At 43.8% G+C, this 1,114,917-nt stretch overlaps 4 protein-coding genes and 1 pseudogene across 5 annotated transcripts; 2 read left to right on the top strand and 3 right to left on the bottom strand.

Moving 5' to 3' along the window:
• Positions 1-24,546: 24,546 nt before the first annotated feature.
• On the bottom strand, positions 24,547-45,970 carry RBP1 (retinol binding protein 1). The gene is made up of 4 exons (XM_045857109.1): positions 45,704-45,970; positions 45,094-45,272; positions 26,607-26,708; positions 24,547-24,788 (listed from the first exon to the last, which is right to left on the bottom strand). Exons 1-4 carry the CDS (start codon positions 45,774-45,776, stop codon positions 24,735-24,737), a joined length of 408 nt encoding a protein of 135 aa, XP_045713065.1. The 5' UTR covers positions 45,777-45,970; the 3' UTR covers positions 24,547-24,734.
• Positions 45,971-66,507: 20,537 nt separating this feature from the next.
• NMNAT3 (nicotinamide nucleotide adenylyltransferase 3) lies at positions 66,508-164,135 on the bottom strand. Of its 2 annotated transcripts, none has more exons than XM_045856967.1 (5): positions 163,911-164,135; positions 116,885-117,030; positions 81,223-81,406; positions 76,015-76,097; positions 66,508-68,038 (listed from the first exon to the last, which is right to left on the bottom strand). In XM_045856967.1, exons 2-5 carry the CDS (start codon positions 116,991-116,993, stop codon positions 67,620-67,622), a joined length of 795 nt encoding a protein of 264 aa, XP_045712923.1. In that variant the 5' UTR covers positions 116,994-117,030; positions 163,911-164,135; the 3' UTR covers positions 66,508-67,619. The 2 variants fall into 2 exon arrangements, with proteins under 2 accessions (XP_045712923.1, XP_045712922.1); XM_045856966.1 differs by having other exon boundaries at positions 116,885-117,034.
• A 189,212-nt stretch (positions 164,136-353,347) lies between these two features.
• On the top strand, positions 353,348-933,375 carry CLSTN2 (calsyntenin 2). Its single transcript, XM_045856852.1, has 17 exons — positions 353,348-353,558; positions 574,022-574,144; positions 801,297-801,492; positions 802,203-802,411; positions 808,891-809,040; positions 831,733-831,918; positions 841,992-842,240; positions 849,395-849,516; positions 890,681-890,843; positions 904,367-904,533; positions 912,376-912,524; positions 914,444-914,643; positions 919,031-919,201; positions 919,696-919,841; positions 919,973-920,096; positions 920,862-921,046; positions 922,880-933,375. Exons 1-17 carry the CDS (start codon positions 353,441-353,443, stop codon positions 923,081-923,083), a joined length of 2,862 nt encoding a protein of 953 aa, XP_045712808.1. The 5' UTR covers positions 353,348-353,440; the 3' UTR covers positions 923,084-933,375.
• Positions 933,376-1,002,817: 69,442 nt separating this feature from the next.
• On the top strand, positions 1,002,818-1,029,563 carry TRIM42 (tripartite motif containing 42). Its single transcript, XM_045857443.1, has 5 exons — positions 1,002,818-1,003,158; positions 1,006,915-1,007,612; positions 1,011,335-1,012,158; positions 1,020,525-1,020,749; positions 1,029,477-1,029,563. Exons 1-5 carry the CDS (start codon positions 1,002,818-1,002,820, stop codon positions 1,029,561-1,029,563), a joined length of 2,175 nt encoding a protein of 724 aa, XP_045713399.1.
• A 78,820-nt stretch (positions 1,029,564-1,108,383) lies between these two features.
• On the bottom strand, positions 1,108,384-1,108,974 carry LOC123830868 (annotated as a pseudogene).
• Between the last annotated feature and the right edge of the window lie 5,943 nt (positions 1,108,975-1,114,917).

Below are 1,114,917 nucleotides of genomic sequence, written 5' to 3' on the forward strand. Positions count from 1 at the left end.
AATGAGTGAAAGCAGAAGTGGACAGAAAGGGAACCTTGGGTTTCATGCTTTCGGGTCCAGCAGAAGCTTCTATAGGCTGAGCACTCATCCTCCTGGGTTGAAAAGTAGGTATTCCCCTCCAGGTTCAGATTCAAGGGTCTCCACACTGCCCCTCTTACCCACCTGAGTCCCCTGTAGGCCTCTCTGGTAAAAAAGTAACAAAAAGCTGACCTGATAGGGGAGGAGGTTGGGGGCAAAAACCTTGGCTAATTGCAATGAGTCAGGGACTTGGGTTTTAATGGGCATGGAGGGTTACTCACCCTGTGTGAGTCAGGCAGTTGAAACTGAGATGCTTGCACAAACACAAAACACTTGAGGGACTACTTCTCCAGTGTGTGAAATAGCCAAAGCTGCTCAGAGAAGACAAGAGTGTTTATCTATTTGGCCTGGGGTCTACGCGAGTTACAGTAAAGTTCTGCCCTGTTCTAACTCTGGTTTGGGGTTTGAATTTATGCTTTCTGCTAGCCAAAATATTAAAATGAATAAAGTCCTGAGCTTGCAATCCATATAGACCGCTGGAAAGAAGTAAGTGTAAACACTGTCTGGAGGGACACACCTTTGAACAACACCAACCAGTCAGAATTCTCTGTAAGAAAGCCATGGCAAATATGATTTCATAATCCCAAATGACAAAACACACATGCAAATAATCCACCTAAAGCAAACATCAGCAGAAACAGGCAGTCAAATTAGACTTCCAAGAACTTCAGATAAAAAAATGATCAGATACAAACTGTAAAATAAGTATGTGCAAAGCAAGTAAAGAAAATTACAAGCACTTAAAAACATAAAGAGGATAAAGTGATGTTTTCTAAAGCTAGATTAAAAAAATAACCAGAGAGTAGTTGTAGAAATTTAAAAATATAGTCATTAAAATGTAAAAGGTAATAGATGAGTTAAACACGACCAAAAGGAAAATTAGTAAACTGAAATGTAGAGCCAAGAAAACTACCCCAATGTTTGTAACACAGAACATATTGGTGGAAATTCAGAACACCAGAACAAAAATAAAATTCTAAATCTTCCAGAGAAAAAAATAAATCATATAGATTACCTATGAAGAAACAATATAAAACAATCTCATTTACAATTGCATCAAAAAGCATAAAATACCTAGGAATAAATTTAACTAAAGAGGTGAAAGTTGTTCTCTGAAAACTATAAGACATTAAAGTAAGAAATTGAAGAAGATACAAATAAATGGAAGACTATACTTTGTGAATAGACTTGAGGGATGAATATTGTTCAAATATCCTTACTATCTAAAGCAATATATGGATTCAATGCAATCCTATTAAAACACCAATGGCTTTCTCCTCAGAATTAGAATAACTAATCCTAAAATTCATATGGAACCACAGAAGTCCCTGAATAGCCAAAGAAATCTTGAGAAAGAACAAGGTGGGAGGTCTTATGTTTGCTCATATAAAACTATGCTACAAAGCTACAATAATCAAAACAACACGGCATTGGCATAAAAACAGATATAAGCTCATTGGAATGTAATAGAGAGCCCAGAAATAAAACCTCACTTATATGGTCAATTAATCTACAACAAGGGAGGGCAGGATATACAATGGAGAAAAGACAGTCTCTTCAATAAATGGTGCTGGGAAAACTGGACAGATACATGAAAAAAATAAGAAAATGAAATTGAACTACTTTCTTAGATTAAATATGAAGATAAACTCAAAATGGATTAAATACCTGAAACCATAAGACGCCTGGAAGAAAAGAAGTAAATTCTTTGACATCAACACATACATGCTTGCACATACACACACACACGATGGAATATTATTCAGCAATATCTTTTTGAATATGTTTCCCTGGACAAGGGAAACAAAATAAAAAATAAATAAATGGAAGTATATTAAACTAAAAAGGTTTTGCACAGAGAAGAAAACCATCAATAGAATGAAAAGACAACCTACTGAATGGGAGAAGATATTCATCAATGATACATTTGATAAGGGTTTAATATCCAAGATATAAAAGGAAATCATACAACTGAACACCAAAACAAAACAAAACAAAAAAAATCCAACTTAAAAATGAGCAGAGGACCTGAATAAACATTTCTCCAAAGAAGACACATAGAGGTGGCCAACAGACATATGAAAAGATGATTACCATCACTAATCATCAAGGAAATGCAAGTTAGAACCACACTGAGATATCAACTCACACTTGTCAGAATGGCTATCATCAATAAACCAAAAAAAAAAAAAGTGCTGGTGAGAATGCAGAGAAAAGGAAACCCTCACACACAGTTGGTGGGATTATAAATTAGTGCAGCCACTATGGAAAACAGTGTGGTAGTTCCTCAAAAAATTAAAAATAGAGCTGGCATACAATCCAGCAATTCCACTTCTGGAGATTTATCTGAAAGAACCAAAAACACTCATTTGAGAAGATGTATGAACCCCTATATATATTGCAGAATTACTACTATTAGCCAAGATATGGAAGCAATAGATGAATGGACAAAGAAGATGTGGTACATATATACAATGAGATATTATTCAGCAATAAAAAAATGAAATCTTGCCATTTGTGACAACACGGATGGACCTAGAGGGTATTATGCCAAGTGAAATAAGTCAGACAAAGACAAATACCATACAATTTTACTTATATGTGGAATCTAATGAACAAAACAGAAATAGAGCCATAGATACAGAGAACAAGCAGATGATTGCCAAAGAGAAGGGCAGTAGGGATGGGGGGAAAATAAAATAACTCAGACATTTAAAAAAAGAAGCAAGACAAAAGTCAGACTGATGTCAGACTTTTTAACAAATGATGGGAGACAGCAATGGAACAACATCTTACAATGATGAGAGAAAATACTTTCAAATTAGAATTCTAAACCCAGCCAACTTCATTAAAATGTGAGGGTTTTAAGAACTAAAGTATTTTCAGATATAATAGCCCCAAATTGGGAACAAGTCAAACATCCATCAACAAGTTAGTGGAGAAACAAACTGTGGTATATTCACACAACGGAATACTACCCAACAGTAAAAAGGAACAGTCTCCTGACACACATAACAACAAGGATGAATCCAGCGACATCATGCTGAGGGCGAGCAACTCGACACAAAGATTACATACTGGATGGCTCCAGTAATCCAGTAATTTATAGAAAACTCAGAAAAAACCCCAAAGTAATCAACAGTGATATAACAGAGATCTGAGACTTGGAGGGTATGGGGACTGGAAAGGCACAAGGAAAATTTCTTGGGGAGGCAGGGTGGAAATGCTCTCTAGGGGAGACGGTGGTCCTATGACTATTGTCAAAGCTCAAACTCTACAAATGACACCTGTTTCCGTTCACTGTATAAGTTATACTTTAGTAAAAGTGAATGCCATTGCTTTTTATTCATGTATCAATTCATGATTATTTATACAAAAAAGATTTAGTATCCACCCAAACAAAAACCCCATATTATACCCACACGAGAAGTTAGCTGATCGATAGGAAGTAAACTGTGCTAAAGAGCCTGTAATTAGCAATTGACTAGATGTTTGTAAGAAATATAAGCTTAAATATTAGCTTAAAAACTTAAGAGGAACCTCTAGAACAGTGTTTTCCAAACTCTAGCAAGTGTCAGATTCATCTGAGGAGCTTATTAAAACACAGATTGTTGGGCACTACCCTTGAATTTCTGATTTGATATAAGGCCCAAGATTTTAGAGTTCTAATAGGTTCCCAGGTGGTGCTGATTCTGCGGGGCCAAGACCACAAGCTGAGAACCACTACTAGAGAGTAATGAAAATAGAAGAGGAAACCAATGGAGAGGGAAAATAAAATCTTTTAAAAGTTTTGGATTGGCCATACCAAGTTTTGAATCTAGGTTTCACTCCTTCCTACCAGTGGGACCCCTGGACACTTGCCTTCTTTGAATATCAGGTTCATTGTCTGAGTCCTAGGATCATTGTAAGAATTAAAGTTGATGAACATAAAGCTCTTAGCAGAGTCCCTGGCACATAGCACGCCTTTATTCCAAAGCTGTGGCTATGGTATGGGGTTGTAGACTAAGCTCCTAGCAAGTGTTTGACTTGTCCTCAACAAAACATAGCTTCAGCATGTTCTTAGGTCCCAGATCTGTGTGTGTAGAAGTTGGGGTGGTGGTGAGGGACAGTGGATTAAAGATGACAATGGCCAATCAACCACTCAGCCAGTATTGTCCCCTATTCCTTCCATTTAAGGATGACCATCTATCTTAGAATTGACAGTAGAGCCCCAATTTTAAAAGATCTGTCCCAGGGCCCCTTAACTCCCTACTCATACTAACAAATCACATACCTGAGTGCTCCATTTTCTCAGCTGCCTATCTCCTCTGAACCTATTTGCATAACTCTTTGTGGAAACTCTTAGGTGACTCTTAAGACTAGGAAAACTCATCAGCCATAAACCAATCTTTCTAGGTTTAAGCACTTCTCTGGAGACCACAATAAAAAGGGAAGGTATGGGTGTATCAAGAAGCTTGGGTCCAGATACATCAGTCAGCTAAAGGCAGACACAACAGAGATCCCCAGACACTTACGTGCAGTCCTCAGGAGCATCTGACTGCGGCAGCTGGGCTCCTGATGCCTCCCAGAAGCCGAGCAGCTTCTCAGGCCCAGGCCTGCAAAGGTGTTTTTTCAGCAAGCAAATGTCATCAGCTGGATCCTGACTCAGATTCTCTGCAGAACCCACTCCTACCCCTCCCTGTGACTTGCACATCTGGCCCAACTAACTGTGCTTGCTATGGGAACAAGTTATTCCGTCAGATTTGGTTCACCTAAAGACTCAGGACGGGGGCCTGGGATTTCTTCAGGGGCAAGGCAGCACAGGGCCTTGCTTTAGTTGTTACGTAAGTTGTTCAACTTCTCCACCTTTGCTTCCAAGGGGCAGGCAGGAGAGCAAGAGGTCTCAAACACTTTTCTCTCCCAGGGCCACAGGGATTGAATTGCTCTGGCCCAGGAAGGGGCCCATGTGCAACCCCCTGTTGTAGGGAGCTGCCAAGGGTCACTCCAGATTACCTCTTCCCAAGGGGGCTGTCCCAGCCTCTCATCCAAGAACTGTTGGAGGATCCTAGCAGTCCCACCCATAGAAACTGAAGATGAAAAGGGGCCCCATGCTAAACTTGACAAGCTCAAGGGTGGCCTGTATGGTGGCCTTATTAACCCAGAGACCTAAAGTAACCACAATGGATGGTCCGAAATGAAAACTTATTAACTAAAAGCAGTTTAGGGCCAGAAGTCATGTCCTAGGTAGGCTAGAATGTTCCCTGACAAAAGTCGATCTCTGCCTTAATTAAACCTGTCTATTGTCTTCTTGCATCTACAATAACATACCTTTGGAATGTCAAAGTAATTTTCTTTTTCCAGACCCCTCAAAGCACAGATACCACACCAGTGCACCAAAGTGGAGCCCACAAATCTCCTCATTGTTATTGGTTAATTGTTGACTGTTAACTATCCTGCACCCACCAGTGTAAAAGAAGTATGTGTCTACCGTTTTATTTTTTATCCAAACCCAGAAGTTCCCTGCCCGCCCCCCCACCCTCGCAATCCCAGTGCTTTGCTTCCTCCCGCCTCCCTAATCTATCACCAATGGATTTCAGTTAACCCACTTAGTTCTCCCTGTTGAATGTGATATATAAAGCAGAGTACAGAACTGCCACTCTCTGGAGCATTTCCTCAATCCACTGAGGTTTTGCTTCCCAGAAATTTTCATCTGTTTGGCTCAAATAAGCTCATAAACATGCTTACAAGTTTGGACGTTTCTCACATTGACAAAACTGTTTCCACCAAACCTCAGGAAAGTCTGACATTTCCCAGATTAGGCAAAATCTGTTTTCTTACTGTCTCTCTCCCTCAGATTAGGGCCATTTCCTGTTTCACCACGACATCCCCACTGCCTAGCACAGGGCAGGTGAGGAATGAATGAGTGTCCTATAAAGCGAAGACTGCATGTGCGAGCGTGAGGGAGGGAGGGCCTTTCCGCAGCAAAGCGCCCTATGGAAGACTGGGCGGAAGGATTTTGCCAACCCGTGAAGCTGTGAGCTACGAGCAATCTTTCTTTTCAAAACTTCAAATTAAATAAAAACATTGGTGGGTTAATCAATAAGATATTGGTCCACATACTCTCCCACCATTTATCAAATGCTGTTTGATGTGTGAAAATCAATGGAGATGCGCCCTTTCAAAAACTTTTATTATGTAGTGTTTTGTTTCCAATAAGTGGTTTGACCCGTGATTAGAATAACAATTGTGACCTATTGCTGTGAGTGTTGAGCTCTTCTCCAGGCTTGTTACATTTTACCCTGTTAACAGCTCCTCTCCGGAGGAATGTCAGTAAAGTCCCACTTGTATAGGATGATGAAGTTCAAGTTCAGAGAGGTTAGGTGCCTTCCCAAGGTCACAGAGCCAGCAAAAAGATGGTGGATTTGAACCCAAACACTCTTATCTGGCCTATTAGGTCTTTGTTTTCTAATTGAGGAACATAATATTTACCTCTTAAGGATTACCCATTGAGGATTAAGATGGATAATGTTTGAAAAGAGTTTCGCACAGCAGTTCTCCAACAGTGGTCCTATCAGAACTACCTGGAGAACTTGGTAAAAACAGGCAATTTCTCTGCTATCGAAGGACCCTGGACCTCTGTGCCTTATCAGCTGCCAGGTGATTCTGATCTCACCAAATTGTGGGGACCATCTGTGAAGCACATTGTACAGGGTGGGGCAAAAGTGGTGTATAGTTTTGAGTATGCTCAACATGGAGTTTATTCTTGTATTATTATTAATTTTTGTATCATTTCCCATATGAATAACTATAAACATACTTTTGCCCAGACTGTATACACTAACACATGGGGGAACTAGAAAGCAAGCAAATACAAAATACCCATGAGGTCCAGGTGCAAAGAGGAAGCTGAGGGTGGCCAGAGATGTTGGACCAGAGAAAACATCAACCTTTCATGGTCCCCTCAGTGGACCATACTCTGTCTGCACTGCTGCCCCCTGGACTTAGAAGGGCCAGGCCTCAGGAACTGGTGTTCATAAAGGTCACGACCCCATGGCTGGCTTGTGCTAACGGGAGCCTCAAGCAGCCACCGGCAGCACGTCCCTGTGTCTGGACCACTGCTGGGCTGCTGGGGCACCGGGCTCACTGCTCTTCCTGACTGGGCAGACTGCACACCCCAGCCTCACTCCTGAGCCCAATTGAATGTTTCCCCACCAGACACCCCCTGAGGCTCCCTGGGTCAGGCAAGTCTGTTCCCTGTGCTGACAGAGGTGAGACCCGAGATGCAGGGTACCCTGGGGACCGTGAGTAAATGCGTGGTGCTGCTCAGGCTGGGGTAGGAGCCATCAGGTTTGTCTTCACCCAGAGATTCAGAAGGAAGGGGGCCTGGAAGTTCCTTCAACTACCAGGCAGCACTGGGCCTTGCTGTCATTTTTATGTAGATTGTGATTCTTCACTTTGCTCTCACAAGTCAGGCCAGGAGAGCAGGAGGTCACAAACCCTTATCCCTCCCAGGGCCACAGGGACCACATTGCTCTGGCCCAGGAAGGGGCCCATTTGCAATCCCCTGTGCTCCCCACCTTCTCCCACCCCCTTACCAACAGTCAGGAGAGGGGAGCTGGCAGGGGTCACTCAAGACCACCTCTTCCCAAGGGGCTATCCCTGCTTTTCCTTCAAGAATCCCTAGACTGCCTTTGGCAATCCCACCTGATGGAAACTTCCTCCCATCGACTGTTCCTTCCACCAGACCTAAGGAATGTTTGACATTTACTTTTAATATACCTTGGAAATATTTTCAAATCAGCCCACATTATGTATCTCCTTCGTTCTTATTTATCTATCTATCTGTTCACATTTTATTGCATTTTTGAATAGGTAACATTCACATAGTTGGAAATTCAAGGGGTATGAACAAATCTACAGTGAAAAATCTTGTTCATTTTCACTCAGTTCCCACTGCTGCCGCTGCCAACAAGAAACCATTCGTATGAATTTTTTGTGGATCTTTCAAAAGTTTCTTTATTGCACATAAAGTCAAACATAAAGATATTTTCTTCCTCTTGCCTTTTTATCCAAACAAAAATATAACAAACTTGGGTTAACATTTTTCTTTTTCCTTATCTTGGCTACCTTTCCATAATAATACAGAGAGAGCTTTCTCGTTTTTTTTCTGACTGCTGCCTAGTATCTCACTGCTTGTAAATACCATAATTTATTTAGCCAGACCTGAGCTGAAGGTCATTTGGGCTGTTTACTCTTACTTGTAACTATGAACATTGCAGTTCTAAACTGTCTCATGCATACGTTTTTGTGCATTTGAGAAAATGTCAAAGGGGTTGTCCAGTAGGCTGTCCTAATACATTAAGTTCTTTTTCCATCATGTTCTTGGCAATCCTGTGTATTAGTTACAAATTTAAAAAAATCTGTGTCAATCAGATAAGTATATAAAATGTACTTTATTGTTTTAAGTGGATTTCTTTTACTATAAGTACAATTGAGCATATTTTCAAATATTTGTGAACCTTTTTTTACCTGAGCTGCCTTTTCATATCCTTCATTCATTTTCCTTTTTATTGAAGATTTTATTTATTTATTTTTAGAGAGAAGGGAAGGGAGGGAGAAAGAGAGGGAGACATCAATGTGAGAGAGAAACATTGACTGATTGGTTCAGTTGCCTCTCACACATGCCCCGACCAGGAACCAAACCCCCAACCCAGGCATGTGCCCTGATGGGGAATCAAATCTGTGACCATTTGCTTTCCAGGACGACACCCAACCAACTGAGCCACACTGGTCAGGGCTCCTTTGTTCATTTTAAATTTGTTTATTAGTCTTTTTCATTGATTTATAAAGAGCTTTATATATATTAAGAAAATTAATCTTACCATACAACTCTTATAAATATTTCCCTCAGTTCCTTATTTTCCTTTTATCCTTCTGTGTTACACTTTTCCCCCATACTTTTCCATTTTTCTTAAAACAGCATATTCAGATATTATAAAAGCCTAAGTACTATAAGATATCAAAAAGAAAAACACAGGCCCCAAAAGGCATGTCACTTGTGCTAAAAACCCATGATGCCAAGTGTACATTTAATACCTGATTTAATTGCAGTTTCAACCTCTCTCAGAAATATAATCTTCATCAACCAGTCTGGAATGTTCTGGTTGAGCACCAGTAAGGTAAATTGTCACATGGGCCCCGTCCATCCCCCAAAGTAAGAAGAGGTGATCTGCATGAAAAAAACCCTTGCTGTTCTCTTCCCCCTAAAAGGTGTTCTGGTCTAAAAATAATCGCTTGTTTTCTTTTGCTAATAACTTCCCTGCAAAACCCTTCTCCCTATAAAAACCTTCCATTTTGCCCCACCCCTTGGAGGGCCCTTCCAGTTACTAGATGGGATGCTGCCTGATCCGTGAATCACTGAGTAAAGCCAATTAGGTCTTCCAGGAAGCAACTGTTTTTAACCATGTTTAGCTATTTCACTGGCACTTCTCTCTACTTTTCTAAATAAACTTATATCACTTTTCTTCATTATATCAATTTTAGAGATTTTTCTAGTGATTTCTGTTAACAGCCATTGAAGATTTGCATGCTTTTACCAGCTCCTTCTTCCCCTTTCTCTATTTGCTCTCTCTCTCCATACACACACACACGCACACATACATACATACCTACCTACATACATATATATGTATATGCAGTCCGATTTGTGGTTAGTTCAATATTTCATGTTTACATTATTTTCATTATTTACATATTGGTTATAATGGAGCTGAACAATTTAATGTGGTTAAATTTTCATTCCTGTACAGATCTTTGTTTTTTCTGGAGTTAACAATTGCCTTAGTTTTTTGTATGCTTGAAATTGTTAGTTTTGGTAGATTCAAAACAGTTGAATATTATCAGTTTCATATGTTTCAACTTTGGAGGTTCAGAATGCTTCACCCCAAGATGTGCCTTTGTGGTATTCAGATTGTTCTGAGTTAAAGACAACTTTAGCGGCAGACTCAGGAGAAACTTCTGCCCCTTCTTTAACCACCCAAAGAACCTGAATCAGGGGCCTTGCATATTATAAGAGATTATCATAGAGAACCTCTTTTGACCTATGGATAGGAAGGGGCAAACTACTACAAGTAGTAGTATTATACTACTACTTATTAAACTTCTGTTCTTATCATCTTGCAACTGACCTTTTGAAGCCCCCACAGGACATTACCCCACCCCTAGCTCAGGATGACTTATGTCTCCTTTCTATCTCTGAACCTCTCATGCGTGGAGGGTCTTTGACTCTTTCATGTGTGTGGGCTTCCCATACATATGTATGAATTAAATTTGGTTATTCTCTCTTGCTGGTCTGTCTCTTGTCTATTTGGTTATTACACCAGCCAGAAGAATCCTGAGGGCAGACGAAAGTATTCCTCCCTCACACAGCTTAATACATGCCTTTAATTAATTCTTTCCAAACTCCCAATTATAATGTAAAACTGCTTTCAATAGAATCAAGCATATCAAGTAAGTCATTTTTTTCTTGAAGGTCCTGTCCTGGTTTCCTTCATCCCCCTATTGTAGCCCTACTGGTTAGGCTGCACCTTAACCCAAGTGGTCTCTGTCTGCACCTGTGTCCTTAAATCTAGAAGCCCATGGGGACAATTCCCTAGAGAGTAAACCTGTAGTTTTGATGGGGTGAGGTAGGCATAGTCACTTTCCTGGATGGAAAAGAGGTGAAAATACAGGATCCTAGTCGTTCCTTTTGTGGATGTACATGTAATTGATCCTTCTGCTTTCAGTCTGCCTTGCCTTCTGGGGCATTCTGTGCTTTCGACTTCTGTGCCCCACAGAAGGTTCTGTGGGCACATTGGATTGTTTTTCACTGGCATTCTCCTTTGTGACTCCTGAGTTTCCTTTCCCTGCCCTGCTAAGTCAGTTGCTACACTCACTTCACCACGTTTCCATTTCCCCCATTACTCAATTACTTTCTTTACTTTTGTGGATTTATGCCATTTTGATTATTTTCTGAAAAATGTAAAAAAAATTTAAATGGGCAAACAAATATGAGTGGATGTTTTCTCTTGCCCACCTTTTTAGGTTATCTTTGCTTCTGGTTATCTTTAATTAGGCTATTTTCCAACTTTGTAGAGATAGAAGTTAACTTGTAGAACTGATTGTAATGCAAGTGTTTCTGGTCTATAGCCGCACAGTGGACTCCCAATCAGCAATGCAAATAGGTTTCATCCAGTGGAGAACACAAATCTCCATAAATCAAATCCTCATATGAACCAGTTGTAACATTTAACTGGTTGCCTGATTAATTAATGAGTTAATCTAAAAATTGTTGCTAACGGTTCATTTTATATTTCTATAATTTTATAGAAATATAGATTTCATCTTTTAGAAAAAATGTCTTTGAACAGTGTTGGAGTTCCTGCTGAGGTGCACAACAGTCGCCTGAAAGAGCCGGGGGACTGTGTGCCCGGAGACGGAGAGTGCTGAGCAGCTGAAGCCCAGGCTCACTCCTTCCTTGGCTCTTACAGGTGAACCCTAGTGTCAGTAGAACTTGAACTTTGCCAACTCTGTGCTCTCTGGTAGTTTCCCTCTCTTAATTAATTCTGTGTTTTGATTTGGGTTCATTTACAGCCCATAGGGTATACCTCTTTTGTGATAGCAATGACTGGGAGTTTTGCATGACAATCTGATTGCTGGTGATTTCTGTAGATAAATGATAGATATGTAGTCTCTATGGGGTAGAGATGACAGAGAATCTGGTTTGTTAGTTTTTTAAAAATTTGTTTGCTTATGTGTTTGTCTACTTTAAATACAAATTAATTAAACAATTCATGTCCACTAGGAAGGAGAACAGCTCTCTGTCTGTGTCACTTTACCTGTGGCTAATTGTAGAATTAAGCTGTCAGTATGTATGTGTGTATTTCCACATGCTTGGGGGTATAAGTAAATTAGATTGCAAAGTTTTTTTAAATTAAAGGAGTTTTGTTCTAATTGGTTTACAGAATAAATAAGAGCCTACATACAATTCTGGAAAATAAGATAAACTTCTAATTCTTTAAATGGGCTGTAAAAGTGTACTCAAAATTGTCCTTCCTGCAGCCAACTTAGAAAACTTTAAGGAATCCAAATCCACATAAAGTAAATGTTAGTCAACAAGATGCATTTGCTAATGTGCATTTAGTAGAAACAGCTTTGCTTTCTCTGATGTATCGCTGCTAAGTGTAACACAGGCAGATTGGAAGTGAAGACTTAAAACTGTCATTGTTTGAGGTGATATAATCACTTGTCTAGGAAACATCAGAATGAACACACAATCTGTTAGAACTGATAAGAGGATTCAGAAAGCTTGCCAGATATAAGAGCCAACTATAAAATTAATAGCATTGCCTTGTACTAGCCATAACTTACTAGAAAATATAATAAAAAAGAAATTGTTCACAAGGGCGATAAACCTATACAGAGCATATGAATGGAGAGAAACAAAAACATACAAGTTCTCTATGGAGAAAAAAATTTAAAAATACCTTTTTTTACCCCTCTTTCTTATATTAAAGGGACTATTTTTTAAAACACAGAATTTCTCTTTCACTCATAACATGCAACATCCCTAATAGAAGTCCACTAGCAAAAAAAAAATGAGGAAAAACATACATGGTGATTCATTAATGAGAGAAACCACATCTGGGGAGGGACACTGACTTTGGTGCCCCAGCAAAGATGGGGACAGCTGATGCTGTTGGATACTTAGGCAAGGGCTGTGAGACCATCCACTAGGTCTTCATCTTGGCCTTAGCTTTTCCAGATGCTGGGCTGGACCAGGAGGGAGATTTCCTATGGAGAAATCTTAAAACCTCTATTAAAGGACATGCGTCTGAGCAAAAGCAGTTCTACAGTTGTGAGTGTGTAAGACACAGGGTTGATAAAGCTATTGTAGTAATCAAAACCTACATGGATTTTCCCATACGAACAACTCTAAACCAACTTTTGCCCACCCCTGTATATGATGATTAAATCAAATGGGAGGCATTTGGATTAGAGAATGTAACATTCTGAAGTTTTCTACTTCCTACAAATTCATTCATAAATTGAATGTACTCCCAAACAAATTTCCAGGTGGAATTTTTTTTGGGGGGGTGGTGGTAGGGGGAAGATGATAAAATTGCTCTAAAATTTACATGGAGGAATAAAAGTTCAGGAATAGCTTGGTCTAAGATTAGAGGGTGAGAATTTTTCTTAACAGTATTAAGATATACTACAATGTCAAAGTAACAAATATATTGTAGTAGTAACAATGGTGCAGACAGAACAAAGGAATGGAATAGAGTTCAGAGACAGATTCATTGATTTGTCTCTAATTCTTTGTTGAGTAATATTAATTATTTAAGGGTATAAGTATTTCCTGTGTACTCTATTTTAATAGTATCCCTTAGATTTTATATGTAGTATTTTTTTAAAAAAAACCTTATTTTTATATACTTAGACTCACTAAAAGTTGCAAAAAGAGTATAGAGAGGTCCCGTGTACTGACCGCTCAGCTTCCTCCAATGGTGACATCTTCTGTAACCACAGAACATTATCAAAAGCAGGAAATTGATTGGCACGATTAGTACAATTGACTACAAGTCTTACTCAGGTTTCACCATTTTGCATGCCCTCATTGTTGGTGTGTCCTGTGTACAATCCTATGACATTTAATCACATGGGTAGATCCATGTAGCCGCCACCACCATTGAGATAGGAAACTGTTCTGCACCCACAAAGGAACTCCATCATTATTCTACCCCTTAATGGTCATATTCTCCTGCCCTGTCCCTAACCCCCTCAGACACTGAAGTATCCTCCATCTTTCTAATGTCATTTAGATAATGTCATATACATGGAATCAAACAGTGTGTAACTTTTGAGATTAGCTTTTTTCACTTTGTTTAATGTCCTAAGATCTGTCCAAATTATTGTGAATATCAATGGTTTGTTCTTTTAATTTCTGAGTATTAGTCCATTGTATGAATGTACTCCAGTTTTTTAACCTTTCATCTGCTGAAAGACATTTGAATTTTTTGAGTCTTTAGTTATGACAAATAAAACAGCTATGAACATTCGTGCATGGGTTTTTGTGTGAATATAAGGTTTTATTTCTCTGGGAAAAAAATACCCAGGAGTTTTATTTCTGGGATAGATAAAAAGGGAATGTTTAATATTTTAAGAAACTGCAAGGCTCATTTCCAGAGTGGCCCTACCATTTTATGTTCCCACCAAAAATGTACATGTGATCTACTATCTCTGCATCCTTGTCAGTATTTGGTGTTAACAGGTTTTAATTTTAGCCATTCTAACAAGTCTATTGAGATATGTTATTGTGATTTAATTTGCATTTTTTAAGAGCTGATGTTGTTGAAAGTCATTGTTTTTACTTGCTGTTCTTATATCTTCGTTGGTGACTGTATATTCAAGTCCTTTGCCCATTTTATAACTGGATTGTTTTCTTACTATTGAGCTTACAGAGTTCGCTACATATTTTGTATAGAAGTCCTCTGTCAGATATGTGATTTGCAAAATTTTCTCCCATGTAGTCTTTTCCCTATTAATTTCTATTTTGCCATTCTTGTTTTGATTTGCTGTTTGATCCAAAAGTTTTTATACAGAGTCAATGGGCTACAAAAAGAAAGGAATTTAACAACACAATGTCAGCCGGAAGAGACCTCATCCAGACCTGAGGGGGAAAGCACTTTGCTTAGGCAGGGCCTTTAGCTCAGTCTTAAAGAATAGGTAGGGCTTGGGGGGGAAATATCTGTAGTGATTACAGCAACCTTGAGGATTATCAGTTAGGAACTATAAAATGGTGAGAGTCCTAAAGTGCAAAATAGCAGAAATTTTCTTAAGATGTCCCCAGGCGTTATCTCAACACCCCAAATAAGGTGACGCAATGCCCACCTCATCTGGAGAGCAGCATCCGCTCAGAGGTGGCCTGTGTTGTGGACCAAAGGTCCCCACCTATTGCTGCGTGGCAGGAAGATTTCTTAACACAGTCTGGAGGTCTCCTCAGAAGGGCCATAAATGGAAACGTGGCCAAGGTTGGGCTGATAATCACAGTGTGTGGAGTGCAGGCTATTAATTAACTTATTTGCACAGTCCGGTAATTCAGAGGACACAGGGCGAAGTGAGGACAGAGAGAACAGCATGAAGCCAGGTCCCACCCGGCTGGAGAAAGTCTGATGAAGGCTGTGTGCTGATCAAAGAGAAAGAACTTCTGGGATATGCAGCCTGACATGGCCTTTCTCTGCCAAGATCGCAGCAGCATCAAACCCATCAAAACTGTGCAGAATGAGTTATGAACGAGTCAGTCAAGGGAGGCTTCTTGGAGAAAGGGCTTTCCAAGCAGGATCATGAGAATTTGCTAGAAAGGGAAGAACTGGGCACTTGGAGGGGGGAGAGAATGAGAAAAACAACAGCGCAGTGCAGCAACCATCACATTCACTTCGGGAGACAAGCTCGACTCAGACAGAAAGGGCATGTTCAGGAGCTGCAGAGAGAGACTTCTTAAGGAGGCTGTGAACACCCAAATGAGGAGGGCAGATGCTACAGGACAGGAATTCAAGTGCCCCTTGTGGGCACAGGCAGTTCCCCATGCCCTCTCACTCCTGCTCCCGTCATGGAGTCTGAGATGTCAAGGAAGTCTAAAACCATTTCTTCAGATTAAAACATTGCCCTTTGGTTTCTTTTTTTAGAAGCAAAGAGTCTAAAGTTATTTCATTACTCTCATATTCCACCCACACAATGGACCAGCCCAAAGTGCATCACCTGGAGCTCCATCTGCCAGGAACTTCCCTTTCTTACATTTACAAATATCTACCAGCTTGCCCAGCCCACCCACAGCAGGGTTCTCACACTGCATCTGTATGCCAGGAACACCAGTAGCACTGTCCATTTATTTGCCGAGGCACTTATTTGACCCCTGAACCCGACATGACATTTTCTGTGTGAGTGGCCCTGGCCTGATCAGGTGATCACTATACATGTATGAAGGAATGAAAGACAACAGGGGACATCGAAATCCACTAAGGCCATTTTGAAACCGGTACCTGATACTGCCTCACCTGTTTAATATCATCAGTATGAGGTTTTTTTGTATGTGTGTGTGGGGGGTGGTGATTTTAGCTTAAAATAATGGGAATTCTCTCACTTCAGGAGGTCGGAAGTCCAAAATCTAGGTATTGGCAGGGTTGGTTCCTTCTGGAGGTTCTGAGCAAGAATCAGTTCAGTATGTCTCTCTTAGCTTCTCATGGTTGCTGGCAATCCATGGCATTCCTTGGCTTATAGACACATCACTCCAATTTTTGCTTCCATACTAAAATCCCCCTCTTCTGTGTGTGTTCCTTTCTGTCTCCTATAAAGATTAGAATGTTGCTGGATTTAGGGCCTACCCTAATCCAGTAGGATTTTATCATAATTTCTGCTATAGTCATATCTCCATTAGGTTTTTAGTAAATTAATAACAGAATTACCACCTTATTTTATCCTCTAATTCTTGGCCTCTCTAGGATTCAAAAGAGCAATCTGAGGTTAGTCAGCTCTACCCTCTCCCTCTTCTAGCTCCTTGACGTACAGACTTTGAAATGTGGCCTCATGGATCAAGCACAGTCTTTGGCATCACAAAGACCAGGCACCAATCCCAGTGCTGCCTCTTGGTTCTGCCTGTAAAGCCCTACAGAGAAGAAAGGGAGTCTTGCCATCAGCTGAGATGTCATACTCACAAGGTCCAGAGGATGGGCCACAGTAGTTTTTCATGGTTTCCACTGATATCTTGTCACTCTACAGAGACCACTCTGATCATGTATCTGAGTTCCTATAACAAATTAGCCCATAACTTAGTGGCTTGAAACAACATAAACAATTATTGTCTCATGATTCCTATGGGTCAGGAGCTTGAGAGTGGCTTAGGTGGGCTTAGATCTGCTTTTAGAGGTGGCTGTGGTGAGGGGCTTCTCCGCAGGGCTGCTCCAGTGTCCCCATGACATGTGACTGGCTCCCCTCAGCTCAGTGATCCAAGAGAAGGAGCAAGGAAAGGGTTCTATTTTTTTTATGACCTAGCCTCAGAAGTCAATGCCATCACTTCTGACACCAGTTCACATTCAAAGAGGGGGTGGGGGGAAATTAGGTTCTGCTTTTTGAGAGAAGACGTGTCAAAGAATTTTTAAAAACCACCAGAGATCTCTTCACCACTAGATCTCCATTCTTCTTTTCCTCTGTCTTCAGTAACTTGGTCTCATTAACACCCTGTTCCCCCTACCCTGTACCCCCACCCACAGGGTCCAGGACCTCTGCCAGGGTGGTATGAGTGTGATGGTGGTGGGTGCTGAATTAGCTCACAAAAATCTCTTCTTGTCTCATATTCCAAAAAACCTTCTCAGTAAAAGGTGAGTGAGGAGAAAAAGAAAGGGGTGAGGGAAAAACACCCTGTTTTGACACATGAAAGTGCGTAACTTTAAGCGGTTTCACTAGTCAGAGAGATTCAGTTTTTTTTCATCAGGAGTTGGGGACGATAATATATATCTCACAAGGTTGTTATATTAGGACTATTTTAGTCTCAAATAACTGAACCCAACTCATACTGGTCAAAGAAAACCAAAGGATTTAATTGGCTCTGAAGTAAAAAGCCAAGGGTTAAGACTGGCGTCAGGCAGGGCTGGATCCTGATGCACAAATCATGAAGCATCTCTTCATCTCTTGCCTCTGCTTTCCTCCACAAATTCTTCATTTCAGTAAGCCTCCCTGCATGTGATGGCTCTCAGCAGCTCCAGGCTGACACTCGACCCCATTAGCATCCACAAATGATAGGAGCATCTCTTCCCCATGGTTTAAACTAAAAATCCAAGACTATGTACTTGTGCCAGGTCCAGTGACCCTGGGTTTGATTGGTGAGGCCTGTGCTGTGTGCCCGGCCTGGCAAGGGGCTGGGACAAGGGAGGTAAGTCCTGTCTGAACCACATGGATTGACTGTCACTGCCAGAAGAAAGGGGTCCAGACTTGCAACGGGCACACTGACAGTAGTCTACTGCACTGATGAAGACTGAAAAGATAAATGTTTTTATGGCATTTCATGGAAAATGGTTGATTTTTTTTTCTGGATTTTTCTCTTTCCTTCCCTCTTCATATTTAATCATTTGATAAGTCCATGGGTTCTCCCTTAGCATGTTGCTTGCAGCTGCCCCTCCTCTCCAACCCACTGCCTTGCTGGGGTCTCTGACTGCCACTCTCCCCTGGGCTGTGTTGGAACAGCATCTCACTGACCCCACACCAACTTTCTCAGAGCACCTGCACCCAAATTTAGCTCTGGAAGATCCATTGATTCCATGTACTTTCCAATGACCCCTTGGCTATGGATGTCTAGGTGGAAGGTCTATGGCAGAGAAAGCTGACTGCAAGTGGATGGTAGAGCAAGCTAGCTAGCTGGGATGGAGTGGAGATGCATAGCAGCCGTGGCAGCTGGGCACCACGGTTCCCAGTGCTGCTCTGGAGATCAGAGGGAGACCAGATGGCCAGAGTGCACTGCAACTTCTCAGCCTGCACATCCAGGCAGCTTCACCCACCATCTCCCCCAGAGGAGAAGCAATTGCTTTCCAAATTTTGACCTAAAATGGAAAGTGCCTGGCTAACCCTGCTGATCAGCTCTGCAAGGGTATTTATAGTTAAGCCAGATGGAGTTTGGTTTTATGTGGGGTCATTTATTTATTTATATTTTATCTATTTTACTAGTTTTAAGACATTTTTATCACTGTACACTTGAAATTAGTACAAAATAATATTGAATATAAACTATAATTGACAAATAAAATTGAAAAATAATAAAAATTAAAAGTAAGGTTTTTTTATCATGGAATATTTCAAACACCTACACATGCAGACAGGGTTCCGTATATTCATTACCCAGCTTCAACATTTACCCAGTCACGGCCAGTCATTTCATCGCCATTCCTACTATTTCTCCCCTTCTCAATTATCTTGCAACAAATCCTGGATATTACGCCTTATACCTATAAACATTTCAGTGTATATCTCTAAAGGTAAGAACTCTTAAAATGCATGACCATAATGCCACTATCACACCTAACATCTTAACAGTATTTCTGGTAATATCATCAAATATTGTCAATGTACAAATTGCCATAATTATCACATATCCTTTGTTGTTTTAGTTTGTTTTTACAGTTCACTGGTTTGACTTAGGATTCAAATGAAGGCCCTATAGTGTGATTCGATGATATGCTTCCCGAGTTTCTTTTAGGCTTCGGGTTCCCTCTCCGTAACTTTCTTATTCATTGTGATTTGTTTGTGGAAGAAACCAGGTTGTTTGTCCTGTAGTTTCTCAAGCTGTGTTTTCCTGATTGCATCCCTAAAATGTCCCTTAATATTTCCTGTAAATATGTAGCTACATCCAGAAACCTGACCAGGTTCAAAGTTGATTTTTTGGCAAGCACCCGTCATAGCGGGTGTTGTAGAGGAGGCAGGTAGGTCTGGGTGCCTCTCCATTCTGCATCCACTGCCAGCAGATAACACCCACGACCCTGGGCTCCGGGAGCCAAAGCTCTGCCGCTGGAGCAGTCCCACAGCCAGTCCCTCGGCTGCCACAATTTCCAGAGACTCGCATCTGCATCACCCACCTTCCTCACATGGTTCTCTTTCCAGATCTCTTCACTCAGGTGCATTTAACTGAGGGAAGCTTGGTCTCATACCAGGAGCCTCGATGCCAGGTAGGCTGGGAAAGTTAGTTTCCTCTCTATTAATACCCTGGAGATATGGAATTCCTAGTGAAGGAAACTGCCCCCAAACGTGGGAGAGTTGCTCACAAGATGACAGACAGCCACAAATGTGACACACGTCCAGTAGGACTGTCCAAGACAAGGGTAAGACTGAGAGTTAGGAGTTCAAACAGGGCCTCCAAAGGGGGTCTGTGGTGTTAGAGAGGACCCACGTGGCCCAGACATCACATTCGCGAGGGGCTTCCCAACTTTCGGCATTATCACCAAATGAAGTGACAAGTGAAGACCACAGAGAGGCAGTAACGGGACAGAGTGAAGTTCATTCTCCAGCTTTAAACTGTGTAATGTGATTGGACAAGGCTGCTTCAGATACACTCTAAATTCATAAATTTTCTAAATCCTATAATAAACTTGGAAGTAGCACCACATAATTTTATTACAATGTATGTTTGCCTGCTAAACTATTTGTTACATGCAACCATTTAAAATAAACCACAAACTCCGCCATTCCAATCTGGCATTTCTTTATCGGGGACATCTCAAAGAGGGGAAATGGCCAGGATCCACCTCGAGAGGATCAGAATGCAAAGAAGGGGAGTTTGTGGGCTGTAGCGGTGGGAAGAGCACCCCAAGCCCATCTCTGAAGGACTGGTGGGGTTTTGATTACCGGAGGGGAAATGGGGATGTCATCATTGGTAAGTGTCCTTCCCAGAGGGAATCGAGTCCTTTTCCCAAAGGGCTTTACAAAGTCATCCCTGTCCTTGTCCCAACTGTCCCTGAGAAGAAAACCCATTCCTGTGACCTGGGTGATTAGTAGGTTCCCACCACCTGCGCAGGGTCAGGCTCGGGCGGGGGTGGGGGCTGAGTTGGTGGTGGGGGTGGATGATGTGGGGCAATTACTCCTTTCATTGTTGATTTTAGAGAGGGGGGAAGAGGGAGAAGGAGAGGGAAAGAAATATCTATATGAGCCCTGACTGGGCCCAGATTGAACTGGTGACCTTTTGGTTTGTGGGATGATGCCCAACAAATTGAGCCAGATTGGCTAGCCTGGGTGAATTAAGCAGGCTTTAATTGCAGTGCAGTGTTAAAGCTGTTTAATTTGCACCTGAAAGGAACAGCAGTGGCGTCCTAATTAATCAAGACAGAGGTTATAAATTAGGGCTTCCAGAGAGGTCCTTGGGGTTTGCCTTGTCAGGATTTTCTGTGGGAGGGTTTTGGAGGTAACCCAGAGAATGGTGCTGCTGGGGGCTTGGGGAGTTAGGGTCTGAAGTCCGTCCTCCTATGAGCCCTGGAATGGAGAGTCACCGTGTCTGTGCAGCAGAGACTCCAGGGTCCCAATCAGTATCCTGTGTGTGCTGGTGGCCACGGTGGCAGAGAACCTACAATGGGAGGTCAGAGAGGCCCTATTCTAGCCCCTGCCTCTGCCACAGAGGCTACCAGCCACCCCGCCTCATGTCTGTTAGATGCTTCCCTACTGCCCTTGAGCTTCAACTCCTCCTGCTCTTCTGTCACCTGCACCGTACCATGAAGTCAGGTTGACTGCACCCCTGAAAGGCCTCTCAGATCTTTGTTTGTTTGTTTGTTTGAACTCACATGTAAATTGGCTTGTTATATGCCTGGCATTGTTCAAATCTCTTTGCAAATAAAATGTACCATGCATCTATTCTAAGTTGCTTACTTGCATTAGATTCATTTAATCCTCACAAAGTCTGTGAGAAATTGTTAGCCCCAATCTGCAGATGGATAAACAGAGGCACAGGGATGCATGACCTGCCTTAACCCCACAGAGCTGAGTAACAGAAGTAACAGAGTTGAGATGTGAACCCAGGCCGCGTGGCTCTGGAGCTTGGGTGCTCAGCCACCTGCCCTGCTCATTGGGGCCGGCCACAGCCCTCAGGTCCTGTCTGAGTGTGGCACATGGTGGTCCCAGTTCTTGAAAACTTGAAGTTAGGTGATGTAAATATATTAATAAGTTCTCACGTAGAGTGTGTTTTGAGATACTATAACTCTTCAGTTAAAAAAAAACCCAAAACTCAAAAGCCTTCCCGAGTGGCCAGGCCCAGGGAACTGCGAGGTAGTGACAGTTTTCACAGCCTGTGGCACCAGATGAAGGGGTCAGGTCAGTCCTGCAGGTATCGCCATATGTGGCCTTGCTTTGGAAATTCAGTGAGTCTGTGACTAGTGCCCTGCTATGCCATCAGGTCCTCTTGTTATAACAGAAAATCTTTTTTTATATCCTGCAACAATGGCATCCAAGTGACACTTAAGTGATGGAGCCTGCAGTAGTGTTCCAAAAACGGCGCTGACATCAATCGCTTTGGACCGGGGGTGAGAGGCACTAAAATGCCACAGAGAAGGCTGAAAAAGCTGACACATTCTGCCGCCAAATTCAGCAGCAGGTCCCCTGCAAAATGCTGAGCAATCAGAAACCCGCTTTAAAGCCAGAAGCCTGCCTCTGTGCTTTTAGATTTGGGCACAGTAAGAAACACCCCTCCCACTTTACATACACTTCTTTGGGAAGATTAGTCTCATATGAAGTGAATTTTGAATCAAATGTGACTGCCCTGTGCTAAGCTCCAGCTGGTATTCTTTGCTTTTTTTTTGTCTCACCACTGAGAACGGCTGCCAGACTGGTTTTGCTGAAAGGCTGATCATGCCACTCTCCTGCTCAGAAACTTTCTATGGCTCCCACTGCCACTAAAATGGGTCCTGCTATTCAAGCTACTCTATCAGAATGGAGCTGGGTCTCCAATGGGGACAAGAGGCTCCCAGGGGTGGAACTGCACCTCCCACATCACATGTGCAGTCACACTAACAGGGCCACACCATTGGGTCCTCCCTCAGGACCTAACTGTTGAGGGGGATATGGGGGTGGTCTCCTGCAGGTCTCAGTGCCTGGGATGGAAGGGGACTCCTGAATGCCCAACAGGTGTGGCAATAGCTCAGTGCTAGGTGCATGGTAAGTCACCATTAAACACTGTATAATGCATGCATGCACGAATGACCTTTATGAGAATCTTTGTCTTTGAGTTCTCTACACTCAGGGACAGAGCCCAGGGCCACAAAGGTAAAGGGGTCTCCCAAATCTTAGGTGGTCCTGAGTTTTCATTTCCTTGATCTCAGCTAGGGAAGTGCCTGAGTAACAAAAAACATTGCACATTTCTTATGTTTGCCTACAGCAGGGCTTCTCAACTCTATCACTGTGACACATTGGGCGGGGAAAGTCATCCTGTGCATTGCAGGATGTTGGCAGTATCCCTGGCCTCTGCTCAACAGCTGTGGTGGGGGCCACTATTGGAATCTAGTGGGCAGAGGCCCCCATCCAAGTTGTTAAATTAAATGACTCCAGACATTGCCACGTATCCTGGGCAGAGGCCGGATTACCCTCTGGTTAGAAACACTAGCCTAAGGCAGGGACTCTCAACTCCAATGCCATATTGGAATCACCTGGGGAGCTTTAAAAACCATGCTGATGCCTGGGTCTCTCCCTGTGACATTCTGATGTCTTTGGTTCTGGGAGTGGCTTGGTAGAGGTAGTTTTGAAAACTCCCCAGGGGTTTCTAATGTTTAGCCAGGTCTGAGAGCCCCTGGCCTGGTGCTTGGCAGTCTACAAGTTTCATATGTGTTACAAGGTGCACAATCTCCCTGTACGGGAGGTGAGGTGGATCTTCACTCTGGTTTGCTGACTGGAGAAGTGAGGTCCACAGAGGTGTGGTGTGGCCCTGTAAGTGGTGGACTTGGGGTTTGAACTCTGCTCATCTGATGTCTAACCCAGTACTCGTTCCAAGGGGTAGATCACAGCCTGGGCAGACTTGATGTTGAGCGGGTCCTCGATGGAAGCCTTCCCTCTCCCACTGTTTTCCCCCATCCATGGTCTCCTACCTGCTCACTCACCCTTCAGTTTCCCTGTGTTCCTTTATACAAAGGCACAGCTAGCACTCATTACACTTTAGTGTGAGCATGGGGTGTCTTTCCCTCTTCCAGGGGAATCTGCATGTCTCAGCTATAACACTGACAGGGGGTGGGGAAGGTAGAAGAGAGTAAAAGGGGGATAAATGGTGATAGAAGGAGACCTGACTTGGGGTGGTGAACACACAATACAGCGTACAGATGATGTATAATAGAACAGTACACCTGAAACCTATATAAGTTTATTGACCAATATCACCCCAATAAATTCAATTAAAAATTTAAAAATATAACAGTGAAAGGAAGGTTTTACATCAGCCCACGGATGAGGGATGGTTTGGGGTTGGTTCAGGACACCTCTGAAACACAATCCAATTGGTAATTGCCTCTGGGTAAGGTTCACCTGGTGCTAGCTGTTTCTCCTCTGCTATCAGGCCCCCTTTCATTCACAAGCAGTTTTTAGAGCATCTCTGACATGCACTGCAGAGTCAGAGTCCTCTGTTGGTTGGATCCCCTTATCTAGACTCAAAGTTCCCAGGCTGGAGAGCATCTTTCTGGCTTCTGTGGCACTCACTGCACTTTGGCCCTGACTGGACACGTCCTGTGGTAGGTACCTAGATAACTGAATGCCAGGCCACACCCCCAGGCCCAAGCCAGTGCCCCTGGGGAAAGATCACACAGTGCAACACCGTGACTAGATCTTCAGGTGCGTGGTGGAATTCTTCCCTTCTGTTCAGGGGTGGCATCAGATGCAGCCAACTTCAGAAGCCCCAGAGAAAAAATGAGCACAGTGGGGTGACAAAGCTTCTCCAAAACAGACATCTTGAGCAGAGATCACTTTTATTGGGTTGGTTTCATTTTAAGAAAAGGAAAAGAGGCAAAGCCAAGAGACAGACTGCTAACAGGTACCGGGGGGTGGCTGGACATTTCTGCCCCATGCTGTGCAAAGAGTGGGATCCTGACCCACACGCCCATGCCACTCATTCCTCGAGACGAAGCTCGGCCCAGGCTTCAGTGCACCTTCTTGAACACTTGCTTGCAGACCACACCCTGCACTCTCATCTCCTGAAACAAAAACAGATGCTTGTCATCGGCCAGAGCAGGGTCATGCTTGGGGCTCAATACATCCAAGGGCAGCAGCTTTGAAAATACTCAGTGCCTGCTGTTTTTCCCAAGAGTTGCTCCAAACAAACCAACTCCTTCGAAAGCTGGCTGAACTGGATCAGTGGAGGTCAGGCTATCACCTGTAAATTGATCTTGTTGGGAACCACGTGGCTCAGAGCTGATCAATAGGACCGGCCCTCTGATGTTCCCACTGCCTCCCTAAGGGGCCACAAGGCTCCAAGAACCTCAGCCTAAATCCAGGACAGAGTCTGGTCCAGCCTTGGAAGAAACGAGGTCCAGACACAAGGCTTGACCCCTCCCCCACCCACAAAGGACTCAGTAGGTTTCCACAGGCTAGGGTGGCAAACTAGTACGGTGGTTCCAGGTTTTAGTTGCATGTTGGGGGCTTGATAAATGCCTGGGTCCAGGTGAGACCAGTTATACCAGCACCTCAGTGGGTAAAGTACTGGAGTTGGTATTTTTGAAGGCTCCCAGTGGTTTTAAAATATAGCCAAGAAAGCCCATGTCCTGCCTAGAGGGCAGCCCCTGCCTATAGCTGCCAGGGAGAATGACAGCACAGTGTTGCCATGCCTTCCAAGGTTTATTTTGTTTGTTTTTTTGTGTTTTTTTGAAGGAAGCTAGAAATCAGAATATTTATGTAACGTCTCCTAAGTTTTAAATTGTTGGCTGAAGAAGTTCAAAGCCCACTGATGACCAAATAAAACAGGCCTGTGGCCCCCATTTTGCAACCTCCGTCGGAGCCACAGAACTGTTGAGCTGAGGCGGCCAGTGGAGATCACATAATCTACTCTCGTTTCTCTGCAGCTGAGGAAGTAGAAGCCCAGGGAGGAGACACTCAAGATCAAGCACTGCAGCCTCTGAAAATAAAGCCCTTATGCCTCTTCCTTCATCTAGACGTACACGTCCCAAAGCTCTTGCAGACGCTGATCTTTGCAGGACCTCTATGTGGTAGGATGGCATTTTGCAGGTGAGGCTGAGGCAACGAAGGTACCTACCCAAAGGCATCCAGAGAGTCAGGACTAGAACCCAGGTCACCTGGACCAGGCTACTTTCTTAGAAAGAAAAATAGTCGGGGAGTTCCAAGGGGACAGAAGGAGTGAGGAGAGAGCTCCTCTCAGAGGACACGTGTGAGTTTAACCCTCCAGGCACTAAAGCCCCTACCCTGGGTTTGTGCGTGCTTTTCCCAGACAATGCAGGGGTAGAAGTGGCTTTGACCAGAGGTCCCAGGCGGGAGGACTGGGTGAGTGGGGCCCACACCTGAGCTGAGAAGGGTTCTCTTTCCCCACCCTAGATGGTTGAGATCATGTCTTAGAGAAGCTTGGAGAATTCTCCTGGGCTCTTGTCTGCCACACTTTGCCATGGTGAAAATAGACATCATTTGGGAGTGAGTTTAGTTCTGCCACTTTCTAGCTGTGTAACTGGGATGTGAGCCTCCACACCCTGATCTTGGAAACAGGAGCCATGACGGCACCTGGCCCATAGGGCTGCTGAGAAAATAGACACAGACAGGGATGCAAAAGGGCTTGTTGGCTCCACCATCAGCCGCTCCTCCTCACCCCCTCCCTCTGATGGGACAAGTGGGTCAGCCCAGACCTAGAAAACACACACACTCAAGCATCTTCTCCAGGCCCTTGGAAGGGAAGCTTCAGAACACAACCAAGGCCCAGCCATGGGGCATTCTTCCAAGGTCCATCCGGACCGCAATGGGGGCCTCTAGGGCCCAGCCTGGCCTACCCCAGCCCCGCCCCAGGAACCTACCAGGTGCAGCTCGTCACCCTCAATCCACTGGGTCCAGCCTCGTCCCTCCTTCTCGCCCTTCTGCACACACTCGAGCTTGTCCCCATCCCAGCTCACTGTGGTCTGCCAAGCAAAAAAAAACAGTGTACGTTACTTTTGAGCATGCAGCCCCTGGAGGCTGGAGGAGGGGCAGCCCCAACCTCCATAATCAAGTCAATTTCAGTAGAGAAATTTGTAGCCTAATGCCCCGTCTGTCATGTGCTTTTATTAAAATACGCAAATCAGTTTTAAAATTACAAAAACCTTAATAAATTTCACTTAAAAGGGTGAGCGGGGAGAAAATGTCATCGTGTTGGGCCATCGGTGCAAAGGCTGAGAGTGGGGCTGGGAAGGGAGGAGGGGCTTCTGAGGGCTGAGTGGGCACGAGTGTGGAAGGGTGAGGGCTGCTGTCCTGCATCTTGCTGGTGAGAGGCAGGTTCACAGACTTCCCTGCCCGTCTCCAGAATTCACTTATTCATTTGCAAGGTCTTGGGACACCAAAATGTCCCCACCCCTGACCTCGAAGAGCTGTTCATCTCACGGAGAATGACCTCAGATACAAAAAGCCAACAGAAGATAGGAATGGTGGCTCTTCCTGGCGCCTCCTGTGCGGTTTCTAGATCTTCCTGACTGTCCCTTCAGAGCATGGACTAGCACCTCTGCTTTACAGATCAGGTTAAGAGACTCGCCAAGTCTCTCCAGATGGTCAATGGCAGAGCCAGGTTAGAACACAGACCTGCAGGGCTCTGAAGTCCCCCTTCCCACTGGACTCACTGCTTCCCTAAGTGGCCCAGGGTCACCAGTTACAGACCAAGGTGGCAGGAATCCAGATGAGAGTCAGGGAGGGAGAGGCTCTGGGAGGAGGAGACACCAGGGCTGGGCCTTCTTGAAGGACAGAAGAATGGAGCTGAAGCAAACAAGAGGAGGGGCTGGGGAGAGGGGTTCTTGGGGACCACCACGAGATGAAGGCACAGGACGAGACAGCAGGAATGTGCTCAGGAAGCTCCTTGGGAGGGTTCCAGGGAACTGTGGGGGATAGAGGAGGCCCCTTGCCCTGCGAGTGCTTGCTACCACCCACCCCACCCACCACCCTTGGGCCCTCACATCTTCCCGAGCAACAGCTGCCCTGCCAGGTACTGGGCATGCTGAAGGGAAGACAGCTAACAGGAGGACGCCCAGCCTGTGCCAGTGGGAGACCTCACAGTCCTGTTGGAGCAGCAAAGGGCCCACCCAGAAACATGGGGCTCAGAGAGTTGGAGTTTCGAGGTGAGACAGTGCAGGAGCTCATGGTCTAGACTGGGACCTGTGTGCAGGCACAGTGGGCATCGCCCCTGTGTGCAGCCACCCACCCCCTTCCACACAGGCCCACTTCCCCACTGCAGCAGTTAGAACTGTTTGCCCCTTGTTCACTGCGTGATTCTGGGCAAATCTCTTCTCTGAGTCCCAGTGTCCCTATCTGTCATGTGAGACAGTAAGAAGCCACTGACTCAGAGGTCCTGGCTTTACAGAGGTAAGGTTCTAAGATTCTTGGGTTCCCGGCTTTGCCCAGCTGAGTCAGGATTTAGGAGAGAAGGAGAAATCTAGAAAATGGTTATGTGTGGTGAGTAATCACTCTCCATAGGAGGTCCACCTTCCCCTGCCTCCCAGCTTCTATCTCCTGGGTCTGTTAATCACTACTGCCCTCTGCTGTTGGGATGATACCTGCAATGATACACAGGCACAAGGGTGACAGGTGGAGCCAGCTGTGTTCCCCCAGCTTTGCACAGGAATAAATTAATTGACTTCTGCTCCTGGAGCCTGTCCCCTGAGGGAGATGGGGCATGGGAGGACTTGGGGTGGGGGCAGTAGTTCTCCCTGCAGAGCTCACTCAGGGCATACATCCAGCCTCATGCCAAAGAGAAGGTCCCTCATCCAAGTCGGAACATAATGAAGTTAATGTCTGATGAGGTGCATCATGGGCAATGACCATTAATGGTCTCAAGCCACAACACAAGATGCCTGTTTGCTGGGTGCCTTGTCCATCCCAGGCCTGTGAAGGAAGGAGGGGACTGAGCAATCAGACAGCTCTCAACTTCAAGGAGCTCCCAAGAACACCTGGCTTCGTCATTAACTGAACTTCTCTTCGTGTGTTTATCCAGAAGTCTACTGTGCACCGAGGGCTCCAGACTCAATCGGAGACCAAGAGAGAATCATTGGTTCTTGGCTACGATAGACACACTTCTGCCTCTACCAGATATATGAGGGTCAATGAGCACACTCATACCCTCTCTACTGCAGAACACAAGAAATGCTCCAAAGGCAGCCCAGTAATGAAGAGAGCACCTGCGATCTTGCTTCTTCAGAGATAACTGCTCTAACACTTTTGTGTACTTCTGTCTCATCTTTCATTCCTACTGATATGCATATATATTTGCTCTTAAAAAATCAGGATTACATCATTTATGGTTTTGTACCCTAGTTTCTTTCACTTCAACAAATATTCTCCATTAGCATTATTTTAATTGTTACATAATATTCAGGAATTGTTACATAAATGGCTACATCATTTGTGGGGCTCAGCACAAAATGAAAGATAGTGACAGCAGAACATTAAACCAAGTGAGGGTTCCTTCTGGGCCTGGGGCCCTGTGTGACTCAGGCCCACGAAGCTGCTCCCTATAGTATTTCACTGTACATACATACCATTATTTGGCCTGCTACCTATTCTTAGACACTTAGGTTATTCATAACTTTGTGCTACTAGAAATAAGACTTCCTCGTATTCACAGTTCAAAACACAAATTGTTTTCTTAGAATAAATTTCCTGAGGAAGAACTGTTGTGTTACAGAGTGTACATATTTTTAAGGCTTTTCACAAGCACTGCCAACTTGTTCTCCAGAAAGCTCACACCTGTTGACTTTCTAACACCAATGTCAGAAAATGAGCGTGAAAGACACACTCATTAACAGTAAATCAGGCTTTGCTCCTGGGCTAACATGTCACCCTTTCCAGATCATTTGGGAACTTTTAACAGGGATCATTTAGATATAAATAAAAATACCTTACCAAAAGAATGGTTGATGCAGAATTTCAGGCATCGTGATAGACTGACGAATATAGGGAGCAGGAGGCTCTTTGGGTGTAGGGAATCCTTTCTTAGGGCCCCACAAACCAGACCCCTGAGAGGGAAGGATCCTTAACACAGAGACTCTGTCAGTGTCCAAAGGAGGCACTTTCTCTACCTCAACCTCCTGCTGACCCTAGTGAGTTGGACAGAACAGCCTACTCTCCTCTGAGTTGGAGATACAGGGGAGGCTGAGCTGAGAGAAGTTAAATGACTTTCTCAGTGTCACCCAGCTAGTGAGGGAAAGGTTTTGAACTGGAGCATGGGCCTTGCCTGACTCAGTGCCCCCTTATTTCCCAGCCCAGGGCAGGACACCCAACACAAGTTGGCTAAAGTCCTTGGGGGCTGCAGAAAAAACCTGGGCATTGTGCTAAGACCTGGAGTAGCCCCCACAAGAAACACCTTTCAGTTAAGTCCAACCATTGGTGGTAAGTGCCAGGAGCCAGAGGAGGGCCCTAAAGGCTTGTCCTAAAGAAATCACCAAGGAGAAGGGCAGAGAAACAGAGAAGTGCCAGATGTTCATGGCCCAGGGAGGTAGGTGCTTGGACTAGGGGGAGCAAGAAGCTCTAGGAAGGCTCTTCATCTTGGGCGAAACGTACTTCATTTTTCAAGTGGGAAGGCATTTCAAACAAGAGTGAATAAGGACAAACCAACCAGTGCTGTAAAGCTATTCTGGAGGTAAGGTGGGGAGGAACGTGGCTGGTAAGTAAAGGAGCCACAATGCCAGACTAAACGCCAGACAAAACGCAGGGACTGTGGCCTGGAGCATTTTCAATGCCTCCAAATGCTGCCTGTGGCCTCACACAGCCAGCCCCATGGCTCTGATCTGCTGGGCAGAAGCATCAGGGAGAACACTGGCCAGGCAGGCCAGGGAATCTGCTGGGCTGCCCTCAACTATCATTTACACGGGGCTCCTGGTGCCTGCCCCTCCTACTGTATACCCGCAGCATGTTAAAACCAGTATTATCAGCAAAGGACACGTTCCCTGGAGTCAACAGACCTGGGCCCTCTGTCCCCAGCCACGTGGACTGACTGGGCAAAGGGATTAATCTTCTCTGAGCTTCAGTACCCTCACCTACAAAAGGAATTAATAGTCCCTACTGTGCAGACTGTTTCATTTGGTGGTCCCCAATAGATGACATGATATTCACCCCGTCCTATTGGTTGTGGGCTTGGCTGCAGGACTTGCTTTGGCCGGCCAACAGGAAATCAGTAAGCACAACCCAAGCAGGGCCTTCATAGGTGCTTGCACTTTGGAGGCGTGTCCTCTCAGAATCCCCTCCTCTCAGAACCCAGCTGCTATGCTTTACCGGAGTCCAGGCTATTTTACTGCAGAAAAATGCCATGTGGAAAAGCCCTGGCGGCCGAGAAAGAGACATTACTGCAGAAGAGCTGAGTCCCCCAACTGAGCTTTCCACTGCACAGTCATATGGAGCTGAAGAACTGCCCAATCAACCCATGGAATCGCAAGACTAAATGGTTGTTTTAAGTTATTCGGCTTTGGGCTGGTTTGTTGTGTGGCAATAGACACCTGAAAAACCTGCTTTACCAGGTGGTGCTGAAAATGAGAGAAAAATGCATCAAAATGCATGGGGCTGGCTTATGAGGCACGAGGTAATGGTGACCCTGAGGTCCAGGGCTCAGATATAGATGGGGTTTGCTTGTTGCAGTTGAACAGCAACTAAAGTTTTTTTTTTTTAAGTTGGATATTCGTGAAGAGCTGATGGACGTGCTATTTATCACAGCTAAATGTTTCCAAAGCTCCTTTCCTTCCCGCAGACTTAGCTCAACAGGGGACTCGCAGGGCTGCCTGCTGAGCTGGGCACCCAGGACCGCTGCTATGCTCACTTCCCGTAAAATTTAATTAGTCTTTGTTTAAGCAGAAGAGCTATTTGGAGACTTCCCATGGAGAGCTGTGATGACTCCAAAAATGTGACTTAGTTCTCCTCCCTCTACTCCCCTACATTCACTTGTGGTGGGAAGGGACTCTTAAAGCTTTGTGTCCTGTGGGAATAAACCAGCCATTGCCCAGAGGATCAGCTTTGTCCTAAGAACAGAAAAGGGGCTGGGGAGTCAGGGAGCAGATGATCACCTAGAAACAACCGAGAAGAAAGAAGGAAGGAAGCAATGTTGCAAGGGGAATGGGTAATAAGCAATGGTCACTTGTTTTCTCATCATATAAAACGTAATTTCTGAGACCAACCTTCCCCAGGACCCAAGAAGAGATCACCCTGTGACCCGCCTCTGCAGCAGCCTGCCACCTCTGCTGGGCCTGGAGCAGCAAGGTCTGGGACAGGGATTCAGCTTGGTCCATGGATGCCAGATCTGAAAAGGTCCTTAAGGTCTCATTCAATCTGGTTTCCTATCTTGGATCCTCACCACCACTCAAGGCATTGAATCAGGGTCTAATGGGGGAATTTCAGCCCAAAGGAGGCTCCTGACACTTTCCAAGTGGCACAGGGAGGTGGTTATCCTGGGGACTGAGGAAGACACGGTACAAACCACAGGGACGGGCACTGCTGCCTCCAGCCCCCCACCCACATTAGCTCTGGGACTTCATCTTGGAAATGGAGCCCAGAGAAACCCAAGGACAAGGCGGTGGGTGTCTATACTCAATTCCCTTCCAAACAGTAATTCTCATCGCATAGACCACCTTCAAGTCTGCAAATTGGCTGGGGTCTAGAGCAGCTGGTTGTGAGGCAAAGCCAGTCTAACTTTTCCATTAAAAAACTAATATCTTCCAAAACTCTGTCCCTGTCAGCAGCTTTCCCAGAAAGACAGGCACCTACTGATGAATGAAGACAGCTTGGCCTCACTCTGACAAGGGACTGTCACTTTACAAACCATTCTCCAGCTCCCCTGACCACTTAGAAAGCCCGGCTGGCACTGCTGCATGGGACCAGTGACACAGAAAACCCGACTCCCGCAGGCCTGAGGAAGTATGTCCCGAAAAAGTCTTGAGGCCCCCTTACCCTGTGCAAGTGACCTGTGCTGCAGGTGACAGGCCATGCCCACTAAATGGGTCCATCTCTTGGCAGTGACCTGGCAAGAACCACAACTAATGGGTTTCAAGTTGCCTGCCAAAAGCTTGCAACTTGTTTTTTGTGACACAAAAACCCCGCTGCAGTGAGCGGGGCAGGCAGGACGAGCACTCACTCATGCCTTCACTCTTGCCCACCCAGCCCTCTGCTTAGGGACCTCCCAGAGGGCTGGGTCTGCATCTGGTTGTCTCTGTGGTTCCAGAGTCAGGTCACAATAGAGCAGTTCTTGTTCACCATGATTCTGCTTGCAGAGGCCAGAGCCCGGATTGACCCAGGTCTGACTCCAAAAAGTCTGTGCTTTTTAAATTGGAGGGAGTGGGGCAGGGCGGGGGGCAGGGTGTGAACTGGAAAACAAGACAGTGTGCTTTCTATACGTGATGTGAATCACTGCATTATGCAGACTGGCCATTCCTCCTGGAGTTTGATTTTCCCCTTTGAGGGATCCTGGGACAATAAGGAGGTTCTCAGCCTCTGGAGCTTGTGTTAAATAAGTGAGCAGATGGGAAGGGCAAGGAGGGTAACAGAACCTGCCAAATGCCTAGTAATGTGCTGGGAGGATTCCATAATGTATCACTTGATCTTTAAGCTTTAGAACAAATATAAACGAAGCTTAGTTGAGTAACCAGCCCAAGCCACCTAGGGGTTAGGAGTTGAGCCATCACTTAAACCCGGTTCTTTCTGCCTGAGAAGTCTAGAGCTTCCTGGAAGGTGAGGCTGCTGCCTAAGTGGATGGGCTGGCTCCACTCCCTCCAATCCATTCCTAGGGGGCTGGCAATTATCTAAAATCAGCACATTTAGGGGGGGAAGCCAATTCACTCTAAAAGCAGATTAAAACTAAATTAATAAGGCCTTAAAATGTGAACAAGTAATTAGGGACATAAAAGCTGTTAAGAGCAACTACTACAAACCAGTAAAGCCACAGAAAGGCTTTGTGGGCACAGGAGAATGCAATTCTAATGCCATGAGGAAGCTTACAGCCAATGATAATAAATTCTTAGGGCAAACAAAATGATAAAATGTTAAGACTTGTCTTGGCATGTCATTTTTTAAATTCCTTAAACATTTAAGAAAGTACTCACAATCAATTTGAAAACAAGAAATTGTCAGAGAGCTCAAGGCCCCATGAGGCCAAGGTCCTGGGTGGGGAGGAGGAAAACAGGACTGGAGATGGGCGCAGGGCTCCTGTGGAACTGCACTCGGTCCTTCTGGGGGACCAGCGTTGAGGGTGGCCCTGAGGCTGGGCTGGGCCCCAGCTTTGCCTGCAGTGCAGCCTGGAGGGAATCCATGTAAACTGATGTGGACCCCACCTGTGTACTGCGCTGGGATGTGTGAGGGGCACCCAACCCAGCCTGGGCTGTAAGGAAGGGCTTCCTGGCGGGAATAAAAGACCACTGCCATTATCACTGTCACCACTCATCATCTGAACAACGCACACTGAGTACTCACTAAGTGTAAGGCAGGGTGTTAAACAGAACGTGGGTCACAGCAAGTTGACTCCTTAACCCTCCCGGATCATTTCTGCTTCTCCCCACTTTACAGAAGTGGCCACCGAGGCTTTAAGGCCACCTACCCAGGAAGTGGGCAGATGAGATTTGACCCTAGTAGCACCCTGGGCTACTGTGCTCTGCCGTTCCCTGGTCTAAGCTGACCCCTGAGTGAGCGGTAGGGTTTTGCAGCACGGTTCTGTGCAAGGAAACAACATTCAGCAGTCGTGGGTTCCACACCCGCACACCAGCACCGGGCGCTGGAAAGAGAGGTAGGTCAGCGAGGACCCTACTCTCAGAAGCTCACACACCCCTGGAGAAGATGACGAGTAGACAGAGAATTCCAGCAGAACGGGAAGTGCTGGGTAAAAGTAGGTGCTGGTGATGTGCATGAGGGAAGGCACGTCATCAGCCTCTGAAGGGGAGACAGAGTTCCAAAAGGGAAGGGTGCCTGGAGGAGGTAACATGGAAAGCAATGCTGGAAATGGCACCAAAAACGGCACGTAGGTCAGGTTAAAATGTAAAATTTGAAGAAGAGACATCTGGGACTCCCGGGCAGAGGGGAGAGCCTGGACAGATGCAGGGAGGACAAGGCAGCATGAGGGAGGCTTCTAAATGGGCTTGCCTGGCTGGGCTCTCTTGGCCTGAGCCTCCTCACAGAGCCTGATCCTGCACCTCCAACCCCTGAATTTACTGGCGAGATCACTCACAGCCCTTCTTCTTCCTCAGCTTCACATCTCTGTGGCTCTAACAAGCCAAACCTGGTGCAATGGAAAAATCCAGATATTTATTTATCCAGCAGGCAGAACTGGCTCTGCTACTAGGGCCAGTGCAAGGATTATTAGGCCCATCTGAAGGGAGGGTGGGGGGTAAGGACCGGCCGTCCTGCCAGAGTGCCCGGAGGGGCGCCGCAGCGCAGAGTCCACCCTCTGTTTCTGGAGAACAGACACAAATGCTCCCAGAAGATAAGAGTTGCTGGCTGGGTAGCCGGGGAAGAGCAGGCAGGCCAGGAGCTCTTGACATAGTGCTCCTTGGGGCCAGGGGTCCTTTTAGTCACAGCAGGATACCAGCCCCCACCTTAGAATCAATGGCAGGGAAAACTCGCATTCCCATTTATTGAATGAATGGCAGGAAACCATTCTAGAGGTACTCTTGTAATTTTTCAGACAGTGAACATCCTTTTCTTGTTAGACAAAATATCCCAGGCAATGCAGCTGTTTTTTCTTCCATAGAGTAGCCTTATAAACTTGGGTCAGCCCCTAGGGTGACAAACGCCCCAATTTTCTCAGGCCAGGAGTGCTTGGTCATCATGTCCAGTGCCACACAGCCCATAAGAGTGTCAGTCAGGGTTTAAACCCCCTTCTGCCCAACCCTGAACCCATGGCCTGCCCTTCGTTCCCACATGGCCATCTTGCTGCCACGGAGGCTGTCACCGTGGAGCAGCACCTACCTGGCAGGCTGTGGGCCTGGGTCAAGCCCAGCTCTCCTGCCTTTGTTGGGCATTCAGGAGAGAACCAACAACAGCCTTGGACAGAGGCAGGTCTGAGCTCCAACCCATGCCTGCCTCTTTCAGGCTGGGTGACGCTGAGCAATCTACTCTACCTTCTGAGCTCTATTTCTCCAACTGCAAAACGGGCTAATGAGTTTGCCATAGAACAGAGCCATAGGAGGAAATGGAACAAGGGGCTATGAGGACCTATTTCAGTGCTGGACACACAAAATACTTGGTAAGCAGCAGCTCCCCTCTTGAGCTTGCCCAGCCTGTTTCTACGAATGTGGAGAGGCATGTGCCCCTCAGGCCTGCCTCTGCTCATGCGAGCCCTGCCAGCTTTGCTCTGGATGTCCAGGTGTCCCTTCACACGTCACCACCTCCCAAAATTGTCTTTTAGAGGACATGGTTTACACGGTGAGGGAATTAGTAACAACTCATATTGCCAGAGCAGTTGAGTATGGGCTTTCCCGCATCTGCTCCTCACCTTTATAATTGTCCCCATTTCACAGGCAAATAAAGGCACAGAGAAGTGACAGTAGGGCAGTAGGTTTTAAGTGGCAGAATTGGGATTCCAAAGATGACAGTCTGGCTCCAGAGCTAAGCTGGTTACAAATCAGCCAGATGGCCAGGCCCCGCTTCCGAGGGAGCTGGGCTGCGGCTAAGCAAGAGCCTGAAGGGAAGAGCTGCCCTCCACCCTTGAAGCTGGGGTCCGTGGCCAGCAGGGCAGCCTCCAAGGGGGGAGACTGGAATGTAAACCAGACGTCACTCCCCCACACCTGGTGATTCCACCCCATGACACTTCCACTTCATCAGGAGACACTGCATTTGTGAGTCGGAGAGCTTCGACCCCTTAACATAACAGTGATTTCATGTCTCTCTGGTGACATTCTGGAGTCAGACGGCCAGGATCCAAACCCTGCTCCACCAGCTACCTGATCTCAGACAAGAGATACCTGCTCTGCCTTTCATTCTCTTCGCTCATAATATAGAAAGGATTTTAGCATCTCCATCAGGGAGCTGTGAGGATTAGAGGACGAATGCATGGAAAGTGCTTAGGACTGCCAGCACGTGGGAAATACCAGACAAATTTCAACTGTTATCAAATGACAAGTGGATCTGGCAGTGATAGAATCAATGGCTGCCATTTACATTGTTTGAGGGTCTGCTATTTCTACTCAACACTCATTTGACAAACACATTGGAGCCCACTGTGCAGAGCACTGGAGATAAAAGGGGTAGTTCCTCCCCTCCCCGAATCTCAGATGCATTAACAAGTGTCACAGGCGCCCAGAAGCAGCACCTGCAGAGAGAAGTAGTGAGGCAGAAGGCGAGGATGAGGGGCTGGACAGCAGGACAAGATCGATGGAGCAGTTAAACATGGGTTGGTCTTGACCAACGAGTAATTATCCTCCTGGAGGAGCAGGCCGGGGCCTTACCCCAGGGAAGTGAGCAGAGAAATGCAAAAGGGGGTGGTGAGTGAAGGCACCTGCAAAGGGTGGGAAGGAATCCGGTGTGAAGTATGAGGGAGGGAGTAGGGCTGGAGACGCCAGCGTGGCCACATCCTGCAGAGCCTGGGTGCTGCCTGGCCTTGCCTGTCAGTGCTGTGGAGTCTCCAGGGGTTTTGAGCTTAGAGTAGCATGATCACATTCCCTTTCTAGAATGGAAAGGATAGGCTGCTGTGTTGAGGACAGTGGAAGGGAGATCAGTGTGAAGATACTGCAATCATTAAATGCAATAATCCATGGAAAGTGCTAAGCCTGGCACACAGTAAGCACAAGAGATGCTAATTGTTATTATTATTACAGGCAAGAGATAGGCAGAACTGTGGGGATGGGGAAAGGGGAAAGGGATGCTAAGCAGCAGAATCTATGGAACTTGTTGGCTGATTACCCATAAACGCTTTTCATTTATCCTCACAGTGATCATTTACATGGCTACATGGTGGCTTGTGGAATTAAACGCCACAGTTCCTAACCACCCGTTGGTTATTTGGCAGTTAGGAACACCAGCAGGAGGCAGCCTGCTCTGTAAACCATACAAAGCAGGAGTCAAGAGATCTGAAGACCGATCACCAGGAGCAGGCCCCCCAGGTCCCTGTCAGTGGAGTGGGAGAGCAGCACCCCCTCTGGGATTGCTGGGGGATTGCATGATATAGGTGGAGTGCTAGGACAGGGCCTGCCACACAGCAGCCTCACTTAGTGGCTATGCTTGTGTGGGTCATTGAGGATCATTACCACCCAGCTACAGACCTTCATACAAATAGATAGTTTCTTTTATTTTGAATGATTTTCCTGGAATATAATCCCATAAATGGGACCTCTGAGTCAATGAGTAAGATGACTTTTCTGACTCACTTCGACCTGTAAGATGGGATTTTTCTCCCCTCATTTTCTGAGTTCAAGGACAGCTGCAAGGCTGGCAAAGGTGGGTTGTACAGCCTGGGTCCCCTCCATCCCCGTCTCCTGCTTTCATGCCCATCTTGTTTACACAGTTCTTCCCCAGAGAGCTCCCACACTGTCTTTGGACCCTCGCCAGGAAAGAAGGGGGAAGGCAGGCTGGAAGGACAGACTTACTAACATGCAGGTATTAAAGACAGCTAGCTAGCACTCTAAGGTTTTTGCGTATTAAAGGAAAAAACTAGAGAAGTCTTTGGGTAGTTAGCCAAAAGAAATATGCTCTGATGGAGGCATTTTAGGCAACACACAGAGACCTGGAGTCCCCTTTGGACAAGGATGTGTGTGTGTGTGTGTGTGTGTGTGTGTGTGTGTGTGTGTACGCGCGCGCGCGTGTGTGCCCTAGCACAATTCAATTTACACAACAGAGAGCAACAGAACTGCTTCCCAGGGAGGAAGCTATTGTGATCCAGAAATGGTCCTTGCTCTCAGAGGTTTCAATCAACTCCGAGCCAAATGTGAATACATCCCGATCACATGTGAAATGTCTGCAACAGGACCTGGGCCGCAGGGGCTGGTTTCTAGAGACTTCCATGGGGAAAGGGGACACTAAGGACAGCCATCAGCTTGCAGACTCTGCACGCCTGCAGCAGAGGATGGAGGGGTTTCCTGCCCCACCCACCCCTTCTGGTTCCAGGCCCTGTGGAGCCAGGGGTCCGGGTTGACTGTGAGCGCCTAGAAATCCTCAGAGCCTGGGATGGTAAACCCTCAGTCCAGGGCATCAGAAGGGCTCTGGTCCTCCGGTGCACACAGCGTCGTGGTTTCACAAGGCACTGTCCCCTGCACTACCTCTACGGCCGTCAGAATTTGCCCTGTAAGCAGCAGTCATGATGCCCGTTTTGCAGATGTGAAAACAGAGGCATTGTGTCCAATAATTTAAGGTCACCCTTTCCACACCTTCATGGCCTGTCAACACTGGCCACCTCCAGGTTGCAATGAGGCTCCTGGTAAATGCCAGCCCTCAGCAGATCTCCGTGGGGGGGCTTGTAATAGAGGCTTTTATGTAGTTAGAATCCTTCCTCTGCCACCACCTTACTGGGTGACCTCGGGTTACAAAGGTTCTTAATCTCTCTCAGCCTCTGCTTCTCATCTGTAAAGCGGGCATAATGACAGTTACAGAACAGCAGTTGTTGTGGAAACCAAAAGAGAAAACTTGCTAAAACCATTTGGTACAAGCATGGCACTTACTCAAGACTGAATACATTGTATCTCCCTTTGTGCCAGCCTAACAAAAACCAAAACCTAACAAACCACTGTGATTCTTGAAAGCTACTTGGCGAATTTTATGTGGGTGGTTTTAATTCTTCTTTTAGTAATCCTCAAAAGCATGCTGCCAACACGATTTCAAAGGTCAGAGAACTCTAGCTAAGACATGAACGAGAGTCTGTGTTTCCATCCTGGGAAGCACCCGGCCAAATGCCCGGGCCCGACCCGGGCAGAGGCCTCTCTCAGAAACTGCCAAATCTGATGGCACGTGCAGCTCTGTAGCCCAGGGGTTGTTTCTGCCACTGGCATGGTATGTTTTAAAAAAAATAAGAACAAAAACATCTATTTAATGAATCGAGAACAAGATCAGAAAGCTGGCAAGTTTACACCAAAGTGTTGACAGCAGTTTGGTGGAGTTCATGTGCCATTAGATGGATGGATGGATGGATGACGGACAGATGAAAGTAAGAAAGTCAAGGAGGGAAGGGAAGGCATCAGAGATGGTTAAAAGGGACAGAATTTAGAAAATCTCTAAGTGCTGATATAGTAGGATGTCTAAGAAATATCACTGAGTTAAAAAAACAATACACTGAGAAGTAGGTCTTTCTCTCTCTCGGTTCTCCCTCCCTCCCCTTTTGGCTTCAGAGACATTGACCAAGTCATTGATCAACGGATAGAGATTCCCAGACAGATCACCAGGAACAGTGGTAACAGGAGTAACCTCTGGGGAATGGGAATCAGGCCTCAGCACGATAGGGTCCTCTCCCTTTCAGTTGACTCTCTCCTGGGCTATTCGAATTTTTCCCTTTTACAATAAAAACAAAGAACCCCACAGAGGGGCGGGGCCTTGAAGCGGAAGGCAGGCTCTGTGGAAGGGGTCATCCTGAGTTCAGAGCTGGATGGGGAGGCAGGGCCTCAGCCAGGGAAGAGGCACCGGGCTCCAGTGTGAACAAAGCCACCCCCTCCAGGGACAACCTGTCCCGCTGCCCATGGTGGAATGACAAATGGCCCTTCTGCCACCACCATGCAGAGCCGGGCCGACGGCTGCGATTCCTGGATGAGACTCACTCTTTTCCCACAAAAGCCGCTCCTGCTGCGGGAGCTGAGAACAAAGAACCCAGTCATTCCTCACTCTGAGGGATTCCCTGGTCCTGGAGTGGGGAACGCAGTTTAGAGTTGAGGAGCAATTTCCTTCTTCAAGGTCCCCCACCCTGCCAAAGCCTACAGCTGTGAGATTCAATAAATGCTAATGGTTTCAAACTGGGCTGGAGATTGCGTCTGAGTGGAGAAAGGCGTGCAGGAGGCAGTGGAGAAAAACCAGTTCTAGTCTACATAGCTCTACCAAAATGATAGCTTCTGCTGTTGTGGGCGATGTAAAGGCTGAAGAGAACAGACTGAAAATGTGAGCTGAGCGACTGACTCTGGGCTACACGGACCTGAATCTCTCCATGCTTCAACTGGGGAGACCGCAAAGTCACTGCAGGTGGTTCTTGGCATGGATCACTATGTCTGTGGGGGCCAGGTGATGGGCTAAACCGGCCAGCGGTGCGCGGCTCTGTACACCTGGTTTTAGAAAGACACAGATGCAGAGACGTTTCTTTACTCCAGAGCAGTGGATCGAAAGCTGTAGTTGCATCAGAACCACCTGGCGGGTGTGCTGGCCCCACTCCTGGAGTTTCTGATTCAGTAGATCAGGGGTGTGGCTGAAGAGCCTGTGTTTCTAACATTCTCGTGCTGCTGCCAGTGCTGCTGGCCTCCGCTCAGAGAACCACAGCTGTGAGGAGCCCGCAGCGCACACAGTGACAATGGGCCAGCTGATCCTCAACCTCAGGTAACAGGGTGGGATGAGTGGACTTCGGGAACCTGGACAATGTCCCATCTAAAGGGAGCAACTGTGACAGTGTCCCAGGGAGCCATAAGGCACAGAAATAATCACACGCCCAGCATTTTTAGCATCTTGATTTTTTTTTTTTGGTAAGAACAACTAGAAATACGGATTTTTTTTCTATGAAATTTTGCAATCTTTGGCAATCATTGGTAACTGGCTCTGAAATTTTTCAAATATTGTGCAGGCCAAACAAAATACATCTGTAGGCCAGATTTTGCCTTCTGGCTAGGAACCTTATCTGTGTTCCGGGGGAAGAGGGGCAGGTCGGAGATCTCTGAGCCCCGCAGCCTTGGAGAGGAATGTCAGCCTGACCACGCCTCTCCCAGCAAGGCTCCCTGGGGCTCACTGGGGCCCTGTCTAGGCTCCCTGTCTCCTCCCCATCACTGTCCTCTCCTCTGGCCACATCTTGCACTTCAGCCACACTACAGCCTTCTAGACTGCATCTCTTTCATCTCCATAACCTCCTCCCAGCCAGGCCTTTTCTGACCGTGATCCCCTCAGCCTGGAATGTTTTTATCCCTTCGCCACATCTGCCCGAATTCTTACTTGTCCTTGAAGGACCCCCTCAGCTGTGATCTCTTCCTGGGAACCTTCCATGACCACTGCTCCCCCAAGGCCCTGGCCCTATGCTCCTCAGCCCACTGAGCTTCCATCACAGCACCAGGCTGTAATGGTCTGAAGGTCCTATGTCTCCTCCACTGGCCCGGGTGCTCCAGGAGGCCTTGCTGCCTCCGTGTCCCCACACTGAGCCCAGGGCCTGCCATGGGACAGGTCCAAAAGAGCATGTACCAAATGCTGTTGTCTTGGCCTTGACCTTCCTCTCATCCCCTTCCTGCCTGCCTGGACACTTTCTGTGTATCCTTCAAGCCACATCTCAGACTCCACTTCCTGTGGGAACTTCCCTTGACCTCCCAGACCCAGGAGGGGGTCCTTCTCTGCCGGTCCTTTCTCTATGTACATGATCGCAGTATGAGTGGCCACTTTGATCTGGCTCCCCCACTACCCTGAGCTCTGTGAGGGCAGGACTCTCATGTGATTCATCTCAGTAACATAGACAGGGGCTGCAAAGATAGAGCTAGCACCTTGAAATGCTCGTAGGACCAAGAGAGGAATGAACAAAACATGAATGAATGATCCCCTGTGCGAAGTGACACCTTTGTAATGTGCTGGAAAGAACACATTAGAATGAATCAACCTGACGCTGAGAACAAACTGGCTTCCTCCCAGCTTCTGCTTCTGGCTGGTGGGTGCAGAGTGTGTGGCGCAGAGGGGCTGCTGCCCTGCTCAGGACCCCGGAGGGCCCCTCCACATGTAAGCCTCAGGGTGGAAGGCTGCTATAATTCCGTTACGCTAACCCTCCCGAAGCCGTGCTCTTCACTAGGGTCCACCATGCAGCTGCGCAGCCAGGAGAGAAAGGCGAGGAGGGGCTGAGGGAAGCCTGTGCAGAGGGGCCGTCTCTCCCCCGATGGGCAACAGCAAGGTAAGTGAGTGGCCATCCAGTGAGTCCTGGGGCAGCAAAGTGACCATGAATCCTGCCCAATTTCCTCTAGTTTGTCCAACTGCTGGGATCCCTGATCTGCTCACCCACCACTGTCCCACTGCTGGGCTAAGAAAACAAGGTGGCCCCATGTCCCTTCCTTTGTGTCCAAACCCCACCCTTTTACCTCCGGTTCTTTTCTAATCAAGTACAGAAGTGACCCTCTCCAGAACTCCTTCGGGGATCCCCTCCTCTGGGTGCTTCCCTTTGTCCTCACTGATCTCCCCGTGTTTGGACTGTTTGTATGTCTCCACCACAAAGACCCTGGGCTCCTGAACAGCAGGGATTGTGCTGTGCGGGCTGTGGCCCTGCGCCTGGTGCAGCAACTGCTACGTGTCAGGAAAGTGGTAGGTGCCGTGCAAAGGTTAAGGGCAGGCACTCCGGCGCCCATGGGCCGAAGTTAAATCCTCCCTCTGCCATTTACTCTGCTTCCCCAAGACCACACAACAAGTCCTGCCTCAGTTTTCTTATCTGTAAAATGTTGTGAAGATTGAATTAAAATCAAATGTGAACAGTACCTGGTACGTAGTAAGCACTTGATGAGTTCTAGTATTCCTAGGTGATCAAGAAATGCTTTACACATTAAGGGAAGAAATAAAAGTGTGAAGATAATTAGCCAGGTACAAGCCAACACATTCCAGAGGTTGTGGGTGACCCAAAATAAAGAGAGATGTCTTTTGGTGTGCTGTGAGTTCCCCAGGAGTGAGCTGGGGGTGACCGTTCTCACAGGGCAATTCCGTGCAGCCAGGGGCAGATCCTGGGCAGGGCTCTGAAAGGCGTGGCCTCCCCCACCCAGGGCAGACCTTTCAATGAGCCTCTGGGCAGGTTAAATGACCTCAGGTCTTTTCAAGGCACAGCCTGGCATTTCCCTACAACAACAGTGTTTTCTCCTACCAGTGGCCTCTTCAAGGACACTTCCCATGTGCTGTCCCCTCTTCTGCCATCATTCCACAGCAGGCTCGCACTCACTCCTGACCACCTTCACATGAATCAACGAAAGAGGATGTGCCCTCCAGGCCTGGGGCTCCTTATCCCCAGGCACAGGTACTCTTCAACCACAATCCCAATGAACCTCAGCCATCTGGTTTCTACAAAGCCTACCACTAGACAGACAGGAGCTGGCAGAGAGCGGGAGCGTGGGCTTCAAAGTCCAAAGACCTAGGGTTCAAATCCCATCTCTTGCAAGCGTCTTCCCCTGTGAAGCCTATTATTGCCTAATATGGAGTGACTAATCTCTCCCTTACTCAGCTGTGCATGGTGCAGAGCGGATGGCAGACACCCCCCACCCCTGCTGTGTATAATGGAAGGGGGAGGAGGGAAAGGCCAGGGGGCAGGGCCTCATCAATAAGCTTAAACTATTGACAGCTCTGGACTCAAGACTGTGAAAGGGAGACTGGGAGCACCCTGACCTCCCAGCGACCTGAGAATGTTGATGGTGGCCTGCGGCTGACCTTCCGGGGTTTGCTGTGACAGCACTAATTGGGGTCTCTAGGTCACCAGCTTCCCACCCTTGGGAACAGGGTCTCCCTCCCCTCCCCCACCCCCACTGCTGAACCTTTGGCAGGAGCTGCAAAGGAGCTGACCTTCCCAGTAGGTGTTGACTGCAAGGTTCAAAGGAAGCTCAGCTGCACACAGGCAAAGATAGGTTGGAAAGGGGATGGTCAGGAGCCAAGTCCCTGTTTTGAGGACGGGAAGGGGTAGGTCAAAGACTCTGGCGGAGATCAGAGTGCTTCCTGGGCTTCAGGCTAGATCATATAGGAAGTTTACATCTAGAGGGCTTCCTGTGTCTCTTCTTTATTCCCTCCCTTCATGCTCTCATTCCACCAGCCCACAGTGCAGCCAGAGAGCAGTCAACAGACTTGGCTGGAGCTCCAGCCCAGCCCCTCCCTCCCTAGCTGAGTTACTCCAGGCATCTTACTTCCTCTCTTTGAGATGGTTTTCTCATCTGCTAAATGGGTGTACTCACCCATACCTCCCTCCCTCAAAGGCTGCTGGGAGGAGGTGAAGTCAAGGGTATAAAAAACATGACTCAGTGTTGGGACACAGTGGAAACTAAACAAACCTAAGTTTTTATAACGATAGCCCTCCTGTTTGGATGGACCAGGATGCTGGATGAGTGGGTGCTGCCTACCTTGGGGGCTGAGAATGCCAAGATCCCTGGTTCTTGAGAACACAAGGGCCCTTGTTCCCCTCTCAAATTAATTAGCCCAGCCTTTGGTCAGGTCCCTTGGGCAGGGCACGTCCGGGTGTGTGTAAATCCTCACCATGCACTTGCGGTCATCTATGCCCGTCAGATCCTCCTCAAACTCCTTCCCAACCTGGAAGTCCATGATGTAGTTCCTAAAAGTGCTCAGAGTCCGGATGATCATGTGGTCGCCATCCTGCACGATCTCTTTGTCTGGCTTCAGCAAGTTGGCGATTTTGCGCAAGGCCACATTGACATCTGCAGGGGTGCCGGAACAGAGAGGGGCAAAGAGTTGGCCAGAAAACGCAGAGGGATCCCTGGGCCCGCTTCCCCGGGAAAACAGCTGTGGTTTCCTTTCACTTGCACTGTCTCTGCGCTCAGCCAGTCTGTGCCTTTTAAGACTTTTCTACTTTTTTTTGCACCAAAGTTTCCTGCCCTATACTAACCCTTTAAAAACAAAAACTAGGAAACCAAGCCCAGCTTTCCTAATGAAATTATCCACGTCTAGAGCCAACTATCAGATATTTACCCCTAACAAACCTTAACAACCCCCATCCTCCAATAGGAAGCCTGCTGGCCACCCTCGGAGCCCCGGCAGCTGACGCCCTTTCTGCGCAGGCTCTGGGGAGGGGCCCCTGGGAGGGGTTCGCGGGGCGCCCCGGGGCCGAGCTCCGCGAGCAGTGGCTTACCGAGCGCGCGCAGGTACTCCTCGAAATTCTCGTTGGCCAGCATCTTCCAGTACCCGGTGAAGTCGACTGGCATTTCGGGGGGCGACTGGGGCTGATGGCCACGGATCGGGCGGGAGTAGCTCTAGGCTCTGCGGGGGCAGTGGCTACCGAAGCGACCCGGCTGGTGGGCAGCCCGGAAATGTGCGCCCTCAAGTGGGGCGGCGACAGCTGGATTCCGAGAGAGCGCGCACAAAGCGCGCAGGAGGATCCATTGTAGCCGTCGCTCCTCCTTCCTTAGCGGGGGCGGGGGATGTTGGAGGGCTAGGTTTGTCCCTGGCCCGTGGCCACGTTCTTTCAGACCTTCAGTTCCCTTTCCTATGAAGGAAAAAATGGGGGCGGGGCCAGGGCTGTTGCTTTGTTGGCCCCAACTCTTTGGTTCCTGCAAGGTTCCTTCAAAAGCCATGAACTCCTCACATTCAGCGGCCACTTGAGGACTGGGAAATAGTTTGCGGTTTGCTGGACCGCTTAAGGAAAGAGGTCACTTTATAGGCCTTTGTCTACAGCCCCTGGAGCAGGGGGTCAGGCCAGTGGCGCCCAGTCAGGGTCCGGGAAAGTGGGGCAGTTGAACTCTAGGTAAGAAAAGCTGGGCACTCTCCACATCCCGCCCACAAAGAAAAGCAAGGTTGATGTTGTTTGAAGTGTGGCTAAAAAGGTCCCCTGGGCGGTTCTGATGCACAAGTTTGAGATCCACAAGCTTTATGCAAATGCAAGCAATTATTAATACACTGCTGATTTTATTCCTCCCCTGTCACCTAATGGCAGCGGAGCACACCAGTGTTCTGCACTTTGCTTTTTTCACTTAATATATTCTGGAGACCCTTCCAGAGCTGTACATGGACAGTATCCTCATTCTTTTGCAGGATACCCCATTGTTTATCCAGCTTGTCCCCCATTAGAGGACACTTGTGGGTACTTTCCAGTGAAGGTCTTTGACCACATCTCATTTCCCACCTCGGGGATATGTCACTGTGCTTTAAAACCTCTCTCTTTGCCAATAAGGAGATGACATCATCGTGTGGGTTGACTTTTTGACCCCCTATTAAAGACTGAATATCTCTTTGGAATTGCTTTTTGCACTGTCAAACCTATAGAGAATTTTTTATGAGTTTATTTGAGCCAAATTGACGACAATTGCCGGGAAGCAAAAAAAATCTCAACGGATTGAGAAATGCTCTGGAGAATAGCAGTTTAACACATTTTATACATTACAATCAAAGGAGGAGCCAGAAGGGGGTCACATGAAATCCACTGGTGATAGATTAGGGAGGCGGGAGAAAGCAGAGCAGGGAAACCTCTGGGATTGGGTAAAAAGGGAAATGGAGAGACACATGTTCCTTTCACATTGGTGGGTGTCCCCAAGTTCGCAATGAGCGTTTGCCGCACAGAGAGATGGTGTGTGGGAGGGACAAGATAACAATGTGGGGCTCTGTGGTCTCTGTGGGCTCCGCTCAGGTGGGAGGCTGTGCCCTGAGGGGTCCTGAAGAGGAAAACTATCTTGACATTCCAAAGGTATGTTATCTGGAATGCAAAAAGATGAAAGACAGGCTCAGTTAAGGTAAATATTGACCTTTTTAAGGGAAAGATACTGGCCTAGGACATGACTGTCCGCCAGGAACTGCTTTCAGTCAGCCCATCCTTTGTGGTTACTTTGGGGCTCTGAGTTTGTCAGGCTGCCACACAGGCCTCCCCTGAGCTGTCAGGTTTTGCCTGTGGCCCCTTTCCTTCCACAACACAAATCACAGCTTACGTGACAGCGGGTACGTTCTCTTTTCCCTGCCACCCACCCACACGTCCTGTTAGTCTTCTCACGCATCTGGCTGAGTTAGGAAAGGATGCTTCCTCCCGAGGGCAGGGGCAGCTTCCTCCCAGGGAGTGGTTTATATTTCAGCCCCTTACCCACCTTAATCTACATCGGGGCATCTCAACCTTGGTCCTGTTGCCATTTTGGGCCACACAATTCTTTGTTGGTGGGAGGGGTGTCCTATGTATTGTAGGAAGTTTAGCAGCATCCCTAGCTAGATCCCAGGGGCATCTCCCACAAAGATGTCCCCAGACATTGTGAAATGCCGCTGGGGAGGATGGGGGATCATTCCTGTTTGAGATCCACTACTCTGACTGCTGTACCTTTCCTGTCTCCTGTCTCTTCTCACCTGGCTCTGGGATGCTCCAGACATCAGTTGTGCACACGGGCCCAGGCTCTGTGTCCCTCCCTAGACAGCCCAGGGCTTGTCTCAGTGGGACAGCCAATCCTGGCCCTGTGCAGCCTGCAGGTGCAAGAAGAAACTGCAGCTCAGGCAGGTGGCTGGGAGGATCCTGGTCTGGCTGGGGTTCTCTCACGCATAATCAGGGTCCTGGGCTTCTCTGTTGGCTTGACTCACTGGGAAGGAGGTTTAGCCAAAGGCTTAACCAGTGAACTGATCATCCTTAGTCACCCCCAACTGGTCTAAACTCCTTTCCCAGCTCCCCTGCACCACCCAGCCTCAGCCACCTGGATTTCTCACCCTCCCCAACCTTTCCCTTTTGTGCTGAGTCTCCTGAGATGGTTTTTGCCAAATGTCCACACAATGCCCAGCACACAGCAGGGCCCGTCAGTGCTGGCTCTCTGCCATGCCCAGAGCGGTCCCTTCGTGCTTTAGGCAGAGGCCTGCCCCTTCTCACCATTCCCATCCCCCCCCCCCTTCCATCCCAAAGAACCAAGATCTGGCCATGCCTCCCTCCTCTGGCCAGTTTGAACATCTGCTCACTGGACCTTACTGTGCTGAACTGGCCAGCTGGGCACAGGGCACTTCGTCAGGTTTTGCCCCTTCCTGTCTGCCTTTGTTTAGTCCCCCAACAGGTCTATCTGCTCCTGCCCTTGTGGGTCTCCTCCCAGGACGGTTCTCCCGGGGTTCACCTGTGCTAGCTGTGCTGTTACTAGTGGCTGGGGCTGGCTGTGAGGGCAGGCATCGAGGGCAGGATGCTTCATTGGAAGTTGGCTGTCACTGTAGCTTGCCCCTTCTGTGTCTCAGTTCCCACATCTGTAAGATGGGGACACTGACTACCTACGTCTCAAGGGTGGTGAGAAGCAAAGGATAAAAGGGGTACGAAGAGCACGGCACAGAGAGTACTGCTTCAGAAGCACTTTCTGTCTGAGCAATCACTCGGGATGGCTTAGGTGGAGCGACCAGGACAGTGTGTGAAGTGGAGACGGTGATCTGTGTGAGGCCGGCAATCAGTGAGGGCCTCCTGGAGGGAGCAAGGACCGCCAGAGTCAGAGAGGTGGGAGGACGGGGCTGAGGCGGGCGGGAAGAGGCAGGTGGACAAAGCGGTGCAGAGGACGGGGGCAGACTTGTTCATGGTTGAGGAGAGAGAGAGATGTGAACACTCTGGGACAGCGATTTTCAGTCTTTTTCACCGCGTGGCACACATAAACTACTACAATTCTGCAGCACACCAAAAATGTATTTTTTGCTGAGCGGACCAGAAAAATAGGTGTGATTTTGATTCATTCACACTGAACGATTATTATTGTGCCAGCTGTTGAACCCCTCCTCAGGCCTGTCTCCAAGCTCGGAAATTAGACGGTCTAAGAGAAAAGAGGTGAGTGCCCCAGACTAAATAGTCAGGTGCGGCATGTTTGAAAAATTCTTGTGGCACACCGGTGTGCTGTGGCTACTGGTTGAAAAATGCTGCTCCAGGGCCTGCTGATGGGCTTGCTTCATTTACCAGCCTTAAAAAAGAGCAGCAGAATCTGCGATCCACGTTCAATCTGGAAGCCCTACCGAGACCTAAAGAGAGGGACCCGGACCAGTAGGGAACTACCCTGAGGCTGGTGACAAGCACTATCCTGCGCGGAGCGGGTGGGGAGGGGAGGGGGGCGGGGCAGGGAAGGGGGGGCGGGAGAAAACCTAGGACCGGAAGTGGGCTCCTGGGGGAAAGCTCAGAGGAGCTTGGGAGGAAATGCGCTGGTTCATTTCTTAGATCAATGTGCTCCATGGAGGTAAATTAGAGCCCGGTACCATCTCCACGGAACGAATCTTTCATTGCCCACGATCCTTACAATCACCTTGTGAGGTGGGCGGTCCTGTCTGTATCATCGAGAGGTCAAGCTGCTTGCCCAGGGTCCCTAGTGGTTGGGCCAGCCGAAGAGTTTCCCCAGGGCAGTGGGTTTGCCGCCAAGAGCACTGGGGCAGACCCTGCGGCTCCACGCCCCCGAGGCCCCTTCCCCCCTCTAAGATGGGCCTCACAAAACGCCGGGGCAGGAGTGTACCTTCCAGCCTCGTCCCTGCCCTCTTTGCTGCATCTTCCACACGCGGAGGCCCCTAGCAGGGGACCGGCGGGCCAGTACTCTTGCCTTATGTTTGTAAAGAAAACCTTCCTCACCTGACACCACATCCTCGCTTCTCTTCTCAAGGGCTCATTTTATTTTGGAGACTTGTAAAATCTTCTCTTTTCCCGTGTTCAAACACGTCTCTGGAGTTCTGTTATGGGGAGCGGCCCTGCTCCAGTCCCTGAGCTGTCGACGTGCCATCTGTGAGGTTAATGTCTGAAGGGACAAGAGTGGCCCAACAAAGCTGCCTCCCGTGTCCACCGTGTTAGGGAGGGAGAGGGCTTGTCAAGAGGCCACAGGGGCTGCGGGGCACCGAGGTCTGCTGGGGACACTCTTCTTTGCTGATGCAAATGTGCAAACAACACGGTGTCCACAAGCCCCAGCATCTTAAATCCACTTTGGTGGGGTGGCCTGGGGATTTCTTTTTCTGTCTAGAAACTACACGGCGATGGTTGGTGCAGATTGTGACATATGCAGCATACGCGTAGTTTTCTCTTTCTTTTTTTTTCCTCGCTCCCTCCCGTCCTTTACTTTTCTCTCTCCCTCTCTCACACTCTTTTTTTTGCTTGCTTAACTATTTTATTATGGAAAAATTTAAACCTATATGAACATAGAATTGTATATTGAAATCCCATGGATTCATCCTTGGCTTCAGTGATGACTCATCCCCGGCCAGTCTCCCTTCATGTATCTCCCCACCCACTCTCATTTCCAAAATTGTTCTGAGTCAAGTATCAGACGTCATATCGTTTCGTCTGGAAACACTTCAAGAAGTATCTCTAGAAGATAAAGGCTCATTAAAAAAATTTCACAACAGCACCACTATCGCAACTGAAAACAATAATATTAGTTCCTTAGTATCATGGATTACCCAGGAGGTGCCCACTCATCTCACTGGTTACTCTGTCTTTCCACCTTGCCCCTCTCATTTTCCCCTCAGTCTGTCAGGTTGGTTTAGGTCAGGATCCAGACAAGTTGCATACACTGCTGTTGGTCGATATCTTTTTTATTCCATGGTTTATGCTTTCATTAAAAATAAAAATATATTATAGAGTCATACCATTCCTTTCTTAGATAAATGGTGACATACTATATCTTTTTTCTTAAAAAAAAAAAGACTTAAAACATGCTAGTGATCAGTCACAGAAACACAGGGACAGTGCCCTCCTTCCCCTTTCGACGGTGGCAGCTCCACTGCAGGACAGGCCACGGTTTACGACCTGCCCCTCCAGATGGACACGGGGGCTGTTCCAGTCTTTGCTGGAACAAGCAGCATTGCAATGAGCAGGTTAAGTCTTTATATATTGTTGAGTGTATTTCAGGGACAGACTCCTGGAGGCAGGATCGCTGTGTCAAAGGGCGAATACTTAATATCCTTTTGTTGGTATCACCCCGTTTCCCTTCTGAGGACAGTTCCATTTCACCTTCCCAGCAGCACGCACAGTAATACCTTTTTCCTCACTAACATCATATTGTCAAACCCCCGGATTTTGGCTAGGTGAAAAGGGCATCTTGGGGTAGTTTGCATTTCCATCTGGGGAAGGTTCGGGTACCAAGAAGTGAGCAGTCGTTTTATTTTACTTTTTAAAATTTAATCTTTATTGTATTTTCTCCCATTATTATTTAGTCCCCTTCATTTTCTTACTTGGCCACAGCTATAAAAACCACAGCCGATCCCCTCTGTATCTGTATGTGAATGACCATCAGAATTCCGCGGACCTGCTGAGCACAGATAGGACTTCAGGGTTGGCTTTTATTAAAATGTGTTTACAACCCCCTTCATCGTGCTGAATCCTGCATGTGACCTCAGGTGTGTGACTGTCCAGTGTAACGTGCTGTTAGGAGTGGCATTCCAAGCTCAGGGCTCCAAGGAGAGCAGGGCCTCCCAGGGTCTGGAAAGAAGGGACCTGTCCTATGGACAGCCCTGTCCATCTGCCATCTTGGGACGCTTCCCACTGAGCCTCATCAGGGCCCAGTTTTAGGGAGGGGGTCATTTTTCACATGCTCTCCCGCTATTCCAGCCACAGGGCAGTGTGGTGGCTTCCTGGCTTGCTGCCAGATGGCTAGAGCACCTTGGGAAGGGTGGGACAGAAGGTGAGGGCTGACAAGGATCTTGCCCACAATGAGCATACATCCCAGTGGGCAGATCTAGGACACTCAGCTACTGAGGCTATGTTGTTAGTCTTGGCAATTTTATAAAGAACAGAACCTCCTCTACCTCAGCCCACCTTCCCGGTCTAATATCCTTCTGCAAACAGCGGTTCCCAACTTTCCAGTCCTGTGGTCCCATATGCATCTATTGGGTTGGCCAAAAAGCCTGTATTGTTTTTTTTTTCCATAAGATAAAAGACACATTTTTTATTTTAGCCAATAACTTTATCGATTTGGGTATTTTGAGTATATCAGCTGTCTCCCACATGGTATAACCAATTGTTCTCAATGTCTCAATTTGATCACTATCAACTTCAACTGGTCTACCCAACCATGAAGCATTGTTCAGTGAGAAATCTCCAGCATGAAACTTCACAAACCGCTTTTGACACATTCGATCAGTCACAGCACCTTCTCCATACACTGCACAAATCTTTTTTTGCATTTCAGTTGTGTTTTTACCTTTCTTGAATAATAAAGCATAATATGCCAAAATGTTGCATATTTTCTTCCTTCACTGTCTACACAAAAATGGCTACACAAAAATTCACCAATTTTGATAAGTTTTTTTAAATGCACACTGATATGACAGCTGTCACAATACAATCTAATGAAATTGTACCAACTCTCTATACTTGGTATATTTGGGGACTATCTATAAGCTGGTGGCAGCTGTCACATATGATTGTCAAGACTGTGCCAGGGAGGTGATTGTGCTGGATATATTCTGACCTGAAAGCCCAATACAGGGGTGAGGACCTAAAGGATAGAGTCCCACCGACCCAGATGACAGGACCAGAAGAATTTTGGTGGAGTTACAGTCACCAAACAGGATGGGTCCCTGGCGCATTGGTTTAGCTGAGAGACAGCATCTCGTTTAGTAGCATAGGTGGCAGGAAACCAGAAGTCGGTGTTTGAGTTTCAGCCTTAAAACGGCCATTTCTAACAGCGGGAGAGATGGCGGATGGAAAGACTGGAGCTGTCACCATCCCATGCCTTGCCATGTCATGACGGTGAAGCGGGAATGGTTTTTGGTCAGAAGCAATTACTAAAGGAATTTCTAAGTGAGATGTCAGTAGCAATTCACTTATACCACAGTCACTAAAAGGTGGGAAAAGGGTCAACACAATTTATCTGCCTCCCGGTGGCCAGTCAGCGCCCCTCCCCTGGGATATGCCCACAGGAGGACTGAAGTGGGAGGCAGGGGCAGGTTATCTGAGAAGCTGGACAACGAGGAGCAGCCACTGCCAAGTTTCAGACGGAAGACAGGAACAGGTGGGCTCTTGGCTCCTTGGGTATTTGCTGTTTTCAGTAGACCCACTGGGCCAGTGGCTGGGTTGAGGTGGCCAATTTTTTTTAATCACTTCTCTTGAGCAGTACTTGGTGACCTGGGCCTTGAGAGTTTGAGCCTTAACAGAAAATCTTCTGTTAAGTAATCAATTTTGTATTTTCACTTTGATGAGGCTCCTAAAATATCTTTTTGGCCAGTAATAACAACTTTGAAAAAAATGAATTACATATATTCACAACTTTCCCCACTTTCCCACATTTTAAGGAAGATTGTGGTTTTGTTTACTTTTCCCTGGCCAACTTAGAGAGCTAATCAGAGGTGCTGCTTGGAGGGGAGGGTTGGAGCTGGCCCTGAAAGGCTGACTCCGTGGACAGAGGGAGAGCAGGTAGCTATCCTTGGAAGAGGAGGGAGATTGGAAAAGGCTGAGGGAAGGAGGAGTGGGGGCCAGGGGACAGGAGTCCTAGCACTGAGTTGAGAACTTTTCAAAAGTAATTGTTATGACTGCATTTGGGCGTTGTGCTGATTAAAGAACCCTGGGTAGGAAGGATATGGCTCCACTGGGTCTGCATTTTTGGAAGATAATGCGGCAGGGCTGGGGGCTGAATTTGTCTGGCTTGGTCTGACCCCAAAGTCCAAGGTCTTAACCACCAGTTGTCTCCTGAACGAGGGGAAGATCTATGGGGATCTTTGGCATGTTGGATCTGATAAATAAGCCCACAGAAGAAAGTCCCAGAGAGAAAAGTGGGTCTCCTGTCATCAATATGGGAGCAGAACTCAAATTCCCCAGGTGAAAAAATAGTACGGGGAATATATTCTAAGCAGAAAAATCTATAAACACTTAAAGATTAATGTACCTTAGTGAGGCTCCAGCCAGCTTTAAAAAGAACAAATCTTGCCAGAGCAATGTTTTGGCATTCTTGGGTCAGAACTGTACAGTGAAGAGATGAAAGGCAAGCAGCTGGTCAAACACACATTGATTTCCTGGAAGCGTGTGACCCAGCCCTCTGAGGGCTTCCCGAAGACCCAAGAGTGAATACAGACCAGGGCTGTCCTGTGGGGAGGAGGAGGTGGCCTCAGGGGGGAGGATCGCAGGGCTAGGGTGGGCCAGGATCCCCTGTTCAGTTCAGGGCTGGCCTCAAGGCCTCAGTCTACCTCCTGTCTTCGTAGAAGCAGTCAAGGGTGAACGTGCTTTTTAGGTAGCTCATGGAGGGTTTACATTGCCAAAAAGGGAGGAAATAGGCCAGAGCTCATTGATTTAAGGACAGAGAACACATTTCAAATAGCATCATAATAATCTTTGTCAAGACCCTTCCCACCTGTGACCTTCCTTCCGGCTCCACCCTACCCTCCAGATTGATAGAGCCCCATGAATTAAAAAGACCTACAATTTCCTAGCTGTGTGACTTCGGTTAAGTCACTGAATGTCTCTGAGCCATCACCTTGTAGAGTAGTTTTGAAGGGTCTGGCACACACATCCTCAATACATTTTAGTTTTTTTCTCTCGTCATTTGAGGCCTTGTCCATCTAACCTGAACACCTTTTCCCCGCCCTGTGCTCCTTTTCCTTTCAGTCATTGTCCCACGCTGGTGGCTTGGTGATCTTCTATGCCCTCAGCACCAAGCCTTACTTACTCCTGTGGTTCCCAGGCCCGAACCCCCTCCCACTTCTCTTCACCCATCACATCCTCATGTTCCGGTTTCACCATGATCTCTGCCCTGAATTCCGAGAGCGTGAGCCCCGCTAATCATGTTTTACCCACACCGCCAGGGGCGGACCGAGCCCTTTCCGTGTGTGTACGCGCGCGCGCGTGCACACCTGCTTCGCTCCCTCAGCGAGACTGCCGATGCTTTTTGGCTAGTGACTGTGCTTCAAATTCCTTCCAAATTCCTCACAGTGCCTGGTCATGAGCAGCGCCATGGACACTCACTAAGAGAACCGGGGAAGTGTCAAAGCCGTGAGGTTGCAGTTCCTTTCAACAAACACTTACTCAGCACCTTGTAGGTAGGTGGCTAGAGCTGTACTTGATGCTAAGGATACCGCATGAGGAAGACATGACTCTAAGGAGGTTAATAAGTCTATGGGAGACAGAAGTGTAGCAAGTAGAGGTTGGTACAAGGCACTTCAAGGACAAGGTGATGATTGAGCATAGGGACCAAGTTTAGAAGGATGAGTAGGCACCTTGCCTGACTAGGGGTGGACAGGGTACTCCCAAGAAGGAATGGCACATGCAGGAGCAGGGCGGTGTAGGAAAGGCTGTGTGTTCAGAGAATGTGGGGTAATCAAATGTAGCTACAGCGCAGCTAAGGGGACCAGTGGGGGGACAGGAGGTATGGCATGGCTTGACACAGTGGAAGGAAATGTTGGAGAGACCGGTGTGGCCAGTCCATGGGCAGCCCCATATGCTATAACAAGCTACTTGGACTCTATCCTGTAGGAAATGAGGAGCCACTGAAAAGCTGAAGCCCAGAAGTGTCACCATGAGAGAAAGGAGGGAAGGAGAGACATGCAGTCATGTAACAGGCCCTGGGAATGAGCCTCCGTGTAAGTCAGACAGCCCGGAGGAGCAAAGCATAGGGTGGGGGGAGCAGTGGCCAGAACAGGGGCTCATTCTGCTGCTAGGAGATTGCAAGGACTATACAAGGGCAAGCACAACTGTCTTGTCCTTGTGCCACCATGCCCCCAGGCACTAGGGAGGAGACTAGGATGTGGAAGTTAACAACCTCCTTTTAGCCACCCATCTAACACACTGCCACAGAATGCACCTGACCGCCTACCCATCATCCATCTACCCACTCATTCATACACAGCACTACCTACTGACCTAGCCGTCTTTCTGACTATCCAGGCATATCTATCTATCTAGATATCTATCATCTTTTAATCCTCACCCAAGGACATGCTTATTGATTTTAGAGAGAGGGAGGGACAGAGGGAGAGAAACATTGATTTGTTGCTTCTCTTATGTGCCCTGACTGGGGACTGAATTTGCAAACTAGGCATGTGCCCTGACTGGGAATTGAACCCGTAACCTTTCATTTTATGGGATGACGCTCCAACCAACTGAGCCACACTGTCCAGGGCCATCTTTATTAAAATGGAGTTTTCATTTCAAGGCATAACTAAGAACATAGGGATGCAGAGAATTCTTGAGGCCTGTGGCAGACTGCCAAAGTGGCTATCTCATCACCAAGAGATGGGGGTTATTTCCCATCCCTTGAATGCGGGTTGGTCTCATGACTTGCTTTGACCAGTAGAATTTGTGGCAGAAGTAATGTTGTACCAAGCTCTGAGCGAGCCTTCTAGAAGCCTTGCAGATTTTGCTCTCATGCTCTTGGGACCCTGCCACCTACTCTGTACGAACAAACCTGAGCTGGTCTAACAGATAATGGGAAATACATGGTCTGGTCATTTCTATTGCCCCCGCCAACAACCAGTCAGCCACCAGACATGACAGTGAGCCCCGCCAAGATCAGCTGGTCTTGGCCCAGAACCTCCCAACTATCTGCTAGACTCATGAGGAAGAATAAAGCGTTCTTTTTTTAAGCCACTAAGGTTTTTTTTTAAAGATTTTATTTATTTATTTGTAGAGAGGGAAGGGAGGGAGGGGGAAGAGAGAGAGAGAGAGAGAGAGAGAGAGAGAGAGAGACAGACAGACAGACAGACAGAAAACATCAATGTGCAGTTGCTGGGGGTTATAGCCTGCAACCCAGGAATGTACCCTGGCTGGGAATCGAACCTGGGACACTTTGGTAAGCCACTAAGTTTTGGAGTGATTTGTTTCACCTCAAAAGTTAACTGATCCAAGTACCCAAGGAAGTAGAAATTCAAAGTCCTGCCTATCTCCACTTAGGCTCGCCAGGGCCCTTGCCTTTACTTTTCCTGGCAGACCACTAGGTGGATGTGCAGTGGCCGCAGACAAGACGTGGTAGCATCAGAACAGATGGTACAAAGCATCAAGGAACAGCAAGAAAAAAAAATAGCCTGGTGAAGATGATGATGATGCCAGCTACTGTGTGAGTGCTCACTGACAAACATGTTGAATTCATTTTCTAATTTAATCCTCAAACCACATTGTGGAGTAGGTATTCTTATCACTTGTATGGATAAAACAATGAGGTTTGAAGAGATTAAGTAATTGGCTCGAGGTCACATAATTTAAAGTCAAAACACCTTGATTCTAACCCCATTCAGGGAGACGGCCATGGAAACGGGCAGCCGGGGTGCCTGGGGCTATGGTAAGGGGACACCCTGGGCAGCTGGGAGGAGAGGCTGTCCCCCAGCTCTGACTGGAGGGAGGCGGGGGCACGGGTTGGGAAAGACAAGCATTTTGAGATGGGAGGGAAATCCACCTCACGAACATCCATTTGGTCAAACTTACTGTCCTTCTGCTGAGAAGCCAGTTGAGTTTTGGCCCAGTTGGGGCTCCCGGAGAAGCTGTGAGCTGAGACAAAGCTTGGGGGCTGCCGCGGAAGATTGGGAACCCATACCTGCCTTAACGCTCTGTGTCCTGTGCTTGATGCAGCTTCTCAGGAAGGAAGACGCTGGCTCCTCTGCACGATCAGGCTGAAGGTAACCAGCCCACCAGTCCAGCTGCAGTCCATTTACTGCGTCCTCCTCCGAGGATCAGGCTCCCCCAGAACCACGGTCACTTAAGCACATGCTATGACGCCTGTGGCCCCAGGAGGGGCCCCTTCTCATTCTGCCCAACCTGCCCTAGGCCCAGGTCTGTCTGCCCATAGTGGAAGGAGGAATAGAGAAAGGGAGACTGTCACTCAGACCCCATCATGCCCATCCATCCCTTTCTCCCTCCAGGGTCATGCTTCTTTCATCGCTGCACCACCCCCTGCACAAACAGGAGCAAGAGAGGTACACACCAACTGCTGGGCTACGCCGTGATTTTGTGGGCACTGGCCCAAGTGTTGGAAGTGCCCGTCACTTCCTTCCTGTCTGTCCTTACAGACATGTCGCTGCTGCATGGACCAGGGAGGGCCAGTGGGTCTGGAACTGTGGCACTGAAACCGGGGTCATGGTGGGAGGTCACATGGGCACTAGACGATGAGCAGTGGCCAAGGAGCATAGAAGCCAACCCGGGGAGTGGAGGCAGGGAGGAAGAGAGAAAGAGAGAGAAGAGGGAGAGGATGAAGAGGAGAGAGAGGGGAAGGGGAGGGAACTTCAGTTTCTTCTTTCTTTCCAGTTTCTTCCCAGTTTCTTGTGAACCCTGTATATGTGTCCTGCCCTTGGGTCTGTCCCATTGATGGCCTCCTATGAGCCCCGGTGCTCCCGTCTCTTGTATTCGGGCTGGTCTTAGGAGCTCCTGTTTACCACAATGGAAACAGGAGCCTTTAAGGTGCCCAGCAAACACCAAGAACAGTGTTTGCCTACAGATTGCTGTGTCTCTCTATGGCAAGTGAATTCCCGAAATTCATCACAAGTTATCTATTAAGATAAAGAGATATCACGTTGGTTTGTATAAAAGATAATAAAAGTGACTTTCTGAAAAAAAAAAAAAAATGACATGAGAATTTCAGCAGTTCCCTGAGATTCTTCTAACTCCTGCCTCATCTCATTTTTTTAACAAAAAATTTGACTTACTTAAAAAAAATCTACAGTCTATAATCTGGTAACATCAATTGGAATAAAAAGCACACATACCATTTGACCACTCCTGGGAGTCCCTCCCACGAAAGCACTGGTTTGTAAGGGCTGATGTATAAGGGTATTTATTGTAGCATTATTTGTAGCAGCAAAAAAATTGGAGAAAATCTTTAGACAAGAACTTTCTAAACTGCTCCTTTGAGTACTGCGTTCCACAAATTATTAAGCATATGTGGATAAAAAGGATTCTATGTATAAGCATGCTTCGAAAACACTGATTTACACAAAGTGAAACAGGAGTGTTTATCACAGGTTTCTCAGCACTATTACGATGCTCATTCAGATATTATTTCATGAAGTGTTTACTGAGCTAGGGGTTGGACTGGGGAAAAGGCACGATCATCAAGACAAATGCTTGCTTTCAGGGAACTTTGAGAGACTACCAAGTCAACAACTTCAAGAGTGATGAAACTCTCCCACGGGAGGAGGGCAGGGAGTTGCATGCGTCGTGGTCCAAGTCTAACGTAACCGGGACTCAGACAGGGCCCCTGGAATAAGCAACTCGAGGTGGAAAACTGAAGAAATGGGAATCAGCCAGAAGAAAAGGAGAAGGGAGACAGCATGTCAGGCGGAGGAGACCATATGCAAAAGCACCATGGAGAAAGAGAAGGGTGGGTGTGAGAAACTGAGGAAAGCCACTGTGGTGGGAGCAGAGAGAGCAAGGACTGCAGGGACGGGTGAGGGGCTGGGGGTTGTGGGTGTGGTGGGACTGCGGGAGTGTGGAGCAGGCCACCCCAGGGGGAGTCAGGTGTTCACTCCAAGGGCAAGCAAAGGAAGCTCTGGAGGATTTCTTTTAAAAAAAACACCTTTATTGAGGCATAACTTAAATACCACAATATTTACCTTTTTGTTCATAGTTTGATAAGCTTTAATAATAAACATCTATAGTTGTGTAACCATCTGCATGATGGTTAGTTAGAACATTCCTATCACCCCAGAAAGTTCCCTGTGCCCACTGACAGTTGGCCCCCACTCCCACCCTCAGACACTGCTGGTGGCCTGCTCTTTGCCTCTACAGATTTGCCTTTTCTAGAAATTTCATATAAATGGAATGGTACACTATGCAACCTTCTATGTCTGGCTTCTTTCACTTAGTGTGTTCTTGAGGTTCACCTATGCTGGTGCAGGTATTGCAATATCTATCATTAGTTCCTTCTTCTAATTGTTGGATATCATTCCACTGTATGACTCTATCTATTTATCCATTTACCAGGTGATGGATATCTGAATTTTCCCAGTTTTTGACTATAATGAATCAGGCTGCTAGAAACACTCACACACAAGTCTGAGCAGACACGTTTGTATCTCTTGGGTGGATGCGCAGACGTGGAATTGCTGGGTTGCCTTGAACCTTTCCAGTGGGTCCAGAGTGGGACCTCAGTGCGGCTCTCTCGCGACTGAGGGCAGGGAGCATCGCCTCCTGTGCTCCTTCGTCCTTCAGGTATCTTCTTCAGTGAAGTGTCCTGTTTCTGGGATCCCACACTAGATGACTCACTTGAAGGACCCAGAGGCAATTATATATCTTTATGGTGATGGGTTATTACAGCAAAAGGACACGCAGCAGGGCCAGCCAGGGAGAAGATGTATCAGGTGGAGTCTGGGGAGCCCAGGCGAGGGCTTCTCAAGTTCTCCCTCCTGGGGCGGGGGCCTCACAAAGCACTTTTTTCTTCCAGCAGAGAAATGCCGCAATGGGAGGCATCAATTCTGCCCAGGGAAGCCTGCTTGAGACTCCAAATCCAGGGGTTTTTATCTTGAGCTGGTGGTGTAGGCATTCTGCCTGCACGACCAGCCATGACTATTAAAATTCCAAGCTCCTAGAAGGAAAGCAGGTGTTCATGATAAATCACATTGTTTGCACAGTCTAGGCAAGCTGGGATGGCGATTCAGTGCCCCAGGCAGGTTTATTGTCACTTGGAAATGTAGGCAGCACTCCAAATGCCAGTTTCTCAGATGTCAGCCAAGAGTCACACCCCCCGAGCAGGTCCTTCTGAAGAGCAACGCTGGACCTGTTGCACGTGTCCAGTCAGATGTTTGGGTCATTTTTTTCCTCTACCCAGAATGTGAAAACATTCTATGAATCTTCAGCATGAGAACCTGGTGGGATTTTTAGAGGTAAAATCAACAAAAATTTGGACTATGGTGCCAGGAGTTTCTCATTCTCACACATGGAGTCTCCAGCAACTAGTGGAAGTGACTGTGTGGTTATGAAGTGAACTACCAGGTTACGGCTCCAGAGGTTTCTGTTCCAGGTAAAACGACAAAGTTTGTTATTCACTGTATTCGCCTGTTTCTATAGAGTCCAGGTGGTGCTCTGTCCACCAATCTCAATTCTCTGATGAGTCTACTAAAAGTAATCGCTTTTCAGTTTGTTCAGCTATTTTCTTAGAGTGATGGAATTGTAACAGGGTGCAGCCAAGAGGGGGACCCCAAACAGGGATTTGAAATGGGGTCCAGAATTCAGCATGTCCAGGAAATACTAAGATGTCCTCACCCCTTCCCCTTTAGGTGTGAGTTGGGGGAAGGGACAAATGGAGCTGGGCCATTGAAAGCTGTTTTGCATAGCAACAGCTTTGCAGCTAACCTCTGGTATGGTCATTTAACATATCTATAACCTTTAACTGGTTGCATAGATATGTTAAATAGCTGTAGCCAGGCTCTGAGCCAAGGGAATGGAAGTAAATACCCCACCAAGGCTTAACTGGGGGGCAGGTCCCCCAAGTTACAGTGCCTGTGTGGGAGCTTGGAGAGGATTGGCTCCATGACAAGGGGCCACACCTGCCCAGACACAGGATGGCAGCCCAGTAAAGCTGGAAGGATATGAGAGTGCTGGCAGGTGCAACTGATTGTAGGAGGAGTTGGAAATGGGGCTGCAGAGAAAGATTGGTGTGGGGATTTAAACCCAGACACAGCAGCCATTGAGGGGAGGAAGACCATGCGGTTTTGGCTGAGTGGAAACTCCCTTGGCCATTGTGCAGAGAGGACCACTCGGCTGTGGCAATAGAAAGGAGAGATGCAGCAGCCATTGAAGAGAGAACCACTCGGTCTTTAGCAGACTGGGGACTCCCGCAGCCCTGTGAGAGAGAAGCATCATGAGGCTTTAGCAGAGAATCGCCACTTGGCTTTGGCAGAGCAGAGTGGCGACCCCCCCACCCCTCACAACCACTGGGGGGAGAACCACATGGTTTTGGCTGAGTGGAGACTCCTGCAGCCATTGTGCAGAGAGAACCACGCGCCTGGGGCAGTGGAGAACCTAGCGGCTTTGCCAGAATGGGGACCCCCGCAGCTTTAGAAGGGGGAACCACCACCTAGCTTTAGCAGAGATCCTGGCGACACAGCTAATGGTGCTGGGAACCGAGGGAGGCCTACCAGCCGAGACAGATTACTGGGAAGAACCGGGGGTTGCCTGAATCACAGACTTCTATTTCTTTTCCTGAGATATGGTACCCCAGACTAGGCAAAGGGGGAAGGAAGGACTGTGTGTGTTTGTGAGTGTTTTAAGGGACTTTGGGATTTTGATGAAGACATTAGGTCACTACTTTAAGTTTGTATAGCATTAAATAAACATTTCCTTTCCTTTTCACGAATCTCTGGCATTGAGAGACATCTTTCCTCTGGCGGCGGACATAATGAACCTGGAGGGTTCCTTTCGGTAATAGTATATCATCCCAGGCCCCCCCTTGTTGTTCTGTAACAGAATGACAACTCAAAGTGTTTTACATGTAAGTTTCTGGACCATTTTTAAATTGGACTTTAGCTTTCCCCTACACCTTCCCCCTTTCCTTCTCCTCCTCTTGGAATTGTTAAAATTTTTTATATATTCTGGACATAAATCATTTATTAGATATATATTTTGCAAATGTGTTCTCCAACTTGTCTTCCACTTTCTTAGTGGTGACCCTTGGAAGGAGTTTAGACAGGGATCAGATCTGCATACACTCTAAACTGCTTTGCAGAGAATGAACTGCAGGGACCAGGAGTGGTTGGGAAGACCATCAGAGTGGTCCAGGTAAGAAGTGACGGTGGTGTGGGTTGGGAGGTGACCGGAGGATGGAGAAATGAGGCTGCACATGAGAGGTGTATATAAAGTGAGGCTGATGGGGTGTGCAAACACTCATGGGTTTCCAACAGGAAGGAGGTACAGCTCCCCACACTTGTCCACAGAACACAATATTGTAATTGTTTTTCATAGTGAAACTCCTATGAATTTGTGGCATTTTAGTGTTTTGATAATTTGGGAAAGGTGGGACCAGAGGAATTTTAAGGTCCCTTCTAGTTTTCAGTCTGTGGTACCATGAACATGTCTTTTGGGGGTTATTTTAACAGTTCTAAAATATTCTGTGGCACGTGTCTAGGTGCAATATTACAGGTTGTTTATTAGTCATACACATCTATAATGCTGTGTTTTGGTCTGAGATAATAACTTCTGACTGAAACTGAACAGCCTGTGCTTGGAGACCTTTGCAAAACGTGAGGCAGAAACACTGTTAGCATAGGAAGTGCAAGGAGGGGATAAGGAAATTCATATTCATGTATTAACCCAATTACCAAATGTACCCTGCAAATCCGGAGCACTATCGGTTTAAAATGGGATTTCATATCATTCTGTCCCAAATGACACAGTCAGTATTATAAATGAAAAATCCTTTCCTCAGGCTGGGATGCAGAGGCCCTCTCATTTAGGGCAGTGTGTACTATCACAGGAGAACCTTTATTTAAGGCTGGAAACTCTATTTACCCAGGAGCCGGAACCACTGTTTTTCTATTCTTGCAAAATAAACAAAACACCCAGGCAAACTCGATTCAAAGGTGGCCCGAGGGAATGGAAATGAATGCGAAATCAGGTTTGCCAGCCAGGGTCAGCGCAGCAAATCAGGAGCACAGTGGTGACACATGTGTTCTCTCCTCTGATACTAAGGCCACGAGAATCAGTGGGACAAAGCGAGAGCAGAGGAGTATGTATGTGAGTGTGTGTGTGTTTGCATGTGCCTGTGCTGTTTTATTTTAGAAGAGGACAAGGTAAAGGTTCAGAAATGAATGTCCTGCTTGGTGGGAGCCCCAAGACACATTTATGAATCAGAGAAATGAAGGCATCTCCTCCAAGCCTAGCCAGGCCTGGATGGGCAGGGAGACGGTGGCATGCAAGGACACCTGATATCAGGTACGGGCAGCAATAAGGAACCCCTTCTTAAGGAGGTGATAATGCATCTGGCTCATCATGCTGCTTATTTTGCTCTTTCCTGTTGAAGGGCCTTTGCATACACCTGCCGTTCGTTCTGAAAGCCAGTGGCCTCGAGGCATCCCCATGTCTTGTGAATTCATCTTTCAGGTCTCAAATCTGTCTTCTTTACCCTGCCACAGGGCAAATCCCTGATGTTCTTTGGGGTCCAAACTTTGTACAATTTTGAAGGCCCCTTTTCAGAATAAGAATAAAAATTATGAATGTGAAAGCAGACACCCATATAATTAGCCACCCCCCCAAGGGTGCTGGAAAGGGCCTGGGCAAGGGAAAGGATAGCGCTTAAGCTCAGCTGTGAATCTGCTGCCTCTCGCTGTTGGAGCCTCATCACAGTTTGTAATCACATTCTTAGTCCTGTGAGTGTTTGATTCCTGCTCATCTCCAGGGTGGACTGTGAGCTCTCAGAGGGGAGACACTGTATCTCTTTGTTCATTATTGTACCCTTAGTGTTTAGTCTAATGCCCAGCACATGAGAGGTCCTCAATAAATGGGATTTGAATAAATGAACCCTGAATTTTGAGTCATAATGAAAATCATAAAACTACGAGCTCCCAGTCATTGGCAGTCTCCACTTGCCAGGCCCTAGATGACAGTTCCGAGGGCACAGGCACGCTGGGAGCCTCCACCTGTAACAGCAGGGGAGGGAAAGCCACCATGGCACTGGCAAGTATAGGGAGACTGGAGCTGAGAGTACCTTTGAGTCTAGGATGGGACTTCTAATGCCTGCTGTCAAGGGCACTGTGTCTCCCAGAATAAACACAACTTCATGAGTGGTAGGGACTCTCATAAACTAGTTTTATTTTTTTAAAGAAGAGACTATTCTACAGCTGCTGCCTCCTGATTTTCCCTGTTGGGAAACAGAACCCCTTCTCATATAGATGCCCCCCACAGCCTTGTTCTTAAACCCGTGGGTCTCAGTTAGGATGATTGGTTTGCACCCCAGGGGACATGTGGCGATGTTTGGGGGCATTTTTGTTGTTACAGCAGGGAATGGGGGAATGTTACTACCGGCATCTACCAGATAAGGGCCAGAGATGCTGCTAAGCATCCTACAGTGCACAGGGTGGCCCCACGCAGCAAAGAGTGATCGGGCCCAGTTGAGAAACTCTGCCTCAAACCCACAGTCTCCCTCTCTGCCCCTTTTTCTGGACACTACAGCTGTTCATACTTTTCCCCTCCTTTGTCTGCTAAGCTCCACACAGAAGAGTGGGGCTACACTGTTCAGAGAGCAAGGAGGAAGATATTTGCCAGAGTAAATGTGATGCAATTTCAATTACCCATTCAGCTTATTAAAAATAAACCAATACTTATTCTAACAGGCACTGTTCTAGGCCAGTGCATTGAATGGCCTGGGAATCTTATTAAAGTGCAGATTCCGAGTCAGTTGGTCTGGGGTGAAGCCTGAGAGCCTGCATTACTAACCAGCTCCCAGGGGAATGTAAATACTGTGGCCTGGGACCACACTTGGAGTAGCAAATTTCTTGGCACTTAGAATACATCAGCAAACAAAAGACCCCCTGCCTTTGGAAAGCTTCCAGTCTGGCTAGAGTTATATTGGACCCAAAGAAGGGTAGACAGGCTGAAGTCAGAGGCACTCAGAGACTTAGCAAATCAGAGCTGGAGAAGAACTTAGAGAATGTTTAACCACCAACCCCAACCACCCGCCCCCCAATTTGAGAGGTTGGGAAGCTGAGGCTCATAGTGGGGAAGAATGCTGTTTAAGTTCCAGTTTGCTGTGGCAGCTCTTGGACAAGGCTGCTGGATTCCTACTCCCTTGTATTATCAGGGTCCTTAGGGACCTCTTGAGGGCAGAGGTTGTTCATGGGGGTTGGGGAGAGATGGCCAGCAGCTTTAGATGTTACAGGGGTGGAGGTCTGGGGAACCCCCACAGGAGGGTCCCACTACTTTGGACCCAGGAAATCAGTTTCAGTCACCACTGTTACCACACACCTGCAAACGCTGGGGTATGTCTGGGGGGCTGTTGGGTTCCTTTTGACTGACCCTTTGTTTTTCTGCATGGCTAAATCTTGCAAGGATGAGCTGGGGGAAGGGATGGAGAAGTAATCTGAATGCATTTAGGCTTCTGGTCAGCAAGCGTAAAGAGTGAACTCAAACAGAATTAGGCCAATCAAAACCTCTTTCTAATCAGGAGTGGAGGACAAACCCTGAACCCATGTCAGGCTCTGTTCCCATCTTCCAGGGTCCCTCTGTTCGGGACCTCCGTTCCTGAACAGGGCCGTCCACCCAGAGCTGCCGACTGGAGAACTGTCTGCATGGTGTTGAGAAGCAACTGCTTCCTCCACCGCTAGGATATGGGAGCGTAAACTTTTTAATTCATGCCAGTCTGACTGGAACAGAACAGTAGCAAAGTTCATGGAGCAGCTGAAAAGAAGAGAAACAGCTGGTATACCAGGCATTAACAATATAACCAAGGAAGAAAAAAGAGAAACTTTTCATTAGTACTTTTTGATGTCAATTTATATTTATCCTTTTGTCAATACTCAAACAGGCAACCATTAAACACTCAGGAAGATCCTCTAACACAGCTGAGGCACCTGTCTCACCTCAATTTTTTAGAAACCTGGAAATCAAGAGCCCTGGCACTTATAGAATGGTTGTGTTAAAAATATCTTCTGTATCAGAAATATTGTTTGAGGACCACTACTTAGAAAGGTTTTAGTTTAAATTTCATCAATGGCCAGAAAGCAGGCAGATCACGGTTCTTAATGGAAGATTCAATGCAAATTAGCAAAGTGCTGCTTCCAAATTTTTAAGCCTTCAGTATTATTTTGTTTGACACATGGTGTTGAGAAAGCCCACTGTTTGGTAATTAGCATGCTGTCAAATCTCTCCAATCAAGACCAGCATGCTGCACTGGCCCTAGTTAAAAAATGCGTTGTGGGCAATTCTGATCCGACCAACAGGGGATACTGCCATGCACAGAACTGCCTTCCAGGTCCACTTGCCAGTTAGCATTTCCAAAATGAGAAGGCTCTTCACCCAAGGGTTCTGAGAATTCTTGCCTAATCCTAATCATCTACCACACCATTTTAACTTCTTTGGTACATTTCCATCTTTGTGATGTAGACACTTGCTCCTCCCTAAAGAGGTACCTCTTCCTGGGAGAGAAGATTCTTCAGAAGTATAATCATGGCTGAAATAAAACAAATGAAAAATGGAAAGGCAAAAAAAAGAAATAAATAAAAGGAAAACAATGACCTTAGTGGCTTTCTCCTCAGGGGGAGCTCAGTGGGGCAGTGGCTGGCCCTCCCTGGCCTGTCTCTGCTCCACTGTTCCGGGTGCCATTGCCTTTCCCGGGACTGTCCCTGGAATAGAGGTTGTGGTTCTTGATATAGGCAATGACAGCGTCCGGCAGCAGGTACTTCACACTCTGCCCTTGGCCCAAGGCGCTCCTGATGTACGTGGCACTGATCTCGTTCTGCACGGGCTCCCTGACCAGGTGAATGTTGTGCTGGTACCTCCGCAGGATGGGCGAGCCCATGATGTACTCCTTGGGGTCGTGACCAGCCCGCCCCACACACACCAAGCCGAACTTCTCCACTATTTCCTGTATATGCTCGTCTTTCCAGAGGTTGGGGGTCTGGAAGGTCTTCAGGAGATCTGCCCCGCAGAGGAACTTCAGTTCAGGCGCAGCTGGAAAAACAAGGATAGATCCCAGCAAAGTTACAGGAAGGGTCATGGCCAGCAAAGAGAACACACTCCATTTGGAATTTTCATAAATGTTTTTCTTGGAATGTATTGGGCACTCAATGTCTCCATGTTCATGACTTAAAAAGTGTGAACCTGAAGCCACTTCAGGGACATTCGGGTATAAGTAATAACTCAATCAATAAATCTTTTGTTTTATACTGGTGAAGTGCCAAGCGCTCTAATATAAAAGTTTTTACTTTCAGTGTTACACCACCGGTCTGTGGCTGAGGGGTCCAAAGGTGGCTGTGCTGTCCCCAGAACCCCACCTTCTGACAGAGGTGCACTTCTTAAAGCCCTAGCACTAACATGCTATGGGCCTCGGGCACGTTTTTGTCCCTCTCAAAATCTATTTCAGCTCTAACACCTGTACTTTTATAAGTAAGATCTCATCATAAAAGTTCATTATAAAGTATAACCAAAAGGTCTCTAAGACCCCAGCTGATGATTTTTTCATCTGTTTTCAATGAAACAAAGCTCTAGAACAACTGATCAATGTGGATAATCCTTTGACATTTGTTCTAACTGAATGGTGATTGTGCTGATAAGGGAATACCTAATATTTATTGGATGCTTACTATGAGCACTATTGATCATTTTTTTCCTTACGATTTTATTTATTTTTAAGAGAGAGGGGAAGGGAAGGAGAAAGAGAGGGAAAGAAACACCAGTGTGTGGTTGCCTCTCCCACACCCTCTACGGGAGACCTGGCCTGCAACCCAGGCATGTGCTCTGACTGGGAATTGAACCAGTGAGCCTTTGGTTCACAGGCCGGCACTCAGTCCACTGAGCTACACCAGCCAGAGCTATGAGCACTATTGATTGTTAGGCACCTTCAGTGTATAATCTCATTTAAGCCTGAGGACAACTTTATATGGTAGGTATTACTGTTGTGTTCATTTTGCAGAGGGAGAAACAAAGGCACAGAGAGTCAAGTGACTTGCCTGAGGTCACTCATTTAGGCAGAGTAGATAGGATTCAAAACTGACAGCCAGCCTCCAGGTGGGGCATTTGTAACTGCTAGGCTCTGCTGCCGCCTGCTGGCAGGAATTGTACATGCATCAGAACTGAGAAGCCCTTCCTCCCGTTGGAAAGGAAAAAACAAGTCCAAGGTAGAAGCAACCAGCAGGACCTCTAGTCCTTTGAGAGGTGGATTCTCTTTAGTAAACAGCAAAGGCTGGGCTCCTATAGAGTGCTCGCATCTCCCAGTCACCATGAAACCTCAGATGGGAGGAGCTTCAGGGATACCACCTGCTGGGAAAAAACCTGATGTAAACATTCAGTTTAGGCTCCTCTACTATGTAACCTTCAAAGGAATCTGGACATGGACCAGAGAGATGAGTTTTAAGAGGAGCATCCAACCAGCTGTGGAATGGAAAGTGAGAAACTGAAAGTGTCTCAGAGATGTCTGAATTCCCACCTCAGCTGGGCACAGGCTGCGGTGGGACTAGAGCCAAAGTCTTTCCTTCTTCAGGCCTCAGTTTTCCATCTATGAAATGGTGGGCAATGGACTTGTTTACTCAGCAGATGAAATTACAGGAACATACCTTTGAAACACCCAAGCCACATAATACTGGCATAATGAAATGAGAGTCAAACATCTATTAATGCATGTATTCATGAACTCTCCATGGTTAAGAACTAGGATTCTAGAGCCAGGCACCTTAGATGTAATTCCTGGCTCTGTCATTCAACAGCTGGGTGACCTCAACTTTAAAATGAGGATACTAACAGTATTCATTAAATAGGATCATTTTGGAATCAAAATAATCCTATTTATGAACTCATAAAGTACTTAGAACAATAATTGGAACAGAGTGAGTGTGGTATGTGTCAGCTACCATCCATCCATCCATCCATCCATCCATCCATCCATCCATCCACCTACTCACCCACCGATTCATGATTAATCAACACATCCATCGGACACTTATCAGGTACCTTCTGGCATTTTAAAAATCAATAAAACTGCATTTAAAAATTCAATAACTCACCCTTTTCACTAATTTGGGCTGTCTCATTGCTCCAACATATATGTGGATTTGAATTCTTCTGTAATAGTGAGGTTTTACTCTAGTTTCTTTCTTATTCAACTACTGAAATATAGCATAAGACCAGAGTTTGTCCTTTCAAATAGCTGGGTGGTTTTTACATTGTCTTCCTACCAGGGAGGTTACATGATGTGCATTTAATTCCAGGGTCTCCTGAGGCCTGGGGCAAACAACCCCTGTTCTCAAAGGTCAGATATTTGTGGGGACAATTTCCACATAACAGCTTCAATACTAGATACTGCTTGATTCATTAACAATGACAGTAAGGAATGTGATCCATTCTGAGCCCTTGCCTGCATGGAATAAATGTGCATACCTCCCCTGTTCAAGCCAAAGACAGGTCTTCTTCCGGCAACAGGCGCCTCAGACTACAGCTCTGGGTAGTCTTGTCACCAGGCCTCATAGAAGTGCTCCAATATCCCTTTCAAATCCATGCCCCTCACAGCTACAGCATCTTCAGATCAAGTGGCTCTGACCAAGCAAGTCCCAAGTCCGTAAGTCTGAGGTGTCGAATGAAGGCTGACAATTTGATTTGTCTGAGCAGTGAGTGACACAGCGGCATAAATAGGATGTCCACTGGCATTTTCAGGCAGTGTGATCTCCGAGTAGCCACAGGCTTTGAAAAGCAGATGAGCAGAGATTTGGATGGAATGTGATGCAAGTGCCACCAGAACCTTTTTCTGAGTATGCAGTTGCCCGAACTCTATGACATTAAAGAGCACCCACTCTGCGGTCAGTCAGCTCTGGGTTTGAATTTCAGATCTGCTGGGACTCCTGGATGCAGCAGATAAACCTGCTTCCTCACCTGTAGAGCAGGGATGATAAAACCTCCTGTGGAAGTTGCGGAAACTGAGTGAGGGAGCGAATGCTATGTGAATTTCCTGCCTAGTACAGAGTATGCACATGGCCATGTGGGCCACATAGACACATGCAGGAGTGCGGGACTTCTGGGTCTACACAGGAGAACACCAAAGATGAAGCCAGGTATTGGAATCTGCATACAAGTAGCCAAATTCACCAGACAAGTCAGTGTGAAATGGAACCAGATGAAATACCTGCTGGGGCTCTATGGAAAGGGGGTTCACTGAGGGTCATTGAGCTGGGCTCAGCCCCATTGGCCAAGGGCGGGGACTGCCTTCACAACAGAAAGACCTGGTCAGGCTGTTAAAAGACCCAGGCATCATCCATCCCAGTGTCACACCCAAGTCGCCCAGAAGGCAACAAGCAATCCACATGATGCTGGTGAAGCCAAGGAGGACTGCAAATCACAGGAGCAATGGGCAAAGCAGGGCTCTGGCAGCCAGAAAATGCTGAGCTCAGCCTGGAATCTGCAATCCTAGGGTAGAACAACCCACAATAAAATACTCAGCACACAAAGTGATCCATTAGAAATACGTCACTAGTAACATGCAAGCCATCTCATCAAAAGCCAAGTTCTGCTGAGAAAAACCGCACCTTCCTTTTTCATCTTTATTTTTATTTTGCCTTTACAATTTTTTTTTCAAGTACAGTTGTCTCTATTATCCTGCCACCACTTTCCCCTGCCTCACTCTCAGTCCTTCTCCTCTTTGGCTTTGTCCATGGGTCATTTATACATGCTTTTTGATGACCCTTTCCCTTCTTTCTCCTGTTATCCCCCCCTTCTCTCCCCTCTGCTGTCAGTTTGTTCTTTATTTCAGTGTCTCTGGCTATATTTTGCTTGCTTGTTTATTTTTTTGATTAGGTTCCACTTATAGATGAGATCATATGGTATTTGTCTTTTCACTGCCTGGCTTACTTCACTTAGCATAATGCTCTCCAGTTCCATCCATGCTGTCATGAAGGGTAGGAGCTCCTTCTTTCCTTCTGCTGAGTAGAATTCCTTGTGTAAATGTACCATAGTTTTTTGATCCACTCATTTATTGATGGGCACTTAGGTTGCTTCTAGTACTTGGCTATTGTAAGTTGTGCTGCTATGAACATTGGGATACACAGGTTCTTTTGAATTAGTGTTTCAGGATTCTTAGGGTATAGTCCCAGCAGTGAAATCTCTGGGTCAAAAGGCAGTTCCATTTTTAATTTTTTGAGGAAATTCCATACTGTTTTCCACAGTGGCTGCACAAGTCTGCATTCTCACCAATAATGAACTAGGGTTCCCTTTTCTCCATAACCTCTCTAGTACTTATATGATGGCCATTTTCACTGGTGTGAAGTGGTATCTCATTGTGGTTTTAATTTGCATCTCTCTAATGGCTAGTGATCCTGAGAATCCTATCATATGTCTCTGGGCCCTCTGTATGCCCTCCTTGGAGAAATGTCTGTTCAGGTCCTTTGCCCATTTTTTAATTGGATTGTTTGTCTTTCTGGAGTGGAGTTGTGTGAGTTCTTTATATATTTTGGAGATTAAACCCTTGTCCAAGATATCATTGGAAAATATATTTTCCCATACAATTGGTTTCCTTTTCATTTTGCTGATGTTTTCTTTAGCCATGCAGAAGCTTTTTATTTTGATGAAGTCCCATTTGTTTATTCTTTCCTTTATGTCCCTTTCTCTAGGGGACATATCAGTGAAAATATTGCTGCGTGGAATATCTGAGAGTTTCCTGCCTATATTCTCCTCTAGGACTTTTATGGTATCATGACTTATATTTAAGTCTTTTATCCATCTTGATTTTATTTTTGTGTATGGTGTAAGTTGGTGGTCATTTCATTTTTTGCATGGCTGTCCAGATCACCCAACACAATTTGTTGAAGAGGCTATTTTCACTCCATTTTATGCTTCTGCCCCCTTTGTCAAATATTAATTCTCTATAGAGACTTGGGTTTATTTCTGGGCTCTCTATTCTATTCTGTTCCACAGATCTATGTGTCTGTTCTTATGCCAGTACCAGACTGTTTTGATTACTGTGGCCTTGTAATATAGTTTGATACCAGGTATAGTGATCTCTCCTGCTTTGTTCTTCTTTCTCAAAATAGTTGTAGTTATTCAGGGTCACTTATAGTTCCATATAAATTTTTGAAATGTTTGTTCTATATCTGTGAAATATGTCACTGGTATTTTAATAGAAATTGCGTTGAATCTATAGATTGCCTTGGGTAGTATGGACATTTTGATGCTGCTAATTCTTCCAATCCCTGAACACAATTCATCTTCCTTTTTTAAATTGCTCTAGTATTTTTTTTCTGATTACAAACATAAGATCTGTGTCAGTTACAGAACATATAGAAAATATGTGTTAAAAATAGGAGACAATGATAACAATCATTCTGCTTTCTATATACCATCAATTATATTTGGTGTTATTTTAAAATATACCTGAGATTATATATACAGAATTGTACCTTGGTCTTTTTCCACTTACCTCATAACCATTTTTGCATATCACGAAAACCTTTTGTGTACATTCTTTATCCCATGTACACAGTATGATTTACTTACACATTCCCATATATTTAAACATTGAGGTTGCTTTTATTTTCTGCCATTATAAAAATTGCTGTGATAAACATCTTTCTGCATAAATCTTTGTCCCAATTTCTAATTCTTTCCACAGCCAGATTCCTAGGAGAGAACTACATCAAGCAAGGGGCATGGACATTTTTAAATCCCCTGATAAATTTTGGTAAACTGAATAGCCCACTTTTCATGCAATGTAAACTTCCTTTTTTAACAGTTACTTTAGATGAGAACAAGAGGAGTAGGATTTAGGGTTTGAGAAACAGAGAGAAAGGGGACCAACAGAGAGGTCTCTAGGGGCTGGGGGCCCCTAGAGAAACAAACTCAGGAAGAGCGAGCCATGAGCTGTGGCAGAGGGAGGGAAACAGCCCATCTCAGTGAAGGCAACTGGGACTGGTTTTATGCGGAAGCTGTATTCCAAACTGGGCCTCACAGGTCAGAGAGGTTTCAACAGGGGAGCCAAGATGGAAGGGGGAGGAGGAGCAGGCCAGGTAAAGAGCCCTGTGACAGGGATTCTGGAGGCCTCCGTAGAGACGTGAAGTGTGAGAAGATGGGAGCCTCGGAGCAGTGTGCCTCCCACAGCACTGGGGGCTCCCCGCCTCTCACTGGAGGCCCCAGCACACCGCAGCAGCACAGATGGCCTAGCACCTCTGCCATTTCCTGCCTTTGTGCCTTGCTCGGCTGCCCTCCTGCCCAGAAATGCCACTGACCCCAGATGACCTACTGATCCTAAGAGCCTCGGAGCAGGTGTCTTCTCCTCCAGGCAGCATTCCTAATCCATGCCTGGCCCACCACCACTCACGGCCTGCCTCCAGCTCAGGTCAGGGGTCCAGAGCCTGGTCCAGGAAGGTGCTCAGTAAGCATCTCTAGAACCCTATTAGGAGGGACTGCTAAGCCTGAAATGATTCAGAAAGGAGGCAAAAGGCTGAGAATTAACACTGCACTGTGCTGATGACTGGAGGGCAGAAGGAGGAGCCCATGTAGCCAGGAGGAGAGGCAGAGGTCAGAGGAATACAATACACATTGTGTAAGCTGATCATATAGGAGACTCTAACTCCTTCTTTCTTAGATTCCTTCTCGAGTGCACAGTTCCTCAGAACTGCAAAGCACATCCCCAGAACACCTATGAAACATGCAGATTCCCAGGTACCATTACCACTCTGGAGGTCTGGGGGGTGGCTTGGGACTTAGTGTTTTGTTTTTTTTAAGATTTTATTTATTTATTTTTAGAAAGGGAAGGGAGGGAGATAGAGAGAGAGAGAGAGAAACATCAATGTGCGGTTGCTGGGAGTCATGGCCTGCAACCCAGGCATGTACCCTGACTGGGAATTGAGCCTGTGACACTTTGGTTCACAGCCCGCGCTCAATCCACTGAGCTACGCCAGCCAGGGCTGGGACTTAGTGTTTTTAACAAGTTTCACAGGTGAGTCTACTGTGAGTGACCAGCATTTGGGGACTGCTGCATGAAACCTTTAGGACCTGGTGGCATTTTTGAGTCCTTTTTGAAGAATGTTTCCCAATCTGTGTTCTGGGAAGCGCTAGTTCTAAGAAGCACCAATATGCATTAAAAGAATTCCATGACTAAAACATGGCAGTAATAGTTTCTATTTCCCTTTCCTGTAGAGTCACAATGCACATGAACAGCAGTTTGGAAAAGTCCTGCAGTGAAGAAACCAGTTTAGGTTTGCTCAACCATGACATTCCCTAACTCTTCTGATCTGGAAACTGTCTCACCAACCAGCATTGGGAGAGCCACTGATGCAGCTGCTGGAGCTTCAGCCCAGTGTGACTGGTAATTAATTCCCTTGTGTTCCCGCCCTCCCATCACCTGGTGCTTCTATTTGCGAGAGGGAGCCATGTATTTGACCCCCCAGTACCACAGCTGCCATTGTAGAAAGACACTACTTTGAAATGAGAGCTGACAAGGTTCCATCACACTCCAGGAGTTGACAACAGGGTTACAAATTCAAAGAATAATCCAAATCAACTTTAAATTCCTTTAAAAACAGGTTTTGTCTCCTGAGTAAACCGGTGAGTTAACACTGCTATAAGTATTAGTTTCTCAGTTTAAGAGTTATAACAGCACATTTTGTATTCAAAAAGAAAAAAAAAACACCATAAAAAAAAGAACAAAAAACATAACAAAAAGGCTCAGGCTTTTTAAAAGCCCAGCATCACTCACTCATTTATCCCTGTGTTGCTCTGACTATAATCCATGTCACAAGTACTAGTCACAAGGGTAAGTAAACCTCTTTGGGGTAGAAAATCCCAAGCAGCATAACGATTTACAAGGGGTAATGGCAGGTTGTTCAATTTGACCTTTCAGCCTGGGACATGTCACCCCAACCAGGTGGGTCAAAAAATGCTGATCTATGCCCAGAGGGTTGTGACTCCCATCGGCTCTCCCTCCCACAGACAAGGGGGTCAGCACCCACCTGCGGGCACCGGGGAGACAGCTGTGCCTTGGTCCAGGCCTTCCTCCGGGGACAGAGATCTGAGCAGTTGGTGGTGATGATGCCTGTGTTGTAAAGATAGGGCTCAGGGCGTGTCTGTGTGGCTCAGTCCCTCAAAGCCACCCCAGGGCTCTCAGACATTAAGTTTCAGCCTGTGTTTTAGGCAGCACATTCCACAAATACTTGCTGAGGGCCTACTATGTGCTGGGCCCTGTGTCAGTTGCTAGATAGAAAGCTGATGTTGTGGGGTCCTTCCATAATGCCCTGTCCAAGAAAGTTCACTACCTTCTGTGAGCCCTGTGTGAAAGGGGAGAAATTAGCATAATTCTACTCTTTTCACATTTTCTTTCAATATATTACTTTTAAAAAAAGGGTCAAGTAGGGATTAAGGACATGGGCTAGTAGAATTAGGCAGACCTGAGTTCAAAATACGAAGTTTCATTTGTGAAGCCAGGACAATAATACTCACTTTTCAGACTTCTGTGAAGATAAATGAGCTACTACACAGTAGGCACTGGCCCACAGCTGGCTCCCAAAAGAGATGCTCGCTCTCATTGTAAGTTAATACTGTAGAACTGGAGAGGGTGATGGCTCAGAATCTCTGTGTGCACGGCTCAGCATCTGCACAAGGAGGAGTAATGGCAGTGCCTGCCTCCAATGGGTGGTTATGAAGATTAAAGGGGAGGTACACGTAAAGTGCACCAAACAGTGTGCACATAGAGCAATCTCGTTACATGTTAGCATTTCAAATATAATTAGACTCACACCGATTTGGCATGTGTGGCTCTCTTAGCACTCTGTCTTCTGCAAAGCAAGAGATCGCTGTGTCTGCTTCTTTTTTTTAATCAAGCACAGGTAATCAGTATGTCATATCAATTTGATGGTCCATCTTCTACCTACTGTGTTATGCATTAACTAGAGCTGAATCTGGGAGGGAGCAGTGCCTGCTGGTGAAAGCATGTGCTTTGCAGCCAGAGAAGGTGGGTTCAAGTTTAGGTTCTCCTGCATGTATGATCCTGCATGGGTCACAACACTCTTAGTGCCTCACTTACCTAGTCTGTTAATTGCTTGTGAAAGTTAATGCTGGCCTCATCCCCACTGAGTATCTGGAGATCATGAAGGAGGGAGTGCTCTACTCTGCCAAATGCTGGGGAAGAGGCTTAGTGCTGATTATTACTGAAGGAAGGCTCAGTGTAAGGGTGAAGTTCTAGGGTTAGACTGAGTGGACTGGAACTCTGGTTCCAGCTTGTAGCTGTTCAATCTTAGTGAGTTCCTCATGGAACCTGTCTCCAGTTTCCTCATCTGTAGGGTGGGGGATAATGACAGTACCCACACAGAGAGTTGTTGTGAGGATTAACTGAAGAGCTTAGCACTGGCCCATACACAAAAAATGCCCAATAAATGTTAGCTGTAACTGTTATTATTGCTGTCAGTCTATCTTGCCCACCAGATTGTGAGCAGGGAGCTCATTTAATTCATCCTTATAGTCTTAGTACTCGAGAACTGCTTACCTAGAGTTGGATGAATTCAGGAATGATGGAAGGAGTAGATAAATAAATACATTTAATTCTGGTCCAAAGTCCTTCCTGATGATCTCAGAGACTCAGCTGAGTTTTCTTAAGGCCTAGCTGTGTTTCCACATTGTCTTTCTGCTTTGGTTTTGCCAAGGTTCATCTCTGAGGTTTCACTCCTGGGTTAGTCTGAAATCTCACATCAGACTGAAGGAGGCTAGAGTTTCACTTCTGTTTTCTGATTGTAGGACTTTGAGTATGTTACTGTCCCTTCCAGAACCTCCATTTCCTAATCTGTAAAATGGGGCTAAACCCACCTACTTCTCAGAGCTGCTGAGCTGGTTAGAGGTTATACACGTGAAAATGCCTGGTACACATGGTAGGTAATGAATAAAAGTTGGTGATTGTCACTTCATTTTACTTACCTTGAAGCTCCTAGTTCAAGTTAACCCTACTTTGAATAATTAGCTAGATCTCAGAACTCTGGGGTGCAAATGATTACTTTTGGTGCCAAATGCTGTTTCCTCATAGACTTCCACTCTGCCTCCGTGGGAAGTGGCTACCCCTTCCTCTTGTTGCCTACCCGAATGGTACCCTGGCATGCTTGGCCCTGGGCCCAAGAACTGACCCTGGGTGACCCTGGCAACATGTCTCTATGTCCTACGCAGCCCCACTGGTCTCCAGGGACACCCGATCAATGGGCCACCATGGCAGGGGCAAAGTCAGCCACGGGCAGTTCCCGCCAATCGGTCCCTGGTGTTGAAGATGGCCATGAGCCATCTTCAGAGTCCAACAAACTGGGGCTCCACCACTTGCTTATTTGTTGTGTGACTGACAACTTAGCTTCTCTAAACTTCAGTTTCTTCACCTGTAAAATGAGGATAACATAGGATTGTGTCTGCACAGGGGCACGTCAGAGGACAATGATGGCCCACAGCCAGGGGTGCGTGCGCAAGGCTCTCCCCCCACAACATGGGGAAAAGGAAATAAGTTATGAAATGCCCAAAAAGCATAACAGCTGGCCCAGATTTAAAAACTAGAGTAAAAATAAGCAACCTGATAAGGAGAAAAAGAATCCTCAATAAGCCCCACAGTGAGTTCACTTTTTAGTGGTATTTGTCACGTTACTGTGATGGAAATTCACTGTTGACTTTATCCAGAAGATACTAAATTGAGCAAAGGGTGGAGTGGATGTACCAAACTTCTAAAATCACCCAGCTTTACAACTTTAACCAGATTTTCAATCTTAAAAAAATAAACGTGCTTCTAGTAGTTTTAGTAAACATTAGTAATCAAATCAAATTTTCTGATGCACTTGGAGATGAAGCTCTCCAAATACTAAAAAATATCTGATAATCATCTGTCTCACAAAATGGTGTTGATGATCTGTACCAGTGGGTTGTCTACCTTGCCTAAACAAAATAAATCATTTGAGGACTTTTAAAAAATTGCCCATGCCTACACCCCAACTCAGACAAATCATAATCTTGAGGTGGGGGTGCTGACCTTTCTTTAAAAAAGCTTCCCAGGTGATTCCTGCAGCCAGAATTCAGACCACTGATATGCACAGATCTTGGTACTAATGAAAACCCTGATTCACATACAAGTTGCTAAGGCAACTGAGGCTGTGACCTCAGTTCTGGCCACACATTAAAATCACCAGGGAGCTCTTAAAAATCCTGATGCTCCAGCCAGACCAATGACATCCCAGCCTCTGGGGTAAGACTCAGGCACTGACACTTTATTTATTTTTAGAGAGAGGGGGTGGGAGGGAGAAAGAGAGGGAGAGGAATATTGATGTTAAGGAGAAACATTGATTGGTTCCTGGGGACCGAACCTGCAACCTAGGCATGTGCCCTGGCCAGGAATCGAACCGGAGACCTTTTGCTTTGTGGGATGTCAACCAACAAATTGAGCCACACCAGCCAGGGAGCATTGACACTTTTGAAAGCTCCCTAGGTGATTCAATGTGCAGCCAGGGTTGAGAAGCACTGGACTAAAGGACATAGTAAAAAAAAACCAAAAACATGTATTCAGTAAAATTTTAGCTCACACCTGCATTGTGCAGCAGAAACACTAGTGATATGATGTAGTACTGTGGTTAGTTCCTATTTATCCAAGAATGGCTTCTCTGCTTTGAGGATAAATTATAGGCCAGTGTTAGGAATGTAAAGAATGTAGCTCACATTATTAAGCACCTACCAGAAACCAGGCATTTTTCCCTACACTATCTAATTCACACTGTACCCAGTGAAGTAGATGGTGTCATCCCCATATTAGTAGGTGAGGAATTGAGGCTCAGAGAGGCTAACTCACTTACATCAAGTCACTTAGCTAGTAAATTGGGCTCCAAAATCTGGGCCCGCGGCCACACTCCACAGGGCCGAGGACGGCATCTGTTTCTGCTTACAGACTCAAACTAAATGATTTGTTAGGTTCTCTATTGTTTTGTTTCTGTTCCTCCGTTAGCCTAGATAATGAGGGCTGACTATATGGCTTATTCTGGAAAAATGGTCTAGGTGTAAATTTATTGCTTCTGTTACAAAAAAAGAGAGCACATGTCCTAACGATTATTTCATATTTTTTCTCCTTTTAACTTGGCAGCAGGTTCTGAAGTAGCACTGTAACTGCTGCATGCGTTTAGCTGGCTCTTTCCCCCTAAAAGGTAAATACTAAGAACCAGGGTAAGTAACTAAATATTTACCTATACTCAAAAGGTAAACGTTTTTCTCCCAAGTGACTTTGAAGATAAGTAAGAAATGAAAATCTAAACAGATTATAAACAGAGCTGCTAATTATTTGACCTTGTCCCTTGTGCTTCCTATTCTGACAAGGCCTGTGCTTCCAAATAGGTAGAGACAATGCCCACAATTTGCAGTCCCTTCCAGCAGAGCCAGCTGTCACTAGGGCAAGGCAGACCTACCTCACAACCCCCTGGAACAGCCCGGACAGGCAGGGCTTCTGCTTCTCTAGCCAACTCCGTAGCATTCCTCAGACACTGGTCAGTGACTCACTGTCCGAACGTGCAGGACGCGCCAGGGCTTTTAAACAGCAAATTACTTACATTGAATGCTAACAGCAATTCCAAGAGAAAAAAAAAGTGCAACTATTTCTAGATTCATAGTTTTTCCCCACATATTTTAAAGTCTAGATTTGTAGAACTCAGGCTTTGTATAATTAGAAAGAGGTGGCCTGTTATGTACACGCAGTTTTCAACCTACTCAAGGAAGACAGTAATAAAAGGTCCCATTTACTGGATATTTTTGTGTGGTTCTGGGTCAGAAAAGTTATTTACATCTTTGAAATCCTAGTTAGGAAGTATTGTCCCCATTTTGCAAGAGAGAAATGTGTCTTAGAGAAGTTAGGTCGAATGTCTAAAGACACACAGCTACTAAGCGGTGGCACTGGAGCCGGATGGTACAGCCCGCTCAAACAAGACTGGGTGTTTCTAGAAGCCCACCCCGAAGGGCAGTGGTTTGTGATTTTTTTCATTCCGGACCTGTCTGAGAGCACGTGTCTGTTGGTCTCTCTCCCTCTAGGGTGAAGTGCTTCTTGGCTTTTGGCTCAGAAGGCCTAGCTGAAGCCCCACTCGACACTCCATCCCCACCTTTCACCCTGTGCGCCCTGCAGACACGTCCCATGGCCCCTGGTCATCTCACGAATGTGTGCCCACTGTTACCTCAGCACCTTCACCGTCTCCATCCACTGTGCCTGCTCACACTCCCACGTGTCCACCCGAATCCAGTTGGACATCTGCAGGGCCAGCCGGACCATGGCCACTCGGTGGTGGGCAGCTGCAAGGTCTTTCTTCTTGTAGTTGTCGTTGACAGGAGAGATGATACCCCCAATCACCTGGTACATTCCTAAGCAAAGGAGCACAGTGGTGTTGCACTTATAAACACTTGCCATCTGGCAACCTGAATTCAGGTAGATGCTAAAAACCTCCGTGTCTCATCCTGGCATTCTCTCCTGAGGGGCCAGCTCCCTTAGGCAAGGGGGACGGCCACCTCAGGGACCATGCTCTTCTCTTCCAGAATCTTCTCCAACCAGAGTAATACCTCCAGAGAGGAAGGTTGTGAGGGCGGAGCCAGATGAGGCTCCCAGATAGCCATGTGGACAGTTTGGGTCAGAGTATGAAGGAGGAACATCATGACTTCCCCGGCCTGGGACTTCACAAAGGTATCATCATTCTCTAATCAAGAATGGGACAATAGTTACATATAGTTTCTTAGCCCAAACAGGAAACTTTGTGGATCAAAGATGATGACGTGGGCACTTTAGGGGAACCAGGCAGGTGGGGGATGGGAAGTAGGTTGAATGCATGGGCCCCACACTGGCTTTGGGGGAGTGTGCTATAAGGGAATGGGAAGGCCTGGTGTGGAAAAGACGGGGGCTGGGCTGATTAGTGAGGCTGTATGGCTCAGGGTCTGGGAACGGGGAGTTTTAAGTTTAGAGCTACAGTGACACTGTAGGAGCTACAGAGAACCCGCACGGAACAGCTATGAATGGGCTCAAAGCCCTTGGGTAGAAGTTCATAGGACACCTTAGGGAAATTATCAAACCTTTGGGAAAAATAAAATACTTAGCCATTTGAACTTCAGTTATCTGTAAAATGCATTAAGACCTGCTTGGCAGGACCTTGTGGTAAGGATGAACTTAGATAAGGTTTATGTAGTGGGAAAATATTTTGATTTAGTAAATATGTATATATTTTAAAAACTGCATTAGGAAATACGACATGCAAACAAAGGAGCATAAGACACACACGATTCGACGCAGAGGTAGAAGGCACACCCTGCTCTAACCACCACCACGTGGGATAAGACACGCAACACTGCTGGCACACCGGAAGTCCCCATCACAGCCCCACTCTGGTCGGAGTTCATCACCATTCTTACTTTTATAGTATTAATTCTCTTGCTTTCCTTTATAGTGTTACTTTTATTACTACTGTATTATAATAAGTAAACTTCATGTACTTATGCAGCCTTAGAAAACATAGACTCATGTTGCCTTCTTCTGAGAGTTTCACAAATGGAACCATTCTGAATGTATTTTTCTGTTAAGCCTTTTTCACTTTATATGAGTGAAATTCATGTAGTACAACCAGTTTTATTGCTGCATAACATTCCACTGCCTGATCATATGACCAGATAACTGATCTATTTTACTGCTGATGGACTCAGCTGGCTTCTGGCTTTAGACAAACACAAACAAGGTTGTTATAAAATTCTTGCACAAGTCCCCCTGGGCACACAGGCCTGCATTCCTTAGGATACATACCTAAGAGTGGAACTGCTGAGTCATAGAGGAGGTATGTTTGCAGCTTTATTAGACAATACCGAGCAGTTCTGTGATGTGGTTGTAGCTGTTTATCCTCCAACCAGTGGTGTACAGGAGTTTCATTTGCCCCACACCATGTCATGTAGGGGTATTGTCAGAATTTTCCCATCTCACAGATGTGCAGTTATAGTTCACTGGTGTGAATGTTTGTTTTTGTTTTCCTGCTTACAAGTGAGACCTAGCCTTTGGTCATATATGTTATTAAGCACGCAAGCTTAGTTTTTCTGTGAAGTGCCTGTTTCAGTCTTTTGCCCCTATTTTGGGTTGTCTGCCTTTCAATCATTTATTTGTAGAGTTCTTAATATATTTCAAATATTAGCTTTTTGTTGGCTGGTTATATGTCATAAATATCTTCTCTTATTTCATGACTTATTTTTCTTCTTACAGAATCTTTTAGAAAACAAAGAGGTCTTAATTTTAATGTAGTTGGGGTATTAGTTTTTTCCTTTATGATGAGTACATTTTGTACAAAGACATTTTCCTATGTTATCTCATAAAAGGTTTATAGTTTTGTTTTTCACATTTGGAGCTTTGTGCATGACGTGAACACTGTTAAGTTACTTTCCATTTGTACAGTCGATTATTCCGGCAGCATTTATAAAACAGACCCCACCACCCCACTGTGCATCGCCATGTGGGATGACGCTGAGCGCCCGTCTGTGCGTGGGCCTGTCTCCCTGCTCTCTGTTCCGACCTGCTGCTCTGTGTGCCTGGCCCTGTGCACTGAAACACTGTTTTGCTTAATGTAGCTTTACTGTGTGTACATCCTGGTGCCTGATAAATAAATTCCCCCACCTTGTTCTTCAAGAGTGTCTTGGCAATTTTTGACTCTCCACGTTTTCCATATAAATTTTAGAAAGAGCTGTTCGAGTTCCACAAAATTAAATCCCCCACCCCAGCCAAAAAAACCTGTTGAAATACTGATAGGAATTGAATTGAATTCATAATTCAATTTAGGTGAACTGACATGTTTACACTATGGAGTCTCCCAATCCATGAGCATGGTACATCTTTCCATTTCTCTAGGTCTTAAATGTCTCTAAAGGTTTACGATTTTTCATATAGAGCACTTACACATCTTTGTAAGATTTATTTGTAGGTACTTAATTTTTTTGATGCCACTATAAATGTCATTTTTAAAAAATACGTTTTTTTCTGTTTGTTGCTGACATGTAGAAACACTCTTGACTTATTATCTTGTATCCAGTAACCTTGCTAAACTCTTACAGATTCTAATCATTCATCTGCAGTCTTTTGGATCTTCTATGTCCAAAATAATACCACCTGAAAATACAGAGCATTTTGCTGATTCATTTCCAATCTCTATACCTTTTACTCATTGTTGTTGTTACAGCATTTAAGACTGGGAGTATAATTCTGAACAAAGATGGCATTAGAAGTTATCCTTGTATTATTCCCACTATCTTCTTTCTTTTAAAAACATTTTTTTTATATTATTGGGTTGGTATTGGTTAATAAAATTATATAGGCCTAAGTGTACAATTCTATAATATATCATCTGTACACTGTATTGTGTGTTCACCACCCAAAGTCAAGTCTCCTTCCATCACCATTTATCTCCCCTTTACCCTCTCTGCCTCCCCCCACCCTCTTTTCCCTGTGGTAATCACCATACTATTGTCTGTGTCTATGATGGTTTTTATTTTTGCTTAATCCCTTCAACTTTTACACTCAGCCCCCCCACCAACCCTCCTCTCTGGCAGCTGTTAGTCTGTTCTCTGTGTCTATAAGTCTGTTTCTATTTTGTTTATTTTGTTCATTGGATTCCACATATAAGTGAAATCACATGATATTTGTCTTTCTTTGACTGGCTTATTTCACTTAGCACAATACTCCCCAGGTCCATCCATTCTGTCACAAAAGGTTAGATTTCCTTCTTTTTTACAGTCAAGTAGTATTCCATTGTGTAAAGGGACCACAGCCTTTTTATCCATTCATTTACTGATGGGCACTTGGGCTGCTTCCAAATCTTGGTATAAATAATGCTGCAAAGGACATAGGGGTACTGCACATATTCTTGCGAATTAGTGTTTCAGGTTACTTTGGATACATTCCTTGCTCGATCTTCGAGAGGTTTGCATTTTATTAGTCTTTTCAAAGAACCAACTTTTGGCTTTATTGATCTCTACTGAGTATTTGTTTTCCATTTCATCTATTTCTGCTTATTTTTAATGAGTTCTATTCTCTTACTCTCTTGGTGTTAATTTGCTATTCTTTTTCTAACTTCTTGTGATGAATGTTCAGCTAACTAATCTGTGATTTTTCTTATTTTCTAATATACACAGTTCAGGCTATAAAGTTTCTCTGTAAGCATGTCTTTACTTGCATACCACACATTTTGATATGTAGTTTTTGTAATCATTACATTCAAAATAGTTTTTAATTTCCATTATTATGTCTTTTGATCCATGAGTTATTTCAAAGCATTTTTAAATTATCAGACACAATGAGATTTTTGGTTATCTTTTTGTTATTGGTTTCTACCTTGGCTGCACTATACTCAGAGAACATACTCTATATTGATTTTAATTACTTTAAATATGTGATGCTTGCTTCATGTCCCAGAATATGACAAGCTGGATGTGGTAAATGATCCATGTTTGCTGAAAAAGAATGTGTAGTCTAATTTTTGGGTACAATGTTCTGTCCATTCAGTCAAGATGGCTAATTGCTTTGTTTAAATCTACATTTTTACTGATTTTTTGGTATGCTTGTTGTATTAGTTACTGACAGAGGCACGTTAAAATCTCCCACTATGATTATGGAGTTTTCTAGTTTTCCTGTTAAAAAGTTCTTTCAACTTTTGTTTCATATATTTTAAGGATATGTTATTGCCTATATATTTATTATTCTTACACATCTTTCTCTGAATCAAGCATCTTTAACAATGTTTCTTGACTTAAAGTCTGTATGTCTGATATTAATGTATCCTCAATAGCTTTATTTTGATTAGTATATGTGTGGCATATTTTACTAAACTTTCTCTTTGAACTTTTCTATACTTGTTTTAAATATGGCTTTTTAAAATATATTTTATTGATTATGCTATTACAGTTGTCCCATTTCCCCCCTTCACTCCCCTCTACCCTGTACACCCTCTCCCACCCACATCCCCCCCTTTAGTTCGTGTCCATGTGTCATACTTATAAGTTCTTTAGCTTCTACATTTCCCATACTATTCTTACCCTCCCCCTATCTATTTTCAACCTACATTCTATGCTACTTATTCTCTGTACCTTTTCCCCGTCTCTCCTCCTCCCACTCCCCTGTTGCTAACCTTCCATGTGATCTCCCTTTCTGTGGTTCTGTTCCTGTTCTAGTTGTTTGCTTAGTTTCTTTTAGTTTTGCTTTAGGTGTGGTTGTTAATAATTGCGAGTTTGCTGTCCTTTTACTATACATGCTTTTTTTTTTATCTTCTTTTCTTAGATAAGTCCCTTTAACATTTCATAAAATAAGGGCTTGGTGATGATGAACTCCTTTAACTTGACCTTATCTGAAAAGCACTTTATCTGCCCTTCCATTCTAAATGAAAGCTTTGCTGGATAGAGCAATCTGGGATGTAGGTCCTTGCCTTTCATGACTTGGAATACTTCTTTCCAGCTCCTTCTTGTCTGTAAGGTCTCTTTTGAGAAACCAGCTGACAGTCTGATGGGAACTCCTTTGTAAGTTACTGTCCCCTTATCTCTTGCTGCTTCTAGGATTCTCTCCTTCATTTTTACCTTGGCTAATGTAATTATGATGTGCCTTGGTGTGTTTCTTCTTGGGTCCAGCTTCTTTGGGACTCTCTGAGCTTCCTGGACTTCCTGGAAGTCTATTTCCTTTGCCAGAATGGGGAAGTTCTCCTTTATTATTTGTTCAAATATGTTTTCAATCTGTTGCTCTTCCTCTTTCCCCTTCTGGTGCCCCTATAATTCAGATGTTGGAATGTTTAAAGATGTCCTGGAGGTTCCTAAGCTTCTCCTCATTTTTTTGAATTCTTATTTCTCCATTTTCTCCTGTTTGGTTGTTTCTTTTTTCCTTCTGGTCCACTCTATTATTTTGAATGCCAGTTTCCTTCCCATCACTGTTGGTTCCTTGTGCATTTTCCTTCATTTCTTTTATTGTAACCTGCATTTGTTCATCTAATTTGCGACCAAAATCAACCAATTCTGTGAGCTTCCTGATCACCAGTGTTTTGAACTGTGCATCTGATTGGTTGGCTATCTCTCGGTCGCTTAAAAGGATGAGTTCTGAGGCATTGATTTGTTCTTCTGTTTGAGCCATCTCTCTCTCTCTCTCTTATTTTTTGGTCTGGTCGCTCTGTTATGGTGAGGGGCAGAGCCTTAGGTGTTCACCAGGGCTGGGCACCCCAGTCACTAGACTGTGATGTTGTATGTGTAGGTGGGGTCGAGAGGGAAAAATGGCGGTAGTTCCAATCTCCGTGGGACCTCAGTCCCTTCTCTGGAATCCTGGGTTGCGAGCTCTGCCATGCTCCACAATTGCTGCCTCACTGGGTCTGCCAGCTGCCCGCTGTGTACTCAGGGTCCACCCGCTGTGATCTTGTGCACCCCAGATGCCTTATGCGCCCAACTCCCTCTGCTTTCCGTGCAGCGACCCGCGCCTGGCTGCTTGTCTCTGCCCCTCCTACTGGTCTGGATGAACGGGTCTATTTCAACTTCTTGGCTGTCTGACTTTCATTCAGATAAATTTTCTGTCAGTTCTGGATGTTATTCTGTCTCTAAATTGTTGTTGTTGTTCCAATCTTGGTTGTGCGTGGAGGTACATTGCGTCCACCTATGCCTCTATCTTGGCCGGAAGTCCTAAATACAACTTTTATAAATGGCTGAATGAAATTTTGGGGGTTCAAGTTTGACAATTACTGATTTTTAACAGGGACATTAAGTTTACTTACATTTAATGTGAATGTTAACATATTTAAGTTTCAAACTACCAATTCTGTGCTTTGTTTTTGTCACAAATGTTATGTTTTTTTCTCTTTTTCTGCCTATCTTTGGACTTTATTTCATTTTTTTCTCTTGTACTGAAACTCACATATGCATTCTTATATTCAAAGTAAATTAAGACCTTCACCCTCTTCCTCAACAACACAAGGATTTCAGGATTCTGTAACTCTATTACCACGGCCTTACATGTTATTATTGTAGATATTTTAAGTCTATTTATTCTCCAGACCTTATTATACTATATAATTCTGTTTTATACACCAATCACATTTAAACTCACCCATGGAACATTCTCCAGGATGGATCACATAATATGCCATAAAACAGGATTCAATAAATTCAAGCAGACTGAAATCATGTCAAGCATCTTTTCCAACCACAATGGCATATTAGAAGTCCACTATATGAAGAAAACTAGAAACAGCACGACTTTGTGGAGAGTAAACAACACGCTACTAAACAACCAATGGGTCAAAGAAGAAATAAAACAGGAACCAAAAATAATTTTGAAAGCAATGAAAATGAAAACACGACTTTTCAAAATTAATGAGATGTAAAAGCAGTCCTAAGAGAGAAGTTTCTAGTTATCTAGGCCTACCTTCAGAAACAAGAAAATTCCCAAGTAAATAATCTCACTCTACACCTAAGGGAGCTAGAAAAAGAACAAATGAAACCTGAAATAAACAGAAGGAAGGAAACAGTCAAGATCAGCATAGACATAAATATTACAGAAAATTTAAAAAACAATAGAAAAGAGCAGTGAAATGAAGAAAGCTGGTCTCTGAAAAGATAAATCAAATTCACAAAAATAAAATTCACCCATCTATTTGCTATTTTCTTTGTACTCCATTTCTTTTTGCATATCAGACCTTCTATCTGGGAACGACTTTTCTTCGGACAGAATATATCTTGTAGAATATCCTTAAGATAGTGACTTCATTCTTGATTGAACTTTTGAGTCTTCTGATTTATGAATACGTAAATCCTTCATTTTTGTCTAGATCTTTGGGTTCTTTCACAACATCGTGTAATTTTAGGACATAAATTCTGTATGTGTTTTGTTGATTTATACCTAAGTATTTCATTTTGTTGAGCTCAACTGTAAAAGGTACTGCTGTAGTTTTGGCTTTCACAAGTTTGTTATTAGTACACAGAAATGGAATTGATTTCTGCTTGATTTTTATCTTGCTAACCAAACTCATTTATTCTAGGAGTTTTTAAAAATGGATTCCTTGTGATTGTCTACACAGGCAATCATGTCACATGCAAATGGAGAAAGTTTTCTTTCTTACTTTACAAAATAGGCCTTTTATTTCTTGATTTGAGACCTTTCCTTTTTTTTTTTTAAATATAAGTCTTGGTGTTATAAATTTCCTTCTTAGTACAGACTTAGCTGCATCAACACATTTTGATATGTTGTATTTTCATTTTCATTCACTTCTATCTATGTCTTTTTAAAAACTTCCTTTGAGAATTTCTCTTTGACACATGGATTATTTAGAATTGTATTGTTTGATTTTAAAGTGTTTTAATATTTTCCTGGTGTCTTTTTCTAATTGATTTTAGTTGATTCCATTATGGTCAGAGACTATGGTATGATTTCAATTCTTTTAAACTTGATGAAGTTTGTTTAATGGCTCAGAATGTGGCCTATCTTAATGAATATTCCATAGGTCACAGGTGGCAAACACAAAGCCCAAGGGCCGAATCCAGCCCTTCACCTTGTTTTGCTCGGCCTGGCACCTTATTTCTACCGGTGGCAGCACCAAACTCTGGCTTAACAGTTAAAGAGTAGTTACATTTATACAGTCCTAAAATTACATTTGACCCCTTGAAGGCAATACCAGGCTGATATGGCTTCTGGTGAAAATGAGTTTGACACCCCTGTCACAGGTGCTTAAAAAAGGTGTGTCCAGCTGTTGTTGGCTGGAGAGTTCTATACAAGTCAATGAGATCACACTAGTCGATTGTTGTTGTTCAGTTCTACATCCTTGCTGATTTTCTGTGGAGCATTTCGGTCAGTTACAGAGGCTGAAGTGTTGAAGTCCCCACCTCTAATTGTAAATTTGTCTATTTTGCTTTTCTGCTTTATGTATTTTGAAACTCTGGGTTTTGTTTGTTTGTTTGTTTGTTTGTTTTGCATGCCCACATTTAGAATTGTTATGTGTGCTATTGGACTCTCATTGAGCTTTTGTTTACTTTAGTCATCACTTCTAGAAGTTCTGATTGGTTCTTCATCAAATCTAGTGAATCACTTTTTAGTTTTTCTTTAAATAAAAGCATAACTTTAAAAACCTGTATCTGACAGTGCCAATTTCAAAGTCTGTACAGGTTATTTTTGTTGACTGTTGTTTCTGCTCATTCTTATTTATATTGTTTTGTGGGGGTTTTTTGTGCTTATTTTTGATTGCTTGCTGTTGAATGTCCCTGACTAGTTATTTGTGGAGGCTCCCTCTGGCCTAAGATAGACATGTCCTCCCCCAGAATGGCTTTATATTTGCTTTTGCCAGGCACCTGGAGTTATTAAAAGTCATGCATGATCTTAAATCAAGCTCTTGGTTTGAGCTTATTTGGCCAATTCAGGCAAAGGGTTACAAATCTGAGAAAAGGCTGATGTGTGCCCATTTTTCTTCTCCTCCTACTTGCCTTAGCACCAAGGTACTGATGCTTTTCTGAAGTCCTCTAGGGTTGGGTTAGGGGAGTTAAGATCCAGTTCACCCTGGCCCTGAGGATATAGTTCTATGGGGGTTCAGCTTAATGTGTGAGAAGTCACCCATAATGTTCCCCAGCTTGTGGGGGTTCCAGCCCTTGAACTCTCCCTCTTGGCTTCAATGGCCACTGATTCAATGGTTGAGTGAGCAGTAGTGGCAAGTGCTTGTGGGACATCAGTGGTTCTGGTAGTCTAGTAACCTACTGGCCTCATGGTTACTGGAGTTTATCTCAGCTAGTCTGAGACATCCCCACTTTTCAGCTTTGAAAGTGAGGTTTGAAAAATGTTCTCTCCAGTATTTATCATTGTTTTAGTAGGAGAGTTGGTCCAAAGACTGCAGCCTGCCTCACTACCTGCCCCCCGCCCCCTGGAAGCTGGAAATTCTTTGAGGCATTATTCCAGCCCTGGTGACCTGGCTGCCCTGGGCCCTCCTGCATGGAGGCTGCAGCATGCACTGCTCCAAGGGATGGCAGAACCAGCTGAGAATAAAGAGAGGGCATTCAGCTTTTAACTTCCAGCACTGGCTGCTAAAACTCATTTCAGAGCAACATTTGTGAAGGTTAAAGTTTTCATTTGTAAGAGTCAGGCTTTGGTGAGAGAGATTTATTTAAGTTCCAAAAGTTACCCCTTAAAAAAATCAGGAATGAGAGCCCAGGGAGTGAGAGCACACAGTTGGACTATAGCCCACGGAGTCGTAAGAAGGAGAGAAAAGCAAAGTGGAGAGGAAAGGCCTTTCTGGGATGAGGGGGGAGGAACGAGCAGCAGGCATAGAGAAGAATGCGATGGAAAAGGTTTGTGGTGACAGAGTTCAGACACGAGTTGAGGCCTGCTCCCTGCACCCTCTTACCTTTCGGAGACAAAACCTTGTGTGTTGGGCAGAGGAGGGCATAGTTATGAGGCCCGGTTAGGTTTGGAAACTGCACAGCTGGTAGGCTTGTATTTTGCTTCCCACTTGGAATTCTGGGAGGAGACCATCTCGCACTGCCCTGTGTCTGTACAGAATTGCCTCAACACAGTGGCAATGGTGGTGTGGCGTGAATAAGGAGAAAGGGCTTCAGAAAACACCCTCTCCCTGCCTTCCAAGTCCCTTTTAGCTTCAGCAGGGCATGGCAGAGATTCATAAAAGTTGCTGAGGCTCCTTGAGAGGGGTAGTGATGGAGGTAAAGAATAGGGCTATTTGGGGGAAGACAGGGTTTAGGGTGAGTAGCCCAAAGGCAGGAATCGTGGTGTTGGCAGTACCAGAGAGAGCTCAGGTGTGGGCCTGAAGTCAGTGGTAGTGTCGGAGCCAGGAGGTGCTGAAGAGGCTTCAGTGGTGGATGCAGAGAGGATAGAGGCCAGTACCAGGGTTGCAGGCAGACTCCTTGGCTAGAAGGTATTCAGGGCCAGAAGCCCCTTTTCAGATGCCAGGATAATACGCCACCTAGGATGCTAACTGAACCTTGGGGACACGGGCAGTAAAAGATTAACCTGATTAAATGTTGACCCATAAGAGAGTAAGCTTAAAATCAGAAGATAGTTACCTTGAAGTGGCAATTTTTTTTTTTTTTTTTACCATTCATGAAAATGGTGGCTCGAGAGCAAGTTGAGTGTTATTAGAAAGCAAAGTAAGTTATATTTCTACACATCTGAGTCCCGTGTTATGCATGGGACGTATTAGTTCTCTTTTGGGCAATTCATACACATTGCCTGTTTTACTGAAGAAAACTGGGTGTGGGGCACCAGGATCCCCTCCAGGCTGTTCTGCTCAGCTGCTTGGATACTCAGGTGTCACCTGCGATGGTGTGGCTCATCTTGACATGGCAGGTTGTACACTGAGAAATCACTGCTTTGTTACAGCACCCAGGAGAGAAGAGCCAGTAAAAGCAACAATTTGGCTAAAACTCCTTGCCCTTCAAATGGCCATGAGTTCAAGCCTTTTCCCTTTCTCACAACCCCATAACCCCAGTGTTGCCTCTTACGTGACCCCCCCCCCCACCCTCCCAGATGCTAGATGCAGGTACTCCTCCAGTGACCTTGTTGCTACCCAGACACACCTCCATTACAGCGCGTGTGTGATAATGATCTGTTTGCTTTTGTCTCTCTCCGAGGACCTGGACCCATCTTCATTCTGGTAACATCCCAGAACACTGCTTAGCATGAAGTTATATTGTCCTTACTTTGAGGTTGCCATAGTAATACATGGCTGTGAGTTTAACATGGTGTATAGAACTCCTTGTTTATCTCCAGCCCTGTGGAAAATCTAATAAAATAGCAACAAAGGAATAAAAGAAGTACGAAATCAAAAGGGGAAAGACAGTGAGAAAGAACACAGCAATAGAGGGGAAAGGTGAACAAAACTCTGGAAGCTAAAGAGCTGATGAATAATGGCAACAGAGCAAGCTGAGTCTGTGGGCAGGGAAGGTGGTAAGAGGCAAGGCGCTGTGCACGGCAGATGCCCAGAAAGGCTCAGGAACTGAAAAGCCAGCAGCCTCTCTAGGTGAGGGTGCCAGAGGCCAGAACACAGGAAGACTAGTTGAGGGTTTGTCTTAAGGAGCCCTTAGATCCAATCACCTTCCTTATTCTCCCTTTCTGGCAGAAACCAGGTATCTGCTTTCTGCCGAGGTTGGACCCTCAGATACAGGTACAGCCGAGAGGAGGGGGAAGTACCATCCTTAAGACAGGATGATTGAATATGACTCCTAGCATACCAGACTGGACATGTCTCTCTGGGAAACAGGCGCACCCAGGAGAAGACAGCTACAGATACTCACATTCGGGGTTCTTGGGCTTAGGACCTGATCACCCAGCCACGAGGCCCGCCAGCTCTACCCATATACTCACAGCTTCCAGCCAGCATTTAGGGCCTGATCTGAAAACAGGAGTGGGGAGCCTCAGAAAGGACATTTTAGAGAGGTGCTGACCGTGCACGATGGAGACCAAACCCACCAGCAGGAGAGAAGGAACCTGGAGGCCGCAGAGGCAATGCAGAGAGCAAAAGGAAACTTCAAAAATCTCCACACAATGTTGTCAGAAAGGTAAGAAGAGGACATCTCCGTCCATGAAACAAGGATGGGATGCTGTAGGAAGAAATAATCAGAAAACAAGAAGAAGCTCTTAGAAATTGAAAAAGTATTCACTCGTTCAATAATATGCACCAACTGTCTACAGTAAGCCAGGGACTGTGCTGGGACACTGGGAGTAAACTGGGCCAGCTCACATCCCTGTGGAACTCATATTCTGGTGGGTGACAAAAGCAATAACATCAATTAGCAGAAGAAATGAAAGATAAGCTGGAAGAAATATCTTCCAGGAAGAAGATAAAATTGGAGGATTGACCCAGGGGGTCCAATATATAATGAACAGAAATTCTTGAAAGAGAACAGAGGGCAGAAAACATCAAGGAAATAACATAAATATTTTCCCAGACCAGAAGGACACACATGTTTAGAATTGAAGGCCCTCTGAGTGCTTATCACTCTGAATAAAACAAGGCTCACACGCTGGCAAACCATTATAAAACTTCAGACCACCAGGTTTAATGAGAAGATTCCAAAAGTTTCCAGAGTGAAAACTGGAGGTCGAATACACAGGACTGGGAAGCAGGCTATCACGAATATCTCAACATCAATTCTGGGATCCAGAAAACAGTGAAGCAAAGCCTTTGAAACATTAAAGGAAAATTATTTCCAACCTAGAATTCTCTATTTGGCTGAACAACCAGTCAGGGGTCGGCAAACTCTTTCTCTTAAGTAACAGACAGTAAATAGTTTAGGCTTTATGGACCATATAGAACTATATAAATATATATACAAATAAATATATATATACATACACATATATATAGTCTTTGTTACATATTCCTTTTTAATTTTAAACACTTAAAATATTTTTTAAAAAGCCATTATTAGCTCACAGAAAGAATAAAAACAGACTACGGGCCAGATTTGGCACATGGGCTAGTTTACTCACCTTGGAATTGGACTGTGGAATAAAGTTGGAGTGTTCATATATGCAAAGTCTTAGAAAATTTATCTCCCATAGACCCTTTCTCAGAAAGATGTTAGAGAATATACTTCACCAGAACAAGAGAGTTAAACAAAAAAAAAAAAAGAGAGAGAGAGAAGGCATGGGATCCGAGAAACAAGAGTTGCACATCAGGAGGCAGGCGAAGGGAGTCCCAGGAAATCACTGGGGGGATCCCGGGTGGCAGGGGTGAAGCAGGACTCCAGGAAGGACACGAACAGAAACAAATGGAACCAACAGATTACCTGATGTGTCTGTTTGTATTAAGAAGAGCTTTAGAGATTTGCTGGAAATTTTGGGACTGATTAGTGAGTGATAGGAACCTAAGAAAATAAATGAAGTGATTATTAACTCTAGAAAAAATCAAAGTTTACACGAGAGGCAATGGAATCATAGTGTATTACATGGTTCAGTTAATGCCATTTACAAAGACATAAATGTAAACGACAAATGTTCATTTAACCCCAAGTTGTGAGCTACTCAGTTTGGGAGCACGTGGTGGAGGTGCAGTGTGAGGGCGGAGGTGCGAGGGAGCTAAATCTTCATTTTTCATAATTGGAAGCCAACAATATCTAAATTTAAAAAATTAAAAAATATACATATACTATTGTATATGTATATTATTCATAAACAGGGAGTCAAATGCTAGAGAAAACAGTTCAAAAATTCAAAAGTGGCCGCTCACGGACCCAGAGAAAAGGACGGGGAGGGACGGAACAAAGCTCCTGAGAGCCTTACAGCAGCGTCCGGAACCCTGAGAAGTATAAAGAATCGACAAGTAACAAAATATCCTCGGCTTTAATACTGTTGCTATTTTGGTTAATTTTCTTTGGTTTGTTTCATCTACATGTTTTTCTTCATATGAGATATTCAATTTTGTATTTGCCTTATTTAGATCATATTGCAATAGTTCTTCTTGACCACTGGTACTCTTGAAATCACCATTTGTAATGGCTGCATAATAATGGAGATTAAAAAAGTAAAAACAAAATTTTTGTGTGTGCTAGAATCAATAGATGGTGATTGTCTTAGTTGATCTTGGTGGCAAATAATGGATACTTTTTAAAGATAAATTATTAGAAAGGAAAATTACTGGTTTGAACATTTGGGGGGCTCTGGCCTATCTTTCTGGACTGCTTGCCAGGAAGTCAGAACAGGAGACAGCCCCCCCCGCAGGGTCTGAGAGAGGCAGCCCATCTCACCCCATGATTGGCCAATACTGAGGCTACTCATTTAAAAGCATCTTTGCCCATTTGTAGGAGTTTTTTTTAATGGTTTAAATTTGCATTTAAAATTACTTATGTGACTTTTATTACTTCTTAGACATTTACATTTCTCCTTTTGTGAACTGCCTGTTCCTATTCATTGCCTATTTGTCTATTGATGGGTATGAACTCCTTTTCACAAGAGTGTGCATGTTGAACATTTTCCTGTTGGGCCTGTTGTAACCATATAGAGGACTGACTCCAAATCTTGGACCTTTGTATCAACTCCTGTCTGCTAGGAATTATGTCACAATCTCAATCACTTAAGACTTCCCATCCATGTAAAGTAAAGCCTCAAGACTTCTCAGCGACACTTTCTTCTGTCATTTCTGATTGTTATTATCCCTCTGCTCTATTTTCTTGCATCAGTTCTCTGCCTCCTCTCATAATTTTTGTGTCCTTATTTTTTGGAGGGTTCCGGAAGAATTCCTTATGGCCCTCTGCGGCCCTGTCTCCACCGATCATTAACTGGCAATGGTGGTTTTTGTTGGGAAAGCCCTTCGCTGTCCTCAGACTGCCCCTATTTCATGACAGGCTGCTCTGCTGCTAGTGCTGCCTTCTCCTCTGGAATCTCATGGAGAACCGGACATTTAAAAATTTTAGCTTTTATGTGGAGGGCCACTTGGCCTGAATCTGCAGGCTGGGACATTCTTAGTAAGTTCAATTCCTTCCTATACAACCTGTGACCTTTCTCTGACTCCAGAAAGGTCTGCATGTCCAGTAGGAGCTGCTGGGTGGCCCTGTCTGAGCTCGTGTAGGTCCCTGATTATTTTGTTCACAGCAAAAGGATAAAGGCAATATTTAGGTTTGTTGTAATTTTTCTTAGCATCTTAGAAATACACTTGCTTGTATAGTTTAAGGAGGGAGCTGCCAGTCAAAGGGAACAGCCATTGACAAGGAATTCTCTACTTCTAAGCTTCATCTTTACTATTATACTGTCTGGAATATATAAGGTAGGAAATCAAATAGATTCTTTTCCTAAAATACTTAAGTGACTCTCCCATTTTCTTTAATTAAATAATCTGCCCCCACTGACTTTTTGTTTTTCCCTTACCATATACTCTTTTCATATAGATTTTCTGTTTCATTGTAGTTTCCAGAGTCAGTGTCACATTCATTTAGCCACTTAACAAACAAACTACACTTTAATGTCTGAGAGAACTTTCAGAGAACCTGTTTAGTCCTCCAGGAGGATGCTGGGACACTTTCTCAAGTTAAATAAAGAGTAATAGCCAGGGGTATTTCCACTGGAAAGCCAATCAATAAATGACTGTGCCAGAGAGGAGCCGGCTGTGTTTCCACTCGGTCCGGCCTCCAGGCAGACAGGCAGAGCTGCCGCCCTCTGTGCCCTCCGAGCTGCTGGTGCAGGGGACTCCTGGGGACCTACGTTCTTGGCTGTTATGTGCTTGGGAATGGATCCTTTTTCTCATATTTTATTGTATCTGCATATTTTTTCATCATATTGTATTACAACTGTTATACATAAAACTCTACCTTTTTAAAAATTAAACTATAGTTGACATACAGTATTAAATTAGTCTCAGGTGTACAACATAAGTGATTCAACATTTATATTCCTTATGATGTGATCACTCTGTACTTTGGTTTGTTTAGTTTGAATCTGGGCTACCTTACTGAACTGATTAGTTCTAATACTTTTTCAAATGCTTCTCTTGGATTAGTTTTTAGGGCTACAGTAATAGCACCTGCAAATAATAAAGACTGAGTCTCCTTTCTATAACTGTGTTTCTTATTTTTGAGTGATGCCATTGGAAAATAACAGAGGTGAGTAGGCATTCTTTTCTATTTCCTTGCTTCTGTGGGAATGCTTGCTTCCTAAGTGTTAAGCCATTATTTATCATGCCAGATAAGTATCCTTATAGTTCTAATTTACTAAGAGCTTAAAAAAAGCTCAGTAGGTGCTGAATTTCATTAAATGACATTTAAGTGTGTATTGAGATGATGAGTTACATTTCATAAAAATATATAGTCTTAGTAATGTGGTATATTAATAGATATCTTTATGGTACGCTGTCCTTGAATACCTTGGGTAAGTGCTGCTTGGTCACATTGAATTATTCTTTCATTAGCAATTTCATAACCTACTGTTTTATGTGGGTGTTTTGCATCCAAGATTGAACTGTTAAACACTAGCTATAATGCCACAATATCGTTATCCAATTTTCTTTGTTCTAGAAAATGGCTATGGTAGATTGAATTATTGATCCTAATTCCTCAGTCTGCTGTAATAACATTACACACCCACACCTCTGCCACAGCCTCACAGAGGAAGAATATACTTTCCTGCCCCTTGACTTTGGGCTTGGCCATGCGAGTTCCTTTGGCCAATGGGATATTAGCAGAGGCAACATGAACAGAAACTAAAAAGTTGCTTTCTTGGTGGACATCCTGTGCTTGTGCCTTCCCTACCAAACAATACATGAGGTGGCCGCTACCCTGCCTATTTTCCTAGACCCTAGAATTGTTTAAATACTATACTTTAAACTAGTGAGGATTAGATAACATATGGACACCTTGTGGCACTTAGCTGGTGCTCAGCAATTGTTACTCCCTGGCCTGGTAAGACAGCAGAGAGAATTGTGGTAGACTGCAGTTTCCAAAGATGGTCAGAGCATTTATTTCCCAGCCTCTATGCTCTTCTGGAACCTGGCTACCCCTCCACCAAGAGCTGAAGTCTGTGCCTACCCCCCAACCCCCCACTGCCTTGGACCTGGGTGGGCACTTGTGACTGCTTTACTCAGCAACAAAAGTGATACTGTGTCACTTTCGAGGCTGGGTCATAAACGTGCCATATACTTTTACCTTGTGCTGTGAGAAGGCTTGGTCTCAGAACCCAGCAGCCAGACCACGAAAGCCTGAACTAGCCTATGCTGAGAGACCCCACGGCGCAGTCACATGTACGTGTTATGGTCAAAATTAAAGTCCCACTTGACATCCCTGCTGACACCCAGCATCAACTGCCAGAGTGAAGAAGTCTCCAGATGCTTCCTGCTCCCAGCTGTCCAGTCACTCCCAGCGGAGTCTCCCAACATCCTGGAGCAGAAACAAACCATCCCACTGTGCTCTGTCCAAATTCCCAATACTGACTCTCTGAGCACAACAAAATGGTCAGTTTACACCACGAAGTCTGGGGTGGTTATTATGTAGTAATAATAACTAGAACAAGAATGGAGATTCAAAAAGGTATGTGACTTTTTACATGGTTACACTACCAGAAATAGCAGAATTGAGATTTGAACCCAGGTCTGCTTATACTTTTTCTATTGCACTGTATGTACCTATGTCCGATGGTGAGGTTTGGAGAGTCCTAAGCCAGCCAGGTCTAAGAAGGGTACCACTGGTAGCCCCACCTCTGTCTATCTGTAGCCCACACCAGGTCACTGTGGTGTATGATAGAGATTCCACCCCCTCTAGAGCTAACCTAAACGATAATACCATCTGCCTTGCTAGAGTGGGCTTCAGTAAAATATTACTGCTCCTTAAAATGCTAGCAGCCTCACAAACCATTAAGTAAGACTTAATAGCATTCCAAAGTGTAAAGACTTCATTATTTCCACAGAGAATGCTCTGGCACATTTATCAGCATTTTATTAAGACCTAGCATACATATTAGAAACAAAACTACAGTTGTCAAAACAACTGAGAAAGTGTTAGGTAATGTTTGGCCTTGGTTGCCCTGTAGCACAGTTTGATTCTTTTTGGGGGGGCAAACTCCAGTTCTGGGGCTTTTGCTCAGAAAGCTCAGTGTCCCGTGGGCACAGGCACAGTCAACCCGTACCCACTTCATGAGCCTTTCTGTCCATTTTCTTCTTTCTTTGGTTGTGCTGGCTGAAAAGCACCCTGGACAACAAGGCCTTGCAAGGCAAAAACATTTAAAGAACTATCGGGATCAATCCAAGGAAAAGGAGCCAGAGTGATGATAAGCACATTGAAGAAAAAAAAACCAACACAACCAACCAACCAGATACTCAATTACTAAATGGGTATGCATGCTTAAAACAAAAGTCTTTTTGATTAAACTTGGCCTCCAAAATAAGCCTGGAATGCATGATTTGGCTGAGGTTATTAAGGCCCTGTGGCCATTTGGGCACCCTTTTATTTTCTTTATCATATTTCAAGTTAAAATTAACAAGTTTTGCCTTCTTTTTTACTTGTTTCATTTCTTCAGCCAGATTATTCTTTGCTCTCATGGTCCAAATGAACTTGAGACTGCCTGTTCTTTGCTCTGCTCATTGCACTGCTGGCCAGAAGCACCCATCAATTTCATAGGCCACTGTGTGCCTGGATCACAGACATCTGGAGGAGGGAGAAGAAGAGGTCCAGGCATTCTCATCATCCCACAGTAGACTGGTAGCCCACTGGAACCACAGTGGGCACCTGGGGCCATGGCAGCCATTACCAGGAGTATAATCATCCTTTCTCCCTCTTAAGTGCCCTCGGAATATGCGCCTCTGCCTGCCCTTCTCTCCCCTTCTTTCATGCGAATACTTTTAACCACAAATCCTTCCTGCATGTAACAAAGCTCTGATCTCCAGAATCTTTCAATGCCTGAGCTTGTCAGGGTGAGGTTTCTTTCTCTTTCATTTCCAAATGTCCTGCTTTCTTTGTGTGCAACTTCTTAACAAATTGGCAAAGTAAACAACAAAGAAGCTATATTTCGTTGGGTTTAAACTTCCCTTTGGGTCCTGAATAGAAAGGGCTATTCTGTGGCCCTCTCCACTGCCCTGTTCGCTATAATCATTTCTCTGAGTCTCAGGCACCTAGTGTAGGTCAGCTGGCTCCTTGGGGTCCTATGTGCTTTCAGGGTATTAGAACCTCTTTCTTTTCTGTATTTCTGTTTTCTATCATTTAACTCCTGGCTGTGTCTCTCTGCCTGCTGACCAGAATGAGTGGCCTTGCAGGGTAGGCAGGTTTTTAAAAAGAATTCACCAGAACTCCTAAATGTTACAGTCTCTGCTCCTTAGGAACTTGTTACCTTCTCTTTGGGGGCCTTAGATCTGGCAGGAACTTCACAAGGAAAGAAAGGCAGTGGTGGTGGAGAAGCAGACTGTAATCAGACAGTCCTGGGTTGGTATGAAGTCCTCTGATGGAGTCACAGGAAAGCAGCTTGAAATACTGCTTTGGGCAGCCTCCGTTTGCGTGGAGTCTATGCAAGGCAGCATCATTTCTCATCAATGAATAACTAGCTCTGGGCAATCCCTCAATTTAGTTGTCACCTCAAGATAGGCTTTGCCTTTGCTGGGTAAGCTCTGTTGGTTAGAGCATCATCTGATACACCAAGGTTGCGGGTTTGATTCTCGTTCAGGGACCATACCAGAATCAACCAATGAGTGCATGAATGGGTGGAACAACAGATTGATGTTTCTCTCCCTCCCCCCCTCAAATCAATTAAAAAAATAAAAAGACAGGCTTTGTAGTGGCAGACACTTGAGAGAGCAGGCAGAGGCACACCTGAGCAAGAGACTCAGCTCTGCTGCTTATGAGCCGTGACTTAGGGAACATTACTTAACCTCTGTTCCCCAGTCTCTTCACTTGACTTAAATGAGCTAATGTAGGAGACAGTGACCAGTTCAGGCAAACACCTGGTTGGAGAGCACATCAGAAATATCAGTTGAATATACCCCTGCTTCTCTTGTTTTCACTATGCACAGTATTTCTCTTCTTTTTAAGCAAGAAGGGGCCACACTCATTTATTTAGCTGGCAGCTTGGCATGTACTTTAAGGCAGGCAGTGCACCAGCACTGTGAACTCTGCAATAGAGTGGGAGCCCTGCCTTCATGGGGGTTTCTGTCTTGGGAGAGAAGGACAATCACTACACGGTGGTCAGCGCAGGCAAAGGTGCACGGGGAGCTCAGAAGCGGCTCTGAACAGGTTTTCTGGAAAAGGAAACATCTAAAACCGAGTCACATTGTAATGCAGAAGGCAGGAGTGACCTGAGAAAGGTGAAATCTTGTTAATCAAATCAATTCTTTCCACTTTAACTGTATTGAAAAGAGACTTTCTTTTTTTAATCTTCAGAACAACTGAAGCTTGATGACTCCTTGATTCTGCACTAATATCCTTGACTATTTCTTGATACTTTTTCAATTTACCTTCATGGTAATTTACACTCAAGGAAACTGTCCAAGATCTGCTAAGGGATTCAATAAAATAGGTCACAGAGTTAAATGCAGTGGTGAAACACAGGGCTTAATTTTATGGATAAAATTTAAACTGCTTAGCTGCTTTTTTGTGCTATTTGTGTTAAGACTAATGATGGCTCAGTGAATAGGAAGAGACCACTGTAGGAATCTCAGGAATCCACTTCCTTAATTCAGTAAGTGCATCTGGTGGGGATGGGGACGTTACCCTTGAGGTGAACAGACATGGCATTTGGGAAGGGACCTGAGCAGCCCACTAGCCCACCTGCACCACCCCAGCAGCTCCTGACACTGCTGCAGGGACGAGGAGCCTGAAACTGGAATTCTTCCCAAGACTGACAGTGGGAACAACAAGAAAGAGGAGGAGGATGTTTTCATGTCAGTACTTTCTGGTATTTCTTAAAGTGAGGTCTGCATTGATGTCATCCTAACAATCCCTGGCAGCGAGGCATGTACAGTATAATTTTTCCCAAGCATCCCAGGGAGATGGGATTCTTACAGGTCAGTGGAGAACCATGGGCCAGCACTGCCTGGAGAGGGACCACTTCCCTTCTGTTATCCAAAGTTCTTTTATCAACCCGACAGTGGGCTATAAACAAGGCCCACTTTTCTGTAATGACCAAATAACCAATTTTATGAGTATGGAATAAAAGAATAGAGTCAATTATATCTCAGTAAAAATATTTTTAGTTTAAAGAAAAGGATATGGGTTTCTTAGGTTGTGAATGTTTTATGGAGTTTAGTGCAATTTCATTTTTGCGGTTTGTTTCTAACAATACTCTTAATTTACATGTCTGATGTATTTAATAGTCAATTCTGATTATGTAAATGATAAGACAATCTTCTCCAGTTGCAAAACAAGACATAATTTAGAGTTGCAAAGCTAACCTAAAGCTAACCATTCTCACCAAGCACTAAAAAAATTAGTCCCTCCAGGGGGGAACATTTTTCTTAAAAGTTGTTTTTCTTTTCAAGTGTTGCTTAGATTAGTGTTTCTGTATACTAGTAAGTAGGTACCTGCCAGCTCCTCTAAAGAGGGTTCACTGATCCAATAAGCTTAACAAACACCAGGGCAGGCAAAGTGAAAGGTTTTTACTGCAGACGGCAGATCCTCTGAAAGCCCCTAACATGTGGATTGCATGGTAACTCTCCAAGAAGGAGACAGAGATCTCAGGGTTTACCAAGCTCATTTAGCTTTCATGGGGCATTCTGCTGGATGAGTAGTCAGAGGATCACATGTTGTAAAATATCCAGTTAACCCCACTGGCAATTTATTTCAGGGGGAGTCATGCAGCTTTCACTCAGCTGCACTGCCTGTAAGACTCAGGCCTAGGAAAGTGTTTTCTAGCTATGGGTGTATATTAGATCACTTGAGGCCAGCTTCCTCAAATACAAGCCTGACACCCTTGACATCCAGGGTTAAGTACTGATCGAAATTATGGGAATCACACTCTACTTGGTCATCACTAACACTGCCAGCGTCATCAAATCACGATCAGCACTGCTGACAAACATCAGGACCCTCCACCACCATCACTGGGATAGTGCCATACCATCACACAGGGACCAGGGCCCTGCCATCCCCAGCTCCACCCCCACACTGTGAGCAACCAACACCACTGCCATTCTTACACTGTGATTTACATGGCCACCATCACCACTAGTGCAACTAGTGCACTGATTCTGCTGTTGCCACAATCCTCCCAATGTCCAGAATGGAGAGAGAAAACACAGATGGTTGTTCCAGGTGTACTCAAGGGTTGGGAGCTGGGTACCGTTGCGCATATTTATCCCTAGTGACTGTGGCATCCCAGCAACCACCAGGGGGAACCAGACATGGAATCACAGCAGAATCTTGGGATCTAAAGTTTAGAGTCTAAACAGGACCTCTGATCAAGGACAGGAGTCCCACTACCTCTGTGACAAGAGTGAAAAAGGTCACACAGGGCTACTCCGCCCGTTTATCTGATGGGAAGATTCAGCCCCGATCTGCTTTCAGAAATGTGGAAACAAGACTTCATCTAGCGGCCGGGGAGTAGTGCCTGGTGCTAGCCACATGGCAGCCATGGTGGGGCTTTAAACCCAGCACCAAGTGAAGCTGGTTACTGCTGGAGGAGCAGGTCTAGGCAGGCGCAGCAGAAAAGAACTTACTCTACTAGATGCTCCAGTTTATGTAACTAAGCTAAAGTTATATTTTATGTGTGGCTTGCTGTATATATTGTACATTAATAATAATAATAATAGTAAATGACGGCAGGCGTGTACCGAGAGCTAACAAAGTGTTGGGAACTGTGCTATAAAGTCTTTACATATACTACTCTCTCTCTAATCCTCACAAGTCCTCTATGAAAGAAATCCAGCTGCTATTTCCACTTTCCTGATGAACAAACTGAGAAGCAACTGTCCCTTAATTAACTGCCCCAAGGCTTCAAAGTGAATTAAGTGTATCAGCGGGGTGTGGACCTAGGTACTTGTCGTCTGAGCCCAGGGTGCATGATCTTAACCAAAACTCTATGTTGTTAATACACTGTCTGTGCATTGTCTACACATGTATGCAGGGTAGAAACAACAGCTGCTTGGGGTGATGTAAGGAATGGTCAAGGGTATTAGTTATGTGCGATTTGTCTCTGGTGCTACTTTTTGGGCCTCACACCAGAAGAGATGTAAGTCCACTGAAATCTAAGGGGAAAAAAAGAGACACGAAAGACCACCAAGTACAAAAACAATTTGGCGCAAAATATGATGATGGAGCAATGACTACTCTCTAGGCAATGTTCTCATAAATTCATACAAGTGTGCAATGCTGTGTGGGGCGATGGGCAAGGCGATGTCAGCCCCCCTGCTCCTCATCCCATAGCTTATCCTGTGCGTTGAAGTCCAGAGTGGGCCTCAGGAAAAGATATCCTAGGTTTGAACAGCTGTAGGTTTTCCAAGCGCTGCACAGACGGCGAGAGCACTAGAGACAAATCAGGGATAATTCAGAGGGTGGTGCAGAGGATGCCTGCCCTGTGATCGTCCATCCTTCCTCCTCATCCCAGTGCATTCCTCAGACACCTTCACATTAGCAACCACTTTGCAAATATACTGTTAACATATACATATAACTCAAACATATACAAATACATGCACATATAACTCAAACATATACATATAAATGTAAATGTACCTATATATTACACACATACAGACATGCACAGACAGAAAGGTTTTTCTTTTTTAAGAACAGAGACAGACTTCCTCAAATAACATTAAGCTGTGCCCCAGTCTGAGCGCCCACAGTGGGAAAGGCAGTTGCCATTCTCTGCTAAGGCTTCTTAACTGGCTTGGCCCAGGTGGCTGGGCTGGAAATGGCACCGCTGGGTTGAATGCAGGTCCATTTGTCTGGACCTGAAGTTCTGCTTGTTTACGTGTTTTGTCCTTATTTTCACCATCTCTTAGATGAAGATTCTACATCTCTGAAATGGAGGGAAAATAATGCCACCTCATGGGGCTGTTCTAGGGATTAAATAACAGAATATATGTAAAAACATTTTGTAAAATATAAAGGAGCCATTCAAATGTAATGTTATTACTGTTATTTTGGTTTCATGTGATAAATGCTATTTTAAAAAATACATAAGAAACTTGTTTAGCTATTTAGTTCATGATTTCAACGTAATTTTTGGCTTCCTTTGTAATTTTACACTATATTTTAACTTTTTATTCTGAGACAATTTTAGACCTACGGTCGCAGAGCCCTTGACAACCACAGCGCAGAGTTCTCACAACCCCTCATTTGGTTTCTGCTCCTGCGGGTAATGTGCCACCGCACAGCGCTCTATGCGGGTCTACACCGGAAACGAGCAGTCGCTAACGTGCTGCCCCCCAGTGGCCTTTCCTGGCCTAGGGTCCAACCCAGAATCTCACACTGTAAGATGACTGTTCTGTGCCCTCTAACTGGGGACAGTTCCTCAGTCTCTCATGACCTTTTCATGTTAGAGAAGTTATTTTGGAGAATGTCCCCAAATTTGTTTGGTTTGTCATGTTTTCTCACAATCAGATTGAGCTTTCATGCACCTCAGGCAGGAACACCTCAGAAATGCTGCTGGGCCCTTCTCAGCGCATCAGATCCTGGGGTACGCAATGCTGATTTGTCTTGGTTCTGGTGACGGGGACTCTGATACCTGGTTGAGGTGGTGCCTGCTAGGTTTCTCTACTGTGAAGTTGCTACTTCTCCTCTGTGTATTTGTAATTAATAAGTATCTATGGGAAAAAACTTTGAAACTATGCAAATATCCTTTGTCCCATCATACTTCTGCCACTAATTTAACATCCACTGATGATTCTGGCGTGTAAAAATCATTACTATGCTGTTTGCCAAATGGTGATTTTCTGTTTCCAACACTGCTTCCATGGTATTCAGTTAGAATTCCACTAAGAGGAAGAACTGTCCTTTCTCTTGCACTTATTTATTCATTCATTCATTTACTTTTATCAATATGGACTAACGGATATTTATTTTATTCTATGGAGTACAACCCATTATCATTTATTTTGTTCCTCAAATTATCCCTGATTTACCCAATGGATCCTTCTTTAAATTGGCTCTTATGTCTTTTTGACATGATATCATTTATTAAGCTCATCCTTGCTCTCTGGCACCACAAGATATTCAGGCTCATCATGTCCTCTCTGCTCCCTCACCCCCCAGCCAAATCAACCATTTCTGCAAAGAGCCCTGTTTTTTTTTTTTATTGAAAAAATGGCATTTAGAAACCAAGAGGGCTAGTTATACTCATTTCTATTGGGGTTCTGTGATTTCTGCACACCTCTTACAAGGCAGAGATAGGAAATTATATATATTATACATACAGTCATATACATGTATGTACATATATTATACATGTACATACACAGGTATACATACACCTTTCTGTATTTATTCCTATAGCTACCCATCTGCACATATATTAAAAACCACGAGTTCATATTGAAACCTCTGATTGTAATCCAACACCATGGAGTTAATTCCAGCCTCCCCTCCTTCCCTTAGTTGTCACTTCTTCCTTCCACAATGCCAGACCTGGCTCTGCCATCCACAGAGATTTACCCATTTGCTTGCTGCTCTTATTTTCAAAAGGTAGTTTCAAATTGCTCACCCACACTCCTGTGGAAAGCAAGTTTTCTAACTGGAGAACAGGAGTTAACATACACTTCTTACTGTCTTTACTCCTGTGGTATCCAGTCATAATGCTGCTTTCCAAGTTGCTGAGGTTGGTTCTTTTCTCTCCCACTTCCTTCAGTGTGGCTATGTATTCACTTGTAATACAGTTAAGCTCTCTTGCTACTGTTTGTAGTTCACCTCGGGTTCCCTCAGGTTTAACTGTATGTCTAGTTTTTGGGACATGTGATTCCACAGTTCTAAGAGTCAGACTGTAGAAATAGATACACTCAGAGTAGGGGCTTTCCCCTCACTCTAGCTTCTACCCTCTTTATTCCCATTCTCCCATTCTTTCTGCTGTTTCCACCCTCCCCCTAGAAGTAACCAATCTTACTAGTTTATAAAATCTATTCTTAAATTATTTTTTTCTCCTAAGATTTATTTTCCCTATAATTATCAGTAAGTCATAAATCTCCCCACGGTCTAAGTCTTTCTCTAGAACTTCATCTTCAGAAATATTTATAATGACACATCTTTTCAATTTGTTTTCACCAGTGCCCATTGTGCTGTTGGGAATGTTACTTCACTGACTGTTTCATCTGGTGTTGGTCTGGGTTTTCTGAATGCTCGCTGCATGAGTTCTCTTTATGACCTGCTTAAAAAGATGCCAAATGCTGGTGCCTAACTCTGAATGATCTTTCCTTCCCATTTGGAAGACAGAGATGGTTGCAAGTCCTGGCATATTAACTCTGGGGCATTCGGCCCGGCTGGTTGTTGAGGCAGCAGGGGCAGGCAGAGACAACATGCACAGGGCAGTCTGCTCAGGAGATGGGGCTCCCTACGGCACGATAGTAAGAGTACTGGCTTTGCATTCTAAGAGCCTGGGGCTTTGTCTTTCACTTGCTGGGGAGATCTCATGCAAAACACACCACCTCTCCAGGCCTCCAGTTGCTTGTATCTGTGCAATGGGAACATGAGTACTTGACATGACTCTGTTTGACAACCTCTGGCATGGAAGTGGTCAAGTGGAGGACAGCCACTTCCTCGCGTCACCTTTTCATCCTTACATTGATCAACTATGTTGTTTCCATTTTTTTGTATTTTTAATTAAACCTTTTATTCTGACATAATTACAGAGATATATGAGGTTGTAAGAAAGAATTCAGCTGAGTCTCTTGTGCTCTTTGCCCAGTTTCCCCCAATGGTAACATGTGTCGGTACCATACTGTGATGGCACAACCGGGACTCTGAGACTGATACTATATCCACTGGTCTCATTCAGGTTTCACATGCACTCACCTGAGTGTGTGTATTCAGCCCTACGAGATTTCACCACATCTGCAGGTTTCACGTCTCCGCCGCCACAGCAGAGCTACGCAACAGTTCCCTCACCACAAAGGCCCTCATGTTGGACTTTTATAACCATGCCCACTTCCCTCCTGTTTCTGCCCCTCCCCCCAAAGCCTCTATCCCCAACCCATGGCAAGCACTAATCTGCTCTCATTTACATAATTTTATCATTGCAAGAATGTTATGTAAGTGAAATCATCTAATATGGAAACTTTTAGGGTTGGTTTTTTTTTTTTTTTTTACTCAGCATTATTTCCTGGAGATTCATCAAAGTCGTCGGATGTGGTTTGTTTCTTTTTGTTACTGAGTCCGGTTCTATGGTTTGGATGAATCACAGTTTAACTACTCAGCCCTTGGAGGGCATCTGGATTACTTTCAGTTTTTAGTCATTATAACCAAAGCTGTAATGAACATTTTGCACAGGTTTCTGTGTGAACATAAGTTTTCATTTCTCTGGGATAAATGCCCGAGAGTATAATTGCTGGGTCAGATGCGGTTTTATTTTACATATTTAGCTTTACGAGGAACTGCCAAACTGTTTCCCAGAGCGGCTCTGCCATTTCATGCTCCCACCCACAATTATGAGCAGCCAGTTTCTCCGCATCCTTTCCAGCATTCAGTGTTGTCATTGTTTTTCACTTTCGTCATTTTAATAGGTAAGTAGTGACACCTGCTTGTGGTTTAAAGCTGCACTTCCCTAATGGCAAATGTTGTTAGATATCTTTTCATGTACTTCTCTGCCATCTGTAAATCCTCTTCAGAGAAATGTCTCTTGCTGTCTTTTTCCTTTTTTCTAATTGAACTGTTCACGTTTTCATTAAGTTTTGAGATTTCTTTACATATTCTAGACACTAGTTCTTTGTTGGACACATGGCTTGCAACTTCAGCTCTTTCTGAGGAATGAGACAAAGTAAAACTAAACCATCAAAAAATTAAACAAAAAGCCTTGACCTGTTGAATTTGTACCTTTGGCTCGGGGAAAGGAGAAATGGGTGAGAGAACGGGAAGAGGTGGGAGGCATCCTGCAGTTTATAGGGACATGAATAATGGTTCCCACTTTTCATAGCACTGCACATACAAGCAGTAGTGACGCAGAGTGAAAACCAGAACGCAGGGTTCACAAAATGTCTGCAGGCCTCAATGTAAAGGTCGCTCATCGGTTAAATGCTGTTGACCTCTAACCCGGCATAGTCAAACGTGGTGCAAAAGTAATGCCATGGAAACTGTCCCCTCAGAGACCTGTCCAGGATCTGTTTCATCTAAGCCACATCCCAAGGTAGACATATAAGGATAACAAAAAAGGCTGATTTGTTATTAAGTCAGAACAGTGCCTCCTTTTGAAAGAATCTGGAGTGTTAACACTTGTGTAGCCAGAGACCCTTGAAGCCTCATATGATAAAGAAAAACTTATCTTGGTTCCAAATACCATAATTGCTGGAGTAATACAACATTCTTAAATCTATCTCCTGCAGAAGAAAGTTTTAAATTAGAAATGTGCAAATGAACAATTTTTCAGACCAGGCTGGATGGAGAACTGCCCATGAATATATATTAAAATCACTCTATCTGATTAATAAACATTCATGGGAACCTGAGATTAAAGTAACATGCTGGGATTATATAATATTTACTCATGTTCTCCTGGTATCTCGTAAAGCCCAGAAGACCCAGAACTGGAGCTGTCACCGCCTTAAACAGAATATTACAACTTAATTTTCCCCTTATCTCAGATTACACAGCACCACCTGATCGTGATGCATTTAATTCTCTCTATACTCACTGTATATTAGAGAATCAAAATTAAAACCACAGGGATAGCAACAGTCCCGTGAAACATACTGGACACTGATAAGATGTTTTTATGTAACACAGACAACTGCTGATGTAAATGATGTTGCAATAAATATGCTTCCATTTAAAGTGCAAGTTGCTGAGAGGAAAACCTGGGAGCCATAAAATGGATACCTTTCCCTTCCTCAAGGTTGCCAAAGGAGAAAGAGGGCAAAGCTTTCAACTGGGTTGTTATCTTTACGATGCAATTTAATCTGGGATGCCACAAACACGTGGGGCAGGATCGTTAGGAAATAACATCGTGAAGAATGAAGAAAGGGCTAAAGAAAACAGGAGACACTGTGTGGTACGTTCCTCACTCCCATGCATATATATGAGCTTAGCATGCGAATCTGTCTGGTCATGGTCGTAGAATGGGGGCCGCTTTCAACCAGCACTGGGTCAGGGCCTGCTCAGGATGCAAGTGGAGAGGCCAAATGTGTACTGGTATGTCAGGTGGGCTAGACACTTTATGTGCATCATTTCATTTAAGCCTTATTATAACCTTGTAAGGTTAGGAGATTTTATTCCCGTGTTGCAGTTGAGGAAACTTGGGCTGGAAGGGTGAAGTAAATTGCTTAGGTTATGGACTAGTGAGTCCGTTTGACAAGAAGGTTAACTTCAAAGCCAGTGTTCTTTTTGTGATCCCACGGCCACAGGGAGGGGAGTGCATCTCCTCTACGATTTGCTATTCTGCAATCCTTTCTCTTGTGGGTTGTGACATCCAAGGGAGAGCAGAGGAAATGGAGAATCTCAGGACCTAAGAGCAACCATGTCAGAGCTGAGGATGGCTGGGTAGGGTGTGCATGCCAGCAGGCTGCCATGCACAGGCCTACCAATCCTGCCTAGGCTGGATCAAAGACTGAAGAGCAGAGCAGGTCGGTGCCCACTTTCTCTCCACGGGTCTAGGAAACCAGTGCCACTCCTTCTGCAGGCATCTGTTGAGCTGGTCATAGAAAAGCATAAAGGATAAATTCTGGACTATAGTTTGGGACCCTGAATTCAAACCACAGCAACATCAGGGAACGGACAGTTTCTGAGCACTTAGAAAAAGATGACTGCTCAGAGCTAGCAAGAGTTCACAAGAGAGTAAGTCATTTCCCTATTTGGTAGTTCCCAGATGAGCAGGCAAGTAACAGTCAGAACCTTATCCAGGCATCTGATAAGGCTGCACAACATCACCTTAGCAATGAGGTGGGAAGTACACCCTGGACCAAGCTGCAGGCAGGAGCTGTATGGGGCTGTGCACTTGCCCCCAAGGCCAAGTCCAGTTCCCTCTGGTGAGAGGGCCTGAACTCTGAGCCAGCAATCCAGGCGCTGGATGGGGGTGTGAACTATCCAGGTGGAAGTTGCTAAGAGCATTCTAGCAGTTGCTTTTCCAGAGGTTCTCTGAGGATTTGTGTGTCAAGATCTCACCTAGTAGGAGTTACCTGGTGGCCACTTAGTTAAAGACTCTCACTGAATCCCTCTCACCTGAAGTCCACATTCCTTACTTGGTCTTTCAGACTCCCACGCAGTCTAGGCCCCACCACTTCCCTACTTTCCCCTAGTGCACCCAGACTCTGCTCTCGCCAACTCTGTCTTAGGGACTTGCCCCTTCAGGAGGCCTCACAGAGGCCTGCTGCCGCCGAGAAAGCTCTTTCCCTTCATCCCAACCTTAGACAATGTTACTTTAACCTAAAAAGTGCTGATTATTCTTCTCCAGCTCAGTTCTTACACTTTCAGAAACATTTCCCCTGGCTTTTCTGCCTTTGTCAAATTGCCTCACCAATCACACTGATAGCAAAGGGAACTTCCCCTTAGTGGCACATGTCACCTAGTAATTTTTTCTCTGTGGGATTTGATTAATGTCTGTCTCCCTGCAGCAGACTGAATATTTGTGTTTCCAAAATTCGTATGTTGAGACCTGCAGTGCGAAGATGTTAGGAGGCAGGGCCTGTAGGAGATAATTAGGGTTAGATGAGGTCAGGAGGATGAAGCTCTCAGGAATGGGATTGGTGCCCTTCTAAGAGTCATGAGAAAGCCTGCTTCCAGTCTGCATTCTGCGTGTGAGGATTCAGTGAGGATTCAATGGGTTGGCAGTCTGCCACCCAGAAGAGAGTTCTCACCAGAGTCTGATCATGCTGGCCCCCTGATCCTGGACTTCCAGACTTCAGAACAATACAGAAAACTTTTGTTGTCTTTAAGTCACCCAGTCTACGGTATTTTTGTTGCACTTTAGTGCCCAACGTGACTAAGGCAACCCCTGCTCAAGGAGCACAGACATCACTTTTGCTCCTATATTATGTCTGCATCTAGCAGAGTTCCCAGCTCAACAGATAATCTGCTGAATGAATGGAGGCAACATGACATGGTGGTTATAAGCCCAGAATCTGGTGCAAACTGTCTCTACTGCTTACTGGCTGTGTAACCTCAGGCAAGTTACTAAATCTCTTGAGCCTCAGCCTCCCCATTTGAAAAATAGGGAGAGTAATAGTACCCACCTCCCAGGATTATTATGAAGGTTAAATGAGTTCATGTAATGCATTTAGAACACTACTTGGCAAATAGTAAGGATGGTAGGAGTTTGTTAGATACATAAAACAAACAGGTGCTACGCTGTCATTAATAAATACTAACTAAGCCTTGCTGGTGTGGCTCAGTGAATTGAGTGCTGGCCTGCGAAACAAAGGGTCACCAGTTCGATTCCCAGTCAGGGGGCACATGCCTGGGTTGTGGGTCAGGTCTCCAATAGGGGGTGTGCAAGGTCTCCAGTAGGGGGAACACATTGATGTTCCTCTCCCTTTCTTTCTCCCTCCATACCCCCCTCTCTAAAAATAAATAAATAAAAACTTAAAATACATAAATAAATATTTATTAAACTGGCAGAAAGTTTGATTTAAAAAATGAAATACATGTAGACTATTGTTAAAATATAGGCCAACAGCAAAATTATATTGACTGGAAATAATAAGCCGTTGATATAAAAGAAAACAGAATACAAATTGAAGTCGACCTCCATTAGTAAGTTTGTGACTACATGTTGGGAAAACAGCTGCTTACAACTGGGAATACATCCAACATCTTTAGAGAAAATCAGGCTCGAATCCTGAATGAAATGCTTTAGGTGTGTCTGATGCTCTTGACTCGTCACATGTTCAGTTGAATCATTTCTGACAAAACCCAGCAGATCAAGAACAAAAATCCCAAATGAACTTTTCAAAACCACCCACAACCACTGCACATGTTCAAGGCTCTGGGAATCCTCTCGGAGAGGACCTGTTCAGCACGCAGGGCCAGCGGAGGGAAGCGCCTCTGGCTAGAGGACGGCACCGCAAAACACAGAAAACCCACAGATGCCACAGATCCCTACCGGCCCACATCTCACTCCCAAACAGTCTGTCAGGTACAGGAGGGCAAGAAAATAGCTTGTTCAACATTTTACCCTTTGAGCAGGTACGACTTTGTCAGTGTGTTAGTGAAAATCTACGGATCTAAGTTTTCACTATAGTTCTACCTATAGAACTATAGGTAGTTAAAAGTTTTGACATATTATAGGGCTTCTGTCAGTTTTTAAGCTCTCATTGTTGTTCCAGGAGGAAAGGTAAGAAACAAATGCAGGAAGGACAACTGTGGTTTGAAGAAGGGGAAAGAGGAAAGGGGAAAGAGTTCAAAATTAGAGCTGCTGCAGCAAACTAGAAAGACACCGTTAATTTATATTTAAAGGTACTAAACAAATTGCCTTAGCTTGTTCATTCAGTTTATATGCATGCAATGCCAAATAAAAATCAAAAGTTTTTTTGTTAGTGAAAATACACCAACAGAAGGAAGATTTAGTTTTCTTCAAGAAAAAAGAAAAGTCAGCTGTGGGGCCAGATTTTCATCCAGCCTTAACCGTGAGCTGATTCTGATTGAGAGGAATGGCTCTGTTTGAATATTTGTCCCTGGAGAGGGGGCGGGTTGGGTTATGGCTCGGTGCACAGATCTGCTGGCTGTGGGACGCTGCGGTTCAAGACTGGGGCTGTGTGTAGGGGAGAGAAGATACTCGACTGTGCAGAGAAGGGAAATTCATACCACATACCCCTCCTGATGGCAAAAAGTCCCCCTTTCCATGACCTGGTCCTCCCTCCCTACCAGCCTCGTCTCTCCCCCATGTGCTGGAATGTGGCTCTCTCCACCTCTGTGCTTTACCCATGCTGCCTTCTCTGCGCATCCCCCAGACTGTACCTGCCTAAGTCTTTCACATTCCCCAAGCCTTGGGTGTTACCTCCAGGAAGTTTCCCACTGCTGCCAGGTGAGAGACATTCCTCCTTTGCACCTAGTGCCCCAATCACCTGCTGCTGTGCATCTCTAATCCCACAAAACTGTGCACTCCTTCAGGGCAGGGGATACAGTTTCATCAATTCTACTTCCAGCAACAGTGCCTGGCCTGGGAAAGATGCAGGAAATACCTGTGCAGTGTTGAAAGGTGCCAACCCAACATACAACATGCAAAGACACAGGCAGGAAAATTCATTATGGACTTTCAAAATGACCAAGTACTTTCCGCAGAAGAATGACTAAGAATATAGGCAAAGAAGGTACTGGAGGTCATTTGTGACCAAGGCCCCTTTACCTATTAATACCCCAGTGATAAAAATCATACATAATATAATGTATATCCAGGCATTCTGTGGTTACCATGACCTCTGGGAGCCAGGAACACTCTCTGACACCACACAAGGTCACACCAGAGTCCTACCATGTGGGTGAAGCAGAGTCTGCAAGAACCTCAAACACCTGAAGTCCCCAGCACAGTGTGTGCATGTCACTGTCTGTGAAGCAGCATGCTCTAGAAAGCAGAGTACAGGCCCTGCCCTAATAAAGCTCACAGCAAAGACACTGCCCACGAAGCCATTTCTGATGAGTCGAAGTTGGCAGGAAAAGCCACTCGGCGGCTCAGAGTCCAGCAAATATTCACAGAAAGCCAAGTAGAAGCTATACACCCTGAAAGAACATTATTCTGCACACTATTTAAAAATATATAGGGAGTGTATTCCTTCTTCCCCCAAATAGAAATACTCTCTTTTCCCCATAAATACATGCTTTAGGATAAATTTTGTGAAGTGGAATTGCTGGACCAAGGGTATATAATTTTTTCCTAAGAGAGAAAGTCTCTTTTCATTTTAACACAATAGCAATTATTGACCTTAAAAATTAAACACTAATTCTTTAATGCCATCTAATACCTAGTCAGTGTTCAGACCTCCCCCACTCATGAATATCATTTTATGGTTGACTTGAATCAGGATTCAAATAAGGCCCATGCATGGTATTCGGTTTATGTCTCTTATATCTCTGTTGACTTATACAGTTTCTAATTCCTCTCTCTTTCTTTCTTTATTTGTTAAAGAAATTGGGTCATCTGTCCCACAGAATTTATCCCAGTTTATATAGGACTGAAGCAACCTTGTGGAGTTTTTTTTTTTTAATATTTTTTATGGAGGTATAACTGGCATACGATAAACCATACATATTTAAAAGGTATAATGTGGTAAGTTCTGACACACAAACACACCCATGTAGCCAACACCACGATCAAGACAATGAACCTACCCACCACCCCCAAAGGTTCCTTGGGCTGCGCTGTCATCCTTCCCCTGCCCATGCTGCTCCCTGACCTCCCGACTACTGGTCTGTTTGCTGTCGCTGTAGAGTAATTTGAAACTTCTAGAATTTATCTATCTATCTATCTATCTATTTATTTTTATTGAATTTATTGGGCTGAGACATTGGTTAATACAATTATATAGGTTTCAGGTAGAATTTCTGGAATTTTATATAAATTTTATATAAATACATACAGTGTGTACTCTTTTTTTGTTCTGGCTTACTCTGCTCGGCATAACTGAGATGCACCTGTGTTTTGGGTTAAATCTTCTTCATTGCTGAGTACTACTCCATTGCAGGGACTCGACGCCACGTGTCTGCAGGCACACGTTGATGGATGCTTGGACTGCTTCCATGGTGGGGTTATCACCACGTAAGCTGCTCTGCATGTTCGTGCACAAGTCTTTGCAGGAGCATATGATTCAGTTTCTCTCGGGTAAGTAGGTATGGAGCAACTGAATCATATGGTAGGTAAACACTTACCTTGGAAGAAATTGCCAAGCTGTTTTCTATAGCCACTGAACCACTCATATTTCTACCAGTAGCGTACAAGAATTCTGTACAACTAAGTTTTGGGGGAGTTGAAAGTTTTATGTGGATTTTCAGCTGTGCAGGGGGTCAGGACACCCTGCGCTGGGAAGGACACCCTCACAGGGACACAGGTTCTGTGAAGTGCTCAGTGTCTAGCATTCACGGGCAGCATGGGGTGGGCAGGGGCCCAGGGGAACCCGGAGGAGGATTCCACCCTATGACCAGGAATATGACTGGTACTTGTCACATGGCTCAGGGCCATTAGCCCTCAGAATATGATGGAAGAAATGTATGCCACCAGTTACGCTGTGAATGAATAAACCGAGCAGTTTTAGAAGTGGTGTTGCTGACAGCATCTGGCAAAGCCCCATGAGGCCCCGCCCACCAGTTCTTCCACTGGGCATGGCCGCAACTGACCTGTTTGGTGCAGGTGGTCTCTGGCCACTTCGAACAAACGCAGGTGCATGTTGGTGATGGGGTTGAAGGAACCACAAGCCAGGAGCACCACAGGGACGCGGCTCTTCATCTTGTCAGGCACGTTCACACCTGCTGCAGTGGCCACTCTGTCTTATGGGGACAAAAACTCATGTCAGGGAGTTGGCACCAAGACAACTGTCAGGACCAGTGTCTCTAAGCCACATACAGGACATTACTTCTTACTTGTTAGATGACTGAGGCAGTAATAATGACAATGACATGTGTGCAGGGTTCGCCATGGGCCAAGAACTATGGGAGGTACCACGACAAATTACATCCCTTGTCTCACCAAACCCTTTTGACAACCTGCATGGTTACTTGTACGCCTCAGGGACCTTAGAAGCCACAGGGCCAGGGCTGAAACCCCAGCAGCCTGACCTCAGAGACCATGTTCTGCCCATGAGCTCTGTACCCTCCCTGGTCTCTGATGGGTCTCTTTGGGGTCAAAAGGAGGTATGTAAAAGTTCATATCATGTCATCTTTGATAGTCCAAGTAGAACTCAGGTCCCAGAGGACACCAGTACTTTAAAAAGACTATTTTAAAGCAATTTATGACTTAACAAGAAAAACTACAAAACTCATGTAAAGAATTCCTATATACCCTTTACCCAGATTCCCCAAATGTTAACATCTCACCATGCTTGCTTTATCATTCTCTCTCTCTCTCTCTACACACACACACACACACACACACACACACCTGTGTCTACATACAAATTATTTTTTTCTGGAATGTTTGAAAGTCATAGACTTAATACCTCTTTACCTCTAAATACTTTAGTATATGTTTTCTAAGAACAAAGATTTTTTTTATGTAATTGCAGAGCAAATTAAAATCAGGAAATTGATATTTTTACAGGGTTATTATCTAATCTAAAAATCTTTTCTGATTGTCCTCTATGTGGGGCCCAAACATTTGGAGGTGGCCTAGCCCACTTGTCTCTGTGCTCTGTGGCTCTTGGCCCCCGTGAGCTTACAGGAAAGCAGAAAGCAGCTTGGGCTGCAGGGTGGGCTGGCAGATGTGGCTCTCCTGCCTCTGAGGTGCCACCTCCTGGAGCAGCAGTGAGGAACTGCACTGCAGCCAGGCCTTGGAGGGACTCCTAGTTCTTCCTCTGACTGGTTGTGTGATATAGGGCGAAGTGTAGTCCCTCTCTAAGCTTCAGCTTCCCAATAGTCACAATGGGCATAATATTACTTACTCTTATATGGTTGTTGTGAGGGTAAATGAGCTACATATGGAAAGTGTCTGTGGTACATAAGGAGTGTTTAATTGGTAATCACAGTGGCTGTGGTGATGATAAGGACGATGGTAAAAGAGAAGCCACTGCTGCTACATGACAAGGGAGAGGAGAAGGAGAAAGGAGGTGGCAGTGTGCTTGTGGTTGGCAGCTTCCAAAACGGCCCCCAGTGATCTGCACCTGCCAGTATTCACCTGCTGTTCCTTCACCTTCAGGGTGGGCTGGACTTGTAACTTGCTTCTAATGAATAGCATACAGCAAAGGAGTTGAGTTCCACTTCTGAGAGAAATTACAAAAAGACACAGGCTTCCTTCTTCTGCTTTCTCACTTGCTCATTCTGAAAAAGTCAGCTGCCCTCCTGTGAGTTGCCTCATGGGGAGACCATGGGGCGAGGGGCTGAACCCTGCCAGTAAGCATCCGAGTGAACAAGGAAGCGGATCCTCCCCAGCCAAGTCTTCAGATGAGACTGCAGCCCTGTGTCTTCTACGAGACTCTGGGTCAGAAGACAGAGTCAAGCCACATCTATATTTCTGACCTACAGAAACAATGAGATCGTAAATGTGCGTTGTTTTAACCTGCCAAGTTTGAGGGTAACTTGTTAAGCAGCAATAGGTAACTAATACACTGGCCAACAGGAGGGATGAATTCACTTCCTTTCTCTTCCTCTTGCTGTGGTGGCCTGTGCTATAAATCCTGCAGTTCCAGGGGTAACATGGAGAGTTAGGTCACAGGAACCTGGGACCTTCTTTGCATCTAAGGAAACTATTTTAATCTGGCCCCTGTTGTCTGATTCTCTAGGCTTGTATCTAACCACTGCCTGCCTCTTACTTTACATTCTAGTAACAATGAACTTCTTATTAGTGGCCCCTTGGTGGGACTCCTCATGGCTTCCTGCCTCAAGCTTTTGTACATGTGGGTTCAGTTTCCTCTAAGTCAAATACTTCCAGCACACCCCAATCTGTTAAGACTCGACTCAGGTGATCACATTATTTATAACTTCAATCACTATATCTGGACTGCCTGCTAGGTGCCCGTTATCAGTTAGGGATGCATTTGGCTGCAAGTCCTAGAAGCCTAACCTCAGTGGCTTAAACAAACAGAGGTTATTTGTTTTCCACATGATGAAAAGTCTAGATGTTGGCAGCTGTGGCACTGGATCACTATCTAACCAATGACCTCAGCTTTTCCCTCCCCATCACAGGATCACCGCTCTAGCTATAGCCCGTCATGAATGCAATTAAGGCAGGAAGAAGAACCCAGCTGCTATGCTAGACTGGTTGTCCCTGTTACTCAAGAACACAAGAGCTTTTATGGAACACTCCCTACCCCCAATGGTGATTTTTGCTTCTGTCTCATTGGCCAGAACTAGGTCACATGGCTACTCCAATTAAAAGGGAGGCTAGAAAAGCAAGTATTTGGCTTTGCAGCCTCTCCAGTGGGAATCGGTGAGGTGAAGGGAGCTGGGAACAGGATTTCCACAGTGTCTGCCAATGAGTTGGAGATGGAACTGTCAGGGAGGGAGCTGACAGTGCAGAAGGCTGCTGAGATGGCTTTTTGAATACTTAGCTTGGGTTAGCTGGTCTCTGACCTACCTTTAGCAAATCACATACCACATCTATTGTGAAAACCTGCTCCTGTGTCTTTCCTGCACACCAGACAGTAAGCTCCTTCTTCACCTCTGACTCTCAGTTAGCTCCAAGCACAGAGCTGGGCCAGAGCAGGCCTCCACGAACCCTGAAAAGGTCCAGTCAGAGAGCAAACCTGCATCCTGGTGTGGGAAGGCCCAGTGTACCTGCTAATGTAGAGAACTGTTCGAGACGTGTTCCAAGTTACAGTGTGAAGATAAAAAACTCTCAACCTAGGTGGTTTGTGGTTTCTTCAGACTCCTTTTGAGGCAGCAGGAACACCCCCTACTGTAGGAGAAAAAGGCAGTCTGCAAGCTGCTGCTGCTAGCTTCTGCCCAGTGAGGTTGGATGATTTAATGAGATATTTGCAGGGTGTGCTGAGCTATTCATAAGAGCAGCCTTGTGATAAGTGTTATCCAAAGAGGCCAGCTGTTTTTCACAACTATTATGAAGCCTTTCAAAATTCTATTTCACTTTGACAAAATATAATTTTTAGGGCCATTAAAACATGTAACTGCAGCATTTCAGGTAACCTGGGGTTTTGATCCATTTTTTCAAAAGTTCCCAGAAACTGTAAATTAGAGCATTTGTTTGAATGGTGGCATCAGCGGCAATGAAGTATGAGGTTGGAAGAATAAATGGCATTTAATAAGTGTCTTTCCTTTCTTTCTTTGCCATGGGCACACAGAGCCACACCGCTCTAGACTTATCCTTCCTGGGCAGCACCGCAGGCAGGAGGCAGCAGTGGGCACGCAGCCCCAGGCTCAGGAACAAGGCTGTGCACCTGCATCATCTGCATACTCTCTAACTTGCTTCAGCCACACATCCTCCCAAGCTCAGACCAAGAAAAATACTGTGATAGGGGTCCACCAGGAGAATAAGCCAGGCTCTGATGTGAGTGCAAGTCTCATCAGACACACAAGGCCAGGAGAATCCCGTAAAAGTGACTCATCTGCCCTATCATTTAATAATACCTAGCGAGGCGAGGCAAGTGTGGGGGACTTTTGCTGCTGGGAAAGACTCGTTATCAGTAAGTATTTAATGGAGGCCCACAGAGTGAGCGATAATTGCTGTTGAAGGATTTAACAAGTTGAGAAGGCAGCAGACAGCCTTCTTGGAACTCATTGTGAAACTGGAGACGCGGCAAAAAGTTCCACCTGTGGCCCCGGCGCCCTCTCCAGTGCCCTGCTTCCCACGTTATGGTCGCCCAGCCCGCACTTCATCCCACTCCTAAATCACAACACGGGGCTTCCTTTCTCCTTGCTTCTGCAAGCGCTATTCCAAGCACCTGAAACACCCCCCTCAGCCCTGTTGTCGGGGTTTTCTCCTTGAAGTCTTTACCCAATGTCCCCCTCTCCCATCATGCTAATGTAGCTGTTGCACATTTGATCGCTTCCTGCCTTCATCAACCATAGAACTATCATTGCTTTGTTTCCATGTTGCTCTCCCCCAAGTAGAAGAATTTCTACAGGGTGGTTTCTTGTTCATCGAGGTCCCCTCAACTGCTGCACAGTGGACAGCATAGCACACAGGGGCTCAGGAAACATGTGGGATGAATGAGAGAATGACTGTCCTCAACTACACACTGTCCCTTTCAGATGACTACCTTCTCTCTCTGGTTTTGTCCCAAACAGTCAGTAGACAGGGCCTTCCAGAGATATAATATGACCTTTCTTGCTTCCTAGAGGAACTTAAGACCACTCCCCAGTACCCCATCCCTCTTGACTTGGACGGAAATCAAACAAGGCATTCCTGCCCTGTTGTGCCGTCTGCAATGCCAGGACCCACCAACAGGAACACTATGGTCTCTTGCACATGAACCCCAAGGTCACCCCTCTGGCCCCGGGAACTGGAGTGCCGAAGGGCTGCCACTTTGCCAGGCAAAGGGACTTTGCAGATGTGATTAAAGATCTTGAAACAGAGAGGTTATCCTGGATTATCCAGATGGCCCAATTTTATCACAGGGGTCCTAATAAGAGGGAGGCAGGAGAGTGAGATAGACTAAGAGGCAAGGACCAAAGTGGCACTCAGAAAGGAGAGAGGATGCTATGCTGCTGGCTTTGACCGTGGAGGAAGGGGCCCTGAGCCAAGCAGTGCAAGTGGCCTCCAGACACTGGAACTGGCAAGGAAAGAGACTCTCCCAAGGGCTTTCAGAAGGTACACAGCCCTGCTGACACCTGGACTACAGACTTCTGAAAGAAGAACAGAACTGTAAAATAAAATTGTGCTGTTTTAAGCCAATAATTTATGGTGATTTGTGACAGCAGCCACAGGAAAGTAACACATTCACCTATTTAGGGGCTGGTTCTCTGAAGTGACCTTTAAGTGAGGGCAGGAAAGGTGCAGGAGATGAGCTGATGAGGAGGCTATTAAAAGGTGTGCTGGGCACCGGGACCAGCACTGTAAACATCCAGAAACCACTACCTAAGGTGCATCATGAACTGAGAGCATGTCCACGTGGCCACATGTGGGTATGAGCTGATGTGTGGGTGGCCCAAGATGAAGCCACAGGAATCATGCAGGTCCCCAAGGGGCCTGTGGGGGATTTCATCCTATGGACAATGAGAAGCCTTTGAAGGATTTTAGTTCACAGGCTGGTGCTCAGGCCACTGAGCCATATCAGCCAGGGCTTGGCCCCTGAAGGATGTTAAACAGGGGTGTGACTTACTCATATTTCTGTCTTGGAAAGAGCTCTCCAGTGATCCCATGGTGGTGCATCAGCAAGCTCCAGGATGGCTACCTCCAGGACCCCTCTGCCTGGTGAAGGTCAGGCTGCCCCAGCTTCCCAGAGGATGGTCTTCCCTGCTGCCAACACTTCACCTCAATCACCAGGTAATGTGATGCTGGCCGACGCCCCACATGTACTGAATTCTAACTAAGCACGTGCCCCTCAGCCCATTTGTCACAGGCCGTTGCTGAGACACAGAGAGGAAAGGCGAGTTGGGAAGGTTAAGTACCCGTCGCTGCAGATGTAATGTGCTAATGCTCATAGCTTGGGAGGCAGTCAATTCACCTTTCCTTGTGGTGAGTGCCCGTAACAGGACCAGGCCTGTGTAAGTGGTGGAAAACCGCCTTGTTTATTATAGACATAAAGCAGATGGCTTCAGGCAGAATGGAAATGGATTCTACAAACATCTTTCATTACATAGACCTCCTGGCTGGATTCCTAATCTTAAAGGAAACAAGAGACACAGTCTGTGCAGGATGGGGCAAATGTAGGTTTAAAGTTGTGAGTGTGTGAAACAGAGTTTTTTCTTGTATTATTACATATTAATTATTACTTTCCACATAAACAACTGTAAACCTACTTTTGCTACATCCTGTATTGATGAGGTTGACAAGCACATTTTTCAGAACCCGGTAAAATCATTTCCATCTGTGCAAGTATGTCAACTTCACCAAGGCAATCAACCTTCACGTGAACTCCAGGTGCCTTTTCTTTTCAACTTTGTTGGTTTCACCCACTGTTGCTATGGGCACACAGTGCTGCTAAGAACAAAAGCAAAGCGAGCCTTCTTTGTCGGTGTGAGGATCCTCTGCCAGCCAACCCTTGGAGGAAACAAACACGCCAATTAAGCCCTCGTCCCAATTATAAGACTCCCAGGAAAGCGGGCCAGCCTGGCTCTTCAGTGTTGGGAACTTTCAAAAGATTGGTAGGAGCCAAGGAATGAATTGAGGTCTCTTGCAACCTACCCTAAGGAGTTGGGACTAATTTTGATAGCTGCAGGAAGGTGGAGCTGAGTGACAGCTACCTAGTTTACAGAGTGACAGGCTAGGCACTGTGCTGAAATCTAAACACATTGACGCCGATTCTTTCAACACACCTGAAAGGGAAGGTTTTGGACTGCATTCTGGTGAAGAGGCCCAGCCTCAGTGAACCATGAGGGACAGGGAGATAAATCCCACACTTCCTAGGGCTGTTGTGGGTTTTCGAAATTGACCCGCCCAGTACCTGGCTCATAGCGGGTGCTCCAGTGACTTTTAGCTTTCATTATGTTTAAAACAGAATTCACCATCCCCACATCTGCTGCTGCATGCTCATTTTCCTTGTTCAAAAAAGGCCCTGCAATTTTTATATTCATGCGTGATAAAAACCTAGCAGCCCCTAGGAACCCATCAGCATCCCCCACCTGCGCGCAGACCAGCTCGAGCTGGGAGATGTACCACAGAAGAGGGCTCCCGAGGCGGGCAGCTCCCACGGCCCACTGCTGTGGTCGCCCGTCTAGCTCCCACCATGATAACTCAGCTCTAAGCATCACTGCAACTGAATTAAGAGTCAATACCAGGAAACAGAGGAATGGGGAGTTTAATGTCACTCTGGTAGAGATAACATCATCGATAATGAAGAAGAAATATGTCCCAAATCACAGCTGACTTGCCAACTTGGAACAAAGGAGGCACAGGAGGGCGGAGAGAAGGTGTGAAGTGCCTGGGAGCTGCTGTGAGGAGTGTGAAGTAGCAAATGATTAAAGTAACAAAACTACCAGCCACTGTGCTAGTCAGTGCCTTAGAGGGACAGGGGCAAGTAAAACCTGGTGCCTGTCCTTAGGATTACAATCTAGCAGGAAGGACAAGTATCTAGGTCCTAACATAGGGCAGAGTCTGCTGGAAACTTCCCAATATCCATTGTCCCTTCCTCTGTAGTATTCGAATCCCTGTCTTTAGCTGGCATATAGCTATACTCTGCAGCAGTCTCTGCAGCAGGGTGAGGCCATGTGTGTAAGGGTTAGCCAGTAATCTATGCATGGCTTTCTCCTCTGCTCACTTCTGTTTTGTAGAATGTGATGGCTGGAGTACGGCAGCTCCATTGCGTCCTGAGGACTAAATCCAGGTTTGACAGAGAATAAGCCAAGAGAAAGCCAGGACCCTGATGACCCTGAAGCTGCCATATCAGCCCCAGACAGCCTACCTCTGGATTTCCACTACCTGAGAGAGAAGTATTCTATTCTTCTGTTATAGCTGCTAAGCCTAATTTTTCTGATATACTGAGACCTAATGAATATCCATTGAATTAGTATATAAAGAAATGAAAAGGTGTGTAAACTTTTAGAAGTCTCTTTTGCCCCAGTTAAAACTATTTTATATTTAGAAACTCAAAATGGATATTGTTTGAAAGGGAATATACACCTAAGGGAAAAAAATCTGCCATAACTTAATTTTTTATATAAATTTTTCATGGGAGGAAAAGTCCTTACTCAGGACCTTAGAAGGCTGAAATGTGCAGCAGCAAATCTGGTTTTATGTAGATCACAAAAGCCAGACTCTGTCCTATCTCCTTCCCCCCAAAACAGATCCATTATGGGGCACTGTCGCACTTTGCTTCAAGTGGGCATTTGCCATATGGCTTGGCAGTTTAACGGTTTTCTGATACTTGACAAAAATAAAGCACAGCCATTTTACAAGGAGTTTGAGTTCCTAGATGGGTCTTTTCCAAATAACAGCTGTGCTTCAAAATTGAGTTACTCAATTTGCAATTTGTGGACACAGTACTCAAACATTTACAAGTGAGCAAAACCGCAAATCACTTGGGCTATTTCCAGCCATCAGAGTTTATGAAGTTTTTAGCAATGTTATGAGTGTGCAGCTGTCAACAGGCTCAAGTCATTGTTTCTGAACCGCCAGGCCTGGCAGGCAGTAGTGACATCCTACTTAGCAGCAGGCCACGTGGAGCCGACCACAAGCCCTCGGGAGAAAGAGAACATGAGGGAGAGAAATAAACCACATCACAAAGCCCACAGACTAAATTCCCGCATCTTTCTCTCCACTCCCTACCACATTTCTGTAGACGGCACCTAAATCTGTATCTCCAGTCCTGACCTTGCTTATGTGCCCCTACAGGTCCCCCTGGCACTAGCTTGGTAATAAGCCAGACAGACACGAATTCGAAGTCAACTAGCACTTCCTGAGTGACCTTGACTAAGTACATCAGTCAGGAGAAGGTGCATTAACAAACAACTCCCGCAAATATTAGTAGCTTTAAACAAGAAAGCTTTGTTTCATATTCTTGTTATACACCCATTCCATGCTGTCTGGGGGCTCTGCTCTGTGTTACCTTTGTCCCTTAATCCAGGACTCAAGTCGATGGAGCAGTAACTACCTGGGATACAGTCAGTGACTATAGCAGAGCAAAAGAGGGTGCTGGAAGGTCCCTCACCAGGAGTACAGGCTTGGCCTTAAATTGGCACATGTCACTTCCAACAACCCCACCCAACCTCAGTGAGTTAGCAAACACAATTTTTTTGTACTCTGTGTTGCAGAGGTGGAGAGTCAGAAATATGTGGTGGATCGCCCCATACCCACTGCAGTGAATTAACCAATCACCCTGAGCCTCATGACCCATGTGAAAACAGAGACACAGTAAGTCTTCCCTTAGTGTTGTTAAGTTCTGCAACTTAAAGCAAAACTGTGTATGACAAGACCAATGTTACTATGGTCTCATTGATATAAACAAGAGTTAATTTCCGCTGGCACCTTGTTAATGTTACAATGAGATCACATTATTCAAGGACCTGCTATAATTACACACACCTCCCTGGCCTGTCATAAAGGTTATCAAAGTTGACCCACGAGGACAGCACCTGACGTGGGTCTCCAGAAATCCAGGAGGGTCTCCAGAAATACTAGCTCTTTTCTTTTCCTTGTGTTCAAAACAGAATTCAGCATCCCCCACACTTGCTTCTAGCTACCTGTATCCCTTTCCTGAGAATAATTCCACTGCTTCTAGTCACCCAGGACCCAAACCTGCCAGTTAGCTATGACATTTCTTCATCATATGCTCCCAGCACAGTCAGACCCCAAGTACAGCCCAGGTTCCCTACATAAGGTTGTCACCTTCTACCACTAGGACACCTACCCCACTACAGGACTTGGTTACCTGCTTGGGTCTGTTAGTGTGTTTGTTTGTTTTTTTTTAACTGCAAGTAAGAGATTCGAGTTCTGGTTATCTTAGGGCTTCTCCCCACCAAAGGCAAAGCTATGAAGGAGCAAGGGGTTATCAGAAGGCTACCAGGCCACCACAGAGAATAAAGGAAGAGCTGGACGGATGTGAGATCTCAGGGAGGACCAGGGACAGGGCAGTGCCACGGTCTCAGCCTGGACAGGGTCTCAGGGTACAGACATGGTCACTGGAGCTCACATGCCAGTGGCCAGTGCTATTCCGAGAAGGGGGAAATGGCTGTGGGCTGGACGGCCCACCCCCACCCGCCGCAGTAATGGCTTTCATACTTGAAACGATGAAACTCTGAATCACACTCTCCTACCAATCTGGTCCCAATCTGCTAAACAAATCAACCAGTTCTAGAATTTGGATTCAATCACTCAAAGTAATGTGATCAATTATTGAGTGTTTACCAGGTGCCAAGCACTATAGAAAATCTGGGCCTTTATGCCAAGCCAATAATAAAGTTTTCAGTAATTTGTTCTCCACTGGCATGCACGGCTAGGCCACGTCCTTCACCTGGCATCAGGGAGATTTGGGTCTCACCCCACCTCTTCTGATTGTTTCCTGACCACCCCTTCTCCCCACAGGTGCTCCATGTCCTCACCAAGAGGGGGCCACCTGCCATTCCCTGACATGTCCTCTCAGTCCTCCTGCTCCTTGGGCCTCTGTGCCATTTCCTGGAGCTAGAATGGTCTCTTCCAGGACAACCCTCCCACAGAACCTCCCCTGGTAGCCCACCTGGAAATCAGTGCTCCCTCCTCTGGCCTCGCAGAGATGACGTTGTCTATACTGTTGCTCCCCCGACACTCCTGCCTACCAAATTTGAAACCCCCAAGGGCAGGCATCCCATTGGATCCAATGCAGAGTGGAAAGTCTTCTTTGGGGAACAAGGGAAAAGTAGATCAAAATGAGAGCCAGAGAGCACTGGCCACTTCCCAGCATGGTCTTGGCTGAGCAAGTAGATACAATTGAGGAGGAAATACCCCCCAAATTCCAATGGTAGAACCCCAGGTTTATCCCCCCTCACATTCCCCTTCTTGCTTCCACTGTTTCCTGATCTGCCCAGCTTGCTTTACCCCATGTAAGTTTCTGTCTCCCAATCTGGGGTGTCAGCTCCCTTTTGGACTTGAATTTTGCTCTCACACCATAAATTGTGTCTGCTGCCTTGGCGGGGCCTCATCCTGGGATCCTGGGTCCTGATCCCCACCTCCGAGGCACCATTTGACTCTTCTGTCCTCTCCCTGTTCCTGCCCAAGCCTGATCCAGGGTCCATGCACAGGGCCTGCTCCAGTTCAGCAGTGGGCAGTGAGCCACACTTAGTGTTTGGAAAGCAGTTCCACCCCCTCTACAGCCCTGGGGGCTTCCCTATATGGCAGCTAAATGCAGAACAGTTCATAATGACGGCATGAGGGCCCATCTAGTTCTCAAATCACAAAACTGGCAGCCATCAGGGCTTGTCCCTCTCCCTTGCCTTGACAGCCTGTCAGTTCCACCTCTGCAATATCTTCACTATCCATCTCTCTCTCAAACTCCATAATGGGGCTCATTATCTCTCAATTGGACCCAAGTACACTCTTAACCTGTCTCCCGTCTCACCTCCTCTGATCTGTCCCCTGCTCAGCAGCTCAAGGAATCTTTAACATGCACATTTGATTCCCTGCTTAATTCCCTGCCACCGGGTCAGATCTTGGATAATGCTGAAACTCAGCGCGGCATCCATGGCCCCTTATGATCTGGTCCTGACCTGTTTCATGAGCCTCATCACTTATTTCCCAATCTCCTCCCGGGTCTGCTCTACCAAACCACTTTCCATTTTCACTCTAATCTCCTTGGAGTGAGGTTTAGGACCAGCCCTAAAATCCAAAATAAAAATTCTAACAAAGAAGGCAACTTTGTTTAGCTTGTTAGTTTATTTTTCACTACAAAAGAAAACAAGTTGCCACAGTATCCAGTTACTCAAGACAACAGGAAGATGACCAGGAGACCCCCAAATACCTGGGAAGGTGGGCAGCTGGCCAGGTTCTCTATGGAGGCAGAACAGACCAGTGGAGGCCCAGGGAACCACAGCAGGGAAGAGGCAGCAAGAGTCCCGCTATTCAAGGATAGGTGTTCACTTGAGAGTTTCACTGGGCACAACATAACCGAGTCTGGAGAAATCCTTCTCCACCTCATATAATACCATTTCCTCCAGAAATTATGAGGAAACAGCCATCTTCCTTCTTCACTGAGCTGTATCTGCAGACTGCTGTGGTCCTGAGCAGACAACTGCAAATCTGGGCAGTGATCTATGAAGTACAGGGAGACCTGAGCCAGGCTTGGGATGGTGACTAATTACAATTTTTAACCAAGCTCATCCAACATATATTTCACAATGTGCATAATTGATATTGTGTTGGCCAGAGATTAGACCCAAATGGTGAAAAGTTTAGAGAAGCAACTGCAGTCCTTATGATTCTTAAATAGACTGAACACATTTGGTTTCTCCCCTCAGTTACTGCCAGAATCCACTAGCAGAACTGGCAGAACATGCCCTGTCCATGTCCCCACTGAAGCTCATGCATAGGCTGACATTTCTCATGCACACAGGATGCATGCATTCAGTGAAGGGCAAGGGGCGCTTCTGGCTTTCAACTGAGGTTGCCTGTGCTTGTGCATGGGGTACCTCTGTAATGGAAAAAGCTTGGTGTTTACAAGCCCTATGACTTTGAACAAGCCCTCCAGGCCTCTACAGAATGAGGATAACCCAATACTCATCCATGGGGATGCTATGAAGATGAACTAAAGAGACACATTAGGACCCACACCTCCTACACAGCTTTAAGAGAAAGAGGAAGCTTTTCATCAGAGTTAGAAAATAGGATTCATATGTGCCGAACCTACAGAAAGCTACCACCGTCCCTGACAGAGTCTACCTGTTCCTGCAAGAGCAGGTCAAATGAAGCCACTGTTTGCCTGAGGACAACCAGCTCTGCACAGTATGGAATTAGAGATGCGATGGAGCCAGTGCTGCAGCTCACTGGGGCCTGGGCTGGGGCAGCCCAAGGAGCCCAACATATGTTAGAGCAGGTCACACACCACCCTCCAGCTGACGTGAACCAGGCTCCCTCCCACAGAGTCAGGACTTGTTGACTTTTTTTGCTATTTATAAGTTTAAAACCAACAAAGGTTAGTTTGCCTCTGATTTCTGAAGAACTAATGTATTTATCTGGTACTCTAGCTGACAGCTCTTTTTAAAGGCCATTTGAATACATGGTGATCTATGAGTGTGCATGCCAGAAGCACAGGGCACACGGGAGCTGGGGAAGAGAGGGTGCCCAGAGGTCCAGGCAATGGGTCCTGGCTCCAGGGGAACAGACAGACCCTGGGGTCTCAACACCAATAAGCAGAGCTAGCATCCAGCCAGGCCAGAGGAACTAGAGAGCACTTCAAGACCAGAGCTGGGGGTAAAGCCAGATACAGACACCCGGAGGTATCAGTTCCAAAGTGAATACAGTGAAGCTTCATTCCACAGAACTCAAGTTCAAGTGAATTCTCTCTCCTGTATGTGCTGGCCTCACTAAATAAAATAAAAATTTAAGTATAAAAGAAAACACAGCCAAAATGGAACTATTTAAGCTCACAGTCTTCCACAAGCGATGATCCAGGAGTGTGATGTGTCAGGGAATCTGCTGGTCCTTCTGTAGCACAGCAGTTCCCCTTCCTCCTTGCTAACAGACCCAGATATTGTCAGCTTCAGGGACAAGTGGCACAGATTCATGTAGAAACCATAGCACCAAAGCCCCCTTTGCCATGATTGGTCAGGGGTGGGCATGTGACCCAGTCCTAGCCAATGAGATGTAAAAGGAAGTGTCTGGAGGCCTCTGGGAATGATTTCCCCACCTAATGAAAGAGCAATGATCAGAAGGCCTTTTTTCTGTCCCTTCCTGCCCTGGACTCTGTAGATGGGTGCCAGAGCCCTTCTGTCTCCACAAAAGGAAGGCCTAAGAATGGCAGGGATGAAGGGCAACCACAAAGGCTTGGTCTTACTAAGTCACTGCATTAACCTCATACTACCTCTCTCTAGACTTCATTATGTGAGCTGCTAAAATATCTTCATTACTGCAGGTACTGCTGGTCAAGGTAGTTGTGGCCCAAAGCACCCCAGCAGATACATTTCCGGAGTCTGTGGTTCTTGCCTTCTCCTGACCATGTGTGCATTTCCCCGGGCTGAGTTTGAGTCCAGTGTGTAAGGTCAGGTACTTTCTGCATAACGTGGTCCCTAAAGTCCAGGCAACCACTTCATCTGGGCTGCAGCTGAAGTGAGACTGTGCCTGTGCTTGAGGAAACCCCGCTGTGCGGGACCGAGGGAGGGCTAGTATGTTGAACCCCAATGTGGAACTGCGCTGGGAGTTTTACAGGGACTATTTTGAACCAACATGATTTTTGGTTGGCACTGTGAGCTCACAACCTAATCTTAGGGGAAGCTGCCTTCTGAGTCTCTTAACAAACCCCTCTCAAGTGCATTCACTGTGCCCTCGGGCACTGTAGGGACCTTTCTGAGGGCAGCTTTGTAAATGTTTGGTGGGACTGTCTTCACAATCTGTGCTTCCCAGGAGGACATCCTCCTTGTTCCAACTCACCACAGGCAGGGACAACTGTGCCTTTCCTGTTTCAGCGCTGACTGCCTGTCTGTCTGTGTCTAAGGCCCAACACAGCCTGGCGACTCAAGGGAGCCTTAACACATCAGCAAAGTCATCCCTGCCCTTGCTCCCACTGGTCCTTCTGCTTAGAATGCTCTCTATACCCATTTCTACCTATTAAACTTTGTTTCCCTGGCACTCAGCACATATTAGGCCAACATAAAAGGTCTTAACTTAGTGACAACAAAAACAAATAACAATTAAAAACATGCAAAGGACCTGAATAGACATTTCTCCAAACAAGATATACAAATGGTTTTAGTATGTGAAAAGATACTCAACATCACTAATCATTAGGGGAATGCAAATCAAAACAACAAGATGTCACTCACACCCATGAGGATGGCCACTATAAAAAATAGAGAAAACAACAAGGATGAGAGAAACAGGGCCCCTTGAGCGCTGGTGGTAGGGGTGTAAAATGGTAAAGAGGGTTATGGAAAACAGTACTGTGGTTCTTCAAATAATTGAAAATAGAATTATCATGTGACCTAGCAATTCCCCTTCTGGGTATGTGCCTGAGAGTATTGAAGGCAGGGTCTTAAAGAGATATTTGTACACCCATGTTCATAGTAGCATTACTCACAATGGCTAAACTGTAGAAGCAAACCAAGTGTCCACTGATGGATAGATAAGCACAATGGTACACGCATACAGTGGACTATTATTCAGCCCCGCAAAAGAAGGGTATTCTGACACATGCCGCAACATGGATAAACCTTAAGGACATTATGCTAAGTGAAGTAAGCCAGTCAGGAAAAGGCAAATACTCTGTGATTCCACTTACATGAGGTACCTAGAAAAATCGAATTCATAGAGGTGGAAAGTTGAATGGTAGTTGCCAGGGCTGGGTGGAGGACGGAATGAGCAGTGGTTGTATGGTGGGCATAGTTTCAGTGTTGCGAGGAGAGTTTTGGAGATGGTTGTGACTGTACTTCCCACTACTGAACTGTATACTTAAAAATGGTTAAGACAGGGACTTTTATGTTATGTGTATTTTACCACAATTAAAGTTTTAAAATAAAAGGTCTTCTTTGGTAAGCTTTCTCTGATGCTAGGCTCCAACTACACTCTACTGGTCATCATTCTCTGCCTCGATTCATTGGTTTCTGCTCTTTCAGGATTGTTTTGAGACCTACTCAGTTGCCTAAACCAAGACAATCACAGAGTAATAGAATCAGAGCCCTGACTGAGCTGCTCTTGAAGTCATTTCAAGTCTACAAAGCTAATAAATTGCCTTTTTAACATTAAGCCAGTTTGAGCTGGTGTCCTGTTACGTGCAACCAAAAATCAATCTAACTGATAATACACTTGATCTGAAATATAAGAATACTAAGAATAGAGGAAATATGCTAAAGACTTCAAAGGAATAAGAAAGTTCATAGACAAACGAATAAAAATAAGACTAGCACCTGACCTCTCATTTACTACATTAGGTGCAAAAGACAATGAGCAATGCCTGAGCATTTCCAAGACAAGATGACTAGGACTCTGGAATGTTAGACTATTATTTAAATGTGGGGACAGAATTTTTTTTTTTAGATATAAACGGACTCAAAGTTTACCTCGCAGGTGCTCGTTCTTAAGAAGTTCTTAGAGGACGTGTTCCCTCAAACCCAGGAAGAGGGGCCGTTAAAGCAGAAGATGAGAGGCACGACCGAGAATGAGAGCTGTGCGGGCTGCAGAGCAATAGCCCAGGGCAGACAGGAAAGGTGGGCCTCGGAGAGAAAGGTAAATACTGGGAGGTTGGGTAAACCGAGGTTACAGTGAAAACTTCTCTTTCAGCTATAACTAAAACAAAAATCTATAACATGGTCAAAAAAAAGTAAATTAAAGTGTGACTTAACCTGAAGCCCTTGATGGAATACGAGGAAATTCACTTGACCTTGATATTAGGAATTGCCCTTTGAGTGGGGCAGGGCTACTAGACCCTGGAGTGAACATTTACGTGATCAAAATGATTTAATGCCACTTAATGATGTTCAAATTTTATAGTCAATCTCATAAAAGGTACAGAATGCTTAATTGTGAAGACAGAATAAAAGAAAATATTGGCAATGTAAGAATACAGCTACCTGAAGGGCAGTGGTTGGAGAAAGAATGATGGAAAAGAGGGGCAAGGCATCAATATTTTTTCCTACCTCATTAAGAATCTAGATGCTAATTACAGTTTATGAACAAGGAAGAAATTCGGTTGTGAGTAATAGATATGGGGAACATAGTACATTAAAGACACAATATTACCTTTTCTCACATAAAATGAAGCTGGAAGGTAGGCAGTTCAGGCATAGTGTGACAGCTCTGATATCATCAATATTCAAGGATTCCTTTATAATTCTGTCATTTTTAGAACACACCTTTCATTTGCTCTCAAGCTTGTCTCTTGATCACATTATGGCTGCTGCAGCTCCAGTCACTGTATCTGAATACCAGGTAAGGAGTAAGAGGGAATCAGGCCCCTTATAGAGAGCTTTCCTGAAGCTCCACACACAACTTCTGCTTACATCTCACTGGCCAGAAATATAGTGACATGACTGTCTCTATCACAAGGAAAACTAAGAAATGCAGTTTTTTAAAATGACACATTGCTGCTTTCAACAAAAGTGGGTCTGTTTGTAAGAAAGAATGGGAAATGGATAGTGAATAAGCAATTCACCCTTTGTGATTCAAGAAATAAAAGTATATTATTTAAAGTAAAAAGGTAACCAATAAAAAATAAAAATAATAGAACCATCAAAAATGAGAGGAAGGAGGAAGAGTAGAGTGCAGAGAACAAATGAGTTAAATCAATCTTTCATAACGGGACTCAATAGCTTTCTAAATAGGATACAATTTAGAGTTGTGCATCTAACCTCCAAAATAATAAGATTAAAAAGGTTACTTTTGGAAGGTAGGCAAGGGGGTAGGGATGAAGCTGTAACTTTTTATTAAAATCCCTTTTGAATTAGTTGAACTTTTAAAAAACCATGTGCATGCATTATTATGATTACATAAGTAACAGTGTTTAGTCTACTGTCTTTGGGAGCAAAGTATCACCCTCTTTCATTTACCTTTGGCTAGCTGGTTAAGCAGGGGGTATTTTGTTATGTTTTTAACTTTCTTCACTGGCTTAGAAAGTGAAAAAACCAGTCATAGTTAGGGATTTCTTTATTTTACTTTTTTCAATGGGCTTGGTTGTTTGTTTTTTTTCTTCAACTCTAGCCATTCACATTCAGGATCCTTTGTGAGAAGATGGACTGGCAGGCACATTACCTCTTCTGTTTCTAGTGGGGCAGGTCCACCTATGCCCCACCCAGTGTCTGAAATAAGGAGCCAACACCTCCAGGTGCTCAATCCCCCAGCCACTCCCATCTGCCTCCTGTGCAGGGGAGTATGTTGTCTACCTGCCTGGTTTGCATTCTCAAATCACTGCCCTAATGTCTCTACAATATATTAACAGGCGGTGGCCAAAGGGAGTTCTGCTGAAATAGGCAATAGTTTGGGCCATTTTGAACTAAATCCTGGAATGCACACAATAATGCTGAGCGATTAATTTATGTGCAGTTTAGTGCAGTTTAATTTATGAGTACATAGGTCTGCTGTGAAATTGGGAAATGGGAGTATAAGACATTAGCACTCACACGGCAAGGGCAAGGCGATGTCCAAAACCTTAATAGGCCTTTCACAGGGAGGACTGGAGCGGCTGAAGGAGCAGACATACTCTGTCAACTAGATGTGTGCTCACAGGCCTCATCCTAGTTATTGTGATGCTGCCAACCACCCAAGAGGTAGGTATGTGTGTCTCCTGGCCTTATGCCCTCAATGTTGCCAACACCCTTCATTGTTTTTAACAGGAGAGCAGTTGCATCTACATCTAAAATAAATTTCATGGTTTGATCTGCAGGAGGGAAGGTAGAACAGATGGCTTCTCAACTTTCTGCTAGCTAGGGCATGCAAACACACAGCTAAATATTTCCAAATTTAAAAGGCAAGATGGGCATGTTTATAATTTAACTCATAGCAGTTGTACATGTGGCTCATGCCGTGCAGTCTCCAGTTTAAGAAGCTCATCAGCAAGAGATTTGCTGTCTGACCTTGATTTTCTAATCCATTTTTTAATGCACAGAGGAAAATAACCTTTATTTCTGAAATTCTTATGAATGAAAATACATTCTTCCAAAGAGTTCAAAGAAAATACTAAGTGTACACCAGCTGTAAGTTAAAAGTATATTGGACAAGAGTTTGGGAAACCTCATTGAAGTCAGTTGAATGATGTTCCCTAAATGTATCAAGTTCTAATTCCTGGAACCTGCAGATGTTATCTAATTTGGAAAAAGGGTCTTTGCAAATGTGATTCAGTTAAGAATCTTGAGATGAGGAGATTATCCTGCATTACCCAGGGAGCCCTGAAAGCAATCATGAGTATCCTTACAGGAGGAAGGGGAAGGAAGATTAGATTTACATTTACACACACACACACACACACACGCACACGAGCACACGTGCATGTGCACGAGAAGGCCATATAACGACGGAACAGAGAGAACTTTGGAAATGCTGTCTTTGAAGATTGGACTAATGTGATGACATACCAAGGGACGCCAGCAGCTACTAGAAGCTGAAGGAGGCAAGAAACAAATCCTTCTCCGAGGCTCCAAAGGGAGTGCAGCCCTGCTTGATTCAGGCCCAGTGAGACTCATTTCAGTCTGTTGGCTTTCAGAGCTCTGAGAGAATATATTTCCGTTGTTTTAAATGACCACTAAGTTTGTGGTAATTTGTTACAACAGCCCTAGGAAACTAATACACCCACAGAGGTGCTAGAGGGGAGGCCATCAGTTTGTACAAAATCCACCCCAAACACTCAAGAGTTCTTTTGATGGCATTTAGCAGAATTCAACTTCCTGCCTCCAGCAAGTGGGACCTGAGAGGGTTGAACGCAGGACAATCAGGCCCATGAAGCACCAGTTAAGAAAAGCAGGCTGCCAAACTCCTGGGTCCTTGGGGACAGCTCTGAGCAATGTCCCCTCCTGAAGCAGGAGGCTGAGTACATGAAGAAAACATGGCTGGTTCTTAAAACACACATCTGAATAGATAAGAAACTTTCCTTAAGTTAACCCCGTAGCTCAGACAGGGCCACACAAGACTGTGTGTGTTGGGAGAGCACATCTTTAAACAAATGCAGTGTAATTATTAACACACATGGGCAGGTGCCTACAAGCATATGGTACCAGGCTGTTTTCTGAAGGCTTATCTGTAATAGTGAAATATTTAGAGACCCAAATGTCTAACACCAACAGGGGAATGGTTAAATCCCACATAATACTATGCAGCTATTAGTAAGTAAGGTATTATCACATATACTGACATCAGGGTTATTAATGAGTAAATGCTGGGTTACAAAAAGCAAATTATAGCTATTATAAGCTGGCAGTATTATAGCTATTATCTCATCTTGGTTAAAAAAAACTACCTATGTTGTTGTCCTATACTGAAATGATACATCACACCCACACCCAGGTATGTGCACAAGTCCACTGGATGGGTACACATCAAACAGTAAGTTGTTGCCTCTAAGGAAAGGAGAGGGCTGTCGAGGGGACAGCAGGAATGGGCAGGCTTGAACTCCTTCCTTTACACAAATGCACTTTTTCCCTAAGTGTGGACTCTCCCTTGCAGTTTTAAGAAAGACAAGATGAACATGCAATAAAGACACACTATGAGAACCTTGTCCAGTAAGGTATCTGGCAAACAGGGGAGACCCTCAGGAACTGTGTGCTTGATGAAGAACTGTGCAGCAGGAGGTCCTTAGAAATTGGCTGTGGCCTCCCGAGCTTGCCTGTGAGCCAGTTGATGTCAGAGGACTAGAGGCAAAACTCTTGGTGTTTTACACTGAGTTCCCTAATGGTGCTGCCAATTTTTTTTTTTTGGAAAAAACAAAAAGTCAGTAAACCCAAGTCCCACGCAAGTGTGTCTTGTCTCTCCCATAGGAGTGGAGCAAGGTCACTATTCCCTAACTCAGAGGTTTACACCGAAGCCAAAAGGAATCTTCTCTGAATATTTTCTCCTGAAAAATTCTGCATGAAGATGTTTATAAAGGTTGTTTTGCCGCCTGAAAGTGTGGTCTTCTCACCAGCAGAGCAGACAGTTCCTGTGCTCACCATTGAACATAGCCCTCCTTGTGTCAGCGAGTGGCCCAGCAGAACGGGAGGCCCATGCCTTGGAAAAGAACACTTCTAGCCTCCCTCCTTGGAGTACCACCCAGAACACCCCAGCTACGTTCCAGCACATCAGATGGCAGAGCTGTTGGATGAGAAGTGTCCCCAGTTACTTGTCCCGTGGAAACACGGTTTTGGATTAATGTACAGCCAGGCTGGCCAGCTGTATACCAAAAAGGTGTTGCTGCAGCTAGGGGAAACATGCGCTGACCTTACACTGTTGAGTCCACAGGCAGTGAAAGATGAATGGGACTATGTCTCAGGACCTGAAAGCAAAGATGGGACTTCTGGACAAGAAACTGCGAGCACAATTTCCTTTTGGATAAAAGAGGTGGGGGGGTGTCACTTCCATCTCAAACATGTACTGCGTGAATGCAATGCTTTGATTTGAAGGCAACAAGTCTCTACAAACACTGTTTAAGTGATGGGTCTTAGTGAAATTACTGCTTTTTGTGGAATAAAAGGAACCAATCCTCTCTCCCCCCTGTATAATCTGAAGTGCTTCTTTTTTTTAAAGTATATTTCTCCAAGCTTTGCCGCAAATCTTTAAAAGTCATGACATTTTATGATTCCTTATCACAAATTTCAGGAAAGACTTTTATCTCCTGTATTTTAAAGAAATTGTCACAAAAACAAAGATCGGGAGCTGAATTTTTTTCTTAAGCTGAAGGACTGCTGTATCAAGAAGGCTTAAGCTTAATCAAAGCATTGAATCTGCTGGTTTGGTGCTCTCATTTGCAGAACGTTAACATCTGGTCCGAGCCCATCCCTCCATACTATAGTTGAGGAAACTGAGAACCAGAGAGGTGAAGCTGCTCATCCGAGGTCACACAGGAAGGTTACAGCTGGAATCAGAGCCTAGGCTGAGACTTCTATCACACGGTGACACCGCTTTGCAGGCCAAGTTCTTTGGTTAAAGAATTTTTACGTTTTACCCAAGGGACTCATCAGGATACATGACACTTGTCCTCAGGCCTAATGAGACCTCTACCTGGAAGAAATGCAGAAGATCACTTTTGTGCAGGTAATACATTCAGAGAAACATAAAGTTAGAAAGGACCTAGAGTGATTCTCTACTCTGCTTCCTTTCCTTGAGGCAGAAGCCACTGACATCATTCCAGGGGAGAATTATTTATTTTATCTCCAAAACGCTTCAGGGAAGATTGCATAACTTCACTTACAAAGAAGAATATCTGATTTCTTCTCAACAGTAGGATCCAAAAAATAACCATAAAAAAAAAAACACTGCTTGGTCTTTTGCCTAAAAATATAAAATTCTCCTCATCCCGATACCTTAGAAGTGATTATTTAAAATCACCTCCTAATTTAGTCCAACATGGACATTTCTACTGGGAAAAAAACACTTTGGAAAATAAGAGTGTGGAGTTGTCATGAAACCTTAACTATGATTTTTGTAAGAATTTGTTGAGAATGTAGGAGACTCATTCAGGCCAGTTTGTGTGAAGAATTTTGACATAAATGATAATACTGTATTTAGAGACTTGCAGAGCATAAAACATTTGTAACACGAAAACTCCTGAGTTAGAAAAGTATGTAACAGCTCCTGCTATATGATTTTTATCTCTAAGCGCTATAAAAAGAATCCCCCCCCCTTTTTTTTGCAAAGCAGTTTTTGTAGTAGGTCTTAGCTGGGGAAAGTACATTTCTAAGTAATCTGAAGGGGGAAATAAAAAACAAAATAGATTAATAACTCTACCAATGATTCCACATACGTTCATGCCAGATGATTCACAAGCCAGGGGTTATTTTGAGAGGAGGAAGTCTAGCATCCGGGATGTTAAGAGAGAGGAAGCTAATAAAATGCGGCACTTTATCTGAAGATGACACCACTGACCCACTGCCAATGGCCTGGAACTGCGTTTCCGTCAGAGAGGAGACTAAAGGCTTGAGAAGCAAGGGGTGCGTCCCAGAGGCAGCTGCTGGCTCTGGGGCGCCCAATTCTGTGGCACAGTGCAGGCTGCCTGTGTGGGGGGCTGGCAGGTCTGCGGACAGCATGAACGCCCGAGTCTTGGCCTCAGGGTCCTGGGCAAAGGTGCAAAATGGCCTCTTTAATTTCATCTGCCACCCCAACCATCCACTTAATGGCCTCTCAAAGCTTCCACAGCCATGGTTCAGCACTCCTGTGCCAGCCATTTCTCCTCTGCTGTTCCAGGCAAGGGTTTCTCTAACTGCCCCCCACTGCCTTCCCCAAGTGTTCAGGAATCTTCCATGCACTGACTGATGGTATGTCTGGGGCCCACTCCTTGATCTGCAGCCAGTCTTCACCTTCAGGCCTGAAAGGGAAAGGTCTGTCTCGGTCCTCAGCTAGAGCCCAGAAAGCCCAGGCTGGCAGTGATGCTGGGAGGGTACTGTGCCTGGGGAAGACTCTTGCACCCTGTGGTCTGCCCTGAGCCAGCTGGTGCCTGGGCCAGATGTGGGGTAACAGAAGAGGTTCAACAGCACTTCTGCCAGGAGGCTGTCCACAGCAGGAGGTGGGGAGAGCTACATGAGTTAATAGCCATAATCCAATTAAATGTGGGTACCCACAAAATGCAAGGAAGCCCAGAAGAAATGAGGTTACACAGCTCCTAGCACATGAGGCAAGGGTAAGCTGTAGAGTTGGCGTGTAAGAGGGATAATATCACTAATAACCATTTTGGGGGTATTGTTGCTATTTCATAAAGGGGTAATGGGGGGAAAAGAGGAAAGGTCATCAAGGAACATGTATAAAGGTCACAGGGACAGAGTCAAAGGGGGGTAGGATTGAGCGTGAGAGGTGGGGATGGGTAGAGTTGGGGGAGGGGGAAGGAAAAATGGAGACAACTGCACTTGAACAACAACAACAATTTAAAGAATAAAATAAAATGAACAAACAAAACGGAAACAAATTCATAGATACAGAGAGAACATTTGGTGGTTTTCAAATGAAAGGGGGATGGGTTTAAGGAGAAAGAGATTAAAAAGTACAAATTTGTGTTACTAAATAGTCACTAAATAGTCCCAGGGATGTAAAGTACAGCATAAGAAATACAGTCAATAATAGCATAATAACTATATATAATATCAGATGGGTACTAGACTTACTGGCATGATCACTTTGTAAGTTTTATAAAGTCTAATCAATATGCTATACAACTGAAACATAATGGTGTATATCAACTGTAATTTAAAAATAAAAAAAAATTAAATAAAAAATATTATTCCCTTTTTGCAGATGAAGATATCAGGGAGAAGTGAACTAGTCTGTTCAAGGTTACAGAGGAGTGAGCTAGGATTCGACTCCACACCGCAGGCTTTCTCTCAAGCTGTCTCCCCAGACCTGTGCACGGGCAAGGTGACAACTGTACTTCTCAGCTCTGCATGGGCCTGATAGCACATGCTTGGGGGACTTTGAATCTGGCTTCCCAGGTCCCCAAAAGCATACTGTTTAAGTGGAACTGCAAAATTCTCAAAACTAAACTAAATTCAATTTTGAAAGCAAAAGCAAACAGATGCCCCCGCCGCCCAGCTTCTTCTCCTAGGAAAGGGGATAGAGATCACATAAACTGCCTTCACTTCCCTCCCTTGAGAGAGGCTGGGGATCACTGCAGAGTCAAATGCAGCTCTGTGCTCGAAGAGCAAATAGCTTTGGATGAGAGTCGAAAGCAAACGCAAAAAAAGGAAAACTTGAGCTTGATGTGCTTAACCAGGGAGATGCACATTCACTCAAGAGGATTTAAAAAATTGTGAAGTGCAAAATGGGTGTCATGATAAGCACCTTATGCCTATTTTATTGGAACAATCAAGTTAAAATGTGAAAGGAAGGAACAGATACAGGGAGAAAAATGTGCCAGATATTCCAGTTTAAGGAATCAGAGCTTCATAAATGTCACCTTCTTGTGTCATTTTCTGTGTTTACTTCATTTTATAAAAATACTTATGCTTAGATTAAAAGGTTTCTAAGAGGTCATTCTGAAAATGAGACTCAGAGATTGTTTTAAAAAAATCCAATGCAAAAATCTTACAACATTTCATCAAATAATGCCAAAGTGATGTTGTTAAAATTCTCATAATTAAAAAAATCTTTAATTAAAAAATAGAAAACTATAAAATGTTCATTCCAGTTGAAGCTATTATTTTCTGAGCAATCGAATAGATCAATTATCAGTAGTTTCTCAGTTACCATTTTCCTCAATTAGAATCCTGTGCAGTAAGAAAAGGCTGCATCTGAGACCCCAAACCCTTCCTCCTTTTATGTCCACACCCCTGTGAGAATCTTCCTTTTGGCCTGACCTCTCCCTCTACTCCCTTCCTTGCCTCCACTTCCTAAGGGGAGTTTCTGGGCTCTGTCCAGGGCCTAGCATGCTGGTACCTCCGCATTCATCACAGCCTGCCATGGCACAGGTTCTCCCCAAGAGTGGCTTCTCATCCTACATTATCAACTGGGTGGATGGCACCACAGGGTGGAAACCCCATGCCTCGCTGCCCTCCCAGGCTGGCCCTTCTTCCTCTGTGTCTGAGACCAAAATGCTGATTCTTAGCATTCCTGGCCTTCAACCTGGTACACAGAAGGTGCTTAATAATTGCTTGCAAAACAAATGATGCCAGCATCTGGCCAGAAGCCACTTGCCTCCTTCCTTTCCTTGGAATTCCTTTGTCCACCTGGAAAGCCCCATTACCCCAGTCTATCCATACCATCCACTCTAGTTTCCCATAAACAGAAGCACCACCATCTAGTCAGTTGTGGGGGAGTGAGTCTGGTCCCCTTTCTTATCCCCCCACACCACCCCCTCTCAGTTCATCCATCACCGACCCCTGTACACTCCACTTCCTAGACCTCTCCCTTCCTCTCCATCCCCTCTCTAACACTGGGCCACTGGCCTTCCTCGTAGCTATGGGGCTACTGCCTGTCCTGTCCTGCTTCCACTCCCCATTCAGCCTCTCTTGAACATGCTCCTCTCCTGCTCCCCTCTGTCCTTAGGCAGGAGCCCAAGCTTGCTGACAAGGCAGGCAGGAGATCTGGGATGTGGTTCTACTGATTCCATGAGTCTCAGCTCTTGGCAGTCAGTCCCTGGCCCCACCCCAGTGGACACTTGGCATCTAGCAGTCTCAGAAGCCCTCTTACCCACCCCTGACTAGCTGCTAAAGCAGAAACAAATGGTTAAATCAGGGACTCACTCAAAAAATGTCTAAGTGAATTCTAGCTTTAAACTGAACCTACACACGTAGGTGATTTGATGCAGGGCCAAGGCTTCGTGTTTGGAGCAGATATTGGAACAAACCCCATCTGTCAGCAACATTCCTCATGCTAGTTCTGTCTAGGTGGAGAGGACACTCAGAGATGCACAAGAAGCAACACGAGGGCAGCATCTGTCTTGGCTGTCTGATTCCCCAGCCTCCACCACCGCCATCTTTTATGGCCTAGTTCCTCGCCAGCACCCCATGGGGGGAGGGGCAACCTCTCCCACGTTTTTGCATCTTTTCAAAGCACTCACTCATTTTTCAAAAAACTCCTACTTTTTCCTTTTATACTCATAAGCCATCAGTTTGTGGAATGGTTAATAAAGTTATGTGGTTAACAAGTACACCTAGCATCAAACTGGAAAACAACACAACTGACTGTGAGTGTTGAGTGCCCGAGGTGGGGGCAGAATTTGGGCAGAGAGCTCAGCCCAGGCCTGGGGGTGGGGAACAGCAGGCGGACAGGCCCGTGCATGCCTACATTGTGTGTGGCTTATTTTCCCCACCAGATTATGGACTCTAGACCAAAAGAGTCTGGCTCAGTTCACGGCCTTTGTGACCTCTGTGCCTAGCACAGGACTGGAACATAATCTGGACTTAGGAAATACAGGCTGGATAGAGAAACGAGCCTCTCCACAGACCTGCCCTACCCCTATTCCAGCTGCTCTTCTTGCAAATATGGGTTCCTGAGAGATACCCCCCTCCCCTCCCTACTTGGAATCACTCATGGCCCAGTCACATAGTCAGCCACATGTCCTAACTCAGACCCTGTGCATGAGAGCATTTTAGGACCAGATGCAAGGGAGCAGAGACACTCTCTGGTCTAGCCTCATGGTTCACAGGTCAGGACGATAGAGACAAGCTAAGAGATCTGGTCAGGGGCACACAGCGCCTTGTGAACAGTGCTCCCCCTACCTCCTAGCTCAGACTCTTTTCCTCTCTTGTCCCTCAGTCCCAGGAGCTGGTAAAGCAGCACACAGAGTCCCATGAGGGCACAGTCCAGGCGTAGAATGGCTCTGGAACATCCCCACTCCATGTAAGTGTCTCACACGTGAGACCCTTTGGGCAGGAGTCCCACCTACCTCCCTTCCTCCCATGGCTTGGGGTATGAGAAGTACCTGATTAACTGGTATGTGAGTACTCAGCAAGCCAACCTGAAGAAGACAATAAAGTCAACCTCAAACCAAGATGACGATTTAAATGTAAAGGTTGCATCCCTACTATTCCACAAGAAACCCAGTGACTGGCAGATGTACCCATTCACCAGCAGGCCAAGAGAACCAGCAACTGGGTTACATAGTGAAAGAACAGAGGCAAACTTGCCCACTAGGCTCACACACATTTCAGTGCTAACACTGACCTCCTTGTAATGCTGAGAGCATTTGTGTGCCCTTCAGTACTTTCAGTAACATCACAAAACTAGTATCACAGGACATTGTTGTCCTGATCATGGTACAGAGGCACACAGAATTTAAGACAGAGGCAAAACCATGAAGTCTCAGGTCAGCTTTGCTTTCCATTTGAGAACTGGGCAGGCCTCCCTCATGATCCGCCATGAGTTCATCACAAAAATGAACATGGACACAGAGGATCCCAATAGCCCAATTGGCTGGGGGATAATTTATCTGATCAATGACTAATGATTGTGTTTTAAAGACAAATTTTAAAATTGTGTCAAACACCTTCACTGCCATTAATAATCCCTTCACTGCCCCGGCAGGGTGGCTCAGTTGGCTGCAGCAGCTTCCCGCACAGTCAGGGCACATACCTAGGTTGTGGATTCAGTCCCTGGTTGAAGCACATACGGGAGGCAACTGATGGACATTTCTCCCTCACATTGATGCGGTGTTTTTTCTCTCGCCCTTCCCCTCTTTCTAAAATCAACAAAAATGTATCCTTGGGTGAGGACTTAAAAAAAAATCTCTTCAGCAAACATCAATCAGCACCTGCTAAGTGTCAGGCAGTAGTAGGCCAGGAACCAGGGAGACAGAAGGGTCAGCCACATTCCTGCCTGGAGCACTTACCTGTCTGTGCTGGTGGGAAGCAGAGGAGCTAACCTATGTTCACAACCCAGTGTCGTAAGAACTCTGACGTAGATGAAAATAGCCTGAGTACATGGAGGAGGACCCCCAGCCCAGCCATGCTGTGGGAGGGCTGCAAAAGGGGTATGGAAGAGGTTCCAGGAGAAGTACCATAGGTTTTGGGTGTTGAAGGATGAATAGGAGTTAGGCAGGTAAATGAGTCGGGAAGAGAAAACCGCATTTGCAAAGCCTGGGCATGTGGAAGGCCATAGGGCGTGTCAGGGCTACAGGAGGGTCCAGAGAATACCCAAGGTTCTCCAGGGTCACCAAGGGTCTCGTGTTCCATGTTAAAGTCGAACTTGATCCTAATGGTGGTGGCTGGTGAGACCCTGCATAGGTTTACGCAGGGGAGTGACCAATCCACACGTGATTACCCGAGAATCTAGTGAACAGCTGAGCAACACCCGTGGACTCAGGACTAGTTTATTCACTGCTCTCGAGGCACTGGCAACTTAAAAGCCTCATTAGCAGGCAGGTCTCCAACAAACAACTAAGCCTGTCTTCCCTTCCACAGTGCCCTCTCTTTGAGGCCACAGCTACTTCCTATTGCATTCTAATTTCAAGAAGTGATAAACAAATGCTCATGTTTCCATTTACAAGTTTTTGATTATCAGCCAGGCATTGTAGCTGCAAATTACCCATTTTCTATTATAATTATTTTTACTTCTCTAGATGAAGAAGAAAAGAAGCATGTTTACATTACCGAAGTGCTCGAGCCGCAGAGGGAGGGAAGAATTAAGCACTGCCACATCTTCCACCAACGGCACTATAATAGCAAGAGTTTGCAAAATGAAATGCATGCTTGAGGGCTGTGTTAGACCAGGCCTAGGTAGGTGCCTTTGCTCACCGCCATCGGTTTACCGAAAGCGTGGCCCAGGCTGCATCACACCAGGGAAGGGCTCAATGGTGGCAGACTTGCTGCAGTGAAGGCTCTCATGAATGGTTCCTTAAAACCGGGCTGCTTTAGGTGACAGGCTTGGGTCCTTGGGCACTGACTTTTGCTTTTTTTGCTCTAGGAGAAATTTTAAAGCTGAAATGGTCACTAACTCAGATGCATCCAAGCATCTGAAATGTCTGGTTGCATTATGACTAGAACTCCACAAGGACCTAGCCATGCTAACCGGAGTAACGGACCCCTCTCCTAAATGGGACTGCACAGGGTTGTGTCTGGCTGCCGGCCTGTCCTGGTGGGGAGTGGCTGAGATGGGGGCGAGGAAGAGCCCCGGGAACGGATGGGAGGCAATGAATTCAGGTCACTAACTGAAGTAAGGAAGAGGCCAGCATGCAGAGATGCATGCTTATCCGCAGCTTCAGGTCCCACTTAATTTGCACATAACGTTAATTGACAGAGTAGCATGTAAATGAGAATGCGGTGCCTTTGTGACTTTGAAGGTGCTGTTGGCAGCTTTGTTTTGAGACTGTAGCTTGGACAAGCTAACCAATTTTATTATTGTGATGACTTGCTCATCAAGAAACTGAACCAACTATCCAAATTCCTAACACATCCCACGTGGGACTGCGCTGAGTCCTGGGAAAGAGGGTATGGCAGACACAGTCCCTACTCTCAAGGCAGCCTCCCCAGTGGGGGGTAGCGGGTGGTCAGACATACCAAAAAACCACAAGCAGCTACTTAAATGTTTGAAGTGCCATTTGTGGTCAAAACAAAACAAAACAAAACAATTATCACTACAGCTGTGCAAGTTCTAAATACTGCTCTCCACATTTTAAACTCTCATGGATGATAATAATAAATCACAGTCCTAACAAATCAATAAACAGTAACAGTGACAACAGCTAAGAGTTATTTAGTGTACTATGGACTAAGTGCTTTGTAGGTCTGCTAACTCACATCTTGGCAGCACCTATCCTGTGCCTGTTATGATAATGTGTTTTATGTTGTCTTTAATTCTTTGCAAATACTGTGCAGAGAAGTATTAGCATCCTGTTTCTGATGAGAACACTGGAGCCCAGGGCTCTGAAGCTCAGGGCCCCTCCCTCCAGGGACACAGTACAAGGAAATACAGGGCAAGGACAAGCTTCTGTCTGATCATAAAGATGAAGACATTCCCCCAACCCCCGCCCCACTGCCTGGAAGACACAGAAGCCAAGAGGGGTCCACAGCACCCCTCCACCCAAGCCCCAGGCTCTTTGGTATTCCAGATGGCTCATTCACTTCTGCAGGAAACACAGATGTAATCAGCATATTAACCATCCTTTAGACATTGATCATAAATTCTCTCAAGAGTACATTGTTCTCCTTCCTTGCCTAAGAAAAAGGTGAGAGCAGGTTAGTGTGCAGGTCCTCTTCCCTCAATGGCATCGGCAAGGGGGCCTACACTCAGAGTTCAGCGGGGTGTCCGGGCCCAGTGGGGAGTGCTCTGTTGGGGGGTATGTGTTGTAGGGGTGTCAGGCAGGAAGGAGCATGTGCTGTAGGTGGGGGGTGTTGTGAGGGCTTCTGTGGTGGGAGACTGTCATGGAGATTGATGGAGAATGGGCCTATTGGGTGTCTCATGGGGAGGTGTGTGCTATGGATGTGAGGGGTCAAGGGCAGATGACAGAAGGGTTCTGCTGCACTGTGTAGTAGAAATCATGCTTTGGGAAGGGATGTTTCATGGGGGATATGCTGTGCAGGTATACTGTGGGGATGGGCCATGAGAGTATATTATGGGAGGTGTACTGTGAGAGTGTGACTTAGGGGTGTGACAGGGAGGGTGTTGTGGGGCTGTGTGGCGGGATGTGTCTTGGGGGAGTGTGGTGAGGATGTGGTATGGGGGTACAATGTGGTGTTATGCTGTGGAGGTATGCCATGGGGGGTGAGGAGAATGCTGAGGGTGGGGAGGGCCATCAGTCCAGAGAGGTGCCTCAGATCCCTGGTCAGTGCTGTGGGGCACCCTACAGAGCCCACTACCAGGCTCTTGCCCATTGCACCTGCCTCGTCCCCAGGATGGTAAACTCATGCCCTAGCACCCCCACTCTCCCTCCAGCCACAATCCCTGGGCTCGGTGAGACATTGGGGTGGCATGTTCTGGAGTTTTGCTGGTTGGGAGAGCCTGGGAAGCCCTTTCTATTCCTCATCCACGCGCATCAGCTTTTCTGTAGCAGGGTTCAGCTGGTATTTTTGCTGGTCACATCTTACACAGCCTCTTCACAGCTCCACCTAGGACTCACTGCCAGGGAGACCCCACCAGAGAACCTGCAGGACACAGCGCAGATGAAGGAAGGAGTGCCCCTGGCTTTCCCCTCTCTCCCAGCACAGCAGCCTCCCTTAGGAACCCCACTCACCCTCCCTTGCTCACCCCTGTGATCCTCCAGCCCCTCTGTCTTGTGCAGAAGCCAGCCCTGACGAGGCCCACTGCAGCGGCAAATGCCAGAGAACTTGGGCATGCAGGTAAAACACTTGTTTGTTGTTTGAACGTATATGCCACTTTCACCCCATCTTTATTATAAATGATTTTCAAATATGCTGCAAACTGGAATCTTGAAATAAGCACCTGGATATCCCTCACCTAGGGTCTACCATTAATACTTCATTATGCTTGTTTTGTCATACATCTATTTTTCTATTCACTTATCAATCCAGTCTATCTTTTCATGCCTTTCAAAGCAAGTTGCAGATAGTGGTACACTTCTCCCTGAAGGCTTCAGTGTGCGTGTCACTAACTGGAGTTCAATATTTGTTTAGCATTCTTTTTTTCCCGTTTTGAACATACAATTAAATGCACAAATCTTGAGGACAACAGTCAAGGAGCTTTGACAAATGCATGTACCCATGGGACTCCAACCCTTATAAAATACAGAACATCCCATCACCCCAGAAAGTTCCCCCATGTCCCTTCCCACTCTGTCTCCCTATCCTCCTTCCCTTAAGCAACTAATGTTCTAAATTTTTCCACCATAGACTAGTTTTGCTTATTTCAGAATTCAAGATAGAAAAGGAATCACACAGTGTAGAGCCTGCTGTGTCTGGCTTGCACTCAGCGTAATGTCTGAGATTCATGCAGGTGGTGTCTGCATCAGGAGGATGTTCCTTTTCATCACTGAGTAGTATTCCATTCTTTGGCAATACTACAGTTTATCTATTCTCCTGTTGATGAATTCTTTTTTAAAAAGTGAAAATTACACCTAATTGAAGCTATCTGTAACAAGGTCGCTCTCACTTGTATTCTCTTGTGGGGAGAAGATCAATCATGCTCAGAGTTACTATGGCCCTGCCTGGGCCACAGAGAGGATGAAGAACAGAAACAGTATATTCCATCACCTTTGTGTCGGGAATAAAGAAAAAAGCTCAGTTCTAGAGTAGAGACTCCCTAAATATGATGAGATGCAAGATGATTCTAGGTAAGAACTTTAATGTTTGTTTTATAGGTACGTCCTACATCTGGTCTATGAAACTAGTTTTCCTCTATGAAGGAGATAGTTTGCTTTTTAATAAATTTATTTCTATTAAAAACTTTATTTAAAGAAATATTACATAGAGGGAGGTTAAGATATGGAAAATTCATGAGATTTTTAGGAAGATGGCTCAGGAGTGGGAAACATTACGCAGATGCACATTAAATTCACCCGAGAGCTTCAAAAAACCCATGCCTGGCTCCCACCTCCACAGCCTCTCATATATTGGCTGAGGTGTTATCTAGGCATCAATAGGTTTAAAAAGCTCCTCCGGTGATTCCAATGTGCAGCTAGGATGAAAAAAAAAAACAGCCTGGAAAGCCATGCTTCTCTAAGTGTGGTCCCTGGACTGGACACATTAACATCACCTGGGCACTCATTAGACACGCAAATTCTTGGGCCCCACTCCAGACCTACTGAGTCAGAGATTGGGGCTGGGGCCCAGCAACCTGGAGTTGCACAAAATCTCTAGGTGGATCTAAAGCAGCTAAAGTTTAAGAACCACGGCTCAAAGGATGGGTGTGACAAGCCCTATAAACAGCCTTCGTTCAGCTCCCAAGACTGAGGTCTACACCATCATGGTATCAATCCAGCCAAGGTCAGCTAGCCCTGCGACATCTAACCCATAAGAAGCTCTTCTCCTCCCTGGGACAGAGAGGGTGGGTGGAGGCCAGGTGGTGAGCAGCTGCTGACCAATTACAGAGGCAATGCCATCCTTGGGTCCACTGTGTCTTAACCTCAATTAATCCACAAACCAGTTAATCAGCCCCCAGAAAATCCAGTGTTTACTATAATTTTATCTTTGCCACGATTTTTGATTATCACTGACCTCCTTCCACTCCATTACCCTTGTTAATTGAGAATTGACTATGCAGTTAAAATGAATGTTTCCTCCACTAACAGAGCTGTACCAGATTCATCTTCAAGTCCCTTGCAGCTCAAAAAATGTGATGAGTCTACAGATATATTGATCTGATACAATTCATTTCACCAAGAATTCATGAAATTACCACTCAGAGGTCACCTATTATGCATTCATATGTCCAAAGGCTTACAGGAAAGAAAGAGAATTTTCGTTGAAGAATATCATTGTATTTAGACAGCTAACCCAGCGCTTGGCCAAGTCTGGCCTCCTGGTTAGCAGTGATGTCTGCTTTAAAAGACACTCATCACAGTCTACAGATGGGGAAGTCCTTGAAAACACTGAAAAGATAAGGTAAGAACAAACACTTGGAGGGCTGCTCCCCTTTCCTGGCTGGCTTATTTTAATGAAGAAAAATGCAAAGAAAGAGAAGGCTAATAGGAGATTGAGGAATCATTTATTCCTATGCTAAGTCTGAAAAATAAAGTTTCCTGTAAAACCCAAAAGATGACAGAATCTGGCAAAGAAAATCTTCCAGGGAACCTGCAGTGACAAATGGAACTCCTATTAAGTAGTGTGTACCATGACATGATGTGTGACAAAACACCACGGTCCTTTTCTCATGTCACAGCATAGCAAAGGCATAATGCCACCACGAAGTCAGCTCACCTGTGGACAGCCACACAATGCAGCAAATCTCTCAGTGATCAGGGATCAAAAAAGACCCAGTCAGCCCTCTCTTAGTTACTTTGCTCAAGACTGACAATCAGCAGCTCAACAAAAGCAGCTGTACACCTGTGCAAGCCAGAATCAGGTCTGAAGACATGATTTCCTGCCCCTCCGAGGACCGTCCCACCTGACCCCTCATCACCTCCTCCACCTCTGCCCCCACACTCAGTCCCCACCACTGTGTCATCTCTTGGCGGGGGGAGGTCTCTGGAGCCTACTGCTGCGGCTAATTCAGCCAAAGACTGAGTACTTCCTAAGGGCTCAGTGATTACTTTAAAAAAAAGGCATTTTTTTATTATAAAAAATTACAAAATACAGAAAAGATTGGAGAAAATAATATAACAAACTGCTACACAGAGGTCTCTAAGCAATCATTAACAACTTTGTATATTACTTCACCTGTTTTTCCCTGGAAGTAAATTAAAGTACATTATAAACAGCATGACATTTTCCCTCTAAATACTTAAAAAATAAAGGACATGTTCTAGAATAAGGACACTTTCTTACTTATCCACAATACCATAACTACACCTGACAAAATTACCAATAGTTAACAAAAATTTCTCAGTCCAAAAATACTAGTCCAAATGTCAATGTTATATCTTTTCAGGAAATAAAATATTAATATGGCTGCAGTCACCCCAAGGGAGAAAGCAGGTGCAGATATCCCTACAAGGACTGTGGGAAGCAAATGTGCCCCATCCCTGTCCCACCTGGGGCTCCATCATCCCCAGAGGTGCAGGAGGGTGGGAGGGGACATTTCCTCTGGAAATTTGGGGAGTCTCGCTCCCACAGGCCCATCGAATGCAAACACAGCCCATGCCCCTTCCAGGCAGCCTGTGGGTGGGTCATGTCTCTTCTCCTACTCAGTGACCAGTTTTGTCCAGGAGACTGGATCTAGAGGCAGACAAACCTGACTTGTAGTCCCAGTTCCTCCCCCAACAAGCTGTTTGACCTTGAGCAGTTGCCTAACCTCTTGGATTCCATCTGCTCCACTGTAATATGGGAAATAAGGCCCACCTCAGAGGCTGTCATGAAGTCTGAATGAGATAGTGACACTGGCTCTGTTGCAGGGCAGCCAGCATACTGCCTGGCTATACCAGGCTCACTGAAGTTTAGCTGCTGACAGTTAGGGTGGTGGTAATGAACTTTAAGACTATAAAGTTCATTATAGCCCATGACATTAGGGTGAGTGAAGGCCAGGATGAGAGAGGCCCGCATCCTGGCGGATCTCTCAGGCGGCCTTTTCCTAACTCCTGCTTCCTCAATGGAGGATGGTGCTGCCAGATAAGTGTGAAAGAATGGTAGGGGGCAGTCCATTCTGTGGACTATTAGACAGAATGGTTCCCTCTGGCCCTCCTCCTTGGCAATCTGGTGTTTCCTACTGGCTTCTTACCAGCCCTGAATCTCACCCCACAGTCCCCAGACACCTGCCATCAGCTACTCTCCCTTGCTCTGTGTTAACAATCACCACTGCCCCTCACCATCACCACTGTCCACCATCAACATTACTGTTTATTAAGCATCTATTATGTTCCAGGAGCTTTGCTGGGTAATTTTCAGTCATTGTCTCCCTGGTTCCACACTCCAATCTTTTGAGAAAGGGCTGATTATCCTCCTTTATAGATGTATTAGTTGCCTGCTGCTGCTCTAACAAATGATCCTAAATTAGTAGCTCAAAAAAAAAACAAACACATTTTATTATCTTACAGCTCTGGAGGTCAGAAGTCCACAAGTGGCCCCACTGGACTAAAACAGAGCTGATGACAAGGCTGTGTTCCTTTATGGAGAATCTATTTCTTGCCTTTCCAGGTTCAACACTGCCACGTTCTTGGCTCACGCCCCCTTCCATCTTCTAAGCTAGCTGTGGCTGGCCCAGTCTTTCCACACTGTGTCACTCTGATGAACTCTCCTGCCTTCTTCTTTCACATATAAGGACCCTTGTGATTACATTGGTCCTACCTGGATGATCCAAGATAATTTTAAGGCCAGCTGATTAGCAACCTTAATTCCATCTGCAACCTTAATTTCCCCACTCTACGTAATTTAACAAAGCCACAGGTTTCAGGGAGTGGAATATGGACATTTTTGGAGGGTCATTATTCTGTCCACCAAAACAGGTGAGGAGACTGAAGTTCAGAGAAGCAATGGGGCTGACTCAAGATCACACAGCTATCAAGTGGTACTAAATCCAGAAGTCAGATTATGAGGACTCCAATCTAGCTGTGCTCTTGCTATTTTGCTGTGTGACCTTGGGCAAAGCACTTAATCCTGCTGGCCTGTCTCCTCACCTATGAAATAAATAGGCTGTCTAAATGCTCTTTTAAGATTTATTTTAGCAGCCAGTCTGTGACTGTCCGAGGATCAGGGCTTTTCTTTATATGGATCAGAAAGTCCAGAACTCCACAAAACCCTTAGCTGGTCTGTCCACACTGACCAAGGCTCAAATACTGACTGTGAAAGGGAAAGAGGCAGAGTTGGTGAAGGCATGGGCATCCTTCTCTACCCTGGCTAGACTTTTTCAAGGCTTTTGTCCTGGGGCCCACAGAGACATGGACTTAAGGGGGCCAGCTGACTGCCTGTCTCCAACCTCTCCCCAGCATACCACACAAGTCTTAAGTCAACTATTTTGTGTGTTCCTCCCCATCCCCAGTTTAGAGGGGAGTAAGGATTAGGTTAATTTGTACAATGAAAAGAAAATCAGAGAGTGGGAAAATCATGCAGTAAACATACAGGGATGTGCAGGCTTGTTTATTGAGGGTCCCCAAACCACAGCAGGAAAAAAGTCCTCTTCTTTGTTTCGTAATGCAGTTTTTATTACAGAAATTTTCAAACATATATAAAAGTAGAGAAATGGTTCAGCACAACGAACCATTTCTTAACTTGTAGGCCTACCACCTCCAATTCAGTTATTCTTTACGGACTAGAATTCAAATTTTAAGTTACCATCTGTTCGGTCCTGCATCCCTTTGTTTTGAAAACTACTCTGCCACCACTCCTTATGATCCTGGAAGGTTTGTCAATCAAGACGGCCAGAAAACTTTAACTTCCTGGAAAATGTGATTGGACCAGGAGTGAACATATGTCCTTATAGGACAAATCAGAGGTGCTTTTCAATATGGGTATGGACAAAAGAGTGCCTTCTTCTGAAATCAGGAGCTAGAAACTTCACATAAACCTGGAGTTGGCATCATCTCTACCTTAGAAAGAGAGACCAACATCGTGGCAGGAATAGATGAGAGAGAGAAGGTGAGATTCCTAGTGCCATCATCTGAGCTCCTGGATCCAGCTGTGCCTGATACTCTGCGACTTTTCTATTATAGCAATATTCCTAGTTTTGCATAACCTAGCTTGAGTGAAGCTCCTAGTCCTTACAAAAAAAGAATCCTGAACATACACCATGACAGAGAGCTTTCTTTAAAGCAATAAGCACAACTGTCAATGTTTCTTATGGAAGTTTAAGTTTGACCTTTTAGTTTAACAAAACCAGTATCTATATTCCTTAACAAATATATTTCCTAACAAAAACAGTAAAAGTATGTGATTTACAAATACTTCCTCAACAAGGAAAGAATTCTATTTTTAACAGAAGAGCAACTCATCAATGGTATCTCAGTACTGGGTGATGGCCACCACCCATACTTTCCCCCCAATAACCTCTGATGGTGCTACTTTTGGAGAGGACAAGCTATTGGAGGGGTGGAACCCCCTGGGCTGACCAGGGAGACTGGAAAACAAAACAAAACAAAACAAACAAAACAACACAACTGGGCTTTGGACCTGGACCCATGAAGCCGGGAAGAGCAGGGTAGGACCGATTCCAGTTTCAGTGACAGGTGAGGAAGGAACCACACAGGCCTGAAGTAACTGCCCTAAGAGATGTGGTTACAGATGAAATTAAAGGAGGTAGAGATCAGGCCACTCCAAAACAGGTGCTCTGGCACCTCTCCCTGCTCTTCCTTCTCCTCCCTCCCCTGCCCAGGCTTTCTCTGTACCGTGTGGACACAGAGCTCCATGTGCTAGGCTGTGTAAACATGAGCTACGATGGCCACAGCCCATGACCTCTGGGAGGCCACAGTCCAGTGACAGGAGGCATGGTAAGTGCATGACAAAATGAGATGTGGGGCTCTAGGGGAAGAGGATGCACATACCTGGCTGGAGATCTTGAGAAAGCCTTCTAGTTTATTTTCTCGCATGGAAGATGGAATAGAGATGCTATTCACTGCAGCAGTATTTATAATAGCAAGACTGCAAAGTCTGGGCCAACATCTAAATGCCACTGAATGGGAGATGCAGAGTGTGCCCTGCCTTCCAAGCCCAGTCAAATCCCAGAACTGTGAGAGAGAATAATTAAATAATTGTTTTCTTTTAAGTTCCTAAGTGTTGAGAAGTAGTTCTTGGTTTGTGATCTTGTCTTACATTTGGTTTTCCAAGATGGTAGCTTTCTATTAAGCTTAGAACAGTTTACCTATGATCCCAAGAAAGTTGCAGAAACAACCTGGGAGGAACAAGCATTTAGTAGTCCTGGTGAAATGAGAAAGTCTAGAACAACGAAATATGCTGACTTTGGGTGCCTATATGTGACCTATAAGAGGCACTGTTCAGCAGACTGCTGGATACATAGGTCTGGGCTCCAGAGTGTGTGATGGAGGCAAGGATGTAGGGAGTGTTTATGTGAAGGTGAGAGTTAAAAACTAGCAGCAGGGATGAAATCATCCAGGTAGAATGTACAAACAAGGGGAGTCAAGCGAAGAACCCCAGGGATGCACCACTGAAAATGCCAGCAGAGAAAAGGCAGTAGATGGAGAAATCAAAGAAGAAAGTAGCCTGGAAGAACGAAAATCCAAGAGGTGGGCATGGTCAGACATATCACATGTTGCACAGAAGAAATGGACAAAAAAAGACCAAAAGACTTGGCAACATGGAGGTCACTAGTGACCTATTTAGCAGAGCAGCCTTCCTGAAGGGGTAGGAAAAAAATCTCAGTGTATTCCCATTAACGCAAAATACTTCAACCAAACTTTGTAAGACCAAGAGCAAACAATGTTGGACTCCTTGCTTGATCTTCTCAGCAACATTGGAGGAAAAAAGGAAGAAAGGAAAAAATGAAATACACATGATAGAAGGAGAAAAGGAAGGGAGACAAATTGAATATAACAAATTGAATACCATCTATATGACAGAGAAGTGACAAAAGGCATAAAGGGTGATCAAACCAACTGCCTTTTGAATTTGTCCTTTTTTTTTTTTTGGTAGAGCAACTAGGAATGATTCTTTTGTTGACCATTCACAGCAGTGACAAGTGACAAGGACAGGTGAGAAGGCATGTATAAGCTCAGGGTGTCCGTAGGCTTCATCTGGTGAGCCACTGCTGATGAACTGTGGTGGCTGAGCATTCAGTAGAGGAGGGTGCAGCTCAGCCTCAGTGAGTGATGCCTGCCAGGTGCGCAGGCCCCGGGGACAGGGCCTGAACACCACGTATTCCCCTTCTCGTTCTTCATGGAATGAATGCATGTTGAACTACAGCTTAAAGCGAAATGGCTTCATTTCTCTAAAACATCAGGATCATGAATCCTTTCTACACGAATTCTAAAATGCCGTAACTCAAAGCATATAAACTTTAGCCAATAAACCCTATTGAGCTTGCTCCATGAACAATTTTAAATCATTCTTGGAATAAGTCCTTCGCTTATAATGACAAATATCCTAATAGCTCTAATAATAATAACTACATGGAGAATGTTTCTAGACTCTGCTTTATGCCCTCAAACTCCTGTCATTACTCCTCCTCTGCAGAGGAAAAAAACAAGCATATAAAATGGATTGGGACCCACAACACTATCAAGTGAATTAAGCTGAAATGTCAGCACAACCATCTTGTATGTCTCAATTGTGAATAGATATTTTGATGAAGAGCTCACTAAATCTTTAATTGGAGACGGAGTGTGATGATATAAAGGCAATGACTACAAAGCATTTATCACAGTGTCTAAAGCCACACTGCAGAAATTCCCTCCCATCCTCTGGTGTTAGTGTCAGTATGGTGAACCCAGTATTAACATTGAAACACGGCACTGGATGCAAATGAAGCTCAATGTTTTCTCCCAATGAACATTTCCATTAAGATCCTCTTAATGTACTTCAAAAATAACAGAAAAAAAATCAAGCTATAACGAAGGAGGAAACATTGCCACAATAAAGAAAAATCTTATTATATACACAGGTCCTCTTTTTAAGTGTTGTGTCTCAAACCGCGTGGCTGCAGAACACTAGCATTTTGCCACTCCAATCAAATACCAGTAGTCCATCCCAATTCACAGGAAAAAATATGGTGATATTTTTCTTATTTAAGTTTCCCATGATTTTTCATAAGCTTTTAGGGTTGGTTAGTACACAATACAGCCTTCAATTTAGTACAAACTGATCTCTGACTCGGCACTGAAAGATGGTCACATTCAGGTGAGTGCACTGATGATGTCCGTGGTGTTCAGGGAAGGATGTGGTGGCAGACACTGTCAGTGCTGTGCCCCGAGCACTCGGGATCTTGCCATTTCAGAGAAGCCAGCTTGACTTCCACATGCCAGCACTTGTATCCCTTTGCTATGGTGCTTCCCCTGGTGACTAGAAGCTGCCACAAGTCCTGGAGAATTCATTCCCCTCAGGAGAGGTGTGCAACCAATGAGGGAATCAATGATGTGAACACACCTAGCCCCACAAGACGGCTGACCCTGGATGGGTGTTCTACACTGGCTGCTGGAGACTCCAAGCAGGTGTAAATTCCGGTGGTCCAAACTGGTGACCTGCTTGATGGTGCACTCCTCTGGCTTATGATTCTTGCTAGAACTTCCTGGGATCTCCTCCCAAATAAATCACACAGACTCAAATCCTTGTCTCAAATAAAGACACATACAAAGCAGTCTCTGTGACACTGAGTACAGAGACTTGAGCAGGACAAGAAGCCAGAGTGATGTGGGCTGCCCCAGGTAATTGCTGACATATGGTGTGCATGTTGTGGGGGGGAAGAGGTTGTTGAAACTTCATCAGTGAGGGCCCCAAAGGTTGCAAACCCAATCCACCCCTGGAAACCAGATGGGAACCACGGATGAAAGAAGTTGGCAGAGGGATATGAGGCTACAGGACAGGAAGGGACAATTGCCTTCATCTTAAAAACCCTGAGACTCTGAGTCCCCAGAGCCAAAGTGAGCACATCTGCAGGCCATTCAGCCAGCAGACAGAGTATGCGTGTTCCTCTACCAGAGACATGAGGCAGGCAGCTGAGCCCAGCTTCAGAAATTATTGATTGAAAGATTTAATCAGAATAAGGCCACAAATGTTATGCTCTTAAAAGTACAAACAGCAGAAGTATCATTATTTAAGTTGGGTCATTTGAGGATTTTTTCAGTCACAGGAGTAATAAAATAATATAGAAAGTATGAAATATGTTAAAAATTTACTCAAAATTCCACTGGTCAAATGCAATTCTTACCAGCTTTGAGGCTTCCCTCACAGACTTATTATGAATGCATCTTAGTGTAATGGCATTCTGTTCACTGAGCATGTAACAACTTCCCACATTACTAATAATTTTATATTTTTAAATACTGCATAATATTCCATCAACCTGGTGGTCTATGATTTGACTATCTTCCTATACTATATATTCAGGTCACTTTTATGTTTTCACCATTCTAAAAAGCAATGCTTCTTCATACAGTAGTTCTTTTCATTTTTCAAATTATTTTCTTAAGACAGAATCTCAGAAGCCAAAGGATAGTGGTATTTCAGTGACACCTGAAACTGGCAGCCCTCCTTTTATCTGCAGTCATTTGATTGTTCATAAAATATAAAGTGGTTAACAACCATTGGCATCTTTTTTGCACAAAAACACATTAAAGCAATAATAACCAAATGCGTCATAAAAGTTACATAAAAGAAAGCCTGACACAAGCATTAAAATGCAAGGCATTCTTTGATACTAAGTAGAGGGTTTATGCTGTAAACACTTATATCTGATCTTTATTTTATTATTTTTTAAAGATTATATTTATTTATTTTTAGAAAGGGGAAGGGAGGGAGAAAGAGAGGGAGAGAACATCAATGTGTGGTTGCCTCTCGACTGCCCCCCACTAGGGACCTGGCCCACAACTTAGGCATGTGCCCTGACTGGGAATCCAACTGGCGACAGTTTGGTTCATAGTTCGGTGCTCAATCCACTGAGCCATACCAGCCAGGGCTATAAAGGAACATTTGGAAGTCAGTAATTTCAGGTTAGATTCCTATACACTAATTCTGTCCTAATGATCACCTGCTCATAGAGAAACATCTAGCTTTTTAAAGTCTGCTCTTTACCTGGCTTGGTGTGATTCCCTTACTGACACTGACATTCATTCTCTCCAATACACAACGTTTTGGGCCCCAAGTGGGGTTCGTTTGTATCACTTGTTTTCATCATTCCTCTCCCAACTCCCAATTGCAAGTCCTTTTCAGCAAGTGGACTGGCTGACAGCAGAGCTGATGGCTGTGGTTAGTATGCAATTAGGCTAAGCAGGCTGGTCGGCCTTGCTCCACACTCCTCTCTTCTGAACACTGGGCTAGGTGGGAAGGACTGGAATCAAGTCATTAAATCCCTACACATCCGCCTTTAATATGATACCTCTGCTTCTGCAAGTCAGTTTCAACACTCCTACCTGGGCTCTGTCCTGCCTTGAGAGTTCATTTTGTAAGAGAAAGCAAGGGAGAGGGGGCTGATGGACAAGGGACGACAGGAAGGAAGACCAGCTGTAACTTAAAACCATCCTAGGAGCTCTAAAAACTTCCAGGTTGACGGATGGACATGTTTCTTCCTCACAGCCCATAAGCCTTGTGGATTTCTGCACAGATGCCAGTTCCCTTTCTTTGCTTCGGGGAAGGTGGCAGCTCAACTCCCATCTGAGTTCTACATCTGAGACTGGTGGGGATCAAAGATGTAGTTTGTCAACAGCTCTGGCCAAACAGATAAAATAACTAATCATATTCAGTCATGAAAAGAGAATGTTTCTTGGGGCTGTTTGAATCATACCTTATTTAAAACCAGCTTTTTACTGTTATATTCTCCTTGTTCTCCATGGAACTGAATGGCATTGGAGGTGGGCGTGGCTTCCCTCCAGAGGAGGCTGGCTCCTCATGAGGACAGTGCTGGGATGGTCTGGCTCTGGTTGCAGACAGGTGTTCCTGCCCTCTGGAAAACAGCAGTCAGCTTTGCCCTTCTCTCAAATGGCAGGTCACTAGCTACAATGTGATAAAATCCGCGCTGGAACCTCACCCTGGGGTATGCAGGGGGATCAAAGGAGAGAACAAATAGGCTCTCAGGTGCGCCCTTGTCACTGAGGAGAGGGCCCCAGCGCTCACCGTACCAGAACTACCCTCAGAGGTAATTCCAGAGCAGCTGGAGAAGGGCATAGCTGGCAAGGTGCCTACCGGCACTACAGGAAGGCAGCTGCTCCAGGGATCCAGCTTTAGGGGCATCTCTGGCCAGAGGCAGGGACAGCAGGGAGATAGATGTACAAGTGAGATCTTCACTGGGCAAGGGCTGGCCCCAGAGATGGCATCTCTGAGTAGAAAGAGCAGACAGCTCTCACTTCCAGAGGGCACCGCCAACCTCATCCAAGGTACTTTCACCCCAAAACCTGTCACTGAGAACCTTAAAGTTCCCTGAAGTGGATTTCTCCAGATTCCCACTAGCAACAGAATGCCTTTCCATTCCTAAGCCCTGGATTGGCACTGTGGGTCTATGTGCACATGAGAGACAAGGATGAGGAAATCATGAGTCCACTGTGGTTTGTTAAACAGCACCGTGCAGCACTGTACTGCTAAAACACTGGGGCTGTCATCCTGAGGCCTGCCCTGCAGAATGGGATATGTCTGTCTTCACCAGGGACCTATGATAAACGAGCAAAGACAGACACTGGGCAGGACAATCCACTTTATTTAAGAGCTTCCACAGTCTAAAGTGGTTTAACATAGATACATGGAAGATTTATCTAGATGATAAAATACCTGAACTTAAAAGGCACATAAATTATAATTTGTGGGTTTTTTTTCCTTTTAAGATTTCACATAGTCAAGTGCTTTAAGTAATGAATGAAATGCACAGAGCGTTGACTTCATTCCACACAACCTGTCTGGTTCGTGTCTGCAGGGAGCCTTTGCTTCCCGATGGGACGGGTTCAGAATCAACACCACCCATCTATGTCTGCGGCCTTCCATCTCAATGGAGATCTTTGGGAGGATTAATAAATATAAGTATAGCAACTATTGTTGACTGAGCACTTTGTAGGCCTTATGCTGTGCACTAAGAATAGCACTTTATATATTTGTATATGAACACTACTTAATACTTATAACAGCCCTATGAGTTAGGTATGGTGATTCCCATTTTACAGATGCCAAAACTGAACTTTACAGAGCTTCTGTAACATACACAAGGTCACACAGGTAATGTTATCTGACTCCAAAGCTGCGGTGTTCACCAGTAAGCTGCAAGGTAAATGAAAAAGCTTGGCCCCTAGCAGGTGCTCAGAAACACTAGTCATCCTTCCCTACGTTTCTACTCCTTTCTTTTAACATTCGTTATGGGCTCAGTACTCTGCTGGATATAGGACTTACAGAACTGGAGTCCAAGCTCCCAGACCAGGCTCAGGCAATTGCTACATGAGGGTGAAGGTCAGGGGCAGCTCCCCAACGGAGACCCACACCCAGCTGTGGGTTAGAGGCACAACCAGGATAAGACACTGTGAGATCTTTTTCAATGCTAGTTTTACCCCAAGACTTTTGCTATGTTTTCTTTGGCCTGAGTCTTGAAGACTTCTGACAGTGTAGCTGCCCAGGAGGCCCTTTATCATACAAAACACCCCTTTTCTTCTGACTGGGTTGATGCTTTCTGGTGAAACCACTGCCACAGATAACCCATCTTGCCTGCTTAATCACCCTGCACAGTCCCTCAGAGCCATCCTTCACCCCCACCTCTTGCCCTCCTCCTGCCTCGTTTCACCAGTTTTTGCCCAGAATAGGGCATTTCTTATTCTGGACAAATAGCAGCTATTCCTAACAATAGGAGCAGCAGTAGTAGTAACTTCCTACACACTGGGCACTGCTCTGTGTATTTTACTTACAGTAACTCACTAAATCCCCATAGTAACCCTCTAAGTAGAGACTATGATTATTCCAATTTTAGTTCATTTAGGGGAAGAGGGAAGGAATTAATATTTCTTCAGGGCAAACTGCCAAACACTGTGTTCCGCTTGCACAGTCAGACCATAAGTGACCTGCCCAGGGTCATTCACAGAGCTGGGAAGTAATGAATAAGAACTTGAACCCACATCTGTGACTTGCCAAGCCTAGAGCTCCTCTCCTTCTTCCCAAGTCTGGCACAGCTGGGGTCTGCAAAGGGAAACAAAGACTGTCTTTTCTCCCTCTCCTTCCTTTACCCTTCCATTAATATCAGTTGTTTTTTTTCACCACCACCTACAAATAGCGCCAGACTGGTGTCTCAACTGTGCTGCCCCACTCTGAGCCTCCCAGCCACTTTTCATGGAGCAAATCCTGTCTATACCAACAGTGTAACAGAGCCAAAGAAGGGAATAGGGAGCATTCGAGTGAATAAAATACACCAAACTGTTGGCAGGTGTTTCCTGAAGCCCAAAACTCTGTCCTAAATTCCTGGGGTTTCAAGATCTCAGGGGTCCTCAGTGAGGTGATTTTAGGGCAGTTTTAGTGGGTGACACTACTAATAAAAGTAAGGAAGTAACTGATGTTCAGTGGAGGAGTGTGAGCCTTATATGTTCTGATGGGGCTCAGGTAGCTGGCAGTAACAGGGGAAGCTTTCTGGGAAATGGGCATCTGGCTGGAAGCAGAGGGACTTTCCCAAGCAAGGTCAGAGGGCCAGATGCTCTCCTCTGGGGTGTTAGAGCACCAAGCCCACCAGGCTGGAACTCAGTTTACTTCAGGTGGCCTGCTCACCCCACATGAGCTCCAGGAAGGCAGGGGCCATGTCTGATTACTCTCTCAATCCTCAGAGCCAGTGTAAAGTGAGCGCCAGTGACATGTTTCCAGAGCAAATGACCAAACCAGTCATCATTTTAGAGAACAGGCTGTTTGGGAGACGCAGACAAGGAAACAGGACTCAGAGAGGGAAGTGAGTTTGCTCAGAGGCAGCACACTACTTATTAGAATCAACACCCTGAGCCATCCAGAAAGGTCCTCTCCTTGACTTAACATACTGCACCTGGAATGCTGCCAAGTCATTTACACCGCACCTCTCAATCACCAGTGAGTAGGGAGGGTCCCATTTTACAGAGGAGAAAGTTAAGTAACTTCCTTTCACCCCAGTTTTCTGCAGGCCAGCCCCGATGATGATCTTCCTCTCCTCAAACAGGTCACATTCTCTCTCAACAAAAAGGTGTTTGGTCTGTTGTTCTCCACCCTGGAACCCTTCGCTTCATAGAGAAATATAAACTCCAGAGTCCTTTACAGATGGGGACCACCTGTTATATGTTCTCCCAGCACCCTGAATTTCTAGCCTGACAGCGCTTACCAGTTTTAACTTTTACATTTGAGTGGGCCTTGCCCACCAGACTGTGAGCTCCACGGTGGCGCTCACCACGCGCGTTTGCCCACAGCTGTGTGTACCCAACACTTAAGACCAGTGGCGGGCGGGCACTCGGTGGCATGCGATAAGAATATGTGGAATACTTATTTGTATCTGCTATATGCTGAAGGTGGGATTCAAACTCACAGTCTGCCGACCTCGGGTCAGAACCACAGGAATAATGGGGTTAAGTTTGACAACACTGAGGAAAGAATGACCGGCGCGAAGCGGTAGAGCAGAAGCCTTCTGGGGACCGTCCGATCGGGGACCCAGTTACCAGGCTCCGCACCCTGCGGCCACCGGTTGCCCAGGCGTCCAGGTTTCGGCGGGCTCCCGCGAGGGCAAAGGCGGGCTGACCTGAGCCGCCCTGGTTGCTCTTACCTGCGCGTCCCGCGGCTCTTCAGAGGCGCTCAGCGAGCCTTGGGGAACTTCCGGGGACAGGGACATCGACAGGCCAGAACCAGGGCTCACGGCCCGCGCAAAGTCCTGCACCCAAGGTTCTGGAGGGCAGAGGGCCTGGCCTCGGAACACCCCCGCGAGGAGCCGCCCGCGACTCAGCGCTGGGGGGCGGGCCTAAAGTGATCTTGACCCCGAGCACCCGCGGCTACCCGCTCTGGGCGGAGTCACAGGAAAACTTAACTCTAAGCCCCACCCCCTCAAGGGGGGCGGGCCGTAAGGAAACCTAGTTCTGAGCCCCGCCCCTTCGCCCCAAGCCTCCCCTACCCGTCCTAACACTATCCTTGCTGCCGTAGCGTTTCCTTTTTTCCCCTGCTTTGTATCCCACTTGATTTATTTAATTTAATTTTGCTTTAATTTTAAAGATAAAATTAAAAATACATATTAAAATAATGCATGAGCACTTTTTACAAAATAAAGTTTTCTGAATGTTTTTATAGTGAAAGCAAACAGACCCCTTTCTCTTGCTTTCCACACATAGCCCTTTATATCAATTCCATCATTTAGTTCTTCTGGTGGTCACCCCCTTGTTGCTAAAAAAAAAAATAAGCTTACATAGAGACTTCTTGATTTATCTATTGACTTTCTGCCATGTTAGATGAGGATTTACTCTCTGTGGCCCTGCCTCTCTTCTCCTGACAAATTTGCACCTCTGTTCTCAAGTCCTGCCCTGGTGAGCTCTGAGACCTCAAACCTGGAATGGATGTTTTTCTGGGACCTGAAGCTTGTAACATGTGGAGGTGGGGAGGTGGGTAGAGGAAAGAGTCTGTTTTAGAAAACCCTACAGAATTAAGGCTTGCAAATGAGCATTTTACAGGGATGTCCAAACTTTTGGCATCTCTGGGCCGCACTGGAAGAAGACTTGTCTTGGGCTACACATTAAATCATAAACACTAATGAAAACTGATGAGCAAAAAAAATGGTTTAAGTAAATTTACAATTTTGTGTTGGGCCGCATTCATAGCCATCCTGGGCCATGGGTTGGACACCTCTCAAAGGGAGACAATCACAACAAAATCCTGGGGGCTTGGAGATTCAAGTACCTATCCTCTAAGGTCTTCTTAGGTAATTTACTTCCTGAATTTGCTTCCCGATTTGGTCTGGCTTCCTTTCCCCACCCAAATCCCTCCATAAATCTCAGTTCTCTCAGGGGTGGTAGGGTAAAGGCCAAGATTCATCAGTTTCTGCCAATAGGATTTCTGGATAGAGTGAATTGGAGTGTGCAAAAAACAGAGACGTCAAGGGTTATGTCAAGGTTTTGTGATTGCTGCACATGTAATACCCAGCTTTTTCTAGCATTTGGTGACAAACTGTTAATGTGGAGAGTGTTTTATAGAGCTGGCTCTGATCCCCTGCCGGTTCAGCAGATTCTCACAGTGCTCCCATGAGGTTGGCTGGGCAGGCACACTGTCCCCACTTGCAGGAAGGCCCATCCTTGTTCCTCTTGTATCAGCACAGGGGGTGCATAGTTAGCACCCAATAAATGCCCAGGTGAAGGTGCCGGTCCCTCCCTCCCCACTCAGATTGAAGAATCAGTGTACATGCCCTCTCTGAAACCCCTCCTCTCAGTGAGTTTAGCCTTTCCTCTTCATTTTGTCATCAAAAGTTTGCTGCCGCCAGTGTAATGTAAACAGGAGTCCCCAATCTGGAGTGCAGAAAAAAGAGAAACTTTATTCAGGTGAACAGTTTGCAAACTCAGGCAGTCTCAAGTGGAAAAGGAAAGTGATCTCTGCCAGACAAAGGAGAGGCTATATTTTATACAGAAAGTTTCTGCTCTCCCTGCACAATTGGTTCATTTATATACAAATGAGGAATTCAAGTTTGCATAGTCTGACTGGCCCAAACAGCACTATCCTGATTGGTCAGCTTCACACATTCTGATTGGTTGTTATGGAGCCACTCTGATTGGTCAGTATAGATGCAAATGAAGCTGTCGCTGCACAATTGCAATTGGATGAGGCAGGTGTTGGCCCATTGGTTGAAAGATGATTCCAGGAACTCTTTGCAATGGTTAGCTCAGATGTCAGGAATACATTGCAGAGTCCATGAAAGGCCTCTGTAGCATGGTTGTTAGACTCTGGATTTGTACCCAATAGCCACAAGGAGTCCTTCTGGAAGATATATTCTTTCTCAAGGTCCACATTTTGCTCTGCTTCCTTTCTCTTCTGCTCTTCCCTTGACTAACTCCTGAGTATCAGGGACTTGGGAGTAACTCCAATTTAGGGTATGATACTTGACTCGACAAGGTGACCTTAGGCAAAGTCACTTTACCTCTCCAAGCCTCATTGTTTTCTCTGAAATTGGAGTTAATAATCTCTACCTCTTGGGGAAGATTAAGTGGCTTAGCATCTATATATACAGGGATAATTATTGTTTTTTTCATATTTAAAACTATTTTTTAACAACTCAGAACATTTTAAATATGGGTCAAATTTATTGTTCTTTTTTTCATTGACTCTGTATTATGTATCATACTCAGGCCATTATCATTCTGAGATTTTAAAAAATTCAGGGAAAATTATCTTTGGATGTTCTCTTACTGATAAGTCAGTTTGTCTCCCAGACAGAATGGGAGGCTCATGAGAAAGATTAAGGACTTCTAAGAATCTGTGTTTAGCTTGTTGGTTCCACAGGCTGAATCAAAATCAAGGGTTAACTCATTCTGTGTCTGGGCCCTGATCCAGGGAAGGACAGGCTTGACGCAAGGTTGCTTCCTTCCTTGGATAGTGAAGACTAGCTAAACCTTGGTCTAGGAGGAAACCTGGCTTCCTGGGCACAAAACAGTGTCTCTTAGTGGTAGGAGGTGAAAATAATAGCTACATTTTTCCTAATTTAAGTGGGAAAGTGGTAAGTGGATGTGGTTGAGAAATCCATTCTGGAGAAACAACTAGCTCTTAATATTTTAGAAGAGGAAATGTCTAGATAAGAATTATGCCCTTTTCTTGAGGGCACAAAGGGCTACTGGATCATGGATATAGTGAGAATAGTATGTTTGTACCTCTCCTTTACTGGTAAATTTTATTTCTCCTAAATCCTATCTGCCATTATGTCTCAAGGAAGTGGCCAGGTAATGCTACCTAAGGAAGGAGGAGGGTTTTACATTGAGGATGCCTCAGTTTGGGTTCCTCAGAAGTAGATCCCAAGACAAGCATTTAAATAGTTTATTTCAGAGTCCAATAAAGGATGCACTGTTTGATCAGCTGCTATAGCAGGTGACTGGACCTGAATATGTGGGACAACTAGAAAGCAGTGTAAAGAACGTGCTTCAGAATCTTTTCATTCAAAAACAAACAAAACAACAACAACAAAAAGGCTGTAGGAGGGAGGCCTGTAAGGGAAAAAAACTGAAACTGATAGGTTAGCTTGGTTTTCTCTCTCTTTTTTTTAACATTTTACAAATTGTTTCTAGGCATAAAAGTGTGGTTACCAGATTAGATCCAGTTAAAACATTATTGTGCAGGTTTCTTCTATGACTTAATGGTGTTCTGATGAAGTTTCAACAGGAGCTCTTTAAGCAAACTGTCTCTGGCCTAGAGGTGGGTCCTGAGCACAGCTAGAACTCTCGCTTTTGGACAGATTGTAATGGGACTGAGGAGTGGATCAGCTCTGCATTTGAATGAGCCCTTGATTTCTGAGCACTCACAAAGAAGGCTGGTGAACTTTTAAAATGGTCAAAAGGGACAACTTTTCAATCACTCCAAGTACTATAGGAGGTGGGTGGTTTCTTAGGAGCAACAAACAGTGCTAATGCCAACAATTTCCTATATGGCTGTTGAAGCGAGTTTTTGCTAACATGGCTTCAATGACTGAACTTACTATTGAATTAAAGGGATTCTTTAAAAATATTGATCAGTTCACAACACCACCCCTCTCAAAAGACCTCAGTGGCTTCCATTACAATAAGATAAAATACCCAGTCCTCCCTCATGGCCACCACGCCCTCTACATGCTCCTCTAACCTGGTCTCCTGACTATTATCATTCCTCGCCTCCAAGCCTCCTTGGCTTGGTTGCTGTCCCTTGAACACACTGGGCCTTCCTGTACCCCAGAGCCACTGCCTTGCTGTTCTCACTGACTGAAATGGTACACTTTCTCACTCCCAAGGTAACTTGCCCAATTCATTAGCTTTTTAATAGACCACCCTACCTACAAAACAAACAACAAGCCCTCCCATGCCACCCTGTTTATTGTACTCATTATCTGTCATCGACATATATTTTTATTCATTATTTATCTCCCTCACTTAAGTATAAGGTTCAAAAAGGGCTAAGTCTTTAAATATTTTGTTCCTTGACATATCTCCACATTTAGAACAGTGCCTGGCCCCTAGTAAATACGTATTCAATAGATATTTGTTGAATGAATGAATGAATGAATGAAGCCAATGCAAAAATATAAACAAAATCAGTAAGTATACAGTGCAAAATGATTCTAGAATGCAGACTCAAAACTACTTCAGATTGGATTTTTCTCAAATTTGGAAGACTTGTCAGAGTAGAGAGAGAAAAAAGAGGATAAAATGAAGTGGTTGAGGTGTATTATACAACATGATTCATAATTACAGGTGACTATTTTACTGAGAACTTTTACTACTTTATATTTGACCCAATGTCTGTGTTAAATATTTAAGCAAAGGTTAGCCCGAAAGGCTACATACTCATTTAAAAGTAGTAAGAAGAAAAGTTTCCCCTAGTCATTTTAATAATTCAGCAAAGTGTTCTGTAGCTTTCATTGGCATCTGAGGGCCCAAGATGGTAACTGCTTACCCGAAAATAGAAGCCTTGATGAAATATTTACGATCTCACTCATTTTCATTTTCTGCATATTTTATTCCTGTTTCCCACATTTTTTTTACCTATTCTTCAGCTGCACAATTCACACACTGAAGTTAATAGAAATGTTTCATGGATTATTAAATGCAGCTAAGCAATGAGCTTTTGCTAGAACATAAGGCCAAACTGGGGCCACTTTGCTATTCTAACAAAGTAATTTTTCCTTAATGGTACAGACTATGAATTTACAGAGGCCTCTGCTCTGTATTCTGAAGTTTTAATGGGCGGATGCATGTCTACTGCAGAAGAGGCTTTAAAGTGGGAAACAAAGACTCCCTAAAAGCAGGTTTTATCCTGGTTCAGTTAAGCAGTCTTATAATCAAGAACAGTTGAAATTGTAGAATTGATAAGTGGACCTTTGAAATTATTCCAAGAAGACACTGAATAGTGCCTATTTGCTAATAAAAACATTGCACTCTGGTGCCAGCGGCAGTAGAGTGGGTTTTGGTTAGTGTCTGCCTACACTTAATTGTCTAAGGAATGTTCCCGTGGCAGCACTCCAATACTGTAAATTATCTTTCTTAATGGAGTTTTTATATTCTACCCCTGCTGCTAAAACTGTAATCTGGGCTTTGATGTCCACCTGAGTCTGCCTGGTACAAAAAAGGCCTTCTAAGGAGGTCAGATTCACAATACACTGTTCACAATGGAAAGCACTTTAGGACTAACCCATCATTTTTTGATGAGGAGAGAGAACCCAAAGAGTTTAGATGATTTTCTCAAGATCACAGGTAGCTTGTCAGAGATGGGGTTGGAGTATCAGTCAGGATCTTTTTGTTGCTGTTGTTACAAACAACAGAAATAGTCTCTGCTGAGTAAAGTGCTTTAATTGATAGGATTGGGTCTTCAGAATTTACAGGAAGGTTGGAGATCCAGGCTTAGGATGAGATGGGAAAAAAGCAGTTCTGAAAAGCTAGATCTGGACTATGCTCAGATCTCTAAACACATGTATGCAGATAAGGCCATGGACCCTGGTTTATATCTGCATCCTCAGGGGGCTCATTCTTCAAGGCTCAGATCAAATATCACCTCCTCCATGCAGCCTTCCCTGATGCATATCCTTGCAGTCGAACATGGTGATGTTTCCACTTGACTGCCTTGGCACGGCCCAGACCTCCACTGGTTCCTTAGGGTCCGCAGCACTCAATGGTCTCTCAGAGTCACCTCTATTGCTCATAGGGTATTCTGTTCAGGTCCAGTCTGCCCCACTCATCTGGAATGTAGGGCTATGTCCTGGTCGTCTCCACTAACCTATCATCTCCTAAATGATGCTGTCCTTCCTTAGGTGAGAACTTTAGAAAGAGAGGACAGAACTCCTTACAGCAAAGTCAGTCCTGGTCTTTGATCTGTCTTGTGAGAAGGAGATGGCAAAAAACCGCTCCATCTCAGTGCGAGAAGAGCCCATTCATTCTTTCACTCCTCCTGTGTTTCCTCTTGCCTTTCTGTGCCTGTTTGGTTCTCCATGAAGCACGCAGACACTGAGATAGAAATAAAGGTACAAAAGGCTTATGGGGGAGAGAAGGGGCAGAAGCAGGAATGGACAGGGGCAGCTGACAGACCATAATGTAGCCTGACAGTCTTTGTCATCCCGTGGCCCTTTAGAGATTATATTATCCACTAGAGGACCCCTGTGTTGGACAAAAATGGCCAGAGCCCTGTACCCCACTTTGCTTAGTTATTGGTTGGGGTCTTCCCTGAGAATAGCTTGATCTTGGCTAAAAAAACTGGGGCAGACTCTACAGAAGTTAGCAGATGGAGGGTGTCAGGAAGTCATGCCCCTCCCACTTGGGAGGCAAGCACTTTCTGGAGGCAGATCTGAGCAGTGCATATCTGTGCCCGCCACACCTTCTACGAACCAGTATTTATCTATAGGAGCTCATGGAGTGGCCTAGGTCTCCACACAGCTCATGGCTCTGTGCCAGATTTCCTGTCAGCGATGCAGAGGTTAGGGCTATATCTGCAGCAAGGAAGAGGTTTTCCCCATATCCCAGATCCTAAAATAATAGCCAGAACAGGAAACTTCACCACTGATTTTTTTTTATTCCAGTAGCAAAAGCTCAGCTGTGAGTCTTGGCTCTGTGTCTTTCCCTCTCCAGCTGGCCTTGCCCTGTCCCCTTGCCCACACCTCTACATGCTTGTCAGGCTGCTAGTGTCTGGGACAGTGTTGTGCTCAGAGGTCTCAATGACTGAATGAGCCAAGGAATGAATGAATTACGAAATGAGTGAAGGAAAGAATGATGTCCCAGATGAAAGACTGAAAGAATGAGGAAATGGCCTGAGAAAAGAACAAATTGTATAAAGATATTTCAGCAACAGAACTACCAGCTGAGGCATGTAAGGATGAGATGACCACGTCCACCCTCCAGGGATTCTTCGAAAAATGGCTTGACTGTGTCATGTAGTAGCAGAAGCAGTGTTTGCTTTCTCTGATGCCTGTTTCCTAGTGATGACAGCTATTCTTTTTACTCTGAGCCTTCAGCTTTTTGGTGAAGTTGCCATTCTTCCCTCCAAGGCAGCTTTGCTAAAGGCATGTGGGACACAGGCTGTCTGTGAAGCCTGGGTGGCTCTGTGGATCTCGGACCAAAGGTGGTGATTGACTGCACTGCCCCAGCCTTCTTTCCATTGCATTTATTGCTTCATGCTTTGGTCAAATGGCACCTGAGCCTTGAGCCTCCAGTTGGGTTGCAGTCAGTCAGAGCTCAGGGCCCCGCAGGGGGAGGAGAGAAAGCTGACTCTCTTCTATGTGGTCCTCTGATGACTGACAGTTATGCACTAATTGGCCTGCCTCTCCTTGGGTAGTTCCAGAGCTTATAATTGAGACCGATTCTGACAGCCTGCCCTATCAGGAAAGTGTCCTGCAGAAATACAACCTAGAGGAGGTCAAAATTTTCCCACAGTCATTTTCAGAAAGGACAAGTGAAACTTCACTAATGCTTTAGTCAAGACTCTTCTTTCCCTTCCAAGAGAAGGAAGCATGAAACAAATCAGTAACTGCTTATGCATTTGCAGTCTTGCATATGTTGAATCAGTCAGCTTAGGCTAAGTCATGCTGTGGTAACAAACAATCCCCACATCTCTGTAGCTTACAAAAACAAAAGATCTATTTTTTTGCTCAGGACATATGTCCATCATGGGTCAACTATAGCTCTGCCCACTCCATGTTTACATAGCGACCACACGGGGACATTGCTTGGTGGCAGAGGGGAGACTGACATGGAGAACCATATGCTGGCTCTTACCTCTTATATGCAAAGGTGACATGTCCTTTCATCCATGGTTTTTTAACTTAAGCAAATCATATGCCAGTCCCAAGTTCACAGGCTCAAGATGTATAGTCCTCCCACAGGTTACAGGCCTAATGTCAGTGAGATAGGAGAGTAGAATTCTCCCACAGGGAAGGCTAATATTGTGAATCAGAAGGTACAGAACTTCTTGCATTTACAAAGAGGAGTCCATTGAGGCAGTTTGGATAATCTAGTAAGCTCTCAGGTGTGTAAAAGGCTCTGTATCTGCAAGTAAAGTAGGGACTGGTCCTCTGCAAGCAGTCTGATTTTAGTGGCTGAGTTCTCATTTGATGCCCGCCTGTGTGATGTTGAGCAAATTTCCTAACCTTTCTGAACCTCTAAATGAACATAATATCTACCTATTAAGGCTATGGTGAAGATTAAATCAGAGATCTGGCAGGTGCATACTACTTTAGTGATTTTAACATGATAAAGTAGTTCATGCTTGCCTTGAACACTGCAAAATTCAGAAAAATAGGAAAAAAATAAATAACACTAAAACATTTCTTGCCACCCAAAGACAGCCAGTGTTAAAATTTTGGCACATTTCTGTCATAAGATGAAAGCATGCTATTTTTAAAGCTGCAGCTGTTTCCACATTCGGCCGAAGGACAGGGAAGACATTTGCTGGGGAAGACACCTGAATGGGCTTGTTGGCTCCCTCCCTTGCTCTCTTCGGCGAGTCTGGATAGGAAACATTGAAAGACAAATTTGAAGAGTTTTCTGAATTTTCTGCATGCTAATCAAACAAAAGTTGTTTAGTCTTCTGCTGAAAGCAGAGAGGAAGGGAGGTTCCATTGCTGGGGCTCTGGAAATGGGAAACGAAAGGATGTGAACACAGTGGGCAGCTTAAGAGTGGATCTGGGACAAAGGTCTGCGTAAGGAGAAAGCGAGGGATACGCAGGGAGAGATAAAGACAAAGAGAGATGGAGTGGAGAGAGGGCACGCAGAAAGACACAGAGGGGGACATGCAGACAGGAGCCAGCAAGGAACAGGAACATACACACACAGGCAGAATGCGAAGCTCCGTGACACCACCATCAGCTGCCTCCTCAGTGATGAGAAGCCAGGCCGATTTTGCTTGGATACCGATGTCCAATGACCCTCAGACACTGAAGCCTGATTTCTAGCTCTCAACACTTTCCTGCACTCAGCTGCAGCAACCCCTCACCCCCAACTATTCTCAGACCTTAAGGATAAAAGTCTGTTTCACAAAACAGCCTGATGTTGCTGGTGCCTAGGGGAATGCAGGGGGGGCCTTGCCCTCCCCCTTCCCAGCCTCCTCCCTGCTCATGCCACCCACTCTCTTTGTTTTATGAATTCCTCTTGGCTGAGCTAGAGGAGGGGCCTCTGACAAGGTCCTTGGTGGGCTCAATTATGGAAAACATGGCCTGAGTCACAAGGTGAGTGATGGCCGTGTCTCTCCCACCCGTTCTGGGAGCCATCATGAGGATACTTCCAGAGTACTTTTGTTATTGGTTACTGTGGTTAACAAAAAAATGAAACTGGAGCCTATGAGCACATGTAGGCAGCGCCGTAATTAGCCTTTTGAAAGGTGAAGGATCCACTTTAAAATAAAAGAAAATAGTTTTACTCCCACAACGAAATGGCTGCAATTTTCCAACTAATGCCGAACCTGCAGTATTTCTCTAATTATGTCCCCTAGGTCTTCTATGCACTGTAATTTCTTTCTTTCTCTCTCTCTTTTGTCTCTTTCTTTCTTTTTTTACTCCTAAGTAAATTTTTTTTGGTAAAAGGAGGCTAAAAAATATTATTTGCAAGCAGGAGGAAAAAGGCTCTTTCAGGATAAATGCATTTTATTTTGCAAAGTAAAAAATAAAAGGCCAAATAATTAAGTTCTTATTGTAGTAGAGCTGTTCCGTCTAAAATTCAGCTAAACCTGTGCAGGTGAGACTTGGTCTTTTTTCTTCATGAAAGGACAGGTGCCCCGCACAAGGAAAGATGGTTTCCTGGGATGTGACAGATGGCTGTGGCTAATCCCAGGCAGGATGAGGGTGGTGGAGTCAGACACCCCGGGCTCTGCCTTGAGATTATCACCTCACCTCTCTGTGCCTCAGTTTCCTCACCTTTATACATTTTTAATGCATAAAAATCTAGGGGCCTGCTGTGAGCACATGACAGTGCCTAGCACAGTGCTTAAGTCATGGTCAGGGATCAGCAATTCTAATTATTACTTTGACCCCATGGCCATTGATTGAATGAAGTTGTAACACGGACAGGGAGAGCCTGAGCTGACAATGACTCATTGGCTTCAAAAGACTTCTGACTCCAGGAGCCTAGAAGATGGCCAAAGTGAGAATCTTTGAATTTTCTCAAAGCAGCGCTTTGAGGAGTTTTGCACCAGTCTTGAAAGACAGGCACTGTCATCCTGTTTTACACTTGAGGAGACAGAGACTTGGCAACTCACACAAGGCCAGTTAACATCGTGTTCTGACCCCAGAGCCTGTGCTCGCTCTCTGCCCCTTTGCTCAGACCCTGCCCTGGTTCTACTGTGCACTGCTTCTTTACCTGCCAGGTGGGCATGCCGCTCCTCAAAGTGGTCAAGGGCTGGTCTTTGATATCAACAGACCTGTATTCGAGCTCCAGGCTGTCCATCTCCTAGCTGTGTGACTTTAGGCAAGGAACTTAACATCTCTGAACTCTGTCTGTAAAAAAAACCCCAATAGAAGCTGTCTCATAGATGCTGTGACATAAACAAGAGTGTTTGGAAAGCAAGTGTGTGCAGTACCTGGCATCTTATAAGCATCCAGTAAAATCATAGCTTTAATGATCTCTCCTCCTATGTTATTGTAAAGATTCATTGAGGTCACAGATATATGACTGTCTTTAGACCCTGGTAAGACTAGATTCACAAATTTTATTTCACAACTTCCATACCCTTCCAGGTAATAACGGCCATGGGGCCCTTGCCACCTGGTGTGAGAAATCCGTCCCTCTACCTCTTAATGCTCTCAGCTCTGAGCTGCCCCCTGAACTAAGGGGACTGGCACCACCTGAAAATGCTTGCAGGAGGCTCGGCAGCCAGTGCAGAGGCTTAAGCACCAATCCCCCTTCCTGCCTAGTTTCACTGCAGATCCCAGTCAAACGGGGTCCCCAGTCCCTTCACACAGGCAGCACTGAGTTCTGTCAGGGGCAGGGGGAGGTGGAGTGGCTGGTCTGTGATTAAAAATTCACTGCAATTACCAGCCAACAAATTGTGCCCTCTGGGAGGACTAAAAATTGACTGCACTGTCAATTTACTGTCCAAGCCCAGGAATCTGTGCACTGATCTGGGGTACAGAAATCAGTGTCTTTGTGGGATCTCAGAGTCAGGTGGTGGTGGGAGGTTAGACCAGGTAAGGTTGGGTTGGGGAGAGGTGTATAACAGACCTGGGGGAGCCAGGGATGCCCTCCTTCTCTTCCTCCCTCCCTTCTGACAAATAATTCTTGAATCTGAATTGAACCAAGCTGTGGTCTAGGCTCTGAGCTAAAGAATGAATCTGACCCGGCTCTGGCCTCAAGGGGTACAGAGAAGTAAAGCACAATGACATTCATTAATCAGCCATGACAGAGATGAGCACAGGTGCCATGGGAGCTCAGAGGGGAGCTCAGCCTTGGGGATAGTGTGGGGGTTAGGGGGAATGTTTAGGGAAGCTTTCTAGAAGCAGTGGCACCTGAGCTGAGATTTGAGAAGTGTTGGACAGACAGGGGTGTGGGACTTAGAAAAGACTAGGCCATGGTCCAGTGACACTTGGGGGACACAAATAATTTGTCAGGGGTTGGAAGTGGAGTGTTAGATCAGGGACAGCAAGAAGGGAAAAGGGAGGTGGGCTGGGGCTGGGGCTGGGGCTGGGCAGGAAGCATCCTGTAAGCCGGGCCATGGTGGGAAGAGTGAGTCAGTTAGGTCCAGGGCATGTCTGATGGTGTCATATTCCAGTTCTACCATTTAGCAGCTTTATAGCTGTGGCCAGTTTCTCCTCTATGAGACAGGGATTCTCACACCTCCTTCACAGGGTAAATCTCCACTCCCAGTGTCTGGCCCAGTTGAGCACTCAGCTAATAAATAACACCTTGATCTTTCCCCCAAGTGTGAGAATTAGAGAGAATGTGGGGCAGGAAAACAGACAGGCCAAGTCACCCTTTCCTCCCTGGTAGAAACATCTACTGCCAAGCCCTTCGAAACTCATACTATAACTGGGACCATAGAATCTGTAGCCCCTTACTGGTCTCCAGATAATTTTGCTGGAAGGTCTCACAGGGAGATACAGGGGGAGGGTACATCTCACATCTTATTAAACTTTTGTAAATATCCTCTCTAAAAAAAAATCTTCATTAGCTGTCTCCCCTCCCCCTCATATACACTTTCTTTAAATCTCCACTTTACATTCTTTCCCCTCCCCAGGGACATCACATTGCATAACTCCAGGGGGCATCCTTCACGTGTGTCTGGTGTCTTCTGTTCCTCATGAGGCCACAGTTGGTGGCCCTCTTCAAAAACCCAACAGGGCACGCTGTCTCCAGCAAACCAGAGCCATGTCAGAACACATTTCTTGCCCCAAACCATGGCCCTCCATCATCCCACCACACCCACTTCTCGAAAGTGACCATTCACTGCTGGGACTGTTCACTCAGGGGAGCACAGCGCTGGCGAAGGAATGGAGTGCTGTGAGGCAGGGTGCGTCTCCATTCCACACGTGCACAAACGGGGGCTCTAGGAGGCGAGTTCAACCACCAAGTTCACACGGCTGCCTAGAGGCACAACTGTCAATCCCTATTCTGTAAGCCTGCTCTCTGCACCATTGTACAATATTTACTTATCTCTTGTATTTGGATTATAGAAAGGAGCGACTGTGCTCTATATTTATATTCCTTTACGATTTATCACAATGCCATGTGCATACTAGAGACTGAATGAAGGAATTAATGGCAACAAAGATCAAAAACCTTTAGTTTAGATCATTAATGACACAATAACAGGCTGCGTTGCTGTTCCACATGAGGCAGTTAACACGGTGATTTTAGTTCGCAGACTAGGGTGCCCGATGGTTGGTGTTCCAGGTCCAGTTCCATCACTGGCTGTGAGAACCTGAGCAAGTTGTTAACCTGCCTGCACCTCACTCTCTGTATCTGTAATCTTGAGATAATCAGTTTATATGATTGTTGTGATTAAATAAGTCCATGGATTTGAACATTTAGAATAGAGCTTGCCTTTTAGTAAATGCCATATAAGTTTAGGTTGTTTTTATGGCTAAAAATATTGGGTGCTCACTCTTTCCAGCTGGGCCATTCTGGAGAGGGATATTAAAGGGAATGGTAGCTACATTCTATTCATTCGGGAGGATTTGAGGCCAGGGCAAAGGTTTTTGAGTGTATTTTAACAACTGCTGAATTGTAAAAAGAATTTATCAACAGGCCAAACTTTTCCAGTCTTGGCCCAGGTACAGATTTGATTATAACTGTGGTTTAAATCACAAGCCCTGGCTGCCCCAGGAAGCACAGGTGTCCTCAGTGTCTGGCCCCTGGGCCCCCTGCTAATTCGCCGCAGGACTGCATTCAAGTCAACAAAATAGAACAAGTGAAAGAAATAGGCATGGCAGAGAAAGTCAGGACATTTTTTCCCTCCTCTGTGTCTAATGGAAGAATAGAGTCCCTTAAAGGTGTCAATGAATTTAGTATCATTGCTTTAAGAGAATTACTAACACTAAAAAATAGATTACACATCCTGGAGCTATGACAATTCCATTGACAAACTCAAGCTCCATCAGGAAAGCAGTCTCGACATCTAAAACAGTGGCTGGAATTCTTAAATAAATGGATACTTTCATGAAACAATATATTGCCTATCAAATCATATGCTCAGCTTCTATGAGATATTGAAAGAGATATTTCCCCTGTGTCCCCATTCCCCCTTTCTACAAAACTGTTTCATGGCTGGGTAGAGGCAATTGGACCCCTTCTCGCGCTGGAGGGCATGTCCACCCAGCTGGTCCCTTGCCTCTGGTACAAAAGTAGCCAAAATAATTGCAATAAGTAAGAACAGTTTTTCTCCTCCCCTCTTTAAACCTGTAGCATTCATGCCATGCCAACCCCGCTTGGCGTCTGAGCCTAGCCAGGAGCAGAGCCCTTCCCAGGAGAGCACCCTGCAGGACAGTGTGTCCAGTTCACCACAAAATTATGCACCATTTTTTCTGTTTGTGGTGCTGCTCAAATTCATAAATCCAGACCAATAAAGGCAAGGTGGAAATTCTGTAGGAGGGAGCAGGGACTTTCCTGCCGTAGACAGAGAAGTCAAGACATACGCATTTGCTAATACCTGCTTCCCCAGCAGCACATCTTGGCCTGATTTCCAACTGGGTAGCTCCACGGCCTTAATGGGCTGTAAGGGCGTTCATTTTTGTTAATTTTGCAGCAGGCAGTTTCTCCTCTTGTTTAAGTGGCCTGCAGACGGTGATTTGTGAGTTCTCATTGGAAGGGAAAAGGTGTAGTCCTGCACTCCTCGGCTTTCATAAATCACATTTTCAGGTGGCTTTAGCATGCTGGAACATTTCTGAGCACAGGGCTCAGCATGAATAATCCCAAGGATGTGGCACTGTGTCAGCAGCAGCACTTGAAAGCACTTCTACAATCCCATCTGTGATTCGCTGAACATTCATGCTGAGGCTCAGACAAAGGTGAATTAGTTCCAGACAAAAACACATCGCTGCTCTATTGAATAGTCAATTATCAAACACATAATGGAACCTGTGGTTAGCAAGGCATGCTGCAGTGTGCTGTGCTTGCGCGATTTCGAACTGGAAAGGAAGACTGGCTTGTAGTTTTGAAAAATGAAACAATTCAGTGATATTTCAGGTAAACTTGGAAACACACATTTTTCCTTAGAGGTAAACATGGGATTCCTGTTCATTGCTCACATTTTCTTCTATTTCTCCCTTTAGTTAGGTCTTGTGGTAGTCCACTCTTGAAACTCAACAGTCAGCAATTCCGGAGGGGACAAATAGGGGAGGATTGTCCAAGGTGGTACACCATCGAATGGTCTTTTTTTTAAATTTTATTTTAATTATCATTCAAGTAGAGTTTTCTGCCTTTTACCCCCATCCCAGCCCACCCCCCCAGCCCTCCCCACCTTTCTCCCATTTCCACCGCCTCCTTGTTACTGTCCATGTGTCCTTTATACTTATTCCTGCAAACCCTTCCTCTTTCCCCCTGAAATTCACTCCCCTCTCTCCTCTGGTCACTGTCAGCCTGTTTTCAATTTCAGAGTCTTTTATTAGATTTTGCTTGCTTGTTTGTTTTGTTGATTAGGTTCCTGTTAAAGGTAAGATCATATGGTATTTGTCTTTGACCCCCTGGCTTATTTCACTTAGCAGAATGCTTTCCAGCTCCATCCACGCTGTTGCAAAGGGTAGGAGCTCCTTCTTTCTTTCTGCTGCATAGAATTCCATTGTGTAAATGTACCACAGTTTTTTGATCCTCTCATTTACTGATGGGTGGGCACTTAGGTTGCTTCCAGCACTTGGCTATTGTAAATTGTACTGCTATGAACATTGGGGTGCATAGATTCTTTTGGGTTGGTGTTTCAGGCTTTCCATCAAACAGTCTTGATATTTTTGGTTTGTTTGGGCCTTTATCCAACTGATGTGTGGATGTGGATGTGTGTATGTTTTGAAATGCACAGAGCTTCAAGCAAAATAGTGCATTGTGTAGTTTGCCTTCCTACCCTGTATCCTGGTTTCAAATTATCAATGAAATGCAAAGCACCCTCTGCCAGATGTTCTTATCTTCGATCTAGGCTGGCTTCCTCATTGCCTCAGGTCATCCTGGGATGGGAGAGGCTATTCAGTGGTTTGGATTCAGAGCACTGTCCCTGTAGCCCACATGCGGTGGTTAAGGGCAAGGCCAAGCACAGGTGTTCCCTTTAACACTGTCAAGAATCAGTGGGTTCTGGTTGCTCTAGGTTTTGTTATAAGCTATGTGTATTTGAGCAAACCACTTCCCCTCTCTGGTTTTACTTGTCTATAAAATTGGTGCTATATATTTTTTAAATGATGATAAAACATCTTTGTTCACACACATTGAAATCAGATGCCAAATTTTGGATGGATGTATGGTTTATTGAATAATCTGAACTTAAGGCATCACCTTCAGAATCTGTAACTCTTCTGTCACTTTCAGTAATTTTAACTTGAGTTCAGTTCAGAGTTTCAGTCTGAAACCCGTTTAGATCACCTTTCCTCTCCACGCACTGCCCTCTTCCCCTGCCCCTGCCTTGCAATGAAGACTTCACCCATGCGCTAAGGTCTAGATGTCTGTGTCTGGCCAAAAGTCAGATGTTGAAATCCTAACCCTCAAAGGTGATGACATTAGTGTGGGGGCCATTGGCAGGTGCTTACATCATGAACAGAATTAGTGCCTTGGAACAGAGACCCACAGAGCTAGCTCTCCCCTTCCACCAGGTATGGAAAGGCAATGAGAAGTCCACAACCCAGAGGAGGGCATCCACCATGCTTCACCCTGATCTTAGACGTCCAGCCCCTAGATCTATGACAAATAAGTTGCTATTGTGTATAAGTCATCCAATCTGTGGGAATTCGTTATAGCAGCCAGCACAAACTAAGACACCATGACTCTGGGGACTGTAGGCTTGCTCTCCTGCCTGGTACCTTAGGGTTGAGGGTGTGGAGTTCACTCTTCAGACACCTGTTCCCCTCCATATCTCAAGTTCAGGACTGAGGGCAAGGAGGAGGGAAAGAGGGAACAGAAGTCTTTCCTCACCCCTGATAACTGGTGATGGAGGGAGGCAGGTGCTGCTGGCCTCATTGGGGGTTGGTGCAGTCTTGACCCTGGTGGGAGGCTGACATGACAATCCCCACATCAGCGGTGTCCATGGACTTTGGGGGAAGTGTTCAGCTTTCCCCTAGCTGAGGACTTCTCCAGAAAGAGATGGCTAGCATTTTCTTTAATCATCCACAGTTCATGTTTCTAACACCCGTGTTTTTACATGGGTGGGGCCTGGAGCATGGTCTCATTTGAGCTGCTGGATGCCTGGACAGCCCAGAGCTTCTGTGGTTCCCTCTAACCTCAGTGTTCTTCTCAGGGACATGGATGAAGGGGCCCTCTCCAGCACCAGCTGCGGGTTATACATGCTGGTGGTGGCAGGCTCTCTGAACCACGATCCTCACTTAGTCTGCTAGTCTGAACTGCAGCAGCCAGCACCACACCTTCAAAACTGTCTAGCAGAGAAGCAAACTACAGCTCTGTTGGGCATACACCCCAAACTTCAGGGAACATATGTCAAGTTTTCCCCCAAAATTTGCCACCAACCTCTAGTCCATCCAGAATTGGCATTAGAAGGGCCTGTGGGTGGTAAGCTTACCAAGCTACATGTGGGTGCACAATGCCAGCTCTCCCTCTGCAGGTTCCTTAAGCTCCATGAACTCAGCTCTGAAAACTCAGGGGCCTGGCTTGGGCAAGGTGCTGTGATCCTCTTCTCCACCAACCACCATTCTCCTTAGGATTCCTCCTCACCCAAATCAGACTGGTAAGGCCAGGGTAGGCTGTGGCTGGAGGTGGCAGGCCTGGTGCTGCATTTCTGTGCAAAGCCCTGCAGTAGGGGATATGTCTGCCTCTAACTGATTTGGGTTTGCTTTAGAATGTAGGGTGTGTGGTGACTCTGTGCCCCCAGCACTATTGCTCACAGTCCTGGAACCACTGGAAAAAAACACACTCAACATTTTTTTTTACCAGTGTGTGTGTTGGTGTTTTGTGATTTCCTCAGATCCTCACAGGGTTACATGATTCAAAAATTATTAACAGCTATCAAAATATATGATGTCTAAGGGACTTCTGGTTCTCAAAGTCTGTGATTTTAGTTGGAACTGAGGTGTGCTGTGTTTCAACATTAATTGGGAAGGTGGGTAAGACAAAGTCAGTTTTCCTGCACCTGTCCTTGTGGCAGAGGCTGAAGCTTGGGTGAGTGTTCATTCTCTAAGGAAGTTCTGAAAGGAGGACCCACACGAAGGGGAGACTCTATATCTCTGAGTAGGGGCAAGGTCTCTTCAGTCAGAGAGACCATGGCCCATGGAAGCAGGTGAGGCAGGAAGTGCTTCCGTGAGAGTAGGTCCCACAGGAAGCTTGAAAGAGGCCACCGTAGGTCTGTCCCATAAGGGAAGGTGAGGAAACAGAAGAAGGCACCCTGTGGCTGACTCAACATAGCAGTTGGGGCAGTAAAGTCCCGTGAGACACATTGTTTCCAGTCCTGTCACCTCTCGTTTACTTACCCAAGAGTGTTTAATGGAGCCCAAAGCAGGGGCCCATTTCCTTCCTCAGCCCTACCTCCAGGCTGAGGCAAGGATCTCTGCATCCCAGTAGTCCTCTCTCTTTTCTCATCTCCCTACACCTCCCCTGGCACTAGCATGGGGGCTGAGGCCCTGCTTGGTGCCAACCTCTTGATTAGGGTAGGGTAGGTTATACTGTTATAACAAATGAGTCCCCAGATCTCAATGGCTTAGCACAACAAGAGTTTCTTTTTCATTTAAATAAAGTCTGATAAAGGTCAGCAAGGGCGAGCCTCCACATCTAGACTTCCTCCATTTGGAGCGCTACCACCTAAATGTATGTTCTCTGAGATCCCCAGGGCAGAGGAGGAGAGGGATGGAGCAGAGGAGGGGATCCCTTCATGAGTCCACCTTGGGTTCCCTGGGCTTTAATTTCCGTAATGAACACTGCATTCCTTTACAGGTGCACAGGACATTTGTCATGTGCAAAGGATGTTTCTATCTCCACGATAGATTATTGTACTGCACTTGCCCGATAATGTTACAGCAAGTTAGAACTGAACTTGTCTGAGCCTCTGTAGATTTGGTAATGACACTGTGCATTGATATAGCCCTTTTATTTTCTAAGAGCTTTCATAGTTATCATCTCATTTCACTTCTTCAACAGCTTTCTGAAATGTGAAAGCCCTGCACCATCTAGTTGGAGAAGCCAGGTCGGCAAGGCCATCCATTGGTGCAATGGCAGTGAAATGAGGGTGACAGCAGATGGACAGAGCCCTCAGATCCCTTGGAGGTCCTCCCTCTTCTCTCTCCCACATCCTCTCCAGGCTGCCTCTAGGTGTCTCCTTTACCAGCTGTCGACAATCTGTCCTGCATTTACTGCCACTTCCTTAGAGCTGGTAGAGACCTAAGTATCCAATTTAATAACATGGTAATATTTCAGTCAATGCCCCTGAATACTTCATGATTGGATCCTAAGCAGAGCACACAGAGTTTAAAGTCAAGTGACTATATTCTCTTGAAATTCCCAGAAGTTTTTACAGTTCTTAAAAATTTGTTAGAACTGTCAAAACGAAGACGTTTGGCATTTTAAATTGTGAAATACAAATCCCAGCTCTGTTTCATATAAAACAATATAAAATTGCAATTTTTGAAAAAAAGGAGAAATACAAGTAGAGACTTTGAATTAAATAAGGTCATTTGCAAGCATGCATTTATCCCTACTTCCTCCTGAGATACCAGTAATGTGTCAAGAAAAAGGAATAAAAGTGGTATAGATCTGTGAAGACAAAGAGAACAGGAATGAAGATGACAGTGGGTAAGAGAGAAGAATACATTTGGCAAGAAGGGGTGTGGGTGGTGGAGGCAGCTGAAGTGCGTACAGTAGATGCCCCAAAGGACCTGATGATACACACTCAGACCAGAAGTTTCAGGGATGGGAAGGTCCAGGTACCTCTGAAGACAAGGATAAGACTAGAGACAGGTAGATAGAATACATATCCACGTAAGGAGCTGCTAGACCCCACAGCTGTTCTTCTTTGGCTGGCTATGGGAGATGACTCTGAAGAAACTCTACCAGGTGGGTCCTGAACTCAGGACACCCAACGCAGAACAGAAGGGGCTCAGGGGATGGTGTTGAAAATGGAGGAATCAAGTCCAGCTCATGATCAGCTGGGAAGAGCCCAGCCCCTCTCCTTTGCTCAGCTCCCAGAGGAACACAGACTACCTAGCTTATAACCCCCATGCAAAAGTCAGGAAGGTATTTCAGAACAGAGAGCAAATAAAAAAGTAGAAATTGGACAAAAAAAAACAGAAAGAAAAATAAAATTATGGATTCAATATACAAGGTCTACATCTAACTGATAGGAGTTCCAGAAAGAGAGGAAAGAAAAGATTTGTGGGAGGAAACTTTCAAAGAAATAATGAAAATACATTTCCCAGCCTGAAGGACTTGAGTTTCAGATAGAAAGGGTCTGTCACATGACCAGCACACTTGATGAAAAATGACCCACACCAAGGCCAGGATACCAGAGATGAAGCAAAGATCCCAAAAACACAAAGAGAGGGAGGGAGGGAAAGAGGGAAGAGAGGTGCAGAGAGAGAGAGGAAAAGAGAGGGAGAGAGAGAGAATCATGTAAAAATAAGTAGGAATCAAAATAGCATCAGACTTCTTAACAGCAGCCCAGGATGCTGACAGATAAGGAGCAATCCTTCAAAATCCATAGGGGAAATGTTTTCCAGTCTAAAATTCTCTGCATAGCCAAACTGTCAAGGATAAAACAATTACCTGTCACACACACCCCCTTTTGTTTTTTCAGAAGGGTGAGCTACGGAAAAATGAACAAGTCAAAAAAAAAGACAAAACAACCCACCGCAAAATGAAAAACAAAAACCACAGGATTCAGGAGATGGAGGAGCCAATGCAGAGAGAGGGGAAGGGGATTTGCAGGCTGATGACAGACGTGTCCTGGCTGAGTCACACAGCAGCTCTAGAACAGGAGATGGAGGCATCTAGGAGAGGTGTTACCAGAAAAAAAAAAAAGAGGAACAGAGATCAACTCATGTATTTGGCTGCCATGAGAATTGTTTTACAACTGGGTCCAATGTTTAGCAGGGAGTTGTGATCGATGCCTGGAAAAACAAGCAAATGAAAAGGTTAGGCAATTTCAACTTCAGGAAAAATGGAAATGTGCACAAGAAAACATGTAATTATAATACACTCCCTGTCTCAGTCCTGAGCAATATTTATCTGAGTCTAGAAATGTACACACTTCTAGCTTTGGTTAATCCAAAAACTGTGATGTGATTCTATGCAGAGGATGGGGAGGAAAGATCGTGCGATGGCTGGAGGAGAGGGAAAGAGGGAGAGAGGGCTCAGGACTCACTTTTGTAATAGCAGCTGATGGAAATTCCTCAAACAGACCAAGACTGGTGGGCTTATCATGCCTTGCTTAGGGAGAGAAAGATGCATACCAGAAAAGACACACAAAGACTTGGGAGTTTTTTCCTCTGAGAAGAAGGACATGGTTATAAAGGATAGTAAGGAGGTCGGACAGACAGGAGCAGATACAAGTTTGGTGGTGCATGGAGCTCATACAATAACATAGGGGCCCTCTAAGAAGAAAGGATTACAAATGCAAAATTAGGAACAAAAGTTTAGGAGGGGTTTGTCCCAATGTGGGACTCTAAAGATTAGGCATCAGTCAGTTCCTGATGCAGACACTTCTGAAGTCAGGAGACACTCTTTTTCGTTGTAAACCTTATGGCATTATTTATTGCTTAATGCCATGTTTGTGTATTATTTTATATATATTAAAAAAAGAAAAACAATGAGCACATTGTTAAAACCCAACTGACTTTGCCTTTTGAATCAAACCATTTCTGCCATTTCTTACACAGTGCTCTTGGGACCAAACCAGTTTGTGCAAATTGACACTCACTCACTTACCTCTTGGCATTTTTTAAAAAATATTTTACTTATTTATTTTTAGAGAGGGAAGGGAGGGAGAGAGAGAGAGAGAGAGAGAGAGAGAGAGAGAGAGAGAGGAACATCAATGTGCGGTTGCTGGGGGTTATGGCCTGCAACCCAGGCATGTACACTGGCTGGGAATCAAACCTGGGACACTTTGGTTCCCAGCCCGAGTTCAATCCACTGAGCTACGCCAGCCCGGGCTTACCTCTTGGCATTTTTTAATGCCTGAAATCCTTCCTGTTCTGTTTGAAAAGGATGAAAGTGAATTTCCTCATAAAGCATTGTGCCTGCTTAGCCAGGAGCCCTAACACTAACATGTTAAAATATCTGTCCCTCTTCTCTTACCTGTTCCTGCACCCAAGGCTCAGTAGTGAGAGGTTCCTAGATACAGGGACAACCCTCCTCAGTCCTAGCAGCCACCACAGCTACTGGGTCAGTTCCCTTGAGGAGCCGAAACCCTTAATTCTGGGAAAGCTCAATTGATACCTTAGATGCTCCATCTTAGGTGACAGACCTCAAACCAGAACTCCGTGTAGAGGGTAGAAAGGGGGCATCAGGTGGCTGTAAGTTTTGGTGGGACAGAGCTTCTTGCAGAGAGCTCTTGCCAGCCCACGTCTAGCTCCCCCACAGTTATCAAAAAAGAAGCCATCATACTGTCAAAACGGTTCAGTTGTATTTGACCATTTGAAATGTTTCAGCTATATTCAATAGCCAAGCATTGAACAGTAACTGGGTACAGGGCACTGTGCAAGGCTTGGTGCTGGTGGGACCCCATAAAAAGTCCCTGACCTAGGGCCCAGGGTTGCCCAGTCCAGTGCCGCCTTAAAGCTGCCCTCCACCTTCCAGTGGGAATCAGACCCTTTCTGTGGGCCAGGCTCTGCTCTCAGCAGGAGGATTCAGACAGAGAAAAGGTGCAGTTCCTGCCCTCTGAGAGGTTACTGCCTTGCCAGGGCCATGGAAGACAGAAGAAGAAGCTAAGTTGTCCCTGCTTCTGAGAAAGCCACAGTCTGTCTGGGAACATAACACACCTGTTTAAGTCTGGAGCTGGGTGGAATGGAATTCAGAGAAGGTGAAGAGAGTGCCTGTCATTGGGAAATTCCTTATAGATAGTTTTGTCCCTTTTTTATCAAGATTTAGTAAATTTATAAACAGATGAATAAAAATATCAAGACTACATATGTTCACATATTATAAGCATTATCGATCAAATACACTCGAACTTGCAGTCACTACAGCTTTCCCCCTTTCTGGGGTAGGGACTGGCTGTGTCCTGTGCCAGGGATGCCTGAATGACTTCTTTTAAATAATTAGGAACCACGGTCTGCGAACCAAAGTGTCACAGGTTTGATTCCCAGTCAGGCCACATACCTGGGTTTCAGGCCATGACCCCCAGCAACCACACATTGATGTTTCTCTCTCTCTTTCTCCCTCCCTTCCCTCTCTAAAAATAAATAAATAAAATAAAATAAAAATTAGGAACCAGACTGGGGTCCCTCTTCCAGGAAGCCTTCTAGGATATCGAGGTTGAGCCAAGCCCCCCTACTCTGCCTCTAAACCTCCTGTGGGACCCTCTTTATAAGCATAGATCACATGGGGCAGAAACTGCCTATTTCCCCACCAGATTGTGATTAACTAAGGTGAGGAAATGGTTTGCTGGACACTGTGGTGCCTGGTCAAGACCCTGGCACCTGGTAGATGCTCAGAGGATGCTTTTTACACTGGATGAGGCACAGTCTGTGATCTACTACTCATTTGGACTCGTACATGGCTGACCCCCTCAGGCTGGCAGGGTGACTGTGTCGGCATGAAGGAATAGGTAAGGTAGGTGAAGGAATGGAGGACTGGGAGGAGAGCACAGAAGCTTCCTCTAGGTATGAGTCATTTCCAAATATGTTGCCTCTAGGCCAAGCTGGGCCTCTATCCCAGAGGTAGGGGCTGTGCCGTTTCTCCTTGCTCTCAGGCCAGTTCCCACTCTGCTTGCATGGCTATGGATGGCTGATGAGCACTGGTCCACCTCCCGAGTCCAGTGCAGGCCTGTCCAGTGGGCAATGCGTGAACATCTGATGATCTGTTTCTTCCACCTTAACTGTGAAATTATGTGAGAAATTGGATACAATTTGGGACATGAGGGACAAAAACATTTTAAAATGAGCATTTCTAAATGGGACTGAACTAAAATATTTATAAATCTTAATGCAATTGAAAGTCAACCCATTTAATAGGGAAAAGGCTAAAATCCAAGCAGGAAAATAACCCAATTTAAAAATGGGCAGAGAATCTAAATAGACAGTTTCCCAAAGAACATATACAAATGGCCAATCAGTACATGAAAAGATGCTCAGCATAATTAGTCATTAGGAAAATGCAAATTGAAACCACGATGAGATAACACTTTGTACCCACTAGGATGGTTATAATAAAAAAAGACAGATAGTAAGTCTTGGCAAGGATGTGGCGAATGGAGCCCTCACACATTACTGGTGAGGATATGAAATGACACAGCCTCTTTGGAAACAGTCTGGCAGTTACTCAAAATGTTAAACATCAAGTTAGCATGTGATCCAGCAGTTCCGCATCTAGGTATATGTCCAAGAGAAGTGGAAACACATCCACAGAAAAGCTTGTACTCAAATGTTCATAGCAGCCAAAAAGTGAAAAACCCAAATGTGTAGCAACTGATGAATAGATAAACAAAATGTGGTTTCTCTTTACAATTGGGTATTATTCAACCATAAAAAGAAAGGAAGTACTGATAGAGGCTATAACATGGAACATTATCCTAAGCAAAATCTCATGACAAGTGAAAGAAACCAGTCACAGGAGACCACACACACTTCCATTTGCATGAAACATCCCAGACAGACACAGTCATACCTACAGAGGCAGATCAGGGGTTGCTCAGGCCTGGGGAAGGGGCCGCAGCGAGTGACTGCTAGTGGGCACAGGGTTTCCTTCTGAAGTGATGAAAATGTTAGAAATTGGTTGTGGTGCTATGGGTACAACTCTGTGAATACACTCAAAACTATCAAATTGTATACTTTTACATTATGGCACATGAATTATACCTCAATAAAGCTGTCACTTAAAAAATCCGGACAGGGCATCTCTCTGCAGCCTGCCCTGACTCCGCAGGTTCTCCCTCCACTGAAAGTGCTCAGGGCTCGCCCGTCTCCCTGGGTTGCATGGTGGGTGTGGGCAACGGTCTGTGCCCTGGATTGTGAGTTCTTTGAGGGTAAGTTTGATGACTTCTGCCACTTTGATTCTCCCATTGAAGTAAGCACAGTACTGAGCATCAGGAAGTGCACTTTTATTTAATTGATAAATATCTATAAATTAGCAAATATTTCTTAAAATGCCAAGAGGGACTAGAGGAACCATGTCCACACCTACCATCATCAGCAGGTGGTATGTGTGTGCATGTACATACTGGAAGTGGGGGTGAGAGAGGGAGAAGGGAGCATATGTTTGGGTGCTTGGAGTTGTTGGTGCCTCTCCAATCCTTCTTGAGGTGATAAGCAGGTGAGTGAGGAGAGAGAAGAAAGCAGCAAGGAATGAAGGAACCAGAATTTTAATTCTAGCTTAGCTGATACCTGGCTCATGGCTTGGGCTCTGGGGCTTAGCAAGCCTTTTGCGAAAGAAGGGGTGGGAGAGTAAGTCTCACAGACACCTGTAGCCTGGATACCTTGTGACTGAGTCTAGGAGAAAGATCCTGACTGTGATCTGGAACCTTGGCTCTGTCACAAACTGTGGAGAGTTTTAAGTCTCTTTCCCTCCCAGGGCTGCCATTTTCCTATGTGCACTGATTTGGGTGGGACTCTGAGGCCTCCCTGTCTTCTGCCAGCTGTGAGCTTCCAGATGGGAGTACACCAGGATCCAGGCCTTGGGCCTTAGCTGTGCTGGTGGCCACATTTATTGGAGTCAAGAATATTCAGGGTCTATGTCTTTCTCTTCCACTCCCGAGCTAGCTTTTCACTTTCCCTCTGGCCCAAAGAGTGAAAGACAGAACAACGTGATTACAGATAGAGGAGGAGGAAGAAGCAGCAGCCCCAGTGGCCAGGGCTTTGGAGGGGGAGGTCAGGGGGTCTGGAATTGAGAGCAATAACTAACAAGGGATTCCAGGAGGGATGGGGGCAATGGCAGGCACAGAATGTGGGCACCAGTCAGCTACCGTTGGAACGACTTTCGGTGGGTGCTGCAGCAGTATCTGCTGGGATCCCCAGAAGGAAGGGCTTCCCATCTGCCTGGAGCAGCCTTCATATGCACTGACTTGCCCTGCCTCTAAAGGGGCTTATCTTTCAGTGATATAGTACAGCAAGTCCTCTGATAATGTTGTTTTTGTTCAAGTTTTATTCAATGTTGTTTCATTATAATGTTGATAAGAAAAAAATTGATTCCCAGTGTCATTGTCTGTGAGGAGCTTGCACGTTCTCCCTCTGCCTGTGTGGGTTTTCTCCAGAGACCCCGGTTTCCTCCCACATGCCAGAGACGTGCACATGAGGTGACGTGGGGTGTCTGCATTCTCCCAGTCTGAGTCAGTGGGGATGTGGGCGTGAGAGCACCCTGCGACGGAAAGGTGTCCTGTCCAGCTCGGGTTTCAGCTGGGATGGGCTCTGGCCACCCAAGGCCCTGAACTGGAATGAGTGGGTTGGAAAAGAATTATTTGACTTGTTTTTATTCATCTTTCTTAAGTGTATATGTAGTTCACGTTTATTTTACTGTTTAACATTGGAAGTGTTTGGGATCTTTACAGAAATTATGCTGTAGGAACTTAATTCTTGTTTAAATCGATTATACTATGTTAAAACTGGTTTTGATATAGGTCTTTTTTTTAAAAATCCTTGCCTGAGGACATGCTTATTGATTTTAGAGAGAGAAGAAGGGAGGGAGGGAGAGAGGAAGAAAAATATCGACATCAATGTGAGAGAGAAACATCAATCAGTTAGTTGCCTCTTGTATGTGTCAGGACCTGGGACCCAACCTGCAATGTAGTCTCATGCCCTGACCAGGAATCGAACCCACAACATTTCAGTTTACAGGCTAATGCTTCAACCAAGTCACTCTAGCTGGAGCTGATAGAGGTGATTTTGCTTAAAGTCGGTTTCCAAGAACCTATCAACAACGTTAAGTGAAGACTTACTCTAACAGTAATGGCTCCCATATTTTTAGTATCAAGTACTGTAATTCCTTACCATGTCCCCATGAGGCAATTATTATTACCTCCACTTTACAGATGGAAAATCAGAGTGCACAGAGAGGAAGGCTGAAGCTCCACAGAGCCCCAGTGCACCTGCCTCTGAAGACCCAGCTCCTTGCACCCCATGATGCTGTGCCTCGGTGAAAGGGTCTGGGCTCTGCCCCCTCGCGCAGCCTCTCGGCCCTGCCCAGCCCGTCACTTGTGTACAAAGGCAGTCAGACTATATCCACTGACATTTTAGGTTTGATCTGGACTTGATCCTGAAGAGACAGAGCTCCATAAAAAGAACCCCTCTAGGGTGTGTCCCCAGAAGGTTTCGTTCACTGCTCTCAATTTAGCGGTGGGCTTTGTGGGAGGAATAGTCTCTTCTTCGGCTAATCCCGCCTCACACTCCTTGGAGTAAGTGTCGACTGTGGGGGTGAGGCTTCCACAGCTTTAGCGTCAAACCAATACTACATTCACAAATGGTCCTCTTGAGCCAGTGTCCCTGCTGCCACTGGGCACATCCCCCAGGAGGGGTCTGCAGTCATGGGACATTGGGCTGGAGGGGGTCAGATTTCACACTTGCTGACTCTCCATGGCTGCATTCTCTAGTATCCATAATGGAGGCTGTCAAATGCTTCTGAAGACTATTTTTAAAAAGTCCTATTTAGCATCGAAGTGATGCCAGAAATGCAGACTATAAAGAAAGATGACAAATGATCACTTCCTCTTCCAGTTTTGTCCAAGGCCTGAGGCTGGAAGACTTACTGCAGAGTCTATTCTTGGACACTCAAGACAGAAGTTTCTTTCCTTTAACTTTTTTGAAATGTCAATCAAAATGTAATGTTGTTAGCACTTTTTGGGACTCAATGGATAACACAGAGCCAATGAGGTAGATTATGAACAACAGACAAATTATGGTTATGGAGATAAAGACTGTGTTACAGTAGTATACATATATTTATGTAGATGAAAGTCAATCTCTGGCTGAATGCCACAGTCCAACAGTGTCCACGGGGCAGCTATAGTGTGCTAGAGAAGACCTACAGGTAGTGATTTATGAAGGTTCCAGCTACAAATAGCAAATACTTCTGCAGCACTAACACTATGCCAGATGCTTTTTAGTAATACTTTACATATTCATATCACTTAATATTTATAATCACACTAGTAGGTCAGCACTATTACTATCTCCTTTTTACAGATAAGGAAACTAAGGCTCAGAGAGGTTAAGTAAATTGCCCAAGATCACACTGCTAATATGTGATAGAACTGGGATTCAAAACTCAGGCTGCATGGCTTCAAAATGTGGGCTCTTAGCCACGGTACTCACTGTCTCTCAGATGCTCAGATGAATGTTTGAGGAGCTCATATGTGCAGGGCCAGGGGAGGCTTCCTGGAGGTGCTGGATACAGCCAGTTTGGGGGCATCCTGGGCCTTCCCTGCCCGTTCCCCCATTTGTACCCCTCCCATGCCACGTGCTCCTTACTATTTTTCTAGCCACACTATGTGCCCAGTCCTTGCCTCTCACTCTCATTTCTCCTCCTCACTAGCTCTGTGAGAGCAGCAACTCTGCCTTTCTCTTTTCTGTGTCCTTGGCCTTCAGCCCAGAGTTTGGGCCAGAGTGGGGGGTGCTCACTGAACTTAGGCTAAATGAAGTCGTTGATGAGAGGTGGGAAGGAGTGGATGGGGCATCTCAGGTGGGAATGGGAATGAATGGGGTGGGGGTCTGAAAATCTCTGGGTCCATGGGGAGTCCAGGTCAGAAAGGTGAGATCATGGAGGGCCTGAAATGCAAGAGAGGACTAAATGTTACCAAAGTGGAGTTAATCTTGGACAAGTAGGCTTCAGGCAGGAACAGATTTAGACATTTAAACATTTAGATAACCCCAGTACCATGGGGGACACTGGAGGTATCTAAACCATGGACCATGAAATGCAGACAAGAGCCCTGAAGAGTTTTTCTTAATATATTTTATTGATTATGCTATGACAGTTGTTCCATTTTTCCCCCTTTATTCCCCTCCACCCTGCACAGCCCCTCCCACCTGCATTCTCCCCCTTAGTTCGTGTCCATGGGTCATATATACATAAGTTCTTTGGCTTCTACATTTCCTATACCATTCTTAACCTCCCCCTGTCTATCTTCTACCTGCCATTTATGCTACTTATTCACTGTACCTTTTACCCCTCCCTCCCCACCCACTCCCCTGATGATAACCCTCCATGTGATCTCCATTTCTGTGATCCTGTCCCTGCTCTAGTTGTTTGCTTACTTTGTTTCTGTTTTAGGTTTGATTGTTAATAACTGTGAGTTCGTTGTCATTTTACTGTTCATATTTTTTATCTTCTTTTTCTTAGATAAGTGCCTTTAACATTTCATATAATAAGGGCTTGGTGATGACGAACTCCTTTAACTTGACCTTATCTGGGAAGCACTTTATCTGCCCTTTCATTCTAAATGATAGTTTTGCTGGATAGAGTAATCTTAAATGGAGGTTCTCGCCTATCATGAATTCGAATGCTTTTTTCCAGTCCCTTCTTGCCTGCAAACTTTCTTTTGAGAAATCAGCTGACAGTCTTATGGGCACTCCTTTGTAGGTAACTGTCTCCTTTTCTCTTGCTGCTTCTAGGATTCTCTCCTTCATTTTACTCTTGGGTAATGTAATTATGATGTGCCTTGGTGTGTGTTTCCTTGGGTCTAATTTCTTTGGGACTCTCTGAGTTTCCTGGACTTCCTGGAAGTCTATTTCCTTTGCCAGATTGGGGAAGTTCTCCCTCATTATTTTTTCAAATAGGTTTTCAATTTGTTGCTCTTTCTCTTCTTCTTCTGGAACCTCTATGATTTGGATGTTGGAATGTTTAAAGATGTCCTGGAGGTTCCTAAGTCTCTCCTAATTTTTTCTGAATTCTTGTTTCTTCATTCTGTTCTGGTTGAGTGTTTCTTTCTTCTTTCTGGTTCACACCATTGATTTGAGTTCCAGTTTCCTTCCCGTCACTGTTGGTCACCTGTACATTTTCCTTTATTTCACTTAGCATAGCCTTCATTTTTTCATTTAATTTGTGACCATATTCAACCAATTCTGTGAGCATCCTGATTACCAGTGTTTTGAACTGTGCATCTGATAGGTTGGCTATTTTTTCATCACCTAATTGTATTTTTTTCTGGAGCTTTGACCTTTTCTTTCATTTGGGCCACTTTTTTTCTCTTGGTGAACCTGTTATATAGTGAGGGACGGAGCCTTAGGTGTTCACCAGGGCAGGACAACCCACAGAGCTGCGTTGTGATGCTGTATGTGAGGGAGGGGTCTGAGAGGGAACAGTGCCACTTGCTCTGCTCTCTGATGGTTTTCAGTCACTTTCCCCACTACCCACAATCAAATTGGGCCCTTCTGGTGCTAATTCCCGGTGAGTAGTTTGTGTACATTCTAGGACCTTGTTGGTCCTTCCAACGAACTGTCCTAAGAGGCTGGGAGTTTCTCCTACTGCTGCCTGAACCCTCAGAGGTGTTTTCAGTCAGAGGTTTGAGGCTTTATTTTCCATGCTGAACTCCGGGTTCCGAGGTCTGTCTTGATCCCCAGTTGTTCCTCCCAGTTTTACTGCACATGAATGTGGGACTAGCCAGTCCACAATCTGCTGCCTCACCGGGTCCACCAGCCACAGCCTTGCCCTCCAGCTGCAGCCTTGCCCACCCCGTCCTCTAGGCACTGCCTTGCCTCGAGTCCTCTCCACCCTGCTGCACATTTCCACCCCTCCTACTGATCTGGATGAGTGTTTCTTCTTTAACTCCTTGGTTTTTGGACTCCCATACAGTTTGATTTTCTGTCAGTTCTGGTTGTTTTTTGTTTTTTAATTTGTTGTTGTCCTTCTTTTGGTTGTGCAAGGAGGCACAGTGTGTCTACCTATGTCTCCTTCTTGGCCAGAAGTCAAGATCAATAGTATCTTAATGAAGGCCTGACTGGCATAGCTCAGTGGATTGAGTGAGGGCTGCGAACCAAAGTGTCACAGGTTCGATTCCCAGCCAGGGTACATGTCTGGGTTGCAGGCCATGACCTCCAGCAACCGCACATTGATGTTTCTCTGTCTCTCTGTCTCTCTCTCTCTCTCTCTCTCTCTCTCTCTCTCTCCCTTCCCTCTCTAAAAATAAATAAATAAAATCTTTAAAAAAAAAGAGTATCTTAATGAAAATACTAAATTTCTCCTGTTGCTGTGCAACACTGTTCCTAACAGGCCAGAATCAGTACTGATCCATGGCCTGGACGTTGGGGACAGTGTAGGTTCGCAGAGTTGAGAGAGGTAATCAATGTAAGCAGCACCAAAGCTGGGACACAGGATGTTGTGTTATGGACATTGAGTGGGGGAAGAAGACAAGACCCTTGGTCAGCAGAGGTAGGTGATATACTCTTGCCACTGTGGGGAACAAAATGGGGAGCATGATGGTTTCTGGAGCAGCCCAGGGGCTGGAGGTTGAGATGCTGTGCAGAGATGCAATAGCGGAGCCAATAACTTAGTGTTACAGAAAAATGAGGAAGAGTAATCTCGGGATCCCCCCGCCCCACACACACACCCCCCATAGCGGTACACTCACCCTCAACCAAAGTCCTCCCTGGAAAGATTTCTGATACCTCTGAGTGGGAGGCTTAGAGCGGGCAGAGAGAGGAGGCTCAGGAGAGAAATCAAAACAAACTGTAAATCAGTTAAAAGCAAAAGCTGGTGGGAAGTTGGCATGCTGTGAAACAGGGGGCAGTGACTCCAACAGGTAATGGGAAAACTTACCACCAAGGCCACCACCAGCCTTTTCCCCTTCCCCTGGGCTGGGCTGTCTTGAAGAACAGGCCAGGGGCTCTGTTTGTTCACCAGTTGACTGTGCCCTTTGTATTCCATCAGCCTCACCTAGTGTTTCCCATTAGTCATCTTTCCTATCACATTGGCTGAGCCAACAACCCTTCGTTTTTTTCTCCTGGATGGCAGCTTCAGACATGTTCTCCTCACATGCAAAAGACCAAACACTTTCAACCCACTTGCTCATACTGGAGTGGAAAAAAGGAATTGCTCCCCCTCAGCAAAACTGATGCAAATGCCAACTCTGATTTGAAAACTGTCCCATCATTGAGAAGCTGAGTTTCTAGCTTATAAGCTCCTCTTGAGTTCCCAAGGAAAGTAGAATAATCATTTATAAGAATAATAAAATCATATCTGATCTCACAGTGTCTGCTTTCCAGCACTCAGCTATGGAGCAAGTGCTGATTCCCAGAACTACGTTTTGCTAACAAATCCTCCTCCCTGCTTTTAAGTACTGGGTCTTTCAGCATGGTGAGCCCCACTGCACACCCCTAGCTGGTAACTTAGAGGCAGAACTGGGGGCTCCTTGTAAATTTTCCACACACTCTTCCCCCATCTTTTCATTTTTGCTAGGGTATTCTCACCTAATCTGGATGTCCCCTCTTTTCCCTTAGGCCTAGAATGAGTGCTACCCTTGGCACCAGTAATGGTAACTGTTAATTACACAGTATTCACTCAGTGCTAAGAGCTTGCTTTCTGCACATTTGCACATTTAATGCTCACAACAACTTTGTAGGGATGCTATTTTTATCTGTATTTATGGATGAAGACAACAGACACAGAGAGGTTAAGGAATACAGTGAGGGTAGATCCAGGACACAGAACCAGGTAGTCTCTGACCCCAGAGCCATGCCTTTTCCATGCTCTCCTGTCCGGTTCTCAGCAGCATTGTCGAGGTCTTGGCTGGTACAAAAGAGGTGGCAGTGGAGGTCATTGTGGTTTTCTAGGGAGAAGGTAGTTGTAACAATGTCCAGGATGGAACTAATATCCTGCAGGTAGAATAAATAATTTTTCCAATGGCTGATTAAAAGACCCCATATGTGTTCTCATTGTCTTGTCACTTGACATTGCTGATGAATAAAGAATTGCTATAGAAACCATTATGGTGAATGTTCTCTGAGCCCATGAAGTATTGTGCATAGATAGCATCTAACCATTCTTTTAAATGATCCTTTGACATATGTATTGCTAGCACTTCCACTTTACTGCTGGAGAGACTGAAGCGGAGTGCAGTGAAGGTCAAATTTATTAAGTGGCAGAGCCAAGGTTAGAAGCCTGGCAGTTGACCGGAGAACCATTGGGGCAGCTCTGGCTCTCCCGCTCCTGTGCTTTCCCTCCTGTGTTCTTCCTCCTCTCCTCCTCTGTCAGGGCCTCAGCTCTGGAGGGGGAGCTCCTCAGACCCTCGGTTTATACCTCCCTGGCACCCTCCATTCATGCAGGGACCCTCTCCAGCTGTTTGTTTGTTTACTACTTTGCTGGTTTTTTTCCTTCCCCATCTCTGATCTCCATACCCATCTCCCAGACCTCATAAGCTCTTTCTCTAATGAATTTTATGTAAAAAAAATTATATATGCATGTCTCCTTGTAAACTATCTGGAGTCATTTTATACATCCTTGGCTTTTAATTTGTTTAAAAAGTATTGTGTCATAAACCTATTCTGGTTCTGACTTTCCCTATTCAAAACCATGCTTTTAAGACCTATCCATGTTGATTTATGTGCATCCAGTCTACAGCTTCTCACTGCTGTCTCATGTTTTATTCTCCAGCACATTTCACTTAATTATCCCTCCTGTGATGGACTCCCAAGTTCAACTTCCTGCTATTTGAAATAATAATGCTGTCGACAAACATCCTCATACTGGTTCCCTTATTAGATCTATGGAAAATCTCTGGGTTGTGTAAATGAAAGTGGAATTGCCACATCATAGAACATAAATACCCATAATTTTACTAAATTCTGTTAAATTGCTTTCCAAAAGAGCGATACTGACTTCAAACTCCCAGCAAGCAGTGCACAAGTGTTTTTGTCTCCTCACACCCTCACTGAAACTAGGAATTAACCACTTTTCTAATTTCTGCTGCTCTGATGGCTGCAAAGCACTGTCTCATTCATGACTTCATTTGCATATCTTTGATTACTAGGGAATAAGAGCATCACTTAATTATTTATTTTCTGTGAATTGCCTATTAATATCCTTGCCCTTTTAAAAAATAATTGGGTTTATTGTCTTTTTTTCTTGATGGCTTGGAGTTCCTGGTAGAGTCTAGAGTAGACATGAATGTATTATTGATATTAGATATTGCAAAATCTTTTTCCAGTCTATCATCAATCTGTTAATTTTGTCTGTGGTGCTCCTTATTAAATCCCATGACTACCAAATTGCAATATTTACCTATTTTTGTTTTTTAGCTTTATGGTGTCTGCTTTGGAGTATATAATTATAGATAATCTACTATGTTTTCTTCTATGAGGTTTATTGTTTTACTTTCCACACTTAGATATTCCATTCCATCTGGAATCTCTTGGCATAAAGTGACTATGTAGCCTTCTTTTCCTCATCGTGAAAAATCAATTTCCTAAAACCACTGACTAAACAATGTTTATCTTCCCCATCACCTGTGGTACCACCTGAATCATCCATAAAGTTCTCATATATACATGGCAGGAGGTGCCCCTTGGCCCAGTGTGCCCCCTCTGAGCAGATTGGAGTTTCGATATCCTGTCCAGACAGCTCAGGAGAGATCTGGACTCTGATGAGGGCCATGCTTAGTGAGGATTTCTCTCAGATGGGGTTGCTGACCTTCAGACTTGTCATACACAGCAAGATGCTAGATGCTAATAGGGACCCTGAAATGGCTTCAACTTAGTCTCTGGCTCAAACCTGGCTTCCAAGGAGCAGCCTATATTACATATATGAGTATCTGTAGAGCCAGGCTTGGATTACAGTGGTCTGAGTTTGAAGCCCAGCTGTACCACCTATAAGCTGGGCGAACTTATGTGAATCACTTACTTTCTCTGAATATTACTTTTATCACTTGTAAATGGGGGGCTAAGAATACCTATTTCATAGGGCTATCAAGAAGAATAAATAAAGCAAGCACCTTGCACACTTCCTGGCACAAGACAAGTATTTCATAAATGATAGCCACCTGGGTGTCAAAAGAAAAAGTTCACAGAAAACGTGCTGCTTGAAAGATAAATAGATGTTTGCTAGGCAGCTATGCTAGTGGGGCTTCTGGGTGGGAGGGAGAACAAAGGCCCCGAGGCATGAAATAGCTGGAAGTTTCAGGAAACTGTAAGTGGTTTGCTTTGGCTGGAACATAAGCTAAGAGGGAGGAGGGACATGCATTGTTTGTGGCGTGAGCATAGATAGGTAATTGTAGATCATCTCAGGTGCTTCTCTAATTGCTTCACATGTGTGTCTGGTCAACTGGAGAAGAGGGCTGTGTTTTCAGAAATTGGAAGCTCCTGCCTGAGTCCCTGACCCTGAAGGACTCCAGCCCATCTCTGGCCAGAGCCCTCCACTGTCTCTCCACAGACTGGAGGCAGGCTATAGCGTGGGGCAGTCCCTGGCCCCACAACTTCCTCACCTACTGCCTGCCATTGGGTTCCATAGCAGTGCCACTTGTTTTCCATTTCTTTTACAGCAGCAGCCCATTTCTACTACCAATTTCTGTATTAGGGCTTGTGGAAGTGGAACTGTTGTGCATGTCATAGAATAAGGGATTTATTATAAGAATTAGAATTTCCATACTTGTGGGAGGGGCTGGGAAGTAGAGGACTGTGTTATGGGTTGAAATATGTCCCCCCCGGATTTATAGATTGAAGTCCTAATACCCAGTATTTCAGAATGTTTTTGGAGAGAGGCTCTCTAAAGAGGTAATGAATATTAAATGAGGTCAGGAGGGTGGACCCCAATCCAATCTGAGTGGTGTCCTTGTAAGAAGAGGAGAGTAGAGCAGACATGCACAAGGGGAAGACCAGGCAAAGACACAGGGAGAAGACGGCCATCTACCAGCCACGTATCCCTTCCCAAGGCCTCAGAAGAAACCAATCCTACTGATGTGTTGTCCTCAGACTTCTGGCCTCCAGAACTTGGAGAAGATAACTTCTGTTGTCTACTCCCCCAGCCTGTGGAGCTTTGTGACAGCAGCCTGAGCAGACTAACAGGATCAGGAAAGGGAAGTCAGAGGATCACAGAACCACTGTTTATCTCCCTGGGTCCCAACATGGATGGGGACATCAGAGCTTGCAGGGAGACTCTGAGAATCGAGGCAGGCCCAGCTGCTGAAGTGGAAATGTGAAGGGGGAAATTAATGGGGAGGTCTTCGGAAAACTGCTCATTCTCTAAGTGCCGTGTCTGTGGTAGCCATGAATCTGCTGGTGAGCCTAGGGCCACTGCTGGTGATTAGGGCTGGAAAGTGGGAAGAAAAGCTAGGCACAGGGTGATGGAGAACAACAAACTGGAACCCATTAGTCCATTGTGTCCATCTGTCACTTTGACCTCAGAAATTTTCAGAGAGAAATGCTTACTACTTCACTTCTATTTTTAAATCTCATATAAGTGTGCCACTTTTAGTTAACTCGAACCTGAAACCACAGAGAAAAGGGGATTCTGGACAAACACATAGCTTCCAACTTGACCCAGTTGACAAAGGAATGGTGTAGCTCTCTGAGATGTTCTGGAAAAAGAAAAGGACAGCAACCTGAAATTTAACAGGCTGTGTAAGTACCACAAAGAATAACCCTTATCACTCACACATTAAAGGCCTTTAGAAGTCTCATTTGAAAAGAAATCCATTTAATTTTCATTAAGCATTCCCAACAATTCTTTGTCCACTCAAGTCTTCTTTCTTCTGAGCATAGCAACTCTTGACAACTTGGGTGCACCAGATGTGGTGGGGCTATGGGTGGGGGAGGGTTGGGCACCGCTGCCTGAGGGCAGCCCTACCAAATAGTTGTCCACTTTCCTGCTCAATCTGCTTCTTGGCCATGCCCAGACAGCTCTTCTGCTCCCTGGTCTCCTCTGCCTCCTCTAACTGGTTCCTGTCTTGCTCCATGATCCTGTCCTGCTCCAGGGGCCACATGGCACCTTCTCCCAGCTCTCTTCCCAGCCATCATCAACATGTTGAATGAGACAGGGCTGAGCAGTACTCACCTTGTATTGATGGGCAGCAGGTGAGGTAGAAGACATGCGTGAAGGAGCTCTGGAGAAACTCAGCCAGTGGGTTTCTGCTGCCCAATATTTAACAAAGTCTGTTCCTAAAAACTGTTCTTTGTGACAGATTCACTTTTTGAAAAAACTTCAAGGAGATTTCTTGCTGTCCCCATAGTAGCATCATGCTCACCCTCTTGCACAGAAAGATGATCCTCAAGCGGGAGAGGATGGTGTAGAGTGGAGTCAGGATGGGTATCTCCATGGCCCAGGGAAGCCCCCAGGAATGAGGCACACTCATGACTGTTATTCCTTTTGTGGGTCTGTTGCCTCAGGGTCTAAGCTATCGTGATGTTTATACTTTGCTCTACCAGGTCCTGTGGATCTGCACAAATACATTCTCCAATACCAGAGGCACCCCAGAAATGCAGGCTGTCAGCTCAGACAATGGTGTATTGATGCTCCTAATTTCTTTGTCAATTCAAACATCCACTTAGGACTTTAAAGCTAAGTTTACCTAAACCCAATCATGTGTTAGAATTGGAAAAATAAGAGTAAAAAGACAGACCTATTTCTGACAAGATTGCAGCAGTTGCTTAGCCTGACAGGGCTTTAAATAACTATTATTGGGAAAAAGCTGAAGAGTCTAAAAAGAGTGCATTCCATTCCTCCCCTCCCGCACCCCACTCCCAGGGGTCAGCAGACAGAGGAGCTATAATTACACCTCAAGTGGTTTTAATGACACAGGAGGGAATTCTGAAGTCCTAGGTTGGAATAAAAGCGGAGGCCTATGTTCAGCTGGGCATAGTTCACAAATCTCCTAGCTTTTTCCAGATAAAAACAGTCCTAAGAATTTCTGCAGGACAAGATTCTCTGGGGGTGGGAGGAGTGAGGACAGAAATGGAAATAGATGGATTTATTTTAAGCAGTTTTTAACCCTGCCCTCAAAGTCTCCCTCTTCTTCACCTTTTGAGTCTGTATAAATTAAGGCTTGGAAGACAGTGGTATTTGTGGGAGATTTTGCATATTCTTTGGGAAAACTACTCAGTGGGTAAAATTGCCAGTTTCTCCTTGAGGAACCAGAAACACCCTGTGTGTGTGTGTGTGTGTGTGTGTGTGTGAGAGAGAGAGAGAGAGAGAGAGGAGGGGGAGGGGGACATGCCAAAGTGGTCACCCTGGCTGAAAATCATACCTCCCTCTTCTCTTGGCCTCCTGGCTGTCTTCACAGGAGACAGATCAGGAAATCCCTGATGCCTACCTTGGGAACTCCAGGGAAGAGATGAAAAAGGAGGAGGACATTGTGCAGGCAGGCTTTCTAGCATGAAATACCCTCCCTGAGGCCAGTTCAGTCTGGAGCACAAATACTGGCCAAGTAGATGCATTCTCCAAAGAACCAGCAGAGGGAGCTCAGAGTGGAAGCCAACAACCTCCAGGGGCCTTGGATGGAGCATTACTGTGGAGAGCAGGACCTGAAGCCCCGCTCACAGCAGGTGCAGGACAGTGTGACAGACAACATGCTCATCTGGAGGGTAACACCACCCTCCCATAGAGTGATGTAAAACAGCACATGGCCATCAGAGCTGATGTAAAACAATACATGCCTACCAGAATTGATGTGGACATGAGCCTGTTAGAGCTGATATATACAGTACGTGCCTTTCAGGACTGAGGAAAGCAGCATGTGCTTATCCAAATTAAGGAAAACATGTTTACAAGAAATTGTGCAAAATCAACGTGATTTTGCAACCAAAAGAAGCATAAAAGCAGAGGACGTCAGACCATGGATGACGCATCTGGAGAGCAAGTCACTTTGAGACGTCCTGCACATTCTGCCTGGGGAGGGAAAGAGCTCCACTGTGACCCCACCCCTCAGACTCTGCCTTGCAAGACACCTACTGTCCCTCCCGGTTGCCTCCTAGACCTGGACCTGATCTGGACTCTTGTGTCTCAAGTTCATGTATCACCTCATTCTCTCATGGGATGTTATTACTGATTGTTTCTGAGTGATTGCTCTTGTTATTAGGTTAGTATTATTGTTATTAGGTTAGTATAGGTTGGCACTGAATGTGCATTAATAAAAGCTGAATGGACGGCACAGCCACCTGTGCTGACTCACTGTTATCCCTCGGTGCCGATGTGCCCTGCAGAGCTGGTGGCCATATAGGTGGCCCAGCACTTTCGGTTCTTAAGCCTTGGGTCAGAAGACCTGAGCAGGGACCAAAGGCTGACTTACAGGAAAGACTATGTGGCAAAACATATTCTTGCAACACCTAGCAATTATGATTTCCATCTGTTTGTCTCTGTTTTGACATGAAAAAATAACAAATAATGCCTCCTGAAAGTTGTCTGTGGATTCACGTTCTCTGCTGATCAGAGGCACCCCATCTCACTTTGGGTGGTGGGTTTCCCATAAAGCATGCTGCCTTAGTGAAGAGTAACATGCTCACCTTTGTCCCCCATGTGCAGGTCCCCTGTCCCCACCTGGTCATAGAAAGCCATGGAAAAGCGGCAGTGGCTGCCCCCCATGGCGGAGAGACATGGTGTGCTGTCATGACCTGAGGGACAAGGTGGCTTGTCAAGAAGGAGGCCATCCTGGTGGATATGTTTGATAGGACCAAACCTCACACCCCAACACACACTCTCCTGTATCTTGATTTTTTTCATTGAACAAAACATGTGGATAATTTTTCACCTAGGTATACACCTTCATCCATTACATTGTTGTGGTAAGAGTTTGAGGTTGGGGTTTCTGAGTGAGGGTGTGTGACTTATTTTTTGAGTATTGAATTATTACTGTGTAAAAAAAGACAACTTTATCTGGTTCTTAGGAGAATGCGAAAGTTCCTAGTCCTTTTTCTACTGTCTGCTCAAACTTCTTAAATACTCCCAAACTAAGAACAGGATTAGTCTCAAAGGTAAGGTTAGTAGTGAACCCTGAGAGAGGAGCCAGCTGGAGTTAGGGATGAATTGAGGGATTTCAGGCACCGTCTCTGGTAAATGGCAGAGATACATGGGGTGTGGGGGCTTCTCAGTGCCCCTCAAGCCTCATCTACAGAGAGTTGTCTGCACACAGGCCCAGCTGACCTCATCCTCCATCCTGCGACCCTCCCTAAATGTAGCAGCTACAGGGGGGCAGAGGGGCCTTCTTTTCCAGACAAAAGACTCCTGCAACCACAGTGTTCATTTATAATTTTTGACTTATTAAAGTGAGACCCAATGTTTCATTGCTCTCAATTATGTTTATTAATGGAAGCTAAAAGCTTCTGAGCATGAAGCTCATTGGAACATATGGCCAACCCTCCACTTGGAGAGCCTGGGGCTGAGGAGCCCAAGGAGGCGAGAGGCTGGAATTTTAAAAACCATTTGGTTTTCCTGATCCCCACTTCCTCAAATAATTAAATAAAAGGAGCTCTTTTTTTATTCTATAAGAAAGGATTAGACAATTTAAATTAGAAAGAATCAAGAAAAAGCTAGGAAATGTATTTAAATAATATTAATAATGTCTTTGGGTTAGACTTCAGAGTTATTGCTCAAACTTTATTTCTCAATGTTTTTCACACATGGTTGAAAAAAGGTTGTGGGTGTTGGGCTTCATAAAGGACTTCATGAGTGCCCGGCTCACAGAGGAGGAAGCTGAGTCTCAGAAAGGTGAGCAGTATGCTCAGGGTGCCCATGTCTGTAGGAAGAGCTCAAATTGTGAGAAGGGAAGAGAGAGAGACCGGTGCATGGGGGTCATCCTGAAAGCTTCTGGGGAGGAGGTGTGTTTGGGTTTTGATTTGAAGGATGGATGGGAATTGGTCGTGAGAAGAGCAGGGAGCAGGTACAAAGTTAGGGGACACTGACTGAGCAAATACCCTGAAAGAAGTAAGTGTGCTTTGTGGATAGTGAACATGACAGCTCAGCTGTAGAGAAAGGTCCCTGGCAGGTGGTGGGAAATGAAGTTAGGTGTGGAGGTTGGGACTTGGGAGCCGATGACTAAGATATTTGCATTTTATCTTTGAGTGATTCCTCGGAGGTTAGTACTTGGGAGGCTATTGGAGCAGATGACCTGGTAGTCCAGCAAGGCATGGGTCTTCCTATGGCCCAGTGAACACTCGCTAGGCACCACTGTGGACCAGGTGTTGAGAGTGGTGGGAAGACACATACAGGAAAATGACACGTGAGGAGCTCGTTGTGTCGGGAGGGAGTTTGCTCTGAGGCAGAAGCCAAGGGAGATGAATTAGGGGACAGAGGTGAAGAGACACTTGTGGCAGTGGTGGGAGGAAGAAGAGATGAGGGGAGAATTTTGAACAAAAGCTAGAGGCCAAGGAAAATGATGGGATTTCGATGAAGAAGAGGGGAGGAGCTAACATTTTTGAGTGCTTCATATTAAGCCGGTAGACATCTCAGCCTCAGTGCCACTGACTGTGTGTGCTGGATAATTCTTTGCTGTGAGCTGCTGTCCTGTGCCTTATAGGGTGTTTATCAGCATCCCTGGCCTCTATTTATTAGATGTCAATGGTGTTCTTCACCCACTGGTGACAACCACAAATGTCTCTGGGGGCAAAATGTACCCTGAGGGCAAAATCGCTCCTGGTTGACAACCATTGGCAGATAAAGTAGGAAACTGATTCTCGGGAAAGCTAAATAATCTCCCCAGGATCCCTTAGCTAGAAAGTGTAGCAAGCAGGCTTTGAGCCAAAACAGTCTGGCTTTGGAGCCTGCATTCTTCACCAAGGTGAGGCTGAAAGAATGGAGGAAGCAGGGGTGATTCCAGCTAGGAGGCAAGGAGAAATGGGTGCTGAGCCTGAGTCATTGCCCTTAAGCACTCTTGGAATGAGGCTGGGTAGCAGGGTGGGCACAGCTCAGCTCAGTAGGAAATGGCAGCAGGTCAACTACAATGCCCCCAAGTCAGTAACTCTTTGAATATTAAAGAGTCAAAAAGAAAAACATTTATCTTTCCATAATGCTAGGCTGCCAGGCTCCTGGGGAATCTGTTACTTCTATGTTGCAATATTTCAAAAGTGATTACCCAGCCTGCTTTGGATTAAAATGCATTTGTAGTTAAAAAGTTGATGGGCTAAAAAAAAATTTCTAAATCTGGAGATGATGTTTGCTTCTCTCCAAATCTAATTCGGGCCTCACACCGCCACTATAAAATCTATTGATCTGTCAGCTCGTCTCACACTGGAATAATGTAAAGGAAATTTATAAACTCAAACACCTGGCGGATCAGTTAAAAAACACATTGCTTCTCAGAGCATCTTCCCTGACTCTTCCAGCCCATTTCAGGCTGCTTCTTAGCATTCCTTTAGTTATTTAACCAATGTGATATTGTGATCTAAAAGCATTAAGTTTTGGAGCTACCGATATATAGATAAGATACAGTTTCTGCCCTCAAGGAGCTCACAGTCTGTTGATCAATCTGGGGTAAGCTTGTTTGAGTCATAGGAGGTGTGGAAGGCAGCTTAGATAGTGGATTTGGCATACGCAAGGTCTGGAGGCCTGGCAGAGCTTGGAGTTTTAGTGGAACTGCCTATTGTTTAGTATGGCTGCAGGGCAGAGTGTAGGTGAGAACATAGCATGCATTCAGGCAAGGTGCACCCCATCCTGCACCCCCCATGCACAACATCCTGTCCCTTTCCATTCTGACCTTTGTTTCTGTTTTGTGTGCCCCTCAGTCTGCCTCCAGGTAGCTTGCCCCCTTTCAAGTAACAAGTCCTCTCTCCCCATGCTTTCTTAAGTACTACCATTTCTCTTGGTCCTTCCCTGACTTCTCATGGCTGTAAGTGTCCATACCCTCATTTTGATAATAATCACCTTTTTATCAATATATTGAGGTGCTTGGAGAGCAGAAGTAGTGTCTTGTAATTCTCTTCTTCCTCAGTAGACTTCTAGGAAAGGGCTGATATTCAACATCCTATTGTTTATTTCTTTTGGAATTTCAGAACCTCAGCTTGAAGTGTTTGTGTTGCTTAATCTGGGTGGATTTGACTAAACTGCCTCTGGGGATTCTGGCTCTGCATGACATCTCGAGACACTACTCTCTTCTGGGTTTCCTTCCACTTCTTTGGTTGGTCCTTCTTGGTCTCCCATGAGACCTTCTCTTCCTCCCCAAGCTTCTAGACTTGGCTTTGCCTTCTCTTCATTGTTTACTGCTGCCTAGCCAAGCTCCTGGAGCTTGGCTTTAACCACTGCTCACTTGCTGACAACTTTAAGTCCAGACAAGAACTCTACCTGCATCCCAGATCTACCTCAACCAGGACTGCCCCAGATCCTCTAAACTTACCATGCGCCACACAGAATTCATCATTTTCACCCTCACACCTCCCCCAGCCCGCTTCTCCTCCTTCTGTGTTCTGTAGCCTGGTGAATGGCACCAATGCCAATTCAAGATGCCAACCCAGAAATCTAGGCAACATTCTAGAACTCTTTTTCCTTTCCCTAATCCTACCATACACAAACCCAGTAGAATCTCCCATCAAATTATTTCTGAAACCTGCATATTCCTCTCCATCTCTTAACTATTAGTTTAGAATTCATTCTTTCTTGCTAAGATACCTGCCCTTAACTGCTCTTCTTATCTCAGTGGGAGTTCTACTATCTTTCTAAAAACCAAGACTTATCTTTTTTATTCTTCTATTTAAAATTTCAGGAAAATTTTAGGAATGATATTTAAAGCCCTCAGTTGAAATCTCAAGATGTTTTATTACCTCAGTCCTGCCACCTTTTCCAACAAGATCCTGGATGACAGAGGCCATGGGATACAGGAATTCCATAATGTTTGTCGAGTGAATAAATGTTTTTTGGACTGTGTTGGAAGTGACATGAATATGTTTTTAACTTGGGGTTGGGTAGCATAACCTCCCATGCATTACCATTTCTGAGCCTTATTGTTTAGATCAACAGGGTCTGGCCTGAGACCTCCACTTGTTCTGACAGCTCATTATCTATCTCCCAAAAGATGAATTTCCTGTTCTGTCATTAGGTCATTGTCAAATGCCCTGCCTGTCACTCAGCAAGTGTCAGGCATGGGTGTTTCTCAAAAGGGAGCTGGCCTTCTTTTTATTAACAGGCTTGGCTGATACATAAAAAGAGGCCTTAGAGCTGAGCTTTACAGTATTTGTGAGGGAATCAGAGCACGAAGAGACTTTTATTTGGTGGGAATAAATCTGTCTAACCTGGCGATGCTTGCTGCACTATTTATTGCCCTACTAGCAATAGCATAATCTCACGTGTTAATGCTTTCATGATACAAAGGGCTTTCTCATGTTGTATCTCATTTTTATTTTTTATCTTTGTGAGGTCGCAATGGCAGGTGTGACTCCCTGAGGAGCAGAACTGGAATTTGGACTGGAGTTCAGGGGACTCCTGGTCCAGTGCTAAATAGACAAAGACCACAGTGTCTTCTTTGGAAAATAACCCACCTTTGTAACAGCAGCACAGTTTCCAAAGTGGTCTCGTGTATTTTTTTTCAAGTTTACTTTATGTAAGTAAACTATTGCACTTTCTGCCTTCATCCATTTGATTCTTATTTTACTTTCAGCACTGGTGAAATAGTTGAATAAAATAATAGCTAAGTTTCTCTTTCTGTTCTAGTATTTTCTGATGACTAACCAGGAAAACTCCTGCTCTGGTAATATTAGGGTTAATATATTAGCACCTTGGACAGTGCTCAATTCACTGCTTGAGATTCAAGCCTCTGAATTCTTACCTAAATTTCTGTCATGTGAGATGAAAAGTTCTAGAGATCTGCTGTACTCTACCCTTGAAAACTGTTGAGAAGGTCGATTTCATGTTATGCATTATTGTTTTTTTAAACCACAATAAAAGTGTTCTTATCTGAGCACTTAAAAGTTTCCTTTCCAGGTTTGGGCACAAAAAGCCATTGCAACCTGGAGAACCAAGACAGGAGATGGTGCTAGCCATGGAAGGCAGCACTGCACTTTCTTGTACTGCACTTTCAGATGAAAAAATTGAGTTCTCCCAGAGGGTTTATAAAGCTAAAGCCAGGCTGCACTGCCGGTAGACATATCTGGTCCCATGGGACCTGAGCTCCTAGGGCTTTGAAGTGCAGGTCCCACCATGCAGTTGTGAGGGGAGTAGTGCTTGGTTACACGGCCAAGAATGACATCAGATAACTGCTCAGTCACCTTGTGGCTTCCTTTCTCTGTCCTCCAGCTCTGCTGACTGAACGCTAACTCTTCAGAATTCAGCTCCGATGTTACCTCCTCTGGAAAATCCTCTCTCATCCTTCAACCCAGAATGAATTGTTCCTACCTAGGAAACACTTTATGGTTCTGCCTCTTAGAAAGAGGGGGCTCTGTAATCACACTGTGGGTTTGAATCCTGACTCTACCCCTCACTAGCCATGTGTACTTGGGTGAGTTTTTTTCACTTATCTATTTGTGAAATCAGATGATGATGATGATGATGATGATGATGATGACGACACCACATACCATACAGAGTCAGTGCAATGAACAACATATATGAGTGCCCCATGACAGCCATTGTTATGATTAGCACAGTCTGGCCATGATTGGAGCTACTCATTTGAATCCCCTGAACCCAGCACCTAATTGGTTTAATAGATATTGTTGAGTTCCACCATTTACTTAATAGGTGCTCAATAGGCATTTGTTGAATTATTTATTGAATTGAAATTAATCCAGACTTAGACAGGAAAAGCAGTATTGAATCAGCCAACAAATCAATAAAAATTTTTATTAAGTGCTGACCAAGGGACTAGCTTGTGTGAAGATTTATAGCCTTGACATAGTATAAAACTTAGTACCCTCTGTAATACAATGTTGGTATTTACTATAATTATAATTAATAAATTCCTTTAAGTACCAAACACAATAGTCTAGCACAGAATAGGATACTCAGTAGGCACTTTAACAAATTTCTAGTAAATCAAATTTCCTTCCTGAGTTTAAACTGAAAAAAAAAAATTTACCAAAAAACAAAACAAGAAAACCAAACCAAAACAAAACAAAAAACAAAATCACCCAACCTTTTCAGGACATGGTTTCCTCTGGCAAGAGGTGACAACCCCATGTCACCATGTGCCATTCATTCGCCCAGCAGCCTGGGACACAGTCTTCAAAGACTGCTGCTTCCCTTTGTATTTTTAAAGAAACTTTTATTTTGAAATAAATATAGACTCACTGGAAGTTGTAAAGATAGGGCAGAGAGGTCCTGTGTCCCCTTCACCCAAATCCCCCCAAAGTTTACATCTCATGGTCACTATAGTACAACAAAAACCAAGAAAATGACATCAGGACAATGTGTCTGTGTAGTTCTTTTTCCGAGCTGCAACTTTACTTTAACCAAGATAGCAGGGGAAAAGGTCTCAGTGGAGACAGCCTCAACCCCCTGAACATGGAGTGGCCCAAGAGCCACTGGAGCAGGGTGTCAGCCCCTGGCTTCCACAGGAGACCCCTGCAAGAGATACGTGAGGGAGCTGGCACACGCTCCAGGCTCTCCACCACCTGACAAGCAGAATTGTGGGTAAGGAGGAGGGAGAGGACATTTCAGACCTTGAGAATTATGTGTCAGTCTTCCTAAACCCTGTCTTAGTTTGCTTTTCCCCTCAACTCGAAGATTCCCTGGGGCCTCAGGACGTAATTCTTCAATGGAACCCCAATCCCAGGCTGGGCTTGGTGCCTTCTGCTAAGCTCATAAACACAGTGTTCCAAGGGTCTGATCCACGTTTATGAGAAGGAACCGTGGTAGAGCCAAGTGTGGCTGAAACACCCACAAATCGTCCTGTTTATGAAGCTACAAATAACCAACCCGCTTACCAAGGTGTCGGTGATGGTATTTTATAGGGGTTTAGAATACCTCATAAAGGCCTCTTATTCAACATGCTTAATTTTAAATAGTTTCTTAAATTGTAGGGCATCTAAATGCCAGTGTTCTTTGAATATTTATATACCTTCTTTGAGGAGAGAGATAGCAGAAATGGCCAAGACAGATGGAAAGCCCAGGCTGCCATCTCAGCAGCTTCAAAGGCAATGATGGGAGGGAGCCTTCTCTCTGCTTTGTCCCTGGGGCTGTGCGAGAGATGCGGCAGTTAAGAGCACTCCAGCATCTCTGTTGAGATGGCCACAGAGAAACTTGTCTGAAAATAACACGGCAACCAGGCCTGGGTGCATGGGGTGAGCAACCCCCACAGAACGTGTTACTACAACAGAGCCAGCATGTGTTGAGGGCCTACTATGTGCCAGATTCCTTTCAGAACTTAACCCTCATTATAACCAAATTAGGCAGATGCTTCAATGTCTTCTTTAGAGAGGACAAAGGTAGTCCCAGCAACATGGGGCTGGCAAACCGTGGACCTAGAATTCAATTTCTGTTGCTCTTGGGGGCTCACTTCCCAAGATTCCTCATTGCAAAATGAGATGAGAAGAGAAGCAACAATCTGTGTGAGAATCAAATGAAATCACCATGAACAGAGTCCAGTGTGTCTTTGGTCAATGTTAACGACCACTGCTATTTTATTTGTTTTGTCTAACAAACACTTATTGAGCACTTACTATGTAAGACACACTTCCAAGCACTTTACAAGTGTTAAATCATTTGATCATCAGAACAACCCTATGAGGTGGGATCCTTATCATCTTACACAGGTCAGTGCCTCTGTTCTACAGAACAGGGTGGTAGAGGAGCAAGTTATGGGCCGAGGGAAAACAGCCCAGGACCAGCAGGGCCAGTGTGGGCATGCTTTGTGACCACTGCCCCGCCCCCAGTCCAGGGCTGCCCATATGACAGCTCCTCCATGGAAATGCTTCCATGGACTGATGGACACCCTGACTTCTGTGCTCTGGTCCTTGTGTGCAGTCTTTGGGGGCCATGGAATGTTGGAGTGCAGCTCAGCCACCTGTTGAAAACAGAGAATGTGAGGGTGACCCCCAGGGGCAGGGTAATCAATGAGGGCCTGCAGCCTCCAGGCCTCACCTCCCCATCACCTCAGGTATCAGGCTGCCCATGCCTCTCACTCCCCTTTTGCCCACTTGGCACTGCCCTGCTTTCTTATAGTAATCATCATTGACAGCTATTGACCCATGGTGACAGGGCTGAAGTCTGAAGGGGAAAGAGTGAACAATTCCTCAGGTCCTGGCTGTGCCACCCCCGATGCTGCAAGGTGCAGCACTCCCCTCTTGTCCAACACCTAACACTTAGTGCTTCCTCTCTCCCATTTCTCCTCCTTCTAAAGAGGACTCTTTGAGTCCCTGGTAAGGATCACCTCCTCCAGAAAGGATTCCCAGACTGCTTCAGCCCACAGCGGATTCTTCCCATTAAGTCTGACATCAGGTATGACCATCAGTATCAACTGTTTAAATGCCAGGACTATCTTGAAGCAGAAGTTCCCACATGTAGTGTGCATCACATCACCTGGAAGGCATGTTGAGCCACAGATTTCTGGGTTTCACCCCAGCGTTTCTGTTTCTGATTCAGTATGTCCAAGGTGGGGCTAGAGAATTCACAGTTCTAACAAGTCCCCACCTGCTGTTGCTGCTGCTACTGGCCTAAAGTGATAATTGCTGCTCAGTGGGCCCATGCCATTTCCTTAATGACTCAGTAAGAGCCTGTGGGGAGAAGGGACCCTATTTATCAAGATTCTTGCTAGTGCTCTTTTGGTAAAGCAGGTGCTTAATAGGTCATTGCTCATATATTAACTAAAAACTACTTTTTTTCCTTATGAGTAGCAGGGGAAGGGAAGAGAGAAGAGTTTAAGGTTATTGGGATAAATTTTATGATGCTGTAAAACCTTGGAATTTATCGAATATAATGGCACTTTCTCCTGCTGTTTAATGAGTTAATATGTGAAATGTTTAGAACAATATTGGCATCATGTTAAACACTACAGAAATGTTTACTATTATTACTGGTATTGGGTGGGGGAGAGCTTGGAATTCTGCTGAACCTTTTGACCTGAGGAACAATATGTCCTTGACCAGGACATATGTGGTGACAGACAACAAGGGCTGCCTCAGGTCTTGGACTATTTAATATTTTCTCTTTCCTGAGGTGAAATATGCCCAAGAAAATATGTCAGCAGCACCTGCCTCTTGAGGGGTGGATTATAGATGGGTTTTATTTTCTTCTTTACACTTCTTTGCACTTCTTTAATTTTCTACTGCAAACATGTATTATTACTGTTATAAACAGGAAAATGTTGTTTACAAAACCCTGGGCATCTCAACATAACAGTACATGAGACACAAGTTCCACAGACCAGGACGAACAATCAGTTTACCACCATAAAATCACCGTTCTACCTAGGGCCAGGGGCTACTAATAATTTATTCTTTTTCTCATTTATTTATTCATTTATTCACTTAAAATATTGATTGACCACTTAGCACACATTCTAGGATTCAAAGATACACAGGCAGCAGACAAGAGGTTAAGGGTGTGGCTTTGGCATTGGCAAGACCTGGGGTGTAACCCTGGCTCTGCCGCCTGCTGGCTGGGTGTCTGTACAATGTACTTTCCCTCTATGTATCTCAGGGTCCCCATCTGTCAATGGGGATCATAATGCTACCTTCCCTACAGTGTCTCTATGAGGATGAGCTGTGGGAAAGCCCATGCAGCATGGAGCCAGTACTTGCTGAATGCAAGCTGGGTCCTTGTTCTGAGAGCTGGTTCCTATCACGATGTGGTAGTAACATCAGTGATTCCAGGACATCCATGTGCTTGGCTTTCTCTTCTCGCACAACATGGAATTTGATGGGATTTTCACTCTCAAATTTGAGGTGGGGATTGTAAGCTTAGAAGGCCATGGGACTTAACTCAGAGTGTCACACAAGCCCCCAAACTCCTGCCCTGATAGGACCTCTGTGTCACATCACTGGGTATGTAGGGTGACACAATGAGGACAACCTTCTCAGGAAATGGCTTTGCTTTTTCTGCTTTGCATCAAGGAGCTGAGTCAATTTGGCTGCCTTTGGTGCAAATTCTCCAGCTCCATTGTCCACTAAATTAGGGGAGACCTTCCTTTCTCAGGAGTAAAGGTCATAGGAGTGATTCTAACTTAGTCCACATGGCGGGTACCTCACACCTGCCACTGCAGAATGGAGCCTCTATGGCCCTGCATTATGTGTGTTGAGCTTCAATGAGACCCCTTAGCTGCTGAAAGCTGCCACCTGCAAATAAATATTTCTATCTAGGGAGCACAGTGAAGCCTAAAGCATTAATGAAAACATCCTTCAACATTACAAATATGATTAGAAAAAATTGGACAGCAATGGCATGCTTAATGAAAGAGTAGGCGCTGTGGGAATTTGAGATTGTGGGAGGTTGGCTTGCTTTAGGCAGATGTGCCATTTTGGAGATGGTGGTGCCAGTTCTCCAAGGGAGAGGCCTGGTGTGCCCATCAAAGGCTCTTGGTTTCCTTACTAATGAGGAGCCAATGTGATCAGGTGGAAACCCCACCTCTCTGCAGGGGAGCTAGAGACCTAGTCTGTGGTCTCAGCTCCAGCACCAACCAGCTGTGGGACCTCTGTGTCACATTGCTGGGCATGTGGGGCCATTTAACCTCTCTGCTCAGCACGCTCATCGGTGAGTTGGAAACACTAAATTAAAGAGTGTGTAAAAAAGTTGCTGAAGACCTAGGGAGTATTATATAAATCACATTTTTATAACATGAAAAAATCTAGGGAAGCTTCATTTATAGTGGTGTTAGGGGCTCTCGACTTCCACACATAAAAGTTTTTTCAGACAGGTGGGGCTTATGTGGGTTTTATAGTTCCTTCTCTTATTGAGAAGGCTCTCCATGCCTCTGCCTCCTTAGACACTGCCCATTGCTTGTTGATTTTTTTGTTTTCTTTATTTATTTATCTTTTTGCTCTTTTTCACTATAAGTCTGTTAACTGTGAATTTTTTTTTACTTTTTATTGTGAAAAATTTCAAACATATACAAAAGTAGAGAACAGATTATTTATCCATCATCCAACTAGTTTTCTCTGTACTCTCTATTCAGTTCCTTCTTGCCCCAGTCCAGGTTCTTTCAGAGAGGATTTCAGCTATTTCTATCACTTTGATTATGAACTATTTCAGGTTATAGGACTCCTTAAAAATGATAGACACAATACCATTATCACATTGAAAAATTTAGCAATAATTTCTTGATTTCATCAAATAATCAATCTGTGCTCAAATTTCCCTGAATGATAAATCCATTTTTTTTACAGTTTGAATATAAATAAGGTCCATGCATTATGGCAGACTAATATAACTATTAAGTCCCTTTGAATGTATAGGTTTCCCTGTTTTTTCCCTTGCAATTTATTTGTTAGAGAGACTGGGCTGGGTCATTTGTCCTGAAAGTTTATTACACTTTGGATTTTGCTTATTGTATTCACGGGGCATAGTCTAACAAGTTCCTCTTTGCCTATGTTAAACAAAAACATTCAAGGCCTAAAGTTGTCCTGAAAGACAGGGTGTTTTGAGCCATAGACTGCGCAGAAAAAGGACCAGGACCTGAAGCATGCAGTCTAAATCACCAGCAGCAGGGCAAAATGCAGAAGACACACATGTCCCCATCCTGAGGTTGACAGGCTCTCAGGTACTATGAGTTTGGAGAAGAAAGGTCTTAAGTTCATTAGAAAGAATTCACATTGTCTGTAGATGAGGGGTGGGGGTGGGGAAAGTTCGAGTAGGGAAAGTTCTGGGATAGGTGAATAGTCTATAAGGAAGAGGTATTTGTTGCTTTTGGGTTGGTTGTAGGCAACAGTCCAGAAATTTTATGTGTAAGCCAAACCTGGTGGCCTATGGTGGCTGGCTATTCTTTCTGTATATTCACTGAGATAGCTGCCTGGAAGTTGATTCAACAAACATTCAGAATTTGAGCAGCCTTTTGTTGGTTTCAGCCCGTAGCTGCTGACTGATTGATTAACCTCCCTTGCCTTCCTCCCACCCTCCAGCCTGCTGTAAATTAATTAGGGCATCTCAGAACTTTTCTTGTCATCTGTATTTCTTGGAAATTGGTAGTTAGACCTAGAGTCTTTATTGTATTCAGGTTCAGGTCGGATGACCACTTCGTAAGTAGTGCTGTGTGCTTCCATCAGGAGGCATGCCGTGTCTGGCTGTGTCTCTTTGTGATGCTGGCAGACAGGGATGCTCATTGCTCAGCTCTGTTAATTCATTGGAGGTGGCAAACGTGGCTACGCCATTTCTATCATTCCATCTTTGTTTATTAGCTAGAATATATCTATAAATAGGTGCTTCTCTTCATCAACTCTGTAGTTACTCTGAGGGATAGTTTGTTTAGGAGAAACAAGACAAATTGTTTCCTCTCTCCTCACCAATTTTAAAGATCACTAGTTGGTTCATTTGCATTTTCTAATGATGACTAAATAGTTTATTTTTGGTTTTTAGGAACTCGTGGATTTAAACTTACTTGAAGTCTTTTCATCTATTTCAATGATCATTATTGAAGTTCAAATGGCCTCCCCTTGTCCAGTGGGAACGTTTCAAGTTTGCCACTATGTCCTTTTGGCATAACCCTACAAGTCTCTGACAGCTGTCTTGTTTAAGTGGGATGAGATGTTCTAGGCTCATCTTGTGCAATCCCTGCCCCACATCTTTAATCAAACATTTGTCCAAGACTCCTTGGTTTCTCTTAGTGAGAAGTGAGCGTGAAGGGCATAGTGCTCAGTATTCTTGGTTTAGTCCTTATTTCTAGGGCCTCTTAGTGAACAGACATGGGAAAAATGTATGTGTATGTCTATATATTTAAGATAAAACATATTGTGTATTAATACTGCGGCTACCAATTCAGGCTTAGGACTGTAGAATTTTACTTAACCTCATTAATCTCATGCCTACATATGTTTTTTTCCCATACTGAAAATAGTACTTCCCAGTGTCACCATATCCTTATTTGCCATATTGTGCAATATACACACAACAGTCTCAGAAAAACAATGCAAATACCACAATGAACATTATGATTTAAACATTAAATATGGGTTTAAGAATTTTTGCAGTTTTTTTTGTCCTTAGAATATATTCCACTAGGAGTGGATGTAGAGTCAAATTGCTGTGTTTTAAAATTTTATGGAATAATCTCTGTGTGGTTATGCTACCAACTGAGCACAGAGCTCGGTTCACTTATTTCATTTTGCTTTTGATTTTTAAGGGATTACTTTTTCCAAAATTTAATTCCGTTTGATAATTATGTAAAATATTTACATGGCTCCAAAATTAAAATTATGAAGCTAGGCATATTTAAAGAGATCTAGCTTTGATTTACTTTTATTATAAGCAAATGTTTTTATATATTTATAAATCCTCCTTTTGTAGATAATTGGCTGCATAGTATGCATTCTCCTTGCCTTGCCTTTGCACTTAATATGGTCTACAGAGGTCTCCATAGTGATATGTACAAGGTCTGTCCAGAAAAAGTCCAGCCATTATTAATATAACAAGAATGGTTTGTGCTCCATGGATGTAGCCAAGGAGAGTGGATTGGAATGCTAATGTGTGAACAATGATGACTTCACTGTACTAGTCAGTAGGGGCAGTAGATGTCATTGAGTGAGCATATAGATTATGTGGTTATCACATATTTGTTGTGTGAGCAAGTAGAGGAATGAATTTGCATCAAATTCTGCATTAAATTTAAACATTCCTCTGTGAAAACTATTCAGATGATTTAGAAGGCTGCAGGTATGTGCAACTGGTGATTGGCAGCTTCATCATGACAATGCACCTGCTCATGTATCACAACTTGTGCAGGGTCTTTTTGTGAAACATCAAACCACCCAGGGGACTCAGCCCACCTGCAGCCCAGATTTGGTGGTGCCCTGCCACTTCTGGCTTTTCCCCAAACTAAAATCACCTTTGAAAGGGAAGAGATTTCAGACCGTTGATGAAATTCCGGAAAATACAACGGGACAACCTATGGCGACTGCAAGAACTGTGTGAAGTTCCAAGGAGTCTATTTTGAAGAGGGCTGAGGCTTCATTGTCCCATATACAGTGTTTCTTGTATCTTGTATCTTCTTCAATAAATGTCTCTATTTTTCACATTTATGGCTGGATACCTTCTGAATAGAACTGGTAGACTTATTTCTCTTTCCTTTTTATCTATGATGCCATTTCATCTCAGTATCATTGTGCCAGTCAGTCTCTAGCAATCCACCTTAAAGTGTTGAGTCTTTGTGTCTTGCAGTACAGATTCTCCCCCAGCTTGCAAGCATTGTGTGTTAACTAAGAGTTAACAGGTTCTGAGTCAGGGCCCATGGAGCTCAGCTGTAAGAAATGGCTCTGGTCATTCTGGTAGGTATCCTGATTGTTGAGCCTCTAGTATGTTTGTTGCTCAGTAAAAATTAGTTGAATCAAGTTGCTTCAAAATGTTTTAGCATTTTACAATGATCCGAACAGTCACCATAACAATAGTAATTTATATTCACATCAGATTTATCCATGGCATTTCATCTCTTTGGCTGCTAAAGACATTGATGTCTGGAATATATTATTTTGCTACTAGAATTTCTTATGGAAAACCTGTTGTTTCAGGGGATCATGCAGACTAAGGGATAAAAATCATAACTTGGCAGGATTCATCTGAATGAAAAGTTATTCTGTAAACCAGGAAGGGACTCAATGACTTTCTTCCTCAGCATTATTAAATCAATTGATTGATTCATCAGTTCATGTGTTCTCTTAATGTATAATGCAAATAGTTTCCTGTGCATGTACTACATCCAAACACCACGTTGGAAATTGGAACTGAGAGGGTTTTCCTTCCTCCTCTGAGCCCAGGGGCATCTTTCTTCATCTTTCTGGAACTTTCCCCTATGACCTGTTTCTTCTTGGTCTTGATAATTTCTCCTTCCTTCAAAGTATATTGAAACCCAGGCAGGTGGTGAGGGCTGGCTGGTGTCTGCCAACACTTGTTAAGATGTAAGGAAAATATTGGATGCCCTAAGCTGTGTGTGCTGTTATCCTGTTGAAAGTATCTATTTATTTCTCATAGTTAAATCTTGAATGGACTGAGGTCAAATATATTCAGGCCTTTATAAGATACTTGGTTATTTTTAAGTGAAAGTTTTATTGGTTAAGTATTAATAATGTAGTTGTTTGTGGTATGAAAATAATTGGCTCTTTTCTAAATATAATGTCTTCTCTGTTTTCTCACAGCTGACGGTCTTCAGTCCTGGAACACAGTTTGCCTTGTCCTCTGCAGAACCTACCCTTTCTCAACAAAATTTGAATGGGGAAGGCATAGTTTTTGGTTTTATTATGCTGTAGTCTTCTACAAAAAAAATTTGCTTTTAAAGGCGATTACAAATTGCTTCACACACACCTTCAGCCTTTGTTATTAAACTGCCCCTTGGGGCTTCTGTGAGGACAGTGCCAAGGGGATAACATGAAAACCAGCAGTAAGCAAAGCACACTATTAGAGGTGAAGGCAGGACACCAGTACACACACATATGCACTCACATAACACATACTTGTGTGTGCAAGCACACATCTGCACTTTCCATTCACACATGCACACACATTCACACCAACTTGTACATGTACACCCTTGAATCTGCTCATATACATATTCACCTAATTACTCATACATGTATACACAGACTAGCACACCCACTCACATCTGCACTCTCACACTCATGCACACTGATGCATACAATCAATACTCATAAAATACACACTCACATACACATGCACACACTCCCACTCTGGTTTAGAAAAACATATACTCTTAGGCTATCCTTCATCAGTATGGAATGTAGAAATGCTCATTTAAGATGGAAGCTCTTCTATTTTTTCAATGCTACCCTCTCCACTGTGTTCAGAAGTGAAACATCTGGATAGAAAGTCACCTCTTGTCACTAACTTTGTCCTGAGTGTCCTCCTGGGCAGCAGGGTCTCCATGACTCAAGCCCAAGAGAGTGGTTTTTGCAGCAAACTCTTGTCCCAAAATCAATGTCTGAGAATCAAGGTGGCAAGTTTTATACTCTCTGCTCCCCAGCTGGGAAGAGGGAAGCAGAAAGAGGGCCTGTGACTTGCTGAAGGTCGTCCAGGGAGGTCACAAGCAGCTGAGCACAGCATCGAAGCCAACTCCCCCGAAACCCTGGCCAGTCAGGCTTTGAGCTGACATGACTTGCTGAACACTCCCAGGAAAAGATGTTTGTTTTTGATTTTAAACATTCTTTACTATTAATAATAAATCCTTTAATCAAACTCATTAGTTGTGTTTTTCATTATCTAAAATGACCCCTGGAATAAGGCCTCCTCCATTGTTCAGAGGAAGTAGCTGTAGAGTTTGCATCTCATTTATCAAACTTTTATAAAGTAGCAATTATGTGCATGCTTCATGAGCCAGGCACGCTCTGAAATTGCTGGGAGTGTAATTTTTCTGAGCACTATTTCATTGCTGCCTCTCCGAGTGACAGAAAGCAAAGCTGATTGTACAAGTGAGACTGTATTCAGAGAGGAAATTAAAGACCTGCTTGTTTAATGCAGGCCCTCGGTTTGGAAGACAAGATTTATATTGAGGGTTTGCTCTGGACAAAAGGGCTCTAAAATTTGGACCCTCACATCCTGGAGGGGCCCCATTCCTGTGTGAGGTCTTAACCAGGTGCAGTCATGAGCCAAGGTCAAATCAGGCTGGCCCTGACCCCATCCCTCAGTGAGCAGCTCTGTTTTCAGCCTCTTCTTCTCATGTGTTGTACAAGAGCTGGAGAGATGAGGCTTCTTTTTATTTAGAATCATTTTGCATTTCTCTGAGCCCCTAGGTAGAGGGGCTCCTGTCTTAGGCCCCTGCCAACTACTGTTCTATTAACTTTGTTAATCACTTTTTCTTTCTTCTGACCAGTAGTTCTCAATGCTTTGCGCCACCCCCCACCACACCCAGCAACAATACCTGGGGCCTTTTCAAAATGCAAATGCTCAGACACACTGACTGAGTCAGAAACTCTGGGGGTAGGGTCCAGAGGTCTGGGTTTCACAAGCTGTTTAGGGGGGATTCTGATGCTCCACTGTTCTGGAAAAGAGGTGGGGTGAGAAGGAGAGACATATCTGTCAGCCCAGTGAACATCTTTAGAGCTGACCCCAGCTCAGTGACAAAGGAGGAAAGTGTTGGGAGCTACTATAGCCTTCCCAGGCAGGAGGGAAAATTTCGACAATCTGGATTATGCTGGGCACCGGGTCAGTGGCAGCGACACAGTGGGACAGTAAAGAGTCCCTGCCCACTTCAGTATGAGAAGGGTTTGTTGAGAGCAATGCCTAACCCAGGGGCTCTCAAACTTTGTCATGCATTGAAATCACCTGGGGACCTTTACAGACTACTGAGGCCTGACTCCCACCTCCAGACATTCTGAATTAATTGACAAGGAGTGCCACCTGGGCATCAAGAGCTTTAAAAACTCCCCAAATGACTCTAATGTGCAGCAAAGCTTGGGTACCAGTGGTTTCACCTGGAAGGCACGATGCTCTGGGGGTGGGATTTCAGATGGTGGGAGGTGTCATTCTGGCACTTCTTGGATTATAAGGTGGAGGTCACCTAAATCGCCTGTGTAAAAGCTGGTCTTGGTGCTCAGAGTTACCTAAGACAAGTACACAATGTACACACAGAGAAATTTCTAGAAAAACCATGACTTTTCTGAGGCAGAAAACACACTATTGTCTCCTGGTTCATTAGGTTGTAGAGATGCCAAGCTGAGCCTGGCCAGAGCCCCTTGTCTACCATTCCCTGTGGAGGGGAACCTGGAGAAGAATGAAGGTTCTGGGATCACACCGGAGTAGGCTCCCACTCTGCTGCTTCACCTCCTCGCACTCTGGACCTCTCATCACAGTCCTGAGGGTGACAATGGCCATTCCTGTGTCTTCTGTCTGGATGAGGATGAGGGCCATCTGCTTCTATGGGGTACTTGGCCCATTCTTCCACACCTGTGTGCCGTCCCTTGCTCTCAGAGTGGGCTTCCTGAGAAACCAATCCCCACTAGGGTGTGGGTGTAGGGATGCTCACCTGACTGCACTGAAAACACCAGGAGAGTTAAAATATTCATGCCTGAGTCCTTGCCCTAAGATTCTGATGTAATCGGCCTGATGTGTTTTGGGTCCTGGATTTAAACCACCCCCCAAGGTGTTTTTACTGTGCAGTCAATGCGAGGAGTCACTGGTTTACCAGAATGAATAATGACTTCCCTAGAGTCCTCCATGATAATATCTAAATAAGGGCCCGAGGAGTCCTAGCCCAGAGGGGCAGGTAAGAGCACTTTTGGCTTTCAGGCAGGCCAGAGGGATAGGTGTGTGATAAGAGAGGACACCACTGCACCCCCACCTCAGCTCCAAAGGCAGTCACCTCCTCTGCCATTCCAGGACAGCCCAGGCTGAGGGATGTAAGGCTGGTCTGGTGCCCAACTCCCTGCCCACACTCACATTCTCAGCTGCCTCAGATTTATCTTCCCAGCAGCCTCAGCAGCCAGCCAGCTTTTCACAGGCGCTGATCTTGGAGGGTGGGAGGTGCTCACACACCTACGTCCTCCAGAGTTTCCGTGGCTTTGCCAAGTGTCCTCTTCCTGACTGCCTATCCTCACACCTCTGTGGGGAGAGAGGCTCTGCTTCCTTTGCTCCTCTGCTTTAGATTTAACCACGATGCTTCGTTTCTGGTTCTAGGAGAACTGAGCTTACTTAGACCAGGTGGTCCAAAGCCATGAAGTGACATGAAGGACAGCGTTCCCAATAGTAAAATGACTTGGATTAGACCAGCACCATCTGATACCACAAGTAGCTTGTGGGTGGTGGTGGTCTACATCAGCTTAAAATTAGAACAAATCGTTGTTAAGCAAAAAGAAGCTTGGGAAGATTTTTCAGCATTGGCCATTGGATATGCAGCAGGTGCAAGCAAGCCCTTGTCCAAACCTAGCATAGAGAGACAGAGCGTTTCACCAAGTATTAATTAGTTCAACTTGTTGGCTCTCTCCCATTTACCAACTTCCCAGCATAACCAGGGATCTGCTCAAACCACCTAAGTTACAATGGGAGAGAGATGGGTGCATGTGGGGATGGTGGAGAAGAGGGAACATTGGGGGGCTGGGTACATCACTTTGCTTTAAACTGAAAGTTCCTACTTGTCCCTAGGTGAGGTTCAAAGGTTGCGCATGTTCCAACCATTTCATATTCCAAAGGGGTCATGTCTACAGGCCTTGGTGTCCACAAGCTAACCATGCACATATGAGCTAGAAGCTATGTACCAGATGTCTGATTCATCCTGAGGGCCTGGCACATGGTAAACACTCTTTAAACATTTTTGAGAAATGGTGGAGAGTGCTCCAACCACGCCAGAACAATAGCACCATGGCAAGGCCATTTGGCCAAATGCTTGTTATTGGGTGACAACCTCATGCCAGGTCCTGGGCAATGACAGTCAACAAAAACAGACATGTTCATGCCTCTGGGAACACACAGCCCAGAGGCAAGGAGGCAGCAGGCCATCGTCACACAGTGTAGTTTTTTGAGGTGCAATCTAATACGCTATGGAAAGGGGGCATTGGGGAAGGCCCCAGGGGACTTGACATTTGAAATGTGATAGAAAGTTGGAATTAACTGGGGCACAGCTTTCCCTGAAGAGAGGGCAGCTTCTGTGAAGGCCCAGAGGAGGGAGGAAGTATGGCTCATTTTAGTTCCTCGTGGCCGGAGCCCAGACGGTGGAGAAGAGAGTGGGGTGAGATGTGGTTAGAAGGTGGGGACCATTCCTTGGATGGTCTTGAAGGCTGTGGGTTAAGAGTTTAGCCTTTATCACAGAAACCAGCAGCCAGCTCTGTCACTGAGGAGTTCTGTGTAGGGATACACTGTTTACTCTCACCACAATCCCTTATTCTCCTGGTACCTGAGGCTTGAGGGCTGATTTGTAAAACCGTGATCCTTAGGTACTCTCAAGTTTCAGAATCATGACTTAATAAATGGGAGGTTGCAAAGTTCTCTTAATTCCTCTCAAGCTCCATCCAAAGGGACTGCCAAAAGAAGAGTGGCCTACCTATGTCCAGGCAGGTGGGGTGTAGTTTGGCAATTCTTTAGAGAACAGGGCAGTGGGAGCCAGGAGTGGCCCATACTATTGGAGCGGGGGAGATGGGTATGTACTCCCTACTCCTGCAGCTACTTCATCCCCATTTTACAGAGCCAGATAGAGTTGTTTTAACTTTCATACTCCCTTAATACCTTTGTCTAGGAAAGGAGGGACCCCTTCCTCTGTGGGACCATACCAGGCATCCAGGGCAGTACTGGGATGGAAGCTGCCCCCCTTAAGATGGTTTCTTCATGATCCCTGAGAACTGCCCTGGGACTGCTCAGCATCTGGGTTTCTCAAGGCAGTGTCCCAGCACCTCAGGGAAGGAGATTCTCCCAAGCTTGGGGGTGGGGGTGGTTTGCATTTCTTAGCATGCAATACACACAGGGAGGCCCAGCACCTCCGGCCAGGGAAAAGACTCTGCTGGGGAGGCAGGGCCCTGGGTACTAGTCTCGGCCCTCTTGTTAAACCCTGGATGAGACCTTGGTTACTGGATATGCTACGACTGTCTCCTCTACTGGTGATGATAGTTTTCATTTTGTGAGCTATTTTCAGTTGATTGGCTGTGTGTTCTTTGGATCAGTGTATTTCTGGGCTCTGATGAAAAGAGCCCCATGGTTGGTTAGCTGTGTTGCCTTGGCTGAGGGAGAGGTTCATGTCTAAAGACTATATCCTGGCAGGATGGTCTTGAAGGTCTCTTTCAGCTCAGGCCTCTGGGAACACTCCATGGAACTTTCCCTGCCTTGGCCCAAACATATTCTTCTTCCCTCTTTCAGCACAGGAAGTTTTTTTGGTTTCCTATTTTTCTTTCCTATTCAAGCTTGTATTTCTTCTTTTATTTTGTAATTTTATTGAACTTTTCTATTACTATATAATTCTTTTGTTTAACCACTTACCTCCTTAAATAGTTAAAAGCTCCTCAAGGACAAGGTCCCTGGTCAACCTCCATTCCCTCAAGTGCTTCCTGCATAGATGGTCTCTAATTCAGGCCTGTTGAAAGGGAAGTGGAAAGACCTCTTTGGTCTGATTTAGCTTTATCTGACTGTGGCTAATTGTAAAGCCCATGGCACCCAATTGGTTCTGCCCTGAAAACTCAGTTTATAATTTAAACAATCATGATGAGTGTTGTTGGAAGATGCCAAGATCCCCTTCACCAAGTAAGTGTGTCCATCCCTCCTGCACTATGAGTGTTAGCTGCCCATGGTTCACAGCCACTGTTCTCTAGGAACTGCCCTCATATAAAAGGAAACCACCCTATCCAAGTGGTTACACCAGGAACTGTCTACCAAAGACTGAGTCTGGCTGGGAGATGAGGACACACAAGGTCAGGGCCTTTCCCTCAAAGAGGAACTGATGCCCTGGGGCACAGAAATGGTGCTCTGAAGCTGATTGCTCATTGCTTCCCCGGCCCACAGGCTTCTCTCAGCCCCTTCTCCTGAGAGCACAGCTTCGGTAAAGACCCACCCTGGTCCCTATTTCTGGGGGGCATGATCCAAGACAACAGTTATGTCTGCATTTTGTTCCCTTTTGACTCTTAATTTATTCCATCAGAGAAAAAAAGAAGGATCCATTCTGCCTTCTGTGTTGCTGGTTCTGGGCTAGGACCTGTGGAAGACTTAATAAAAAAGGCCTTGTCAGTCCACACATGAGCCTTTTTAGCAGCATCTCATTTTAGACATCTTGTATCACAGTCTTCCTTACTTCTGGAGATGACCCAGGAAGTTCAGTATTTCTGTATCTTTCCACCTGAACTTCCCAGGCAGCTTCCACTGTGAACAACTAATGTTCTTTGTCAGATCTTAGGTTATCATAGTTATTTCCCCAAGTATGGTCACTGTTGTGCATTTTCTGAGTTATAAATTAGAATGATAAAACTGGGCAGAACATTTTAAACTGGGAACTTTGGACAAACCTGGGGTGTGCTGTCATGATGAGCTCTGCTCAGTGGTGTGGATAAGCCAATTAGCAGGCAGACTCAGGGGGTGAGGATGACCCCCTAAAGAAGTAATGGGTATCTGGCTTTGGGGCAGGTGCGTGCTAATTTCCGGGAGAGCAGGATCTGAAGGATTTGAAGCCAGATGGCCTGGATCGAAGTTACAGGCTAGAAAAGAGGTGGGTTTGGAACATGGCATAGTGCTGAGGACCTGGGAATCACTCTCAAAGAAGCTGGGCTATCAGATATGTGATCAAGGTTAATTATTTTACCTCTTTGAACCTCAGTTTTCTCATCTGTAACAATGGGCATGGTCAGAGTACCTAATTCAACAGGTAGCTAGGAAGATGAAGTGTGATAATATATGCAAATGTCTCAGCACTAAACATGGCACAGCAAGCATCCACTACTTGTTTCTTATGGTTATAAGGTACACCCATGCACATCAAGCTATCTATCAGCTCTACCGTTAGGCAAAGGTGGCCCTGATGACTCTCAGAGCTTTGTTTAGCACCCACTTCTCATCACGGTCTAGTGTGAGATCTGTACAGGGATACCTCAGATCCTGGGAAAACTGTACATCCCATCAATCAGGTCAGTAGCACCAGACTTTCCAAGGCCCAGCATGGCTTAAAAGGTACTAGCAGGAATGGAGAGATGTACAAAGCACCCGCAATGCAACTCAGGACCATGGACCTACCAGCAGTCAGGCTGAGAAGATGGAGAGGACTCGGGAAGGAGAGATTTGGTAGCCTGGGCTTGCAGACAACCAATGGGACACACAGGTCTGGGTTCAGATCCCAGCTCTGTCTCACAGTAGCTGCGTGAGCTCTGACAGCTCACAAAACTTTTCTGAGCTTTAGTTTTTTACTGCAAGAGGGGTGCTATCCACCCTACAGTAAGCATCTGTGCTGAGGCATGTAAGAGGCCTGATGCCTATCAGGTTCTCACCAAATAGCCAGTGCTGTACTTCTGGGTCAGACTTTCTAAATTGGTTTTGTCTGCAGCCACACCCTCCTCATCTGGCCCCTCACACTGCTGACAAAGTTCTGAGTCTGAATGACAAGGCTCCAGGGATCCTTCTGTTATGGGTTGGAGGATGAGACCCCAATTTACAGAGAATGGTGCTTGTTTTGATGTCTCAGAAGCCTGTTCAGCGTATGTGGCCCAGCGCCCTGGGGTTCACATTGCAGACGGTCCTTGAATTCCCTGTGCATTCCCCTGCAGTCACCCAGGAGAAGAATACCAGGGCGGAATGTGGGCAGACATCTGGCCCCTGTCCCTGGCCCTGAGTTCTGCAACAGCTGCTCTAGAATTAAGCATCCCAGTTCAGACGAGGCCACTGACCCTCAGTTCACTGAAATAAATGTACTTCTTCAGGAATGCAGGGGGTTTCACACAGGCCTCACGTGGTTTTCCTGGGGGCTTTTGAGTTTTAGAGACTTTCTGTGATCACAGGCTCGCAGCATTGGGTATGGGGGTGACTACGCACTCAGAGCCCCAAAGCCAGGAGGGCACATGGCGCTTCCTCATCAGTGGACCTGTGGTGGGCTGCTGGTGAAGCTTCCTTTTCTGAGAATGCATTATCCTCTGGAGGGTGGTCATGACTTTGCCATCCTTAACTTTCTTTTTCACACTTAATACCTGGAGGCCCATTTCCCTGATGTGCTGCCCATGCCAAGGGTTGGAAAACAATAGCCCATGGGTTAAATGTGGCCCACCAACTGTTTTTGTAAACAGAGTGTTATTAGGACACAGCCCTGCTCTTTTGTTTACATAATGTCTATGGCTGCTTTCATCCCCCTGCTTACCCCATACAGAGTAGCTGCACAGGAAAATATTTACCAAGTAGCTCTTTACAGGAAAAGTTTGCCTACCTCTTTCCTACACCATCTAGGCAGACTTAGTACCAGACCCCATGCTGGGACTTGGATTGAAAGGGAATCGGTTCAGGGAGAGTGTGAGCCAGAGCTTCCCTTCTGACAGGAAACCCCTTCTCCTGGGAACTATTCTGAACACTGGGTGGAGGGAAAGCCAAGGCTGCATAACTCAGGGTGGGCCAGGTGTGTTCTGGAGACCCTCATCTGGCATGCAGTGTCAAGATAAATGGTTAAGAAGTCAAAAAATGGTTGAGAAACACAAACCTTAACCTCCTCTGGAAGAGTCACAATGTAAATTAGTATATTAAAAGCTGTAAGAAGTCCTGTGGGTAATGAACCTATGTACGGTGCTTTGTTTAACAATGTCTCTCTAATGAAAATTGAGCACAGAATATTTTTACATTTATACCACAATCCCAGTCCACAAAAATCTCCAAAAAGATATGGGAAGCAATGGTCTAAGAGGAAAAAGGCAATTTCATGGGTTTAAGAGATTATTTATTTGTTCATTCTAGTGGGACTCTCACCTAGTTTTAGAAAAGGGCAGAGGGACTATGGGGACAGCCTTCCCCTGCACTGAACCACCTTTGTGGCTGTTGCAGAGCCTGGGGCTAAGCATTCTCCTTCCTTCTCTTGATGACTTCTGGGCCACTGAGATGCATGTTGTACAGGAGTTAGAGAGGGACCTACACGCCAGCATTATGGATGGTGAGGCTGGGTGGTAGAGAGAGGTCATTTTGTATCTGAGGTCATGGGGGCCTCTTGTTCCTCACCTGCCCTGAACTGTGCTGATGTTAGCACCAGCCACAGGGGAGCAGATGCCTCTGTGGGGTCACCTCATACTCCAGGGGTAGAGAAGGGAGGGCTTCTGAGATGCAGGCAGCTGTGCTAGAGAGATTCCCTGAGGATGGTCTGAGTTGTGCTTGTGCCGGTCCCTTCTTGCCAAACCCCCACCCCCCGACCCCCAAACCTCACATATGGGCAGGAGTGACTGGGAAATGAGGAAGGATATATAGCTCTGAGTATCATTTTAGGTTGGAGTTCAGGTTGGACATTCCTATTTTGAGCCAATGATGTAGAGTCCCTGAAGGAATGTACTGTCTAGTGGGGGAAGAAGACCGAGAAGCCGTCACAACACTCTGTCCTGGTGGCCAAATGCTGATGTGTGGTGCTATCCTGGAGGTCTTTTGAGACCTTCCAGCAAAGGAGAAATGCCAGACCCAGCCAGAGGGCAGACAGGCCAAGGTGGAGATGTGATGGGAACATATTGAAACCTGTAAGCAAAGGACAGAGAAGGAATTTTGGTTCACTTCACCCCTATGGGTCCAGGCCTTGTCTCTCATAGTAGAAAAAAGATACAGGTTTGTACAATGGAAATCAAACACACAAATCTGCAGAGAATTAAACTCACTGAGAAAATGAACAGAATGCCTAACAAGTAATTTTTAAAAATCTGAATGAAGTAGCAATGAGAATCCATTTTACATGAATCAGAATAGCAAGACTTTTATAAAGGAAAATAAGGAAATGATGGAAAGACTGTGGGAGGTTGGCCCTGTCCCACATCACCCATGGGAACCAATGTGGCTGCGACATTTCTGCACACCACCAGAGCCTTCAAAGTGTTGCAACCTTTTGACCAGATGGCTTCATCTCTAGAAATATGTCTAAGGAAATGATCAGAAGCAAGCAAGAAGAAGGTTTATGAACAAAGATGTTCACACAATACAATTTATAATAGCGAAATATTGGAAGGCTTCTTAATGTTCAACAGCAGGGGAGGGACTGAACAGATCGAGCCTTGCATACAATGGAATATTTTACAAACCATAAAAATGATGCTTCCAAAGATGTATTTTTCCTCACTTTTCCCATTTTTTAAATCAACCAAATGATACAAAACAACCATCATTCTTTAAATGCCCCAGCACTCAGCTGGTCCTCTCACCCCCAAGGTCACACCCTCCTTTGCCTGTCCCCCACCCTGCTCTCCCACTTCCCTTTCCAGACCAAGGACAGTCCTGGGAGGAGGCTGGGGCAGACCTGGAGGCAGGAAGCATTAGCATTGGACGGACAGCTAGTCTGGTGGGGGCAGAGATTAGGAGGGGTAGTTTCTTAGAGACCTTTTCTAATACCAAGTATCCAACCCTAGTCCCAGCTCCTTTCAAACCACTTCCCACAGTCCAGCTCCTCTCTGCCCTGCACCCACTACCACATGGTATAACCCTTACATCATCTTTACCCCTCCACATCTACCTCTGGTCCCAATACCCCCACCGAGCCTCCCTCTGGTGGGGATTCCTGGACCCATTAGCTCCACAGAGCTCCCAGGGATGAAGGGCAGAGAGCCTGGGAAGAACCAGAACCTTGCAGAGGTGAGACAGGTATGGGCTATGGACCAGTGTGGTGATGGTGAAGAGAGGAGTTTTATTTTTAGCCCCACAGTCTCTACAGTCACCTTTCCCCAACATCTCCCCAGGAATCCCAGGGGAAGGTCCTTAGCTCCCCTAGATGGGGATCTCTAGCTTCACTCTCTTGGCTCCTTCTCCAGTCAGCTGCCCAGGTTGGTGATTCTCTCTTCCAGCCCGCGATTGCTCGGCATGAGGTGGGGCAGCTGCTGGTGACCAGGTCTTGTAGCTCAGAATCGGTCAGTGTCTCCTTTCTACCCTCCACTGAGTACTGGTGGGAGTTCTTGGTCAGGGTCTCAGTGGCCCTCTCCACGTCACTGAATTCCTAGGCATCCTCAGCATTGGCTGGCCAACACTGTCTTATGGTGCCCAGTGTGTTTCATCCTTTGGTGACAGTTGTGTCATCCTACACTCTGTTCCTGCGCAGCCAATGGCTCATCATCTGCCTGTAGACAGCTGCTGAGACTGGATAGGTCAAGACAGTTCACCGGAGCTTGGCTCCTATACCTCCAAAGATGTTTTTAATGACATGAAATGTTTTTGATATAGCATTAAATGACAAATGTGGAACTGTAGAGAATTGTCTAAATCATTTATATATGTATAACATGATAATGAAAAAATGTTAAAAATACATATTAATGGTGAGATTATGAGTAATCTAAAGTTTTTTCTTTTATGTGTTTCTGTATTTTCTACAATGACCATATATTATGTTTATAACCAGAATATCTGAGCAAATTCTTCAGTGGTTCAAAAATGGGAGAGGACATTGGTCTGGAGCAATCAGAAGATGCTTCCTGAAGAACTGAGTTGAGAAAGGGCCTGTGGAAAATGACCGGTGTTTTTATGTGGGGTGGATTAGGTGGGTCTTAACTTTCCCCACTGGATATCTGCAGATCCTGAGACCTGTGGGTAAATGTCTTGCTCAAGGTCACTCACCAGCATTAGTAGTCATGACGAGGACCCAGCTCCCAATTCCCAGCACGTGGGTTTTTCATTAGGCCCAGCTGCCTGGTGCTGGGAGGAGCCCGTGGGCATCTGCTCGTTATCTCTCAGCGCTTGCCCTCTGATTTGTTTATCTTGAATGACTGCAGAAGCAAGCCTGAGATGCTGGCCCCTGGCCCACCTGCCTTTCTTGCATGTATCTCCTTTTATGTCTTAGCAGCATTGCTCAAAGTCACGGGGGCTGCTGCTTGGAGCTGGCAGTGTTTGGGAGCACACTGCTCCCAGGTTCACTGAGACTAAATCACCCCCAGTTCAGTGAATACAGAGAGGATAAGGTGTGCTCCCATCCATACTGTCTTTTTTGAGGGAGACTCTGCCACTGGGTGACTCTGCAGGTGGGTGCCTCCCAGAAACAGCTATTTGTTTAAGCAACACCTGGTCAAACCATGCATCTGAGTTCTTTGCAGGTTTCCTGGGGGATAAGCAGCAGTAGATGCTGGTGTCAGAAAGTCAAATGTGCAGTAAAACAGCCCAGGGAGAGAGAGTGGGTGACATCATGTGAAGAATAGGAACTTTGGTGTCAGACAAACTAGGGTTTGAGTTCTGACACAGCTGTACCCCAGTTTAGGTTCTTTGATCAAGTCACTGAATCTTTCTGAGCCTCAATCTTCCCCATCTGTCAAATGAGCATGGTGATATTAACTTCACTGGGAGAATTAAACAATATGATCATGATGCTTCATCAGTGTACTCCTATGGCTAATGACAATGATGACTTTATTTTTAAGGAGTTACTATTTACTACTGAATATAATTGGATGCTATTCAGTTCTGAACATGTTATAACTGAATGGTGTAGTATGAAACATGGCAGAGCAGTTTGGAACATTTGGAACTGTTTGAGAGTTGATGAGGAGGGTGAGACATAGTGGCGTTAAGGATGATGGCACTGCTGGGTGGAGAGCAGTGCACATATAGAGCTTTGCCAACACTGAGGGAACTGTGAATAGGTCCAAGTTTGGCTTGGGTTGGGCCCTTGCTGTGGGAGGGAGACAAACACCATGGCCCCCTCACTCTGCCCCTGGTCCACATCATTCCCATCTTCCTGCCTCTGCTCACTTCATTCCCAGCCTGGAGTGGCCTCTTGGTCTTTTTGAGTCCTTTTATCTTCCCAAACATACTCAGATCATCTCTTTCGACCCCCACCTCTGTCTCTCTATCCAGAAGTCAATGAATTGGTCAACAAGGCTTTTTCCTTTCACTCTGCCATGATCACTGTCTCTGTCTGAGAGGCTGTAGAGAGTAGTGGGGAAAGCAGTGGTACCAGCCAGAACCAGTCTCTGCCACGTATCAGTTCTGTGGCCAAGGGCAGGTGATGCAACTGCTCTGAGCATTGGTTCCATCATACAAATGTGTGAGCTGTATTTATAGTTATCAGCTTTTGAGCACCTGTGTGCCAAGCACTGTGCAAAGAGCTGTAAGGACATTATTTCCCTCGGTCTTTGTGTATTTGAGTCAGGCAGTGGTGTGCTGGCAAATGTTTAACAACTGGCTCTCTGAAAAGAGCAGCCTTGATTTGCAGGTTGCCAATTTCTGGGGCGTAAATATTGCAGTGTGGTTAATTTCAACCTGTCAACGTGGTGTCACTGACTACAGAGCTGAGAAGAGAGGTGGACAATCAACACCCACAAACCATGAGAGCCAGGATCTAGCACACATCAGATGGGAGGGAGGTGCCATCATCCCTCTTTTGTGGGTGAAGAAACTGAGTCTCTGAGGCTTAAGTGACCTGCCTGTGTGCCCCCAGGGGATAAAGGCAGAGCAGCAACTCTGACTCAGGCTGCCTACCTCCACAGCCTTTGTTCGCTCTGCTCCGCTCAAGTCTGGGACTCTTACAAGATCCCATGTAACAAGGGCACTTTTGAGGTGGCATGGTGCCCAACAGTAGGTATTCTAGATGGAGAGCTGTTATTGAAGCCATTGACCCTGATAATGTGTCCAGTTTGTTTCCAGGCCCTCCTCTGAGGCTGGGCCTCAGCACCTCCGGAAGAACTGGGGTGCAGGGCTCTGAGGCTGCTCCTCCATCTCTGTCTGCTTCCTGCCACGGTTCATATTTTACCTATTTCCCTGATGAGAACACTTGAAAAATGCCTTCTCAGTTCAACAGTGACCTCTGCAGCTGCCCAACTATTTAGTACAGACTTTTATAAACATTTTTAAGATGGTCCATGCCCCAAAGAAAAGGAACGGTCAGTGATCCTGCTGGTCACCATGGGCGTGGGAGAGGAAGAGAGAGCACATGCTGCCTTGGCGGTCGTCTGCTGGTGACAGAAGCTTCAGGGAATCATGTCATCAGCCTTTGGTCATTTAAAGGAAATTTGTCCCTAACCGAAGTAGACACACACATACATACCAAATCCCCAAACACTATGGAGTCAGGAGTGTGGATTGTACCATCAAGAAGAGGATCACAAATATAGGCTGAGGGTTCATTTGGGTGTCACCAAGGGAAAACTCGAGGAAAGCATGTTTCCTCAGACAGAGGCCTAGTTGAAGGACATGGCTTCCTTCAGGGCCTGGGCTGGGGGTGGGACTCTCCACAGGGGCAGCTCCACCACAGACATCAGCATCAGGGCACGTGGTTCTCAGTTGAGAAGCCTAAACAATAGTGAGAACAACTTAAACAAATACATCAGGTACCCTGTGAATTTAACCCTCACAGTCACACTGTGACATATGCCTTCCTTTATGGCTGAGGGGACTAAGTCTGTGGGACAACAAGTACAGTATTTCATTTGATTCACCTGGGCCATCATGCAATCAGTGCTATTGGTTTTCTATTTTATAGAAATGGAGGCTCAGGGAGGTTAAGCAAACGCCTCAGAGTCACAGGACTAACAGTGATGGAGTGAATGGGCACTCAAGTGCCCTTGACTGTCTGTGCCCAGAATGACTACTGGGTTTATTGACCCCACCCACATCTGGCCTCCAGTCTGCCTTCAGGAAGCAGCTCTGCTGTAGCAGCTCTGCTGTGCTGCTGGTCACTGAGCAGCCTACGGACCCTGGGGAAACATGTGTTCTTATTTTTTATGTTAAACCCATAAGGGCCTTCCTTCCCATTGCTCACAGGTACTGCACAAGTTCCTTCTCTCTCTTTTCCAAAGCTTGCCAAGTGGATGAGACTCACCATGTCTTGTTTGGGAGTGATTGTTCCAGCCTGGCTAGAGGAAGGCTGTGAATTTCTTCAGCCTCTGGCCCCCTTCACTCAGTTGATCTTGTTTTATACTAGACCCACAACAATCAATCCACTGCAACCTCAGCATCTGTTCTTGCGTAGGGCCCAGGGATTTGGGGAGCTAAAAAATGGGCAGTGCTTTCTCACTGAGAAAGGTGACCTTTCTGTTCTCATTGCTATTGCCCTGGTTCAGACCCCCTATTCTCTCTCACCCAGAACCCTAGGCAAAATGAAAATGCAGGTCCCCTTGTTCAAATATTAAGAATTTTAAGACTATGATGGCAGAGCATTAAACCAAGTAGAAACCTTTCTAAGCATGAGGCTTTGTGTGCCTGCACAGGTCCCTCACCAGTAAAGCCAGCACTGCTCTTACCTGGACTCTGGTAACTGCCTTTTGTCTGGTCTCCCTGCCCCTCCTCTCTTGCCCATCTTTAAGCCTTTCTCCTACTGCAGCTACAGTTACTTTCCTTGATTGTATTTCTGTGTAAGCTGATTCACACCCCTACAGAGTAAAGGCCTAGGTGAATATAGCAGGTGCTCCAAAACTGTTCCCACTAAACCTGTCTATCTCAACCTTAGCACTGTTGACATTTAGGGCCATATAATTCTTTATTATGGGAAGTTTTTTAATACACTATAGGATATTTAGCAGCATCTAAATATCTAGATCATTGGTCTCTACCTACTAAATGCCGGAAGCATCCCTCCCCATCCCTCACACATTATGATAACCAAAAATGTCTCTAGACCTGGCTAAATATCTGGGGGGCAGAATCATCCCCAGCAAGAACCAGTGCTCTAGGCCCAGAGGCCCTGAGAAGAGGGCAGAGCTCACAGGACGCAGGGCAGCAGGTGAGGAGAGGGCCATACGCTATTTGGCCCTTTAAGTCCCTGTTCAGGCAGTCTCTTTCTGTGGGGTTTGGGGAGGCATGATGGTCCTTCCTGGCATCTCTACCTCGTCCCTAAAACCTGAACACACCCAGGAAGACATCAGTTCTAAGTCACTAAAATTTTAAAGAACTCTGTTTTAACTTTCAGCTTTTATATCATTCTCTGAGTATTTTACAGAATGTTAGACATCCTGAAATGGCCAGTATTATAGATGAGGGAAGCAAGTCCTAGGTAGGTACAGTGGTTTGTCCAGCACAGTGGGTATCTATTGCTTTTGCTGGCCTCATTTGCCCTTCCCTTCCATAAAAGATCATTGCTGTGCTTTTTCTTTGGGGAGCTAAACTCTCATGCCATGTGGTAGGCTTGAGCTGAACCTTCCTTCCTGTTTTGGGGCTAATCAAATGACCCCAAACTGGCCAATCAGAGTTGGTCCCAGGATTTGTGCTAAAACTTGGAAGAGCCAGGCCCCTCTTTCCTTCCAGGGTTGCTGGACTGGTCAGATGAAAGCCTGAGGTCCTCGGGGTGTACTTGTGCAGTGGCCCAGGTGGAGGGGGAAGGCAGAGCGAGGGATGGAGAGTCTGGGTCCTGCAGGCCTCGGCCTCAGCCTGGTTCTGGCAGGGGCTGCAGGCAGACGTATCACTGGACCTGGCAGTTTTATGAGCCCAGCGTGTCCTTTCTGCACATCAGCCAGTTCGAGTTGAGTTCCTGACACTTGTATACAATCAGATCATGACAGGCCTGGGGTTTGTGAGCGCACAGAAAGCCCATGTCCAGGTCCCCCCACTCCAGGCTCAGGGCTTATTTATAGCAAAATGCTGCTCTAAGGCTGTGGGAGAGCTCTGACGCAAGAGCAGTTCGGTTGTGTGATGGCCCCAGGAATCAGTCCCAAACCCGGCAAGGTCACAGTGAGACAGCGCTCTGATTCCTGGTGGCACACAATTACCATGTTGCTGTGAGGTTTCTTTACCACTCCTCAATGCATTCGTGGGGCGTATCTACCCAGAGACACAGCAAGGAACAGGCTTCATAAATCTTTTAAACTGACATGAAAGAAAGGCTTTGATTTTTTCAAATCCAGGGTAGAAAGCATAGCTTCTCTGTTTCAAAAATATTTATCTTTTAACATCTTCAGGCCTTGAGTTCATCGAGTGAATCTTCTTTGTAGCCATTCAAGTGAGCTGTAAAAGCAGCCGGAATGGAGATCTAGTTCTCTTTCATTTTGCTACTGCAAGCTCCAGCTCTTACAATGGGATCCTCCTGAGCCAGCCCAGACTTCTCCAGCCAGCGCTCCAGGTTTTGCATAATCTTGTCTGGTCTCAAAGCAGCTACTCTCCACTCAGGGAGATAAAGAGTAAATAGGACATTAAAATACAGGGGCTAGGTGTGCCACAGAGGGAAGCATGGGGCCTGTGTGGGAACAGTGGCAGGGTGCCCAGACCAGCTTAGGGATCAAGAAAGCCTTCTAGGCAGAGGTGATGGTTTACCTGAGTCTTAGAGGATGATAGGGATTAGATAGCTGGAAAGGGGAGGGGACATTCCAGGCAAAAAATAAAATAAAAGAAGTGTGTATGGCTGGTGGGGGATGGATGGGAAAGAAGAGCTTTGTTTATTCAGCCTCCTACCCAAAACTCAAGCCCAGTGAAATCAATATCTTTGAAATGCACTGAGGCTAGCAAGGGTCACAGCTTCAGGCCCTAGTCCAGAAATAGTAGGGTTCAGTCTCAAAACAAATCTGGTGGGAGTGAGTGAGTAGGCAAAATTAACAGGTGACAGCTGGAGGTACAGGTGGGTGGCAGGTGATTCATTTGTTACTACTGCCAACCCACATTTATCACTGTTCACTATGAGCCAGGCCCTGGCTGGGCCCCAGGGACATAGAAACTCTGCCTTCGAGGAATTCATAGACCAGATGAGTGAACAGATGATGCTGGGGGTGCTGAGGATTCTGGAGATGCTAAAACAATGTGACAATATCTCCGGTAGAGATAGGACAATGGGTTTATGGACCCAGTGAGGGCAGCCTATCTGCCTGGAGAAGTCCAGGAGGGCTTCCTAGAGGAGTTGGCATCTAAGTAGAGTCCTGAGGACAAATAGGAGTTGGTTAGTAGAAGAAAAGTACCCAGAGGGAGACTTCCCATGTGGAGGGGCTATAGAGGCAAAATTCCTGGAGGGGAGAGAAAAAATCCTTCCTTCAGGAAATGGAAACTGGCTTAGTATAGCTGGATAGTAGCATTAGGGGGGAGAGGAGGTGCCACTCAGGGGGTCCACTGAGACAGATCATGAAGGACTGTATGGGGCATAGGTGGGGAGAAGGACTGAGAAATGTCACACAGGTAGAACCAGCAGGATTAGGTAAAGAGAGGCAGATGTGAGACTGAGGCTGAGCCAGAGTTCTGTGCTTTGTATCTGGAGGGGGATGAAAGAGAAGAAGTTTTGGGAGAAAGCTGACAAATTTCATTTCACCATGTTGAGCTGAGAAGCCCATGGGGTATCCCACAGAGGTGGCTGGAATGGGGGACCTGAGCTCTGTGGGGAGGCTAGGGGTGGAGGAACATGTGTATGAGTCATTGACAGACTGGAGGTTGAAGCCATGAGGTCAGCCATGTTCTTAGGGGGGAGGGAGAAATATAGGATGACAGTGCCCTTGGACTGGAAGCAGGAATCTGGGCACTAGCCAGAGCCAAGAACCGGCCAAAGGTGATCAACCACAGAGAAGGAAAGAGAGGGAAGAAATCAGGAACGGGTGACAGAGGTCCAAGGACAGAGTGGTCTCTGGTGTCCACAACTACAGAGAAAGGGGTCATGAGGTTGGGTGGGTCTCTACTTGGCAGAAAGGCAGGTACATGGGGTCTGAAGGATCTGTGTCAGATGGAGGGGACCTGGGTCATAACATGGGGCTTGGTCACAGGACAGGAGCCAGTTTGTAGAATATGTGTGAAGACAGGTGGTTAGCTGATTTGGAATCGAGTCACTGTATGACTTAGTGGGGGTACATAGGGTATTTTTTTGGAGGAAGGGGTCATTGCATTTTCACTCCTTCCATTGTTGTCTCCCACAGAGTGATGTTCAGACAGGATATCAAGGCTCTCCCTATATTTCATTCATTCATTGGGTTCCTTACTTCATTCATTCATTAGCTAATGCTTGGAGAAGGCTTAGAACAGTACCTGGCATAAAGAACTCAATAAATGTTAGCTTTTAAAAAATTATTTGTCACTTTGAATTGTTCTTGTTGATTGTAGCAGACCACTCTCAGGTGACCCCAATGATTCAGGCCCTTGTATAATTCCCCCCCTTGGGTGGAGGTGGAACCTGTGTCTCTCTTCTACCCAGTAGAGTATGACAAAGGTGATGGGATGTCTCCCCTTGATTAGACTACCTTATATAATAAGTGTGATGGAGTGTGACTCCCATGACCATACTATGTTATGTAAGACTCCTTAGCAAGAGTGGGGTGGGCAGGGGGAGAGAGAGAGAGACTTCTGATGCAAGTTGCTGTGATGTTGACTACCACACATGGCAGGGACATGCAAGTGGCCTCTAGGAGTGGAGGCCTTCAGTCCTACAACCATGGAAACTGGGTTCTACACAACCATGTGAGCTTGATAGAAGACCCCAGCTCCGGACAGGAGCATAGCATGACCGATGCCTTGATGACAATTTGTGATCAGAGGATCCTTCAAAGCTGTGCCCAGATGCTGAGCCACAGAAACTGTGAGATAATAAATATGTGTTAAGTTACTCAAGTTGTAGTAATTTGTTACAGCATCAGTAGAAAACTAACACACTGATATGCACTCATTTAACAATTATTAAGCAAACACGTACTGGCCCACTGTTAGCCACTGTATGGGGGAGAAGATATGTAAGACACAGTGCTTATCTGCAAGGGCTCCCAGTGGGTTCCGGAAACAGTAGATTGCCAAGGCAGGAGTTCGCCTGCCAGTAGAAGGGGTGGGGTGAGGGAGGACTTCTAGGTAAAAAGAACAGCTTGTGGCAAGGCCCACAGGCCTGAAGGGGCTGGTGTATCCTGGTTGGTGAGAACTTCAGTGGAGGAAAACTTGGTACTTAGAGTGGACTTGAGCAGGCGTCATGTCTCTGATCGCCTTGACAGCCACACTAGGGAAGTTTGCAGAATTCTGAGTAGAAGAATGACTATGGGGAATGGATGCTGGGCTGAGGGCAGGCATGCTGGTCTTTACTGTTAGTTCAAGGCCAGCATGGCACTGGTGTGCTTGTCCTGGGATGTTAGCATCAACTCTGCAGCCTCCCCAGAGTCCGCTGGGCAGGAGATGGCTCCGGTCAGCTTGAGGCTGAATTACTACCCATCAAGGTTCTCAGAGCAGCCCACAGATGGCCCTTCCTCCCAGAGCTATGGTTACAGCCAAGGCATTCTGGGGTTTCAGACCTTTCTTGGTGACTGGAGAAAATGCTTTTGCTTTGTGCCACATTGAAAAGGGGAGGGATAGTTTAAAGAAGCCTTCCAGAAGAGGCGATGCTGGCTGGTCACTCCAGCAGCAGAGATGCCATGAGACCTCTCCCTGTTTCTACTATCAGCCATCCAGAAGTCCAGAAGCAAGGCATGGTTTCCCATGGAGGCACATGATCTACCCTCTGAACTCAGCCTTTCTTCTCTCCCTACAGCCTCCCTGCTAAGAAGAAACCTTAACTCTGCGTCCTGAATGCACCACCCTCTGAGTTCTCCTGTGAAGCTGCATTTTACTTCTTCTCAGGACAGGGACAGAGCTGGAGCCATGTTTCATGATGGGTGGTCACTGGAAGGAGGTGAGTGTGGGCTCTGCACTGTGATCAGATGCCTTTCTCCTGCCTTTCCTAGCAGGCAGCTGTGTCTGGTGCAGTCTGGAGGATCAGGCTGCCCCTGGAATGCAAGCAGGCAGGCGGGGGTGACTGGCTTTGGCCTTGGCGGCCCTGAGACCAGTGGGCTGTTGTTATTTTCATTTGGAGGTCTTCGTGATGTGAGACTGGCGTCACCTCCTGTCTCAGCATGAGCCTTGGGAATCACACGCCCAGTAGCAGCTGTGTTGCTGTAGATGTGATGGTAAATATCCAGAAAATTGAGTGCTTTCTTGGTCCCCAATTTAAGAAGTCATTTGGTGGATGGTGCTAACTGAGAACAGTCATTAAACTTGAGAAAGCACCCTTCTGCCTCATTCCTTAATTAATGGAAGAGAAACCAAAACCTGGCTTTGGGAAGACCCAGGGCTCTGAGCATCATGCCCTTGAGGGATGAAACTGGACCGTGGTCTAGCTACAGTTTCCCTCCCCACCCCACCTGTGGCTGGGCAGGGCACTGTGGGTATGCATATTCAGAAACCTGAGTACTGCCTTATCTCCTGGCTGGAATCAAAAGGCAGGAGGCAGCCAGGAAAGGGACTGTGTCCCCTCAAAATTCATGTTGAAGTCCTAACCCCAAGTTTGACCGTGTTTGGAGATAGGGCCTTTAACAAGGGAATTAAGGTAAAATGAGGCATGAAGGTGGGGCCCTAATCCAGTAGGACTGGTGTCCTCATTAGAAGAGGAAGAAATACCCAGGGGAATGTACACAGAGAAAAGGCCTTGCGAGGACATAGAGAAGGTGGCCAAACATCTGTCAGACAAGGAGAAAGGCCTCAGGAGAAACTGACCTGCTGACACCTTCATCTTGGACTTCAGAACTATGAGAAAATAAATTTCTGTAGTTTAAGCATCCAGTCTCAGATATTTTGTTACAGCAGCTGGAACTGACTAACATGCGGACCATCCTCTAATATCAGAGTAGGCTGTGCACAGGTGGGCAAAGTCTAGAGGGCCAGGCAGGCCCCAGAGGCCAAGGCCAGTGAGGCCCCTCAGTCTGCCCCTCCACCCACAGGAGGCTGGTAAAGGCTTAGGTACTGCAGGGGAGCTGCTGCTGTGAATGGCACAGGCTTTAGAGTTTGGGTTTGCACAAAGCACTGTTCTCTCTCTCTCTCGTACTTTCCCTCACCCGCAGTAAGGTTTCTTTTCGGAACTGCCTTTTTCAGGCACTCTTCTCTGGTTGGGCTAGTGGGGTCAGAGGATCCTGGAGTCCCCTCTGCTTGGGAGGACATACATCTCTTTGCTTTCCTGTGAAAAGCCATAGAAGAACCAACTTGGGTGTCACTCCTGCAGGGAGGCCTGGGGTACATGGCTTAGGCCAGGGTATCTGGGTTGCTGGGGGCGAAAGAAGGCCCTGAAGGTCAATACTGGGCCATGGGTCTAGGGAAAGAGGGCTATGGAACTGCTGAGGCTGGTTTGTATCAGTTTGACCTAGGCTGGTCTTCAATCCCAGCAAAAGGAATCCTCGTGCTCCATGAAGCTGCCTGCACAGGGTGTGGGGCCAAAGCCCCAGAGTGATGGTGTGAATGGGCTCGAGCAGCCCGTCTGCCTGATCCTCAGAAACCTTTGGAAGTGGTGGCAGCTGGGGTAGAGCACGGGTCGGGGTCCTAATATGGCTGTTTCTTTCTAACACAGAGGGGAACTCAGAAGTCCTTGGGCTTCTAGGAAGCTCATCATGTCCAGGGGTGTTTGCCCCACCACTGAAGCAGTAGTCAAGGAGATACTGCCCTTCCCCCTCAGCAAAAGGTTGCTGAAAGTGACCAGTCATCCAGCAGGAAGATATGTGTGGCCTGAGTGTCTCACTTGGACCCCTTGACACTCCCAGGTCCTCTGCTTCTTCTTTCCCGACCTCAGGCTTAGTCATTGCCAACCTTCCTGAGACTGGCCAGCTTACCTCTGCCTACACCCATGAGCCTCCTTCCCTGCCGAGGGGGTGGGGGGCAGAACACACACTGGTTTTGTCTCTGGTGTGGTGGAGTGGAAACCCCTGGCCTTTCTAATTAGATGAGCCACACATTTTCTGTTTTCATCAAAATGGTTTGAGTGTGGTTTTTATCACATAGCATCCTGACAAATACTGTGAATTGGGCATTTTCTTAACTATGTCTCATCCTCAAAATGAGGATGCTACAGTCTCTACCTCAGGACACATAGGGGGGATTAAGGAAGCTGAAGTACGTACGTACCATTGGAGTCAGCCCCTGGGGCAGAGTTGAGTGCTCGAGGTGTGATGCCACCATAACTATTAGTGATGTGGCAGCATCCTCAGCATTGCATTTCTGTTTGGACTTTCCACTGCTTTCTCATCTCTCTGGTCTTTGAAATCAACCACGGCACCAGTTCTCCTGGAATCCACTTATGCCACTATTGTCATCGCTGCATCATGCACAGAAGGGGCAAGCAGGTCAGTGGGGGCTCTAATTTCTGCCCTGTGCCCCTGTTCTGCCTACCCACTCTCATGGCACCTGCCCCCCTACTCCTGCAGCCTCCTGCACCCCTCAGAGGGGCTGAGATGACTCTTCCTGATGGCCATCACATCCCTTAAAGACTTGATATTTAATTTTTTTTTGTTTTGATATGTTCTTTTCTGCTGTGAATCCACTATTCCAGTGTGCCTGAAACAACTTAGTGTTCTGTCTCAAATTGTATTATGTGAAAAGCTAGGTGATAATTGTGGACCGATGAACAATGCACTGAGTGTGAAGTCTTTATCAGTGAGTTTTGCTCTTGAAAATATACTTTTGGTAATATAATGGAAGTTTTCAAAAAATCAAAACACTAGGTATGTGTTTGTTGATGAAGTATTCTGATGTTCGTGTCTTATTTAAATACTTTAGCCAAACTATTTGAGAGAGTGGGTAAAGATGATGTAATTATGTGGCAAAAACATAGCTTGGATATAGATGAAGGGTATATGGATGTTCCTAATACTATTTGTTTTATTTTCTTTATGGTTAACATTTTCTAAGTAAATGGAAGAAAAAAGAATGGATAAAAGCCATCTGATGCAATATAAAGTAAAAGTGGGTAATGATAATTGTCAATAAACATCCTAAATCAGGTATACATATATTTTGAAACTGACACATTTTTATCAGGCATTTCAGGTATTTTTGTTGAACCATCTGGCATCTCAAGTCATATTTTCAGCATTCCCAGCTTTAGTTCTAAACAGTGTGCCCTGACCTACTTCTCACACCTGCTGGGTCTTGCCTCCCATGCCCTTGGCTATGACCTGGCAATCATTCTCTTCTTCCCACCCCTTCCTTCCATCTCTGAAGGTGGGTGCTTGGGAGAGCAAATACATCTCTTGGAGCTGACCACACTATCTCTGGTAGACTTGGGTAAATCTTCTCTGGGTGGTAAAAAATCTGTTCTATACGGGGAGGGGGGGCTCCTGATGCTCAAGAAATTGAGTTTATATAAATGACACCAAGTTTCCCCATGCTTCTGTGTTATTGCAAAAACATAGACATGGTAGGTTTCCTTCTCACTAAGCTTAGGGGCCTCTGCGGGAGCCTTGCAATTTCAGGGTCACCCCAGAACAGTATGCAGATTGCTCTACAGCAGCTGACATGAGGTCCAAGGAGAAGCCTGAGGGACTGCCAGCCAGAGGACAGGTGATATGTCTATTAACACACTGTGGGCCCAGAAAGTGCACATAAGTTCCCAACAAGCACCCCTAAATCAAGAATCCCAGTGCAGGTCCTCTCCGGTGCATAGACTGATTTGTGACTGAGCTACTTTCCACATGGGCAACTCCTTGTAGCATGCTCCTGGGTGAGCAGCAGTAGGGATTTCATAATTTAAACATTGGGGACAGTCATAAGCAGCCCAGGGAAAAAGCAAGTGAGAAATGGGAGGGTTCACTTGGACATCCTGCAGCACTTCCTCTCAATGGTAAAGTTGTCGGGCTCTGCCTGGGTCCCCCTGTTCCCAGGAATCCTGTCCTGTTTTCTTGGCTGAATGGGAACCCTTCTCAGTGTCTCTCCCTATGGGCCCTGCTCCATGCTGCACCTTACACAGAGGGGCCAACCTGTAGTTTTCAATTTAGTGAGATGCCCTGGCTGACAAGTGGGCTTTGTCCATGATATGATCTTCACCATGCACAAATCAGGGGGTTCCATTCATAAAGAAGAGGATGTTGGGAAGAGACAAGAATGGGTAAAAGCCATGTGCAGTGTGGTAGCCCTGGAGCTTGAGGTGTAACATCTGACTTGTTGAACATTATGCACAATGTTGAAATCTGCTCCATCAGGGAAGAGCTCACATTGGTGGGCTGAAACATCTTTGTATCTACCCACCAGCAAAGTCTAAACTAAATTAGACAGGCACAATTTTCAAATGCCTCCAGGGCAGGAATCAAGCCTGATCAGAGAACATAAAGCCTGGGCTTGTGATGCTCCATTCTTCTCTACAGCACTGGCCCTGGCCGATCAGAGACAGGCAGCCTTGGATTGAGGCAGTCTTGGATTGAGGTAGCCTTGTGGGGGACCCACCTAGTGTCAGGCCAGAGACAGACTACCCATCCACACAGGCCAGTACCAGAGGTTCTAAGACTGGAAAATGAACAGGCTGAAGATTCTGGGGAGAGGGTATAAATGGTTACAAGACTAACACTGTTGTCACAATAGCTACATTTTAGAGGGAACCATGAGCCTCTGCTTAGAAAGCAAAGCCTGGATATTTGAAGTCATGAAAGGCAAGGACCTATATCCAAGGTTACTCTATCCAGCAAAGCTATCATTTAGAATGGAAGGGTAGATAAAGTGTTTCCCAGATAAGGTCAAGTTAAAGGAGTTCATCATTCCCAAGCCTTTATTATATGAAATGTTAAAGGGACTTATCTAAGAAATAGAAGATCAAAAACTATGAGCAGTAAAATAACAAACTCATAACTATCAACAAGTGAACCTAAAAAAAAAAAAAAACAAAAGCTAAGCAAACAAGTAGAACAGGAACAGAATCACAGAAATGGAGATCACAGAGAGGGTTATCAGTGGGGTGGGAGAGGGGGAGAACAGGAGGAAAGGGACAGGGAATCAGAAGAATAAATGGTATGCATAAAATAGACAGGGAGAGGTTAAGAATCATATAGGAAATAGAGAAGCCAAAGAACTTATATGTCAATCCATGGTCATGAACTATGGGGGTGGGGAATGCTGGAGGGTGGGAGGTGCAGGGCAGAGAGGGGATAAAGGGGAGAAAAAATGGGACAACTATAATAGAATAATAAATAAAATATACTTTTTTTAAAAAGCAAGGCCTGGGAGAGGATTCTTTCTCTCTTTAGTCCTTACTACTATAGATTAATTTCACCCACTAGGACTGCTCTTAAACTCTTCCACACCTGCCCTCAGGGGGGATTCATGGGTCTTTCTTCAGGGAGAGAGGACTGAGAAGGGAAACCCTGCCCATATCCCCTACTTGTGCCCAGTAAAGCTAACTGGGACATTTTCTTTGTTAGGTGCTGTATTAGTTTCCTGTGACAGCTATAATAAATGGCCACACACTGTGGCTTAGAACAACAGAAACTTATCCTCTCACAGTTCTGAAGCCCCAAAACCTGAAATCAAGCTGCAGGGCCCTGCTTCCTCTGAAAGCTCTGAGTAAGAATCTTTCCTTGCCCCTCCTAGCCTTGATGGTTCCAGATATTCCTTGGCTTTTGTCTCCATCACTCCAATCCGCCTCTGTGGTCATGTCGCCTCCTCCTCTGTTTCTTTCTCTGTGTGTCTCTTATAAGACTACATGTAGTTGCATATGAGACCCACTGACTCAAGATTCTTAACTAAATCTGATCTTTTGCCACATAAGGTAATATTAGCAGGTTTCTGGGATTATAACACAAACACACATTTGGGGGGGTCTGTTATTCAGCGGACTGCAGGTTATTAGCTACTGAAAGGGTCTGCATCTTATCATGCTCTCCATGAATGACAGAACACAAAGCCTGGCCTACTGAGAGTCCTCATTTGACACTGGAATGACTGGATGAAAGGCACATACAGAGTGGCTATGAATCCTAAGAGGTACCAGTGGCTAGAAGGAAGATAGTGTAAATTCTGCGTCTGCCCTTGTCCTTGACAGAGAACCCTTCTTTACTGGTAACGGGTTTTGAGACAAACCATGGCTTGAGTCTCTCAGGACCAGCCTTGAGCAGGGCAGCTATATCACCTTCCACAAGTCATAAATATTTAGGGAGCAAATCAATTTCTGTGGCAGCTGTGGAGGGATGGTAAACTGAACATTTGCTTTTACTTCTGGCTAATCAGAAGGGCATGAGTGTGTTAGAATGTCGCATTTCTGCTTCTCTTCCCAGCAGGGGGGTTGCTGCACTTTGATAAAACTCAACTGCGTTGTGGCCACCTGGGGTGGCTTCAAGACTCCCCAGGAGTTGGGGCTCCATCTCTGGCCCTGGGATTGACCATGGGATGGTGATAGAGGGAATCCTGCAGAAGCTATAGACCTCTGGCCTCTTCAAGCAAGTAGCCAAGGAGGGCACCCCAAGATTGAGACAGATAGAACCAGAAAAGTTGGGGGGTAGTAGGCTTCCCCATTTGGTACTCTGGGAGTGAATTCAGCCTGAGGAAAAGTGAGTCAAACCAAAGTTAAGATAGGCATGGCCTGAGAACCAAGGCTGGTTGGGAGAAGTTGGCAGGCACAGGAACAATTCCTCCATGGCCCAGAAAGTAGAGTTGGATTCCCTCACTCGGCCATGCTGTGTGTCTTCTGTACACTGCAGCTGGATGCACTTGGGAATGCTGACTAGGGCTCGCTCCCTGTCAGCCATGCTTAACTGACACCAAGGGTGCTGTGTGACCTCCTGAGCACTGAACAGGAAGCAGGACAAAAGTCCTTCTGCCTTAGTTTCCCCTCAGCCTATGTATAGTTTTTCCCCACCTCTTACGGGAGTTCAGAACAAGCCTCTCACCACCTGCTTCTCTTCATTGCCCTTTCCTTTTCTCTTATTCACCAAGGGTGAGATTTCTACCTCTGGTTCCTATTTGGAGATCTGGACAGCTACATGCAAAAAAATGAACCTTGACCACCAACTTACGCCCTGATATTAGAAGCACTGTTGCCCACATATATTTAATAATTCACTTGTCTCTCCTAGCAAAGATTTTAATTCAGCTTGCATTTTCCTGTGGCTCAAAGTTTGTAGTCTCACTTAAGCTCGTAAATGTCTGACTTTCCCAAAGGAAGTATAAAGAAAATCCTGAGATCATTTCTGCTGGAGACATGCACTGGCTCATCGTACCAACCATGACCACTAGATCTTTATGGTATACAATATAAGCTGGTTTGCAGTTAATTCAGCCAGTTACAAATACTTCACAGGCAAGGGCTTAGCTTTTAATCTGATGCCATATCTATCTCATGAAGTTTTAATGGTCTAGTGATTTCACTACCTTAAAGTTTGCACACAATCTGATTGATAACTCAGAGCTCAAATGTTTCCAAAAGGGGGAAAAAAAGTCATTTCACAAATCAATCTCCCCAACTGTTCAATTTTTTTTTGTCATGAATTCTCAATTTAACCACTGGAACTGGATCATTTAAAAAATCTATTCTTAGATCATAACATCTGAGAGACTTAGTGTACTCCTTAAAAGTAAATGTCTAAATAGTCTTTTAATGTTTCTAATTATTTGCAATTTTAATAGGTTTTCCTGAATAAGAGCAAAGTATACACATTGTGGAAAATATTATTCATAAAAAAGCACAAACAGTGAAATTGTTTTTGAAACCATCAATAATAGATCCACAATTAGCATTTTGGTGTATATCTAGCAGGGTTTTTTCCTATTAGGTTGAACCAAATGAAATTGCCAATATTTAATCATTTCTGGTTTACAGAATAGCAGTTTCATATGATTCTACCTAATATAAATATATGCATACCATTCTGTATATTTATGTCAAAACTTGATTATTATTGCCTAATGTCTGCAACAATTCTCCATGTAATACTTTTATAAAAATATTACATAGATTTCATTAAATGAAACTCATAGTTATTTAATTAGTTTCCTGCTTATTGGATACTTAGGTTTTTCCCCACTTTTAAAATTTGCTATTCTAAATAAGACTGCAGTAAACATTCTTGTTCCCATCTGGTTGCTTTCTAAGAACAAATTTTTAGAAGTAGACTTTCTAGGTCAATGGGTTTTAATGTTTTAAATAATACTGATGGTATGCAGGGTTTTGAAACAAGGATTAGAGAGGGCTTTGCATGCAGATGCCTGGGTTTGAATCCTGCCTTGTCTCATAGTCAAACCCAACTTTATGCTTTGGTAAATAGTGTTACATTGACTTTAAAGAGTTGATATAGAGATTAAATAAGATACCTTCTATAAAGTGTCTATTGCATTTCTGGCCTCTAGAAGAAGCTCAAAAGAAGTTAGCTTCATTCTCACTAAGGCTACTTACCTTAGATTCTGACAGTGTTTTGCCCAGAGAAATGTAACCTCTAATGATGGGACTGCAGGCATTATGGAATTCATAGAGGCCTAATATATTTTCCTCTTCTTTCTCATTTTCACCTTATCTCTTTTTCCTCCCAATCCCCAAATCCTGGAAGCCAAAGAGAGTCTCTCTCTCTCTCTCTCTCAGAAGACTAAGACATTTTCCTAAATTCCCTATCTCTAACATGAAAAGAAGGAGCCAAGAAGTAGCTCAGTGTCAGATTCATAGTACAAGGATACTTGGGACCAAATCCCTACTCATTTACTCTGAAGCTTTGTGATCTCAGGCAGGTTAATTGACTATTTTATGCTCAGTTTCCCCCTTTGTAAAGCAGAAATAAAAATAATAGTCCTTAGACAACCAGGAGATGTTAACTTAGGTAAAACATTTAGAACAATGCCTGTCACGTTGCTAGCATCGAATAAATGTCAATTACTACTGCTCCTCCCTCACCAGAAAGCAAGCTCTGGGAGAGCAGAAATTTGTTGTGTTCATGCCAGTTCCCCAGTCCCTGCAATAGAGCCTGGTGGGCAGCAGGCCCTCAGTCAGTTTTCGCTGAGTAAACATATTGTTCTCTGAACCTCTTCATTACCAGAGCATGGCTGTGGATGCTGGCTGTGCCACTTTGTTGCTGTTGTTTTTCACTCATGACAGAGCCATTCTAGAGTTTACTTCTAACTTCTTTCTCTGTGGGAGAAAATGCTACAGTTTCTTGGGCATAAATATTTAATGGGACTTTAGCTGCAGAAGCACATTCCTTTAGTGCATTCAGGTCCCTCATGTGTCTGCATGATCTGGCAGGCACTTGCTCTATGCAACAAGTATTTATGGATCTGAATCTTACGGTGCTATGGCCCAGGCATTTCACCATGTAGTGTCATGTGGGAGGGCGATCACCAGCCATTGGATTCCAGGCTTGGAGCAGAGCACATGTGCACATACACACACGGTCCAAATCCCCTGCCCTCAGATGGGGCCCCAGTCTAGTGGGGAGCATTTCTCGCCCTCAGTCATGAGTGATACAAAGGATGGAGGGAGCAGGAAGAGTAACAGAGAGAATTTATGGGAGATTGGTGATGCTGACCAATATCTCAGATCACTTCCACTCAACAAAATCTTTACTAAACATATACCATACACCAGGTAGGGGCTGAATAGCAGGGAAAAAAATATGAACAACACACAAGGGAAATAAGGAGATAAAAAGCCTCTTCAGCAAAGGGACTCTGTGTCTTATTCATCTCTGTATCCCAGGGCTGTTGTGGGGTCCAGCACAGAGCAGTCAGTACATGGTGAATAAATGGACCAATAGAAAATGAATGCTCACTTGCAGCTGGATTGTATGGGCTCCCAAAGGTGTCTAGTGAAGGAGCAGCTATATCTAAGGGAACAGGGGTAGAGCATGCCCATGGATGGAGATGTCTACAATGCAAGGCTCTAGATATAAGAAAAATGACCTTGGATTGCAAAGTAATGTTTTGCACCCAAAATAATTAGGATGGATGTCTCTTGAGAGAGGTAAGTGGTAAGGGGTGATTAGGTATGGGGAGCAGGAGAGGTGAGGTGCAGAGACCAGCCTAACCAGACCATGGTGGTTCTATTCTCATGATTAGGAACTCTGTATCAATCCTGAGCCATTGGAGAGTTAGCGACAATGCCTGTCTAGATGCTGTGGTGATGTCCAGATGACAGCAATGATCAAGACCAGCAAGAAGGTTGCTGCAGAACCCAGGTTGTGGTGGTGCAGAGAGGAAACCACCAGAGGGAGTAATAAGAATGGTTTCCTTTTTGATCCATTGGGCAGATGTATGCATACCCATTCCAAATAACCTCCTTCTGAGCATTGTGACTAACAAGTCTTAACTGAAGCTGGGCAGCCTGCCTCAATGAGCCAGGGGTGGATCAGACAGCATTCAAGGACTGATGGGGCCCCAGGACCCCAGAAGCAGCCAATATTGGGCTCTGCTCTGTCTGGAGCCCTGTGGGGGATACTTGGGCTCCACACATGGGGAAGGGCTTTGTCCTACACCCAGCCATATTGTCATTTGTACCTTTAAGCCACAGCAGCTAGACGAAGGTGAGCTGGGGGGTTGTTAGAGTTTAGCAGAGGTGCAAGTGGTGGAGGGTTTCTATGAAAATGTCCTTCCACCCTGGCCCATCAGTGGATGGTGAAGAAAAAGTGAAAGGAGGAGGGAAGGAAGAAGTCAGCATGCTTTCCAGGAAAGGGCTGGGCCACCAGTTGGGCTGAGCTAAGGAAGGGCTTCTAAATAATTTTGTTAAGTAGAGCCTGAATGAGGGAGGTCAAATATGATCCCTACAATGATAGAAACAGTGAAGCAGACTTTTCTGAAAGCTACTTCCTCACTTAAAAAGATTAGAATGCAAGTCCTAGAGAGGCCACTGAGGGTAGGGGAATGAGAACTGGGCATGGAATAACAGACTTTGATTTCCCTCCTGGGTCCTTCATTGAGGCAAATGGGTTGCTCACTGTATGTTGGAAAGTGGAGCATAAAGGCAAGGCCTGAGTGCCCCTCTGAAGCACCTCAAGTCTAGTGGGGAAGAAAGAATAGCAAAGAGAAAACTGCATTATGGGAGGTGTCATCAGAGTATGCTCTGAGGTCAAGTGTGGATGCCAGCACATCCAGGGACAGTCAGAAGTAGCTTTGTGAAGGAGCTTATGACTGACCTGAGTCTGGATGCCTGAGGGTCAGAGATGAGGAGGAAGGGTGTACTGGATATCTATGACTATATAACAGATCACACACAAACTTAGATTAAAACAACAGGGAACCATTATCTCATGCAGTTTCTGTGGGTGAGAAACTTGGGGGTGGCTTTGCCAGGTGGTTCTGGCTTGGAGGTCTCTCAGTAGGTTGCAGTCAAGATGTCTGTTGAGGCTGTTGTCTTCTGAAATGCCTGTCTGGGATGAAGGATCTGCAGCCAAGACAGCCTCCTCACATTGCTGTTGGCAGGGGGCCTCTTCCCAACCTTCCTCCTTGCAGCCAGGTCCTTTCAGACAGGATCACAGCACTTCTCCTGGGCACCACCCTTTTTCCTCACAACTGTGATCATAGAACTCTCTGCCCACCCAGGGCAGGCAGAGGAGCGGGAAGGGAAAAGAGGAGCACTGGGTCTAAAAGCAAGTCACAAAAACCCAGTGACAGGATGTTCATCAGGTAGTTTTGTGAATGATAAACCATCCCAAAGTCAGTGGCTTAAAACTGCAAATATTTATTCTCACTCATGTGACTGCAGGTCAGCTGGGTAGGGAATTGGTTGATCCAGCCTGGACTGGGCTGGGCTCAGACAGACTTGGCTCCAGGCTGCAGTGGGTCTGGGTCAGTGTCACATGTCTGTCTTCCTCCTTGGACCAGTGGCCTAGCAGGGCAGTTTTCTTTCACAGTGATGGCAAAAGCAAGAGGAGTCAAAACCAACCACTCAGTCACATTGCCAACCGCAAGTCATCCAGCCCTGCCCTGAGTCAATGGTTGGAGAAGCACACTCAGCCCATCATGAGGCCATGGTGACAGTAAGGATTATAATACTATTATGGGAAGATGGAGAATTAGGGTGTGGGTATGAAGTGGGGGTAGGAGTACCCAGCAGCAGATGGGCTTCCAGTCAGAGTTACCCACTTAGCCTGAGCTGGGTTAATTACTTTCTCCCTGGTATTCCCAAGCTGTAAATTGAGTACTCCAAGGGCACACCAGAGAGTCCACCAGGGAAAGTGGATGAGAAGCTGGTCTGCTCCCTCCCATTGCATAGGCAGCCAGGAAGGCCTCTTACTGGAAACAGCAACACTGCTGTTTGCTCTGCTCCCATTGATGCCTCATTCCTCTAAGCAAGGTTTGAGCAACAGCAAGATAGGGGCATAGGTGAGGGTCAGCTGAGGCAGAGTAGCAAACTGGAGATGGTTAAGTAGGGTATGGTATGGTGGGGTTGGGGTGGGTTGGGCCTCCTCTGTTGCCCTGGAAGGAAGTAGTCTTGCTTCTCAGATGGAGAACTTCTTCCTGACTGATTCAGGAACGGATCCTGGGCCTCTGCTGCATAAACAGCTACAAGCCAGGGGCTTCCTGGCTCCCAGCTGAGAGATTGTCCCAGCAGAATAAAATCAGGGAAGTTGTGGGTCCAAGCAGAGGAGAGCAGGATGCTCTGGGGCATCTGTGCCTCTCACTGCTCATTGGTGATGTCTCAATGTATTTGGTGACAGCAGTTCCCAGGTCCAAAACTCTGATGCCTACGGGGCCAGACAGGCGGGGGAGGGGTGAGGCATAAGTGCAAGACTGGGGAGTTCACACTCAGCTGAAGGGGGCAGGTAGAGCTTCCAGCGGGCTACACTGCCTGGATGTGGTCTTGGTGTTGCTGTCTCACCCAGATTTTCAAGACTACCTGAAAATCTGGATATTAAAGTAAATTTTTAAAAACATTGCTAATACTGCAGGTGAAAGAAAACATCTGTGGACTTCACTAGGCCCTCAGACCACCAGCATGTAACTTTCACAATGATGCTTTGTGTCACATTATGTGACAAGCAGCTCAATAACCTTCTATAAAATTAGATTTTTCTCCAAACCAGCTCCACCCACCCAGGGGAGCTTTGGGTGGTTCTTGCTTCAATGTCTGGACCTCCAGGGGAGGCATCTGCCAGCTGCCTCTGATTTCAGAGATCATGTCCAATTTTACTCATTCACCCAATATTTATTGAGCTGAGCTCAGCGCTGGAGATACAATAGTAAATAGGACAGATATGATCTATGCTTGTAGGAACTCAGAGTGTACTGGGAGACATGTATAACAGACACCTAATCACATTAATAAATATTAGATAGCTAAGTGATACGTGTCAAGAATGAAAAGCAGAAGGTGTAAGAGAAAAATGTAATAGGGTCAGGTATAACCTGGGGAGAGTGTTCAGAGAAGGTCCAGGTGACAAGTAGGGAGAACCTTTTGTACCGGGTAACAGTCTGAACAGGGTGGTGTGGGGCTGATGAACTTGAAGAATAGTGAAGGACTGCACAGTAAGGCAATGAGAAGGATAAAGGCAGTCAGAAGATCTATTTGGAGGCAGAGCCAACCGGACACAATGTTAGCTGTTTCCATTCAGCATTACTGCTTGGGGTAAGTCAAGAATTGCTTGCTGCTGTTAGCAGCAAAGTCTCTGGTTAGACTGGACCTGGGTGGATGATAACCCTTGATCACTCCCCTTTTCTGAGATAAGTCCTCTGGTCCTACCGCACCTGCAAACCTCATTAAATGTGGGTTCAGTGTCTGACTGCAGGTTAACATTTGCCTTTTTAAATTTGGTTTTAACCAAGTGCTTCCCAGACACTGAACATTTACTGAGCTGAGTCCTGGGTGTTGAGAACACACCACAGCCTCCCCACTCATGCCTCCCTGGAGAGCAGTGATAGCAGTCAATTCATCACATCCCCGGTACTGTTCTAAGTGCTTTACATATGGTTAACCAATTGAATGGGGTAAATTGTTATCCCCATGTTACAGATGAGAAGACTGAGGTACACAGAGGTCAAGTTACTAGCTCTAAGTTGTATGTGTAGCAGATGTCAGCTCTGGCGATTGAACCCAGGCAATCCATTCTAAGGTCCATGTACTTAAGCCCTACTCATAGGGCTCATACTTGAGCTAGCAATCACAGTGGTCTTCAGAGATGGGGTGGGTCATGTGTTTGCTTTATACTGTGTTGCTGTGAAAGACTCGTGAAGCAACTTTGCCCACATCACCCCATCAGCTGTCAGAGGGGATTTCTCCTGGACATGCCCATCTTGGTGTCTGTGTGGCCAAAGTTCTTCTCTAGCTGGGGTGCTCTGCCCTATCCATCCCCCCCACTCAGCTGAAAGACACAGTGGGATGTTGTGCCCACTGCAGGTGGGCTGCTGATTGAACCAAGGATCAGCCCTTGATCCACGGGAGATCTCTTTATAGGGTTCCAAGAGCCCTAAGGTGGCCAGAAAGGAAGGACTAGCCTGTCAAGGCAGAGGGTTGTGAGCTAAGTCCATCAGCAGGTTTCCTGCAAGACTTTGACTGGAAGATGCAAATGTAGTCAGCCCATAAAGAACAACAGGAGAGACCAGCAGGAGAGATTGCAGAGTCTTGTGAGGAGAACAGGCAATGACACACAGGGACATCACTGCTACACTTCCAAGCCTGAGTTTCCCTTCTCAGCATTCCCTCTGAACAGCACTGCACTTAAAATAATAATAATAATAATAACAACAACAACAATAATAATGAGTTTGCTCAGAATGCTGCAAATGCCTTAGGAGTCATTTCCCTGATAAGGAGGTTGTGGGACACCTGGGCTGCCCATGCACCTGACAGAGACTGGCCAGCTGCTCTGGATTTCCGTTTCCAGGGAAGCTGGGGCAAGGAAACCCAGGACTCCCAGGCAGCAGATACCTAGCTCCCTGATTACAGCCTCTGCTGTCTGTGTTCGTTATTCCAGCAGAGCAGGGATGGATGGGATGCATGGTCCAACTGCTCAAGCTCCCCTGAGGCTGTCTTTCTGGGGGCACCACACCATTGACAAAAGCTGTACCTTTGTCATTGTTCTGCTTCCTCTTTCTGATCCTTGAATTGATGAGAGGCTTCCCACTTCAGGGACAGTATTTTCTAGTATGCCTTCCATGGAACTCCAGTGTTACAACAATCTTCCTCCCCCTCCTTTACCTCCCTCTACCTCTAAGCATTTCTAGTTTCAAAAAGTTTAGGAAGCCCTGCCTAACTTTCCCTTAGAGAGTCACAGGGCACTTTAGCATGTGACATAGCCCCAGAATTCTGGAAACTTCCTTAACATTGCCTTTTCTAAGGTTTCCCAAGCTTCTTGAACAAAAATATCCTTTTTCATATAATAGTTACTAGTATCCTATGAAACCAGATTCTATAGAATAGACTTTGGAAGATTTTTATCTGAGGGATCTTAGACATACTCCCTGAGCATCCGACAGACTACTGGCAGCTAATTCTGTCTAAGGCTCTGTGCTGGGTACGGGGGCCCCCAAAATGTCAGGCACAAGCCCTGCTGTTTGGCAGCTCATTGAGTGAATGATACAGAGAGGGAGCCCCCCCAGGCCATCCTGAGGTAGTGAAAGCTCCCTGGAGGTGGGGACACTTAAGATGAGTCTTTCATCTCAAGAGCCAGAAGTATCACACCAGACAAAGTATGCAGTAGCCATACTGGGCACAGAGTGGGTGGTTAATCCAAACCATCCCAGAGTGGACTGAGCACAATACTTAATGTAGTAAATGCTTAAACATCACTTTCTAGTTAAGGGTGGGAAAACTATGTATTTTTGTTACCAGCAAAAGCACTTTTAATGGTTGAGCTATAGACATTTTCCAGGTTGATGTCCTTTGTAGTAGAGAATGTAGTAATTTGGAGGATCCATCTTGGACCCTATACCAAACTTACTGGCCTTGTTCTGGCTTCACTGGAGCATGTGGAGTTGATGTGGCCAAGGGCCAGTGTGGATAAGACAGAGACCCTGGCACAAACACATCCGTCTGTCATGCAGAAAGTGAGCAGATGGAAGGAGAAGCTTATGCTTTCTGAATAGTCATCAATAAGCCACTTAGAAACTGTATGAATTCGCTCTGCAGAAAACCAGTTCTTCAAAGTGTGTGATACAGAATGTAATAATTCCAATACCTATTATGCACCTCCCACTGTGCTAGATGTTTTGTACAAATTATCTCATTTAATGCTTCTAATAATCCTGTGGGGGTGGGGAGATATTATGTCATTTTATTTATGAAAACAGGTTGGCATGGAGAAGTGGCCAAGGGTGTGGCTTGGACTCACACCGAGGGATGTTTGAAGGCACATCTGACGGCCCATCACACTATTTCACGGTGTCTCCTCATGCCATGGGGGAGGGGAGGTAGTTATAGATAAGCCCCTGACCCACGCTTCCCTCAAGATGTGGGCCAGGTGTCGGTGCTCCTGTCTCTGACCAACCATCCTGTGTTGTGGAAAGCTGAGGCCTAGACTCTGACTTCTCACATGTTCTTGACCTTCTTATGACAAAGGAGAATTTTTTCTTTCCCTTCTATATTTCTGGCATTGATGGTGGGAACAGTAACTTTCACCTTGACCTGCAAGGCAATTCCTTCCACAAAACTCCCCCCTCACTGTCAAAAAACCATCACCCCCAACTCTGGTTTATTGGCTGCTTTGCTGGCATATAGTGGAGATAAAGAAAATATTGGGGTCCCTCTCTCAGCTCTCTTTTTATTTGTCATGTCCTAGAGGTACGTGGTGTATCTTTATATTTAGCAGGCTATTAAGGATGATTATACCTCCGAATCAAAGGAGATCATTTAAATTAAATGGCAAATGATTAAGTGCAGCAGAGTCTGATTTTCTAGTAAGATGGGGCTCAAAAGAGACCTAAATGCAGAACCGAGATTTCCATTAGCCGGAGAGATGTAAGCACAGCCCGCACATGGTGGGGGTGGGGGGCAGTCAAGGGTGGGAAGCTGTCTGGTCTACCCTTGAGGTGATCTTGCCAGAGCCGAATGCTGTTCTAGGCGCGGAAACATTTTTTTTTTCCAGAGTGATAAGAAAAGGCTCAGAAAACCATGTCATGTTTTAGAACCTTGGGTGAGCTGGGCCCTGATTTCTCCTCTAAAGTCACAGGCTCCCTCTGGAAAAAGAAATTAACTCAGTTTCTTCTGATCTCATTGCGTTGTTCCAGATCTCACAGCCTGGCTAAACGGCAGAGAGAAGGAGGCCCTGGCTGAGTCTGGGTCTCCATCGGACCACCCCCCCATCACAAACTGCCTCTACACTTTCACTATGGAGCCACAAGCTGCAGGAAGCAAGCACCTGGTCAGGAGGCTGAGACTCTGGGATATAGTATACTGGTTTAATGTTTTTTTTATTTGTTTTTAGATGCAGAATATTTTTCTGAAAATCTTATGGGGATTCCCAAAATGTAGAATAGATTAAAATTCTATTCATGAGGTAAAATTCTCTGCTTTCATTGAAGTAGCTAAGTATGCAAAACTTCAGCCCCATAGTCCTACTCCCAGGAGGACCCTTAAGAGTCTATGCGGATACCCTATGGGTCCATGACACAAGCCTAAAAACCACTCATTTTAGTCCAATCTTTTCCTAGCTCTTAATTACTTATTTAACTCCTTTTTATCACTTGAAACTAAGCTCAGGTCACCTCCTACAGGAAGCTTTCCCTGATTCCTAAGCTGAATCAGGGACTGTGCTCTCCCAGCCCTGGGCTTCCCTTTATCACTACACTGATCACTCTGTTAGGTCACTGTGTGTCTCCTCCAGTGGAGCCAGAGGTCCGTGAGGATGAGGATCATGTGTCTGGAACATGGGGTGTATACAACAAATACTAATCAGTTGATGTTTAATGAGCCTTCCACTAAAGGCAAAATAGGAACTCATGTGCGGCATTTCCAAGAAATAATTTCACAGATCCTGCTTCACACTTCAAGGGATGGGCAAATCACTCCAAACCGAGATATCTTTCTCCATACTAAGACTATTATGATAGTGAAAGCCTTCCTCTTCACATTGAGCCAAAACTTCTCCCTGTAGCCTCTACTTTCCAGGCCTCTATAGAACAAGCCTCACCCGTCTTCCACAACTGGACCTGCAAGTACTTGAAGAGAGCTATCACAACCCCCATTCCTGGGCTAAACTCCACCCATATAAACATATGCACATGCACACATACATATGTGTACATATGCATGTGTGTGTATGTGTGTACACATATATATATATTTTTTTAAAGCTAGTTTTGAAAGCCGGAATTTTCTTGGTTGTTTTTTTAAGTTAGCATCACTGAGGTATACTTTAAGACAGTAAAGTCTCTCTGTTTTAAGTGTATACAGCTCAATGAATGTTGACAAGTTATATATAGTCATAACTGCCACCACAGTCAATACACAAAACTGATCCATCATATCTCAAAAAAAGATCTATGTGCCCCTTTACATCCAACCTCCCATCCCATCCTCCAGAAAGCACCAATATTATATCTGTCTCTGTAATTTTGCCTTTTTCCAGATGCCATATAAATTGAGTCCTACAATACAGAGCCTTTGTGCCCGACTTCTTTCATTTAGCATAATGCTTTTCAGAATTGCCCTTGTTGTTGCACATATCAATAATTTGTTGCTTTTTATTGCTGCCTTTTCTATTTTACAGAGAATTTGTCTAATTGATATTGTTTCTTCCTACAATGTTTGATAGAATTCTCCAGTGGGGCCATTTGGGTCAGAAAGATACATTTTAAAGAACAGGAATTTGTTGGTTATTTTGAATGCTTTTGACACTGGGTAGAGGGATCATTTTGCCTTTTCTTCCCTCACCAGAGAGAGACTAGGGAGCCCACATAATCCCAGAGACTCTCCAGCTGCTGCTGGGTGGGGTGCAGATTCATGTGCGAAGTGGGGGGCAGGAGAAGAGGGAAGAATGAAGACTCAGCAGTGACTCCTGGAAGAAACTGGTGGGAGGAGTGAAATGTCAAAGAAACAGCATCTGGGGCTTCCAGAGCAAGCACAGGAAACAGGAAAACAACAATGCCTCAGACCTCCTCATGGCCTGTTTACTCAGTAGAAATCCACACCATCAAGGTCGCACTGTTGTTTGCTATTTCCATCCTCTGTAGAAAGAAAAAAAAGGAAGCTTCAGAAAGAGGCTATTATTTCTCGGCAGATTTTCAGCCTTGTGTCCAGAGCAAAATTGTTGGGCAGCTTTAGATAAATACCATTGCTTTTACAGGCTTGGTGAGACAAAACTTCTAGGTACTTTGAAGTGCTCCTGATGCTACTGAAATTCTCGGTATTTAACACCCCAGGATTTTCCCCTGGCAGTGGTCTCCATTCGTTCATCTTTAGTCTTGTATCCTAAGGACAAACCTCCAGGGCTGCTTTCAGGCAAGTTTGCTGAGATTCAGATCTTTGTAAAGCCTTTCATGGGCTCAATCTTGTATTGGGTTGGATTGTAAAGGGACACCCTACGCGAGCGCTCACAACAACATGTATTGCTGGTGCAGATCGTGGCCATCTGTTTATAATGTGCTACTCCAGAGGCGGAGGCATTAAAGAAACCAAAGACAAAGGCAGCCCATTGGAGGAAAGGGATACAGAGGGGATTTTGGTGCCAGGCTCATGTGTCCTTGAGACTTTCCAAGAAGGCTGGCTTCACCCATTGTCCTTATCTTCATCTCTCAGCTACCCGAGTGCCCTGTGTTCCACTCCTGCCCATAGCGTCCCATCCACTCCACCTTCTCAGTTCTTTAGTGGGGTTTTCTGGGTTTTTCTGGGGGGCGGGGTACTTCAAATAGGTTGTTCCCCACTCACTCTTTTTAACAAACATTTATTGAGCAACTCTTATTTGTTTGATCCATGCTCAGTTAGGGGTCCCATCTTTGTGCTCCCACAGGATCATCAACCGATACCTAAAGTGTGAGCTCTCCCAGGTACCCTTGCCTGGTGGGTAGTGTGAATGTTACGGAAAAGACGACTCAGGAGGCCTTGGAGTTTGCAAAGTGGGGTTTATTCACCCATGCGGACCCAGAGGAGATAAAAATCCAAATTCTGGGCAATGAGCTTAAGCTGGAGGCTTCTTTATATGCTTGTAACACAGGCAGAAGGAGGAGGGGAAGGAATGCAACTGTTAAAACGGGGGTTAGTGTACGACCTTGAGATAACTGCTTATCTGGGAATGGCTGCTGTCTGGGAACGGCTGCCTGTCAGCTCCTACCTAAGAAGAGCTACTGCTCAGCTATGTCCTGTCACATGACCTCTCCCAGGTACCCTTGCCTGGCGGATAGGGTGGGCTGTTAATGATGAAAAAGGAATATATACTTCATACCCATTAGGATGCCTATTATAAAACAGAACAAAAGACATGTTGGTGAGAATGTGGAGAAACTGCAACCCTTGTGCACTGCTGGTGGGAGTGTAGAATAGTGCAGCTGTTGTGGGACACAGTGTGGCCATTTCTCAAAAAATTGAACGCAGAACTGCCGTATGATCCAGCAGTTCCACTTCTGGGTGTACACCCAAAAGACTTGAATGTAGGGAGTCTAATAAACATTTATGTATCCATTTTCATAGTAGCATTTTTACCAGTAACCAAAAAGTGGAAGCCACCCAAGTGTCCATCAATGAATGAGTGGATAAACAAAATGTGGTATGTACATAGAATGGAACATCTTTTGGTTTGAAAAAGGAAGGAAATTCTGTCACATGCTACAACATGGATAAACCTTGAACATGGATGAACATCATCCTAGGTGAAAGAAGTAAATCACAAAAGGACAAATATTGTATAATTCCATCTATAGGAGAGACCTAGAACAGTCAAGTTCATAGAGACAGAAGTGGAATGGTGGCTGCCAGGGCCTGGGGCGAGGGGTGATGGGGGAGATGCATTTTAATGCTTATAGCTTCGGTTGGGGGAGTAAAAGTGTTCTGGTGATGGATGGTGGTGATGGTTGCACAACAATGCAAGTGTGCTTAATGCCACTTCAGAAAGGGAAGTTTCAGGTTATGCATATTTCACCGTAAGTAAATAAAACCAACATATTCAATCACCCTTCCTTGTCAACACAAGACAGAAAAGGCAGAGTTGCCGACCTGCTTCCAAATACTCATCGGGAGGACACCTGAGATGAGTTTTGTATCAGTTCTTTGACTATCAAGTGCTGTCCAAATATAAGGAAACAGTATAACTTCCTGGAAGACAGGGTATCTGTATTAGTTAGGATGTTTGGGTTGTAATTAATGGAAAATTCAATATAACCTGGAGGATTTCCTGGATCACATTGTAAAAATGTCTAGTACTAGGTACAGTTCATCAAGGCTCCAAATCAGTCTTTCTGTAATATTTTTTCTGCTCCACAGTTCACTGAGAGTCAGCTTCGCCATTTTTTTAGGTTACCCTCACTTAGCAGTTTTCTTAGAAACAGGTGCTGAGAGAAGCAGAGAAGAAAGACAGAAAACCAGAAGCCTTGGACCTCTGCCAGGTTTCCAGGCCTGGTTATAGGCCTTTCTGGCCTGCAGCTGCATTTGTATCCTTGGGTGCTGACAGCCAACCCACATCCTTAAAATAAATGTTCATTTTCTGTTTAATCCAGCCTCAGCCAGTTTCTGTTACTTGTAATCAAAGAACCCTAACAAACATGGAAGAACTCAGTCCTCTTTGCCTAGCTTTCTGGGTGAGTTATCTCCATGGCAGGAAGCAGACTGTAGAATCAGGCCATGTGCAGAATTACACTTCTCCAGCGCCAAACAGGCTCATTGTCCCATGACCAAACTTGTGTACTGTGACTTATTTCCCAGGGGGCTTCCAGGTCCTTCATGTAAAGGCGCCCTTGCTGAGAGCAGCCCAATTGTCCTCCCAACAACTTAAGGAGAACAGTTTAGGATCCAGGTGTGGTTCTTACTCACTGTGTCTCCCCACACTTGTGGTAGACCCAGGGGGTGTGGTGCCTGAGTCAAGCACTTTTCCTGCCCTGCCCAGGGCCCGGCATGAGTTCATGCTTAGACAAAACTTAGGAGGCTATTGACTGATGGTGAAGAGACACTGCCTTTCTTTACAAAATAGACCCTTTGACATTATAAGAAGTTGTATTAAAGTAATTGCTTATGCTGTTTAAATTACTGTGTTGAATTGCTTCTAAAAGCGAACAGAACTCAAGAAGGAAAGAACTGTAAAAGCTGACCCTGTTCTCCGGCTAGACCCTCTTACCAGCAGGTATGAGAGGCTCCCAGTTTACAAGAAGCTGGATGATAAACTAGAGCCCCATCTAGCTTCCATTAGGCCCCAAGGATAATGGGAAAAAGGAGGTGTCAGTTCTGAACAACAGATAAACTTTTGGTTGCCTAGTCTCTTGTTATTAAACCAAATTATAAAATGCATTGGGGACCTTCCTCCTCCAGAAAATAAAACAAACCAAAAACTTTGTCTGTGTTTTGCCCTTCCTGCTGTTGTTCTGTTATTTCTTTACATTCTCCCAGAGCTAGAATCTGGGGAAAAGTGGTTCTCATGAAAGTACTCACTCACTTGTCTGTCTATCATCTATCTATCTATCTATCTATCTATCTATCTATCTATCTATCATCTCATCTATGTTTTTAGTGTTTAATCAGCAGAAATTAATTAAGTAGTTCCACTGAGCAAGGGCTCTCTAGAAGGGGATAGGGATACAAATTAGAATACAGGCTGTTGAGTTTCCGTGTGTTAAGTCCAAGAACTCTGGATCCCAAGATGTGATAAAGAGGAGAGGTGTGTCTAGGAGTAATTGCCTTCCTCGAACTGGAAGGAGAGAGCCGAGGCAGAAGGAAGACTTCCTGGAAGTCAGCCTTCAGGGGTTTCCAATGTAGTTACCTTGGGAGAATGTTAAGAAAATAGGTGGTGATGATGGGGTGAGGGGTAGTTTGGGGAGGATAATGGGAAAATAATGTTTTCAAGAAGCATTAGGACAGAGAACAGCAATGTGTAGGCTTTTTTGCGCAGTCTGAATTACGGCTCCTATTTTCTGTACAAAATGATCAAAGACAAGCTTCAGGAGGGAAAAGGCATAACTGGCCTCATCTTCAGTAAGGGCTCTGCGCTGGCAATAAAAGATCCTGCCACTGAAACAGCTGAGGTGTCAGCCCAAGTCCTTTTCATCAGACCTACCAAGCAGACGCTCATTAGAAGAAGGCAGATGACCATCTGCTGGCTGTGGTCATGCTTTTCTACTCAGGGAAGAACTGGATGCGGGCGGTCACTGGCCAGAACCAATGTCCACTCCAGCTGATGAGGTCATCAGAAGGTGCCTGCCTCCATACACAGAGGGTCAAAGGGGCTTGTCACTTGGGATGGGCCTAACAACATGCGGGCTTTGGGAGGGTGCTTGCCACACAGAGCCTCCCGAATCAGGAAAGGCAATGTTATAGAATCCAGGGGTCTGTGGGTTCACTTCGATATCTCCTCTTTCAGAATCAGCCAGCCACTTCCAAACTAAGAACCATTTCCTGAGAAAGACAAACTTTTGACTTTGAATGTAAGCCTCACATTCTTTCACCTGTAATATCAAGATCATAACAGACCTGCTTCATGAAATTGATGAAACTATCTTGAGCTTTTACCACAATGCTTGGCATATATAGGTGCTCAATAAATTTCAGATACTGTTGGTATAATGTTAGTGTAAGTATTTAATATTTTCCCCAGGACATTCCCTGTCAGTCAGGAAAACAGAACTCACCTTAGATTTTTCAAATAGAAACTTAACACAGAGCATTGATGACACAGTAATAGAAGAGCTGAGAAGCCAAACCATGGGACAGTGAGGAGTCCCAGAGGTTAGCAGCAATAGAAAACTGCTATCAATTTTAGTGCTGAAGGAACAAAAGGAGGACAGTCCATTGTCCAAGGCCATCAAGCTGGATTTAGAAACATGGCGGAGCCTGTCCAGTAGGAGGTGAGACCCTGAGGGAAGGGTCTATCTCTCCAGAGCTAGGATCACAGGAGAAAAAGCAAATGTTGCTTCTTTCTCTTGCTGAGACACCACCAGGGGTAATGCAAATAGGAAGTAATACTCTGCTTTCTTCATTCTCCCAACCCCACGGTAACACTAGTTTTCACTAGTGCCTCCCATTAGCTGAATCTACCTGGGAGCAAGTTGGCAGGAGAACCTGGGAAGTGTAGTTCCGTACCACACAGAGCAGAGCAGGAAAAGAGAAGGGAGGGGATGCAAGTGCAAACAAGCCTGTGACCACTGTTCTTTACGAAGGCTGAAGAGTTGACCTACTATAACCCATGGAAAGCACTAGAGATGGTCTTTACTCTTTCCAGCCTTTCTTCACTTGGGCTTGCCCTCTGCTGATTATTTCATGCTCATCTAAGTCTGCTCTCAGGGCAATTTTTTCTTCTCAGGGGTCAATGGCTGACAGTAGTTTGAAGAGCTGCCTCTCAGAGAATTTATACCATAGCACGAACCAAGACCATGAAGTATGGAAAGATGTTCTAAATGGTGACACTTCAGGTTTTCAATGAGGGGTTTTGTGTTTAACACCAGGGTCTTTATTTCTAGAGTTTTGAAATCACCTCGATTTATTGCACTTTGCTTTATTGCACTTCACAGATGTGTGTTTTTTTACAAATTGAAAGCAAAACCTTTCACCAGCAAAAAGATTATGACTCATTTTGTTGCAATGCTCATCTTATTACAGTGGTCTGGGACTGAAACTACAATGTCTCCGAGGTGTACCTGTATAACACAAGCTGTGTGTGTGTGTGTGTGTGTGTGTGTATAAAATTTTATTTGTCATCACAATCTGTGAAGTAGATGACATGGATTGATTTCTCCGTTTTTCAAAGAAAGCTCAGAGAGTTGGGGAAACATGTTTAATGTGATACAGCTTTAATTGGTACAGCTGGGACTCAAATCCAGGCTTCTCTGACTCCCATGCGAGGAGTCTCCCCATGCTGCACCGCACCTTTGTCCAGGGAAAAAGCATGAGTTCAAGGACAACACCCCTCATGGGGGCAGCTCATTATTTCTGCTAATGAACTGTCTTCTTTATCACATATTAAATTTCAATATATATGGGGTCTGTTTCTGAAAGATATTATTTTTGCCAATTTAATCTGTTTGTCTAATCCTACATGAATATTATGCTGTTTTTTTAGCTTTAGAGTATGCTATAATATATAGCAGAGAATGTCTCCTCTTCCTTCTTTTCCTCTTTTTTCTCTTGACATTTTTTCTTTGTTCTTGTTGCATATTGTCTTTTCCAGGATAAACTTGGAATCTATTCATCAAATTCCAAAAAGAAATTGATGGGAATTTTTATTGGACTATATTGAGTAACAAATTAATTTGAGGAAAGCTGTCACTTTGCAATAGTGAATGCTTCTATGCAACAACATGGGGCATATCTCAATTTATTCAATTCCTTTTTATGGCCTTTGGTAACTTTTTATGGCTTTATTCAAGCAGGTCTTGCCCATTTCTTGTTAGATTTATTCCTAGAGTTATACTTTTGGTTGTGGACATGAATGAGGTATTTCCTCCCCTGAGATTTTGTAATTGGCTATTGCTCATGTAGAAGAAGCTCCTTCCTGGCTGTTGTCTGACCAATCACCTTCCTAAACTCACTTGTTGGTTTTAATGGCTCTTCAGTGCCCTATCCTGGGGCACTGAATCAGGTATGGAATCAGATTGTCTGCCCTATCATACTTAAGCTGTTCTTCCTTTTATACCCTTATTTCCCCACAAACACTCCATAATCTGTCTCACTGCCCTTATATCTTGTGTTGAACTATAGTAATATCTGTGTATTTTATTGCCTTTACCAGGTTGTCTGAGAGTAGAAATTGTCTTATTTACCCTTATGCCATCTCTCCCCAAGACCCTAGCATATTACTTGGCATAAAGCAGTAGTATATGCTCAATAAATATTTCTGCAATAATTAGTCATGACTTGTAGTGTCATGAATTATGGATAGTATATTCAATTCAGATTAGATTATATGTAAACTAACATTTTGTTTGAACCAACTGGATCCTGAGGAGTTTTTCCCCATTCAGGCAACTAGATTGGAATCACATTACTCTGGAGAGGGAGGGCTGCAGGGTACCACACTGAACAAAGAGGTCTAATTTCTGGCTTTGCAATTAAAAATTCAGGCCTAGACAAAAAGGTTTGTGGTTCAGTGAAGTTTAATTTCCATTCCTATTCAGCCCAACACACACGCGCGTGCGCACACACACACATATATACACACACACACCCTGAGACTAGACACAGGTTCTGCAAAGGGGACAGGGGAGGGGCTGTGCAGTTCTGCCCGAGTCAGCAGGGAGTTCTGTCTCAGCAAAGCCTTTAGTGACCTCAGGGGAACTCTCAGTCTTTTGGGGCCTGAACAGAATACATTACCTCAGCCAAGGAGCTCTGTTTGTTATCCTATAAGATGAAGCCAAAGAAGATCACACCCCACCCAGTGTCAGTCAGCAGGTTAATGATGACGACTTGTCAGGAGTGATGCCCTCCTGAGCCTCAAGGCTTTGCTAAGTCTCCATTCTACCCACCCTATGCCAACACTGCTCTGCATGGGCTAGGGCACTCCTAGCCCCCAGGGAGGAGAGAGGGCCTTGATACCCAGTGGTTAGCAAAGACCTAGAAAGAAAAGCCCTTCACATTGGCACCCAGCCTACCCTTGACAAAGGGTCCTACAGGAAACCTTCTCCATGTCTCCCACCTGGTGGAGGTAGTGAGAAAACAATCATCTGTTGGTGATTAATCTATTGAGGGAACTAATTGGCTGGGTCAATGGTGACTCCTCCTCTGTACCCACCCACCACCCTATAGCCTGGCAAAGAGCCTGATACATAAAGAATGTTTAGTAGCTCTCTCCTGGGTGAAGTTGTGAAATTGAGTCCAGGGTCTGCTCCAGAGATGCAGCTGGAGGGATGGCTTTGAGCGGCAGGACCATAGGAGGTACCTTCCTCCGTATTTCCCTGTCTCATTGGCTCCCTCCTATAAGGTACCAGTCAGGGTATCAAGCTGCTGGCTGTCTGCTGCAAGGCCTTCCTGGGAGCCTGCTGCATATGGTTCCAGAACATCAGTCTACCTGGCTGTTCAGTACGGTGGGGGAAAATGCTTCAAAGCTGAGTTTTGATGGACCTGTGAGCCCTCCTCTAGTGCACTGCCACATCCAGGATTCAGACACAGGGGTGGAGGCAGCATCGTGTTCTCTGACAAAGTGAGATGGGCTCCATTAAGGTGCTTCCAGCTAATCCACAGCCCTGACTACAGTAACTTCAGAAAACCAGAGAATGTCTACACTGGGAGGGCTTCAAAGATGTTTAATCCAACCTAAGTTTTGTATTCCTAGGGTCCCAAAAAGGGTAGCAGCAGGCCTGTGGTCCCACAGATGGTCAATGTCATCTCCATATACTATAGGTTTTTTCCATACCTCCGATCACAAAGAAGTCTTAACTGCTTGTCTTTCTGTCCAATCCATTGTAGTTTTGTGTTCACATCTGTATCACCACCTTCAGAGGGGTTGTGAGAGCAGGTTATCTTCCCTTCTCTCCCGGGACACCCAGCATGAGGGCTGGTGAACAACGGTCTGACCATGGATGTTTGTTGCGTGAATATATGAATGTCACTTCCTTACTGCTGAGTCAAAACAGAGGGCTGAAAGATGAAACAGAGCCAATTTCCTCCTCCCTACACCTACTTGACAGACATGTGCTCTGGAGCCAGTCATGAAGCCTCTCAAGTCTTCATCTGCAAAATAGGGGGAATCATAGATACTGCAAGGGCACAGTAGGCCCACGCAGGAACTGTGCTCCATGAGCTCAATGTCAATGTGCTCCTCCTTTTGCAAATGCACTAGGCTCTCTCCAATCTTGTCTTAGTTTTCTGGGGCTCCCATAACAAGTACCACAAACTGAGTGGCTTAAAACTACAGAAATTTATTTTCCTACAGTTCAGGATGCCAGAAATCTGAAGTCTAGGTGTCAGCAGCATTAGCCCCTTCTGGAGGCTCTGAGGGAGAATCCTTCCTTGCCTCTCATACTTTCTGATGGTTGTCAACAACATTTGGTGCTCCATGGCTTATAGATGCATCATTCCAATGTCTGTCTCCATCTTTACATCAGCTGTTTCTCCACATCTCTGGGTGTCCTTTCTGTCTCCTACAAAGACACTCTCATTGGATTTAGTGCCCACCCTAATCCATTTTGATCTCATCTTGATCCTTGCCTTAACTAGACCTGCAGAGATCCTTTTTCCAAATAAGGTTGTAATCTGAGGTTCCAGCTGGACATAAATTTGGGGGGACATTGTTCAACCCACTACAGACCTGTAATTCCCTTAACCAGATTTGGTCCTCTGCTCCAGTGCATCTAAGCATGCTCCTTTTTGTGACTGGGTGGTAGTGGTGGTGGGGGTGGCAGTGGCATGGAAGGTCCTATGTTTGACTTGAGCAGCCAGGTAGAAGGAGATACTACTTCTCAAGAAATGATGTCTAGTGGAGATGAGGATTTCATTTTGTGTGTAGGGTACATGTGGGGATGGGGAGTCATCCTGCCACATCTACTTCCTTCTCCACTCCACCCTAGGAATCATCATAAGATGTTAGCTACCACTCACTTCCTAATGTGCATTAGACTGTAACATAATTTCCCTTAATCAGCTACCTTAAAGTAGAGTATGGAAAATCCCAGATGGTATATAGTGGAGTGGGAAGGTGGTAGAATTCTGGAGCCTGGCACAGTTTTGGAAAGCAGCATGGGGAGACAGGGACACTCCTGGAGAAGCTCAATGGCAGGCAATGGGGCCTTTTGGAGAAAGTAAAACTGCAGGAAAAAACTGGGATGGGGAAGGACAAATGCCACCAACTTGATGGTGGCAGAAATAGCAGCCTGAACAATGGGATCAGAAACAGGGAGGTGGTAGGAGGGGCAGGGCAGCCAAGAGGGGAGAATGGACACTGTGACCACTAGAGAAGCAAGGTGTGTCCACTTGGCATGGTGCTAGCAGATGGTATGGTGCCTCAGTGAACCACTCAGGGTGGCTCATTGGCAGCCATACTCCCTGGGGAAGGGGTCTAATGAGGGTACAATAAGAAGGCCATGTCTGAAACCAGCTTGCATGTGACACTATTTGTTTTCTAACTTCCTCATTTCCTGAGGGATTTCAAGTGTAACAGGTAACAAAAATGGTAAACTAGAAGAAGGAACTCTACCTGTGGTATATTAGGTGTCAGTCAGGAGTAGGAAATGTATTACCCACACACACCAAGCTCCTACACAGCCCTCAGATCGCAGCATGAGAGCTGCCAGCCTCCTGCTCCACTTGTGAGTAGTATCTGTGCATCTTCCCATTCCTCAGAACATTCCGTTAATCAAAACACCTCACTTTCCAAACACACATTTTCTTCATCAGGGGCTGTGTTGACACTAGGTTTAAATGTAAATATTTTTAAATTGTTATTTATTTTATACCTATTCCCAAAGGGACCTGAGGCAGCTTACCTGTGAATTAGGACAGTTAAGGTAAAAAATTTTTAAATAGTTTACTGAAATCACATAAAAGAAGGAAAGAGAAAATTGCATCAAGAAAGCAGAATAAGAGGTCATGATCTCTAATTTTAGCTCAAAACCCATGGCATCCCTACATAAAAGGGAAACACACTTGTTTGTTTAGATTTCTGTGTTCAAAAAAGGCAAGCAGCACAGAAGAAAACATCTGGTGAAGTGATATGCCATATTGGAAGGGAAAAAAGTACATTAGAGACAGACAGAGATCTAAGATCCAGGCGTGACATTGGACAAGACATTAACTTCTCTGAACATGAAATTTCTTACCTGTACAACGAAGGTAGTTATGGTGAGCAGGGTACCTAGTAGGCACTCTCCCCATTCGTGGCTCATAATTCTAGGAGGAAATGTGTCATGAGGACTTTACATAAGGACCTGTGGGTAATAGACGAGATAGTGCCATCTGGTTAAATCCACCCCCTCTCTGGTCTGATGGCCCAACCAGAGCTCCCAAAGGAAGAACACTCCTGGAACAGGAACACTCCTGTTAAAAGAACACTCCTCCCAAAAGGAAGAAAAACACCCCTGGAAGTGGGAGCAGAGAAGACTTCTCTGCCTGGGACAGATGTATCAGGCCCCCTGTGCTGCTGACATGGGGTAGTTCAGTCTGTGTAATTCTGTGTGTCTGCAACTTGTATTGGAGCAAAAAGCTGGCAGCACTTAAGGCTGCTGAAGGTGCCACCATTCCTTAGAAAGCCCAGACACGACTGCACACCTCTGAGCTAGCCAAGTTTCTCTGTCGGGACCCACCTACTCTGTTCTGTAGAATCCTGCTCCGCTTTTATGGGACAAGTGTCCTCACAGGGCTCCTCTCTCCTGGGACAAAAACCCAGATTGCAAATTATTTTTGCCTGCCCACCTCTCATTAAAACTGTCCCCCATTCCCACCCCAGCAAGGCTTGAGCTCTGTGCCAGGGACATGGAGAAAGAAACAGAGAAACAAATTTTCAATAAGGCAATAACAGTAATAATAATAGTTAGATCAGCAGCCAACATTTACTGAATGTTCATGGCATACTAAGCACTTTAAAAGGATTGTCTCATTTGGCCCTCAAGACAATTCAATTCTACCTCCATTTTACAGAGTGAAATTGAGGCTCAGAGAAGCTCAACTTGCTCATGGTCACACAGCTGATGCATGGTGGGGAGGCGAATAAATTCATAAACTTAAGCACTAACTACTCTTATCCATGCAGTGGTTACTCTAGGATTTTTTCTTTAACTGGGGACATTTCATTGCAAAAGAGTTCTTAACTTTTGTCCTACAAAGGGATGCACTGATTGTAGAATTAGCTATTCCTGGAAGAGGTATTTTAAGTTGAATATCCTCCAAGCGCCTCTTAGATGACACCCTGGGTATTTAGCCTCATCTATGACACAAGAATAGTAACACATACATATTTCATGGGTCAGTGTGAAGTTTAAATGACTTACTGTGTGAAAAGTGCTTAGAACAGTGTCTGGGACAGGGTAGGAGGTACATAAATACATTTTTATGTATTCATGTCACAACTGTCACAGTGGTGGCTTCCACTTCCAGCCAAGTCTGAAGAAGTTCCTTCAACAGGGGGAGCAGGCAGTTCCCAGGAGGAGAGTAACAGATGTCAGCTGCAATCACCTGTTCTGGCTCCTTCTTGGTGGCCAGAGAAAGAAGCCTTGGTCAAGCGTGGGTGAGATGGCTTCTCCCACCCAGGACAATTCTTCCAGTGTTTTCCAGCATCCCAGGATACAGGCCTCTTGTGGTGCTGATGCTTGGCCAGGCTGTGTGTCATTATATTCTGTAGTGTTGCCCCTGAGAGAAGTGTATCTGCCAAAAAGGACTCTTCATGGTTAATTGGGTTCAAATTCATAACTGGAATCTAGCAGCCATTGTTTGCAGGGGTTTCTCATGCACGCTGCATTTCTAGGAAAAGCCACATATTGGGCTGCCAAGCCTCTTATACTGTGTTTCTGTCTGAGCTGACCCTTATAAGAGAACTTCTAGAATCAAAATTCAATTATTAGGACTGAGATTTCTCCCATTCAATCAGAGTTGTGCAACTATATCTTTATTTATATCTTCACCAACCAACCAATCAGAGTGGCTCCATTTCAACCAATCAGGACATTGCTATTTGGACCAATCAAACTGCGTGGATTTGGAGTCCTCATTTGCATAGAAATGGGCCAATCAGGGACTGCGGGTGGGCACTTTTCTCTATATCAGCCAGCTTTAACGATGCCTCAACAGAGCACACTTTCAGTTTCCATCAAAGTCTGTGTTTCACATGCTGGTGCAGTAACATTGGAGCTGCATCACAGCTGAACTGTATTACAGTTGAACTGTCTCAACTAAATAAAGTTTCCTCTCTTTACTGCACCCCAAATTGGGGGTTCCTACTGGCATTGAATTGGCTTTGATGAACTTCATTGACAGTGGCAAGGGGGGAGAAGGATTCTCCAGCATTCTTTGCTTCTAAGGGAAAGGATCAGATTGTCACAAAACTCTCAGATCTTACCTCTTATGTACTGGAATTCTGTCTCCTCTCATCCTTTCATTCACAGTTGGATTATTTGGTGCCTGGTAGACACTGTACATAACAAGAAAATGTGGGTAAGTAGAATTTGCCTTTGGTGTAGGAGCATGAACTTCCATCCTCCCCACTGCTCAGGTCCACAGCTATTCCATTTATGGCCTCTCCTGCCCTGAGCTGGGCTCCTACACAGGCCTGGCCCTTCTCCCATATTTTCTCAGCAGCCCCTGCACCCACATACATCTACAGTCTGACCACAGCAGCTGTTGAAGGTCTGACTTTACTCTGACTTCACTCTGTGCACAGTCCAGTGCCAGACACTGAGCATCACAGGGCACAGAGGATCCTCAGGAGGTAGGGGCTACAGTGGCCATTGGCATCTCTTCCTGGGAAGGTTGGCCCATTTTCACAGAATTGTAACATCTCCAGAAATGAAGAAAACTTAGGGTCATTTGGTGGATGCAAATTTAACCCTATCATAATTTCCAAATATTTCTAATTAACCTAATTAGTGAGATCAATTGGGGTCATCCTACCATGGTGCCAGCTCTTTACCTGTATTATTGTTCAATTCAGAAAATGCATCCTGAGCACCCACTATATGCTGAGCATGCCTAGAGCCCAGGGCACAGAGAGTCAAAGAGATGCAGGGCCTATCTCCTTGGAGCTGGGGCTCAGAGGAGTGAGATCTACAGGGGGACATGGCTTGCATCCAGTGAAGACAGATGGGAGAAGCAGGAGAGGCAGGAAGGGCAGTGTCACGTACAAGGCATGGCATGGTGACTAGTGCATGAGTTTTGGGGTCATGCCCACTGGGAGTCAAGTCCTAGCTCTCCCATTCATAGCTGTGTGGCCATGGCAAGTGAGGTGACCTCTCCAAGCTCCAGGTTTCACTTATAAATCAGAGCTAATAATACTTGTGCTATGGCACTGTTGTGAGAAATACAAGGGGGACCCCCCAAAAACTGGAGTTGTCCTCTGGAGGGTGGGTCCCTGCCTTCCCCCACTAGGTGAGTGTTCTAGGAACCTACCTAATATCAGTGTACCAGCTGGTGGTGTTGTGAGAAGCTGCATTTGGCTTCAGTGAGTTTGTTTTGAAGACTCACTGTGTTTGTCAATTTTGTGATGGATGACTGATGAGTGTACCTGCCCACATCAGACTGAATGTTCAGCAGTTTTTGATAAAAAAATGGCCTGACTCCCATGCCTTGTCCTCCCTTTTCACCTGATCTCACCCTGAGCAACATTTTTTTTCCTGGATCAAAAAAGTTCTCAAAGGGAAATGTTTTGTTGATATGAAAGAGGTGAAACAAACAAACGAACAAACAAACAAAAAATGGCAGAAGCACTAAAAGGCATCAAAAATCAACAAGTTCAAAAACTGGAGCAGTGGAAAAAATGTCTCGATAGGTGTATTGCATCAAATGGAGAGTACTTTGAAGGTGACTGAAGTTTAAATATGTAAGAATAAATACACAATTTTTAATAAATAAATTCTGGGGTTTTCTGGATCCCTCTGGTATGCCTACAGACATACATGTAAGTATTAGCTGACTTAAGTATCATAACAGACACATAGCTTGGTAACTACTACACTTTATCATACATTGTGTTTGACACATTTTAGTTGCTGCTGCTGCTATTACTGTTATTGATCAAGCTCAGATTAAGGAATGACTAATTCTGTTGGCAGATGGTCAGGAAAGATCACATTGAAGAGGTGAGATCTTAGCAGAGATTTGAAAGGTGAAAAGATGTTCACCAGGCTGTCATCAGAGAGAAGGACATTGTCAATGTGAAGATCAACATGTGCCAAAAGCACGAGGGCAGGACTTAGCACGGTGAGTTCAAAGAGCTGGATGGCAGCATTTTAGCCTGACTGACTGCTCCCATGAACATTTCAGTGCTTCCTCTCAGGTTTGTGGATGGGAACTAGAAACAGCTTCCTGTCCACTTCCCATAGGAGATGCCGACATCCACTCAATCTCATGCTGATTCCAGCATAGGCAGCTGACAGGTCGCTATGCTGGTGACCTTTCTGTTCCATCTGTGGCCCTGGCCACTTAGCCTAGAGCCCATGCTCAGCTGGTGTGGAGAGAGCTAATTGGCAGATGAGGCATTGCAGGAGGCCTAGTGTCCTAGCCCCTGGCTGTCCCTGACGCTGCGGCAGATGGCCTGCCTTCTCCAGCCTTTCAGAGACACCCCCTCACAATTACCGTTCCTCAGCTGCCAGGCACGAGGTTAGCGTGGTGCTTCAAATATGTGCCTGGGAGATTATGTAACCCCCTGGCAGGAGAATGCCACCACACTTGGTGAGTTTAGAAAGATTAAATGTGTCAACAGTAGGCTTTGAATATGAAATAATGCAAATATCTCCTTAGTCTCATTTGAAATTTAAAAAAGTTAAGATTGGTTCATGTTCTGCCTAGAATGCTATAGATTGAGAGCATGTTGAATGCATTCATTCATTCCACAAATGTATATTAAGGGCTTATTACATTCCAAGTATGATACATTGAGTATTGAAAACAATTAAGGATCTGATCTCTGCCCTCAATGAGTTCACATTCTAGTGTAGTGTGAGACAATCAATAGTAAACACAACAACTACATACATTCCCTATTTGACAGAAGCTGAAAAATGTTGGGATTAAAAGAAGAAAAGCAGGGGAAAGGAGATCAGAAGTTTCAGGGTCTGGAGCAATGTTACACGATAAATAAGGCGAAGTCAGATTGTTATTGAAAAAGTGAATTTGAGGGAGATTGTATTTAGGTGCCTTTTCACTCTCCTGGGTGACAGGTGTTTGGGAGTTAGGTCTGGGAGGAGTGGCTGAAATTGCTTGGGGGTGTTGAGACATCTCCCCCGATTATGAGAAACTCTGTTGGGGAGAACTGGGGAAGCACATCTCCTCACATAGTCTGCCCAGCTATCCTGGGTCATCTGGGATGGAGAAGTTCCCAGGATGTGGGAGATTCAGAACTAAAACCTAGGAAGTCCCAGGCAAATGGAAACAAATGGTCACCCTGTTCCCACAGAAGTCCCTCAGCAGGATCTTCTAAGCCTGCCCCAGTGAGCTATGAGCTGGTTACACAGAGTGGGCTGCCCACCCAAGGCTCCAGCCTTGTCTTACCCATCTTTAACACCCACCCCTGTGTCTTGTTAAAATGTTTCCTGTCTTACTCAGTGACTTTATGTGATAGACAAACTAGAACCAAGGCAGATTCAGGATTTTATCAGGATCAAACAACAGAAGAGCTTTCTTCTCTCTTCCTGTGTGTTTTGGCTCAGAGGAAGGGAAATGGAGCATCCATTTCCAGCATGCCTTTGAGAGTCTCCAGGGAAATATTTCCTAGCAGTCATTATGGAACTGAAAAGACTTGCCTCAAGTGAGGTTTGACTATTCCCTAAAGACTTCCATTGTTGAGGTGCCTTTGGAGTCACAGTCAGTAAGAGGCTGATGGAGTTCAGAGCTCCCCTGAGACAGGGATTGCCATGGTCAGCTGAGTGCTCCCCACACTGAGTAGAGGGCCTCACTGGTGTTATCATCCTTTCCATCGCCCAGGCACTTGAAAGCCAACTGATACTGCACTGAACTCAGCAGTCTCCATCTCCCCCTCTCCTAAACAGGCTCCCTCTCCCAAGCTCCCAATTCAGTGAATGGTTTCACCATCTCATAATCACCCAAGTCAGAAACCTGGCTGACTCCTCTCTCTCATGCTCACAGCCCGTGAATCATACAGCCTTATCTCTGTACTGCCTTCATCCCCACAGCCACTGCTCGGTCCACACCACTGTCATCTGGCACTTGGATGACACCAAAGCTTTCTCTTTGGTCTCCTTATTCCCTTCACAAACCTTCTTCAACAGTGACAAAAGGATCTTTTAATTATACTTACCTGCTTCTATGAGTTTCTTAAATGGTTTCCAATGGTTTTCCATCATTTAGTGGATAAAATCCAAGCTCCTAAGCATGGCCTAACGTGTTCTCCAGAATCTTGTTTGCTGGTTGGCCTAAACCCGGCCCCTGTTTTCTACCACAGGATGATCTGACTGGACTCAGTAACAAGACATTTTCTCAGGGGATTTGCCGCTCTGATTTTACACCACTCCTTCTTGAGGATCCTTCTACTTTTCTATCTTATTTCAAGGCTCAGCTGATGTCACCCTGCAGGAGATTTTCCTGACCCTTCTAGCTAGAACAGGTATGCTGTGCTACCTCTTATCGGCTGATACTCAACACCTTCCCTGACCTTCTAAGTTTGTCCTGTATCACAGGGGCTGGAAGTCTGGGAACTACATAACTCAGATTCCCTGCCTGCAGAGTTGCAGTTCAAATTCTTCAAATGAGAGGATTTACACGAGATTCGAAAGTCGAAAGAAAAGGATAAATCATTACTTACTTCCAGAAATGGCAGATAGATGGATGAGCAGATGGCAGCTTTCGGTAGTTCTTCCACTTCCTTATTTCCTGAAAGCCCACACCAGTTTTCCATTATCATTACTTCCCCAGTTCTTCCATCAGTTTTATAAGTATTGAATCTCTTGCAATAAAATTCTTCCCTTGGAAATATGGAGAGTGGTTTTTATTTCCCTGATAGGCGTGCTCCCAATTTTCTCAAGTAATTAGTCTTTAAATATTCAGTACTTAGTCTAGTACCTAGCACTTAGGTACTAAATATTATTGTTTACTAAGTTAAATTGAATAGTAAGGAAAAATAGAAACACTATAGGTTAATTTACTGCCCAAGGCTACTCCATGAGGCATGGCTTTTTGCTCACAGTATTGTATCTGTTTCTTTCCATCCTCCCTCTCTGTATTTGTAATGTCAGATTGTGTATTGAATGAAACACAATGAAAAGAGAAAAATGACTGGAGTGTGACAGTTATGGGTTCAAATTCCACACCTCTTACTTATCATCTGTGTGGTCTTGTACAAGTTATTAACTTCTCTAAACACCAGTTGCCCAATCTGAATAGTGAAAATAATTATGCTTTTCAGATACTTGTGAGAGTAAATGCTCAGTAAACATTAATTCCTTCTTCTTTCCCAGGTAGAAGAAACATGAACATTTTGAGATCTATGTAGCTTTCAAGATTACTTGTAACCCCATCCTCTCCTTTTACAAGGGGCAAATGAGGCACAGAGAGGGAAAGTGACAGGGACTTTTCTGACTCCAAAGAAGTTCATATTCCTGCTGTAGGCATAGATAACAACAATGATTAAGAATAATAATTTATGATTGCAGAAGGTCAGGATAGACCTTCTTTCAGCCAAGGTCCCCAAATGAAGCAAATGTAGAACAAAGCACCTTTTCTCCCAGATCCCCTGTGACGTATGTATCAGCACTTGTTGTTTGGCTACTGAGGTTTTAAAGTTGTTTGTGATGAGAGCACAGCCTTGCATACCCTGACTGATACAGAACGTGAGCAGTGGGAAATCTTTGGAGTTTGGCTGATGTGGGATACTGCAACTTAGGCTGAAGCCAGAGCTGGTATCACTGACTGCTATGAGATGGATGTGTGGGACACTAACTTACCAGAAACATCCACGTTCCACGTGGGAAGTGAGAACTAGAGTGTGAGGTAGGTGTTTGGAGTTTTAGATTGTTAAGGCTGGGCCTTGGCAGAAGGCACAGGCTATCCTGTCTCAGACAGTGTTGTTTTGAGTCCTGTGTTAAGCTGCATCTGAGACCAAGAAAGATACTTGTGAGCTGCCCTCAGATCCATGTGCTTGTTCCATGGGTTCCTGAGACACCTCCTCCCTCATACTGGCAAACCAGCTTTAGCATCCTGGTGGATTCAGGGACATGAAATGCAGGATTTTTCTCAGAGAAGTGGAAGATGTTGACACATGAGAGGACAAAGAGGCATGAAAGTTGTGCTTGTACAGGCACGTGGCCTTTTCCTGGATGGAGGCACCCCAAAATTAAATGGTATTATTTCAAATCCTATGTCTAAGAAAGGAATCAAAAGCTTTAGCTAGAAAGAATTTACTATAGGAGCTGTTGGGGGAGCCCCTGCTTGAAGTCTGAGATGGCTGCATGAGGGGCCTTGCAGCAGGTTTGTGTAGATTGGAGAAGGGAAGATGATAACCCTGGGAGAGTAATTGGAGAGGGGAGAATAACCATAGGAGGATATTAAGGGCAATTTTCAAGGCGGGACACTTATGAGTGGAAAAGTGGGTCTGGCACAGGTTTGGAAGAAATGTGTCAGGAAACATACAGAGTTAGGGTTGGAAGGAAAGTGGGGGTCCAATGGGAAAGTCATGGCAGAGTGAAGTCTGGGCTACATGTAGGTCTGCTCTGCTCCTCAGTGTGAGCTCAGGAGGGCAGGGGCATTGTCTCGTTCATCACTGTCTCCCAGCATCCAGGACAGTTCCTAGTGCACAGCAGGTCCCTTGTAGATATTTGCTGGACGAATGACTATTTGGAAAATACATCCTGGTGGACTTTCTCTTCTCAAAGAGGAACTGAGAAAGAGAGGCGGGATACAAAGATACAGGAAAATAAAGGAAAGCACTGGGATCCAGCAAACAATACTAGCCTGACACACAGAAAGGAAGAAAAGGAGAGATCTGAAGAGGCAGCTGGTATACATTGTAAAACTTAGCCTGAAAGGAGTCAGGGACTGCCAGAGGGAGACAGAATGCCAGGGGGAACCCACTGCCACAGGAAAGGAGGTGATGGAAAGAAAAGCTGGAAGATGAGAGGTGAGTGAGGGTTTGAGAAGGAGCCTATGACACCAAGAGGTGGTCTTCTCCAGAACCATCAATAGCCGCTTTGATTCCTGGAGTTCCTGCAGTTGAATCAAACGGTAGGGAGAAGGGAAATGCCCTAACAGACAGGATTCACAAAGCCTGGGCTGCAGGCCAGGAAATAACCAGGGGTGCAGGTGACAGTCACGGTGGAGAGTGGGAGTGTGAGAAGAGCAGAGCCACACACACTCGGCTTGGGCAGGTTCCTGCTCACAGGATGGAGGGGGCAGGTGAGACTGATCCTATGAAGCAGGTCCCATGGGTGCCAGGAACAGAAGCCTCAAAGGGGTAATGGGGATTGGCAGGTTTTATAAACACAGGTTTGACTTGGTGGAGATGAAAACTCAAGTAAGACCTGGAGGCAGGGGTTGCAGCAGGGTGAATGCCAGTCAGTCTTACTGGCAATTCTAGAGTCTGAAATCCAGAAGGTTTTCTCTGTCTCACATTGATCTTCCCTGTCTCCCTCCCAGCAGAAGTCACCAAGCATGTGCTCCATCCTATGGTGGACAACACAAACATGGGTTCTGGGAACATCATGTCATGTGGCTAAATTTGGGGGGTGTGAGGCTGGGTTATTCTGTGCTCTATTGACTTTCAAAGCTTTAGAAAAATGGGACACGCATGTGATTTGGGATTGGCTAAATCCAAACTCCTTGTTGCTTCAGGAGTCACACCTGGTCCGGGTCTCCATGCGGAGAGCAGCTGCTCCTGAAGGAGACACTCAGACTCCAGCTGGGGAAGCTCTGGGAGGGGGAGTATTTCATTTCTTTGGATTTTAACTTGCAAAATGAGGGGAGCTCCAATTTTGAACTTTGATATCTCTCCTAGCATTTAATAATGGAGAGAGCTCCACAGGACACAAGGTCAGGGTATTTTTAAGTTGCTGGTACCACTTCTTGTGGTATTTTTATGCTGGCATGTGGTGTTTGTGGTCCAGCTTCTTTTGCTGAACTATATTGGACAGTGTGGCTTGCAATGTGAGATGGGGAATATAATGGGGGTGAATTTCTGGCCTAGGGTACAGTGCGGACTTGGATTGATTTTACCTAATACCCTGTTCTGACTATTTCAGAGCTCCTAGGGGTAACAGCTAAACTGCTCTTCCCACAGGCTGACCTCCACCCCTGAGAAGACAGGTGTCTCCAGGCTGGCCCTGGGCTTGGCCATTTAACCCCAATGGATAAGTGGGCAAAATCTGGATGGAGTTAGGCCAGACTCCTAATCCCATCTGCCTCCTGTTTCCAGAGAAGAAGCCTTGTTCTTGTCATCTCCCAGCTCAGAAGTCCCAAGGACAGCGGAGCTGTTAATGTTCAGAAGGTCGCATGTTAACCAGGAATAGAGTACGAGAGTTGAAGGTACTGCTTACATATAACAAGCTGACCCAAAGGTGCCTGCCTCTGTGTGAGTTTGAAAATGCTTCATTTGGACAGGCAGGGCCTGACAGGAATAGAGGTTGGTGAATGGATGACATATTTGTGCAAAGACAAATATACCCTCTTTGCTTTTCTAGGATGCTTGGTAAGTGGAGCTGGGGCTAGACTCCATTTCCCACTTGCCCCTTCAGGGAGCACTTTTGTGCAGTACACAAACCGCATAGCCATACACTGTTGCTCTCTGTACCCTTTTCTCTTCTTTCACTAGCCACCCTGTCACTAGGGACACTTGCATTTGACGATCTCCATTCAGCCTGGTGCACTAGGCAAGGCCTGCCTCTGGGGGCTCAGCCCAGACCAAAGCTCTCTCTGTTTGCCTCTCATGGCTTATGGTCTTTAAGTCACGGGAGGGTAGTGAAGATAAGCATCATCTTTGATCCAGTTTTTCCAGGAGGCTCTTGTGCCTGGGTTAGTGGATACCTGTCTGATCCATGTGTAAAACATCCGCAGGCCTTTTCATACCTAGTACCTCTTGTGATGTTCTCTGTAAGCCAGAGCCTGAAAGGGCAGTGGTGGTGAGAGAAAGAATTGGTCGAACTCCATCCTTATCCCTAACAATAATGATTAATAATAGGCATTCCTTACATACAAACAACATGAGGTCTTGTGGTAATCAAAAGCATTTAAAAATGTTTATCCTCACCCTATGACATGTTTTAAAAAGATTTATAGATTTATGTTTGGAGAGAGGGAACAGGCGGGAGAAAGAGAGGAAGAGAAACATCAGTTGGTTGCCTCTCATGTGACCCCAACTGGGGACTTGGCTGGCAACCCAGGCATGTGCCTTGACAGTGAATTGAACCTGGTGACATTTCGATTTGCATGACGACACCCAACCAACTGAGCCAAACCAGTCAGGGCCTGAGGACATTTTTTTTTTCATTGCTTTTAGGGAGAGAGTAAGGGCAAGAGGAAAGAAAAGAGAGAAACACCTATTGGTTGCTTCCCAAATGCCTCTGGACCAGGGATTGCATGTATCCAGACTGGGGACTGACCTGAAAACAAGGTATGTGCCTCAACCAGGAATTGAACTCACAGCCCTTTGGCTAATGGATGACACTCCAACCAAATGAGCCACATCAGCCAGGGCTTAAAAGCATTATTAAGGCAACTTTACATTGTGGCCTCTCTCAGGAATGAATGATGTGTATACCCACACTTGGATCCATTAGAGGAATTTCTTTTGCCTCTCCCTGGACCCCATCAAAGCCTGAGCTGTGAAGTCCTATTTGTGTGACAGGTAATGCAGCCAGGCTTTAGGAGTCTAATTAAGATGGAGCTCTATAAGGGAGACGTTGGGTGAAGGCGGGATAAGAGCAGGGGTGATTAAAGTAGAATTTGAAACCAAATGTTATTCCAGTAGTCAGGCCAAACATGCTCCATCCAAATATTCACTTATGACATGATCCAAAAGGGTTCCCTAACTAAGGCCTTTGTGAGGTGGACCGAAGAGTGTGTTAAACATGAGCAAGCCTGGCCCACACACATGCAGAGGGAAAATACTTGTCACAGTTTTATCCATAAATGTAAGAGATAGGTCATGGGTTGTAATCACCATTTCCAAGTCCTGCAAAGAACTTTGGAGAAACAGTGCACCATCCTGGACTTGACCTCTTCCAGCCTCTCCTATTTACCTGCACCCCAGAGCTGTCTGCACTGGGAAGTCCACTTTTCCCCTCCAGACATTCAGTGCCAAGTACTTGGTCCTTATGTCTGCAGGTCCTCAACGATTACTGTAAACCAGTCTCTGAGGGGGCTTTGCTGTCTTCCCTTTGGCTTTGCATGATTCTGCTTTAGGTTTAATTGAGGAATGGCTGCTGAGGTTGCAGTTTCTGCTTCTCTCTACACTGAGTGCCCTTGTGCTGGGGTTTGCCAGGGACTGACAGATTTCCTGGGACATGTGCTTCCAGTGCTAAAACCAGGAAAGTTCTGGGCAAACTGGGGTGTGTTGGTCACCCCACTAGTGGCCCAATTCCCTTCATTCTAGGGGCTGGTTCTCTGTACTCTGAAGAGAAGTCTCTGCTCGTGCTACTGCCGCCATTTTTACCTTCTCACTTGCCCTCTGGCCAGCAGTGGAGGCCTGAGCATGCTGTGTTCCTTGCCTAGGAATGTTGAGTGTGAGTTTGAGTTATCATAGATCATTAAACAGCTATTTCCTTTCCTTTCTGTGTGTCAAGAGTCTATTGGGACAGAAAGCCTCCCACACACCAGTGTTCCTATTGCCTGTAGGGTCCTCCCAAAAAGATGCATCAGCTATGCTGAGTCTCACCTTAGCATCCAGCTCCCTCATGCTTAGTTTTGCTGTGTTTCTCTGTGTTAAAATAACATTTCTGCTTCTTCTCTGCAAAATGAGCCATTCTCATTTCAGATTTACTACAGGCCAAACATTCTGAGATCGGTCTGGGAGTTGTGTCACTCACTGTCCTCAGTTTCTCCTGTTTCCATGGTGCTCACATGGATAACAACCAAATTGTAGGAAGCTTTGGTTATTTACTTTTTTGTTAGAAGAGTCTGGTCTGTTGTCAAGCCACTTATAGCCACAGCTTCCAGCAGTAAAGATGAGCTGGCCAAACTGCAGTTTGTAGGATCTGCTAAGAGTCACGTGGCAAACCCTCATGTAAGGGTCTGAACTGGGTGGGTAATGCGCTGCTACCTTCCATTCCAGGGCAGAGGTAATCTGTTTGCAGTTCCATATTCATTATTTCTTTATTTGCATTCAGTATTGCAAAACCATTCATGAGAAGCACATTTTTAAAGCACTATTACTATAAAATTTGTTAAACTGAGTGTAAACATTTTACCAGCAATATATTCTAGAAGGTTTTTCCCCCCTTCTTCTTTTTCTTTTGTTTTTTGTTTTTTAACTGAAACATCATTTCACAGCTGCCTGGCTCCTAGGCTGGGTCACAAGTTAATAATGTCTCTATCTTGGAATGAACTTGGGCTGTTGCCGGCTGTCTTGTCATGAATTAGGCCATGGTGAGTTTTTCATTCCTTATGGCTGTGGCAGGAAGCAGTGCATCATCATTATGAAGCTTTCTTCTTTACTTTATCTTGTACCATCAAGTGTAATCAGAGGGCCAGGAGGCCCATGTTCCTTGGCAGGAGATTTCAGGCACACACGCACACATTTGGTTTACTAGTCTGGGGGTGGGGTGGTGGAGCTGGTGCTCTCTCCACACGGGGGCTTGCTTGGAATAAATGTTATTCAGACAGCAGAGATGCTCTTGAAAAGAGATACCTTTCAAAGGGTAGAAGCAGATTCCTATTTGATGGAATGCATTTTAGAGTTAAAATAGCTTTGACCCTTGGCTTATTCTGATGTAACAACTCTTTTAGTTTAGATTTATAAGCCTAGGCTTCAAAATTGTTCTTCTTTCTTCTGAGGCACGTTATTTGCAAATGGAGCACATAGCACCGCCAGAGGGATGGGAGCGACTTGTGCTTGGAACAATTAAGTTATATCCACACAAGGGAAAAATAATCGTCAGATGTGTGAGTCCATCAGATTCACCTGAGTTTAAATTCTTGTCACATCTAGCTGTGTGATCTTAGACAAATTACTCAGCCTCTCAGCTCCATTTGCCTTACTTCCAAAGTAGAAGTAACAATGCTCAGCTCATTGTAAAGATGAAAAGATAGGCCATATAAAATCCCAGTGGCGTTATTTGCTTGTCTTATTCCTGCTTTGGCTGTTTCTGAAGCTGCCATCTCTGAGGAGCCGCCCAGTGCTGTGGCTGTGCTGTAGGGATCAGTGTGTGCTGGGGCATATGGGCAGGGGCATGAAGGCCATTGGAGATTTGCTGTGGATGAGAACAGCTGCATCTATTCCAGGGTGTGAGACCACTACAAAGCAGTATTAGTCGCTCCTTATGTTTGTATAATCATTCCAAATGAACTTTTCTAAACACACATTCCTCCAGTCTTGGTGGAGGACAGAAGTGATTAGCTACGTAGGCATTAAGAGAAAAGATCACTTTAGGGAGAAGCATAGACTTTTATAGATCATTTGGAAAGCAGTTGCAGCCAGATAACAGCTAGCTTTACTCCTCACCTTCAGTGTGAAGAAAGGCCTTTGGGAGCGAGTTCTTTACACTCATGACCTTCATGGGGTTTGGAAATGGAACACTGGTGTTTATTCTCTCCTAAGCTGGTGTGAAGTGCTGTGGAGCCCCAGGGACTCTGGGTTTGGCTGTCACTACCAGCCCTCCATGGTAACTGTCCTTACTCCAGGGACCTATGTGGGTGGAGGCAAATAACCACAGTCTCAAGGTCATTATTTGGATCCTGGGTGGACTCACTGATGTGCAGAGTCCTTTTATTAAAAATGCTCAGCTTCTGTTCCCAGGACCCTGGCTGCAATGTTATTTCCCAGCCACCAATCCTCAGGCTTACCTATTCGGGCATACCTTGTTTTATTGTACTTCACAGTTACTGTGTTTTTTACAAATTGAAGTTTTGTGGCAACCATGTGTCAAGCAAGTCTATCAGCACCATTTTTCTAACAGTCTCAGAGGATGGTTAGCAATTTTTAGCAATAAAATATTTTTAATTAAGGTATATACATTTTTTAAAGATATAATCCTGTTTCATACTTAATAGACTACAGGATAGTGTAAGCATAACTTTTATATGCCCTGGGATATCAATAAATTTGGGTGACCTCCTTTTTTGCAGTATTTGCTTTATGGCAGCTGTCTGGAATCAAACCTGCACTATTGCTGAGGTATGTCTGTAATGTTAGTTGTGCAAACTCTCAGGGGACCTGCTATCAATGAATTCGTAATTTGATGGAGAGATATGCATGTAGACATTTAATTACCATTCCGCATAATAAATGATCTGACAGATGCCATGTTATGTTAGGAGAGGGACCCAGTGATGTCCTGAGGGATCAGAGAGAGCCTCTTGGAGAACAGGGTCCCTAAAGGGTGGCTGGGAATTTGCTAAGGGAAAAATGAGTAAAGGTCTTGCGAAGGGGGAGTGTTATATGAACATTTCAGGAGGCAGAGAAAGCATGGTGCATTTGAGTAACTGATATTAATTTACTATAGTGGAAGGATAAATGCTTGCTGGGATTTGGAGTGGTGTAATGGTAAGATATAACCTGAAGAGGAAATGGCCTAATGGAACAAAAATAGAGCTCACAGTTTATTCTGAAGACAATAGAGTGCTATTGATGATTTTATGAAAAGGAACAAAATGATCAGATTTACAATAGAGAAAGTTCATTCTATGTCTATTTACATTGACTCTATTCTCTCTTGGAGTTTCAATGATTTGGTCTTACTTACTGGTATGTCTGGTAATTTTTTATTGCATTCTGGATGTTGTGTTTAAAAGTTCAAGAGACTTCAGATGATGTTTTCTTCCTGCATAGAGGAATAAGTCTTCCTTTTTCTTTTGTTTTGTTTCTGATCTTTAATGAGAAAAAATATACATATTCACATCTAGCTCAAGAAAATGTGTGTTTGGTGTGTCATTGAGTCAAGGGTTGGGCATGCATTCAACAGAGCCAGCAAACAGGATATGCATAAACAAAGACACACATGGTCTCAGAATGAAGAAGCAGCATGGTTATGGATCAGTTTCCTCATCATTCAGCAGCATGTTGGGGATCCTGCAGCTGATGGAAACACACATCCCAACCCTGGGCATTGTAGGGTGCCTCCAACACAACTACCTCCTGCAGTATGACCTGCATCGTCCTCAGAAATCTCTCATCATTCTCATACCTGTGGACTGGTTCTTTGGGCAACTTGTTGGCCACCTCCAGACATGCAGACCACTTCACTTAGGGCATCACGTGTCTCACACAGTCAGGGTTGAACTCTATAGTTGGATGTAGACCTTGGTGGCCTGAAGGTGCAGGGGGAAAGCTACGGGGGCTCATCTTCTACACATGTGAGCTCAGCAGGTTGTGGGTGAGCAGCTTCATGTTGCGGTAGCATACTCTAGCCAGGCTGGGACTCGAAAGGGAATAGGTCTTTTCCTTGCAAGCAGATGGGATACGGCAAGATCACCTTGATTCATGGAGGCTTTTCAATTTCTGGCTTGACCTTATTCCTAAGACATAGCCTTTCTGAGGTCTCAACTGAGTCCCTGGATGTTTCCTAGGGTTTCATTTATGGTAGACCCCAAACTCTAATTATTTTGTCTCCCCAGCACTGAGAGGCTACAACATTGCATACTTGTATTTTTACTGTCTTGGCAGCTTCTTTGCACTTGGTTTTCTGTGTATGTTCCATGTGTTCTTTCTCATGTTCCAACACGTAGCTTAAAAATCATAAGTTGACTCAAGGGGAAATTCAGGCTCAATGTCAGATTTACCTCTCTGTGATCCTTTTTATCCAGGATCTTGGGCTTCAAGCCTTGGTTGATATGTAGCTTGAACTCCCAGTTTGTCTGTTCAGACAGTAAGTCTGCTGTAAACTCTAGACTGCTGCTTTCCCCTGACCCCTGCCTCTATGCTCCAGACCAGGAAATGATAACTGACTCATGGAGGCAAAACACTGTTGAATGCAGGTTTCACCACGAAGCATTTCCCTTTTTCAGGGATTTTGGCCCCTCAAGTCTTAGAAGCTTTGGTTATTCTCTAATGCCATCTAGTAGCTGTTTCTGGCTTGTTAGCCAGCTCTATAGTTTTTTTTCCCTTAGGGAGTTAGTCAGATACAGTTTAATCTGTCTTAACTAGAAGTGTAAGTATAAATTTACTGTATGTCTTAAATGTGTATAAACAGAAAAGTAGATTCAAATTTTAAATGTATAGGTCTATGTGAACAAAAATAAAAACTAATTAATAAATTTAAACCAATTGAATCAATTTGGTTAACAGATTTAACCAATTTTAAAACTTGTTAAAAACAAAACTAGTAACATTAAAATTATTTTTAACTTAATATAATGACGGTGACTATCTTGTGCTGTCAGGTTTATGATTGTGCTGTGTGATGGTTCACTTGTCCTACCTCTTTCCCCAGTCTAGCCACTTTATGGCCATGTACTGTGACATTATTTGTTCTTCACTTTTCATAAACATAACTCACATTTAGGCATAGATTCCAACATGTTCTTTTCTCTTTGGCTCAGAGCACTTAAAATAGTGTTCTTTGGCGTCAATACAATGAAAGAAAGGAACACAAATGTAGGCACTGAAATGACATGACAGTCCTTGCATCTGAGGGGTCATCTTCATATTTCAGGATGTACTTATGTTAACAATCTCTGCTGGTCTTTGACATGAAAACATAAATTTAAGAAATTACCCTTATGGAAGCTTTGAAGACTCTGCAAATATGACAGTGGACTCCAATTATCGAAACCATTCAACTGTGGGTTTCAACTCTGCTGCCCTGTTGTTCTCAGCCTTTTCACACCCACAGGTGAGAAATGCTCCAGGCCAGCTGATGGGCACAGCGAGCAGAGGGTACAGCCGATGGTACATCCCAGTCTGGCAGCTTCCCACTCAGTGAGGGTCTGTGCTTTCAGAGAAGATAAGACTCTGCCTGGAGATTCAGGCTTTTGTTCTGGGATCTGCTCCACAACAGCAGCAAGAAGCAGCAGGCAACCTTGCTGTTCCTTAGCTCATCATCTCCTTCTGGGCCTGACTGACCATGGAATTAAATAGACAGGAAGGAAGAACCACAGACCCATAATCTAGAGCAGAAGGGAACAGGGAGAAACCAAGAGGCCAAGAGAAAACAGAACTGACCTAGATCTAGATATCATTTTAAAAATCTGAACACACACACACTAAAGCAAATTTCCCACAGGTGGTCATCAGTGTGCGGTAGCAGAAATGATACTGAACTTAGAGGCAAAGAGACTTGGATTTAAATTCCAGCTCTGCCACTGACTTGTGTATAACCTTGAGCAAGGCACTTAACCTCTCAGAACCTGTGTTTTTTAATTTGTAAAATAGAGATATGAACATCTGTTGTGCCACATCACTAGAGAGGTAAATGAGAAAAATATGTGAAAAGGGGCTTAGTTTAGCCTTGTATCTGGCCCAGAGTAGGAACTTAAAAGGTGTTACTTTTCTCCTTTGAGTAGAAATAAAACCTTTCCTTCTACTATCAAAGTGCAGAGTCTTTAATGTTTAGCAGCCACTTTAAAGTGTAAATAAAAGAGACCTGAGCAAAGGTATGGGGCACTGGGGATGGAATACCAAAGTTAGTAGAGGCAGAGGCCAGTGGGTGTAGGAAGCCGGTGGTACCTAAAGAGGAAAGAGAAGACAGGGTACACCGGGGAGGTGGCTTCATCATCAGAACAGTTGTTGACAGTGTTTGAAAGGAGGCCCTTTTATACCCTTGCAGAAATTTCACAATGTGGGTATACTAGGAGGTGGAGTGAGCTGAGGCAAGCCAGGCGTCAGCACCTGGGCAGCACCTGGGCAGAGTGTGTATCTGCCCCAGCTGGCATCTAACCTAGGGTCAGGCATTTAAGTGTTCAATACGTGCTGTTAAAGAAAGAATGTGAGAGAGAGAGAATGGAGAAAAGGAGGTATCACTAAAATAACTAATACTTACATAGTGCTTTCTATGTACATGTGTTCTGAGTTTTCCATATATTAATTAATTTAATTCTCCCATCATCCTTATGACATAGGTTTATTATTATTATTATTATTAGTAGTAGTAGTAGTAGTAGTAATATTTTTATCCCATTTTAAAGATGAGAAAACAAGTACAGGAAAGTTTAGTAATCTGCTGAAAGTCTAGATTGCCACTAAAATACTGGAGGTCCAATTAGGTTTGAATTTCAAATAAACAATGGATAATTTTTTTAATATGTGTCCTAAATATTGCATGGGGATAATTACTGCAGAATTACTTGTTGTTTGTCTAAAGTTCCAATTTAACTGAGTGTGCTGTGGCAACCATATACCACAGAGACAGCACTAAAAAAGGGCAGAGCAAGAACTAAAGCCAATCTCCACTCAACTGCCACACAACAAATTTTAAATTTTGGAGACATATCTTTGAGGACATAACTTCTTCTCTGTGTTCTTTTAACTTTTGGGTTAGTTTTGGTAAGTTACATTTTCTTAAGAAATCATTCACTACAACTAGATTTTCAAAGTAGTCATCATAATGCATTGTCTTAAATTTTGGGAATTTTAGGGTTTGTAATTTTTTCTTTTTGGCATTCTTGATGGATGAACTGTTTTTACTTTTGTCAAAGGCACAGTCTTTCCATCATTTTAAACCTTTTCCTGAAAGCAAACATTTTATTTTATTACTTATAACCACAGGGTTTTCCTTTTGTTTTCTATGTCAATAGTTTCTGTTTTATTTTTATTTTTTCTCTCACATGTAATCTTATCCTGAACTTGTTTTATTTTCTTGAATTGAATGTTTAATTCATTATTTTAAATTTTCCTCATTTTCCAACACGTAACATTAATGCTACACATTTTCCATTAACTATCACTATTTGATTCCCATTAGGTTTTATATGTAATATAAATATTCTCCTTTTTTCTAATTAAAATTCCAGTTCTCATTTCTTTTTGAATTCAAAGATGTTTTAGAAAAGAGATTACAAAAATTTGAATTGTTTTTTTGTTTACTTTTTATAGACTAAATTTTTAAAATTATTATATGATTTCTATTTATTTTGGAAATAGCTGACATTTTCTTGAGCCCTAATATGTACAGCACTAAGAATGTTTGAAAAGAATGTACCTTTTCCACTTGTTGAATATGAAGTTCCATGTCTGTGTATGTGTGTTCATTAGTTATTTACTCAAATTCACTATAGTTTTATTTTATATTTATCTACTAGAATACATAAATTCTGAGAGAAGCATTGTTAAGATGTATTAGACTTTCTTAATATGATTGTGGATTTGCCTGTTGTATTTCTAGAAGTCATTACTTTATATATTTTAAAGCTATATTATTGGTTTATTAAAGGTTTTTGGCTGTTAGAACATCTTGGTGAATTTTATGTTTTATCTTTACAAAATATCTGTGTTGTTTGACAATACTTTTAGCCTCAAAATCTACTTTATGTGATAAAAAAAGTACTGTCATCCCTATTTTCCATTCACTTATACTTGCCCCCACCCCTCCAGTCTTTCTCTGTCTCTTTAAGTTGTGTGCATGGAGCATAAAATTGGAGTTTGCTTTTTCACCCAATCTTAGGATCTTTGTTCTTTTTAAAAAATAACTTTATTGAAGTATAGTTATGTACAATAAACTGTACATATTTAAAGTAAACAATTGCACAGCCATGAAATAATCACCACAGTTATTGTTTTTAATGACTGCCTAATGATTTTATTATTATTATTTTAATAGGGACATTAAATACAGTGGCCATAATTTAAATAAAAGACATGTTTGTGTTTGTCTTGTTTTGTGCTTTTTGTATTATTATGTAGTATTTGTTCCTGTTTATTTCCTAACCAATTTTTACTGCATTATTAGATTTTTTATTTTTAGTTACTACTGTTACCCCTGGTGATTTGGAAATTTCTCCAGATGTCTATAATTTTTAGTGAGTATATATATTTTGAAGAGTATTCATGTCTATATTTTACTACCAATGTGCTGAATGCTCCAATTCCCCAAGAGGAGATCTTTCCAGTGTAGTTTCACTTGACTCATTTTCAGCCACATACCCAACACCAAAATGAAGTTGTTCATTTGTGTCTCCTTCTCCGTTCCTTCTGTCCCTGCCCCACCAATTCCTGGGTTCAGTTGGAATCCTTTGGCTCCCAGCTTTATAAAACAAATTGTTTTACACCTCTTAATCCCTTCTGTTGCAGGTGGCAATCTCCTCACATTCATCTGTTTGGATATTAGCCATGACCATCACCCAGTCAGTCCTCCTCATCACTGCACTCTCTCCTCTGTCCTATCCCTCACACATTGATGCTTCTGGTACCTGACTCACTGTTACCCCTTCTCCACTTGCACTGTTCTGGGGCTTCATCACTCATGTTGGTGACACAACCAACATTCTCTGAGTCCCATGCACTTATTCCTTCCAGTGGGGTTTTCTCAGACCTCGCTTCAGTCACTCACTCAGGTGCCCATTCCCCAGATTTCATCATTATCAATAACTGAACTCTGCCAGCATTATGATGTTGCCCTTCCCTTTCACCCTGTCTCCTTAGCTCCCTTGCTCTGGTTCTCGTGCTCAGCCACACTCCAATTTAATCTCATTACTCTTCACTCTCCATGACCCTCCCACACCCCCTTTCCTCCCTCTTGCAGCCTGGATTCCATGGCCTAAAGCCTCCTTTACAAATCCTTTGAACTTACTTGCCCCTGCTCTGTGTATTGAGTTGAATAGTGTCCACCCAAAAGATATGCCCACTTGAGACCTGTAAATGTGACAAAAGTAACCTTATTTGGAAAAAGAGATCTTTCCAAATGTAAATAAGTTAAGGATCTTGAAATGAGATTGTGCTGGATTGGGGTGGACTCTAAATCCAATGACAAGTGATTGTAAGAGAAGAAAAGGGGAAATAGACACAGAAACACACAAAGAAGATGGAGGCAGAAATGGGGTGATGCATCTACAAGCTAAGGAATGCCAAGGACTGCCAGCAGCCACCAGAAACTAGGAGAGATCCTTCAGAACCTCCAGAAGAATCCAACCTTGCCACACCTTGACTTTAGACTTCAGACTTCTGCCTCTGGAACTTCAAGAGAATAAATTTCTATTATTTTAAGAAACCATTAAACATAATGGTTTATGTTTAAATGGTTAAATGAATGGTTTATTCATTACCGCAGCTCTGGGAAATGAATGTGTTCCTTCTTAAGTATTTGACTGGAAAAGCCCCAAGCTATTTAAACCCGACTATCTGCTCATTTCTCACCGAGCTCCCAGGGCCCTGCACTTTCCATGCTTTTCTCCTCTTTCAAATGGCACTCCTTCTCATCCTTCCAGCTGGGTGCTGTCTGCCACCCAGAAGTGGAAATGCTGGAGGGCCCTGGGGCTTGGCCCCAGGCTTCCCTTCTTCAACAGCACTCTCTCCCTAAATGATCTCAGTCTTCAGAAACATACAGCCACTGATGCTTCTCATTGTTCTTTCCTCAACTTTCATTTACTGTTTGAAACTCTGGATTCATATATCTAACATTTTCCTTGCATGTCTAATAGACATCTCATTTTGATGGGAACACATAGAAATCTCAATTCCCTATAGGGAACTATTTCACATGGTGTGGGGAATATAGCCCAGCCCCTGACTTGGAAAACTGATGGGGAGCGAAGTTGGCACCCAGGACCCATGCCCAGGGATAGGTTTTCCCATGGGGAATCAGGCTTGCATTGTACCTAGGCTGCTATGAGGCTTGCTTTTGCCAAAACTCCCTCACCCTGGATTGAGGCAGAAAATGTTTACTGCGTATCTTTAACTTCCTAAAGTCTGCGCTAAACCTCCCAAGTATGGAGTGTAACCAGTTCAATCACTTTTCCCTTTGATCTGAAACATCCTTCTCTTTGAAGTAATTAGCAACATTCTTTCCTTTGTTAGTGAACCTGTGCATAGTAAATGAGGACGCTCCTCAATGTAATGTACCCAGAAAAGCAATGAAAGCCTGTCCAGGCAGGGGTTGGGGCCCTCTCTCTCACTTAGAGAGTGGTCATGCAAGTTCCCTTTTCTCTCCCAAAGTTCTGTAGTCCATGTGAAATTGTTGCAGCCATAACACACAGGGTCCCCACAAGCTGGAGTTTGCATCAATTCCCCATGCCCCAAACTTGCTTCCTTTTACAGTTGTTCATATCTCAGTAAATTGTCTCAAACTCATGAATTCTCCTTCATTCCTCCTTTTCTCACACATCCCATATCCAAAATTTCTCTCATGTCTCTAACTCTAAAATTTTACCAAAAACCAATTATGCCATAGCCTCTTACATACTAACCTCCATTCCAAGTCACAATGTTCTCTCACTAACTATGGCCATGGCCTCTTGTTTGAGGAGGAACATGCTCTTAGATCCTAGAATATAAATCTCATTGTGTTACTTCCTTCTTGCATTTCTTTACCCTTCCAGTTCCAGTACACTCCAGCCCTTCTCATTATACTTGGAGAGAAATTCAAACTCTGTAATGTGGTTCCATAAGACCCAGCCTACCTGTGATGCTCAGAGTGTGCTAACTGCTGTAATGGATTACTCAGTACTCAACCGTGGCTCAGACCATGTAGGTGTTTGTTTCTTGCTCACATAACAGCACTGAGGTAGGTGAAAAGTTGGGAAAGTTGTTCTGTTCACAATCATGCAGGCTGGCATCATCCTTAGCATGTGGCTGTCTTTCAAAGTCAAAGTCAATGGGGGTCATTGTCATTGTAACTAGCTAGAAAGGAGGAATGAGCAGGGTGATTTTTTATGGGGCAGATTTGAATACCTCTTCTCTTCACATTGCACTGACTGGAACTCTCATGGCCATACCCACCTTCCAGGGAGGCTAGCAACTTGGTCCTGAGGCATACCCTGGAATGGGAAGAAATCTAGATTTCAAGACCTTATCTTCCTTCACTCCTGCTCAGATTCCCTACACCCAGCCACTCTGTTTTTCTTCCTGAATGAGAATACACCAAGTTTATGTTCTTCTCAAAGACTGTTTTTTTCTGCACAGAATGCTCTTCTATAAGTAAGTATGCAAGTTTGCTTTCTCCTTATAGCCAGTTCTCAAGTCAAATGCCACCCCCAACTCTGCCAAAGCAGCCCCTCTTTTCCTTAATTATCCACTTATCTTCTCAACACTTGATACCTAAATAGGAGCTTCTGGAGGGCAGGGTCTCTGTCTTATTCACCACTCTACCCTGGGACAAAAATAGGGACTTAAGAAATACATTTTGACTGATTTTTACTTTCTGAATATTTCAACTTACCTTTAGGTATTTTTGTTCTGATTTTTTATTGTTGTTCACTTATACTTGCCCCCATCCCCCCCCATTACTCTCCCCTGCACTACCCACCCCCACGTCCCACCTTCAATCCTCCCCATCCCTTGTTGTCTTTGTCCACGGGTCATTTGTACATACTCCTTGATGACCCTTCCCCTTTGCCTCATTATCCCACATCCCCCTCCCCTCTGGTTACTGTCAGTTTGTTCTTTATTTCCATGTCTCTAGTTATATTTTGCTCGCTTGTTTGTTTTGTTGTTTAGGTTCCACTTGTAGGTAAGATCACATGGTATTTGTCTTTCACTGCTTGGCTTATTTCATTTAGCATAATGTTCTCCAGTTCCATCTATGCTGCCACAAAGGGTAGGAGCTCCTTCTTTCTTTCTTCTGTGTAGTATTCCATTGTGCAAATGTACCATTGTTTTTTGATCCACTCATTTACTGATGGACACTTAGGCTGTTTCTAGCACCTGGCTCTTGTAAACTGCACTGCCATGAACATTGGGGTGCATACGTTCTTTTGGAGTGGTGTTTCAGGATTCTTGAGTTATAATCCCAGCAGTGGAATTGCTGAATCAAAAGGCTGTTCCAGTTTTAGTTGTTTGTTTGTTTGTTTTTGAGGAAATTCCATACTGTTTTCCACAGTGGCTGCACCAGTCTGCATTCCCACCAACAGTGCACTAGGGTTCCCTTTTTTCCATAACCTCACCAGAACTTATTGTTTGTTGATTTGTTTATGATGGGCTCTCTGATGGGTGTGAAGTGGTATCTTATTGTAGTTTTAACTTGCATCTCTCTGGTGCCTAGTGATGCTGAGCATCCTTTCATGTCTCTGGGCCCTCTGTATGTCCTCTTTGGAGAAGTGTCTGTTTAAGTCCTTTGCCCATTTTTAAAATTGGATTGTTTGTCTTTCTGGTGTGGCATCGTATGAGTTCTTTATATGTTTTGTAATCAAACCCTTGTCTGAATTGTCATTGGCAAATATATTTTTCTATATGGTTGGTTTCCTTTTTACTTTGCTGATGTTTTTTCTTTAGTTGTGCAGAAGCTTTTTATTTTGATGAAGTCCCCATTTGTGTATTCTTTCTTCTATGTCCTTTGCTCTAGGGGAAATGTCAGTGAAAATATTGCTGCATGGAATATCTGAGATTTTCCTGCTTATGTTCTCCTCTAGGACTTTTATGATGTCATGACTTATATTTAAGTGCTTTCTTAAGTAATTTGCTTAGAAATATATGGAGTGGCATGCATTATGAGTTTCCTTAAGATGAAAAAAATTTCTCTTTCCATATGAATATTTTACTGAGTAGTATTAGAATCTTGGATCACAATGCTTTTCTCTGAAGACTATATATAGTTCTACTGTCTCTGGTGTCCAAAGTTGCAGATGAAAAATCTGTTGTGCTCTGATTGTCTTGCCTTTGAAACTCACCTTCTCCCTGTGTTTGGAAGCCTGCAACCAAATCTCTTTATCCTCAGAGTTCAGAAATTTTAGTGTGTGTGTATCTTTTTAAAATTTTTTATCATTCTTGCCTGATACTATATGTGACTTTTCAATTCAAAGTTTATCTTTTTCAACTCAGATTTTTTTCTTATTTTTACATTTTTGCCTTACTGGGTCTATTCATTTATCTACTTCTGAAACTATGCATTTTGCATCTAAGTTTTCTAGATTTCCATGTCTCTTATTTTTTTCATTGCATTTTCTGCTCTTGTGTAGTATAGTTGCCCTACTTGTTGTTTTGCATTACCAATTCAGTTTTCAGTTGAATCACTTCTATTTTGTAGTTCTGCAACTGCATATTTCAAATCAGAATTTTTAAAAATTTACCCAGGCTTTTAAAAAAATCTCTAACTATATGGCTTTATGCATTTCTATGAATGTTTACTTTTCTTCCATTTTTCCCCCATCTCCACTAAAGCTTTCTCATTTATAAGAGCTCTGGTTCTTTGCTTGGTGTCCCTTCATGCTACCTTCTACTGACTTGTAATCATTTATTCCACACCATGTCTTTGGCGTGACTTTCTTTAGCACATGTTCAGGTCTGGCTGAGCATCTCTCAAACAGTGGTGGATTGGAGAATTAGAGGACAAGAAAGAGGAAGAAGTGAAGAACTGTGTTTTTTTTTCTCAATGCTGAGAGCAATGAGTTGGTGGCCACAGCAGCTTTCTCTGTACCTTGGGAGCTTGCAGTTCAGTGTCTTGGGCCTGCTCATGTTGCTGGTAGTCAGATGTCCTCACCCCAGACTTTGCCAGAAAGGACCCTCTCTCCCTTGTCACTGGGTCCAACATCCTCTAGGTGACAGAACAGATTCCACAAAATAGCAGTTGACCACTGCCCACATCTGTCCAGCCCCCTTGGAATCTGAAACCTCAGGTGTATGTCAGCTCCTCTTTAGAATCTAACTGTCCTAAGGCTATTCCCATCTTCATTGTTATTTTGCTTTCTTTTGAGTCACTGCTGCAGGGAATTTGCTGAAAAAAGAGCATCAGAAATAGGGGCTCAGGCTGCTACCTTCTCAGATTTCCTTCTCCACCTGCTTTATAATTCACTTGTCCAGTGTGTAGGTATAATCACTCTCCTTCTGTTGACCTTACCACTGTCCCCACTCCTACTCCATTCCCAGGGCTAACAAGGTCAGGTCTGGGCCAAAGACTCATTGATAACAAGGGCCCTCAGGGACTATCACCTTTTTTTCCTGGAGGTGAGGTGGGATAAAGGGGTTAGGACCAGAAATGGAAGAGGGGAAAGATGGGCAACATCCACTGTCTACCTCCTAGGAGTGCTGTGGTCAGCCAGGTCTGAGAATGCCTCCTGCTCAAGGGGCATTATGTCAGCAGGAACCAGAGAGAAACGGGCTGGAATGGCACAATTAATTGTGCCTCAGTGTAACCCTCAAACTCAAGGGATGCAGTGGTCCCTGATTATTTCCACTCTCTAGCTTTCTCACCAGGCAGGAGGTTATTTGAGAGCAGCATTTTTTCTGAAGTGAATTTTCCTGGAGTGGTCATTCTGCTATTCTGCTTGAAGGACCTAGAAAGTACATGTGGGAAGTAAACTAGACAGAGACTTGGGATGCAAATCATGGTCACCTACCTTTTTAAAAAACATGTCGGGGGGAACCCCCCAAATTGAAATTGTTTTCTGGAGAACAGGCCCTTTGTAGAGCAGGCTTCCCTGGCTAGGGAAGTGTTCTAGGGAACCATCTGTATCAGTGTACCAGCTGGCATTGTTGTGAGAGGCTGTGTTTGGCTTCAGCGAATTTATTTTGAAGATTCTTTCAATACGTTTGCCCATTTCATGATGGGCAATTTACAAGAACACCTGTCCACACCATGCTGAGTGTTCAGCAGTTTTTGACCCAGAATGGCCTGACCCGCATACCCCACCCTCCCTATTCACCTGATCTTGCCTGAGTGGCTTTTTTTGTTTGTTTGTTTGTTTCACTGGATGAAAAGTCCTCAAAGGGAAATGTTTTGCCAATGTGGAAAAAGTGAAGAAAAAAAACAGTAGAAGCACTAAAAGGCATAAAAATCAATGAGTTAAAAAACTTTGAGCAGTATAAAAATACACTTGATACAATACAGCAGATACAATACACTTGATAGGTGTATTGTATCAAATGGAGAGTACTTTTAAGTTGACTGAAGTTTGAAAATATAAGAATAAATACACAAATTTTTATAAATAAATTCTGGTGGCTTTTTTGGGTCACCCACCCGTAACAAAAATTTCTGTTGCTGGATAGGATTAAAAAATGTTATATATTTGGAAAGCAGGTTGTAATTCATTTGGGAAGAATAAACGGATTCTTCTTTAGTGTTCACATGTCTTTAAGAGCAATCTCAAAAGTTTTTCAGAGAAAAGGGTCAATGCTTCTTTCCAAACCATAATGATAAAAATCAAAAGTCGGGGAGGGGGGACTAGATTGGGAGTAAAAAGGAGAAAACTGTATTTGAACAATGATTAAAATAAAATAAAAAAAAATCAAAAGTCGAGGAACCATACTTATAATGGAAACTGTTACAAACACAGATGATATCCAAGACCTAGCAACTCAAGTCCTGCAGGTATAACTGTTGTAATTATATGAGCTGTTTACCTGTATGCCTCCCATGTAGCTGGATTTGTACTATGTGCTGAGGATACTGAGATGTATAAGACAAGCTTCCTATTCTCCAGTTTCCTATATTGTAGACAGGCAAGAAGATATAAAGAAAACAAAGTAAGTGGAATAATAAAGGGAAGTACAGGATCCTAGAGGAGAGGAGGAGCACCCAACCAAGCCTGGAGTAGGGGGTCAAGGGAGTTTCTCTGGAGGTGCTCTGAACCACCAGGGGAAGCCAGCTGCTTGCACCTTGCTGAAGAAAACTGTGATACTATTCACAGGTCAGTAAACAATCCAGCTAAAGAGAATCTGAACCAATTTTTCCAATTCTACCCTTGGCTCCTACACAGAGGCACCAGATGGTCTGGTTAGTGTTTGAATGCTGGATGACCATGGTTGGGGTGGAGGACCTACACTGGTGATCAAGAGTAGTGAGCCAGAGAAACAAGAATAAAAAGTCAAGTTCATTCTGCAGCCTAGAGGGCAGGAGCAGGCCAAGAATGGTAGGCAGAGCCAAGATTTCAGGGCCAAGGACTACAAAGATTGTAGGTTGGAGTAGACATGTGAGTATCTGCAAAGACAACTGTCCTGAAGCTGAGAAACCACACTCACTAGGCATGCAGGAAGGTGGCTAAGAAAATAACTAGAACTGGAAAAAGACCAAGGGAAGAGCTACATGACTGTCTCATCAAAAACTCCAAAGGACTAGGTGACAGCTCCAGGTAACAAATGCTTTTGAAGCATCACTTTTCAAAAATTTCTTAAACTTATAAAAATTGTCTGAAAGACCTTATGTAATCTTAAGTTTCCAATAAGAATTTCCAAATTTGAGATAATGTTTTAGTGAAACTTTTGTTAGTGTCTTGGAGAGACTGATCAACAGGTGAAAAACCATTGACTATACATAGGTGTCTCCTTTTCTTCCTCCCCTTCTACCACCTCTCCCTCCTAATGCTTTATTGAGATATAATTGGCATACAATAAAATGTACACACTTAAAGTGTGAAATTTGATGTCTTGCCATATGTACACACCCATGAAAGCATCACCACAATCAACCCTAAAATCATGCTCTTTTGGAATCTTTCCCTCCTGCCCAACCCAAACCAGGCAAACCCTGGTCTACTTTCTATCATTAGAGATTTACATTTACTAGAATTTTATATAAATGAAGTTTTACAGTATGTACTCTATTTTTGTCTGGCTTTTTTCATTTAGCATAACTATTTTGAGATTCTTCCATGTATGCATCATGTATCAAGAGTTCATAATATTTAATTGCTGAGTAGCATTCCATTGTATGGATACACCATTATTTGTTATCCATTCACCTGTCAGTGGGCATTTGGGTCATTTCCAGTTTGGGAACATTACAAATAAAGCTACTATGAACATTTAAGTACAAGTCTTTGTATGAACATATGCTTTCTTTCCTCTTGGGTAAATACCTGGGAGTACAATGGCTGGATCACATGGTAAGTGTAAGTTTGAATTAAGAAAGTTGCCAAACTGTTTTCCAAAGTGGTTCTTTTATTTCACATTTCTACCAGCAGTGTATGATAATTCTAATGCCTCACTAACACTTGTTATAGTGAATATTTTTCATTTTAACCATTTTAATAGATTTGTAGTGGTATTTCATTGTTTTTTTAAATGTGCATTTCCTCAACAACAGTGAATTCCTTTTCATGTGTTTCTTAGCCATTTGTGTATCTTCTTTGGTGATGTACTCATTAGAATATTTTGTGCATTTAAGAAATTATGGTTTTTTCTTATTATTGAATTTTGAGAATTCTTTATATTAAAGATATGTGGGTCGCAAATATTTTCTCCCATTCTTTGGCTTGTCTTTTCATTTTCTTAACAATGTCATTAGAGCTTTTAATCTTGATGAAGTCCAATTTATTAATTTTTTTCTTTCTGAACTGTGCTTTTGTTGACATGTCTAAGAAATATTTGCAGGAAGGCCCAGGCCAAACTGGCATTTGCTGCCTGACCATTTAGAAATATCCAAAACATCACCATTGGAGAGGGACTATGAGAAATCAATAAGCATCCTGGTTCTGGATAGGAGCCAAGTTCAGAGACAAAGGTTAATAAGACAAACCTTCCTACTCAAGGTAGTTTCTTTCAAAACCTAAGAAAGAAATCTAATGCTAAGAAAGATTGACAATTGTAAACTAAATCTACTCCAGATGAAATAAAAATGACAATGTAAAAATTATATTTAAAAAGTTTCATATAGGTACATATATATCTTTTTCTTCAGAATTCAAGCTAAAGTCTTAAAAAAGAAACTTGATTATAAAAAATAAAAAAGTATATTTAGGATCCTCAAAGAGATGAAGAAATGACATCCTTGAATAAAATAGAAATTTATGAAATTAAACAGGCAAAATGAAACAGGACAAAAGGATATAAAAAAGGACAATTTGAAATCCTGAAAATATAAACAAATGGAACATAATATTATTAATGGAATCAACTTTATATTGAAAGGTGAAAAATTGAAAGGTAGTAAACTTGAATTCATTTGGAATACAGCATAAAAAGATTAAAATAAAAGATCAGGAGACATGGAGAAACTTTAAAGTATGTTAGATTTTTCAAAAACAGAAGAAAGAAAATGGTGGCACAATTAAGTACGAATCTTAAAAATTAAAAGAAGAAAACAGAAGTATAAATCTTTACAACCTTGGATTAGGCAAAAAATATTTTATATGACACCATAAGCACACACAATAGAACAAAACATAGATAAACTGAATATCATCAAACTTAAAAAACTTTTGTTCTGCAAAGGGCACTATCAGGAAAACTAAACGACAACTCATTAGATAGGGGAAATTTTGCTGATTAAATTAAATAAGGGGCTCATATCTCAAATATATAAAGAACAGCTATAACACAATAATAAAAAGACAGCCCAATTTAAAATGGGCAAGTAATCTGAATATATATATATATATATATGTTTCTAAAGAAGGTATACAAAAGCACTTGAAAAGATGCTCAGTATTGTTATCCATTAAGGAAATGCAAATCAAACCCACAATGAGATACTACTTCAAACCCACTGGGATGGCTAGAATTGAAAGGTCAGATAACAAGTTTTGTGAGAGTGTGAAAAGACTGGAGCCCTTCTGCACTGCTAGTGGGAATGTCAAATGGTGAAGCCACTTTGGAAAACAGAACAGTAGTTCCTCAACGGGTCGAATACAGAGTTACTGTGTGGTTTAGAAATTCCACTCTAGGAATACCCAAGAAATAAAAGCATACATCCGTACAACAACTTGTACCTAATGGTTCATAGCAGCATTATCCATAATGGCCCCAAAGAGGAAACAATCCAAATATTTATCAACTGGTCAATGGATAAATAAAATGTGGCACATCCATATGTGGCATATCCATATCATGGAATATTATTTGACAATAAAAATGAATGAAGTCTTGATACATGCTACAGCATCAGTGAAGCTGGAAAACATTATGCTAAACGAGAGAAAACAGCCACTAAAGACCACATATTATGTGACCCCACTTATAAGAAGAGTCCAGCACAGGCGAATCCATAGAGACAGAAAGTAGATTGGAGTCACCTAGGGCTAGAAGGGAAGGACCCAGGGGTAGTGGGGAATGACTGCTAATGGGTATGGGTTTTGTTTTGGGTGGTAACAAAATTTTCTAAAATTGGGGTGACAGTTGCCCAACTCTATGAATTTATTATAAACTGTTGAATTGGGATACTTTGAATGGGTGGATGTATATAATTATATCTCAATAAATCTTTTTTATTTAAAAGTAAAAAGTAAACACTGACTAAAACACATTAATCTATAGCTTTCAAACCAGGTAAAGAAAAAAGGAAAGAATCCTAAAAATGTTATTAATTCAAGAGAAGGCAAGAAAGTCAAGAAAGGAAATTTAAAAAAAAACAAAGCAGCAACTAAATAAAAAGTTACCTGGTAATAACTAAAAGATGTCAACATTTATGAGTTTAAAATCACCTATCAAAAGTAGAGACAAATGATTCATTACAAATCATAAAAATCAAGCTCTTTCATTTGTCACTAAGGACTTCCACAATGTAAAATCACGGAGAATATTTGGAAATAAAGAGATGGACAAGAGATACCTACAAATACAAATCAAAAGAAAGAAAGCTATGTGATATTGCCAATATAAAAGAAAATTGAATTTAATGGAAAGAAATATTAGAAATAAAAAGGAGCCCTATATATTGATGAAATATTTCAGCAAGAAAATATAACAATCATGAACATATAAGCCATGATAAATCCATACAATGGAAAACATCCCAGCAATGAAAATGAATGAGCTAAATCTTAAATGTTTCAACACCAGTAATCTAAAATACGCATTATTGAGTGAAAAAAGCAAGGTATATCTCAAAGCATAAAGAATGACACATGTATCTAAGTTCTAGAATATAGAACAATGTATATTGTCTATGGATAAATATATAGTCCATGACTTCATAATTTTATGACATACCTCAATAAATGCTTGCATCCAACCATACTCCTTTAATACAGGAGTTGTAGGGATTTCAGGAAGTGGTTTTTCTCCTTGAGGAATCTGAATGTGTACAGTTTCACCAATAACTTAAGTAAATCCACATCAGGTTGAAATTCCAGAAAATTCACAGGACACCTACAGCAGCTCTAGTCTGCTGTTTTGTGCTGGGCACAGGAAGATGTGTGAGATACTGCCCCTGCCCTGAGGGACCTCCCAGCCATCAAGACTGAAGGAAAAGTGAACTCAATAGGATGTGAGAGATTGAAGGGAAGGGGAAATTTCAGAGAAAGCACATTTGTTCCTTCCTGTGGGCTCAGGGAAGACTCTGGAGGAGATGTGTCCTGTACCATCTGAAAGGACAAGTACAGCTCTCCAGGTGAATGAACGAAGTGGGTGGGTGAGGCTGGCTCTAACAAAAACATGCAGCCAGAGCAGCATAAGGTACTGGTTTGGGCATAAAAGTGCAGCAGGTGGGAGTGAGGAAACCTCTGGTCAGAGAGATGGGCAAGGGAAGGTCACCGAGGTCCATGCTGACATGTCAAAGAGCTGGAACTTGAAGCTAGGAATAAAGGAAAGCCACACAGGGTTTTCAAGCTAGGCAGGAGCACAGCCTGGTTTGCATTTTGGACCAAGAGATAGCAGGTGACTTTAAGAGATAGGGAAGGGCTGAAACAGAACCTGAGGTTGAAGAAGAAGGTAAACCTGATAGGGTTTAGTGAGATTGGCATGAAAAAAGACCAGTCTGTAAACACAGCCAGGTGGGTGACTGGGAGTTAGCCATCAACAGGGTTTGGAGAAGGATGAGTGGGTGAAGACAATCATGAGTTCATTCTCTGATGCTTCTCAGTCCTGAGGGCTCTGAGGGGTTCCGTCAACTCCCTTCATTCTCATGACTGCAGATAGTGTAATTCTTGCAGATTGGTGACCAAAAGTGAGGGAAAAGTGATTTGTAAATTATTTCAGCTTCTGGCTTTTTGATTTTTTTTGTAATAATTACCTTGAATTCACATTAACTATGACAAGAAACATTGACAGAAGGATTGCAGTGAGAAGTTGACATCACTGAATTGTGATGAAATAAGAGGATTGCTAATGTGTATTCCTGACATTTTTGCAGTATCAAATCTGACTTTGTCACTTTTACAAGGTACTGGGAGCTGGGATCCAGAGGCGGTGCGTTATCATCGCCTAACACAGTGTTCCTTAATTATCAGCACTCTCACACTTCCTGCATGGCAGATTTGAATCTCTAGAAATAGCACAAACTTGAAAATTAACATTTTTCTCTTAAATAATCAGGGTGCTATATTTATCGTTTTCATGGGATTGATGTTTTAACGAAGGTAAAGTAATTTCACACTCAGAGGTGAGGTATTCCTACCCACCCCCTACTAAATAAATCCCCCTTCTCTAGAGTCTATTTTTTCAGTCCTAAAATTTCCATAGCATGAATAATCCTCTCCATTTTCCACTCCCCAAAGAGGTGTTTCTGCACTTGGTTTGCCCTTGCGATAATTTACTCTGTTGGCAAGGAACCCATGATAGAATGAAAGGTTTGCTTTTCTTTACAGTTACTCACCAACCTGTGACATTAAACACTTGATCACATAAATTGCACAATTTTTAAACTTCAACAAAAGTCAAAATGCCTTGTCTAGGTCAATGAACTCTAAATAACATATAAATTAGTGCCCATCAACTGGCAGTTGAGTGGGATAAAAGAAAGGAGGATGAACATCAAACAAAGAATAATAGATGGAGAGTATTCTGAGTGGTCCTTAGCAGAGAAGTGAAGTATATGAAATCAACACTTGGAGGTTCCCTGCCCATTTGGGTCCTCATCCTTCCTTAGCCTACTTCAAAGGCACACAATCCCCTCTGGAGCCCCATGTGGGCCTGCCTCTCCAGCATGCATCCCTGCTCCAGACTCCCTCTCTCTCCACATTCAAACTGCCATCTTACATTTCAGTTGAGACTGCTCATTTAAGAAGAAAGCAACCTTTGGGGATAAATTAATCTTTCATTATAAATGCCTGGCATCCAGCATCCTAGTGATTCTCAAGTTATGGGAATTTTTCAAGAGTGTGAAGAGGTAAAGAGAAATTTCAAGCCTTGAGGCTCCTCAGATGCTGCCTGAGAGTTACAGAAGCTTTCTGCTAAGCTCTCTGTGCACAGGGCCAGCCTTGGGAGAATGAACAGCCTGCGCTGTCAACATCACTCATGTTCCACTTACATGTTATACTTTGGCAGTAAGCTTCGCCATGAATGAAAGGTTCTTTCTGGCAAAGACATTGTAAACTTGAGGAAAGGGCGTGTGGCCAACACATCTTTGTTTTTTCACTGCTGTAGCTATGCACACTTCCTGACTGTTGTGGAAGTTCAGTAAATAGATCTTAATAAGAGAGAGGCAGAGAATGCCAGACAGAAGCAGAATACAGGGAAGTCTTTGGAATAGGAAGGTAAACAAATGTTAAAATAGAACATTGCTGAGAAGAGGGAACAAGAGACTAGAAGGAAATAAGAAAAAGTAAAATGTAAAGCAAATGAGAATTTAGAATTTTAGGTTCTTAAGTTTATGGCTAGAAGAGGTCTTAGAGGGCACTGAAATCTGTTCCCATCTGGAATCATGGGGGGCTTTGTCTGTCTGGTATCATCAAGAACTTAGCGAGGCTGAATGGTCAGGGACTGGCTGGCTCTCGAAGCTGGTAGACATTGGAGGTGTTGTTCACTGGCCGGTGTTGTGGTGCTTCACACAGGGAAATACAGCTCTGCAGGGAGTATGCAATGAACACTGATTGTTGATGCCACCTACTGCCATGTCTTCTTTCAAGGAAAACCACCCCAGTTCACTTCAGGGAGACCAGACCTCTACATTCTTGGGCTAGGTGCTGTGGGGGTCCAGTCCCCTTGGACACTGGGGTGGGCGTGGCACTCAGGCTTGACCTTGATCATAGCGTTGCATTCCTCTGGCCACCGTGCGTGGTTCAGGGGTGGCGCATGACCCAATCCCAATCCCAATCCTAGATAATAAAGTACAACTGTGGCACTGGCTAAGGCTGTGGAGAAAGAAGCCCCACTCCAAACTGTCAAAAATATAAGAAGTGATGCTTAGCAACTTCCGGCAGGGAAGAGGGAAGAGATCGGTGAATCCTCTACTAAAAACAACAAAAAACTGGGGGAAATTGTTAAAATAACCATTTCAGAGCTCTGGAGACTGACCCAAGGCAAATAACACATTGAGAAGTGTTTATTCAGGCAAAAGCTGCTGAGCTTTAGATAAGAACCGTGGGAGGGTGTGGCATTCTTGCCTGGGACCATTGTTAATCCATGTTTCCCTTCCAATGCACTTGGTTGGAAAGTGGTTCTGCCACAATGGGGTGGGGTGGGAACACCAGCAGCTTAATCATAGCTGGGAGAAAATATTTGTAAGTCATGTGTATGTAAAGGATTTGTATTCAAAATATGTAAAGAAGTCTCACAACTCAATAATAGGAAGATAAACAACCCAATGTAAAAACAGGCAAAATATTTAGTAAATATTTCACCAAAGGAGACAAACGAATGGCTACTAAGCACAAGAGGAGGTGCTCAACATCATTAATCACTAGGGAAATGCAATTAAAACCACAATGGGTTATCATTGCATGCCCTCTAGAATGACTCTAATTCAAAATGATAAAGGCAAATGCTGATGAAGGTGTGGAGAAACAGAAACTTCTTACAATGCTGGTGGGAAAAAATAGATTAGTATGAACACTTTGGAAGCATTTCACCTTAAACTTACATGTAAACTTACCATATAATTCTTCAATTTCTCTCAGATATCTAATCAAGAGAAATCAAAGTACATATTCACACAAAAACTCATACATACATTTTTATGGCTTCACTTATAAGAGCCCAAATGTGCATCAATTGGTGAACAGAGAAACAAAATGTAGGATATTTATACAATAGAGTTGTGTTGAGCAATAAAAGAAACAAACTACGAATAGATGTTACAACATGGATGAATCTTGAGAATATCACGCTAAGTGAAAGAAACCAGACACAAAAGACTGTGTCAAATGACTGTATGTCAATAGACTGTATGTCTATTTATATAAAATGTTCTAAAAGGAAAAACCTAAAGTGACAAGCCTATTAGTGTTTCCCTGGAGCTGGGGTAAATGCAGGGATTATTTCAGACAGGCATGAGGAAACATTTTGGAGTGAGGAAAGAGTTTTTAAATTGGATTATGGTCTTGATCACACAACTCTATAAATTTACTCAAAATCATTCGGCTGTACAGTTCCAGTGGGTGAATTTTATGATATGCGATTTATAACTCAATAAATTTGCAAGAAAATAAAAGAGGTCCCTCACTTTACTTGTTGTCAGAACTGTGCAAATTAAAGGACTTGAGAAATAACATTTGTCACCTCTCACATGGCAAAAATATTAAAGAGTTAAATTACATATCACTGGCAAATATGTAGAAAAAGAGTTGGAATTGTTTTAGCTTTTTAAATAAAGAGATATGGAAATGACTGTTGTAATTAAAAGCATCTATATTCTTTGGATCTACAATCCCACACCTAGAAATCGATCCCATAGAAATAAAGATACAGCATTCAAGTATATTTTAAAGGATTTTGTGCAGCATTATATTTAGCAGCAAAATTTTAAAACCGATCTGGAAACAGAATGATTGCCCATCAAAGTGGAGTAAACAAATTGTGATGAATCCATACTGGGGCTCCAATGTTCAGGTGTGGTTAATGTGAGGAGAAAGTGTGTTGGTACAGGGGACCTAGGTAGGTATCCATCCTTGGGAAGGCTGGAGGAGTAAGGTCCAGGCTGAGTTTTCAGGAGTGGCTTCCAGGACACCAGCACAGAACTGGTCCTCCAAGGTGGCTGTCCTCTCTGATACAAACACATAGCAACAGTGGCAAATTGTATTATTGTTCTCAATGACTTGCTTTGAACATTGAAATGTCAGTGGGAGCAATGCGAGGCAGTTTCAAATAAACCAAAGCTTTAAGTGTCTTTGCATTGTTCCACTATATCTCTTTTCTATCTGTCACAACAATGGAGTGTCCTCGATAGGGGCTGTTGCCAGCCTGGATCCTAGGGTAATGAAGACACAGGGGTAGAGTCAAATCAAACCCACAGCAATGTACAACATCAAGGAGAAGTCGCGCTTCATCATTAGCCACCAACATTTTTTTAAAGCAGCATAACCTAGCAAAAGCTGATTATTAGAGCTAGATATTCAGGAAGTTACAGCCCCAGTTGCTGGATCCGAGATGCAACACAGCAGTCATCTAAGGCAGTAAAATAACTGTACAATGCCCTGACTCTGGCTGGCTGTCCATGAAGCTGGGCACCAGTTCCTGGGATTCCCAGGGCAGCTCCCGTGCCACAGCCTCCGTGACTATAGCCAAGATGAGAGAAGCAGCCAAAGCAAAATTCTTCCACACTCTGGCTTCCAAATCCCTCTCAGGTGTCTGTTTGCCAGAAACTAGATCAGATAAGAAACTGTAAGTCTAGGAAGGGCTGGGGATGCCTGCATTAAGACGTATTCCAATAGGAATATAATGCAGTCGAATGCATTCACCTACAGTACCTGCCACCATTCATATTTCATTCAGGCCTTAAAAGAGTGAGTGGGATTCATGGAATAGATTGACAACTGTCAGATGGGGAAGGCGAACAGATGAAAGAGGATGAAAGAATTAGCAAAGCACATATATTCATGACCCACAGACACAGACAACAGTGTGGTGATGGCCAAAGGGAAGTGGGGGGCAGGGACTGGGTGGAAGTAGGCAAAGGAGGGGAAATAGGGATGTCTGTAATAGAGCCAACAATAAAAATAAAACTTAGAAAAAGAGTGAGTTAACCCCAGTCACGTAGGTTGTAATCTGTAAATGGCATTTCACACTAAGAGGAGACTACAAAGGCTAATAGGACATGTCCAAGGAACACAGGAGCCAATCCAAGGGACTCCTATTGGCTAAAGTTGGGAAAACTTGAATATTAAAAAAAATTGCAAAAGATTAAAAGACATCAAATATAGGCAAATGTGTTTTAATGACACCCAAACAATGTTAGTGAAATGATAGATTTAGGCAATTGACTCCCAATATCACAGGGTGAAAAGCTTTGGGGAAAATTTATCCTGGGTGAATAGGCTGATGACACCTGAACCATCACAAAAGCACTCAAAGTGGAAAAACCACACCTAATGCAACAAGACAGCAAAAGAGGTGAGTGTAAGTTTTATCAAGCCTCCAGATCTAACTGGTAGTCTACATCAAATATAGGAGACAGAGGGACATGTTAATGGACACCTTGAGGATGTGCTCACCTAAATGTAGAACGTGGTAAATCTAAATTTGCTTGAGCAAATGACCAGGGTTTCCCACACAAAAAAATGGCCTGCTTAAAAAGGAGGAGGGGAAATTATTGTGAATTAAAAGTGAGTTAGGAGAACTATCATTGGAATGTAACTTGAAGACTTCTTAAGAACCTTGTTAGACAAACCAAATATAAAGAGATGTTTTCTTCGATAAGAAAAACCTGAACACAGATTATTGGATGATATTAAACAAGTATTCATTTTGTTAGGTGTAATAAGTATTGTGATAATTTTTAAAATCACCACCTGTTAAAAATACATGGTGAAGTATACTGGGTAAAATGTGATCTCTGAAATTTGCTGTAAAATACTGCAGGCCTTGCAGGAAGCAAGCAAGGAAGGAAGGGAGGGGAGGGAGGCAGGAAAGAAGAAAAGGTGGAGAGAGAGAGAGAGAGAGAGAGAGAAGAAAGGGTGGTGTATTAGTTTTTCATAGTTGCTGCAACAAATTGTTACAAATTTAGTAGCCTAAAACACCCCACACATTATCTTGCAGCTCTGTAGGTCAGCATTCTGACCTAGTTTTCACTGGGCTAAAACCAAGGCGTTGGCAGGCTGTGTTCCTTCTGGGGGATCTAAGAGAGAATCCATTTCCTTGCCCTTACCAGCTTTTAGAGGCCCTGCTTCCTGACCCTCTTCCTCTGTCTTTAAAGTTGACCAGGTTGAATTTCTCTGGTCATTCTTCCATTGTTATTACATCTTAACTATGGTTAAGAAAGATTTTCCAATTTTAAAAATTCATAGGATTAGGTTGGACCCACCTGATAATCCAGCATAATCTCACCTCAGTCATCTCTGCAAAGCCCTTTTGCCAGGTAAGGCAACATTCTTAGAGGACAGAACGTAAACATCTCTGGTGGGCGGGGAGTGGGGGGTAGGGGGGGCAGTCATTATTCAGCCTATCTCAGGGAAGATTAATGAAACAAGATTGGCAAAACATAAACATTGATAATTGTTGAAACTGGGTGATGGATACACGAGAGTTCATAGTTCTTCCCTCACTTTTTTGTGTGATGTATGAAAATTTCCACAATAAAAACCTACAAAGAATGAGTTAGGTCTATTGCAGCTGACTACAGAGGATTTACATGATGATTTATTATTAGGTGGGAAAAGCAAACTTCAGGGAAGTATAATATAATCCTTGTTTTATAAAATAAATAATGCCTGGAATTCTCTATATTTGCCTGCTTGCCCATATTTCTCTTCTTTCTTTTCTTTCTTTCTTCCTTTCTTCCTTCCTTCCTTCCTTTCTTTTCCTTTCTTCCTTTCTTCCTTTCTTTCTTTCTTTCTTTCTTTCTTTCTTTCTTTCTTTCTTTCTTTCTTTCTTTCTTTCTTCTTTCTTTCTCATTCATTCATCTATGATTAAATGAACCTGGAAAAAGCTAGGATAGAATATTCATGTAAACTGTGAATATATTAGTTATATAAGACATGCGTTTTAGAGTAGGAGCAAGGGAAGCAAACTCAAAAAGAGTTCAGTGAAAGAAGTCATTTGATTTAAAAAGCAAACATATAAATCCATTTATGAAAATTTTATGTATGAAAATATATAACTATAAGTATATATCTATTTCTATATATCTGCTATAGAGAAACATGAATGGATGGTCACCTGGTCTAGTTATCTCAGAATAGAGGGTATTTTGGGAGATTTTTAAAACTTTCTCCTTATACTTCTCTGCACTATGAAAATGTTTTACGCTAGACATCTATTCTAAAAAAATCATGAGAGATACAGTAAAGTGATTTTAATTATAGAAAATAAAATAAATATGAATGAGTTTTACTAATGTTCTCAGTGTCAGGCACTTACCCTCCCCTCCCTGATCCTGTCCTCTCTCCCACCTGCTCCACAGAGGCAGAGCTGAAATTCTAAACAGTGTCAGCAATGAAGACAAATTCATGTGGTTGAGGAAGAAATTGGGGTATGATACCCCCAAACTTTAGATTTTGTTAGAAAATGTACATGATTAAAGAAACTGTATTAAATTTTTTGAGCAACCATTAAAATAATGGAAATGGATATTATAACCATCAAACCAACACAGGAAAAAAAGGAGAAATAAAACATAATCAAACCATTGGAAAAAGAGAAGTTTGGACAAGAGAAAAAATGATAGAAAAAATGTGCTAACCAATAAAAAATTAGCAACCCAACTGTAAACATAGTCAACTAACCTATGTCCCTAAAATATAGGGACTATGATGTTGACTAAAAGTCAGAACAAAGTTTTGAAATCCATTTATTTGCTGCTTATAAGAGTCACAAATAAAATTCACATAAAGTGGTTAAAAATAAAGAATGGAAACAGCATATTTTGCAAATGCTAGCCAAAAGAAAACTGTCCTATTAGATGAAATAGATTTTAAGGTGAAAAGCATTAAGATGCTGCATGACAAATGGTATAACTCATCAAGATGTAATTATGACCTTGCTCTCCTAATAACACAGCCTAAAAATAGGCAGAATTACAAGGAGAAATGGACAATCCCCAGTGCTATAGACTGAATGTTTGTGTCTCCCTCCTCCCCCGCCATTCATACAATGAAACCTAATGTTCAATGTGATTATATTAAGAAGTGGGACCTTAGGGAGGTGATTAGTTCAAGAGGGTGAAGCCATTATGAATGGGACTAGTGCCCTTATAAAGGGGCCCTAAAGAGATCCCTTTCTCCTCTTATCATAAGAGATTATGGCTCTCACATGAACATGGCTATCAGTGAGGAAACAGTCTCTCACCAGACGTGGAATCTGCCTTGATCTTGGACTTCCCAGCCTTGAGGACTGTTAAAAATAAATGTGTGTTGTTCCAGCCACCCAGTATGTAGTATTTTTGTCATAGCAGACCAAATGGATTAAGACCTACAGATACAGAAGCAGGAGGGAGAAAAGAGGTTTTGGGGGCTATGGGGTCCATTTCAGGCACCCCCCAGGCACACCTCAGTGAGGATCACATGACCCTCATATTTCATTTTTGCCCTGAGCTCATTCCAGTTGTGTTTCTGAGAGAATCTGTCACTGTGCAGTCTAAGAAGGTCAGCCAAATCAAAGCCAACCCGGACACTGGAATACAAATTGACAAACACTATTTGCTTACCAGATACATTTCTTTAAGTGTATATATGTTTTGGGCCAGAGAAAGATGAAGGAATGTTTTGCTCTGAAAATGAAGGATTGAAAAATGCAACGTTAAAGTGAATGATGTTTACAATATGCTGTTAACATTCCTTGTGAGTGAAACTCAAATGCGAGAGTGATTACTCTCTCTACAAACAACTTGCTTGCTTTACAAATGATTGACCACAGGGCACCTTTGAGTAATGAGCTCCTTAGGGTATTCTGTACAGAGCTGTTCCCAAGGTACAGCCAGCAGCTGGGATCCTTGAGAGGGAGGCACTCCTAACCTGGTGCTCTGTGCTTCTTGCAGCAGGGAGCCCAATTACCGGTTGTGTCCTTCACCTGGGAGCAGTACCACAGCTGCTCACTCAAGGTGGTGCTAGAGAACCAGGGGCACTGGTGCTCTACAGTTATCATCCAGGAATTAGTTACACGGTTCTAAACCCACTGCAGTAAGGAAACCAGAGAAGTTTATGGTTACAATGCCAGCCTTCGTGAACAGTGCCAGGCCAAGGGGGATGAGGGGCTTATAGTGCACTGTGGGCAAAACACTTATGAAAAAGTTGTGAGCCAGAGGGACTTTCAGCAGGATGGGTAACAGGACACATTTTAATGAATTTGAAATGAATGAATGAATAATACAAGTCCACTGTAGAAAAATAAGAAAATATTGACAGGCAAAAATAAATAAAATATCTCATAATTCTCCACCCAGAGATAGATAATTGCAATTAGCATTTTGGTATTTTCACTTAAACTTTTCCCCCCAGTGAATATGTATCTATACATATGTGTGGTTTCTTAACAAAGGTAGACTCATACAACATGTGATATTCACTTAACTGTAAATATTTCTTGCCATATGTGTGCATATATAGTATGATGATACATAATATGACATAATATTCCACTGCATGGAAGTTCTACACTTTCTTTCATCCATGTCCTAATGTTGGACATTTAGCTTTTCTCCATTTCTGCCAATCGCATAATAGGGTGTCCAACCTTTTGGCGTCTCTGGACCACACAGGAAGAAGAAGGGTTGTCTTGAGCCACATGTTAAATACACAAACACTAACAAAAACTGATGAGCAAAAAAATAAAGGTTTTAAGTAAATTTATGATTTTGTGTTGGGCTGCACTCATAGCCATCCTGGGGCACAGGTGGTCTGCAGGGCGAGGATTGGACACTCCTGCATGAACTTGTACACCCACTCGTCTTTGTAAACTTCTCTGTTTGCTTGTGATAAACCCCCAGAAGTGTTATGTCCAGGCCAAAGGGACTGCATGTTTGCCAAATCACCATATGAGGAAATTTACTAGTTGATTCTCTATCACGGTTAAGAACATTCCATTTCTTTTCACCAACTATGTGTCTGAATATTTGTTGTACCTTTCCAGTTTAAGTGTAAAAGGTACCTTGTATTTTCTTTAAGTTTGCATGTATTTGACAGCTGGTGAGATAGTGTCATTTCTGAGTGTAGGCCTCAAGAGACCTTGTAGGTTTTTCCATGCTCTCTTGCACTTCTCTCACCAACATGAGGACACGTCCAGGCATATGACAGGTACATGGAGCAGGATCAAATCACTCCAGTTGCCCTTGCAGAGGACAGCCTGGCTTAGCCAAAGCCAGGTGGCCCCCAGAAGTATGAGCAATCCCAGACAAGACAAACTCACAGCTGATCCCAGACATATGAGCAGTGAATGCTTATTTCTGGGAACACTAAGTTTTTTGATTGGTTGTTATGCAGCATTATTATAGCAAAAACTGATGCTACAAGAAAACTGGTTTATGTGTAGAAGGGATGCAGTTATCAGAAGAATACATGCAGCAAAAAGCAGCAAATGCCCATCATGCAGAAACATTAGAATTTCTATCTCTCATCTTCAGAGGCTGACATTTCAGGAGCAGAACCTGAAGAGGACAATGCTTACATTAAAGGAATGAATCCCTGAGGATGGCATTTTAGGTGGTGCTGGAGGGAGAACAGCCTGGTCTCCTTTTGCGGGTGAGAATGGGTTTTGTAGTTAGACCGGAGTTCTTCCAGGGCTCCTAAGAATATCACTTAGTGGGGGTAAAAATGAAGAGTGAGTGCACTTTTAGCAGAAAGGCAAGGTGTTCAAGAAAAGATTTTTTTCTCCTTTTATTAAGGAATCTCTTCTTGTTTTATCAATAGTGTCTCTCAGGAGAGACACATGGTAAGTGGCATTTTTATGGAAATGGATTGCCACACTCAGCCCCAAGAGCTGGATTCTGAGAGTTAGCTGGGATTAACAAGGGGGACATAATTACAATCCAGAGGAAATCTCTTATTTGAGTTGTGTAAATGATGTTAGATTTCCATAGCACTTTACCCCCTTATTTATTTCTCAATTATGTAGTGTATTTCTTGGAGGAAATGGGATGATATTTCAGTAAAAGAGATATATGCCCATCATAAAATGGATTTTTAGCAGGTTATTGTATTTTTTATCTTTTAAAATTTAATATATTTAATTATGTTATTACAGTTGTCCCATTTTTTTCTCCACTTTATTCCCCTCTTCCCTGTGCCCACCCCTCCCACTATCATTCTCCCACCTTAGTTCATGTCCATGGGTCATACATATAAGTTCTTTGGCTTCTCCATTTCCCATACTATTCTTAACCTCCCCCTGTGTATTCTGTACCTACCATTTATGCTTCTTATTCCCTGTACATTTTCTCCCATTCTCCCCACTCCCTCTCCCTACTGATAACCCTCCATGTGATCTCTGTTTCTGTGAATGTCATTAGCCATGGAAAAGGGATTTTGTAAGGTGGTTGTGAAGCCTCTCTCCTCTGAGGTTCATGAAAAGGGGTTCAGGCATTGGCTGCACTGGGAGTGGGGGAACTGGTGGGTGAGTCTGGTTTTCATCTTTTCTGGAAGCAGAAACAGAAAGGTCAGAGAGGCTAAAATCCTAGAATGTGAGTGCCTGCCAGTTTCTCCCCCTGCCCCAAGTTTGTTCAACTTGATTTGATTCTGGGATTTTCTCTCCTAATTCTGCTTCCTAGAAGAGGGCCACCTTTGACGTTCATTGCTGTTCCTATTTTCTCCATATCTCCTTCTCCAGATTCCGTCTCGGCACTCTGGGTGGTGCCATAGTGGGAAGCACACGGGTCTTGGCTCAGACGTCCAAATAGCCATTCACACTCACTGGGAGAGGGCCTGCCATGGGCCAGGGGCTGTGCAGAGCATGCGACTCAGAAGAGTGTTCTACTCTCATTCTAATGTGGGAGACAAAAATAAACAAAAATATAATATGCTGTCAGGTAGAGATAAGTGTTAGAAATGAAACTGAATAAATGATATGCAAGGTGGCACTTCAAAGATAAGGTGTCAGGGAAGGCCTTTTTTAGCAGGTAACATTTGAACAGAGTCCTGAGTGAAGTGATGAATAACGTCATACAAAAATGGGAGAAAAGGCTAGTGACAAGTCCTGAGGTTGGAATGTCCTGGGAGTGTTTTGGAAAAAGAGCAAGGAGGTCAACATGACTGAGCTGAAAGAGCCAGGTGGACAGTGATCAGAGATGAGACTGGGAAGGTAACCGGGGGCCAGGTCATCCAGGGGCTTGTAGGACACATAAGCATTTTGGATTTCATTCTGAATGATGTGGGACTGGGACAGCCTTGAAGGGTTTTGAGGTGAGGAGTGACAAGGTTCGCCTAGCATTTCTACAGGGTCTCTTTGGCTGCTGTGTGTAGACCCTAGAGGCCTGGGTGGAGTGGGGAGGCAGTGAGGGGGCTATAGCTGCTGTCCAGGCGAGGGACCATGTTGGCTTGGGCCAGGGCAGGAGCAGTTAAGTGTTGACACATTTTGACACTGAGTCTGATCTGGCATTGTACCTAACAAACTGTGACCTTGGTCAAGTTGTTTGGCTTCTTTGAACTTCAATTTCTTCTAAAAAATATCAAGAATGGAAACACTTCCTTTGTAATCACTTGGTTCACTCTTGGTCCTCATTAATCTAGTGACTTCACAGTCCACACCCTTTCTTCTGAATAATTGTTCTCCTTCCTCTGAGAAGGAAATCCTACAACCAGGTTAAAGCTGTGGGCACAAAGGGTTGAGTTAGTCCTCTTCATCATTGTGTGGCCCATAATCATTGTGGTCCATACAAGGTCCCTCTGTTTTTCACTTTTTTATTTTCTCTCTCTGACTTCCATTCTCCTTTCCTGTCACCCTCAGCCAATCATTCTAAAGTGTTTAATGTGTACCCTTTTGCAAAGAGCATATTGTTTTTCTGTGTGCATGTAATTTAAATTTACTTCAATGGTGTTATATATTTCATTCTCTTTTTTATTTCACTGAGCTCTGCGATTTCCAGATCCATCTTTGTGGCCATGTGCACATTTGATCCATTGCTACCAACTGCTAACTAGAGCATGCACCACGATGTACATCCATTGCGATTTGCCTAGCCACTCTTCCAAGCCCCTGCAACCTGAAATAACTCAACATCCTCATACTTGTGCCCTTGGACTGTATGAGAATTTCTTGGGATATATACAGAAGGATCAGTGTAGCTGGGTCCTAGTTACTTGTATGTCTAATTTGACGAAGTACTCACCGGACTTTTCTAGAAGGGCTGCACCACTCCCACCAGCAGTACATGGAAATTTCCATACCCCACATGCCCTCCAGCACTTGGCATTATCCAGTTTTTGAATTTTAACAATCTAATAAGTATAAAGAAATGGCTCTTTGTTAATTAGCATTTCTCTGACTACTAATGAGTTTGAGCATCTCTTCATATGCTTATTAGCCTTTTGAGTTTTCTTTTCTATAAATCATATCCTTTGAACATTTTTAATTTGGGGTTGGTATTTATATATATTTTTGATTTATAGGAGTTTTTCATACATCCTAAATGATGAATTGCTTGTTGATATTAAATACCACATTCTGTCATCTATTAACTCTTTCAAAAATGTCTTTCATTGAATTGAAAACTGATTTTGATGTGATCAAATTCGTATAAAATTCATATAAATTTTGCTATGTGGTTTGTGCTTTTGAAGTATTGTTTAAGAACTGTTTTTTCTACCTCTATGTTATAGCAATAGCCTATATTTTATTCTGGTCATTTTAGATATGTATCTTATACATTCAGATCTTTTATCCACTTGGAATAAAGTGATATTAGGTAGGAATCCAACTTTATTTTTCTCGTGTTCCTGTTTTATCAACACTGTTATTAAACAATATTTTCTTTGATTTATAGTATTATTTTATCATGTAAGTGGTACAATAATGGATCTGTCTTGGCTCTCTATTTCATAATCTGTTTGTAGGACAATACCAGACTGGTTTTATTACTATGGCTTTATATTTATTATTTGATAAAGCAAGTTTCTCCTCATGTCTCTTCTTTTGAAAGGTTGTCCTTTCTAACTATAGATTTTTATTCTTTCATAGAAATCATTGAGGTATAACTTGCATCCATGGAAAGTTATCAGTAATGTTCAAAATTCATTTAACTGAATCTCACAATATTTACAAGTTTGTCCCATGTGAAATTATATCTCAATAATTTATATGGAAGAGTAAAAATCCAAAATTAGCTGAGGAAACCATAAATATGGAATATTTTTACCGCCCCAGAAGTTTTCTATGTGCCCTTCAGTCAGTTCCCACCCCCACCGTGATTCTTTTCTGTTTACCATTGTGACAGATTCATTTTGTGTGACTTAGAACTCCTTGTAAATGGAATTAGTTCCACATTTTTATATCTAGGTTTTCTTTTTAGGTTCATCACTGTTGTTGCAAGTTTTAGCATTTCATTCCTTTTATTGCTGAGTAGGTTTGCTTTTCTACTTGCCCGTTGATAGATATTTAGATTGTTCCTATGTTTTGTATACTGTGGAAAAGGTCATCATAAACACTATTGTTGAAATCTTTTTGTGGATATAGGTTTGCACTTCTCTTTGGTATATACCTAGGAGAAGAATTTCTGGGTCTTGCTGTAGACTTACATCTAACTATAAGACATTGTTAAACTCTTCTTCAAAATCATTGCAGCAGTTTACATTCCACCAGCAACGTCTGAGAGTTCTAGTTGCTCTACATCCTCACTGACATTGGTATTACCAGTCTTTGAGAGAAAAGCTATTCCTGTGGGTGTGAAATGTATTTTACTGTGATTTTAATTTGCATCTCCCTAGTAACTATTGGTGTTGAGCACCTATATATGTGCTTATTGGCTAATCTTTTTGTGAAGTGACTCTTCATGTCCTTTGCCCATTTTTTCTTGGATTATTTACCTTTTCATTATTGACTTATAGGAGTGCTTAACAGCTCCCCCTGCCCTGCCAACTTCAACCTGTTGAATTATTAGATAAATATATGGTTGTCTTATTAGATAAATATATTATGAATAATTTTTTAAGTTTGTGGCTTGCTTTTTCATTTTTAATGGTGTCTTTTCATCAGCAAAAAATTTTAATTTTGTGAAAGCTTAATTTATCAATTTTTTCTTTTATGGTTAGTTCTTTAGTTCATTTGAGTTCTGATTATGAAATCTTTACTCAGTCATGGTCACAAAGATATTCTCCTCTGTTTCACTCAAGAAAGTTTATGATTCTAGGTTTTACATATAGGTCTATGATCTCTCTCAAATTACTTTTATATGGATTGAGATTGATATTGAGACTCAATCCCCTTTCCCAAAGAAAAATCAAGTTGTTACAGTACATTCTATTAAAAAGACTTTTCCCCCGCATTGAACTACTTTGGTGACTTAGTCGAAAATCAATATATGTCTGGATATATTTTTAGACTTTCTCTTCTGTCCCATTGATCTTTTTATTTATTACATGCCAGTAACACACTGTCTTGGTTACTATAACTTTACAGTGTGATTTTTTAAAAATGAGATAGTGTAAGTCCTCCATTTTTGTTCCTATTTTTCCAAATTGTTTTGTCTATTCTAGGTCTTTTACATTTTTCATAAATAGTTTAGAATAATCTTTTCAATTTTTAAAAAAATATTCTGCTGAAATTTTGATTGGGATTGCACTAAATTTGTAGGTCAAGTTAGAGAGAATAGATAATTTATCAATCTTGAATATTCTAATTCACTAATATGGTATATAATCCCTTTATTTGTGTCTTTAATTTCTCCCAGAAATTTTGTGTTTGATTTACTTGATGCTATTGTAGATGTCTTTTAAAATTTTATTTTCTAATTGTTCACTCCTAATATATAGAAACACAATTAATTTTTGAATATTGATCTCATATCCTGCAACCTTGCTAAAGTCACTTACTAACTTTTGGAGATTGCAGTTTTTTTCATGTACAAAATTATGACTTTAAAACAAAGACAGTTTTGTTATTCTTTTCCAATTCTTACGCATTTTTTTGTATTATTGAACTGAGTGGGATTTTTAGTACAATGTCTACAGAAGTGGTGAAAAAACTTTGAACTGTTCCTAGTGAACAGTTCCCTTTTCTTAGGGAAAAGTGTTCAATATTTCACGATCAAAATGATTTTGTAGCTGTATGTTTTCCACAGATACCTTATCAAGAAAAATTCCTTCTGTGGTAGGCATAATAATGACCCCCTAAAGATGTCTGTGTCCTAATTCCAGGAACCTTCAAATATGCAAATATGTAAGGTTACATAGCAGAGGGGAATTAATGTTGCTGATGGAATTAAAGTTGCTGACCACCAACCTTAAAATAGCAGATTATTCTGGATTATCTGGATGGGCTCCATGTAATCACAGGACCCCTAAAAAGGAAGGAGGAGGCAGAAGAAATGAGTCATAGGAGGATGTGACTGAAGAAAACTACCAGAGAGGTTCAGCATTTCTAGCTTTGATAACAGAGAAAGAGGGCTATGAACCAAGGAAGGTGGGAGACTTCTAGAAGCTGGTAAATACAAGCAAATTCCCCTCTAGAGCCTCCAGAAAGGAGCACAGCCCTGCCAACACCTGGATTTTGGTCCAGTGAGATCTCATTTTGAACGTCTGACCTCCAGAACTGGAAGATAATAAAGCTATGTCATTCTAAGCTACTGTATTTAGGGTTACTTGTTATAGCAGAAATAGAAATCTAATACACCTTCCATATGTAGTTTATTGAAAGGTTGTGTGTGTGTGTTTACACATGTGAATTCTGGTTGTTTCCTTTCTTGACCATGCATCACATTATCTTGGTTGTTCTTTGTCTCATAACTTTAATAATTGTATTATAGACATGGTGTACAAAAGAGCAGTAGACTAAGGCAAGTTATTCTATCCCCAGGAAGAGGCATGGTCATTCCCTCGGGCTACTAGTGGAAGAGGTGCGGAGGTGGGCTTAGTCAATCTAACCTCTAGTAGAGCTGAGTCTGGGGCTTTCTTGCACTTTTAATTGCATTCAATTAACCACTGACTTATATCTTTTGAGAGTGGAATCAAGACTTCACTTTCAGTAGGACTCGGGATCTGGGGATCAAGGCTCTGGAAAGCTTTATATACTTTAAAGCTCAACTTTCAGCTTTCTGAGCCATGGGAGCATTCTCTGCTGAGTTCTCATTAGTCTTCACCCCCTTCCTGTCTTTGTGCCTCAGGGGACTTCTCTTTGCCCTGCTGCCTGATTCAGTTTTCAGAGGTCTCCTGCAATGTACCTTGTGAGGCTCAGGGCACATCAAATTGTTCTCAGCCCTCCTGGTCTGTCCCCAGTGGACAGGAGTTACTGATTGTGAAGGCTGAGAGCACTTCAGAAAGGATACTTGCAGGTCCCCTGTCTTCATGTAAAGTACAAAGTATGTATAGAAAATCCCTTTAAAACTCCTTTCAGGCACTGGCCAGGTGGCTGTGTTGGTTGGAGCTTCGTCCCATACGACAAAGGGTTGCAAGTTCAATTCTCAGTTGTGGTACATACCTAGGTTGTGTACTCAATCCCTGGTTGGGGCACAGCAGGTAACCAATTGATGTTTCTCTCTCACATTGATGTTTTTTTTTCTCTCTCACATTGATGTTTTTTTTTCTCTCTCTCACCTCCTAAAATTCAGTAAAAAAATCCTTGGTTGAGGAGGAAAAACAAACCTCCATTTGGAAAACTATTGTAATTTCCTTGAGTTTACAGACTAATTTGAGCAGAATTAATATTCTCACTATACTAAGTTTTTCCATTCCTGACCTTGGAATAGGTCTCTCTATTTAGATATATTTATTAGAATTTAAATTTTTACTCCCTACTAGGTCTTTTTTACTCTGAAATATTTTATGGTTTTTCTTGATATTGTGGATTGTATTTTTTTTTAATTATAATTGCTAATTACTGGTGTAAAGAAATAATATTAATTTTTGAGGTTGCCCTAAAATTCAACACTTTTGCAAAGCTTTCTTATGCTGTTTGATTCTGCTAGTATTTCTAGTTAGATGTTCATAATAGTTCCAAATAGTGAACAATTTTATCTTCTATTCAAAATCCTTTTACCTCTTTTTATTTTCCATTGGTCAGAACCTTAATGTTCTGTTATTAGTAGCATATAATCATTTTTATAGCACATGACACTTCCCTGTCCTTGTTTCATGCCTTCCTGGCCACGGTGGAATTGAACCAGAAATTAACACCTGAACCAAGCTGGGAAAATCAGATCCTCTCCCCCAAGAATTTGGAATTGGAATTTGGAGCTGGTGATCAGCCTCTCTTAGGCAGGTAAATTGGAAAGTGTCATAAAGGTAGGATAGGACCAGTTTGGTGATTTGCACACATCAGTGAAGAAAGAAGGAAATTAGCCTGTCTAAGGAAGCAGTGTGAGATGGTACAACCAGAAACAGACAGAGACAGAGAGAACACACAGATACTTCTAAACACACGAAGAGAGAAAGAGGAGAGAAATAATCATAGATACGCAAGACACTGGGAAACACATATTCATATGCAGAGCCACACATTCAGAGACAAAGAGATAGAAATGCAGAGACAAATACAGACATGAGGAAATATGCAGAGACAAATACAGAAGACAAAGAGAAAGACAGACAGACAGACAGACCAGAGTCTAACTCCTCCAGTCTGAGGTCTAGGTGTTCATCAGAAACACAGAGGCAGTAAGCCTGCCCTGGCTCAGTGTCTGCAGGGCTGTGGCAGCTCCCTGGGAGGCCTGCTTGCTTCCTCTGAATCCTCATAACAAATCCCACTTGAGGGGCTTCTTCCTGACATTAAATGCATAACTTAGCCCAGAGCTCTCCTCTGCACTCCCGTTTTGAACAAAACTGACTTGTACCTAGAAAGTTCAAAGACATCATAAACAACCCTTCCCATTTGGAACTCTTGATTGTTCCTTCCAGAATACAATACCTCACCCCTTCCTGTGTTCCCAGAAAACTAGGAACCACCTAGGATTCCTCCTTTTTCCTCAGTTCCCTGAAGCCAACAGCCTTTCGTCCAATTAGTTGTGTGTCTAATCTGCACATGTTTGTCCATCTCCTTGGTCCTTGTTCTGGTCTGGGCTCCATTGTCTCCCGGCTGGATCTTGTATCTTGCTTTCACTTTGCCCTTTCCATCAGTTCTTCACACAGCTGCCAGAAGGTTATTCTTAAAATTTAAATTGTCTGATAACATGTCCCTGCTTTTAAATCTCTTTTGAAGCTTTCCATTTCACTTTGCAAAAAATTCAGCACCTAACCATAGCTAAGCAGGCCTACATGACCTTCCCCTGCCCCACTCTGCTCTCACCTCATGTCACCCTCCTTCAGTGGCTAGGCTCCACTTCTACATACCAAACTCACGTTGACCTCAGGGCCTTTGCACATGCTGGGCACTGCCTAGAATAACAGTTTCCATGACCAACTTCTTATCATACTTAGGTGAAATACTTAGTTCTCACCTTAAATATCACCTCCTCAGGGAGAATGGAGGAACACCTTGCTGGTGCAAAACCACCTAATGTAGACACTGCTCCCCTTTTTTTTCTAGCTCGCACCTTGATGGTTTCCTTTGCAGCACTTATCTATCTTAACCTTTACTGGTTTATTTACTGTGTGTGTGTGCATGTGTTTCTTTCTGCTCTCACTGTTTAAGAATTCCATGAAGAGAGGAACCATCTATTTTGACCATATGATTCCTACAAAGTGCCTGACACACAGTAGTAGTGCAATAAACATTTGATGAGTGAATGAGTGAAGGAAAAGAGAAAGGAGAAAATAGAGAAAGAAGCTCTCACTAAGTTGGAAAGTAGAAAGATGAGTAAGGATTGAATGCAAGAGACCAAAGCAAGCATCCCATCCTATGCACAATGGTCCCAGCGGACACCAGCACTAACCCTGTTATAGGAGGTCAGCTCCAGCAAGGCTTGGTAATGGGGGTGATGGGTATAGTGGAAGGAGCACCTCATGAGGAGTCTGGAAAACCTGCCTCCAGGTCCAGGTGAGTGACCAGAGTTCAGGTCCTGTGGTTGAACTGGAGGATGTCTACGGTCTCTTGTAGGTCCCAGACCTCACCAATCTCTAAGATGTTTTCAGGTCTGTGAGAACATGCTCCATCTTTTTGGAATTATAGGCTATGGAGACAGTGTTTGACACTCCAACTTCCTCTCTATGCTGGGACTTCTAGGAAGAACAAGGTCTGACAGTGTTGACCCTCCCACCCTACTGAGACCCTAGGGCCCAGCTGCCCCTGCAGGGGCCTCCCTGCAGCCAGCTTGGCCACAAGTGTGGTCATCTTCAGGGGATGTGCTAGAGCAGATCATCTTGAGTGAGAGGCCTGCTCAAGCTGACTTTGTTCTTTCTTCTTTGCCCCGGGAGAAGGATGCAAAGAATATAGTGTTAAAGTCTATAAATTATGAAGTCATTATCTGGTTTTAGCCCCTTTTAATTTTATTTTACTTGCAGAAACGAGCAGATCACATGTGATCAGGACAATATTTGAGTCTTTTATGAAAAGATAAAGCTACACCCACTAGATATGTAAATAATTCTCCCATTTCCAATCTGTCTTTAACAGTAGGTGCTTTCCCTTCATTTAGGGTGCCCTCCCATGTGTCTGGGAGTCCTGGATCCTTGATGGCAGGAAGGTTCCAAGCATTAACAGCTGGGAATAATCTTATCCTCCTCTGAAACTCCAGAACACTTGCCCTCCAAGCTCCTGAGATCCCACTGGCAAAGTAGGTACATTTTAGGGTGACTTTCTGCCTCACAATTGCCTCCTGTTTAGACAGAGTATCACCCTATAACCACAGGGGAGATGTCCTGGAGCTGGTTACACCACATGACCTATCTCCACATATCCTCCCCTGCAGCTGATTGAACCAGGCCGGACAGCTGACCCACGTCAGGCCACCTGGGCTCTCTGTCCTGGAAATTCTACTTTGGGCATGAGAGGCATTGAATTCAAGAAGTGTTTTGAGGTGTGGCTGGAACAAAGGCATGTGGGACAGCCATGTCTTGTGCTGCAGAGAGGGTTGGTCAAGAGAGTGATGATGCAGAAAAGAGGCAGGAGGAGTTGCTTGCAGGCTCTCGTGCCAGCCCTTAGGGAGGCCCAGCCTGAGTGAATTGGATATTTGCACAGTATATTTTAGTTACCTCATCATTCCACTTACTGTTAAGCTTCTGGAGGGCAGGGATCTTATCCTACACATCTTTGTATCCTCATAGTGCCTGGTGCAGTGTAATAGATGCAATAGAGATTCAACTGCAGATTTGTCAAATAAATGCACTCTTCACGCTAGAAAATATATCCAGATGACTTTTATTTACATTATCTATTAAAAATAACCATGCACATCAATATTTTTCAACACACAATGACTGTTCTTAAAACTTCATAGTATTTAAATAATGGATACTTAAGAAAGTTATCATTTTAATGCAAACTTGGACAAGCATGTCTTGTAAGTAACACCTTTGTCTGAATCTTCTGCTCCAAAATCTTCAGTGGCTCCCATTGCCTGCCTAATTATATTCAAAGTCTTGGAGCTGGCATTCAAGGCCTCCCAGAATATGGTCCTAGGTTTCCTTCCATTCCAACTCCTCCCTCATACCACGGACACATTAGATTGCTCCCTGGTACTTAGTCACCATTCACTCAGAATTCTTTTACTATTTACAGTGCCCTCCTCTCATCTTTACTTTCAAAAATCTCCTTTTTGGACAACAGCTTAGAACCTTGCATCTCTCTCTAGGGCTATTTCTGATCAATAACAATTCAATCTGTTTTCTGTTCCTCCAGAACTTCTCAGAGCAGTGTGGGCCAAAGGCCACGGTAGAGAGGGGCATACATACGCAGTGGTGTGAGCTCAGAGAACTGAGGGGCAAGAGGTGATTCAGACCACAGATAAAATCAGTCCATCAGTTAAATTTCAACAAACTCCTTCTGAGTACTTATGATATGCAGGCACTAGGCCAATGGCTAGGGTGTTTCTTAATCTTCCATTGGCCACTTCCCCACAATTGCCAACGTGGACAATTGGTATTTCTTCAGTCCCTTGAGAAAGGAGAGGGGACTCTAGCTTTAAGTAGCCCTTGCTGGTCAGACTGAAGCCTATTCACCCCATTCCTGCAGTTTAAGCACTGGAGACAATGGGAACACCCAGAAGATGTCCCCTAAGCCTGAGGATTTCAGGAAGGATGGTGTGGAGGAGGGAAACTGAGTTAAATTTAAAAATTATGAGTGAGTGTGTTTCCTGGTGACCCATCCTAAGCTGTCTTTGTGCTCCCCTGCTTTCTCTCCCCCCAGGCCCAGAGAAGTAGCTGAATTTGGATGGCTCTCCAGCAGACACTTTAGCTAGACCAAAAATACCCTGGTGACACTTATGTGCATAATTAACCCTTCTGCATTTTATTTGCTTGTCGTTTATTTCTGGTGCTAATTCATATTTTCAGAAATGGAGTTTGCTAAAGGTGAGGGGCCACCGGACACAGGGTGGCAGTGGGTCAGGATCAGCATTTGCTGTTTTCTATATTCAGCATCTTAAGGCACCTGGCAGCAATCCATCCTGCCTGGTTCACGTCTGCTGCACAAGTCTCTGGGTCATAGAATACTCTGTAATACTCCTTTTTTAGAAATCAAAGGTTTCCCTTCAGGTAACACATCAAAATTGACAGTAGCTTGGACAAAATTAGGCATTGGATTAGGAATCCAATGCATGCCAATCTTCTTTCCTGAGAGATACTGTTGCACAAATCAGAAAATCATAGCCTGGCTATATAATCAACAACATTTCATTCTGGAGAGCCTCTGAGAGCTGGAGTGATAAAGCTATTGGAGCTGTGGATGGCATTTCCTGAGGTTCCCAAACAGCCACACTTTCTGACAGTTCTAGTGGTGTTTCCAAACAGATTTGAGGATTTTTCAAGCCAGCTCTGTTCATTATAACTAGAGTCAATGTAACTAAGGTTGTGGGGTTCAATTCCAGAGGGGGATGTTTTCTTCACTTTCTAGAAAATTATTTACTTATTTTTAGAGAGAAGGGAAGAAAGGGAGAAAGAGAAGGAGAGAAACACCAACATGAGAAACATTGATTACCCCCTCTGGGGACAGAACACACAACCCAGGCATGTGCTCTGACCAGGAATCAAACCGGCGACCTTTTACTTTATGGGAGGATGCCCAACCAACTGAGCCACTCTGGTAAGGGGGCTCTACAGCTGTTTCTAATCTTTAAATGTACTCCAGTGAATCTAGTTCATTTAGTTAAAAAATTAAAATTTATTAACCCCACAAATCCCACATCCTATCTTTGCTTTATTCTATATGCTGTGTTTACCATTTATTGCACATCTACTATTTGTCAAACACAGTTTTAACTGTGTTTACTTAATTACAACAACCCCATATGATTACCTCTATTTTCAGGTTGAAAACAAAGGGTCCCAAGGGTCCAGAAGTTTGTTGAACATGTGGCAGCCCTTAGGAAGTGGCACAGAGGGGAAGAATTTCTCTACCTGCTCCCATGCACGCTCCATCCAGCAGTAGCCCAGCTTCCTCTTCCATGGAGTCACTGCTGTGGCCAGGCCACCAGTGACTTGTAAATCCAGGGGAGAGTTTTCTGTCTTTACCTTGGCTGACTTGTTATCCATCAGCCTCCATGGCCCCATGCCTTTTGAATTTTCCTCCATTGTCTCTGAGTGCTCCTGCAGTCTCCTGAGTGACCTTTATAATCCCACCTCTCTTAATGTTGGTGTTGCTGGAAATTCTGTGCTATGTCCCCTTCTTATCTCAGTTTCCCCACACTTGGCTGGTCTCATGCATTCCCACAGCTTTGACAACCACCTACAGACGGCCAGCTCCCCAGTCTGTGCACCAGTGTGGCCCTCTCTTTTCTGTCTCAGACCTGTAGCTCTCAGCACCTACTGTACCTCCATGTCCTGGATGCCCTGCATGCACCTCAAGTTCAGTACACCCCAAAGAGAACTTGCGACATGGCAATCCAAGCAGACAATCAGGTTTAATCTAATCAGGTCTTCCATCAGTCCCAGGGTGTCTTTCCTCATCCACACAGCTCTGCAGCTCTAGGTGGCCCACTCCCCACTGGCCAACCTCCTCCATACTTCCCTATGCCCTCTGGAAAGCAAAGACCTTCTCTAAATGAGTCCTCTACTCTCTTGCTTACTATGATATCTGTTTTTTCCCCAAGGACATGGTTTCCTCAGTAGCTTTCTTGAGTGAAGGTTGTCCTTTCTCCTTCAGAGCCTACCCTTGATGTCTTCCTTGCTCCTCATTGCTACTTCCTGATGGTCATTGCTTCCTTCTTCCCACACGAGCCTCCATCCTGTTTGACTTGGGCATCATTGGATTGCATACTCTCTCACACAGTTTGTTGATGTCTTACTTTTCTTCAGGTAACAGTCATCAAAGAGTTTTATATCTGGCTCACTGTATCTCTCTACTCCACTACTCCTACCATCATTTTTGGTGATTTTGATATTCATGAAATGAGGTATCCTACATCCTGACCTATCAGTTGCTTAACTGCCTCATTCCAATGACATCTTCCTCCAGTCCCCCTCTCCCATGGGCACACCTAACGTCTTCTCATTAGTAATTATTGCAACCTGACAGTCTTCCCTTAAAGTTTAACAAACCCTGACCACTGCCAGTTTTGCAATCTGTTTCTTTTAGTGCCTTCACTCTAGCAATTCTTGGACTCCCTGGGATTCTAATATTGAGGCTTAACATATTTTTACTACCCATCACCAGACTCCTCTTATTTTCAAACATATATATTTCATCACTATTTACTTTCTTGAATACACTATTTCTTCTCCTTTTTCTTTTTATCACTGCACTGTCCTGGGAAAACTGAAATTCTGTTGATTAACACTAACTTTCTACCCATTATACACCTGCATTTAAGAAGTTAAACATGACTGGAAAAAACATTTGGTCTCCTTTTAAATTTATCATCACAGATCTCAAGTGGGTCCCCAGATTTAGACTACTATTTCACACTTCTTTTTTCTCAAACTTCCAGCATCTCCTGACTCTCAGCTTGTAATCTTGCTTCTTTCACTAATAAAATAGAAGAAATAAGACAGAAACTGCCTCAGTCTTCCATCAGAACATCCATCAACCTACATGCATTTGAGTCCTAGCGCTCTGCCTTTTCCCTTATAACAATGGACACACTACTCCTGCTCCTATTGAAGGCCAGCCATTCTCATATACTGGCTTCCTCAAAAGCTTTCTTTCCTGTAGTTTTGTACTCTCTTTCCTAAAATATCAAAATTCCCTTCTCTGTCAACTCATTCTTGTCAGCATACAAGAATGTTGTGATCTGACACAAAGCCTTCCTTAACTCCATGTCCCTCTCTACTGTGCTATTTCTTTACTACCTTTATAGCAAAGCCCTTTGAAAGAGTATATATTCACTGTCTCCACTATTTTCCCCCCAGTTTTCTTGAGCCCACTCCAAATAGCTTTTGCCTTCACCACTTTACTGATTCACTCTTGTTGAGATCAATATCCTCCTTGTTGCCAAATCCAATAATCTAGTCTCAGGCTTTGTCTTCATCTCTCAGCAGCATCTGCATTGCTAATCACTCCCTTTTTCTTAAAACCCCTTCTTCACTGGATCTCCAGGGTACCAGGGTGGACTTCTCTCCTGAAATCTACATTCTGACTACCTATCCAATAGCTCTATTTGCATGTCTAATTAGCAATTCAAATTTAACAGTATTGTTGATTTCTACCTCATCCTATGTCTGAATTTTGGCTCAGCCACTCATGAGTTGTGAGATACTGGAAAAATTACTTAATATCTCTATACCTCAGTGTCTTATTTGTTAATTAGATACAATGATATTACCTAATTTATAATGTTGTAGTGGGGATTAAATGAGGTACTAACATGAAGAGCATTGATCTTAATGCCTGGTATATAATGAGTGCTCCATGAGTGACGGTTTTCCCTGTGTCCCTGTGCCACACTGTTGTCTCCTCTTGGGTGTTCTCCACTCAATGAATGGTGTCACCCTGTCACCAGAATCAGAACCTGATGTCACCCCTGATTTCTTCTTAGTCTTAACCTCCCACATCAATCAATTACTAGCAACTCGCATGTCTACCTTCTAACTATTGATATTTCTCAAGCCCTACCCTTCCTCCCTTTTCCCATTTCTGCTGTCTCTTCTGCAGTTTAGCTCATGTCTGACTGTAGCCTCGTATGGGTTATTCTGTCCTTTCTCTACCCTGCAGCCACTGTGAAGCGATCAGGTTAAAATGCATCTGGCCCTGGCCAGGTAGCTCAGTTGGCTAGGGCATTGTCCTGATACACCAAGGTTGTAAGTTCGATCCCTGATCAGGACACATACAAGAATCAACCAATGGATACATAAATAAGTGAAACAACAAAAATCAGTGTTTCTCTCTCCCTTCTGATCTCTAAAATCAATAATTTAAAAAAAATTAATAACAATAAAATATTTTTAAAAAATGCACATCTGCCCATGTCACTCCCCTCCAGTTTCTCCCCATTGACCTCAGGGAAAGGTCTAAAACGCTCAATATTACTATGCATCACTACCAATATACAAGATACTCCAAAATCCGTCCTTGGCTCCCTTTTCCAGCTTCCCTTCTCACTGCTTCCCACCTGGCCCCCAGATTCAAGGTTCAGTTTTTCTGAACCACTGACCAACTCTAAAACTTGCCATGAGTCCTTATTTTAAGCCTTTTGTAGGTGTACTTTCTTTTGCTGAGGACACTGTACTACCCCCCACTTTACCCTCTTCACCTGGCTAATTCATACCTGAGGTCTCAGATCAGATATTTCCATCTGTAAGAGACTGGAAGGCTAATTTCTCTTATTCTGGGTTAACTGCCCCCTCCAGCCAGTGCTCACAAAGATTCCTGTATATTTTTGTTATGATTTCCCATTTAAATTATCTGTTTCCTCACCAGACTTTGAGATCCTGGAGGGAGGAACTTCATACTCAAAACTCCTAGAAGAATATATTTTGAGTCCTTTGACCTTCTTGGAGTGCTCTCCAGTAGCCCCAGTCTTAATATTTTAGGTGTGCACCTAATTGGATGCAGTACACATGTACTTATATGTGTGCCTAGGCATTAGTTGTTTTGTTTGTGTGTTTGTTTGCTTGAAATGAGGCTGTGGGATTATACAGTCTTTAAGATTCTTTTCAGGTTCTAAAATACCAGGAAGGACTCTCCAATGTATCGGGCTACTTGGGTCCAGGGTGTCACCCTCCAGAATAAAAGGGCTGAAGATGCTGGGGGATCCTGAGACCATCCCTACCCAGCCTAATATAACTGAGCAATGGACTTACTCTCTACTGTCCCATTTAGTTGTTTGGAAGCCATATAGGAATTTTCTAAAAAGTAAGTCATGAAACTATTTTTTTAGGGGGGAATGGCTTAAGTGTTTTGTATTCATTTTCAACCACTAGCTTCTTGGAATAATAAAAACAGCAAGGTGCCACTCCCCAAAGACCACTTACTCCAGTTTATAACCTGTTCCTGCCACACCATAGCAGCACTCCTTCCTGCAGTGACTTTGCCCTTGATATGTTAATGAGTCCTCCTACTCAGAAACCCTTGTTACTGTAGGCCTTCCTGATGCTACAGATGAGGCAAAGAGTGAGCAGTTGTTTGGCCCTTAGACAAACCTCATGAGGGAGAAACAAACTTAGTCATGGGTTTCCAGGGAAATTAGTTCATCTGGAGTGCCTCATGCTGGGTCTTGGTGCTAAGTAGTAGTGATAGAAGGATGAACGTATGCAGCCCCTGGCCTTCAGGAACTCTGGAGGGAAAGAGAGCAAGGACAACAGTGTGGGATGTGGTATGATAGAGGGAAGGAAGTCCCAGTGTGGGAGTGCATAGGGTAGATACCTAATCCAGACTGGGGCATTGGAGAAAGTTTCTGGAAGGTTCTGAAGGAGGTGAATTTTAGGATGAATCCTAAACAATAAACAGTAATTATTCTAGGGGGTGGGGAAGAGATAAAAAGGCATGAGGGACAGAGGAAACGAGGACCAGCGTGTGTAAAGTCTAGAGATATGAGAAAGGATGGCCCCAGAGACAGGCAGTTCATGTCATTTCTCTGAGGAATAGCAGTGGATATGGGAAGAGAAGAGGTTAAAGAGATTGAGAGCAGGGTCCACAGCAGGAAGGCTTTGCATGAAGGAGGGAGTTCTAAGTGTCCAAGGGCCTTCCCATTTTGTAAATGCTGGGACACTCTGGTGCTTGGCAATATTGGGGCCAAAGTATTGCCCAATAGACTGGAGGGCCTGGAGATACTAAAGGATTCTGAGGTCATTTCAACCTGTTCCAAAACATATAGGTAGCTGACTATCTTGTTCCTTTAAATTTTTTTTGTTCAGTTGCTTGAAAACCATGTAGACACTATTTGTGCAGAAAGTTATTAAAGTGCCACACTGAAGAAATGTACTTGAATTGTGAAAGCAGTGAGGAGCCACTGAACATTATTAAGCTTGGAAGTAACCTGGGTTTTTAGAAAGGTCAGTCTCTAGGAGAAGGGAGAAAGCAGATGCATTTGAGGGCAGGGGCAGGGGCAGGAAGTGGGGGACGAGTCTGCCAGGAGTAGAAAAGTCACGAAGCCTTTGTGCTGCTACAGGTAGTCACAGCTGGGCCTGTGAAGTGTGGCGGAGGGTGAGACTGGCTGCAGGGTCCCCAGAGAAGCCAGATGCCAGCCATTCCTGCTCGGGTGCTCTGTCTGCCCTGTCATCCTCTTCAATCTCTATCACCATGGTCACCTCATCCTCCTTCATGACTTCCCTAGTGCTGGTCTTTTAAACCTGCCCAACCCAACTTGCCCCAGATCCAAGCCCCTCACCCTCCTATCCCAAACCCTCTCTTCTCATGCATCCTCTATTTTGGATGCTGGTACCACCATCTACTCAGCTTCCAAGCTAGAAGTCTGGCTTGAATTTATCCCTTCATGGTCTATATCCAAGCAACCTCTGCATTCTGTCAGTTTTGCTTCCCAAATATTTCTGGTCTCCACTGTCCTTGGTGTAGCCCCCATTATCTCTGGCCTACATTACTACCAGGGATTCCTATTAGCCTCCACAGACGCCCTTCTCCCTGGTAGGGGCTTCACACCCATGCTAATGGGATTCTTCTAGAAGGTAGATCTCTCTTCTGATGCCCCAGTGCCCCTAGGAGAGTGTCCAAGTCATTTTGTGTCTCCTGTAAAGCTCCAGCCCCAGACCAGTGCTCACAACCTCCATTCCACAGAAAGTGCTCCACAGCCGGGAGCCAATTATCTTCTCTCTGAACTCTGCCTTCCTTGCTCACCACCTGCTTTGGTTCATATGGGGGCCCCTTTCTGAGATGTCCTTCTGATTCCTCATCTTCCTTTTGAGCTAGTTAGTTTCTATTTCCCTTTTAAGGAGAATCAGGCTCAAACCCTGTAGAAAGCCTTGCTTGTCCCCAGACTGGGTCAGGGGAATTTCCTGTCCCAATAGCCTTTTGGCTTCCCCTCTTGTAACATTTGTCACCTGGACTACAATTGTCTTCTCTTCACTCATCTCTTCATAAGTTCCCACAGGACAGTGATTCTACTGGGTTTGTTTCTGCGAGGCCCAGAGCACAAGGCTTGACCTAGACTTTGCAGGCATTTAATATATATTTGCTGAGGAAGTGAATGAAATAAGAGGTAACATATACTGAACACTTCTTATATGCTTCCTTGAGTTAAACTATCTCATTGGTCATCACACCATCAAGGAGGTATTATTACCTCTTCATAGGTGAGGAAATGGAGGTTCAGAAGTTTAAGTGCCAGACCCAGAATTTAATCTGAAACATATATACACTCTGGAGCTTGAGTTCTTTATCACAGATGAAATTGTTCCCTATGACAACAGAGGGGCTGGGACACCTGTGGTCATTGTAACTGCAAAGAAATTGCCTTGTGGAAATGAAACATGGGTGAGTTGATTTGCTGGCTTGGCTTTGAATGGCCGGGTAACTGATTGCATTGTTAACATCTCCTTTCCTGTTCCCCAGCTACAAGCCAGACTCCCCTTCATTGAAGGGCCTCTGATGTAACTTGCCATGGACTTCAGGTGCATACTGGGTAGTCCTCACCTGTGGAAACAAACCCTAAATGCTGACACTTCCCCAAGCCCAAGCCTGCTGAGGTCAGTAAGCATTTCCTGCAGGCTAGCTCATCCTTCTCTCTGGCTTGAGCCATCGGTTTATCCTGACCAGAGTTGGGGAGGGGTGGCTCTTCTCTGTTTTTTATCCTGTATGTAGCTTAGCCTAGCTCAGGACTGGGGCACAGCAAGGAGCTTGATAAATACTTACGGAATTCAATTGAGAACCAACCTGCAAGCTGGGACTTGTGATTTGTTCTCCAGCCTGCTGGGAGATGTCCCAGCCATTCCCAGAAGGGGGTTTTGTGTGGGATGACCATTGGCTCTGCCTCCCAGGTGGGGTAAGAGTCCAGGTAGGGTAAACTATTTGTGAGACCCAGAAGATGAACCTACAAGAACAAATCATAATACCTTTATTGTTTCTGTTGAAGCCATTTTCACATGTGGTACTCTGTTAAGAAGCAGGATAGAGTCGTGTTTATTTCTACATCAGTGAATCAAATCTCAGTTTTTATAAGGCTTGCACATCCTGGAGAAAATAGTTTGTGTGTATGCATATGTGCATGGGTGAGTATTTTAAGGCTAAAGGAATTAACTTCTCTGAGAGCTCAAAATCCTTTGGGGGTTTGGTGTGTATAAGTCTAACATTGCCGTATCCGAGATGTGATTCTTTCTTCAATACCTAATCAATGGACATTTAACTACTTCATCTAACATACACTTGTGATTCTGTCTCCTTAATTTTAATTTTTTTTTCAAAAAGCAAAAATCCTGGCAATAAGAGGGGCTTCCTTTGGAGTGACCTGCATTCGCCATAACCTCTCTGTTAGGTAGAGGAGAAGGCCAGATGCCCAGACTGTCAATTTGTGTACTTTCATTTGTTTCTAAGCTGCCAAATGGCATGGACAGAACCCTGCACACAAGGCCGGGCAGGGCTCCACAGCTGGGAGAGTGGAGACCCTGGAGCTTGACAATGTGCTTGTCAAACAGTCATCTGCCAGGCCAGGCCAGGCCAGGCCAGGCCAGGAGGCACTTGGTAAACAGAAACATGCAATGACCTACTAGGCACGTCCCAGTCTGAGGACAGTGGCATGGAATGTATTCCCAACTGCCTACCACCAATGGCTTGGGTGGAAATGGCCAAATCTGACACTTCCTCAAAGCAGGGCCAGCATCTAACCAGCTTCATTTGGAGTCTCAGTCCAGACCACAGGAGCACAGCTGTTCCATAAGCCCTATATCTTTTTTTTGAGTTATCAGTTTTTACAAGATGTGTGCCCTGTTCTGAGAGAGCCATTGTTCATTGTTCCACTGGTGAGAACTACCAAATTCTTTTTCAGGAGTTCATTTTAATACATAATATTGGCAGTCCAATTTTATTTTATTAGATGTGAAAAAATTCTGTGCCTCTCTTGAGTGCATTTCTCATCCGCAGAAGCATTTTTATCTCATAAGTCTTTGGACAGGCACGAGATTTGGAGTTTTCACACCAGCTGGGGCCATCTCCGCTTTACCAGGAGTAGATGTGATCTGGAGATACGGGTTGGCATGAATTGAGTCATTATGTGCCTTGGGCTTTCTCAATGCCCACTCCATTCTATCCCACTCTCATCTCCTCAACACTGCCAGGAAAGGCTCCCACCTTGTCCTGACCAATCCCTGTCTTGCTTGTGCAAATGTCTCAGGCGGAAATACTACCAGGCTTTAAGTAGACTGCAATGACAGCCTCAAAACAATATGCCACTTTGGATATTTTCAGATTTATAAAGCTATGACCACTTGTTTCCCCAAACCCCCACTTAGCAGTGGGGTGAGATGTAGTTGGAGAGGCAGGGCTTGCAGGGATAATCCAGGAGGGGAATCTCAACGCCTCAAGTTATTTCTTGGACTGAAAACCTGACTGGCGGCAGGGGATCTAGGATCTGTAGGCAGGGAGCCACATGTGATATGCCTTTGTTTCTGCTGTGGCAACAGCATCATACCTTCCAATGGCATGTGACTGTTCTCCTTGGTATTTAAGGAGCTGTCTTGGGCTCTGGTTAATCATTATTTCCCCATCACTTAATTAAAACTGATAGGTAAAGCTGATCTCCTTTTCATAGCCTTGATTATATGCTGTACCTGATTCTAGGACGTTGGCCCCTGGAGTGTGGAGTCTTGGAGTCTGCAGCTGAAGTGCTCTTCTCCTGAGCCAACCTGGGCTGCAAAAGGCCCTGGGCCCTGGGTCCCCTATCTGAGTTCTTTGTTTGTTGTCACCTGTAAAACCTCACTCGGGGACACTCAGCTTGCTCTCTGTCCTTTGGGGAATCCTGCCTATGCTGGAAGTCTGTCTTCCATGAACTGGTGACAGCAATGTAGCACACAGCTGGGAAAACACAAGAGCAGGAGCTGCTGGACTTGGAAAACCTCTCCCTCTGAAAGTGACAAGGCAGAGACTAAATCAGGAACATGTCCACACTTGCTCCTGACCTGAGAGTGACAAATTAGGTCTCGGGAGAGAGGTTGGCTGTTTAGACAGTTCTCACCCCGTGTCTCCACACCTGTGTCCTGTGGAGCCACTGACAGTTGTTTCAAATACCCTTTGAGATATATTTGGGAAAGAGATTTTCACAAGCCCCATCTGTCCTGCTTTGCGATCACCCGCTGTGCAACTTACTCCAACATCCTCCTGCTTCCTGGGGAAATGCAGTCTCCTACTGAGGAACAGGGCCCCTCTGCCACCCGGTGCTGGCCCAAAGTCAGCTGCCCAGGCAAAGCAGAACCTGCTGACTCCCTTAATAAAACCAGCCGGGGCTGGTCATTCGGGCAGTGGGAGAGGAGGGGAGGCTGGGTTTGGACACCCTGATTCCTGTTTTCTGATGTTTAGCTTCTCTTTGGAGACTTCTGGCAAGTCACCACTGAAGGGCCTCAGGCAGTGCCACTCCCTTTCTAAATCCTAATGACTGCAGCTCTTTGCTTATTTCCCTGTGGGCAGCAGCTGGCACTAGGCAGGCATATCTAACCAATGCTCTCCTACAAGCTCCCGGATAACACCAGGGAAATCAACACACACACACACACACACACACACACACACACACACAATAACAGGAAGCTCAATCCATCTGGGCCTCTGTGGGAGGCTTCCACTGCCACCTCCCACCTCTCATCTCTGCTTCCCCCTCTGGCCAGCACACCCACCCCCCTCAACCCCAGGTGCCTCTAGGGATGTTTGCCTCTGCAGTCCCGAGTCCACCTTCCAACTGCTTCCATGGGTGATGTCCTCCCTCCACTCCTCAGGTTTCTTGATCCCAGATCCTCATTGTCAAAATCGAACACAAGTTTCACAGCCTCTCCTGTGTACACGAGTAGTGGTGGTGGGGGACAGGGGTCAGATATGTGAAATCGGCACGTTTCCTTCCAAAAGCAGCAAGCAGTAGAGGTAAATAGAAGTGGTAAAATTTTGGGATATCCAGTAACCCTCTCCTCTCTTCCTTCCTCATTAGCCAAACTGACTCATACAAACCTCCTTCTGCGAGTGCCTGCCTAAAGGATTGAAGACCCCTGTTAAAAGCAATTCATTTTCACAAGAGATGTAACATATTTAAACATTAACAATACTTTAATGTCCTACACTCTTTTGTCATTGTCTTTTTTTCTGTTTCCCCTCCCTTCATAATGTGATGTAGGGAAGATCTGTGGGTCCTTTTTTAAAAAAAAAAAACAATAAAGTCCATTGCCTAGAATACAGTGTTGCCTACTGAGCTGCCAGCACATACTGCCTGGGGCAGTCTGACCAGCGAGGGCCGTTTGGCTTGACCTGTTGGAAACCTGTGGCCTGCAGTGGAGACAGGGTTAGACCACAGGGTGTTCAACAAACTTTAATAATATATATTGTAGATGCCATACATCTCATTAAAATAAAAATGTGTCAAGTGCCAGCTGTGTGTCTGGCCTGTGCTAGATGCTGAGGATAAAGAGGAGAAGACTTGACTCCAGCTCTCAATGGGTGTATAGCCCTGCAGGTAAGCCACACCTGGCTTTTGTGCTAATCATTTCTGTGCTTTCCTTTGTAGTTTTATCTTATGTGAATGCATCAATGAGAAATATGACTTCTTTTTTGCCTAGGTTTGAAATTTTGCATGAATGGAATAATAATACCATAATTGGTCAATCCTTTGCATCTGGCTTCTCTTGTTCAGCATTAGGTTTGTGGAATTTATTCATGTTTTTAGAGTTTTTCATTGCTTTTGTTGTATTCCTTTAAATAAAGATGTGACCATTTATTTATCCCTCCCTTCTACTGTGGGTTGACATTTGGGCTGTTTCCAGTTGGGAATCCTCACAAGCAATGAGGCAACAAACCATTTTATGCAGGTCTCCTGGCCCCGGTGTACTGGAGCTTCTCCAGAGTGATCATCCAGGAGTGGGACTCCTAGGTCACAGGGTGTCTATCTTAAATTCTGCTGTGTAGCGGTTGGCCAAAGACTTGTAGCACTTTCCACCTGCACCAAAAAGGTAAGATCACTCCCATTGTTCCATGTTCTTACCAACATTTGGTGCAGACTTCTGATTCTGGACAATCTGGAGGTTGTAACTCTTATTATAAATCAATTGGTCTGTGTGTATTCGGGATACTAGACTTTAGTCCCTAAGATATCTCACAAATATCTTCTCCCAGTTGAGGTTCCTAGTTTCACTCTCTTTGTGGTACTATATGAATACATGTTTTTCATTGAATGTAACCACCTTTAGGCATCTTTTCCTTTATGGTTAGTACTTTTTATTTATTTATTTTTTTAAGTTCCTCTACCCCAAGGTCATGAAGACATTCTCCTATATTCTAAAAATATTAGTTTTGGTTCTCTCTAGTCATTTATTTAGGTCTGTTTAATGTCTTGATAGTGTTTTATACTATTCTCTGTAGAGATCTTTTATTATAATGATTGCTAGTTATTTTTTAATGTTTGCATTTTTAAATTTTTAATTATTTGTGGCTGGTATATAGAAAGGCAAATGATTATATATATTATTTTTGTATCCAATAATCTTACTAACAGCTCTTATGGATTCTAATGATTTTTTGGTATAGATTTTTTAACTTTTCACACTCACAGTTATATAATCTACAAATCATAATTGTTTTTCCTTTTTTTCCAATTTTTATCTTTTCTTTATTTTTTTATTAAAAAAAATCATACTAAGCTTTTCAGTGCAAAACTGAGCAAAAGAGGTGAGAGTAGTGTTCTTCAGACACAGAAGGGAGAGCTTTCAAAGTTCCACAAATATGACATTTTAAACACAAGATTAATATGCATATTAATATATAACATATAAATATAATCTATAATATATAAGTACATGCAGATATTCATATATTTATTTTAAAAGGTGAGGAAGTTTCTATTTATACTTTTCTGAGGTTTTAAAAAAATCATGAGTACATTTTGAACTTAAAAAACATCTTTACTTTTCCACATCTTTTAAATTAGCATTCCATTTATTTTAAATATATATTAATATGGTGAATTATATTACTCTGTTTCCAAAAATTAAATGAACCTTGCTTTTCTGAAATAAGTCCCAATTTTTAACCCTCTTTTAGGTTGGTTTGATACCTTTTTTTTTATGTGGGAAAGGAACATTTGCATCTAAGGTCATGAATGTGTTTGTAATTTTTTTTTCCTGTACTATCCTTGTCAGATTTGGTCATCAAGATTCTGCAAACTCATAAAATGAATGTGGAGCCATTCTTGCTTTTTTTATAATTTAGAAATTTTTCTGTAAGATTGGAATTATTCATTCCTTGGAAGTTTATTAAAATGTTAGCTGAATGTTTTCACAAGATTTAATTTACTAGATTTCTTTCTTTATTGTTTGAGGCAATATTCTTAATTATGCTTTTATTATATTTTTATGGTATATAATGTTTTACTGTTAATTTGTATTTATTTTGAAACTTTTCAAACTTCCTGAAAGTTTTAAGAATACCTCAGTGAATCTTCATGCACCCTTTGCCTAGATTTGCTGATCGCTGACATTTTGCCATGATCATGCTCTCCTGCTTCTTGAACTCGCACTCTCTTTATCTCTTGCTCGCTCTCCCTCACACACACACACACACACAACTATGTGTGCACACACTCACATTTTATTTTCCCATGTCACTTAAGAGGTAGCTGTAGCTATAATATTTTACTCTTAAATATTCCACTGTGTGGCATTTTCCTACTACCATTCTCAGGTAATTTGACATTGATATCACTCTATTATCTAACATATACTCTATATTTATATTTCCCCTCCTTTCCAATTGTGTTTTTTAAATGTACTTCCCTGAAAATAGGAAAATTATTTATTTATCATAACAAATTAGGAAGAGAGAAAAATTATTCCTGGTGTATTAGTCAAAACAATTTACCTATCATTATTTTTCCCCCATATTTTTTTATTGTTGTTCAAGTACAGTTATTTCTATTTTTCCCCCACCACTACCTCTCACTCCAGCCATCCCCACCTCCCACCCTTGATCCTACCCACCTTTGTTTTGGTCCATGTGTCCTTCCAATAGTGTTGCTTATAGGTTAAAAATTTTGATCGACTTCAGATCTGAGAAAATTTCCCATGTTGCATTTGTCATTCCTCCTTAGCTTCCTTTACACAGAATCATTCCCAAGCCTTTTAAAAACATGGAACAGAAGGACAGTTCTCAGAGGCGAGGGGGATGGGGAGAACTGGAAGAGAGGAGCCAAAGAACACATATTGCTTATGCTTAGCCCATGGACACAAATAAGAATGTGGTGAAGGGAGAGGAGTGAAGAAGGGCAAAGGGGGAGGATGGGGGACATCTATAATAATGTCAACAATAAAAAAATTAAAAAATGTTTCATAACATTGATATTTTAAAAACAATTTTCAGTTTTTAAGAATATATATCACCACAGTTTTAAAATTTATCAGCATAAATTATTGATATTATCTTATTATCTTTTTAATGTCTATGGCCCATGTAGTTTCATCCTCTTTTTCATTCTTAATATTGTTTATGTTTTATGTTTTTTTCTTAGATTAATCATGCCTAATTTTTTTAGTTTATTTCAATGATTTTTCTAATAATTCAATAAGCTCTGGCTGGTGTGGCTCAGTGGATTGAGCTTCAGCCTGTGAACCACAGGGTTTCCAGTTGGATTCCCAGTGAGAGCATATGTCTAGGTTGCCGGCCAGGTCCCCAGTACAGGGTGTGCGATGGACAACCACATATTGCTGTTTCTCTCCCTCTCTTTCTCCTTCCCTTCTTCTCTCTCTAAAAATAAAGAAATAAAATCTTAAAAAAAAATTCAACAATATTTTCAAAGCACCAACTTTTGCTTCATTGTTTTTTATTTTATTATTTTGTCCATTTATCTTTATTATTTTTCATTTTACTTATTTTGGGTATTATTTTAATGTTCTTTCATTGACTTCTTATGTTGAATGCTCAGTTCATTAAATGTGAATAATTTTTATTTTCTAATGCAAGCATTATGGATATAATTTCCCTTTAAGTACTGCTTTAGCTATTGCTAAAAGGCTTAATATTTAATACTTTTGTTCAGTTTTATAATTCTAGAATGTTTTCTTCTTTGATTTATGATTATTTTAGTCATGTCTTTAAATATGCAAACATAAAGTTTAAAGCCATTTGTCATCTTATATTTTTGGTTTTGTTTTGTAACTTAATTGCATTGTAGACAGAAAATATGGTGTATATGTCATTGAGTTGAATTGAGACTTACTATATTGACTAATATGAATGGTTCCTGTGTACTTGAAAAGAATATATATTCTCTAGTTGTTGGGTGTGATGTGCTATAACGTCCTTTTTATTCATCTTAATAACTTTGCTATTTAAATCTTCTATATCTTTACTTATTTTTATCTACTTAATATCACTTACTAAAAGAAGTCTGTTAAAATTTCCTACTATGACTGATAAATATTTCTACCTTTCCTCTAGCTCTTTCAACATTTTGCTTTATTTCCAGGCTCTTTTCTTAACAAACTAGAAGTTTAGAATTGTTTTATCATCTTTGTGAATCAACCATTTGATACTGTGTAGTGCAACTTTTTAACTTAAAGTTTACTTTGGTGGGTATTGATGTAACTACTCTAATTGTCTTTTGGTTAGTGTTTGCCTTATAAATCTTCATATGTACTTTGCATTTCATCTTACTGAGTCCTTAGGTTTTACACAATATGTTTTAGTTATAACTTTTGAAATTAACATAGTAGAATTTTTCCCCATCTTTCTTTTAACTGAAGTTATTCCATACATTTAAAAATATTTGTATTTATCTCCACCTACTAATTATGTACATTATATTTGTCTCACTGTTCCTATTTCTACTCTCCCCTTCCCTTTCTTTATTTTGTTTGGGTTGATTGATTTGTTATTTCTGGTGTTGTTTGTCTCCTAATTTTATGTTTTTCAGTATACTTTTGGGGCAGTTATATCATCTGTGTTTGCTCTTTCAGTGGTTGCATTGCTATTTTAGCATGCATATTTAGCAAATTATGACAATTTCTAGTGATTCCCTTCCCTGACCTTCATCCTACACCACTGGTCAGGAACCACACTGACCTACACTGCAAACAGAAGTACACTAGATTCCTGCAGAGAGTCATTTTTCCAGGTCCCAGTTTCAGCAGCAGCCAGCAGCACCTCCCAAATTCTGAGGCTTTTTGTCTACCTAATTGTGACTTCTATGGGCACTACAGAGGGTGAATTCTAGCAGATCCCACAAGCCCTGCACCTCATTTCTCTGGTGTCCAGTGAGCCAAGCTCTGACCTGCCCAGCCATGTATGGACCCCAGTCCTAGGGGAGGTGTGGAGGATTTTTTCTTGGTTACTCTAACCTACCTAAGAGATAGTGGTTGTTTCCTCATTTCTGCTCTTCCTGTATTCTTTATAATTCTTTTTCATTTTTACTAGGTAATTCCATGTTACTCCAGTTCCCTATCAATAATTCTCTATATTAAATTTTCTGTGTTCAAATAACTGGCTTTTCTATCTCCTGACGGGACCCTGACTCATACATTTTCTACAACATATGTGCTATTATTGCCCAATATTCTAATTCTAGCCTATTTCCTTTGAAATTGGCATTGCTTTCATTATTTTATACTGTGAATATTTGTTTATATTTAAAAAGATATTTCCCAATACTTTTGCCCCCTCCCCATTTGTATCAGTTTCCTATTGCTGTTGTAACAAATTGCCACAAACTGAGTGGCTTAAAAACCACAAATTTATTACCTTACAATTTTATGGTCCAGAAGTCCAAAATGGGTCTCACTGGGGCCCAGATCAAGGTGTTGGCAGAGCTTTATTCTTTTCTGGAAGCACCAGCGAGAATCCATTTCCTTGCCCTTTCCACCTAAAAGGTGCCCACATTCCTTGGCTCCCTCCTCAAAATCAGTATGTTGGGCCAAATCTTTTTCATGCTGCTGTCTCTCTGACCTCCTCTTCTGTCTATTTCTTCCACATTTCAGGACATTGTGATTATACTGGGCCCTGTATTATCAGATAATCCAAGATAATTTCCCTATTTTAAGGTCAGCTGAATGGCAACCTTAGTTCCATCTGCTTCCTTAATTCTCTGTGCCCCATGAGGTAACACAGTCACAGATTCCAAAGATTTGGATGTAGACACATCTAGGGGGAGGGTGGTGCTCTGTTCTGCCTACCACACCATTTCTTCTTGCAACTCAAGAGTTTCCATCTGGGATTATTTTCCTATTTCTTTATTGTTTCTGTTCATAAGAGTAATTTTTATGATGATCTTTTCCTTTCCTTTCTTTCTCTCTCTTTTTATTTATTTTTTTGCTAAAAAATGGCTTTATTTCCCTTTCACTGTTGAAAGACAATTTTGCTGGGCATAGAACTATATAACTTGCAATTTTTTTTCTTTCAGCACTTTATGTTCTGACTCCTATTGTCTCTACAGAAAGTAAGGGTCAAATTGCTTTTTTGAATAAATTTTCTTGTATCCCCCTTTTCTCTTTAACTATTTGGAAGTTATTTATTCTATATATGATATTTAATTGCTTACCCTTAAAATTTTAACAAGAACACTTGGTAAATAATGCCTGAAGCCCAGAGTACTTTAATTCTAATCTCTCTATTTTAATTTCTGTTATTTTTGCCCAGTATTTTGTTATGTGCCACTCAAATTGCTCATTATTTTAACTATTATTTTTATGTTATTGTTTAAATGTTGTTTAGATCTAGCCACATTTTTTATTGGTCACTATTTCTTCTTTTATCTTAAAGTTTCTTTCTGTGAGGATCTGTTGGTAAATTAGTACTGGGTATCCAAAAGTGTCTTTATTTCATATTCACTCCTGAACAACAGCTCAGCTATTTAAATAATGTATTAATTACAAACATGTTTTAAGTACTTTGAAGAAACAGGCAGCTGATCAGTTTCTATGAAGAGTTTAAAAGCAGCCTTAATCTCTGTTTATAAAGTACAAAGGGTTTAATATTCATGTCTATGCATTATATTATATAAATCCTCAAAATCCTTAATCATTGTCTGCATAGTTGCTCTTTGAGAAACCCTTCCTCTGTCCCTTTATCTCTCTCCCGCCGCCCCCCACCTCTTTCTCCTGGGTACCTGCAGTATTAAATCAACCTTTAGAACAACTTTTGAGAAATGTACTTAGTTTGGATTTTAGTAGTCTCATTTAAGAGTATTTATCCCCAAACTCTAAATCCAAAAAATAGTTTCTTTTTTTCCTGTAAAATTAGTTTCCAATATTTACTTGTTCACGGACAACAGCAAAAATGGAACCACACTTTGCCATTTAGGCAAGGCATTGGGTATTTGATGTCCCTCAGTTCCTCTGCTGGCAAATGCATACCGTTTATCAAGCGCCGTAGTCGACACTGCTTTTTGACATTCCCGATATTGTAGAACATCGCGTGAAGGTGATATAATATATACTGTCCCCTTTGGACACATGATTCACTACACATAACCATGCCTAGCTGGAAAAATTTCTTAAATACTAAGAAATTGAAAGCCATAAAACTTTAAAATGACTTAGGTGAAATGATTTCCTTGGAGCAGTCTGCCAAGTCAGCTTGTCACCCTTAGCCTAGAAGGCTGTGGGAGAGAGAGAGCAGACATGGTAAATTTTCTCTCTGAATTGAGAAAACAAATGAATGTTTACCCCTTCATTTCTTTCCCAGGGACCTTTCTATTGGGCTGTTTGTGTGGAAGGCATTTTCTGACTCCTGTGCCCGTCAGTTCTAGGCACTTTAAGCATTGGTGTTTGTCCACTTATCAACCCTCATTACCTAACTGTATACAGAGTTAAAGAGCAAGCTCTGGACCAGGACTGAGGAGAACTGGAATCTAGCCCAGGCTGTGTGGCCATAGCCAGAAATGTCATCTTTCTTTGCCTCCACTTCCTCATGTATGAAATGAAAACTACCTCTGTACTACCTACCTCTCAAGACACTCCCACACTCTGCCACCCCCCCACCAGTAAGAAGTTTTTGAATTTTCTAGCAAGATGCTTAAGCTATATGAAAATGTAAATTATACTGTAGATTTTTAATAGAAAGAGTATATATTTAAGTGGTTTTGCAATACAATGTCTGGTAAAGTAGTCAAAAACCAGTGATGCAGAAAAAAATGCTCTGTTCAGAGAAGATAAACCATTGATTAATTCAATAACTATCAAGCATCCACGTGTCATCTCTCCAAAAGTCTATATTTTACTGGGAGGAGACAAAAAATGAGCAAGTAAATTCATAAGAAAATGTCAGCAACGAGTGATTGCAGAGAATTAGAAGAGAGCAGTGTTAGAGAGAGTAACTGCGTGGCCTCTCTGGAGAAGTGACACTTAAGATGAGACCTGAATGTCTTGTAAGAGCCAAAAGGAAGTACAATCCCAAAAAGTGGTTCAGTCCTAAGGCAGAAAAGACCTTGGTGTATTCAAGGGACAAAAGGCCAGTGGACAAGGAGAGAGTGGTATGAGAAGCCAGAAGGAGCAAATCAGGTAAGGCTTTCTGGATTAGACTAAAATATTGTTCTTTTATGTCAAGTGTGGTAGAAAGCCTTTTGGATTTTAAGATAAACATGTGCTGGGGAATTAGTAGAACATGTCTACTGGAGGTAGGACTGAGTGGGTTAGGTGGGGAACAAGCAGGAGAGACTGTAGGTAAGGTATATTAATTTACTAGGGCTTGCCACAGTAAAGAATCACAGACTGGGTGACTTAGACAATTTATTTTCTCACAATTCTGGAGGCTACAGTCTGAGATAAAGATGTTGGCAAGGTTGGTTTCTTCTGAGGTTTCTCACCTTGGCTTACAGTGGCTGTCTTCTCCCTGAGTTTTCACATGGTCTTCCTTCTGTTACATGTGTGTCCAAATTTCCTTTTCTTATGAGGACACTACTCATATTAGCTTAGGACCCACCCTGATGATCTCATTTTAACTTAAGTACCTCTTTAAAGAACCTATCTCCAAACAGTCACATTCTGTGGTACTGGGAATAGGACTTCAACACACAAATGTTCAGGGTATGTAATTCAAGCCACAACAGTAAAGGTTGAAGTGTGAGCAAAAGTATAGAAGAAAAGTTAGCATGATGCCTTTAGACAGACAGTGAAGACAGCAGCCTGGCTGGAGCACAGTTTACACATAATAGAGTCACAGGAAGGCAGGTTATCAATTGAAGTGGAGGTCAGGCAGGTGAGGGTCTTGAATCCTGGTCAAGGACCTTCAATCTTCTGCTATAAATCACTGGGAGCCTTAGAGAGTATCTGAGTAGTGAGGGAGAGCTGGGTATTGATGAATAAGCAATTGGTTGTGTGAAGGCCATGCAATAGAGGATGGAGACAAGGGACAGCTTGGGGAATGGGACCAAATCAGGCCTGTAGAGATAGAAAGTAAAGAAAGGAGTAAGGGGTGCACTAAGGGAAGAACTGCCAGTAGTGGTTTAGACAGCAGAGACAGGACACAATCCTGGGAGACCGAGGAAGCATACTGAAGAGCACACTGCTGTGCAGAACTTGCACTGGGATTACGGTCAGGGCGACTCAGGACAGCCCACTGTTGTCTATCCAAACCTACAGGTCTAGCCATGACAGAGGCTGGACACCTTGTCTAATGTGAATAGAGAATTGTGACTTCAGAGGCAGATAAGCCTCAGTTCAAATGCCAGATCCTTCACTTAAAGCAGTGTGTGATGACTAATTTTTTATGTGCACTTGACTAGTGCCCAGACATTTGACCAAGCATGACTCTGGCTGTTCCTGTGAGGAATCTCACCCCTTTCCTGAGTGAGATTAGCATTCGAATTGATAGACTGAGTCAAGAAGATAGCCCTCTCTAATGTGGGTGCCCTTTATCCAATCAGTTGAAGGCCTGAGTAGAAGAAAATGGGCTAATCCTCCCTGAGGAAGAGAAAATTCCTGGGCCTGATTGCCTTTGAACTGGGACATTGGCTTCTTTCCTGCCTTTGGACTGGAACTGAAATATCAGTTTTCCCTGGGTCTCAAGGCTGCCAGCCTTTGGAGTGAAACTACATTGGTTCACCTGGTTCTCAGACCTTCAGATTTGGACTGGAACTGCATACACCACTGGCTTTCCTGGGTCCAGGATTCAGATTTTGGGACTTGTCAGCCTCCATAATTGTATGAGCCAGAGCTTTATAATAAATCTCTATCTATCCACTCATCCAACTATTTATAAATGTAAATACATACATTTCTTTTTTAAGTTTAATTGTATTTTAATTTTTGCTTCCTTTTTAATTGTACAATATTTTATGCTATGACATAGAGGGACTATGTGGTATGTTTTGTAATGCTAGAAAACAGGAACTTTGCCTCCCTCTTGGCTTCTTATCTACATCTATATATCTATAGATAGACATATATCTATATATCTACTTCTATATTTTTATCTCTTTCTATATATATTGTATTGGTTCTGTTTCTCTGGAGAACTCTGACTAATACACAGTGTAACTTAATCTCTTCAAGCCTTGGTTTCCCTAGGAATCTAATGGGAGTAATACATCACCTTTCAGAGCTGTAAATAAATGAGGCAATGTTTATAATGTCTAGCTCATAGTAGCTGCTCAATAATAGAATGTTCCTTCTCATTACCTGGGTGGGACAAAGTCCTGAAATGACAGACAGATAGGTTTAGGTGCTCACAGCACATCTGAACTGCTCTGGCATGTGGGCTGGTTCTGCTCGTGGCAGTGTCGGCAAAGGTGCTGGTAGGGCTGAAGCTGGTGTGGTTCCATTGTGTCCATATCTGTCTACATTTTGCCTGCAGAGAAAACAACAAATGCTGGACAGGAACAAGTCAGAAAAAAGGCTGCCAATGACCTGTGTGGCCCTGGGTGAGTTTCCACTATCACCGTCAGTGGCTGTTTCCCATGTCTCTACCATCTGGCAGGGAGAGCTCTTTACAATTCACTGAATCTTAAAAACAACCCTGTTACATTAGTCCCAATTAATAGATGAGGAAACAGGTTCAAACAGAGTAAGTAGCTTTCTTGAGTCATACATGATTAGAAAATGGTAGAGCTGGGTTGGAACCTAGGTTTTTTCTGATTCTAGAAATCATTTTCTTTCCACTAAGCTCTACTGGCTCCTTCTATTGGTTTCTATGAGTCTCAACATTTGAGCTACAAAATGGGACTAATTACACATGATTTACCTTACATATTTCCCTTTTCTCAGTCGTTGTAGGGGACAAATGAGAATAAGTATGTTCTAGTTACTCTTGATGCATTATAAACCACTCCAAAAGTTAGTGGAATAAGCAACCACTTTTTTAGTCTCAGGGATCTGTGGGTTAGAAATTAAGGCACGGCACAGTGTGAATGACTTTACTCTGTTTTTTTGATGTCTGAGGCTCAGTTCGGAAAATTCAAACAGCTGAAGGTGGCTCAGCAGCTAGGGAATGGAATCTGGAGGTGCTGGGATGACCCAAATGTTGGACTCACCTGGGGCTGGTAATGCAACTACATGTAGCCTTTTCACATGGCTTGGGATCCTCACAACATGGCAGCCTCAGGGTGACTGGACTTTGTACGTGGAGGATTCAGGCTCCAGATTTAAGGAGAGGAGAAGAGAGACAACCAAGCCTTCAATGGGAGCAGTGCTACTAAATCTTATGGCTGTTTTTTTTTTTTTTTTTTTAACTACCACAGGGTACACAGGTTCAAGGAAAGTACAGGAGACTATACAGGAGTAATTTCTTGTTATAATCAATGACATTTTTGTTTTCAGTTAGGGCACTCTGCCTTATCAAGCACAGAATACTCATGTCTAAACAATGTTGAACATGAACTGGATTTGATTGTGAATAAGCCTTTTTGCTTTTTCCTGAAGAGAAATGTCTAAACTTTAACAAAGCTGCTTGGCAGCCGCAGCATCTGCATAGCACCAAAACATCTGAGAACAATGCTGAAAACTGTAACCTGCCCAGTCGCTGCGGGTCCTGGAGACCTGGCTCTGCCGGCCAAGACGGGGGAGAGAAACAGCAAATGATGCCAAGCTCTATAAGAATCAGCTTTTCAACCTTTCTTTTAAAGTTAAGTACTTTGAGTTGAATTAAATTTAGGTCATGTAAAAAGCCTCAGTTTAATTTTCTTTTTAAAAACATGTTTCCATAAGCTGCTATAATTTATTTACTTTCTTCATTTATCTAGCTTAAATTATTCAGGGACTGTATTTTGGTGCTTAATTGGGCAAGGCATTAATGAGCCTGGCGAAAATGAGATGGGATGGCTGTGTTTATGTCAGGTCTGTTTCTGTTAGGTTCTACATATACATTTTTTGAACAGGAGAGTTGTTTATTTATTTATTTTAAACTATTGACCCAAATAAATTGTCTGAGGTTTATTTCTGCATCATCAGGTAGTTCCTGGGCATGGAGTTTAAAGTGACCAAGGCCTTACATCATCCTGCTCACTGTTTTGTTTTTTTTTTTGGAATAATGTCTGTGAAGGAACATGCCTCACTAGTGAGTCAAAAATAAAGGGTACAGCCCCAACAAATTCAGAAGGATGAATCACTTCAGTGACAATTGGTTTTTTAAATGGTCATTATTCAGAGGTGATAATGGATGGAGATTAAAAAAATCGAATTCCCCAGGATACCATTTCTGATTTGAAACTATTTTTTTGTTGCTTCCTTACTCTGCATGCTTCTCTCAAAACTGTGATGTGTGGAAGAAAGATGGAATTAGGCAGACATGAATTCATACTCTGCACAATTATGTGACTGCAAATAAGTTACTCAAATTTTCTGAGCCAGTAATTTGGTTAGAATAAAACAGGGAAATGACACCTATTGTTATTGCAAGGATCAAATGAAGTGTGGAATGTGAAACCCCATTGCAAAGCTGGGCACTGAGTGAATGGGGATGCATTTAGCTGTTGGGTTGTTTTTTCCCACTTTTTGCATTTTCAATAGTCTAGCAGAAACAGAGAACACAGCAGTGCTCCATACAGATGATGTAGTCTTGAAGCCCTTGTGGGCTATTTCCAAGGATTGAATTTACTCACCTTCATCCCTCCTAATAAGCCAGGTCGTTGGTGCCTTTCTCCCAAACAAAACAAATCAAATGACTGGATAAAAGGGAGAGATTTTTACATTTATTGCACATTGACTATGTTCCATGCAACATACTGAGTGTTTCACATTCATTTTTCTCATTTACTTCTTATAATGACCTTAGGAGAACATAACATGCTCATTAATCAACTACTCTGAAATATAGTGGCTTAATGCAATAATCACTTATTGTTTCTCAGCCAGGCAGCTCTGATGTGAGCCAGGCATGGCTGATCTTGGCTGGGCTTACTCATGTGTCTGTGGTCAGCTGGTGGGCCAACTGGTATAGACCAAACTAGAATGGACTTGGCTGGCTGAGGCAGCTCAGCTCTACCCAGTGTGGTCTCTCACCCTCTTGCAGGTTATCTCGGGCTGGTTCTCATGGTGGTGGCAGGGGTCCATGAGAGGAAGAGGAAACATGCATGTTACTTACTGTCCTACTGGCCAAAGCAAGTCATGTGGCCAAGCCCTGAGTTAGGGTGGGAGAGTACATCCAAAGGGAGTGGATTCAGGAAACTGTGAACAGCTGTGATCAAGTACACCATTAGTGTACTTGATCTTCTACAGTAGACACGATTATTACCCCCATGTGTAGAGGAGATGGAGGCTAGCAATGCTGTGCCTCTTGGGCATTGGCCTGCCCCTGGTGTCTCATCCCGCTGTGTTCTTTCCTAGTGATCTGCTACATGGGCTGGGAATGTTTTCCAATCAGTGTATTTCTCCCTCTCTCCCATTATTTGGTGTTCATTTGAAATTTCATGTAAGATTTTTAGGACTAACCAATTAGTCCTAATGAAACCCAGTAGAATGACATCAGGGAACAGTGCAGGTAAGTCAGTAAGGTAAGTCTACTTATTAGAGAAAATGAAGGGGAGGCAGATATGTAATTGGATGGAGCATAAATGGAAGAAAATGATACAAATTTATGTTTTTATTTGCCAGTTTCCTTGATATTGCCTGGGTCAGCTCCCCCTTCTCCATGCCATCGTATCTGAATGCTAACTAAAAAGTAAGTCCAAAAAGGTAGGAACCTGGCATCGGCCAGGGGTATTTATTAGCTCTTTGACCTTGGGCAATGAAGTTACATAGCTTCTCTGAGCCTCCATTTCCTCATGTGTGCAATGAAAATAATAGGACAGATGTTGGTTGCATGGGTTAAAGGAGACCTGTGGGTGAAGTGCCTTGCCTGTGTCTGCAACCCCCTCCCTGCCAAGCACTTCTTGGTACCCTGAAATGCAGAAATTTGGCCTTTACAACTAGTGGGGCTCCAGGTGAGCTGCAGAGGGGCTGGGCAGCATGAGGCCTATTCATGGATTTTATGGCTTTGTTGAGTACCTCTAACTACAGTTATTGATTATAGAATGCTGTTTAGACACTGTTGCAATATACACATTTTAAAAATTGATTTGTATAAGCTCACATCTAGCACATAAAGATTATGCAGGCCCATAACACTTAACAAAGCATTGCAGTTGCTGTTTACCACCTTCTCTTGCTTCTCAGGTAGGAACGAAGGCTTTGAGAAGATGACAGACAACTCTTCTTGGTCTTTGGATCTCTAATGTCTAATCTGGCAGAGTGATGCAACTTGTGCAGGTGCTCGGTAAATGTGTTGAATCAACGAATACATTGCCTTGTTTCTTTATTTCTATATCTTATTTCTTTATTTATTCCTTATAAGCCCTGAACTGTGTATAATACTGGCACCACATATATGCAAATATGGTCAAGGATTTATTCTGAGCCTTTAGTTAATATTTATTGAGCACCATTATGAAACTGGCCTGCCCTGGGAGTGGCGGGGGCTGTCAAAGACATGCTTGATCCTGCCTTCAGGAAACTGACATTAATCAATGACATGAGGTATTCGTTACAAGGCATGAAGTTCAGATGGCCTGGTCTTAAGATGTGTGAGAGACAACGTAGAGGTAGTGACTTCTGGCCTGGGCACCATATTGCAGGGAAGTTTATGTGTGGTCCCCACCGCACCTTCAGCAGGCCCAGCACTCCAACTTTGCCTTTTCTGATGTGGTCCATAGGCTACCCCTGTCTCTCCGTGATGGCGCAGAGTCCCGCCATTGCCCTCCTGCTCCGCGGGGATTTGCCCTGCCCGACATCTCCAGAGTAGCACTCGCGCTTTTCAGCTCTCGCGTGTGCCTGGCGCCCTCCCCAGACCAGACAGCAGACAGCGTCCGGAGACCCCACCAAGGGCAGGAGCAGCGGCGACGCCCGCCCGCCTCTCCGCGCGGCGGCCAGCTCCAAGGGCGTGGCAGGGCAGGGTCCCCAGCGCCCCGCAGACAAAGCTCAGGCCCCCAGTGATCACTTTCTGAGGGAGCCCTCCATCCCCTAAGGGAGTTATTTGGAGAGCCAGAGCTGAGGCGCGGGCTGAAGGGCTCCCCACAGACGCCCACCAGGGCCCCCCGGGGCCTGGGTCCCGATTGGAACGTGAGGAGGGCGGAGGAAAGTTGGGGTCGGCGCCAAGGCGCCCGGAGCCAGGAAGCCGGGGCTACTGTCCGCGTCTCATGAATATGCAGGAGCCACCTCCCTCCCTCCGTGACGTCACGGGCCGTCCCGGGGTGAGCGCCTGAGCCGCTCCGGGTCCGAGCCAGTGAGCGCGGCTGCTGCCGGCGAGCGAACGGCGCGGCCGCTGTACCGGAGGCCGAGCGCGGCGGCGCAGAAGCGCACGCAGCGGGCAAGGCTGGGCTGTCCGCTGCCGGGCGGGTACCTGGAGGGGCAGCCGGCGCGGTTAGTAGGCGGCAGAGACAGCTCGTTGGCGGCGGCTGCGCGAGGATGCTGACCGGGAGGCTGTGCTGGGTGCCGCTCCTGCTGGCGCTGGGCGTGGGGAGCGGCAGCGGCGGCGGCGGCGGCGGCGGGGGCGGCCGGCGGCGCCGCCTCCTCTCGGCTAAAGGTGGGTGCCGGGGAAGTTTCCTTCACTTCGGGGAGGGAGACGGGGTAAGGTTGAGGGTGCCAGCAGCGGGCACCCGGGCTCACGCCAGATTTGCTCACCCTCATTTGCTGCAGCTTCCCGGGCCTCGTCGCGGCCGGGATTCCCGAAGTGAGAGCCTTGCGACCGGTACCGAGAGAGGTTGCACCTGCGGACGCCTGCCCAACTTCTGGACGGGGTCCAGGGACCGAGGAGAAGCGAGCTTTGGGGAGTCCGGACAACTTTGGGGGCTGTGTTGGGGTGGGGCGTAGCGGACGATTCTCGGGCTCCGGATCCGAACGGCCGAAGCGGGGCGCCGGCGCGGGGAGGAGAGGCAGTTGTCGGCTCCTGCGGGAGAGGGATCAGCGGCGGTGCCTTCAAAGGAGGGAGCAGAGCTCGTCTTCCAGCTTGAGGATCGGGTGGAAACTTGTAGGCTTCAGGGGAAAGCCCCTGGCTCGCTTCAGGCTCCCCCAGGGCGTTTCTGGCTCCCCTGGGAACGTGCGCCCTCCCGGTGGGCCGCGGAGTCTTGAAGAAGTGCGGCAGGTAACGCTGCCCACTGCCGCTCGGACTTAGCTGCGGCTCGGGAGCGCAGAGGAGCCCAACCTGGCGCCCCTCCCCCGCCCACCCTGGTCGGTTGGAGATCTTGATATCCCCTCTTGTCCAGCCCGGAGAAAGCAGGATCCCGGCGAACCCCTGGCGCTGTCGGGAGACTAGGCTGGCGAGCAGCGGAGTTTGACAGCTGCCTGGGAGAGCCGGGAGAGGCGCTGGGGTTGGGGGGCGCCTCGAGGGCGGTCCTGAAGCAGAAGGTTCACGCTTGCAGGACCTTTCGGGAGAGGCAAGGTTGGAGCAGAGCAGGTGTAGGTGGCGGTGGGCGCAGGGGAGGCAGTACAGATCAGGGCTGGAGCGCCCAGTTTAGCGATAACTTGTTGATTCTCTGAGCTGTTGACGAGGAGTGCGAGCGTTAGGTTTGAGGGCTGTGGCCAGTTCCGCCAGGTAATACAGTCACTGGAATCTTGTCTGACCATGATCAGAGGATGAAGGCGTTTGCATCTGTAGGTAAAGAGCCTCCCTCTTAGAGCCAACTTGATTTTCAGGCAGGCTTTGAACCCTAGCTTACCAGCCAGGGTTCAAATATATACCAGGTTTAATTACTCTTTGGGGAATGAGGAGAGTGAGAGACCATTAACCTCTTCTGGCTTAGGAATGCCTCTCTTGCAACGTGAAAGTGATACATGCGAGAATAGGAGAGTTTCTGTTTATCTTGTAATCTTTCAATTTTTTGTGACACGGTTTCGAAACTATTTTCTAAACAGGTATCCTGTATCTTCTCATCAAATTCCCCCATCCCCCTATACTGGAGAGGCCATTTCTTTTTTGGGAAGACAAAGGAAAAGTCATTATGAAAATGAGTTCCTGATAGGAAGGGGCCATCCTGAGAGAATGTAGTTTCGGTGAACACAAATTAAAGCCAATGAACTTCCAAACCTCTTCCCCAATACAGACCCTCGGTTAAACAGACAAATGACATATTTTTGAAGATTTTTCATCACTTTGTGGTAGAGCAAATGGTATGTTTATAGGCAGATGTCTAAAAACAGGGAGGTCACAGCAAGTAAAGAAAAGGGCAACACGTGTGGGAAGACGACCTGGTGTGCACATACACTGCTGAGTTCTCTGGTCAGAATGGAAAGCTTTGTAGAGATAGGAAAGATTAAAAAGATAAGAAAGTTAACAATTATGTTCATTTTAACCAACACTTTTTACATGCCCACTTGGAATATATATATATTCATCTCGAGGTGAAAACAAGCCATTAGTTTTCCCAATGTAAAAAGTTGATACACAGTGAAAGTTGCCATCCGAATACCCGGTTCTTCCTTCTTTCCCCTTCTAACCACTGGGGGGTGGCAAAGAGCACTTTTAGCAGCAGGTTTTTTTTTTTTTTTTTCCAACAAATGTGTAGTATTTGATCAAAACAGAAACGTTTATTACAACACTTTAGTTGGTATTTATAGGACTGACTTTCCTTATTACAGTGCACTGGAATTTTAAATTTCCAAATCTCACATAATGTCTGAAGAATATTTGAGATAATAAAGATAAGGTTCATGTATAATGCACCCTGCTACTGACTTGGTCATTGCTTAGGTTTATATCATTATTATTCTCATCACTGAAAAAGAGAAGTCAGGAGGGCTTGTGAAGAATATTGAGCAAAAAATAGCTCTCATCTTCTATGCAATTCTGTGTTCACGTGCAGAAGAAAATTGGGAGCGTGGCATCAAGCTGCCTGGCAGAGTTGAAGGCACCCTCCGGACAACTGTCTGGAAGTCCACCCTCCCGGCTTCAGGCTCCTAGAAGATGCTGTGTGCGCGGTGTACAGCTTGTTCTGCCTTTGTGTTCCTTGCTTCTTGCTGCAGGGAATTGAGGAGCTAATCCTAGTAACCTTTTAGGATTTCCACAGAATTACTGTACTTTCAGTGTGAACATATTCCTGGTTTTGGAAATAATACAGTTGCTGGGCAGTTATTATAACCCCTTTGCTCCACTTTCCCATGTATTGACTATTCGAAAAGGACAAACATTTCTTGAAAAGATGAATTTCCATGCACATGTTTTAGAAACAAAACTGGGAAGGTATTGTGGACCCAAAGAGTCTCTGGGGCAGAGAAAGACATGTCTTATACCAGGGAAAGATGACAGTGCAATCTAGACAAACATCTTAAGGTTTGTGCCAGATTTAGTGATACATCCGTGGTCTCAGGTTTCAAGGACCTGGTACACAGTCCCCTTTCAGTTCTCAGCACTGAGGCACAGGTGGTGCAGGACAGCACCTGAGTGTACACCACCAGTTGTTGTGCTCTCCTGTGTGTTCTGGGCCAGGCTCAGTGCTCTCCAGGATTCTTAGCACATACCAGAAGACCACCCTCCATGTCTCTCTCACCCCTACCTTTTTTTGAGAGTTTTGGTTTAGTTGTAGAGATGAGATTTTTATTTAGAAATTTTAAGAGAATGACAGCAGACAGAATTTTTCCAAACTATAGTACTGTGTGGTGAGGACACACAAGGGAGAGGGAGATAGGAGGAGGGCATGCAAAGGCAGCATTTGGTAATAGGAAGGGGAGGAGATAGAGCAGAATTATAGCAGTGGTGGTATAGTTGTAGTAAATGCAATTTATGGAGCCCCTCCTTAGTAGGTAATAGGCACTGTGCTAATCCCTTTACCTGGACTGTCTCTAATTTTTATAACCCATGCAGGCTGCTGTCAGCCCATTTCACTGATGAAGAACTAAGTCTGTCAACAACCCCTTTGGTTGTAAAAGCAGATCTAGTAACCACAGGGAAACTGAGCTGATTGCACATCTGAGTTCCCCATTTGCCCTGTGGTCCTGCCCAGAGCAGTGGGAGAGTCCAGGGATGTTGTTCACAGCCCGCTAGTGAGGTAAGGAAAGTGGGCCTTGCTTTCATCAAAAGAAGCCAGTGTTTTTGCTTTGAGCAGCAGCCTCATCCTCCTTCCCGCATATTCAAAACTCATCCTTGCATATTCCAAATGGCACACTGAAGAACTTCCTGCAGGGATGAAGGTGGTGTGGAATTTTTGTGGTAAATTGTTCTAAATCATCTCTGGACGAGAAGCACGTGTGTCCTAGGGGTGTGGCAGTTATTTTTCACAAACAACTAAAAGTCCTCAGCAGCTCATTAGAGGATATAGTATGACCTGCTGTAATCCTGAATCACTTGTGGTTCCTGGACCAGGATGTTCTCATTCCTGTTCTGGATCCTCTGGACTATGTCTTTCTCAGCCTCATTTCTTGAGTTACTCAAGACATGGCCAGGCTTAGACATGGTCTCCTGTACAAACCTTCCCAGACTGCCACACCAGGCTGGTCGCCCCCGAAGACCATGGCTCTCCTTCCACATGGCGCCTGTGCCCTGTGTCTGCCTCCAGCACTGCTCTTTGAGGCCCGATGACTGGAATCTGGATCCTGACTCGCCCTGCAGCTTGAGAGCCGGGCTCCTGCCTGGCCTCCCCGTGTAAGCTGAGCAGTTAGTGATGATTACCACGCTATTGTTTTTTGACATAGATGTTTTAGGCATTTTCTCATCTCCTATATGAAGTAAAATTTGGGCTTAATAGCCACAGAAGTCTGGGTTCCACTCCTGGCCCAGCTGCTTCCCAGCTAGATAATCGTGGGCATTAGTTTACTGTTTAGAGCTGTTTCCTAGTTTATAAAAGGGGGATACAAAGATTGTGAAAAATGGTTGTCAGGATAGTGCTTAGAAATTTCTTAGCCCAGTTCATGGCATGTAAATAGCACTAAATACAAATGACTGTAATTATTGATTGCTTCAATGCTGGGCTCTAGTGTCTGAGGTTTGGTGAGATTCCCCCTTTCTGACCTCTTGGCAGTTTAGTAGCTTTGTTCATATTTTTTCTCAGCTCAAACTCTGTTCTCTATCTTTTTTTTTGTATGTGTGTCTTTTCTCTGTATCTCTTTTTGTATGCATGTACATGGGTGTGTAATGCATATATGAATATAAATGCACATTCACACACACACTTTTGGCTTGAATTGAACCCTTTTTACTAGTCTGTGTATACTTTTGAGGCCAGGGCCAATTCTCAAAAGCCGTTGCATTTAACGCAGGGCAAGTTCAGAGTAGGGACTCAGCAATGTGCCTTATATAAATAAATAAACATGTCTCCATGTGTCAACACTGGAGGTGTGGGGTTCTAGTCTCTGGGGGAAGAGCTTCTGTAGTGTGATTTGAGTTTTTAAGAAGAGGTCTACGACCTAGTGAGCATTCCTCCCAGACCCACTGTCCCAGGAAGCAGAAAAGCATTTTTTTTTGTTTGTTTGTTTAAGACCACCTTTGTCACGATAGTGTTTACATGGAAGGGAGTAACTGATGCTATGATAATGAAATGACAGTGTAAAACATTATTATTTTTATTATGTGTTATCAAGTTCACCCTAATTGGGCCCTGTGGAAATGGTTCTGTTGGAAGGTAGGTTTGAGAATGGACCGTGAGGGGACTGAACTAGGGGAAGAGTGCTAAGCTGAAGGCATTGGCACTGAATAGGACAGAGGTTCACTGTCTTCATCAGCTGAGGCTGCTGTCTCGAAAATACCATAAACTGGGTTGCGTATAGATAACAGAAGTTTATTTGTATTGTTCTGAAGGCTGGAAGTCCAGGATCAGGGGGCCAGCATGATCAGACTCTGGGGAGAACTCAATTCTGGGTTGCAGACTGCCGACTTCTCATTGAATCCTCACATGTGGAATGCAGAGACTGGAAGCAGTCTTTCTCACAACTCTTAGAAGGATACCAATCCCATTCCTGAGGGCTTCATTCTCAGGACCTCACCTAATCCTTATTATCTCCTACAGGCCCTGCCTCATAATACCATCAATCTGAGGGTTGGGTTTCAACATATGACTCTGGGAGACTCGAACATTCATCCATAACAGTCATGCTGTGAACTTTGGGGGAGCAACAGGCTGTTCAGAGGAGGGTGGCTGGGTGAGAGTTGGGCAAGTCCAAACATGCACTGGGCTCTGTTCTTTAGCACATCAGCCAATAGCTACTTCTCAGTCTCCTGTTATCCTCTGTGAGAGGAACAAAAAGATAAAGCAAGTTCCAGATATCAAAGAGCTGACATTCTGTCTAGGGCAAACATTGCACATGACACAAACTACTGGAGAACTCGGTAACTTATGGGACGGGGTAAACCATGCATTATGGCTGCTCAGTCAGGTGTGTGCTCTTATTATCCCAATATTACAGATGAGGAAACTGAGGCCAGGAAAGTTAAGCTGCTTACCCAGTTCACTGAACTAGTAAAAAACTGGGGTTTCAGTGTCTACCCTCTTCTTCATCATGTAACTGATTCTCAACCTGGGATGCACCGTGGAACCTCTTGACAGAGTTTTGAAATAACCTTGATGCCTGGAATCCACCACCTGAGATACTGGTGTAATTGCTGTGGGCTAGGACCAGGGATTTTGTTTAAAGCTCTCAGGTGCTTCTGATGCCCAGCCAAGGTCGAGAAGTGCTGCCCTCAACTGCTCACACTTCCCCGGGAAATGCATTATTCTTCGCATGTTACAAGGCTATTCCCAGGTGGGGACCTTGTTCCTCTATATTTCACCACCTCTGCTTTCTCCCCCTATTGTGCCTATAGCTTTCCTATATCCCCAGGCAGACCATGAGCCTCATGAGGGGGAAGCATCCTGGTCACCTATGTGTGACGAGTTCCCAGCACTGTTGAGGGTTCATAGTGAATGCTGAGTGTTGAGGAAGTGACTATATGCCAGTGTGCTACTACCCACACTGGCCGTGTGTGAGTCCCTCGGGACTCTGTACACACACAGTTCTCCTGGTCAGTGCCACTCTCTGCCTTTGGTCAGTGTAGGAACTATCCATCAGGCCTTTCCCCTTTAGTTATTGGACTGTCCTTCCAAATCAATACAGCATTCACTCCATAAAGGTTGAAAACCCTCAGTTCCGCAGATGAGTTAGAACATGAAGCCCACTAAAATGTGTGAGGGAATCAGGTCCAGCAGATGCCACTGGAATTCTCACTGAGAAGGGCTGTAAATGCCACTGTCACTGCTTCTAAAAATGCTGAATTGGCTGAAATTTGACATACCTTTTGCCAATTACAAAAATCATTTTTATGACTTCTTTCATTTCCATGATGCCTGTTAGATTATATAGTTAAACAAGTCTGCAGTCTTAAACAAGTGTGACAAGACAATCACTGTGGAGAACAAGTAAGGGCATGGTCTCCAAGTCATGTCACCAGATCAGTGTCAATCTTGGGGCAGACCACTCGGCCCTCTGGGATCGGCTTTTTCACGTGAAGAAAGGATAAAACAATACCTTCCTTCTCTACCCAAGAAAGTTCTGACCATCCACATGGAAGTGGCTCTGAAAGCCCTTTGAAAGGATAAAGTGCTTAAGAAAATAAGGTGAGCAGATATAAGAAATCTGTGTTTAGACTTTGGGACTCAAGCCCCACAACTCTACATCTTTCTCTCCTTATACTGCCTTAGCAATTTAGTTCATTGTGCTTTCAGGAGAAGTTTGAGTTTAGCACTAATCCCCTTCCTAGTTCTGTGATGTACAGCCTGCATATGTCACACAGCTGGTGGTCACCATGGTTACATAATGAATGCAGTAGTTGCAGGCCTTAGGTTTTCAGGGAAGAACCACTCAAAACTGTTAATGTTATGTCAAGTGTGTGTGTCATTTTCCAATTTGCATGGATAACTGCATTGCAGCAAATTAATTAAAACAGATAAATGTTAATCTAATGCATGTCTCCCAGTAATTAATGAAATATAACCATTATATGGGTGTTTGATTTATTTTTTAATTTATAAAATGCTAAACCTTCCTATAAAGTTAGATATAGTAATAGGGGAAGCTCACCCATATATAGTATTAGGAAAAATAATCACATTTCTATGAATTAATCACTCTCTAAAAGGATATAGTTCATTAACACCATGAACTGAAAGTGTTAGATGTAAATTAGATTAACCTTTTTAGTGACACTTCCATTTATATTGCATATTCTCTTCAAACTCAAAGCACTTTACATATATTAATTCAATTAACCCTCCATAGACCCTTGTTAAATAAGTACATATATCAAAGTTAGAAGGGAAGGAGGAATGAAACCCTTCAAAAATACTGAAGACCTGGTTTTTGGATATATTATTTATGACTTCCTCTACAGCAGCACAATTTATCCTGGACTACGTAGCTGGAGAACACGAGCAGATATTCAGGCTCGCTCTCTCTAGTGCTGCCAAGAAATACTTAGCATGTTACTCCATACCTGAAGCCAGAGGTGCTTCTGCCTGATACTCAGGCCATATGCTCTAAGGAAACTTCTGCCTTTTTTCATAATACACACCTCAGTGATTCTAGGTTTGGCTGTGGACAGGGTGTCTCCAAGTGGGTGTGCATAGTGAGATCTCAGTGCCCCACTCAGTGCCCCTGGACCAGCTGCTGCTTCCCCTTTAACATTCTCCCCTGACCATGTGGACACTGAGAACACTGTGAACAAGATCTTAGGATGCTAACGGGAAGAGAACAAAGAGCAACAGGAGATGGAAATGGGTCTTAACCTCTTCATCTGAGGTCTCTTCAGGCCTGCCTGGGTAGGGTGCAGAGACTGTTGTCCCTTTACTGGCTGCAGTGGAGAGTGAGAGCCTGAGAGACGATGGATTCTCTTTTTACCTAAAAGTCTGTTTCTTAGGAAAGTTTCCTGAGCTGGGTATTCTGCTGTAGCTTGTCACCAGGGATGCCCCATCTTCTGTGGCAGCGATGCTTGTTTGCAGGACTTAGTATTTTTGCTCAGTCCTCCTGGAGATACTACTTAAGGGAGAGAGCGGAGATTGGGGCAGGGGCGGGAGTTGTATTATAAAAGCTATGAAAACTCAGGGGAGATGGTAAGCTTTTGCTTAACTTGACTGGATATGTATTTGGTGGTTTGAGGTTCTGAATGTTTATCTTTCCAACTCTTCCTACTTCTTTAAGTTCTGAAACCCACGAGTGCTCTCCTATGGGCAGATTTTGTCTGTGTTCCACAAACCAGGCCCCTTGAGATGCAGTGTGTCTCAGATAATAGCCTGCACTGCAACTAGTGGCTTTAAACCTATCAAGGGAAATGTTAACCCAAAAGAATGAATAAACTAATGGTTAGACATGAAAGAGAGTATAGGAGAACAATTTCAAGGTGTGAGGGAGTCTTCTCTTTGCCTCTAGAGTTAGAAAATCACTTACTCTGGTCCTTCAAGCAAACATGCAAGGATAGTTTAAGCCCATACACACAGTCCTAGAAGCTCAGTCCATTATGTCTGCCAGCACTTCTTGGCATGCCTCTCTGTGCTGCTAATTGCCCCATCTTCTCCCACCCAGACTCTCTCTGGGAAGGATTAAAAACCAGGATGTAAAGCCAAGAATGAAGGATAAGTCATCACTCAGGAAAGCCACTGAAGTGCTGGGGAATAAAAGTTCTTAGTTTGTAGTTCATGGTATTTTAAGAGCCTCCCTCTCTCCCTCCTTTTTTTCCTTCTTTTATTTATTTTTTTGGGTGTTGTTTTTGTTTGTTTGTGGGAGGGTAGATGGTCATTTGGGGCAGGAAAGGAGGCTAACGTCATTAATAATCAAAGCTAAAATAGTCTCACATTAAGACATAGATTTTACCTTCTTAACTTTCCTTTTGTTGTCATATTTTTTCCAAAGGAAAACTAATTATTTCAGCTTTATTGCACTATCATAAAAAATATCAAGATAGTTGTATCTTGCTTATTAATTTAAAAAATGTATTTATGACTTTTTAGTGATATATTACTCTTTTAATTAAATATCATGAATAAATCATTTTTATTGTACTAGTATCATTTCCTCTTTGAACAAGCGTCTTCTGTAACCTAATCTTCCATTAGTTAAATTCCAGGTCTTTTATGGAAGGAACTCAAGTCAGAACTTCAATCTTTGCATGAAGCTGTGTGTCCCACCACTGCTTTGTCCCAGAGCTCAAGGGTTAGGGTGGATGCAGGAAAGGGCTGACAGAATTGTCGTTATCAGCCTCCAGCACCCCTCTTGTCCCACCATGTCCTCATCCTGCAACGTCTTCCTGCCCCTCCCCCCAGGCTTTCTCTCTTCAAGACTTTGGCGGCACCAAGGACTGCTTTTGGAGGTAGAGTTTGGCTGCTCCCCGAAGCCATTCCTTAAAACATTACCAATAATGATAAGAATCATCATTATTCTAGTCTTACACTTTGTTTTCTCAATCCAGTGGAAAATGAGAATAAAACCATCTTTAGAAAACTTTGCTACTTCTGTTGATCAGAACAAGTCACCTGGCTCATACAGCAATGGGCTCTTATACAGGAAACCTGGAGCTGCTATGACCCCTGTCCCCAGCCTACAAGAATTGAGTGCCCTAAAGCTCTGCTGACACCATCTTATCAGAGAGGTAATGGGAAACAGTGCATGATCTCATTTGGTGACATTTGCATTTAGAAAGTAGGGTTATGCAGTTGCATACTGACGGCGTTTTAGGCAGTGTGGCCAGCTGAGCATGTGGAACATGTGAGAAAAATGGGTCTGTGTTACGGTGCTCAAACCATATTGGAATGATATCAGCAACTGTTCCCAAATTATGTGGGCCCTCTGTGGATGAGTCTATGAGACGTAGCTTCTGTCATGTAAAAGTTGGCAGTGGCTGCCACAGATCCCTAGGAAGCTGGGCTCCTGCCCATGCTGACTACCAGCACTGGTGGATCTTAATTGTCTTCATCCTTGGGTCCTGGCATGAGGCAACCTGGTACTTGGTGTGGACAGCTTCTGTGGCTGTGGGTAAAGATGTGTACTTTGACATCTTTTCTCTCTAGGACCAAAGCACCCTCAATTTCTGGGGACTTTGAGCCCTGCCAATTCCTAGCCCACCCACCTGAGTACCTAAGTAGGCACGTCAAGAGGCAAAGGAGGGCATTGCTGTCCATTCACTGTGGCACAGGTATGCAGGCTGTGCTCAGACCCAACCATAGAAGCATCATCTGGATATAGGCCCACAGGCCAGTGTCTCCCCTCATTTAACCATGAGGACTCATCTATTCTCCAGCTCGACTGGGTCTGCTTAAAGGCAGAGCAAGGTTTCTCCAGCAGTGCCTACCACTTCACACTTGATTCAGCAGTCTGTAGAACACTGATCCTTCATCGTTGTTCCAAGCATGTCCTTTAGTGTGCTGGGATCATCCTACCTCTTGTCCTTGCTTCCTGTGGTTACACCCCTGCCTCTTGTCCTCTACTTCACCAGCTCAGAATAGGTGATAAGAGGGTGGTGATCAGGGCCTCACTGCTCAGAGAAGCTTGATGATTGGGATTCTCCTTGCCTGACTGTATTTCTCTATTCCACCAGCTTGTGAACTGATCCCTCTTCAATCCAACACTATGCAGCTATTTGTTGCTCTTCCAAATACACATGGCTGCTCAGAATTCCTGTGTTGCTTCATTACTTTGAGGATAAAGTTCACAATCCTTGGCTTATCTCAAAGGCCCTTATTTGGTGTCTGCTTTTTCCTGGGCTAGAAGGTGAGCTTGTGTGAGCAGAGCCCAGAATCCAGCACCCAGCATGGTGCCCGCGAGTGAGCAAATGCACAAATCCTCTTTGCACACTTTTTCTTCACACTTCAGCCCTGACTTGTAGGAACCCAGTTCGCTGCCTATGGGTCTTCTTGTGCCCCTGGGCTGCTGCAAACCCTGCCCCATCTGCCACCCCACTTTTGCCCTGCCTGACAGCCTGGCAGCTCCCCTCCCACTGTGGGCCCTCTTCTGGGAATCCAAATCTGTGTGCCCCCAGGCAAGGGTGTCATTCTTTCCCTACACCAACAGTGTCACTTACCAGATGGTGTACTCATTGCCTACCTGCCTGCCCGTCACTAAACTGTGTGTTTCTCAAGGTCTGGGTCTGTGAGCTTCTCCTTCCTGTGTCCCCAGAAGTTTAGGGGCTAGCACAGAGTAGGTGGATGCTTGCTGTTAGGTACCCAGTGCCTATCTTCCCAGCGCCAGTACACCAGAGTAGGACTGGTGGAGCAGGAGGAGTTGGTTAGGAAAGGTCAGCATGGCAAGACTGGGCAGGGGCAGTCACTGACGTGAACTAGTGCATTCAAGGATGGGGAGATGGAGCCAGGCTGGGGCCAGGTGACCTGTTGGGTATGAGGTAGTTTAGGGCCTTGAATTTTTTTCGGCCAGTGATCCTAAGGGCCATTTCCAGAGTGTTTCTACTTCTGGGGTAATTAATGTAAATTAACTTTCCCATTGGTGACATAGCTTAGTCCTGAGCTCTCTTTTTAGTCTGTAACAGTGCATACCACACACTGAGGTTTGGGAGAACTTCTGTCACTGCTCTGATGAGAATTTAGTCATAACCATCAGCTGCTCTGGGTCTGACCCTCTCCCAGAACACTCTCCCATGTCGCTCTGCAGATCCTCTTTGCTCCTGTCGGCATTCTCTTCCACTCCAGATTGTAGATGTTCTGTATATGTAAAGTGTGCTTCATTTTCCAAGTAGGTCACTAAAAGCTCTTTGCAGTTTATGATATCAGATGGATGTTATGTAGAGGCAAGGATAAGCTTTTTAATAGGAAAAGCTTTGTCATCAGTTACAGTGGGATGGCCACATGTGACAAGGCCCATGGGATTCTGCCTGCATAGCTTGAGAGCTGGCGATCAGGAAGAGGTGTAAATTTCTGTCTGCTGAGGTTTCCAGGCTCTGCACGTAGTTTAGGAAAAAAAAAAAAGCAAACGGACTTTTCAAAGTTAAAACATTTACTTCTGGATTTAAGGATATACTGGTTCAGTTCTAAGCAGTGAAGCTTTGACATTACACACAGGGAAACACCTCCTCCCATCCAAACCAAACTCCAGAACTTATGAGGCAGGTGGTCGGAAGGGAAGCTCCTGAGGAGCTTGTGGGGGCTGTGGGCTGTGGAGTAGAGGGTGGGGCAGGTGGCTGACAGACCTGACTCTGACCCTGAAGTCCCTTTTTTCCTGGGGCTGGGATTTTCTGTGGATAATGCTGCCACTCCCTTCATGGGCTGGTGCAGTGGTCTGGATGGGACAGAGCTGTCCCCTTCCCTTCCCATAACTCTGGCTCAGCAGGTACACTTTTCTCTTAGGATATCAAGGCTAGAGCTTGGACCCAACAGGGCTTTACTGAAACAGGTGCGTAACAGAGAAATAAATAGGAAGGATCATGAATGTAGCAGAACCAATGGCCCCTTTTTACAACATATATTTGGTAGTTCCCTGTTATTATCCTAAAACAAAATTTACTGATACTATTACTTGCTTGTATACATAATTTAACAAATCAATGTAACACCTTAACTGAAATATAAAGGAACTAAAAGGAAAACAATGTATAATCCAATAATATGTCATGCTTAGACCCAAATATACTAGAAGAAGTAGTATGGTGGATGTTTGTTCTGAATTCCAAAGCTACAAATGCAAATATATCCAGGTGTGTTGCACTGGCAATTCAAATAATCTTGGGCAATATTGGGGTGATGTGATCTTTAGAAATGGTGAATACTTTTGATGAAGTTCTGAACAAGACAAAGTATGCTCTTGCCTCAATTCACAGGATGGTTGTATTCTTGGAAAATGCATGGTTTTTGTTAAAGAGACACAAAGAGTATTTAGCTGACCCAATCCAGTGCCAGCTGTGAATTGAGAACTGTGGAACTCAGATGCTGTGCTGGGGGACATTCAGGCCAAGAGGTGCCTGGATACCAGCAGCACTCACTTATGTGCATGCTTATTGAGTCATTCACTCACTCGCTCCCTTGCTCGCTTGCTCACTCACTCACTCACTTCCTGGTTCTAAGAGCTACCAAAGATAGATGCCCATATGTGCCTGCAGACTAAAATTGCCTTAAAGTGTGGACAACTTCTGGAATTATAGACTTTCTGGAAACCTTTCGAGGGAAAAGGGGGAAATGCCACTAGCTGGTGGACAGCCAAAAAAGGTGGCCACAGGTCACAAGAAGAAGGCCTTCTGCAGAATAAGGCCTTTCCAGGTGAGGTATGATGGAAGACCACATTGAGCGCATAAACCATGTGCTGGAACATCATTACCAGTGGAAAGGAGGGCTGATACTTTGTCCAGTTAATTGTGGAGACATTGCTTGGTCTTTCCCATTTCCACAGGCAGAACAGCAGTGTGTGGGGGAGGGGCAGAGAGCAGGAATCACTGGCTCCTCCAACATGGGATGGTGGAATATTTTGCTTTCATAGGGGAGGGCGGAGAGTAGATCTTTGGATCAGGTAGGAGATTGAAGTTTAAAAGTGAACTGGATTGAATCTTAATAACAGAAAAGGAATGAAAAGCTGTGGAATTGGGCTGGAGTATCCTTAAGGCAGTTGCCACCCAGTGGTAAAGAGCAGCTTGGCATAGCAAGGTAGGGGCAAAAATAATGTTATTTCATGTTTATAACCTGGCCGGTTGGATTAAACTCCAACACACTGGCTAGAGTATTTATTATAGTCAATACTGATATTTCAGAGATAAAACACTGTTCTCTTGGATGGTAAGTTCTTAGTATTCTCATTGATAATTTAGAGGGATTAGGGTTTTAATTTTATTTTTAATGTCTTGGTGTCTGTTATTCCCTCCCCCCACCCTTCCTTGCTTCCTTTGCATGAGCTTGTGGTATTACTGGAAGAGAGGCTGAATTGCCAGAAAGAGTTTCAGTAACTTTGAGATGAAAATGCACTTTAATATTTTGATTTAATGGGGAATGGTATATCCCCTTAATAGGTAGTTCTGTGACATTTGGCAGTTCTGTAATATTTGACTTGGAGTTGAGTTTATAAAAATTTCAGTCCAACAGTAACTTGAGGGCACTAAGGGATGTATGTGTTTCTGAAATGAGAAGACTGGGTTGACATTCGGATTCTAAAATCAACATCATCTCTGATGCGTCACCCTGTTTTCAATTATAATGGATGATGGGCTGTGAATTAAAAATAAGCTTCCCTGCGAGTCCCCGCACAGGCCCAGCTTGTGTGGGATAAAGAGAAGAGCCTTGGTGGGAGGGGTTATTCTCGAGCCCACTCTTCCTACTCTGCTTACTAAAAGGCTTCCTTCTCTGAGACTGCCTTGGTTTTTCTGCCCACCCCCAACCCTGCCCCAGTACCCCATTGGTCCTTTGGGGATTTTTTAGAAAGTGGAATCTTTTCTAACTTCTTCGGGAATTTACATCCTGATTTACCTTGAAATGGTTGAATTTAGGAAATGTAAAATCATGGCAGTAAGAGCCTGAAGTTGTATGAAATACCTTGGACAGCCAGACAAAAGTATTTCTAACAGGAAATTTGAGGAGTAAAACAGATGTGTAGGGCATGGTGTTCTATTATCTCTTTGGCATTTCAGGATGAGTTCAGATTTTCTCTACCTGTTTTTTTCCTATTTCAGCATTATCTCACTCTCCAGGTAAATGCCTTGAATTGATTATGTCAAGTTCTCAATAAGGCATTCTTAGGCAGCAATTACAGTCAGGGGTTTTGCTCAGGCAGACTAGGGTGCACTGTTTTTGTGGACTACTGTTTTCTTGTGGTGGTTGTTTAGTTTTTATGGTAGGTGGCTCAGGAGCAGACCTCCTTGTGCCAGAGGGTGGTTGCAACCAAACCAGGTCTGTCATGGCCTCCTATTCTAATCACAGCCAGCCCAGGATGGGAAGGGCTAGCCCTGTTCCTTATCCCATTCAGCTGGGTATGGAGCAGCTAGTAGGTGGAACCTGCTGCTAGTGGCCTAGATGTAGGTGTCTCCTCCACAGAGGAGATGTGAACTCCAGGCTGGGCCTTACAGCAAGCCTTATCTCCGTCTTCAGCATGCATTTGACTCAATAAGATGCAGGTTGAATAAAGACTAGACAGTAGCCACAGGATGTAGGGAGGGCAATTGTGTGCTCATAGAGGGTGGTTGTAACAGGCATTATTGGTGTCCTGTCCACATATCTTCTGTGTCTGACATTTTCACTCATTGAGACCCAACTTCCAGCACCTCAGCCCTTTGCTTGTGGGCTCTCTCTGGCCACTAGAGCTCTCACTGCCCGCTGTGAGGCAGGTCAGAAGTCCCAGAGAATTAACACCACCAGGAAAGGTCCTCAACCAGTGACTGACAGGGGTTAGATCCATCAATTACCCCTCCCCCACCCCCACTCCTCCTCTTCCTTTAGTTGGGAGAATATTTGCAGCCTTTCACACAGGTACCTCCAGTGGTCCTCAGGAGGTTTGTGCTCTATTCACCAGCAGGGGTGACTTGCTTCCATCCTTTGTTCCTGAGTCACTTCACTTGTCTATGGGTCTTTTGAGATCACCTCCTAGTAAACTACCTGTACTCAAATCCTTCTCTTTCTGAGGGAATCCAGCTTGGGAGACGGATGAACAGGAGAAGGTTTTTTGTTTTTATTTTTAATCCTGACCCTAGGACATGCTTATTGATTTTAAAGAGAGGGGAAGAGAGGGAGAGAAACATCCATGTGAGAGAGAAATATTGATCAGTTGCCTCTCTTACATACCCTGCCTGACTAGGGACCAAGCCTGCAACATAAGTATGTGCCCTGACCAGGAATCAAACCTGCAATGCTTCTGTTTACAGGATGACGCTCCAACCAACTGAGCCACACTGCCTAGGGCAGGGGAAGATATTATATAAAATACTTGCTGTGCTCTCTCTGGACTCTGCTTCTGCCCCCTCTCTATAGTCAATATGTCAAGGTCTGAGTGCAGGGATTCCTTTGCATATTCAGTCAAACATGCTTGGTAGATGTGAGGAGACATTCGGAGGACTGCACTTACCCCTGACAGGTGTTTCCTTTCACTCAACCTTGAGCACTCATGGGCAGCACTCATTATTCCTGCCTTCACTCCCACCCGGGGTCAGGAGGCTTCTGTGCAATAACCATACCGCTGTGTTCTGCCGCTAGGGCGGGCAGTGAGGGTGACTTTTCCTCTGGGACCAGGACTCTGAAGGCTCCTGGAGGATAGGGTTGCCCCAGCTCCTTCCCCAAGATCTGGAATAAGACGGCACTCATCCTGCCGAGGTGAAGTGAGTTGAATTAGGCCGAGTGCCTGCAGCACGCATCATCCGTGTGTCAGGGAGAACACTTGGTGCCTCTGGTTGCAGCCAGATTTCTCCACTGTCTATTTTCAGTGTTTTCCCAGAGCACCTCTAAGTGAATTTGCAAAGCAGTTACCTTTGTCTGCAGTGCTTCCTTCTCAGATGTGGAACAGCCAGCAGAACTAAACATCTATCCCTACACTCAGCTCAGCTTGCCCATGTGTCTGCTTAACTGTGGTCTGCAGTTATTTCAGGTAAAGCGCTGAAAAATCCGATTGATACAAATTCTGCCCTTTCCCTGAGAGGCTTAATGCACTGAGCCATTGTCAGCTGAGCAGTTTGATATGAATTAGTCCCTCAGCTTAGGTTAGTCACATGGTCCCGCTCAAGTGGATGAGATTTAGTATTTTTAATTTTTGACAGCCAGATAACTTTATTTCAGAGGCAAGTGTTATCAGCATATACAATAAGGTCAAGAGGCCATTTCAGACACTAAGTACAACATTTGATTTACTTAAAATGTTCTCTTAATTCTAGGTGGCTGACTGATGTGTGATAAATGAATCCTGATTTGATGTATGGATTCTGATACCACTTAGAAGCTATGGGATCTTGGAAAAATTGCATCACTTCTCTGAGAGTCAGATATCTCATCCCTAAGATGAGTATATTAAATCCTAGCTCAGATGCTTTTGTAAAGATAAAATAAACCCAAGGACTTAAAAATACTGGCATACAGGAGGCCAGTGTTATGATTATCTACTGCTGTCCAACAAATTACTCCATAACTTAGTGATGCAAAGCAGCAACCATTTTATTATGTTCAAGGATCCTGTGGCTCTGGAACTAGACAGGCAGAGGGGGATAGCTTGAATTTGCTCCAGTATGCCTGCGGCCCTGAATGACTGGGGGCTGGTTGAGATCATCTGGTGGTGTCTTCACTCACATGTCTGGTACCTGGGCTGGGATGACTCAAGGACTGGGCTCAGCTGGGGCTCCTGACCAGAGCCTGCACATGGCCTTCACATATGGTTCAGCTTCCTCCCTGCATGAAGCCCTCAAGACAAGCATACTTCTTGCCCGGTGGCTCAGGGGTCCAGTACACAAAGTGGAAGCTGCCAGGTCTCTTGGGACCCAGCTGCATCCCTCTCCTAAGCCATCTAGAGGCAGGCCCTCTTTACCACAGGTGTTTCTCTCACTGGATGACGACTTGCATTTTCTCCTTGATTCTCTTTGTCTCTGACCTTGGCCTTAGTCTGCCCATGGCTCAAGAGAGGAAGGATGGGGGATCCTCATTTTCTGGATAATAAGTCTGGAGCACCCTGTGAGGGGGCCACATGCACAGTGGGAGCTCTGAAGGAAAAGATGGGTCCTTGTTGGAGGTTAGACCCAAGGTCAGAGGGAAGGGAGGGTGGCAGGGTAGCAAGAATTGGAGGATGGCTACCCTCATTCTCAAGACTTTACATGGATCAGCTCAGGTCATCCTCACAGGTGGGTCTCTTACCTTCCCCGTTTTGTGGTTGAAGAAGCCGGGTGTCTCAGCTTTAGTAAGTCTGTAAGTAGTGGCAGTAGGACTTGAAGCCAGATGTGGCTTCAGAGCCTATGCTCTTAATGTTGATAGGTATGCAGCCTCTCACTTAGAGACACATTTTCATGCTTTGTTCTCTATTTGTTGTACATGAATTATTTTCCCTGACTCCATTTTGTGCTCCTCTTGTATTCCCCTCCTGTGCATGGGGAGTCCCTCGGAGACAGCCCTGGGACTCGGCAGAGAGGCCACCACCTTCTTTCAGGGGCCCGGCATGGAGATTGTCTTGTTAGCCATACCAGCTGGGCCCCAGTGGATTGAGAGCAGGGGAGATATTGTTGCTCATATCATAGTCTCCAAAGGAAATTTTGTCCTAGTTTGTACTGAAGTATTGGTTTTGAAAGTGAAACACAGAAGGTCTACTAAAAGGATACCCATTTGGAAAGGGCTCTCTTTTTTTTTCCTGTTTTCAAGTTAAAAGCAATAACCATGGAGCAAACAGAAAGAAAACCCTCTAAAGAATATTGTGAATGGCTCTGGCAGGTTAAAGCTGTTGGATACATGTGGAATTTACATGACAAAAACCCGTGCACAATGCTAATTGTCATTCACCAGTAATAGGATTCTCTGAAAAGCTAAAAATCTTAATTAAAAAAACATTAATTTATTTTTGCTGATAAGTGTCCTTTTGCCTTAGGAAATATTTAGTCTAGAATATTGCTCTCCCCAAATTTAATTCAACCAAGGTTGGATCTGCTTCCTCTTTGACCCCTCACCCTCACCTCCTCTTCCTGGGTTAGCAGGTTGCGTGGAATATAGAGCGTTTTGACCAGTGCTGTCCATTGGAAAAATAATTCTCTGCCCTTGTGAAGATCGCAGTTTTGATGGGGAAATGAACAGTCTAACAGGTTAAAATATTAAATAGTGATTCCGGACAGCAGGGCAGCATAGGCATTGAATGAGGCTGGAGAGTCAGAGCTGGTAGAGGTGATGAGGGGAGGTGATAGCTACTCCGAGCGGGAGGCCTTGGGGCCACCTAGCTCTCCAGCCTCATCTCTTCTGAGACTGTGCCAGCCCTGACAGGTACACAGAGCTCGGGGGAGGACCCAGGTGTCCCGCTCTCCAGACATCACTTCCTGTCGCTGCAGGACCTGGGATGCCTCGGTCTCCTCCCTGCTGGAAGCCTCTATCCCAGATCTTTACTATTGACAGACATCTGATCTCCTCATCTGGGACTTTTCTATGAAGCTTTACCTGTCTCTTGCCACAACTGTGTATGACTCTAACCTGTACATACCCCAGTTAGTGTTCATGTGGTCCTTATTTTTTTTTGTTTTTAAATTTGAAAAACTGGATTTGCCTACCAGCTAAAAAGTCTGTAAAGGGGTGGGGTTCATGTCACAATTTGTCTCTATTTCCCAGAAGCTGGTAATTAACTGTTGGCTGGACAAAGGAAAGAATGAATATTGGTTCAGTGAGACACCTTGGAGTGTGTGGGACCCTGAGGGTTGCAGAGAGGGCAAACGATGTCGGGAAAAGGCCCAAAGTCAGCAGAGAGCTTATGCTGTGTCAGGCACGAGCTGTTTGTCATGGGCTTCCATCTGAAGACCTGGGGAGAATGTGGACCCGCTTTCTAATGCTGGGCCCCATGGCCCTGAGCTAGGGAGGCTGGGCTAGGTGGGAAATGCTCTCAGGCGCTGACAGTCTCAGAAACTCCCTGGGAGCCCTTACCTCAAATTCTTCAAAGGCATGTACTTTCTCTTGTTTTTCTAATTCTTTTTTCCTGCTGAGCTACTGCCTGTGAGAAAGCCGATATCCACCCACCAGTGGGGGACCCTGTGTTTACTATTGATCCGCACTGCTGAGACAGCCAGGCCTGTACAGAAACGGGGCTCAGCCAGGACTCCCAGGCTGCTTGCTCTCCATTATAAGGAGGGCCTGGGCCAACTCTGACTCTGCTGGTCAGAGCAAATACGTGCTCCTGCTTGATTTGCAGTCTGGATGTGTTGTTGCCCTGGATAGGGATGTGACCACCAGAATCCTTGCCCCATGTCTTCTAGGAGCCTGGGGCTGCGGGACTGTCAATTAGGACCAAGAATATCTTTGGCCTACTCTTGGGGGGCTTGTTGGCCTTGTGGTGTACATGCCCATCTATAGCACTTGCCCAGGAGGTATGGGAGTGAGTTAGGTGTGCATTTTATTTTCTTAGCTTTGTCTCTCTGCTGTCCACATTTCTCTGTCCTCTGCCTCAGTAGTTACTTTACTCCTTTGCCACAGCATGCATTTCTGTACAGGAGACTGAAGTCCATTGCAGAATGTGATGGGGCACCAATGGGTAAAGTAATAAGTTTGATTTCTGCCAGGGCAACATAAGGAACTTGAAGACACGGCTGGCCATGATATACCAGGTGGGCTGGGGGAATGAGCACTAGGGAAGGGGCGTCCACTGGGAACCTGCAGAGAAATGCACCCAGCGGCCTGTGCTCCTTCTAAGGGCTGGGCATGTCTCTGTAGAGTCAGGATTAGACTATAGCCTCATGCAAAGGAAACCCAACATACCTGGGAAATAGATCCCCTGCAGAGCATTGTGCCATCCCATCAAGCCTCCACAGGTATACCATGTAGCATATTTCATCAGTTCTAATATGACTGTTGTTTTTTCAAATGTTAACCTCTCTTAAATCAGGATGGATCTTATTAATTGATGATGTCTTAGGTCAGATGAAATGTGATAAATGATTGTCATTCATTTGCCTTTTTGCAGTTGGATTGGTTTTTACCATTTTTATGCTTGGCTCTGTGTGATAGGGAATAACTTATGTTCCCCAGCTGCCTTGCCAGTTGTTTCTGTCTGGGTTCTCAACCAGTGGGAGGTCCCAGTGGAACATTGCACAGTGGGGAAAAGGGAGAAGCCAAAGTGTTTATCCCTTTCTTTCCCTGCCTTGGAAGATTTCACTGCTGCCACACATCTCCTGCCCCTGCTGATTCCCTTCCTGCAGAGGAGACTGGCAAGATTCTAGGTCCTGCCATGTGGTCCTACCTCCTGGGCTCAAGTGACCCTGCTTCCTCTGTTTGCTTCTCCAGTCCTGGGTGGCTGTGGCTCCCTGCCTTGCCCTTTGCTGTTTAGCTCTCTTGCTCTCCATCACTTGGGTAATTGATTCTCTGCATTAAATTTCTTCTCTTCTAAGTATGTAGAGTGGTTAGTGTTTTCCTGCTTAGACCCTGACTGATACAATGATACATCATCACAAGGTTAAGCATTAAGGGGCCATTATTTATCTTCCCCAAATCTTCACATTCCACTGAGTCTGGTCAAGTTAAGGTCACCAGTGGTCCCTGTGATGCCAGCCTCAGAAGATTCTTTGAGGTCTGTGACATTTGACAGTGTGGCCATCCCCACTTGTTGAATCTCCCTATCTCCTACGCCCTGGGACATATCCACCTTCTTTCCCTTTGCTTCTTGAATTCCCTCCGTTTTCTTTGTCTACTCATCACTTTTGCACTTCCCTTAAATGTTGGGTTCTACAGAGTCCCAGGACCATCCTTCTGCCCTTTCTTTTCTTCGACTCTACCTGCCCATACTGTGACTTTAAATACAACTTCTACAGTTCAGAACTGTCTCCAAAGCTTTCCAAACAGAGTATCACTGTTCTCAAACCACATTCTTTGGGTCTTAAAGATTCCTCAAATTCAAAATGCCTTTGGTTGAGCTCACCTTCTCCACCTCTGACCCCATACCAGCTTATCCACCTGTGTTCTCTGTCTTAAGGGATGGAGTATCATCCACTCTCAGTTCTAGACTCAAACATTAGGGGTCATCCTAGACTCTTCACTTTACCTCCCAAATCCAGCTGGTTTCTAAAACCCTATGTCCTGTGGTTTGTGTGAATATTTAACTACTGGCTCTCTAGGGGAGGGATATCTCTCTGATTTGTAGCATTTACCAGTTTCTTTAGTGTAAACACTTCCATCAGGGCAGTGATTTCGAGCTACCAATGTGACATCATTGAATATGGACTTGGGAGGTGATGTGCATAATCGGTTTCGGTGAGCTGTGATGAACCAGCTCAGCAAACCACCACACTATTTCCATTCTCTTTTTTCCCATCTTCTCTGTCTCACTGTAGCTCAGGACCCTGTTGATATGTTTCTTCACTGTGTTTAGTCTCTTTCCCCTTCTAGGCATCCTTTGCCAGATTTGAACATATAAAGCCCCTAATTAAAAAGCTTTGGGAGTTTCTCGTTGCTGAGGAGAGCACCAAAGATAGTCTTCTTGGCGCTGATTGTGGAGGACATGGCCATGCCATCTCTGTACCCTTAGCCTTCCTCCCAGGCTGAACACTGGGAATGACCTCCCAAGGGACCAGGATCCCCCAAGGGACCAGTACCCACCTGCTGACTTGCTTGACATTTTGCCTTTTGTTTTCTTCTCTGCCTTCCATCAGTTTAGATGTTTTAAGTATTCAACTACTTTAAAATATTCACTTGGTGTGCTATGTCATTGATGATGACCATGTCAGATGCCAGGGCCTGATTCAGCTTTACCTCTGGGTGCTGAGGGGCCACGTCTCCCCAGTGTGTCAGTCTTCTGAACAGGCTGCTGCAAACGCTGTTGTGAAATAAGTTGTACTTTAGAAAGTCCCACGTTTAGTCTTAAAAAACTCAAATTTCTCTAGGATATATGTTAATTTAGAAAAATGGGTTAAAATATATAGCTATTCCTTTACCTAATTGTTAACCCTATCTTATAGAAATAATAGGAATTTAGCAAAATTCCTGTCTAGGCTGAGCAACAGAGGACCTGGTCAAAGTTGGCAGGCTGTTGGGTGACCCTGGAGTCCCAGTACTTCTGTCAGGTGTTCACAGCAGAGCCAGGGAAAGACCACCGAAATTTGTCTCAGCAAGAGTCCCAACCGACTTACCACCCACCTCACTGGGCTCTTGTTTTGTTGGCATTTTGATTAAAACAGGAGATAAGTCTGAAAAGCTGACTGTGGCCACGATATGGCACTATTGTTAGTTTATGTCATCCCTGTGTTGGTATGTGTGTGCATCTGTGTTTGTCCCTGCACCCTCAGCTGATTTCTAGATATCATGGCCAGGTGGGTGGGAGTGGCAGGAGAGGCACAAAGAAGGTAAAGATCCCACCTCTGCCTTCAAGGGGCTTACACACTCAAATTGTGGATAGAAGTGGAGTCTTAACAAGACATAGAACAAAATTAGGCACCAACGTATAGCCTTCATCCGTTGGTTCTCTAGGTGATCCAAAATTGGAGAAGGGAACATGGACTCAAGCTATGGAGTGGCAGTTGGCTGTGAAGATATTTCCACATTTTCACAGATGCGAGGATTAGAGAAGTGCAATCTGGTTTGTATTTTTATAGCAGGCTTGCTTTTTCAAGAAATAAGGAAGACTAGAGGATTTCCTTAAATATGATTTATTCATTTTGTAATTAAAAAAATCCTTGTAGAAAATTAAGGAAATCCATAAAAATAGTAACAACATTTAAAATTTTTCATTAAAAGATTAAAAATTACCTATATTCCCCCTCACTCAGATAATTCTTAAAGTATTTCAGAGATTTTTCTATGCATAATTTTACATAATTCATGCCATATATACAATTTATACCTTGCTTTTTTCACTTACCATTATCGTGGAAGGACTTTTCCAGGTTATTAAAAACTCCTCATAAGCATTGACTTTAATGGCTACATAATATTTCAATATGTGAGTGTATCGTAATTTACCTGAGCAGTCATGTTGTCACATACATTAGTGGTTTCCAGTTTTTCACTATAAATAAATTCTGCAGTGAAAATTTTGTATCTCTTTTTATGTCCTTAGCATACATTTCTAGAAGACTTACCAAAAGATAAGGACACTTTAAGGTTCTTGTTAAATTTACCAAACTGCTTTCCAAGAGAGATCTATTTATATTCCTGTTTACATTCCTCTATTTCTCTGTCCATCATTTTCTCAACAAGTGTAATTAACATACAGTAAACTGCACATATTTAAAGTGTGCAATTTGATATGTTTTGACACATCCAGGAAGCCATCATCCCAACCAAAATAATGAACAAATCCATAGGCTCCAAAATTGTTCTCATGACTCTTCATACTCACTCCCTGCTGCTCTGCCCACCTTGCTCCCACCCTCCCTGAAAACCACTGTTGTGCATTCTGTCACTGTAATTAGCTGGCATTTTATGGAATTTATGTAAGTGGAATTATTCAACATATACTCTATTTTTTGTCTGGCTTTTATTTCTATCCCATTAAATTATTTTAAGATTCATCAATTGTACCATATATATGTAATTTATTCCTTTCTATTACCAGGTAGTATTCCATTTTACAGATGAACTGTAATTAGTTTGTCCATTCAGCTGATGGAAATCTGGGTTGTTTCCAAATAAAGCTGCCGTGAACATTCACGTACAAGTGATCAGCGAACATTGCGTGCATGAGTTTCTCCTGAGTGAGAAATGGAATGGGTGAGTCATATGGTAGTTGAATGTTAACTAACTAGCCTCTTTTGTTAGGAATAATTATCTTTCAGGATAAAACATTGATTCATTATAATAATGATTAATTAACAGAGACCCTTTCCTGTCATTCTTTCAGGAATTCAGAGAGAGTAGCCATGAGGACATGCTGTACATACAGGGGCTTCTTCAACGCCTGCTGCCCCCACGGGATCTGTAACCCTAGACCTGCTCAGGGTACCCCAGACCCCTCCCCATTTCCCTTAGCAGAACATTCTCAGGTCCTTCTGGTCTTTGATTGCAGTGTTCTGCAAGGGTTCAACTTTTATTCTCCTCACTATACTTGGTGATGACTTGACCTCATTCTCCTCTGCCAATGGTATTGCCTCCTTTTCCTTTTCTACATCCATTTGCCTTTTGAGCAGGAGGAGTGGGGTGTAGCAGGTGTAAATAACCATAGTTGCCAGCCTGACAGGAATTCTGTGAAGGCAGACTGGCTTTCCTTGTTTGCTGTCCTTGTCCTGAAGAGACATTCAGCGGATAATTGTTGAGCAAATAAATGTATAAATTTACATAATAAAAGAAAAACTAAGTGTCAGCAGCAGTCAGAGGAGGGAGTGATCAAACTTACCTTCCTTGGCTAGAGAAGGCTTCTTTGAAGCATATGGCACACTTGTGAGAAAGTAATACATGAAATACAAGAAAGACGAAACATGAAATGTTAGATTGTGTGGTTCAGAGAGCAGAAGCAGAGGAAAGGAACTGCATTTCTTGTTCTAGAAACTTTGAGTACACCCTAATATTTAATGCTAACAATCATGGGGGCTGGAATTATCATCTCCATTTTTTTGATGAGGTAACCCAAATACAGAGTTTGGAAAACATGCCCAAGATCCCAGCTAATAAGGAGCGAGATGACAGAGTATACAATCTCTTTGAAGGACCAGGATAGGCCTTGGAATGGCAAGAAAAAGGAGATCATTTTGTCCTTTGAGTGGTGTGAGGCACCTGCTCTTATTTCATTGGTCCTGTGAACATGAACCCTTGTGCTCTGCAGATGAACTTGCTGTGGCTGAAAGATTCAACCACCTCTTCCTTTCTTCTTTCTGGGAGCACATTATCTGGGGAAATGTGGGCTCCCACTGAAGCAGCCCAAGGATGCCCAGCTCACACATGGCCTACCCTGGGGCTCCTGTACCCCAGCATATCTGGGGTTATTTAGGATCCAGGAAGATGGGCAGAAGTTGATATTGTCTCTGCTAGACTTTGCTTGTTCTTTTCTGAGTCTTCTCTGAGTCACTCAACACATTGATTCTAAGGAGAAAAGCTTCTGATATGTCTGGTTAGGTCTCTTTTTTGAGTTCTGCAGACTGTCAGTGTTATGCTGGTTTCTCTGCTTGGGAACTGCAGTCCTGGCTTCACCTTCTGGCTTGTGGAAGGGACAATTACTGTAGTTTGTGTGTCTCTCAGTATGATTTGTCAAGGAACTCATCCTGGACAGCATCTTGGACAGCTGGGGTAGGTGCTGGAGTAGGCCTTGCCCTTGAGAAGCCCTTCTGTGTGGCCCTGGGCTGACCACAGTATTGAACACTTACAGGTAGGAACTGGCAGACGTTGGAGTGAATACCATAGCTGTGGGCATAAGTGACATTGCCAGGGAAGGTCTGAGAGCTGTCTACCCACTCCCTACACTAACTTCACCTGAGGGCTGAAGCTCCCCAATTTGCTCAGCTCATAGCACCCTTTGTGCATGTAGTAATTTTTTACAGTGCCCCATAAGCCATAAAAATAACCAGCGGTTCTGCCTATTAGATTGATTGGTCCCCAAACTTTAGTAGCTCTTTATGTTCTAACAACTTAGTGCCCTCAGGGCACTGCACAGTGTGTCCAACCATGGGACCACATTGATCACTGCCATCCTCAGGTCTTGTTCTACACTGATTTTCACACAGTTCTTGCCTTTTATCATAGTGGTCCTAAAAACCAAGGTTCACAAAGACGTGGCATTACGGAAGGTATGCAGCCATCTGGTGTTGAATCTGAGTTACTTAGGACTACATGCTTGCATGGTGTCTGACAGATGTCTTTGTAGTTCCTTCAAAAATCTAAAATATTGAGTGGCATCTCCATGAATTTGCTTGTCTCTCCATGCTGCCTTGGCACACAGTTGAGAACCATGGCTCTAATGTCACTTTCCCCCTCCACTCACCAGAGTGTTTGTTGAATGCTGACAGCATCCTCTGTCCCAGGGATGGAGCCCTGAAGAAAGTTCTCTCAAGGGTCTCCTCATCTAGAAGGAGAACTGTCACAATATAATCCAGTGTGGGCCATGCTTGAGGTTGGTTCAGGTGTTATACATGACGTGAAGAGCATGTTGCATCTAAGAAAGTGCATGATGAGATAAGGTGGCACAGATATGGTGCAAGTACATGTTTTAATTCAACCTGGAGAGCCGGAGGGGGCTGCAGTGTGGAGATCTCAAAGTGTGAGCTGGAGGAGAAAGGGAGAAGGCATTCAGGGATGAAGATGCCTCAGCACCCAGTATGAGGCCAGGCCACCCAGAGGAGCACAGGGGAGGTCTGTGAAGTAGGACAGATCTACATTTCCAAGTTGGGATGACTTCTGAAGAGGGAGTGACACAGGCTCATGCACTGAAGGACTGAGTCTTGGGTCTTCTCTCCAGAACCTGTGGGCTTCACAACCACAGCCTTTCCTGGGATGAATTTTCTTCTCTCTTTCTTCAATTTTATTTAAACAGAAGAGAAATGCATTTTGCCAATGCTGTAAACCACTATTTCCAAGAGGTTTAATTTCCCCTCTCAGCCACACATCCCTGGCCCAGTGTGGTTCAGAAACAAGCTAAGGGAATTTGACCTATGGGACTCAGAGTGGCTACAGGATCAAGTTCCACATATTCCTAGGGAACCTAACTGTGCTTTATATATTATTTTGTTTCTCAGATTGTGAGTGCCTTTCTGTCTTCCTTCCTACTTTATTAAAAGTGGTTGCTGGTTTATTCTTTGCCTGACAAATGAGAATTCCCAGTTTCCCAGGAATAAAATATTTCAGTGGCATTCTGGATGTTTTGAAGTAATGGCAAATAGCTATTTAAAATGAAATTTGCCCATGTTTTACACGTCTCTTCTAATATTTACTAATGCATGCAGAAACTACCTATTTGTCAGGTAGTCATTTTGCCAAGAGGTTCTGGTTCTGTTGCAATGAAGAAAATCACATGAGATAATTTGCACTAGAGGCCCCATAGTCTCACATTTAGGTTCTTTGAAAATGGGAGAGTGAATTCAGGGTGTTTGGGTCTGCTGAAATATTTTGTAACACAGGATCTATGCTGTGTGGCCGCTGGCAAGTATTATAACGTCCCCTTTTGCAAAATGTGTGATAATTCTAGTTTGTTGTGAAGATAAAATAAAGATGTGTGTGAATACACACACACACACACACACAGATCTGTCTGGAAAAAGTCCATCCATTGTTAATATGAGACTGGTTTGCACAACATCGATGTAACCTGGCAGCCAAGGAGAATGGACTGGAATGCACATGCGTGAACAATGATGATTTCACTGTACTAGTCAGTGGGGGCGGTAGACATTATTGAGTGACCATGTGTACTGTGTGGCCATTGAATTTAAAATGACTGAGTAGAGCTATGAATCTGCATCAGATTTTGCATTAAGCTTGAACATTCCTCTGCAGAAACTATTGGATGATTCAGAAGGCTGCAGCTGTGGGCAAGTGGGGATTGGCAGCTACATCATGATAATGCTCCTGCTCGTGCATCACATCTCATGCAGAGTTTTTTTGACAAAACATCAAATCACCCAGGTGACTCAGCCCCCCTACACCCCAGATTTGGCACCCTGTGACTTCTGGCTTTTCCAACAACTAAAATCACCTTTGAAAGGGAAGAGATTTCAGACTGTCAATGAGATTCAGGAAAATATGATGGAGCAGCTAATGGCAATTGGGAGAACTGTGTGAAGTCCCAAGGTGCCTATTTTGAAGGGGACTCAGGCATCATTGTCTTGTATACAATGTTTCTTGTATCTTGTGTATTCTTCAATAAATGTCTCTATTTTTCACAGTGCATAGCTAGATACTTTCTGGACAGGTCTTGTATACATATATACCTGTGTAGCAGTAAATATAACTAAATATTTGCCATAATTAAAGTACTTAATAATTAGTTATTTGGTTTAGAATACGTGAGACACCCCAATGGGACTTCCCACTTGAATGTCACATATGCCTTATTGAACACACGGGACTGAAGAATTAACTGGAGTCTGCAGAGTGAACTGGAGGCCAGAGTTCACTAGAATTCTGCAATTCCAAAAGCTGAGTTCTTCGAAGCTGAGGAATATTAGTTAATGGAATTCTGGGGATAATTGAAGATTAGTCTTTCAATCTGTTCTCTTTTGCAGTCCCTTCTGTGTGTTACCTAGGTTTCAGTAAAAATAATTGCCTGAGAACTCCTGGCATAAACATTGTGACCCTCATTATCACCATCTTCTGAGAGCTCCAGTGACTAATATCTTTTTTTCAAGAGGAAGACAGGTAACTTTTGTATGATTTTGTGTTCTGGTTAGTTTGGTTCTTGAAGCATTTCAGGAACTCAGTATGTACAATATATTGCTGCATAAAATAAGGGGAAAATGTAAAAAGAAATTAAATATATTTTAAGAAACTCAAATAAAAAATTATTGACATTTTAATTCAAATTCATGTTGGTAAGTCTATTCTCTAGCAGCAGCAAAAGATATAAACTCTTTTTATTTGTTCATAACTTAGAGCTATAAAAGGATCATTATTAAAATTTTTCTCATATGGTAGCATAGCCTTCAAGTTTAAGAGCTTGGAAAAATAAAGAGAACGTGCAGAGTATTAATAGCATCATGAAATTGTGTAGGATTTCGTATATAATGCTTCTTTATCCCTCTGAACGTGTTCACATGCATTTTCTTATTTGCGACTCCCAGCCAGCCTGTGAGATGGGCAGGGAAGGCTTTATTGTTTCTGTCTGTTAGAGCTGGATACTGAGCAATGGAGAGTTAGGTTACTTGGCCAAGTGCACCTAACTGGTAAATGATAGGGAGGCCACCCAAAACAAGGTCTTCCACCTGTCAGTCATTGCCAAGTCTTGTACATTCTGTCGTCCAATGGCTCTTCCAGTCTTGCTGGTCTACCCTGGGTCCATTTTTAATTCTTGGGAAGGTTGCATCTTTCTCCTAGCTGAAACCATCTTAACCCATCTGTATATATACACATCTTTATTTTATCTTCACAGCAAGCTAGAATTATTGCATGTTTTGTAGAAGAGGATGTTATATGACTTTCCAAGAGCCACTCAGCTTGGATCCTGTGTTACAAAACACACCAGCAGACCCAACATCCTGCACTCACTCTCCCATTTTCAGAGAACCTCTTAACCATTTTCTTGTTCTACAGTAGACCTTAAGTGCCTCCCTGGTGCCACAGCAAGGTGACTCTTCCTAGAGCATATCCACAGTCACAGCATTGCCACTTGGAGAGTCTTCAGGGGCTTCCTGTTGCTAACCATGTAAATCACCTGCACCTGTCTTTCTGCCCTGCCTCCACCTACTCCCTGGAGGTCCTCTGCCAGCCTCACTGAGTGATTTTCTTCACAGGGGCTGTGCTTGCTCTCCTGCCTCCTTGCTTTGTGCACCGTATGTTTCACCTGTACTTGACTGACTCTGTGACACTTGATAGCTACGTTGTCTGTGGACAACTTAAAGGCAGAGACCTGTGGGTAGAGTGACATAAAGGATGGGACACTGACTTTGGAGTCAGACCTGTCTGGGTCCAAATCACCTGGTTCCCAGTCACCTGGTTCCCATTCTGTTGGCTGTGGGAACTGAAGCCAGTCATTAAGCCATTGCTGGAACTACCTGTGAGCTTGAAAATAGTGATGTCTGTATCCTACTTTTGGGGATTTTTCTATAATTTGGGCTGGGTTGTAGCCTGGTCATCAGAATTTCTAAAAGCTCTTCAGACAGTTCTGATGAACACAGTTTAAGTCAATGATTTAATCTGCCTGAGGAAGTAGGTTAGAACTAATTCTCATAAAACACGTCTCAAAAACAAAACAAACAAACAAAAAGCACCTCTCACCCCAAGTTTCTGGCATTGTAGAAGACTTCATGCGTAAAGCATCTGGTGGCGTGTGCTCTCCATATGCTGCCAGTAAATGGGGGTCATTGTAATTATAATTCAAAGTTGTAGCCTGCACAATACCTCTCAGAGTAGGTGCTTAAAACCTAGTTCTGAAATATGAAACGTAGGAAAATCACGTGCTTTGTGACAGAAGTGTGATCTGTCAAAAACCTCTGGTGACAATGCTTATTGCAAGCAGTCTATGAACTGCTTGCAGCTGCAGTTTGCTGGGGTGGGCCTTCTGCCACTGTGGGCATGTGCAGGACTCCACCCAAGGCTGCCACCTGCAGTTCCTCTTGGAAGGAGCTGACTGTGTGCTGATGCTGTTGTTTCCAAGGGGGATCCCAGCCTCATTTTCAGGTCTCATGATGGGTCAGTGGCTGGGAGAAAATGCCCATTTTAGAAATAGCTCTTAAGTGTCATGATGGGATTTGAGTTCCAGAAAAGCTAAGGGAATGATGATGAGACCTATTGGCCACCTGCGCTTTGCCTCGTGTCAGCTGCATCACATAATGTTAGGGAGGGCTGATGGCTTTCGTAAAAACTTGGGTAGGTGACACTGCCTTTAATTGTGAATTTTTGCCTTGAGGAAATCAATCAAAGAGAACATCATGGCCGAGAATTACCAGGCTTTCTTCTCGGGACTGGATAGCTATTAGTAGTCTTTCCTGATGCCAGAGAAAAGAAATGACCACTGAAGATTTGGGATCTTAGTGTTGCTAAATGAAATGCTTACAGAATAAATAGTACCTCTGATTATGAGGGGCATGAAGAGCTTCATCACTCTGCAGGGCTTGAGAAAAATGAAATGAGAAGACTCATACAAGAGCAGTCAATTATTTTAAAGATGAGCTGGCATCTTTTAATTTCTCACCAGATAATGAAATATCTATTTGAGCCTGAGGCTGTTGTATCATTTCTGATGTAGTCAACAAAATCTATTCAACAGTGACTTATTGAGTGCTTTTCTGTGCCAGGCTATGGGCTGGGGGCTGGAGATACGCAGAGGAATGAGCCACGGTCACTCTCTGCAGAAACATCAATGTCTGCTGGAGAGAGGTGTAGGATGGAGAGCTGTGCCGACTTCCTGGAGGAGATGTGGCCTGAGTCAGGCTTGAAGGAAGGGGAGAGATTACCCAGGTGGGAAGAGTTGTTGAACAGGTAAAGGCTCTCCATCCAGGTGAGTTGGTCTTATCCACGGACAAAGCACTGCCTTCATGAGCAGGCAGGTGTACTGGATTCTGAGCCCACACAAAGCCACAGAGTACAGAGCAGGCCCAGTCCACAGTTACAGATAGTTGAGCAGGACTGAGCCTCCTTGATGTTGCAGTAGATGGTGGAGTTGGGAGGGCAGGAGACAGAGATTCTAGCCTCAGCTCTGCCCCATGCCTGTGTATGACCTGAGCCACGAAGGCTCCTGGGCTCCAGAGCCACCACCTGCTAAATGCAGTCTCTAATAGTCTCTGAACCCCTGACCATAAGGGCTGAGGCAGGTCAGGGACACTCAGCATCTACAGAGGCTTTTTGGAGGAAGGGTTTGATGGGGCCCAGAGGGCATGTAGTTTTCACTCAGGCCTCCTAAAAGCATTTTATTTTCTGCACCCCCAGACCCAGGCTGTAGGGAGGGACTCCTTGAAGAGGGAAGTTAGGATGTTATTATAAGCATCTCTCTGAGGATTGAAATCATCTGAAAAGTTCTGTCTGTGGAGAGGAAAGAGCATGGATTGTGGACCCTGAAAGTGGGCTGCACTCAGCTGTCAGTTGCTGACAGAGTCACCCAGCTTCTCAGTAAAATGAGGGTAATCCCAGGTACTCAATGGCTTGTGAGGGCTTTGTGAAATCATCTCTGAAAGAAAGGCCATTGTAGAAGGCATAGCTGATTGCTAGCATTCAGTAAATTGAAGTCAGTAATATTAATAAGGCCATGACAGTTCTCACAGTGAAGAGGATGCATGATGAGAATTGAAGGGTGATGTCTCAGGCTGGGAGGATTATAGAACCATTGCTTTCTTTGCCCTGGTCCCCAGGTAGCTCTCAGTAGTGTTTATTGAATGAATGAATGTGTGTATGAATGAATGAAAAACAGAAATGGCCCTCTGGTAGGAATTTTGTTTGCATGTCTGACTTTATTATTATAAATTAATTGCAACTTTAGTCTATCTTAAAAAATAAGAATTTCTGCAGCATCATGTACATGTGAGATGTTGGGTAATTGGGTTCTTGATCAGGTTGGTGGGAAGAGAACCCATACTTATTTGGTGCTCACTGTGAACTGAGCACTGAAGGCTGTCCTGAGGGACACCTCGGGTGAAGTCTTGAAGCCAGCAACTCTTGACCCGGAGGGCTGTAGCCCTGACGTGGGCTCTGGCAGGATGTGACCTTCAGGACCCACCCTACACCTTTGCCAGGTTTCCTTCATTACTGAGGAGCCATATCTCTCTGTGACTACTTTTGAGGAATGCATGTGGCTGAGGAGCAAGGCAGGTGTATCTGGGCCTCTCAAGCACTGTGATCCAGCCACAGTCTCACTAGTAGTTAGCTTAGGTTACTGGTCTGGACTTAGAAAATTTGCTGAGGAGTGGAGGGCTCATCTCAGAGGATGGCTCCAGGAGGAGGGTCTGTATGACCAAAAGGCATGGCATGGGGGGAATTTGAAGGGAGGGTTTGAATGGCTTGTCTTCAGAAATAAGGGACCATCATTGGGCCTATGACACCTGAGGTTGGGCTGTGAGGCAGGGAGACTTGGGATGCTGAACCTGCCTGGCTGGGAGAGAATGACATTTTCAAAAAGCTGGTATTGTCCACTCTGGCAGGTTTCTGGGAAAGGGTGGGGCCTGTGTTTATGTCAGGAGGAAGAGTTTAGCTTGGAATTTGTGAAGTCTAGTGCTGCGGTTAGGGTGTTAATTTGCTGAAATTATCCACGACAACCCAATCTTTGTTGTTCCTGTCCCAAGTGGCTAATTTTGTGGTTCTACTCAAGCCCAAGCTGGTTGTAAGCCTTAGTGATGGCAATTTGCTATAAACATTTGGGAGAAAACTTGCAACAACGGGGTGAAGGGGCCTCAAGATGATACTGTCTGTCCCATGAGAGTCCTTTTAGGGATGGGAGCCATTGGCAAAGACTAAAGCCTCCGGTCCTCTGCACTCAACCAAGATGACTGACTAGCCATAGGACTCTCCCTCCATACTCATACTCACATCTAGATATGGTTCCAGATACATTGTCACTTGTCTTGCTTTGGGGGAAGTGATACACCAGACCTAATTTGACCCTACTCCCCTGCTTCCCCAGAGGTCATTGTGCTATCTTCCCAGAAGCCCATGAAGGGGAGTATGTATTTGTGGAAGGACAGCAGCGTTCTTAAGGGAGTCACACTGGCTGAATTTACACTCTTGCTAAATGTTTTACAGCATATGTCATGCTGAGTAAATTGAAATTAGACAGGAAGGTTTTTAACCAATTCATCAGTTCAAGTAAACCCCTCTTAAGAGGTAGAAATGAGCTCTTATGGAGATAATAGCCACAGGAAAACAAAGCACAATAATATTCTTCTCTTTCCAAATTGTATATGAAATCAATTGTTGGTTCCCTGCTAACGAGTCTAATGTTTTGTGCTATAATTTATTCTGGGAGACCGGGCCTATGGGGTGTTGGCATGCCAGTGGCCCCCTAGCGCCATACAGATGTCTCTGGTATTTGTCTCAGAGGGGCGAGCTGAGGAGGGGGTGCTCAGTGGCTGGGCTGATGCTTGGGTTCAGCCTGATGGGTAGTGGTATGGCCCAAGAATGTAAGGCTCTAAGGAGAAGGTGAGGGTGCTGCCTTGCCCTGAGTACCAGCAGGGCACAGGTCCTGCTTTCTTTCATTTAATCCCTAGGACACTGTCACTCTGCAGAGGAGGAGCTGAGACTCTGAGTGAGGAAGTGTCCCCTGAAATGCCTCTCAGCTGGTTAGAGAGCTAGAAGTAGCAACCCCTGGGCCTAACTGTGAGAGTTGTAGCATTCTGGAACCCAACTGGGGAGGGGAGAGGCAGGTATAATTTTAAGAACTGGAATAGGAGGTGAGGAACAGGAGGTGGGGCTGAGGAAGTCTACTAGGCAGCACTTGAGCAAAAGAGCAAAGTCACAAAGGGAGCCAAGTGAAGTCCCTCAAGAATTGGGATGGGGCAGGGGGAGGGTGGTGCTTGACAGTACCCTCTCAGGGCAGAGACCATCTGTCATAGGCCCCATGGCTCCCAAGAGCACAGCATGGGTTCTCCTTAAGTGTCAGGACTAAAGGACTGATGGAGACCTTACCAAGTAAGATTCAGGGATCTTGGTACCAAGAAAGCACCTATGAAGTCTTATTAAGTCCTAGACACATGTGGTGATAGGAGTAAAAAGCCTCAGGCTTCTTAAAACACAGTGTCATGAATACCAGGTACTGTGACCTGTTTGTAGTATGTCTCAGCCTTCAGGCCAGGCTGACACATAGTGGGCTGAGAGCTTGTCCAGTAGATAGATGAATGAGTGGACCATTTTCTTATTGCCTTACTATAGGGAGTGCATCCTTACTGAATCAAAACTGCCCCAGTGTCACGTGCAGACTTTGTCATCCCTGGGGAGCTGGCTGAATCATTACCACAATGGCCACAGCACAAGAGCCACCATGATGACAAGCCTTCATTGAGCTGTTACAGCTTGTCACGTACTTGCTGACTTTTGACATGTTACTTCATGCATTTCTCCTGATGCAGTTAGGAGGCTAGTACTGGAATGCAAATACAGAGGCTTGGGGGCAGAATTAAGCTGACTTGTCCACGGAGGGAGTTCAAATCAAAAGACTGAAGAATACAACTAACCAAATAACCTGACCCCTGTGCATAAATTATTGACATTTCAGAATTTATCCAAGGCTCTGTCACCAAATATTTCTTCAAAGCATCCAGAGCTGGCAGACCAGCCTGGAAACTGCAGGAAGAGCCTGTTCTGCCACCCTAGAGTCAGGAGCCTATCCATGTGACGTTGCTTTTAGCTCCCTCGCTGGTATATTCTGACCCCCTTCTCTTAAACTGCCCTGGGATTAAGGCCCAGCCAGGCTGGGCAGAGCCATCTAAATTAGCCACAAATCTGAATATTAAGGTGAAAATTACTAACATCTGTCACTTAAGGAAGCAGCTGTGCTTGAGGCACTTGGCCAGGTGCTGCACATGTCGAATCCCACAGAATCCTTAAAACAATGCAAGAAGTAGATACTACTCTCCTCAGGATACAGATGAGGGAAACTGAGGCTCAGAGATGGGGGTCTTAAACAGTTTGTCCAAGGCCACTCAGCCAACAATGATAAAACCAGGAATCAAAGGGAATCTGCCCAGAGTCCCCACCTTTCCCACTTGCTCCTACCCCAGTATGCCAAGCAACCTGAGATGGATTCACTCAGCAGGTGGATGACTGGGTCAGAAGAAAGAACAATGGTCCCAGGTTCTAGCTTAATAAGCATCCTGCCATGGACAAGTCACCTCAGCTCTCCAGTCCTCCTCTTCACATGTCTAATATAAGGTCGCTAAACATGCTGAGGGTTGACAGCTCTGGCACTGTTGTTAACTGATATGTATATATCGATGGGAATGTATATTTGTGTGTGCATGTGCATTTACATTAGCAAGTGAGAGACCTAGGGCCCTCCCTCCTGACAATCCTACTTCCTAGGAGGCAACTATGTAGTCTGCTCCTTTGGAGACCTCTAATTGTGAAGTACCTGCCCCTTCCATCTGCCTCTTTTTCTGGCTCCAGCCAGTTGTCATCTGGGCCCAGGTCTGGGAAGGACCAGCAGCCACTTGCAAATAGGAATCAGTGAAAAAGAAAGGACAAAACCTCAGACCCTCCAGAGACTGCCTAGTAGCACTGACACTTGATTCGTAAGTGAGAATGTAAGTCGGAGTTATTCCTACTGTTTGCTCAGGTCTTCCTGGGTCCTCACTTGATCTCTCACCCTTCACCAAAGGATGGGTAGTAATTCAGAGCCTCATGGGCAAGCAGACTGGAGGTTTGGACAGGGATAGGAGAGGGGCTGAGGGAGGTAGGGCCACTGAGAAGATGAGCTTGTGGTGGGGAGAACCCCATGGGGGGGTGTTCTTATTAAATCCCTAGGGCTCTGCTGCCATAAGACTTCACTATCTGCGCCTCACTGTCTGCCCTCTTGTTACTTTCAGAACTTCAGATTGGTCCTGAGTAAAGTAATGGTGGTAGCCATAAACAGGGCCAATTAGTGTGGATTTTTATACCTGTGCCTTTTTTTCTCATGCGTGAATCTCCAAGGACCTGCTAGATTAAATATTGTACCATCAGGATTACTGAGTCTTTGCTGGTTATCATTCTAATTCCCAAGCTTGAATTATCTCTGGGACCCTCCTTTCTTTGTGATGACCTTTCACTAGGTCTGTTTGGCCTGGAAGCTGTGGGCAATGCCCCTGGTCAGGCAGCGTGGGCATTGCAAGAAAGCCAGTGCCTGGCACAGAACAGCTATTGCTTTTGTATATTGGCAAGGGTAGAGGCCAATCACATTGTATTTTATTCTTCACCTGCTGAGAAAAATATAGCTTTGGAATTGAGGTTATTTTCTGATGCTCTCATCTCAGCGTGTTCTTAATGTTTCCCTTGCTGACTTATTTACATGACACGTGGTGACATGGGCGGGCCACTGCTATTTCCCATTTTGACTGTGAAAGGAGGCTGGCTCTGAGGAAGTTCCCAAACAGCATCAGCTTCTGGGGAACCTTGTTTTGAGTTCCAACACCAGAGAATGGGTTTATACAAGGTTGAGGAAGGACCAAAATGGACATTTTGTCTTCACAGAACTAGGAAGCAGAGAAAAGCAGGAGATCTTTTGAGCACATGTGTTCAATAGTTCAAAATACTTGAGTTCAACAAGACCCAGTACCTGCTGGTACCAGATGTTACACTAGGCCTTTCCCATAACCCCAATTTTTTTCCTCATGAGATAGTTATATGCTTGTTTTTGAAATGTTGTTCTGGGAGTAATATCGCCTTTCTTTCTAAAGACTTCCTGAAATGTGAGTACATGGGACAAAGAGTCACTGAGTGTGGCCCTATGAACAGAGTTTATAGTCTTAGATTCTGTTTTGTCACTTACATTGTTCCTGTGCAGAAAGTGCATAGAAAACAAGACAAATCAAGATAGTTATTAAAATTTGAAAGCATGGAATATTGTAATCAGAGAGATGCAAATTAAAACATAATATGAAACCAATTATTGGTATTTAACCAGCTGATAATTTTTTTTATCCAAGTTGTGTTTTTTGAGATGGCTCCCTATCATCCTGATGCAGGCCCTTTAGTGCTACTTCCTTCGGAAGGAGCATCCTCTGGAAGCCTTGCTTTTCCTCCTATAGGCAGACGGAGGACATGGAGCAGCCAGCACACAAAACTAAAGACGGTGGTGATTTTGCAGCGTCCTGGGCATTTCACACCCACAAAGTAGGAATTGCAGCCCTGTACCAGGCACTTCTTGTATTTCCTCTTCTCTTCTGAAGAGGGATGAAGGAGATCCTTAGTGTGCGGCATGTCATCATGGGGAGGTTGTCACCGCTGGAAAGAAGTTATTAAATTTTTGTAAAAAGTGAAATTGTGATACAGTTTAATACAGTCAGGGTACATGATGGTATTAAAAATATTAAATTTATTTAAGAAGCAAAAAATATTGTACAGAAAAGAAGTGACTAGAGAATCTGTATGACTTAGCTGTGAATGTCATTTACACAATCATAACCATGTAAATACTGAGTGTTGAGGTAACCAGAGTGGAACATAACTAGCCATTGCCAGGACCGAGGGTGGGATGCGGTGGTGTGTGTGTATGTCTCTGTGTGTGTGTGTTTAGATGTATGGAGGGAGAGAGAACAAACAGTAAATCCTCATCTTCCTAAGTGGAAAGTCAATAGATAATGCTTAGAGGTGAAAAATGAGGTAGCAACATAAACATGTTTATTTAGAGATACAAAGGTAAATAAGGAAAGAACCAGTTAAAACAGTTGCCTTTGGGAAGTAGGAAATAGGGCAGAGGGAAGATTCAGGATAATTGCTATTCTTTTATAACAAACCCTGTAGAAGTATTTTGACTCTTTTAACTATGCATATGTAGAACTTTGATAAGAAATAGTCACAGATTTTTAAAAAGGAAAATATTAAAGAGTGGACATTTAATACTTAGGATTCCCCTGCACATGTCCCGGGATGTGCATGCCCACTTTGGAGACGAGGTGGTGGGCCTAGGGATCTGTGAGCGCCTGACCCTCTGACTCCTGAGGCATACACGGCAGTGGCCCCTGACCCACGATAAGTGATCAACATTGCAGGAAAGTCTGTGGTGATTGCTGGGCTCCCTGCCTCCTCTGTGAGGCTCCATTAGTAGAGCCCTTGAGATTTGTCACCAGTTTACTAAGGGTCCAGGGTGAATGTGGGACAATTCCATTGTCATTTACATTTTGTTTTGCTCATGAAATTCCAAATAACCTTAGTCCATTTCTTTCTCAACATGTACATAGCTGAAGACCAGGTTCCTATGAAGAGCTCCAGATGGGGCTTCTTGCTTGGTTCTGTGAGGACTAATTTTTAATTTTTGGAGATTGAGATGAACTCTTCGCTCTGCTTGGTATTATATCACTATTGCCATCAGCATCACCTTTGGTCAATATTTATTTCCAACACTGAACTCTTGGTTTTCCCCTCTCAAACTCATCCTTTCTCTCCCCCAGTGATCCGTTTCAGTAAAGGGCACTTCCATTTCTCCACTTGGTCAGGCCATCTCGTAGTCATCTTTGGCTCTGGTCTGTTTCTCTCACTCCACATCTCATCCATTAGGAAAGCCTGGGAGTTCGACTTTCAAATGTATCCTTAATCTGTCCATTTGTCTACATCTATAGTCACCACCCTAGTCCAGGCCACCTTCATCTCTCACCCGGATCACTGTAGTAGTGACAGTTCCCTGCCTTAGCCCCCTAGTCTGAAAAAGAAATCTTACAGCTCTAATGCCTCCCAGGGGCACCTAGAACAGAATTTAACATTCTCACAATGATTAGAAAGATTCTACAGTACGTGATCTGATCACCTGGCTGGCTTCATTTCCCATCATTCTGTTTCCAGCTTTCTCTGCTTCGCTACACTGCCCTGCTTGTAGTTTCCTGACCACTGCTCCTGCCTCAGGCCTTTGTACTTGCTGTTGCCTGCTATATTCTTCTTATATCCACATGCCTTGCTCTTTCCTTTCATTTAGGTCTTTCCTTAAATGTAAGCTCATCAGAAAGGACTTCCATGACTATCTTGGGTAAAATGGTACCTCTCTTCCCCTGCACATCACTGTCTACACCCATATGCTTTATATTTCTTTATAACATTTGACATTTCTACACTATATTGTACATGTACTTATTTATTTACCTTCCTATTTTGACTGTAATCTCCATGAGAGTATTCATCATTTTTTCTCTCTGAAATATCCACAGCCCAGAAAGGTGCCACTACATAGTAGGCACTTGGTAGATATTTGTTGAATGTCAGCATTTGTTGAATGCTGAATTTGAGTGAATTGTACACCCACAAGTTGGCAGAGCACTTCCAGGCACTACATAGAGACATCAGACTTTTCTGCATCAGATGTGTCACTCCCACGAAGAGTTATGTGAGCACAGGAAGTGGCCCATCCTGACTTCCAGCAGGAATTGTGAGGTAGTATGCTGCCTGCTTAGTATCCTTTTAAAAATTCTTGTCTAGAAGCCTGGATTGAATTGTGTGTGGTATTTTGGGGGGCGGGCCAGAGAATTCTCTGCAGTCAGAAAACCTTTAAGGGTATGTTTGATGGAGTAAATCAAAGTGATCTCTGTGCACGGGTCACCTGCACATATTGGAGTGTACTGTTGTATCTCAGGGACATCATTTCTTTTCTTTCAACTTTTTAGAAAATGTCATTCTCTCAAATGACTTTTTGGGAAGATTTGGCTGTGTGCATGGGGAGTGATGCAGGCCCCACTCCCAGATTTCCTGCTTTGTGAAAATGTAGTGATATTTAACAAATACTTTTGAGCATCTGTTATATTCTTAGCTCTGTTCTAGGCAGTAGAGATGCATGCAGCATATCAACACTTGAGTTTAAGCCTCTTTGCAGGGTCAAGAGTGACCCATGGGAAAGAGCTTGTGTCTGTGTGGGTGTTGATGCCTTTAGAGAGTAGAGGCCCTGTGTAACTTTTATCATTGCCTGTGCTTCAGGACGGCTGTGCCAAACTCCCATTACTTGGACTTTCCTCTTTGACAAATGGAATCCCAGACATTAATGAAATGTCAATGAGTCTCACTGCCAGTTCAGTTTTCTGGCTTTATCTAATTAGAATTAAGTGGTGGGAGAGGTTAGGCAGACTAAATCTTAGGGACAAAGAAAGTTTAGGCTTCCACACTGTGTCCCTGCATTTGCTGAATCAATTTCAATTAGTTGCATAAAGCTGTTTGGCTGCTTTGTGAAGCAAGATGGATGCCTTTTCAGAGTGAATCTGCTCCTGCCACTTATCCACATTGACTTTGGGCCACCTTGTGGCACTGAGAACCTCTGTCTCACTTGGGTTCATAATGCAAGAAAAGGTGGGTTTCCAGGCTGGAACTCACAGGTGGAGAAAAAGAAGGGAATTCTGTCTATTTTCAAGGCTGCCCTGTTCTCCTTTCCCAGTATCTGTGCTGAGTATTTAAACATGGCTGGCAGGAGAGTTGCCATGATTTGTGTTTTCTCTCCTTCTACTGGCAGAGCAGGGAAGAATAGGGTTGAGAGGTGATGAGCTTGCTAATTCAGTCACTGATTAATATGTATTTGTTATTCAGAAGAAGTCAAATGTCCTGGGGGCAGCTTTTCCCAGATGAATTAAGTATTCATCAGCAAATTAAAATACACTACTAATTTTTTTTCTGTTTGCGTGTTTGTTTCTAGTTGAATCTTTTATATTTTAGGTGTATTATTATAAATTTATTTTTAGATGACAGGTGGCCAAATGAATTTATTACATCCTCCAATTATACTTTAGAGAGGCTTTTTGGTATTAATTTTTAATATTTTTATACTTGTGAATTATAGTGTATCATTAATATTGGGAGGGTTATCAGTGGGGAGGGGGAGAATGGGGAGGAAAGGTATAGGGAATAAGAAGCATAATTGGTAGGCATAAAATAGACAGGGGGAGGTTAAGAAGAGTACAGGAAATAGAGAAGCCAAAGAGCTTACATGCACGACCCATGGACATGAACTAAGGGGGGTGGATGCTAGAGGGTGGGGGGTGGGATGCAGGGCAGAAGGGGGGTACAGGGGGTGGAATTTGGGACAACTGTAATAACATAATCAATAAAATACACTTAAAATCTTAATTTATTTTTAATTACAAATGCTCATGGGTTCCTAAGTGAATATAATACTCTTCATATTAAAATGCTTCTGTGGGGGATTAATCTCTGATGATAATTATTGATAGTTAGAAGTGCTAGCAAGTCTTTTGACAATGCTCAAAGAGGCTTCTTTATTTGGCATCTGCAAATTACAAGCTATCATATATCTGAGAAAGCTGTGAATCAGGACAAAGCCTTGCCAACTCTGCCCCACCACTGGGTGGCAGGATTCAGAACCTAATCTATTTATGAACAGAGGTTCATGTACAGTTTCATTGTATTGCTACTAAAAAAAATCTTCCTGTGATGTATTTACATCATGGATAATGTCTAAAACTAGCTTTTGTTGCATTCTATGAAGAAGAAATGTACATAAATAAAATAAGAGTATGAAATAAAAAAATTAAGGACAACAAAAATTAATAGGAAGTGGACATAATCAGGTAATAATTAGACAAGATGACTAATGTTGATAATGGGCAGATTCCAGGTATTAGTTCAAGAGAAACACATGTCTCAATGTCTGTGCACTAGGGTTCCAAATGAACAATACTCTAAAGCAGTCATTGGTATTTTAGAAATAAAAGTAACAAACTTCAAAGATTAGCTCTTTCCTATGTGAATTTTGCCTCTGATCTGTTTTTTTTCCCCCTTAACATTACTGGCAGGATTTGGGGTTGGTTTTGGCATGTTCTATCTGCATGTTTTGATCAGTGAAACTTGATTATGTATGTGTTACTCACCTTTCATAAGCAGCCATTCATGTGGAAATCTGTTTATGAAAAGAATGGACTAAAAGAAAGATGGGAGGGGTAGTTTTTGTCTGATTTAATATAATCTAGCCACATTAAAATCTTACTTAGCAAAGAAGTTTTAAGCTGTGGGTTTCATCTGGAGAAATACACCTGAATGCACTCTTGAGAGAAATGAGTTCTTTCCTTAATTTGTTGTTATAACTTGGTTCACATACTCGTTCCAGTGCCTAGAAATAATCCCATTTTAATCTTAACAGCCATGAGAATCCATGTGCCATTATACTACGAACTTTGGTTACGGGAGAAATTATTGCATATTACTAAGACTGTTATCCATTGGATTTCTAAAGTACAGAATTTTGTGTGCAGAGCTTATTTTCATTAAATCTTTAGATACCCATGTAATTTAAATTTTCTGGAGAATCAAAATGCCACTTTTATTCACTACAATATAGTATTAAACTATGTAACAATTTAATATGTAATTTTTAATATTTAAAAATTCTCAGGTTATTTAGAAGGTACTGTGTATTTTGTTTTGTTCTCTGTAAAGTGCTTTACATTTTAAGTGGTAGCTTACTCAATCAATGGCACGTTATTAACTTTGCATATTTGTAATAACTTGAAATTAAAACCCAGCAGTCTAATGCTTCTAAAAATGAATATATAAAGCAGTATTATTTTTTAATCATTTGTAATTTGATTCCACCTCTCAAAGTATTCTCCCTTCATTACATTTCTTTTTTTGTCTCCCTTGGTTCTTTCTTGAAACTAAAGGAAAATTTATTGGAGTCAGTCCAAAAATTGATCTATCTCTTTAATGAGCCAAGCAATGAGTTGTGTATAATGATGGCTTGGCTGAAAATGCTCATCATGTGAATTGAGGGAGGGGCAAGAGGGGACTTGCTGGGACATGTGTGTGAGGCAGCCGTGGAGACCAGGGGTTACAGGCACCCATGGCACAGTAACTGCGGAGACCAACACGTTCTAATCTCAGCCAAGAGCACAGATTCTTATTACTCCAGGGTGACCTCTGGTTATGGGGGCTACAGGTGGTCAGTGTCCCCCACAAATAAGGAATGCCATAAAAAATGCTTTTTCAGGAGAGTCAAGTGTCATCCACCCAAGATAATACATCTAGTCACTCTCTCTGCTCCTCTTCTCCCTTCAACCCATTCCAATTTGGCTTTTGTAGTCGTACATCATTGAGACTGTTCTCCACTCACTGTCTACTCCAATGGGCACTTCTCCATCCTTCTGTTACTAGATCTCTCAGCAGCTTTTAACACAGACGACCACCTCTTTGTTCCTGAAACATTGCCTTCTCTTCACTGCTGGGACACCAGACCTTCTACCCTTTGCCCTCCATACCACCCTTTTCTGTCTCCAGCAGCTCTGACCATTTCATGTTGGCAGTTCCTTAGGCTGTGTCCAAGGTGCTCTTCTCAGTTCTCCCTGCATCATCCCTAGTGATCCCATCCAGTATTGTGATGAAATGTCTTAAATACCATCACAACATGACAGTTTCCAAAAGCTACACCTTCTATCTCCAGTTCTCTGCTTGATAGTTCCACTTGGGTTCTGGATGAATGTTTCGAAGGTCAAAACAGAACTCTATTTTTTTTCCTTTTCATATTTGCACCACATACCTACTCCAGCAAAAAAACAAAAACAAGCAAAACCCTTTTTTATCCATTACATTTAAACCAGCAACAATGCCATCAGCTAAATGTGTCTGAGATCTGTCCACTTCCCTCTGTCTCTACTGCTACAGTCAAGTACATGTGGTTGTCTGTCATCTTCGCCTGTATCACCTGTTATCTGCTTTCCTGCTTCTGCTTTCCACACCTTCTCAACAGTTCTTCCTCCACAGACATTCTTTACTCAACAGATTTTTTTAAGACAAATAAGATCATATCATTCCCTTGCTTAAAAACCTCCAGTGATTACCCACTGTATTCTGCCTAAAATGCAAATTCAGCCATAACATATGAGGCTCACAGGGCAGAGTGGATTGGACTGAGGTTAGCTTTGAGGAGACCACTATGGAGCTGACCATTTCTTCTAAGTAAGGAGGAAGGAAGGAACACTCCATAAAGTGGGGTGGAACAGAAATAAATGAGCTTTTTGAGTTTTGTTCCTCATAAAGTTTCTTAGATATTCATCCTGGCTTTAAATCAGTCATTTGATAAACAGACCTTCTAGGTTGTTCTCTAGATTGAGGTTCCTAATTGGAGGTCCATGGCTGTGTACATCCTGAAACTCTGACATTGTTTGCAAAATTGTGTGTGTGTGTGATTATGTGTTAGTGTTCTCACAAACATTGTTTTCATGGAGAGAGAGTCCATTGATTTCATCAGCTTCTCAAAGAGTTCTGCAGCTGCCACTAAAATAGCTTATTCATATACTATGACTTAGGGATAAAGCTGAGGGGAAAAAAGTAATAGAATCTTGGTTGCTGTGGGATTCCTTTGGGGTCTGTGGTGAGGGCCTGGCTGCTGAGAGGTCCAGTTTGTTGTCCACCTGGGAGCACTGTCTGGTGGGACTTCTGCAATGATGGGAATGTTCTATATCTGTGCTATTCAGATGGTAGATACCAGCAATGTGCACACTTGAAATGTAGCTTATGTGCCTGAGAAACTGAATTTTTAAAACTTTATCTAATTTTAATTAATTGAAATTGAAATAGCCACACACTGCCAGAGGCTACCACATTGGACAAAGCAAATTTAAGCCTTGCTGGCTAAATTTAGCTAGATGTTAGTTAATTACTCCTGATGTCCTTCAGCATGTTAGAGCTTCCTGAGCTCCTCAATGTCTCTTTGCACACGCAGCCTGACCCTGGGGGTAAATTGGACATGTTGTCTTCTATGATATTATTGAGGAAACATAGTCATGTTTGCATAATTTGCCTGGGTTTCCAGGAATATAACTGAATTTTTAGAGAGCAAGTTCCAGAATGTATTGAAATTTTAAAAATAAATTATATGTATACATAAAGATTTTCTTGTGAATCATTACTGTAATTATTAATAATAACAGCTGCCTTTTATCACATGTCTTTATTGCATGCTTTTGTGGTATTAGGTGTTGTGCTGTGGTATCTCATTCCTTTCCATTCCACACTCCTGGGAGCAATTGATCCAGACCCAAAGAGGTTAGGATCTTGTCCACTGTCAGTGACAGAGCTGTTTGTCTAACCTTTGGTTATCTGCATTCCCACAGGTAGTCCCCAGCCCCCATTCCCATTCACTTGTCACAGGGTGCAGCCTTCTATGGGAAGGAGTCTGTTCAGTACACACCGGCTGCCCCACTTCTACGGAGCACATTCAGCTCCTGTTGTGTCTAGTAGTAGAGACCCTGTTTCCCTCCTCTTTAGCCCACACAGTTCAGGGCCTACCTTAAACGCTCTCTGTTGCTCTGAGTGGGATCTCCTCCAGCCCTATTTTTCTTTATGAAATTGTGCATTCCTGTATTGCTTGATCACACTCAGCTCTGCTGTTTGTGGTAGGTCAATGTTGTACACTTTTACCTGGTCATAAGGAGAAGTACATCTCTCAAGATTAATGCAGCTCTGGCATCAGAACACAGAGAGCCCGAGAGCTGGGTTTATCAGCAGTTTCCCCTGCACACTCAGGGGCTGGCAGTGGGCTGGTGTTACTGGTATGTATTTGAAAGGTGGCAAAGATGCTTAAGAGACAGGGTTGGTATGAGGGCTGGGTATCTACCAGGAAAGATACATGTGGCCATCCTCATCGATTGTTCTTATACACCCTCCTTGACTTAAGGTTATGGCATACATACCTATGCTTAGCTTGAGGCCACTTAAAAGTTTCCCTTTGCCATACCAGTCCTAAGAAGGCAAGATACCCTCAGTGATTTAGTTCCTCTATCTTTTAGAGAATCAAGTATTTTCAATAATCCAATTAATGCAAACTGAAAGTGTAACTGCCTTTTCCTTTCTGCTCATACCATTTCAGAAGATATCAGGCCATGGCCATGACCAGCACTAGGCCCTTACAAACTGCTGGTGGTGGGTGTTGTGGCAGTACATATCAACTGGTCTTAAAATGTTTACACCCTTGCGTTCAGTAATTAAAGTCATAGAAATTTACCTTAAGACAATGGTATAAGAACTGGAAAAAAACTTATATTTAAAATGTTAATTGCCATATTATTTGTAACAGGAAACACTGGCTGGCAATGGAGCCCCTAAAAATAGGTAACAGCGTAGCTGGCTGCATTCATTAGTCCCATCTTTCAGTTGGCTCCCAAGTAGTCCCACCTCCCTCATCATTCAGGGACTCTTTCCAGGGACGGCCATTCTGTCATTGGTTCAGACCTTACATTTTATAGGTAAGGGAGATGTTAAATTAAAAAGTATAAGCAGTTCCTTAAAACTATTTTTTCCTGCAAACCAGAACATAGCACAAGGATATAATGTTACTGGCAGTGGAATTTATCCACCTCAAACTATAGAAGGCTTCCAGGTGTTCTGTCTCCAGTACCCTCAATCCTCCTGGTGTGATCCGTTAAGGTGGAAGGCACACAAAAAATCAAATTGCACACCTTGAGGGCAATACAGGTGAGTCTGAACCTTTGGTGAGTTCAGCCTCTGCGCTGCAGAACTGGAACAAATTAAATAGGTGACTTTTGATTTTGTTCTTGGAAACCTGTACCACCTGTATTGCAGGTGCTGTTGGTACTCTGAACTCTCCTGAACAGCAAGGAAGAAGGAAGCAGTTCTCATGGGGAATGAGAAGGGTCAATTTGAATTTTCAGAAACAGAATTGGCCAGATTGCAGTTCAACACTGGAAGGTCAGCACCAGATATCTCTTAGCTTTTCTAGTTGTGTTAACACTGTACAACTGGCAGTATTCTCGACACCTTAATGGGGGTGTTGCTGCTTTCAGAACCCAGGGGCATTGGCTCAGCAGGAATGGAGCCGGTGCAGCTCCTGCCCTCGTGGCCGCGTGTTTTCTCTCTCAGGGAAGGACTGACTTGGAGCCACCAGCCAGGGTGGCAAAGATTTCCTTCATGTTGTTGGGCCTAATTAGACTTTCCCTTTAAATTTCATGCATTAAAAATAAAGAAGCAAGAAAAACAAGTCATGCTACCTTTAAAAGGATAGGCCATCTTCATCTGGGTGGAATTTTAAAGTTAACAGTATTGAGAGCACAGCCCCAGTGTACAAGAACCTCCAAATATGGCAGCTCCTTGATCCATGTCCCCCGGTATTTGTGGAGCATCCATCACATAGTCAGTTTTCAATGATCAAATGCTTGTTTTCAATGAGCAAATGCATCTGCTATGTGCTGATTGCTCTGCCAGGTAGTGAGATACAAGGATGAATAAGATATAGTCCTTGCCTCAAGGAATTCATGGTTTTCATGGGACGACTAAGAAATTGGAGCACTAAGCGGGAGCACTTGGGAGGGCCATCTTTCTGGCCTGTGGGATTAGGTAGGCTTCCTGCAGAGGCAAGGTGATACTGTGGTACAAGGTGAGGGGTGAGTAGGATGTATAAGCAGAGAAAGATGCAAGTAGTCATCAGAGAGTGTGGTAGCATTTGAGTGGTGGGAAGGTAAATTTTGTCCCTTTGCAAATAAAAGTCTACTGCTGGTTGGTGGGGGGCCTACCTGGATTTGGAGATTTTTTTAATCCTCACCCGAGGACATGCTTATTGATTTTAGAGGGAAGGGGGAGAGAGAGAGAGAGAGAGAGAGAGAGAGAGAGAGAGAGGAACAGTGATGTGAGAGACATTGATTGGTTGCTTCTTACATGCTCCAACCAGGGATCAAACCCACAATCTAGGCATGTGCCCTGACCGGGAATCAGACCTACAACCTTTTGTTTTATGGGATAACTCTCCAACCAACTGAGCCACCCTGGCCAGGGTGGATTTGGAGATTTTATATAAATAAATTTTATCAGGAGTCTGGGGCTTGTAACACAGATGGATTTGTGTGTAATTATTTAAGTCACCCTTGGTAAACTCAAGGGACAGAATGGGATAGGCATGTGTCATTTCATGTGTATTATGTGGAAAGGAGTCCAGCCACATTCCTTCCTCAATAGGTACAGGGAAAACCCTCTAAAGCTTTCTTATCTGCTTGACAATTTGGAAAGCACATCGACTTTTGTTATTCAGTCATCCTTGCAGTTGCCTTTGAAGGCAGAACTGATAATTAACCCAGGTCACAAAGGTGAAAAATGGTCAGTTTGGTTCAGGACCTCTCTGGGTTTTCAGTTCTGATGTTGCAACCCCTGTCAGTGCCCTCTAACTCTGTACATCTTGGCCTCAGGTGTGTGGAGCCTCTCAGGCACCTGAGCCCCACCTTACCTTACCACCTTAGGGTCTGGACTCCCTTTTCCTCAGCCTACCGTGGGCCCACATTTCCTTTTCTGCTCCCTCTCCTCCCATGCTCTCAGTCTGTGGCTTTCTTCTCCCTCTGCCTTTCTGAAGGTTTTTCACTTCTGCTTGGTTTTCTGCTCCTTTTTGGCAGAGTTGCTGCCTTCCACACCTGGCTTGTGCCCCTTCCCTCCACATGGCTTGTCGCAGAGTTCTCCACCTCTCCTCCGTCCCTTGGAGTCCCCCTGTGCTCTGTCTGCCCTTGTTTCCCCAGGCCTGAAGTAAAGGCAGCCTTCTCCTGGGGCCGGAGCTCTCAGAACCTGAACAGGTGAAATATCCTGGAATCTCCTTGAGCCTTTAGATTTCTTAGCTCTAAAAGGGGGTGTGAAAATTGATCAGGGTAACCTTTGCAACAGTTGTGCATTGAGCCTCTTGCATCTAGGGTGCCAACAATGGCAAGCTCCTTCTTCCCACCTGTAGTAAGCAACCTCCCTGCAGTGTACCACCACTAGGCTTCTCCCGCCCACTCTGTCAGTCCATAATAGTCTCCAGTTTCCTTCCTTCTGAAGGATCCCTGTCAACAACAGTGAGCCAGGGGTGTCCAACCTGTGGCCTGCGGGCCGCATGCAGCCCGGGATGGCTATGAATGTGGCCCAACACAAAATCAGAAATTTACTTAAAACATTATGAGGTTTTTTTTGTGATTACGTGAGGCGATGTATTTAATGTGTGGCCCAAGACAATTCTTCTTCCAGTGTAGTGCCAAAAGGTTAGACACCCTGAATTGTAATCTATGTGCAGTTGAATTAGCAGATTTGAAAAGTGTGATATAAAGGTTTCTAAAGTGTCACTTTATGGACAAACTTGAAAATAATTTGACCCTCCCGAGACTGTATTTTTTCCTTATAAATTGCATGATTTCAAAGCCAGAACTATATGAAGGGGAACCTCAAAAAAACAAAAAAAAATGAATTACCCCAAGCCACTTAAAGCCACATTCCTCATACACTTCTTTAGACTGAGGTGCTGCGCCCGTCTCTGTACCTGTCGCACTCCAAAGGCACAGGGAGAACTCCTGAGTGCTCTTACAATATCCTTTTTGCATTTTCTTGACTTCACAGTTTGGCTGTGAGCGCTCAGAGTGCAACCCAGGAGGGTTTAGTGAAAGGTCTATGGGCAGAGGTGCAGCAGGGCAAGAACAAAAGACAGCGAGGCCCCAGATGCTGGCACTGTGCCATGAAGGGAGTAGGAGAGAAAAAGGTGGACTTGTGAAATACAGGCTGCCGGATAGATGTGGTGGCTGAGGAGCCAGATAGAACCAGAGCAGTGGCCAGTTGGACGTGTGTTATGGTCTGAATTGTGTCCCTCCGAAAGATACGTTGAGGTACTAACCACTGGTATCTGTGAATGTGACCTTACTTGGAAATATGAGGGGGGAACTAAAAGAACCCTAGAATTATCTTCTAGAGTGTGGGCCCCTTGTAGTACAGGCTTCACCCCCTAGGTGAGTGTTCTAGGAACCCATCCGTTCAGTGTACCAGCTGGAGTTGTGAGAGACTGTGTTTGGCTTCAGTGAATTTTTTTGAAGACTCAACATATTTACCCATTTCATGATGGGTGATGTACAAGTGCACCTGTCCATACCATGCTGAGTATTCAACAGTTTTTTGACCAAAAACAGCAAAAACCTGGTCTCACCCCGAGCAACTTGTTTTTGTTTCCTGGATGAAAAAAGTCCTCAAAGGGAAACGTTTCTAAAAGGCATCAAAATTGACAAGTTCAAAAACTGTTTAGAGCATTGGAAAAAATGTCTTGATAGGTGTATTGTATTGAGTAGAGAATATTTTAAGGGTGACTGAAGTTTAAACCTGTAAGAATAAATACACATTTTTTAATGAATAACTTCTATTTTTTTGATCCCTTCTTGTAAATTTTGCTCCCTCTTGAACTGGCGAACAGAAATGCCCCAGAGTTTGCCCACATTCTGGGAACCTGTCTGTTGCCTGCGTGCACTGAGTCTGGGAAGTCACTTTGGTAACCATAGTGCTGTTACTTTAACATTCACTGCTGTTATTATGGGGTCCTTTCTTACCCCCGATACTGGTATAAATGTCACTCGACTGTTCAGTAAGAAGTATCGTTAGTGCTGAAAATTGCACCCGGATGTCACTACGTTTGGTCCAGGGGTTAGGCCTGCCAAAGTACCATGGAAGAGGCCAGACCACTGCCATGACATGCTGTTTGGTGATGCAGGGACCAGCAGTTCATGGAATGTTAGGGCTGATGCCGAGAAAATTAAAGACAGTTTTAAAATAAAATATGTGAGACTGCTTGCAGATTTGTATACTTCTAGAATTCAACCCCCTTCCTTCATGTTTATCCAGGTCTGGTAATGCTCCATTTTAAATCATCTGATTCCTTCAGAAATGCATCCTTTGTTTAAAATGCAGTTGTCCTGCAAGATCAAAGAGGTCATCCACCATGAAAAAGATGATTCTGACTTTTTATTGCTAGGTTCCTGGCCTATCAATAAATAACTAAGTGCTTAATAAAGATGAGAAGACATACAGGTAGGTCCAAGGTGGTGACCCCACCTGGGTGTTTTAGAGCTAAACAGGCAGATGCTATGTGACACAGGTAGGCTCAGGAAGGTACCAGACGGGAGGGATGCCCTTGGAGTTCTCACTGAAATGATTTAACTGTCATGTTTCCCCCAAATGTGCCGTGAATCCCCTTTTTGGTATGCAGGATGACTTCAAATGGGTACAGAAACAAACTGTTTTTATGTTAATAGCTACATCTTTATTTTAATACTGTCTGAAAGCAAAGCTAGTGTATCACACTTATGATATAAAGTTTCCTTTTAAAAATAAAAATATTTAAATGAACAAAATAGGTATATTTAAAGAAACATTTTAAGTAAGTAATACCACAGGTGGCTGTAGAAGAGATCACGAAAGTGTTACACAAACGATGAAATGTTGGAAAATGTTGGTTTTAGCTTGTTTAGGTAAATAGAGGCGTCGTGTTGATGAAAACCCTGGCAAGCACGTATTGTTCTTTTGGGGCAGTATATTGTGTAATTGGATGGAGTGCTATTTTATATGCAGCTAATTTCAGAAGCTAAAACAGCCATATCTATTAAATGCTATTTTATTTGATTAATAAAAATGTTAGATTGTTTTAGGATTGAATAAATATAAAATGCTAATTGGATATAAAATTCTTATTTATGTGATTATGGGCATTGCCGTAAAACTATAAGACACTTATTACTGTTTAATATTGCTTTAATTAGAAGTGCTCTTCCAAAAGTTAGAAGACAATAAGTTTCTTCCCAAACAGTTCCTAAGGAGCCAAAGTGATGTTGCAATAAGATCAGAAGTTAAATACAACAGGGAGATTTCCTTTGCCCCATGAAGGCATAGGGTGATGTCAAATTGTACTTCTGAAGGCCAGGGTTTCAATAGACTGCCACCAAGTTGTTGAATTTAATTTGGTATTTATTGAATGTCTCCTCCATACCGTGCTCTCTTAGGTCCCTGGGGGAGGTTGTGGTGTTTACATGAGCCAAGATTGTTTCAGGAGGAAATAATAGAAAACCTGACTCAAACAGGCTCAAACAAACGCAGAGACAAAGAATATATAGGTTCACACAATGAAAAGTGTAGGCATGGACTTGAGCTGTGGCTGAATCCAGCTGCTCCAGCAGTATTATCAGAACTTAGTTTCCTCTGCCTCTCAGCTCTGCTTTCTGCTGTACTCTCCCTGATTTTCTCCATGTGGTGGTCCCTTACAATTTGCGGCTAAAGTCTACTTGGTTTCAGGTCTAATAAAGAGAGAGCTTTACTCTGCAATAGCTTTGACATCAGTCTCACAGTTGAGACTCATTGGGCAGGGCTACTTGCTGGTTCTGTTTCCTGGGGTTAGGATGGGACTGAGGGTAGGGGTCAGGATTTTCTGGGACCAGCAACCAGAGGAAGGGAATGGACAACAAATGTTCTGTCTTCAAGGGGCTTACTGGCAAGTGGGGACAAGTGTACTTGGACGAGACTTTTAACAGTGGACAAGAATGAAGAGGGCATTTTAGGAAGGTGGTCAGAATGCGCAAAGGCATGGAGGTATGAGTGGGGATGGCAAATTTGGTAAAGTAAGGGTCAGGGCTTGCTGGTGCAGTGAGACTCTCAAGGATGGAAAAGTGCGAGATGTGTTCATTTTATAAACTTCTGGGAATTAAGAGATTGTACCCTACCACTTGACAGCCCCCACTCTTATCCTCTGAGAGCTGGTGGGAGTGGGAAGTTGTGGGCAAGGAGCCTGTGGAGGCTCAGATTCTGCCCGTGTGAGACTTAGAGCGGAAACTCTCCTGCAGCAATGCCAGCCTTTGTACTGTTTTCCCTGCAGGCAAAATGAAGAGCTTCAGTCAATGAGTGCTTCATTCAATGAGTACTCAATTCAACAAGAACTTATTGAGCACCTACTATATCCCAGGCTCATTAATCAAATCAGAGCTTAGGTGCCCTTTATTTGCTACACCACCAAATACTGATGGAGCTCTTCCTGGTTACCATGGATTCGACAGGGTCCCATGAGAGAACTGACCCAGAGAAACAAGGGATCGGCCCTGAAGGAGAAGAGAGGAGAAAAGATGCACAGGCGACTGCCAGGAACTCTGAAGAAGTAGAGTGGGCTTCTGGGAGGAGAGAGATGGAGAGTTGATGCTGGCTGCTCTCCTTCATACCTTCTTGTCTCCTATGTTTTTCTTCTCTTCCTCCACTTCCCTGGAGGAACCCAGATTCCACTGGAAAGAAAAGGTTCAGAGGCACCCCAGCATCTATCAGAACCCAAGACCATGTGTGATCTAGCAAAGTCCCTATGTTTCTCCGCTCCCGTTTCCCCAGTTTCTCTGTCTTATGCACTGAGATCTTCTGTTTTGCATTCTACTAGGATGATCAGGCATTAATAATTCTGTGTTCTATCTTTGCAGTCCTGTCTTTCTTCCCAAACTAATTTTCAATTCCCTCTGTAAGAGAGAGGGCTAATAGGTCGGTGCCTGATACTTTAATTGGACCATGGTTCCTGGTGTGTGTGTGTGTGTGTGTGTGTGTGTGTGTGTGTGTGTTGAAAGTTTGGGACATGTGCTTTCTTTTTCTCTTACGCTCCAATAGGGAGGTCTAGCCTTGTCTTTCCCCCTTTCCTCTTTCTCAAGAATACTTCTTCGTGGGTAATTTATGCCAAACCCCTCTTCTGGGCCTGGTGGTCTCTTTATCTTTTTTTCCTTCTACCTGCTGAGGTTCTGGAATATACTTACCCCAAGATTCAGATCCATATGTCCTGTGCCTCGTGTCCCAGCTCATCCTGCACCTCTGTACTGAGGGACTAGGAGGCCCTGTGTTTTCCATTACCACTGCTTCCTGCCATGGACCCTGCAAGAAGGGGTGGGCTATGCCATAGCCCACCTGATCCTTGATCTATGGATAATGAGCAAACAGGCACCGGACCATACCTTATCCCCAACACATCCTCCTCTAGGGGATTTTGTCCCAAAAATATGTCCCACCTGCCAAAAAAAGAAACTCAAGTGTGCTTGTGTCTTCCTGGGTGGTGGTCTGATTAGTATTGCTAATGCCTCAAACTGTGGACAGACACATGGGCTTTGTAGGAAGCATATTTTGGTTTAAATTCTGGCTTTGCCACAGACCAGTTATGTGATTTGGGGCCAATTTGAGTTTCAATTTTCTCATTCATCAACTGGGAATAAAAATATTGATCTGGTGGTGTCAGGAGAAGTCAACAAAAGCATGTGATGAGTGAATGGCAGGCTGCTGCACAAATAAGAGTTGTCACTGGTGCCATGAACCTGTGGACACAGGGCTGGTTCCTGTGAGCTGCTTGCTGAGGGCTGCCGGGGGCAGCCCCCTTACTTGCTGTTTCCCAACACACAGGACGCCTGTTGTGGTATCTTCACAGGAACTTAGGGGAGGTCTCCCAGTGTAGCACTGACTTAACCCAGCTGAGTCCCCACGGATGATGACTTTCTCTGCCAGGGTTGGGGGTGGAGAGCAAGGCTCACTCATGGAGATCTTCAGGCAGACCCACTACTGTTCTGTTGAGGAGGAATCAGTTCATCTCCTGGGTTTGGGTATTGTGTCCTCCAAAACTGAGGTGTATTTGCCTCTAAGAAAGTCAGCTTCCCTATACTCAATCCCGTCTTTGAGGTGGCTTAGCACTAGTCAGTGACCGTTCCTGTGTTTCTACAATGTTGCATACTTGTCAGACTTTCACATCTGTATCATCCATATCACTCGATCTTCACATGACCTTGGTAAATATTATACCCATATGGCAGATGAGGAAACTGAGACCTGATGCCTTACTTTAGATCTCCTAATTTCTGATATTATGCTTACTCCGCTGCTTCGAACCACCACATCTGGCATTCTGTCTTTATTATTCCTACATGGAGATGATTTTTGTGAGGACTTAATGCTTTTATTTTTCTGGTCTGGTTAAAATCCTGGGCTACAAGCAAACCTTCCAGAATGTGCAGTGCCCTTGAGAGAGTTGCTTCTTTTTGCCTCCCCTTTGAGAACCTCCTACTCAAGTCTCTGCCACTGCTCTGTGCTTAAACTTAGCACAAGGTGTATCCTTCTCATGTATATTTCCTATTGCTCACCTTAGCCTCTTGGGTTGGAGGAATTGATTAGGAAATCAATAGCATTTAGTAAGAATATGCCCTGTACATTGCTAAGGCAGGGAAGGTGCCATTAAGAATTAAGAGAGGTTTTAGGGAGTTTTCAAAGAGGGTCCCCTCCTTATGATTTATTCCCTTCCTTTCTTTCCTCAGAATCCTGATGTTTTTCCGAAATGACTCAGGTCTCAGGTGCAAAAGACTTTGTCTTTGAATCAAAACAAGAAATACGCATTGCTGATGTCCTGGCTTTCATCTCTCTGACATGTGCTGGGTGCCTGTTTCTGAGCTGTAGCTCTGGCTTTGAGGAGCTGGGGGCACATTTGGAAAGTTGAAGGCTGGTGATATCAGCCATGCCCCTGGGGCTCCCTTGGCGTCCATCTGTCCAGACTAAAGTTCTGCTTGCTGGGAGCATCCAAGGATGCGTTAGAAGAATCACATTTCCTCCCTGAGCTGTGAACATTGAATTTTCCCTCAGGGACCCCAAATGACCCAGTCACCCATGAATAGAGATATTTCTTTGGGAAATTGGTTTCCATTTCCAGCCTCCACACCTCACAGCATATCATATTTCCCATACGTCAAGTTAAATATGCTGTTGTGTCTTCTGATTTTCTTTTCCTCTCAGGAACCAAGCAGGCAGGGGCCTGTGCTCAGGGCTCTGTCAACCAGGGAGCCACATGGCAGTTTTACGGACTTTGCTTCCTTCTCCAAGAGCTGGATTTTCTTTTCTCTCTTGCAATTCCTTAAATTCTTCTTCTCTGAATTGCCTGCAATTCTGGGCATCCTGATTGGGCTTCTGTATTAAGAACTTACCCACTTTCCTACACGCTTCATTTCAGGTGACTAGGGAGAGCTGTATGGAGAAGGAGTTTGATATCTTCAGAGTTCTATTCTTGGTGCCTACCATGGTTGTGACAAGGAAGAGTGGTCAGAAGACTGTGGCTGTGTATCCACCTGCTTTCCGTGTTCAGGTGGAAAGGGGGATTGAGAACCTTCTGGCTACTGGTTTCCAATCTGCAGCAGTGTGTATGGTAGTAGGTACTTTATATGGGCGTTTTTCATAGATGGTATTTTGGTAATTGCCAATATTCTGTTGCATCTGTATTCTAGATTATTTTACTTTGGACCTCAGGTCTATAGAATTGGATTAATTCTGTTTCTTTTCATGATACACTATTATGATTTGTTCTCTTTTAGTTACAAAAATGTGATAAACACTTATGAAGCCACAGCTCAAACCAAAAATCGTATCTTACCAGTAACTTACATGTATACATGTTGTCCTCTGCCATCCTACTGACTGCCCCCCGTACCCCACAGAGGTGACCATGGTTCTGAAGGTTGTGTTTATTGTGCCTTTACTTATTTTTTAAAATGTTTCAAAATCACATATGATACCTAAACCTCAATTGTTTAGTTTTAGTTGTATTGAATTTAATAAAAAACTATCTTACTGCTTATTGTCTTCTAGGACTTTTTCCCCCAGTCACCTTTCAGGTGGTTATGTGTGTACATGTGGAAGTTTCCAGTATGTGACATGCCCACACTTTATTTGTTCATTGTGCTACTGATGGATCTTTGGGTAGGTAACTATCTAAATTTATAAGACAATGCCAAATTGCTTTTCAAAAATACTTGTGTCATTTTATACTCATGGCAATACATAAAATACCCACATCAAGCTGCATCCTCCTGAACACTGAGTATTGTCAAGCTTCTTTTTCTAGTTGAATGAATGTACAATGAAATCTCCTCTTGAGTTTCCAAATTCTTGATTGCTACTAAGACTTAGCATTTCTTCATATATTATTAGCCATAAATGTTTTTTGCTTCTATGAAAATGCCTGATACTGTCTATTGCTAATGTTTCTATTGGGTTGTTTGTATTTTTCTTATTTCTTAATAGGTTTTCTAGATTCTTGACATTAATCCTTTGTTGGTCATCTATTTCATAGATATCTTCAGTAGTTTGACCTTTTTCTTTGAGTCATCCTTCGATGAGTCAAAGTTTTCAATTTTGTTGAAGTCAAGTATATCATTTTTTTCTTTTGTGGCTAGAACTTTCTGAATCTTGTTTAAGAGATATTTTCCTATCCCAAGGTCAGAAAGGTAGACCCACAGTTGGTTTTTGTGAATGATAAGTTGGAGGTCCAATTTCAATCTTTACACATGGAAAGCCACATTTTTTAGCTCCATAGATTGAATGCTCCCTTTTTTCCCCTGGGATGATCATGCTGTCTTTTTCATGCATCAAAGGTCCATGTATGTGAGAATCTCTTCCTAGGCTCTCTCTTCTGGTTTTTTGGTCATTCTTTCTAGTCCTATCCTAGCACCATTCTGTCCTGATCATTACACATCTGTATTTAGTCTCTGTGTCTGGTAAGGTTCAGTTCTCTGCTTTGTTCTTCTGTAGACATGGTGTGGCTCTGCTTTGTCTGTTTTGTTTCAGTATACATTTAGGCTCAACTTGTCAAGTCCCTTGAAAAAGCCTGTCCTTGTTTTGAATGGAGTCACATTAAATATACATACCAGTTGGGGGCACACTGACATTTCTCTAATTATTAAAACTTTCTTTCCATGAATGTGGTATGTCTCTTTATGAGGGAGAGATTTTGGAGTTTGGAGTTTTCTTAGGACCCAGGAATAACAAGGCATATGTTTAGAAGTTAGTGCCATCTTTTCCCTCTTGCCAGTCAGAGGCTTGTGCAGTCTTACATTAGAAAAAAAATAATGGGCATCTGTTCTGTTCAGAAAGTTATCTTTTCTACTTCTGGGGACATTGTGAGAATTTAGAATGAAATCATGTCTGGTGCAGTGTCTGGTCCAGGGCACTGCCTCAATAATCAGAACAAAACAAGATGGAGAAAAACGAGCCTCCCTGGGCTTAGCGATCAGAGTGACCTGGCTTCTGCATCCTTGCACCTATCGACCAGGAGGCCTGGAACAGGGACTTCACATCTCTTAACCTCAGTTTTTTTTTAAACTTAAATTCAGGATAATAGCATTTAGAACACAGGGCTTCTGAAAATGTTCTGTCAAGTGTGCAGTTTAGTATCTGGTGCTTGACACAAGGGAGGGGCTCAGTAAAGAGTGGTCATCTTCCCTGAGCCGAGGCCAGGTGAGAACCCTGACCTCCTCCCTTCAGCTTCGGGAACTGCATGGGCCCTTCTCCTGAGGATCCCAGTGCCTGCCCTGGCCCAGTCTCAGACAGTGGTTTCAGAAGCTGGCAGCCCCATTTCCTCAGCTGATGTTTTGCTTATATTCTAGTCACACACAGAGGTTATACAAGATCTAAATAGGTTTCTGGAAACCTTGAGGCCAAGTTTAAAATGAGATTACCCCTGATGGGAAGAGCGGGAGCTTCAGACTCAGCTTTTCTTTTCTACCCAGACCTTGTGACTTTTTTTTTCTTTGTTTATTAGTTTAGAATCCTCCAGTGACCATATTATGTTTGCTTGTACCCATAGGCTGGCCTGCTGGGGCAGACATGCTGCTGTGTGAGCCCTGGAGAGAGGAGCTGCTCCAGGCATCAGCCTCTGGGGGCAGTGTCTTTGGTGATGGCCCCAGGTGCCTTGAAGTTTTCTGATTCTGCCTTGGGGGAAATACTGGGATGGGGATAAATCCAGCATCCAAACCTGTCTGCCTTGGGCCCCAGGGCTGTTCCCCCACCTGTGCAGCTCTTCTTAAGGAGGAATTTGAGCCTTGATTGAGGTCTCTGCTTGGTCAGAGGAAGGCAGCCATTCTGGGGGCCTCAAATTGATCTCAGATGTGCCAGACAGGGGTGGGACCTACTAAGATAACGTTTCTGATACATCCCAGTTAGCTCTTATGCTCTAGCTGACACCCCTAACCAAATTGGAGATCAGATACATTTGTTACTTATTTAACTTCCATTAAATTACATGAAAACATGCAGCAAGAAAAACAGATGTTCCTAAGTTTCATTCTCTGTGTGAATTATATGTACGGGATATTTGAATTCCAGATCTTTTTCTAAGATCTCTGTTGTCACACAAATGAAAGGTAAGAGACAGCCTGTCTAATGAGTGTTGACAGTGCACTGATCACTGTGATGAGCACTTTATAGAATCCTTTTCCTTTAAGCTTCACAGCAGTGCTGCGGGGGTAGTGACGGTTAACAACATAACTACATTGTAGATGAGGGATTGAGCCCCAGTGTTACTGTTTAGATTCAATCAACCCAAGTATAAAAGATTCCAAACACACAGTGGAACTCAGCAGGTATTACCCACCCCTTGGGTCACATTTAACAGTTGATGAAGAACCTCATTAGCTGGTTGATCTTGAGGAAGACATTTAGCTAGTACTTATCTTAGAAAGTTGTTGTGATGAATGAGTTAATGTACCTATGAAATCGTTAAGACTAGAGCCTGGCACATAGTATGTACTTGTTAAATATTATAAGTGAAATAATATATAGTAAGCCATAATAGTCAATAATTAATATAATTAGGAATAATATTTCTACATGTTAGAATTATTACTTCATTTTATCCATTTTGTAGGACTTGACCTGTACAATGGGGTTTGCCCAAATAGAGAGGGTCAGAAGGCAGGCTTACCAGAGTGTTAGGGCCCAGATAAGTGTTTCTCCCACTACAGGCTATAGCTGTCCTGCTCAGCAGTCTCCATGGGATAATGGCAGTGTGAAGCATCCATAAGAGCTGAGCTGTTTTCCTGTGACTTCTGTGTCCTTCCAGGGCTGGTGCTTGCTGTCCAGGTTTTTCTGTGGCCTCCCTTGTCTCTCCTTGCGTCCCATCCTGTGCCATTGCATCTCATCTGGAGACAGGAAAAGCTACTCCATGAGTTTGCATCCTAACTTTCTATCTTTCACACTGACCAAGGGTTTGTGTCCCTAGGGGTCTGGTATTAGGGGCCTTTATCCCAGGCTTCTGTAGGTGTTGGTATGTGTCTTGATTCTGGGCCAGAGACGGTTGGGAGTAGCACACCAATAATACTTCAGAATATCCTGCCTCACTGTAAAAGCCTTCAGTGTTGGCTTATTTGTTCTAATTTTGTATATGCAGAAACTGAACCTCAGAGGACCAGGCATGTCCTTCATCACTTAGTAAGTGATCCAGTAAGTAATCTAAGAGGAAGGTGAGAATCAACCCAGGTCGGTCTGAAGTCAAAACATAGTACAATTTTAATTACATGTATTGATATGTTAGACTGTTAACCTCTTTCCCACATTTCTCATGTGCTCTTTTCTTTTATTTTCCCCATTCTTTTTCCTGTCTGCACACTAGTATGTCTCTCTACTAATCTTGTCTTATGCTCTGTCCACTTTGCTGTCCTGATAAATTCTTAACTTGATACATTACATATTTGAGTTCTAAATGCCTTTTAAAATTCTTTACATGGTCCACTTTCTGTTGCAATTCTTTATATTTTAGTCCATTTCATTCATCTTTTCTTCTAATTTCAACATATTAATCACAATTATTATTTGAATCCTTACCTGAGGATATGTTTATTGATTTGAGAGAGAGAGAGAGAGAGGGAGAGAGAGAGAAACATCATTGTGAGAGAGAAATAGTAATCGGTTGCCTCCCATACTCCCATATGTGCCCTGACCGGGGATTGAACCTGCAATCTGGGTATATGCCCTGACAAGGAATAAAACCCACAACATTTTAGTGTACTGGACAATGCTCCAACCAACTGAGCCACCTGGCCAGGGCTGTTTTAAAGTCCTTGTCTGCTAACTTGACTATCTGGATAATCTGTGGGTCTATTTCTATGACATTTGTTCCCTTGATTATTGGTCAAATTTTCTTGCCTCTTCATATGTAATTTTTTATTGTATGCTGGTCAGTGCATACCAAAAAACTGTAGAGATTCAAATACTATTTTCTACCAGAGAGGGCTTCTTCTTGTTTCTGTTAGGTAGGTGAGATGAGGAAATGATTACCTCGATCCAGTAAAATGTGCACGCTCATCTGTTACACACCAGTCAATGCTCTGTGCCTCTTTGAGGTTTTCATAGTGAGGCAGTCTTCCTCATTGCAAGGATGAAGCTGCAGCTTCTCATATCAGTTAATTAAACAAGTACCTTTATTAATATGCAATCCTCTTATTTATTCACAGAATTAAAGCCAAAGAGAGAGAGAGTTAATTAGCCAGAAGGTGGCTTTCTTAATGTAAGCAGGTGACGACTCTGACCTTGGTTTCCCTTTGTGACAGGAGCCATCTGGAGAGCCCTCCAGGAGAGGTGCAGACGTTGATGAGATAGCATGGGAGAAGTCAGTGTAAATCCACCTCTGGCTATTTGGGTCCCAACAAGAAAACCCTAATAGCAGTTAGCACTCACAAGGGCAGTAGGAAGGGTGGAACTTTAAAAATATTTTGAAGGTGTTTCTTCACAGATCATTTCTGATGCTAGGACCCTCTGAGGGACCTAATTCTCTGCCTGCATGACCTTCCAGTAGCACTAGCATAATGAAGCTCTTCATCTGTAAGTGAGGACTCAGAAAAAATATCTGAATGGAAAAAAGGAACACATTTCTAGTCAGGATCATCTGTGATTTCTAGCCTCTTCAACCAATACAAGTGAAATTGTGTGTGAAGGGGTTCTTGTACTAATTTGGTTGTGACCTTTGGTTGTTCATAAAAAACCCACTAGATTCATCTTTGTGGGCTCTATGATTTGTATTGGATGCTGAGCAAGATAGAGAAATCTAAAAAAAACCTCTTTTCCCTCCTCGAGCAGGCACTCTTGTTCAGATCTTCACAGTATGGTACACTGGAACCAAAGTTTGATTCATAGACAAGTACCATTATAACGGGTGGCCTCCCTCTCCTATGGCTATTGGAGAAGGCTAAGGAAGAGAGAATGGTAGCCAGGGGCTAGCCTTGGGTACTGCCACAACTGGGTAAGGTGGAGCTCAAGCTGGGCTCAGGAACCCAAGTGTGAAGGAGCTAAGCACTACAGACACTTTCCCTGGGGATGGGGGTGGGTCTTGGCAGGGCAGCTCTGAGGAAAAGTGTTCCACAGTTCCTTGGCCATCAGAATGACCCCCTCATGTAAGGCATGGTCTGGATTCTAAACCATTTGTATGGACTGATTTTTGTCCCCCTTCTTACTCCAGGTGCTCCCAGCTTGTATTGTGATTATTGGTTCCTTTGCTTGAAGTATTTCCTGTCTGTACTCACTCTTTGAAAACCTTTGTCTCCTTCTCAGTCTTTGGTGTTAATCCAGCCTCTGGCCACATTTCCTCAGGCTGCCCCATGCTCCTAGTTCTTCTCTTGTCCTCTGTCTACCAGGACTCCTACCCAGAGCCCTGCCTGCCTTCCTTTATATCTCTTTTTGGCCCCAGTAAACCTTTTAACTGATAGCCTACTATGTGCTCATTCCCATACTGTGAGATTAGTGAAATAAAATTCCTGACGTTTAGCAGTTACAGTCTACTTGAGGAGACAAAAGTTTCTCAATTCTTAATAAGACAGAACTATACTTAAGTATGTGCTAAATGGTGTGGTGCTGATAAGTGCTAGAGAAAATCTAATGAGAGAAAAGTTAATGTAGTTTGAAGTGGGAGAAGGGAGTGGATCTTGATCTGAGTTGTGCGTTCCCTCCCACTCCTGGACTTTGGCCAAAGGCATCACCGCTGGCAATGTGTTTGACAAACAGCAACGACAAAGACGTGAAATGATAAACAAAACTGTAGAGGTGCCAACCCACACGTACCAGAATGGTGATCACTCACAGTCTCTCATGGTGACAGCTGATTCTGAATCATATTGTATATTTGGTCTAGAGTTAACAGAATCTAAGTTCATTCATGCTATTGCTAACATTAGCAAAATTATGGTTAGGGAGCCAGTAAAATCTACTTTGAGTTTTCTTAGTTTCTCAGTGGGGTTTCCATGGATCCTGAGGATTAAGGAGAATTTGGTATTCATGAGCAGATGAAGAAGGTTGACCTATGGCTTTAAATCAAATTAGACATTTTTGCTGTGAGATATTTTGTTTTATTCCATTCTAAAAAAATTAAACTGCCAGAAAAAATACTTTTGGTCACAGATTTCATAATAACCTTCCTCCCACAAATCTAAAATAATCTTATGAAAAATTCAAAGCCTGGTTTTTAAAATATCTACCAGGCTTTCTTCAGTATGTGAATTCTCTAGCAGGACAGCCTTTCATTGAGTCTTTGTCCAAATGTTCATGGAAGTGATTGTTCTCCAAATCTCTCTGAACCTCTGCAGGTACCCTGGGGTTGACTCTGCATCTTTGTGGCTGGCTGTAGAGTGCTTCACCATGCTGTCCCCATGCCATTTCTCGCCTAAGTAAGATACATAGTAGACTGAGTGAAGCGTGGTCCACTTCACTGCCTCCTGAACTTGTGTCCCCACTGTCTCTTCCCAGCTGTGTGACACTTCCTATGCTATTTAGTTTTCATGTCTCAATTTTCTCATTTGTCAAATGGGAATGTTCCTAACTACTGAAAGTAACTGTGAGGCTTATATATAACTTTTTAAGTACAGTGTCTGGTATATATTGACACTCAATAAATAGTAGCTCTATCGGTAAGGGCTAGGGTAAAATGAGTGAGGGGGCATTCATTACTCAAGTGTAAAACTTAAGAAGCCATAAAAAAGCCCTCACAAATTAAGATAAATGATATTTAATGCAATATTTTAGAAAATTAAAATAATTGCAGAAATCCATGATAAAGGACATTTATTTAAAGTGTCAATATTTTAAGTAAATATAAGATCTATGTTATTGATTTTTTCCTTTGACTCCAGTATGGCTTGGCATGGTACTGGAGGTGATGAGTAAGTACACATCCATTCCCATTCCTGTACCTTTACTGTTGTTTGGCCCGCCTGGAAGTCCTTCTTCCTCTTCACCCACTAGGGATTGTTTCACTAAGCTGTTGGGCTTGTTGAAGAAATAGTATTCAGAAAAACATGGGTATGTCCAGGAGTACACAGGTCTGGATTTGGACTGAACAGTTAGTAGTGTATACCCAGGCCAGTGGCTGATTTTATGGGTGTGGAAACAGGACACAGGAGAGCAGGAGAGGCAGGTGTGCCGACAGCTGGTGTAGTTAGAACAGTATGAGTGGTGCCAGTGGGAGCTGCTGTCCAGGGCTGCCTTCCAAGGGGACAGTCTTTTTCCTTCCCCTATCCCATCTCATTCCAGTTTATTTTTGAGCTTATGGTAGTTCAAGTAGAGGAGTCCCATCACATATAAACTTCATTTATTTGTGCTACCAACAAATTTGAAGAGAAAGAAAGAACAATTGAAACAGTGTGGGTTGGCTCCAGAGTGAACATGCCTGGGGTGGTGGGAGGGGTGTAAGCAGGAGGTTCAGCCTGGCCTAGGTTCCCATGTACCCACCACAGTGTAAGAACCTTACGATGCTGAATGGTCCCTATGTATGCATATGCGAGACTGTGTATCATGGTAACTCTATGTGAGCTAGGTAACCACTTCCTCTGGCTTTCAACAAGAGCCAGTGACTTTGTTCAGTACTGGAAGAAATATGCTGCCTGGTTCTATATGTATCTTCTGGGCAATTTAAGGTATTTCCTGGAGGTAACTCAGACCATCTATGATTTTCACAGCATGTGCCGACTTAGAACTTAGCCTTTGGGTGAGATACAATTTTGTTATTTTATGCAGGCACCTAATCACTCATTGAACTGCCAATAGTTATTGAGTGAGGACTCTTGGCAAGCATGCCAAGCCTAGCAGGACATGATTTCAGCCTCAGGAACTCATGTTCCAGTGGAGAAAGACTGCCTGTAAATAGCTGATTCCAGCACAAGGTGAGCTCATGTTGGGGGCATGGTCCTGTGGGGTGACAGCCCCTTTTCTTTCCCAAATCCTTGAGTTTGCCCAGTGAATGTCCCATGCTTCTTCAGGGAAGCAGGAATGAGCTGGCTGGCTGTCCCCTGGAGCTCTGGCCCTGGCCTTTGCAGTGGCTTGTGTGACCATACCCCTGGCATGCTTTTTGCTTTGGCCAGTACTCCAAGGCTCGGCTCACCTCTTGCTCCTGCAGTATACCTCTCCTGACCTTCAACCTGCCATGAACTCTTCCTATGCTATGTTGAGTGAGGAGGTGCAGCCTGTTGGGTGAGGCAGCCCCAAGGAGGTTGGAGCTACACTGCTTGTGTGGGGCATGGGAGGCCATGTGGGATATAGACAGCTGTTCTTGAAATTTATGGGGGACTCTGGGGCCCAAGTCCACCATTTGGCCAGTTCTATCTAGCACCTGCTGTCTGCTTTCATCAAATCTGTGAGGATCAGAGCCAATGCTTTGCCTCTGCCTGGATTTCCAGAGTTTCAAAGTTAACAGAATTTTTCTAATGATATGAACAGTCAGAGGATTACAATTTGGCTGCAAAAGGACATCAGAGAGTCGGAAGTGTTATTTGCCCAGCATGTGCTTTTAGTGATGGTGATGGCTTAGCTGGCTGCAGTTCTGCTCAGCCATTGGTTTGGTTGTCCAAAGCCACAATCTCTGTTGTGCTCAAACATCTGGATGAAACATGGACAATGCAATCAGTCACCCCAGTAATTGATCCAAATGCCATTTGTTTTGCAGATTTTCCAAAATATTTAGATGTTTGGCACACATAGACATTTTTAAATGTGATTTTTTTGGCATCATGCAAACATAAACCTTGTTGACTTTATTTTTGCACCAGTGTAAATGTTTTCCTTTACTAACATTTAACTAATATGCTATGTTACAGATAGCTGAATAAATATAAAATGTGGAATGGACTTGTGTTAAACAAATTTTGGCTGTGACATTGATGAAAGGTTTATTTTCCTCTAATGTTTACAGGAGGAATATTTTCTTATCTTTTATACTTACCCAGCCACACTATTTTCTGTTCTTTTTTAAGGTCCCAATTTCTAATTATAAGTCTTGATCTTTAAAACTGACCTTGGTGAGTCATTGCTTGTTTTGGAAAGATTTATTTATTTGTTTATTTATTTTTATTGTGAAAATAATTCACCTTCATTGAACAAAAAATTAGTTCAGATAAGCAGATACAGAAAACAATTTAAAATCATCAATAATTCCATCACCCAGAAATAATGACTGCAAACATTTTGTTTGATGTTTATATGCTCATATATATTTATTTGCCATTCATTCAGTAAATATTTATTGAATTCCTGTTTTATACTCAGTACATGAAATTATCCTATATATATTCTTTGAGACCTGCTTATTTCTCCTAGAACTATAAATCTTTCCAAGTCAATATATGTGTGTTTACATTGTCTTTTTAAATGTTTTTTTAGATGTAAGGGCATATTGACATATTTTGTTGTTATTTTTTAAAGTTTCAGTTATTGTAAGTTTCTGTTGTTGTAAATGTAGATGCAAAAATGGTCCTTGTAAATATTTATTTGCATGCTTATCTGATTACTTTGGAAAGATTTCCATATGTGTTTACATTCAAATGTAAGAGATATAGAGTCCAATTATATTCCCATACCCCCACCAAATACACCAATATTTATGCATCACTGCTAATAAAACTGTTGTGTCAACAGTGGGTTTTCTCTCGTGCTGTAGCCTTTACCTAGACTTAGCTTCATGAGGTTTGCCTTTTGATCATCCTTCAGTTAACTGACATTCTGAGAAAGTTTTTTCTGATTCTCCTTCAGACTGAATTTTTCTCATTGTTGCTGCCACCCCCAGCTTTCCTATAGTATCTGTACTTCTCCTGTCTTGTTAAGATCACTGAAGGCAGGGGTCCTGTCTATTGAACTCACCACCATCTTTTCAACCATTAGCATGGAGCTTGGTCCATGAATGTTTGCTGAGTGAGTAAAACTAGTTGTCTGTTGTTGTCTTGGGCTTTTCTTTGATTTTCACTTCTATCTTTTGGGTGACTACCATCCCCTGCCACCATTTAGGAGGCCCTGGTTTTATTCTTTGTGTTGGTGTAGACTCTGTGGTAACTAACATGAAAACATAATGCCTCACATAGATGAAAATTCCAGAGGTAGGACTGGCTTCAGGCAGGGCTGAATTAGTGTGCTCAATGATGTCCCTAGAAATTTGCCTTTACATTTCTAGGACTGGCTTTCCTGCAAGCCAACCTTATTTTCTGGCAGGAGTTCTTCTAGTGAGAGTGATGGCTCTCGGTTGCTCCAGGTTTTTGCCTTTCTCTTTCCTGAAATTTCCATCAAACACCCCAGAGATAATTCTGAATGGGCTCCCTATGGGCATGGGCCCTTCCCTGAACCTACGGTTGTACTCTTGGCCTGTGGGTCCCACAGAAATCTAGGGGTATGAAAAGGAGACAAAATCCATTGTTACCACAGTTCACCACACTCTCCAATTGTTGTGAGGTCTTTAGCATGCCAGACCTCTCGGGATCTTGCTTTGTTGTGTATCTGTTCATGTAGAAAATTAGAAAACCAGCACTGACTTTATTGTTGCACTGGCTTTATCCAATGAAATAATGGATATGATAGCACTCCAGCAATTATAAAACAACTTGGAAAGAGAACTTTCCACAGTCTAGATTTGGAAATCCCTTTGTCTTTCCCCCCCAGGTGCAGTGAGTGGCCTGTGTATCCCAGGGTTGCAGACGGCTTCATCAAGAGGAGTGGTCTGACCTGGCCGAAGCCCCTGCCCGTGCAGCATCTCCCTGCAGTTAGATCATGAGCAGACCCACATGGACAGACCCAGGGGCCTTGCCTAGGAAGCTCTAGGCTTGAGCCATGGTGCTGCTAACCTGGCAGCATATTGGGGTGCAATGTTTCTGGGAATCTTTAATCCCTTGATTGATGGCATGACCATGTTAGAGTTAGGTCTGTTATATCCACTCTTCTGGTGTTTTGGTGGGTAATCTGGCCTTAGGAAGGGGTCTGAACAGGGCTGAGGAGCCCTGAGCAGAATATAGGGGCGAGGGTCATTCCCTCCAGGACATGCCCACCTGCAGCCATGACCTGCAGACCACCAGCTCCTCCCACTCCATTTCTTTCTACCTCAGACAGTGATCTGCCCATTACTTGTTTTGTGATTTCAGACCCACCACTGAATCTCTGAACCTCAGAGTCTACTCTCTGTAACATTATCCCAATTGTATACTTTAAAATGAGATAATATATGGACATCACCTAGCCTAGGTAGGACTTAGTATTAATATATGGCCTATGTTAATTTGGTGATTATTATCTCCCTGGCTTTGTCCTTCCAGTGACTCCCCACAGGACCATTTGGCTCTGGTTGATATTCCAGAATGTAAGCTTGGCTCTTCTTTACTCTCTGGATCCATTGGGGCCCCTTTCTCTGCTGCTGCCACCCTCACAGCAGAGCATCCCTAAGTCCCTGCAGGAGGGTAAGTGTCTGGGGAGTTGGGTCTAAGTGCTGAGCTCAGGGTTTGAGAGATGGGGCAGTGGGTGTGGCTTGAGAATGAAGGAGAGGACCCCAGCTCTGGGTTGCAGAATGGTCCTAGTTAGGAGAGTGAGGCTAGAAAAGCCTCTGGGAGACCTAAGGGCCATTGTAGTAACTCAATGGAAAAAAACCAAGAATCTGATTTTGCTGGAGGTATACAGGAAATGGTTGAAGCAGACAAAAGGAACAGTGACAGGACACTTGACAAGACTTTGCATGAGAAGGTGCAGAGGGTGGAAACTAGCCTGGGTGCTCCCCACATTGAGAACGTGGCTTTCTCCTGATATCTCTCAGCTGTGCAGCATGGAGCCTGTCCAGAGTGAGTGCTCACAAAGCAAGCACTTGCTAAAAACAATGATGGAGAACAGGAAAAAGAGGATAGAACAATTGAGTGAGAAAGTGTGCTGTGAGCAAGGGGAGAGGGTGGAGAGAGAAGAGATAAAGAATGATTAAGTGTATTCGTTAAAGAGGCTTTCACTACAAGCAATGGAAAGTCCAGTACAGACATCTATTTATCTCTCAGGACCACCTGTCTGGAGGCAGGGTGTCCAGAGCTTCAGTGGAGACTCAGCAATGCCACCCAAGTGTCTGGTGTTTTCTCCCTCCCTGCAAGTCTTAGTCTGTGAGCTTACTGTCCCCCAGGGCTTCGGGGCAGTGGCAGTAAGCTCCAGACACATATTAGTGTTGGGGGGAAGATGGAGGAAGAAGACGCTAAAAGGAAGAGGGGTAACCTGCTGCATGGGTCTGTATTTTCAGGAAAGCAGAGCTTTTTCAGACACCCCAGCGGACTCCTAGTTCTGAATCACTGGACAGAGTTGTGCCTCAGGACCAGCTGCAAGGAGGGGAAGTCATTAGCTTTTGCAGCCTCTGCCCTGAGGAAGGCAAGTCAGAGAGGTTGGAGGAGAGTGTGGGGGGAGTGGTAACAAGTTTTACTGACCTTTTGGGCTTTAGCCTGAGTGAGCAAGGGTTTGGAGGCTGAATTAACATAGTGAGACAGATTAGGAGGCAGGAGAGACTTTAGGGGGAAACTGATGAGTCTGAAGTTCCAAGGTGCATCTAAATACAAACAGTTGGAACTGCATGGTGGTGGGGCTGGAGATGGAGACATGGAGGTGGCTGTTACAACTGTGGGGTGAATGTGGCTTAGGGGTCAAGTGCTGTCCTCATCTTCCAGGCAGCAGGAGGGAGAGGCCCCAGGGGGCTGTCAGGACTGCCCAGCATGGTGGAGGCCAGAGAGAAGGGCCTGTCTAGTGGATAGGTGGACCTGGGAGCAGTGTGAGGCAAACCGCCTCAGGAGAGCACTACTTGGGGGAGAGTGGTGGGCCAGGGAGTCAGTAGGGAAAACCTAGGCGGTCCAGGCAGACATGATTGTCAGAGAGTCTTGCTAGGAATTGATGAATTTAATTGTGGGTAAGGGAAAGCAGCAGAAGGGACTGCAACTCATGAAGCCAGAGGCTACACCATCCCTGGGGCCTGCCCCTGAGGTGCTGAGGAGGTGGGGAAAGGCAGCCTGTTTCTGCCTTGAAAGAGGCCTGGTTCCTTCTCCCAGCTCTTTGTTTTGACTCACGAGGCTCCGGAGGGCAGAGTGTGGGCATAGGAAGAAGTACATGGAAATGTGTGGGTGATAGGGAAACTGGTACACCCGGGTGCCAAATGCTGAAATATCTTTTCTTCTGAGGCTTTTGCCACCCAAATATATAAACTGCATATATGAACACACGGTGGTACATTATGGACAATCTGATTCTTAGATCTAAAGTTTTAATTTAAGAAAATTTAATTGTAAAACACTAAAAATAATAAAAAACGTAAATAGAGCAGGCCTGTTAGAACCACCAAACTCAACTGAACTGTAACGGAAACGAGTATAAGATGCTGTAGAACATGTTCCCAGCCTGTGGTGGAAGTGGTGGGGGGAGGGTCCACATATGCCTGGGATGCCTAAATCTTAGTCTCAACTTCCTTCCAACTGCCTGGCAGGAGTGGAGCTCAGGCCTGTGCCAGGCCTCCCTCCCTTCCCCCTGGTATTTCTGTAGCTACCAGGGAACGCCAACCTTTATGTCGAACAGTACCAGTCACCCCTGGCTCCCTCTGCCAGCCTCGAGGACCAGGCTAGTGCTCTGCCCTTTTGCTGAAGGGAAAGCTGGTTCCTCCTCTCTGCTGTTGTGTTCCCTGGTGCCATTTCCCCATTCCACAGCAAAGACAACCTCAGCTGCCCTCCTCTGTCATCTGTCATTGTCAAGGGCAGGGGGGACTGGGACTGGTCAGTTTTTCTGGGGCAAGGGTGGTGGTGAAACTTGGTAAACTGACCCATGGAGGCCAGATATGAGGAGAGACCTGCACGGGTGGGGAGCAGGTGGGCCTGTGGTGCAGGGAGAATATGATTTTAAGCAGGGGGTTCAGGGTTGTCTTGGTGAGAAGGTGAGTCTGAGCAAAGGCGTGAAGGAGGTGAGGAAGTGAACCATGTATGAGGGAAGGTCAGCCAGCGAATGGAACAGCAAGCATAAAGGCCTGCAGTATGTCCCTGGTATGTCTGTGTCAGGGACCATGAGGAGGCCACTCCAACTGGAGGCAAGTAAAGGATGGGGGAGGAAGGAGATGAGGTTAGAGATGTGATGGAGGAGAGTGGCTGAGGCATGGCTTTGTGGCCATTGTGGGGACTTTGAAGTTAGTGTGAAATGAGGTCATCACAGGAATTTGAGTAGAGGAGTAATGTGACCTGGCTTAGTATTAAGTGAGTACTTTGGCTGCTGGGTGTCAGCCACTGTGAAGGGTCTTCTTCCAAGGTCACAAGTTGTCCTGCCACAGCTTCACAGGTGCTGGCAGAGACTAGAGACTCCTGATCAGAGATAAGGGACTAGATTACTTACAGCATAGCTGGAGCTCTTGTTCACATCCATTCCTCTTGCTCCCAGTCCCATGTGGGTGATTTGGAGCAGCCCGGGGGGATGCTGTGCACACAGTGATACTGTGTCACAGCTGAGGAGCCTCTGGTCTAACAAGGGACTATTGGCAACCTGTCCAAACCTTTGCCCTGGAGTAAGACAATACCTTTATTCTCCTGTTCATGAAACAATCTGCCCTTTGCCCAGGAAAGAGATATTATCTCCATTTTCCAAGGCTGTTTGTATATAAACATTATTTTAAAAAAAGTCCAGAACACAACACATGACACGACAAATACCCTGGATAATTTCCCTCAACTCTGTGATGACAGTAAACTGGGAGGAGGCAGGAAGGCAGGAAGACCACGAGGAGGCTCTTGCGGTGACCTGAGAAAGAGGTTATGCTGCTTGGGTGGGAGCCATACCAGTGGTAGTGTGGATAATGAATGAAATCAAGTTCTGGTTATACATTGCAGTTAAAGCAATAGAATTTCCTGAAAGATTGAACGAGGGTGTGAGAGAAGTAACGGACCAGGAGGACTCAGTTTGGGGCTCAGGCAACTCAAAGATGTAATTTCTGGCAACTGAGATGGGGAACATGGTGGGAGGAACACATTTGGTTGGAAAGATGAGAACTTGTAGACATGGGAAATTTCACTTACCTATTAGTGGATGGCTCTGAAAGACTCAAGGCTGTGGAAACTGGGCCCTGCCCTCATCACTCAGACCTGTGTTTGCAGCAACAACTGTTTAGTAAGGAGGGGACTCTGGGCTGAAGATGCTCTCAGTTGCTGCTCCATCTTTCCAGCCACCTGTTCTCTCATGCCATTGTGGGTGACTTTCCCCTTCAGTTCCCCATCTGACACCTGCAGGGCTGGACCTGAGGTGAACTCACTGTGCTTAGGAGGTGCAGAGTGGGGTACTTTGCCAGCTGATGAAGGCAGGGTGTCCAGAGGGCTGATGGTGTGTGGGGTCTAGGGACATAGGCCATTATCCAGGTACAGCAGTAGAAGTGCTCCCTGGACAAGGTAGTGTCACCTGTGGCTTGGAAGGGATGAAAGCTTAGGCCTCTCAAGAGCTTCAGGCTCTGAAGACTTCCTCTGCCATCTCTTGTGTAGGCTCTTGTGTAGGGCTGTGCATAGAGTGGAGGCCCATATAAGCTCTAGGTACCATGCGGGGTTAGTGGTAGGCAGTGGTGCCCATCAGCCCCTGGACCTTGGTGTGAAGTGTTCCTTCCTGGGATGGGGGAGGAAGGCAACATTCCAGAGGCAACAATGTGAGGAGAGCTGGAATATAATTTTATTCATGTTTGAGCCACACACACAGGTCTGATGAGACCTTTCCTTCTGCCTGCAAGTGATGGACATGTGTCCCATGTGGGAGCCTGTGCCAGAGCCTGGGGTCTGCTTTATCGCCTCATCCTGGAGGATGTATGAGCACAGGGCCTATGCCACAGATGGTTTTTCCTAAACAACTCTGACGAGAGATGCTAATCTTGATGACTTTGCGGGTCACCCAGAGTACAGCCTTTTTTTTTTCCTTTAAGGAAATAAAGAATAGGTGCTCTTTACCTGAGTTACGGATCTACAATTATAAAGTTGAACTTCACAGCACCTCTCTTCTCCACCTTTTTAGAAGAAAAAGATTGTCTTTCTTTCCCTACAACCTATTGTAGTAGTTGAGCGATTGGCTGTGGTCTCTTCAAATATGTGTCTGGAAGACGCTTTTAATCTGGCATGGCACTTCCATTCATATTTACCAAACACCGCAAAACACCCACTTGCAGCTGTGATGTGATGCTTCCCTAAGAGTCCTCAGGTCTGAGCAGGACACATTTTGCCACAACTCTTGGTACAGTAGTATTTATAACAGTCTTGGCTGAGGAAAGTCCCTCTCCTTTGTGGGGTTTGGAGTGTTGGCTATAATTAGAAACTTGCACAGAATCCTGGAAGGTGTTTGGTTGGAATAAGTTAAAGGAGTGCCCTGGGCAGTGTGAAGCCCTGAATATCGTGGGGAGCTGTGGGTCCCAGAGAATCCTTGTGCTTTGGTGGCTTTCTGGGTAAGAATGTGGGAAGGGGGCTCAGGTTCAAGACTGAGCTCCCCACTTCCCACCTGTGTGGACTTGAATTGGCGTTACCATCTGTGTCTGGTGTTCTTCCTCTATGAAGAAGCAGCCCCAGTTTGTTTGGAAAAAGCAGCATTTCCAAGCTGGAAGAGATCTTAGGGGCTCGTTCCCTTCACAAACTTCATTCGCCTGCCCCACATCACTTCAGATGAGGAGACAACCAAAGTAGGAGGTATGTACTGGCTATGCAGACAGAGCTTTAGGGCAGGTGCCACTGCCCCCACCCCTCCCCTTCCCACTGGGCCGCTGCCTTTAGTCCCTGCCTTGTAGGAACTCCCGTCTCCCACCACACACACTCAGTGCCACCTGTGCAGCACAGGTCTTGGCACTCAGATATCGGGCCCTGCTCAATGATAAGAGCTCAGTGACAAGTGCCACATCACATGGGAGCTTGAGTTTTTATGTTCTTTTATGTTACTCATATTTTAAATGCTCAGTGAATTGATTCACAGCACACCTCACCTTCCCAATTCCTGGACTGTTACATGTCTGTGGGACCTTGACCCTCTCTGGGCCCCTCTTTTCTCATTGCAGCACGTGGGGCTTACATTTGAGGATCAGGGTCTCTCCAGCTCTGAAGGTCTGCTTTCCTCTGTGTAGTTGCTCAGGGGACTGCACTGGTCATGTAGGAGGGAGATAAGTCCTGCTTTCAAAAGCCTCAACCCCATCATTATAGGAGAAAGAAGGTGTGATGGTTAATTTTGTGAGTCTGTGTGGTGTGACCACAATGCTGAGATATTTGGTCATACATTATACTGGAGTTTCTTTGAGGAAATTTTTGGATGAGATTAACATTTCAGTAAGTGGACTTTGAGTAAAGCAGATTGTCTTCCATGTGGGTGGGCCTTATCCAATCAGTTAAAAGCCTAAATAGAACAAAAGACTGGGATTCTTTGAAGAAGGAAGAATTCTGCCTATAGATGGTGTTTGGACTTGAACTGGAATATTGACTCTTTCCCAGGTCTGTAGTGTGATGGCCTAACCTCCATACTTTGATCTTGCCAGACTCCTAATTACTTGCATGAGCCAATTTCTTAAAATTTCAATTTTTCTACCTCTTCCCATGTGTGTGTATGTGTATGTATGTATCTTACTGGTGTTTGTTCTCTGGAGAGTTCTGACTAATACAGGAGGCATAACTGGATCTATTTAAGAAATGTTTGTCAGAGCAATTTGAGCCTCAGGCAGAGCAGTTTGAGCCTCATGCTGATTTTGGTGGGGATCACATGGAAAGGTTTAAAGCAGAAGGACAAAATTGGATTTATATTTTAGAAAGATGTTGAGGAAGGTTACATGGTGGGTTTGGATGCTGGAGATAGGGGGACCAGTATACTTACCTACCTAGTTGGGAAATGACATGTTTTGGGGCATAAGTGGGGGGTGGAGAGGAGGGCCAGAGTGGGGAGATAGACTCATATAGGCAGGAGAACCTAATAGGAACACATTGCAGGGCTGTGCCTCAGTGAAACTCATTACATGTGGGATGAAGAGAAAGTCAGGATGTATCTGGTTCCTGGCTGGGTGCCCTGGGGATGCCTGATGGTGCAGGAGAAGGAACATCAGGTTTTGGGGTAGTAGTGAGGGGAGGTGATGAGTTTTATGTGGAACATGTCAAATCGGAGGATGCCTAGGGTGCACAGGCTTGGGATGTCACAACTCGGTAGTGGCAGGGGGCTGTTGAAACCTGTGGAGTGTGTAGAGCTTCTCTAGGCTCCCACCAGAGCCATCATTCCCACAACAGCCATCCCACTGCCTTGTCTGGCATGAGCCCTGCCTAGGTCTTCACCCAGGGGCCTAACACAAAGAGCAGGTTGGTAATGCAGAGAGGGAACTTTTGATACCTGTCACCAGAACTCAGCAAAGGTGTTAAACATTATAGGTAACAGCTAGGAAAAACAAAAAAGGACTCTGAGAAGATCCCACACTACAGGTGTATTGCTTCTGTTAGAGGTAATATGTGTGTGTGGGGGGGTGTGTTTCAGTGTGTGTTCATACTCAGGAACAATACTCGTGCATGCACACAAGCACTTATGAATAATTTAATCTCTATAAGCCTACCACCAAGCTTCTCATTTGAGCTTCACAAACCCCCTCCATCGCCCCTGCCCCCGCCCCATGACAACTATATTGTTCCCATTGACAGATGAGCAGAGTGGAGTGAGGGCGAGCTGCCTGCAGACATGCGCAGTGTGCTGTGAAGGAGGGACACCGCGGTTCTGGCCCCAAGTCATCCCCTCTCTAACCTGGGTGGCAGACCCGAGGCCAGACAGCCTCTGGTGTGACCCGGATGGTGTTCCCTCCTCCCTCAGGCCGATCCGCCCCTGAGCAGGACTCCAACACCAGGATTGTAAATGCATCTGTCTGGGTACATTATCTAATTGTTATATATCACCCTGGGTAATGGCAAAAGTAAAAACCGCTGTTAGCCTAGTGAATAAATCCTTGGTGTTGATCAATCATCGCACAGTGTAGGCTCTTTTAATAGGCACAATTTACACAGGGACTTGGCAGACAGTTTCGTTTTCTAATTGCAGATGGAAAACGGATGCCGATCTCTGCTGTGCCATAAAAGTGTAAACTATAACCCTTCTCCACACAGCTCTCATTTGCACCTCATATTTAAATACAAATCGGAGAAAAACTACTCTCCTGTGAGATAATAACTTTTTTGATGTGTGCCGGGGCCTTGCGCTTCTCGCATCTGATGCCTCACGTTCTTCCTGGAGCCATGGCCTCCCTGGGCCTCTCTCCGTGGGGGAGTCACTGGTGTTCCTTATGCAGACAGTCCCTGCCTCTGAAGGGCCATGCTGCTATTACGTAGTCGTAGGTCCCCTGAGTTACTGCCCCTGTGCTCATTCCTGCTTCTGAGGGCTGTGTGGACCTGATGTTCTAAGATGGCCTGGGTGGGCTGTGTGTACATGAGTGGGCCTCTTTGTGTTTTTAATTCATGTTCCAGGAGCCCTAAGGAGGTACATGTGACTACTTAGGGATGATTTGAGGGGACACCATGAACTTTCTTCTTCCTGGATTATTCACCCAGCCCTGGCTGGTGTGGCTCAGTTGGTTGGAGTGTTGTTCTGTAATCAAAAGGCTGTGGGTTTGATCCCTGGTCTGGGTGCATATGATTCCCGGGCCAGGAGCATATGGGATGCAACCAATTGATGTTCCTCTCTCTCCCTTTTTCTTTTCTCCTCTCTCTAAAAGCAATGAAGAAAATGTTCTCAGTGATGATAAAAATTTTTTTTACTCGCATTCCACAGTGCCTGATATTTTACCCATAAGAGATGTATTTCTTTGGGATTTAGGGCAAGAAGATCCCCGTTAAATTCCAGATGACAGAACTCCCCACAAGCCATTCTCCATTGTTGTTAATATATTAGCTCAGATTTAGAGTGTGGAGCCATTGAATGTTATATATGAGGTAAAGCCATCCAACACTCTCAGTTCTGGGTATGAAGCATCAAGACCAGAGTGGGAATGCAATTCACCCAGCCAGGCAGGGGGCAGAGCTGGGGCCCAGGCCCAGCTCTTCTGTAGGGAAGTTCCTGAAGGAATGTGGCACGTATCAGGCTGCTTTGATCAGGGAAGGTGGAAGATTCTATTGGGAACTTTGCATTCACTTCAGGGTGGAGGAATCAGGAAGAGGCGGTGGGAATGGGCGTTAGCCTAAGGCTGAGGAGCAGCTGGGATGCCTGAGAGCACTTTGAAAGAGATGAGAGAAGTGTAGAGGTCCTGGAGGCCCAGCTGCTTTGCTTACTGCCCTTCATTCTCCCAGGTGACTCTAGAAGGAGCCAGGCAGCCTGCTGGGTATGGGAGCGGGGTGGGGAGCGGGGAGGGGGGGCGGGGGGAGAATAGCCACAGAGGGCCTGATCCATCCCTGTATTCAAGTCACAGGAGCACACAGGCCCACTCCTCCCACATCAGTATGTGCTGGCATTCAGTCTGCCCCAGACTGGGTCCACGTGGCTCGCTGTGCCCCAAGTCTCCCCTCCAGGGGCTCTCCATTCTCATTGCATGCAGTCCCAGCGCTGCATGCAGTCCCAGCTCCTTAGCCACACAAATACTAGTGAGAGAGGAGGACAGACCTCTGTAGGCTGATGAGCTTGATTCCCGTGGACTGATGTAATGGACCATGTTTGAACTATCAGCGAAAAGGATTTGACATCATTTCTAAGTAAGATTTTTTTAAATAAATGAAATGATTCAATATGGGCAGATTAAGGAGCATGATTTAAAAATGTGATAGATTTTCTTGTGTTTTATGCATCTTATAAAGTCCCAAATGTTCATGAAGCTCAATTTGCCCTGGGACCCTGGCCCCTCTGGTAGTGTCAGAACTGAATTGGGAGCAGGCGCTCTCCCTAGAAGACTGGCAGTTGGGAGGGACAGACAGACTGACAGGCAAAGAGACTGACACTGTGGTAGGTGGTGGAACACATAAGTTTATGTAGAAGATGCAGGAAGGATATGCAGAAAAGGAGAGATGAGCCCCATCCTGCTGATGATGGCAAGCTATGCAGGAGAGGTGCCGAGTGGGCAGAGAGGTGGGCGAGAGGGCACCACAGAGAAAAGTGTGCGTGTGGAGGCCCAGACAGTGCCGGTGCATGGGCAAGCCAGGTGTCGTAGGGCTGCGATAGATGCTAGGAGAGGTGGGTGTCAGGAGGTGAGGCTGACAGAGAGTTAGGTAAGGGTGTTTAGTCAGGGCTCTACTGGAGGACATGGGTTCCGATGAGGGGCTTCAGCAGGGGAGTGATGTCCTTGTGGACACACCAGAAGGACACACGATGTTGCTGTGTGGGGAATGGGTTGGAAGTTGCAGGGGCGGCAGGTGTTACTTGACAGTGCCCTCTTTGCAAAATAAGGCAAATGCTGGTGTGGCTGGTAGAATATTAAACAACTTTATTGTTAATATGACGCATGACTGGTCCTGTGGGAGCTAGGTTTTGGGTTTTTCCAGCCAGGCCCCAAAGTAGACCTCCTGAACAAGACATGTGAAACAGAGAGCCCCCTCCCCACTGTGTGAGCTCCTCCTGGGGTCGGTGCCCTCGAGATCCTACCATGTCCCCCCAGTATAGGAAAGATGCTGGGCGGGTGAGGAAAGTGATGCAGAATTGGGAGGAAAGCCTGCAGCCTTCCATGGTGACCTCTGACCTTCCCTGGGAGATAGCCCCTGGCCACCACCTCTCACCCAGTATCAGTGTGTCAGTGAGCAAGCACAGAATTTCACAGATCTTACCCACTTGGGGAGGAGAACCAGGCCCAGGACAGCAAGAGGAGAAATTGTCCTGCAGGTAGGAGTTACTTTTAGGAAGGAAGGGAGGCTTCAGAGAGTTGCTGGTGGTGCAGTCCAGGCTGTGATGCTGGTGGCAGGAATCCAGGGTGGTGGGGGAGCAGGAAACCAGTCCCCAGGAGGAACTCCGGGCTGTGCCAAGCGTCACTGGAAGCAATGCATAATCTCAGGCTACGTCTCCCTTGAAGAACCACTAGTTTGTGAGATGAATTGCTGCTAGGATTGTGAAATGTCTCTTTTATTCAAATAATAGTTATTGGATACCTCCTATGTGCCAGCTCTGCTAGGCATTGGGGATTCACTGGCATCTGTACAGACCCACGTGGCTTTTCTGGAATTACTGAATGATGGGAGAGATGAGGAGTAAACAAACCCCACAGAAGTGATTTAATTAAGCCCGTGATAAGCCCCATGATGGAGCAGCCCTGGGTCTCATCATCTGTGAGCCTGTGTCTTCCTCAGTTGTGGCCAAAGCAGGGGGTTGGGCAGTGGTGAGGAGACCAGGGAGAGGCCTGACAGTTTGGAGCAAGGACCCAGAGCACTTGCTCCTCTCCACCTGTGAACAGGGCTGGCTCCTGTTCCCAAGTTCTTTGCTTGGGACTTGTTCTGTTCCTGAAATACAAATCCATTGAAGAGAGCAGGTGAAAATCTTTCACATAGGGAGTGTTTTTCCTGAGTCTTGAAGAAAAATGTCTGTTTGGCCCTGGATTTGCCCTTGCTTTCTCTGAGCCTGTGTCCCCATTTATGGAACAGGGAGAGCAGACTGGGTGATCCTCCAAGGGGGGAGCTGCCCTGTGTCCCTCTGAGCATTTGCTCCCCCCTGGGGGGCACCTAATGCTCCCAATCCCCTTCACAGGGCCCTGGGCCTGCCTGCATCTGAGACCTCTGCACAGCATGGCTCCCTGCACCCAGTGTGCTGGCGTCGTCTTCATGGGGCCAAGAAGCCTGCCCGTACAGCTCTCAGTGCTGTGAGCCCAAGTTGCTACCGTGGGATGTGCTCAAGCTGCATCAGGAGCTTCTGTGGGTTCTGGGGGGCCCTAGGGACCGCTGAGCAAACTCCTTGTTTATGAGGTGGTTCTCTCTGGACACTCTATGTCTCGCTGCTACCTCCCCTGCCACTCTCCTCTCAGGCTGCTTCTTGATAGAAGTCTGGTCCCAAGGAAAAAGAGCTCAGGCTGGGAGCTCTAAGTCTGGGTGTGGCCTCCTGGCACCAGACTTGGGGTTCTGAGCCCAGCTCCAGGCTTCTCCTCTCACAGTGGCAGCAGGGGCCCGCGGGAGAATACTGTTGTTTGGAGATAGTCAACAGGAGGTTAGGTGCTCAGCCTCTGAGGTCAGACTGCCTGGTTTGAATTCCATTTCTGCTAACTGTGTAGTAAGTATAGCCAATCTGAGTCTGAGTTTTCTCATCTGCAAAATGGGGATAAATACTGACAGCTAATTTGTAGAAGGTGAGGATTCAATGGCAGGACATATATAAAGCCCTTACCACACTACTGATGCATCATGAGCATTCAGGAAATGCCAGCTGCTTTGTGATTATTACTAGTAAGATGTTATAAAGCCTGAGCACAGAAGTAGGAGAGTTCCACAGTCTGGACACCCCATGGTACACGAGCCTCCTGCCCATTGCTCACAGCTTGTCTTCTCCTCTGTCTGGGTGTCCTGTCTCCTGTGAAGTGAGATTTTGTTTTCTCCTGCAGACCCCTGAGAATGTTAAATGAGTTTTCTGCAGCTCCCCGGGCAGCCTCAGTGGAGGGCTGGTCACCAGCAGACACCCTGTGGCTCAGACAGCAGGCTGGAGCTCTGTGTGATGGCTTCTTGTCAGTACAGAGCTGTCCATTTTGAGTCTCATGGTGTCCTGTGAGTGAAAGGACATAAACATTGGATGTAGAGATGTGCAGACCCAAATCTCAGTGCTGGAGCCTCAAGACAGTGACTTGGGTTTTCTGAATCTCAGTTTTGTCATCTATAAGATCGGGTTGATAATCCCTATCTTGCAGGGTTGTTTTCAGACTCAAGATACTACATATACAAAGCACCTGGCACATATTTGCTGCTCAATAAATAGTAGTTGCTGCTCATGAGTATACCCAATGCCAGGGTTCTGGCCCTTTCGAGTAAACCTGAAGTAATCCCTTATAAAATTATGTGAACTAGAGTAAGGGTTTTATAACTGGAAGGAAGCTTAGTCAACTTCTTCCATTCGGCAGATGAGAAACTGAGGCCCAAAGGAGAGTTGGTAACTTGTCTAAGGTCTCACTGGTCAGGAACCTTGCTGTTTCCTTTCAGCTCCCTCTTGTTTCTTTGTAAACAGGAACTTTGAAAGTAGTTACATGCTTTCCCCAATGGTTTTGTTTCTGTATACTATCTTGGGTACATTAGAAATTTGCTCAGCAAAATTTTTTTATGGGTATGCTGATACAAACCAAAGACGTGTAACCTAGTGGTAGCCTTGAAATGTACCCACACAAACAATGGGTATAAAGAAAGTAGATTCACCTTTATCCAGGTGGTGTCTGTTTTGTACAAGCATAGGTCTGAAGGTTGTGAGTTTGGCTCCTGACTCTGATGCTTGTCCAGCTGTGTGACATCATCCTGACAAGCCTCATCCAAGATAGTAACAAGCAAACAATGCGATCATGCAAAGTTTTTGTTATTGTTACTACAGAGGGCACTTCTAATCTCCTACTGCCTCCCAATGATGTTCTTGTTGCTGCAGGTGACAGAGGAGGGGGTGAGGTAAAACTATTCTTCATGAGCAAAACAGGAGGAGGAGAGAGAGAGATGAGGCAGCTGATGGCCAGAGAGAGGTCCAATGAAGATTTAAAAGATGTTTTTAGTGTGATTTATGTTGTAATCGTCTCCAAAATCTTCAGTAATATCTGTTTTACTGGGCTTACTATGGGAGGTTAAGTTTGCTTTATTGGGATAGGGGCAGAGCTGAGTCCTGTTTCAAGAAGGGCTTGGGATGGGCACGGTAGCAGCTTGTTGGGCCATGCATGTAAGTGACATATGGCCCTGGGTCTGGGAGCGCTTCTGGGAGCAGAGGAAGTACCATGCCCATGGAGTTAGGCTGGATCGAGGACACTGGCTGTTGCTGGCAGTAGTGAACGAGATCCTTTCCCTCTTCTTCCAGATGGTGGCCCAGTCCTGCTAGGTCCTAGAAGTGGGAGTGAATGGAGGTGTTTGTATCTCTCTTCACCCCCTGCTTCCCCCAGTGACGGGAGGAAATTAAGTGCATATCCCCAATGGCAAGGTATTGATGAGTTCTCCTGGATGGATTCAAGCCTCAGCACTTCAGCGTTCTTGACGTGAGGATATATTGCTGTGGAAAATATTGGAGTGGGGAACCAGCGAAGTGTTTTCTGAAGTCAGGAATGGACCTCAGATTTATAGGGAAGGGTGTTGTGAGGGGGGAAAGTGCTGAGAGCATAAAAGCCGACCATACCCAGTGTCTTTCCCAGACAGAAATGATATTTCAGTAGGTAAAATAAATAGTACATAGAAGTGTTTGCAAATACATCACTGTGCCCTTTATGTACTGTGTGGGGCGTGTATGTGGTAAATGTGTCCCAAGGCTCAGGAAGCAGAAATAGACTAAACGGACAAAAAAATTTGCTTTCCCATAAAGAGCCATTTTTTTCTCTGCTTTCTCTCTCCATCACAGAATGCTGTGGGGTTTGAGGAATGGAACTGCTATTTCTTTCTTGTTGGACTGGTCACAGAGACTCGAGGCAGGTAGCCAGAGTCTAGTCCTCAGAAGTTCCAGCTCCTCAGGGCAGTCGGCCCCCACTTCAGGGTGACACTCCAGGGCTGGATGGGCTGAATATAAAACCTACTCTATCTCCTGGGCTTGGCTCACTGTCCTCAGACAGGAATGTTTGAGATCCAGGAGCTGGCTCCTCCTTTTACAGATAGGTGCAAGGGGCATGTGGAAGGAAGTGAGACCTCTGTCTCAGAGGCCTCCTCATTTGACACTGCCTATGGCTGGGGTGCCATCTTTCTTCCTGGCCGAAGGCCCAGGTTCCAGAGTCAGAGGCGTGAGAGTGACCATGGGAGCTCCATTCTGCAGCACCGTGGGTGAGAGCCTCCTTCCCCCACTGAATGGAGCTCCAGGAATTAGCGCCGATGGAATCACAGATTAGATTCCACAGTGAGACCTGCCTTTCAGCTGCCTATTTTGCTATAACTTGAAAAACAAGTGTCTGCCCTTCTTCTGCAGCTTTAGCCTAGGGGCTTCGTCAGAGCCAAACTGACTCAGCAGGCAGACAGAAGGGAAGGAAGCACAGCTTTGCCTTAAACTCAGCAGTGGATTGAATAGTGTGTTACCCTTTCATGTCCACCCAGAACCTCAAAAGTTGGCCTTGTGGAAATAAAGTCTTTGAAGATGTAACTAGTTAAGATGGGGTTGTCCTGGATTACAGTGGGCCCTAAATCCAAAGGCTAGTGTCTTTACATGATGAGAAGAGCACACAGATACACAGGGAAGAAGGTCATATGAACGCGGAGGCAAGGAATGCCAAGAAACCCCAGGAGCCCCAGAAGCTGGGTGCGACAAGGAAGGATCCCTCCCTGGTGCCTTCAGAGGGAGTGTGGAGTTGGCAACACCTTGATTTTGGACTTCTGGACTCCAAAACCATGAGACAATAAGTATCTGTTATTTTAAGCCACCCATTGTACAGTGATTTTTTTTTTTTTGCAGCCCTAGGAATCTAAATAGGTAGAGAAGGGGTTCCTGGGTCTGCTTCTCTGAGGAGTGTAGATGGAGTGTGAGGGCTTAGCCAAGGGGGTAGAACTTGAGAAAATGAGTGTGTGTGTGTGTGTGTGTGTATCCATCATATATATATATGTATATGTATCCATCATATATATATATATATGTATATGATGGATACACACACATCTATATACATATATACATATATACACATACACATACACATACACATATATATGTCTATATGTGTATATATAGACATATATATGTATGTATATATATTTTTTCATATGTAAATACACACACACAAGATTTGTTATGGGGACTTGGCTCATGCAATTACAGAGGCTAAAAAGTCCCCAGATACGCTGTTTGCACGCTGGAGATCCAGGAAAGCTAGTGTAATTGACTCTGAGTTTGAAGGCCTCAGAACCAGAAGCTCCAAGAGCAGGAGAAGATCCATGTTTCAACTCAATCAGGCAGAAAGGGAAGAATTTCTGCTTCCTTCACCTTTTTGTTCTATTCAGGTCCTCAGCGACTGGATGATGCCCACTCACATTGTGGAGAACAAACTGCTGTACCCAGTCCATTGATTCAGTGCTAGTTTCATCTGGAAATATCCTTATAGATACATTTACAAATAATGTTTTGGTAGCTATGTGAGCACCCTATGGTCCAGTCAAGTTAATGCGTAAAATTAACCATCCTGGAAGCTCAGGTTAAGAAGAGCATGACTCCTACGGAGTGAATGGCAGAGATTCCGTGTTACATGTAAAAAGCACTACTGCCCAGAAGGGGCAGGCTCTGCAGAAGGCCAGGGCCTTTCTCCTGGACTTGCATGGTGGGCTCCATGGGTCACTTCCACATTCATGCTGGTGCTTTTTCTTAAAACTGTTTCTATTTCTTCTTTCCCTTCTTCCTCTTCAAACTCTCGTAGGATCTTAAACATCCTCATTCTGAGAATTCAGTTCATTTTCTCTGTCTGGAGTGAAAGTGGGGTGGTCTGGAATAAATGGAGGAAGGAAGCATTGATTTTTGAGGAGAAATGAATTCTCTCCTTTGTTGTTTTTTTCCCTGCATTTGTATTTTTAACGGTGACAAAAGTAATGAGTTTTGTGACTAAGAGAAAACATATGATTTTGAATTCACAGTTGAATTTGGATCTGTAAAAACTGCTGGGGGAAATACAGAACGATTGATGAGAATGCATAACCCATGCATACAAGACCTGTGCCCCACATGTTGCTTTTTAACTTTATTGTTTGAAATTGGAATCATTCTCGTAAGAGTGTTGTTAAGGTTTCAGAGCAGCCTTCCTTGACATACTTGACTCAATGACCTAAGAAGTTGGTAGAGAATTTGGGTTTGGGGAATATCATATGTAAGAAATATACAACATAAAACACAGAGATGATAAATGCTCTGTTGCTGATGTCTAAAATTTTTAAATTTTAAATTTAAATTTCCTCCAAAGGTTTAGAGTTTGGGGTATTTTCATTTCTTGCCTTGAGATCATTATTCTTTGCTCCTTCTAGAGTTCCTTCTTATTTCTGCTCCCCACTTGCTGATCCCTCTGCATCACCAATTTAGTCTAACACTGAGATCTCCAAAGACCCAAGTAGGAGACATCGACAGTTTTCAAAGTTGCCAGATTAGAGCAGATGGCTCCTAAAGTTCTTGAAGGCTGAGTTCAGAGAACCTAAAGTAATTTCTGAGGAGTCACAGCTTTAGCTGGTTCTCTTAGCATTTCACTTCAGCCTCATATTTTCTGTTTTCTTTCAGTGGTAAAACACACTGCCCACCACTGCAGCACCAACCATTGTCAGGAGCTGGGGGCTGGCAAAAACAGCAGAGTAGGCATAGCAATGGGACATGGAGAAGCAGTTCCTATTTCCTGCCTGGAGGGCTTGCTAAGTTCTAGGCACCATCCTAGTTGCTTCACATACCCCATGTCACATAATCCTTTTGTGAGACATATAGTATTATACCCATTACGGAGATGGAAGTGAAGAGTTAGGTCTAACTTCTCTAATGTTCTAACCTCTCTGGTGAGAGGTAGAACACCCAGGACGGCTGCCCTCAGAGCTCCTGCTTTCCCTGATACCAACTCTTTAGAAATGGATATATGCTGAGCTGCATCCTTGGAGAACTAGGGTGAAGCCAGAAAAAGGGGGCGAGGTTCACATTTGCAGCCTCCTTTTTCCCAGTCCTCTAATGAGCCCAGGAGGTCTACTCTTACCAGTAAGTGGAAGACTCAGAGCACATTGGACCAAAGGGACTGGGGAGAACTTGTCCGCCACATTTTCCCATTGAGCAAACAGTCCCAGGGTGAGGAAGATGTAGGTACAATCACGTACCTGACACCCAGTGCTCTTCTCATACCCCTCTTCAAGCGTTCAACAAGAAAACTGGTACTGTCACCTCACTTGAGACAATTTAACTGAAATCAAAATGCCTTAATACACTTTGACAGTTGTTGATTAAAAAATGCATGTCCAATAACATTTTCACTAAGTACCTAAAATTGCAGATAAATTGTATCTTCTGCCTTGAATTCTTTAAGGTGGGACGCATTATTAAAGTTATTGTAGAAACAGCATAATGGATCTGTGGCAAAATTAGGCTGAGGCAAAGGGGAGCCCTAGATGAATGAGCTCATTTCATGACTTCCCTTTTTCAAGCTGGGCCTTCTGTGGAGGGTGTATTGACTCTGACACCACCTCTTCTTGCTATTATTCATCTTGGAAAATCTCACAAAAGGCTCAAACATCATTCTGCCAAAGACCTCAGTGAACATGCCTAATGTTTTTTAAGGACCTCAAATAAACCCAAGTAAAGGACTGGCATTCCTAGAAAGCCAAGTTGGGCTCATGTTTTGCTTGTTTGGTTATGCTATAAATCAAAGTAGGTTTTACATGTGGCACGTGGAGGGAAGACATTCTTGGACTATGAAAGATGTGAATGACCTTGTTTGGTCGTTCTTGATTCTTTGTTAATGAGGAACAACACGTAGTTCTCAAGTGGTGAGGGAAAGGTGGCTACCACATCCCTGGGTTGGTTGAGGTATTGGCCTAAGTCATGGTGGCCATTTGGAAGGGTGCCCGGGAGGCATTCCTCATTCTCTGAACTCTTGCTGTCCAAACTTAGGAGATTAATAGTTTGGAAAAATGTTTTGAGATAGGGTGTGTATCCCTTTCTATCCTAACTCTTTCTGCTTTGCTATCCATCTTTCAGAAACTAAATAGATTCAGATGAATAAGTATTATTCTATATCAGGGAGAAACATGCAAGTTCTCTTTCATCCAATTGTATATGTTTGAATATCAAGGGCTATTTGTAGTTTTGTTTTTTTTTTTAAATTCCAGGCATTTCTTGACAGCAAGGCCAGCATATCTGAGTTGGAATTTGAGATAATGGAGATGAAACAGACTCAGAAGGTGTTTTTTAAAGTGGGATCCCCATGGCTTCAGCTATATGGGATGGTGCTGTCCAAAGCTGGCCCTGGGACAGAATTAGGTGGCTGGGAGCTAGTATGATCTGAGATGAGATAGGGAAGATTCCTGTGTCTTCAAGTAACCATGCAGAGCCTGAACTAATCTGTCCAAACTCACATGGTTAAAGGCAAAGTAAAAGGCAAAGCTAAGATTTAAGCTGGGCATTCTGGCTCTAGTATCTGTGCCTTCAGCCACTGCATGATTGACTGATGACCTTGGGCTTTCTCCTTTTTCTGGACCTCAGGAGCCCTCTTTAAAATTAGGAGGTCACCAGTCCTAGCATGCTGTGGCACTGGGAAATATTATAATATGCTGCTCAAATAGAGGTGGAAGGGAACCCACTTCTTCCCTTCCACTCAGATAAAAGGAGGGTGCTGCCCTGGGTCATATTGCACAGGGCTTGTCATGAAAATTATGTCTGTGCAAAATGAACAGGCTTGCCAGAGAGAACAGGCCCATAAATTTACTCACAGGGACAAATTAATTTGTTCAAAATATATTTCACATGCAGTCTATTTATGAGTCTTCTGAAATTTATTCTTTTTCTTTTGCTCTGTCTTTGCTCCCACCAAGCCTAAGTTCCAGGGCCAGTAAGTACCATTGCTGGGTGGTCTGGAGCTGGTTCAGGATTGCAGAGGTGTATGTATGTCTTCCTGTTTTCTGCCAGCTGGGGCTCAGTCATGGTGCATGGGCTGTGGTGGCCCAGGAGTAAACCTTCCAGTCCCAGGTTTACTGTTTCCATCTGCATGACCTTGGGCAAGTCACTTGGTCTCACTATCTGTGAAGTTCCCCATTTACAAAATGGCAATCTAGGATAAAAATACTTTTTTAGATTTGTTTGCGATAAACGTGTTGACCAAGGTCGGGGGAAAAAGTACTGTAGAGATGGGAGAGGCAGGTTGGCCCTTGGGTTAGACCAAGGATGGTGGAGTCAGGCGGGTGCAGCTGGATCTGGCCATACTGCTTGTCAGCCAGTCAGCCACCATGAGTCTCTTCACCTCTCTGAGCCCTGGTTTTCTTAATTTGCAAAACTGGAATAATGACCTCTAATTCAGAGCATTATTTCAATATTAAAAACGAAATAGGAGGTCTGGCACATAATAGATAGTATATAAAAATTATAATATGTTCTGAAACACATCTCAATAGAACACCGATCCTACACAGACCTCCTGCGTAGACCATAAGGACGTGGCTGGTGGCAGGGTCAACCTCACTGCATCAGACACCATGCAGGAATCAGTTTCTGTGCTCCCAAGACAATGGCTCCACAATGATAGCAAACACTTTTGTGGGACACCTACCTTGTGCCAGGTGCTGGGCCTCAGAGAAGAGCCTTCTTCTGCTGTACTTTCCTTGGGCCACCAGGCATGACCTGTTTGTCTCCCAGTCCAGTGGTTCATTTCTCTAACTGCCCCTCCACTGGAGTACTTTAAGTACTTTAAATTACCTTCTTTGCCCAGCACCAATGTCACTTGTGAAGTGGGCCACTGCCACCAGTTTATTAGGCATACTAGTAGGCTGAAAAAAGAAGAGAGACAGAATATTCTTCAGGGTTTCTAGGCTCTCAGTTGGGTCAGGAAATAACTAAAATTGTGTTTCATGTCTGTGCAAAAGTATTGTTTTTGTGTGTGGATGTGCACACCTGAGTTAAATGATGGGATTTACTGGGGGCACATAGCACTGTTCATATTCGTTAAGGGCTGAAGTTCAAAAAGTTACAGCTCATTAACCTATTGATTTATTATTGTTTTTAGATGGGAGGAGTTTAAAATAAATAGTTGTATTGTAATATGTTGGAAAAAACATCTCTCATTAGCCCTTTGACAGCTTGATGGGGGGAATTTTTAAACTTCGTCAATGGACATTTTCAACTAATGCTGAGTAAATTTGCATTTTGTAGATGTGATCAAGTGTGTGTGACTCTATATCAGAGCAATTTGTAGATTTGGACAGAAAGCACAAAACCAGAGCATGGGGGTGGGGGTTACGCTGACAACTCCAAATCAATTCTATTTGTTTTAGAGATAGCTCTGCAGTGCATAGAAATTAATAAGTAATTTTCTTGGTGACAGCCTGAGGCAACTGAATGAATGTTTAAATCCAAGACTATGAGTGTGGAAAGGAGCAAATGATTTTTATAGAGGACATCTATAGCAGGGAGGCAGAGGGTGATGCTATGGGGGAGCATTTGTGTGAATTCACATATTTTAGTTATGAACCTGGAACTGGGACGGCATCATCCTGTCAGAGGAAGGAAACAAGCATTTCAGAGGCCTCACAAAGTCTCGAATTAGAATCAAAGTTTGAAGTGGGGCTTGTCCGCCCCACAGAGGTACCCTGTGCTGATTCCTTGGGAGTGATCCTTGCCCTGCCATAAGGTGTTCTACATGGGCAACACGTCTGCAGTTCTGGGCTGGCTGCAGAGGGCTTGCAGACTTAGAGGAGGCTGCACTCCCTTCCGCTTAGTCAGAGCATCTCCTTCAATTGGAATTCCAGCCTCTGGAGATCCGAGAGAGTGAAGAGCATGGGGGGAGAGCAGGGGGAAGTTTTTGGAGTCTGATATCCCTTGCTATCAATCAGCTTTTTTCCTCCAACCTCTTCATTCAACAATTCATTTACTCTAAGTCAAATAAGACTTAGAACCCACTGCACATTTCTTATCCTTAAAGTGGGGATTGCAATGCCTACCTCGCAGGGTGATTGTTAGGCATATTACTGCTGCGAAACCCAGGGTACACAGTACAAGTTAGTACTGAAGGATTGTTATTGAGTTCTGGCCCTTGGGGGTCCCATTCTTGACCCTCTTATGTCCCTAGTCGCCTTTACAGGAATTCTTAGAAGCCCACCATTACCTGGTTTAGGGATATTTGACATACTAAGGACATTGTTTACACCTAATAATACATATTGGGCTTTTCTGAAATATGCATTTTCCATGTGGATTTTTAACTTCTGGCCAGCCAGGGTACCAACCCCATGCCCATGTCAGCTAAGGAACTTTTACTAAATCTTTGCATTCTTAAGAATTCTGATCAGTCCTGAGAGCATGGAAGAGGGCATGGAGATTCCAGTGGCACCTTGTCAAGAAAATCACTAAGTAGGTAGCTATGGCCCAGGGGTTGGAATGTTTTCTTCATTGTCGTGTAAGTTTTTTGTAAAGTATATAGAGCAATAGGAAACTGATGGCAATAGCCTCCTAGATAACCTTCCCTTCTACCCTCCCCCACCATCCAGTCTCAGCATTGCAGCCATAGAAAGGTGGCAGAACATTGTGATAAGAGAAGAACTTAGGAATCAGGGTTTGAGTCCCAGCTCTACATCTTGTTAGCTGCTGGCACTGTGTCTGTTATTTAATCTCCCTCTGTCCCTGTTACTCCATGCAGGATAAGAATAGTCCTTGCAATACATGTAAACCCCAGCATGGTACCTGATTCATAGCAGTGCTCAGTGATGTTGGCAATTATTAGAATTTTGTCAGTCACCTGCCTGTAACATTTTGTTGATTCAAGACTAAAGGCTTTTTGTTTTTCTTTTACTTATATGTTGAATTTATTGAGATGACATTGGTTAATAAAATTATATAGGTTTCAGGTGTACAATTCTGTAATATAGCACCTGTATATTGTATTGTGTTTACTATCTTAAGGCAAGTCTCTTTCTATCACCATTTACTCCCTTTTTTCCTTCCTCTATCTTCCCTTATCCCCTAACCCTTTGGTAATTACCTTACAGTTGTCTGCCTATGAATTTTTTTAATGCCTTCACCTTTTTCACCTAGCCCTGCAACACCCCTCCCCTCTGACATCTGTGAGTCTGTTTTCTATAGGTCTGCTTTTATTCTGTTGTTAGTTTATTTTGTTCACTAGATTTCACATATGAATGAAATCATTGTGGCACTTATCTTTTTCCAACCTACTTATTTCACTTAGCATAAACTCTGGGTCCATCCATGCTGTCACAAAAGGTAAGATTTCCTTCTTTTTTATGACTGAGTAGTATTCTATGAAAGTTTTGGTGTGGCCTTTTAAATCCCTGCAAGATCTGCCCTCTGCCTGCCTCTCCAACCTCACCCTTAGCTTCTTGCCTGGGGTCCAGTGGTATTTGTTTTCTTTGCATCCCCTATAAGTACTACCTTGGGACTTTCTGCCTGATGCATTTTCTTCCAAGTTCAACTCCCCAGTTGCGTGAGTGACACATGCTACTTTTACGTCTTCGTACCTCAGCTGACGGAGGTCTGCTCTGAGCTCCAGCATGGGGCCAGGCCCTCATCACATGTTCACTAAATATCATGTTTTCTTGCTTCATGGCTTTTGTCACCACTTGTATAATACATTTGTGTCTGTTTGATTAAAACCTGATTATCCCAGTAAACTATGAAGTCTGCTAGGGAGAGACAGGATTCATTTGCCTGCCCTAGTTTCACAGTTCCTGGCTTGGGGTTCAACACCAACTAGATGCTGGAAAGTGTCTGGTGAATAAGTGACTGAACATTTATTACCTTCTGATATAGTAGCAATCATGTACATTCTACTTACGTTTTGTTTCACTTTTTACAACTATTCTCATTCCACTGTCTAAAACATTTGTAGCCTAGCCCAAATCCACAGAGTAGGTTAAAAGTTCTGTCCAGAAGTTATCCAAACATATAATGTGAACAATAGAGACATGTATCAAAGAAGATACAAGATACAAGAAACACTGTACATAGGACAATGATGCCTCAGTCCCCTTCAAAGTAGGCACCTTGGAACCTCATACAGTTCTCCCAATCACCATCAGTGGCCCTGTTGTATTTTCTTGAATCTTATCAACAGTCTGAAATCTCTTCCCTTTCAAAGGTGATTTTAGTTTTGGGAAAAGGTAGAAGTCTCAGGGCACCAAATCTGGGCTGTATGGGGCTGAGTCACCTGAGTGATTTGAAGTTTCACAAAAAGAACTCTGCCTGAGATGTAATGTGTAAGTGGGCACATTGTTGTGATGAAGTTGCCAATCATCAGTTGTTCATACTTGCAGCCTTTCTGAATCATCTGAATAGTTTCTGTGGAGGAATGTTCAAGTTTAATGCAAAATTTGATACAGATCTGTTGCCCTACTTGCTCAGTCATTTTGAATGTGATGGACACATAATACACATACTCTCTCAATGGCATCTACCACCCCCACTGGCTAGTACAGTGAAGTTGTTGTTCACACATGCACATTCTAGTTCACTCTCTTTGGCTGCCAGGTTACATCGATATTGTGCAAACCATTCTTACTATATTAACAATGGCTGGACTTTTCCAGGACAGACCTTGCATTCTGCTTTCGATTAGAACCAGCTCTCAGACAGCTTGGCTCAAGCCCGGAGGAACCCCTCAGTCTTCTCAAGTGTTTGCCCTCAAGAATCAGATGACATATTACATTTACGCCTTTCCTTGTTCTTATTTCTGTTTGAAATAAGATGGAAATAATGTTATTCTGGGACACTGTCCCATAATACAGACAGCAGGTAAAAAGCTCCAAATGTGGGCAAAATTCAGAACATTTGGACACATTTAGAATTGATTCCACTTTGCTTCTTGATTGTATATCACACTTATGCTCTGCTTACCTCCATTATTCTTACCACATCAGTGAGGACAATAGACCTGTTGTTTATAGGAGGCTGAACATTAGATAAAATGCAAGACATTTTTTCTACACTTTTTCTTGTGATCATTCCATCATTTATGTATTTTAAAAAATTTATTGAAGTTATTGGGATAACATTGGTTAATAGAGTATATAGGTTTCAGGTGTATAATTCTATAACACATCATCTCTATATTGTATTGTGTGTTCACCACCCCAAATCAAGTCTCTTTCCACTGCTATTTATTCCCCTTTATCCTCTTCTACCTGCCCCACCCCCTTCCCTCTGGTAATCACCACACTGTTGTCTGTATTTGAGTATTTTTATTTGCTTAATCCCTTCAGCTTTTTCACCCACTCTGTAATTATCCTCCCCTCTGATAGCTGTTGGTCTTTTTTCTGTATCTGTGAGTTTGTTTCTGTTTAATTGTTAGTTTATTTTGTTTATTAGAGTCCACATATGAGTGAGATCATATGGTACATGTCTTTCTCTCACTGGCTTATTTCACTTAGCATAGTACTGTCCAGGTCCATCCATGGTGTTGCAAAAGGTAAGATTTTCTTCTTTTTTACTGAGTAAGTATTCCATTGTGTAAATGTACCACAGTGTTTTCTATTCACCCATTTACTGATGGGCACTTGGGCTGCTTCCAAACCTTGGCTATTGTAAATAACACTGCAATGAACACAGGGGTGCAAAAAGCAAGAAATTTTGTCACTCATCACGATGTTTCTAATATTTAGCTTGTTATTGATTTTGACCTTCAGTTTAGATTGTGTTGATTTAGGGATGGAACATATTTAATTCTTGAATGCTGTGTACACTGTTAGATATAGTAAGCAACAATACTTTCTTGATTAAAACATACATGATAATTATAAAGAAGCACAAAATACTTAATGAATAAAATATATAAAGAAAATGTATAAAGGAATGTATAAAGAAAATAAAAACCTTACATAATCCCCACACCCTGAGACAATTAGTTTTCATTTTGGAATACACTTGTCCCTCGCTATGTTGCAGATTTACCTAAGATACAGTGAAGCCGCAATAAGTGATATAGCAAGTGAAATGGTGATATAGTGAGGGTCAACTGTATACATCACTGGTGAGCATCCATATATAATTGTATATGTTAAAATTATATAGGTTTAAGAGTATAGAAAGTGTTTAAGAGCATATGAAGTGTTTGTAAGACTGTGGGAAAGGTTTATAGGAGTGTGGGAAGGGTTTATAAAGCCTTGACATATATATAAATAATAAAATAAATATAACACCGCTACTTTGTGGATTTTCACCTGTCTCAGGGGTCTCTGGAATGTAACTCCTGCAATAGGTGAGGGATTACTATATATAATTTCAGTGTTTTATCTTGTGTTGTATATACAACTACATTTATATACTAAATTGGAACCATAACAGTACATGCAATTTTGTAGCATTCTTTTTTGAAAATGAATATATTAAGCACACATTTTAACATTCTTAATTATTATTTTCAAACTTAAAAAAATTTTATCTGGAATATTTCAAACATGTGGCAAATAACACAGCAGTGTCATGAACCGTCAGGGCCCCTCACCCAGGTTCAGTACTTCCCGTCCACCCACCCTTCTCGCTGCCGCGGAGGAGTTTGAAACAGCGGTCAGCCATCCTGTCGTTTCCTCCACTCACACGTGAGCCTGCATCTTGAAAACATAAGTACTTATTTTATTAAACACATACCCACAATGTCATCATCTCACCTAAAAATTCATACTAATTCCTTATTATCATGAAACATTTAGTCACTTTTCAAATTTTCATGTTTGGCTTATGAAACATTTTTATGGTTTATTTGAATCAAGATCCAAATGTAGTCCATAAATTTCAAAGTGCCCTCTGACATACAGACAGACACTCACACTCATCTGCTTACTTTTTAGTTTTTACAGTTTATCTATTAATGTGTTCTGTACGGTTTCCCACAGCCTGAAGTTGCATCCCTGCAGTGTCCTTATAATGTGCTCCTCTCTGTTCTGCATTCCTATAAATTTATAGTTAGCTCTGGAACTTCTCTAGGTTCTGGTCTGAAGTTTTGGCAAGATGATCTTTTATGTGGCAGAGCACATTTCTATCAGATGGTAGGTAGTGTTTGATTGTCTTTATTTTTGCGATGTTGGTAGTCATTGATGCTTATTGCCTAATCAGTCATTCCACTTGGGCCCATGGAATACTGATATTCCAATTTCATCATTCTTTCTCTGCCTATTAGCTATAATAGCTCTATTAAAATAAACTCCCCTTCATTAACTATTTGGTTAGCAGTTTCAAAATAAGGAGTTTGTTTCTTAATCGCTTTTACACAAAAATAACTGATGTATGTTTTGTGTTATATGTATGTATGGATTTAAGTATATTTGTTGTGCTTCAATTCACTTAGAATCTTTGTTTCTTTTATTGGAAAATGTTTCCTAGATCATAGGCGCACTCATTGCTACTGGGTTTTTCATTACTTCTAGTCTTTTCATTAGATAAAGGTAGGGAACATACCCTTGGTTAAACTGTATGATATTGTCATGTTATTGGCTAAAGTTATTTAATATTGGCAATTTCATATGGTTTAACATATTTTTATGAGAAAACACATTACGAGTTCAAACTTGTATATCCTGGTAAGTTTATCTTTACTTAACTTCATCAATCCTGATAGTCTGGGCCTAGATACCTGCCCCGACATTCCTAGATATCCGCTGGGCTAGTCTCTACTCATTGCTCTGCTTCTGTTAAGGGTTTCCAGGCTGCTCTTAATTTGGTCATTCCTTTCCTCCTTCCTCCTTTTCTGCATCTCCTTCCTTCACTGGTTGTGTAATGGATACAAGTTCTTTACTCGCATACACTATAATTTAATCTATATTTTTCCTGGATTTTTTTTATTCCAGTTTTTCTCTACTGCAAATGTGGCTGTGGAGAATATACTTGAGTATGAATCTTCTTTGTAAATTTCTGAATATTTCCTTCAGATAAATTTCTAAAATCTGGAATTTCTTGGTCAAGATGTAAGAGACGTTTTTAGATTTATGGTACATTTGGTTGAATCACTTTCCTTTCCTCCTTCCACCACTGTTCACTGTTAGGTTTTTTACTGAATTCTCTATTTCTTATCACATGGATCTTTCTTGTTTCTATTTCCATCTTTTGTATATTAGTACTTGTGTTATTAAATATTAATACTAAAAAGCATGCTGAACTATTTTGAAATAAATTAGAGTGTTCAATTGATTGCATAATTTTGCATGACATTCTTATAGCTAATTTAGTTTTAGAGCCCATCAAAAACACTATTGGTTGCCTTCTCCATAACAATGCCCTGATATCTCCCTACTGCCAACAGGTCGTTTGTAGGGCTGAAGACAACTTGAGGACTGGTATCTTACCTCTGAGGAGAAAGCTTTGTTTTACATCTGTCAAATAGATGTGTATTTTACATATATATTTTAAATATATATTATATATAATGAATGTATTGTAAAAGATATATAATATATATTTATGTGTGTGTACATGCAAAGTAAATGCATTTATATTTTAAAGTATTTAACTTATTAAATAATATAAACACATGAATTAAATAATATTAATTAGATTAAAAGACAATGGTGAAAACTTCTGTGTATCAAAAGTGTTGAACTATGCCTAAATTATTTTGAGTTAGATATATGGAGTTGTCTTTCTTTATTTTAAACTGTTTTAAGAAATAACATTTCTAAATTAAATATTATATTGTGCGATAAAATTCATTGTTCATCTCTAGTAAGCAGGCATTTGACCAGGTGTGCTTACATAGTATATAATATTGCTTCCTCAGTAGCTAATATTTCAGCACTTTGAATTCACCTGGTCTGAGCCTCCTGTGTCTTATACATCAGCCATTTACTGGAGCTCAACCTTTCTTTCCTCATTATGTTTGGTGGCTTTTTTAAGCAGTGCCCTCCTGCACACAGCCGAGGCAATTCTCACCCTGAAACAGACTGTGCTGCTCAACCCATGTGCTCTCTAGCTCCCATTTGCCATTTATCATAGAAATAGCTCACAAAAGCTTTTGTCAAAGCTCTTGGGGAGCAAATGTGCAAACAGAGGAACAGTCTGACCCTTTTTAAGGAGTCAGGCCATGCATTGCGTAGGTTAAATATGGTCAGATTATTTAACAGAATGGTTACAAGGTGTGTTATAGACAGGAGCAGATTTCCAGGCCTGGTCTCATTCTCATGTAGTTTGTGTGTCTGGCGGTGGAAAGAGAACTGCCAGTGACTAATGTCCCCGCACGTGCACATGTTAGTATTCCTTACCAAGCAACCTGACCTAGCCTTATCCAGATTTTGCTGGGGGTCTGAATGTTTTATTCAGCACTGGTAGCGTTTCCCATTGGTGACAAGAAAGTTCCAGTGGCCAAGCAATTTGAAGAAATGAAAGAAAATGGAACACTTCTTTAGAAATGTGCCTTTACCGTACCTCTATTTAGTTTGAACCCAGTGGCAAAAGAAAAAGAATAAAGTCTTGGCTTGGAAGCTGTTGATAATGCAGTTCCAGTGACAGTCCCATTGAAAGGGAGAGAGTATTTTTCATGATTACAAGGTGGAGTGTGCTGGATCTGGCTGTTAGGCAGGCCCAGCAGTGAATCAGTCATGTCTAGCATGATGGGAAATTGGGGGAAGAAAATGGGACTTTGACATCCAACTCCTGTTTCTGATAGCAGTGAAAAATGAAGGAAACAAGTGCCCTCCAAATCAGGTGGCCACTTGGGGGAGGGGCACTGTGACAAAGATTGGAGGTCTCTTCCACTGGAGCTTCTGTGAGCTCCCCATATCCTATATTACCCCTTCCATTTATCATGTACAGTTCAGAGAGAAGTGGAGAGACATAACTGCTCTTTTATGTCAACTTGCGATATACACGCTGAAAGCATGACTTTAATTAATAGACTTGAAGAAGTTTATTTAGAGTCACTTCTCAGCTGCCTGTGAGAGTTGCATGATCACATACTGCCAGCCCACGGCTGAGATGGCGATCTGCTCTGCACAAACAACTGTTTGGTTCACATACATAGGGTGCTTATATTCCAGAGACCAGAACGGTCAGCAAAAGAGGTCTCTAGGCAGGCCCTGGGAGAACCTCCTCTCTATGTCCAGGAATTTGGGAGCCAACAAGAGAACTCAGTTCCACTTTAGAAAGATCTTTCAAGAGGATAGTTTCAGAAGAGAGGCAGTTTACTCTTTATATGCGTTATAAAGAGGGCGGAGATGGTGCAGCAGGAAACATGGGATGTGGGCCTTTGTGGAGGTTATAGCATTTGGGGCCTGTGGCTCTTCTTGCCCCTCCTGCCTATCTCTTTAGATTCACCTCCTTTCAACATTTAGTCCTGCAGAAATTCCTTACAAAGCCTCTGTTCCTTTTGCTTTCAAGGTTTTGCACATGTTTTCCCTTCTGCCTGAAAGGCATGTTCCCATTTCTGGACCTGACCATTCTGTATGAAGTTTATAAGGCATATTGTGTCACTGTAGATGATCAGTGTTATTGCTTCTCTCAGCTTACCAGGCAAGAACATGAACAAGGCAGGCCTTTGTCGGCCTGGATTTCCACTGTGTGTGTGGCCTCTCCAGCAATAGCTTATGTTGAGTGAGTGACATAAACCTCTGCTAGGGCAGAGTCAGGGGGCTAAGCTGCCCTTGGTCATAATCCCCCTGTACTGCTTCATTCAAACCTCATCCCTGAGACTTTATTTTATTTTATATAAGTTTTATTGAAACAAAGTCACATACCATAGAACTCACCCATTTAAAGAACATGATTCAGTGATTTTTAACATATTTGAGGAGTTGTGCAACCATCACTACAATCAATTTTAGAACACTTCAGAATTTTAGAACATTTAGAACATCAATAAAACTTCATGCACATTAGAAGCCAATACATAAGTTCATTTAATTCATTATGCATTTGAAACCAAAAAGGAACCTGTACCATTAGCAGTCTCGCTCCTGACTTGCACTCTCCTTATCCCCCTCCTTCCCAGCCCCTGGCAATCACTAATCTACTTTCCATCTCTGTGAACTTGCTTATTCTGGCTACTTTATAAAAATGGGTTCATACAATATGTGGCCTTTGGTGACTGGAATCTTTGACATAGCCTAACATTTTTAAGGTTCATCTATGCTGCACCATGTATCGGTACTTCATTCCTTTTTATTTCCAAATAACATTCTATGGTATGAATTCATTACATTTTGTTTGTCAATTGATCAGTTGGTGGATACGAGCCCTGATTCTTAAGGACAGTTCTGGTGTCACCTCTTCCAGGAGTCCTTTCTTAAGCTCACATCTGTTATAGAATGGTAAAAAGTTCCTTTCTCTGTCATTCAAATATGACACTGTGAGGGAGGTACATGCCTTTCATTAATGCATCCCTGCAACTTGGCAACTGGCCTAGCTTGGTGTTGTCCACCTTCAGCTGTTCCTTCTGAGTGAGTTTTGCATATCTGTGTACCATCTGTGTCATCGTTTATGTGGAAAGATTTATAAACTAGAGGAAAGAGCAAGAATATTTAGTAAACATCCATGTTGCTTTCATCCAGATTGCGAACATAGTGTTATGTTTCCTTCAAGTCACTTTCTTTCTTTAAAAAAAAAGAAATTTAAAAATTTTAATAATTTGTGTTCCTTTTCATCACCAATCTTAGCCAAATTTCCTCCTCTCCTTTCCCCTTCACCATGCATGGGAAATACTGTCCTTCTATTCAATTTTTGTATATCTTTCCAAATACATATACATAGTCATGAAAAACAACAGTAATAGTATTTGGGGCATATTTTAAATTTTCCCTAAATGATGCCACAAAATACATATTGCTCTACAAAGTTCTTTTCATTCAGCTGTGTGTCTTAACTATCTCTCCATGTTGATATATAATACATAAAAGTCTAGACTTCTGACCAAGATGGAGAGGTAGGTAGATACACTGCAAAACCAAAAGGAGGACAACAACAAATTTAAAAACAAAAAACAACCAGAACTGCCAGAAAATTGAACTCTATGGAAGTCTGACAACTAAGGAATTCAAGAAGAAACATTCATGTAGACTGGTAGGAGGGGTGGAGATAGGCAGCCAGGGCAGACAGGACACAGGGCAAGGTGGCAGCTGGAGAACAGGGCAGGCAAAGCAGTGGCTGGTGGCCCCATATTTATGTTCAGATAAACCAGGAGGAACAACTGGGAGTGAGACAGACTGCACAATCCAGGGTTCCAGCATGTGAAAAGAAAGTCTCAAAAGCGGGGCAAGAGCCGAGCAAGCAGCATTGTTCCCTCCCTGACCCCTCCCCCACACACAGTGCCACAACTCAGTGAAGTGGGTTGCCCCACCCCAGTGAATACCTAAGGCTCTGCCCCTTACAACATAACAGCTGTGCCAAGACAAAGAAATATGGCCCAAATGAAAGAACAGATCAAAACTCCAGAGAAAGAAGTAAGTGACAAAGAGATAACCAACCCATCAGATGCAGAGTTCAAAACACTGAAAATCAGGATGCTCACGGAAATGATTGAGTATGGTCGCAAGATAGAGGAAAAAGTGAAGGCTATGCAAAGTGAAATAAAGAAAAATATATGGGGAACCAATAGTGAAAGGAAGGAAATCAGGACTCATATCAATGATTTGGAGCAGAAGGAAGAAATAAGCATTCAATCAGAACAGAATGAAGAAACAAGAATTCAAAAAAATGAGGAGAGTTGTCCTTAGTAAGGACAACTTTAAATGATCCAACTTCTGAATCATAGGGGTGCTAGAAGGAAAAGAGGAAGAGCAAGAAATTGACAACATTTAAAAAATAATGAAGGAGAACTTCCCCAGTATGGCTCAGGAAATAGACTTCCACATCATAATTATATTACCCAAGATTAAAGATAAGGAGAGAATCTTAAAAGCAGCAGGACAAAAGGAGACAGTTAGCTACAAAGGAGTTACCTACAAAGGAGTTCGCATAACACTATTAGTTGATATCTCAAAAGAAACCTTACAGGCAAGAATGGGGTGGAAAGAAGTATTTGACATCAAGAAAAGTAAGGACCTACAATCCCAGATTACTCTATCCAGCAAAGATATAATTTAGAATGGAAGGGCAGATAAAGAGCTTCCCAGACAACATCAGGTTAAAGGAGTTCATCATCGTCCAGCCCTTATTATATGAAATGTTAAGGGGACTTATCTAAGAAAAAGAAGATGGTAAAAAACATTAATGGTAAAATGACAACAAATTCACAACTGTCAACAACTGAACATAAAACAAAACCAAAAATGAACTAAGCAAACAACTAGAACAGGAATAGAACCACAGAAATGGAGATCACAAAGGGTTACCAGCAGGGAGGGGGAGGGAGGAGAATGGGGGAAAAGGTACAGGGAATAAGAAGCATAAATGGTAGGTACAAAATATACAGGGGAGGTTAAGAATAGTATAGGAAATGGAGAAACCAAAGAATTTTTATGTACAACCCATGGGCATGAACTAAGAGGGGGAGTGCTGGTGGGAGGGGGGTACAGGGTGGAGGGGAATAGAGGGGAGAAAAAATGGGACAACTGTAATAGCATAATCAATTAAATATACTTAAAAAGTAATACATAAAAATCTAGTTTTTCTGTCATATAATATTCCACCTGTGCCTTTTATTTATGTCTTTTCTTCTAACTCACTTTTTTTGTAAATTAATTTAAGAAGTAAACTTATGTTACCTCTATAAATGAGAAAAGAGTATCATTTGCCTTAAACAATGATGTGAGGAAATAAACATGTAGCTATTAAAATTAAAGTATAAAATATAAATAATTGACCAAAAGGATATGGTTCTCATGGTGACTAAAAGGTGAAAGGAGGAGGGAATATGGCTAAGGAGCATGATTTAAAGGGACATAAATTTTTCTGAGATACTGCCATTATTTATTTAAATGGAAAACTGATATTTCTTGCCTTAAATATTGATAGAAAGGAATTTAAAAATACATAACTATTAAAATTAAAACAACCCTCTCCAGTGTAACTGCTATTGTCCATGTGTGTACCATAGTTGTACATGGAGCAGACTTTGGCAAATACATCGTAGTTCACATTTAAATGACTGAGTAAATGCAAGATTGAAAGCTTTGTATGTAGTAGGATTTCAGGCATCAATCCAGTAACCCTGTGGTGAGCCATGGTGAGACTGAAGTTTTCCCTCACATCCTGCTTACACACAGGATGACCCTCAGACTTGGCAGCATCCTACTAACAGTAATGGCAGCTGACCTGAGGAAGCACCGACCAGGGGCCAGCATGGTTTCACATCCCTTACACGTATTAATCTTGTTCTTACAAAAGCCCTGTTAGATAGATACTCTTATTATCTCCATTTTACAAATAAGGAAGCTGAGGCAAAGAAAGGTTAAATAAATTGCCTAGGGTCACACAGCTAATGAGTAGAAGAGCTGGATGTTAACTGGGGCAGGGTGATGTTAGGCCTCCAAGATCCATCCCTCTGCCTGTTGGAACTCCCACCATCAGCTGGTTGGGCTTTGCTGAGCCCCTCCTCTGGGAGTGGTCCTGTTTTAAAGGCCTCAGAGCAGCCTGGAGGGGGAGACAGGAAACTCCATGTCCACTTTTACTGAGGCAAAAGCCCTCCAGCTGCCTCAGTTACCCCTCCAGCTGCTCCATGCCCAGTGAGAAAGTCCAGACTTAAATCTTGCCCATGGCTGCAGCTTACAGAATCTTATCTCCCAGCCTGGGTGTGTTTTATCATCACCATTCCCCCTTAGCTGACCAACTGCACTTGCCTAGGTAACAGAAGTGAGCCCCCTCTGTACCCTTGCCTTCCAGATTGGACCTTGTACACTCGGCTCCATCCCTTGAGAGAGGTACATGCCAGCTGGAAGTGGAGTTTGAGCAAGGGAAGCAACCAAAGGGACTTGGCAGTGTGGGGAGCAGGGAGTTACCTCAGACCAAGGCATGGAAGGTGTCTCCATTGAGGAAAGCGTGACCAGCGTGCCCTGCAGAGGGCCAGCTCCAAAGAAGAATAAATCACCTTGAACTCTCATCCCCCGCTGGTGGCCTTTGACTGACTTTTTTGTGTTTTTGAAGGCAGTTGCCTAGGAAATCCTGGAATTTAACAGTAAGATCAAGAAAACCATCTTTTATGGCAAGTTTTCTAAGCCCAGGTATATAAAATCAATGTGTGATATATAGTTTTGGCCTCTCTTCTTAAACTACCAATTATAATCTCCAGATTAGAAATATCATTTCCAGGATGAGGGGAGAGAACCAGACGTTTATTAAATGCTGATTATGGGCTACACATTTTGCCATTGTTTTCTTATTTCAACTTCTCAGCCTGTCTGAGGGGGTTGTTGCCTCCCTTCCAGGGAGGATGCCAAGTGCCGGGAAGTCAGGTGAAGGTTTGCAGTAGAAGATACTGAAGCTGAGCTGAGGTCTGTCTGGCTCCAAAAATTCCTGTCAATTGCATTGCTTTGAGAGAAGCACAGTGGAGTCCCAGTGGCTGGACAAGGACTTAACAGAATAATGGGAAGGAGAGCTGGGCTGTTCCCCAGCACAAAGGCTCAAGTTAGTGATGACTCTGGTGACCCCACTCGAGCTGCCTCACTTGGCATTCTCCAGGCTTAACCCTCCTCTATCCCCCACCCCCACGCTTTGGTTCTTTTGCTTCCAAAAGCTGTGTTATGTACCAAATCATATTAAATCTGTAGGATCAGCTGGCAGGAGGGAGCAGGTGGAGTGAGGATAGTAGCATTATGATTCCTTAGTGGAAGACAGTAGAGTACAATGGGAAGAAACATGGGCAGAAGAAGCAAGCAGACTTGGGGAATACAGTTAGGCTTAAATTGAGGGTCTTTAGTCAGGCAACCTGCCCATTGCTGGGCCCTTACAACATCTTCTTTTATTTTCACCAAAAGCATGTGAGTTTTTTATTCCCCTCTTGTCCTCCAGGCCCATTCTCCACATTTTATATTATGTTCTGTGCCCTGGAAGGCTGGCCTCTGGAGACTGCTTTAGCCAAGCTCCTTGCCCTCTTGCTGAATTTGACCAAAAGGAGGCCCCTTGGCTAGGTATCAGGAGAAGGTCACTCCTAACTTACCCAGGGCTCCATGTCCCCCCTGGTAAAATGGGTGTAACAATAGTCCCTATCTCCAAGTTTTGAAGATTAAATGAGATCATGTGTATGAATTGTTAGCACAGTGCCTGCCACACAGTAAAGACTCAACCTGTCCTTACTATTTGCTTAACCTTATGCTAGATGAGCTTCAGTGAGTCAGTGAAGATCTTTGAGTCTCTGTTTCTCACCTGTGAACGGATGCTAACAGCATTCACTAAGCCTGCTGTGTGGGTTGAGCAGGGAACCCAAAGGCCCACTTGGAAGGATTAACTTAAGAGAGTAAAGGAAGGGACTGTGAGATTGAATCACACAAAATTGCTAGTGATTTGGCCAGTTTTGATCACTTAAAAGCACAGCAGTTTCACATGGTTTAAAAGTGGGCAATGTTAAAGGGATAGCAATAAGGGATAGTGAAGCACCCAGGTCTAGCAACATGGAAGCCATTAGCAACCCCAGGATGAAAGGGAAGGGGCAAGAACCATTACCAGGAGTGGTTTACTGGCCTTTGCCAAGAGCTGTGGCTGTAGAAAAGAGCTGGCCTGCAGGAGCTGTGACCCTCCATAGAAGTGTGGGAGACTATGTTGGGACTGATGCAAAGGGACCCAGAGGAGCAATTACTCCAGCCTCTCACTTCTGCTCTTCACTTTTCTTCTGATGCCTCCCTATGGTCAAATGCAGTCAGACAAGAAGGCAAGGGAGCTTGGATGAAGCAGTCTGTAGATGTTAGCCTCCTACACATGGGAAAGAGAGGGGCAGAATGGGTCTGGAGGAGAATGCTCAGCTCCTGTGCATTGGTTCAGAGGAGAGGAGATGTTCTCAGGTCCCAGTACTGGACCTTGAGCTGGGTGCCAGCTTCCTTGTCATCCCTATTGCTATTATTGTTGAGGGTTTGAAGGCCAAGCTGGGTTGGACAGGATTACAAAGGTTCAATAACATCAAAGAAACAAATGCAGTGTGACAAAAGCCCACACAGAGAACACCTTCTGAGACTGTCCTGGATTTCACACAGCCTCTTGAGTTCCCTGGCTGGTTCATGACCAGCACGTCCACTCCCCTTCCCCTGCCTTCCCTCTAGGCCTCCTCCAGCTACAAGGAAACAGGGAACATGGCCTTTGATGCCCATTCAAAGCCACAGCCAGGCTGATGGTGTGAACAGCTTCAAGGTCTTTGGTAGAACTGAGGTTTAAATGGCAAATTGCTCCAGAGAGAGGCTGTTGGGAGAAGCCATCAGTCTTGTGGCATACAAGTTTGCAGACCTTCAGGACTTTTTCTGATGAATGAAAAACAATAAGACCTGACTGCAATGTTGCATATTTTAAAATCAAAGATGAAAACCCTTCAAACCTTCAGTGAGTTCTCAATCCATCTTTGGCTTGGCCACTGTGCATCTCCCTAAACAGCTCTGCTGTCATTCACCCATACCCACCTTCATGCTTGCTGGGCCCTATGAGGAGGACTTGCTCACACTCATGTTTCTCCATCTGTGGTCTAAGTCCTATGTCTTTACCGCCTGTAAGCACTGTGTGATCATCTCCAGAGAACAGTGCTGCTCAACCTGGAATATCAAACTGGAAAGCTTTGAAAAAGTGTTGGGGCCTGTGTCTCACCTCATTTATATTGGCGATGGTGATGTCATTGGTCTGGAGTGTGGTCTAGTTTCCAGGATTGCTGTAGAAACTCCCCAGTTGACTCTAGTGAGGTTCTATGCATGAGGGCCACTGCTTTTAATCCAGGGTACTCTTGAACTGCATCAGAATTCCCTAGAGCATCGGTCCCCAACCTTTTTGGCACTAGGGACTGGTTTTGTGGGAGACAATTTTTCCACATGGGTGGTTGGGTAGGGGGTGGGGGTGACTGGAGGCAGAGCTCAGGTGGTAATTCAAGTGAGGCTTCTTACGCACTGTTCACAACCTGTTGTGCAGGCTGGTTCCTAACCTGCCACAGACTGTTACTGGTCCCTAGCCCAGGGATTGGAGACCTCTGCCTTAAAGGCCTGGAAAACACAGCTGGCTTGACCTCACCCCCAGAATTGCTGGTGCATTAGGTCTGGGGTGGAGCCTGAGAATTTGCATTTCTCTTAAGTTCTCAGGCAATGCTGATGCTGATTGTTTAGAGACCATACTTTAGAACCGCGTCCTTAGTGGAAACAGGCTCAGAGGGTTTAAATGACTTGCATTAGGTCAAATATCCCTCTGTGGATGGAGAATTGAAGGCTTTTTATCCTTTTTTAGGCCTAGCTGGTTGAGCCTGTGCACAGGGCCAGTCTTTTCTTCAAATATTTCTGGTATCAGTTTATCACAGAGTCCAGACCTGCTCCCCACCCCATCCTAGGCTCATTCTTAGAGACATGTCTTTACTAGCCTTGCCTGGTGGAAAGGGAGAGTATTTGTTTAAAGTATTCATTTCTAGCTAGTGATATCTCCCACTACTGTGAAATGGGTTTGGAAACACACCCTAAAGTAATCATTGAGCTCCCTGAGTTTCTATTTTGAAGTGTAGCCCTTTCTGTTTCCTACTTGGAAAACCCTTTGCATGAGCTATAGAGGCCAAGAAACCTGGGTTCCAAGTGTAGCTTCTCAAGTCATAGAAGTCATGTGTGGCCTTGGGCATATTACTTAACCTCTCTGAGCCTACTTTTTTCCTCTGACAGCCTCTCTTCTATACACTGAGGATTTGGGGTACAGCACTTCATTTCTCCCTCCCCTATGCAGCACAGAATCAGAGAGTATGGTAGGAACCAACACAGATACCAGCAAGAAAGCATAGCCAATCATTGGCCTGTGGGGGTGAGCAGAGACCCCTCCCATGGTTGGGGCTGGAAGTTAGCACAGCCACTTGTGCTCCCTGTCACTCCTGGGTGCAGGGAGAATGTAGCAACCCACCACCCAATAGGCCAGCTCTCTCAGTCAGCAGCCCCACTGTCAGTCCCCCTGCTATGCCCCCATCATTCTCCGGGCTCTGGGCGTGAGGTAATTTCATGGCCCTGGCTCTCTGCACCCTCGTGATGGATGTATGTAAGTGACCTTGGCTCTTCCAGCCACTGTCAGCACACACAATGATGTAATTGAATTTGTATACACCATAAATTTTATTAGAGGAAAGAAATCTGGTTCTAATTCTGGTTCTCTGGAGTTACTGGATTGTATCTGAGGATAAACTAACTGGTCAGCTGGGTGGGGTCAGAAGTCAGGGCCATGGTAATTCTCACACGAGCTTTCACTGGGTATGAGAAACAATAGTGTGCGGCAAGAGCCAAGCGTGCCAGATGCCTCCAGTGTGGTGGTGAGCCTGAGGGGAAGGGACGTGTGCAGATGCCAGTGCAACAGTGCCTTACAACAGGAGCTCAGCAGAAAGGAGTCTGGACTTATCTTTCTTATTTGCCTCTGCCTTCCATCTAGCCCACTCGCCCTCTTCCTGCTCTCCTTTTTCCCTTCCTTCCCCTCATGGTTCTTCATCTGTTCCTGCCCCTCTGAGCTTTGAGGCTTCTGGAAAACAACTAGCTTGCCTGTATAAGCCTCAGTTTCTTCAACTGTGAGATGGAATCTATAACACCTATACCACGAAGGTGTTGTAGGCATAGAATGAGATGATTGCTGTAAGTGCCTGGCACATAGTGATGACTCAGTGCGTGTGAGGGACCTTTCCTTCATTGACATCTTCCTTGGGTGACTAAATGCCTTGTCTGTAGACACATATCTACTAATTGACTACTCTGAGTAAGGCTTGGACCTGACCCTAGTGGGTCACCTCTGTCAGTCCTCAGGCAGCTACAGTCTGACTGGGAAATCCCAGCACACACAGGTATTTCTTTGTCACAGGACATGGCAATGACTGACTTGGGGCTGGTGATGACCAATATTACCATAAAGCTGATGGGAGGGAGAGCACTTAGGGATCAGTATGGTCAGGCAAGGCTTCCTTGAGGAGGTTAGGGTGAGCTGGCCCTTCACCAAGGGCTGATTTGGAGAAGGTGAGCAGAGCAAGGAGGCCAGGCATTTACAAAGTGGTTTCCCTGTCCCAAGAACCTACATGGTCAATTTATTTAGCCTTTACTTTAACCCATGAAATAGGCAGGCTTTTTTCTTCTTGATAGATGCTGAAACATCAGTAATAGCGAGAGGGTAAGTGATTGCTCCCCAAGGGTCTGGGTAATTGATGCAAGGTGTGTAAATCCAAGGCCATGTGGCCAGTAAGTGGTGGAAATGACATAAATTTTGATCTGTTTGATCCCAAAGACTATGCTATAATTGCCTTTCATACCACTTGCTCACTGTCTCTGCTGAAGGTCCTTACCTGGTAGCCAGGAGAGGAGACAAAAGCCCCACCTATTGACTAATAGATATATCTGTAGGATAGGCACCATGCAAGTAGGATAGGCACCACACAAGAGTCCGCATTGTGTATGTGTGTTTTCTTCATGGACAGATTTATCAGCAGAGGTTGATTCACTGAGAGCTCCCCCATGCAATAAGTATTTGCTGACTACTATTAATTCCCTGTGAAGGATGGCCCTGCGTGGGGTGGGAAGGAGGAGGAGGACATTGAGGATAAAACTTAAACCACTGTCAGAAGAGGCACTACTCCTATTCCATGCTCAGTGACAAAGGCAGCTCTTCCTCACATGGGTATCTGGGATAGGTTCACCCCAAATTTGATTTCCACCCAACTTCTCAGGAACATAGCTATTTCTGGAACACACCTGGGACATGCCTGTAGATTTATGTACTGTTGTTTCTGAACTTGACAGAAAAATTGGCTTTGGTTTTGTTGAAGGTTTTCTGTTTTATTAATGTTGGGTTTTCCCTCTAGATAGGAAAGCAGCTCAGTGATGTGTAAAACCTCCATTTTCATCTCTTATATTTTTTCTGAGAATTTCATTCCACTTCATCACCTGCTGCTTCCTATCTGAGGCTTTCCAGAGATGGATGGCAGTGTCCAGAAACCATTTTCTTATTCCTCTTATCTTTTTTGCTTAAACCCTGACTCAGAGGGGCCTACCTCTCCCTTGAGGAGGCCCTGGATTTTCACCTGATTTTGAGCCACCATCACACAGCAAACAAATTCTGTGTATCTTTTCAGATTGCAGCATTTAAGCAGGTCTTTGGAGGTAAAAAAGAGCATATGTTCTTGTTAGAAAGTCTGGTAGAGGAAGAAGAGCTTAGATATTAGAATCACCTATTAGTGTTTAAATCCCAGTTTAGCCACTTGCTAATGGTGAGACCCTGGACAGGTCATTCAACCTCTTTAAGTCTTGATTTCTGCACATACAACAAAGAAATAAAAATGCCTACCTTCAGCATTGTGGTGTAGGTTAAAAGAGGGATAAAATGACAGCACCCAGCATGTAATAGATGCTTAGTAAATGATTCCTTTTTACTTCCATGTCCTTAAACAAGAACACAAAATGTGCTCCAGTTTATCACTAATCCTGGAAAGGTGGTAACAACTAGGAGCAAACATCTCATTTTCAGCATCTAGTCAATCCGTCTCCTAGCCTACTCAGTGTCTAGAGTTGACCTTGGCACAGTAAGGTATAAAAAAAGGAAGCAAGGAGGAAGCTCAAATGAGCTGAGTAGGAATATGATATGAGTGAAATAGTGGTATCTCTCAAGCTAGTCCCATCAGGAGCAAATAAGCATGATGGCACCTGCCATAGATAGAAAAAGAAGGTCTGGTAAGAGGCTGAACTTAAGCATGCCAATGGCTTTGGGCTAAATTTGGGTGGGGAAAGGAAGTCTAGAATGGAGGTGGCGTTTGGGGAAGAGAAATAACTTGTTCATCAAGGAGACCAAGGCACATTGGGCAAATCATGTCATAAAGGCAGAAGTATATAGAATGGACACTAGAGTGAGTGGCCAGAGCATGTGGATTCTTGACTTAGAAAGTGTCATGATGACATCCAGTATTATTGCCTCAGCATCTAGCATAGTGCCTGGTACCCAGTAGGTGCTTAATAAATAGTTACTGACTACTGGCTGGATGAATGACTGGCTGGATGACCAAGACTCAGCTCAAATATCACTTCTTCCAGGAAGCCTTTCCTAACCATGCTGCTAACTTCCATTCTGGGTTAGGTGACCCCTCTGTACCTACAGAGCCCTAGGTGCACATATCTTTCAAAGACCATGCCCCACTGGGTTGGCCTTGTCTTTCTCTGGTCTGTCACTCCCACTGGACTCCAGTCATGCTGAGAACAAGACTGTATTCTGTGTCTGGCCCATGGAGTGCCTGAGGTCATAGATCAGTGCCCACAGACATGGGTTGGCAGAATAAGGAGCAACTCCTGGATAGGAACTGAGAAAGAGAGGAAAGAGGATGCTTACAAAGCTCAGAGGATGCTACAAATTGGATTGTTTAATTGCAGTGTAATTATGGGCACTTATAGAAGTGGACCTAAACCGAAATAAGTAGAGAATAGGTTATATCTGGAAAATTTCTCGCTACTTAGTAATGAAGTCTTTGGAAAAAATTTTGAAGTTTTTTGTATTATAACATTGAGCAGTTTTGGGTCTTAGAAATGGTGCCTTGGAAATTGTTTAGTGGTATGCTGTCCTGTTATAGATTTTGAAAGCATGACACTGATGCCTGAGATCACTTGGCTTGAACTCAGAGGGCAGGGTGGGGCCCAGGATTTTGATCCTTGACTCCTGTTTGCTAGAGCCCCTGCCTCGTGCCAGAGCCTCTTCCTGGAACAAGAGGTTTCTCTTGCCTTCCTTTCTGTGTACCTTCAATAGCAATTTCCTCAGGACACACCGACCTGCTACTCTCTGTACCAGTTACTTTACATGCATTAGCTCATGTAATCTTCATGATACTCATTATTCCCATTCCACAGATGAAGAAATCGAGGCCTAGAGCAATGAAGTGGGCCATCTCTGCCAGTAGAGCTGAGATTTGAATCTGATACTCCTGGCTCCTGAGTTAATGCCATTCTGGTGATGCCATGTTGAAAAGAATTGCTCAAAGCGACACATGGTGCAGGAGATTTGTAACAGCTGGAAAGAAATGGGCACTTTTTATGCCATTTTTCTGCCCTTCTTGGCCTTCCCTGACAGTAACAATGCCTTTTCTTCCTGGATCCCTCTTGTCGCTGATGGTACTAAACTGAATTTCTTCCATTAGAAATGTTACATCCCAGGAATTGGTCTTCCTGCATATTTCTAGAAAACTTAATCGCCTCATTAGTTATATTTACATTCTGTTTTAATTGCATCCTCGAGAGCAAATGTATTCATTTTTCTTCTATGTTATAGTTCTCACTTTAACAACCTCTTAACAAAGCAGAAAGATCAGAGCCCATGATGAGTACCTTGCTTCCTTAAAATATTCCACCTCCCCAAAATGCAGGGCCAAATTATCACTGCAGCTATCAATTAATTATCAGATACAAAAATATGGATCACAACTAATTATCAAGATCTGACCTTATTTTGAAATCATAGATTTCTATAAACTAGGTTACTATGACTAACGAGGTAGAGATTTAAATAGGAATTCAAGAACTGCATTAACAAGTGGTTATGAAATGTTTATATTTCTAACAAATGACAAAGGCAAGAGATACTTTTCCTAGGCTTATATCTGGTGCAATTTTCCAGAAATTCACCCTCTGCAAGGTCTTATTAGTGGGACACAGATGACAGAAAGTCCATTTCAGTTGCATCCTAGAATCTTTTTTTAAAACACCCCCTGAACACTATACCTGCTGTCTGCACAGAGCGGTATGCTAGATAAGGTGACAGATTGTGAAACAACTAAACAATTTACCATTCTCAAGGGTGAGTGGAAATGAGATGTGGTCCCAAATTCCAGGGAAGGCAGCGCTGCAATCCTATGTGGGTAAGAGCATCAAGGAAAAGCTCTTGTCTGGCCTAATAACAGTGGAACTGGGTTTTGGTGGGTCAGTGGGTTTTCATTAGATGGAAATGACAATGGAGCAAGCATCACAGATGGGAGGAATGGCATGAACAACTACTTAGAGGGAAGTGAAAGATGCATGGTGCATTTAAGTAATTAAGAAGCAGTAATAAGGTTTGTGTGTCTGTAGCAGAGGTCTTCATGGTAAGATTGTGAACTAGAACAGTCCAGAAAGTGTGTTTTAACTTTGGAAACAGCTTGCATTGCCCCTGTTTTCTTCCTGGGGAGGAATGGTCTGTAACTTTTGTTGGCTTCTCAAAAAGCCAGTCATTCCACAACATTTTTTGACTCACTGGAGGATAACTTTTGTGAACTAAGCATCGGTGAACAGAGGGGGAAATGCAGAAATGTAGGTGAGAACAGATTACAGGGGGCCTTGAGAGCCAGGGTTATACATCTAGACATTATCTGGGACTCTGCTGTGGTGGGGAGAAGGAATGAGGGTAAGAGAGGCTAGGTGGGAGCTGGGCGGGTGATGGAAGAGGGAAAGAAGGCCACACAGGGAAGCTGCTGTGCTTCCAGAAGCGTGGAACGAAGGAGGGCCTGGGCCGGGGTAAGGAGAGATACCAGGAATGAGAGCAGAAGACTGGAGAAGCTGTGGATGGGAAGGTGAAAGGGTTTGGAGCCTGAGAAAGAGCAGGTAAAGATACACAGCAGTGGAACGTGATGGTGTTCAAACCAAACAGTGAGGTTTAAACACAGCTCCACTGCTTCCTGCCTGTGCAACTTGGGGCAACTTACCTAAACTTCCCGTGCCTCAGTTTCCCTTAGCTATAAACCTAACTCCCCCAAACTGAGCAGGATGTGCCAAGACCCTGGAATGGCCCATGCATGATAAGTGTTGACTCTGTTTCCAGAAAACAGGCAGCTCCACAAGGTCAGAGCCTGAAACTGTCCTTGGAACATAAGTGTGTGTTTCGTGGTGAGTGGATGACTCAGGGTGATGTGGCAGGGAACTGGGACTCAGGCATGCTCTTCACAGGGAAAAGTGTGGGTTTCTCACTCATGTTGCCTCCTCAGGTGGAGCCCTTGTGCACTCACCATCCTGTCCAGTCCTCATGATGGCCTGCTGAGCATGGCTGGATCGAAATGATTATTCCATTTTCAGGGGAGAGGCTGAGGTCTAGGTAGTGAAGAAACTGGCCCTTTTGAGATACTTGCTTGGAAGCAGCTGAGGTGGACCTGCTCCTCGGCTCTGTGTCTTCTTCCCCATGCCAGCTGCTCCTCTTGGGTCCTCAGTTTTTGATTTCCCAGAGTGCATTGGAAGCAATTATTTTTCTAAGAAAATAAAATTTTAGACAGTAAAAATTGGGGATGCTTAGTAATGTAGAAAGAGTTCATTCAGGATGTGAATAGTTTTGCTTACTAATGGGGTTAAGAAAGCATCCTCTCGCAGATTTCAAAAGGAACTGACATCATTCCCTGCCACTGCCTGGCTCTGTGACCTTTGATGAATTGTATTATCTCTCTGAGACTTAGTTTCTGCACCTGTAAAATGAGGATAACAAGACCCCTTCATGGGCTGTTAGGAGTATTAAATAACATGTCTACAAATAACCCAGCAAGAGTCTTGGTATAAATGAAGAGTTTCATATGTGGTTATTATTACTCATTTTTTTTATTATAATGCCTTATTTGTGCTGATAGTCTGACTCTAAGAGGGAGCGGGAGTGTTAGTTTTCCAGATACAGGAGTGAGGAGCAGGTGTGTGAGGAGGGATGTGAGGATTAGGTGGAAGGCCTCCCATGACTATAACCAAGGCTGTCCCCACTGACAGCTAGTGAAACTGACAAGGAGCTGCCTTGATATATCCCCCAAAATCATTTTACAGATGCAAGAGCAGCCTCAGCTTTCTTAGACATGTGGAAACTCTGGGCCTTAGAGCGTCTCAGCTCTGCCACTTCCTGGCTGACTGAATGACCTGAGCTTTGCAATAGCAGCACCAGAGGGATGACTGATGTAATATGGCCTAATGGATGCCTGGCCCAAAGGATCTGCTTTGCATCTGGCTGTCAAGGCAAGCTTGTCAGGGGCTAGGCCCATCCCTAGTGCGCTGCAGTGTGAGGTCTGGAGTAACAAAGCTCTTGGCTGATCTGGGTAACTGGTGTTAATCAGTTGTGGGCAACCCTGGGAAACACTAGGGTTTCATAGACATAAATACTGAGTTCTGAATCCGAGTTTCATGGATGTGCCATGAAACTGTCATTCCTAGCTTGTCCTATCATTTGTTTAACATTTTCTGAGCATCTCTGAGAGTCAGATCTGTGCCAAGAGGAAGGAACCTGAAAGAGGAAGAATCATGATCCCTGCCCTCAGTGCATTTCCAGTCTGCACAGGGAGACAGACAAGTGACCAGACCACAACTGGACACTGGAGCCGTGCCCTGATGGAGGGAAGCCCTGAATAAAGGGGAACAGGAGAGATGCCCCTTACTCAGCATGTGGGCCAAGAAGCAAGGTTCCCCAAGGCTTTTTCCCAAGACTCTAACCTTCTCAGTTCACATGGGAAGAGTAACTTTGATCATTTTTACAGTGAGCTTTCCTGGATCAAATTTTATTTTGCAGCCAATGTGGTAGGTAAACCTTCAAAGGAGAGGAATTAAAGGCAGACAGATAAATGCATGTGAGTAGACAGTTTTCTTTATTTGGAGCATTTGTTGGTTGCTAACGCAAGTTCATGAGTCTGTTCATACTCCAGCCTCTGTAACAATTTGGGAATAGAAGAAAATCTGAATCAAACAGCCTGGTACTCAAGAGACCCAGTTTACCCCATCTGATGATACTGACTTTCTAGATAGAGGAGCTGTCCAGATTGCCCTGGGGATAGCAGGGCAGTCCACATAGCTGCTATCTACAGCTGTGGATAGCACCCAGGAACCTGGCTTACACTTCTCCCCACCATCCTGATTTTTCTGCAGGTCTGGGGCAGGTGTTCTTCTAGAACTGGAGGTGGGAAGTCCCCTGTACATCCTCACGTTCCCTCTCCTATCAGAACTCCTGCCAGGCTGTAAGACCAGGTTAAGGTTCACATCTCCAAGAATTCCCATTCAGGCTGCTGTGGCCTACTGGGTCACCACACAGTTGCATTCTGCAATAGGCAGATAGAAAGTCCTGCCAAGGCCTGAATGTGCCGTGCTGTTCCTTGCCACAGTGCCTTTGCATGTGCTGTTCTCTCAGACTTGAGCTCCCTTTGCTCCTACACTTCTTCAAGACTCAAAAAAGTGTTCCAGAAGCCTGTGCTCACCTCTCCTAATGTTGATCACCCAGTATTTTAAATGGTTGTTTATACAGTAGTCTCCTTTACAGCTGAGAGTTCTTGCTTGCTAGCAGTCCCCAAGCTATAGGAATTATTATATCATCATTATCATCATCATCATCATTAAATAGTGGTGGTGAAGAAGTATAGAAATAATTCTAAGCAAGGGCTCAGCATGAGTAAAATTGAGTCAGGTATTCAGGGAGTGCCAGGAAAATGAGGAGTGTGTGCAAAGAGTCCTAGGCTCTGCGTTTGCAAAATGCTAGTGCAGTGATGTCAGTCCTCCCTAAACGTGAACTTTTTCCTCTGAGAAACACCTTTCTGGTTAAAATTATTGATATCAGAAAGTCTTAAGTAGCAGGAAAAAGGACCATTCTCCACATTGAGGGGATCCTGTGCTATAGGCAAGCATGCCCACCTTTGTGAGATATGTATTATACTGAGGGGTTATACTATCTCCCTAAACTGCTGAAATGCAATGATAAAAACACACGTATATGCTGTGGGTTTTGACTGTAAAGACGAATCAAGCCCCAACACCCTCTCATGTGGCCACTGAAGAATCATTTAATCTACTACTTGGTTCCATGTGAACAGACTTTCAGAAAAACACTTAATAAACATTTGTAATTACAGGTCTGAGGGCCTCCCTGGCTGAGCTTGCAGAGATGCATACTGGCTTTTCATTTTGCCTTGCCCCACCTCAGCTGAGCCTCACCCTTGCTCCCACAGCTACTATGAGTCACTGTCTGACTGAGCTGTGTGCTCACCACCTGCACAGAACCACAACTCCAGGCTATTAATAGAGCAGTACTATATGCCAAAACTTATGGAGTGTGACCAAAGCTGTATTTAGAAGCCAATCCATAGTCTTACGTGCTTCATAATCAATGACAAAAATGAAAATAAATAAAGCACTTACAATAAAAAGTTAAAAAGGAGAAATCTGAGGAAATTAAGAAGCAACAAAGCATAAATATTGTGGAAATCAATGTGTTGGAAAACAGAAAAACATTATAATTTATAAGTGAATCTAAAGCTGATTCTTTGAAGATACCAATGAAATGGATATGCTCTTTTTAGATATAATAAAGAAAATAAGAAAGAAAGCACAAATATGCAAGATTAAAGATGAGAAGGGCTATAACTGTGGATATGGAATAGATTAAATCAGATTACAAGAGGATAATACCTACAGCTCTAAGAAAAGATTTGGGAAGTCTGAAATGCAGTATTCTGAGAAAATGTATACTGTGGACTTTGAGTCAAAAACTTAACTTGGCTAACAGCCATGGAAGCAATTTAAAATGATGTTCAATGAATTGTCACAAAATGAGTTTTAGAGAAGGGTCAGAACAGACTTAAGGTTTTACTGGCACAGGTGAGTTAGTCGGTGGGGCAAGATAATGAGCAGGGCATGGTCAAAGGCCTAGGGAGATCAGAATGGTGTCATGGTAAGGGTAGGTGAGTGGGCAATGAGCAGGGGCCTGGGACAGATTGGACCTAGAGACCAATCCACAGTGTCTGCCTTTTGAGATTTAGGTGTAACTGTTTGGGCCCTGCTTTTCTCTGTCTTCGTGGTCAAACAGGGAGATGACCCCTCACCACCTACTCTCCCCTGAGTTTTGTCAATGCCCATCAGAAAGGGTCTTGGAAAGCTTGAGTAGTTATACTGACACAATTTTAACCATTACTTGAGGGAAAGGACCACCTTTGTTTTGGTCAAGAAATTGATTTCTTCAAAGCTATTGGGTTGATAACTTCAAGACTTCAGGTGCTTCCTATAGACTTAAATGTGTTACCCTGAGAAGGGATGCCAAGAGGGGCTAAGGCCAGAGGGAGGTGCCCCGGGAAGCAATTTGCCTTTCTCTCCAGGCCACCATCCAGCAGCAACTGGCCTCTGAGACTCTTCACAGATTTTCTCAGAAGGTTAGAAGATGTTGGGATTTTAAAGGCCCAATTCCTAGGAACCATTAAATGCACCATCGTGCTTTGCTTCATTATTTTAAAGATGAAACTGGCAAATCTAGCCTTGGGAAGGAGGGCCAGACCCAATGAGGACTAAAATGCTACGTGGGAGTATTAGATCTTAATTGGCTACTCTTACTATCCCATGGAATGTTATATGATCTATTCAGTCATGTTAGAGAGAGAAGGGTTATCAAGTTCTCATGATTTGCCACCCATTTTACATTCAGTGTTTCATATAACACTCACCATCACCATGGTAATATGCAGATATTCTCACCTGCATTCAACAGAACTGGTAACTGAAGATCTTACATTGACTTGCCAATGGTCTTTTACCTAGAAAGTGGCAGACATGAGGTTTATACCTTGATTCTAAGGTCCTTGATTTTTCCATTCCATCCTTCAATTTGCCAGTAAGGCCCAAGCCTAGAAACAATGCTTTCTGAAATGTTTCATCCTGCTTTTTGTGGTGCCTGTCTTAGAGCCCAGAAACAGCCTGTCTGTCTACATGAACAGATGTGAGCTGAAGAAGCAGTCTCCCACTCTCTACTTCTTTACGGAGGCTACACAGCCTCTCTCCTGGTGTTTTTCAAAGCTCTTCAATCTGTCTCTGATGCCAGACATTCTGTTTGTAGGCACCAGGCTTTTGTTTAATGCCATAATGAGAGAAGACACCAAGGGAGGAAATGACCCTGTGAAAGAAGACAAGTGGCTTTCTAGTAACATAAAAGTGATTTCTAGGAGATGTTCTTCTGGAAGAAGGTCTAGACAGAAAGGTGATTAGAGCTGAAGGCACCAAAACTTTTGTGCAAAAACGTTTCTGTCATAAAGGAATAGGCACAAAGAGGAGAGGCCGGTGATTGTGAAGACACTCTTCCCATTTTATAGTTTTGCCACCTTGGGGGAAACACCCTTTACTTAGGCTCTTGGTATATTAAACCAAAGTAGTAGTTTATCAGCTTACATTCCTCTATGACCACTGTGTCCTCCAGATCTTCTTCTAATGCATTAACTTTATTGCCCTTCACTGACAGACACTCACAGATGCTTAGAAGTCAGAAAACAATGGCAAGGAAGACTGTGCATTGCTGTTATTTTCCTTTCTGTGGTGATCACCCTGGACCAGTTGTCAGCAGCACTCCTATCATTCACATTTCCATCTCAAAGAGTTTGGTAATTTATCATCAGTGTATTTTAATCAGAACAAGAGATGCCTGGAGTGGATTTCATCAGTCTTGAGTGAGGAGAGGTTTTACTCCCGACCCTCGTTGCACCCCAAGTCTGTGTGTGACTCTGTGATGGATTATACAAGGTAATGTGGAGTAACAGGAAGGTGTCTTACTAGCTAAAGAGGGACGTGGTGATGTTACAGAAGCTCACTGGGCCTCGACCTCCTCTCTACACCTGTGGTCTGCTCGGAGGGCTGCCTGAAGATCATGTGTAAAAGCTCCCAGAGCAATGCCAATGCTAGGTCATGGTTGGGGCTGAACAGCTTTGGATTCTTTATCTCTCAATTTCTGTTTTTAGAACTATCACTGCCGTTATTCTCTGCAACTATCGCATTCTCATTCAGTTATCCAACTCTATTGATGGGGTGATGCTCAGCCTGTATCTATTCTCATAGTTCAGACAAATAATTTCTTTATTCCTGCATTCCTGTCAATAATGCCTCCTTAGTCTTGAGGAGGGAGTTGCCACATCAAGCACCCACTTTATGCCAAGCACATTACATAAATGATCTTATTTAAGCCTCCAGAAAGTCCAGGAAAGTAAGCATTGTGACCACTTTAGAGAGAAAGAGATGGAGTCTGAGAAAGGTTAAATGATTTCCCAGCAATCACACACAGCAAAGAGGTGGCATTTGAATGGAAATTGCAGTGTGTCTGACAATTAAATGTGTGGATCACAGGTGCTGTTACCCCTCTTGGTTGCCAGGGCTCCTATTTGGGTGGCCATTGAAGGAAGGGCACTTTTCTGGGGAAATGGGGCTACTTCCATTGTTTTAATGTTGGTCTTTGCCTCATTGGCTTCAGGTAATGGAGTTCTTGAAATAACTAGTCTTCTTACCTCATATGGCCAACATCCTAAATAGGATAAAAAATAGCGATGCACGTTAGGTGACCTTCTCTCTGGTTGACACAAAGGCTCTGCCTTCTTGGCAGAGCTTATGCCTGTATAGTCTTGATACTAATTGTGTGAAATGCATTTGGTTCTATTCCTAATTGTATGAGACACATTTGGTTCTATTCCTGGCTCTGTGCTGGGCACTGCAGACACAGCTCTATTTCTCTAGAGCTCCCAAGCCTGCTGCAGTGGTAGCCACATCTAGATACTCCTTGGGAGATGATTTGAAGGGCAACAAAGATTCTATCCAGAACAGGGCCATCCCTGGTGTAGTTATGCAAGAGGCAGGGTTTGTCCTGGGCATATGCCAGTCTTTCGATGGGGACCCATTGCAACCAGGTGGAGGGTGGCTCTGAAATTTGATGGAAAGGGCCTGGAGCCAACTGATTTTGAATGCTAGGTCTACCTCTTATAAACTCCTGGAAATGTAGACCATTTAATTTACCTTTCAGGGCCTCAGAATATATAAATAGACACAAGGAGGAACCTTTTCATAGTTAAGGTCCAGACAGACTGATGCCTGGAGGTTCTTGGCATAGTGCCTGGCACATGGTGGATTACTCTGAGGTTCCATGTGGACTGTTTCTCAAGTTTATGTCTTTGCTGTCTTTTTCCCATCCAGATAGACTCTAAGAATCCCAGAGAACTTGGATTTTAGATGCATTTGGTAGTAATATGCTTTGTTTCTCTTTCCACTGAAGAATAATACATATTGATTGAATTGAAGTCTACTTTGTGACAGTTTGCTTCCTGGGCAGGCATTAGCTGGAGCATGACCTTTTTGAATCATCCTGATGGATGACCAATTTCTGGTAAGATGTCTAGTTCCTGATGGAGTGGCTAATTGGTAAGAGGCCAATTCCTGGTGGGAAGGCCAGTTCCTGCCTCAAGAAAGGGCAACTATCATTTATTGAACATCTGCTATGGAGCCGACTTTGTGTGGGGAATGTGTTAATTATGTGTGATTTAAAGAACTCCATGAGGTTGGAATATAGATAACAGCAATTAAGAACCTGGGTTTTAATATAGTATCACCTGGTAAAAATTACATTTTTGTCACTTTAAGAATCTGACTTAATCACTGTGTGTCTCTTGTCTCCTGGTGCATAATAAATGTCCATTAACATTTAGCTACCCTTATTTTTATCTGTATCTTTCAGACAGAGAAACCGACGCTTGAAAGTGCCAGTGAGAGAGAGTCTTCTTCCTCCAAAAAGAAAACTCATGTTTAAATTTTCCCCTAAATTTTGCCTAAGATCCAATTCTGGATCTCAGAATTGCCCTATATTCATTTTTAGTTCAGGCAGGACTCCACTCATTGGGAGTGATGCCCATGGGAGCAGCCTAGAGACAGCATGACACTGAGACATGAAGCCGTATATTTAGGAGGGCCCTCCTAAATATAGACTACTGAGGCTCCCTCAGAAAGCAGACCCCACTGGTGGGAAGGGTGGAGTTCACAGAATCTCCACAGATTTCATGCGCAGAGGCTGAGCCTGATTGATGCTAGCTGGCTGTTTGAGAAGTAAGTTGTGATTATTCCATTGATAAATAACAAGCTCTGTGTCATAAGAGTGGCTTTTAGCACTAAGCTCTATGCTTTAAGTCTTTCAATCCCTATAGCCATGTTATAGGTATGCATGCTGCCCTTTACCATTCGAAAGCTGAAGTCAGAGAAGTTCACATCTTGGCCTTATAGCATTTACTGGCAAAAACAAGATTTGAACTTGGATTGTTAAGTCTGTGCTCTCCTTCCACCCATGCTGCCTTTCTCCATGAGGCTAGGACTACAGAGCCAACAGAGGGCCAGGGGAAGGTCCTGGAAGGAATTAGGGAGAGACTGTCAGCAGACAGTCCATTATCCCCGATAGCAGTTAGGTAGAGCAAGGCTCTGTAGGGAGGAGGTGAGACTGAGTGTAGTGTAGAGATTCTGTAAGAGGGATATTTCAACCTGAAAGTCAAGGAAAATTGGAGGAGGGCAAGATTGATGGCCATAGGTGTTCTGGGATGCCTCGGTCCTCAGACAGCTCTGTGCACATGGACAACAGTGGGAAAGCACTATGTAAACCAAGCTGTCACTCTTGGCTATGACTGTGCTGCATAAATGTGACTATACTTCTCTTCTCAGGTAGTCAGGGCAGGTCTGTGGTTCTGACTTTCCCTAGCCCCACAGTTGTTATGTTCCTGGTCACCTATATTTGGATTCCATTTCAATGCCAAAGCACAGGTCTTTACACACCTTAAATTAGGGGATCTCATATTTGGGACAGGGAAATGGATGGTAATCATGAGATTCTGGTGAAAGCTATAGATTCTCTCCCTAGGAAAATGTACTTCCTACAAATGTTGCATACAGCTTCAGAGGGTATTGAGGTCCTATTGGATTTCTCCATCAATCCCAGAAAAATCTATAGATCTGGTTGTAAGCCTTGCTTTAATAAACTAGTGGGTTGAACAAATGGGTTGAACAGAAGTCAATGGGAACGAACAATTCTCTGTGTGGTATAATAATCAAATGTAAAAATTGATAAATTACCTCCCACTAAGTATGCAGGAGCTATGAGGAAAACTTCAAAATTTTATTGAGAAGCAAAAATGAAGCTATGAATAAGTGGAAACAAAGAATATATGTTCTTGGATGGTAAGAGCCAACATTTGAAAGTATAAATTCTGCTCTCTTAATCATAAATTCAAGCACTTCCAGAAAATAATTCAAAAATGGTTTGGTCGTTTAGGTGGGGAAACTTTCAAAAATGATACTAAGAACAGAGGTTGGCAAACTATGGCTCATTCAAATTCAGCCCCCTGCTGTTTTTATAAATAAAAATAAAGTTTTATTGGAACACAGCCACATTCATTTGTTTACATGTGATCTGTGGCTGCTTTGCAGATGCAAAGGCAGAGTAGAGTAATTACTATAGACACAAAAAGCCTAGAATATTAATTATCTGTCTCTTTAAGAACATGTTTGCAAACTTCTGACCCAGAAAATTAAACACATGAAAATATTCACAAAAACATAAGAAATGATTGGTAGGGACAAATTAGTCTTACCAAATTTTTAAATGTTTTGTAAATACATACTAAAATCAGGTTGGTATTGGTGAAAGAATAGAAAATTGCTCAATGGAACAAGAGTGCAGAAATAGGTCCAAGTATTGGGAGAACTTACATATAGTATATGATAAGGTGACTTCTCCCGTCAGCAGAGATGATGGACTATTCAATAAACTATGTTGATACCTACAAAAAGGTGAAAAAATCTCAATACTTTTCTCATGCTTTATATGAAAGAAGTTCTAGATGAATATAATGTTTAATAGTAATCAGTAGAATCATAAAATGGCTAAAAGGAAACAAAACCTATGAAGGAAATAAGATTGATATATTGACTTAAAAATGTTAATACCTACTCAGTAAGTTTACTATAGCAAAACCAAAAGACACAAGAAAAACAAGACAGTATTGTCAACGTGAGACAGAAGTTGTATGCAAAAGGGTGTGAACAAATCAATGAGAAAATAGTAAAACTATCTAATAGAAAATCAGCAAAGGTCATCAACAGGCAGTTTATAATGAAAAGAAAAATCTAAGATAAACATGGAAAAATGCTGTTTTTGTCTTGAATAAGAAGTGTAAATTAAAACAACTCTGATATATCTTAATATACTTGTCAGATTAGCAGATTGGCAAAGATATAAAAAGTGTCAGGGTACATGGAAACACGTATTTGCATACATAGTTTGGAAGGAGTAATTACAGTCTTTTTGGAGGGTAATTTGACCGTATTTATGACCCTTGTAAATTTGTCTGCACCTTGACTTGGGGTTGCATTTTATCTTACAGGTCTACTGAAACACATAAAGATATTTGGAAAAGAAGATTAATTGCACATTACTTGTATTAGTAAAATAACAGAAAACACTTCAATACCCATCATTAGGGCTTTATTGTGTCATTGTTTCTCAAATCTGAGCAATATATCGATACCACTTAAGGGAAAAAATTCTCAGAAATCCTTCCTGTTGAATTTAATTATTTTCATTATGATGTTCCTTTAAAATGTGGAAATGTTGAACTAACTATAAACTTCATAGATTTATAGTTCTTATATAAGTTGAAAATAAATATAAATTATATACAAACAAATGTGAAACCAATAAAATTTAAGTAAAGAGTATTAATTTGATTAGAATATTTATGGAGTATTCTTCTGAAACTAAAGCGTAGATGTTAACAGTGGGGTTGTATAGACATGAATTTAATTTTATGTGTAAAACCTATACTTTCAATAATACTAAGGCATGCCTACATAAATAGGCTTTAAAAATCATTAATGTGTTAAGGCTTTGCTTGTTTTCATTCAGGCTATTCAGATCCATGATTAATCAAAATCATCAAATGCCAATTTTAATGAGTTGTCATTGATAATTCTGGGAAGCTACCCACTTCATTTGAAGATAATATTGGCTTTGTGGCTCATGGGAATATGTGTTGAATAGTGTTTAATCTAACTATCATTGGAACTGAGACTAGCATCATCATGTTCCCGGGGTATTTACTGCCGTTTTATCACTAATGAGTGGAGGCACTTTGTGTGAGCATGGCCGCAGATGCTGTGGATGGTGTGGTTTGAGTTCAGTATCTTGCCTAGTCCACCTGGAGGACTCACTTTCCCTCCTTATTTTTCTTTTCAAGTTATTTTGAAATCTTTACTTCCACAGATTGCCATGGTGCTGTTTTATCTTCATTTGCAGTTTACCACTTGTGTGGAAAACACAAATGACGGTGCTGCAACTTTGGCCAGTTCTTGGTTAAAAGATGACCCAAAATGTGGCTTTTATTCATTGACTTAGGAAATACCATCCAAATGAAAATGCAGAATCCACAAAGTCTTAGTTCCTGACTGCCAGGCTCACTGTAATATGGTAAAATTGGAAAGTTACAGAGAAAGATTTGGAAGGAGGAGGACAGGAAAGAGAAAGTAGCCCCAGCTCTGAAGTCATAGTTACAGGATATATTTCCTGAGTAAGCTTTATGTACCTGCTTAAAATGTGCCTGAGCTTTGGAACCAAGAGACGATGGGTTTAGACCTGGGCTTAGCCACTTACTCACCAGCTAACTCATTTGGGCCTTTCAGGATGGTGACTGCCAGAACTGGCACTGTGGCAGCAGGGCCCTCAGCTCAGGATCACCCACCCACCTCCTCTGCCAAGCCTAACAGACCCCTGCTTCCAATTCATGATGCTGCCCAGAGCCCCTCTGGGCAGAATCCCCTGGGGCAGTGGTCAGGGGCAGTGGGGGTTTGGGGGAATATGTGCACCAAGGCTCTCCTTAAAGATCTGGAGGACTCAGCTCTGGGTGGTTGAGTAGATGTTGGCAGAGAGCATTTAAGCACTTAAAAGCCTTACATCAGATGTTTTCATGCACTTCCCTGCCAAGAAGTCCAAAGGGTGCTTGGTTTAACTGTGGTTATTTACGGCCCAAAGAAAGTGGCTGGCAGTTCAAGGGAAGCCAAGGGTTTTATTTCTCACTCCTGTTTTCCATTTCTGTGATTTATGATCCTTGAGCCTGCCAGAACTCGCCTGGAAAGCTCTGAACTCAGTCCACTCCCACCTGGCGCCTGTGGAAAGCAGGGCTGCTCTCTGGTGGTGCCGGGAAGGCATGGGGGTGTGCTCTTGGGAGAGGAGGCCCAGATACAGGACCTGCTGACCAGGGGTGGCTGGTCAACCAGGCTGTTCTCTTCTATTTTTGGCCTGGGGAACAGTAGCCCCAACGCTCTTGGCATGAAAACTGAGGTCAAAGGTACAGTTCCTTATTGTTTTTGTTTTTTTTTTTTACCTGTCATTTGATTTCCGATTTTCCTCAGGTAAAATGTTTATTTTTGAAAAATTGCCCACTTCTCGTAAAGGCTATTATCATGCATTTTTGTCTTGATTCTTTGGCTCTTTAATATCTGAGAGATAATTTCCTCACCTTGTCTACCCACTATCCCTGATGGAGTAGAGGATGCCTAGTCTGGAGCGTGCACTGGCTTGAGCATTGACTGAAGGTGTCCCTCCCTTCCAGGCAGCTCCTTGACAACCTGGGTGGAAATGGTAGCTGTTCTTCTCACATAGGAACTGCTGAAGGGATGAGGGATGCCCAATTGTCTGGGCCCATCCACAGAAGTGCAGTTCTGCCTTTCTGCCCAAATTACTATATTCAACTATGTTCTTTGAGGTATAAAATAATAATATTCATAGTAATACTCAATGCAACAGAGCACGTACTTTGTAGTAATTTCTTTTAATGCTCATGACAGCCTTGTAAGAGTTGTGCTATCATTATTCCCATTTTACAGATGAGGAAATAGAGGCACAGAGAGGTTAGTCAATTTGCACAAGCTCACAAAGCTCTAGTTAACGGTAGAGATGGGATGCAAACTCAGTTCCATTTGACTCCTTAGCCTGCCCTTGAGGTCACTATGAGATAGTCTTCTTTCAGATCATTTGAGTTCCTTAGGCTTTAAAGACTGCTGTTGCAGGAATCCACGGGAGTCCTATCCCTACCCTTGTTGGAGTTGCTTCTTGGCTTCCAAGTCAGGAACTCTCTCTCTCTTCTGAACATTCTTCCTGGAGCATTTGCCTGCTCCAAATCTCTTCCTGATACTTTCCAGGGACGCTGTTCTATCTTTCCCTGCATTTGCAGCATACTGAAGCAGAGGCTAACTCTGGGAGCACCAGCCATGCCCAGCAGAATGCCTCCACTGGTGCTCCTGCTCTTGGTTATTTCTTCATCCTTTTAAAAAAATCATTTTTATTAGCTTTAAAAGAACCTGCTATTGGCTTTCTTGACCTTCTCTAAGTCACACTTACTATTTTATTATTTTTTTCCTCTATTTCTTTTGGGCTCATTTTACTCTTCCTTTTCCAGTTTAGGAAGATGAATGTTTTAGCTCATTAATGTTTGTCTTTTCTTCACTTATGGTTGTGCATTTTCCTCTAAATTTCCTTTAGCTGAATCCTGCATGTTTGGATGTGTATCATTGTATTCAAAACGTTTTATGTTTATATTATAATTTCTGTTTTTGATTCATGTGTTATTTAGAAGTGTGTTTCTTAACCTTCAAATAAATGGGGAGGACCTGTTTTGGTTTATTTTTTGATAATTGATTTCTCCTCAGAACTATTACTCTTACATCAAAACAGACACCCTCCTATTTATCACTCTTGGCCCTGTGGCAGGAACTTGCTCCTCATGATCACAGCTCCTTACACCCTGCCTACTCAGGACATATCAGTGTCTCCCTTTCACAGGTGAAGAAGTTGAGGGGAAGTTGAGACTTCTCCTGCTGTCTCACAGCCATTACGTGTGAGTTCGAGTTGTGGGGGTGGTAGAAAGTGGTCTAGTCAGACCCAGCTCTTTGTGGTTCCAAAGCTCAGCTCTGCTCCCACCTCCTCTCCATTTCATAGTCATCACATATGTGAATGGGGAGGAGGAATAGGAGGGTTCATGTCAACATCCCTCTGGTGGGTACCAACTTCTCCCTCCCTATGGTTACCCCTTTACTTCCTGCTTTGTGCCTATTTTCACTAATTGAAGGGTTATCCCCAGACCTCCCGAGAGCTTTTTGACAAACTCAGGTGATTTTTGACAAACTCTGGCTCTGGTTACCATTGCTCCTTGTTTCAGCCACCCATAGCAAGGAGCAATGCTTCTATAGTCAGAATACCAAAAAATGAATTATAAAAATGCAAAAATAGCTTGGAGGGAAGGGCCTGTCTTGGGATGTGTGTGACATGTCATTTGAACAGCTGATGGATGTCAGCGCCTGCCTCCCACACTCCACCTGATGGGCAGACCTGTCGGCAAGCGACTTCTTTATGATTCCATCATAAAACAAGCCCATCCGAGTAGTTCATCCTTAGCAAATATTAAAGAGAAAAATGAGGACTCTGGTCATTATTTGGCACACAGGTTTTCATTATTGTGTTGTCCCCCAGCATGTTTTCCTCTACCCTCCTGGAGGTAATCTCTTTGCTGTCAAATTACTCAAGGCAGCTGGAGAGAGAATTTGTTCCTGCACATGTCCTTTCCAGAGATCATCAATAAATAATAAATAAACTTGAGAGTTCTAGAGCCTTCTGTTTTATAATGAGGTCATTTGAGCTTGAGGTAGGAAGAGGATAAGTTCTTTAAGGAGAAATGGAGAAAGGGCAAAGGTCCAGATATTCTGGGTGTTAGGGAGCTAACCTGCCAGGTGGCAGTCTTTTAAATGACTTTAAATGGAGGAGTTTAATGCTGAATCCACAGCTGGCTAAGGGCTGGGCCAGGCATTTGGCGGGTGATCCTGGCAGGGCTACCCACAGGGAAGATCACCCTACATGCCATGCTGTCCTCACTGGCTTGACATGAACTAAGTGGCCGGTTTTGTGGTGTTTATTTGGAGTGTGTATGGGGCAGGAGGGACTGTTTATTTTTTGTTAAAATAACATTTCTTATTATAAAAAAGCAATGGATGATCATGTTGGATATCCAAGATCTAATTAAGTTAAAAAAAAAGAAACCTTCCTTTAATTTCAACATTTATAGTCACTTTAACTTTCTTGAGTAAATTTCTTTAGAGATTACTCAAGGAAAATATACTTGTGCAAAATGGGTATTACCATTGGATTTTCTTTTGATTCTTATATTTTTCACATAACTTTATGTTGGAAACATATTTCTGTGTCAATAAGTATTCTTGTGTAGTGTGTTAATGGCTGTGTTGTATTTCATCGAATGACTCTACCATAATTTATTTAACCAATATTGTATAGTGGGGCTATTATTCTCCCTTTTTCTGCCATAAATACTGTTGAAGTCAGTAACCTTAAAATTAATTTGACATGAACATCTTTAATCTTTATAAACCTGGGATGAATTCTTAGAAGAATTGTTGGGTTAAATAGTAGGCTTGATCTGCATTGCCTGGAATTGAATTCATTATGTCTTCTATTCTCAGTATGCCACAATAGGCAAACTAGATAAATATCCCCAGGCCTGGAGGGTATGCACAACCTGAACACAGCCTCATGATAGCACCTAACACTCTAAATTATATTAATTTGCTTACTCTTCTTTCTCTCCCACTGGACTAGATGCAACTTGAGACAAAGGACCTCATTTGTCTTTATAACTTCAATGCTTGGTACATAATAGAAGCTTAGTTAAGTATTTCATTCATTCATTTAATAAATATTTATGGAGTGCCTACTATGTGCTGGGGACACCTCAATGAGCAAAGATCGGCACCCTGCTTTCCTGGAGCCTTTGTGGAACTGAGCTGTGTGGTCAGTGACTGCCCTGTCACCAGCAGTGGCTTCTGCATCCTTCCAGGCCCACCCTCTCTCTGAAGTCTCCTCTGATTACCAAGGGCCACATCGCATTGCCTGTGAACTCTGTGGAAGTGAATGCCTGCATGATTGATTTGGCACTTAGCCTCTGCACTGTGGACTGTTTTCTATATTGTTATAGCTCTCTCTGGCCTCCCTGGCTGGACCTAGGACAGCTTGAAGGGTGAGCACACCATGAAAATGGAGACCATGGCTTCTGCATCTGTGGGTTAATAGTTCCAAATTCTGCATTACACAAAGTTGGCTCATGGGGTGATGCTCTGCATACCTAATAGGGCCCAGCTAGGCACCCTTCTTTGGAGCTACTGGTTACTCATCTTCTCTACCCTGGCTCCCCATCATTTAATGCTTGAAGTGCATTTTCCACCTTAACTTACAAAGGACAGCTAACTCTAACATGAATGAAAAAGGCCACATTTTCTCAATGAAATAGAAAGCATATAAAACTTATTAGAAACAAGTTCAAGTGAAAAAATGCATTATGATCAACTGCACATGATGCCTAAGAGAGCCTCATTGTGAACCTTAAGTTCTCTTAGACAGCCAGAGCTAAGAGTTGGGTTCCTGGTCATAGCTTTGTTCTGGGCCTGTTCTGTCATAGCTGTTCTTGCCTGCTGCCAACCCTTCCACTGTTCTTGACCAGACTACTCTCCTCTCTGATCTGTTCCAGGCCATTACAGGCTAGTTGGTTAGTTTCTTTTTAATTAATTAATTAATTAATTTTATTGTTGTTAAAGTACAGTTGTCTCCATTTTCCCTCCCCCCTCCCCCACCCCCCCCACCTCCCTCTTTCAACCCTACCCCCTTTTGGTTTTGTCCATGTGTCCTTTATACATGTTCCTGACAACCCTTCCCCCTTCTCTACCCATTATCCCCTCTCACCTCCTCTGGTTACTGTCAGTTTGTTCTTAATTTCAATGTCTCTGGTTGTATTTTTCTTTTTTAAAAAATATTTTTTTAAGATTTTATTTATTTTTTTTAGAGAGGGAAGGGGGGGGGAGAGAGAGAGAGAGAGAGAGAGAAACAGAAACATCAATGTGCGGTTGCTGGGGGTTATGGCCTGCAACCCAGGAATGTACCCTGGCTGGGAATCAAACCTGGGACACTTTGGTTCCCAGCCCGCACTCCACTGAGCTACTCCAGCCAGGGCCCTATATTTTTCTTATCACAAAGCTCTCATACATGCTGTAGAGTTCTTGGTCCTATCAGCACCTGCTCAAAATTTCTTCCTTAAAACAAGACTCTTAAGAGTCTGAGAGTTCTACCAGTGTTTCTGTTGCTCCAGTTATTTCTCTTTCTGCTGGTACCACACAAAAACTTACAGGTGTGAGGGAGGTGGGAGGCACCCTTTTCTCTGCAGGAATGGGCTCTGTGAATGCCCTGTGCTGGGGGCCTGCTCTACATTGCTGGTAAGGCTTTCCTACCAAATGTCATCATGCCTGCAGCAGGAGGGATTTTGTCAGCCTCCCCTTCATTTAGAGGAGAGGAAAAAAAAAAAACACTGATGGCTTTGGTTTAAAAATACTCAGCCCGACTTGCAGCAAGATGGAGGCATAGGTGGACGCACCGTACCTCAACACACAACCAAGATTAGAACAACAACAATTTAGAGGCAGAATAACACCCAGCACTGATAGAGAATTTATCTGAATGGAAGTAAGACAGCCAAGAAGTTGAAGTAGACCTGTTCACCCAGACCGGTAGGAGGGACGGAGACAAGCAGCATCCGGGCTTGGGTCATGGAGCGCGGAGAATGGGGAGAACTGGGCACAGAGGGCAACTGGGAGTGAGTGAGCCATCCATAGGCCATCCGGGGCACGCAGGTGGTGTGTAAGATCAAAGTGGGTGGACCCTGAATACGCAGGTGGCAACTGGCAGACCCAGTGAGGCTACGATTGTGAACTAGGGCAGAGCGCGCAGCCCAGGATCCCAGGGAGGGGACTGGGATCCCGGGAGAGCAGAACTACTGCCCCCGCCCCCACATAAAACGTCACAACCTAGTGACTGCGGTGCCCAGCCCCGGTGAACACCTAAGGCTCTGCCCCTCACCCATAACAGGAGCAACTTGTCTCAAACAGAAAAAACAGATCAATGCCCCAGGGCTCATCCTTTTGAGCGACCAAGAGATCGCCAATCTATCAGATGCAGAGTTCAAAACACTGGTGATCAGGAAGCTCATAGAATTGGTTGATTTTGGGTGCAAATTAGATGAAAAATGCAGGTTACCATAAAAGAGATGAAGGAAGATGCATGGAGAACCAATAGGAATGGGAAGGAAACTGGGACTCAAAACAATAGAGTGGACCAGAAGGAAGAAAAGAAAAATACCAAGCAGGAAAGAATGAAGAAATAAGAATTTAAAAAAACGAGGAGAAGCTTAGGAACCTCCAGGACATCTTTAAATGTTCCAACATCCGAATTATAGGGGTACCAGAAGGGGAAGAGGAAAAGCAACAGATTGAGCACGTATTTGAACAAATAATAAAGGAGAACTTCCCCATTCTGGCAAAGGAAATAGACTTCCAGGAAATCCAGGAAGCTCAAGAGAGCCTTGAAGAAGTTGGACCCAAGAAGAAACACGCCAAGGCACATCATAATTACATTAGCCAAGGTAAAAATGAAGGAGAGAATCCTAGAAGCAGCAAGAGATAAGGGGACAGTAATCTGCAAAGGAGTTCCCATCAGACTGTCAGCTGATTTCTCCAAAGAGACCTTACAGGCAAGAAGGGGCTGGAAAGAAATATTCCAAGTCATGAAAGACAAGGACCTACATCCCAGATTGCTCTATCCAGCAAAGCTCTCATTTAGAATGGAAGGACAGATAAAGTGCTTCTCAGATAAGGTCAAGTTAAAGGAGCTCATCATCACCAAGCCCTTATTTTATGAAATGTTAAAGGGACTTATCTAAGAAAAGAAGATAAAGAAAAAACATGTATAGTAAAAGGACAGCAAACTCACAATTATTAACAACCACACCTAAAGCAAAACCAAAAGAAACTAAGCAAACAACTAGAACAGGAACAGAACCACAGACATGGAGATCACATGGAGGGTTAGCAACAGGGGAGTGGGAGGAGGAGAGAGGAGGAAAAGGTACAGAGAATAAGTAGCATAGATTGTAGGTTGAAAATAGATAGGGGGAGGGTAAGAATAGTATGGGAAATGTAGAAGTTAAAGAACTTATAAGTATGACACATGGACATGAACTAAAGGGGGGGATATGGGTGGGAGGGGGGTACAGGGTGGAGGGGAGTGAAGGGAAAATGGGACAACTGTAATAGCATAATCAATAAAATATATTAAAAAAACAAATTAAAAAAATACTCAACCCTAGGACACTCTTCCATCTATTGCCCACAAAGCCCTTTACTCCTGTGCCCTTTAATCCAATATCCAGTGCTCATCTAGCTGCAGCTGCTGGCATTGGGAATGGTGGACTTGTTCCTCTGCTGGAATCTGTTTGATTATTTACATGTGGACTCTCCAGGAGTCCAGTCCAGATCTGATTGTTATTATGAAAGCTTGCAGCTCTATCTCAGGGAAAGTGGTTAGAACTGGAGGGAAATGAGTTAGAACTGGAGGGAACCATGAAAAGTTGCTGGGGTTGGTGGAGAAATTCTCCTGTGAAGGGTCAACTGAGAAGCTTAACTTTGGGGCGGCAGGGGTGGAAAGGAACGAGTGCAGATGGAAGGGGAAAGCAGGGATTGTTGTTCATGCTGGTGGTATTTGGACACTCCCTCAAGCTCTTCAGCATTCATCCTCAGGACTCATCCCCTCTCCACCCCACCCTCCTTTGGATTTGTGTTAGGAGAGTCTTGCAGCAGCTTTCCTGTGATCAGCTCTCACTTTTAACTTTTCACCTGTGCTTAGCTTATGTCCTCAATGGGGTGGTAAGCACAGAGTCCCTGAAGTAGCCTCCACTGGTTGATTGGTTGATTGATGAATTGGGTATAAGAATCTGGAGCTGCCCAGGACACAGTATTTTTCATTGTGGTTTGGGGAATATGGCTGGGGCAGAACTGACCTATGTTTTTGGCAACATGGAAGCAAGGTGTGACACAATATACTGCTGGAAGCATTAGAAAATTAAAGGTGACATTTCAATTGGGATTGCAAGTCAACAGCAGCCTGTCTGAAGAGCTCCATGTAATGAGTATATTGTTTCCAATAGGGGGCCTTGATGACTGACTGGTGAAAAGCTGCCCCACCACCTGGAATTATTATGCTCACTCACAGAAGAGGGTGAGAGTGACAGCACAGTGATCTATTAGTGCTGTCTGTGGGGTTAATGGCAAGCTTTCCTGCTGCTAGTGGTCTATGAACAGAGCAAAGAAAAGGGAAATGGTGCAGGGGGGAAAAATCAATACCATTAGCAGAGTCATGGTAATAAATGCAATCGCTCATTTCCAGGATGGTTTTATTGAGCTGGTTATGAATTTGATACTTTCTGTTTTTTGTTCATAAGTTGGAAAGCATGAGAATTTGGGAAAAACAATTCAGCTTTCTGGGAGACACAGCAGTCATGTTGAGTTGATTACAGCTAGAGTTTTATAGTCCTTGAAAAGGAAACTGGGAAATGAATTCATATGTAAAAGGAAGAAATCTAGGAATGCTGGGGTACAGAGTATGGGCTTTGATGTCAGAAAGACCTCTTTCAGAATCCCTGTTCCACATGTTGTTAGCATGACCATTGGCCAACTTATTTATCTATAAAACAGGGTAAGTCTATCTCCCTAGCCAGGCTGGTTATGAGACGTAAATAACATCATACATATGTATTTGTAAAGGTGTCTAGCCCAGCGGCTGGTAGGAGATAGCTACTTATCAAACCATGCCTCTGGTTTGTGGGTGCCATCAATATCTTGGCATTTCATACTTCACTATAATTACACAGTTCAGTGGCCAGCATTCACATTTAGTCTTATGGAAGAGAGAGGAATATTGGCACCTAGGACACTTTCCTAAAAACTTCTTCCCTTCCTAGGCCAAATGGATGCCCCTCTTTAGGTTCTGACAGCAATTGAGACTTCGACCATCACCTTACTTTACTCATTGTCCTGTGCTTATCTCTTCACTAGTCTCTATCTCTAGAGTGAACTTTTAAATTGCAAAAACTGTGTGCTCTTTATTTCTGTACCTTCAGGATCTTCCTAGGAGTGGCTAGTGTACAGTAGGTGTCTTGGAATATGGTTTGAATGTTGTAAGATAGCACCTAGGTGTCCATTAAGCCACAGTGTGTCTCAAAATCACTTATTCAGGGTCCTGTTTGGGTTCATGTTCATCCCAACTCATCAACACTGATGCTCTTCAAGGTCTCCTAAGATCCTCAAGTTCCTGGGCCCCAGATTTCTTCTGGTTGCTTCCACTCTTCCCAAGGTGCTTCTGCCTGCACAGGCTTCTACAATCCACCTGCAGCTCAAGCTCTTGGAAGTGTCTGCTCACTTCCCATTATTAAAGCCACCTCTCCACATATCTTCAAATGAGTTCTCTCCCAGGGGCTGGAGCTCTGTAAGCCTACACAGCTAGGCAACATTCAAGGTTTGCTACATGAATAAGATGAGTGCAGGGTGTGGTACAAGGATACCTGCAATGATGTAATAGGGAACATTTCAGTCCACTCCTTCTACTTCTCAGAAGGAATACCTAACACTCTGAGCCTGTTTTTCATCATCTATAATAGAGCTAAAGATTTGTATCATGTGGTAAGTTTACCAAAGCACAAATATGACTCTGGCACTGTGGGAATGCTGTGTATGGAAGTGAATATCTAAGGTGGAGAAGGTGGCTTAGCTAACCCCCCACATCCTCAACTCCATGACATACACAATGATTCTGGAGATGTAGGGATTCATAAACAGGCTATTTCTTTGTGGAGAATGAACATCTGGAAGAAAGGAAGATGTCTCTATTGATGACAGAATGGAACTAAAGCTGGAAATGTATGAGACAGTGATGGCTGTCTGCAAGAAGAGACATTCAGTGGGGGTATTTTGTACTATGGTGGCCTTTGTCAATTTAGGGTATGTCCCCCGTAGGGAAAGTTTCTCATGGATATCAAGAAACTAAAAATGAGCAATGAAGAAAAGATAAGAGAATATAAGAAGAAAGCACTTGGAAGTTTCACTTGTTTCTTTGTTTTGAAAGATTAATTTCTTAGTGCCAAGGTTGATGCTGCGCCTTTCGAATGTTTGTCATTAGTATTCCTCGTGAAAGCTTAAACACTTGAAATGGATAAAGATTACCTGCCAATGCTTTCCCCGTGAATCAGATTGAGAATGCAAACTGTGACGTGAGGCAGAGACACTTATTTTATTTAGTAGAGAATTGGGAGAGGGAGAGGAAATTGCTGGGTTTCTGCCCTGCAGCCCCAGGGGCTGGTGGGTCTCTGTGCCAAATTTCTCACCTCCTTCCTCTGCTCCCACCCTCACTCATGTCCTTCTCTTCACTTTCACTTCTCTTTTTCCCCTTTCCTTTTCTAAATTGTGTTCTGGGGGACTGATCTGTTCTTCTGTTGGACACATGTCTCTCTCCTTGTCTCTCCTTTTTTTTTCCTGGTCTGGTCATTCTGGTTACGGTGAGGGGTGGAGCCTTAGGTGTTCACAAAGGCTGGGCACCCCAGTTGCTAGATTGTGACGTAGCCAATCTATCAGATGCAGAGTTCAAAACACTGGTGATCAGAAAGCTCACGGAATTGGTTGATTTTGGGTGCAAATTAGATGAAAAAATGCAGGTTACCATAAAAGAGATGAAGGAAGATGCATGGAGAACCAATAGGAATGGGAAGGAAACTGGGACTCAAAACAATAGAGTGGACCAGAAGGAAGAAAGAAACAAACAAGCAGGAAAGCATGAAGAAATAAGAATTCAAAAAAACGAGGAGAAGCTTAGGAACCTCCAGGACATCTTTAAAGGTTCCAACATCCGAATTATAGGGGTACCAGAAGGGGAAGAGGAAAAGCAACAGATTGAGCACGTATTTGAACAAATAATAAAGGAGAACTTCCCCATTCTGGCAAAGGAAATAGTCTTCCAAGAAATCCTGGCAGCTCAGAGAGCCCCAAAGAAGTTGGACCCAAGAAGAAACATGCCAAGGCACATCATAATTACATTAGCCAAGGTAAAAATGAAGGAGAGAATCCTAGAAGCAGCAAGAGATAAAGGGACAGTAGTCTGCAAAGGAGTTCCCATCAGACTGTCAGCTGATTTCTCCAAAGAGACCTTACAGGCAAGAAGGGGCTGGAAAGAAATATTCCAAGTCATGAAAGACAAGGACCTACATCCCAGATTGCTCTATCCAGCAAAGCTCTCATTTAGAATGGAAGGACAGATAAAGTGCTTCTCAGATAAGGTCAAGTTAAAGGAGCTCATCATCACCAAGCCCTTATTTTATGAAATGTTAAAGGGACTTATCTAAGAAAAGAAGATAAAGAAAAAACATGTATAGTAAAAGGACAGCAAACTCACAATTATTAACAACCACACCTAAAGCAAAACCAAAAGAAACTAAGCAAACAACTAGAACAGGAACAGAACCACAGACATGGAGATCACATGGAGGGTTAGCAACAGGGGAGTGGGAGGAGGAGAGAGGAGGAAAAGGTACAGAGAATAAGTAGCATAGATTGTAGGTTGAAAATAGATAAGGGGGAGGGTAAGAATAGTATGGGAAATGTAGAAGCTAAAGAACTTGTATGACACATGGACATGAACTAAAGGGGGGGAATGTGGGTGGGAGAGGGTGTACAGGGTGGAGGGGAGTGAAGGGGGGAAATGGGACAACTGTAATAGCATAATCAATAAAATATATTTTAAAAAAACCTGTGTTACGTTATCAGTTATCATGCCACCCCTACCTCTGTTAGTAGCACTTTGTACCTCTTTAGAGATGAGAAGAACCTCTCTTGTGGAGGGGGTAGAGCTTTGCTCATTTTTACCTACTGAATTTAGCACATTGTTTTACTCTGGAGATCAGAGAAGGCTTGGGGTTAAATTGTCAAACTTTGCAACTTAATAGCTGTTTGGCCTTCAGAAAGTTTCTAAACACTTCTAGATTTAAGTCATTTATTATTTTTATACAAAATGCAGATATAACTACCTATTGGCTGATTCATTGAATTCACTACCCCACTCTGTTGCTCACCGCCATCCACCTGCCTGGAGTTAGTGTCCGGCAGAGCATTTCTCTTCAGCTGTTTAGAGACAACAAGCCTTTTAGGAGAACTGCAGTGACTAAAACACCTTAACTGGAGCAATAGGTTGGGGCCAAGCTCAGCTCAGACTCCTAGAAGGTGGGTGCCCAGTGAGAGGCATTGGGAGCATTGTTCTGTGCCCCAGGGGAGGACAGTAATGCAGGAATGTAATACTTTTTGCTTCTCTCTTCTGATCTCACTTCTGACTTCATCAGGGCTCTTGGCTTCTCTCTGGTGGCTGGCTTCTGCTTGCCTTCTTTCCTACTTTTTTATATCAGAGTGCTGTATGCTGTATTGGGAGGACTGGCAGAAGGAATAATGGGAATGTGGGTTACTTTTTGCCTTGGGGTTTACCTGTTGAGAAACTGTGGGGTGGGTCAACTTCTAGGCTTTGCAGGTGGCAGGCAGAGTGGTCTTGGAAGTGCATTTCTGGAATGGATATGCTTCCATTCTGCTGCCTTTCTGAGACCCAAATGAAGTAGGTTCACCTTGGATCTTAAGATCCTCCAAAAGTTAATCTTTTACTTGCCCAAGTCACTACTTGTAGAAAAATGGTTAGTCTAATGCTTCCATACACAGCCCTCCAAACAGAGGAGTGCCTTCCTGGTCCCTTACATACATGACTGCCTTCCAGCCTAGCTCTTGCCATAATCCCCTGTGGGAATGCCTTTGCCACTCTTCTGTGCCACATCAGATCTTTTAGTTCAGTCTGCAAACCTTCCCATGGTCTTCCATCATTTCCTGCTTATTACTCATTCTGGGGTCTGACCTTTGCGGAGGTGCTGTTGGGTGCTGGTGATATGAAAAACAATTGTGTGTGGTTCCAGGTCACAGTGAACTCGCACCTAGGCTTTATCTTTTATATATTCCCCATAGTTGTTTCAGTAGCTAACACAGGGCTTGATATCGAGGAACAACAGAAAACACATGTATTCTCCAAATGGATGCAGCCATGGACCACATCCTCATTTCTTCCCCAGGGCCGTTGCACATGCTGTTCTCTGCCTGGATCAGTCTCTCTCCTCCTTTGGACAACTAAAACCCATTATGTCTCAATTGAAATATTACTTCCTCATAAAAGCCATTTGACTGCTGGACACTGTATGGCACTTGTGGCTTCTTAAACTCTTCTGTCATAGTGTTTATCACAGTTTTTAGTGCTCTGCTTGTGGGATGATGTGAATATTTTATGTCTTCTTTTCAAGACTGAATAGTAAACTTTGATCCTCTGCCTCCGTTCATTAAGCATCAAAGGTAGATTTTTGCTACTTACATTTTTGATGTGACACATAAATCAGAGATCAGTGGGAGATGGTCTTCATTGCCATTAGAAGGCTCTTACCAAAGAGAAGTAATAGGTTCCTTTAATCTAGGAATGTAGACTTTTCATGATGCTGCATATGACTCCAGAGCAACAGAAGGTCAAATCCCAGTGATTCAGCATATATGGTGTGCTCTTTGTCTTTCCATGGCAAATTGGGCATGTGTGCATCTCCCAGCTGTCCTCCTGAGAGGCACCAATACATGCTTGCTGCATCATTACCCTGTGCTGTTGATGAAAAAGGTGGACAGGTATGTACATGGGGCCAGGTTGGAGGACGTGATTGTGTTAGATAAATAAGCACAGCCTTCTTACTTACCAGCCCAAGGACGTGACTGGAGTACCAGGCAGGGAATGGGAAGATGGGGTTCCTGTTCAGAGCTCAGCTGTGTCAGCTCTTACCAGTACTTTAATACCTGTGGGCTTTCACTAAGGTGAGAAGTTGGGGGTTATATGGATAAATATGCATTCATATGTATTCCAGCTGCCTGACAAAATCTGATTTCCTATAGTAGCTGAGAGTTTGCCAACATCTGCAGAAATTAGTCCCACAAACAACTGCAGTAGAATCTGCTACTGTTTTATGGTTATGTTACCCCCCAAAATCACAGGTTCAAGGAGACAATATTTGAGGATTCTCTGATATGCTACACTGTGCGAGGCACACTGATGTAGGATACAACCCACTGCTGAACTTGAGTAGATTCCAGAGTTACAAATTCTAAGTGTTTGAGGCAAGAAAAAGGCTATCAATTCATCAGATACTTGACTCCCTTCTCCAACAGCTGCAACAAGCTTTTCCCACCCCTGCCTACCCACTTCCAATGACAGGGAGCACAGCACTCTCCAAATGAAGCCTATTCGCTCTTTGAATTGTGACACAACCACTGTGTGTGTGTGTGTGTGTGTGTGTGTGTGTGTGTGCGCGCTTGCGCGCACACGCTTGCTTGCATGTAACTGTTTTGTGTACTTAGAATGTATAACCCATTATTTTGTTTCTCCCACCATTTACCTCTCCCACATTTCCAAAGAGAAATAGAATTTTTCTAGGATTGTCAGTTATTTGGGATTCTTGCAGCCTACCTCCACTGGTACAGTTAATTGAAGGTTGATTTTGTTTGCAAATGTTATGCATTATTCATCCAGGGTCTCTATGGACACCTCATTTCCTGCTGTATAGAAAAGAAATCAACAAACAGATGGGTGTCATTGCTGTTACATTGTTGCGCTGAAAGAAAAATGGTGGATTTGTTCCCCCGTTTGCACAAGGAGCATTTTCCTGCCAGCAACTGGAAAGCCTCCCTGTCTCCCAGGGACAGTATTTTGACCAGCATTAGATCTGCTGGCTTTCCTCATTATGTATATGTAGCTAGGGCTGTGGTATAAGCTGATAGTCAACACACACGTAAGTATTTGCTATTATTCTAATTATTAATGCATACCCCTGACCTTCAATCCAATGAAGGAATTAAGGTTAACCGGTTTTATTTGTCCTTAATAAGTCCATTTTGGGCCCTCAGAATTACCACATTCTTTTCTATGGGCTTATAAACTATCTATTTAAGATGGTTTCTATAATTATTCCTGAGCAGTTCTGTATGTCTTGCCACACGTGTTTTTAGCTTCATGCTTTCTTACTTCCTAAAAATTAAGGCTTTTGCCATTGCCTAATCTTTAGGCATTGCCCTCATTCTGTTATTACCCAGTTGTGTCTAACAGATCCCAGTGATGTATTAAGTGTCATTGTGTATCACACACAATTCTAAGAGTTTCTCATTCATTGTCTCATTTATTTCTTGTGATAGCCCTTTCAGCTTAGCTCTAGGATCATCTCCATTTTACAAATATGAACACTTAAATATCTTAGAGTTATTTAAATATCTCTAAGGTTTAGACAGCTTAAATGTCTTGCCTGAGATTGCTCATCTGGCAAATGGCAGAGTCTGAATTTGAACACTGATGTCATTATTCACAGGGAAGGTGGTTTGAAGACTGGTGGAGAGAATTTTAAAAATGGTGGGAAGAGGATCACAGTTGTTATCTGAGGGAGGATTTGGGAGCTGGGGTAAAGTTCTGGATCAGAAACCAGTGTCATTTAAGACCAAGCAGACAGGGATTGGGATGTGCTCACTTTGCCTGTGCTGAGTATAAGGGAGGGAGATAAAAAGAAGACCCTTAGATTAGATTAATTTCCCCTAGTAGGTCAAGGGACAGAGATTAAGTCACAGTCCAGGTAGGGGTATGGTCAGAGATTAGGCAAATGAGCCAATTAAAAATTAAAAAGATGAATTGTGGTCATGCTTCTTCTTGGATTTATATATTTAAGATCCTAGGTTAATTGATAATATCCCCTGCTTTTTAGGTGTCTCTGAGTCTGACATTGGCAGCATCTGTTTCTACTTCCCAGAGTTATTCTCTTGGGATGAGCCCATCCTTTTATCCAATCAAGACTTCATCTGTCTAGTCAAGCTGAGCTGGGTTGTTGCATGAGAGATGAATAAGATAGATCCCTGTTTTTGAGGAATGCACTTTCCAAGTTGAGCAGGAAAACAAACAGTAAACCCACCTACACAGTATGTTGAGGCTTACATTGAGATCATCATTAGGTTCTTGTAGTCTCCAAAAGGGACACCTAACCCAGCCAGAGATGGGAGAGGAATGACACTGAAGGCTTCTCAGAAGAGCTGAGTTTTGAGTTAACTAGATCAGGAAAGAAGAAAGCAGCAAGCGGCAAGGCAGGGAGATAGTCTAATGTCTGGAATGTTTGGGAACTTCAAAATGTTGGCAAGGGCAGCAGTTCCATCAAGCAAGACTCAGGCCATATTCCTAGGACTCCCACAGTCCAGGTTAAGGAATCTGAATTTTAAGGAGTTTGGAGCTGCTGATCTTGTAGACTCAAGGGAAGGCTAAAGGCAAGACAGTGTGGTGACTCAGCATCCCTTCACTGTTCTGTGACATCTCTGGCACACTGGATTCTTCCATGGCCCATTATTCTTTCCCCCTAAGAAAACCAAATGCAAACACAATCATTGGGTTAAAATAAGATTTAGAACACTTTTTATCACAGAAGAGATGGTACTATCATAAAAGTCTCTGTCCCATAGGCAACATTTTCTATTAACAATGGAAAAATTAACAGATGTCCATTATCTGAGAATGGGGTTTGTTCTGATAATGGCCAGACAATGAGTTCCAGATATAGTTTATAATCCAGAGTCTCCTTTATTATTGTACAGAGCACATATATCAAGGTTGACTTTTATGTGACTCCTGGACGCACCATACCTTGTTGGGGGAGACTTTTTTGAAGGTCTTATATTTTTAATCTAGAAAACAGCTGAACTACAATCCCTCACCCCACCCTATTTCACATTTATGCCCATCAAGTCTTCACTAACATTCAAGATCATTTGAGCTGACCTTCACAGAATTATAACTGCAGAAAAATGAAGGAAGCCAGCTCTCTGTTGCAGCTGTCACTTTGCCCCCACCTTTCACTCCTCCCAACCCCAAATCCTTTCAACCCCATGTGTCTGAGGTACCTGGGAAAACTTTAGTACCGGGATGACTTGACCTGTCACAATGGATGTGGTGATGTCATGCATCATCCCTGGCTCTTTCCCTGGGCCCTCTGAGAGAGATCATCAGAGCCAGCAGTAGGATATCTGAGGCAAAACCTAAAAATGGGATTTCACTGGTGGTTGTCCCATTCTCCTATTTTCTCTGTCTCTTTAGTCTGTGTTCCAACTTTCCAGATACTTGTCAGCTCAGAGGCTACTCATTTTCAACCCAGCCTGAACTCAATTAAATGAGCTAGGTGAGCCCTGGTTTCTGCTTACCCTCTCCCCTCATTATTCCATTTGCTCAGACCTCTTAGGATTCTTCCCTGGGCCTTGTTTTCCCATGTGTGGTCTCATGCACCCTTCAGAAATCTGCTTGGTCCTTCTACTTTTTGGGGTTGGCCTCTGATTTCCCTTCTTGGCCAAGGTTCAGATTTGACCTTGGATTATGTGGTCTCTGAGTACCCTGACTAAACACTTTGGTGGTTCTCCTCAATGCAAGCCCTCAAGTCTATGCCCCAACCCTGGCTTTTTCAGGAAACTATCGGTCCCAGGACAGCTCTTCTGTTGTGCCCAATGTAGAAAGGAGAGTATTAGTTCATCAAGCTATAAAGAACCAAGACACTGAAAGAGAAGTGAAGTCCTGAACTTTTCAAGGCCACTCCATTTTGGTGGTCTTTTTTACCATCTTTTTTTTTATTGACCAATTTGTCCCACCCACCATCAATGAGAAAAAAACAATGAACAAATGTAGGTCAGATGCTTACTGGTGTCTAGCATAGTATCAGGTGATATGGGGGACAGTGAGATGAAGCCCTGTTCTGAGAACTTAAGTTTTGTTGGACACACAATACTAACACACAGAACATGAAATAGTATCTCATGGGAGGGGAGGGCTAGACAGTGAGGGAAGACTTCCTGAAGGTGGTGAGGCTGAATGTGATCCTTGAAGGATAGGGCAAACTTAGTCTAGGGAGAGGAGGGAAATTAAGGCTCATAGGCAGGCTGGACATAATACTGGTAAAAAAAAGGCAGGAGAGAAGTAGAGGGAATGAGAGATGCTTGTTATGAAGATGAAACAGCTTTGCAGTAGGAAGTTGGAGGCCCTCAAATGCCAGGTTGGAAAGTGTGAAACTGACCTTAACAACAGTTGGGGAGCAGTGGAGGTGTGCAGATAGAGTTACATGGTAGAAGAATCTAGAGCAAGGCAGGGCTTCTCCTGGGGTGGTGGAGTGGGCAGAGTAGGGCTCTGTCACCAGTTGGGTCTCCTTAGACCAGTTTTTGATTCAGAGCTAGTTTCTGTTTCTTAATTTTAAATGTGGGCTAATGATCATGACCTTCTGAAGCTGTTGTAGGGATTGCTGTGATCAGGCACTGAGCACAGCATGGTGCCCAGCAGCTGATCAGTGCCCCATAAACATTCGGTCCCTGTGGAATGAGGTAGACTATGTACTGAGTAGCTTGAGGTTAGGACAATATAGACCCAGGGCACTGGGATGCCAGGTGAACACACCTTGTTGATGTGATCTGAGCAGAAATTCTTCAGCTTTAAAAAAGCAGTGAATAATTCAGAGACAAAAGGAAATCTATTCCCCAACTGTGATCCTCAGACTGTTGGCTTCCAAAGAAGTATGCCAGAGAACAGGTTTTCATGGGGAAGGGGTTTCTAGTACACATCCAAGCTTGCCTGGGCACCATGTGACAGAAAAACCGACAGCATGTTATTACCAAATCCATTTATAGTCTGAAGACATTTGGAAAATGTGTATGGTGACTTGCCACAGTTCTCTATGAAGTCATTTTCCAAAGTCACTCAGTAAATGAAAACGTTTCTTCATTTTTTGATGTTGAGATGCAGCAAGCATGGACCATCCATGACTCCAGACCTTCTGTTGTTCCTCTGAGCCAAGCACAAACGCTCACAAAAGGAACAATATCCCATTAGGGATTCTGTTGGTATGCTTAACAGTTATATTGTGTTTTAAAGTTCTATTATGAAAGGGAACAATGGCACCCTGGTTCACCTTTATTGCCTTACCACACAATATAATGCAGTTTCCCTTTATTTTGTCTGATTTCCTCCATTAAACTTGGTATTCTCAGTCCCAATCAATGCCTAGCTCCTAATAGGTGCTTAGCAAATGTCTGTTGTCTAAATGAGGATGCAATTATTCAAGCCTGGCTGTTCCTCAGAATTACTCATGGGACTTTTAAAGAGAACATGTCCTGGGCTTCCCCCTTGCTCACTGGATCAGCAGCTTCCTGGAAGTCTGTCCATGGAGGCTGCTGTAGGAGAGATTCAGAATCTGTACCAGTGATAAGACTTTGAGGCTTCTGGGAGTGACTGTGTGCCCCATGAACCCCCTGGCTCTATTTGGGAATGTTTAGACCTGGGATGCTATATGATCTGTCTGTTCAATTAACTGAGGAAGCTTTCCAGAATCATCACCTGGGAAAATACTTCGGACAAGCTGGGTAATCCTGCCAAGACGAAAGTGCGTCTTGATAAGAAGATAAGAATGACAGTGGTGTCATGTTTTGCCTTGAGTCCTGGGTGTGGAGGAGTGAGAAATTCATGACAAGAAGTTGGTGTTCTCTTCAGAGAAGCTGGGTGTTTACAAACGTTATTTCTTTGCTCCTAGCAGGAGCCTTAGAGGGAGGTGTTACTGTTTTTCTCATGAGGAATCAACTATTCCAGAGGTTGAGGGTCTTGCCTTGAGAACTGGGAGGCAGAGCAGGTGTCCCACTGAGGATGCTGGTGGGCACTGCAGTCTGCTCCAGGATGGCAGGGTTGGGAGAACAAAATGAAGTGGCTTTGTAGAGAGCAGTGGGCTGGGAGTCAGGTGACCTATGATTTCTGCCACTGTGGTCTCAAACGAGTAAATTACAACAGGAGGGGGTGTACTAACAGTAGAAGTTGCTCACTGTGCGCTCTTCTCAGTGCTTAGTGCCCTAAGGCATACAGAGAAGATAATCCTCCAGAGCTTCCTCCCCACCCCTGCCCTCCACACTGTGTGTGTGCACATGTGTGTGTGGCCATCAGCAGGGAGGGGTGAGCTGAGTATTGCCTGGCAGGTGGGCTTTCCTCCTACCAGGGGGTCCTCCTCTCTGAGTAATGCCCAGGGGGCCAAGGACCCAGAATGAGGGGTTGGTGGGTACTGCTCTGCTCTTCTGGAAGCCACCGGACCTTTTCATCCTTCCCTACAGCATGTGTACCTATCTGGGCTTCTGAGAAGAGTTAAACCCTTTGTTACCCAAGGTGTTCAGGTGGGAACTACAAAGTTGTGCAGAGGTAGAGGGAGAAAGAGAGAGGGAGAGGCACGTAGGCACAGGCTTTAGGCCCGTTCTGCTACCTGACTTTCTCAACCACAGCACAGGCTTTCTCAGGTGGAGGGAGGCAGGGGCATTGGCCCCTGCTGCTGCTCCTTGAACTATTCTTTATCAGATATTATTACTTAAGGCTAAGGAAAGAAAACAGCCAAAGTTCACGCAAAGTCGAGTAAATGATAAAGTAATAGATAATGGCACTGACTGTCTAGTCAGGATGTGGCCCAACAACATTCCACAGCCACCTTGGCCTGCCTATTTCCCCTTCTAAGTTTCTCCTTTTAACCACTCTCACCACTGGTCGCTGGCCCCCTTCCCTCCTCCTTTCACCTCCTCTTTAAATAGTGGAGTTCAGCTTTCCTAGGATCACTCTCAGGTCCTGCATGTTTTATATCCTTGGCTGTTGAGTTTCCATGTCTCCCAAGTCCAGTGACTGAGTTTTGGCAAGCATAGTATGGGCCAGCTTTGCCTCAGTGTCCATGGGGATGGACCATGGCACAGATCTGACTCTGAAACCATGGGAACTTCTACTCTGTCACTTTAACAAGCAGTGTGCAAAGTGATTTGGAATGGCAGTGGGTGAACACAGGTTGATTTATTGTTCTATGTTTATTTCATTGTATATAAAAATATACAGTGTGTGGCAAAAGTATGCAAAATACCATCTATTCCTGTATTATTATTAATTATTGCATCATTTTCTCTAAGAACAACTGTAAACCTCCTTTTGCCACACCCTGTATATGATTAGCATGTCAAATCTATTTCTGATACAAGTACTAATATCTTAAGACAAGGATAACTCAAGAAAATGAGTGCATTCCAAGTCAAGTAGATAATAAGGAAAAAAAAAATAAGTAAAAGTACAAATAGTGTCCAGATATGGCAAGAACCCGAGAAGGGACTATGGGAGTGACTGGACTGTTGCAAACTCTGCCCTGGGGGATCTACGAAAAAGGATCTTACGCCTGAGAGGCTGCGGTTCCTTCTGATACCAGCGCAGGCATTCCATAGAAGAAATTCAAACTCTTCTCATTAACAGTTTGACTCCATCTTCCATCCCTAACATTCCTCTTATTGTAAGAGAGACACCAGCTCCCAGTGCCCAACACCAAGTAAAGCAGAAGCACATGGTGCATGAAGTTGGCAGTCAGGCCTTCCGAGCTCAAACAGCTTTCGGCCCATGGGGGTGCAGAGTAGAGGGCCTTGCCTAAGGTCACAGACTCAGGAAGTGTCAGAGCCAAGCATCACACCTGCTTCTGTCTGACTTCAGAGCACGCACCCTTTCCCTTACTTTCCTAGAGCAGCTGTTCGAAGTCTCTTCGAAATCTAAGGAATCTGTGACTTGAATTAAGTGTACTTTAATTTCTGTCCATGCCCTTTGAAAAATAAAATTGACCTTATATTTTCCTGAGGCTCGCTGATTCCTGTAGCTTTCACAGGCATTTTAATTAGCATCAATTCCATGTATTCAAGGAAATGAATTTTTATTTCAAATGGTGCAGGAGCCTCTGTAGGAAAGAAAGGAAAAACATCAGTAAATGAAATGTTCAGCACTCAGAACTCTTTCTAATTTAGAAATGCAACATCATAAGTGCCTAAATTAAGTGGCTAGAGTGCTGTGCAATATTAATATCATAGCCTTCAATCTGTAGCAGCAACGGAAGACAGACACTGGAGAAAAGCAGGCAATCCCCCCGTCAATGTCTCTGCCCCCAAGTTATCTAGTCAGAAAGCTCTCTTTGAATATGGAAATTGGAAATTTCATGAGGTCTGTGGAACACACTGTCTTCTCTTTCTGAAAGGTTTATTTGTAGCAAACTAACTCTATAAATGATATTCTAATACATTTATAATCCCACTACAGACAGGACTTCATAGTCATTGCCAGAATCAGTGGGACTATCGATGCCCTTCTGAGGTCTTGAAGTGTCTTAGGTTAAGACCAAGACTGATTATAGAACCTTAAGCAAACTTTGTTGACTGCATGATGCCCCTACATTATGGGAGCTAGGCAGTGTCCTCGACCCTACAAGACTTTCACAAAGATTTTATGAACTAAATTTTTCTATACCTTTCTGATTGATTCTGTTTCCCTCTCAATACCACACCATAACTGCTCATATATTAAGGATATCTGGGGTTGAGAGCAATAATGATGGAGAGAATGTTAGTGGAGTGGTAGAATAAACTGATTTGAAACATTGACTTTTGTTTTGAAAGTTCTCCACAAATTCTTACAACGCAGAGAGGATAGTCTCTGAAACTGTCTTGTCAAGTGGCCGTGGCCTTTATTTTGGTAGTCCAGATTGCTTGACCTCATTCCTTGATGCCTTCAAGCCAGACATCAAAAATTAAAAATCAGCTAGGTCTCACGTATCTGTTGCTAACTGGGAAGTGGTGTGGATGTTTAACACAGGAAGCCCAATGCCACTAGGGGAGAGCTGGCAGAACCAGTGGGCTGTTTACAGCTATTTCTCACTCCTGGTAACATCGCTAGTGGAGAGTGGGTAGTATGCATTTCCTGCCTTACACAATAATTAGTAGCATCAGGCCTTGACATGATTATTAATATTATTCCACTTAAACTACAAACACCTCCAATTCCCATAAAATATCTGGAGACTTTGTCTGGTGTCCTGGTTATGAGTATCAGTAACACTACACTAAAATTTCTGCACAGAAAGGTAGAGGAAGAGTGAGTGGCTGGAAGAGAACACCTGGGGTCTGGGGACCGTGTCAGTGACCAATGACAAACATCTGTGTCTCTTTAGTGCTCTGTGTTTTCTAAGGACAGCAGCAGCCACTCCAAACCTGGTGAATTAGCTTTAGGACTTGAAAGTAATTGAGCTACAAGCTGGTACCCATACTGTTGGTGAATGGGTTGCTGTTTATTTGTCTGTGATGAGCTCTTGTTTCTAATGGTTGTGTAGTTGTGTCAAGCTGCTCTCCTAGGAGATAAAGCACAGGATAGATGAGGAAATTTAAGGATGCTGGATGACGATTTAGTCAGCTTCTTGAAAAACAAAAGCGCCTTTCTCAGAAGAGAGTCTAAGGGAAAGTAATTTCATTTTACCAAATGACTTCAAAGTCCAGTTTCAGAGTTCTCAGGCTGCATCGTAATTCCTTTTGCCTTCCTGCTTCTGAAATCTCATTTTCCCTCTTGTGTGCAGGGGTTTCATTCTGTCCAGTTCCCCAAACAGCTCAGGGCATAACTAATTCTGCTTCCAGCTCCTGCCTCTTTCCTCTCAAGCCAGTGTTATCTCATGAAAATCATGTTCTGCTTAGAAGTTTCTCAGCTTTCTCGGTTCAAGGTGTCTGATAATTCAATTGTCATTAATGGCTTTTAATACAAGAACACTTTTGATGTGCCACAGGATTAATGTCGTAGCTGGAAGGAATGGAGTTCTGGTGGCACTGGTGGTAGGGTACTGGGAAAGAGTCTTGGACAACAGTACTTTCCTGGTGTTCTGCTCCATGGCTCCTTCCTGTGATAGTTGGATGGGGATAAGTCTCTTCTAGGTTACAACCCAACCACATTGGTGAGGATCATTTGCTGGCCATGTGCTTCAGTGCATATAGAGATCCATAAAAGCCTCCTTTGGAAACACTCAGAGCTGCAGATGTGGCTTGTGTTGGAAGTTGGGCAGTGGTTCCAGGTTTTTAACTCAGAGTTATTCTTGTTTCATCTTGTAAGCAGCCTGCTGTGGTCCAGTTGGCTGTGTTGTGTGGAAAATGAGAGGGGACAGTTGTTACCCTTTTGGACTTTGTGTTCTGTTTGGAGAGACATGAAGTGGGAGAGGCAGTAGTCAGGTGTAGGTAGAGCTGAGGTCTGTGTGCAGGAGACTGGGGCTCTAGCCCTAGCTCAGCCATTAACCCTGCGTAGACTAGTTCCTGGTTAAACTTGGGGAGTCCAACTTCCTTCTCTGAGCTTTAGTTTCTTCATCTGTAAGATGGGGAGTGGGCCACTGAGCTCTCAGACTCCTCCCAGCACCAATATTGGATATAATATTATGGGGCTATCACTTAAAATAAGTGGATACATTTCAAGTACCTATAATGTGCCAGGGACTTTACATATATTTTTATAATAACTACTACATTATTATACTTCAATTTTTATGCAAATATGGTAAGCCTCTGACAGTTTGGGTGACTTATCCAAGCTTACAAAGTGGAAACGCTCAGACTGGTGCTTAAGTTTGCCTCTCCCTAAGACCAGTGGTCCTTTCTTCCTCTATTTCACCTTTGAACTGGAGCGATACACCAACTGTCTGGTTTAGACTTCCTGCTTCTTTGCTTAGGAGCTTTTTTCACTCAGCCTTACTTATGGGCCACTGTTTTTCTTGGGATAACCATTATCATCAAAATAATCAAAGTAGCTAATAGACCCTGACCAGTGTAGCTCAGGTGGTTGCGTGTGGCCCCACAAAGCAAAAGGTCACCTCTTTGATTCTGGGTCAGGGCACATGCCACATCAGTGTTTCTCTCCTCTCTTTCTCCCTCCTTTCCCCTCTCTCTAAAAGAACAGAAATGAAATCTTTTCTTTAAAAAATGTAGCTAATATTCTTTAGCCTTTATTATATAACTTTGAGCTGCTTACAATCAAGCTGAGGAAATAAGGCATACTAATATGAAACAGGTAAAAACCACATAAATTATTCAAATAGATACAGTGTTGCATGTGAAGTGGATAATATGCACATTAAATCATGTTGTTGCCATTCCATATGCTTTCAAATTCTAGCAGAGGAATAGATGGGGTGAGCCAGAGAGCCCAAACATATCTCCTGCTCTCAGCTATGCTCAGTTCTAGTGCAGTTTCAGGATTGGAAGGCACTTGTGTTGAAGTTTACAGATGGAATTCATCGAATAATTTGTATAGTGGTACATTTTCATTGTCACAGGTGTTGGGAGTTTCAGGAAGTGATTTAAGATCAGGAGATAAAGAATGTAATTATTTTCCCCAAATGCAAATGGGCAGCTTTGATTACACTGGATGTGAATCCTCATATTTTTGTTTTCCATCCAAGATACAATGAAACTTTATTTCCTGCTATTCCCCACAGAGAAATGAATTTTCTAAATGCTTAGCACAATACAGTGGTATAAGACATTGGGCAGAATATTCCTGAAAACAGTATTGGGAAGATAATGTAAGCTGAATAAATTTGTCTATTCAGCTGAAAGGCCAATAATGGTGAGAGAGTAGAGTGAAGAAGCAGAAATCAATGAGAAACTTTATTTTATGCAAGTGTGAGAGCCATTTGGAGGTTTTAAGAAACTCCAAAGCAAACCACATTAACTATTGCAGCTCACTGGGTACCTACTTCTGCAAACTATGGTTGTTTTGGTGGTTTTTACAACTGCACTGGCCTTCCATAATCCAAGTTTGTATTTTCTACCAACTTCTGCAAAGATGGTACAATCTGCAAAGTTAGAATAAGCCTTTTTCCACACAATTAAATTTTAACATTTCACATTTCCAAGTATTTGGCTACTAACACAGCATTACTTTTAATGAGAAATCTCAAAGCTGATTTCTCACCAGCTGTCACTGTTGAATTGCTTGACGTTAAATCTTTCAGCAAGACTGAGAGAGAGGGAGAAAGAGCTATAAAGTGACATTAATGACATAATCAAAATATGTTTGTTTCGAATTGTAAAGACGCTGCATATTTACTATTTTGAAGGCAGTAATTTTTTTTCCTGGAGATTTTATTCATTCCCCTGGCTTTGGAGGCAATTACTAAATACTCAAAAACATGTAATCCTCTCTGATTGTAGTTCACTGTGTTATCATAGACATGAAGCCGCTTGTACTCTTCCCATCTGGCTTCCAAACATCTTATTCCATGGCCCTGAATTACTGAGCTGTAGACTCTGTGCTCCTAAAAGTGTTGTTGTTATTATTTCATATCATGTAAAAACATGAGGCGTTTGAGTGCCTGCCCAGGAGCAGTGGGGTGAGGTAAAATTCACTGGATTGCCATGTCAAAAAGAAAAGGGCAAACACTTTTAAGGTCAGATCATAGATCCAGGACTAAACCATAGATTCAAGACATACTTAGAGGTGAGATCATACATGGGCAACTGGAGCAGTAAGAGTGACATGTTGGGAGAGACAGCCAACTGAGGGGTGTGCCAAAAGCCACAGCCCAGAGAAGGACACAAGAGTCTGCTGATCCCCACATGGCCCAGACAATCTTATCCAATAGCAACTTTTTCTCCTGGGGCAGATTTTAATGAACTAAAGGGTGAGAGAGTGGCTGCCAGCTTTTAAGAAGCTGTCCTGGAAATCCCATTATATTAGCTCCCTAGGGCTGCTGTAAGAAATTACCATGAACTTTGTGGCTTAAAACAACAGGAATTTCTTCTCTCACAGACTGGAGGCTAGAAGTCTGAAATCAAGGTGTTGATAAGACTGGGTTCTCTCTGAAGTCTCTAGAGAATAATCCATTTTTTTTTCCATTTCTGGTGGCTCCAGGCATTCCTTGGCTTGTGGTTGCATAACTAATCTCTGACTCCATCTTTACCCAGTCTTCCCCTCTCCTCTGTCTCTCCTCAGTGTTTCTCTTATGAGGACATTGTCATTGGATTTAGGGCCCACCTGGATATAGGATGGTCTCATCTCTAAATCCTTACCTTAATTACATTGGCAAAGACTCTTGTTCCTAATAAGGCCACATTCGTAGGGTCCTGGATGTGGACATATCTTTGAGAGCCACCGTTCAACCCACTACATCCACCAAACTGCTGCTTTTGTTTCATTGGCAAAAACTGGGTCTCATGGCCATTTCTGTCTACAAGGGAGAGTGAGAAATGCATATTTTTAGCTGGGCACATTTCTGCCACAAATGCCTCTCAATATAATGCTGCAGGTTCAATTACAGCTGGCAGAACAGTTGAAGTCTATTTGTCAATCTCAAAAAATGGCTGTTGCAGGTTAAGGGGTGAGATGAACATAGGAGCCGAAGGTGGATTTAAGAGACTGGGTCACTTCCTGTTGGTTATGCTCTGGGTGAACCTATAAGATGCCCCTGAGGCAGAAGCATGCTACTCTTGCTACCTCATTTCTTTGACAGCTAGTAATCAGATCTTGCAGAGACCTGAGGGCTGCTAGTGTTGGACTTGTCTCATGCCCTTTTCCCTCTTCCCCCCTTCTGGGAGGTTACACAAAGTGTTTTCCCTCCTATTTCCCATAGACACATATCCTTGCATATACATGATGAATAACTTTAAAATCCTCTGTCATCATATCATCATCCTTTGTAAATTATATTTCCTTTTTTTAAAACATGTAACTTTTGTGAACTCTGTTTTAGAAAGTTTCATCTCTATTTACCCTCATTTGCTGTGAACTTATTTCCCTTCTTGACTTGACATGAGGTCTTTTTCTATTATTTATCTCTTCCCTTCACAGGATGTGGAGGTGGCTCCCTGCCCAAGCCCTCTAGCCATTTGTCGGCTGTGCCAGCATATTAAAATCACCATCTCCTACTCTAAGGCAATGTACCTCATCCTCCATTTATTAACTTTAGGCAGTGATCAAGGTGGACATCTTATTCTTAAGCAAGAGAAAATAATTTAAAATGTTGCTTTAATATTCACTTTTGAATTCTAAAGATAGAAAGGAAGGACTGGAAGCTACAAGAGTCTCTTAAATTTCTTTAAAACATGACCTCATAATAGAAAAAATATAAATTTGCAGTCAGTGAAAGTTTTACTCTTTTTTTTCTTTCTTAAATGTACAATACTTCTGATTGCACAGCTTCCCACATAGCCAGTATATGGCTAATGGTTCAGGCTGAGTGTCAGGACAGGTGCACGGTCCTGTCTGTGGATGGGGGGTCATTTCAGCAGAGATGGGCTGTGAGCTCATTCTGACAGAATGTGAGAGGCATCATTGGCCACCAGGTTGCTAGAGAGTTGAAAGACTACCTTAAACTGGAAATAATAGTCCCCAATGGCACAAATGCCCATGTGTGATTATAATTACCCTTATGGTATCATCTTGTACCTTGATGCTCCTAGAGAGGGATGCCAATATAGTCTTTCCTGGTAGCTTCTGTGATGCCCCTTGTGGTCAGGATGTATTATTGCAGGTCTTTGTGCATCTCAAAAGGAAAGACAAGCTGATAGGGGAACCTGTTAGGAAGAAGGACAGCAGATGTACTGAGGTCAGACTTGGCTTTCACTCTTGAGGTTGGGGACTATAGGTCACGTGTCCTTTAATCACTCTGTCAGCTTTTCATTTGTAAAATGTGGTAGCTAATACCTACTTTATTATCAGAATTTTTATTAATATCAAATAAGGTGGTGTTCCTGGTACATAATAACCACTCACTAGGTAAGTATACATTTCTGTCTTCTGCCCTCCCCAGTGCACTGCATTGCTTCATGCTCACCACAACTGACCTTGGTTGCCATTTGTTCAGTAAGTCACCTAACAGTAGTAGTGATGTTAATACTAATACTCATTATCAATACATTTGCTAAGCTATTGCCATGTGCCAGTGTGTGGGCACTCCAGGGGATGGCTCAGGAATTTAGGCCAACTCAAATCTTACAGCTGTGCCATCTGGAACATATGACCAAGAAAGAGGGCAGATAATAGAAAAAGTCACACTGCTTTTAACTGCTTTGTTCCAGAAATGACACTACTTAGTTCTGCTCATAGTCCATTGGCCAGAACTGGGCTTTGAACGAACTGAGGGAGTCAAGAACATGTGGGAGAGAACATGGGTATTTGGTGAACATGAACTATCTCTACAACACTCAGGGTCTATAATGTCTTTCATATCTGTGTTTACAACTCCCTGGTATTTTCCTGAGGATTTTTAGTTTAAATTGTTGATGAAAGAGGTTGTTTTTCTAGGTGTTCACTTTAAGCCAAATTACACATGTCATGCAGAGGTTTCTGGCTGCCCACTAGGCTTTCTATAAACAGCAGTCTACCCTTGGCACAATCATTTGTGACAAGGAGGGACACAGTCACATGGTCTGCTGCCCCCTTGGCAGGAGCTGTGTTAAAAACATGTTCTCTCAGGAGGAGATTTGGATGCAGCTGGCATCCAATAGAAATTATATCAATGAGCTTGGCCGAATATCCCGGGGACCATCTAGGACCAATAGTCCAAGATTTGGGAGGCAGGAACCTACTGTGTTCAGGCTTCATTCCAGCCAGCCAGAAGCATTCACAGTTATGCGTTTCTGCAGGTCTTCATTTCAAGCCAGACCTCACATGTCACACAGAGATCTCTGTAGTGACTGAGCAGCCTACTTCAGGCCGTTGGAAGGCAGGACAGGGGACAGATAGAGAGACATATTGCCGAGAATCTTGCCAATGATTCTAAACAGAAACTTTATCTTACTGTGAGTTGCCTAGCGAGATTTCCTCTAAGGAGGAGGTAATTTCCTGCATAGACAACAAAAACTCGTCTGGAAGCCAGTGTCTTCCTGTGACCCAGATGGCTCCTTTGTTATTTCATGTTCTCAATGATATCAATAATAAGGGCTGTGGAACAGAAACCTTAGCTCCACCAAGTTGGTAATGGCAGTGCCTTGGAAAAAGAACTCTGACTGTGGTATTCAGAATGGCATATGCTGTTAACTAAGAATTAGTAGGCAGCATAGTTACAGAATGACCGATAGTTGAAAGAGCATTGGAATCAAGTGGAGCCCTATACCTGGGTCCAACATTTACTGTGTGATAAACAGTTTGCTCAGTCCCTCTGGCCCTCAATTTCCTCACCTGCCAAATAGAGATGTTAATATCTATTTTGTTATTAGCATTTGAAATAAAGTATGAAAGTCATGTAACTCATTGCCTGCAAGAGAATAGCTGCTCAATGAAATGTAGCAGCTAGCATTATTATAATAGCCCTTTGGAGGCAGACCTCTCCTGGGCCTGACCGTGCTCACAGTGCCCAACACCAGTGAAAGCTTAGTCTGTGGGGTTGCAGCAGCTGAACGAACACCTGGAGACATCTGCTTTTGACAAGATGGTCTCCACGCTTTGCCACGCCAGGGATTGCTAACTTCTGCATCACCTTCACACTGCCTCCTGCACTCTCGGGTGCAGATCTGAATGAATGATGCCCAGCTGGCCTATTGTGAGTGGAGAAGAGGCAGCCACACCCTCTACAGTGAGCTTTCAGAGGGGACAGAAAGCCTCTGTCCACCGTTTTCTCTCAACCTCTATGCCTGCCATAGTGCCTCCAATTTTATCACCACAGGCTCTTTGTGGCATTGTTTAGAGATCCTACATTCATGCTTTTATCAGAGGCAAGGATAAGTGAGTTATGTATTCATGTATTTTTCAGGGTTCTTTTGAAGAAAGCGTTTTACCTGTGATCTCAGAATCCTAGTCACAAATACATCACATTCAGTTTAACCTGGGTACTATGCTTAGCCATGTCTAGATTGTCAGAAATGAAATACTAAGTAATTTTCCAGGCAGAATATATTATTTTCTATGACCTTGTTGAAGTCCTAGAGAATCACACCCAGTGTCACAGTCATTTGTAGAGCACCTACTGTGTACTCTGTCCCAGCTGGGTCCTCAAGGAGTTTTTGAACTTCTTGGGGAGAGAAGATAAACATGTGAAAAAAGGATTCATGATACGAGGGTCAGGCAGCACTAGAGAACAATGCCTGCCAGTAATTGAAAAATGGTGGTATTCTGATCTTCAGAGAGCTGGGGCATGATTGATGGAGAAGGAAGAGGGAACCGTGGAAGCTGATTAGAACTTTATCTTCACCTTGTTCTTATCAGGGAACAAGGAGATACTTGTTCACATTAAAGGCTGGTAAATTTAGCCGAATGGGAGGAATTGTACAGCTTTAATCAGAATATTGCCAACTCGAACAATTCACTATCATATGGTTATAAAGATATCTTTCTCCCCCTGCTGACTCCAAGGTAATAAGGGTCTAATGGAACCCTTCAAAAGATGACCTGGATTCTTCCAAAGACAGTCCCTCCCTCCTGCCCTCTTCTTCACAGAAGCAGGTTAGGGGCACCAGAGAAAGAGATACACTCTCTGAAGTATGCCACCCACACTTGGGTGATCATTGTTCTTCTCCAGGTAGGACCTGCCAGCAGCAGACGTTTCTTTTCTGTTCCCAGCACAAATATCAGAAAAGACTGAAGGTTTTTTGTTGTTGTTGCCAACTAAGCAACACCCAGCAGAGAGGAGGCCCCACTTCTCTTGTTTCTCGCCGACTTGAAGGTATGGTGGAGCTCTTTGGGCTGGCTTACATTGACATCTGTGCAAAATATACCACTTCTGGCTCATATCAAATACCCACTTTATGCTTTACCCCAGAAAGAGTAGCTGTTCACAATTAAGGAAAGATGCAAAGCCAGATGGGATGAAAAGAGAAACTAGGTCAGAAACAGAAAACAAAAGCAAGACCTGAATTCTTGGTGGTAACATGAAAGGAATCTTGTTGCGTGACATGGACTCAGAGTGGCTTAGAAAGTAGTGTTTTATTTTCACTACTCGAGACATTTCCAGGTTTAGGTTAAGCAGTGATTAATAGCAGTTAAGGATTAATGAGATCAGTACCAAGTCTATCTAGAAGTTTACTTGTTTAAATTCTTCCTCTTAAGATATATCATCTTTAAACATCACCTCTTGGACTGACGTTTTACTGAAGTTATTGATGAAGTACATTCATGTCTGTGTTAATAACAATGCTTATGACAGGCCCTGGTTGAATGTCAAGCTTTTGTCAAGGCTCGTATCCCAAGTACAGTATAAACATGGTTTCTGGAACAAAGGCATCACATTCTAAGAACAGCCCTAATCTCTCAGCCCAAAAACCTATAGAACCAGTACATGACACACATCTTGGTAGTTTTAGCAATAACTAGTAATTGGACAGTAACCTCTATTCATCCTCTCTGAGCCCTGTGGTCCCCATTAAAGGGTAACACATAGTCATTTCCCCCAAGCTACTCAGCTCTGTATCCTCTTCCCTCTTCAGAGCATAGTGAGAGCTCTGACTGCCCATTTTTAGTATCTCCACAGGGCAGGTTTCTTAGAGTCATTCATCAGACAGACATTTATTGAGCATCTCACCTGTACCAGACTCCTTCCACAATGTACGTGTTGTCCAGAAATGTGAGGCAGTGTGATGTGTTGTTTCAGCAGACCCCCAGCAGCCTGAGCTCCAGTTTCCCTGAGACTGTAAGATGTAGCAGGTCTCACAGACACCTGACATGTCACCTCTGGTGTCCTGGAACTGGAGCCTGCTATCCCTCTTGTTTTCTGGAATCTATACCACCCCTGAGAGAGGGCAAATGTGGGGAATCTGTACCACACCCGAGAGAGGGCTGCTGTGGGTAGGTTTGGGGCCATGCAGTACATGGAGCCTCCTTTGAGCAGAAGTCATGCTCAGTGACCTAAGAGGTGGTAGAGCCAGATTCCATTTTCCATCAGTGCAAAAACTACCCCCTGCACAGACTGTGGGGGCTAAGGAGGTAGGCCTGGTTTTACCCACAGAATACCTGTAGAACATGGTATCTTCCACAGGAAAGAAAGACCAGAGGGTACCTTCCTTTTCAAACACCCATCTGCATGGCAGACATTTGAGATTTTCTTCTAGCATCAGATCTGGTCTTTAGCTCCTACCTGTTCTTCTACTTGGTTTTACGTACAGTTCAAATCTGAGCAATACACCTTCCAGATAGAGACAGATTCTCTGAGTAATGGGTGACCAGGCCCATATCTGCTGTGGAGAGATCCCTTAGGTGACCCACATCATCCTTAACATGTGCTTTCCCCTAAGATCCAATCCTAGGAACCATTTCTAGAACCAGCTAGAATACTCCCAGAAGGGGCAGATTTGATCTAATAGGGCTCCCCACCCCAACACTGACACAATGAGCCCAGCATTGTGCCCAGGTCCTCAAGTGGGACTTTGCAGAGCAGAAGTCCCTTGCTCATCTTCCCAGAGGGCAGCCTCTCTGACATATGTGGTAGCAGGGGTTCCACCCTCAGTTCTTCCAGCATCATCCATGTCCCTCCCTGAATCGCTGGAGAGGTATTGCTCACAGTACCACAGGCCACTTTCTGCCTGGACCTCTAGGCACTGGTCCCTTCTATAAAACAAGGTGCCTCTCCAGGATGTCCCTCAAAGGGATGGGAGTGTCAGTTAAGTATCCCCTTTTATATAGAAGAAAGGCCACTTCCAAAATGCATCTTCATATAGAGCAAGATAATGAAAGGTTCACGGTAGCTTTTTAGACCACTGTCATAAAAAATAGAATTAGGAATTAAAAAGCATGTTAATTTTATCTTATATTTAACAAAATTGGTGTTATATTGCACCTTTGTGCTACTTCTGCAAAGTTGAGTGTTGACTATTTTTCCCCTAATGCAATTGTTAAGCAGCAGGGGAGACATTTGAGTGGGAACTCACTTTATAAGTGATCATTCAATTAATGACATGACAGCTTTTCCTTTTCTGCACAACCTCACCACTGGGGCATTGCAGAAGCTCTTTAAGAGAACTTCTTTGGCTGAGTTCTGTGGCAGCTGGAAAGAGACTGATATGAACAGACTAGAGGTCCTTCTAGACTAGAGGAATTTCTGCAGGGCCCACACAGACTTTCCACTATGATGCAGTCCTTGGTGGTGGCATCCACTGGGAGTCCCCATGCCCTGTTCTGCCCCGGCTCCCCAGGCATAGCTTGTACTTTGTGCTCTTCAAATCTCCATCCACTTCTCAGACTCTTCCCTATCCTTTCCCTAACTCGAGGTGGTATCTCTTCCCTGGACCTGGTTCTTCCTCTGGTTTTTCCTCCCCTAGCTCTTCCCAAAATCACCCTCATTCCTACAGGAGCAGCTCTCAATGTTCCTGTTGCTCTTTTACATCCAAGAACAGTTCTGGGGAAGAGTCTTCTATGGTGGGTTTTCGGGGTAGGGGCTCCATGCTATTCTACCCGCAGTGTGAGTGCAGACTCACCTGGTCCTTTAGGCACAGACTGCTGGATCAGACATCTGCATGTTCATCTCTCAAGAGTGACAGTAATATTCTGAGAACACCTGTATGTAAACCTGCTGGTGCAAGGCAACATCCCTGCTTGTCTCACTAGCCAGTGGCTTTCCCTCAGGTGGCATCAGTGAAGTCCACAGGCAGAGCAGGGTTTGGTTCCTTATGTTTCCACCTTGAAAATGAACTTTCAAGGGTGCAGGAGATACGATACTCTCTAGGGATGCTCCCCTTGTTAACCCTAAGAGGCATGGCACCATTCTGTTTGGGATTCATGAAATTATTTTTCTCCTCAATCTTTTAATACTCACAAGACTGCAGGTACGTAGGTGTCCTTCTCTAAACTTGAAACCTAAGAAAATGGAGGTTCAAAAAAGTTACTGGATTTTCCTGAGGCAGCATGGCCAGCCAGTAGCAATTCAGGACCTCAGACTGAGCTGACTCTATTGTTCTAATGTGCCACTGTGCTTGCTGGAGCAGTAAAGGGTTGATGAGGGACCCCTTCAAGAAAGAGTGGCTCATTGTGTTGCAGGCATTAGGTGTACCTCTCCAGTTTGCAAAAAATATAGAAATTAATTTTTCAGACAAGATCTTCTGAAATTTTAATGATAACTCTTTAGATAATTATGCAAATACAGGTAGAACCACCATATTAACAAGTCCAGGAGCTGACACTGGACATTTCAAACATTCATTTATAACATGCATGGGAAAATTGGCATGACTTTGACATAAAATATGCTTGTTTTTATAAAGTATTAAATTTTAGGACTTAATAGTGTATGCAACTACTTAGAAATCGAAGTCTCCATCATTCTTGCCCAAGCCATAAGGAAAAATCTCATTAGGGATTCCTGGAGCTAATGGAACCTGGGCAGCCTGCCGCTGTGGCAGTGTGGCAGCCGCACCCCTCCCTGCCTCCAGCTTCCCTTCTCCAGGTACTTCTCGTTCCTGTTAAACCAAAGGTGTTCCTGCAGCTAGGAGTCCCATCTCTTCTTGAAAAGAGCATGCATCTGAATACATTCACTATGTACTCTCTTTGGACATACTCAACTTTAGAAGATGAGTCCAGCAAGGGAAGCAATTCAGTCAAAGGAAAAGAAAGGGATGAGCATCTGCTGTACCCCTGCTGGGTGCTGGGCACTGAAAAAACTCCATTTATACCAGAGGAGCTCTCATTCTGGGCAGAGCTGTAGGGTCTGGGTATTGCGATCCTATGTTAAAAGTGGGGAAAGTGTGCCTCAGAGGGGTCAAGTAACTTGCCCAAGCCAGACAGCTGTGAAATGGTAGAGCTCAGATTTGAACACAAGAGAATGAGACAGGTGGATTTCAGTGGTAGGATCCTAGGTGCTGTGGTTTGTGGGTAAGGGAGTTGGTTCTGGGCATGTGGGTCTTTGACGAGTTTTAGCATATTACATATGGAAATGAATCTCTTCTCTCCCTTGCCCTTATATAACTGGAGAAGACTGCCTGTACCATTGCCCCTTCTGTAATCTGAGGCTGCTGGCCCCAGGATACTCTCCCTGCTTTCCCAGAAATCCAAGTGTTAGTGTGGAGGACCACTCTCCTGGCAGGGCCAGAGATTTCTACTCAGATGCTTATAGTATCTTCAGCAGCTCCTCGAGCAAGTCTGGGACTCATGCTTTAGGGATGCCTAAACTGGACCTGTGCCCAAAGAAGCCTTGGTTTGCTCAAATTGTGAGAGGTACTCTTGTGTGATTGGGAGGATTATTGGTTCAGGTTCCTGTAGCAGTGGATGGATAGTATGCTTCCTGTTGGCTCCAGAGGCCAGCAATAGATGTGTTAAGAACATGTGCCTTTTATGAAAAAGTTGTGTCTTGGTCTTTTCAAGGTTTACTCACTTTAGGAAAGTCCCTGTGGTATTTGTGCTCTGTTAAAGCACTGGACTCTGTGCAGCTCTTCAGAAGGTTGGAGAATTCTGAGGGAACCGAGGAAGTTCCCAGGGTTGGTGAAAACGACTGCTGTCTCCAGCAGAGGAATTTTAAGGTGGCACAGAGATGGGACCAAATGATTAACCTAGAGCAAAAGTGATGGTGAGGACTTGGGTTTTGTGAGATATAGTCAGGGGACCTTGCTCTAGTTCTGGGTTTATAATCAATGCACAAGTGACCTAGGCAAGTCATGCTTCTCTCTGGGGCTTGTGTTTCTCAGCAGTAATTAAAAGGAATTTGTTAAGGACTCTCCAGGTTTCCTCCTAGTTCAACCATGATCACGATCATCCCTCCAACTCAGTTGTCATGCTAACCCTCATCAACCTTCCTAGAAACATGATTCCCGGATTGTGTGTGCCAATTTTATACCAGGTCCTGCTACAGTATTTCTTAATTTTAATAGGATGGCAATTTCACTATCACCACTGACCTTAAAAGCTTCAGATACTGGAATAATTTCACCTTAATATTAAGATCTTACCTTCAATTTTTCAAACCTTATATTTTGAAGAGCATGCTACTTAGATGGGTCTGCGCTTCCTTGGGCTTTTTTAATCAGGATGAACTTCCTGAATTCCAAATGGATGTTAATATGACCAACATCTTCCTTACAGAACTGCTTACTCCCAGACCTTTAATAAGGAAATTCAGAAGATTGGGTCACTTTGGAGGAGAAACTGCAGAGCATATTTGCACAGTAATATTTTGGCAATAATCAAAGAGGGAAATATAAATATTAAATACCCTGGGGCATCATGTTATTGAATTAATAAATTAACTTCTACACTTTTGTAGAGAGGATAGAACGTTGATTCTAAGGTCAGGACTTTTCACTTTGCTGTTTGTTCAAATTATTTTATTCTTTATTGTTAGAGAAAAATAAAAAAGTTAACTGTGAATGCTCTAAAATAATTCTCTGGGAGTGATAGCATGTTGCTGCAATGCTGGGATCATTATTATCATTATTTCTAATGTAGCTAAAGGAAGCTACATTAGAAAGGTTCACTGACCTCATGGTCACATAGGGAGTAAGGGCAAGCTGTCTAACTCACAGTCCTGGGTTCTCTCTGCTGCCCCTCCACTAGACAGTAAACTTCTGGAGAGTTGGGTGATGGCTTTTTTTCCTATTCTCCTGTTCTCCTACAAGGCTTCAAGGCTGGGATGGGACTTACAGTCTGTTCCCAGGCAAGAGAGAGATGCTAGTGGGACAGACCTATTTCCCAGTTTCTAATTGTGTTTCAGACGGTTCCTGGGCCCCTCAACTTTGTTCTGCTGTTCTCAGGGGAAGAAATTTTGAATGTTCAAAGCTTAGCATTTATCACTCCATGTTTCCCATCTCATGGTCTTTTGTTCTTGAGGTCACTAGTCTAAGGAAGGACTATGATTTCATTGGAAATGGTCCTGGGCCTAGGGGTGCCATCTTTCTTTTTTATGATTTCTATGTACTCCACCTCCACAGACACAGCCCTTGTCCTGCTCCGTGGGTCAATTCTTGCCCTGCCCTCTCCATCTGAGATTGTGCTTCATGGCTCATCTCCCCCAGCTGGATCCCCCAGTCCATGGTAAAGAGCTCATGGGTGTGAGCTCAGAAAGACTTCATCATTGTTAGCCAAGTCAGAGTAGTGATCTCTCCAGTGGAAATGTGAGCCACCAAGGCAATGAAACACTGAGGGTATCTCCTGGGGGCATCTCATTAACAGGACTATACTGAGAACTGGAATGCCCATGACAGAGGAGAAGAGTCCCTGCTTAGGTCTGAGCCAGACTGTCTCAGTGTAGCAACATGTTCCCACCTCCACAGAAGAGACACCCTCTTCCCTTCACAAGGGCTTCCTTTTTATCGGGAGCCCAGATCTCTTTCTTCTTTTCCCCACCTCCTGATTCATCAACACGTGAGTCTGCAAAGCCTTGTTTAGAATCTATACTTTATATGTTCCTGAGACCTACAAGAGGAGAAAAAAATGGCCCATTCCTTAAAGCATCAATGTATAGTTAAAGAGGTAAGGCACATGTGTTTGGAATAGCTAGAGAGCATCATCATCATTTATTGAATGCTCATTGTGCCACAGGCATTATATGCACTACCTTATTTAATCCCTAGAATGCCCCTGGAAGCTGTGCTTACTCTATAGATGAGGAAACTGAGGTTTAGAGAGTACAAGTGATTTCCCAAAGGCCATATAGCTAGTGGGCTGCACAACTGGGCTTCAAACCTTAAGTCTGACCCTAGGGCCTATTTTTTAACCACATACTGTACCCCTTCTCACATTACAAAAGTATGTGCAAAGTGTAGACTCAAAGCAAAACACCAATAAAGGAAATGCATGACTCAATGCAAAACACCAATAAAGGAAATGGAAGGAATTATTTTGTTGAATCCAATGCCTTCCTTCAAAATAGACTGTTCTCACTTCCTGCTGAAGAAGAAAATGGCTCTTTCCATCTTGATGGAATTTTCACCTTTGTTCTATGGCAAAGGAAAGAAAGAATCCTTTAATGACTTGTCTTCTAAGTTATTTTATGAACACCATAATTTTTTAAATCTTATTTTGTGTTTGAAACCAAGATAAAGTGAGGTAGCAGGGTAAAGGAACAACGAAAGGTGTGTTTTCCACCATACTCCAGGTTATTTCTTTCTCCCTACATTTCCAGATGTAACATAAATTTCAATGCCTGCAATAATAAGGAGACTCATAATATACAGGATGCATCTTCATGGGGAAATCTCAATGAGCAAGTGGTGGAGGTGCAGCCACATGTAGCATGTTATACACAGTGCCATGATTTTCTTCATACACTCAGTAAGTGGGAAAGAGTTAATTCAGTGCTCTGTCAAATATGGATGAATCTGAGGGCTGTAATCCCTCTCACCTCTGGCTTCTCTTGGGTGTGTATCATCTGGGGGAAATGTTCAGTTCCGAGCAAAGGCAGGACGGACTGTGCTAAGACTGCATGTGTGACTCAGCAAGCACCCTGAGAGAAAGGAAGTGGACCATCTGCCCTTTAGAGCTCTAGGCAGATCCTGCTTACTGACAGTGTGGAAAGGCACCATAGAAAATTTCTCTCTGCTTTGCAAACATACCATTGGAGACATAACATGAGAATAACACACCATAAAAGTCCCTTTTGAGCTGATTTTTTGTTTAACCAAACTGAAGTGCAAATGCTTATCACAGAAAATGGCTCATAGTGTGTTTGTAGTAATTTTCTGGAGAGGTTCTGAGATGCCAAATCCATCCTTCTGATGGCTGCCTCGCTGTTTTGCTGGAGCTGGCTCCACCAGCTTGCTGGAACCAATTGTTAAATATTCTGTAATTTTTGGAACCAATTCTTAAACCATTAGTGACTTGAAGTTGGCTGTGGCTGGAGTTTTTACATTATGGAAATCAGCAAACTACACACTGAGGTTTTTGCTTTTGTTTTCTGGAGGGATGGTTTACTAGCATACCTCTTTACCCGATTCGTGTCAAATTTATACCATCACACACCCCAATTGTGCTCTCCAAAGGTCTGTTGAGAGCCTCTGAGTCCTGCGGGCCCACCCACAGAGTGCCTGCAGACCACACGCTCTCCCTCAGTGTTGCAGGCTCTCAGGTATGCTGTATGCAGGCTCTCATGCAGCTGTATGATGGGAACTGCTTCTGAATCAGCACGTTGGCCAGGGGTTCGCACATTGTATTTCCATGACTTCCCATCTCTGGACTTGCCCTCCTGGTGCCCAGCGCACAGAGTGCTTCTTCCTCTCCTGTGCTCATCTTGGCATAGGGCAGCAGCCACCTTCCTCTTCACTGCCTTCCCTGCCTGTTTCTGCACCATTCACACAGGTGAGCAATGGGGTTTAAAGTTTTGGTCACATAATTCCATTTGCCTTCAGTTAAATTTTTCAGAGATTCCTGGGCATCTCTTATTTATCTTTATAATAACCCTCCAAGTTAAGTTGGACATGATGATTCTTACTTTACAGATAGGAAAAACAAGGCAAGTAGCATTTGGATGGGTAGATTGTGTAAAATTATGAAACTAATTGATGATGGCGCAGGACTCTTAGGTTTAGCAAAGAGATTAATTCTAAACAATACAGTGAGTGGTGTGTATGTGTATCACATATGAATTTGTGACAGAAGACGTGGGAAGGTGCTGTTGACCATGGGGAAGGCACCAGACATGTGGGTCAGGCCAGCCAGTGTGAGCTGCTCTGAGGACCTGTGGTGGCCTGCAGTAACTTCCCGCTGCCTCTGCACAGGTGTCAGTGATTGCAATCTGTCAGAGTCTCCTTGTTGACCTTTAGGCAAGGCCCAGATTTCTTGCCCCTGCCCACAAGGCCTCCAGACACCTCCTGTCCGGCAGATGTTATGTTACTCTCACTTGCCTTAGGGGTTCCTGTTCAGTGGCTGTGCCACTGAAGGCTCCTCCTGGCCTGTCTTCAGCTATACTAAACTGCTGCCCTTTACAACTTTGCATCTGTTGGTTCTTTGCTAAGGAAGCTACCCTCTATCCCTGTCCTTACCTGTGGGCTGGGTTAGGTGTGCCCCATGGTGCCCTCACTGCCCCTGCGTCTGTCATGACCCTCACCACACAGTATCCTGTCTGTTCTCTGTCTTCTATTCATGTCCATCACTAGCCTGTGAGTCCTTGGGGAATGGGTTTTCATGAGGTGAGTCTCTGAAGCTGCATCCTTAAGGCCAAGCTTTTCAATAAATTTGTGTTGGAAGAATGAAAGGATTGTCATAGACAAAGGGATAATAACTCTCACAATAAGTTCCATCTGATTTCCACTGCAGAACTCATATATTCAGTTGACTGCTTTCATTCAAAGGCTTACTACAATACACACTTATTCCAGATATGTGAGCCACTGGATTCTAAGGATCATGAAGGCAGGGTACAATATTTCTATCATTCCTATTCCTGGTACCTGGCACACCATAGGTGTGCCACTTAAATATTTACTGGGTGAATCAAAATAATGAATGAATACTAAATGGACTGCTATTGCTTACACTGTCCTGGCTGTACAACAACCTTCACCTTCACTGCTTGGTTGACATTATCCAATGTCTGATGCCAGCTTTGGAACCCTTTTGGAGTCATTGTCGAAACCCTTTTGGTGACAGCAGCTGAAGTCACCCCTCTCCTGCCCTAATGGGACTTACAACATGACTTTTCCAGACCCACTCCTGGGCTTTATACTCTGTTTTCCTTCTTTATACCAAGGCCTCTGGTTTGGCCATCACTTCATTTCCCATATGCTTTCTGATTATTATATCAGTTGTTCCCTGAGGGAAGGAAGCACCAGCCCATTTTTCCCGTTGAGCAAATTGAGGCTCCAGGATTTATAGGTTCATTCTTAATAACATGCTTTGAGCAAGTAAGAGGTGGATCTGGGACCTGTGCCTCATTCCTCAGTCTCTAAGCCTACTTATTTTCTTTCTGTGAATCTGCCTTTGCCTTTCCAATTATAGGGCACTGTAGTGGGGTGCATGATGTTTTATAAAACATACAGAGATTTTTCTCTTTCTGCATGTACAGTGTTCACAGGTATAAAATCAGGAAATGCTGGGCAGCCTCATTCCTGGTTGTGGGGCAGTGTGTGCGTGTCACATGTTTTGTAGGCTATCATTGCTTTCCCTGCTCCCCAGGGCTAGAGAAAGGGCTCATTCTTCACTCCCGTGGGCACGGGGCTGAGCAGGGGAGTGTAAACAGAAGGATGTCTGCAAAGGACAGGTGGACAGTCTCTGCTCCTGATTAGATTTTCTTCCCAAACCAGCTTGTCCCCTTCTGATCTCTGCATATCAGCAGGGCAGCCTGAGCCAAAATCCTTTGTGTTTGGGATTCTTTTCAAAGTAAAGGCACCAGAGCCATATTCTGGTTGGTCACCAAGGTGTCACGTCCCGAGAGATGGAGAGAAACATTATGGATGTCTTTACCAAGAAACTGTCCCCATCCTGTTATTCTCACTGAACAGCCACTGTCGCAGTCTCTCATTCTTTAGGAAATGAAAAGAGACTTTCCTAGGTTTGATCAGAAATTTGCATAGAGAAGCTTGCTGAACTGCGTGCCGAGCAGGCTCCGTTTTTATGCTGAGAAATCCTGGGAGCAGCAAGCTTCCTGCCTTATTTTTTTTAATGGGACATGTAAAGCTTTTTGTGAAGTGTCTTTGCCAGAAACGGAAGCCTGCCTTCCACTGTCCTGGGGCGGGAGTGCATTCTGGCTCCATGGGCAGAGTGTCTGGTGTGTTGGCGGTTAATGCCAGGGGACAAGATCTTTCCTTGCCTCTCTCAGATTACCCTGGAACAGCCGAAGTGTGGAAACCTAGAGTTTCTCAGCTGCAGTCACATAATCCAACCCCCACAGTATCTCCTCATCTGCACACCCTGCGGATGGCCTCACTGACTTCATATTTTCTTTAGAGAACTTATTTCCTTAATTAATTTTATTTTAAAAGAAAACGTTGTACTTCAACCACAAATGGAAAACTAATATCACTTGCCCTAAGTCTATAAAAGTAAATTTGATGAAATCAAAGCAGTATTATTAAATTCTAGCTCCACCCTGTTGCCTGGGGGAGGCTCTAAGCATGCAGCCTGCTTGAAGCCAGAAAGAAGGCAGCAAGGTTTAGAGACATATTTTCTCTTTAGAGGAGTCCGATGCATTTGATCATAAGTTGGAAAGGGACTGACTTACTACGTTTGAGCAGGGCCAAGAGTCGGGTGAGGTCAGGGAAGCACCCAGAGCACAAAATTAAGGAGGTGCTGAGTGTCAGGGCAGACCCTGCACTTGCACTGATGCTGGGAGGGAGCGCCTCCTTAAATTTTGCCCCACGGGCACTTCATTTTGCCTTACTCTAGCTCCAGTCTTCTGTGATTAGGTGTCATTCATCACCTAAATTCATCACTGGAGCGCCAGACTTGGGAGGCATGACTTCTTCCAGCTTCCTGCTCAGTCAGAAAGGAGTTTGGCTGGTGTGTTTGTGCTCAGGGAGCTCTTAGCCATGGCTGAACCCTCTTCTAAGTACTCACCTGCTCCCCGTTTAATACCCACTGGCAACGTGTGCCAGGTAAGTATTTTCATCAGGTTTTCCAGCTTTACTTTGTAGAATCTACCAATATGCTCATTTTGAAACCCGAGTATTATTTGCTTTCGGTCTGTCTGCTGACAGCACTCCAGTACTCCAGGTAACCTCTCTCCCACTCCAGCATCTACCATGCTGTCCCTATTCCTGTAATGTCTCAAAACCCTGCTCAGGTGTCCCCTCCCTCAGTGAATGTCCCTCTGCCCACTGCATGACAAAGTATGACCCCTGCTCAGTCTGCTTCCCCCCTCCCGTGCTGTGCCTTACATGGTGGTGGCCTCCACAGCCCGTGACCCTCTTGAAGTCAGGGAGGTCTTACAGGGCTCAGCATCCTCACTGCACAGAACCTGCACGCCTGCTCCATCGCCAGACCTCCTGAAGCCTGCTTTTCTTCACCTGTGAAACAGAGTTGGCAGCCCCTTCTACCAGGGCAATGGTGAGGATGTGACGAGGCAGAGCTGGCAGATCCCTGGACACAGAGCTGACCCAGGACAGGCCTCAGGACTGTAGCCCCCTTGGAAGGGAGCTAATTAAAAATGTGCATCTCCTGTCAGGGAAGGTAAGCAGTAGAAATCAATTCTCTGTTAACAACACTGTCACTGCCCCTTCTCCTTTTAATGGAAACTTTAATATCAACCACATAGGCCCAATGCTTTTGGCTCCTTAGAGATCTCCTATAGCTATAGCTATAGACTGATAGGATTAGCAGAGCGACCCTGGGACAGAAGGGAAAGATTAGGCTAATTTTACAAATGGAAAAATCAGGGAAGTACAAGGACTTGCCCAAAGTCACAAAAAGAGCTCAGGGCTGAGTCAGGCTTGCAATTCAGTTTTCTTAGTTGGAATCTGTATTTCTTGTATTTGGACCCTTTGCCTGTGGGTAACCTTGTGGTTGGGGTGTCCTGCTGCTAATTGCCTCCATCTTGGACTATGTTATTGGCTGAACCATGCCCTCTAAATTTATGTGTTGAAGTCCCAATCCCAGAATGTGACTATATTTAGAGATAGGGCCTTCAAAGAAGTAATTAAGGTGAAATGAGGTCATAGGGATGGATTCTAATCCAATATGACTAGTGTCCTTATAAGAAGAGTAGATTAGGACACAGAGAGAGGAAAGGTTATGTGTGAGGACACAGTGAGAAAATGGCCATCTGCAAGCCAAGGAAACAGATTTCAGAAGAAACCAAAACCTGTCAACACCTTGATCTTGGACTTCTAGCTTCCCGAACTGTGAAAAAATAAGTTTCTGTTGTTTAAGCCACCCAGTCTGTGATACTTTGTTATGTTATGGCAGCCTAAGCTGATTAATATAGGCCATCTGTTTCAATTGAAAGACTAAAAGAATGGGCTATTGGGCAAGGAGAATAATAGAAAAACTTCACAATCCCAGATAAAAGAAATGATTCATCATTTGGTCTTTTCATTGCTAGGACTTTCTGTATGTTTCAAAGTTAACTGCCCTGGGGGACCTAGGCATTGCTGAAGCTTAGAAAGGAAACTCAGTTTTCTTTCATAAACAACAATGGTTAGAAAAGGTAAAAATGGGTATAATTTAGTGGGGAGCAATCTGGGCTCTGTCTTGGAAGATGGAGTAAGGTAAGAGGACTGAGGTTTAGCGGGCCTCAGAATGAATTCTGTTGGGAAGTTTACATTAGAGGCACGTGGTCCAATTTCAGATACTTCTGGGTTTGTATTACAGATGCTGGGCAAGTTACTTAACATCTTTGAAGCTCAGTTTCCTTATCTTTAGAATGTGAGCAATGCATTCTCTCCTAAGGCAGAAATATGTATCATGTATGAAAGAGAGTAGAGGCTTTTAAAGTAGTAGTCGCAGTTGTTATTGTCACTTCACTTAATAAGTCCTCTAGTGTTGTCCTTGCATTCCCAGGACACAGAGCAGTAGTACTGAAGATAAGGTACAAAAGCAGCCTCTAAGGCCAAAGAAACCAGCAGGATGGACAAGTGGAAGCCAAGGAGGACAGAAATGGGGGGAAGAAAGAGAGGACCTTACTTCCCACTAGTGATAGAGCCCAGAAGGAGTGAAATGCTTGCTCAGGAACTGGGGGTGGGGGTGTCACAGCTCAAAGTTTGAACAGGTCATACTCACATTTCTAACCCCTTGGCATTGCCTGCTTCTCCAAATGGCTTTCTCCTGGATTATAAGCAAAGACATGATGAGACTCTGTGGCCCCCACTCAGCAGATTCCCAGAATCAAGTCAATCCAGGGTAAATCAGTAATTAGCAATAAGCATCATTGTGTATGCTCACTCTTGTACTAGACACTGAGAAATGGAAGGAAGGAGAAGCTGGTAAGCTGTTCAGACAAGACACGATTAAGTGAAGTGATGGGTGTGAACCAGCCAGCATGTAGTGAAGGTTCAGTTCAAGTAAGCCATGAGTTAGAGCAGAGTTGATCGCTGGATGTGTGGGCAGCAGGGCATCCTGTATCACAGATAAAGCACTGACTTCGAATTCCTCAGCTGTCATGTGAGTGCTGGCGCAGAGGGTGCCTGAACCTCAGTTTCTGCAGACAGGAGATGGGTATCTTCAGGGCTTCCTTACTGGGCTGTGAAGAGTTCCCAGTGGGAATGCTATTCACCCTCTGGCCTGGAGAATTCCTCCACTAGGATTGTTTTCAGGGATTGAGAGCACCATTTGCATGGATTCAGAGCAAAGGGAAGCCATAAGAGCAGAAAGAGTGGAAGAATAAGCTGAGCTGGGCCTCAAGTCTCAGAAGCAAGAACCATGGTGTGCTGGGGACCCACCAAACCCTCAGTGCCCTCCTTAGCTCCACCTGTGTGTAAGTGGAAGGCTGCTGCAGGGGATGTGCTGGGGTTGGGAGAAAAGCAGGAGGCTCAGCTCACACGTTGTACAGGGGGTTAAGCAAGAAGAAGCATGGCGCTTATCAGTGGGACTGTCCCCAGCAGGGAACTCCCAGCTCTGCTGATCAGCCCAGGAAGAACTAGCCCTGGGCATTCAGGAAGATGATGTCACTGCCAATACAAGTGCACAAGCACAGGAAGCCTGTGGCTTACCCTTATTTTTTCTCCTGAGAAAACAGGTTCTCACCAAGTCTGAATTGGTGGGAAAAGAACACAAACTGACCTTTGAAATTGACAGCAGTAATAGCTTTAAGGGGAGTAAAAAGGCAACTGCAAGGGGAACTGGTAATTACAGTTTTGGTCCAATCAAGAGCAGAGCAAAGCTGAGCATGGTGCATCTCCCAGGGTTTTCTCTCTCAGAAGATCAGTTCTCATTTCTCATTCTGCGTGTAGAATATTGCTTAGGTTTGACTACAATTCTGACTGCTGTGGGTGCACACCAGCTTTCAGCACATGTTTTGCAGCCAGAGGATGCCTCTTCCTACTGCGTGAGCTTGTCAACACATCTTTAACAGTATGAATCTATTAGCTGTGCAGGTTTGGCATTTATGAGGAAGCAAGTCTGGATGTCCCCTCTTAACTTCAAAGCCAGAAAAACGCAATGCATAGATGTGAGAGGAAGAACATTTGGTACACAACAGAAGCTAAACAGCCAGGAGTGACGATAACTGCTAATGGTCTCACGTTAGCTGAATCACGGACTCCTGATTCACAGTATAACTGTTTTATTAGATAATAAAGAATGCCTTTACTCCCCAAAAATGGATTCCTGGGAAATCCTTGTGAAGAAACCTCTTGAGCACTCTGCTATGTACCACATTAGCTCCCCTAATGGACTGGAAATGTGGAATTGACAGCAAATGAGAGTGTGCACAACTCAGGATTACATGGGGAGAGTGTCTGTCTATGGAGTGCCAAAGAATGGGCACAGCATGCTCTCTGGACCCCTGAGGGACTGGCCTGTCCATCTGTCACCTTAGTCTCCTGGCTCAGGGTACTCTTTCTGTAAAGGCCAGGATGTTGTAGACTTTGTGGGCCATGCAGTCTATCACATATTCTTGTTGGTTGTTGCTTCTACAGCTGGTGTTCCTCTTTCTCTTTTTCTCTCTCCTCTTCTTCTTTTACAACCCTTTAAAAATGCAAAACACATTCTTAGCTTGTGGGCTAAACAAAACCAGGCCACAGGCTGGCTGTGGCCATCAGACTGTAGTTAAGCTCCCAGATCATCCACCCTTGTCATGGAGGCTTGGTCAGTTCATGAGCCTCGCAGATGGGGACACAGTGCTGAAGGAGCCTGTTTGGAAGTCAGTCACTCAGGCAGTACTTCTCCACTGAGCGCCCCTGCATGCCAGGCACTATTCTAGGACACTTGGGATATGTCAGTGGGCAAAGGAAACAGGGACCCCTGCCTTCATAAATCTCACATTCTGGTGGGGAGATAGAGACAATTAAAAAGAATAATCAATAAGTGGGATGGTGATAAGTACTAAGAAGCATGTAAATAAAACAGTAGGAACTGCTGGAGGAAGGTTGATCAGGAAGGGAGGGGTCTGGTCCACCTTGTTTCAAAATCTAGCTTGGTTAGTTCTTGACTGTATGAGCTTGGGTGATTTTGTTGACTTCTCTGAGTCTCAGTTTTTTTTTTCTATAAAAGGAGGGTACTCTTTAGGGGCAGTTAGGGTGATAAGATGAACATATGAAGAATAGGGCTACAGTAGGAAATGTTCAATAAACAGTAGCAGATCTCATCGTCATCATTATAAGTAGTAGTGTAGTAGTCACAGTGGCGGTTGTACTAGTAGTACCTATTGAGCTCCCAGATCATCCACCCATTCACGTTAAGGTTGCCAAATCACTGTGGTCATGGTTGGAAGGCTCATGAAATTATCAAGTCCAAAGCCCTTGTTTCACTGACAAAGAAACTGCATCTCTGGAAGAGGTGGGCTTGCTTAAGGTCACACAGTGGTCTTCCAGCTCCATCACACCACTTCACTCCTGTGCTAATAACATCTATTCATATGTATCTCCCATCAGGCAGGGCTCCTAGAAAGCACATACTCCAATGTCTTCACCTGAGGGTAAGAGTTAATCCTGGCCCTGATGTGTGACAGCTTTAGGACTTTAGGCAAGTTACTTCACTTCTCTGTGGTTCCATTTCTTCATCTGTGAAATGGGGATAATAATACAATTATGTGATTAGTATGAGATGTAAATGTGTTAATATTTGTAACACACTTAAAGCAATATCTAGATCATTGTCAGTGCATTGTAAGTATTGATTAAATAAAATAAGTGCCATAGGAAAAAAATTAGTGGGGAAGAGAGCCACCAGGAATGAATGACTGCTCTAGCTAAAGTGGTCAGAGAGGACTTATTCAAACTGATGACACTTACACTGGAACCTGAATGCTAGATGCCAGCTGTGAAATGATAGAGGGAATAACAACCCAGGCAGAGGGAGCAGCCTATGCAAAGACCCAGGGTAGAAACTTACTCAGTGTATTGAGACACAGAGCCATACATGTCTGCTCAGCATTTGGGGCTGTGTGAGCAATGAGGTGGGGAAGAAAGTCAGGGCCAAATCAGGGAGGGCCTCATATTACAGCTGTTTTTTTATTTAATGACACCATACTCAGCTGTTGGGGTTAGCAGAATGCTGCCTAAGAATGGAAGTGGAGACACAGGGACAGTTGACAACAGCAAAGTGGCAGAGTTTATGGGGCCAATGGGAGGGAGGGTCCTGTGGAGTCAAAGACTTATTAGTACGTTTATGTTGAAGTGAATGAGCAGGGGAGATAGGAGGTGATGATCAGGAATGGATGGTTGAAATAGCAACTTCAGAGTTGGTTCAGTGACTGGTGATGATGGGCCTTAGGAGCAGGGACCTGAAATGGGAGGAGAAAAGACTCTTGGGAAGAGGAAGTCAAGGAACAGAGAGGTCATGGCTGTGGAGAAACCATTCCCATGGATGTGCAGGTCCTCCCCCATAAAGACCGGAGTGACAACATGGGAAGCAGGGAGGCAGGTCTGAAGTCACTGGTGAACGGTGGGGTGCGGGGTGGCTGGGAAGCTGGCAGGTGACAGCAGTGTGATGATATGCTTCAAAAGAGCTAGAGGTTCTCAATGTGGAAGGCAGGGGATGGAGATCCAGAGGACACCTGCCCACCTTAAGACCCTGAGGGGGAAAAATTTAGCTACTACTAGAAACACCTGCACAAAATGCCCTGAAGGACTTCTGGGTTTCCAATCAAATAAGAATGTGAAATAACTACCCAAAGCTGAGCCTGGAGATTGAGATGAGTTTGCTATTGATATTTTCTGATTTCCAACAGCCCAGAAGATGTATTTGAGGATCGGAATGATATTAGGTGGTGTAGAGGTAGGTATAGACTAGTAGGGTCTCCGCATTACTTGCTTCTCCTCCCAATCCTTCTGTCAATTTTTATAAGATTCTAATTACCCGTGCCTTTAACAGTTGAAGGCAATCCTTTCCAACTTTATTCATTCATGAACCCTTGCATGCATTAAATTAAGTATTTGCTGAGCGCCTGTGCCAGAGCATAGGCTGGGTTCTGGGAACACAGACTGGTTATATCTAGACCCCGACAAACATAATGGGCCCCAGTCACAGTGTGCAAGCCCACACGTGGGCTGGCATCCATCAGCGGTTGCAAGTACTTTGTTCCTGGCAATGGACAAAACAATACAATTAGCAAATCACAGACTTAAAAAAATTTACAGCAGGTTCAAGGTTATCACTATAATGTTAGTCTTCTTCGTCTTCCTCACTGGCATACCAGGATGCATTCCTGTGGGGGAAACAAGTGTGATGTTGGGACCAGCAGCCTGGGATATGTGGGAGTGCCCCACAGCACCGTCTCAACCCATCTTAACCATGGTGGAAGGCAGTAATGGCCTGGGGACGAGCTGCCAGGAACAGATCCCCGATGGACTACTGATTAGCCATTTGACCCAGGTCAAATTGCTTAACCTCTCCAAGCCTCTGCTTCTTCACCTGTAAGATGGGAATAATAACACTCCTAATAATGGAATTATTATGAGGATTACCTGGTTGTAATGCCTATAAAACACTTAGGACAGGGCTAGTCTAGTACACAGGAAGCTCTCAATACATTCTAAGTTTAATTATTATCACTAATATGCTACTGTCTATATCCTGGGTCAAGTGGGCCACAGTGGGAAACGTGTTGTGAACCACCGGTCTGACAGCAGGGGCAGTGTGCAGACAGGTGGCTTTCATGCAGGTGGCTGAGTGAAAGGACCCTGGTGAGAACAAGGTGCCATGGGAGTAGGGAGGGGAGGGCTGTCAGGAGCCATGGCTCTCAGGCCCTTCGGTGTCTAATTTCCTAGTCAAGAAGTGATTTCCTTGAGCCTTAGGGGCAGAGAGAGCCTGGCTAACCTCAAGGGCTTGAGGAGACTAGGGTGGAGTAAGAACAGGACGACTGACTTGGGGTTGCTGTGAGCATTGAAGGGTTCCGTATTTGTAAAGCAGTTAGGAGAGTGCTGGATGTAGAGTAAGGGCTATCTAAGTGTTCCTAGTTTTATTTTTCTCATTTCTTAGCTTCTAGAATTTTTGTGTTTCATCTCAGCCCTTGGCAATACCACACTGATTTATAAATCCAAGTGTCATTCCCATTTAAATAGTAATAAAAAAATAATAAAGCATTTAGAATTGACTGAGTCTTAGAATGAGGAAGCAAATACTCACATCATGTCAGGATTCTTTGCTTTAATTAATGATGGATTTGTCATAGGGGTTGCTAAACTGTGGTTTATGAACTGCCTCAAAATTTATGCAAATATTTGTGGAAACATTCATTTGTACATTTTCTAGGTTGAAGGTCTACAGCTTTCATTAGATTTCCTAAGAGGTCTGTGTCCCCAAAACAGATTAAGAAACGTTGAGCTCTCACAATTAAAATAGAATTCCATTTGCAAAAAAAAACCCCAACAATTTAAATAAATATTCCATAACTTCAACACTTAGGTGTGCAAGGAGATTTCCAATCAGGCCATTTCCACCCACTGTGGGTCTAACTCTGCTCTGTGTCTGATAACATAGAAAATGAAACAATGCTTTAAATATAGTTTTATCTCTCAAAGATGGTATTAGACAGCATTCTTGCAGGAAACAGATGGCAAATTCAAATTAGGTAGTTTGAAGAAATGTTAATATAAGAGATTATTTACAAAAGTGTAGGCAGGATCTTACAAATGATAGGACAGTACCCTAGGCTAGACATGGTGAGGCACAGTGACCACCCCCAGGCCTGAAGGGAGGGCCTCATTAGTGAACCTGACGATAAAGCTGGGCAGAGGGTTTGCCTGTCAAGAGCAGTGATCTTCCTTTTGGTGGAGGGACTCAGCCATGTTGCAGGGATGTAAGGGAAGGGAGTGGGGGTGATAAATGAGCCAACATCTCCCCCACCATCTCCTCTTCCTTCAGTCCCTGCAGTGGTTTCCATTACTGAGCCCAACTACAAGAGGACCAACATGGGAGCTCTTTGATGTGGTTAAATGGCCCCTGGGCCAAGAGCTGAGTGGAGAAGGGGAAGTCCATTTGGAGGGACACATGGGAAATGTCCAGCTCAGGGACCTTGTCAGAGGAAGAGGATGAAGTCGCGTGGGTCATGTGAGATTAACACAAGGGATAATCAGAAATGCAGACATGGGGCATAATTAAATTCTCAGCAGGTGGAGTAGATAGTGTTTTCACAGTTAGGTTTGAGAGAATGAAGTTATCACATTTTAAGTGATATGAATCTCAGTGTACCTAAAAACTGGTCATCCAAAACTCAGGGTGGCCATCTCAGTTTCCTCTGACCTCGGCCCAGAGGCGATCCCAAACTGGGTGTCTAATTTGAGTTGATTCCTAACATTCATGTGAAAAACTTTTATTTTGAACTATTTACTGACTCACAGGAAGTTGGAGAAATAGCAGAGTGGTCTGATGCACCCTTTCCCCAGCTTCTTTCATGGTGGCATCTTACATAACGATAGTACGTTATCAAAGCCAGGTTCCTACCACTTTTCTTCACATATAATACATATATTTTTCCTTTTAATTGTGATATATTTATACATGCATAAAATATCATAGTATTAATCTGCTCACCTCTAGGATTTAGCAGATGTGAGCATTTGAGATTTTTGCTTCAGATATCCTTTTAAAAAAAAATGTTACTTGTACCCTTGTGTGAAGCTCACATTTGGTGAGGGTGCTTATTTGGAGGCACCCACTTTGTAGACCAGAGGCTTGGGAACCCCTCCCTGGCCACCCCCCTGGCAGCCCTGGAGGGCACTTGGGAGAACTGGCGATGCCGGCGTGTACTTTCCAGTCTCTTAAACTGTGTGTTCATGGTTGAATGTCTAACCTTTCTGAACCGGGGTTTCCTCACTTGAAAAATTGGGAAAATAGTACTTACCTCATGAGGTTGTCATGAGAATAAAAATAGGGAGCGGATGCAGAATGTCTTGACTCACGTTAGGCACTACTTGTCCACGACTGCTTTTACCTGCGTAGCTGCAGAGGATCTGTTGGCAAGGACTGTGGCGCCCGTGAGCCTGATTTCCAACCCAGGTCCCTTTACTAATTAGCTGTGATGTCTTCGGATGGGTGGTTAATCCTTCTTGGTCTTTGGTTTTTCATTCCTTAAATGAATAATACACCAATCCCATAGGGAAGTGGTAAAAGAGTTAAGGAGGTGAAACATATACGGTGTCTGGGACACAGTAAATATCAGTAATTGATGCTGGGACACATTAAGTACTCAGTAATTGATGTTCTCATTACTAGACAGAGATTATTAGTAGGTTAAAGGGAAGGACTGTAACTTGCAGCATCTAGCAAGCAGTGGCTCAAACAAGGTGCTCAGTCAGCTGTTGACAAGAGGAAGAGTAGATGAGTGACTGGGTCCTGAGTGGGTCAGTGTTCTGGAACCCCTCATCAGACACCGTATCAGTTAGGTCTGGTGTATTGAAGCTGGGGGACATCTAGAGCCCTTCCTCTGGGAGCCCCATTCATCATTCCCGACTTCTGCATGTCGGCACAGCCAGTGATGCATCGCCCAGACACTTATCACATGGAGAAAGCCCGCTCTGCAGGCCCCTTCTCATGTAAATGCAGTCGAGACCCCATTCATCAAGGGGACGCTGCGTTCGCCTAGTAAACTAAACTGCCTAATGTACAGTGAACATGAGTTTCCCCCACAGCATACTGAGCAGCCTAAGCGAGGCACCTGGTGGGCTGGATGCCAGGTCGGGCCTGCTGACGTTCAGGAGATAAAACTCCTGTGTTATAATGTGACTACCACAGGTTTTCAGAGGAGGCTGAGGGTGAGAAAGTGGAGGCAGAGCATGAGCTTTACAGTCAGAGGGGCAATCAAGCTCCTGCTCTACTCCTTCTGGTGTGATGTGTACTTGGAAATATTATACAACCTGTGTGAGCCTCAGTTTCCTCCTTTACCTTGTGGGAGTGGCAACAACAGGCTTCAGAGTGGAGGTGAGAACCACAGAGTTTAGTGAACATTTTGCAATTACACTTTAATAGAGCTACTACGTGGTTTGCCAAGTAATGAGCACACTACTCTTGTTTTTTTATTTGTTTGCCTTTTTGTTTGTTTTTAGGGAGATGTTGAGGGGAGCTTTGCTGATGCTCAGAGTAGGTATATAATTCACATTCCAGGAACCCCTCCCTGAAATCCTGCCAGGAATCAGAGATTGTACCCCTAGGGAAGGTTGCCTGGAGTATAATGAAAGAACATTCATATTTGTCCTCATTTATTCCCTCAATAAACATTCACAGTTATAAGCCATATTCCACACTGTGGGAGAACATGCAAATAAAATAGCCCCTGCTCTTAGCAGGTCACATTCTTTTAATGGCAAAGAAAAGGCGAAGCAAATACAAAGCACGGCAGCCCCATGAGTGCTGTGAGAAAGAGAAGCACAGGAGCCGGGAGGAGGGAGTCCGACCAGCCTGTGGGGTCCTGGAGGCTTGCTCAAGGGAAGCTGAGCTGGCTGTGTTTCTCTATGTGCAGATGAAGATGTTATACTTTTGTATCTTTATTTTCAAGAAGTTTTGACATTTGCAATTTTGTAGTCCAAATCCAAGCACTACTGTATTTGGATCTTGTGTTTAACTGGTTTCAGCACCGGCAGCCCTTTTGCACTGCAGGCTACTATCCCTGAGCTTTTGGTTTTGCTACTCCGTGATTTGATCAGACTGAGTTCATTTCTGTGGATTTCCTTTACAAACACTCCGACAGAGCACAACCAGGACATGCGTTCTGAGCCTTGATGGACTGAAGGTAACATTTCCACTGCCTTCATGAATGAAGGACAACGTGGTTGCTGTTCCTGGGTGGGGTCAGAGCAAGTGTGCCCCTCCCGACTTGGTAGATCTGTGTCGTGCAGTTAGTGTGCCCAAGGTGAAGCCTGAGGGCAGGCTGGCTCTATTTCTTTGGCAGCAAACCCATTTTTTAATTTTTCTTGGGTACTTCTTAGACTGTATTTTGTCCTTTCAAATCCACATTTTTTAAGAAGGTTACCAAGAGTGAGTTATCTGAAGGTTTTTTTTTTCCGCTACAGTGCAGTGTTTTTCTTTGGTCATTATTGGGCTTGACAGATTTCTTTTTCTTTTGTATCTTTATTTGTTGCTTCTACAGAATATAGTCTGCACTGGTGTTTCCTTCTGGAATACAAGTATGTTATGTTTGCAGTTTTTTATATTGATCATATTTTCTATTGTGGCTTTTACCTTTTTGTCCTTTTCTTTCGTATTCTAAGAGGGGTTGTCAAGTTATTGGTTCATATCTAGGATACTTACAGCCCCTCAGGGGCAACAGACTCCCTTTACTGATTTCCAACCTGATGTTAACTACTTCCAGTGTTGTCTACAGTTCTGCTTGAAGATGGCAGAAGCGTGAGATGACGTGAGATGGGCAGGTGATGGCTGATGGTGAGAAGCCTTGTGTCCTGTTGGTTTTGTGTTCTGGGAAGCTCACCGCAACACTTGTGTAGAAGAGGATGGGCTGGAAGGAGAGAGACAGAAGTAGAAACACTAGCACACAGAGGGTCCTTAAATTGCCCTACAGTTGACCAGTGTCTTATCAGAAGTGGCTGGCAGATGGGGAATTAGTGTAGACACAGACAGTGATGTTTAAAACATTGAAGACTAAATAGATCATTGCAGCTACACTTGTGCGTTATTTAAAAGCAGGTAATACAATACCCCCAAAGTAATAAGCTCCTCTCAGAGATGAATTAGGATTCAGTCTGGCAATTACATTAAGGTTCCTGATAGATAGCTCACATGGAGAGCTGCAATTACGATACGTATCGCTATTCTGCATGGCGGACTCACATAACTCATCATGTTGGTTGAATTTTAACAGGAGGAGAAAATGTAAAAGACTCCCCACTTTAAGGGCAAATGCCTTCCTCTGGTTTCTGTGATTTTTACCATAGTACTTAAATATTTAATTCTTTTTTTGTGTGTTTGAAGGTGAATAATAAATAGATCCATGTGTACCTTCCTTTTTACTGTTTCAAGCTAATACAGGTAACCTCACTTAGGATGCATAAATCTTTGATAAATACTTTGTAAGCCAACATCATCTCCCCATTCAGGAAAATAAGACAAAATAACGCTTCCTCTTATAAAATGTAGAGAAGAGAAGGTGTAAGGCAGGAGAAAGCACCTGGACAATGGGTTTTGAGGGACCTAAATCCTGGTCTCAGTTCTGCCACTTTCTGGGTGTGGGGAGTTCGTGAGGCTGAGACTTAGTTCCCTGGCTGTCTGTTGAGACAACTCATTGTTGCATCTCATAGTAAGGTGTCGTGAGATGACATGTTAAAGTGTAGTGCAAAGTGGGTACAGAGAAGTGAGTTCTGTTTAAACATTTTTATATTCCTTGAAGTTGAACTACATTATTTATAGCAAAGAGCATCCAAAACAGTTCTTACGAGAGCAACTCAACTAATACCCACAGCTAGAAAATGCTGCTCCCTCTGTGGCCTGAGGATCCCTGTGGGAGGTCACACAACCTCCCCAGTCCACTCAGGGGTGTCCCATATTGGAGGTATGCATTGAAAGGTGTTTTCAGTGTAATGGGAAAATTGTATATTTTCTCATTATTTTAAAGGATTTTTAAGTGGAGATGTGGTGATTCTTAAAATGTTTGCTCAACGGAGCAGACATCTGTCTACTGCCTTTAAAACCACACAGAGGCCTAATTCTTCACTGGAATCACAAAGTCCTAATCCTTGCCCAGGCTACTTGAGTTTAAACCAGTCAACCAATGGTCATTGGTGCCAGTTGAACACCAACAAGAATCCCCAACTTGGATTGCAGTGAAGAAGGAAACCCGATTCAATGCAAAACAGCTCAATTAGATACAGCACAGCTATGGAAACTGCATGGCAATGAGATGGCCCTGGAGCCTGACCTCTCTCAAGCTAGACAGCTCTGCACTGACCTGCTCGATGGTCTGCTCTGCTCTTTCTATGATGGTCTGTTCTCTGCTGCTCTGGCAAGACATCTTCTGTGTTTCAGCTCAGCCAGGAAGACACAATCTTCAGCCTTTGGTAGAAAGGGAAAGTGCACTCCTCAGCCAGAGGGGAGTTATCTTATATGGACACCCTTCATCCCTGATTGGTTTATCCCCATGCAAACAAGGACTCCAAATTCTCACAGTTTAATTGGTCCAAAAGGCAGTGTCCTTATTGGTCAGAATAGAGCTGCTCTAATTGGTCGGAACTGCACAGCTCCAGTTGGATGGGGAAAGCCTCAGTCCTATTGATTGAAATAGGATTCCAGGAACTTCTTTATAATAGCTGGCTTAGATGGCAGAAACACAGTGCAGGCAGAGGCAGGCTGTTCAGCACAGGCTTCTCCTTGAAGTGTAGTTAATGTGAGAGGGCCCTGTGTAGAAATGACTGCTAGGCTCTGCTTTATGCCCCTTTAAAAAAAAATTGAGCCCAGTTAGCTACCAGAGGCTCTTCTTAGTAGGTATGTTTTTTCTTAGGGTCTACATATCTAAAGTGTTTCCAGAGAGAGTTGGAAGTAGTTGGCACTTGGTACATGAATAACTAAGGACTGGGGTAGAAGCATGCCCAAGATTATGCTTTGGGAAGGTCTAGGTCATCCCACAACTTCTGAGGGTTGACTCCTGGGGAATGGCAAGGTGTGGCATGCAGTAGCCTGCTGTCATTGCCAGGTCTGAGAGCATTCATAGATATTGTTGATGAGGCCAACCATGTTACATAGTACTGGAGAAGCCTGGGAGGTGGGAGTACAGGTACTCCCTGTGGAGCCTTTCATGTAGCACAGGGGGCATTCTCCCTGAACATCAGAGAATAAAATCCATCTTCACTAGAATAGCCACAGTCCACTCTGGAGGGAACAGGTCACATCTAGGAACAATTTGGACCTCAGGAGGCCAGAGTTTTGAGGGGCTATGCTGCCCCTGACCCAGAGTCCTTGGGTAACTGATTGTAGTTAGAGTGCAGTGGGCAACTGACTTGAAATTAAAGCTAATCCTCACCTGACTTGGAGCTCCATCTCCATCACTTACCTGTGGGGTCTCAGGATGTATAACATCACCTCCTCTGAATTTCAGTTTCCTCAATTTATCACATAGTGACAAGCACCAAATAGGCCTTATTTTTCCTTCTTACTTATAGGCTTATACTCTGAGCGGGGTGTTTCCCTTCTGGACATAGAGGTCTTTTCACCAGAGCTGCAGAGCTCATTGCAGAGCTCCCCATAGCCCGAGTCTGTCTGTCCCCAGCTCGGATGACTTTCTGCTCTCCAGCTGAAATCAGATGGGATAGTTCCTCCTGTAAATTAGGATATCCCCCCAAACCCCACCCTAACCAACTGACTTCCTGGGAAGAGCAACTGTGTACAGGGCTCCTAAGGACATCTAAATAGCCTGGAGAGCTAAATTAAGATATTCCTCTTAAAATAACATTTCCATGGAAACCAGCCTGTACCAAAGCTTAGGTTTTTAATCAGGCCTCTTTGAGCAGAGAAAGTCATCACTTGGACATCCCTTTAGGAGGACAGTTTGACACTTGCTGAGCATTGTCGTCACAGGTTTCTCCCTATGCAGCACAGGGGCGACCAGACAATACGTTGTGCAGTGCTGATCGTCCTCTGTCCAGCAGAGCTGAGCTGGAGCACAGAGTGGGGGCAGGGAGCAGCTGTTACTTAGCACCCAAGATGCATGCTCTGTCACTCCACTGACCCATCAAGGAACATCATATTCATTAAAAGCTCTAAAATATACATAGCAACCTCCTAGATGATGGCTTGTGAAGAATTCCCAAGCTGGGTTGTAAAATTAAGGTTGGAAGATACAGATGAGGAAGATTTTAGAATAAGGAACACATAGGATTTCTTGCCCCAGGATGTCCACTTTACAAACAAAAGGGGGTCTGAGAAAGGTTTAGATAGCATTTGCAAGAGGCTATTTCACATAATAACAACAGCCTAAGGTGACACTTTGTAAAAACAGATTTTATTTATTTATTTTTAGAGAGAGGGGAAGGGAGTGGAAGGTAGGGAGAAAGGTAAGGGGAGAAACATCGATGTGAGAAAGAACCATCGATAGGTTGCTTCTTGTATGTTCCCTGACTGGGGACTGAACCTGCAACCCAGGCACATGCCCTGACTGGGAACTGAACTGGTGACCTTTTAACTTGCAGAATGATGCCCACCCAACTGAGTCACATCAGTCAGGGACAAGTGGAAACTTTTTAAAAGGATGGGATATATTGGGGATATACTGAATATCATAGTCTTCCTTTGGAGTTGGTTATGCAATGCCTGTTTGCATATAAAAGATTTTGAGATATGTAGTAAAGATAACTGTTTGATTTCATTTCAGTGATTCCCAGACTTTTTGATTCTGAAACCTTTCTGATGTCCTGAATCACAGTCCATTCAGTCTTTTGCACCGAACACTTGGGAAACCCTGGGGAGGTTCCATCACACTTTTCCTCACTGTAATCTTTGTGACCATCTCCGTAGGTGGGATCTGGAGCTGAATGTTGAATGAGGTTGATTCGAAGTGTCCTTTCTGTATTCCTATTCTCACACCCTGCAAACATAGACCAGTTTGGATAGGAGACATTCATGAACACCTAAACGGCTAGGACTATCAAAGAAAAGCCTCTGAATAGGGAAAATGAGAGCAGATATCACAGGGCCATATGGACAGCTTGAGGCATTGCCTTAGCACACGCTGAGAGCAGAGCCACGGCAGAGCCCAGATGATCACACACGGAACAATAACCTTTCACTTTTTGACAAATGAAAATGATATTCTGGTGGAAAGGTTTTATTACACTGAGGCCGAAGTATGTATTTCGACCTTTTTTTTAAAATAGCTGAAGTCAATTTATAAAAGAAATGCCCAGTGTTGTATGGGTCTCTTCCTGTATGCTCCCTGCCCATTTTAGGGTTGGCTTAAACCCTAATCTCTAAAATTTTATAACTCAAAACTAAGTTGTGTTTCTTGTGTTTACCTTGAGAGCAGTAGTGAATGTAGACATATGCTCAGGAGATTTAGGTTTCTATCTTGGAGCATTAATATGAGAAAGTAATTATTTATCTTGGACTTGAGAAGATTTGAAAGTTTTAGATCCAGGAAGATCAGAGTGAGGGTCACTGTCATTCTTAATGAGCAGTCTCTTTGGAGCTTATTAAATAGATGAGGCCGATTATGCCTACCAGCCACAGCTTCCCTGAAATGGTTTGGATGGGAAAGTGTTCTAGTCATTAAAAATATATATCTCTTCATCATCAAGTCCCACTAGGATCTTGGATTCCTATTGAATATAGCCAATCTTTGCCTCTATTTTTTTCTGGGTTTGTAGCTGGCAATTAGAGTGGTATTGTGGTTAAGAGGAATTAGGCTTTGGAATTAGGCAGACTTTAGTCCACAACTTAATCACTGTGCATTTAGAGAAAGTAACTTAACCTTTCTGAACTTCAGATCCATATCTATAAAATAGGGACAATGCTATTTTTCTTATAGGAATTATTGTATGGATTAAGATGACAGTTAGTACCTTGCTTTGTCAGTGAGATGTTTGACAGTCAACATACAGTAGTTCTTTTTGTTGCTCCTGTTATTATTCTTTGGTCTGTGGTCATGCTCCCTGACTTTAACTTACATGAAAGCTTGACCACCTGTGTAGCATGGAGGTCAAAGGGTATTGAGCTGGAATCATTATTCTGTATTTATTAATCAGCTGTGTGAGTTTGGGAAATTCACTTTGCCTCTCTGAGCTTTAACTTCTCCATCTGCATAACATGGTGACTCTCAACTGCCCTGCAGGGTTCTTTGAAGAACTGGATGGGAAAACTTAAGGAACTCCCTGAGCAAAGTTCTGGAAAGGAGTAGGTGGTTGATGAATGATTGCTATTCTTACTCTGGAGTTTGAGGAGGGGGAGTTGCAGAGAGAGCCAGGGTATCACTGAAGAGATAGCTGAAGTCAATTTGTAAATGAAATGGCTATGAAAGTGTAGGACTGTTTGATACTCTATGGTTATTTTTATCTTAATCACAGCCTGGTTCCTCTAAATTTTATTGGAGGTTGAAGATGCATTTATTCAACAAATATTTATTGAGAGTGTCAGGATTTGGGCTGGGTACCAGGAATGCATTGATTTATTCTGTAGAGGAAATCATTGACTAGGGTTAGCTCTGTAATCGGAGGCATGGATAAATCCATCCTCTTCCTGTTCAGCCCCAGTGGGACTCAGGATCCCAAAGATATGAAATTACTTAGGCAAGAAGCTAAAGACCTTTGCAGATATCAAATTATTGGAATTCCAAACATAGTATATTTGTTTTTTGCTCTGTTTCACTGTGCATGCCATTCCTCTGCATCCCCAGCCTCCCAACCTGCATTTTTTTTATACATTCCTCCTGGGCAAAGCTCAAGGGCCATCTCCTCTTTGAAGCCTTCTTGGACCACAGTTTAGATATCCCTCCTCTGAAACCTGCAGTCCCTCTCTGTGTTTTCTCCTCTGTACTTTAGGACCCAACACCCAGTGTTCTCTGGTTGGGAATGTCCTCCTAGACTATAAGCTCTTGATGGCAGAGTCTTTGTCTAGCTCAGGGGTTGCAATGTGCTAGGGGCTGTAATGATGTGATTTGAATGTGTGTGGCATAGCATACTTGCAAATCATAAAGAGATAATAATGGTAGCTGTTATTATGACTATGCTAATATTTACGTAATCTTTGCAGTTTACAAAGCACTCCCTCACTCTTTCCTCACTTAATTCTCATCCATCCTCATGAGGTCACAATGGCAGTAGAGAAGGTCCTGTTCCCCTGTCCCCTGTCTTGCAGATGAGAAATCATTGAAGGACTGATTGTGTGGGCTCTTCTGTGCCAGGGTTGAAATTTACATCCAGGTTGGTGTGATTCCAGATTATTTTGCTTTCTCTATTACAATAACTTGACAATGTTTTTGCTTAGCAGAAGTCCTAAGGAAAGGGCACACATACAAACCTACGATATATGCATGTGTACACACAAAATCCAGTGCAGTAAGTGAAGTACTCTTCTGTAGGGAGTCGCTTGGTCGGGAGTTTTCCTTTCCTCAAATACTTACCTTTGCCTAATTACCTGAGACCTGATATACTTTAATGGGGACAAAACTCTAACACTATACAATAGGGATTTTGTTGAGAATATTGCAAATACTCAAAATGGCAGATAGCCAATTTTTCCTGAGACCCATGTATTTAAAGGAAAGACAGGGTACCTTGTAATTATTACAAGGGATAGGGACAGGTAGAAAAGGAAACAAGCTTTACTATAGTGCTGCTTGCCATGGGTTTTTTGCTGAGTTAATCCACCTGTCTCTTTCTAGTCTAGCAAGGTAAAGACTCCATGCAGCCACTGGCCAATCAGTGCTTGGGATGGAACATTCTATCTGGGTCAGTCACTGAGGTAGGTACACCTTTCAGGTGTCCTGAAGCAGCATGGTTAGGGAAAGTGCAGAGATCAAGGATGAGTGAAGCCAGGTGGACATGAAAGCCTCAGTCTGGACCTGAAATCTTCAGGATAGATTCACCAAGTAGGGCATCGGTAGACATATCAACAACTTATCCTGGAGCCTGGTGGATCCTGAAAGCGTATGAACACTTGCTCCGGATGGCTTTCTCTTTGAGCATTAAACATCCCTGGGCTACCCTCTGCTCTCACCAAGATCAGTGTGTCCATCTGAGGTCCTTTTCCTCCTGGTTCAGCCAGGCCTTGTAGAAAAGATAGAGGGATGTGCAAAATTAGACATGCCTCTTTCTGGTTCTGACTTATTTTGTTGTGATGACTTCAAAGCAAAGTCTATTTTAAGAGGCTGTTTTGACACTTTCGCATATCCTCTCTCCCAGAAAGACAGTATGGTATAGTGGAGAGAGCACCATATTTAGAACTAAAAAGATCCAGGTCCACTTCCAGCTCAGTATGATACTGGGTGAATGAATTACTTTTCTGAACTTGGGTTTTCTGTTTGCAGAACATGGATAATAATACCTCTCTAGGAGTGTGGTTGCTAAGAGTTAGGGATGATGTCAAGTGCCTGCCACATAGTAAATGCTCAGTATATGGCAGCTTTTTAGGCAGAAGGTGGTGGGGGTGGGAGAGAGCATGTCACAGTAGAGTGAACTTTTGTGTTGCAGAAGACACAGCAGTTCTGCCTATCATACAGTTTAGGCAAGCTACTGAACACATCTCGTAATCTCACAGGGACAGTGTTGACTTTGTACTCACGAAATTGAAATAGTATTTGCTCTTCCTTTTTCCAAAGTTTTTTGTGAAGTCCTAGTGACTTCCAACTCATGAGTTGGCTTTCTTCCTCTGTGATGATAATGCCTGAGTCTGTGGTCTGAGGGTGGGGACAAAGAAGAGAGAGGGGTGAAGATGAAGAAGATGAGAGGCTGCCGTCTGCTTTCTGTCTGCCACTGGGTCACCAACATTGCAGGCTGACCCACTGAAGTCAGGGGTTTGCATCCCTGTGCTGCATGTTGTAATCACCGGGGAGCTTTATTAACTTCTCATGCCTGGTTTCTCCTTTTTCCAAGGATGTTGATGTGATTGGGGAGCAGCCTAGGTATCTGGACTTTTCAAAACTCACAAGGTGATTCTAATATTTAGCCAAGGTTGAAAACCACTGCTTTTGGAGAAAAAAAAACTAAAGAAATATAATGGCAGCCTATGTTTAACTGGCTTTAGCTCTATCAGTATGTACTGAGTGCCCGCTTTTAAGATGAGTTCATTACTCTGTGTAATAACATCTACTCAAATTCTTACTAGATTAGATGGAATTGGACATACTTTTGGCTCATGTTTAAGTCAATAAAACCACACTCTCTTCCTTCACCCAGTGACTTGTCCCAAATCATCGTGGTTATGTTATGACTGCTCTGGCCACTCGCCACTCCCTTACTTCAGCTCTGTGTCTAAAAGCCAGCACAGATAACAGTTCATTTATTCATGTCTGGCTGACATTTCACCCTGAGGACTTGCTGAAACACAGGCTGCTAAGTATAACCACAGGGTTTCTGATTAGTGGGCTTGAAGTAGGGTTGAGAATTTGCATTTCTAACAGGTTCCCAGGTGCTGCTGCTGGTGGTCCAGGAACCCCACTTTGAGAACCCCTGGTCTAGGCATCCTTTTATTACTTACCTCTGATTTCCCAAAATACTTGAGTAGGCATGACCACCCCCATTTCAGAGAGTTCAGTGCTGAGTAACTTAGTAAGGGGCACGCCTTTGAAGTGGCAGAGTCAGGATTTGAACTCAGTACTGTCTAACTCCCACGTTTGCCACTTTCCACATACTACTGTGCCTCTTGACAGGCCATCATGGGGTCTCTGCAGTAATCTCAGCCATGTTCCAGGCACCACAAAGTGACAAGAGACCCCTCTCTAACTCACTTGAAACCATTTTTGTGGTCTCAATCAGGGAAGGAAACTCAGAAAGCTGTTCCAGCTATGGTACCAAAGCAATAGCAGTAGGAGACTGCCCATGAACCAGGTCCAAAGGTTCCTTTCCATAGAACACCTCCTGTGGCATCAGCCAGTGGGGAAAGGGTTATAGACGTTATCATAATTATAATCATCACACTGGATTATAACAGTCATATATGTGAATATAGATATTTCTGCCAAATTAGACGCAATTCTTTCATGGAATTTCCTTCCCATCTGTTTGACTGCAGTGGTTCCCAGTACTTTTGTTTAAATCTAGAGCCAGCCTTGCTAAACTTTCCTGGGGCCTGGAGGAAGAGCATTCCTTAGAGCCTGTGGCTTACTCTGTCTGCACTTCACCCATTCTGCTGTTTGGGAAGGATGTTTTTGCATGCTGGGTGTGCCCATTTCTCCTATTGTGGGACAGGCTCTGTAAGGAAGCCTGCCTGCCTAATCATTTGTGTAAGAACTTAGGATGCTGTCTATGGCCATACCACCCTGAACGCACCCTATCTCGTCTGATCTCGGAAGCTAAGCAGGGTCGGGCCTGGTTAGTACGTGGATGGAAGAACTTAGGATGCTCTGATAGCACACTTTTAATCACTTCTTTGCCTGAAATCTTCTAAGAAAGCATGCAGAAAGACATGTTATGACTCCTGCTCTCCTAACCAGTGAAGGCGCATGGAGGGTGCTGTGCTAATTAGCATGCTATCTCCCTTAGTGCCTTTGTGCTGTCAGCTTCTGCTTGGTAGATACTAAACATTGTGAAGGCAAATGATATCATGACTGACAACTTAATAGATGCCTTTTTGAGCTGAATGTGCTTCAGCCAGATAAAATTAACAGAAGCCTCCAAGACCATCTTTTTCAGGCTGATGTGCTAACAAGTGCATCTCTACTCACGTAAAAGACATTGAACTCAGTCCAATTGAAGATTAGGGGGATTGAGTATTTGTCAGCAGGCTGCTGGATGACTTGTATTTGTCAACAGGCTGCTGGATGACTTGCTAGAGAACTGAAATTTCTGCATTATTTCTAACAACAGACAAAAATTATGAGGGGTGGAGACAAATATAACCCTTCTTAATGTGAGCAGCTCTCCAAGTGAGGGTTGATGTTAAAAATAGTCCCTTTAGGAGGTTGCACTTGTATTTTGATTACATTGAAAGTACTTAAAATATCTTTTTTTTTTGAAGATTGCTTTCAGAACCCATAAAATCAAAAATAGATTGGCTAGATTAGACTCAAAGTGTTATTTCTTCTGGAAGTCAGTGGTGTTGGGCTCCTCTTCTTCCTTTTTTCTTTAGCTTTATTAAGGTATAATCATTATACCAAAAGTTGCATACATTTCACACATGTATCTGGTGAACTTGGACATATGCAATACTCCATAACCACAACCATCATACTAAACATACCTAGCAATCTAGCACCTCCCAAAATTTCCTTGTGCTTTTATTGTGGTGTGTGTGTTTGGGAGGTAAGGACACTTAACATGAGATCTATCCTGAAGATATTTTAAGATGCACAATTCCATATTGTTAACTATGTTGTACAGCTGCTTTCTAGAACTTATCTGTCTTGCATACCCACTGAGAAACAATTCCCCATTTCTCCTCTCCTTTAGACCCTGGCAACCATCATTTTTATTCTCTAATTCCATGAGTTTGACTAATTTAGATATCATATAAATGGAATCATGCAATATTTGTCCTTCTGTAAGTGACTTCTTTCACTTAGCATAATGTACTCTAGGTTTATCTATGCTGTCAAGAATGGCAGGCTTTCCTTCCTTTTTAAGGCTGAGTAATAATGGATAAAGAAACTGGCACATCTGGGCTGCTTTTTACATTCCCAGTCCCATGCTACCCTGTGTCTGAAATTTAAGTCATACGAAGTCATTTTTATTTTCCTAACAGACTGCATATTCTCCTACCTCTGGGCCTTTTCATGTAGCTCTTCTTTTTCCTGGAACAACTTCCCTTCTTTTGGGACTTGATAACTCCTTGTTATCTCTAAAGAGTTATTTCTATTCATATCTTCTGTGAAAGAGGCCCATGCCTCCAATTTTCTTCCACAAAGACTATTTGCTGCCCCTGCACCCCTACTGCTCCTGTCTGGTCCTTGGCAGCTGTACTGTTGTGGTAGAGCTGAGTTGTGGGATTGCTCCCAGGATGTTATTTCTTTTAGATCAGGGGGCATATTTTTACTAAACCCTCTGTAATCTAGCTTGTGGCACAACATCTGGCACATGGTGTCACCTCAGAAAATGTTCATTTGCTGACTCTAGACAGCTAGAGATAGGGAGCATGTATAGGTAGAAAGAATTCAGGCTATGACATGAGAAAGCCTTGATTTCAAATTCTTTCTCTGGCCCATAGGATCAGGGGAGCCTTGGAGAAATCCTCAATGTTTCTGAGCCTAATGTCTCCTGATTTTTGTAAGGGAGAAAGTAATTCCTAAAGGCATAGGGCTTTAAGGAGGAAATAAATTGCACAGATCAGGTGCTCTGCACAGCATATATGGGCCCTGTAAAGCATTTGCTGGAAGGCTCATAGCTTCTCAAGGCAATTCTCAGGGAAAAACTCTCCAAATGGTTCCAGTAAGGCTGAATCATTGGAATAAATACATAAGCTCCCAAGGGGCTACTTAGACGAAGTCTCTCTCAGCTGTCCCAGTAGAAGCTGCTGTGTGGTGGGAAATGCAGCTCTGCTTTCCACTGGGCTCAGGCAGCACCCAGGGCTGTCCCAGCCCTCAGCCTGATGGCCCTGGTGGCAAATTCTAACACTTTTACAGCTTTGTCTGCATGTTCTGTTCAGCCTTCTGCAGTTTAACCAGTTCCAGGCAAGATTCCAGTGCCTCTTAACAAGCACAGGAAAATTTCTTGCATTCAAATAATACCATTCCCGGAGCTGGCAGAATGATGTTTCTGACACATCCCAGCTCATGTGGGACAGATGGCATTGCAGAACATTGGGCCTGATGAAAATCATTGCCCATGAGTGAGGGCTCTGGCTGTGATGGCCTGCCATTTCAAAATGCTTTTTCCACAGAAAGACTGCTTTGTTTCTGGGAGTTGGTTAGAGAGACTTGGACATGTGGTGCAGAAATGCCTGGGGTCACATCGCACGTTCTGGGAGCACCTTTCCCCAAAGCCCCTCAGCCCACTTGTCATTCCCTGATGAGGTACCTGCTGGTTTAGAAAGCCTGTTAAAATGTATACAGAGAGGCACAGAATATATTACAGAAATGAAAATAAGACTGGAGACAAGAGGGATTTAATAAGTTTAACTAAGCATATAATAACTTATAAAAGCTGAGATGCCCTAAAGTTGCTGAACACATGACAAGGAGGAGGAATTTAACTATAGTTAAAATGCAGGGTGCAATGCAGGTTGTTTTATTGGGAAAAGGATATTATAGAAATAGCAAAAGCTCAGCAAAGTGTTAGGATATTGCTGAAAGCTGGAAGCCTAGATAGCTCAGACAAAGTGAACACCGGCATCCAGGGAAGTGAAATGAAAGGGTTTTGTGTAGTAGGCAGTATTGCATAGACAAATGAGGAGTACTTCTCCTCAAAGCCTCCTTGAGGTTTTGCTAAATAAAGCAGGTAGGTAATTCAGAGGAAGTTCAACTGGGGGAAACAAAAACTTGAAAGAAATTGTGTTGTACCTATAAAGTGGCAAAAGTAATCTAGTAAATATTTTACTAGCATCACATGAAAGAAAATGTCTTAATCTGAAAGAGGAATGATGCTGGGAATAGAGGAGTTTTCATGAGCTGGAATGGAACAGTGAGAGAGCCATTGCTGGTCAGTGGGAAGATTCATGTCATTCTAGACTCTGGAGATTTTAATCACAATGACATCATCTTTTCCTTCCTCTTGCACCACCTCCTGACATTCCAAGATTCAGGCCACCTGTGAGTACAGCCCATTTTGTAGAATAAGTCCTCAGTCATATGTTCATTTATTCATCAACATCTATTTAGAACTTACTGAGTACCAAGCTCTGTTTTAGGTGCCGAATATGCACAGACAAGATGAGCACCTGGAAGTGTGAAGGGAACATATTGACTCTCAGCCTGTTGAGCGAATTAATGATTGAGTGAGTGAATGAGTGAATGAGTGAATGGACAAGTCTATTTGGATACTACCCTTCCCCAGTAGAGGGGTCACAGTCTAATAGATGGAAACAAGGAAGTGCAACAAGACTACTTCCATGTGTACTCAGGAATCTGTGCAGTGTTCCCTGGGGAGTGGGCTTCTCAACCTGAGAAGTCAGGGATAGCATCTCAGAAAAGGATGGAGGAATCCTAAGACCAAGCCTTCAAAGATTAGTGTTTTATTGAATGGCTGCCTTGTTCCTTGCCTGCAGCCCAAAATGCACAGTCACCCTTGAGGGAATCCTTGCTCATAGGAATGGTTCAGCTTTGCTGGACCCTTGGCTCAACTGCTTGTGCAGTTTGCCCCTGCCCACTGATTCAGTCTGTTTCTGGCCACCCCAGGGTAACTGTCCCACCGAATTTAGCCTTTGTCCGAGGACCTGCCTCAGTATAGGCCCATGTGATTGACCCACACAAGGATGTGACAGGGTCCCCTGCAATATGACAGTCAGGTAGCTTGGTCACTTTAAAATCATTCTGTGTCAGGGGAAGCAAATGTAGCCCATTCCAGAATTGTCTAGAATTCATCAAGAGGATCACAGTAAAAACAAGTGGATGAGTGTAAAAGGACAGGATTAGAGCAGGGTGGAGGGTCTACCACATAGCTGTTCCTTACCACCCTCTGTGGCCCTGGAACTATGTCTGAGGGACCCAAGAGCTCCTTGGAACCTTGTGGGGACCACAGAGGGTCTTCTTTCAGCTGGAGGCTGAGTGAGAAAGGTAAAAGACAGTGTTGTCCTAGGGCACCAAGGAACACTCAGAAAACTCACTTAGCTGGGGGCATGGGGGTGACCCCCCCTTTTCCATAAAGCCTTTAATTGCTAATGACTTTGAGTGGGATTTGTTAAAGTGATTGTGTTCAACCTTTTTTGTTCAAAGTCATTACTCACTACAGTAGGTTAGTTTGGATATTTGAGATAGCCCAGCCTGGCATATTCCCTATCATGGCAGTTTAAAAATATTCATGCTGAGGAGAACTTTTATTTTTTATAATGACCCACTAATGTAATGATAATGCAAGTAATAGTCCATATCAAATGGTTTCTTGTCCAAGGGCTGAGGGAATTCATTTAATGTATTTAGTGCCAATGTCCTAAAATAAAACTGTTTAAGCTGTTGCATTCACTTACCCATTTTTATGAATCTCTGGTTAATAAAAGGGGATAGCTCATCTGGAAAGTTAGGAGAAATAAAGAAGTTTAGGTCACCTGTGATGACATTTTTTATTGTCTATATACAGTTTCCTTATCACAGAGCTGCTGTGAAGCTTCAACTTATAGGCTGACAGGACAAGGAGACTGAATGGGAATAAGGAAGTTTTGCTATGTCTGGGTCTCTTCCATGTGCACTGGTACTGGGACACCAGCTGGATGGGTGTAGCTGGTTGTTGGTGGGCAGGGGTTTATTGTGGTGGAGGGGCTAGTGTGTTACTCCTGCACCCTCCCATTTGGCCATGAGGCTGTGAGCTTGTTGAGCAATCTTAAAAAGATTGGAACCTCCTTCTCATGGAGCCTGACTGAGAAAAATGGAGAAGCTCCCAAGGCTCATCCGGAGTCCTTTATTCCCTTAGTAATGTCCACTTCTGACCATCCTTCCTCCCCATGTGAGCTATCTTGTGTGTATTCCTCAAAATCTGCTTTCCATAATACCTTGAGGGTAAATAAGTATAGCTCATGGGCCCATTCTCCCAGGGGTCTGTACACACTAAGCATTGGACTTAACTGTGCAGTTTATAGAGCTTTGGTTTGCAGGTAAATGAACTTCAGGCATCACACTAGGAAAGAATTTGGTCTGAGGAACCTTTCATGTCAGTGAAATCATTCTGTAGATAGGGGTGGATGTTGTTCACTTTTCCCATGAATAGTGTTGCCAGATAAAATACCAGGCACCCAGTTAATCTGAATGTCAGATCAACAGAAGATGACTTTTTAGTGGAAGCATCTACCAAATATTGCATGGGCATACTTATACTAAAACTTCTGTTGCCTATCTGAAATTTAAATGTAAGTGGGTGTGCTGTATTTTTATTTGCTAAATTAGACAACCTCGTTCTCTAGCCCTGACCATGTCCTGAGGTTCTGAATATGGCCTCAGATGAGGTACCAGCTTAGTAGCACAGATACAGGTGTGGACACTTGGTATTATACTGGACTCATACCGAGACTGACTCAAATGTACTTCTTCTGCCTCTTGTCCTTCTGGTTATTAAAAAAAAAGTAGTCTTCATGTGGTAGGTGAGGAGGCACAATTGGAACCACTACCCACTTGATTGGAAGGAATGAATATTGCTGAATAACATAAGCCTAAGTTGTGAAATCAGATCTGAGGTCAAATCCAGCTGTAGAACTTGGGTTGAAAGATATTGTCTCCATGCCTCAGTTTCTTGTCTGTAAAATGGAAATGATATGTACGTTTGTGAGTTTTCAAAGTGATATATGGAAAGCACCTGTATGATGAACGCTGCTATGTTCTACCTGGAGACCACTTCAATAGAGTGCTAGTTACCCCAGCTACTGGAAGAACTGTTGTCTCTCAGCTGTCAGCCCCTTCAGGAGTTGCCTCAGCTCCAGAGAGGTACCTTGCTCAAAGTTAATCCCCTTCCTGGAGTGGTCCCCATTCAGTGACTGATGAGTACAAGAGCATGAAGACTCGTTCACCTTAGCCTAACCCAGGAAAACTTAGAAAGAGCCATTCAAGCTCTAGAGCATCGCTGTGGTTTATCGAGCCTGCTTCGCAGCTCCCCTTCTCCCTCTGTCCCATAGTAGGTTTGATCTGCATTCGGAGGCTGCTCTGCCCACAGAAGAGAGGATACCTTGGAGGGTGCAACACAAGAGAGACAGTTGCTACACTCCAGGGGCAATGATAGGGGCTTGGCCTAGGTAGTGAAGATGAAAAGTGGACACATAAGAGCCATTTCTAGGAGGGATGATATACAGTGGAACCTCGGTTCTTGAACTTAATTTATTCCGGAAAACCGAGAAACAATTTGTTCGAAAATTGAATCTCCTTTGTTTGCTGCCTGAGAGACAGGTGACTTACCATAAAGGGATCAGCATGAAAGGGTTGTCGGGCAGAGAATTGAGACCTGAAGTTTTGTCAGACAACTGAGACAGTTCTTCCATGAACAACTTGATTGAGAAGTGAATTGTTTGATAACCAAGGCATTGGAGAACCGTGGTAAAAGATGAGTTAACAGATGAGAGAGACAAGGAGGAGTGTGGTTGGCTATCCAGATTTTTTTACCTTCCTCTACCTCTCTGCTATCCTGCTCACTGTGCAAGATCCAGCTGAGGTTAAGCCTTTACCTCCTGAAAGCCTGCAAAAGGTAATTTATTACTGACTGCCCCTTCCTCTAAAGTTCCTACAAAATTGCATCTGAGCAACCCAATTACGTAGACTTCTGATTCCTGTTCTCAGCTTCCTATGTTACAGGGAACTTTGCCAAGCAGGAGCCATCCCTGTGTCCTTCATCACACACACTAGATTGCTTCTTTCCAGTTCTTCTATCAGATTGTTTCCCCATACATTTCTCTCTTCTTGGGACATTCTTCTATCCTCAGATGTCACTTTTGAAAGGTGGTCCCTCCAACAACCTCAAATAGGTCACTTTCCCTTGACATATAACATAATAGCATCCTGTATTTACCCTTCTTAGTCTTTATCCCAATGTAATTACTGGTGTAATGACTTAATGCCACACTTCCAATACCTAGCATAGCCCCTCCCAGTACAATAGTTACTCATTAAATGAATATTTGTTGAATGAAATTGTTATCCATGGATAACACTGTGTACATAGGTAGTCAGTGTTCACATTCTTTTAGCTTGGTTTTATTTGTGAGTGGGAGCCATTTTGAAAGGTATTTGCTGTGAGATGAAGTTGATGTCTCCCTCAACCCCCAGAATTAAGCATTCACATCATAAAGATCCCCTGTGCTGTAGGAAACCCCATATTCTCCTACTCCATACTCAATGGAGTTAGAGCTACCCTACACATCCAACACATAAATGCTTCATTAATCCAAGAGCTATTAAAGAGAGCCTGCTGTGTGCAAACCCTGGGAACAGGCCCTAGGACCAAGGTCTGTCCACACGTGCACTAACTTCTGTTCAAACACTCCCAAAGGACACCTGATCTACCTGTGAGTGGAGCCACCTTGGCTGTGGAGCTTGGGTGACTGCCTGGTATATGTGGTATCTCAAAGAACTTGGTTTATGAGGATTTCAGAATTGTGTGCCAGGGCACTGTGTGGCACTTGTTAAATTCCTGTAGAGGATGAGCTGAGATTTCAGTGTTCACTGCTGAGAGAGGGGGTCCTGGTTCCTTGTCTCCTGCATGGTTCCTTTCAGCTCCATTTCTGGGCCCTGTTGTTCAGATTTTAGGCAAAGATGCTTTATAAAGACATAGGGTTGGAGGAGTAGGTATACCCATTGGCACGGGGAATACAAGAGGATGGCAGGCAGTTAACAAAACAAATCACCCTACAGAAAAGCATGGTAATTCTCTGCCTTTGACACTCCTCAGGGCTGGAGCCACCTATCTGTGGCAGGAATTTTGTGAGAGCTCTAGCTTGGAGCTTTGGCATTCTTCCCAGCAGCATTGCAGAGTAGGACTGCCCACTTCAGTGCTAGGCAGGCCCTGCTAACTGGTCTCCACCAGCCCAGGCAGCAGGTGCTGCAGAAAGAGGTAAGGCCTGGGTGCACCTGTGTGGGTTGGGAGGGTCAAGGTTAAAAAGGAAATCAAGGTGCAGGTGAATCAGAGAGGCCATTCTCAATGATCTCACTCTGAATTCCTTTTTGAGAGCCTTGTCCTTTTGATTGCTTTGGGGTTCTCAGATTCTATTTGGATGAAAATGAGGACCTTAAAGTGGAAAATGTCTAAGTATGTTCTGTCATTGGTATCTTGGGGGAAATGGGGAGAGTGGAACAAAGGACTGGGATGACAACATGGGAGAGGAAAGATAATGTCATGGTGGGATATTCCTGACTAGCTCAGCTCCCTCTGGAAGCTCCATGACAGAGGGAGCTGAGCTAGTCAGGAAAGGGCTTTACAAAAAGGGGGCTACTGTCAGAAGGACACTTTTCTGACCTCATTGATAGCCATGATGGGTGCTAGTTCATTCACTGATTCAGCATGTATTTATGGTGATTACCATCCAAGTGCTGTCTAAGTTCTAGAAAAGCAGTGATGGACAAAAACAGAGAAGGTCCCTGCTCTCAGGGCTTCCATTTCAGAGGGGCCAGACAGACAGTAAAAAAGTCAAGACTTACAAAAGGTGATTTCAGGTGTGACTATTGTAAAGAAAAGAAAACAGGTGTGGTAGGCAATGGGGAAGGGAGACAATACTCCAGATGAGTTCTTCAGGGAAAGGTCCTTTGAAGTCTGAGCTGAGGGGCTGAATGATGAGAAAGAGCTAGTTGTGCAATGGTGGGGGATGGGGCATTATCATTCTGTGTTCATAAGAATCTTTTAGACTCTCATAAGGTCTGTTCAGAAAGTATCCAGGCATGTACTATGAAAAAGAGAGACATTTATTAAACAAGATACAAGATACAAGAAAACACTGTACATAGGACAATGATGCCTCAGTCCCCTTCCAAGCAGGCACCTTGGGGCCTCACACACAGTTCTCCCAATTGCCATTAGCTGCCCTGTCATATTTTCCTGAATCTCATGGACTGTCTGAAGTCTCTTCCCTTTCAAAGGTGATTTTAGTTTGCGGAAAATCCAGAAGTTACAGAGTACCAAATCTGGGCTATAGTGGGCTGAGTCTTCTGGTTGATTTGATGTTTCACCAAAAAACTCTGCACGAGACATGATGCATGAGTGGGTGTATTGTCATGATGAAGTTGCCAATCACCAGGTGCCTATAGCTGTGGCCTTCTGAATCATCCAAATAATTTCTGTGGTGGAATGTTCAAGCTTAATGCAAAATTTGAGTCAGATTTGTTGCTCTACTCATTCAGTCACTTTGAATATAACAGCCACACAGTACACATGCTCACTCAACAGCTTGACCACACCCCACTGATTAGTACAGTGAAGTCATCATTGTTCATGCAGGCACCATTCCAGTCCACTCTTTGGTTACCAGTTTACATGGATATTGTGCAAACCATTCTCATTCTATTGACAATGGCTTGACTTTTTCTGGACAGACCTCATATATCCTGGGTTTAACAAGCTTAGAAATTATTTTGAGACATGAAATCATAATGCAGTGAACTTTCATAGCTCTGTCCTGGAATTTGGAATCTCTTGACTTACTAGATTATTCCATGACTGTGAAGGTCATTGATGGTAGGCACTCAGCAAGTGTGTAATGAACTTGATTGATTGCATATTTGCATGGTGGCCATTTGACTAATAATCCTCTAGGATTTCCTAATACACCAGGCAATCAGAATTCCTGGGCATACTCAGGCTGCTTTAGACCCAGTCCCTGGCTTTGTGAGAAAGGAAGGGCAACGATGTTCAGCTTTTGAATATGTTACTTGCCATTAAAGATGAGTCCCCTTAGGTGTGATTTATCATTCCCATTCATATGCTCAGGAAACCTTCACCGCTGGCAGCCATTGGGGAACAGAAAACAACTTTTGATTTCTTCCTCTAGCTTATTACTCATCTAATGTCACCATCTCAGAAAATTATTGCTGTTCAAGAAATAACAACAATAGGAGACACCTTGATTCCTGCTTTTCCCTAACCAACAGTCCTTCCACATCCACACATATCCATCAACTGGTTCTGCCATTTCCACATCAGTGCAATAGAATGTGGAACCTGCTAACATCCCATCCCTAGCCAACACCAACCCTTGCCTCAGACCCTCCAAGAATCCTTTAATTTGCCTCCATGTTTTCACTCTTATCCCCTACAATCCCCTTTCCATAAAGCTTCTAGATTGATGGTTTCAAGGAAAAAATCTGATCGTGAAGTAGACCATGGACATTTCTGCCTAGGCTCTTTCCAGCTGCCCATCACACTTAGAATAAAGTTTAAACTTCTTCCCATGGTGTATAAGACTCACTCCTGACTCACCTCCTGTGATTTTTCTTCACTCACTATGCCCTAGTCACACTGATTTTCACTTTACTCCTCCAGTTCACCAAGCCAGTCTTACCTTCGGGTATTTACACTGGCTGCTTTCTCTGCCTGAAATGCACCTCCCACCATTGCACGACTAGCTCTCTCTCGTCATTCAGCCCCTCACCTCAGACCTCAAAGGACCTCTCCCTGAAGAACTCATCTAGAGTATTGTCTCCCTTCCCCATTGCCTACCACACCTGTTTTCTTTTCTTTACAATAGTCACACCTGAAATCACCTTTTGCAAGTCTTGACTTTTTTTACTGTCTGTCTGGCCCCTCTGAAATGAAAGCCCTGAGAGCAGGGACCTTCTCTGTTTTTGTCCATCACTGCTTTTCTAGAACTTAGACAGCACTTGGATGGTAATCACCGTAAATAAATGCTGAATCAGTGAATGAACTAGCACCCATCATGGCTATCAATGAGGTCAGAAAAGTGTCCTTCTGACAGTAGATCCCCTTGAGAGAGTCTAAAAGATTCTTATGAACTCATCTGTGTTCATGAGAGTCTAAAAGATTCCTATGAATACAGATGTGTTGATAAGAATCTTTTCGACTCTCTCACCCCTAAATCAGTTAATTGCTAGTATATTGGTGTGCTTTGTGGAGGATAATATGCATGTCTTGTTCCCCATCCAAATGCCTTGTGACAATCTGATTTCATGAGCTGGGTGTTATTCTTCCTCCTGGGACCTTCTCAATTCCATGGAATTCTTCTCACTACCTGCTACACTGTTCCAGGCCACTGCTTAGCCTGTGACAATTTCTTTCATGGACTCTGTCCATCCATCCTATTTGTTTTCCCTGTTATTTTCCTTGTGTGGTTATCCCAAGTAGTATTAGTGTATGTGGAAAATAAAATTCTCTTGATAAATCGAAAGTGAAGTGTCAGTCAGAAGTAAATATGTCCAAACCAGAAATCAAAGGTATGTGGATTTATATTTGAGGAAGAATCATTGCACATGGGTCTTTGCACAGATAATAGACACAAGCAGTAAGAGCATATTCATTCACTTACCTTTTAACACACATTTGTTGAGCACCTATCAGGTGCCATGTCCCACCCTTAGTACTGGTTAAGATCAGAGATCTCATGCATCTCTTTTGGGAAGGATGCCTTAAGCATTGAGAAAAGCTTTCCAGCTGGAAAATACCTGTTCTGTTTACCTCTAGGAGAAATTGACACATTTAACAGTGGCTGTACCCTTTAAAATCTCTTAAGATCATGATTTCTCTTTTGAGACACCCTGGTTGCCTCCCAAACACTGAAAATTCGGAGTACAGATTTATTTCAGAAATTCATCATGATGCTTTTAACCTTTGATGCCTTTTGCAGGAATGATTTATGAAGTTTGTTTCATTTTATGGCGGTTTCTCCAACCAGGTTGCAAGAGATATAAGGACTGTGATTTTAGACAATTATTCTCTTGATAGCATGTCCTCAAGTTCACACAGCAAGAGAAGATGATCCTCTTTCTTTTTTACAAAAGAATCAGAGGCTCTATTACCTACACAATATCTCAACAATTGATGTGCAAGCCATTCAGTCAACCAGTTGCTTTTCTTTCACAGTCAGAACTAGAGAAAGGACTGATATTGCCATTACATTGATTAACTTCCCCCCAGCTGAGTTGAATCTAAGAATTGATTATGAGTCTAGCCTTGGCAACTTTACATGTCCTTTCTTCCCCTCCCTCCCCTTTATCTCTTTGTTCTTTACACCCACACCTTTTCTCTTTCTTCCTGCATTAGTAGTATGTACTGTTTTAAGTTGTTTTAAGTCCTTTGCCAGGTTATATAGCACACTTGCTTTTTTGTCTCAGAACACTTTAACAGTGTTAAATATCATTACCAATGTCAAAGAGCTTTTGTTTTTGTGGATTATACCTATTGCTAGTATTGCATTACTAATTAAAGCAAATACAATTTTTAAAATGTGTACTAATTTCATTAAAATTATAATAAATCCATCACATATTAAAATAACAATTTTTATTAAAATAACTATTATCAAAATAAAAATAATGAGGAGAGTACTGTTCTTTTACATTTTTTTGCAAGTGTCTACCTTAATATAACACAGTGGAATTCTCATCTGCTTCTGCATTTAATCTGTTGTGGTATCATGTTCTATAACCTCTGGAAAACTCCAGAGAGAATGAGAACAAAGAAAGCAAGTAATATCTTAGTACTAGTATGAAAATAGTTTTGACCTTGTGAACCCCTTGAAGGGTCTCAGGGACCTTCAAGAGTTCCTGGGTAATACTTGAGAACTGTTGTGTTAGGGTTAGAGATGCAGATATACAAAACCCAGGACCTGGTAGAAGAAAGACACAGAAGGATGTTTATAGCTCAGCATAGTCCTGACTGTGCTAAGGATAGACAGGGGGCTATGGAATGACAAGAAGAGAGACCTAATTCAGTCTGGGCCATGTATTTAGAGGTGGGGAGGAAGGGGAAGTTTGGAATGCTTCCCTGAGTGAGTGGTGCCTAAAATGAGCTGAGCAGGTGGGAATGCAGACTTTGAACGTAAATAGAATCACCTTGTCTGATATCCTGATACTCAGTGATGATTGTGAGGATGGTTTGTAGTTTTATTATGATTGTGCATTTTTTAGTGGAGGGAAGGCTTTTTTCTTTCCATCTTCTACCTCTGATATTCTACAACTTTCTAGGAAAGAGCCAGAGCTGGAAAAATGCAGATAACAGTCCACATAAATAAGAAGTGAAATTGGCCTGCCAGTGCTTTCTTTCTGAAGCATTGAGAAGCAGGTGAGCATTTTGCAGTGAATATACTGTAAACCAGATAATTGCCATTCGTCATTCTGAACATTGGGATCTAAGGCATGAAATGGAATTTACAATAAAAATGTATCACACATTTGCTACCCTCTAGAACAAAGTTGGTAGCATAAACCACAAAGATTTTATTTATTAGTTTACCAGCAGAGAAACAAAGAGACAGTGTTTCTATCTGAGGTTAAAAGGAATTTACACTTGTCACATCAAATATTCTCACTCATTTTGAATATAACATTTTAAAAGATTCTTCAGTGGGTGTGATGGTTAGCTTTATGTGTCCATTTGGCTAGGTTATAGTACTTAGTTATTCAATGAAACACTAATCTGGTGCTACTGTGAAGGTATTCTGGAGATGTGGTTAACACCTACAATCAATTGATTTTACATAAAAGAGATTACCCTCAATAATGTGTGTAGGCCTTCTCCCATCAGTTGAAAGGCTTTACGAGCAAAAACTGAGTTTTCTTAGAAAAGAAGAAATTCTGCCTTGAGACTGCAGCATCAACTTCTATCTGAGCTTTTTGCCTGAAGTCCTGCCCCACAGATTTTAGATTTCAGCCACCCATTATTGTGTGTCAATTTCTTTATGTATGTCACTCATATATATGGTCTGTCCAGACAGTGAGCCATGTAATATGAAAAAAAGAGACATTTATTGAAGAAAATGTAAATTACAAGAAACATAGTACATAGGACAATGATGTCTCAGTCCCCTTCCAAGCAGGCACCTTGGGGCCTCACACACAGTTCTCCCAATTGCCATTAGCTGCCCTGTTGTATTTTCCAGAATCTCATTGACAGTCTGAAGTTTCTTCCCTTACAAAGGTGATTTTAGTTTGGGGAAAAGCCAGAAGTCACAGATTGCCAAATCTGGGCTGTAGTGGAGCTGAGTCTCCTGGTTGATTTGATGTTTCACCAAGAAACTCTGCACAAGACATGATGCATGAGTGGGTGTATTGTCATAATGAAGCTGCCAATCACCAGTTGCCCATAGCCACCGATGTTTTTGTTGTATTGCATCTCTTAACTGAGAAAGAACATTGAAGTAGTACTCCTTGTTAATTTTTTGGTCTGGAGGGTGTACTCCTAATGAATACCTTCCCAATCAAAAAACATATTTAACATGGTCTTGATTTTGCTGTGACTTTGCCATGCCTTCTTTGGGCATGGAGAAACCAAGAGACTTCCACTGGGATGACTGGGCCTTTGTTTTTGGATCATACCCATAGACACATGATTCATCTCCAGTTATGACCCTCTTGAGCAAATCTGTTTCATTGGTAGTGGTTTGAATCCAGTCATTAGTAACTGCCACACGATGTTCTTTCTGCTCTGGTACCAGAAGCCTTGGAATGAATTTTGCCATGACATATTTCATGTCAAGATCCTGCATGAAAATCTCAGACACAGTAGTTTTGAGATCCCCAGATCAGCTTCTAGTTCTTGCACTGTCAGTCGCTGATCTTTGTTGATTGCAACCCATACACATTCAGCTTTCTCAGTTGTCCTGCTTGTCAAAGGCCTTCCAGAACATGGACCACTTTCAATAGATTCTCAACCATCTTTGAAGCATTTGTGCCACACCTTTATTTATGCTGCACTCATTTCATCAACCCTGAAAGCCTTCTGAATCATCTGAATAGTTTCCATGCAGGAATCTTCAAGCTTCATGCAAAATTTGGTGCAGATTCTTTGCTCTACTCGCTCAGTCATTTTGAATATGACGGCCACACAGTGCACATGCTCACTCAACAGCTGTCTACTGGCCCCACTGACTAGTACAGTGAAGTCATCATTGTTCACGCATGCATATTCCAGTCTACTCTCCTTGTCTATCAGGTTATATCGATGTTGTGCAAACTGTCCTTGTTATATTAACAATGGTTGGGCTTTTTCTGGACAGACCTCGTGTGTGTGTGTGTGTGTGTGTGTGTGTGTATGTACATATATGTCAATGTTTGTGTTTATCTCTATCTCTATTGTTTTCTGTGTCCTATTGATTCTGTTTGTCTGGAAAAACCCATTTCCCAATTGGTTCCACTCTTGGCTGTTTTGTCTCCTTGTGCTCCCTCAGAGCAGTTGGTCCAAGTCTTGACCCATAGGAGATGGAAACAAATATGTGCTCTTGCATTGGCCTCTGCTCAGGTGGAACAATTACCAAGTAGGGTGGGAATCTCAGTTCTTTCATTAGGGCCATGACCTTATATGATTTCCTTAAGTTCCCTGAGCCTCCACAACTTCATCCATGAAAGGAAGCCCTTGTTGCCCTCTCATGGGGGTAGTTGTGAGGGTTTAATGAAATCATAAGTCTAAAGTCTGGCACATAGTAGGCCCTCAGGCATGGCTGTACCTGATTCATTATGTAGTGGTGGTAGTTGAACAATGGCAATTACAAAAAGAGTTTTAGACAATTACATTTAGTAGCATAAATTCTAAAGTAAGTTAAGGGCTGGTTTTAGGGGTTAAGGATGTTTAAAATGAAGTGAGGTATGAGATATGGAAGTAATAATAATCTTGGGGAATTACAGATATAACAATTTAGTGCACACTTCAGTCCAATAATGTTGTTCAGTAGGAAAGACATTTTGGGTGGAAATATGAGCTGGCTCTTTGCAGCTGAATGAGAACATTAAAAATATCACGGTCTTTTTTTCCCCTTTCATATTCTAAATGATATTTTCCTGAGTAACTCCTAACCTTCACAGACTTAATATAATCTTCCCAGTCCCTGAGAATTAAGCCTAGGGCTCTGTTAGGTATTTAGCCTCTCAACAGATTTATTGGGTAACTTGGGCATTGTCTACCTGTGGCATGCTGGGTCCCTGTGGGTGCTGACCCTAGTCTGTGTGTGTTGAGGTTCAGAATCAAAGAGCCTTTGCTGGGGACACGTAGGGTACTAGCTACCACTGAGTCAGTTCTGACTCAGGGTCTCATTTTGTCTTCTTCCCAACAGTCCTGTGGGATTGGTGTTACCTCCCTTTTATAAAAGAGAGTGAATAGAGGACTGGGAAAATGGGAAGACTCAACTAGGATACCCTGTCTACGCTGCTGGTTACATAGTGACAGAACTATGACATTAAGCACAGTATTCCTTGCACTCAACTTCAGAGTCTCTCTTAGGGCAAGCTTTAGGTGATTGGCTTTGTCCAGATGGCTTGTGTAGAGACAACTGAAAATCTCACTTTTGTAAGATCACACAATTCATTAATGCTCACTTTTTCCTAGTTATGTTTCTGGCCCATATGCCAGTACCTAATAATAATGGCACATGGTTCATCCCCAGGCTGGAAAAATTTAGCTAATGACTTTGAGAAAACCCATACTTAAGACAAGTGAGTATTTATGAATGGAAAATGCTAGATGGAAAGAAAGAAGAATAGGAATGGTGGATAAATGGACAGAAGGAAAGGAGAGAGGAAGGGAAGAAAAGCAATGTTTCATCCTCACTAAAAATACCTACCAGGCAGTTGAGGATTAATGACTCAGTCATATTTTCTTCAAATGCTTTTCAACCCAATTAAAACAGTAAAATGTAACTCTCATTTTCTGTGAATCTTTGCATATGAGTCACACACATGGGATTTTTATTTAAAACCTTCTAATTGGTACCTCTAGTAAGAGATATACATTGCCTCTAATTAAGTGATGGCAAATGTCACCCCATGACTTGGGAAGCACACCCCTTTTCTATTTGGGTAACATGGGAATACCTGCTCATTGAAATCAAACTGCTGCTAATTGCTTCAGATGTTACTGGTGCCAGTGAGGCAAAGGTGCACACAGCCCATTTATCAATATATTAGGTTGCTGCGTTAGGACCTGTGGACGTCAGCCTGATTAGGATGCTTCCTTTCTCTCAAGAGGGCACGCAGTTCCATTGGAAAGAGGGGCAGGGAAGTAGCTAAGGGCAATGCAGCAGATTTGTAACATGAGACCAGGCAGTATGGAGTGATATTGGGGAGCAGAGGAGGACAAGTGGAGGAAGCAGGGCTGCAGATGAATCTGGAAGGAATTAGGAGAGAAGTGGGGTAGATGGCACAATGGGGGCAATGGCATGGATAACTGAGGGAGCTGAGGTCTTTGGGTGGCTTCAGCTAATCTCTTGGTAGAGGGCAGGAAGAGCTGCTGATGGATCCTAGGCAGGGAAGTGTAGCATTAGCTTTGCCTTTAGACAAACCTCTCACTGGAGACAGGGATCCAATCCCACCCTCACTATGAAGCTGGGAATAAAATTACTTTTAAAAATGCCATTGTAATTATTGTAGTTAGGAATCACTTTGTAGCAAGAACAGACACCCACTCAAACTAGTACACATTTTTTAAAATGGTGGTTGTGGGAAGAACTCTTGAAAGGCTTCCCTTGGCAACCTCAGACACCCTGTGGTAGGCTGACAAGTCTGGGAAGGGTGAAGAGGGCCTGGATTGGAGAACAGGAGTGGGAGCCAGGCTCCATAACTCCTGCTGCTGCTTGAGGTGCTTCTCTGCTTTCTGCATGTTGGCTCTCAATTTCTCTGTCTCCTGGCAGATAAGCTTCCTCTGATTTTAATGGCTTCTCAGTTTCCTCTAAACTCTGAGTGATGATTGCATCTACACCAGCCCCAACTCCTTATGAACTTTTATCTCAAGTGCCTATCACCAAGCAAATTATAGTTTCTGGGACTCTTAAGTGAAAGTGTAAATATGTAATCAATTAGCCCAGGCTATTCCACCCATCTCTTTCTTCATGGATTAGATATCTACTGTTTTCTAGGAAGCTCTACCAGGAATCAGGTTAGAAGGGCAAGTTGGGCATGGCAGGCAAAAGACCAGCCCGAGCACTAGAATGACCTATTTACTAACGTGTGGTTGATCTCACTGGAGCATTTTGAAGTCAGTATGGTATGTATTTTACAAACAGTTCACCTTACCCAGGGAGAAATATTTGAGTTCTGAGGATCAAGGAGCTAGCAATGGCCAGATGGTTAACTTTAGGATGAAAGAAATATTCAAAGGGTAAATCATCAACCACTTAGTCCTGATGCTTGGATCGAGTGTTAATGCACTTTTTCAGAGGTGGAAGCAAAGAGCATAGAACCAAAGAGTGCTCTCAAGAATGCATCTATGCTTTAGTTAAAGGCACGTTGGGTGGGAGACCTAATTTCTTTGTAAATGGAGCAGAAATATCACACTGGTGTTTCCTCTGTGTGAGCACAAAGACACAGGCATTTTTTAGACACCGAAACATCATGGGAAAAAAAAGGCAAGACAGAATCAAGAAGCAGTTTTAGGGGCATGATATGACAGCTCAGCCTCAAGAAGAGTTGAGCAGCAAAGAGGGGCATTGTTTTGTGAAGAATTGATAAAAAGTCAGTTTTTCTGAAGTTACATCCAAATAGAGCAAAGAGTGAGCTGACTGGCCTCAGCCTATTAGAACAAAAAAAGCAAAACATTTGTCAGGGGAGGGAACTGGTTAAATAAGAAAGAACAGCCAAATGATAGAATCCACACTTATGACTTCTCTCTGGAAAGGAGATGGTGCTCTAGCGTTCTGTGAAGCCAGGGTTTGGATGTGGCTCTGGATGATTCTGTACATGCCAGTGAACCCTGGATGATGAAGATGCTATCTATCAGTACAGCCTCTTAGCCGGCCTTACCCTTCAAACTTTGTTCTCCAGCCAAACTTGTTCATATTTTTCCACATGGTGCACCAGGTGCTTTTACTATTGGGCCTTTGCCTATACACAGTCCTCTGCCAGGAATCCTCTACATTCTTTATTTCTGCTAATTCCTATTGCTCATGGCTTAGAATCTACTGTTTCAAGGAAGTAATTCTGGATTACCATGGCTGGGTTAGTGCTTCTCTCATTTTCCATAGTATTCTGCTTTTCCTCTGCTTACCTACCTCTTACAATATGGCTATCATGGATTTCTGTCTAGTCTGAGAGTCCCTTGAGGATAAGGACTTTGTTTTTGCCTCATATTGATTGAGGTGTAATTTACACGTAATAAAATTTTGAAATGTCAGATTGATAAGTTTTGACAAAGGCAATCAAGTATAACCATCGCCACAATCAAGATACAGAACAGTTCAATCATCTTAGAAAGTTCTCTCATGCCCCTTTGCAAGCAAACCTCACCCCACCCCAGACCCTAGCAACTACCGATCTCTTATCTGTCCTTATCCTTTGACATTTATTTAGAATGTCATATGAATGCCATCAAACAGCATATAGTCTTTTGTATCTGACTTCTTTCACTTCATTTTACCAGCAAAATGCTTTCAATATTCATCCAATTTGTTGTATGGATCAGTAGTTGATTTCTTTTTATTGCTGAATAGATGTCCATTTAGAGATATACTGAAATTTGTTTATCTGTTCACTAGTTGATGGCTATTTTAGTTGCCAGCTTAGCACTATTTTGAATAAAGATTCTACAAACATTTATGTAGGAGTCTTTTTGTGTAATTTGTTTTCAGTTCTCTTGGATAGATTCTAGGAATAGAATTGTTGAATCATTTTATAAGAAATTGCCAAATTATTTTCCAAAGTGATTGCTAAAATATTTTCTTTGTTGTTGTTAAATTGTATTTATTTTAAAGTGTATATATATATAAATTTTATTGATTATGCTATTACAGTTGTCTTGATTTTTCCCCCATTGCCACCCTCCACCCAGCATCCCAGACTCCCTCAGGCAACTCCCCACCATTGTTTATGTCCATGAGTCATGCATATAAATTCTTTGGCTACTCCATTTTCTATACTATACTTTAAATCTTCATGGCTATTCTGTAACTACCAATTTGTACTTCTTAATATCCTCATCTCTTCACCTATTGCCCCACACCCTCAAAATACTGTCTGTATCCATGATTATGTCTCTGTTTTTCTTGTTTGCTTAGTTTGTTTTTTAGATTAAATTGTTGATAGATATGTATTTTTTTTGCTATTTTATTGTTCATAGTTTTGATCTTCTTCTTTTTCTTAAATAAGTCCCTTTAACATTTCATATAATAATGGTTTGGTGATGATGAACTCCTTTAGTTTTTTCTTGTCTGGGAAGCTCTTTATCTGCCCTTCAATTCTAAATGAAAGCTTTGCTGGGAAGAGCAATGCTGGCTGTAGGTGTCTGCTTTTCATGACTTTGAATATTTCTTGTCAATCCCTTCTTTCCTGCAAAGTTTCTTTTGAGTAATCAGCTGACAGTCTTATGGGAACTCTTCAGTAGGTAACTAACTGCATTTCTCTTGCTGCTTTTAAGATTCTCTCTTTATCTTTAACCTTTGGCATTTTAATTATGATAAGTCTTGGAGTGGGCCTCTTTGCATCCATCTTGTTTGGGACTCTCTGTGCTTCCTGGACTTGCATGTCTGTTTCTTTCACCAAATTATAGCAGTTCTTCTTTCATTATTTTTTCAAATATATTTTCAATTTCTTGCTCTTTCTCTTTTCCTTCTGGCACCTCTATGATGAGAATGGTGGACCACTTGAAGTTGTCCCAGAAGCTGCTCATACTGTCCTCATTTTTTTGGATTCTTTTTTCTTCTTCTTGTTCAGATTGGATGTTTTTTGCTTCCTTATGTTCCAAATCATATTTTATTCTTGATTTCATATTTCAACCACTCTGCTGTTGTTTCCCTGTAAATTGTTCTTTATTTCAATTAGTATATCTTTCATTTCTGACTAGATCTTTTTTATGCTTTTGAGGTCCTCACTAATCTCCCTAAGCACCCTTATAACCAGTGTTTTGAACTCTGCATCTGGTAGATTTCTTATTTCCATTTTGTTTAGTTCTTTTTCTGGAGTTTTGATCTGTTCTTTCATTTTGGCCATGTTTCTTTATCTTCTCATTTTGGCAGCCTCCCTGTGTTTGTTCCTATGTATTAGTTAGAGCTGCTTTGACTCTGTGTCTTGATAGTGTGGCCTAATGTAGTAGGTGTCCTGTAAGATCCAGTGGCACAGCCTCCCCTATCATCCAAGCTGGGTACTCAAAGTGCACCCTTTGGGCTGAGTACACTCTCCTCTTGTAGTTGAGCCTTGATTGCTGTTGGCAGATCAATGAGAGGGATTTACCCAGGCTAGTCAACTGCAAGGATTGGCTGTGACCACTTACCACCAACCTCTGCCCTCCGTGGAGGATCAGCTGTGCAAGGAGCAGGGTGGTGGTACCCCAGCATGGTCTCTAGCTGTCTCATGGGTGTGCTTGCCCTGGGTTTTCCCAAGTGGTGCAGGCCAAGGTCAGCCCTGACCTGTGTTTTCCCTGGGCCACCTTGCCTGAGCCATAAAGCATTTGAGAGGGCTGCTACTTGTGTTGGGTTTAGAGATTCCCAAGTGAAGCCAAGCTGTGAATCTAGGCTGGCTTCTGCTAGTGGTGGGCCAGGGGCTCACTGAGATCAGCTGTTGCTTGTTTGAGAGGATATGGGGAAGTTGTGAAGCATGAGCTAAGAATAGCCACTAATATGGAAAAGCAACTTGGATAGGCCCATTAGTTGGGTGATTCAGAGTTTCTGGGGATCTCCAAGGTAGGTCATACAGTGCTAGCCAGATTGTTGGAGTGTCAGATGCAGCACCATCTTGCCAGCTTTGTCAAGGGAAGGATTAGAAAAGGGCTTCTGCTTGCCTTGATGCCAGACACTTCAGTTTCTCCCTGTATATCACTGGTGCCTTTCAAGCTACTACCCTGGTGCAGGAGCTCAGAGGGAGTGAGTCTGAGAAGGTGAGTCTGTGTATGGGTTCTTTAAGAGGAACTGCTTGGGGCTTTAGAAATTTCTTCCACCAACTCATTCCCCACTGGTTTTTGCAGCCAGCAGTTGTGAGGACTTACCTTCCTAGGACTGGAACCCTGGGCTGGGGAATCTGGTGTGATGGGACTCCTCACTCCTGAGATATCCCTCCTGAGTTTTTATCTACCACGAGTGGATGAGGTACCAGCCCTTTCTGCATCTGTGCCCCTCCTACCAGTCTGGATGGATGTGGTTTCTTAAATTTTGTAGTTGTCAGATTTCCATTGAACTTGATTTCTGACAGTTCTGAGTGATGGTTGTCCTATATTTTAGTTGTAATTTTGATGTGGTTGTGCAAAGAGGTGAGCCATGTATGCTTCCAACTTGACTAGAAGTCTAAAATATTTTCCAAAGTGTTTTATTTTACATTCTTTCCAGCAATATGTGAGTTTCAGTTGCTTCACATCTTCATCAGAACTTGGTATTGTTTTATTTTAACCATGCAATGGACATGTGGTATTATCCCATTGTGGATTTACTTATTATTGAAAACTATTAATATTGAGCTTCTGTTCATGTTCTTACTTGCTGTTCATATATTTACGTTGGTGAGAGGTCTGTTCAAATTTTTGCCTTTTAAAACAGATTATTTGTCATCTTATTGAGTTTTAAGAGTTCTTTATATGTATGGATACAAATCCTTTATGAGATATATTTTGCAAATATTTTCTCCCAGTCTGTGGTTTAAAAAAAAATATCTTCTTAAGTGTGTTTGGTGAATAGGGCAGGGAGAGTAATGGTGGGGGGATGGGGACAACTATAATTGCACAACGATAAAAAAAATCCAAAAGCAAGAGACAAAAAATTAAAAGTTTATAATTTTTATAATGTTTGCTGTATCAATTTTATCTTTTAAGGTCCATGCTTATTTTGTCCCTTCAAATAAATCTTTGCCTAACCTCAGGACATTAAGATTTTTTCCTGTACTTTCTATTAAAGGTTTTATAATTTTAACTCCTACATTTAGGACCAAAATCCATTTAGAGATAATTTCTGTGTATGGTTGTGCAGTAGGATTGAAAAAATTATTTTGGATATGGATTTATAATTTTTCCAACAACATTTAAAGAAAAGACCATCCTTGCCCTTCAGTGAATTATGTTGGAACATGTGTCAGAAATTAATTGGTCATGGTCATATGTATGTGTATTTATTTCTGCACTCTATATCTTCTTTTCATTACATGCTATCTTCATGTCAATACCATACTCTCTTAATTAGGGTAGTATTGCAATAAGTCTGAAAATCAGGTAGTGTGAGTCCTCCAATTTTGCTCTTAATTTTCAAAATTGTTTTGGCAATAACAGGTCTTTTTCAGTTTCATAAAACATTTAAAATTAGTTTATCCATTAACAAAATCCTGCTATTATTTTGACTTGCATTGACTCTATAGCTCAGTTAGGGGAACATTTATATTTTAACTATAGTGAGTCTTATCATATCATGAATGCTCCATTAAGACTGCTCAGATCTTCTCTAAATTCTCTCCACAGTGTCTTACAGAGTTTTCAGTGTACAGATCTTGCATGAATTTTGTGAAAGTTATTCCTGTTTCATGTTTTTTTATGCTATCCTATTAGTATTTTTGAATTTAAATTTCTAGTTGTTCACTGCTAGTGCATAGAAATACAATTCATTTTTATATTTTACCTTTGTATACTGTGACCTTCCTAGACTCACTTATTAGTTCTAATAGCATTTCAGTAGATTCCATAGAATTCGCTTCATTGATGATCATGTCCTCTATGAATAAAAACAATTTCAATTTCCAATCTGATTTTTTTCTTACCTTGTTGCACAAATTAGAACTTTCAGTACAATGTGAATAGTACCATACAAGATAAGAGTGGACACGCTTGTATTCTTCTTGCCCCTGGGAGGCAATCATTCATTCATTAACCATTAAGCATGATGTTTGCTATAGGTTTTCATAAAAGTTCTGCATCAGACATCTGGTCAAGATGGAGGCATAGGTAGACATGCTTCACTTCCTAGACAACCACAAGAAGAATTACAACGAACCTCAAAACAAAAAAAAAAAATACAGAGCTGCCAGAAAATCAAACTGTATGGAAGTCCGACAACCAAAGATTTAAAGAAGCCACATTCATCCACATAGGTAGGAGGGGTGGAGATGGGTAGAGAGGCAGTGGAACAGGCAGTCCCACATTCAGGTGAGGTGGATAAAAATCAGGAGGGATACCTTGGGAGTGAGCAACCCCAGCCCCAGGCCAGACTTCACAGCACAGAGTTCCAGAACCAAGAAGATAAAGCCCCATTACTTCTGGCTATAAAAGCCAGTGATGGTTAGGGAGGCAGGAGAAGCTGCCAAGTATCTCAGGAGAGTCCATTTAAAGGGACCACAAGGACTTAGAACATATGCAAACCCATCCACTCTGGGAGACACCACCAGTGCAACAGCTAGAAGGGTGCCAGTCACATACCAGAAGTGGGTGAAGTGACTGGAAATGGGGCAAGTTCTGGGCAAGCCTACAGAAGCCAGGCAGTGGCATTGCCCTCTCTAACCCTTCCCCCACACAGAACCACAGATTGGTGAAGTAGGTTGCCCCACCCTGGCAAATTCCTAAGGCTCTGCCCCATACAACTTAACAGGTGTGCTAAGACAAGGAATCAAAGCAGCTCTGCCTAATACACAGAAACAAACATGGGGAGGCTGCCAAATTGAGGAGACAAAGAAATATGACCCAAATGAAGAATGGAACAAAACCTCAGAAAAAAGAACTAAATGAAACAGAGATAGTCAACATATCAGATGCAGAGTTAAAAACACTGGTGATCAGGATGCTGAGAGAATGTATTGAGTATGGCAAAAACATAAGGGAAGAAATGAAGGTTACACTAAGTGAAATAAAGAAAAATCCACTGGGAACCAACAGTGAAGAAAAGAAGTTGGTATTCAAATAATTAATTTGGAACATACAGAAGAAATAAACATTCAACTAGAACAAAATGAAGAAATAAGAATTCAAAAAAATGACGAGAGTATAAGAAGATTCTGGGACATATTCAAAAGTGCCAACATCCATATCATAGAGATGCCAGATGAAGAGGAAAAGCAGGAAATTGAAAACTTGTTAAAAAAATAATGAAAGAACACTTCCATTCCCTGGCTGGCATAGCTCAGTGGATTGAGCGTGGGCTGCGAACCAAAGCATCGCAGGTTTGATTCCCAGTCAGGGCACATGCCTGGGTTGCAGGCCAGGTCCCCAGTGGGGGCCATGTGAGAGGCAACCATACGTTGATTTTCTCTCTTTCTTCCTCCCTTACCCTCTCTAAAAATAAATAAATAAAATCTTTTAAAAAAAGAGAAAACTTCCCTAACTTGGTGAAGGAAATAGACATAAAAATCCAGGAAGCACAGAGGGTCCCAAAGAAGTTGGACACAAAGAGGACCACACCAAGACACATCATAATTAAAATGCCAAAGGTTAAAGATAAATAGAGAATCTTAAAAGCAGAAAGAGAAAAGCAGAGAGTTACCTACAAAGGAGTTCCCGTAAGACTGTCAGCTGATTTCTCAAAAGAAACATTTTAGTCAAGAAGAGACCAACAAGAAGTATTCAAAGTGATGAAAAGCAGGACCCTGCAACCAAGATCACTCTATCCAGCAAAGCTATCATTTAGAATGGAAAGGCAGATAAAGTGCTTCCCAGACAAGGTACAGCTGAAGGAGTTCATTATCATCAAGCCCTTATTATATGAAATGTTAAAAGGACTTATTTAAGAAAAAGAATTTCAAAACTATGAATATTAAAATGACAACAAACTCACAACTATTAACAACTGAATCTAAAAAACAAAAACAAACCAAGCAAACAACTAGAACAGGAACAGAATCACAGATATGGAGATCATGTGGAGGGTTATCAGCTGGGAGGGGGAAGGAGAAGAATGGGGTGAAATTTGCAGGGATTAAGAAGCATAATTGGTAGGTACAAAATAGACAGAGGTATGTTAAGAATAGTATAGGAAATGGAGAAGCCAAAGAACTTATATGCAGGACCCATGAACATGAACTAAGTGGTGGGGGGATTGCTGGAGGGAAGGGGCTTACTGAGCATAGAGGGGCAAAGGGGGGAAACTGGGACAACTGTCATAGCATGATGAATAAAATATATTTTAAAAGTTCTTTATGAAATTAAGAAAGTTTCCTTCAATTCCTTATTTGCCCATAATTTAAATTATGAATGGATGTTAAATTTTGTGAAATGATTTTTCAGGGACTTTGCCCCCATTTTACTCCAGATACTTAAATAGTCTGTTGCATATTTGAGACACTCCATAAATATTTGTTGAATGAATAAAGCTGTGGTAAATACCCCTGAGAGTGGAAGGCCACACATCAGTCACTTGGAAGCTTGAGATGAGCTAGGGGGACATGAGAGAATAAGAATGCCTATTGCTGTCGAGGTACTACATTTGCCTAAATGCTTATATGCAATTTTTATAACATTCCTATCAAGTACATATCTCCATTTTAGAAATGAGGAATGAGTAGTAGATAAAATGAATAAAAAGGTATAATATGATTGTGATGTGGCGAAGAAGTTCTGTGTTTCAAAACTCAATAGAAATAAAGAGATAATCATGAAATTCAGAAAACAAAATAATATACAAAAGAAGCTGGTTTCAAATATAATGCAAGTTAAAATGGAGTGTGACTCGGCCATTTGATGAAGTAAAAGAATCAAGAATACAATTGGTCTGGATTCAAGGAATTTTGTCCTTGAAACAACTGTTGGACTACTAAAAAGGACAAATAATGCTTGTACAGTGCTTGGCTCAGCCATCTATAATATGCTCATAGCCAAAATAATGTAAATTTTATACTATTGGTTTAGCAATCTGAGGATTTGATTTATAAGAAAGCAAAAAAAAAAGATTTAATTTTGGTTACACATCAAAATGCAAATGTTTTTACAACGTGACAAAACAAAAGTCAAGATAGGCCTGAAGGAAGTTATAAAGTGGGAAAGAAATGAGAAATTTTAGGGATATTAACATTCTTAGTTTCTAAAATGGGAATATTTAAACCCCTCAGCCTCAATTCCTACCTACAAAATGAAATTCGAACTTTTACCTAAAAAAGTTGTTGTGAGGATGAAGGAGTGTATGTAAAATGTCTAATGTGTATCTGATAAGTACCCAAATAACTGTAGTAATGATGGAGAGGAGAAAGGGAGGCAGGCTTATTGATAGGGGGGAATAAACCCATTCCCACTCAAAGGGAGAACTTCAACTTTAAGGTCTGTAAATTGCCTCTCCTGCAGACACTGTCCCTGCTCTCTGAGCAGGGTGGTAAGTCTGAGTAATGAAATGTCAGGGGTTTTGTGTCCAGCTCACCCAGATGATCTGACGACACTGTGAGTGGTGTTGTATTTCCCACTTTACAGCTGTGAGAGTTAAGTCTTTGTGGTCACCTGATTTGCACAGGATCAGCCCTGAAGTGGCTAAGCATGGCTGAAACCCAACAACTGCGACTCCTAATTCCATTGTCCTCCACTGAGCCAAGTGGTGCAATGAATCTGAAACACTGCGTGAGCTCCTGGCATATCCTCTGCACACATTTCTAACGAATAGCCTGTAGGTTTAATGAAAAGGAAAAAAGGATTAATCATTTCTCCCAACAGCTGCATATTATTTACATTGCATTTGTGTTGATGGCTAATAAAAGAGCAAAGAGACAGCTCAGGGTGGCTGTAATTATTCCAGTGTCCATAATGAGGCACCGGATTAAATACCAACATGTGAGCATGGATGAGTCTGCTGCCCCTTTTAGACCTGCAGTAGTCAGAGCTGCTGTCTGCCCTGGAAATGATTCAGTCAGCAGAAATGGACCTCAGGGGCCAAGACCTGAGAATAGCAAGACATTGTCCCTGCCCCACTAAACTGCCTCTTAGTTCATGATTGCTGTGGAATAGGTGGCCTGGGCTGAGGCTACCACCAATCCTGAAACAGCTCTTTCCTCATCCTTTGAAGTATGATTGGTTGGGGAGGACCCAGGAGCCACCGTGATGAGGCTGTTCTCAAATCTATAAGCTCTTGCTTTGCCATGGTTACTGAAAAACATGTAATATAACATGTATGTATTATAATAGATGTTATATATTAGAATGTGTATTACATATATATTATAATAGGGTGTGTGTGTGACTGTGGTTGCTTTTTGGATATGGAATATGAAGGAGTTTTTGGCTTTCTCAATTATTTGTTACCAGTCCTGTGGCCATCTTGGAAAGTCACACCTGTGGAAGTAGTTTCTTCATTGTTTCCCATTAATCACATCAACCTCTTAGGTTATCATGGGGAGCATTATATATGTGATGACGCTTTTAAACTGTGAAGCAGGGTGTGAGGACTGGCACCAGGACACCTTTGATTATTCTAGGGCTCTCTCTAACCTGTTATTTTGTTTCTAAAGCACCTGTTCTGCACCTAGATTTCTCTGAGGGCACATGGGGAATAAAATAAAGGCACTCACAGTTGAGTAAACAGATTAATATTTTAGAAAGATCACTCTTAATGCCAGTATTGAGATTGGATTAGAGTGGGACAAGACTTCTTGCTAGAAGACCAGTCACTGCTGCTATCCAGATAGGAGACAGCTGGGCCAGACTTAATCAAGGTGATGGAATTGGCAGAAATGACATATTCATCAGTTAAGATTCTCTCACAGGAATATTACATCAATAATGACATGTCATATTTTATTTTTCTATTCTTCATTAGTACCTGTTAACTATAAATATTTTGTACTCATTTTCTATGGCTGCCTTAACAAAGTACCACAAATGGGATGACTTAGAACAACAGAAATTTATTGTCTCACAGTTCTAGAGGCCAGAAGTGTTAAGTCAAGTTGTCAGCAGGACCATGCTCGCTCTGAGTGCCTCTCTACTGGCTCCTGGTAGTTCTCTGACTCGTGACACCACAACTCTAATCTTCCCGTGATGTTCTCTCTCTGTGCTTGTCTGTCTCTGGGTCAAAATTTCCACTTTTTATAAGGACACCAGTCAATTTAGATTAAAACCCACCTTAACATCCTCATTTTAATTTGTTTACCTCTGTAAAGACCCCATCTCCAACTAAGGTCATATTTTAAGGTACTGGAGGTTAAGATTCCAACCTATGTTTTGGGGATATAAATCAACCAGTAATGTATATTCGATATGTATTTTAAGTGTATTAATTGTTCATTAGATCATATATCATTCAACTAATCAAATTATTGAAGAGAAATGAAATTGCTAGATAATTTAGACCATTTAGATAACAATCTTGAAGTCACCAGAAAATAATCAAATGTCTTATCTTTACTCTTTGCAGATATATTGGTACTCAGACATATATGTATGTGTATAAAATGCAGTCACAGCTCCTAATTGTGGATCATATTAGGTTGAGGTCAGAAATTCTAGCACATGGCTGTAACCTTCAAGTCTGTTGATTGATAACAGATTTTAATTCTGAAACATCTATTAATGGATAGTAGTTTTGGGGAGTAAAAGCTTTTAAACAATTTTTAACAGTATCTATATGGGGCATCAAGAAATAGAGATAATGAGTTTTTGGTAAAGTAAAAGGTCCACAATCTCAGAACCAAAACCTGTGTTTTCAGTCTCAGTGATCATCTCACTTTCTGTGTGCATGGAGTGAATTATTGAACCTCTCTTTGCATTTCTCTGAAGTGTCCTTGGATATAAAAATGAGACTAACATGCTCTATGTCCCTCATGTGGTGGTTAGATGAGAGTCTATGATTGGGTAAATATATAATATTAATACTACTATTATGAATTAATTATTCAAATGATAATCTTAAAGGTGAATCTTTTTGTTTTGTTTTTCCACAGTTAACAAGCACAAGCCATGGATCGAGACTTCGTATCATGGAGTCATTACTGAGAACAATGACACAGTCATTTTGGACCCACCACTAGTAGCCCTGGACAAAGATGCACCAGTTCCTTTTGCAGGTGAGATGAAGGCTTAGTGTGATTGGGCTTGGCTCACTGTGGAGACAAGCTGGGAAACCTCACAAAGCCCAGGCTCGGGCTTTGTAGCTGTTATCACTATGCTGTGTATCTTACAGATCAGCCTGTGATTTCAAAGTGGTATGCCTCTTCTGATTTCTGGTGTGGATTCTCTACCTCTTTGTGGTTTTTCTCCTTGGTGTCACCTCCAATGCAAAAGGCTTATTTCTTCCTCTGAGAAATGGTATGTTGCTGAAGTGGTCTCTGTAAGATGGAAGACTTGGGCTAGTAAGTTCCATAGAGGAGTCCTTTCTAGAAAGATGGCCCATAGACATGAGAAAGTGTATGATCCACTGTCCCCATTACCCGCATATCATGGGCATGTGAAAACTTGTAGCTTGGTAGATTGGCAAGAGGAAAGGGAAAGAAAAAAGATTGATAAATATTTGCTAAATGTAGGACAGCGCTGTGCCCTTGAGCTTCAAAGTGGATGTTGTTTTCAGAGGAAGAACCCAAAAGCAGTGCGATTTTGCCCTCTGCAGCTTATGGATGGAGAGCCTTCTCATTGTTTTTAAGACTGCAACTACTTCCTCCTTAAACCCTCTGCAAAGTCCAGGCCCGAAGAGGGGTATGGGAAGAATATGGCTATGTCTCATGTTTCCATAGATTTTGGCAAAGAGAAGGGGATAGTATTGGCAGAGGGTGGAGAGATTGAACAAAGAATTTATGAAGATGCCTGCATCATGAGTAATATTGTTAACATTTTATAACTGTCAGGAGGAAGACAGGAAATTTAATGAAGGTTTTCAAGATTTTTAGAAGATTGTTTTATGATAGATGGGTGCCAGGCTGAGATTTTCACTATGATAAAGTCTATGTTTCCTGACAGTTTGTCTGCTACATTATGAGCTACTTGGGCAGAAAAAATTGGCTGTTTTGGACTTTGAAGAGATAAGCCTTGTGACGGTCCTTTTTTCATTACAGAAGATGATAAAGTGAGGAGTGAGGGGGTGGGTTAAATGGGGCAAATTCAGTGTTATGTGAAGATAAACCCATAAGCATTCTTGCAAAACATGGGGAGATGCTCTTGACTCTCAGAAGAAGGCTTCATCATGATTTCATGTAGAATGATAACCACCAAGGGCACCTGTCTGTGACTTCCACGGTGTTTAGAGTTAGAATGTTTCCCTATGACTTCCAGCCATCCTCAGATGTCTCAGTGCAACCAGATTCCACTGGGAAGTATAAATCCCACAATGTTTATTTTCCCACAAAAGATGAGGTCTCCTCTCCAAACCTTTGCCAGCCTGAGAATATCCCAACTCCTCTCTTTCTTGTATTGGGGTTAATCAACAATTCTTAACAATCCTCAGAAATGGGTTTTTAAAACAAACACTAGCAGAAATGTTTGGATTATGAAAATGTTTGGTTTGGCATATACTCTGTGCTTTTAAAAAATAGATATGACATTTAGATATTGGGAGATTTACCATAAAAAGGGGAGGACTCTGGTTGGTCTTGACGAATCAGGTCAGAAATGCACAGCTGAGCGGCGGCTTCCCTGTCTAGAGTGTGCCACGTGCCCCTGGCTTCCCTCGCCTCTTTTGCTCTCAAAGCCTGTGTGCAGTGGTTCTTCCTCCAAACAAGTCCTCTCACACACCTTTCCATTTGAATACGGGACCCCTCTTTGAAACAGAGCAGAGAAAACCAACGACGTTTTAAATGGGAAGTAAATGGATGCCGTTGTCCCTTTAGTGTAGTGAGGCTAACTCTTTAAAAGGGAGGGGATGTGCCTGATTAATGTCTGCCTTCAGTGTAGCCCTGTTTCATCCATTAGTGAAAAAGGAAGCTCAAGTTGTTGAACAAGCTGTTCTACAGTTAAGGTACAAGATTTCTAATGTACAGACCAAAATGCAGGGGTGGGGGAGTACGTTTCAAGCAAATCTGATATTTGAAAGTTTCAATTTATAAAAGATGACTTATCTTCTTCGGTTATAAGGCCGAAGGACAATTAACAATTTTACCTGAATATTCACGAAAGAATTTCCTTAAATCATAAGCCTACCAAATGCCTTTAAACTTGAATTTGTATTCTAACCATTGTTTGTGCCCATGGGTTTTAAGGCACATCTTGAAATGAAGCTTTACTTCTAAGCTAAGCCCTGACTAGTTATTTTCATCTGAAGACAATTTCTATACTCCTCCTGATAGTTGCAGCTGCATTTAAAAAAATCTAGCTTAATGCATCAAATACAATCTTCTAAGCTTTTAAGAGCAAAAAATAAAAAGATGCTTTTCAAAATGGTCAAAGCTCTTTTTCTCTTTGTTATTTATGATTAGCTCTAAGACAGGACACAGGCACTGGTCATCCATCCACGCTGCAAGGTTTATTTCAAAACATTTATCTTAAAAAGAAAATAAGATTTATTTCAGATCCCTATCATTCTCATAAAATTGAAAAATTTATATCTGCTGGCTCCATCACTTCTCAAAGTCAACTGCATCTTTTAGTCCCCCCCTTATCAACTGCTCCTGTGCTGTGGGTCACTTTCCACCCCTTTCCCAGTGGTCTTTATTTCCAGTTTAGTCCATAAGGGTGAGTTATGTGCTTGGTGGGAGGTGGGTCATCTGTATTATTTTTTCCCTGTCTTGTTTTTCTTGTAAATTCCACTCCTTTAACAATTTTTTAAAGAAAAATTTTCTATGTAAAGTGTCATTTATTTAAATAAAAATCATGATTCAATTTTGCATAGAATGCAAAGTTCAGGGATATAAAATAGTTTTTATTGTATATCTCCTGATTATGACAATAGTCTTTATTGTAGAAAATGAGAAAAATATAGTAAAGCACTAAAAAAATCTGGACAATGTTTTTTTACCTCCAGAGCCTCTATTAACATTTTAGTATATCCCTTTCACTCATTTTCTACTCTTTTTTCTACCTTATATTCAATAATATAACTTATTTGTCTCACTAAAAAATGAAAATATACCATTTTATTAAATATTGTTATGCAAATTATTAAATGGCTAAATGGTTTCCTATTCAATTAATATTTGATATTACCAGAGATATTGAAATTAAGAATAAAGTGACAGTAAACGGAGGAGAGGAGGGAGGGCATAATGAGGGGACGGGGGGGAAGGGTTGTCAGGAACGTGTATAAAGGACACACGGACAAAGCCAGAGGAGGGTAAGGTTGAGGGTAGGAGGTGGGGAAGGCTGGGGTGGGGAAAAAATGGAGACAACATCACTTGAACAATAATAAAAAATAAAAAAAAATAGTCTATAGTTCATAATTGCTTTTCCCCAAACTTTATTGAGATATAATTGACATATAACATTGAATAAGTTTAAGGTACACAGCATGTTGATTTAATGTATATATTGTGAAATGATTAAACCATAGCCTTATCTAACACCTCCATTACCTCACATACTTACCATTTGTCTGTGTGAGTGTGTGTGTTTGTGTGTATTATTAACTATAATAATCATGCTGTACATTAGATTCCCAAAACGTATTTGTCTTCTAACTGAATGTTTTTACTCTTTGATCAACACTTCCCTATGTTCTCCACCCTCCTGGTCACAATTATTCTACTCTGTTTCTATTGAGTTTGGCTTTTCAAAGCTGATTACACCTGTAAGTGAATTCACATAGAAGTAATTCCATATGTAAGTGATTCCACATAACAGATTTTACATGTAAGCGATATCATGCAGTATTTATCTTTGTCTGGCTTCACTGAGCATAATATCCTCAAGGTGGTCTGTCCACATTGTAGCAACTGTCAGGATTTTCTTCTTTCTTGTGGTTGAATAATATTCCATTTCATATGTAAGTGTGAAGCATATATTTACACTTATCCTTTCATCTGTTGGCAGACACTTAGGCTGTTTCCATATCTTGGCTATTGTGAATTATGAGGCAATGAACATGGGAGTATCTATTTGATATCCTGATTTTATTTTCCTTGAATATATACTCAGAAGTAGGATTTCTAGATCATATGGTAGTTCATACGAAAAATAATATAAGCGTTCCAGGGTGGTTGTGTGGTTAAATTTAAAGAATGTCTTTGATGCATGTTGTATTTAAGTGTTCTTTTCTACATCCTTCTCTCTGCCTGTTTCATGGATGTGATATCTAAATTACAGGGAGACCAAGCTATAATAATACTTGCTCAGTATCCCAGAGCAGGCTAGCTGTGGGGCTGCACTTCTCACCACTTGCTCTGGGGTCCCTTTTCCTAGGATAGTGCCTTTTGATACCTACCCCACCTGATCAGTAGAGGCACCGGTTCTTAGTCAATGGAACTAACCTCAGACCTCAGATAAGTACATTATACTTGACTCATTTCTCAACCCTGTATCTGAGCCCAGTGGATATGACCTTCTAAGAGAATCAGATGCAGAAAAATGTTTGAGTAATAATGAAAATTCTATCCACTGCATGGTAAAAAAAATGATAATGAAAGCAAACTGGGCACATTTTGAACTTACTAATTTCTACATGAGCCCCACTGAGGCCTGTTAGGAAACTGTGGAGACGTTTAAATTGAAAGGGAATTAGATTACCTTTCAGAGAAAATAGAACTGCTCATTTGTCTACATTGGGCCAGTCTGGACTTGTCTTTTGTAAGGACAAGGCTACAGAGAGTGATCAGGCATAATTGGCTGGCTTCTTAGGCTGGGTGACCCTCTGAAGGCTGCCCAGAAAATTGCTTGGGACATGATTTGGCCTGGTCTGGTGTCTGGTTGCAGCAAGAAGTGTTCTTTTCTCCATGATTAACTTTGTTTGTCCTCCTTATTCTGCTCAGCTTCTGCACATTTATCTGCCTCCTTATCTTTGGATCTGTCTAGGGCTTTTTGTGCTTCAGGCCCCATAGGTGCCTGATGACAAAGACCATCCCTGGGGGCTTGCAGCATCTTGGTTTCTTCTGGTGAGAATGGAATGCTGGTTGTGAACAGTCCTGGGCTTTGACCAGATGCACATGCTTTTACATTTACTAACTATATGGTCTCAGATAAGTTAGCTCCCATGAGGATCAGTTTCCTAATGTTTAAATGGGAATAAATACATCACTTACTTCTGGGTTAGTATATGGATTAAATAAGATATTGATGCAAAGTGCCCAGAACACTCTCTGGCAGTTAATAGATGTCCAATATATCATAGTTCTGATAATCTTAGCAATGATAATGAGACTAATCAGAGTAATCATAATTCTTTTTTTAAAGTATATTTTATTGATTATGCTATTACAGTTGTCCCAATTTTTTTCTCCCCTTTATCTCCTTTCTTCCCTGTACCCCCATACCCTTCAGCATTTCCCCCACCCTCTTAGTTCATATCCATGGGTGGTACATATAAGTTCTTTGACTTCTCTATTTCCTATACTATTCTTAATCTCCCCCTGTCTATTTTATGCCTACCAATAATACTTATTCCCTGTACCTTCCCCCCATTCTTCCCCTCCCCCACTCCACTGATTACCCTCCATGTGATCCCCATTTCTGCAGTTCTGTTCCTGTTCTGGTTGTTTGCTTAGTTTTTGTTTTTTTTTAGGTTCAGTTGTAGATAATTATGAGTTTGTTGTCATTTTTACTGTTAATAGTATTTGATCTTCTTTTATTTCTTAGGTAAGTCCCTTTAACAATTCATATAATAAGGGCTTGGTGATGATGAACTACTTTAATTTGACCTTGTCTGGGAAGCACTTTATCTGCCCTTATATTCTGAATGATAGTTTTGCTAGATAGAGTAATCTTGGGTGGAGGTCCTTGCCTTTCATGACTTCTGAATACTTTTTTCCAGGCTTTTCTTGCCTGTAAGATTTCTTTTGAGAAATCAGCTAATAGCCTAATGGGCACTCCTTTGTAAGTAACTCCTTTCCTCTTGCTGCTTTTAAGATTCTCTCCTTATCTTTAATCTTGGATAACTTAATTATGATGTGCCTTTGTTTGTTCCTTCTTGGGTCCAATTTCTTTGGGACTCTCTGGGCTTCCTGAACTTCCTGGAAGTCTGTTTCCTTTGCCAGATTGGGAAAGTGTTTCTTCATTATTTGTTCAAATAAGTTTTCAATTTCTTACTCTTCCTCTTCTCTTTCCGGCACACCTAAGATTTGGATGTTGGAACGTTTGGAGTTGTCCCGGATGTTCCTAAGCCACTACTCATTTTTTTTTTGAATTCTTGTTTCTTCATTGTGTTCTGCTAGGATGTTTAGTTCTTCCTTTTGTTCCAAATCATTGGAGTCCTGGTTCCCTTCCCTTCACTGTTGGTTCCCTGTATATTATCATTTATTTCACTTTATGTAGCCTTCATTTTTTACTTCATTTTGCGACCATACTTAACCATTTCTGTGTGCATGCTGATTAACAGTGTTTTGAACTCTGCATCTGATAGGTTGGCTAGCTCCTTGTCACTGAGTTTGTTTATCTGGAATTTTTATCTGTTCATTTGGGCCGTATTTCTTTGTCTCAGAATACCTGTTATGTTGTAAGGGGGTGGAGCCTTAGATATTTGCCAGGGCAGGCAACCCTCTTTGCTTCACTGTAGTGCTGTCTGTGGGGGAGGGGGTCAGAGAGGGAGCAATGCCTCTCACTTGCTCCGCTCTAGCCCCACTTTCCAACAAACTCTCCTGTAAGACTGTGAATTTCTCCCACCTCTGCAACCCCCACAGTGTTTTACAGCTAGAGGTTTAAAGTCTTTAGTTTCTGGTCAGCCAGCCCTGTCTCTACTGTGCAGTCCACCACCTTGCCACGGGTACTTCCCTCCTGGCTGCCCGTCTCTGTCTCTCCTACCAGTCTAGATGAATGTTTCTTTAACTCCTTGGTTGTCAGAGTTCCATGCAGTTTAATTTTCCAGCAGTTCTGGTTGTTTATTCTTTTTTAATTGGTGTTATCTTCTTTTGGTTATGTGAGGAAGTGAAGCATTTCTACCTATACCTCTATCCTGGCTCGAACTCCAGTAATCGAAACTCTTATCATCATCAATAAGCCACATGTGTTTAATTCATTCTAGATTGAGTACAATGATATGATTATAATCTGTGATAATGATATCAAGCAAAAGAAAAAAGTAACTTTGGAGTTTGTTCTAAAGGCTTAATGTAGTCACCCTCTTGTACCATCATGCTATATTGCCTAGGTTGTGTGATTTTGTGGCAGTGTGGAGACAATCAGTTAAGTAATGGATGGGAAAGTAGTTTGTGAATTGTGTAGAACTCTACAAATATTAGCTGGAAATACATTTCCTTACATTCTACCTATAATTTTCTCTGTGGAAAAATCTATTAGTTGCATGATACACTTTTAAGTGTATCTTTTGCCTTTTTATTATAAACATACACATATATGCACACACAGAGACACACATATGTGTGCCGGATGCTGCCCACAAAATATTACAGTCAAGCCTCACACCAACCCTGTGAAACAGGTAGGTCAGCTATTGTGGTTCTGTTTTGTAAATGAGGACATTGAGATTTGCAGAAATTAAATAACTGTTCAAGGTTACCTAGCTGAAGGTAGGTCAGCCCTGTCACTCAGTTCCAGACTCCAGTTCTCAGACTGCAAGTCTTGCCTTCTTTTTCTTTTGCCAGTTGTCCAGTGTGTGAGACTTACCTCACTGGCATTAGAAGAATTATGTGGTACCTGGACATAGAGTTCAAGAATGGTGAATCCCATTGTAAGTTCTCTTTTAAGTTCTTAATTCAACCTTTATGATTATGTTAAAGAGAAAGGTGCATTGTCAGAGGGTCAAAATGTCCTCAACACCTCTCAAACACTTGCTAGTCTCTCTTTCTGACAAAGAAGGGCAAGCTCAATCTCATAGCATTCCATAGGCAAGAGCGTTGAGCTAGAGTTTGAATATTCTGCTGTATTTTATTTAGGTTCCTTTTTAGTTAAGGCAAATATTCCTGGCTTTTCAGTTGTTCTCTTTTTAAGTAAATTCATAAAAAAAAACAATTTAAAGAAAAATGTAAGCAAATCAGTGTTTTGGTAGTTTACGGCAGTGGCAAAAACCATAGAAGAGGTCCGACTGATAGGATGTGGGACACGGCAGAAAACCCCATTTGGGCCTCACTCTGCCCATCCAGCAGCCTCAGGACCACCTGTGCTAGGCCCAGCCATCCTCAGTCTGCCCTGCCCCATGGCTCTCTGAGTGCTGGTCCTGGCAGCCGAGGAGCTGTCTGTGTCAGCTTCACAGTCGATGTGTCTTATGTTGTGGTGGGGGTCAGTCCTGAAGACCAGGGCAGGGTGCCCCCTGGTGTCCCACCCTCCTCTCTGAGCATTCACTTGGCCTCAGCCAGAGGCCAGTCCATAACAGTCCCTGAAGCGGATCAGGTACAGACCTCTCTGGAATCTACAGTATGGGCAACTGTCTTGGACCTCTCAGTGTTGGAATTAAGAATAAATGGGAACCAGAAAGACATGGACCAGTGTCTATTCATTCAAGTACATGTGAAAATTGCTAAAAAGAATAAAGAATAAAACAAAATTAACCCTCACTCCTAAGACCTGCTAGACTTTTGTACTGTTCACGTGTAGATATGTAGTTCTTACTAATTTGTATCATAGTGTATATGGTTCAGAGCCTTTGTGTTTTCACTTTCACAGACAACTTCGAAGCTGACTAGAACATGCTCAAAAATATTACTCAAGTGTAGGTATAATTACACATCATAGAGCCATATTCTAGTTCATTTAACCATTTCTCTATTTTTGTATATTTAGATTGTTTACAATATTTTTTCACTATTAGAAATCACACTGCCATGTGCAACTTTGAAATATCTTTATTATATAAACAGAGAGTCAGTATTCTATGTTTATGGTTTAATTCATAGATAGTGAGTAAACAAACCTGTTTTATTTTCAGTGACAAATTAGATTGTGTTGTCAAATGTTCCTGTTGATATGATCTGTGATTGCTCAATTTTTGAGCAGATGGTGGGATTCAGATTAGACAGGGAAGTGAGGACTGGACTGGACTCCCACAACTGTCCACAGCCTGTGGTGGAGCCCTCAGTCCCATCTCTGCAGGCTTCCGGCCTCCATCCCTGTGAGGAATTCCCCTTCTCACGGTAGTGACTGTGAGTTGAGGGTTTCCAGCTATAGGCAAGATGTTATTTGAGAACTCATCAAGGTAATACAAAAGTTGCTTTAAAGCTGAAAAAATTTGAGGGGTGAGGACACAGCAAATAGTAAATAAGCCAGAAGACCTGGTTGAGCTGATGCTTGTGATCTCAGGGGAGGATGACAATGAATGGGTCTATTTGTAGTTCCCAGGATCAACGAGGCTTTTTGGACTGCAACTTTGGTCCTGATGCTGTTGGTGCTGGAGTGGTCTGCCAGGCAGAGTTGGAGGAAGAAAGACCTGATGCATTTATAACTCTGGAATTAAAGAATTAACTTGGCTGTGTTCCTTGGTTGTCTTCTGCCAGCTTGACAGCTGCCAGCCTTGACAGTGATTGATATGGGGTTAAGGGCATATTTGGAGTCCTTTCTTGGTTGTCCTACCTCAGGCATTGCAGTCGCTCCAGTGTTTCCCTTTGACATTGTTTACTCCTCCTTCTATGTGCTGATGGCCAAGCAGCTCAGTAGGCAGGTCTCAGCTCCTTTGGGGTGGGCAGGGGCCATCCACATAACCCCTGGGCTTCTGGATCCTGGGACACAAAACCCCTGCCTTGCTGAGAAGCAAACAAAATATTTCTTCAGCCACAGAGATGGCCTGTGGCTGCTTTCTAGGTTGAAGCTATGCTGCTAGAAGGAGAGTAGTGAGTGAGCTTTCCAGCTTTGGAGTCTTTGCCAACCCAACCCCTCAAAAAAAAAAGAAATTTTTCTTTCAACTGTAACAAATGCTTCCAAATCTTTCTTTTCGTTAATTATCCTCTTTCCTGTCTATCAGTGTCCCTGAAGTTGTCTGTCTGTGTATGCCCTGCCCCTTGGTCTTTTGTTGTTGTTACTTTTAATTTCTCTCATGCTAAAGGTCATATGTATTTTTGCTGTGTGGCAGTTTAGCCTTGGGGAGTTTAGGATGGCCCATCTCCTCTGAAAGATTCTACTACTGGCTCCTTCTCCATCATGATCATCATTAATCCTGGTTTTCCAAGCATCTCTGCAGGAGCCTGGTTGCACGGGGTTCTTTGGCAGCAGCTGGAGACCCTTCAGGTATGGTTATGCAACCTGCTCCTGTGCAGAGTGGTCAGGAGCTAAGGGGATGCACCCTACAGGATGGCTAGAGGAGCGACTAAGGGCCAGAGTACAGAGGAAGGAAGGCAGGATAGAGGGATGGCTGGGCAAGGAAAAAGCAGAGGGTGAGGGTCCCAGGTAGATTCCCACAGCAGGGGCTGGGCTTCATGGTCTGAACGGAGGTGAGAGGCTCTTCACCAGTGATGCTGACCTTCTCAATGAGAAGATTCTGGTGAGGCCTGCTCCAGTTCACACTAATGTGTGAGGGAGAACCAGTGTTTACCTGAGGGCCCTTCACTGTCAGTTAGGCTGAAGAGTAAGGGAAGTTCCAAGTTAGAAAAGCTCGAGTGCTGGCACTTAGGAGAAAGCTTGAGAGAAACCCTTGAATGAAGGAATTTCAAGTCTTCTGGGATTCTGAGTCATTGACAGTATTATTAAAACTACATGAAAAGTGAGCAATGAAATCGATAATAATAGAGCCAGCCCATATGGTAACTGTGCAAATTGGAAACAGGTGTCCTTTCTTACAGATAGACACTGTCCCACACCAGAGCACACGACTTGGCAAATACAGAAAGAGGTGGATGTCAGCCCCTACTTGTCCCCTCAGTTGTACGTCCTTGTACAGAAAACAACTTGTACACAATGGCACGGAAAATTTGCTAAAATTTATTGAGCACTTACTACATAGCAGGTATTTTATATGCAGTATGTTATTTAATTTTTACAGCAATCCTCTGAAATAAGCATGATTATTATCCCTAATTTACAGAAGGGGAGACTGAGGCTAAATCAGATTTCAGTAGCCCCCTTTTATACATGGGGGTTACATTCCAAGACCCCTAGTGGATGTCTAAAACTGCAGAGAGTACCGAACCCTGCATATAGTTTTTTCCTATACATACATACCCATAATAAAGTTTAATTTATAAATTAGGTAAGAGATTAACAACAGTAACTGATAGTAAAATAGAACAGTTATAACAATATTCTGTAATGAAAGTTATGTGAATGACTTTGGGGGCATTATTAAGAAAAATATGGGCCACTTGAACACAGGCACTGTGATACCCTGGTGGTCGATCTGATAACCAAGATGGCTGCTAAGTGATTAACTGGCAGGGAGCAGCTATATTGTGGATACACTGGACAAAGGAAAGGGATGGTCCACACCTCAGGTGGGGTGGAGCAGGATGGTGTGAGATTTCATTGCACTGCTCAGGAGGGCATACAATTTAAAACTTGTGAATTGCTTATTTCTGGAATTTTTCATTTAATATTTTCATCCTGCAGTTGACTGCAGGTAACTGAAACCACAGAAAGTGGAGCTGCAGGTAACAGGGAACTACTGTGTGTAATTTTCTATGAACACAGTAATAATGGTGAAGCTGTAATTCCAAATGTTTTAGGTACTGCTGTGCAGCAACCACCCAACATTTAGGAACATCAAAAAGCAGTCATTAATTTTTTCTCACCAGTCTAGCTACTGATGGGCAGCTCTGCTAATCTGATTCAGGCTCAGCAGGTCCCAGCTGGGTGCATTCAGTGTCCGTGGGCAGCTGGTGCTAGGCTATAGGCAGGCTGGTCTAGAGTAGCCTTGGCTGGGATGACACTGCTCTTTCCCCAGTTATTCTTCCAGAAGGCTAGTGTACTCATGTTCATAGGCTGGCCTGAGCATATCCCTGTTGTGATTACAGGGAAGCACAAACATCACAAGTTTCTTTCCTACTGGCCAAACAAATCACATGACCAAGCCCAGAGTCAAAGCAGGGGTGGAATACCAAGGGCACAGAGGGCTGGCAAATGAGGGCCATCAGTGTGGTCATTCTATCACAGCCTGTCTGCCCTTTGGCCACAATGATTCACATGCCTTCCTCATGCAAAGTAAGCTCACCTTATCCTAGGACCCTCCAAAGTTGGATCCACTCATGGCATCTGGCTTGAAGCCCAGGTTTTTGTGATCCCCATCAGTTTTGGAATTAGTTCCTCTTGATCCAGAGATGAGTGGCAGAAAAATACCTTCCCCACACAACCCTCCAGGGGAGGGAAAACCTCAGTAACCTCACTCCCATTCGGTGGAATAATGGGAAGCACATAGCAATCACTGGTCTGGGTCATAGTGATCCCGATATCCTGCCAGAAACTTGTTGCCTGGTTCCCCTGCTTTGAGGGTGACTCTGTTCCCTCAGACTGGTTTCCCAGTCCACCGCTTCTCTACTGCTCCCTGTTAACCACTCTTCTCTTTTGCCGTGTCTTGGTTCTGTTCCATCCCACAGATGGTGGACTCAGCGGGAGTGGACACAGTACCCCTGTGGTCAGGGTCCTGGCCTCACTCCATGAGGACACTCAGCTTCATTCAGTTTTGTGTGAGTGCCTCAGATTCTGTGCAGTCTCAGCAAAAAGACAAAGGGGTCAACCTAGAACTCTAGAGTCAGGGCTTCCTACACAATGAATCAGGAAAAATGAAATTAACAAAGCCAAACTAAACCCCGCCTTTAAAAAAAAAAAACCTATTGGAGATAAAACAGAAGACATAGGTACCTATCAGGCTCTGAGCCCGAAGGCATCCCAGGATACTCTCCAAATCTATGGCTTTATAGACAACTGTGATACAAGCATGTTTATGGCACTTTCCCACTCACTAACCCTGGTGGTCAGATTCCAGGCCTCATGACCGAGCTCGTTTGCCCATTTGTATCTGGACCTGAGGTGGGCACTTGACTCAAGGCAGCCAATGACTAGGCTAGTTATAGCCTGTGACTTGCCACCTGGGTAGAAAACAACAGGCAAATTGGCTTCCGGTTTGAGTGCTGAGGGGCCACATTGGAGGCTAAGGGTTGCAGATGAAGCTTCTGTGTCATGTACCAATCAAAGTTATGCTTGGCTAGCAGACTGAGGTTTGGCCGCTGGTCCCAGAGAGAAGCAGAGGTGCCCTGAGTGAATAGAGCAAGTGGTTCCTGTTGGGAACCGTGGCCTCAGTTCCTGAGCTGGCCTGGTGTCCTGGTGATCTTGGATTTGCATGAAATCACATCCTCATTGTTGCACTTGTTTGTATATCCACTCTCTCTCCTGAGATGGCTGAGTATGTCGTTGTCCTTGGAAACCAAAGAGGCCAAACGAAAACTACCTGTTCATATGTATTAAAGGCATGAAGCATCATTTGGGCTTAGGGAGAAAAAAGGCCCAAGAAATTTCAGATAAAGGAGCAGTAGAGAGAAGAATGAACTAGGAATTTGAAAGCATCAAGGAAATCTTAAAAAGCTGTAACTGGTGATCATCACAGTGAAATCAATGGTGATTGAAAACCAGCTCCATTGTCAGTAATTGGATCGGTTAATAGCCAGGCTTAGACAAATTAATACCGATTCAAATCCCTTCTCCAGAAGCCATTTGTGTGACTTATGACAATGGCCATATTGAGTACGCCTGGAATCAGACCTCATCACAAATATTAATTATGAACATGAATTTGTAAGGTTAATGGTTTTACTTTAATAGGAATTTGGGGCCGATGAATGCACATCCTAAATGTCTCAGACTTGTTTGAGATTCCAAATGAAAGAATAGGAATACATGCAAGCACTTATAGTTTGTTCTGTTTGGCACTGTGTCCAGCGTGAGATCACTGAATACCTTGGCATGAGTTCAGAGCTCAATTTTATTATCTTGTAGCTGCCTGTAATCACAGATGAGGCATCAAAGGCCAGCTGTCCCCATGAACCTTGACAGTCTATATAAACTAATTACTTTTTTATGAGCCATCCTTTCAGAGGTTTGGAGAGAGGGCCTATTAAGCCAAGTTCAGTATGATCTACAAACTTTAAAAATTATTATTTATTTAAGTTTCAGCTGAGTGTCATGGTAAATGACATCCCTTGCCATAATTGGTTTGGGTGGTCATGGACTTCATTAAAATACAATATTCTTTTTAGGCAAAAGGTGAATCCCAGTGTGGCCGAGTTTATTTTGGATATTAATGATACTAATAACAAAATTTCAAGAGCAAGGAAGCTAAAAAACTAATTTGGAAAGAGGGCACATTAGCAAAAGCCCCTGCCTGTCCTGGTTTCAAAGGCTGTGGACTGTGAGGGTCACGCACAAAGAGCACTCCTTGGCCCTTACACTTTTTTGGTTGTGTCTTTCTTAGAGTCAGTCCCTAGAGATGTAAAATGCCATATAGGACATTCACTGCAGCCTGCCCCTCTGCCATTTCTCCACCTCGGCCACTCCTTGGGCCATCCCTTCTGGCCCTGTCCAGTGTCTGCCGCTCCACAGTTGGCTCCACACCACCCTCACATGTGATGGGCCCGCCATCCTGTTCCGGGTGTGTTTCTATTTCAGCCTCTGCCACTTGGTACTCCTGATGCTTGGTACTCTAATGCTGTCATCAGTGGTCCTCCCCGTTGCGGACAGGCCCCTGGGTCAGCCCTTATGGTAGGGCACTGATCCCTGCTGACTTCCCTTCATCGCCTGTCTGCCAGCCCAGGAGGAAATGGCCTTTGTCCTCTTGGGGATTCCTATTGAAATGTGTTTGGACTGCTAGTGCTATAGCTCTTTCTGTTCTACCACAGAGTCCTCCCTTTCCAGAGCTGGATGTGTCCTCCTGAGCTTTAGGGATGCAGGATGGGCTCGCATGCAGGCCAACGCTGCATCTAACCTTCCACTAAAGTCCCTGCTGCTGACTGTGCCCTCTACCATCCGTTTTTTCTCATCTGTGGTGTTTTTCTTTTATCCCACAAACTCAGATATTCCTGACTGCTGCCTTGTTTCCCCTGGGCTCCCACACCCACCCCAACTCTCATGTCCATAAGACATGACTCTAAATGTCTGCACTTCATTGACAAAGAGGGTCCTGAGCCAAATGCAACCCACTGTGTGCAGCCAGAAGGCAGGGGAGTAGTGAGAGGTACCGTATAATCCCACCTGCCCCATGTCAGGGTCATAGCCCCACCCTCACAGGACTCCCACACTGACATGTGAAATAGACTCCTCAGTAATTGGACCTGGTACTCAGTGCTGGCTAATTTCTTTCAAGAGGGTTGTTTTTTCTATCCTGAGTGGCATCCTCGTGGTTCTGCACTCAAGCAGTTCTCACCTCTGCCATGGCACTTGACATCTGGGCTGTAATTGTCTCTTCACGAACCTGCCTTATCATGGTCTGAATCCATTGTGTGTCCCTAGCCCCTTGCATTGAGTAGGTGTTCACTTCCAGTCTGTGGAGTGAATGAATGGCAGATTGATATTGTATTTCATACCTAAGCTCACCTATTACCTTCTCTTAGTGCTTTTGACATGTTTGCTCCTATGCTCAGCCAGCATTCTGCTGCACTTTAAACACAATCTATTTAATTTAATTATCTGCTTCTTATACCAGAGAGGGTTTGTTTGTCGTTATGTCTCGGCACACAATCTAGCTTCGAGGTTCTCAGTAAGCGTTTGTGGATTTGAGTTGAAAGGACCGAGTGGCTAACAACCGACTGCTCAGCAGCGTAGGGGGAGAGACAGGGACACTGGTGTTCAGGGGAGTCGCATTGTGCTGCCTATGTTGCCCCCTGCAGGGGCTGAAACGAGCTTCTGGGGGTCCTTTGGTGTGCTTGAGAGCAAAGTCACCCTGGAGGGTGCGTTTTCCCAGATCACTGCTCCCACACCCTGTATAGCCGGTGAAGGAGGAGACTTGCTGGCTGAGGGAAATCTGGCTGAGAGGGGCCTGTGGGAACCCAGAGAGATTCCTTGTGCTCAGAGGTTTACCTCATGTAAGGGAAGAGGCAGCTGCCACTCAGTGCTGGCTAATTTCTTTTAAGAATGTCAGTTTTTTAAAAAATTAAATTATTTATTTTGCGGTAAAGGTAAGTTTATATGCAGTTGTAAAAACCAAAACAAAACACAAGAGATCCTGTGCATTCCTTACCCAGTTTCTCCCAGGGGTAACATGGTGGGAAGCTGTAGCACAGTGTTACCACCGGGACATTGCCATTGGTAGTCAAGGTACAAAACCTTTCCATGACCACAGGATCTTTCATGTCAACCTTTGTAGCCACTTTCTCCCCACCCACTACCTCCTTTTGGAAAAGAAATTAACTGAGGTATAATTGACATAACATCATAGTAGTTTCAGGTGTACAATATAATGACTTCACACTTGTACATATTGCAAAATGATCACCACATTAAGCCCAGTTATTGTCTATCACCATACATAGTTACTGAGGTTTTTTCTTGTGATGAGAAACTTGAAGATTCACTGTCATAGCTACTTTCAAATATGCAACACAGTTTTACTAACTATAATCACTATGGTGTATATTACATTCCCATGACTTACTCATTTTATAACTTGGAGTTTGTACTATTTGACTTTATTCACCCATTTTGCCCACCCCTTAACCTCATAACCACCAATCTGTTCTGTATGTGAATGAGGTTGGTTTTATTTTATTTTTTTAAGGCTCTATGTATAAATGAGATCATATGGTGTTTATCTTTTCCCATCTGGCTTATTTCACTTAGCATAATACCCTCAAGGTCTATCCATGCTGTTGCAAATGGAGAGATTTCATTCTTTTACATGGCTGAATAATATTCCATTATATATGTACTATATCTTCTTTATCCATTTATCCACTGATGGACATAAGTTGATCCAACTTCCTCCTTAACTCCTGACAATGACTAATCTGTTACCATTTTAATGGTTTTTATCATTTGAAGCTGTGTGCTATAAATGGAATCATATGGTAGACAGCCTTTTAGAATTGGTGCCTTTTTCACTGAGAGTCATTGCCTGTATCAATAGTCCATTATTTTTGTTTCTGAGTAATATACCATGCTTTAAATGTATCAGTTTCTTTAGCCATTCACCCACTGAAGGACATCTGGGATGTTTCCTGTTTTGGCTATTATGAATAAAGCTGCTAGAAACATTTGTACACAAGTTTTTCTGTGAACATAAGTCTTCAGTTCCCTGGGATAAATGTCAGGGAATACAATTGGTGAGTGGTATGGCAGTTAGTTGCATGCTCAGTTTTCTTTAAGAAAATACTAGGCTGTTTTCCAGGGTGACTGTACCATTTTACTTTCCCACCAGCAATGTGTTGAAAGATCCAGTTTCTTCGCATCCTCACAGGCATTTGATGTGTTACTATTTTTTATTATAGTCATTCACATAAGTACATACTCATAGCGTTATCTCATTATGGGTTTAATTTGCATTTCCCTAATGACTACTAATGTTGGATATCTTTTCATGAGCTTATTTGCCTGTGTATGTATCCTCTTCCATGAATTTCCTTTTATGTTTTTTGGTCCATTTTCTAATTGGATTGTTTGTGTTTTTACTGTTGAGTTTTGAAAGTTTGTTTTTACGTATTCTAAGTACTAGTCCTTTGTCAGTATCTGGTTTGTAAATATTTTCTCCCATTAATTAGTTTGCCTTTTCATTCTTTTAACAGGCTTTTTCTTAGAGCAGAAGTTTTAAAATTTGAAGTCCAATTATCTTTCTATGGATTGTATTATATTTAAGTGCATAATCCATTTTGAGTTAATTTTTGTACATGACGAGACACTTAAGTTGAGAGGTTTTTTTTTTTGTTTTGTTTTGCCAGTGGAGGTTCATTTGTTACCACATCATTTGGTTGGTCTTTCCTACATTGAATTGCTGTGTCACCTTAACCAAAAATCAGTTGGGTATGGCTGTGTGGGTCCATTTCTGGTTCTCTTTTCTGTTTCAGCAAACTATATGTCAGAACTACACAGTCTTGATTATTATAGGTATATAATACATCTTAAAATTTGGTAAATGAATTATTTTTTTCAAAATTGTTTAAATTGTTCTTATTCTGTTAATTTCCCATATAAATTTTAGGATAATTTTGTCTATATCTATGAAAAAAAGCCCTGCTAATATTTTGATAGGAAGTAAGTTAAACATGTTTATCAATTTGGGGAAAATTGGACACAGTATAGTATCTCTTCATTTATTTCAATTTTTTTATTTCCTTAATTAGTATTGTATAGTTTTAATCATAAAAAATCCCACACATTTTGTTAAATTTATACCCAAATAGTTTTCCTTTTAATTACTGTAAATGATATTACATTTTTAATTTTGTTGTTCATGTTCATTCCTAGTATGTATACATACAGTTGATGTATGTTATGTTTTGTGTTACATATCTGTAGCCGTGCTGAACTCCCACACAGGCAATCATATCACCTGCACTTAGGAGCGCCTTTGTTTCTTCTTACTGCCTTGATGTACTGACTAGAAATGAGAGAAGCTTTTCTTGCCTTGTTCTTTGTACCTTTCCTAGTCCTTTAGTTAGAGAGAACCACCCTTTGTGGGGGGGGGGGTGTGGCTTTTTTGTTTTTGTTTCAACCTGTTGGCATTTCTGACTTGCTGTCTCTTGGGCTCGACGTTTGGGATGTATGAAGCAAAAAATGAACAAGCAAACAAAACAACAACAGCAACAACAAAACCCAGGAAACACACCACCAGATCTTAGAGGAAAACATTCAGTCTTTCACAATAGTATAAATTACCTGCAGGGTTTTTGGAGATATTCTTTATCACATTGAGGTAGTTTTCTATTCCAAGGTTTCTGAGAATTTTGCTTTCATTGTTTGGTTTTTGTTTTCATATAAATAGGTATTTATTTTATGTATTTATAGATTGCTGGATTTTATTTGCTACTTTCTTCAGATTTTTTTCACCCACATTCATAAGGGATATTAGTTTGTGATGTTCTTTGTTTGTATCATCATTATCTAATTTTGTATCAGGATAATACTAGCTTCATAAAATGAATTGGGAAGTGTTCCCTGCTCTTCTGTCTTCTGAAAGAGACTGTGTAGAAATGGTATTCATTTTTCTTTAAACATTTTGTAGAATCTTTCAATGAAAACTTTGTGGGGGGGTTTAAAATTATAGATTAAATGTTCTTAATAATTATAAGCCTGTTCAAATTATCTGTTTCATACTGTGTGGGTAGTGGTAGGTTGTTTTTAAAGGAATTAGTATATTTTATATAAAGTGACATATATATATAAAGTTATTTTTAATATTCTCTTATCCTTTTGATATATGTGAGGGTCTTTAATGATATACACTAGTTCACTCCTGATACTGAATTTATATCTTCTCTTTATGAGTTATATCTTCTCACTAGAGGTTTGTTTATTTTATTTATCTTTTTTAAGAACCAACTCCTTATTTCTTTGATTTTTCTCTGTTGTTTTTCTATTTTTATTTCATTGAATTCTGTTTCTATCTTTATTATTTTCTTTATTATAGTTGTTTTGGTTCACCTTGTTATTCTTTATCTAGGCATTTGAGGTAAGAGCTTAGATTACTGATTTGAGATGTTTCTTCTTTTCTAAAGAATGGACTTAATCCTATAAATTTTTCTCTCAGCATTGCTTTAGCTGTATCCTGCAGATTTTGATGTGCTGTATTTTTATTTAGTTCTCTATATTGGTTTTATTTCCATTGAGACATCTCTTTGAGCCATAAGTTATTTAGAAGTGTTTTAATAAGTTTCCAAATGTTTGGAGATTTTCCTGTTGTCTTTCTGTTGTTGATTTCTATTTGATTCCATTGTGGTCAGAAAGTATACTTTGTATGGTTTAAATTCTTTTTTTTTAACTCATGAACAGTTGGGTTTATTTCAACAGCAAATGTGAAACTCCGTGCCTTGGGCAAGAGTACTACAGTACTTATATCAGGAATAGACAGTTTCCTACACCATCAAATATGTAAAAGTTCCCTTAGCACTTTCCTCAACAGTGACCAGCAAGCAGATTCAGTCCTGATTTGCTTTGACCTGTCTGCTGAGCTAACCCAATCTCCTCTGTTAGAGACTTTGACATCCTGGGCGGAGGAGGGTGAGGCTTCTGGTCCTGCTCTAATGTGCTGCAGCAGAGGAGCCAGGTATGGGGTGTGGGACAACACCTAGGGGCAGCAGTGGAGAAACCGCCCATCCACTAGGGACTTTGAACTTGCATCCACTCCTCTTACATGGGTTTGGCTGCTAGTGGCACTTCACCTGATTGTTGGGACCATTTGGACTGACTGTGGGGGACCAGGTGTGGCTAAACAGGGAGGGACCTCTGAGTCCAGGAGGTGGTGGTGATTGTGTCCAAGTGGGATGGGACAGATCCCGCCTCTACCCCCAAAACTCAATACAATTTAAATTCTTTTAAAATTTTGGAGGCATGTTTTATGTCCCAGGACACAGTCTCAGTATATGTTCTGTGACCACTTGCAACAAATGAGTATTCTGCTGTTGTTGAGTGAAGTGTTCTAAAATGTCAACTGGGTCATGTTGGTTGATAGTGTTGTTGACTTTTTCTATATCCTAGTTGGTTTTCTTTCCAGTTCTGTCCATTGTCAAGAAGGGCTGTTAAAGTGTTCAACCATAATTACGAACTTGTCTATTTTTCCTTTTAGTTCTATCAGTTTTTCCTTCATATACTTTGCAGTCCTGTTGTCTACTGCATACACATTTAGGCTTGCTATGTCTTCTTGGTAGATTGACCCCTTTAATCATTATATAATGTCACTCTGTGTCTCCAGTAATTTTCTTTGCTTTTAAGTTGACTTTATCTTATATAAATATAGCTACTCTGCTTTACTTTAATTAATGTTTACTGGATATATCTTTCCCTTTCTTTTACTTTCAACCTGCCTCTATCATTATATTTGAAGTAAGTTTCTTATAGTCAATATATTAGTTCTTGTTTTTTTTTATTTACTTACAACCTCTGTCTTTAATTGGTGTATTTAGACTATTTATAGTTAATGTAATTATCAACATGTTAGGGTTTAAATCTGTCAATTCACTGTTTTCTGTGTGTTTTCTCTGTATCTCTGTTTTCCTACCTTCCTGTCAGATATTTTAGAATTCATTTTGGTTTTCCTATAATGTTTTTCAGTATACTTTTTGTATAGGTTCTTTAGTGGTTGCTTTTGTAAGTATATACACATAACACATCAGAGTCTACTGGTGTTAGTATTTTACCAGTTCAAATGACATTTAGAAATCTTATATCCATTTACTTGTCTTTACTCTTCCCTGTTTATAATGGTCTTAAATATTTCTTCTACATATATTTAGAGCCATATCAAATAGTGTGACAATTTTTGCTTTAATTGACAAATGTAATTTAGAAAACCCAGAGGAAAAGGAAGAGTTATTATATTTACCCATATCATTGCTTGTGTTCTTCTTTCTTGGACTTCTTTTGCAGTGTCTTTTCTATTTCAAAATTGTTCTTTAAAAATGGGGTAATTTTGATGATAATGATTATTATAGGTTGGAATAAAGGTGAATGTAATTAAAAAATTTTTTTCTTTAGTCATTTTTTTTTTCAGAATAGGTCTTCTGGTGACAAATTCTCTTAGTTTTCCTTTATCTGAAAATTGTTTGATTTCCCCTTCATTCCTTAAGCATATTTTTTCTGGGTATAGGATTCTGAGTTGACAATTCTTTTCTTTCAGTGCTTGAAAAGTATTGTGCCCTTCCCTCTAGCTTCCTTGATTTTTGGGTAGAAATCTACTGTCATTCTGGCTGCTTTCAATATTTTCCTATATTTTTTATTTTTAGAGTTTAATTATGTCACCTTGGCATAGACTTTTTTGCATTTATCCAGTTTAATATTCACCAGTCTAATATTATTGACTCTTTAGGTTTGTATCTTTTGTCAAATAATGGGAACTTTTCAGCCATTATTTCTTTGACTATTTTTCAGCACTGCTGTCTTTTTTCCCCTCCTTCCAGAACCTCAGCGACATGAATGTTAGCTCTTTTCTCATAATGCCACAGATCCCTGAATCTCTCTCATTTTTTTTCTTTGTAATCTATTTCCCCTCTCTGGGTCAGATTGGGTATTGCTATTTCTCTCTTTCTTAGTACACTTATTTTTTCCTCCATTATGCTGAATAGTCCATCCACTGAACTTTTTATTTAAATTATGTTTTTCAGCTTTGAAATTTTCATTATTTTTACCTTATATTTTCTACTGGGATTTTTCTAGTTCCTTGCTTGGGTTTTCTATTTTTGTTTTTGGACTCTTGCATGCTTATAATGGACCATTCACACATTTTATCATGACTGTTTAAAAAATTTTGTCACATAATTCTCATATCTCTGTTATCTTAGCAATGAAATCTAGTTTTAAATGTTTTTATTTATTAATTTTAGAGAGAGATGGGAAGGAGAGAGAGAGAGAGAACATGACTGTGCCCTGACCAGGGATCTAACCTGCAACCTTGGCATATCAGGATGATGCTCTAACCAACTGAACTCCCTGGCCAGTGCTGGAGTCTGTTGATTGTCATCTTTTTCATAAAATTTGAGATCTTGCTGGTTTTTGATATGAGTGTCTTTCTATTGAAACCTGGAAATGTTATAGACTCTGGATCTCTTAGACTCTGGATCTTATTTAAACCTATTTTATTTGACTTTCTGATATTGTTCCAGCAAGGGAAGGTGTAGGCACCACCTTCTTACTGCCAACTGGAGGTAATAGTCCAGGTTTTCTCCTTGGCTTTCATTGGTATCTGAGGAGGTCCTCCTCATTATTGGTGGGTGAGGGGTGTGAATTCCAGCTTCCCACATGGTCTCCAGTGACACTGCAGTAGAGAATGGCCTTGTTACAGCTGGGCAGTGGTGATCATCTTGACTTTCTTTTCAGCTTATTCTGACACCTGCGGTGAGAAGGGGAGGGAGTTCCTCATTGCTGCCAGGTTAGGGTGGCATACAGGCTCCCCAGGTGGTCTCCACTGACACTGTTACAGGGATCCTTATTACTGGCCATTGGGAATGAGAGTTCAGCTCCCTTCGTGACCTTCTGTGACCTCACTTCAGCTAGGGTGTTGGAGTACCATGTTACATAGCCTTATGAGGGTGTAGGTCTAGGCCCCACTCAGCCTTTTCTGGTACGTGTAGGGGTGAAGCCACAATTGCTAATGTAATGTTGATCTGAGTAGAGTAGCTGTTGTCTGAAAGTTATCTGTCTTGTTCGACTGTACCTTTCCTAGGCCTTTGGTTAGAGAGAGCAACCTTTTCTTTGGGGTTTTTTGTTTGTTTGTTTTCGTTGGAACCTGTTGGCATGTCTGAGTTGCTATCTTCTTCATCTCCCAGTTTGGAATATATGAAGCAAAAAACAAACAAACAAACAAACAAAAAACCAGGAAACACATCACCATGTTGTTTCTTAGGTCCCGAACTCCCTGACAAGTTTGCCTTCTCTCCAACTTTAAGAGTCTTCTTATAGTTGTCTTACATATCTTGTCTAGAATTTTTAGTTGTACTTAGTGGGTAGAATAAGTACAAGTTTATTTTTTTAATCTATAAATATAAGCTCAAAGCTGTCAGGTCTTGTCATTTTCCAAAGAAGCCAGAAATTCAGAGTTTTGTGTGAAATTTCCAATATAAAAAAAAGTAATTAAGTTTTCTCTATAAAGTGCTGTGTAAGCCAGACAGTCTATAGATTAAAAACAACTGCTGGTTGAATTTGGCCTCAGGTCACTAGTTTGTAACCTCTGGTTTAAGTTATCCAGACAATGAAGGATTGACGATGATGGTTTTGGTACACTTAGAGATTTGCACACTGACAAAGAGGAACCTTTACCCTATTCCACATTTGTTTATTCATTAATGCATAAGAAATTATTATGTGTCTACTGTGTATGAAGTACAATGTGACAGACAAGAACTTCTCACTGAGCTTTCATGAACTCAACCTTCTATAGTGGACCTCATGATAGAGAAGTTTCCAGAAATGAATGTAACTCTATGAGTAGCTTCCTAGGTGAACCATCTTTCCGATGCTTAGTACCGGTGGATTCCCTCTGGAATGTGAAATCATCTTTCTTGTTGTCTAAGAAGAATGCCTGGGAGAAGCACAGTTGGCTCTGATGACAGCTAAAAGAGATAACAGGTACTTTCTAGCTTCTTTAGAGCACCCTATCCTGGCAACTGGCCATTGTCTGAGATAGCAGAGCTTTCCCAAACCTCATGGTGGGAAATGCAGGGATAAAAATAGAGTCACAGTGATGAAAGTCAAGAAAACAGAAGAGCTGACATCTAGATGTAGGGTCTGGACATGAGTTATTATTGCATTGACAGATCCTGGAGATGAAAGTGAAGGTCGGGGCAGTTGTCTCAGCATGTGCTTGCCTGGTCCAACCAGGGGCTGAAACAGAATGGGTACCACTTGGAATTTCCAGGGGTTAAAGAAGACAGGGATGGAACTAAGAAGTCACCAACACAAATTTCTTCAACTGTGTTTGGGCAACAGGATGGGTAGGAGATTATCAGTCCTGGCTCTGAAGATTCATCTGGTATCTTCAAGTCCCCTGAAATCCCAATAAGCATAAGCCCCATTGTGAGGTATAAACAGAGAGAGAGCATGAACAGCAAGGCCTGTTCCACTCTCATGTATTGTACAGTATTGGGTTTCTGCACACAGATTTCATGGTAAAGCCAAAGTTTGAAAACTCCAGAACTAAACTTTCTGTTTATATTCATATTGGAACATTATCTGTGATCACAACAGCAGTATGGTTATTTTGTTATGAAAAAAAATTACTTCTCTCCTTTTACACACAGGCCTTTTCTATCTCAAAACCTTGAAATCTTCAGAGGTCTTTCGCAATTCCACATTTTTTTATGAGTTTGGCTATAAAAAAAGTTGAGTTATTCAGCTAGGAACAGGATGATAAATACTAATTGAATTTTACTTTGCAGAATCCTGCAGCTGGAGATAAGGAAGCTTAGAGGCAGGACAAAAACAAACAAATAGCACAGCAAATGCAACCCTGCCTGACTTGCAAGTACTCTGCCTTTCCTCCAAATGTGAGAAGGCCACTGTCTCAGCTCACGGCTGCCAAAGTAGCTACCCCTGCTGTGAAATGACTGCTCAGTGGCATTTACAACAAATTTCAGGGAGGCAACAGAGCTTGCTGGAAATAGACTGGCATCAGACTATCATATGTCATAAAAAATAAAAAAATAATGGCTGCTGCCAGCCTACTGTGTTCCTGATACTGTACTGAGGGGCTTACATACATAACTTCATTTACACTTACTAGTTACGTGAGTTGTAAAGTTGGCACTATTTTTACATCAAAGATAAGGAAACTGAGGCTCAGAAAGTTAAGTGACTTGCTTAGATCACACAGCCAGGTAAATGTTAGAGCCAGAATTCACATAGACCAGCATCGTTCATTCAGATCATTGGTTCTCAACTGAGGGCAGTTGTGCCCCCTTGGGAGACACTCAGCAATCTTTACAGTTTTGTTTTTTAAGTTTTCTCAATAGAATGGAGGGTTACTATAGGATCTAGTGGACAGAGACCAGGGATGCTGCTAAACATCCTATGATATATATGACAGCACCCCACACCAAAGAATTATCTGACCCAAATGTCAATAGTATTGAGATTGAGAAACCCTGGTCTAGAAGGCAAGAGGACTCAGTTTTAGTTTCTGTTCTACACCTAGCTCAGAATGTAACCTTGGAAAAATTACTTTCTCTCTTTGAGCTGCAGTTTTCTCACGTGTAAACCAAGGGCATAGAGCATTAGGCTGGATTATCTCTAAGGTATTTTTACAGTTAATACCCTGTTGGTCCTGGGAAACTTTAGAATTTCATTTGTGGATCTTGAAGTGGTCTTGAAAGTGCCTATGAATTGTACTGAAGCTTTAAGCAAAAGTACAGAGTTTGGGAAGGCATCAATAAATTATATAGCAAGGACACATGTGGACAGTTTATGCATTCTGCAATAGAAAGGAATCTATTTGCATTATATTGTATATGGGTCTTAGTTGATGGTCCTGTTGTTAACTTTTGACTTCTTATCATAATTAAATTGCCCATTCAGAACCAAACAATGATTGTATTTCCATGGGCTGGACCAGCTGGTTATTTCATAGTTTTTTGTTACCTTTGGAGAAGGCAGATCAGCTAACAGTGGGACTAAGATGTTTGTGTTACCAACAGTTGTTTATATTATGGACATATAGACTCTGGCTATCACAAGAACAACTGAGCTCCCAACATAGGCAGACCACACAAACCTTATCATAGCTTCATTCTCCTGGGTGGGCCCTGCCAACCAGTGGAGGTGTGAGGAAAGAAAATTACTCAAAGTAGAAAAACAGCTTCTTTGACAACAAATCACACACACGCCCTTACATGCACATAGATTAATCCACACATTGGCAATAGATTAAATCTTTTAAACACTTATGTTTGGTTTATGAGGATTTAACTTCACCTAGTGTTTTTTCATTGTGGAGGACAGACCTTCAGTGCATTGAAGATTCGTTGCTAATGCTTTTGTGAGGGTCCTTGGAAGGAAAGCAGGAATTTGCTTGAATTTTAAAGAGGAGGGCATTTGAGAACTGGTAAATTCAATTCAATTGGTAACTTTAATTGTCTACTGTCTATGAGTCATGGGATAGAATGTAGATATGGGCATGATTCAGTTCCCTGCTTTAAAGGACCTGACAATCTCTTAATGGGGAGGCATTTAGAGCTGGGTTGGAGGTAAATGACACTGCTGTAGCCTTAGATGCTATGAGGCTGGGCCAGAGTCACAAGACTGGGTGAACTTTTTGCAGGCTCAATGACTTCTGTATCATCAGGACTGAGCAGAGTGCCAAGCATACAAAGGCCTCAGTGAACACTGTGAAGTACAGTATTCTGTCTTTTAATTGTACTTGTGCTGTATTGAAGGCATCACCATACCCTGCCCTCCTGGACTGGGAACTGCATAGGCAGGAGCTCTAGTGTGTTTATCTCAGTATCCCTTGCACCTGGCCCACAGAGACCCTGAGGAATGGATGAATTCATGCACAACTGGGTGGCGCTACCAAATGCTTTATATTCCAAGGACTGCAAAATCTCTGAGGGTTAGAAATAGTCAGTTGAGGCTTTGCTTATGGTAGGGAACCTGAAACATGAGGCAGAGTATGAGAGCAAAGTTAGAGTGCCTTTTCCTGGTGAGAATGGCCAGCTTTTTGGTGTCTGAAGGCCTGGATGAGTTTTCACTTGCTGCATAACAAAGTGCTACATATTAATGACTTAAAACAACATCCATTTATGTTAAAACAACACACAGTTTATGTGAGTCTGGGTCAGGAGACTGGGTACAGCATGGCTGGGTCCCCTGCTCAGGGTCTTGCCCGGCTGAATACAGTGTGTTGATGGAACTACGTCCACATCTGTAGCTGAGGTCCTCTTCAGCTTCTTGTGGCTGCAGGACTGAAGTCCCTGCTTTCTTGCTGACTGCCAGCCAGGGGATGTTTTCATCTCTTAAAAGCTCTTAGAAATAAAATATCATGAAGTATATGTTGGGCACTTCACATAGATTATTTCATTTAACCCTCTAAACAGAAGTCAGCAAAGTTTTCCTTAAAGGGTCCAATAGTAAATATTTTATGCTTTTTAGGTTAAGAGGGAAATGGAGTCTATTAGTAGGTACTTAATATAACCATTTAAAATGTAGCCATCTGAAGACATAAAAACCATTTAGCCTGTAGGCTGTAAAAAATGGGCTGGCTGAATTTAGTCCATTGGTAGTAGTTTTCTGCCTCCCCGCTGTGAACAATCCCATTAGACTGAAGTTAATATTACCCCCATTTTAGGAATGAATAAATGAGATGCAAGGCCTTTAGGTTATTTATTTGCCTGACTCTCAGCACCCGAGTGGGTCTGCTTCCAATTCCCAGGTCTGATTCCTCAAGGCCTGATCAGAACCGACATGTGCCAGGATTTATCATCTTCTCATCTTCCACTTAGGTGCTATTCCCTCCTTCTCTCTCAAATCCCCGCAAGAGTGACACGGCCAGCAGGTAGAAAAACACAGTCTACCACGTGCAAATTGTATGGTCTCAGGCAGTCATTCTGTCTGTGGCCTCAGTTTCCTCATCTCTGAAGTTGGTGGAGCATTCCCTCAGACTTGTTATGGCCCCTCGGCCACTGGCCTGTGGGTGGTGGCTGAGGCAGTGAGAGCTCCCTTGGGACAAAATGAGAGAAAGGCTTTGTGGGTGTCCTTACTATGTCAGAGTGACCTTTTATCTAATCATCCGTTTCTGTGCCTGAACATCAGAATCACCTGGGTAGCAGTCTAAAAAACACGTTTGTGGGCTTCATTCCTAGAATTCAATCAGTGGGTGTGGAGTGGACCTGGAAATCAGAATTGTTTTGAAACTTTCTAGGCAATTCTGATACAGAGCCAAATTTGGAAGTCACTAATTAGAACAGTATCTCTAATCTGCTGGGTTGCTTATCAAATTTGGAGCCACTCAGGCTTCTGCATAGGTGGTCATTTTCACCAGGTATGGTTGGGACACACTGGATGGGCATCCTTCTCCCAATCCCCTTCCACCTTAGAGTCCCCACACTCGCCTGCAGATGGCCTCCTCAGAGATCAGATTGGTCACCCTAGGGTCAGTTTTGGATAGCTAGGTGAATGACAAGCACCCCAGGTGACTGATGTTTTCTAGAGTTTGGGGCCCACTTCCATGAGTAAGCTAAATAAGTGTACTTGGTCATCAGGTGGACTCAATCCAGTTTACTTCAAGCAATCACTTCATTAGACTTTAATGACATTTAATCCAACTCAGACAGTCGGTGTTAGAAATTGCAAAGGTCTTTTAGATTTAGTGGCACTAAACCCAAACATTCTGTACAAAATAGACTTCAGATTCTGCCTGGAGCACATTATTTATGTTAGCATTGGAGCAGATGGTGGCTGTTTCCAGGTATTTCCTGGGAGACCTTTGGTGCAGGCACAAAGGCAGTTCAGCTCAGAGGAGTCTGCATTGTGCATGTAGCTTCATGCTTCTTCCCCTGGGAGCTTCATTCTAGGCAGAAGGTATATTAATCAGGTTCAAGTTTGCCCTTGGTCAAGGTCATCATAAAAACCAAGGTTTATTTGCTCCTTCTAAATAACCTTGGTTGTAGTATAGTGTAGTGGTTTGTACACATTTTAAAAATCACAGTCCCTATGAGAGCTAACGAAAAATACAGAACTTAGTGCTGTGAGAATTTCACAGAAGTTTTAAGGCATTCATGAACCCCTAAACTACTTCATCCTTAAACTCTAGGTAATGGCCTCCAAATGTACCAGAAAGACTTAGGAAGGGAAGAGAGGGGACCTGTGTTTAAAACAGAGTTAGCTTGCTTGTCGGTGGTCAACAAACCATACAACATTTTCATTTTATGTCTAAGTCTGTGAACTGGGAGTGCTAATACCATGTTCTTTATATCTAATGCATAGTTGTGGAAATAACAAAATATATCATGGATGTGAATGCATCTAGAGACATATAAAAGGTTATTTTGACATGTAAAATCCTGTTAGTAGGTTTTTAAAAAAGTATTTCTAGTTCTAAGGTGTCAGAGTTTTTCCTCAATCTCATTAAGGCATTCAGAATATATAATTAAAAACAAACTTAAAAGAGCATCGAAGACAACATTTCTCAATGATTGAATTTAATAAATACAGGGGCTGGCAAAAGTAGATTTATATTTGTTCATGTGGAAAGTAATACAATAATTAATAAATAATAATACCGGAATAAACTTTGTGTTTTGCATTTTCTCAACTATACCCCTACTTTTGCCCCATCCCTGTATTATTGAGTCCCTCACTGGTGTCTACTCTAGGATGCCTCTGCCATCTGCTTCTTCTCTTCACCACCTACTTCTTTTTTTTATTTTAAGATTTTATTTATTTATTTTTAGAGAAAGGGAAAGGGAAGGAGAAAGAGAGGGAGAGAAACATCAATGTGTGGTTGCCTCTTGTGTGCCCCCAACCAGGGACCTGGCCTGCAACCCAGGCGTGTGCCCTGACTGGGAATCGAACTAGCAACCAACCCTTTGCTTCGCAGTCCGGGGCTCAGTCCACTGAGCCACACCAGCCAGGGCCAACACCTACTTCTTTAGGACTTTGCTGAGGTATCACCACCTCTGCTAAGCCTTCCCAGCCCCTCCCCACAATCCCAGTGTACATCACACAATATTCACCTGTACATGATCTTGATAAACTGACCCTGCAGGTGCTTGTTCATCCATCTCTCTCCTCTCCCAATTATGAGCACCGTGAAGCCAGGGAAGGTGACCTTCTTACTTCTGTGTCTCCCATTCTAACACAGGATAAAAATGTCAGCTAAATGAAAAGCTAGATAAATGAGTAAAAGGCTCTATATTTGTTGCTTGAGGTGAATATAACAAAGGCCCTGCCCTCAAAACATACTCAGAAGAGGAAGCAGACATTAGAGATACACATAAGACCACTGTGGAATTTAAAGACTGGTGTGGTCTCGGTTCAGCTGGGGACTTCAGAGGAGGCTTTGGTTTGGGGGATAATTCTTGAAATGGCCTTTGGAAGATGATTGGGTCCCAGGGGCTTCATTAAGAAGGAGAAGGAAAGCCAGGAACAGATACACAGGGGAAAGCTGTGGCCATGTCAAAGTAGCATCCTTCTGTCCCTTTGCCTGGCACACTGGCCTGTGTATGGGGGAACTAAGAGCCACAGTGAGGAGGGAACAATGGAACAAAATGTGGAATAAGTTCCCTGCCAGTCTGAGAGTCTATACTCAGTGGGGAGCTAGGAAGACTTTTGAGTGACAGGATTGACACAAAATCATGGGAAATCAAAGTATCATGTTTTGGCTACTACAGGAGTTAACTGTGAATACTCTATAACTTTTGTTGCTGCAAAATACTAATTATTTATTTAAATATTTATTGAGCACCTAATAAATGTGAGGCTCTATCCTGGAAACTTGAGATAGAAATCAGTGAACTAAAAAAATTTTCTGTGCCCTTGTAAAGCCTACATCCCAGCACACATGAGAGTGAGACTCAGACAATAATCAACAGACATAGCACAAAAGTAAATTATTTAGTAGGTTGCATAAAAAATAAAAAGGGAAATTATCCTAAAAAGGAAGAGAGGGGAGGGAGAAGTTGGAATTGTCAGGGTATGCCTCGCTGTGAAGATGCTATGGAAGGAAGTGGGGGATGTGCCATGTGTCATCTGGGAAGGGGGACATTTCAGGCAGAGGGAATGGCCAGTACCATGGTCTGTAGGTGGGAGCTTGCCTGACTGGTTAGGGAAAGCCTAGAGGTGATGGGGTGATGCAGATCAAGCATGGCTGTGGACCATGGGAAGAACTTTGGCTTTTTCTTTGAGTGAAATGGAAACCATTTGCAGGATTTCAAGGAGAGTGACATGATCTGACATTCTCTGATAGGACTTTTCTAGCTACTGCACTAAGAGTAGATTATGTGAAGAGAAATGTTGGGAACCGCCCTGACTGGTATTAGAAGCTGAAACCCCCGCCTAGCTAAGGCTAAGGGAACGCCCTTGGAACTGTAAGCCAGCAAGGAGACAAAAGCTTATCTTCCTGGCAGGAATGCTGTTTCTGCTGCTTTGTTCATAACTGAACCCCCAAAAGCTTGGTCGGTTAGCCAAAGACGGGTAAGATTCCCCACGGGGGGAACAACCCAAGCCAGGCACGATCACTTTTGGGAGGCCCCCCAAAAGAAGGACTTGGGGGGCTGCAGCAAAAGGGGGTGATGGACCCTCACTCCTCGGCTTTGACAAAGTCTGAGTTCTCAGCGTCCGGAAGAAAATCTCCTTATCTCTCGGTGGCCTTAGTTCCCGCGCTCCACCTAAGCCTGAAACAATGACGGGGAAGTACAGCTCGGTACTGGGAAGTGCGGATTTCCCGGGGTGATCAGGCCTAAGAAAGAACATGTAAATTACTGTGAAACCTTCTTTGTTCAAGAATGCTCTCAGTTGAATGAGAAGGGTCTTAGGAGGAAGCTAGTTTGTTCCTCAGTCTTACAGCTCTTTGACCCCAACTCAATAGACCGGCAGAGTTCTTTTTCTGTAGTTCCTTACTTCCCCTAATGAGTACTGTACTTTACCTGAATTATTATGCAAAATGAGCCCAATAAAAGCAGGTATGGATGGTAAATCAGCGCGCTCCCCACTAGGGGGGGTGGCCATTCTGTCCCTACTTCCCCACAGAAACTAGTCTGTCTCTGTGCATGTTGTTATTTCTCGCGTGTTTATTGTCGAGCCATCCACAGTGTTCCATGGTCACTGCTGGCCAGTGACCCACGCGCAACAGAGAAAGGCAGTATCAGGAAGGCCAGTGCAGTGTAGACTGCAGTAATCCAGCAGGGAGGCTAGTCTTACATCAAGGGGTAAGAAGCAGTGGGATTTGGGGGGTGGGTATCTTTTGAAAGTAGAACTAACAGGATTTCTCTATTGGAGTTGTGAGAGATACAAAGGAGTCTAAGATGACTCTAAGGTTTGGTGTTCAAACAATTAGATGAATGGGGGTGCCATGGCTAGAGTTGGGAAAGGTTATGAGTATAATGGTTTTGGGAAGGAATGCCGACTTTCACTTTAGAGTATTCCATCTGCTATGTCTTCTAGCATCCAAGTAGAGATGTGAAGTAAGCAACTGGATACCTGAGTCTGAGGTTTGGGAGAAGGTCTGACTAGAGAAATAAATCAGAAATTGTTGGTATGCAGCTAGTATTTAAGATATGGGATATTAACATGTTCAAAAGAAGACACAGGATGAGCAAAGGAAACTAAGAAGAAATGGTCATTGTGTTAGGAGAAAACCAAGAGAATGAAGTATCTGGAAATAAAGTGAAGACAGTATGGATGGCTCATGGTAGAGACTATAAAATGCTCCCAATTCAGTTCTTCTTTGTCCTAGGCACATAACTAGACTACATTTCCCACCCCCTTTTGTTGTTAGGTTCGCCCATTTGACTGAATTCTGGTCAGTAGAATGTGAGAAGAAAGAATGTATGCCACCTCCAGGCCTGGCCAATACAACCTCCTGCCCTCTTAGAGCAGTGGAGGACCTTACGGCCCAGGGGACAGTGGAGCCTCTAGATGAGAGGACCGGTCCCCTAATGACTGTGTGGAGGAACCCCTCCCCGCCACACACATTGGAATGTGTCACAAGTGAAAAATAAACCTTTATTATTTTCAGCCACAGAGAATTGGGGATGGATTATTACAGAAATTAATGTACTCTGACAAAGAGCCACAGTGACCAAGTTCTGCTGATTGGTCAAAGAAGATGAGGCAAATAAAGAATTGTACAAAGCAGCCTGGAGGTCATTGATGAGCTTGGGAAGGATAGTATCAGGAGAAGGGTGAATGAAAGTCTGTTTGCAGTTGGTACAATGCAAAAACGGGAAGAAAGAAATTGTACTAGCTGATGGGGAAAGAGAGGTCAAGACAGGGTTTATTTTGCTTTGGTTTAAGATGGGAGAATTAAGCACACATCTGTATGTGGAAAATGTCAGCTCTTCCTGAGACCATAGTGCAGTTTCGTATATGGCCCACGCCTCTGCTGCTCACCTGGGATGGTTATTTGTTTCCACCTGAATAGCAAATGATATCATTTTGAAAGGCCTCCTGGTGCTTGATTGATTTGTTAGGGAGCCTGACAGCCTTAATGGACTTTTCTGACAAGACAATGGCTTCTCCCAGCAGTGGTAGTCTTGGAGAGGTTCCAGGGATGGTAATGAACAGCATCAGGCTCCAAAACAGAAGAGGAAGAGGAGGAATGGGCTGCAAAGATTTTACTTACCCTGGAACCTGATGCATGGGAAGGAAATAAGCTCAAAGGTTCTGTTTAAGTGGCAGATACTGGAGGAGTGAACATTTATATGAAAGAAATGTGTCTCTTCAGGGTCTTAGTTAGGAGGGGACCTAGGGTTGCCCTATGAGGACATTTCCTTTTGCAATTAACTAATCTCTGTGGTTCTTCTCTTACCTTCTGCTCCCCATTTTCCAAAAGAATACTGTCCTTTGCGATGCATGGTGGCATGTTAGAAAGGCTGCACTTAAAATTCCTGCTTCATCACATTCTGCTTGTGTGATCTGTAGTAAGTCACTTATCTTTTCAAGTCTCCAATATCCCCTTTTGGAATACAGAAATTATAATGCTTGAGACAATTTATGGCATGTGGGAAGTGTCCACAAGTGGTGGCTGTTGTTATTTGGGACCATCCAAGAAGATGTGATGGCCCAGAAAAGCCAGACTGCATGGGTTATCATTCGGCTCTTCGTCTCCAACCTTGCACAAGTCACTCACTCTCTCCATGCCTCCCACTCCTTGCCAATAAACTGAAGGTAGTCATAATGCCTATGTCACAGATTTGAGGGGAGTATGAATGAATGAATATATGTAAAACAAATTATGGTGCCTGGCATACCATAACTTCCTGGTGAATTCACTGTTAGAATTATTTGTGTGTGTGTCATTTAGTGTTAATTTGAGAAAAGGCACATCCCTTGATTTGTTGGTTGGTTGATTGGTATAACGTGAAACCTGGGCAGAATTTTGGTTTGGGGTAAAGGATTTGCAACTAAGGGTAATTATATGATGCTCTCAACCTGTGTATCACTCCAGGTATACCCATATGTCTAATGTCTACTCCTGGGTAGCTGGATGTGATGAGGGGCACCATGAGCCCTTGGGGTCCTTGCAGTTGCCTAGGGTCTTATGGCCCTGGTTACTGCTCCCATAGGCAGCCAGACTGCAGTGGTACTTGTGATAGTAAGGCCTGTTTGTCCCCTGTTCTGGCTCTATGAGACAGTTGGGAAGGGACCGGCATTCTCTAATGACAGTACACTGGTGGACCTTATGGCATTGTTAACTTGCTAATGATTCTTTGGTGCTCAGTATATAGTAGGGGTTGGGGAAGTCAGAAGGCATGTGGGAAGAGAACATAGCATTTTTTATTAGATGTGGCCTTTGTCCCACCCGACAAGGTAAACATTATTATGTGTGTCTTCAATTTGAGGAGATTGAAAGTCAGAGAGGTTATTTAACTTACCCAAGATCACACAGCAGCCAACGGGATTGCTAGGATCTGAATTCAGGTATCTGACACCAAAATACTATTTTTAATGTCTTCATTGTTATACCTATGTGTGGTTCAACTTTGTTGAAAAGCTCATGGAGCTCCAGTTGAGGGGGAATATATTCAAAGAGGCAGAAGACATGGTGTTGGCCTGTGAGTAGTGCTCAGTGTAGTGAAGGAGGCAGAACATGGTGATGGAACACCTGTGGCAAATGTTCAGTGATCAGGTTAACCAAACAGTGAAATAGGGGTTCAGAGAAAGGCAATTCTAGGTACTTTCTGGGACACAAAATGTAGAAATATTGGAGATACAGGAAACTGAGTTTAGAGAGCAGGTGGGTTCAGGAAAGCCACATGGGAGGGCTGAGAAGACAGAGGACTGGGTGTCATTGTTGTTCCACCTGACCCCACACAGCCACATCTGTGCTTGCTCACAATGCAGGTCTTGGTTAGTCAATGATCTCTTCAGTCAAAACACCACCTTCCGCCACTCCCTGATGACTGAGCACATAATAGATGCAAGTCCTGTGTGTGGGGCTGGAGACCAGGGGACAACACAGCAAAGCTCCTGCCCTAAGGAGTTCTTGCTCTCTGATCAGTACAAACAGCCTTGCCTCATAGAGCTCCAAACAAGGAGTCACCACCAGTCAGCTCCAGGAGACCATGCGGGCTCACGTAGGAGGCTCTCCCAGGGGCATGCATTGTGTTCCTGGGGGCTAGGGACCCTGTCTTCTGTCCCTGAAGAAAAAGCACTAGACTGCATAATGCAGAGGAGTAGATACAACCTTGAATCTCTTCCTCTTTTTAAAAAATCAAAAGGAAATCATTTACAAACTTCAGAACACTCACTTTTATTTGTAACAAATTACTTCCTGTAGAAATACTGCTCCTGAGACCCATAGCTATAAACAACTCCAGATGAATCTGTTCATGGGGCAGGAGGGCATGCTATCTGGTAGTGGAGTTGGGAAGTGGAGAGAGGCAGAGAGGGGGCCCACAGGAACCCTCATCTTCTCTGGAGTGGAGACCTGAGCTCAGTAGGAGGCAAAGGCATGGAGGGGAGGACATGCTCCTTCAGTCGGGATGGCTCTACAGGGCACAGCAGCTGGCCCTCCCCCAGCTTGGGGGCGCAGAAACTAAGGCTGAGGCTGAGGATGAATGGCAGGGTAGGGACAAAGCAGTCCTAAGGGAACTGATCAAGGAACTGTGGCCCCAGCCAGCAGGAAATGAGCCTTATGTGCTTCAGGTGGGCTCTGGCTTCTTTAATACCAGCCTGCTCATATCAAATACGAGGACACCTGACACACAGAAGCCAAATGCAACTTATCTTCCAGACCTGAATTAGCTCCCCAAACCAACTCTCTAGGCTTCTTTTAAATAAGAAGTATGTGATAAATGTACTGCCAAGTGGATTTGGAGCTGCCAAGGAGAGCCACTGAGACCAGGTTTAAAATCTCTCAGTGCAGCTCCCCACAGACTCTCCAGGGAGACATTTGTACTTGTGCTGTTAGTCTCTGTTTAGGGAGGTTAGAGATTTTTCTCCTTGGAGCGCTAAGGAAGTGCTGCCAGGGTTCTTGCAGAGAATGCTCAGAGACCAATACACACCCGGTGGGCCGAAATGGCACATGTGGGATCTATAGTGCAGCTGCCTGAGCCAGGAATTCCTACTCTCAGGGGATCAGAGCCTTTCCTGGCCTGAACAGTAGATTAGGCAGCTGGTGTTGGTTTCCTTTTTCTCCTGTATCCCTAGTTCTTTACTCACCCTGGTGCTCACTGTGTGCCCAGAGCCCTACAGGGTGAGGCTGGGAGGCTGGCAGATTCCCAGACCCTTCTTCAGGTGTTCTTTCACCTCTCATTGCACTATGACAGTTGACCCATCCCGTGTCCCATTTCCAGTTCCTAAGGTGCCTGCATTTTAGCTGATGAGCCAACAAACAGCAAAAGAAGAGCTTTGAGAACAAGTCCTCCTTCCCAGGAATGTTTGTGCTTTACAGTGAGTTAGTGCAAGAGGAAGTGTCCCATAATCACCATGTGAACCTCAGTAAGAAACTTCTCCTCTGTAAATGCCTATTTTGTAATTTATAAGAGGAAGGAATTGCTGTCAGTGATCCACCCTTCCTGCTCTGTTCTGTCATTTTCTTTTTATGTCTTAATGGCATGATTTCAGACATCAGAGAAAACTGTCTATGACCTGTAACACAGGCTACACTTGACCTACCCTTTTTGTCTTCCAATGTCTTTCAATGGATAGAATGATAATAATAGGCATTATTATCCTGGGGAGTTATTTCAAAAAAAAAATTAAAGAAGATGACACTTGGGAACATGCTCCACAAATTCAGAGGTCTGAATATCTGCAAGGACTGACAATTGATGGTGGTTTTGAAAATAGCTGTGTGCCGTGTACAGTGAGCATTCTGTGCTTGGTGAAAGTCCTCCTGTGTAGACCTTGAGGTACTTATTTGGTTGTTACACAGGATGAATTCTGAGGAGATGAATTGGTGGGTCAGAAGCAGACACCGTTAGTATTCTTGGTATCCATGCAGAACTGGCTTCCAAAAAGGAACCAACTAATCCACGGCTAAGAAAGGAACTGCTCCCTCCTCTGTTCTGCTAATTTAATAAGCAAAATTATGGCCACACTTTAGTTTGCATTTTGTTGATTACTGGGGAGTGTGAACATTTCCAAAATGGTTATGGAGTGTATACATTTTTTTGTTTTGTAAGTTTCATATTCATAATAAAATCAAAGCGATTATTGCTTCCCAATTGAGATGTAAAATGTCTGTCTTTTTCTGTTTATAATAGTAACCCATTGCTTTTTTTTTCAAGAAACATTACTCTTTAGTACTTTTTAATTTTGATTGTGTTGTTTTGGGTATAAATTTTAAATGGTATTAGTCAAATCCATTGGTGTTTTCTTTTGTGATTTTTTTCCATTACTTTTTGCTCTAAGCAAAAAGAAAAATGGTGCTCATTCAAAAACCTAGATAATACTAGTACAGTTTTTTCCAAGGTTATACACATGGCTCATTTTTTAAATCCTCATCAAAGGATATTTAATTATTTATTTTAGAGAGAGAGGAAGGGAGGGGGAGGGAGGGAGAGAAAGAAAGAGTAACATTGATGTGTGAGAGAAATATTGATCAGCTTCCTCCTGTAGGTGCCCTAACCCCCAACCGGGCATCAAACCCACAACCTAGGTCTGTGCCCTGACTGGGTGTATGGGACGATGCTCCAACCAACTGAGCCACATGGCCAGGGCTGCACATGGCTCATTTTAAAATGATCTTGTGAACTTACTTGAAATTTGTTTTGATATAGGATTGGAGGTGAAGCTCTTAGTATCTTATGAGTAAAACAATTAATTATCTTGAAAATAATTCTATTCTTTTTTTTAAAGATTTTATTTATTTATTTTTAGAGAGGAAAGGGAGGAAGAGAGAGAGAGAGAGAAAGACATCAATGTATGGTTGCTGGGGGTTATGGTCTGCAACCCAGGCATATACCCTGGCTGGGAATCAAACCTGTGACACCTTGGTTCGCAGCCCGAGCTCAATCCACTGAGCTACGCCAGCCAGGGCTAAAATAATTCTATTCTTAATTTAGTAAATTTAGCTGGCTGTATCTAGGAAAAGGTTTCTTTTCACTGATTTTCTCCTTTTTTTACAGAATACAATGAGATTTTCAAATCTTATTAATCATTTTTTTGTTTGCTTGTTTGTTTTGCTTTATTTTAGCCAAGGGACATTTACACTATCTTTGTTTACTGATTCTGTTCCCAAGAAATTCAGACACTACAGACAGACTCTCTGCTCTGTGGGTATTATGCATTCTGATAATGTTGTTTGTTGCTTTGGCATTTTCCCACCTTCTTAGACACCTTCTCATTTTATTTTTTGCATCATTGATTCAGTTTTCCTGGGCTCATTTTGCCTTTATGTGCTACCAATGTACATTTTCATTCTGATGCTATATTTTTGGGTTCTTTTGAAATTCTTTTTATTTCATATATCTTTTTTAGTTAATTCTGTTGGTTTTTCATATGATTTGTTTTCTTTTAACCCAGCTCTGCATATAAAGACTCTGTGACTTTGAGTGAGCTGTGCATCTTCTTTGTACTTGTCAGAAGCTAATTGTGATAATAAAATGAGTCAATATTCATAAAGTGCTTGTAGCCATGCCTGGTACATATAAAAGGCTCAATTAATCTTACCTAGTATAATTAATACCCACCAGCACTTTCTGGTTATTTCACACATTCTGAAACTACACACCGCATAGAAAATGACAATTCCCAGTTAGAAGTGCCCCCAAGCTTCTTCATATCTTTGTCACTGTCATAGCATCTTTCTATGAGAGCCATATATTTACAGAAAAGTGTCACGACCATTACATCTACATCATACCCACAGCTTGCTCTCAGATTTTTGAAACTCTGGGACTCCAACTACCTATAGAATAAAAAGCCATGGTGTGTATAATTATGTACATATTGTGGTGGTAGTCAGCAGGAGTGAGGGCAGAGAGTTGGGGTGATTCCTGGGAGATAGCATTCTGGCTGACCACAGCAGGATCCATTTAGTAGAAAAAAGATGGCTTGGTATTAGAGTAGGTATTGGCTTTGCATATCTGCATCGGGAGTATATTGGGGAGTGAATGGACTGTAATCCCTCATGCTTTCAGGTCAGAAGGTTTGCTTCCTTTCAGCCACATAGTTTTGGTTTGTTGTTTGTTTTTTTTTTTGGTGGCTACTAACAGATTTTTTTCATTTCCATTTCATTGGGTGGAGATAGCAATTTCCTTTCAATTCTGCCAGTAGGTTAAACTGCCTGGGCCAGATTTTGGTGGTTTTGTGAGTGGCGGTCCTTCCTATGACTTTGTACATACTTAGAGAGGTACTGAGGGAAACCGTGTCTGCTGCTGTCAGGAATCCTTCCAGAATGTAGGTCCCTACTACACTGTCTGCGTTGCTGCCTGGATCTGTAGCTCCCCAGGCTGAAGGCCTGAGCTCCATGGTACTTACTGGTTCAGAAGGTAACAGGGCCCCTGCATACCACACTATCCTGTGGGCCAGAAGTTGGAGCTGGGAGGTGGCATAAGGAAGCCAGCAGGATGGAAAGGAGTGAACTCTTGGTTAAGGTGCTGGTGGACGAGGGCTTCTCAGTGGTTCAACTTTGAAGTGAGTCTGTCTTTATTTCTTTATGTATAAGTGGGAGCCTTAATTAATTAAGTTCTCACTTATAAGCATAGATTTCAAAGACTTTTCTAAGCACTTACAGGGCTGCAAATCAGAGACCACTTACATGCTCATTTATTCACTCAATTTTTTATATTTACTGAGCTCCCTGTAATGCACTAAGTGCTGGGGATACAATGGTGAACAAGACAGAGCCTTGCCTGTGTGTTCTGAAAAGATCTATTCACTGCACCCTACCATGTCACCTCCATTTATTAGAGGCATTTCATGCATCACTGATGCTGTGTAATGACTGTGGGAAGTTGCCACCATCCTTCCATTTCACAAATGAGGACTTGGGGCACCAGGGACTTACCAGTAGTGTCAGTGGAGGGCCCTCTGCCTGACACTGAAGTCCTTGGCTCATGCTTCCTAAATCCACAAATTTCCACATCCCATGAATGACCAGAGTATGTTTGCAAGGATGTGATGGTAGAACCAGAGATTTAAAAGGAAACTGTGGGTAGGCTAAGAAACATCTGGAAATATGACACACTATTAGATAGGTATTTGGCATTAATGAGCCTGTCAACCAACATGATATACGCCCAGCAGGAGAGGCCTTCCCACCTGGAGTACAGACTTCAAGCCTGAGAGCAGTTTTCAGTTTTGCTCTTTCTTTTCTCAAGGATATCACATACTAGCCTGAGCTGAGGTCATAGAGGCTCAGGAAACACCAAAGACCAAGCTCTTTCTCTGTCTCCTGCTTCCCACATGGCTAAGATGGATCAACCACCTGCATGCATAAACTGATAGGAACTTGCTCTGGGCATCCCCCTGAATGAGCAGTCATTTGGACTTGGCTTTCTCATGCATTATGTTAATCATTTTTATCAGAGGTTTCCCTTCTGGATTTGGTTTGGCTCAGTCCAGTGTTAAAATGAGTTTGCAGGCCTAGGGGACCTGGTGACTAATGACAGAAAGGCAGCCATCAGTGTCCTATGCAAGAATGGAAAATCAGTTTGGAGTTAACATTTTTCATTTGCCACAGGTAATCCATAGAGCAATTAATCTCCATACAGTAATTACAAGTTGATTTGGTTGCACCTCTTTGAAATTAAGACTGTAGTATATGTAAGTAGGAAGCTTATGTGCTGTGTTCTGAGGACAACCCAGAGCCACGTGGCCCAGAAATCTTTTGCTAAAATTCTACCATTAGCCTCTGATAAGCTTAACATTCTTCAGTGACTCCCTGCTGCTTTTAGGCTAAAGTGTAAACTCTTTAACATGACCCAGGAGACCCTCTATTCTCTCTATTCTCCCATTATCTTTAGCTTTGTCCCTCACCATTCTTCCTATTTCCCAGCAGTTATAACATCTTATACAATTTTCTCAAGTAGGTCATGCCTCTGTTCACTCTAGACCTTGCTGCACATTGTCTTATATGCCTAGAATACTCATCCCCACTTCAAGACCCACCAGGCCTCAGCCCTCTGGCTCTGGGAAGCCCATGCTGATGGCCCCTGCCTGAGCTGTGTGCTCCTCACAGCCCCTCTCCTACTCTGTTACAACTGCTGGTTCGCCTACCATAAGCTCCTTGAGGGGAAGAGCTCAGTCTGTTTTTCTACCTGCCTTGTGGGTGAGTATACATGGGGACACATAATGGCTATTGGTGAATGATGGACCAAATCATCAATCATGATTACACTTCAGATTCCCTATCTGGGAGAAATGGCTTCATAGCCATCAGCACTTTTCCTTTCACTTTTAATACCATAGGTAATACATTAACATGTTCTCCTTGTTAAAGAAGAAGAAGGCAGAAGAGGAGGAGGAGGAGAATAAGCAGGGGAGGAGAAAAGAAACATTGTAAATTAGGCCAAATTTCTCTTTCTACTGTTTCCAGTCCCAGGATCCTCCCCTATATTTAAGTGTTATTTTTTCCTGTGTGTACGTACACGTTTGTATTCATGTATCAACATTTTCTTCAAAGAAAATATATAATGTTACTATATGGAAATGTCTATTTACGGCTTGCTTTTACAAATTTACATGTCATAAATTTGGACCTGTGTTAGTACCCTGAGCTCTAATTCATTCTTTTTAGAGGCTGTCAAGATTTGAGAATGTAGATAGAACGGTTTATTTGCACTTGGCTTTCAAGTTACTCTACTCTTGTCTTCAACATTTAGGTACAAAGTGACCCTGGAATCTCCAAGAGAGAAAGAGACTTCAGGAATCATATGACCGGATCTCCTCTAGAGCCTGGAGTCTGTCCAGCAGCCTCCCTGTGCTGACATCACAGACCCCATGGGAGGGGAAGGCCCAGGATGAATTCCTATCCTTGAGCCAATCCATTTAAGATTCAGTGATCTGAAAAGTTCAGTTGGCATTGTATCTTGGTTTATGGCTCCAATTAAAAATAATTAATTAAAAATACAGAGCAATGAATATAAGTCATCCCTGAAGCAACCATCCTAACTCTGTCTTAGATAAGGTTATGTAAGCTTCTGTTCCCTCATCAATAATAATAATAATAATAATAATAAAAGAACGAATGTGCCCATCCACTTTGAAAGGGCTTTAAAAGTGTCTGGCGTAGAATAGGTGATCAGTATTCAGCTTCAGGATGTCCTAGGGACCAGAGCGAGAGTTTGCATCCTCTCCAAATTGCCTTGGCCCTACTCTTACCAGCTCATGTGATCTCTTTCTAACATATTCTCACTGCTTTCAGGCTTTCAGGAAAGAATCTCCTAATTATTTAAATAGTATCTTCAAGGATCACTTCCAGAGATAGAGGGAAAATACCCATCCCAAGTGATTGCTCATGTAGCAGACAGCTTTGAGAATAAGGGGAGTATGGCAGAGGGGGAGAAATTCAATAACTGCATAATTTAATGAAAGCAATCTTTCTTTGACTGTCTGAAGCTTTATCTGTTTTCTTATACTTTGGAAAAGCACAGATGCCATATGTTTTTGAAGTCTTTATACAAAACAATAAAATTAGACTATTTATTGTATGTGCATTAATCAGAATGTATCAAATTTTTATCAAGCAACCAAAATAACTAACACTTATAGATTGTGCATTATGATGTAAATCTAGGACAGAAGGAAGAATAATTTGATAACTATACTTAGTCCCTGCAATGAGAGAACTGAATGCACTGGTAGAAGTCAGGGGCAGGAAGATTTTCTTTTCTGATAGGTTTGATGATCAGAAAGACTGTCTGTTTACCTTGCTTTCCTCCTTTCTCCCCTCTTTCTCCTCTGGCCTTGTCTTTTTCCTGACTCTTTCCTTTGTTCCTCTTGCACCATTCATCTTCTCCTACTTCATTTTATTCTTTCATTTTCCATTTCCCCTTACTTCTGTCTGTGTGGCAGTAACAGACTATTCCTGGGCCTCAAGACCCACCAGTTGGAATAAAATAGTTTCCTTGGTAAAATGCAGGCAGCCCATACAACAGGAGGCAGATGAGTAGTTCTTAGCCAGACACATTTTACTGTAATAATCTATCTGTCCTTATCTCCATGGTAGCTGTGCAAGAGGTATCAGAGGTTTGACAGAGAGAGATATTGGATGTGGCATTAGGAAGGGATGGGAATCCATGCTTAGCTTTAAACTACCTGTATTTAAACACATATATATCATTCAATAAATCAAAAAAGTCAATAGAGACTAGTAATAATCATACACAAATAAACCTCTCTGTGCCCCAGTAAAGATGAGGATAATTGTGCCACTTTTAAAATGGCATCATTGTAAAGGATTAAATAAATTAATTCATATAAAATGCTTAAGACAGTGTTTGGCATATAGTATGTTAATGTGTATGATCTGATATAAAGTAGGTATGCTGGTCTCAGTTTGGTGAGGACAATGGAAAACACTAAATTTCCAACAGGAAGGGATTTCATAGAAGGATTTAGAGGACCCAAGGTCTTTAGAGAAGCTGAGGGGATGAAGGACAGGGAAAGCTACCAGTAGCATTTAGGAAGTCAGGTGATTTGCAGGTGGATGCCCGAATGCTGCAGGCATCTCTCCGAGCCGGCTGCCTTCTGCTGGGGAAGCTTTAGGAGCAACAGTGCTGTGTCCTCCACCTTCAAGCTCTCACGTGGGCCTCTCTGCTGACACCCTTACCAAGACAGAAAACTTTTCAGCTGCTAGTTAAAACTGTAGGAAGTCTAGTTCCCAGGACTCTTGGCCTGAAATATAGGGGAAAGCACAGAGGAAAGAAAATAGTGAAAAGTTGTCCAAAACAATCAGGCAGAGTGGGGATAATATGCAGGGCTGATAGGAAGAGGATGTGAGATTTAGAGTGTAAAAGCGTTCTGTAAATGTCAGAGTTCCATGCAGATATTAGATTTCGATGGTAATGGGAGTGAAGTGGGGGCAATATGCCCAGACAATGAATCCAAGACTAAGTAAGGACACCTAGGAAACCAAGTGACAATGCAGCGAAAGGACGTTCCATAGGTAATTGGACAAATTGAAAAATGTACGGTGTGCCAGGCTCTATTTAATATAAAGCCTTTACATGTACGTATTTAATTCTTACAAAAACCCATGCAGGAGGTACTGTCATTATATACATTTAACAGAGGAGGAACCATGGTTCAGAGAGGTTAAGTAATTTTCCCAAGGTCACACTGCTGGTAAACGATGAAGCCAAGATGTTAATTCCAACTGTTTGATCCCAAGGTGAAAATTCTTAACTCCCACAAAAATTTTGGTGAAAGGAAGGGTTGCTATAAACTGAGGTCATCCGACTTCACAATTCCTTGGGAGCTGGCCTCTGGCTATAGCGGAAGGGTCTATTACATCCTTCAGGCTGGTTTTTATATCCTCGGAGCAAGGATTATTTTAAGGAACATAGGTTCTTATTTCTTGCGTCTAGAAGCAATTCTGTTCCAGGGATGGGGATATGCTTTCCTCTAAACAGAATCTGACGAGGTAACTAAGCAGCTTTGCCCCAGTACAGTGGTCCATGTCAGCAGAGTATAACCTGCCCCAAGAACTAGTTTTTCTTATTAGAATTCATCCTCATTCAACCCACACTGGCATGTCTTCCATGGTTTTCTGGGATCCAGGAAAAACTAATTATCATTCAAAAGTTACTATTAAAAAAGTTTTGTTATGACAAAAATAGGAAATAGGAAAATGCAAAGAAATCATTGCTTTTACCCTATGATTATGATATTTTCTGCACCTTTCCAAGATCTGGGGTAAATAGAAATGGTTGAGAGAGGGTGTGGATCTGTAGCATGTGACACGTTTCTTCTAACAGCCTTCCCACACTTGGGTTTTCTCCCAGTCACTGCTTTTAGTGTAGAGAGAGCTATGTTTGCTTTAGAAATCCAGAGCACTGTTGTGTTACTGGACAGGGGGCCTGGCCCTGAGGGGGTCTGCCTAGGGCCAACTGTAGTGTGTGGCTTCTTGACCTTGTGTAGGGAAGATTTCACAGCATGAGTACAGGTGACTATGGGGATACATTGATTAAAGCTGGGGACAGGGAAACAAGGAAGGACTTGGCAAGAAACGACAGGAGAGCCAAGGCTGGGCTGCCTTAGCTTGCTAGGGAGTCCGAGAAAAGGGGGCTTTTGATGGTGATGGGAGTGAAGTGGGGACAGATTCAGGGGAATAGCTGGGGACAAGCTGCCAGCTGCCCACTGTCTTAGAATTTAGGAGACTAGATGTATGCCTGTGAAAAAAGGTGTGGGGGAAAGAAAGGAGAGGGAATGACTTGGGCTGCTCCCTAGAAGGAGAGCAAGTGTGGGCTGGGCCCTTTGTCTTGAGGCTTTTATCTCTTCCTCTGAAGCAGGAATTCTAGGGGAGGTTCAGGGGAGGGTCTCAGTAGAATATTCATCTGTTCTCCAGGCTGTCCTTTCAGGGTCATAATCTCCACTGATTGGTCAGTGAGGCCAGGGGGTCTTTAGTCATTGCAGTTGGTTCTGGTGATGCCCACCTGGTTTTGCTGCTTTTCTGGGCCTGGAGCTAAAAGAAGACTGAGGCCTAGGTATTATTTCCAGGGAGGAAAGGCCAGGGTAGTACAGGTTACCCTGGGGGTGAGGTCCTTGTTGTCCCAATTTTGCCCCCTGCCAGGCCTTCTGCCTGGTGACCATCTGCACCAGGCTGTGAATTGCTCACCACTGTGTTCACCTCTCTGCCTCAGTTTCCCCATTCCCCCTATTCCACTTGCCAAGGAATTTTCCTAGCTTCTTACTATCCTGTCTTAATTAGACTAGAAAATGAAACTATTTAAGAAATGCCAAGTTCAGAGGAACCTTGCAAATTAGGATTTTAAATTTTAAAGTTATTTTCAGCAGAAAGGAAGGAGGAAACCAAACCATGCCCTGCTTCACCTCAGAAGCCCTTTAACTTGAGGGACCCTGGGATGAACCAGACCTTCCACCACATCTTCATTAATGACCCAGCATGCATGAATTAATCCATCGTCTGTTTGCCCCAGCAGAAGGATGACCAGGAACAAGACTTGTGTGTATTTGCTAAGAACTTCTCCAGGGGCAGGAACTCAGGAAGTAAAAGCAAAACTAAATTGTTGATTAAAAAAATGTAACAGTTATCATTTTTTATAATAAAATGTTTTATGTTATTAAGCTCCTGTCAGCAGACATTTTCTAGTGTTTGTTGGAAAACTAGCCATCCCTATTAGCTGCGAGATTTCAGTGTTCAGGAACAAGATTCTGTGGAGTCCCCCCATTTGCTATGGTTTGGCCTAGATGAGTCTTAATGCTGTGCGAGCAGAAATGCAACCTGTTGCATCCCCCTAGTTGCAAAGTTGTTAAGGATCCAGAGTGGTGCTCGCAGCACAATCCAGGCACTCATACACATTTTCTCACTTACTGTATTCTTAATTTCTTCCGTTGGGAAGACCCATCCCAGGGCCAAGGAGGAAGTGAAATTGAGCAAGACAGGCAGAGTGTAAGACAGAGAGGAGCCAGGATCACGGTGAGCTGAGAGGGCTGCTCTCCTGAAAGTAGGACCCAGCCTGTTGTTGCCTTGCTGGATTGTTGGCCCATATTGCTATTCTGATTTTCAAGAGGAACCTGAGTTGGTACGTAAAAACCTCCTGAATTTTACCTATCAACAACTAGTTCACGTTTGTAAATACTGAGCAGGTAAAGTAAGCATATCTTTAGTCTAAATGTAGCCCACAGGAACTTTTGCCCCAGAGACTTTCGAGGCAGGAGGCAGCTTTGTGAATTAACTACAGCCCCATCGAATGTGGGGCAAAGAGGGTGTGTGGGGCAGGATCTGTTGAGGGAAAGGATGATTTGAATTTGCTTCTAATAACGGATCCTGTGGAGCCCCTGGGGGGAGAAGGATATAGAAACAGTCTTCACAAACTTGGTCCTGTGAGGCAGGATTAAATGTGCAGCCATTTGAACCACCTCAGTGAACAACTGAGTGGGAATGGTGGGTTAGGAACAGAGGAGAAGCCGACCTGGATGGAGATGGAGCAGCAACCCCACAGGGAAGTGTTTCACACACAGGATTGTTGTGGGTGGTGCGTGGACCTGTGTCTTAAATTATTTTTAATAGCTGGGAATTTATTTTAATATCACGAGTGCATCAACTCCAACCATGCTGCTCTGCCTCACCATGTATTTTGCAGAAATAATGGGCATTCAGAGGCCGCAGGAGGATTTGTGTCTGAAGAGTGGGGTATACAGCTTTTCCTAGTGAGTGGGAATGGGGACGAGGCGGGAGAGACCTCGAGTGCTGGCTGAGGACTTTGGAGTTTCTGTGTTATCAGGGACCTCTGGCCCACCCTCCAGGACCACACTCAGAGACTTCCGTGCTCACACATTAGTGACACATGAGTGAGTTTTAACTAAAACCCAGGGCTTCAAAAGCTCCAGATTTCACCCAGTAACCTTTCAAACCACAGTTCCCTAATTCAGAGAATTCAAACTCCTTGAGAAAACAAGGTGGCTTATTATCTAGGAAAGATCTTGTTTCCAGAGTCTTGTGGGTTTTTTAACCTATAAAGAGTGTATTATGATGACGAATACCTTATAGATAAATTCTTTTTTTATTGTTATTCAATTACATTTGTCCCAGTTTTTCCTCTTTTGTCCTCCCCCACCCAGCCCACCCCTGGCTCCCTCCTGCAGTCCCTCCCCACACTGCCATTGTCCGTGTCCATGGGCCATTCCTGTCTTTTGACCAGTCCCTTCCTCTTCCTTCCACCATTATCCCATTATCCCCTTGCCCTCTGGCTACAGTCAGTCCGTTCCAGGTTTCCATGTCTCTGGTTATATTTTGCTCATTAGCTGATTTTGCTCATTAGCTGATTTTGCTCATTAGATTATGAGTGAGATCATACGGTATTTGTCTTTCACCACCTGGCTTATTTCACTTAGTGTAATGCTCTTCAGTTCCATGCACACTGTTGCAAAGGGTAGGAGTATGAGGTCTGTCCATAAAGTATCCAGCCATGCACTATGAAAACCTGTGATTTCACCCAAAGAAATGAAGATTTTTGTTCACACAAAAACCTATACACAAATGTTTATAGTGGCATTATTTATAATAGCCACAAATGGGAAGCAACCCAAATGTCTTCTGATGAGTGAATGGTTAGACAAAGTGTGGTACATTCACACCATGGAATGTTACTCAGCAATAAAAAAAAGGAACAAATTATTGACATGCACCAACATGGATGAATCTCCAGAGAAATATGCTGAGTGAAAAAAGTAAATCCCAAAAGGTTATATACTGTATGATTCCATTTGTATAACATTTTCTAAAAGATATAAATTACACACATGAAGGACCGCTAAGTGGTTGCCTGAGATTAAGGAAAATGTGAGGTGAGGGGGAAAGTGGGTGTGGCTACAAAACAAAGAATCCTCGTTGTGATGAACATGTTATGTATCTTGATAGTATCTGTGTCAATATCCTGGCCATGATAATGTGTTATGGTTTTGCAAGAGGTTACCATTGAAACTGGATAAAAAGTACACAGAGAATTAAAAAAAATTATATATGTATATAGGCTTTCCACCAATCACACAAAAGGGTTCCCCTTGCTCCACATTCTCAACAGCACTTGTTTGTTGACTTACTGATGCTAGACATTCTGACAGGTGTGATATGGTATCTCAGTGTGGTTTTAATTGGCATTTCTCTTATGGTTAGTGACTTTGAACATCTTTTCATATGTCTCTTGGCCATCTGTAGGTCCTCTTTAGAGAAGTGTCTATTCAGGTCCTTTCCCCATTTTTTAAATTGGGTTGTTTGGGTTTTTGGGTGTTGAGTTTTGTAAGTTCTTTATAAATTTTGGATCTTAACCCCTTTTCAGATGTGTTGGTGAAATATGTTCTCTTATTCTGTGGGTTGTCTTTATTTTGTTGATGTGCAAAAACCCTTTAATTTGATATAGTCCCATTTGTTTATTTTTTCCTTTATTTCCCTTGCCCTAGGAAATATATTGGCAAAAATAGGTATGTGGGACATCTGAAATTTTACTGCCTGTGTTTTCTACTAGGACTTTTATGATATTACAACAGTCCTTTGTCCATTTTGAGTTTATCCTGGTGTGTGGTGTAAGTTGGTGGTCTAGTTTCATTTTTTTTTTAATATACCAGTCCAGTTCTCCCAACACCATTTGCTGAAGAGACTATTTTTACTCCATTGTATGCTTAGGCCTCCTTCGTCAAATATTAATTGACCATGGAGACATCTGTTTGTTTCTGGGCTCTTTATTCTGCTCCATTGATCTATATGTGTTAGATCTTACAGAAGTACCAGACTGTTTTGATTACAATGGCCTTGTTGTATAGTTTAATATCAGGTATTATGAATCCTCCAACTTTTTTCTTCTTTCTCAGGATTGCTAAGGCTATTCAGGGTCTTTTGGGGTTCCATATAAATTTTTGGAATATTTGTACATACACATATATTAGGAAATCAAACTAAACAAGGATTCTAACAGTAGAGGGTGTGCTTAGAATTCTATGAATAAAAGTTATGATTGGTAAGTTATAAAGGACATTTTATTTTGTTGTACCTATTTCCCATGTACCAAATGGAAGGATTGGCTTCTGAAGAAATACATTGTTTTTTTTTTGCAAGGTAGTAAGGCTGTTTTAGTGGGTCCTATGTGTGATAACTACAATACCACTAATGTTTTCATTCTCCTTTGTAGATTTAAAAAATTAATAGACCTTAGTTTTTAGACAAGTTTTTAGGTTTACTGGAAAAACTGAACAGAAAATAAGGAGAGTTAGTTCCCATTATATCCCCTCTCCTCACTCCACTCTCACAATTGATGAGCAAATTTTGATATATTATTATTAACTAAAGCCCATAGTTTACATTAGGGTTCACTCTGAGCCCTGTAAAACTCTGTGGGTTTGAAAACTCATCATGACATATTGTGTATCTGCCATTACAACATTGTACAGGATAGCTTCACTGCCCTGAATAGTCTCTGTAGCTTATTGTCCTTTATGGAATAGTATCAGGGAACATACAAATATATTTTTAAATGTTTTATGGATGCTTCTCCCTCTTTGTTCAGAGCAAGCTCTCATCTTGGCATCTTAGAAGCCAAAAGTCTTAGAGAAGTCACCTCTTGCCCTGGCCAGTGTGGCTCAGTTGGTTGGAGTGCTGTCCCATAAAGAAACAGGTTGTGGGTTTGATTCCTGGTCAAGGCACATAAGTAGGTTGGGGTGTGATCCTTGGACCGGGCATGTGTGGAAAACAACCAGCTGATACTTCTCTCTCACATTGATGTTCTTCCCTCTCCTTTCCTCTCTCTTTAAAAGCAGTGAAAAGACATCCTCTATGAGTTTAAGAAAAAAAAAGTCACTTCTTGGCACTGTGGCTCCTTCCAAGCTTTCTGGCTGACCTCAGCACCTCAGTGGGATGTGCTTTGTCACATGGGGATGTAGGGATCTCTTCAAAAGACAGCAGCATCACTATCATATCTGCCACTTACCTAGAGCTTTCTCTGTGCTACACACTGTTCCAAAATCTTTGGCCATATTTACTCATCCCTTATCATTTCCCTAGTATTATCCTCATTTTGTAGATGGGGGAACGGGAGACAAGAGGGCTTAGGTTACCTCCTCAGGGTCTGTGGTGCTGTGCCCTGACCTGCTGTGCCACCCAGCCATTTGTGGTTTCCATACAGCCAGGAAAATACCATCCTGATGGAAACAATCAAGTGCATTAATTCAGTTTTAGGCATCAGCGTAGGCACAGACTATGCTGGGTCACCTGTTGCTGGACTTCTCTGAGGTCCATAGGTTTGTCCGCCCACAGCAGCCCCTGGAGCAGGTTACCCGCTGTTCAGTTGCTGTCTCATTATGTTCATAATACTGTACATGTCAGTATGATACATTTGGTCACTAGGCTGAAATACTGGTGGGGGCAGAGAGTGCAGTTCCCTGGAATATAATAGAATTGCAGATACTATCAGGACTGCTATGTGAAATTTGGCTTTTCATCTTCTCACCTGAGCTCCATAGGTAGTTTGCATACAGTTTCCATTTTTAGTCTTAAATTGGTCTAGATGCTTTAGTTTTGAAACCAGGTCTCCTTGCCTGGGCAGCATAGGAAGCACCCCTCACATGCCTATTCCTATTAACTCTATAACTCATGGAGAAGATTCTGGATCCATTCAGATGCAAATTTGCTAGGAACCATTTCCATCCAATTCAGTAGGAATGTCTTCAGTGCCCTATACTGGAGATGCATGAGCGGAACTGGCGACTGCTTCCATAATGCTTTCCACCTAATTGAAAATCCAAAAAGCAAGAGATTAGGATCCAAGAGAAGAGAAAAACAGCAGAACAAGACCTAATAACACTTATGCTGATTTGTGGTGGAGACAAGGCAGTTTCTATCCAGAGGAGGGAGAGTGAAATTTGCAGAAGCCTCTCCATGTGTGCCAAGGACTAAGTGTGCCCAGCACTTTCATCCATACCATGTTCCAGGATCCCCACACCCAGCTGGCAAGTTCAGTATTAAGTCTGCATTTGGCCACTGGAGCAAGAAGGGACAGAAAGTACTCCAGGGTACTAGCTCTGTGGGACCTTGGGTTTGAGACTGAGGAGACTGAGTCTGAGAGTGGGTGGAGAACAGAGTACAGGCGAGGAGTTAGCTAGGCTCTGGAGACACATGAGCCCAGCCCCATGCTAGGTCTGCCTTCAAATGTACAGCTAATCAGATAAGCAGAAATCATGAGTCAATCCTTGTACTTCTTCGTATATCTGCAATGTTGGGCTTTTACCAGTCGCTGAAGAAAATGTTTTAGATTATTGAAAGAATTAATCGATAATATCATTTGAGGATTCTTATGGATTAGAAACATGGTGGATACTTTGAAATATAAATTTCACTCATGATTGTTGTCTTCAGTTCTTTCCCTATGATTTCAATTCTCAATTAACACTCTGGCTGCTCCTCAGAATGTGTCTGCAGCTCAGAACTAAATGTTCCATCAGGATATGGTGCAAATACTTCAGAGATGCAATTCCAAAAGGTAGGAGAGTCTCATTCCAAGTTTAGCAGACTCTGGGGCTTCCAATGACATGCATATCCTTCAGGCAGTTGAACATGAATTATGCTGAAGGTTAGCTGTCACCTGTGGTGAGACCCAGGCATCTAGGTCTACAAAACTCATAGGGCAGCTAGCATCACAGCCCCAAAATGAACACTTACCAGTGCCCCAGAGTTATCTAACACCAAGAGCCTGCCTTGTCATGTTACTTAAACACACAGAGGCTCACGTGAAAACCAGAAGTCCAGTGAGAAATATAGTCCTACAGAAGATGAGCATTTATATTTGTTTAACTAGTGAATGTTCTCCTTATAAAATAAAAAAAAATATAACCAGAACTTGACATATATAAGACCAGGGTTAGAAGGGAAAGTTAGCTAACTCTTAATGTTTTTATTCACTTTAAAATTATGAGTGTCCACCTAAGAGCTTACCATTCATGGCCATGTCTTCAGGTTGGCTCATTCTTTTCATGAGAAAGGGTTTTAAATAGATTAGTTGGTCTAGCTCAAGAAGCATTTTATTTTTAAAGTAACTTTGTGTCTTCATGATCTCAGTAGTATGTATTGCCTTCAGTAGTAGGGGGCTCAGTGTTTAGGGTGCCTTATTGTCTCAAAGCCTGGATCTTTGATAGATCTAGACCATATATTTATAGGCATTTCTTCAACTCTCTAGTTCTCATTTTTCTTACGTATTACATGAAAAAGTAATATAAAGTTAGGAAGAGCAAATGGCATGGCATATGAGAGTGCCTAGCAGTGCTGGGCTCCAAAAATGGGGGCATTCTTGTGATCGTAAGGACAGCTTTTAGGTCTCCTGTGGGTTTACCCTCCGTCTAGTCCCTCCTCAGAAGTTAGAGCTTAGAGAATGTCTAGAGTGACAGGATTATGCTCAGGAGTGCACGGCAAATTGCTGGGTGGGCCCTGGGCACCAGTATCCACAGAAGCCCCCAAGAGATAAGCCCACCTTCCCATTGCCTTTCTTCCTCCTCTCTTCTATTTACCACAAATGTTGGCCCAAGCACCCTAGGCCTGCCTAGGCAGAAGGACTGAGAGGTGGTCCTGGACAGGGCAGGTCTTAGTCTATCCAGGCTTCTGCTGCATAAATGGTCCTATCTTGGTGGCATTTTTATGTAGTTTGGTGTGGGGGCAGATTGACAGGTAAGCCACTGCTTCCCATCCCAGCTAACTTTAGGGCTGCTGTGACAACTAAACCTGCTTTTATGGACTGAAGATAAATGCTCTTTCATGGAGCATGAAGAATTACACTGGGATTAGTTCTCAGACTTGAAGAGCTAGAATTCCAGGTCCTGGGGAAGAGGGTCAGACAGCTAGCTGCACCAGAGGTCTCAGGAGAGAGGGGAAGAGGAATCCAGTCTGCCAGTTGGGTAAAGTGCAGAGCACAGTGCCTGGCCTGTAATCCATATACTCCATCATTATTAGCTGTATCATGGTGACGTTCACTTTTCACTGACTGGGTCCTGGCACATAACAGGTCCTCAGTGAATGTTTACTGAGTGGGCAGATTTGAATCCCCCACAGCCCTCAGTCAGTTGCCAACAAGTCTCTGGACTTCAGAGCCTCGAGGGAGAAGGTACTTTTTGACCCACTTCTCACTACATTCCCTGTGGTGACCCATGATCACATCAGGCTGCCCACATGAATTAAAGGAAGATCTATGTCCAGGGAACCAGCTGTCCCTGGACAGAGATAGCACCAGTCCCTAAGCAGGATCCATCACCAGTCCAGGCTGGGAGCAGGACTGGGCATTGTACACACAGTATCAGGAGCAACAAGCAGACCTGGCCAGGCTCCAGGCACTGAGCACCAGGTATCAGGCAGGTGCTCACAGCTGGAGGCCCTGACCACTGCGGACCCACTATTCCCAGGCTCAGCCCAGAGCTTCCCTGGAGGCTCAAGGACAAGGTCCAGGCAGGAACCTCCTGCTGCTGAAACAAACCATTGCACTGAGTCAGGAGCATCTTCCCTAGTATAGACACCGTAACCCATTTCAGGGCTACCAGTGAGACAGGTCAATCATCCCTTATCCAAAATTTGTTTTAAAAAGCTCTGAAAACTAAAAATCTGTTTATAAGTTTGATGCCAAAATTCACTTGGTGGGAAAATCTGACTGATATAAAGATATTTATAATATTTAGTTATCTCACTTAATGTAAATATTTCTGTATTTAGTTACAGAAATGTTAACATGTTTGATTTCAAGGTATTGCTCTCAATCTTGCATGGTTTGCACCATGTTACCTTTCTAAATGCCAAAAAAATTTGAATTTTGCAACCTACCTGGCCTCAAAGATTTGGGATACAAAAATGTAGACTAGAAATAGCAATAATGGCAGCTGACACTTATATCCCAGGCCTTAGTGAATGAATGCCTTAACCTCCATTCTATTTTTTAATTCTTGCCATAATCTTAAGTGATGGGTGCTACTGTTTTTATCTCTTCTGAGAGATGGGAACACTGAGGCCCAGAGAAAGAAGATAACTTGCTCAAAGGGGGCACACTTAGTAAGTGGCAGAGTTATGAATCAAACACTCAATCTGGCTTGAAAATCTACCTTCTTCTTAATTGCTGACCTATGCTTTGTTGCGACAATGTTGATTAAGAAATATTCTATTCACCCAGATGTCCTTATCTCTCGGAGCCAGAACTGACATGTTACTTCGAGGCATTGACATGTCTCCATCACCAGCAGCTCAGACACAAGACGTGTGGAGAAATCATCAACATGACAAAGCGAAATGAACTGTTAGCGGGTGCTTACAGCACAGTCCCTAATCACAACAATAATTTAATTCATTTGTGCTGTTCAGGCAGTTGAACACTAGCAGTGGCTCCTTTTCCTCAAGACAGGGCCACGCCTAAGTCTGGTTTGAGAGGGGCCGCTCCGAGCAGCCACGTGGAGGGCCTGGCGCCTGCTGCCAGCCTTCGGATGGGACGGAAGGGGACTCTTGAGTGTCGGAGCGCTAATTCAATACCTTCTAAAAGATGAGATGCACTTTCATTTTCCAAAGAGGGATCCTCAGTATGCCTTTCTGCACCTGGCTTTTTAACATACCAGCATTCACTTTCCGAGGCACGTTTGTTATCTCCTGTTTGCCACAGGGCTGGATAGAAGTGTCCCATAGACACGCTAGGAACCCTGAGAGGCTGAGACCCTGAGAGGCCCTCTCTCCTGGGTCTCCATACACTGGACTAAGTTAAATGCTCCTAACTGTTTGTCTGGAAGTGTTAGTGATTATTTTATCGCTTTCAAGGTTTCCATCTGCCCACCCCCTAACCCCTGTTCCTGTGGCTGCTTTTTTCCAAATGCCCCAGTGTTCAGTTGATACTCCCAAAGAGAACCACGTATAAGGGAAGACCAGATATTTCAGATGAATCTTGTTCTTGGCGAGCCTGCAGTTTCCCTGGGAGTTTGTACCATCCTCTGCAGCCAGGAATGTTCTGAAAATGTGTGTCATCCCTGAGCATTCTGGAAAGCCCCTCCAAGGATCAGTTAGCTTTGGAAAATGGGGTGTTTTGTGGGCCCACTTAGGCTGGTTCACATCCAGTGAGTGGTCCCTGGGTGGGTTTCAGATTCATTTATCTGCATATCTGTTCCTTCCTAGAAGCACTATAGGGAAACAGTTACCAGTGGAGTCAAATAACCTGGATTCAAGCTCCAGCCTGCCCACGCCTGTCTTTGTGACTTCGGACAAAGAGTGAACCCTCAGTTTTCTTACCTATAGATGGGGATAACACTGGGACCTGGTCCTCAGGGTTATTTTGAGAGTTAAGTGAGATGATACCTGAAAAAAACTGTTTAGCCCAATTCCTCAAACTCAAGAAATGATAAGTTTTAATAATTTAACCAGCACTCATTGAGCACTCCCCGCGAGCCAGGCACTGTCCCAGGCACTGTCCCAGGCAGTGGAGATACATCAGGGTCACAGTGGGAAGCCCTGCAGCAGGGAGCTGGTCTGCCCATGGCGTCGTATTCCTGTGCACGCAGGCCTCACATGCAGGAACCAAGCAGGTCAGCCTTCCTCAGAGGGACCCAGAGCTATAGTCTGGGCAAAACTTCACAAGGACATAAGACAAATCTCAGAAGTGTGTCTGGTTAGATACATTATTAAAAATCTGATTATAATCATATAATCAGTAATTGTAACTGTCCAATCTTACTCATAACAATCTGTAGGTTGCCTGCGTACAGTCTCTTGTCAAAGGGTCGAAGCAGTCCTGCAGTAAAGCTACCTGTTTCCTTCTGATTAACCAGCATTTCCCAAGCCTGCGTGACCGTAAACTCTGTTTGCTGATTCCGGTGAGTTTGACTGCCGTGGGTCTATGGAGGGGGACCCAACAAAACCGGAAATTTATTTATAAAAAATCATGTATTTATTCTTACATGTTTATACTTCTGTCACTTTCAAAGTTCTCTCTGTTTGATGCACTACACCTATCAAAACAGTTTTTCCACTGCTCAAAACAGTTTTTGAACTCATTGATTCTAATGCCTTTTAAGTGTTTCTGCTGTTTTTTGTTTCACCTCTTCCACATCGGCAAACTGTTTCCCTTTGATGGCTTTTTTCATGCGGGGAAACAAAAAAGAAGTTGCTCTGGGCGAGATTGGGTGAATAGGGAGGGTAGGGCACCAGGGTCCTGCTGTTTCTGGTCAAAAACTGGTGAATATTCAGCATGGTGTGGGCGGGTGTACTCGTATGTAAATTCCCATCATGAAATGGGCAAATGCATTGGAAGAATCTTCAGAAAAAATTCACTGAAGCCGAATGCAGCCTCTCACAACAATGCCAGCTAGTACCCTGATACAGATGGGTTCCTAGAACACACACCTAGCAGGGGAAGCCTGTACTACAAGGGGCCTGCCCTCCAGAAAATAATTTCATTCCTGGGGGAGGTTTGCCCTCATATGTTCTAAGGAACACATGGAGGAAAATTCTGAGCTAGAAATGACTGAAAAAGCAAGGCCACAATATAGTAGAAATACCAGGTCTTTGCATCCACCAAATAGTCCAAGCAAAGGGATTTTTCTTCTCCATAGTGCAGGAGGCATTTTCCACTAGCAAAAGCCAGCAAACCCTCAGCCTATCTCAGGTTAATCTGCCTGTGTGGATGTCGTATCAACTCCCAGAGCTCTGAGCATCAGTCCCGCCATGCAGGTCAGTGGCTTCCAGCCCTGGAACACAGGCTCACGCCTGCACTGCTCTCTGCTACAGCCACCTGCAAAGAAGGACTCCTCTCCTTATGACCCCCACCACTTCTTCCATCCTGGGATTCACTCCTGTGGACGTGTGGATGGCTGTGCTTGAGCACTAAGTGCTAAACTTAGCTCCTCATTCGGAGAAGTCCATAAATCTCTGAGTGATGTTTGCCCTCTTTGGAATACACTACTAATTGATTTCTAAAGATTGCTGTTTGCAAATTAAATTATACTTCCTTACACATTATATAAAGAAGTATAAACCAGTCACTTCTCCTGGGTACACACCTCCTCCTTGGGCTCCAAAGCTGTGATTACATTACTTCAATTATACCGCTTCTATTCAACTCAGGCTACATGAGTTGTTTCTCCTGCTTGTTTAATTGCCCATGTCTTATTACAGAGACAATTTATTGTTTTAGTGCAGCATAAAGTTCAAATATTTTATGCAAGATGAATATGGCCAGTGACATTTTTATTTCCTTCTCCAATTCACACATATAAAAATCACACTGGAAACTTTTCAAAATGTTCGTGACCACTACCACAAAGTGTCAAAACCTCAGTAAGTTGATTGTTTTTTTAAAAAGGAAAGACTCTAAATAATGTTTCCTTCTTAAAGATTGCTAGAGGTTTTATAGGGTGATATTGACACAGTTCTTGAAGAACTTCCCCTGGGTGTGAAATGCCTTTTAAATCACACTGGGAATGAACTGTTGATAATATGCAACAACCTGAATCTCTAGAGAATGATGCTGAGTGAAAAAAGAAATCTCAAAAGGCTACAACTGCATGAGTTCATTTATATAACATTTTGACACACAAAATTATAGAAATGGAGAATACCTTAGTGGTTGCTGGGGGTTAATGAAAGGTTGGGAAAGGAGAATAAAAGAGTAGCTTGAGAGATCCTTGTGGTAATGGAAATGTTTGTATCTTTACTATATCCATGTCAATAACCTGGTGGTGATAATGTACTATAATTTTGCAAGATAGTATTCCTGAGGTGAAAAAGAGTATAGGGTACACAGGATTTCTCTACATGATTTCTTACAACAAAGTATAAATCTATAATTATCTAAAAATAAAAAATTTTATTTTACAAAGCACTGAAAATAGGAGAATTGATGATTAGATAAATGGATAGATATATAAGGGTGGATCCATTATGCAATTAAGTATTGTACAAATGAATATGAATATTCATTGTAGAATTCTTTTGATGTTTATCCATGTTTAAAATTTTTTATAATAAGAAGTTTGAAAAGACATATTGGAAATGTGAACAATAGCCTAATAGAAAACAGATACAGGATGGGACCCAACTGTTAAGCGCTGCAGATCAGAGCAGACCATGTGATACCTGGCATGGAGCATAGAAAGAGTGTGTGAAGGAGGAATGAGGTCCCTGAGGTGACAGACTTGGGTTCAGATATGCAGATATTTTCTTAGTCTTTCTGGTAGTCAGAGAGGAAAGCCTGAGCCCCACCACAGAACTGTGAAGGATGAATTCTGCTAAGAGCCATGCACATTGGCATGACTTCCAGGACTGCAGAAGTATAGATGTGCATCTCTTCTCTAGGATTCCTGGCATCTAGGGGTGTATATAAGAACAAACCATGATACCCTGATAAATGTGTATTTGCAAATGTATAAGCAAAATTATCAGTCACAATCAAGTTCCAACTGTTTCTCAACGATGTTATGCTATTGCTCCATCATCAAAAGTAATAAAATCCAGATGGAGCTACTAAAGGGTCTGAGATGACACATCTTCACATTCTAGGGGCTGCTTGACCCAATCTCCCTGCTTTGTGGCCTTCTTTTCTCTCCCTCCTTTTTCCTTCCTTCAACCCTTCCTCTTTCCTTTTATTGTTGGAAAAAAACACATAATGTGAAATTTACCCTCTGAACAAACGTTTAAGTTTACAGTACATTATTGTTAACAATACTCACATTGCTGTACATCAGATCTCTAGATCTTTTTCATCTTGCGTGACTAAAACTCTATACCCATTGAATAATGACTCCTCATTTCCCCCTCCCTCTGCCCCTGGCAACTACCATTTCCCTTTCTTTTTTTCTGAGTTTGACTGCTGTAGATACCTCATATAGATAAGTGGAAATATGTAGTATTTTTTTTGTAACTGGCTTATTTTACATAGTGTAATGCCCTCAGGATTTATCTATGTTGCAGCACATTATAGGATTTCATTTTTAAGGGTGAAAAAATTCCATTGTATGTATAGACTACATTTTATTCATTCATTCATTCATTCATTCATTCATTCATTGATGGACATTTAGATTGTTTCTTACTCTTAGCTATTATAAATAATGTTGCAATGAACATGGATTGCAAATACCTTTTTGAGATTCTGATTTCAATTTTTTTGACAAATACCTAAATGTGTTGTTGCTGGATCATATGGTATTTCCATGTTTAATTTCTTGAGGAAACTCCATACTGATTTTCATAGGGGATGAACCATTTTATATTTCCACCATCAGTGCACAAGGGTTCCAATTTCTCCATATCCTAGCCAACACTTGTCATTTCCTCCCTTCTTTCCTTTCTCTCTCCCTCTCTCTCTCTCTCTCTCTGACAGTAGCTATCCTGATAGGTATTAGGTGATTGTGGTCTTCATTTGCATTTTGCTTATGCTTAGTGATGTTGAGCATATACATCTTGGCCATTTGTCTTTTTTGGAGAAATGTCTATTAGCATGGTTTGCCTGTTGTTTTAGTAAGGCCATTTGTTCTTTCTGCTATTGAGTTGCAGGAGTTCCTTTTTTTTTTTTTTGGATGTTAACTTCTTATCTGATATATGGTTTGTAAATACTGTCTCTCAGTCGATAGGTTACCTTTTCATTCTGCTGATTAATTCATTTGCTACACAGAAGCTCTTTAATTTGGTTCAGTCCCACTTGCCTAACTTTGCTTTTGTTTCCTGTGCTTTCGAGGTCATATCCAAGAAATCATTGCCAAGACCAGTCCTATGAAGCTATTCCTCTACCTTTTCTTCTAAGAGTTTTCTAATTTCAGATTTTATGTTTAAGTTTTTAATTCATTTTGAGTTGATTTGATTTTTTGTTTATGGTATTAGGGTCTAATTTTATTCTTTTGCATGTCGATATACAGTTTTCCCAGCATATTTGTTTCTTCTTTTAAAGTATATTTTATTGACTAAATGCCATTAAAAATTATCAAAGCTGTCCCATTTTTTTTCTCCCATTTATTCCCCTTCCACTCTGTCTTGCATTCCCCCTGGCCTTAGTTCATGTCCATGGGTGGTACATATAAGTTCTTTGGCTTCTCCATTTTCTATACTATTCTTACCCTCCCTCTGTCTATCTTATGCCCTGTACCTTTTCCTCCATTCTCCCTGCTCCCCTCTCTGCTGCTAACCTTCCACATGATCTCCATTTCTGTGATTCTGTTCCTGTTCTAGTTGTTTGCTTAGTTTGTTTTTAGGTTCAGTTGTTGATAGTTATGAGTTTGTTGTCATTTTACTGCTCATAGTTTGGATCATCTTCTTTTTCTTAGATAAGCCTCTTTAACATTTCTTATAAGGGCTTGGTGATGATGAACTCCTTTAACTTGAACTTGTCTGGGAAGCTCTTTATCTGCCCTTCCATTCTAAATGGTAGCTTTACTGGATAGAGTAATCTTGGATAGAGGTCTTTGCCTTTCATTACTTGGAATACTTCTTTCCAGCCTCTTCTTGCCTGCAAGGTTTCTTTTGAGAAATTAGCCGACAGGCTTATGGCCACTCCTTTGTAGGTAACTGTTTCCTTTTGTCTTGCTGCTTTTAAGATTTTGTCCTTCTCTTTAATATTGGGTAATATAATTATGATGTGCCTTGGTGTGTGTTTCCTTGGGTCCAAATTCTTTGGGACTCTCTGAGCTTCCTCGACTTCCCGGAAGTCTATTTCCTTTGCTGGATAGGGGAATTTTTCCTTCATTATTTTTTCAAATAAGTTTTCACCTTTCTTGCTCTTCCTCTTCTCCTTCTGGCACCCCTGTGATTCGGATGTTGGAACATTTAAAGTTGTCCCAGATGTTCCTAAGCCTATCCTCATTTTTTTTGAATTCTTGGTTCTTTATTCTGTTCTGGTTGAATGTTTATTTCTTCCTTCTGTTCCAAGTCATTAATTTGAGTCCTAGTTTCCTTCCCTTAACTTTTGGTTCCCTGTATATTTTTCTTTATTTCATTTTGCATAGCCTTCACTTTTTCCTCTATTTTGTGACTATACTCAACCATTTCTGTGAACACCCTGATTACCAGTGGTTTTAACTCTGTATCAGGTAAGTTGGCTGTCTCTTCGTCGCATAGTTGTTTTTTTGGAGTTTTGATCTGTTCTATCATTTGATATATTTCTTTGTCTCAGCACATGCATTACATTGTAAGGGGCAGAGCCTTAGGTATTCACCAGGGTGAGGCAACCCACATGGCTGCATTGTGGTGCTGTATGTGGGGGAGGGGTTAGAGTGGGAACACTGCTGATTGCTCAGCTCTCACCCTGCTTTCAGTCATTTCCCCCACTACCCACAAGCAAATTGTGCCCTTCTTGTGCTGATCCCCAGGTGGGTGGGTTTGTGCATGTTTGAGGGCACTGTCGGTCTCTTCAATGAACTCTCCTGTGAGGCTGGGAGTTTCTCCTGCTGCTGTAACCCCCAAAGATTTTTACAGCCAGAGTTTTTGAGGCTTTCTTTTCTAGTTCTGGAACCCTGGTTTGTACAGTCTGTCTCACTTCCCAGTTCCTCCTGGTTTATCCACATGCAAATGTGGGACTGCCAGGTGGCGCCTCACCCACCCAGTCCTTCAGCTACCACCTTGCCACTTGTCCTCTCTGCCCCTGCTGCCCATTCCCACCCCTCCTACCAGTCTGAATGAATGTTTCTTCTTTAACTCCTTGGTTGTTGGACTTACATATGGTTTGATTTTCTGGCAGTTCTGGTTGGTTTTTGTTTTTGAACTTGTTGTTGTCCTTCTTTTGGTTGTGTGAGGAAGCAAAATGTATCTATTTACACCTCCATCTTGGCTGGAAGTCCACATTTGTGTAAGAGACTATCCTTTCTCTGTTGTATAGTTTTGGCATTGTTGTCAAGATCATATGACTGTCTATGCATAGATTTATTTGGGGGCTTTCTATTCTGTTTCACTGGTGTGTGTGTATATATATATATATATCTGTTTTCATGCCAGTACAATCCAGTTGAAATTACTGTAGCTTTATAATATGTATTAAAATCAGGAAGTATGATGCCTCCAATTTTGTTCTTTCTCAAAATTATTTTAGCTTTTCAGGTTCTTCTGAGGTTCCATATAAATTTTTGGATTTTTTTCCTATTTCTGCAGAAGTAACACTGGAATTTTAATAGAGGTTGCATTGATTCTATAGATTGCTTTGTGTAGTATGTACATTTTAATATTAAGTCTTCTAATCCATGAACATGGATATCTATCCACTTGTTTGTGTTTTCTTTAATTTCTCTCCTCAGTGTGTTGTATTTTTTAGTGTACAAGTTTTTCATTTCTTCAGTCAAGCATTTTATTCTTTTTGGTGCTATTGTAAATAGAACTGTTTTCCTATTTTTCTTTTCATATAGTTTGTTGTAATTTATAGAAATACAACTGGTTTTTATATGTGGACTTTTTATTCTATAAGTTTGCTGAAATTATTTATTATTTCTAACTGTGGAATCTTTGGGCAATTTTAAATTTATTTTTATATATTTTATACATATACATTTATACACACACACACATATACATATACTGTCTGGAGAAAGTTGAACCATTGTTAATATAACAGAATGGTTTGTATGACATTGATGTAACCTGGCAGTCAAGGAGAGTGGACTGGAATGCGCATGCATGAGCAATGACAACTTCACTGTACCTAGTCAGTGAGGGCAGTAGACACCATTGAGTGAGCATGTGTACTATGTGGCAATCACATTTAAAATAACAGAGTGAGTAGAGCAATGAATCTGCACCAAATTTTGCATTAAGCTTGAGCACTCCTCTTGGAAAGTTATTTGGGTGATTCAGAATGCCACGGTCATGGCAACTGGTGATTGTGGTGATTGTTGGCTTCATCACAACAAAGTGCCCACTCATGCATCACATCTCATGCAGTTTTCTAGTGTAATATCAAATCGCCCAGGTGACGTAGCTGCCCTATAGCCTATATTTGGCACCCTGTGACTTAAACTAAAATTGCCTTTGAAAAGGAAGAGATTTCATTCAGACCGTTGATGAGATTCAGGAAAATAAGATGGGGCAGCTGATGGCAATTGGGAGAACTGTGTGAGATCCCAAGGTGACTACTTTGAAGAGGACCGAAGCATCATTGTCCTATATCTTTGCATCATTGTTCCTTGTACCTTGTATCTTCTTCAGTAAATGTCTCTATTTTTTCATATTACATGGCTAGGCACTTTCTAGACAAACTATCTATCTATCTATCTATCTATCTATCTATCTATCTAATCTATCTCTATACACACACACACACATCTGCAAATAAGAACAGTTCCACTCCTTCTTTTCTGATTTGGATGACTTTTATTTATTTTTCTTACCTAATTGCCCTGGTTAGGACTTCCAGTACTATGTTGAATGGAAATGGTTTAAGTGAGAATCCTTGCCTTGTTCTTGATCTTACAAACAAATTTTCAGTTTTTTACTTTTAAATATGATGTTTATTGTGGACTTTAAATATATGGCCTCTATTATGTTGAAGTAATTTCCTTCTATTCCTAGTTTGTTCAGTGTTTAATTGTAAAAATATGTTGATTTTTTCAAATGCTTTTTCTGCATCTATTAAGATGATCATGTGATTTTTATCCTTCCTTCTGTTAAAGTGGTATATTGTATTGATTAATTTTTGTATGTTGAATCATCCTTACATCACAGGGATAAGTCCCAACTGGTCATGGTATAGGATCATTTTAATGTTGAATTCAGTTTGCTAGTATATTGTTGAGGATTTTTGCATCTATATTAATTAGAGATATTGGCCTAAAGTTTTCTTTTGATGTCTTTGTGTGGCTTTAGTATCAGGATAATGCAGGCTTCATAAAATGAATTTTGAAGCATTACCTACTCTTCATTTTTTTGGGAAAATTTTGAGAAGGATTGGTGTAAATTATTTTGTAAAAGTTTGGTAGAATTCTCCAGTGAGTCCAGCTGGTTCTGAGCTTCTCCTTGTTGGGAAGTTGTTGATTACCGGTTCAGTCTCCTTACTAGTCATAGGTTATATTCATATTTTCTGTTTCTTCAGGATTAAGTGTTGGTGTGTTGTATGTTTCTAGGAATTTATCTATTTGTTCTAGGTTATCAGATGTGTTTGGCATATAATTGTTCATGGCAATCTTATAATTCTTTTTATTTCTATGGCATTAATCAAAATGTCTTCTCTTTTATTTCTGATTTCTATTGTCAGTCTTCTCTCTTTTTTTTCTTAGTCTAGCTAAGGTTTGTCAGTATTAATTTATTGTTTGAAATCTTACCTTTTTTTAATTGTAGGTGTTTACCACTAAAAGCTTTCCTGTTAGTACTGCTTTTGCCACATTACATAAGATTTCATATGTTGTCTTTTTATTTTCATTTGCCTCAAGATATTTTCTAATTTTCCTTTTGATTTCTTCTTTAACACATTGGTTTTTTAAGAGTGTGTTTTTTCACCCTGGCTAGTGTGGCTCAGTGGATTGAGTGCCAACCTGCAAACCAAAGAGTCACTGGTTTGATTCCCAGTCAGGGCACATGCCTGGGTTGCGGGTCAGGTCCCCAGTAGGGGGCACACAAGAGGCAACCACACATTGATGTTTCTCTCCCTCTCTTTCTCCCTCCCTTCCTGTCTCTCTAAAAATAAATTTAAAAAATCTTTAAAAATTTTTAAAAAACAACTAAATTGTTTTAAAAAAGAGTGTTGTTTAACCTTCACACATTTGTTAATTTTTTGGTCTTTTGCTATTGATTTCTATTATAGTTATATTTTACTGTGGTCAGAAAAGGTACTTGGTATGATTTCAATCTTAAATTTATTAAGACTTTTTTTGTGATCTAAAGTGTGATCTATCATGGAGAATATTCTATGTGCACTTGAGAAGAATATGTATTCTGCTGCTGTTGGGTGAAATGTTCTTGACATGCCTGTTAGGTTTGCTAGGTCTGTAGTGTTTTTTAAGTTTGCTGTTTCTTTATTGATCTTCTGTCTGGATGTTCTATGCATTATTGAAAGTGGAATATTAAAGTCTTCTATTATATTGTAATACTGTCTATTTCTTTTTTCATTTCTGTCCATGTTTGCTTTATATATTTGGGTACTCTGATGTTGGGTTCATATATATTTTTAATTTTTATATCTTGCTAATGAATTGTCCCTTTTATCATAATATAATACCCTTGTTTATTTCTTGAGACCATTTTGACTTAGAAGTCTATTTTATTTGGCATAATTGTAACTGTCCCTGCTCTCTTTTGGTTAACGTTTATATGGAATATATTTTCTTATCCTTTTATTTTCAGTCTGTGTGAGTCCTTAAAGTGAATCTCTTATAGATAGCATATACTTGGATCTTTAAAAAAATCCATTTAGCTATTCTGCATCTTTGATTAGGAGTCTAAACCATTTATATTTAAAGCAACTACTGATAAGAAAGGACTTACTGTTGCTGTTTTGTTCATTGTTTTCTGTCTCATACACAGTTTTGTCCCTCTTTTTATCCCTTGCTATCTTCTTTTGTGTTTTTTAATTTTTTTGTAGGAACATTATTTGATTCTTTTATCATTATCTTTGTATATCTTCTATAGGCATTTTTTGTGGTTACTATGGGATATACATAAAACATCTTATAACAGTTGGTTTTATATTAACTTGGGGTGCAGGATCCTGGTAACTGGTTTCTGATTTCCTCACAAAAGGAATCATTTTGTGTGTTATTGTTCAGTCACTGTCTTCACATGAGAAGTTGGGTCCCATTCCACCATCTTGACCCCTAGCATGCTGAATTGTCTTTCTTTGAAAGAAAAAAACAGTTTGATGCTCCTCATGTGGTTATTTAAGAGAGGCAGGCAAGGAAGTAAGTACCCAAGTAAGTAAATGAAGAAGTAGGGGAGAAAAGGGATACCATGTTCACCCTGGTATCCTTTTAAAAAATTTTATTGTTGTTCAAGTACAGTTGTCTCCATTTTCCCACCACCAATTTCCCCCACCCTTAATCCTACCCTCTTTTGGCTTTTTCCATGGGTCCTTTATACATGTTCCTTGACATCCTCTTCCCCATTATCACCCTCCCCACTCCCTCTGGTTACTGCCAGTTTGTTCTTTATTTCCATGTCTCTGTTTCTATTTTGCTCACTTGTTTTGTTCATTAGGTCCCTCTTATAGGTTAGATCATATGGTATTTGTCTCTCACTGCCTGGCTTATTTCACTTATTATAATGCTATCCAGTTCCACTCATGCTGTCACAAATGGTAGTTGCTTCTTCTTTCTTTCTGCTGCATAGTATTCCATTGTTTAAATGTACCATAGTTTTTTCATCCACTTATTTACTGATATTAAAAAGCTTCTGCATGACTAAAGAAAACATCAGCAAAGTGAAAAGTGAACCAATCATATGGGAAAATATATTTGCCAATGATACCTTGGACAAAGGTTTGATCTCCAAAATATGTAAAGAACTCACACAACTCCATTTCAGGAAGACAAACAATCCAGTTAAAAAATGGGCAACGGACCTGAACAGACACTTCTCCATGGAGGACATACAGAGGGCCCAGAGACATATGAAAGGGTGCTCAGCATCACTAGCCACCAGAGAGATGCAAATTAAAACCACAATGAGATACCACTTCACATTGGTCAGAATGGCCATAATAAACAAATCAACAAACAACAAGTGCTCAGTGAGGTTGTGGAGAAAAGGGAACCCTAGTATACTGTTGGTGGCAATGCAGACTGGTGCAGCCATTGTGGAAAACAGTATGGAATTTCCTCCAAAAACTAAAAAATGGAACTGCCTTTTGACCTGGCAGTTCCACTGTTGGGATTATACTCCAAGAATCCTGAGACACCAATTCAAAAGAACCTATGCACCCCAATGTTCATAGCAGCACAATTCACTCTGGTACCCTTACAAAATACTGTACCCACTCTCACCTTCTCTACAAATTCCTCCAGGGCTCCTCTAGACCCACCTATCCAGCCTTGTCCCTGTCAAGATGTTCTCTTACAAGGGCTCAGCTCTTGCTCTTTGAGAGGTAAAGTTCTGATAATAAAGGATTTCTTTTTACCCTGCAGAGACACAGAGCCCTCAGCTTGCTAATTCTCTCACATTGGTGTTCTCTCTTATGATTACCACTCTAAACAGGGTTTGAGGTGGGAGCTCAGTCTACTTTTTTGTTTTTGATATAAAACTATTATAGAATCTATCACACTATATTGAAATTATTGTTTTTCTGTCTGACTTTTCTAATACTCTGTGAGCTATGTGAAGGAAGGAAGGAGATGCATGATTCATCTCCTTGCTCCCAGTCTAAGGTTCCATAAAGTAAATGCTTAGCCAGTGTTTCCTGGATGACTGGAAGGGAGGGAGGGAGGGAGGAGGGGGAATGAAGGGAAGGGAGGGTGGGTGGGTGGATGGATGGATGGGGCACTGATGGAATATCAGGCTTCAGTGAGCAGGGGCGGAAGTTAGTTCTGGCACTGATTTCTGATGTATGGAACAATACATCCTGACAGTGGTGACATAAGGCAAATGTATTTGTTGGGAAGGTTTCACATGGCAGTATGGTATGATCCAACAGGCAGCTGGGCTAAGTGCAAAGGGATATGTAATACCCATGTGTATTTTAGACCTACCTGTAGTACCCTCAATGAGTACAGCTAGCCAAGTTCCTAAAGCCTGCATCAAACAGTAAAAACAGCAGTTTCCAAAACCACCTTTGGATATCATGTCAAGCTGATATGTGTAGAGAGAATCTCTCCCAAATTGTGCTCTGGATATTGTACCCTCCCTGTGCTCTCAGATAATATCACGAAGGCAAAGAACCTTATAGGTTCTCAGGATACTTCATTAACATATCAGCCTGGCAGTTCCTGAAGGCAATGTAATATCTCAAATTTGGCCTTTAAAGTGGGGGTAGTCGGGGAGAGGGTAGAATTAGTCCCGTATTTTTAAGCCAACAATTTTTCTACAGTGAAACACCTCTTGTAGACCTTCAGACCTTTCAGACCTTTTTCATCTCCATAACAGTTAAATGCTATGGTGAGCATTGGGAAGGGAGACATTACCAAGGCACAGAGAGGACTGAATCAATGAGGATCTTAGCTTCTTTTGAGAGGCTCCCACTATCTCATAACTTCACCCAGGACTCCTTCCTACCTGAAGTAGATATACTCTGTCCTTCTGAACTCCAGAGCAATTAATATCCTCCTCATCATCCAGCACTGGATGAACTCCACAATTCCATAAATCCCAACCCTCTAAGTTCTAAATATCTAACTCTATTCCCACCACAGAAAAGGAAGCTGAAAAAAGCTTTATGATTTTTAAAAAATGCAGACTGCCTCATGAATAGCATATGAATCATCACAAAAATACCTTCTGAGGTAAAACACAAGGGGAGACAGATTTAGGTCAAGGCAAGTATGAAATATCCAGTAACTCTGCCCTTAAACTAGTAGGTTCATTATAGCTCATTTTAGGTCTACAAAAGTACTCCACAGTGAGATATTCAATAAAGGCCTGTATTTCTCTCAGCTGGTCTCCACTTCTACTCTTCTCCACATTCTACCATTCAATTCTGTTGTCTCTTTATTGTTTGAAATTGAGAATCAATTTTAGGAGGCATTGGACAGTAAGATTCATTTGGACAGGAATTATAATATTTCAGCACATTTTTGAATTACAGTATCAAACATAATGTCTGGTATGCTTTAGCTACTCTAAGCTGAATAAAAGGCTTTAGGCCATTCAAGTTGTATAATATAGTGGTTAGACCTGAGAGTCAGACTTCCTAGGCTCAAATCCCAGATCTGCCATTTTCTAGCTCTGTGATCTTGGGCAAGTTATTTATTTCCTCATTTAAAAAATAAAGTTAATAATGTTCCTGGATTACTGGTACTCAATATTATTGTATTATTGTGAAAGGTGAAGGAGTGCATATATTTAAAATGTTTATAACAGTGTCTAGAGCACAGTACAAACTAAATAGATGTTATTCATTTATTGAATTCTATGATGTAGCTTGTCGGATAGAAGTATACAGCCTTCCAAAGGCAAATAAACCAAAAAAAAATCATATTTCAATATTACCTCCAGAACTTACTGGCTGTATAAACCTAGTCAAGTTGCTGTACCCCTTTGATCCCCAGTTCCCTTATCTGTAAAATAATAATCATCAGGTCTAGCCATATAGGGGTTGGAAGCATTACAGGAAATAATCCATGTGCCATTGTTGACTGTAAATGTTCTGCCACCACCTCCTGATCCTCCTTCCCTCATTATGGGTGCCCTTTCCCTTCTCCTCCATGGTCTCCCACTCTGTCCATCTCTCCCCAGGGATCCCTTCTAAGCCCTCCTCTTTTCTGATTCCATGAACTACTTTCTTTGTGTAATCTCATCCCTGCCTTGACTTTTAAGTGTAATTCCTACAGGCTGACAGTCCAAATCTCTACCTCCTGTCCATATATTTTCCGTAAGTTTCAGTTCCATATATCCTCCTACTCAACATTTTCACTAGTCTCTTCCACAGACATTCAGAGTCAAAAGCTGAATTCATTGCTACCCTCTAAATCTGACCCTCCTCCTTTACTGACTATTAAAGTGAATGGCAGCCATACCTACCCAGTTATTCAGCCAGAATCTTGGGTGTTTTCTTTAACTCTCTCACTACTGACATTTTAACACTTACCAAGCTTTGTCACTTCTGCCACTGTAATTCTTCTTTCAGATACTACCCTCTACTCTCTGACCCCTGTTGCTTGCCTAGTTCAGGATAACAGCTCTTTCTTAGGTGACTTCAAGAGCTTCCTGACTGGTCCCTCCTCTGTATTCTTCAACATCACTGCCACTCAAAGCCTGCCCATTTTCTATAATGAAGCCTTAGTAGAACTGATCTAGATTTGAAAAATAGAAATAAAGACATAATTTCTCCCTGTTTTAAAAGACTTCAGAGTTTTCCATTGCCCTAAACATTAGGCTCACCTCTTTCAGAGTGTGTGAAGGTCTTTGATATCTAGCCGCACATTCTCCTTCACCCTATTTCCTCCATTTCCTTCTCAGACTCGATTCACCGGTTCTGCACTCACATTGCTCTAACCTTCTAGGCTTCCTTCTGTCTCTAGCCTTTGCACATTGTTCATTCTGTCTGTCTCTTTCACTTGGTTGACTCTACATTCTCTAAGCCTTGAAGTCTCAACAGAGGCTTACTTTCTTCCAGAAATCTGCTTTTGATCCCCTTCTCCTGGTCTGTGTAAGGTGCCTTCCTCCAAGCTCATGCAGTACCACATGGCTATTTCCATTTTAGCATGCACCATACTGGGTTTGCTGTCTTTTTACATCTTTCTCCCCCGTTGGGCTATGAACTCTTTGAGAAAAGGGACACTGCATAATTTATCTTGTATTTATCTTGTATTTTTCCTGCCTGGCATATAGTAGCCATTTGGTAGAGATGAATGAATAAAAAAGAATTGATGGATGCTAGTTGACACTTTCTTCTACTCCACAGAGCCCATCTAATAAGAGTTTTATATGATGGGGTCAGAAAGTCCCCTCTACCACAGTCCCTCTTTCAAGGGTAATTTCTGAACCCCTGAGGGTAATTTCTGGTGCCCCAGAATAGGGATGGCAAACTATAGCCTGAGAGCCAAATTCAGCTCACCACCTGTTGTTGTAAATAAAATTTTACTGGAACACAGCCAGGCTCATTCACTTATGTATTATTTATGGCTGTTTTTGGGCTTCAGTGGTAGAGTTGAGTAGTGATAATGAGAGCATATGGCCTGCTGAGCCTAAAATATTTACTCGCTAGCCCTTTACATGAAAAGTTTGCCAACGCCTGTCATAGAGTCTTGCTGGTGAGCATCTGAGCCCAGTCAGCTGGGTGCTGAGATTCAAATATGCAAGGCAAAACCCAAGAAAGGGTCGCGGTCTTATATTCAATTTCCACGGCTGAAAGGGATTTCTAGTACTTTCTCTTTGATAATTCTTTATGTTATTTTTCTGAGCACTTTCATATTCATTAAGGAAAAGATCTTCCAATACAAATGTTAGGGCTCCCTGGTGAGGCTGGTGCTGCTGCCCTGCAGACCACATTATGAACTGTGAGGCCCTAGAGCGGTAGGCTGTGGAATCTCACTGCCTACACCTGCCTACCAAAGGTGTGAGTTTGAGCAATTAAGGTACTTTAAGCCTCAGGGTCTGTTTCCTTTTCTGTGAAATGTGTTCAGTGAAAGTAACATCCACCTACTAAGGTTATAGTGGAAAGCAGATGGGGCATGGAAAGCTGTTATCACAGTGTTTGGTTTATTTACAATGCTTACAAAGTGTCAGCTGTTACGGCTTTGTTCAGCTGTGTGCTAGTACCATGAAAAGAAATTTCAAGAAGATGCCTTGGACTTGGGGTTCCCTCCCACAAAGGAATAGCCTAGCTATCTAGAAATAACCAGATTCCTAAAACTGCCTTTCATCCATACTGCTGCTGTGTATGAAATCTATGTATCTCAGTGTCTGCATTGAAAAGATCAAAACTGGCATTCCATCCATTTCATCCATTTTGATGCCCATTGAGCCTTGTTTTCTCATAAATGTGTCTTCCCATTGTTCTGTACAATTCCCTGATCACTCTTGCTGTTTTACTTCATTCATGCTGTTTCCTTAAGTTTTCCTTCTTTCATCCCCTCTGTTAGCTTATCTCTCAAAGTCCAGCAGCAGCACCACTTCCTGCAGGAAGCCACCCATGACTGTGCTCACCTCTTTCCTAGACCTCATACAACCCCAGGAGAGAGAGCTGCACTGCATATGAGACTTGTTTCCTCAGCCTTTATTTAGCTGTATGACTCAGCTTCTACATGCCTCAATTTCCTCAAAAATAAATAGGAATAATAATATTTATATTACAACATTGTTGTAAGAATTAACTATAATATATAATAAGTGTTTCTTGCACATAATGGTTTCAGTTTATCTTGTCTTCCATGCTTTTAGCATAGGCTCTTCCCTCATAGCATGGCCCATGCATTGATTAATGTGCGTTGCCTGAGACAGCAATGCTGCTCCCACTGATTGACAGCTTACAGCCAAAGGAGGGGCACTGACAGCCTCACACTGGCTCTTTGTACCCTGTCCTTTTCTTGAAGACTTTCCAGGTCAGCCGTGTAACCTTTCAAGCAGAACGGTGCTGGTAGAGAACAGTTTAAGTGCTGCTGGGTGTGGAAGTGGATCTGTGTCTTTGGGGACAGACATAAGTGCACATTTACTGATAACAGCATTAACTGATAAGTCAGCGCTTGTGATGTGTCCAGTACCACATAGCTCTGGGGATCGTCCTGTTGGTCTGAGTGGCTTTAATTAGTCTTTAAGTTTGCTGTGACTGACAGAGTGTCTAGTCTTACCATTCCAAAAATACTCTGGTAAGAAGCTCTTGCTGTCTATCTTGTCTGTGCCAGCAGGCTACAGAGCTGTTTTGCCAGTGGAGCTGAGAGAGGCAGGGGACCAGACTGGTAGACCGACAACATTTCTGGGGTTGAGTCCTAAGCACTCTCCTAGCGAGTAGACCAATGCCTTCCCAAGCTGGCAGTGAGTGGGGGTGGCTTGTCTTCATCCAAGGTTTAAGCCCTGCTTTGAGCTAAATGATTAAAGAAGGTGAGGATATTTTATGTGCTAGAAAGAAGGGAATGAAGAATAAATTGATTAAATAAAACAAATTCTTAGAAAATAATTTCTAGAGAAAAACCACAGAAATGAAGAGGAGGTAGCAGTGAAGAGCATAGTGAGAACAAGGTTGAAGAAAATGAAGTGCTTGGTCATGGATGATGACTATGACATATGGTATCAAGAAGACCCATGAGTTTCTGGGGTCCCAGAACTACCTCTCCCTACATCTCATAGTGAGCTCTTGACCAAGGGTCATCCCCATTCTGAGCCTCAGGTATCAGTTATGGAAAATCATTAATGTGAATTTGATGATTCCTAAGGGTCTCTCTATATATGTAAAATTCTGAGATCTCTTGGGAAAGGAAGCCTACATCTGTTTTGCTGTTGTTGTTTAATTTATTAAATGCTTAAGTAGCACCTACTGGGTGCTAGTCTAAGAATTCTAAAATAAAAATATTGCCTCTTTTAAACCTTAACACAGCTTTAAAAGTCAACTTTTAATTTTTAAAAACTATACTTTAAAGATAGTTTTCCACTGTCTTCTGACTAGCGTTGTTTCTGATGAGAAGTCTGAGAACTATGATGTCAATCTTATTTCTTTCTATGTGTAATATGTCTTTTTTTGGCTAATTTAAAGGTTTTACTCCTTAATACCAATTTCATCAAGTTAAGATGTCCCCTCTGTGTTGTCTTCATTTCTCCTACTTGTGGCTTATTGCATTTCATGTGGCTTTATGATTTTCATCAAATTTGTTAAAATTGTGACCATTATTTTATCAAATTTTTTTTGTCTTGACTTGTATTTTCTGGGTTTCTAATTATAGGTATGTTAGCTCGCTTGATATTGTCCCATATCTCACTGATTCACTGATGCTCTCTCCTCTTTTTATTTTTTTATCTTTTTTTCTTTATTTCATTTTGGGTAGTTTATATTGCTATGCCTTCAAGTTCACCAGTCTTTCCTCTGGAGTGTCTAATCTGTTTTTAATCCCATCCTGTATACTCTAAACCTCATGTTTTGTTTATCTCTAAAAGTTCTGTTATAAATAGTTGGATAGATACACAGATAGAGACAAAAAAGTATGAACAGATAAGGAAAGACATTGGAAATTAGATAGATATAATAGTATACATCTCTCTGTCCATCTATCTAATTTTTCATAATTTTTCTTATCTGACTGTGCTTTCTTTTCTTTTACTTCTTATATATACAAATGATACTTATAATAGTTTTAAATTTCTGTCTGCTAATTCTATCATCTGTGTCACTTCAGGGTCTGCTACTTTCAACTGGCGGTTCTTCTCATATGCTTTACTGCTTCTTTGCATACCTGGTAAACTTTTATTGGATTATGGATATTGGGAATTTTATGTTGTTGAGTTGTGGGACATTGTTATACTTTTAAATATTTGGGGCTTTATTGTGTGGTGCAGTTAAATTTCTTGGAATTGATTTGAGCCTTTCAAGGCTTGCTTTTAAGTATTGTTAGGTGAAACCAGATAATTGTTAATCTAGGGATAATTTGTCCCTACTATTAAGGCAATACTTCATGCCTCATATATATACGAGGTTTTTCTTCACTGGATAGTGGGAATACAGACTATTCTTATCACCATGTAAGTTCCAGGGAGTATTCTTTTTGCTCCTTTTAGTGGATCTTTTCCTAGCCTTGGTGGTTTTCTCATATGCGTGCTCTGATTGGCAATCAATCAGTCAAACACTTAAGGGAAATCCTCTGACATTTCCAGAGTCTCTCTCTCTCTCTCCCTCTACCTCTCTACCTCTCTATCTCTCTGATATTCTCCCACACAAATTTTAGCTGCCTTAACATTCTCAAATTTCAGAGTCTGACTTCCTAACTTAAGGAAACTACTGAGCTCTCTCTCTGAACACTCTCTCCCTGTGCTGCAGCCTGGAAACTCTTGCCAGACAGAAAGCTGGGTCATAAGGTTCACTGCATTTGTTTCTTTCCGCATAAAGATCAGAGATATGTTGCCTACTAATAAATATCTGAAAGCCATTGTTTTATACATTTTTCTAGTGTTCTGATTTTTTAAGGCAGAAGGTTCCTTTTATTCCATTGGGAAGTGGAAGTCCTGTTTGGTACCTTAATTTGTTTTTTTTTTTTTTGCTTTACTGATGGTGAAACTGAGGCAGAAAGAGTTTGAGTAATTTACCCAAGCTTGTGTGTTTAATAGTTGGAGCAGCCAGGGATTTGAAGTCATGTTCTTAAATTCTAGGCTCTGCTGTCTCAAAAGTATTTCTGTAAAACAAGTCAGAATTTTTACAAATGATAAATTGGTATTTCCAAATTACAGAAGAAGGAAATCAACATGTTTATTTTTTCCTTCACATAAATCCCTTCAGCACTCAAATGGACAGGCCCATTCCTCTCATTTACATGCTCGTTGGGGCTAAACATGGGTCCTTTGCCAGTGTCAACCCCAATGCTGTATTTGCATCCTGTCTCAGATCTGAGGACAGGAGATATTTCTCCTGAACCTTTGGGGCCACAGGATAGATTGGCAGAGCCTTCAGTTGTGACAGATGCTTGTATTGAAGAAAAATATAATGTGTCTTTCCACTGCTCTCTGGAAAATTCCTGTTTTCAGAGCACAAACCATTTACCCAAACAGTGTAAAGAGATTATGGTTTACTCTCTATGCTGAATTATGCATGGTTTTTAGCTAGGTAAAGTTCTCTAAGTTCTATTTTAAGAACGTTTCCTGCACAGAGCTGAGAAAAAATTTATACTGTCTAGAAGCAGCTACTTTTGATATATTTTACTTCTGCCAGGAAAAATAAATAGTAAGTCTGAACCTCATCTATTTTTCTTGCATCTTGTGTAATAATTGGTAATCAGAGATTTCTCTTCATTTTTAGACATGAAACTTTCCCTTTATGTTTCAAAACATTAAAAGGAAAAAAATAGAAGTAAAGTTCACCCAAATTTTAAAACATCTATTGCAGCATACTCATTACGACATCTTTTTTAGGATTAGGCTAATTCTGCTTAATGCACATGAAGTGTTTGCTATTAAGCACTGTGCCTTCTCAGAACACCATGTCAAAATCATTTAAATTTGAGTTAGGGGGGTTGATTTAAAAATACCTTTAAAAGGACTATTTAAAGAATGCCTCAGAGCCTTGGGTTCAGCTACAAAGAGATCTGTAATGCATTGAAATAATAGAATGATTAAAGCAAGAAGGGATTTAAATTTCAGAGTTTTGGTTCAGAATTTATGGTGTAAAGTACAATGGATGTGGATCTAAAAGAGAAGTTCAATTGCTCGGCTAAATTGAAGACATTTATTTTGGGAGAAATCAAAATGACACATGGAAAAATATTTCTGTACATTTCTTAAATGTACGCTGTGCCTTATCATCTATTCTGGCAATCTTTGGCCATATTTGGATTACAGAAAGGCCTCAATAACCACAGTCTTTTGCTTTTAGCCCCTCTGAATATTGGCTGTGAGGATGGGGCAGACTGCTTGGTGGCTATAGAAACAAAATGAGGTAACTCCACAGTTTTGATTCAATTCAAACCTGCAACTCAACTTTCCTTTGGAGTTACAAAATAGACACATACATGAATTCATACATAATACATATGTGAGCTCTATTTATTGATGGTAAGATGCCATCAATTTTAAAGGTACCGTTATTTTATGTACCACTAAAAAAAAAAAAAAGAGGCAAAGACAAACACATTGCCAGTTAAACAATGACACATGCTTTCTTGACACTTTGAATTTTTTAATTTTATATTACTTATTAAAAGAGTTCTAAAAACAAACTGAAGAATATTATCAGTCCATATGTACTTTAAAATGATAATATAGGTAAATGATCAAGGTGTCCCCAAATTATCTCCACATTCAGATGCTGAATTTTCAATTACCTGCAATTCAGAATTATCCAAGCCCAAGTGTTTTTATGTAACATCATCCTCCATGCAATTAGAATATTGCAAATGCAGCATTCTTAAAAGCACTTCATTATTGTATCCAGAACTGTCTCTAAATGCTAAAAGCCATTCTGCAAATTTTGATGTGTATACACTGTTAATGAGAAGTACATCATGATTATGGCCTGGCCAGAAATTGTAAGATGTCATTGATTCACTGATTGTAAGATACATCCTGATTTAAATGATAATAAAATATGAAAAAATATTCATATTAGAGGAGATGAAATTTTATATATTTGTATATGTGTTTCTGTATATATTTGTATATGTGCATATATTTATATATGAATGTGTATAAATATATACACACATACAAACACTTTTAGTACATATAAAAGAAAATTCTACTTTGTAAGATCTCATTCCCTGGAATAGAAAGTCTTTCTTCCTTTCCTAGGCACATATTTCATCTGTGTACTTACCTCTGACTTTGTCATTTCTCTAAGTCCTAACCCAAGCCTCAGTTATAAAGCTCTATCTTAAGTGTATCTTTTTAATGCTAGTACTTACTGAGCAAGTTACCATAAACAAAGAAAATAAGCATGCAAGACCTCATGGCATTGGGAAAAGGAATGAAATTTGGAAAAAAGGGGACAAGATTTGAGTCTTGCTAGCTATGAAGACCTTGGTCAAGTTATATACCCTCCCTGAGCCTTATTTCCTCATCTGAAAATAGTGATATCACCAAATATCACTATTTGGTTTGTTGAGGGGGGGAAGATAAGATAACATTTATACAGATGTGAAATGGTACACACACAAATCTCACTTATACTGCCACCTGTGCCAACACATGTTCTGTGGCCTAAGAGTTGGGTCCTTGGTTGATGTAGATGACCCTTGATCTTGCTCCTAACAAAGCTGAATAGATAGGTAGTAAGGAAGTGAGCCAACTTTGAAAGAGTGAAGCAATGAAGACTCATTAGGGCATAAGGGGTGTTCTGCAGCTGGGGTAAAAAAGGAAGCCAATATTTTATGTGTCTCTTCTGGGGTTCATGTCTCAATACCGACCCTTTTCCATGAGAACCTTCCCCATCCCAGATGATATGCTGACCATATGGGAGGCTCAAAGTAGGGGAAGTGTTATGCATCCTTCATCATCAGGTGGTAATGTACTGGCATCTAGGAGATGAGGAATTGTAACTGTTGACAATGTGACAGAATATAAAAAATAATAATGCATGCAGTCAGCTGTATAAGTTATGAATTGTAAGTTATTATTTTATGTGTTCTATTTGTCATTGTTTTTAGAAAGATAGTTTTTAAAAAGGAATATTAAGAGAACCATCTCATGGTGTGATGTATCCATTTTGTCAAATTGTGCCTGCTCATCCCTATTGCCTATGGTCGTGATAGTTAATAAGTTTCATATCTACCATCAGTTCTAATCAACTGGTGGTGACTGCTGGGGATGGTCTGTTAAAAAGTATTCTCAGTCCCCATTCACATTCTGCAAGGAAGTGTTCTGTGAGGACTTAAATATTAGTATTTGCCATGGATGAGGGAGAGGAAAATGTACTCAGTGTTCCATTAATCCACTAACTCTAGCCTGTGGTCCAGGCCATTCATCCAGATATGTTTGTTAGAACAAATACTTAAGAGCTAGTTTAGAAGGGAGTTGATTGTACACTTACTTCCAATCTTGATATTAATGTCCTGTAACTAGTACTAGACATCTTGCCCTGATCCTAGTGCTCCAGACTCTTCTGGAACAAGTGATTAGACTATGAGTTCCTTCAGTCCTTTATTCATTCATTTAATGAATTTTGATTGGGTGCTTATTGTGTATCAGGAATTGTGCTACAATCTGGGGATATATGAATGAGCAAGACAGATGGCGTCCCTGGAGTTTTGATGTTGGGAAGAAAGATAGACCTTCAACAACCATGTATGATATTTAATACAGTTGTCTTACGTGTTGTAGAGGAGAAGATCTGTACAGTATATTATGCATACACAAAAATAGGGGCAACCTGGCCTATCCCAGGAATCAGTGAAGGTTTCCTTGAGAAAGACTCATAGAAACCATATTGTTACTTTAAAATATATCTTTAACATTTTCCAGGAAAACCTGTCTGTGAGACATATAAACAGCAGTATCAAGAAAGCACATTTGAAATATAATATTGTAAAAGGCTGCCATGTGTTTTCCATGGGTCAACTTCTGAATGTAGTTTTTACTTAAATTTACTTTGCATTTTGGAAGCATTGCATACCTTATCCCAAATGTACATTGTCTGTGCCCTGGCCTCCCAGAGACCAGGGAAGTTAACGTTTCCCTACATTAGGCAGAGACAGGGACCTCCACCACAGTGCCTTCCCACCTGACAGGGAACTACAGGGTTTTCATGGACCTTGAGGGTTTAGACACTCAGCCATCACTTTCCCACAGGGAAACTTACAGGCAGTGAGAGCTCATGGGACTCTTAACTTTATGAGAGGACATGGCTCCCATTCCCAAAGCTGCCATATGTGGCATTCATGGAGCTGACGGGGCCTGACGGAGCCCTCGCTGCCCAACAGCCTGAGGAAAAATAGTGCTCATTCCCTAAATGATTCTCTCCCAGAGGTGGACTGCAACGCCACTGCTCCCTCCCTGGAAGATGACCTGAACTGACCCATGCCATCCTCATTCTGGATTCAGTTCAGGAGTACACGTACACTGCCATGCTTATCTGTACTCTTTATGTGCTTGATTTTTTTTATCAACACGCACTTCTTTCTTTTCTACATGACTCATTGTTAACTCTGATTCTTCTAGAACCCTTGCCAAGCCACTGTAGCCCCCTGTACTTTTTTCCTTCTATGATTCTTAGAAGCACATGTTTGCTAATTGCATTAGTCTCATCAAAGCTTGGGGGTGGCAAAGGAAAAGAAATGTGTGATTCTTTATCTATATGATGCCTAACGTAAGTTTTGGAAGGATAACAGTGAGTTGACCAGGTTGACAAAGAGAGGGGAGGGCAATCCATGGGAGAGTCCAGGATGGGCAAGGGCTTCCCAGCCTTAGTGGAAACACATTGCCCTGTGCTATAGACTAGTAGCTTCCAAAAACAAAAATGCAATGACTAACAAATGTTGGCATAGAAGATGGATGTCCTTGGTCACAATGTGTATTCCTTTCTTTATCCAGAGGAGGTACAGCTCTGTGGGGACAATGTCTTATTCTGATTTGGGAAGGCACCACACTTCCTGACTTCAGGGATCTTTGGTGACTTTGGACCATGGTTTCCCCCTTTGTGAACTCCCACTTAATTTCTGTTCTCCTGGGAGCTTTGGGAGGCTGCAGTAGAGTGTGGCTCCTGCTCTAGCCAGCTCAGCCAGTAGCATCTGTTGAAGGCATGTAAATCATCAATAATATTATTTTCTTCAAGTCTTCATCTTGTTATGCATTACAGATATGTATAGCTTTTTTTAAGTGTTCAATCAGTAAGCTGTGAATCTGTGACTGTAAATAAGACAACTTGTAAAAATGCATTTACATTGATATTTCCAACTTATAATTTATTTTGGTTTTACTTTAGTTTATTTATGAGCCAGGAATGACACTGATGGAGAATCTGTTTCCACACTAATAACACTAAAATAGATTTAGATGCATATCAGATGGAAGCTGAGTATCATTTTTAATTATGATTAAAGTGATGTTTTATTATTTTCCCCAAGAGAGTCATGAATTTTGACTCTGCATGAAATGTTAATTGAATGCACCTCCTGCCCCTTCAATCAGAAGATATTCTTGGAAAGTAATTGTGGTTCTGTGTGGGCAGTTGCTACAGAGGGAACTTTCACTGAGTTCAAAGACTCAGTCTAGACACCTATTCCCTTTCTTACCTGCCCCAGCCAGGAGACAGAATCAGACACATGTAGATTTGAAATCCAGCTGTAGCACTAGTCATTTCATCTTTCTGAGTCTGAGTTTCTATTGTACAACTGTACAATGGGCATGATACCTACCTCACGAGATGAGGATTTCATGAAACATTGTGAAATGCATAGCAGAATGCCTGGCACAAAGTAAGTGTAATTAACAGTGTTGTTGTTGAGTTGAAGTTTCAATAAAAATGGGAAATCTCAAGCTAAAAAATCAGTCCATGGAAGTGGTGGCAGAGAGTAACAGGGGCACAACTGAGCAGGAAGGAAGGCAGGTCTGGAAGAATTCCAGAAGGTGTTGGTCCCCTTAGCAGTTGTCTCTGGGGCTGCTTATGTTTTGGGGCACCTTCACTTACTTCTGAGTGGCAACATGATACAATAAAAAGGGCATGGACTTAGGCTCTAATCCTAGGGTTATTAAAATTGGAATAATAATGGTATTTTTAGTAATTGTGAGGATTATGTATGACAGATAAAAGCATCATCAATATTCTTGGTGCCAGATACCAGGAGGTCACAGTTATGAACTGATGTAAGAAAGCATAAAATGGGGAACACATTCACCATGATGAGTTTATGAAGATTCCTCTTTAATTAGAGGAGAATGCCATTGAAGTTTTTGTTGGTTTTCAGAAAAATGAGCTAAAGACTGTGAAAGGGCCCTGGCATTGATATTGGGGTCTTGCCTTGGTCAACAGTGATATCTGTGCCATGAGGGTCCAGTTCTTAACTCTGTGTCTCCTTTGTGACCATGTTGAGAACACAGCCACCCAGCAATTAGGACCTAATTGTTGGTAGGGTGACCAACTTGTTAGGTTTTCTTGGGACTTTCCAAATTCTAGCATTAAAAGTCCTGTGTCCCAGAAAACTCTAATTATAAGCAAACTGGATGATTCGTGGCCCTACTTGTCACCCTAGAGATGAGGGGTGACTTTTGGAAAGCTCATTCCCTAGGCATCACAAGGCTTTAGACTTGATATCCCACAGAACAATGAGGTATAGGTTAAACCAAAGGGGATATTTTGAAGTGGCAACACAAGCCATACTACTTAGGGCCCCCTTGGGAGTGTCACCCATCAGGAACAAGTGCTTTGTCCTGATTCCTGCAGGCAGCAAGAGCTGGGTAGCAGCCCCAACCCCAGAGGAGGAGATGGTGTCAATTTTGGACAGTAATGGAGGAGACTATGGATCTTCTTCAAATGCTGTGGGGCAGCAGGCCTCAGTTAGGCTATAATGCATTAAGTGGACTTGCTCCCAAGTGCTTGTGAGTCACTCTGAGAACTTTCAGCAATATGTACCTGGGAAAACATCCACCAGCCATCAGAAGAGGGACAGCTGCAATCCTGTGGATGTGAAGGTGGGGCTAAAGGACTAGAAACATTCTGGGATTAGCTATACAGATCCCCAGGGGTTGAGGTCTGGCAACAACGATTGCACAGTTCACTTGGGTGCAGGATTGGCCCATGAACAAAAGGCCCTTATGGATTTCCTCCAACTGAGGGCTTCCATAAGATGTTTAAAGATTGGCTTGTTATAATATTGTATCTACATATGAGCGATAGAAGGAACTGCACTCTACAGATATAGAGGTCAGGTTTCAACCTCAGTTCTCTCACTGAGTAGCTATGTGACCCTGAACAAATCACTCTCCCTTCTTGGGCTTGCATTTGCCCAAAGTTGAAGTGGGAGGTGTGGATAGGATGATCTGCAGGAGATCTCTCAGCACTGACACTTTAGGAATTCGGCAATGTTTTAGCTCTGTCTGTATTAATCAGGATTCTCCAGAGGAAGAGAACCTGTATGTGTATGTGTGTGTGCATGTGTTTTAAAGGAGATTTATTATGAGAAATTGATTCATGTGATTGTGGAGGCTGAGAAGTCTCATCATCTGCTGTCTACAAGCTGGAGACCTAGGAAAGCAGGTGCTATAATTCAGTCCAAGTCTTTTGGCCTGAGAACCTGGGAATCCAGTGGTGTAGGTGGTATAAATCCTAGTCCAAGGATCAAAGAAGATGAGATGAGATTTCCCAGCTCCATCAATGAAATATAGAGAAAAGGGGGTCAAATTCCTCATTCTTATTCCTTTTGCCCTACTGAGGTCCTAGAAGATTAGATGAGGCCCACCCACAGTAGGGAGGGCAACTTGCTATGGTGAGAGTCTACCATTTCAAATGCTAATCTCATCTGGAAACACCCTCACAGACAGACCCCAGGATGACGTTTAATATGGGGACCCTATGAACAGTCATAACCCATGAAGTTACCACTACGGTATCTATGGGAAAAAGCAAGGGCTTGGAAGAAGGTGTGCCCATGGGGTTATTGACTCCTCACTCACAGTCATAGTACCCCACTGCCTCCCTGCTTCTCCTAAGCATTTTCCTACAACAGAGCAGAGCACCTGGGGTGCCAGGTGGCCTGGTGCAAGTCAAGCCCTACCTCTGTTAAGATGTCATTCCAACAAACATAGCTCTGAGAAAGGCTGTCCTGCCCCTGAAGTATTTTCCCTGTTCAAACAACTCCAGCTGAAAATCTGAGCTTGCATGAAGATAAATCGACACAGACAGATGTTCTAGCCAGAGTAATTGCCCTGCAACCCACACAGGAACATTTAGTCAACATGCCCAGCTTGTGGTCTGAGAAGCATGACGAGGCTGGGGGTTAAGCAAAGGCTCAGCAGAGTGCTTTTATCTGGCACCATAGTGCTTAGGGCACTGGAACTCTCAGGGGGAAGTGGTTAGTAGGAGTCTAGGATTGTAGATTTTGGTGTCAAGAGCTACACAAGATATGACCTGGGCTAGGAAGATAACAGCAAATGGCTTCCATATGGGGCACCTACAATGTCTCAGGTACAGTGTAGGCATTTCGCACCTCTTACCTAATTTAATTATCTTTCAAACCCTAGGACATTGTTCTATCCATTTTATAGGTGAGAAAATGAAGGCTTACGGGGTTCATAAGAGGAGAGATAGTTTGTGCCCCAGGTGGTCTGATGTGAAATCCTATTTTCTTTTCCTCTATTACGTATTAAATTCTAATTATCCTCATTTCACCCACTATTTTTGAAAAGTACTAAAACCCATGGGTCCCAGCCAAGAGAACTGGAGAGTACAGGAGGTTAGCGATGTCAGGAAGGTGTCTGCCAAGGCCTCAGTCTAGGACAGCCACCAAAGAGCCCAGCCCAGCAGGGCAGCAGGCTGGCTGCAGCAGCAGCAGCAGCAGCAGCAGCAGCAGCAGCAGCAGCAGCAGCAGCAGCACAGCTGTGCCTGTGGGCTCATGGCCTGTGGTGGGCAGGGAGAGCCCTGGCGGACAGCAGTGTGCCTTAGTACTAGACAGGTATTATGTCAACTTAAGAAATACTGGATAAAACAGAAAGCAACAAACAAGACACGTAAATTCACAGACAGTAGTATAGTAATGTAGGAAAAGTTAGTAAAGAGTAAAGGAGGTCAAATATATGGTGACAGAAGGAGATTTGACGTTGGGTGGTGAATACAATACAATATACAGATGATGTATTGTAGAATTGTACACCTGAAACCTGTATAATTTTATTAATTAATATCATCCCATAAATATAAAAAATACCCCCAAATAAATAAAATATCAAGATATTTTAAAAAAGAAATAGCAAGTACCCTTTCAAGAGGTGCCTGCTTAATAATTTTTAAAAAACTTTTAATTTGCATTCATTTTATGCTGAATTTATTCCTGGGCCATAAGTTTTTGTTCTTCAGGTTCTTTTGGGATATTTTTCTCCTGTGCAGTCTCCTTCGGTGGCTTGAGAACAGTTTGTTCTTCTTTGGTAAGGATCAACTTAGTGCGGTAGGTGAGCTCATGTAGGGCTCATCCAACCATAAGCTCTGTGAGTACACTGGCTCAGCTTTGTTCACCTGGATATTGTCAATGACTGGAGATTCTATACCCAAACCTTTATGTTTAGCATTACCTTCTGCATTTTTAGGCATGTGCAGCAAAAACTCAGCACTCTTTTTGGAACGCCAACCCTGTGTTCACCTGCACTGTTTGGCCAGGGCACACCTGTCAGCTCCACTGTTTTAAAGACAGAGTGGCACGCATTGCTTCTGTAAAGTTATGTCTTTCAGCTGTTTGATGGCTTTTTGTGTGTGCATACCCTAATGGCCTGGACAATGGCATATGTGTTCTTAAACTGGACACAAAGAATCAAATCTCTTGATTTGCATGTCTTTGTGAGGTTTTTCTGGGTTAAGTAAATAGTGGTCTGTTTACAGAGATTACCGCAGGTCACCTACAGGAAGAACCTGCTTTATTTTTTATTGGAAACTTGGAACTAATTTGTGCTATGGAGGGGCATATCACAACAAGTCTGACAGACAATATATTAGGAAGGCAGGTATATATTATTTGACAACTAAACATTTGGTGCCAACAGCAGGCATGTCTGAGGGATCATGCATTCGCTCAGCACGAGCACCCTGGTGCCCACTCCGCCTAGGACCATACCAGGATCTGAGAATACTGAGTGAGCCAGATCTGGCCCTGCCTTCCAGGATCCTGCACTCCTCTAAGGCCCTTCAAAAAGTGCTGAACTCTGATGGTGGAATGGGGGTGGATCATTTGAGAATGAGCTAAAGAATATTTCCATGTCAGGCCTTTACAGCTGAAAGTCACAGCTATTTGGCTGTGTCTCTTAAGGGGGGTGGGGTGAGGTTTGAAGCTAATGCTTCATGGAGTTTTCATGGGGTAGAATTGAGGGAAATCTATTTCAATTACTTTTTAGAAGTTAAATTTACATAATCATTTGATGTAATGCTGTTCATTATGGGCTTCCCTGGAGTGGCATTAGAGCCACTGTCCCTGCAAGGGCCTCAGCCCTGGAGTGGCATCCAGACATCTCTCTGCACAGGGAGAACCAACCTGCGCTCCCTGCCCCTGGATGAGCCCCGACCGGGGATAATTAGGCCAACTGGGTGTGACAGTCCACCCAGAGGGAGAAAAGAAAAGCAAGCATTCTCTTTAATTAATCACTCTTTTTTCAAACTTGAGAGTAAAACACTAAAATTAAAATCCATTTTAATAATATAGTCTTCATTAATGTGAAATATGGTTTTAGGCAGACTTTAATTCAAAGCCTCATTTTTCAGTAGAAAAGAATATTGCTTTTTGTGTGACCTTTAATAAATCCAGAACTGACAATATGGAATTATAAAGGATTTCATAAGCAGCCAAATTCTGAGAAGAGCCCTTTCCCTACTGACTGGCTGTCCATGTGGCAGATGAGTCCACACTGTGACATTTGTGCCAGGCATATGTTGGCTCTGACTCCTGCAGGCTGCACGTGGAAGAGGACATGTGAGTGTGTGGCCCCCTCTGTGGGTGCCAGAACCTGGCTGGCTTTTTCTGAGTCCAGCCTGGTACCCTTCCAGCCACTGTCTGTGGAAGGAAGGACATTACCAGAGGTACCTTCATTGTTCCCAGTATGAAATTTGGCATCTCCCCTGGGTCAAGGCTATTGAGTTTGCCATTTGTAAAAATTCTTTACAAAGAATAATCAGAAGTATCTTCTTCCATTAAAGTTTTCTCTAGCCTGTATGATTTATTTAGCATCTGTTTCTACACTTTGGTAGTTTGCCTAGTTATTGAGTGAATATTTAGTGACAAAGAGTATGAAGAAATAATTTGCTTTCTTTAAAATTTTGATAGGAAGGCCCAAAACTGTTTCATGATTTTTGGAGACCATACCTTTACTCTAGCCCAGTGATGGACACCTGGTTCCTTGACTGGGGTGGCAAGAGAAAAGGGAAGTCACCAAGGACAGCTGCTGGGTTGGTCAGTGGTATACTGTATGTGATGGCAAGGGCATGCAGCCCCCACCTTCAGGGGTCTCTTTCCAGTGAGGGTAACAAAGAAATAAACAGACAACACAAGGAATGGGCCTAGTCCCTGAGGCAGTAGAATCTGTGCCAAGCACAGAAGATGGAAGAGGAATTACTCTGGTAGAGAAGGGGTTGGCTGGCAGGAGGTGGTTTTAGCATGTGGAGCACTGTGTCTAAAGCCTGAGGGTGGACAGCCCTGGTGCACCAGGGGCTGCAGGGTGTGTGGTTTGGCAGCGGTTCGGATAAGAAGACAGCAGTGGGGAGACAGGGCCTAAGCTATACTAAGCCACAGATGCCATATTAAGAAATTTGTTTTCTAAGTGCAATGGAACAGCATTTGAGTATTTTAAGCAAGGGAGTGACACAATGAGACATGGGTTTTATTTATAAAGAAAACGTTGGAAGCAGAATTGGAGACAGCAGTGATGGATGAGAGGGGACCAGAGACAAGTCCCCTCTCAGGAGGCAGGCTTAGTGGAGTGTGGGGGGAAAGACGGAACAAATTCTAGAATGGGACCCAAGGCTGAAATCACATCCTGTGTAAAGATTTGAGCAGTTCAGACTTGCAGTAGAGAACCTCACCCCTCAAAGCGTGGTGTATAGTCCAGGAACACCAGGCAAGGAAAAGTGGGAGCCCTCCCTACCCAATCTCAAAGCAGAGGATGGAGAGCAGAAGACAGATTTGAGGTTACAAAGTTACAGTTGCAAAGACAGAGTCAGAAAATCTAGATCATGGGCAAGATGTAAGAGTAAGGTCGGGGCTAGTCAGGGTCAGCACTTGAGCTCTGCTGTGGTCACTACTCGGTTCTGCATTGTCTGGGAGGGCATTACCTCTACAGGGTATGTGCGGGAGCTGTCTCTACACCCAGGAAACCTGTTGTCAGCCTCTCTGAGCTCTAGGCGCTGTGCTCGTGGTACCCAAGGAGTTGATATACTTAATTAGTGTTGGCAGCAGCTACATTTGTTTATGACATTACATAATCAAATTTGTATAATTGCTCTCTTATAACTCACTTTAAAAAATTCAAAACAGCGCAGTGCAGGCAGGGAGAATGTGTGCAGGGCAGCCTGACAGGTCGGCATTCCAGCCTTTCCTCACGGGGCAGGGTGTGTGTGCAGAGAGAGCACACAGCCAGAGATGTGAAGTGGAAGAGCTGTTTCTTGCCTGCCAGAATCAAGGATGACTTCCTTGGCTGGAACAGATGCTAGTTGAATTCTTTCCACTACAAGGAGATTAAAAGTTTAGGATCCCAGGAGACAAGGACTCATCAAGAGTTTTAGTCTATCACCCAGACATGACTGTTACCATTTCTTCCCTGTAACAGATGTAGGATTTTTTTTTTTTTGATTGAGTGACACTCCTAGAATCAGAGCTTCCATGGTTGGTGATGGGGATGGACTGTCAAGGTTCTGCTTAAAGCCACAGGCAGACATTTGTTGGGAGTAGCCGGGTAACTTTTTATAATTGTCGGGGCCAAGTTCTTCCTCTTCTGGAACTTTTCTTGGGGTAGATATTGTGAGTCCCTTATATTGGGCACATTTCTCTTCATTCTTTTTTAGAAGTCCTAAAATAGGTTAGAAGGGCCTCTTTAGAAGAGATTTTCAGACTTCCCATGATCTCACCTCTTGTTGCAGATACATGAGATACCTGTGAGTTGAGGATCTTTGCAAACTTTATCTAAGGGATAGAAATAGTAAAATTACTAAACTTCTGGGCTTTTTGCAAGAAGGAAAAATCATCACATATAGGGGTGAGGAGAACTTGGACCCCATGGAGGGATTATTATGAGTTTTCCCATAACTAATTCTCAATCTAGGACTCACTGTGGCTTCAAAGTTCCCATGAACTGTCTGAAATGTGTGTATAATTTTTGTGTATGTGCATTTGTACATGTTGATGAGAAGCAGAACCTTGTCATTCATAAAGTTACAAAGGCTGTGCCTTCAAATAGCTTAAGAACTTAGAGCATTTTTAATGGTTAAGTTTATGAAGAGCTTCAGGTGTATCCCAGGTGGTCCCTGTGTCACCCATGTGAGTGGGGCAAAGCAGAGAACATCTCCAGTTTACACGAGAATGTTGGATCATAGCAGTGTTCAGTGCTCACTGACTGCATGTTACTGATTATCAGAAACTGGACACATAACCAGGATTTTCACTCCTGTTCTTTTAACTCTGGCACAAGCTCTAAGAACAGAAATAATTGGCTCTATCCACATAATCTAGGACATTTGGACATTTGGAAACATTTAAAGTCCTTACATCTTGAATCTGGGAAATTGATTTCTGTGTGTGCAAGTCAGATCTCTACCAACTCAAATATTTCCTTTCCCCACGTTTTGCTGACAGAAGAGTCATGGGTAAGTGTAAAATGACAAAGCAGTTTTTATGTCAAAATTAGGTCTAGGTACAACAGCTGAAGATTAGAGAGACCTTTCCTCAAAAGTATCCACAAGCACCACCTCTCCCATTCTTTAGCTCAGTCCTCTCCTGGGCACTTGGATCTCTCCTTTAAAAAAAAAAAGTCTAGATGCCTACTGCCCCTTAGGTGATAGTGGAACTTTAACTTTGTTTTAAGCCACACTGTTCCAAAAAGCAACCTTCGGAATACTGTGTTTCCAGTTCACAATCAAACTAATTCCTAAAGGAAAATATGTATTTGAATGGTTGCAACCTGTTCCAATGTATGAATGGAGTCTGATGCTTCACCTTTCTGTGTAAAATTGGTGTCACCACATCAGCCTCGCGGGGTTTTGCATGCACAGTGAATGAGATGAAATGAGAAGGTGTCATCCCTATGCCTGGCCCAGAGTAGGAGCCCAAAAGTAGTCATTTGCCTTCACATTTTTCAGAATGAGTTTTAGTTATTTCTGTTCTCTGTCATCCCTACTTTATAGCCTAGAAGAACATGTGCTGGACCAGACATTCTAGGAAAAGCGTGTTTCTCAAGTCTTCACAGCACTTCACTTTGGAACATGGTTCTCCCAAGGTTAAACACTACCAATTGCTTGAGACTTCTATTGGATTCAGTTCAACACAAAGACAGCCAAATAAATAGCACTCACAGAAATACCACCAGAGCCATTGTACGGTGTTTGGAATGCACTGAGTTGTTTTGTTTTTAATTCACACTCTGATTCAAGAGTGGATGTCTTTCTAAGCAAGTGTATACTAGCCATGTGTTTGTTCTATGCTTAACTTCTATGCTGGAAGTTGGATTTTACATTCCCAAGTGTCTGGGGAGATAAGCTTAGTGTGCAGAAAGCTTTTGAGAGCAACTTGTGTGGTGTAGAAAGGTAGAGATTACATGCTTAATAAATATTTTAAAAATAAATTAATATTTTCACAAAAGTGAATTCAGTTCACTGGAATGGTTGAAGAAAGGTATAGAAGATAGGTTTCTAACTTTTAAAGCAAATATGCTTCAAACTAGTGAGAAGGCCTACAATAAACAGTTAAGTGTGAACTCCATAAGTAATTTTAATTTTTGGTGCACATGGTAAGGGGAAAAGTCTCCAGGGATCATTTAGGAGATTAAAATGATTTAATAAAGGAAAGTGTTTAGGTGAAAAGTAGAAAACTGTGATTCAGTCCATGGACAAAACATAACCAGCAGTAAAAGAGTCAGCCTGTGTGATGAGAAGGTCTTATATCACTTAGAGAAATGATGGGAAGGATTTACTGTCAATCAAATGCGTCATGATCAGATCTTGTATTTTAAATGTATTACTACTCAGTTGTTTACAAAGAAGTGGAGTGGCAAGCATTGTTGGTAGTCCAGCCTATTTCTTTCCAGTGTTTGGTGCGGGAGGGTGTGTGTGTGCTCTAATCACACTCTGTGTATAAAATTATGTTTGTGTAATATTAAATATCCCATCTCATTAAAAACATCTTGAAATATGTTTTTTAAATGGCTGCAAAATGTTTTGACATATTGATGCATCAAACCTTAATTAACCATTCTTCTGTTGCTGGGCATGGAGGTTGTTTCCAAACCTTTCCAGATATAAACATAAATATTTTTCAAAGTATTACAGTGATCACTTGTGTGCTGAAATATCAGCATGTATTTCATATTCTTTCCTTAAGTTAAAGTCCCCATAGACAAATTGCTGGGTCAAAGGATATGAACACTTTTAAGACTCTTCACATATATTCTTTTAGATTTGTCATTTTACTTTCCTACTAACTGTGTTCTGGTTGCTCTCCCTTTCACAAATTCTGCCAATATTGAATGCTATTATATATTTTTCTACTTTGGTAGCAAAATCATCTCATCTTCGTTTTAAGTTGTTATTCTTTAATTATTGATTTAGCATGTCTCCTAATGCTTTATAGCATTTTTAATTTATTTTTTTACACATTCTCTGTTCATAGGTTTTAGCCTCCTTTTATTTTGTTAAGCTAATTTTAATCAAGTTATTTAAACAGAACTTGAGATTAAGAAAAGAAGATTCTGTGTGGAATCTTCTACCTACCAATTTGCTAATTCCACATGGGCAGTGATTTCCTCATAGACACATGTAGCTGAAATTACTTTAATGCTTTTTACTTAAGTCAAGTATTTATACATGGGTTTTTTATTTGACAGCTAATCCATGGCCTAGCTTTAGGAAGGCATTATTTCCTCCATGTGGCCATAGATAATGGATGAGGTCATTTCCAATTCATTTGTCTTTTCTTTTTTTCCTTCTTCTGGCTCTCTTGAGTTTAACCCTTGGAAAAGCTGTAAACACACCACAATAAGAATAAAAAGGCATGTTTCTGATGGGAGGTTTGTCATTTCCCATTTACTGCTGTTATATGTATTATTTTCAAACCTGAGAGGATGAATTTTCTACTTGCAGTTAAATTTCATTACTTCCTCTTTATTGCAATTTTTAAAAAATCCCTTTAATGTCTTTCTTTTGTGGACACTTCCATCTTAACATCTTTGAACTGTTTTCTACAGGGTGCAAGACCTCTTTGGGTTTTAACAATATGTTGGAAATTTCTATTATTCTGACACTTGCCATATGATTACTAGAAGCTGTCTGATGACAGGAAGTACTTAAGAAGGGTCTTCTGTGGTATTATCTTTATTTTCAAAACCTGTTCGCAGTATTGGCTTTCTCATTGATTAAAATCATGGTATGCATATAACATGACTGTTTGTGTAGATGAGGCACTAAGCAACTTGGGGGCACATCCTTGGCAGTGAATTGATAACCTTATAAGTGTGGTGTCTGTGCCACACCATTGACTTCCATGGGAGTCATTCCCCTTGGTAATTTTGTCTTAGTCTCCACATATCTTCTATGGATTATCTCAGCTATCAGATAATCCATACAATCATTGATATTTGTATAATTCTCTAAAAACTTCAGATTTTAGAGTCACGCTGTTCTGCCTGATTAGCTGTGCAACCTCAATAGATTTCTTAACCTCTCTGAGTCTTAGTTTCTGGATTTAGAAAATGGTGGTTAAAGTAAAAACTTGCGGGATCATTATGTTTGTACTACACCTATGTGAATGTTTATTTGCAGTTGAAAATGATCCCTCCAGGGGATCATTTCATACCCTCCAGGAGGGTATGAAAAATACATATCTAGTGGTATGGAAGCAAGAGAGGCTGATTGCTGGAGTGAAGGCTAATGGCGATCAGACCCAGCACATGATGGTAAAGAATGAAGATACCTGTTTCCATCCCATATTAGGACAACAAAACATTCAGACTAACTACTTACTGATAGTTCCAAGAAGGAGAAATGTCCCTGGAAGAAAGTTTAAAGCTGAACTCTGATTGTATGAGAACATTTGAAGCTACAGTCCTGTACACAGTCATTACAAATGCCATGCTAAGTATTTTCCTTCCATGTTTCATGATCTTATAAAGTCAATCCTCATTATTCACAGATCACCTATTTGTGAGCTTACCTACTTGCAATTATTTGTAATCCCAGTATCAATACTCACAGTGTCTTCATGATCATTGGTGGGTACATGGAAGTGGCAGAAATTTGAGTCACCCAGTGCACAGGTTTCCAGCTGAGGTCAAACAAGGAGACACTCTGCCTTCTTGTTTCAGCTCTCATATATAAACAAGTGTCCTCTTCATAGTCTTTTTCCTACTGTGCTTTTTGCATTTTTGGTTGGTGATTTTGCTGTTGTTGGTTTTTTATTTTTTAAAGATTTTATTTATTTATTTTTAGAAAGGGGGATGGGAGGGAGAAAGAGAGGGAGAGAAACATCAACATGTGGTTGCCTCTTGTGCACCCCCTACTGGGGACCTGGGCCACAACCCAGGCATATGCCCTAGACTGGGAATCAGACCAGTGACCCTTCGGTTTGCAGAATAGCATTCAATCCACTGATCCACACAGGCAGGACTGATTTTGCTGTTTTAATTGGCCTCCAAGCATAGTGTGGAAGTGCTGCCTAGTGTCCTAAGAACAAGAAGGCTGTGGTGTGCCTTATGGAGAAGGTACTTGTGTTGGATAAACTTTGTCCAGTCATGAGTTATAGTGCCATTGACCATGAGTTCAGTGGTAATGCATCAACAGTACATATTAAATAAGGTATTTAAAAACAGAAACATATAGAAAACAAGGTTATATATTTCAGTTGATGAAAATGTTATAACCAGAAGCTCTCAGGAACCTAACCCTTTATGTCCCCTAGGGGCAATGATTCAGTGTTTGCTAATTCAGTGTTTGTAGTGGCTTTATAGAATGTAACTACTGTGAATAATGAGAATGGACTGTGGCTGATGATGATTCCTTTTGAGGATGGCTCCCTTGCATTGCCTTCCATTGACCTACCAGCAAGAGATGATCTCTAGCTTGTTAAGGAAGAAACCCAAGAGTGTGGGACAGAGGGACAAGAGAGTAAGAAATGGCCAGGGGATTTTAGAATAACTGAAAAACTGGTAGTTCTCATTGAACTATGACTATTCTTTGGGAACTAGGCTGGTGGAAGGGGGCCTAAGAGTACAGGGATGCTTCCACACACATATATTGAGAGCGTTCTCTTTGTCAGACCAGAGGCTGAGATTACAGAGGTGACTTAGATAGGGCCTTACCCCCAAGGAGGTCATTGTCTTTGATCTCTACCTGCCCAGCCTCTCCCCATCTCCCCAATAATGTGCAGGCCACAGTTGTACTGCATTACACATCATAGATAGTCCATTTCGCAGTGAATCTATGAGGAAGTACTGTTACTACTGTCACTTTTTAGAGGAGGTAACTGAGGCCAGATAACTTGCCTGAATTTACTCAGTAGATGGCAGGGCCAGGAGTTGGGTCCAGAAAGTGGAGCTGCAGACACTCAGTCCTTAACAATGGGTCTGCACTGCCCTTTCCAGCAGAGGTCAAATGCAGAAACAAAGCCAGTTCCAAGTTGTAGATACCAAGTTGTCTGTTGGGGATGTTCACAAGGGATAAGGGAGCCCAGAGGAGGAGCCCTAGGCTAGTGTCACCTCTGGAGGCTCAGACACTAGAAGGTCTGAACTAACAACTCAACAAAGCAGAGAGGGCTAGGAGGCACAGGGGGACTGCACAGGCTTTGTGAGGTCAGCATCCTAAACCACAGCTGACCCATTTGAGGACCCTTGAGACCAGATTTCAAGAAAATAAGCTTTTGTTCAAAAGAGGCAATCACTCTGGCTAGCCTGTCCCCATTGAGTGTGATTAAATGCAGTTTGAATGCACTTTTCACTGGCATTGATTTTTAAAAGTGACTCTCGTGCTGCAGATATGAAATAAAAGCTGGTTTTATTTGGAAGACAAATAAAACCAAAAAGTGCTTTGAGTTTTCTTAGGTAAAGGCTAGTTTTTCTTCATTCTTCTTACCCCCACATAGCTCCTGAAGAGGGAAGTTTATAAGTCAGCAAGAATGTTACACATCAAAGGGATATTCAGGGCTAGAGGCCCAAGGAAATTGGGCAGATAGAGGCATTGGTGCCATTCTGAGCCCCTTCCTGTGATCTGTAGCAATGAATTCAGAAAGCATTTCCACATTGTGGAAATTAGGCTCTAGGGTTCTGGAGCCACTTGCTAGGTGGGAATAGCTGGTGCATACATCAACACTGCATTCCTTCTGCTCAACCAGCTACAAGGGACCCACTGTGACTCATGGGAGTTCCCAATAAACCTTCCAGTATTGCACCTGACACCTTTCAATAGCCCAATGCCAGAAATGGGGTGCTGGATTGCTGAGGGTGACTTGATCCAACAATCAATCTACTGCCTGTCTGTTCCTCTCCCTGCACCTGAAGTTGGCTTGCCCTCCTTCCCATTGTCCTTTAATGTCCTTCATGCCAGAAGGAATGCAGAGAAGGTGTCATTCCAAGGGGATGCTCCTAAATTCTTAACCTATGGGTGAATAAAACCATTAAAGCATAAATGGACAAAAGAAAGATAGGGACGGGGAGGGGAACGGGTAATGGAGTGGGGAGGGAAGGAGGAAGACGGGCAACATTGGGAATCCCACAGCAACAGTGAGATCCACAATAACCACAGAGAACTGGAAAAAGTATTCAGTTCATATTAGAAGAAAGTAGTTTTGGAGTCTTGATAAAACTAAGAGATCATCTTTCAACTTTAAGTCTAAGAAATGCCTAGTTTCACCACATGTGTATGTGCTGAAAGAACAAGTCCAGTTCTCAGCTACCAGAGAACAATTCGAAGATGTATCAATTGGTATCCTGTTTACAGGTTGGTTGCTAAAACCCATCATGTATTTTAAGTATGTTGTGCTGCTGCCAGTAGAGGCTGAATAAATGAAATGTGTCTGGATTTCCACTGCTGTGTTTCAGTTCCATCCCTCATGTTTGCACCAGGCATTAAAGTTTTGACAATTTAATGTTGGACACTGATTAGTTTAACAACTGATCATCCTTCACAGTAAGTTAGAATAGACCCGATTCATAGGTTCACTGGTTGTTTACCTGACGGCAGGTGTTAACCAATGATTTGTCTTTACCTATATAGAGAGCAGGCAGAGAGTGGTGGCATTTCATGTGCCAACTCTGATTGTTAGTTATTGTTTGGAACATTGTGCTGGAAAGAATCCCGAGGCTGAAATTGGCTCATTAGGGAATAGTATCATTATCAATTAGCAGTGTCTACCATGAGTGCAGGTGGAGAGAACTGGGGCAAGCGAGACTGTCTCTTTCATTCCTGGATTAGAGATACGACATTTGGAAACCAGCTGTACTTGGAAATCCTAGGTGGATAGAAAATGGACTGTGTTTCTCCCAGGCCATCAGCTTGAATGTGTAGCTGGGGGAGACTGTATCTTCTTGTCTGTTACAACACTTGGGTCTCTCCTTTTAACCCACCAAGGCTTTTCTGAGCATCTATCACTCTCTATAAGCCTCAGATCCTTCCTGAAGAAGAAGAATGAGGGGGATGCAGCCTAAGGAACAAATATAAATAAAGAAAGTTTGGAACCAAACCCAGCTCTGTGTTGTTCCTCTCTAAGTTCTTTGATGTAGGATGCCTATGCCCTGGCCTCACCATCCCAAGACACTGGTTCCCATTTCCAGGTATGCTGCATGCTTCTGGGTTTCAGAGCAGGATGAAAGCCTATCTATGTTGAGAGAACAGTGAAGGTCAGGGAGAAAAGCTGAGCCTTCCTGAAGCAGAGCAAGTCAAGCAATAACAATTACCAAAGGAAGTTGAAGGTGGATAGGATGATGATAGCATACCTACATTCTCAAGGTACAGGCTGCTTAAAACTGCCCTGTGCATCCTTCAGGCAGAAGTCCAGATAGCTTCCATGCCACATTAGCAGTGTCTACCATGACAGGCAAAACTTTAAAACACAAAGGAAAACCTCAGTGATTACTAGTTTTGGTGGGCCTGAGGAAGGGCTTGCCATCTTTCTGATACCTCAGCTCCACATTTGCACTGAGCTTTGCAGGCATGAGAATTCTCATATGACTCAGAAGCCCCAGCATTGGGACAGAACAGTGTGGATAAAGGCCTTGGGAGAACATCTCAGAAAACTGTATACCTAGAAGGTGCAGCTATTCTTGGACTTTGATTGATTCTGTGAAATGAAATTATACACACGTTGACATCAGTTAGCTCCTATCACATAAGCATATCATTTGAGCTTAAGTAACAGACTGCATAGAAATGGAGAATGAACTGGAGGCAGAGGAAAAGAGGAGGGCAATAATACTGCATACCAGACTTTGAACTTGGTGGTAAAAAATCTCATAGGCATGCCTCTCTCTGTGACTGTCCTCACATAGCCTACTATCTAGTAAGAGCAGTCTAGTAAGTACACAGTGACCTGAGACCCAACAGAGTGGGGCCAGGCTCTCTGTGTCTTCAGAGGAGGGAGGATCATCCAGCAGAGGGCTGGGCCAGGAATGTGTAGTGAAGGAGCATTGGACTTGCATTCATACATTCATTTACTCAGACTTTTGATCAACCTTTCTTTCAGCATATACAAACCTCATGTTGGGTACTGGGGACATAGAGACGATTGAAGCTCAGTTATTCCCTTCAGGAAGTTCAGGGGATACATATGAAGAAATAGGTACACATTATAATGTTATGGGTGCTGAGATAGACCTGATGAGCAAGGGAGGGGGCAGGCAGGACTGGCTGCTGCAGGCTTCCCTATGGCACTTTGGGGCACATTAGAGAATGACACCTCTTCTGGACAGATGCCATCCGCAGGTATGTATGTGGTTTGGCAAGCAGAAGACTTGAAAAGAGCCCCAGTCTTCTGACTGACTCAATACCCACCATTGGTGTTGACTTAACCAGTGAATCACAGGAGTGTCCAGGCACCCCTGTGCAGAGTGCAACCTGCACAACTGTGCATAGCACCCCAGTGGCAGTGGACTAGAAGCATACAGTCCATGTCTTAACTCTGATGCTGTGTAACCTTAAGCAAATCATTTGACCTCTCAGAGCTTATTTTCAATATGTACAGGATGAAAACCATAATATGCAGCTACTTTGATTGCTGTGATTAGCAGCAGTCATATAAGATAATGTACGTAGAAGTGTTCTTGGCCCTGGAAGACTCTACACAGATATTAAATATAATTACTCAATAGAGATTTGTCTATTGATTAATTGATGAGAGATACCTTTAATAAACCTGCTAGTGGATAAACCATACTTTCAACAATTTCTTTTCTTCTTGCTTCTCTCTCTTATTCTCCCTTCCTCCCCACACCCCCATGTCTCTCTCACACTCACACCTACCTTCTACCATCAGCCTTGCCAATTCACAGGCCTGCTTCCTCTTTGCTGAGAGACCCTTATTTTTGTTTTCAGGATTTTAGTTAAGAGACAGCTTTTCCATAGAATCATAGAACTAGATACAACTTAGAATTTAATAGTGTTCTTTAGGCCATTCCTTGCTTAGTTTCTTGAAGAAAGGATTTTTTTTTAAGTGCACATAGAAAATAGTCAGAAAGTGTTTGTCCCCAATAGCTTTATTGCAAAAGCATTATTGGGCCAAATGAACCAGGCTGAGCATTTGCATTAATTAAATTGACCATAAACCTAGCTTAATGTTTCATTTCACCTTTCTCCTGGCATGATGGTACCTGAGTATTTTGGAACTCGGATACACCCACTGGTAGGGATGGCTGAAAGATCAGCAACAATCAATGTTTGCAATCAAAGAAGATTAAACTACGTATTAATTAATGGAAATCTAATGATCAACACTCTGTGGGGCAGAGTGGCCCAAGACTGCAGTTCCTTCACAGAAATGGAAGTCATTAAACAGTGGACCCTTCTGGAAGGAAAAGCTTTTGTTATTGTTGAATTAAACTGTGTGCATAATCTAATTCTTTAACCAATGGGGGGCAAACCAAGTGATGCAGAAAATTCAGACATTGTGAAATGCAGCACCTGACCTGAGTTCTAGGGGTGCTCTGGCCCCATAGGAACTTGGAGTAGCATTAAGAAAGGGGGCTCACTCCTGGATTCAAAGCCCAACCCCATCACTCGCTAGATGTGTGATCCCAGGAAAGTTACTGAACCTCTCTGGGTCTCAGTTTCCTCATTTGGAAAATGGCCGTAATTGTTGTATCTTGAGGCATTTTGTAAGGATTTGAAGTGGTGAAGATAGAAAGGCAGAAAGCAGAGGGAGGAAATGCAGGCTGGTTTGTTGAGCCAATGCTCCTGACTGGGCCCCCATTTTTGTAGACAGGAGTCCATTTAATCCTTGAAGCCAACATATAAGACACACCTTATCAGACCCATCTTCAGAATGAAGATGCCAAGGAAATTAGAAAAGAATAAATACTGGAAATGCATGAATATCCTAGTGAGTGAGGATTTGATGGCTCTCATTTATTGAGAGGACTAACTATATATGGCTTCTGCTATTTGCTGCTCATTCATTGCTTCATTCACTCACCTGTGGTACTTGGAAACTGTTAACACAAGTGAGGAGGTGGAGACTAAGAGAAGTCAAGGGTAAGAGTCAATGCTGCAGCTGGACCCACACCCAGATGCCCTGGGCTCCTGAGCCCAGGCTCTCTGCACTCTTCCAGGGGTGTCCACAGAAGGTTGGAGGTTAAATGGAAGATGGCTGTCATCCTGTTTCTGTGTCATCCCATTTATGAAAACATGAGACAAGGCCTTCTTTGAGATGTGCCTATGGTCTGTGAGGTCTGTGAGAACAGAATTCATAAACAGAAAAAGGAAGAACATATGTGACCCACCATAAACTCCGTGTTAACTTGTGTTCCCTGACCCCACCCCTAGAGTCATTCACACATTGGATCAGTAAATGACATGATCCTTCACAGTGAAGCCAGGTTGTCGTGTTCAGGATGGGAAGAGGGCATGTGGGGGTATTGTAGGCATCCTTCCTGCCCATTCTGTGGGTTTGCGAGTCTATGATTGGGAACCCTGGTCCAGGAGGTGGCAAGTGACACGGGGACACTCAGCATCTCCAGATGATTTTATCATGGCTAACAGAATGACTGGAGCTTCACTTTACTAAAAAGCATGTGCATTATCACCTGGCTGCTGATAGCAGAATTCTGGAACCTGCAATCCAAAGCAGTCCCAAGGGAGGACTTGCAGCTCCCTCCCCATCATTATCCCTCCTCAACGGACCTAGGGAGATGTCTGCATTTGACTTCTCAGCCTATCATGGAGACAGTTTAGCACCATCAGATAGTCTTTCCACGAAGTAATAATTGAAGAGAAATTACTCTCTAACATCCTCATGCCAGATAATTCTTTACCAGAGTCTCTGGGTGATTTCCTTCCTGGGGAGCAGCATAATTACTTTGCATTGGCTCACCAAACAGATGATGGCTCAGTGCATCATTGCCCCCAATTGAATGGATTTAGAGCACCATTGCATTCTGCAGTCATTTATCCCTGAATCTCTCGGAGGTCACCTCTGCTCACCAGGGTCCCAGACACATGAGAAGGCAGAAGCCTGAGTACCAGCTAATGTCCAAGCAGAAAAGGCAAGTGGCTGGTTTTCAGAGTGCTTCTTTCTGCTCACCTTCCCTAGAGACTAATTGTTTATTTCATCAAAAGTCCTGCCTGTTTAGTAGCACCTGAAGCTGCTTGCTGGGTCTTACTGGTTTCAAAAGAAGGAAAGCTTGTGAAATTCAAACTAAGTGCATCTGTGTAATGCAGATACACAAATGTATGTGGGTTCCCAGCAGAGGCAAAATGTGTTTGCTTAAACCAGTGAACACTTAGCTTCCAAGATGAAAGTACAAACAAACCAATTGTGCATTCTCCAGCTTCCTTTGTTAATATTTCGTGCTAGTCATAGTAATAGCAGAGTGTTTAAAGCAACTACCAGGGCTGTGTTTCAAAGTGAAGCCATTCACTTTCCATGCTTTTACAATAGCAAAGGAGAAGCTGGATAAAGGACCACCTTCCCTGATTTTGCTTTGCTCACACCTAGGTTCATAAAAGCCTGTGGAGTAATGTGGGAAAAGGAAATGAGCTTTCGAACAAGTTAAATCTAGATCCACATCCTAGCTCCTCCAAGACTAGCTGAGTGACCTTGAGAAAGTTATTTAATGTTGTGGGCCTCAGTTTCTTCCCCTCTGATATGAGGCAAAGAGACAATTTAATCACTATGCATAAGGAGTGAATATGGTTGGCAAATTAATACCTCATGGGTAAGTGTGAAAAGAAGTAAGATTCTGTCTCAGAAGGGGTATGTACGATGTTCAGAACACAATAGCCAATCAGTAAGATTTATAATAATTAGAATGACTATTTAAAATGTAATGCTCAGTATTTTATATTTCATTGTGTTGATTACTAGATGGGAAATCATAAAATGTTTAAGGAAGATTGTGATTGGCAATGGGTTTTTTTCCTTTCAGTTTTGGCTTAATTTTGAAAACCTTCAAGGAAATAGCTCTTACACTGACCCAGTTCTTTGGAGTCTTGGAGCCACCTACTCTTGTCCTCATTGGCTCTCTCACTCCACTGTCACTTATGACATACGCATATTTAGATGAAGACAAAGAACACACAAGATGAGGGAATGATCTCACATTCTGAGGGCAAACTTCCTAAAGAAAGACTTTGCCTTTGAAATCAGACTCACCACCTTTGCATTCCTACTGGTTGGAAAAATACTCACTTTCCTCTTTTCCTTAACATATTCATCGCCCATGATGCTGGAAGATATTTTACTCATGTTAACTCAGTCCTTCCAATAGTATCATGGCTGAGGAAATGGAAATCTCATAGGTATGTCTTCCAAATCCATATTTTTTTTCTCTATTGCATACAAATGGGATAATATTAAAGCACAGAGCTGTAAAGTCAGTATGCTAGCTTGGTTTTCTTTCCTTACCCACCCAGGGCCTCTGCAGAAAGCCTAGGGAAGCAATCCCTCAAGATAACTCATCCACTCTATTGACTCATGGCACTAAGTGTCAGAGCACTGGAAACACCTTCAGAAAACGTATTCCTAACAATCTAATGGTAGGAAGGTGTTTTGATGTGATCAAGCTCCCATCACTAAGAAGGGTGTCCTCTCACCCACACTCTCTCCCTGTCAGCATATGTGACACTTTGGGGGTCTGGATTCATTCCAAAAGGAGGAAGGATTGGAGTGGCTCGCAAACCTACCAAGGATATTTGATGGTTGACTTCATATTGTCAAAGGAATGAGGTCACTTGGCATCCTCAGTGATACGTGTTGAGCAAAGGTTACAGTGTGGCGCCCACTGCAACCCCCCATCTCTAGGGTAAGACCTGGGAGCCCTTCTGCCACACTTAATGCCAGAGACATCTGTCCTTCTGGCACTTGCATGTTGACATTGAACTTAACATATAGGGTTCAGGGACCTTTTGGCACCTTCTGCAGACCCTTTGTGGTGGGTCAGAGCATGAACTGTGGTCCATGCACCAAGGAAAGGCCACACAGGTTAACACAGGCCCTGCTTCCTAGATGAGGAATGTCAGGGGGACAGAGGGCACTGGCAGTGCTTTCTCTGAGTACCAGAGGGGAATTGTGCAGACAACTTAGACACAGATGCTGCTCCTTGTGAGGGAGCCTAGGGAAGCTCCCCAAAGTCTGACTAACACTTCCCCACCTGTGTCCATTTAACCAGTCTTGATGGTCATTGTATATAAATTGGCCCTGTTAGGACTTTCTTTATAAAACTGCCAGTTGGGCTAGTGGGTGGTGTCTTTACATAGTAACCGCAGGACAGAAAGGCAGCACCACATATTCTGAAAAACCTGGGTGTCCAGGGTGTTGGGAGAGTTGAGACTGGGCAGGTCCTGGAATGGGATGCAAGGTGGACAGTTCACAGAGCTACTGGAAATGACATATTTGGAGGGTGGGGTGCTTATCTTCAAGGATTTAAGCCAGAAGTCAGTGCCTCTGAGACAGTGGCCTCATCAGATCTGAGGAGCATGATGAGGCTGTCAGGGTCAGGGTGAAGGCCAGACCCAGATGGCAAAGTGGAGGGTAAGATGAGCTAGGCAAGTTGGTCAGAATTTAGGCTTGGTTCTGGGGAGGTTCCAGTTACTTGCTTTTATGTGGCAGCAACTTGTGCAGAACATGGGAGCTCACTGTGCCCAGGTAGCCAGAGAACAGCAGGGGGCTTCCTTGGCTTTATTCTCAGTCACCAGCAACTTAGTCTCTTCTTTGGAGGACTGCCTTTGGGCTCTGGGAAGCATTTTGCCTATAGGCAAGGAGATAGAAATGCCTAGGACCCATGCGCCCCATTCCAGCACACCCCAAATCAATGACTATTTAATGAAGTATGAAAGTGCAGCTCCCTTGCCTTGGGTCAGGACAACTCTAAGCTGTACCTTACACTCTAGTGCTCCTCCACAGCCTCTGAGTGAAGCCATTCTCCATGGGACTCTGCCTGAAATCACATCCTTGCCTGACTTCCTCCCTTCCCTGCCCTGCCAATCCCACTTCCTTACAGGTTTCCCTTGGTAGGACTTGTTAGTGAATCACTTACACAGCAATCTGCACCTCAGAGTCTGCTTCTCAGGAGCCCCATCTAAAAGGCCATCTAACTCATGTCTATAATGGTCCATCACCTCACAAGCAAGTCTTGTGTTCTCTCTGAGTGCTCCATGCAGCACCATGCTCAGATGCTACCCCCTTGACTCACCTCCAGCTGGGGATGCAGCGGAGCAGCACCCAGCCACAGTGAGCACGTAAGAAGTGGTGCAGATAACTGTAGAAAGATTGAGGTCAGTGTGGGCTGTAACCATTCAAGAAGAGCTTCCTAGATGATGTGGGCTTACACTCAGTCTTGAAAGGGAAGCACTGAAGAGTCCAAGGGAGGATACAAGCAGGTGGACACACACACACATGCACAAAGAGGCAGAGGCAGTGGTCTAGCCCTAGGAGACTAAAGACCAGAGACATGAGAGGCCTGGTGGCATGGCTCTAACATGGATTGGGTAGAGAAACTGCATACAAACTAGAGACCTCTCCTTTATATTCTACCCAGAGACCAACAAATACACCTTTTTTCTTCCCACCCAGCATAGCTCCATGGGCATGAGAACAATGGTGCATGGCTAAGGTAGAAGCTGGCCCTAGTGTCTAGCACAAGCCAGTGGCAGCACAGTTGCATTCACAGGCAACTGAGGATGCGGTGGGATGTATGTCCCCTTGGAATACCCAATGTGAGGGTCCTGCAACTCTCCTTAACTTCCAGCAGGCAGTCTTTCCTTAATGGTTTTCCTAATGTGCCCTCCCTGCTCACCTTAGGAGCCCACACTCTTAGCCCAGTTATGAGAAAAGGTCTGGAGTGCAGCAAAGAGCAAGAGCAGAGGGAAGGAGACCACCATGCAGCCAAGTGCTCTCTTAGTCTGGTTTCCCCAAGACGAGGGCTTGGGTGCAGGCAGTTTATTTGGAAGGTGACCCCAGGAAGCTCAAGGACAGAAGTGGAGAATATGAGACAGGGAAGGGAAAAAAGCCAATAAATGGTGCAGTAGAGCACAGGTTACTGTTGTGGGCACTGGACTCTATCCCACTGAGGATCCTCTGAGATATAATTGTAAGTGTGACCAAATATCCATCACATCAGACTGACTCAGTGTTGGCACTGAAAGTCTCACATTCTGGGAAACCTCTCAGCCCCCTGCAGACCAGGATAGATAGTCACTGGTATCATATAAAATGTGCACCAAAGGATGGGGAAGTTGGAGTATTTGTCAACACAGGTTCCTCACTGGTTGGGTGTTGCTTCTGGGGATCAGCACCTCTGGGCTGCCCCTTATAAGGATAAGCTATTACAGCACCAGAGAAAGCCCTTGGGTAGAAAAGCAGGGAGTTGCAGGCCCTTGAGGTAAGAAGCTGTCAATATACACCAGAACAGTCCATAGAGCTGCAGGTAAACTCAGACATGGGCTAGGGGGTATGGGTCAAAGCATCAGTAAGGTCAGCTACTAGTACCTGTGATCTCAGTTCTTGGTTTATGTTAAACTATTTCGTTGCCCCTGGAACTCTGCAAGGTAGGGATGAGGAGGCAAGTTGCAGGTCTGAGTAGTTGCTTTCCCCAAGGTCACTGGCTTTGTTTGCAGCAGCCAGGTCTGTCCAGCCTCAGAGCTCAGCTCCTTGCCTTTCACATGCAGCCTCCAGCTATCTATTTATCCTCCAGCAATCTCCAATTGCATCAGCCCAAGACAGATTCCTTCTGAATAGTTCTGCAGACAACTGCTGCAAAGAGAGGTTATTGAAAGCCATTCTAGAATTTAGTAATAGCTCACCTTGAAAAATGACAAGGTTAAGGCTGAAGAACATTCTGTTCTATTCTGTTATAATTAAGAGAACTTTTCTACATTGCATAATTGAATTATACCACTGACTAATTTTTTTAAGTAATTATTTTCAGATTTGTTTCCACTACTGGTGTACTTTAAAAAAAAATAATATATTTTGCCACTTAATAAGGCAGAATGATGCTGGGGGAGAGATGGTGGAGGAGATACTGTTTGTGTTCAGTGGTTCCATCATTACTATTGATTGCACAACCTTATTACTCACCTCGAAGAGACTGAAATTGATAGAAATGGAAATGAAGGAATATCTGTGTTCCATGAGGCTTTATTGAAAGAGGAAATAAACAATATATGTAGACAAACAAGAATTCTTTGTTGGCCATGGCAGCGGTGCTTTTAGAGGAAGGATTAACATGCATTCTAAGCAAGCAGCCTAGACTCTCCCTGCCAGTGCTGGGAGACATTCACCACACAGGCCAGTTGTCAGGTCGGAGGCATGCGGTGCTGGAAACCCAGCCACCGCTGACCTGTCTGCCTCCTGCTGAAATAAGGTGGCAGGCATGATCAGGATGGTCTGAGATGGCCCTTCTCGGAGCTCCTGCATTTACTTGGTATTCAAGTCTGAGGCTGTAAATTAGATTATGATAAGTCGTTCTCTGGATCCCTGGAGAGTTGTGGCCTGAATAATGAGGTGAGATAAGTAGGGGCAGACCTAGGTACTCAAGGGTGTTATTCTGAGGTCTGGCCCTACCTTTTCCCTGCTCTCCTCCCCAGCACTCCTTGCTTTCCGCCCTTCTGCACCAGCCTGCCCTGATCCCACACCACTGCTCCTGCTTCTCTCAGACTGCCTCCCAGCCCTCGAAGCCCCGCCCTTTCTTCCTTCCCAGGCCAGGGGCTGCTCAGCCATCAGGACTTGGTCTGCTGCTGTCTCCCACTGTCGCCCATCTCCTCCAGCTGCCTCTTTCTCAGTTCTGAGTACACAGCTGTCTCCCAGCCAGACTGTGAGCTGCAAGGGTGAGCACTGTGCCTCTTCATTTCTGTCCCTGGGCCCCAGCACAGCGTGGTACAGAGAAGTGCCAGGAGCTGTCAGTGGACTCGGGCAAACTTACCTGTGCATATTTGCAATGACCTCTTTGCTGATACCCACAAAGATTTTTTAATTGATATATAATTTATGTATGGTAAAGTTCACAAACCTTACAGGCACAGGATTTTTCTTTGCCTATATACATAAGCATGTAGCTACTCTGTAGATAGAGGCATGGAACATTCCCAGCACCCCAGAGATCCCCTTCTTGCTCCTTCCTGCCCCCTGTCTCTCATCCCATAGTAACCATTCTTCTGATTTCTATCACCATTGATCAGCTTTGACTACTTCAAGCCTTTATATAAATGGAATCATGCAGCAAGGATACTGATGTCTGGCCTTTTCTCCTCAACATTATGTCTCTGAGGTTCATTCTGATGGTGTTTGGGGTACCTTGAACTCATCCTCTGCAGGGCTCCCCTAAGCAAGCGCCTGGGGGAGCTCTGGGTTAAGGAACACAGGCACAAGCCCAGGGCTGCAGACAGAGCTCCCACTGGCGGCCGTGGACCTCGTGCACTCAGACCATGGGCACGTCACTGCTGGGTGACCAGGCTCAGGTCCATGGGTTCAAGCTGCCGCAAGCCTTGATTCATTGAGAAGCAATGGCCCAGAATGTATCCCAGGAAGTAGGCAAGGAGATAAATGGAGGAGGAAGGAACTGTTAGTGGAGGAGGAAGGAACTGTTAGTCATGGGTACGGACAGATGACTGTGCTCTTAGAAAACCCCTGATTTGCTCTGTCAAGTCACTGCTTTGAAGTGGCCACCTTCTTGACCACTGCGACAGTCCAGCTCTGTGTCTGCTCAGGCCCTGACCTGGTGAATTTAGGATAGCAGGTGGTATCTGCTTAACTGCAGTGGACATGAGCCTCTGAAGGAAGTGGCCTGCCTTATTTGTCCCTGCATCCCCAGCATCTAAAAGATGCCAGGTGCACAGTATATGCTAGTAAAGTTGCTTCCAAACAAAGGAAGGGAAAGATGGGCAATAGTTTCACCTTTTGCTCCTTCAAATACCCTTGAGATGATGATCAGACCTCTTTCCTCAGTCTCTCCTAAGGGATCTACACCCATCAGCATCTTCTTGGTCTGTCCAGAGCTGAGCAGGACTTTGCAGGAGCATAGTAGGCCATCACCTGGCCGTTAACCCAGCCCCAGGCTTGCTCTGCTTTCTTGTTGTCCCTCTTCCCCAGTCTGTTTGATCCCAGATCCAGGGTCCCTGCTTTGTTCACTCTGTCCCTGCCCCAGCACAAGGCCTCAGCCAGAGAAGGGATCTCGGTCAATTGTGTGGGCATCAAACTGAAATATCCATGTCCTCTCTTAAATAAAGGGAAATTTTAGCATGGAAGCATAAATGTCCAAAGTAGGCTACATCCTGAGATTTCTGAATCTTACATAATAATATAGGTACAAAGAAGAAGTAAATGTAGCAGTTTTAATATTCACATTCTCTCCTCTGCCCCCATGAGTGGAGCACCAACTCTGTAATATCAGGCTTTGGGTGTGTGTGTGTGTGTGTGTGTGTGTGTGTGTGTGTGTAGAATCATGGTAATGGGTAAGCAGAGAAATGAGGAGAAGAAAGTCTGGCTGGATTTATTTGCATTGAAAAAGGCATAAAATTACTGGTGGAAGACAGTAGGACATATCCTGGAGGTACAAGGAGAAAAGGCAGCAGGAGGCAGGGAGGGCCAGTTGGAGGAGAATTTTTGAGTTAAGAGAGTAAGGACAGTAATTGCAAAGCAGCTTTCACGCCTGTGAGGAACTGAGGGAGATAAAGAACATGTTTGGGATGTTTTGCTGTGCATTGTAAATGAACTGTCCTTGGACGGACTCTGAAGCAGCTTAGCAGAGACTTTCATTTCTGTTCTGTCGTTCTGCATGTAGAACCTGAGCATCTTCCAGTGTGCCATGATGCAGCACAGGGCTGCAGTGGGGCTAGCTAGCTCATGCAGACTTCATGTGCAGGGACACACCTGGGGTGGCAGGTGAAGGACACTGCACACTGGGGGGTGGGAGGCATGGATGAACATGAGAGCCAGGGCTGCTTCAGGGGAACTTCGAGAATTGGTGCAGATGACCTATAGCATGTCTGGGGACAACCAACCTTTGCAAAACAAGGACGGTGGTACACTAAACTTGATCTGGGGTGGTACATAACTTTTATTCATTTAAAAGCCAATTCCGATGAATTGGTAGAGTTTCCTCAATTCTGATGTTTTGAGAAGGACTTCTAGGTAGGATCCAGGCTCAGTAGAAAAAGTGACATAATTGGCATAGTTGGCCCGAAATGTCTGTCCTCAGTGCCAGAGAGAACACAGTGGTCATGGTTAAGTTTTGCCAAGGCACCTTTCGGGCTCAGGTCCAAGTGTGAGTGTGAGAGCATGTGCATCTGTGTGTGTGGCGGATGGCCTCACAGGGGCTGGGCTGGTGTCATTGGATACATTCTTATTGAAAGAGCACTTTGTATAGAGTAGGAACTCTGTAGAAATTTTCATTTTTAATTATAGATGTCATATAATATTATATAAGTTTCTTGTATACATTAATGATTCAACTTTTGTATACCTTAGAATGTGATCACCACAGTATGTCTAGTAACCATCTGTCTTGTATGAATTTACATGATATTATTGACTATATTCTCGGTGTTGTACATTACATTTCTATGACTTATGTAATTGTAACTAGAAGTTTGTACCTCTTATCCCCCTTTTCCTTTCTCACCCATCCCCACACCCCCATCTGGCAACCATCAGCTTGTTCTCTGCACCTATGAAGCTGTTTCTGTTTTGTTTTATTTGTTCATTTTTTCTATAGGTGCTTTTGAGTTAATTCTTGAATAAATACAAGTAGATGCCTTAAATACTGGAATATAAGATGAAAAAAATCTTTTCATTTTAACAAATATTTATTTACTATCAATAAGGTGGCAGGTGCAGCAAGAAGTACTAGGAAGGAGAATGCTCCTGACCTCAATGAGTTTGTGGACTTTGAGGAACTTTCAGGAAAAAAAAATTGAGCTTGCCCTGATTACCATAGCCCACAGCTGGGACCTGAGGCAGTGTCTCATTTCAGGCAGAGCAGGGTTCAGAGTTCTGTAATCACTGCTGTTTTGCCCATACCTCTTAGTCCAGAAACATGGTGGGTGGGAGGACCCTTCCAGGTGCCAAATTAATTTACTCTGAGAGATGCTCTCAGGACCCCATTCATAGTCCAGCCATTGAGATTTTATAGGAAAAGAAAGATATTACACTTAAAATGATTGGTAGTCTGGTACCTTATCCCATAGCTGGTTGGAAGTGGTAGATTTGGAGATTGAAGGTGGGGAATGGAGGATCCTAGAGGGAGCCCTCTGATGGAGGATGGAAAAGAAACTATCAAAGCGACCATGAGAGATGAGCCTGGAAAACACAAGAAGCAAGAAATCAGACATGAAACCAATGAAAGCCTTGCCTTAGGGGTACTTGTCCACCCTTCTCCTTCAGGTCACCACCTACCCTTCAGGCACAGCTGCTGCATCAGGTTAGCTAACTGGTCCATAGAGGACAGCGATGTAGGGACAGGGATGCATCCTATGGGAGGCAGGCAATTGGCTCAGCAGTGGCACTATGCTACTAGACAGAAATGATATATCCTGGTTTGCAAAGGATGGTGGACATGCACTACTGAGCTTTGTCCTCTAGCATATTACGTATTTCCGTAAGCACCACGCAGAACAGCCTCAAAACAGCCTGCAGGCACAGACAGGTGGCACAGTGGTTGCAGTGGGCCTGGGTTGGGCCTGTGGTGCCCACAGAAGTGCAGCCTGCCGTGGCGTATGGGAATGAAGGTCCATGAGGCAGAACTGATAATTCTTCAAGAAGCTGGAGATCAGGGCTTCCTGTGAAATCTTCCAAGTTTAAAATGTTGGCAACTAATTCAGGTTTTTAAAACATGCTATAGCAGGGGTGTCAAACTCATTCTCACTGGGGGCCACCTTAGCCTCATGGTTGCCTTCAAAGGGCTGAATGTAATGTAATGTTAGGACTGTATAAATGTAAGTACTCCTTAACAGATAAGTGGGAGCTCAGCACTGCCACAGGGTAGAAACAAGGTGGAGGGCTGGATTTGGTCTGCAGGCCTTAATATTTGCCATCTCTGTGCTATAGACTTGTCTGTGACTTTTTTTGGTCCAAAGATTTCCTCTGCTTCCCTCTCCCCTTCCCCCATGTGTGATCTCTACCCACTTGAAGGGCATTATTATCCTGTATATACCAAGGAAACCAACTCCTAGTGTACAGATTTTCTAAAGTTCCCAGAGCTGCTGGTCAGAGAAACTGAGTTTTGTAACCAGGTCTGAGTTCAAAAGAGACACACATTTCTCTTGCTAAGCTGCTGTACACTGTGTATTACTTTAGAATTTCAGGCATACTGACTTTTACTATTTGCAACCCATCCTGGACAAGCTGAGCAAGGGACTGTTCCATTGCAAAAGACTCAGCTGCCTTTTCCAGAGACAAAGTGATGAGCACTCCTCAAAATGACTTTCTTCCCCAAAACTGAGCTATCATCTCCCATAGAAATGACATGAAGGGATGCTCAGTGGGGCTGTTCGTGAGGTACACTCCCTGAGCTACAGTGTTGAAGACCGCCTGTTTTCCTGTTGCAAGCAGAGATTTGTCCCTTTGTCAGACAGATGGATGGATGGATGGATGGATAGATAGATAGATAGATAGATGGCTAGATACTGATTTCATAATATAGGAAATTGTTTTTTTAAAACTAATTGGCAACTTATTGTTGTTTAATTACAGTTGTCTGCACTTTTCCCCCATTACTCTCCCCTGCCCTACCTACCCCCCACCTCCCACATTCAGTCCTCCCCCCTGTTGTCTTTGTCTGTGTGTCCTTCATACATGTTCCTTGATTTGACCTTTCCCCTTCTTTCCCCCATTATCTCCCTCTCCCCACCTCCCAACCCCAGTCACTGTCAGTTTGTTCTTTATTTCCAGGTCTCTGGTTCTATTTTGCTCACTTGTTTGTTTTGTTCTAAAAAGCAATGTAGCACAACATTGCTTTCCTAATACCCCAATTAAGAAATAAAACATCACTGGCTCAGATGAAGTCCTGTGTGCCACTCTCTGACCAAATCTTCCAGATTTCATCAGCTGGAAGTTGGTGTTTATTCTTGCCATGCATTCCCTCATCTTTCTGAGATCCAAAGTCTAGGTGTGTTTTAGGGTACACACATGCATACTCAGATACTGGTACACCTGTGCAATCACGCATGTGCCCCAGAATGTGTGTACATGTGTGTCTGCACCCACACCCACACACAGAGTTTCCACTTTCCTCATAGGTGATTAATGACTCACTTTAGCTCCAGACCTTGTCTAGCCTCTCGAGTGAGCCTGTGGGGTCAATGGGGCTGATCGCATCACCTCATTTTTTTGGAGGAGGAATAAGGACTTCAGAAGGGGTTAGGAGATGGACATGAGTCCCCTAGACCTCAGCAGAGCCAGACCCGCACCCTGGACTTGTCTGCCTGGCTCTGGGGCACGCCCCCTCCCCTCCCAGCCACAGCAGCATCTTCTCCGTGCTCTGTGTCACTCGGTGGCAGGCAAAGATGATGGGGTGAGTTCAAACAGAAAAGTCATTCCTCCTCAGACTGAAAATAGAAAGCCACAGTTGAAATTTGTTTTTCCAATTTATTTAATGCTTTCTTTTTCCTTTTAACTTCTCTCATTAATTGATAATGTCCTCTACCCAATCAGTTTCTTTTATTGCCTCTCTCTTTAAAGCTTGGGGCCAGGAGCTAGGTAGGTGGCATTTAAGTTATGACTTGTTTAGGAAATTGATATTGGCATTTTCTGCATGACTTGCCTTTCTTCAGTGAGTTACTTTGCTTTAATTCTCTATTAGAAGCTCCAACTGTAAAGGAGATACAGGCTAATTAAAAATTGGAAGCTAGTAAATTTCACCTTGGGCAGCTAGTATGTGCTTTTGGCAGGAATTGATGCAATTATTGATCAAATAAAATTGTCATCCAAAAGAACATCTCCTTTCTTTTTTTAAGAGAATGCAGCAAAATATTTAGTGCTGAAATCAAGCCTTTACTTCAAAGATGCAGTAATGATACATGAAAACCACATAGGTTTAGGTCAAAATGAAGAATTATATATATTTTAAAAACTAAATGCTATTAGATTTTTTTAAATGAAAGAGTAAATTGAGTTTCTAATTTATTGCTGGGATGAAAAGCACCATACTAGGCCCACTGTAATTGCTCAATAAATGCTTATCAAACTGAACAGAATTGGAAAGCCGTCAAGGCACCATCACCCTTAATCAGCCTTTAGGGTAAAATAGCCAACTGCAGGGATGTTCTCCCTGTATAATATTGATGGAGTCCTAACGATGCAAGAGTGATTTTTTTAAAAGAAAAATGCATTATTCACAAAATGCAGGGGGTTGTGGGGATCAAGTTCTCAAATCAAGTAGCTGAGTGTTGCCACTGTGGACTTCGTAGCTCAGGAGCCACTCCTTCCAGATGTACCCTTCCTCGGGTGTCCTTGTTCCATGGAAAGAAAAGCTCCAGCAGCACAAATCTTCCAAAATCCAGTGCAAACCTCTGCCCATTCCAAGGCTTTGTTCCCCAGTAACCTCAGGCTATATTTCTCAGTGTGAAGACTCCTTCTGTTAAAGCTTTCATTTGCTGTGCTGGTGGCAGAGCCACTGCATGTGCAGCCTGCTCTGACTGACACTGGGCATAGAGGGATGGACAGGACCAGGGACGAGTGGCAGAGCTGGGTGTAAGGGCAGGCTTTGTCCTCGTAGCTTCCTGTCCTGCTATCTCTACTCCAAGAAAGCTAAGCCTAAAACAAAGGCTTACATGACTCCTGTGGACGAGGTTGGGGGACTGGTGGAATGCAGCAGGAAAGGAAGAAGAGCCAATACAAAGGAACATTTTCTAGTTGGTCATCACTGTGGGTGACTGGGGGCAGTTTCCCTGGGTCCTTTCTGAGGAGCCATGTAGAACAGAACTGTCTAATGGAAACTTCTGTGGTACTGAGTGTGTATAATATTGCATCTACTAGCCACATGTGACTGGTGGGTGATGGAAATGTGGCTTGTGAGCCTGAGGAACTGATTTTTTTTAACATTTATTTCATTTAAATTAATTTTTATTATTAATTATATGTAGACTGTGTTTCGAGTTGCTGACCCAGTGGAAGAGGGTATCACTTACTCACTAGCTGTGTCTCCTGTTGCCTCAGGGGGTGTTATGCCCTATACTTCCCATCAGCCCGTGTGGGTGCAGGTGGTCCCTGCTGCCCCCCAATCCCACCCCAGTGTTACAGTCTGTTGCATCAAATCAGCCATAGGTGCAAAGTGGGAGCACAGGGGGTTGTTGTATAGCTGAGACAGGAGCTAATGGGCCAGCCCTGTGTGAGGCTGTATAACAAACATGGTTAGAGCAATGTTTCTCAAGTCTGAGTGAGTGCCAAGAGCTCTTGGAAGGCTATTAAAATACACATTGCTGAAGGCCATCCCTAGTGTTTGATGTCCATGCTGCTGGTCGGTGATCACATTTTCAGAATCCCTGGGCTAAAGGAAAAGGTGGGCTAGAGGGTGTGAGTTGGAGCTAAAGTGACTAACTGGTTGGGTTTTCCTGGAACTGTGCAGGAATGGAGGGGCTTCTGGAACAGGAGAATTTCGGAATTAAAACCAGAACCATCCTGGGAAAATGGAGACAAGTCCTTTACCTTCAATAGAGGCATCGTAGCACTTTACCACCTGTGCCTCAGTGACTTGACCTGCCAAAAAGGGAGTTTAGGAACAGTCCTGCTTGCCTCCCAGAGTGCTTGTGAGTTAGGGTGGTAGTGTAATGCCTGTGAAATTTTAGTGTTGGCTTTAAGATAAGCAACATGTCTATCAGCAGAGGGTCCAGGTGGCCTACGGATCAACAGGGTCTTAATTTTATCCCCAACCCCTGAACAGCATCCAGAACTGTAACCCCAGTATAGAAATCAGCCTTCTGGCCCAGGTCCTGATTCTGAGGGTGGCAATGCTGGATGTCTGTGTAATGAATAGGGTTGAGCTGTTCATGGGGCCTCTGAGTCATACCTGGCTGTGGGTTTCTTTTGTTGTTAGGTATAATGTTTTCAGGGAGAGCTGGGAGACTATTTGGACCATTTCTCCTTCACTAATCAATTAAATATGTGTTGATTGTCCTCTGTTCAGCCCTGTATAGATATGTTTGGTAGAAAGAGGCAGACAGAGGAGGTACATGAAGCTTGTTCCTTGCTCCAGTGATGTGCCTGACAGATAGGAGAGGGAAAAAAGGTTTGACAGTGTCCATCCCCAATTCCAAATCCCACACAGACAGATGTATATGTGTCCCCTAATACTCACTCTACTTTCTGTGTACCCATGTGTGTGATGGTGCTCCTGTCTGTCTCCCTGCCCAGCCTTGACTGTGAGTGCCCTGAGTACAGGGACCATGTCTTGCCTCTCTCACTATTCCTGTGCTCAGCCCAGAGCCTGGCAGGGAGTTGGCAACTAGAGGTGCTTGCTCAAGGGAGGGGGCCTCTGCCCAGCTCTATGTGCTGAGTTGTGAGACATATCTGCTGGTAAGAGGGCTGAACAGCAGTCTGAGAAGCATCAGGTTCTAGAGATAAGGCAGGCACTGGACCATCTGGATGGTTAGACTATTTAGAGGCAAGGAGGTGAAAGACTGTTCCCAGCAATGGATCAGCATTAGCCACAGACATTGGAGAGATCTTGAAAGTGTGGGTGACAGGGAGGGCCTGGTCTGGCTGGAATAAGGATTCAGACTGGTCAGTAGAGGGGAAAGAAAGAGATTGGCTCAATCTGAGGAGCAGATAATAAAGGGCCTTACCAGCCCAGCTGAGTACTAGGCATAATGTATCAAAGTGGAATATAATAGTAAGCAAAGGTTTCTGAGAATGAGAGACAGAGAGGTCTTTCCAGCTCCCTGATTTTCCAGGATGTTGTTTGATTTATTAAGGCATGGCTTTATTGCTTAAAAAGTGCCATTTATGAAATATTACTCAGCAAGACAAAGCAGTGAATTATTGATATACCAACAACATGAATGAATCTCAAAATCATTATGCTGAGTGAAAAAAAGCTAGATCAAAATAAAAAGGACATCCTGTATGATTCCATTTATATAAAATTCTAGGAAATGGAAAATACTCTCTGAAGACAGAAAGCAGGTCGGTGGTTGCCCGGGGATGGAAGCAAGGGAGAGGGGGATTGTAAAGGGGCATGAGGAGATGTTGGGGGGTGATGAAAATGCCTGTTATCTTCATTGTGGGGATGGTTTCACAATACGTACACATCAAAACTGGCCAAAACATACATTTCAAATGTGTGCTGTTTCTGGTACTTCAATTATATCTCACTGAATTTGTTTTTTAAAAAGGCTATCCAATTATAATGTAAAGAGAAGCCATAATAATAGTGGAAATTGAGAAAACATAATTTTCTTAAGGAAAGGGGAATTGTTTATATGTCAGTGGATGTAATTCTCACAAACAGTCCAGTGTTGCAGGTATTAAATTACCATTTTACAAATTCTGAACTGAGATGCAGACATACTCTACGACTTACCCAGGGTTACACAGCTTGTATAACCCTGATGAGCAGAGCCAGGCCTGTTGGATAGGCCTGTTCAAACACAATCCTCAAGTCAGCGTTCTGTTTACTGTGTCTGTGCTGTCCAAGCTCCATTCTCCATTGGAGAGCATGCCCTGGTGCTCAGCAGGAGAGAGGGATGAACCGATGAGCCAAATAGGACTTACAAAATGTCCATGGACTCGGTTGCTCATCCTTTATAATGGGTTTGGATTGGGGGAGGATTCCACCTTATAATTATTAAGATGATTTTAGCTTAAACTTTTAGCCCAATCAACTGAACTCTGATAATTTCTGTTCTTGATAGATAAGGCATAATCTTAGTTTGGAAAGCAATCAGAGCAGGAAACAGGTGTGTCAGAGATGGATGTGAGCAATTTACATTCCAGATATATATACTATTAAGTATTTTACATTTACTGTTAATATATGCTATTATCCTGAAAGTAAAAGGCCAAAGTGAGAGGCCACAGGTATTTATTTCAGATCCAACAAATAGCTATTTGGGAAGCAATGTGATCAACCAGAAACTTAAGTAATGTTCTGATTAGTAGACTAAGGCAAGGGGTATTTGTGAGAAAGGGAAGGGAACCCTGGCTGGCATGGCTTAGTGGATTGAGTGCTGGCCTATGAATCAAAGAGGTGCTCAATTCCCAGTCAGGGCACATGCCTGAGCTGTGGGCCAGGTCCCCAGTAGGGGGCACGTGAGAGGCAACTACACATTGTTGTATCTCTCCCTCTCTTTCTTCCTCCCTTACCCTCTCTCTAAAAATAAATGAATAAAAATCTTTTTAAAAAGGAGGGGAGAGAAACAGTTACATCAATAGAAGGAAGACATATCTATAGATACAGATAAACTAGTAATTATGATGTTAATTCTAAAGAATATTTTTAACTTTCAGTCCAGTAGTCATATTATCAGCCTTATTTTTATCTTTAAAAACAGTTGTTTAGGACACAATGATGTTTTAGGCCCAGTCAAAGGGTTATTTTGCCCAGAACATTCTAATACTCTCAAAGTGTTAGAACATTTTAACACTCTCAAAGTGTTAATCAGGGGTGGTCAACCCACGTCCCATGGGCCGCACACGGCCCAGGATGGCTGTGAATGCAGCCCAAAACAAAATCGTAAATCTACTTAAAACATTATGAGGCTTTTTTGTTAATACATGTCACAGTGTATTTAATGTATGGCCCAAGACAACTTATTCCAGTGTGGCCTAGAGACACCAAAAGGTTGGACACCCCTGCAAAGGTTTGAGGAATAGCACATGCAAATCTTTGAGATGGCAGCTCTGCCTCCATTCTAAAGTGTCTCCATGTATAGTACTTTTTACAATACCCATTGCAATCTTTGAATGTCATTGTTAACACATATCACATTAACAAAATAGAAGTAAAAATTTGGGGACAATAAGAAAGGAGGTTGAAAAGAAAGGCAGAAGGAAGGAAGAAAAAAAGAATGAAAGAAGGAGGGAGAAAGAAAGGAAGGGATGGAGGGAAAATGTCGGTACTTCAGGGGATATGTGATCACTGAACAGCCAACTCACTCTCCTGGCCCTTCCCTTCTCTGCCAAAGACTGTAAGAAGTGATGATTGCACCAAGTGCATCAAATTCTCTCAAATACCTAGCTCTGAGAAAGATTCTATTGCAATCACTGAACACCATTTCCTATATGTTTTGGAAAGTCTTCAGTGATGCCTAAGAAAAAGCACAACTGATTGGAACACTTTGATCTCCTGAGTTTTTTACTGGAATTCAGCCTCCCGAGTCCAGGATGTAATTTCTGAGGTTTGTGTATTGAATTGAGGAAATGCAATTGATTATTTTGATTTCCCTTTTTGTCACCGTGCTCCAGTTAGCTTCCTGTCAGCACCACTGACTAATTATCTCTTTTGATTTTATCCTTGGTGTCATGAAAGGTCCCGTTAACACCTTCTGAGGGATTTATATGAAAATGACTGTGAACCAGGCTTGGACACTAACAAATTAGTCTATAGATGGGAAAATCCAACTGCTTCTGAACAGGCTGGGTCATTCTTCACAGCCCCTTGAATGAGCTGGGTTCTTTTTTACCCATCCTTCATATCAGCTCCCTCATCCCCAGCAGCCTCTTCAGACACCTCTTCTACCTGACCCCAGTGCTTCATCATTCCTCACCTAGTTCATACTAGTACTGTTGCATTACTGCCCTGATCACACAGCACTGGAATCCTCTGGCATCTCCACTGGTTGTTCCATGAGGAGAGGGACCATGGTTAGTTCTCTTTTTGTCCACAGGACCCAACACAGGGCCCAATATAGGCAATAGGATTGTTTACTGTGTGCCAGGCATGGTCCAAAGGGCTTTACCTGTATTCAGTTCTTTAATCTTCAGAACTCTATGAGATGAGCTGTAGTATCATACCCATTATATAGATGGGGAAACTGAGGCACAAATAATTTACTTATCTGAGGTTACACAGAGTTGTAGGGATTCCAATGCAGACAGCCTGGTTCAGAGTCCACTCTGAAGTTTGGTGGCATTCATTGAGTTGTATTTTTAGAAACTGAAGTCTTTCTTCAGGTACCTAGTTAATCTATTTATAACTGGCCAAGACGTATCCTGAAGGGAATAGTTCATATGGGTACCATAGCCTAATTTCAAAGCACAATCCCATCTGTGGCACAGTGCCAGCCAGGCCTCTATCCTATTTCAGTCCCTTCCATGGTGCCTCATTGCCTTCAGAGTCAAGGCCAAACACTTGAGAAAATCTTGACTCCTTCCTATAACAAGCAATGACTGACATATCATAGGAGACTTAAATAACATTCATTAAATGAATGAATACACTGAAAGACACACCTGTATGTGGACAGAGTTTAGCAAGCGTTGTCTTTCTAAAATCATATCCCTGTCAACTTGATCATGAATTAAGAATACAACCCCATCAACACTCTCATATATGTTTCTTATACATCAGACAAGATTAAAAAACCCAAAATGCAGGATTTTATCAGGATCCTCATATATGTAAATTATGACAAATTTTCACATGGAGTCAGGCAAAATTGTTTTTTTAGGCTAGAAACAGGGCTTATAAAGCATGTAAAATAGTCTTTGAAGTCCCTTTGACCAGTCAACTAGATGCTGACCAGACATTTTTAAGCTTTTTAAAACCAGATTTTATGTAAGAGGTGGAGAAAGATCCAAAGTCCCTTTATTGCTCTAATTTTGCTAATAGGCATCAGAAAAGATTTTCATTATCTTTTTGAATTTTTAAGATGATGGATTCTGGAATTATCTCAAAATTCCCATTTCATAAATTTTTTTTGACCTAGTTTGAGTTCATCTTGCAGTCATTTACTAAGCCATTCTTATGAGTCAGGCACTGCAGTCAGCCCCTGGTGAGGGTCTGGGGGTTGGAAACACAGGAAGCTTCAGAGGTGACTAAAAGAAGAGAGTCCTGCTTTCAGGAAGCTTCCTGTTATTGGGAGCACTAATGCAGCAGGAAGAGCCTGCACATCCCTGCAGAGCATCCACAGGGAAGGGTTCATTCACTTTGGACAATGGAGGACCAGTTCATGCCTCTTGGAAGGGTGACCTTTGAGGTGGGTTTGTGGGCCTAGTGAAGAGATTGCTGCAAGTAAAGAGGAGTAGGTAGCAAGAAAGGGGCATCCCCATATCTCCTTCTGAGAAGCTCACAGTCCACTGAGGTGGGGGAAACAGACCCCAAACTCAATCATAGTGCAATCAACAAATGACACAGGGAAGGCTCTTCCTTGGTTGAAATCCTAGTGGGGTCCTGGCTTGTGTTCCACTTTGTAGTACAGCATGGATGACTCCCACTTTCTCCTCTGTTCTCAAACCACGTATAACCTCTACTCTTGCTGATGATCCCATCCCATCCTTTACTGTGAAAACAGAAGCCATTGGAAGATAGCTCCCTTACCTTCCCACCCCTTCAGTGGGAGGCAAATCCTTTTTCCTGTTAGGGCGAGTCTTTCACTATACCTGTAATGGAGCCCTTTTTCATGTACCTTCACTAAGGGATCATTCTCATCAGCTCACAAGAAGGTTCCACTACCTAATATTAAAAGAAAAAAATGTATTCCCTATCATTTCTTCATCATATATGGAAAGGTCTCTACTGCCCTACCTAGCAAAATACTGCTCATCTCTTTGTACCCCGGTTTCCTCCTCTATAAAAGGGGGCTATCATTAATAATCATCTCATAGATTTGTTGAAAAATGAAATCAGCAAATGTGTGTAGACCATATAGAAAGGGCCAGTCAGGCCCATGATGAGCTTTCTCTGTATATGTGAGCAGCTATTAATCTCCAATAAGTTGCCTGTACTCCTTGCCCCATGTCCTTATTTGGTTACTCCTTACTCCCCTCCATGCGTCCTCTCTTCCTAACATGTAGCTGAAATTGCTACATGTTAGGAAGATTACCAGTAAATGACATGAAGCTCAGGTGAAAGCTTCCCTGTCTGCTCCCTGTTGAATCCCACATCATTCAACAATGCCAACTGCCCTCTCCTTTTTGAAACAATTCTCCCTTAGATTCTGTGATTCCATTGTCTCACTGCAAGTTTCTTCCCAGTTCCTTTGCTGCTACCTCTTCTTCCACCAGGTAGCCCAATACTAGAGAGTTTTTATTCCCTGTTTTTACCTTTTCCACCCTCTCCAGGCCAGACCTCTCATAAACTCTAAGCCCACATAATCTGATTCCTACTTAGCACCTCCATTCTGCTGTCAAAAGCAGAGCTCTCTCCCCACCTCCTGCCTCAAACTGTTATCCCTCAGTCCTCTGCATCTAAAACGCAAGCTCCCAACTACTGAACTCACAATCACGTTTGATCCCTTCCTGCCCGTTCACCAAGAGAGGTCTTATCAGTGGCAACTTCAAAACGTCTGGATCAGCACACTGTCCCACTCCACATTCTGTCCCCTCTGGAGGCCTCAAGAGAATCCCAACTGCTGTCCCTGCTCCAGCTCCTACCTCTTCTGCATTCTCCGCTGCAAGCTGGAGGGTCTCTTAATGCTAATTCCAGATCATATTCCTTCCTTGTTTAATTTAATTCAAAGATATACCAATGTCTTGAAGATAAAAACACCTTCCCCGTGGCCACGAAGCCCCCACGGCTGGTCTGAGTCCTGCCTCCCCTGCTCTGCTCTCACTGCTCTTCCCCTTGCTCAGGATACTCAGACACTGTGGCTTCTCTCTGTTTCTCCAACAGGCTGGGTCTTTGCACGTGCTGCTCTCTTTCTCTCCCTGGGACAGGGTCACTCAGCCCTCAGCTGCTTCTGTCCCATCATGAATATCTTAGACCAAATATATCCTCCTCAATTAGGCCTCTTTTGACTCACCCAGTTAATTATGCCATTGAAACTTGCTTGTATCCTGTCTGCCCCACCATTTTGAGCCCTCCGTACATATGAGAACATTATCTGCCTTGAACACAGTAGTGTCCCAAGCATCTCGCATTTTTGTGGCCACACACTAACTCCTCCGCACGTCTTTGTTGAAAAACGAACCAGCAGGTAGCCTGTTCACATGTTGTACTATTCATCTCTGTTTACTCAAGCAATTCTGAATGCGTTTGAGAATCATGCAAGATGCAGCATCAAAAAAGCTTGTGTGTGAACCCACACTCCAACCTTGATTAGTCAAGTGACATTAAGCAAGTTACTTAACCTTTCTCAGATTCAGTTTTATCATTTGCCACATGAGGGTGAGAGCAAAAGATCCCTCACAGAAGTGCTGGGAGAATGGCACAAGATAATATGTGTGATGGTGCTTTATAAATCAGAGATTACTTTTCAATATCCTATATCTTAAATTGTAATAGTGCTTGCAGGTAGCTGAGCTATAATCATTTTCATTTTAGCTGGTGGGGAAGTGGAGACTCCTTGAGGCTGGCCATCAATCTTTGTCTCCACCCAATACAAGTGGGTGCATCAGCTCCTGCCATCAGTGAGCATTCATTTTCTCTTTTTCCTTCCCTTTTCTCCAAAATTTTCTAGCAGTACTTACTTTTATACATATCATTTTGCCAATTTTCTAGGAAAAAATTATACTAATTTTTCTTTATATTCATCTTATTATAAGCAAGAATGGTCATATGATCATATTTTCATGTGTTTATTGACCATCTTTCTTCTGTAAATTGCGTATTTGTTTTCTTTGTCCATTTGGCAAGAGTGGGAGGTGGCTATTAAGCTTTCCCTTATGACTTTGAAGGCAGTTTGTATATTAGGGATATTAGCCTTTTATCCATCACATGAGTTAAAACTTTCCCTCTAGTTTTTAAATTCATCTTTTAACCTTGTTTATCAGAGTATTTCCTTTACAGAAAGGCTTATAAAAATCATAAAAGGGTTTACCACATTTTTTCCATATTTATATACCTTTATTATTTACATATACATCTTCAGTCTCTGTAATTTATTTTGGTTTAAAAAGTGATATATAGATCTTGCTTTATTTTTTTCCGGAAGACTTATGCAACTGTACCAACTCTTCTCTGTTAAATAGTAGTCATCTCTGGCCCCTCCCACTCCAGTTTCCACTGCAGCCTTTATGTCAGATTTATTTATGTATTCTTCATGCTAATCTCCTGATCCATTAGTCTTTTACTGTACTTAAACCCACAGCTTCCTCCTTTTAACTGTCTTCTGTTCATAAGTTCCTTGACAGCCCTCACATATTTATTCTTAAAGATAATCTTTAGAATCACTGTATCAGTTCCCTAAAAACCATCCTGTTGGAAAGTTGATGGAGATGGAATATGTGTATTTAAGATGTTAAACACACTGGTAAGTTACCCTCTGGAAAGTTTGACCTGATTTAGGTTCTCATCATTTCTTCACACCACTGCCCACATCAGGCATTCTCTCCCTTTTCTTGCATTGCTGTAGTGGACTATGACATCCATTGTCATTTCAATTTGCATTTATTTGATTATGAGGAAGGTTGAGCATTCTTTCATATGTTCATGGCTCACTTGCTAAATTTTTTATGGATTGCCTAATTCACACCCTTTTATACTTTAATTGGGCTGCTCATCATTTTTTCACTGATTCATAAGAGCTCTTTACAAATTAATGGTACCAACCCTTTGTTATATACAACACAGTTTTAAAAATTATTTGACATTGAAGTTTGTTTTCCCTATAGAAATCTTTCAATTTTTATGTTGTGCCTGACACATAATCAGAAATTAACAAATGATAGTTGAATGTTGAATTAAAATCAAATCTACTAATATTTTCTTTATGGTTTCTGGTTCTGACAATTTCTCCTGGGAGGGCCTTATTTTGTGATTTCTAATCATAGCAAAGGCTATACTATCACATCCATTTTGTCATTAGTTCCTCATCACCACCCTGTTAGGTAGAGAGGAAAGAAGTAATGAGATAATTGTTGAATTTAAAACCTGCAGTTCAAGAGAAAAACAGGAGCAAGCTGAGATGGAGCCAGCAAAAGCAGCCAGGCCCACACCATAAGCAACGTCTGCCTGCCCTACTGCTGGGAAGATAGACAGACAGACAAGGGCTGGACTTCAGGTTCTATCTCCTGGGTGTGCCCAGTTTCCTTCAGGCGAAAAGTAGACTTTCCAGTGGCTCCTCCATGAAGAGCTCTCTGGGTATTACTTAGAGCAATTAACTTCTCACTAATATTTTGACTAATTAGGAAACATTTGGACTCAATTTGATTTGTTTGTTTGCCAAGTATTTTGGCCAGCTTGGCATTTAGTCAGCCGGCCTCAGTCCTTGAAATGATCTCTGCATCGACTCTGAGAATCAATCCTGCACAGAAGTGACATAGCCACTCTGGGTCTTGACGGAGGTAAAATCTCATACCTGCTCTTTCTAACAGGTACAAAGGACTTTGAGAAACTCAGCCACCTGTGGCATCAAAATTATAACTAATATTAATAGTTCTTATTCATATGAATACCTTTGTTATTTCATCTTCCTTTTTAGAAGATTTCTGCCAACAATATTCACTTGATTATCACAACAAACCTGTGGATGAATTACTAACTACATAGATCAGGGTCAGCTAAGTTTTTACGGTAAAGGACCAGATAGTAAGTAAATATTTTAGTTTTTTCAGGTCAAGGAATGAAATCAAGCAACCCTTTTCTTAAAAAGTTAGAGTCCCTCCTACATTTTACATTTAAAAGTATGGAAATTGTTCATAGCTCACAGGCTATACAAAAATGCATAAAAGGCTTGGGTTAGGCCTGGGAGCCATAGTTTGCTGATGTTCCAGTATATATAGTATTGTGACTAATGAATAGACGATGAAACTGAGTCTCAGAGAAGCCATGTGACTCTATGTGAATAGTCTTTTACTGAGCAGATAGCATAAGTTGTGGGGCTTTTGAATTCCATAATGATGGTTCAACCTAACAGTCATATTCAGTCATTCATTATCAACAATTATACTAAACATCTACTCTGTGCCAGGCCTCATGCTAAGAGGTGGGATGGTGTAAAGAATAGTCATTTAAAGCTCTGGCTTTGATTTAGACAGACCTGCACACAATTCCTGGCCTTGCCACATATGTGCTGTGTGACCTTGGGTCAGTGATTTTCAACTTGATTCACCTCATGGCACACATAAACTAATTGCTAAAATTCTGTAGCACATCAAACACACATTTTTTGCCAGTCTGACAAAAAATTAAGTATAATTTTGATTCATTCACACTGGATGGCTATTGTATTTAACTGTTGTCATTTTTTAATTTTACAATCTAAGGGAAGAGGTTAGTGCCCCTGACTAGTCATCTATTGCATGCTTTAAAAATTCTTGCTCCACACTGGTGTGCCTTTTATGGCACACTGGTTGAAAATTGCTTCTTTAGGCAAATCACTTAGTATCTCTGAGCCTTGGGGTTCTCATCTGTAAATGAGTACAATGTACTTCATCTGCAAAATATAAATAATAGTTCATTGGACTGTTGTAAATATTTAAGGAAATAATCTATATAAAGTATTTAAAACAATGCCTAGAATATAATATCCATTAAATGGAAGCTAATAACAATAGTAATTATAACAATAGCTGTCATTTACATTGATTAGCCTATGAAACTTTGAGTAGCTCACCATCCACAGGAAAAACCAAACAGAGAAACATGTGGCTCATTACACTGTGGTAAGAAATGCTGAGGACACAGAGGTGCTGCAAAAGAGGTCAGCAGGGAAGCTGCTGTGCTGTGTCTGGTGGGGTGAGGAAGGTTTATGCCAGGAACAGACTGTGCAGAAGGAGCAGGAAGCACTGAGCAATTAAGAAGCTCTGGCTAGGAGCCCACCTCCCGCATACTGGGAAGGCCATGGTTATTGGACAGCCTCCATAGAAGGGAAAGATGAAGCCCAGGGAGGAGAGATGACTTGCCCAGGATCACACAAGGAGACACATTCAGCTGTTCTTTCTTTCTTTCATTCATTCATTCAACCTTAATTGGACAGGCAAAGGGCAGTGTACTTTCTCAGAAAGTTCACTGTCCACTGGGGTGGCAGTTGGGGTTGGGTGGGGTTTATAAATACAAAAGGAACCAGAATATAAGGCATGAGCTGAAAGGAAATACAAATAAGCTGCAACAGGAGTGAAGATGAAGGAAAGCAAACCCCAGGTGGGCAGGAAGGGCAGAGTAGAGCATTGGAGCTGAGCTAAAAAAATGAGAGGGATTTGAAGAGGCAAGGAAGGCACTTCAGTCCTGAGCCAAAGCTGGGGTGGGGGATCTGAGGTCTGGGCATGGGATGAGCAGAAATATATGTAGTCCATTTATAGTAAAAAGGCTCTCTAAATAGTGCCTCGTCTGGTGGTGGACACACAGTGAGTGCCCAATAATACATGTTGACCCTGACCTTCTCCCATTTCTTGGCCTCAGTGCCTCACAGTCACCTGGATTCTCCACAGCCCACTTTCCCCCTCTCCACTCAACCTAATACTTCTGGTTTCTGACAGTCCATGCACTCCTGAAGTAGGCCGTCCTAGATTACTGCAGGACACAGTTTTCAATAATTATAACATATGACACAATTGAATTGGAACAGGCCCTGTCCTTGCAGATCCTGTCTTAAATGATTACATGGATGGATACCCTCAGTACCCATCCCTGTTCCTTAACCAGCCTTCAGGAGTCCTGAATCAAAAAGTTTGCCTAGAGATTAGAATGAAACTACATTACCTAATAAATTCTATACAGTTTAATCAACCACTATTTTAATCATAACATGCTATACTATATGCACATCTGCATAAAAATTCAAAGAGAATTCATGTTTAAGTGTCCAATGTCAGGCTGGCCAAGTCTTACCCACAGTCCTTGCTCATCAGGGAAGTGGTGAAACCAGGCAAAGAGTGTATGTCATTCCACACCCTGTCCAGATACCCTTCTTCATCACTTCTCACTCTCTTTTTGCCTGCCAGTGATCTTTGTGCCCTAAGCTGTCCTACATCCCACTTTACTGCATCATGAAGGGTGCTGCTTGTATGAGGATGGAAAAGCGATTTGAAGAGACAACTGTCTCTGACCACCATTGTTGTGCTCCATCACACTAGTGATTTCCCTTTTATTTGGTTTGCGTGGACTTGCACAGTTCTAGTACTTGGTGTAAGCAAACTTGCATGCTGGGGCTATCAGTGAAAGTTTTCTTTCTCTTCTCCTGTGATAATAATGTTTCCATTAGTGGTTTGCAAAATGCCACTTGTGATGATGGTTTTTGTGTACATCTGATCTTTTGATGAAAAAGAACAACTTCCAAATTGTGAACAACCTAAAAATCTTTCCTCTTTTTGCTCCAAAATCTACAGCTTTTGGCTTTTTCACTGGGAGCTACTGTCCAGAAAGCACCCTTCCTTCCTACCTCTCCACCTCCTACCAGCTCTATAGGATTTACTGTTTAATAATTTCCGGGAATAAAGTCCCAATATCTATAGTTTAGTAAATACCTCAAGGTATCTTTATGTATAAGGTATATGAATCCAGAACTTGACACAGGCTGAGCCAAGGTTAGGCCCTTGGGGAATAATTGTGATTGACAGTTTTATAGGCCTTGTTAAATTTTTGATGTTGGTGAATACCTTTCAGACCTAAATCCCTACAAAGCCCTGCTCTCTCAAATGCCTCTCTTCCTTCTCAACTTTCTTTCTTCCTTCAGCATTTACTATTGGGTTGGCCAAAAAGTTCATTTGTTTTTTTCCTGTAAGATAGTTCTAATAGTGCTTAGTTGTTTTTAACCTCATTCAAAACAATAGATAGTATTATGACAGCTGTCATATCAGTGTACATTTAAAAATCTTTTCAAAATTGGTGAATTTTTACGTAGCCATTTTAATATTGAAGATGGAAAAAATATACATTTATGGCATATAATGCTTTATTATTTCAAGAAAAGTGTAAACACAAGTGAAACACAAAAGAGGATTTGTATAGTATGTGGAGTAGGTGCTGTGATTGACTGAATGTGTCAAAAGTGGTTTGCAAAGTTTCATGCTGGAGATTTCTCATTGGACAATGCTTCCTAGTCAGGTAGACCAGTTGAAGTTGATAGCAATCAAATCGAGACATTAATTGAGAAGAATCAATGTTACACCATGAGGGAGATAGCCGACGTACTCAAAATGTCCAGGTCAATAAAGTTACTGGTGAAAATGAAAAATGACTTTTATTTTATGGAAAAAAATCATATGGACTTTTTAGCCAACCCAGTAAAATCTTCCTGGGTACCAAGCCCTCTCTTTGGCATTGAGAATGCAGGAATGAAACACCCTCCCCAGCTCTGCCTCAGCTAATTGACACTGGGAAGTACAGACAAGGAAATCTATGAATACAATACTAGGTAATTGGTGCAGTTACAGAAGCCAGCCTACAGTTTATCTGGGATCTGGAAGTTCTGAAGTGGCTTTCCAGAGAAGGTGTGCTGGAGGTGGGCCTGAAGGATGACTAGATGCTGGGCATGTGCATGAAGAGCTGAGAGGACCCTTGGACAGGGGCACTCGTGCTCTTTGGTCTTGGGAGTACTTTATACTCTTAAAAAGTATTGAGGACCACAAAGAACTTATTTATGTAGGTTATATCCAGCAATACTTAGCTTATTAGAATTAAAACTCACATGCTTTAGAAATACATATTAATTCAACAGCAATCAACCTATTACATGTTAACATAGATAGAATCTTTCATGAAAAATAACTATATTTTCCAAAAGACAGTGTGAATCCAGTGAGAAGAACAGCACTGCTTTGTATTATGACACATCTCCTTAATACCTACCTTAATAAAAGACAACAGGATTCTTACCTCTGCTTCCTCACTGCTGTTGTTTTTGTAAAACATCACTGTACAGTCGTGAGACAATGAAAATGAAAAAGACCGCACATCTTCATGAAATTATGAAAATAGCTTTGAGTTTGTGGGCTCTTCCTCCAAAAGGGTCATAGAGAATCCCAGGGGGTTCTGGACCATTCTTTGAGAATTTCCAATTTGAAGACAAAATGCTAAAGGATTTATAATTGGCTAACTTGCTGGGCTTTGGGCTTCTGTTGTGTAGGCAGGGGACCAAGTGTTTTTCCTTAAGCCTATGAGTCTGTCAGACAACAGCTCCCTACTCCTACCCCCTCTCCATCCAGCAGGGCAGATGGGAAATATATAAGAGCAACCCCCTCACAGAGGTGGAATTTCCTTGAACTCTCACAGTAATTGTGTTGGAGAAGAATTTTTGCCACCAGGGTGCTCAGATTTCTGCAAAAGCTTCAGGCCTGTTGTTAAAGCACATGTATTATTAAAAAGGCATGTATACAAATATTCTGTGCATGGATTGGCCGTTTTTTCCCCATCAATAACATGGTTCTTATGCTGTTATATAGAACAACATTAACTTTTATTGTATTAAAAAGCTACTAGCCCTGCATCTTAATATGTGGAACATTGTAATTATTAGAGGCTTGGTTGGGTTTTGCTAGTTTTTGTTGTTGTTGTTTTCCCCACCCCTCCCAAAAGAATCCCATACATAGCCATGACTCTATTATTGCAAGGCTGGGTGAGCCATCAAAAGGCCCTTGACATTGACCACCACTTGTTAGCTGTGCTGACATACTGGGGCCATATTTATGAGCTACATAATTAAATAAAGATGGGTTTTTAGATGAAAAAAATGTAGGAGAAAATGGTGAATAACTGTGTTCATTTGGCTCCCTTGGGATTGGGCTTGTTTTCTGCTTCCTTGCTATTAATGAAAAGAAATCCAATTTGTTCTACATGGCGAGATTTGTAATTTAGATGCTTATTAATTCTGGGTTTGTGTAGGAGCTCTTTGAAAAATATGGTCTTCAAAGTATTTACTCTCAAAGGCCAGCAAACCTTGGCTGAAAACAAGCCAAGCATTTGTGGTTAAAATGTTTTCTGTATTTAACATAAGTAGATTGAGTATTTCCAATGCTTGCTCTACCCTGATCTAGATGATCAGCTGGTTAGAGTAGAAAAAAATGCCTTTATTGTGGCCCACCGTCCAGCTGGGGGAACAGTGCAAGGGTACAGAGCAGACAGGGTAGTGTTCTGCTCTGTTAGGTCAGATGGTGGCATGGGGATCCAATGGTGCCTGGTAGGGACGAGTGGACCCAGTGTGGAGCCAGAGGGGTTCAGAGTTCCAGTTGAGGACCTTCACATTCTGGCATGGGCCAAGGCTGTGTGCCAACCTTAGAGAGGCTGCCAATCCCAGAGATGGTGCAGGACTGTTATTCCCCAGCGATTGCTGGGTGCCCAGGCCCTGTCCAGCCCTGCAGTGCACATGACCTCGAAGGATCTGCAATCTTATTGGAGTTGCAGATGAATACAGGGGAAATCATGACTGAAAGACTGGAGTCATTATAGGATGAATTCTGATGTCCAGTAGGCAGTTTAGATCCTAACTATTCACAAGAGTGTCAGTGCCTCTGAGTTCAGACATTTAAATGGCTGTGTGTGTGTGTGTGTGTGTGTGTGTGTGTGGTGTGTGTGTGTACTAAGCTTACCACCAGGCTTGGGGAACCAGAGAAGGTCAAGATGTGGTCTCTGTCATACAGGAATGTGCATCTTCTCTTCTCTGTGCCTAGAAATATGTTAAGTACACAGTAGGTACTCAACTAGTGTTTCACTAACTTAAATTCAAAAGAAAGATCAAGCTGCAGTTTCCCTTCTTCCACTACCCAACCTTGTGGTCTTTGACAAGTCATTTAGCTTTTTTGGACAGTTGTTTTACATACATAAGAAGGATAATCTTTAAATAATCCTTCTAGGATTTTTTCCAAGTGTAATTATAATGACACCCTCCAAGCATAGCACTCCGCAAAGTTTACAAAACACTTTTACTTCCAAATTTTAAAATGTATCGGGTCAAGTGGGGCAGAGGAGGTGGTTTTCTAGATATTTATTTTTAAAACATCAAACAAATTTTAGCCTGAATGAACAATTACTGGTCCCATCCTGGCCCCTGGCCATTGTAACCTGACTCCCAGAAGTCAGCGACCCTAAGGAAGCAGCACTGCCCCTGAGTCCTAGGAGGTGTCAACCTGCTCTGGCTGGATATGTGAGGATATGGCCCGCCTCAACCAAGGACCACACTCTGGCTTTGTATGGGGTCACCATTCATGGGGCTGGACTGTGGCCCAGGCACTTTCAGGATCCAGAATCTTGGGGGAAAGGTAGTCCACAGCAGTGCCATGCCACTTTTTCTCTACGGATTTAACTAAGTCACCTTTCCTCCCATTCTTCTTTTCTTTGTCTTTGAAATGATGATCAAAAGCCCTTCTCATTAGGGGACTGTAGGGGCTCAGCAGACAATACCTGTAATTCTCAGATGAGGACATATGTGAGCTGGCCATTACCTCAGAAACTGACAGTAGGAAGGTTAAATGGCCGCAGACTGAAACTACATGCAACTTTCTTTGAATTTTCTGATAACTGTGGGTAACCTCAAAAGCCCCTCATGTTTCTTCCTTCATCCCAGATAATCTTCCAATATGCTGGGTTCAGGTATGAATAGAATCCTTTGCTGACAGTGGGCCTCTGGTTCCCTGTTTGAAGTGTGGACACTGCCAATGGCTCTCCAGGGCTGTGGTGGGATGGGGCTGGGAGGGGACCTCTAACCTCACTGAACAGTGCAGCAGGCAGAGGTATGCTGTGGATCTAGGCAGAGCTGAGTCCCAACCCTAACCCCAACCCCACCCCCTCAGACGTGTCATCTTAGGCAAAATGCTCAACCTTTGTTTCTTCAGTTAAGAAAGCTGACAACTTCCCTTCCCTTACCTATTGTTGTAAACCCAAAGAAAAATAATCTATATCAAGAGCCTAGTGCCCTAATTGTAGTACAATTGTAGTAAGCTATGCATGATAGTTCACTTCCCCCTAGAGCAGGGGTCCCCAACCCCCAGGCCATGGGCTGCTACAGGTCTGTGGCCTGTTAGGAAACCCCCAGGAAACTTGCCTGAGCTCTGCCTCCTATTACCCACCTCCACCATCTATGGAAAACCGGTCCTTGGTGCCAAAAAGGTTGGGGACCACCGCCCTAGAGGACAGAACAAGGTAGGCTATTAGATACACATACACATTGTGTGTGCCATGTCCTCTCCCTCCCCACCTGTAGTACTACCGTATTTTGCTGTGTATAATGAGTACTTTTTGCCCACATTTTTGAGGGAAAAATAAGGATGCAATATACATGGGTAGCACTAAAACATTGGTGTACATTGTACACAGCAGATACGGGAAGCCTCCTGTAAATGGATTCAAGATGTCACCACACAGGACATGGTCATGAGGGGCTCCATTTGTATATTAATAGCCTGATATGCTCATTTCCAACAAGGAGATGAATTAGAAATTGCATCTCTTAATACTTCCAGAAACCTGAAACAGGTTTCAGTACAGGGATGCATTTTAAGTCCCTTGTCTCTGAAGGAAAGTAGAATCTTCCTTTTGTTCCCTTCAGGTCACCCCTAGCAAGGCAAGACACTATGGCAGGAAACAGGGTGGGGAGCATGGTCAGGCCCAGAGTAGGTGACCAGGCCTCTTGAAGTGAACCTTCCTCTCCCTTCCAGCAGAGCCGCATCCTTATTTGCCAGTGCAGGGTTGCTCACTGGCAGGGCCAAAGAACCAGGGAGGCCCCTACAGAGCGCCATGCTGCCATGGAAACCCAGATCTGGAAAAGTATTTTAAGAGAACAAAATACTTTCAATATTTTGTTAAGTAAGAGAAAGAAAGCTGTGGGATTATATGTACAGTCTGATCACGAATTAACTTTTTTTAAGCCCACAAAAAAGCCTGGCAGGATAAACAGCAAAACTGATGGGTGACTCTTCATTGTTTTCATTATAGTTCTCTGTCTTTCCAAGGACTTTTGCAGTGAGCATCTGTTACTTGATGATCAGGGAGGGAATGGTATTTTGAAGTGTCCATCTTTTTACTTAGACTAAAGACAGGCCATGTATATGGTACTCATTCCCACCCCTAGTCAGTCACTCATCCCCTACAGAACATTCTCTCCTTTCTACACAAATCCAGATCCCAGTCATCTTTCAAGGCCTAGTCTCCACACTGCCCTTGGTAATATACTCAGCACCCTTGTTGTACACCACTGGAGTCCCACAGGGACTATGGGACTGTGTGTTAGTGGTGGATACAAAGGGCGTAGAACAGTTCTGGGCATGCAGACAGCACTCATCACCATGCTGAGTCAAGGAAGCACATGTCATGGAGACTTGCTCCTCTTCTTATTGTTTCCCTTTGCTACACTCACCATGACCTCTCTCATTAGAAGATATAATTCTTCTCACAACATCGGACCTCTAAGAGGACAGCAGCATGTTTGGGGAAAAGAGCCACAGGCTTTATAGTAGACTGACCCTGGATCCACTGCCTCCTGATCCTGGCTCACCACTAGTGGTGTTGAACAAGTTGCTGAAACTCTTGAGTCTCAGTTTCCATCTTTGTCATGAGAAGAAAAACGCCAACCCTGATTTGCAGGACTTGAGAATGAGAGAACAAATGTAGTGGGAACAATACCTACCTTACTCATTTGTGCCCCATCCTTCCTTTTTTGGCTTCTCTTGCTTTTTTAAAGAGCTTGGTTTCCCAGGTCACTCCACATGCTCCAGACCTGCAGTCCTGTTAGTGTTCTGAGCCTCTGGCCTTAGCACCTGCATGATGTGGTTTCCTAGCAGATATGTTTCAGTTGCTGAAGTGGTTTTCTACTTTGTCAGGGAAGTTTATTTCACCCCGTTAGATTCCTGGTGCTCTGGAATTTGTTTTTGTATTTTTTTTCCATTCTTTTGTTTCTACCTACACAACATTAACTTGGAATCCCTCACTCTGTGGGATATTTCCCTGATTCTCTCTAATGAGCTATGTGACCTACCCACGGGATCTGTGCTGCCTGTCCTCCCACCCTCCTCCCACCCATCTTTCATTTCTGCCTCAAGACTTCTGCCCCACTGTGTTTCCCTGACCCCTTTGGCAGGGCATACACTGTCCATAGCCCATACCCCATGTCCATGCCTCACTTTCCCCCATGCTGCAAAAACAGAAAATATGAGGCTTATAATCTCTAAACAATCCCCTCAAGGTTGAGCATAAGGTGTGAGGTATACAGTTAGTGTTAAGCTTAGTCACATCCATGGGACTCTGCCTGATTTAAGGCAGGGCACAGAGTGAATGCCCATTAAATGTTTGTTGACTGAATGTTTGCTTTTTTTTATTGGGTCCATTGTTTCTTGCTCTTTAACCCTTCCCAGTATTCCTTCCATTATGTAAAATTCAACTTTTCTAAAATTGCCAGACCCTACCTGGCAAATTCACCCTTTGTGAATTTTCTGCTTTCTTCCACCATTTGTAGGAGCAGAAGAAGCTCAGTCTTTTCTGCTTTTTGAGACTTCTGGTACATTAAAATATAAAGCAAATACCAAACTAGTTAACACTACCATGGTGCATTCAAATGTTTACACTTACCAATTAGAGTTATACAGTGAAGCCTTCCTTTAACATCTGTTGGAGCATTCCTTCAACAGGGTCTGCAGATATAAACTGTGCAGATTGTACAGCAAGTCTCAATATGAAGTTCTTCTTGAATGCGAATGATGGACCAAAGTATCCCTACCACTCATGACAGACCCTGCCTACATTTTTACCAAAGAGGTGGCCATTCACCTTGGAGTTGGCTCTTGGTGTCAATGGAAGGCTGAAAACTTCTTCTGGAATACTGCTAGTACCAATAGCAAGCCAGAGAAAAATGGAACTGGAGGGCCAGAGAAAAATGGAACGTTGGGATCCAGGCAAGTCACTTAACCACAGTGTAGGTAGGTGGAGGGATGACCAATTCAGAGTGTTGCACAACACTGAGGAAGGAAAGTGGGTGAAGGACCTCCACAGTGTCAGTACATAGTAAGCTCTTAAAAATGGTCCCAAATGTTATACACCCTTTACAGTCCCTCCTAGAATGCATTCTATCTTCTGATAACTGAATGCGGTGTTTTTGGAGGAGGCTGTATCTCCTTTGGGAGAGAGTCTACCTAGTTAATGCCAGCAAGCACATTTTGAAGTGAATGAACTCAATTCTAAAGCATTGTGTGAAGCGTTAAAATCAGATTAGTTGTCCACTCCCAAGAGAACTGGTGAATTTCTCAAAGCCATACTGCTCATCTCTCAGCCAGCTGGAGAGCAGTACATTTGATGTGGACAGAAACCCCTCATGGAACCCCCACCGTACAGTGCCAAATTATTAAACAATGTTTACCATTTCAGAGGCACAGTCCTCACTCCAGTTGTATGCTGAACCATTCAGTATTCTCAGAAAACTGACACTCATTAGCATGTTAGATCCCCTCCCTCCATCCCCATTCCCACTGTTTCCCTAAGGGTCACCCTAATGTAGAGCCAAGGGCAAATTCTCTACTAAAAATCATTTCCTAACTGGATTAGCCCAAAGCCTATGCAGAATAGGTGATTTGAATCCGGATTCAACATTTTACAAACTGTGTGATCTTTGAGGCATGGTTGTATCACTTATTCATATGTCTATTCAGCAAATATTTATTGAGCACATACTATGTGCTCGGCTCTGTCTTATGTACCAGGACTATAGCAGTGAAAATGACTGGCCTGGTTCCTTCCCTCAAGGAACTTACAATCAGGTGGAAGAATCAGACACTAAGCACAGGATTAAGCAATTGATTATTTGAATTAAAGTCTTGACAAGTGAGACAAAGCAAAGTATAGGGTCCTGGGACCATGTAACTGAGTGTCCAAGAGAAGGCTTCTCTGAAGAAGGCCCATTTAGGCCAAAACTGAAGACTGAGTAGGAGGCAGGGGCATGTGGGGGGCAGGCAATGAATACACCTGTGAAGGACCTAAGGTGGCAAGGTGCTTGGGACTTAGGGGTAACAGGAGGATGTCTGGTCCACCTGCTGCTCCCAGAGTGATTGATCCCAGGTGAGGCTGGTGAGGTGGCACCAGGTCATGTAAACCTGGCAGGCTGGGATCTGGAATGTGATCTGCATTGGTGAACTAGCTCTGCTGCTGAGACAAGAGAAGGAGGAGGACCCTCAGCACAGGTGTCTGCAGAGGAAGAAGGCGCCCCAGAGGGCACCAGGGATGGAGTAGGGTGAAGGGAAGCTCTGGAGACTAGTCTTACTATAGGTATCACATTTCAGAGGGCTGGTCCTGTCCCAAGGAGGCCACAGCTGGTGGCAAGGTAGGCAGGTCCAAGTACATAGGACCTAGGCATTTCAGCAGACCTCTCAGGCACACGAGGACCCCTCACTGATCAGGGCATTTCAGGTCACAGATAAGAGACCCAGGCAGCTGCAAGAGCCACCCCACCCACCTACCAGAAATTAATCTGCAGTGGCTAAGTCTTTCCTCACTCCTCTATTCCTTCCCCACACTGTGGAGCTCCATGTCCTGAATGTCTGCATCTTGCTTTGGCACTTGGCCCTGTGGTCCCCTTTTCTCAGGCCCGGGTTTTCCCCTTCCTCATCCTCACCATGCACACACAAACACACATACCCACTTCTTCCAGGACAGGAGCCTCAGTTTGGGCAGGGTCGACACTTCCGACTGCAGCTGCTTGTAGCATGGTGATCCTGCTAGGGCCCTCTGCCTTGATCTGCCTATATCACCCCCAGAGAAGATCTGGTCTTGGGGTTCTGCATTTTCTATTCTCTTCTTCTCTTCTTCTGCCTCCTCCCTTCCCCCTCTTCCCCCTCCTACCCCTCCCTGTCCTCCTCTTCTAACTTGGTCTTCCTTTCCTTATAGCTACTGCTTAGGTCTGAACACATCTGTCCCCTGAGCTAGACGAGCAGTCTCCCAACTTTTCTCCCTGTCTCCTGCTTCATCTCATCCCATCTCAATTCAGTGCTGGAGCCAGAGACTTACTGAAACACACCTCTGGTTGTCCACTGTAAAGCCATTGGTGAGCATTCAGGCTGGCCCATGGGCCCTCCCTGCTCTGGCTGCACCCCACCTCCCAGGCCCTTTCCCACTGCTCCCTAGCAAATTACCTCTGCCTAGTTTCACACCTTGGTTTGGTTACCCAGGCTCTCGTGGGTCTTTATGCTTTTGTAGTTGCTAATGTTGTTTCTTGAGAGGTCCCACCCACTTCCCCTAGACAATCCCTACTGGTTCTTTAGCCCTCACTTCAGGATTTGATTACCTCTGTGAGACCTTTCTCAGTACCTGCAAATACAGTTGGGATATATTTCTGGGTTGCTCTCATGCCCTCTGGCCTCCCTCACATGGTATTAGCTCACTAGTTACAATGGTCCATTTACAGGTCTCCTTCCCTTATAGACTTAGGTGAGGATTTCCTATCCTACCCTGTCCTGTCCTGGTCCAATGCATTATACTCCACAACTTTCCTTCAACCCACTCCATTCTATTTCATTGCACTGAATATGGAATGAATATTAAATATTACAAGAAAAGTGCTTAGAACAGTGCCTGTCACAGAGTAAGCACTAAATAAATGTTAAGTATTATTATGATTTAGCACTGTTATATATATATATCTTTAATCTTTAATTTTATTTATTTATTCATTCATTTATTCAATGAATGTCACTCGAGCACCTAGTAAAAACCAGCCTCTATGTTAGTTGCTGTGGATTCCAGAACAAAATACACCAGATACAGACTCCGCCCCCCTGAAGCCTCCTTGGCTGACAGAATAGCCTATGTTGAAGTGCCATGAAGAAGGCAGCGTGACTGACTGGTCAGGGAGCCTGCAAAGAGGGGAAGGGACAGATGTGGCTGGTGGTCAAGTGTCTTCACTTTAAAAATAGTGGGAAGCCACTGAATTAGGAGCTAATGTGATCAGACTTGCATAGCTCAGAATTGGTAGCCCTGAAAATATGTAATAACTGCTACTTGAATAAATAGATGGTGGATGGGTGTGTGAATCTGTAACAGTTAAAATTTATGAATACTTACTATATTCTAGGCACTGTTCTAAAGTTTTTATATGAAAGAACTCAAATAATACCAATGAGAACGCTGTGAGGTTAACTGCTCTTTTAATCATTCCATCCAGTTGATGAGGAAAACGACACGCTGAGAGTTAAGTTGCCCCAATCACACAGCTAGTGAGTGTGGGCCTGGATTTCCACCTATTCTCTGGGCCCTGGATCCTGGGCTCTGGGTCAATGGGAAGATGAAGTAAGGAGTTTATACTAACAAATCACCCTTAATCTCCCAGTTAACACAAAAATAAGCAGTTTCCTCTTTTTCACATGCATGTGTTCTGTGAAGTGTGACTCACCTCTGTGAGGCTGGTTCGGGAGCTGTCACTTGGCGATTGTCTTCTTAGCTCTGTCTGGGCCTTTGACCTTCCCTGTCATCATTGCATGTGACAAGTCTGACTTTCTTTCTCTTTATTTTTCTTTCAAGTAGTTTTCCACCAGGGAAATACTTTGTGGCAGCCATGGTTCTCACCTTCACTCTGCAACTCTTTCTGTAGGGCTTGCACTGTGAACGTGTTCGATGTAATCACCCTGTGTTAGGAGCATGCAAGAAAATTCTAAGCCTTCCTTTAAAATAATGAGAAACCCAGAAGCTGAACACCCTGTAAGTATCTCCTTCTCTCACATTGTTAGCATTGTCAAGAGCCAGGATAAGCGATGTGTTGCAATCAGCAGTGACGTGAACTCTATAAAAACACAATGAAATTGTCATTAATTGGGGTCAAGGGAAAAAAAATGGGGATTTTCAGAAGAACACAGTTTGCTTTGCCTTGGTTTTAGAGTCTGACAACAGGTGCATAAGAGACATGGAGATGGGAATTTGCATTTGTTTTGAAAATTGAGAGCAAAACCTTTTAAGGGCTGACATTTCCAGCAATTGAATTATTTGTTAGCTTGTCTCCAAAGGTCTCCACCCGAAATCTGGGCAATTTTTGTTTTGTGTTATTGGTATATTTGTTAATTTCATTTTGAACATAAACTATTTTAAAGAAGCTATGCAAGGACTCCAGGGGGGAAGAGTTCAGGCAGTTACATTCAGCACATCAAATAATGTGCCGTTCATGGTGTTAAGCGCTAGGGTTATAAAGACAGATGAATCAGGCACTGCCATCACCATCTAGAAACTCACATTGTAGCAGAAGAAACAGAAAAGTGCAACTAATCATGTACGGCTCTTCATTGAATCCCTCTACATGCCAGATGCCATACCTTTCATGATGCTTAATCTTCATAATAACTCTGTGAATTGGGGACTTAGTCCCTTTTACAGATGAGGAAACTGAGGCTTAGAGATGTTGGACAGGGATACACAGCAAGGTGGGGTGGGTGTCGGGCCCTCTAACTCCCAAGTACAGTGCTCCTTTCACTCCCTAGTGCAGCCTCCAGCCCTAATAGGAAGCCAGAAGGGGAGAAATCTCTTCTGGCTTGGGAGGGACCTCATGAAAGGCTCTGGAGAAGAGGCAGCAGTTCAGTGGAGCGCAATGTCATTTTGAATTATATGACAAATTACCACTGAGAGGGGCCAAGAGCCAGAGGCGAGCTGAGAGAGCCTAGAGGAGGCGCAGCTGTGGCCAGTGCTTTGGAAGGAGCACAGACAGGTTATAAAGTTGTACCAGAGGGGTGTAATGATTCTAGGAGTGAGATGGCTCAGAAATTGACAGGAGGCTTTCACAGCTTTCAAGTGCACCTGCACCGGCCACTCAGCGGCAATTTCTATGTCCACAAAGTGAAGTGTGTCATTGGTAGAGTCTAGACATTATAATGGCTTTGTGACACAAAGCATAGCACATGCATCTTCAAATTACAGCAAATGCCCCAGCAGCTTTCCCTGCTGTTGGTCCTTGGGTTTTGGGGAAGTTGACACCTGCTGGTTTAGGAATTGTAGAGGGCAGCTCAAAGCGGGAAGAATAAAACAGGCCTGACTTTCTGGGCTTGCCACCTTTGCCCTTGAGCCACCCTAGCCCCAGTCCTCAGTGGCCACAGGGCCAAGACACTAGAATGGTAATACAGCTGGTTCAAGGAAATGGCATACTTCAGACCACTGGGGGTTTTGACAGCAGTACACACTGTTACTTGTAAGGCACACACATCAGCAGGTGACAGGTCCTGGACATTCCCCACATATGGCCTCATGGAATCTCCGCAGCCATCCTGAAATTTTCTTTTTTCTTGTTTCCATTTTCTGTTCAAGAAATTAAGTAGCCATTCTCAAAGCCAATCTCTCAGGAAAGATTCTGGTCAACATGAAATCTCAGGTTTAATTCAAAGTCATGTACTTGTTCATGACCCTTGAGAACTCATAGGCTTCCTGCTATGAAGCTTCTGCCCTGGAGTTATCCCTAGGATCACTGTTCTTATGCCAAGACCCCTGGATTGCGGAAGGCATCAGGTTATCCCTTGGAACCTATGACTTTGCATGAATTCTTATGCCCCCTACCTGCCCTTAACCACCTCAATCTGGAAATGAGAATCTTATTACATGCTAATCCACGTGGCTTTGCCCCTGGAGACTTCATAGGACTCCTCACATGGGAAAGTTGGATTCTCTTATTCTCCTCCATTTACCTGCAGTGGCTCATGTTTCCGTGTTCCTGTGTTGTTGTTGTTGTTGTTTAAAGTCACTTCCATCTCTCTGGCTCAAAGCATGGCCACAGCTATTTAACATATCCATGAAACCAGTTAAAAGTTTATAGGTATGTTAAACTACCATTCTAGAGGTTATTTGCAAAACTGTTTATATGCAAAATAACTCAATGGCCTTGTTCCATCCTCTAGTTTAGACTTGTGAGGGTGAGGACATCCTATATTTTTAATATTTTCTGGACACCCTGAGTTCTGGACCCCATTACAAATCCCTCTTTGGGAGCCCCTAACTGTACCCTATTACACTGGCTCACAGCCCAGGCATGTGCCCTGACTGGGAATTGAACCTGCAACCCTTTGGTTCACAGGCTGGTGCTCAATCTGAAACCAGAAAAGACACCAGCATTAGGGCTGCCTGTCACTACCAATCCCAATAAGCAATGACAGTGATTGAATCTTTATGGGCGCTTTATTCAGATGGCCAGCAATGTGAGAAGATGGCGGGTTCATACCCTAACAGACCAGCTTCTCTTTTCTTTCCCTGGCCTGACTTTTTGTAACAGCGAATAAACAAGGTGCGGTGAGGGGGTTTGAAATTCAGGGAGAATTAGGTAAAAGAAACTGCAACATTCCTGCCTTGGGCAGTTAGCTGTTCCCAGGGATGTGTGGTTATTTGCCACTCCCTGAAACACAATGGCCCGGATGCCTCCACTTGTCCCCAGGCGGTAATGTTTAGCAGTGCCCCAGGAGGTTGGCTGTTTTCCCAGGAGCCAGGATGGGCTTTATCTATCTGTAGTTTCTAAAGCAAAAGCTTTAACATATATATTACTTGCTAGGCTTATAACTTTTTACCTTAAACTCAAATTGTCCAACTCTTGAGTCCCCTATCAAACCCACTGAGCTATGCCAGCTAAGCATGTTTTTGTTTTTTAATAAAACAGTCTTAAACTTGAAATAAACAACAACAGAAACAGGTCTTTGCATAAGGATCTGGATTTCTAACCTTTGAGTAAATCCAGAACATCTAGGGGCTGGAGCCCATATTCCTGATAGGAAACCATCATTTTGAGCTAGCAGAGGTCACTCCTTCAGAAAGGAGCCTGTGTTCTCCTATTTGCCATAGTCTCAACCCTTCCTGTTTTTCTTACATTAGGGTCACATCTTGGTTTTGTGCCTGATCTGGTCCCTGGGGCACTGGAGCAAATATCAATGTGAATGTCTTCCTAAAGGAAATGCACCTAATCAGGGCAGGGGCTTTGCTCTAGCTCACAGCCACCCCTGTCACAAAGTGAGCACCTGGGAACTTCCTCGTGGGAACCCATGGTTGAACTAAGTTTACATTCATCTCAGGTAACAGAGTTGGATCACTTTCCAGCCTATAACAGGAAATATTAGATTGGCCTGAAAGTTTCGAAGCTTTCTGGTGAGGGCAGGATGCCTAGGGTGGGAATAAAGCAGTGTTGACCTGGGAAAGGATGAAGACCCAGGAGAGGACACCTCCTCTAATATCACTGGATCCAGCCTCACACCTGAAACCACCAAGTACACCAAACTAAGATTGGGAAGCTCAGGAACACTCCCCAAACTAAGTAAATAAAAGCACATGTAAAATGATAGAAGCCTTTGAAATAGGCCCTTGCAAAAGTCCGGTTCTGAACCGCACCTGTGACTTCCCAGCTGATCACGAATCCCTGTAATTGGAAAAGATGAATGCCAAGAGGGTTTGCTTGGAAGAAATCACGTCAGGCCTAATTAATGACTCCAGAGCAATCAACCGGGCTCCTCTGATTTAAAGCCCCACAGACCAATCCATGTTAATTGGATTTGATTGTATTGCTATTTTAATTAGTAAGCAAATTATGAAAATGTTTATTTGTTCATGTGCATGCTGTTATCCTCTCAGTGCTGTGGCGTTTTTTGCTTTCCACATGAGCCAAATACGAGCCCTTCCATTGTTTTCTTACTCAGGTCCTTCAGTTAAACTGGTTTTGAATTAGTAAGGGGCAATTAAAAGTTTCAGTTGTCCTGAGAAGGTCCCATGGAGTGGTTGTTTCCTATGGGGGCTCTCCCTAGTAACTTGCCTTCCAGGGGAATCCAGCTGCCACTTCTGTCTTCACAAAAATTCCAAGTCGAAGCTGATGTCTTTTAGCAAGGTCACAACCCACCTGTTTTAATCAGTTTCTGAAGCCTATGCTATGGGCTCAGCAAGGTACTGGGTCTGGGGCAGAGGACAGGGAGGGTCAAAAGTGGAGAGTGTTTGGCCACTGCCTCCAAGATGACTTCTGTTTCAATGGGCAAAGGAGGAGGGGTCTCAGCAGAAGGAGAGTCAGGATGGGCTTGCAGAGAAATGAGCATTTACCCCAACCCCAGGGGAACTGGAAGCCTTTAGACTCATTCACTGATTCACTGATTCATCTGCTGAGTGCCAGCTGTGTGTTGGGCCCTGTGCAAGGTGCCAGGGGTATGGTGATAAATGAAACTCCACCATGATCTTCACCACCTGGTCTGTGGGCAAATTAACATATGATTACCATTCACTGTGCACAGTGGGATGAAGGCAAGAAGCCCCTTCCAGAGGACAGCACAGCGAATGGGATCTTACCTGGCCTGACTCATGACCCTAGACCTGGAGTCTTGGAGGAGAACCAAGTCCATGCCTTTTGCAACAATGACAGTTATTTGAGCTTAGGTGGAGTCAAACTTATCTCATAGAGTTGTGATCAGGTCTGAATTCAGAGGTATATGTCAGGTGCCTAGCATGGGGCAGGCACAAGCAGCACTTACTAAGTATTGCCTATGTTCTTACAATTATTTCATATCTTTTCTATGGATACCCTCCTTCAACCTACACCGTTGTCTTTTTCTCAATATCTCCTGGTGTCTGTGTCGCCCATTGTGCCTCTCAATTGCATGCCATTTTAATCACCAGTTAATTCTTCCAGTGTTGGCTCCCTGAGGCTGGAGAGGGTGTCTCAGGTCTCTCAGAGCTTGTAACATACCTGTTGTAGTGTGATTGACAGAGGGGCTCACACCTTTCCCAGAGGTGATGGTGATGTGTGATCAGAAGCTGTCATTGCCTTAGAGGCCAATGATATTCTAACCTGTCACCACATTTGTGAAGTTAATATTTCATTTCACATAGTTAGAAGGGGAATTGCTAAATTGTTAACACCACTCAACTTTTGAAGAGACACCTCATATTAATCTCATCAAACTATTCTGAGTTTTAAACTCACTGTGAATGCAAATAAAGCCTGCCATGGAATAATGTAGGGTAGGTTGTCAGCAGGCTGATAGGGAAATTGTCTCACTTTAGAGACAATTGGAGGAAATCAAGAAAATAAGTTCTTACTATTAGATGGGGTCATAATAAAGTGAATTATTAGAGGCATTTCCTTTTGAGAGTTTCAGTGATTTCCCTGATTAGTGGATCTGCTGGGAACAACGCTTCTCTATAATGAAGTTGGGTCTTTAAAAAAACAAAGAAAGAAAACAATCTCTATGAATTATACCAGAGAAGTTTTGAGTGGGCCAGATGGCTCAATTACAAGCAGGGTGGTTGCACTCTGCATCATCTTTTGGAAGTGCAGGTGGTAAAGTTCTGGGAATCTTCTGGGAGGGCACATTTAATAAGTCACCTGAGACAGTTGGAAGCCACAGCTTACCGATGCACCTGGAGCTAAAGGCTGAAGCTTTAGAGGCCAAAGACCTCTACTGGCAGCCTCCCAGCCAGGTCTGCCTCCTCCCTGGGGAGTCCTCACTCAGCCCCAGCCCATCAGGCTGCAGGCTCCCAGCCCCAGTATCAGACCCTACAGTGCCCAGTGTGCCAGGAGTCACCACTTGTCCAGACTTTCTTTCCCTCACATGCGAAATAGAAAACCTGCCTGCCTTGGTTTCTTCTTGGCGCTACTGAGGCTCAAATGAGACAGTGTGTATCAAACTTTGGGAACTTAATCTACTCTCCCAATACTAAAAGGGCCCATTACTATTATCTGACTCAGTATTCAAATGGAGTTCCAGGGATTACTGTGATACAGGAATGGGTCCCAGAGACCCAAGGGCCCTCCTGGGAGCCACCATTCCCTGCTGGAGAAAATAAACACATAGTTAATGCCTGCTGTGTAACTAGCTGAGGAGGAAACTGGAGAAAAAGTAGAGTGGAAGAGTTTAACTTCATAATAATTTTTAAAAGAATTTCATTTTGCAAAATAATGAATGCAAAATAATAGTGTTCTGAGATCTTGGGAGACAAGATTGATTTAAAGTATTTTTTTTCCCTTCCATGACAGTGAACTGTAAAATTTCCACGTATGGAAATGATGATGGAGAATATAGGTTCTTATTACTGTAAGAACCTATATATAATAGAAACTAAGATTTTGGACTTTGGAGTCAAATTATCCTTGGATATACTGTTTACTGGCTATGTAATCTTAGAAAAGTTAATGAGTCTCTTAAGCCTTAGTTTCTTCATCAGTAACATCAGGGAATAGTCCTAGATCAATTATAACTTTTCCAAGTACAAGAGTAATTCCACTTTACCCTGAATCAGGAATTAAGAAAATGTCTTCTCCCTTACTTCAAGAAGCCCAGAGCAGGATAGACAGAGCCAGCAGCTCAATAATGGCTTTAGGGACCAATGTCTCTCTCTGCATCTGCTCAGCATGGGTACCATAATAAGTGTGGTTCCTTGAGACCATGAGGTGGCCACCAGTGGCAGTTGAGTCTGTGTGCCATTCTCTTCTCATCTTGTGAATGAGAGGATCAGCTCCCCAGCTGTGATACTTGTTCTTAATATCAGCCTGGGCTATGGTCACTAGTCCCCTCCCACTCGAGTAACGCTGGCCAGAGAAATGCTGAGCACTGATTTGCTTAAGTAATCATGTTGCCCCCGTGGGGATGGGAAGGAGCTGGCTACAGAATAAATCAGGATCCACTGTGGGAGGGGGGTGAGGACATGGCAGTTGGGAAGGCAGACAACAGTGTCCACCACAGGTATCACGATAGAGGTTTGTCACAAAGAATAGAGATGATACATGGAAGGTTCTGAGCATGTGCCTTAGCATGACTGTAGATCACATTAATAATAAGCAGAGGTGCAAACCCTTCTAGGAATTTCTGTTTGTGTTTTAAATAGCAATTACTTTGCTGTTTTGAAACCTGCCCTGGTTGCAACACTATGCTGATGCCTTGGAGCAGTGGCGACTCAGCTGCTTTGCCTCAGAGAAAAGGCCAATCTTGTGACAAATACTTCACTGCTGGTTTTTGTTTTTTACATTTTGTTTCAAGTGCACTCCCTATAGTCTCTGTATACTGTGTCCTGGTGTCCTAAACAAATGCCCTTGTCCTGCTATGAGATGTGTACATGCCTGAAGTGTCATCTCAGAGCATGATGTATGTCTAGGCTCTGACCACAGGCAACCATGCATTGCATCATCCCTCAGCCCAGCTGCTCTGACAGCCTTAGTGATTGGGCTTCTTGCAGGAGCCCTGCATGGTGTGGACTAGCCAGGAGATCTGAAAGTGGGCAAGGAACAGGGTTTCCAGGACAATGTCCCACCTGAAAAGCATCACAGACCTGGTATTGGGGACCTTTATAGAACTCACCCCCATTTGTCATTTCTGGGTAGGGAGTAGGGAAACTAGGTAAGAAGAAACACAGGGAAGGGAGTCTCAGCAGTGGGTCCAAGCATGAAAGTAATTGCCTTCTTTCAATGGAGAGAAGGAGGTTGTAATAGGTTGATAAGGAAAATTATGGAGTGATAAGACACAGTCTTGATTTGGTGACTTTCAGGAGCAGGTATCACATGCTCCAGGGCACAATGTTGGCATGCAGTGGACACCTGAGTCCTGGCCCCACAAAATCAGGCTAGCAGTGTGTCCCTGAGAGCTGAATGTCACCATGCACGCCCCACTTCCAAATGGGTAATGTCCATGCTTCCTTTTTATTTGGGGAGGAGGACTCAATTTATGGGTCTTCTGGATGATACAGGATTCAGGAGCCTGTCATTATTAGTTGGAGCTCTGAACCATGTGCAGTAAGAAGAAGCCATTTTGGGGGATGCAGTTGCAGCCTTAAGCAGCCCCCAAAATGCAAGAATAGATGGCAGAAGTGAGAGAAGGCAGGAACAGGAGGTAAATGCTGTTTCTAAGAACCCAGGTGGCTTATGTTTGCTCATTAGGTTGATGGGAGTTGAGCAGAAGCAACAAACAACAGTATTTGAAGTCATTTTTCTGGGTGCCAGGAGCAACACTCCGCTAAATGGCCCTATACAAGGAATGTGCTGGGAGAATCGCAGTGCTCCCTTATCTTGTGCGTATGCGAGGGAGGGTGGGGGGGGAAGGTTGGAAACTGAAATCAATGAGCTTGGTTACCACGGATAAGGGTAAGGGTGTCCTAGGTGACTGATGGTGAGTAAGTGTGGTGAACAATTGTGGAAAAGGGCGGCTTCCTTTGACTGTATGAGTACACCTGGGCAAAGTGCAGCTTGTACCTGGAAAGGGAGACTTGTGGCCTTGGGAATGAGATCAGAAAAGATCTGTCCCAGGAACATCCAGAGCCTTGGGCCCAGAGCAAGTCCAAGATAATGCCCAAGCCTCCTCAGCCTGTGTTTACTCTCTGAAAATAACTTCAATACTTCCCACCCAGTGAAATCAATCTCCTATGTAAGTGCCTGCTGGGTGGGGTCTAGCCCAGCCAGTTGGTGAGCACGTGACTCTCAGCCCCACTTCCTCCTCCTCCTTCTCTTGGACCTTTGCAGCTCCAGGCAGTGACCTACATTGTATAGTGTTTGCACCACTTGTTTCCTACACCCCCAGGTGTGGGTTTCCATCAGGCCTGTCACTCAGCAGGGCTAGAGAGACTATTGAAAATCCTAGAAGCTAGTAACTTAGCACCCCTTCAAGAGGATAATCTTTAAAATATCGCTAGCTGCTGAGAACAGGCAAGGGAACGAACTGAGGACATACTCCTTCTCCACTGAAAAACCAGAACCCTTAGATAACCAGAGCTACCCTCCTGAGAAGGCAGTTATGAAATACCAGTGGTCCCTCAGCCTCACGCCACCCCTAGAGGTGATCAGATTGTTCTTCTTGAAAAAATTTCTGAGCAATACATTTTTTTCCCATTTCTGCTACTTTATTGTCCAATGCAAACTGGTGGTCATAGGGGCCACCCCTGCTGCTAGTTTCCTGAGGAATCCAGGATCCAAAAGAAGGAGGGCTGCAGCCTTTTCCAATACTTGTTCTTGCAGCAGAGTGACTCAACTAGTGTCTAACTCTAGGGCAAATGCCAGACCCTCACTGTCAGCTTGTACCACCTCTGTGGCACCATCTCTCCAGACTGCAGACCCCAGGGGAAAGGAAGCCTCAGTGTGAGGACTGGCTCAGGGCAGAGCCTGGATCATAGCTCAGTTCCCAGAACAATGACTTCGTCAGTGAAGGGAAAGACACTGAATGTCAGTGTTGGGGAGAGATGGGCTTCTGCTGGACCGCATTAGACGTTGTTGAGGTAGCCTGCTACAACTTCCCCACCTGAACACTGAGGTATGAACCAGCACTGAGTCCTTTTCCTGTGTGCCATTTAAGAGAGATTGAATAAATAATGTGTTTTGTACCTATCCCCATGGCAAGTTCCATGATAGGGGCTTGGGATACTGACAAAAACAAGACAGTTTCTGCTTTAAGAACCTCAGAATCTGTTGGAGGAGATGGACAAGAAAACAGCCAAATAGGATCCAGAGGGACAGGTGCCAAGTGGGGGTCATCTGTAGGGACTGCAGGAGTGTCGAGAAGGGGTCCAAACCAGCCTGAGAGTGAGAGAGTCGGGGTAATTTTGTAGAACAGATGGCAATAAACTGAGTCTTTTTGAATGACCCCTCTTGTTATCATTTCTTGTTGAGCATTAAAAATAAATTAGCAAAAATGATCTTCCAAATGCAGGTAGTGAAAGATTAGGTGGGAGAGCACACCCACTGGAGAGCTATCACTCCTAGAATCTCTGAGTCCCATTTAGAAAGTCACTAAGGGATTTCTAGGTTACGAAGTTCTAATAGAATCAGTAAATCAGAAAAATACATCCCCTATTTTCAAACCGGCACCCCTGTTATGTAGAGTCCTGTTTCCCTAAGCAGAAGTTGCTCACTCCTAGAAAATCATGTACATTATCTGAATTAAAATCTAAGGGAGAAATTAAAAGCACACCTCATGCTGGGTTTATTTTCTCTAATGAACTGATCCAGGCCCCTTTGGGGGGTGGGAAGTTATTATATCCATAAATATTTGTAATTCTTCCTCTGATATATTACATTTGTTAACAGCACCACAGGGTAGAGGCTGTGCTACAGAAAATAAGAATGTGGTTGGTCCCCACTAAAGAGAGAAAACCAGGAAGGGGGACAGGGTTCCCTCTTTGAGCAGGCTTTGCCAGCTGTAGGTTCTAGGGGAGGGGACTTTGGACCACTGGTCAGGGACCTTGGCTTCCACTTCAGCCTCGGATGCTAGCTAGCATTTTGCCTTGGGGCAGAGCACTTTAAAGCTCTGTGGACCTGTCTCTTCTTCCACAAGATATCTTGAGAAGGGCAAAATAAATTTAATAGTTGCAAAGGGATTTTATAAAGCAGTAAGCTCCACTCATGCACATTTCAACAAAGGGCACAGAAGCGAAGGAAGCTACCTGCTTCCTCTTCACCCTCATGAACAATACACTTGACACTCTTTACTTCTCTAATCTACCCATCATCAAGGTTCCAGAGTCACACAAATGTGGATCCAACCCCAATTCTGTGATTTGGGGCAATTTGCATAAATAACTTTTCCAATATTTTGTCTCTTTATCTGTTCAATGAGGAAAATTACTGTTCAATTAAAGAAACAGTTTGTAAAATGTTTGTAAATAGTAGCCATTATTATTTGTGTTGGTTTTACTTTTATCAGTTAGGATGCTTCTAGCTGCAATTAATGAAAAGTGCAATTCAGCCAAAAGAAACAAGGAGGAAAGTATATTTCTCATGTAATAAGAAGTCTGAGGTCAGGACAGCACCAGGATGAGTGGAATAACAGTTTAATGATATCACTAAAGATTCAAGTTCCAGTGTTGGCTACTGTCCTAAGATTGGTCCCCTACTTTACTTCAAGATTGGCTGCAACAGTTACCAGTCCCACATCCCCACCCAACAATGCTCACCAGCCATGCCCAAAGCAGATGTCCTCCCGATATCAAAAGAATAGGAAATTCACCAGTAAGGAAAATGGGTAGGTGTCTCAGGGGCAGCGAGATAAAAGTATCTGTCACATCTCTTCAAATAACACACAAGAGCAGGGATACGATGCTGTACTGTCACATCTCTTCCATACCACCTTGAAGATTGCTGTATACACAATAGATCTTCACTGAAGTGTTGCTACCAATTAAAAACAGTCAATGGAACACTTGGTTATTTAAAACTTATGCTTACAATACTTGACCTTCATGTAGGAAGTTGTCACCTGTGGTATAATTTCTAGAAGCAAAATATAAAAGGAAGCAAAGTAATTGTTCGACAACAGAGGAATGGTTAAATAATCAATAATATGCAATACTAATTCTGCAGCATTAAAAATTACTTTAGATGACATAAAAATTCTACATAATGTAATGTAAGTAAAAGAAAAATGCATAATACCTTGCATTACTTCCACTAGTAAAACAGACACATTGGCAAAATGAAATTAAGTGTAGGAAAAAAATTTTGCTAGAAGAAATCAGACCAAAATGTTGACAGTGATTTTTCTAGGGTGTGGAAACCTCATTGATTAGTTTTTTTTTAAAACTTTATAGAGGCATATTCTTTTTTTTAAATAAGATTTTATTTATTTATTTTTAGAGAGGGAAGGGAGAGAGAGAGAGACAGACAGACAGACAGACAGACAGACATCAATGTGTGGTTGCTGGGGGTCATGGCCTGCAACCCAGGCATGTACCCTGACTGGGAATCGAACCTATGACACTTTGGTTCGCAGCCCGAGCTCAATCCACTGAGCTACGCCAGCCAGGGCTTGATTAGTTTTTTTATACAATATTCAAAAATTCCTATAATTAATATGGTTACATTTTAACTGGGAGAAAAACAATTTTAAAAAATAATGGTGCTTAGCTTGATCACAGAGAATGCCTTCTTGGCATGGATCTGCATGTATACTTATATATTTCTATTCTATCCAAATTAATATGAAAAGGCAGCGCACGCTGTGTGTGAAAGTCTCTGCATCTCATGCATTTTTAACTGGTTTATTGAAACAAACTAGAGATGAAGGAGAGGACCTTTTGGCCTTGGTAACAGGTTATATAAAATAGAAGTGCTACTGTGATGATAGTGTCTACAGAAATGTGGGTTAGGGGACACTTCTAGGACTGCAGATGTGTTAAAAAATGATGAAAACTTGGGAAAACACAATTAATATTATGACAAATTAAAGAGGGTTGGCATGTATTCTTATTCAAAAAACAAATGTTGCAAAATTTTTTATAGAACCACAAAGTGCCCTGAATAGCCATAGCAATCTCAAGAAAGAAGAACAAAGTTGGAGGAATCATGCTACCTGGTATCAAACAATACTACAGGGCCATAGTAATCAAAACAGCACAGTACTTCCATAAAAATAGACATATAAATCAATGGAACAGAATAGAGAGCCCATAAATAGCCCCACACCTTTATGGTCAATTAATATTTGTCAAAAGAGGCAAAAACCTACAGTGGGGTACATAGTCTATTCAATAAATGATGTTAGGAAAATTGGACAGAAATTGTGCAAAAAAATGAAACAGGAACACTTTGTTACATCATACACAACAATGAACTCAAAATGGATTAAAGACTTAAATGTTAGACTCAAAACCATGAAAATCCTAGAAGAAAGCATAGGCAGTAAAATCTCAGACATTTCTCTTAGCTATATTTTTTCTGATATGTTTCTTTAGGGAAGGAAAACAAAAGAAAAAATATACAAATAAGAATATCTCAAACTAAAAAATGTCTGCACAGCAAAGGAAGCCATCAACAAAATGAAAAGACAACCCACTGAATGGGAGAACATATTCACCAATTATACATTTGATAAGGGGTTAATATAAAAAATATATAAATAATTTATATAACTCAACACCAAAAAAACAAACAATCCAATTCAAAAATGGGCAAAGGATCTTCTTAATAGACACTTCTCCAAAGAGGACATACAGATGGCCAATGGATACATGCAAAGATGCTCAATGTGACTAATCATCAGAGAAATGCAAATTAAAACCACACTGAGATATCAACTCACACATCTCAAAATGCCTATCATCAATAAATCAGCAAACAGTAAGTGCTGGTGAAGATGTGGAGAAAAGGAAACCCTCATGCACTATTGGTGGGAATGCAGATTGGTACAGACAACTATGGAATGTAATATGGAGTTACCTCAAAAATTAAAAATGGTCCTCACTTTGCAAGACTTTGAATACTTCTTCCCTGCCCCTTCTGGCCTGCAAGACTTCTTTTGAGAAATCAGTTGATAGTCTTATGGGAACTCCTTTGTAGGGTAACTCTCTTCTTTTTTCTTGCTGCTTTTAAGATTCTCACCTTATCTTTAATCTTGGGTAATTTAATTATGATGTGCCTTGGTATGTTCCTCTTTGGGTCCAACTTGTTTCAGTTCTCAGAGCTTCCTGCACTTGTATGTTTATTTCCTTCACCAGCCTGGGGAAGTTTTCTTTCATTATTTTTTCAAATAAGTTTTCAATTTCTTGCTCTTCCTCTTCTCCTTCTGGCACCCCTGTGATTTGGATCTTAGAACATTTGAAGTTGTTCCTGAGGTTCCTAAGCCTCTCTTCATTTTTTTTTTGAATTCTTATTTCTTCATTCTGTTCCTGTTGAATTTTTATTTCTTCCTTTTCTTCCAAGTCATTGACTTGAATCCAGTTTCCTTCCTTCCACTGATGGTAAAAACAAGGACCTACATCCAAGATTACTCTATCCAGCAAAGCTATAATTTAGAATGTAAGGGCAGATAAAATGCTTCCCAGGCAAGGTTAAATTAAAGGAATTCATCATCACTAAGCCCTTATTATATGAAATATTAAAGGGATTTGTCTAAGAAATAGAAGATCAAAACTATGAATAATAAAATGACAACAAATACACAACTATCAACAACTGAACCTAAAAAATAACAAACTAGAACAGGAATAGAATCACAAAAATGGAGATCACATGGAGGGAGATCAGCAGGGAGGGGGAAGAGGGAGAGTGGGGAAAAGGTACAGGGAATAAGAAGCATAATTGGTAGATACAAAATAGACAACAGAAGGTTAGGAATAGTACATGAAATGAGAAGCCAAAAAATTTATATATATATACCCATGGATATGAACTAAGGTGGGGGAATGCTGGAGGGAATGGGGGTACCAGGCAGAGGAGGATAAAGGGGAGAAAAAAGAATGGGACAACTGAAATAGCATAATCAATAAAATATACTTTAAAAAATTAAAAACAGACTGCCTTATAGCACAGCAATTCAACCTCTGGGAATATATATGAAAAAATCCAAAACACTGATTCAAAAGGATATATGCAGCACTATGTTCACTGAAGCACTATTTACAATAGCCAAGACTTGGAAGCAGCCCAGGTGCCCATCACAGGATGAGTAGATAAAAATGTGGTACGTTTACAGAATGGAATACTACTTGGCTGTAAAAAGGAAGGAAATTCTACCTTTTGCTGTTGCGTGTGGGTCACCGGCTAGCAGTGACCACGGAACGCTGTGGATGGCTCGACAACAAACACGCGAGAAATAACAACATGCACAGAGACAAACTAGTTTCTGTGGGGAAGTAGGGACAGAATGGCCACCCCCCCTAGTGGGGAGCGCGCTGATTTACAGTCCATACCTGCTTTTATTGGGCTCATGCTACATAATAACTCAGGTAAAGTACAATACTCATTAGGGGAAGTAAGGAACTATAGAAAACAAAGAACTCTGCCCGTCTATTGAGTTGGGGGGTCAAAGAGCTGTAAGGCTGAGGAACAAACTAGCTTCCTCCTAAGACCCTTCTCATTCAACTGAGAGCATTCTTGAACAAAGAAGGTTTCACAGTAATTTACATGTTCTTTCTTAGGCCTGATCACCCCCGGGAAATCCGCACTTCCCAGTACTGAGCTGTACTACCCCGTCATTGTTTCAGGCTTAGGTGGAGCGCGGGAACTAAGGCCACCGAGAGATAAGGAGATTTTCTTCCGGACGCTGAGAACTCAGACTTTGTCAAAGCCGAGGAGTGAGGGTCCATCACCCCCTTTGCTGCAGCCCCCCCAAGTCCTTTTTGGGGGGGCCTCCCAAAAGTGATCGTGCCTGGCTTGGGTTGTTCCCCCCGTGGGGAATCTTACCCGTCTTTGGCTAACCGACCAAGCTTTTTGGGGTTCAGCAGCAGAAGCAGCATTCCTGCCAGGGAGATAAGCTTTTGTCTCCTTGCTGGCTCACGGTTCCAAGGGCGTTCCCTTAGCTTTAGCTAGGCGGGGGTTTCAGCTTCTGATACCAGTCAGGGCGGTTCCCAACATTTTGCAACAGCATGGATGGACCTGGAGAGTATTATGCTAAGTGAAATAAAACAGTTGGAGAAAGACAAGTACTATATGGTGTCACATATATGTGGAACCTAATGAGCAAACTAAACTAACACACAAAATAAAAACAGACTCAGATACAGAGAACAAACTGACTGCTCTCAGAGGGGAAGAGGGTTGAGGACTGGGTGAAAAAGGTGAGGGGATTAAGAAAAATAAAGCTCACATACACAGACGACATTATGGTGATTATAAGAGGGAAAAGGCAGTGGGGGAGGTGGAAGAATAGGTTAAAGGGGGAGATAAATGGTGATGGAAGGAGACTGGACTTGGGGTGGTGAACACATAGTACAATATGCAGGTAATGTATTATGGAATTCTACACCTAAAACCTAAATAATTTTGTTAACCAGTATCGTCTCCAGTAAATTTAATTCTCAAAAAAGGATTTTTTTTTATTACAAAGAAATTAAGGAGCTGAAGCTTCCTGTAAGACAAGAAGTATGATAAGACAGATCAGAAAGTGTGAGATGGGGTTTCCAGAGGGCCACTTTGAGGTGTAAGTGGAAGCAGTTCACTTCACCATGAGTGGGTTGCTCATGAAGACTAATCCCCCTTCCCCAGACATCCCACCCATAACTTATTACTGGATCAAAGCTTTTTAAAAAAGCAAAATGTATATTTTTTCTCTTCATAGTCCTACCCCACAACAAAGTGTTAATAACTACACTTTGTAGCATTTTTAAACATGGTAAGAAACACTGGGTATGTCAGAATTCCACTCTTCACACATCATATACAGTCAACCCTGCTGCTTGGCACCGTCACCGAAATGCCACCATTATGACTTTACTCCTTTGAGTCTTGAATAGGCCTTAGTTTCTTAAGATTCTCCCAAACAGCACTTTCCCCTGGAGGATAAAGCTTTGTCATTGTCAGAGCATCTCATGAGTTAGTAGCTGACCACCAATAGCTTTTGGATGTGAAGCTGGGAGGCAAAACAAGAGGAGGAAGTAGGCTCTAAGAGGCAAGAACTTCACACCATGTGTCTTGTGTCTAAAGTTTCCAGAGATCTTGTTCCCATTGGTTACTGCAGTTATCCAAGGCTGTGAGTTACCTGATGCTTACATGGGACCAAGGAACAGGGGATCTAATATAGGTTGAGCATTTCCCACTCAAGTGTATATCATTTCATCCTCCCAACTTTACCTCATATTCAGAAGAAAATCAGCTCTGATTAGTTAAGGAGTTTGAAAATTTGCATGTTACTGTGTGGCAGATAGGAGATTCAAGGCCATGGCTTATACCTCTAACAGAGATTCCTTTCAAGGATTCAAAAGCCTGAGAGACAGAATTTTCCAAAAGCTACCACCCTTTCTGCCCAGCTGTCCCCTGCATCCAGGCAGTTTGCCGTGGTGCTGTCCATGGTCTTGAATACCATTCCATATACCAGTTACGAGGGACTGAGGGAATGAACGCTTAGGGCCTTGTTAGAATCTACTGCAGCTTTCTTTTTGCCTCTGAACCTTCAAACAAAACTCTGTAATTGACCTGTGCAATTTTCTCTGACATTTTCCCAAGGTGCTCTCTACAACTGTACTTGCTTTAAACATCAGTTTTAAGAGTGAATGGTTGACTTCCTGTATGTGAAATATTTCATACATAACCTTTTATCCATTGTTGCTAAGATTAATACAAACTAGCTGCCCTGAGAATAACTAGAAATGCAATCAAATAAGATTATCTATTACATAGAAAAGTAACATCTCATTAAAGTGATTGTGTATGTAGCTCTTGGCAAACAGGTCAGTATCACTGAAGCAATGTCAGAAAGCACACAGAAGACAAAGAGGCTGAGTCTATCTTGCCTCATCCCTGAATGAGCCATGGTTCATTCTTTCTTATGGGGAAAACTGAGAATAATTAGATTTGAATCTCAGCTTACTAGTTCCAATCAAAATCCTGTGCTCTACTGTGCACTATGGTAACAAATGCTCTTAATGCTTTTCACAACATAGCCATCATCCTTCTCTCAAGAGGGACCATAGCAGGGAAAATAGCCCCAAACACTCACAACCTGTCCCCATTGCCCCAGAAACAGGTGCAATTTATCAAATGCCTTTATGTAGGATGGCGACTGCAAAGCCTCCTTGAACTCATGTAGATTCATATGCTAATGGTCTCAAAGTTGGGGTATAGGTCTCCTGAGTTCTGCTAATCAGACTTCCCTCACACATCTCCTCAAACTTTAAGAAATTGAGTCAGGGAAGACTCTGGACATCTGCCTGGTATATTGAAGAGCATATGGGCTTTGAGGTCATACAGCTCTCTGTTCATATACTGTCTCCACAGACATACAGCTGTGTGATCTTAGGCAAGTCACTTTTCCTTTGTGAACCTCAGAACCTCAGATCCCTTGTATATAAAGTGAGCATGACTATAAAACCTACCTCCTAGTTTTTGTGGGGATTAATTAAACTTAGTATCATGTACTCAATAAATGTTATTTTACTTGCCAGCCCATAGAATACTGTGGGATCTGAAGAATTCTGTGCAACATGTTCATTTCTTAACTTCACAAAGAAATTTGTTTGTTTAATAAGACTGTACTTAGAAACACAACATGTAAACTAGTTAAGAGCCAAGCTGTGGGTACAGGAGACTGGAGTCCCAGGATGTTAACCAACTGTACTTCAATCCATACTCTGAGGGGGGTCCCAGAAGCCTGTGGGAACTGCAGGAGGATGTTCTGGGTACCCATTGTGCTGTTCCATCTTCATGGGCTTGTTACTGTTCTAACTTCTACAGAAAACAACAACAACAACAACAACAACTAGGTGTCTTCTCTAGCCCTAAACTACAAAGTTCCAGGAGCTGGACCCTATTCACAACCAAACCAGTACAGAAAGTAATTTTCTGTAGATAAATGGCATCTGAGTTTTGATCTTCCCCACAGTTCCCAGGATGAGCTACACACCAGACAATCAGCATATAGTCCTTCCCTTTAGCCAAGTCCTGTTCATTCTTCAAAACTCAGGGCAGACCCACCTCTACAGAGTTGTTTTACTGAGTTCCCCAACCCACACAGACCTCTTTTTTCAGTGATCTTCTCATTGAATTATAAAATGTCTGGGATCTTTTGGGTCAGATGTGTTAACTGTCTCTGTGATGCTCACTCTGTTTTCCCCAATTTTGCCTAAGCCAGGAAAACCCTACAGAGCTCAGCACATACCTCATACACCAAGACATTTCTTCTCAGTGAAATTACTTATATTGTTTGTAAGTATGGAGGTTCCCTTGAAACATGGAATATGGAGAATCCTTATGGAATATGAGCAAAAGTATAGAAGAGTTAAGACAGTGGACTCGGGAGTTAAACAGTCTAGGTTCCAGCCCCAGCTCTATCATGGGATGACTTTGGGCAAGTAATCTAACCTCTCCTTGCTTCAGTTTTCTCATATATAGCATTAAAATAGTCGTTTTTTCTTCACAGGACCATTGTGAACATTCAGGAAGCTAGTAAACATAAAGGCCTTAGAACAGTGTCTGCCACAAAATGTTTCATAAGTGTCTCATTGATAGTCTACCCTGTGTTTTATAATGAAGTGACTTAAGAGCAATTGTCAAAAGAGCAATGGGCTGAGAGTCAGGATCTAAATTCTCATCTTGATTCCTCCATCAATTTGATGTGTGACTTTAACCAAGTACCTTTGATCTTTGGGCCTCAATTTCCCTCATCGGTACCATCATTTCTAAGATCTTATATTTTATATCTTTTTAGTAACTATGGTAAAATCAACATAATGTGATATCTATCATTTTAATCATTTTAATTGTACAGTTCAGTGGCATTAAGTACCTTCACATTGTTGTGCAACCATCACCACCATCTATCCCCAAAACTTACCATATTGCAAAATTGAAACGCTGTACTCATTAACCAGTAACTCCCCCTTTCTTCTTCACCAACCCCCTGGCAACCACCATACTTTCTGTCTCTGTGAATTTGACTACTCTAGGTATCTTATATAAGTGGAATAATATAATACTTGTTCTTTGGTGACTAGCTTATTTTACTTAGCATTCTGACCCCAAGATTTATCCATGTTGTAGCACATGCTAGAATTTCCTTCTTTTTAAAGGCTGAATAATGTTCCATTTTATGTATATACCACATTTTGTTTATTCATTCATCCACTGAGGGACATGTAGGTTATTTTCACCTTTTGGCTACTGTGAATAATGCTGCAATGCATATGACCATACAAAAATCTCCTTGAATTCCTGCTTTCAGTTCTTTTTGATATATACCCATAAGTGTAATTGCTGGATCTTATGGTAATTCCCTTTTTAATTTTTAAGGAACCACCATAATGTTGTACTTTGTTTCTACATTTTTCATTGCTTCTTAGAGAAAGAGGAAGGGAGAGAAAGAAATATCAATGTGAAAGAGAAGCATCAATTGGTTGCGTATCATCGGTGCCTGGATTGGCAATTCCATGTACTGGGACTGGGGATTGAACCCACGACCTAGGTATTTGCTCTGACCAGGGATCGAACCTGCAACTTTGCAGTTATACGGTGATGCTCCAACCAACAGAGCTGCACTGGCCAGGGCAGGAACTACCATAATGTTTTTATTAGAAGTTGCACCATTTTGCATTCTTAAGAAGAGGGCACAAGAGTTCCAATTTCTCAATGTGCTCACAGAATTTATTATTTTCTGAGTTTGAGTTTGTTTTTTTGTTTTTTTTTTTTTTTGGATAGTGACTGTCTTAATGGGTGTGAGGGTCTTCAACATCTTCTGTTTTTTATGACTTTGTGCTTGATGTGGCAGAAATGGCTGGTCCCGAGGTCTGTGGCCCAGACCCCTGTTTGCTGCCTCTTTGCCATGTCTGTTTCCAGAGCGAGGTATTCAGTATTCATAGAACAATCTCCAACCCTTTCCTGAAAGGATTGTGACTTGGCTTATAAATTTATATGACATAACTTGATTTTTTTAAAAAAAATCAGCCCAACCTCATAAAAATTCAACCTCTTTCCTTTGATTTTATGAGCATAAGCACTCCGGGTCATATTTATGGGGTTAAGATACAAGCTCTGATCGATGGCCTCTCATCTGCTTCCTGTATTCATGGCATGGCCCCAGCAAGGCAGGCATGGAGAATCTATGGCTCAGTGCCACTAAAACAAAGCGTTCTTTCATTTCTAATGGATGGTGAAGTATACAGCTTATATCATTATGGCTGCCATAAAATATTAAATGTAAGTAATTCAATGTTACCCAAGAGCCAGAGCCAAGCTGGTGCCTTTTCTTTCCCCTGTTCAGGGAGGAATGGCCCTGAGTACCAAGCTTGGCCCCTCCAAGGCCCCCCTAAGTATACTTGCACCTTTATTGTTCATAGCTGGAGGCTGCCTTTCTAATTTTTTTAAGATTTTATTTATTTATTTTTAGAGAGAGGGGAAAGGAGAGAGAGAGGGAGAGAAGCATCAATGTGAGAAAGAAATATCAGTTGACTCTTGCACATGTTCTGACCTGGGATCGAACCCACATCCCAGCCATGTGCCCTGCAAGAGAACTGAACCAATAACCCTTCATTGTGTGGGACAACACCCTACCAACTGAGCCACACTAGTCAGGGCAAGGCTGCCTTTCTTAAAGTCCCATGATGCTGGCTGCTGGATGGAATGAATGACAGAGAGCCAGGTTTTTACCCAAAATTTGGCTTCTCTTGGGAGAAAAAGGTCCAGAGACAGTTTTTCCTCTTTTGACCTCTTTAAGTAAAGAGAGGATTCCCAGTGTCTGGGTTGACTTAAGATAGGCCACGGCATATACTTTCTGTGCCCCATGCCCTGCCCTCTCAGTCCATGTGCTTTCAATGCAGTCAGGTGGACAATTTAGCACACACTGTCAGTATCTCCACATCCACAGGGGTCCACTCACCTCACATTCAAATTCCACTCACCTCACATTCAAATACTCCTGGAAGTGTGAGACAGGAAATGTTCTCAGTGACAACTCCCAATTAATGGGAGGCAGGAAAATGGGGGATGGGTATTAATTATCCCAGCTGTTCATCCTTTGGAGTGGTAATTTTGATGTACATTTTACATGTTTCTTCCAAGGACCCCCAGAAAGACTGAGCCCCAGTTTTCCCACAGCAGTAACTAGTCTGATTCTACGTTTTCTATGGTCCCCTGCATTGTCTTCCTTGCTTCTTCCCTCCAGCTGCCTTCCTGAGACACCACCCAAGTAAACTACCTGGCTCAAGCCTTTGCCCCAGGCTCTACTTTCAGAGAGATCTGCATCAAGACACAGGTTCACTTATGGGGAGGGTTTCTGGAAGGGGAAGTGAACTTTGAGTCTTGGGGACTGACAAAAAGGCCAAATAGCTCTAAAAGTCAGGTTTTATGAAAAGAATTGGGCTTTAGTTATGCATCTTATTCTTTACACATCTTCCCTGAGCTGTGATGGTAAGGCTATTGCATACAGTTTTGCAGGTTGGGCATGGTACCATGGCACCGAACAGAGAGTTTGAAGTTTGGCACTCATTCTGTGCACCAGGCCACTCCCTCAAGTGCTGATCTGTATCTACCAAAATAAAAGTCTCCTTTTTCTTAGCAAAAAGATACTGACCATTTCCCAGGCAGTGTGACTTCAGGTTGACATCTGCACAAAAGGGATACCTTTTTTTTTTAGTTCACACAAAGGCATCCTACAGGCTGGTTGTGGTCCATAGTTACCTGGAGTTTTGCCCTATGTATGACTACTTTTATCTATAAACCTAACACTGTAGCCAAGGCAGTCTCTCTCCCATACCCCATATAACATTTTTATTTCTGCATTTGCCTATGGCTAATGCTGACTTCCTTCTCTTACTCTTTTCCCGAAAGTTACTCCCATGTTTTTAGTGTTTGTTCTTCAAGTCTCCACTCATTCTGATGATCTTCCAAGCTCACCTGATTTGCCACAGTACTAATTGGAGGTTATCTATTTGTTCATTTACTTACACATTTGTTCTTCAAGAACACATTCAGTTTTTTCTAGTAATGGGCATATTCTACATCTGCAGACATTAATCAATCTGATACCTCTCCTGAGGAGTGACGAACAAGCAGACAGACAGATAACAGAACAGTGATCAGTGGGGTGATAGAGCAGTGGTTGGGACTCCGGGAACAGGGAGGGGTCCCTTCCCCAGCCTAGGGATAGAAGTTGTCACAGATAACCTGAACCATCTTAGCACTAGGAAGGGAGTGAGAGACATGGAGGACATTACAAGAGAGAATACCGAGTTCAAGGAGACAAAAAATGTCCACAGGGGACTCTAAGCTGTCTAGAGTTATTGGAGTATAAACTTAGAGGCAGAAAAGAGAGGCTGGGCTGGGAAAGGTGGGGTTAAGCGAGGTTCTGTCCTATAGGATAAGCCCATTAAGATGATTATACTCAACTCCATAAGAAACAGGGTGACATGCCAGGTGCTCACAGGGCTTGCTTTTGCTTATATTTTGCAAACAGGACAAATTTATTTATTTATTTAAAACTCTACCTGTGTTTCTGGATGGAAAGGCACTTGACTGGAGGTTCATTGTGCAGAGATGAGCATGTGGCTGTGATGAATGGAAGAACAATGTCATGAATGTGGGCTTGGTCTTCAGAACATAGAAGATACTGAGTCAATAAAGAAGTACAGAGTCTGTTATTACCTCTGTTGCCCCACATTGCTTTTCATACAGTGGACCCTGGGCTCTCTGGTCTATACAACACCAAAGTAGTTCTATTGTCTTTCTGGTGAAAAAGTCAATAGAAATGACCCATTTGCCCTTTCTCTGGACACAGGCATGAGGCAGACAGTTGCAAGGACAGGGGAAATAGGCAGTGGGCTGGGTGGAGGGGTCTAATCCCTGTTCATTTGCTCAAGTTCTTAGCAGGACCTTACAAAATTTAGAGAGGTTTAGATGAGCAGAAAAAGCATGGGGTTCTTATGTCTAACTAACCTCCACTCAATGCCAGGCAAGTTATTAAACTTCTCTGAGCTTCAAATCTTATTTCAAGGAGAATCATGGTCCTTCCCTCATTGGGTTGTTAGGACAATTAATGGAGACACTATGAAGCACTGACTCAGGGTGGCCTCAGATGGAGCTCATTGGATGCTGTCTCATTTCTCTCTACCTGCTCATTCTTCAGGTGTCTCCTTCCACTTTTTTCTGCCTCCTTTTCTGTAAATGCATGAGCTCTATTCCAAAGTGTGTCAGCATCATCCACCTTACCCATCTCTCTGCAGGTTAATCCAATGGCGCCACCAGTGAAGACTTTCTAAATTAGAGTTCTGATTATGTACTTCCTTTGCCAATATTTTATCATGTGACTTTTGGCAAGTCACATCACCTTTCTGGGCCTCAGTACATCCATCTATAAAATGGACAGGTAGATCAGATCATTTGAGAGTTCTCCCAGCTCAAACATTATATGATTCTGTATATGACCTCTAAATGATGACAATTCTATGATTCCGTGGTGCCCCTCTGTCTAGAAAATAAAGCCCAAATGCCTTAGCATAGCACGCAAGCTCTCTCCAGAGCCTCTGTCCCCATGGTCAAATTACAACTTTACTTTCATTGTCCTGGTTTCTCTTTCCCTTGCTCAGGTACTCAGTCCCTTGTCTTCTCACCTTATTCTTTGCTGCTACCCTGGACCCTTGCTGCACTATGTATCTCATCCTCACCCATTCTCCATCTGTTCACAACTCACAGTACTGGAGAGAGAAGAGACATACAATAAATTTATTTGCTGAGCTAATTTCAAATTTCATTATGAATTGGCATTACTAAAAGTAAGGCAGAGAAAGCCTGAGTTTATAGTCAGAGATCTGGTTGATACATTCACCAGACCAGGCCATGTAGACATTTGTTAGGGCAGAAACACTAGCTCCAGAAGTACTTGCAGCTCCACATCGACCTGCCGTTAAGACTGTTTTGAGCAGATCAGATAAGAGGCTAGAAGAATGTTAAAAATTACACATGGGTTGTGATGTTGGATGATAGTCACATTGATCAAGGAGAGGCAGACTGGTGTTGTGGAAAGAGTAACAGAAGAAAGCAGGTGTAGAAGCCTCATTTCAGCTTTATCTTAGCTCACCATGTGATTCCAAGTCCAGCTGATTAATTTCTTGGGCCTCAGTTTCCTCCTCTGCAAAATTAAGATGTTCTTACCCCTGGAGTGATGTCCCACCCTGATTGAGACATTGCATGTAAAAATGCATTGGGAAAAACATCCAAATGTGACCCAAAGGGAGGAAGCATTATCGTGAAGTCATTGCTTACCATCCATTATAGTGAAGCTTCCTAGAATGAGCAAAACCAGTCACCCACCCCAGCCTTTGAGAAATGACTCATTCTCATGGATGTGACCTGAATACATGGAGGATGTGTGACAGCTCTGAAGCATTAAAATGCAAGAACAACCTGGTAGCCTCATTCATCACTGCCCAGATGAAAGTTTCTACTCTGTGTGTTGCTTGTGCATTTACTGTTCCGTGCTCATTCAGTGAGCACACATTGGCTACAGAACTGCTCTGTGCCAGGCTCTGGGCTAGGCTGTGGAGGCACAAATAGAAGGACACAATTTCTGCCTCACAGTCCCATGGAAGGACCAAGAGCAAAAGCAATTGCAATATGTTCTGATCAGTGACAGAATGGAGGGACATTCCATGTGAGTCTAAATCATCCAGAGGAACCCAGAAAGCTTCACAGAGGAGAAAGCACTTAAGAGGAAACTTGTGGGATGGGTAAGGGGTTTGCTGAAGAGGAATGGAGAGCCATAATGTGGCAGGTGAGATGAACTTTGGAGTGTGGGCTGAATGACAACAGTCAAGTTAGGAGGAGGGTGTGGAATCAACCAGCAAGCCAGCTTAAAGCCAACTCAACAATCTGAAAGCTGATCCTGGAAATCAAGCTTTAAAAAATATTTTATACTCACCTGAGGATATGTTTATTGATTTTAGAGAGAGAGGAAGGGGAGAGAGAAAAACATTGTGAGAAACATTGATTGGCTGCTTCCTATACACATCCCTATTGGGGATCAAACCTGCAACTTAGGTATGTGCCCTGACCAGGAATCAAACCCACAACCTTTTGGCGCAGGGGAGGACACTAAACAACTGAGCCACCTGTCCAGGGTCATATTTTTGCTTTATTTTATTTTACCCCAGAGCCTCAGGAAAGTGCTGCCATTATTACCACTTGTCACTACCTCTCGGGCAGGCATGGGGCCTGGGTCTTCAGGGGAATAGGTTATGTTCAGGAGGGTGCAGATGCCAACAGAAGAGTGAAACAGGCTCTTTATTTTCACCAGATTTCGCTGGCTTGAAGATTGCCTTGTGCAGACTCACAAATTGGGTATCTCCATTCTCTCAGTGGGGAAATGCTGCTAAGTTTCCTGACTGGGTGGTTAAGTTACATCCCTTTCTTAATTAAAATCCAAGCATGGGACAGGCAACCAACCTCTGGCTACCCAGGACCTTGGTGACCCAATTTTGGCTGTAGCAGGAAATGGCACCAAAGCACAAGGAGTATCATCTTTACGGATCACATACTTTTAGGATGTAGTAGTTAAAGAAATACACACTTCAGTACAACCTTCTAATTCTTAAAAAGGCCAATTATGGCAGACAGCAGGAGGGGAGAAGTTCTTGAGGGAAGTCAGAGCTGTATGCACATGCCCAGAAGATGTGGAAGGCAAACAAAGCCCCGCCGAGACTCCAAGTCAGAAGGCTCAGTGCATCCCCCGAATCTGAGGGCCTCTCTTTCTCCACAGGCCCCAGTCCCACAGTGCTCTAGAACAGAAGCCTGCAGTCTGGTTGCCCCTGGTTTCAATCCACCAGAGTCTCAGAGTTCAAGACAGGATAAATCAGACTGGAAGCCTTAGAAACTATTGCTGTAATAAAGATAAAGGGAGAATACGATCACTTAAAAATGTCTTTTCAGATGACTGCTGATTCCCACAATGCTAATGTTAATTCGATCTTATACCTATAATTTGGGACCATAAAACTCCAGGAAGTCAATCCTTCCAAGAGGAGGGGAAAAATGAATGTACGAAGTCTTGAATATGACTCTGGGGGTGGGGGGGTACAGGCCATTTTCTAAATGGCCCGTAAATGGCCTTCTCTTCTCTGACCTTCACTGCTGTTGGAACCCGTACCCCTCCCTCAGAACCAAGGCTTTAGCCACACCAGAGTCCAAGTTAAACTAGATACCGAAAAACTGCTTCTTAGTCCCTTACAGTGTCATGGCTGAGCCTTTGGAAGCAACTGGAGAGCTAGAATGAGTCAATTACTACTCCTTGATTTGGGATTCTGCTGTCAACCAGCAGAGTAATTTGTAGAATTGAATATTATAAACTACATTGAATTCTACATTGTAGATTGAATATTGTTGAATTAGGTTATTGATGAATAAGTTAATGATAATCAATAATAGCTACCATTGAGTGTTGGCTGTGCTGGCTACGGTGAAGGCACATTGAACATTTTATGTCATGTAATCCTTAAAATAACCAGAAAGAAAAGATAGTTGTCTCTCTATTTTACAGAGGTGGGAACTGAGACTCAGTGTCATAACCAAACTCACAAAGCAGTATATTGTGGAGATGGGGTTTGAACTCAGGAACAACCACTTGTTCAGCATTTCTGGAGCCTGACAAGTGAGGAAAGAAGATGGAGGGCACTTGAACATAAATCATGAGGAGGCTTGAGTGCCATTCCTTCTTTCCAGTGTTTCAGACTCTGCCTGTAAGGGACTACCTCTCTCTGGCATCTTCTGAAGGGTAGACAAGCCCCGTGGAAAGGCAGAGCTCTCCCAGTGCTCAGCACCCAGATTCTGGGATTGTGTGTGGCATAGCCCCCCTTCCCTGGGGCTGGGAACTGACCTTCTGCCAAGTGCATAGATACCCCAGCTTTCATCAGCCTGTCAGAACCAGCATAGACTTGCGAAGATTTTGTTGAAAGCCAACTGTTTTCAATGTATTAAAAGCTGAAGTCCTGAATGGGGAGGGCTTCTGTGTTTTCTTTCATGGAACCATGCGTTGCTCTCTGTGTAAACTGTGCTGCAGAGAATCGGCTGCCAAAGTCTTCATTGGTCAGCATGCAGTGGACAATGGGGCTGCTGAGTGCCCCTCACTCATCACCAACTTGATTATACAGCTTCATAGGCAAGGAAGGGACTAGGGATCCTCATACTCCTCCCCCGTTCACCTCCCAGAAGATGAACAGGTCAGAGAAGAACCGAGCAGCTGCCTCTTCCCAACCCCTACTGATGTAACTGTCTCCTGAAGGGCCATTGCTCCCATTAGTGCTCAGCAGGATGGATTCAAGATCCCAATTTTAGGAGTATGGGGCTTACTTTTTGGGAGCTAACATTCGGCCCTCTCTCTTCAGTGCTAGAGCCATTACTGCCGGTTCTGGGTTGGCAGATGTATTAATTTCCTAGGGCTGCAATAGCACATACAAACCAAGTGGCGCAAACAACAGAAATTTATTGTCTCACAGTCTGGAGGCTAGAATTTTGAAACCAAGGTGTTGGGAAGGTTCTAAGACTCTTCCCTAGTTTCTGGTAAAAACAGTTTCTGTTAAAAAAAGTATATGACCTCAGCTTTTCCTTGGGTCGAAGATGGTGCTCTGCCTGTGTCTTCACATCAGTTTCCCCCTGTGTGTGTCTCTGTGTCCAAATTTTCTCTTCTCCTAAGTATATAGTCATATTTGATTAGGGCCCATTCTACTGAAGTCATTTTAACCTGATCATCAGCAATGACCCTATTTTCATTATATCTCTTTCTCTTTTTTTAAATAAACTGTGACGTTTTATATCCAGGGGAAGGTAGAATACTTGTAAGAAGTATATTAGAACTTCCTGAAGTTAGGTCTACTTCACAAATTAGCCTGGACCAAGATTAAATGCATGTTTTAGGAAAACATGTGCTAGACAAGCACTAGTTTCAACAAGATTAAACAGGGATACATTCAAGCTATAGGACAGGGAGAGGGAAAAGTCCCAGATTCCTGAACTATTCCACATCACTCACATCACAACGACCATCTCTTCTACTTCTCAAAGAAACATCAGAGGAGTGTATGCTGACTGGATTTGCAAATGAGGGTCAGTGAGTGAATCAAAAGGGTTAAAAAACTTAAGAATAACTATTTTTATTTTAAAAATGAAAATAATACAAATATGTATACATATAGAATGATTGTATATGCAAAAAAGAAGATTATAAAGCATATCATTAACAGTAGTGTTGTCTAGAGGGTATAATTATAGATGATTTTCATTTTCTTTTTTTAATAAACTGCATTTTTAGAGCCATTTTAAATTCATAGAAAAATTTCAAATGATAGGACATTCTCATAACTCCCAGTCTCAGTTTACCCTCCTATATTACCTTACTGTGATACATTTGTTACAGTTAATGGACTGATAGTGATTAGTATTAACTAAATTCCACATTTAATTCACATTTTCTTAGTTTTCACCTAATGTCCTTTTTTGTTTGAGTATTCCATCCAGGACAACACATTACCTTTAGTTATCATGTCTCCTTAGGCTCCTCTTGGCTGACAGTTTCTCAGAGTTGTTTTGTTTTTATGACCTTGACAATATTGAGGTGTACTTATCAGGTATTTTGTAACATGCCCCTCAATTGGGATCTGTCTCATGTTTTTCTCATGATTAGAGTAGGGTTATGAGTTTTCAAGAGAAAGACCACAGAGGTAAAGTGCCATTTCATCACATACCAAGGGCACATCCAACCAACCCGACTTACCACTATTGATGTTGACCTTGATCTCCTGGCTGAGGCAGTTTTTGTCAGGTTTCTCCACTGTAAATATAAAGTCACTCTTCCACCCCCTTTTCTATACTATATTATTTTATTTCCTCTTTATTGTTTCATATTACTGAGTGTTTTTTTTCCAGTGAGCACAATTATTTTGATAATCGGGGTGGGGGAGTTATTTTTACTTTAGAAAATATTGATAAAGTCTCACAAGATATTTGCACTTTCTTTATGTTTTGTCTTGGCTTGGTTTTCACACTATTGCACACACTCCTCCAGTAGTCTCTGTTGGGAATTTGTCAGGTCACTAACTTCAGTTCCTTCTGAGTGTGACTCTGACCTCTGCCTGCACCTCTTCCCCATGTGGAGAAGGGTGTATTGTACAGAGTAACTTCCGATGGTGCCATGTGAGCAGGCCTATAAATCAGCCAGGGCGCTTTGCCCTCACTCTAAAAATGAAGGGGACTTTTAGCTGCTTTCAGAAGGTAAACAGGGCGTAAATCTTGCTGAAGTCGAAGGTTCTTAGGCAGCCACCTGAAAACACCCCAGCAGTTTGGAGGACAATCTGCTCCATACCTCCTTCCACTTAAAACACCCAGCACCCAGGGATGGGCACATGGTGCTCAATTATCAGTGGCATAAATGAGTGAATTGTAATGGTTTCCTCCCTCCTCTCATGCATGGTTTTTGTCAAAGAAGCTAGTAAGAGTGATGCATTGAAATTAGATAGCTTTAACAATGGTAATAGTTTCCTGGCCACCTGCAGCTGGCACACGGTGCTAAAATTTACTATCCTTAGTACTTTTTTTTCCAATGGAATAGTTCTCTAGAGTATGTCTGAGAGCAGGTGGCTAATTGCTGTGCTTTGAAGAGAGCCCAGTGAGGAAGCCAAGGTTCTGAGAGGACGTTGTGGGGACTGGGTGCCCTGGGGTAGACAGCCTGCAGACACTGCTTCATTTAACACCTGACAGAGAAGAACAGTATCTTCAGTTGATATATGTATCTTGTCATAGCCTGGTCTTCTTGGCCTAGGTAGCGTTCTCTGCGAAAATGGAACATTCTTAGCAAATTGTGCAGCTCTGAATGGTTGCTCTCTCCTAAAGTAGAGGTTTCAACCTCAGTGTTATTGACGTTGTAAACTGAATAGTTCTCTGGTGTTCATTGTAAGATGTTTAGCAACATCTTTGGCTAGATGACAGTAACACCACTCCTCAAGCTGTGGTGGTCAAAAATGTCTTCAGATATTGCCAAATGTTCTCTGGGGGGAAATTTTCCCTCGGTTGAGAACCACTCCTCTAAAGGGGTAGGTGTCTCTTCAGGTCCTTTGCTATGGAACACATTTGCACCCCTTGGATATGCTTGTATCTCTGGCTGTGAAGGGCTGATGAATTTTAACTATTAACTGCAGAGGGCAAAAGGGGAAACCAGGGAGGCAGTCCCCATCATGGTTTCTGTTACAGTTATCTATTGCTGTGAACAAAGCACCCCAAGCTTAGTAAGATAAAGCAGTAACCAACTCTGGATTCTGTTGACTTTAGAAGGGGCATAGCAGAGAACTCTTGTCCCTGTTCCTGATGTGGGATCCTCAGTAGGAAGACTTGAAGGTTGGGAATGACTTATACCCGGAACCTGAAATCATCCAAAGCTTCACTCACATTTCTGGCAGTTGATGCTGGCTAGCATCTGGAGCTAAGCTGAGGCTGTAAACAGAACATCTATTTGTGGTCTGTCTGTGTGGTCTGGGCTTCCTGACAATGTGGCGGTCTCGGCACTAGATGCTTACATGGTGTCTCAGGACTCCAAAGCATTGCAAGAGATCCAGGTGGAGATTTTGTTGCCTTTTATAACCAAACCATGGAACTCACACAGTGCAGCTTCTTCTGTGGTAGGAAGCCCTCCTAGGTGGCAGGAGTGTCAAAAGTCACTTTGTACAAAGAGCACAGCTGTTGTGGCCATGTGCCCGTTTCCTTTCTGGCATTATCTTTCTGTAGAGTACCCCTCACCACATCCCATGGGTCCTGGCTCCTGGCTCTGTTTCCTCAGGCTACCTGCTCTCCTTTAATTTACCACAGAGCCCCACCCCAATAATAAAAAAGATTGAAGTGAAATTGCCCTCCAGGTCTGCTAGAAGAGGATGATGCTGGGGTTTTGTTTGTTTTATTCCCTCTAATTATTCCCAGTGGCTCTGAGAACTTTTGGTCCTCAATTCTAGAGATTCTAAGAATAGCTAACCCCATTTCACCTTCACAAAGCTCATTTTAAGGTGAAACCACAGCATTGGTGACTATGAGGTTAGCTCAACAAAGAATTGTGGTTCTGATGTACTTGAAATAAAATTGTATATAAATTTTTGCTTTTAAGAAACTGTCTTAAAAAATGAACTTGCATGTTCCATAGTCTAGCAATGGGAAGTGCACATACTGGGTTCTTAATAAATGTTTACTGAATAACTGTTTCTGACCTCAGTGACTAGGCATTTTATTGTAACCAATACTATATGAATTAGAGGCTTATGATATTTTCTTTGAGCCTGGAAATTTTAGACAAAATACAGGGTCCAGCACAAATAACACCCTTTGTATTACAAAATTGTAAGCATGTAATTCTGTAACATAATAATATCACGCTGAAGCACACCACATGACATTTTAGGTGAAATGCTCAAATTGTTGTCTATCTCATGTGAGATATCCATATACCCTACCAACCACACTCAAGCAAGCCTTACTTCTGCCAGACCCTGAATAATTAGAATGTGAAGTGTTACTCCTCTTTAAGTGTCATGCAGATTCTGGTTACATTAAGTTCATATGATTATTTTGTTAATTTGAACTTGGCCACAGCCAACTTTTGCCCGTGATAATTTTGAGTCAGTGCTGCAATTAGTCTACAGTTTCTGATGTATGTGTAGCCCATTGTTTGTTCATGGCTAAGGACTCATTGGTTTGGTCATTGAACTGTCTTTACTGAGTAACTGCTATGTGCTTGGCAAGTGTCAAGCCATGGATGACCATCCAAAGGAAGATAGACCCTGCCCTCAAGTGTCAGAGCCATGTCTTGCTTCCTTTGGTTCTCTGTTGTGTTTATTTCCAATTGGTTATATTTTTCCTTCTCCAGCCTCCTCAATTCTCATTCTTTGCCTTTCCTAGTATATCAGTCTGCTATATTTTCAGTAATGCTGTATAACAAACCACTTCAACCTCATTGGCATGCAACAATAAGCATCGGTTTACTGTTTTACTTGTCTATCATCATCTGGATTTTGGCTGGTTTAGGCTGATCTCAGTTGAGATAAGGTTCAGGTCTACTCTACACACTATCTCATTGCTGAACCTGAAGCTATCTAAGCCATGTTCTGATGACAAATGGCCAGAGCAAACCTGACTGCACATTTTAAGCCTTTGTTCACATCATGTCTACAAACATAGAAATGGCCAAAATAAGACATATACTCAGTCCAAAGTCAACTTTCATGCCAGTAGATTTCTCCCAGGAGGCAGGGGCAAAGTACGTGAATAGTTCCTAAACAGTGATCTAATCCGTCACACCCAATTCTTCTACTATAAGTGTCATACTCTTTCTGGCCTCTGGGCCTTTGATATGCCATGCCGTCCACCTAAAATACCCTCCCTTTGGGGCTCAAACTACCTGCTCTCTGACTCATTCCTGCCCATCTTTTGAGATTCCAGTCAGGAACTACCTCCTCTGGGAGACCTCCTGTGATAACACACGTAGGTTCCTGGACTAGGTTCCCATAACATTCTGTATCTGTGGACTCCCTGTTACCTGTTTGTCTTTATCTCCCCTATGTAAAGGTCCATGAATGCTGAACCATGTCTTACTCACCATTTTTTTTCCCATCATGGAGCAGAGGCTCAAAGGTTTTGAAAGGCGAATATATGCTGTGTTTGTTGCAGTGGGTGAGGGAGTTATGACCTCTCTACACTGACAGCTCTTGGGAAGCACAGGAAGAACTGAGGTTTCAGCATTTCCAAGTGGGAGGGCCATTTGTAATGAACCATATGAGCCATCTGGGCACATCTGACTATGTCCAACAAATGCCATCTGTGTTTGAGGCACGTGGAGACCAAGAAATCAGTGTAGACTGTGTGGCTTAGGTTCTATTCTGGACGGCATCGTATCCTCACTTGCCCTTTTTGCCTGTTGTTCCATGTCTTACCTTAGAGGAGGAGAATGTCTGATTAGCTGCCAGTTTTCTCCTCAAGTACTTTTGGGGTTTTGAGACAGGGAGGTATTGGGTGAATATGGACTCTTTTATGCAGAATTTGTCATTGATTTGTCATTGGTGTTACTAGGTTGATTTTCTGATATAGGGGTGAGGCTGGGAGTGTGAAACAGAAGGTTGTGCATGTGGTTAAAGGCAGTAACATGTGTGGCTGCCACTCAGCTCTGTTTGGATTTTCCCAGAGGCGATAGAGAGGGTGGAAGGGACACACTTGCAGGCTGCTTTCATCCCACTCCAGGCTTCAGTTTCTTCAGAACGGGGCTGGAAATAGGAATTTATATGTGTACCGGGTGGTACTTTAAAGTCACAGCTGCTCCTCATTTAAAGGAATCCAAAGCTTTTCAGTGTGAGTGATCATTTTGAAGGTAACTCAATTATCTGTGTTTACTGGTTCAATATGGTACTCTAAGATATAATGGCCCATCATCTCAGCTTACTGAGGCCATGCATGGCTTCCCAGGCTGGGTCTCCATCCAAAGAAATGAGTGGAGACATTCAGAAGCCTCTTCCAAATCTAACAGAGTATGGGAGATAGCAGGAGATGGCAGAGCTCCAAACCCTGCTATCTCTTCGTGTACCATTCCTAATTCCCCTAGGCATACAAACATTCAGATGGGTCTTACCATCTCAGAGGTATGTATTCTATGCCAGTTGAATTGGCTGTAAAATTCATCAGACAAGATGTCACACTGTTTATTCAAATTTAGAACTTCATAGTATCCAAGTATATACAGCCATCCTGCATATAATAGCCCAGGCAGGTTATCTGGGGCATTCTCACTTAAGGGGTACGTACAGTGTGTGTCTGGTACCTCCCTCTTGCTTTCAGTGACCCACTCTGCTATTGCTCCCTTTCAATCCACTTTGTATATCCACAGTCCTGTGCTGTGATTTGCCTCCTCAGGAACCCAGTTCCACCCACTCAGATCTTTTGAGCAGTGTGCCCTACTGACACAAATGCTTTGCTCACTGGAATTATTCAATAAAGCTTGTAGGATTAAGTTATGATAATTAAGTAAGTTTAGGAATAAGAGTGAAATATGCAGAAACTCTGAACTGAACCATTTTAAATCTACACTTAACCAAAATTGGGTCTGAAATCTTTCTTTAATTTCCCCTCCCCCCAGTGACTCTTAGCCAATGACTTTATCCTTCAGGATCTCTTGATAGTTACCTACAAAAATGAGAGAATTATGACCTTGAGTGTGGCTGTGAGAAATTTTGGGTGATGAGTAGAAAATGAAATCCACGTGGTCATGGTAGATGCCCCAGAATCTGGAATAACAGTAATATTGGGACCCTGCCTCTACCAATCCACTCAACCTGCCTAAGCTAATAGCATAGACTTCCCTATGCTGTGCCTTAGTCCACCATGTATTCTTTTCTTCTAGTGAACAGATAGCAAACACTGAAAACTTATGTTATCCACCCTTCATTTTTTTATAACCTTCTTCTCCTGGGAATGGGGTTTAACAATTCTACTGAAGTTTTGTTTTATTTTATTTAAAGAGGCCCAGATTCTGTTTCCTCCTGCAAATAGTATGTACATTTTCAATAGAGTTGTTTTCTTGATGTTTTTTTTTTTATCACAAAACACCTTTGACTGAAACCTTGGGTAAAATGTTTCAGTCAAACATTTCAGTCATAACATAAAATGTGTTATTTGGTGTCTCCTAAGAACACCCCTCCTAAAAAAGAAGAAAATTTGCTATTAAACTTTTTGTTGTTGAAAAGTAGAGATTAAATCATTCCAGTGACATGGAGTCTGAGAGAGTTGAAGGTCCTAAGGAGTTTTTGCAGAACCGCTCGAGCCTGAACCCACTGTGGTTTTGTTTAAAGGCTATTTACAACATGGTGATCCAGAGTGAACCATATTGGTGAGTTCCAGTCATTTTCCTGGAGTCCTAAACCACGGGGTGAGCAAAGGTGAGTCACCTGAAATGGACTTATTAAATCATCATGATTTCTCTGGATTCTTTTGGTGAAGCATACATCTGATTCATTACTAAAAGACTGACTATAACACTTCTTTCTTGCTGAGCCTGGCTAGGGCTGTGTAGATAAAGTCTCAGTGAACCATTTTTCTCCCCAAAGCAACAGAGTGTTAGCAGTCATAGCAAATGTGCTTTTATGATTTTCAGATAATGCTTCCTTCCACCTACCTCTCAGGAATTTTTGTAGATGGGGTCAATGGTATGTGTTTGTTTGCACATGAATTATCATCGAATGCTCATAGATCTGCTATATATGTACTAGAGTACTCTACCCTGAATTGCCTCTTCAGAGAAAAAAGCATAGAGGTAGAACCTTTGGAGAATTTATATGTAGAACCTTTTCATTGCTTTTGACAAAGCCAAATCCAATCAACTAATTCTGGAATTCTGAATAGCTGGGTTGAGAAGGATTCTGATACTTAATATTAGCTCAATATGGAAGACACTATAATTAATTAGCTTTGACTGCCACAGAAAGGAAGAGTGATGGCATATGTATTGGCTGTTGGCTCTATCTTCCAGACTTGCGAAGTTAACCAACTGTGATCATGGTATAGAGCTTGGACCCTGGACAAAGTTCTCTCTTGAAATGACAGTTACCAAAATGTTCTGTAGCTCTAGTTTTCTAGCTGTGAACTCTCAGATAGAAATTAAATCATTCATTCTAATTCCACAGGCTTGGATAGGCTGAACTCCGCAGTTTCATTTCTGGAACACTGGAGCCCAAATCCAAGTTGTAAACTTTTAAAGCACCTGTCTCATGTTGAAAGGGCTTTTTTCTTCCTCTGATGACCTTTATATTCATGCCCCAATTTAGGACCTGTCAGCAAAGACTATCTTCAATTGCTTTGCACTGTCCTTTCTCTGTCTTGTGTCCATGTCAGCCAGGGCACTTCTCTTCCCCACCAGGCATTAGCACAGTCTGCTCTCATGAAAGGATCTGCTATCAGTAATTTACACTTCAACAGAAGTTTTACTGTTTTTCTTTCTCTCAGAGAATCAGTTTGAAATTTCTGAAGCCCCACCCATCACAGAATGGAAGGCCATAACAACAGATGGGGTACATAATTTTGTACAGAAAGGCCTTTACATTATGCTCCAAGTCACACCCCACATATAATGCTCCAATATGCCTATTACATGAGGCCAGCCCTGCTGCTGTTTGACCTCTACTGGAAAGAACCCTCTTTCCCTACAGATTCTACTGTGTTGATAACATAAACACACACACATGTACACACTCATGCATGTGTACAGGTAAGTTCCTTAAAGTCCAGAACTCCAGCCAGTCTCTCCTCTTGCTCTACTAGCCCTCTCCTCTATGTCTCCTCTTCCTCCTCCCTGTTAAGGCACAAAGAGGGTATCAAGGACTTTGCCAGGACCAGCTCTCAGACATTACTGTGGTTGACTGTGTTTTCTCACTCTATACCATGATGTATATTGTCATTGGGACAGAATTCAATTACTTTTAAATGCACTGGTTGAATTTAATATGGAGGAAAAAAATCCCATGTTCTCTTTTGTAAAATAAAAGTCTTTTTTTAATAGGAATGATTCATTTTTGTGTTCAAGAAACATGTGTTTGTTGTTTATTATATGACCCTGTATATTCACCAAAAGCACAGTAGATGGTATTCCAGTGAGAATCCAATTTATGGTTGCAGTACTGAGTGTGGTATGAGGGCTGGGAATGGCCAGATCTGAAACCCTGGAATAGAAAAGTCCTTGAAACAGTTGCTCAGACCTTTAAGAGTCCAGGTGTTTGAATCTAATTGCAAGGGAACAGGATCCAAAAATGAAGCAACATGTACCCAATTACTCTTTGCTTGCTATGTTTCCACCTAGGATGCATGAACAGGTTTCCCTCTCTAACAAGGCTGTACAAATGCAAATAGTTATGGGGATGTGGGCTTCCACATGTTTCCTCATTTTGCATCATGGTGTCTCTCTGCAAAGCCTTCTCTGACTCTTCCTGCCTCACTCCTTCAACATCTCTCATAAGACTGAGAGGATTATTTGGTTAACAGTTTTTGAAACTTTTTCTGACATCCAGAAAGGAAAGCCAAGAGTCAGGCAAAGGCTGAGGGCTAATGAGCCAGTTTACACACACACACACACACACACACACACACGCCCTGCAGTCTCCAGGGAAAATGGGTTTGGTTCTGCCACTTGGCTTGGTGGGGGTGACCAGGAAAAAAGAAAATAACTTTGGAAAGCTGACAGAGCACATTGCAGAAAACCAAATCTCTCTTGAATGAGGCCAAGAATGCTAACTGCTAGAAATCCAAGATAATCTCAGAGGGCAATAACAGCTAGAGGAGTTTCACTCATGCAAAATGAACTTGAAAATGCAGGTATTACCTGGAAACTGAAAAGCCAGCTACAGATTTCCATGTTCAGCACAAGGCTTTGCTATGGCTGCTGGGTTCCTGAAAGTCCTGTGCTGAAGAACTAGATCTAGTAGAGAAAATGGGTTGAGGGGTAGAATGGGGGTGACTCAGAAAGCACCTCTACATGTTTTCTGTTTCCTAAAGTACAACACTGAAGAACACACTAAATAATGAGGGTATCAATGGTGTATTACCACATCAATGGGCTTATGTTCCATTTACCCATTTGCTAGAAACTTCTTGGGTTCTCCTTTCCCAGATGTTTTGACGATATGCTTCTAAGTTTGTGTACTTATTTTGGTTTCTTCCTTCATCCAGGTAATCAATGATTTTATGCCTTTTGGCTCCAGTTTACTGAAGCCTGGAGCTCTTGATAGTTCTGAAAATTTCGAGGTTAAAGGCTTAAGATAGAGAGAGTCATTGAGTAAAGTTATCAAAAGGCTTATTAGGTGTGTCACAAACCTGTGGACCCATCAACACCAACCCCAGACTCTCCTGCCCATATCTGAGCGGTTTCTTTTCTCAAACCCCACAGAAGGTGTCTTCCCCATTTCTTGGTTGGCTCCCAAACTGAGAGAACTAGTGCTGAGGAAAGTGCACTCAGGATGCTTCAGGGATGAAGAGAAAGGGGCCAGTAACCAAGGCTGGATGAGGGAAGACTTCCCAGAGAAGGTGCAACAATCCAGATAGGTATTGAACTATAATTAGAAGTGGATAGAAAGGCTTGTCAAAAATAAATTTCTCACCTCGGCTCATGTGGCTCAGTGGATTGTGTGCCCACCTATGAACAAAAGGGTCACCAGTTCGATTCCCAGTCTAGGGCACATGCCTGGGTTGCAGGCCAGGTCCCCATTAGGGGACGCACAAGAGACAACCACACATTGATGTTTCTCTCCCTCTCTTTCTCCCTTCCTTCCCCTCTCTAAAACTAAATAAATAAAATAATTTTTTAAAAACCCTAAAAAATAAATAAATGAATTTCTCAAAATGAAGACATACACAGAAATAGAGAATATATGTAAGAGTTTCATTTAGCTTTTTAATCAAGCAACCAACAAGGTGACAAAAGTCAATACAAAAGAAATATGAGAACTGGAGTTGTATGTGGTCTATGAAATAAAGAATGGTGAGAAGAGATAGGTAAATTAGTAAGCCATGCAGGGCAATAAAACTATAACTTTTGAGATTCTTTTCTACCAGTATCTGCCCTTTATCAGTTTTCTATAAGTTAACCTCTAACCTTTACAGAATGCAAAAGATCTATGTCCTAATCAGTAGTAAACAATAAGGAAAACGCAGTTGAGTCCCCCTAGAGCAGGGTCAGCCAACTCTTTCATAAGGGCCCAGATAGTAAGTATTTTAGACTTTGTGGGCCATCGAGTCTCTGTTCTGCCCCTGAGGCACAAGGGCTGCCCTAGGCAATACTTAAATGAATGAGTGTGGCTGTGTTTCATAAAACTTTATTTACAGAAACAGGTGGTTACCTGGATTTGGCCCACAAGCTGTAGCTGATCTTTGCTCAGGACAAACTTAAAGGGTTATAGAATCATCTTTTTAACTTTTTTCCAAGTTTTTTTTTCTTAATAGGTTTAAAGTGAAGATAACAGTAAGTACAAAGGCACTGGGGTCATGAGCTCACACATTGTATTTGGGGAGCTATAAACAAGTAAAAATTCCTGCAAACACTGATGTGGGTGGATTAGTGATACAAAGGGGGATAAATCTAGATAATTAGGGAGGAACCCCCCCCCCCACTCTGTTACCTGTAATAGTCAGTGTACCTGAGTATACACATAACCAAGAAAGGGAGATAGACTTGGTTGTAATCCCAACTCTGATCCCAATGTGTGACTTGAGAGGATTAAGCTAATTTTGCTAAACCTTGCTTGTCCTGCTTCAAAAATAAGGGTAATATTGGACCTACCTAGGGGGTTGCTGTGACAGTTAAAAGAGACAATGCATTTCCCAGTACTCAATAAATTATAGCTTTTCATTATAAAATTATCTTTATTAATTAAAGCCAAAGGCAGGTCCCAGAGCCACAGATGAATCCACAATCATTTGTTGGAAAGGGCAGGTACTAGGACCCTCAGGGGGAGTAGAAAGTCCTGTTGCTCACTTCATTCTCATTTAAAGTATTTGGTCCTTGAGACTTTGTCCTAAAACCAACTCAATCTTTCCCTTCAGTACTTAGCTGGAGTTCAGAAGTCTGGAATTCCTACTAGGAATCTCCTTACCCACAACCCTCAGTAGTAATTTCTAAACAACAAGCACTCTGGGACAATTACCTTGTAAACAAGGACACAGTTAGTGTGTTCAGAGCAAAGCAAGGTCTAAATGTGGTTAGCAGCCACATTTGCATTCTGACAATGGATGTGCTAATTAACCACGATTCCTACCTATTCATTAAAGCCTTCAGAGATTCTTTAAGAAATATAGCAGTGCCTCTCACTTACATCCTTGTCCATAGTGTCCTCTGCTTACACGAAGCTGCTCTTTAAAATTATACCCGTTATTGGGTTGTTGTTGTTTTTTTCTAATTGGGACCAGTTACCTTCTTTGGAGCAGAGGAATTCATCTCCCTCCACCCAGCCTCCTTGTACCCTCAGCGAGGCTCCATCTTTTCGAGGAGCTACCTCTGCCTCTCTCAGGTTGCTAGTAATATCTGCTCCCTGTTAGCAACTCTAAAGCTTGTTCAGATGGCCTCAATAAAATATTAACAAATAATAATAATGATGATGTATTTACTCTGGACCATCCTCTAAGAGTAATGACACAAATGTCATGTGTTGCTGTCCCTCTTTGCCTGGACTCACCAACAGGCTGTCTGGTGATCCTGGGCAGAAGGACAGCCTCAAATGCTGAGGCTGCATCAGACTGCAGAGATGCTGAGCTGTAAGAGTGGACCTTGGACAGGTCTGAAGGCTGAGCTTACTAAAGAATGGTCAGCCTGGGAAACTGGCCCCTTTCATCCACCTCACACTAACCACTCAGGAATGTTCTGGCTTGTTTGTCAAGGGCTCGTTGTATTTGGGGAGTGACTAGGCACATAGCCTTGGTAACTGGGAGAGGTGGAGAAGGTGAGGCCAGAAATAATTACGAAAGATCCTCTTGAAAATAGTGAGGAGGGCTTCTCACACCTGACAGGACCCTTCCTCCACATGATGTCACCCATAGTTGTGTCACCAGAAAGGGACCAGGACCAAGGTGGGCCTGCTCTGGTACAGTCAGGAATGTGCTCAGTTTTGACTGTGCAGGAGAGATTTCATGATACAAGTCCAGGCAACTTTGAGAGCACGTTTATTAAAGCTGGGGACAGCAAAACAAAGGAAGGGCTTAAGAGAGAAGAGGCAAGATCATAGCAAAAGAACTGAGCCTAGGTGGAACTGCTTTGGCCCTGAAGAGTCAAGCCTAAGCAAAGCTGCCTTGGCCCTTCAGAAAGAAAGTCACAGAGGTGAAAGAAGTGAGCCAGCTGGGCTGCATGGACTCTGAACACAAGTTACAGAGGCAAAAGAAAGGCCCTTGGAGACAGATTCAGGTGGTTAGCCTGGAACAAGCTGCCGCTGCCTGCTGCTCCCCTAGTTGCAAGTCTCTTGGGATCCTATAGACTAGAGTTTAGAAGAGAGAAAGCAAAGATATTTGCCTGAGGAAAGAAGGCGGGGAGGTGCAGGTGTGCTCAGGAGAGAGCACAGACTGGGTCATTTGTCTTAAAGGTTTTTATCTGTTTTCTAAAAGTGGGACTTTTAGGGGAGGTCTCAGGAGAAGATCTCAATAGAATATGCATCCGCTTTCCAGGTGTGTCCTTTAATATGCTGATTAATCAAAATGAGCATATAGAGGGGTCAGAGTCATTTTCTGGTCAGTTTCTCCTTCAAAGAATGTCACCAAAGAGGGACTAGGACCAAGGTGGGTCCATCCCAGGCACAGTCTAGAATGTGTAAACCATTTGCTCCTAAGTGCCCTTGGTTACAGAAGATAAGACCTTTTGATTTATTATCTGGCTTAAATTGCTCAGCTGTTTAATGATCTTGGTTTCCCTATTCCACCTGCCAATGAATTTTCCTGGCTTCTTACTGTCCTACCTCATTTGCAAGGACCAGGGTGGAAATCTGGGCCACCCAAGGATGTAACTCTGGGCCACCCAAGGATGTAGAGCTTCCATCTGGGAGTGGGCTGTATTGCCTTCTGTTTGTGTACCTAGTTTTTAAGATTGCGTATCTCTTATGATCGAAGACACTTTGTGCACTTTAATTGTAAGGGAACTTTACACCCTTTAATTGGCAGTCAGTGATGCCTTTCTACCCACCCCATTGCAGTCCTTTGCAACAACTTCATTTCTGTGTCACTCCATTTGTGATTGCACTCCCAGTGGCCCACTCCAACTCTAGCCCCATGTGGAAAAGTGTCCTAGCGCTTTGGGTGGCACTTTGGGGGAAGAGGGTTTCTTTCTGTGCCTGCGTTGTGGCTTCCAGTATGTCATGTTTTTATGTGGAAAGGGTGAATCTGGAGTGGGCCTGGGCAAATTAGGCACATACAGTCACCATTTTTAACTCCCTTCTTGTGAGAGACTCAAAGAGAAACCTTGCTTTCTCACTGCCTCCCTCTGGTTTCCTCTTCACTGTCTTCATGCCCACTCACAGTCTTCATGCCTACCAGGTCCGTGTTTACTTTCCAAGGTGGCACTTCTCCAGAGGGTACCCTGTGCCTGCCATTAGCTCTGGCTCTTCTTCTGCTTGCTGACAGATACTCCTGGGAGCAACACACCTCTTCAGGCACCATCATATGCTCCAGCCTGTGCCCCTCTCTATGAGGCCTGAGCCCCCGTCCTTGTGAGGCCAAGAATCGGTTGGTAGGGGAATACCTTACACCTGACTCTCACCATGTTATCTGTATAGCAAAAAAGCTAACACATAAGTTTTACAGAAAGAAAGTGGCATTGTTATTAAAGTGTACCTGGGTGTAAAAATTATTAGACTGGCGTTTCTTATTCAGAATGGCATTTCTTATTTAATATTTTAACTTAAAAATGAACTTTCCCACTCGTGAATAAAGAGTTTGACTCAGGAAATTTGTCTGCCACTTCACACACACTCTGTGTCTCAGAAGGTCTCTTCCACCCATGGGTCCCCTCTACTCAGAATTCTGTGAAACATGGCTCTCCATTCTCTGAGTGTTAGGGAGACATGAGCAAGCCCCTTTGCCCTCCTCTTGGAAAAACTTTCTGAAAGCTTCTTGGCTTTGGGGAGCAGTTAGAGCTCTTAGAGGTGGCTCTGGCCCAGTGGCCCACAGGCTGTCTGGATTCTGGTTCCAGTATGTGGCTAAATTGCCAGTGACCTTGGGGGACACTGAACTGTCCTTTTGGGGTGAAGGGAGATTTTTCATGTATAAAATACCTGAAATACTTATCTTGCTGTAGTATTTGTGTTAAGAGATTATTTCCTTAATGAATATGAAAGCACTTAGAAAAAACATAAAGCAACAGGCAAGGCTAATATTAAGAATGCTGTGCAGTCATGGAAATGTGATTCAAGAGGCTGTGACCTTTCTTGGGTCATGCCTTGCATATTTAACTCTCTGCACAGAGCTGAGAGTGACCTGAGAGATTATTCTAGATTAACATCATTGAGGTTCTCAACCCTATGGTATTGATACTTCTGGAAAAGCTCCCAGGTGACAACCACCACAACCACCCCATCACTCCAACCCCTTTTCCCCAAACTTCATACTTTGATCCTGTTTGCCTGACAGTGGGATAACAGCATGGGTGTTTTTTAAAAGGCCACAGATGATGTGCTCCTGGGGAGGGAGAGGCTGATTTGACCCAGACCTGCTTTTTGTAGGTGCTCAGGCAGTGAGGCCAGGCAGTGGTGGGGCTTCCTGCACAGGTGCACAGTCACCGGGAGGCAGAATAAACCCGAGGGCAGAAACCACAGTGAAATTGTCCTCCCAGGCAGGGCTGGCAGCCAAACCTTCTTCTGATATCTAGGCATCTACGCCAAGTGCAAAGACACTGTCATTTAAAGGTGTCATCTCTGAGTCCACAATCACCCCATGACCCACTCACAATATGTGCCACCAAAGCTGTCCTGGGAATGTAGTGCAGAAGCAGGAGATGGCACTTTGTTTACTAGTGTTTGTGGGGAAATGCAGCCTTTTACTTGGACTCTCCCTGTGGACTTGGAGCTCTCCAGGGCAGGGGCTGAGTCTTCTCATCTCTGCATCCCATGACAGAGAGATCTAACGAGGAAAAATGTCTGGTGGGTGGGTGAGTGAACGAACAAAGGCCCTTGAAGTGCTCCAGTGCAAGGCTCCTGTTTAAACCATAACCACCATGTATTAATGATACCATTTCTACACGCAACTACCTCTTCTGTCCTAAATTTTAATTAAGTCAGCATAAAAATAATTTTGATGGTTAGCCAGGGCTGCACCAATGTCAGAGTGTACTCTCACTAAGAGAGGAAAAAGAAACAAGGCTTTTGATCCTTGGCCCAACTCACAGTAAGCCAGCTATGGTGTTAATTTTTTATAATAACTTAATAACATAATTACTTCCATGTAGGCTGCCTGGAGTAGTGAAAACACAGGAGGATCTCAAATTCTTTGAAACAGATGTAAAAGGAAGGTGGCTCCACCTCTTATCAGATGGGTGAGGTTGGTCATATTGCTTAAGCTTTGACATTTAGCAGCTTCATCTTTAAAGAGGGATAATAATATCTATCTTGCTGAGTTATGGCAGTAGACACATAATGTACTCTTTCAATTACATTCTCTTGGCCAGAACTAGTGACTTGACCCTGCCCTAACTGCAAGTGGGGGCTTAGAAATGTGCAGTCCTGTCTATGGGCAGCAAAGCTCAATATACAGGTATTAGTTTCCCCCTCACACTGCACACTTTTGTAATTAGGAAGGAAGAACTGCAGACTGGAAAACCATGGCTCTGGAAATCAAGTGCCCTAGTTTTGAGGACTTATCTTGTTCTATAACCCTCCCTTTCTCTATTCTTTCATTCACTTATTCATCAGCAGATGTTTACTCAGTTCCGATTCTCAGGAGTAGGCGGACACTGTGGAACCAGAGTGGCTGCTTATCTAATAGCTGGCCAGAGACAAGCTGACCCAGGAAAGGAGAAACACAGTGTCCTCATTGTGACAGCCTGACATGCTCGTCTGCTGCATGGCACAGAGGCGCTGTTCCCTGATAGAACTGATCCATGGGATGGAAGGGACACAGCATCCCGACCACCATCTTCAGCTGCACGTGCCCAGAAGCCACTGGTTGTGATTCATGCTGGAGAAGCCTCGCCAGGTAAATGGAGACATGGAGGAGACTATGGCTGCTCTGGGTGTGGGTAGTAGCCCCAGTCCAAACCAATCAGCCTAATTACTTCATTGGTCCTGAAATGGATTGTGAGCTATAGGCAGATAGGAGACAGGGTTTGTTCTGCTTTAAGAAATGAGGCATCATATATTTAGAAAAATTTATAAGTCAAAACCAAGACTCTTACAATGTGCAGCAGGGGGCCAGTTTCAGACAGACTGCAGAGGACCCCACATGGCTAGGGCCACGTGCATTGTCATTATAATGCTCACCTTTCATCCCTTCTCCATGCCTTGTGAGTCCCACCTGTGCTGGGCCTTGACTCTCACTTAATTCTCTCTCGAATCTTCTCCACTTTCTGCACCAGCCCAGACACTGCCTCTTCCCAGAGCCTGCGGTGCCCTGCCACTGGCAGTGACCTTCTCCCTTATGAAATTCCAACCAAGTTTCTTCCTATTCAAGCTTTTCCCTAGAATTTGGAACCTTTCTGGAGTATTTACCCTTTTCTCTTTCAGCCTCCAGCATCAGCTGGTGACTGGGAAAGACGGAAGATGCAGTGGTCTGGGTGCTGGGAATGAGCAGGATGCTCTCTCTGGCCCACACAGAGGAGAAGCAGCCCCGAGGGAGGCCTGGGCAGCAGCTACAAGAGGGAAAGCAAAGCCAAACTTGCATGGCCTGGCCACCCACAGCCAGGCAGGCAGATGCTGAGGCCACTCCACTGGCCAAAGGAGCACTTGCTGTGGAAGCTGGCCAGGGGCCTGGTGGTTAAGAATGTGGGTGACGGGCCCAGATTCCAGCTCTCTCACCCCAGGGCCAGGTGACTCCACAGGTACACTGAGGAGTGCAACAGGCACCAGCAAAGGAGAGGACCCACAAAAAGGATGGAAATCCAACTTCAGAGAAATGTATCCAGAACTCCAGAATTATAAAATTTAGAAACTATCCTACTTCTACCATTTGCATTAATTTTGTGCCAATATTTTGTGTTGTTTATATTTTAAACTGGGAAGGTCATGGGCTCTATAGTATTTTTAATGCATGAAGTTCCTGAAGTTTTTCTTCCAGCCCTGGCTGTATCAGTACATTTGTGGCACTGGGTATAATTGGAAGCCTCTCTGAGTCTCAAGTTCTTCAATTGTAAAGCTGGAATGATAGTAACTACCTTGTAGGATACTTGATTAAATTAGATGGACCTGCAAGTTCTGAGCGCAGGGCCTGAGGCAGAGCAAATGCTCAAGAGCAAATGCTCATTACTTTCATCTGGCTGGTGGAGGATGAGACAGTCAGGGAGTGTGGCGCATCACTCAGGGGAAGGAAGGAAAAACAGACTTGCCCTCCAGACCCTGCAGCCTTCCACTGGGAAGGGCCTTGGGAGCTTCCAGGTCATTAATTTTAGAAAGACAAATCAGGGAAAGCCTAACTAAGGTAGCAAACTGTAAGTACGTGGAGCTCATTACCCAGGTTTGCGGGCAGGTGGGCTACCAGTGAAATGTGAAAAGATGCATTTGTGGGAGGGCTTCACATACTTTCATCGAGCACCTATGTGAGCCATCAATAAGGACTGGGAGCACAGAGGAGGGCCACCTGAGCTAGCTCAGAGGCAAGGTGGTCAAGAAGGCCTCCTTGAGGCTTTCCAGACAAGGTAGCCTAGCTGGATTTTAAGGGATGAGCAGTGTGTTCAGTTCCAGGAATTCTGTTTGCCCTCCAAAGCCTTTCTTTCCTGCCTCTGCCCTGCCGTCTGGCTCCCAGCTGGTTCAGCCATGCAGCCTGGGAGGAGCTCAGGGGAAGGAAGAAGAGTAATGGTGGGTTATTCATTGCCCTGGCACCCTCCCTGCTTGGCCCCTGCGGGCTGGATGTGCCCTTGACCAAGGGTCAGAGGTGCTGTCAGGTGGCCCCCTCATCATAGCCTCTAAAACTGCTCCCTCACCCAGACCCAGAGGTGGTGTCTGTGTCCCTGGCTCCTATCTACCTCTCCTCCTGGGATTGGGACTGGTTACAGGTAAAGATTAGACAAAGAGGCAGGTAAGAGGAACCCACCACCTTTGAAAAGACCAGAGTGGGTGTGGGCCCTGCAAGGCCTTCTGCAATGACAGCTGGTGGGTGGGGAAGAAGGCAGGGGCCCTGCAACAGCCTTTGTGCTAATAAAAAAAAAAAAAGAATTTATTTGAAGGTAAATGCTAACCACTAAAGGAGTTTAAATGCCGAGTAGAATCATCAGCTCAGCTTTACAGAAAGAACTTCCTGGCTCTCTTCTGGAGGATGGGCTGGAGGTGAACCAGAGTGCAGCTAGGACCGTGGTTCAGAGGCTACAGCAATGCTCCAGGCGAGAGATTGTGAGCACAGGCAAAAGGCACCTTGTGAGATAATGAGAGGGAGGATTCTAGGGATTAGTTACACGGGAAGTGTGAGGGAAAGGGAAAAATCTAGGAAACTTCCCAGATTTCTGGATCAAAACATGGCAGACAATAATTCTGTTTATCAAGATATTAAAAATAAATGCAGAAGGTTTGAGAGAATGCATACTTAAAAAGACTGTAGTGTGGTTGTTCCTGAAGAAAGTGCTGAAGGAAGTGTCATATAGAAAATGAGCTGGCTCCTCTCTCGTGACTCCCAGCATCCTCTTTGTCTGGCTCACCCACATTCTTCCTTCCCGACTTGCTCACCTGGTCCCTCCCTGCTGGACAGCTCTCTGGCACAGAGCCCTCATCACCTCCCAACTGCATGGGGATTGTCTGCAAGGAGCGGAGAGGGAAAACACCAGGAAGTCAGACTCCAGACCAACCTACCATTTAGGAGCTTGGTGCTCTCACAGCTCTCACTGAACTTCTCTGACCCTCTGTATTCTCAGCTCTAAAGGAGACCTATGCTGGGTTGTGCTGAGGATTAAGTGGACTAATTTATAGACAAACATCTGGCATGTAATTGGCACTCAATAAATGCTTCTGTGTAAGGGCATTCAAAAGGAAGCTGAGGTAGACAGGAAGAGCTTCCTGCAGGAGACTCCATGGGACAAAAGCTGGCCTCATAGGTAGATGGCTTTGGGGGATGTGAGAGGAGGCAGGGCCTTTTCCTATGAGGAAAAGCTCAAGTGTGGGAATAACCCAGGAGAAGGACAGAAGCCACCCCAGATAGAGGAAAGTGTTTGGGAAACGAAGGATGGAACACAGCCATCCGGGCCCCGTTGGAGGACACAGTCTTCAGCCTGAATGAAGCCCCGTTCCTCAGTGTGGCAGAGCCAGGTATTCTCATCTTTCCTGCTGGTTCCAAGTTGTCATTAACTCTCAACCAGCCCTTGTCTCAACCTAGGCATAAGGGCCCCGAAAATGATCCATGGGAGTCCTCAGAAAGCTGTGCCAGCACCCAGTACAGACCCAGGTCTCTACCTCTACCCTCCCCCCACCTCTTTCTTGCCTATAGTAAGAAAACAAGAAAGCAGAGAAGTTGCCCTCTCTCTCCAGAGTGTGCACTGCATGCTATTTATTTACTGTGGAAATTTCAGAATTATATTGTGTTGCATCTTCTTTCATTGATTTTCTTAGTGTTCTTTGTGAGCATTCCATGAAAACAATCTGGAAAGCAGTTTGAAAGAAGGGTGGGAGATGCCTTCTTGTACTATAAGCAAGGTTAGCTTGCCCCCTCATAGCCAGCACACAACGGAGGCGTTTTAGCTGACAATTTACTCTTCTCTAGGACAGCATGGACCTTGAGGGTGAGGACTTTCCATCCCTTCTGGGTCACAGTGCCCACCTCAAGTAGAGATTCAGGAGCAAGTAAATGAGTGTATTTCTGGCTAGATTATGGCTGATCTGTTACCTGGCAACACCTAAGCCCAATTGTTTAGGTGAGGAAGAGTCATTAGTAAAGTCAACAACTTAATTCTAGGTACTTAATTATAGTTTACTGTTGGATTGTCTTGTGTAAAACTTATTAGCAGCCATTGTGAGTTAACACTGAGTCAGTGAAAGGTATTTTCATGTCACAAGTCTTTATGAACCTCACACCTGCATTTCACAGCAGGCAGCAGAGGGGCCTCAGCGACAGGACTTGTCTGCCTCTGATCTCACTAATCAAACCCGGGCAGCAGAAACTGGCAGTGGCACTCTGTCCTGGAAGGCCCGTCCATGGATAGAGCCCTGCTTGGCCAGTGCACTTGCTGTCCTTTTGGTTATGAAGCCAAATCTGATCAGTTGACATGTCTGACTTGCATTGCTCAATGTGGTTTTGTTTCATCGGTTTTTAATATTTTGAAAAATTGATTTGCTTTTGACATTTAAAAATCAAGAGGTTTCACATTAAAAAAGTCTGAAGATGCCAATATGAGTCCTTAGTTTCTGCTTAGCCACAATAATAGCTCAATAATAGCTCTCCTACCCTGGGACCCAGCATTAGCACTCCTGTGGTCACAGCTCCCACCACTGCATCATCTTTTATGCTGTCTGCCTCACTCACCTTGTTCCTTAGCCTTGTTTTGCCTGTAGGAGTGGAAATCCCTAATTGCAGACTGTGAAGGATCAGGCCTATCAATGGACACAAGTGCCTAATCATGGGTAGCACCATGCAAAACAGATGGCAGGCCACCCTGTGAGTTGTTTCTGGGGATCATTTTATGTTACAGATGTGAAAAATTATCAAAATGCAAAACTACATAGTTATTGTGGGGAAAGGATGATTTCCATGGGGTTCCAGGGTCATGTTTTTAGTCTGTGAGTGCCCTGTTTCACAGAGGGTTGATTCCATGAGTTGTCCAGAAACATGCCCTGTCGGCCTTGGGAACTAACCAAGGTGGGTTACAGAAGATTGAACATGTGAACATATTGTCTAAAGGGTACTGAAGGTGGCCCAGGGCAGGCTTCTCAATGCTGACTCTGTTAGGATGCATGGTCTGAGCCCCCTGCCTCCCAGTGTTGATTTAGTTGTGCTCAGGTGAGGCTTTTACCAGCATAGGTAAAAGCTCCTGGTGGTGATTCTCATGGGCAGGTAAGGTGGAGAATCACTGGTCCAAGGAAGTCTTCTTCTTAAAGTCAGTTATCATGGGACTGAAGTGCAGTCCTGGATTGAAAACTTGGGGCCTCTGCCTGCCCCACCAAATGAAAAACCAAAGATGGCTTTGCACTCACCCATATCCTTCACCTGGGGCCTGGCACATGGTAGATGCTCAGTATATACTGATGGAAAGAAGAAAGGGAGGGAAGAAAGAAACTCTTATGGAAATCTTGTAACCCATGCTGGTGCTGATTTTATAGTTCTAAGATATGGTTGTTGTGTCAGATTTGAGGGAAGAAGGAGGAGACCCCAATATAACTCCACTGGCTCTGGAGAACTTTATTTACTCAGCATGCCCTCACCCTGAGTATTTTGGAGTAGAGTGTAAGTGGGAATTACACACAGCTGAAACAAGGGAGCCATTCGGGCGAACAGAAGGACAAATAGAGCCATACTTCATTTTATTTCTCTTTGCTTTATTGCACTTCATAGATGTTGCATTTTTTTACAATTTGAAGACAAGGCCTTCCACCAGCAAAATGATTACAACTTACTTGATTGAGATCCTCGCTTTATTGCAGTGGTGTAGAGCTGACCCTCAACATCTCCAAGGTGTGCTCATAACACATTTCAAGAATGAGCTGACTTCTGGGAGCTGAATGACTTTTTCCAGTGCCCATCTCCCAACAGGGGCCATGCTGGACCCATGAGCCCATGATATTCTTCCATCAGAATCTCAGTACCACCACTCCCACTACCCCCAAACAAAACACACACTCCAACCCACCTGCAGCCTTCTGCTGGGAAGGCCGAGTGACTCTAGATATCAAACACTATCTGAAAGTCTGCAATTTCCACAAGTCTGTGTCTCATAAAAATTTAAACACCTGCTAAGTGAAAACAACACCTTTTGCTGTCTCTCTGGCAAACACCTTCTTCAGGAATTTCCTCACTTTTCAGAGGTAACATACTTCACTGGCAATTCCCCTGGCACTGAAGCTGCTTGAAGATATAGGGAGCCCCGGCGTATACCTCTGGAAGCAGGGATCTGAAAAAGGCTTTGGGAAGAAGAGTATTCAAGATTGCAGGAAGCATGGTTGTTGATCTTTGAAGATAAGGGGTAACTGGAAGTGGCCCTGGAAGGTTGTTACAAAAAAAAATCTGCAGAAAACTAAAGAGAAAACATGATCGGCTGGAACACAGGGATTGAGGGTGTGGGAGACAAGGAGCTATCACGAACTAAGGACCAGACACATGCCAGGTATTTTTATAAATAAGCTAGTCTCCCCAGGCCTCACCAGTTTTTGCTGTAAATGAGACCTCCATACCAGTAACTAGTAACATGCTATGAACATACATGTTATAACACTCAAGCTGTTCTCAACATTGGCATGATGTCAGCTACAGACCACATAAAGTTCTGCAGTCCCCAGAAGGTCTCATATGAGCCTATTGTGTCATCCCACATTCCTCTTATTATGGGTTGAATTGTGTCTCCCCCAAGATTCTTTCACTGAAGCCCTAAACCTTTATACTTCAGAACTTTACCTTATTTAGGATTAGCATCTTTGCAGATATAATTACTTAAGATGAGGTCATTCAGGATTAAAGTAGGCCCCTAATCCAATATGACTGGTGCCCCTATAAAAAGGGGGAAATTTGGACACAGGCACACACAAATAGATAATACCCTGTGAACGTGAAGGCAGAAATCAGGGTGATGCCAGCAAACCACTAAGGGCTCAGAGAGAGGCAGAAACAGATCCTCCCCAACTACCCTCAGAAAAACTAACTCCACCACCACCTTGCACTCAGACTTCTAGCTTCCAGAAGTATGAATCAGTACATTTTTAAGCCACCCAGTTTGTGGTACAGCCTGAGCAAACTAATATACTCCCCAACCCTGGCTTTCATCAAGACTACCAAGGGACTTTCTTGGAACCTTCCTATAGATCCTGCCCTGTCTTCCAGGTGACCACCTATGTCTGGCCACGTTGAGTTCAACCAAAGCTCAGACCACAGCATCAATATCCAACATCTGATGTAATACTTACTAAAGAAAGCCTGAGAAGGAAAATTCTATCTTTATTTTCAGCCAAGTAACTGCAGCTTGATGAGGTTTATAAGACTAGCCTAGGGCTGGCTATACATTCCTTAATTTCAGGTTTCTCTATCAAACCAGTTATGGTACATCCACTGAGTAGCTCTTGTTCAGCAAATCTGTGGTCAGGAGCTTCATATTAAACAGTGGCACTGCAGCCCTGGCTGGTATGGCTCAATGGATTGAGTGCTGGCCTGTAAACCAAAGGGTCACTGGTTTGATTCCCAGTCAGGACACATGACTGGGTTGCAGGCCAGATCCCCAGTAAGGGGTGCACCAGAGGCAACCACACATTGATGCTTCTTTCCCTCTCTTTCTCCCTCCATTCCCCTCTCTCTGAAAATAAATTAAAATCTTTAAAAAATACAAAAATAAAACAGTAGGACTGCAAGTAATAGGCATGCTGTCTGCATCTAACCCTAACCCCAGGGACACACCCACAATGTCCACCTCTCCCTTCCTGAGCAGATGTGGAGCTGTACATTGAAGCTTCCTGACAGGCATTGGGAGGCCAGAGATACCAAGCCAGCAACTCCCGTGTAGCAATGGGTTTGTAATTGGGGGATCTGGGAGGAGCAGGAGTGCTCCTTTGCAGGAGCAAGAGTCCTGCAAAGACAGGACATAGGATGAACCTGGAGAAAGTTGGAGAGCAGGTAGGGATGTCCCAAGTCTGAGAAATCCCAAAGTGGGCAGAGAGTAACAGGAACTCAGTTTATTACTGCTCTGCCTGACATTCCATACCTATAGATGTATGCCTTTGTCCCTGGCCATAATGTTCCTCATAGCTCCCAGGATGAAATGAATACTCCTTACCCATGAGAACATCTCCTGCCTGGCCTCTACCTCCCTGTTGGACTCATTTCCAGTCACTTCTCTACAGTCAGCCCTTTCTTCATCCATGCTGGGCCCTTTGCTCCTCTCCCCAAACAGAGTGAGCTGATTGTCTCACAGCTTTTCTTGTGTTCTTTGTTTTGTTGTAGCACCTTTTCTCATTTACTCCATGGAAACCTCCTTCTGAAAGCCTTCTCTAAATGCATTGTTTTTGGACGGGGTAAGGTATCTTTTGTCTACTCCCAAAGCACTTGGCTCATCCCCTCCTTTATAGCACATTGCCCATAAAGGGTAGTTATCTGTCTAGGTCTCTGTCTCCCACACTGGGCTGTGATCTTCTCAAGGGCAAGTCTGCAACTTGAGTTCTGCTGCGCCCTCAGTACCTAGCACAGTCAGCACTGAATGTTTTGAATGACTGAGAGAGTGAAGAAAGGGGTGCCTGAGTAGGTGGGTAACCCAGGAACAGTCTTACTGTGAATTACTTACACCCTCCCTTTTATGAAAGAAAACTTTGATAGCTATGCTAGGAGTGAATGTGAAGGCCCTTGGTGGAAAAAAAGAAGGGCAAGGTGGGGAATGGTGGGGAGGCCCTTACCAACACATTTTGCTGACTTAATAACTTTAGACCATTTGGTGTCACCAACTGTCACGCAGTAAAATCCCCTGGAACCCAAGGATTCTGTTCCAGAGGCAAGCGAGGGCAGAGTGAGGGTTGAACACAACCCTCAGAACACAGGCAGCTCCGTCAGCATGCAAGTAAGATGGTTTTTGACCATCTCCCCAAAAAATATTCCGTGAAACTCGAGTTACATGAGACATTCAACAAAAAGGTACTTCCAAGAATGTGTACTGTTGGAAACACTGGTTCTCTTGGAAATTCTCAATACAAATTAATCCATTAAAGGCTCTGGGAAGTCTCACAGTTAAGAACCTTCTTCTTAACTCAGCATTCCCTGAACATATGTAGCCATAAAGGGAACTGTGAGTGTGTCTAATATCCATTAAGAGATGGAGAAGTGCACTTGAGCAAAGATGGTCATGATAGTATGTCAGCATTGATAATATGTCAGCAGAGATAATCTCACTGGAACTTTGAGGACTATTGTTCCTTATTCTCGGGAGAAGCTAAGCTAAGCTCAGCCATCAGGGAAAATAAGACCTCTTTCCTCTACTGCTCCTTGAGTGAGTACCAGGCATAAAAACATGTCCAGTGTTAACAAGTATATTTTCGGATGGAAAATGATCAGCTTTCTGCTCCACTGCACTCCCATGAAAGGCCCGTTGAGTGCTGCTCTCTTATGTGCTGTCACATTGAACAGGAGAATCAGAGACCAAGAGCCAGAAGAAACCTCTCCATCCTGCCTTAGCTGGGGCTGTGGGTCTGTGTAGCCAGGGTTTGGAGACATCTTTAGGGGAAAGAGCTCTCTGAGTGTGCAGGCCACAGGCAACCAGTAGTTGGCTCAGGAGAGAGAGAGAGAACTCTATTTTAGGGCAAAAGAACAATCATTCTGACCTACATACATCATCACCTATGAAGTTCTGATAGTAAGAAAACCAGGGAGACGTAATCGTCTTTTTGGAGAGTGAGGTGGAGTTTGCCTTCCCAGTTGGTGGGAGGGAACGGGGTCAGAGCAAACTGGCTGGGAGCTCCCTGACAGCACTGGAGTACAAAAATGGGCCACTTATCCCTGCCAGAACCTTCTGGAGGCCCTCTCATAAACTGGACATCTCATGTGCCCTCACCTGTTTTCTCTTTCTAATTGCTTGGGGCTCCAGGCCTTTCTCCCCATCTTCTCTGCAGGCCCTCATCACTGGGCCAGATTGGCCTCCATTGCCTGCTAATGGACTTCCTGTCCAGCTGCCTTCCTCTTTGCTCCTGTGCAGAGAGGTTCTCCTGCAAGACAAACCCTTCATCCACCAGACACCTTCAGTGGGTGCTCACTACCTTCAGGATGTGCCATAAACTCCTTCTCACTGGCTTTCACATCACATAAGGGCCTTCTGTGACCTGGCCCTTAAATAGTTACCATTCAACTCTGTAACCTTAAATCCTATGACAGAAACTAGGTTGATTAACTTGCCTGTTCTATGCCTTCACTCAAGCCTTTCCTGACTCCTCTTCCTCCTCTGCTGTCTTTCTTCTTCCCCTCTTCTCCTACTTCCTTATCTTTGCCTTCCTTCTCTCCCTCTTCCTTCTCCCTGTCTTTCTTCTCAGATAAGTCAAATACTGCCATTCTTTACAACCCAAGTTCCACATCCAGCTGTGTGTCTTCACAGAGTGATCTGTGCTAGCACCTACTATTAAATACACTTACAAGGTTTGCCTTCCTTTCATGTCTCGTTAGCTGATTTTTATAGGTATCTTTTTTTCTCAAATGAGCCTGTCTATTGTATATGCATTTGCTCTTTCATTAATCTCTATTGTTTGGACTAGCAGATTCTTTGAAAATGCTAATAAAATTGATTAACTTCTGCTATGGATGATCAAGTTAAAAAGAAGATATAACCTATAGCAGGAATGAAAAAGGAGGACATCAGATATTATATGATAATAAAATGGCATTATAAATGACTAGGACAAATTCAAAGATATAACAGGCATAAACAAATTTCTAAAAATAAAACCTTCCAAATTGATGTGGAAAGAAATGGAAAACCTAAATGGTCCTATAATTCTTCCATAAACAAATTTTCATGGTCAGATGCCCATTCTCTTTGACTGTGCTGGAAGCTCTGTGACAGCATTATAAGATATCTCAACATTGCCTGAGTGGTGTTGGCTCTCAGGCCTGTTTCAGGCCTGGGAAGGGCTGGGAGGAGGAGTCCAGCTACTCACAAACAACTCTATTGCCCCAGTAGTTTCCTCTGGCCATACCAGCCCAACCCAAAGCCTCTGTACATTTTGCAGAATTTCTGATGGACAAGGCTTTTCCCCTTCTGCCTCATTTTTCCCCTCTCGGAGCCGGGGTGGAGGTTCTGAATCTTGATGCTTGGACTCACTCATGGACTGCGTGTGTGGGCACTGCTCTTTGCTGCTCACAAATGTAATTGAGGGAGCACTGCACAAGCTGGCGTGCTTCTGTGACGGGGGTGCATTACTGAAGCAGGCATGGGTAGGAGGCACACTTTGAAGGAGATAGGACATTAGGGAAAAGGAAAGGACAAACGTCCTGCTCTCCAACCTGTGGGGCTCTCTACCCAGAGAACATTTGCTGGAGACCCCTTGCCATGGAAAGATAGTTGTGGGAGGCCCATGCCTCCCGCCAGTGACTATCTTGCTTGCAAAGGCCCTGGCTGTCTTTGTTCACAGAATCAAGCCTTTGGCATATGTCCCAGGGACAAATGAGCTGTATCTTCTGATTCATTTTGTTTTATTGACTGATTATCCTGGTTTTATGGTTCATAGATTATATTCTTTCAGTATTCAGTTCGCTCTTTTGTTTCTTGTATTTTAATTGTTCTCAGCTGATGTACGACTTAATGACTTTGTTTTATCTCACATTTACTTTATCCATGGCTTATACTTTATCTGGTTCTCCCATCATATTCAACTTTTATTTTGAGCTTTATTTTTATGTTGTTCCTTTTTATTTTAACCTTGTTATTTGACTTTTATGCTGTTTTAAATGACTTGCCTTGATTTATCTCTTTGTTGATAACATACTGTTACTTTACTTTCTTTTATGCTCCTTAATTACAAACTGCAAGTCTGAGGAGCAGTGGTGAAGACAGCCGTTGTGAGGACTGTGCAGTGTTGTCGAAAGACACACTGAGTGGCCAGAAACAGGAAGCCACTCATGCTCACTCCCTACAATGAAGGCTTATGAAAGGATATGGGCAAATAGCAAAGAAACAAAGTACAATGAGGATATTCAAGCCTCATTAGAAATGGAAAATTATCATCAGCAACCACTTTCTCTGTCTCTCACTCTCAGGTCCCTTGTTTCTTCCTTTCTGTGCTTCTGTTTCATTTGTCCTCTCCAAGCAGTTGAGGTCTGCTTTTTGCAGGCCCAGCCTACCCACTAAGCTCAAATGTGCATGCCTGCATGTAGTACAGGACTTGCTACCATCTAACTGACTCCATCACTGTTAGCCAATTCCAAATACCAGGGAGAGAGGATGCCATTGGGCAGTTCAGCCTGACTCAGTTCTCAACTTCTAACCCCCATCCCACCTCCAACAGCTTTAGCCATCAGGATGGCAGCAGGTAGTAGAACCGAACAGCAACTGGGGTCCTGCTGCCCGCTGCCACCCTCTAGGCAAAATTCCAGAGGCAAAGGTTTGGTGATTAAGGAGAGGAGTCTTTATTCAAAAGCAGAAAGCAGAATTAAGGGTAATTCTATCAAGTCACAGCTTTAATCACTTAAGCCTATCAATTAAGGCTAAATACCTGGGTTCTCCTATCATTTCCCCCTGTTTGTAGTTATCTTATTTCTATAGGTTTAGTTTACAAACAAAAACAACATAATATACAAAAGCTACACAATTTTGGAAGAATGGCAGGCTTCTGCCTCAGAGCCTGTTCCCTCTAGAACACCCAAAGAATAAGCCTGCCACCCTCTGCCAGACCAGCCTGATCCTAGGCTGTGCCCAGAGTTCCTTCCCATCTAAAATACCAGCCATTGGGAAACATAGGTAACTGCAGCACATCAGCCAGGCATCCCTGAGGAAGAAGAGAGCTGGAGAACCAGAGAAAGCCCATGCCAGCCCAAGAGCCCCCCTAGCCAGAGAGCTAGCCCTCATCTATTTCGAATCTTCCAGCCCATAATTCCATGCACTCTAGAGGCATTCAGCTTCTTAGCCAGTCTTGACCTAGACTGTTTACCATTGCCTCCTGCCACAGTCCTCTGTTTCTCTCCAGTGATTTGATCAGACTCTCTGCATCAGTAGTACTAACAACTGCACCTTCCAGGCTATGGTAGGCATGCTTCCTCACCAAAGACAGTGATGGACAGGGAAGGAAGGGAAGCTGGATGCTTTTCTCCTTCCAGATGATCCTGCAGCAGCATCATAACCTCCTCTCAAAGATGTCCCTCCCTTCTCCATCATCCTTTTATCTCTTATTTATTTAATTAAGTAGAAACTGGCCAGAATTCCAATTTCCTTTCCCAGGGGGTAAGGCCTTCTTGGATTTTGCTTTGAAATGCTGGAGAAAAGTTGTTTTGTCACATCACATTTTATATAGTCCCTATGAGGAGTTGCACTGTAAATCCACTGTCTTATCTGACTAGACAATTCCAGGACATTGGGCAAGACTGCCAGTAAGAGAGCAGTGTTTCAGGTTCATTCACATAAGCCACCATGTTGTTTGCAGCATTCCCATAGGACTCCTTGGAAGGAGGCACAATGAAAGATCTGTAAGCTGGGTTTGGGATTGTTCTTCTACCACCACATCTTGATAAGGTCTTAAAGCCAGCAGGACCCACATTCTGCCAGTTGGACTTGAGGGAAGGAGTGTCTCTTGCTGTTGGTGCTCCCTTACTTATTCTTTTCTCCTGGTAGCAGATCGACACAAGAATTATTCTGGATGGCATATGGTAGATGCTCAGTAAACATTTGGTGAATGAACTGCAAAGCCATCTGACCCTCATGGAGAAATGGAACAAATATCTGCACGTATCTATTATGTTCCAGGCATTTTACACACTTAGGTTGTACAAAGCCAGTGCCTACAACCTTCCAGACTTAATGGAATTTTCCCAAAGATGAAGAGTTCTCTGCTGAAATTAGGAAAGCTGGGGCTTGAAATGCAGTGACCTTAATCTGTTTATCTATCATTGAACCTATAATGTTTGCCAGAGACCTGAGACCTAGACTTTCTCACTGGTACTAGGACTCTATGACCATTTGAAAGTGACTCTGGGGGAAAGCAACCAGCAGAGGCAGGGAGGAGAGGGACAGATTGAGGATCCACTAGGAAGGGCTTCTTTTTTTTAATTGTTGTTCGAGTACAATTTTCTGCCTTTTACCCCCATCCCAGCCCACTCCTCCATCCCTCCCTATCTCCCTCCCATTTCCACCCTCCCCTTGTTATTATCCATGTGTTCTTTATACTTGTTCCTGCAAACCCTTTCCCCTTTTCCCCTGAAATTCCCTCCCCTCTCCCCTCTGGTCACTGTCAGCCTGTTCTCAATTTCATTGTCTTTGGTTATATTTTGCTTGTTTGTTTTGTTGACTAGGTTCCTGTTAAAGGTGAGATCATATGATATTTGTCTTTCACTACCTGGCTTATGTGCTGGAAGCAACCTAGGTGTCCATCAGTAAGTGAATGGATCAAAAAACTATGGTACATTTACACAATGGAATTCTATACAGCAGAAAGAAAGGAGCTCCTACCCTTTGTGACACATGGATGGAACTGGAAAGCATTATGTGAAGGAAGGGCTTCTTTAGAGAGTGCTACCCAGAAGGAACATGAGCGTGGGAGTCAGACAGATTGTGTCTGTAGCCTGAGAGTCCATTACTGACTATGTGGCCTTGGGTGAGTCTCATGTCTATGAGCTCTCATTTATTTTTCTCTAAAATTTGGTTAAAAGAAAAACAAAAACAAACAAAACAACTAGCTCTGAGGAGTATGGTCAGGATTAAGTGTGCTAAAATGTGTGAAATGCCACATCTAGCGCTTGATGTATAGTAAATGTTCAGTTATATAATGGCTTTACCCTTCCCCAGACTGTCCAGTGTTACTTAACTCATTGTCTGAGTCTGGCTGCCCCCTGCTGAAATGCACTTGAGGCGGAAGTTATCGCTGACTGTCAGCAGTAGTTTAGCAACTGGGCTTCCCCTGTGATGGCACATTTTGTTCCATTCTCACCCTGCTGTCTGGAGGGAGAAGTGCTAATTGAAAATCCCCAAAGGGCCCCTACATTCTGGGGGAATGAAGAGGCAGAGATGAGTCACTCTCCTTTCTTGTTGCTGCTGGGTGTCTGCCAGCAGGAGCCGAGAGCATCTCAGTTAGCAGACAGGAGCCTGCTGCTTCTTGCTGCCAGTCTCAGGTATCAGCCTTGCTCCCAAACAGGCAGATGATCTCTGGATCATCTTGAGAGGGATGGGCTCCCTGCATATCACAGGGGACTGATCCCTGGGAGGTCATGGTCACTGTGGAGGTTACAAAGAGCGGGAAGGAGGAGACGGTGACTCTTCAGAGTAGTTTACTGACTGAGACTTGCCAACCGTCATAGAACAGTCATTCAGCAGGAGCCCACCCCACAAATGGGAAGGTGGGGTCCATTTCCAGGGAGCGTGGCATTAGAGTAGTGGAGTGTTGGTGATGAAATCTTCCCCTACAGAGAGTGGGAAATGGGGGCCTCCATTTTTATGTAAAATAGCAAAACATAATAAGAACTTTAAAATATTTATACTGTTTGATTCAGTATTTCTACTTCCAGGAATTTATCATCATTTGCCAATGATATTTTTTAAAATATATGAAACCATTTTATCTCAGTACTATTTATGTTGGATATAGGTTAAGTATGTTTGCCATATCCATAGAATGAAACATTATGTAGCCATTAAAAGCAATTCTTGGTAGGAGCCTTTAATAAGATAGGAAAATGCTGTTATAATACAAAACAACAGGACCCAGAATTGTACATAAAGCATGATCTCTGCTGTTTAAAGAAAGTTCACTGAAACGAGATTCTAAGTAAATATGCCTCAAAGTTACTGTTTGTTGTGTTCTTTCCCAGAAGGAGGGCTACAATTCTTTTTTACCTTTTTATATTTTTACATTTTATCTACTGAGCATAAAGATAAAAATTGAAAAATGAAACAATAAAGCCATGTGATACCTGTATGAGTGAAGAAATGGACTTCACTAGTGGAATTTCAGGCACCACTGGGGAATATTTGTTAGAAGAAGAGCTACCTTGTGGCTATTGAATGACCCCACCGGGACAGTGGTCTATATAACTGACTGCTGAGCTCCTTCTGACAATGCTGGGCTTTGGGAACAGCCAGAAATGTTTGTGAGGGGCATTTGGGAGTGTGTACCACAGAGCCAGGTGACCCCAATCAGAATCAGTCCCTGTTCTAGGGCCTTGGTGGAGAGCAAGCAGGGCTCTACTATGGCCTGGCCCTGTTTCCTGAGAAGACCGCCAATGCCTCTATGGGTGTTCTGAGACTTGTCCAGCCAGGTGGAAATTGGAATGCTTATCAGACTGGCTCTGTCAAAGAACAATACTTCACAATCAAATATTAGGCTTATTTATAGGCCTTTTGTTAAAATCCTTGAGAATTTTTTTTTAATTCTTTAATTCCTCAAAGTTTTGGAAACATTGACAAGAATTACTTTTGTTTCCTTAAAAAAAAAGAAGGTCAGAAGCATAAAGTTTCGTTGAGCACCTTCAACAAACTCTGGAGGGCCTTTCCTAGGGGACCCCAGATGCTCCCCCCACCCAAAGAATACCCATCCTGTCTGTGCCCCACTAGCTGGGCTGACTCTGGTGCATATAATGTTTCATTCATTTTAACTCTTATCTCCACCGTGTGCTGGAACTCTGTCTGTTCTCATGGAGACAGTGGAGTAGAGCAGGGCACAGATAGGAGACCATCTCTGGCTGGACTGGATGCTCCTTTCAGGATCCCCTCTCCCTCTTCATCCCCTAGCTCCACACAGAACCCAGGGGGCCTTGAAGGGCAGCTGTGGGAAAGTGGAGGCTTGGGCTTTGTGGCTCAGAAAGCAGCGTGTGTCTACCCCAGGTTTGGTTTCTATACTCATTTCCTAGGGCTGCCATAACAAAGGGCCACAAACTAGGTGGCTTGAAATAATACAGATTTGTTGTCTTGTGGTTCTGGAAGCTAGAAGCCTCAAATCAGCTGTCAGCAGGGCATGTGCTCTCTGATGCTCTAAGGGAGGACTTTCTTTGTTGTTCCCAGCCTCTGGCATTCACTGGTAGTCCTTGGCATTGCCGGGCTTGTGGATGCATCACTCCAGTCACATGGCCATCTTCTCCCTAAGTGTCTTTTCCTCTGGGCATGTCAGTCCCTGTGTCCAAATTTCCCCTTTTCATAAGTACAGTGTCATAATGGATTAGAGCTCACCTCATTTCAACTTGGTCACCTCTGTAAAGACCCTATTTCCAAATAAGGTCAAGTTCTGAAGTTAGGACTTCAATGTGTCGTTTCGAAGGGACACAATTTAATCCACCTCAGTTTCTAAGGCCACCAACTGAAGTGGAGCCTTGGAAATCACACAACCTCCCTGCACCTCAGCCACATCCTACTCTGTAAAATGAGAGTAAAAAGAGTTCCTAACTTCAAGGTCATTGTGAGGTCTAGGTGAGGTAATGTGTGTAAAGCACATGACATGGTGTCTGGCTCATTCTAGGTGTGACTTCTTGGCATTGTTATCAAGCCTGCACCTCCTGGCCACATAGGAGTGCATTCTGGGAAAGTCTTGGCCTGAGCCAACTGGCTGACACTGCAGCTCTGGCTTCACACTGAGGGTCCAAGGATGGCACCCCCACAGGGCCCTTCCAGGCTGACCAGCTACATGTCCCCAGCAAGAGCACATTGTCAGACACAGTGCGGCTGATGCATCGAAGTTTGCTGAGCAGAATGGTTGGAGTTTACCATTTTAAAACAATCTCACAGAAGGCGTGTTTGCCGTGAGGCTTGCTAGGTACAAAATATGCAGGAGGTCTTCAGAGAATACATTTGGAAGCAGATTAGAAAGTCTTCGAGCCCTGGCTGGCGTAGCTCAGTGGATTGAGCGCGGGCTGGGAACCAAAGTGTCCCAGGTTCGATTCCCAGCCAGGGTACATTCCTGGGTTGCAGGCCATAACCCCCAGCAACCACACATTGATGTTTCTCTCTCTCTCTCTCTATCTCCCTCCCTTCCCTCTCTAAAAAAATAAATAAAAAAAAACTTAGAAAGTCTTCAACTGGAAAACACAATGTGTCCACACCTACCTCACACCTACCTCTCTGATGCTTTTCATGCCACTGAAATCACTTCACTGTGTTCAGACTCCCCTTCTGTTCCATAAGGAGAGGTTTGCACCCTCCTGCCTCAGGGCCTTCCCATTTCTGTTTCTTCTACCCAAAAAGCACTATGCAGCTAACCTCCACCCTCCTTCCCCATTCTGTCTAATTTATTTTCATTCCTTATTCATCCACTGTCCCTTCACCCTGTTACTATCCTGTTCGTTCCATTCCTAACATTTAACCCAATTTGTAACCAAATCTTCAATCCTGTACTGGTTCATTTGATATTTGTCTCTTCTATTAGAGCAGATTCCCAGACTACAAGGTCCCCATCTGTTTTATGCTGCATGAGTTACCCCCCAACTGGCTCAGATCCTGTACACAGCAGGTGCTATGGACTGCTTTGAGGGTGTCTAGTAGATTGAAAGAGTCACTATTTTCTCATATAATGTGTGGCTCTATAAAGTCAAGGAGGCTGATTATCCAGGGAAAATGAATGATTCATAGCCTCTGCTTTCAATTGAGTAACATTTAATCAATGTGATTTGTCAAAGAACTCAGTTCATTTTCATGGAAGTTGACAAGCTCCCTGCAGCCAACACCATCATTTGTTTATGCTCATGGGCTGTACTTTCTCTACCTCATGCCCTTTGGGGTTCAGGTTAATGGGGTAACCCTGCTAAAACGAGCCTTCCATGAAAAAGTGATATCAAACAAGGACAAAACACCAGAGGCTGCTATTCTTTGCATAAACTCCAAGTCTTCAAGCATGTGCTCTGTGAGAGTAGTGAGAGTATTCTGTTCCCCAAGGAAAAGTGAAGGAACTCCAACTCAAAGGTTTAGGGAATTATCTCCTGTATGACAATCAGGTGACCAGGAAATGGATTCAACAGCTCAGAGATGTCTCCACAGCCAAATCTCCCTGCATCCTTGAGCTCAGTGAACTTTGGAAGCTGTGAAGTTCAGGGCAAGATGGAGAGACTGGGCTTTTGACCCTAACAGAGGATCACAACCCAGAGAAAGTGAGAGTAGCCACAATGTAGTCTTTAAAAAAGATCCTGACCATCAAGATAAATGAGAGATGCTGAATATGACAGCAGATATTTTAGAGCTCTTTCACAAAATGAATGATTGGATCATGTCACTGCAACTGCATATGCCATTTGAAAGTTTGAAAGAAATCAATTTTGATGTCTAGGTTGGTGCATCAGGAATTACTGTCTCTGCATTCTTCCAGAGAGGATAGCAGGTAATTAACACCAAGACATTTTGGCATAGACATGGGAAAAACCACAGTAAATAAGGAAGGGCTTGTCTTCTTGATGAACTCATAAGCACCCTTCCAGCCCTACTAGGATGTCTCCTCCTCCAGGAAGCTTTCCCTGTGTTGGTTAATTGCACCCTCCTCTCATCTCTGTTATATTGATCATATTCTGTCTTAATTAGATAGACACATGTTCATCTCCTCACTGGGAGGATAACATTGGCAAAGTAGAAATAGTACATAAGCATTGCCTTCCCCTTGTGGCGGGTTGTGTTATTTTTCAAACTAGAGTCATATGTTTAAGTCTTTATAATTAATTTTAAATAAAGACAAGCAAATCTAGTTAAAATTATGAAGTACAAATATTACAAGTATTTCTCAATTATAGTCAAAAATCATAAAAGTGATCCTTTAAAAACTGAAGGTTGAGAAACATTACAATAAAAACTCAGAATCTTCCTCTGATCTAAAACCCCAGGGTGCTATGTGCATCCTCTAAGGAAATGTCAGCGTGGAGGACAGCGATGGAGTTCTCTTTCCCTTACTTCCTCTGCAGTGTCTGGTGTATAACAGATGCTTACTAATTATTACTAATATTCTAAGTATGACTGTGGTTGGCTGGGAGAATAACAAGTGTCAAAAGATATAAGTGATTAAATTCTAAGCTTATTATGGAAGTTCTAGCCCAAAGACCATTTGCCAGTTGGAAGCAGAATGAAAAGCTACTGCTGATAAATTTGTGCAGAAACATACAATGACTTCCCAGTCAATAAAAATATGCAGTTCTGAGGAGCTACAGAAATGATTTCTTCTGACAATTTCATTTTTCTGAGGAAAGCAGAATTTTGGATCTCACTGGGGGTAATATAATTATGTGACTTCCACTGATGAAAGCCAGGGAATTAAACTCTTCTGGGTCTTCTACAAATATCCCCTACATAGAGAGACTGGAATTCCATCTATCTTTCCATTTCTAGATAACTTAAAAAGCAAACTTCATCCACATATGTTTTGCATGGAAAGTAAGAAGCAGCACACGGGTATTTACCATACAATGAGATGCATCAGGAGGCTGTAATTCATCTTGCATTGGCCCAAGGGGGAAATGAAGCATCCTATTAGCATTGCTGGTCCTGTGAATCACAATAGGCAAATTAGAGCCAGAGCAAAGCAATGATAATACAAATATCCGTGTGCAGTGAAGGGAAATGTCAAAGCAGAGTCTGGCTTTGCTGGAAATGGGTTGCATTTAGAACACATTAGCTCCCAACACCCAGGGCCTGAGTAATCTACAGCTCTTTCAAGTTATTTACTGTAAACTTGGAAGCAGCCAACCTTTCACATTTGCATTGGCCTTCTGTTGCCAGAATTTAAAAAAATGGTACATGAAAAGAAAATGAGAGAGCTATTGTAAGTCAGTTTGCTGAAAGACTGGCTTACTGGAGTGCATGCCCGTGAACTAGGAACGCCTGGGCTATTGTGGCTCTCGCCCGGGAGCGTGCTCAGTTCTACCACTGTGTTCCTGCTCCAGCCAATTCCTTAGGAAATAATGCTTTTATTTTGCCCCAGAATTAGAAAATGAAGCAGCTGAAGCTGGGAGTTACAAGTCTTAATTATCCTTCCTGGCCTTTACTTCAGGAGCCTAAAATTGATTTTTAAATTTCTCTTCTGAGTTTGATTTAACATTTTAATCTTCATGCCTTCTGTGTGGGGGCTTTTGCTGGCAGTACTGATGACAAGGGAATGAAGAATTAGCCAGGCACATTGGAGGTGCTTGTTATCTGTGGAGCAGTCCTGGTCTTTAATGAGAGGTGTCTGGGGGTGTCTGGTCTATCTGTAGGAAGGCCCTTCATCTCCCTCTCACCTTGACCGGAATGAATGCTGGAGTCACGCCTGACAGGCAGTGGCCTCTGAACTTTCGTTTTAAACTATGCAGCTGTCCCCTGAGATGCTGACTTATTAGCTGCAGGAATTGATAGAACAGTAAAAGAGTCCATATACTTCTGTAATATTGATTGGGCTGCCATTTCTCTTTCTTCTGCAGCTCAAAATATGGATTTTCCTGACACTTGCCTTAACTTGAATTAAACATTTAAAATATGCCTCTGCCCCTTTGGTGTTCCCCACCCGAACATTTGGGAACTTCAGTGCAACATATGGATTATGGGCAAAATTTGTCAGGGAGTGGAAATATGTGATCTTGTGTACCTGCAGTTGTTCATTGATTTCCTCCTTGCTGTACAAGGAGGCAGACTGGTGTAGAGTGTGAGCGTCAGAGCCAGGAAAATCAGGTCAGATCCCGGTGTGACCATGAACATGTCATTCAGTTGCTCTTGTTTCTCGGCCGACTCATCTGTCCAATGGGGTGAATAACCCCTGGCAGCGGGATTGTTGGTAGGGTAAGAGATGGTGCCAGTAGTGTGCCTAGTAATCAGCAGTGAATTTGGGAAGGACAGAGCAGTGAATTCAGCTCAAGAGAAGTGACCCATGGAGTGGGCTCAGGGATGACATCAGATGTAAAAGGAGCCCTGACACCTGGAATCGCAGCTCACCTGGCACCTGGAATGGGTTCACAGGACAGGGTCCCAGAAGCATGAGGGCATCTGGGACAAGGGCTAAACAGACCTTGAAATGAGGCTGGGTGGATGAAGTAAGGATTGACAACTAGCAAAGAGAAACCTGAAGGTGAGGTCCTAGTGATGCCCTTGTTGGGATCTTCTTGACACCAGATGGTGACCTTCCCTGAGGCTCTTTCTCCCCTGGGAGGTCAAAACCAGAAGAAAATGAGTTTCATTTTCTGTGTGAAGGTGCTGCCACTGATGTTATCACTCGCCATCATTTACTGTGTGCTTCCTCCATGCAGCATTATACAGAGAACTTGACAAGCTTTGCCCTGTTAATTTTAAATTTCACAGTAGCTCAATATGGTAGGATTTGTTATTATTCCCATTTTACAAACAGGGAGGTTAAGGTTTAGAGATGTTAATGCATTCAGGAATGTCAGAGCTGGTACTTGAAGCCAAGGCATTCTGATCCTGAAGACTGGTCCTTACTATTATACCATACTTCTTTTGAATTGATTATGACTCTATTTCATTGACATCCAACAAACATTCCCTGAGCACCTATATTAAGTCAAGCTTTAAGAGAGGCAGTAGAGTCAGGGAATGAGGAAGTACAGATTTTTGCCTCTGGGAGCTCTATAGCACAGGTGGCAAACACAAGGCCCATGGGCCGAATCCTGCCCTCCACCTTGTTTTATCCAGCCAAGCACCTTGTTTCTACCCAGCGGCAGCACCGAGCTCCTTGACCCTGTCATTAAGGAGTAGTTACATTTATACAGTCCTAAAATTATATTCGGCCCTTGGAAGTCAACCTTGAGGCTGATGTGAACCCTGATGAAAATGAGTTTGACAACCCTGCTTTATAGGAAAAAAATATGTGTAGACAAAATTGGCATTTTGGGAAGAAAAGTGCAGGGAGGCAGGGAAGCATAGGGGGGCACAAGGAGGTGGTCCCCATCTCAACTTGAGAAGCCAGAACAGGCTCCACAAAGGAGATTATGTTAACTGGACTTTGAGGCTTGTGTAGGAGTTCTAATAGATAAAAGGGAGAGTTCTTTGTTAGTTGATCAAGGACTGGGATGGCTCACTTTCTTGGCAATAGAAGCTGCTGGCGGCAATGACAGCTGCTCACCAACCTCTCAGTTGGACAGCTTGTAAGACTTTCTGTTTCCAGAAGTTCCCATTTGCAGATTAACAGCAAAAGCCTACTTTTTAGGCTTTTCTTTCCCTCCTCCTTAATTCCAGATTTAAAAACCTTGTGCATTAATTGCCAGTTGGCTCTCTGATATCCTAATCTTCAACCAGCAATCTCAGAGCATGGTTCTCTGAAACCATGTGGCTGTCACCACACAGGTGTGGAGGTGCCAGGTAAACACAGCACATTCTTAGAATATTAATTCTACTCAAAGATGCAAGGATAAGCAACACTAATTTCATAATAAAAGACCTTTAGTTATTTTATAGACTGAATTGAAAATTAACATGACTCTTGAGAAATAAAACAGCTTTCTTAGAAGTGTCACAGTTGACATGGGCCATTTTTTTTTGGCATAGCAAGAGCTCCTCACCATTAGGTGATAACGAAACAGCTAAATGGGCCTTGGATTAGTTTAAGGTTGACAGCTCCTGGCCAGCGTAGCTCTTGCAGTCAATCCCTTGCCTGTTCGAAAGCTAAAAGCCCACATTCTCCTCGTAGAAGGGCACAGGCCCTGGTACATTATCCTGTACTGTCTGCTCTTTCCTAAGGCAAGTCCCATAGTTGCTTCTCACACTTCACTGGCAATGACTGGATTCTTACAGTGGTTGAATGCCTTCCTTGAAATTAAAATAATGGAAGACTCAAACATAACCTCACTATAGGTCATGTCAAGTCATAAAACTGTACGGCTATGAAAGGATGAGAGCAAGAAATCACGGGCAATGTGAAGGGAGCAAAATAAGTATCAGCTGTGTTTTTAATTAACTGCCTCTAAATAATGAAAATGAGCAAATTTAAGACTCACTGTTAGAAAATACCATGGTGATTTGAGCATTCCTGTTGATGGGTAGATAGCGTGACATCTTTGATGGAGATGTGTGAATCAGGCCGTGGCTCTCTCTAGCATCTTCTGGAACCCAGGTGCCTTTTAGTCTGTGTCTGCTTTGTCCCTGCTCAGCATTATTTTTGCCTTTCAGCCTGTGGGAAGGGAAAGTGTGAAGAAGCCAGACACAAAGATTTCCCTCTCTGCCTCTAGATTCCTGTAATAATAATTACTATTATACTGTTGAGAAGATAGCAGTGATAAGAGGTGAACTCTGAACTCAGGGAGATCTGAATTTAAATGTTGGCTTGTGGTTGCTCTGTGACATTGGGAGAAGTTTCTTAACCTCTCTGTGCTTTAGTGTTTTCCTCTGTGTAACAGGAGAAAACTTGGTGCTTGCATGAAGAGTTGCTCTAAAGGCACTGGCACAGTATCTAGCACAAAATAAACCCTAAAAAAAGGTGACAGCAAAATAAACACTAGTGAATGTGAGAGCAGTCCTTCCAGCTTGTTGCTGATTTTAGGGACAAAGGATTTAATATCTCACTCTTAGAATGATAGCTGTACGTTCATCACAGATGATCATTGTCAGTTTGGACAAGGGTCCTTCTAGTTTGCTGGAAGATTTTATTATGTATGGGTGTTGAACTTGACAAATTCTTTTTATATCTGTTGAAATGACCATATGGTTTTTCTCTTTTATCCTGTTAATATGGTGAATTACATTGACTGAATCTTGTATTTCTGGGATAAATTCTACTTAGTCATAATACTTTCTATAAAGCTGGATTACATTTGCTAATATACTGTTAAGAATTTTTGACATGACAGGTAGAGGTCTGTAATTTTCTTATAATATCTCTGTCAGGTTTTGCTATTAGGGTAATGCTAGCCTCTTAAAAACCCTCCTCTACTTTTTAAAAACAAATTATGAATGACTGGAGTTATTTCTTCTTTGGATGAATGATAGAATTCACCAATGAAACAATCTGGAGTTTTTTTGTGGGAAGTTTTTATAATTAACATTTCAAATTCTTCAATATATCATTTAAATATGATCATCAATGGGTTTTTTTATCTATTTACTTTAGATTTACTTTACTCTTCTTAGCTTCTGGATTTTAGATCCTTTTTATTTTATAATATATGAATTTGAAACTATACATTTTTAAATGCTGATTTATCTGCCTCCCACAGACTTTTGTGTTGTATTACCTTCTTCAGTTTCAATTATTTACTAGTTTCCCTTTTAATTTCTTTTGAGTTTAATTTCCAAATATCTAGTGTTTCTTTAGACCTCTTATTACTAAATGTTACTGATTTTCCAGCTTAATTCCATTGAAGCCACAGAACAGACTCTAGGATTTCAGTCTTTTAAATTGATCAGGACTCGTGTTATGACCCAGCCATGTTGTCTTTGTGAACATGACCTGTGAGGCTGAAATGCTGTGTATTCTGCAGTGGGATGTAGTGTTCTATGAATACCAGCTAGGATAAAGCAGTTTATGACTTTATTGGTTGTTTTTTTGTCTTGCTGTTTTATCAGTTACTAAATTCTGTGGTGATTGAGGAATTGTCTATTTCTCACTTTAATTCTGTCCATTTTTGCTTCATGTGTTTTGAGGCTCTAAACTTAGGTGCATATTCTTTATAATGACAAATTCCCTTTGTCATTATAAAATATCCTTTTTTTAGTAATACTCTTTGTTCTGACATCAATTTCATCTGATATAAATTTAGCTGCTCCAACCTTTTTGTGTTTACGATTTGTATCAGATATCTTTCTCACTTATTTCTTTGGACATATCTGTGTTTTTTTTATTAGGTATGCATCTCTTGTAGAGAGCACACATATATAGTCATTCTCTGAATAACAATGTTTTGGCCAACAGCAGACCATGTATGTAAATATAGTCCCATATGATTATTGTGGAGCTGAAAAACTCCTATTGCCTAGTGATGTCATAGCCATCACAATATCACAGGGCAACATGTCACTTACATGTTTGTGGTGATGCTGGTGTAAGCAAATCTACTGGGTTGCCAGTAGTATAAAAATATAGCACATACACTGTATATAATACATAATATTTGATAATGTTCAGATGTGCAAATATCATTGTGCTACAATTGCCTACAGTATTAGTACAGTAACATGCTGCACAAGATTGTAGCCTAGAAGCAATAGGTGTGTATGAGAGGTCTGGCTGGAAAAAGTCCAGCCATTGTTATTATAACAAAAACAGTTCTCATGATATTGATGTAACCTGGCAGCTAAGGAGAGTGGACTAGACTGTGCATACATGAACAATGATGACTTTACTGTATTAATCAGTGGGGGTAGTAGGTACCATGAGTGAGCATGTGCACAATGTTGTCGTCATATTCAAAATGACTGAGTTGGTAAAACAAAAAGTCTGCATCAAATTTTGCATTAAGCTTGAGCATTCCTCCATGGAAACTATTCAGATGATTCAGAAGGCTGCAGCTATGGGCAACTGGGGATTGGCAGCTTCATCACAACAACATACCCACTCATGCATCATGTCTCATGCAGAATTTTTTGGTGAAACATCAAATCACCCAGGTGACTCAGCTCCCCTACAGCCCAGATTTCGTGCCCTGTGACTTCTGGCTTTTCCTAAAACTAAAATCACCTTTGAAAGGGAAGATATTTCAGACCATTGATGAGATTCAAGAAAATACAACAGGGCAGCTGATGGCTATTGGGACAACTGTGTGAGGTCCCAAGGTGCCTACTTTGAAGGGAACTGAGGCATCATTGTTCTATGTACAATGTTTCTGTATCTTCTTCAATACGTATCTCTATGTTTCATAGTACATGGATGGATACTTTCTGGACAGACCCATCATATATAATCTAGGTGTATAGTATTCTACACCAGCTCGATTGTATAAGCATTGTCTGTGGTGGTTGCATAATAATAAAATCACCTAGCAAAACATTTCTCAGAACATTTATTGTGAAGTGATGCATGACTGTAGCTGGGTGTTGCATTTCATCCATTCTGATAACCTCTGCATTTTTTTTGGAATCTTTAATGTAATTATTGATATGGTTGAGTTTAGATACACCATTTTATTATTTGTTTTCTGTTTAACTTATAACATTTCTTTCTTTGTTGCTCCTTTCCTGCCTTCTTGGGATTACTTGAATATTCTTTAGAGTTTCACTTTATCTGCAGAGTTTCTAGTTATGTATTTTTTAATTTTTAAAAAGGGTTACTTACTCTCTCTTTGTGTATCTACAAATGTTCAGTCTTCCTAGAATTGCTACTTTACTACTTTGTACAAACTGCAGAAACCCTGCAACCACATAGATCTGCCCTTCATGCCATAGTGGCTGGGTACACTGCAGCTGTACTTCTTACAAGCCCCGCAGATAGCATTATACTTTTACTTTAAATGATCCTGCAAGCATATGTGTTTTTGAAAATTCCCTCTTAGATTTACTCAGATACTTAGAATTTCTGATGATCTTCCTTGACTCTGAAGTCCCATTATTTTCCCAGTGTCATTTCTCTTTCACCAGAAAAAAATGTTCCTTTAGGGTGTCTTGTATGCCCAGTCCAGTAGAGATGAACAAAAAAAGAAGGTCTTCACCTTTTTTTTTTTTTGAAGGCTATTTTTTTCTTCTTATAGAATTATGGGCTGATAGTTTTTCCAGGTTTTTTTTTCTTCTTTAAAAATGTTCCGTGGTCTTCTAGCTTCCATGGCTTGTGGTCAGTTCAAGTTATTGTCCCCTATATATATAATTTGATTTTTCTGTGGCTGCTTTCTTTTTAACTTTGGCTTTGATATTCACAGACGTGGTTTCACTTATATTTATTCCTCTTCATTGACTTGAATATATAAAAATATGTCTTTTACCAAAATTAGGAAAGTTTTCAGCCATTATTTCTTTAAATATTACTTTTGCCTCATTCTCCCTCTCCTCTTTTTCTGGGATTCCAATTACCTGTTAGGTAAAACTTTTTGATATCAACCCATGGGTCCCTAAGTTTATGTTTTTCTTCATTATTTTTTCTCTTTCTACTTTATATTTATCACAGATCACCAAAACGCTATTTTCTTTTGATCTCTGTTCTCTTTTCTTTAAATTGCATACTTTTATAATGACCTGGCTTGCATTCACTGATCTATTCTTCAGGCATCTCCATTCTGCCAATGTCCCATTCAGTGAGTATTTTATTTCAAATAAATATTACCTCTTTTAGTTACAGAGTTGGTACTTGATTCTTTTTCTGTATTATATTTGTCTGATGACATTTATATCTTCTCATTCATAATAAGCATGTATTTTTATGGCCTGGAGTATACTTATTTAATGTACCTGTTTGAGAATACAAATGTCTGAGTTATTTTGGGGTTGGACCCTTTCGTCTTTTCTGTTAAGAAAGACTCACATTTCCCTGGATCTTCATCTGTCAAAAGTGTTTGGATTACATTCTGGACACTTTGAATGTATGTTGGGAAGACTTTGGATTGTCATGTTCCTTCAGAAATTTTTGGTTTGTTTAATAGGCAGTTAACTTGGTTCAGTTCAAACTGGGAACTCTCTCTTGCCTGCTGTGGGCAGCGGTTCAGATTTCGGTGCAGACACTTTCAGTCTCCCCCCCACATGCATAATTCCAGAGCCAGTTAGAGACTTTCCTGGAGTTTAAACCCAGAATTTGGGCCTCCCCTTCCCAGGTTTCTGCCTCCTGTGGCAGCAGTCCTGTCTACCTGGAGGGAAAAACAACAGGTGTTCTATCAGTGTTTTAGCTCCCCTGGATCTCCCAGGGGCTGCAGCTGCTCCCGAGGCAAAGGATCAAAACAGAGAACTTGGAATTGTATTTACTAGTACTGAACTGTGCGGTTAAAAATAGTTACGATGGTAAATGTTATGGTATGTGTATTTTACAATTTTTCAATGATTTAAAAATGGAAAACTCATTACCAGTAGCTTCCTTCAGTTTTTCCATTGCCTTTGGAGGTGTTTTTTTGGGGGTGGGTATTTGTCAGGAGATATGGGTGTTACTGTGAGAGAGTCAGTGTGTTAGGAACTTACTCATCCACCTCAGAAGCACAGCCTTAGGTTCCTTCTATGTTTTACAACTCGAGTGTTCTTCCCCCACAGTTGTGAAGAAACAAGCACAGTGCATTGCATTTTGTGTGAGTTTGAATTATTCTAATTAGAAACAGTGCAATGAGAATATTGACATGATGATGTCATGTGCAATAGATAATTATTTTATAAAATTATGGTTTTATTATTAATATAATACTAATGTAATATTATTAAATTTATTTCATAAAAATAAAATTTTCTTTATAAAAAGTTACACATTTTCAATCCCTGTGACTAAGTGAATTACAAACTACAATTGCCAAAAGACTTCTGTATTAGCCGATAATTAAGAAAAGCCATTTGTCAGTTCAACATCTGAATTTTTATAAGTGACCAATGTATTATTATTTAAATACTCAATGTCATTAAGTTTTGAAGATAGTTTGTGTTTATAACAATGCTGTCATTAAGAGGCAATGTTCATTCAAGGGCTGACAAATCGGTACTTTGGGAACTTGGGCTACATTTGGCTTAATCATCTGAAGAAGGCCAAATGGGCTAATATTTTAAGAGAAAGCATTATCTTAAATATTAGGAATAATGCTGAGAAATAAAAATCAGCATAAAAAGCAGGACAATTCTACAGTTATTGTAGAGTGCATTCTCTCTACTTTTATTTCTATGGGAAAATTAGCCTCTAGTGATGTACACTATTAATTATGTAGAGTAGCACTATCCAACAGAAATATAATTCAAGCCACATACATAATTACATGTTTTCTAGTAGCTACAATAAGCCAGTAAAAAGAGACAGATGTAACTGATTTTAGTAGTGCATATAACCCAGGCTATCCAATAATATCATATCAATGTTATCAAATAGAAAATTATTAATGACAAATTTTATTTTTACATTTTGGTTTTCATAAAAAAAGTCTTTCAAATCTGGTATGTATTTTACACTAACAAGACATTTTAATTTAGGGTCTAAATTTCATCAGAAACACTTCATCTGTATTTATATTTCACATAATTTATAGCTGAAAAAAATTGATTCATGTACCCAAACATATTTAAAAGTTTTCCAGTAACTGCATTTAGTATCTGTTCTTAAATTTATATTTAAAATTATAAAATTAAAAATCCAGTCTTTTGGTCACACTAAACTACATTTCAAGTGTTTAGGAGCCACACTGGAAAGTTCAAGAGGACAGCATTGAACACGTCATGCTTTCGAGGGGAAGTCCTCCTGTGCCTACCTGAGCTCCTAGACACTGTAGATGAGAAAAACTCAAAACAAAGTGGAAGAAAATAAATAAATAAGCTGTGGAGTCGGTGTGGGGGATAAACAAAGCCTTCAGGTTTGCTTGGTTTGAACCTCTGACTGGTTCAGTCTTGAGGTCACATGTGATACCCCTGTTTGGACACTGAGGAAAGGGGGACAGGAGAAAAGATTCCAAAGATTATACCTGTGAGCATGAATTGTACCAAGTTTATTTGACTGGTAGGTCTTCTTCTAGTAAATTGAGGAGACTATAATAGTCAGCCTCTGTATCTCCAGAACTCATTAGCACTCATAAACCTCAAATGCCTTTAATTATTTGGTCCTGTGTATAGCATCTGTTTGTGAAACCCAATTTTAAGTTCCTGGAGAGTAAGGACCGAGTCTCAGTCTTCTGGGAACTTTGGCACCTCCTACAAAATACTCCTTGCAGGCCATAAATGTTCACAAAATAATTGGTGGTGGAGATAATCAAGCAGCAGTGAACGGCCATTATATTTGGATGGGGGTTTTTCACTCTCTGAGGCACTTCAACATGTACTATTTTCCCTAAAGGACAAGTAAGAGTGAGCAGAGACAGATTTCAGGTGATGATTGTGGGGTGGATCTGACTGAACTCCACCCAGCAGCTGTAGGCAAGCAAGATCCCTTCGTTTTTAAATAAGATGCTCTCTCCTTATTTGGCAGGCTTCCATTTCTGCTTGGCAGTGGGGAAGGTATGTAGTCCCATCTGGTAATTGTATGCATGCTAATAATTTTTGAGATACAGGTTTTAAAAGTCCCTTTAAAAATATTAGAAATTTCGGCCATTATAAATGCAGTCACTGTTCTATTCAGTGTGGTTTCTGTGCTTCCATCCTCCTCCTCCCATCTGATGTCTGTCCCGAACTGTGAACAACTTACCACCAACCAGTGAGCTCAGCAGGTGGCCTGGGAGTTGCTGACATGGTCAGGGTACCATGGTGGAACCAGGCAAGTGTCTGTCTGATCTGCTCTGCCATCACTTTCTGTGCGCATTCTCATGCCGCTGTGGTGAGAATTAAATTATATAGTTATACACAAGTCACTGAACCCAATTTATGCCATAGTAAATTCTCAGTTTAAAAAAAGTGCTCTTTTGATTCTTATTTATTTACTTTAGGAGGGAAATGGCTTTATTCCCATTTCACAAATGGGGACGTGGAGGTATGGAAACATTAACTTTTTGAAGTCACAGAGATGACAAGTGAAGAATCAGGGTTTGAATCTAGGTTACATGACTGTCAGGACTGGCCTGTACACCCTTCCACTTAGGACTGGAAACACCGAAACATCACTGGAAAGAGAAAGACATGACAGTGCTCACAGGCTGTGTAAGACTGACCTGTCTGGGGCCGGGTCTTGTCTCAGCAAAGTTGTTCGGGCTGAAACTTCTTCCTTCTTGCAGCTACAGCCTTCCTCTGTGGTGGCTACATGACAGCAAACAACTAATTCTGGAAGTGTTTAGGAGTGAGAGTGACTGGTCTGCCCTTGCTTGCGTTCTCACAACACCCAGAACACCTATTGCAGCCTTTGCAGTACTTTGTGGCACTTAAGGCTTTGTTCGTCTGCCTTCTCCTCTTGTCTGTGGAGACAGAGCTGGTCTCTGATTTATCCAAATCTCCATCCCCTGGTGAGGAAGGTCAGCACAAGCAGAGAGACAGGTGGTTTTTACTGTAGGTTTGAATCAGTTCCTGGTCCATCATGAATGCTCAATAAACTGCAGTTGATTTTATAAATTATTATTATTCATTAATTTTTCACCATATTATTTATGCCCAGGGAAGATTTGCTGAATGAATGATAAATACAGCACATTTTTGTGCCTGAAGTTCTTAAACTCCAGACTGTTGGTCACCCTCTTGACCAAATGACCATCCAAAATGTCTTCAAGCTCCACTGGACCCAGTTATGACTAGCTGAGTCATGGAGACCTCTCCAAGTCTCTGAGCATATGTATTAGTTGTTACATCATTTATTCATTTAACAAATATTGCCAAAGAATGAAAAATGCACTGTCTTCATTGGTTTTTCAGCAACATAATAACTGCTGTGTTCTTCCAAAGAGAGGGGAATTTTGATCTCAGCATAAAGCTTTAGGAAAATGACTTTTTAAATAAAAGGGTTATTTTTATTTGGCTCAATACTAAGCAGACGGAAAGCTATAAATGGTGACACCCTCCCCCTTTGGTTTCTAATAGAAGCAAACTAAGTTGCTAATATGCATCTAGGTACTTCAAGCTTGAAGGTAGGACTTGCTATAATTATAAAAAGTGGATAAACCTTTTTACTTCTCAGAGCTCATTTAGTGTGTCATTACAGCCTCATGACACCTTTGTAATCAGGCATGCTATATTCTCAGTTGTAATGAGCCACAGAAGGCCACATGGCCCGGAAAAGAGGAACTGGGGCTGGGACTGAGGTCATCTGCTTGCCAAACAGAAGCCTGCCCAAGATGTCCCTGTGCCCTAGACACATGAGGGAACTACTGAAGTGACAACCTATGGAATCTTTCCCTTCAGCTTTCTCCTTCTGGAAATTTCAAGTATTCATCTGATGAGAGGGTTTAAAATGAAGCTTTCTTATTTTAAATATAGGTTTATTTCTAAGTTCAGCCCTAATTTGCTATTCTGAGCATGATTACCTCTTCATGTGATCAGCATTTGCCCTTTCCCATTCTGTTACACCTAAAGTGATTGCAGATGACTCTGTGTAGAGAGGAACAGAGTACATGCTAAAAAACTCATCTGCCCAGCCCTCCGGCAGCATGGCCAGTGTTCACTGTCTGCCAAGTGTGTGGACTGAGGGACACAGGGTGTGCAGCTGAAAGTAGGTGGTATCATCCTCCACCTGGAGGCACCTCACCACCTGGAGAAGCCCTTCTAAGATCTGTCAATATCCTCAAACCTGGGGTCATAAAACTGGACTGGTGTTTCCTCCTTGAAGACTAGCTTCATGCTCGAGATACAATGTTTCTCAAGAGGTACTATAGCCATTTTAGGTGAGGTGGTTCTTGGTGATATGACTGATGTGCCCTGGGTGGGTTATTTAATATCTGTGATTCTTTTTTTTAAAAGATTTTATTTATTTATTTTTAGGGAGGGGAGGGGAGAGAGAGAGAGAGAGAGAGAGAGAGAGAGAGAGAGAGAGAGAGAGAGAGAGACATCAATGTGCGGTTGCTGGGGGTTATGGCCTGCAACCCAGGAATGTACCCTAGTTGGGAATTGAACCTGGGACACTTTGGTTCCCAGCCCACGCTCAATCCACTGAGCTACGCCAGCCAGAGCTATATCTGTGATTCTTGCCCAGTCAAGTCCATTAGCAACTTCTAGTCACTGTGAGAAGCAAAATCTAACACACAGCACCCACCCATCCCCAGCAAACTCTCCCCATGAGGCAGTACTGGTCCTGGATGAGACTTTGCAAATGCACAGCATGCAGTCATTGGCCAACGATTTGAGGGAAAATAAATGCGTGTGAGCTATGGCTGATGGGTGCAAGATACTTCAAGAAGCCAGATGATTTTGAATGACACATGTGACATACATGCAGAACATTTCTGATGATAAAACGATCTCTGCATTTGGCCTCTTCAGTTCTCAAACACAAACAGAGCATTTGTCAGATGCATGTGACTTGCTTTGCTGCAACGTAATGTCAGTGGTAAAAGCTAACACCTACAGTGCTTCATACCACCTGCTAAGTGCTTTGCTTATGTTAGCTCATTTAATCCTCCCAACAATCAACAATGCTATGAGGTCACTGTTAGTAATATATTCCCATTTTACAGATGAGGACACAGGCACAGAGAGATAGGACACTTGCCCACAGTCCCATAGGTAGTTAACCACAGGGGTAGGATTTGAGCCCGGCCTGTTTAACTCCAGAGCTGGATTTTTAACCATCTGTGCTTGGATGAAGATCTAGAAATGAAGTTCTCTGCCCTCAGCACTCTGTGGGTGGATCTTCCTATTAATCTCACACGAATGCTGCAGCTGTGAGATGTATAGCAAATTGGGGTGGTCTGAGATTAAGGTTCTCTGAGAAGTGAAGCGTCCTGTTAAAAGCATCAGGAACAGGACATGGAATTATCTACATGGAAACTAGAGTTGGTAATTTAAAAGCTTTTTGGTCTCAAAACCTCTTCATACTCTTAAACATTATTAGTGGCCCTCAAGAGCTTTTGTCTATGTGTATTATATCGACACCTGAAAAGCTGGCGTTTGTGCTCCCTGTCACCACCACAACCAGTAAGCAGAGGCAAGAGCTGAGTCTTTATGGGCACTTTGTTCAGATGCCAGAGATCTGAGAAGACGGTGGGTTATGTACCCTAACAACCGTCTTAACATCTCATCTCAAGCCAACCTTTTTATAAGGAGAAGAAAAGGGTAGATAAGGGGTTTGGAATTCAGGGAAAAAAGGTTCGTTAGATAAAAGTCGCAGTCCGACGATTTTCCCAGTATCCCTTCATCAGCTGACGGGTGATTCTTTACCTGTGTCCTGGTTGGCAGATGTTGTCTCCCTGGAGCACAAGGCCCCAGATACCATCTCGGTCCCTTGCAGTCCACCTGCGGCGCACAAGGGTGGAATTGCTTGCAGGCCTCCTGGAGTCAGGGTAGGACTGGTCATGCAATCCAGTTCCTGGGACAACAGCTTTCCACACTCATTAATTACTCAGCCTGTTAAACATAACAAAGGTAAAAAAAATGTAACTCGTGAGTTCCCCCATCAATCTTTGTCAGTATTTGCTCTATTAAATTAAAACTGAGAAACTTTAAATGCTCATTTCTTAACTTAGTTTAAAATAACAATAATAAACTCATTACAAGTTAACATAATATAATTTGACCAAAAATACATTTTCCAAAATGAAACTTAGTGTGAGAAGTGGCCATGTGTGCATTTTTGCAGTCTCTACCGTGTCTGCCTTAATAGAAGACAACCAGCTCCTCACATCCCCTTCTGCCTGCAGTCTGTTGTGGTGTGTTGCTTAGGTCAAAGCAGGAGAAGAAAAAAATATGGCCTTACCCAGGTACGTAGTTAGACAAGAGAGGGGTATTTAGTAATCTATTCAGGTAATTATAGATATTCTTCTCTGATACTATACCAGGGCTCCGTAAGTAATAGTTTCTTATGGGTTAGTGACAATAAAGAAATCACATTAATGAACTATATGAACTAACACCGCACTATATGAAAATCCATTGATCAGTTTTGCACTTTGAATGAGTCCTTCACCCATACGTGACTACATAACATTATGCATTGGTCACTTAGAAGATACCGATTGATTCATTGATAAATAGATCTTTCAAGATTTGACATAATTCATCATATGATATCAAACAGTCACATTCATTAATATCATTGTCCAGCTCGTCAGAAAAGTATTAAAGTTTAGTATATTGTCAAATTCACTGTGGCAAACATCAGTTTTCCAGAATTGAAAACTTGGATTTTATTTTTGGTGACAAATGCTACTCGTTCTTTTCCCTGAAGTGACAGGCTTACTTAAAAAAAAATGTCTGCCACACACTCAAGTTTGCATAAACATAGTTTGTCTATCAATCATTCTTGTAAGTCAAATTGGCATTTCATTAGGAAAGGTCCTAGTTCAGCTCCCAACTAATCTTAATTCACACAAGTGCTTTTTCCCTAGAGCCAAGCCAGCATCCTTTGCTTTACAAAGGTGTTTCATGTGCACTTTCCATTTTGGCACACAGAATATTAAAATACATGTACTCAAGGATTAAGATTTTTCCCTGGCTGGAGTGGCTCAGTGGATTGAGCACAGGCCTGCAAACCAAAGGGCCATCGGTTTGCTTCCCAGTCAGGGCACTTGCCTGGGTTGCAGGTCACATGCCTGGGCCCCCGGTAGGGGGTGCATGAGAGGCAACCACACATTGATGTTGCTCTCCTTCCCTTCCTCTCTCTAAAAATAAATAAATAAAATCTTTTTAAAAAAACAATAAAAAAGGATTAAGGATTAATAAAGTTGTTCATATTTAGTACATTATTAAAGTCATTCTTAAGTGCATTTGGCCTTATTTATTTGTCTGTTTGCTTTTTTATTGTGACTGTGACAAAGAATGCAATTAAGTGCTGCCAGACACCAACACTTTCATTCACCATTGTTTTTATACCATTAGTGCAAATATCAACACAGTGAAAAGGTCAGCTACTACCTTAGTGTTAATAGGATGATCAGTTTGATTGTGTGAATCCTACAGAAAGGGTCTTGGGGATCCTGGTGATACACAGATCACACTCTGAGAAGCTCTGTCCTAGAATATCACAATTGCCTAGGGATAAACACGTGAAAAAACAAAGAGAGATCTAGATCTAGATCTAATCAGTCCTTGATCTGCTTCTTACTAGTAAAGTAACCTTGGGTAAACCACTTAATCTCTCTGAGACTCAGTTTCGTCATCTGAAAAATGTAATCAACACAATCTGCTGTTCAAGGGTATTCAAGGATAGGAACAAAATACGTTATAAAAATCAGTTTTGGTGGATTTATTCATCATAAATTTCCCCCAGAATCTTATGGGAAGAACTGAGAGACAACTACATCAGTTTCTGCTGGTATGTTGAAAGGTGCGCTAACTGCAGAGGGGAAGGTGATTGTGAGATACAGAGGGGTGACTGAAGGGCTGAGCCATTGCCCTCCATCAGGCGTTGCAGGGGCTCACCTTCTGAGCAGGCCCCTCATGAGGGCTCTTGGTGAACCTGAGTTCAGCCACCTTAGACCCCAGCCAGTGTTAGATGCACCCAGAGGTCTGACAGCTGCTGGCCTCCTTTCCCCTTTGCTGGTCCAAAGTGCACAGACATCTGGATGTCCTGTTCCCACACGCAGTTCCTGGCACACGAGTCCTCCCACCCAAGAAAGCATGTGGAAAACAAGATTTCTTTCCCAATAAACTTCTTACTTTAGAATAATTTTAGATGTATAGAAAAAATGCAAAGGTAATACAGAAAGTCACCAAATACCCCCACCTCCCCATCTTCCATGTTAACATCTTTTTAAAAATGTACTGTTTTTTTTCTTTTATTGTATTTTTCCCAATACCATTTAGTCTCCTTATACTACCCTCCCCTGCCATCACCACACTGTTGTCCATGTCCATGAGTCACTTTTCCTTTTTGCTGAATCCCTCCACCCCTACCCCACCCTTAGTTGTCATCCTGCTCTCTGTGAGTCTGTCTCTGTTTTTTGCTTGTTAGTTCAGTTTGTTCATTACATTCCTCATTATGAGTGAAATCACATGATATTTGTCTTTCTCTGACTGGCTTATATCACTAGCATAATGTTCTCCAGGCCCATTCATATTGTTACAAATGGTAAAATTTTCTTCTTTTATATAGCTGAGTAATATTCCATTGTGTAAATGTCCCATAGTTGTTTTATGCACTCACCTACTGATGGACACTTAGGCTATTTTTATATCTTGGTGTTTGTAAATAATGCTGCAATGAACATAGGGGTGTTCATGTTCTTTTGAATTAGTTTTTTGGGTTCCTTCTGACATATTCCCAGAAGTGGGATTGCTGAGTCAAAAGGCAGATCCATTTTTAATTTTTTGAGGTATCTCCATACTGCTTTCCACAGTGGCACACCAATCAGCATGCCCATCAACAGTGCAAAAAGGTTCTCCTTTCTCTGCATCCTCACCAGCACTTGTTGTTTATTGATTTATTGATGATAGCCATTCCGACGGGTGTGAGATGATATCTCATTGTGATTTTAATTTGCATTTCTGTGATCATTGAATGACATTGAGCATCTTTTCACTTGTCTATTGGCCATCCATATGTCCTCTTTGGAGAAGTGTCTATTCAGATCCTTTGCCCATTTTTTAATTGGGTTATTTATATTTTTAGTGTTGAGTTTTGTGAATTCTTTATAAATTTTGGATATTACTCCTTATCAGATATATTGGCAAATACCTTCTCCCATTCTTTTGGTTGTCTTTTTACTTTGTTGATGTTTTCCTTTGCTGTGCAAAAACATTTTTTGTTTGATGTAGTTCCATTTGTTTATTTTTTCTTTTGTTTCCCTTGCCTGGGGAGATATATCTGATAAAATATTACTACAAGCTATGTCCAAGGTTTTGCTTCCTGTGTTTTTTTCTAAAATTTTTATTGTTTCAGGTCTAACATTTAAGTCTTTAATCCATTTTGAATTTATTCTTGTGTGTGGTATAAAAAAGTGGTCGTTTCATTTTTCTGCCCCATATCTGTCTTAATTTCCCAGAACCATTTATTGAATAAACTATATTAAGCCCATTGCATGGGTATGCTTCCACTGTTGAATATTAATTAATTGACTGTAAAGGCATGGGTTTATTTATGGGGTCTATATTCTGTTCCATTGACCTGTGTATCTGTTTTTATGCCAGTACCAGGCTGTTTTAATTACTGTGGACTTAGGGTATAATTTGATATATGCAACACGATTCCTCAAACTTTGTTCTTCTTTCTCAGGATTGCTGTTGCTCTGTGGGGCCTTTTGTGGTTCCATATAAATTTTTGAAATATTTGTCCTAGTTCTGTGAAATATGTCACTGGAATCTTGATAGAAATTGCATTAAATCTGTAGATTGCTTTGGGTAGTATGGACATTTAAAAGTGATGTTTTTATCTGGAAATGTTAAGTCTGGTCTTTTCCTTTTGAAGCACATCACCCTCTCCCTGCAGTGCTTTATTTGTAATAACAGATTCCAGTGACAGCCCTCCCAACAGATCACGACAGCCCAATGTGTCACTGACAATGGGAACTGCAGTTTTAAATGTCCTTCCTTCTCAGGACTCCATCCTGGGACCTTTCTTTATTTTTTCTTTATTAAATTTTTTATTGTTCAATTACAGTTGTCTGCACCCCCCCACCCCCCCGGCCCATTATTCTTCCCTGCCCTCTCACCTATAAGTGGAGCCCAACCAACAAAACAAACAAGTGAGCAAAACAGAATCAGAGGTGTGGAGACGGGACCTTTCTTCCACAGTCTGTCTCTCGACTTGTGGTGTTGTCAGTTTGCTATTTGATGTCATTCTGAGAAAGAAAAATTAAAACTTTAATTGATTAGCAAGAATTTTACCATTTATATCTATTCTGTGCAATGCCCATTTTAAATGTAAATGTAAGAGCAGTTAACAGCTGTGCAGAATCTGAAAATTACAGAATTTGCATTTTGTAGCTCATGTGGCTTATGTATTAAATCCTTTACCAGAACAGTGTAAATGCCACGTAAACCAAACTCTGCTATTTTTATTTCACTTCTTGATATGTACATATTCTACTAAAGCTCTCTACCTTTGGCTTACAGATCGAAAAGACAGTCCAAAAAGGAAAGGAACTATGGGGTTGCCTTATCTTTTCCTTTCCTGTCTGTCATCATTTGCTGCATAAGTTGTTGGCAACTACAGAGAAGTAACAGGAATAATAAAAGACATATCAGGGCTCTTTGGTTGCCCATATTTTTTCAAAACACCCCTTCTTTCTGTGGTCAAAACAACTTTGGTTAAAACAGATGGCCTCTTGCAGCTGTCAGCTCTCTGCTCACTCAGTCCTCAGTGTCACAGGCTTACCTTGTTTTCACTGAGTCCCACTGAGCTCCCATGCAGCCTGGGCCCGCCAGGGTTCTGTGCTCATGAGGCAGGCAGTCTGCCTGTGTGGGTGGGGCAGCAAGGACCATGAAGGCGCATATTGCACTCATATCTCTGCTTACAACATGCTCCATTATCCATCAGACTTCATTTATAAAACACAAGTTCCAAGACAAAATTACTAATTTCAAGATGGGCCCTGTGTGGTCCTTAGGTCACATGAAGCCAGCCCTGCCCCATTGCCTCTACTCCTGCCACACTGGCCCTGAAATCCCTTAGCCTGATGATATGTTTCTTCCTGCTGAAGGGCCCTGTGACATGCTGTTCCCACTGCCTGACCCTCACTTTCCTTCCTCACGACCTGGGTATGTTCCTCTTTCTCTTCCCGTGGTCTCAGCTCAGCCATCACATCCTTCCATTAGCCCTGCCTGCCTGACCAGGCCAGACCTCTCCCAGCTCCCATCACCTATCACAGTCACCATTCTGCTTTTAGGTGTGTGATCCTCTGACTGCTTATTTCCCTCCACTACTAGACTGCCAGCAGCTTATAGGCCAGGACTGGTCTGGTTTCTTCATCACTGTTTCGTCAGTTCTAGACACATTGTCCCCAGTTGATATTTATGAAGTGAATGAATGGAAGTCTTTGCAACCAGAACGTAAATGTCAGATGAAGAGGAAGGATCAACGAGGGTGTCATGTCTTCCAGGTTTTGTTCCAAGGGGGCTAAAACCTGACTCAGTCTGAGCTGGTGGAAACTAAGGGAGCCTTGCATTGGTGCTTTGTGAAATGTGTCACTGGAATCTTGATAGAAATGGAATTAAGTCTATAAATTGCTTTGTCTCTTCTACTAAGTGATGAGTGCTTTAGAGTAAGGTACCCTTATGTTTTAAGGTGTCCAAGTCATTTTCTTTGCACATCCAGGCCCAGCATAGTGCCTGGCACTTCATCAGCCCTCTGAAAATACAGGGTCTATTGAATTGAATTGGGCTGAATTAGTGAGAGGAAAGTCCGTGGCCCTGAGGTTCACTTCATCTCACCCTCCCCTCTGTCTCCTCTCCCCACTCCTCTTTGTCCTTCCTCTAATGTGCTCTTGTGAAGGATTTCTGAGACTTGAGAACTACTTTAATTGTAATCAAATGTTTGCAGCAGAAAATTACCCTCTTTTATTTTTGGTTTAACTGGACTCTTCAAAGAGAAATGGTCTGATTGGTCTTGTAATCAAGGTAGTGGCTGGCGCTTCAGAGAATGTCCCAGCGCCAGTCTGGACATATTCGGTAGTAATATTCCTATATTGGCATTGATCTCTGGATAGAATCACAAGGCAGGCACTTTAGAAGTTCATCCATTTAACCTCAGATAATTCAGAGCAGAAATAACTTGAGGATGAGACGAAACTTGTCCTCTGCCCTGAGGGCTGCAGAGTAGCTTTGTCAGAGATGCCGGAAGACCCTGAGCAACAGCCGGTGTAATGGGAACCTGCCTTTTTGTTAGGGCCTGGCCCACAACCTGCCTTATCCATTATTCTGCAACTACATTTAAGAAATGGCCAGGAGGAGATACAGGGAAAACGGAGTGTTCTTAATAAAATTGAAGATCAATGAAATAATAAAAGTCAAAAGCCTAAAGGTAAGTTTGTTATTGATTGATCATCTCAGAAAACCTTGTTAGTAAGAGATCAGGGCATGCTTCCTATGTGTAAAGTGGGGGACTTCCCCCCTGAGTGAGGCTTGAATGGGAATATAGAATGTGACAGGAAGCAATCCCCACAGTGGTCCCTTGAAGGTGATGGGGCTACTTAGAGAAGGTGCAGTGGAGTAGAAAGGGCATAGACTTAGAAGTCAGCCATATCTGGGCTTTACACCAATTTTAGCCCTGTGACCTTGACCAAGTAATGACCTCTCTGATCCTTTTCATTTTTTTAACTTGTGCAAAATGGTATAAAACATCTGCCTTGTAGGTTTGGTATGAAAATTGAGTGAGATCACCTGGGTGGAGGCACAAAGCTAGGCACCTGGCACAGAGCAGGCATGTTATCCCCTCCAACAGCATCACTTTGGAACTGCTGCAGAGGTGCCTGGTGACCCTGAGAGTGAGGGCCCCCTAACACTGTGTACCCTCGGTGCCTCACACTGGTTCCAGCAGTGCAGCTGAGGCAGTGTCACACCAGGGCTGGGTATCTCAGGGTAGATGCCTTCTTCCCAACATTACCTCCTGGAATCTACATACTCCAGACCCAGAAACTCAACATAATTTGACTATATCAGCGATAATTAGCAAGCCTGGATTGTGAATCCAGGCCTCTGGCTCTAAGCCTGCATTTGCTCAGCAGCACCCTATAGCTGAACTCCTTGCTGCCCATGCCACATGACACTCACATGCCTCTTCGCACCCTGAACGGCCTTTCTGGACATCTAGACATTGTTTCCCCAGCAAGTCTGTAAACTCCCTCAATATAGGAAGAGAGCATGTTTCAAATTTTCAGCATTTCCCAAGGCACACAGTACAGGGCTGACTTGTCAGGGTTCAAGAAACAAATATCCATCAATTGAGACAATGAAAATATCTTCATGGCCTTTCATTTTAGTGAAGGGAAATTGTTATAGTATACATTAACCCAGCTGAGGGAGAGAAAAGCATTAATTTCACAACATGTTCAACCCTTTAAAAAGCTAGCTTCTCAGGCTCCACAGGGATTCCGGAACTCACACAGACTTACTCCCACTGTTTTGAGAGAAAATTGCAATTCAGAATGGCATCCCTCTCCCCCATAGGAAAGGGGTGGGTGGAGCGACATAGAGGGGGTGGGAGCACTTCTGCAGCAATGTGGCTGCAGAAATGTGGGGTGTTCAAAACCAGGAGCAAAGGACAGAGAAGAATAGTGCAGCTCATGTTTAGCAAACAAACAAATTGTCTGGGGACCCTGTTAAAATGCAGATTCTGACCCCAGAGGTCTGGGCAAGACCTGGCATTTGGATTCTAAGAAACTGCCAGGGGATGCTCATGTTGCTGGCCCACAGAGCACACCTTCAAGTAGCAAGGATGTGGCCACAGGACAAAAGATCGAGGAGGCTTTGGCCTTGTCCTCCTTCCCTCTGCAGTCATTTGTCTTGACTGTGGGCCATTTTTAATCTCAGACTGGGCAGAGGGCAAACGGGAAACCTGCTCACAAAAGTAGGAAACCAGGATTATCAGCCAGCTCCCCGGCACATGGCTGTCCCCTTTTTCTCTCCCAGACACACTTGATGGGTGACATTTCCACACGAGAAACACTTCAGTTGTACTACCCACGAAATGGGCGTGTTGGTCCGGGTCTCTGGAGGCCTCTTCTGGTTTGACAGTCCTCTGTGTGGGGGAAATGGCCTGAGGTGTTAGCTTTGCAAATCTGCTCTGTCTTCATTCTGGCAGATCTCAGGACCCTCCTCACTGTCTTTCACCTTCTATAGGAGAGATCTGTGCATTCAAGATCCACGGCCAGGAGCTGCCCTTCGAGGCCGTGGTTCTCAACAAGACCTCGGGAGAGGGCAGGCTCCGTGCCAAGAGCCCCATCGACTGTGAGCTGCAGAAGGAGTACACATTTATCATCCAGGCCTACGACTGTGGTGCAGGGCCCCGGGAGACAGCCTGGAAGAAGTCACACAAGTGAGTTAGTCGCCTGACACAGCTCCCTGGACCCTCTCCCACTCTCACCCACCCGTCTCTGTCACACACTGCTCTTCAGATATGTGTACCCAGTGGTCACACCATGGTGCTCCAGCCGCACAACTGCTGGCCAGTTCTCTAGGCCACTATAGACGTGGCCACCAGCTGCTTTCTACACCTGAAATTCTCTGCCCCTCTACTTCCTGGGGAGATAGTCCTGCTCCACCATCAGAACTGAGCTCAGGTTCCCTGGGGAAACCCACCCCTGCAGACCTAGCTGGGACCTTTCCCAGGGTTGCTGCCATGCCATGTGCTTCTCTCTAGCCCAGCACTTTTCATTTCAGGCTGTCACTCCCTCCCTTATGGGGTTTGACTCGGAGACTCACAGTCAGAGTGGTTAAGTTCTTCCTCAGTGGAGGAGTGAGTAAACAGATAAAAGAATGAATAAGGGAAGGAAAGACAATTAAGAAGAATATTGTTGCCTAAACCTGGGTGACAGGGAAGGTCAAAGAATGAGGAGTTCCCCTGGGGCAGACTCACTGCAGGGATCAATGAGAGGGAGGACAGAGCACTCAGACAGCATCCACCCTGAGCGGCTCACGGCTTCGCCATTTTCTTGGTGTCGGGGCCTGAGTCAGTGCCCGTGGGAGGTGAGGACAGTACTGCTCTTTCTTTACCACCGTCTCTTCTTTCTCTGTGTGTGGTTCCAGGGCTGTGGTCCACATCCAGGTGAAGGACGTCAATGAGTTTGCTCCCACCTTCAAAGAGCCGGCCTACAAGGCTGTGGTGACAGAGGGCAAGATCTACGACAGCATCCTACAGGTGGAGGCTGTGGACGAGGACTGCTCCCCGCAATACAGCCAGATTTGCAACTATGAAATTGTCACGACTGATGTGCCGTTTGCCATTGACAGAAATGGTGAGTGTCCTGAGGGAACCCTGGTGGGGGGGCAGGGAAACCCCCCACCCCCCATTCTGAAGGCCAGGTGGAGGCCTGAATGTACTCAGCAGATGATGCTCCCTTGTCATCCCTGGTCTAGGCTCTGGGACCCAGAGCTCAGTCCTGCATTAGAGGGTTGGCCTGACATCACTAGCAGCCCAGCCAGTCATGAAACATGCCCCCTAAAAACCTACTCAGTGACTACAGTCTGTAGAACTCACAATGCCACTGATTTGGATGCTGTACACAGGTGGGTTCTCTGGTAGAATTTTTCAGTTGTCATCCAGACGTGAGTCATGCCATCAACTCGGCCATGTCTGAGCCCTTTTCCTATATAACCAGGTGTAACCTCCCCCTACCACAATAATCTGTGTCCTGCTCCTAAACAAAGAGACCCTGTAAGAGAAGGTGGAGGTTTCTGAAACACCTTCTAAACTATAGATCCATTCAGGAATCTTTAAAGCCCTTGCCAATATCCTTCGAGAATTTTTATCCTCGTGAGAATGAAAAAATTTTTATCCTTCGTGAGAATTTTTATCCTCTCCCATGATGCCCCAATCTCAACTCAACTAAAAATGGTCCTCATAAAGCCATTTGGATATTTCACCACCATTAATTAAAAGCTCATTGTAATGTAAACATGACAGCCAGAGGCCCAATCAATTCAACCCACTTTTATTTTCAATAACCTGATATCATTGAAATGATCATTATTTGCCAAGTATGTTATTTAATTATTAGCATGAGTGTATGGGTGCACATATATTATCCCACTTTGTTTCAAATAGGATTTAAGTTCTATGCAAAGACACAAAAGTTTCAAACCTGAAGTCCATCCACTCTGAACACAGGGGTGAGCACAAATAGGTTTACAGTTAGGAGTATACAAAACACAGTTTATTCTTGTATTATTACTTATTGGTTATTGTGTTATTTATTGGTTTTACAACTGTAAGCCTAGTTTTGCCCTCTCCTGTATTTACTGAGTGCCAAGCACAGTGCTGGAAACTGGGAATGGAGATAGTGTAGAACCAAAAACGGACATGGGTCTGCCCACATGGAACTTACCATTTAGTGGGGGAAAATCAAAATAAAAGATACAAGGTCAGGTGGCATCAAGGGTGAGGCTAGTGTGCAAAGCATGCCATGAACCAGGGTTGAGCAGTAAATGAGCTCTGAGCCTCCTTGTAGCCAGCACCTCGAGGGAAATACCGGCAGTCACCTGCTTGCAAGTCTTCAGTGCTTCCGATGCTTCTTGATGTTGAGACCAGGAAGAAACTTACCCTATGACCTTGTCTTCTGCATCCTGAGAACTGCAGCAGATTCCAGAGGGGATGGGAGCCAGGAGGAACCTTCACCCCAACCCCCAGTAGTTTCTGATGTGTCTTGTGAGAGGAAATCAATATTCCTAACACAAACAAAATAGTACTAGGCCGTTTCCTTATAAAATGCTGAAACACCTGGAAATGACAGTTACACACCTGGATGTCACTAATTGTGTAGGACACAAAATCAGTGCCTAAGAAAGGAAGGGAGGAAATACTAAACTTCAGGTAAAGTTTGGTTCAGCGCTAAGAAATAGGCAATTTCAAGTCATAGAGCTCTCTGATAGCTTCTCCTATAGACAGGTGGCCCATCCCTACCACACAGATACCCATCACACAACAACATACAATATACCATTGCATAAAATATAAAACAACTTTTTTGGATTTTTCTGTTCCCCTGTGTTCAGCTGTTCAGTCTGTGTCCACAAAAACTTTGGAATTTGGGGAAGGAAACATCCCTGATGACGAATAGGACTAGAGGAGGTCTCTGTGATGAGTGGCCAAGCTCCCCTTGACCTCCTGTCTTAGTCTGGAGAGCCACAGGCCAATCAGAGATGAGATGCAAATTCTTTCATTAGAGGGTAAACTGCCCCAGTCATGAAGATAATTACTCACCTTGATGAGCCATTTCGCTAACATATGCCAATTTATTTCCCTAGCTGTCTCATTAAAAGTGAGTAATGGTTCTTCGCCAGGCCTCTGCCTCCAACACTGGTTTATAGTATAAGATTAAGAGGAGAGTGGGCATTCCCAGGGAGTGTGGGCCCCGATAGTGAGGTTTACCAAAGTAGTTCTCCAAGTAATGTAGGCAGGACCTAGGGGCAGACACTGAAATGGCTCCTATTCTAATGAGCTTCCCAACTGGCCCTTATCCATCATTCTTCCGGAGACCTTACAGGCTCCTTGAAGAAGTTCTCTGCATGCACATTAGAAAAAGTACTGCCGAGTGTGGGGCCCACTCTTCGGGGCCTCATGGCTTCAGGTAGATGGCTCCTGGCCCTTCCAAACTAGTAGGCCTTTTGCTGGTGGGGGAAAAAACTGGAGCAGGGTGGCAGGAGAGCAGAAGACAGCACGGAGTCAGAAGGACCTGTCTTCACTGAAGACTCAACCTCTTCCAACAGAGGTTCTCAGCCTGTGTCCACCGTGAAATCCTGGCAGTGATAGCCCCAGCCTCACTGTGGGGGTACAAAGCCCCAGAGAGAGGCAGTGCTGAGGGGTAGCACCTGCTGGGTATGCTGCATGCAGGGAGTACTCGATTCCTGGAGCCGCGATTATTAGATATTCACCTGGGTGATTGGGGCGTGAAAGGTTATTCCCTTTCTCCCCATGGATTTCCAGGCTGAAATGAGCAGGTAACTCTGAGTTGGTGACATCACCCCATCTTGGGAAATTCTAGGTTGATTTCAGATGGCTGCCAGGCCCCCATCTTCTGGCACCTGGCTGGTCTCTTAGAGATGGGTAGGGCTGAGATGCTCATTTCCATGAAACAGATGGAAAAACGGAACCCTAGAGCATAAAGAGCTGGCCTGATAGCACCTGTCTTGCAGCTGGCAGAGTTGGAACTGGAGTCCAGGTCCCTGAGTGTTGGCCCCAAGGCCTTTCCACCAGTGATAACATTATCGTTAGTGATATTTGACAGGATCGCATGGCCCTGGCATTTAAGGTCAAAAACACAAAGTTGTGTCCTAATCCTACATCAACCACTGCGTGTGTGAGAGAGGGAGAGATCTTTGACAACATACGTGAACCTTGCCTCAGATCCTCATCAATAAAATGGGAATTAAATATCTTGTCTGTGTAAGGGGGTAGACATACTGCAAACAGGGCACTCACCAGAGTCTGGGCACAAGCCAAACTGTCACCCACATTTGAGAGTGACCAGAGGGAGCAGCAGGGGTCTCAGTGGCACCCACTCGCCACTGGACAGACTGTTCTATTTCTCCAGGGGCCGTTTGGTCTCTGCCGAGCCATCTGTCGGCAGGCTGCCAGGTGAGTAATGGCGCTCTGGTGCCTCTGAGTGAAATGTGTCTTAGAGTCAGCTTATTCTTAAAGGAAATGAAAGCACTTCTTTTCCACCTGACTAGAAAACTAGCACCTGGAAAACTAACACAGGGAAATTTGGGAAGCACAGGAAAGCATGGAGAAGGAATCACACCAAAGATAACCAGTAATAAAATAAATTCTTAGAAAGATAACTACTATTGCATTTTACCAGTAGATTCTCTAAAGACTTTCTAAACAAAAATATGGCCACATGCTTCTTGCTTTTCTGTATCCTCCCATTTTTACTAAACCTTTGATTAAATATATTTTCCATCCCTAAAAATGCTTCTAAATTACCACTTTTAGCGCTGAACAACATTCTGTCTCACGCACAGACTCTTACATGTAGCTCTTCTTTTACTACCAGACGCGCAGTTTCTTTACCATTTTTCAATGTAATAATAATGCTGATATGGACGTATTTTCACCTGTATTTGCAATTTTTCACAATAAATATTTGAAACTTCTATCGTTTTTCTGGAATCAATTTTTAGATATGGAATTGCATGCCCAAAAGGTATGAATAATTGTAAAGTGACTGGCCTGTATAGCTTTCCAAAAGGATTGTTTCAATTTAAATTCCATCAGGAGGTGTGTGCAGGTCGCTGTGTTCGTCTCACTGCATGCCCCTCCCCATCTGAGCTTCAAAAAATTACCAACATGTACGGTAGGTGCTGATTATTCTTCGAGAGTTAGCTAGTTGCCCAGGTTCACTCAGACAGGGGAATAGGCCCAGGAACAGCTGTTTACCTGGGTTAACTGTGGACTGTGTTCTCCTAAGATGGTACTGGTAGGAGAAGTCATTTAAATGTGGGGAGGAAAAATAGAATTGTAACAGAAGCAAAATGTATGGCTTCTTCTGAGCTATATCAAAAAATTTTCATGGGGTGTCTAATCCAAATATCACTCCCCCCCACACACAATGATGAGTCACAACATTGTGCTCTCATTTTGACCTAACGCTGCAAATGCTGTGCTCTGAGTCTCATCCCCACATACGTGAAGTTGGTGGTGGCAGAGAAAGTGAATTCGTTTCTCAGACAGTTTCATTAAGACAAGTTACGGACGAGGAGCTGCAACAAATTGAGGCAAAGATTGCCGGCTTGTGTGTTTACTTTTCCGGCACAATCAATAGTGCTTGGTCTGCTTAACGTCACACGGCTTGTAAACCCTAAGCCTGCCTCTTCGAAGAGACATATCTTCTGAGAGCCATTTAACTTTAGAGAAAGAGGAAGTTAGAACTTTTTGTTGAAAATTCAATTTGATGTGGCTGAAACCTCCTTCTTGCGGTTATATTACGGTGCCACCACCGGACAGAATTCCTCCCCTGTGGTAACTGTAACCATGAGCTGGTTTGTTAACAGAACCCACAGGGAGCATTACCAAGCCTATACCAAGCCGTGCCAGATCTGTGCGGGCCCCAAGCTAGACTGAAAACAAATATTTGGGGAAAAATAAAAGGGATTCTGAACACCAGTCACTAGGCCAAACATATTTCAAATCCATTTTTATTCAGAGAGTTTTGACCGGCTTTGTTAAAGTAAATTTTACTTCAAATCTGCGGCTGCAGTTGCATTTTTAGAAACAGTGCAGAGCAGATAGCAGAACAAATGATTCTCATTCTCGGTCCAGTGTCTTAGGTGACTTCGTCTCCCCTCCCCACCACCACTCACCTCCACTGCCTCCTCCTCCTCACACTCACATTTGCAGCATCTGCTCACAGCCTAGTACTGAGTGCTGTTTCATACTGGGTGATGGGTGGGTCGACTTTTCCAATCTCTAAAGCATTATATGACTTTCCTAATTTCCCAAACTTTCTTGCCTTAGTCTCTGTTGTCTCAGTTCACACGAACAATATACATCAGTTAGAATGGAAGAAAGCTCATTAGATAGCTTTCCCTTAGTTTGGATGAAATCTAAAAATAAGCCTGAGTCAGCCTTTTCATATTTGTTCATTTGCTTGTTGGGTTTGTGTTTTTTTTTTTCAATTTTCATTTACTTAATTTCACTTCTGGTAAAGGATGATGATAACATTTGGGTTCTAATTGGCTGTCAGTTCTATCATCAGAAAAAAAAATGCAAGAGTGAAGTTACTCTCAACAAATGAAATATTTAATCTCTTGGAATCAAAAACTAAAAATTGCCCTGGCTGGTGTTGTTCAGTGGACTGAGCACCAGCCTGTGAACCAAAGGGTCACCAGTTGGATTCCCACTCAGGGCACATGCCTGGGTTGTGGGCCGGGTCCCTGGTGGGGAGAGACAACCACATGTTGATGTTTCTCTCCTTCTCTTTCTCCCTCCTTTTCTCTCTCTAAGAAATAATAAATAAATAAAATCTTTGAAACTAAAAATTTTTAAATGCACATTGGGCTTATATTAGTTTCTTGGAGCTAAAATTGTATTTTAGCAAAAATAGTCAATGAAAGTTTTCCTTGTTAATTATCAAATATTTATTTCTGAATCATAATTTCAAATGCATAAGGATAAAAACACACAATGGCCATGAAAACTGTCTTGTCTTTCTTGGAGAAGAAAAATGCCTGCCACCAGGGCAAGGAATCTGTTATTCTGTGTAACTTTGGAAGGGAGGTCACACATTTTCTTATCGATTTTACTTCCTATTTGGTAGCAAAATAATGTGAAAAGAGGCAGTGAACATTCCTGGCAGTGAGCCCAGATGTTAAAAAATATGTATCAGGACAGTTCTGAATTCCATCCTTTTCCCAGAGACTTGGTGGCGGAGGAGCGCTGTACCTTGCAGCAGGGGACGCAGGCACAGGGAGCCCCATAGGAGAGAGTCTTCCAGCAGCCCATTACTTACAAACACAGTTGGTTTCCAGACGTGTGTTGGGCATGCCCTGTCCCACAGCTGAGGGGGCTTCAGCCCACCGATCCTGGGAATCTGTCGCTGGGGTACAGACAGGCAGCCTGTGGAAGCCATGCCCCTGTTTTCCCTTGTTTTTATAAAGGGAGTGGGAAGAGGGCCATTGATTCTGATGAAGGTTGGAGGAGTGGAGAAGGGATTTTGAAGAACTGCAGTGTGCTTAACTTGATCCCAAGCAATTTTGAACATCTCTGTGTCCTCAGGCAACATCAGGAACACCGAGAAGCTGAGCTATGACAAGCAACACCAGTACGAGATCCTGGTGACCGCCTCCGACTGCGGACAGAAGCCTGCTGCTCAGGACACCCTGGTGCAGGTGGATGTGAAGCCAGTTTGCAAGCCTGGCTGGCAAGGTAGGCTTGCTTTTGTCAGTCCTGTGGAATGAAGGCAGCTTGGCCTGGCATATAGGAGCCACTAGACCCGTCCTCAAATCATCACGCCATGTAATTGGAGGGATTTTTAAAAATGCAGCCACACTGCTGCAAGAAACGTAATAGCTTGTTTATTCTCACAACTCCTAGGGGATATATTATCCCCATTTTACAGGTGAGGATTTCTGAGGTAACTTGTCTAATGTCATGTGCCCAGTTTCTCCAGTGTGCTCTTTCTCGAACCTCATGACATCTTGGGATCAATAGTAATTATCCAGAGTGCTCAGCAGAAATGGCCGGCAAGCCTATTCACTTTATCATAGATAAAGTCTCTCTTGTTCACCACCTAATTCATTTTGCTGAGTCTAGCTGGTGCCTTTCAACTGGTTCATCATTACTCAACACCCGGGGAGGGCTGGGCTTACACAGAGGGTGTCTGGGCAGAGGTTGGAGATCCAGAATCCAGTCTGTGGGTTAAGGAGTTTCTAAAATGTTGGCTCTTCAAATGGCAAAACAATGGCCTTAGGTGGGGGGTGGATTTTTGTGCTATTTTAGATTTTTTAGGATGCAGGGACAGAAGAAAGGTTCAGGTTACCTCAGGAGGTGGAGGGTTGTCACTGAGCTAAGGCAAAGCAAGAAGGTAAGGACAGCTGCATGGATGGATCTTACAGAGGACTGGTTGGTTTATGGAACAGCAACTGCCCTAGTGGTGACATCGATAGTTCCTGTGGCAGAGCAGGGATGCTCGAGTTTCCTCTGTGCCAGTGTTTTGGTTGCTCGATGGCTCCTGTTTCTGGTTCATGTGTTGATGCTACACTAAGCTACTGCTTATGCATAAACTCATGTGCTTCAAGGGTCCTCCACTTTGTGTCTTCTGTTTATTGCCTTCTCTTGGTGTATCTTTAAGCTTCAGACCACGTTGTATTCTCTGTCTCTCTGTAGGGGGTGGGGGTATCTTTCATTCTTTAATTTCCCCAAAGAAGGCGTGATTAGCTATATTAGTCACTCATGTCTCTATGGGGCAGACTGATGCTAGGCTACCATATAGGTCACTGGTCAGACTCTGAATGGCTGCCTCTTAGTCAGACATTTATTCCCAATCCAGTTTATCAGGGCCAGATTAGCAAGACCTCACAGTGCAAAGCAAGGACACCTGGGGTCACTCCTCTCAGGGGCAGCTCTCAAAGCATTCCTCCCCTGCACAACCTACCCCCTTAATATTTCCACTGGAAAGGTGGGAGGCATAACTAAACCAACCTCTGGGCAGAGTGAGAGTCATTTGCCCTTGAACAGAGTAGAGAAGATGAGCACAGTAGACACATCTGTGTGTCAGTCTGTTTAGGATGAAGCAGGAAACAGAGAAAGAGGGACAAGCTAGAGGGAAACTATATTCCCAACCTCAGGAAGCCTGGGCTGCGTTTGGGGATGATTCACTGGGTCCTAAGAACCCTGAGGGCAAGGTTCTGTCTCTCTTGTTCACCACCGAGTTCCTCAGGTTTAGCACATGTCTGGCCCCAGTGGGAGGTGCTCAAGAAATAGTCACTGACGAATGAATGAACGAATGGATGGATGGGCTAGCTGAGTAAAGAAGAATTCACCTTGTTTTATTTTAATTTATAAGGGCCGGCCCCAGTGAAGGTCTAGCTTTTGAAGAGAAAGCCTGGGAAAAAATATAAAAGCTTTTTAAGCATGAAATAAACTCACAGTGGGATTTTAAGTGAGAAAAGTAAAACAAAGCCTTATCTGGAGAATGGTCCCAATAGTTGTTGTCTTTGATAAATGAGACACCTATGATTTGGGATTACATTTTTCTAACTATATTTAAATGTAATTTTCTAACAGAGTTGGCACTTGTTTCAGTGTTAAATGTATGCGAAGAAAAACATTGTAATCATGTTCAGTTTTGTGTGTGAAGACTGTGAGGGTGCTGCCCCTCTGGTACCAGATGCTGCCTGTGGCTCTAGGCAGTCATCTCCTGAAGACCAAGACTGAGCCCTTTCGCTGTCGTGTCTCCAGCACCCAGCACAGGGCCGGGCACAATGCAGGTGTTTGGCAAGTGTTGAATGGACAACTGAATGGTGAGTGAGACCTTGGTAAAAACAAAATAGATATATAAATTTTCCACAGAACAGAGAAAAGGAGGAAGCAGCAACTCCATGTATCCATCCACCACGTCAGGTAAAGTGATTTAAGCATGGGTACCATCAGAATCAACTACTTTACGGTGGCCCTGCCCAAGTAAGCCAGCCTTTGGTGGTGGAAGCTAACATTGGACTCTGCATCCCGCCCCTCCTCCCTCCAGCTTACCCCTGTAGGCAGCCATCAGGTCCCTCTGCCCAGCTGTTGACCAAGCAGGCTCTCAGAACATAGGTTCTCTGGGTTCTCATATATGTGTGGCAGTGGTCAAGGAGCCTTCCTGTCATTCCTGTTCTAGCCTCCAGATCTGGAAAAAACCTCTCCTTCCAGCATACCGGTCCCCTTTATTCCTACACTTGGGTAATCCTCATCTCTGACCAATGCATCTTGGGGCCTGTTCCCTATTCTACCCTTGGCCAGAACTGCAGCCTTTTAGCTTAAAGCATACCTTTCCTTAGGGACGAGCAAGCCACCACTGGTCCCAGATGTGTGTTTCTTATTCAGCCCCCTCTCCCAGGTTTGTAGGGCAAACTGGACTGAGCCACGTTTTGCTGGTCTCCTTTGCTAACTGCAGGTGGGGCAGGCTGCCCCCTAGTGTGAGAAGTTCTTAGGTCCTAGGGGAAGTGATTGGCTCTTGAAGCAGGTGTGGGTGAATCCTGCACAGTGTAGAATGGAAGAGGAGCCCAGAGAGGGAAGGCCATTCAGGGTACCAGTGAAAAATACAAGGAAGCCAGTCTGGCTTGGGTTGGGACTGGGGAGAAGCAAGTAGAATACGGTGGGTGGCCAAGATTACGAAAGCCAGGGTGAGGAGCTGCAGTAATCCCCAAGCTCCTCAGACTCAGCCATGAGGGATAGTCTGCGGGCACGTGCCAGGCATAATTGTCTGGAACAGAGGTGTCTCCCTGAGCAGACTTCTCACAAGCAACCAGAGTCACCAAGCAAATGCAGTTTGGCAGTTCAAATTCTTGTACCTGTTCCAAGTCATTTCCCTGCAGGCAGGAGGGGATTGTAGCCCAGTGCAAGCAGTCCATCATGTTTGGGAGCCTCCTGTTCCCCCTGAGCATTCCCAATCAGCCCTGCTATCAGACCTTGCTACAGTCAGCTCCTCTCAGCCAACTGCCTTGGAGGAGCAAGGATTCCTTCGCAGGGCTTGATAAGGGACGGCTCCCAGCCTCCAGAATGCCCAGGGCAGTGGCCCCATTTTCCATCATGGCGACCTCTTCATAGTGTAGGACTCAGCCACTCCTAGCATGCTGCTGGCCTTCCCCACACTGTGCACAAATGGGCATCCCAGCTCTGCTGCTGCCTGCCATTTAGACCTTGGTCAGAACATCTCTGCTCAGGCAATGGTTTTCCATTCTGTCTTCTTTTGTGGGTTGGCCTTGACTTCCCAGAAACAATATGGGTTCTCTGAGGGCAGAATCGCCCTTTTCATAGCCCCTGGCACTCACTGAACTTTCCATCCATCACATAAACATAAACTAAAAGCTTGCTTACCAGCATCACCCACCAATAACTGAACAGGGCTTATTGAGAGGAAGGAAATATTTGTACCCAGAAAATGGTCCCAGGGTGCCACACATGTGCTGCCTTACTCTTCCGTGAGTTTTGTCTTCTCTGCTGTACTCTGAGATATGAGATAATAATTCTGAATAGGTGATAAGGGTTATCTCCCTCTGCAGGGCTCAGTGTTGTTTTGCCCAAGGGAATATCACCCTTACTCTCAGTTTCCCAGAGTCCTCCAAGCGTCAACTAGACCTGTGTGAGTGGAAGGGGGAGCTTAATCTCTTTGTTCTGTCCTGAGCTTTGAGAACTCATGGTACCCCTGTAGCCTCTCATATTCACAGAAATGAAAGATTATAGTAGGAACCAAGAAAGAGGTGCACCTGCAAACAGTCACATGCTAAAGACAGGCTTGTGCCTGCCTCTGTGCCAGGCATCTGGATCTGCAGTCTTCTTGAAGTCTGTTTTCCTTTTGCCGAGTGGTAATAAATACCCAAGCCTGGGCCCTCATGTGCTCTGAGGACCATCCTTCAGGAAGCTCTGCCTCTTCTGTGAGCAGTGCATCACAGAGGATGTCTTGCCCTCAGAGGCTACCTGAGTGACTGAGGCAATAACAACAGTGGGACCAGCTGGAGATGACCCTGCTGACCCCTCCTTATGGGGGCTACAGACTGGGTCCCCGAGGATCATCTGTAATTCAGTTGCTAGTTTCAATTGTTCTATTTATTTGGTTATGTTATGCTATGTTATGTTATTTTATATGTTGTATGTTGGGTTGTGAGACACATCCTCCCTTTATGCCTTTCTTTATTGTTCACTCCAGTCCCTTGGCCCATCTCCTTCTATGTTTTAAGCTGAAAGCTTTGTCTTCACAAGTCTTACTTAGTATATTTCCCCTTTTATTGTTGCAGGTAAGATTTTATATTTATTACCTGTCTCTGCCAGTTTACACCCAAACTATAGTATTTCACTATCCCTTTATGCAAAAACAGTCCTCCTTTACGGAGTTGCAGCAGACTTCCCTGGTAGCCCTTCTCCATTCTTTCCCAGACATGCTGCTGATTGGACATCCAGTCATACTGGATTCAAGGTTCCCATGTCAAGAGTCAGCCCTCCATACTCAAACCCCTGCGGAACCCCGTTTCTGTCTTCCTGCCCCATTCCTGAGCACAGTCCCATGGCAATCCATTACACCTGGCCAGCGCCAGGTCACCCAATACCACCAGCTCCCAGAGATTCTCCCAGCTCCTGTTCTGTTTACCTTCACAGTAAGGTATCTCATTTCAAACAGAAAGAGAAGGAGATTCAGTCATGAATTGAACCATTTCTTCTCTGTTCCTTTGGGTTTGAATAATTCTCCAGGTGTGTCAAATGGTCTCAGTGTTTCTTCCATTCTAGAAGGAGGGGCAGTATCATTTAGAAGGTATGCTTCTCAGACCTAAATGTGCACATGAGGACCTAGGAAGCTGGGTATAATGCAGAACCTGATTTAACAAGTCTGGGGTAGGTCTGGATGTGGCTGGTCCATGGCCTTCACTTTAGGTAAGAGGGTCACACAGAAAATATTTACTAAACACCTAGAGGGCATCTTACACTTTCATGATGAAAAGATAGCAGTGTGAAATCTGCTGGTTGAGATTAATTTTCCCTTAGTTATTTGCATTGTGAGATAACTGAAGCTAACACAGACATTATAAATGGAAATATTTTCAGAGTGAATTTATTCACCCTTTACTGAAGGCCCACTGTGTGCTGAACACTGGAGCTACAGAGGGACACCAACCTACTGAGGAATAGCTCTGGTGGAGGGAGCTATGGGGACACAAAGGAGAGCTACTTCACCTTGAAGGGCCCACAAGGAGATGCAACTGGGCCAAATTTGAAATGTAACCATTTCAGCACAGAGAAGACAGACGTTCCACATTAGGGAGCAGAAGTAAGGAAGGTGGGAAGAGCATAACATGGTCAGGGCATGGAGAGAAGCCTGGACAGGCCAGTGGGGACCAGATCATGGAGGGAGGGCCTTCTGTGTTACTCCAAGGGCAGTGGGGTCACCAGAGGCTTTCACGTCTCAGCATGGTGAGGGGCCTCCTAGGGAAGAAGGACTCCTTGGCCAACCATAGACATGCCAGGATGTAGAAATTAGGGCACAGAGACCAGCTGAAAAGCATTATCCCTGAGTGCACTTTTAAGAGGAACACTTCCAGAAAAGTATCCAAAGCCATGTATTTATTCTGAAACCAATTCAAAGTGCTGTTCAGCAAAGGAGGTTAGATTTCCAGGCTAATTCCATGAGACTGCACAGACAAGGGAACAGGTCAGCAGTCAGGCATGTCTGGGGCAGAAAAGACCCCTGCTAACCCTTGTCAAGTATACTTCCCAGTCCCCTACACAGCTGTCCACCTCTCTGCCAAGGAGGAAAATGTCTAGGCCCTTGGGGTCAGCCAGCTTCACCCTGCCCTTTCCAAAAGTCAGATCAATTATTGATTGAGTACACTGAAGAGCTGGGATGGGTTTTACTATGTGAAAGGCATTGATTTTGAATCATAGGGTGATAAGCCCAGAAAGGTGCCCAGATTTGCTTAGAGTAGCAGTCGAGCAGGGCTCAGAAGGTAGAACTGTGTCCATCAGAGCATTTCCTGATTATGTTACCCTTACTGCAGGCTGAGGCATGAGGACTTACACAGAAAGGCAGAGGAAATGATGGCTCCCTGCCCCAGTTCCCTCCTTCATCATCCTGCCAGGGTGTGGAAGATCCCATCACTGGGGCACCAACTTCTTGTCCTAAAGGACAATCTCCACGTAAAAGCCAATAGCTCCTGCAGGAGTCGCTTTTAAACCAAGGGCCAGCACAGGATGACAAGTCAAATCTAGTTGGCCACCTGTTTTTGTGCAATGGTGAGCTAAAAGTATGGGTTTTACAGTTTAAGTGGTTTTTAAAAAATCAAAAGAAGAATCATATTTTGCAACCCATGAAAATTATATGAAATTCAAATTTTAGTGCCCATAAATAAAGTTTTATTGGCACACGCCATGCTCACTCATTTACATATTATTAGCTCATGACTGCTTCTGTACGACAACAGTAGAGCCCAATAGCTTTGACAGAGACCAGATGGCTTTCAAAAACTGAATATTTACTATCTAGCCCTTTACAGAAAAAATTGCTGACAACTGCATGAAGCTATTATTGTACATTGACACCTTAGTGAGAAGTGGTTTACTGGAGTACCGAGCACAGCCTAGAAAGAATGGGACATTGAATGGACATATGTAGACAGGGGCAAAGGAGTGAAGTCCAAAGCAATTCTATCCCATTTTGCAGATGCTGAAAACTTAGACTAAGAGTGATTGAGTGCCTTGCCCAAAATCTCACAACTGGTAAATGGCAGAGGTGGAATTCAAATTCATGTCAGTTTATCCCAGAGAGTACCAAGGTGTCAGGAGGCAAAAAGAGAATCAAACAAGAAGTTAGCAATTTTCAAAGGAGCAAAAACCAGCTTCAACAGAACATCTCAGAAAACTGCTCAGAAGAGATACAACCTGTGTGCCTTTAGGTAACATATTTAACCTCTCACTCACCTTATCTATAAAATGGTGATGAAACTTACCTTGAAAGGCTAGCAAGAGTTGAATGAAACAAGTAGCACCTGAGAGGTGCCCTAATGTTTATTTTCTTTCCTCTTCCTGCACCACCCACCTCACATTTCCTTGATTGAGCCTCATCTAGTGCACTATCCCCTTGAAATTGCAACTCATTCAAAAGTAAACCCACGCCTGTCTCTCAGATACTATTTGCCTGAAGCTGGAGTTACCTCTGGTGATCTCTTGGGCCAGAGAAAGAAAACATGAGCCTGAGACTTGGGTGTTAAGCTTCAAACCCAGAGATGCTGGACCCAAGTGTAGCTCCTCACACCAGAGCAGGAAGACTACCTTTTTTTCTATAGGAGAATGAAGAATGAAAATTACCCACCAACCACCCTGTTCAATAGGACGGAACCTGGCTTTGTTTGGGGTTCATCCCAGGGGTTTAGCTCCTTCATTCCTGTGCCTTCCACCTTCAGCCTCCTTTCTTCTAGATTCTGCTCTTCACTGATTTTCTCTGTTGTCTCTGTGTCCCCATCCCCCTTCATTTCCTCTCCATTCTGGCTCTGGCTCATTCCCCCTCCCTTATCCCAAGCATAGCCCTGAACCCAACACTAGAGAAGGCAATGGGGCATGGGGTGTGGGAGTTAGTACGAAGCAGTGAAGATGGAGCTGGATGGGGAGTAAGGTCTGGAGTCAGCTCTTAGCTCCATCATGATCCGCCACAGACTCTGCTGAAGCCACTTCCCTTGCTGAGCCTGGGTTACCTCTACTGTAAAGGAAGAATCACAATCCTAGGCTGTATTATTCTGTAGGAGTAAAAGCACCTGATGTTCTAGGTATGGAAATGCTTTGCAAAATTTAAATCACCACACATGCACACACACATGCCCCGAAATTCACAGAATTAGGTAAGGCCACGTGGAATGATCATCATGTCCTTGGTTGTAGAGCTTCAGGCTGGGACTAAAAGGAGACAGTGGAGTGGGTGGAAAGAGCACAGTCTAAGCCTGGAAACCCAAGCCTCAGTCCCAGCTCAGCACTAACCTGGTCTGCAGTCTTGGGAAAGTCTCTCCTGACTGGTTCAGCCTCCCCAACTGCAAATGAGACAATGAGGGCTTCTTGCGAGGGTGAGATGAAAGGCTGCTAGAGGAGCACTGTGCACAGAACTACACAGGGGATTCAGGGAACAGCAACTCTTTTTAGTTCCCTTGATTTCAATGTTTAAAACCACAATGGAGCTTTTTTCCTGCAAATGATTGGAAAGCCATCTCTGAGGCCTGAATTCCACTAACCCCAGCAGTGTGATCCAGCCAGGGGCTCCTGGGTTTGCCTAGATTGTCCAGGTGAGCATCTGCATTCCTGGCAGAGGCCTCATGGGACATTCCTCCATGAAGAGTGACCTATTTGACATCACTGACATCACTGAGCACTAAGGTGCAACAAATAGCCCTGAACAGGATGCTGATTTACCTACTCAGTAGAATCTTCATTTTAAAGACCTGCTGGATAAAATCACCCACAATCAACCCTGCTTTTGTCTACCCCCCACACCTGCCCTAGTGTGGCTTGGTGTGAGCACTGGAAAATGGGCCTCAGAGTTTCTGGATTGATCATCTCAGCCCTGAGCAGGTGGTGTGGGTGGACTGCTCATTCCAAACAGCAGCCAATCAGACTGGCAGCATTTGCTGTTTGCCAAGCTCTGTCTGGGAGTGTTGCATGTGCACTACTGTCATGTACTCTTCACCACAACTAAAACCTGTTATTTTCCCATTTTTCAGATGAGAACACTGAGGTTAAGACTCTTGCCCCATTGCTAGTAATATGCAAGACCAGCACCAACCCCAGTCTTGCCTGCCTGCAGATACGGAGCTCCTGCTCTTTCACCTGCAATGTGTCTCAAAGCAAAGAACGCTAGCTACCTTTTCAGACCATTGGAGGGAAGCTATTTTGAGGAAAATTCTGCAGTTAGAATCCTTCCTTCATGTTTGAAAGAAAATGTGTCATTGCCTAGCAAGGCAGCTTTGAGAGAGAAATGGGGCAGGGGTGTCACTCCTGCCGCACAAGCCTACAACTGGGACCTGCCTTCATTCAGGATGGAAGAGCCATCTCTCAGGCTTCTTGGACGACTTTTTGGGAACCACAAAGGGGTTAAGGTGGGACTACAGCTGAGATCAGGTCTCCTGACTCAGAACCCCACTCTCTGCCCTATCTCTCTGCGGATGTGGGTCTGCCCCTGAGTGACATGTGGTCAGCCTGCTCCCTCTTCCATGGACAGTTCTTTTAAATATTTGCAGCCAGCTAGAATTTTTCCCTGCAGAGAATCAGTAAGGGATCGGGCTTCAGAGGGCTGTCTCTAAAGCCAGAAAGATCGGGATTCAAATCCAGGTTCCTTTATGCAAGTAGCAGCTTGATGCTACCAATGAGGGAACCGAAGGAGAAGAAATAGAAGACACTACAGTGGGTTTAGGAGTCAGGCCTGCCGTTCAGTGCCATTTGCTGACTGTGTGACCATGAGATTATTTGACATCTCAGTTTCAGTTGTCTCATTGGTGAAATGGCCCTCCTGCTTCTCCCTTCCTCAGAAGGGGACCGTGCAAATCAATAACACATGTAAGAGGCCCAGCAAAGAGTCTATTAAATGGTGATTTTCTTCTTGCTCTCTGCATTCCCGGGGGTTGCCAGCTTAGAAACCAGTGTCATCTTCACACCCACAGACACTTGGGTTGCAGTGTCTTGGGTTGCGACGAACATGACCCACAGCCAGCTACCCCATCTCTCCTTGCTATACTCGTCCTCAACTCTAAAGAGGGCAGAAAACTTCTCCCCATGTGTATCTCCAAGATGCTTTTTCCTTCAGATGGTTTTGGTGGATGGTAGGGCAGGCTGGGGAGTTACGAGTCAGCTCTGGTCTGCCAGGGAGCCCTGGATTCCCATGGCTGAGTGTATCATGAGCCTCAAAGTGCCAGTGCGGGGGCTTGGGCACGGATCGCACTCTAACCATGCAGAGTGACAGCTGTGGTCGTGGCACAACAAAGAGGCTCACAAAGCTTCCATTCAATTCAAGGAACTTACCTCTATGTTTAATCTGTACCAGGTGGGAGGTGAGGCCCTGAGGCCTTGAAGCTGGAGTGATGGATGAGGGCAAGCAGGTGAACAAGTCATTCTAGTGCAGGGAAGTCAGGGCAGTGACCAAGCAGGCACCCGTGAGCTGCGAGAGCAGCGAGCAGGGGCCCCTGACCCTTTAGAAAGGCTTCCCGAAGTGGGTGGCCCTGAAGCTGAGATATGAGGAGTCAGTACAATTTACCAGGTGCTCCAAGGGGGCAGGGAGGGAGGCCACAGTGGGATAGGGCATGGAGATATATGCCCAGGACAACTTGGTGCTTAAATGCTGCATCTTCCAGGAGCTTGTATGTCCCCCTTCTCAGCATCTCTTGCTTTGTGACCAACAGAAACAAGAGTTTGGGCTGCAGAGGAGGGTTTGGAGAAAATTGATCAGAGGTAAATTCACCTATGTTTGTCTTCTTTGTTTTCGTGACAGGTGTAGTGAGATTTCCAATGCAAACAGTGGGTGAAGTAGACAGAACTTTGTGTAAAGCTGTCAGCATAACAGTCAGAGTTCACCTGGCCCAAAGGTGACAAAGTGGGCCTTAGCGGGAGGGTCCTTCCCCTTACCTCTCTGTGGTGCCCAGCCAGCTTCAGCCTGTGAGGCCTGGGTGCCTTCAGAGCACCCACATTTGGTGTCCTTGGCCAGGAGACCAGTGTCCATTGCTCAGGCCAGACAGAGCGAGGCTTCATCCTGGGTGCAGCAGGCATGGGCAGGTGGTGGGCTCAAGCAGAAGGGAAAGCTCGGGGAGGCCTATGGAGCCTGCCGCTGCCCAGTCACACTGTAGGCCATGCAGGGAAACCGTCTGGAGCCTCTGGAAGCTGGTACACTCTGAGAGGAATCATTTCTTTTTTTTTTAACATTAATTTATTTTCCAGTTACAGTTAACATATTCTATTTGTTGCAGGTATACAATGTAGTGATTAGACATTTTTATACCTTACAAAGTGATCACCCCTATGAACCTAGTGCCCATAGACACCATATATAGCTATTACAATATTATTGACTATATTTCCATACTGTGCTTTATATCCTTGTGACTTTTTATAACTGATATTCATACTTCTGAATCTCTTCACCTTTTGTGCTTATCCCCCCCAAATCCCCTTTCATCTGGCAATCAGTTTGTTCTCTGTGTCAACAATTTTTTTGTTTCGTTTCTTCATTTTTTTTAGATTCTGCATATGATATTTAATATTTGTCTTTGGTATTTGTCACATGGTATTTGTCCTTCTCTGTCTGACTTATTTTACCTAGTCTAATACCCTCTAGGTTCATACACATTGTTGCAAATGGTAATATTTCATTCATTTTTATGGCTGAGTAATATTCCATTGTATAATGTACCACATCTTCATCCATTTGTCCATTGAGGATACTTAGGTTGCTTTCATATCTTGGTTATTGTAAATAATGCTGCATTGAACATAGGGGTACATATATCTTTTGAAATTAATGTGTTGGGGTGGGTTTTTTTTTTGATGAATACCCAGTAGTGGAATTGCTGGGTCATATGAGTTCTATTTTTTATTTTTTGAGGAACCTCTATACTGGTTTCCATAGTCGCTACACCATTTGCAATTCTGCCAACTGTGCTCAAGGGCTCCTTTTTCTCCACATCCTTGCCAACACTTGTTTGTGGATTTACTGGTCATAGCCATTCTGACAGATGTGAGGGGACATTTCATTGTGGTTTTAATTTGCATTTTCCTGATGATTAGTGACATTGAGCATCTTTTTATATGTCTATTGGCCATCTGTATGTCCTCATCGGAAATCTCTATTCATGCTCTCTTTTTTTCTTAGATTTTATTTATTTATTTTTAGAGAGGGAGGGAAGAAGGAGAGAGAGAGAGAGAGAGAGAGAGAGACAGAGAGAGACAGAGAGAGAGACAGAGAGAGAGAGAGAGAGAAACATCAATGTGCAGTTGCTGGGGGTTATGGCCTGCAACCCAGGCATGTACCCTGACTGGGAATCGAACCTGCGACACTTTGCTTCGCAGCTCGCTCTCAGTCCACTGAGCTACACCAGCCAGGGCTTCATGCTCATTTTTTAATCAGATTGTTTGTGTGTTGGTGTTAAGTTGCCATAGTTCCTTACATATTTTGGTTATTAACTCCTTTATCGGATATAACATTGGTGAATAACTTCTCCCAACCAATAGGCTGTCTTTTCATTGTTTATGGTTTCCTTTACTATGCAAAAGCTTTTTAGTTTGATGTTGTCCCATTTGTTTATTTTTTTCTTTAATTTTCCTTGCCTGCAGAGATATATTCAAAAACAATATTGCTAAGAGCTATGTGAAATACTTTCTAGGAATGTTGTGGTTTTATGTCTTATATTTAAGCCTTTAATTCATTTGAGTTTATTTTTGTGTATGGTGTATGAAAGTGGTTTGGTTTCATTTTCTTGCATATATCTGTTCAATTTTCCAAACACCATTTACTGAAGTGACTGTCTTTACTTAACAGTATATTCTTGCCTCTTCTGGCATTGATTAACTTGCCATATAGGCATAGATTTATTTCTGGGCTCCATATTCTGTTCATTAGCCTACGTGTTAGTTTTTGTAGAAGCACCATGCTGTTTAGATTACTATAGCTTTGTAGTATAGTTTGTTATCAGGTAGAGTGATATCTTTTGACTTTGTTCTTCTTTCTCAAGATTGTATTAGTAATTCTGAATTTTTGTTGTGGTTTTATATAAATTTTAAGATTATTTGTTCTAGTTCTATGAAAAATGCCTTTGCTATTTTCACAGGAATTGCATTGGATCTGTAGGCTGCCTTGGGTAGTACAGACATTTTAATGATACTAATTCTTCTTATCCATGACCACAGCATAGCCTTCCATTTATTTGCGTAGTCTTCAGTTTCTTTCTTCAGTGTCATAGTTTTCTAAGTACAGGTCTTTTACCTCCTTGGTTAAATTTATTCTTAGGTATTTTATTCTTTTTGATACAATTGTAAATGAGGTTGTTTTCTTACTGTTTATTTCTAATAGGTCATATTGATGTATAAAAGTGCAACTGATTCCTGAATATTAATTTTGTATCTTGCTTATTTACTGAATTCATTTATTAGTCCCTCATACTACTGAGGGCAGCATAAGTCATCACAAATGACTAGAAAGGTAGTTTGCAAAATGTACGCTGAGTCTCAAAATGCCCATATACCTTGAGTCAGGTAATATTCTTCTGAGAAAGTCATCCAAAATGCAGACAAACATTTTTGCCCAAAGATACTCATCAAGGCACAAAAACAAAAATGGAACCCCATAATGCCTGACAATTACACTGCCCTAAAGGACACAGTTAAGGACATCTGACCTTCTATGATAGAATGTTACACAGCTTCTGAGGGGTGGAATGGTGTTGTAATGTGAGATAACACATATGGCACAAAGTTAAGAGGACAAAAGAAGGAAGTTCAAATGACAATGTATGAGGGAGAAAAGTATACCATAATATTGATAATGCTGCATTAACTGGATTATGGGGAATTTTTATTGCGATTATTATACTTAAAATAATCATTTTCAGTTGAGTATACACATGGACTCTCTGGCTTCCAGTGTAGTCGATGGACTTTGCAGATTTGTACCATATTTTCTAAAGAGGTGAAAATGTGGTTCCAAGTACAGGCTGTCAGTTAATGCAATAAAATGTCCTGCAGCACTCAAATATCACAAAGAGTCATGGTCCTTCTATTTAAAAAAAAAATTACATTTTGCAATTGTGTACAATTGATCTGTAGGTTCAGCAGATTTACATTATTAGAGTATAAAAAGTATACATAAGCCATCTTTACAAAAAGACTGAAAATGTGTGCATGAAAAATTGTAGTTTGCATTGTAAATGCTTCTTAAAGCCATAAAAGTAAAGATTTTTGAAGAATAGCTACTTCATCTTTCCCTAATCATACATTCGTCGCAAGATAAGAAAATTGCCCAGAAAATGCTCATGTTTATTGGACATAAGAGAGAAGAGTTTCTATAAATCCAGGAGAAACTACCCTGGTTGGTTGAGTTAATGATATCCCCCTTGGGAGAATTATCTTTCAGAAGGGCTTCTCTCAAATTGCCTGGTTCCGTAACTCTCAGCATCAATTCTGCTAGATGTGTTTCTGTTTGGGAACCGAGAAGCACATGAGCTGAAGGGATGAAAGAGGAGGAGAGGGTTGGGAGAAAGCAGCAGCCAAGCTTTGGGCAGGGGTCCTGGCTTCTGAACACCACAAGCTTCACTCCGATTGCAGCAGTGGCTGCTGCCCAACTGCCCATGAGAGAGCTTGAGGCTGGGGTGAAAAGGGAGGTCACAAGCTTTAAAGAAATAATACCCAACACGAGAGGCTTATTGGGGAGCTAAAGCACCTTTAGCAGTATCAGAGTACCCTGAAGAAGAGACATGATCCCCTCACAACATGTGGACAGCCAGGATTGGGGTGCAGTGTCCAGCCATAGGGGCAGAGCAGTGCTTGGATCTCAGTGCAGATCCAAGGGCCCTAGTAAAGCAGCATGCAGTGAACTTCAAACCCAGGCTGCAGCAGAACAGCAGCAATGTCTCCAACTCAGAGGGGTTGAACTGAGCAGGAAAATTCACAAGAAATGCAGCAAGAAGCAATCCAACCAGAGGACAAGTGCCAGGGGAATTCCCTGGGCCTCAAAATCTAGACACAGGCTCTTTTATGAATCACTCTTGTCATTCATTCTCCCCCATTTAGTGAGAACCCACTGTGTTCCAGGAGTTGTACCAGGCACTGGAAATTTAAAACCAAATAAAACAGGCACAGTCCCTGTTCTTGTGGAACTTCTGATGGGGGCAGGAAGAGGGGTGAATTGAGAATTGTAGACAAACAAGCGCAGAAATAAATTAACTGTCAGACACCAACATGGTACCATGAGCGAGTTAGATGATGCTATGAGAAGGTGGGAGGCAATAAGTGACCTAGGCTGTCTCAAAGTCGGCACACAATTTCATTAATATGATGAACCGTAAATCATCAGTGTGGTGAGTAACAGAGCATAGTGAAGGAGGAAGAAACGAAGCTCAAGGAAGGGTCCTGAAGGGAGCTCCCCACCTGCCTCACCACTTGGAGCCCCAGAACTTTATGGTCAGGTCGGGACAGATGGTCCCACAAGCTGAGCACCTTGTTTCCTTCCATGATCCCTGAGGGGACTTTTCCTCCAGCTCAGGGAGGGACATCCACAGGAGGAACTCAGGGTGACTGAGTCCACCTCGTGGAACAAGACAGAGACACGGTTTGCTATATATTAAACAAATACAAATACTTCGTACAGTCGGTTTCAGTGCACTCATATAAATTCCCCAAACTGCCCCTTTAAGGAAATGGTGAGCATTTGGGGCCATCTAGATTCAGACCCAGTCTCAGTTGTGGTCAGGGCTGGGATCTTGACCTCCCTGCACAGAAGAGCAGGGACCCAACACCCAGGCAGAGCGACAGCTTTGAGGCTTAACCTCTGGGCATGAGAATAGCTGCCCCTCCTTCCTTCTCTTTTGTAATTAATTAAGATATCTCTTTTTAGTGGGAATTAAAAGGTAGTTAAAGGCTCTTGTGAAAATAAAATACTGTAAATGGAAGGGGGTCAATAATAAAGAAAGAGAAGATTCCTTACATTTGTAAATTGAGTTCAGAGAGTTTGTATTTTGTTTCCTTTTAAATTGTGCCCTTGTGTAATTGTTTTTAATTGGAGAAGAGCAAACCACATAATTTACTGCTCAAAAATAGATGTGTTAGGTACCAGGTTAAGTGATTTGCATTCATTATCTGACATAAACTCTATCTCCAACTCTGAGGTAGGTGATAATATTACCTTTGCATGAGTTAACTTAGATGAAGAAGGAAATAACTGACCCATAGCACATGGTAACAAGTGGCAGAGCTAGATTTACAGCTGGGTCTGACTCCAAAGCCTGAGTTCCTCCATTTGGTATAGTTAATTAATATCCACATTCTACAGATGAAGAAACTGAGGCTCAGAAAGGTTATGGAACATGCCCAGGGCCACTCAGTTGGAGAGGCAGGACCAGCTATTTGTGAATCCCAGTGCAAAATGAAAATGGAGATCTCCTTGTTGTAAAATTATTAAGAATTTTAAGGCAGTGACAGCACAGTGTTAGACCAACCATGGGGCCTTCTGAGTATGAAGCTAGTCTTGGAGCCAGGATGGGATGCCCAGCCTCTCTGAATCCTCATTGGCTCCTACCTCCTTCCCTCTGAAAGTCTAAACTCACAGTTGCAGACCCAAGACAACAGTTCCAGAAATGTGAAAAGAAAATCTGGAATAATGATAAAAATGATATAAAAATAATCATAGTAGTAGTAACACAGGTCTCTGTTCCTGGTGCTTTGTATACTTTTTCTCCAATTCCCAACACAACTTTGCAAGGTAGGCTTGTATTATCTTTATTCTGTAGATGAGAAAATGAGACTTAGAGAGATTTGGTGATGTACCCAAGGCCACACAGCCAAGGAGGAGCAGAGCCAGGTTCAAACCCGAGTCTGTCCATCTGCAGAGTTAACACTCTTCGATGTCATTAAATTGAAGTTAATTCCCCATGGTGTAATCCTGTCAGAGATGACCTTCTGTATGCATAGATCAAGAGTTGGCTATCAGGAGTGTCCTGATGTTCTGAATGAATACCAGACCCAACCCAGCTGCCAAGCGACCTTTCCAAGGCACAGTCTGGATATTTCATGCCCTCACCAAACACCCATTTATGGCTCTTCACTGGCCCTAAGATAAAATCCAAACCTCTTAGCCAGCATGCATCATCTGGCCTCTGCTTACCTCTCCAGCTCATCTCGACTTCCTCACCTGCCTCCATTTCAGATGTACTGGATGTCCAGTGGAGAAAAAAGTGCTTACTGCTGAGCAAAAGTAGTGTCCTAGCTTCTCCTGGTAGGAAAGGAAGTCTCTTGATGCCCAAATCAAAGTCACAAATCTCTTGGAGAAAGTCTGGAAAGATGCCACATGGTTGATGTCTGCGGAGATTGGTTAGAATGTCAGCTGCCTGAACAATCCCTGTTCAGGGAGGCTCCCTTCCCGTCAGTCCCACTGCCCAGCATCCCTACATCCAGCCACTCACCTGTATGAATCCAGACATTTCCTAGAGATCCTGATGGTTTTTCAGCTGCTGAAAGCTGAGATCAGGAATAGCTGGAGGTACCTGAACATGTACCATTAAGGACAGATAAACGTTTTGACACACTTGTGTCTTTCCCTCTCATGCAGAATTGGAACAGTGGACCTGAATGTCTTGAATTACAAGAGCCCTCAAAGCCCGTGCTTTCCAGAAGTTTCAGATTAGCTTTTTTCCTCCTCCAGGCATTTAATATGAGAATTCTAAGTGGTTAATGTTCTCCTGATAAGAAAACATATGTTCCCCAAATTTAATGGGAGTTATAATAAAATCATCATGTTCTTAAATCCTTAATCCACAGAGAAGGATTTTAGTTCCTGAAGGCATTCCAATGTTTACTTTTTCAGAAACGCAGTGTAATTGAACCTGATTATTAAAACAATAGGTGGTCTTCTTCCTTTCTCTTCACTAAAGAAAAAAATTGAACCACAATCCATAAACTAGTCTCCAGGCCCTTTATAAACTGAAAAGACTTTGTTTCCAAGCCAGACAGCTTGGAGAAGTTTGGGGAGCTTGTGAACCAAGGAATGGAATGCTCCTCTCATGAGACATCAAGAGGAAGACCTCATGTGCTGAGCCCTTAACCTTAAATGCTCACAACAAGTGCATGAGGAGGTGTAATTATCTCAAATCTACAGATGAGGCAATGGAAGCCTAGAGATGATAACTGCTTTGCAAAGGTCACACAACCTGCATTTAGAGGAGTTGAAATTCAAGGCCAGATCTGTCCTGTCTTTGGTGTCAAAGCAGCCATCGGCTCCCACAGGCTGCCTTTAGGGTCAAGCGGTAATGAAACAGGCAACACTTCTTGATCCTTCGCCAGCATCAGAGATGATCACCTTTTCCTTTCTGTATCAGTGAAAATTGAATGTTCAACACTGAATCTGTAAAAAATTGTCATTGTTCTCAGTTCTGGCAAATCCTCAGAATTATGGAGGAGTTATTTTAAAAGCGTTATGTGGCCTTGGGCAAAGTCACATCAACTCGAACCATGGTTTTGTCAACTGTGCAATTAAGATAATGACACCCACTCACTGGGTTGCTAGGAGGATTACATGGAAAAAATAGATGTAAAAGAGCTTAGCACTTTGTCAGTGCTTAATAATTGTAGGTCCTCTTATTTTCCACCATAAATATTATTGAATAAATGATATTTCAACCATGATATATCTACCCCACATGATCCTTGTGTTTGGTTCTGAAACAATTCTGCTTTCAATCCCCCACACCTTGTGTGGTAGGTACCACTTTCATAGGAGAGAAAAATGGAGGCCCAAGTAGAATAAGTGATTTTCCCAAAGTAACATAGGAAGTGGGAGGAATGGGATTTGAACCCAGACATGCAGAATTTAGAGGGCATACTTTTAACTATCATGCTATCCTACCCTCCAGGAAATAAGAATGAGTTGACATTTCACATGGCAAAGGCTGAACTTGATGACTTGCTTTTGCTTTCTTTATCCCCATCCCAACTCCTTCTTGGCAAATGAAAGATGTTTGTATGAGTTTCCCACTCTCTTAAGGATACTACTCTCAGAAAGCTTCATCGATTTGTTTTACTATATGGTTGCAATTTTGCCTGCTCCTCATAAACCCTCAAAAGCAAGCCTCATGAGGTCACCAAAGCAAGTGGCAGAAGTGATGTTCCTAAAAACTCTTTTTGTGCCTGATTTCTCCTCAAGGAGGGCCTGGCTTCTCTAGCTATACAGTGACAAGAGGAATAAAACTCTGCTAAGGCTACCTTCACTGATTTTCCTTCATTATTTATTTGCTTCTTTATTTGCACCTTTTTTTTAAGGATTTGAGGTAGAATTTTATCAGAGAGAACCACCAAAACATCTAGATGAGGGAAAAATGCCTGAAATGCCCACAGAATAATGGGAATAGATACCAAGGGTGTCCTAGGCTTCTCCAACAGAAGAGGTTTCCAGAGGAGGTGTTGTGGGACATCTCTGACCCACTGGAAGGAGCAGGGGAGCCTCAGGGAAATTCTGCCTTAGTAGAGTTGTATTCCTCTTGTCACTGTATGGCTAGAGAAGCCAGGCCCTCCCTGGGGAGAAATCAGGCACAAAAAGAGTTTTTAGGAACATCACTTCTGCCACTTGCTTTGGTGACCTCATGAGGCTTGCTTTTGAGGGTTTATAAGGAGCAGACAAAATTGCAATCATATAGTAAGGCACTGGTGCTGTGGGACTCCTACCAAGGCTCCATGCACAAAACCACTGTCTCTATTGTTTTATCTCCATCTCAACAGAAGGGGAGGATCCAAGGAGAGAGGAGTAAGGGAGGGAAGGAAAAGAGATCTCCTCCTTGGTGTCATTTCTTGTTATTAGGAAGCAAGTTCTTCCATCATCAATTCTGAACCAATTGCCCTGCTGAGAACAAAGAGAACCAACCATGTCCTGGGCGGCTGTTGGGATGGATGGTGCTGTAGGCCTGAGGGGAGGGGCTGTGTACAGGCCATGGCTTCTGCCTGTGGCTCAAGAAGGGCTGCCAGGGCAGCAGTCAAGTTCAGGTGTCTGGGGATCCCCAGATTCACCTGGCTAATATTTCCTGTGTGCTGAGCCAGGTGTGGAAGGATCAAAAATAAACATCACAAACCTGCCTTTAAAGAGTTTATAGTTACTGGGGAAGGCAGGCAGACACACGAATGGTTAATTTCAATATGACGTCCAGTAGGACTCATTAACACTCCTTAGAACTATCTGGTGAGCATCTACTCTGTGTAGGCATTGTGCAGCATAATGGCAATTCAGAGTAACCATGAAGCTTGGAGTCTAACACCACAGTCTAATGTTTAGGATGCTGTGAGAGCACAGAGGAGGGTTTCTACCCAGACCACAAAAATCTTGAAAGGTCCCACGGAGATGACAAAACAGAAAGGGATAGAAAGGGAGCACCACGCAGAAGAAAGAGCATGATCAAATGGAATGGCATGAAACATTTCAAGGACATACACTTCAAGGAAGACACACTACAAGGTTGGGTGTGTTTGTGAACTGCTCCTTACAGCATTGTGACTTTCAGATACATCCTCCAAAAAGCCCTCCCATCTTCCAGTGGTTTGTCCTTAAGACTGAACTTGGAGCCTCTGGAGCATGGGCTGTAGCAGCTCCATAGGGAGATGATAGACCAGCCCAGACGTGGCTCCTGGAAAAACGTGTAATTGGGTATATTCTCTTCTACACATAATCTTTCTCATCCAAGTATCTTCCCATGGCAAGTTCCCTGGAGATGAACCTTGCAGCCCTGGTGTGCTATTTCTGCTCATGGTGTGCCCTGAGAAAACCCCTTAAAGAGTAGCTGGTTAGTGTGGGGGTTCAGAGATAAACCCAGGTTACATGGTTATCAAAGATGTGGCAGGGTTGCAGTGTAGAGGGATACTGCCCACATAGACCATGCATCTCCTTTCCTCTCCCAGAACAACACTAATCAGGGCCCTACTGCATCCCAGGCCCACATTGTTGCACTCGGTCCACACCCCAACTCTGTCTAAGGTCAGTGCAACAGCCCCTATTTTACTGATGAGGTGCCTGAGCCTTGGAGACCTCACTATTCTGCCCATGATCTTTCTGACCTGATAGAATCAAGCCCAGATTATAGCTGCATCTGCTTCAAACAAGCTTTTCTGAATTTTCCCACACATTCATGCTTGGCATTCAAGCCTAAGCTCAGACAGGAACTCTCTTGCTCTAAAGACACCATCTCTGTGACTGCTTTTCCTTTCACAGCATTTACCCTCTCTGATAGGACAGCGTACACTTATTCATCATCTGCCTCTCTCCCCCAGCTCCACAAGGCGAGGACCTTTCTTGACTTTGTTACTGTTCTATCCATGACACTCCAAGCAGAGCCTGGTACATGGAAACTCCCAACAAATGGTTGCTCAGTGAGCAAAGTCATCTGGCTGGCCCCTAAGGCTGGCCCTCTCCACTCTACTGGCACAGCTCAAGCTGACGGCCAATGGCCCACTGGGAGCCTGTGAGGAGGCCCCTGGTGGCTGCAGACTGACCCACAAATACAGCACTATCTGAATTTCTCATGGGTGAGGGCAAGCAGTTCCATAGATTTCCACTTCTACTTCAACAAAGGACAACATCCAACAACATTCTACGTGACAAACATTTGAGATTCATAAACTAATAGTTTTCATAACCCATGTTTCTTCATTATTCAAATTCCCTCGTTTTACTACCCACAAGCTGGCCTTAGCGGCACAAACCTCTCAGACGTGCATCTTTGTGGGGTGTGGGATGCTCACTGAGTCGGCAGGCACTGTCGCTGGTCACTGGTAACGGTGCCTGGACCTGGCTCTGACTCCCAACCACTGGCAGTGCTGTTTCAATGCGTTAATGTGTACACTCAACTCCAGTGTTCACGTGGTGCTGTGTTAGTTGTAATTTTACTTCTGTCCAGTTCTTTCTTGTCTCCAAATTATTTGTCAACTAAAAACAATGAGGACCCTCCTTAAGTGGGGTCCTCCTTAAGTGGGTCACAGTCCTGAATGTTTGGGAAAGAATACTTGCACCCTACCTCATGACCTCATGTAGTCTGTGAACTATTGGTATGTTTTTTGTTTTGTAAGACATATGCATTCCTAAAAATCACCACATTAGACAAAAGCGGGGAAATGGGGCAAGGGGCCCAACACTCAAAAACATCATCAGTGACACATAAAAAAGAGGGGAAGAAAAAAACATTAGCACAGTTTTACATGGGTTAAGTGGCTAAGAAACAGAGGTACTACAATAAGGAGGGCACTTGACCTTGAAGAGGGCTGGCCTTTGCTCATGGGGGTGGATGTGGGGAGGGTTGCAGCTTGTGTGCTACTGTGATGGGTGAAAGGTGGGTGGTCCGAATGGGATGTGAGTTTGTAGCCACAGAGGCGGGTGGGTGCAGCCCCTAGCACAGGGCAAACCCAGTAGCGGGAAGGTGTTTGAGATGTGCACATGTGCACATTTTGTGCCTGGTTAAATGGCTGGCTTCAGCTGGGTGCAGTTCCCTGCACTCACCTAGTATTTCTCGGGAAGCAATTTTGCATAAGCAGATGTGAAATTCCTGTTACCTTCAAATTATTCCCTAATATATCAGTTGTGTTGGAACAAATTCACATATTCAAAACAAGTGTCACAGCAGAACCGGCTGTACCTGACTCACTTTAACCTTTCCCTTGTTTATGCAGACTGGGCCAAGAGGATTGAGTACCAGCCTGGCTCTGGGAGCGTGCCCCTGTTCCCCAGCATCCACCTGGAGACGTGCGACGGGGCCGTGTCCTCCATCCAGATCACCACAGAGCTGCAGACCAATTACATCGGGAAGGGGTGTGACCGGGAGACCTACTCCGAGAAATCCCTTCAGAAATTATGTGGTAGGTTTTTCCCTGTGGGAACTTTTTAATACAAAGCGTATCTTATCATGTTATGGGAAAATGAGCCCTTCCTACCACATTAGTATATGTAACTGCTGGATGAATATTAAGTTTATTTGGTGAGGTTAAAGTGTCCAAAGGCACAGCTTTGGCAGCACGCACACCTGATCAGACCCCACCATTTACCAGTGGCATGGCTGAGATCAAGTAAAGTGACAAAGCCTCCATTTCTCATCAGTAGAAGAGTGATTAACGACACAATGTGTTCAAGAGCACCTGGTAGAGGGCCTGAAGAAACACAGGCTTCCTTCCACTGTGTTGGTTTATAGAGAGGCATCTGACCAGGGGCCAACATGAGGGGCGCTGTCAGTCCCTAGGGGAGAGGTTTGTCTCCTCCCGACAGAACCGGCTACATAATTTTCAGGGCCCCATGCAAATGAAAAATGAAATGCGAGACCCTTCTTCAAAAAATCATGAAGCATTTTAATAATAAAATCACAAAGCATCACACCAAACTGGGGGCCCTGTGACACTGCTCAGGTGGCGTGCCAGTAAAGCACAGCCTGGCTGCCCACATCAGAGAAGGGCTTGCGTGGGGGAGAGATCGGCAAAGCCAAGGTGTCCAGGTGGGGGGGTCTGCTGTCCGTGGGCTAAGAGATGGTGCTGTGAGGAAGGAGCAGGCCAGCAAGTAGGTAACTGGGCTGAGGGAGGGGTGCTACACAAGGAAGCTTAGCTTTACTGAGCACCTACTTTGCACAGTCTGCCAGACTCTTCACACACATTTCTTTATTTGATTTTCTTGTCTTCAGTGTGGGGAGGGTGTTTATTCATCCAACTTTAAAGAGGTAAGATTTGAGGTCCAGAGGGGGAGCATGACTTGTTCAAGGTCACACAGATAGAAAGTGGTAGCCGGAAGTTGAAGGGAGATCTATCAGAAGGAAAGTCTCTTTAGCTCAGTATCTGCGATGGGAGGCCAGGCCTTTGGAGTTAGAATGTGAATCTCTCAAGTCAGCCTGTAGAATAAGAAGATGTTCAGTACGGTGGGAATGGTCCCATGGACTTTGTAGAAAAGATTGTTGATGTGTCGATGGGCCTCCTTTATCACTACCCAAATATATTTTATTTCTTCTTTGTTCTCTTCAAAAATACTCAAGAGCTCACATGTGACTCGGCAGCAGAGCTGTGGGGAACTTAGTCTTCTTATATGGGGCCTGTATTTGGGGTAATACATTTCTACAAAGGGATAGGGGGCTCCTGAACACACCGTCCTGAACACACTGTCCCACCATCCCCTCCTGGGGGTCCCTCCACTACTGTTTTGGGAACACTTTTTCCTCTTTAACGCTGTGCCTCCCCCACACACACACCTTCATCCACACTGTTGGTTGCCTAAAGAACCAAGCAAAACTTTTAGAACTGAATGTGAAATAAACCCCACTTGGGTATCACCATGTTCCATTTATCATGTCACCAGGCCGGCAAGGAAGGCCTGTGGGAATGCAGACATCTCCAGGAGGATGTAGCTGAGTGGGGAAACCACCACACCATCAATATCCCAAACAGCTCCTGCAAAAATGGATATAAGGGACCTGCAATATTCAGAAAACTGCCTCCAGTCCTCTCCCCCACTCTGCGTACGGAGAGCCATCTCAGACAGCTTACTTTGAATGAATATCCCATTTTGCTTCCTCTGCACCTAAATTATGAGTCGGCTGGACCCCACTCCACTAAGAGCTACCGGGGGTTATAGTCATTTCCTAAACTCCTCCAGGTTATAAGGAGATGATGGAGTCAGCTTGTTAAAGATCAGATGGGCCCAAGGGCATGCACTTGTGATTTGATTTTGAATGTTGCTGGGAGAGATGAGGAGATATGGAGAGTGAGAAGGATTTTCTGAGGTAAGAAACTTGAGAACAAAATTGCATTTGGTGTTAACACAGCTCATTCCTCTGCGCTGCCAGCTCCCCTTGCAGGAGGGCAGGTTAATTCAGTGAGGAAAGCAGTTTCCCCCAAGGTGCATGCAAGATTATCTGGTGCTTGGAGAGACCCTTTGTTAAGAGACATCTGCGTGTCTTTCTGGTGAACCTTCCTGGTAGTGCCACCCTCTGCACTGATGGCAACTCTATCCAAGTAACCCTGATGGGCAGGGCCACCCCCGCCTCTATATTATGAGTCTGAATGTTGAATTGCACTGAGGTAGAGCTCTGGGAAAAAACGGGCAGATGCAAAAGAGTGAGAATCAGATGCACATCTGGTGCTAGAGTCTCCTTCGGAAGGAGGCAGCTCATCAGGCCCCAGGATGTCTGCAAGCTGCGAAGGAAATGCAGGCTCAGTCTCTTCTAAAAGAGTCTGGGTTGTAATTCCTGACTCCTGTGGGAACCTGAAGTTCTGGGAACAAGCTTCTATATGTGTTTCAGTGGGTGGTAGGCAAGTTTCTTATGGAGTTTCCTAACCAGGGAACTGCCATGACATTTTAAGCCTCAGCATTCATGCATTTTGTATTCTACAAATCTTTATTTGACTTTGGATGGAAACAGGGAGACCAATTAGGATGTTATTGCCATAGTCTAAGAAAGATATAATTAGTTCTGAACCAAGGGAATGGCAGTTGATATGAATTTAAGACAGAGCACAAAGGCAAAATTGGTAAGATTTAGTGATGCATTAGCTGTTGGGAGTGAGAAAGAAGGAATCTAAGATGACTCCAGGATGAGTGTGTAGCTGGGTGAGGCCACCTCCAGTGAGAACTAGGAATCCAGGGCAAGAGCAGAGTTAGGGGCAATGACTGTCACCTGTGGAACATCCAGGTGTGTGTGCCCAGCTCTAGCCTGACCCTTGACTCTCCAGAAGACCTGCCTGCACCCTGCCCATCCATTATCATAGCCAGTTTCCTTCTGATGTTCTTCTTGGCCAGCACATCTCTCTTATCCTTGTGCCTGGCTTATTCTCATCCCTAAGAGTTTGCTCATGTTTTCTTCCTGCTAGGATGCTCTCTTTCCTCTTCCTCATTCTAATCCCTTTTCTTTAGTCAATATTCTCTTGCCCTCCATGTTCACCAGGGTGACAATCCCAAGGTACTTGCTGGGTAACTTTGAATTCTGCTCTCTCTTTTGTGATGCTGTAATTGTGTGGTGACCCAAGCAGAGGTGTCTCCCCATAGGGGCATTATGAAGTCTGGCCATTGCCCACCTGCTTCCTTCTCCTGCAACATCAGCTCCATGAGGAGCAGTGATAGGGGAGTTGGACAATAACAGGTGCAAAGCCTACTGTCAGGATGTACCTGACAGGAGCTGCAGCACTTGTAGCCTCTGGTTCCAGTGAAATGCTGCCTGAGGTTTGTACACTGAGACACTCCTACTCTGCCTTGAAACAAACATATCCAGGGCCCTTATCCCATGCCCCCTTCAGCTTGTGGGCTGGATATAGCCTAAGAAGTCCCCTCTACTGCCCTTGCTTTACATAAAGCCAGGCTTCCAGAAGAAATTGGGCAAACTGCTTATCATTTCCTCTTAATTCAGAGATTGAAGATGAAGGTACATCTCAGTACCTGGGCTTCCTGGAGGTGAAGTGTCACAGCACTGCCTTGAGTATGAAATGCATGGTGAAACCCTTGGTAAGAACTCTTGGCCAAATTAAATTTGACATTAACAACAGCCCAAGAAAAGGTCTGCTTTGATGACCTTAAGTCACCACATATTATAGTAAATAGAAAAGTAGTTTGTGACACACTCGCCTTCACAGCCCAGGGCCAGGGGCTGTTCCTCCTCAGGATCACGGGACTCCTGGCAGCTGTCCAGCAGCTCGTCACCTGGCCAGCTGTTTTGTATGTGGAGTTGTGAACTGCAAGGACAGATCTTGTTGAAGGAAAGGCCACAGAATGAGAGCATACTACTAAATTAAGTGATTGATCTGTCAGAATAGTTCAGATTGCTAGACATTAAGTTGTTCTCAGAATTAAGCACTTGTGAGCCAGGAAGTTTTCACAGAGGATTCATTCATTCATTTACATATTTATTAATTCAACTAATATTTGTTGAGTGTCCAAGTGCTGTAACTCTTATGGCTATATGGAACATAAGAAGACCCCTTAACAGTTTAGACAGACATGTTGAAAAAGTTAAGTCAATGGTTTTCTACTGCACCTTAAAGCACAACAAGCTGTCCTCACCAAGAATCACTGACAGAAGTTTTCACACCCTCAGAATAGCCCAACTACAGGAAGCTTCTCCAAGATACCCCTGAAGAGCTGGAGCTTCCAGGGGACCGTATTCATGCCTTAGTCACAGCCAGTTGACTGTCCCCAGAAAACTGAAGTGGACCTCTCACTTTAAGGAAAATTGATGCATGCCTGTTGGGAGTTGGATTAAAGTATTAATCATACACCAGTAAAAAGCTGCACACTCTGACTCATGGATGATGAGAGTGAGCAGCCAGCATCTTTCTGGGTGTGCCTATGCCTTTGAGGTTTTTATGCTGCTACCATACCGCATGCCCTCCTATCCTGGGGAGAAGGTTTTTGTCTGTGGTAGCCTTGCCCAGGCTGGTCAGCAACTGGGTTTCCATGGCCCTGCCCTAGGAAACTGGCTGCCCACCCCTCATCCAAAGCCCATATTGCTTTACTTAGAGATCCAACATCTTGGAGGATCCCCTCTTGTCTAGGATTCCAGAGGTAGAATGATATAGTCTTATCATAGGGTCAGTAGGGTCTGAGCTCCTGAAATGACATTAGGAAGCCCTCTGTGTCCTTGTGAAGCTGTGCAGATGGTGAAATGGGAATTACATCTACTGATATCAGTCACTTATGTGGATTATCGGTTGGGGTAGCAGGTTATGCTGTAGTAACAGATGATCCCAAAATCTAATTGGCTGAAAACAACAAAGGTTTATTTATCACTTGCACCACACATTCTTCTTGGGTTGACCATGACTATTCCATGTGGGCTTCAGACTGGGATCAGGCTAAAGGAGCAGCCTTTACTAGAACATTGCTGCTCGCATGGCACCTGGAAAAGACACATTTGAGAACCATGTCCTGGCTCTCAAAGGTTCTGCCCTCATATGACACACCTCACTTGCACTCACATTTCATTGGCCATAGCAAGTCACATGACCAAGTGACATCACTGGGTCAGAGAGGCATGTGGGGAACAGAATGCACTCTGCCACTGTGCAGTCCTACTAGTGCATTTGTCAAGAGAGCCTCCCTGCTTCCCCTGAGACTCTCTGCCACTGGACTGCTCCACCCAAAGGCTTTGTACTGGGTCCTGACAGGTAGGGCCCATTTCTCTCTAGTTTAGTGCTGCATTCTCACTGCAGTACCTGCATGGCTGAGACATGACACAAACATTCATTGAACTAATACGGAGATGTTGCCGATCATGAGAACACTCTGCAGAATGAGGCCTCTGTCCTTGGTTATGATGGTTCCTCTCCCCTGAGACCCTGTTGCTTATCCCCACCCCTTCCTGTGCTGTGGTAGACCATGAGGAGGCATGTCAGTCACCATTGCCACAGTTCCACCTTGAAGTGCTAAGGGTACTCTGCCCTCACCAAGACCACCCAGAGCAGAATGGAAACCCCTCAACTAAGTGGGCCAGACAGTAACAACTTCCCCCAGGCTTATTTGGATTCTCACACTACAGCATACCCTGAAATCTGCCTTGTTCACCCCTGTCTTTATCTACTTGTTGGTTCACAAAGGCTTCCCCACCTTGAGCCCTCTGATTTCCAGCCCTCCCCTGCCCACCACGTTTGAGCTGCAGCTGCTGTGCCCCAGACCAGTGTGCCCTCTCGGTGGGCCAGTGGGTCCCAGGGACCTTTGTGGAGGAATCCCAAGGAGCATCTTAAATACACCCTAATGTGCAAACAATGCCATACCATCTTTGCTAGTGATGTATCTGTTTACCTACTGCTCTCCGCAGGATCCCTTGGGGAGAGGAGAGAGAAAAGAACTTTGGGAGAAGGCACATCTCTCTGTTTGTTTAAGTGCATCGAAAAATGAAATACAAGCTGTTGAGTTTGTGGAAATCTGCACCATCTGGTTAAATGCAGCTTGAGGCTTCCCAGGAGGCAACATCTGTGGATTAGACAGGGTGGCCTGCTGCTCCCCTCACCAGGGAAGACAAGGGAGCTCTGCATCCATGGCCTTGCTAGGTCACATGCTGTCTTCCATGCACCTTTCTGCAGACAGCTGCCTGTATAGGGAGCTGGGTCCCAGGGGACTGGGCTGTGCTTGGCAGGACACTATACTGTGTGGTAGAAAGCTAGGTGTCTGAGAGCTGGGCCTGCATCTAGCTAGCTGTGTGGCTGTGTGGTCTTAGTCATTTCCCCTCCCTGGCCCTCAGTTTCTATGTTTGTAAAATGTACAGGAGGTTATGAGAGTCCCCTCCAGGTTCACTGAGGTGATGCAGTGGGGAGGTCTCAGGGGAGAGGAAAGAACTGGAAAGCCCTGATGATAGGCCTCTCACTAGCTGCTTGTGATCCTGGGCTTGCTGAGCTTCAGGTTTCTGATCTGCAAAGTGGAATCGTAACAATATTCACCACATAGCTGAGTAACTAAGAAAAAGCTTTGAAGTACTTAATTTAGGTCTGGACTCAGTACCCCAAAAAGGTTCCTAGGAAAATAATGATAATGCCCTGTAACTATGAAAAATAAACTTCTGTATGTATAGGACATATGTACATAATAACCCTGACCAGGGCTGGCCTTTGTCAAATGAAACTAATTTTGCCTCCCAATCTTTTTCTGTCTTCTCCCCATCACCCCATACTTATACTTACATTATACCTCTCCCTCTCTATGTATACCTTTTATGGAGAAAATTAGAAGTATCCCCCTTATAAGTCTAAGGTGCTAATAACAGTGTGGATTCTACAGGGACATTTGCTTAACAATAGCATGGTCCTTAGCCACAAAAGGCCCTCAAATGGTGGAGTTTTGAGCCCTGGCACATTCCACCCTGGTTCTACTGTGTGGAGTCTGGCCCACCCACTTCTGCCCTGGGCCCTGCTAGGTGATGCTGGCTGCATTGGCTTGAGCTAGAAGTCAGGAGCCCTCAGTGCTCAGCCTGCATCTCTCTGGCCACCTGAAGTTTCAGGAACCAACACACACTCTGTGTGTGCCCCAGTCACCAGGCTGTCTCCGTGCTGGACAAATCTTGGTGTCAGAGACAACTTAATTACGGATCAAAGAAATTGTTACCGTGTTGCATTAGTCTGGAAGTTCTAAGAAAATGAACTTGTTTTGAAGACCACATATCTCCCACTCCTAAGCTACCCCCAAGTCTTTACCTTCCACCATGTTGGTGGATTTCATTCATTCAAATAGCTATGGAAATGGGGGAGGGAGGCAGAGAGGGCTTGGATGGTGGGGAGGAATGGGGGGAAAGGCAGAAAACTGTACTTGAAAAACAAAAAATTGTAAAAAATAAATAAATAAACAAACAAACAAATAAATAAATAAATGAAAAAATACAATAAAATGGCTTAAAAGCCCCCCCCCAAAAAAAAAAAAACAAATAGCTATGGAGGGTGATAACCCTTAAGGCTTTGTTAGTCATTAAAACATTAGTGTGAATTAACTTCCCAGATAAGTAAAATAGACACCAATGGAGGCCCTAGGGGAATGGGATGAGAACAAGTAAACATTGACAAGAGACGTGGGGCGTGGACAGGAGTCTGTCTGGATGGGCAGGCTCATGTGAGCATTAGGTAGGTGGCCAGAAGCATCTCATGGAGGCACTAGATGGGAGGAAAGGCAGTTGTACACTGGATTGTCTACTGGGTGCCAAGCATGCTACCAACCAAAAACTCTCAGAAAAATGCATATAAATAAGGTAGTCAACACAGCCCACATTTGCCCTTGATATGCATAAGTGACAGGGGGACCATGAATGGGAGGCTGAACTCTTCCACCCTCTCAGAATCTGCAGTTCCTAGAAGCTTGTCCAAGGTGAGCCTCTTGCAGTGCTAAACAGAGCATATTTTCCCCATAACAAAACTTTCAACTGCAAGCCAGTGAGTGCTCAACCTCAGACCCAATGATCTGTTCCAAGGCTGGAGGCAAAAGTGGCTGGATTGAACATTTTCAAAGAAGTGTATTGGTTTCCAATATGGCCCTTTCCTGAGGGATTTTCAAGGGTCATTTTAACTATAGGAGATGTTTGTGGTACCTGACTTTGGAACCCAATTCCTGGGTGAGATGAGGCTTTGTTATGCAGAATTCAGAAGTTCAGTGATCCCTGACAAATGGCAGGCAATATACCCAACCACTATCCATTAAACCCATCAGCGTTTACCACAGACTGGTCAGTCCTGAGCCAGAAGAGAGCCCCTATACCTGTGGCCCCCAGCACCGGGCACACCTTAGATGCTCTAGCTCTTATTTCCTGACAGTATAAGGAAGCCCCTAGGACCTCTTCCTTGCTGAGCCTTGCTCCTGTGTGGAATGTAAGGATGTGGAGAAAGTAAGGATGTAAAAGCTCAAGGATTTTCCCAGCTGGGCAATCCAACCTTCTCTTCAGGCCAGCCCCTCCCACTCAGCTCTGCCCTCTACAAAGTTGTAGGTGTGATCTCCTAAGACACAAATGTGCCCATGATACTCCCACTGCTTCAGGTTAAGTCCCCATGCATTGGTCTGGAATCACAGTGGTACCAGGAATAATAATAATTATAATAATTATGATGAAGTGATAGCTAATCTGAAGTGAGCGTGCACCTTGTGGTGAGCAGGCTGCTGAAAGCTCTAATGCAATCTCTTATTCAGTCCTCACAACACCCTGGGCAGGGAGATAGTGTAAAAGGAGGTGGAACGTCAGAAAGGTTAAATGACCTCTGCACGGTAACAAGGCTACAAGTCATGCTAGCAGGCGTCAGAGTCAAGTTTGGCTGACTCCAGAACTGAACTGCTGTACCCTTTAGCCTGCACAAATGGTTATTTTTAAAACAGTATAGTGACCTGGCTGGTGTAGCCCAGTGGATTGAGCACGGGCTGCGAACCAAAGGGTCACCAGTTTGATTCCCAGTCAGGGCACATGCCTGGGTTTTGGGCCAGGTCCCCAGTATGGGGTGCAGGGGAGGCAACTGCACATTGACATTTCTCTCCTTCTCTTCCCCTCTCTCTAAAAATGAATGAATAAAATCTTTAAAGAATAAAATAAAGTAGAGTGAGTACAGGTGGCTTACACTCCCCATGGGATTGGGACCTAGAATGTTCCTCCATCACAGCCCTGATCATAGTCATCTGTCGACTTGTTGGTCCTGATTCAGGGCCTGTGCTGATTCTCCTTTACGTCACCAGCACCTGCCAGGGGTCTTGGCATCTTGTGGGTGCTCAGTGAGTGGCTGACAGGTTAACGGACAGATGAGTGCACGAATGGATCTGTTGATCCCAGTCAAACCCTGGCCTTCTCCAGGAACCTTGCCTCTTCACAAACGCCCACAGGGGATTCCCATTTTCCTAAATTCCTCCAGCACCTATTCCCTGTGTGGTAGTTAACTGCACTCTGTCTTGCCACAGGCAGAACTTTTCCAAGTAGGTTACTGATGCCTCCCCACGAAGACCATAGGCATTTCAGGAGCAGGGATAGCATTGGCCTTTCTTTTTCTATGTCATGTAGCTCTGGGCTGGGCACAGACCTCTGAATAAGTACACTGAGTACAGCTGACCCTTGAACAATGTGGGGTTGAGGTGCTGACCCCAGCATACCCAAAAATACGTGTATAACTTTTGACTCCCTCAAAACTTAACTAGTGATAGCCTACTGTTGACTGCAAGCCTTACTGATAAAATAAGCAGCTGATTAACACATATTTTGTATGATATATGTATTAATACTATATTCTTACAATAAAATAAGCTAGTGAAAAGAATGGTATTAAGAAAATCAAAGAGAAAATACATTTACAGTATTTATGGAAAAAAAGTCACATATAAGTGGACACATGCAGTTTAAATCAGTATTGTTCAAGGGTCAAGGGTAGTTAATCCTGACCTAGTAGCAGAATATAGAAGGAGAGGCCACCCACCTCATGAGGGATGACCCTTTCTTCTTTCTGTTCCCCGTCCCCTGCAGGAGCCTCCTCTGGCATCATCGACCTCCTGCCCTCCCCCAGTGCTGCCATGAACTGGACCGCGGGACTGCTGGTGGACAGCAGTGAGATGATCTTCAAGTTCGACGGCAGGCAGGGTGCCAAGATCCCTGACGGGATTGTGCCCAAGAACCTGACGGACCAGTTCACCATCACCATGTGGATGAAACACGGCCCCAGCCCCGGTGTGAGGGCAGAGAAGGAAACCATCCTCTGCAACTCAGATAAAACTGGTGAGTCTCAAGCCTGGCCCTTCTGGTAGCTGCCTGTGATGTCCCAGCAGGTCAGGCAGAGACACAGCCACTGAAGATGTGGGAGATAAGCAGGAGCCTGAGAGGGGCCCTGGGAAAAGATCTGGTCTCTGGATTTCTGGTTGCTGATTCCTGGGCTTGGGGTAGAGCAGGACCAGCAAAAGGACAAAATCAGATGTACAGACACAAAGAATGCAAAAGCTGCCCCTGGAGTTGGAGGTTTTAAACTGGGTTCTTCAGAACCCCAGCCTCCCAGAAGTACTTTGGGGCTGCTATATGTGAGACAGGTGTGGGGGAATATCTTTTCTTCAAGCACAGCAGCTCCACCTTTATTATATCATATGCAGGTGTGGGCAACAGTACGTTTATAGGTGTGAGTATACACAACACAGAGTTAATACAACTATTGTAATAATCATAACCTGCATGTCATTTCCCATATGAACAAAAGTTTATTTTTAATGAAAGGGCCCTGCTAGTTTAAATTAGTAGTTTGAATACCAGTGTCATGCATAATAATGATAGCAGGGCCCGCTGTGCAAAGCAGTTCATAGTTTGGTGCTTAAAATCTTGCCACCATTTATTGGCTGTGTGGCCTTGGGCAGGTTGTTTAACTCATCTGTGCCTCACTTTCCCTGTCTATAAAATGGGCATTACAGTGTCATCTACTTTGTTGGGTCCTTGTGAGGATTAAATGACTTAATGTATGCAAAGTGCTTTAGAACAGCACCTGGCATATAGGAAGGGCAATATGTGTTAGCTCCTACTCTTCTAACCAGTGTTTCACATCTCCACAATCTTGTAAAAGCATTAGTGTGTTTCCCATTTTAAGGATAAGGGACATCTCTGACAGGTTAAGTAAACTTGCCTCGAGTTACACATCCAGGAAGCCTCAGAGCTGGAAGCTTAGAGCTGGCCAATTCCAGTCCTGTGCTCTTGTGCCTGCCCCCACATGCAAGCACGCATGTGCACCCACCAACACTCTGATATCTTATGCAAATTTTACGACTCCATCTTAAATTGTAATTTCACAAATTCCCATTTCAAATGCTACTTTTGTTAAATTACCCAAAATAAATAACCTCAGCAATGAGAAGACAGTACAGAAGGATGGCTGATGGCTCAGCCTCTGTTAATGGGCGGCCCAAGTTCCTATCTCAGCTTTTCTACTGCTGAAGGTATGACCTTTGAAGATTTGCTCATCTCTCCTTGCCTCAGTTTCCTCAAATATAAAATGGGGAAAATAAACATGAAATAGTGTGTAAAATCACTTAGCAGCACCAGATACAATAAAACCAGTGTTCCGTTAATTTACTTGATGTTATCATTGTGGATTCTGGGTTTTACATTTTGCTGCTACCAGAGCCCCACATTTCCTGCTTCAGTCAATTTTTGCAATACATGTTAGTGCATTTTCTGGATATAGAAACTGAGACAGAGAGTCACCCAGCTTCCCCTAGTCGTGTGGTATGTCTACGTTGGAGCCAGGACCAGGGCCCATTTTTCCCAGGACTTTCTGGCAGAAAGGCAGACCGGCATGAGATGGCCCTGAGGTTTGGGACCAGACTCAGAGTTCAGCCCACAGTCCCAGGAATTGCCCTGTGGTCTGATCCTCCCAGTGCCTAACAGGTGCTCCCACTGTGATCCAGGAGCCAGTCAATGAGACAAAGGCTTAGGAAGGTACTGAGAAATGCAAAGCAGCATGAACTGGGTTAGTGGACTCACACATACAGCCCTTGCTGAAATGGGTCCAATAGCCCTGGGAGGCAGGTCAGATAGATATTAATATTCCTGCTTAAAGAGAAGGGAATTAGAACATGAAAGGTTGAGTGACTAGCTCAGGATAACTGCTGAGTGCTAAGGAAAACAGGCTTGGACCTAGGTCCTCCAGCCGTGCATTCCAGGCCCATGCTATTGGATCAGTGGATCCCAACCCTGCTACACATCAGAATAACCTGGAACGCTTTTTAAAATATATAAATGCCATCCCTCACCCCCCAGCTCAATAAATCTGAGTTTCTGGGGGATCCTTTTTGGTAGCCCTGGCTGAAAACTCTGCATGAACAATGGCACCTCACTATCCTCACTGTCATGAGAGCAGTCCAGCCACCGGGCCGTTCGGCACCCTCAAACCAGCAAGCCCTGGGGCTGCTCAGCTTGGGCCTCAGCCTAGACAGTGCCTTACAAAGTAGTTTAAGACTGGCACAAAGAAAACGGGGAAGATTTTTCTCCAGCTTAAAAAAAATCTATAACCACCTTCTTGCCCTGTATTTTAAAATATCTGGAATAAATTAAGCTTGGTTAGGGCTTTTATGTATCAGAAACACTTTTTTTTTTCAAATAATAAAATCAATGCACATTTATTACATCAGAAAACATGAAAAACAGAAAAATATAAAAAAGAAGGTACAAATCACCTAAAATCCTAAACTTGGAGATAGTTTCTGATAATTTTTTGTATATTTCATTACCAAATCTTGTATTTCTATGTATATGTTCTTACAGTTTTTAATCTGTTTTATAATATATGTGATACTACTGTTATCTCTTAATTTTATATAATATTATTTCCAGATCATTTCTCTATGTGATAAAATATTCTTTAAAAGTATAAATTATATGGCAGTCTAAAACTCTGTCATATGGCTTTATTATCCTTTGATTGCCTCCCTTTTGTTAGACATTTAGATTGTCTTTTTTTAAATGCAAATAAAGCAATGCTACAATGAACATTCTTGTATATACCCTTATGGATATATCTGATAGAATTTACTGAGTCAAAGAACATAAATGTTAAGAGGGCTTTTGATGTAAATTACCAAATTACCCTTCATGAAAATTCCACTAGTTTCTGTCTTGTCCACTAAGTAAAACTTACTAATGCTAAACTCATTTATAAATAGTTGGATAACAGCCCTGGCTGGTGTGGCTCAGTGGACTGAGTGCTGGCCTGAGAACCAAGGGGTCACTGGTTCGATTCCCAGTCAGGCCACCTGCCTGGGTTGTGGTCCAGGTCCCCAGCAGGCGGCACTCGAGAAGCAACCATACATTGATGTTTCTCTCTCTCTCCTACTCCCTCCCTACCCCTCCCTAAAAATAAATAAATAAAATCTTTTTTAAAAAGTTGTATAGCAGAATTGATTAGCAAGCATGGGCTAATTGTAGTCTTTAAAAAGTAAGAAAGAAAACCACTGTTACCACCAACAACAGAAAAACATCTTGGTGGCTAACACTCTTTTATTTCAGCTTCCCTCATGTCAGTATCCAGCCATCCTAAGTGGGACTGGGGATGAGGAAGCTGCCCGTCACCTAGATATTCAGGGACCCAGATTCCTTCCATTGTTTGGCGCTGCCTTTCCAACCACAGAACAGAAAGTTAGAATAGAGTAGAGCACAGAAGTGTTTTACTGGCTAGACCAGAAAATGGAATGTCTCACTTTGACTCACATTCCATTGGCCAGAATTTGGTCACATGGCTCCACCTAACCACAAGGGAGGCTGTGAACTGAGTTTAGCTGTGTGTCTAGGAGCAAAGGAAACAGGGTTAGGTGAACATACAGCACAGTCTCTACCATGGGGATATTCTGTGGGGGTAATTGTGCCCCCTTCAAACTCACCTTTGTTGGCCCTTAATTTTCTCTTCCCAGTGTGAGCAGTGCTCTTTCCTACCCTCCCTCAGTATCTCCTCTCCCCACACACCTCTGCTCCCCCTGCCAGAATCCCCTCTGCCTGGCATGCAGCCCTCTTGCTACCTCTGAGTTTCATCTGAGAGCAATGAATGACAAGTGGCCACCTACAGAGCCACTTCCCTACAGGGCTTTCCAAGAGAGAGGGGTCAACCTGGCCCAGCAATCAGGTGAGAGAGGCAGATGCCAGCCTGGTATAGAGTACTAAGGTGGTCCCCTGACTGCTAGGAATGAGAAAGGTACTCCTATACTTTCAGAAATGCCCAGAAAACCACTCAGAAGGTCCGAGGTTGTCTGCTTTAAGGAGGAAGTAGCAATCTCTCTTCCAGTGAGTGGCCTGCAGGCTGAGCTGTAAGCATTGTTCATTCTGCTCTAGGCTGGTGTTGGGGCAGAGACCAGGAGCTTTGCGGAAGTTTGACTCATCCCCAGGAGTGTAGGGTATATAAAAAGCTGGAGCCTCAAGCCCAGGTGGTGCCTCAGTGGTGGGATGAGGAGAGAGCAGTAAAAGGAAAGCAGGTGCCCCACTGCAATTTGGCAGGGCACAGGTGGTTTTGTTCTTATTCTTGTGAAACATACGGGCATCCAGAAATGGGCAATTCTAGAACCAAGAGGGCTGTATGCCAGGAAGACAGGATGTCGTCAGCAGAAGCAGATGTGGGGGAGGGAGACGTTATTGAGGGAGGGCAGGAGCCGAGAAGAATCACGAAACTGGAAAGAGCACCACTCACACCAGGAATGGAGAGACAAGGGCCAACAAAGGTGGGATTGGGGCTGGCACAACTGTCCCAGCCATCGAGAAAGGGAGTGTCACTTATCAGATGAAAGAACAGACCCTACCCCATCCTTTCCCCACTGTTGGTGACTAAGCCATAGGTCAGGACTGAGCGGAGGAGGTGGGAAGCTCTTTTCATCAGATGAGAGACTGAGGTTTCATTTGGAGAGAACAAGAATATTTTAATATCTGAAGGTGTCCAGAAGGCTTTAGGATCTTCCAGAGATGTGGGCAAAGAGAAGGAAAGAGCACTGCAATGAAGACCATGAAGGCCGGGAAAAGAAAGGAAGCTGATTCCTGAGTGTATCGGGTCACCAGCCCCTTGGCCACATCCAGTACCCTGGTGTGGGTGTGACTCCAGGGATGCAGACAAGTGGAGGGAGAGGGAGGGACAAACCTTCTAGGCTAGAAGATGCTCTAGACCTCTTCCATTCTTCTTGTTCCACCCACCTTGTCTCCTTACCCACAATCTCTCCTGACTCCAAATAAAACTGAAGAGGAAAATTCTTTCTATATTTTCCCGGTGTGTATCAATAGAAACTATAGGAAATCAGTTATGCTATTGTGAGGGGGGCAAGAAATATTTAGTAAAATCCCTATAACCAGGCCTGGGTATTTTCCAGCCCCAAAGCAGACACTGGCCCAGACTAACCTTGCCACATTTGCCAATTGACCATTCACCTTCCTTCTATGCTTTGGTTGCATTCTAAAGAACGAGTATGCTTTTATGCAAATAGCATCCAACACTACCTTTTTATGCTGCGTGGCCATGAAGCAGTGCAGCAGTCCTTGTAGGAACTAACAGTCACTGAGCATCCATCCATTCTGGGCAGGTGCTTTATACATACTTTCTCATTGTATCCATTAAGATGCTTTCAGTTATAAGGAATGGGAAGTACAGATCAAGCTGGTATCACATAATCAAAATATAAAATAATAAAAGGAATGTGAGGTTCTTGTAACTGAAAATTTCCACAGATAAGACAGCGTCAGGCAATGTCTGATCAAAGCCTGCCTCCTTTTCCCTGCAATTTCTTAGCTCTGCCACCCTAAGTGTATCAATTTCATGTTAGCAAATGTGGATGCAGCAGTACCAAGCCTCCAAGTTATATACTACAACTTCCAGAGAGAAAGGAAGTATCTCTTTGCTTTCTGGAAAAAAAAAAAAAAAAAAAAAAAGAAGTACTTAAGTAGTGCTTTCCCAGAGCCTGTCAAAAAAGCTCATGAATCACTGGCCTGAATTGAGACATTGCCAATTCCTGAGAGAAGCGCTGTGGCCAAGAGAATAGCCTGCACTGCTGGACTTTAGTCTGGACCCTGAACCAATCACAGTGGCAAGGGGATCTGCATCTGGCCTTTTGGCCAGAACCAATCAGAGCCCGTTTCTAGGAGTGGAGTTGGGTTGAGTCCTTCCACTCAGGCCACATGGGCAAGGTCTGTGCCTAATGTGCAAGAATCAACCACTATGGCCTATCTCATGATAGGACAGGATCCTATTCCTGTGGATCAGGATAATCCAACAGTGTTAAAGAAACCCAGGTTTTGGGAGGGTAAATAACCCTCCCAGCATCACCCAAATATACAGCTCCACTTAAAGTCTGTCTGAATCTAGGGCCCATGCTGTTCTCACTGAACCTCCTTCCCTGTTCATCCACCCATCCTCTGTGGAGCATTTGTCTTGTGGGGAGATTACTATGTGGGCTGCTGTATCGTACATGTGAGTTCTCTGAGTGTTGCTCAAAGACTCTTCCTCCCCACCCAATGGGTGCTGACCGGTGGCTACAGGACAGCATGACTGGGACTGATGACATGAAATTTCCTAAGCAGGAAAGGAGGTTTTTTTTTTAAAGATTTTATTTATTTAGTTTTATAGAGGGAAGGGAGGGAGAAAGAGAGAGAGAGAGAGGAACATCAATGTGCGGTTGCTGGGGTCCGTGGCCTGCAACCCAGGCATGTGCCCTGACTGGGAATTGAACCTGCGACACTTTGGTTCGCAGCCCGCACTCAATCCACTGAGCTATGCCAGCCAGGGTGGAAAGGAGGTTTTTATATCAAAAAAAGAAGAGTCCCATTCATTGTCCGCGTGTGGAGGAGAGACACAGTGGGCTTGGAAAGACACAGAATTATGTGTAATGTTGGAAAATCCATCTTTCCCCTCCTGCCAGCAAACTAAAAGGGAGGCAGCTCCCCTTCCCTGCACAGAGAGCAGAGGAGAGGTGCTCTGTGGTACCCTCGTCTGATGCAATAAAAGCTCAGGACTCTCAGAGAAACCAGCTATGTTAAAGGATCCCAGAGTGAATGATGTCATTGTCAGAGAGCTCCCTCAACTCTCCCAGAAGTATTTTACCAAAAAATTAAAAAAATAAAAGCTCGTTAACCTAAGTAATTTTTATCCGGGGTCTGATACAGTATCTGAGCATAGGTTAGGTTAGTATTTAACACCCAGGTGACTTCTAAGCAGAAGTTTTGCTGTGAGCTTTCTGGAATCATCCTCTTGCATTTCAGTGAGCTCTGCCATGTATGTTCTAGAACATTCATCAGAAGCAAGTATAAAGGAGAAACTGGAATGCCAGTGCCCTTTGAGGACCTGAGTGATGCAGAGGGAAAACGCATCTAGTGGAGGCTGACACTGACACAGGGGTTCGCTCACCCCCCAAATCCTTTCTCTCTGTTTTCAGAAATGAACCGGCATCACTACGCCCTGTATGTGCACAACTGCCGCCTGGTCTTCCTCTTGCGGAAGGACTTTGACCAGGCTGACACCTTCCGCCCTGCGGAGTTCCACTGGAAGCTGGACCAGGTATGGCACTCACCTGGTGCGTGGCCCCTGCTTACCCCTTTTCAGGGGTGCATGCTGTGCCCCAGGGATGATGGCAGAGGGTAGGCACCTCAGGGTTCTGGTCACTTGCTGATTTTTGGAAGAATTAGCTCAGGGACATGAAGAGCATCTTAAAATCAGGATGGAAACGGCCATTTTAAAGACCAGTGTGAGGTGGTGAGGGCCACACTTCCAACTGGGACCCCACAGGGTCAGCGGACCTGCTAACATGCCCCCCTGGCAGTTTGCTCTGCATTGAGTTCATGGGAAGCTGGCTCTCTTTCTCTTGGTTCCCAGGATCAGTTTATGATCTTCGTTAGCACATCCTTATGTCATAAATGCCCTGTGTCTCCTCTTTGATGCTCTTCTCTCTCCTTTGAATGACAGTGTAGCCTTGTTTGGGTGGCACAGATTGAGAACAGGGACCCAGGGACCCGATGACTTTGAAGTAAGCAGTGACACGGTGCACTGTGAGCAGTGCATGCTCTTTTCTGAAGTGGAAAAATCTGTGACTCACTCCAGAGCTTCGTGACTTGTGATCACAAGGACCACCGTGTCACACTTGTCAGTGACAAATGAAGTGTCTCATTTGAATCAAAAGCTTTGAAGTGTCTACTTCTGACACTTGCGGCGCGGAGATTGCGGAGGTGGCACTCACTTCTCTGGGTGGCTGTGCCACTGAAGAGGCAGTCTGTGCAGCCAGCCTTCAGTGAGCTTTGAAGAGCGGGGTGTGAACTGTTTTAAATTGTTTTAAATTGTCAAGCAGGAGAGTGCCAGCAGGGAGGGGAGGGGATTACAGAATGGGTCTGCTGAATGAAACTGGTGAAATGATGCTCATTCCATGGCCTCACTGCCTGGGGCCACAACCACTCTTGGGTGTGTGTTTTTCTGCCCACCCATATCCTGAGAGCTTCCGGGGACCTCAGTCTTCTGTTCTCCCTCCAGAACCCACCGTGAGTGCTTCCTGCCTCCCCTTGTCTTGGGCTGAACGTTCCATAACCCTTTTCCTCCTGTCTCCTGATTCCCTTCATCTTCCCACCCTCTCTCCCAGTACTGCTTAAGTTCCCAGACTCCCCATGGGGCTGACCTCAGAGAGTGCTCCTGGGAAGGATTCCAGGAGAAATCCATTTATATTGAGATGAGAACGACTGCTGCCCCCTTTTACCCACACAGAAGTGCAGACATACGCTCTTTAAAAGAGATTCATTAACCTCAGGCAATCCCTCAGTGGTGGAACATCAGACAAGTGACAAGGTCAAGGATGCCAAGCAGATAGGAAAGATGTTTGAGGGAGACCAGTGGCTATTGACTAATCCATTCCCAATAAACCCCATTTTGCTGGATCCCGGGGTTTTGGAAATAAGGTGTCTGATTAGTATATGTTTCTCTGAATGAGAAATTCCAGGTCTTGCAGAAGGTATGAAATCTTGACATAGTTTATTTGATTTTGCAGCAACGTCTCAGCTACCTTATAAAGTGCCATATGGCTTATACAAGATGTTTTTAAATGCATAATGTGAATTGAGGTCAATTAAAATAAATCCCATATTATGAGGGGTTTTAATAAGAACATTGCTGTACTGCCTGAGACAATTATAGATGCCCTGCAGCATTTTCTAAAATGGGATTGAGAAGTACTGATAAAGGCAAATGAAGTCACAGGGCTTGAAAAATAAAAATAGCCCTGGCTGGTGTGGCTCAGTGGACTGAGTGTTGGCCTGAAAACCAAAGGGTCACCAGTTCGATTCCCAGCCAAGCCTGGGTTGGGGGCCAGGTCCCCAGTTGGGGGTGCACAAGAAGCATCCACACATTGATGTTTCTCTCCCCCTCTTTCTCCCTCCCTTCCCCTCTCTTGAAAAATAAATAAATAGAATCTTTAAAAAAATAAAAATGAGTGAGGAAGGAATTCTGATTCTACAGATAAAGATAGGGTGAATCTAGGAATTCTGAAATCTGTTCCCCAAAGTGGTGACTTGAAGGACAGCTGAGAACCACTGACCACCACCCGAGCCACCGCCACACACTGTGCATGTGAGCTCCTCCTCATTTCTGCCACAGTCCCGCCCAGGGGCTGGCATGAGGCAGGAGACCGAGGTCCACTAACGTGCCCACGGTCACACAGCAAGACCATGCTGAGAGCCTGCCTTTTCCATCATTCTGTGCTGCTGCTTTGGTGAGCTTGCTCATTTAAAAGTTAAAATGTTTTCATTTCTAAATTTAAAATATTTTAATTTAGAGATCAGAATTATCACTGAAATGCAAAATGTTTATAGACTTAATAAAACTGTCTGACACTGTCAAATCTTCACTGAGCTAGGGCCGCCATGACAGAATGCCGTTTACTTCTCCCTGTTCTGGAGGCTGGGGGTCCATGATCAAGGTGCTGCCCAGGCCCGTTCCCAGGGAGGGCCCTCTTCCTGCCTTGGGTCAGTGGCCTCCTTGCCATGTCCTCACCTGGTGGAGAGAGGGAGCTCTGGTACCTTTTCCTCTTCCTGTGAGGCATCAGCCCTATTGGATTAGGGCCCCAACCCATGGCCCCATTTAACCTGCATTACCTCCTAAAGGCCCTGACTCCGAATACGGTCACATTGGGGCTTTAACATATGAACTTGGGGGGACAGGATTCAGTCCATAGCATTCTTCAACCAAAGAAGTTAACATTTAAAAAAAAATGTAAAGACTGCCTAGTGACAGTAAGAAGCCTCATCTCACCCAAACCACTGCCTTCCCTCTGAAAGGGGCCGCAGTAAGCAGGATGTAGGACACCCCAAGCACACTCACGCTGGCAGTCCAGCAGGGTCTGTGGACCAGCCCGCAGATCCCTCTCCCCGATTCCGCTCCTTGTGTAGACAGAACCTTACTGGAAGTTTCTTAGATGCAAATCACTTAATGCCCAGCCTGTGCATACCTGATAAAGTCTTCTCCCCCAGGAAGTCATCCTGAGTCATCACCCACTCCAGTGGTTTGTCTGTCCCTGTCCTTCCCGGAGTTCACACACAACTCCATCCCCATACTTAGTGTTCCCTGCTATCCATGCATCCTGAGCCTCTGTTCACCTTGCCCTGGGGTCCTGGAGGGTAGGACTGTGTTTTGCTCTCTCCAGCTCCTCCATACACATGGTGACCAAGAGCTCACACAGCTGGTTTCCAGTAAATATTTACATGACAGTGAATGGATGTCAAAATACAAAGATGGGACAGATAAAGTGAGGGAAGGAGAGAGAAGGAGAAAGGAGAAATCCAGAGATCTTTTAAAACTTTCTGGTGATTAATTTATATTTTGATCCATTTTATGGAACATTCTAAAATTTTTAAATTTTAACATTTTTTAACTCTCGAACATTGCTCATCTTTGATCTTGTACCTTATTTCAAAGATTTTACCAGATTTACCACCAGTAACTGTTTAGAACTTCCTGGCCTTGGCCAGAAAGGACTAGAGCCAGTCTAATGTACATGTGTATTGAAATTCCTAGACAGTCTTGAGGATTCCAGTACACAGTAAATGTGTTAATGACTGATGGACCTCATTTATTTCCTTAGTCAGCAGTTTATTCTGAGCACAAACTGTGTGCCAGGCTCTGTGCTCAGTACCAGGGATCAGCAGTTAAATTAGGAGCCTCTGCTCTCCAGCAGTTTCTGTGATAACAGGGCAAACAACACATACACAGTTCACCTCATCCTATTGCAGCATGTGCTGGGGCAGAAGGCAGGGGTTGTGGCTGGGGGAGCCTGTGGGAGCCCATTCCAGGGCCCCTGACCCAGGCCTGGAGATAAGGGACTGGAAAAGCCCCCAGAGGGGCCAGCGTCTGAAGGGAATGTGGAGGGCTCAGGCCACCGCACTGGCAGAGAGCTGGGCAGGAGGGCCATCGTCAGGGAACTGTCAGCATTCGGTGTGGCAGGGCATAGGGATGGGGTGGGAAGGGAAAATGCTGGCAGGTGTTAGGAGGAGCAGATGGATTATATCCCAAGAGGCATTTTATGTCGTGCTATTGAGCTGGTACTTTATCCCTAAGAGAATTGGCCACAATTGAGGCATTTTGTTATATAAAGACTGAGAATTTTAGGGATGGGTAAATGTGAAAAAGGCTAGTATGACATTCATAAAATGTATCCAATTTAAGCAAATATAACCCAGGCAAAGTCATTCAAGGCAGCCAGTGGCAGTGGCTGCATTAGAACCAGGGTCTTCCCTTCCTCTCCTCACAGCCAGGCAGCGAGACCAAGCACTTGACAGATGCTGCTTGTGGGTGCTGAAGTCAGGGCATGAAATGCAGAATAGTTTCCACACAGCTCTTCCGGAGGTGCCCAAGGTGAAGTGGTTGCTGCAGAGGAGCAGAGGGCTTCCAGCAGCCCAGCTCCTTAGTCCCCCCACCTCAGATGGCCTTTGCCAGGGTGGACGGACTGCCAGGTAAATCCATCAGCAGGCAGCTCCAGGAAATGCCCCTGACAATCCAGTGCACCTCACTAAAGGGGCCATAATGATGAGGAGAATGTCATTTTAATGGGATTTTTACTTATGATCTGCTAATGCTAATCCCTGGAGCCTTCAGTTAATCATGTGCAAACCCAAGCGAAAACAGAGGAGAATGCCCAGCTGCCAGCTCACACAGGGAAGGTTTATTAATCTGCAGCCCCTCCCAGCTTTAATATTATTTGGATACAGTTGACTCAGTGTCATGAATTCTAATGATCTTCCCTTTGGACTTGCTGTTGCTTAGAAGGAAACCTGCTGGTGTTCTACAGTATTTTTCTGTCATTGGGAGGCAGAGCTTGAGTGACAGCCTCAATTGATCTGCATGAGGACAGGTGGCCCCAGCATAGATGAGAGACAAAAATGCCTCTCTGAAAAAAGGCAATGGGTGCAAGGTGAACTTTGTTGGCCATTGCCTTCTCTGTGTAGAACTTGTAACAGGTGCCAGGGGAAGGGAAGAAAGGCAGGACACTGCCCTGGAAGAGCTCACAGCCCTGCCCAGTTCATGGATCCAGCAGAACATCCTCCTGTAAGAGCACCAACTCTAACGATTGTGAGCAGGGAGAAGCAGCAAAAGTGAGTGGAGGTGCCTCCCTGGGTGCAGGTCGGTCCTCCCTGGAGATTAAGCCACCACACGGCTCCAGGCCATGCAAGAATACAGGCCGGTGCAGCACCCCTGATTGTTCAGAAGTCGGAAATCAGACTTCTTGTGAAATCTCCCAATTTTTAATGTTTTTCTCATTTAAAAACATGTGTCATCCAACCAAACAAATGTTCTGCAGTGTACCTTTATATTCTGGTCACCAGTTTGAAACGACTGACAACAAACAGACAGACAAACAAAATAAAACCACTGTTATTTTGGCACAGGAAGACTACTCCATAACACGTCCATATGAGAAGCGTGGATCTTCCTATAACAAGGTCCACTTGTCCTCTGCAAACACCCCCTGTTCTCCTAGCCCCTGCCCCCCCCCAAAAAAAAAGAACATAAAGGCTTTCCAGTGGAGAGGGCAAGGGCCAGACATGTCGGGTCCCCATCATCCCCTCACCACACCTAGAGGGAAGAGGCAGGTGCAGGTGGCATACGACCCCCTAGATGCTGGTATTGATGGTGGTCTTCCTTCCTCTTGCATGAAGAGGAGGGTAAGTCACAGGCTCAGTTTCCTCAGGAACAAATGACAGCACTAGGATTTGAGCCAAATTCTCACATTTGTCTTGGGCCAATGCCTTTGCCCATCAAGTCCATTCTACTTGCATAGGACTCCAAAGCTCCTGGAAGAAGCTGCAAGTGAATAAATCCTTTATTCTGGGTGAGGAAATAGTGTTGGAATGATGCAGAGTCAGTTTCTTCACATCTGCTCTCTCGGCCATGCTGAGAGTCAAATGGGTTAGTTCAATCATTATTATAGCCAAGTGCCAAGGCGTTAATTGGAAAATGGTCAGTGCAGTCCCGGCCAGTCATCTTAATGAGCAGAGCAATCGGGCCTGGTCAGCGCTCTCATTCTGCTGTCAGAGGTGAACCCTGCGACACGCTGGCCACGTCTCCCCTGATGCAGGGACGCCGCCCTGCTCCCTGGCCTGCCCCATAAACTGGCCTGCAAAGAAACCCATTTTCCTGTAGGGATGTGTGTTTTCAACAGAGGAAGGAAAATGTCCAGGACCTCTTTGGTCTCTTCTTTGAGCAGAACACCTGCTTTTTCTAAGATGCCAACTTGCAGGGTGGTTCTGAATGAATTACGGGTGTGGAGAGTCACAAATACAGTGACTCTCGTGTGTTTATTTTTCTACAATGCATAAATAAGCATCCCTGACAAGCCCCCTCTTCTCTCAAAGTCCCCCTCCCTCCTCTTTCCATCTCCACAAGCTTCCCAATATTTGGGGAGAGGTGGCTTCCGTGACTTCACGGTGTTGGCAAAGGAGAGTGCTCAGACCCACGTAGTCCTCACAGATCAGGACTGTGCAGGGACTGGATCTTCCGCTCCCTGGCCCGGTGACTGCTGGTGTGGTTGGCTCATTTCTTGTTTTCATTAGAGGGGGTGTCAACCCATCGCCTGAGCCAAGCCCCCTCTACCTTGAAGTCCCTTGCATGTCAGCCTTTTATCATGCCTATCTCTGCCAGTCACTTCGATGCCATGAGACTTCTCTGGGGCTCCTCTGGGCCCCCTGTGAGGCCCTGTTTCTTTGTGAGCTGGAAAAAAAAAACCAGATTGACGCCTTGATTTTAGCCCAGAGAAACTCATGTCAGATTTATGACCTTCAGAACTAACTAATAAGTTGGTGTTGCTTTAAGCCACAGTTTGAGCTAACTTGTTCCAGTAGCAATAGGAAACTCATACATCACTCAGGAGACTTGGGAGGCCTGGAGCTGCCTCAGGTTTGTAGATCCAGCCACCTCCCAGCTCTGTGTAGCGTATTCAGAAGACCTAGGCTAAGCAGGCCCCCAGACTCACCTCTAGTGTGCGGTTGCACCTAGGGGTGAAGGTGTGGCCCTAGGAGAGAGGGAGAAAGAGGCATTGCCTTCTGATCCTCCATTCACTGCTGGCTCCTTGCTTTCCACCAGGCCTGCTTCCCCACACGCCTCTGGAGGAGGATCCCCAAGGGGCAGGTAGATTTAGCCTTTCCTTCCCCTCTAAGCCAATATTCTCCTTCTAGCCTAAGGTGCTGGCCTCCTGCCAGCCACAATAAATAGAAAATGTGCCTCCTTTGCCTTCAGGGAAGAAACACTGAGTCCTCCAGGCTTGTTTCTGGAAATACTAAAGCAAACTTAGAAGATCCTCTTCCTCTTGACAGAGCCTTACCTGGAAGCTGAAAGTTGACAGAGTGAATGCACAAACGAGATTTTCTAAATAATACCTGCCCATCCCCCACATCACAGAACCCTGCTTCCCTGAAAGGTCCCTCTCACGCTCACACCTCGCTGCTCACACCTCGCTCCGCGGTGCCTTTCAATTTTCTGCCCCAGCACCGGATCCAAGGCAAGAGGAGCCTCCTGGCTCCAGTGAGCACAGCACACGGTGGGGCAGCACTGTCGCTCCAGGAGCACCCCTGGCACAGAAGGGCAAGGAGCAGCCTGGCTTGAAGGCCAGGAACACTTCTGGTGGGCCTCCCACACCCTGACTCACTCTCCCACTTCACCTTTTATCCTCCCTAGAACTGACCCCCAAATGAACTCTGCTCTTGTCTGCCCCTGTAATGTAGGAAAGTCTCTGATCTGTGGTGGTTAGTCAACAAACAGTGACTGCTGCTATTTCTGGGAAGAAATAACAGTATTCTGCACAGTCCCAGAGGCAGAACTGTGGCTGAAAGTCAGGAGTTATCAAGGCATCAAAGTGCAGTAAATAAAGGGAAGGAAGGGAAGTTTAGTAAAGTGCAATTCAGGGTTGCCAAAGGTTTGTGAAACTGGTCATAGTCCTAACCAATAGTGAGATCCGATGACAAGTGGATAATTTCATTTGTGTCACGTTGTGGATATAGTCTACAAGCCCACTGAGGGTTTCCAGGGCCTTATTTATCAATGCGTCTTGAGCTGTTTGCTTGGAGAGCTGATTTATCAGGGCTTTCTTGGATATTACTCCAAGGACTCCCTCTAATTCTCTGAAGACCCTGTACTCTTGGGGAGTTCAGAGCTCAAGAGCGTCATTCCCTTCCCTGCTGCAACCTCGCTGGCTTCTCCCACATTCTCATCCTCACTTGAAGTAGAAGACTAAAAAACAGTTACATTTAAACAAATCAAAGACACTAATTATTCTATACCTTTCCCACTTTTCTGGCAGGCCTGGCCCCTTTCTGGTCTTTTTCCCCCTGGCGAGCACCTGCTCAGCAGTTCCTTTTGCTCCTGTGAAATCATTATTTGTGTTTTAGTCTGTACGTGTCTGCCCAGAGGCCAATGAATGCATTTTTTTCAAGTGACACCCTAGAACACATATTTGAAATCAGTGTCTCTCATTTTATCTTTGAGAAGAAGGAAATAATGGTGACACAATTAAAAATATTTAATGAATCACTTTTTCACTAATAAATTAAGATGCTTGAGCCTAGTGGTGGTCCCCATGGAAGCGATATGCACTCGGTCACAGTGAGGTGCCTTGCTCCTGCCTTTCTAGACTGCTTCGGGGACTGTGTGCCCGTGGGAGGGGATGAGGGAGGAGTCTCCTCCTTGGCATCAAACCCAAATGTCTGCATTCCTTACAGGAGAGAGATTTCTCTCTGTCACTTGCACACCATGGAAAGACAAGAAATTGATGGAACTGAATCCTAATATAAAATGGAAATTCTAGCGCTCATCCCCTCGGTTAGGAGACATGAGGCAAGGGCACCAAGTACTACGAAGTCCCCAGTCCCCATGTGGTGAGGAGAATTGGAACCAGCACCACTCCAGTTCTTACTTTGTGCTGGGCACTTCCTTTTAATTCTAACAAAAATCTGGCAGTTTAGGTGTGATGACCTGGTTAGGGATAAAGAATGGGAGACATAGCTAGGCACATCCCATATCTCTTATCTAATGCATGGAAGAACCTTGACTAGGACCTCAGAACCCACATGCTCCAAGAGAGTAAAAAGCACCATTACTGACTTGGGAGAAATTGCAACTTTAGAGAATACACAAGATGACAAGAATGAACTAATATCTATACTGATACCGAAATGTTTAGAACAGGGCAAGGATGTCCATCCAGAAAGAGTTCAAGTTCAGGTTATCAGTAAGATCGGCTTGCCCCTGAGGCACAGGGATGAGAGGGCAGTTCACCCCATAAAAGCAGAGAAGACAGTGAGGTTGACTTCCCAGGGCAGGGCCACTCCTTTGAGGAAGGCTTTCTAAACCAGAGAGCCCTAGAGGCTCTAGGTGCAAGATTAATCTGCCCCGACTTCCCAGCTTACTCCCAGTCTCCTGTGAGTCTTCTATCTGCATCCTTAATGGCCAAACATGCAAATATTGCTGCACTTACTGCTCATTAGTTTAGTTAAAGGAAGTGCCCTTTAATTATGCCTTTAAATAATGAACCTCTTCCATCACCTTGACAATCAGTGCATATTTAGAAGGAAGCGAGGCCTCATTATGAAACAGCTACTGCATCCCTTGGCTACTCAGAAGATGGTAGCTTTCTTGAGGCAAGAGAAATGGGAGTCTAAAGACAAACAAGCCTTGTGATTGCGTTAAGTCCTTGTAGCCATAGGTGCAAGAATGTCAGTTAGCCAGTGATGTATTATTACATGTGAGGAAAAGAAGGGAAACTAGCATTTTTGGAGAGGCTATTATATACCAATTTCTAAATGCACTGATTTACATACATTAAGTCTAAACTGTACAGTTACTTTTGAAGTTATTTCTTAACTCCATTTTACAGATACAGAAATTGAGGCTCTGGAGGATTGAGTAATTTGCCTAAGGTGCTGGACCAAGTCCACCATTCTCCAAAGCTCCATATCCTGTTCCATTATGTGTGTCTTGTTAGGAAGTGTTTATGTAGCTTGGCAGAACTGAGTGCCCCCAAGTCTTCACCATATTCCTCTATCCATTGATCACAGCAGAAGCTCAAAGGAATAGTTTGCTTCACACAATTCCTAGACGCAGGCAGACCCGGCAGTACTATGTATGCACCTATCTGCATGGCTCTGATTAATAAAACAGAATGTGCCATGGGCAGGCATGTCCTGCTTCCAATGTCCAAGATCAAGGCAGAAGACAGTGCTAGAGCCATCCCTGAGCTTGATTCCATGGCTTCCCTGCCTTCTTCTCTTCGGTGCGTGGGTGGTAACTTCCCATGTGCTCAGAGGAAAGACAGAACTCCTCTTCAATAAGAAAGTCTAATATCTGCCTTCTTGACATCATATGAAATGTTAGATACCAAGTAGCCCTTGTCCTTTGTTTAGACTGCCTAGAGACAGAGCCCGGTATGCACGTGCAGTGTGGTCTGCTTTTGTTAACAGAACAACACACCTTCCCCTCGAACACAACCTTGTCAGAAGGTTTCATTCCAATCAGAAACACAGGGGGATAAGGAGGCACAAAGCAAAGAAAGACCCTTATTCCTCTTATCTAGACTCAAATAAAGAATGATTTCATAATCGAGGTACAAATGTGAATTGAGACTTGAGTTACTTGAAGAACTATCCAATATCATCTCCTGATATTTTTCATCTTTAAACATATGAGTAAAATGAGCCTTATAAGCCCAGGGTAAAAATATACCTTTAGGTGTTTTCCAGAATACTAAAAATATTCCTCTGCCATATCTAGCAAAAACTCATCACATTAGGAACCAAAAATGATAAGCAAAATAACATTCTTCAGTGGGCAGAGCACAGAGTCGGGCTGTGTCTACATTCTGCCCCATGAAGTCAAGCTTCCTACACTCACTCGTTGATGACAAATCTGATCAAGATTAACTTTAAAATAAACAAACTTATTTTCCATCAAGGAAAAGTGAGAGGCATGCAGACTTTGGAGTCCCTCAGATCTGAGTTTGCAGCTCAATTCTGCCCCCTATTATCCTGTGTGACCTTGAGTGACCTCAGTTCACCTCTCTGAGCCTCAATTTCCCCATCTGTGAAATGAGGATAATTGTAAACACCTTGGGGGTGGTTATGAGGTTTAAACAATATAATGAGTGTAAAAGGACGTAGCAGCAGAACATTTGACCCGTGAAATTGTTTTATTGGGCCAGCACCACACATGCATAGGTAGGTAGGTAGGTAGGTAGATTATAGACAAACCGTAGATGAAATAATTGCTCTTCTACTGCTGAATTCATTTAGCACAGGAGTTTTGTTTGTTTGTTTTGTTTTTGTTTAGCAGCTATTCCACACCAGGCACTGTCAGTGGGAGCTGGGCACACAGTGATGAACAGAATTCTGATAGCTCTCTGATCTTATTATCCAGGTTCTCATCATCAAGTATCATTTGCACTAAAAGGAACCAGAGTTTCTTGAAGAAATAACTGGTTTCAGGTTTGAGGCAGAAAATGAGCATGATGAGCCTGTATCCAATTGCTGATTTGCAGGAAACTTAGGACAGAGCAGCATTTCGAACTGCACCTGAGTGTGCAATGAACAGAATCCAGACTGGAAACTCCACAGGTCTGGGTTCTTCAACAGATAAATTATAAGGAAAAGAAAGCAATGAAGGAGGATTCTGTAGGTTTGAAAGACTTAAACACTTAAGAAATTGGGTTTTTAATGGGAAAAACCAAACCATAGTGTCCAGGGATGCAGATTTGAGTGATAAAACTGTGGAGCAGTGAAGACTGCAAAGGTCGGCAGAGTGGACCCTCCTAGGAAGCCAGTGGCTACACTGGGACAGGGCACAGGGTGGACTTCCGTATAGCTGGTGAACCTCCTTCTCGGCCTGTGCAGTAGCTCAAAGGATGTCTGCTCTGCAGCAGTTCATCATGTTCTATGCTTGTTCTCGTGGCTCTCTGCATCTTGTCTTGCATTGCAGTTTTTTAAAAAGTAACGTAAAAAGGAAGAGGCATGTATTGAGGGCTACTGTGTGCTGGAGAGGTTGCCAGGTGCTATGGTTCAGTCCTGGCCCTGAAGGAGCTTAGAACAGAATGGGAAAGAAGGGTCATTAGAATACCATCATCAGGGCTAGGAGAAGGGGAAAGACAGAAGGAAGCCTGGTGGGGAAGGGTCACCTAGCAGTTTTGTGGGTGGGTGGCCCATTCTGAGGATACGGGGGTGTTACTGACTCTGTCTTGACTCTAAAGAGCTCCAATACTGGCTCAGTGAGGGACACATGGAGATAAACTGCCAGCAGGCTGGGTGGGCACCTTGCCACACACTTTCTACAGCTTTATCTCCACGTCTCAGTTCATTTTTGCTGGGCATTGTCACCCTGTCACTCAGACGTGAGGTAGCTCTGGCTTTGGGAGGGTGTAAAACAACTTGCCCTAGATCAACTGGCTAGTAAAGAGAGGAGCTGAGAATTGAACCAAACCTACACTCTTTTGCTGGGGAAGTAGAGGGTCTAGGGTCCCTGACAGGTATAGGTGCATAGCTGTAGGAGTGGGCAGCCCAGGCCAGGAGTTAAAGGGGTTAGCAATAAAACAGCCCAAGATTCTAAAAAATAATTTTTGCTGAGTAAAATGGAAAAGCTGATTTTATTCTAATGAGAATACCAAGTATGGCAAGGGCCTGTTATGTACATGCTGCTGGAGCAAGTGTGAATTGTCACAGACTGGGGGGGGGGGGCACCCTGAGACCTGCAGTCCCTATCCCTGGTGACAGACACGGCTTATGTTCAAATGCCCATGGAAGAGGAAGGACAGCAGTATGTGTGTTATGACTGGAAGAAATAAAAGCCTCATGAGGGCAGAAGAAAGTGTGTGGAAGTGAGAGCATGGGCTTTAGGCAGAAAGCTCAAGTTCACATCTCACTGTGGAAACTCCCTAGGTGGGGTATTACCCAACCCCTCACAGCTCCCATGTGGCAGTGTATAAAATGGGCTGTATGAACATTAGATAGTGTGCATAAAGCACCAGATTCATGCTAGATGATGACAAATTGCATTGTTTCATCATTGTCATTAGTTTTCCTTTGTTTTGCCCGTACTAGAGATCAGAGTCTTGGCTTAAACAGTCCAAATCTCCTGGAGAATTCTGGATTCTGGTCTTCATGGAAACAAGAGGCTGTGCCCTCTGGCATGCTTTTCTGTTAATGGTATCCTGGCTTAGTGGCTAAGTGCATAGATTTTTGAACCTGACTTCCTGGGTTTGAATCCCAGCTGTATCACTACTGGCTGTGTGGACTTCGGAGAAGCTAAGGTCACTGTGCCTCAGTTTCCCTATCTGTAAGATGGGGTAGTTTAACACTTACCTCCTAGGGCTAGGAGGAGTAAATGTGGTAATACAGCATACTACACCTCCTGTAGCATTCTGCATTAAGGAGCTAACAAGAGGCCTCCCCCAAGCATCCAGCACAGTGGTCCCTGCCCATCTGACTGGAGCCTTCTCTGGGCATCCCAGGCTGCTCTGGTGCTTCTCAGTTCCTGCTTCAAGATCCCTGTTCCCAGTGCAGAGGTTCTGACCTTTCCTTAAGCCCTAATTCAGTGTGCTCTAAAGATGTTAAAGGTTTATGTCAATCTTCCAAAGCATTGTTTCCTTTCAAGGCTCAGCCTAGTACATTAGCAGGACCCAGCAGCCTCCAACTCTGCCCTGTGGACTCCATGCACTCTGCACCAATCACGGAGATTCTCTGTGTGTGCCCCATTTCCCAGAGATGGAAGGGGGCTTTTAAATCTGCTTATAAAGGAAGGATCCTCTCCCACTCAATTAAGGGCTGTAATGATTGCCCCTTGGTGCCTGTGGGGCAATCATTCTGTCTTATGGTAGACTCATCCCCGTAAGACAGAATTCATGGGCAAGGCTGTAAAACCATTTGCCACCCAAACCAGGGGCTTCCCATGGACTTTCATTCCAGAACCCTGAGGCTGAGCCACAGAGAAGGCTCGCAGCCTCACTGCTTGAACCACCCAGGACCAGTTCAGAATGTGTCACATCCCCTAGTACTATGTCCTGGGCAGGCTTTTTGCTTTCCGGAGCAGGATTCTGTGACTTCCCACCTTTCAGTTATGAGCAGTCTGTTCAGCACCAAGCAGCGTCGTGGGCTGAACATTGACACCACCCTTGGCTCAGTCACCACAGGGCAGAGCCCACACCTCACAGGGGTCCCGCCGCCTGGCCTGTCTGGCTGTGACGCAGGCTCGTATGTGGCTGCAAGCATCTGTGTTAATGGCTGATTAGAGAAGCCAGGGAGGCTTCCTCATTACATGTTATTATTGAGGCTGCCCCATTTCTGTATTTTATCTAACAACAGCTTATCTAGGGGGAGCGAGAACAGTTGAAGCTGATTCATTTAAAAAGGTTTTAACACAGTCTTAACCCCTGCAAGTCACTTGTCCCTCATACACTTAGGTTTTCATCTGTGGAGTAAAGCACAATTGGTCACTTAAAATCCTGGAAAACATACTTCACGTCACCACCAGAGTCAGGTCTCCACATGTCCTACCAGCCTTTTGTGCCCTGCGCCACCTGGGTGATCTCTCTAAGGACATCACTAGGGCCGCAGCACCACTGCCTGCCCCGCGCATGTTTCCCGAGTGACTTTGCCCCTGGACCCACCCAGGTCTGCTGGTGCAGGTCACATACCCCCGGTAATGAGCACTTAAATGTTTCACCAAAATGGATTCATTTAATTTGGGAGATATCACCAATGACATTAAAGGAGAGAATATTAGAAACACTCAAATGGATTTTGTTTTTAAACTTCATTGTCACCCGTTTATTTTACTGTATAAAAGTGTAACCTGCACGTCACAGCCATGATTTCAGAGCTGTGAAATAATGTAATCTTTTTAAATCAGTTTATTTAAGTAAAAGTGAGTTGATACAAAGAACATATTGAGAAAATGATAGAAGGGGTATTTGAATTTGTGCATTTATTTAAGGAGTATTTCCATTGAACACAGTGAACAAGCAGACAAAAATCTTGGACCCTCACAAGACCGGAACAGGAACATCACAGGAGCTATACAGATGGCCAGTAAACCCATGAAAAGGCGCTCAACTTTACTAAACATAAGGGGAATGCACATTAAATTCACAATGAGTCATCCTGAGCATTCACCGCAATGCCTAAGAAAACAGGAAAGAGAAAAGACTTAGATACATGAAAAATAAACTCGGTATTTTAATAAAGTAAAAAAAAAGAAAAGAAAAGATGTGGCAGACCCCTGGAACACTTGTGTATTGCTGGCGGGAATGTGAAAGGTACAGCCGCATCGGAACACTGACCGACATCTCCAAAGTAGACCCAAAGTTGCACTCCTGGTTTTCTGCCCAGCAGAAACACATACACACATTCACTAAAAGGCATAAATGATACTTGGGAAACTAATCGGTTTTGGAAAACACTATTTGAATGAATTAAAACTTACTCTAGAACACTCTAAGATGTTGTCCCCATCCTTGACTAACCCCAGAGTGGCTTCTCTTTGTTGAATACATTTTTCCTGCATGAATGCTCTGCTCTGGGTTTTGTAGAAGGCACCAGGGATGTGGGGCTAAATCAGATGCCCTTACCTCCCAGGAAATCACCGTGACCTGCCTTAACAACCCGAGATCTTGGTCTTTTGCACTTTGCTCAAGGAAATTTGGTTGAACACATGTCACTATGAATGAACAACCCTGGTTTACATTCCAGAACTCTTTGGTTATGTAATTATGTAGTCTGTCTCCAGGAACTTGTCTGCCTTATTCTTTCTGTGTCTCCTAGGACTAGAGCAGCATCTGGCTTAGAGTAGGGGCTCAGTGAGTATATGCTGGATGCAGGGATGTGGTTGGGTGGGTGGGTGGGTAGATGGGTGAAACTTGACGTAGATGGGAAGAGCTCAAGGGTCTGTAGGAAAACTCTGCTCCCACTGGAGGCAGGAGCCTGGCACCACATAAGGAATATTTCACAAGGAGTGTAACAAACTCTACTTATTACTGCCAAGGACACTCACCAGCAGTTTGAATTGTTACAATCAACCAAGGAGCTTTTTTTTTCTTAAGACATAGATTAATATTTCAGGAGAACACAGTTCTAATTTACAGCCAAGACCTCTGGTTTAATCAGCAAAAGGGGAAAAAATGAAGTCTGTGGGCATCGGTGGCTCGCCCGTGTGTTTCCATTGTGCTCCTGGCTGGGCTTACCTCTTTGGCCTTTAATTATTCCATTCTCTGACACGGCTTTATCTCTGACACTTTGGGATGAAAATGTGATTTGCTATTCAGAGGTTTCAGCAAAAATCACACTCCAGTCAGCAAATTGAGAGTCTAATAAAGGAACAGAGGGTTGAAGAGAGGCTTTGAAAAGATGCCTTTAAAATGTTTTTAATTAAATCTGTGTTATTATTTAGGATGGTGGAGAATCATTTACATGCATTATGGGGTTTGTCTGGAATCTCAGCCATGCTGTTCTTGTAACTGTGGCATTAGTCATGGAACCTAAGGGCAACATGACAAGTTTGCTTCTTCAGTCAAATATTTTTTGAGCAGTGCCAACTGTGTATACCTGCTTTACAATAGGCATTAAGCTGGGTTCTGTGTGGCTCACAAAGAAATACTTGGCAAAGTTCCCACCTTCTCATATCAGGGGCTAAATGATATTGCCATGTTGTAATAAAACAGAAGGAAGAAGAAGAGTGTCAAAGAAATGAACTTTACTGAGCCTTCCTCTGCTGGGATCTGCTCTGGGTGCTGTGCCTGCATTCACTCTTTTAATCATCACAGTAGTCCATAAAGAAGGATCACTAACCCCATTGCACAGATGGGCCCTCTGAGGTTCAGAGCACTGAAGTGGCTTATTCTGAGCCACAAAGCTCCATAACTGGTCTCTCTAAAAGCCTGTGTTCTTTCCCCTACAACACACGGCCTCTTGGAGAGGCTGAGGAGCTTATGTCCATCGTGAAGGCTGGCCTTACCTGCAGCTGGGGATCTCATTACCCATCATACTAATCAGAGGAGGGAAGCCTGTCCATAGGCCCACTCTCCACCAGGAATCCAGCCCATAGTCAGCAAGCTTTTCCTCGGCCCCCAGACTAGAGGACCTCCTGTTACACAGGTGGCAAACACAAAGCCCGCAGGCCGAATCTGGCCCTCCACCTTGTTTTATTTGGCCTGGCACCTTGTTTCTACATGGTGGCAGCTCTAAGCTCTTGTTTAACTACTAAGGAGTAGTTAAATTTACACAGTTCTAAAATTACATTCGGCCCTTTGAAGGCAACTGCGAGACTGATATGGCCCCTGGTGAAAATGAGTTTGACACCCCTGTATTAAAACAGCCACTTTCTGTGCTCTTCCTTTAAAGCATTCATCACAATTTGAAATATATGGTTTTGTTTATATGATCACTTGTTTAATATTTGTCTCTGTTACAGACTGCGAGCTTTGTGGGGGCAGAAGCCTCCTTTGTTGTGGTTATCACTGAATCTCCAACATTAGCACAGTAACTGTCACAGAGTATTTGTAGAATAAAAAAAGAAGGGAGAGAGGGAGGGGGGAGGGGAAGAAAGAAGGAAGGAAGCAAGGAAGGAGGGAGGGAGAAAAAGGGAAATTAGATTCTTGTGGTTGCTACAGCCCTTCCTAATATTCTTTTCTCTGTGCTTCTGTAACATTTGTAGTTAGTAGAAACAAAACAACCTAGAGTTTAGTTATTCTCCAAAATGACTGAAATATAAAAAACAGTACCCTATCTCAGTCCTTAGGATCCACGAACCATGGGACCCAACCTGAGTGACCTTGAGGGCTCTCTGAATTCCCTGCCCTGCCAACTATGTCACACACATAGCCTGTGTGTGCCGCTGCATTTCAAATGAACAGTCATTATAAAATGACATATTCCTATACATGTAAATGCTACCTCTAGGTCACTGTATTATTCTCTCAGACCACAAGTATTAAAACAACTATATATAAAGCCTGAAATGTTTGAAATTCAAAAGCAGCCCTCACTGATGAAAAAAATAGGAGCTACAGCTCAAAATATACTTACTCTGCACTGAGTCCTTGAGATACACCATCTGAGAACCACATTGTACTTGGACTTCATCCCAGGGCTTGTTCAGAATAGTTCTATCAATAGCAACGTCTACTGAACACTCATGTGTGCTGAGTGTCATACTGAGCCTTTTTCATTCATTATCTTGTTTATCCTTACCATGATCCATTTACACAAACGAAGAATACTGAGACCTAAGACATTCAATTTGTCTATAGTCACATAGGTAGTTGGTGGCAAAACTGGAAATCATAGCTAAGCCCATGCCACTTTGATGTCAACCACTGCACTGTAATACCCCACCAGCTCCATGACCTTATTGGAATACACCTCAGGTCAGGTTGAAGGGTATTATGAGAACCAGTTCCAAAACTCTTTGGTTTTTACATCACACAATGTCTTCATTTGAGACCCCACAAGAGAGATTTCTGCTGGACTCAGCATAAGAAAAAATTCCATTTCCATTTAACAGAAGGTGCCTTTCCACATTACAGGCATGGTCAGGCAGCAGGATACACTGAGCTTCCTCTTTTCCTTGGCTTCTACAAAGCTTGGAACCACCAGCTGCAGCCTCAGCTAAACAATGTAGACCCTTTCAGGCTATATTTAGGGGACAAACCACGTATACCCACTCCAAGACTTCACCTTGACTTTCTGTTTTAGTCTAAGCCCCTAGAAAGCAAAGACTGCAGCATAAGTTTATGATCTGCCCCTTTGCAGGAAGGTATGCAAGCCCAGGGAGCTGAGAGTGAAGGAAAGGGAATGAGGGAGGGAAAGAGTGAAATAAATTAAAAGTTGTATGATCAAGCTGGACACTGCTTGTGATCAAGTTTAGCTGATTGCTCTTCCAAAGCAGTTAGTAACTCTTCATAATTAACTGTTCTGTGGTCGGTGAGGAGAGAAAGGGAGACTGGCATCAGTCTCCTATTCGCCCAATAATTCAGAAGCGTTCATGCTCCTGTGTGTCTGGGTGACATGACTCTGGCTGTGCCTCATGTCTCAGCGGTGACTGGGGAGCCCTATAGCAGGGTGACAGGCTGCTGGGTTATACCCTAGGGAAGTCCATCACTGGGCAGCAGCTGGGCTGACTGTGCAAAGTTATTTACCATGATGACCAATGCGTGGCCATGCCCCTCCCCCATACCTCCCTTAAAGAGGCAGTGCTGAGATCTGAGGTAGCCCAGAAAGGTGCCCGGTGGACTTTCCTACCTGCATTTTCCCTGCCACGGCTTCTTTTATTTCCTGACTATTTAAATATAATATATATTGATTTTATTCTCATAAGCCATATTTAATCTGTTTTAGATGGGGCAGGGTATAAATAAAATTTAACAATTTTTTGCAGTGTGCGAATCTGGTCCCTCCACTAAGAGTCATATCCTCAAGAGACCCCTTCTTTTTCATCCCCAAAGTGGCTACAATGGATGCTTGAGGATGAATTGACACAGCCAGTAGCCCTTGTCACCACCTCTCTTCATATAGCAAGGTAGCCCTGAACCCTCTTCATTTCATGCCAAGTATAAGGCTTTGCTTCCCAAAGTGTTTTTTCTCAGCCTTGGTTGCATTTGTCATTGGAAACCCCAAGAATTTGCAAGGACAGCATGTCCTTGGAATCCCCAACACTGAGATTGTGTCTGGTATCATGGGCATTTGATGAATATTTTTGCACTAAACCCCAAAATTAACAATGATTATATTATAATAACTATTTATTGAGCAGGTATTACATGCCCAGCACTTCTCTAGCTGGTTGACCTTATTTAATCATCATGTAACTCAGCTCTTGCCAGCTGCAACTCAGCCATGAAATCTGATGAAGAAACTTGATTTCTATGATAATGGATTTTGCTTTAAAACACTCATATTCCTTGCTGACTCTGAAAAAAGGATGGAGGCCCCACCGACCTAACATTGAGCCCTGAGAGAGTGTGCTGTCTCCAGATGCCTCTCTTCTTCCTGATCTCCTTGGTCTCAAGGTTTGCCTTTTCACTGTATGACTCACAGCCCCATCTACTGACTGCAGCAAAAACAGTCTACCTTTCTGGAACTCGGCAGCCAGGCGGCCCTTAATTACCTAATGTCTTCAAGGTCCCCAATGTGCGATTAGTTTGATTGGACTTTGTAATTAAACGGCGAGCCAAGCACATGGCAGGAGGGTGCCTTAGGCTTGGGCATTCTTTTCTTTCTTTTTCTATGCTGAGGGCTGAGATGGCAACTAGAAAACAAAGACCCACTTTGGTGCTGAGCTGCCCCCACAGCCTGGAAGCTGGGGCAGCATTTAGAGATAGAGAGACTGGTCTTTGTGCAGGCAGCTCTGCTCCTTGGCAGAATTGCCCACGGTGTCCTGGGTGGTATAATCCTCCCATCTCTGAACATTTCTTGCTGAGTGTCTCTGATTGGCCTGCCAGGTGCCTAATGCCTAAAGTTCTACCCTTGCCATTTACAGGGACACACACCTAAAGCCTCTGTCGAAATGTAGAGGTTCTCATTGAGGGGAAGGCATGGTGTGAAAATCGGGGAATTTCATGGGGAATCAGGAAGGCTCGAGTTAGGGGTCCCCAAGGAGGGATTCAGGAATTCAGAGCCAGCTTCTGATCTTGGAGATTCTGGACATAAATATCACTTCATTCCCCTACTCAGCATAACACACAGATGTTTCTTCTCATTGGATATCAGAGGCTGGTCCCAAACTAGGATGGCTGGTCATTGTTTAAGGGCCCAGAAAAAATCTGGGAATTGAAAAAACAAACCAAGCCAAAGATAATACTAACCATGAGAGAGAGAGAGAGAGAAATGACCACATAAGAAAAGCATATTTGAAAATTAGGAATACACCCAGAATATCTATGAGAGAGAGAAACTTTCTAACAGATATGGGCAATCCTACCACAGAAGCAAAGCAAACCATTGAAGTAGGGTTCTACAGTCATGAATCTAAAATATGGATTGAGTTAGAGCATGAGAAATTGGATTAAGTCCTCCTGAGGCACAGTATGGAGTCTGTTCTCATTTTATTAGTGTTGTTTGTTACTGATGGTTTGGTTTTCATGTCTCCCACCCCATAGCTGCCTCTGTTGAAATCATTGTACTTCTGCAGAGTTCACTTCTTTCATATGCAGAATGCATATAATACTCACCTATTCACCCTCCAGGGGTACTGAGGTAAAAGTGGGGTCATATTGTAGAGTACTTTGAAAAGAATAAAGCGTAACTTCATTCATGGACAATGATTAGTGTTGTTGTCATTAATGATGGTTATTAAAAGTCTGTTTTTAATACAAATTAATCCTAAATCTGATGAGTAAGGAGGTGGGTATAAATACATAAGATCTAAATTAATGGATTTAAAGACAGTAGTGATAGTGATTGAGTACCAGTCTTGCCCCTCTTACCTCTGGTTGAGTATTGGGGAAAAGGAGGAGACCCCCTGACACTACTTAATGGAGTGAGTCCAGCTGTTGAGAGAGCCAGCTCTTAACTTGTCCAGTACAGAAGGCACCTCCCCAAATCAATCAACACCCTCACCTGCTTTGCTTTTGCTCACTCAATCTCTCTCTGTCTCTCCTGGATTCTTGCTAGCTTGCTTTCTCCTTAGGCTAAGGGACTGACAATCCAGTTCAGATAGAGATGTTTGCAAAAGCAGGCCTGATCCCTGCTCAAATGCCCTTTGCAGGACATCAGCTCCCAAGGCCACCACACAAGAACAAACACCCAGCATCAGTTCTCTGGTAAACCTGTAGAAGCAGCCCTCCCTCACCTGGCCTGAGCACTAGGTAAGGGGTAGAGGGACACCCCTGGCAGCTAAATGCTTCGGGATTATATGGAATGCTTCTTGGGGCCCCCTGTCCTCTTCCAAGGCCCTCCAGTCTCCCACAGTGCCTACTGCCATTTGACCTGCAGGAATCCCTACCAGACAAGCTCTTCAGATTCACATTTAATAAATGGTGTTTTTTTTTTCTTTCTTGAGTGATAGTACCACACAGTGGTTTAGGACAAAGGTTCTGAAACTTGAATGTGCATGAAAATCACTGAGAGGTCCTGTTAGAATGCAGATTCTGATTTAGGAGGCAGGGGTGGGGTCTGAGATTCTAGTTTCTAATGAGCTCCCAGGTGATGCTTGTGCTGCTAGCAGATATGAAGGCTGCTGACTGAAACTAACACTTGGAGCAGCAAGGCTTTCTGGCAGGGCTCTAGACACGAACTCACTGTGTGACCTTGGGCAAGTTATTGAATCTTTCTGAGCTTCAGTTTGTCTGCAAAATGGAGATAATAATAGTATGACCTCCAAGAGTTGTTGGGGGAACTAAATAAGGCAATGCATGGAAAGTTCTTTGTCCAGTCCAGTGAGTGGCACAAAGCAGATGAGAGAAGATGTGGCACCAGTGACTACAGATGATGGAATGGGAGCCTTCTTCTAAATGGGCCTGTCCCTAGGGAGACATTTAAGGGAACCTAAAGAGCACACCTTTCACGCCTAGCCATGCCTGGGCCCAGGGCCGACCAATCCCACACCTCTGAGTGGAAAGACTTGCAGCAAAGGAGCACACCTTGGACCATCTGAGTGGTCCTGTGTCTGCATAGGTGTGAACAAAGGGCAGCTGCTGAGCCCCCCACATCACAATGCCCCCCAGATCTGAGCCCCCCAGATCACCATTTCCGTGTGGGATCTCTATGGGCATTTCGGGAAAATGAGCCCTTATGATCAATAAAGAGCATGTAGTTCATGGGGAATGCTGGCTTTGGAGAGATTCAGTAGGTCACCAGCTGTGCTATGTGCAGTCAGCCCAGCCCTTTTAAATGTCCTTAGGTAGATGAGATTCTTGTTTCTTGATCTAAAGTGGTCATGGGTTACACTTAATGAGCAACACTCTTCAAAATACCGAGGGGATTCAGGGGTTAGAGCACACCATGCCTGCATCAGTGGAGGATTTGGGCAGTGGGAGAGAGAGAGCCTGGGAGCAGGGCAGGGAAGGAAAGGTGGGAACTGGCCTTGGAGGATGGTCCAGGTGGGAAAAGTAGGAGGAGTGGAGAGTGAACGGAGGTGGGGTGCAAGAATAGACTAATACAAAGAGAAAACAGGAAGTCAGTGTGTTTGGAGGAGCAAGGATTATGTAATATCTTACAGTTTGGAGGTGGGAAGTCTGAAGCAGGTGTCTGAGGACTAAATCCAGGTGTCAGAGGGGCTGTGCTCCTCCGAAAGGTTCTGTGGGAGAATGGGTTTCCTTGACCCTCTCAGCTCCTAGGGGTCACCATGGTCTTTGCCCACGGCCCCTTCCTCTGTCTGTAGAGTCAGCAGCCACATCACTCCAACCCCTGCTTCGTCATCACATCCCCTTCTCTGACCCCCTGCCTCTCTCTTTCACTTACGAAAACCCTTGTGGTTACATTGAACCCACCTGAATCACCCAAGATAACGCCCTATCTCAAAAATCCTTCACTTAATCACTTCTGAAAAATCCCTTTGCCACATAGAGTGACATAGTCACAGGTTTCAGGGATCAGGGTGTGGACATCTTTGGGGGAAGTTATTATTTTTCCTACATGTTGGGGGTGACTTAAATATGTCTGTCTCCCAAGATTTTGTGAGAAATGCAACTTGTTAAAGAAGTTTCTAAAAAAAGAAACATGTTTATTCAAGAGTTTGAGACAGGGGAGAAAAAGAACTTTTCATGGCTTGAGTGTATTAGCTGGTTTGTAAGGAGAACCTCCTCCTCACACAGCAACTGAGGACCCATGATGTGCATGCCTGGCATAGAGGGAGGGTCTGCTTCATCTGGGATCCCCCAGGGAGAGCTACAGGAGAGGCAAGCAGCCTGCAGCCTGCCAGCCACAGGCACCTGGGAGCGTGCACCTGTCCTGGTCCTTCTCCCCCTCTCCTTAGGGCTACCCTCCCCTTACCAGATAAACCTGTGGCTCTCTGAGAACCCCAGTATACGTGGAAAAAATTCTCCTGTATGCTTTTCCTTTACTCTCACACCATACTACACTCACGACTTTTCTGACACCAGATGTATGGGTTATTTCCCCACACCAAGCACTTCTCTACCATGCCAGCTGGGTGTCCTACAATTTATTTCAACTCCAGCACTAAGAGGAATTAGCACAGACTGCAGAGGTTAAGGGCTCAGTCCCATGAGACTGCCCCCACACTGCAGATGCCAGTGTCAAGTACAGCTGACCCTTGAATAATGCAGGGAGTTAAGGGCACCAACCCTCCATGCAGTTGAAAATCCACATATAACTTTTGACTCCCAAAAGATGTAACTGCTGATAGCCTACTATTGACCTAAGCCTTACTGATAACATAAACAATTAACACATAATTTGTATGGTATATGTAATATATGCTGTATTTTTACAATAACATAAGCTAGAGAAAAGGAAATGTTATTAAAAAAATCATACAGAAAATACATTTACAGTACTGTACTGTATGTATCAATACCATAAGTTTATGTTGTCTCTTTTACAAAATGACTTGTCTCTCCATTCCTAATCAATTTTATGTTATGTGAGACAAAACATTGCAGATGTTATATGTTTTACTAACATTAGATATCAAAAGTGAAAAATATAATGTGAAAAAATGTATATTATACACGTATAATGATTCAAACATTGATAACAAAGAAGTAGCAATGTGCTTTCTTTATTGTAGCCTATTATAATCAATATGATTGCTTCATGGTAGTAATCTCCAAAAAATGTTTCAATATATTTATCAAAAGATTTGCATATAAGTGGACTTACACAATTTAAACCTGTATTGTTCAAGGGTCAACTATAGTAGTAGATCCTCAGGTTACCCATTTTTGTCTGACTTGGCTACAAATCAGAGGCTCCCACAATCCCATTCCTTAAATTCTGTCATTTGCTAGAGCAGCTTACAGGACTCAGGGAAACATGTACGTTTAGCAGTTTACCCATGGATACAGATGGACAGCCCAATGAGGAGATACATAGGGCCAGGTCTAGAGGGTCCCGAGTGCAGGAGCTTCTGTCCCCGTGGAATGGGGTGAACTGCCTTCCTGGTGCCTGGATGTGCCCACACACCTGGAGGTTCCTTAAACCTCATACTATTGGGATTTTAATGGAAGTTTCATCATGTAGGCATGCTGAATTGTTGGTTCCATTTCCACCCCTTCTCCATCACCAGAGAATGGGGGTGGAGCTGAAATTCCCAAGCTTCCAATCATGGCTTGCCCTTTCTGGTGACCGACCCCATCCAGGAGTCTTCCAGGAGCCCATCAAGAGCCACCTTATCAAACCAAAAACATTCCTTTCATCCAGAAAAATTCCAAGGCATTTAGGTGTCAGGTGCTCCTATCACTCAGGAAATGCAAGGTCTCAGGAGCTGTGTCAGGAACAGGGGTCAAAGACTGTTAGAACAAAATATTCTCCTAGTACCTTTAATTACAGGGGTTTTGGGGTCTGAACCCAGGGATAGAGACATATATTTATACAGAAGGATAGGTGGGAGGGTCCCCTGCAGCTTTCAACAACCTGCCAGGCCCAGAGAATAGTGTACATATGTATTAGTTCACATTCAGGCATAAGAATGAACATCCCATGAAATGGTCTTATGTCTGACATCTCCCCTGCTTCTGCCAGATCACTGGAGAGGGAGGCTGGGCTCAGCAGAGCCAAGACTTCAGGCTCCGCCATCAGGACCTCAGCCTCTTCCTCAGAGAGCAGGGTGCCTGGTGATTCCATCAGGCTCCATGCATATTTATTGAATGAATAAATAAGTGAATGAATGAACGAATGAATATGGTTTATGGAACCTGTAATGGGATCCTTTTCTTTTTTTATTTATTAATAAGAGATTCTCCTTTTAAAAGCAGCACTTCCTGAATACATGTAACATGTCAGAGGTTACTCATATCATATGGGATTCAAAGAATTTTCTTTCCTTATACAAAAACAGGAGATGGAGATCTGCTGTATAGCCACTTTGCTTTTCCTGTCATAGTAATAGGACCGGATGCTATGCACACCCTTTGGGCACCTCAGGAACATGGCGGGAACAAAAGAAGGCTGTTATGAGTTGAATTGCGTCCCTCCAAAAAAGATGTTAAAGTCTTAAATTCCAATACCTCAGAATGTGATCTTATTTGCAGATAGGGTTGTTTCAAATGGAATTAGTTAACATGAGGACATTCTGGAGTAGGATGGGCCCCTAATCCATTGTTATAGATATCCTTATAAGAAGATGGCCATGTGAAGACACAGACACACAGGGCAAAGGCCATGTGAAGACAGAGGACTGGAGTGATGGATTTGCAAGTCAAGGAATGCCTGTGGCCACCAGAGGCTAGATGATACACCAGAGATGCGTGGGACAGATTTTTGCCCAGGAGGGCCACCCGGCCAATAGCTTGATTTCCGACTTCAAGGATGCAGACCTCTGAGACCAATAAGTCTCTGTTGCTTTAAGCTGCCCAGTGGTTGGTTCTTCATTGTAGCTGCCCCAGCAAACTAATACAGAGACCAACACAGAGTCATGGACTTAGGCACTCTCAGCATTGCTTGAAGACTTTGTGAAATCCGGTCCCTAAATAGTGTAGCTTGGATGGAAGCCAGGATGAATGAGCCCCACTTACCTCAGTGAATGTGGAGGGCCATTTATATTTTCTGACAGCTACAGTCAGGTTGAACTTTGAACCAGCACATGTTTGTACCTAATCACCACTCAGGAAATCCACAACTAGTGATTAATCCGGGCATAGAGCTGGTTGGACCACCCCCACTTTCTTTCGAAAGCAAGGAAAGGTTGGTGCTGGGGGTAGGGGGAGGGGCATTTGCTGGATTTTAAACTCTTCCCAAAGCTTTGTATGAGACCAGAACCCAGGTGTGAGAATTCCACTTGGCAAATATCCACAACAGCCTGGTCTTAAGATCTTGGGTGTTCTAATGGATTTAAAACTTCAATTGTTCCTTAAAGATTTCTACAGATGCTCCCAAACTTAATGGATTGACTTGTCATTCAGAGAAAGTACCCAATTTCTCTGCCATGGAATTCCAAGCAGAAGCAACATGTTCACAGGCCTTCCCTAGAGGCCCCTGTGAAATGCAAATCATCAGCTTCTCCACAGAAATCGCTCTGCAAGGGGAACAGGTGATCCACATGAAGCTACAATGGATCTTTTCTGGAGCACTGATGTGATGTTCACAGCCCTGGCCCGCTGACAGCCTTTAATTATAATCCAGCCCTCCAAATTCAACCAGAGAAGATCAGTGTGGGAAGCCGTGTGGCGGACAGTCTGTGCCGGAGCTCCAACAGCTCTGGCGGAAATGCGCACTGGTCTCAGCTGCTCCTCTGGGGAGCTGGCAGACACACCTGGTGGACGAGTGGCTGAAGGCAAGGCTGCTTAGCCATGCCGTGGAAGGTTTAAAGAGCCAACACCTGAGGAAGGATGTTCTAGTGAGATCTGAAATACAGGATGTACTTGCTGGCTGGCACATGCTGTGTCTTTGCAGATGGAAACACTTAACCAATTCCATTCAAGATCAGCTCAAAGGGGCAGAATTTCAGAATATATTATTTGAATTATTCAGGAGAGGTTTATTCACCAGCACCAAGATAGGAAATATGTCAACTAAATTATAATTATATTTCTCTAAAGATATCCACTGACATTCCTTTTTTCTTAACTTGCAAGGAGAAGTCAGATTGTGTATTTATGAAGAGCCAGCTTCAATATTCTGAGTGGCAGAATGAAAAATTAATTTTCTTCAAATACATTACTGAATAGTTAACTATATCTCAGTAAGTTATTTGTTTAATATACTTGGGTCCTCTTCAAAGAGCCTATGATTTATTCTCATCTTTACCAAGAGATAACTTTCAAAAGCTCAGGCCTAAGGACAGGAAACAGGAGTTGTGGGCCCCAACCTTGCCACTAACAAGCTGTTTCACCTGGAGCAAGTCCCTGCTACTCCCTGGGCCCAGCAGGCTGGTGAAGGCTCCAGGGGACCCTCCCACCTACTCTTCCGCAGCTGCCATAGATGTCAGCCTCCCTGAGGGTGAAGAGGGCGACATGTGACTGCTCATTGCTATTTATCTGCCTAATAGAGAACAAGAGGAGAAATCAAGCATGGAAAGAAACATTTTTGCACCAAGGTAATCCCTCCTTTCATTCCTCCTGAGGATCCTTGCTTCCTTTGTCAAATCCTTAGGGAACTGAGGTTACTCTGTTGGGAGATGCCTCCTTCCTTCTGCTCAGTTCTCCCTCTCTTTGCCTAAAGCCATGGAGGCTGAGAGCTCCCGAGGACAGGGCAGTCCTACTTGACCAACATAAATCTTCACCACCCCACCTCTCTTTCTTCACATGTCCCTCCTTATGCTGCTGCCTGGGCCTCTGGGTTCTTTAGCCACTCCCTTCACCTTCTCTTCAGAAAGATCATTTGGCAACTGGTACCCCAGGATTTGATCCCTGTTGTGGGCAAAAAGCTATGTGCCCAGTAACAGAGGAAGTGGCTTCAGGAGAGAGCAGGCAGGGGCTTTGCAGAGTGTGGCTGCTGTTCATTCACACAATCAGCATTCATCGAGAACCTACTGCATTCTGTGCCCTTGTGGATCCCAGAGTCAAGGACTGCCCTGACTGACAGGATAGCTGCTAGCTGTGCATGTCTGTCAAGCAGTTGAAACATGGTGAGTCTGAACTGAGATGCACTGTGAATGTAACATACACAATGGATTACAAGAACTTAGTAAGAAAAACAAAACGTAAAATGTTAATGATTTTTAATATTGATTACAGAGTACGTAATTTTATTGTGCTTCTATTTATTGCACTTCAATTTAACAAATTGAAGATTTCTGGCAATGCTGCATCAAACAATTCTATCCATTTCCCCACCCATATTCACTCAGTTCATGTCTCTGTGTCACATCTTGGTAATCCTCACAATAATTCACACTTCTTCTTACTATTATATTTTTATAATAATCTGTGACCAGTGATCTTTGATGTTAACACTTTGATGTTACTATTACAATTGTTTTGGGGGACACAAACCATGCCCATATAAGATGGCAAGCTTAATTGATAAATATTGTATGTGTTCTGACTGCTTCACTGACCAGCCGGTCCCCCATCTCTCTCCCTTTTCTTGAGCCCCTCCCTATTTTCTGAAATACAAAGTATTTAAACCAGGCCAATTAATAACCTTACAATGGCCTCTAAGTGTTCAAGTGGAAGGAAGAGTCCCATATCTCTCACTTAAATCAAAAGCAATAAATGATTAAGCTTAGTGAGAAAAGCATGTCAAAACCCAAGACAGACCAAAAGCTAGGCATCTTGTACCAGTTAGCCAAGTTGTGAATGCAAAGGAAAAGTTATAAAAAAAAATTTTAAAGTGCTACTCTGTGGAACAGACTAAGGATAAGTAAGTGTAACCGCCTTATTGCTGATACAGAGAAAAGTGTTAGTGGTCTGGAAAGAAGATCAAACCAGCCACAATCTTCCCTTCAGCCAACCTCTCTTCAATTCTGTGAAGCCTGAAAGAGGTGAGGAAACTGCAGAAGAAAAGTTTGAAGGTAGCGGGGATTGGTTCATGAGGTTTAAGGAAAGAAGCCATTTCCATAACATCAAAGAGCAAGGTGAAGTGGCAAGTGCTCGTGTAGAAACTGCAGCAAATTATCCAGAAGATCAAGCCAAGATAATTAATAAAAGTAGCTACACTAAGCAATAGATTTTCAATGTGGATGAAACATCCTTGTACTGGAAGAAGATGCTATCTAGGAATTTCACACCTGGAGAGAAGTCAATGTCTGGCTTCAAAGCTTCAAAGGACAGGTTGACTCACTCGTCAGGGCCTAATGACACTGGTGACTAAGTAGAAGCCAATGCTCATTTGTCACTCTGAAAATCCTTAAAAAAAGAATTATGCTAAATTTACTCTGCCTGTGTTCTATAAATGCAACAACAAAGTCTGGAGGGCAGCACATCTATTTCCAATGTGGTTTGCTGAATATTTTAAGCCCACTGCTCAGAAAAAAAGATTCCTTTCAAAATGTTAATGCTCATTGACAAGGCATCTAGTCACCCAGGAGCTCTGATGGAGATGTACATGAAATTGTTTTCATACCTGATAACACAACATCTATTTTACAGCTCTTGAATCAAGGAATAATTTTACTTTCAAGTTGTGTTATGTAAGAAATACATTTTGAAGGCTATAGCTGCCATAGATATTGATTCCTATGATAGATCTGGGCAAAGTACATTGAAAACCTTTTGGAAAGGATTCACCATTCTAAATGCCATTAAGAACATTCATGATTCATGGGAAGAGGTCAAAATGTCAGCATTAACAGGGTTTTGGAAGAAGTTGATTCCAGCCACTATAGATGACTCTGAGGGATTCGAGACTTCAGTGGAGGAAATAACTGCATATGTTGGAGAAATAGAAGTGGAGCTTGAAGATATGAAGATGAGCCTGAAGATGTGACTGAATTTCTGCAACCTCATGATAAAACTTTAATGGATAAGGAGTTGCTTCTTACAGATGAGCAAAGGAAGTAGTTTTTTGAGATGGTATCTACTCCTGACAAAAATGCTGTGAATACTGTTGAAATAACAACAAAGGATTTAGAATATTACATAAATTTAGTTGATAAAGCAACAGCAGGGTTTGAGAAGAAAATTGACTCCAATTTTGAAAGAAGTTCTACTGTGGGTAAAGTGCTATCAAACAGCATCACATACTACAGAGAAATCATTTATGAAAGGAAGAGCCAATCAATGCAGCAATCTTTACTGTCATCTTATTTTAAGAAATTGCCACAGCCACACCATTCTGCAACAACCACCCTGATCAGTCAGCAACATTAAGGTAAGACCCTTCACCAGCAAAAAATATTACAGCTACCTGAAGGCTCAGATGATAGTTAGCAATTTTAGCTAAATAGGTATGTACATTTTTAAACATAATGTTATCATACACTTAAGGCTACAGTATAATGAAAATATAGCTTTTATGTGTCCTGAGAAACCAAAATATTCATGTGACTTTCTTTATTGCAATATGCACTTTATTACAGTGGTCTGCAACCGAACCCACAATATCTCTGAGGTTGCCTCTATGTGTTGAAATTATAAATAGATATATTGAATTAAATAAAGTATATTATTAATGTTAATTTCACTTTTTTAGCTTTTTAATGTGGTTAGTAGAAAATGTGAAATTGCATTTGTGCGTTGAGTGTTGTGAGGGACTTAGGAGGGTGGGATAGGCAGAAGATGGTGCAGACTGGTACAGTAGAAGTAGCATGGGTGACTTGGTGGGGAGAGACACAGCACAAGCTGGCTGGGCATTTCTTGAACTGAATGGGCAGAGGGCAGAAAGCTCATGGCAAGAATAAGTAATTGGGGGTAAAAAGGAACAGGCACAATGTCATTTAGTAACACCTACATTTTTTGAGCACTCACTATTTCAGGCACTATTCTAAGTGTTGTACACATACTAACATTTATCCTCACAACCAGTGAGGTGGTTACGGTTACATCTATTTTGCAGAGGAGGAAAACTGAAGCACAGAAAGGGAATGTGATTTGCCTGAGGTCACACAACTAGGCAGTGGTCAAATCAGAATTTGAACCCAGGAGGCCTGGTTCTAGAGCCTCAGTGTTGAAGTACAGCCCCTCTCTAGGGTCAAGCTGAGGGGTGAGCACTTTGTCTGTGGGGAATGGAGATCCCCACAGATTTGGGGCAGCACAGAGCCTGGTCTGAGTAAACAGGAAAACTAGCCTGGGGGCAAGAAGTTTGGGTTGCACGTGAGATCATGCTGGCAGCAGTGGGCCTGAGAAAAGGGCAGAGGCTGATGCTTCCCTGGCACCTGTTCTGCCCAATCCTCTGGCCACCATATCACAAACTCTCCCTGAGCCTCTGTGTCCAAGCCACAGGGCCATTGCCTGCATGTTCCTCTGCCTTGAATGTTCTTACCCCCATTGGTCCATTCACCTGCCTCCTTTCTTCACCATCACTTCCCGATCTCCAGAAGTAGGTCAAATCTCCTAACTATGGGCTCATACATACCTATAATGTTACATTTTTTATGTGAGTTTTTTATTTTCTGTCTATTCCCTCAGGGAAGGAACTGCATCTATTTTTGCTCACTTTATATACTCAACACCTACAATAGCTCCTGACCTATAATTGCTACTGGTAAATATTCATTGCATAAATAAATCTTCCTGCAACACAGGTGTTCTAACCATTTCACAGATGAAGAAACTGGCACTCAGCCAGTTTAAGAAACTTGCCCCAGGTCCTAGTCCAGCTAAGACAGTAAGCTGAAATGTCTCCTGAGCTGATTCACTTCCAAGCCACTGCCACTTGGTGGGAATATAAGGAGATGCCAATACCCCAGGATGGGCATTGAAGCCAGAGGCTGGTAGGAGGCCTGAGCAAAATGTGTCTGCACTTACTGAGCCAGGGTCTTATCAGAACTCACCATATTTGATGATCTTCACCCTCCTTACTTTTCCCCACAAGGTTCTCATCCCTCATCCAGAAATCTCCATGTCTGTTGGGCCTTCTCAGCCCCTCCTCTTGGAGTGCCAGCCTGGTAAGGTTGCCAGAACTCTGAGTATCTGACACAGATATGCCCTTATTCCAAGGGCCATGCTCCAGTTTTTTAAGTTGGACCCTCAAATTCCCCTTTTCTAGAGGAACCATTTCCAGTGTTGATGGCTGTTACTGTAATCATTCATCCATTCGTTCATTCAGTCGGCAGTCACTCTAAAAACTCATTACTGAGTGCCTGTAATATCCTTACACTGCACCTTGAGACTCTCACAGGTTTTTGCAGTATGGGCAGCACCCACAGGATGGGACTTTAACCAGCTCAGCCCTATTTTGAGAGGCAGAGGTTCCCAAGTGGAGCCCTTCCGAACCACCTGGAAGTCCTGTTGGATGGAAGACTGCCGGCCCCACCCCCAAAGTTTCTGAGTCAGAGTCTGGGGTGGAACCTGAGACTACATTTCTAACAAGTTCCTAGGTGTGTTAGCTCAGGCTGCTATAATAAAGTATTATAAACTGAGTAGTTAGTACAACAGACATTTATATTCTCACAGTTCTGGAGGCTGGGTAGTCCAAGGTCAAAGTGCTGGCTGACTCAGTTTTTGGTGAGAGCCTTCTTCCTGCCTGACAGAGGGCTGAGAGAGAGAGAGGACTCTGGTCTGTCTTCCTCTTCTTCTAAGGGCACTAATCCCATCACAGGTCCCACCCTCACGAAATCACCTAAACCTAATTATCTCCCAAAGGCCTTGTCTCCAAATACTATCACTTTAGGGCTTCAATACACAAATCTTTGGGGGTCAGTCTATAATACTAGGTCACACTGATGTTCCTGGTTCAAGAACCACACTTTGAGAAGAGCTGCTCCAAGGAGTCTAACAAATAGAAACCTGTTTAACTCTATTAAATGGGCTTTTCCAAAACATTTTGACCCTGGACACCTTTGTTCATGCAACATCTTGCAGGAAATGTTTGAGAAAACTCCAGTTGGGAAAGAAACCTGAAAGGGTCTGAAGAGAGCACTTTCCCAAGTGACAGCTAGTGAGGGACCTCATCTCCCTGGGCTGGTCCTGTCTCTCTACCTCACTTCTGGGGGAGACACAGCACAGTCCTCACTTCATTGAGAAGAAACTTTCTGCCCTTACTTCTGACTCCTATGTTAGCCCCATCCATCTCCCTCCATGGGGCTTTGCAGAATATTCAGATCAGCCACAGGCGGAGCAAGAGAAGCTTTGACTTGAATAAGAGACTAATGGAAGTGTATTTTTTTAATATATGAAAATGAGTCCATCAGTAAGAGCTGGAAGTTGAGGAATCTTCCCAGGCTTCATCCAAGGGTAAAGAAGGAAGAGTTGGTTGACATTGTTTAAAGACAGTGGTGGGAAAGAATAAACCAGCTGGTCTAGTAAGCTAATCACACAGACAAAAATCATAGCATGGTGCCAGGGTACCAGGCATATCCTCAGGGTATAAAACACAGATGTGCTTTCTCTCCGCATGGATAAATTTAAATCCTGAGTGCTAATAATTCTTGCACAAATTGCACACATTTCAAGGGCAGCTTTCCAGGATTGTTTTGGGGCTTTGCCTAAATATTACTCAATCAAGTTGCAAATGGAGGTGGTCTCTTTGACACTGGCTATGTTTCATGTCCCCAGCTCCCTGTATTCTTCCCCTCAGAGTCAGCAATTGCTTTTTGACAGAAGGCTCAGGGGGTGCTTTCTGAGCTGTCATCATCACCCTCTGCTGAAAACACACTGCACTTCTCCCTGCTCATTCAGAAGTACAGGCGACCTCCTGGGAAGATCTTAAATAGATTTGCAAATAAGACTAGCATCTTTGCTTTGGCATGAGGTTGATCTTGGCACTCATCAAAACCTCCTCTCTCTAATGTTCCAAAACAGTGGTCTGAGGCCAAACAGCCTTGCAAGTCTGCTGTGAGAAGCCGGTTTGCATGGTTTCAGTCCTCCTGGTTCAATAGCTATCCATTTCCAGAAACAAAGCTCAGTTTTGGCCTACCCTTCAAATGTGTCCTGTGGGACAGGGACTTCCATATCTCTGTGTCCACTGTCATCTGAATTTCATACATGGTAACACTGTTGAAGTAAAGAATGGATTTCTAGAATGCAAGGCACTAAGATGAAGTCACACACTCGTTAGCGGGTGCACAAGGCCCTTGGGAGCCCGGCCCACCACGCTTGCCAGTTCACCTCTCACACAGACACCTGACAGGAGGTTTGCTGGACTGTGTCCTTCTGTGAGCCATAGAATCTGTCCTTTAACTGCTTTATCAAATTGATCATTGAGCTACAATTTCATCTACCTTTCAATGCCCTAATTCTGTTTTCAGTTTGTATTTAATTTAACAATCTATTTCTGTTTCAACAGCTGTCTTTTATATCTGGAATTTTTATTTGGTTTGTTTTTAAACCTGCCTTGCCCTCTCCCTTTTGAATTGCTCCATTTTCTCTGGTTCCTGGCATTTGAATGTGTTTATTTGTTTTGTCTGTGTATTCTCACACATGCAGAGTCGTTTCTTCTCTGTTTTGTAAGTTTTTACTCTAAGCTTATCTCCGACAGGAATTGTCCTGCTCAGGCCCTGGGTTGTGGGGACATGTCTGGGGACAGGTTTTGAGTATGTTTTCACCAGGATCCCTGAAGACCTCATGGACACATTTTTAAGTTATTTCTGTTCTGGATTTCCACACCATGTGAGCTGGTACCTGTGGATCCAGTGCACTGGCACAGGTTCCAGGCTGCTGGGTGGGCCTACTTCCCACAGCCCTAGGTTGATGGTAGTGGCTGTCCCAGGACAGGGCTTCAGTCAGTCTCTTTGCAGCTGGGGGCTTCATGGAAACATACGTGCCACTCAGGCTTTCCTTGCATGGAGGACCTGAGTCTCCATTCCTCATTCCCATGGGCTGTGAAAGCATGACTGAATGGGGTGGGCCCAGTTCCCTCAAGTGGCCACTGTTTCAACTCTCAGGTGCAACTTTGTTTTGTGCGGCGTCAGGGCGGGTGGGGGTGAGGGTGGAGGGCATTCTTCCAAGGAGTTCTCTTTCTAGATTTCTTATTTTTATCTTATTTTGTTTAGTGTTGTTACATTTTATCCAGAATCTCAATGTATTTGGAAAAGAAAAGGGGTTTCCATAGCTGCTCAGGCTGAAAATATGTGCAAAGTATTGTGCAGGGCTTATTTTAGCTTGATTGACACATTTGCCGCATGATACAGATCTGATTAATATCCTTACTGTATAGGCGACGGAGCCAAGATATAAGGAGGTTCAATTAGTTTACCAAAGTCCAGAACATGATTCCCCAGAAATTGCTAAAGCAGGGGTGGCGCCCAGCCCATTACTCACAGGCCCAGCCTGCAGGCCCCCTCCAGCGCCTCCTCTGTGGCCCTGCCGTGCCACTCGTGCCAGCCTCTGCCCCGTGGCAGCTGGTTGAGAAGGCTGCTCACTCTGTTCAACCCACACTCACACCAGAGCTTTCTCATCATTTGCCTGCTATAAGTGGTCTCCTTTCCCTGATCAAATGCTTTCCACCTTGCAAAAGCCTGCCCCAGACACACTTTTTCAACCTCACCCCTCTCTGGTACAAACTGTAAGTTCTGAGTAGGCATGAGGGTGGAGAGGTGAGAATGGATGAGAGAAGCATCGCCAGAACTTGGCAGTAAGTTAAGTAGAGGGAGAGGAGTTGGGGAGTCCAAAGCAGTGCCCAGTGTTCTGGCTCAGATGACTGACCAGATGAGGAAGCATTTGCTGAGGGGGATACAGGAGAAGGAGCAGGTGAGGCTAGAGCATGGAGGGTGTTCAGCTCAATTTTGGACAGAATGAGTTTAAAGTACCTGTGGAACATCAAGTGGGGCCATTCAGGGACAACTGACATACAAGTTCACCACTCCAGAGAGCAGTCTCTGCTGAAGATCCTGCTTTGGCAGGGAGTCTGAGAAGCTGAGCCACTGGTTGTGTGTGAAATGGAAAGGCACACTCTGTGTGTGTGTGTGTGTGTGTGTGTGTGTGTGTGTGTGTGTGTGTGTGTTACATTGACTCCTATAAATTCCTTGAGATTAGAAACCATGCCATTTTTTCCTATTTATTTTCTAAAGGGGCCTAAGACACAACTGCCGGCCCTTGTGCAACAAAGATTAAATAGTATAAAGAATCTGAAAAACTGCTTCAAAATGGAAAAAGATGTTCCAAGATTAATTGTTGTTATGACTACCACCCTCCTCCTCCCTCCCAGAAATGCCCGGACCTCCTGTCGCCTACAAAATAAAAATAGTACACATCCTTGGGCCTCACTTCTAAGTCTATCCTTGCAGCCTCATCCCTCCAAGCTCTGTGTCTTCGCCCCTTTCTTCCTCCCAGTGCAACCAGACACCCCTCCTCCACCAGGTTAACCTGGCACCTTGCAAAACCTGTGCGTGAATCACAAAAAGGGTTTTGTCAGTTCTGTGACTGGACTGGAAGCTCCAAAAACGTAAGTGCTTTCTTTCATTCACAATGCAGGATATATATTCAGTAAATGTCTGCAGAAGTGAATGAATGAGTGAACTGCTATTTGCCCTAAACCTAGTACTTGCTTTGGCAACAGAAAAGAGAGATGAATAATTAAAGGAATAGAAGGTTTCTGCTCCATTTACTTGGATTTTTTCCCTTGCTGTCTATTCCTAATGAAATCTTAACAGCCCTTCCATATCCACCCTAGATACCACCTTCTCCCAGCCAGAAGTCATCTCTCCCCTCCCTGGAATCTCACAGTACACCAAGTTATCCACCAAGTCCATAACTCTTACCTCGGTCCCCATTACCCTTGGGTCTTTTGTGTATTTGGTACCATTAGATTGAAGCTCATGAAGGCAAAGCACATATCGGACAAGTACTGCATCCTGTGCAGCCCCCAGCACACTCCCTAGCACATGGTAGTTGGTAGATAAGTGCATGGCACCTTGAGTAGCTGCATTCAAAAGTACCTGATTTACTGGGAGAACCAAGTTGGAACTTCCAATGTGGCATTTAAAGGACATTTGGGCCAACCCCTCAGCTGCCTGGCCTGCTCCTCCCCTCTTGAGGAAGACTTCCCTGGCACTGGACTCATCCTGGAGTGCCAGCTTACTCCCAACTCAGACTGCCTTTGACATTTTGCCTGTTACAGTTCCTCAACCTCTGCCTCTGGGTTGCTGGTCTCTATTTCACTCACCAGCTGAGCAGCAGCTGCAGTGCCCACCTCAGGAATACACCTGCAGGTTTTCAGAGAGCAGACTGCCTTTGGTCCAGCTGAGGCTTCGAACATCAGGGATGACATTGGACATGCTTGGTGTGCATGCATTCTCCAGTGATTCACAAACAATTGGGAATTAAAGCATTCCTCTCCCCTCAGGAAAGGTCATTTTGCCTGATTCCCTTCTTTCTTGGTTGAGCTATGCATCAACATATTTATTTTTGCTTCCTCCAGGCTTGGTCATTTTTCAACTAGTTTGTCCCTGCAGTTCTAGCAGAGGGTTAATGTAGGTTTCTCCTTTATCATAGATCCCCATTTATGAAGCACTAATTAGGCATTTCCTTTATGTGCCTTCATAGATTACTTGGTGTGAGAAGTCTGCAGGCATAAACCTAGTCTGAGCTAAAAGCCTGTTGGATATCCAATTAGAAGCTAACTGGGGAAGTTTCTAATCATTCATACCTCTTGAGTCTTTCTCCCCATTCACAGAAGGCCCTTCCCTTTTGACCTTGGATACTATAAATCTTGCCATCTTTCGTGACCCACATTGAAATGAGATGAATGTATCCCCTTCCAAAATGCCAGGAGTTTATCCTTTCTTAGTGCTTAACGTGGTAAGGGTACAATGCATGAGCACTCTCCAACTCTCAAGGCAGGAGTCTAAATTGGCACAACCCTTTGTAGAAAACCAAAACAATATGTGTCAAGAGCCTTCAAAATACCTCTAACCTTTGACCCCATAATTCCACTTCCAGGAATCTTTCCTGTGGATATAATCAGAAATGCAGTCAAGTATCTGTGCACAAAGAAATTCATTATGGCACCATTTATAATTGCAAGTACATATGAATACCTGATAATTGGAGGATGTTTAAGTATATTACAATATATTCATATTATACAGCCATCTAAAATGAAATTGGTAAAGGCATTCTAATGCTGACATTAAGTGAAACCAGCACACTTTCAAATCCTGTTCGCAGTGTGATCCAAGCAGACCTTTCCGAGCTGTTGTTTCACAGGATATTTACAGGAATGCTATAAATAGAAAAGGTCCATTTTCCAGCAAGGTTGGAATGTTATTATAGGCATGTACACTAAGGCTGCTGGGAGTCTTGGATATGCTAATGAAATTTGAAATTAAAAAAACAACGAAGCCGGGTGTACAAGGTCACTATTTTTACGCAGGCCACCACGGGGCCTGCTCCTCACACTTCAGAAAAGCTGGGCAGGGGTCTGCCTAGGACATACTGTAATGTTGAGAGGAGTCATGCTGCTGTTGAGCTATGGAACTATTTTACTTCTCCCTTGCAATTTTTTGTACTGTCCTACAAAATATTACAAGTGTTTTGAAAGAAATCAAGCCAAAGGATCCCCCTCCAACCTGCTTCGGCAGACTTGGAACGCAGTAGAGGCAGCTGGCACGTGGATCTAACAAGGCAGTCACACTCCAGAGGATGCGTCCTGTGCGGGTGGTGATGGTGGCCAGGATGAGGGAGAACCCCAGGGCTGTCTGGTTGGCTCTCAAGCTCTGCCTACATTTCAAAAGGCATGGGGTGTGGTCAGGGTCCCTCTGTGTTCTAAGCCTGACCAGAGGGTTCCTGATGCCTCAGAGAACATCTCCAGGATGTGAACCATATTCCAGGTTCTGGAATATGCTGCCTGGCTGTTGATTGCAAACCTCATGACCAGGGTGCATTGGGCTCCTTGGGTTGGATGCTTCCTCATTTACATACTCTTCCTAGTTGCTCTCTCTTCCATCACCTCTAGACTGTGGCTCCAGCTCTTCATTTTTGCCACATCTACCCCGATAGATCAACTCCACTACAGGAACACAGGCCCAGCCTGTGAGCCCTGCTCCCAGCCCAGTATCTGGTCTCAGGCATTGAGCAGGAGGGGAGTGTAAATTGGGTTAGGGCCTCTAGTGAGGTGTAATGGGCACTGAGCTGTGAAACCAGTGGATTGTCACAGGACTTTGGAGACATCTGCCTGGGCCTCTTCTGCTTATCTTCCGTGGGCCCCTAAAATATTCATCAGGCTTTATCAGACTAATGGGCTTCAAAAGGAGCAATTTTCTGAGACATGAGACAGGACAATATAAAAAGAACATTAAGGAAAAAATTCTTATTGCAAAATGAAAGGGAAAAGATCATTTAGCATCCCTGTTGGTGTTATCTATTCATGAGAAACAGCACATTTAATCCAATGTGGGATGTAGGGAGGGCTTTGATGCCCTCACCTTGGGGTCACCTTCATGCAGAACTCATCTGTCTCTGCTGTCACAGATGGCAGGGGCCATGGGGACAAGAAGATACAGATGAGAGACATTTCAGAGGGGCATTTCACAGGATGCAGAGGGATTACAGGGACAGGGAGTGTGGAGGAGAGAGAGTCTAACGTGACTCCCAAGGCACTCACTTAGGGGATTGGAGGGAGGGGAGCATCATTCTTCAGCCTTTCTTCCTTTCCTGCTTTCTATCCCTCTTCCCAAGACATCCAGTCTTGATTTCTGTTTTGGATCATGCCATGGCAGTTTAGTCCCTTGAGGTCAGGAGTTGTGACTCCCTCCTGGTCTCCAATGTCCCTACCCATCTATTAGGGTTAAGTTTTGGTTCCCAGCCCTAAGACCACAAGTCTTAGGAATAAAATGTTGTGAGGGGACACGCATGTAAGAGTGTTCTGCACCAAGTCCAGACCATCTCTCTCAGAATTTATTTTGCTTGAGTCTAACAGAGCATGAGATTACAACAGTTCCATAGGCAAGCCTTACTATAGAGACAAAGACAAAGGGATTGGAAGGTTCCTATTGTTCTGTGTCTCATGTCTCTTCCTCTTCTCCTGTTCATTGCCTTTCTCTCACTCCTCTCTAACTCCTAATTCTTTCCTCTCCCATTTTCTTCTTTCTTTGTTCCTTCCGCCTCCACTTCTCTATCTTCATCTTGATTTCTACTTTCGATCTAGCTTCTTTCTTTTTATGGCTCCCTCTATCCCCAAACTTAGAAAAATAATTCCAATTTAACTTTTTGTCTACTAAAGAACTAAGAAAAATTTTTATACAAAACAAATTTAAGCTGATACCCTCACCTGTCCACCAACAGCTTGCTGGCATATACAACTGGTAATTATGTGATCGAGATGACCGCCATAATCAAATATTTGCCTGATGATTGGATCTTTAGGCATTCTTCTGCCCGCATCATTTGTCCCATCCTGTTGAGCTTCTATAAACTCAGTATATACCAATCACTATGTTGGTTGGATTCTTTGCAATAAAATTGTTGACCCAAAAATGCCTTCTCCCCCTTTCATAATTAGAATAAAAGCTTGTTTGATATTTCATTGCATATTCAACTTTAAGTGTTGCTTCTCTTTCTTTTCATTAGATTTGTGACAAAGAGTGGCATTACTATGTCATCAATGTGGAATTTCCTGTGGTTACCTTATACATGGATGGAGCAACATATGAGCCATACCTGGTGACCAACGACTGGCCCATTCATCCATCTCACATAGCCATGCAACTTACGGTCGGCGCATGTTGGCAAGGTAACCCCAAACCAAACCCTTCTCCCTAGCCCATCTGTGTACAATCCATGAAAGGTACTGATAGAGAAAAGGGAAAAGCAAATGGTGTTGGAGGTGACCAAGAAAATTTACTGTCACTTACTAATAAAACGGGACTTATAAAAATAAGGATTTGTCCAGACACTAAGCTTGTGTAGTAATATAACACTTGGCTGGAAACCAGATTTTGATTTTAGATCAACATGAGCAGTTCCATGGTTGCCTCTAGGTTCCTGATGCCTTTTATCATTCTGGACTCCCATCTAGTTTCAAACTGGAGCTATGAATGAGAAAAGGCTGAATATAGAATCCTGTATCAAAATGGCCAGTTGGCTCTGTTAGGTGCCACGTTGGTCAGAAGCCAAAGACCTTCCTTTATCCCCCCACAAGTTGTCCTAGCCCCCAACCCTCTGTTCTGGGAACTCACACATATGCAAGGCTGTGGGAGATAGATTTCTTGGAGGCATGAAGCCATGGGAGGCTACTCTGAGCCCCTTTCCTGCTCACTAAGGACAGAGGCTCATTGTTGCCTTCCCACTTGAAGCTCTCTGCTCTCTCCTCACTTCCTTTCCTCTAATACACAAACCCAGGCTAATCTCCTGTTTGGAATCAGGAAACCAGCTCTCTAAGGAACAGACATGTAACCTTTCGGTCTTTCACTCAGATCCATTGAACTCTCTTTCTGCTCCCTTAAGGGCTATGGTGCTTTGAAGTACCAATGAGAGAGCAGAAGGGAAGGAAAACACTCCCCAAATAGGCAGATTAGTACTCTGAGATGACTCAACCTCATGTTGATGGATTCTGTGAAAGTTACTAAGATTTGTGACTATGACCATTCACCATGGAAGACTGAAGGGAGAGGTGGACTATGGTGTAAGAATATGTCTTCAGAGGAGCAGCCAACCAAAGGGTGAACTAGAGGAGACATAGGCCCCTGGGACAGAGAGTGACTTCTAAACCATTCCATGCATAAGTAGATGGAAGTAAGTGCACATAGCACAGCCCTGGGAGCAGTAGGAATACAAAACTCAGGAGGGAAATAAAGCATGAATGAGGCAAGGGAAGAAAATGTGTTCCTGAGCTGAGGTCACCTACTTGATGTCTGACATGTCACTTGATAATAAAAAGTTCATTAAACATTTCAGCAGAACTTGATGAGAGTTTCATCAGTATGGCAGAATTCCCTAGGATATAAGGAAACAGAGACTGTGTCATCTGGCAAAAGTCCCTAAACTAATTAGTATAGCAAGGCATTGATTTAGAGGTTTCACAGGACTCATTAGTCACAGAACACAGCTGCACTAAAGCAATGGCCCTCTGGTGTGACTCAGTGCCCCAACCAACACCACAGCAAACCTGTCGATATTCTGGAATATATCCTGGATACTTCCTGTAATATAAGATGGTCCTACTCGCATCCTCACCATGAGCCTTATCATGACTTTGCTTAGAGGCCCTCAAAGAGCACGTGCAGATTCCTATCACCCTATCCTGCAATGGATACCTGCTCCCAGTTCTACAAGGCTAGCTACTACCACTGCTGACTAGTTTCATGCTCACTGGGTAGGGAAACAACCCCATTCTAATAAAAAGTGATTTTATAAAGAATTAATATGATCTCTGAATCAAAATAGGCTAAGTTATAGTGCAATGACAAGCAAGCCCTTATTCTCAGTTACTTAAAATAATTCTTGCTTCATATTCACTGAAAATCAGTGGAGGTTCTTCTCTGCTTTTACTTCAGTCTGCATCCCAGGCAAACAGAGCAGGCACATTGCTGGATACAGAGAAAGGAGAAAAGGAAAGCATGATGAATGGTGTACAGCTCTTAAAGTTTTCACCTACAAGTGATACCAGTTGCTTTTAGTCACATTCTATTGGCCAAAGCAACTCATGTGGCCACACCTAAGGACTGGGAAGTGAAATCTGCAATGTGATTGGAAGAAAAACTGAACATTTTCTGAAAAACACTGATGAACACCCCAGACTGTCCACCTACGCAACAGATATTTGTTTGACTGCTCTTAGCACATTAAAAATATATAACCACTCTTCCCTAAATGAGACAACCCCAAAGTCCCACCTGTTACTGGCTCCCTGTTCAATGTCCAGGCTTTCTGAATGAGTCCTGGTGACTTCTTCATCAGGGTGAGATGCATAGGAGGCTGTATACCTGGTACAAATGTGGCTTCACTTGATCTGGATAGACACCAATAGAATTCTTTCTCCACAACCATAACGATCATCCTCTACACACACACACACACACACACACACTATGAAACAGTGAAATGAGATAGAATAACTAAAAAACACTTGCATTAAAAAAGAGGAAGAACTTGAGGAATATAGCAGTCTCTGGTCCATAACAATTCTGAAATCACTCTGGGCAGATGCTGTATAGGCTGCTAGTCGAGGGTAGGGCGGGTTGTCTGTGGACCTGGAATCCACTCTCTGGGAGGCGTTTCCTTTTCCAGTATCCTGGGCCACATCTGAAGGTCAAATTGTCACATCATAAATAGAAGCTCTCATATCATATCTGATTACAATGTATTTAAAAGCTATTGTGTTAGTGTTTCTTAAACATTAAACCAAAGTATATGTTTATTTTATAAGAATGTGGGAGAAAGCATGACTACTAGGGTATTCACTAAGTATTTCTGTTCTCTTCCCAGGTAGATGCTAGGACCACTCTTTCTTGGAGTTAGGTATAGTCATCTGATTTGCTTTGGCCAATTAAATGTGAGAAGTGTCTTATGTCATTTCCTGGTGAATACTCTAAGGGCCAGTGTTGCAAGGAGATTTTTACATACATGGGATGTTTACAGTCATATCAGAAAGTGCTATTTGTCACAGCTTGTAGATAAAGAAACTGAACCTCTGAGAGGTGAAGTAGCTTATCCAAACTCACCCAACAAAATCAACCTCACCCCCTGTGTTCAAAGCAAGTCTCCTTTCACTGTGACTCACTGTCCCCATTGCTAGTTGATCGTTTTGTTGATGTGATGACATGTCTACAAAAATGCAGGAGCTGATGTGTATTAATACAAATACTATAAACACTTTACCCTCTGACGTATCCAACAACCCTGGATCCAAAAAGTCACAGGAGTTCTGCATGCCCTTTGCTAATCCCCTGCCATATTCTTAAGTGACCCTCTACAAATGAAATTTTAAAAAAAATTGGTTTTGGAGACAGAAAATTTTGAGTTTGAGTCCAATCCAAATCCCAGCCCTGCCACTTACCAACTGTGTGGACCCAGCACAATTCCTAACTTCTGTGAGCTTTTATTTTTTTACCCATAAAACTAGAATGATATCTACATCACAGGGTTGTTATGAGTTAGGTGCTGGGCACATGGAGTGTGCTTGGCTTGTCTGAGTCAAATGAAAGTGTAAATTTGAACACATTTGTGGCCCTCCCCTCACCCACTCTCTGCTTCTTGCACTTAAACTCAATGTGGCAGCCACTTTGGAAGAGTGCTTTCTGGCTTCTGTGATTCTAGCTCCCTGTAACCGCTTGCGTGCCCAGGACTGACCCTCACACACAGACATGCCCTCTCAGCTCCATCTTTAGATCAGAAAGAAGGTCACTGAGGCTCAAGAATAGTCAGAAGACAAGTGCTAGAAGATAGGGCCTGTGAGGTAGGCAAGAACCTGACCATGCATGTTTGGTTTGGAGAAGATTTGGGGATCTTCCCTGAGAGGAATGACAGTCCATTAATACATTTTCAGGTTGGTAGAAAGTCTTTTGGATCTTTAAAATTGGGCTTTATAGGATGAATAGGAGTTCACTAGATACACAAGGAAGGCAACAGCATAAGTCATGGCAGAAAAGCGTGATGCAGTCCTGCTCAGGGCGCCTTATCACTAGAATGTACAGGAACCAGAATGAGTGGAGAAGAGGCTGGGAAAAGGAGTTGAGAGCAGACCATAGGATGTCATACTGCCTCATTGAGGAGCTTGGATTCACATGAATAGTTATAACGTAGTTGGAGCCACATTTTGTCTTGGAAGGACACATCAAAAGCTCTGTCGGTAGGACATGGTTCTGTGAAGTTAATGGCCTTCAATGTGGCCCTTATCTCAGTATGTTTCTAAATCTCCCAAGTCCACTTATGTATATACTTGAAGCCCTCTGTGTGGACCTCTAATTGGGCCTACAATTGTGGGGAGTTTTTCAGGTGCTTTTGAGGTTGGCAAGGGAACTAGCTCCCATTTGCAAATCATCCAACTGGGCTTTAACAATGGGGATGGAAAATCATTTGATAGCAGCAGCTTGTTGAGTGTTCCTGGGAGCTGGCTCCAGCACCGTTGCTGGGCAGCGCTTTGTGGCCCCAGTGAGCCTGCTGTGTCCTTTTAGTGAATTTGAAGGCCAAAGTAATCAGTGGACCTTCATTTCACTGGTATTTTTTCCAGTAATTAAAAAAAATGGAAAGTTCATTTACACTTAAGAAATGTCACCAGTACAGCCTAAAACATGGAGAAAAACTGCAGCAAGGGTGGATGGACCTCATGTCACGAAAGAGTCTTGCTTTCTCTGTGTGGCCAATACACACCACCTTGCCATCACTTCTGTGCTTGGTGTCACACTGTTCTCAGGACACACTCAGTCTGAGCTGACTCAGAAATTGCTGCCATTAACAAATACCAGGTTCCTTGTCTCTTTCTGGGTCACGCCATGAAAGAAGATCACTCAAAATACTAATTAAGTTGTTCTTTTCCTTAAATCCCCTACCCACCCAGTTCTAACAACACAAATTCAAGGTCTGCTCATACATAATAAAAATTGTATCCTCACATCTGCTTGGCCCCAGACCTGTAAACTGACCCAGTCACACAGGTACTCCAACCCCACTGTCCATGGGAGGGACTCAGGAAGGCTGCTGATCATGCCAGACTGGGCCTTAGGGATCTCTGGGGTTTCAGGGAGGTGACTTGGCAGCTGACACGTCAGGGCACCTCTCCCAGCACTACAACCAGAGCAGCTGTTTTATCTATTGTATGTGGCATCTGGACAAAAGTATTCTTGACAAAGTGATGAAATGTGGCACTGCCTCAAGAAGCCACTACCCTGCTCCCTGCCTGATCCTCATCTATTCTTGGTAGACTCATCATAAGTGTCCCTACTCAGGCTCTGTCCCTAGTAACCACCTCATCCCTACCTCTGTTGGGGACTCTCCTCTAGCATTCTTGACCTTGGCAGTCCTAGGCTGTCCAGCTTTTCCTACTCCTTACTGTGATACCCCTTTGTTTCAGGTAAGGAAGGCTCTCTACCCTAGCTCCCAGTCTTACTGAGTTCTACCCTCTACTTAACAAATAAAGCATTCAGAGGTTAAAAAGGGGATGGTTTTATAAATTAGAGCCTGTTAAGGGACAAATGCAGAACCCCTACTATGGCTTTTGGGAGAAGCCAAGGCAAAAAATAGGAATGGTCAGAAAAGGGATAAAAAGGCAGAAATAATGCTGAGAGTTGCAGTAATCAATAGGATGTGACCCTCAGCCATAGGGGAACTAGAGCCACCTGTGGGCCTGAGATCTGGTATTCATTTCCAGGTCACAGCCTGCCAGACACTAAATGAGTGCAGACATGTGAAGTACATGCCTTTATTTAATAAGCTTGGTCTAATTTAGTACAAATTCTCTTAATAAAGTCTGTGTTCAAATTATTCTGCATCCCTAGGGTCTGTACTCTGGAAGAAAGAGGCATGTGCTAGCATAATCTGCTTTATGTTCAGGTAGCATTTCCCAAAGAGGGCTTTATGAGCTCCCATGCCACAGGAGGCCCCTTCCACAAAGAGGCCAAGGTCAAGTTTGGAAAACTGCACAAACCATTCCCACACCACCTCGTGGGAGAGTCACAATGCATGTTAAGTTATTAAATGCTCTCAAAAGCCCACCAAGAAAGCAATCTGTTTACATTGCTTAAACAAAATTCTTTAATCTGATTTCACTGTTGAACTCCCTCTTTGTGAAATAGTGCTCCTGGAGCACTCTTTGGAAAATAACTCACTGGTGTTAGTGATGCAGGTCTTCATCCCCTACTGGCTCAACAGTTTGCAAAGGCAAGGACTGTCTGCTCTCCTGGACTCTCATCTCTTCACCTGTTCCCTGCTCCAGGACCCAGAGAAGGTCAATAATTAATGGTTGTTTAATTACACCCCATTTCCAGATGGTTTTGATAAAAGTGTATGGTTCATGGTCTGACACACAGGAATGACCAGCAGGGTTTCTCTTAGCATTATCAGTAATGTTTTAAAAATCAAGGAAAGATTGTCCTAGGCCCTGGAGTTAATTTGACGTGAGCATGTATTGGTTTAAAGGCAGTACAGATTAAATCAGCTTTAAAATTCAGTGATTCATGCCCAGAAACTCAGTATAACTGGATTGTTATTCCAACTCTATACCTTTTTCTGAAGATTATATCAATTAGAAAATTTGACAAGGGTCTTAGAGAAAAAGCAGTGTCATTTCAGCTTCTCCAAAGGACACACCAGACGGGAAAAAGAAGAGCAAGAGGCCACTGAAAAGAGAGGCTGAGAAGCTTGCACAGTGCAGTCCTATCTAGGAGTTCCCTGGGTCCTTGCTTCCACCCGGACTAGCTGCCAGTTTTGAGCTCCTGCTCTGTGCTGACCTCTAGCATCTTGTCTTTTAACAGCCCCTGTGGCGTGGGTATGATTATAATTCCCATTTTGCTGATGAGAACACGAAGACTTAGAGAAGATAAGGACCTTGGTAAGGGTCACATGGAGCCTGGGTTTGCGCCCAGGCCTGTGCCACCAGAGACCCCACCCTTAATTACACTGCCACACCACCTCTGCTTCTAGGGTCATGTGAAGCCAAAAGGTGCATCACAGCCAAATAAGGGAGGCTGGAGGATTCCTTAATTTGGGCTCTAATCCTTTGCCCAAACTTCCTGGGGATCTTTCCCACAGATCCTACAAAGTCAAGCTGAGGGCTAAAGGTAAGTACAGGCCCATCAGGCCCCATGCTTTAGTGTGGGAAGGGAAGTTGGGTGTCAGAACGGGAGAATCCCAGGTGCTCACTGCAGTTGCTTTAGCTGCTCTGAGTCTTTGAAACCAGTGTCCTGTCTCTGAGCTCCTCAGTTCTCCTTCTAGAGGATGAAAGGGATAAACTGGGCGATACATGAGGGCCCTTCCAACTCCGTGAATTTAGGTCTCCAGAGAACTGACTTTTGAAGTCATCCAAAAGCTGTATGTTTATGCACTTAGAACATGCTATGTAGATGTTTGCTGGAAAGGTGAAAGAGATGGATACACGAAACCCGAAGGGTCAGGAAAGCCTGCTAAGAATGTGTCATGGCAGCCATGGTGGCAGCTCATCGGTCTCTACAAGTCGCCTGCAGCCTGCAGCTGCCAGTCCCTAGGGTTTGGGGGGCAATGTTAAAGCTGCTGCTTACGGGGTCTATTACACATTTTACTTAGTCTTGCGTTCTGTGGATGTCTGTATCGCTGAAATGAGAAAATGAGAGAAAGCAAGATTTCAGATGGTCTTACATTTGCATTACTCAAAACTGATACCCAACCATCCATGAAACTGTGCTCACTGAGAGGCGTCCCCATCAACCAGCCATGCACAGGGCAGCTTCTGGCTCGAGCAAGGGGGAACGTGGCCCCCAACCCTTTCTCTGTGTGTCTCAAACTAACTAGCTATGGGAGTGGCAGCAGGAAAGAAAAGACCAGCAGCAGCCTGCACACGCTTTGCAAAGGGAGGAGACCTGGTACATTTGTACACATTGATCCTTTCCTCAGACTGAGAGGGACGTGGACATTACTGATTCAAAAGCTCTTATCAGAGTGGGTGGGCATTCCCTCTCACTTGAGAGAAAGCTGAGGGGAAATTAATTCCCTGGGCAAACTGTGGCTCACAAGAACGCTTTCTCTGTTGCATCACATTTAGCAAATGCTACTATTTTTCAAGGCAACCACGCTTCCCAGCAAACTTGGCACAAGTCATTGGGAGTTGCTGCTGAACTCATTCAGTGTCCACAGAGCCCTCTATAATTGGACATTCTCCCCCAGCAATGTGTCAGTCCCAGTCTGTCCCCATCCTTAGGAAGCAGCCCAATTATTACACCTCCAAGAAGTCTGCCAAGAAATCTTACACTGTGTGGCATGCAGATCAAAGGCTTGGGAGCAAGAAGGATCTGAGTTTGAATCTAGGCTTCACTAATTTCTGGCTGTATAGTATTGGACAAGTAACCTAACTTTGAAAACATCATCTATAAAAGGAGTTGAAAGTGTAGTAGGGAAGAATCTGGATTCATAAAGAAAAGAAATTAGGGTTTTTTGCTTCCATTTTAGTTTCATTTCAACCCCTTATTCCATCCGAGTGAGGAAGACTTAACTTTGGCAAATTTGGAATTATCTCATTCCCTTAGGGTGCCAACTGATTTCAGAGGGATTTATATAATGCTGGGGTGCTGAGGACACCTCCAATCCATCTTTCTATGCAGCTGTTCATTGATACGGCACTTAACTCTGGTCATCAGTCTCTAAAAGTCCTTCGAGACTGGCAGTTCTTTCAGAGTTCCCTTGCCTTATTTAGGGCCATAGAAAGACTTCTACTGCTCCTCATGTTCTCTCTGTAAGACCATCTGTTTATCTGTCCAGACCCCAGGCCACATTCCCTCCCAACACCACACCCCCTGCCACAGCTCAGCCAGGTGACAGGCTCAGGCGCCCTCACTCTGCATCTCAGCTGTCTGACCTCCCTTAACACCCCCAGTCTGGGGAATCATTTCCCAGTCTGGGGGATTCCAGAGTCTCTTCCTCAGTTTCTCCCCCAATCTGGAGCCATACCCAGATCTTCCCCACCTCCTAAGAGTTTAGGCTTCTGGAAATGAAACTGGGGAAGAGACTCAGCTTCAAGCCCAGCCTGCTCTTCTCCTTGTCACAGCCTTCCCTGTGGCACTGAGCACAAGGCAGGGGTGGAGGCAGGAGGGGAGAAATGAAAAGAATAGAGGCTAAGGTCTTAAAAGTAATATCTTACTACTTAAATATTAAATAAAATAGACACAGACAACAGTATGGCGATTACCAGAGGGAAGGGGATGAGGGAAGTGATAAAGGGTAAAGGGGGGCAGATATATGGTGATGGAAGAGGATTTGACTTTGGGTGGGGGGTGCACAATGCAATATACAGATCGTCTACCGTGGAAATGTACACTTGAAACCTATATGACCCTATCAACCAATGTCACCTCAATAAATTTAAAAAATGAAATAAAATAGTATATTAAAGATCTTGCCATGTTTTAAGGACCTCATAAATGATGGCTATTATTATTCCCCCTGTGATCTGTTGGCCCATTATCTATATCATTGGTTTGAAAATTAATCATGTTCTGCCTTAGAACATCTATCGTATTGGCAATTTACTCTTTTATGTTTTTCCAGTTTTTATACTTTATTTTCCCAGCTAAATGTAAGCTCCCAGAGAGCATGGTCCACATCCTATAATTAACTGAATCTAGCAGAAGGCAAGGCATGCAGCAAACACTTTAAAAATGTGTGCTGATCTAGCCTCAGGAATCCAAAACCATGCTCACAAAGATTTAGAGGAGGTTTTTTGTATTAGAAATCAGGTTATTTTTTTCTTAAAATAATTCATGAGCATGTTTATATCTAAATGCTAACAGAGAGGCCATGTGGTATATGCAGACACTCTAGATAGTAAAAGGAAAGAGATTTTCAATGTATCCATTATATTTTAAAACCCACATCACTACAACCCCTGAGTGCAAGTATATTTCAAATTTTATGCTGGTCTCCTATTGCAAAATGCTAATTGAATTGATTTCCTGGAGCTGCATCACTGATAAATAGAGTACATCACAGATCTGGGATTTTTGAGTCAAAAAATATTGAATGTGAATGCTTCACTGAGAGAAAATAGTGTGTAGAAAAATGACAGCATCCATAAGAGTTGCAAAGTTTGGCCTTTAAGGATGGAGCCGCTGAGTGAGCAGTTGAGTAGAGCTAGAGGACATGGCAGAGTAGGCTCTCTCTGAGACTTGCTGGACTGGGCTGGCCAGTATCACCAGGATGCCCCAGCTGGTCCTCTGCATGGACAGATACACTGACATGATAAACCCACACTTCACTACTTCCTACTTTTGTGGCCCTAGGTACTTTACTCCTCCTCTTTAAGCCTGAATTTGCACATCTTTAACTATAGAATAAGTACCCATCCCCAAGAGTTTGATGAAGATTCAATAAGATAATGTATGTGAGGACTTGACACAGTGTTAGAAACATAGTTTATACCCAGTACATGATGGTTGGAAAGAGGACCACAGGATGCCCTGGGAAGTGGCAGTTCTACCATTCATACCCAGATTCACACCTTTCTTCCTACAGGTCCAGAGCAGTGTCCCTTTGCTAGGGCAAGAACATGCTAATGACTTTGAGGGGTTGGGAGCTTTGAGAGCCTAGAACAGAAGGCCCCACATTGGCTCCCCATGCCCTCAATCCATGGCCATCTCAGGCCATCCCTCAAAGCCAGATCTGTTTGGAGTTCCCTGTGGACTTCTCCTTTCATTTCTGAAGTGAGGTGTTTGGGGTGGAAAGTAACAACAGTGAGTCAAAATGGCTCAAACCGTAAAGATGGATGATGGGCTCCTCTGGCTGAGGACCTTCTGTGGCAGAGCAGAGGGGAGGCCCACTCAGGACTCTGCTCAGCCTGCTCTGACTCTCCCAGCTCTGCCCTCTGCCACGCATTGCCTTGGTTGTCCCTTGGTGGTCCCTTGGTTGTCCCTTGGTGGTCCTCTTGCAAGGTGGCTGCAGCAGCTCTTGGCCTTCCAGGGTGGAGAGAGCAAGAATAGGTTCTAGAAGCCTTCTGGAAAGAAAATGGAAGCTCTTTTCCCAGAAGCAGCCAGTCAGTTTCTCCTCCCATCTCACTGGCCTAAATTTGGTCTCATGATTATTCCTGAATCAACAGCCATGGCTTATCGGATGCCAGGTGCTGATTGGCTTCACCTTGGTGCTGGGTCCCAGGTCTTTGCCTGATTCAGTCACTGAGCAATGGAGATAGGAAAACCTGATTAGCTTTGACTAAACAGAATCCACCCCTGGAGCTTGAGTCACCCCTCCAACCTCAAGGCTGCCATCGCAAGAGGACAAGCATGAGACGGATGTTAGAGAGACAACACAATGCCCACTACTTTGCTGGTATTTAACTGGAACTCTGCAAACAGTGATGAAATGTCTGTTGTGTGCCAGACAGAGTGCAAGATGCCGGGGCAACACAGGGGCCCATGTTGCTGAGAGGAATAAATGAACCACTTATGCAAAGTGCCTGTTAACACCCCTCAGCCCCTAATACCTGTTTGGTGTTGTCTTCATTAAAATGCATGATGTGTGAGTGCCCCCTGCCATTTAAGAGACAGACTTAAATAAATTCCAGCAGTGTGCAAAGAGTGGCGAGAGGAAGCCTGAGAGTGACAGGAAGGAAAGACATCACGTGAGGAGTTTGCAGAAGGCTCAACCTCAAGAAGCCTATAGCTCAGTGGTTCTTAACCTTGACTTCACGTTTGACTCACCTGAGGAGCTTTTAAAACCCTACACTAATTGGTCTCAGCCTCTGGGGGAGGGAACTGCACCAGGATCTGTCTTTCTAAAGGTCCCCAGGTCATTAAAATATGTAGTCAAGATTGAGAACCACCTTTATAAGTGAGTGAAGACACAAAATACATGTAAACCAGGAACTAAGAATGCTGGGTTGTGAGGGGTCCATGAAAATGAACTGTCAATGTTCGCAGGCTCAGGGGGCTGAGGGCAGGGGGAGGGCACAGTGGGCAGGGACTCATGAAAGGTTTCTGTGAGCAGCAGGGGACAGAGGATGTGAAGTGCCTTAAAGAACCAGTGGATTTGCCTAATGTGAGCAGTTTGGAGGTGGTATCCTGATGTGAGGAGGAATGAGTGTGAACAAAGGTCAGTATGCAAACATAGAGGGTGTATCAGTTCAGACCCAATCAGGAAAGAGAAACCACACAGTAATTTGAACAGGAAAATAGAAAGAATCATTAACTGTAACACAGGGTTGGAATAATGAAGGATTGGCTACTAAGAAGTAGAAAGAACTCAAGAATAGGAATGCAGGTACCAGGAGCATCCACTCCCAGAGGGCTGAGACAGGGCATTCTAGGGAGATCCCTCTGCTTTCTCCTCCCAGAGCTGAGGTCCAGACTTTGCTGTTAAGGCATGGCTCACTGAAAGGCAGTGAAGTCACCATGGTGTCACTGAGACAGAACTTTTTGGAGATGTGCCCCCTGTGGCTTCGGGAAAGTCCTTCACAGGGAGGTGTTTCACTGGAGTGCACTGTGCTGGGGAAGGTGTGGCCCCACACTGTAGCACTGCAGGAGCCAGCCACAAGGGGCACTGGGGAAGCTGAGGGCCCTACTGAGTGCGCACAGGAGAACCGGGAGGTAAAACCCGTAAGTGTCCCCTCGGAGCAAGCAGGGACTCAGAGTGCTTACAAAACCTTCTCAAGGAATTAGCAAAGCCAAAGTTTGACCCCAGTTTATCTCTCCAATATGTCCACTTCTTCTCTGAACAAATGGAAGTGCAAGATCAAGGCTAAGCGTGTTGGCATAGGCCACCCACCAATGGAAAGGGTCTGAGCTCAGGGAAGTCAGTAGGGAAGCCCGTGGGGAAGCCCTCACAGTGGAGGTGGAGATTCAAGTGGACCTGAGGGAGGTCCGATTTCAAAAACCACGGACAAAATGCCAGGAGGTAACTTCCAGGCTGGCTCTGTAACTCAAGCCACGCTAGACAGCGTCACATGCCGAAGACTGGACCCCAGCTCGGGCTGAGCTCCTCGCAGTCAGCAGGGTGCAGTGGAAAGCAGGAGCAGAAAGTCAGAGGTAGGACAGAATCGAGGAAGTCCCTAGCAGCCAGAGAACCTGAAGTTGAGCTGATGCGAAATCAACTCATTTCTGGAGAGCCAGCACCTATGGATGTGGGGTTTCTGGGATTCTTCAAGTGCCTGCCAACCTCTCAGTGCAACACAGAGGAACAAATGCCAGCTCTGGAGTCAGATAGGCCAGGACAAGAGCAGCGTTTAGCTGACAGTCCTGGGGCAAGTCCCTCAACCTTTCTGAGTCTCAGGGTTCTTCAGGTGTCTGTTGGAAACAGTGATTTGTCTTTGCAGGCATACAGGTGAAGTCTCTAGCACACGGCCCGGCACACAGCAGGCTTTTAATCAATTGTAGCTTCCTTCTCCCTCTATTTTCACTCTGTAGGGCTTCCCTGACTTTTAAAACAGTTGTGTCTCTGAAAGTAACTATTTTGAAACTCAAGAAACTCCAGGATTCCTCCGTCAGGTACAACTGAGAGTGCCAAGGTATTGGCAGCAAATGGCATCCTATTGTTGAAAATCTGGCCAGTCACTGTGTCCTTCATTCCATAGCCAAATGGTGCCCTGAACTGGTGTTTCATACCCCAGCTCCACAGGGCAAATAACTGTGCTTCTTTGTCTTTTAGGCGGAGAAGTCACCAAACCACGGTTTGCCCAGTTCTTCCACGGCAGCCTGGCCAGTCTAACCATCCGCCCTGGAAAAATGGAGAGTCAGAAGGTGATTTCCTGCCTGCAGGCCTGCAAAGAAGGGCTGGATATTAATTCCCTGGAAAGCCTTGGCCAAGGAATAAAGGTAAGGAAGGAGCCAGCATCTCCCCAATAAGGTGTATGAGAAGGTGGCTGCCCAGGGCCAGTGCACACTGGGAAAGGGAGTCCTTCCTGCGAACAGAGATGGTGTCGACCCAGGCATGGCCACAGCGGGGAGTTTCATGACTGTGACTCCACGATGGACTCCTGCTGCCATGTCCTGAAATTCCTGAATGAAGCCCTTGTGGATGAATAACCAATTCACTACTCAAAAGCAGGTGCATCTTCAGTGTCTACCTGGAGGGAGTTGTTATATGTCTCTTGTTCGTCAGTCAATTGGTTGCTTTGTTGTTTATTTCCCTAAAGGAACTGAAGCAGCATGCAAGGCTACACTCAAAGCTGTTTTTTAAAACAAAAACTTTGGACTGCATAAGATCCAAACTAGAAAGGAGGGTCAGTCTCAGTGGGGTGGAATTAGAAAGCAGATGCGGAGGTCGCTGGGCCTCTTGGTGTTCAGCTGAGACACAGACTGAGCCCCCAGCGATCTCTGGCCAGCAAAGGGGATGCAAACAGATTCACAACTTTCATCATTCATGCAAAATAAATATATTTGAATAATACAAGAGAAGCAAAGCAGCATTCTGAGAAAAGCTTCTCATGAAGGGAGGGGGGCATATGGCCAACTATGCCTCAGCAAGCCCCTCCCTGACAGGAAGGGATGGCTCTGGCCTCAGCTGGGTCTCAGAAGCACCTGCCAGCCTGAAGCCTCTGGGGCCCTCAGCAAAAAGCAGAAGAAACATCTTGGTAGCCTTCACTCAGCCATGAAGGACCCCATCAGAGAAGGCAGTCCTCTAGCCTTCTCTCTGGAAGGCAGGTGGCCCTCCTCCTAGGGCCATAGGACAGCCCCCTGAGGCCCCATTAGCTGTGAAACTTTCCTCTTCTTAGTCAATGCCAGAGGAGGGTATGACCAGAGCAGAGGTTTCCCAGCCCACCTCCCATCCCCACCCAGTGCTGCCTATGGAGCCCTGCCCTGCCCTCCCTGCCCTGGGCCTGCTTCTGCGGACAGGGAGGCACCAGCCAGCACAGAGCCCTCTAATTGAAACCACAGGTGGGACTGGAGGGGCTAGTGATCTGAGCACATTGTGCTTCTGTCTAAGTCACAGTTGAGTCAGCAAACATTCCTTGGACACCCATGTATTCAGCGCTCATCTGGGTAGAGGGACAGAAAAATGAATGTCCCAGGCTTCTTGTCTTCAGGGAACTCAATCCTACTCAGAGCTCCAGAACCTGTGGGGATGGCAGTTAGGGAAGGCCCTTTGGAGGAGGCAGAGTCTGAGTAGAATGTTTCAGCATGGGTAGGAACCAACCAGGAAAAATGCAGAAGTAGAGTGAGAAGGCAGGGCAGTCAGTCCAGGCAGAGCCAGGAGCCTGAGCGATGGCAGAGGGCTGAGGAGCCCCACAGTGCATGCCGGAGCTCCAGGCCAGTGGTACAAGTGCCCAAATTGCAGGACCAAAGGTAGAAAGTGGGACCAAAGCAGTAGGCAGAGGCCACATCATGGGGCCTTGTTAACTATGTTTAGGTGTTTCCCTTTTTTTTTTTTTTCCTGTGGGCAACAGGCAGCCATGAAGTACTCCAGGCAAGGAAGCACGATCTGAGCAGGTGTGGGGCTTGGGATGCTTCCCCTGGAGACTTGGTCTGAGGGGCATGATGGTAGACACAGATAGGGTAAGGCAAGAAAGGTGTTCCAGAACACATTGTTTGACAGGCTTTAAATACACACACGTGCACACATGCACTTCAATAGCTCATCACCCAGCAAGGAAACTCACAAGACTGCCTCCTAGTGGAACGGCAACCTATTTTATAGCAGCTGGTCCAGGCAAGCCCTTCATGGCACACTTCACGCAGACATTCCGCCGTGGGTCACCACTGTGTGTTGTCTCTTTAGTGTTTTGTCAAGCCAGTGATGCAAGAATCTGTCCTCTAATCCTCCCTCCCCTCTCTGCCTGATTCTGGATTTGCTCCCTGCCCCTGAGTGGGTCTCCTCTGTGCTGGATCATCCCGTGTGGGTGCAGTTTCTGGATTCCAAGTACAGCAGAACAAATGAACCAAGGACACTGAACTTAAAAGCCACGCATCTTAGACTGATAAACAGAGAACCGTCAAAATTCTACATAGCAGCCATAGCCTAGGAAAAGAGGAGGTGCTGGACAAAGCGGCACAAAAAGCTGTAGGGCTGGGGGAGGCCAATCTGCCTTTCTGGGGTACCACCTGATACAACCAGTCAATGCAAAGGATCCTTTCACATCCTCGGGGTGCAGCTGGTGAGAACTGGAGCATTGTGTGAGAGGTTAATGATGAGACACAATTCACCGAGTACCCACCAGGGCTATTTTAAGTTGATTATCCGTGTTCCTCACAACAAATTAAATAATATGACCCCATTTCAGAAATAAGGAGATTGGGGCTCAGGAACTTGTCCAAACTTGGATCAGAAGACATTCTTAAAATTATTATAACTTCATGCCTGCCCTCCCTCATTTATCCTTCATTTTATTTCTGAATGGTGACTATGACTTTCCCTATCAGTTTCTGGTCCCTTCCCTCCTCTCTGGCTGTTTCAAAGAAGTGAGGTTTTCCTGCAATTAAGGAAACTTTCTGTCTGCTCACAGGGCCCAGCTCGTTTTCTCTTTTTTGCTTGTTTTCCTCTGGATCATGCCTGTTTATGAGCATCTCTGCAGCATGTCTGGCATCATTAAGTGGTGGGGGTGGGGGCTGTCTTGTGTAGACACAAGACACTGTGGAACAGCCACACTGCTGAAGAGGACCGTGTCCTGAACCTGCAGCGTGCTCCCTGCCAGGTTGTCAGCGGCACAGTGTGCAGGAGTGGGGAAGCACAGGAACTTTGGAACAAGACAATCCTCGGTTCATAATCACAGTGTGGATATTTACTAGCTGGGGGACCTTAGGCAAGGTACTTCTGTCCTTTAAACCTTAATTCCTTCATGTAAAAATGGACTTAACATTATTTTTCAGTGATGTTGTAAGAATTGAATTCTATGTATATCTCTGTCTATATCTATATATCTGTACCTATATATACTATAGGTAATGTGTCTACATATTAGATATAGCAGAGCTACACGTACAGGTGAGACATAAACACAGACACAGATATAGACATAGACACAGATACCAACATCCCCTAGCAAACCTACTAAGTAGGCTCTCAAAAAATTGTCACTTTCTTCTCCAGCTGGGCTGGCTTTGCACTTGGCGTCACCGCTGCACAGCTCCTTTTGAAAAGTAAACCTGCGTGACAGTTGTCACAGAGGAGCCTCTAGCCTGGCAAACCTTCTGGCCCAGTCCGGAGAGGCTGGCAGGTCTCCAAGGAAACGGCAAAGTGACTAGGCTGCCACGGCCAGCTCAGGGCTCTGAGCAGGAAGTTTACCCAGGTCCCCACCTCCTAAGTGGCTGGTGGCCACTCTGCAAAGGCCCCCTGTCTAGCAGCTTCTTGGCTTAAAGAAAGGAATTGCCACAGCTACAGCACAGCTTCCTGGGGCACAGCAAATGCTGTCACCCTTTGCTGGGTCCCTAGGAAGCCATCTCCTGCCCCTGAGGTAATGCCAGTATCACCCTGTGTCCCACACAACCAGAGGCCAACCCTCAGTCACACCACAGAGCTGTGAACACTACAGTCTAAAAACACAACAAAACAAAAAGAGAGGCTTTACTGATTGTAAGAACTATGTTGAGGGCCAGGCCCCGTGCCAGTCCTTCCCTGTGGGACGCTCGGGCAACTGGACTGGGGATTAACTGGAGATCCAGCGCATTCCTAATGCGTGCTCTCCCAAGCTGGGCACAGTGGGACCGTGCCTTCTGCTGATTGCCACCAGTTACTGCCGACCCATTCCCCTGGAAGAACTGCTTTATTTTCCTCTTTAGCCCTGATGTGATGCTCAGAAGTTGGCCTCCTCTGCAGGGGTCATCACCTTGTCCCATGCTTGTCATGTGCTGGACCCCGTGTTAATGCTGAGAAGTCAGTAGACTCTACCTTCAAGGTGCTCACAGTCTGCTGGGGGTGGCAGACAGACAGACAGCAACAGCACCACGAAACTACTATAGCAGGGATGGCGATGGGGCAGAAAAAGTTGTGGGGACATAAGTGCTGTTTTCAGATGGATGACCTTGAATCTGCTCAAGTCTGAATCTGGTGGTCTGTGAACACCAGAACTATGGGCTAGTTGGTTTACAGTTGTGAGTATGTAAAGCAGAGTTTACTCTTGTATTATTATTTATTAATTGTGTTATTTTCCATATGTGTTATTTTCCATATGAACAACTATAAACCTACTGTTGCCTCATCCTGTATAATGACTCACCAGTGCATGGCAGCTAGTGAGTCAGCCAGGGCAAGAGAGAAGCTGACCAGAGGCTGACGTGTGCCCGGTGCCTGCATGCAGCATGGGGAGTGGTGCTTGTGGGCTCAGAAACCCTGCTCGGGGTTTCAGGACTGGAGGGAACTGGATGGTGGGGAAGGATGAGCAGTGAAAGCAGGGGAACCAGCACAGGCAAAGACTCGGTGCAGAAGTATGATAAAGGCTGGCATAAATCGACACTTCATATGCATTATCTCACTTAAGCCCCAGACAGGTAGCTATTAACATTCTCATTATTATAAATGAGGAAATAAAGTCCAGAAAGGAGAAGTACAGTATATTACCCAAAGTTGTACTCTGTAGTTTGTACCGGACCTGGGGGATGGCTGTCCACGCGGCCCACCATCTTTCAGAGGTGCCACAAAGCTTCAGAGAAGTGAGAACCATGCCTGGGAAGAGCTGAAGCCCTCCCATGGACTAAGCAATTGCAGTAGCAAATGACTACAAAATCTCTATGGCTTAATGCTTAAAAGTTTACTTTTCTCTCACACTAAGCTGGGGAGGTGGAGAGGTGGAGTGGGGTTTCTGCTTAGAACACTATAAGGCCACCAGAGCAGAAAAAGAGAAAGGCTGGAGCATCCTGCAGGCAGGGCATTTTACTGCATCATCCCAGAGCTCCCACATCACTTCCTCTCACATCTCATTGGCCAGATGCAGTCACGTGGCCCTGCCAGTGATAGCACAGCAGCTCAGGACTGAATGGGCCTGATGCCCTGGAAGGAAAGGAGAACAGGGTTTGATGAGCACTGACAGTGACTCCCACAGAGGCTTGACTGAAAAGACAAGTCACTGCAAAAAAATAAAAAATAGAAGTGTCCTCTGGGGGGTAACAGGAGACGATACTGAGTAAAATGAAGGCTGGGGTACCATTCACTCATTCATCTAACAAGGGCTTACGGAACACTAGCAGTAGGTTCTGGGATGCAGGGATACGGGTCAGAGTACCCCTGTCCTCACTGGGTTGGTGGTCACTGTGCTATAATAATTATACTTGCATTTCACTAGCTCTATAGGAGTCTGCTGGGGACCTAAATGAGGGAAGATGAGGAAGCCTCAAGGAGGAGGGAACAATGAAACATCCACATGATAGCTGAAGGAGACAGAGGCTAAGCTATTAGTGGGCTAGGGGCCACAATGCGAGGAACTTATGGGTCAATGTCACCACAGTGTTCGTGAGAGATCCACCTCCTGTTAGGGTCCAGGCGCAGAATAGGGAACTCTTAGAAAGACATACAAGCCATGTCAGAGGAAAGCTCAAATGGATAGCTTTTTCCTTAAGCCCATGAAAACATACTCAGTCTCCTCATGGCAGGAGAAATGCAAATTAAAACTATACTAAGATGGTATATGTCACCTATTAAAATCTGACTGCATTCTCTGTTGTTGAGGTTTTGAGAAAAGGAACATTCTTGTACACTTCAAGAAAGAGTGTATACTGATATAATCCCTGGCAATGGGGGATTTGGCAACATTTGTCAAAATTTTAAATGCATATACTCTTTGATCTAGCAATTTCACATGTAGAGAATAACCACAGGTATATTTACACACTTATGAAATGTTATGTGTACAAGACTATCCATAGTGGTATTACTAGAAAAAGACTAGGGAAACCCAAATGTTCATATTAGGAGACTGGTTAAAAAATTAACTTATTTAATAATACTATACAGTGGTACAAAAGAATAAGAAAACTTATAAGTACTGATACAGAGAGAGCTCCAAGATATGAACTAAGTAAAAAAATAAAGCAAAGATATAGTGTAGTATCTATAGTATATAAAAAAGTTACCTTTAGTGTAAGAAAGGAGAATAATGGAGATCTACATTTATCAACTATATATTTATAAGAATGTTTAAGTGTCAGGATAGGCAAGGTTTTGCTACAGCAACAAATGACTTACGATTTTCAGAGGCTTACATAACAACTATTTTTTTGTTGTTTACAGTGCACGCCCACTATCTATGGGCTGCAGCACTGGTTCGTAGCCCCCTCACTGCGAGACCCAGGCTGATGGGCCAGACCCCTGAGGGAATTTTGTAGGTTTCATGGCAGAGGGAAAGCAACATAGCAAACCATGAACTGGCTGTTAAGTCCTCCCCATCGGTGTCACCCAAGCAATACTCTGCCCACATTTTGTTGCCAAGCAAGTTCACTCACCACTACTGAGTGAAAAAGGGCAAAAGCTATACCCAGCAGGGAAGGGGACCATAAGTCACATGATCAAGCCTGTTGACAGTAGGACAGGCATGTAAATATAATCCTCTCACCAGCAGGGGAAGCAACTCATTATGAACAATAATGTAGTTTGTCACTAAGAAATTAGTTTAACAGTTGATTACTTAAATGATGGGATTGGAGAAGGTGGGTGGATAGGAGATAGGAATAAGACAGACATTTTCATTTAGCACATATGTGCATTTGAACCATGTGGATATATTACCTATTCTAAAATAATGGTTGCCAAGTAGGTACATAAAAATATATTCATGTTTCTCTTTCCTAGCATGTGAGCATTGGATACATAATCTAAATCCACAGATATGCTCTTGACATCTTATTAATATCAGGCCCTGATGATTCTTGCTCGGAAGTATGTCAAGATCATTAACTCAGACAAAAGAAGTATGTCAAAATCACTAACTCAGACCAGTACAAAAGCTGATCTTCATGTTCCATTGAGAAAAGAATAACTGGTGGGGGGAACATGAGGAAGCAGAGGTCTGTATCTGGTCGATCTGATGTGAAAACCCACATGACCCAGTGAGGAACACCGGAGTCCCTGGCCCTTCACCGAGTGTGGGTGGGATAGCAGGGACTCTGCATGGAATGCATCCTACTTAAGCCTAAAGCAACTGGCAAGTGTGTAAACATCAAGTCAGTAAAACTCCTAGGAAACCAGAGTTTAGCACCAAGCAAAAGACAAAGAATCAGATCTAAGAGAGAAGGAAAGCTATTCACGAAACAACTATGAGCTTTAAGATTGGAAGTTATGATGGGGCGTGGGTCAGAAAGTGAAGTGCAGGGTGAATCGAAGAGCAGTTCAAGGCCCAAGACAGGAACAGCAAAAGGAGCCAAAATCTCAAGTTTTGCTTTCTTGGCTGAGGGATGGACCATTGGAAGTTTCTGCTCAGGACCCCACAGCAGCACAGAGCGTGGGCTACTGCAGATGGCTGAGCTGCTGTGACTGAGATTTCAGAGTTCCATCCTGTCTGTGGGTGTTTATAACCCCTGGGGACCCTAGAGAACAGGGTCCCGAAGCCCACCAGGGGTTAGCAGGAATCGCTTGGGGGTTAAGCAGTCATCTGCGCTCACAGCCACTGCGCTGGCAGGTGCCTTGGGGTTGCCTGTGCTGCCCTTTGTGGCCTCTTCATGGCGATGGAGGGTCTCCCTGGGACTCGGGACTCTGTCAGTCAGTCTGTCCTGCAATACCCTGCTGTTTTCCAGTACCACTTCAACCCCTCGCAGTCCGTCCTGGTGATGGAAGGTGACGACATCGGGAACATCAACCGCGCCCTGCAGAAGGTCTCCTACATCAACTCCAGGCAGTTCCCAACCGCGGGTGTGCGGCACCTCAGAGTCTCTTCCAAAGTCCAGTGAGTGGACGACTGTCGCCAGGGCCAGGCCGAGGCAGCGGGAACAGTCCTCTTGCAAAACAGGGGTCACCTCTCTTCAGCTGTCCCCAGCATCTGTGCTATTCCCATGAGGATGCCCCAGTTATTCTTTGGTTTTCTCTTTAAAGAAAATATCCTATTGTTTTGCTAACTCAAATCCAGCCTTCTCTGTTTTCTTCTGTATCCGATTTAAACTGTATCCTAGAAGGCACAGTTTTCTGTAAATTCTCATAGAGCTGGGTTTTAAATGGTGTGATGTAAGTGTACAGTGTCTAGTGCATAATAGGTGCTTGACCAATGTTGATTTATTAAATTAACCAACCCAGCCCTAAATAGCATGAGTGTGCAAGAGAAAGCAAAGGCACGGTTCTTGTCTCCAGAGAGCAGAGTGAGTTTAAGACGAGACTGTTACTGAAGCCTGTGGATAGCTCCCCTATGGGCTTATCAAATCATTTCTCAGCCACAGTGCTGCCACAGACAGCTCAGAAGGGGACCCTAGAAAAACTCCTGGGAGATGGAAAGGTATCACCCATTACCTGGAGAAGGGCCCAGAAAAACAGGAACAAGCATGGGATAAAGGGGTTTGCTGACTGCCCATTGCTGGGGTCTGGAACAGGTGGCAAGATGAAGCCCACAGATAGCAATCATATCCAATAGCTCTCCCTGTGGTGAAACTGCCCCTCCCATCCACTCCGAAGGCCCTTCTTGGAGGCCTGGGGTAGGGAGCAAGCACTCCCAGGTCAGCTTCACATCGCAGTGAAGAAGAGGCACCAGACTGGCCAGTCTCGAGCTCTGGGACCAGGCTTCATAACTGGTGAGGGGAGGGGTGTCATCTGTAAACTGGGGGGTTAGTGCAGAAAAGATCAAAGAAAACTGGGACCAGAAACCCACCACCATTTGGTCACCTCACTCACCCAGAGAAGAAGATGGAGTAGCTCAACCTTGGGTCCACCCAGCTTACCCTTTCCTCAGCCACTTTCCCAAGGGATGCAGGCTGATGGCTGCCATCAGCTGGAGCCCACGCAGTATTCCCAGAGCATCCATCTGTACCCCGGGGTTCTCACTGTAGCCCCAGTCCTGGCCCAGATGCCAATGACATGCCTGATGGGGTCTCATGAGACCATCAAGTCTGTGAACATTTACTGAGCTCCAGTGATGCAGGCTCTGGGTCAGCTTCTTTTCTCTAAGTCGTCATATTTAATCCTTACTTCTATAGGGTAATTCATTACTGTCATTCCCATGCTATAGATGAAGAAACTGAGGTTCACAGGAGTCAAGCACCTTGCCCAGAGTCACCCAGCCCAGGAGTGGCAGAGCCAGGCCATGGACCCTTGTCTATCTAATTTCCTGGGCTTTGCACGTGTCATCAGATCATGCTGCTTCCGGAGTATTGTGAGGCAATATATCCATGAAACGTATCCAGGAAAAATAAGCGTGATTACAGCAGTGCTTCACTGGCACACCTGTAACAGGTGCACTCCTGTGATAGCCTCATGCAGAGATAACATACAGGCGGTGGCTGGAGAGGTTAGCCCTGCAGTCACACTTAGTAAGATGGCTGTAACCAACCAGTTAGGTAACAATCTGCTTCCCAAATCCTAGTGCACAAAACAAACAGTTGCTATCTAATTAATGTTGCCACTGATTACTTTGTTAAGGGATAATTAAAGGTTTAATGGTTACTTGTTGCTGGTGTAGAAAATTCCCATTTCTCCCAGGAGCCAATCTGTTTAAGTCCCTCGATTGCCAGTCATTTTGACTGCAGTGTGTCTTTAAACTGAAATGTCTGTGGACATTTGGAGACTCTTAGGCAACCAGAATGCCTTGTCAAGGACTAGAGGTGGCTGTATGCATCCTGGACGATAGCTGCCTGACAGACGGTCTCCTCGTGTGCTCTGCAGGTGCTTTGGAGAAGACGTGTGCATCAGCATCCCCGATGTGGACGCCTACGTGATGGTGCTGCGGGCCATGGAGCCGCAGATCACCCTCCATGGCACAGACCGCTTCTGGAGACCCGCCGCCCAATTTGAAAGTGCCAGAGGGGTGACCCTGTTCCCTGACATCAAGATTGTGAGCACCTTCGCCAAAGCCGAGGCCCCCGGTGAGTTGAAGACCACAGGTACAGGTGCATCCTAGGTGTGGGCAGTGGGCTTTGAGTTCTCACAACCAGGGTAAAACACACTTGGGGACAACACTGTTGTTCCCTATAGCAAAGTCTTTACAATAGAAAAACAATCAAACCAACCTGGAAACAATGCAGATAAATATCAAGAGGGGAATGAATGGCTCAGCAAATCATGGTACCCTATACAGTGGTACCTCGGTACTTGTCGTTAACTTGTTCCAATGAATGGTAAGCAAGCGATGATTGATGAAGCACTTTCCCTTGTGGGACGGCATTGTGATGCATGCAAGTTCTAGCAAGTGCAAAGAGTGGCAAGCACTCGCAGAGTGCTGAAACATCTTTTCTTGTCAAAATACGAGTACCTGGTTTCACGAGTTCCGAAGCCTGTGAGTACTGAGGCACCACTGTGTAAGTGCTGTATTCTCAGAGGAAGGGCATTTATGCTAAACTGTAAGTGACGCAAAGCAAGGTGCAAATTATAGAGTATCTACACATAACACTGATCTCAACCATGTAAAGAAAGTACACCGAATACTGACAGTGGCGACATAACTCAGGTGCTTGAGTGCCCATCGATTTCTGCTCCCCGTCACTCTTCTGCTGCTGCAGAATGTTCTATTGTGGGTGCTGTTATTTCGACAACCAAAAAGGAAGTTTAAAAGCACAAAGAAAGAACATAACTGCATCATAATATGTACACAGAAAAGACTTTGTTCATCACTATTACTCTAAGCTCCCAGGGAAATTTCCAGTTGTCCTTTCATTGTTGGGAGGGCTATTCAGTAAAAGCAATCAGGATCATTTGCTGGGGAAAAACTCTCAGTTGCACTGAAAGCTGCAGCATAGGCTGCTGTCCTGAAGGAGGTGGAGGGAGGCAGGAAAAAGAAGGTGAGCGGGATTCGAGGGTGGAAAACCTGAGGCCCAACTCTACCGGGGAGAGAATACTTTCAGCTCCCCCTGTCTGTCCAGCAGCTGCTGCTGCTGATGTGCTGGTGCCTATGAGCCTGAGTCCCTGAGGGGCTGCCTCTGGACTAATCCTTCCCCATCACCCACTGCCTTAACCCACCCTGGTCCCAGCCAGTGGGGGTGCAGCTCACAAAGTAGCCCTTCTTAGCTTACAAAATAGGTGGTGTTTTACCACCTGGCAGGCAGGGCAGTCTCCTAGTTACACTCCCAGGTGCAATAGGTCATGTGCTCTTCCCTCTTCCCCTCATTTGTGGCCAAAATCAGACAGAAAAAGGGCCTCTGACCTCAGTGGTCGCAGGCCATGACTGAACGCTGGACTTGCGGGGCCCGGCAATGACACCCAGGCAACGCAGGGAAAAGCAACCATTGGGTGCCCATTTCACCTTCTGTTTATGAGAGGGGCAGCCAGAGCACAGGGCCAAGTGCCCGAGACCTGGTGTTAGTGCTTTTAAAATTTTACTCCAGTGTTGTTAGAACAGGCATTGTCACGGGTGCCTCAAACAAGCAGGACCCACTCTGGCTTCATCTTCTGCCCACACTGACCACACTTTGTGCCGTTTCAGTGTAAAGGACGGGTGAGCCCTCCGTGCACACCCGTCTGTCCCTCACTCACATCTCTGTGTCAGTTCGCACGTCCGCTCTTACTCTTCCCTCTGCCTGGGAGGTTCCTCTCCTTTCCCATTCTCACTATTGCCAGTGCCTCCCCCAGAAGGCTTCCTCTGCCACCACCTTGACCCCTGGACTGGGTTACGTCTCTGTTCTGTACACCCTCAGCCATGGACACAACTTTTGTTATCTGTCACTAAACACGACCAGAAGCTCCATGAGGGCTCAACCATGGCTGACTCACTGCTCAGTCCCTGAACCCGGCACAGTCCCTTCGGCATTGTGGGAATCAAGGAAAGGGCAGATGGGGGAGATACTGCCCACGATGCAAGCACAAGGGAACAGTGGGAAAATGGTCCCCTCTGCAGGGTGAGCCATCAGCCAGCCACATGGGGAGGCAGATGCTCTAACCCAACCTGACAAGAAGCTGGCAAAAAGGCCCAGAGGACATGAAGATCATTTGAAACCGAGAGACACATACACATTGTTATGTTAGACCTTGTTTTAAGTATACATTAATGTGCTTGTAGATTTTCCTAATAGCACACAAAGCCTTTGAGATTGGCAAGCATGTAACAATTAGGTGTTGCGCGTGGGTCACCGGCTAGCAGTGACCACGGCACACTGTGGATGGCTCGACAATACGCGAGAAATAACAACACATGCACAGAGACAAACCAGTTTCTGTGGGGAAGTAGGGACAGAATGGCCACCCCCCCTAGTGGGGAGCGCGCTGATTTACCGTCCATACCTGCTTTTATTAGGCTCATTTTGCATAATAATTCAGGCAAAGTACAGTACTCATTAGGGGAAGTAACAAAGGACTCTGCCGGTCTATTGAGTTGGGGGTCAAAGAGCTGTAAGGCTGAGGAACAAACTAGCTTCCTCCTAAGACCCTCCTCATTCAACTGAGAGCATTCTTGAACAAAGAAGGTTTCACAGTAATTTACATGTTCTTTCTTAGGCCTGATCACCCCAGGAAATCCGCACTTCCCAGTACCGAGCTGTACTTCCCCGTCATTGTTTCAGGCTTAGGTGGAGTGCGGGAACTAAGGCCACCGAGAGATAAGGAGATTTTCTTCCGGACGCTGAGAACTCAGACTTTGTCAAAGCCGAGGAGTGAGGGTCCATCACCCCCCTTTTGCTGCAGCCCCCAAGTCCTTCTTTTGGGGGGGCCTCCCAAAAGTGATCGTGCCTGGCTTGGGTTGTTCCCCCGTGGGGAATCTTACCCGTCTTTGGCTAACCGACCAAGCTTTTGGGGGGTTCAGTTATGAACAAAGCAGCAGAAACAGCATTCCTGCCAGGAAGATAAGCTTTTGTCTCCTTGCCGGCTCACGGTTCCAAGGGCGTTCCCTTAGCCTTAGCTAGGCGGGGGTTTCAGCTTCTAATACCAGTCAGGGCGGTTCCCAACAATTAGGGATATGAAAGAATTTATAATGATATGTATCTAGTGAGAGCAAAAATGTATTTTTGGTATCACTAAAAAATTCAAATAAGAAAATCCCTCATCTTTAGTAAACACTTTTTAAGTTCTATTTTTATAAATGTTTTATAATGCATAAAATATATTAATCTTGTAATTATAAGTAAATAAATATACTTATTTCAATGATCTCGGTTCACACATTTCCCCAGTAAGAGGCTGCAAGATCAAAAACATTTGGAGACTACTGGCCTGGAGGGGGAGATTTTACAAACTGTGGAATCAGAAAGTAACGATTTCTTCCCCAGCTCCTCCCCTGCTCTCTGTGTAATCCTGGGCAATCCACCCTCGGACCTTCTCCTCTCTAATGCCTGTCTGTGAGGACTTGGTTTGCACAGTGCCTCGTATACAGCAATCAATCCATAAATACCAATCGATTTTATTTTAAGGTGAGATGTTACAGTAAGTTAGTACTGCCAACCTGCCTAGCATTCAAACGCTCAGACATCCTTTTTGGAAATTCAGGGTCCCCAAAATCAGTCAGGGGCCAATGTGCCTAAGTATTGAACTATATTAACAGTGCAGCTCCATTTGAACCATGTATAGTAATACTGCTCTGTGTGAGAGCCTGGGTTGGAAACTGAGGGCTCAATCATAAAAAGTGCTTCTCTAGCCCTGGATGGCGTAGCTCAGTGGATTGAGCTCAGGCTGCGAATCAAAGTGTCGCAGGTTCGATTCCCAGCCAGGGTACATGCCTGGGTTGCAGGCCATGGCCCCCAGCAACCGCACATGGATACTTTTCTCTCTCTCTCTATCTTCCTCCCTTCCCTCTCTAAAAGTAAATAAAATAAAATCTTTTAAAAAAAAGTGCTTCTGTCCCTGGAAACCTCAGAGTCTACTGAGGGCAGCAGACACTCACCATAGCTGCATGGGGAAAGCTACAAGAGCATGGAGGAGGGGCACTTACCTCTGGCCTCAAATGACAGCTATTGCTTATTGAGCACCTACTATGGGCCATATACCATTTCAATGACCTCAAGATGCTTGCCCTCTTTAGAGATAAGGAAATTGAGGGGTAGGTAGTTTCTCCAACATTGCACAGATTCTCAGTAGCAGTGCTGGTACTCAAATTCATGTCTTTGGACTACTGTATTCATTTCTTCACACAAACCCCTGCTGCCCAACCTCAGGGGCTGCCTGGACATCCACCCGAGCAGTGGAGGTGGTACTTGGGGTTACACAGCCTCTTCTCGTGAGCCAACCTTCGCCCGGGGCAGCAGTCACAGAGGAGGAAGAAGATAGGCTATCTTCCTCCATTGTCTGAGCTGTCCTCACACCTGTCTTTCCCATGTGTCACTCTTTCCGCAGCCCCCAAATCAGCAGTCTTAGAAGAAATGCTTCACAACTTAGATTTCTGTGACATTTTGGTGCTGGGAGGGGACTTGGACCCAAGACAGGAGTGCTTGGAGCTCAACCACAGCGAGCTCCACCAGCGACACCTGGACGCCACCAACTCCACAGCAGGCTATTCCATCTACGGTAAGGCTGCGCTCAGCCCCGTCTCCTGCGGTCTCCCCCTTAGAGAAGCCTCATCCAGGGAGTCAGGAGCGTGATGGCACTCCATCACCTACGAGGGCAGTGTCAGGTGGGGACCCTTGACCTCTCTTGGAGCGTGGACCTCTGGCCCCTCTTTTGGTGAGCTACTCCAGCTTCCTGAGAACCTGGACCACATCCCTGCTCCTAGGAAAATCTCCTGTAGGAACAAGGTGGATGCCTTCTCCCATACTTGATCTCAGCAAATATCACAGCTACACTTGGCAGATTGAGGCCAAACGTTCTGATCAGAGCCCACTCTATGGGGGAATCCTGGGGATCAGTTTAATTAGCTCCTTAGAACTTTTGCTTCAGGGTATTGTCTGCCACTACACATCTCAAGCTCTCGGCCTGGCCAAATTCAGGAGACCCACAAGCCCCAGCAGCTGCAGCCTGTCTCCCCCACCTCCTCTTACGACAGGTGTGGTCTCTTGGCACAGGTGTGGGCTCCATGAGCCGCTATGAGCAGGTGTTGCGTCACATCCGCTACCGCAACTGGCATCCGGCTTCCCTCCAGGCCCGGCGGTTCAGGATCAAGTGCTCAGAACTCAATGGGCGCTACACCAGCAATGAGTTCAACTTGGAGGTGAGCGAGTCCTGTGGGTGTAAGGGGAGCCCAGGCTCACCCATTCTTCCCTTTCTTCATTCAGGGGGACTGCTGCCACTGGCACCCACCTGGCACTCCTGGTCAGCAGCACCTTGCCCTGCTCTTCCCAGGTCAGCATCCTCCATGAGGTCAGAGTGCCAGACAGGGAGCATGTCAACCACCTTATCGTGCAGCCTCCCTTCCTCCAGTCCGTCCAGCATCTGGAGTCTCGGACTAGCATCCAGCGCAGTTCAGGTAGGTCACCGGGCCGGAGGGACCTTAGGACACTCAGTGGTTATTGACTCAAGAGCATCACTAAACAGACACTTAGCGTGTAGCAGCCATAGGTGCCCAGAAGACCTAAGGGTGGGGCCTGACAGTAGAGAAGCTGTGGACCCTGGCTCAGAGGCACGCACACAGCCTCAGTAGGGAACCCAACAGGTAAACAAGGAGTTTCAGACAATGTATAATGACAGAGGTTAGTACAAAGTGCTGGGGTAAACGTTTGCAAAACCCTTCAGGCCCTCCCCAAAGCCACATCCATTCGGAAGCTTTCCCTGAGCCCTGTACAAATGCACGCATGTGCGCCACATTGCAAAGCCCCTGCCCGTACTTCCGCCCCAGCACTTGCCATATGGTGTTGCTGCCTGCCGGCCACTGTGTCTATTCCTGCTAAACTCCACTGTGCCTGCCTCTCAGTGGGGGCTGCCCTACCATGTGAAGGGAAAAGCAGGATATGGAAAAGAATTTGCACTTACTAACTGCCTACTGTGTACCTACATGGAAGCTCACAGAGATTATTTTATTCTCTCCTCACAACTACCCATGGGATAAGAATTATTAAGTCTGTCATATAGATGATGAATGTGAAGCCCACAGAGAATAAGGTGCTGACCCAGAGTCCTACAGTGGGAAAGTGTTAGGGCAGATTTTAACCTCGGCGTGGGGGTTTCATTCATGCCCCCTGGTGACCTGGAGTGAATTAGTTCACCATGTCATGCAGTTCCTCTCTTGTTCCAGTGGTCCCAAGCATCGCCACAGTGGTCATCATCATCTCCGTGTGCATGCTCGTGTTCGTGGTGGCCATGGGCATGTACCGGGTCCGGATCGCCCACCAGCATTTCACCCAGGAGGCCGAGGCTGCCAAGGAGGCCGAGATGGATTGGGACGACTCTGCGCTCACCATCACAGTCAACCCCATGGAGGTGATCCTCCCACGGGACAGGGAGGGAGTTTCACAGGGGATGCCTCTCCACCTAGCTCTGTCTTCCTTGTGCCAGAAACCCTGCCCCATCTGGCCCCACCCCACTGATCCCTCCCTTCTCTGAGCTCCCCCAGCCTTCTCAGTGCAAATGGACCACCCTTTCCCATCAACTGCATTCTCTGATTAAAACCATGTGAACTGCTCTCACCCTACAAACAGAACCAGACATTTCTTACAGCAAGCAGCCGTGTGGGGTCTGTCTGTTGTCACCCCCATTATATTTAACTTGGAGCTAACACTTGGGGACTCGGTATTGAATTTTTGATTAATTAACAATGTAAATTAGATGGCTTTTCTCCATACTGCCTGCAGAGCTCATTTAAAGGCTCAGAATAGGTTAAAACAGAAATACATTAATAGCTGCCATTTACTGAGCCCCCCGTTATGCCTGACACCACACAGCGAGCTCTAGATGCACATCTTGTGCCGCCTTCCAGCAGCCTGTGAAGTAGGAGCCACCTTCCTCATTTAGCCAGGTGGGAACCAACTCAGAGAGGAAAGTGAAGTGCTCACACTCACATAGCTGGAATGGTGGTGTCCATCCTCAAACTCCAGCTACTTGATTCTAAAGTTCAGCTCTTTCCAGGTAGCCAGCAGCTCCCAGAATCCACCCATGAATGTCCAAAGCCCCTCTGGGCATACGACTATCAAGGGAAACCATGGCATCACACCCTTCAGTCTGCCCGTGGGTACCAAGTGGCGGTAGAACCAAGAGCAACAAAGCAGGGGTAGATCAGGAGGATTCATTGAGATGTGAAAAGAAAATTACCAGGCAGTGCCCCCCCACCCTGCTGTTCTCATGCCTTGGTGTCGGAGCCAGTGTACCGATGTGGCTCAGCACGTGCAGTGGGTGGTGCTGAGCCACCACTGTGGAGACTCCAGCATCTCTGGACCTTGAAGCTGAGTCTTGGGTATGGGAAACAACCACCAACCCTGGAGCAGTCCAATTGTGGGCAAGGGTGTGCCTACCATGGAGCATGAGCAGGCAGAGCCATTGGGGCTGGAGTGTTCAGGGAAGACTTCTTGGAGGAAGTTAGCTTAGGGAGCCTTGAAAGATGGGTAGGATTTGGAGGAGGCAAAGGTAGAAGTGAGGACACTCCATAGATGGGGCGCAGCCATGGAAGGGCACAGGTCTTACATGACTGGTTCATCAAAACATAAATCCAGAAAAAAGATTTGGCTGGAACCACAAAAAAATCTAGAGGAAGCAGAGATGGGACTAGGAAAAAAGTGGGGTAGAGTCAGAGACTGAGGAATAAGCATGGAACATGAGGACCATGAACTTTGTCTTTCCCAGAGGAATGTTTCTGAGGGGCAGCACACCTGAGTCTTGCCTTAAAAGACCTGCTCCCAGAGGCATTGTATTCCTACTGGGAAAAGGAGAACAAGCTTAAATGCCATTCACTCTCTCACTGAGAAGCAAACACTGGAGATTTGGCAAGCTCATATCCATAAGCTCCAGTAATGCCAGAAAACAAGCCTGGGCCCGAAAGGCTCACTAAGTGATGTGTAGAACTGCACAAATGTCCAGTGTCTAAAACACACATCTTACCTTGGATTTATGTTGGAATTTGCTGCTCTTTCTTGTCTTTGTCCTTGACCGTCTGGTTTACCTTTCACCAGAGGACCTCCCTTCCAGGCCCAGGGGTTTAGCATTAAGGGGAAGAAGCCCAAAGGGCCCTAAATGTTTCCATAGTGCAGAGAGAAATAGAAACTCCAGAGTGGCCTCTCTTCAGCCCCTGACGAGCATTTTTCTTCTCTATCTAACATCCAGAAACATGAAGCACCAGGGCGTGGGGAAGATGAAACTGAGGAAGAGGAGGAGGAGGAAGTAGAAGAAGACATAAGCTCCAGCAGCAGCGACTCAGACGACAGCGATGAGGAGGAGGTGGAGGAAGGGGCGGGCAGGGGCAGACATGGGGCGAGTGGCGCCAGGCAAGCCCAGCTGGAGTGGGACGACTCCACCTTCCCCTACTAGTGCCCGTTGTCTGCGCCCGCCCACCTGTCCCTTTTGTAAGCCACACCTGATATATGTGAGCCTATCACTGTCGCCTCTGATTTCGATGACACCCTGAGCAGCCCTTCCCCAGCTTCCTGGAACCCACCCTTCCTCCTTTTGGGCACTCCACGTGCCCCAGCCCTGGGGTGGTTCCAAGAAGCCCAGCACATCTGCAGTGGGGACTTCAGGGTGGGCTTTGCCCTGCAGTCCTCACTGCTCCTGCCCTGGGTTCCCCCGGCGTCCTGTCAGCCAGTCTGCAGAGTTCTGCCTCTGCTCTTCTCTGCTGGGGAGGAGGCCAGCCTTTACATCAGTCACCTCCCCGGGCTCTGTGTTCCCCAGGCCCTTGAGTCCCAATCCGCTGTGTGTGCACCTGACTCAGCAGTCTCTCCACACAGACCAGCAGGTTCTCTGGTGGCTTCATCCAGGCAGGGTGGTCGGACTTTACACACCTGAGATCGTGGTCCTTAACTTTAAAGGAAAGTCCTTGTTGAGGCTGAATTAAGTTCATAGGGAGAGGTTCACACACTCATGCACACGTGCACACACTCTCCCCAGTTTGGAGATCCTTTCCCTTTGACCTTTCTGAGGCCATATAAAGCCTATTATGAGAAGTACAAAACCTTGGCCACAGCAGGGCCTGGTCCCCAGCCAAAGTGCTCTGAGTCTGTCTGCCTGGGCAGCTGCCAAGACCCACGTGGCTTCCCTGCTGGCGACTCGCACCCAGTGAAACCACAGGATCCAGGAAGCATCCCACACAGGCACTGCCCCAGAGAAAGCTGTGAAAAGTCTGCAGCTGGGGATCAGAAGGAAGGGCTGACGAGGTGACACCACTGGGCTTTGTGGTGGATGAAGGTCTGGGAGACGGGGTGGCTGGGCTCTCCTGGGCCAGAGGGCAGCCCCGGTGGGCAAGGCCCATGCCACCTAGTCTTATGATTCTCGTCCCCTATTTCACCCTGGTTTACCTCTTAAGAAAATGCATTCCTCTTGGATGTATTAGAACAAGCGTGAACTGCATTAAGTCTAAAATGAAAGCTTGAAAACTTAACTGCTATGAATTAGAAACATTTGCGATAACAGCTGCTGCTTCTTGTAAAAGGAGCAGTGCTTTGGGTGGAGGGCAAATATATCTGAAAACCTAACTTATTTATTTATTTATTTATTTCTTATTTTTTTAATAAGGAAATCTTTTCCATCTCCTTCCTAACATGGACACCTCATGGGGAGAATTGTTGCTATAGTAACTGGTCTGTGATCTTTTGTGGCCAAGAGAATAGCAGGCAAAAATTAGGGCCATTATAGGACCTCCATGAGGCTTGAATGTCTCAGGCTTTGTCCTCAGCACGTGTGATCTGTCCCTGTCCCCCCAGTCTCCTCCAGCTCATTTCATAGTGACTTGGCACTGGTACCAAGCTGGTCCCTAGTTACAGTGGTGTTCAGATTCAAAAGAAAGTTCAGAATCTATTCATTCTCTTTCCTGTGTTCTCAAAACAGAGCTTCTGAAGAGGACCACTGTCAATGTCCTCTAGTCTGACCTTCACCCAGTGAGGACCCAGGATAAGCCTTGGCATCCTTCTGATTCCAGAAAACTACCTTATGCAGCTTTTCCATTGTCTAAAGTGTTTTTCTGCATCTGTTCCTTCCTGTGAGCTTCACGGTAACTCTGTGAGGTAGCTAGGACATCTGCTGTCAGGTACACTTTCATTATGAGTAAACTGAGGTTCAGAGTTTCAAGGGTCTTGCTCAGAGTCATTCAGAGACACAGATAAGTCTGGACCCCCACCTCCACTTTCTACTTTTGTTTCTACTTATGTTCATATTATGCAGCTAACAGGCATTGTTGAGGACCTAGTATGTGCTGATCACTCACCCAGCAGCAGTGGGAAAGGGATGAAGCTGAATAAAAGAAGCTCCCTGCTCAGAGGACCTGATGGTTGCAGAAGAGACACAAAGGGGCATGGAAATTATACAGGCACAGAGGGAGGGAGAGCAGTCACAGGAAGAAGAGGCACACATTCACAGACTCCTCCAGAGCTCTTATTTTTCCTTCTTAGGGAAAAATGCTAGCAGAAGTTTAGAGTTTTATATGCATTGAATGGAAATAGACACTTCTGTGAATTCTCCCAACCAAACAGCCCTTTGCTACCCTGCTGTGTCTGCACATCCACAAGGAGAAAATCTGCAGGATGGTGTAGTCTTCTCCATCCCCTCAGTTCAATAAGAAGAGACTCTTCACTGGGGCATTTAGGAGCGAACAGAATTCTCCCAAAATTATGGCAGTAAAAATGAACACTTTACCTGTTGAAAACCAGTTCTTTTTCAATTTGATTTAAAATATGTAAGTCCAGCTCTCACGAGCACACTCCTCTCTGCTCAGTCTTTGGGTTTGGCTGGCGTGGGGAAATGCTCCACACCCTCTGTCTCCGACGGCCGCGTTGCTGCTCATGGCTGAGGGAGCTGTTGGGCATGTGAGATCTTTCTGTGTTTTGGGGGGCAGGGAATAAGTGAAAGTGGCACTTGGCTAGGGAAGCAGAGTCGTGGGCTGGACTTACAGGTAGAGAAACAAGGGGTCGTCTGAGCCCTTTTGTAGAAGTCCTGCTGTGAAAGGTCACACTCTGCTCTCTGGAGCTTGAAGATAGATAGGCTGGCACCTCTCCAGTGGCTCAGGGGACAGGAAGGAGGAGGAGGAGGCAGAGGTTGAGACAGAAAAGGCCAGCACTGAGTGAGTTGCCCTAGTGGCGTAAGGCAATCCACAGCCGGTCACCGTTCTTAAAGAATGCTGAAAGTATGTGCTAGTAGGTTTAATCAAATGCTATAAATCTGACCAAAGCCCAAGTTCACCTAGATAACAAAAGGTGATTTCCGTGAGACCACTTTTCACTTTCACTTTCCTGAGTGCACTCAATCCTGTCCAGTAGGGCGTAGACCACAGATCTCTGCCTGTGGCAAGGGCTGTAACTTGTAGCCACAGACCCTCCAGAGAGAGGGCTCCTGGTGGGCAGTCATGCTCTCTGTTCCTGTACACATGTCCGGGCTCGGCAAACATGGTCTGTAAAGAGCCAGACAGCAAATAGTTTGGGCTCGGCAGGCCATGTGGTCGACAAGCCTGCCACTCTGCCCCTGGAGCATGAAACCAGACAGACATTTCTTAAATAAGTGAATACGGTTACATTCCCAAATAACTTGACTTATGAACACTAGAAAAATCAGGCAAGTTGAATTCATATTATTTTCCCATGTCACGAAATGTTATTACTCTTCTGATTTTTATTTTCAACCATTTAAAAATGGAAAAGCCTCCTGGAGCCCATAGGCCCCATAAAAACTATCAGCCAGCCCGATTTGGCCCTCGGGTCACAGTCTGCATGCTCCTGCCTTATGTGTGTGGAAAACAGCCCTCCATCTGCCAAGAGAAAGCAGATCGCTGTCTTAGACCCTCTCTTAAATCTCCCCGTGGCTTTGCTTCAAAAATGATCAACAAACAACACCACAGTCTTTAATTAAGCAGTTTTAAAAGTCTGTGTTTGGAGGGAAATGAAAGTGAAAAGGACATTTGTTACTTGTTGAATTGACTCAAAGGTGGGCAAACGTCCCTCCAGAGCTGAAGGCCCTGCGTCCAGGCACTGACTGCGTGCTGAGTGCTAACCCCACTGAGCTGGACTCCCAGACGCAAGGCCTTCTCTGCAAGACTCAGCCCACCATGATTTCTAAGACAGAGTGTTCATTATTTCAGACTGATTTCTATTTCAGCCCAGCTCACTCTAAAAATGGTTATCTAAAGACTTGTGACTGTTTGAATCGATAGTGGCATAATCAGTAGAAAGCCCAGCCCAGCATACTTCAACATTAGCACTCTTCTTGGCTCTACGATTCGACATTAGCAAGAGGAAGAAGAGGAGGTCTTTTTCTTAAGCATCCCTCATTTAAATGAACCAAATCAGTCTTTTTAAGAAAGTGAGGGGGTGTGTCTAATTCTTTGAAAGAATTTACCAGTGCAAAGTAGATGCTTTTCAGCTAAGATCATTCACAGGCCTTTGGGAGACACTCAAACCCTCCTGCCATGGACTGTGATGGGCTGCTGATAGCACACGGTTCTCTGTCTGCATCAGACTCCTCAAGGCTGATGAGCAGAAGCCCTTGGCACAATTTAATTCGCATGTGGCCACTTTTCCTTGTCCAGCTATATGCAATGGAAATGAGCAATGAAAGTTTTGAAGTCTGCCCCAGCACCTTCATTTCCCTGTCTTTATTTACTTTACTTAATAAGTTGATTCTGTACCTGCTTTGTAGATCTTGCTCCAGTGTTTCTTTTGACAACTTTCCTCAGCAGGAAAGGAAAGTTGGCTTTACAGGGGCTGTGGACTCAAAGGGAGACTTGACTCTCCCAGGGAGACAAAAAGAGACAGCAGAAGTCACCTCCACCAGCACCCCAGAAAGCTCTCTGACACTTCCCATTTCAGCGAGCAGATGGGATCTCTTTGCAGCAATGTTCCAAGTCATTCTGCAGATCCTTGCTGAGCACCCATGGTGTGCCAGGCCCTGTGCCAGGAACGGGGAGGGAGGAAGCGGGAGCCTTGGCCCTGCCCATGAGGAGCTCCTTTGCAGTGTTAGAGGCTGTCTATGAGTAGTCAGAACTGTTGCGGATGGAAGTCAGCAGCTGGGACAGGTGGGATCACTTGCTTTGGCCATTCTCCACCCTGAGACAGGTGGTAGGTGTCCTCCTGGGAGCCCTGATACATCTCTGAGCCAATGCGACCCTCTGTGTTTCTCAGTTCTACCCCAGTCTGACTCAGCTCACTGGTAGATGACAGCCAGTCATCCTGCCCAGTGGGCCAAAATAATGTGACTCATTAAGAGTTAAGTGATACTAGCCCAAAGGAAGTTCTGAAGGTCAACAGCAGGCAACTTCAAAAGTTAGGAAGGGTGACCCAGGTATGTGAGCTAAGGCCAATGCCCTGAATCTGCCTGATGTGAGGTGCCATGTCACAGCTGAAGAGGGAAGAAAGGCCGCACTTCAGAGGGCCTGCTGAGGGGCCACACCTGATGCTGTGAAGCAACATTCTCCAGATGCACACCTGGACCAGCAGCATCAGCAGCACCTGAGAGTGAGTGAGCGATGCAGATTCTCAGGTCCCACTCGAGACCTCCTGAATCAGAATCTCCAGGAGTGGGGCCCAGCCACCCGTGTTTTCCTGAGCTCTCCGGTGCTGGTGCCCCCTAAGGTATGAGAACCACGGATGCAGAGGAGGAGGAGAGTGACTTAGGCTGGCTCTGGGAGGAGATAACAGCAAAAGAAAATGATCAACTGCTGGTGAGGAAAGGGGGCCACCAGGCCCCAATCCACAGTCCCCGAAGCAGGGTTTCAGAGCACCCTGGTCCTAGTCCCAGTTGCACTCCTCCCCTCAGGCAGGAGCCACTTCCTGCTGGTCTGGCCCTTTCCATCCTGCAGGGGCTGTAACAAGGCCACCCATCCCTTAGGGAGGCCCCCATCCAGGTCCCTCCTCAAGGGCTGTACTTCAGGGGAAAACAGTTAAACTGCAGCAATGACTTTGCATCAGCAGGAGGCCCCCAGTCCCCACATGGCCTCTGTGCTGATGGAGCCACCTGGGCCTGGAAGACAGTGGCATGGTCATTTAAGGACACTGCAGGTAGCTGCAGCACTGCTCCCTGTGTGACGGGACTGGGCACACAGCAGCATAGTCCCAGCACTGAATCAGATAGGAGACAAATGGCTTTTCTTGCAAGGGCAGTAACTCTTTCTGGATGTCACTGAAAGTGGAAAACAAAAACCAAACACAAACCTGCAGCCTTCCCTACAGACCATCTGTCTTGGCCCTTGAATTTCCAAGACCAGGCTCCATCATTGCTCCTTGTCCCCATCGACCAGATGCCTGAGGTCTGCCAATTATTGATTTAGGTTTTTTTTTTTTATTTATGGCTTAAACCATGGAGATCCACAAAGCTCTGGGAGGACTAGCTGGTGCTCTGTGAGTCATTCACAACTAACTATGGGATAGTCTGCCCTTACATAAGGATTTCTGAGACTGGGAGTCCAAGGACTGAGGTACTGGGCCTTGGAGTGGGAAAACTAAAAAAAGAAAAGAAAGGAAAAAACAGGCTGGGAAAGAGCCCAGACACATGGCCTTAGAGAGCTAGTCACCGCCATGTTTACTCCTAAGAATCCCAATTCCCTCAGATCAGAGATACGTTCCTGGTCCTCTCCAGTCTTTTTGCTGAGTCCTCTCAAGTGCTCCACGGACACCTCCATTTTTCCAGCTCAGCCTGGAAAACATCTGATTAAATGGCCCACTGATCTCCTCAGACCACAGAGATCCTATGGAGAGGAACTCATCTCTAACACATAAGACAATGCTAAGGAGAACAAACAGGGCTTGCCAGTTGCTTGCTGGTGAGAGAGATTGGGAACACCAAACCAAGAAGGAAGGGTAAAGTACTTCTTCATGCCACTTACATCCAGAGAGTTTTTTCTTCACAGCCTGGCCACTCTTTGTGAATTCTCTGAAGAAACATATTTTTCCCTGGACTTTAAGGCAATTTTATGTGTTTCCCTAAGGTTAGTCATTTATTGCAAAAAGCCTGTTGTGGGAGAAAAGGACAAGGAAAGGGATGTCAGGTAGTTGATGGAGAGCCCTCTGGTAGTTCTGCAAGCAGGACAGGCTCTGTTTTCACTGGCAGGTGAGACAGGGAGATGCATGGACTGAGGGTGAGGGCCTCAGATCCAGCCAGGACACCAGGCGGAGTGAGTCATGAGAAGACATTCATGGGGAAGGCCAGGCCCAGGTGAGACTTATGTGATGCCTCCCTGACAGACCACATCAGCCATTCACACTCACAGGAATGTGTAGAGAACCATGTCCTGGCACCAGCTAGTTCCTCCCATTCTAAGGAGCAGAGAGGAGCTGGGACCTCTGCACTACTGAAGTGACATCTTCAGAGTCAGGGACCTTCCCCATGAAAATTTTCAGTTGAGTGAAATAGAACCACAGCCGTCTGCCCTCCCCAGGCCCTTGATGGGGTATCTGATGAGGGCCCTGGAACTCATGGTTGTGTGAGGCGAGAATGGGCCCCCACTCTTGTCCCCTTGGCTGCATAGGTCCCTTCCTCCAGGCAAGGAGACTAACTTTTCTGTCACAGCACCTGAGGTGTCTAGCATGGCACCTAGCCCGTAGCATGTGCTCTGTAAACTTTGAAGTACATGGCATGTCAGAAATCATTTGACTTCAATGAATGGACAAGGTTTGAAAAATGGAGATGCTTCAGGTGGAAGAGGAGTGGAAATGCAGTGGATGGAGGAGAACATTCCTGCTTAACAAAAGGGAAAAGAACAGGAGTCAGGGTGCTGGGGGAGTAACCCTCTCCCAGCTATAGCCAGTCAAAGGAGCCCCTAAGCAAGGGCAAGCCTGGGTGGGCCTTGATGGTCCCCTTGCTCTGCTCTATAGGCCATGGGCAGCATCCTGACTGAGAGAGAGCCTCCATCTGTTGATGACCCCAGGCCTGTGCTGCTCTCCAGTCCCTTTTATCAGATTCACTGCAGAGGAGATTCATCAAGGTGAAGCTCAATTCCCGGTAGACTAATGAAAAGAGGACAACAGACGTGCAAAGAGCCAAAATGCAGACAGTGTGTATTAATCACAGGCAAGAGAAACATGTCAGCTTTAATGTCTATTTGCTTTTATCTTGAAATGAAAATGCATCTCTGCTGCCCAGATCCTTTTTTTCTGAGCATTTCAGAACAGGAATGGGACATGCATGCACACACAGATAGCACTGAGGGTTCTTTTCCCCAACAGAAAGAGCCATCAGAGACACGAGCCCATAGGTTGTATCTATTTGCAGAAGCAGAGAACCAACCACAAAGCTCAGCTACAGACTCCAGTCCCTGTGTGGGGAAGGGAAGGAAAGGGCTGAGGAGGCATCCGTGTTTGGGAGGTGGGGGGCTTCGCTTGTGCCTGTGGGTCATAGATATGAATATACTCTGCACATCCACCCCTGGACACAAAAGTGCGCCGATCCTCGTCATGTGGACCCCTTCCTGCCCTGCCCATCACCCCAGCTCCCTAACATAACTGCAAAGGAGCAGCTGATGTACAGGATTCAGAAGAGGTCATGTTCATCATCCCTAGTAAACTTCAAGTGGTAGAAAAAAGGCAAAAGTTTTTTGGAGGTCAGGAAGTTAGACTTGACATCCTGCAAGTCTAACTGATCACTCAAAAAGCAAGAAAAGGGAGATGGAGATGACTCAGTGTTGGAGAGGGAACAGGTGAGATAGAATCAGAATGACAGTAACCAAAACACCCCTCACCCAGGAAGTCAGAGCATGGCTGTCTTGAAAGCTGTATCCAAGGTTCAGCACACTTCCTGGGTACATCTGGCAGTGTGACCACAGAGGCAGCCAGATCAAATGCTTCCAAAGTTGGAGCTGTTGGAAGGTGATTTCAGTTCTTAATTGAGGTAGTCATGATGTCTCACGCCACTTGATGGCTTCCAACCTGACCTTGGTGACTTCCAAAAATGGTTTTTGTTCCCTGAGCTCAACTGGCTTGGGAGGAGATTAAAGAAAATCAGCTGGTGAGTTTAGAGAAGAAAAGTGCATGTAGAAGTTGGTTGTTTTCAAAGACTGTAAGTGTTAAGAGTTGGCTGTGCTGTGTTATTGGCATGGACATTATATTGTCGGTAAGGTAAGATTCGGAATGACTTGGTGGCACCTTTGTTTGGAATATTGGTCAATGTGTTAAGTATAAATGATCAAAGATAAGTAGGCTGAGGACAGTTAAATATGTGCATCATATACATACACCTATCTATAATAGAGAAATAAGTAAGATATACAATGAAGTTGCCAATGGTCCCAACAAATTTTGAATTCCACAAAAGCACTAGTATGGATGTGACACTTTTTCATATTTTTGTTGTTTACTTTTAGTTCTCAAAGTACTGGCAACAGTCACTGGCACATAGTAGGTAAGCTTTTGGAAATGGAAGGTCCGCTTGTCACCAGTTAGTAGACACTCAGGAGCATCATTATACCCAAATTAAGTGAGCGACAGAGAAGCTCAGCCACACCCCCTTCCCTGATCTTCACAACCTGGCCTTTGTGACTCATAGAGTCAGCCAGTGTACAGCCAGCTGCAGGTACTGGGCCTGGCTGTCAGCAAGCAGTGACAGATGTTGCACATAGTGGGTTCACAACACTTGGCCCACATCGGCATCACGCCCCACAGGCTACTTCTATAGGGAACAGGACTGAGGGCTTCCCTCTCATCACCTCTGCCATGCCCTAAACACTTGGTGAAATCCTGTTGAATTTTGCCAACTTCAGATACAATTCTGCAACTACATGTCAAGTCCTGGGCTCAGCCAGTCGAAAAGGTCCAGTGGTTGCTTCTCTCAGCCCTTTCCTTCTCCCCTGTCTGGGACACCACCACCAGTTAGAAGTCTTGGATGGCTGCTTATGCTTAGGTGCCAACCACAGCATGGGTGAGAAGGGTCTGAGGTACAGAGGTGAGCTTTCTCTCTTTGAAGCCCCCTTGGTATTGGCTCTGCAGAGAGGATGGACCCTCAGCCTCGTTTTCAGAATCACCTTCAATCACTGTTACAGTCTGGGCAGTGACTGCCAGTCTGGCCAGAGTGTCTCCCACAGCAGTGCTCCTAGGGGTGGGCCAGCGTGTCCCTGACACACATCAGATTACTGAGCTCTTCCAGCTGCCTCAAAGAGTGAATTGTTTTAGTCTAGGAAATGTGTGTATTTGCTAAACACACTGTTGTGTGTGTATGAGTGTGATGCAATGCCAACTCTAGACTATCTTGTTAGAAGGACTATATGCATTTATGGAATGTTGAATCCAATTTCAGGAGAGCATATTGTCACATTGCTCCATGAATGAGGCTGCTCAGTTGCAGCAGACCAGAGAAAATGCCCTCTCCCCTCCTCACACTCCCAGCACCCGTCCCCACCTGATGAGCTGCCCCGTCTAATTCAGGCTGACGCCAAGTGAGGGGCACTGAGAATCTGTATGTATATAAAGATCTAGGAAGAACTCAGACCCATCATGGGACTTTGCTGGGCTTCTTCCCATGACTGTGATCTTATCCATGTTGGAATCACAAACTTTAAATTTCTAACAATTAAGGTTCTTGCTGTTTCCAAGTAATTTGTTAAATGCTATTCAACACAGACAGATATTTATTTTCAGCCTTGGCTTGTAAATGCCTACAAACTGATTCATGCTGGTGGTCATTACGACACTTTCTGTGAATTGGTGAATAAATATGATTTTAGAGTTTCACAGTAAAGATGACCTCTGAGAGTGTTTATTCTTCGGCGTATCTGATGAGGTAAAATGATGCTGCAGCCGATCACCATTCTCCCAGGCTCTGTCTTGAATCCACACATGGCAGAGAGAGGGGTGTGGACTGTGGGGTGGCATGGAAAATTGGACCCTCTCCACCTCCATCAGGGTGCCCTGCCATACCCAGAGCTGAGCTCTGCACCGTTGTTACTGGAGACCAATACGAAGACAATCTTAATGTATTTGTTGTGCACCTGCAAAGGGCTGGATCTCTATGTGTGTGGTCTTAATCCCTGAAGTGTGTAATTCTTTGTATAAATGTGCAGAAGATGAGACACAGAGGTGCTGGGGACGTAGGAGAGAGCAGGTGGGACTGAGCACAGCTCTGTCTCTCCCCATCCAGCCCATTCCTTCCTGCTCCTCCCAGCTGACCTTCCCTTTTGTCACGTGAACCATTACTGATGTATGTAATCTATTTAGCATTAACTAGGTACATGGAACTATGCTCTGCCTTATGTGCTGTATTTTATTTTAACCTCACAAACGTTTTATTAGATTTACATCTCCATTTGCAAATGAGAGAATAAAGCACAGAGAGGCTACATAAATAATCCTAAGCTAAAGATGCCAAAGTTCAGAGTCGCTCAGGCTCAAACTGGTGCATTTAACCCATATAGCCACTCTAGACAGCCTGCTTTGGATCAGTCCAAAAGCAAATGTCCACATTCTGTGAGTCCCAGGGTTACTGTAACTCTGGGGCTACTTGGAAACCTTTAAAAGGGAAAGCTCTGGGGACTAACACCCTTCAGTCACATTGTAGAGACTTCCACATGTGCCTACAAGCTTCACCAGCTCCCTTGCTGGACACAGACCCCATAGCCTTGACTTCCAGGATCCACGAGCACAGTTCTTGGACTTCCTCAGAGCCCTCATCCAGTTCTCTCTCCCTCACATGACAGGAAAGTAGCCCCAGAAGCTCTCTGCAAATTGACCCTGAGTTCCCTTCCTCAAGGCCACATTGTCAGACCACTATTCCTGTTCACCCTTCACTTATCTAACTTTACCCTTCTAATTACCACCAACATGTGCAGTCATTTAATCATCATACAGTCATGTCATGAGTGTCTACTGCTTTCTTAGGACTGAGAGAAGCACCTCACACACACACACAAATACACCTGTAAATACTCCTATATACCATGTATGTCTGTGGCCTTCTATTTTCATGACACTTCAGTAAAGCCACTAACTAGTGGCACCACTGCGTGACAATCTCCCTGAGCTTCCATTTCCTTATTTATAAAAAGGGGGCAATGGTTACCTTCCTTAAAAACTCTGGGTAATTAAATTAGGTAATTTCCATAAAACACCTGCCACAATGTCTAGCCCTTTAGGCATTTACTAAATAATTACTGTCACCACAACTATAACCAATACTCTTCCAACACCTCCTAGTAATGGGTATCGCAAGTCACCCCTTCATTCTTTCAGCCTTTCCTTCAACCACTCACTCTCGCATTTGTCCAGTGGTTCTGGAGTCTAGCCTCAACAGCATTCTCTGTGGGTGGGCTCCTCTCTCTCTCCTCAATGTAGATGTTTTCAGAAGGAGGGTAAAGGGCAGGGAGATGGACAAAGATTTGCTGAGCATTGACTTTGGACCCTTAATCCTTCCAACAACCTGTGAAGAAAGCACCTTCATCCCCATTTCATAAATGAAGGAACTGAGTTCCAGAGAGTCTAGGTCTCCTGTCAGGGTCACAGCTGGTGAGTGGCAGAGCCCAGATCCCTTCACAGAGGTGGTTTTCCGAGCACTGTGCTTGTGCTGCTGAGCCCAGTGTTGGCACCCACTGCTCGGGAATACCCAGCCCTGAAGAGTGAAATGTTGCCTTTGAAAAGGAAGAGTGTGTGGGTGCCAGAGCCAGTTAGGAGTGCTGTTCTCCTTTTTGGCACGTAGGGCTATGACCAGTCCACAAACACACACAAAATAGGAAATGGGAAGCCCTGGCTAGACAACAACAATTTCAAAAATAAAATAAGTTTTAAAAGATATAAACCAGTCCTGGCTGAGTAGCTCAGTTAGTAAGAGCATCATCTGTGCCCCAAAGGGTTGTAGGTTCAATCCCCAGATGGGGCACGTACAAAAGGCAGCCAATGTTTCTCTTTCACATCGATGTTTCTCTTCCTCCCTCCCTCCCTCCTTCCACCCCACCCCCATTCCTCATTCTCCAATAAAAACATATCCTCAGGTAAGGATTAAAAAAAAAAAACAGAGCCTAAAAACCAACAAGAAAGCAAATTATGTGGAGATCTGCACTTAGAAACAAGGGCAAACATGTCCTCTCCCAGAACAGTAAGATCAAGGTCTCTGTTGGCCTCTGTGCGCTGGAGTCCACGATGATCCTGAGACTCAGAGCAACTTGAAGTCGTTATTCATTCATGTGTCTATTCTTTGCCCAAAGGTGTTCCAGAGGTCCTTACTCAGTGCCTTCTGTGACCTGCACACTGTGCTAGGCACCGGGGCACCAGCAGCACAAGCTCCCCACCCTCCCTCAATGCACAGTCTAGTGGAGGGGAGAAGTAATTTTTAGATAATCCCATTAATAAATGCACAATTATATTCAATATGAGCACTGCCCAGGAGGCACCCCAGAACCATGCGCACCTATAACAGGGTGAATTGCCATAATCAGGGAGGCCGAAGTTTCCCTCAAGAAATGATGATTAAGTTGAGCAAAAAGGGAGAAAGGGGAGGTGTGCTGGCCAAGGTTCTTCATTGCAAATGAGAAAGTCACCTTTAGCTACTTGAAGACAGCAGGTGTTTACGAACAGAATCATTGGGAAGTCTAGAGAATCTGAGCTTCCAGAAACACCTCCCAGAAATGAACTGAATTTCTGTTTTATTTCTCCAGCAGAAATGAACCAAGGCTTGAGTACAGATGTGGGCTGCACATCTGGAAGGATCTTGCTCTCCTCTCTTTGTTTCCTTTCCAAAACCTTCACTCCAAAATCTTCTTGTAATTCCACCTCCTGAAACACCATGTCTCAGCTGAATGAACCACCAGATAGAGTAGAGTGGACATGGCAGTATTTCCAAATAGGCTCCAATTTTTGTCAATCAAAAATACGTTACTGTTCAAAATCCCCCAGGAGAGCTCCATGACCCCAAGAGCAAGTGAACCCTACACTGCATGGCTCATGACATGGTTAAAGAGCAGTTCACAATCTGCACGTAAGAGACACGTATCCCCCAGTCCTTCTTGTGAGGAATTCTGCATTCCAGACCTCATCCATGCGTCCACCAGACTCCAGTCAGAAGGGGGAGGTGCTGGCAGTGAGAAGTGACCCCCAAGGAGCAAGCTGCTTTCTGAAAAATGTAGCTATTTATCTACAATGCTGGTGACGGGTGGCCATAGCCTTCTCTGACAAGACCTGTATAAAAAATCGAAAAGCTGCATTGTGTATTTTCCTCCTGTTAATAAATGATAAAGGAACTTCACTTTATTAAAATATGTCAACTCTGTCACTTGGCACTTTGGTTTAAAATTCCCTCCTGTGCACTCTCTCTCTCAACAGTCGCCAGAAGGTTATCATGACAGCCTGGTTCTAGCAGATTTTGACCCAAACACAAGCTGAAGCATGTTTCTTCCACTGAAATGTGCTCCTGACTTAGAGAGTGTGTCAGACAGAGGGACAGCAGGACAGACTGCTCACTACCCGGAAATGCTGATGAGGGCTTTCACCATGTGTGTGTGTGTCCAGATGCCCGGCCAGTTTTGCTGCCTGATTTCCTCGACTCGCTTCAGCAAGAAAAGAGGAAATGTGGTGTCCAGACTCAAGAGAAAAGGTGGGATCAATGAGGTGCATTAAAGAATAGTCACTACTAACTGAGAAAATTAATTTAAGGTTACAGTTTCAGGGCTCTGTGATGGCTGGGGTGGAACCCTTGAATGTTTGTAGGGGTGGGGAACATGCTTACCCTGCGTGTTCAGCCCATTTTGTGTGCAACCTGGGCTTCTTGGGATGATTTGATCTGCACACAGTGAAAATCTTAACCCAGGACAGGTGGGTTGGAAGGTAGTCTTCCCCTGAGGTGAGCTGCCCTGGGGCAGGCAGAGCAGGCTAGCCTGAGGGAGTCTCCCTCTGAGGGAGGGGGGCGGGGTGTGGAGGGAGAGTCCAGGGAGAGAGGACATGGTCTGTGCCATTTCTGGGGTGAAAATCATTCGAATTGGGTCTTCTGTTTTAAACAAAACTATGCCCCTTAAAAAGACCCCCCAAATCACAGCCCTCGGGGCTTCCAGGACTCTTACTTTGACTAACACACCACAGAGACAGAGGAAAGGAGAGAGGGAGGGGGAAGTGAGAAGACCAGCCTTTTTACCTTCTTCAGCTCCTTTATAGATTCAATGGAGTACAAATGGGAATTCTAACCCAAATATGGCAGAAAATATTGTAAGCTCTTGTAGATTTAGACATAAAAAGCTTAGTGGTCTGCATATAGAAAGCAGTGATAGTTTTTTTTTTTTTAATCAGCCACTCCAAAAAAAATCCTCCATTAAGATCATTGTTATATAATCAAAGTAATAATTTCTTCAAAAATACTTCATGATACACAGCACTGTGAGAGAGAGAGAGACAGACAGACACACTCACAGACAGACAGAGACAGGGAGTGACAGAGAGAGAGGGGAAATAGTTAACACGTGAAACATTCTGCACAGGAATCCACGCTCCAGAGAGGGTTGCTTCAACTCTTTGGATATTATTATTTAAATCTACACTGGAGGTTTGTTTACCAGCCTTAAAAAAAATCAGAAAACTTTTTTTTGGAACCCAGCAGAAAAATGGACAAAGAATATGAAGACAACTCACAGAAGAGAAAACTCAAGGGACTAAAAGGCATATAAAGATAATCTCAAACCCATCAGCAATGATCAAAATACAAATTTCAACCCACACCAGACATCACAGACCCATCAGATTGGTAAAAAGTAAAGGGATGAAAAGGCATCGGAAGTTGGTGGGGCCCAGACACCCCGTGCACCCCTGGCAGGGCACAGGCAAAAGCCACAACTGGGAGCAGCCTGTGTCATTGCCCAGGGCCCAGGGATTCCACTCTGGCATCCCCAGAGAAGCTCTTGGATCCACCTGGTAAATGGCGATGTTTGCTGCAACAACATCTGTGGTACCAGGGGGTGAGGCCATCTGCAGACACAGACAAGTATGTGGTGAGAAATAACTTCCTGAACTTCTGCATGGAGCAGCAGCTAGTACAGCACACTCCCCAGCCCCTGTCAAGATGGAAGCATTCATTCCTCCAGCCCCCAGACCTGTGGGCCACTGATGCCCATACCTGCACCCCTTTCTGAAAATTGCTCTCGGCCAAAGCAAGCCCCTCACCTTGGTCACACTTTCAGGGAAGCCCACAGCCAGCAACTGGTTGATGCCTTGGGGCCAGGCTCCTGGCTTTCAGTCATGGTAACTCAGCAGGGCTATCCCAGCTCCAGAGCTTGCCAGATGTCTGCTCCTCCTCTGCCCATTTTGGCTCCCCTCCCTCAGTCCCTCTCTCCAAGGAGTTGATCTGAGCACAGAAATTCCCAGGAAACTTCCTCATGTTCATCTCTATCTTAGAGTCTGTTTCCTGGGAAACCCAACCTACCACACATAACAACATGGGAAGATCATGTAAGAATAGTGGTAAGGGAAGAAAAACATTAAGCAACAGAGTGAGATCTCTAAGCCAACAGAATCAATAAAAGTTAACAATAGTGGCACACAAAGCTATACCTGTTTTCAAAGGCACACACAGATAAAAGAACTTGCATTAGAACATCCACACATTAGACGGGTGGCCTGTGTGAGGGAGGGGTCCTAGGAGTGGGAATGGAGCCCAGAACAGACCAAGGAGGACAGCAGGACACAAGCAGAGGAGCTCACTGAGTCAACTTCTTTGTCCCTGAGGTTCAAGTTGTACTACTACTACTACTACTACTACTAACAAAGGAGTCATTTGAACTGATGAAATGAGGGGTGCTTCAGGGTATGTGGCTCCTACAGAGATAGCTTGGGTCTCTGGGGCCCTTTATGAACAACAGGTAAGAAAGCACCTGCAGCAGCTGCTCCCTGCAGAACAGCACTGAGGTCCACAGTGCCATGGCCCTGTGAACCCTACCTTCCAGGGTACTCTCGCCAGCCACCCAGCCAGCATGAGGGCTGGCTGGTTTTGCCACCAGAATTCATTGAATATCTTCGGGTCTATCTTGCAGTGAATTGCTCCTTCAGGGCACTCGAAGCAGTCACTGGGAATAGAGCAGAAGCTTCCTTATTCATAAGCATAACTCATGCCAGCTTTGCAATCTCTTGTATATTGATCAGAATTATATTTATAGCTTGAATGCTTTGTTTGGTGAGTTTTTTTATGTTTTTTGTTTGTTTGTTTTGGAGATCAGAAGCCCAAAAGGGGTCCTTCCCCCCCCCCGCCCCCCCGTAAACTGTCAATTACAGTTGACATTCAATATCATTTTGTATTAGTTTCATGGGTACAGCCTAGCCATTAGATATTTATATAATTTACTAAACAATCCCCCAGAAGTCTAGTACTCACCTGGCACCATACACAGTTATTACAATATGACTAACTATATACCGTATGCTATACTTTACATCCCCGTGGCAATTTTTGTTACTGGCAATTTATACGTAATCTCTTTACCATTTTCACCCAGTCCCCTCACTTCTCTCCCTCTGGCAGACCTCAGTTTGTTCTCTGTATCTATGAGTCTGTTTCTGTTGTGTTTGTTTATTTTGTTCTTTAGATTCCACATAGGAGATCTTTTTGCAGTGGCATTTCTGCAGCAAAATTGTAGAGGAGGGAAATGCAACCCTGCCAATTCCTAATTGCCAGACTCAGAGAGTATTTGCCAGAACCTGGTAATTGTTTGCTGAGTAGCCAAATGTGCTGGGTGCCAGAGCCTGGCACCTCTTCCCCACACCCCTTCCTCCTCTCCCTGCAGAGCAGTTCCCAGTCCCCCTCCTTGCCATGGGGCTACAGCGCATGTGGTCCTATGATGCAGGTCTAGTCAAAGGTACGTGTTCAGGCGTGATGCCAGCTACTCCCAGCCTGGCCCTTAGAAGCTTACTGTGAGCAGGCTGTCCTCCAGGCTCTTTCCCTTCTGCTGCTGGATGCACAGTAACATGCACCCTTGAAGCCATGGTCAGTGGGGCAGAGCCATGAGATGGACCACGTGAGGGAGAGCTGCCCACTGATCAGGACACTTGCTTCTGACTTTGCATGAGCGGGTTCAACGGGAATCAGAACATGTGGTAGAAAAAAGCTGGGAAATGCAAGATTTCCTAGTCTGGTAATCATTCTGCACACTCAGGTTTGTGTGTTAAAAGGATTGCAGCATGTTCTCAATTAGGTCTGTTTTTGACTACAACTTAAGGAAGTGTCCCTCTCATTTTATTTTAAAAACAAGCTAAGACCCTTTTATTTAAAAAGAAAAAAGGACACCCAAGTGTCAGACACAGAAAGTGACAAGAATGGAGCTAAGAAGTGCTTTAAGGTGGCTCTCTTTATAGGAGGGAAATCGTAAAAAGAGGTAAATTACAAATAAAATTGAATGTTGCTCATTCACTGGTCAAACACATATATGTTAAGTTTTTCATTATACAAGTAATTTTATTTTAATTCTGGGAAGTTCGGCAAATCCTGCTAATTGCCTGTTCAGTGTCTGTTCCCATTTTCTTGCTTACGAACAGAAGTATTAAAACTGTGCATCCTCCCAGCACCCTGGCTGCTAAGCAAGGCCTCTTGACTCAGTAGGTGGGAGCCCCAGGGCAAGGTGCTCTTGCCTGGATTAAAAGGCAAGATTTTGCTGGGAGGTAGCCTTTGCCCTTCCCCTTCTTTCTTACTCCTAACTGGAACACAGATGGGAAGATTTGCAGGGCAGAAGACGCCTTGTAAAGGTGAGACACCACACCTGCCCAAGGCAGAAGGTGGGCCTGCCGAGGGTGACAAGAAGGAGAGATGCAGAGAAGCTGGGGCTCCCAGCAGCGGCTTTGCTGAGCCTGAGCCGGAGCCGGAGCAACAGCCTGGCCCCTGCTGCTGCCCCTCTTCACCCCGCTCACCTGGTGAGCAACACTGATTGCGTTTCTTTTTTCCTTTTTTTTTAATTTGCAGAGAAATAATTTTTTTATACCATACATAATCTCTCTTCTCACTTTACATAGTTTCAAAGACTGCTATTTAAAAAAAGCTATCAACTTATTGCTTTATAATTTATACAACTGTTCCATAAAGTAATACATAGGTTCAAAATGGTATTCAGAGGTTTAAGTCACAAAGAGAAACAGAGAAATTGTCTGATAAGTAAGGGTATGCTCTAAATATCTAATAGAAAATATGTAATTAAAAATCTAAAACCCCATTTTTAATAATATCTTTCAAAGCCTTCTTTTAAAAAGTCTTCTTGAGAAATAAATAGGTTCTGACCAGGAAAATATATGTGTGTGTGTGTTTGTAAAGAGTTTTAAGTTATATCTTTTATCAACTTCAAGACAAACTCAAAAATCAAAAAATTAGATGCTATAATGATTAAACTGTGTTTAGTTACTAATTTTATTTTTAAGTGGAAACTTTCACTAATAAAGTAACTTGTATGCTATGGAAACTGGTAACACTGCAAAGTTATACTGAGGTGTAATAATATGCGCTTAAGAGGAACATAAATTAACATACAAATTTCTTTCAACATGTGGAATAATAGAAATATATATATTATATATATATATATAATATATATATATTATATATATATATAAGTCTCTGTCTCTGGTTCCTGGAACAGAGCTTCTAAAACCTTTGTAATTTCCCAAGTGATCAGAGCACCAGTGTTTGTTCTAATGTTTGGTCTTTGACACTAGTTCCCAGCTCAGGGCTCCTAAGTTCCTTGGAATTTCCTGGGTGATAGGCGTGTCTTCTGTTCTAACGACGTGACTGTTGGTGGCCTCCTAGGTGTGGGCTCATCACCAGAAAGACCAAGCCAGGAGTAGAAGCTTAAAACTTTCAACCCCGCCCCACACCCATCCTCTGGAAGGGGAGAGGGGCTGGAGACTGAGTTCATGACTGTCGATGCCCACGTGATGAAGCCCGCATAAACATCCCAAGAGTGCAGGGTTCAGAGAGCTTCTGGGAGGTGCACACTCCTGCAGGCTAGGGGGCGGTGCAGCCCCGCTCCACGGGAGTAACAGCGCGGTTCCCAGGATTCTGACGGACTCGTGTCTCTTCTGGCTGCTCGCTGGTATTCTTTATTATGTCCTTGATAATCAGCTGAGTTGTGTGAGCCATTCCAGCAAATTATCAGGCCCAAGGAGGGGGTTTCGGGAACCCCAATTTATAACTGATTGCTCAGAAGTCCAGGTGACAACCTGGGACTTTCAACCCGTGCATGAAGTGGGGCAGCCTCGTGGGGTCTGAGCCCAACTCCAGGCAGGTGTGTCAGAACTGAGGGGAATTACGGGCACCGCGCTGGCGTCACAGAGAATTACCTGACCACGTGAACGGCCCACTCCTCTGGTACCAGAGGTGTCGTGAGTGTAAGGGTAAAGGAGAAACGCAGGACGAGAGTTCTCCACACAGGGCTGAAAATTCTTTCTTAAAAAAATGAAGAGAAAGAGACACTTTTCCATTTTGGCCTATGAAATGGTGGGCCCTGAACCAAGAAAAGGAAATAAAACTATCTCCCAACTTTTCTTTCTTAAGAATTCTTATATATGAGCTGTCTTTTCTCCAAATAATTGGGAATTCCAAATTTGGGGACTTTGTACTGAATGCTTTTAGTTCCCAATAAAAACATATTGTATAATAAAACTGTGAAATTTAACATTTCATAGTCTCGTAATTTCCTTATAAATCGGAATGAGAAGAAAAATACCTATTGGTGAATTCAGTTTTGGTTGAAACTCAATTTCTTGCTAAGGAATGGTGTGTTTTATCTCTGCAGTGTTTGTGTACTTACTAAAGAAAGCAAAGATAGATATATTTCATAACATATTTAAATATACCAAGATTTGGGGTTTACAGCAAAGGCTAAATAAAAATAGCTAAAACCTTTTACGAGTGTCATTTTCTGCATTTCCTATACTTATTTTGTTATAAAAACAACAAAAGTAAAACACTCTCTAGTTACTCTTAAGTAAATAATTGGAAAATATATTAGTATAGTGTCAATGTGGTATTACAATTAATCTTACAAATAATATGTCAAAATTTAAATGACTAGGTTTAGAAAAATTAATTGCTTCCAATGAAACCAGACAGAGATGTATTTCCATTTATATTTGTTTAGATAATTTTCAATAAAAGTATTTTACTATTGATTGTTATTATTAATAAGGTATTTTATAATTGCTGTGTTTATATTTTCTGATCCAAACTGGCTCAGGGACTTTGGATTTGGACAACACTGAGTGTGGCAGGAACATGCACCACCCAGCACATGTGGTGGGCCCCCCAAGTTTCCCAGCCCCAGGCAGCTGGATGGGGCTGTGTAACTGGTCCTGGCCAAAGGGCTGTGGATCAGAGCGCTCCATATCCCTGCTGGGATGAGCTCTGCAGAGTCAGCACGTCAGACCACAGCTCTCTCTTTCCTGGCTAAGGTGATAGAGGGAACCAAGTGTGCCCCCTGGTGTAGCTCCGAGGTGGTGAACTTTTGGTCATTCTGGACCCAGAGTGACCCTATGGAGCAGAACTCCCATGGACCCATGGGAGATACAAACTGTATGTGAGAAAAAACTTTTGCATGTTAAGCTAAATAGTATTCTGGCTACTTAACTGAGATAATATTCAATAGATACTAGCTTTCATCTAAATACAATGCAATAGAAAAAAATAGTAGTTAATAATGTCATTAGTAAATAAATATACATGTATATGAAAATGCCAGGTTTCCATTGTAGGCCATGGACACAGAGAGTTATAAAATAATTTTACACAAAAGCTCACATATCTTATATTTGTCTATGTTCTCTACTAATTGCATGGAATGTCCACCTCAAATCCTGTAAGTCCTGTGATTTTCTATTTCCTTGAGTCTGTCTGGGGAAAAAGAGAGTGGAAGAGGTTTTCCCCTTCAAGTTATGGGCACAACCAGCAGATGCCGCCGATGTGGAACGCTGCCTGGCCCCGTAAAATGGAACACAGTCTCGCCATCACGGGAGCTTCCCCGACTGTCTGGGATTCCTTGGAAGCTCTGTCTGAAGCCCTACCCCATTCTAGGATTATGCTCAAATTCAGGAAAACTTACCTGGACACAGATCTTCCTCCTACGCGTTGACCATTTCTTCCCAGTCTCCTATGTCTATTTCTCCTCCCCTTTGCCTTCAATGTTAGCATTTTGGGTTTTAGTGCTGTGTCCTCGACTCTTTGATGCCACCCTCTCCCCTTTGAAGAGCTCACGCATGCTTGTGGCTTCACTGACGTCCCATCAGTGCTATGGCAGGTCCCTCCCGAGCACCAGGGGTGCACCTGGTGTCCCTTCTCACAGCATCTTTACTGAGATGTCCTATAAGGACCTCAAGCAGCTCCCCACCTCCCCCCAGCAAGCTTGCTGCCCTTCCTCTGTCCTCTGCGCCCTCTCTCAACATCTCATCAATCCAGGCATCTGCATCATTATCCTTGGAAATCCCCCACTCATCCCAAATTTTTTCCCACATTCCTTAATTTTTCCTGATATTTGGACCTTTTCTTCTCATATACAGCTATTCTTACTCATACTATTACACCAGCACCACCCCTACCATACTCCTCACCAAGTCAACACTGCCTTAAGTGAGCTTCTTAAATGTGAACCTGATCTAGATCTTTCAATACTTCCCTGTCACCCAGGGTAGAGGCCCCTTAGCATGATACTCCAGGCTTGTTGTGACCACACCCCTGCTTTTTTATTGAGCCCTTTCCCCTCCTCACCTCTCCCTGGACTCTGTGTACCTCCATAGCTCTGGGCCCTCACTCACACTGGGCCCTCCTTCTGAAGTGCCTCTCTCATCCAGGTTGTTTGGCTAAACACTTGTCATCATCCAACTTGAACCCCATCTCCCCAGGATGCCTTCCATGCTCTTCGAGCTGACCCAGGTCCCTTCCCTCTGATTCCCCCCATTCCTGTGCTTTCCTCTGATGTGCACGGATCATGTGATCCTGCCATGGCCTGTCTACAGCCGGCCTGTACTCCTCCCTCCCCACAGCACAAGCTCTCTGTGGGCGGACAGAGGTGGATTCTCCAGGACACTGAGGACACCTCCAACGTCATGGACAAAGGCACAGGTCCAGAGATTGTGTAGTGGTGTAAACTTGTTCCACAGCACCTGGAGGTGGAAGAGAAACAGAAGTCAAAACACCCGGAGCCAAAGCTAGTCCACAACACTCTTAACAGTCACAGGACCAGTGGAAGTGCAAGCAAAGGCTTCAGCACTCATCCATACCTAGATTTCAAAAAAAGGCTCTCTTCTCAGCAGTCTATTCAATAGTGTTGTGTGCACAATTATACATTTGGCACACATTTTTAAATTCTTTTTATGGGGTGTAGCAAAATATTTATCATAACCCTGTGCTGTAGGGCACACACCTGTAGCAACACTACAAACAGAGCTCATGTCTAGGTGGGAAATAGCATGTTTTAAACATCCCCATGTACCAGGGCATAGCTTAGTGAACCCAACACAATTTGTTTTCCAAGACAGTGGAAAGTTTCAGATAACACAATGTACGATATCCCCACAGATGCAGGAAAATGACTTCAAGAAACTTGCCTGGCAAACTCCTCCACAGTCAATGTGTAAAGTGCAAAAACGTGTTGATTTCACAATTATAGAGTTAGGTACAAAGTGCTGGCATTTAAAAATGGATGTGAATTTCCTTTTCATAGTCCTTGCTTAGAGATCAGTTTTGTATATTGCTCAGAATTAGTGATCACGCCAAAACTCAAAACCAATAGAAAGGAATTATCCTAATGGAAACCAAAAATATCAACTGAAAAACAGACTGGACGTGTCTTTAGTGTGTGGAATCCTTGTCTATTACTCTAGACTAAAATGCCAATGGTCCAGATGAAGAGATATCCAGCAAGTACAGATGCAGAAATAACAGAAGAGATCAGGATTATGAGAAGCTGAGTACCACCACACAAGATGCAAAAGAGCAGAATGGACAGAGTCTGCGATCTGTAGGCTGGACTCAGAGGTTTTTTTTTTTTTTACAAATTTACAACAACCCCCACGTTTCCATGACTATAATGATACATGAAGATGAAAGAAACTTACCTCAACTATCAGTAATGCACAGCAATTTCTGGTAAACAATCCAAGAGGAAAGAACGGATCATCTTTCTGTCCTCCTTGGAAAATAACATTACAAAATTATTGTCAGATGCAGATCAAAGAATATGCTATCAAACACATTAGTAGAAAACATTATAGGCTGTGTCTGACCACTAATTCAAGCACAATATTTTTGGGGGGCGTTGTCAGCTTTAAAAAATATGACATTTGTTCAACTTTGCCCAACTTTGTGTGCATGATCTTGTATTATTTTCAGTAGAGAACACACAAAACCTAAGTCCACTCTTGGTGTCTCTGTGGTTCTATCCACAGTCCCAGCCTGGGGCCTGGCACCTCAGACTCACTCAGTCCATTAAAGAGGGTTGATCTCGTGAGCCGGCTGTGCTGTTATGACCTTCCACCTGTGACTGAATCCCCAAGTCACTCCACAGTTTATTCCTCTGCCAATGCGGAGTCTGTTCTTGTCCTAGTGGCTATGATACCTGGAGCTGGGGCACCTGCTTCAGTCCGGGCCAGGTTGTCAACTCTGCAAAAACAGCCTGCACTCCATGGAGAAGCAAATGTCCTAGGAACTCTGGTTCTGATATGTGCAGCCCAGTGAGGAGCCCCATCTCTGTGACTGGGTCATGGCAACAAGGCCAACCTGGTAGAAATGGATAATCCCCTCCAATACAATGCCCCTGGTGCATGTCCTCACTCTGTGGACACTCTAGAGGCTCAGCTTGTTCTCAAAACTGAAGGCTTCTCACTATTCTCAAAGCTCTCTGGTCCTCTTCCACTACCACTTCCTTGCTCCGTGAGGAGGCTCGGGCGCTAAAATGGCCAGGTCTTCCCCGTCCATTTTCCTATTGGCTGCCTGAGTCCCAGATAAGAGCTGTTACTAAACCTCCTGCTTCAGGGCTTTAGTAGAATGTTAACGGCATTTTCCTCCTGGGCGCGTTTTAAAAAGACCTGGGGAGAAAGACCTGGAGCATTGTCATAATGGCTTGCCTCATTCATTAGCTCTCGAAGGCAGGCTGCCAGGATCATAACTTCTTTGAAGCTTCACTTTCCACTGCTGCTGCTGTGGCCCTCCTACCTAAGTGCTGAGCAGAAGCTGCACGTGCAGCCAGACCTCCCCAGTGGACTAGCCCCCAGGCCAGAGCAGAGAAGGACATTAACAACACCTAGCATGCAAAAGCCAGCATGGAGGGTGCCTCTGCCTTTTCTGCTCCAGTAGGAACAACTCGAGGACACTTCTTGTAAGAGTAACTCTAAGGCCCAAGCATGGCCTAAGTACTTTATTGTAGTAGTTAATCTTCTTAACAACCTATAAGGTTATATATTGTTATTAACCCCATTTTGCAGATGTGGAAATTGAGGCCCAGATGAACTAAGTGACTGGCCCCAGGACAAACAGCTGGTAGTAATATTAAAACAGACCCCGTTTTCTTAATTGTAAAATAGCCGTGAACACAGCAACCTCATGATCACACCTACTGGGTGCCAAACCCCATGCCAGGCAACGGAGAGCCCCAGCTGAGGGCCATGTTCTTGGCCCACTGCCTTTCAGGAGCTCACGGGCTGCGGCCTACACAGAGGTGGAGACAGGCCTTCAACACAGGGTGTCTAGGAGCACAGGATTTACAACACAGTGAAAAGACAAACACAGTGTGTGCTCATAGAGGGCAGCTTGGGCAACTAAGGAAATATTTGCTAATGCAGGTTTAAAAAAAAAGAGCTAATTTGCTTCCCACAGTAATTTTCTGCAGAAATCCTTCCATGTTTATTTAAAATAAACCTGTGTTTAAAGAAGGGTGGGAAAACAGAGGGGTGGGGAACCCGCGTCAGACCTTCATTTCTGTGTCTTCTTATTCTTCATAGCAACCCCCATCATACTACATTATCCCCCATTCAATTATATCTATTTCTGAAGTAAAAACAAAACAAAACCCAAGGTTCAGAGAACGCCTTGTAGAGTACATGATTGTCTGACCATATGCTGTACGCTGGAAACTAATAGGAAATAATACTGAATATAAACAGTAATTGGAAAATAAATTGGAAAAAAAAAAGACCAGAGCCAGAGCACACAGCAGAGCCCACATCTGAGTGCTGGTGTGCAACCTTGCCAGGTCCACTCGTTCTCCAGCGCCTGGCGCTGCTCCCCTGGAATGCAGCAGTTACCTGGAAGGACCACCACTCAGGACCGAGTGAGAGATTTTGACCCTGCTTCTCTCCTGCCCCTCCCCCTGCTTCTCTCCTGCTCCCCCTCCTGCTGCCCTGCAGCTGATCCACACCACCAGGCCCTAGATTCATTGTCAGCATTTTGGCCTGAGCTCAGCTCTCTCGGGACCAAGTTTGAGAAGCTCAGTGACTCTGGACCTCCGCCCTAAATTCCTACTGAGCACTCTAGATTTAATAGCACTATTACTACAAATTATGTTGCATTACGCAGGAACCTAGGTAGAACTTAGCTTGGAGGCTTCAGTTCAATACAGGGCTGAAGGACAAACAGAATGGCTATTTTTAGTCCTGGGAATGTCACCAGGGGGAGAGCAGCCCAACACTGCATGTGCCTGACACTAGTGCTCCAAATTGAGTTTTTCACATTTTCAAATAAATATCTCTTGTTTTTTAGCTCAAGGTGGTGTGGCAGAGGTAAGCTTTTCCAATTGTTGAGGAAGAGTAATATCCAGAACATTTTTCCCTTCAGAAAACTTTTTTTCTCCAAAACTTGAGAGGGAGCAGGGAGCTGAGAAGTTCTCAGCAGGTCCCCTAGCAACCTTCTGCCCTGCACTCCCACGAAGGCTCTGTTCTCCCCACAGGGAGGGGAGTGGCTAGGAAGCTCAAGAAGAGGTAAAATCATACCTGTGACATCGTTCTAAAGCAGAGGTCAGTAAATGTTCCCTGTGAAGGGCCAGAAAGTAAATATCTTAGACTTTGTGATCCCTGTGATCTCTGTTGTAACTATTCAACCCTGTCATTGTAGCATGGCATCCATAGACTACCCACAAAGTGATATGCATGACAGTGTTCCAATAAAACTTTATTGACAAAACTGGAGGTGGGCCAGATTTGGCCCCCAGGCTATAGAGTCTCCCAACTCTGATTCAAATTTTCTGTTCCATCCTAGGTGTTTTTGCAATGGGTGTAACCTTAGTCTTTTATGAACATGCTTGTCTCAACTGTATCTGTTTACCTACAAAGTTGTGGCAACTTACATTGTTTCTTATTAAGTATCTGCACAGGAAAACAGTGCAGGATTATGGCATACCACATTTGGACTGGTTGAATTCACTTGCTATCTTCACTATGTCCAACCAATTGTGTGACATACACACAATTTGCCATCTGGACTTTTGTTGAGAAGTCAGGGTTCATGCTTTTATATTTTTGTATCATCCATGATCATTTTATTTGTTTTAAGCATCTGACAATGAGTTCTAGTAATGAAATGCCTCAGTTAATTATCTACTGTGTTAGGTGAACTAGAGTTCTCCAGGGAAACAGAGCCAATAGGACAAAGATGATAGATAGATAGATAGATAGATAGATAGATAGATAGATAGAGTGATTGGCCCACATGATTATGGAGGATCAGAAGTCCCACAATCTGCTGTCTGCTGCCTGGAGACCCAGGAAGGCCCATGGTGTAGCTCGGGGCCTGGGCAGATGGGGTGATGCCCACCCACACTGAGAAGGGCCATTGTCATTACTCAGTCCAACAATTCAACCGTTAATCTCTTCCAGAAACACCTCCACAGACACACCCAGAAATAATGTTTAAGCAGCTACCTGGGCATCCCATGTCCCAGTCAAATTGACACATAAAATTAGCCTTAACTGTCGGTTAGACACTTGTTCAGTTTATATGTCTTACCATCTCTTTGAGAAGTTCCCTTCCCTTGAGTTTGATGTGTCTTGCTTTGGCCAATGAGATGTTAGGATACACTAAGGGAGGAGGAGAGGCTTGAATGTGCAGGGCTGGGCTTTCCTTTCTCCATCATTACAAGCCAGTACAATGATAGAGCTGCTTCCAAGGGTATGTGAGGAACAGGGTCTGCACAGTCCATCAATGAAAAGCACTTTTAAAGAGGAGGATTGAATAAGATTGCTAGGGGGAAAAAAAGTATTTAAAAAGATTGCTAGACCAAATGCAAAACGTTTAGTTATTGTTCTAGTTATTGTTCTACAGAGCAATAAAGCCATAATTTGTTTTATTTTTTCTCTTCCATCAAACAGAACTACAAATTAGCATATAATTTTACAATCTCTGGACTCTTATAAATAGTAAATACCAAGGTCAAACACAGGAACAGTCTTCTAAATAAATAATTAATTAATCTTTGGTTGAGTCTGTTAACCATTAAAAGGACATCTGCCTACATTTTTGCCTTGTTTTCAAGCTCTAAGTATATTTTCTTCACTGTTGTTGAGGGATACACCACCATCGCGGAGAAGAGCCTTGCTTTGTACAGAACAGCAGTGTCCTGGGTATGTATACACAGGAGCTCCTCTCACACGGCAAACTTGGCCACAGTTCTGCTGATGTGCTCACCAGTATAAATCAATCGCACTTTTTAAAAAACATTTTATTTATTTATATTTTAGAGCGAGAAGGGAGAAAGAAGAAAAAAAAGAAACATCAATGTGTGAGAAAGACAGTGATTGGTTTCCTCTCACACTCCCACAACCAGGGACCTGGCCCACCGCCCAGGTATGTGCCCTAACCAGGAATTGAACCAGCGACCTTTTGGTTTGCTGGCCAACACCCAACCCACTGAGCTATGCCAGTCAAGGCATAACTCACATGTTTTTGACCTGTGTTGCCCCAGCTGCTCCACCAGGGGCAGGGGATAAATGGGCAGGAGCCTCGAGGAGGGGAAGGCATTCCTCATTCTTCCCATCTGGTGGCCTTTGTGGGTTGCCTTTAGATTGGTTGCTGTGGCAGCCCATAGCTCTGCTGTTCCTTAACTTGGGTCCACCAAGGGGGTTTGAGCACATACAAATAGGTTGGGATGAGTGGTCAAAGGATGTTACTACCTCACCACATCTACTGAGATTTCACCAAAGCAATAACAGAATACTCCAAACCCTACACCAAGATGCAAATAATCACAAATATTTTATTGTTCCTAATATTACAATATCTTCTTTAGTTCTGTCCTTTCCTGTTGACTTAGCATCCCTTGGAGGGGATCAATGGGGCACACATCAACTGTGACCCTCACTCAGGCTGTCACATGCGGGCAAAGTGAAATGCACAGGGATTTATCTCAGTACATGGGTGAGTGTCACCCAAACCTCAGTCACTCAGAAGAGATATAAGGGTTGCCAGACAGACCGCAGGAAGGCTTCCTGAATCTCTTAGGGCTTTACCAGAAGTCTCAAGTTTCTTCCCTTCTACAGACTGAAGACCAGGGGTTGGCTAATTTTTGCTGCAAAGGATCAGTTAGGAAATACCTTGGGCTCTGTGAGTTAGCTATGTGATCTCTGCTTCAACCAACCGACTCTGGCATGAAAATAGCAACAGGCAAAATGTGAACCAATGAGTGTGGCTGTGTCCCAGTAATTTACCAGAACAGGTGGCAAGCTAAATTTGACCTATGGGCTATCTTTTGCCAACGCTGATGTGGAAATAAATAGCAGTCCCCCTAAACCAACATGACAAAGAGCCCTCCTATGGTTACAGAGCCCTGATATGCTGGCTGCCTACATCCCTGCACTCTACTCTCAAAGGGAAGTAACTGATGTGCTTTTCCCATCCTAGGTGAGCTCAGTCATTACATGCAATTAGCACACCCCTCCGCCCCTGCAGCCGCAGAGGGACTGCACACAACAACAGCTCCTTGAAAGTGAGCAAGGGAAATGTGAAGGCTGAGAGACAATGGATTCCTGCAAAATGGAGCCTTAGCAGCCTCGACTGATATCTCAGCTGACCAGGAGGAGACAGAATCTGCAGAGATGGCTGCAAAGGTCACTGTCTCAGCTGATGGGGTGGGGAGGTGGGGTGTTGCACTCACGGAGGAGTGTGGGAATGAGGCCGTCCTTGGCCAGCCTCACAGCTGGCCAGTGGCCGACATGCACATGGACCCCAAGGTGGAAATGCTCAGAGACTGAGTTGGGGCCCAAGCAGCAGTCTGAAAGTGAGTGGCTCTGATGCTGGACCCCAGAGTGTGAGGAAGGGTAAAGAGATGGCAGCTGTGGATGGGAATTACAGGCCAAAGCCCTGGTCTGCTTGAATAGCAGCAACCCAGGAGCTGGAAAAAAATCAGCAATGACAGCTTCAGGCAGCCCTCTCAGAAGCTACTCTCCAGCATCCTTAGAAAAACTTCTTCAGTAAACTGTATGGAACTAACTTTTTAATCTTAAAAAAATATTCTGAAAACAAGTTCTTTGAAATGCAGAACTCCAATTCCCTTGGAACAACTGCTAGTAAATAAACTCTATAGAAGTTACTTCCTTTTTCCTTTAAAAGGAAAAGGAAAAAAATGAGTTTGGAAAACAAAGCCTTTGAAAGAAAGTCTTTGAAACAACCCCACCTCTGCTCCAAACTGGACCAGCCATTCTAGAAATGGCAAGAATAAACAAACCAGTATGGGTAAAACAAAATGTGTTGGTTGCTGGCTGTTGTAACCCATCTATAAAATAAGTGCTCCCATGGAAAAACATAGAAAAGGCCCTCCTGTTTCCTCTCCCCTCGCACCCCCTGCTGTCTGCTGCCGTGTGGAGAACACGCTGGGCTGGCCAAAAGGTTTACGGGTCAAGGTGTTGATGCCTCACCCCCATCATTTCTAAGTGGTATATCACATTCCAGTTTATTCACGTGAAAATTAACCAAGACTAAATATTGATACTCTCCACAGCTGCCATAATGCAGCTAATTCAAGTTTAAAATAACACAAATTCATGGCTTTGGAGGTTGATTTTGGAGCTCAAGTTCATACGCAAAGTATATGTGGACTAAAATTCTGCCCTCAAGTGTTAGGAAGCTGAATAGGCAGGTGTATCCTTTCAAGCTGAGTATGTGTCAGGAGGGCATTTATTTGTCTTGTTTTGAGCTTCTCCTGTGCCTCACCCACCCCAAAGGATTATACAGGGTGTCACTCTCCTTACTGTCACATTGGAAAATTGTAACAGTGGGATATTAAAACCCACCCCACCATTCTGTTGACATTGTTTCCGTAAGTGCTGACGCTGACTAATATGTAGCTTGTAGATGAACAGCATGTTCACATAAGAATCCTAGGAACTAGTTCCAAAAGATACAGGCTCCACCCTTCGAGTATCCCAGCTCCTGGAGATGTCCTGACCTTCAGCTGTGGAGCGAGGATGACATGGAGCCTCAGTGACTAAACCAGGATGCTGCACACCAGGCCAACACTTGCCTTATCAGATGGTTTGTGCTCATCTGCATGTAGAGAACTTTCCAACCCTCTCACTTCATCTCTCTGTTCTGTTCCCCTCTCCCTCCTTATTAAAAGGAGCTCCCTCTCCTTGATACTCTCCACAGCTGCCATAATGCAGCTGTTTCCTTTTAATAAGGAGGGACCTCCACTGAGATGGGAAGATGAGCTTTAAGAGACGCAAGTCCCCCATCTTCCAAGTGGGCAGCCTCTGCAAATAAACGTCAGCATTCTTTTATGTCAGCACCTGCCTCCAAGTATTGGCTTTCATAGCAGCAGGCAGGGAGCCCTGCGTTAGGTCCTGTCACCACTCTGGCCCACATCCTTCAGGCCAAGTCAACTGCATCTCCATTAGTGCTGTGAGTTTGATCACTCACCCAACACACGCCTCACATCCCATGAGTAAAAAAAGAAAAAGAGTAGGATTTGGATCAAGACAGCATTGTAAGTATATCATTCAAAGGCCCTTTCCTTTCCTCCAGTCTGAGCAGATAGTAATGACACATGAAATATAAAAAGAAACTGCTAAAATCATAGCCAAGTTCAAAATCAAAATGACTGTGTCTGTGGCTATGAAATGGAAGAGAAATCCAAACTGATTAGTAGAAGCTAAAAATGCTGTCTTGCTGTCAGTTGATCTGGGATGTCAGAGTTTCATTCTTGTAGGGTAGGTGAAAAGTGTATGTGCTGAATACCTGGTGAGGGACCTGAGTCAAGCTCACTGCTCAGGGCTTCTAGGAAAGATTTGCTTCCAAATAAAGCACTTGTAGGGGAAGAGCCGCTGTTTCCTGCCTGCATCTGCCATCTCACCAGGTACATTACTATGTGATGAGAGAATGCCTGAAGCTGAGACAGCCTCCTGCACCTACTGAGGAGAAGACGATAAACTGACCTGGATCTGGTATTGCTGGACCACTTGGAGGACCCTGGGTCACCAAGCCTCTGTCCTCCTGAAGTAAATAACCAATTTCATGTGGTTTAACCAGTGTTGGTTGGATTTCCTCTTTCATGAAGTCCAGTGCCTCCTGACTGAAAGAGCATCTGTCTGTTTGGATAGAGAGGTGGTACAAGACCTCCCTCTTCAGATGAGGCTGCAAACAAAAATTTCAAAACTCACTAGGAAATCAAATGCAACAAGAGACAGGAAACAAAATAAAATATTAAATAATTAAACATGAATTCACTCAAGATGAAAGTAAAATTATAAACAGTTGACAATGACTTTAAATAAATGTCTAAAATCCTCAGTGAGAAAAAAACATCAATAAAAGGGATAGAAATTATGAGAAAAAACAGGCAGAAATTAAAATAACAGTAAACTACTTAAAAATTACCCAGGCAACAGTGTGGTGATGGCCAGAGAGAAGGGGTGGGGGCTGGGTGGAGGTGGGCAAAGCAGGAAAATGGGGCCATCTGTAAAGGGTCAACAATAAAAATAAAGAAATTGTGAAAATTAAATATGTAGTTATCGAGACAAACTCAGTGGGTAAAGTGTACTCCAGACTGGACACCGTATGAGAGATGACTCGGAGGCAATGACTGGAGGATGGTCATAATGGAGGGATGATCAAAGAGGTCAGTTAGGGAACACGGAGGGTAGTAAACAAGCAGTGTTCCAAAGATAAAAGTAGGACATTTCTGAGATTGAAAAGAGATACAGATACTCAAATTAAAAACTTGTTCTGAACACAAAGCAGGATTAATACAAATTAATCCAAAAGTAGACATGTCATAGTGAAAAAATAAAGAAAAACCTTCAAAACATCCAGACCGAAAAAAACAAAGGCTAACTAAGTAACAGGAGGCAGTAGGCTGCCCTGGGGTGCGGCTGGCAGCTTCCTGCCCTGGCTGGGGCTGTCCTCAGGCCCTGAGTGCAGCCCGTGGCCTGCTAATGCCCTCTCACATCTGGGTCCTGCCCATAAGCCCCCATTCCTGCCCCGACCCCACTGCCCTCCTCACCACAGCTTTCTTATTTAGAGCTCCTCTTACTTAGCTACATCTCAGCCATTCTCCCTCCAAAACATTGTTTTACTTTTATTTATACCTCTGTTATTTTTTCCAAATAAGCGTTATGGTGCCTTTCAAATCTGTATACAACAGACAAAAAAAATAAAATAAATTGATTAGCAATCATTAGAATAAGGCATGGAAGCCAAAATTCCTAAAAACCAACATCACACAGTCCTTCATAATTACTAAATGGTTTAATAGGAGCTTCCAAGTGTCCAAGGCACAAAAAGGAATACATTCAATGCAATGTTTATAGCTTCTCTAACACAGAAGTGTACCAGTTGGTGAGGAGAAGCTTTTCCTTACAAAAGTCAGGGATACAGGTGTTGGGAACTGCCCTGCCCGGTTCCAGAAGCTGTAACTCCCTGCCCCCTATGGCTAAGGCTGAGTGAGCAACCTTTGGACCATAAGCCACTAAGGAGACAAAGCTTATCTCCCTGGCAGGGGTACTGCCTCTGCTCCTTTTACTTCACCCTGCCTGGCCCCCAGTGCATGATCAGTTAGCCAATGACAGTAAGATTCCTCAAGGGAGGGATGACCTAAGACAGGCATGACCACAGGGAGGCCCCAGGGAAGGACTTGGAGGGCTATAGCAAAAGGGGGTGATGGACCCCTCGCCCCTTGGCTTTGACAAAGCCTGAGTCCTCATTCTGTCTGTGAGAAGTCTCCTAATCTCTTGGCTGCCTTACTTCCCCTGGCTGACTTAAGCCTGAAACAATGACAGAGGGCAGTGAAGCCCTGTGCTGGAAAGGGCGGGTTCCCCAGGGTGATCAGGCCTAAGAAAAAATACATAAAATCCTGTGAAACCTGCTTTGCTAAGAATGCTGTCAATTAAATGATAAGGGTCCGAGCAGGAAATAAGTTTGTTTCCCAAAGTTTTATACCCCTTTAACCAATAGACCCTGACTCAGAATAAGCCCTCATAGTTCTTTGTATGCTATCTACTGTTTGATCCTTACCACCTGACAATGATTAATAAGCTTTACCTGTATTCCTGTGCAAAATGAACCCAATAAAAGCCCATTGAGGAAAAGGCTCTTGGCCCTTCTCCTTTGAGAGATTGGCCACCTTTCTTCAGCAAGCAGATCATGTCTTGGTAGACTTATTCTTATCCGTGGCAGGTGTGGTGGGGGGCCCCTGTGGGCAGAGCCCCCCCCACATACACAGCCCTGTTGCAAAATTTCTCTTGCTCCTACCTCAGTACTATTTATTTGTTTATTTATTTATTTTAAACTTAAGTATAGTTGGTATGCAATCTTATATTGGTTATTTTGGTTTTAGGTGTTCAAGACAGTGATTCAGCATTTTTATACCTTACAGTGTGATCACCCCACTCATTCTAGTAATCATCTGTCACCCTGTGAACTTGTCACTGTATTGTTGACTCTATTTCCCTTCCCTTTTCCAGCTATCCCTTCTGCTCCCTTCTGGTAACCATCTCTTTGGTCTCTGTTTCTATGAGTCTGTTTTTATTTTGGTTTGTTTGTTTGTTTTTAGATTCCACATATAAGTGAAACCATATGGTCTTTGTCTCTCTCCACCAAAGCGAGGTGGGCAGGCGTTCATCACAGAAACCCAATTCCCTCGCAGACCCTTGAAGCCTCTGTAGGACTCAGGCCTCAGTTCGGCTGAGTAGCTTCTCCCACCAAACAAGCAGCAGCTGACCCACGTGGACAAGCCCCTAAAAAGTGTCTTTGTAAATGGGCATGTGTCACATGCATGCTTCTTTATATGCAGTGCCGTCTGTCTGGCTCCTGTAACGCGTTTTGGTTTTTTTTTTCATCTTCATTAACTTTTCTCTCTTGTCAATTTTTGAACATTTTAAGGATGGTTTAGTCAATTTCTCCAAGAGCATATCAGTTTGATTCGGTAAAGATCTTTGAAATATTAAAGAAGACAAAGCTGCCTCAGAGATTATAGAAATTACATCAAAGACCAAACTGTGCAGTTTCATGTTTATGCACAAATGTTTAGGCACATATGTCATTAGATAAGACATATAAGAAAAAATGTGTTTGAAAGTTTCCCAAATGTGACAACCCTAAAAATTTACATGATACTTCCCAAAACTAAACAGAAAGAGATATTTCTAAAACTATCAATAATAAAAAAATTTGGATCAATCAGGCTAGAGGAAAGATGCAATTTCCAGTTAATTCTCTCTGTAAACAATGATATTACAGAATTATTGACATGTGAAAGAGCAATCAAAGAGTCTGCAGCCAAAAACACAGGGAGACAAGCTCATCCGGGAGACTCTCCCATTTATGAGACGAGGATGCTGAGAGCAAGAGTGATTTCCAAAGAAACCCCCCAGGACTAGACGCTGAACCTTCAGTCACGCTGCCAGACCCTACCCCTGACCTCACAGAGCACAGGGGGACACGGCACAGACTCTGAGAACTGGCAGGTGAATGCAAACCTGGCCCTGTGACTTGCTCTCCCACACCTCTGTGCCTCTCCAAGCAACCACTTTTTCCATTTGAAACCTCGATTAATAAATAAGGGATTTTTTGTCTTATAACATGCATGCAAATCCAGGAGTTCTATGAATTTGCCAAGCATTACCAAGAGACTTGTAGCCAGGTCAAACCTTCATTCACTGACTCAAAAGTAGCAGTCTTCAATTTCTTCAGCTTTCTGGATTTCCACCCTGAGGCCAGTACTGATTAATGAAGTTGTTCAAGCAGCAGCAAAGGCCTGACTTCAGCTTTTCCCTCAAAGATTATTGTATTAGGGCTACAGAGTCTGGAAGACAAGCGGCTGCCCCATTTCCTTGTTTCCCGTGTGTTTTGCTGAGTTGTGCTCTTGAGACAATTTGCATGGAACATAATCCCCAAAAGTAAGACAGCTGATCACAGCCCAGGTAATCACTAGTCGTACCTCAAAGAAAGCCCAGCCTTCTGCCCAAATTGTTCCTCCATTCTCCACATTACTAGCTGTGGTAGTTCATTTTATGTGTCAACATGGCTGGACCATGGTGCCCAGATATTTGTCCAAGCATTATTCTATATGGTTCTATGAGAGTGATTGTGGATGACATTAACATTTAAATCAGTAGACATTAAGTAAAACATGATGTCCTTCATAGTGTGGGTGGGCCTCATCTAACCAGTTGAAGGCCTCAATAGTGCAAAAGACTGACCTCCCCTGGAGCAAGAAAGGATTGTGCAGCAGACAGCCTTTGCCCTTGAACTGAAACAGTGGCTCTTTCTTGGGTTTTCATAATCACACAAGCCTATTTTTTAAAATAAACCTCTCTATAGACAGAGATACATAGATCTACATACATATGTACATGTATACACATATTTCCATATGCATATATATTTATGCACACATATGCATATATACATATGCACACACATGCTATTGGTTCTCTTTCTCTGGAAAACCCTAATACACCAGCCAAGATGACTTAAAGAAGTATGTCATCTAAAAATCCAACACAATATGCCAGATCTTTAAATATAGCCTATGGCAAAATTTCTCTTTTCATTTTAAATCTTACATTAAAAGAAAAGTATATAGGCTAGATATTGCAAACTTTGGGGGCTAAATCTAATTCATAATGTATTATAGTTAGGACTTCACACTTTTTTTCATTTTTAAACTATTTAACAATTAAACATCAGGATATTTCACTTTCAATTTCAGATTTCTGCCTGTCTAGGAAAATCACAGGAGCTTCCATGTGGAGCCCGCAAAACCTGTCTGGAGCTGAGCAGCTGCAGGTCTGAGACAGGGTGTGTTCTTGCCACTCAGGCCCCCGCAGCCCCGCCCTCCTCCCAGGCTGACGCCTGCCTGCTCCGTCTTTTACGTGAGTAGCCTGCCCCGCTCTAGTAGGCATTTTGGGTTGTGATCTTTGTTAACAACAGGAGGAGAGACAAAACAGGGTAAAACTAACATAACAGGAATTTAAAAAATTAAAAATAAAATAAATAAAACGTGGGACCCTGCCTCTCTATCCATCTTCCACTAGAGTCAGTGTTCACCGGCTGGGGACTTTTGACAAGTGTCTAACTTTAAGGAACCTCTCTTTTCTCTTGGGTAGAATGGGGCTAATATTACAGATCCTGCATGATGGTAATGAATGTTAAATTGCATAATGTTTGCACAGCACCTGGTAGCTATTACTGTGATTAGTTTATTCACACCCGAGCCATACCCCATTTGGTAAAGATGGGCCTAAAGCCAGCCAGGGCCTAGTAAAGCTCAGGAACATGTTGTGAATGCTGCTTTGTTATACAACTCAGGCAATGTATATTTTGAAATGCACAGTTTGAAAATGCAGTTTTAGATATTGTATTAATTACGCATGGTAATGTTGGGAAGTTGCTTATTGTTATCAGCCACATTGAACAGGCTACAGTGTGGCAGTCCCAGCCTCTCTACTTTCCCGAGCTCACCTTTACATCACAAATGCGTCATGATAACTACCAACACCCATGTCTGCTTTTTGTCCTAGGCCATCAGAACCTTGAAATTAGGAACAAATGGGGGCTCCCACGGTAGGCTGGTGAATTGCCAACAGCCAGGCCCAGGAAATGCTCAGCCAGCCCTGGGGCTGAATCAGTCAGCCCATCAACTGAGGAAAAGCCTCACATCAGAAAATCAGCCAGAGGCCCTGAGTCAGGTGCTGCCCTGGCCTGACTCCCAGACCACTGTTCTCTCCCCTCAACAGTAAAGGTGGTATTTTTCTTTTCACTTCCTCGAACTTCTCCTGGGACCACTGTTCCTTTGGTAGATAGAAATTGGGAGTCAAATGTGGTGTGTGGATCCCAGGGAAGGAACGGGGACGGGGTGGGGGGACTCCAGCGGAAAGAAATGGGTGCCTCCTGCAAAACTGCAGGTATCCCGCAGCCCGGGCTGCTTCCGCCTTCTCGATAATCCCCGACAGCCACCCCAGGCTCTCTAGCACCCCGACACCTGCCCAGCTGAGCAGCAACATACAAACACTGTAACGAACACGGCACGATTAATATCAGATTTATGAAGTTTAACAGACAAAAAGTCATGCATTTGAAGTGTACGGTGTGATGAGTTTTGACAAAAGTATAAAATCTTGTAACCAGCAGACACAGAGTATTTTCATCATCCCACATGGTTCCCTTTGCCCTGTTCCACCTCCTGGCTTCAGGCAACCACTGAGCTGCACCCTGACGCTGTAGTCTGGCTCTCTCTAGAATGTCTTACAATGGAAGCACAAAATACATAGTCATTGGGTTCGGACGTCTTTCAATTAAAATCGCACTTTTAAGATCCATCTATGGGGTTTCACCTATCTTTAGGTTGTTTCTTTTTATTACTGAGTAGTATTTCATTGTATAAATATATCACAATGTATTTATCCAGTCACCTGTTAAAAGACATTGCATTGTTTCCACTTTTGTCTATTTTGAATAAAGCTATGAATTTCCATGTACAGAACTGTTAGTGGAATATGTTTTCATTTCTCTAAGATAAATATCTACAAGTGGAATGGTTGAGTCATGGGGAAGGTGTGTGTTTAACTTTGTAAGAAACCACCAGACTGTTTTCTAGATGGTTATACCATTTTGGTCCCCCACAGCAGTCTATAAGAGTTCGAGATTGCCCACATCCTCTCCGGCACACGGGATTGTCAGTCTTTTTAATCTAGCCACACAAATGTGTGTGTGGTGGTATCTCACTGAGGTTTTAATTTGAATTCCCTTTACGACAAATGATGTTAGGCATCTCTTCATGTGCTTATTAGCCACTCCCATATCTTCTCTAGTAAAGAACGTCAACAAATCCTTAACCACTTTTATAACTGGGTTGTTTGAATTCTCAATACTGAGTTTCAAGAGATCTTTTACATATTCTGAATACAAGTCCTACATCCAACATATGGTTGGCAAGTATTTTCTCCCCATCTAAGCCTTGCATTTTAATTTCCTTAACAGGGTCTTCCAAAGGGTAAAAGGTTTTAATTTTCATGAAGTCCAATTTATCAATTATTTTTATTTTATCATTTCTGCTTTTTGTGAATTATCAGGAAATCTTTTCTTCAGCCAAAGACACAAACATTTTTCTCCTATGTTTACTTTCCTAGAAATGTTATGGTTTTAGCTTTTATATTGTCATTTGACCCATTTTGGATTAATTTTGGTATATAATATGAGGTCAAGATCAAGGTTCATTTTTTTTTCTACATGACTATCCACTTGGTTCCACTTCATTTTTGAAAAGACTAGCCTTTCTCCATTGAATTTCCTTGGCACTTTTGTTGAAAAATCAATTAACCATACATGCATGGGTTCATTTCTGGACTCTTAATTCTGTTTCATTGAGTTATAAGTCTATCCTTGTGCCAAATTCACACTGCCTTGATTTCTATTGCCTTACGGAGTCTGGAAACTAGGTGCTGTGAGTCCCCCCATCTTATTCTTCTCTATAAAAATGTCTTTAGCTATTCTAGGTCCCTTGCAATTCTATACAAATTACAGAATCAGCTTCTAAAAGAAGCTGTGAAAAGCCTGCTAGGATTTTAACTGAGATTGCTTTGGATCTATAGATCAGTTTCAGGAATATTGACATCTTAGCAATACTGAGTCTTCAAGTTCAAAAACATAGTGTATCACTCCATTTCTTAAGTCCTTTTTTAAGCATACATAGTGTGTATATACACACATAAAGTATATATAAGCATATATAATCAATTCTTATTGACACTAGTTTGAACAAACGCTTAACAATCGAGAATAAGAAAAACAAATAACATAGGAAATACAGTTAATAATATTGTAGTAACTATGTATGGTGCTGGGTTGGTACTGAAAATATCAGGAGGAACACTGTGTGAAGTACATGATTGTCTGACCACTAGACTATACACCTAAAACTATAACAAAATAATATTGAATGTAAACTGCAATTAAAAATAAAAATAAATTTTTTAAAAAATGAGAAAAGTGTTTTGATTTTACCTTCACATATTCTTTCCTCAGTGCTCTTCCTTATTTTATGAAGATGCAAGTTATTTAGCAATATTTTTTCCATTTTCTCTAAAGAACTTCTTTTAACAATTATTGCAAGGTAGGTCTACTGAGAACAAATTCCCTCAATTTTGTTTTTTTGAAAAAGTCTTCATTTCTTTTTCATTTCTGAAGGATCATTTCACAGGGTATAAAATTCTAGATTGGTGTTTCTTTTCTCTTGCTACTTTAAATATTTCACTGTACTTTCTTGTTTTCATGGTTTCTGAGAAGTTAGATATAATTCTTCATCTTTGTTGCTTTCTAGCTAAGATTTTTCCCCTGTCTACTTTCAAGATTTTCTCATTACCTTTGATTTTTCACAGTTTGAAAATGATTTGCCTATGTGTAGTTTTTGGCATTTATCTTACTTCATGTTTTCCAAGCTTCCTGGATCCATTGTTTGGTGTCTGACATTAACTGGGAGAAATTCTAGTTATTATTATTTCACATATTTATTTTGTTCCTCTCCATCTCTCTTCTTTCAGTGTTCCCACTATGTGTATGTTACTCCTCTTGTAGCTGTCCCACAGTCCTTCCTTGGATGCTCTGTTCAGTTTTTTTTTTTCAATTTTACTTCTCTTTGCTTTCCAGTTTTCAAAAATAGCTCAGAGATTCTTTCCTTAGTTTTGTCCAGTCTACTAATAAGCTCATCAAATACATTCCTCATTTCTGTTAGTGTTTTTTTTTATTTCTAGCATTTTTTTTGGTTCTTTGATAGGATTTTCAATTGTTACTTGTATTTCCTGTCTGTTATTCCATACCACCTACTTTATCCATTAGAGCTTTCAGTGTATTAATCACAGTTGTTTTAAATTGTTGGTCTGATAATTCCAAAATTTTTGCCATTCCTGGTTCTGATGCTTGCTCTGTCTCTTCAAACTGTGCTTTTTAAATATATTTTATTGATTATGCTATTACAGTTGTCCCGTTTCTTCCACTTTATTCCCCTCTGCCCTGCACTCTCCCTCCCACCCACATTCCCCCACCTTAGTTCACATCCATGGGTCATACATATAAATTCTTTGGCTTCTACATTTCCTATGCTATTCTTAACCTCCCCCTGTCTATCTTCCACCTACCACTTATGATACTTATTCTCTGTACCTTTCCCCCCTCTCTCCTCCTCCCCTGTTGCTAACCCTCCATGTGATCTCCATTTCTGTGGTTCTGTTCCTGTTCTAGTTGTTTGCATAGTTTGCTTTTGTTTTTGTTTTAGGTGTGGTTGTTAATAACTGTGAGTTTGCTGTCATTTTACTGTTCATATTTTTTATCTTCTTTTTCTTAAATAAATCCCTTTAAGATTTCATATAATAAGGGCTTGGTGATGATGAACTCTTTGAACTTGACCTTATCTGGGAAGCTCTTTATCTGCCCTTCTATTCTAAATGAGAGTTTTGCTGGATAGAGCAATCTGGGATGTAGGTCCTTGCCTTTCATGACTTGGAATACTTCTTTCCAGCCCCTTTTTGCCTGTAAGGTCTCTTTTGACAAATCAGCTGACAGTCTTATGGGAACTTTTTTGTAGTAACTGCCTTCTTTTCTCTTGCTGCTTCTAAGATTCTCTCCTTATCTTTAATCTTGGCTAATGTAATTAGGATGTTCCTTAGTGTGTTCCTCCTTGGATCCAACTTCCTTGGGACTCTCTGAGCTTCCTGGACTTCCTAGAAGTCTATTTCTTTTGCCAGATTGGGGAAGTTCTCCCTCATTATTTGTTCAAACAAGTTTTCAATTTTTTGCTCCTCCTCTTCTTTTTCTGGCACTCCTATAATTTGGATGTCAGAATGTTTAAAGATGCCCTGGAGTTTCCTAAGCCTCTCCTCATTTTTCTGAATTCTTGTTTCTTCATTCTTTTCTGGTTGAATATTTCTTTCTTCCTTCTGATCCACACCACTGATTAGAGTCCCAGTAGTCTTCCTATCACTATTGGTTCCCTGTACATTTTCCTTTATTTCACTTAGCATAGCCTCCATTTTTTCACCTAATTTGCAACCAAATTCAACCAATCCTGTAAGCATCCTGGTTACTGGTGTTTTGAACTGTGCATCTGATAGGTTGGCTATTTCTTCATCCCTTAGCTATATTTTTTCTGGAGCTTTGATCTGTTCTTTCATTTGGGCCCCCTTTTTTTTTGTCTCAGCACACCTGTTACATATAAGGGGTGGACCCTTAGGTGTTCACTAGGGCAGAGCAACCCATGTCGCTGGGTTGTGATACTGTATGTGGGGAAGGGGTCTGAGAGGGAACAATGGCGCTTGCTCTGCTCTCTGCTGTATTTCAGTCACTTCCCCCACTACCCACAAGCAAAGTGGGCCCTTCTGGTGCGGATTCCCAGTGGGTGGGTTTGTGTACATTCTAGGATCCTGTGGGTCTTTTCAACGAACTCTGCTGTGAGGCTGGAAGTTTCTCCTGCTGCCACCTCAACCCCCACAGGTGTTTTCAATCAGAGGTTTGAGGCTTTATTTCCTCATGCTGGAGTCTTGGGTGGCACAGTCTGTTTCACTCCCCAGTTGTTCCTCCCGGTTTATCTGCACTCATATGTGGAACTGCCAGCTCCACCAGCTGCCACCTCTCTGGGTCCACCAGTCACCACCTTGCCATGAGTCCTCTCTGCCCTGCTTCTCATCTCTGCCCTCCTACTGGTCTGGATGAATGTTTCTTCTTTAACTCCTTGGTTGCTGGAGTTCCATACAGTGCAATTTTCTGTCAGTTCTGGTTGCTTTTTGTTTTTAAATTGTTGTCCTTCTTTTGGTTGTGTGAGGAGGCACAGTGTGTCCACCTATGCCTCCATCTTGGCCCTCAAACTGTTTTTTTCTTGTTTGTTTGTTTGCCTTCTGGTATGCCTTGCAACTTTTTCTTGGTAGCTGAACATGATGTACTGGGTAATAGGAACTCCAGCAAAGAGGCCTTCAATAATGTGGTGATGAGGTGGGAGGTTGGGGGCATTCTTTAGTTCTATGGGTTCAGTTGTTTAGTGAGCCTATGTCTCTGGACTGTGAATTTCACAAGAGTTTCTCCAGTTTCCCCTGCCCTTAGGTGGGACATAAGGATTAGAAATGGCTAGACTTGTTTATTGCCCTCCCACCAGATCAGCTAGGCTCTGATAACACCCCAGCAGGTTAAACTCTAGTTAACTAGTTTCCCCTAAGAAGAGGCCTTGTTAAGAAAAGCAGAGTGCTCTGGCATATGTCAAAATGGTCCCTTTCCCCCTCCTTCTCTGGAAAACAATGGGAATTTTTCTCTGCTATTTACTGTGGGAACCTAGTGAAGTTGCTGAAGGTAAATCTCACAATATTTTACTTCTTCCTCCTCGAACGAGGTTCCCCTGGAGTTTTGAACTCTCAGAATTGTCCACATTGAGCCTCTGGCATTAGTCAATTACAGTTCAGGTTTTCTTACCCTGGCACTGGTTCCCCTGGCAGTTTCCACTCATGAGTCTCTGCTCCAGTCAGCCATGACTCCCTGCACTCACAGGGTCTTTGGTCTTGGGAGCAGTGGTTTAACTGTGTCCCGTCCTCTCATATCGATCCAAGAAGAGTTAATAATTTTTCAGTCTGTTCACCTTTTACTTGTGGTTAGGTTAAAAGGACAACTTTTAAATTCCTTACATGCAGAACCAGAAACTGGAAGTCTCTTAAATCTTTTAAACTTTTTTCCCCAAATTGACTTTTTAATATACTGAAAATATATTCAATAGATATGGATTTTGTGTTCATTTTAAAAATTTTAACTTAATATTTATATTTTTCTAAATAATGTTATATTTTGAGACTTTTAAATGGCTTTTTAAATTTTCATTTCTGATTTTTTTGCTAGTATATATGGAAATACAGTCTATTTTTGTACATTTGACTTTGTGTCTGATGAGCCTATAAAATCACTTAATAGTCTAATAGCTTTTTTCATAGATTACCATTAAGATTTTCTGTGGAGATAATTATGTCATCTGTGAATAAAGACAGTTTTACTTCTTCTTTCCCAATTTATGTGCCTCTTATTTCTTTGTCCTGCTTTATTGCACTGGATATGATTTCCACTCCAATGTTAAATGGATGCCTTGAGAACGGTCATGCCTCCTTATTTCCCAAACTTAGGGAGAAATCATTAAATCTTTTACCATTGAGTATGATGTGAACTGTAAATTTTTCATAAATGCTCTTTCAGGTTCAGGAAATTTTATTTATTCCTAGTTTTTCTGAGAGTTTTCATTGTATGTTATACCTTGTCAAATGTTTTATTTCTGTATTTATTGAGATAAATAAATTTAGTTCTGTGTTAGCCTGTTGTTATAGTAGACTACACTGAGAGATTTTCAAATAATAAAAGGACCTGCTGCTTTGTCCCAAACTGGAAATGGCCCATGTGTCAATAGGACAATGGTTGAGCAAATGATTATTTACCTTTTCCTTTATTTTCTCTATCATCAATTTTCAAGAGACAATAAACCTGAAAATATATAGACAAATGATATGACAAATTACAGAAAGTACATCCCCAATTGCTGATGAGTACATGAAGAAATTCTCAACCTCACTGGTAATCAGAGAATTGCACATTAAAATAAGAAAACACCAAATTTTACCCAGTGATCCCATGAGCCACAGACTTCTGGTTGCTTCCCTCTGAATGGGACACAAGAATTGATGCAGTGATAAAGCCCTCAATTACTGACAAAAATTAAAGAAGCACTATCTAGTGCCTGCCTGGGAAGAGTAACTTGTGTTTCTGTAAGCAATCTGGCAGGTATGGGTGACAAAAAGCAGCCTCATGCCTTAGTACTTATCTGGCAAAAGCTCTTACACAAGTCCAAAACAAGGATAAACATGCAAGTGTGTTTATCACTGTGTTTTTGTGATAGCAAAGAGAGTAAAACAACCTAGTTATCCCTCTGGATATTTACTCATGATAGAATGCTATGCAGAAAGAGGGAGTAATAGATTTTGATTTTAATACAGCAACATAGTAAATCTAAAAACTTGTTGAGCAGAAAAAGTAATAAACAAAATGAGGTCCATCACAGAGAGTCATTTTCATAAGTTAAAATATACACAAGCCCTGGCAGGGTAGCTCAGTTGGTTAGAGTGTCATCCTGATATGCTAAGATTGTGTATTGGATCCTCCATCAGGGCACATACAAGAATCAACCAATTAATGGATAAACAAGTGGAACAACAAATGGATGTTTCTCTTTCTCTCCCTCTTTCTTCCTCTTTCTCTCTCTAAAATCAACCAATAAATAAAAAAAACACACACCAAATTTATGTTTTTAGACCAGACTTATCTGAACAAACATGTGGAAGGGGGATTGCATGGGTGCACATAAAATGTTCTGGAATGGGCTTCTATAGAATAAAGGAACTGGAATGGGCTTGTGGGATAAAGTGAAATAAATGGAAATAAGATAAATGAAAAAGGGTCCTTGCACTAAACAGGGAATGATAAAGTGCCTGAGCTGAAGCATACAATCAGCTAAGTCTAGATATATGTCTCGCCGAAAAAAAACCACAAAACTTTTTAAATGAAATTTTAGCCCCTGAGACAGACGGCTAGGGGACAGATTTTGGATCTGTGCCTCCTTGGAGCCATCCTACAGACCAGAAAAAAGCAGCCATGTCCTTGACTAGACCCAAAGCTACAAACTGCCCAACTATACAGTCCAGGTGATAAGTGGCACGACTCTGTTCACAGCACATGACTCAGTTCCGTCTCCTCAGATGTGTTATTGTGTTGGTACTGGTGATTACATCCCAACACTGTGGACAATGAACCCTTTGCACATTCTAAATGTTACAGAACAGACTGGGGGGGGATAAATGATATACTATTACCAAAAGTACCCCCCTTTTTTCCGGGGGTTCCCCACCCCTGTGCTAGGTTCACTTTACCCACTGCCAGGGCAAAGACATCTCTCAATGCCAGAGATTGGTGAAAAGGAAAGGAATTGTTTATTTAAAAGTAATACAGACTTAGAGTAATGACTTAATGTCTTCATTAAAATACTAAAGTCCTTTAGAATACCCGCAGATACACACAATCCTTCATTCTCCCTCTGCCTAGTCTGGGGTTGCTGTATCTCAGGAAAAGAAATAGAAGTTTGTGATTCAGGCTCCTGGCACCATCAGCTGTGTTGCTGCCACAATCCCAGTTAATCCAAAGCCATGTGGCACCTCTCATGGCCTACCAGCAAGAGTCCTTTCACTCCTTTTCTTCCAGGCAAAGTCTCTCCTGCTTCCTAAGCCACGTGACAAAAGGGAGCAACACAAAGCCAAGTGGTCCCAACTCTAGCCCAAGCCATGTTGTCCCAACCTGGTATGGTTGCTGTGCCTGGGTTTAAATCCCCACGACAATCTTCCTCTGCAGCCCCATTTCTGACTCATCCCACAATCAGTTTATACCTGCCAGCATTCCTGTATTCTTCCAGCTTTACTGGGCTGCCATATTAAGTCTGGGCAGGCATGGCCCCATGGGGTGGAGCCACTCATCTCCAAGCTCTCATGTAGGCCCTGTAACCAGGGGGCATTGCTTCCCAGTTACATCCTGGGTTGAAGTCACTCCCATCCTCCTGGCTCAAAACATGGCCACAGCTATTTAACATATCCTTGAAACCAGTTAAAGGTTATAGAGGTGTTAAAGGACCATGCCAGAGGTTAGCTGCAAAGCTGTTGCTATACAGAACAGCTCTCAATGGCTCTGCTCCATGTGTCCCATCCCCCAGCTCAGAATGGTGAGGGTGAGGACATCATATACATTTTTTCTCTAATATTTCCTGAACACCCTGAGTTCTAGACCCCATTACAAATCCTTATTTGCCCCTCCCTTCTTGGCTGCATCCTGTTGCATAAAGGAGCTTAAAAGTCCAACATCATCTCAAACTTCTGTTTTGATTACCTCAAGCACATAAAGGAAGCCCCTCTGCAAATGCACAGGAGGAAAGGCCCATCCTGAGCTTCCTATTGCCTGAAGGAACAAGGGGCTGTGTCCTCTGTCGCTGCTGCTGGAGCTGTTACAGTGAGTTGCCCTGTCTGAGTCAAACTGCCGTGAAGATAGAAGGAGAGCAAGGAAAGCATGCTTTCTTTGAAAAGCATGGTTTTCAGGTTAATTCCATACAGAGACATGCTGTGTTCTAGTTTGTGTGGGTGTATAGCTGGCACCAACATATTTGTGTCCCACAGAAAGGGAAGCAACCAGAAGCCTGTGTTTATCGAAATCTTTGAAGAAAAGATGGTAAAGGCAGAGAATTCACTCTATCTATGTATCATCCACCTATCTGTCTCTGTGACAAGTCCATGAAAATGTCGTAGAGTATCTGACTCTATAATTATTGCCTTTGCTGCAAATGGTATACTTGGGAGGGGGGAAGAGAAAGAAAATGTTATTTGTTTAAATACTTCATTTGCATAGTAAGTTTTGTTATTCACTTTAAGTATTCAGTTACTTGGCAAACACCATTACATACTCCAGTAATAGCTTGCCTTGAGCAAGCAGCACATTTATAAATGCTTCATTTGGACCAACTATTTAGTATGAATTTCTAGTACTATGTTTATAAGGCAATTCATTAATTTCAAAAAAGAACAATGGTTGTGCATTGCAGTACCACACCCATTCCAGCTGTGGCCTTGCCCGTGTACTCTTGGTGTAAACATGCTTTTTTGTCTCTTCCATATACCTACCACAGCATGGATGCACTCTTCCTTTTACCCAGTGAGAAAAGGACCGGCCCTGGAGGGGACATTCGTGGCCACACACCCCCACTTCCCACAAACAGCCATCTATCACCTCTCCCATTGAGTAGCAGGCACAGATATGGGTGAAAATGACCTAGCATCCCCATTCCTGATATTGTCTTCAAAAGTCCCAAATCAATCAGCATAACCCCCACATCCTCACCAGAGTAATTAGTCCAGTTAGAATAAAATTCAGGACTTCTGATGTTTTGGGAAAGAGAAGCTCTTTTGCTCTGGGTGGAGTGGTATATGAATGTGAAACCTAGAACAGCTACAGCCATTTGAACTCCAAGGCAGGCCAGTGTGAGAACACAGCTGAACCACAGGGCTGCAGAGCAGACAGATGGCCCGGCAAATAGAGGCGGAGCCCTGAGGGCTGCATTCTCTACCTTTTGACACTTCGGTCCTGCAAGTAACTATTTGTTTTAGCCAGTTCCCCGCCCCCGCCACCCCCATTATTTGGAAAGCTAATGCATCCTTACCACATAGTCTCAAAGTGCTAGAGATAAGTGGGGATGGGTGGAGGCAATTTATTGCTTAAAAATCCTCTTCCCCATTTGTTTATGCAGCCTGCCATCTCACCTCCAAGAGCTTTCTCCGCTCATTTGTGACTCAGCACAGCATATAAGGAGGCACCTTTACTTTCTAAACTGATCTTTCTTCTATTTCCAGTATGTCTTCCACACTGGTGTTCAATCTAAATCTAGCCACACTTGGTTGTGGGGACCAGGGACATCCACCAGGAGGCTTTTCACTCTCACCTTTCTCCAACTGACAGTCCTGAGGAGGAGCTGGGACTGTACCTCCCCAGTCATGGGCCACGAGGCCCCAAGACAGCAGGAAGGGTCAGCACTGCAGCCTTTCGTGTGGTAGTAATGGAAATGGAGCCTGGTGGACGTCCCTTCCTGTGAAAGAGTCCAGAGAGATCACCACTGATAACCACATGGCCACCAGACTCTTGCCCCTGACACACTGTTGCCATCATATCCTGTGTCTGCTCATCCTCCCAGACTACGCTGTCTGCTTCCCAAAGACAGAGCTCCTTTCTGGTTGCTATTTCTCCACTGTGACTTTTTCACAACTGCTACTCCAGCAGCCTCAGGTTCCAACACTGGAGGCCCCTCGATTGCCCTCCCACTTTCCATCCCTAGTGCACCAAGTACCTTCTCATCCTAAGGCCTTTCCTGTTCTTCCATATTCTCCTGAATCCTTTTTCCCCATCCCTCTGCCTTTCTGGAGTCTTCCTGTATTCCACAGCCTTGCTCCTGAGTAGCAAAGGTTTAGAGAAATGGCAAAAGCTTTGACATCAGATTGACTTGGGTTTAAAGTCCATTGAGGCAGTTACGAATGTCACAAAGAGGCTGGATTTTTCTGGATTAGGGGCACCAAAAATTCATGATACACTTCTGCATGGCTCTTTGTCCCAGCTTCCCAATCTTCTTGCACGGCAGTCATATATCCCAGGAACAATGACCTATGGAGACACCTTAATGTGCTGTCATGAGCCTGTGGCCCCAAACTCACTCCAGCCCCCTAGTAAGCTAACAGGTGGAGGGCTTCCTTCTCCTGCGGAAGAAGCAGCCGTAACCAAAGCAGCCAGAATACTCCGTGTCTGGACCTCACCTCTCCAAGGGCAAGCAAAGGTATTCCCATGGAAAGGCACCCCAAAAGTAGGATAAAAATTTTCTAACACCTAAAGTAGAGTTGCTTTTCTCAGGCCACCACCCAAGCCATTTCTGGGTAAGGCCATTTCCAGGCAGAAGGCACCCTGACCTTTACATGGGACATAGCAGAAGGGGAAGGAGAGATGAAATTTAACTCATACATCAGGCCTTATAGCTCTGGATCAGCTCAGGCCACTCACTTCTTCCACTTCTAACTTCCTCCTTGGCCATCTAAGCTCATTCCTTAGAAGACCTCAGGTCCATAGGAATGACTATTGGATTTGGGTGCAAAATTCTTCCAAAAAGTAATATGTCCTGTTAACTGTATCTACAAAAACAAAGTAAAAAAAATAACCTTTCAGCCAGTGATTTTTCTACGTAAGACCCCAAGAGACAAGCTTCACAGGTCTATGATTTATCAGGAGCTCACCATGATTTCTCTTTAATGATGTTATCCCAGTGCTTCGTCCAGTCGGCAGTGAAACCCTGCACCCACTGGAACAGAACTTTCCATGGGAGCTCATAGACAGTGACTTCTACTCACCAGCATCCATTCCTCTGTCTCCCGTCTTCCTGCTCTTTGCAGCATGGTTCTCTCCCCCAGCGCTATCAGACCACTGTCCTGGCATAATTTCACTGTTCTGTGTTCACTCTAAAATATGTGCAATAACAATAATGCACATTTCATGATTAATAACTTGGCTTGCCTTCTTGGAAATGTGATGAACTTTTGGGGAATCACTTGGTTAGCCTGATCTGTTAATAAAAGATGCCCAAACAAATATGTGCTGAGGGCTCTTTTTCACACTGTAAGTGCTGCTCTGTGAGCAGAGGCATTTTACTGTCTTTGAAGCTGTGGGCATTTCCCTTAGAATTACAATCATGAAGGTGGCATCTCTCCCACTGAAGCCATTAGCGAAGAGCTCACTCAGCATTTCATTCCTTTATCCCTTTCCACCTCCTTCCTCAGGCTGGCTGCTCTGAATCAGATGGAACAGACACTCCTGGGGAACAATAATGTCTCTCCAGAGGCTTCTCTCCCTTTGTCTGTCAGTGTACTGACTTGACATTTTGTTGGCAGCCTTCAAAACACTTTACACTTCCCTGGAAAATGTTGAAAGCAATTTGTAGGTTCTCAGCACACATAATAAATAGGTTTTCAAAACAATCTCTCTTAAAATTGCCAACAATATCTACACTGGGTAAGACACTATTGTTGTTGGTTTTTTTTCTGTTGGTTTCCCCCAGAGATATTACCAAATAATTATAAAGACCATAGGGATTGAGATAGCAGTTCAGTGACCATAAATCACTAATATCCTGTGACAGGCTTGTCATTGCACACAAAATATGTCCTGGAAATGATAATACAATGCAATCATATTACTTCTCGCAGTCTAGTTTTATTTCTAGAAGTTCAAAAATTCTCAGTGAATATCTATAGTTTTTGCCTCTCACCAATGTTCTGATAACTTATTCCTGTCTCCCTCTGGGGAGTCGCCCCTCCCACACTTAGTCCATGTGCTCTGTTTGGCTTCAGCTACTGCTCAGTTCAAGGAGTAAGCATATAATTTAAGGCTAAGCCAGTCTTAGCCTTACATTTCTGGTCTTGGTGATTGGCTAGAGAATGGTCACATGACTCAACCGGAGCCAATAAGAAACAATAAAACACTAGTGGGGCTTCCAGGAGAGAGGCAGGTATGTTCATGTCTGGATATAAACTGTAAGAAGGGAAGCGTTTGAGACGTTGCCACCATCATGTTACAGCATGGAACCTGAGATTGTTGCCAAGACAGAAAAAGACGCAGCCAAGATACAGAAAGACCCCAAGTCCTGATGTAACACTGCATCCTTAAAGCCATCTGCACCTGAAACCATCTTTAACTCTGGCTGCTTTCATAAATTAGCCAAGAATTCTTTGTTATGCTTAACCAGGTTTTAACTGGGTATCTTTTACTTCAAAACTAAGCAAAACAAAAAACTCTGAATGTCTTACCATGTACCCTGATTCTAGATTTAAAAAATATATTCAGTGAGGGTAAAAGTATAAACTGAGTAATAAGACAAACATCCATATTTCTACATTTCCTAAAGTAGCTAGCACATCTTGGCCGAACTCCAGCTTCCCCAGACTCTGTGTGTGTGTATGCCTGTATGTGTCTGTTTTTGACTACATGTATCTGTATGGAACTGGTTGAATGAATGAACACACAAGAAAGGTCAAGAATGATTTACATCTAGTGTTAGAGAATTCCTGGCTTTCAAAGCAACGGTCATTGGAATTTGGAATCTTCAGAGTAAATATGCAACTTCTGATCAATGTTGAATGAGCTGCCCCACAGAATAAGATGCCTGTGAGCAAGAAGGCTCTCAGGGACCAGACTCTTGGTGAAGCCAACTACATCCCTGAAACGAAACAGACTAAACCTAAGGAAAGCCCCCTGTGCTGCCCATGAACCCCTGAGGCAGTACACAATCAGATCCCGGGTTTCAGAATGACTCTGAACTCAAAGGGATGTAAGGGTGTGACTGAGAGGGGAGGCCTGAATTCATGGGATACACCCATGAACTGTCTGAGGTCCATGGCAGGAAAAAGCTGGCTCCCTGTTGACACTGGCAAGTGAAGCATCCTCGGCAACTAAAAACTCTTCCAGACAAGGAGGACCCAGGACTCCAAGTAAGAAAGGATTCCTCACAAAGCCTGGTAGTGCAGGAAGAATCTAGACATGCACAGGAATGGCTTTAGCAATTGAAATTTGTAAATTGAGCAAAGTTCTGTTCTCAGCCTGTGCCCCCTATTAGCATCTTCCTTCCAGAGGGCGAGGACTCTTTCTGGCTTCATCCACAGAAGACAAGGGTCAGAGATTTCTTTGTACAAAGGAGTTGGGAATTAGCATGAACAAAGGGACACCAAGAATAGAAAACCAAAGAAAAAGAGTGAGGCCAACCTTAGACTCAGCTCAAGTGATGAAACTTTTCAGGCATTAATAAGCTTCCTACATATCCCCAAACTTCCTTCTCTGAACAAGGACTGGAATTCCTTGCTGGAGTTCCTTTCAGCTTCTTTCTGATGTTAATCTCATTCAAATACAGATGTCTTTAAAAATAAAATAGCTCTGACACTAAACTGTTGAAATCATCTGCTCTTGGTGTGAAATCTTTGTCAAGAGGGAAAACGTGTGGCAACTAAGAACATAAATACCTGAAGACGATGAGGAAATGGCACTCCCCTGAAGGGGAAATGGTTTGGGCAGGTGGCACACTGGGCTGTGGAGTCAGAAAGACCTGGATTCAAATCTTCATTCTATTGCCTACTGTTATGATCGGCTAGTTACTTCACTTCTTTGAAACTTTTTAAAAAGGATTTCATTTATTTATTTTTAAGTATATTTTATTGATTATACTATTATAGTTGTCCCATTTTTTTCTCCCCTTTCTCCCCCTCCACCCTCCCTCCTACCCACATTCCCCCACCTTAGTTCATGTTCATGGGTCATACATGTAAGTTCTTTGGCTTCTCCATTTCCTATAATATTCTTAACATTTCCCTGACTATTTTGTACCTACTACCATTTATGCTTCTTATTCCCTGTACCTTTTCCCTCATTCTTCCCCCCACCGCCGCTGTTAACCCTCCATGTGATCTCCATTTCTGTGATTCTATTCCTGTTCTAATTGTTTGCTTGGTTTGCTTTCGTTTTTCTTTTTTAGGTTCAATTGTTGATAGAGTGAGTTTCTTGTCATTTCACCGTTCATATTTTTTATCTTCTTTATTTCTTTAGATAAGTTCCTTTAACATTTCATATAATAAGGGCTTGGTGATGATGAACTCTTTGAACTTGACCTTATCTGGGAAGCTCTTTATTTGCCCTTCCATTCTAAATGATAGCTTTGCTGGTTAGAGCAATCTGGGATGTAGGTCCTTGCCTTTTATTACTTGGAATACTTTTTTCCAGCCCCTTCTTGCCTGTAAAGTTTCTTTTGAGAAATCTGCTGACCATATTATGGGAACTCCTTTGTAGGTAACTCTCTCCTTTTCTCTTGCTGCTTTTAAGATTCTCTCCTTATCTTTCATCTTGGGTAATGTAATTATGATGTGCCTGGGTGTATGCTTTCTTGGGTCCAACTTCTTTGGAACTCTCTGAGCTTCCTGGACTTCTTGGAAGTCTATTTCCTTTGCCAGATTGGGGAAGTTTTCTTTCATTACTTTTTCAAATAAGTTTTCAAGTTCTTGCTCTTCCTCTTCTCCTTCTGGCATCCTTATGATTCTCATGTTGGAACATTTAAAGTTGTCCTGGAGGTTCCTAAGCCTCTCCTCATTTTTTTTTTTAAATTCTTGTTTCTTCACTCTGTTCTGTTTGAGTGTTTATTACTTCTTTCTGCTGCAAATCATTGATTTGAGTCCTGGTTTCCTTTCCTTTGCTGTTGGTTCTCTGTATATTTTTCTTTATTTCACTTTTTATAGCCTTCACTTTTTCCTCTATTTTGCATCAGTAGTCAATCATTTCTGTGAACATCCTGATTACCAGTGTTTTGGATTCTGCATTTGATAGGTTGGCTGTCTCCTCATTGCTTAGTTATTTTTCTGGAGTTTTGATTTGTTCTTTCATTTGGGCCATATTTCTTTGTCTCAGCACACCTGTTACACTGTAAGGGCCATAGCCTTATGTATTCACCAGGGCAGGTCTACCCATGTTGCTGCATTGGGGTGCTATATGTGGGGGTGAGGACAGAGAAAAAATAATGCTGCTTGCTCAGCTCTCAGACCACTTTCAGTCACTTCCCCAGCTACCCACAAGCAAAATTGGGCCCTTCTGGAGCTGATTCCCAGGTGGGTGGGTGTACATTCTAGGACCCCATGGGTCTCTCCAATGAACTCTTCTATGAGGCTGAGAGTTCCTCCTGGTGTTGTTACAGGGTGCAGCCAAGAAGGGGGACCCCAAATGGGCATTTGAAATGGGGTCCAGAACTCAATGTGTCCAGGAGATTTTATGATGTCTCCACCCCTTCCCCCATAGGTGTGAGTTGGGGGAAGGGGCACACAGAGCAAGAACATGCAGGGCAGCTTTGCAGCTAATCCATGGCATGGTCATTTAACATACCTATAGCCTTTGGCTGGTCACTTAGATATGCTAAATAGCTATGGCCATGCTCTAGGCCAGGGGGATGGAACGGGACCTTCCCCCACAAGATGTGACTGGGGGACAGGTCCTCCGAGTTACAGCGCCTGCGTGGGAGCTCAGAGAAGATTGGTTCCATGACATGGGGTCACACCTGCCCAGACCCACAATAGTGACCAGAAAAGCTGGAAATGACAGTAGATTGAGGGCAAATGTGCCCGAGTGTAGGAGGAGTCAGAAATGGGGCTGCAGAGGAAGATTGGCGTGGGGATTTAAACCTAGACATGGCAGCCATTGAGGGGAGAAGCACGCAGTTTTGGCTGAGTGGGGACTCCTGTGGCCCTAGGAGAGAGGACCACGTGCCTTTGCCAGAGTGGGGACCCCCGCAGCTTTAGAAGGAGGAACCACCACCTGGTTTTAGCAGAGATCCTGGCAACACAGCTGAGGGTGCCAGGAACCCAGGGAGGTCTCCCAGTCAAGACAGAGTACTAACTGGGAATAACCAGAGGACTACCTGAGCCATGGACTTCTATTTGCTTTCCTGAGATACGGTACTCTGGACTGGGCAAAGGGGGAAGGAAGGACTGTGTCTGTTTGTGGGTGTTTTTAAGGGACTTTAGGATTTCTGATAAAGACATTAGGTCAATACTTTAAGTTTGTATAGCATTAAATAAACATTTCCTTTCCTTTTCACGAATCTCTGGCATTGAGAGATGTCTTTCCTCTGGCAGTGGACATAATGGACCTAGGGGGCTTCTTTCAATAATAGTATATTGTCCCAGGCCCCCCTTGTTTGTTCTGTAACAGTGTCACAACCCCCAAAGGTTTTTCTAGGCATAGGTTTTAAGGCTTTAGTTTCCCATGTTGGAACTCTGGGTTGCACATTCTGTCTCGCTCCCCCGTTGTTCCTCCCAGTTTATCTGCAGGCAAATGTGGGATCACCTCGTCTACCAGCCTTCACCTCCCCTACCCACTCCACCTCCATCTTGGCTGGAAGTCCCACTTCTTTGAAACTTAACTACTTTCTTTTTGAAGTAAGTATATAAATACCTATCACCAGGCCTTGGATTATTGTATCCTCTCTGTCTTGAATGTCCACATAGTTCTTACCATTTGCCTGGCTACCTCCTATTCAGGCTATATGTCACCTGTGTCACCTCCTCAAGAAGAGTGGATTGGGTAGGTGTCCCTTGTCAGGGTCCTCCAGTGTCCACTACAGAGAGAAGCAGCTGTATCAGTTGTCATTCTTGCTCTTCTGTACTGTGACTTTTCCCTCTACTATCCCCAGTAAAATTAAAGAGCTTAAGAGCCAAGTCTGTCTTATTCACAAGCGCATGCCAAATGCTTAGGAAACTTGAGAACACCAGGGAGAGGCATCTGAAGGGCTCTCACCTAGCAGAGATGGAGCATTGGACTTGGGTGGGCTAGGGGAGAAGCAGGACCCCCTGCGGGAGGTTGTTCCTCCACCACAGGGGGAAACAGTGCAAGCAGGGCTGAGACAGAGATGGGGAGCAACAACACTTCTCTCCTCAGACCAGCTTCCTAACCTGGAGCAGAAGCCTAAATGGAAGCAAGGCAGGAATTATGATACTGTTATTAGACAAGGCAAGGTCAAAAGTATTGCCTGGGGGCAGAAGATGTCACTTCACAATGATGAAGGTTGCAATCCACAGTGGAGATAATACTGTCATGAACTGTTAGGAATTAAATAGTAAAGCATCAACATTTGTAAGTAGAACCATAGGAAATACAAAAAGAAACTAACAAAAACATAAAAGTAATAAGGTTTTAATACACCTCTTTAAATCACCGACACATCAACTATATGAAAATAGGTAAGGATATAAAATATATGAATATAATTAAAATGATGTCTTTCTAGGTTGTTATGGTGCATTTACAGAAAGCACCATCTTTCATGCATAAATTTCAAGAAGCACTTATAATGCAAACTACATTCCAAGATTGCAATACAATAAAACAGTAAATAAGTAACAAACATACAAACATAAAAAGGCCAGACACTTGGAAATTAGGGGAAAAACATGTCTCCTAATTAATTTTGGGCCAAAGATAATAGATAGCCCTGGTCAGATGGCTTGGTTGCTTGGAGCATTGTCTTGTACACCAAAAGGTTGAGGGTTCAATTCCTGGTCCAGGCACATACATAGGTTGTGGTGTAACCCCCAGTCTAGGTGTGTGCAGGAAGCAACCAATCAATGTTTCTCTCTCTCTCTCTCTCTCTCTCTTCCTTCCTCTCTCTCTAAAATCGATAAAAACATATGAAAAAAGATAATAGATAAAAACAATTGCCAAATATCTAAAAAGTAAAATAGTAGCATTAAAATTAGAACTAAAATACATTCAAAATTGTATCCACAAGGAAAGTCATAACATGACTTATATTAGTAAACAAACAATAATAATAATAATAATAAATTAAATAAGCATTCAATATAGAAAGTTAAAAGAGAAAGAAAAAAGAAGTTTGAGAAAAATATAAACTAAAAAAACAATGACTTCATAATTAACAAATAGTAGAATTAAATATTTTAAAGTAGGTTCTTGCCCTGGCTGGTGTGGCTCAGTGAACTGAGCTTTGGCCTGTGTACTGAAAGGTCTCTGGTTCGATTCCCCATCAGGGCATGTGCCTGGGTTGTGGGCCAGGTCCCTAGCTGGGGGCACGTGAGAGGCAACCACATTGATGTTTCTCTCCCTCTCTTTCTCCCTCCCTCCCCTCTGTCTCTAAAAAAAAAAGTTCTTTGCAGGAAAATAATCAATAAAACTAATACATCATTAGGCAGCCTAATTAAGAATGAAAGAGGGAAAGCAGAAATGTATAAAATTAGGAATGAATAAAGGAGAAAGCACAAATGCAGAGAAAAATCCAGTATATATAGGAGAATATTTTGCCCAACACTGTGTTAGTAATTTCAAAAATATGGATGTAATGTATGATTTTCAAAGGAAAACATAAATTACCAAAACTGCCAAGTTAGGAGAGAGAAAACCATGACAGAAGCTAAGACCTCTGTTAAAGAGCTAGCCTGTGAACCTCTCACATCTGCCCAAAATACTATACCCAGATGATTTTACAAATTCATTCTAGCAAATATTTGAGAAGCAGATACCACTCATATTTTTTTAATTGTCCTCAATTAATCCAAAAATAAGGGGACAAAGTTCCTACCACTAGATGAAAAAACTCACAGGCTTGCATGCTAAGAAGAGCATGTCAGATGGGAGATTCTGTCCTTTAACTAGAAAATTTAGTCTTGCTCTCAAACTCACAACTGTGGTCTCCTTTGCTGGCACCTGTGCTGTCCTTAAAGCACTAAAAAGTGGACTGCTACGAGAACACCACGAAGGTGGCATGTCTGGTGCTGCCATGCTGTCCTGCTGTGTTTGCTGTCCTGTATCTTTCTGGTTGAAGCTGAAACCAACTGCAGGTTGTGGGAGCAGGTGAGTGCAATCATCAGGTGGAGGTTAACCCACTGAAACAGGCTTTGTCCTCACAAAGTGTCTTTAAGTTCTTGTTCTACTTTTGAAAAAAATCCCAACTGGAAACTGTTGACATACGTAGTCAAAAAAGACATTCTTGAAGAAAATGCCATTGTTCTACATCAAAAACTTAGTGAATTGGTATGCAAGTGTATATTTTCTGCTTAAAAAAAAGCTTAAGATATGGGAATTTTGCTTCTGTTGTAAAAGTCACTTCTATCATATAAATTCTCCTGCAGATTATAGGTATAAAACCTGGATAAACTTGGGGAAAAATTAATCTATCAGAAAGCATTAATAAGCAACCAAAAGCAAGCAGAGACTAGAGGATCTTGATAAAAGGATACAGAACTGGATATTAGCTTATGCCAATTTTCACCTGTAGGTTTCCCTTAATCCATACAAAATAGGACTGGAAGGCAAGTAAACATCCACAGTCTGCAGCCTGAGGCCTCAAAGGGTAGAGTTCAGGACTGCCATGATGATGGAAAGGAAGGGAGCCACAGAGATAAGGCCCTACAATCTACATGTAAGCTACCCAAACCTTCACTGGCCCATGAAGTACCCAAGCATGGGAGAAAACACGAGGAAGCATGGCAGAAAGCAACAGCTGGAAGACAGAAAAACTGAATGCATACTTCAGCTGTTGTCACCAAAGGAGAGACAGAGTGTGGAGTTTGTGTCCAACCAAGGGAATCACTCTTGAAAATAAAAATCAACAATCTTTAGAGGAAGATAAGAGAGTCCAGAGTTTCAATCATAGGTCATCCATGATTTGCACTATACAATCGTGTCTTACTAAGTAGACAATATAAAGAAATAGGAAAGTGTGAGTCATAGTCAAGAAAAAAATTAGTCGATATCAGCTGACTCTGAGATGCCTCAGACATCAAAAGTATCAGATAAGAATTTCAGAGCAGTGATTACATCTTCAAGCACTTAAAAGAAAATATGGTTAAAATGGATAAACAGAGAAGGATCTTCTGCAAAGAAATAGAACCCATGTAAAAGAACAAAACAGAAAATAAAAAGTGAAAAGTACAATATTTAACAAGAAGATTTGCTGGTTAAGCTTAACAGCACATTAGGAACAGTAGAAGAAAGTGTCACTAAATATGAAAACAGGCTATATCAATTGTCCAATGTGAAGGACAGGGAAAAATATTTTTTAAAGTCACTGTTTTTTTAAAAGATTTTATTTATTTATTTCTTAGAGAGGGAAGGGAGGGAGAAAGAAAGAGAGAGAAACATCAATGTGCGGTTGCTGGGGGCCATGGCCTGCAACCCAGGCATGTACCCTGACTGAGAATCGAACCTGTGACACTTTGGTTTGCAGCCCGCACTCAATCCACTGAGCTACACCAGCCAGGGTGAAAAATATTTTTTTAATTAAAGAGCTGTAGTGACCTATGGAGACAATATCAATTGGTCCAACATACATGTAACTACAATCCCAGAAGGAAGAGAGACAAAAAGGAGGAAAAACACATTTAAAGAAATGATGGCTAAAATAGTTCCAAATTTAGTTAACACCAACTTATAGATTCAAGATGCTCAGAGAACCAAACCAAAATAAATACTAGGAAAATCAGAGCCAGACATGCCACAGCCAAACTGCAAAAGACCAAAGATAGACCAAAAATCTTGAAAGTAGCCAGATAAAAGAACACATCACATGAAAAATATGAATAATGGCCAGTTCTTTTTTAAAACAACAAAGACCAAAAGACAAGTGACATCTGTAAAGTGCAAAAACATTCCAGATTTCTATGTCCTGCCAAAAACATTCCTCAAAAAGTAAAAGTGAGTAAAGACATGTTTAGATAAACTAAGATTGAGAACATCTGTTGTCATGAAAATAACACATTAAGAATCCTCTTCAGATGAAAAGGAGCTGACATCAGGTAGAAAGTCAAGTCTACACAAAAACTGAAGAGAACTGGAAATGGTAAAGATGTATATAAACACAAAGTATTATAGAAATCTTAATCCTTTAAAGGACAGAGGGCGATTTAAACAAGAATTATAACACTGTGTATTGCAGGTTTTGTGACATAAACCTACTTTTGCCCACTCCTCTGTGCATGCATATATACATATATACATTTAAACAACATATTTCTAATAACATTTAGGTCAAAGAAAGATCAAAATAAAAATTAAGAATCATGAAAATTGAATAATAATGCAAGTATAACATGCCAACATTTATGGGATAGAGCTAAAGAAAAAATTACCAGGAAATTCATAGCTTCAAATGCCATTTGAAACAAAAAAATTTAAAATGAATAAGCTAAGCTTCAACCTTAAGAATTTAGAAAAGATGAGCAAATTTAGCTAAAGCAAGTATAAGAAAAGGCATAATAAAAATAACAGAAATCAACAACATAGGAAACAAATGTTAGAGAAAATTAACAAAATGAAGAGTTACATTTTGAAAAGATTATTAAATTGAAAAACCCCTAGTTAGTAAGAGAGAGACAAATACAAATTAGCAATATCAGAAATTGATGTAAGAGTATTAGTACAGATCTAGTAAACATTAAAAATAAGTGATTATGAATCTTATGCCAATATATTTAATAAGTTAGAAAAATAGGTAAGTTCCTTTAAAAACACAATGTACCAAAACTGACTATATAGATATAAATAGCCCTACAACTATTAGAGATCATTGAAGTTACAATAAAAAAATTTCTGTAAAGAAAACTCAAAGGATATATGATCTCACTGGTAAATTAAGAGAATAAATACTGTTTGATTGTCTCAATAAAAGCAGAAAATTATTTGACAAAATAACATCCATTAATAATTTTAAAACTAGGAACAGAAGGAACTTATAAGAGAAATATATCAGAAACCATGGCCAAGTCATCAGAATTACACTTGCCATCACACTAATGGTAGAAGATTGAATCCTTTGCCCCCAAGATCAGTTCCAAGGCCAGCAAGTCCACAACCACCACCTTTATTTAACATTGTGCTGGAAGTCCCAGTTGATATGTTAAGAAAGGAATTATGCAGAAATGACCCAATTATGTAGAACATCTTGAGAAATCTACAATGAAATTATTAGGATTAACAAGTGCACTTAACAAGGTCATAGCCTACACATCCAAAGTGTAAAAGCCAAGTATAGCAGCAAACAATTGGAAAATGAAATATAAAAATTTCAATGATGATACAGTCAACAAAGGATATTTTATGGATAGACTTAACAGAGGATGTGCAATACAACTGCCACTATAATGGCACCAGTATTTTAGTAAAGATCATGTCTGGAAGCAGCAGAAACCATGTGATAGAACTTAATCGTAGGAAACAGGGTCGGTGTAATCACTATACTGGGAAACCGAGATGAAATGTCTATCAAAATGTCCTGACTCTATGGGACTTTAGGCAAAGGCTAATTGATCACAGCATTCCTAGGAAATAGGTTGACAGTCTACTAAGCAATCAATGTACGTATACACCTGGAAAGACTCTAGGTCTGGCAGGGAGAAGCCTGGTAAATTGCCTTATAGAAAGTTAGAGCCTACTTTAGTTCATAGACAGTGCTGATGATTTGGCTATAGCACCAGTATTTAGAAAGAAAATGATTGGTGACCAGAAGATCTAAGGGAATAGTACATGGATGGACCTTGCAAAATGGGCACAATATGTGGATATTTATATCCTGTGGGATTGATCACGCAGAAGAGGTTTTATAATCAGGCAGACAAAACAGAACCTGTTGATGTCAGTCAACCTCTTTCCCCAGCCATGCAATGGCTGCTCAGTGAGTTCCTGAGTATAGTGACAAGGACAGAGGCTACCCATAAGCACAGAATGGACCTCTCCCCACCAAGCCTAACCTGCCTACATCACTGCTGAGAGGGGACGTGCCAGCAGCAGACATCAATGGTGGAAGCCCCTCGTGGTGCCCTGCCCTGGGGAACCATCCAGCCCCCAGGGCTTGGAGTGATTGCAGTGTTGTTTTTCCATCACAAAGGGGCATCAATGAGACCTTACCGAAATGGGCCTTCTACTGACTATGGATCCGCCTCCTGTGTCCACAGCCATATGTGACTGTATGTCAGATGTTCATTTACCATCTTATTCAATCTCACAACAATGTTCCTGACCCAATAATGCATTTTCACTGCAAAACTAATACAACAGTGGCTTGTGTTTGTGGAATTCCAACTGGTCTTACCACATACCCCATCACGTAGAAGTAGCTGGACTAATAGAATCATAGCATGGTCTGCTGAAGGCTCGTTACAGAGCCAGGTGGGAAACAATACTTGCACAGTTGGGGTACTCTCCTAAAGGATGGTTTTGAACCTACATCCGACTGACACACAGTAGTTTCCCCCTGGCCAGTGTACATGGGCCTGAGAACTAAAAGGTGAAAGTTGCAGATGCCCTTCTCATTATTACTCCTAATAATTCAATTGCAGAATTTTTACTTCCTGACCCTATACCTTAGGGCTCTAGTAGTTTAAAAAGTCTTGTATCCCCAGGGGGATCCTGCCACTGGGTGACTCTGCACTGGTTTGTTGGAACTGGAAGCTGTGATTGACATGTGGTCATGTTGGATTCCGCGTGCTAGTGATCCAACAGGTGAAGGAGTGAATTACAATTCTGCCTGGGACAGTTAATCCTAACTACTGAGGGGAAATCAGATTGCTATAGAGAGTGTCTATGACTGGCACTCAAGTAGTGAACTCCTTCTATCCTATAGAAATAGGTTTTGTAGGACTTGCCCAGTGGAAGACCTGTTTCAGATTGTTCAAGTAAATGACATTGGCCAGCCTTTGTTAAACAAGCTCAGGACAGACTGTCATAGAATGAGTGTTCTGAATAGAAAAGCTGATGCTCTGTTTCCTATAACTAGCACAAGAGAAACCTGAGGTACTGAGTGTAGCCTGGAGCTACCATAAAGAGAATAGTTTGTTTACTTAATGAAGAAACTTTCTTGTGAAATTCAAAGAACTTTTATTGCAAATTAAACATGTGAATTATGTCATAGAAAAAAATGTGGCTGCTCATTTGGGAGTACAAACATCCCCCAAAGTGGTTAGTGAATAAAAAAAACAACCCAAATGATTTCATTTAAAAAAAAGCAATACTTTCAAGAAACTGGTTTTCAACCTTGGGATATAGTTTATGTCTTAGTTCATCCATACTACTATAGCAAATACACCATCCACTGAGTGGTTTAAATAACAAACATTTATTTCTCAGCAATTTATTTAGTTCTGGAGGCTAAGAAGTCCAAGATCAAGGCTTAGATTGTTGGGTGAGGGTTGACTCTAGTTCCTCAGCTGCCTGGTTCCTCATCTTTCTGCTGTGTCCTCATGCAGCAGAGGGGGTGAGAAGGTGCTCTGGAATCTCTTTTATAAGGGATTCCAGACACTAATCCCATTCAGGATGGTCCTATGCAACCCTCAAGTCCTATGCAACTCCCCAAGGCCCCATCTCCTTATACTATCACATGAGGAATTAGGTTTCAATGTATGAATTTGGAGGAACACAAACATTACTCTATAGTAGTTCCTAAGTGATTCTATGTCTCCATGAGCTTTACCACATATTGATATTGACTCAAAAACTTCCAACAACTAGAGATCTCCCAAATTAAACTTAAATGGACTTCCTCGGCAGAAGGAAGAAGCTCCCTAACACCAGAGGAGAGCAAGGAGAAGCTGAGGGAGCAATGAGTTCAGGATGTTGGGGGAGAGTTCCTATATTTGAAGAGGTTAGAGCAGATGACCCCTGAGATTCATCCCAATCCTGCTGGTGTGACTCACTTACTAGCACGTAAGCTGAAGTCAACTTTCAGCCCTTTCTTCTCCTCACCTCTTCCCCCACTGCCCTAATCACTAATAAGCCTTGGTACTGCAACAAATAGGTGACAGGTTGTGATCTAGAAACCAAAGATCCATTTAGGGGCATTCAATCTGTGACCCGCAGTCCGCATGCCACCCAGGATGGCTATGAATGCAGCCCAACACAAAATCGTAAATTTACTTACAACATCGTGAGATTTTTGTGTGTGATTATGTGTCATGACATATTTAATGTATGGCCCAAGACAGCTCTTCTTCTTCCAGTGTGATCCAGAGATGCCAAAAAGTAGGACACCTTTGTTTTGAAGCAGGTGCACAGCAATACTTTTTTATCCTGAAATGTCACATGAATTTGTTTTATTAACCACAGGCTGGCTGCTTCTGGATGACAGCCTCTGGAATATCATAGCAGTGAATCCTCACATGCTGTGACTCTGTGTGAGACTCTGCAGAGTCACTGTGATAGGCAAACATGACCCACACTGGTAGATACCCCTGTCATCACACCCTTCTGATTTCACCAGTGAGCAAACAGCAACTTTGAGGAATTATGTGATCCCTCCAAAGGTACATAGCTAATTAGTAACAAAACTGCAACTTGGAACCACGAAGCCAACTTCAAAGCCTCACCAGTGTGCCCCCAAACTGAAGAGTGCAGCTGCTGCTGGCCGGCCCAAGGTTGACACTGGCCATGCCAGGCACTGGGCTCTCTGGTCTCCCAGGAGAGAGGTTTGCCCCTACTTAGCACCTCCCCCAAGCCACGCATTGTGCAAGATGCTCTATAGGCTTTGCTCATTTAACTCACACATCTATGAAGTGTATATTATTTTAATTCCCATTTGACGAATGGAAAAGTTGAGGTGGGGAACTAAAATGCTTACCTAAAGCAAGACCAATCTAAGAGGCAGAGATGGGATTCCATCCACATCTGACCAACCCCCAAACTGTTTTCTTTCCCTTGCACCAGGTTGCTCTGATCTACTTGTCTGCATAGGAACTTCCAGGTGTGTTTACAGTGTAGTAGTTCATGGATGAAGAAATAAAATATTTCTCAAGAAAATTAGAACACCACAGCCAATAAGGACTCTAGAAGCAATATCACTACAAACTGTGGTGCGATCCTGTACTTTTGATAATTCTCTCAAGAGAAGATGTGTTATGTTAGTTTATTATTTTAAATAAATTTTCAAGAAGCTATTTAACTCTCAGTCTGTGTCTGTGGAGACTATTTTTGTAACATCAGATAAACGAGCAATTAGAGACTTCAAAATGCTCTTTAATGCAGTGGGAGCTTGTAAACCTGAATTCCCAGGGACAGTAAATGTCACAGCAAATGTCTCTGGTACACATTTCCTGTCTCCCCTTTGTTTCCACAGCTGTGATGTCCCACTCCTCAGCCTAGCCTGAGGATACCTGCCTTCCAGCAGGATGTGAAGGAAAAAGTGGAGAACTGGGACATAGGTCACTTAGATTACAGACCCAGATGTCCTTGGACGACCTTGACCAAGTCAACATCTCTCTCAGTTATTTGTTCATAAAACGAGAAGGTTCAAACTAGAATGTTGTTAAAAGTTGTCCAGACTCAAACCTTCTATGGTTTCATGAATCTATGACTTGAACTGTGCATAGCTTCATTCTTTACAATATCCCATGCAAGAAATTTCCTAGGCAAGTGAGCCCTCGATAAATATTACTTATCATTGTCATCATCATTATTATTTGATGAAGCTGGAAAGTGTTTCCAGCTTCAAGCAGAACCAGGATCTAATATTCTACCATCAGAGACTCATTTCTTTGGTTTATAGGGTTGTAAAATATTTCAGACTGGAGAAATGCTTTCAGACAAGCCTCTGCTTTTAAGATGCAGAAATCTTTTTAAAGTAAAACTCTTCAATGAGTTCCTATATACAAGATATTGAGTTTTTCTAGATAAAGTGGGGAGTGGAACAGGGATATCTGGCAGTTTCCCCACTTAGCATTTCCTTCACTTTCACATGGGCCCCAAGGTACCACCTCAAAAACCTAGGATTCCTCAGAAGACCATTTAAAAACTCATTTCTCTTTAGAGGTTAGGATGACTAATTGGGAATGGAGATCTGTGGGGTGGGCACAGAGGAGGCCAGACTCTAGGATGGAAGGCAAGGCAAACAAACTAACCTTTATTGAGGGTCTCCCACCCACCATGTATTTTGCAAGATTATTTAACTGTTTAAAAAGGGGGAAGTCCACTATGCATACTCACAGAGCCCAGCACCCATGCCGTGGCCTTCCAAAGCCAATCCCTCTGCTTCTGCACTGGATCCTGCTCAGGACTTTGCTCCAACCGTTGTCCTCGTCTCTCCAATCTTAGTCATTTCCTGCGTCTGTCTCAGCCATGGCTTCCCAACTGCTTCCCCACCCATCTCCAGTGGGCTGACAGCAGAGCCACTCTACCTGCAGTTCCCCATTAGGTTACCAGGAAATGCCAAAGTCCTTCCCAGGCCACCAAGGGCCTCTTGATCTGGGCCTGATCCCACCTGATCTCCTCGCCTGGTTCATTCCCTCACTGTCTCTGCAGCAGCCACACTCACTTCCTGCTGTTACTGAAAAATCCAAGCACAGTCCAGTCACTGTGCCTTTGCACTGACTGTCCCCTCTTCCTGGGACGCTCTTCTGCAATGTCTACATGGCCCACTTCCTACAGTCTTCAAGCCTTCTCTCCAATGTCCCCTTCTCAACACACTTCCCTATTTAATTCTGCAGCCCGCCCACCAACTTGGGCACTTCAATCTCCCTTCCTGTCATAGAAATTCACATGTTGAAGTCAAACCTCCAATAGCTCCAAATGTGACTTTTGCCAGTGGAGGATCTTTGCCAATGAAATTAGTTAAGATGAAGTCTCCTTGAAGTCTCAGTGGGCCCCTAATCCAAGGAAAAAATGTGGCCACCGAGACAGACATGCACAGAAGGAGAATGCCATGTGCAGAGTGGAGTGATGCTGCCTCAGCCAAGGAAGCACCAGAAGCTGGAGAGACACCTGGAACGGACCCTCTCCTGGGGCCTTCAGAGGCAGCCTGACCTTGCTGACATCCTGATCTTGAACCTGTGGTCTCCAACTCTGTGCCAATAAATTTCTGTCATTTATGCCACCCAGTTGGTGGTACTTTGTTACAGTAGCCCTAGCAAACTCATACACTTGCCCTGCTCAGCTTTTCTTTTTTCCATGGAACTTTCCAATGTACCACATATTTTACTCACTTATTTCTATTGTGTCTGTTGTCTGTCTCCTCCTACAACAGATTACAACTGCTGAAGGGGCACAGATCTTAGTCTACTTTGTCTACTGATGTTCATAACAGTGAGCAGTCATGAACAGTGAGCTTTCAAATGAACGAATCAATGTACCTCTTTTCTTCTGGGTTCTTAAGAAACCATCATAAAATTCTACCTTACCCTTTTATGCCTTAACTCTCAGATTTATTTTCCTTAATTGACACCCCCATCCCACTTTACCTACCCTTGCTGCCTCTCCTCTCACCTTGAGAGACTAACAGCATTCCAGTTGGTTTGGAGCTTACAGTGAGAGGTGTGTGGCCCAAGAGGGTGCTGTGACGTTCATGTTGCACATTTTTTAGTTCTCATAGTAGCCCTCTGAAGCAGACTTTGTAATCCCATTTCATGGATGAGGAAACCGAGGTTCACAAAATTTAGCAATTTAGCAACATACCCATAGCCTCCCGTGCCTAAAACACGCATCTTGCTCTTTCTCCCTGCCTTGTTAGCTTGACAGCTCCCCAGGGACAGGCGCAGCATCTTGCAGGCCAGGCCAGGTACGCAGAAGGTGCTCCAGGAGCACCACTGAACTCTCTGCTGTGACACCACCAGTAGCAGCAAGGATGGTCTGGACACAGCCTGACCCGCAGCCCACACTCTCGCCACATAGCCCACCTGTCAGCAGAACGTGGGCTGCAGCATAGCTTCCTGTTGTTTTGCCAGAATTGTCCAGCAGCTGTATCCTCCCACCAGCCACCCAAAACACTTTCCCACTCCCTGCCCCAGGCCCCAGGTAACCCAGGTTAACCTCCTGGGGACACACCCCCATATGCACATATGCACATGGAGAACATTTGTCTCTATTTTTTAAATGAATCTCATACGTTCATGTGTGCATCTTGCTTTTCTCCTTCAGCAGCACTCGTGGAAACTCCTCCAGAGACACTGGTTTGGCTCTAAATTGTTCTTTTAATGACTGCCTGGTATCACGATTCACTCAACCATATGTCATTGTTGGGTATTCAATTTATTTCCGGAACTGTTTTCTCTTCTGTTAATGTCACTACACTAACCATCCCTACATAGATAATATCTATAGACAGATTCCCAGGACTATGATCATTATATTAAAAAAGCAAATGTATATATACTTTTATTTGTTATAAAGGAACGTTTTGGAAACATAAAAGTAAAAGAAATAGTATAAGGAACCTGCACAAACCTGTGGCCCAGTTTCAGCAGTTGTCAAATCATGGCCAGTCTGGCTTCATCTAATTCCTTCCCCACCTCCCTACAGTCCAGATTATTTGGGGTAAAAACAGATACTTTATTAGTTAATCTATAAATCTATAACTAAATAAATATTAGTTAATCAATAATCTGAAAGTTGCAGCCTCTTTTAAATAACATAACCACAATACCATTACCAAACCTAAAAAAATAATATTCGTTTCTTCCTAACATCCAGTTTTCAGTGTTCAAATTCACCCAGTTGAATCATAAATGAATGTTTTTTACAGTTTATTCAAATCAGGATCTTAATAAGGTTCAAGAATTGCAATTGGTAATATGTCTCCTATCTTGTTGGCCTCTTTTAGTTTATATATCTTCCCCCGTGTGTGTGTGTGTGTGTGTCCCTTATACTATCTCTTTTGAAGAAACCAAGTCATTTGTCCTGTAGTTTCCACAATCTGCATTTTGCAAATTGCCTCAGCACCATATCATCTGTTCCCTCCAACTTAGATCTACGAGTTTGGTCAGGTTCATGTTAGAGCTTTTTGCAGGAGTGTTTATAGGCAGTGCTGTGTACTTCCATTAGGGACATACAATGTCCTGATGTCTCTCTCTGGTGCTCTCAGCAACCACTGATGATCTTGCCTAGATTCATCTTTTCAGTAGGAGCTGCAAGTGAATGATATCTTACCTCCATCATTCTTCATTTTTGAGCTGGGATACTTCTAGAAAGATAAAAATTCCCTGCATCAACTCATTGATTTTCCTGAGACACAGTTTATATAACAATGTCTAGATAAATTATTCTTTCTCTTTATTTACCAGGTTTCAAAATAATGAGTTAGTTTCCTAGTATCCTGTCTAAAAAAGAGTTGTGGGGATTTTTTATCTTTATAAACTCATGACTTTTTAAATGTGAATTAAGGGTTAATAAACTCCTTTTCTTACCCTGGAAAAATGACCTTGGTTTAACTTTCTAGCTGTGTTCCCTTGGAAACCTAATAAAGGTGGAATGCCATGTATGTTACCAGGCAACATTTCCTATGACAAAAATGACCACTAATTAGAAAACTACCCCTGGCCTGGGAGAACTGTGAATTAAATATAAATACCTAGTGAGAATCTATGGTTTAAGCTTTTCTAAATGCAGTGCATCCTTGTAGCTGGGCTGTCCCTTGCTAGGACCCCTGAGAGCTCTCTCCATAGATGCAATAAAACATATTGGCTCATAGGGGGAATAAGGCTCATAAACCAGAATGGCTCCCATACCCATTCTCTTGGCAGAGTTCCCCAAGAAACAGACTATGAGATGGAGATTAATGCACAGGAGGTTGAATGAGAAGGGCCCTTAGAAAGTGAAGGAATCAGAATTGTGCAGAGGGAAAAGCTAAAATACAAGATGGTTGCAACTGTGAACCTCCACTGAGCCAAAAGGACTTCCTTGGTGGCTGGGGTGGCCCTTTAAAGTCATCTCAATCTGGCAGAGAGGATCCCTGAAAAGGGGCATAATCTGGACAAAGCAGCTCTCCACACTGGAGGCAATTCCCAGAGAAAGATTCAGGCATGAACTGCAAACAGACAACTCTCTGGGCAACTGGAGAAATGAGAATCTCAGTTTTAATGAGGATACCTGGCCAGTGGACCACAGCATCAACATACCACTCACAGATCTCATTCCTTCACACCTGTGCCATCCCACCTGCCCCTGCCCTGCTGGTATGCTGTCCTTTCTATCCTAGATCCTCTAGCAGAGCTAAGAAGTAAACTGGTGCCCAAGAGGATCTGTTCGGTTTTGTAAAATGTACATCTAAACCCACAGATAATTTATACATTTCCTGCCTCACCTGAAATGACCTGTTTCTCCAAAGAGCCCTGATTCCTTTTTCTAAACTATATACTTTAAATTCTTTCAATTACAATTTCCATAGTTCACATTATATATTATTTTATATTAGTTTCAGATTTACCAGATTGTGGTTAGACTCATGTACTTTATAAAGTATCCCTCAAATATTTCCAGAACCCACCTGGCATGGTACATAATAGTTACAATATTATCAACTATATTCCCTGTGCTGTACCAGAGAGCCCTGGTTCCTTTCAGTGATATTCTGCAACCACAGTTTGGGAGACAAGGGAGCTCATTACTTGCTATTGGGTAAGTCACGGTCTCTCAGCCTGGTCAGTGGCCAGAATTAAGAAATATGTTTTTCAGATAATACACATCATATGTTGATATTAATATTTCCATGTCAAATTCAAGACTAAAGGTTTTCTTAACTTCAGCAGTCGTCCATGTATATCCTTTCTACCATGCCAAAAATTGTAATTCTTCTTGATATCAACACAATTCCTCAGTTGCTTTATTTATACAACACACACAACACTTCCAGAATAACAATGCCAGCACTACTCCCACGGAGATGTGCAATCAAATCATTGTGTTTCAAATTGGCTGTGTCACCAATTTAATTTACAGGTTCACTTGTTTTATTTTGCTTTAATTTTTAGCATTATTCTTTTTAGTTTAATTTTGTTTTAGAATTATGTAAAATAGTTGAGTGGCTTTAAAATCAGTTTGATAAATCAAAATATATAGTCCCCTCAACTTTATTTCTGTGCTCTCTCATAAATCTAAGTTTTTGGTTTATCTTATTGGTGACTTAATACATGTTCTGAGGTGTGCATATTATACACACATTTCACCACCTGGCTTTTTGCACTCAATAATATATTTTAGAAATCATTTTGAAGCAGTTAACAGAGTGTAGATTGCTTTATTTGCTCAGTTCCCTATTGATAAATATTTGGACTATTTCTATTTTTGTACTACCACAGAGAGTGGTATGACAAATAACACCATGAATGAATCGTCGTGTTTTTGTCAGTTGTGGAGGATACCGGCCAGGAGTATCCATCTCGGCTGCAGATGTTCATCAACACGTGAGAAAAACATACACAGAGACAACCAGGTCCTGTGGGGGAATAAGAACAGAAGGGCCACTCCTCACGTGGGGAGAGCCTGGGCCACCCTCCCTGGTGAGGAGAGCTTGCCGTCCCCCCTCCAGAGAGGCTTTTTATTGGTTTCATTTGAATAAAAATTCAGATAAAAACTCATTACTCATTGCTGGGAAGTAAGGATCAAACAATACATAGCAAGGAAGTTTGAGGGCCTATTTTGAGTCAGGGTGAAGGAGCTGTAAGACTTTAAGGAACAAACTAACTTCCTCCTTGGACCCTTATCATTCAACTGAGAACATTCTAAACAAAGCAGGTTTCACAGGATTTTACATATTCTTTCTTAGGCCTGATCACCCAGGGAACCCGCCCTTTTCAGCACAGAGCTGCACCACCCTGTCATTGTTTCAGGCTTAGGTGGAGCAAGGGAACTAAGGAAACCAAGAGATAAGGAGATTTTCTCCCAGACAATGAGAATTCAGGCTCTGTCAAAGCCGAGGAGCGAGGGTCCATCACCCCCTTTTGCTGTAGCCCCCAAAGTCCTTTCTTGGGGGCCTCGCACGTGATCGTGCCTGTCTTAGGTCATTCCCCCCTGGGGAATCTTACCCATCATTGGCTAACCGACTAAGCTGTGGGGTTCAGTTATGAATGAAGCAGCAGAAGCAATGCTCCTGCCAGGGAGATAAACTTTTGTCTCTTTGCTGGCTTACGGTTCCATGGGTGTTCCCTTAGCCTTAGCCTAGGCGGGGGTTACAGCTTCTGACACCAGGCAGGGCAGTTCCCAACAGTCAGTATATCTTTGGGAAAGAGTCTTAGAATTGGAATTGTTGAATCAACAGGTAGATGTAATTTTGAGAGTTATGTCATATTCCCCTTCCTTGTATTTGTGCCATTTATAACATTCTCCAATAATACATGAGAACTGCTGTTCCCCAGAACTTTGCCAACAAACTGTTCTCAATTTTTAGAAATTTTGATAATCTGTTGAATGAAACATGCTATCTCAGCACATGTTTATTTTGCATTTCACTTATTGTAAACAAAGATAAGCAACTTTATACATGATTAAAGGCTATTGACATTTTTTCTGTAAACTTCCTATTTTAATGCATTTTTCTGTAGAAAACTTGATCTTTTCCACCTAAAATTTTTAGAAGTTCTTTAGATGTTAAGGATAGCACATCTTTGCCTGATACAGATTGCATGTTTTTTCCAATTTGTTATTTGCTTTTCTGCTTTGTTAATGGTTGTTGGGTTTTGTATTTTTGTGGACTTTTTTTGTTTCACTTTGTTTGGTCAGTCCTTTAAAATGTTTTAATTCATGTAATTTAATTTGTCAATCATTTGTATTAATTTTTTTTTGCATTTTGTCAAAATTAGGAAGATTTCCACACACCCAGGTTAAAAGGCAATTAAGCCATGTTTTCTACTATTATTTGTATGATTTTTTCTTTTACCATATTTAAATCTTTGATCCATTCAGAATTTATCCTGGTGTTGAGGAATGGATTTAAGCTTATTTTTTAACATAACACCATCTAGTCCTCTTAACCTTGTTAAATTATCAAACATTAAATACCTTGTCTTTTCTTCACAGATTTGAGATGCTGCCTTTATGTACTTATTAAATTTGCATATGAAGTTTAGTCTATTTGGCTATTTATGTTTTCTTCCTGTGGTCAGTCTATTCCTTCACAAACACCAATACTGTTTTAATCATAAAGAACACAAAATATTGTTTAATATTTAGTACAACTAAGCCTCCTATTTCTATTCTTCATCAAAGTTTTCCTGGTTTTTCTTGCTTGTTTGTTTTCATAAATAAGCATTAAATCAAGGTTTCTAGCTTCAGGAATAAATACTGATCATATTTTTTATTGGCATTGCATTGAATTTTTTAGTTTATTTAAGGAAACCGACATCTTCATGATGTTGAGTTTCTTATCCATGAATATGGTACATATTTTTATTTGCTAGAGTCTATATTTAAGTCTTTCAAAGGTGTTATATAATTTTCTTTATATAAGTTTTGAACTTTTTTGGTCAAGTTTATACTTAGTATTTTCTTTGGTTATTTGTTTTTGTTTGTGAATGAAAGTGGGTCTTATTTTCTTTTACATCTTCTTCCTGGTTTGGTTTTACATATGGTCAATGGTTTTTATATGTTGATTTTGTTTTTTTTTTCCCAGATTTATTGAGGTATAATTGACAAATACAATTTATGTGTTAGCAAATTTCAAGTAGACAATACAATACTAACTGTAGATACCATGTTGTACATTAGATCCCCAGAACAGACACATCTTATAAACAAAAGGTTGTATTCCCTGAACTACATCTGCTCATGTTCTCAACAGCCCCCCACCCCTGGAAACCACCATTCTACCATTCTATGCATTGGCTTTTTTCTTATTAAACTCTACATATGAGGTTGTACATTAATTGTTTTTCTCTTACTTATTTCACTTAGCATAATGTCCTCCAGGTTCATGTATTTTGTCACCAATGGTAAGAATTCCTTCTTTTTAATGGCTGGATAATATTCCTGTGTGTGCACCAATCACATTTTCTTTATCCATTCATCTATTGATGTATGCTTAAATTGTTTCCATGTCTTGACTATTGTAAATAATGTTGCAATAAATATGGGAGTGCAGATATCTCTTCAAAGTACTGATTTTATTTCCTCCAGGTATATATCCAGAAGCAAGATCACTGGATCATAGGGTATTTCTATTTTTAATTTTTAAGTATGTTCCCTACTGCTTTCCACAGGGGCTGTATCATTTTTCATTTGCACCAACAGTGCACAAGGCAACCCTTTTCTTTACATTCCTGATGACACTTGTTATCTCTTGTTGTTTTTTTATATGTAACAGCCCTTCTAACTGAAGTGAGTTGATATTTTTATTGTGGATTTGATTTGCATTTCCCTGATTACTAGTGATGTGTAGCACCCTTTTATGTACCTGTTAGCCATTTGTATATCTGTTACAGAACAGAACAAGGGGGGCCTGGAATGATATACTATTATTTAAAAGGCCCCCAGGTCCGTCATGTCCGCTGCCCGAGGAAAGACGTCTCTCAATGCCAGAGATTCATGAAAAGGAAAGGAAATGTTTATTTAATGCTATACTAACTTAAAGTAGTGACCTAATGTCTTCATCAAAAATCCCAAAGTCCCTAAAAACACCCACAAACAGACACAGTCCTTCCTTCCTTCCCCCTTTGCCCAGTCCAGAGTACCGTAACTCAGGAAAGGAAAACGAGGTCCATGGCTCAGACAGTCCTCTGGTTCTTCCCAGTTAATCCTCCATCCGACTGGGAGACCTCCCTGGGTTCCCGGCACCCTCGGCTGAGTAGCCGGGATCTCTGCTAAAACCAGGTGGTGGTTCCCCCTTCTAAAGTTGCGGGGGTCCCCACTCTGTCCAGGCCTCATGGTTCTCTCTCTCAGGGCTGCGGGAAGGGGAGAGTCCCCACTCTGCCAAAGCCGCGTGGCTCTCTTTCCTAATGGCCGCCAAGTCTCGGTTTTTAAATCCCCGTGGCCAATCTTCCTCTGCAGCCTCATTTCCGACTCCTCCCACACTCGGCTTCACATGCCAGAACTCATATCCTTCCAGCTTTACTGGGCTGCCATCTTGAGTCTGGGCAGGCGTGGCCCCATGTCCTGGAGCCAATCTTCTCCAAGCCCCCATGCAGGCGCTGTAGCTTGGGGGATCTGCCCCCAGTCACATGTTGGTGGGGGAAGTTACTTCCATTCCCCTGGCTCAGAGATGATCACAGCTATTTAACATATCTAAGCGACCAGCCAAAGGCTATAGATATGTTAAATGACCATGCCAGAGGGTAGCTGCAAGGCTGTTGCTATGCAAAACAGCTCTCAATGGCCTTGCTCCATTTGTCCCTTCCCCCAACCCACACCCTGGGTGGGGGGATGGAGACATCTTAAAATCTCCTGGACACCTCAAGTTCTGGACCCCATTCAAATGCCCATTTGGGGTCCCCCCTCTTGGCTGCACCCTGTAACATATCTTCTTTGGAAAATGTCTAATTTGGGTTATTTTGGCAATTTTTTAATTGGATTATTTCTTGAGCTTTCTGAGTTCACCATGTACTTTTAGAAATCAACCCCTTATTAGACACATAGTTTGCAAATATTTCTTTCATCCCATTGGTTGCCTCTTTATTGTTTCCTTTTCTGTGCAGAACTCTTTAAGTGTCACATAATCCTAGTTGTCTATTTTCTTTTGTTGTCTGTGTTTTTGGTGTTATATCTTTTTTAAAAATCATGTAAAAGTATCTATTTGTTACAGGGTGCAGCCAAGAGGGGGGACCCCAAATAGGCATTCGAAATGGGGTCCAGAACTTAAGGTGTCCAGGAGATTTTAAGATGTCTTCACCCCCATTCCCCAGGTGTGGGGTGGGGAAGGGACAAGTGGAGCAGGGCCTTTGAAAGCTGTTTCTCATAGCAACAGCCTTGCAGCTACCCTCTGGCATGGTCATTTAACATATCTATAGCCTTTGGCTAGTCGCTTAGATATGTTAAATAGCTGTGGCCATGCTCTGAGCCAAGGGAATGGAAGTAACTTTCCCACCAACATGTGACTAGGGGCAGGTCTCCCCAAGCTACAGCGCCTGCATGGGAGCTTGGAGAAGATTGGCTCCAGGACATGGGGCCACACCTGCCCAGACTCATGATGGCAGCCCAGTAAAGCTGGAAGGATATGAGTTCTGGCATGTGAAGCCGAGTGTGGGAGGAGTCAAAAATGGGGCTGCAGAGGAAGACGGGTGCGGGGATTTAAACCGAGATGCAGCAGTCCTGAGGGGGAGAACCATGTGGCTGTGGAAGTGCAGAGAAGATCACAGCTATTGAGAGGGAGAACCACACGGCTCTGGCAGAGTGAAGACTCCCGTGGCCCAGGGAGAGAGGACCACATGCCTTTGCCAGAGTGGGGACCCCCACAGCTTTAGGAGAGACGGTACTCTGGACTGGGCAAAGGGGGAAGGAAGGACTGTTTCTGTTTGTGGGTGTTTTAAGGGACTTTGGGATTTTGGTAAAGACATTAGGTCACTACTTTAAGTTTGTATAGCATTAAATAAATATTTCCTTTCCTTTTCACAAATCTCTGGCATTGAGAGACGTCTTTCCTCTGGCGGGGGACATAACAGACCTGGGGGCTTCTTTCAGTAATAGTATATCGTCCCAGGCCCGCCCCCCTTGTTTGTTCTGTAACATTATTGAAAAAAATTTAAAAAGACCTTATGTTCATGGATTGAAAAACTTAATATTGTTAAAATAAAAATATCTCTCAAATTGATCTACAAATTAAATTCAATCCCTATCAATATTCTAATGGACTTCATGTACACATAAAGAGCTGATCCCAAAGTTTATATTAAAGTACAAAGGACTCAGAATATCCAAAACAATCTTTAAAAAAAGAACAAAAGTGGAAAACATACTTCCAATCTCAGAACTTATTACAAAGCAGCAGTAATCAAAATCGTATGGTTGGCATAAGGATAGACAGAAAGATCAAAGAATTAGAGAGTCCAATAATAAACCATACATATATGGTCAATTTATTTTCTCATATCAAATACAAAAATTAATTTGAAATGGATTAAAAACCTAAGTGAAAGAGTTCAAAGTGTAAAGCTATTAAGAAAGAACACAGCTATAAATCTCCATGCTGTTGAGGTACGCAAAGGTTTCTTAAATGATACCGAATGAGCAAGCAACAGCAACAAAAATATATAGATCAGACTTCATCAAAATTAAAACTTTTGAACTTTGAAGGGCATTATCTAAAAAGTAAAAAGACAAATCACAGAATGAAAAAAATTATAAATTACGTATTTGATAAGGCATAGTATCTATAGTATACAAAGAACTCTTATGGCACAACCATAAAAAAGACAACCCTGGCTGGTAGCTCAGTTGATTAGACATTGTCCTGATACACCAAGGTTGTTGGTTTAATCCCTGGTCAGGGCACATACAAGAAGCAACCAATGAATGCATGAATGGGTGGGGAAAAAATCTCTCTTTCTCTCTCTCTCTCTCTCATCAATAAATTTTAAAAAGCTGAAAAGCAATAAAAAAGACAAATAATTATAAAGTGGGCAAAGGAATTGAACAGACATTTCTCCAAAGAAAATATAGCAGTGGCCAATAAACACATGAAAATGTTCTCAATGTCATTAGCTGTCAGGGAAATAAAAACTAAACCACAATGAGATCCCACTTCATACCCACTTTGATGGCTATAATAATAATAATTTTAACAGAAAAATAACATGTTTTGGTGAGAATGTGGAGAAACTGTATCTATCAAACATTGCTGGTGGGAATGTAAAATATAAAATGCTGCAGCTGCCTTGGAAACAGTTTGGCATTTCCTCAAAAAGTTGAACATAAAATTACCATACAACCCAGCAATTTTGCTCCTAGATACATACTTGAGAGAATTGAAAATATATGTTCTACAAAACCTCATACACAAACGTTCACAGCAACATTATTAATAGTAGGCAAAATGTGGAAACAACCCAAATGTTCATTAATTGATAATGGATAAACAAAATATGTTATATCCATGCAATATTATTCAGCCATAAAAAATAAAGTATTGACACATACCAAAATAAAACATGGATGAACCTTGAAAATATTTTGCTAAATAAGAAAACAGCTACAAAAGGCCATATTTTATATGCTTCCATTTATATGAAAAGTCCAGAATAAGCAAATCCATCAATGTAGAAAGGAGTTTAGTGGCTGCCAAGGGCTGCAGGCAGTGATGACTAATGCTATGGGGGGTCTTTGGGGGGGATGATGAAAATGCTCTGGAATTTGATAGTGCTGATCATTGGCCAATCTTGCAAGTACACTTAAAACCATTGGATTGTTCAATTTAAAATGGTGACTGTAATGGTAAATAAATTGTATCTCAATAAAAGTTTAAAAATAAAAAACAAGAGGGAGCCTTGCACAGATCAATGATGAAAATGTACCATAAACTCAGGAGTGGAACTCAGACTCTGTCCTGGGGAAGAGAGAAGAATATTGATTAGACTGAGTTTGGGAAAACACAAGGGGAGAAGTATCTCTCACACACTGTTGGTGTCAGTATAAACTGGCACATTCATTTAAGCAAGCAATTTACTAGTGCCTATCAAAAAAAAAAAAAAAAGAAAGAAAGAAAAGAAAGCACCTACCCTATGATCCAGCACTTTCACTGGCAGGAATCTGAAATCAATGTGTGGCTGGCAGGGTTAGAGCTCAGGGAATGTTCTGCCTATTATAAAGGTGATAATCGTAGGGAGAGGCGATGAATTATGCAACAAACTCCTACAGCCAATTCGGCTCTCACTTCTGCTTCTTTTTGGGAAAATAGTAAGACAGTGATCATGCCACAGAGTGGTATGACCACAAAATTTTTGTTCTTTTAAACTTTGAAAGCTGTATAAAATGGGAAGGAAATTCTCCCCTAATATATAAGGTCATTTCTAGAGATACTGAGCACATATTAAAAGAAGAGTTAAAGAGTCCCACGTAGAGTTGCAGCCTCTTGTAAAAGAGACACCATGGGGTGGGAGCAGAGGGGGGGAAAGGAAGAAGTTTGAACCTCAGCCAAATCCTGTGAAGCTGCAAAAAAGCTAAGAAATATTCCAAGTGACTCATGCATGAAGCCTCGTGAGAAGCAGCGGTGACGAGGCAGCAACTGACAAACTCGATGACTGCTGAAACAGTGCCTAAGTGAACCTGTATCTTTTTCCCTTTAATTCTTTCTCCAACTGGTGATCCTTTTTAAACATGTCATTGCTATTATTTGTAAACACTGTGCTTTGTTCATCCAGTAAAGGGGTCCATCAACACAGAAAAAGCCCCAAAAGAGGGATAATAGGTCAATTAATCATAGCCAGACCTTTCAGCCTATGAAGATGAACCCTAAAGTCAACTTGCCCAGGTTGCGGGGAAAGCACTGAGCAGAGAGAAATAGCTTCTGAAACCCACCTCAGAACTTGAAAGATGACAGGGGAGAGCTAACCATCCAGGATGCTCATTGCCTTCCCATTCCTCGGAGCTGGTCCTATGGAAGATGGGGCATCCATCAGCCCACCCGCCCCTAACCCTCAGATCTCACCCTCCCACCTGCCCTGCATGAAGAGACTTGGTGGAGGGACAGGGATTGTGACATAAGCAAATGGCTTCATGCTGATATATGTCAATGCCAGCCCATGAGCTTCCTAGTAGGGACACAGCCTGTGAAGGCCTCATAACAGCCAACCTCTTGCAACCTCCAAGGGGGAGGAGGAACCCATCCCAGGAGGGCCAACAGCAGGATTCTGGGAAGGGAGGGCAGGTGACACAGACATTGGAACCATGGAGACGGCTATGTGTGTTTGTTCCCCTTGCTGCACGTGGCAGAGGTGCTGTCCTCGCTTATGCTCCTGTCTGTGCTGCAAGTTCCTCTTCACCTCCGAGCGGAACTGCACCTGCTTCCCCTGCCCGTACAAGGACGAGCGGAACTGCCAGTGCTGCCACTGCACCTGCGCCGAGAACCCCAACTGCCATTGGTGCTGCTGCTCCTGGGCCAATGACCCCAACTGTAAGTGCTGCTGCACGGCCAGCAGCAACATCCAGTGCTATTACTATGAGAGCCGCTGCTGCCGCAATGTCACCATCACGTTCCGCAAGGGCCGCCTCAGGAGCGTCCGAATCTCGTAAGTGTAGGGCACCCAATGTGGGCCACCCTGGCTCAGGACACTGGGGACACCCCCTGGCTGTGGAGTCCACAGGGCAGGTTGGTCATTCCACCCTGAGTCCATTTCTCTATCTGGAAAAGGGAGGCCAGGAATTTATAGCAATTAAGTGTGTCCTAAATAGTTCTTAACCACGTATTGACCTGAGTTCCAAATCCATGGTCCACTGCCGTGTGACTGAGCACTGTGTTCTCCTGAGTGTCACTCTCTCCCCTTGCAAGACAGTAATAGCTAGTCCTCAGTGCTGAAGCGACTCACCAGGCCTGGCCTGTGTGACCCCATGGGACTCTCATTCTGTGCCCACCCTACCAATGAGGAAAGTGAGTCTCTTGTAGGCGAAGTTGCCAGGATCATACAGCCAGTCAGATGCACCCAGGGTCTGAACCCAGAGTCCATGTGTTCTCAATTTTAAACGTTCTGCTGCAAAAGGGAGAGAATAATACCTGCAATGAATCAGTGGGTATGAGGATTAATGTGTGTGTTTTGTAATGTTATGTGACATAAAAATGTAAATTGCTCTTTCTCTTCCTCCTCTGAACTCTTGATATCTGCAACACTTACTGGCAAAGTGGTGGTCGCTTCCACAGGCCACTGTTGACCCCACCGCCTACAAAAGGGCCCCAGGTAACTGTGCGTTCCTGACAGCTTTCTCTTTGTTCCCATCCAGCGGCCATGGCCCTGAGGGTTTCAATCACTCTTTGGGGGCATTAAGCCTCTGTATCAGTCATCAAATATATTTCCTCTTGCTCTGACCAAACCACTCTTTTTATGTTACACATGAGGGGACCTGGAGTAGTAGAGATGGACTTCTTAGAGGAGGAAAGATCAAAGCTCAGCACTATTACAGGACTTGGAGAGGCAGGTTTGAAGCCTTACAAGGTCAGAAAAGCAATTCTGTGAGCAAAGGTTGGGTGAATTTGGGGGACGAGTATGATCCACTTTGCAGTTAGCCACTTAGTAGATGCTTAATAAACGTTATTCTTTGCTCGTGGACCTCTCATGGTCCTTGCATGAGTAGAGAGCCCAGAGGTTCTGGCTGGAGAAGCTCTAAGGTGCAGTGTCCACACTTCTCTCTCCTTGCTGCCCCATTTTCTATGCACCAGCCAGGAGGGTCCCCGAGCCCATTTCAACAGATAAGGGATGACATTGGTGTTCTGGTAAGATGCCTTAGGTCAGTAGCTCCCAAACTTTGCTTTGTATTGGAATCACCTGGGAATCTTTAAAAAATAGTGATGCCTGGCCCCCCTCTCCAGACATTTTGATTTAATTGGTCTGTAGTACCACCTGGGCATCAGAATTTTAAAAACTTGCACCCCACCCCCAGTGATTCTAAAATACAGAATGGTTTGAATGGTGCAAGGAGGGAAGTCAGGAGACTTGCCAGGCATTACAGTGAGAACCCAGGAGCAAGGAGAACAAGCATGGATTTGGGAGAGGGCGAAAGCCATGCAGAGGGGAAGAGGCTAGATGTCTCAGCAAGAAGGCAAGACTGCTGGGCTAGATGATGGTGCTGGCATGGGATGCAGCCAGTGAGCCTTTCAGAAGATGGTGAAAGATGTTATTGCAAGTGTCAGGATGTTGGCTCTGGGTTCACGGAGGTTCACCTTCCATCTGGCCTCTTTCCTGGTTTCTGAACCATGGCCGCTCCTGTTCCTCACTGCTGCTTACTGCTCAGCGTCTTGCTCATCTTGTCCCACTGTGGTTCATTCAGCACTCTCTGCCTTACTCACCTCTTCTTCTCACTTCTTTTCACCTCCACCCCAGCTCTCTGAGCCATTGACACCTGTGTCTTAGCTCTTCTCTCTCTCTTTTCCCCCAACACCACCTTCCCTCCCTTCTTTTTTCTGATATCTCATGCTGCCTGCCTCTATACCTGATTCTCAGAGTCCCACCTCATCAAACCAGCAAGGCCCATCCAGCCAACACATGCACAATGGGTCTGTTCCTCCACGTGACCCCTTCCAGACTCAGGCTGGAGGCTAGGAAGGTAGAGAGGGAACATGCCTGGAGCCCAGGATCCACATCCTAAGGGATAAGCTTCCCAGGTGCCTGGGTCTCCAGAAGGGGCTCCCTCTGTCACCACAGGGCCACTCATTCCAGTATACTTGGGTAGCACCTTCTACTGTCTGGGCTCTGAACATAGGTCTCTGGGCAGGAGAGTGAGGAAGGAGATAGCAGCATATAAGGACCACCAAGGCAAAAGAAGAAGAGAACACATTTACAATGTCAATATCAACACCCAAACATCATTAATGTGAGTAGAGCAAAAGAAATAGGAACAGCTACAAATTCCATACCTGGTGACACCTCCATCCCCATAGTTAATTCACTTATTTTCATAAACTGCTTTTTCCCCAGTTTGCACTTGAATTTTACAAGTATGCTTTTACTTTGTCTATAGTTCTACAATACATGTAATCAGTCTCAGATATTAGACAAATCACACACACACACAAACCATGCCAACACACACTTTTCATGGTCTTGACCATTGCTTTGCTTTGCTGTGGACATTAGCTGGCTAGTAGCAGAGGGTAGTGATTACAGTGGCCACATTTATGGAATGCTTCCTAGGTACCAGTGGTTAAGCACTCATCATGGATTATCTCAGGTAGATTTTGTAAAATCCTCATGAAAGAAGTAGCATTGTGAGCCTTGATTTACAGATGAGGAAACTGAAAATGAGGGAACAACCCTCAAAGGTGCAACCCTGCAGTGGTACATTCCATCATGTGCAGTCAAAGGTTTAAGGGCCCAGATCCTTAACTCTTAATTTTCTGGTGGTGAGACATCTGGGTTTCAGGCTTGGCTCAGGCACTGACCTCCTGGTGTCCTGGGAAGGACACGTTACCCATTGTCCCCAGTGTTCCATCTTTCACTAATAGAAATACTGATGCCAATATCCTCCAGGCAAAACCCATCAAGAACACACCTGTAGTTGGATAAGATTGGATGCTTTGCCTCATTACAACAAGTGGAGACACACACATAGTTAAGTGTGAGGTGTCTCAATAAGAAGGCATCAATAAGTTATTATAGGATTTAGGTTCTTGTTAGGTGAGGATGCAGGGATAAATCTGCGATTGGATACCTTAATAAATCTAGTCTAGAAGTAGGGAGGAACAGAGGGGGCCTAAGGTCACAGTTGGTGAAAACGCAGCAGTCACTCTCATTAAACAGGAGAGGGGATGTTTGGTCATTTATGCGCTGTGGACAATGCTCTTGCTCTCATCCAAGTTCAAAGATGCAATGGTCTTGTTTCTGCTTTGCTTCATCAGTCCCAGAATGGCCTTGCCTGGTATTGGTGTTCTGGGTTATTGTTATGGTCAACAGAACACCAAGGCCAGACGGTTAGTGCCAGGCCAGTCTCAGCTGCTTTTCTCTTGCTCAAAAATAACAAGCACTTAGTTTCAGAGATTCTCTACCACCTTACAGGTATTAAATTCAATTGTGACCCTCTCAAGAAACCCCAAGTGGGTTCTAACTTTATAATGAGGAAACAGGCAAAGAGAGGGTCATTAACTTCTCTGAGGTCACCCAGCCTAAAGATAGTGGAGGAAGGTTTGGAACCAGGCACCCTGGTACTGAATCCACACTCCTGGCCATCCCACAGGCCTGCTCTCAGTGGCCTTCTGCCGTTTTCCTAGGCAGGGAAATGGATCAAGTTCTAGAGGACCCTGCTCTTGAAGCCCGACCTGTGTTTGCTTTTCCTTTCAGCTCCAAAACTGCCCTGCGCATAGGAAGCAGCGATACCCAGGTGGATGAGGTGAAGTTAATGCCAACGAGCAGCCACCTCGTGGGCCACCTCTCCTGCCCCATGTGCAGCCGGCTGCGCCTGCATTCGTTTATGCTGCCCTGCAACCACAGCCTATGCGAGAAGTGCCTGCGGCGGCTGCAGAAGCACGCAGAGGTCACCGAGAACTTCTTCATCCTCATCTGCCCAGTATGCAGCCGCTCCCACTGCATGCCCTACAGCCACAAGATGCAGCTTCCCGAGAACTACCTGCGCGGGCGCCTCACCAAGCGCTACATGCAGCAGCACGGCTACCTCAAGTGGCGCTTCGACCGCTCCACCGGGCCCATGCTCTGCCAGGTCTGCCGCAACCGCCGCGTTGCCTACAAGCGCTGCGTCACCTGTCGCCTCAACTTGTGCAACGAATGCCTCAAGACCTTCCACTCGGACGTGGCCATGCAGGACCACGTCTTCGTGGACACCAGCACCGAGGACCAGGACGAGAAGATCTGCATCCACCACCCCTCCAGCCGCATCATAGAGTACTGCCGCGACGACAACCAGCTGCTCTGCAACTTCTGCAAGACCGCATTACACAACGGCCATGACACTGTCAGTCTCATTGACGCCTGCTCCGAGAGGTCCGCTGCACTCTTCAGCGCCATTGCCAAGTTCAAAGCAGGTCTGGTTCCCTCTGTCCCCTCCAGAATAGCACTGAGCTAAGCTGCAAGTCATCGGCCTGGTGTCGGTACCTGGCAGCTACCACCAGCCAGTGAATCTTCCTGTGCCTTAGTTTTCTCATCTATAAAATGGGGATAAATAATAGTAACTCCCTCACTGCGTGATTGTGGGGATTAAATGAGTTATTCTATGTGAAGCATGCAAAAAACAATTAAATAAAAAAGTGGTCTGATATGAACAAAGTCCATAAGGATTCTGTAGTCCTACTTATAACCTCCATGACCTTGGGCCCCATTTTCCCCTTTGAAAAATGAAAAGTCTGACCCTACAGTCCCCTGAAGTTCTGTGAGCCTTTCTAAGGTGTTTGGTCACGACAGTCAGATTTCAGCAGTACTTTCCCAATTTGCAGGGGGAAAGAATTAAGTCAGTGTTGAGAATTATCTCAGTTTAAAATTTTCCCTGATGGATTTTCCCTGAAGCTTGCAAACAGCAAAGTAAATGAATCAGTGGTAAACACATAACAGGGAAGTTCAGAAATGGTCAAAAACATATTGGTCAACAGCATGGCTGTCTTCTGCATGCCTGCTCAAGGTTATTTTATACTGGCTACATGTAACGTGGTTCTGGTTTCTATAAGAGAAACTGACTCCAGTTTCCACAATGGAACCCAGCACAACAATATTTATGGGGTTCAGCAACCAGCCCTGTGATTTCTGGGTGTGCATTCACCTGATGAGACATGAGGATCTCAGGAATCCTTTTAGGGCCCTTTTCCCCTGGGAATATCTCCATTGTTAAAGACCTACTTTACCCGGTCCTTTTGGAAAAATTATGTCTACTCTTCTCAACGATCCTACAGTACAAGCATTAAAATTCCCTCCATGGATAAGACAAGTGGAGTTCCAAGGAGTAATTGGCAAAGGCAGCTAGTTACTGGCAGACCCACCCTGACCTCAACGGCAGGGCTGGATTCTCTGGAGCCTCAGCATGGGGAAGGGGCTGCCTCCTGCGGCTGCTATAACAACCACAGAAAGGCTAAACATTGAACACAGGAGAATCCCAGGACAGTTTTCTGAGAGTCCACAGCATCTGACAGTCAGACAGTGAAGTTCAGTTCAGGGAAAGAGGGCTCCAGTAACCATTCCAGAGAGGGGGCAGGGGTCACCTTCATGACATATCCATTGAGATACAGGAAAAGAATTTAGCCTGTCCATCCCTGCTAAGGAAAAAAAAAATTAACCAGCATTCAAACTTCTTAAGAACTCAGTTCGCTTTCTGGGGAGGTGCCATAAATATGCATTTTAAACAGATCTCTGGGTAATTCAAAAGCAGGCAATCTAAGAACACTAGTGGAAAGACTCTGGGCCTCAGAGAGAAGTCGTGTGTTCAGAGCTGCGGGGTCTACCGCACTACACATCAGCACTTCCTGGGGAGCCCTACTAACCAGCACCAGCGGCTCCTGGGAGTTCATGAGACACGCAGAACCGCAGGCTCCACCTAATCCAGGCAAATGGGAATCTGCGTTTTTAAAAGGATCCCCACAAGATTCCCTAGATTAGTTCTGAACCTAGCTGCAAATTTCCTCACCTGAATTCCTGAGCCCCAGCTCAGGCCAATCCAAAATCTCAGCAGGTGAGGGCACAAGAAGAGGGTTTTTAAAGTTCCCCAGGTGATTCTGGTACTCACAGAGGGCTGAGAACCACAGCTGGATCAATGAAAAATATAGGCTTTGGTATGAGGAAAAAATTAGGGACAGGCCCTGGTTTCTCCCATTTACCTGCTGTGTGACACTGCACAGCCACTTAACCTCTCTGAACCTTAGTATCCTCATCTATAAATGGGGACAATCTCTTCCTCATAGAAAGATATGTGTAATATATAATAATATATATGAATATGATCCATAATATGTATAACATATGGATCTGGTCCATATATGTGTTTGATAAATAATAGCTACACTTAGGTATTTTGCCTGAAAGAGACTTTGATTTGACTTTGCTCTAAGACAGCTCTTGCAAAGTGGTCATATTTGTAAAGAAGAGGGGTGCTTCTGGCCTCCTCCTTCCCCTACTCCTGGGTCTGCCTCTTTTCCCTCATCTAGGAAATTGTTTGCCTATCTCTTAGAACTTTCTGTACTTAAGCTTAACTAATCCCTAATAAACCAAGAAATATCCTATCCAAGTATCTTTGATGGTGAGTAACTATTGAATAGTCAAGGAAATTAATGCATAAAGTGGAATTTCAGCTGTCATAATTCACAGTAGTGCTTACCTTTGGGGAGGGCAGGGGTCACTTCTCAGCCCCACTGCAACCACATCCTGACAGTTTCCTGTTGGCCTTCATCTGCATTGCCTCCTCACCCCTTCTGGGTCTGTGTGTGGGAAAAGGTGGGCAAAGAAAATAGGGACTTTAGAAAGTAGGCCAGGGAGTAACACTGCTGATGTGCACTCCAAAGACATTAGAAAACAGGACAGAGTAGCTTTCACTCAACACACAACTTTCAAGCACCTCTACACATCCTGGGCATAGTGGTAACCAAGATAACCGTGGTCCCTGTCACCAGGGTCTCACAGAACCCTAGGGTTTCTCTTACTCAAACGCATATCTTTGTTAGAATGACCACCACCCACAAAGGCCCAGCTCACCATGGGCCCAGGACTATGTTAAGAACCAAGTGCAGAGAAGACTCAATCACTCCCACTACTGAGTAAAACTGGGAGCAGATTGTTGCTCATCAATTCTCAGCAGAGTTGGCCTTCATGGACCTTATTTTGGAATAGGCCACATGTCTTCAAATCACTACCTAATGCCTAAACCCCTGGGAAGCCAACAAAGGTGCCCATTTCACAGACAGAGATGTGCCACATGCTCCCCTATGATAGTGTCCTCTCCTCTGTGCTATAGTATCATTGGGTTTGTGAGTGCCCTGGACCTCAGTGCCCTCTCATGTTTATATCTGTAATCCCAGTGCCTCAAAAACCAGGTGCCATGGAACGGGTGTCCAATCAGTGTTTGTTAAATGACTAAGTGAACTTAAAATCCAAATACCATGTGAGAGGATGCAGGATGAATTGGGTTCTCCTTGAAGTATAATAGCAGACCCTTTAGTTAAAGGAAGTTGGGGGAAAGTGAGAGAGGGGGCCCAGCTGAACCTGAGAGAGTAGAGTCCCCAGTAGAGAAGAAGAGGCATGTGAAAGAGTAACCCTACTCTCTAGAGCTGGGTTTTCGGTAAATGAGGCATGGCAACATTTAGAAGTAGTCATCAGAAATCTAGTTCTTTCTCCTACCCCTGTAAAAGCTTAGCTTTCACACAGGGAAAACCAGTCCTTTTATGATATCACATCTTCTCAGGTCCAATTTGCTGACAAGTGCATCTGATGAAAATTAATATCAAGGATGGCCTTGAACTTCCAACTTCAGACCCAAGGTCACAGAGATTATTGTTACAAGATAGACGTGTGCCAGGGAAGAATGGCTGTTATATCTGAGGGAAATGTTAGAAAAGGAGGAAGATAGGAGTGTAATGAAGGAGGCCAAGTGCATTTCATAAATCATTTTATAAAATGAACTCTAGCGTGTTTCAGCCCAGCTACTAGTCCCTTCCCTCCCTCTCCACCCATTTCCTTGGAGTCCAAAGTAATTTGCTCCAGTTTACTACTGTCTTTGATATCTGGCAAGAGGAAAACGTTAACTGAAGTAACTAACTCGGTTGTTTTTCAGTCCGATATGAAATTGATAATGACCTAATGGAATTCAACATTTTAAAAAGCAGCTTTAAAGCTGACAAGGAGGTGAAGCGAAAAGAGATCAGAAATGGGTTCCTCAAGCTGCGCAGCATTCTGCAGGAAAAAGAGAAATTGATCATGGAGCAGATCGAGAATCTGGAAGTGTCCAGGCAGAAGGAGATTGAAAGATATGTGAACATTACAACCGTGAAAGTAAACGAAATGGATGGCCTGATCGCCTACTCCAAGGAAGCACTAAAGGAGACGGGCCAAGTGGCATTCCTGCAGTCTGCCAAGATTCTGGCAGAACAGATCGAGGATGGCATCCAGAGCACCTACCGGCCTGACCCACAGCTCCGGCTACACTCCTTGCACTGCATGCCCTTGGACTTTGCTGAGCTCTCCAGTGCCATCCATGAGCTCTTCCCCATGGGACCCAAGAAGGTTTGTTCCTCAGGGGACTCCCTGCCCTCCCCCTATCCCACACACTCTGAAATGATGATTGCCAGGAAGGTCACTTTCAGCACCCACAGCTTTGGCAACCAGCAGATATACCAGCGGAGCTCCTCCATGTTGTCCTTCAACACCACTGGGGGAGAGAGGGCTAAGGGGGGTCTAGAGGCCTGTGGGCGAGCCCAGTCCACTGCACCTGCCAAAACCACAGACGGCCTCTACACCTACTGGAGTGCAGGGCCAGAAAACCAGTCTGCACAGACCAGCAGCAGCTTTCACAACTGGTACTCATTCAATGATGGCTCTGTGAAGATCCCGGGCCCAATTGTTATCTACCAGACTCTGGTATACCCAAGAGCTGCTAAGGTAAGAAAAAGGCCCTGGGCCCTGTGGGGAAGGTGAGAGGGTGTGGGGTATGAAAGGGAGGCAGGTGGTCAGAAAAGATTTCACTGACTGCTTTGACCTCTAGGGTCTGGTCACTCAGGTTGGCTCTTCTCGACTCTTTATGGTCAGCCCATTCAAAAGATATACTTTGCTGAAATCTAAGTGAAACTGGAAAAGCCAGCATTCATGCTGCCTGTCACATACCAGACCCAATAAGCAGAGACAGGGATTGAATCATTATGGGTGCTTTATTCAGATGGCCAGCGATCTGAGAAGACAGTGGGTTCATACACTAACAAACTATCTTACATTTCCTTCCAAGCCAGCTTTTTTTATGACAGAGAACAAAGTGCAACGAGAGATTTTGAAATTCAGGGAAAATTAGATTTAAAAACTGTAGCATTCTTGGTCTGGACAGTTAGTTGTCCCCCAGGCAGTGGTCTTCAGCTCTGCCCCAGGAGGTTGGCTATTCTCCCAGGTGTGGCCAGCCATACCTGCAGTTCCTGCAACAATAGCTTTAACATATGCATTACCTACTAGGCTTATTAACTATTTACTAAAAATTTCCAACTCTTGAGTCCCCTATCATAAGGAGTCCAAGACTGAATTAAATCAAACAATGTACTTAACCCATAGTCAGAAATACATCTGAAAACCCCAAACCCACTTCAAAGGTAGTTTCTCTACTGAAAAAGAACCCAATATGAGAACCAACATAATTTGAAAAGACTTCTTGAAAAGTGTAATATTTCCCAGAGGAAGGCCTGCAATAGTAGAGAAACCCAGAAATGGGATTAGAAATGCAGGTTCCATTGTCCATCAGCTATGATTCCTTTAAACTGCTACCATTCCTAAAGAAAATATTCAGACTCTCCCTGATCTGGAAAGGTTGGAAGGTTAATCCCCAATGGTATTCTAATTCTTATCTCCTAAGATTCAACTTTTTGGGGGAAATGGGGGATAGATCTCTCATAGATCTCTGCAACTACCATTACCTGGCTTCTGGGTCATGACCTCTTTTTGATGCCCTTGGTCTAACACAGACAAAAAAGCCTTTTCTTTAACAATCCTCTCAAATCCAGCTGAATCTCCAGTGAACTGTTTGTAGAATACTCTATTAAAGTTCAGGGAAGAAAAAAAGATTAACATGTCACTGGATATTTTATTTTATTTTTATTTTTTGACATGTTCCATCATTTTATTTTCTAAAATTATTTTATTGTTGTACAAATACAGTTGTCTGCATTCACCCCCATCAGTTCCCCACCAACACCCCAGCCATCCCTCCCTCCCTCCCTTGCTTCTACTCCCCCTTAGTTTTGCCCATGGGTCCTCTATAGTTGTTCCTGAAAACCCTTCTCCCCTCCCCCTCCATTATCCCTTCTCATCTCCCCTCTGGTTACAGATTGTTCTTAATTTCTTTCTTTTCCTTTCTTTTTTTTTTTAATGGACAGGGCTCTTTTTAAAACATTTTTTTCAAGATTTTATTTATCCATTTTTAGAGAGGGAATGGAGGGAGAAAGAGAGAGAGAGAAACATCAATGTGCAGTTGCTGGGGGTCATGGCCTGCAACTCAGGCATGTACCCTGACTAGGAATCGAACCTGCAAAACTTTGGTTTGCAGCCTGTGCTCAATCCACTGAGCTATGGCAGCCAGGGTTAGATTATTCTTCTTAATTTCAATGTCTCTGGTTATATTTTGCTTGCTTGTTTGTTTTGTTGATTAGGTTCCACTTAAAGGTGAGATCATATGGCATTTTTCCCTCACTGCCTGGCTTATTTCAATTAGCGTCATGCTTTCCAGTCCTATCCATGCTGTCGCAAAGGGTAGGAGATCCTTCTTTCTTTCTGCTGCGTAGTATTCCATTGTGTAAATGTATCATCGTTTTTTTTATCCATTCATTTACTGATGGGCACCTAGGTTGCTTTGAAGACCCTTTGTACCAAGGGTCTTCAAACAAGAAAATGACAGCCAGGCACAAACCAGACTTTACTTTTCCATTCTCTTGAAACATTAAAATCTATGTTTTGGACTCTATAATTGACATTAAGAAGGATCTTATGTTACAACATAGAGTGTACCCTCCCATGGGCCTTCAGACACTGAGTCTGCAGGTGCCTTGATCTTGGACTTCCAGCCTCCAGAACTGTGAGAAATACATGTCTGTTCTTTATTTTTTAAAAAGAAGAAGAAGGTCCATAAAGAGAGACCCAGAAAGTCACTTCATAATACTCAAGGGAAGAATCCATCAAGAAGACATAAATATTGTAAATATATATGCACCCAACATAGGAGCACCCAAATACATAAAGAAAATCTTAGAGGACTTCAAGAAAGATATGGACAGCAACACAATTATAATGGGAGATTTTAACACCCCACTATCAAAAATGGACAGATCTTCCAAACAAAATATAAACAAAGATATTGTGGCATTGAACAATACCCTTGATGAAATGGGCTTTACTGATATATACAGAGCTCTCCATCCAAAAGAAGCTAAATATACATTCTTTTCAAATGTACACGGAATATTCTCAAAGATAGACCACATGATAGGACACAAAACAAGCCTCAAGAATTTCAAGAAAATTGAAATCCTACCAAGCATTTTCTCAGACCACAAGGGACTGAAGCTAGAAACCAACCCCAGGGAAAAAAAACAAAAACACTCAAAATCATGGAGATTAAATAGCATGCTATTAAAGAAGGAATGGGTCAAGAATGATATTAGGGAAGAAATCAAAAGGTTTCTGGAAACAAATGAAAACGAACTCACAACAACCCAAAACTTATGGGACACAGCCAAGGCAGTCCTGAGAGGGAAGTTCATAGCGATACAGGCCCACCTAAAAAGGTTAGAAACATTCCAAACAAACAACCTAACCCTACATCTACAAGAACTCGAGGAACAACAACAAAGGCAGCCCAGAGCAAGCAGAAGGAAGGAAATAACCAAGATCAGAGCAGAATTAAATGACATAGAGACTAAAAGCACAATTCTAAGGATCAATGAATCCAAGAGCTGGTTCTTTGAAAAGATAAACAAAATCGACAAGCCTTTAAGCAGACTCATCAAGAAAAAAGAGAAGACCCAAATAAACACAATCAGAAATGAAAGAGGAGAGATTACAACAGATACCACAGAAATACAAAGGATTGTAAGAAATTACTACAAAGAACTGTATGCCAAGAAATTTGAAAACCTAGGTGAAATGGACAAATTTCTAGAAAAATACAATCTTCCAAAACTCAATGAAAAAGAAGCAGAAAGCCTGAACAGACCAATAACAACAAAAGAAATTGAAGCGGTAATAAAAAAACTCCCAACACACAAAAGCCCTGGGCCAGATGGTTTCACAGGAGAATTCTACAAAGCATTTAAGGAAGAGCTAAACCCTATCCTTCACAGATGATTCCAAAAAATCCAAAAAGATAGGGGTCTCCCAAACTCTTTTTATGAGGCCAACATCATCCTAATTCCAAAACCAGATAAAGACACAACAAAGAAAGAACACTTCAGGCCAATATCACTGATGAACATTGACGCTAAAATCCTCAAAAAAATACTGGCAAACCGCATCCCACAATACATTAAAAAGATCATACACCATGACCAAGTGGGATTCATTCCAAGGATGCAAGGATGCTTCAATATTCGCAAGTCAGTAAATGTAATACATCACATAAACAAAAGCAAAGACAAAAACCACATGATCATATCAATAGATGCAGAAAAAAGCATTTGATAAGGTACAGCACCCATTCATGATAAAAACACTCAGCAAAGTGGGAATAGAGGGAGCATTCCTCAACATAATAAAGGCCATATATGAGAGACCTACAGCCAACATCATACTCAATGGGCAAAAAATAAAATCTTTTCCACTAAGATCAAGAACAAGACAAGGCTGTCCACTTTCACCACTTCTATTCAGTATAGTACTGGAAGTTTTAATCACAGCAATCAGACAAGAAAAAGAAATAAAAGGCATCCAAATAGAAAAGGAGGAAACAAAACTGTCACTGTTTGCAGATGACATGATAGTATACATAGAAAATCCTATAGATTCTACCAAAAAACTGCTTGACCTAATAAATGAATTTGGCAAATCAGCAGGATACAAAGTCAATATCCAGAAATCACAGGCATTTCTGTACACCAACAATGAAACAGCAGAAGCAGAGATCAAGGAAAAAATCCCATTTGAAATAGCAAAAAAGAAAAATAAAATATCTAGGAATAAACCTAACCAAAGAGGTAAAAGACCTGTATTCAGAAAACTATATAACACTCAGGAAAGAAATCAAGGAAGACAGAAACAAATGGAAACAGATACCGTGTTCATGGATTGGAAGAATTAATATCATCAAAATGTCCATACTACCCAAAGCAATTTACACATTCAATACAATTCCTATTAAAGTACCAATGGCATATTTCACAGACATAGAACAAACACTTCAAAAATTTATATGGAATTATAAATGACCCCAAATAGCTGCTGCAATTTTGAGAAAGAAGAGTAAAGTAGGAGGGATCACAATACCCGACACTAAACTATCCTACAAGGCCACTGTAATCAAAACAGCCTGGTACTGGCATAAAAACAGGCACATAGACCAATGGAACAGAACAGAGAGCCCAGAAATAAACCCAAGTCTCTATGGTCAATTAATATTTGACAAAGGAGGCAGCAACATAAAATGGAGTAAAAATAGCCTCTTCAACAAATGGTGTTGGGAGAACTGGACAGCCACGTGCAAAAAAATGAAACTTGAGCACCAACTTACACCATATACAAAAATAAATTCAAGGTGGATAAAAGACTTAAATATAAAACGTGACACCATTAAAGTCCTAGAGGAGAACGTAGGTAGGAAAATCTCAGATATTTCACGCAGAAACTTTTTTACTGACTTGTCCCCTAGAGCAAGGGACATAAAGGAAAGAATAAACAAATGGGACCTCATCAAAATTAAAAGCTTCTGCACAGCTAAAGAAAACAGTATCAAAATTAAAAGAGAACCAACTGTATGGGAAAACATATTTGCCAGTGATACCTCAGACAAGGGTTTAATCTCCAAAATATATAAAGAACTTACAAGACTGCACTCTAAGAAGACAAGGAATCCAATTAAAAAGTGGGCAAAGGACTTGAACAGAAACTTCTCCAAGGAGGACATACAGAAAATCCAAAGACACATGAAACGATGTTCAATATCGCTAGCTATCAGAGAGATGCAAATTAAAACCACCATGAGATACCACTTCACACCAGACAGAATGGCCATCATAAACAAAGCAACAAACAACAAGTGTTGCAGAGGTTGTGGAGAAAAGGGATCCCTAGTGCACTGTTGGTGGGACTGCAGACTGGTACAACACTATGGAAAGCAGTATGGAACTTCCTCAGAAAACTAAAAATGGATCTGCCTTTTGACCCTGCAATTCCACTGCTGGGACTCTATCCTAAAGCACCAATTCAAAAGAACCTATGCATCCCAATGTTCATAGCAGCACAATTTACAATAGCTAGATGCTGGAAGCAACCAAGATGCCCATCAGTAAATGAATGGATCAAAAAACTATGGTACATTTACACAATGGAATTTTATGCAGGAGAAAGAAAGAAGGGGCTCCTACTCTTTGCAACAGCGTGGATGGAGCTGGAAAACATTATGCTAAGTGAAACAAGCCAGGCAGAGAAAGACAAATACCATATGATCTCACCTTTAACAGGAACCTAAATAACAAAACAAAGAAACAAGCAAAATATAATCAAAGACACTGAAATAGAGGTCAGGCTGACAGTGACCACAGGGGAGAGTAGAGGGAATTTCAGGGGACAGTGGGAAGGGTTCACGGGAACAAACTTAAAGGACACATGGTCAAAAACTAAGGGGAGGGTGGTAATGGGAGGGAAGTGGGGAGGGGTGAGAGGGAGGGCTGGATTGGGAATAAAAAGGAGAAAACCGTATTTGAACAATGATTAAAATAAAAAAAGAAGAAGAATTAGAAATTAATTTTATAAACATTATGGTATTTAAATATATTAAAATTGGAATAAAGCATGCAATATCTATTTCAAAATGCAATTATTATAAAATATTTATAAAGCAAAGCACCTCTGCCCATCATATAAGAGATGAACACAACTGAGCTGCTGAACCTACGTTTCCAGATGATGCTAGATCAGTAAAGCCTGCAGGGTATGTGGCATTAGCTCTGAGGTGACATCAGGTCTCCTCTCTATACAACTCAGACCTGCTGGGAGGTTGGCAGGATCTTGCTCTAGAAGGGAAGGAGTGTGACGCCTGCTCTGTGTTTGGGCTTGGAGAGCAGTCATCCCATGCCAACTATTAGTGGTCCCTGGGTGAGGTCAAGAAAGGAGCCTACACAGGAAAACCTAGTCGAGTCCCAGGCTGTCAAGAGAGGATGCCTAACCTTACTTCCAGACAGTGGTGTTTGATGTAAAAATACCTTTGATCTCTATTTTGGCATCATGGAATGGAATTCATACAGATGTCATAGTGCTCAGTAATGCAGAAGATGACATCTAAATTGTCATATCTCAAACAGATTTTTGGCATAGAAAATATTCTTAAAATTGGAGTTATAACTTGTCAATATATATTTTAAAAATCCTAAAAAGTTTTTATAAAAACTCAACTTTATTTCTAGAACCCCTCCCAAAGAAATGATTAAAACTTCAGATGAAGATTCATGCCCTAAAGTGTTTACTGCACCATTATTTATTAAAGAACAAAATTGGAAACAACCTAAATGTTCAATTACAGAAGGATTAAATCATTTGTGGGGCAGTTATTAGGTTGGTGCTTTACTGAATTTTTAATGATGTAGGGAAATATACAATATATAATAAGTGATATAGAGCAGGAATCAAAGCAAGGTAATCCAAGTCACAAGTATTTCTGTCTTTGTATATATCAAAGTGGGAAAGAAATAATAATTATATTAAATAAACACAATTTGAATACAGAAAGAGAAAAGAAATAATAATTAATTATTAACTGAGTTGTGTGATTGTAAGTGATATTTATTTTCTTCTGTTATACTTTCTCTGTATTTTCTAAGTATTTCATAGTGAGTATGTTTATTTTGATAAGCAAAAAAAATTTTATTGTCACATAAATTAATAAAAAGTTTTTAAAGCAAGGAAAAAACCCCAAAAGTTCAGAGACACAGAAAACAGGATGGTGATTCCCAGAGGAAAGGGGGGTGGGGAGGTAGAAGAGGGTAAAGGGGGAGTAAATGGTGATGGAAAGTTCACTTGGGGTGGCAAACACATAATACAATATACAGACCATGTATTATAGAATTGTACACTTGAGACCTATATAATTTTATTAACCAATGTCACTCCAATAAATTCAATAAAAAATTTAAAAAGAGAAAGAGAGACTGCAGAGAACTCTCTTGACCCTCCTGCCATGTGAGGACACAGCGAGAGAAAGGATGTCTGTGAACCTGGAGACAGGCCCTCACCAGACACCGAGTCTGCAGGCGCCTTGACCTTGGACCTCCAGCCTCCAGAACTGTGAGAAAGACATGTCTGTTCTTTCTTGAAAAAAAAAATAAAAGAATAATTATACATTAATTTTATAAACACTGTCACATTTAAATTTACTAAAATGGGAATAAAGCATGTAGTATCTATTTAAAATACAATTGTTATAAAATATTTGTATGCCAGGCACAATCTGCTAATGGTTACTTGTTAATATATCTCCTCCTAAGAATTGAGACTGCATGCTTTAAGTGTGAACATATATTCTCTATTACTTGAATAAGTCATTTCTCCTCCCTGGAACTGTATTTTCTTATATATAAAATAGAGGGTTGGAATATACATACTTTTCATCTTCTAGGATTCTGTGGTTACATTATTGGGATTTGCTAAATGTAACCTTTCTGAGCCTCAGCTGTAAAATGGGATAATAAAATTTCCTTTCCAGGGGTTGTGAAGACTAAATGAGTTAAGTGTGTCTGACATGCACTCTGATGCATGTAAGAGTTTAATAATTGGTAGTTACTTTGGTTAATGGTGTTAGGAGGACAGTGGTTACCTCCTTGAGGACTGACAGTCACAGAACTCAGAAGAGCATCTTCCTGTTCTCAAAACACATTGCAAGCACCTTGTCAGGCCTCATCACACAGCCTTTCATCACTGCTGCATGAGGTCTAATTCAACATCTTCAGCAGGCAGAGGGGGTGGGGTCAGCTCAACTGCCCCCTGCAGATAGTCAATGGCACAAATCTCTATGGGAAAGAAAGCTGAAAGGTGTGTGCTGGGATCACACCCACATGTTCATTGCTTCATAGGTTTACTGGACGTGCCCCACAGAAGATGTGGACTCATTTGAGATGGAATTTTATGAACTCATTACTTCCCCTCCCAACAACGTGCGGACAGAGCTCTGTGGACAAATTCGGGACATAATGCAGCAGAGTCTGGAGCTACACAACCTGACCCCAAACACCGAGTATCTGTTTAAAGTCAGAGCCGTCAACGATAATGGTCCCGGGCAATGGAGCGACGTCTGCAAGGTACCGTGCACATTAGTTTCAGATTTCCTTTGACAGCTCTCGACTCAGGTCTGTTAGGATGATCCTGATTCCACAGAATGCACCATGCATGTGACTGCCCCTCTAGTCCCAGAAAGCTTGTTATCTCAGGGCCAAAGAGAAGGTTACTGATGATCAACTTTGCAAATGTGTCCTAAGAATTATCCAGTTCAATTCAAAGAAACATGTGCTAGGATGTAGAGAATCAGAAGAACATAAGACATAATCTTTATCTTCAGGGAGCTCAGGGTCTAGTAAACAATATTGTGGCACGAGAAGGACCACAAAAAAAGGGTTATGAGTTAGCTCCGGTGGTGACTCAAAGCAAGGACTGAGTGCTAAGATTTAACGAATACAAAGGCAGGATGCCCAATTAAATGTGAAACTTGGGCAAACAACAAATACCTTTTTGTGTGTAAGTATGTCCCATGCAATATTGGGGATACAGTTATGCTAAAAAAAATTCACTTGTTTATCTGCAAGCCACTGAACAGATCAGGATGGACTCCAAAAAGACAGGGTGCAAGATTATTGCTGTCTTCTTTGTAATGCAAGGCTGATTCTTCTATATACCCCCAGGGGACATACAGTTGTGTGTGTGTGTGTGTGTGTGTGTGTGTGTGTGTGTGTGTGTGAGATTTTATTGATATTCACAGGAGAAACGGAAGAAAAATGCCAAGACTATTCAGAGTTATCTCACTATACAACAGTGATGGTATTCTTTGGAGTCAGAATAGATTGTGCTTTAATCAAGAATTCTTTAGAAAAAAAAAGAATAAGTCCATCCATTTCAGCTTTTGTAAAAGGAAATTTACATAGATACAGAGAGCATTTTGAGAGTTGCCAGAGGGGAGGAGGGTTGAGGGGCTGGAGGGATTGAGAAGGACAGATTGGTAGTTATAAAATAGTCATGGGAATATAGTCAATAATATTGTAATAACTATGTATGTTGCCAGGTGGGTACTTGAATTATCTGGAGGATCACTTTGTAAATTATATACTTGTCTAACCACTATATTGTACACATGGAACTAATATAATACTGAATATCAATTGTAGTTGAAAAATAAATTTTTTTAAAAGGGAAATTTATGGCACACAGAGAAGGGAGTCTCATGAGATCACTTTCATCCAGGATATGCATCTGATCTGATACCCAAGGGAACTGGAAAATCATTACCTCTCTTCGTCTCAATCTCTCTCTCTGTCTCTAGTGATACTCCCTTTGTGTCTGGTGAAATGATTGCAGAAGAGACTCTGGGGATCAGATGGGTCACTACCTCTAGTGACACAGGGAAGCAGGAGGTAGAGTGGGCCCAGGGTTATGCTGTTGCTCAGTCTCCCAGTGGCCAGCCTCCTGGGGGTGGGCGCTCTCCACTCCATCCTGATTGCCAGCTCCCAGGGTCCTGTTCTGCTTCCTGAGCCCAAGATGCACCTGCACTTCCTCTTTCTGCCCCAGGGCCAGACACTCACAGGGGGAGGAAGTGGGATGGGGACATCAGCCCGGCCGTTCCTCCTGCCTTACCCCGGCCAGTGCCCCAGTCAGTCAGTTGTCCCAGAGTCCTTCTTGTTGCTGTTCTTCCTCCCAGGTCCTGGGACACCCACAGCTGCTACCGTGTTTTGCAGCATGTGCTTCTGACTACGAATGTTTCCTTCAATCTAACACCGTCTGCCTTCTCACTTAAAAAAAAATTCCTCTGAAATGCCTTGCCCATGAAGAGCACCCAATGGTGTCACTAATTTTTCTTCAATGTTCTCTCCCGTCATTTTTAAATGCAGGGACAGGGAGAGAGCTGGAAGACTGGAGTATGTCAGCTCTAAGCAGATGTTTTGTCTCCCCTCTTACACCCTAACTCTTTGAGAACAAAATTCACGTCTAATTCGTCTTTCTTTGTCCTACAGCGCTTACCACAGACTGTGCCCATAGCAGGTTCTCGATGGTTATTGAGTGAATACGTGAGTGAAACTGTGACCAAACAAATGAATATACAAATGAATGTCTAAATTAAAGAGTAAAAAAATAAATTGATAGACAAAATTAATAATTACAAAGTAGCAAAAGCTGCCTGAAAGCTCTTGAGTGTCTTAGCCATCAGTCAAGAATAATGTTCCCCCTGAAATGGGGTTTAAGCCATTAATCTGCACTCCCTGCCTGGAAATGAAACTCACTGAGTCCCTTTGTTTTTCAACACAATTTCTAAATGAGCAAAGCACTAATTAATGAGGGGATTTTGGAAGCTCCGTTTTTATCAGAGTCACAGAGCTACCATATAGATTTTTCCGTCAGAAGTCATTCTTTCTCCCTGTCTGCGGCTGCATTAGCATTCCAGGGGAAGCGCGGTTTCCTTACCATTTGTCATGATTAGCATAAGTAAAGCCTTCCATAGAAAATGAAAATAAGATGGTGTGTTTGAATGACATTTATAAAGTTTCATAAAAGTAATGACTTCAGCTCTTTCCTATAAAATCAAAATATTTTTCCTTGGCATCGGGTTTGTGCAGGTATCCCTGAAAGGTTTCGTTTAAAATGATTTAACGAGGCAGCAGGATCATTTCTTCTCCAAAATGCAATGTTTCCATCATATGGGCTTTTGTAAAGGAAGTAAAATAGTACCTTTCGTATATGGTTTAGTATAGTCTGGGGCTTGCTGATTTTTTTAAAGGAATTTTATTTGAGGTTTAGTACATGAAGCATGAACATTAACTTGAACACTTTTTAAAGGCCCCATTTATTGAAGGCCAGCTCTGTGTCAGACACTGTATATTAATTGTCACTCTCATCTCAACTACGTGGTGGGCAGGGAGTTATCTGCCTTCACTTGACAGGTGAAGAAACTGAGGCAGTTAAAGAAAACGTGTCTGGCCTCATGTACTCAAAGCAGTTGAGTGGGAAGCCAGGTCTCATCCAAGACGGGAGCTCTTTGTCCCCCAGCAGGACAGGCTCAGCCCTGGGGACCTGACACCTCACTCTGGGAGAATGTTGTTGAAGCCAACAGTAGTGAGAGCCAGACCAGTTTTTCTGAGAAGCAAGATCATGCATTAGAAAGAACACTGGCCTTGGGCTGGTGTACCTGGGTCCAAGCCCCAAAGCCACCAGGCTGCGAGATCTGTGAGGACAGACACTGTGTTGGCCTTACTCCCCTGTCTCGGCCACAGCCCCCAGCTCAGAGCTTTTAACATCCAAGATCCTGCTTGATATTTTTGAAGGAATGGAGAAATTTGTTTGTAGGCAAGTCCTGTAAGCTTTGGCCTCAGTTCCCCCTCCTGTTCCTCCTCTCATCTTCAGTGTACCTGCTCACCACCATCCCCATTTCTGAAAATAGTCTCCTTACCTGGATTGCCCCCCTCTGACTTCAAATCCCAGCTAACCTCCAAGAAGCATCCCCCACAACAAAAGCAACTTTCTGTCTGCACACTGATTTTCTATTGCTGCTGTAAGAAGTTAGTGGCTTAAACAACACAGATGCACTTATTGGACAATTCTAGAGATCAGAAATCCAAACTGGGTCTCACTGGGTAAAGTCAAAGTGTCAGCATAGCTGTGTTCCTTCTGGAGGCTATAAGAGAAAATTCATATTCTTGCCTTTTCCAGTTTCTAGCAACCTCTCACATTCCTTGGTGTGTGGCCCCTTCCTCCATGTTCAAAGCTAGCACCATTAGGCTGAGTCCTTCTCATGCTGCCACCTCTGGTTCCCTCTGCCACACTCGGCCACTTCGAAAGACTCTTGTGGTTACATTGGACCCACCTGGTGATTCAGGATAATCTCCCTATCGTGAGGCCAGCTGACTAACAACTTCACTCCCCTTTGCCATGTAACTTAACATACTCACATGTTCCTGGGAGTGGGGCATGGACATCTGTAGGGGACATTATTGTGTCTACCACAACCTGCTAGTCAGATGACCCCAGGTACATGAATGAGACTTGGAGGTAAAAATTCAGGCCCAACAATAGTCACAAACTGATACTGTTCTGGGTCCTTCCCTGCAGCTCTTGAGGAAATGCAGCATCCCTGACCCCACCCATGCTCTGAAATCCCTTTCCTGTCTGCACTGGAGTCCCCCCAGCCCCCACCTCATGTCTGACACGGGCTTAGCAGGCAGTCTTGCAGGCAACCCTGGGTCTCTGCCATGCTGCCCCTTTGTGCTCACGCTGTGAGCAGGATGGAACTGCGGCTGTGGATCAAGTTGCCCAGCCCCGCGGGGCATCTCATGTTGCTTTCACGAAATCCCCGATCTGGTTTGTTCTCTGTCCCTGCTGCAGAGCCTCCACCTACGTTGAGTCACACATCTTAGGGATTGGGGTTGGGGGACAATCTGCATGACCAGTGCTGTTTCACACTCAGAATGGCTGCCCCAAACCTGTCCCCGACCACAGGATCCTTGATCCTTCATGTGAATGGAATGCTATTGGGATTGCCCTGCAGATGGGCTTGAACCCTGGAGTGAGTAGAGTTTAGGCTCCAGTTAGACCTATTATTTTTAACCTTATACAGAAGGTTGAATTAACCACACACCTCAGTTCATGGTCCATTATCAACATAGGCTTGTACAAGGCCTTTTTGTGTTTATGTATTTATTCCCTTTCATGGACATTCCTCTCTGGACATCCATTCTAATATTTCTTTAAAAGGTTTTATTTATTTATCTTTAGAGAGGGAAGGGAGGGAGATAGAGAGAAAGAGAGAAACATCAATGTGCGGTTGCTGGGGGTCATGGCCTGCAACCCAGGCATGTACCCTGACTAGGAATCGAACCTGCAACACTCATTCTAATATGTTTTATGTGTATCTTGTTGCTTTCATGTGTTCTTACATGATGCGTATTGTTTTGTGTGTTATTAACGTACACAAAAGTGTTATGTTACGTATCTTGCTTTGCTTACCTTCCTTCCCCTAAACCCTTTGTGTTTACGATCCATTCACGTTGTTATGCACATTTACTCCCTTACTGCAGTGATTTCCAACTGGTGTGTCACACGAATTTTTAAAGCATGCACTCTCTGACTATTTAGTCAGGAGCACTGACAGCCAACACAACAATAGCCGTTCAGTGTGAATGAATTAAAATTATACCTATTTTTTGTCAGATTGGCCAAAAATATATTTTTTGGTGTGCTGCAGAATTTTAGAATTAGTCTATATGTACCATGAGGTGAGAAAGGTTGAAAGCCACTGCCTTACTCTAGTGCTGCCTCGCCCTCCACCATGTGCCCTGCTCACCACATTCGACCTGTCTATCAGCCACAATGCATGCCCATGACTTTCGATACGGCTGTGGTGTGCAGCCTCTCTCATGACACCCTGTGGGTGGCACAGGGATGTTAGTCTGCTAGGGCCGCCTGTATCAAAATGCTACAGACTGGGTGGCTTAAACAACAAACTTACTTTCTCTCAGTGCTGGAAGCTAGACATCCAAAATCAAAGTGCGGGCAGGCCTGGTTTCTTCTGAGGGCCCTCCCCTTGGCTCCCAGACATTTGTCCTCCCTGTGTCCTCGCTCAGCCTTTACTCGATGCACGTGTCCCTCTGGTGGGTCTCTGTGTGCTTGAGTGTTCTCTTCTTGTTAGGATGCTAGTCAGGGTGGATTAAGGCCCACGATAACAAGCTCCTTTTAACTTAATCACCTCTTTAAAGGCCCTATCTCCAAATACAGTCACATTTTGGGGTGAAAGGGGTACCCCACCATACTTCAACATATGAGCTTTGGGAGGACACACTCAACCCTTACCAGTATCTACCATGAGTGCAATTGCTGCGCCTTGGAGTGTGCGCCTACTTGATGTGACCACATGCACGCACACTTCCGTGAGGAATGAGTGAGGGCTCGTATGTTCTAAGCCCCCACCTGCCTTTGGTATGATCCAACTTTCTACTGTTTTGCTAGCCCAATAGGTATAAAGTCCTATTTCTGTGGAGCTTTAAATTTCGTTTGATATACTTGTCCATTTTCAGGATGCCCACTTCTGTAATTAGACTGCTAATGTCCTTTGCCCATTTCGCAGTTGCATTTTTTCCTAGGTGATTGGCAGGAAGTCTTTATTTAGCCTAGATAATGATTTTAGACATTGCTAATATCTTCTCCATTCTGACATTTGTCTTTAACTTTGTTCATGAAACAGCAAAAATCTTCAATTTTGATGTGATTAAAGTCATCATTTTTTCCCTTATGGTTTGACCTTTTAAAGTTTTGTTTAAAAAGTCCTTCCATAGGTTTAGATCACAAAGATAATCACCCACATATTCTTTTATTAACTTTGGAGTGTCACCTTTCAAACTTAGAACTTTAATCCATCCACATTCTACCTTTGTAAGCAGTACTGAGTTGGGATACACTCTTTGGGGCATCTAGTAAGCCAGTTTTCCCAATATCATCTTCTCTAAGCAATATCTTCTCCATTAGTACACAATGCATGTGCGACTTTGATGTTAGATTAAATAGCCATATATGGGCATGTGTCTGAGTTCTGTACTGTATCCCATTGGTCTGTTTGTTCTTGTGTGAATACCACACTAGTTTTATTGTTCCTTAACTTAGCTTTGTACTACGTCTTGATGATCTGCTAAAGTCTCTCTATTATCCTTCTTTCTTTTTTTAAGGTTTATTTAGTTAATCATAAAACTGTATTCCGTCATATAAATTTTGGAGTAAGTAAATTGAATTACAAAAAAAAATTCCAGGTAGAATTTGATTAGGAAGGCATTGAGTTTCTCAATTAATCTGAAGACAATTGATATTTCTGAAAAAAGTCTGAATACGTATTCAGATCCTCTTCTATGTGTATGATCTATCACTCTTTTCTTTGGGGAAGGTTTTTTTAATTTCTCAAATACAGTTTACACTCAATGTTATTTTGTATTAGCTTCAGGTGTACAGCATAGCGGTTAGACAATTAGGTACTTTACAAGGTGATCACCCTGATATGGAAATAGTTTAAATAATAGCTTTAGATAGAATGTGCTTTTAAAATATTCCCCTCATAAGTTATCCTGAATTCACATCTCCTTTTCTTTATTGTATTTTCCCATTAGCGTTTAGTCCCCTTGCATTCCCCTCTCCACAGCAATGGCCACCCTGTGGTCCACGCCCATGAGACCTTTATCCTTTCGGTTCAACCCCCCTATCCCCACTTTCAGTCACCCCCCCCCCCCACACACACACACACCTCAGCTGCCAGCCTGCTCTCTGTGGGTCTAACTCTGTTGTGCTTGTTAGTTCAGTTTGTTCATTAGATTCCACAGTAAGTGAAATCATATGGTATCGATCTTTCTCTGACTGACTTATTTCACTTAGCATAATGTTCTCTAGGACAAGGTAAGAAGCTTTTGCTTTTTTTATATTTTCTAGAACAAATCTTTTTGAAAAGTTTGGTAAAATTCATTTGGAAAACTTTCTGAGCATTTTGGGCAAGAAAGGAGATGTCAACTATTATTTCAACTTCTTTTTGGCATCTCAAGTTCCGGTCTGTGATTCTTCTGCACGGTTTCATCCGGCCCCCTTGTTCCTAGACACACCTCACCCCCACTGCCCCATTCACACATCGCCCACAGGCGTGCTCTCCGGAGACCCTGGCTCTTCGTGAGGCACAACTCAAACCCTTTCTTTTTTATGAGCAATTCCCACCCCTCACAACACTTACCCCTTCCTCATTGTCCCCTGAGAGCTTTGTATGTCCATCCTACATTATTTGTATTACTTTTGTCAGGTTATCTCTGTGTGTTCTCTCCATTTTTATCTGGCAAGGGGCAATCCAATGTCATGCACGAAGGCCCTGTCTTCTCTAAAACTGAAAATAAATTGTGTAAAACTAGAGAACAGAATGGTAATAAGTGTCTTTTTTTGCCCTTTCCCTTTGAATAGAAACACAAAATGTTAGATGCTGTGTGTATAGAGACATCGTACTTTGTACAGCCATTGCTCTTTGCCATGCAAACCACACCCCACCCATCTGTCCCATGAGTCCCGGCCCATCTAGACAGAGCCCCTGGATCCAGTGCGCTGTCTCTCATCCTGGGATCTCAGCCTCGCTCCCTAAATGCCGCTTCAGTAGGTGTGCACTGGGAAGAAAGGGAATGTGAGGAAATCCACCACTGTGAGGGTAAACCATGGAGATCCTCACTTCGGCTGGGTAGGTTGGACTCTTCTGGGGTCCAGATGCCCAGTGCAGTCTGCCTTGTATAGGTATCACTGACAATTCACTGCAATCAAAGAGAATATGAAACGTCAAAGAGAACCAATTGGCAGATTGACAAATTATGGTTCTACTCACTTTTCATCTACTTCTCTAAGAAACTTCTCTTTACTGTGACCAATGTGGGAATGACAAAGATGAAGGGTTGTCATTTCCCCACACCCTAATCACAGTGCTCATGGTCTGGCAGGAGAGTCGAGCACAGTTGCTAAAATTACAAATGGCAACAGCTGTGACAGCAGTGATTTGCTGGGTCTGGGAGGACCCAGGGGGCTGACCTGGTCTGTGAAATCCCAGTCCCACCACACATTAGCTGTGGGACTTCAGAAAAGCTACCCAATCCTTCTGAGCCTCCATTTCTTCATCTATAAAATGGGGTAAGTGGCACCTGCCTCACGGGGTTGCCAGGAGTTGTTGATGAGGTGATGAGCACAGTAGCTGGCACACAGCAGGGGCCCAGCTCCGGGCAGCTGCTGTTTCCCTCGGGGCTGGTGCCATGGCTCTCTGCTTCTGATTGCAGGTGTTAACACCAGATGGGCACGGGAAGAACCGAGCCAAGTGGGGCCTGCTGAAGAATATCCAATCTGCCCTTCAGAAGCGCTTCTGAGCCCTCCCCCCACAGAGCAGGCAGCAACCTCAGAGACCCACCACAGAGCAGACACATGTATACACGCACATACGTATATGTATTTTCTCATCACATTCTTCGATGAGGTTGCAGACGATGTTCCTAGGACCTCTGAGCTGTTTCAGCAGGAGTCTTCTAAGAGCTAATAAAAGGAAATGCCCGATGTCATGGCTTGCTGTCTGCTCATTACTATGAAACTAAGATACAAAATAGTCAGCAAGTGTCCAAGTCTCCATTGGTTCAGCTCTACCCATGGGCTCAGAATTGAGTACGTGGCACCACCAGGTTGCAAGGCGGTGAAGGGGGCGCTTTTCACAGTCAGGGCTGTGCATTCGAAGCGTTAGTCTAACCAGTTTTTGGTGTTTGGACAAGTCACTGATTGGTAGGGAGCTCATTACCTCACCTTGCAGTCCTTTTCAATATTAAGCATGCTACATCGTTAGAAGGGTTTTCTGAATTATTGGGCCTGAACTTGCCTTCCCATAAGTTTAACCCCATGATCTGAGGTCTGCCTCTGAGCCATAAGGGCTGATAATGCTTCCTTTCCTCCCACTCTACCCTTCTGGTCCCCAGAGCAAAGAAGGAGCAGTAGAATGCCTAGTCCGAGGCTCCCCTGTGGCTTTTGAAGCAAGTCACCGAAGGAGTGGGAGGATCATGCATCAGCCACAGGCTCCCTGAGCTTGCCCTGACCCTTCAGACAATAGGAGGCCCCCAGCATTTCCTGCCTGACGTGGCTCCATCTGCCTGGAGTGGCCCTCTCCTAAACCCACCCCTTTTCTGACTCAGCTCAGCTACTTCTTCCAGGAAGCTTTTCTGATTCTCCAGGTGGGGATGACATGTCCCTCCACCTCTGGGTTCTCACTAAACACAGGCCTCTCCTCCCCCACAGAGACATCTTCTCCATCCCTGGACACTCAGGAGCTCTCTGTCCCCAGTCTCTAGGGCAAAGGTGGTGTCTCATCTACTCTGTCCCAGTGCCTGGCTCCGTGAGGCTCATATAGCACCTCAGCACCTGGGAGAAAAGCACCTATGCTGGAAGGCAGGCACATACCATGTCCCTCCTCTGAACACCTCCTTCTCTGCCATGGGTCAGTTTGCACAGACGCGGGAGTGAATGTGGAAAGGCATAAGCAGTCCCTGGTCTCCACCTCCTCTGGTTTCATCCTGTCCATGAGCTGTCCCACTTGTAGGTGGAGCCGGCCCACCTACCTTCACCCGCAGGACCACTGCTTTGCAACCTTTTATTTTGCCCAGAGGCTCAGCGTCAGAGCCAGAAAAGGCCGTCTCCTCGAGGGAGGTCCCTAATTAGGATCTTCTAATAATATGGAATGAAGCCAAGCAGATTCCTGCCCCGCCCCCCCATAGTATTAGAAGAAGGACTACCCTGGGAGCTTCGTTATGATCCTATTACTGTAAATGATGGCTTGAATCCACCATCAGCTTTGGTATTACCATATAATCATTTCTGTAAAAAGCTTCAGAATCATCATTAGCACAGGGAGCAAATTAAATGACATGCCAGCAGGGATTTTACTACTGATAAACTAAAATGAAATTAAACTAAAAAAAATAGAACTGTATGAATATTGCATTACCAGGATCACACCTACTCACAGAGCCAACGAGGAGGGTGAGAACCAGACTAGCCACAGCACCCTGGTGTTGCCTCTAGAGAACACGTAAACTTCCATTCAGCTGGATTCTCTGGGAGCCAGCTTAACCAGTAGCTGAGCCATACCACCAGATGCAACATGGAATTTCTTTCTAGTTGAGCTACAACACATAACATTGTATTCATTTTACAGGTGTGACATGATTTGATATGTGTATACATTGTGAAAGGATCGCCACAGTAAGGTTAGTTAACATCCGCCATCATACCTAGTCACACTATTTTAGGATAAGGACTTTTCAGATCTCCTCTATTAGCAACTTTCAAATATGCAGGATAGTACTATTAACTGTAGTCCCATGTTGTGCATTGAGTCTCAGGACTTACTTATCTTAGAACTGGAAGTCTAAAACTGTACCTTTTGAGCCCTTTCACCCACTTGCCCTACGCCCCGGCCCAGGATTAGATTTCCTGATGGCACAGAAACCCCTGAACATCACTTGGCCCCTGGAGTTATGAACCACATGGAGCTCCCCCTCCCAGCACCCTTCCTGAGGGAAGCCAGGATCTGGTTTTAACACCAGCCCTTCACTAACACTAACTTGCTGGGTGGCCTTGAGCAAGTCTCTCTCTCACTCTGGGTGTCCGCGTCTTCATCTCTACAATGATGTGGTTCGATTAGCTGTTTTACAGATGATCTTTAAGAAAATGAGAATAATGTGCCTAGCGCTGCCTCTGAGGATCATTGTCATATTCAAGTGAGTAATCTAAGTGAAAGCATGTTTCAAAGTAGAAAATGCTGTTTAAAAACATGAAAATGCTTGAGGGACTAGTGAGTAGAATCAAACAGAGGCAGCTGGGTATTGTATCAGTCTGATTCTGTCAGGGAAACAGAAACCACCCAGTCCTCTTAACAGGGAGGATTGATTATGGGGATTGGTTAAACAGATATTGGAGGATTGAGGACAGAAAAGGGACACTGGGGTAGCACAGAGGTGGCAACTTTGGGGAGCCGCCTCACCCCCAGGACTGGGGGAGTGAAGGGGAGCTGAGGGGCCAGCACAGCCAGAGGCGCAGAGGAGGAGCCCTTCTGAGTGGGGACCCAGATCTCTGAGCGGGTCATGGCCAGGCTGGCCCAGTGGATCTGAGGGAGTTCCAGGAGGCCAGTTCTAGGAGCTTGGGGGAAAGCTGGGAAATGAGCAACTGCTCAGCTGCCCGGGAATTGTCCGTTAGTAGCAGAGCCTCACAGAGCCAGCTGGCCAGGGAAAACTGCCATGGGCAGAGCCACAGCCCCGCATCACAGACTGAGTCTAGAAAGGCGGGTTTAGAGCTGAGACAACAGCTTACTAATGAGCACAGCTATGGACTCTAGAACGGAAAGGATAGGTCTGGGTGGGGCACACAAACTCAGGAGTCGTGAGTGGGTGTGATTAGGTGATCTTCTAGAGCACTAATGACATCAAGTGCCTCAAACTCAGCCAGGCTCTGCAGGCTACTCTAGAGAGACAGGAAGCTAGTTCTGCCTTTAGGTGGCTCCCTGAGCACAAGGCAATCACAAGGCCAGCTGGGAAGCAATTAGGCGTTTGAATAGGTCGCTTTGCCTCTGGAGCTACTCGTCCGAACCCCAGGTGCGTATTAAAATCACCTCTATAGACCTTTTTAAAAATGCAGATGCCCAGGTCCCATCTCAGACCCACTGATCAGATTATGCAGTGGGGGGTGGGAAGTGAGTGGGGTGAGGGGGATGGCAAGCAAGACGTTTCTATTTTCTAAAAGCATTTGGGACCCACGCGATGGTGGCTGGAATTGAGAGATGACTCCCGGCTGGAGGAAGACCGGAGTTCGCTTCTGAAGAATGGGCAGGAACTGAACAAGGTGGCGGCCAGAGGAAAGGCTGCCATGGGGAGGCAGGAGTGAGTGGAGAACTGGGTACAACAGGGATTGAAAAACTGTTTATCGGTTTGAGTTGGGCCTCATAGCTCTCAAAACATAGGAAGGGAGAGACACGGGGAGTGAGAAGCAGGTTCTGTAGGGAAATGCCCAGAGTTAAACTCTCATCACTTCAGCAGCTGCCCGCTCCAAACAAATCGGGGGCAGCAGCAGGGAACAAAGAGACAGTGAGCACCAGCGGTCCGGGAGCTCCTACACACAAGCATTCCTGTTTCTGCCCCACCCCCACCGCGTCTGCCTGTCAAAGCCGTCACCGCACCCCGCCAGCCCCCACACTTGGCTCAGCGCACACAGCACGCACTTGCACACACAGGCACAAACACACACACACCCTTGGACACACACAGGAGCGCAAGGGCACACAGCGTGGCTCCCTGCCTTTAAATTGCATCATTGTTCGGAGGTCGGCAAACAGTTCCCGAGCCCATAGGGACCCGCCCTGAGGCCTGGAGGAGGAGGAGATCTAAGGAGCGTGGTTCTGGAGAATTCTTAAATACCTGTCCCAGGAGACAGGGAGGTGGGGTGCGAGGGGGGGGGGCTAGGCTTGACGCGATAATAGGGGGTATTGTCTCTGTCATTTCTCTGTCACCCCAGTTTCCAAATGATCTGTGAGGCCATTTTGGTTTGAAATCAAAGGGTTTCTTTGCCAGCGAACAACCAGAGGAATCAGGTGGTATAGAAGTTCACAGAAAAGCTAATGTAGTCCAAGGCAAATGATTGACTGAATCTAAGAAAAAAAAATGCAATCTGGGGAGAAGCCCAAGGGACACATGTTACTGCAAAGCTGAACTGGGCCCAGAAGCTTGAAATTTTTAGAACAAATTGTAGAAGTTAGAAAAGAAGGGTCCAAAACGGAGTTCCTCAGACCCTGGGAATCTGCGCATGACTTCGTTTCCATTCCGCTAATTCCACTAGGTGCTGCAATTTCTAAATTTTCCTTCAGGAAAAAAATATCATTTAGCTCAGAAATAATGCACCACATCTAAAAATGTAGCTGTTTCAGGGTTTATTTCTTTGATTTTCTCCTTCCAACAGAATCAAAATAAAGGAAATCTTTCATTTAATAAGGCCAGGCATGGGAAGTTTCTTTCAGACCACCAAAGCAGACAACAAATTCACTCAATAAAAGCTGACCAAGTGCTGCACCAGCCTGTCCTGGGTACATGGAGCAAACAGAGCAGGTTCTGCCTGCCACGGGCTCCCACATGTGAAACAATGAGAGGACACCAAGTTCAACCTCTACGCCAGATTTTACGGGAGGTGTGGAACAACATCCCTGGGGTCATGAAGATAGAAGAGAACTAAAGGAGCAGAGAAGCAAAAAGTAGGCCTACTAGGTGGGGAACAGCACACATGAGGGCGCAGAGCCTGGACCCGTGGGTCAGACGCAGGAGTGTGAGGTGCACACACACACAGGTCTCCACCCCCAGTTCCCAGCGCAGAGCCCCTAAAACCCTTGTAAATTCCTAAGTGATGAGTGCAGCCAGAAGCAGCTTGTGTCCTGTCTTGGTGACGCACTTCCGGGTGGGCTCCTGCTTGGGGGCTGGTCCCCAGAAAGACCAAAAGATGATTAGAAGTGTGGAATCTTCAGCCACACCCCACATTCTCCAGAAAGGGGAGAGGAGCTGGGAATGGAGTTATGACCTATCATGCCTACATGACGAAGCCTCCATAAAAACCCTGACAGTCCTGGCTGGGGGCAAGATGCTTCCAGGCTGGCAAACAGATGCATGTACTGGGGGAGTGATGGACCCCAACTCCACAGGGACAGAAGTTCTCACACTTGGGACCTGCCCAGAAATCGCCCTGTGCATCTCTCCATTGGGCTGTTCATTTGTATCCTTTGTAATATGTTGTTTACCAGTTTATTAAAAGATATTACAAAGGGTACTAAACTGGTAAACATGTTCTCCCTGGGTGCTGCGAGCTAACCTAACAAATGATCACACAGAGGGAAGAGTTTTAGGAGCCCTGATTTATAGAGGTGACAACCTCTGTAAGTTGAGGTGATAACCTGTGACTGGTGATTGGGGACTGAAATGGGGGCAGTCTCCTGGAAGTGCACTCTTAACTTGTGGGATCTGATACTAATTCCATGTTGATCGCATCAGAACTGAAGTGAATTATGGAACACCCAGTGGGTGCTGTGGAGAATTGCTTGAGGTAGAACCCCCCCCCCCGCCCCCGCTTGGGGACCAGAGGTGTCAGGACTGAAGTGTGGCTGCAGTGTGAGAGTAAAGGAGAAACTCACAGCAGTGAATGCGTGTGTGTCCTCTTCAATGAGTGACAAGCCTGGTGGTGATCTGTGGCCAGATTGTAGGGGTCAATGAAAAACAAGTTTTGACTTTATCCTAATGAGGAGCATGTATAGAATCCTAACTGAGCATGGAAATGAATACTAATAGTAATTATAATAGTAATAGCTAACACATAACCCTATTCCAGGCACTATGCCAAAATTTTACATGTATTAGCTCATTTAATTCTCCCAAAACCCCAGTGAGATAGGCACTGTCATTCTCTCCATTTTGTTGATGAGGAAACTGAGGCACAGAGAGGTTGAGTAACTTGCCTAAGTCACACAACTTGTTAGAGGCACAGAGAGGTTGGGAGAGCACACAGCCTGTGCCCTCGGAGGTCGTCATGGGTGAGGGGCCTGCCCTGCCTGCCCACGGTGCCCCGACTCACAGGAACTTAGTGTGAGCAGGACGCTGAAGGTGGGAAAAGCTGAGGTGAGAGGTCAAGGGGGCGGGGCAATGTCCCAGGGTCTGGATCAGGATTCGCCCTTGCCCTCACAAATCCTCCTTTGTGGCTTAAGTTAAAGGATGGGGGGCAGGAGGTGCTGCCTGCAATATGCTTTTCCTTCACACTGTATCGGGCCAGATCCAGATCGGGCCTCTTCCTTGGCTGGAAAACTGTGCCTTCCTCAGCAGCACTTCACTAAGGACTAAGTGCCAGGCACTGTGCTGATGTAGGGACAATGAGATGTGGGAGACACTGGTCCCCCCTCAGGAGTGGAGCTGTGTGGAAAGGGCCACAGTGTGCAGGGCAGGGCAGCTCGTGGCGGGAGCAGGGGGCCCAGGGTGCTCCAGGAGTCCAGGAAGGCTCTCAGAGGCAATGCCCAGGGACGTGGGGTGGGGGGGCAGGTAGTGAATGGAGCCTGCCGGGCGGCACAGGGCACACACATGTTGGAAGAGGGACACAAAACTTCTCCTGGGCCCACCAAGATCCTGCAACAAGGTCCAGGCAGACGCTTCCCCTGCATTGTTCCCTCATGTCAGTAGGGACTTTGGGTGCTCGTCGTCCCACAAAGAACAGTAACAGAAGAGCCACTGGTGTCCAGGTGTCAGACAGGCAGGGTCCTGAACTAGTGCATGTTTCACAGTTTAAAGAAGCTACAGGTCGAGTATGGGCAAAAGTGAATGGCTGCAGTTAGTCGATATGAGAGTCAACTTCCTTCAGGACCAGCCCAGCGCCTCAAGGTGAGAATCTACCTGTTGGGTTGGAGGGGCCTCTGCTCAGGCCCTGCCTAAGAAGATTGGATGTCTTTGATTGGTTGTCCCCAACTATGAAAACCAGTTGTCCCCTCCTACCTCTCCAGAAATGGCCAGGATGGGAGGGAGCAGTCCCTGACACATTTGTGGGGATTCCCTGGAGGACACCTTGTTTGAGTGGTGGTCACCTCCCCAGGGTGAAGCCCCAGAGACAGCACCAGTCTGGAGGCACACAGACCCAGAGGCCCAGGGTCTGTGCCCTGTCCCTGCCACTCCGTCTCTATAGGACCCTGTCAAGGCATTTACACCCTGGGACTCAGGACCTGACTCCGTAAAAGGGACAGAAACCCCCACTGGGAAGGACAGTCATGAAGACAACAGCAGAATAGACCCCCAACTGACACCTAGTGCCTGGCTGGTGGCAGACACTCGCTAATTGAGGTTTGCTGCTGCAAGTACAAGAATGATCCACCCAACTGCCACCCTTTCATTCCACCAAGTCTGGATGTGAACAGCCTCTTTTAAGGAAAAGCAGCTTTGAACTTTTCCCAAGTTCCTGACCCTCTTAAGGATCTGAAAAAGTGACAGACCCGGCCAAAAAGCACATACACAAAAGACATTGCACAGGATTTCAGTGGAGTCCAGAAGTCCCTAATCCCACCTCCGGGCCCCGCCCCCTTGCAGGAGTCCAGGTGTTCCAAGTTCAGGGGCCCTGCATTCCCGAGGACTTGCTTGTGTCTGAGCTCCTTGGCCGTGCCCTGAGATGGGAGTGAGGTGGCCTCTTTGTACATTTTCTCAGGCCAGTCTCAGGATAGCAGTCACCACATCACCCTGAAGGGCTCCCAGAGATCTGCTGGCCCAGAGGGGTCCCGTGTTGGGCCACAGAGCAACCAAAGAGCTCCCCGATCTGGCGTGCACACCAAGTGCCGCGTGCAGCCTCCCCACGCACGAGCTCGAGTTTTCCAAACACGGACAACTGCTGTGGCAACAAACACAAATTCAAGAAGTTACTGAAAGCACAAGCACCAGCCTGCGGAGGTACCAGAAATATTTTGATATTTAGGGAGAGCCTCAAACTTGACAAGGTCAGAAGTCCCTGCTGTGGTCTCACTGCCCTTTCCGGACCCCCAGCCCAGTGTAAGCATGGGGCGGGGGGAGTTGCCTAGGCGATGCCCGAGCAGTGGGCCTCCTGCGGCAACTTATATAATTAAAGTGGGAACCTTTCAGAGCACAGTTTAAACAGAATAGAATGGTGCCACCTCCAAGGGCCCCTTTTTTCAGCTCCTGCAAACAAATCCCATTTCCAGGGTCCCTGGGTCACAGCCTCTCTCACAGCTACTGCGCCAGTTCTTTGTACCTGGACTCTCACACACAAACAGAAAGGTTTGCGTTGGGTGGGTTGGTTTGTCTTTGTTACTTTTTCTTTGCTCTTGTTCCCCTGGAGTCACAGAAACCAAGTTACAGGAAAAGATGAAATAGTTTTCATGTTTAAATTTGGGGAGCCTATCTTTCAATAGGCTCCCCAAATGCTACTTAATCAAAATAGGTGTAAACTGCCTTCAACCTACTAGATTTTAGCCAATAAAAACATAAAGAAATTTAACCATAGTAACAAGCAGAGATGTGTTATAGCAGGCGGGTTGAATGAATAAACCTTTTTAGAAAGGCCTTTCCATCACCGCCTGCTCCTCTGACTCCTGTGCTTCTTCCATCCCCTGTGCTTACTTAACCTTCCAAGGGCTCTTATCTTGAAATAAAGGTGAGCAAATCTATCACTCCCTCTCTCCATCTCTTCCCTTGTAAGCCATGGCCTGCGTCACCTGAATTCAGGAAGATTCCATTAGGAGGGGTGGGGCTGGTACTCCATTATTGCAGATTCAGCAGCCACACCTATGTGTCAGAGCCTAAATACCAACAGTTGTCCTGTCCACCTCCAGGTAGTGGGGTTGCAGGGTAAATCTTTTTCTGCATCTTTATCTTTTCTCTCTGCTTTTTCTTTTTTTTTTAAATTTTACTTATTTATTTTTAGAGAGGGAAGGGAGGGATGGAGGAAGAGAAAGAGAGAGACAGAGAGAGAGGGAGAGGGAGAGGGAGAGAAACATCAATGTGCAGTTGCTGGGGGCCATGGCCTGCAACCCAGGCATGTACCCTGACTGGGAATCGAACCTGCGATGCCTGGTTTGCAGCCCCTGCTCCATCCACTGAGCTATGCCAGGCAGGGCTATCTTTTCTCTCTACTTTCAAAAGAGTATATTTCTTTGATAATCAGAAAAGAAGTAAGTTGGAATGTTTTAAAGTTATGACATTAAAATAGCATTACACAAATAAAAAAGATAGAAGAATGGGTTCTGGATGCTGGGATATTACCTCTCATTACCATTAACTATAGGGCCGTGGGCTCTACAGTGTGCAGGAGGGATTCAGGGGCCCCGGGGGCAGTCACAGTCGGTAGCCTGCCCATCCCATTAAGTGTCCGTTTATCATTCGAATGGTTATCCTTGTCACCCTTGCATTTGGCATGTTAGTAGGCTCAGAAGGAAGACTGCAAATGCTGCTGCTGCTGCAGAGAATCTGGACCCCAGAAAATCCAGTGGTTGGCCCCTCGTTTAGCTTTGAGACATCCTCCCACTGTCACTGTCGGCCAGCATGTGCACAACAAAATTAGAGAAAGGAAAGTGAGAAACTGGGGTGTGTTTCTTGCCTATGTTTTCTCAACTTTTATCAGATTTGCCATTAGTACTTTCTATTTTCACCTCAGAATTGTCAGTCTACAAAACAAAAAAAGAGTAACAATGCCTTCTGCAATAGTGGTTGTAAAGCTATGTCATATGAAAATATTATGTTAGGTTCAAATTTCTCCCTTAAAAAATAAAAGTCAGTTTTTATAGCTCATTGCTAATCCAGCAATGCCACTTTTAGGAATATATGTAGGGATATATAAGAAAATAAATAAATGTACAAAGATGCATATCAGAGATGCTTATTGCAAAGTTGTTCAAAAATAACAAAAAACAATCTAAAGGTCTACCACTCAGGAGCTTGGTTATTTAAATAATAATGTCTCCATACTCTGAGATACTATGTGGTCACTACCAGGAACGAGAGGAGTGTTTATGTGTTGGTGTGAGAAAGTGCCCACTGATTGTGTCAGGGTGGCAGGTGGCGGGGAAAGCAGATCCTGTTGAGAGGAATTACAACATAATCCTGTGGACGCTAGATAATTAGACTTCTCCTTTGGTTGAATGGAGCTCCAAAACTAAGAGAGAAGAGGTGATACATATATGTCCATTTTAAAGAGAATTCCTAGACACATCCATGCAGGACCTGCTACAAGGCGGAAAACCAGTCCAGTAACCACTCCCTGATCCCAGTTGCAAACGGAAAGATGAGTCATTCAGAGCTCCGAGAGCATAAAGCAGGATCAGAGAATTCCTCTGCACTGGAGAGGAAGTGAGGCTCCCCTTGAGGCAGGAAGAGGAGCTCAGAGAGGTCGGGGTGCTGCAAGAGGGAGGGCTGGCAGCTTGCTCTCCAGCTAGAGTCCGAATTGCAGAAACTGAACCCCCTCTCAGTGTCTGCAGTAAACTGATTTCTATTGGGCAAATATTCCCTCCAATCAACACTCTCTGTGGGTATGTTCCTTCCTACCCCACTGATGTTGGAATTGGTCGTGTGACTTTTTTAGCCCCATGGTGAACAGTGTATACCTACTTCCTTGCCCCTAGGTCTGCTCTCAGTCATGAGCCTTGCTCTGTCCAATGAGACATTAGCAAACATGGGGTAAGCAGAAGGTTGCAGCATGCATTCAGGATTTGGTTTGTTCTCTTGCATTTCTGTCATCTCCTGGGTGCAGCTTTCCCAGGGTAGCTGCTTCACCTTTAGTTATGGCCCAGATGAAACACACATGGAACAAACCTGAGCCCAACCAGCATCAAGGAGCTAAGACTGCCTGGAACCATCTTTTGAAGCTGGGCTGCCCAAGCAAGGCAAACTTGTATCAGTTGCACTGCAGCCCCTGGTTGTGAAAATGAGGACCTGTTGTTACATGTCACTGAGTTCAGGGAGACTTGTTCTATAGCATCACTGCACCAATAGCTAATCAACACAGTGGTGAGACTTCTTCAGACACCTTGATCACAGTTTATGATCACACCTTGATCGAGTTTATGACACAGTGGTCCTAGAGAATCATGCCAGGAAAATTATGAGGGCAGAGCCTGGAGAAAGTTGCCCATCATGTTATGACAAGGAGGGATGGGGCAGAGTTGGGCAGGCTGCACTGTCACCATTTAACAGGGCAAAGATGGGTGAGATTCCCATGTGTCAAGTGGACACAGAAGTTAATGGGTTTGAGCCAGCCTCATGGAATCTTGCTCAAAAGTAGTGTCTTCCAGGTGGGGAAACCCATCAGCAAGAGGCCGTGGGCGGACCTTAGGGGCAAAATTAGAGGGAGCAGGAGCTAGCAGCAGATGTGGATGGACAGCAAGGAAGGGTGAGAAAGTCACCATGCCCTCCTGTCCCATGGTAGGTCCCTAAGCTTGGGTCATTCTGAACTGAAAGGAGGAGAGGGGAGAAAGGTGGGATTTGAGTTTTTATCTAGATTTGACTAGACCTTTTAAAACATGAAATCAAGGTTCTCGTAACTGAGAAGTGACCAGAAAGCTATGAAATCTTCTAGAGGCAGTATTACGGGGGAAGAGAGAGAGCTGACAGAACATATTGGAAATCAATGACATTAAACCATTCAATTGGATGGGTACAATACTATATATTGCATATAATTGTTACTATGCTGTATGTTGTTATATATTCTATGTGTTATAGTACACACAGTCGGCATGTCGAGATATTTGTATTATGATTTCTGAAACAGCGGTGTCTGTTGGGCGGGGCTCCTGCTGAGGAGACAGACTGCAGCCTCCTCCTCTCCTTTGTCCCCTGGGCCCTAACAATACAGCTCACTCCTCAGCAAATTTCCCTTCAAATGTTCAGCCTGTGGCAATAAGATATCCTTATAGCTTTTTCTTTAACATCCCCCTGAGAATTATCATTTGCTTTTATAAGGTAGTGCCAAGAAGCAAAGGCACATATTTTTTCAAGCAATTTGGCTCTTCTTTCAAACAATAGAGGTATTGGAACCCAGTAGGTCAGAGAACTGGACCCTGGAGTCCGAAAATGGAGATGTTTGTCTGGTCACTGGCCTAGACTCCTCATGTGACCTTAAGCAAGTCCCTTAGGCTTTCTGGTCTTCATTTTCCTCTGGTATAGATCCTTTGCAAGATATGCCCCAAACACCCTATGTGCCAGAAGGTCTATTGCTGTGGGAAATCCCTGCGCTAGGTTGAGAATCAGAACACATGTATTCCAGTCCTTCTGTTCTACCAACGAGCACTAGCATCCCAAGCAAAGTATTCAGTGTCATTGAGCATCAGTTTCCTGAGCCTTAATACAGGCCATGCTTTACCAACCTCCTAGGTATTACTGTTAAATTTATATTTTGGTTATCTGGTGCTGCATACCACCTCAAAACACAGAGGCTAAAACAACCACCTATTGTGCTCATAATTACATGCGCCGAGAATTTGGGGAAAGATCTAGCTGGGCAGTTCACCTTAGCCTACATAGCATCACATGGGGCCTCTGGGGCTGGAGGATCCAGTTCCACCTGCCTCTTCACTCACATTTCTGGCACGATCATACTTCTTGCTTTCTCTCTCTCCTCCACAACATCCCATGTGGTATCTCATCCTGGAGCCTAAACATGATTAGCAGGAAGCAGACCTTCCAGTCAATTAAGAACTACTCCCAGAGCTGGCACAGCACAATCTGCTGAATTTATTCTATTGGTCAAAGCAGTCAAAGCCCAGACTAGGATCGAGGGTTGAGAAATCGTCATCTCTTGATGGAGGAATGGCAAGTTCATATTGCAGGAGAGCAAACGGGGTGGTAGATATTGGAAAACAGAATCTGTCACATATTGTTTATGTTGTTCCTCTGGGTTAAAATTATAATAGATATAGAAAGTCTTTGAAAAATTAAATCTCCATGCATCTATCAAGTGCTGTTATAATTTTCATTTTAATTTTCCATTTCTAATCTACTTTGGCTAGTGTGACTTTGAGGGAAGCAACAGCTCCACTTCAAATCCAACTGCAGTGGCCTCCAAAGGATGATCTGTCCCCGAGGTCAACTGCCATTACAGACCCAGGGTGATTCCCTTCACAGGGCCCAGCGATCATTTGGTTGACCAGAGATTTGATGTATCAGTTGTGACATGCCAGATTGTGATCTAGTAACTGACAATCCCAAAATGGATGGCTTAAGGAGAACATAACTCTCACTGTTGGCCTACCACAGGATGGCTGGGGGTCTGCTGCTCTGAGACCCGAGCCGGGCACTGCAGCAAAGGCAGGGAGTGTGGCTTCCACCCAGAAGTGAAACACGTCACCTCCACCCACATTACACTGACCCACACAAGCCATGTGGCCATACCCGACCTCAAAAGGGCACGGGTGTGCAGCCTTCCTACGCCCAGGAGGAGGACAGCCAGGGATAGACACCGGAGAACTGCATTCCCAGTGATGACACCACAGCTGGGCTTTTTTCAGGACTCTGTTCAAGGACATTTTCAGAGCCTCTTCTCAAAGCACAAGCACCTGTTTGAAGATGCAGAGAGAAAATGTGTGCTATTATCCTATATTCTGCTGCTCTAATATGCTGTATATTTCTTGTCTGGCTTTTCTTTGCTGTTTCTTGTAAGACATTTCCCAGGAGAGTGACGGTGATTGAAATCCTGACCTTGCATGGAGATTCATGGAGAACAAAACGTTCCCCAGGGGGATTTCACTATCGTATCCATCTGCTACCTCCATGGAACACGTGGAGATGCCACATGCAACCCACATTTGTGAGTTTCCACCCAGAGTTTCACATTCTTGGCTTAGGCTGTGGGGTGTTAACAGAGCAGCACAGCAGAGTGGAGAGAGCTGTGCAGCAGGAATCGCATCACCTGGGTTCAAAACCACCACTTTCTAGCACATGACTGAACAATTTGTTCCATTTCTTTGAGCCTCAGTTTTCTCAGCTGCTAGATGACAATAGCAATAGTCCCTTTTGGGACTATGGTTAGAATCAATTGAGATAGTATGCATAGAACAATTAAGACAGTGACTGGACTGTTCAAAATTGCTATTCTTGCTGTTGTTGGTACTATTATTGCTGGTATTCAGCCTGGCCCTGCAAGCCTGTGACTGGGGTTGAACCCTGGGCAGAAACTGATGTTCAGGCTCTGATAGCCAGGCCCCTGGTGCTCATGTAGCAGAGCATAGCCATTAAGTGCTGTGAGGATGAAATGGAAAAAGATGTGAAAAGCAGCAGTCTTTTACATTTAATTACTATGGAATGGTTATGGAACCAGGAGGTAGTTATCTTTCTTATCCAAAAATATCTCTCCCACCAACCTGCCAGGATGCCTGATATTTTGTTATTACAAATTCATCCCTCTGGTTTAACCTTTGGTTTGTCTAAGTGCCTCATAAACATTCATTAAGAATATGAAGGACAGAAGGGAAGGAGCAGCCAAGGCATTTGTAAAATATATCTTGGTGAAAAAAAAACAACAACTAGAAAATTCTCCTGCCCAGTAATCTCCCAAACAACAAAGAATAAGTAAAATTCCACCTTGTGTGATGACATTAAAAATTCTTATTGATTTTTTTCACCTGCATCACTGAAATTGTTTCTGAACCAGCATTCTTGTCTCCAGTTGGCTTCCTCTAATCCAGCCTCTAAATTATGGCTATGGTGGTCATTCTACAAATAGATGTGATCGCATCATGCACTTAATCTAATGCTATGTGCTTCAAAACAGATCTTGGTTCCTTGGTCTAGCATGGACCCTTGGCTTCCTTATCACACCCTCAGCCCCTCTTTAGCCTTGGCTTTTACTGCTGCTTTCAGCTCCCTCATTGCCAACCAACATTCTCACTCTCACACACAAATGTGCTGGCTGGGAAGTACCACATTCTTTCTTCACCTGTCACCATTACAGGTGTTGTCCCCTTTGCCTCCATCATGTTTAATGGAAATCATAGTCTGGTGAGAACTTTCCTCTATCAGCATTATCATGTGATTCTTGCAGTACTAGTAATTACAAGATTCATTCCTTCTAGACATAAGAATGACCATGTGACTCAGGCTCAGCCAGCCAGAGAACTACTTCCCCTTGGAAATGTGATTGGCCCAGGTATAGCCAAGTGATCCAATAAGGCAAACCAGATTCTTCCCTTGAAGTTTTTATTAAATGAAGTCTGCTCTCTTTGGTCAGGAAGCTAGAGTAATGCACACCAGGGGCTGCCAGGAGCTCTCCTCTCTTCCTGCCTCCAATGCAGAAATATTGTCAGCTGGAGGAGCTAAAATAGAAAAGAAGGAGAGAGAGAATGGATATGAATATGAATATGAATTTATGACAGACCTTGTTTGTATCCCTGGACCCAGTCAAACCTGGTGCAGTGAATTTAAAATAGGTCCAAACAGTTTTTGACACACCCTCCTTTCAAAAGGTGGAGCCCAATTCTCTCCTTGTGTGAGGGCTGGATTCAGTGGCTTGCATCTAATAAATAGCATGCAGTAGAAATTCCAGAGTTTTGAGTGTAGGTCTTAAAAGCATTGTGGCTTTTGCCTTGCTCTCTTTTGGATTACTTGCTCTGCAAGAAACTAGCTGCATATTAAAGCAGCTTTAAATAAAGGCCCATGTGGTAACGAACCAAGACCTCCTGCCAACAGCCAGAGGAACTGGAGACCCTTGCCCATGACCATGAGCGTGAGCCATCTTGGAAGTGGACCTTCAGCTTTAGTCAAGCCTTCAGATGCCTCAGCCACCACCTTGTCTGCAGCCTCATGAGAGGCCTGGGCCAGGACCACCAACCTAGGTCACTACCCAAACCTGGCCTTCAGAAATTGTGAGATAATAAGTGTTGGTTGTATTAAGTCACCAAGTATTGGGGTAATTTGTTTCTCAACATTAGACAACTAATACATGAAGTACCCTTGTCCACTCTTGGATAGCCCATGTTTTTTTTTGTAGTTGATTTGGGTTCCTATCTTTTACATCTGAAATTTCCCTAATTAGAATATCACTTTTCCCTTGCTCTCCCAACTTCTTCACCTAGCTAAGTCCCTCTTATCTTCCAGATTCCTCCAGGACCCTATCTTCTTTGGGAAGCTTTATTTGTTCCCCTCCATACAGGGAGAGTGTTTCTTCTCTGAGTCCCCCTTCCCCCAATGCAGTGCCATTGCCATTTTGCAGGTCTCCCCAACTAGACTCCAGGCTCTGAGGGCAGAGACCATGTCTTTTCAACACTGACCACTATCTCCTCACTACCAAGAAGAGTTTTTACATATCAGCACTTTCAGTTGAAGTATGAGACATAGTCAGTGCCCCACACGCATCCCCTTTGCTGCCAGGTAGGGTGGACGACTAGTTCTGGACTGCCCAGCAGTGAAAATTCTGAATCCCAGGAATCCCTCAGTCCTGGGAAAATCAAGATCACTGTAGGTGACCAGCTCCCAGCTCCTGCTGGAAAGGCTGGCACCAAGAGCTGACAAATGTGACCATACTCAGAGATGGCCTTCGGCTGACAGAAGCTGCCTCACCAGAGGTATAACCCCCTCCTCACGGGGAGGTTATACCACCACCCTCAGGGGTACAGTGACTGACCGCTGATACGGGGATTCCAGATTATAGTCCCTTCAAGGTGGGCACCTCCATAGTGCTATTTACTCTCCAGAAACCCCCTGATGGTTCAGGCCAAGATGAGAGTCCACCTGAGACCACATCCATGCTCAGCCCTTCCCCCTGTGTATCCTTCTTCCCCCACGTATGTGATTTGAGCACTCCTCATTACATCACATGTACCCAAATCTTTGCATCAGGCTCTGCTTCAGGGATCCCCAGCTAAGGTGGTAAATAGTTGCTGAATAAATGAGGAGAATCTTAGTCACCTAACATCTCAGAGCCTTAACTTCCTGACCTATAGGCAGGGATAAAATTACTCACCTTATAAAAGGAAAGGGTGTTTGCACATTGCCTGGAACTGTGCCTGCCCCCATGAGAGGCTGCTTCATAGCAACTCTCACCTGCCCCCCTCACATGAAAGAAAGCCCAGTGCATGGGTGGTCCCCACTCTGACCTTGGGTGAGCCAGGCTCTTCCCTCTGCCCACAGTGACTGATAGCTTTCTGAGTCTGAGCTGGCCCACAGGCCTGACTGTGGAGAATGAGGTTGTTCCTGAGTTTAGGGGAGGCTCTGTCACTTCGAAAAGCTAGGCAGGTAGATAGCAAATGATGGGCAAGCCATCTGATAGCAGGTTTGGGAGAAAGCTGTGTGTGCCGAAGCACATTTTATTCCCTGAAGATAAAGCAGGCATGCCGAGAGACTGCTAGCCAATAAACGTAAGTTCCTGTCTTGGGGAGAGGAAATGTCCAGACTTTTCCCACTTAAACCTCTTGGAGTTGGTTTCCCCTGTTGGTAAAGAGGTGTGGAATGTGGCAGGTATCCTTGTGACAGCATCAGGTGCATGTAAAGGAAGTGGACAGAGCCTCAGCAAAGTCCAACACCTGCTACCCCACAGGCACCCGCCCCGATCTACCTCCCTCGGGAGTTCAGGGCTCCAGGGAGAATGATAGCATGATTTCATTGGAGGTTGAGCTGAAGAAAGAGCCTTGGCTTTTCTCCAGAACCACAGGCTCTGAAGGGATGAGTAGCAAGCCCTGGGTATGGCCCTTTAGGGGAACTTGTTCTTCTTCCACCACCGGAATGTGTGAGGCAGGTTTCTGGTACCAGAGGGTAGCTCTCGTGATTAGGGGAAAAGAATTACCCCCAGAAAAATGTTCTAAGTCTCACTTTAAAGCGATCCAGCTTCAGAACCAGGCAGACATGGACACAAAGCCTGGCTCCACTCTCACTGTGTCTGTGACCTTGAGTGAAGTCACAGCTCACATCTCTGAGCCTCCATTTACTCATCTATAAAGTGGGTGTAATCACTTTTGCTTCACAGCGCTATGGGAAAGACGAGCAAATGCCACATCTGTAAAGTGCTGAGATTGCCTCAGTCATTCATGTTGCAGAAGCTACAGTCTTCTTGAGCCTAAAAACTGAGCCAGTGTGTTCAGGCTACATTCTGGACCCAGAGAGTCCAGCATCAGAATCCCTAAGCTGTTCTTCCTGCCCATCCTCATTCTTTGCCCACATGGCCAAGGCTTCAGGCTATGCTGGACCCTGTCCCCAGTAAAACCTGGTGCAAGATGGAACTTGTGTTATAAAAGAGGAATGCCAGATAGTTTAATATCCAACCTCCAAAATAAATCAGTCATGACAAAATTTTCACATAATAATAAATGTTGGATCTTGTAAATTCTAATTATCTATTACTGCTTAACAAACCAATGTGAAACAGCACTTAAAATAAAACTATACATATAAACATATAAAACAATCATATGGGTTCTATGGTTCTATGGGTAGGCTGAGTGGCTCTCACTTGGGGTCCTTCCTGCTATGGCTGCAGTGGGACCCACCTGAAGTCTTCACCGGGCTGGATGTCCAAGATGCCTCACACATGGCTGGCAGTGGATACTGGCAGCTTCCTAGGGGTTTGGCTAAAGCTGCCCCAAAAGCAACTTCATGTGCTTTCTCCATATAATGATAGCAGCTGGGTTCTGGGAGGCTGCACCCCAGCAGCAAGCTTTCCTGGAGGCCTGGGGGTAGCTGCAAGGCTTCAGCCCTGGTAGCCCAGCCTTGGGAATCACATTGTGTCACTCCCACTGCATTCCACTGGTCAGAAGCTACTCATAGCCAGCCCGGTGCAAGGTGTGGACGTCAGGAGGCCCAGTTCACTGGGCGCCATCTTTGGAGACCAGTTACCTCAAAAATAAATGTTAATTAAGGATGAGAAAAGGAAGATTAGCATTTATCAATGCCTGCTCTATGCCAAGCTTTTCAAAATTTTCACCCTAGAAAGGTGTTCTTGCCCCTGCATTAAAAGAAAAAGCAACTGAGGTTCAAAGAAATCATTTACCCAAAGTCATAAAACCACAGAGTGGCCAGGCTAGGGTTTGAACTCAGGTCTGTGAGCTTCTGCACCTCTGGGCCTCCTCAGATCAGCCTGGGCTGTGAGGATTCCCCAGGCAACCATTTCCTGGCCATTCTGCCTCAAGCAACTGAGGGCTTCACATGCTGATAATTACCTTCTCCTTTCCACTTGGACAAGTTGCCCTTTCATTGGAAAGGGAAATGACTTCCGGCTCCATCCAGTAAATTCCCCAGCCGCCTGCTCTGACCATGGAGACAGTGAGGCCCATCCATCACTGAGACCTGGCTCCCCTGCCCCCTTACTGCTGCATTAGCTCAGACCCCTGCTCTGCCAGATGCAGAGGCAGCCATGCCCTCGGTCCTCCCCTCCTCCCCAACTTCCCTCCTCCCCCGATGAACTCAGCCCCCATTTCTCCAACATTTCTCTGCGGATCTCTTGGCCTGCTGTGCTGACGAGCTTTGCTAAGGTTCCCTGACTTTTATAGACATAAGCCAGAGCTGGGTCATTAAGCCTGAATCTTTTGAAATCCCAGAGATTCATTCCAATCTAATGTCTGCAGCAAGTTAGGGGCAAAGCACATGTAATCTGGCAGCACAGACTCAAAGTCTGTAAATTGGAGATTGAGGCCACCCTGGGAGGCTGGTTTAACTGCCCCACCCCCCAAAAAAAACCCAACCCAGAAGCTGAATACCAGGACACACAACAGCTCTTTCCTAAGTACTCCTATGTAACCAGCTGTGAGTCAGTGCCTGCAGGGATGCAAGATCGTGAGGGGATCAGCAGAGCCCTGGCACATAAATAGCTGTTGATAAATACATAAAAGAATGAATGAGTGAGTGAACCTTATATAGCTCAATGGCAGAGTTTATAGGGGTATATGCAATACCCTGCAAAAGGCAGTATGTAGGAAAGACACTAATTCTATTTATCTCAACTGAGCACCTATTTTATGCTTCCACCATTAGAATGATCAGAGCCTGACAAGTGGCCCTAAATCATCTTAACCATTTAACCATCTGGAGTGGAGAAGAGACTGTGGTGGCCTGAAGCTGAGGAGGTGGGCTCTGTCCAGGTGAGTGGGGCCACAGGCAGGGAGGGGGAGCCCACTGCCTCAGACCCAAGACATGGGGGAGGCATGCCAGCAGGCCCTCCGAGTTTCATGGCCCCACTGACCCAGGTACTCACTTAATCATGTTTGCAAAGGAAATCAAAACTGGATGGGTGGCAGGTTTGAACCGTCCCCCCTGGGTTCCTTTCTAATAGACAAAGGCTAAAGTGTGAGGTGAGGGCCAGAAACTGTCCCCACCCCCAATGCACATAGGTGACAGCCAAACCAGGAAGTAACAATGCCAAGGACTATTTCCAAAGGCAACTGGCCTGCAGGTATGAAGTCATCAGAATCCCTAAGCAGTGTCCCTCTCCTTGGGTAGGAATCCATGTCCCTAGAGCCCATGGGGAAGGCAGGTCCCATGGAGAAGTGAGGACACACATCCTTCATGGGCTTGTTGCAGTCCTGGTTTCAGCACTCACTCTCTGTTTTCCCCAGTTAGGGCGCTGGTACCCTTGCTTTGTGCCCTGCAGGGCAGGGGCTTGGGCAAGTGCAACCACCTCTTCCCAGCCTCTGTCTTCCAAGAGTACAGAGCACCACCTAGCCACTGCAATGCCTGTGCTTCCTTTATCCTGGTTGTCTGCTAAAATTAAGCTGTTCTAGCTCACTTTCCTCATCTGTCAGCGAGGGCTTGCACTAAATAAAGGTTCCTCCCAGATCTTAAATCTGTGATTTTTATGTCAGAGTGATGGAATGATATTAAAACAAATTCACCCACAGAGAGGTACCTATAATTTTTTTCATTGCCGTTACTCTCCACTGCTCCCAGTCCCAGGAGTCATTGTGCTTTCACTGGTTCTGGTTCCCATCCCTGCTCTGCCACTGTGTCACCTTGGACAAGTTACCAAGAAGCTCTGAGACTGTCTTCTCCTATGGAAATGGGGTTGAAGTTAGCTGACTCACAATGTCATTACAAAGAGCAAATGAGGTAATGTCTGCAAAGCACCTAGTTCAGAAGGGACTCGGGAGATGCTCAGCAAATGTTAATTCTCTTCCAGCTCCTCCACCATTCCCCGCTCATGAAGAACTCCCCACAGGAACATTCCTGACCTGCCCTGCCCCTGCCCCTTTGCTGTAGGAGTAAGGTTCCTCCTGTCTCAGTCACATCCCTTTCTGGTAGGCAGTGGTGGTACCTACCAGCAGGCACCCACCAGCTTGCGAGAGCTCACTGTGCTCATTTCTTGCCAATTCCATGTCTAGTGACCTCACATTGATAGTCTGACAGTGGCCATGGTGGTCTCACACTACAGCAACCAGCAACGCTACAGGCCAAAGATTCTATCCCCCACACCCCTGCTGGCAGGCTACCCTTCTCCACTATCCTACCCTCACCCCAGGCCTGCCCTGAGCCCACCAGCCCACAGGGAGGCAGGGGGCTGGACATTGTGGGGGATGGTAGATGTAAAGCACAGCTTTTCTCTAACAAGAGGAAAAAACAGCAGAAAGAAGATGCATTCCAGAGGCCAGTCAACCTTGTATTGGATCAGATGAACCCAAATCAAGGAAACAAAACAAAACAAAACAAAACAGCTGCTGAAAAGCTTCTGGTGTGGACAGGATAACAGGGGCTGTCTGAAATAAGACCACTTTGCTGTTTAAACATGAAATGTTGATGGGCTCTTTTCTCTTCATGAACTGAAAACAAAATTTTCTAAGGAAAATTTTAAAACATAAATTGTATGTAAGGAAAGGGCCAAAAAGATTAAAGGTCATAGATTACTCATAATAAAACATACACTTATTTGGCCTTTAAGGTTCACCAGGCCCTGTTTTAAGCAAGCACTTGACAAATGTAATTTATTAAATCCTCATGATCAGCCTGTGAGATATATACTAGCATTAACTCCATTTTGTAGATGAGGAAACTGAGGCACAGAGAGAAACTCTCTGAAGTCAAGATCTACAGCCTTTGACAAGGGAGCCCCCAACAGACATTCACCAAGGCATTTGCTGAAGCAGGTGGAGGTCGGGTGAGAAGGGGGTCCTGGCATGCTTATGCCCTGCATCAGTTGCTCCTTCTCTCTGACCATCTTCTCTGCCTGGACCACCCCTCTCCTCTTAGACCTGGCAAACTCTTGCTTACTTATCCTTCACATTCTCATAAACTGGGGCAGAAGGCGGTTTGTCTTTCCTGTCTTGGCCTTCTTCGTCTCCCACCTACCCCCTTCCTGCAGAAGAGATGAGTATTGTGATAGCCCATTCATGTAGTACTAGGAAATGCTGCTGGTGCTAGGAAGAGAAAGGCTCATTTGTCTTCTGGCATTCTCTGGGATACTCTGGAAGTTCTAAACTCCCTGCAGAGTTGCACAAGACTCCATTTTCTCCGGAAAGACCCCCAGGGAGGACGACCCTAGAGGGGATGGCCAAAGAAAGAAGATCCAGGAGGTGGGAGGGAGCTCCTGAACACCCACTGGGAGGACCCGCGAGACTGATGGGTGACCCCATGAGAGCAAGGGGGAAACAGCCCACATGGATGCCCCAAACTCTGAGCGCCTGCAAGTCTCATCAGCTGGACAGAGCTCAGATGCCAGGGCCAAAACTGAGAGTTTACTAACACATTGAAACAGAGTGGTGGGGTGTTAGGTGCAAGGTGAAAATTGAAAGCGCATTTCAAGTATTATTTACATAAAAAGCAAAACAAATTGTAAGGGGTCAAGCAATGAAAAAGAACATAAAACTTTAATAAGTCACCCAAACATTGATTTTTAGGTGAATAGGGAAATTAATCTAAAAGTATAAGAAAATGGGAGAATCAATATTTAATGATCGTAACTAAAAGCCGTATTTTAAATACTGAGCCACAAGTCAAGAATAGAAGTGAATACCCTCGTGTAGGCTTTTACTTGATGGCTATGCTATTTTCGTGAAATTAGTAGTGTCACTTAAAAATCAGACTGTGGACCAATTACATATCAAAACTGCATTGGGACTGTTCCTGTAAGGAAAATACATCTGTCACTTCTTTTTACCTTTCTTTTTCAAACATTAATTAATTAACACAACATTCTTTCATCTGAAAAAAAAATAAGGTCCTCATTAACCTCGCCTGAATCCCCAGGGAAACCAATGGCCTTCCAGGCTCATTTCTTCGTTCATGCACACACACCATTTTCTACATGATTGGGATTGTACTCTACATATTACTCTGTGCATTAATGTCTTAGGATATCTCCCTGTCAATACACACAGATTTACAGAGTCCTCTTGGTCATTACATTGCATCCTATAACATAATGCCATCATTCCCTATTGAAGAAGCATTAGATTCCCATTTTCTGCCAATGTGAAGAGCTGCCATTTGCCCGGGTGTGTTTATGCTCCTTTACATAGTGCCGAAGTCTGGATTCCTAGATATGAGTTTGCAAGGCCAGAAGGCATGAGATGGTAGACATTGCCAAATTTCTTTCCATTAATGATGTAGCAGTGACTCTTGCATGAACAGTGTCTGTGAATTATCGAGTCTGTAAAATAACTTGAGGATAATCCCCATCTTAAAAGCATCATCTCCTCCCATCTAGAATGTCTGCCTGTCATCTTGAAATGTCTCTCATTTGGACCATGTATGTCTCCTGCCAGGTTCACTCCTAAACATTTAGACTTCTGAACTTGCTACTAGTTCTAATGGTTTCTCAATTGACTTGACAGAATTTTACACTAAAAATGCCCATGTTGTTTCATCCATTCTTGTATTACTGTATCAACTATTTTTCTTTACTAAGCCTTCTTCAGGTGGCCGTCCCTCACTTCTCGCTCCTCTTTCCTCTAACACATAGCACTTAGCACTTTGCCCAGGAGCCCTTTATGCCCAGAGAGCTTCCCGTCAGCAAGGCAGCTCCTCTCACTACCAGTATAAGCACGTGTAATGTGCCATGGACTGGGCTAAGCAATTCGTGTGCACTGTCATTCACTGCTGGTGACACACCTTTGGAACAGTTAGTATTATTCCTATTTGGCCAATCAGGAAACTGAGGCTCAGAGAAGAAATGTGGCATTTTCAGGTCTACACTGCTAATAGCTGAAGAGCTGACATTTTAACCTCGATCAGGTTGTCCCAAGCCAGCACCCTCAGTCTGCTATAGCACCTCCCTAAGGTCAGGAACTCATGTTACAGTCATCTCCTCATCCTTCCTTCTAGCACAGTGTATGACGTGTCATAGATTGTTGCCTAATGTCACTCCTTTGATGTGTCAGTTAGCCCAGAAAGGTTCCAAACAGTTCTCTGAGCTTGGACAAAACTCATCAGGTCCCTACTTGTGGTCTCCAATTCATGGAAGACACTTTTAATAACAACACAGGACTGGGGTTTCAAGAACAGAAAAGAACGTTCTGGTGGGAGGAAATAGCAGATACCTCTTATGTGTCTTCTCACATCCTCTTTGCTGGCCTTTTACTCCACCCACTAGGGCAGCCAGCAGCTCCAGCACCTCCTCCCCAGCTGTGTGTCTATCTCTTCTTCCCCCACATTTCTCCGTCCTTGCCTGTGAACCAGCCAGGGCAATGTAGTCAGCCACTCCGAAGCATGAGCCAGGCAAGACGAGCACAGGTTGTTCATGGTACTGGATGAGAACTCCCTGTTGTGGCAGACCACTCAGAGGCACATCCTGAGCAGCTCACAGGGGGCTCCTGAAGGCTGAGCCCACTGTCCACAGCAATGACTGCTTGATTCACAACAATGACAACAAAGCCCATCCCTGTGGACGGGCTTTTCCACCTTCTCTGTTTCCCCTCTTTCAGGATCTCGCTCCTGTACCCTTGAATCACTTACTAAAATCAACTGCCTGCATACAAACTCTTGTGTTGGGCTCTGCTTTCTGAAGCTTCCTAGTACAAGCAAAGAGAGGACATGGCACGGACACCAGCTTACATGGGCGCTGCACACATGCTCACCTGCACTCTCATTCGTGCCTGCACATGCACACTGCTCACATCAACTGGGCTCCTTCAGGGCTTGCTTTATTCTTCATCTGCATAAAAGAACTCAACTGTAGTCAAGGAAAATGAAGCATTCATACTTTCAGCATCATCAGGACTCATTTTCAGGTGCCAGGATTCCTTATGCTACAGTAGATTACCTCACTAAAAATCCAGAGTCTACCTACCTAATACTAGTATAGCCCATGCCATGCTCATTTAAGAACAATCTTTTTTTAAACTTCTCTGTCTCTTCCTACCTATAGGAGGGAGGAAAGCTCAAAGTCAAAGAACTAGACTTGGGTTTGGTGATTGACATTGTAGTACATCTTACTAATGGTAAGGAGCACTTGACCGGCAGAGCCGGAGCTACACTCAGGCCCTGTTTGATTTGTAGTGTGACCCTATCAAGCCACACAATTTCTCTGAGCCTCTGTCTCTCCAAAATGAAGAACAGCCTAAATTCAGATTTTTACTAATTCACAATAATTTCCCCAGTTACTCAGAATGCCAATATCTTGAGTATCAGAGAAGGATGAGGGATTTTAATGGACTAGGCACTGAGAAAGCCATGACTTCATCACAGCCCTTATTTCATCTGTGTTCACAGCAGCCTGCATTCTCCTCTCCACTTTACAGCATGGCCACTGAAATTCCCGAGTTCAAGCAATACTCCCAGAGTTGATCTGGTGGTAAATGGCCACACGAGGACTTGGACTGGTGTCTCTGAGCCTGAACCCATTTGCTCCCCTCTGCTTCACCCACAGCTAACCCAGGGTGTGGGAAACAATAGGGTGCACCATTAGCACTGAGAGATTCCTGGGGGTCTCAGCTCACCTGCTGAAGTGAAAGCCCCTCGAAGGCCCAAATCCCATGGATGACAATTCTCGCCTTAGCCCACATATTAGTTTCCTATGGCTGCTGTAACAAACTGCCACAAACTCGGTGCCTTAACACGCATTTATTTATTCTCTGAACAGTTCTGAGGTCAGAAGTCCAAAATGTTTTCCCAAGCCCAAACCCAGGTGTTGCCGGGCCCACATTCCCCTCAGAAACACGAGACTCTTCTTTGTTGCCTTTGCCAACCTCTAAAGCTACATTCCTTGCACTCCTTGGCTCGTGGCCCCTTCCGCCAGCTCCAAATCCAGTATCATCTCTCTGACTCTGACTCAGCAACCCCACCCCTGCCCCCCAACCCCACCCCCACTCCCCACCCCAACTCCCCACTTCTGGCAGATGGTCTTCTTCTCTTCTGCCTGGAGCCAAGTCTCCCCTCCTTTTCTAAGGACATTTGGGATTATGTTAGGGGTCCACTTGAATAATGCAGGATAATCTCCCCATTTTAAGATCCTTAACAATCATATCTGTAAAACTACTTTTTCCATCTAAGGTGACCTTCATGGGTTCCAGGAATTATCACTGGGGACCATGTTCAGCTTACCACAGCCCAGTTCACAGAAATTCTTGTGACGTTCTGAAGCCAGGCAAAGCCAACCAAGTTTGGAGCCTCTACAAAAGTAACCCGAAAACAACTAACTCATCAGTCTAGTCAGTCACATACACACACTCTAAACCTGAGCAAGGAGGCCAAGCCAAAGTACACTCATGAAGTCAGTCAAGTGTGAAGATGGCCCAGACACCTCAGCCCGCCTTGCTATGCCTGCCAGCTCTGCCCGGGTGTTGGCACTCTCACATTTCCATGCCCTCCTTCCTTGCCTCTATGGCAATAGTTTCTCAGGAGGAAGGCATATTGGCAATTGACTATACCAAGGATTTGCAGCTTTTAGCAGCTTTTAGCTGCAAAAGCCTAGCTTTTAATATAGGGTGAAAGACCTAATCCTCTGCAAAATGAATGTCTAGTATCAGAGGCCAAGCAGGGCTTTCTTATTGCTCATGCAGGCAGCCAATGGGTCCTTTAGCATTTCCCCCCACAAAGCAAATACTCAGGGTTAAACCAGAGACTTCTTTTCCCTAGAAAATGAATTTCCATTGCAAGCATCTTTCAGCTGAGTGAAGATTCTGCTGAAGATTTGTCTTCCCTCCTTCATCTCTCCTTGCTAGTAGCACCTGCTATGCTTGCTTAACAAATCACGGTAGCTGGGGTTCCAGCTGCAGGAATGGTAGCCTCGCTGAGCCAGGGTATTGAAAACAAGTGAAAAGCAGGGTCCTGGAGGCTTTATGGTCTTAATCCAAAGCTGGATGATTCTCCCTGCCTCCCAAAGGCTGTATCAGTGATCTTCTGCCTGCCTGTTAGCCTCATCCCCAGCCATGAAGGCAGAAGGGACCCGAAGCTGGCCCGGGCCCCTGCCACTTCCAAGTATTCATCCTCCTCCCAAATGGCTGCCAGCTCATTTCTTGCCAAGTTGGATAGATTATCTGGAGTATGTGGAGAGCCTGAAAAACACTTCAAACTCAAGAGAAATAAGAAACAATGCGATATTTGGGGCACCATAATAAGCCAGAGAGAAAAATGTTTGAGGGCAGGAATATTTCTCAGGTGACCCCTAAATCATATCAGATAGGCAAAGGTACACCTTTGTTGAACATGTTCTATTGTACTAGACACATACCAGAGGTTGTAATACTTTGGGCTTTGTCTGTTTTTCACTGAAGGACAATTTGAGGGATTCACTTCAACAAGGGTTCCCAAGATGCGCTGCTCCTGGCCATCCATCAGGCCATGCCCTCAGCGTGTTGCACTCTGTGCCACTGAGCCCTCTGAGAGGCAATCTGATTAAGTGTGGTTATGTGAGGCCCCAACATGAGTCTCTATAAGTCCCAGAGGGACTGTGGGACTTGGCCCCTATGGGCAAGGGCCAGGGAAAGCAGCCTGGGTCTTCCAGTCCTACAGTCAACTCTAGAGCTTGGCCAGCACTAACTTAGAAACTTGAATGGGCCACTCCAGTTTCCTGGGCCTTCTGTTTTCCATATGGAAAATGGAAATGATGCCTCCAGGAGTGTTCGGGGAAACTAAATGACAAACATATATAAAATACACAGTACAATGACTGCTACATATTAGACACTCAATGAATACCCCTATTCTTAATGTTATTTATAATAATATTAATACAAAGTCACACTACTAATTTCTAGATTGTGCTCTAAAATCATAATCCGTAGCTATCTGAGCACAAGAGTAATGACCCACAAAAATCTTTCTATGTATTCCTATCTCTCAGCCCTTTGAATAGGGGAGCAATGTTTTATTTGCTTTTGGACATTGACAAAAATTGACCAGTGCCTACTGTGTGCAGGTAACAATAAGCTCAAGGTATGGCATATACCCTTGAGGGAATTATGACCTCATTGTGGGGTCAAGAACCAACAGGTCCAGAAAAAAGGTGAGAAGAGCTTCCATAATTCAGAGAAGGTCTCAGTTCTTGAGGCAGGAGGCCCACAGAAAGCTTCTTTGGGGATTGGTCCTTGACGAAAGGGTAGGATGTAAACATGTGGTGAGGAGTAGACAGGCATCCTGTGCCAAGAGCTTCATGCAGAGGGAAGGAGTAATGGGAGTTTAGGTTGGGGACCCTTCCTCCACTTGTCCCCAGTTGCCTTTGTGACCACCACCACGATGGCACCCAGGAGCTGGTGTGCTCAATGAGCTCTGCAGTTCTGTAAATCTGCACCACAGATGGGAGAAGCTCAGCCTGCAAACTGATTCTCCAGTTCGTGCAGAAACTGCTCCTACCAACAAGCTGGGCCCCTTTTAACCAGCTGAGAGGTGGAATGGTCTTGGAATTTGCTTTCTGAAACAGATTTTCTCAGTTCAAATTAGCTACAGTGATGTTGTTAATCCTCTTGTTATGGGATTAGACTATATCACTGCATTGAGATTAGAGCTGCACAGATAGGCTTGGAGGAGTTTGCACTCAACTCTAAGTTCCAAGCAATGCAGTTTCCCAACAGATTCTGTCTGTTTTGGCTGGAACAATGGCGCCATCTCGTGGTCAGAATGACCTCTATTCAGAAGGGTTTCTTTGGGGATACATTTCATCAAATCCTGAAGTTTTCATTGGGTGTGCTGGGGCCCAAAATATGAAGATTGACATAGGCTAACTCCTTCTTCAAGGGACTTGCAGGCTGGTGGGCCTTACTAGCCCCGGTTCCATGACTCCTGTTGACGAGAATCCCCAGAAACTGCCTGAGGGGCAGCAGGGACTGGCCTCCGGAAGCCCAGAGCTGACGTTAATGTGGATGTCTACAGAGTGGGATTTCAGTAATTACAGAATGGCCTCTTGAATCCACCTACCCTCTAACGCCCAAGTCCCTTCCATAGCTGATGAAACCTGTTCCTGTACTTACTCATTCATCAGTATATGTTTACCATTTGCCTCTAGGAACCAGACACAATGCTTAGAACTGAGACAAAGAAATGTTTAAGGACCAGCCCCTACCTGCCACACATGGCCTAAGACATAAAGATAAGTCCTCCCCTGGCCCCTGTACAGACCCTGGAGCCCTCTCCGAGGCTGGCTGAGCCATGCATCATCATCTCACTTCCCCCAACACATCACACCTGCACCCTCTGCCCCACTCCCTGCTGGCCCCCATGCACCTGTGTCCAGCCCTGCCACCACCTGGGCTGCTCTACCTAGAGGAAATGCCTGCCCTCTCTCCTCAGGGTGGCTGCTTTGGGATGCTCTAGGCACGGAGGCCAAGCTTGTCAGAGAAAGATGACTTCCAATAGCAGATACTAACATGAGCAGCTGCACTCTGGCTACGGCTCCAGGCGGACAGAAGAGGATGGACTGAGGTGAATGCAGACAGCAGTCACAGGGGCAGAGAGGGGAGGGAAACTTTCCATGAGTGAATGCTCTGCTTCCCCCCAGGACTGTAGGAAGGGCCAAGAAAAGTGAGAGAATTTGCAACCAGCAGCTCTTAAGCACGAGACAATGCAAAGACTGTACGTTTCACCCTGTAACTCAGGAGAGGGTGGGAAACGAAGAGAGGGCCCTTCTGTGGGTAAGAGGTGAGGGGACCCTGTAGGGTAAAGAGTGAGTATAAATGTACCTGGATATGATCATCAGGGGATAATGTAAGTGTGAGGGGCTACTGTCAAACCTACCTGTATTATTGGGTGGAAACCTATCTTCTACCCATCTCCAAATCATCCAAGAAGCCTATTGCATTTGCATTAATGGAAAACCTTGTGTGCATCAGTCTAGGTCATAGAGAAGGCACTCACAGCCCAAGAACACGAGCAACAAGGGGACAATGGGCACATAAGCCCCTTGGAAGTTCACAATATTTAAAAGAGGGATGTGAGCTTCCACAAGGCATAGAACAGGGTTCTCAGCCAATCTGAGGTCCCAGTGGTCAAGAATCCTGGTGGATATCTGGTCCACCCATGCATTTCTACATCCTTTCTCAGATGCAGAAAATATGGACCATTTTTCTGTTCATTGTCTCTCTGATTTCTCCTTACTGACAACTGGTCTTGAGATGTGTGCCTGTATGGAGGAAATAAATAAAGTCTTTAGATATAGAAATATGTGAATGCCAATCCCAGCTCCCTTCTTCCTGCTTGTGTGAATTTGGCCAATTGCTCAACCCTGGGGTTGTCAGGAGGCTGGGGGACAATGCATAGAAACAATGTTTTTGACACACATCAGTTTCATCGTCGTGGCTGGAAGCTCCTGATTTGTTGTGCACATTACCTAGTGAGCAGTTGGTCTGAGGTGGGAAAAGGGAACCCATTTTGTGGGGAGGGCTGGGTCCCAACACTGAGTCAATAGCACAAGCCCTGAGAATTCAGCCTGGTCACAGCTCTACATGGCAGCAGGAATTCCTGCTCTCTGTCCCTCACAGCCCCTTTTCCCTGAGTACTTACAGATTTCCCTGTCAGAACATGAGTTCCAACGTTGAGGGACTTGCAGAGCATGTTATCCAATTGTGGGGTGAACCTGGGCTCCTGCTAGCAATGTAATGGACACTTCTTGGATTATCTTCCTACTATTGACCCTTTCCCACCTCATCCATAGGGTTGTAGCAGAAGATCCGCGTGATGATGCGACCCACCCCCTGCTTATCGTGGACTGTTCAGGGAAGGCACTGCATTTGGGGGAGAGGCGAGTCTCTTTCTGGGAGACAAGTCTGCAGCATGTCAATTCGGGAGCTAGTAGTGGTGACTGTGTCCCACCATGAGAACTGGGGGAAGGAGAAGGCTGGACTAGGAGAAGATAAAAGAACAAAGAGAGAAACATGAGTAGGTGACAGAGAGTAAAGACACCCAGCTTGGGATAGCACTGTGGGCCAGCTGTGGGCCACCTTCTGACTTTATCTCTACGGCTAGATTTAGCAGCACACCCTGAGATTCTTCCAACCAAGTTCTTTTTCACTTGAAGCAGATGGAGTGAAGTTCCCAGAGCTGGCAATCAGAAGAGGCCCCACTAACATGCAGACCAAGGTTTCATGGGAGGAGAGGAAGGACAATGATGTTGAATGCATGTCTCCCCAGATGAGGAAAAAATTGCCTCCAAGCTCAGTAGCTTGGGAAAACCTACTCCTGTGTTGTACAGCTAACAAGCTGATGCTTCCTGGGGATGATAATTCCACTCAGGCACAGAAGTCACATTTTACTCCTTAATAGGCTGCTTGTAGAGACTTCCCTCCACAATGAGAACATTTCCCATTACAGGAGCAAAGGGAAAAAGGAGTCATTCATTCCACATGAAAAACCAGGATGTTGAAAAATGGAAACACTGTCAGTCAGGCTGAATTGCAAGCTGTGATTAAAGCCTCCAGACTTTTTCCCATTAGTGGGAGCACATTTGAATGTTAGCCCAATACCAAGCCTGTATTACAGAATGTCTGATGTATTTTGCTTTGAATGTAATGCCAAACATGTTATAAAAGTAGAATACGTACCACCTAAGTTCAAGCAAATTCTGGTCTTTTATCGAAAAAACAGTCATAGCACCTCATTTACAACCTTAACTCATAACAAGGCCTTCCTGTCCAGGGAAATGATGATAAAGCTGGAATCTATTATCTTTGTTCTGCTGGTGTGTGAAAACATCGTTTTGGGAAGAGAAGCCAGACTCCCCAGGAAAAGACCATCTTCTATCACCAGCCCACTCTTGCCATGGCCAGCAATGGATCCGTTTTGCAGCTTCAGTCCAAACAATGCTGGAACCCCCTGCACCGGGGACTGGGAATATTAGCGAGACATGGTCCCTGCCCTTGAGGAATTCCCTGGCTCATCAGGGATGACCCTCACATAAAAGGACAACTTGTGGGCAGAGGGGAGAGGCCTGGGGTGGGAGGGGCTGTCAGAAAAGCTCCAAGGATGAGACAGTTAGTTCTTGGAAGAGGGCGAAGGCCTTCAGGCACAGAGAGCAGTGTGAGCGGGGTCCCAGGTGTGAGCAGCAGGGTGTAGGTGGGGCAGATGGTGTCAAACAGGCAGGTCTCCACCTGGCCATGCTTGTCCAGAGGCATGCAGTGACCTGCCTCTTTCCAGCTCCTGAGAGGCCCAGGGACTGGGGGGCATTCCTGCCCAGAAAGGCAGGGGTGTCCTGAATTGTAGGCATTCCTGAAGACAAGAGAGGCAGACGATGACCCCAAGTTTCCTTAATGATCTGATGTGCCTCCAGAGATGGCTGTGGTCCACTCAGTGAGCCAAATAAGGAGGGGGTTTGAGGGTCTTAGCCCAGTGCTCTTGAGGAATTGAAGGGAAAGGCCAGGAGAGGCCTCACGTCAAAATCTATCAGCCTTCACTCCTCTGGGGCAGGTGCCATTGCCAACCATTCCAAGGCCTCTGCTGACCTCAGAGGCGGTGGGAGCACCACATCCTATTAAGCAGGGCATCTTTCTAGAATCCATTTCTTCTTTTGAACATCTCCCCCAGTGTTTGCCTGCAGTTCCTCTCACAAGTTCCTCCAGTGCCTGTCCCTCCTCTCTGTCACCATGTCTGTCCAGGCCACCATTACCTCTCACCCAGATAGCAGCAATGGTGGACACTGCTCCATCATAAATCAGATCACAGCGTTTCCCCACTCGAGACCCTCCGGAGACTTTTCTTCCTGCCTGGGATGACTCTAAGCCCTCATGGCCCACAGTCCCTGCGGGGCTCCAGTGCAGCTCTCCAGTCTCACCATGGACCCCCTGGCCCCCTCCCCCGCTCCCCAGGCCAGGCCCTGTCAGCCCCTCCTGTGCCCACCTTTGCCCCAGCCCTTCCCTCTGCCTAGAGCGTGCTTCTCACCTGGTGTTACTGCCTCAAGGAGTCAATGCAATGCCTGATTGGTTGTCTCCACACAACATCACTCTTTCCTTATTGTCTGCTCTCCCATCCCTGCTACATAATAGGCCTCACTGCTGAACTATACTCTTAAAAATGGCAAAGCTGTTTCACATTATGGGTATTTCACCACAATTTAAATTTTTTTAATAAAATAAAATCAGATTAATGCTGCCAATAAGAAGAAGAAATAAGGCTGTTATCCCCTTGGGTCATCCAAGGGTCCTGCTGCACCGCCCAGACAATGTGGGATGGGGCCCTCGGCTCTCAGCCCATTGGTTCACAGGTGTGAAACCTGGAACCTGAAAAAGTAAGGAGCTTGCTCACGGTCACACAGCAGGTGAGCAGGGCAGGGACTCAGCCCCAGGCATTCCCACTCCAGAGCTGACTCTTTACCATCCTGCTACCCTCTTGAGCTCAACACATTCCCTGTGGAGAACTTGGGCAAGTCAACTCACAGAGCTGCTCTAAGTATTCTATCAGAAAATGCTTCACGTGATGCCTAGCAGACACTGAGCACTCAATAATGTAAAAGTAGAAAATGAAGCTCCACTGAGGGCTGGCACTGGATCCCAAGGGCAGAAGGAAGCTGCTGACAGGCTTCACGCAGGGAGGTAACGTTCTCGTCAGCAACACCGGCAGGTTGGATGCTCCTCTTATGAAGCCCCCAGAACAGGTCAAACTGCAGCCTGCTGTCCTTCAAAGACACCATCCGGGGAAATCACATTTGAGGTACGATGCACCCCACACCTTCGTGCTCCCAACATGCTGTTTCTTCTTTTCTCTTTTGTACTCTTTTTTCACTCTTTTCTTCCTGGCAAAGCCCTGTTCACACTTCAAACTGCCATCTGGCCATCTCCTCATCTGTAAAGCAACCTGACTTCCCCAGGCCTGGACTATGACTTAGACTCACCTCCAGGCAGTGATCGACACGGAGTATGGGCTGGCCCAGGTGCTCCCAGCTGTCCGTCATCCACCCACAGATAGTGAGGCAAGTCCAGAACATGAGAGCAGGCATTAGAAACTTCCTGAGGAATTACTCAAAAGAATTAATTGTATGGCTGTTAAATTTAATAACAACTTTTTAAATGGGGCTTGGATTTTGTATGTCATTTCATTTTTTTTTTCCTAATAATTTATTTTTACTGTGTTTTCTAAACGTATTGATGCACAATGGATTGAGATTTATTAAAAATGGGCGGAGGGGGACCTTCCCCACAGGCAGTTGGAGAAGAGCTGCCCCGAGTGCCGGACACTGAAGGCCTTTCTCTGCTTCCTTCCCCGCCAACTGGACCCAGGGAGAGCGGTCCTAGCTGGCCCTCTCCTCCTGTGACAATGAGCTGACTGGAGCTAAGAGAGGGGAAGCAGCATGCCTCCACTAGTTTCTCATTGCTGCTGTAACAAAGTACCACACACTCAGTGACTTAAAACTACACAAATGCATTTTATCTTATAGTTTCAGAGGCCAGAGAGTCTGAATGCCTTTCACGGGGCTAAAATCAAGGTGTGGCTAGGGTCACACTCCCCCAGATGTTCTATGGAGGAGTCCATTTCCTTGTCTTTTTCATCCTGTAGACGCCCCCTGCACCTCTTGGCTTATGCTCGTGGCCCTTCAGCCATCTCCAAGTCCGGCAGAATAACATCTTGCAACAATCTGCCTCCCTCTCCCTCCTCCCCCCCTCCCCCCAACACACACACCCTCTCTCACCCCTGCATGGTCACTTCTCCTTCTCTGACTCCACATCCCTCTGATAAGGACCCTTGTGGTTACACTGGGCCCACCTGGATAGTCTGGACAATCTCCCCATCTCAAGACCCTTCCTCGATGTCCCTCTGCCACTCGAGGTAACACAGTCACGGGTGTCAGGGATCAGAACGTGAACATCTTTGGGGGGAGGCACTATTCTGGCTACCACAGTGGCCGAGACCACACAGCTACTAGGGCAAATATTTCTAAGGTCCAAACTCAGGTCTTGGTTTCACAATCCAAGATTTTTGTTTTGTTTTTCTGCACTACTCTACTCTTCCTTGTAATATATGTGCATATGTGGGTAGAAATACTTGTTTGAAAACATTAGAAAACAAAGAGTGATCCATGATGTGTGGGTGGAAAATGGACTCGTGCAGTTTCATTTCCCTCAGCTGTGGAGCCATCTGAGTCCCCTGCGGAGTCATGGCAGACATGGGGGGTGGGGGGCTGCCCATGTAAACTCTGCCCCAGACAGGCATCAGGAGTGCCACCAGCAGCTGGGGCCCAGGAAGACCTGTGATAAGTCAGCTGGAGAGCACAGGCATATATCTCAGGAGAGATGGGTTTTTCTTTAGCAAGGACAATGTTCCTTGGCAGTGTCGAATGTTTATTCCTGGGCAGATGGATAAATAGATACGTGATTCTTATCAGGAGAAGAATAACCTGCCCAGAGTTTCTCCTGGAAGACATTAAGATAATCCAGTGGCAGCAATCCGCTGCCAGCCCCAATCAATTCCTCAGGATAAACTTTTATAAATCAAACATGGAGTCCTCCAGAAGCCCTCAAGAGCTTGTTTTGTGATGTGCTGGTTGATGCAAATGCCCCCACAATCCACCGTGTGGGGGTTGTTAAATCACAATGCTTTCCTCACCCCATTCCACCTCATCCCACCTCCAGCCCCAAGACCATCAGCCCCCTCTGCCAAAGGCTGTGATCACTCCCAGGGCACCATGCTGGGAGAGGAAAGCAGAAGTACCCGCTAGACACACAGGGCTCACCACTCCCACCTTGTTGTGCTCCTGGCCCAGAGCTGAGAAGCTGTCACTCCTGTCCAGCTCTGAAAAATAGGGTTGAGGTGTCGGGGCCTGAACGAGAGTAGCCATATGGCACTTCCTGTCCATCAATATGGCTCAAGGAGCTGAGGAGCCCTTCCAGAGTCCTCAAGAAACTGCTAGCCCAGAGCCAGGACCCCACCCTAGCAAGCCAGGACCAGAACATAAAGGCCAGCAAGACTGATTCAGGGCCCAGACAATGCATGAGAGAGGAGCTAGAGTCCCTCCTGACCATCTTAGGAGCTCTTTATCGAATCCAGAAGCCCCGGGCTCCAGCATGCAAAGGGGCCCTCTGCAGCATGGTTTGTACTGCCCACCATGACCCCTGTCAAGACTGTGCTCACCTCTGTCTTACAGTGTCATGTTGTTTATATGAACATGTCTCTACCAGTCACAGGGCTGCTATCAGTGGACATTCAGGCTGCACTGGACAAGAGCACCACACCCTAGGAGTGCCCCTGAAATGCAAACAAACTCTCCACTCTCTGAGATCACACTGGCCAGTGGTCAGACCTCAGACCTCGCAGCTTCATGTGCACAGGGACAGCAGACATGAGCCACCTCTGACATAAACCCATCGTGGGCAGAGCCAGCCTTGCACACACTCAGGAAAGGAGGCTCTTACACTTCCACTGGCTCTCCAGGTGTGCAGCTGTGCCTTATTCCAATTGCACTGCAGACCTCTCCCTTCTCTTGCTGGCCCATTGCTCTGGGACAGGTAATTCTACTTCTAGCACTCCTGCTTCAGACTCTGACCTGACTCAGTTGCCTGCTGGGGAAGTAGAGGCCAGGGAGGGCATCTGGGCATCCAGGGGTAGGAGGCAGGTGTGTGTGTGCCTGCAGCCCCAGGATTGCATGCTGGGCTCTAGGAAGTTCCCCCAGGCAGAGACATGGCTGCTGGGCACCATTGTTCAGGTGAAACATTGCACAAACTTATAAGGGGACTGAATGATAGTAGAAAAAATAAACTTTGAGAAACAAAAAATAAAACAAAATCCCACTTAACTTTCAGAATTACATTCTTTTTAAAAAGCACATTTTTTTCTTAATAAAAAAAAAGCACTTCTTTAAAATTTTCACAAGGTTGTCTTCTGCTGTAGCAGCAATTGCCAAGCTGACTGAGTTTACCGAGAGTTTGGATTATGGGCATTACTTTGTGTCCCCAGCAACCAGCAAGGCGACTGTCTCCTAGACTGATTTATGGACAGAAGGAGGGGAAAAGAGAAATGGAGAAGAAGGAGGAAAAGAGGAAAGGAAGGAGTGACAAGGAAGAGATAAATATTTGGATGAGTGAATGGATGAATGGATGGATGGAGGACAGATGGATGAATGGATGGATGGATGGATGGATGGATGGATGGAGGATGGATGGGTGGATGATGAATAGATTGCCTATACATATTAGACACAAAGGTACAGCCTGTTCTCCCTTCCTCTTCTGTTTTGACCATTTCAGACCACCATCACCACTGTCCCTTTCTCTACTGTCTCTTCTATACCCTCTGGGTTACCCTCTCTAAGCCACCACATCTCCTAGACTGAATCACTGCTGGGGTCCATGCACCACCCTTCCACAGTATGGCCTGGCCCTTTACCCCTTTCCTAACTCCCTACCTTGTTGGGGGACCCCAGCCCTGCAGCCAGACCCCTGGCCAGAGGGTGCCCTGTGTTGTGGTTGTGCACAGTTGTATCTTCAGCACTCACCCTCTGAAAGTAAGTGATTCTTCCTCTCCCATATTCCTGGGTAGCAGGGTACCCCAGGAGGATCTTGCTGCTACCACCTCCCTCCTGGAATATAGAAGACCCTCTTCTATTCAGCCCAGTCTCCCCAAACTCTAATTCAGCTTCATTTTCTTTAAGGAGATATTGTTCCCTGACATTCTTAATGCCCAGTGCTCAGAGGTTTCCTATGTAGCCTATTCCAGAGAACACTGAGCATTTTCAAGGCTCCAAAATGGTGACTCCAAAATAAAGCCCTCAAGGGGCCTCCCAATAGCCACACAACAGGCTGAAGCTGGGCAAGGTATGTTTTGAGCACCTAATCCATGCCAGACATTGTCCAGCACCCTAGAAACAGCAATAGACAGGAGAGATCCCAGTTCTCATGGAACCTCCAGTCTGATGGGAGAAGAGAGAAATAATAAGTAAGGAAGTGTCAGTGCATGTTGCACCATATCAGACAGACGTTGGTCATGGTGGGGGCAGGAGACTCTTGAGCCCAGGTGGTCTCTCTGCAGAGATGACTTTAGACTTGAAACAAAAAAAAAACAAAAACAAAAAATGAGAAGGAACCACTGAGTATGAGAAGGAACCACTAAGTACAAGTGCAAGAGACAGGTGAGGAGGAAATAGGCTTGGATACCTGGGGGAACAGAAGGAGGCCAGTGTGACTGTTACCATACTGAGCCATGAGAGGAGAGGAGAAGGAGTGGAGGTGACAAGTGGACAGGGGTCTGATCAAATATCTACTCCAACACAGCTACTGATATTTACATTGAGTACCCTGTGCTGCATGCCTGCTGGGTACCCATCACTGTGTTAAGTCTTTCACCTGAGCTTTGTCATTTAATCATCACAACAAGCCTCTGAGATGGTGGTTATTAGCCTTTTAACGACACTAACAGTAATGACATGCACTGAGTACCTATTATGGGCCATGTACTGGGTTGAATGTATTATGTGCATTACCTCATTGATTACTCATGACAACACTATGAGGCTCAAGCATTCTTACTTCTCACGTTGAACCCTTGAGTGGTGTGACAAGGTCCCAACACTGCATACAATTGTCCACACAATGTGGGTTCTCCCTATACATCACCACCTTCCTGTTCTCCTGCACTTCTGGGCTGCCTTAATTTTCACTTTGGAAAAATTAGGGGCTTGGTTCCCACCAGAGGAAAACACTGGGAGCATGTGAGGAATTGTTCTAGCCGGGTTCTTTCTGGGGCTGTGGGAAGGATGCTATAGAAAGACCCCAAGGAGTGCATGGCGTGGGAGGCACAGTGTCCTCTCCAGCAGGCTGTATGTAGCTTCGGACCTCCCCAAAAGTGGGCTTGGCCCACGTTCCATCTCCAAAGATTCAATCCAATCTGCCACTGCCTTTAAAACCTTTGCCATGCTTGAGGAATATTCCTCCTCCAAAGCAAACTTCCTGAGCAGCACCATTTTCATTCTTCTCTGTCACAGCCCAGACCGAACCCAATCGACTTTAAAGCAATTTGCCTTCCAGAACACTCCCAATCCTCTGCGACAGTCTTCAGGCCAATAGATCACTTGAAATGTTTTTATAACATAAAAACCCAATCCTTTATAGCAAGCAATCAGCAGTCTTAAAAAATAATTACCCATACCCAAAGAGAAACCAAAGTAAGATCAAATGAAATCTGATTAATGGTGGTAAAGACCCATGTTCTTTAAATAATTCCTTAGAATAAATTTCAATGGGATAATCTCTCCATGAGGATATTTCTTTAGGGGCTAAAGATAAATAGACTTTTTTCCCAAAGCACTTCAAGACTAAAGTACACAGCATTTGGGGTGGCGGGTGGGGGGGGTTCCAGTTATATTTCCTAAACAGAGAATTGTCTGCATGCTTCAGTTTTCCTTCAAGGCCATTACAGAAAGAGAATAAAATTTCATTTTTCCCCCTGCAATTATGTAGTTATATTATTTTTGTAATAGGCTTACAAAGAACAAGCTTCCTAAATGCAATCCACCAGCTAAAGTTCACTGGGTTGAAATCAAGAGATAAATCCTCTTTGCCTCTTACTGGACTTTGTTTTTAAAGGTCATTGTTGATGATAATTCAGAAGACTCAATTTCTCCTCAAGTGCTAAGGTTTATAGGACATACCTGGTAAGAATTTGGAGCAGGGCCAAGCTGGAATATAAGTGAAATGGAGGGCAGAAAAGGCCCAATTCCTACGCCAGCCCTGGCCTCCCCTGGCCTCATGCTTTGAGCTCTGAAGTCATACAACATATAACTTAAAAGATGGGGTGATTAAGAAGGGGTCTTGTCCTGCTCATGAAGGGGTGAGAAGGCTGACAGTGAACAAAGAGCCCTTCCAAAATGAGGAGAATATGTGCTGTTGGTTAGATAGAGGGAACAGAATATGCAAACACCAGGAAAGGAAAACTGATACCTAAGTAGAGCAAGAGGTCCCACATGAGAAAAGATACCTTTTTCTTATAGGATCAGAAAGAATAAGACAAAGCTGGGTGGGGTACAGGAGGTTTTCTAAGGTGGAGTGAGAATCCCCTCTGAGCATCTACTTTCTCAGCCCAGTCAGAGGCCAAGTTAATCCTCAATGGTGAAGGGAGAGGTGTTGGAATAGAAGGTTTGAAGGGAAAGGAGAAAGTGTGAATGGGCTTCTGAGAGGAGGAGAGGGCAGCATCACCAGGGAAACATGATCTTTTTCATGCAAATTTGAGCCCCTAACTCAAGTAATGGATGTTAAGATTCTGGTGGCCCGATCAGCAAAGTTGTGTAATTGGGCCCAGCAGCACTGGGCAGCCCAGCAATGAATGGAGAAGGCAGACAGGCAGACTGGTCCAGTGTGCAGGGCACTTGTGGTGTGAGTGGGACTGCAGTACAAACTAGGCAAGAGGAGGGATGACAAGAGAGAGATTGAACTGATGTGGCCCAAGGTTGGGGTAGGTAGGGAAGGAAGTGACTAAATAAAGGGTGAAAATAGAAAAGTGAAAAGTATGAAGGGGATAGAAATCTCAATGTGAACCAAGAGCAGCTGAAAACAAGAGGACTAAAAAGATGGGAGGAAGGAGGGTCAGAGAATAACCACAGTTTGGGATGTTGGAGTGGAGGAGATCTGAGTGATAACAAGGGCACGGCCCACTGTGTGGCCATGAGACTAGACAGCTGAAGTGGAGAGGAGATGAAGATTTCTTGTGTTATGGAGATCAAGAGTCTGAGGGGACAGAGTACAGAATGGACCACCCAAGAAGATCTCAAAGCCCCTAAGAATGACAGCAGGACTTGTCATTCTCAGGGAGAAACTCTGCCCAGTGCCTGGTAGAATCTTGGGATAATCACTTCAAAAGACTGGGACCCACTCTTCTCCCACCCACAATCCAAACAAGCATTTTTATACCAGAACTTTGTCCCTTTGATCATTGAATTGTATTATAAATTATCTGAAGCCTGCAGGCCTTAAACTAAAAGCAAGAGACATGGTTAGATAACAAGTTAGGAACTAAAATTTTAAAAGATACAGTTAGATAACAAGCTAGAAACTAAAATTTAACATGTTTCCTCCCAAATGTCTTAAACCCACCTCCTTCTTTCACTCTGCATGCCCCCTGGTCCCTACTCCAAACTACTACCATCTCCTGCTCTTCCAACAGATTTTTAACTGATTCTTCTATTCCCAACACCTCTACCCCCAAAAATCTGTCTCTGCACTTCAGCCTACTCAGTCTTAAAATGCAAATCTAGTCATCTCCTCCCACATTGGTGGTTCCCAAACCCCCCACCCCAGTGGCGTGTCATGGAGAATATATATATATATTCACACACACACACACACACACGCATGTAAATTTGGACTTCTTGGTTGAAAAGGGGACTTTAGAAACTGCTGCCCATTTCACCTTCCCCTCACTTGGTCCTCAGCATCCCCATGAATCTTTATGCTTATTTTTGTGTCCACTTGTATAAAACAAAGGCAGGCCACATAAGAAGAATGGCAATAACATCTGACACAAAATAGTAGAGCAGGTGCCATTCTATTAAGGGCATAGTACAGCGTAGAAGTTGCAAATGGTTGGGTGGGATCAGAATATAGATACTAGTTTTGAAATCTGGATTCTTCATTTACTGTGTATTCCTCTCAAATTACTCAATCTCTTAGTTACCCATTTTCCACTGTAGTTAAATGAGAGTAACAGTACTTAATAATTGTTAATAACTTACACCTACCAACTCTTGCTGCAAAATTATCAGGCCTCCCTTTCCAGCAGTGTGAAAAAGAAACTAGTACCTCTGCTAGCTCTGCAGAATGGAATGAGCATACCAAAGAGGACCTGGGTTGGTGGTCCTCCTCCAGTGTTCAGTGGTGGCTCAGGGGGTTAACCCTGCACTCTGGAATCTTCAGAGACCCAAGATACACAGAACCACCATGAACCACCTTGGAGGAAACTTTACTTGACCCTTTTGAGAGATTTTACTCTGACCCTCTTCCCCAAAGCCCAGGCTTATCCAGCTTTGATCACCTCACTCCATGACCTGTCCTGGTAGCTAACAGACTCGCTGCTGTTCAAGGGCTGGAATTTACTCTCCTCTCAGCATCTTTTATCTTTCTCTTAAGTTTAGGCATGGCTCTTCCCTTCTGTCTTAGCTCAGGCTGCTATAACAAAGTACCACACACTGGGTGGCTTAGACAGCAGACATTTATTTCTCACAGTTTTGGAGGCTTGAGGAGTCCAAGATCAAGATGCTGGCAGATTGGATTCCTGGTGAGAGCCCCCTTACTGACTTATAGATGGCTGCCTTCTTACTGTGTCCTCACATTGCGGGGAGATTGAGAGCTCTGGTGTCTCCTCCTCTTCTCCTTCTCCTTCTTCTTCTGACACTAATCCCATCATAGGGGCCCCAGCCTCATGACCTCATCTAAACCCAGTTACCTTCCAAAGGTTCCACTTCCAAATACCAACACTTGGTATTTAGGTCTTCAACACAGGAGTTTGAGGGGACACAAACATTCAATTCATAACATCTTCCCTTGATCTGCCTTTTTTCCCCATCTCCTCCATGAGGGGCTCATAACTTCCAAAATGATACTCAGTTACTAACCCCAAATTCTCATGGAAGCTAACAAAAATGCACAGAAATGAAAAGTACACCTCAGAGAATGCAAATGTACAGTGGTGAAAGCACAAACTAAGGCCATAAGACTGGGTTGGAGCCTTGCCAGACCACTAGCTTGCCCTGTGTCTTTGAGTAAGTATCTTCCTGTTGTCTCACCTGAGAATAATACTTACCCTGTAGGGTTTCTATGAGGATTTAATGAGTAAGTCCATGTAAAGTACTTAGAGTAACACCCGGCACATAATAAGTGCTAGATCCCTTTTTCATTATGTTGAGGTTATAAGTGAGCTATGCCACATGCACATGCACACAAAGGAGCAAATAGCCAAGCTTAGCCCAATCCCGGACTCTTGGAAGAGGCAACATCTGGAGAACATGGGCTCAGGAGGTCAAGCTTGCCACGTGGCTGCCTGAGAAGCAGACCCTGAGCCGCGGAGTGCAGGGCAAGCCATTTTGGGGGACATGCAAAGAACAGGGACAGGAGAGAGGGCAAGGGGTATGGGAGGCAAAGGCAGCCAGTAAAGATATGTTATTAGGCCAATTACCGCAGTAGAAGATTAAAGTTTAAACCCATGGGGAAACTGAAATATGGCACAAAAACACAGCTCAGAATTATCCTGGCTACGGTTCCAGGGGGCTGGGAGACTCTTGTCTGAACATCTTTTATGGGCTTCCACAATAGGATTACAATTCTCTTGCAGTTGTCGTAAGATGTAAATGTTCTTAACTCTCAGCCCCTGCCCTGCCCTTCCACTTCCCTTGAGACCGGTGTGATTGATTTAGTCAATTTTCTCATGATATCACTCACTTGGCCCTACTGGTATATACAGCTGAGGATGCTCAGTGTGAAAGCTCCAGGTGTTTCCATCAGTAAAGGTGAATGTTTGTGTAAAGAACACTGTGCAGCACTGATACACTCACTCCATGCCTTAGGTGTTCAACGTTATACTCTTCACAGTGCCAGTCGAGGGAAGTGGTGCAAGGGCTGAGGAGGAAGAGAGAGGGAATCCCATGTGCTGGGCACCTACTACATGCCAGCACTGTGCTGGGTCTTTTCACTTTACTGAATCCATGGCCAGCCCTGGGAGCCAGTCAATATGAAGGTGACAACTGATTCATCTCAGTGTTGTTTTGGCTTGCGTTTGTCTGCTTACAAATGAGGTTGTACAGCATTTTGTGTGCATTGGTCCCCAGCCTTTGAGCCTGTACATCATCACCTTCCTCAGCACGCACACACCACTCACTGCCTGTTTACAACACTGGTCTCCTGGGAAAGCTGACTTCTGATCTGAGATGCATTTTTGAGGGGCCAGCTGTGTTCTAAACCTGCTATGCTCACAAAAGAAGCAAATTAAAAGGGCAGAAGAAAGGGTCAAGGTGGCAGCTTCTCCAGTGCCTTTAGGATGGACTCCCTGTTACTCCTGACTCTGAACTTGAAGATAAAAGCCAGAGGCAGGGCTGGCTGTGCTTATTCTTCACTTACAACCAACCTCCATAAACTCTGTTCTGCCCTGTGCCCAGAGGCTGACCTCGAAGGATCACAGAGACATTTCTTTGCTCTCCTGTTTCCAGATGGGCCTGGCTGGTAAGAGGCACCATCATGCAAGCAGGCAGAGGTCAGAGATGAAGGAATTATTCCATTCCTTCCTGTTTTGGTTCCCTAGGGCTGCCATTACAAACTACCACAACCTGGATGGCTTAAAACAACGGATGTGTATTCTGTCACAGTTCTGGAAGATAGAAGTCCAAAATCAAGGTGTTGGCAGGGTTGGTTTCGACCGGAGGCTGAGGAAGAATCTATTCTGTGCTTCTGGTGCTTGTCTGCAATCCTTGGCACTCCTTGGCTTGTAGACTTAGCACTCCAATCTCTGCCTCCATCTTCACATGATATTACCCCCTGGGTCTGAGTCTCTGGCTCTGTCTTCTCTTCTTATAAGGACACCAATCATTGGATTAGGGCCTACCTTAATGCCTTCATTTTAACTTGATTTTATCCACAAAGACCCCATTCCCAAGGAAGGTCACACTCACAGATACCAGTGGTTAGTACCTCAACGTATCTTTCAGAGGGACACAATTCAGACCATAACACACCTCCAACTGGCCACTGCTCTGGCTCTATCTGGCTCCTCTGAGCCACCACATCTATCCGGCAGCCTGTATTTCACAAGTCCACCTTTTTCTCTCCTACTCCCTTCATGGCACAGTGCCAGCATCTGGGGCCTCGCCGTCTTTTGTTCTTGCCCTGCCACACCTCTGCCCATAGACCTTTCACTAAACCCTCCTGGGTTGCACTCTGAGCGCTCACAGCCAAACTGTGAAGTCAAGAAAATTAAAAAAGGAAATTGTAAGAGCACTCAGAGAGTTTTCCCTGTGCCTTTGGAGTGTGACAGGTACAGAGATGGGCACAACACCTCAGTCTAAAGAAGTGTATGAGAGAAATGGCTTTAAGTGGCCTGGGAAAAGCCATTCCCTCCACCAACAGCTGAGCAAAGATGTGTGCTGTATTTTACTCCCCAGGTTCTATTACGGAGGCTGACTGGCTCATTTAAAAAAACCAACACTGCTTTCAGGTAAGAGCTTTCCCACCTTGCCTTTCATCTTCCATCCAGCTCAGGAGGAGCAAGAGGCGGTCTGGAGAAGATGGTGGGCGTGGTTCAAAGAGCAGTTTCGGGAAAGAGCAATGGTGAATCTAGATGCTGGGTCCCCCAGTCCACCCCGACAGCAATTTCATCTAAGGTACATGGAAGACCTGCTCCACAGAGCAGGTCTGATGGGACAGTGGTAGAAAAAATAAATATCTATAAATACTTGTCTTCTGCTAGCACTCGATTGGGATCTACTCATTCTGTAAGCTTGATAAAAGGAGGTTGAGCTGGAAACATGAATATAAATATTCATCAAATAGCACTGACTGGTATGGCTCAGTTGGTTAGGTGTCATTTTGCAGAGTGAATCATTGCCGGTTCGATTCCCAGTTACAGCACATGCCTGGGCTGCAGGTTTGGTGCCTGGTCAGGACACATACAAGAAAGCAACCAATCAGTTTGTTTCTCACATTGCTATTTCTCTCCCTCCCTTCCCCTCTCTCTAGAGATAAATAAATAAATAGTCTTAAAATATATATATCAAGTAAAATCAGGAAAGATGAGGTATAAATAAAATAGAAAGGTGAGTCAAGGGACAGCATATATTGATAGGGGGTTCCCAGGGCCAGACACTGGTAAAAAGTTGGACACAAATATGGCCCTGAGTTTCCTGGCAGCCAAAGCAAGACAATCAGTTACAAAATTAAATCCATCCACAGAAAAGAGAGCATAGTAGTTTTTTTTTCAAATGAAACAATGCCCTTCTTGTACTTAAGCCTTAACTTTTTCATGTGAGCCTTCAAACAGGCTCTACTGATTTAGTGGACAATATCCTTAGCATCAAGCTATAATAAATATCATAGAAGGTTTTACCCATCAGTGTTTTACATCATCTATCAAAGAAAACCAACAGCAGGGCAGAAAAAGTGCATCGGGGGAAGTTAACACAATTGAATACAAGTAGGTAGCTCCCATGGTCTGACTTGATGGGCTTTTACTGTTTGGTTGGAGGCAGCCATTAGAATAGTGCACACCTGATGAATTTCACAAAGCGGGATGTGGGGGCAGGGGCAGGTGGAAGGGTCCTGTGTGAGCAGGGGGGTCATCATTTTTCATCAGCCACCTTCCTCCATGCCCAGGAGGGAAAATCCATTCATCACTCACAGCAAACACTGGTGCAAATGGCCTAACCTGCTTGCCTGATTGAAGCAATCTCAGGCTTTGCAGGGTATCCACAAGACTCCATGTGTAAAAATGCTATTTTCTTTTTCAGGCAACATTTGAAGTTTTTTTCAAGGTTTTGATTCACAAAACACAATTAGGAGCTCATTCATGTTAATTCTGGCTAAAGTGAACACTGAAACTGAATGGTGTCAGCAAATGGAATGATATTCCGAGATTAAATGTGTGTGTCTTGAAAGACTACATTTCAAAAGTATAGAGTTACTCTAACAAGGAATTGATTTGGATGTACAAGAATACTATTATTCAAATAACTTTCAAATATAACAGAGCTTAAAGCAAAATACCATTTTCTACCTCAGCAGAGCATGTAATAGTTTGTCACTGCACGTAAAGTTTAATTTGTACAAAGGCTCAGTGTGCCTTCCCGCAAGCCCCCCTCTCTGAGGCTGTCTCTGGGTTATCTGGGCCTTCTTTCTCCTCTCTGTCTGCCTGTGAAGTTTTAGGGAAGAATGACAGAATAGGAGAAGGTGTGTCACCAGCTGGGCTGCTGCACTTAAACTAAAAGAAAGATCAAAACTGGTCTTTGGGAGGAAATTCCCAAACCCCTGGGTATAAGCCACAGGTGGGAACCAAGCAAGAGCCAGACGGAGAGAGTGGAAGCAGGGGTCAGGTCAGCAGAAGGGCACATGGGGGCATCTAGACAGACAGCAGTATGGCCAAGGCCAAGACATTGCAGAGCCCCAAGGGCAGAATGCTTTTAGGACTCTATGTGGCCCCATGTGGGTGGTGGGCCCTGGGGCATGAAAGGTCCAGGAAATGGGCAGGGGTCAGATCTCAAAGGACCCTCCTACGTGTCCTGCAAAAAGCTGAGAATTTCTCCTGAAGGTGATGAGAGACATACCAGTGAAGGGTTTTGAGCAGAGAAGTGATCCCAACCACCAGGAAACCTGAAAAAGCACAGCCCCAGACAGAAGTCCAACATCTGAAGTACCAGCTCTATTGCACAGTGCAGTGGATCATCACTGTCTATTCGGCCATTTGTTTACCCTTATCTCAGGTATATGACTTTTCCCCCAAGTGGACTGCCAGTTCCCAGGGGCAGGAGCCAGGTGTTCTGAGGTCCCCAAAATCCTGCCCCTTAGATCACGCTCCCTTGGTGTGGAGTTCCCCTAGGTCCTTGTACACAGGGCCTTGGGTCACCCTCCAGCCTTGCCTCAATGTCGAGTAGTTTGTTCTCTTCTTTGGTTCCACTAGTAAGCTGGAACCAATGCCTTTGCTATAATTAGAAAAAGGCATCCCTCCTTCCAGGGCCTTCCCCTGGAGGCCTGCAGCCAGTGGGGCAGAGCTGGGGCCACAGGACGGAGCACAGCCTGCACAGCCCCACCCAACAACCCGTTTGCTCTGTCCTGCTTTAGCTCCCTGCCCTCGGGCACCGGCATAGTGTCGCACCGAGCCACAGGCTCACACAAATGTTTCATGAACAACTGCTCAAAATCCTTCAACCCAATGCACATGGGATGAACTTGGAAAGAATCTTTGTGCCTTTATTTGTAGTTTGGATGTGTGTGTTTACATACATCAGAACAATATCTGGAAGGATAAAGAGCTAATTGTTATGAGAGGTTATCTTGGTGAAGTGAGACTGAAGAGAAGGGAGTTCTTTTATTTTTATTTTGTGGTTGTTTTTATAAGAAGCACATATAACTTCTATAATGCAATTTCTAAGTTAAAAAAACAATTCTTCAAGGCATAAGTTCAGGCCTCAACTCCTGCAGGGCACCTCTTCATACTCTTAGATGTATTCCTGAACTCACCTTAAGTAGACCCAGAGTCCACAGCCAAGTTCATTGCCACATGTGATCTGATGTTGCCTTTTCATCTGTGTGTAAACAGAAGGGTGAAGGAGATTTTTCTTTTTGGCTCAGCATCACAGCCTCATGGCTGAGGGTCTTCCATGTTAAATGCGCCCAATTATATAAAACAAGCACCAAGGTACTTGTTAAGAAATAAGTTAGTGGTCCTGTAACCATCACCACCCCACCCCACCCTCTCTTATATACAGACTAGAAGACCAAAGTAGGTCATGGATGGGAGAGGCCACCCTTGAGGGAGATGGCTGTTCCTGTCCAACCAGGACAGGTGAGGGGAGATTTTGGGACATCTCTTGGAAAGGTGGAGAATGCCACCAAAACAGAGGTTGGCTACCCCTCTACAGACAGAAGTCTACCTCAAGGCTGCCCAAGCACAAAATGTGGGCAGACTTCTTAGGAGGCCTAGTCATGGGTTTCCAGGACATTGGAGGAGAGGGACCACAGTCTTCTGGGTCTCACCTGGAGACTTCTGAAAGTGAGAGGCTGAGCAGAGCAGCCCATGACATCCCCATGAGGTGAGAGAGCCAGAGAGTTTGGAGGGCCCAGTGAGTGCCATTGGAGGAAACAGGCTGGCACCACCCCAGGGGCAGCCTGCCAAGGCAGGGGGCCCCAGCAGGAAGAGCTTGTGGGATGGGCAGGAATGTCACAAAGGGTCGGGGACATGGCCAGTAAGGAGCCCTCTCCTGAGTGGCTCTGAAAAGCTCACATGTGTCCCTGCAAGACAGCCCCCAGGTTCCTGTCTGTCCCTGGAGACCCTTGACAGCCAGCTCTGGGTACAGAGAGGGGACCACAGCAGCTGAGCCCATGAAGCAAACAGGATTCAGCCCTTTTCTGCTCATCTCCCTCCTCCTGCCCACACCGAAGAACCAAAGACAAAGGAAAAATGAAAGAAGGGTCACAGACCACAGCTGAGCTGGGGGAGGAAGAAGCCTTGGGTGGGGAGCAGACCAAACTGGGGATCTGATCAGAGAGGACTTGCTGCCTGAATGTGTCCCAGTTGTGAAGATGGCCTTTCCATTCCTGTACTGACCATTCCTGACCATAGAACAGTGGGGTCTGTGGAGCTGCTCTCAAAGGGTGAGGAAGAAAAGCACAGGAGAGCATGATTGAAGGCTGTGGTTAGGGAAAATGAATTCTTGTTTTGTGTCCCAGAGGGTTCAGACTACCTAAGATTCCAGCTGTGGATAAGTGTGTGCATCCCAACAAGACAGGATTCTTTCCTAGCAAAGGGCTGTGCAGTCTATGTGTCTGGCATCACCTTATCTAGCACAGGATGCCCAGGAAATGCCTAAGAAATCTATGCTGGTCGGATGGGAGTGGGGGAGGGGCAGAGATCATTGGATTCAGCAAAACTCACAACCCAAAGAGCCTCCCCCTGGCCCCTTTTGGAATCCTTGACTTCAGTTAAACAATATTCAACATTTTCAAGCATATCTGGCAGAAACTTTACTATGGTAATGTGCATCTCAGCTCTCCTAGAGGGAAATGAAGTCTGCCTCTTTTTGAAACTTATTTACCCACCACATATTCCCCCTGTTAGAATCTTTAATAAGCTCTCACAAAACAGCAGAGAATGTTTAAAAAACACTGTCCTATGCATCACTGACCTAGTGTCTGCCAGGGACAGCATCTCCCAGTGCCCAGCCATGGATCCCTCCTTTATCCTGTTCGTTCACTTATTCCAGAAACATTTTAGTGTGTGTTCTCTGCAGTGAAGTCCGAGATGTCCGAGGCGCTGGGGACGAGACAGACACTACTGTTCTCCTTCTGGAGCTTATACTCTAGTGAGGGGGAGCAATAGCACACGTGAGGCATTCACGGGAGTGGAGATGTGAGCAAGGAGGACAGCTGGGGGCTTTGGGGACCCATGGCAGGACAGGTGAATGCAGGCAGAGCTGTCAGGGAAGGGGTCGCTGAGGAAGGGACGTTCAAACTGAGGACAATAAGGTGGTGCAGAAGAGAGAGAACCAGAGGGCATTCCAGGGTGGAGAAGCAGCATGGCTAGAGGCAGGCATGTGTTTCAACCCCTAAACCCAGTGCCACCAGACACTCTGGAGAAAAAAAATACAAAAAAGGAAAACTGCACTCTAGAAGTTTCCTGAATGTTAAAATATACATCGGCAATCTCTTTGTTTTGTAGGAGCTACTAACATTTCCCTTCCATGCAGAGCTTACTTACTTAGAATTACTCAACAGTACCCTCCGTGCCAGTCTGGGTATCTGATGTCTCCTCCAGGGAGGAGACATTGATGGATGTACCACAGTTTTCCTTACTGCATGGACCAATCTATCATAATGCTTTTTATAAATTAGTATACTTAAATTCCCATCGTGCATCCGTGTCTTTTGATTTATATAATACAGATCTAAATTATGGATCGTTGCAGTAATTTATAGCTCAGATAACTAATTTGTCGACCCAGCACCAAAACGTGTAAGTCGCGTAGTACTTTTCTCAGTGACACAGATGGATCCCAAATGATTCAGGTGATTTACACTGGCAGGGCATGAAACCATGGAAATCCCTAGCTTTTGATCACCTGAGCATCACTCTTCCCAAAGGCCCCAAAAGGAAGATGGTCAAATGCCCTTGAACCCACACACTCCACTCCCAATACTTTATCCTAAAGCAAATAAATAGTTGAGAAGAAAGAAATGGCTGTCAGCGTGCTTCTTGCAGTACAATTCAATGGTGGCAAAATGTTGAAAATAATATAAATATTCAGTAACATAAAATTAATTTGACAAAGTATGTGTCTTCAACTAAATGCATACATTGTTAGGCAGCAAGTAAAAATTATTTCCAGAGTTCAGTAGTTCTCAGTGAGGCGCGATTTTGCCTACCAGGGAACATCTGGTGATGTCTGAAGGCATTTCTGGGGGCTGGGGTCTACTGGAGCCTAGTGAATAGAGGTCAGACATGCTATTAAGTATCCTATAATGCATGGGACAACTTCCCAAAACAAATAATGACCTAATGCAAAATGTCCACAATGCCCAGGTTGAGAAACCCTACCGTAAGTACACACAACATAAACAAGGTGCTTTACTGATGTAAGAGAACCACAAGAGCACAAAACCATGCCTGTGCCAGAACTGCAGCGACAGAAGCTGTGTGTGCATCTGCACCAGGACCAGAGGGAGACAAGATAAAAAGAGAGCACATGTATTGTTTGGAGGATGAAACTATGGGCAAGTATTTTAATTTTGCAAATCAATTTTTTAAGAAATAAAAATGGCCAAAGTACTTTATGGCAAATGAATAATATTAAAGAGGAAGCATATAGATGAGACTGAAACAAAGAGACATAAAAAGTACAGAATTCAAACACAAAACAGCTGCACAAGGCAAAAAATTCACCAACCTGACTGAAATTTAGAGTCCTTTATAGACATATTTAAACCAAAATGCAGCCCTCACTACAAATGACCCTTTTATTTCTGGTAATGCTCCTTATGTGATAATAATATAGCTATAGCTGTTTCGTTTTTATGGGCTTTTTTTCCTGCTTAGTATTTACATGGCATATTTTTTTTCTTCCTTTTACTTTAACTTGCTTGTGTCTTTGTATTTTCAGTGTGTATCTCCTAAATAGGATGGGCTTGGGTCTTGTTTTTTTATCCAATCATAGAATCTCTGCCTTTTTAACAACATGTTTAGTCCATTTACATTTAATGTAATTCTTATTTTCTATTAATCTCCTCTGTCTGTCTTCCCTTATTCCTCCTTTCATTTGGGTTAATCATGCATTTTTGAGTTCCACATTCTATCTCCTCATTGGCTATTAAGCTAAAGTTCTTTTTGTTTATGTTTTGTGATTGCTCTCCTAATTAAAATATGCATCCTTATACAGTCTGTCTGGAATTAATATTACACCACTTCCTTTCTAATGAAGAAATTTATAAAGTATACTTTTTTCACACCCCTTCCTGCCCTTGTACTATGTTGTCATATATTTCACTTCTACATGTATTTTAAGTTTGTCATTATTTTTGCTTTAAACAGTCAATTGGCTTTAAGGAATGTAGAAAACAAAGATAAACTGTATTTTCTATTCACCATTTCCACTGGTCTTCTATCATTTTTATAGATTCCAATTCCCAGTTGTTTCACACTAGAAACTTCCTTAACATTCCATGTAGCATATGTCTGCTGCCAACAAGTTCTCTCAGCTTTTATTTGAAATGTTTCATTTCACCTTAATTTTTTACCAAGTTTTTATTATAACCGCTTTCAAACATATAGAAAAGTTGAAAATTTTATGCCATGTAATGGCTGCTTACATTCCACGTGTCAACACATGTGCGAAGCATGCATCCCAAAGCCTCACTCCATTCCCTTCCAGGGCGGGTGGTCCCAGGCCTCTCACGAGCCACTGCAGCAAAAACTGTTACTTGGGTGTGGGGCCTGGCTCTGCCACAGACAGGCCCTCTGACCTTGGCTTGCTTCTTAGCCTATCTGTGTATCAGTTTTCTCATCTGTAAACTCAGTATAACCATAATAACACCTACCCCTTAGAGTGGTTCTCAGGATTAAACGAGTTGTTATTTGTGGAATGTATTATGTGTCAGGGAATGTGCCAATCACTACCTATCCACTTAAACTTACAACAACCCTCTGAGGTATGTACTATGATAGTCCCTATTTAGCTGATGAGAAGAATGAGGTTTAGACAGGTGAAATAACTTACCCAGTGTCATATGGCTAATAAGTAGAAGAGTCTGAATTCTGACCAGAGCCTTCTCCCTTTAACCACTCTGCAAATGTTCCCGAGACTTGCCCGAGTGTAAGAATTGCCTGCTACACAAGGTAAAATCATAGATTTGCAGACCTCACCCCAGACCCGCAAAATCATCTCCGTGATAGGGCCTAGATATCTGTATATTAGCAAGACCCCAGCTGACTCATTAAAAAGTTGAGGAGGCATTGTATAAGCTCTACCCATGTGCACCCGTACAACTATCACTAAAGATAGCCCTCTTCTGTTTGTTAAAACAACGTGTCCTACATGACAGATGCAAAACTAGACAGGTACATGTAATAGTCAACTCTACAAAATGTTTTCACTTCATTTATAGAGCTAAGCATGGGCACTCTGGGGGCACAGATGAGGGACACTCTGCTCAGAGGGAGGGTTTCCCAGAAGAAGCAGGGCCTGAGCTGAATATTTAAAGAATTATAGAAGTTATCTATCAAAGGAGGCAAAGGCATTCCAGGTCAAACTCACAGCACAGGCAAAGGACAGAGGCATAGAAATATGCTTCTATGTTGAGGGGATCCTATGTTCAAGTTATACATGTGGTTAAGTAGCCAGAAACCTGGCAGAGTCACAGGTGGTGCCCAGGCCTGCAGGGCCACTGGCCTTGGTTCCCCATGGTCTGTGTTGTTTCACACACTGTAAACACCAGCACTCTCATGGGAACAAGGACTGCATCTTTTACATGTTTTTTCTCTCCCACTACCAGCTTCACATGCGGTTGGTGGAATGGGCCTCACCATGCCTGCCTCCCTATCCCAGGCCAGGCTCCGTCTCTCATTCCCTTCCCTGTCTGAGAAAACTGCTGTTGCAGGAAGCCCTCAGTCAAATCTTCCTAGGGGACCCTGTGCTATTACCATGTGGTTTTCCCTTCTAGCTTAAAAACTTATGGAATTAAAAGGTTTTGGCTACTTTTTACAGCTCTTATGTAAAACTTGTCAAAGATCTGTGTGCTGATTCCCAAGAGACTAACAAGGCCAATGCAACTTAGGAAGGGAGCAACATAATGTTGGCCAAGTCTACCCAACCCACGTCCCTTTGTCTAGTGTTGAAGAAAGTAGGAGAATATCAACTGGATATCACCAGTGACCCAAAATTTCTGCCCCAGGAAAGCAGTAAGGAGAGCGCCATCCCCTTCCAGCTTTGAAATGGTTGCCCAGGAGGGCTGGAAGAGACCCAGAGCAGAGAGCAAGCACCCACTCCACCGCCCACCCAGAGCAAACCCAGAGCACACTCACTGTGTGTGCCAGGCACTGTTTTAAGTACTGTACATGTGTTAGCTCAGTGAAGCCCTTCCACAGCCCTTTGAGGAAGGTGTAAGTGTAAGCACATCTCTAGTTTACAGATAAAGAAATACAGACACAGCCCTGGCCAAGTGGCTCAGTTGGTTGGAGTGTTGTCCTGTGTACACCAAAAATTGGTGGGTTTGATTCCTGGTCAAGGCCCATACTTAGGTTTCAGGTTCGATCCCCGGTCGGGCATGCAGTAGGCAACCAATCAATGTTTCTCTCTCACATCGATGTTTCTCTCTCTCTCTCTCTCTCTCTCTAATCAATAAACACATCCTTGGGTGAGGAGTTAAATAAATGGACACAGAGAGATTAAGCAATTTGCCCAATGGCACACACTAGCACATGACAGAGCTGAGATTTGAGCCCAGAGTTTCTACTCTGAGGCCCTGGACCAGGTAAGTGATCACCTGGAAACATGAATGAGAGCCAGTTACAACATGACTTGGTTACTGGTGTCTGGCCCTTAGCTTCCTAAATGGTCACAATGTATGAGATGGCCAGGACAGAGAAGGTGTGAAGACTCTCCCTGAGAGGTGAAGACTGGCAAACACCGGGGTGAGGTTTTTGCTCTTTAACAAGTGAGAGCAGGAGGCTAAAGGCATGAGAAGAATAGAGGGATTTCAGGTATGACACAGAAAGTATGAAAAGATTTGGAGTTAAGTGAGGGAGGAAATGAAGGTCTTATGAGGCTTCCTGCACACATGGGCAGGCGGACAGCTGTGTTCCCCACAGTTGCCTGTATGGGATTCTTTGATGTTCAACTTAACTGAATTACATTTGCATTTATCGAGCATCCACTCTGTATTATGTGTTATGAATAAGGCCTCATGGAGCTCAAAACCCAGGGCAGGGGCATCCTCGGGGGTGGAGGGGGTAGGCATACCAATCAATGGCACTTGTTTGTAGTAGAAAAATATTGGAAATATGGTAAATATCCATGGTGTGGAAAGGGTATAGAACAGGCTCTTATACTTAATTTAAAAGAAAGGTATAGAATATACTACATTATCTTTCACACACAAATGGAGGAATATTAGAGTACATATTGTTTGCTTATATAAGCACAAAGACACTGTGGGAGGACACCCAAAAATCAAATAACAGGGGTGCCCACGATTGAGGTTGATGGTTGAGGGGACTGAGAATGGGCTAACAGTAGAAAAGGAGAATTTCACTTTATTTTATTTTATTTTGGAAACAGATTTTAGAACTATTCAAAAATAAATAAAAAAATAGATATGATTAGAACCCATGAACATAATCTTAGCATTGCCCCCCCCCCCCATAAGAATACCCCTGCTCCTCCTTCCTTTCCACCCACCCCAGTGCTGGGTCCCTAAAAGATAGCGATAAGCCATGGTGGGAGAGGCAGGAGGTCATAGGGAGCCTGCCCATCTCCCTGTATGAGAGATCAGCTGCCCATCCAGCTGACACCCCCTGAGTGACTTGCAGTCTAAAATGATGTTCTGCCAGCTCCCTCAAACCCACAGTTGCATTTCCTCATTAACCTCCAGCTCCATCAACAGCATTAGAGGATGATTTCAAAGCAAACCTTCCAAGCCTGCTGGCCTCTCAACGACAACAGAGGACTCTGAAAGCCATGCTCAGCTAAATGCTTTTGCTTCTTGCCATTTCATCTTTAATTACAGCACAATTTGCATTTATATGATTTCATTCTGCCATTTTGTGGGGAGCATTTATGATGATCGACACTCCATAACTTCCCTCTGTAGCTGGAGAGTCAGGAGGGTGGTTGCCGTCTCCGATAAAATCCTTTCCAATTAAACAGTTCACTGGACATGTCATGGTGTGGGGTTCTCGTTATCCTCAGATGTGTGCATCTCATGGATATTTCTTTACACTCATCATTGTAGGAAGGTCTTAGTGCAGAAGACACTTGGAGAATTATGCTCTCCCACTCAGCAACTGTAATGACATTGGCTTGAACATGGGCCTCCTTAGACCTGCACTGGAAGCAGAGCTATTCTCCCTTAATTAGAGCATTCTAGGCTTCACTTTCCCAGGTCTTGTGTCCAAAATGGCATCAGAGCCCTGACCAGTTTGATCCACTTGAAGTATCATCCTGTAAATCAAAAGGAAAGGTTGTGGGTTCAATTCTCAGTCAGGGCTCATGCCTGGGTTGTGGGTTCAGTACCAGCTGGGGCATGAGGAGAGACTAACAACTGATATTTCTCTTTGTATTGATGTTCCTCTCCCTCTCCCTTCCTTCCTCTCTCTCTAAAACTAATAAGTGTGTCCTCAAGTGAGGATAAAAAAAAATTTAAATGGTATCTCACGCTCCTGTAGAAGAAAAGGGGCCACATGGGAAAGTTGACAAGCTCAGGGGAGGCCTGTGTGGCAGCCTTACAAACTCAGAGACCCAAAGTAACCACAAAGGATGGTCTGGAATTAAAACTTTCTAACTAAAAATGGTTAATAGTGGGTAGTCATGTCCTAGGCTAGTATTTTTACCTAACAAAGGTCAATCTTTACCTTAGCTGAGTCTCTCTGTTGTCTTTTTTTTTTTAAGTTTCCCTTTATTTATTTTTAGGGAGAAGAGAAGGGAAGGAGAAAGAGAAGGAGAGAAACATCAGTGTGTGGTTGCCTCTCACACACCCCTACTGGGGACCTGGTCTGCAACCCTGGCATGCACCCCACCTGGGAATTGAACTAGCGGCCCTTTGTTTCATAGTCCTCACTCAATCTACTGAGCTACACTAGCCAGGGCTCTGTTGTCTTTCTGCATCTATCATAGCATACCTTTGGAATGTCAAATTTCCTTTTTCTGGAAAGCACAGGCACTGCACCAGGAGAAAACCACAAATCCCCTCATTGTTAGTATGTTAATTGTTAACATACTTTGAAATATCCTGTACTTACCTGAGTAAAAGATGTGTCTATCATTTTATTTTTTATCCAGTCCCAGAGGTGTCCCTGCTTTGCTTCCTCCTACCTCCCTAATCTATCATCAACAGATTTCATGTAACCCACTAATGCCTCTTCTTTTAATTGTAATGTATAAAATAAGGTGCAAATCTGCCATTTTCCAGAGCATTTCCTCAACTCCTTGAGGTTTTTCTCCCCAGAAATTGTCATCAGTTTGGCTCAAATAAACTCACAAAAATTCTCTATAGGTTTGAATGTTTCTAATGTTGACACTCCACAAGATAAAACATGGCAGAGATATTAGCAAAATAATGCCGGACCACTAATATCGTACATCTACTAAGGGCAACGTGTCTGCAGGTTCCTCCATTCAACACCTCAACACATGGCCCCTGCTCTGGATGGTGTGGCTCACCTGGCTCATGTGGTACACCTGGCCAGCTCACTTGGTTGCAAATACAAGGTCAAAAATTGCTTATGTACAACCAAATACCAGAAAGAAAATTCACCAAAATACCAATGCTAGTTACCTCTGTGTGGCCTGATAACTGATGTCTTTTTATTTTCTTCGCAATTCTAGTTTTATGTTCTCCAAGTTGTTGGACTTTTCTCACCATTCATTACATTTTATATTTATTATAAAATATTTTAAATAATGCTTATAACTATAGAAGAAGGAAATAAACAAATTGAAATTGTTGTTTATTTATAACTGACTCTATAGCCACAATGTTGACAAAGAGAACAGAAGATAAATGATGAGAGGCCCTTTTGATAGTGTCAGCTTCACTCCCACACTCCTGTGCACACTGATGGTCTTAGCTCAGGTTTCCTAGGAGCAGAGCCTAAGATGGGTGTTCTTGTTCAAGTAAGTTCTCAGAGGGAATGTTCTCATGGGATGAGGCAAGGTAAGAAACTATGCAAAGGCGTGGTCTAAGCTTGATCCCTCAGGGAAATTCAGGGGTGCTAGTTGTACCAGAGTTGGCCCCACCTTGAGGCAAAGGAGGTGGCCTCCTGTGAGTGTGAGCCATTGACTTGACTGGTAGTGGGGCATGTTGTTTTTCAGGGAGAGGGGCTCAATTTGGCCAAGGAAAATGCTTTAGAAAAGGGGACAGCTGTAGGCTGTTAGCAGCAAACACCCAGAAGCTGGGAGATGGCACCAAAATGAAAAAGATTTGGGCAGGGCACCAACAGCATCTACTATAATGACCTTTCCAACAAACTTATCTGATTTCATCATGTCTTTAATTAAAGCTGTCAGATGATTCCTACTGCACAGGGCTGGGGTAGGGCATACAGCCCAAGCTCTCTCCATCTCCATGTAAGGCCATCACAGTCCAGTCCAAATCAAATCAACCTTCCTAATCTCTGTCTCCCTCTCTCAATTTACAGAGGTGAAGTACGCTAGGGAGTGGAAGTAATCATCTCATCCAGAAAATTCCATTTCCTAATCTGTTCATGTCAGAGTGATCCAAACTGCCTCTATGGGTTGATCAAACAAAGCTGATGAGAGCATCCCCTCTGTCACTATGGCTCTGAAGATGCTGTCACTCAGGCCCCGTTTTCTTGCTTCTAGTCCTGAAGGGCTCAGAGAAGGTGGCCTGACACATGAATGGACCATCAGGCTGTTAGGCATGACATCCCGGCCTGATGCACTTTTATCCCACATGTCTAATTGGGCTTCATCACAATCACAGTCTTCTCTGGAGGATGGGAGCTAACTTAGTCTGGTGGAAATCAGAAGGCACTGTCAGCTGCTGTCCCTGGGCCATGTCAACATGCTGATCCCAGAACACAGCCACAGCCTCACACAGGGACATTAGGCTGGAAGCAGAGACAATATCAGCCAAGCAGAGCCACCATTTACAGATGACAATATGCCATGCAACAGAGTGCCAGTGGCCTGCATCAGGGAAGAAAGATCTGTCCCTAAGAGGCTGGTAGAGCTGGTTACTCAGCCCAGCACCTCTGGACCAGCTGCCTACCCAGCACTGCCCAAACTGGAACAATCACAGCATCCCTTCCACAAAGTGTGGTTCATGAATCCTTATGCCACACTGTGTGGTACGTACTCTCCTGCCCTTTTCACAAGATGGGAACTTGAGGCTTCAAGAGATGAAGTTACCTGCCCAAAGCCAGCTGATAGCTCCCCTAGGGTCTGAGGTTCCCATTGAAACCTATTTTTCTCTCCTAACCATCCTTTTCCAGAAAAAAGAAAACAGGACAGAACAGGAATCAGAAAGGCTCCTATGAGAAAGAGTAAGACCTTGTTCATTCCTCTTAGCTCTGGTGAGAAGAGGTGTTGCAGTGGGTCTTTACTGACCCTCATCAGCGCCTTGTCCACATTGTTCTTCATGAAGGGGTCTCTTTGTACTGCGTTGGGAAGGGGGCCATCCTCAGGAGGAAGCACAGAGTGCAAAGGCACAGAGTGCAGACTGCAGGGAGAAGGAGGGGAGCAGACTGGGTGAATGGGCAGAGCTAGATGGTAAGGGATGTAGGGAGGAAAACAGGAATCTTTGATAGGAGCCAGCAGGGGCTTTGGAAGTGGAGATACCACTTCTCTGTTCCCATCATCCTGCATGGCACCTAAACAATAAATGAATGAATGAGTAAATAAAGGGAAAATTCTAGAGATACAGATAAAGGTGTAGCTGCTAAAAGCTATCCTCCTGTGAACAAACTCCATTTATCACACCATTTATCAGAGAAAATTCTTCTCCAGACCAGCAGGCCTGTCCTGCCAGTCAGAGCTGGGCCAGCTGCTGGCTCAGGAGTCCTGTTGCCTGCCTCCTACCACCCTTAATGAGATGCGATTGCTGAAGAGAAGCAGCTAATTGCATGATGTTTTATTAATCCTCTCTCCATGAAATATTAACTACAAACTTTCACAAATACAAAGATCTGTCTGCTTTTTAATGGCTTGGGTTTGCAGTCTCTCCAGATGAATGTGTGAAAGTTTCCTGTTGAGGGACGATAGTGACAAGCATGATGCCAGATCCTGTAGAAGAAGCACAGCTGACAGCCCAAAACACAAGGGATGTCAGACACACCTTCCTAGGTGAGCCGCTGGGCCAGCAGTCAGGGTTCTGTCGGGGGAGGGAGGGAGGGAGAGAGGGAGAAAAGGAGAAGCAGGGCTACCTGGTGCTGTGCAATGAACTGAGAGATTTATGTTCAAATATCTGTCTCAATGTGGACCAAAAGGAGATGGCACACCTGGAAGAGGAAGTCATCATCACCAACACAGCAAGGACTGTATTGTGAGACTTACCTCTTCCTTCCCCTCTTTTCCCTGAGACTGGTTCACCTGGTTGGGGGTGGGTGGAACCATCACAAAGAAACATGAGCCAGATGTGTTGACTGAATTCCAAGGGTGGTGGTTCTTGGAAGCAGGGGGAAGAAGCTGGCTCCCAAGGATGGGGTGGGACAGGTGGGAGAGCTTTATGAGGACCCTCAGCCCACATCCCAGCTAGTCTTAGAAGGCCGCAGTGGGATGCCTGCCAGCCTGGAGCCAAGACCCAAGCACTGTACCCCCATGAAGGGGTCTCTGCATGAGTGGGAGAAGAAGGCACGACCACTCCCTTAAACCATCCCTGCAGCCAGGACCCAGCACGAGACTCAGAAGCTAGTTCCACAGGAATAAGGGAGATGGTTCCAGGTTCACCTGAGAGGATGCCCATCCTGGAGACAGGGCCACTGGGATATACCTTCAGGAGCCAAAGGAGGGTAGGGCTGTCCCTCCAGCAGGTTCCCTAGTGGTGGAGGGGCCACCTAGAGCACTGTGCCCAAACCCCACACAGCACCTTGGAGACAACTGGCAAAGGCCGCCAGTGATAGCTGGAGCTGACCTGAAGCAGGGCAGGGCCTGCAACACTTCCCATGGCTGATAGGGAGGAGGCCATAAAGTGGGCCTTCACCTCCCCATTACTCTTCCCTGCCCCCACACCCCTGATGAGATGCACTTGGAAAAGGGGGTAACCCCAGGACCAGATCACACACACCCTCCTCACTCTAAGAGGACAGGGCCTTCTCTAGCCTGAACTAGAGAAAGAGAAGAATTTGACTGACAAATGTGGAACCAAAATAGATATTTCATTGTAGAGATGGGGAAACTGTGGCACAGAGACATCAAGCAAGTGACTTCCCATGATGTCCTAGTACATGGTAGAGCAGAGATGCAAACTTTCAACAGGTCATCCTGCTGCCTCAGCCTAGCAGCTGCTACTCTGATCAATGCTAATGGTGATGATTGATGATGGGGATGATAATAATAACAGATAAACTCCTCGTAGGCAGATGAGACTTAATGAAGACTCTTAAATGTCTGAAGCAGTGAAATGATAATGATGCTTCTGTCCCCAAATACCATTAAAATTAAAAATTATAGAACTTAATAAAAATAAGTCACAAAATGCCCATGTATGCTAAAATTAAAATAGCTTTTCTCTAGATATGACTGAAAAACTCTGGAGTTCATTCATGCTGAAACTTCTGCAGTATTTTTTCCTGACCCTACTTGGCTGGTGACCTAAATACATGTTTGGTGCCTTCTATTTCCTGGTGCTTCTATTTTCCCTGTGTCCAGAAGGGGGGCTCCCCTGGCCCTTCTCTATGAAGGTTTGTTGAATGAATGCTTCACTGTGTTTCCGTATCTACTTGGGTTCCAGATTAAATGCAGGCTGTTGAGTTAAACTTGAAAATTCAAAAAACAGTAACTTTTTAGTATAAGTATGTCCCATGTAAAGTTTAACTGGCATCTTCCATTTTTGTTAGCTAAATCTTGCAATCCTACCCTGTAGATATAAAAGGAATTCAGAGAAGGGAAAGTTAAGTGTGGCTTGGAGCTGAAGAAGAGGCTGTCATGGAAGAGACAGAGGTTGAGCTAACTCAAGAAAGAAAAACTGGAGTTGTGCAGCTCAGTGACCCTAGGAGATGGGGGACATTCCTGGCAGGGAAACCAGCTTGATGAAAGGCCTAGAGGCTGGAGCAAGCATGGCAGGGTGGAGGACAGCGAGGAGGATGGCTGCCTGGAGAACCAACAATCCAGCCTTTTTACACAGCTTCTGTTTTTCCCTGCCCATTTTCCTCCATGTTCCCCTCACCATCAGGTCTCCGACCTTGCAGTCCCTCTGCCTAGAACTCCTTTCCCTCCTCTCTGCCTGACCACCTCCTTGTGCCCTAACAAGCTTCAGTGCATCAGTTGACTCACCTCTGCCCCAAACCCTATGTGTTGATTTTAACAAACTTCCCAATGCTTGACTGATTTTCCTATAATCTTTCAGCATGCCTCTAATAATAGCTAAAGGAAGTAGAGAGTGAAACATGCAATGACCATGTGCGGCCGTCATTTGCTGCCTTGTCTGCCTGTGTGAAGTCCTCTGAGCCTATGCTTGCTTGTAGGGTCGTAGTTGGAGGCCACCTACTGAGTGTATAGCCTGCTTTCCAGACATGAGGCTGAAAGCAATGGGTTTCAGTACCATCTTGGTAACTCTCCTTCAAAAATGACCCCTGCAAGGGTTTTAAAAGGCTACGATCTGATATACTTGATTAGATACTGCCCTAAACCATTTTGGCTGGACTATTTTTAATCCATGGCCACTTCTCTAAAGGGGGCCCTTAGCACTGCCCACAGTCATGTCTCACATCCCTGTCCATGCTCCCCCACTCTCCCAGACAGCTACCTCGCACCTCCTCCTCTTTCCTCACAACTCCAACACCTCCTCCCCATCCTTATGCCCATCTGAAAATGCTTCTCATTTTACTGAAAAATTAAAACCATTGGAAAAGAATTCCTATGCTGACCACTCCCCAGGCCTGCACTCACCTGCCCTCCTTTTGCAAGAATGAGCTGCCTTGTCCACTTGGTTCCTGGAGCCCATGCCCTCTCACCTGACCAAGGACATGGCTCTTGCAGTTATCACTGTGTCCTTCATCATCATTATCCCTCTCTACCAGACCATTCCCATGAGCACACAAACATGTGCTCCTCTCCCTCTTGGAAATATCCTCCCTTGAGCCCACTTCCCCCACCAGCTATAAGCCTTATTTACCTACCCTGTTCCTAGCCCTTCACAGCAAAACTCTGTGGAAGAGAGGCCTCTCATCACTATCTCCACTTTCCTGCTCTCATCCTCTCATGAACCCCCTCTGCCCTCACTATTCCATCACATCTGCTGTGGTGGATCTACACTGACCTCTGGACCTCATCTCCATTAACCTCTCAGCAGCATCAGACAGAGGTGGTTATTCCCTTTGAAACGCTTCTTGACTTGGATTACAGGACAACACACTCTCCTTGTTTTTCCACCTCACTGGCTGCTCTGTCCATTTTGCTAGATCTTTTTTCTTATCTCCCTAACCTCTAAATAATAGAGCCCCCCAAAGGGTCAGACCCTATTTCTTCTCCCTCCAGGCTCACCCAATTGGTGACCTCGACCTCTGTCGTGGCTTTAAATGATAAGTTCCCAAACTCTCCCTTGAAGTCCATACTTTCGTAATGATCTGCCTACATAAAATATCCACTGGATGATTGCCAGACACAATAAACTTACCATATCTTTGCTTTTCAGAACTTATTCTTCCTGCAGTTTTTGCCATCTCAGTCAATGCCAAATCTGGTTTACTATAATCCTTTGAGTCATCATTGATCCCTTTCTTCTCTCTCATCTGCGTTCAAATCATCAGTAAACCTGTCCATTCTATCTGGTAAGTATACTCAGGTCCAGCCACCTCTCACTCTCCCACCCTGCAAGCTACCATCATCTGTTGCCTGGACCATTGCAAAAGTCTCCTAATTGGTCTCCCTGCTTCCACTCTTGCCCCTCTCCTGTCAGATCTCCACATCACAGCCAAAGGGATGCTCTGAAATGTAAATCTTGCATGAAACCAAACTCCATCAGGCCCACAGGCACCTCTATAACCTCACTCATACCTTCTCTCTTCCTAAAGATCTAAAGACTTGGTCTTTCCATAGTTCCCCAAACATGCCAAGCATACATCCTCCAGGGAGACTTTGCTCTAGGTGTTCTTGCTGCCGAAAATTCTGCCCCCTACTACCCAGATGGCCACGTGACAAATTCCTTCAACTCATCAGTTCTCACTCAGATATGACCTTAACAGAGAGGCCCACAGTACCTTATTTAAAATAGTACAAATGCACACACACAATCAAAACACACACTCTAATGTCTTACTCAGTTTCACTTTTCCATTACACCTAATATATTATATGTTTTTATTTATTTATTCATTGACACTTATCCCCATAGAATATATGCTCTATGAGATTAGGTGCTTTGCCCATTTGGTTTATAGCTGATTGGTTTACAGAGCCTAGAACACTGTCTGGACCACAAAATAGCTCAAGAAATAGCTATTGATTGAATAAAAAATTCATTTCCTCTGTGTTATGGCAGTGGCAGCCAAGGGCACCCCAGCCCCCTAAGTGCCTGGCAGCTTCCTGGACCAGATGGGGAACCCCTCAACAGCATTAGGGAGGGTTTCAAACATCTCTGGTCACACTGTTAGGTCTCAGCTTACAGCCACTTCTTGTCTGACACCCTCCTCCCCTCAGTTTGATTAAGTGCTCTTGCTATCTGCTCCCATAGTAGCCTATATTTCTCATTGCAAGGTACTTGTCACTTCATATTGTAATTGTGTCTTGTCTTCCTTATAAGACCGTATATTTTCTAAAGATACAATAAGTACTTGTTGAATGAACACGTGGATGAAGTTGAATGAGCACTGTGTGGCCATGAGGTTGTAGCTAAGGTGACTGAGCTTGACATCAAGGAAGAGGAAGAACTGAAAGTAGGGGAGAGTATTAAGCTGGAGATATTTCATAATAAAGGCGGGAGGAAAGGAGGAAGGGGGGAGGAGGAAGACAGGAGAGAGGAAAGAGAGGAGGAAGGATTGTCTTCTGTCCCTGCCAAATGTCAGCAGACTCACTTGGGCCCCCTGAGTGCCTACACATATGAGCTGCCATAATCTGGTGAACGACCTTCTCCATGCAGCCTATGGTGCCTGGCTGTCCAGCTGTACTGCAGTCACTTTTCCACCTGCCATTCTGATGAGATGTTCCTCTGGGAATTCTCTCGTTCTAGGCAGGGTGCCCCAAAGAGGAATGGAAATGACTCTGAAAACAGAAGGGCAGAGAAAGAGACCTTTGCACATGTCATGGTTCTGCTGGCTCCCTGCATTCCTCTTCTGGTTCTCATTCACTTCCTGTCGAACCTCATTTCTCTCCTGCAATCTGTACCCTCACTCTAGGAAATGCAGCCTGTCTCCCCTCACTAATTCCTCCCCACCGACAAGACCCAGCACTGACCTAGCTTCTAGGGACCTTCCAGACTAATCCAGCCTATACATAGCTCTCTTTTCTCTGACCTTATAATTATTTATTTTGAAATATGTTCTAGGGATAATTTCTTAGTATATTCTATTGGTATGCATATAGTAAGTGCTGGATAAACAAAAGCAGTTATCATCGACATCACATAATTAGAATTAATATGGCTCTTCTCCCCAACTAAACAGTAGACTTATCAAGGGTATGCAGATCACATATTTTCTTTCTTTTGAATCCCTCAGAGAGCTTACCCCAAGGTTAAACAAATCTAAGTACCCAGAAAATACTTATTTAAACCTGTCTTAAGCTATTGTAGAATAAAACCAAGGAGCATAGAAATGGTTTCCCTGTTACAAGAGATGGAACATTTTCTCTCACAGATGTCTTTAAAATGCTGTCTGTTGCCTTGGTCCTATCTGAGGAGCACATGGTTTATTCCAGGAGAGAAGCCATAATGGATGGAAGGTATGTTTCTGCTGAGTTAGGGGTTATCATGTTCCCTGGATCCAGGCGCCAGATTGATGGGATAGGCCTCTATGATTTATAATACACTAATCTCACTGGAGACTGAAGCACAATTAATCTTAGAATCTTGCAGCTTGCACTTAACAACTTTAGAACCTTCCCTGTGCACTTGGCCTGCATAGCAAATGTCTTTGCCTCCCCCAGATGCTAGGACAAGTGGGCATTGCAAACACAAAAACACCCTTCTCAGCAAGGTGATAGAATACTATGGCAATTTTTTTTAGAGTTTCCATAATATCCCAGGGAAAAAAGACAATACGATGGCATTTTACACTGGAGTTACAATGTCCGTTATAATAATAGCATTAAGTATCTATATGATCAAAACTATAAAAACCTGTGATGTATCAGAAATGTAAGTGTTCAACCTCCTTTCCCTTTTGTGTTATGTCCCTGCCAAATGTCAGCAAACTAACTTTGACCCTTATGGTATCTACACATGCAACCCAGGTGGCATAATCTGGTCAATGACTTTCTCTGTGGAACCTATGGCACCTGCCTGTCTAGCTGTGCTGTGTTACTCACTTTTCTGTCACCATGTCATGAGATGTTCCCCTCATGGGTTCCCTTCCTCTAGGCAGGGTGCCCCAAAGAAGAAAGGTGGGGCTGCTGAGATCCAAGAAACAACACATTCCCAGGCAACGGAAGCAGATATGACAAGGTCTGTACAGTGAGTGTCACTTCATTCGTGGAGAGTTCCTCATGTCATGCCCAAAGTATCCTTACTTTTACTTTACACATAATTCTAACAATCGTAAGCTTTCATCAAATTCAAAGAAGACAGACAAATATAATAACAGCTACAAGAAAGTTCCCATAAAGAAAATCTACTCACAAGATAAAAAGGAGGGGCAGTAATTATGTGTGAAAAAAAACAAACAAACAAACATAAACTTTGGAGCCTCTTCTCATAGAAATCAACACCTCCTACTCCTCCAATAAAATAACCATGTTTTAGTACAAAATAGTCAAAATAACCCCTAGAATCCAGTCATCCACACAGAGCAGGTTCTTTGAATTCTCCCCCAAATAAGAAACATGTTAGTATTTGGAAAGATTTCCTTCCCCAATGATTCAAGTGGAAAAGTTTAGTGCTTAAAGTTTTAACTCAGATTTACCTAAAATAATGTATTATTCCTTAGCTTTCTAGATAGGCAAAGTCATGAGTGTTTTTTTTTTAAATCTGTAATCACCTTTATTATTAAGTCAGGGGTGGTGGTAAGTCTTCCAAGGAAAGCCCTTGGAAGCCCTCAAACCACAGCCCTTCAGTGCTTCACAACACAAAAAGCCCATAGTTAGAGAACAGTAATGGGGATGTAAAGAACAGTATAGGAAAGGGAGGAGCCAAAGAACTTACATGCATGACCCACGGACATGGACAGTGGTGTGGGTATTGCCTGAGGTGGGGGGGTGTGGGTGGAGGGGAGCAAAGGGTGGAAAGTTGGAACAACTGTAACAGCATACTCAATAAAATATAATTAAAAAAGAAAACCCATGATGACAAATAACCTTAAAATCATTTTAGAGCTTCTTATATAAACATGGCTGCATATTTCAGCTTATTTGACCATCATTTCCATAAAAATCACGTGAAAGAAACAAGGAGAATTGAAAAAAAAATCCACAAACTCCATTTTCAGTAAAACTAGAAGCCTGGTATAACCTGCACACACCAGACTATGCTTAAGGTTGACAAAAATAACTGAAATCAGACAGAAACCACATGAGGAAAAAAAGAGAAAAGAAAAAAAAATTAGTTGTAAGAGAACTTAATGATGGCACATCTTAAAAGTACCAGCAGGAGTAAAACTCCTAAAGGCACCCAACTCACCATGAAATATGTAAGCTACAAACCCCTTTTGCAGCAAGGCACAGGGAGCGAGGAAAGCAGAAATTGTAGGAGAAGTGCCCCTGGAGAGCAGAGAAAGAGAGGAGCCAAGACCACACAAAGAATAACACAGTCACCCCATGTTTCCAGCAATCTGTCTTTGGGGAAACAGCAAAGAAAAAGAAAGCTTTGATTTGTGATGTGTTGCATCAGAAACTTTAGGTAAATAGCTACAACTAAAAAACTCAACACATTCAATAAATGATTTTTTAAGATGAACTGGCATAACATCTATACGAAGTTACTGCAAGGTAAAAGTTTGAATAGAGTAGCAACATTTATCAAGATATGAACATCATTCATCAAAAAATGCTTCTATGAAGCAAAAAATAAGTATGTAAATATTTCACATGATTTTTTAAACAATACAGCAACTATCTCTCTAAAGAATATCACAAAATAGAAATGCCACAATCCAGGGAAGTTGTAGAAAAAAAATAGGAGGAAGTGAACTGTGAGGTAGCCAAACTATAGAAAGTAATTGACAAAAAGTTTTAAAAGCCATCAGAAAAAGGAAAACAAAATTAGAAGTTTATAAGAGAGATTATACACTGTAGAAAAGACATTAAAGAATATAAAGGACAGATACAAGAAATGCAAGCAAGATTAAATGAAATAAAGATAGAATTAAAGGGTTTTAGAGAGAAAATGATAGCTACAACAGGTAAAGGAGATCCAACACACACACAAAATCAGAGTTTATAAGGGAGAAAGCAGAAACAGTGGTACTGAGTAAATAGGAGAAGATTTGACTGTATTTCGTAGAAGGACATACTATGATGAACCAGGGAAAACTGAATCATGACAGTTAACCATGACCTATATCCTGCAAGGCTGGAGAGGGAAACAGAAATACAAAGAAGATAGAGAAGAGGCAGAGAGATCAGAAGGGAAGTGAGGGAGGATGGGGCAAAGGAAGAGAAAGGAAGAATCTTCTGGGCATCAAGTTCAGACATGCCTCAGATTTCCTTGTTCTCAAAACAAGAAGGTGATGTAGTTAAACAGCTGCAGATAGCCCAAGAAAGAGAGCTAAAGATTTTCTATCCAGCAAAGCACGTCCTTCTAAAAGCAAACAAAGCTAACAGTAAATCTCCCAGTTTATGTAATATTGTTCCATGAACATTTCTTGAGGAATTTACAAGAGATTAAATATCTGTCAACCAAGAGATAACAAAGGAAACAAACTACAGCAAAAAGGTAAAGAGCACTCTCTACCACAACTGCAAAACTAAGATTAAACATCAGGTGTTGACTGGACTTACCATGGCGATAATTTCACAATGTCTACAAATAACAAATCATTATGTTGTATACCTGAAACTAGTATAATATGTCAACTATACCTCAAAAATGAAAAATAATTAAGATTGAACAAAGCTGAAGATTGAGCTCACTGATAGAATGCAAATGTTATATACCCAGACAACATATAGATGATACAAGTCATAAAAATTGGAAAGGGTAAGGAGTAGACAAAATAAAAGGTAGAGTAGTTTTGCAGACTGTTGCATTTGTAAAAGTGGGAGCCAAAGAATATGATTCAAAGCTGACAAACCAAGTAGGGAGGATGTGCAAACATCTTTAACAAGACAATGGTAAACACTAAGATTAACTAAGACAAGGTGGTGGGAGAGAGGGTAGGAAAATGAAGCATATCCATTTTATCATTATTCACACAAAATAGCTCATTAATCCTGCCTAGAGAAATAGAGCACTAACAATATTATATAAAGTTATAATTGTAAAGGTAGCCATGAGAACAAAAACACAAAGCTTCCTAAATACTGAAACTGCAATTGTTCTAAAACACAAAGAAAACTCATTTTGTAACAACTTGCTGACAAACAGTAAAAGAGAAACATAACATAATTTCATATGAAATACTAAGATCAAATATACCTGGCATATTAATAAATGTAAATGGGCTTAACTTTACTACTTAAAATATATTTCAGATAAATCACAAAGCAAAACTAAGCCCTAGTCATATATAAGAGATACACACACAGAAAAACCTAGCAATTCAGAAAACTTGAAAATAAAAGGATGGGCAAAATTCTAACAGGAGAATGCAAACAAACAGAAAAACAGAGGGCATAATGTAAATATCAGACAAGATTAAATTTAGAGCTAAGGCATTAAAATGATACAAAGAAAGTCACTGTTTATAAGCCAAAGGGTACAACTTAAGATGAATATATAATAATTATGGATATTTATGCAATAAGAGACATTAGAAACAACAGTCAAAAAATAGTAATTATAGCACCTGCAAGGAGAAGCAGATTTTAAAAAATAGACTGGTGGTAGGGAGATTAATTTCTCTCTCCATTTATGACAGAACAGGTACATGAAAATATTAAATCAGCATGTAAATGACCTAAATAACATAAATACTCAGTGGACCTGATGGATATATATTGAGCACTGTATGCTGAAATGGCCTTGGAATAAACATGAAAACCAACCATCATCTAAGTCGCAAAGGAAAGAGCACTGGATTCTAACACATAAAGATAAACAGGCCATATTCTGTGGTCACAATATAAAACTAGAAATTAAAAACAATATCAGAAAAAAGATTTAAATTTTTTTCAACTCTTAATCCCTGGTCCAAAGAGGAAATGAAAACTCAATTTTCAGAATGTCTAAAAACAAAATGTGTAAAATATTTACATACCAGTGCCTATGGGATAGAATGAAAATAGTACTCAGAACAATTTTCAAATAGTTAAATTATTATACAAATAGAACATACAAATCAAAATAAATGAATTAAGCATCTCACTTAAATAACTTAACAAAGAAAAACAAAATAAATTTAAAGAGAGCAAAAAAGTGACACTGTCAAAGATAAAAAGCTGAAATGAATTTTTTAAAAGAGGAAAACAGATCAAAGAAATGTTTCAGTTAGTTCTTTTACTTTGCACCATATGCAAAAATTAAAATGTATCACAGACCTAAATGTAAGAGCTACAGTTTTAGAGGAAAACTATTAAAGTTTTAGAGGAAAACAAAGGCATAAATCTTTATGACCTTAGATAAGGCAATGGATTCTCAGAAAACACAAAAAAACACAAGCCACAAGAAGACATGGATAAACTGGTCATCAAAAAGTAAAAATTATTCCCAGTGTGTTTTAGGCCCCTTGGCCAACAAGCAAGAGGAAAGGGTTTCTGACTCTATGTCACTTGTGCCCGCATTCCCCAAACTTTTGGGCACCAGGGAACAGTTTCCTGTTTTGTGGAAGACAATTTTTCCACAGATGGGGCAGGGAGAGGGAGGGACAGGAGGCGGTGCTCAGGTAATAAGGCCAGCAAAGCAGTCTGGCCCACTTCCTAACTGCCACGGATCGGACCGCTACCAGTCCACAGTGCAGGGGTTGGGACTCCTGGCTGGCTCCACAGACTGACCTCACCATGCCTTCTACCTGTGCCCCAGTTGAGCTCAAGAAACTCACACATCATTTGGCCAAGTTAAACGATGCTGCACCCATGGCTCTCATCTGCTCCCCTGTCTTCCATATCTCTGTTCCTAGTGCAGAGCACACAGTGGGGCATAACAACCACCTTAGAAAGCACATGTTAGAGATTGAATGTTCCTGTCCCCCACCATGCACCTGTTGCAATCCAATCAATGTGATGGTATTTGGAGGTGGAGCCTTTAGAAGGTGAGAAGATTTAAATGAGGCCAAGAGGGTAGAGCCCCCATGATGGCATTCGTGCCTTTACACAAAGAGGAAGAGATATCAGAGCTCTCATGCTCTACATCTACACTACATGAGGACACAGCTGTCTGCAAGCCAGGAAGAGGGCTCTCATCAGGAACCAAACCTGTCAGCACCTTGACCTTAGACTTACTGGCCTCCAGACTGTGAGAAATAAATGTTTGTTGTTTAAGTCACCCATTGTATGGTGCTTTGTTATAGCCACCCAAAATCACTAAGGCAGCATGTATTGATCGACACATGAAGGCTTTGGATCACTTAAGAGTTTTTGTATTTTCCCCTTAAAAGACATCCTATGAGACCTCAGTGAAGTTGCAGCAAAAGTACAGGGCTACTCAGACATTGTATCTGAGGTCATCCAACTGGGTAAGATGCAGAGAGAGAGGTCTTGAGCCCAGTCTCCCAATGTCTAGGACAGAGCCTTTCACAGTCACTATGCTGCTTGCCTTGCTGGCAAGTGTCAAATGACATGGAGGAACAGGACTCACACTGCATGTCAGAGGCCACCAAGATATCCTTCCATGGGCCAAGTGCCCATGTAGGCAGCCCGTGAACACCTACCTGGGCTCTGGGCCCTGGGCCCAGCTTCATTGCCAGAAGCTCTCCACTATACAAGCCACATCCCCTCCCTGAACCTCAGTTTTCCCATCTGCACAGGAATCACTCCATTCTTCCAGAGACCAAGGGTCCAGTGTAGATATAAGACCAAAGTACCTCAGAGAATTCTCTTTGCTCTAAAATTTCCCAATTCAGAGACTGACTAGAGAATAATGATTATAAACAGCATTGTCACCTCTCCATTAGCTCCTACAGGTGAGTCAAAGGGTTTGGGGTGAGTACTTAGGTGTGTGAGAGATTGGATGGGAGCCTCCTTAACAAAGAGAACAGGGGCAAAGATTTAAAGGTTAGTTCTGAACAGGCAGTTTCTTGAATACACATATCTGTCAAAACTGAGAAGCTGTCTTATAACTAGAGAAAAAGGAAACAGCCCTAAAAGTTTCTTTAGGTAAATCCTAGAGCCACTGTGGTGCACCAAAATCAGGAATTCCCCCAGGGATTTCTAAAGGAAATTGGCCACCAGACACTGAGTCATGCCACAGATCCCTTCTCATCTTCCCCTGGATATCAATAAACAACTAAGGGTGTTCCTAAAACAGAAAACTCAAAATCACCCAACTCCCTGGGTCTATGGGGGAAGACAGAGCCACATGGACAAAAATAAATAAAAGTTCACCTGCTCCTATCACCCCAGCCTGCTCATACAGGAATGCCAACCCCCTGCAAAGTTACCCTTGACCAGGTCTCTATCATATGTGCTCCCCAATACCAGAGGTAGTTGACTACTGGCAGATGTCACTGCTGTCACACTCACATTCCCCAGGTACCTGCCAGCCATCCCTGGGTATTATAACCACCTGCCAGCTAACTCAACAGCTTTCTAGGCACTACATCTCCCCTAGTACAAGTGACAGAGACCAGGATGCATAGGAATCACTCCATTCTTCCAGAGACCAAGGGTTCAGCTTATCATGCCTGTATCCTTTTTCCCTTGGCTGAATTTGTTCAAGATTCTCCAAAGGCATCATGTAAATGAGCTTTTTTGGCAGGCCTGTCTATCAATGTTCCAGGTATGCTTAACTTCTCCTTGAGACTCTGGCTATAAAACTATCTCTCTGCTCAAACTCTCCAATGGCTCCTAGTGTCTTTAGGTTAAATGTCAACTCCCTGATGTGGCACACAAAGCCATACTACCTGCCTGGAAGTGTCCTGGCACTAGAGAGTCACAGAAGGTGACAAGTGTTCTCTGGGAGGCAGTGCAGAGTGGTGGTTATAACCCCATGTAGGCATTGAGGGCAGGGTCCCAAAAGCTGGTTGGCCACAGCAATCCCTTTGCTTGTTAGGAGGTCCTCCCAAGCTACAGATCCCTGCCTCCTATTGAGTCCTGCAGAGCCTGGGGCCTTCTTGACCAGCTCAGCTGCCCACCCACCAGCTTTTGGAACAAGGAGCAGCTTCCAAAACACAAGAAATCAGCCACTGCAGACCAGCAACTTGGGCTAAGGCCAAGGCTTACTCTTTCTGTCACCATGGTGCCTCCTGCAGACCTAACCACGTGGCACCCACAACGGATGGAGCTCAACTAGACACTCTTCTTGAGCTCAGTTCATCCCCCTCTAGCATAAGGTGTGTCCACTCAGGGTTTTCATGGTTTTGTTGCCCCTCTTCCATATCTTATCCACTGGGGAATGGCAGAAGGGGGGCAACAGGACAATGGCATGCAGGCATCACGAATATAATGCTACATGGGACTCTCCTGAGGCTTGAGTTCATGGTGCTGACCTTCCCACCCATTTATCTGGTCCCCCATACCTCTTTGAACCTCCAATCCTTATCAGTAAAATAGTTTCATAGTACAAACCATATCAGCCTATTGGAGGGAAATATAAGATGCTATGTCAAGTCATCAGGACCCAGGTTATGGGAAACCCCATACTCTACACCTGTGCTGAAAACAAAACTAGAATGCAAGCCACCTATTAATTTTAGATTTTCTTATAGCCTTCTTAAAAGTTGTTGAGTAAAAATTAAATTTAATAGTATTTGTAACCTTTTATATCCAAAATATGATCATTTTAACATGTAATTAATTAAAAAACCTAATGAGACATTTCATACATTTTCTTTTGTACCAGGTCTTTGAGATTCTATATGTATCATATGCTTATCATACATCTCAATTCAGACTGGGCACGTTTTGGGCACTCAATTGCTACATGTCACCATTGGATGCCACACTGGACGGCACAGCTCTAATCCAAAGTTGGACTTTGTTCTGTGGACAATGGAGAGCCATGATGGATTTTTGCCAGAGGAATAAAATGCAAATGATAATAATAATAATAATAATAACAATAATAAATAATCTGGACTTGAGGTAGGGACACAGCTGTTCTGCCTCAGTGGTCCAACCAGTAGACCAAGAGACAGCAGCTCTATTTTGTGTCTCCTTGGCACTTACGCAGAGCCTGACAGAGAGTCCTTGGTAATTGGGTTGGATGAAGCAATCAATCAACAAATTGCTAAAAAGGGCAGCTGCCTGGATCTGTAGAGCAAGTTAAATAGAAGGGTCTAAAAGTCAGAACTTGGAATTGGGGCAGCAGGATGGGGTGCTGTGAGAAATAAAGAGGCTGGATGAGAAACTGGACAGGTGGCAGAATGGCTCTCACTTTAAACCAGTGTTCCACATGACCAGAGGCTGTTGAGCCTAAATGACTGGTTAGAGAGAATGTGGCTCAGAAGTCGTAAGTCACTTGGGCAACAATCACCAGGTAGCTGAGAGGTGCCAGGCACTCCTGAGCCTCTGGGAGGGGAAAGGTCATAGTAAAGAGGTAAGATGACAGTGAAGGCTTAAATTTATATAACAACAAAAGAAAAAATCCAGTTCACGTGGACGCCAAGGTCTCAGATGCAGGGGATGGCTGAGAGGGGAGGCTGGAGACAGGAAAAACTGCAGCAAGCAGGGCGCCCTCCAGCAGCAGAGCCCCGGTTCAACCTAAACCGTCTGCGTTTCATTATCTAGTTGTGTTCTCAGGGGACCTGGGGTGAGACTGCTTAGCAAAAGCAGCTGCTTTCACTTTAAATAGTTTTAGATCAAAACCAGTGGCATATAAGCTCTCTGCGTGACACTGGTAATGAAGAAGAAAGTCTCCCAGCAGCTCAAAAGAAAAAAAATAATGAAAATAAAAGGTTTTGACACTGATCCAAAAGAAGCTTGAGTCTCGATGTTCGCAACTTGTGCGCACATGTGTGTCAAGGATGGGAAATGTCAGGGATAATGAGCTAACAGTACGTGGACATTCCAGGACTGGAGCATGCTCAGGAAGCTGAGACAGGGACTGTGTGCTCTGGACCCAAAATAATGTCCTAAATCACCCAGCCCAGGAGTTCTTGCTAACTCCAGAAATCATCCTTGGGGGAAAAGAGACATAAACTGCTCAAGGAATAGAAAATGCACATTCCTCTGATCACAAAGATGGATCTCAAAGAACTTCTGTGGACATTCTCTCCTTTGAGCCTTGCAAGAACTCCTTCAATCAAACTGGCTAAACACCATTAACCAGGCTTGACAGGTGAGAAAACTGAGGCTCAGAGAAATTAAGCAACTTGATCAAGGATATTAGATTTATTCTGCCTTTGCAAGTGAAAAAAAAAAAACCAAGACTCACAGAAAGGGGACTGGCAGGCATGAATGGAAAAGGCAGGGGTGCCTGGCCTGAGTGCTGGGCCCAAAGACTCTCACACTCTCAGGACTCCCTCAACCTTTGCCTCCTATCTCTGCTTCTCTGGCTTCCTTCTCTCAGGCTAGCTGCCTCAGCAGCTCCAGGCTAACATCCTCATAGTCTCACAATTACTGAAGAAGGAACATCTTTCCTGACAGCCTTAGTTAGTAGAACCTTGGAGAAGCACTCTGTCTGAGTAGGCTTAGGTCACAGGCTCATTCCTGGGCCACAGCTGAAGCCATGCCATGGAGACCCATTGCTGGCCCAGCCGGGTCAACATGCTTCACCCACTCCCAGCTGGGTGTGTTTCTAGACTAAATAAGAAGGACCGTTGCTGGGCAACCAAGAATAGTAGCCTGTACAGTTACTAATAGGAAGGCCACAATGAACCAAGGCCAGAGAACCAACCTTTTGACTCAGACCACATCCATTGTTACCAGTTCAACAGTGTGTATCACATTAGGTAGGCTTCAATAACCAAAACAGATGTGGTCCCTGTCAGGGGCACACAATCTAGTGAGAGAGGCAGACAACAAACAGGTAAACCAATAAATAATGGCAAATTGTGACAAGTGCCATGAAGGAAACCAGTGGGTGAAGTGACATAAAAAACTGGGAAGCTATTCTGAGAGGACATTTAGAGAAGTTTCCCCAAGGACAAGCTGTTATGCCTTGATCAAGACTGAGAAGGAGCTAGTCAGGGCGAGTGAGAGGAAGATGTTTCTGGGCTTGGGGAGGAGCTGTGTGTGCAATCTCCCAGAAATGGGAAAGTCCCTGCCCTGTGTGGCAGACTGAGAGAAGGCCATCTGGTGTGAACGGAACCCAGTGGGCAAGGTGAGGATAAACAGATCCATATGTAGGGTCTGCCAAGGCCTGGAAGAAACTCCAGATTTTACTCTGAGGATCTGCAGGTCATTAAAGAATCTCTATGCCTCAGAGTACTTTAAAGTGATCTGTATTTTTAAAAAGTATAAACGGAAACATAGGTTAAAGGCTGTGATTGCAGTAATCCAGCAAAAGTTGATGTGACTGAAACTACATCAGTGGCAACAGAAATAGAAGAACTAGAAAGATGAGAAATGCATGTAAGGTGAGGAAAGAGGCTGGGCTTGTGTGCCTGGATGTTTGTTTTGAGGGAGAGGGAAGAATCACAGAGGATTTCCTGGCTGAATGGTCAGGTCATTTACTGAGGGACAGCAAATTGGAGTTGAATGATTGGAATACAGTGACGATGAAAAGCTCAGTTTTGGGTAACTAATTTTGAATTGACTATGAGATATCAAAATGGCAAGGGGGCAATCAGATATTTAAATCTATGGTTTTTCAGAAATTTGGGCTGGTGATAGAAATTTAGAAAATATCAAAATGATTTTGAAAACTGAGGGCATCAATGAGATTACTTAGGGAGTGACTACAGAGAAAAATGAGAAGCAGACCCAAGACTGATTCGTAAGAAACACAAAACATAAAGATAGGAGAGCCAATAAAAGAGATGGAAGAAGATGATCAGAAAGCTAGGCAGGAAGCTAGGAGATAATGACTCCACAGACACAGGAGGAGAGAACGCTTCAAGGGAGAGGAAGAGGATGTGGTTGTGTCAAAGCCACTGAGAGGTCAAGTACAATAAGAATGGAAGAGTGCCATTGAATTTAGCACCATGAAGATCTTGGAGAATGTTGCCAAGAGCAGCAGTTTTGATAAAGGATAAAAGTGACATACCCACAGGTTGGAGAGGGAGTGGGAATGTGGAGGAGGGAGGCAGAATATCTACACACCTTTTCAGGTTTTGTGAGAGAAGTAGAATAGCACCTGGAAAAGACTGAAAGTCAAAGAACATTTTAATAAATTGGAGATAGACACAAAGAAGCACTTCTTTTATCGGCTTTATAAATTGGCTATCTATAGTGAGTTCTCATGTGACCACAGTGTTCTCAGGCTTTACAAAGCATATCCATGAAACCAGACATTTCCCTAGGTCCCTTCCACATCTATCGTTCTAAAACTCTACAAGAATTTCTTCTTCTAAGGTCAGAAAGAAAATATCCAAGACTCATGCCTTAGTCTACTCTGGCTGCCGTATCAAACTCCTATAGACTCAGGAGCTTAAAAAGCAAACATTTATTTCTCACAGTCCTGGAGTCCAAGATCAAGTTGCCAGCAGATTTGGTAGCTGGTGAGAGCCCACTTCCTGGTTCCTAGGTGACCATTTCTCATCATGTCCTCACATAGTGGAAGACGCAAGAGAGCTCTCCAGAGTCGTATTTTATTTTTCAAAACAACATCAAAAAGTAAATGTATTTAATCATACTCGGCTCATAACAGAGTAAATGGGTGAGTGGAAGAATAACGTATGCTGTGTAGCATGTTTAATAAACTGGCAACAGAGAAAGTTGGTTAAATAAAAGCAGAGGAATTTTGTCTCTTAAGAACTAGAACCTAAGGGATCCATGGTCATCTGGCACCTGCTCAATGTTTTCCATGGTTTGAAATGTACTGATGGGAACTCCAGGGATCTCCCTGATTCTTTGCTTAAGGTCCCAGTCTTCCATGGCCACAATGTGACACTGGTGCTGAGTTACTCTGTGTACTGCCTAGGTCATCTGCCTAGGTTCCTTTGTGTGTGCATGGTAATCATTCAAATCTTGGATCCTTGGTGATCCTTAGAGCCATTCCATACTTCTGCCTCAATTTCTCAGTATCAGCCATTACACAGTCAGTTATACAAGGGATACACTTGGCATACAGACAGTTCATCACTGACTGAACCAAGTCCAGTTTGGCCTTAATGGAAAAGTTGATAAAGTTGGTGTCAGCCAGGATGCAGTAAAGTGGGCCCAACGGTGCATTATATTGGAATAATAAACAGGAAGGGTATTGAGGGCCTTCTCTTTCCCTGAGTGCACTGGGAACTTTCTTCTCTTTTTAGGTTTTAATCTATCATTTTCTTTAAGACTCTGATCTCTGAGGTTAAGCATTTGCTTCATGGCCATGTACTTCCTTGTTTTCCTTTGTGTCCCCATGTTCATGCTACACTCTTGTTTCTTCCAGAGCCGCCCTGGAGTCTCTTTTGCAAGGGCATAAATCTCATTCAGAAAGGCTCCATCCTCATGACCTACTCACCTTCTAAAGGTCTTACCTCCTAAACCATCAAACTGGGCATTATGTTTCAACATAGGAATTCAGAGAAAGAGCACAAATGTCCAATCTGTAGTGACGGGCATCCAAGCAGCTCCTTCTCCTTGTCCTCTCAATTCTTTCGGTCACTAATTTAGTCATTCATTTCCCAGCAAGATGAACACCACAAGGAAAAGGAATTTTGGTGTTCACAGGCACATAGCAGGTACTCAATAAATATTTGCTAAATGAATACACAAATGGATGGATGGATTCTACAATGAGTCACCCAGTGCCTACACATGAGGATCTCATTCAATATTTACTTGACCAACATGAAGCATTTGATACATGCCATGCTCTATGCTAAGCATACCTCAGTCAGCTCCTTCTTAAAGTGGGAGAAATAAGACTCTGTTCAACCTGCGTCACAAGATCATTATTATGAGAACCAAGTGAAAAATATGGGCTTAAAAAAAACTTTGCAAATACCAGAATACCTTAGAATGATAAAACATTATTACCAAACAGGATTTCTGCCTTCAAAAGCTTGTAGAGAAAATGAGGAAATGAAAAAGAAACACAGGAGGGGGCAAAACCACTGTTGAGTGGACACCAAGGTGTGCAGCAGGCGCTGGGTGCTTTACATGCCTTCCCTCACCCATTACATGCCCACCTGGAGGTGGGCATCATTGCCCCCATGATGAAGATTCAGAGACTGATGTTTGAGACATTAAGTAAATTGTAGAATCTACTCAGATAGTTAGAGTCAGAATGGATGAAAATCTAGGTCTGTCTATTTTCAAAATCCTATCCTTTCAAATATATTTTCTTTCACATAGAAGTAAATCCTAGGAAGCATTCAAAGTCATGTCCCTTAATACTGGGAATGAGATGGGTAAGGGGGACAGGAACAATTGCTTACAGCATGTTTATTGAACACTAAACTCTATGGATTTCATCAATTCTTATTTGTGATATAGTGTCTACTCCATTTTTCACACTAACACAAAGGTCAGCTAAAGTCCCCAATCCACTGATATTTACCTAAAACTTGCTCAAGCAATTCCCCTTGTTCTGTGGAAAACACAATGATATTTTCAAGATTTTTGAAAATTCCCAATAAGTTCATGCAAACATACCTCAAACACTCCCCACTTGCCCCTTCTCTCCCCATTCTGCTGGGCACCAATCCAGACACAGAATGCAGACCCTTTTATTTCACCCAAGTCACTTGCACAGGCATTAAAAACCATGTGGCAGGCTTTGCGCCACAGCTGGGGAGACAGAGTAGTTTCACATCCCAGCAAAGCAAATAGCTTAAGACTGACTCTCAGACATCCCTGCTCACCATATTCTCTGTTCAGGTGCTTCTAGGGGCTTCTCACTACCCACCTTTTCCTGGAGGCTCCAGCCTTTCCTTCATGCCAACTAGCTCCCCTTATTCTAAATCCCCACCTCCTTATCCATCCACATGGATCCTAGAGAAGTGGGAGGCTGCAGAGTTCTTACCTGACCCCAGGTGATCGGTCAAGGTGTGTCCATCTAATGAATGTTCATCCAGTGAGACTGTTCCCTGGGGACTTTGAAATTCAGACCAGAGAAGCACTGAAGTCATCCCTTGTTTGGTCCCAAAAGCTGTAACACAAAACTGACTGCCATGTTTTAGAAAAATGAAGAAAGTCACTTTGCAGGAAGAAAATGAAGCATAAATACAAAAAGGGGTCAAAAGAAGCAATAACAAGAAATGAAGAGAGAGAGAGACAATCATGGTGATGTCCAAGAGGCTGGTTGGGAGTTACTGGAGCCCAGCTATCGATGCATTCCTGCTCATTAGTTCCATGTCTCAGGCCCTTGCTTCTGGCAGCAGGAACTAGGAGGGGATTTGTGGTGCTGGTGTTTCTTCTCTCCTCCACCAGCCGTGTGCATAATGACAGCAGTAGACAAATGCATCCCTCTCCCCCAACTGAATTACGCCAATAATGTGAGAAGACAGAATCAGCTCTGGGTGGAGAACTAGGCAAACAGTTCTCCAAACTGTCAAATTCTGAGTAAAGCAAAGGCACACTTTAACGTTTCCCATCAGGCACTCCTACCCAGCCCCAGGGAGGGTGAAGTGTCAGGTTGTTATCACCACTCTGCCCCAGAGTCTCAAGAAATTTAAAGAACTTGCCAATGTCACAACCAGCACAAAGCAGAAGCAGAATTTGACCCTAGAGATGGGGAACACAGACCAGCAGAGCAGGGCAGTGTGTGGGGCTGAAAGAAACCCCTGGCCAGGGCTTTACAGCTTTCAGCCTTTTCCATTCATATTCCTTTCTCTCCCACATCATTTTCTCTTCTCCTGCCATCCCTTTCTTCCCTTCTTCCTTCTCCTCTGAGACTTCTGGGCTCCAGCCAGCAGGAAGGGACACAGGTATACTCACTCTGACTCCTGACCATCCCTCTGAGGCCTGTCAGGAGACCTTGACCACTGGCTCATCCTGAAGAACAAGACAATCCTCATGCAGAGGTCAGTGTGCTTCAGTAAGGACTGGTCACCACATGGAAAATTCTGAGTGAGGAACAAAGAGGCCTGGAGAGAGGGCATCACTTTGCTTTCTGCAGTCCTTCAATGGCCATCCATGGCCTTCTCTGGATCCTCTCTCTTCTCATTCTTTATAAACTAAAAGCTAGCCATGGACCAGTATGGCTCAGTGGGCTGGAAGTCGTCCCACAAAGCTAAAAGGTCACTGATTCAATTCGTGGTCAAGGCACATACCTGGGTTGCAGGTTCAATCCCCAATTGTGGGGCATGCAAAAGGCTGATGTTTCTCTCTCACATCAATGTTTCTCTTCCTCTCTTTCTTTCTCCCATACCCTGTCTCTAAAAATAAGTAAATGAAATATTTTTTAGAAAGGGGAAAAGCTACACCACAATCTACTATCTATTAAACAAAACTGTCGTTCTCAGTCCTGCACACCCATAATCCTGGTTTCCACAGTGGCACTCTTGTGGCCTTTGAAAAGTCACGTAAGAAAAAACAAAAAGTCAAAAAGTGTGTGCATGGCTGTGTGTTTGCACAAAGGAAAAAGACCATGATGAAATGCATTAACATGTTCCACAGGAGGGAATTCAAGTAATTTCTTTAGATTTTTCTGTGTTTCCCACTGTTTGTACAATGAGCCTGCATTATTGTTATAATTAGGGAATCCCTCATGGAATGTCTCTGGGCTTTAGTCTCCAAGGGCATCAAGTGAGAATCACACCTGCCCTGCTTTTGTCACAGCGCTGCTTTCAAAATGATGAGGTAATGCCTAAAACTGCTTGGTCTGCACCACTGTCTGAGGTTACAAACACCAATATGCTTCCTTCATTTTTCCAATTAATCACTGGAGCAGCTGCAAGCCCTTGTTATTAAGCAATGCAGTGTGGGCCCTCTTTGGCCCCTCCCTTGCAGCACTTAAGAATGGAACCCAGTGCATCTAAGAAACAAGACAAATAAACAAGCAAAACAGAACAGAAACAAACTCACAGACACAGAGAATAAACTGATGGGTTGCCAGATGAAAGTGGGTGGGAGGATGGGTGAAAAAGGCAAAGGGGAATAAGAAGTACAAATGGCTAGTTATAAAAGAAGTCAGGTAAGTCATGGGGATGGTATGTAAAGCACAGCATGGAGAGCAGAGTCAATAATACCATACTGTGGTGACAGACAGCTACCTGACTTATCACAGTGATCGCTATGTAAGATACGTAAATGTCTGATCACCATGATGTACACCAGAAACTAATGTAGTATTATATGTCAATAATAATTTTAAAGTAATTTTTAAAAAGATGAATGGGTTCCACTGCAAGCAACCGAAAACCCAACCTATAGTACCTTATGCAAAGAGAGTATATTTCATTCCCATAATAAAAAATCCAAAGTTAGGCAGTCCAGAACTGGAACACTGCTCAGGGATGTCCTCAAACATCCAGGCTCCTGGCTCAGCATCCTTGGTCTGTGATTCATTCTTGTGGTCACAGAAAATCTGCTTTTGCTCCAGGCAAGTAGAGTGGGGAGAAAAGGGCAAAGAGATTTAGTCTTGTTACTTGGAATGGGAATTCTGCCTACGTCCTATTGGCTAGAGCTAGATCGCATGATCACCCCTAGCTGCAAATGACCTGGGAAGCTGAATTCGCTTTTCACCCTCTATAGCAGAGCAAGTTATGAGTTCCTTTTAGTTATGCATGCCTCTGAGTCTACCACACCACTGGAGTTTATTCAACCCGAGGGCTTCAGTTCCACTTCTGCAGGCCAGGTGGACCGAGCAATGGAATGCCTGACCTGTCTACCAGGAAGCCCCAGTTTTTGCTTGTCACTGAGTGTCTTGCTGCCTGGCAGGGCTGCTGTAAACAGCTGGTTCCACACAATTAGTCAAGCCCTGTGCTCAGCAGAGGTGATGCTGTGTTATTGTGCCCATTCCCTGCACAAGTTGTGGGAGTACCCGAGCTCACTGCAGTCATGTAGGTAACACTGACATGTGTGCAGTACACCTCCATTACAGCTCTAATGGAAGGGAGGCTTCTAAAGGAAAGGTTTCTCCCTTCAGCCATACCTTATGTCAGAAGTGTGGAGGATACTGGGCCAGCAGTATTCATCGTGGCTGTGCATGCTCGTCGAAACACGAGAAAAACATACACATGGACAATCGAGTCCTGTGGGGAAACAGGTACAAAACGGCCACTCTCTCTAGTTGAGAGTGCCCCGTTCTCCAGCCCGAGCAGGCTTTTATTGGGTTTATTTACACAGGAATTCAGGTAAAGCTCATTAATCATTGCCAGGAAGTAAGGATCAAACAATAGATAACAAAGAAGTCTGAGGGCCTATTTTGAGTCAGGATCAAAAGGCTATAAAACTTTGAGGAACAAACTTACTTCTTCCTTGGTTCCTTATCATTCAATTGAGGGCATTCTAAACAAAGCAGGTTTCACAGGATTTCACATGTTCTTTCTTAGGCCTGATCACCCGGGAAACCTGTCCTTTCTAGCACAGGGCTGCACCACCCTGTCAGTGTTTCAGGCTTAGGTAGAGCAAGGGAAGTTAGGCAGCCAAGAGATTAGGAGATTTTCTCGCAGACAATGAGGACTCAGGTTTTGTCGAAGCTGAGGGGCGGGGGTCCATCACCCCCCTTTTGCTGTAGCCCCCAAAGTTCTTCCTTGGGGGCCTCCCACATGATGCCTGTCTTAGATCATTCCCCCCTTTGGGAATCTTACCCATCGTTAGCTAACCGACCAAGCATTGGGGCCCAGGCAGGGTGAAGTAAAAGGAGCAGAAGTGGCACTCCTGCCAGGGAGATAAGCTTTTGTCTCCTTGGTGGCTTATGGTTCCAAGGTCGTTCCCTCAGCCTTAGCCTTGGTGGGGTTACAGCTTCTGATATCAGGCAGGGCGGTTCCCAACACAGAAGTGACTCCTCTGTGATACCTCAGACCCCACTTTTAAGCCTGGGTCATCAGTCCAGACTCCACAGAGGATGTCACTGTTCTTACTGGAAGACCTCAGATTAGATCATCCCAATCGATCAGAGAAGGTCTAGTAGAGCTGAACCTCTTAATGGTAGTGACCAGAATCTCAATGCCTTCCTCACAGAAGACTCCCTGACCCCTGTGCAAAGTGGCATACCTTTTCTCTGAATATAGATCAGCTCTGAATACAAAAAGCATTGATGGTGCTCATCTCCAACAGGCCACATCAGGCCCTACTGGGCCCTTTCACCAGGTTGCTGGTGGACTTACACTTACATAACTAAAAGGACATCTTTGGGGACCCTTCCTGAACATAAATCTGCCCCAGTGTTACTTACTGTGAACACCTAGATAAAGA

Source organism: Phyllostomus hastatus, unplaced genomic scaffold (genome assembly GCF_019186645.2).
Source record: "Phyllostomus hastatus isolate PE091 unplaced genomic scaffold, TTU_PhHast_1.1 phas_scaffold_129, whole genome shotgun sequence".
NCBI classification, from domain to species: Eukaryota; Metazoa; Chordata; class Mammalia; order Chiroptera; family Phyllostomidae; genus Phyllostomus; species Phyllostomus hastatus.

Excerpts from the sequence above, each read along its gene's own strand:
- NMNAT3 (XM_045856967.1), bottom strand. The coding sequence starts at position 116,993 with ATGAAGAGCCGCGTCCCTGTGGTGCTCCTGGCTTGTGGTTCCTTCAAC. Across the intron at positions 76,098-81,222 it reads GAGACGGTGAAGGTGCTGAG|GCATCATCACCACCAACTGC; the intron begins GTAACAGTGGGC and ends TTTACAACACAG. Across the intron at positions 68,039-76,014 it reads TGTCTCCCCGGTGCCCGCAG|CTGCGCCTGAACTGAAGTTC; the intron begins GTGGGTGCTGAC and ends TTGTTTTTCCAG.
- RBP1 (XM_045857109.1), bottom strand. The coding sequence starts at position 45,776 with ATGCCAGTCGACTTCACCGGGTACTGGAAGATGCTGGCCAACGAGAAT. Across the intron at positions 45,273-45,703 it reads GGAGTACCTGCGCGCGCTCG|ATGTCAATGTGGCCTTGCGC; the intron begins GTAAGCCACTGC and ends GCACCCCTGCAG. Across the intron at positions 24,789-26,606 it reads AGGGTGACGAGCTGCACCTG|GAGATGAGAGTGCAGGGTGT; the intron begins GTAGGTTCCTGG and ends TTTTTGTTTCAG.
- TRIM42 (XM_045857443.1), top strand. The coding sequence starts at position 1,002,818 with ATGGAGACGGCTATGTGTGTTTGTTCCCCTTGCTGCACGTGGCAGAGG. Across the intron at positions 1,012,159-1,020,524 it reads TATACCCAAGAGCTGCTAAG|GTTTACTGGACGTGCCCCAC; the intron begins GTAAGAAAAAGG and ends ATTGCTTCATAG. Across the intron at positions 1,020,750-1,029,476 it reads AATGGAGCGACGTCTGCAAG|GTGTTAACACCAGATGGGCA; the intron begins GTACCGTGCACA and ends TTCTGATTGCAG.
- CLSTN2 (XM_045856852.1), top strand. The coding sequence starts at position 353,441 with ATGCTGACCGGGAGGCTGTGCTGGGTGCCGCTCCTGCTGGCGCTGGGC. Across the intron at positions 809,041-831,732 it reads TTGCAAGCCTGGCTGGCAAG|ACTGGGCCAAGAGGATTGAG; the intron begins GTAGGCTTGCTT and ends TTGTTTATGCAG. Across the intron at positions 904,534-912,375 it reads GCCTTGGCCAAGGAATAAAG|TACCACTTCAACCCCTCGCA; the intron begins GTAAGGAAGGAG and ends GCTGTTTTCCAG.